The sequence below is a fragment of the Bufo bufo genome, chromosome 5, assembly GCF_905171765.1.
Source record: "Bufo bufo chromosome 5, aBufBuf1.1, whole genome shotgun sequence".
Lineage (NCBI taxonomy): Eukaryota > Metazoa > Chordata > Amphibia > Anura > Bufonidae > Bufo > Bufo bufo.
Genome location: NC_053393.1, coordinates 20,410,443 through 21,563,875, shown reverse-complemented (window position 1 = coordinate 21,563,875; position 1,153,433 = coordinate 20,410,443). Strand labels below are relative to the sequence as shown.

The 1,153,433-nt window shown below is 43.7% G+C and overlaps 1 protein-coding gene, 1 long non-coding RNA gene and 1 other non-coding gene across 3 annotated transcripts; all 3 read left to right on the top strand.

Annotated features, from left to right (window-relative positions):
* The first annotated feature begins 434,746 nt into the window (after positions 1 to 434,746).
* LOC121002987 lies at positions 434,747 to 434,832 on the top strand. The gene has a single exon (XR_005779385.1). It is a non-coding gene; the product is annotated as a small nucleolar RNA SNORD71 (small nucleolar RNA).
* A 25,827-nt stretch (positions 434,833 to 460,659) lies between these two features.
* Positions 460,660 to 1,047,913, top strand: ADGRB1 (adhesion G protein-coupled receptor B1). The gene is given in 33 exon segments (XM_040432704.1): positions 460,660 to 461,159; positions 640,768 to 641,678; positions 763,586 to 763,744; positions 780,532 to 780,639; positions 795,406 to 795,570; positions 804,715 to 804,879; positions 806,378 to 806,542; positions 807,159 to 807,323; positions 812,972 to 813,073; positions 816,944 to 817,050; positions 817,679 to 817,873; positions 819,758 to 819,826; positions 824,513 to 824,621; positions 827,061 to 827,204; positions 834,054 to 834,129; positions 842,009 to 842,111; positions 843,459 to 843,502; positions 913,199 to 913,325; positions 953,758 to 953,861; positions 956,952 to 957,054; positions 959,115 to 959,265; positions 967,039 to 967,108; positions 977,872 to 977,938; positions 981,019 to 981,104; positions 1,023,985 to 1,024,156; positions 1,025,566 to 1,025,661; positions 1,027,686 to 1,027,745; positions 1,029,784 to 1,029,823; positions 1,035,740 to 1,036,383; positions 1,041,138 to 1,041,173; positions 1,043,076 to 1,043,111; positions 1,043,113 to 1,043,178; positions 1,046,174 to 1,047,913. Coding segments are annotated over 32 exon segments (4,677 nt in total). The 5' UTR covers positions 460,660 to 461,159; positions 640,768 to 640,933; the 3' UTR covers positions 1,046,372 to 1,047,913.
* LOC121001567 lies at positions 984,949 to 1,006,452 on the top strand. The gene is made up of 3 exons (XR_005779092.1): positions 984,949 to 984,961; positions 985,532 to 985,536; positions 1,006,292 to 1,006,452. It is a non-coding gene; the product is annotated as an uncharacterized LOC121001567 (long non-coding RNA).
* Positions 1,047,914 to 1,153,433: the final 105,520 nt, after the last annotated feature.

The following is a 1,153,433-nucleotide window of genomic DNA, read 5'->3' as shown; positions in this document are numbered from 1 at the left end:
CACTCACCGACCCAAGAGCACCAAATCCTTGAAGTATCCAAGTATCTCCTCCTGTAGGCCTTTTAGCCCAAACAGGAGCCCCATCCTCGGCATTCACAAACCACATGAGATGCAGGCTCCAACATGTCCCGCATCTCTTAACCATTGAATCGCTCCCCAGGATCCCATAACAATCAGCCACCAGAAGACCACCGGTGACACCTCACCTGTGGGCGTCCTGCCACACCCTCAGGGCCGTCTCCAAACCCTCCTGAATGCCCAAAGCCCACATGTCAATTCCCACATCATTAAGGTGCACTCCATCAGCTCTCAAGAACTCCGCCTCCAATTCCCGATGGCGCACAACTATCCCACCTTGCCTGCGAACAAAACGCCCCACCTCCTTGTTCAATTTTGCCCGAGCCTTGTTAATCCGCTCCACAGACCTGGCAAACCTCCAACTACTTCTCGCCACCACCTCCGACCAAACCAACAAAATATCAGGAAAATCCACCAACAAACGCAACACATCCAGCTTAATATCCCGAATCACATCACGGGACCGACGGACCCCCAAATCATTTCCACCAACATGAAGAACCAAAACATCCGGCGGATGATCCAACCTAACATTCAAATGAAACGCAGGCAAAACCCGCCCCCAAAGAAGCCCCCTCAAACCAATCCACCTAATCTGCATGTCTTCCGCCGAGAAGCCCAATTGGCGTCCGTTCCGCCTGACGTCCGCTCGCAAGGCCCCCCAATGAACATACGAGTGCCCGAATATCCAAGCCAAACAAGGCGCCGACCCTGCAACAAAACAAACACAATTCAACCACATCCAAAATGCCAAATAACTCATAACCCCCCCCCTCTCAGCCCCTCACCCAGCCATTCACAACAGATGGGGCCGAATATAAGATCGAAAACAATCCGACTCCCAGCGTCCGATACGCCGAATAACCTCTTCCCCTAGGCCCCACCTAGCCGCCTCGGTTGCGGCCCCAATACGAAAAGAGTGAGAGGCATACTCCTTAGCGGGCAAACCCGCAGCCAACAAGCACTTCCTGAAAACAGCGACAAATTGAAAACGAGACAACCGCGAACCATCCTGATGAATCAGCAATGTCCCCCTGCCACCAGGCCTCACCTCCAAGAACTTCTCCACACACCGCACAGGACAAAGTACTGACCCCCCTAACGGCCTCAACCACAAAACAACCCCTTTACCCTCCTGATCCGTCTTAGACCTGCGAATGAAACACCGCAAAACACCATCCACCAATCCCACGTCTTCCCATAACAAACCCCCATCGCCCGTGCGACTCGCTGCCACCAACTCTGATATGCAAAATGCTCCGAAAAAGGCCAGAGAAAACGCCGCCCTAAACAGACACACTTCAAATGCTGACACACAAACCGATCCCGCCTCTGTCCACAACATCTGCAACACCGCAAACGAAACCGGCCTGTGAGTGTCCCTCCGTACCCCACAACGGCGGTAACCCTTCAATGCCTGTCGCACCATAAAACACCTAGACACATCGGCCATGCCTCGCAACCGCAACCAAAAGGCGACCGCCGCTACTCTCTTTGACGCCACCGAAAAGGACAAACCCGCAGCATAAAACGTGCCAAGCCAAAAAACCAATAGCGTTCGAAAATCATCCAACGAGCTACAACCACCCACCTGTTCAATCAAATCCTCCCACAAAGACCACACTGAAGAGTAAGCTGACCACGTAGCGTTACTAAGCGACCGCCTAATCAGGCCCGCTGACACCCCAAGGCCACGCTCCAGAGCCACTGAGGACAGGGCAACCCCCGGATTTCGGCTCCCGGCGCCAAGCCGCGGAAACGCTCCCACTGAAAACGAGAAAGGGAATCAGCAAGTGAGTTATCTACTCCCGGGACATGTACCGCAACAAAACATGCATTCAACCGCAAACCCCTCAATACCAGATGCCTCAGTAAATTCAACACCGGCGGTGAGTTAGCCGACTGGCTGTTAATCGCTTGAACAACACCCATATTATCGCAGTAAAAACGCACCCGCCGATTCCTAAGCCAGTCCCCCCACAACTCAGTAGCCAGAACAATAGGAAAAAGCTCCAACAACACCAAGTTGGAATGAAAACCAGCCTGCCTCCATTCAGCCGGCCAAGCCCCTGCACTCCATTGCCCCCGACAAAAAACACCATAACCACACGAACCAGACGCATCCGAAAACAACTCCAAATCCACATTACTAACCACCGCTTCCATCCACACCGACCGCCCATTATAATCCAACAAAAAAGTCTCCCACACTGCCAAATCGTCCTTCACAGCCACTGGCAACCACAAGTAATGAAAAGGAGCAGTAATCCCTGCCGTCGCTAATGCCAAGCGACGGCAAAAAACCCGCCCCATCGGCAAAATGCGACAAGCAAAATTCAATTTACCCAAAACCGATTGAACCCGCTTAAGCTGTACCTTCTTAGCCTTCCTTAAAAACACCACCTCGTGCAAAAGATCAAGCACCTTATCGCCAGGCAGACGACACTCCATAGCCAAACTGTCGATCTCAATACCTAAGAACTTGATGACCGTGGATGGGCCTTCCGTCTTATCCGCCGCCAACGGGATGCCAAAACGCGCCGCCACCCTTTCCATCCTATGCAGCAAAACAGCACACACCCTGGATCCAGCGGGACCCAGAAACAAGAAATCATCCAGGTAGTGCAAAACCGAGCTCCATCCCGCCTCCTGCTTCACCACCCATTCGAGAAAACAACTAAACGATTCAAACAAAGAGCACGAGATCGCGCACCCCATAGGCAGACAACAATCAACATAGAAACAACCATCCCACTGAAAACCAAGCAAATGCAAACTGTCAGGGTGAATGGGCAACAATCGGAAAGCAGCCTCAATATCAGTTTTAGCAAGCAGGGCGCCCTGCCCGAAACGCCGCACCCAACGCACTGCCTCATCAAAAGACGTGTATGACACGGAGCATAACTCGTCTGCTTTCCCATCATTCACAGACCCACCCAGCGGATAGGACAAATGATGAATGAGCCTGAACTTATTGGGCTCCTTCTTAGGAACTAAACCCAACGGGGAGACCCACAAATCCGGAAAAGGACACTCCGAAAAGGGGCCGACCACCCTGCCAGCCGCAACCTCCTTCATAATCTTTTCCCTCACCACATCAGGGTAACGCAAAGCCGAAGACAAATTCCGGGACGCCACCCTCGTCCCGACCAAACTACACGGAATAACAAACCCCACGGTAAACCCCTCCAACAACAACCGAGCCGCCTCCCTATTTGGATAAGTCCTTAAATACGGCTCCATCTCTTCCACCCTCACCGGCGTCACCCCTTTTTTGCATAACCTCGGATCCCTTAACCTTCCCTCGCCGGAAGCACCGAGACAGGCTATGGGAACCGCCGCAACCGGAGCACTCATGCTTGAACCTGCAGTCGGACAAGAACCGGCAATGTCCTTCGTTGAACTGCCAGCAACAACCCCTTCTGCCCCCCACCTGAGACTCCGAAGCTGAGGCACCCCCGGCCGCTCCACAAAAGGGCTGAGCCCCCCCCCCCCCGGGGGCTGCCATCAACCGCATCCACAGACCAATATCCTTGTGGTCCCAACGTATGCTAGGCCTGACCGCCTTCCGCTGCTGGAACTGCTCGTCGTACCTAAGCCACGCCACACCCCTATACGTCCGATGAGCCTCCCCAATAGCATCCATATAGCAAAAAAGGGCCGAGCAATGCTCAGGCGCTTTTTCCCCAACAACGCTGGCCAAAATCGCAAAGGCCTGCAACCAATTCTGAAAAGTGCGCGGAATCAACCTATACCTCCTCCTTTCTTCCTCCTCCTTCTTACTCTCGTCCGGCTTACCCCTATCCAAATTAAATTTCTCCAAAGGAAGCAACGAGAAAATTTCCACATAATCATCCTTCCATATCTTCTTCCTGACCTCCTGCTTCAAATGAGCCATCCCCCACATCACCTCTAGTCCCCGCTGCCAGCCCCGATCCAGAGGCCTGCAAACCCTGCGCCGCCCCCTGAACCAGCGCCAAATCCGGAGCTGGAGACCATACAGCCGCCGGAGACCCGGCAGAGCCCGAGCCCAACCATGATAGCAAAGTGAGCATACCAGACAATACATCCCGCACCAAAGCCTCAGAACCCCCCCCACCATGAACTACAGAACCCCCAACCCCCCCAACAGGAATCTGACACAACGTTCTCTCACCTGGCCGTCCCCGGACAATGTCACCGGCAGCCGCAGGCCTCCCCTCGGGTATAACCAACGAGACGTGAATCCCGGATGGCACGGCGTCGTCCATACCGCCAGCCGCTGTCTCTTCTCCTGGATCCACTTCACCGTCCTCCAGCTGCGACAACTCCCCTTCAGACTCCAGATGCATAAGACGGACATGCAGCCTCGGCAGACGCAGAAGGGGGGTTCAGGACCGACTGCATGGACTCTTGCAAACGAGCAGCACCGTGTACCTGCACAGCCGCCCTAACCGCCTCCAATAATTCCTCAAGCGACGACATCTTGGGCCAAACGCACTTGCTCTACTCTATCACTGCCTGAAGCCCCTCCTCCTGACAATATATACTGCCCGCCAATCTGCTAATCCTCCCCTTCCTCCCTTAAACCAACCCCTAGCCAAGCTTCCAAACATTAACCCTTTACTATCCTGCGGTCTTCCCCCTAAGTCAATCCGCACTCCATTATGGCTGCGCCTCATTCCGTCGCTTTCATTTTTCCTTCCTTCCTGGCACAATGACAGTGTGTGGAGGTGGCAGTAGCAGCATAAGGAGACCTGAGTAGTGAGGTGGCGGCAGCATGAGGAGACCACAGAGTACCCCAATGACAGAGTGTGGAGGTGGCAGCAGCATAAGGAGGCCACAGAGTGGCACAGTGACATAGTGTGGAGGTGGGTGGCAATACCAGTACCCGATGAAGATGGTGGGTGAAAGAAGGAGCTCTTGGCATCAGATGTTTGGCATCAGGCGGGTGGCAGCATCAGAATAGTAGCTGAGGCAGGTAGCCAGAAGAAAACAGTCTCTTTTGTCAAAGTGTTGGTGTGGCACCATGGATGATCTAGTCTGATGCATCAGGCATTGGTGGGTGGAAATCCTGGATGATCTACGCCTGATTCATCTTGACAAAGGTCAATCTTTCCACATTTTGGGTGGACAGGCGAGTTCTTCTTGGGGTAACTATGGCCCCCGCCGCACTAAACACCCGCTCTGATGCCACACTACTGGCCGGGCAGGACAGCTTTTCCAGGGCAAACTCTGCTAGTTGTGGCCACAAATCCAGTTTGGCTGCCCAGTAGTCCAGTGGATCTTCAATGTGGGGTGGCAGGGTGCTGCCCAAGTATGCCACCACCTGCTGGTTCAAGACCTACTCCAGGTCTAGCTGCTGCTGCTGGTGAGTAGTTTCTTCACTAGGCGGGTGAAGAAAGCTGCTCATCAGCGACTCTACAGTCGTGGCCAAAAGTTTTGAGAATTACATAAATATTGGAAATTGGAAAAGTTGCTGCTTAAGTTTTTATAATAGCAATTTGCATATACTCCAGAATGTTATGAAGAGTGATCAGATGAATTGCATAGTCCTTCTTTGCCATGAAAATTAACTTAATCCCAAAAAAACTTTTCCACTGCATTTCATTGCTGTCATTAAAGTGCCTGCTGAGATCATTTCAGTAATCGTCTTGTTAACTCAGGTGAGAATGTTGACGAGCACAAGGCTGGAGATCATTATGTCAGGCTGATTGGGTTAAAATGGCAGACTTGACATGTTAAAGGAGGGTGCTGCTTGAAATCATTGTTCTTCCATTGTTAACCATGGTGACCTGCAAAGAAACGCGTGCAGCCATCATTGCGTTGCATAAAAATGGCTTCACAGGCAAGGATATTGTGGCTACTAAGATTGCACCTCAATCAACAATTTATAGGATCATCAAGACCTTCAAGGAAAGAGGTTCAATTCTTGTTAAGAAGGCTTCAGGGCGTCCAAGAAAGTCCAGCAAGCGCCAGGATCGTCTCCTAAAGAGGAGTCAGCTGCGGGATCGGAGTGCCACCAGTGCAGAGCTTGCTCAGGAATGGCAGCAGGCAGGTTTGAGCGCATCTGCACGCACAGTGAGGCAAAGACTTTTGGAAGATGGCCTGGTGTCAAGAAGGCCAGCAAAGAAGCCACTTCTCTCCAAAAAAAACTTCAGGGACAGATTGATCTTCTGCAGAAAGTATGGTGAATGGACTGCTGAGGACTGGGGCAAAGTCATATTCTCCGATGAAGCCTCTTTCCGATTGTTTGGGGCATTTGGAAAAAGGCTTGTCCGGAGAAGAAAAGGTGAGCGCTACCATCAGTCCTGTGTCATGCCAACAGTAAAGCATCCTGAGACCATTCATGTGTGGGGTTGCTTCTCATCCAAGGGAGTGGGCTCACTCACAATTTTGCCCAAAAACACAGCCATGAATAAAGAATGGTACCAAAACACCCTCCAACAGCAACTTCTTCCAACAATCCAACAACAGTTTGGTGAAGAACAATGCATTTTCCAGCACGATGGAGCACCGTGCCATAAGGCAAAAGTGATAACTAAGTGGCTCGGGGGACCAAAACGTTGACATTTTGGGTCCATGGCCTGGAAACTCTGCAGATCTTAATCCCATTGAGAACTTGTGGTCAATCCTGAAGAGGCGGGTGGACAAACAAAAACCCACTAATTCTGACAAACTCCAAGAAGTGATTATGAAAGAATGGGTTGCTATCAGTCAGGAATTGGCCCAGAAGTTGATTGAGAGCATGCCCAGTCGAATTGCAGAGGTCCTGAAAAAGAAGGGCCAACACTGCAAATACTGACTCTTTTCATAAATGTCATGTAATTGTCAATAAAAGCCTTTGAAACGTATGAAGTGCGTGTAATTATATTTCACTACATCACAGAAACAACTGAAACAAAGATCTAAAAGCAGTTTAGCAGCAAACTTTGTGAAAACTAATATTTGTGTCATTCTCAAAACTTTTGGCCACGACTGTAGACTCAAGTTGCTGCTGATGGAGCTGGAACTGCACCTACCCCCCCCCCCCCCCCACCTTGCCACAGCAGCCATGGCAGAGCAACGTGAGTGCTGAGGACCCTCCCGGTCAGACCTGCAAGAGGATGGACGATGGCACAGATAGGCAGCGGCCAACTGACTACATAGGATGTCTCTATAGTAGTTCAGTTTGTCTTTCCTCTTAGTGGGTGTAAAAAAAAGGCCCCCATTTTGGACCGGTAGCGAGGATCCAACAAGGTTGAGAGCCAGAAGTCATCCCTCTGCAGAATGGTGACAATTCGTCTGTCCCCACTCAAGCAAGTGAGCAAGCATCGGGCCATTTTAGCAAGTGACTCGGAGGGCCTCCCTGCCTCCATCTCAAAAGCATACTGCCATGGTGTGCCTGGGTCATCTGCCTTGTCTTCCTCATCTCGCTCTTGCTCCTCCGGCTGCTCCTGCTCCTCCTCTCCTGTCACCTGTGTCAAAAAACAACCAATTTCACTACACTTGTGCTTGTGCTCCAGGAGGGTGTGCTTTGCGGTGTATGAGTGACTAAAATGCATGCAAAGTTTCCTGGCCATTTTTATGATGTCTTGCAGATTGGTGGAAGACTTCAGGAACCGCTTGACGAACAGATTGAACACATGCGCCATGCAGGGCGCATGTGCAGCGTACTCAAGTTAGGTTTAGAAATGTTCCTGGGTGTTGTAGTGCAATAGACACTAACCTGAGACGGCTGACTCTCTGCAAGGGCAGGTGATGATGAGAAATGTTCGTGACGCCAGTGCCAATTAAACGGTGGCACGGCGTTTGCTGATAGCAGGAATAATTGAGGAACCACGTGATGTTAAAGCAGAACTCAAACTTTAGTAGTCATCATATAGGGACATTAACGGAAACGCAGTTCCTTTGCAGACAGTTGATTTTCAATACAGTTGATGCAGGCAATATATGTATAGCAAGGTGACTTCAGAGTGTTAAACACAGGACTTGCAGTACAGGCAGCTTGCACTCTATTCCTGACTGATCCTGGAACATAGAAAATCTTCTCCAAGGCCCAATACCCTAGCTCTGGCGTATATCCTTGGTTTTATCTTTATCAAGTACCTCCTCTGTTGTCTTGAGTACCTCTTGCTTTCCTTGACATGCCTCTGTCTCTCTCTCAGCTTCCTCAGGCTCTAGAAACTTCTGAACTCACTCTGGAAGCTTCTGAACTAACTTCCTAGGCTAGGCCCTAGCCTATTTATACTAACCAGGGGGCTCCCTCTGCTGGCTGAAATATGAATTGCCTGCTGCAGGCCTAACTCTCTTAAAGGGAAATACACATTATGATATAGCAGTGTCGGGTAACCTACCCGTATGCTGCACACCCCCAGACTTTAACATGAGTAAGGCCTCGTACTCATACACCTTCCTGAACCGGCATAACATGGTACATAACATTAAGCATTACATTACAAATACAATAAATAATTGTTTCACACAGAAAAACATAACATTGGTAACTTCATAAATAAGTGAAGCAAGGGAAAGGGGCGTCTTCTTGCTTCTTAGGCACGGCCGCTGACCTGGCACAGCGGACTTAGGGTGAACCAGGTTAGTCCATTGTCTTTGGTGACAGTATAATAACAGAACTACCCAGGAGTTTCCTGTGGATGTATCACAGGCAAGGGCTCACGTGGGGGAGTCCATTCTTGCGCACAAATGTCCAGCAAGGTATTACCAGTAGCAACTGTTTGGGAGGAGACACCACCAGAATAGTCAAAGTCCCCTAAACGGACTGGCGGGCGTCCCCTGGTCATCCGGGTAGACCTTCTCAATACAGGGGTCTCCTCTTCCCTTAGCAACGAGGTAGAAGAGAGAGGAACAACAGGAGGGTCTCCATCAGTGAGATCTTGGTCAGGAACAATAGGAACAACTGGAACAACAGGAACAACTAGATCCACTAGAGGGGGAACTGGATCCGGGACATCTTGAACCGGCTCTTCTGGAGGTGAAGATACAGTAGGTGCCGGAGCAGGCACCAGCAAGTTCAACCATGGTGTCAGAAGCCAATGCATGGGATCAGCGTCATACCTTAGATTACTGAGAGCCTGCATAGGATCCTCGGGCGGCATTGATGACTCTGACACAGGGGATTCAGATCCAGAACTCTCGGCACTAGGTTCTGGTGTCAGGCAGAGCTTTAACCGGTTTCGGTGTACAATTTGGGATCCCTTGCCTTCCCGGGTGATCTCATAAGTGTGAGTTCCAACATTTGGGATTGCAGTGACAACATAGGGACTTCGCTCCCATTTACTGTCCAGTTTACTGGTACGGCGGTTATTTTTTAACCATACCACAGCCCCTATTGTCAAAGGTTCTGCATGGGCTGCTTGATCATAGTCTCTCTGCTGTCGGTCCCTAGCATAGTCCATACGTTCCTGAACAATGGCTTTGGCTGTATTCAATCGCCTTTGATGTTCAGCAACCCAGTCGGTGTTAGGTAATGGGTTAATGCAATCAGGTACGTGTATGTCCAATGAATGATCAGCAGGCAATGTCCCTTGGCGCCCAAACATCAAGTAAAAAGGGGTATACCCGGTGGAACAATGTATGGTATGATTGTATGTGAACATGAGCTGTGGCAACAGATTAGGCCAATCTCCTCTGGTTTCAGGAGGCACGGCCCTCAGCATCTCTATCAAGGTCTGATTCATTTTTTCACATAATCCATTACCTTGAGGATGGTAGGCCGTTGTCCGGATCTTCTTACAGTTGTGTAAGCGGCACAGTTCATGGAACAGATGGGACTCAAAAGCAGGTCCTTGATCGGTGAGGATCTTTTCTGGACATCCGTAGGGCAGGAGGAAGTGCTTCCAGAACAGTTCGGCTGTAGTCTTGGCTGTCTGGTCTCTCACAGGCACCGCTACAACAAACTTAGTGAAATGGTCAATAATAGTCATGGCATAAGTATATCCTGAGCGACTAGGCTCCAGTTTCACATGGTCGATGGCGACAAGTTCAAGAGGACGAGTACTTACAATGGGTCTCAGTGGTGCCCTCTGATCACGGTGCTCACTTCGTTTTAAGGCACAGGCTACACACTCCCGACACCACTTCTCCATGTCTTCTCTCATGCCCACCCAGTAAAAGCGCTGGCGGATAGTAGCCTCAGTCTTTTGGACCCCAAAGTGACCGGATTGATTGTGGTACATCTCCAACACCATACCTGCATCTCGTCGGGGTATGAGAATCTGGTGCACTCTCTCGTTGGACACTGGGTCTAGGCTTCTCCGTAGTAACAGGCCCTTTTGTATGAAGAGTTGGTGGCGCTGTCTCCACAGTTTGATGAGCTCAGGATCTGCACTCTTACGCCGAATCCTCTCAGGGGCTCTGCCACTAGTAATGAAGTCCAACAACTCACCCAGCACTCTACTTTCAGACTGTAGTTTCACCCACCTTTCTTCCTTAGGATCAGGCCTACTGGAGGGTGAAGGAACTGCAGCTCTGTCATTGGTAGCTCGAGCCTGATCCTGTTGAGCAAATTTGTTATAGAAAGCCGGCATCTCTACATCTTCCCAAGCATCTCGCACATCATCAGGAGCTGTCTCTGTGGGAAGCCTGGATAAAGCATCAGCATTATCATTAGTACGTCCAGCACGATATTTTACAGAGAAATCATAGTTGGCAAGGCGAGAGGCCCATCTCTGCTCCAAGGCCCCCAATTTAGCTGTATTTAGATGCGCTAGAGGGTTATTGTCAGTGAATGCAATGAACGGGGTGGCGGCTAGATAATCTTTGAATTTCTCCGTCACTGCCCATACTAATGCCAGGAACTCTAGTTTGAAGCAACTATAATTCTGGTCATTCTTCTCAGCTCCTTTCAGGGAGCGGCTTGCATAAGCTATCACTCTCTCTTTTCCCTCTTGGATTTGGGCTAACACAGCTCCCAGGCCTCGCTTGCTAGCATCGGTATAAAGATGGAAGGGCTTGCTGTAGTCTGGATAACCTAACACAGGAGGCTCGGTCAGTTTCTTTTTTAGCAATTGGAACGCTATCTCTCTTTCCTCATTCCACTCAATGGGCACCGAAGTTCTAGGGCTTTTCTTGGGTTGCCCCCTCAAGAGCTCCTGGATAGGATCAGCTATTTGAGCAAAATGGGGGATAAAACGTCTATAGTAGCCGGCAAAACCAAGGAAACCCCTCACTTCCTTGACGGTAGTAGGAACCGGCCAATTACGGACAGCCGCTAGCTTATCAGGGTCAGGTTGCACGCCCTCTCCACTGACCACATGCCCCAGGTATCCTACTGCAGGTTTGAGCAGGTGACACTTGGATGGCTTTACCTTCAAGCCATATTTGATAAGGATTTCAAATACTTCTGCCAAATGTTTCAGATGGTCTTCATATGTTTTTGAGTACACAATGACGTCATCTAGATACAGCAGCACTGTTTCGAAGTTTTTGTGACCCAAACACCGTTCCATTAGTCTCTGGAAAGTTCCTGGGGCATTACATAGCCCGAACGGCATACAATTGAATTCGAACAGGCCCATGGGAGTAGTGAAAGCAGTCTTTTCCCTATCTGCAGGGGCCATGGGTACTTGCCAGTAGCCACTGTTTAAGTCCAATGTGGAGAAATAGGCAGAGGAGCCCAGAGCAGTTAGTGACTCCTCAATGCGGGGCAGTGGGTATGCATCCTTGTGGGTTATTTGGTTAATTTTTCTATAATCCACACAGAAACGGATACCACCATCCTTTTTCTTTACAAGGACCGGGGGTGCAGCCCACGGACTACGGCTGTCCCGGATTACATTAGAGTCTTTCATCTCTTGGATCATTTCTTTTACAGTCTGATATGAAGTAGGCGGTAAGGGTCTGTATCTCTCCTTGATAGGAGGGTGAGAGCCAGTAGGTATGTGTCATGGTCTTACCTTCTTGCTGTTCTCCTTCGTTTGACATGTGCTGGCGGCCATCTTGGTTTCTGGGTTTCTTGTAGCCTCCCACCCTGCGGCTCCTCCTTCCCACTGGGAGGAGCTGGATGCCTAGCTCATATATATAGGAGGTCTGTGGCTTCAGTTCCTCGCTTGGTCCTCCTGTGTTCACATGCTTCTAGACTGCTGCTGCTTCTGGTTCCTGATCCTGGTTTCGTCCGACTACCCTGCTGGTTCCTGATCCTGGTTTCGTCCGACTACCCTGCTGGTTCCTGATCCTGGCTTCGTCTGACTACCCTGCTGGTTCCTGATCCTGGCTTCGTCTGACTACCCTTCTGGTTCCTGACCTCTGGCTTCGCAAAGACTCTGCTTCGGTTTCGCCATCCGTTTGGACTTTTGCTTTACAGCTTTATTTTCAATAAAGCCTTCTTATTTTCACTTATCCCTTGTTGTACGTCTGGTTCATGGTTCCGTGACATTAGGACCAAGCCATGAATTCTGACGGTACAGGGCCATCCTCGCTACCCACGCTGGTTGCCAGACTTGATCAGCAGGATCACCTGTTGGGTCGGTTCGCTGTGGCGTTGCAAACCCTGCTTGAACGCACGGCTCATTTCGCTCCCGTTGCCGATGGGTCGGTTGTCGCTCCTGGGCCCGCTCCTACTGCCGCTCCGGTTGTTGCGCCAGAGTCTACCCCGACACCTGTTGTTGCACCTGCGGTGTTTCGGGGTATGACCGGTTCTGCCCCTCTTCCACAGCGCTTTGGGGGAGAGCCAACTCAGTGCCGAGGTTTCCTTAACCAGGTGGGCATTTATTTCGAGTTGCTGCCACATGCCTTTCCTACTGAGAGATCAAAGGTGGGCTTCTTGATCTCGCTGCTCTCGGACAAGGCCTTGGCCTGGGCCAGCCCTTTATGGGAGAACAACAATCCGGTGGTTGCTGAGTTTTCCGGTTTTGTTGCTTCTCTTCGGAAGGTATTCGATGTGCCGGCTCGTGCTGCCTCTGCTGCGAAGCTCCTTATGTCCATCAGACAGGGTTCACGATCCGTAGCTGAATACGCCATTGAGTTTCGTACCCTGGCAGCAGAGGTGGGCTGGAATAATGAGGCTCTGGTCGCTGCTTTCTCTCATGGTCTCTCGGATGCCTTGAAGGATGAGGTTGCAGCTAAGGACCTACCAGTGGAGCTCGAGTCTCTTATTTCTTTCCTGATTTTGATTGACACCAGACTCAGGGAGAGACCTTCCTTTAAGGAGAGCCTGCGGAGGTTTTCTAACAGATTGGCGCCTACGTTTGCTGTCCCACCCGTGCCTCCCTCTCCTCCCACGCCTCCTGGGGATGACTTGTCTGGGGGTGAACCCATGCAGCTGGGGTTTGCTCGCCTGTCCGAGGGGGAGAGGGTACTCCGGAGACGCGAGGGCCGATGCATGTACTGTGGTCTCGGTGGGCATTTTCGGTTGGCATGTCCGAACCGTCCGGGAAACGCTCGCACCTGAGATCCTGTCGGGGGCAGATCTTGGGTGGAGTCTCCTCGTCCCCGGTTTCCCGTGTTGACAAACCACTGATCACTGTTGTCCTCTCCTGGGTCGGGGGCTCGGTGACGACCCAGGCGTTGGTGGACTCTGGTGCTGGTGGTTTGTTCATTGATAATGTGTTCGCTGCCGCCAATTCCATTCCTCTGCAGGCTCGAGGTTCCCCACTGGCTCTTGAGGCGATAGACGGCAGACCCCTTCTGCCGCCACACGTGACTCATGAGACCCTTCCAGTGGGGATAGCCATTGGTGCCGTTCACAGAGAGTCGGTCTGCCTCCAGGTTATTTCGTCTCCACACTACTCGGTGGTCTTAGGGTACCCCTGGCTCCGGAAGCATAATCCGACTTTCGATTGGAGATCGGCCGAGATGCTCTCGTGGTCACCGCAGTGTGGGGCGAGTTGCATCCATGGGTCTGTCAAGTTGCTGTGTACTTCCTCGGACCCTCTGTTGCCTCCTGAATACGAGGAGTACCGGGATGTATTCGATAAGGTGCGCGCGGTTGCCCTACCTCCGCACCGCCCATACGATTGTGCCATAGAGTTACAATCTGGTGCCGTTCCTCCTCGTGGCAAAGTCTATCCACTGTCGGTAGCGGAGAATGAGGCCATGGAGGAGTACGTGAGGGAGGCGCTTTCACGCGGACACATTCGCAAATCCTCGTCCCCGGCAGGGGCTGGATTTTTCTTTGTGAAAAAGAAGGGCGGTGAGTTGAGGCCTTGCATCGATTACAGGGGTCTCAATCGCATCACGATCAAGAACGCTTACCCGATACCCTTGATTTCCGAGCTGTTCGATTGCCTTAAAGGGGCCACGGTCTTTACCAAACTCGACCTGAGGGCGGCATATAACCTGGTAAGGATCAAGGCGGGCGATGAGTGGAAGACCGCGTTTAACACCGGGACTGGTCATTATGAATCCTTGGTTATGCCCTTTGGGTTGTGCAATGCGCCCGCAGTCTTTCAGGAATTCATCAACGATGTTTTCCGTGACCTGTTGCAGCAGTGTATGGTGGTCTATTTGGATGACATCTTGGTATATTCTGAATCCATGGAGGCCCACATTCTGGATGTCAGACGAGTGTTGCAACGGTTACGAGAGAACAAGCTGTTCGGTAAGCTTGAGAAATGCGAATTTCACCGATCCCAGGTAACCTTCTTAGGTTACATCATTTCCGCTGAGGGGTTCTCCATGGATCCTGAGAAGGTTTCGGCTGTCTTACAGTGGCCCCAGCCCAGTGGTCTTCGTTCCCTGCAGCGCTTTTTGGGCTTCGCCAATTATTATCGGAAGTTCATCAGGGACTTTTCCATGCTAGCCAAGCCTCTCACGGATCTGACCAGGAAGGGCAGTAATTCCCAGGTCTGGCCGCTCGAGGCCATCCGAGCTTTTGAGGCTCTAAAGTCCGCCTTTGTGTCGGCTCCGATTCTGTCGCATCCCAACCCTGGGTTGCCCTTTGTCCTCGAGGTGGACGCGTCTGAGACGGGAGTAGGCGCCCTTCTGTCTCAGCGTAGAACACCAGAGGGGCCTCTGCTTCCTTGTGGGTTTTACTCCCGGAAACTGTCTTCCGCGGAGTGCAACTATCAGATTGGTGACAGGGAGTTATTGGCCATCGTGCAGGCCCTTAAAGAATGGAGGCACTTGCTCGGGGGTTCGGTGGTTCCGGTCCTCATCCTGACGGACCACAAGAATCTGACCTACCTTTCTGAGGCCAAGAGATTGACACCACGTCAGGCCAGATGGGCTCTGTTCTTGTCACGTTTTAATTACGTGGTCTCCTACCTACCCGGTTCCAAGAACATCAGGGCGGATGCCTTATCACGGCAGTACTCCGAGCTGTCCAGGGAGGAGTCGATTCCGACTTCGGTCATACCTCCGAATCAGATCTTGGCTGCCATTCGCACCAGCCTGACCTCTCCCCTGGGTGAGCAGATTTTGGCGGCTCAATCTGGTGCTCCCTCTGGGAGACCCAACGGCAGATGTTTTGTGCCTGAGGAGTTGCGCACTCGGTTGTTGCGAACCTACCATAACTCCAAGACCGCGGGGCATCCTGGAAAGAATCAGCTGTCCTGGGCTGTTTCACGTCTGTTCTGGTGGCCTTCCCTACGTTCCGACATCGCCGCATATGTAGCGGCATGCTCCGTTTGTGCCCAGAGTAAGTCCCCTCGGCACCTTCCGTTGGGCCTTCTGCAACCCATAGCCACCGGGGAGCGCCCATGGTCACACCTGGGGATGGATTTCATTGTGGACCTCCCTGCATCCCGAGGCCATACGGTCATTCTCATGATTGTGGATCGGTTTTCCAAAATGTGCCACTGTGTTCCTCTCAAGAAGTTACCCTCTGCACAAGAGTTGGCCACGATTTTTGCCAGGGAGGTCTTCCGGTTGCACGGTTTGCCCAAGGAGATTGTGTCGGATCGGGGGAGTCAGTTTGTGTCCAGGTTCTGGCGCGCCTTTTGCTCCCAGTTGGGGATTCATCTCTCCTTCTCCTCGGCCTACCACCCTCAGTCCAATGGGGCCGCAGAACGATCCAATCAGGCCTTGGAGCAATTCCTTCGTTGCTATGTCTCCGATCACCAAGACAATTGGGTTGACCTCCTGCCTTGGGCTGAGTTTGCCAGGAACACGGCGGTGAACTCTTCCTCTGGGACGTCTCCCTTCATGGCCAATTATGGGTTCCAACCTGCCGTGTTACCGGAGGTATTCTCTCCCCAGGATATTCCGGCTGTGGAGGATCACCTTTCCGTCCTACGTGCTTCTTGGGTACTGATCCAGAAGTGCAGCGTACTCAAGTTGTGTGCAATAGGTGTTTCTGGGTGATGTAGTGCAATATACACTAACCTGGTACAGCTGACTCTCTGCAAGGGCAGGTATAGGTAAAGATAGTTTGTGACGCCAGTGCCAAGTAAACGGTGGCACGCCGTTTGCGGATGCAGGAATAAATTGAGGAAACGTAGTCTTAAAACAGAACTCCAACTTTAGTAGTTTTGCAAGCAGAGACAATATTGGAAATGCAGTTCCTAAGCATACAGTCGATTTTGCAATTCGGTCGATGCAGGCAATTCAGTTATAGCAGGGTAATTACAGAGTGTTGAACACAGGACTTGCAGCACAGGAGCTTGCACTCTAATTCTGTCTGATCCTGGAATACAGCAATTCTTCACCAATGCCCATTAACCTAATTCTGGCTTTATATCCTTGGCTATGGCTTCTATAAGTACCTCCTCTGTCTTTCTGAGTACCTCTGGCTTTCCTGATCTTTGCCTCTGTCTCTCTCAGCTGCTGGAAACTTCCTCAGGCTCTTGAGCTAACATATTCCTGTTTCTGCATATGGGAATTCAGGAGGGAATCTTCTCCTGGACAGCAGGCTTCAGGCCTGGACTTGTCTCAGACATTGTCTAATCTCCAACTGTAGATTACAGACACTAGACTCCGTCTGCTTTGCACTTCCCTGACTGGGCCTTATATAAACTAGGGCTCTCTAGCTCCCTCTAGCGACTAGAAGCTGGAATGACACCCCTGCAGGCCTGTACATGCAAGTTTCACAGTAACAGGGAAATACATAACATTACATTACATGAAATTTTATAAAACTGACATATAACAACTTCCCCATAATTAGGAGGGACGACAGCACACCAAGTGACACTTTGGTAGTGACGGGTATTACAGTTCCCGTACACTACAGAAGTCCCTTGAGGTCTCTGCGCAGCGCCAGAGACTCCAGGCTGATCGCAGACGAGCGCCTGCTCCTTCCTACCAGGTCGGAGACCGTGTATGGTTGTCCACCCGCAACCTCAACCTTCGAGTGCCCACTCCCAAGCTGGCGCCTCGCTTTGTTGGTCCCTTCCGAGTGCTTCGCAGGGTAAACCCGGTAGCCTATGCCCTTGCGCTTCCTCCTGGCATGCGGATCTCCAACGTGTTTCATGTTTCCCTGTTGAAGCCACTGGTGTGTAATCGTTTCACTTCCTCGGTTCCTCGGCCTCGTCCGGTCCAAGTGGGTAATCGTGAGGAGTATGAGGTGAGCAATATCCTGGACTCACGCCTGGTCCGCGGTCGGGTGCAGTTTTTGGTCCATTGGCGTGGTTATGGTCCAGAGGAGCGTTCCTGGGTTCCCTCCGCAGATGTCCATGCTCCTGCCTTGCTCCGAGCCTTCCACGCACGCTTCCCTCAGAAACCGTTCTTTACTCCGCGGAGGAGGGGCCCTTGAGGGGGAGGTACTGTCATGGTCTTACCTTCTTGCTGTTCTCCTTCGTTTGACATGTGCTGGCGGCCATCTTGGTTTCTGGGTTTCTTGTAGCCTCCCACCCTGCGGCTCCTCCTTCCCACTGGGAGGAGCTGGATGCCTAGCTCATATATATAGGAGGTCTGTGGCTTCAGTTCCTCGCTTGGTCCTCCTGTGTTCACATGCTTCTAGACTGCTGCTGCTTCTGGTTCCTGATCCTGGTTTCGTCCGACTACCCTGCTGGTTCCTGATCCTAGTTTCGTCCGACTACCCTGCTGGTTCCTGATCCTGGCTTCGTCTGACTACCCTGCTGGTTCCTGATCCTGGCTTCGTCTGACTACCCTTCTGGTTCCTGACCTCTGGCTTCGCAAAGACTCTGCTTCGGTTTCGCCATCCGTTTGGACTTTTGCTTTACAGCTTTATTTTCAATAAAGCCTTCTTATTTTCACTTATCCCTTGTTGTACGTCTGGTTCATGGTTCCGTGACAGTATGGTGTGTTGTATGGCACTAACCTCTCCATATTCAGTAGCATGCTTACTGAAGGCCTGGTGGTGCTCCTTGACAAGCTGTAGAATCCCTTCTTGTTGATGTTGGGGGGTAGTCTCGTCCCCTACATGGAGCTCTTCCCACCAGGGCACTTGTGGCTGGGTCACCGGCAAACATCCGCTGACTGCAGCTGGCGGCTTTTCTGTCACTGGAAGACGAATGATGTCTTGGAAGGACACCTGGGACAGCTGGGCAACACGGCAATGCTTAGTAAGCGCAACAGGATGATCACTCAGGTTAATCAGACGGACAGGTACTTTACCTTGGGAGACGTTCACCAGGCACTTGGCAGCTCTCACATAAGGGTAATCCTCCATCTGGATTGGTTCCACCAGGGCTGGATAATCTCGGCCTTGGACTCCCAGGACAGCACGACACCATAAAAGAGTTTGAGAATTAGGAGGCAAAGTCACAGGCTTAATATCACTAATCCTGGCAGTACAAATTTCTCCTTTCCCATTAGCAAACCTCTGCTGGGCACTTAACACAGTAATAGTCTTTTGAATCACCCTCTTGGATGCAGAGGAAGCAGTGGGCAAAGTCTGATGTAATACGGCAAGTATTTCTGAATAACAGTTTTTGAAGACATTGGTGCCTAGAATGACAGGATGTCCTCCTCTGTCGCCGGCCTGTACTACTATCACCCCCTGTTGCGGTAAGGTTACTTCTCCCACCTGCAGGGTGGGTTCCCAGTATCCATGAATCTTTACTGGTTTGCCATTGCTGGCGATAATCTCCACCCAGGATTCAGGCGGCTGGGTCAATTGGTTGGTGTCCCAGAATCTTTCAAAGGCGGGCAGCTGAATAGTAGTGACCTGAGACCCAGTATCTAATAGGGCTTCAAAGGGGACCCCGTTGATCTCTATATTGATTTTAGGATGGGATCCTACATAACGTGGCATCCAATTTGGATCCTCTGGACCTAGTGTTCTACCTCCCGAGGGGTGGTCCTCAGCCTCAGGGGTTGCCCGTTTAACTGCCAGCACGTGGATTCTGTGTGTCCCAGCTTTTTGCAGTATGTACACACGGGCCGCTTGCGATCTCTATTACGCCTCCCAGGATCCCTGGGGTGAGTCTCTTGGTAAGGAGGTGGGAACGGCCTAGGAGGTGACAGGAATTCTTCTTCTGTCATTATGGGTTTTTCCCATTCCTCTATTTTTCTGCACACTTTCTCTAGACTTTTAGTGAGGTGATTTACTTGCTCTGTCAGCATGGCGATAGTATCGATAGCTGACACTTGAACAGCTTGACCGGCCTGAGCTTGGTTAGTGATAAGCGGTTTTGGCCTGCAGGCTGATGACTCAGGTGGGGTGCTCAACTCCGTAGATACTGCTGACCCCAGAATTTTTATAGCCAGTTCTTTAAAGTCCAGAAAGGCACTGTTAGGGTGCTGGGCGGACAGCATCTTTAGTTGGGTCCTTATTTGCTCACTAGACACCCCGTTGATAAATTGTTCCCTCAAGGTCTGGTCCTGATTATCAGCCTCTTTGGGATCTATCTGGATTACAGCCCCTAAAGCCTCCTGAAGTGATAGGGCATAGTCACGGAGGGACTCACCGGGCTTCTGTTTCTTGCCAAAGAAGTGCATCTTTATCTCTCAGGCAGTCCTGGTTTCAAAAGTGGCCCTGAGGCGGGTGAATATCTGCTCTAGAGTACTCCGCTCAGTAGCAGGCCAGGATAATACCTCCCTGCGGGCAGCTCCCTCCAGCTGCGCTAGCAGGATTTCCATTTGCTGGTCGGCATTTATGGGGTACAGTTTGAATAATGCCAGCAACTTTTCTTTAAAGTCTCTCAGGGTATGGGTCTCTCCTCTGTAGCGGGGAAACCATGGGGCCCCGAAATAGTAAGGCATGGTAAAGGGCATCATGCTGGGGGCGATGGGATGATTAGGAGCCGCAAGCTCTCCCGGGGCCGGCTGCTCGGGAACTCCCGGTTCTGACATGTTAGCTTATTGCGATGTGGCCGCTGGTGACTAAAGCGGCCGGAACAATCCCCTTCCCTCCGGTTACAAGTTCTTACCGGTATCGCCGGGCTTGCGCAGGCCAAGTCTCGAGAGATCCCGGACGTCCTGAGTACGCGATGACGTAGAAGAAGCCGGGCCGCGGCGGTGCAATGATGACGAGGGGCGGGATTTTCTGTGTCTTTGAAGGGATCCGCCCACGAAGGTCCTCAGCAGCGCGGGAACCTTTACTCCAGGCGGCCGGTGGCCATCTTTTAGCAAAATCCGCTGTCTATTCACTGACAGCAAGCAGGATGGTAAAAAGTCCATAAAACCACACTCCGATGTGGCGATTTCTTTCCTCTTGATAGCGCAACACTGCACAGCGCTTTTTGGAGGTTTTAGGCACACTTTGGGTATGTTTTTCAGTCCACAAAGTCCACTTTAATAAAACAGGCAATTTGTCACTTTGGTCACAGGGCAACTGTATAAGGCACAAAGTTCACGCTTCTTGCACTAGAAAGCGTGCGTATCCTGTTCGTGGACGCCAAAAGAGAGGTGCAGCGTACTCAAGTTAGGTTTAGAAATGTTCCTGGGTGTTGTAGTGCAATAGACACTAACCTGAGACGGCTGACTCTCTGCAAGGGCAGGTGATGATGAGAAATGTTCGTGACGCCAGTGCCAATTAAACGGTGGCACGCCGTTTGCTGATAGCAGGAATAATTGAGGAACCACGTGATGTTAAAGCAGAACTCAAACTTTAGTAGTCATCATATAGGGACATTAACGGAAACGCAGTTCCTTTGCAGACAGTTGATTTTCAATACAGTTGATGCAGGCAATATATGTATAGCAAGGTGACTTCAGAGTGTTAAACACAGGACTTGCAGTACAGGCAGCTTGCACTCTATTCCTGACTGATCCTGGAACATAGAAAATCTTCTCCAAGGCCCAATACCCTAGCTCTGGCGTATATCCTTGGTTTTATCTTTATCAAGTACCTCCTCTGTTGTCTTGAGTACCTCTTGCTTTCCTTGACATGCCTCTGTCTCTCTCTCAGCTTCCTCAGGCTCTAGAAACTTCTGAACTCACTCTGGAAGCTTCTGAACTAACTTCCTAGGCTAGGCCCTAGCCTATTTATACTAACCAGGGGGCTCCCTCTGCTGGCTGAAATATGAATTGCCTGCTGCAGGCCTAACTCTCTTAAAGGGAAATACACATTATGATATAGCAGTGTCGGGTAACCTACCCGTATGCTGCACATGGCTCAGCCTTCCTTGATGCAGCGCCAACACAATGTTCTTCCCGTTGTCGGTCACCATGGTTCCGATTTTGAGTTGTCGTGGAGAAAGCCAGGATTCGATTTCTTGCTGAAGGACATGGAGCAGTTCCTCCCCTGTGTGACTCCATTCGCCCAGGCAAACGAGGTGCAGAACCGCGTGACACCACCGTGCCCTGCACATGTGGTATCCTGGAGGGGGAATTGTAAATAGTGATGAGCGGCAGAGGCAATATTTGAATTCGCTATATTTTGCGAGTATTTTGTAGAATATTCGTCATATATTTGCAAATACGAGAATTCGAGATTAAATTCTTGATTGCGAAAATCGGCAATGTATTATTCATGTAATGTGCGCGAAATACCGGCGTGGGTCACTTATGCTACATTTTTCAAGCTGCTAGAAGTTTCCTGAGACTGGAAAAAATGGTTGGCACGGCAGAACATTAAAATAGCTTTATATGCAGATAGAGTGCTCCAATATATTTGCGCCTGCAAATTTTCGGCAATTAATGATGCGTATATTTTTTCACAATACTTGCAACTTCACATTTTAGCAGGTCTGACTGCATATTACTGATTAGTGCACAAGTATTGTTGTGAACTTGTGACATCACAGCACTATGTATGTATGGACAGCAGGACCTATCACACTACCTAACACCCTGCACTGGAACCGATCAGCTACACTATAGATCAATCTTGCCTACACTGACTATCTCCACCTAACTATCTGAATAATATATACAAGTTAACTGTCTAATGTAATACAACAAAGCACAGAGCACAGCAAGGACACTGCTCTCTCTTTTATAACTGCAATAAACTTTAGAAAATAGCTGCTGACGAGGTTCTTATATACTAAGGGGTAGGCAACTTTTCTATTGATTGCTAGGGATGTTGCTAAGCTGTGACAAAGCCTTCTAATTGGCCCACAAGCAAGAAGAAGGGAGGGATGATCACCTGATGTGTTCTGTGTTGAAAAAAAAAAGAATATTAGTCATTGCGAATATATAGCACTATATTCTAAATATTTGCGAGTTATCGAAGTGCTGATATTCGCGATAAAAATTCATAATACGAACTGTGAATTGTCCCTGAAGTTTAGGTTAAGGACACGGCGGAGGATGAAGAGGCAGAGGCGGACATTCTCGCTGGACCAACGGCGTGGCAACGTGGAGGCGGAAGCGGCGTTACCTGGCCAAGTTTCTGGTGTGGCTGTGCAAGAACCACATTCACCCAGTGGGCCATAAAGGACATGTATTGTCCCTGACCGTAGTTACAGCTCCACACGTCGGAGCTGCAGTGCACTTTGGCAGACACCGACAAGCTCAAGGACTGGCCCACCTTCTGTTCTACATGTGTGTGTGCAGGGCTGGTACTGCCTTTTTGGCAAAGAGATGACAGCTTGGGACTCTCCACCTCGGCTCGGCACAAACCATCAGTTCTCTGAAAGGCGCAGAGTCCAGCACTTGGAAAGGGAGGCACTGCAGCACCAGCAACTTGGACAGGAGCACGTTCAGCTCCTGTGCCGTTGGATGAGTGCACGCATACTGTGGAGCCTTGACTGCCTGAAACCGGGTGCGTGCCACTGGGTGATGCACGGTTGCTGTGGCAGGCTGGACCACCACATCGGAGCCACGGTTCTCCCAGGCCACTTTATAGTGACGCTGCATATGTTGACGCAGGGCTGTGGTGCCAACATTGGCACCCTGGCCACGCTTCACCTTCTGCCCACAGATTCTACATATGGCCATGTTCACCTTCTCTTGCAGCTTAACAAAAAACTGCCACACCACCGAGTAGCTGATTTTACCCCAACACTACGCACTGACTGACTGCTACCACCGCTGCCTCTGTGAACCCCTGCCCCGCTACTTCCCGGGCAGTTAGGCTCCTGCAAAGTGGGTGGTCTACCCAGGGCTTGTTTGGCTTCCGACCTCCCACTGCTGCCACCTTGCTGACTCTCGGCCACGCTAGCGACTTGCTGGCTCCGCCGCTGGGTCACGGGCAAGTTGCCACCCTCTTCTCCCGATGATGATGAAGCCCCTTCGTCACACAGCTCCCAAGTGCAATCAGCTACATCATCATCATCAAGTACCAGTCTGCACGTCTCTGATGTCCACCTCAACCATTTCTGGGTCAGGAGTCTGACCGCTCGCAACATCAGCTCTGACGCCACTCTCCTCATCACTACTTGCCCGCCTAGCGGAGGAAGCGGCGGGTGTCTCCTTCAGATCTTGGCTGGGCAGTAGCTGCTGACTGTCCTCTATTAGCTCGTTCTCGCTGTATAGTGGAGTTGAGCCCACAGCATATAATACTTGTCTGGCTGAGGGAACAGAAAAGGACAGAGGCAGGTTGAGGACAGGTGAGGGCACAGGGCCTGCTCCCGGGCCATGCCAACTAAGGGTTGTGTGTGACAAACCCATTGACTTGGCTGGGGGTGTCTGATGTCACTTGCGACGAAGTCGAAGATCGAGTCAACCACTCAAGAACCGCTGGGTTTGTGGTCACGACATGACCGCTAGCTGACACTGTGAGCTTAGGCCTCTCGAAGTGACCCCTGCTGCCAAGCCCCCTTACTCTGCTGCGACCTCTGCCTGTGCCTGAAACATTAAGGCCTCTTCCACTCCCCTGTGCAGGGCCCAGCACTTCTCTGTCTGACATACTGTTAGATCAAATAAATAAAAAGCAAATTCAAACACCCCACAAAAGCCTTTACTACAGATAAATACACTGCAGAGCGGCAAATATATATTTGTTCTTTTTACGCTAATGCACGTCACAAAAGACTTAACAAGAAATAACTGACCGCAGAGCTGCAAATTTATTCTTATTTTTGTGCTAATACACGTCACAAAAGGTTATACAAGAAATAACTGCACCGCAGAGCGGCAAATGTACTTTTCCTTTTTGCGCTAATACACGTCACAAAAGGCTTATCAAAAAATAACTGCACAGCAAAGTGGCAAATGTATTTTTTATTTTTCCGCTAAAACACCCCACAAAAGCCTTTAGTACAGATTACTGCACAGCAAAGTGGCAAATATATTTTTCCTTCTTGCGCTAATACACGTCACAAAAGGCTTTAAAAGAAATAACTGCACCGCTGAGTGGCAAATGTATATTTTCTTTTCCCACTAAAACACCCCACAAAAGCCTTTACTACAGATAAGTGCACCGCACAATGGCACATAAGACATAGATATATTTCCTTATAATAAGCCCTGTTAATGGCTGTATCACACAGCACTTACACCCCAATAACACAAACGGTTTGCTGGAATTACAGAGCTGAATAATGGCAATTTGGATCCGTAGTCAGTGCAGCAAGGTGTAATAGGATTGTTCCTATTTCCCAGGCTGTAACCTCCCCGACAGAACCCTGTTCTACAGAAATGCTGTGGAAAGATTCCTCCCTATCCTTTCTCTACACCTTGAATAATTTTTCCCTGCACTTGTAAATCTTTTATGTTTTTCCTATCACTGTCCCTAGCGCCTGCTGACGTCTCTCCCTGCACTAAGTAAGCTGGTAAATGGCAGAATCTAAGATGGCTGCCGTATTTATAGGGCTGTGACATCACAGGGCTGGCTGGCTGCTGTTTGGCTGTCTGTGTGATCCCACCTTCCCAGAGTTCCTTTCTTCATGCCCTCACATGTGGAGCAGCCATTTTAGGAAAAATGTGATTCGTTACCACGAAGCACGAGGAAATTCACATTCGGTGTGAATCTAATTTTTCCTTAAATTCGGATTTCCTGAAATCCGGATAAAATTCCACTTCGTCAGCTTCGATTCGATCATCTCTACCTATGATCTTCTTTTTTTTATTGTTTATTTATTTTTACTTTTAACCCCTTCAGGACACCTTAAGGACCAGGCCAAATTTTGGAAATCAGACATGGGTCACTTTATGTGGTTTTAATTTTGGAACGCTTTTACTCACTCAAGCCATTCTGACATTGTAGTGACACATCATACTTCATACCAGTGGTAAATTTGAGTTGATATATTTCACCTTTATTTATAAAAATAAAATCCCAAATTTACTACAAATTTTGAAAATTTTTCAAAATTTTTATTTCTCTGCTTATAAGACAGATAGAGATACCTCATGAAATAGGTATTGCTTTTCATTTTCCCTATGTCTACTATGTTGGCATCATTTTGTAAATGTTATTTTTTGGGGGGGAAGGGGGCTGTTAGATGGAGTACACCTCCTTTTTAAAGGATCAGTTCAGTTATGAAGTCACTTTGTGGGACTTACATAATAGAAACCACCCTTAAATGACCCCATTTTAGAAACTACACCCCTAAAGTTATATGAATAGGAATTTACAAACATTGTTAACCTTCTAGATGTTCCACAAGAATTAAAGGAAAATAGAGGAGAAATAAAAAAAAATTAAAAATCACTTTTTATATTTTTTTACAGATTTTCATTTTTTTTCCTGTAAGGCAGCAAGGGTTAACAGCAAAACAAAACTTAATATTTGTTGCCCTGATTCTGCAGTTTACAGAAACACCCCATTTATGATCGTAAACTGCTGTATGGGCACATGGCAGGGCGCAGAAAGGAAGGTGCAACATATGGATTTTGGTTGCCATGTAGCATTTGAAGACCCCCTGATGCACCCTCACAATAGAAACCCCCAAAAAGTGACCCCAATTTGGAAACTATGGGATATGGTGGCAGTTAGGTTGGTACTATTTTGGGGTACATATGATGTTTGATTGCTCAATATTACACTTTTTTTGAGGCAAGGTAACAAAAAAATGGCATGTCTATTTTTTTGTTTCAGTTTTACATAATAAAGTATTTTTTTGGGGAAAAAATCATGTTTTTGTGTCTCCATTTGCAGAAAGTCATATTTTTTCATTTTTCACAATCGTCTTGTGAGGGAAGAATTCATGTTTTTATTTGTACTATTTTTGGGTACATAAGATGTTTTGATCATTCAATATTACATTCTTTGGGGGCAAGGTGATCAAAACATGACTGTTTTGGCACAATTCTTATATATTTTTTTTTTATAGTGTTCATCTGAGGGTGTAGGTCATGTGATATTTTTATAGTGCTGCTCGCTATGGACACCGCAATATCTAATATGTCCATTTTTATTAACTATTTTAGATTAAAAAAATTGCTTCATGAAAGGAAAGGGGCACTTTTATTTATTTTTTAAAGTCAGTTTATTGAACAATTGGATAAAACAAAAATTATAAAGTAAAGTAAAATAAAGCAAAACAAAATTGGTGTACATATTTACATTGCATAGTACATACAAAGTATAAAGGTACATTGCTTAGCATGGCATTTGTTTGACTATTGTCACATGTTTACCAGGTTTTAGTCACACAGGGTATAAAAAGAAGGGCACAAGGGAAAGGAAAGAAAAATGAGAATGAAACATCAAGAGTAATTGTATTCATACGCTCTAATGTGTAGAAGATAATGCAGCACTTAGATATTGCACTGGATATTGCACTGGACTCACATCTCCTATGCTTGTAAACAATATATTCATATATAATTATGACATTTATCAGTGTCTTCCATTGGGTGATTGACGGGCATCTCTCTCCCATCCATCTCAAGGAAATGGCTTTTCTTGCCAGAAATAGTGATTCTAGCAAAAATATTCTGATATAATGGGAGTATACAGTGTCATCTAAGATACCAAATAGACATATCTTAGGATGGGCAGCAATCAGTAGATTAGTAAGCTCAGCAAGAAATTGAGTGATATCCGTCCAGAATGTTCTAATATGGGGACAAGTCCACAACAAATGCCAAAAATCTGCACCATCTCTGGCACAGCGATGACACCTGGTATGGGACAATCTACCCATTCTGTGCAGTTTAACCGGCGAGAGGTAGCTTTGATGAATAATACATAACTGCACGAATCTATTATTAATCGCTGCGGACACATACATAGGTGATTCTAGCATTTCAGAGATGCCCTCTTCTGACAAATCAGGAACCACAGTTTTCCACCTATCCAACACAGGCAATTGTGCCAATTGTATTCAAGTGTAGATTAGATGAGTATATATAGTAGAAATAACACCTCTAGGGCCCTGAGACCTCAGAACTCCAATAAGGGGGTAGTTAGATATAGGGACCGTTGATCCAGGGAATTGTGGAACCACAAAACACGGACACTGTTCTATGGCCATTCCGCATCATGGATGCGGACCCATTCATTTCAAATCCGGAGATGCTGAACGGTGCGGAACACTACGGAATCACTACGGAGTGCTTTCTGGGGTTCCGTTCCGTGCTTCCGCACCACAAAAAGATAGAACTTGTTCTATCTTTTTGCACAACGGAAGGATCGCAGACCCATTCAAGTGAATGGGTCTGCGATCCCCATGCGCCTGCCCCACAGACGGTGCCCGTGCATTGGGGTTACCCTTAAGGTAACAGATATTGTGTGATTTCCAATATTGGGAGTCAGGAAAGGCTGATAAAGTGGGAAACATAGGATTATCCCAGAGTGGTAGTTTACTTATCAGTTTCTTAAAATCATGTATTTTCTTCTTGGCCGCCCATACCTGTATGGCAGTTTTACGAATGGGAAGTAGTTTTCGTGGGAATAGTTGAGGCTTTTCCAATACTGGCCACAGGGACCTTAAATTTAAATATAGCGCCAGGTGAGCCTCTGAATTTGGCATCTGGTCATATGGCTTGAGCCAACTTTTCAGGTAACATAGCTGATCCGCTAAGTAGTAAAAATAGAAGTCGGGTAGAGACATACCATCATTAGATCTGGGGCGACATAGGGTAGAGAGAGAGAGTTTAGGTCTGGTGGATCCCCATATAAAAGGCGATATTAGAGAGTTTAGTTGTTGGAAAAAGCTCTTAGGTATAATGTAGAGAGACTGTTCCAGTATATATATGCATTTGGGAAGTACCATCATTTTTATCAGGTTTATGCGACCTGCTACTGATAAGGGCAGTGATCCCCAAACTCTGAACTTGTCTTTGCAATAATTTAGAAGGGGTTGTACATTCATAGAGTGGAAAGTGTCAGAGTCCTTAGAAATGACAATACCTAGGTTCTTAAAATAATGAACTATGGGCATCTCATGGATAGTTTAATGCCAATCTGTACCATATAGTGGGAAAAAGGAGGACTTCGACCAGTTAATGCACAGACCTGAGTATCGACCAAAATCATCAATAAACATCATGGCTCGGGGTAATGTATCCTCTACATTTGATATAAATAATACCATATCATCAGCATGGAGTCCGACCCTGTCCTCCCTATCTCCCAAGGTTATGCACTGGTATGTACGATCTTGCTTTAGGCTAATTGCAAGAGGTTTGTTGGCCAGGGCGAACAATAAGGGAGACAATGGGCATCCCTGTTGAGTTCCCCATCCCAGAGTGAAATAGGGAAAGGAGAAGCCATTAACTGACACATTGGATCTAGGGTTCCTATAAAGAATGGACACCCATTTGATGAAAACTGGCCCTAAATCAAATCACCAGAGAGTACCCAATAGGTAAGGCCACTCAACTGAGTCAAATGCCTTAGCTGCATCGAGGGACGCCATAGCCCACCGCTGTTGTTGTCTAATATCTATCTGTGTGAGTACCTGTACCCGTCTAATATTTTCAGATGTGGATTTGCCAAGCATGACTCCGGATTGATCCGCATGTATAACACTGAGGATGCATTTATTTAACCTTACTGCTAATATCTTAGCTAATATTTTGTAATCAAGATTAAACAGGGAAATCGGCCGATATGAGCCGCAATCCAATGGGTTCTTGTCAAGTTTAAGAATGACCACAATTGTGGCATCATACAAGGATGATGGTAATGTGCCAATGGAGAAGGCCGCTGTATACATTTTCCCCAGGGGATCCAAAAGCAAGTCTGAGTATTTAGTGTATACTTCTAATGGATGCCATCTGGGCCCGGTGACTTCCCATTAGCCAAAGAGGTCACCGCAAAAGAAGTTTTCTCTCTAGAAATTGGACAATCCAGCAGAGCCGAATCAGCAGGGCACAGCTGAGGAGTCAGCAGATTTGAAAGGTAGAGATCTGTTTCCTCAGTAGTAGTATGTATTTGAGATCGGTACAAGTCATGGTAAAACTCCTGAAAGCTGTGGACTATCACTGTCGCCTCTAGCAATGCGGTACCATCTACAGACTGAATGTGCAAAACTGCTGGAGACTTCTGATGCACCAGGTGTTGCCAACAGCTTACTAGATTGATTACCCAGCTCAAAGTCTGTTTAGTAAAGAAAAGTTTACTTTGTGCTTTCTCCTTTAAGAGAGTGAGGTATTGGCGACCCTTAGAGAGCCATTCCTGTCTACTAGATTCTGTGGGATTGGCAACATAAGCTGCTTCTAATCGAGTGCATTCTCCTGTCAGCTCATTTTCCTGATGGGCTGAAGCCTGTTTAACATACGATATGGATGATTTCAGGCAACCTCGGAGATAGGCTTTCAAAGCTTCCCATATTAATAGCGGGTTCTCAAAGGATTCATGATCTGCTAAAAATATAGAATGTTGCTCAGGTATCATTGGGTGTCAGGAGTGTCAACCAAAATTGGTGTACTCTCAAAGAGACACTTAACCGGTCCATTGAAGTAGATATAGTTAGTTGTATGGGTGAGTGATCAGATATTCCTCGTACCCCATATAACAGAGGGTTGCCCAAAGCATAGTCAATACGTGACAGAGTCTGGTGACTAGAGGAATGACAAGAATAAATTGCAGTATTTGGATTCCTATGCCTCCATACATGCACCCATCTGACCTCCCATATCAGTCTGGCGAGTGGGGTGGGGGCATGAGAATTGGGACCCATGACATTTATTGGGGTAAACTTGTCTATTGAGGGGTCCAATAGCATATTATAATCACAGATGCATAGAGTCATGGCTTGTGGAAAGGCGGCAGCATAAGCAGCAGCCTGATGCACCACAGTCATGGTTGCAGGGGGAGGGATATAGATACCCATTATAACATATAATGTACGATTGATATACAGTACAGACCAAAAGTTTGGAAACACCTTCTCATTCAAAGAGTTTTCTTTATTTTCATGACTATGGAAATTGTAGATTCACACTGAAGGCATCAAAACTATGAATTAACACATGTGGAATTATATACATAACAAACAAGTGTGAAACACCTGAAAATATGTCATATTCTAGGTTCTTCAAAGTAGCCACCTTTTGCTTTGATTACTGCTTTGCACACTCTTGGCATTCTCTTGATGAGCTTCAAAGAGGTAGTCCCCTGAAATGGTTTTCACTTCACAGGTGTGCCCTGTCAGGTTTAATAAGTGGGATTTCTTGCCTTATAAATGGGGTTGGGACCATCAGTTGCGTTGAGGAGAAGTCAGGTGGATACACAGCTGATAGTCCTACTGAATAGACTGTTAGAATTTGTATTATGTCAAGAAAAAAGCAAAGTAAAGAAAAACGAGTGGCCATCATTACTTTAAGAAATGAAGGTCAGTCAGTCAGCCGAAAAATTTGGAAAACTTTGAAAGTAAGAGCTATTTGACCATGAAGGAGAGTGATGGGGTGCTGCGGCAGATGACCTGGCCTCCACAGTCACCGGACCTGAACCCAATCGAGATGGTTTGGGGTGAGCTGGACCGCAGAGTGAAGGCAAAAGGGCCAACAAGTGCTAAGCATCTCTGGGAACTCCTTCAAGACTGTTGGAAGACCATTTCAGGGGACTACCTCTTGAAGCTCATCAAGAGAATGCCAAGAGTGTGCAAAGCAGTAATCAAAGCAAAAGGTGGCCACTTTGAAGAACCTAGAATATGACATATTTTCAGTTGTTTCACACTTGTTTGTTATGTATATAATTCCACATGTGTTAATTCATAGTTTTGATGCCTTCATAGTCATGAAAATAAAGAAAACTCTTTGAATGAGAAGGTGTGTCCAAACTTTTGGTCTGTACTGTATGCCGCTTCAAAAATAAACCTACTCTCCGGGTCAATAACTAGACTATCTACCTCCCACCTCACAGATTTATGTATCATGAGGGAAACACCTCTAGAGTAGGAGGTGTGGCATGAATGACGTGCCCATGGAACCCATGGCTTTTGCAATCTGTTAGTGTAGTCAGGAGTAAGATGGGTTTCCTGAAGACAGAGAATGTGGGGGTTAAATCTCCTAATCCCTGAGAATACCATCGCCCTTTTCCTCAGACTCCCCAATCCCCTAATGTTCCAGGATAGCACTCTTAAATCAGCCATATTGATATCCTGAATATAGTCATGTAAAGATGGGGCATAGCAGTAGAAAATAGGGTAAATGGAGAGTTCCAAAGCATAGTATACCCTCTGGGAGTGTGACCATATATGCACCAGAGAGTACTAGGCTGCAGTAGACAAATAACAATGTTACCACTCAAATGTACACCTAATAGTACTTGTAACACCCTCAACACCTTATATAGGTGCATAGCGGAGGAATGCGAGGAAAAACAGAAAGGAAACCGAAAATAGACGTGCAAACAATTATAAAAGATTGCGCATAACAGGTTATGCAGTGTTTGTGGCTTTTATAACGGGGAATGCTAATTAGTGATGGACGAACATTGGCCGGGATGTTTGCGAACCGTGTGTTCGCGGCAGGCCCCATTCACTTTAATGGCAGGCGAACCTGAAAAACCTTTAGGTCATATTTGCAGCCACCAAATACTTACATGAAGTGCACAAATCAATGGCAAAAATTCCCACAAAAAATATGTATTTTAATCAGGGGCCATTTTTATGCGTCTTAAAGGGAAACTCTCAGAAATGTGCCCTGCTGGAGCCAAGAAATTTTTTATTTTAGGCCACGGGAGAACGGGCCCCAAAAATTAGGCATTTACCTGACAGAAAAGAACTAAAATTTTTACTGTAGGCCACTGGAGTAGAGGCAGGCTGAGTTACCGCAGTGTTCTGCTCCAGACTCGATGTGCCCGATATGGAAACTGAGAGCAGACCGGTGCGGGCAGCGTGTGGAGCTAATTTTGTAATAATTTATTGTGGGCTTGACAAACTTGGAAAAAAAAATTATCAATGGAAAATAGTGCATTTAGAACCTGCTGCTTTTGGTTCCTGCAGAATTAGGCCGAGCTATCTGTAGGCCTTATACTCAACCATTACCATGTACCTGCTGCTGCTGTCAGTCCTGATCCTGATGAGTTATGTGTAGGCCTTATACTCCATCATTACCATGTACCTGCTGCTGCTGTCTGTCCTGATCCTGATGAGTTATGTGTAGGCCTTATACTCCACCGTTACCATGTACCTGCTGCTGCTGTCTGTCCTGATCCTGATGAGTTTGTCCTGGACTAAAGGGGCCTCACTGCAACCATATCTGTTAATATTACACAAAAACATAATAATTTTAGAAAACGAAAGCACACGTTAGAACTGAACAAAATATTTATTTTCTTAAGTTTGTCTAGAAGGTCCAAAAGCTCCTGGATACTCTGACGGTGCTGCTCCTCTATCTGCTGCACCTTTATTTCAGAAATCAGCTGCTGCTTCCTCTGCTGCTCCCGGAGTTCCTGCATTGATTTTAGGTGCTCCTGTTGCGGCAGTCTTACTTTTTATTTAATTTCATTTGTACTGTTAGGATTTTAAAAAAAAGAATGAAAATTACTTGCAATTCAGATTAAGAGCCAATTAGTGCACTGTGTGGAATATTTGTTAAAGCACTTCCGATTTACATCTCAATTCGTTAGTGTATGATATTTATGATGATTATATAGTTGGTTAATTAGTGATAGTTCAGTAGAGTATATATATATATATATATATATATATATATATATAGTGTTTTCTGAATGGGGAGAAAATGGGGAACATATACTGGGGTGCATTTTGTCCTGTTACCCCTTGTGAAAGTGAAAAATTGGGGACTGCTAGTAATAATTTTTTTTTACAAATATGTGCTTTGAAATGCTTTCACTATTGTGTCGGCCTTCTGTGAGGCACCTGTTTGCTGAAAAATACCCTTTCCAACCTTTACAATGTTCATACGGAGGTGCTGTTTCTGAAAAGGGGTCACTTGTTGGGGTTTTTAATTCCTGGGGACCTCAGGAATTTATTTAATGCGACATGGTACCTAATATAAATGTCTGCCATATTTTGCTGTTTGACTCTAGAGCCCTGCTGTGCACCCATACATAATTTTTTGATCACATATGGGGTGTTGACGTATACGGGGGGAAATTGGTAACAAAATGTAGGGAGAATTTTGTCCTGTTACCCCTTGTGTAAGTAAAAATTTTGCAACTTTTCCTGGAAAGAAATTGTAATTTAACATTTTCACAGCCAAGTGTTTCCTAATTCAATATATTCAATATACATGTTATGGATACAGAATTATATTGCTGTGTGCACATATTTACCCTCCTGGCGGGGAATGGTAACATCCCCCTTCTCCTCATCAGGATCTGGGGGGGGGGGGTGGAACTGGATCCTGGAAGGGTCTGGCAACTTCAGCGTCCACCTCCACCACTTTGCCCACATCAGGTGTGGGTTGCGCATCCTTCGGCTGGGAGTGTCCCGCCTGCTCTCCCTCCTCCTCCGCGGACACCACCAGATCATCTGTGGAAGGCCTGTGGCGGATGGAGGGAACGGGAACCCCTGTAATCACCCAATGTTCAGAACTAGAGTTGAGCGAATACCTGGATGTTCGGGTTCGACGGGTTCGGCCGAACTTCACAAAAAAGTTTGAGTTCGGGACCCGAACTTGACCCCGAACCCCATAGAAGTGAATGGAGACCCGAACTTTTGAGCACTAAAATGGCTATAAAAATGTCATGGAAAGGGCTAGATGGCTGCAAATGGCATCAAAATGTGGTTAAGAGCATGGCAAGTACTCTGCAAACAAATGTGGATAGGGAAATGACTTTAAATAACATAAAATACGTAAAAAAAAAAATAATAATCTTGATCTAAGAGGACGAGGTCCATATGGAGTAGGAGGTTGAGGAGGCGGTGGATGTGGTGGTGTACGTGGAAGCGGCGGTGGAGGAGGAGGAGGAAGCCTACACTGCTTTTTGGTTTTACATTTATTATTATTTTTCAAAATTAGGGTACACCCCAAAACATTGGGAAATATAACCTGTGATAACCCCCTCCAGTCGTGCTAAACACACGTTCAGACAATACACTGGCTGCAGGGCATGGCCAGCACCTCCAAGGAGTAAAGGGCAAGCTCAGGCCATGTGCCCAATTTGGAGACCCAGAAGTTGCAGGGGCAGACCCATCAGTCAGTTCGTGTAGGCGTGTGCACACATACTGCTCCACCATGTTGGTGAAATGCTGCCTCCTGCTAAGACGTTCCATATCAGCTGGTGGTGCTGGCTGTTGTGGCGTGCTGACAAAGCTTTTCCACATTTCGGCCATGCTAACCCTGCCTTCTGAGGTACTGGCGGTGCCCCAGCTGCATTGGCGACCTCTTCCTCCTCCTCTGCCTTCACCTTTTGCTTCCACTGTGCTGCGCTTGTACTGTGTCACCATGTCGCACGTCCCCGTGATGTTCACGATACAATTGGATATCTGCTCTATCAACTTTCGATGTTCTTTTCTGCGCGCACCATGTTGATCGCGGTTAGCGGCGAATCAGGGTTCCACATCGGAGAGGGAGCGTGAGAAAGGGAGACCTCATCCAAGGGAGGTCAATAGATGAAATTCAATGTGATCTAGCGGAAATGTGGGAGAAGCTATTAAAACTGAAGAATTAAAGGAAAGGAGGGGGCGCGTGGCAAATACCCACTCCCGACTCGGGGAGGTACTGACGATAAATAACAATACAGGACTCTTAAGATGCCCTGTTATTTGAATGATTAATTAAAAGTTACAGGGAATGTCACTGCAGTATTTTGGATTAGGAAACGTTATACAGGAGAGGCCCTGCTGCTGCTTTGTTGACTCTAGATAACGTCTGCCTGATCGCACGTCCCTGTGACTTACAACAATCCATTTGGATATCTTCTCTATCAATTTTCAATGTTCTTTTCTGACCCCACCGTGTTGATCATGGTTATCAGCGAATCAGGGTTCCAGGCCAGAGAGGGAGCGTGAGAAAGAGAGACCACATCCAAGGGAGATAAATGGATTAAATTAAATTTTGATCGAGCAGAAATGTGGGACAAATTATTAAAGCAGATGGATCGAAGGAAAAGGCCAATAAAAGATGAATTTTTGAAATTGTCACCGATGCAGAGCAGGGGTTTATTCACGTCAAAAATTGTAAAATGTCAACTCGAAAATGTAAAAGAAAAATTTGTGAAATTTATTAAGCTGTCAACTAGGTAGAGCAGAGGTACATCACAGCCAAAAATTGGTTAATTTCCCCCGAAAATGTAAGAGACAAATTAGTGATTTTTTTTTTACCTGTCTACAAGGTATAGCAGTGGTACTATACACCCAAAAATTGGTGATTTTCACCCGAAAATGGAACAGACAAATTAGTGAAATGACATAAAATAAAATACGTACAAATAAAAAAAAAAATACTTGATTCATGAGGTGGAGGTCCATATGGAGTAGGAGTTTGAGGAGGCGGTGGACGTAGCGGTGTAGGTGGAAGCGACGGTGGAGGAGGACGAGGTAGCCAACACTGTTTTTTGGTTTTAATTGTAATTTTTTTAAATTAGGGTACACTCCAAAAGAGCCAGAAGACCCAGAAGTTGAAGGGGACAGACCCGTCATTCAGTACGAGTAGGTGTGTGCACACATACTGCTCCACCATGTTGGTGAAATGCTGCCTCCTGCTAAGACGTTCCATATCAGCTGGTTGTGCTTGTCGCGTGCTGACAAAGCTTTTCCATATTTCGGCCATGCTAACCCTGCCTTCTGAGGTGCTAGCGGTGCCCCAGCTGTATTGGCGACCTCTTCCTCCTCCTCTGCCTGCGTGCGCTTGTACTCACGCATCTTACGATCACGCTCCAGTGACGGAATTATGAACGGTACGTTGTCCTTGTAACGGGGATCCAGCAGCGTGGCCACCCAGTAATCAGCACAAGTTAGAATGTGGGCAACTCGGTGGTTGTTGCGGAGACACTGCAGCATGTAATCGCTCATGTGTGCCAGGCTGCCCAGAGGCAACGAAAAGCTGTCCTCTGTGGGAGGTGTATTGTCTGTGTCCTCTGTATCCCCCCAGCCACGCACCAGTGATGGCCATGAGTTGGTCTGGGTGCCACCCTGCTGTGAACATGGTTCCTCCTCTTCTATCTCTTCATCCTCCACCTCGTCATCCTCCAGAACTGTGCCCTGGCTGGACAATTGTGTACCTGGTGTTTGTGGGTGCAGGAACCCACCCTCAGAGCCACTTGTGAATGACTGGCTGGAAACCCTACAAAATGATCCCTCTCCCTCCTCCTCCTGTGCCACATCCTCTTCCATCATCGTCAGGAGAGTTTTTTCAAGGAGACATAGAAGTGGGATAGTAACGCTGAGAACGGCATTATCGGCACTGGCCATGTTGGTGGAGTACTCGAAACAGCGCAACAAGGAACACAGGTCTCGCATGGAGGCCCAGTCATTGGTGGTGAAGTGGTGCTGTTCCGCAGAGCGACTCACCCGTGCGTGCTGCAGCTGAAACTCCACTATCGCCTGCTGCTGCTCGCACAGTCTGGCCAGCATGTGCAAGATGGAGTTCCACCCTGTGGGAACGTCGCATGTGAGGCGGTGAGCGGGAAGGCCGAAGTTACGCTGCAGCGCTGACAGGCGAGCAGCAGCAGGGTGAGAACGCCGGAAGCGCGCACAGACAGCCCGCACTTTATGCAGCAGCTCTGATATATCAGGGTAATTTTTAAGGAATCTCTGCACCACCAAATTCAGCACATGCGCCAGGCAAGGGATGTGCGTCAAACCGGCTAGTCTCAGAGCTGCTACGAGATTTCGCCCATTATTGCGCTCCACCAGGCCGGGCTTTAGGCTGACTGGCACCAACCACTCATCGGTCTGTTGTTCAAGGCCCGTCCACAGCTCCTGCGCGGTGTGGGGTTTGTGCCCCAAACAAAAAAGTTTTAAAACTGCCTGCTGTCGTTTACCCCTGGCTGTGCTGAAGTTGGTGGTGAAGGTGTTACGCTGACCGGATGAGGAGCTAGTAGAGGATGCGGAAGAGGAGGAGGAAGCAACAGGAGGCAAACTGAAGCGCCCTGCAATCCTCAGTGGTGGAAGGACATGCGGCAAACTGCTATCAGCCTCCGGCCCAGCCGCCACTGCATTTACCCAGTGTGCTGTTATGGAGATATAACGGCCCTGACCGTGCTTACTGGTCCACGTATCGGTAGTTAGGTGCACCTTGCCACAGATGGCGTTGCACAGTGCACACCTGATTTTGTCCGCTGCTTGGTTGTGCAAGGAAGGGATGACTCGCCTGGAAAAGTAGTGGTGGCTGGGCACGACATACTGTGGGACAGCCACCGCCATAACATAGTAACATAGTAACATAGTAAATAAGGCCGAAAAAAGACATTTGTCCATCCAGTTCGGCCTGTCATCCTACAAGTTGATCCAGAGGAAGGCAAAAAAACCCTGTGAGGTAGAAGCCAATTTTCCTCACTTTAGGGGAATAAAAAATTCCTTCCCGACTCCAATCAGGCAATCAGAATAACTCCCTGGATCAACGACCCCTCTCTAGTAGCTATAGCCTGTAATATTATTACACTCCAGAAATACATCCAGGCCCCTCTTGAATTCCTTTATTGTACTCACCATCACCACCTCCTCAGGCAGAGAGTTCCATAGTCTCACTGCTCTTACCGTAAAGAATCCTCTTCTATGTTTGTGTACAAACCTTCTTTCCTCCAAACGCAGAGGATGTCCCCTCGTCACAGTCACAGTCCTGGGGATAAATAGATGATGGGAGAGATCTCTGTACTGCCCCCTGATATATTTATACATAGTAATTAGATCTCCCCTCAGTCGTCTTTTTTCTAACGTGAATAACCCTAATTTTGATAATCTTTCAGGGTACTGTAGTTGCCCCATTCCAGTTATTACTTTAGTTGCCCTCCTCTGGACCCTCTCCAGCTCTGCTATGTCTGCCTTGTTTACAGGAGCCCAGAACTGTACACAGTACTCCATGTGTGGTCTGACCAGTGATTTGTAAAGTAGTAGGAATATGTTCTCATCACGGGCATCTATGCCCCTTTTGATGCAACCCATTATCTTATTGGCCTTGGCAGCCGCTGCCTGACACTGTTTTTTGCAGCTTAGTTTGCTGTTTATTAAAATTCCTAGATCCTTTTCCATGTCAGTGTTACCGAGTGTTTTACCATTTAGTATGTATCGGTGACTTGCATTATTCCTTCCCATGTGCATAACTTTACATTTCTCAGTGTTAAACCTCATCTGCCACTTATCTGCCCAAGCCTGCAATCTATCCAGATCCCTCTGTAGTAGTATACTGTCCTCTGTAGTATATATACAGTATAGCGTCCTCTGTAGTATATATACAGTATACTGTTCTCTGTAGTATATATACAGTATACTGTCCTCTGTAGTATATACACAGTATACTGTCCTCTGTAGTATATATACAGTATACTGTCCTCTGTAGTATATACACAGTATACTGTCCTCTGTAGTATATATACAGTATACTGTCCTCTGTAGTATATATACAGTATACTGTCCTCTTCAGTGTTAATTACTTTACACAGTTTAGTGTCATCTGCGAAAATTGATATTTTACTGTGCAAGCCTTCTACAAGATCATTAATAAATATATTGAAGAGAATAGGGCCCAATACTGACCCCTGAGGTACTCCACTAGTGACAGTGACCCAATCTGAGTATGTACCGTTAATAACCACCCTCTGTTTTCTATCATTAAGCCAGTTACTTACCCACTTACAGACGTTTTCTCCGAGTCCGAGCATTCTCATTTTATATACTAACCTTTTATGAGGTACAGTGTCAAATGCTTTGGAGAAGTCCAGATACACGACATCCATTGATTCGCCGCTGTCAAGTCTAGTACTTACCTCCTCATAGAAACTGATTAAATTAGTTTGACATGACCGATCCCTCACGAAGCCATGCTGATATGGCGTTATTTGCTTATTTCCCATAAGATGCTCTAACATAGCATCTCTCAGAAAACCTTCAAACAGTTTACCCACAACAGATGTTAAACTTACCGGCCTATAGTTTCCAGGCTCTGTTTTTGGACCCTTTTTGAATATTGGCACCACATTTGCCATGCGCCAATCCTGTGGGACATTCCCTTTAAAACTCTCCGTCTCCACTAGATGGAATGACAGCATTTCAAAGGCCAGTAATTTTTAAATGCTGGCATTCAGGGCCAGGGATCGCGGGTGGGTAGGGGGGTACTTCCTCTTCCGCTACAGTGTTTGGGAGATGGAGAGCTGAACGCTTCCGTGGGACATTGTGGAGATGCTTGGTGACCCAGGTGGCGGTGTTGCTGGCAGATCCTCTGTTTGCGGGGTGGCAGGTGGCACTGTCACTCCAGAGGTGGATGAAGAGGCCGCGACTGCAGCAGAAGAGGAAGCAGGAGGAGCCAGAGACCTTTCTTGGTTTTTGTGGTGTCTACTAGAGGTGTCGCGAACATAAAATTTTCCGTTCGTGAACTGCGAACGCAAATTTCTGCAAATGTTCGCGAACAGGCGAACCGGGCGAACCGCCATAGATTTCAATAGGCAGGCGAATTTTAAAACCCACAGGGACTCTTTCTAGCCACAGTAGTGATGGAAAAATTGTTTCAAGGGGACTAACACCTGGACTGTGGCATGCCGGAGGGGGATCCATGGCAAAACTCCCATGGAAAATTATATAGTTGACGCAGATTTGGATTTTAATCCATAAAGGGCATAAATCACCTAACAATCCAATTTTTTTGAACAACATGGTTTAAAACATCCAGTGTGTGTATACGATCAGGTATGATGTTGTATCGATCAGGTAGTGTAAGGGTTACGTCCGCTTCATAGACATTGACAGACCAAACTCCCCTTTTAGTGCACTGCAAACAACCGCAAACAGTCCATTTGCCCAACCGCAAACTCCCCATTTGTACAAGGTTGGATACCAAGCTAGCCATGTCCCGTTGATGTCATTGAAGGTTTCTTCCTCCATCCAGCTACCGGTCCCGGACACCAAGGGTCCCGGAAAGGTGAATTGAATAGATTTTTCGAACGGGGAGATGGTTAAAAAAACGCTGGCTCCCTCCCCTTTGTTTGAATCCACGGTCACTGCGTCTGCGCCGTGCAATTTAATGTCACACCCGATATGAGTGGTATTTTCTGTAGTTCTCTCTTATCATTAGTTTAATCCCTGTTACGTCCCCAATCTGGGGTCCATTTATTAAATACATTTTTCGAACAGGGAGATGGTTAAAAAACGCTGGCTCCCTCCCCTTTGTTTGAATCCACGCCACGGTCACTGCGTCTGCGCCGTGCAATTTACTGTCACACCCGACATGAGTGCTATTTTCTGTAGTACTATTCTCATCAGTTTAATCCCTGTTACGTCCCATATCAGGGTGGGATTGCCTTTTGTGAAAAATCATTTAGGCCGGGTACCTACGACTGCCTTCACAGTGACAGGCCAAACTCTGATACACCAAACTGAATTGATTTTAGGAACCGGGAGATGGAAAAAGCAGCTTGGTCGGTCCTCTTACTCCCAAGTTGGGGCACTGCGCGTGCACGGAGCAATGTGCTGTGACACCCTATATGTGTGGTGTCTTAACTAGTACTATTCCTATCAGTTTAATCCCTGTTACGTCCCCTATTCGGGGACGTGTGTCGAATTGATTAACCATTGTCGAATTAACGAACCATTACGACATCCTGGAATAATTTAGTTCTGAGCTTTGTACTTGCTTTGTATTGGAATTGATGGGGATTTTTTAAATTGTCTGCATTATTTCTAATAAACTATTAAGAGACTTTATTAGGATTTTTTTATTTTATGCACTAAAAACCCATACAACTTAAAAAAAAAAAATTAAAAAAAAAAATTTCTTCTATGAAAAATTATCCAGCCGATCGCTTTTGGTCTGACCATAATGAAGCAACGGCCTTATCATCTGGGGTGTGGCAACATTGCCAACACACTCAGAGGTGATGATCGCTTCATTGTGATACGCAAGCCCCTTCACCACAACAAGGTAACGATCACGAAGGGGAATTGACACTTGTATGTGCCTTTTTTTTTTGTTTTGTTTTTGCGGCCACAGTGCAGCACAAGAGGCCAGAAAAATTAGGCATGTACAAATGCCAGAAAAATAATGTTATTGTTGCAGCCGCTGTTGTAGCAGCGGCCGGAAAAATTGATGTTTTCAAGGCAGAAAGGTGACTAAAACATTGCGGCTTGAACCCTAGTTGGTGGCGGAGAATTCACGAAAGTCATCCGGTATGCAGACATTAAATACAGCAGCGTGGGGACGATTTTGAGGACCAAGGCATGTCATCAGGCCTTTTGTTAGTCAAACGTATCCCCCACTGTCAGTCCCTTCGGGATCCATGCCTCATTCATCTTAATTAGGCCTCATGCACACAACCGTTTTTTTTTGCGGTCCGCAAAACGGATTTCCGTTGTTCCGTGATCTGTGACCGTTTTTTCTTCCGTTGGTCTTCCTTGATTTTTGGAGGATCCATGGACATGAAAAGTGAAAATAAAAAACTAAGTCAAGTTTGCATTGAAAATAATAGGAAAAACGGACACGGATCACGGACACGGATCACAGACGCGGATGACTATCTTGTGTGCATCCGTGATTTTTCACGGACCCATTGACTTGAATGGGTCCGTGAACCGTTGTCCGTGAAAAAAATAGGACAGGTCATATTTTTTTCACGGACTGGAAAAACGGATCACGGACGCGGAAGCCAAACGGTGCATTTTCCGATTTTTCCACGGACCCATTGAAAGTCAATGGGTCAGTGAAAAAAAACGGAACAACGGCCGCGGATGCACACAACGGTCGTGTGCATGAGGCCTTAAGGTGAGGTAATCAACACTTTTTTGACCGAGTCAACTTCTTTTGTCAGTGACAATGCCTCCTGCTGCACTGAAGGTCCTCTGACAGGACACTTGAAGCGGGGCAGGCCAGAAGTTCTATCGCAAACTGGGATAGCTCAGGCCACAGGTCAAGCCTGCACACCCAGTAGTGAAGGGGTTCATTGCTCCTCAGAGTGTCGATATCTGCAGTTAAGGCGAGGTAGTCTGCTACCTGTCGGTCGAGTCGTTCTCTAAGGCTGGATCCCGAAGGGCTGTCGCGATGTGTAGGACTGAAAAAGCTCCGCATGTCCTCCATCAACAACACGTCTGTAAAGCGTCCTGTCCTTGCCGCCGTGGTCGTGGTAGGAGGAGGATTACTTTCACCTCTTCCCCTGTTAGATTCCCGTTGTGCTGTGACATCCCCCTTATTAGCTGTGTAAAGCATATTTTTTTGTTTTGTTTTGAACTGCTGCATCCTTTCTGACATTTATTCTGACTGATAAAAATCCAAATTAAGTGGGGGATGTATGTAATGTAATGATGGACGGGGCCTTTTACTGGAATACAGAATAAAGATTGCAGTTTATGTATATATACACACACATACGTATATTGATTTATGTGTGTGTGACACGTACGGAATCAGCCGGTTACATCATACATCTGTACCTTCCTGTGTGTATAAATATATATACACTGCGTGCAGAATTATTAGGCAAATGAGTATTTTGACCACATCATCCTCTTTATGCATGTTGTCTTACTCCAAGCTGTATAGGCTCAAAAGCCTATTACCAATTAAGCATTTTAGGTGATGTGCATCTCTGTAATGAGAAGGGGTGTGGTCTAATGACATCAACACCCTATATTAGGTGTGCATAATTATTAGCCTTTCCTTTGGAAAAATGGGTCAAAAGAAGGACTTGACAGGCTCAGAAAAGTCAAAAATAGTGAGAGATCTTGCAGAGGGATGCAGCACTCTTAAAATTGCAAAGCTTCTGAAGCGTGATCATCGAACAATCAAGCGTTTCATTCAAAATAGTCAACAGGGTCGCAAGAAGCGTGTGGAAAAACCAAGGTGCAAAATAACTGCCCATGAACTGAGAAAAGTCAAGCGTGCAGCTGCCAAGATGCCACTTGCCACCAGTTTGGCCATATTTCAGAGCTGCAACATCACTGGAGTGCCCAAAAGCACAAGGTGTGCAATACTCAGAGACATGGCCAAGGTAAGAAAGGCTGAAAGACGACCACTACTGAACAAGACACACAAGCTGAAACGTCAAGACTGGGCCAAGAAATATCTCAAGACTGATTTTTCTAAGGTTTTATGGACTGATGAAATGAGAGTGAGTCTTGATGGGCCAGATGGATGGGCCCGTGGCTGGATTGGTAAAGGGCAGAGAGCTCCAGTCCGACTCAGACGCCAGCAAGGTGGAGGTGGAGTACTGGTTTGGGCTGGTATCATCAAAGATGAGCTTGTGGGGCCTTTTCGGGTTGAGGGTGGAGTCAAGCTCAACTCCCAGTCCTACTGCCAGTTTCTGGAAGACACCTTCTTCAAGCAGTGGTACAGGAAGAAGTCTGCATCCTTCAAGAAAAACATGATTTTCATGCAGGACAATGCTCCATCACACGCGTCCAAGTACTCCACAGCGTGGCTGGCAAGAAAGGGTATAAAAGAAGAAAATCTAATGACATGGCCTCCTTGTTCACCTGATCTGAACCCCATTGAGAACCTGTGGTCCATCATCAAATGTGAGATTTACAAGGAGGGAAAACAGTACACCTCTCTGAACAGTGTCTGGGAGGCTGTGGTTGCTGCTGCACGCAATGTTGATGGTGAACAGATCAAAACACTGACAGAATCCATGGATGGCAGGCTTTTGAGTGTCCTTGCAAAGAAAGGTGGCTATATTGGTCACTGATTTGTTTTTGTTTTGTTTTTGAATGTCAGAAATGTATATTTGTGAATGTTGAGATGTTATATTGGTTTCACTGGTAAAAATAAATAATTGAAATGGGTATATATTTGTTTTTTGTTAAGTTGCCTAATAATTATGCACAGTAATAGTCACCTGCACACACAGATATCCCCCTAAAATAGCTAAAACTAAAAACAAACTAAAAACTACTTCCAAAAATATTCAGCTTTGATATTAATGAGTTTTTTGGGTTCATTGAGAACATGGTTGTTGTTCAATAATAAAATTAATCCTCAAAAATACAACTTGCCTAATAATTCTGCACTCCCTGTATACACTTACAGCGAGGTCGAGATGTGTGATGTAACAGGCTGATTTGCTACGTGTTACACCAGGTACTAAGTAATCATTTGTAAAGGGATGAAATACTTATTTGCATAACTGTATATATACATTACAGAGTGTCGGAGAGAGATACGAAGGTAATGTACGCATTGTACCTGGGCATTTGCGGTCACCTCCTCTTGCAGTGCCTCCTTTTCAGATCTGACCAGTGTTTTATGGGTTACATACTTGACGGCCATCAGAAGGTTCACTCAGTGGGCAGTAAAAGTTATGTACCTTCCCTGCCCGAGTTTGCTAGACCACGTGTCTCTGGTCAGATGTATCTTGGCACCGACACTGTGTGCCAGAGATATATTCACTTGCCACTGAACGTGGCCATATAGCTTTGGGATGCCCTTCTAAGAGAAATATTTCCTTCCTGGGACTTTCCATTGCGGTGTGCCAATGGCACAAATTTTCTAAAGGCCTCTGAGTCCACCAGATTATATAGCAGTAGTTGGCGAGCTAGCAGTTCCGACAAGCCAGCGGTCAGCCGTTTGCAAGAGGGTTATCCGGCGTCATCAACTTTTTACGCTCAATATTTGGTGGAAACAGGTATATCAATCCCATTAATCAGTATTTTGTGGAAGCAGGTATCTCGCAGGCCTCGAATAATATTTGGTTGAAGAAGGTATATCAAACCCCTTAATCAGTATTTTGTGGAAGCAGGTGTATCGCAGGCCTCAATCAGTATTTAGTGGAAGCAGGTATATCAATCCCCTCAATCAGTATTTTGTGGAAGCAGGTATATCACACCCTTCAATCATTATTTTGTGGAAGCAGGTGTTTAATAGGCCTTAATCTGTATTTTGTTGAGGCAGGAATATCAAACCCCTTAATCAGTTTTTTGTGGAAACAGGTATACTGAACCCATAATTGAATATTTACTAAAAGCAGGTATGTCGCACCCCTCAGTCATTATTTTGTGGAGGCAGGTATATTAAACCCCTTAATTAGTATTTTGTGGAAGCAGGTACAAACCGGATTCCAAAAAAGTTGGGACACTAAACAAATTGTGAATAAAAACTGAATGCAATGATGTGGAGATGGCAAATGTCAATATTTTATTTATAATAGAACGTAGATGACAGATCAAACGTTTAATCCGAGTAAATGTATCATTTTAAAGGAAAAATACGTTGATTCCAATTTTCACGGTGTCAACAAATCCCAAAAAAGTTGGGACAAGTAGCAATAAGAGGCTGGAAAAAGTAAATTTGAGCATAACGAAGAGCTGGAAGACCAATTAACACTAATTAGGTCAATTGGCAACATGATTGGGTATAAAAAGAGCTTCTCAGAGTGGCAGTGTCTCTCAGAAGCCAAGATGGGTAGAGGATCACCAATTCCCACAATGTTGCGCAGAAAGATAGTGGAGCGATATCAGAAAGGTGTTACCCAGCGAAAAATTGCAAAGACTTTGCATCTATCATCATCAACTGTGCAAAACATCATCCGAAGAGTCAGAGAATCTGGAACAATCTCTGTGCGTAAGGGTCAAGGCCGTACAACCATACTGGATGCCCGTGATCTCCGGGCCCTTAAACGACACTGCACCACAAACAGGAATGCTACTGTAAAGGAAATCACAGAATGGGCTCAGGAATACTTCCAGAAACCATTGTCAGTGAACACAGTCCACCGTGCCATCCGCCGTTGCCAGCTGAAACTCTACAGTGCAAAGAAGAAGCCATTTCTAAGCAAGATCCACAAGCTCAGGCGTTTTCACTGGGCCAGGGATCATTTAAAATGGAGTGTGGCAAAATGGAAGACTGTTCTGTGGTCAGACGAGTCACGATTCGAAGTTCATTTTGGAAATCTGGGACGCCATGTCATCCGGACCAAAGAGGACAAGGACAACCCAAATGGTTATCAACGCTCAGTTCAGAAGCCTGCATCTCTGATGGTATGGGGTTTCATGAGTGAGTGTGGCATGGGCAGCTTGCATGTCTAGAAAGGCACCATCAATGCAGAAAAATATATTCAGGTTCTAGAACAACATATGCTCCCATCCAGACGTCATCTCTTTCAGGGAAGACCCTGCATTTTTCAACAAGATAATGACAGACCACATTCTGCATCAATCACAACATCATGGCTGCGTAGGAGAAGGATCCGGGTACTGAAATGGCCAGTCTGCAGTCCAGATCGTTCACCTATAGAGAACTAGTGATGAGCGGCAGGGATGATATTCGAATTCGCGATATTTCGCGAATATTTTGTAGAATATTAGTCGAAAATTTGCAAATTCGAAAATTTGCAATTTTTTTTTTTACTCGAAAAATCGGAAAGGTAATGATTGTGTAATATGCGAATTTTCGTATTCAAATTTTTTATTGCGAATTTTTCAATTTACAACTATTATAATAGCACTATATTAGAAAGAAATCAAAAAAATCAAAAATCAAAAAAAATTCGAATATTCGAAATTACGAATATATATAACTATATTCGAAATTTTCGCGAATTTTCAAAGTACCTATATTCGCAATAAAAATTTGAAATTCTAATATTCGTGATCAACACTATAGAGAACATTTGGCGCATTATAAAGAGGAAGGTGCAACAAAGAAGGCCCAAGACGATTGAACAGTTAGAGGCCTGTATTAGACAAGAATGGGAGAGCATTCCTATTTCTAAACTTGAGAAACTGGTCTCCTCGGTCCCCAGACGTCTGTTGAGTGTTGTAAGAAGAAAGGGAGATGCCACACAGTGGTGAAAATGGCCTTGTCCCAACTTTTTTGGGATTTGTTGACACCATGAAATTCTGATTCAACATATTTTTCCCTTAAAACATTTTCTCAGTTTAAACTTTTGTTCCGTGATTTATGTTCTATTAGTAACATAGTAACATAGTAACATAGTACATAAGGCCGAAAAAAGACATTTGTCCATCCAGTTCGGCCTGTTATCCTGAAAGTTGATCCAGAGGAAGGCAAAAAAAAACCTGTGAGGTAGAAGCCAATTTTCCTCACTTTAGGGGAATAAAAAATTCCTTCCCGACTCCAATCAGGCATCAGAATAACTCCCTGGATCAACGACCCCTCTCTAGTAGCTATAGCTGTAATATTATTACACTCCAGAAATACATCCAGGCCCCTCTTGAATTCCTTTATTGTACTCACCATCACCACCTCCTCAGGCAGAGAGTTCCATAGTCTCACTGCTCTTACCGTAAAGAATCCTTTTCTATGTTTGTGTACAAACCTTCTTTCCTCCAGACGCAGAGGATGTCCCCTCGTCATAGTCACAGTCCTGGGGATAAATAGATGATGGGAGAGATCTCTGTACTGACCCCTGATATATTTATACATAGTAATTAGATCTCCCCTCAGTCGTCTTTTTTCTAACGTGAATAACCCTAATTTTGATAATCTTTCAGGGTACTGTAGTTGCCCCATTCCAGTTATTACTTTAGTTGCCCTCCTCTGAACACTCTCCAGCTCTGCTATGTCTGCCTTGTTTACAGGAGCCCAGAACTGTACACAGTACTCCATGTGTGGTCTGACTAGTGATTTGTAAAGTGGTAGGACTATGTTCTCATCACGGACATCTATGCCCCTTTTGATGCAACCCATTATCTTATTGGCCTTGGCAGCAGCTGCCTGACACTGGTTTTTGCAGCTTAGTTTGCAGTTTATTAAAATTCCTAGATCCTTTTCCATGTCAGTGTTACCGAGTGTTTTACCATTTAGTATGTACGGGTGACTTGCATTATTCCTTCCCATGTGCATAACTTTACATTTGTCAGTGTTAAACCTCATCTGCCACTTATCTGCCCAAGCCTCCAGTCTATCCAGATCCCTCTGTAGTAGTATACTGTCCTCTTCAGTGTTAATTACTTTACACAGTTTAGTGTCATCTGCGAAAATTGATATTTTACTATGCAAGCCTTCTACAAGATCATTAATAAATATATTGAAGAGAATAGGGCCCAATACTGACCCCTGAGGTACCCCACTAGTGACAGTGACCCAATCTGAGTGTGTACTGTTAATAACCACCCTCTGTTTTCTATCATTGAGCCAGTTACTTACCCACTTACAGACGTTTTCTCCCAGTCCAAGCATTCTCATTTTATATACTAACCTTTTATGTGGTACAGTGTCAAATGCTTTGGAGAAGTCCAGATATACGACATCCATTGATTCGCCGCTGTCAAGTCTAGAACTTACCTCCTCATAGAAACTGATTAAATTATTCTGAATAAAATATTAGAAGTTGGCACCTCCACATCATTGCATTCAGTTTTTATTCACGATTTGTATAGTGTCCCAACTTTTTTGGAATCCGGTTTGTATATCACACCCCTCAATCATTATTTTGTGGAAGCAGGAATACAGAACCCCTTAATCAATATTTGGTGGAAACAGGTATATCGCACCACTCAATCATTGTTTTGTCGAAGCAGGTTTATCAAACCCATTAATCAGTATTTTGAGGAAACAGGTGTATCGCACCCCTCAATCAGTATTTTGTTGAAGCAGGTATATAGAACCCCTTAATTAATATTTGGTGTAAGCAGGTATATCCACCCCTCAATCATTGTTTTGTGGAAAAAGCATACCAAGCCCCTCAATCAGTATTTTCTGGTAGCAGGTGTATCACAGGCCTCAATCAGTATTTGGTGGAAGCAGGTATATCAAACCCCTTAATCAGTATTTTGTAGAAGCAGGTATATTGCACCACTCAATCAGTATTTTGTGGAAGCAGGTATATAGAACCCCTTAATCAATATTTCATGGAAACAGGTATATCGCACCCTTTAATCAGTGTTTTGTGGAAGCAGGTATATCAAACCCCATAATCAGTATTTTGTGGAAGCAGGTATATCGCACCCCTTAATTAGTATTTTGTGGAAGCAGGTATATAGAACCACTTAATCAGTATTTTGTGTAAGCAGCTGTATCGCAGGCCTCAATCAATATTTGGTGAAAGAAGGTATATCAATCCCCTTAACCAATATTTGGTGGAAGCAGGTGTATTGTAGGCCTCAATCAGTATTTGGTGGAAGCAGGCATATCAAACCCCTAAATCAGTATTATGTGGAAGCAGGCATATCAAAAAACCCTTAATCGGTATTTTGTGAAAGCAGGTATATCGCTTCACTCAATCAGTATTTTGTGGAAGCAGGTGTATCGCACCCCTTAATCAGAATTTTGTGGAAGAAGGTATTTCAAACCCCTTGATCAGTATTTTATGGAAGCGGGAATATCGCACCCCTTAATCAGTATTTTGCAAAAGCAGGCATATCAAAACCTTTAATCAGTATTTTATGGAAGCAGGTATAGCGCACCCCTCAAATCAGTATTTTGTGGAAACAGGTATATAGAACCCCTTAATCAATATTTGGTGGAAGCAGGTATATCGCTCCACTCAATCAATATTTTGTGGAAGCAGGTATATAGCATCCCTCAATCAGTATTTTGTGGAAGCAGGTATATGGAACCCCTTAATAAATATTTTGTGGAAGCAGGTATATCAATCCTCTTAATCAGTATTTTGTGGAAGCAGGTGTATCGCAGGCCTCAATAAGTATTTGGTGGAAACAGGTATATCAAACCCCTTAATTGGTATTTTGTGGAAGCAGGCATATCGCACCCCTCAATCAGTATTTTGTGGAAGCAGGTATATAGGACCACTTAATCAATATTTAGTGGAAGCAGGGATATCGCACCCCTCAATCTGTATTTTGTGGAAGCTGGTATATCAAACCACTTCATCAGTATTTTGTGGAAGCAGGTGTATCACAGGTCTCAATCAACATTTGGTGGAAGCAGGTATATCAAACCCCTTAATCAGTATTTTGTGGAAGCAGGTATATCGCAGGTCTCAATCAATATTTGGTGGAAGCAGGTATATCAATCCCCTTAATCATTATTTTGTGGAAGCAGGTATATAGAACACCTTAATCAATATTTGGTAGAAGCAGGTATATTGCATTCCTCAATCTGTATTTTGTGGAAGCAAGTATATCAAACCTCTTAATTTGTATTTTGTGGAAGCGGGCATATCAAAACCCTTAATCAGTATTTTGTGGAAACAGGTATATCGCACCCCTCAATCAGTATTTTGTGTAAGCAGGTATATCAAACCCATTAATCAGTATTTTGTGGAAGTAAGTATATCGCACCCCTCAATTAGTATTTTGTGGAAGCAGGTATATAGAACCACTTTATCAGTATTTTGTGGAAGCAGCAGTATCGCAGGCCTCAATCAATATTTGGTGGAAGAAGGTATATCAATCCCCTTAACCAATATTTTGAGGAAGCAGGTGTATCGTAGGCCTCAATCAGTATTTGGTGGAAGCAGGCATATCACACCCCTAAATCAGTATTTTGTGGAAGTAGGCATATCAAAACCCTTAATCAGTATTTTGTGGAAGTAGGTATATAAAAACCCTTAATCAGTATTTTATGGAAACAGGTATATCGCACTCCTCAATCAGTATTTTGTGGAAACAGGTATATAGAACCCCTTAATAAATATTTGGTGGAAACAGGTATATCGCCCCCCTCAATCAGTATTTTGTGAAAGCAGGCATATTATACACCTTGATCAGTATTTGGTGGCAGAAGGTATATCGAACCTCTCAATCAGTATTTTGTGGAAGCAGGTAAATAGAACCCCTTAATCTATATTTGTTGGAAGCAGGTATATTGCACCCCTCAATCAGTATTTTGTGGAAGCAGGTATATAGAACCCCTTAATCTATATTTGGTGGAAGCAGGTATATCGCACCTCTCAATCAGTATTTTGTGGAAGAAGGCATACCAAACCCCTTAATTAGTATTTTGTGGAAGCAGATATATCAATCCCCTCAATTAGTATTTTGTGGAAGCAGGTGTATCGCAGGCCTCAATCAGTATTTGGTGGAAGCAGGTATATCAAACCCCTTAATCAGTATATTGTAAAAGTAGGTATATCACACCCCTCAATCTGCATTTTGTGGAAACAGGTATAGAGAACCCCTTAATAAATATTTGGTGGAAGCAGGTACAGTACAGACCAAAAGTTTGGACACACCTTCTCATTCAAAGAGTTTTCTTTATTTTCATGACTATGAAAATTGTAGATTCACACTGAAGGCATCAAAACTATGAATTAACACATGTGGAATTATATACATAACAAACAAGTGTGAAACAACTGAAAATATGTCATATTCTAGGTTCTTCAAAGTAGCCACCTTTTGCTTTGATTACTGCTTTGCACACTCTTGGCATTCTCTTGATGAGCTTCAAGAGGTAGTCCCCTCAAATGGTTTTCACTTCACAGGTGTGCCCTCTCAAGTTTAATAAGTGGGATTTCTTGCCTTATAAATGGGGTTGGGACCATCAGTGGCGTTGAGGAGAAGTAAGGTGGATACACAGCTGATAGTCCTACTGAATAGACTGTTAGAATTTGTATTATGGCAAGAAAAAAGCAGCTTAGTAAAGAAAAACGAGTGGCCATCATTACTTTAAGAAATGAAGGTCAGTCAGTCAGCCGAAAAATTGGGAAAACTTTGAAAGTAAGGGCTATTTGACCATGAAGGAGAGTGATGGGGTGCTGCGCCAGATGACCTGGCCTCCACAGTCACCGGACCTGAACCCAATCGAGATGGTTTGGGGTAAGCTGGACCGCAGAGTTAAGGCAAAAGGGCCAACAAGTGCTAAGCATCTCTGGGAACTCCTTCAAGACTGTTGGAAGACCATTTCAGGGGACTACCTCTTGAAGCTCATCAAGAGAATGCCACGAGTGTGCAAAGCAGTAATCAAAGCAAAAGGTGGCTACTTTGAAGAACCTAGAATATGACATATTTTCAGTTGTTTCACACTTGTTTGTTATGTATATAATTCCACATGTGCTAATTCATAGTTTTGATGCCTTCATAGTCATGAAAATAAAGAAAACTCTTTGAATGAGAAGGTGTGTCCAAACTTTTGGTCTGTAGTGTATATCCCACCCCTCAATCAGTATTTTGTGGAAGCAAGCATACCAAACCCCTTAATCAGTATTTTGTGGAAGCAGGTGTATCACAGGCCTCAATCAATATTTGGTGGAAGCAAGTATATCCATCCCCTTAATTAGTATTTTGTGGAAGCAGGTTTATCAGAGGCCTCAATCAATATTTGGTGGAAGCAGGTATATCAATCCATCAGTATTTTTAAAACACCAAAAAATTAATACCGTAAATATCTTGTGTGGAGTTATTCGTATATCACCTATAACGCTCAGAAAGCTACCACACAAGTAAATATAGTCAATTAATCCTTTATTAGACATCCATTTACAATACATTAATAAAAACTTACATAAAACAGCAACCATGGGAACACAGAAGTGTTTCAGAAAAATAAAAAAAAATAAAAAAACAGAGTGAGCTCCAGACCATGAGGGATTAGTATACCCACAAAATTAGCAGCATCAGATAGTTGGGGCTCTTATAGCAAAGTGCACGCAAGATACCAAATACAATGTACCGAACAGCACTAGTCCGTGCAGGGCGGTATAATCCTTAGTGCACCCCTACAATATGAGGCTGCTAATGGGAAAAATTCATAAAGTCACATATCTTACTGACCCAGTCTGGAGCAGCCGCCCGACGATCGTTTCGCTTCACGCTTCCTCTAGGGGCATCAGTTAATCAGTATTTTGTGGAAGCAGGTGTATAGCAGGCCTCAATCAGTAATTGGTGGAAACAGGTATATCAAACCCCTAATTAGTATTTTGTGGAAGCAGGTATATCGCACCCCTCAATCAGTATTTTCGTGGAAGCAGGTATATAGAACCACTTAATAAATATTTGGTGAAAGCTGGTATATCTCACCCCTCAATCAGTATTTTGTGGAAGCAAGCATACTAAACCCCTTAATCATTATTTTGTGGAAGCAGGTGTATCACAGGCCTCAATTAATATTTGGTGGAAGCAAGTATATCAATCCCCTTAATCAGTATTTTGTGGAAGCAGGTGTATCGCAGGCCTCAATCAGTATTTGGTGTACGCAGGCATATCAAACCCCTTAATCAGTATTTTTTGGAAGCAGGTATATCGCACCCCTCAATAAGTATTTTTTGGAAGCAGGCATATCAAAACCCTTAATAAGAATTTTGTGGAAGCAGGTATATCGTACCCCTTAATCAGTATTTTGTGGAAACAGGTATCTAGAACCCCTTAATTAATACTTGGTGGGAACAGGTATATCGCACCCCTCAATCATTATTTTGTGGAAGCAGGCATATTAGACACATTAATCAGTATTTTGTGGAAGCAGATATATCACACCCCTCAATCAGTATTTTGTGAAAGCAGGTATATAGAACCCCTTTATCAATATTTTGTGGAAGCAGGTATATCGCACCTCTCAATCAGTATTTTGTGGAAGCAGGCATACCAAACCCCTCAATTAATATTTGGTTTAGGCAGGTATATCAATTCCCTTAATCAGTATTTTGTGGAAGCAGGTGTATTGTAGGCCTCAATCAGAATTTGGTGGAAGCAGGTATATCAAACCTCTCAATCAGTATTTTGTGGAAACAGATCTATAGAACACCTTAATCAATATTTGGTGGAAGCAGGTATATCGCTCTCCTTAATCAGTGTTTTGTGGAAGCAGGTACATCAAACCCATTAATCAGTATTTTGTTGAAGCAGGTATAACGCACCCCTCAATCAATGTTTTTTGAAAGCAGGTATATAGAACCACTTAATTAATATTTGGTGAAAGCAGGGATATCGCACCCCTCAATCTCTTTTTGTGGAAGCAGGTATATCAAACCACTTATTAGGTGTTTTGTGGAAGCAGGTGTATTGCAGGTCTCAATCTGTATTTTGTGGAAGCAGGTATATCAAACCTCTTAATCAGTATTTTGTGGAAGCAGGCATATCAAACCCCTTAATCAATATTTTGTGGAAGCAGGTATATTGCACCCCTTAATCATTATGTTGTGGAAACGGGTATATAGAACCCCTAATCAATATTTGGTGGAAGCAAGTATATCGCACCCCTCAATCAGTTCTTTGTGGAAGTGTCATGCCCTGCTCGGACGGTGTGCGGAGGTCTGTCAGATTGGCAGCACGTGTCTAACCTTTTGTTTGTTTTGGAATCATGCTGGATCCGCCTTCCTTCAGGTGCTCTGGGTGGGGTCATTGGCTTAAATTGCCTTCGATCCCAGAGGGTCGTGCGGGTTATAGAATTCAGTCTGGCCTTGGATTCAAGGAAGGAAGGATTGTCTGTTCCAGCTCAGATAAATTTGGTTTCTGTTTGTGTTGTTTGCGGTCTATGCTATTTGTGTGTCTTCTGCCCCTTCTCCCCTTTCACCATTTCAGGGATTCTAGGGTGTTTGCAGTCCAGGCACGAGGACACATCATTCCTACCATCAAGATCTGAATGTGGGCTTAGCAGCATAGGGAGAGAAGTCAGGGATGTGCTAGGAGGTGACCTTTCCCCAGCATCTAGCCTAGACACTGGTGTATTTGGTTGTCTGTGTATCTGAGATCCTGTCCGCCGTGACAGGAAGCAGGTATATAAAAAACCCTTAACCAGTATTTTGTGGAATCAGATATATTAAAGCCTACAATCTGTATTTTGTGGAAGCAGGTATATAGAACCCCTTAATCAATATTTGGTGGAAGTATTTATATCGCACCCCTCAATCAGTATTTTGTGGAAGCAGGTATATTGCACCCCTCAATCAGTATTTTGTGGAAGCAGATATATAAAAACCCCTTAATCAGTATTTTGTGGAAGCATGTATATTGCACCCCTCAATCTGTATTTTGTGGAAACAGGTATATAGAACTCCTTAGTCAATATTTGGTGGAAGCATGTGTATTACACCCCTCAATCAGTATTTTGTGGAACCAGGTATATCGCACCTCTCAAACAGTATGTTGTGGAAGCAGGTATATTGCACCCATCTATCATTTTTTTGGGGGGCAACAGGTATTTCACACCCGTTGCAAATAGTTGTTTCAATAGCGCTTGTCACTCTATATACCTGCGGTATCGCAGCAGAATCGCACTGAACTGCTGCACAATACAAATGCACTATATACTTTCTATGTTGGAATATTATATGTATATCACACCCCTCAATCAGTTTTTTGGGGGGCTAAAGGTATATCACACCAGTTGCAATTAGTTATTCCAATAGCGTTTGTCCGTCTATAGCGCTCCAGGGATTTTATTGCTCAGGTGCCGTTGTCACAATTGTCCATGGTAACTGAGGGGGTTAAAAGTCTGTGATTGGCATTATTGCCAATCATTGACAATTACTCCAGGAGTCTACTGTGTAAAATAGCAAGCCACCGGCAGCTATGGTGCCGCTCAGCTTCTGAGTGGGTTTCATGTTTAGTCCCTTCCTGGAACAAGAATACTTTGGAGTCTGGACATTTGACCCTATTACTGTTGTGGAGAGCCATCAACACACTACTTTGATGTTGTTTGAATAGTTATCCTGCACTGTTATTTATGCTGCTATTTTCACTTAAACTGTTTTATACTAATGAATTGCATTTTATATGCCATATCCTGTTCATTTGAACTGTTATTGCACTTTACTTGCCCTGAATTGTTAAAATGGTTAATGCACAGGAAGCTCATACTAAAATACTTTGGAAAGTTCCAGCTGTTGTCATAAGGGACTATGGAAAGCTGAGTTTTAGAGAAAAAAAACTAACAGAGTGAACTTTTGACAATCTGGTTTAGCTCTGTTAGGCTGAAAATCTGATTAGTCATTCTCATTGACTTGCATTGAGGCACAATACAAGTCTATGACAGCCTTGAACTGCAACATTGTTTCTGTTAGGCTTCTCCAGTTTCACCCCTCCCAGTAGAAGGTTCTAGATCAGTTAGAAACTGTGTAAAAGTAGAGCAGTCAGAGTCCCCAGTTGCTGTCAGATAGGGACTGGTGTTTAGTAGAGGAGACTCTTCCAGAATGCAAGAGTGACCAGAAGACAATGATGATCCAGCTACACACCCTGGGTCACCAGCCTTTTGACCAGGGATCCAGGCAGATGACTGGGCATTTGACTAGCCCTTTGACTGACCCTTTGGCCAGAGTACCAGCCTCCTAAGAAAGAGAAAAACTGCTAGCTCAAGCCTTTCCTTAGCACAGAACCTTCTACTATCAAACGTGAGACTGGAGAAGCCAACTTTGTGCCTCACCTGTATTGTTTTGCACTTGAGTTCTTCAGTAAAGAAGCACACTGGTTTACTGTATACCCTGACTCTCTGGCCTTATTTTCCATTAGAGTGCACTACGCCTTACCATCCCTTCCGGAGAGCAGCAACTCATGATGGCACCTCAACATTGTGCGGTTGCCTGTTTAACTGTGTAGCATGAATCTTTCATGACCTTGGCTTGCTCATTGATCATGCTTCTTACTGTCTTCTTGGTACCATGCACCAGTGTCTCTTGACTTATACCACTAAACAGAGACTAGTCCTAGAGCTAACGATCTGGTGGCCCTTGTAACAAAGTCCAGACCTCTGTACATGGGTAAAGGGACCAAAAGGCCAATTGGACAATGCACTCAGGAGTAAACCCAGTCTAATCTGGTTAGTGGCACAGTGGATCCACACCTTCTGCATTATAACAGTTGATCAGAACATATTTTCTCCAAAAGTGGTCACAAACATAATACCGGTAATTACAAACAGTGGCACAGAGCTTGACGGTTACAGTCATAGGTATGCACAAAGAATAGCTGTCACTAAATGAGACAAGACATAGCAATTAAAGTTAAAAGGAACCGTAGGCTAATAGCACATGCCTCTAAAACCATTCAAGTATATAAAAAAATTAGGAGAATCCCAAACAATTCCTCTTTAAATTTGCAACAATCATGCAATTTAAGGACGGCCCATGGTGTTATTCTTCATCACTGATCAGCGAGGCTTTATGGAAAGTCAACGATATGCCTACATTTAATACTTATGTGATACAGCGACAGATCACACTGTAGCTACCACATAAAAATGCATAAAAAGAAGAAAGACAATGTTCTATGGATAATTGAATGTATTTCTATAACAGGTACCCTTCATAAAAATTGAGAAAAGGTCACTTGAGAATGACCGTGCTATACTCCCTGGTTCCGCTGAAGATGTCTTCGTCTAAAACATCTAATAATAGTCAAAGAAATGTAATTATGGGTCATTCACCAAAGAGAAACATTGATAAAGGGTGAGAGGCAAATGAGGACAATATAGAAATGGCACAGACTAAACAAAAATTATATGTTACAAAATTTCAGAAACATAGTACTGTAGCACAAAATACAGCCTGTAAGTTAGATTTGTCCTGGAAAGAAATGATAAAAACAGTCAAGATTTAAGAAAATGGCTAAACAAATGAGCACAGATAAGGAGAAAATTTTTAGAGAAAAATGACTCTGATCTTTCATAATCATATTTTGTACATAGGAGGCTACTAGTGTTGATCGAGCAACAAAGTGCTCGGGTGCTCGAGTAGAACACCTCGGGATGCTTAGGTGCTCTGCCGAGCACCCAAGCACAATGAAAGTAAATGGGAGAACCCAAGCATTAAACCAGGCACCCCTGCTCTGAAGAGGGGAGGGTGTCTGGTTCACAGGAAAAGGTCATAAATTGATGGAAACACCACCGAAATGGTTTGGGAACAGCATAGGGAGGATGTCTGGATGCATCTTGTACTCCCCGGTTGCTGCTGGGAACGATGTTGTCCGAGTAGTACGCCACTTTTACAGATTGACAATAATACGCACAAAACCAAAGATAAAATTGATTTTAGAGGAAAAATTGTTAGGAAACATTCGTTCCTGTATATTTACTTGTATATAAAGCGCAAGTGATGCCAAAAATTACAAGGAAGAGACACTCCGATGCAACCTGTATATCACATAAAGGAGGGCCTCATTCACATTGTGGTACAATTGTTCAGTTAGTGGGACTCCTACACTCAAAGCCTATGTACTAAATTAAAGGGCTGCCAAAAATTACAAGGATCCGGAACTCCAATACACCCTTTGTTACACATAAAGGAGGGCATCATACACAGCCTTAAAAAATTATGATTGATGGCCTGCTGGTGACCCTCAAAAACATTCGGGGCAAGGGACTGCTGGTGACCCTCTAAAACACTATGGGCGAGGGCCTTCTGTTGATCTGATCATCTAAAACATTAGGGGTGAGGGTCTGCTGCTGAGCTGACCATCTAAAAAAATTAGGGGTGGGGGTCTGCAGCTGCTGATCTGACCTTCTAAAACATTAGGGGTGAGGGTCTTCTGCTGAGCTGACCATCTAAAAATTTAGGGGTGAGGGTCTGCTGCTGATCTGACCTTCTAAAACATTAGGGGTGAGGGTCTGCTGCTGAGCTGACCATCTAAAACATTAGGGGTGAGGATCTGCTGCTGAGCTGACCATCTAAAACATTAGGGTGGAGTGCCGGCTGCTGAGCTGACCATCAAAAAAATTATGGTTGAGGGCCTGCTGCTGAGCTGACCATCGAAAAAATTATGGTTGAGGGTCTGCTGGTGAGCTGACTTTCTAAAACATTAGGAGCGAGGGCAGCCTAATAAGCATGTTGCTATGATGGAGGAGGAGGACGAGAAAAGGAAGATTGAACCATGTACCCTTTTTAGTGGTGGAAGGGGTGCATGGGAATACAGTGTATTTAATACACCATAAAAGCCACATTTAGAGTGCCCTTATGTTCAGCCTCTTTCCTCTAGTGGAGTAGAGAATTTAGGGGCTATCCAGGCTGGTCAGCATTTTCAGTTGACAGGCGGATGCGATTATCAGTTATTATGCCCCCAGCAGCACTAAATACCCGCTCTGACAAAACGCTGGCGGCAGGGCAGGCCAGCACCTCCAAGGCGTAGAGAGCCAGTTCGTGCCACGTGTCCAGCTTGGAAACCCAATAGTTGTAAGGCACTGAGGGATCATTGAGGTCTGCTACGTACTCCTTCACCAACTTCCCAAATTTTTCCCTCCTTGTGACAGTAGGCCACACATCAGGGTGAGGGTGCTGACGGGGTGTCATGAATCTGTCCCGGCCTTGGAGAGTGTTGCCCTGCCTCTGTTGGAACTTCTGTGTGTTCCCCTTATCTCCCTTCCTGTCATGGTCTTACCTTCTTGCTGTTCTCCTTCGTTTGACATGTGCTGGCGGCCATCTTGGTTTCTGGGTTTCTTGTAGCCTCCCACCCTGCGGCTCCTCCTTCCCACTGGGAGGAGCTGGATGCCTAGCTCATATATATAGGAGGTCTGTGGCTTCAGTTCCTTGCTTGGTCCTCCTGTGTTCACATGCTTCTAAGACTGCTGCTGCTTCTGGTTCCTGATCCTGGTTTCGTCCGACTACACTGCTGGTTCCTGATCCTGGTTTCGTCCGACTACCCTGCTGGTTCCTGATCCTGGCTTCGTCTGACTACCCTGCTGGTTCCTGATCCTGGCTTCGTCTGACTACCCTGCTGGTTCCTGACCTCTGGCTTCGCAAAGACTCTGCTTCGGTTTCGCCATCCGTTTGGACTTTTGCTTTACAGCTTTATTTTCAATAAAGCCTTCTTATTTTCACTTATCTCTTGTTGTACGTCTGGTTCATGGTTCCGTGACATTAGGACCAAGCCATGAATTCTGACGGTACAGGGCCATCCTCGCTACCCACGCTGGTTGCCAGACTTGATCAGCAGGATCACCTGTTGGGTCGGTTCGCTGTGGCGTTGCAAACCCTGCTTGAACGCACGGCTCATTTCGCTCCCGTTGCCGATGGGTCGGTTGTCGCTCCTGGGCCCGCTCCTACTGCCGCTCCGGTTGTTGCGCCAGAGTCTACCCCGACACCTGTTGTTGCACCTGCGGTGTTTCGGGGTATGACCGGTTCTGACCCTCTTCCACAGCGCTTTGGGGGAGAGCCAACTCAGTGCCGAGGTTTCCTTAACCAGGTGGGCATTTATTTCGAGTTGCTGCCACATGCCTTTCCTACTGAGAGATCAAAGGTGGGCTTCTTGATCTCGCTGCTCTCGGACAAGGCCTTGGCCTGGGCCAGCCCTTTATGGGAGAACAACAATCCAGTGGTTGCCGAGTTTTCCGGTTTTGTTGCTTCTCTTCGGAAGGTATTCGATGTGCCGGCTCGTGCTGCCTCTGCTGCGAAGCTCCTTATGTCCATCAGACAGGGTTCACGATCCGTAGCTGAATACGCCATTGAGTTTCGTACCCTGGCAGCAGAGGTGGGCTGGAATAATGAGGCTCTGGTCGCTGCTTTCTCTCATGGTCTCTCGGATGCCTTGAAGGATGAGGTTGCAGCTAAGGACCTACCAGTGGAGCTCGAGTCTCTTATTTCTTTCCTGATTTTGATTGACACCAGACTCAGGGAGAGACCTTCCTTTAAGGAGAGCCTGCGGAGGTTTTCTAACAGATTGGCGCCTACGTTTGCTGTCCCACCCGTGCCTCCCTCTCCTCCCACGCCTCTTGGGGATGACTTGTCTGGGGGTGAACCCATGCAGCTGGGGTTTGCTCGCCTGTCCGAGGGGGAGAGGGTACTCCGGAGACGCGAGGGCCGATGCATGTACTGTGGTCTCGGTGGGCATTTTCGGTTGGCATGTCCGAACCGTCCGGGAAACGCTCGCACCTGAGATCCTGTCGGGGGCAGATCTTGGGTGGAGTCTCCTCGTCCCCGGTTTCCCGTGTTGACAAACCACTGATCACTGTTGTCCTCTCCTGGGTCGGGGGCTCGGTGACGACCCAGGCGTTGGTGGACTCTGGTGCTGGTGGTTTGTTCATTGATAGTGTGTTCGCTGCCGCCAATTCCATTCCTCTGCAGGCTCGAGGTTCCCCACTGGCTCTTGAGGCGATAGACGGCAGACCCCTTCTGCCGCCACACGTGACTCATGAGACCCTTCCAGTGGGGATAGCCATTGGTGCCGTTCACAGAGAGTCGGTCTGCCTCCAGGTTATTTCGTCTCCACACTACTCGGTGGTCTTGGGGTACCCCTGGCTCCGGAAGCATAATCCGACTTTCGATTGGAGATCGGTCGAGATCCTCTCGTGGTCACCGCAGTGTGGGGCTAGTTGCATCCATGGGTCTGTCAAGTTGCTGTGTACTTCCTCGGACTCTCTGTTGCCTCCTGAATACGAGGAGTACCGGGATGTATTCGATAAGGTGCGCGCGGTTGCCCTACCTCCGCACCGCCCATACGATTGTGCCATAGAGTTACAATCTGGTGCCGTTCCTCCTCGTGGCAAAGTCTATCCACTGTCGGTAGCGGAGAATGAGGCCATGGAGGAGTACGTGAGGGAGGCGCTTTCACGCGGACACATTCGCAAATCCTCGTCCCCGGCAGGGGCTGGATTTTTCTTTGTGAAAAAGAAGGGCGGTGAGTTGAGGCCTTGCATCGATTACAGGGGTCTCAATCGCATCACGATCAAGAACACTTACCCGATACCCTTGATTTCCGAGCTGTTCGATCGCCTTAAAGGGGCCACGGTCTTTACCAAACTCGACCTGAGGGCGGCATATAACCTGGTAAGGATCAAGGCGGGCGATGAGTGGAAGACCGCGTTTAACACCAGGACCGGTCATTATGAATCCTTGGTTATGCCCTTTGGGTTGTGCAATGCGGCCGCAGTCTTTCAGGAATTCATCAACGATGTTTTCCGTGACCTGTTGGAGCAGTGTGTGGTGGTCTATTTGGATGACATCTTGGTATATTCTGAATCCATGGAGGCCCACATTCTGGATGTCAGACGAGTGTTGCAACGGTTACGAGAGAACAAGCTGTTCGGTAAGCTTGAGAAATGCAAATTTCACCGATCCCAGGTAACCTTCTTAGATTACATCATTTCCGCTGAGGGGTTCTCCATGGATCCTGAGAAGGTTTCGGCTGTCTTACAGTGGCCCCAGCCCAGTGGTCTTCGTTCCCTGCAGCGCTTTTTGGGCTTCGCCAATTATTATCGGAAGTTCATCAGGGACTTTTCCATGCTAGCCAAGCCTCTCACGGATCTGACCAGGAAGGGCAGTAATTCCCAGGTCTGGTCGCTCGAGGCCATCCGAGCTTTTGAGGCTCTAAAGTCCGCCTTTGTGTCGGCTCCGATTCTGTCGCATCCCAACCCTGGGTTGCCCTTTGTCCTCGAGGTGGACGCGTCTGAGACGGGAGTAGGCGCCCTTCTGTCTCAGCGTAGAACACCAGAGGGTCCTCTGCTTCCTTGTGGGTTGTACTCCCGGAAACTGTCTTCCGCGGAGTGCAACTATCAGATTGGTGACAGGGAGTTATTGGCCATCGTGCAGGCCCTTAAAGAATGGAGGCACTTGCTCGAGGGTTCGGTGGTTCCGGTCCTCATCCTGACGGACCACAAGAATCTGACCTACCTTTCTGAGGCCAAGAGATTGACACCACGTCAGGCCAGATGGGCTCTGTTCTTGTCACGTTTTAAATACGTGGTCTCCTACCTACCCGGTTCCAAGAACATCAGGGCGGATGCCTTATCACGGCAGTACTCCGAGCTGTCCAGGGAGGAGTCGATTCCGACTTCGGTCATACCTCCGAATCAGATCTTGGCCGCCATTCTCACCAGCCTGACCTCTCCCCTGGGTGAGCAGATTTTGGCGGCTCAATCTGGTGCTCCCTCTGGGAGACCCAACGGCAGATGTTTTGTGCCTGAGGAGTTGCGCACTCGGTTGTTGCGAACCTACCATAACTCCAAGACCGCGGGGCATTCTGGAAAGAATCAGCTGTCCTGGGCCGTTTCACGTCTGTTCTGGTGGCCTTCCCTACGTTCCGACATCGCCGCATATGTAGCGGCATGCTCCGTTTGTGCCCAGAGTAAGTCCCCTCGGCACCTTCCGTTGGGCCTTCTGCAACCCATAGCCACCGGGGAGCGCCCATGGTCACACCTGGGGATGGATTTCATTGTGGACCTCCCTGCATCCCGAGGCCATACGGTCATTCTCATGATTGTGGATCGGTTTTCCAAAATGTGCCACTGTGTTCCTCTCAAGAAGTTACCCTCTGCACAAGAGTTGGCCACGATTTTTGCCAGGGAGGTCTTCCGGTTGCACGGTTTGCCCAAGGAGATTGTGTCGGATCGGGGGAGTCAGTTTGTGTCCAGGTTCTGGCGCGCCTTTTGCTCCCAGTTGGGGATTCATCTCTCCTTCTCCTCGGCCTACCACCCTCAGTCCAATGGGGCCGCAGAACGATCCAATCAGGCCTTGGAGCAATTCCTTCGTTGCTATGTCTCCGATCACCAAGACAATTGGGTTGACCTCCTGCCTTGGGCTGAGTTTGCCAGGAACACGGCGGTGAACTCTTCCTCTGGGACGTCTCCCTTCATGGCCAATTATGGGTTCCAACCTGCCGTGTTACCGGAGGTATTCTCTCCCCAGGATATTCCGGCTGTGGAGGATCACCTTTCCGTCCTACGTGCTTCTTGGGTACTGATCCAGAAGTCCCTTGAGGTCTCTGCGCAGCGCCAGAGACTCCAGGCTGATCGCAGACGAGCACCTGCTCCTTCCTACCAGGTCGGAGACCGTGTATGGTTGTCCACCCGCAACCTCAACCTTCGAGTGCCCACTTTTACTGCCCACTGGGTGAACCTTCTGACGGCCGTCAAGAATGTAACTCCTTTTCCGCTGCTACCGTCTCTTCTGCTGCGCCGCCCAAGATCCCCAGAACCTATTCGACATGCCAGGTGAGACGTTGCCATGCTATGCTGCGTCTGTTGTGCCTGGAAGCCAAGAGCCACACCGGTCCTGCACTCCTTTCAGCTTTGCGTTTACAGGCAGATCAGTGGCTTACACCGCTCAATTTGACAGTTGGTAAAGTGGTGTGCGACAACGGTGCCAATCTGCTGAGCACGCTGAAACAGGGCAAAATGACACATGTGCCAGTGCAGCCAGCTAGTCGCAGGGGCAACACGTGAGGTGCACGGTGGACCGATGAGGGGCCAAATAATATAACACACAGTTCATTAGTTTACTCACGGTTAGCAGAATGCCTCCCTGGGCTGGCAGCACAGTGTTGAGGTGGACAGCACGAAATCCTCCGGGGCACGCTCTGTGGTAGGAAGCATCAGCCAAGATGGTGGTTGAGGTGCCCTTGATGTTAGGGGTGCTTAGGGTGTTTGTTGCGGCTGAGTCCCTTGATGTTTTTTGTCGTGACGTCAGTACCGTTAATGGTGGTACAACCATAGGTAGTAATAATGAGGTAGACAGTGGTAAGATGCAACTCACAACTTTTACTTTGGATGTCTTTTGGTTGCAGCAGTACAAATAAGCAGTCTCTTGATGGTACAGAGTTAATTCTGCAAATCCACTGTTTCTAGGCTTCTTAGGTTTCGTGGTTTTGGAGCAGTGGGTTATTTCAATGTCAGTGGAATTTTGGTGAGGTTGCCGGAGGCTAAGGTATCCTTCACCTGAATATCCCAAAGGTCCTTTTATGGCTTTTATCCTTTGGATGTATTTAAATTTGTCCTTTTTCTCTTGTCCCTTTCTGGACTAAAACTTCTCTTCAGAGCTGAAGTGCTGGATCTGCACCTTTCCACTCTCTCAGTCAGTATCAGTCTACTTACTGATCTCCACACTGACCTCTGGTCCCACTCTATTCAACTCTGATCTGCCTCACTAGGCCTGAACTAGGTATATATAGGACCTGAACTTTATCCCCATCTAGTGGTGGGATGTATAAATTACACCTAATAGGCCTGTTAACAAGGATTTTGCAGATACATAAATGCAAAGTTATACCATACTGTACAATGCGATTGTTAAGATCACAAAGTACTTTTAAGCAGTGCCCACACACACGTAGTGGGACGCTGCACCAGTACTGGGTGGCAACGTACTTAGACCCCCATTACGAACAAAAAATGGCAGAAATGTTACCACCATCACAGAGGGCTGTCAGAATGCAGCACTTCCAGGCCTTGCTTAGATAAATGCTGCATTCTGCTTTTGCGGGCGCTGGCAGAGGAATTTCCACTTACAGAGAAACAGTTGCGGGTACCAATCCAACAGCGCCTGCAAGAAGAGGGCAGTTTGAAGATGTGTTGGTCACTTCTGATATGAGAACATTCTTTCAGCTGACCCATCTACAGCTGTCCTCCGGATCCAGCCTCAGGGAACGTCTAGACCGGCAGGTGTCCGACTACATCGGGTTAACTGCCGATTTGGACGCTCTGTGAAGTCATGAACCCCTGGACTACTGGGTGGGCAGGCTTGACCTCTGGCCAGAGCTTGCACAATTTGCCATGGAACTCTTGGCTTGCCCCTTGTCAAGTTTCCTGTCCGAAAGGACGTTCAGCGCAGCAGGGGGGATCGTGACTGATAAGCACACTCTCCTAGCTCACGACAGTGTGGACTACCTCACATTTCTAAAAATGAATGAGGCATGGATCTCGAAAGGAATTCAACACATGTGACCAGTAGACCATGTTTGATTCAAATTCCTCATGACAGCCCATAGCCGCCATCACCCATAACAATTTATGGTCCCTGTCTTTGGTAAATACAGCTCCATAAAAGGCCTTTTATGTCCGTTGAATGCCTAATTTTTGGGGCCTGTAATGGCCGACACTTATTAATCCTGTGAATGCCTAATGTGCTACCAGCCACAGAATACCATTTTATTTGCTGTCTGGTGAACGCCTGTCGGCTAATTTTTGGGGCCTGTAATGGCCGACACTTACTTCTGTAAGAGCTTGCACAAAGAACACCATCCCCACAATGAAACATGGTGGTGGCAGCATCATGCTGTGGGGATGTTTTTCAGCAGCCAGGACTGGGAAACTGGTCAGAGCTGAGGGAAAGATAATGCTAAATACAGGGAGATTCTTGAGCAGAACCTGTCCCACTCTGTGCGTAGGACGGAGGCTCACCTTCCAGCAGGACAATGACCCCAAACACACGGCTAAAGCAACACTGGAGGGGTTTAAGGGGAAACATGTAAATGCGTTGGAATGGCCGAGTCACAGCCCAGATCTCAATCCAATAGAAAATCTGTGGTCAGACGTAAAGATTGCTGTTTACAAGCGCAAACCATCAAATTGGAAGGAGCTGAATCAGTTCTGCAAGGAGGAATGGGCAAAAACGCCTGTGGTAAGATGTGGCCACTGCTCATAGAGACTTATCCAAAGTGACTTGGAGCTGTGATTGCCGCAAAAGGCGGCTCTACAAAGTACTGACTTTAGGGGGTGAATAGTTCTGCACATTGACCTTTTCTGTTATTTTTCCTATTAGTTGTTTGCTTTAAAATTAACCAATTTAAAAGAAGGTCTAAGTTGTGGGCATGTTCTACAAATTACATGATGCAAATCCTCAAACAATCCATGCTAATTCCAGGGGCTGAGACAACAAAAAAAAGAACGAAGTCAAGGGGGGTGAATACTTTTGCTTAGCACTGTATACATTACAGAGTGTTGGCAAAACATACCAAAGTTATTTACGTATGTACCTGGGCATTTTCCTGGCCTAAAACTGAGGCCTAAAACGCTCAAACATCTGGCCAGCAGCCTGAAGGTGGTCAGTAATCCAGGCGTCTGCAGTACTAGAAGCCTCCAGCTCCTCCAGTTCTCTCCTCTTCTCCTGAATGACCACCAAGGATGGACAGGAAGGAGATCAGCAGAAGAATATTAGACCTCACCTTGGAGATCATCTCCCTGCTGAGCGGAGAGGAGTACACAATAGTGAAGAAGACATCGGGGGACTGTGTGACTCCCATCATCCATCTCCAGGAGTCAGGAGGGCGGAGCAGGACCCCTCCCCCCATCACAGAGCCTCCCCCTCACCCCCTGATACATGAGCAGAAGATCCTAGAGCTCACCCACAAGATGATGGAGCTGCTGACTGGAGAGGTTCCTATAAGGTGTCAGGATGTCACTGTCTATTTCTCCATGGAGGAGTGGGAGTATATAGAAGGACACAAGGATCTGTACAAGGGCTATCCATAGTATTCAGTATATTGGGCAGACTAGATGGGCCAAATGGTTCTTATCTGCCGACACATTCTATGTTTCTATATGTTTCTATGTTTCCGTCCCGGATTCTTTTACTAAAACGGGACTGTTTTCTCTTCATGTCTGACCATTTTTTTATAATGGCCAGACGGCGGTGTTTGCGACCCATTTGGCGCCACATTTCATAGGCCAGCTCCCGTACAATCCTCTGTTTCTCGGCGTGGGACCGGGTGCAGTCATATCCCCGCCGCAACATCCGCTGCAAGAGAAAAATGCAAGCAAATAATCCCAATTTTTAACAATAATAGTATTGAAAATAATTTACTAAAGTAAATTGCAAAAAGTATTTAATGCTTTGAGGTGGAAATATTCAGGGCCGTCTTTACCAAGGGGCAAAAGGGGCAGCTGCCCTGGGCCCAGTTGCTCCTGGGGGGCCCAAGGCAGCTGCCTCTTGAGTCCTGCTAGCCACTGCCCCGGGTGTCAGGCTGTCAGCTGTGATCTAGGACCTTAGCTGTGATCTGTGAACCTAGCAATATTACTGGTCACATGGCTATGAGGTCATCAAGGTCCTATCAGGAGTGTTGCAGGAGAAGTTTGCCTTCACTGTGAAACTTTTTTTGTGAAGATTACATCAGAAAAAGGTGACAGGGGCTGTCATGCTAATATACTGTAAACTACTGTATAGTGGGGTGCTGTATACTGTGGGGGGCTGTATACTGTGGGGGGCCTGTATACTGTGGGGGGGCTTGTATACTGTGGGGGGGCCTGTATACTGTGGGGGGCCTATACTTTGGAGGGGGATGTATACTGTGGGGGGCCTGTATAGTGTGGGGGGCCTGTATACTGTGGGGGGCTGTATACTGTGGGGGGGGCTGTATAGTGTGGGGGGGCTGTATACTGTGGGGGGCTGTATACTGTGGGGAGCCTGTATAGTGTGGGGGGCCTGTATAGTGTGGGGGGGCTGTATACTGTGGGGGGGCTGTATACTGTGTGGGGGGCTGTATACTGTGTGGGGGGGGGGCTGTATACTGTGTGGGGGGGCTGTATACTGTGTGGGGGGGCTGTATACTGTGTGGGGGGGCTGTATACTGTGTGGGGGGGCTGTATACTGTGTGGGGGCCTGTATACTGTGGGTTGCTGTATACTATAGGGTGCTATACTGCATACTGTGGGTTGCTGTATACTATAGGGTGCTATACTGCATACTGTGGGGTGCTGGGGTGCACTGTAACACTAGGGTGAGCCGAGCCCCGGTCTCCTTCCTGCAGAGCGGTGCCCACTTCCAGCCTGAGCCCAGCTGCCCAGAGCACTGATCCTGAGCCGCTGGAGTCTTCAGAACTGGAAGTATTTACAGTCATTCACTGGACTCTACCAGGTGTGTGGATTTTTTGTGTGTGTTGTGGTGGAGGCCGTGATTGCCTGCTAAGGTGTGGGAAGGCGGGATCCAGGGGGCCCAAGTAAATTTTTGCCCAGGGTCCAATCAATATTAAAGACGGCCCTGGAAATATTAGATTTAGGCCGCCTGCACACGGGTGTGTTTTTTCAAAACTAAGGACCGTACAAACCCTTCCTGCCGTCCTGCAGAGTGGACAAGTGCACAGCGTCATTGGTTGCTATGACGACGTGCGCTTCTGGCCACCACCGCTGTACTGTGATACACTTGTATGATCTATACAAGTGTATTACTGTACAGTGGTGGCCGCGAGAAGTGCACGCGTCATAGCAACCAATGACGCCGTGCGCTTGTCCACTCTGCAGGACGGCAGGAAGGGTTTGTACAGTCCGTAGTTCTGAAAAAACACGCCCGTGTGCAGGCGGCCTTACTGTTACGGTTAGAAGATGGGATTGCATTTTGACTGTATGTGGGTGGGGTCTGAGCTATCAGATACTGTCCAGCTAAGCAGAGATGTACCTGTCTAGTGAAGTGACGGTACGGTATGGGGTGTACAGCTGGTTCTATGTACAAGAATATAACTGCTATATTACTGCCTCCTATGTACAAGAATATAACTACTATAATACTGCTTCTATGTACAAGAATATAACTACTATAATACTGCCTCCTATATACAAGAATATAACTACTATAATACTGTCTGTATGTAGAAGAATATAACTACTATAATACTGTCTCCTATGTACAAGAATATAACTACTATAATATTGCTCCTATGTATAGGAATATAACTACTATAATACTGCTCCTATGTACAAGAATATAACTACTATAATACTGCCTCCTATGTACAAGAATATAACTACTATAATACAGCCTCCTATGTACAAGAATATAACTACTATAATACTGCCTCCTATGTACAAGAATATAACTACTATAATACTGCCTCCTATGTACAAGAATATAACTACTATAATACTGCCTCCTATGTACAGGAATATAACTACTATAATACTGCTACTATGTACAAGAATATAACTACTATAATGCTGCTCCTATGTACAAGAATATAACTACTATAATACTGCCCCCTATGTACAAGAATATAACTACTATAATACTGCTCCTATGTACTGCTAATAACATTTATGCCTCGCCTTTGTGGAAGGGCTTACTGCTAGAGTGGTCGAAACTATATCAGGCCTCAGTTCTTAAGTTCCCTAGTATGAATATCCCCCTGCACCTGCTTCAGGCCCATATCCACTCCACCACCACTGCACCATCAGGAATTTGGGCCCTACTACCTAGCCTCAAGCTTCAGGATATTATATCTGAGTCTGGTGCTTTAAATTGGAGCAAAGTTTTCGCTCTTCCAAGGTCCAAAAGGCCTCCTTTTTGGCAATTATGGCCTTTAAAAAGGACCTAACGCGTATTGAAAAGATCCCACGACCCACAAATGATCCCTCTTGGATGGAGGGGAAGATTCCACAAGCCCAACGCCCGCTGAAGCCTCTCTCCACACTATACAAGGAGCTGCTCTCCTCCGCCCCTCCAGATCTGTGGTTTCTCTCAGCTTGGGAGAAGGAGTTATCCATAACTTTGTCAGAACCTGAGAAAGCTTTTATCCTCACACACTCGCACGGATTCAACCGTTGCATTAAGATACAAGCTAACTCCTACAAATTGCTCACGAGATTGTATAAAACACCAGAATATCTTCATAAAATCAATCCTGATATCCCTGACCGTTGCTGGAGGTGCGGAGGAGATCTTGGCTCTCTCTCTCATATATGGTGGAGCTGTGAAAAGATCCGGCCTTTCTGGATAGAGATCGAAACTATTATAAATAAGACCTGTAATACCCAGGTTAGATTAGACGCAAAGCTCCTAATGTTATGGTGTCCTAATGACACGCTGACCCCCTCAAGGTTAAATCTACCGACTATGCTTAAAACAGCAGCTCGCCTATTGATCCCATTGTTATGGAGAAATGATTCTCCTCCATCCCTCTTGATGTGGACCGAGAAGGTGGATCAGCTTTATAGGTTTGAAGAGCTTGCACACTGGGAGACTCACTCTAGAGCAGTGTTTATCAAAACATGGTCCCCTTGGAAGCTTTATCGTAACTTCTAGATTCACACGAAACATACGATAGACATCTATTACCCCCCCCCCCCTTAACTTCTCTCCCCCTCCCCTCTTCCCATGTCTTGTCTCTATTTTTCCATATAAATTACTTTTATGCACATGTTATTGTGTTTTTGAGGTATGTCGCCACTACACTTGAATTGATGCGCTTAGTGAATAAGCATTTGTCCAGCTGCGCCTGGTATTTAAGTGATTGAATTGTCACATGACTATTTGCGTTTTCTTCAATAAAAAGAAAATTGATTAAGAATATAACTACTATAATACTTCTCCTATGTACAAGAATATAACTACTATAATACTGCTCCTATGTACAAGAATATAACTACTATAATACTGCCTCCTATGTACAAGAATATAAATACTATAATACTGTCTCCTATGTACAAGAATATAACTAATATAATACTTCCTCCTATGTACAAGAATATAACTACTATAATACTGCTCCTATATACAAGAATATAACTACTATAATACTGCTCCTATGTACAAGAATATAACTACTATAATACTGCTCCTATGTACAAGAATATAACTACTATAATACTGCCTCCTATGAACAAGAATATAACTACTATAATACTGTCTCCTATGTACAAGAATATAACTAATATAATACTTCCTCCTATGTACAAGAATATAACTACTATAATACTGCTCCTATATACAAGAATATAACTACTATAATACTGCTCCTATGTACAAGAATATAACTACTATAAAACTGCTCCTATGTACAGGAATATAACTACTATAATACTGCCTCCTATGTACAAGAATATAACTACTATAATACTGCCTCCTATGTACAAGAATATAACTACTATAATACTGCTCCTATGTACAAGAATATAACTACTTTAATACCGCTCCTATGTACAAGAATATAACTACTATAATACTGCTCCTATGTACAGGAATATAACTACTATAATCCTGCTCCTATGTACAAGAATATAACTACTATAATACTGCCCCTATGTACAAGAATATAACTACTATAATACTGCCTCCTATGTACAAGAATATAACTACTTGGGGCGGAGCCTGACTGCCTACTGAGTCGGACGCATGTGAGAGAGCTCCTCTTCCAGTGACCCTGCAAACTGGTAAATTTCGCTACCTAGCCAGTCAAAGAATGGGAAAAGTTGGAAAATACATCCCCAGAGACAAGCCAGAACCTACTAAACAAGATCGAGGAGTCCTGGACATGGAGAAATTCCTGAATAAGAAGCCTCCGACCACATGCACTAACAAGATGGCGCGGCCTGAACATGAGGATTGGGCGCTTGACACAGAGGGAACTGAACAGGCCTCCTCTGATCTGGACGCTGGGGCCCGCACAAATAACCCCGCGCCCATCTTGCGCCAGTTCATACAACTCTGTCGTCGGCATTAGCTCCGGTGCTACAAGACCTCACCGAGATCAAGAGCGACATTAAGCACGTAGGGCACCGTGTGGAGAAGTTGTAGCACACACAAGCGGCCATTCTTACCTTCGCCCATACCTTGGGTTATAACAGTGCTGCATACGCTAACTCATTGGATAATGCTTACGCCCTCATAGAGGACCAGGAAAACCGCAGTAGAAGGAATAACATCCGCCTGCGAGGCCTACCAGAGCATGTAATCCATGAAGCGTTACCTGAGGCGACAACCGCCTATATGAAGGGGCCAAGATACTCCTGTGCCAAGACCTCTCGCCTTCGACCCTAAATAAACGGAGGGCCCTGCGGCCGCTCACAGACCACCTAAGGGCCACAAAAACACCATATAAATGGTTATTTCTCTTCGGTCTCACCTTCTCTTCTGATGGCAAGAGATGCACGATCCGGTCACCTGCGGACTTACCTGCAGCATGGGAACTGCTTCGAACCACCCCGCTGGACATTCCATCATGTCTACCTTCAGCTGACGTAGGAGTCCCGCTGCCAGACCTTCCAGAAGAACAGAGATGGGTCAAGGCCACGACGAAGAAAAAAGCCAACTACAGACCGTGAGGCCTTAGAAGCCTCCCGCTGGGCACAGCCTCACCTATGGACGGCAATCTTTGTGGCATAAATGCGACCCTGATAACTCGCCATTAATGCTACACCCCAATGTCAATACGCAAGTATATGACGCAACGCAATGTCCCTATCCCATATGTATGCATTGCACTCACTTGCAGCCCTGCAGTCCGAGGGTCTTCGCCCCTCGGCGCCTCCCCCTGGACTGTCAGGCTGTTTATATATATTGGCTAGGTTGATATAGATAATATCTTAATTCTCATTAAGGTTTGCTATACTTTGCAGGGCAAACTCGCGGGTCTCCTTTGATGGTCATTTGCCTGCCTCCCCCTCAGACATTCACCAGGGGTTTCACTGCGCAAACCTGGTGCAAGCGCTATTTGCTAGGCTGGCTCGGGCTGTTCGCGCTATGCCTCCTTCCTTGGGGCCGCGCGCTCAGCACGAGTCACCCACTACCAATGTTGATAATTTGTTCTACATTTCAGTTGTTACTGATGTTTTTGGTTTCACCCCGTTTCCCTGGTCACACGCTTACATCCACTCTAACCACAAATTCTAGAGTCACTCCACTAACAACACAATGTCAATAATTAAATGTACCTCCTTCAATGTAAGGGGATTTAACACCCCACAGAAGCGATCACAGGCTGTCCGCCTATTAAGGGAAATCATGCACTGACATATGCTTTTTTCAAGAATTGCACTTTAAAACGGCCCACATACCTACTCTCCCAAAAGCATTCTTCCAGCACTGGTTTACCAGCACATTTAATAAGGCCTCTAGGGGAGTAGGTATAGCAATTTCTAAGAGAGTCCCCTTCAAAACCAGAGGGTCATTATGTCTTTGTGAAAGGGGTAATAAGCACTCAGGTAGTAACTCTTGCAAGTCTATATAGCCCCAATAGGGGTCAAGCGAAATGGATTGTCAGTACCCTAAAAAAGTTTTCTTCTTTTGCTGAGGGCATCAGATTGATTGGAGGAGACCTCAATATCACACTGAACCCTATGGTAGATGCCTCTGACGGCTCCTCTCAGCTGACTCAGGTAGCTTTAGGTCGTGTTAATGCTTATTTATCGGATACCAATCTTGTAGACTCATGGAGGTTGCTCCACCCTACTGATCGAGACTAGACATTTTCTCAGCGCCACACAACGTTCATAAGAGATTGGATTATGTCTTGGTCTCGAGCAGTTGTGCTGATAGGGTGATGCAATCTACCATTGAACCCATCACGGTCTCAGACCATGCACCTGTGTCAACCTATGCACCTGTGTCAACCTCTCTGCTGTTTCCATCTCTGCCCTCACATACCAGACAATGGAGACTGAGCGAAACTTTGTTAGACAAACAAGAGGATGTTAATGCCCTCAGTCAAAAAATGTCCTGGTTCTTTAAAGATAACACTGGTTCTTTAAAGATAACACTACAGACGGTATGCCTCTGACGACCGTATGGGAGACCCATAAGCTGGTTATGAGAGGGGAACTTATAGCCCTAGGCAGCAAAGTCAAAAGAGAAAGACAAGAAACCCTGAACTCACTGCTTAAGCAGATCGCCCTCATAGAATCCATACACAAGCGATCTAGAGTCCTGGAAGCGCAGGCGGAATTAACTAACCTGTGCACACAGCTAAAAGATCACCTTAACATCTGCCATGCAAAAGCCTACCAGTACTCACAATTCCGCTTCTATTCGCACGGGGACAAGGGAACAAAACTGATGTCTTCTCTTCTTAAGCAGAGGAAAGACTCCATGTATATCCCGGGTATCAACACAAAGGATGGCACCACATCGCATAACACAGCTGACATTGCCAAAGAATTTCAAAAATTCTGTCAGGATTTATATGGGCTCCCTGAGGGTACAGAAGGGATTAACGGGTCCAGAGATACGTTGATGGGCGACTTCCTACAACGCCTGAAACTTCCTCGACTAGACGACAAAGAAAGTGCATCATTATTAACCCCTGTCACTGAAAAAGAGCTCACAAGTATTCTAAACTCTATTCCTCTTGGGAAGAGCCAAGGCCCTGACGGCTTCCCGGTTGGTTACTTCAAAAAGTTCTTAAAAATATTTACCCCCACCTCGTTGCTTGGTGCAATGAACTCCTTACAGGCTCCTGGCTGCATAAGCAGTCCCTCGAAGCCACTGTCACGATCCTTCTAAGCCCGGCAAAGACCCTAAACTCTCCGGCAGCTATAGACCAATATCGCTTTTAAATGTAGACATCAAAATTTGGGCAAAACTAGCCACTCGCATTAGCGCCTTTCTCCCCAAGCTTATCCACCCTGAACAAGCTGGCTTCGTCCCAGGCAGGGAAGGTAGCCATAACTCCTGCAGAATAATATCAGCCATTCAATTAGCTATAAAAAAAAAGCCTTGCTATGGTCTTACTAGATATAGATGCAGAGAAGGCCTTTGACCGGGTCAGCTGGGAATTCATGAGGAAAACGCTTCATAGGTTTAGTATCCCTACACAGTTTCAGGAAGCAATCATGACGCTATATGGTGATCCTAGCGCCCGAATCAGGGAAAATGGCACCCTGTCTCCTCCCTTCCCCATAAGGAACGGGGCGCGCCAGGGTTGCCCCTTATCACCTGCACTGTACATCCTAGTCATGGAAACGCTACTTCAAGCTATCAGGGACCATCCAGATATTAGAGGAGTTAGGATTAACAATGACCCTATGGAATACCTTAATGCAGCTTATGCAGATGACCTACTGGTCATGGTCTCCAACCCAGTCGAGGCCTTCCCGCATCTGTTATCTCTCTTTGAGCAATATGGAAAGGTCTCCAACTTTAAGGTGAATTACCAGCCAGTGCAATAGAGACCCAATGGCTTAATCTTAATAACATTGGGCAAATACCAAATGCCCAAAAAACGAATGTCATCACCAGAGAAGAGTCCAACACTGAGAGTTATTTTCCAATACAAAAAGTTTCAAACATTTTCCAGGCAGAAGTTTTAAAATCCTTCCAAATCAATAGACGTGTACATGAGAAGATGACGCCAATATCTACACTTTGATTTCTCTTTAAAAAATATATTGGACAAATTTTAAAGAAATGAGTAGAAGTCAATGAAGAGTGCGGGGAAATACTTCACATGTTCTTCTGTGCCGCCTGTCGCCTGCCTTTCATCTCCAGGTCTTCTATCCTCTCTGATCTCTGGGCAGGGACAGAGCGTCTGTGACAAAGAGACCCACAGCACTTGGTTAATACTAATTAATGGGAATTCCAAAGGTGAAATCAAACTGACGGGAAATAACTGCGTAAAAATACATACTGCTAAAGCTTCACTAATATTTACCATTCAGAACAGCTTTGTAGACCATTGTTTGATATTAATTTGGGATCAGATCAGAAAGAAGAAAATCTACAAATTATAAAAAAAAGTGTCATGATTTCTGGTAAAAACTGTGAGTAATTACTGTAATTCCGAAAGAAGAAGCCTGACTTTCAAATATAATACTAATTACATGGGCAGTACTACAGTAATTATAATAAGTATTAAATAAATAAACTTATATATTATAATAGTAAATATCTACTGCACTGTACATCCTAGTCATGGAAACGCTACTTCAAGCTATCAGGGACCATCCAGATATTAGAGGAGTTAGGATTAAGAATGACCCTATGGAATACCTTAATGCAGCATATGCAGATGACCTACTGGTCATGGTCTCCAACCCAGTCGCGGCCTTCCCACATCTGTTATCTCTCTTTGAGCAATATGGAATGGTTTCCAACTTTAAGGTGAATTACTCCAAATCGGAAGCCATGAATGTCTCAGCCCCATCGAAATTGTTTCCCCTCCTCAAGTCCACGACCCTTTTTATCTGGCAAAAATCCCATATATCCTACCTAGGCATTAAGATCCCCTCTAAATTAGATAAATTATTCCAGCTAAATTACACTCCACGATTGACAGAGGGTCCAACAACTACTCCACACATTACGCATTCCATACATCTCATGGATGGGCCGTAAAAATCTGCTAAAAGCATTTTTCATGCCTAGGATCCTATATGTCATGCAGATGCTGCCTGTCTTCCTCCCCTCCTCCTTCTTTACCCAGATTAGAAGGTTGTTCATCATATTTCTATGGGGGAAAGTGGCGCCAGACTGGCACATCACAATCCAATATTAAGGAAAAACCAAGGTGGAATGTCCCTTCCAGATGCCCAACTATATTATAAAGCCATACACCTGAAAAGATGGCTACAGGTTCATGTTCCAAACTTTCACACCCTAGGCAGTGACCTGGAGATTTCCCAACTCACCAGGGTGCAGAGAGCCGGATTATGGGGGCTGAACTCCTCCTCACTACACTCCCAGGTCTTACTTAGAGGCACAGTTTCGGTTATTAAGCAACTAAACAAAGACCAATGTCTACTCCACACCCCATCCCCAACTATGCCAGCCGACCTTACACTATTCGCTGTCAGACCAAAGGCAGACCATATCTCGCCAGCATGGCACAAACTCTGCAAGTTCACCACAGCTGAATTTCTATAAGGGGCTTCAGGAACTCCATACTTTGAACCATAGTCTAACCTCTAGTAACTTTATGGACGCTATAGAGTACAATTCCATTAGTAAGCCATTACTGGACGCCAAAAAATCCACAATAGAGCTGACCTGGTTCGAAAAACTGCTAAACTTAGAGACACCCCCACGCAAGCTAATTTCAAAGCTCTATATTGCACTGAATACCCCAAACCCCATAGGGCCTCCACAATACCTAAAAACCTGGGCAACCGAATTGGGCATGGAGTTTACTGAAACTGACACTCTTCGCATACATGCGCACTCTCACGGCTTCTCGCGATGTGTTAAGGTGCAGGAACAGTCATATAAAGTACTTACACAATGGTACCAAACCCCCAAGCAACTGTTCCTGAAAGGACTCAGCAGCCCAGATCTTTGCTGGAGATGCAAAGAAGATGTAGGCACACAGACACACATCTTCTGGGCCTGTCCCAGAATTCGCCCATATTGGGAGCAAATTTCAGACATAATTAATAAGGTAATGATCACGCCCGTCCCACTGTCTCCAGAACGGGTGCTTCTCTGGCTTCCCACACCCGCCTTGTTTCCTTCCAAAAGGAATTTAGCAACCCACCTAATACAGGCGGCGAGGCTACTCATACCACAGAGATGGCTTAGCGAAGACCCCCCGACAATTTCATACTGGATGACTAAGGTTGATCAGATATGTCGATTGGAGGAGTTGGCGAGCTGGGAAGCCAGACAGCACGAGAGACACCTGAGGATGTGGAGATCTTGGCTGGCGTTCAGAACCCTAGCTCTAGAGCCTAGCCAAGTCTCAACTGAATGGTATACTGATTTATCCTTCAGCACCTAGCTCATCTACCCAGGAATGCTCTACAACCTGTATCACATAGTAGTGATGTGGAAAAATCAGCTTTCCCTATATGTTGTTGCAGTGGTTGTTTGCATATACTCAGAAGACCTCTTACCCCCCCTAAACCTCCCCCTATGGCTCCCACCCGTGTTTCTCCAGCCTCATCTATTCCCCACACCTCTTCCCACTCTCCCACGGCACTTAGTCTAGACGCTTTTGCATCGTTGGTTCATTACTAAACACAACAAATATTAATGTCCCAAGCCGTAATGTATACTCATATTACATCAAGATTAATACTTATATTACTGCACAACATGTTGCCCTTATTTGCACTGCAGTTATATACTGTGTATAAATCTCCTTAGTGTACTTTAACTAACCTGTTACACAGCTACTGTAGAATCGAAAACTATGTACATTTGGTATAGCTAACAGGAATGTAATAGTTATGTAATGCTCATGTACACAGGCTTTATCACTACTATGTATGCGTTCTATGTCAAGACCAATGCATGTTTTGTATATTTCATGTTATGTATGTATACATTGTAACTGCCTCTGTACCAAATATGCTCATGCTGCATGTACTATATCGCCTGTTGTGAAGTTATTGCAAGGAGTTGGATCCTTCAAGCATATATTACTACTGCTCAATAAAAAGAAAATTGACAAGAATATAACTACAGTACTTTAATACTGCTCCTATGTACAAAAATACATACTACTATAATACTGCCTCCTATGTACAAGAATATTACTACTATAATACTGCTCCTATGTACAAGATTATATCTACTATAATACTGCTCCTATGTACAAGAATATCACTACTATAATACTGCTCCTATGTACAAGAATATAACTACGAATAAAACTGCTCCTATGTACAAGAATATAACTACTATAATACTGCCTCCTATGTACAAGAATATAACTACTATAATACTGCTCCTATGTACAAAAATATAACTACTATAATACTGCTACTATGTACAAAAATATAACTACTATAATACTGCTCCTATGTACAAGAATATAACTACTATAATACTGCTCCTATGTACAAGATTATATCTACTATAATACTGCTCCTATGTACAAGAATATCACTACTATAATACTGCTCCTATGTACAAGAATATTACTACTAGAATACTGCTCCTATGTACAAGAATATAACTACTATAATACTGCCTCCTATGTACAAGAATATTACTACTATAATACTGCTCCTATGTACAAGAATATAACTACTATAATACTGCTCTTATGTACAAAAATATAACTACTATAATACTGCTCCTATGTACAAGATTATATCTACTATAATACTGCTCCTATGTACAAGAATATCACTACTATAATACTGCTCCTATGTACAAGAATATAACTACTATAATACTGCTCCTATGTACAAGAATATAACTACTATAATACTGCTTCCTATGTATAAGAATATAACTACTATAATACTGCTCCTATGTACAAGAATATAACTACTATAATACTGCTCCTATGTACAAGAATATAACTACTATGGGGGGCGGAGCTTGGCTGCCTTGCTGAATGGTTGCCTGTTGCTGAGCTCCTCCAACTAGCTGGTGATTAACCCCATTAAAAGCACCTTTTTACCTGCGCAAATGGGCAAAGCGGGGAGAGACCGCACCAAGGACCCTTTAGAGACCACCCAGGTCCGCTCCAAACAGCCAGACATGGAGCAATACCTGAAGAAGCAGCCCAAGACCCGTGTGGCTGAGACTCCCAAGATGGCGCCGGCTGCATCTCAGCAATCTGAGGGAGAAGACTATTCTGAAGCAGGAAGCGCTTCTGACATCTCAGATTACAGAGCCCGAAAACGGAGTGGAACTCTTTCAAAGAAGGCACTTCGGGAGGTCCTGGACTCCGCTCTGGCTCCCCTGCGACAAGACCTAGCAGAGATCAAGGTAGATCTGCGCAGCATGGGGCAGCGGGTGGCGGACTTAGAAAATTCGCATGATGCGATTATTCGCCACGAGGGAGAAATATGCGCGGCATTAAATTCGCATAATGGCTTGCTTAATGATGCTTTGCTTCGCATCGAAGATCAAGAAAACCGCAGCCGCAGACGAAACATCCGGATCCGGGGCCTACCTGAATCATTCGCATCGGAAGCTCTGGAAAAAAATCGCATGCGAAATTTTTGCGAATCTTCTGGGAACAGACAGAGCAGCGAAAATAACAATTGAGAGGATACACAGAGCTTTGAGACCTAAGCCTAAAGGCTCTGATCCGCCGAGAGATGTCATCTGTGGCCTCCTAAGCTATGTGGACACTGCGGCTCTGCTGAAGGCAAGTAGAGAAGCAGAACGCCTGGAATTTGAAGGCACACCGATCTTGTTTTTTCAAGACCTGGCTCCTACTACGTTGGCGAAACGCCGAATTCTCCGGCCACTTCTAGATGCCCTCAAGGCCTCTGCCATCCAGTTCAGGTGGCTTTACCCATTCGGCCTGGCCGTTATGAAGAACGGGAGGCAGATTACTATACACTCCCCTCAGGATCTAAATGCTGCCTGGGATCACATGGGTATTTCACCTATGGAGATACCGTCCTGGATGCCCGCCGACCAGGGAGAGCCTATACCCTCGCCTCCAAGCTCGGCCCAGTGGAACACTGTCACCTCGGGTAAAGCTCCCAGACCCAACCGGGAACGTCATCTTCCCGCCACTTCCGAATTTCCTCCGCACCGCTGAGATGATATGACGCTTATGGGACACCAATTCTACAGCCCACTATAAGGGCACTTCCTTCGGCGGTCACCCAGCCAGTGACCCCTGATGACACCCAGATGACGTCCCTTGTTACAGCACGATAGAGACTTTCCCTCTACGTTCTATTTGGGACCTTGTTATTGCTAAAGTTTTATAGTTCACATTACCTCCCCCTCCCCTCCCGAGAAGCTGGGGTTTAACCAGCATCTAACCTGGTTCACGACCCTACCCCCTGATGGCCTCCTTCTGGCCCTCAAGTGCTCCACGAGACCCCCCGCCCGGTGGATCCCGGCTGTCCGCCGTCATGAAAAAGGATCGCTTTAACATCGGGTGCCCTGTGGAGCTTTCATCTCTCTGTGTTTTATGCTGGTTATTGCATTTAACTTTCTTTTTCTTTATTTGCAGATGTTTTGTTCATTTTGTCTGTGTCCTCCCTTCTCCCACTGTGTCCTTCCCTCCTTCTTCCACGCTCGACTGGTCTACAACTGTTAATATGCAATGTACCCAACTACCGCCCGGGGATGGCTGAAGTCATAGTTTCTTCTTTCAACGTTAGAGGTCTCAATGAGCCATGCAAGAGATCGCAAATCCTATCTCTACTGCAGAAAGACAAAGTCTCCATAGCATTCTTTCAAGAGACCCACTTCCGGTCGGGTAAGATACCTAACCTACCACCCAAAAAATTCTCGCAATGGTACCACAGCACACATAGCTCGGCTAGCAGAGGTGTTAGCATAGCTATTCACAAGCAACTACCCTTCGTAGTCTCGGCTTCTTCCTCAGACCCGAGTGGTCGGTACTTGTTTGTGAAGGGCGCAATAGCTGACACCCAGATCACACTAGCTAACGTTTATGCTCCAAATAGGGGACAGGTCCAATGGCTGATTCAGACCCTCACGCTCCTATCCTCCTTCAAAGAAGGCATTGTCATTTTAGGGGGAGATTTTAATGTATCCCTAGATCCTAGCTTAGACTCCTCCTCCGGGAAATCGGCTATTACACACGTACGTCTAAGGCGTTTGAAACTAGCCTTGAAAAAATTAGGTGTGTTTGACACATGGCGCACTCTAAACCCCTCTGGTAGGGATTATACCTTCTTCTCCCATGCCAAGTCCTCATACCATAGACTAGACCACTTCTTCTTATCCTCAAATCATGCCCAACTGCTCCTGCGTGCTAAAATAGGTAATATTACTCTGTCGGATCACTCCCCAATTTTTATACATTTCACCTTGACTACTCTTCCAAAAAGGGAATGGAATTGGCGCCTCAATGACACCCTCATTTTAGACCAAGCCAACTCCCAGAAACTAGCTTCCTCACTGTCCGAGTTCTTCCAGCGGAATATTGCAGGCCTTACACCTCCCTCACCACCGATTGTATGGGAAACCCATAAAGCGGTGATCCGTGGTGAACTTATCGCCCTCGGCTCCCATGTTAAAAAACAGCGCTCTCAAGCCATTGCCACCCTTATGTCCCAAATTCAGTCGCTCGAACTTACGCACAAACAATCACAGGCACTTAGTTGTGCCACTGAACTTAGTGATGCAAGAACTAAGCTTAAGAACTTACTAAATGTAACATCGGCCAAACTGCTCCTACGCTCCAGATTTAAATCGTACGCTCATGGCGATAAAGGGAACAAACTTATGGCAGCGCTAGTTAAAAAACAACACTCTGACTCTTTTATCTCTGCTATCAAAGATGCTAAAGGAACCCACCTGAAGTCCACTCTTGACATTGCGAAGGCCTTTAGTACCTTTTATACGGAGCTCTATAATCTTCCACCCCCCTCGAATCAGTCGTCTAATACCCTCACGGACGCCACGGAAAAATTCCTCTCTTCCCTACATCTCCCTAATATCACCCAGTCCCAGGCAACCCAGCTAGTAGCCCCAATAACAGATTCTGAAGCGCGGAAAGTACTGGCCTCTATTCCCTCAGGGAAGAGCCCTGGACCTGACGGCTTCTCCATTACGTACTATAAAAATTTTCAAGATATCCTAGTCCCCCACTTCCGCTCCATGTGTAATCACCTTCTGAACGGAGGTCAACTTCCCCCCCAATCGCTTTCGGCCCACATTACGATTATTCATAAAGAGAACAAAGATCCCCTAAATTGTGGTAGTTATCGCCCAATCTCCCTCCTTAATACGGACGTAAAATGGTGGGCTAAGATCTTGGCTCAGCGGATCCAGCAGATTCTCCCCGATATCATCCATAGGGAGCAGGTTGGGTTTGTCTCTGGCAGACAGGGGAACGAAAATACCGTCCGCCTCCTCCACCTCATGAATTGGGCGCGGAGCACTTCAACTCCGCTAGCCTTGCTCAGCACAGACGCGGAAAAGGCCTTCGACAGGGTCAGTTGGCAGTATATGTCTGCGGCACTGTCGAAATTTGGCTTCCCTGATCAGTTTATCGCGGCTATTTTCTCTTTATACTCGTCCCCTTCTGCCAGAGTCAGGGTCAACGGCACTCTTTCACCAGCCTTTGCCATATCCAATGGCACTAGGCAGGGATGCCCCCTCTCCCCGTCTCTTTTTGTCATAGTAATGGAAACCCTGCTATGCAAGATCAGACAAGACCCTGACATTGAGGGTATCAGGATGGGTTCTTGTATGCATACCACCGCAGCATTTGCCGATGATCTGCTAATTATGACCACCAACCCCACGATTTCTTTCCCACGGCTCCATTCTCTGTTCGAGGAGTTCGGATGGATCTCTAATTTCAAAATTAATTATAGCAAATCCATGGCCCTGAATGTTTCATGCAAATCCTATATAGTCAAGAACCTCAAACGCACCACCTCCTTTGCTTGGGCCCCCCGTGATATTACGTTCTTAGGGATACGAATCTCAGCTAACCAAGATGACCTATTTAATCTTAACTACGCCCCCCTACTCAAAGATATTAGAACACATCTACAGTCCCTTAAACTCCCCTTCATCTCTTGGATAGGCAGGAAGAACTTCCTTAAAGCCTTCATTGTACCCAAACTTCTATATTTAATACAAACACTACCAATTTGGCTCCCTCGCTCCTTTTTTGTGGAGATACGCCGTATGTTCTCTTTGTTCATGTGGGCGGGCAAATCCTCTAGGATAGCTTACTCAATATTGACAAGAGAAAAGAGATTTGGGGGCTTTGGTATGCCCGACATCCAAACTTATTATACAGCGTCGCTCCTGAACAGGTGCTTTTCTCTCCTCTCCCGCCAACCCCCTAATCTTTGCGTACAACTTGAGCGTGCTCTTATCACCTACAAAGAAGGACTTATCCTATGGGGAATCCGCACATGCACCCCGAATAACGCATATGCCTCTCCCATTTGGAAAGGCATGTTGGTGGAATGGGCCAAACTATATAAATCCCAAGACCTTAGGTTCCCTAATATCCACCTTCCCCTGCATCTACTACAGAACTATATTCACCCCGATATACTCAGACCCTCCGGAGTCTGGAGCATACTATCTGACCTCACCTTACAAGATATCGCTTCTACATCTGGGGACTTGGCATGGGACAAGATCCACGATCTGCCGAGGGTCAAAGCCCTCTCCTTCCTTTCTATTGGGGCATTTGGTCGTGATATTAAAGCCCTTAAGCTACCTCCCCTTACTAATGATACACCTACTTGGCTTGAGAAGAAGCTTTGTGTTCCCGAGTTACCGAAAAAGCCCTTCTCGACATTCTACAGGGAGCTGCTCTCTTCTGCTCCTCCAGCACTGCACTTTGTGTCTGCCTGGGAAAAGGAACTCAAAATCCAATTGACTGAGCCGGAGAAGGCCTTTATCTTAGCTCATTCACATGGCTTCAACCGATGCATCAAAATACAAGAGAATTCTTACAAACTATTGACCCGCTGGTACAAAACACCAGAATTCCTACATAGGCTTAACCCGGATGTTCCGGAGCAGTGCTGGAGGTGTGGAACAGAAGTCGGCTCCTTGTCACACATATGGTGGTCCTGCAGTAAAATACGCCCCTTCTGGTCTCAAATAGAGAACAAAATTAACCAGATATGCGCCTCTGAGGTGCGTTTGGATGCAAAACTAGTTCTCCTCTGGTGTCCCAATGATTCCCTTACTCCTGCCAAGGCTGACCTCCCGACCATGCTTCTTACTGCAGCACGTATGTTGATACCCTTCCTCTGGAAGAATGATTCGCCACCCTCAATGTTGATGTGGACCGAGAAAACAGACCAACTGTTTAGATTTGAGGAGTTAGCCCACTGGGAAACGCGCACACGTTCCAAATTTCTCGAACTGTGGCGACCTTGGGAGAAGTATCGCAACCCCGAGTGAATTGGAAGAACTTCCTCCCCTCCTCTACCCACCCCACTCTACCCCTCCTCCCAATTCCCCACTCTTGTCCGTGTCTTTTTCTTTTGTTTTGTGTTAACTAAATTTGTTCATACTCACTATGTTAGTAGATATGATATGGTCTGTAAGAATATTTGTACCCATTCTACTGCTGCCATTTGCACATGGCTATATACTGATACGTATTTTTGGAACAGACCTTTTGCACTCTCAATAAAAAGAGTTTTGGTTAAGAATATAACTACTATAATACTGCTCCCTATGTACAAGAATATAACTACTATAATACTGCTCCTATGTACAAGAATATAATTACTATAATACTGATCCTATGTACAAGATTATAACTACAGGGGTATTTTCAATATTGTTACAATAGGTACAATATTAATTGTTTCCAAGATGATCGCTGTATGTTGAAACCATTGTAACTTGAGTTCATAACTCTATGGAAATCTAGTAATTGGTTCCAATGCTCCAATATGTCTATCGTTATCGATAACAATGTATCACTTTTACCATCTAACAACAAGATTATAACTTCAACAATAGTGCCCCCCTCTGTATGAGAATATAATTACTATAATACTGCCTTAAGTTCAAATATATAACTACTATAATACTGCTACTATGTACAGGAAAATAACTACCATAATACTGCCTCCTATGTACAAGAATATAACTACTATAATACTGCTCCTATGTACAAGAATATAACTACTATAATACTGCCTCCTATGTACAAGAATATAACTACTATAATACTGCTACTATGTACAAGAATATAACTACTGTAATACTTCTCCTATGTACAAGAATATAACTACTACAGTATAATACTGCTCCTATGTACAAGAATATAACTACTATAATACTGCTTCTATGTACAAGAATATACAGTTGCAAGAAAAAATATGTGAACCCTTTGGAATGATATGGGTTTCTGCACAAATTGGTCATAAAATGTGATCTGATCTTCATCTAAGTCACAACAATGGACAATCACAGTCGGCTTAAACTAATAACACACAAAGAATTAAATGTTACCATGTTTTTATTGAACACACCATGTAAACATTCACAGTGCAGGTGGAAAAAGTTTGTGAACCCCTAGACTAATGACATCTCCAAGAGCTAATTGGAGTGAGGTATCAGCCAACTGGAGTCCAATCAATGAGATGAGATTGGAGGTGTTGGTTACAGCTGCCCTGCCCTATAAAAAACACACACCAGTTCTGGGTTTGCTTTTCACAAGAAGCATTGCCTGATGTGAATGATGCCTCACACAAAAGAGCTCTCAGAAGACCTACAATTAAGAATTATTGACTTGCATAAAGCTGGAAAGGGTTATAAAAGTATCTCCAAAAGCCTTGCTGTTCATCAGTCCACGGGAGGACAAATTCTCTATAAATGGAGAAAGTTCAGCACTGCTGCTACGCTCCCTAAGAGTGGCCGTCCTGTAAAGATGACTGCAAGAGCACAGCGCAGACTGCTCAATGAGGAGAAGAAGAATCCTAGAGTGTCAGCTAAAGACTTACAAAAGTCTCTGGCATATGCTAACCTCCCTGTTAGCGAATCTACGATACGTAAAACACTAAACAAGAATGGATTTCATGGGAGGATACCACAGAGGAAGCCACTGCTGTCCAAAAAAAACATTGCTGCACGTTTACAGTTTGCACAAGAGCACCTGGATGTTCCACAGCAGTACTGGCAAAATATTCTGCGGACAGATAAAACCAAAGTTTATTTTTTTGGAAGAAACACAAAACACTATGTGTGGAGAAAAAGAGGCACAGCACACCAACATTAAAACCTCATCCCAACTGTGAAGTATGGTGGTGGGGGCATCATGGTTTGGGGCTGCTTTGCTTCGTCAGGGCCTGGACGGATTGCTATCATCAAAGGAAAAATGAATTCCCAAGTTTATCAAAACATTTTGCAGGAGAACTTAAGGCCATCTGTCCACCAGCTGAAGCTCAACAGAAGATGGCTGTTGCAACAGGACAACGACTCAAAGCATAGAAGTAAATCAACAACAGAATGGCTTAAACAGAAGAAAATACGCCTTCTGGAGTGGCCCAGTCAGAGTTCTGACCTCAACCTGATTGAGATGCTGTGGCATGACCTCAAGAAAGCGATTCACACCAGACATCCCAAGAATATTGCTGAACTGAAACAGTTCTGTAAAGAGAAATGGTCAAGAAATACTCCTGACCGTTGTGCAGGTCTGATCTGCAACTACAGGAAACGTTTGGTTGAACTTATTGTTGCCAAAGGAGGTTCAACCAGTTATTAAATCCAAGGGTTCACATACTTTTTCCACCTGCACTGTGAATGTTTACATGGTGTGTTCAATAAAAACATGGTAACATTTAATTCTTTGTGTGTTATTAGTTTAAGCAGACTGTGATTGTCTATTGTTGTGACTTAGATGAAGATCAGATCACATTTTATGATCAATTTGTGCAGAAATCCATATAATTCCAAAGGGTTCACATACTTTTTCTTGCAACTGTAACTACTATAATACTGCTCCTATGTACAAGAATATAACTACTATAATACTGCTCCTATGTACAAGAATATAACTACTATAATACTGCTCCTATGTACAAGAATATAACTACTATAATACTGCTCCTATGTACAAGAATATAACTACTATGATACTGCTCCTGTGTACAAGAATATAACTACTATAATACTACTCCTATGTACAAGAATATAACTACTATAATACTGCCTTCTATATACAAGAATATAACTACTATAATACTGCTCCTATGTACAAGAATATAACTACTATAATACTGCCTCCTATGTACTAGAATATAACTACTATAATACTGCTCCTATGTACAAGAATATAACTACTATAATACTGCTCCTATGTACAAGAATATAACTACTATAATACTGCTCCTATGTACAAGAATATAACTACTATAATACTGCCTCCTATGTACAAGAATATAACTACTATAATACTGCTCCTATGTACAAGAATATAACTACTATAATGCTGCTCCTATGTACAAGAATATAACTACTATAATACTGCTCCTATGTACAAGAATATAACTACTATAACACTGCCTCCTATGTACAAGAATATAACTACTATAATACTGCTCCTATGTACAAGAATATAACTACTATAATACTACTCCTATGTACAAGAATATAACTACTATAATGATCTTTTTATTTAAAATCAAGCAACAAAATATTACAATATATTTACAATAAAGTCATAGAAAATAAATGAAATAAAGTTACATCACAAACATTATACACATGCTGACACATGGATGTTCCTCCACTACACATTATTGCAGTTATTTTTCTCAACTTCTATCCTATCACACAATCATTTATCTCCAGCACAAAAACCAGAAAGACGCCTCTTGTCTCCCGGCTGCAAACTCATGAGCATTGCTCTTCAGATAAGTCTCCTGTATGGATGGAGAAGACATCAGATCTCTCCTAAGAAACCCGCCTGCCGCCTGTTCTTAGTCTTTACACTGTTCACATTAAGATTTTTTTTTTTTTTTTTTTTTTTTTGCAGTCTTATTCAGGTCACTTAAACTTCTTTGCCCTTTTTTTTCCTCCTCCCACTGCTGTGACCTGCAGAGCCCCATCTTTTGGTGGACACTGAGGAAACAAGATCTTCTTTCTGAGGGTCATCCTCAGGATTGAGTGAATGAACTTGCTCCATTTGTTCTTCTTCCTTCTGATCTTCTTCTCCCAGTACACTGTAACGTCCAGAAGCTACTTCCAGTACCGATAGCTCAGGTGTTCTCTTCACTGTGCTGTTTTTCCTTTTTACTGTCTGGAACCCATCATTATCCACACTGGTCTCTATGGCTGGAGCAGCTGGCTCTGTGGACATAGTCTCTGTGGCTGGACCAGCTGGCTCTGTGGACATAGTCTCTGTGGCTGGACCAGCTGGTTCCACACGTGTCACCCCGGCAGGGTTATCTGGTTCTGTAGACACGCAGGGCCTCTGTTCAGGTGGTTTGGTGGCTGCTGGTTCTTCAGGCGTTCTTTGCTTTTGTTTTAGTAATTCATTGATAACTTTTTTGAATATTTTGCTTCCTGAAAGGAATTTCTCTTTGGTGGCTGGTGATATTTGTGAAGCAGCACCCATGGGTGGCACATCAGTCTCTACATCAGGGTCACTGTTTCCTTGCCTTCTAACATCATTGGGATTGGCAGTTTCTGGGACTACATCTGTAGTTGTAGCGACATCCTCCTGGTCTTCCTCCATGTTTTCTGTGAACATCTCCTCAGTAATCTTGTTGTGTTCTGCGTGCGGACAGTCCCGGAACGTGTGGCCCTGTCCTAAGCACAGGTTACAGATGACCGGGCCTGTGCACTCGTCCTTTACATGCCCCAACTGTCCACATAATGAGCACTTGGTGCGAGAGCAGCTGTGGGCGAAGTGTCTGCCCCCACATCTATGGCACAGGCGCGGCTGCCCAGGGTAATAACATATCCCTCTCTCAGAGCCCAGGTAGAAGGAGTGCGGCAGATGGCTGGTCACCCCGTTGTGCTGGACGAGCTGAACTCTGACAGTGTAGCCCCCATTCCATATACCCTCCCCATCATAGATTTTTGCTGGCCGGCTTTCTACTATACACTGTCTGTTCAGCCAGAGCTCCAGATCTGCCAGTGCGACCACCTCTGACTGGAAGAGGACCGTGGCCGTGACCACCTGGGGCCTAGACAGCTGGATCACTCTGAGGTGCTCCCAAATCTTGTTCTCTTTAGTATCATTATAAATGCTCCAGAATAAGTCCAGACTGTACTGAAGCTTAAAGCTGACGTCATAATTCCTAGTGGAAGGAATATGGATCAGAGCGTACACCTCAGAAGCCTTAAACTTCATGAACTCTTTCAGAAGAACTTTCCCAATGTACAGTCTGGAGGGGATGTCCTCCTCTGGTCCTGTGAACCTGATTCTGACTGCGTTCCTCCTCTGAGGTGGGGGATTCTCCGGTCTGGTGACATTAGAGAACAGTCTCCTGTACTGAGGTTGTTCAGCAGATGGATCAGTACTCGGCCGCTCCTCAGCTGCAGATAGTCCTGCCTGCACTGTGGAGAGCTGAGGGTCCTGTACAATGTCTGTAACCTCTGCTGCACGCTGTGCAGTTGGTTTAATATGGGGTACATTGTCACTCGCAGCACTGAGCAGGGTCTCACTGACAATATCAGCACATAAAGAGTTTTCTTGCTGAATCACAGGACTGACACTAGAATTCAATTCATCAGTGCTACAAACAAAGTCCACTGTGCTTAACCCCTTGCTGTCTGGCACACTTTGTTCTGCAGCATTTGCAGAGGTTGATGGCTCAGACCCCAAACATGGTTCACACAAGAGCTGTGATCCTCCAGTCTCTGCACCCCCATATACCATAGGGCTCCTCTGCTTCACAACATTGCAACCAGTCTCATATTCAGTTTCTTTTTTTCTAAGAATTTCTCTCCTTTTCACAACTTGGGCTCTAGATTCTTTATTTTTGTCACTTGCCCAGTTTTGTATTTTAGATATTATACTTTTATCTTCCTCCAGACTCCCCTTCAGTACAGCCAGCTCACGTCTGCAATCATCCAGACACTCACACTTCATCAGCTTTGTTTTAGGATCAGACTCTTTGCTAATTTCATCTCTTAATCTGTGGATCTTCATTTCAAGTTTAAATACATTTTTCCTGGTCACATTTATGTTTAAGTCAGAAGACTCACCAGCCACCATTTCCAAACTCTCCTCTCCATGCTGCAGGCCACACTCCAGGCTCTGGGCTTTCCCAGGATCATCAGCCCAGCTTCCCTCTCCTCCACCTGGGTCAGAAGCCATGCCCCCTCCCTGCAGGGAGCTCAACAGCACACGTCTATCCTCTCCTATGTACAAGAATATAACTACTATAATACTGCTCCTATGTACAAGAATATAACTACTATAATACTGCCTCCTATGTACAAGAATATAACTACTATAATACTGCTCCTATGTACAAGAATATAACTACTATAATACTGCTCCTATATACAAGAATATAACTACTATAATACTGCTCCTATGTACAAGAATATAACTACTATAATACTGCTCCTATGTACAAGAATATAACTACTATAATACTGCTCCTATGTACAAGAATATAACTGCTATAATACTGCTCCTATTGTAATATATAAGTTTATTTATTTAATACTTATTATAATTACTCTAGTACTGCCCATGAAATTAGTATTATATTTGAAAGTCAGGCTTCTTCTTTCGGAATTACAGTAATTACTCACAGGTTTTACCAGACACTCTTTTTATAATTTGTAGATTTTCTTCTTTCTGATCTGATCCCAAATTAATATCAAACAATGGTCTACAAAGCTGTTCTGAATGGTAAATATTAGTGAAGCTTTTGCAGTATGTATTTTTACGCAGTTATTTCCCGTCAGTTTGATTTCACCTTTGGAATTCTCATTAATTAGTATTGACCAAGTGCTGTGGGTCTCTTCGTCACAGACGCTCTGTCCCTGCCCAGAGATCAGAGAGGATAGAAGACCTGGAGATGAAAGGCAGGCGACAGGCGGCACAGAAGAACATGTGAAGTATTTCCCCGCACTCTTCATTGACTTCTACTCATTTCTTTAAAATTTGTCCAATATATTTTTTAAAGAGAAATCAAAGAGTAGATATTGGCGTCATCTTCTCATGTACACGTCTATTGATTTGGAAGAATTTTAAAACTTCTGCCTGGAAAATGTTTGAAACTTTTTGTATTGGAAAATAACGTGTTCTTTCTTCTCAGTGTGGGACTCTTCTCTGGTGACGACATTCGTTTTTTGGGCATTTGGTATATGCCCAATATTATTAAGATTAGGCCATTGGGTCTCTATTGCACTGGCTGGTGTGAAAGCAGTTGCCTCAATCATCTAACCTATATAGACCATCATTTTTTTTAACTATCTACTACTTGTACTTTCAGGAGTATATTTGTGTCTTGGGCTAAAAATCTTTTTTTTTCCATTTGCTGTTCATTCACAGACTTTGTCCTCTGCTGGTTTTAGGTTTCACTGTTTCTTCAGACTGTTCTTTCTGCTTTTCAGTGAAATCTATTAAAAAGCTTTTTTGACGGTTCGATATATAACATGAATGTCTTCACTTCCACAGGGGACTAGCAAAAGGGGGCAGCCGGAGGAGAGGATGGGGGGGGGGGGCGCACCCTCTGGGCCGTTCCTTTACATAGTAAAGCAGAGAGCCGTCCCCTCCCTGCTTCACTGGTCAGCTGATCACCATCTCTCCCCTACAGGCCACAGATTGCGCTGCTGGCTAGGTGGAAAGAGCTGTGAAAGCCCGGAAGTCGTGCTGCTTCTGCTGGGAACAGCCAGATGGATGTGCCGATCATCAGGGAAGCAGGTGAGTATTTGTGGTTTTTTTTTTCATGGAGCTGGAGAGGGCACCAGAGGCTAAAGAGAGGATCAAGAAGGACATATCTACTGTGAGGGGGCACAAAGGTGGGCATAACTACTGTGAAGCGGCACAAAGGTGGGCATAACTACTGTGAAGCAGCACAAAGGTGGGCATAACTACTGTGAGGGGCATATATCTGTGCATAACTACTGTGAGGGGGCATATATTTGGGCATAACTATTGTGAAGGGGCATATATCTGGGCATAACTACTGTGAAGGGGCATATATCTGGGCATAACTACTGTGAATGGGCATATATCTGGGCATAGCTACTGTGAAGAGGCATATATCTGGGCATAACTACTGTGAAGAGGCACAAAGGTGGGCATAACTACTGTGAAAGGGCCACAAAATGGGCATTATTACTGTGAGGGGACACAATGTGGGCATAAATACTGTGGAGGGGCACAAAATTGGGCATAACTACTGTGAAAGGTGCACAAAGGTGGACATAACTACTGTAAGGGGGCACAAAGGTGGGCATAACTACTGTGAGGGGGCACAAAGGTGGGCATAACTACTGTGAAGGGGCACAAAGGTGGGCATAACTATTGTGAAGGGGCCACAAGGTAGGCATAACTATTGTGAGGAGGCAAAAAGGTGGGCATTTGTACTGTGAGGTGGCACAAAGGTGGCATAACTACTGTGAGGGGGCACAAAGGTGGCCATGACTATTGTGAGGGGGCACAAAGGTGAGCAGAACTACTGTAAGAAGGCTCAAAGGTGGGCATAACTACTGTGAAGGGGACACAAGGTAGGAATAACTATTGTGAGGAGGCAAAAAGGTGGGCATTACTACTGTGAGGGGGCACAAAGGTGGGCAGATCTACTGTGAAGGGGCACAAAGGTGGACATAATTACTGTGAGGGGGCACAATATGGGCATTACTACTGTGTGGTAGCACTAAGGGGAAATACCCTAGATTACCCTGTTATAATTGGGATGGCTCGGTATTACAAGACAGCACAGCGCCCCCTGCTGGGGATTTACCAGGCACAGTCACCATCCCTTCCTTATGTGATTATTCTTTTTGCTTTATCACCACAGGGACCTTGTTCTGGATCCATCACGCCGACGCCAGCAACACCCGGGATGAGGTAGGACCAGCTGGTTCTTTCATCTATGGTAAGTTGTATTGTTACCAACATGTCCCCTATGATAGATTTCATTAGGTGGGACTGGGTGAGTGTAGTTATGTATTGGGCGGAGTTAGAGGAGTGGCTTAGTGTAAAGAAAAATTCCAAAGCTAAACTGTTCCCTCTTTATGTAAATTTGAGTGACAAGTGTGCGGGGGTGGGTGAGTGGGGCGGCGGGGTGATGCTGAATCCTTGACACATAGTGAAACTTAAGTCTTATAAGTTTAATCATAATTAATCTAAATGAGTGTTTATGAGCTGCGAGGAGTGGAGAGATAAGGGTTACAGATCGAGACATCAAATCAGATCTCTAGTGGATTTCAATGAAATGCGGAAAAAACAGTCCGCAGAAACAGTGAGAACTGAGACACACGGCTAAAAATGTTTAATAAAGACTAAAATGATTTTTAGCCCAAGATAAGAATAATAGTGAAATAATAATTATATAATAACAAATCTCCAAGCTTTTAAAGAGGGTGCCCACTTTTTTTATTCTATTTTATTTTACCATAATGATGGGTGGGGTACTGGTAAAATAATAAAAAAAATAAACTTCCCTTCCTGCTCCCATTCTCTGTGATCTTTCCAGGCTGCAGCCAGTCACGTCTAGTGTTGATCGAGCACCAAAGAGCTCGGGTGCTCTGGCCAAACACATTGGGATGCTCTGGTGCTCTACTGAGCACAATAGAAGTCAATGGGAGAACCCGAGCAGTAAACCAGGCACCCCCTGCTCTGGTTCACAGGAAAAGGTCAGAAATTGATGAAAACACCACTGAAATGGTTCGGGAACAGCATGGGGACGATGTCTGGATGCATCTTGGACTCCCAGGTCGCTGCTGGGAACCATGTTGTCCGAGTAGTACGCCACTTTTACAGACTAACAATAATACGCACAAAACCGAAGATAAAATCGATTTTAGAGGAAAAATTGGTAGGAAACATTCTTTCCTGTATATTTACTTGTATATAAAAGTGCAAGTGCTGCCAAAAATTACAAGGAAGAGGCACTCCGATACACCCTTTATTACACATAAAGGAGGGCCTCATTCACATTGTGGTACAATTGTTCAGGTCGTGGGACTCCTACACTTATAAAGCCTATGCACTAAGTGAAAGGGCTGCCAAAAATTACAAGGAACCGGCACTCCGATACACCCTTTATTACACATAAAGGAGGGCATCATACACAGCCTTGAAAAATTTTGATTGATGTACTGCTGATCTGACCCTCAAAAACATTATGGGCGAGGGCCTTCTGCCGCTTTGGTGACTCTAGATAACCTGGGGCCGATCGCACGTCCCCGTGACGGCGACGATCCATTCGGATGTCTGCCTTATCAACTTTCGATGTTATTTTCAGCGCAAAACATGGTGACCACGGGTAGCGGTGAATCAGTGTTCGATTCCGGAGAGGAAGCCTGAGAAACAGCTACGTCTACCACATCCAAGCAAGGCAGCATGCGCGCAAATTACCTATTAGGTATAATTAGGTGAGGGCCTGCAGGTGAGCTGACCCTGTAAAAGATTTTAGGTGCAGGCCTGCTGGTGAGCTGACCCTGTAAAAGATTGTAGGTAAGTGCCAACTGGTGAGCTGACCCTCTAAAAGGTTGTAGGTTAGGGCCTGCTGGTGAGCTAACCCTGTAAAAGATTGTAGGTGAGTGCCAACTGGTGAGCTGACCCTCTAAAAGGTTGTAGGTTAGGGCCTGCTGGTGAGCTAACCCTGTAAAAAAAAATATGCAAGGACCTGCTGGTGAGCTGACCCTGTAAAACATTGTAGGTGAGAGCCTGCTGGTGAGATAACCCTCTAAAAATTATATACGAGGGCCTGCAGCTGAGCTGACTCTGTAAAACATTACATGCGAAGGGCATATATGCGAGGGCATTATATTCAACGAACAAGCATGTTGATATGATGGAAGAGGAGAAGGAGGATGAGAAAAGGAAGAATCAACCATATACCCTTGTTTGTGGTGTAAGGGGTGCATGGGAATACAGTCTATTAACTACATTAAAAACAACACATGTAAAGTGCCTTTATGTTCATCAGCTTTCCACTGGTGGAGTAGAGAAGTCAGGGTTAGAGTTGAGCGAACACCTGGATGTTCGGGTTCGAGAAGTTCGGCCGAACTTCCCGTAAATTTTCGGGTTCGGGATCCGAACCCGATCTGAACTTCGTCCCGAACCCGAACCCCATTGAAGTCAATGGGGACCCGAACTTTTGGGCACTAAAAAGGCTGTAAAACAGCCCAGGAAAGAGCTAGAGGGCTGCAAAAGTCAGCAACATGTAGGTAAATCCCCTGCAAACAAATGTGGATAGGGAAATGAATTAAAATTAAAATTAAAAAAATAAAAATGAACCAATATCAATTGGACAGAGGTCCCATAGCAGAGAATCTGGCTTCACGTCAGCAGAGAATCAGTCTCTTCATGCCATAGCAGAGAATCTGGCTTCATGTCAGCGCAGAATCAGTCTTCATGTCATAGCAGAGAATCAGGCTTCACGTCACCCACCACTGGAACAGGCCACTGTCACACATTTAGGCCCCGGCACCCAGACAGAGGAGAGCGGTCCCGTAACAGAGAATCTGGCCTTATGTCAGCGCAGAATCTTGTAGTGTACGGGGACTGTAATGCCCGTCACTACAGAAGGGTCACTTGTGTGCTGTCGTCCCCCCCTTATTTATGGGGAGTTGGTATAAGTCATCTTTATAAACTGTAATGCTATGTATTTCCCTGTTACTGTGAAACTTGCATGTACAGGCCTGCTAGGGGTGTCATTCCAGCTCTTAGTCACTAGAGGGAGCTAGGGAGCCCTAGGTTATATAAGGCCCAGTCAGGGAAGGGAAAGTCAGTCTAAAGTCAGTCTAGTCTAAAGCCAGTCTACAGCAGTTGGAGTTTAGACTATGTCAGAGTCAAGTCCAGGCCAGAAGCCTGCAGACCAGGAGAGGGTATTGCCGTCCCTGTAACCGGGTTCCAGATTCAAAGAGAAGGTTCCCCTCCTGAGTTCACCTATGCAGAAGCAGGAACACCTCAGTTAAAGAGCCTGAGGAAGCTGAGAGAGAGACAGAGGCAAAGCTCAGAAAAGCAAGAGGTACTCAAGACAACAGAGGAGGTGCTTGATAAAGATAAAACCAAGGATATACGCCAGAGCTAGGGTATTGGGCCTTGGAGAAGATTTTCTATGTTCCAGGATCAGTCAGGAATAGAGTGCAAGCTGCCTGTACTGCAAGTCCTGTGTTTAACACTTTGAAGTCACCTTGCTATACATATATTGCCTGCTTCAACTGTATTGAAAAACAACTGTCTGCAAAGGAACTGCGTTTCCGTTAATGTCCCTATTAGAGATGGCCCGAACTATCCGACGGCGAACAGTTCCCGGCGAACATAGCTTGTTCGCGTTCGCCTCTGCCGGGCGAACACATGCGATGTTCGGTCCGCCCCCTATACATCATCATTGAGCAAACTTTGACCCTGTACCTCACAGTCAGCAGACACATTCCAGCCAATCAGCAGCATACCCTCCCTCCCAGACCCTCCCACCTCCTGCACAGCATCCATTTTAGATTCATTCTGAAGCTGCAGTCTTAGTGAGAGGAGGGAGACTGTAACTGCTGCTGATTTAATTGGGAAATCGATAGCTAGGCTAGTGAATTCAGTGTCCACTCCAGTCCTGAAAGACTCATCTGATCTCTGCTGTAAGGACAGCGTCCTGACAGCACCCCAAAAAGCCCTTTTTAGGGCTGCAACATTAGTCTGCTTTTTTTTTTTCCTTTATATACATATTGCAGTTGCCTGGCCTGCCTGTGTGTGAGGAGCTGCAGGCCCACAGACTGTAGTGTGCCCACTGCCAGTGCCCACCCCTGTCATTCCGTGTGGCACAGGACTTTGCTTAAAAAAAGGCACTTAATTTTTACACTCTAATCTAAGGTTAGTTGCCTGCCAGTGTGTGTCAGGCTGACTTCCACTGACTGTAGTGTGCCCACTGCCAGTGCCCACCACTCATACCGGCTGGCACAGGACTTTGCATAAAAAAGGCATTTAATTTTTACACTTTAGTGTAATTTCAGCTGCTTGCCTGCTGCTAGTGTGTGTCAGGCCGACTTCAACTGACTGTAGTGTGCCCACTGCCAGTGCCCACCCCTGTCATCCCGTGTGGCACAGGACTTTGCTTAAAAAAAAGGCACTTCATTTTTACACTTTAATCTAAGGTTAGTTGCCTGCCAGTGTGTGTCAGGCCGACTTCAACTGACTGTAGTGTGCCCACTGCCAGTGCCCACCCCTGTCATCCCGAGTGGCACAGGACTTTGCTTAAAAAATAGGCACTTAATTTTTACACTTTAATCTAAGGTTAGTTGCCTGCCAGTGTGTGTCAGGCTGACTTCCACTGACTGTAGTGTGCCCACTGCCAGTGCCCACCACTCATACCGGCTGGCACAGGACTTTGCTTAAAAAAGGCATTTAATTTTTACACTTTAATGTAATTTCAGCTGCTTGCCTGCTGCTAGTGTGTGTCAGGCCGACTTCAACTGACTGTAGTGTGCCCACTGCCAGTGCCCACCCCTGTCATACCGAGTGGCACAGGACTTTGCTTAAAAAATAGGCACTTAATTTTTACACTTTAATCTAAGGTTAGTTGCCTGCCAGTGTGTGTCAGGCTGACTTCCACTGACTGTAGTGTGCCCACTGCCAGTGCCCACCACTCATACCGGCTGGCACAGGACTTTGCTTAAAAAAGGCATTTAATTTTTACACTTTAATGTAATTTCAGCTGCTTGCCTGCTGCTAGTGTGTGTCAGGCCGACTTCAACTGACTGTAGTGTGCCCACTGCCAGTGCCCACCCCTGTCATACCGAGTGGCACAGGACTTTGCTTAAAAAATAGGCACTTAATTTTTACACTTTAATCTAAGGTTAGTTGCCTGCCAGTGTGTGTCAGGCTGACTTCCACTGACTGTAGTGTGCCCACTGCCAGTGCCCACCACTCATACCGGCTGGCACAGGACTTTGCATAAAAAAGGCATTTAATTTTTACACTTTAGTGTAATTTCAGCTGCTTGCCTGCTGCTAGTGTGTGTCAGGCCGACTTCAACTGACTGTAGTGTGCCCACTGCCAGTGCCCACCCCTGTCATACCGAGTGGCACAGGACTTTGCTTAAAAAATAGGCACTTAATTTTTACACTTTAATCTAAGGTTAGTTGCCTGCCAGTGTGTGTCAGGCTGACTTCCACTGACTGTAGTGTGCCCACTGCCAGTGCCCACCACTCATACCGGCTGGCACAGGACTTTGCTTAAAAAAGGCATTTAATTTTTACACTTTAATGTAATTTCAGCTGCTTGCCTGCTGCTAGTGTGTGTCAGGCCGACTTCAACTGACTGTAGTGTGCCCACTGCCAGTGCCCACCCCTGTCATACCGAGTGGCACAGGACTTTGCTTAAAAAATAGGCACTTAATTTTTACACTTTAATCTAAGGTTAGTTGCCTGCCAGTGTGTGTCAGGCTGACTTCCACTGACAGTAGTGTGCCCACTGCCAGTGCCCACCACTCATACCGGCTGGCACAGGACTTTGCATAAAAAAGGCATTTAATTTTTACACTTTAGTGTAATTTCAGCTGCTTGCCTGCTGCTAGTGTGTGTCAGGCCGACTTCAACTGACTGTAGTGTGCCCACTGCCAGTGCCAACCACTGATACCGGGTGGCACAGTAGCTTGCCGATAAATAAGGCATTTAATTTTTAGACAGTAGTCTAAATTCAGTTGCTTGCCTGCTGCCAGTGTGTGTCAGGCCCGCTTCCACTGACTGTAGTGTGCCCACTGCCAGTGCCAACCACTGATACCGGGTGGCACAGTAGCTTGCCGATAAATAAGGCATTTAATTTTTAGACAGTAGTCTAAATTCAGTTGCTTGCCTGCTGCCAGTGTGTGTCAGGCCCTCTTCCACTGACTGTAGTGTGCCCACTGCCAGTGCCAACCACTCATACCGGGTGGCACAGTAGCTTGCCGATAAATAAGGCATTTAATTTTTACACTTTAGTGTAATTTCAGTTGCTTGCCTGCTGCCAGTGTGTGTCAGGCCCGCTTCCACTGACTGTAGTGTGCCCACTGCCAGTGCCAACCACTGATACCGGGTGGCACAGTAGCTTGCCGATAAATAAGGCATTTAATTTTTAGACAGTAGTCTAAATTCAGTTGCTTGCCTGCTGCCAGTCAGTGTGTCAGGCCCTCTTCCACTGACTGTAGTGTGCCCACTGCCAGTGCCAACCACTCATACCGGGTGGCACAGTAGCTTGCCGATAAATAAGGCATTTAATTTTTACACTTTAGTGTAATTTCAGTTGCTTGCCTGCTGCCAGTGTGTGTCAGGCCCGCTTCTACTGACTGTAGTGTGCCCACTGCCAGTGCCAACCACTGATACCGGGTGGCACAGTAGCTTGCCGATAAATAAGGCATTTAATTTTTAGACAGTAGTCTAAATTCAGTTGCTTGCCTGCTGCCAGTGTGTGTCAGGCCCGCTTCCACTGACTGTAGTGTGCCCACTGCCAGTGCCAACCACTGATACCGGGTGGCACAGTAGCTTGTCGATAAATAAGGCATTTAATTTTTACACTTTAGTGTAATTTCAGTTGCTTGCCTGCTGCCAGTGTGTGTCAGGCCCGCTTCCACTGACTGTAGTGTGCCCACTGCCAGTGCCAACCACTGATACCGGGTGGCACAGTAGCTTGCCGATAAATAAGGCATTTAATTTTTAGACAGTAGTCTAAATTCAGTTGCTTGCCTGCTGCCAGTGTGTGTCAGGCCCTCTTCCACTGACTGTAGTGTGCCCACTGCCAGTGCCAACCATTCATACCGGGTGGCACAGTAGCTTGCCGATAAATAAGGCATTTAATTTTTACACTTTAGTGTAATTTCAGTTGCTTGCCTGCTGCCAGTGTGTGTCAGGCCCTCTTCCACTGACTGTATTGTGCCCACTGCCAGTGCCAACCACTGATACCGGGTGGCACAGTAGCTTGCCGATAAATAAGGCATTTAATTTTTAGACAGTAGTCTAAATTCAGTTGCTTGCCTGCTGCCAGTGTGTGTCAGGCCCTCTTCCACTGACTGTAGTGTGCCCACTGCCAGTGCCAACCATTCATACCGGGTGGCACAGTAGCTTGCCGATAAATAAGGCATTTAATTTTTACACTTTAGTGTAATTTCAGTTGCTAGCCTGCTGCCAGTGTGTGTCAGGCCCTCTTCCACTGACTGTAGTGTGCCCACTGCCAGTGCCAACCACTGATACCGGGTGGCACAGTAGCTTGCCGATAAATAAGGCATTTAATTTTTAGACAGTAGTCTAAATTCAGTTGCTTGCCTGCTGCCAGTGTGTGTCAGGCCCTCTTCCACTGACTGTAGTGTGCCCACTGCCAGTGCCAACCATTCATACCGGGTGGCACAGTAGCTTGCCGATAAATAAGGCATTTAATTTTTACACTTTAGTGTAATTTCAGTTGCTTGCCTGCTGCCAGTGTGTGTCAGGCCCTCTTCCACTGACCGTAGTGTGCCCACTGCCAGTGCCAACCACTGATACCGGGTGGCACAGTAGCTTGCCGATAAATAAGGCATTTAATTTTTAGACAGTAGTCTAAATTCAGTTGCTTGCCTGCTGCCAGTGTGTGTCAGGCCCTCTTCCACTGACTGTAGTGTGCCCACTGCCAGTGCCAACCATTCATACCGGGTGGCACAGTAGCTTGCCGATAAATAAGGCATTTAATTTTTACACTTTAGTGTAATTTCAGTTGCTTGCCTGCTGCCAGTGTGTGTCAGGCCCTCTTCCACTGACTGTAGTGTGCCCACTGCCAGTGCCAACCACTGATACCGGGTGGCACAGTAGCTTGCCGATAAATAAGGCATTTAATTTTTAGACAGTAGTCTAAATTCAGTTGCTTGCCTGCTGCCAGTGTGTGTCAGGCCCTCTTCCACTGACTGTAGTGTGCCCACTGCCAGTGCCAACCATTCATACCGGGTGGCACAGTAGCTTGCCGATAAATAAGGCATTTAATTTTTACACTTTAGTGTAATTTCAGTTGCTTGCCTGCTGCCAGTGTGTGTCAGGCCCTCTTCCACTGACTGTAGTGTGCCCACTGCCAGTGCCAACCACTGATACCGGGTGGCACAGTAGCTTGCCGATAAATAAGGCATTTAATTTTTAGACAGTAGTCTAAATTCAGTTGCTTGCCTGCTGCCAGTGTGTGTCAGGCCCACTTCCACAGACTGTAGTGTGCCCACTGCCAGTGCCAACCACTCATACCGGGTGGCACAGTACCTAGCACGCGTAGTACCACTTATCTAAAAAAAAAATGACAGGCAGAGGCAGGCCACCCCGCAGGGGCCGTCGTGGTCGTGGTGCTGTGATTTCCACTGTCCCTGGAATAATGCCCAGTTTTCAGAGGCCACGTACCCTGAACCCGAAAAATTCAGAGGACGTAGTTGACTGGCTTAGACAGGACACCCAATCTTCAACAGCTTCCGCTAAGAACCTTGACGCACCATCCTCCTCCAACTCCGCTTCGGTCACCTGCTCTCAAGTTACCACGCACCCGCCCGTCGCCACTACCACCACAGCCACCACAGCCGCTTCACTTGATCCGTCAGAGGAGTTATTTACACATCAGTTGGATGCAATTAGTGATGCGCAACCATTATTGCCAGATGATGTAGATTACGGGGATATGTCTCAGTCAGGCAGGATTACACACATGGACGTACAGTGTGATGATGATGATGTTGTACCCGCTGCTGCTTCCTTTGCTGAGGTGTCAGATACAAGTGAAGCGGTTGATGATGACGATGTGTCCACGGATGCCACGTGGGTGCCTGCTCGAAGAGAAGAAGAGGGGGAAAGTTCTGAAGGGGAGACAGAGAGAATGAGGAGACGAGTTGGAAGCAGGGGGAGGTCGTCGCAAGGAGTTAGTGGCACAGTCAGACAGCATGTATCGGCACCTGGGGTCAGCCAGACAGCACGCCAGTCAACGCATGCTGTTGCCACCACTAGAATGCCGTCATTGCAAAGCTCAGCAGTGTGGCATTTTTTTTGTGTGTCTGCCTCTGATAAAAGCAATGCCATTTGCAACCTGTGCCAAAAGAAACTGAGTCGTGGGAAGTCCAACACCCACCTTGGTACAACTGCTTTGCGAAGGCACATGATCTCACATCACAAACGCCTATGGGATCAACACATGAGTACAAGCAGCACACAAACTCAAAGCCACCATGCTCCTCCTGGTCCTGCATCTTCAGCCACGTCAACCACTGCTGTCCTCCCTGCCCCCTCTCAACCACCCGCCACTCCATCTCTCACCTTCAGCAGTTCCTGCTCATCTGCCCACAGTCAGGTGTCTGTCAAGGACATGTTTGAGCATAAGAAGCCAATGTCACAAAGTCACCCCCTTGCCCGGCGACTGACAGCTGGCTTGACGGAACTCTTAGCCCGCCAGCTTTTACCATACCAGCTGGTAGAGTCTGAGGCCTTCAAAAAATTTGTCGCTATTGGGACACCACAGTGGAAGGTACCCGGACGAAATTTTTTTTCAAAAAAGGCAATCCCAAACCTCTACCATGTCATTGAAAAGGAAGTCATGGCATCTCTGGCATACAGTGTTGGGGCAAGGGTCCATCTGACCACTGATACCTGGTCTGCAAAGCACGGTCAGGGCAGGTATATCACGTATACTGCGCATTGGGTCAACCTGCTGACGGCTGACAAGCATGGAATGCGTGGCTCTGCAGCGGAGTTGGTGACACCACCACGACTTGCAGGCAGACCTACTGCCACCTCCTCTACTCCTACTCCATCCTCTTTAATTTCCTCCTCGGCTGAGTCCTCTTCTGCTGCGGCGTCTGGCTGCACATCAACTGATTCCCCCCAGCTCCCCAGGGGCTATTCCACATCCCGGATACGACAGTGTAACGCTATCTTGGGGTTGACTTGCCTGAAAGCAGAGAGCCACACAGGACCAGCACTCCTGTCCGCCCTGAACGCACAGGTGGATCAGTGGCTGACCCCGCACCAACTGGAGATCGGCAAAGTGGTGTGTGACAATGGAAGCAATCTGTTGGCGGCATTAAATTTGGGCAAGTTGTCACATGTGCCGTGCATGGCACATGTGTTGAATCTCATCGTACAACGTTTTGTGTCTAAGTACCCAGGCTTACAGGACGTCCTCAAGCAGGCCAGGAAGGTGTGTGGCCATTTCAGGCGTTCCTACACGGCCATGGCGCACTTTTCCGATATTCAGCGGCGAAACAACATGCCAGTGAGGCGCTTGATATGCGACAGCCCGACACGTTGGAATTCAACACTCCTAATGTTCGACCGCCTGCTCCAACAAGAAAAAGCCGTCAACGAGTATTTGTATGACCGGGGTGCTAGGACAGCCTCTGCGGAGCTGGGAATCTTTTTGCCACGTTACTGGACACTCATGCGCAATGCCTGTAGGCTTATGCGTCCTTTTGAGGAGGTGACAAACCTAGTCAGTCGCACCGAAGGCACCATCAGCGACCTCATCCCATTTGTTTTCTTCCTGGAGCGTGCCCTGCGAAGAGTTCTGGATCAGGCTGTAGATGAGCGTGAAGAGGAAGAGGAAGAGTTGTGGTCACCATCACCACCAGAAACAGCCTTGTCATCATCGCTTGCCGGACCTGCAGCAACGCTGGAAGAGGAGTATGAGGAAGAGGAGTCAGAGGAGGAATGTGGCGGCTTTGAGGAGGAGGAAGACCAACCACAGCAGGCACCCCAGGGTGCTCGTTGTTGTCACCTATCTGGGACCCATGGTGTTGTACGTGGCTGGGGGGAAGAACAGACCGTCAATGACATCAGTGAGGACGAGGAACGGGAAATGAGAAGCTCTGCATCCAACCTTGTTCAAATGGGGTCTTTCATGCTGTCATGTCTGTTGAGGGACCCACGTATAAAAAGGATAAAGGAGAACGATCTGTACTGGGTGACCACGCTACTAGACCCCCGGTATAAGCAGAAAGTGGCAGAAATGTTACCAAATTACCGAAAGTCGGAAAGGATGCAGCAGTTCAAAACCAAACTAAAAAATATGCTTTACACAGCTTATAAGGGAGATGTCACAGCACAACGGGAATCTAACAGGGGAAGAGGTGAGTGTAATCCTCCTCCTACCACGGCGGCAAGGACTGGACGATTTACAGATGTGTTGTTGATGGAGGACATGCGGAGCTTTTTCAGTCCTACTCATCGCCACAGCCCTTCGGGATCCAGCCTTAGAGAACGACTCGACCGACAGGTAGCAGACTACCTCGCCTTAACAGCAGATATCGACACTCTGAGGAGCAATGAACCCCTTCACTACTGGGTGTGCAGGCTTGACCTGTGGCCTGAGCTATCCCAGTTTGCGATAGAACTTCTGGCCTGCCCTGCTTCAAGTGTCCTGTCAGAAAGGAGCTTCAGTGCAGCAGGAGGCATTGTCACTGAGAAGAGAAGTCGCCTAGGTCAAAAAAGTGTTGATTACCTCACCTTCATAAAGATGAATGAGGCATGGATCCCGAAGGGACTGACAGTGGGGGATACGTTTGACTAACAAAAGGCCTGATTACATGCCTTGGCCTCAAAATGGTCCCCACGCTGCTGTATTTAATGTCTGCATACCGGATGACTTTCGTGAATTCTCCACCACCAACTAGGGTTCAAGCCGTAATGTTTTAGTCACTTTTCTGCCTGGAAAACATAAATTTTTCCGGCCGCTGCTACAATAGCGTCTGCAACAGTGCCATTATTTTTCAGGCATGTGTACATGCCTAATTTTTCTGTCCTATGGTGCAGCACTGTGGCTGCAAAAACAAACCAAAAAAAAAAGGCACATACAAGTGTCAATTCCCCTTCGTGATCGTTACCTTGTTGTGGTGAAGGGGCTTGCGTATCACAATGAAGCAATCATCATCACCTCTATAAAAGTGTGTTGGCAATGTTGCCACACCCCAGATGATAAGGCCGTTGCTTCATTATGGTCAGACCAAAAGCGATCGGGTGGCCACGCTACTAGACCCCCGGTATAAGCAGAAAGTGGCAGAAATGTTACCAAATTACCAAAAGTCGGAAAGGATGCAGCAGTTCAAAACCAAACTAAAAAATATGCTTTACACAGCTTATAAGGGGGATGTCAATGGGGGATTCGACAATGGTTAATCAATTCGACCGGATAGGGTCCGTAACAGGGATTAAACTGATAGCAATAGTACTAGTTAAGACACCACTCATATAGGGTGTCACAGCACATTGCTCTGTGCACGCGCAGTGCCCCAATTTGGGAGTAAGAGGACCGACCAAGCTGCTTTTTCCATCTCCCGGTTCCTGAAATCAATTCAGTTTAGTGTATGAGAGTTTGGTCTGTCACTGTGAAGGCAGTCGAAGGTACCCGGCCTAAATTTTTTTGCATAAAAGGCAATTCCTGATATGGGACGTAACAGGGATTAAACTGATGAGAATAATACTACAGAAAATACCACTCATATCGGTGGAGGGAGCCAGCGTTTTTTTAACCATCTCCCCGTTCAAAAAATCTATTTAATAAATGGCCCCCAGATTGGGGATGTTAGAGGGATTAAACTGATGAGAATAGTACTACAGAAAATACCACTCATATCGGGTGTGACAGTAAATTGCACGGCGCAGATGCAGTCACCGTGGTTTAAAACAGAGTGGAGGGAGCCAGCGTTTTTTTAACCATCTCCCCGTTCGAAAAATCTATTCAATAAATGGCACCCAGATTGGGGACGTTAGAGGGATTAAACTGATGAGAATAGTACTACAGAAAATACCACTCATATCGGGTGTGACAGTAAATTGCACGGCGCAGACGCAGTCACCGTGGTTTAAAACAGAGTGGAGGGAGCCAGGTTTTTTTTAACCATCTCCCCGTTCGAAAAATCTATTCAATAAATGGCACCCAGATTGGGGACGTTAGAGGGATTAAACTGATGAGAATAGTACTACAGAAAATACCACTCATATCGGGTGTGACAGTAAATTGCACGGCGCAGACGCAGTCACCGTGGATTAAAACAGAGTGGAGGGAGCCAGCGTTTTTTTAACCATCTCCCCGTCCGAAAAATCTGTTTAATAAATGGCCCCCAGATTGGGGAGTCGGGGACGTTAGAGGGATTAAACTGATGAGAATAGTACTACAGAAAATACCACTCATATCGGGTGTGACAGTAAATTGCACGGCGCAGACGCAGTCACCGTGGATAAAAACAAAGGGGAGGGAGCCAGCGTTTTTTTAACCATCTCCCCGTTTGAAAAATCAATTCAATTGACCTTTCGGGGACCCTTGGTGTTGTACGTGGCTGGGTGGAGGAAGAAACCTTCAATGACATCACCGGGACGTGGCTAGCTTGGTATCCAACCTTGTGCAAATGGGGAGTTTGCGGTTGTGCAAATGAACTGTTTGCGGTGCATTAAAAGGGGAGTTTGGTCTGTCAATGTCTGTGATGCGGGCGTAACCCTTACACTACCTGATCGATACAACATCATACCTGATCGTATACACACACTGGATGTTTTAAAGCACGTTATTCCAAACAATTTAGGAATGTTAGTTGATTTATGCCCTTTATGGATTAAAACCCGACTCTGCGTCCACTACGTAATTTTCCATGGGAGTTTTGCCATAGATCCCCCTCCGGCATGCCACAGTCCAGGTGTTAGACCCCTTGAAACAACTTTCTCATCACTATTGTGGCCAGAAAGAGTCCCTGTGGGTTTTAAAATTCGCCTGTCTATTGAAGTCTATGGCGGTTCGCCCGGTTCGCCAGTTCGCGAACATTTGCGGAAGTTCGCGTTCGCTGTTCGCGAACTGAAAATTTTATGTTCGCGACATCACTAGTCCCTATATGATGACTACTAAAGTTTGAGTTCTGCTTTAACATCACGTGGTTCCTCAGTTATTCCTGCTATCAGTAAACGGCGTGCCACCGTTTAATTGGCACTGGCGTCACGAACATTACTCATCATCACCTGCCCTTGCAGAGAGTCAGCCATCTCAGGTTAGTGTCTATTGCACTACAACACCCAGGAACATTTCTAAACCTAACTTGAGTACGCTGCAATCTGTCTTCATGTCATAGCAGAGAATCAGGCTTCACGTCACCCACCACTGGAACAGGCCACTGTCACACATTTAGGCCCCGGCACCCAGGCAGAGGAGAGAGGTCCCGTAACAGAGAATCTGGCCTTATGTCAGCGCAGAATCAGTCTTCATGTCATAGCAGAGAATCAGGCTTCACGTCACCCACCACTGGAACAGGCCACTGTCACACATTTAGGCCCAGGCACCCAGGCAGAGGAGAGAGGTCCCGTAACAGAGAATCTGGCCTTATGTCAGCGCAGAATCTGTCTTCATGTCATAGCAGAGAATCAGGCTTCACGTCACCCACCACTGGAACAGGCCACTGTCACACATTTAGGCCCCGGCACCCAGACAGAGGAGAGCGGTCCCGTAACAGAGAATCTGGCCTTATGTCAGCGCAGAATCTGTCTTCATGTCATAGCAGAGAATCAGGCTTCACGTCACCCACCACTGGAACAGGCCACTGTCACACATTTAGGCCCCGGCACCCAGACAGAGTAGAGCGGTCCCGTAACAGAAAATCTGGCCTTATGTCAGCGCAGAATCTGTCTTCATGTCATAGCAGAGAATCAGGCTTCACGTCACCCACCACTGGAACAGGCCACTGTCACACATTTAGGCCCCGGCACCCAGACAGAGGAGAGCGGTCCCGTAACAGAGAATCTGGCCTTATGTCAGCGCAGAATCTTGTAGTGTACGGGGACTGTAATGCCCGTCACTACAGAAGGGTCACTTGTGTGCTGTCGTCCCCCCCTTATTTATGGGGAGTTGGTATAAGTCATCTTTATAAACTGTAATGCTATGTATTTCCCTGTTACTGTGAAACTTGCATGTACAGGCCTGCTAGGGGTGTCATTCCAGCTCTTAGTCACTAGAGGGAGCTAGGGAGCCCTAGGTTATATAAGGCCCAGTCAGGGAAGGGAAAGTCAGTCTAAAGTCAGTCTAGTCTAAAGCCAGTCTACAGCAGTTGGAGTTTAGACTATGTCAGAGTCAAGTCCAGGCCGGAAGCCTGCAGACCAGGAGAGGGTATTGCCGTCCCTGTAACCGGGTTCCAGATTCAAAGAGAAGGTTCCCCTCCTGAGTTCACCTATGCAGAAGCAGGAACACCTCAGTTAAAGAGCCTGAGGAAGCTGAGAGAGAGACAGAGGCAAAGCTCAGAAAAGCAAGAGGTACTCAAGACAACAGAGGAGGTACTTGATAAAGATAAAACCAAGGATATACGCCAGAGCTAGGGTATTGGGCCTTGGAGAAGATTTTCTATGTTCCAGGATCAGTCAGAAATAGAGTGCAAGCTGCCTGTACTGCAAGTCCTGTGTTTAACACTTTGAAGTCACCTTGCTATACATATATTGCCTGCTTCAACTGTATTGAAAAACAACTGTCTGCAAAGGAACTGCGTTTCCGTTAATGTCCCTATATGATGACTACTAAAGTTTGAGTTCTGCTTTAACATCACGTGGTTCCTCAGTTATTCCTGCTATCAGCAAACGGCGTGCCACCGTTTAATTGGCACTGGCGTCACGAACATTACTCATCATCACCTGCCCTTGCAGAGAGTCAGCCATCTCAGGTTAGTGTCTATTGCACTACAACACCCAGGAACATTTCTAAACCTAACTTGAGTACGCTGCAATCTGTCTTCATGTCATAGCAGAGAATCAGGCTTCACGTCACCCACCACTGGAACAGGCCACTGTCACACATTTAGGCCCAGGCACCCAGGCAGAGGAGAGAGGTCCCGTAACAGAGAATCTGGCCTTATGTCAGCGCAGAATCTGTATTCATGTCATAGCAGAGAATCAGGCTTCACGTCACCCACCACTGGAACAGGCCACTGTCACACATTTAGGCCCAGGCACCCAGACAGAGGAGAGCGGTCCCGTAACAGAGAATCTGGCTTTATGTCAGCGCAGAATCTGTATTCATGTCATAGCAGAGAATCAGGCTTCACGTCACCCACCACTGGAACAGGCCACTGTCACACATTTAGGCCCCGGCACCCAGACAGAGGAGAGCGGTCCCGTAACAGAGAATCTGGCCTTATGTCAGCGCAGAATCTGTCTTCATGTCATAGCAGAGAATCAGGCTTCACGTCACCCACCACTGGAACAGGCCACTGTCACACATTTAAGCCCCGGCACCCAGAAAGAGGAGAGCGGTCCCGTAACAGAGAATCTGGCCTTATGTCAGCGCAGAATCTGTCTTCATGTCATAGCAGAGAATCAGGCTTCACGTCACCCACCACTGGAACAGGCCACTGTCACACATTTAGGCCCAGGCACCCAGGCAGAGGAGAGAGGTCCCGTAACAGAGAATCTGGCCTTATGTCAGCGCAGAATCTGTATTCATGTCATAGCAGAGAATCAGGCTTCACGTCACCCACCACTGGAACAGGCCACTGTCACACATTTAGGCCCCGGCACCCAGACAGAGGAGAGCGGTCCCGTAACAGAGAATCTGGCCTTATGTCAGCGCAGAATCTGTCTTCATGTCATAGCAGAGAATCAGGCTTCACGTCACCCACCACTGGAACAGGCCACTGTCACACATTTAAGCCCCGGCACCCAGAAAGAGGAGAGCGGTCCCGTAACAGAGAATCTGGCCTTATGTCAGCGCAGAATCTGTCTTCATGTCATAGCAGAGAATCAGGCTTCACGTCACCCACCACTGGAACAGGCCACTGTCACACATTTATGCCCAGGCACCCAGGCAGAGGAGAGAGGTCCCGTAACAGAGAATCTGGCCTTAGGTCAGCGCAGAATCTGTATTCATGTCATAGCAGAGAATCAGGCTTCACGTCACCCACCACTGGAACAGGCCACTGTCACACATTTAGGCCCCGGCACCCAGACAGAGGAGAGCAGTCCCGTAACAGAGAATCTGGTCTTATGTCAGCGCAGAATCTGTCTTCATGTCATAGCAGAGAATCAGGCTTCACGTCACCCACCACTGGAAAAGGCCACTGTCACACATTTAGGCCCCGGCACCCAGACAGAGGAGAGTGGTCCCGTAACAGAGAATCTGGCCTTATGTCAGCGCAGAATCTGTCTTCATGTCATAGCAGAGAATCAGGCTTCACGTCACCCACCACTGGAACAGGCCACTGTCACACATTTAGGCCCAGGCACCCAGGCAGAGGAGAGAGGTCCCGTAACAGAGAATCTGGCCTTATGTCAGCGCAGAATCTGTATTCATGTCATAGCAGAGAATCAGGCTTCACGTCACCCACCACTGGAACAGGCCACTGTCACACATTTAGGCCCCGGCACCCAGACAGAGGAGAGCGGTCCCGTAACAGAGAATCTGGCCTTATGTCAGCGCAGAATCTGTCTTCATGTCATAGCAGAGAATCAGGCTTCACGTCACCCACCACTGGAACAGGCCACTGTCACACATTTAGGCCCCGGCACCCAGACAGAGTAGAGCGGTCCCGTAACAGAAAATCTGGCCTTATGTCAGCGCAGAATCTGTCTTCATGTCATAGCAGAGAATCAGGCTTCACGTCACCCACCACTGGAACAGGCCACTGTCACACATTTAGGCCCCGGCACCCAGACAGAGGAGAGAGGTCCCGTAACAGAGAATCTGGCCTTATGTCAGCGCAGAATCTTGTAGTGTACGGGGACTGTAATGCCCGTCACTACAGAAGGGTCACTTGTGTGCTGTCGTCCCCCCCTTATTTATGGGGAGTTGGTATAAGTCATCTTTATAAACTGTAATGCTATGTATTTCCCTGTTACTGTGAAACTTGCATGTACAGGCCTGCTAGGGGTGTCATTCCAGCTCTTAGTCACTAGAGGGAGCTAGGGAGCCCTAGGTTATATAAGGCCCAGTCAGGGAAGGGAAAGTCAGTCTAAAGTCAGTCTAGTCTAAAGCCAGTCTACAGCAGTTGGAGTTTAGACTATGTCAGAGTCAAGTCCAGGCCGGAAGCCTGCAGACCAGGAGAGGGTATTGCCGTCCCTGTAACCGGGTTCCAGATTCAAAGAGAAGGTTCCCCTCCTGAGTTCACCTATGCAGAAGCAGGAACACCTCAGTTAAAGAGCCTGAGGAAGCTGAGAGAGAGACAGAGGCAAAGCTCAGAAAAGCAAGAGGTACTCAAGACAACAGAGGAGGTACTTGATAAAGATAAAACCAAGGATATACGCCAGAGCTAGGGTATTGGGCCTTGGAGAAGATTTTCTATGTTCCAGGATCAGTCAGGAATAGAGTGCAAGCTGCCTGTACTGCAAGTCCTGTGTTTAACACTCTGAAGTCACATTGCTATACATATATTGCCTGCTTCAACTGTATTGAAAAACAACTGTCTGCAAAGGAACTGCGTTTCCGTTAATGTCCCTATATGATGACTACTAAAGTTTGAGTTCTGCTTTAACATCACGTGGTTCCTCAGTTATTCCTGCTATCAGCAAACGGTGTGCCACCGTTTAATTGGCACTGGCGTCACGAACATTACTCATCATCACCTGCCCTTGCAGAGAGTCAGCCATCTCAGGTTAGTGTCTATTGCACTACAACACCCAGGAACATTTCTAAACCTAACTTGAGTACGCTGCAATCTGTCTTCATGTCATAGCAGAGAATCAGGCTTCACGTCACCCACCACTGGAACAGGCCACTGTCACACATTTAGGCCCAGGCACCCAGGCAGAGGAGAGAGGTCCCGTAACAGAGAATCTGGCCTTATGTCAGCGCAGAATCTGTATTCATGTCATAGCAGAGAATCAGGCTTCACGTCACCCACCACTGGAACAGGCCACTGTCACACATTTAGGCCCAGGCACCCAGGCAGAGGAGAGAGGTCCCGTAACAGAGAATCTGGCCTTATGTCAGCGCAGAATCTGTCTTCATGTCATAGAAGAGAATCAGGCTTCACGTCACCCACCACTGGAACAGGCCACTGTCACACATTTAGGCCCAGGCACCCAGGCAGAGGAGAGAGGTCCCGTAACAGAGAATCTGGCCTTATGTCAGCGCAGAATCTGTATTCATGTCATAGCAGAGAATCAGGCTTCACGTCACCCACCACTGGAACAGGCCACTGTCACACATTTAGGCCCAGGCACCCAGGCAGAGGAGAGAGGTCCCGTAACAGAGAATCTGGCCTTATGTCAGCACAGAATCTGTATTCATGTCATAGCAGAGAATCAGGCTTCACGTCACCCACCACTGGAACAGGCCACTGTCACACATTTAGGCCCCGTCACCAAGACAGAGGAGAGGTTCATTCAACTTTGGGTTGCACCGCAATATAATGGTAAAATGAAATAAAAAATAGTATTGAATGAGGAAGTGCCCTGGAGTAGAATAATATATTGTTAAGGGGAGGTAGTTAATATCTAATCTGCACAAGGGATGGACAGGTCCTGTGGGATCCATGCCTGGTTCATTTTTATGAACGTCAGCTTGTCCACATTGGCTGTAGACAGGCAGCTGCGTTTGTCTGTAATGACGCTCCCTGCCGTGCTGAATACACGTTCAGACAAAACGCTGGCCGCCGGGCAGGCCAGCACCTCCAAGGCATAAAAGGCTAGCTCTGGCCACGTGGACAATTTGGAGACCCAGAAGTTGAATGGGGCCGAACCATCAGTCAGTACGTGGAAGGGTGTGCACAGGTATTGTTCCACCATGTTAGTGAAATGTTGCCTCCTGCTAACACGTTCCGTATAAGGTGGTGGTGCACTTAGCTGTGGCGTGTTGACAAAACTTTTCCACATCTCTGCCATGCTAACCCTGCCCTCAGAGGAGCTGGGCGTGACACAGCTGAGTTGGCGACCTCTTGCTCCTCCTCTGCCTTCGCCTTGGGCTTCCACTTGTTCCCCTGTGACATTTGGGAATGCTCTCAGTAGCGCGTCTACCAACGTGCGCTTGTACTCGCGCATCTTCCTATCACGCTCCAGTGTAGGAAGTAAGGTGGGCACATTGTCTTTGTACCGGGGATCCAGCAGGGTGGCAACCCAGTAGTCCGCACACGTTAAAATGTGGGCAACTCTGCTGTCGTTGCGCAGGCACTGCAGCATGTAGTCGCTCATGTGTGCCAGGCTGCCCAGAGGTAAGGACAAGCTGTCCTCTGTGGGAGGCGTATCGTCATCGTCCTGTGTTTCCCCCCAGCCACGCACCAGTGATGGGCCTGAGCTGCTTTGGGTGCCACCCCGCTGTGAGCATGCTTCATCCTCATCCTCCTCCACCTCCTCCTCATCCTCGTCCTCCTCGTCCTCCAGTAGTGGGCCCTGTCTGGCCACATTTGTACCTGGCCTCTGGTGTTGCAAAAAACCTCCCTCTGAGTCACTTCGAAGAGACTGGCCTGAAAGTGCTAAAAATGACCCCTCTTCCTCCTCTTCCTCCTGGGCCACCTCCTCTTCCATCATCGCCCTAAGTGTTTTCTCAAGGAGACATAGAAGTGGTATTGTAACGCTGATAACGGCGTCATCGCCACTGGCCATGTTGGTGGAGTACTCGAAACAGCGCAACAGGGCACACAGGTCTCGCATGGAGGCCCAGTCATTGGTGGTGAAGTGGGTCTAATCCACAGTGCGACTGACCCGTGCGTGCTGCAGCTGAAACTCCACTATGGCCTGCTGCTGCTCGGACAGTCTGTCCAGCATATGCAAAGTGGAGTTCCATCTGGTGGGCACGTCGCATATGAGGCGGCGAGCGGGAAGGCCGAAGTTACGCTGTAGCGCAGACAGGCGAGCAGCGGCAGGGTGTGAAAGCCGGAAGCGCGAACAGACGGCCCGCACTTTATGCAGCAGCTCTGACATGTCGGGGTAGTTGTGAATGAACTTCTGCACCACCAAATTCAGCACATGCGCCAGGCAAGGGATGTGCGTCAAACCGGCTAGTCCCAGAGCTGCAACGAGATTTCGCCCATTATCGCACACCACCAGGCCGGGCTTGAGGCTCACCGGCAGCAACCACTCGTCGGTCTGTTGTTCTATACCCCGCCACAACTCCTGTGCGGTGTGGGGCCTGTCCCCCAAACATATGAGTTTCAGAATGGCCTGCTGACGTTTACCCCGTGCTGTGCTGAAGTTGGTGGTGAAGGTGTGTGGCTGACTGGATGAGCAGGTGGAAGAAGAGGAGGAGGAAGCTGAGTAGGAAGAGGAGGAGACAGGAGGCAAAGAATGTTGCCCTGCGATCCTTGGAGGCGGAAGGACGTGCGCCAAACAGCTCTCCGCCTGGGGCCCAGCCGCCACTACATTTACCCAGTGTGCAGTTAGGGAGATATAGCGTCCCTGGCCGTGCTTACTGGTCCACGTATCTGTGGTTAGGTGGACCTTACGACAGATGGCGTTGCGCAGTGCACACTTGATTTTATCGGACACTTGTTTGTGCAGGGAAGGCACGGCTCTCTTGGAGAAGTAGTGGCGGCTGGGAACAACATACTGTGGGACAGCAAGTGACATGAGCTGTTTGAAGCTGTGTGTGTCCACCAGCCTAAATGACAGCATTTCATAGGCCAGTAGTTTAGAAATGCTGGCATTCAGGGCCAGGGATCGAGGGTGGCTAGGTGGGAATTTACGCTTTCTCTCAAATGTTTGTGAGATGGAGAGCTGAACGCTGCCGTGTGACATGGTTGAGATGCTTGGTGACGCAAGTGGTGGTGTTGGTGGTACATCCCATGTTTGCTGGGCGGCAGGTGCCAACGTTCCTCCAGAGGCGGAGGAAGAGGCCGAGGCAGCGGCAGCAGCAGCAGAAGAGGCCGAGGCGGCGGCAGCAGCAGAAGAGGCCGAGGCGGCAGCAGCAGAAGAGGTAGCAGGGGGAGCCTGAGTGACTTCCTTGTTTTTAAGGTGTTTACTCCACTGCAGTTCATGCTTTGCATGCAGGTGCCTGGTCATGCAGGTTGTGCTAAGGTTCAGAACGTTAATGCCTCGCTTCAGGCTCTGATGGCACAGCGTGCAAACCACTCGGGTCTTGTCGTCAGCACATTGTTTGAAGAAGTGCCATGCCAGGGAACTCCTTGAAGCTGCCTTTGGGGTGCTCGGTCCCAGATGGCGGCGGTCAGTAGCAGGCGGAGTCTCTTGGCGGCGGGTGTTCTGATTTTGCCCACTGCTCCCTCTTTTGCTACGCTGTTGGCTCGGTCTCACCACTGCCTCTTCCTCCGAACTGTGAAAGTCAGTGGCACGACCTTCATTCCATGTGGGGTCTAGGACCTCATCGTCCCCTGCATCGTCTTCCACCCAGTCTTGATCCCTGACCTCCTGTTCAGTCTGCACACTGCAGAAAGACGCAGCAGTTGGCACCTGTGTTTCGTCATCATCAGAGACGTGCTGAGGTGGTATTCCCATGTCCTCATCATCAGGAAAAATAAGTGGTTGTGCGTTAGTGCATTCTATCTCTTCCACCCCTGGGGAAGGGCTAGGTGGATGCCCTTGGGAAACCCTGGCAGCAGAGTCTTCAAACAGCATAAGAGACTGCTGCATAACTTGAGGCTCAGACAGTTTCCCTGATATGCATTGGGGTGATGTGACAGACCGATGGGCTTGGTTTTCATGCGCCATCTGTGCGCTTTCTGCAGAAGACTGGGTGGGAGATAATGTGAACGTGCTGGATCCACTGTCGGCCACCCAATTGACTAATGCCTGTACCTGCTCAGGCCTTACCATCCTTAGAACGGCATTGGGCCCCACCAAATATCGCTGTAAATTCTGCTGGCTACTGGGACCTGAGGTAGTTGGTTCACTAGGACGTGTGACTGTGGCAGAACGGCCACGTCCTCTCCCAGCACCAGAGGGTCCACTAACACCACCACGACCATGTCCACGTCCGCGTCCCTTATTAGATGTTTTCCTCATTGTTCCCGTTCACCACAATTTTGAGAATGGCAAATTTGGGAATGCTTTTTCAACCCAGAACAAAAAGTGTGCTTTTACGGTCACTACAAATAACTTGACCAGCTAAAACAGTGCAGATTTGGTTGAATAGAGATGTGAGACCTGTTTTTTGTTGCGCTGTATGACAGGTATAGGTTTAATCACAGAATCACACTTCTATCAGCACGCTAGCGTGTGTCTTAGGTTTTTCTTAATGACACTATCAATACCTTCAATGTAAGATTTTCTTTTTGGGATAGATTTCAAGTAGGCCTCAAATACCAGAAACTAGTTATTAATGACAAATTTGGGAATGCTTTTTCAACCCAGAACAAAAACTGTGCTTTTACGGTCAATACAAATAACTTGACCAGCTAAAACAGTACAGATTTGGTTGAATAGAAATGTCAGGTCTATTTTTTAGGCGCTGGGTGACAGGCTCAACTTACCCCTGATGTAATATATGGCCAAAAAATAACCACACTGTTGATGGTTAAATGCACTTGGGTGACACAGGCTCAGCCTGCACCAGATGTAGTATATGGCCAAAAAATAACCAGACTGTTGATGGTTAAATGCACTTCGGTGACACAGGCTCAGCCTGCAGCTGATGTAGGATATAGCACAAAATAACCACACTATCGATGGTTAAATACACTTGGTGATAGCTCGTGCTGGCGCACCACAAGTCACAAAATGGCCGCCGATCACCCCAGAAAAAAAGTGATCTAAAAACGCTCTGGGCAGCCTCAAAAAAGTGAGCAAGTCAATAATAGCACTTCAATGATCCACAGCTGCAGATCGATCACAGAATGAAGTCTTTTGGAGGAGTTAATCTGCCTAATCTCGCCCTAACGTCGCAGCTGCAACCTCTCACTATACTGATCATAGCAGAGTGACGTGCGGCGCTACGTGACTCCAGCTTAAATAGAGGCTGGGTCACATGGTGCACTGGCCAATCACAGCCATGCCAATAGTAGGCATGGCTTTGATGGCCTCTTGGGCCAAGTAGTATGACGCTTGTTGATTGGCTGCTTTGCAGCCTTTCAAAAAGCGCCAAGAAAGCGCCGAACACCGAACCCGAACCTTTACGAAAATGTTCGGGTTCGGGTCCGTGTCACGGAACTATACAGTTCGGGTTCGCTCATCCCTAGTCAGGGTCAATCCAGGCCTTGTTCATTTTTATAACAGTCCACCGGTCAGCATTTTCAGTTGACAGAAGGATACGCTTATCTGTTATAATGCCACCAGCAGCACTAAATACACACTCAGACAAAACGCTGGTGGCAGGGCAGGCCAGCACCTCCAAGGCGTAGAGCACCAGTTCAGGCCACGTGTCCAGCTTGGACACCCAGTAGTTGTAAGGCACTGATAGATCATTGAGGACACTGACACGGTCTGCTATGTACTTCTTCACCATCTTCCCAAATTTTTCCCTTCTTGTGACACTAGGCCGCGCATCAGGGTGAGGGTGCTGGCGGGGTGTCATAAAAACTGTCCCAGGGTTTGGAGAGTGTTGCCTTGCCTCTGTTGGAACTGCCGTGTGTTCCCCTTGCCTCTCTTCTCCATTGGCCAAGGAACTACGGACTCTGCCGCCAGCGTTGTCAGATGAAAATTTTTGGAGTAGTTTTTTTTCAACAAGGATCTTCTGGTATTGCACCGTTTTGGTCGTCCTCTCCACCAGAAGAATATGAGATGAGAGGTTCCCTTTGTAGCGGGGGTCGAGAAGGGTAAAAAACCAGTAATCCGTGTTGTCTAAAATGCGTATAACGCGCGGGTTGCGGATAAGGAACCTAATGTCAGCCATGTGTGCCAGAGTACCAACAGGCAAGACTTTGCTGTCATCATCAGGAGGATCACTCTCAATCTCCTCATCCTCTCCCTCCTCTTCTGCCCACCCACGCAGAACAGGTGGAATTAAACCTCCATGGGTACCACCCTCTGTAGTGTAGGCAACTGTCTCCTGCTCCTCCTCTTCATCGTCCAATTCGCGCTGAGAAGATGAACTGAGGGTGGTCTGGCTATCACCCTGTGTAATGTCTTCCCCCATTTCCACCTCTTCCAAATGCAAAGCGTCGTCCTTAATTGTGAGCAGCGATCGTCTGAGTAGACACAGAAGAGGGATGGTTACTCTGATAATAGCGTTATCGCCGCTCATCATCTGTGTTGATTCCTCAAAGTTTCAGCGTAGAGTTCCAGCACGTGCTCACGTCGCACAACAGCCGGTGAGCTGGCAATTTCAAGTGCTGCTGCAGCGTTGACAGACTGGCTGAAGCTGACGATGACTTGCGGAAATGTGCACACCCGCGGAGCACCTTCACCAGTAGCTCAGGAAAATTGGGGCAAACCGCTGAACCACAAGGTTAAACACGTGGCTTAGGCAAAGCATGTGTGAGCTTGCCGAGCTCCAAAGCTGCCACCAAGTTACGGCCATTGTCAGACACAACCATGCCTGGTTGTAGGTTGAGTGGCGAGAGCCACAGCTCAGTCTGGTCTCTTATCCCCTTCCACAGCTCTGCGGCGGTGTGCTGCTTGTCCCCTAAGCATATCAGCTTCAGAACGGCCTGTTGCCACTTCCCCACTGCAGTGCTACACTGCTTCCAGCTACCGGCTGATGGTTGACTGGTGCTGCATGCGGATAATTCGGACGTTGAAGTAGAGGAAATGGCGTAGGAGGAGAAGTGGGGGTTGGAGCCACTAACGTAGGTGGTGGCGGAAACCCTGATGGAATTAGGTCCCGCAATCCTTGGTGTCGGTAGCATCTGTGCCATCCCAGGGTATGACTCACTTCTTGCCTCCACAACATTCACCCAGTGTGCCGTCAGAGAAATGCAGCATCCCTGCCCGAATGCAATTGTGGACCCAGGTGTTCGTCCCACTTATAACGGTGCTTGGATGTTATGTGGCGGATCATGCTGGTGGTAGTGAGGTTGCTAGTGTTCACGCCCCGGCTCATTTTGGTATGGCACAGGTTGCAAACTACTATCTTTTGTCGTCCACACTTTCCTCAAAAAAGCGCCATACTGCGGAACACCTACCACTTGGCAAGGGAGATTTCCGCAAAGGGGTGCTCCGCGCAACAGTTGCGGGCCTGTTTGGTGTGGCCCGCCTTCTCCTTTTTGCCATCCCACTGCCTCTTCTAGCCTGTTGCGGTGCATCAGATCCCTCCCCCTCTGTACTGCTGTCCTCGCTCGGCTTTCCACCTTCCCAGGTTAGGTCAGTGACTACATCATCCACCACCTCCTCTTCCACTTCCTCACTCTGCTCATCCTAGTCCTGACTTGTTGACCTAACCACTAACTCAGTGATTGACAACTGTGTCTCATCCTCTTCATCAACCTCTTGAGACAGTAATTGCCGTTGAGTTATTGTCAACTGTGTCTCATCATCATCCACCTCATTAAACAGTAATTGCCATTCCCCACCGTCATCTTCTTGTGATTGTGGATGCTCAAGAGTTTGGGAATCAGGGCACAAGATCTTCAAGCGTGCTTGGTGCGAGGGCCAATTCAAGGAATGGCGCTGAAAAGAGCTCCTCGGAATATCCGAGTGTAGGATTACTTGTTTGCCCTGACTCTCCATGGTGGGAGGAAGGAGGATCAGGGTCAGGATTGGGTTGAGCAGACTCTTAGCTACTGAGACTGGACTTGGAGGAAGACAGAGTGGTGCTTAACCAACTGGAAGCATTATCTGCCACAATCCAACCGACCACCTGGTCGCACTGGTCTGACTTCAAGAATGTTGTCCTGCGCTGCCCTGCAAACTGGGACATGAAGCTAGGTATAGTGGATGAGTGTGTTTCTTGTGCTCTGGCAGCAGGCACAGTTTCACCGCACCCAGGGCCACGGCCTCTGCGTGCACCATCAGCAGCACGGCCACTGCCACGTCCCTTACTGCTCGCCTTCTTCATATTAAATGTTATATATGACTGAAAGTCTGTCACACGTACAGTAGCGTAGGATTTGGAAGTGTATGCGCAAACAAATTTAAAAAGGTATTTGGGATGTGGAAACATATCCCGCAGATAATGTCAATGCTGTCACCAGCGGCTAATAAAAAATTACAGGGAATGTCACAGGTGTTTGGAATGAAGAAACGTTATACAGGAGAGGTACCACCCGTAATGTCACTGTCCGCAGCGTCTACGCAAAAAAAGTACACTGTATGTCACAGATAAATTTTTGAAGCGCACACGTTACACTGCAGATGTGGCACTGGTAATGTCACTGTCAGAAGCGGACACTGTCTAAGTACACTGTATGTCAGATATTTTTGGGATGCGCACACTTTACACTGGAGATGTGGCGCAGCAAATGTCACTGTCTGCAGCGGACACCGTCTACAGAAAAAAGACACTATGTGACAGATACATTTTTTCAGCACACACGTTACAGTGCAGATATTGCACTGGTAATGTCACTTTCCGCAGCGAACACCGTCTACGGAAAAAGTACACTGGATGTCCCAGATTTTTTTGGGATGCGCACACTTTTCACTGGAGATGTGGCGCAGCTAATGTCACTGTCTGCAGCGGCCTAACTATTGCACGCTATTTAACGCAGGATGCCCTAAAAATAGATATTGCTGCCACACACAATAGTCCTTAGAAGGACTTTTGGGTCTCTGAAAAGTTTTGGTGGTAAAAATATTTTTAAATCACTCCCTACACTGTCTGTCCCTTCCTTAGCACATCTCTCCCTGACTAAGAATGAGTCGAACATGCGTCATCGGGTGCTATATAGCACCCGCTGACGCGTTACGGCCAGCCAATCACTGTAATGCCAGCAGAAAACATGGCTACGGCATTACAGTGAGGGCAGTACTTACCTGCACGTTTGTTGGCTGCGTAGCAGCCAACAAACGTGCGGGGAGGAGACTCGAGCATTGCGCTCGAGTACTTGCGGTGTTCGGCCGAATACCGCATGTGTCGAGCATGCTCGATCATCACTAGTCACGTCTAGTTTGGCTGCAGTGGTGACGTTCCATATACCACTTCTGTCAATCATTGGCCTCAGTGGTCTTGAAGCATTCATCTCTGAGTCTAATTAGTCCTATTAAAGAGCCTGTTTAATGGTATAATTCAGGAATTAATGTTGATGACCTATTCTCAGGATCAGTATCAGATCAGTCAGGGTCTCACACATGGGACCCCCTCAGGTAATCTGTTAGAAGAGGCCGACACACTCTTTCTATGCCATGTAATATCACCTTACATCGGTCACATGGCCTAGTTGTAGCTCAGCCGCATTCAAGTCAATGAGTCAGAGCCGCAATGCCAATCACTGCCACTATAGAGGTGTGGTACTGTGCTTGGCAGGGGCGTAACTACCATACTGGCAGACCATGCGACTTCTATGGGGCCCAGGACAAGAGGGGCACCAGTTGGGACCATCCCCTCTTCTACTGGGGGAAAACTTAGTCAGGACTCTACCCTCTAAAGGGACAACTTTTAGCAAATGAGGCAGTGGAAAAAATAGCCCAAGAGTTATTGAAAGGGGTTTAGGCAGAAACCCTTCTGTCCTGGTTTAATCCTTGCTATGGGGCTCTTACTCTGTGTACCCCACTGGTGCTTGGTAAGCGACCGGAAGGCTGCTGCACCCACCAGAGTTCCGGTGAGAGCAATAGCTTCCTGAAACAGCTGATCGGTGTGGGTTCCGGGGCTCAGACCACAGCCAATGGGATATTGATGACTTACCCTGTGGATAGGTCATCAATATTATTTTCCTGGATAACCCCTTTAAGGATTTATTGCAAAAGGGAGCTGTAATATGTCTGATGGTGCATGATTGACCACTATAGTCCTCATTCTGCAATCAGATGGAAAGTTCTGAGCGCTGGATTAGTCGTATAGCAAGCAAGAGATGCAGCATTTTTGGTGGCATTTAGAATTGGCATCAAAACATCAGGTCTTGGCACTCCTGCAGTACAGAGAAGCGGCGTGTATTTATACTTCACGTATTCATCCCTTTAATTGAAATCTGGGATCACAGTAAGCCAGATAATGACAGCAGTTGAGAACGCCCGCCTGGCGCCCCCAGGAGAGACGAGATTTTGTTTTCATTGTAAACAGGTGATAAACTATTTTACATGCAGGGGAAGCAATAGGAGGAACACGTGCAAATGAGCGTTATTCATTGCACATGCCGAGGGGATCGCAGCCTAGGATTGCACAGTCATTAGCAAAATCATTTACCACTTAAAATAATTAATTGCCTCCAAGCCAGAAAGGCAGGTGGGTGGGGGGAAAATAGGAAGAGGAGAAGACTTCTCAGTTAAGACCGGGGCTGCACAGCTGGCCACGTGATTGTGAATGTTGCATTGCCAGTTGAACCTACAGATGAATGCAGTCCTAGGTCAGGGATGCTCAACCTGCGGCCATCCAGCTGTTGCAAAACTAGAACTCCCAGCATGCCCTAATAGCTGTAAGCTGTCCAGGCATGCTGGGAGTTGTAGTTTTGCAACAACTGAATAGCCGCTGTCACGGTGATGAGTGGGGGAAACCCCCCACCGTGCGGTGTCAAAGGGTAAAAGGGGATCAGCCTGGCCAAAAGGAGTAATAAGGGAGCAGGTCACCTCCTACAGCTTCCCTAATCCTCTCCCTGACTCCTCACCGTATGAGCCGACCCCGATGGTAGGACGACTCATACTCAGGATTTCTAGAGACCCTAAGTCGCCCTGGTAATCCCTCACCAAGGAGCCGGGAAGAGACGACCCGTTCATCCCACTAATGGAGGAACAGGAGTCTCTATCTGAGGCCAGGCTGCAAGGAGAGGGGAACACATACAGCATAAGGAGATGGCAGGTAAGTGAAACCAGTAACACACTTACCTGCCACAGACACACTGACTGGAACCCCGGCACAAGTGCTGGTGTCCACACCAACATTAAAGGACACAGCACACACCACAAACCACACAGGAATAAACATGAGACAGGGAAATGTCTAGCAAACATGACACCAAACACCACCAGACATGTAATACCAAACTAGACATGCAAACACCCTGAACATAACCCACTCCATACAAATAGGAAAAGGAAGGGAAGGAGACACCGGTATGACATTGATGACCACAAGGGTGGCCCTCACTGGACAGATGGACCACCCTGGACTGGAGCAGAGCTCCAGCACCAACAACAGCTGAAGTACAACAGACTCCAGCCAGGAAACCACAGAAGATATAAGCCAAGTGACCACATCCAGTCAGGGAGTAACCCTTACAGCACCAGACAGAGGGAGGCTACAACTTAAAAGGGAAGTGCACACACAAGCATACTAAACCACGTAAACGCCGGCAACAGCATGCATGGCAACCATGTCGCGGCAATCACCCAGAAGGCCGAGACACTGCCACCGCATGCTCTCACCACCGCGGGCAATCGCAAGTGTGGCAACAGTGTCACAGCGTACACCATAGGCCGTGACACTTCCACCCCTCAAAGCCCCCCAACAAAAAAGGGAAGCTAAACAGATAAACCAAAAAGACAACAGGGCAGGAAGGGTAAGGGAAAGTAACAGGATCAGTGTCAGTGCAAGGAATTCTCTAAAAGACTGCAGCCAGCCCCCGGAACGACCTAGAAAACAGGCAGCCAGCAACCATACAGCTTAGAGAGATCGCACTGGACACGGTGTCCACCTCAGACCCAGTTCACACCAGGTCGCTGCCAGCAAGCATTCCCAACCAGCACAGAGTCAGTACACCACAGGAATGAAGCCAGCAACACAACACAAGCACCTGAACCCCTGAGACATGGACAAGGGGAAGTAAGAAGATTCAGCGGCAGTGCACAGATGTCTCTCTAAGACTGCCGCCAGCCCCTGGACTAACACACAGGAACCAGGGCACCAGCCACCAAACAGCCCAGAGAAACCGCACTGAACGCTGCGTCCACCTCAGACACGGTTCACACCAGGTCGCCGCCAGCATGCATCCCCAACCAGCGCACAGCCAGTACACCAAGGAATGCATCCAGCACACAACACAAGCAACAAACCACTGAGAAATGGACGAGGAGAAACGCAAACACCAGTGACGGTTCACACCAACTGCAACCAACTGTCACAGGGAACCGCACTGTTAACAGCGTCTCACCTTTCACCCTCCCTCCGGAGGATAAGCATGTGCGCCAGAAAATGGCAGGCGACACATGCTGGGCCCTCTTCCGAAGGCTCCAAGCAAGGAGCCTCTGTGGTCATACCATGCGGTGTCAAAGGGTAAAAGGGGATCAGCCTGGCCAAAAGGAGTAATAAGGGAGCAGGTCACCTCCTACAGCTTCCCTAATCCTCTCCCTGACTCCTCACCGTATGAGCGGACCCCGATGGTAGGACGACTCATACTCAGGATTCCTAGAGACCCTAAGTCGCCCTGGTAATCCCTCACTTAGGAGCAGGGGAGAGACAACCTGTTCATCCCAGTCATGGAGGAACAGGAGTCTATCTGAGGCCAGGCTGCAAGGAGAGAGGAATACATACAGCATAAGGAGATGGCAGGTAAGCGAAACCCATAACACACGTACCTGTCACAGACACACTGACTGGAACCCGGGCACAAGTACTGGTATCCACACCAACGTTAAAGGACACAGCACACACCACAAACCACACAGGAATAAACATGAGACAGGGGAATGTCTAGCAAACATGACACCAAACACCACCAGACATGTAATACCAAACTAGACATACAAACACCCTGAACATAACCCACTCCATACAAATAGGAAAAGGAAGGGAAGGAGACACCGGTATGACATTGATGACCACAAGGGTGGCCCTCACTGGACAGATGGACCACCCTGGACTGGAACAGAGCTCCAGCACCAACAACAGCTGAAGTACAACAGACTCCAGCCAGGAAACCACAGAAGATATAAGCCAAGTGACCACACCCAGTCAGGGAGTAACCCTTACAGCACCAGACAGAGGGAGGCTACAACTTAAAGGGGAAGTGCACACACAAGCATACTAAACCACATAACCACCGGCAACAGCATGCGTGGCAACATGTCACGGCAATCACCCAGAAGGCCGAGACACTGCCACCGCATGCTCTCACAGCAACACGTTGCCGCGGGCGACCGCAAGTGTGGCAACAGTGTCACAGCGTACACCATAGGCCGTGACAGCCGCAGGTTGAGCATCTTATGGGAAGTGACCTTTCCTGGAAATGTTGAAGGGGTTTTCTAGGATTCCCCAAAAATTGAGATGAGTACTGGGACTGCTCTGAATGAAGCCTTATTCACCCGCTCAATCGTTTTAGGTGCTTCTGGTCATCTTTGTTTCTGGTGCTGAAGCCATGAGGGATCAGCATCCTCTGGCACTAAAGGTTTTCTGAAACTACAACTCCCAGAGTGCTCCATTCACTTCAGAGTGCCATACACCAATTTTCTGGGCAGTTTTGAGCACTTTTGATTTGGGTAAAATAGATTTGGACTCTAGTCAAATTTTTGGACCATTTGTTAGAATTAGAAATGAGCAAAAATTTGATTCGGCTGCTTTGCCGAATTTTACAAAACAAATTTGCTTTGTGACTAATTAATTTGTCACAAAGCCCATTTCTTTGTAAGAAGTAAGTGCAATGACCGGGAGTTGCTATTGCGCCACCCCTCATCATTGTACCCCTCAGATGCCGCCTTCACACATGATCTCGTCATCTGATACAAATAACAGAGTGTGAAATAAAAAAAGAAAAAAAACATACTTACCTGATTGACTTGCTTGCGACGGGGCGGCTGCCGCCATCTTGCTTTAAGATCTGGCCCAAAATCTTATGTGCCCCTTGATGACGGGATTTTGTGCAAGATCTTCAAGCAAGATGGCGGCAGCCGGCCTGCCACGAGCAAATGAATCAGGTAAGTATGATTTTCCCTATTTCCGGTTAAATTGATTCACTACCAAGAAGCACGAGGAAATTTGGCTTTGCAGCGAATCAAATTTATCTTGAAATTCAGAATGAAGTCCACTTTGTGGATTTCGATTCGCTGAGCAATAGTAAGAATTGGATCCTACACAAATTTCAAGAAATTCGTTAATCACTAGACTGGAGTATAAGATGAAGTGAAGATCAGTACAAGTAAAGATGTCTTCTTGTAATTATCCCTCATCACATCCATCACATGTCCTGTGACAATGAGGTAGCGTGCCTCGCACCTAATAAACTTCTCTTATGAGTTTCTTATTGTGAAATATTAATGACTTAGTCAAAGTTAACATTTTGATTGAATTAATTAGCGGTATAAAAGCCATTGTACAAATTTATGGCAACGTAACAGCCGACATCAGAATGTAACGAGCAATCTTTCCACCCATAGTTAAGCCATCAGCCTCACATTGCTAGAGACATTATTAGTAAAGTAAGCCAACTAATTATGGTAGCGGAGCTCCGTGCCGGGACATGTGTTCTGATTTTTCATATTCCAAAGCTTCAAAAAATTGTCCATTGTCAGAGGCAGATGATAAGTAAACACACAAGGTGTTATGGGAAAAAAAACTGTTTCTTGTTGGGGTCCAAGCATCGAAAAATTATGTCTTAATGGGGTTGGAATGCCTGCCAATATGACACGCACACGCCAAGAGTCCCACCACAAAGCCTGTGCCAGAGCCCAGAAATAATGTGGGCAAAGGCGTGGAAGTGCACCATACAGACTGACTTATAGGAGTAGCCAAAAGTCCTACTACACCTCCCGGGCCAGAGCCCAGCATGTCAGTCTGTGGGCCATTCAGGGCAACCCCACCCCCATGAGTCCAAAAAATATTATTTGCATAAAAAAACTAATCTCAGGATTTTCACATAAAAGGTATGACTATCATTATGGCGGTGGTCTGTGCCCACCGCCCCTCTGGTCCCACCAGTGGACACAGCATCGCTCACCTGTTCCCCTGCTCCAGATTTCTGTTGGTGCAAACTTTCCAGCATCTTTCTCCTGCCTGGCAGGCTCATCAGACGAGTAATGCTGCTCGTCCATTCCACGCAGGCTGCGGCCTTCTTCCGGTTGGCGTGCCTTCTCCTGTCCATAGGGTAGCACCAGCATGCACACACTGCAATCAGTTTTAGACTACAGAAGACCTCCCTAGGATATTTAAGACACCTTCTCCCGTGAGAGAATGCCTGAGCAATAGGTTCCAGTTCTCCCATGTAGCAACTACTGCCTGACTCTGGATTTGATCCTGAGCTGCCTGCCCTGACTTGGTTTTTCCTGACCCCTCGATGCTTCACATTGGTGTCTCTTGATCCCTGTGGGTCAGAAGTCAGTTGAACAGAGACTACTCTAACAGGTAGCAGCATGGTGGTTCCCCTGCAGCGAATTCCAGATCCCTATATAGAGTTACAGGGGAAAGACCAGGGAACTGCCAAAATAAAACCCTGAGGAGTAGCCCAAAGTCAATCCTGTTCTGAAGACACAGCAGATCCTCGTCAGCTTTGAAACAGTTATGTTTTAGGGCTTCTACCCTACATGGCGGTATGCTTACTCTAAAACCGATTTTGGAGGTGACAGACTCTCTTTATGTCCAACACATTAACTTCAAGAACTGACTGTTGACTCGCTGCCTTGTATCCCGCGCCTTGGCAGGCGCCAATGTCATGAGATAATGAGTGTTTTTCACTTCAGCCATAATGCTATGACTGATACAGCTTTTGGCGCTGGACAAGACTCATTTTTTGTCCAATGTGTCTATATATGTATATACTGAGGATAGTAGATCTAGGATTAATACTCACCTCAGAGCCAAATGACTGATTAATATTTGATAAAGAGTCCATTGAATTATTGAACTCTATCTTTCAAGGTATTCTCAATGGGATCAGACCGGCGAGAACACAACCCAGCGATGACATTTCTCTATGTGACAAGGGAGCTCCTCGATAATGCAGAAAACATTATTGTATCTGACTCCCACCGGTTTCCAGTTCATTAAAGCCGTAACATTAACCAAGAAGGTGGGAGGGCTGTCTATCACCTGCTCGGGGCGAAGCAGGAGCCTTCCTAATATTTACTGTATACACATCACAGGCACGACATCACTCCTATGTTATGGCTTCCAAACCTAACATTAGATAACATTGTCTGTGACTGGATGTGATAGATGTGCACTTACTGTAAACTTACTGTAGAAATGGATACCATAACTTAGACATAATAAACATAGCATGGCGGTATATACTCATTACTAGATACCAAAAGTAGAAACGAAATCCAGCTTCCAAAAAACGTGACAGCTTTTATTCAAAAAAGTGCAGTAAAAAATAACCTACGCGTTTCGCCATGCTTTTTTTTATTCACTCTTGCGTACATTTAGTCACCAATCACTCTCTGCTCTTTCCTTATTTCCCACAATGCGACTTTTTCTGCACTTTAATGATTCATTTTCCTATTATCTGCAGAATAAAATGTATTGAAATAAAAAGATTGCCAACTGATGGGAAAGAGATAGGAATTTGTTTTCTACGAGCTCATATGTCAATGCCAAGCTGCCGCTTCTTAAGCCAGCGGGATATTGTTGTGTTTAAAGAGCTATGTACTGATTAGTGAAGAGACGTTTATGTAACCTTGCCTGTACAAAGCATAGCTCAGCCTCTTGGAGAATACGCATTTCCGTTCCGAAAAACAGTCCGTGGAAAGGACCTTGAGTGGGAGAAGTGCACAAAAATGCGTAGTGCCGGAAAAATGTATCCGTTTGAAGTTCTGATGAATTAGGTCAATCTTCAGACCGGATACAATTGTAACAGCTCCTCGGTTGTGAGAAGTATTAGGTCTGTACAGGTTTTTCCACTTCTGGTTGTCAACAAGAATGTTCCTATTCACTGACAGTAAGCAGCCTATTACCATGGGTTAACGATCAGTGTAGGCTGCGGTATTTCAACATTTCCTTCCTATAGTCAGTGAACTTAAAGGAGCTAAACTATGATTCATGTAAAATATGAAAATCAGACATCATATAGTACATGAAAATCTCAAAGCCAGAACCAGCCCTGTACCTCACATGGGTACAGAGATCTCTACATTCATTGCTCCAATTGCTGTGCTAGATTTATTTCAAGTTGGTACCTTGGGGTGTGTCCTTTCTTCAGAAGTATCATTTTTGCTCTAGCTGTCTCCCTATCACAGCTTGGGGGGTTTCCTTTCTACATCAGCTGTCTCCCTATCACGGCTTGGGGGGTGTCCTTTCTACATCAGCTGTCTCCCTATCACGGTTCAGGGGACTTGTCCTTTTGCTGCATCTCTCTACCTATCACAGCTCAAGAGACGTGTCCTTTCTGCTACAGGTCTCTCCTATGGCAGCTCAGAGGGTGTATCCTTTCTGTTGCAGATCTCTCCCTATCACTGCTCAGGGGACGTGTCCTTTCTGCTGTTCTCTCCCTAGAATAGCTCATGGAGCATGTCTTTTCTGCTGTAGCTCTCTCTCTAGCACAGCTCACGGGGCATGTCCTCTCTGCTGCAGCTCTCTTCCTGTACTGTACTGCTTCTAACAGTATATATAGCGTGTGGCAGTTAAAACTTGCACGACCACCTCAGTGAGGTGGACAGAGAAATAAGGAAAAGAGCAAATAGCAGGAGGTGCACACAGTGTCTATACGCAATTTTGGATTTTATGACAAGACACGGAGGCTCGTATTGCATTAACTTTCTTTACAGATCTACCATAGCAGCAAAGAACAAAACTGGTATTACATAGAGAAAAAAACATGGTAACCAACTCCTCCCCACTATCTCAGTATATATAGGAACAGCCCTCTGGAATCCTCCTCTTTCTTTGCTGCTACCATAGCAGATAAGTGCTTTCTCTTTTATTATGTCTATTTTATCTTGTATTGGATCAGTTGATTTTACTTGCCCCTTCCTTGGGGGCAGTTTTGTTTGATGTGCTGGGTTTAGTGCCTATGCTCCGATTTTGTCTGGTTATTTGTTCTCCTTTAGTTCTGTCTCCCTTTTGTTTAGTTTTCCAGGCCCTCTCTCTCGGGGTCCGTTCTAACTTACTCCGCTCCCGCCCCCTGACCGCTTTGTTTGTGTTAACATATACCTCGTACGTTGTCCGGTCCTTCTACTTCATCCCGTCGCCCTGCTCTTCATTCCGCCCGAGTTCTCGCGATAGGCGGGATTTCGGGCGCCATCTTTAATTCGCTTCTTCTTCGCGGTCTTTGCTTTCACGCGCTTGGCCGGCTCCTCCCCCGTTTTCTCGCGGGATTTTCGCCGCCTTCTCTGCCGGACACGTCAGTTCCTCCTGCCTGTCCCAGCGCTTGGTTCGCTTCAGCGTCGCTGCGTTTGTTCTGGTAAGCCTTTCTGCCTCCTTCTTTAGCGTTTTTTAGCGCTTTTTTCTTGGTCTCTCCCCTGACTTGGCATATTTCTTTTTCTTCCTCAGATTCTTCACCTTCAATATTGGTGGTGTGGGGTGATATACTCCCTCCTCCTTTTCTCTCATTATGTCTGTAACCAGTACACCTGCGGCCCCTCCTCAGGACAATCCTACTCCTGTAGTTTCTCTCCCTTCCCTGGACAGAATAGTTGTCATTCCATCTCCTGATGACCATACCACTCTACTGCAGCAGTCCATCTCCAATGCCATCATATCGGCCATGGGTTCCATGACGTCTGCTATATCCCAGTCCATCTCCCAAGCACTTGGTGTTCTCCCAGGGCCCTCAGATCCTACACCAGCTTTAGCGCAGAGTACACTGCCACCTGCCTCCAGAACAAATTTGATAGATGGCCTAGTTCCATCAGTTGAACACGCGGATATGCCGCGTAAGAGAGCCGGCCCACGCCAGGCGGAAAAGTCGCGTGCATGGAAGACGGCCAGGATTTTGCCTGAGCCTGTGACTGACTCTGAGGGAGAGTCTATAGAGGAGGCACATGTAGAGTCCTTAGACGACTCAGGGGATGATTTGGCAGATGTGACGCTGGATCCTTCTGGATCGGGTCAGATTCCCTTAGCCATTAGACCCACACCCATCCCTTCTGGTAGTCAATCTGATGACCTATTAATAGACTCATTAGGGGAGCCACTGTTTAACCCAGACGAACTCCACCACCCTCGTTCCGCGGAATGGCTACCCGCCACTCTTGTGGCCCAATACTTAGAAGCCAAGATTCGCACTCCTCTATCTAGAGAGTCGCGCAACAAATTATGCGCTGAATGCCCACGTCCTATTATACCCCATAAGATTTGTGAGACGCCCTCTGTCGACCCTAAAATGGTCGAATTTCTAGCCAAGACAGGTTTCAATCCTAAAAAACGATTGGACTCGGCTTTAAAGGCGGTCCAAGATAAATTGCTGGACATTACTGGTCCATTGGCAAAGATTTTCGACTTGGCTGAGGCCGCTAAATCTGAGAGCAAGCTGGTTGACCCAGTAGAACTGGGCGGATGGATTCAGAGAGCCATCTGCATGACGGGAAATGTCAACACCTCCCTGTCCATTGAGAGGCGCAAGGCGATTCTTATGAAAGTAGAACCAAAATTGTCAAACCTGGCACTGACTGAGGCGGGCAAGGAGGCCCAGGGCCTGCTCTTTGGTGAACCTTTCATCAAGGAGCTGGGCAGATATGTGGGCGCGTTTACAGCGCTCGACAAAGCGCAATCCTCTATGAAACGGGTTTTCAACAACCGTTTCTCTAATAGGGCCGGCAGTTCCAGGGGCCGACTGTCCGGCCGGTCCTACTCCCATTCCCGAGGTACAGGAAGAGGCTCCTACACATACAGATCGTCCCTGCAGGATCAAAGATACCAGCCCTCCTTCTTTCCGTCACGTGGCGTTCCCAGACGTTCCAGAGGCTTTAGGGGTGCCCCCAGTTCCAGAAGACCAGTTGGTAAGTCCACCCCATTTTTCTCCTCCTCATTCTTCAGTCGAGTGTGTCGGGGGCAGTATTTTTTCCATGTCTGGTCAGAGATCTCCTCCGACCCATGGATTCTAAACACTGTCAAGGGTTTTGTAATAGACCTAGTCGCCCACCCGGGGCAGCTCCTTACCCCGCCCCCACCCCATCCCGCTTCTTCCCAACAACAGCTTCACTCAGAACTTCTGGAGTTATTCCAGAAGGGTGCAATAGACGTGCTCCCGCACATTCCGGGGGTGTCATCAGTACCATGTTTCTGGTACAAAAGAAGGGTGGCCAGATGCGCCCGGTGATCAACTTGAGAGTTTCCAATTCTCTAGTACTATACCGTCATTTCAAGATGGAGGGCATCCATCTACTGAGAGATATGCTCATTCCTGGAGATTGGATGGTCAAACTGGATCTCAAGGACGCCTACCTGACTGTACCCGTAGCCCTTGCTTCCAGGGATCTGCTCCGCTTCTATTGGAACAACCAGATCTGGCGTTTCACCTGCCTGCCGTTCGGTCTATCCTCCGCCCCTTGGTGTTTCACCAAGTTAATGAAGCCAGTGGTTGCATGGCTACGCAGCAGGGGGGTCCGCATGATTATATACTTAGACGATATCCTCATTATGGCACAGACCCCTCAGCTCCTGTTACATCACTTACACATGTCCACCAACCTTATTTCCAACCTGGGATTTGTTATCAACCAGGAAAAATCCTGCCTCAGCCCATCCACCTCGATAGAGTTTCTGGGATTCAGGGTGGACTCCGTCTCCCAGACCCTCCATCTTCCTTTGACCAAGATTCACGCTATCCGCAAGGAGCTGCGGCATACCTTGGTACGTCCTCATCTCACCCTTCGCCATCTTGCTCGGATTATCGGGCTCCTTGCAGCTTCCATTCAGGCCATCTTCCCAGCCCCGCTTCACTATCGGGCTTTGCAACGCCTGAAGATTGCTCATCTTCGGGCGGGGTCTTCCTATGCCGACACCATTGTTCTGGACAAGGAGACACGGGACGAGTTACAATGGTGGATCCAGAACCTCACGGTATGGAATGGTAAGGCGATTGTTGGTCCGCAACCAGACCTTATTATCGAGTCAGACGCCAGTTTACACGGTTGGGGTGCCCACTGCGAGGGGGTGTCTACGGGGGGACCTTGGTCCCCGGAGGAGACACGGCTCCATATCAATGGTTTAGAATTGTTAGCAGGGTCATTTGCGATTCGCAGCTTCGCCAATGGCACCATCAGGTCTTGTATCAGATTATGGATGGACAATGTATCCGCGGTCCGATACGTCAACGGCATGGGGGTTCTTCAGTCCTTACTCACCTTGCAAAGGATTTTTGGGAGTTTTGCCTGACCCGGGGCATTATGGTAGTGGCGGAACATCTTCCGGGCCTGCACAATACTTTGGTGGACTGGAACTCTCATTACATGTCAGACTCCAGCGACTGGAAGCTAGACGAGCAGGTTTTCCTTGCTTTAGCTTCTCACTGGGGTTTCCCCTCTATAGACCTGTTTGCTACCCATTTGAACACCCAGTTGCCCAGGTTCTTCAGCTGGCGGCCGGATCCGTCGGCGGAAGCCATAGACGCTTTTCTCCAGCCCTGGGGGGAGGCTCTGCTGTATGCGTTCCCACCGTTTTCCCTCATTCCACGGGTACTCTTGCAGATCCGACGTCAGATGGCGGATCTTATCCTTATCGTCCCTTATTGGAGAGCCCAACCTTGGTTCCCTCAGCTTCTAGATCTGCTGGTCGATTATCCACTCCTCCTCCCGGATCTCCGGTCTCTCCTCCAGGGTCCCCTGGGGGAATTTCACCCCCTTCTTCCGACAGGGTCCTTACGTCTCCTCGCTTGCAGGGTCTCAGGGGTTCCTGGGACATCTCAGGAGTTTCGGATACAACTACGTTCTTACTGGAGAGCGCGTGGGCTCCAGGCACAAGACGGGCTTATGGATCCTCCTGGAACTCTTGGTCTCGCTGGTGCGCCTCACGCGACTTGGATCCCTTTCAGGCTCCTGTAGGTGCGATTCTTTCCTTTTTGTCCTCTTTGTATGACGAGGGTAAGGCTTATCGCACCATTAATGTCTATAGGTCGGCTATCTCGTCCAGACATATTGGTTTTGAGGGTTGTCCTGCTGGGCAACATCCTCTGGTCTCTGGTCCGGCGTTTGCTCAAGGGGTCTCGCCTTTCCCGGCCTCCCAGACCTCGTTTTTCCACCACTTGGGATGTTGCGGTGGTTTTGAGATTCCTCTCGGATTGGCCATTGAACTCTTTGTTGTCTCTTCGCCAATTGTCCGCCAAGCTGGTCACTTTGTTTTGTTTGATTTCCTGTAAGAGGGTCTCTGACGTGCGCGCCCTGGATCATGACGCAAGATCATTTACTCCGGAGGGTGTTCATTTTAATATCTCCAGACGGACCAAGACCAATATCCGTTTGGTGGCATATCCTGCTTTCCCTCTTTCTCCTCAGCTGTGCCCGGTGGCTTGCCTTCAGGAATATGAATCCCGCACCTCCGTTTTTCGTTCGGCACAGTTCCCTCAGCTGTTCATCTCTTTTTCGCAGACCTTTCGCTCCTGTCACCAGCGTGACTCTTTCACGCTGGGTAAAGTGGATCCTTTCCTTGGCGGGTATTGATTCTAGTATCTTCACTGCACATTCAGTCCGCAGCGCGGCAGCTACCTCTATGACTGTCTCTGGTGCTCGCCTGGAGGATGTTATGAAGTTAGCGGACTGGTCTAGGGTGTCCACTTTTCGTGAGTTCTATTTCAGGCCACCTTCTCATGCCTTTGCCTCTGTGGTTTCTAGGCTTTAAACTTGGAATACGAGCCTCCGTGTCTTGTCATAAAATTTCATGATTTTCCTATTTTATGACGTAAAGTCATGATTTTATTAAAGACACGGAGGCGAGTATTGCCCTCCCTTGTTTTATTCCCTCCCGCATATGGGATTATTGTTATTATTATTATTTATTATAAGTATTATTTATGTGCTTATTGCTTTGCATTCTTCAGAATTGCAGGAATTTGTGGTTTTCAATCACATATTATTTGGTTCCCTTCTTCTGTTGTTCGCAGGTTGAGCGGTTTTCACGGTGCAGACCATACTCAAGATTCCAGGGGAGTGTTTCCTGTTCCTTGGTTCAGATTACCATCTTCCGTTGAAGATCTCAGCTGTTGGAAGTTCCGGTTCCAGGTCACTGTTGACGTTTGGAAGTTCGTTCGTTCCGGTGGTCTTCGCAAAGAAAGAGGAGGATTCCAGAGGGCTGTTCCTATATATACTGAGATAGTGGGGAGGAGTTGGTTACCATGGTTTTTTCTCTATGTAATACCAGTTTTGTTCTTTGCTGCTATGGTAGATCAGTAAAGAAAGTTAATGCAATACTCGCCTCCGTGTCTTTAATAAAATCATGACTTTACGTCATAAAATAGGAAAATCATGAAATTACATGCCATTACGCTACAAAAGTATTCAGATCCAAATAGTAGTTTAAAAAGAGTAGAATTTTGTAACAAAATATGAAAAAAGTCAAAGGGGGTGAATACTTTCGCAAGGCACTGTAAATAAATATTGCACACCACACAGAATACTTCTTATTATCGGAAACCTATAGGAGTCGGGATTCTAAAGGGCTACACAATGGCTTACTGTATGTCGGAGACTTACTTCAGAGGTATAGTTCAGGAGCATTAGAGCGGTGTGAACAGAGCCTTATGAAATATGAAAATGTCAGAATCAGCGGAATAAATGTTACATATATTATAACGTATCACGCGGCGAGCAGTTGTTTGTTCGCTCTGCTTTCATTAGACGGGGCTGCATATAATTATGTGCCCTATTACTGCTCGCAGCTTTTTCAAGAGATTGATTGAAAAATCACATTTTGCTTTAAAGTCAAATAACTGATTTTGGCACCTCCAGGCCGAGCGCCGCTTAAGTGCTTTATGCCCAATTTACTATGTATCTCAAACCCGCAACTTCCTGTAAGTAGACCCTTGTCACATCCATAATGGAGACAGATTCTCCGGGCTAGGAGTCTGCCCACCCCGCGGCTGCTCCATTTGTTGACTGTTCAGGTGAGATTTTACTAAATAGGAGGATTTTAACAAGCAGCGAGGATGGAGCTTGCCGTCAGTTAGGGCCAATGCGCAGAATATTCAGTTTTTTCCCCAAATGTAACTATTGATTTTGGCATTGTTACATTTTTGTCATGTCTGTGAATTAGTGACAGGTGGACTGTGCAATCCCATTACGTATAAGCATATTACTATTAAGAATATGGAATTTCACAGCAGATTTGGCAGCAATATTATTCCATATTACTATGGGGGGCTGAATATTAAATGTGTGCTGTCTGAAAACAGTTTTATAAAGTATTTTTCTGGCTCTACTGAAGGAATATGGAAGGAAAGAGAAAGAAAAGAAAGAAAGAAAGAGAAGGAAAGAAAGAGAAGGAAAGAAAGAAAGAAAGAAAGAGAAGGAAAGAAAGAAAGAGAAGGAAAGAAAGAAAGAGAAAGAAAGAAAGAAAGAAAGAAAGAAAGAAAGAAAGAAAGAAAGAAAGAAAGAAAGAAAGAAAGAAAGAAAGAAAGAAAAACCATTGACTGTCAGACAAATTTCAGAAGACCTCAGAAAATAAATTCATGATTTGATAATTTATATACAAATACGGAAAATTAAGGACTTTTGCTGCTTTCCCTGGGAGTGAGTGCAATAGAGCTGGATACGGGGATACAGTTACACTGACGCCAAATTATGCAATGGGTCAGGATATGGGTATAATAGTCTATAGTTTTGTTTGTGACGCCAATTGCAGCGTGCGCAGGGTACTATCACAGGGCCCTCCAAGGTGTTATAACTCACGCCCCAGGTTAGGAATGCCAGAGTGGTGTAATGTCTCTGTATGGTAGTAGTAATGGTGTCAACGGTGTCTCCTACTTGGGTACGGCTGGACTCCTGGATCCTGGTTTTACTTGCAATAAATTAAGTGTAGTGCTAGTAGGAGTAAAAGAGGGATTTTGAGATCCAGACCTTTGGTGAAGTTCAATCTTGTCTTTACTGATTGTAACTTTCATCCAAGCAAGATACAGCTTTAGTCCTAGGTCCCAGCAGGTATATTGGCAATGGTTGGCAGGAATATATCTTCTGCTCTATCAACCTGGAGCTTGCAGGAAAGGACGTCTGCTTAGTAGCTCTATACTGTGGCAGGAATTTGGCTTCTGCACTCTCTATCTTCTGCTGTATGGGGACTGACTAGCTGAGGAGGAATATGGCTTCTCCTGGCTCTCTGAACTTTACTCACAGTTATGTTCACAGGCTATGCTTTCTTCCTCAAACTAGAGTTGTCTGCTTGCTTCATCCAGCTGAGGCTGCAGGGCTCAGGCTGGGGATTTGATCAATGTCTCAGCCGAGACAAGATCCTGGCTTGGTTCCCTATATCTGGGAGCTCCTAACACACACAGCCTTCCCCAACAGGGGTTGCTGGCACACTGCCTCTAACTTCCTTTTCTCCCCATGGTAAAGGATGTGCACACAGCCCACTCTACTAAACTGAACTTAAGTCCTTACCAGAACATTGCTGCCACCTGCTGGCGAACATGGAAATTACAGCAATATACACTTAACATGGTTTATAATGCACAGTTGTGAGGATATAATGTAAAATTACATCAGATGACAAGGTTAATGCTCTTAGGAGATTGTAGCGGGGTAGAAGAGTTTCGTAACACAAATCTGGGGTGTTACATGAGCGTCCTGTTAAGGTCACAACAGACAATCCTGAAAGAGACAAAGGGTAAGAGAAAAATACCTAAACCAGATTCTATACACTACAACATCCTCTGCCCATGTGTCCACTACCAGAAAAACATGTGATAAGTATCGTGTTCACATAATGACAGCACGAAGGAAACCGCTGCTGTACGAGAAAATATTGCCCCTATTTCAAGTCTACCTGAGACAACCTGGATGTTCCACAATGTTTCTATGGACAGATGAGGCAAAAGTGGAAGCTTTTTGCACAAGTGTGCATTGCCCCAGTACATGTTATTTCATGTTCGCACAGTACACCATCAGGTGAGGTATGGTTGGCATCAGCAATGTGGCTAACCACCCCATTACTGCCGTCTTGGTAGGGACGACCTCGTCCTGTTTCCTGTAAGGGGGGAGTAAAGAATTACATCCTACTGCTCCTAGGGCCTTAGGGACCAGAGAACCCACTCATCTGTCAGACCACTACTTAAGAGAGACTTCAAATACAAAAATACAGATATCCTGCAAAGCTACAGCATTAAAGACAGCAGAGTGAACAGTAACCATTAGAGATGAAGAGGAATTCCATCCAAATATCAGGAAAAATTTCCTCATGCTTCATGGTAATGAATCAAATGTATTCCTAAAATGGCTGCTGCATGTGTGAGGACCTGGAGCAAAGAACTCTGGGAATGAGGGATCACCCACAATGCCATGCATGCAGCCAATCAGCAGCCAGCCAGCCCTGTGATGTCACAGCCCTATAAATAGCCTCAGCCATCTTGGATTCTTCCATTTTCCAGTGCACTTAGTGCAGGCGCTAGGGACAGTGCTAGGAAAGACTTTAAAACTTATTTTGCTGAATAGAAGTTCAGGGAAAGGATAGGGAGGAATTATTCCACAGTACTGAAGCAGAACAGGATTCAGTAGGGGAGGTTACAGCCTGGGTAATAAGAACAATCCTATTACACCTTGCTGCACTGACTGCGGATCCACATTGCCATTATACAGCTCTGTAATTCCAGCAAACCGTTCTTGTTATTGGGGTGCAAGTCCTGTGTGATACAGCCATTAACAGGGTTTATTACAAGGAAATATTTCTACGTCTTATTAGCCCTTGTGCGGTGCAGTTATATGTTCTAAAGTCTTTTTTGGCTTGTATTAATAGGAAAAAAAAGTATTATTTGCCATTATGTGGTGAAGTGAGAAAATTACAGCCTTTATTAATTTCCTTTTTATTTATTTATTTGATCTAACAGTATGTCAGACAGAGAAGTGCCAGGCCATGCACAGAGGAGTGGCAGAGGCCTAAATGTTTCTGGCGCAGGCACATGTCGCAGCAGAGTAAGGGGTCGTGGCAGCAGGAGTTGCAGCGAGAGGCCTGAGCTCCCGGTGTCATCTAGCAGTCGTGTCTTGACTAGCAAACCAGCGGTTCTTGAATGGTTGACTCGGTCATCCACTTCGTCCCAAGTGACATCAGACACCCCCAGCCAAGAGTCGTGGGTTCGTCAGACACAACCCTTAGTTGGCATGGCCCGGGAGCAGGCCCTGTGCCCTCACCTGTCCTCAACCTGCCTCTGTCCTTTTCTGTTCCCTCAGCCAGAGAAGTATTATATGCTGTGGGCTCAGCTCCACTATACAGCGAGGACGAGCTACTAGAGGACAGTCAGCAGCTACTGGCCAGCCAAGATGTGGAGGAGACATCCGCCACTTCCTCCGCTAGGCGGGAAAGTAGTGATGAGGAGAGTGGCATGGGAGCTGGTGTTGCAAGCGGTCAGACTCCTGACCCAGAGACTGTTGAGGATGACATCAGTGATGTGCAGACAGTACTTTATGATGATGAAGCCGATTGTAATTGGGAGTCGGGTGACGAAGGGGCTTCATCGTCATCGGGAGAAGAGGGTGGCAACTTGCGAGTGACACAGCAGTGGAGCCAACAAGTCGCTAGCATGTCCGGGAGTCAGAAGGGTGGCAGCAATGGGAGGTCAGGTGCCAAACGTGCCTGGAGTAGACTACCCGCTTCGCAGGAGCCTACCTGCCCGGAAAGTAGTGGTGCAGGGGTTCACGGAGACATCGGCGATAGCAGTCAGTCAGCGCAGAGTGTTGGGGGTAAAATCACCTACTTGGCGGTGTGGCAGTTTTTTGTTAAGCTGCCGCAGTAGGTGAACATGGCCATTTGCCGAATCTGTGGGCAGAAGGTAAAGTATGGCCAGGGTGGCAATGTTGGCACCACGGCTCTGCGTCAACATATGCAGCGTCACCATAAAATGGTCTGGGAGAACCGTGGCTCCAATGTGGTGGTCCAGCCTGCCGCAGAAACAGCTGCATCACTCAGTGGCACGCACTGGATTTCAGGCAGTCCAGGCTCCACCACCTCAGCCGAAGGGAGCTGTCTGTCCTTCCCATCATCTACCGGTCCTGATGCTCCTGATGCTTCAGCCACTCATATACAACAAAGCACACACTCCTTGAGCTTCAGTGGCAGAACGGGGTCCCCCAACATAGGCTAATATTCTCCCCTTTGAAATTCCACCCTCTATATGTTGGACCGACTATACGAACAGAGAAAGGCCATAAACGATTTCTTGATGATCCAAGCGGACAGAAGAACTCCTCTGTGTAACTTCAATGTCAGCCAGTGGTAGCTCATGCGTGACACCTACCGTTTGCTCAGGCTCTTTGAGAATGCCACGTTATTTGTCAGTCGCCAGGACTATGGGATAAACAACATCATTCCAATGCTTCATGTCCTGGAACAGATGCCGGTACATCTGGCTGGTCAGGGAACTGGAGACGTGGCGCCTACATCTCGCGGTCACATGAGCCCTGTGGGGGCTGAACTGGAGGAGGAGGAGAAGGACATTGGAGCACAAGCAATGTATAACGGAATGGGTGGTTTTTCTACACATGGGACAGGAGAGGAGGAGCAGCCAGAAGAGCTACAGGGCGATGAGGAAGATGAGGCAGAGAACCCAGACACACCGTGGCAGTATGCAGTGAAGATAGGGGCAGGGAGTGCCTTTGAGTCACTTGGGCAAATGGCCGGCTGCATGCTCACTTGATTGGATAGTGACGGCCGAATTGTCACCATTTGGCTGCGGGATGACTTCTGACTTTCCACCTTGCTGGACCCACGCCACCGGTCCAAAATGGGGGCCTTTTTACACCGACTGAGAGGGACTACAAACTGAACTACTATAGACACATCCTATGTAGTCAGTTGGCCTCTGCCTATCTAGTAACATAGTACATAAGGCCGAAAAAAGACATTTGTCCATCCAGTTCGGCCTGTTATCCTGCAAGTTGATCCAGAGGAAGGCAAAAAAATACCTGTGAGGTAGAAGCCAATTTTCCCCACTTTAGGGGAATAAAAAATTCCTTCCCGACTCCAATCAGGCAATCAGAATAACTCAGTGGATCAACGACCCCTCTCTAGTAGCTATAGCCTGTAATATTATTACGCTCCAGAAATACATCCAGGCCCCTCTTGAATTCCTTTATTGTACTCACCATCACCACCTCCTCAGGCAGAGAGTTCCATAGTCTCACTGCTCTTACCGTAAAGAATCCTCTTCTATGTTTGTGTACAAACCTTCTTTCCTCCAGACGCAGAGGATGTCCCCTCGTCACAGTCCTGGGGATAAATAGATGATGGGATAGATCTCTGTACTGACCCCTGATATATTTATACATATTAATTAGATCTCCCCTCAGTCGTCTTTTTTCTAAAGTGAATAACCCTAATTTTGATAATCTTTCAGGGTACTGTAGTTTCCCCATTCCAGTTATTACTTTAGTTGCCCTCCTCTGGACCCTCTCCAGCTCTGCTATGTCTGCCTTGTTTACAGGAGCCCAGAACTGTACACAGTACTTCATGTGTGGTCTGACTAGCGATTTCTAAAGTGGTAGGACTATGTTCTGATGCAACACATTATCTTATTGGCCTTGGCAGCAGCTGCCTGACACTGGTTTTTGCAGCTTAGTTTGCTGTTTATTAAAATTCCTAGATCCTTTTCTATCTTCGCCATCATCCATCCTCTCGCAGGTCTGACCGGGGGAGCCCTCTGCGCTCTCGTTCCACTGCCATGGCTGCTGTGGGGGGGTAGAAGCAGTTCCATCTCCATCAGCAGCAGCTTGAGTCTAGAGTCGATGATGAGCAGCTTTCTTCACCCGCCTAGTGAAGAAACTACTCAGCAGCAGCAGCAGCTAGACCTGGAGCAGAACCTCAACCAGCAGATTAGGGCCAACTTGGACAGCACCCTGCCACCCCACATTGAAGATCTGCTGGACTACTGGGCAGTCAAACTGGATTTGTGGCCACAACTGGCCGAGTTTACCCTAGAAAAGCTGTCCTTCCCAGCCAGTAGTGTGGCATTAGATTGGGTGTTTAGTGCGGCGGGGGCCATAGTTACCCCAAGGAGAACTCACCTGTCCACCTAAAATGTGGAGTAACTGACCTTTGTCAAGATGAATCAGGCGTCGATTTGCCAGGATTTCCACCCACCAATGCCTGATGCATCAGATTAGATCATCCATGCTGCCTCACCCAAACCTTGACAAAAGAGACCGGTTTCTTCTGTCTACCTGTCTCAACTACTATTCTGATGCTGCCACCCGCTTGATGCCACACATCTGATGCCAAGTGCTCCTTCTTACACCCACCATCATCAGTGGGTACTCTTATTGCCACCCACCTCTCCACTCCGTCACCGGGTCACTTTTTGGTCTCCTGATGCTGCTGCCAACTCAGGTCTTCTCTTGCTGCTGCCACCTCCACACTCTGTCATTGTGCCGCCACTCTGTGGTCTCTTCATGCTACTGCTGCTGCCACCTCCACGCTATGTCACCTTGCCAGTTTGTGGCCTCCTCATGCTGCTGTTGCCACCACCACACTATGTCACCTTGCCATTCTGTGGCCTCCTCATGCTGCTGCTAACTCAACATTGTTACTGGGCCACTCTGTGGCCTCCTCATGTTGCTGCTGCCACTTCCACATTATGTCACCTTGCCACTCTGTGGTCTCCTCATGCTGATGCTAAATCAACACTGTCACTGAATCACTCTGTGGCCTCCTTATGCTGCTGTTGCTGCCACCTCCACACTATGTCACCTTGCCACTCTGTGGTCTCCTCATGCAGCTGCTGCTGCCACCTCGACACTAGAGATTCCATGAAGTGGAATATGATCCAAATTTCAGGATAAATTCGATTTGCCTAGAAGCCGAATTTCCTCGTGCTTCGTGTCAGCGAATCGATTTAACCTAAAATAGTATAAAAAAAATCAAACTTAACTCCTCCATTTGCTCGCGATGGGCTGCCCGCCTCCATCTTGCTTAAAGATCTCGGCCGAAATTCCGTGCGGCGCGAGATTACATCATTACCCCGGCTGGCATGATGACGTAATCTCATGCTGCACAGGATTTTGGCAGAGATCTTCAAAAAAGATGTCGGCAGCTGGCCCGTCGCGATCAAATGGAGGCGGTAAGTTTGATTTAATTTTTTTATTGTTAATTTTACACTCAGATGTATGAATGCGGCATCTGAGGGGTACAATAATGGGGGCAGCGCTATCGCAGCTCCCTCTCATTGCACCCACTACTTACAAAAAAAAAAAAAGCTTTGTGACAAAGTAAATCGTCACAAAGTGAATTTTTGTGTGAAATTCAGCAAATCAGCCGAATTGAACTATCAAAAAATTTGTTCATCTCTGTATGTCACCTTGCCAGTCTGTGGCTTCCTCATGCTGCTGCTGCCACCTCCACACTATGTCCCCTTGCCACTCTGTGGCCTCCTCATGCTGCTGCTAAATCAATACTATGTCACTGGGCCACTCTGTGGCCTCCTCATGCTGCTGCTGCTACTGCCACCTCAACACTTTGTCACCTTACCAGTCTGTGGCCTCCTCATGCTGCTGCCACCTCAAAACTATGTCACTGTGGTCTCCTCATGCTGCATGACTTTGCCACTATTTTGCCTTTCTGGCCTGGTTGACATCATCATTTATTTGACCCTTTTTCTGATCTTTTAGAAGGAAGTTGACCAACGGAGCGGGGCGCAGACAATAGCGAAGTGGAACTTGACTTAGGGGGAAGTATAGTGGTAAAAGTCCAGCTCACCTGCATCTGCAGTTTAAAGGGTGCACGGAAGGGATGAGACCCCGAATGGTAAACTTGGAGTAAAAGAAAATCCAGCACCTCGTATCTTTGCTTGACGGTGTTTATTCCACAATCCAAAGTGTAAGCGGTAACGGAACCCTCAAAATACAAGCCCCAATGCGGTCTACATGTTTCGAACCAGATGGTTCTTAATCATGACCTCCATAGTAAATTTCCACCACAGTATATAAATAGACGTGAACTTAACAAATCCCTCCCCTATTAAACTAGCAGGGCGGTGCTGGTCATCCCAGGTGTTCTAATTAGAAGTGTTCACAGAAATTTACGTGCACAAAAACACATTTAAAATTAAAATCCTGAATAAGCCATCATAAACAGACATTCTATAGTATGAGGTCCAGCAGATAGTGAGGAAGAATAAGGACAAAGACAGGTAAGGGACCTTAAAAAATAATAATAATAAATAAATAGGTGAATGATTCAGTATAAATACACTGAGGGATCCCATCAAAAAAACCGCTCTGTCTGAATACTCCTCTATATCTGCTGGCTACAATGAATCACAGTTCAATTTGGCTATATATCATATTGTTCTTCACCGTTGCAACATGGTATAATTTAATGCTGTTAGTAGATATACATGAGTTCTTTTCTCTGATTTAATCCTGCAGGGCTTCTGGACTTCAATTTAAGAATCCAGAAAGCTTCTCTCTGATATACAAGCCTTTTGAAGTCTCCACCTCTTGTGGGCAAAGACACTCGTTCAATGGCATAAGCCACAAATGAAGATAGACTTCTATTATGGGCCATGATAAAGTGCTTTGCTGCACTTGAGATGTTGACATATGCAGGATTTAATATATAGTTGATGTGTTCAAGCAACCTCACTTTAAATTTTCTGGTTGAACAACCAACATACATTAACCGGCATTCTTCACATTCAATAATATATATAATTCCTGATGTGTTGCAATTAATATAAGTTTTAATATAATATTTTTTAGTTCCATCTGAATCTTGGAATTGTTTTTTTGGAATGACATAATTGCAAGCTCTACATGGAGAGCTGCCACATCGTGTGAAGCCTGTGTACCGCAACCAGCATGTCCGTGATTTGCTTACTGGGTTTGAACTGAAAAGTGACGGAGACAAAAAGGTAGCCAAAGACGCAGGTCTCTTGGACACCACCCTGTGTCCTCCTCCTAATATTTTATATAATTGTGGGTCTTCATACAGGATTGGAATACATCTAGATACCGCTTTTGCTATTGTGGAAAATTGATTACTATAACTTAGTACAAGTGTTGGAATATTAGTGGGTTTGTCCTCATGATCTGATTTAATTCTGTTTCCCCTCATCTGTCTATTTTCAGTATTTTTTTCTTTCTTATTTTCATTTCTATCAGATTTTTTATGATTCAAGGGGCTTCCAAACAATAGATCTTGCCTGACTTTATTTTTGGCTATATTGGTTGCTCTTTCAGTCATCCACAGTGGATATCCTCTCTCCTGTAGTCTGTTTGCAATAATCTGTGTTTCTTCATGGAAATCAGTGTCCCTGCTGCAATTGCGCCTGGCTCTAATCATTTCACCCACTGGGATGGCTTTTATCGTATGGAGCGGATGATGGCTGTCCGCTCGAAGTACCGTATTTCCCGCTATGGGTTTACGGTAGGTCCGGGTACATATTGTCTGGCCTGGAATACCAGTCAATGTTAAATCCAAGAAGTTAATTGTGCAGCCATCATGTGCTCCAACGAACCGTAAGCCGTATAGGTTATCATTCAAATATTGCAGAAAAGAGGGTATGGCAGATATATCCGCAGACCAAATGAACAGCATATCATCGATATATCTGCCATACCACTCTATATGTTCCCCAAAGGGATTGTCACTATCATATATGTAGCGCTCCTCCCAGTATGCCATGGTGACGTTTGCAAGTGACGGGGAAAATTTAGCTCCCATACTCACACCCTGTATTTGTAGATAGAACTTGTTATCAAAACTAAAATAATTGTGTGTGAGTAAGAAATCTGTTATCTTTAAAACATAGTCAATGAAAACGTCACCATGGACACTGTAGCGATGTAAGTGATATTCTAGTGCTGTAAGCGCTACCTGATGGGGAATGGATGGATAAAGGCTAACCACGTCTGTTGTCAGCCATGTATAATTTTGGGACCATTTTTTGTCATAGAAGCTTCTCAATATATCTCCTGTATCCTTAATATAACCTGGTGTTCTCTTAACAAGAGGTTGTAAGATTGTATCTAGCCATTGGCCTAATTTCTCTGTTAGAGAATCCAATTCCCGAGACTATAGGGCGGAGCGGTGGTGGGAAGAGACCTTTGTGAACCTTAGGTAAGGCATGTATAATAGGGGTAACTGGACATTGTACATTTAGATATTGGAAATCACTGTGGGAAAAAATTCCCAGATTTCTACCTTCTTGTAGAATGTCCATTAACTCCCTACGGTAACATTCCAAGGGGTTGTTATTGAGAAGCTTCTATGACAAAAAATGGTCCCAAAATTATACATGGCTGACAACAGACGTGGTTAGCCTTTATCCATCCATTCCCCATCAGGTAGCGCTTACAGCACTAGAATATCACTTACATCGCTACAGTGTCCATGGTGACGTTTTCATTGACTATGTTTTAAAGATAACAGATTTCTTACTCACACACAATTATTTTAGTTTTGATAACAAGTTCTATCTACAAATACAGGGTGTGAGTATGGGAGCTAAATTTTCCCCGTCACTTGCAAACGTCACCATGGCATACTGGGAGGAGCGCTACATATATGATAGTGACAATCCCTTTGGGGAACATATAGAGTGGTATGGCAGATATATCGATGATATGCTGTTCATTTGGTCTGCGGATATATCTGCCATACCCTCTTTTCTGCAATATTTGAATGATAACCTATACGGCTTACGGTTCGTTGGAGCACATGATGGCTGCACAATTAACTTCTTGGATTTAACTCTGACTGGTATTCCAGGCCAGACAATATGTACCCGGACCTACCGTAAACCCATAGCGGGAAATACGGTACTTCGAGCGGACAGCCATCATCCGCTCCATACGATAAAAGCCATCCCAGTGGGTGAAATGATTAGAGCCAGGCGCAATTGCAGCAGGGACACTGATTTCCATGAAGAAACACAGATTATTGCAAACAGACTACAGGAGAGAGGATATCCACTGTGGATGACTGAAAGAGCAACCAATATAGCCAAAAATAAAGTCAGGCAAGATCTATTGTTTGGAAGCCCCTTGAATCATAAAAAATCTGATAGAAATGAAAATAAGAAAGAAAAAAATACTGAAAATAGACAGATGAGGGGAAACAGAATTAAATCAGATCATGAGGACAAACCCACTAATATTCCAACACTTGTACTAAGTTATAGTAATCAATTTTCCACAATAGCAAAAGCGGTATCTAGATGTATTCCAATCCTGTATGAAGACCCACAATTATATAAAATATTAGGAGGAGGACACAGGGTGGTGTCCAAGAGACCTGCGTCTTTGGCTACCTTTTTGTCTCCGTCACTTTTCAGTTCAAACCCAGTAAGCAAATCACGGACATGCTGGTTGCGGTACACAGGCTTCACACGATGTGGCAGCTCTCCATGTAGAGCTTGCAATTATGTCATTCCAAAAAAACAATTCCAAGATTCAGATGGAACTAAAAAATATTATATTAAAACTTATATTAATTGCAACACATCAGGAATTATATATATTATCGAATGTGAGGAATGCCGGTTAATATATGTTGGTTGTTCAACCAGAAAATTTAAAGTGAGGTTGCTTGAACACATCAACTATATATTAAATCCTGCATATGTCAACATCTCAAGTGCAGCAAAGCACTTTATCATGGCCCATAATAGAAGTCTATCTTCATTTGTGGCTTATGCCATTGAACGAGTGTCTTTGCCCACAAGAGGTGGAGACTTCAAAAGGCTTGTATATCAGAGAGAAGCTTTCTGGATTCTTAAATTGAAGTCCAGAAGCCCTGCAGGATTAAATCAGAGAAAAGAACTCATGTATATCTACTAACAGCATTAAATTATACCATGTTGCAACGGTGAAGAACAATATGATATATAGCCAAATTGAACTGTGATTCATTGTAGCCAGCAGATATAGAGGAGTATTCGGACAGAGCGGTTTTTTTGATGGGATCCCTCAGTGTATTTATACTGAATCATTCACCTATTTATTTATTATTATTATTTTTTAAGGTCCCTTACCTGTCTTTGTCCTTATTCTTCCTCACTATCTGCTGGACCTCATACTATAGAATGTCTGTTTATGATGGCTTATTCAGGATTTTAATTTTAAATGTGTTTTTGTGCACGTAAATTTCTGTGAACACTTCTAATTAGAACACCTGGGATGACCAGCACCGCCCTGCTAGTTTAATAGGGGAGGGATTTGTTAAGTTCACGTCTATTTATATACTGTGGTGGAAATTTACTATGGAGGTCATGATTAAGAACCATCTGGTTCGAAACATGTAGACCGCATTGGGGCTTGTATTTTGAGGGTTCCGTTACCGCTTACACTTTGGATTGTGGAATAAACACCGTCAAGCAAAGATACGAGGTGCTGGATTTTCTTTTACTTCAAGTTTAGGGGGAAGTATGTAGGCAGGAAAGGGTTAAGTAGTTGTTTCCAATCAGTGGTTTGGAGGGTTAAGAAAGAGGGCGGGGCTTGCCAAATTCGCGGGTGGTATATTATCAAGGGTAGGGGTGGGATCTGTAGCAGTGTCTGGGGTATTTCGGCGAGTTGATGGCTGCGGTAAGGGCCGCGGCAGAGAGGCATGGATCTGAGTTGGTTCATCAGAGCTTGCAAGCGGCTATGGCGGCGCCTGCTGCGCCTCCGGCTGCGTTAGTGGGGAGGGTTAGGGCCCGGCGGTCCGTGCAGCCTGTGCGGCTGAGTCCCGAGGCGACCACCCGTGTGCGGCGACGGGTGCAGAGCCCCCTTAGGGATCCCCTATGCGACCATCTAGGGCTGATCCGGTTGTGGATAGCAGGCGTAGCAGCAGAAATCCAGCACCTCGTCGGGCGCCTGCAGGAGAAGGATGGGTTAGTTCCCGCCGTTCGTCCCTTGCCCGGCGGGGAGGGGGGGTCGCGTGGTGATGCAGCCTTTCCTGCCCTGGATATCCCCAGCGTGGAGCGCGACACTCCGGGTGTCTTATCTGAACCTGCGGCTTGCAGACGATCGGCGGGGAGGATGTCGGGGAATGCGGCCTCACGTTCCTGTGGTGAGGGCTTGGCTGCTGATGTGGCATCAACGGAGGGCGCTGCGGCCTTGTCCTGTAGGTCGGCAGCGTTCGTCTGTTTCACGGCCAGAAGAGTGTTCGGCGGAAACAGCAACACCGGTGGTGAGGGTGGGTACTGCAGGCCTGAGGATAAGAGGAGGAGCGCTGGCTGGGGGTTCTGGTTTGGCCCCGCCCCCAGTGCAGCAGGCAGGTGACACGGCTGTGATGGGGCGCAATGCGGCTATTGGCCAACGGGCCGGTGTGTCAAGGGATGGTGGATTGGACATGGAGACCAGCGTGATTATGGGATGTCAGGTGGGCCGAGGAACAACGTGTCATCGGATCTGCGACCCGGCCATGCAGACGGTGGTAGGAGTCTCCAGTCGGTTTCGATGTTGGAAGAAGGTGAACTCAGCTTAGATGAATGTGAAGCGGACGACAGGCCGGAGGTCGTTTCTGGTATTGGTCCATCGTCTTCTACATCTCCGGTCGGTTTGATGCCAGGAAGTGTTCCAGAGCGGTCTGCGGCAACTGGAAGGATACCCCATGGTCAGCCAGGTGAGAGATCTTCGTGGCGGGTTGGGGGTTGTGGGGGGTCAGTTAGGTAGGGCTGGGACGGAGAGTTTGGTGCAGGAATTGCTGTCGGGTATGTTGTCTCTTATTTCGCGTTTGGGAACTGAGGCTGGTGCTTCCCCAACAGCGGTGTGGGCATTGGGGCCTGAGGTCGGGATTGGCGGACAATCTAGTGTAGTCGGGACGGAATGTGCCCCTGTTGCGGCGGCGGGTGCTTCGGTGGGTGACGTGGTGGTGAGCGGGGGAAGTAAAGGTAAAGTTGTTGAGGACGTTAGGTTGGCGGATGCGGCAAAAGGGGAAGTGTACGTGTGCTTTGAGGGGCCGTTGGGAGCGCACTTGAAGCCGGAGGTCAGGGAAAAGATTTGGAAGGATGAGTATGTTGAAATATTTTCTTTGCTTCCGTTGGAAAAGTTTCAGTTGGATAGGGTGAGGTTGGATGAGAGCAAAAGGGAGGAGGAGGAGAAGCGGCGGTATAGGCTTATACCGCGCACTTTTCTGAATTGGCTGCAGGCTTTCGCTATATTGGCGAGTGTGATAGGCGAGAAGGCGCATGAACATTGTTCGGCTCTTTTTTACTATATGTGCAGTAAGCCGGATTGGACTAATGCACACTGGCGCAAACAATATGCACTGACTGGGTCAGGTGTAAATGATAGTTAAGAGTTTTGTTTGTGACGCCAATTGCAGTGTGTGCAGGTTATAGTCTCAGGGCCCTTTAAGGTGTTGCAACTCACGTACCAGGTGAGGAATGCCAGAGGGGGATAATGTCTCTGTGTAGTAGGTATTGTAGTGTCAACGGTGTCTCCTACCTTGGTACGGCTGGACTCCTGGATCCTGGCTCACTTGCAATAAATGAGTGTGTTGCTAGTAGGAGTAATTGAGGGTTTTGGTAGCAGTAAATGAGATCCAGACTTGGAATATAATTCAACTTGTCTTTACTGGAGGCAGCATTAATCCACATGAGATACAGCAATAGTCTTGGGTCCCAGCAGGTATTGGCAATGTATGGCAGGGATCAATATCTCTTCTGCTTCTATCATGTGCCTGGAGAATATGGCAGGAATCTGTCTTCTGTTCTGTCTATCTTCTGCTGTGTATGGGACTGACTAGCTGAGGAGGAATTTGGCTTCTCCTGGTCTCTGGATAGTACAATTAGCTCACAGGGAATGGTTCGTCCTGGAGTTTGGGAGATGGCTGCTTGCTTGTCACCAGTTGAGGCTGAAGGGCTCAGACTGGGAATGAAGATCTTTGGTCTCAACCGAGACAAGATCCTTGCTTGGGATCCCTATTTCTGGGAGTTCCCACTTGCACAGCCTTCCCCTTGCAGGGAGAGCTGGAACACACCGGATCTAACTTGTTTTTCCCTCCCTTGCTGCAGGCAGTGGCGGATTACAATAGGGACGTTCGGGTCGGCAGCCCCGGGCCCAGCGCCGCTGGGGGGCCCAACGCTGACCCGAACGCCCATATACTGCGGCGGGGCACGGGAGCGCATAGCTCCCTATCCCGTCGCCGATCCCCACCATAGGCTTCAGGCCTTGTAGGCCTGAGGCCTATGCGGTAGTGAAATCCCGACGTGCGTGATGACGTCATCGCGCGCCTGTGTCGGGACGCAGCACTGTGACGCGCCTGACTCATCCCGCCTTCCTCTGCGAGCAAGCGCCTGGCCCTGGACATAGGTGAGTATTTAGCTTTTCATTTTTTGTTCATTTATTTTATTTTATTTCATATACCTACTTTGGGGGGGGGACACACGGGAGGACATATTAGGGAAGATAAATCGAGTACATGGGGGGGGAATGTGGGGGCTGCATGGGGCCAAATTATTATGGGAGGGAATACTATGTGGGGGCAAATTACTAGATGGGGCAGTGTGGGGGCAAATTGCTATGTGGGGGCAGTGTGGGGGCAAATTATTATGGGAGGGAATACTATGTGGGGACAAATTACTATGTGGGGCAAATTATTATGAGAGGGACTACTATGTGGGGGCAAATTACTAGTTGGGGCAGTGTGGGGGCAAATTATTATGGGAGGGACTACTATGTGGGGGCAAATTACTAGTTGGGGCAGTGTGGGGGCAAATTATTATGAGAGGGACTACTATGTGGGGGCAAATTATTATGAGAGGGACTACTATGTGGGGGGAAATTACTAGATGGGGCAGTGTGGGGGCAAATTGCTATGTGGGGGCAGTGTGGGGGCAAATTATTATGGGAGGGACTACTATGTGGGGACAAATTTCTATATGGGGGCAGTGTGGGGGAAACTATTGTGTGGGGGTAGTTGCTATGTGGGGACAGTGTGGGGTAATTTCTATGTGGGGACAGTGTGGGGAAATTGCTATGTGGGGGCAAATTACTATGTGGGGGCAGTGTGGGGGCAAATTACTATGTGGGGGCATTGTATTGGAAATTACTGTGTGGGGCAGTGTGGTGGAAATTACTGTGTGGGGCAGTGTGGGGAAATTACTGTGTGGGGGCAAATTACTATGGGGGGATTACTATGTGGGGGCAGTGTGGTGGAAATTACTATATGGGGGTGTTGCTATTGGGGAGGCACTGTAGGGGCAATTCTATTTTTTTCTGGGGACACTATACAGGGATTATTACCTGGAGCACAATATAGGGTGTTATTATTACTGGGGGTCTTTAGGGGACATTATAGCTGCTGTGGACACTATAGGAACATTTAGGGTCATTTATCAAACTGGTGTAAAGCAGAACTGGCTTAGTCGCCTATAGCAGCCAATCAGATTCCACCTTTCATATTTGACAGCTCTTTTGGAAATCCAGTTCTACTTTACACCAGTTTGATAAATTACCCCAATTATGTCTATTAGGGTCACTATTTTTTCAGCAGTATAGTTCCTGGGGCATTGGGGAGCAAAACGGGTACAGTATTGGGGGTGGCAGCAGGATGACACTGTGGGGACACCAGGATGAGGAGGTTGATGGAAAAATTGAGAAATCTAACATGTCTGTGTTACAAACTGTAGAGATGAGATGCGGCTGAAAGAATTTGCCTTGGTGGTCTGGGTCAAATGGAGGAGAAGAGGAAAGAGAAGGTCTACATGACAGGAGATGTCACTGGATGTAAGAGGTATGTGGTGCTGTATTCTCCTCCATGTCTTTTTTATTACAATTATATGTATTTTAAATTTGGCGACCAAATTTTTAAGTTTAGGACCCAATTTGGGGTATTTTTTTTTAGTCTGAAGATGTCATATGGCCTAAGAAGAGACTGTGGCGCCCATGAAACACCGCAGCCTCTTCATACAAAAAAATAAAATAAACTGGAGGGGGGGGGCCCAAGTTGGGTAGACAGCCCCGGGCCTATCATGCACTTTATCCGCCCCTGGCTGCAGGGTGTAGGAAACTCCACTTCCCTTAAGCAGGGGGGCAGAACAGAACTGGAATGTTCCATTCTGAATGGCGATAACATTACTATTCCTACCAACAACGCCGCCACCTGCTGGTAGACCTGAAACACTACAAAGGAAATATAACATTTAAAATGGTTTCATCTGCACAGTTGTGAATGCATGAGGGAAATCACATCAGATGACAAGCTCAACAAAGCTCAACAAAGAGGTGGGTCGTTTTGTCCGGCGTCAAGGTGGATTTGTGGTGCGCCTTAGGGAATTGGAGGCTGCTTCGCCTCAATTCTTGAAGGCCGATGGTGTGCATCTCAATGATGTGGGTATGGATTTGTGGGCCTAGGGGGTTATAGGATGGTCTTGAGACAGATTTGAGAGTGTGGCGGGACGTCCACAGGTGAGGTGTCACCTGTGTTCGTCTGTGGCCGGTGTGAGACAGTGACAGGTCTCACGCAGGTTGGAGGCAAGGAAGGGGTGGATAGTGCGGTCCACACCCCTGTTCCACCACAGGTGAGACAAGCTGGAGGTAATCAGCCTGGCATAAAGCACTTCCCAGAGTGTCAGAAAGGGGTAGTGTGTTACCTGTGGACAGAGGCCTGGAGGCTCTGTCTGTGTGGCCTCAGCTGGGCTAGGCTGAGGGACCACGAGGCTAAGTGACGGCCTGGAATTTGGGGGACGCAGTGACGCCTGCGGTACAAGGGCCACAAGGTCAGAGTCGGGAGGACTGCTGGGCCACAATCCCCCAAAGGGACTTGCATTTGCTACAGCCTGGAGGCTGCTCGGCTGGCTGAGAAAGCTGCATGTTATGACCGTGTCTGAACAGCACTCTATAGGTGAGTCAGGGATTCTGCACTATGTTTAGTTAGAGCCCAGCCGGGCAGGTATTTGTTTTGTATTATGTTTGTTTTGCTAAGGTGCCCAATAAAAGCGAAGTTTGGACCTTAAACTTGGTGTCTGGCAAAGATATTTGTGTGAATGACCCCCGGAGAAGAGCTAACCCCCCCACACCGGTTAATGGAGGGTCCTGGAAGGCAATACAATGTTTAAGAGGTGCATGACATGTTGGAGCGTGCATCTCATGAGGTTCGGTAAGCTGATGGCTGGGGCTCCTGTTGGGCAAAAATGCCTACAGGGGTGGATGGCGTTTCATCCCTGTTTTGGATCCACTCCTTTTTTTTTCTTGGCTTTAGCAATACTGATGGATTACTGATAGAGTTGAGCGAACCCGAACTGTAAAGTTCGGGTTCGTACCGAACTTTAGGTTTTTCGGCACCCGGACCCGAACCCGAACATTTACGTAAAAGTTTGGGTTCGGTGTTCGGCGATTTTTATGGCACTTTTTGAAAGGATGCAAAGCAGGCAATCAACAAGCGTCATACTACTTGACCCAAAAGGCCATCACAGCCATGCCTACTATTGGCATGGCTGTGATTGGCCAACTGCAGCATGTGATCCAGCCTCTATTTAAGCTGGAGTCACGTAGCGCCGCACGTCACTCTGCTCGGATTAGTGTAGGGAGAGGCTGCAGCTGCTGTGAGGGAGACATCAGGGAGAAATCTTATCAAGAACTGGTTTATGTACTCAGCGATCTACAGAAAAAGTGTTTTGTGGGTGCAGTGCACAATTGTTTTAAGCCTGCCCTGAGCCAACTACTGCTGAAAACAAACTTTTTTTTCTTCATTTCATCAATATCAATACCTGATCGGCAGCTATTTTATGCAACGATAGTGCACCAGCATAGGCTATCTGCATGTCTGCAAGTCCAGAAATACAGCTTTGGCGTACTGGGGTGAAAAAACCCTCTAATATACTGAACATCTGGGATTAGACAAGCCTAAGTGACTGTCACATTTAGGACAGAAATACAGCTTTTTGGATAGGGTGAAAAAACCCTCTAATATACTGCACATCTGGGATTACACGTGCATAAGTGACTGTCACATTTAGGACAGAAATACAGCTTTTTGGTTAGAGTGAAAAAACCCTCTAATATACTGCACATCTGGGATTAGACAAGCATAAGTGACTGTAACATTTAGGCCATGAATACGGCTTTGGCATACTGGGGTGAAAAAAGCCTCTCATATACTGCACATCTGGGATTACACAAGCATTAGTGACTGTCACATTTAGGCTAGAAATACGGCTTTTTGGTTACTGAGGTGAAAAAACCCTCTGATATACTGCACATCTGGGATAAGACGTCACATTTAGGCCACAAATACCGCTGTCATATAGAGTTAAAAAAAAAAATAGAGTGCAATACCCTACCTCAGGGTTTATATTGGCGGTTAATTATTTTTAACAGACTTAACCACTTTTTACTTTGCTTTGTGAACGCTAACTATGAGGCAAACATCTAATAAGGAATGCGGTCGTGGTGGTGTCGGAGGAGCCTCTGGTGCAGGGAGAGGACGTGGCCGTTCTGCCACAGCTATACGTCCTACCGAACCTACTACCTCAGGTCCCAGTAGCCACCAGAATCTACAGAGATATTTGGTCGGGCCTAATGCCGTTCTAAGGATGGTAAGGCCTGAGCAAGTACAGGCGCTAGTCAATTGGGTGGCCGACAGTGGATCCAGCACGTTCACATTATCTCCCACCCAGTCTTCTGCAGAAAGCGCACAGGTGGCGCCTGAAACCCATGCCCATCAGTCTGTCACATCACCCCCGTGCATATCGGGGAACCTGTCTGAGCCTCAAGTCATGCAGCAGTCTCTTATGCTGTTTGAAGACTCTGCTGGCAGGGTTTCCCAAGGGCATCCACCTAGCCCTTCCCCAGGGGTGGAAGACATAGAATACACTGACGCACAACCACTTATGTTTCCTGATGATGAGGACATGGGAATACCACCTCAGCACGTCTCTGATGATGACGAAACACAGGTGCCAACTGCTGCGTCTTTCTGCAGTGTGCAGACCGAAAAGGAGGTCAGGGAGGAAGACTGGGTGGAAGACGATGCAGGGGACGATGAGGTCCTAGACCCCACATGGAATGAAGGTCATGCCACTGACTTTCAGAGTTCGGAGGAAGAGCCAACAGTGTAGCAAAAGCGGGAGCAGGGTGCAAAAGCAGAGCAGCCGTCGCCAAAACAGTTCGCCTGCTACTGGCCACCGTCAACAGGGACCGAACACACCAAAGGCAGCTTCAAGGAGTTCCCTGGCATGGCACTTCTTCAAACAATGTGCTGACGACAAGACCCGAGTGGTTTGCACGCTGTGCCATCAGAGCCTGAAGCGAGGCATTAACATTCTGAACCTTAGCACAATCTGCATGACCAGGCATCTACATGCGAGACACGGGCTTCAGTGGAGTAAGCACCTTCAAAACCAAGAAAGGGCTCAGGCCCCTCCTGCTCCCTCTTCTGCTGCTGCCTCGGCCTCTTCCTCCGCCTCTGAAAAAACGTTGGCACCTGCCGCCCAGCAAACAGAGAATGTGCCACCAACAACACCACCTCAGTCACCAAGCATCTCAACCATGTCACACGGCAGCGTTCAGCTCTCCATCTCACAAACCTTTGAGAGAAAGCGTAAATTCCCACCTAGCCACCCTCGATCCCTGGCCCTGAATGCCAGCATTTCTAAACTACTGGCCTATGAAATGCTGTCATTCAGTCTGGTGGAGACGGACAGCTTCAAACAGCTCATGTCGCTTGCTGTCCCACAGTACGTCGTTCCCAGCCGCCACTACTTCTCCAGGAGAGCCGTGCCCTCCCTGCACAACCAAGTATCGGATAAAATCAAGTGTGCACTGCGCAACGCCATCTGTGGCAAGGTCCACCTAACCACAGATACGTGGACCAGTAAGCACGGCCAGGGACGCTATATCTCCCTAACTGCACACTGGGTAAATGTAGTGGCGGCTGGGCCCCAGGCAGAGAGCTGTTTGGCGCACGTCCTTCCGCCGCCAAGGATCGCAGGGCATCATTCTTTGCTTCCTGTCTCCTCCTCCTCCTACTCAGCTTCCTCCTCCTCTTCTTCCACCTCCTCATCCGGTCAGCCCCACACCTTCACCACCAACTTCAGCACAGCCAGGGGTAAACGTCAGCAGGCCGTTCTGAAACTGATGTGTTTGGGGGACAGGCCCCACACTGCTCAGGTGTTGTGGCGGGGTATAGAACAACAGACCGACGAGTGGTTGCTGCCAGTGGGCCTCAAGCCCGGCCTGGTCGTGTGCGATAATGGGCGAAATCTCGTTGCAGCTCTGGGACTAGCCGGTTTGACGCACATCCCTTGCCTGGCGCATGTGCTGAATTTGGTGGTGCAGAAATTCATTCACAACTACCCCGACATGTCAGAGCTGCTGCATAAAGTGCGGGCCGTCTGTTCGCGCTTCCGGCGTTCACATCCTGCCGCTGCTCGCCTGTCTGCGCTACAGCGTAACTTCGGCCTTCCCGCTCACCGCCTCATATGCGACGTGCCCACCAGGTGGAACTCCAACTTGCACATGCTGGACAGACTGTGCGAGCAGCAGCAGGCCATAGTGGAGTTTCAGCTGCAGCACGCACGGGTCAGTCGCACTGCGGATCAGACACACTTCACCACCAATGACTGGACCTCCATGCGAGACCTGTGTGCCCTGTTGCGCTGTTTTGAGTACTCCACCAACATGGCCAGTGGCGATGACGCCGTTATCAGCGTTACAATACAACTTCCATGTCTCCTTGAGAAAACACTTAGGGCGATGATGGAAGAGGAGGTGGCCCAGGAGGAGGAGGAGGAAGAGGGGTCATCTCTAGCACTTTCAGGCCAGTCTTTTAGAAGTGGCTCAGAAAGAGGATTTTTGCAACAGCAGAGGACAGGTACAAATGTGGCCAGACAGGGCCCACTACTGGAGGACGAGGAGGACGAGGATGAGGAGGAGGTGGAGGAGGATGGGGATGAAGCATGTTCACAGCGGGGTGGCACCCAACGCAGCTCGGGCCCATCACTGGTGCATTGCTGGGGGGATACGGAGGACGCAGACGATACGCCTCCCACAGAGGACAGCTTGTCCTTACCTCTGGGCAGCCTGGCACACATGAGCGACTACATGCTGCAGTGCCTCCGCAACGACTGCAGAGTTGCCCACATTTTAACGTGTGCTGACTACTGGGTGGCCATCCTGCTGGATCCTCATTACAAAGACAATGTGCCGTCCTTAATTCCCTCACTGGTGATCGGAAGATGCGTGACTACAGGCGCACGCTGGTAGACGCGCTCCTGAGAGCATTCCCGACCGACGCCGGGGGACAAGTGGAAGCACAAGGCGAAGGCAGGGGAGGAGGAAGAGGTCGCCAACGCAGCTGTGTTAGCGCCAGCACCTCAGAAGGCAGGGTTAGCATGGCCGACATGTGGAAAAGCTTTGTCACCTCGCCGCAACAACCGGCCCCAACTGCTGATATTGAGTGTGTTAGCAGGAGGGAGCATTTGAACAACATGGTGGAACAGTACCTGTGCACACGCCTACACACAGGGGCGTAGCGTGGGGGGTGGGCGGAGGGGCCGTTGCCCCGGACGCCAAATTGCAGGGGGCGCCAGGCAGCCGGAACTTCAATGAGGGCTACTGGAGCCTATAAGTCAGTAGAGCGATGCAGGACTCGGTCACGATAACCTCACTGTGACCTCCTGCATCGGATCTCGCGAGATGACGCGATGCCGCGGCGCAGGAAAGCACAGTGAGGCGTTCGTGACCGCCTGCGCCGGGACGCCACAAGCGGTGATGGAGACAGGTAAGTATTTTTTTTATGTAACCTTACCTAATTGCAAAGGCACTGGGGGCAGTATGGGGGGTGGGAGAGGACTGGAGCAGAAAGAGGATATCCTACTGAATGACATAGTAATAAGAGTGGAGAGGCGGCCATTATATTAATAACAAAGAGGGGACCATTATATTAATAATAAAGAGGGGACATTATATTAATAATAAAGAGGGGCCATTATATTAATAATAAAGAGGGGGCATTATATTAATAATAAAGAGGGGCCATTATATTAATAATAAAGAGGGGGCATTATATTAATAATAAAGAGGGGCCATTACATTAATAACAAAGAGGGGGCCATTATAATATACAGGGGGAATAATATTATGGGGAATGGGGGACTATCTGTCTGGCTCTAGCACAGTATTGGGGGGCAGCAGGATGACAGTGTTGAGACACCAGGAAGGAGAGGATGATAGTAAAGTGAGGAACCTAAAAAAAAATTCTGCGAAACTCTGCAGAGACGAGAAGCGGCTGAAAGAAGGTGTCATGGTGGTCTTATCTCTGAATGAAGACGTTGAGGAAAGTCTACATCACAGGAGACGTCACTGGATGTAACAGATATGGTTCGGTATTATACTGTAATAATAATGTCCATGCACATATCTGTTTCACGGTAGGGTTGGGGGAGGAGATTGAGAATATGGCCACCCTGCCGCATCCTGGCCCCAGACTTCAGGTCACACTGTGCGTGTTCTGAATTCTGGGGCCTCACCCATCTACTACATTATCTGTACTCAGAGAGTTATCTCTGTGTTATCTGAGGTGTTACATAGGACCAGTGGCGCACCTACAGGGGGGGTCCAGCGGGTCTGGACCCCCCCTAGAACAACCAGCCAAAATTTTATTTTTTTTATCCTTCAGGGCCGCACCGCCGATCACCACAGGCGGCGCGGCCCTGGATGTAATTGCGGAGGCGGCGGTGGTGGTGGGGACCGGGGGGGCAGTAGGAGTACTAGGAGATGAGCGCTTCCATTGTGGAAGCGCTCATCTCCATATCTAATCCATCTGTATCGCCGTCCTTAGGACAGCGATACAGATGCCTGTGCTGTGCTGCGGCAGGGGAGGGAGAGGCGTGTCCCTCCCCTGTTCTTCTGATAGGCCGCAGGCACTAATGCCTGCAGCCTATCAGAGGCCGGCTCAGGCGGCGCGATGCCGCCTGTCCACAGCCAACGTGGAAAAGCTCACGTTCATTAAAATGAACCAGGCTTGGATCCCTCAGGACTGGTCTGTACCTTGTGCAGAATAGACTTATATACCACCATCAAACATACATTCTTGTACTCAAGTCAAGTGCAATGATTCTTTGTTTTCTTTTTTTTTATTTGGCCCAATATTTTGGGGGCCACCCACCCCAATAAAAAAAAAAAAAAACATTGTTGGCTACCTGTTCCTCCTCCATTGCTGCCTCCACCTACAACACCACATTCACCGCCTCCATATCCACCTCCTCCTCTGAGTTGCAGGTTAATAATTTGTAATTTTTAGTTATTTTATTTCATTTTAAGTTATTTCCCTATTCACATTTGTTTGCAGAGCAGTTGCCATGCTCTTAAGCACATTTCACTGCCTTTTACATCCCTCTAGCCCTTTCCAGGACTATTTTAGAGCCATTTTAATTTAAAAAAAAGTGCCAATTTTAGTGCCCTAAATTGAAAAAAATCTTATTTTCAATTGTCGGGTGACATTTTACCATTTTTGGCGTATACAAACCCCTGCTGGGCCTGGGTGACAGGGGCCTAAATCTCTCAAAATCCTCTGTTCTATTGCTGGGTGACATGAACCCCCTTTTGCCGTGAATGAACCCCTGCTGTGCCTGGGTAACAGGGGCCTAAATCTCTCAAAATCCTCTGTTCTATTGCTGGGTGACATGAACCCCCTTTTGCCGTGAATTAACCCCTGCTCTGCATTGCTGACAGGGAACTAAATTTAGTGAAAACATCTGTTACTGATCAGAAGATGCGCGACTACAAGCGCACGCTGATGATAGCATTCCCACCTGACAGCAGGGGGCACAGTGGAAGCACAAGGCGAAGGCAGAGGAGGAGGAAGAGGTCGCCAACGCAGCTGGGGCACCACCAGCACCTGAGAAGGCAGGGTTAGCATGGCCGACATGTGGAAAAGCTGACCTGCCCTGCAGCCAGTGTATAGTGTGAACGTGTGTTTAGCGCGGCAGAGAGCATTATCACAGGCCGCAGCCAATGTGGACAAGCTGACCTTTATTAAAATGAACCAGGCCTGGATCCCACAGGACTTGTCCGTACCTTGTGCAGAATAGACATTTATACCGGCCTCAACCATCCATTCTTGTACTCAAGTGCACTTATTCTTAGTTTTAATTTGTTATGTCCCAATATTTTGGGGGATACCCCAATTAAAAAAAAAAATTAAAAAATTCCTCCTTCACCGCCGCTTCCGCCTACACCGTCATGTCAACCTACACCGCCACATCCACCCATCCACCGCCTCCTCAACCTCCTACTCCTAGATCCAGATTGTTATTTTAAATTTTTCTGTATTTTCTGTTATTTTAAGTCATTTCCCTATCCACATTTGTTCGCAGAACAGTTGCCATGCTCTTAAGCACATTTTGATGCCTTTTGCAGCCCTCTAGCCCTTTCCAGAACTATTTTAGAGCCAATTTAGTGCCCAAAAGTTCGGGTCCCCATTGACTTCAATGGGGTTCGGGTTCGGGGTCAAGTTCGGGTCAAGTTCGGGTTCGGGTCCCGAACCTGCCGAACCCGAACATCCAGGTGTCCGTTCAACTCTAATTACTGACCAAATGCTGACCGAGTGAAGGCGGATGCTCAACAGACAGGATCCGTTTTTTGGGGGGTTATTGTTCTGACGGATCAGAGGAAGGGCAAAATAATCAGTGACGTCAACACAAACTTACTGCTGACACCCTCTCCGCTCTGTCGGAGGCTCTACTTGTATAAGCGTTTAATAGAACAGGTTCTGTAGACATGTATGTGAAATCAGCTGACGACGGTGTAAAGGGAGTGCGCTCTTTAACGCTATAGTAGGATCTTGGGCCTCTGCACGGTTCTTTATACCTGGTGCTAACATCGACCTGTAAGGCTGAGTTCACACTTGAGTTATTTGGTCAGGTTTAGGCGCCGTAACTGCCCAAATAAGTAAAGTATGCAGTGATACTAAGACCGACGCCTGTCATCTGCATGTCATACTGACTCACAGTATTATTTCACTACCCCAGCAGACTCCCTATGTGTGTTACTGCAAGGCACAGTGTTCTACACCACTATACAGGCACAGTGTTCTACACCGCTATACAGGCACAGTGTTCTACACCACTATACAGGCACAGTGTTCTACACCACTATACAGGCACAGTGTTCTACACCGCTATACAGGCACAGTGTTCTACACCACTATACAGGCACAGTGTTCTACACCGCTATACAGGCACAGTGTTCTACACCACTATACAGGCACAGTGTTCTACACCACTATACAGGCACAGTGTTCTACACCACTATACAGGCACAGTGTTCTACACCACTATACAGGCACAGTGTTCTACACCGCTATACAGGCACAGTGTTCTACACCACTATACAGGCACAGTGTTCTACACCACTATACAGGCACAGTGTTCTACACCACTATACAGGCACAGTGTTCTACACCACTATACAGGCACAGTGTTCTACACCACTATACAGGCTCTCAGCAGCCAGGAAATAGCTGTTTTTTAACGCGATTCGCTGCAAATAAATTGAGATCTAATCGATTGTTTTCGGAAGATTCGGCGAACTGGCTAATTCAAATTTTTTGGGAAATTCTCTCATCTCTAGTAATCATAGCTGTCCAGAATTTGCTGCAGGTGAGGGACTACGTGCAACTCAAAAAAGCCTGAATTATACAGTGGGCACCTACAGCCACAAGGTCTAGCTTTCAGCAGTTAGCCAGAAGTTTAGAAGAGAGACATCAGAAAGATAGCATACTGGAGGTGCATTCATCTGGGAAAAGAAATTGCACTTTGTGCAAACTACTGCTGGATGTGCTACAGTTTAAAATTTGCACTTAGTAAGAAGAGACTTTTATTCTTCTACTTCTGCCCTATTCCTTATACTAGCTTTCACTACGTCAATCCCTAGGGAGCAACAACCTGAGGGAGTACATCATAACTCATCATCTCATCAGGGTCACTACCACTCCCATCCTCTGCACTGGCTACTCGGGGTGTCACTGCAAATGCACAATGCTATGGTTGGAGGAAACAGATCTGTATACTAAAAAGGGTTGTCTCACTTCAGCAAATAGCATTTATCATGTAAAGAAAGTTAATACAAGAGCCTTACTAATGTATTGTGATTCCTCAAATTGTCTCCTTTGCTGGCTTGACCATTTTTCCATTACTTTATGCATGTATCATTTCCATGTTTACGACCACCTTGCAATCCAGCATCGACGGTGGCCATGCTTGCACACTGTAGGAAAAAGTGCTGGCCAATGTGCACTCCCTCTGTCCCAGTCACCACAGAGGCTGGCACTTTTTCCTATAGTGTACAAGCACGGCCACTAGTGTTAATCGAGCACCAAAGTGCTCAGGTGCTCGGGCCAAACACCTAGGGATGCACCCGAGCACAATGGAGGTCAATGGGAGAACCCGAGCATTAAACCAGGCACCTCCCACTCTGAAGAGGGGAGGGTGTCTGGTTCATAGAAAAAGGTCAGAAATTGATGGAAACACCACCGAAATGGTTTGGGAACAGCATGGGGAGGATGTCTGGATGCATCTTGGACTCCCAGGTCGCTGCTGGGAACGATGTTGTCCGAGTGGTACGCCACTTTTGCAGACTGACAATAATACGCACAAAACCGAAGATAAAATCTGAGAGAAAAAATTGTTAGGAAACGTTATTTCCTGTATATTTACTTGTATATAAAGTGCAAGTGCTGCCTAAAATTACAAGGAAGAGGCACTCCGATACAACCTGTATATCGCATAATGGAGGGCCTCATTCACATTGTTGTACAATTGCTCATGTAGTGGGACTCATAAAGCCTATGCACTAAGTGAAAGGGATTCCAAAAATTACAAGGAACCGTCACTCCAATACACCCTTTATGACACATAAAGAAGGACATCATACACCCTTGAAAAATCATGATTGAGGGCCTGCAGGTGAGCTGACCCTTTAAAAGATTATAGGTGCGGGCCTGCTTTTGAGCTGACCCTGTAAAACATTATATGCGAGGACCTGCAGGTGAGCTAATCCTCTAAAATATTGTAGGTGAGGAACTGCAGGTGAACTGACCCTGTAAAAGATTGCAGGTGAGGGTCTGCTGGTGAGCTGACCCTGTAAAAGATTGTAGGTGAAGGCTTGCAAGTGAGCTGACCCTCTAAAAAATTTTATGTGAGGGCCTGCAGTTGATCTGACCCTGCAAAAGATTGTAGGTGAGGGCTTGCAGGTGAGCTGACCCTCTAAAAAAATTATATGCGAGGGCCTGCTGCTGAGCTGACCCTGTAAAAGATTGTAGGCGAGGGCCTGCTGGTGAGCTGACCCTCTCAAAAATTATATGCGAGGGCCTGCAGGTGAGCTGACCCTGTAAAACATTATATGCGAGGGCATTATATAATACGATTAAGCATGTTGATATGACGGAAGAGGAGGTGAAGGATGGGAAAAGGAAGATTCAACCATATACCCTTGTTTGTGGTGGAAGGGGTGCATGGGACACGGTCTGCTATGTACTCCTTCACCATCTTCTAAAATGTTTCCCTCCCTGTGACAGTAGGCCGTGCATCAGGGTGAGGGTGCTGGCGGGGCATCATGAAATTGTCCCAGGCCTTGGAGAGTGTTGCCCTGCCTCTGTTGGAACTGCTGTGTGTTCCCTTTGTCTTTTCTGCTCTGTTGCCCAAGGAACTACGGACTCTGCCACCAGCGTTGTCAGATGGAAATTTTTCAACAAGGACCTTCTGGTATTGCACTGTTTTTGCTCGTTCTCTCCACCACAGGAATATGAGCGGGTCACGGGTAGAGTTGAGCGGACACACTGGATGTTTGGGTTCGACGGGTTCGGTCGAACTTCGGAAAAAAGTTCGAGTTCGAGACCCGAACTTGACCCCGAACCCAATTGAAGTCAATGGGGACCCGAACTTTTGAGCACTAAAATGGCTGTAAAAATGTCATGGAAAGGGCTAGAGGGCTGCAAATGTCGTCAAAATGTGGTTAAGAGCATGTCAAGTGCTCTGCAAACAAATGTGGATAGGGAAATGACTTTAAATAACATAAAATACGTAAAAATAAAAAATTATAATCTTGATCTAGGAAGTCCATATGGAGTAGGAGGTTGAGGAGGCGGTGGATGTGGCGGTGTAGGTGGAAGTGGCGGTGGAGGAGGAGGAGGTAGCCTACACTGCTTTTTGGTTTAAAATGTATTTATATTTTTTTAAATTAGGGTACACCCCAAAACATTGGGAAATATAACCCTCCAGTCGTGCTAAACACCCATTCAGACAATACAACGGCTGCAGGGCAGGCCAGCACCCCCAAGGCGTAAAGGGCAAGCTCAGGCCATGTGCCCAATTAGGAGACCCAGAAGTTGCAAGGGCTGACCCCTGTCAGTCAGTTCGTGTAGGCGTGTGCACACTTACTGCCCCACCATGTCGCACGTCCCCGTGATGTTCACGATCCATTTTGCTATCTGCTCTATAAACTTTCGATGTTCTTTTATGCACCTACCATGGTGATTACGGGTGGCGGGGAATCAGGATACCAGGCTGGAGAGGGAGCGTGAGAAAAAGAGAACAAATTTAAGGGAGATAAATTTATTTTAAAAATTTGGGATCGAGAAGAAATGTGGGAAAAGCTATTGAGGCGCAAATGTGGGACAAATTGCAGAAGCCCAAATGTGGGCCAAAAGAGTCAAGCGGAATTGTGGGAAAAGCAATTGAGGCGCAAATGTTGGCCAAAAGAGTATAGCGGAAATCTGGGACAAAGTATTGAAGCTTAAATGTGGTACAACTTGTTTAAGTTTAAGCATTGAATCAAAGGAGGTGGCGCGCATCAATTAAAGAAGCATTTCAGAAATGTTATTCCCTGTCACCTATGCAGAGCAGGGGTTTATTCACGACTAAAATTGTATAATGTCAACCCAAGAATGTAACAGAAAAATTACAGAAATTAATTAACCTGTCTACTTGGTAGAGCAGGGGTCTATGACAGAAAACAATTGTTTATTGTCACCCGAAAATGTAAAATTTAAATTTTTATTAAGCTGTCAACTAGGTGGAAGAGGGGTATATTACACCCAAAAAATTGGTGAATTTGACCATAAAATGTAACTGACATTGTTTTATTGTTTAACCTGTTTACTAGGTATAGCAGTGGTACTTCACACCCAAAAATTTTTGAATTTCAACTGAAAATGTAACTGACAAATTAATTTTTTTTGTTAACCGGCCTACCGGCCTACTATACACCTAAAAATTGGTGAATTTCACCCGAAAATGTTAATGACAATTGATTTTCTTTTTTTAAACGGCCTACTAGGTAGAGCAGTGGTACATCACACCATAAAATGTAACTGACAATTTTTTTTATTGTTTAACCTGTCTACTAGGTATAGCAGTGGTACTATACACCCAAAAATTGGTGAATTTCACCAGAAAATGTTAATGACATTTTATTTTTATTTTTTTAACCGACATACTAGGTACTGTACACCAAAAATTGGTGAATTTCACCCGAAAATTTTAATAACAATTTTTTATTAGTTTTTTTTTAACCGGCCAACTAGATATAGCATTGGTACTATACACCCAAAAATTTGTGAATTTCACCAGAAAATGTAACTGACAATTTTTTTTTTTGTTAACCGGCCTACTAGGTATAGCAGTGGTACTATACACCCAAAAATTGGTTAATTTCACCAGAAAATGTTAATGACAAAAAGGTATTTGGGATGTGGAAACGTCACACAGGAGATATCCCGCAGATAATGTCAATGCTGTCACCAGTGGCTAATGAAAAATTACAGGGAATGTCACAGGTATTTGGGATGAGGAAACGTTATACAGAAGAGGTACCACCGGTAATGTCACTGTCCGCAGCGTCTACGCAAAAAAGTACACTGTATGTCACAGATAAAAAAAATTTGCCCACACGTTACACTGAAGATGTGGCACTGGTTATGTCACTGTCAGAAGCGAACACCGTCTATTGAAAAAGTACACTGGATGTCACAGATATTTTTTGGATGTGCACACTTTATACAGGAGATGTGGCGCAACTAATGTCACCGTCCGCAGCAGCCTATTACACGGTATTTAGCGCAGGATGCGCTAAAAATAGATATTGCTACCACACACAACAATTTTGGGTCTCTGAAAAGTTTTTCTAATAAAATTATTCCTATTTCACTCCCTGCACTGTCTGTCCCTTCCTCAGCACAGCTCTCCCTGACTAAGTCTAAGACTGAGCCGAACACGCGTCATCGGGTGCCAGCCAATCAATGTAATGCCAGTAACCAACATGGCTACGGAATTACAGTGAGGGCAGTACTTACCTGCACGTTTATTTGCTGCATAGCCGCCAAGAAACGTGCGGGGAGGAGACTCAAGCATTGCGCTCGAGCACATGTAGTATTCGTCCGAATACCGCCATGTGCCGAGCATCGAGATGCTCGAGCCGAACTGGGGTTCGGCCGAGCATGCTCTATCAACACTAACGGCCACCGATGCTGGATTGCAAGGTGGTCATAACCATGGAAACGCTAAGTGCATAAGGTGATGAAAAAATGGGTCAAACCAGCAAAGGAGTCAATACGGTCAATCACAATACATTAGTAAGGGCCTTGTATTAACTTTCTCTACATGATAAATAGCGTTGAGCGAACCGGGGTCCACAAAGTGAACTTCAATCCGAATTTCAGGGGAAATTCTAATTTCTTTGTGCTTTTCTGGTAGCGAATTGATTTTCCCTGAAATAGTGTAAAAAACAAAAAAGAATCATACTTACCACATCCATTTGCTCGCAACGGGGTGGCTGCCACCATCGTGATTGAAGATCTTGCACAAAATCCCTTGCGTGATTACGCATGATGTCACCATGCCAGGCGAAGTGATGACATCATCACGTGCCGTGCAAGATTTTGCGCTAGATTTTCAATGAAGATGGCGGCGGCTGGCTAGTAGTGAGCAAATGGATGAGGTAGGTATGATTTAATTTTTTTTCTTTTATACTATATTATTACTGTCAGATGCCGCGATCAGCCATGAAAACGGCGTCTGAGGGGTACAATGACGGGGGGCACCGCAATCGCCGCTCTCTGTCATTGCACCCGCTACTTACAAAGAAATGCGCTTCATCACGAAGTGATTCATCACAAAGCAAATTTTTTTATTTTATTTGGCAAAGCAGCGGAATCGAATTTTTTAATACTTTGCTCATCTGTAATGATAAATGTAATTTGCTGGAGTGAGACAACCCCTTTAAACGTTATGCTGATGCATTTTGCAGGTGCTTAACCTTTGAATGTTGTGATGTATGTGCTTTATACTGGTGGCCTCTGTGTGGCCTCTGTGGTCTCTGGTTATGTGTGAGAACACAGTTGTGTGTCACCATAAAGGCTCTGTGCTGAGCTGGAGCCAGAGTACATAATGGCGTGCTTTAGTGTGCCTTGTGGATTAAGTGTACAGAGATCAGGAGACAGCGAAGTGGCGCCTAGCAGTGATGAGCTGCAGGGGCAATATTCGAATTTGCGATGTTTCGCAAATATTTGGGCGAAAATTCAGCATATATTCGAGAATTCGTGATCTCCAGTCACTATTTTCTTGATTGCGAAAATCGGCAATCGGAAAATTTGCGATAAAATTCGCGATCAACACTACTAGCCCTATAGGCAACTTTCATATTGGTTGCTAGGGATGTTGCTAAGTGTCGATATTCGCAATAAATTTGCAATAAATTATGCATTAACTAGATGTGATAACTCACCAATTGTGTGTGCTAACTCTGCTACATCCGTATTTCCAGTGTTGCTGCTTAAGGGTATCTGCCTCTTTGCAGCCTCTAAGCTTCAGCTGTAGTGTCCAAGAGCTTCTTGTGCTCATGGAGGTGACCCTGACCCCCAGCAGGGGGCGGACTGCACACCATAGAGCACTCCCGAACTGCCATGTGTCACCAAAATCACTGTTACTTATAGAGGCAGTTCTTCCCTTATTCATGTGACCTAAGGTCCTCAAACACCAACAAACAGAGCACAATGACCATCATTTGTACTGGATTCACAATTTAACAAGGTACATAACCCTTTGCTGTCCACGTCTATGCCCACTGAGGGGCAGCCATCACCAAGTTTAACTATAATAATAAACAGCAGTATACTTTGACTGCTCGAGGACCTGCAGAGCTCATGACATGTGACTACAGGTCCTGCAACCACATTAACCATCATACAGCCTGGCCACTGGATGACAGTACAGCAACACAAAAAAAAGTGTAAAACATCAGAAGTAGCCTTAGTCTGGGCTGAAGCCTGCTGTAAACTGTGGGAAACTCAAGTCAAATACACCTCAGATTGAACATACATACACAACATAATGGCGCTGGATGTGGCTGGATTGGGTCTCTCCATGCAGGTGTTATAAGAGACGCGCCCTCCACCTGTTTGTACCTCGTAGAGATGAGGATGTGGACGTAGCTCCTGTTCCAGCACTGGGATACACATGTCCGGTGCTGGTTGTTAATGACTTGCTCCCAGTGGTGCAGGGGATGCCCTCAAGGGGTTAAACTATAACAATATTAATATATTAATGTTTTCTTCCCTTTTTTTTATTGTTATTTTAATTTGACTTTCTGCAGAAAAGGAAGGCCTGCAGAAACGATATTAATCTGCAGACGTATGATGGATTCTACAGCCTCTAATTGGTTCCTCCATGATGAACTTTGCCTGGGTGTCGGAGGATACGGATCTTACTGAGTCCCCCTCTTTCCTGGACACAATCTTGTGCATTTCAGCCTATTTTAATATCTACTCTCAGTTCTAATTATAAAGAATGTCTGCAGATCACCCCCGGGGGATTCTAGCTTGTAGATAATACTTTTTCTAATTGGCAGATTCTGCAAAAGGAAACAATAGAAGAGAGCAGAAAGCCGCTGCACTTTTTTAGGAAATGAGTTCATTGGATGGGGCGGGGGGGATAAAAACTTTTACAACCACAACATCTTTTACTTCTTTTTTTGCTAGTTTTTGTCCCTCTGCATTTCAACAGCCACTGCTTAGTTTTGGCACTATCTGTGTTTGTGTGTGTATATATATATATATATATATATTCCTTGAAATTGAAAATACAACAAGAAGACAAGCTGTAAGATTATAAAAATCGAGGAATTAGCAGATGTTTGTAAGATCTGTAAATGAATACATTTTTAAATTTTCAAGCACCTAGCTCCAATCTGTGACATATGGAAGGGACATACTATAAAAGCCAGATTGAAACCTGTAGAATCAGATCCAGTTGTGTGGGATGATTGTGTGATGCCTCCTGTTCCTCAACGTGCCAGTTATCACTGCTTGTCACACACTGAGAGGGACAGAATCTTTGAGCGGAGAGACCTTGCTTTATTACTCCGGCAGATCACTATACGCTTAGGCAAAGATGTCAGCACTGCTCAACGTTGTGTATCCCGGTGGTTGGGAGAACGACGACGAACTGGAGTAACAGCAAAAGGAGCAGAGAGGAGAACCTCTGCCCGGACGGATCAACTCATTAGAAGAATGATGTGTAGTGACTAGGGATGAGCGCATCAACTTCAGATGAAACATCCAAAGTCGATTTGCATTAAACTTTGTTTGAATACTGTACAGAGAGAGCGCTCTGTACAGTATTAGAATGTATTGGCTTCTATGATCCAAAGTTATTGCTCCGCAAAGTCTTGCGAGACTTCGGGTAATAACTTCATAAATTTATTTCTACTGTAAAAAAACATTTTCCGAACTCTGGTTCGGTTCCAAGGTACCATTTGGAACCGAACCTGAGTTCGGGAAATGTTTTTTTACAGTAGAAATCAATTTATGAAGTTATTACCTGAAGTCTCGCGAGACTTCGCGAAGTAATAGTGGTTATTTCAGTCAACGTTGCTCTTCTATCAGCTTGAATCAGTCGGCCCATTCTCCTCTGACCTCTAGTATCCACAAGGCATTTTTGCCCACAGGACTGCCGCATACTTGATGTTTTTCCCTTTTCACACCATTCTTTGTAAACCCTAGAAATGGTTGTGCGTGAAAATCCCAGTAACTGAGCAGATTGTGAAATACTCAGACCGGCCCGTCTGGCACCAACAACCATGCCACGCTCAAAATTGCTTAAATCACCTTTCTTTCCCATTCTGACATTCAGTTTGGAGTTCAGGAGATTGTCTTGACCAGGACCACATCCCTAAATGCATTGAAGCAACTGCCATGTGATTGGTTGACTAGATAATTGCATTAATGAGAAATAGAAAAGGTGTTCCTAATAATTCTTTAGGTGAGTGTATATTCGTATTCGCGAATATTCTAGTTTTTTTTTTCATCAGTAACCTCCCTTCTTGCTTGTGTGCCAATGAGAAGGCTGCAATGTCTTTGTCTGAGCTTAGCAACATCCCTAGCAACCAATAGGAAAGTTGCCGACCCCTTACTATATAAGAACCTCCCCAGCAGCCATTTTCTGCAGTTTTTTTGCAGATCTGAGAGAGAGAGAGAGAGCAGTGAAATTGCTGTGCTCTGTGCTTTCCACACTACATTAGACAGTTAGATAGCTTATATACACTGCTCAAAAAAATAAAGGGAACACTTAAACAACACAATGTAACTCCAAGTCAATCACACTTCTGTGAGATCAAACTGTCCACTTAGGAAGCAACACTGAGTGACAATCAATTTCACATGCTGTTGTGCAAATGGGATACAGGTAGAAATTATAGGCAATTAGCAAGACACCCCCAATAAAGGAGTGGTTCTGCAGGTGGTGACAACAGACCACTTCTCAGTTCCTATGCTTCCTGGTGATGTTTTGGTCACTTTTGAATGCTGGCGGTGCTTTCACTCTAGTGGTAGCATGAGACGGAGTCTACAACCCACACAAGTGGCTCAGGTAGTGCAGCTTATCCAGGATGGCACATCAATGCGAGCTGTGGCAAGAAGGTTTGCTGTGTCTGTCAGCGTAGTGTCCAGAGCATGGAGGCGCTACCAGGAGACAGGCCAGTACATCAGGAGATGTGGAGGAGGCCGTAGGAGGGCAAAAACCCAGCAGCAGGACCGCTACCTCCGCCTTTGTGCAAGGAGGAACAGGAGGAGCACTGCCAGAGCCCTGCAAAATGACCTCCAGCAGGCCACAAATGTGCATGTGTCTGCTCAAACGGTCAGAAACGGACTCCATGAGGGTGATATGAGGGCCCGACGTCCATAGGTGGGGGTTGTGCTTACAGCCCAACACCGTGCAGGACGTTTGGCATTTGCCAGAGAACACCAAGATTGGCAAATTCGCCACTGGCGCCCTGTGCTCTTCACAGATGAAAGCAGGTTTACACTGAGCACATGTGACAGACGTGACAGAGTCTGGAGACGCCGTGGAGAACGTTCTGCTGCCTGCAACATCCTCCAGCATGACCGGTTTGGCATTGGGTCAGTAATGGTGTGGGTTGGCATTTCTTTGGAGGGCCGCACAGCCCTCCATGTGCTCGCCAGACGTAGCCTGACTGCCATTAGGTACCGAGATGAGATCCTCAGACCCCTTTTGAGACCATATGCTGGTGCGGTTGACCCTGGGTTCCTCCAATTGCAAGACAATGCTAGACCTCATGTGGCTGGAGTGTGTCAGCAGTTCCTGCAAGACGAAGGCATTGATGCTATGGACTGGCCCGCCTGTTCCCCAGACCTGAATCCAATTGAGCACATCTGGGACATCATGTCTCGCTCTATCCACCAACGTCACGTTGCACCACAGACTGTCCAGGAGTTGGCAGATGCTTTAGTCCAGGTCTGGGAGGAGATCCCTCAGGAGACCGTCCGCCACCTCATCAGGAGCATGCACAGGCGTTGTAGGGAGGTCATACAGGCCCGTGGAGGCCACACACACTACTGAGCCTCATTTTGACTTGTTTTAAGGACATTACATCAAAGTTGGATCAGCCTGTAGTGTGTTTTTCCACTTTAATTTTGAGTGTGACTCCAAATCCAGGTCTCCATGGGTTGAAAAATTTGATTTCCATTTTTTTATTTTTGTGTGATTTTGTTGTCAGCACATTCAACTATGTAAAGAACAAAGTATTTCAGAAGAATATTTAATTAACTCAGATCTAGGATGTGTTATTTTTGTGTTCCCTTTATTTTTTTGAGCAGTGTATATAATACAGAGAGTTAGCGGGAGATAGTCAGTGTAGGTTATATCCTGATATAGTGGAGCTGATAGGTTCTGCTGTCCATACATACATAGTGCTGTAATGTCACAAGTTCACAACAATACTTAGTGCACCAATCAGTAGTACTGTATGTAGTTAAACCTGCCAAAATGTGAAGTTGCCTGTATTGCGCAAAAATATGCGCATCATTAATTGCTGATTTGCACAATCGCAAATATATTGGAGCACTTTATCTGCATATAATGCTATTGTAATGTTCTGCCGTGCCAACCATTTTCTCCAGTCTCAGGAAACGTCTAGCAGCTTGAAAAATGCAGCAACAGTGACCCACGCCTGTATTGCACGCCTTACGCGCATATTACATTGCCGATTTTTGCAATCAAGAAAATAATCGTGAATTCTCGAATTCACGAATATACAGTCAGGTCCATAAATATTGGGACATCAACACCATTCTAACATTTTTGGCTCTATACACCACCACAATGGATTTGAAATGAAACGAACAAGATGTGCTTTACCTGCAGACTGTCAGTTTTATTTGAGGGTATTTACATCCAAATCAGGTGAACAGTGTAGGAATTACAACAGTTTGCATATGTGCCTCCCACTTGTTAGGGGCCAAAAGTAATGGGACAATTGGCTTCTCAGCTGTTCCATGGCCGGTGTGTGTTATTCCCTCATTACCCCAATTACAATGAGCAGATAAAAGGTCCAGAGTTCATTTCCAGTCTGCTATTTGCATTTGGAATCTCTGTCAACTCTCAAGATGAGATCCAAAGAGCTGTCACTATCAGTGAAGCAAGCCATCATTAGGCTGAAAAAACACAACAAACCCATCAGAGAGATAGCAAAAACATTAGGCGTGGCCAAAACAACTGTTTGGAACATTCTTAAAAAGAAGGAACGCACCAGTGAGCTCAGCAACACCAAAAGACCCGGAAGACCACGGAAAACAACTGTGGTGGATGACCGAAGAATTCTTTGCCTGGTGAAGAAAATACCCTTCACAACAGTTGGCCAGATCAAGAACACTCTCCAGGAGGTAGGTGTATGTGTGTCAAAGTCAACAATCAAGAGAAGACTTCACCAGAGTGAATACAGAGGGTTCACCACAACATGTAAACCATTGGTGAGCCTCAAAAACAGGAAGGCCGGATTAGAGTTTGCCAAACGACATCTAAAAAAGCCTTCACAGTTCTGGAACAACATCCTATGGACAGATGAGACCAAGATCAACTTGTACCAGAGTGATGGGAAGAGAAGAGTATGGAGAAGGAAAGGAACTGCTCATGATCCTAAGCATACCACCTCATCAGTGAAGCATGGTGGTGGTAGTGTCATGGCGTGGGCATGTATGGCTGCCAATGGAACTGGTTCTCTTGTATTTATTGATGATGTGACTGCTGACAGATTTTTGTTCATTCTTGTTCGCTCTTTCTAGGCAGGTCTTTTGTGATATATGCGTGTTTTTTTCATATGCATCTTTTATTAATTTCTTTGGGTATCCTTTGTCACTAAATCTTTTTTGTATTATTTTGGCCTGCAGGACAAAATCTTCCTTTTGTGTGCAGTTTCGTCTGATTCGTTTGTATTGACTATAGGGAATATTCTGGAGCCATTTTTTGTGGTGGAAGCTGGTGAAATGTATATAGCTGTTTGTGTCCACTGTTTTGAAATATGTTTTGGTTATGAGATGGTTGTCTACACTGGTGATTGTGATGTCGAGAAAGTCTATTTGTTTTTTGTTGAAATTTGGGGTAAAGGAGATTCCCCAATCTGTGGCATTTAGCTGGGTACAGAAATCTTGGGCCTGTTCTTCATTCCCATCCCAGATGATGAACAGGTCATCTATGTATCTTTTGTTATAGACAATGTGTTTGTTTGATTTTGATATGTTTGTAATGTATTTCTTTTCGAATTCGCCCATGAATAATTTAGCGAAATACGGTGCCACTTTCGTCCCCATCGCGGTCCCCCTGCATTGGTGATACGTAATGTTATTATAGATGAAGAAGTTATTTTCTAGAATGAATTTCAAGCTTTCTAAGAGGAAAGTTACCTGTGGTGGTTTTAGTTTGCCATCATTGGATAGTACTGTATTTATGCAATTTATCCCTAGGTCGTGCTGTATATTGGAATACAGTGCAGTGACATCCATAGTGAACAAAGCGTATGAGTCTTTATATGGAATTTCGCTCAATTCTCTGATTAGTTGGCAGGAATCATGTAAATAGCTGGGGAGGGAGCGGACATATTGTTGCAAGAATAGATCTAGGTAATGAGACACGTTGCTGGTGGCTGATTTGGTGTTGGATACGATTGGTCTACCTGGAGGTTTATCAGGATTTTTGTGCATTTTTGGGAGATGATAGAAATATGGAATGCATGGGGATTTTGGTATTAAAAAGTTTTTTTCTTTTTTATTTATAAGGTGTTGTTCATATGCCCTTTTAATTCGATTAGTCAGCTCTTTATTGAGGGCTGGAAAGGGGTTTTCTTCGACTGTTTGGTAATAGCTTGGGTCTTTTAGGATGTTTTGTGCCTCATCTTCATAGTCTATATAATTTTGTAGGACGATGCCACCTCCCTTGTCAGCTGGACGAATTATGATCTCCTTTTTGTCTTTTAATTTTTTCAGGGCAGTTTTTTCTTGTCTGTTTAGATTTTCTGTATACATAGATATTTTTGTTTTTGCTGTCATCTTTTTTATATCTGTTGATATTAGATCAAAGAAGGTTGGTATGAAATGTCCCTGGCTTTGCAAGGGAAGAAGTTTGACTTCGGGTGCACCTCCTGATATATATATCTCAAGGGGTCATGGGTAGGGATGAGCGAACCCGAACTGTATAGTTCGGGTTCGTACCGAATTTTGGGGTGTCCGTGACACGGACCCGAACCCGAAAATTTTCATAAAAGTCCGGGTTCGAGTTCGGTGTTCGGCGCTTTCTTGTCGCTTTTTGAAAGGCTGCAAAGCAGCCAATCAACAAGCGACATACTACTTGCCCCAAGAGGCCATCACAGCCTTGTCTACTATTGGCATGGCTGTGATTGGCCAGTGCAGCATGTGACCCAGCCTCTATTTAAGCTGGAGTCACGTAGCGCCGCACGTCACTCTGCTGATACAAGCATAGGGAGAGGTTGCTGCTGCGACGTTAGGGCGAGATTAGGCAGATTAACTCCTCCAAAAGACTTCATTCAGTGATCGATCTACAGCTGTGGATCATTGAACTGCTGCTATTCAATTGCTCAGTGTTTTTAGGCTGCCCAGAGCGTTTTTCAGTCACTTTTTTCTGGGGTGATCGGCGGCCATTTTGTGGCTTGTGGTGCGCCAGCACAAGCTATCACCAAGTGTATTTAACCATAAATAGTGTGGTTATTTTTTGCTATATCCTACATCAGGGTCAAGCTTTCATCAAGTGCATTTAACCATCAATAGTGTGGTTATTTTTTGGCCATATACTACATCTGGTGCAGGCTGAGCCTGTCACAAAGTGCATTTAACCATCAATAATGTGGTTATTTTTTGGCCATATATTACATCAGGGGCAAGTTGAGCCTGTCACCCAGCGCCTAAAAAATAGGCCTCACATTTATATTCATCCAAATCTGTCATTACTGTTTTAGCTGGTCAAGTTATTTAGTGTCCGTCAAAGCACAGTTTTTGTTCTGGGTTGAAAAACAATTCCCAATTTTGCAATTCTCAAAATTAGTGGTTTCTGCTGTATCAGTCCTACTTTAAATCTTTCCCTAAAAGGGTAGATTAGATTCAAGGTGCTGATAGGGTAATTCTCAAGAACTTCACACACACGCTACAGTGCAGATCCAAGTCTAATTCTGTCCGTAAACGTATACCTGTCACCCAGCGCCTAAATAATAGGCCTCAAATTTGTCATTACTGGTGTGCCTGTATTAGTGTAATACGGTACCTAAATAGATAGCCAGATAGTGTTAGGTGTCTGTAAAAAAAGGCCTGAATTTGAAATCAATACATTGGCCTGAATAATATTTTTCTTATTGTGGTGAACGGTAACAATGAGGAAAACATCTAGTAAGGGACGCGGACGCGGACATGGTCGTGGTGGTGTTAGTGGACCCTCTGGTGCTGGGAGAGGACGTGGCCGTTCTGCCACAGCCACACGTCCTAGTGTACCAACTACCTCAGGTCCCAGTAGCCGCCAGAATTTACAGCCATATTTGGTGGGGCCCAATGCCGTTCTAAGGATGGTAAGGCCTGAGCAGGTACAGGCATTAGTCAATCCAGCACGTTCACATTATCTCCCACCCAGTCTTCTGCAGAAAGCGCACAGATGGCGCATGAAAACCAAGCACATCAGTCTGTTACATCACCCCCATGCATATCAGGGAAACTGTCTGAGCCTCAAGTTATGCAGCAGTCTCTTATGCTGTTTGAAGACTCTGCTGGCAGGGTTTCCCAAGGGCATCCACCTAGCCCTTCCCCAGGGGTGGAAGAGATAGAATGCACTAACGCACAACCACTCATGTTTCCTGATGATGAGGACATGGGAATACCACCTCAGCACGTCTCTGATGAAGACGAAACACAGGTGCCAACTGCTGCGTCTTTCTGCAGTGTGCAGACTGAACAGGAGGTCAGGGATCAAGACTGGGTGGAAGACGATTCAGGGGACGATGAGGTCCTAGACCCCACATGGAATGAAGGTCGTGCCACTGACTTTCACAATTCGGAGGAAGAGGCAGTGGTGAGACCGAGCCAACAGCGTAGCAAAAGACAAAGAGGGAGCAGTGGGCAAAAGCAGAACACCCGGCGGCAAGAGACTCCGCCTGCTACTGACCGCCGCCATCTGGGACCAAGCACCCCAAATGCAGCTTAAAGGAGTTCCCTGGCATGGCACTTCTTCAAACAATGTGCTGACGACAAGACCCGAGTGGTTTGCACGCTGTGCCATCAGAGCCTGAAGCGAGGCATTAACGTTCTGAACCTTAGCACAACCTGCATGACCAGGCACCTGCATGCAAAGCATGAACTGCAGTAAAGTAAACACCTTAAAAACAAGGAAGTCACTCAGGCTCCCCCTGCTACCTCTTCTGCTGCTGCCGCCTCGGCCTCTTCTGCTGCTGCCGCCGCCTTGGCCTCTTCCTCCGCCTCTGGAGGAACGTTGGCACCTGCCGCCCAGCAAACATGGGATGTACCACCAACACCACCACCTGCGTCACCAAGCATCTCAACCATGTCACACGGCAGCGTTCAGCTCTCCATCTCACAAACATTTGAGAGAAAGCGTAAATTCCCACCTAGCCACCCTCGATCCCTGGCCCTGAATGCCAGCATTTCTAAACTACTGGCCTATGAAATGCTGTCATTTAGGCTGGTGGAGACAGACAGCTTCAAACAGCTCATGTCGCTTGCTGTCCCACAGTATGTTGTTCCCAGCCGGCACTACTTCTCCAAGAGAGCCGTGCCTTCCCTGCACAACCAAGTATCCGATAAAATCAAGTGTGCACTGCGCAACGCCATCTGTGGCAAGGTCCACCTAACCACAGATACGTGGACCAGTAAGCACGGCCAGGGACGCTATATCTCCCTAACTCCACACTGGGTAAATGTAGTGGAGGCTGGGCCCCAGGCGGAGAGCTGTTTGGCGCACTTCCTTCCGCCGCCAAGGATCGCAGGGCAACATTCTTTGCCTCCTGTCTCCTCCTCTTCTTACTCAGCTTCCTCCTCCTCTTCTTCCACCTGCTCATCCAGTCAGCCACACACCTTCACCACCAACTTCAGCACAGCCCGGGATAAACGTCAGCAGGCCGTTCTGAAACTCATATGTTTGGGGGACAGGCCCCACACCGCACAGGAGTTGTGGCGGGGTATAGAACAACAGACCGACGAGTGGTTGCTGCCGGTGAGCCTCAAGCCTGGCCTGGAGGTGTGCGATAATGGGCGAAATCTCGTTGCAGCTCTGGGACTAGCCGGTTTGACGCACATCCCTTGCCTGGCACATGTGCTGAATTTGGTGGTGCAGAAATTCATTCACAACTACCCCGACATGTCAGAGCTGCTGCATAAAGTGCGGGCCGTCTGTTCGCGCTTCCGGCGTTCACATCCTGCCGCTGCTCGCCTGTCTGCGCTACAGCGTAACTTCGGCCTTCCCGCTCACCGCCTCATATGCAACGTGCCCACCAGGTGGAACTCCACCTTGCACATGCTGGACAGACTGTGCGAGCAGCAGCAGGCCATAGTGGAGTTTCAGCTGCAGCACGCACGGGTCAGTCGCACTGTGGAACAGCACCACTTCACCACCAATGACTGGGCCTCCATGCGAGACCTGTGTGCCCTGTTGCGCTGTTTCGAGTACTCCACCAACATGGCCAGTGGCGATGACGCGGTTATCAGCGTTACAATAACACTTCTATGTCTCCTTGAGAAAACACTTAGGGCGATGATGGAAGAGGAGGTGGCCCAGGAGGAGGAGGAGGAGGAAGAGGGGTCATTTTTAGCACTTTCAGGCCAGTCTCTTCGAAGTGACTCAGAGGGAGGTTTTTTGCAACAGCAGAGGCCAGGTACAAATGTGGCCAGACAGGGCCCACTACTGGAGGACGAGGAGGACGAGGATGAGGAGCAGGTGGAGGAGGATGAGGATGAAGCAGGTTCACAGCGGGCTGGCACCCAATGCAGCTCGGGCCCATCACTGGTGCGTGGCTGGGGGGAAACGCAGGATGATGACGATACGCCTCCCACAGAGGACAGCTTGTCCTTACCTCTGGGCAGCCTGGCACACATGAGAGACTTCATGCTGCAGTGCCTGCGCAACGACAGCAGAGTTCCCCACATTTTAACGTGTGCGGACTACTGGGTTGCCACCCTGCTGGATCCACGGTACAAATACAATGTGCCCACCTTACTTCATGCACTGGAGCGTGATAGTAAGATGCGCGAGTACAAGCGCACGTTGGTAGACGCGCTACTGAGAGCATTCCCAAATGTCACAGGGGAACAAGTGGAAGCCCAAGGCGAAGGCAGAGGAGGAGCAAGAGGTCGCCAACGCAGCTGTGTCACGGCCAGCTCCTCTGAGGGCAGGGTTAGCATGGCAGAGATGTGGAAAAGTTTTGTCACCACGCCACAGCTAACTGCACCACCACCTGATACGGAACGTGTTAGCAGGAGGCAACATTTCAATAACATGGTGGAACATTACCTGTGCACACCCCTCCACGTACTGACTGATGGTTCGGCCCCATTCAACTTCTGGGTCTCCAAATTGTCCACGTGGCCAGAGCTAGCCTTTTATGCCTTGGAGGTGCTGGCCTGCCCGGCGGCCAGCGTTTTGTCTGAACGTGTATTCAGCACGGCAGGGGGCATCATTACAGACAAACGCAGCCGCCTGTCTACAGCCAATGTGGACAAGCTGACGTTCCTAAAAATGAACCAGGCATGGATCCCACAGGACCTGTCCATCCCTTGTGCAGATTAGACATTAACTACCTCCCCTTAACAATATATTATTGTACTCCAGGGCACGTCCTCATTCAATCCTATTTTTATTTTCATTTTACCATTATATTGCGGGGCAACCCAAAGTTGAATGAACCTCTCCTCTCTCTGGGTGCCGGCTCCTAAAAATATCTGACAGTGGCCTGTTCCAGTGGTGGGTGACGTGAAGCCTGATTCTCTGCTATGACATGCAGACTGATTCTCTGCTGACATGAAGCCTGTATCTCTGCTATGGGACCTCTCTCCTCTGCCTGGGTGCCTGGGCCTAAATATGTGACAATGGACTGTTCCAGTGGTGGGTGACGTGAAGCCTGATTCTCTGCTATGACATGAAGACTGATTCTCTGCTGACATGAAGCCTGAATCTCTGTTATGGGACCTCTCTCCTCTGTCTGGGTGCCGGGGCCTAAAAATATCTGACAGTGGCCTGTTCCAGTGGTGGGTGACATGAAGCCTGATTCTCTGCTATGACATGAAGACTGATTCTCTGCTGACATGAAGCCTGAATCTCTGTTATGGGACCTCTCTCCTCTGCCTGGGTGCCTGGGCCTAAATATGTGACAGTGGCCTGTTCCAGTGGTGGGTGACGTGAAGCCTGATTCTCTGCTATGACATGAAGACTGATTCTCTGCTGACTTGAAGCCTGAATCTCTGTTATGGAACCTCTGCCTGGGTGCCTGGGCCTAAATATGTGACAGTGGCCTGTTCCAGTGGTGGGTGACGTGCAGCCTGATTCTCTGCTATGACATGAAGACTGATTCTCTGCTGACATGAAGCCTGAATCTTTGTTATGGGACCTCTCTCCTCTGCCTGGATGCGTGGGCCTAAATATGTGACAGTGGCCTGTTCCAGTGTTGGGTGACGTAAAGCCTGATTCTCTGCTATGACATGCAGACTGATTCTCTGCTGACATGAAGCCAGATTCTCTGTTACGGGACCTCTCTCCTCTGCCTGGGTGCCTGGGCCTAAATATCTGACAATGGACTGTTCCAGTGTTGGGTGACGTAAAGCCTGATTCTCTGCTATGACATGCAGACTGATTCAGTGCTGACATGAAGCCAGATTCTCTGTTACGGGACCTCTCTCCTCTGCCTGGGTGCCTGGGCCTAAATATCTGACAATGGACTGTTCCAGTGTTGGGTGACGTAAAGCCTGATTCTCTGCTATGACATGCAGACTGATTCTCTGCTGACATGAAGCCTGAATCTCTGCTATGGGACCTCTCTCCTCTGCCTGGGTGCCTGGGCCTAAATATGTGACAATGGACTGTTCCAGTGGTGGGTGACGTGAAGCCTGATTCTCTGCTATGACATGAAGACTGATTCTCTGCTGACATGAAGCCTGAATCTCTGTTATGGGACCTCTCTCCTCTGTCTGGGTGCCGGGGCCTAAAAATATCTGACAGTGGCCTGTTCCAGTGGTGGGTGACATGAAGCCTGATTCTCTGCTATGACATGAAGACTGATTCTCTGCTGACATGAAGCCTGAATCTCTGTTATGGGACCTCTCTCCTCTGTCTGGGTGCCGGGGCCTAAAAATATCTGACAGTGGCCTGTTCCAGTGGTGGGTGACGTGAAGCCTGATTCTCTGCTATGACATGAAGACTGATTGTCTGCTGACATGAAGCCTGAATCTCTGTTATGGGACCTCTCTCCTCTGCCTGGGTGCCTGGGCCTAAATATGTGACAGTGGCCTGTTCCAGTGGTGGGTGACGTGAAGCCTGATTCTCTGCTATGACATGAAGACTGATTCTCTGCTGACTTGAAGCCTGAATCTCTGTTATGGAACCTCTGCCTGGGTGCCTGGGCCTAAATATGTGACAGTGGCCTGTTCCAGTGGTGGGTGACGTGCAGCCTGATTCTCTGCTATGACATGAAGACTGATTCTCTGCTGACATGAAGCCTGAATCTTTGTTATGGGACCTCTCTCCTCTGCCTGGATGCGTGGGCCTAAATATGTGACAGTGGCCTGTTCCAGTGTTGGGTGACGTAAAGCCTGATTCTCTGCTATGACATGCAGACTGATTCTCTGCTGACATGAAGCCAGATTCTCTGTTACGGGACCTCTCTCCTCTGCCTGGGTGCCTGGGCCTAAATATCTGACAATGGACTGTTCCAGTGTTGGGTGACGTAAAGCCTGATTCTCTGCTATGACATGCAGACTGATTCTCTGCTGACATGAAGCCAGATTCTCTGTTACGGGACCTCTCTCCTCTGCCTGGGTGCCTGGGCCTAAATATCTGACAATGGACTGTTCCAGTGTTGGGTGACGTAAAGCCTGATTCTCTGCTATGACATGCAGACTGATTCTCTGCTGACATGAAGCCTGAATCTCTGCTATGGGACCTCTCTCCTCTGCCTGGGAGCCTGGGCCTAAATATGTGACAATGGACTGTTCCAGTGGTGGGTGACGTGAAGCCTGATTCTCTGCTATGACATGAAGACTGATTCTCTGCTGACATGAAGCCTGAATCTCTGTTATGGGACCTCTCTCCTCTGTCTGGGTGCCGGGGCCTAAAAATATCTGACAGTGGCCTGATCCAGTGGAGGGTGACGTGAAGCCTGATTCTCTGCTATGACATGAAGACTGATTCTCTGCTGACATGAAGCCTGAATCTCTGTTATGGGAACTCTCTCCTCTGTCTGGGAACTCTCTCCTGGGCTGTTTTACAGCCTTTTTAGTGCCGAAAAGTTCGGGTCCCCATTGACTTCAATGGGGTTCGGGTTCGGGACGAAGTTCGGGTCGGGTTCGGATCCCGAACCAGAACATTTCCGGGAAGTTCGGCCGAACTTTTTGAACCCGAACATCCAGGTGTTCGCTCAACTCTAGTCATGGGTGATTTCAGAGTTTTGTACTGGGGTTTCTGTATTTTTTATATTTATTGATTCAAAGTGCCTTTTTATTGTGAGTTTTTTTCAGAATTTTTGTATGTCTAGGTATAGTTCGAATGGGTCAACCGGGTTATATGGACAGAAGGAGAGACCTTTCTGTAGTAATATATTCTCAGATGTGTAAAGGGTGTGTGATGAAAGGTTGAATATTTTTACTGTGGTTGCTGGATTTTTTGGGGGTATTTCTTTTTCCTCTGTAGAGGGTTTGCTATGTCCTGTTTTGTCTAAAAGGACTTCCCTTTTTTGTTTGCCTCCCCTACATCCTCGTGTTTTCTTTTTCCCGGGTTGAGTTTGTAGTACTGGGTGATGAGGGATGGGATGATTTTTTGGGGGGACTTCCTCGGCACTTGTTGGTTGGGTAGTATGTGTGTAGGAGGTAAAGTTCTTGCAGAGCCTAAAAAAGGAACCAGGGCGGTTGCTCCCGGGATGGTATTGTCAATGATGGTATGGCCGGCTGTATTAGTAACGTTAAGTAGTAATGTCTCGTGTACAGTTATATTAGTGATTGAGGTGTCCAGTAGGAGGTTGGTTTCTTCTGAGGCAGAGGCGACGTTGTGTGGTTTTGTGTTGCAGTAGCTATGGGGGTTGCTGCTCTTTTCTTCAGGCGAATGGATTGGGATGAGGGGTGTATTTATGTTGTCAGGGCGGGTCCTAGATGGTACATTGTGCTTGGATTTGTATTCAAAATATTTGGTCCTGAGGGCATTGAATTTCGTTAGGAATTCGTCTGGGGAGGAATTGTCAGTATTGTCAAGTGTCATAAGGGTGGTGGGCGCTCTGTGAATGCTGGTTTCAGGGTGGTAGGATGAGGACTCTAAGGGATTCTGGTGTGTATGTACAGGGGGGCGGCTAGGTGGCTGGTTTGTGGTTTCATTTGCTGGGAAAAGTGTGGGTAGTAGGGGTGATGGTAGGGATGGTGCCGTCCTGCTGGTAGTAGTGAGTACTGCAGGGTTGGTGTATGTGTAGCGTGGATCCCTACTTTGGCTGTTTGCAGTTTTTTTTGGGCCCTGGTAGCTGGGTTTTTTGTAGAGATTGTTTGTGAATGAGCGAGTTTTGGTGTTATATGGTGGTGTAGGTCTTGGGTTTTGTGTATTTGTTCTTTGCAATATATTTTTGCTGGGGGGTATTGTTGTGGGTTCTTGCGTCCCTTCAGGGGGATAGGGATTTCTATTTTTGGGTAGTCTGTATCTGTTGTGCTCCTTGTCTGCTCTATCTCTTTGTAATTTATTGGCTTTGTTGGCTATGATGTTTTGCTCGTTATGATATATTCTGTTTGTAAGATTATGATTTATCATTGAGAATTCTGGATGGGATGTGAAGTCCTGTAGCATTTTTATTTTTTCGTCTATTCTGTTAGTGTGGTGATCAGCCAGGGCTTTTCTTTTGTTAGTGATGATTTTCATTAGGCCTGCTGCGCATTGGTCAAGGTAATCATTCCATTCATACACAAAATTCTTATCTTCAGGAAAGGTGGGAGGGATATCTCTCCTAAGACCTCTAGGGGCTATATTCTCTTGCAGATAGATATTTAAAAACATAATGTCCAGAGAATGGAAAAGTTCCGACTTTAAATTATCCTCCAAATTGTTGAACAGTTCACACATATATTTTGTGTCATCAGGGGAAAAATTCGGCGTATTGTAATTTTCACCTGTTGGGGTGTCTTGTTGCAGGCAGTCTTTCTTTGATGTATAGCGGGATACCATCGATTTTCGTTGTTGGATCCTTTGCGGAAAATAGTCCATTTTTCGATCTTTGTTGTGTGGTTCCACTGGCTTGCTGGGCCTCCTCTCTGCTTGTTTGGACAGTGTATGTCCTCCGGTCACACCGTTCCGGTCGTTATATAAGAGAAAAGAGACAAAGGAGACAGGAGGCGGCTCCTCGTGTGTGTGTATACAGTCTATACAAGAAGCGCTTACCATTTGCTGTTGTGTAGAACCACAACAACTGTATGACGCTTTTGCTGGTATTCTCCCGTCCAGCGTGCGGGGTCCTGTACTGCTGCCAAGGTTCCTTCTTCTCTGCCCCAGGTGTGGCAAGAGGGATAAAGTATTGGAGATAAAAAATTGAGATTTTTCTGAACCTTTTTTTCGGCGCTGAAAACAGGAGGCAGAATTCTTGCGTAATATTATTAAAAAAGAAAGTAGATATTTATCCTTTTGTCAACGCGTTTCAAGGGCTCACAGCCCTCTTCATCAGGACAGTAAAAGTATATATTGTGAAATGACAGAACATCGTCTTTTAAACAGTATTTTGGCGCGCAGGCCAGTGGTTTTTTTTGAGGGGGGAGTTGGTATCTATGACGCTGCCCGTGATGTCAGGGAGAAACGCCCACATCTGCCTGACCGTCACCGGACGTAAAGAGCTGATTGTTGTGTGATAGCTAATTGCCATCTATACAGTTTGTGTATTTGCAGAGCTTTGTTTGTACGTGCTGGCCATCTTTACATGTCAAAGTGTTGTTCTGGCCGTCTTATTTTATCATGATCTCGTGCTGTGTGTTTCTTGTGCTACTACCAGCACGGTAAAGCAGGGGGGTCAGACTTGGGTAGCGCTGTAACCTGCTGCCGGTAGCAGACTGTAGTTTGCTAGCGGATCTAGACGTGAATAGTATTATCATTTGTGCACAGATCAGGGGGGAAGGGGAGGAAAAAGACGCACCACAGGTCGCAGGATTGTATGTGGACGCGGCAATATTCCAGCGCTTATATCCTTGAGGGGAATGAATAATGTATCCTTTTGGATTGTTTTAGAATTATTGCTTTAGTTTGAGCAGGGGTTGCGGTGGCTATTTTGGGTGGGGGTTGCACAGTTTGCCCCATGGTATAGCGCCGGACCGCATCTTTTTGTATCTTTTGATGGGTGCTGGAGTAGGTGATAAGAGATGGCCCGAATAGTTCGCCGGCGAATAGTTCCCGGCGAACATAGCTTGTTTGCGTTCGCCGCGGCGGGCGAACATATGCGATGTTCGGTCCGCCCCCTATACATCATCATTGAGTAAACTTTGACCCTGTACCTCACAGTCAGCAGACACATTCCAGCCAATCAGCATACCCTCCCTCCCAGACCCTCCCACCTCCTCTAAAAAAGCAAGGACAGCATCCATCTTAGATTCATTCTTAAGCTGCAGTGTTAGTGAGAGGAGGGACAGTGCTGCTGCTGATTCAATAGGGAAAGCGTTAGCTAGGGCAGTGTTCTGTGTCCACAGACTCATCTGCTGTAAGGACAGCGTCCTGACAGCACCCCAAAAAGCCCTTTTCAGGGATGGTACATCAGTCTGCTTTTTTTATTTTATTTTTATATATACATATAATGCAGTTGCCTGCCCGTGTGTGAGAGGCTGCAGGCTCAGTCACAGACAGCACTGTGTGCACCATTCATACAGGGTGTGACAGAAAATACCTCGCAGATAAAAAAAAATTATATTTAATATTTTTCTGTGATCTAATCACATTTGCAAGCCAGTGTGTGTCAGGCCCACACAGACTGTATTGTGCCCACTGGCTAGTGGCTAGACCTCCACTTATACCGTTACAGGGTGTCATTTACTCACAAATACCTCGCAGATAAAAAAGGGGAGTTTGGTCTGTCAATGTCTGTGAAGCGGACGTAACCCTTACACTACCTGATCGATACAACATCATACCTGATCGTATACACACACTGGATGTTTTAAAAAAAAAAATTGGATTGTTAGGTGATTTATGCCCTTTATGGATTAAAATCCAACTCTGCGTCAACTACGTAATTTTCCATGGGAGTTTTGCCATGGATCCCCATCCGGCATGCCACAGTCCAGGTGTTAGTCCCCTTGAAGCAATTTTTCCATCACTATTGTGGCTAGAAAGAGTCCCTGTGGGTTTTAAAATTCGCCTGCCTATTGAAGTCTATGGCAGTTCGCCCGTTCGCGAACATTTGCGGAAATTTGCGTTCGCCGTTCGCAAACGGAAAATGTTATGTTCGCGACATCTCTATAGGTGATGTCAGGGGGGTCCAAAAAAAGGGAGGGGGGTGTATGGTGTTGTTACTGGCATACCACATGTGTGACACTTTTTTGCAGCCTAGGTGCGCAAAGGGGCCCAAATTCCTTTTAGGAGGGCATTTTTAGACATTTGGATCCCAGACTTCTTCTCACGCTTTAGGGCCCCTAAAAAGCCAGGGCAGTATAAATACCCCACATGTGACCCCATTTTGGAAAGAAGACACCCCAAGGTATTCCGTGAGGGGCATGGTGAGTTCATAGAAGATAATTTTTTTTGGCACAAGTTAGCGGAAATAGATTTTTTTTTGTTTTTTCTCACAAAGTCTCCCTTTCCGCTAACTTGGGAAAAAAAGTTCAATCTTTCATGGACTCAATATGCCCCTCAGCGAATACCTTGGGGTGTCTTCTTTCCAAAATGGGGTCATTTGTGGGGTGTTTTTACTGCCCTGGCATTTGAGGGTCTCCGCAATCATTACATGTATGCCCAGCATTAGGAGTTTCTGCTATTCTCCTTATATTGAGCATACGGGTAATGAGATTATTTTTTTCCGTTCAGCCTCTGGGCTGAAAGAAAAAATGAACGGCACAGATTTCTTCATTCGCATCGATCAATGTGGATGAAAAAATCTCTGCCAAAAAAAAAAAAGGAGGGGAAAGGCGTCTGCCAGGACATAGGAGCTCCGCCCAACATCCATACCCACTTAGCTCGTATGCCCTGGCAAACCCGATTTCTCCATTCACATCAATCGATGTGGATGAATAAATCATTGCCGGGATTTTTTATTTTTTTCAATTTTTATACAAAGTGTTTGCCAAAGCATATGAACACCGCCACCTCCTCAGCTCATATGCCTCGGCAAACGTATCTTTTACTGCAGAGGAGAAATCTCGCCTTGCAGCGCCGCATACACCGACTTGCGTGTAATCTGACAGCAGCGCAATGCTTCTGTCAGAATGCACATCAGTGCTGCAGCTGGTTCATCGGTTCGTCCACCTGGAAGGTTTGTCCTCTAAAGGTAAAAAAAAAATAAAAAATCAGGCCGCAACGCAATAAATTTATTAACATTAACTTTATATAACATTTGAAATAGAACATTAACTTTTATAAACTTTATTCAACTTTTGAAACAGAACATTTTTTTCCTTACCGGTGATTTTTATTTATTTTTTTACCTTTATAGAACAAACCTCTCCTTCCCCATGGGACAATGTGCAAAGCGCAAATCGCCCAGAGATGTGGCGAAGTACGTTATGCACTTTGTCCCAGGTGAAAGGAGAGGTTTGTGGCAGCTGTGAGAGAAAGGGCCCTAAGACCCCTGTCTGCCTGTCCTGTGTAACGCAATCCCTACACTAATAGTGTACCTGAGTGTGGAACTTGCGGAAACACTCCCCTATGCATAGGGCAGGCTGGTCAGGACAAAAAAAGGTGGTGTCACGCCTTATTCCACTCCTGCTACAGACACAACATCTTTTTCTTGGGGAACGTTGAGTTGGGGTACCAGGATAGACACTCGGGAAGTGTCTGTCATGTAGCCGGCTCACTACATCAGGGACTTGGGGCACGGACCCTCCTGGATACAGGAGTTCCGAAATGTTCTCCCAGCCTTACTGTAGAAAACAAAACTATTATACATAGCCAATTGAATTAAATATACAGACACCTTCTTATACCAGCGTCTGGTGCGGCGGGACACTAAATAGGGAGCCAACATCTGGTCATTGAAGTCCACCCCTCCCATGTGAAGGTTATAGTCGTGGACAGAGAGGGGTTTCTCAATGACTCCAGTTGCCCTTTCAATTTGGACAGTCGTGTCTGCATGAATGGTGGACAGAAGGTAAACGTCCCTCTTGTCCCTCCACTTCACCGCGAGCAGTTCTTGGTCATACAAGGCAGCCCTCTCCCCCCGTACAAGTCGGGTACTAACGAGCCGTTGGGGGAAGCCCCGGCGACTAGGTCGCGCGGGGCCACAGCATTGAATTCCGACTAGATGTAAGTGCCGAAAGAGGGCCATGCTTGTGTAAACATTGTCCACGTATAAGTGGTACCCCTTGTGGAGTAAGGGTGACACCAAGTCCTAGACAATCTTGCCACTGCTCCCCAGGTAGTCAGGACATCCGACCGGCTCCAGTTTTGAGTCTTTTCCCTCATAGACCCTAAAACGATATGTATAGCCTGTGGCCCTTTCACAGAGCTTATACAGTTTGACCCCATACCGGGCGCGCTTGCTGGGGATGTACTGTTTGATGCCAAGGCACCCGGTAAAATGTACTAGGGACTCGTCTATGCAGATGTTCTGATTGGGGGTATACGCATCTGCAAACCTGGATGACAAATGGTCTATGAGGGGCCGAATTTTGTGGAGCTGGTCATAAGCAGGGTGGCCTCTTGGATGACAGGTTTTATTGTCAGCGAAATGCATAAAGCGCATGATGACCTCAAAACGTGCCCTAGACATTGCAGCAGAGAAGATGGGCATGTAATGTATTGGGTCTTTAGACCAATATGACCGCAATACATTTTTTTTAGTTAGACCCATGCTGAGGATAAGGCCCAAAAAAAATTTAAATTCGGAAACTGTGACCATCGGAAAGGCTGGGCATAGTAGCTTTCCGGATTGGCGGTTATATAGTCTGTGGCGTAGCGGTTGGTTTCTGCCACACCAAAGTCATAGAGATCCGCGGTGAAGAACAGCTCAAAAAACTCGAGGGCTGATCCTAAATGAGCTGTCTCCACGCGAACTCCAGACTGGGCGGTGAAAGGGGGCAATACGGGTGCGGCGGGGAGTGCCAATTAGGATTTGCAAGCACCTCTGGGAGACTAAGGGCTCTACGGGCCTGTGAACGTGGTGGCTGCGACGGGGGAGTTACTGCACGTGCCACCGTACCAGCTTGAACTGCCCTTCTGGTGCTCGCCACTTCACCAGGGAATACGGCAGTGCTGGTAGAAGGTCCAGGGTGTGCTGCGCTGCTGGTGTATGCCGCACCATAAGCAAGATCAGCGCTAGCACCACTCTGCTGCAAATGAGGATCATCATGCGGGGTATGCAGAACACTGACATGGGATCGGGTACGCCTGACCGTAGCAGGGACCTCTACCTCGTCATCTTCGCTAGCGGTTAGAGTGCCACTGCTGTCTACAGGTTCATATTCTGAACCACTGGATTCAGCGGGTGAGGCGTCCCCATCGCTTTCATCCATCACGGCCAGAATCCTGTAGGCCTCTTCAGCGGAATACCCCTTGTTTGACATTTTGGGTTCACTAAATTTAGGGGGTATTCCTCTGAGACTACCCAGGAAAAAGAGCAAACCTGCCTAGTAAAAAGGAGTGCTTGCGAAGTAAAGCTGCGACCGCTAATAAAGATCCAAAAAGCTCAAAAGTGATCTTTATAGCGGCGCAGCGATTTTACAGTGTTTTTGCAGTGATCAGAAAAAAAAAATTCTGTCACTGCGGTGGGGCGGACTGAACGCAAGTGTGCGCACAAGATCAGGCCTGATCGGGCGAACACTGCGTTTTTTGTAGAGCCTAAGGTGACCCTAATGTACTTATATAGATCTGATTGCGATCAGTCTTGATCACTTACAGATACTATATAGTACTAGTGCTGATTAGCGACAGCGATGACGCTAATCAACGACTAATCAGTGACTGCGGTGCGGTGGGCGCTAACTACCTAGCAAGTAGCTAACTACCTGGCGGTGATAAGGGGGGTGATCAATGACAGGGGGGTGACAGGGGGGTGATCAGGGAGTCTAATATGGATGATCAGGGGTTAATAAGGGGTTAATAAGTGACAGGGGGGGTGTAGTGTAGTGTGGTGATTGGTGCTACTTACAGAGCTACCTGTGTCCTCTGGTGGTCGATCCAAGCAAAAGGGACCACCAGAGGACCAGGTAGCAGGTATATCAGATGCTATTTTGTAAATAGCGTCTGACATGCCTCTTTGATTGGATCTTTTAAAAATCCACAGCCTGCCAGCCAATGATCGCTGCCGGCAGGCTGTAGATGAACTTCTGAACTGTGCGATCCTGTGAACGCGCGCTCCTGTGAGCGCGCGTTCACAGGAAATCTCGGCTCACACGAGATGACGCCTTGCGGCGTTAGTGTGACGGCAAGCGGTTAAGCACAGACCAGATATAGACTCTCAGCACCAAATAAACACTGCAAATGAAGTCTAAGCAGAGCCTTATGCGCACTAGAGGACTAGAGATATATTTGGAGTTGGGAAGGACTTTTTTCCTCCTAAGATGAGGACTGTCTTACCTTTTCATGGCAAACTCTGTGGGCTGAACTGGATGGACGTATATAACCCATGTTACTATATCACAGCTAGTATTGATCCTACACCACCCATGACTTCCATAGCCATGAAACATTGCCAACCCAGAATGCAAGGGCAGTGATGGTCACACACTTAAATAATAATAATAATATTTATTTCTATAGCGCCACCATATTCTGCACCGCTTTACAATTCAGAGGGTTCATGTACAGGGCAAAATACATCACATACATAATTGTCTAATATACAACTAAAACATTAGGAGTGAGGGCCCTGCTCGCAAGAGGTTACAAATACAATCTATGAGGAAGTAGGGGTGACACAAAAGGTAGTTGATTTTGATATGTAGTAGACAAGCCATATTTGTACTGAAAGCAATAACCAATATATACCCCAACCAAGTAATTAGCTGGCATAACCCTATGGCATACTACCGCAATATAAACCTACAAAAAATGCCAGACCGCTTATAATGAATGAATACTTTATTACAAAATCACATATATTTCACAAACATGATTAAAAGGAATATGGTGCAAGAGATAAAAGCGACATCACTGGAGGAAACAGCGGATACAAGTCCATATATCAGTCCATTATGTAATACATGAAAGAGTAAAGTGCTAATGCAAACAAATCATCTATGATCAAAAGGACATCGGACAGTTACCCATGCTGTGTCTCCTCCAGGATGGCGCCAACCCCAACACGCGTTTCGGCGTACCTTTGTCTGGGGGTAGCGTCATCACTGGGGGACATGGGTTATATACAGCGGTCAGCCAATCACTCCGTACATGTTAATGATCCTACTTCTCCGTCATCTCCACGACACCGGAAGTGACCTGGAATGTTGCGGCCCAGCACGTAACGAAAGCATGTGATCTACGTTATGTCACGTGTTCGTGCAGCGATCATGTGATGAAGATGTTGACACGCAACCGCGTCACAAGTGTCGCGGGTTCATGTCTCCACCCCCATAAGAGCAATGCGCATGTCAGGAATGACGTCATAGAATACTCAATGATCTAAATAATGAAAGAATAAAGTTACGTTAAAACCAAGCACACCATTGTTTTTCGTGGGAAATTCCCAATAAGTTTTATGTGTCACATGACCCTCTTCCTATTGAAAAAAGAAAAGTTGGATTCAAAATGGCCGACTTCAAAATGGCCGCCATGGTCACCACCCATCTTGAAAAGTTTCCTCCCTCACATATACTAATGTGCCACAAACAGGAAGTTAATATCACCAACCATTCCCATTTTATTAAGGTGTATCCATATAAATGGCCCACCCTGTACATATAGAGAGCAGAACACAGGAAAGAGGTAAGAGGAAACGGAGGAGTAAAAGGGGCGGCCGCCCTCATTGGAGTTTAAGACAATGAATAGAAATAGACAAAAACCAGAAACAGTATTTCAAACCCCAATAAAAGTGTGACCAAATGTTAATAAATATACTGAAAATTATTGCTAAATTATATGTGTGGATGAATTCTTGTAAAACGTAGACTCACAATGTGACATGCAAAACTGATAATATTATACGCTGCATATCCTACGGATATCACCAACACCTAAATCCACGATGATGCTAAATACAAACAATATATGAAAATACATTAGGATTTTCTAATTACATGATTTCTTATACTGATTTTAATTGATAATTCATAATCAATTCACAAATTCTCACTACATGAATCAGAAAGGCATCTCTATAAAAGATATATATATATAGGGGAAACATGATCAGGCAGCATTATTCTTAAATTGTGTACTCTTCAACCCATGATTCTGCATTAATATCAACAAGATCAACATACATATCATCCTCAATAGATTGAGTCTATGATAACTCCGTCCTATCAGTGACAAATATGTGCATATATAGGACGCCTCATACCGAGCCATAATAGTGCGATCCCTCAAGTGCACCATAATATGAATTTGTGATGTTGCAATTAACAAGCAACATACTAAAATATCAGATCAAAAAGATCGGGGGGCCAAGGCAGGTTCTAGCGAAGTGCGCCGGCCGGCGCATGCGCACTTCGCATAACGGGGCCGCTGTCAGGAGTGAACGATGAACTGAGGTAGGCGGCTATAATGGAAGGGAGGGAGGAGATTTCAATTCAGAAGGCGGCACTGGGCACCGAAAGGAGATGGCTGCAGCCGGGCACCCTGCATCGTGAGACGCCCCCTTGGACACATTTTGACGTGAGTGACAGGTGATATAAACCTGTTTTATATGATTATAGAGCCACAGGCGCATTTGATAAGGTCACTTTAAGATTCTGTGTATTAGTAGGGATCTCGCCATATGTTTAGGTTATAGGCCTAAATTCTGATGACAGAATCCCTTTAAAACTCCATTACATGTGGCATATAATACCAACACCCACCCCAAAAACAACTCCGCCTCCTATATTGGACATCATGGGTCATCATGGGTTTGGGTTGTCCACAGGCCACCTTCACACTCTTCATAGGTCGTATAGTCAATGACTCTGTGATTTTGAAGACTGAGTGAAGGGGTGGATATATGCAGCCATAGGGATATGGACACATACAATATGTCCAGTATAGGAGGTGGAGTTGTTTTTGGGGTAGGTATTTGGTGTAATATACCACATGTAATGGAGTTTTAAGCTCACAGATGTGACCACATAAGTGGGTTGTGCACAATTAAGATCCACGCTCTGGTCTGGTTGATTTTAGCCCAAAAATCTTTGACATGACCATTATGAGTATCATCGATAATGTATAATCCAGACCAGTGCGTAGGATACCAATAACTTATGATTATGCATCACCCTCTATGTGGATCACTTTCAAGAGTATGGATGCATACATACTCTTTAACACCTTCTTTCATTTATCATTTATTATTTATTACTTATTAATTTCATTTCTAATATATATTTTATATTTAATATTTTAATTTTAATTTTCATTATTTGGGTCAACACAATCACAAACAACATGGTCACATATGGAGGGATTTCTATCATAGAAGTGTATAGATGTTTGTTTGAATTTACACGGATGTATTTATTGGATCTTTCTCTTCTTTTTGATCTGATATTTTAGTATGTTGCTTGTTAATTGCAACATCACAAATTCATATTATGGTGCACTTGAGGGATCGCACTATTATGGCTCGGTATGAGGCGTCCTATATATGCACATATTTGTCACTGATAGGACGGAGTTATCATAGACTCAATCTATTGAGGATGATATGTATGTTGATCTTGTTGATATTAATGCAGAATCATGGGTTGAAGAGTACACAATTTAAGAATAATGCTGCCTGATCATGTTTCCCCTATATATATATATATATATCTTTTATAGAGATGCCTTTCTGAATCATGTAGTGAGAATTTGTGAATTGATTATGAATTATCAATTAGAATCAGTATAAGTAATCATGTAATTAGAAAATCCTAATGTGTTTTCATATATTGTTTGTATTTAGCATCATCGTAGATTTAGGTGTTGGTGATATCCGTAGGATATGCAGCGTATAATATTATCAGTTTTGCATGTCACATTGTGAGTCTACGTTTTACAAGAATTCATCCACACATATAATTTAGCAATCATTTTCAGTATATTTATTAACATTTGGTCACACTTTTATTGGGGTTTGAAATACTGTTTCTGGTTTTTGTCTATTTCTATTCATTGTCTTAAACTCCAATGAGGGCGGCCGCTCACTTTACTCCTCCGTTTCCTCTTACCTCTTTCCTGTGTTCTGCTCTCTATATGTACAGTACAGACCAAAAGTTTGGACACACCTTCTCATTCAAAGAGTTTTCTTTATTTTCATGACTATGAAGCCATCAAAACTATGAATTAACACATGTGGAATTATATACATTAGGCCTCATGCACACGACCGTTGTGTGCATCTGTGGCCGTTGTGCCGTTTTCCATTTTTTTTCACGGACCCATTGACTTTCAATGGGTCCGTGGAAAAATCGGAAAATGCACCGTTTTGCAGCCGCATCCGTGATCCGTGTTTCCTGTCTGTCAAAAAAATATGACCTGTCCTATTTTTTTGACGGAAAACGGTTCACGGACCCATTCAAGTCAATGGGTCCGTGAAAGAACACGGATGCACACAAGATTAGCATCCGCGTCCGTGATCCGTGGCCGTAGGTTACTTTCATACAGACGGATCCGAAGATCCGTCTGCATAAAAGCTTTTTCAGAGATGAGTTTTCACTTCGTGAAAACTCATATCCGACAGTATATTCTAACAAAGAGGCGTTCCCATAGTGATGGGGACGCTTCTAGTTAGAATATACTACGAACTGTGAACATGACTGCCCCCTGCTGTCTGGCAGCACCCGATCTCTTACAGGGGGCTGTCATGCACAATTAACCCCTCAGGTGCTGCACCTGAGGGGTTAATTGTGCATATCATAGCCCCCTATAAGAGATCAGGGGCTGCCAGGCAGAAGGGGGCAGACCCCCCTCCCTCCCCAGTTTGAATATCATTGGTGGCCAGTGTGCGGCCTCCGTCGGCCCCCCTCTATTGTAATTTCATTGGTGGCTAGTGTGCGGCCTCCGTCGTCCCTCCTCCCCCCCTCTATTGTAATTTCATTGGTGACCAGTGTGCGGCCTCCCCTCTCTTCCCCCCCCCCGCCCGATCATTGGTGGCAGCGGAGATTCCGATCGGAGTCCCAGTTTAATCGCTCTGGGGCTCCGATCGGTAACCATGGCAACCAGGACGCTACTGCAGGCCTGGTTGCCATGGTTACTTAGCAATATTACAATATTAGAAGCATCATACTTACCTGCTGGCTGCTGCGCTGTCTGTGTCCGGCCGGGAGCTCCTCCTACTGGTAAGTGACAGGTCTGTGCGGCACATTGCTTAATGATCTGTCACTTACCAGTGTTAGTTCATAGTTTTGATGCCTTCAGTGTGAATCTGCAATTTTCATAGTCATGAAAATAAAGAAAACTCTTTGAATGAGAAGGTGTGTCATTCCTGACATGCGCATTGCTCTTATGGGGGTGGAGACATGAACCCGCGATACTTGTGACGCGGTTGCGTGTCAACATCATCACATGATCGCTGCATGAACACGTGACATAACGTAGATCACATGCTTTCTTTACGTGCTGGGCCGCAACATTCCAGGTCACTTCCGGTGTCGTGGAGATGACGGAGAAGTAGGATCATTAACATGTACGGAGTGATTGGCTGACCGCTGTATATAACCCATGTCCCCCATTGATGACGCTACCCCCAGACGAAGGTACGCCGAAACGCGCGTTGGGGTTGGCGCCATCCTGGAGGAGACACAGCATGGGTAACTGTCCGATGTCCTTTTGATCATAGATGATTTGTTTGCATTAGCACTTTACTCTTTCATGTATTACATAATGGACTGATATATGGACTTGTATCCGCCGTATGTTTCCTCCAGTGATGTCATTTTTATCTCTTGCACCATATTCCTTTTAATCATGTTTGTGAAATATATGTGATTTTGTAATAAAGTATTCATTCATTATAAGCGGTCTGGCATTTTTTGTAGGTTTATATTTGTACTGAAAGCAGTTGTGTAGGCTGATCTGCTTTGGGTCTGAGACTGTTAGAAGATCGAGTTCAGGTCTGAAGAGTTGAAAGGGAAGGGGGTTACTAGGGGAACAGTCAATTTAGGAAACTTGATAAGCCTGCCTGAAAAAGGTGTGTTTATTACGGGGCAGAACATTCCAGAGAGTAGGTTCAGCTCGAGAAAAGTCTTGAAGATGGGAATGAGAGGCATAAATTATGGTAGATTTGAATCCTAGGTCACTAACATAACGGAGAGCAGGAGTAGGGTGGTAGACGGAAATGAGGGAGGAGATGTATGGAGGTGCAGCACTGTGGAGAGCTTTGTGGATGAGAGTGAGAAGTTGGATTGCATTCTGTGATGGATGGGCAACCAGTGAGGCGACAGGCACATGCTAGTGGCATCAGTATAGTGGGTGGACAAATATATGAGCCTGGCAGCAGCATTTAGTGTGAGGGAGACCAATTAGTAATGAATTACAGTAATTAAGATGAGAATGAATCAAGGCAACAAGAGTTTTGGCCGTTTCCACCATAAGATCCTGGAGATAGTCTTGAGGTGCAGATGACAAGAGCGAGCAAGTGATTGGATATGGGGAACAAAGGAAATATCCGAGTCAAACATGACCCCAAAACGGCAGATGTGTTGCCCAGGAGTTATGATATTGCTGCAGACCAAAATTGAATATCAAGTTTAGGTGGGTTAGTAGATGGGGGAAAGACAAAAAGTTCAGTTTTGGAGAGATTCAGTTTTACTTTAGATGCAGAGAGGACATGATGTTAGAGACAGCTGCCAGAGAATTACTGGAGTAAAGCAGGGGTGATGTCAGAGGATGAGGTGTACTGTTGGGTGTCGTCAGCATAGAAAAGGTACTGAAAGCCAAATCTACTGATAGTCTGTGCGATGGGGGATTTGTAGAGAGAAATGCAGGTTGTGGGTCGAGAAGAAGAGAGAAGCCTGGAGACTTCTTTATCTGTTATAGGGTCAAAAGAGGAGAGAGAACATGTGGGAGGCAAGTGTGGGAGGATGGAGGATTGAAATAGTTTGGTGAGATTATTTCCTTCTGGATATTGCCAATTTTATCTCTGAAGTATGCAGCCATGTCATCAGAGCATAGGTCAGTGACGGTTTCTTGAACTTTAGGGCTTAGAAGTGAATAAAAAGTGTCACAGTTGTTTTGGGTTATTTGAGAGTGAGGACAGGAGAGAGGGTAAGTACTTCTGTTTGGCAATGTTGAGGGCCAAATTGTTTGTTTCAAGCATAACTCTATAATGGAGGAAGTCTGCTGATATTTTTGATTTTCTCCATAAGCGTTCTGCACATCTGGAGCAGCGCTGGAGAAAACGTTTTTCATGTGTCTGCCATGGTTGCCGTGTTCTGTGTTGGGAGGGTTTGATTGATATTGGAGCTGCTTCATCTTGGGTTGTTTTGAGGGTATGTTTGTAATAAATGGCAGCCAGGTCTGGGCAGGAGAGGGAAGAGAATGGCGTGAGAGCTAACTGTAGTGTGTCAGTAAGTTGCTGGCTGTTAATGGTGTGTAGGTTTCTTTAAGTGTGAAAAGTTGGAATGTTTTGAGCAGAGCGAGAGGTCTTTATACCGAAGGAAAGAAGATTATGGTCAGAAAGAAGGAAGGATGAGTTAATAAAGTTTGAGAGTGAGCAGTGACGGAGAAGTCTAGATCAAGTGTATTGCCCCGTTCGTGCATGGCAGAGGAAGTAGGTTGTGATAGGCTCAAAAGAGGAGGTTATAGAAAGAAAGTGAGAGGCTGATGGCGAGATAGGATCATCAATGGGGATATTAAAATCACCCATAATAAGAGCTGGTGATTCAGAAGATAGGAAGTGAGGAAGCCAAGCGGCTATGCCAATCTGGGAATGCACTGCCACCCAACAGAGCACAATGAGGCAATGTCAGGATCTGTTGATGTGTTGGAGGACAGATTTAAGAGACAATTGCCAATGACTAACAGTGGTATAGATGGAACAAGAGCTGAGCTGTTCCTGTTGCAATCTATCTATGGAAAATTGCAAGATAATGATATGTTTCAGGAAATGTTCTTACTCTGGGAACTCTCGATTTAACCTCATATATGCATATGTAAGCATAAAAAGGGCATTTTCAATTTCAGATATATCTATAAATGTCATTGAGACATTTCATAAGATGTTAACTAGGACATGGGTAAGGTCTGGCTTGATAAAGGCCTCATTCGGCTGAAATTTAAGACAATCTTAAGACAAGATGAATAAAAGCTATGTTTTATTAAAGTTCAGGGGCCCTGGATCTTGTCTTACTATGAATCTTGGGCCATGTAGAAGGCAATATCAAGTCATGCACAATGATATTGAGGGACCCAGGCATCTTATTTAGGAGATGTCCTCAGTTGGACATTACCCTATTGATGGCTTAAATATAGGCATATGATGCTCTGACAGACTCTTTTCCCCTTTCAACAGCTTCCCCTCCATTAGCTTCACTTGGAGATTTCTGCAAGGTATATTGGTTTAACTTTGGAGGACTTGGGTAATACAGGCTAATTGATTTCTATGGGACATAATCAGCTTTTCTAAGAAATACAGAAAGCTCAGAGAGAAGTCAAAAGAAGGGCAATGAGCCATGGTGCTTGTTAAAACATTCTAGATGCTTCAATTTAAGTGTTAATTAGAGATGAGAACATTTCTTAAAATTCATTTCAGGTACAGCTCGCTGAATTTTAAAAAAAAACCAAAAGCACTGTGAGTGACCCACATGCAAGTCAGTTCTCCTTCCATAAGGAGAAGAAAGCTGAGTGTCTCAAGAGAAAATTGCCCTGGTTAGCTGAGTTGCCCTTGCTGGGGTCTTGGGGTGCTTTTTCTGATTAGGGCGACCACCTAGTATGTATGAGTATTGTAGTGCAGCCAAAGCTGCTCTGCATTTCTGGGGGAAAATATATGCAAATTAGCATATCTTACTTTTACTGGCATCACATAGGCTTAAAATTTTGTAGCTTTTTGGAAGAAAAGCTAATTTGAATATATTTCCCAGAAACCCAAAGATATGCTAATTCACATTACTTTATGAAAAAGCACTGATTGAACAGTTAAGGCTATTATCAGATTTTCCCCTGGTGGTAACCTCAAACTGTTTATTCAGTGCTTTTTCATGATAAGATTTTCCCCTGGTGGCAGCATCAAACTATTTAATTATTTTATATTTCATAAAAGGATTTTTCCCTGGTGGGGCCTCAAATTGTTTAATTAGTGCTTTTTCTTAAAGGAAAGCTAATTTGTATACCTTTCGGTTTCTGGGAAAGTTATTCAAATTAGCTTTTTTTTTTACAGAAAGAAAACAACACTAATTCTATCTGATGCCAGTAAGTAAAATATGCAAATTTGTATATATTTTTCCCAGCAGCATTGACTGGACTACAATTCTCCTCATGCATACTAGGTTTTTCTCCCTAATGAGAAAAATTAGGTCGTGGTGACCCCCAAGACCACAAGAAGGGCCACTCAGATAACCAGGGCAATTTTCTTTTGAGATACTCAGTTTTTGTGTCCTTTTGGCAGGACAACTAACTGTAGTATTACCTCTCTGTCATTCACCTGCAATGAAGCACAAGAAATGTTGGAAGAATTCAAAATTGATTTGCTCATCTCTGGTAATCATGTTGATCCAGCCAATGGACCTCACAAACTATCTTCTGACATGTCAAAACATATTTAAAGGCATACACTTCCTTTGAGACATGAACATGTAATGTTATGGGAGATCACAAAATAAAGAAGACCCTTTCAGTTAAGGCTTGTCAACAGTAGATTTTCCTGTAGGCGCAATTCATTATATGGGTTCTAATTGGACTGGACATCCACATAGAACCACACCATCAACCTTGTCAGCAATAAACTTCTGACTCTGAGCCCTTTTGACCCCGATCATATAGAGGAAGAGGCATTTCTATGTATCGCACTCTTCCAATACTTTGATTACAGAAGTGATTTTCCAGGAAGGTAAAAAAATTGGTCAGAGAAGAAATGTGCTACAATAACAAAAAACCTTGGCCTTGGTGCAGAAATCATATGCCGTAAATCCACATGGCTACTGCAGACAATTACTTGCCTCAGTGGTGCACAGCAGAAGACCACTAAGGCCAGTGATGGGCAGCAGCTGTCACATGGGTAGACAGGCACATGTTCCTAGTAAGTAGGGGCAGAAGACAAAAGAAAGTGGTTGTGAGGATAAGAGAAAGAACTCAAAGCTTGGACAGGGTTGAAGAGAGCAAAAAATTGGGAAGAGTCCATATTTTCTGAGATAACTCTTCATATCCTCTAAAATACAGCAGCTTACTAATGTGGTATATTCTTTCAGGTTAGTAGAAAGAGCAGCTCTGAAGTATATACCGCTGCAATGACTCCAATACACAATTGAACCCAATATGGGCTAGGTTCCTTCTATGGAACATACAACCTTGAACCCAAGAAGGGCAATCCAGGAATAAGATACCTTGACAATTAACAGTTTTCTATTAATCTTCCACTAATGTTTTAAAGGGATGACCACTTTGGATAACCTCTATTCAAAAACCCTACTGAAGCTTGGAAGATAAATCACGATTGGAAATAGATACTTCGTCACCACTAAATCAATGGTTAGGGAAGACATCACTAGGAATGAAGATTTCAAATATATACAAACTACTTATTAAGTCACGTTTTTCTGAGACACAATCACCAGGTCAAAGGGCCTGGGAGGTGGACTGCCCAAATATAAAGTTGGTGGGATGGGGGAAGTATTTTTACTAACCCTGACGTTCTCTCAGAATTTTAATCACGTTTTAACACAGTTTAATATCTACCATAGACTTTATGTTACCCCCGTCTGGTTAAACAGATGTGGATTAAGAGATACCTCTAAGTGCCCTCGGTGTGATAATATAGCAGCGGATTATCTGCATATGATGTGGCTTTGTCCAAGTCTGGCAGCATACTGGAAGGGCATTAAAAATCGTCTTACCCACAAGTTAAAAATATGTATATCTCTTGATCCACAGTTGTTTTTACTTAACGATTTGTCTTCATTAACTATCCATAAATACCAAAAGATTCTATTAGGTAGAATACTACTATTGGCCAGACTATTGATCAGTCGAAATTGGTTTGCACGCCATTCCCCGAAATTAAACAACTGGATAAATTTGGTTATTAAGATTAAAAATTACGAACGGATCCTGTATAAGCAGAGAGGAGCATTCGAAAAATGGAATAGGATATGGGAGGCTTGGAAGCTCGGATAGGCTTCCTCTGTTCTCCCTTTCATCTTCTTTTTTTTATTTTGATTTTTCTTCTTTCCTCCTACTCCTCTCTCTCCCCTACCTTTTTTTTTGGGGGGGGGAGGGAGGACAGTGGACGCATCGCAGGGGGGTGGGAGGGGAAAATATGGGATTGGGGGACAAAAGGGAATAAGCCTAAACTACACTAAATGTTAATGTCCGTTTTTTTGTTACTCTTTTGTATACTAATAAAGTTGTTAATTAAAAAAAAAAAACCCTACTGAAAACTACACCAAAACTATCAGGAATGGCCCATTAATATAAATACCACCCCTTGTGCTGTCCAGTTCCCAGAACTTTTGGAAAGCATGGTCATATTAATGTCATAGAAGCGGAGCGACCATATGTCACCATGTAACGCACCGGGAAATAGCTTTCGAAACAGGGATGCGCTGGGGGACCCCTTTTAACCACACGCTTTAATTGCTGGAGAATATGGTATGCACTTGCATCTATGGCTTAGTTTACTTAGATAAATGACATGTGAGAACGTAAAACCGCCTGGCAGCTTTAAATAGTCTGCTGTCAGATTAAGAATGAAAGATTGATGAGATTATAGAGGAAACTCATTACATCTGAAATACTGTCAATAAATATTGGCAAATCCTGATCCATGGTGAGACTCCCGGCAGCTTCGGGGGAATTTACACATTAATTTAATGTATATTTGTAGCAGATGAGTGACATTGCTTTGTTCTATACAGTCTTAGCTTGTCTGTTATTTCCCGTAAGGAAATATTATTCTATTCCGGGTTGAGTTCATTGAATAGTGTTGATCAAGCACCGTAGTGCTCGGGGGCTCGGGCCGAACACATCGTGATATTCGGGTGCTCGACCGAGCACCCTAGTATAATGGAAATCCATGGGAGAACCCGAGCATTAAACCAGGAACCCCCTGCTCTGAAGAGGGGAGGGTGCCTGGTTCATAAGAAAATGTCAGAAATTGTTGGTAACACCACCGAAATGGTTCTGTAACAGCATGGGGAGGATGTATGGATGCATCTTGGACTCGCTGGTCGCTGCTGGGAACTATGTTTTCCAAATAGTACGCCACTTTTACATAATGACAATAATACGCACAACACCAAGGGGGAAAAAAATATTTTAGAGGAAAAATTTATAGAAAACATTCTTTCCTGAATATTTACTTGTATATAAAGTGCAAGTGCTGCCAAAAATTACAAGGAAGAGGCACTCCGATACACCCTTAGTTACACATAAAGGAGGGCATCATACACAGCCTTGAAAAATTATGATTAATGGCCTGCTGGTGACCCTCAAAAACATTAGGAGAAAGGGCCTGCTGGTGACCCTCTAAAACATTATGGGTGAGGGCCTTCTGCTGATCTGACCATCTAAAACATTAGGGTTGAGGGTCTGCTGCTGAGCTGACCATCTAAAAAATTAGGGTGAGGGTCTGCAGCTGCTGATCTGACCTTCTAAAAAATTAGGGGTGATGCTCTGCTGCTGATCTGACCTTCTAAAACATTAGGGGTGAAGGTCTGCTGCTGAGCTGACCATCTAAAACATTAGGGGTGAGGATCTGCTGCTGAGCTGACCATCTAAAACATTAGTAGTGAGGGTCTGCTGCTGAGCTGACCATCAAAAAAATTATGGTTGAGGGCCTGCTGCTGAGCTGACTTTCTAAAACATTAGGGGCGAGTGCCTGCTGCTGATCTGACCATGGAAAAAAATTATGGGCGAGGACCTGCTGCTGAGCTGACCATCAAAAAAATTATGGTTGAGGGTCTGCTGCTAAGCTGACCTTCTAAAATATTAGTAGTGAGGGCAGCCTAATAAGCATGTTGCTATGATGGAGGAGGAGGACGAGAAAAGGAAGATTGAACCATATACCCTTTTTAGTGGTGGAAGGGGTGCATGGGAATACAGTCTATTCAATACACCATAAAAGCCACATTTAGAGTGCCTTTATGTTCAGCCGCTTTTCTCTAGTGGAGTAGAGAAGTCATGGGCAATCCAGGCCTTGTTCATTTTTATAAGAGTCAACTGGTCAGCATTTTCAGTTGACAGGCGGATGCGATTATCAGTTATTATGCCCCCAGCAGCACTAAATACCCGCTCTGACAAAATCTATGATTGATGGCATGCTGGTGACCCTCAATAACATTAGGCAGCAGCTGTCACGTGGGTAGACAGGCACTTGTTCCTAGTAAGTAGGGGCAGAAGACAAAAGAAAGTGGCCTGCTGATCTGACCATCTAAAACATTATGGGCAGTGGCCTGCTGCCGCTTTGGTGACTCTAGTTAACCTGGGGCTGATGGCACATCTCCGTGATGAGGATGATCCATTCGAATGTCTGGCCTCTCAACTTTCGATGTAATTGTCAGCTCAAAACCATTGTAAACTACGGGTAACGGGGAATCAGTGTTTGATTCCGCACAGGGAGCCTGAGAAACTGCTACCACATCCAAGGAAGGCAAGCGGGTGGCGCGCAATTCACACACTCCTGATTCGTGGAAGTAGTGACGATAAATAACAATACAGGACTCTTAAGATGCCCTGTTATTGGAATGAGTAATAAAAAATTACAGGGAATGTCACTGCAGTATTTTGGATTAGGAAACGTTATACAGGAGAGGCCCTGCTGCTGCTTTGTTGACTCTTCTGCCTGATCGCACGTCCCTGTGACGTCCACGAGCCATTTGGATATCTTCCCTATCAACTTTCGATGTTCTTTTATGCGCCTAACATGGTGACCATCGGTAACAGGGAATCATTGTTCGATTTCGGAGAGGGAGCCTGAAAAAAGGCTACGGCTACTACCTCAAAGCAAGGCAGCATGAGTTGCGGGCCTGCAGGTGAGCTGACCCTGTAAAAAATTTGAGTTGCGGGCCTGCAGGTGAGCCGACCCTGTAAAAGATTTTAGTTGCGGGCCTGCTGGTGAGCTGACCATGTAAAACATTATATGCGAGTGCCTGCGGGTGAGCTGACCCTGTGAAACATTATATGCGAGGGCCTGCAGCTGAGCTGACCCTGTAAAAGATTTGAGTTGCGGGCCTGCAGCTGAGCTGACCCTGTAAAAGATTTGAGTTGCGGGCCTGCAGGTGAGCTGAACCAGTAAAAGATTTTAGGTGCGGGCCTGCTGGTGAGCTGAGGTGGAACCGACAAACCCAACTTGATTTTGATGGCTGCATTATTCTTCAGGTGACCGTCATGCAGCTCTACAGATTTGTTTTTCATCTGCATCTTTCTCAACAATCTGCGGCCTCAGTCTTTTATCCAGACTCTGTGGCCTCCTTATGCTGCCATCTCCACACCATGTCACCTTGCCACTCATTTTTATCACCATGCTGCTGCTTTAAAGGCCTTAAACTGATCACCAGGCCCACAATTTAATTAAGGTTTTGGAATTGATAAACCGAACTTGCTTTTGTGGGCTGCATCAGTGGCGTAGCTATAAATGACTGGGCCCCTACAGCAAATTTTCGAATGGGGCTCTATCCCACAGTAATTTATTAGCGACCCCTTCCTTTCATGCCGCCCCGATTTCTGTGGCTAGTAAAGATCGCTCTCTCAGACCAGGGCCGGCAGCTGTTCCATCCGTTTTATACACTGTCTAAACTGTCACTGTATATAATTTCGTTGTGTAATACTGTTGAGGGGACCCTGACCAAATCCTTTAGTCCTCCTCCTCCTGGATGGGCCCCTTCTGGGTCAGGGCCCCAAAGCTGCAGCTTCCCCTGCTTCCCCTATAGCTACCGCCCTGGTCTGCATTAATCTGCAGGTGACGGTGATACAGCTCCACAGATGCATCTGCATCTTTCTAAACAATCTGTGGCATTAGTCGTTTATCCAAACTCAGTCATTGTGCCACTATGTGGCCTCCTCATGCTGCCATCTCCACACCATGTCACCTTGCCACTCATTTTTATCACCATGCTGCTGCTGATGCTGCTTAAAAGGCCTTAAACTGATCACCAGGCCCCCAATCTAATTAAGGTTTTACGCACAAAACCAAATAAAGAAATCGATTTTATAGGAAAAATTTCTTGAAAACATTCTTTCCTGTATATTTACTTGTATATAAAGTGCAAATGCTGCCAAAAACTACAAGGACAAGGCACTCCGATACAACCTGTATATCACATAAAGGAGGGCCTCATTCACATTGAGTTGCGGGCCTGCAGATGAGCTTACTCTGTAATAGATTTGAGTTGCGGGCCTGCAGGTGAGCTGACCCTGTAAAAAATTACATGTGAGGGCCTGCTGGTGAGCGGACCCTGTAAATAATTATATGTGAGAGCCTGTTGGTGAGCGGACACTGTAAAAAATTAGATGTGTGGGCCTGCTGGTGGGCGGACCTTGTAAAAAATTATATGTGAGGGCCTGCTGGTGAGCGGACCCTGTAAAAATTTTTATGTGAGGGCCTGCTGGTGGGCGGACCTTGTAAAAAATTATATGTGAGGGCCTGCTGGTGAGCGGACCCTGTAAAAATTTTTATGTGAGGGCCTGCTGGTGAGTGGACCCTCTAAAAAATTATATGTGAGGGCCTGCTGGTGAGCGGACCCTCTAAAAATTTTTATTCGAAGGCCATATATGCGAGGGCATTATGTATGACGAATAAGCAATGCATGTTGATATGACAGAAGAGGAGGAGGAGGATGAGAAAAGGAAGATTCAACCATATTCCCTTGTTTGTGATGGAAGGGGTGCATGGGAATACAGTGTATTAACTACATTAAAAACAACACATGTAAAGTGCATTTATGTTCATCAGCTTTCCTCTGGTGGAGTTGAGAAGTCATGGTCAATCCAGGCCTTGTTAATTTTTATATGAGTCAACCTGTCAGCATTTTTAATTGACAGGTGGATATGCTTATCTGTTATAATGCCACCAGCAGCACTAAATACACACTCAGACAAAACGCTGGCGGCAGGGCAGGCCAGCACCTCCAAAGCGTAGAATGCAAGTTCGTGCCACATGTCCAGCTTGGACACCCAGTAGTTGTAAGGCACAGAGGGATCATTGAGGACATTGACACGGTCTGCTATGTATTCCTTCACCATCTTCCAAAATTTTTCTCTCCTTGTGACACTAGGCCGCACATCATGGTGAGGGTGCTGGTGGGGTGTCATGAAACCGTCCCTGGCTTTGGAGAGTGTTGCCCTGCCTCTGTTGGAACTGCTGTGTGTTCCGCTTGTCTCCCCTCCTCGGTTGGCCAAGAAAGTACGGACTCTGCCGCCAGCGTTGTCAGATGGAAAATTTTGGAGCAATTGTCCAACAAGGATCTTCTGGTATTGCACCATTTTGCTCGTCCTCTCCACCAGAGAAATGAGAGATGAGAAGTTTTCTTTGTAGCGGGGGTCAAGAAGGGTGAACAACCAGTAATCCGTGTTGTTTAAAATTTGTTTAACGCGCGGTTGCGTGAAAGGCAGCCTAACATGAAGTCAGCCATGTGTGCCAGAGTACCAACAGGCAAGACTTAGCTGTCGTCGTCAGGAGGATCACTATCAATCTCCTCAATCTCTTCCTCCTCTTCTGTCCACCCACGCAGAACAGATGGAATTAAACTTCCATGGGTACTACCCTCTGTAGCTGAGGCAACCATCTCCTGCTCCTGCTCCTCCTCCTCTTCAGCCTCCAATTTGCGGTGAGAAGGTCGAACTGAGGGTGGTCTGGCTATCATCAACCTGTGTAATGTCTTACCCATTTCCACCTCTTCCACATGCACAGTGTCGTCCTTAATTGTGAGCAGCGAGCATTTGAGAAGACACAGAAGTGGGATGGTGATGCTGATAATAGCGTTATCGCGGCTCACCATCTGTGTTGATTCCTCAATGTTGCGTAAAACCTCACAGAGGTCAGACATCAATGCCCACTTCTCGCTTGCGAATAGCGGACGCTGACTGGAAAGGCGACGACCATGTTGCAGCTGGTATTCCACAACTGCCCTCTGCTGCTCACAAAGCCTGGCCAACATGTGGAAGGTCGAGTTCCAGCGCGTGCTCACGTCGCACAACAGCCGGTGAGCTGTCAATTTCAAGCGCTGCTGCAGCTGCTGACAGACTGGCTGAAGCTGTCGGTGACTTGCGGAAATGGGCACACACGAGGCGCACCTTCACCAGTAGCTCAGGCAAATTGGGGTATGTTTTTGGAAACCGCTTAACCAATAGGTTGAATACGTGGGCAAGGCATGGGATATGTCTAAGGTTACCCAGCTCCAAAGCCGCCACCAAGTTACGGCCATTCTCAGACACAACCATGCCTGGTTCTAGGTTGAATGGCGAGAGCTACAGCTCAGTCTGGTCTCTTATCCACTGCCACAGCTCTGCGGCAGTGTGCTGTTTGTCACCTAGGCAGATCAGCTTTAGCGCGGCCTGTTGCCGCTTCCCCACTGCAGTGCTACACTGCTTCCAGCTACTGACTGATGGCTGACTGGTGCTGCACGCGAATAATTTGGAGGTGGAAGTGGAGGAGGAGGAGGAGAATTGGGGGTTGGAGCCACTAACGTAGGTGCTGGCAGAAACCCTGATGGAATTGGGGCCCGCAATCCTTGGAGTCCGTAGCACCTGTGCCATCCCAGGGTACGAGTCGCTCCCGGCCTCCACAACATTCACCCTCTTCCGAGTACCCCCATGTGCCGAGCATAGCGATGCTCGATCCGAACAGGTATTCGGCCGAGCATCCTCACTACTAAAAAATACTAAAAATAAAAAACAAAAAAATACCTGCAAATCAGATCTTGAAATACATCAGATCTCAAATTTTCTCACTTTAAAGAGGACCTTTCACTAGTTTAAAAACTAAAAACTAACTATATCAGTGGGCAGAGCGGACTCCCAGGCTATGAGCTGTGCGCTACGATTGGCCAGCGCTGCAGCAAGGGACAACCCTAATACAAAAACTCCGCCCAGTACAACAGAGGGAGCTGCAGACACCGGAGCCTATACCGGGCGAATGGAGCGGCGCCCAGACATACTAGTAAGTGCAGGTGGACCCCTGGGCGCCGCTCTGCCCACTGATATAGTTAGTTTTTAGTTTTTAAACTAGTGAAAGGTCCTATTTAAGTGAAAAGTGGTCCATGTCTTATAAGATTTTTTAGCCTTCTTCTGGATCAACACGGCAAACAAAAATGTTAAAAGAGTTACGGTAAATGTTTTGGAGAATTCCTGCTTATTACAAGGGTCTATTGGCTAGAAAATGTTCAAAAAGTGTCCTTCTAAAGGGAAGGCCAGATAGGATTTATTAAGTGATTGAACAGCAGTTGAACAACTATCTGGTGGACATTCACTTCACGTCCATACAAATATTGGTCCACATTGGCAGTTATAGTTGTTCTTCTAACTGATCATACACGTTCAATGAAACCTGGCGATGGCCGAAAGATCTTTTTGGAAAACGTTCTTTCAAAGATCTTTCGTTCATGAAAAATCTTTCTTTGAATGATCTGTCATCCAACTATCGGATGCAAATATTAAACGGAGCCACCTTCAAACAACAATGGTCTGTGATCTGTCGGCTAAAAATATAGTTTCCTGTTAACTTTCATAGGACAAACGTTTGCTTTGGTTGAAATTGTATCAAATTTAAACTAATGTGTATGGCCACCTTTAGTGTTTTGCATCTCGGTAGCACCACCACTGGGGAAGTGAGGCATTAGACAGCGTCTTTTCATATCAATGAGATGTCTGTGTAAAAGAGGACAGAACAGGTCCTCCAGAGCAAGAGGTCCTCTTTATAACTGCTCTCCCTTCTGATGAGGATCTTGAACAGAGGATTCCCCTATATCACAGGGGTGCTTTTAAGCTTGTGAACACTTCAGAATTTTCTATATTTCTGTATAGATTTGATCTAAAACTACATTATATTTTTACACAAGTACTAAAAGTAGATAAAGACGACCAAATCAAACAAATGAGTCAAAATATTAGACTTGGTCTTTTCTTTATTGAGGAAAATGACCCAATATCACATGTCTGTTATTGGAAAAATGTATGTGAACCTTTGCTTTTAGTCTTTGATGTGACCTCCTTGTGCAGCAATAACTGGAACTCAACATTTACAGTAATAGTTGATTAGTCCTGCACATTGATTTAGAGGAATTTTAGCCCATTGCTCCATCCAAAACAGCTCCAGCTCTGCTATTTATGTTGGTGAGTTTCCTTCCATGAACTGCTCGCTTCAGGTCCTTTCACAACATTTCTATTAGATTAAGGTTAGGACTATGACTTGACCATTTAAAAACTGTAACTTTCTTTTCTTTAACCATCTTTGGTAGAATGACTTGTGTGTTTAGGGTTGTTTTCTTGCTGCATGACACAAATTCTCCTGAGATCCAGCTCGTGGACAGATGTCCTGACATTTTACTTGAGAATTTTCTGGTATTATTTAGAATTCTTTGTTCCATCAATGATGGTAAGCTGTCCTGGCCCAGATGCGGCATAACATGCCAAAACCATGATACTACCACCACTGTGTTTCACAGGTGGGATGAGATTTTTATGCTGGATGCAGAGTTTTACTTGCTCCAAATATACAACTTCTCATTTTCACTAAAAGGTTCTATATTGCTCTAATCCGTTCCAATAGCTTTTGGCTTCTCTAAGGGATCTTTAGTAGTGTGTGTGCTCAGATCAGTGCATTTAAATCTAATTTAGCCTCTATTTCTGAAAATTTTCTGGCGTGATTCAAACTCACAACCTTCTACATTACAGTCAATAATGTTAACCACTACACTATAGAGCTGCATGGCCAGTCCCTTTAAAAAAAATAAAAAATATGAGACTTCTGCTGTATAGGAGTATTTACTAGTAGTAAGTATTACTATACAGCAGAAGTCTCATATTCTTTTTTTATTAGCAACTGGCCATGAAGATCTATAGTGTAGAGCAGGGGTCCTCAAACTACGGCCCGCGGGCCACATGCGGCCTGCCAAGGACATTTATCCAGCCCGCCGGGTGTTTTTGCCGCCGCTGCCTGTCCACTACTTTTTTTTTCAACATAAGAGACGGACGGTTCGGCAGCCAGCCTATCATTGGTGGAAGAGGGAGAGGGGAGGCGGCCGCCGATTGGCTGGCCAGCTGAAGCGCTGGATCATAGGAAATTTTTGTCCGGCCACAATCAAGCTCCTGGCGGTGGGAGGAAACGAACAGCATAGTGAACGTTGGCGCTGGCTCGTGGGAGAGAGAGAGGGAGACGTGACAGAACATCACAGCACAGTCGTTTTGAGCAACAAGAGCAGAGGCAGCTTGGAAGAAGTTAGCATCATTCCCCCCCCCGAAGAGGTTGTTCAATCAAGGCTGAGGTGAGACAGATCCTGACACACCAGATGACCCCACATCCCATGGGCACTAATAGGGCTGCGGTGGCGGGCACTGATTGGGCCGCGGTGGCAGGCACTCATTGGGCTGCGCTGGTGAAAGGTTCAATGGGCCACTTGACTGGACTTGCCCCCCAGGCCTAAGGCTGCCAGCCCTCCCCTGGCCACGCTTGACTGGCTCTCCCATTGCATTGCTCTCCCACTGCATTGATGGACACTGATCAGACTGCATTGATGGGCAGTGCAGTCTGTATGTCTCTGTGTGGGCAAAGTTATTGCTGGTATATTGTTTTTGTAGCACTGTATATACAGGGAGTGCAGAATTATTAGGCAAGTTGTATTTTTGAGAATTAATTTTATTATTGAACAACAACCATGTTCTCAATGAACCCAAAAAACTCATTAATATCAAAGCTGAATATTTTTGGAAGTAGTTTTTAGTTTGTTTTTAGTTTTAGCTATTTTAGGGGGATATCTGTGTGTGCAGGTGACTATTACTGTGCATAATTATTAGGCAAATTAACAAAAAACAAATATATACCCATTTCAATTATTTATTTTTACCAGTGAAACCAATATAACATCTCAACATTCACAAATATACATTTCTGACATTCAAAAACAAAACAAAAATAAATCAGTGACCAATATAGCCACCTTTCTTTGCAAGGACACTCAAAAGCCTGCCATCCATGGATTCTGTCAGTGTTTGGATCTGTTCACCATCAACATTGCGTGCAGCAGCAACCACAGCCTCCCAGACACTGTTCAGAGAGGTGTACTGTTTTCCCTCCTTGTAAATCTCACATTTGATGATGGACCACAGGTTCTCAATGGGGTTCAGATCAGGTGAACAAGGAGGCCATGTCATTAGATTTTCTTCTTTTATACCCTTTCTTGCCAGCCACGCTGTGGAGTACTTGGACGCGTGTGATGGAGCATTGTCCTGCATGAAAATCATGTTTTTCTTGAAGGATGCAGACTTCTTCCGGTACCACTGCTTGAAGAAGGTGTCTTCCAGAAACTGGCAGTAGGACTGGGAGTTGAGCTTGACTCCATCCTCAACCCGAAAAGGCCCCACAAGCTCATCTTTGATGATACCAGCCCAAACCAGTACTCCACCTCCACCTTGCTGGCGTCTGAGTCGGACTGGAGCTCTCTGCCCTTTACCAATCCAGCCACGGGCCCATCCATCTGGCCCATCAAGACTCACTCTCATTTCATCAGTCCATAAAACCTTAGAAAAATCAGTCTTGAGATATTTCTTGGCCCAGTCTTGACGTTTCAGCTTGTGTGTCTTGTTCAGTGGTGGTGGTCTTTCAGCCTTTCTTACCTTGGCCATGTCTCTGAGTATTGCACACCTTGTGCTTTTGGGCATTCCAGTGATGTTGCAGCTCTGAAATATGGCCAAACTGGTGGCAAGTGGCATCTTGGCAGCTGCACGCTTGACTTTTCTCAGTTAATGGGCAGTTATTTTGCGCCTTGGTTTTTCCACACGCTTCTTGCGACCCTGTTGACTATTTTGAATGAAACGCTTAATTGTTCGATGATCACGCTTCAGAAGCTTTGCAATTTTAAGAGTGCTGCATCCCTCTGCAAGATATCTCACTATTTTTGACTTTTCTGAGCCTGTCAAGTCCTTCTTTTGACCCATTTTGCCAAAGGAAAGGAAGTTGCCTAATAATTATGCACACCTGATATAGGGTGTTGATGTCATTAGACCACACCCCTTCTCATTACAGAGATGCACATCACCTAATATGCTTAATTGGTAGTAGGCTTTCGAGCCTATACTGCTTGGAGTAAGACAACATGCATAAAGAGGATGATGTGGTCAAAATACTCATTTGCCTAATAATTCTGTACAGGGTGTATATACAGTACAGACCAAAAGTTTGGACTCACCTTCTAATTTAAAGAGTTTTCTTTATTTTCATGACTATGAAGGCATCAAAACTATGAATTAACACATGTGGAATTATATACATAACAAAGTGTGAAACAACTGAAAATATGTAATATTCTAGGTTCTTCAAAGTAGCCACCTTTCGCTTTGATTACTGCTTTGCACACTCTTGGCATTCTCTTGATGAGCTTCAAGAGGTAGTCCCCTGAAATGGTTTTCCAACAGTCTTGAAGGAGTTCCCAGAGATGCTTAGCACTTGTTGGCCCTTTTGCCTTCACTCTGCGGTCCAGCTCACCCCAAACCATCTCGATTGGGTTCAGGTCCGGTGACTGTGGAGGCCAGGTCATCTGGCGCAGCACCCCATCACTCTCCTTCATGGTCAAATAGCCTTTACATTCAAAGTTTTCCCAATTTTTCGGCTGACTGACTGACCGTCATTTCTTAAAGTAATGATGGCCACTCGTTTTTCTTTACTTAGCTGCTTTTTTCTGAAACTAAAGAAAACTCTTTGAATGAGAAGGTGTGTCCAAACTTTTGGTCTGTACTGTATATATATATATATATATATATATATATATATAGGTATTTTTCTAATAGCAATTTGGAATCCCTAGGAAACAATCATGTCAATATTTCTTCATTTAAAATATTATATTTGTTCCCGTTTAGTTTTTTCACTTCAAAATAAGATATGTGCAGTGTGCCTAGGAATTTGTTCATAGTTTTTTTTTTTTTTACTATATTCCGGCCCTCCAACAGTCTGAGGGACAGTGAACTGGCCCCCTGTTTAAAAAGTTGAGGACCCCTGGCGTAGAGGTTAACATTCTGTGCTGTAATGCAGAAGGTTGTGAGTTTGAATCCAGTCAGAAACTTTTCAGAAATAGAGGCAAAATTAGATTTAAATACACTGGGTGTCCTCAAGCACTGACTCCATATATGGACATAGCTATATATGGAGTCAGAGCAGGGACTCCTAAGCCAAACTAGAGTCCCGACAGACACCATCCCCTCTTCAGAGCAGGGGGTGCCTGGTTCAATGATCGGGTTCTCCCATTGACTTCCATTGTGCTCGGGTGCTCTGTAGACCAACACTAATCTTTAGCAAACTGCAGATGGGCAGCAATGTTCTTTTTGGAGAGCAGCAGCTTTTTCCTTGCAGTCCTGCCATGCACACCACTGTAGTTCAGTGCCTTCTAATGGTGGACTCATGAACACTAACATTTGCTAATGTGATAAAGGCTTTTAGTTGCTTAGAAGTTCCATAGGGTCTCCCAGACTAGTACATACCATGCTTTTGACATGATCTTTTTTGGTCAACCACTGGGGAGGATAATAATGGTCTGGAATGTCTTTCATTTGAACACAATCTTCCTGTCTGTGGATTGGTGGAGTTCAAACTCTTTGGAGATGGTTTTATAATGTTTTTTTAGTCTGATGAGCATCAACAACTCTTCCTCTGAGGTCCCCAGAAATCTCCTTCATTCGAACAATGATTCACTTCCTCAATCATATGTTGCGAAGATCAGACTTTGATAGATCCTCGTTTTTTTAAAGTAACATGCTGCCCACATACACCTGTTTGTCATCCCATTGACTGGCTCTAATTTCTCCTTCATATTATCTGATGATCCTTCTTCACATACTTTTACCGCTCACAGACATGTGATATTTGATAATTTTCCTCAATTAATAAAAGGCCAAGTTTAATATTTTTGGCTAATTTAGTTTATTTGGTTATCTTTATCTTCTTTTTAGGACTTGTGTGAAAATCTGATGTAGTTTTGGGTCAAATGTATGCAGAAATATAGTAGGGGCTTCACAAACTTTCAAGCACCACTTTAATTCAGAATTCCTTGTAGAATAGATGAAAATGCAGTCTGGGGTGCCATAATTATTTATAAGTGCTTGCTGTACTCAATAATAAAGAATCGTCACAGATTTTAAGAATGGGTCTGGTTTTTACTTTATGGATGACTTTTACTCAGGATTGGGCAATGATAAGAGATCAGAACACACAGCAGGTCACAGTACAAACAACCCATACAGGAATCAGCATACCAACTCTGCCAGAGCCCCCCATGCTCACACAGTGCATGGCAGCCCCAAGCAGCGCTGCATACAGACTTATGGTTCACCCCTCCAGGAAACCAGCCCCCTCACGGAGGTACAACACACACAGGAAAAACCTCTTGCACACCTGCAGGGACAAACACCAACAACAGCCCAGACATGTAACAACAAACAAGACATACAACAAACCCTGACCATAAACCCACACCAAACATACAACAAGTGAGGTTGGGTACATAGAGGATAAAAGGGAGACAAAGGAATGACATCGCAGATGACATCGATGTCCTACAAGGTGGCCCTCAAGGACTGGGCAGATAGATCACCCTGGACTGGAGCAGAGCTCCAGCACCAACAACAGCTGAAGTACAACTGACTCCAGCCAGGAAGCCACAGGAGATAAAACCCAAGTGACCACACCCAGTCAGGGAGTAGTTAACCCTTACAGCACCAGACAGAGGAAGGCTACAACTTACAGGGGAAGTGCACACACCAGCCAACACGCAACACGTAGCCACCGGCAACAGCATGCGTGGTAACCATGTCACGGCGCACATAGCCAAAGCCGAGCCACCACATGCCATAACAGCAACACGTTGCCACTGGCAACTGCAAGCATGGCACAAGTGTCACGGCGCACACAGAAAAGGCCGTGACATAAAGATGTGCTATCCTGAGGATGGATGATCAATATGTGGAGCCTGGAAGACCCCTTCTATTTTAAAAAATATTTAAGCCTTTACTGAAGCCATAGACAGTTTTGCTGGGACCCGCTCCTGAGCAGGACTGTTTCTGCAATGTCCTGCATTGTCAGGTAGCTGTTTAGATCTTTCTTTAAATGCACTTTTGGGAACACAAGCCAGGGTCCAACACTGAGTGCACCCACACGTCCCTCTGAGGCCCCTTTTTCCTATCAACAGGACATACTCTACCAATTTTAAGATTACATAGTTCTTCTATACTGTGAACCTTTCTACTGTTCAGAGGAGGCAGCGCTCACAGCAGGTGGCTTCTTCTTTTCCAGGTAGCAGAGCATGGCTTATTTTGAGCAGCTGCTAAATGTGGAGACCAAAGCTGCATCCTGACCCTGCAGAGGAGGCCGCACTGCAGACATGGACTTCTAACTGACCCACTGTTTATCAGAAGCTGCTCTTGTTTTTAAGTGGGCTACTCGCGAAAGCCCCTACTTCAGCTTTCTCTTGACATATTCATCTCCATTGGGACAGAGAATTAGTGGGTGCATGGCTGCACATAGGCTGTAGAGCTGATACCAGGACAAGTACAGAAGATTCTCAGTCCTGCAAAGTGCCCCAATAGCAGCTGTAAGAGGACAGGGGTACACAAGTGCCCCCAAATTATCCCCCATTCTCGTGATTGCTAGGGGTTCCAGCAGTATGACCATCTGTGATGAAACATTTATCCCCTATCCTGTGGATAGGAGATTAATGTTATTAGTGGCACCACCCCTTTGACCTCTTACATGCCATGGCCAATGCAGACAGCTGTATCTAGGTGGTTTACAGAGGGACAGTTGATAGTTGTTATAACAGCAAGTAGCCTAAAAACGACTTGGTTCTAACATGCCGCCTGTCAATGTAGGAAGCATAGGGCAAAACATAAGTCAGAGGGCGAGGTGGAGGACATCATGATATTGCTTACTTGGGTCAGTATGGTTGTTGTGCATGCTAATCTGTTGTAACCAATATGACTCCGAGTTTGTGTTTGGTGTCTATCTGATTTCAGATGGTCTCAGTGTGACCATACACCATAGGTACAGATAAATGGGTGCATGTCTATTTTGCACTGAGCTGGATATAGGATGTTATGCATTGTGCGGGTCAGTCAATCAGGTTAATCATGCCAAACCTCTTAGACGCCTCTTCTCAAGACTAAATTAGGCTACTTTCACACTTGCGGCAGAGAGATCCGGCAAGCAGTTCCGTCGCCGGAACTGCCTGCCGGATCAGGCAAAATGTATGCTAACTGATGGCATTAGTAAGACTGATCAGGATCCTGATCAGTCTTAAAAATGCCTGATCAGTTGAAAAAATGCATTGAAATGCCGGATCCGTCTTTCCGGTGTCATCCGGCAAAAACGGATCCGGCATTTATTTTTTCACCTTTTTTTCCGTCTGCGCATGCGCATACCGGAAGGACGGATCCGGCACTAATACATTCCTATGGGAAAAAATGCCAGATCCGGCATTCAGGCAAGTCTTCAGGTTTTTTAGCCGGAGATAAAACCATAGCATGCTACGGTTTTCTCTTTTGCCTGATCAGTCAAAACGACTGAACTGAAGACATCCTGATGCAAACTGAACGGATAACTCTCCATTCAGAATGCATGGGGATAAAACTGATCAGTTATTTTCCGGTATAGAGCCCCTGTGACAGAACTCTATGCCGGAAAAGAACAACGCAAGTGTGAAAGTAGCCTAAATGTAATTTTTGCAATCTTTCCTCATAATTAAGATCCTCTAGGCCCTTTATCAGTTTAGTCGCTATCCTTTGTACTTCTTCTAGCTCCAGGACATCCTTTCTATGGACTGGTGACCAGAACTGACCTTTATATTCCAGATGAGGTCACACCAACTGCCCCGCGAGTCCATGACTCATTTAACAAATGACAATTAAGCTGTTATTTAGGCTACATGCACACGACCGCTGTGTGTTTTGCGGTCCGCAAATCGAGGATCCGCAAAACACGGATGGCGTCCATGCACGTTCTGCAATTTGCGGAACGGCACGGACAGCCTTTAATATAACTGCCTATTCTTGTCCGCAAAGCGCGGACAAGAGTAAGACATGTTAAAAAAAATTTGCGGGGCCACGGAACGGAGCAAAGGATGCGGACATCACAAGTGACTCCCCCAGTGTTACCTAAAGCCAAGGCACCATCACCAAACCACCACTAGGCAGGTATAACCCAAGTGCTGAATTACCTCTTGCTTATGCTAGTGAGAGAATTGCACTAAAAGTCTGCTGATATATACACTGCTCAAAAAAATTAAGGGAACACAAAAATAACACATCCTAGATCTGAGTTAATTAAATATTCTTCTAAAAATACTTTGTTCTTTACATAGTTGAATGTGCTGACAACAAAATCACACAAAAATAAAAAAATGGAAATCAAATTTTTCAAACCAATGAGGTCTGGATTTGGAGTCACACTTAAAATTAAAGTGGAAAAACACACTACAGGCTGATCCAACTTTGATGTAATGTCCTTAAAACAAGTCAAAATGAGGCTCAGTAGTGTGTGTGGCCTCCACGTGCCTGTATGACCTCCCTACAACGCCTGTGCATGCTCCTGATGAGGTGGCGGACGATCTTCTTAGGGATCTCCTCCCAGACCTGGATTAAAGCATCTGCCAACTCCTGGACAGTCTGTGGTGCAACGTGACGTTGGTGGATAGAGCTAGACATGATGTCCCAGATGTGCTCAATTGGATTCAGGTCTGGGGAACGGGCGGGCCAGTCCATAGCATCAATGCCTTCGTCTTGCAGGAACTGCTGACACACTCCAGCCACATGAGGTCTAGCGTTGTCTTGCATTAGGAGGAACCCAGGGCCAACCACACCAGCATATGGTCTCACAAGGGGTCTGTGGATCTCATCTCGGTACCTAATGGCAGTCAGGCTACGTCTGGCGAGCACATGGAGGGCTGTGCGGCCCTCCAAAGAAATGCCACCCCACACCATTACTGACCCAATGCCAAACCAGTCATGCTCGAGGATGTTGCAGGCAGCAGAACGTTCTCCACGGCGTCTCCAGACTCTATCACGTCTGTCACATGTGCTCAGTGTGAACCTGCTTTCATCTGTGAGGAGCACAGGGCGCCAGTGGCGAATTTGCCAATCTTGGTGTTCTCTGGCAAATGCCAAACGTCCTGCACGGTGTTGGGCTGTAAGCACAACCACCACCTGTGGACGTCGGGCCCTCATATCACCCTCATGGAGTCTGTTTCTGACCGTTTGAGCAGACACATCCACATTTGTGGCCTGCTGGAGGTCATTTTGCAGGGCTCTGGCAGTGCTCCTCCTGTTCCTCCTTGCACAAAGGCGGAGGTAGCGGTCCTGCTGCTGGGTTGTTGCCCTCCTACGGCCTCCTCCACGTCTCCTGATGTACTGGCCTGTCTCCTGGTAGCGCCTCCATGCTCTGGACACTACGCTGACAGACACAGCAAACCTTCTTGCCACTGCTCGCATTGATGTGCCATCCTGGATAAGCTGCACTACCTGAGCCACTTGTGTGGGTTGTAGACTCCGTCTCATGCTACCACTAGAGTGAAAGCACCGCCAGCATTCAAAAGTGACCAAAACATCAGCCAGGAAGCATAGGAACTGAGAAGTGGTCTGTGATCACCACCTGCAGAACCACTCCTTTATTGGGGGTGTCTTGCTAATTGCCTATAATTTCCACCTGTTGTCTATCCCATTTGCACAACAGCATGCAAAATTGATTGTCACTCAGTGTTGCTTCCTAAGTGGACAGTTTGATTTCACAGAAGTGTGATTGACTTGGAGTTACATTGTGTTGTTTAAGTGTTCCCTTTATATTTTTGAGCATATATATATACACTGAACAAAAATATAAACGCAACACTTTCCCTTTTGGTTTTTTTCTCATTTTGCATGAGCTGAACTCAAAGATCTGAAACATTTTCTACATACACAAAAGAGACATTACTCTCAAATATTGTTCACAAATCTGTCTAAATCTATGTTAGTGAGCACTTCTCCTTTGCCGAGATAATCCATCCCACCTCACAGGTGCGGCATATCAAGGTGCTGATTAGACAGCATGAATATTGCACCGGTGTGACTTAGACTGCCCACAATAAAGGTCACTCTGAAATGTACACAGTTTTGCCTTACTGGGGGGGGAGGGGGTGTCAGAAAACCAGTCAGTATCTGGTGTGGCCACCATTTGTGTCACACAGTGCCTCACCTCTCCGTCGCATAGAGTTTATCAGGTTGTTAATTGTGGCCTGTGGAATGTTGGTCCACTCCTCTACAATAGAGATGTCCCGAATAGTTTGCCGGCGAATAGTTCCCGGCGAACATAGCTTGTTCGCGTTCGCTGCGGCGGGCGAACATATGCGATGTTCGGTCCGCCCCCTATACATCATCATTGAGTAAACTTTGACCCTGTACCTGACAGTCAGCAGACACATTCCAGCCAATCAGCAGCAGACCCTCCCTCCGAGACCCTCCCACCTCCTGGACAGCATCCATTTTAGATTCATTCGGAAGCTGCATTCTCAGTGAGAGGAGGGACAGTGCTGCTGCTGCTGCTGATTCAATAGGGAAAGCGTTAGCTAGGGCAGTGTTCTGTGTCCACAGACTCATCTGCTGTAAGGACAGCGTCCTGACAGCACCCCAAAAAGCCCTTTTCAGGGCTGGTACATCAGTCTGCTTTTTTTATATATATATATATATATATATTGCAGTTGCCTGTCCGTGTGTGAGAGGCTGCAGGCTCAGTCACAGACAGCACTGTGTGCACACCATTCATACAGGGTGTGACAGAAAATACCTTGCAGATAAAAACAAAATTCTATTTAATATTTTTCTGTGATATAATCACATTTGCAAGCCCGTGTGTGTCAGGCCCACACAGACTGTATTGTGCCCACTGGCTAGTGGCTAGGCCTCCACTCATACCGTTACAGGGTGTCTCTAATTTACAAATACCTCGCAGATAAAAAAAAATTCTATTTAAACTGATGAGAAGAGAGTACTAGAGAAAATACCACTCATATCGGGTGTGACAGTAAATTGCACGGTGCAGACGCAGTGACCGTGGCGTGTATTCAAACAAAGGGGAGGGAGCCAGCGTTTTTTTAACCATCTCCCCGTTCAAAAAATCCTTTTAATAAATGGACCCCAGATTGGTGACGTAAAAGGGATTAAACTGATGAGAATAGTACTACAGAAAATACCACTCATATCGGGTGTGACAGTAAATTGCACGGCACAGACGCAGTGACCGTGGATTCAAACAAAGGGGAGGGAGTCGGCGTTTTTTTAACCATCTCCCCGTTCGAAAAATCAATTTAAAAAATGGACCCCAAATTGGGGACGTAACAGGGATTAAACTGATGAGAATAGTACTACAGAAAATACCACTCATATCGGGTGTGACAGTAAATTGCACGGCGCAGACGCAGTGACCGTGGCGTGGTTTCAAACCAAGGGGAGGGAGCCAGCGTTTTTTTAACCATCTCCCCGATCGAAAAATCTATTTAATAAATGGACCCCAGATTGGGGACGTAACAGGGATTAAACTGATGAGAATAGTACTACAGAAAATACCACTCATATCGGGTGTGACAGTAAATTGCACGGCACAGTGACCGTGGATTCAAACAAAGGGGAGGGAGCCAGCATTTTTTTAACCATCTCCCCGTTCGAAAAATCAATTCAATTCCCCTTTCGGGGACCCTTGGTGTTGTACGTGGCTGGGTGGAGGAGGAAACCTTCAATGACATCAACGGGACATGGCTAGCTTGGTATCCAACCTTGTGCAAATGGGGAGTTTGCGGTTGGGCAAATGGACTGTTTGCGGTTGTTTGCGGTGCATTAAAAGGGGAGTTTGGTCTGTCAATGTCTGTGAAGCGGACGTAACCCTTACACTACCTGATCGATACAACATCATACCTGATCGTATACACACACTGTATGTTTTAAACCACGTTGTTCAAAAAAATTTAGGATTGTTAGGTGATTTATGCCCTTTATGGATTAAAACCCGACTCTGCATCAACTACGTAATTTTCCATGGGAGTTTTGCCATGGATCCCCCTCCGGCATGCCACAGCCCAGGTGTTAGTCCCCTTGAAACAACTTTTCCATCACTATTGTGGCCAGAAAGAGTCCCTGTGGGTTTTAAAATTCGCCTGCCTATTGAAGTCTATGGCGGTTCGCCCGTTCGCGAACATTTGCGGAAATTTGCGTTCGCCTTTCGCGAACAGAAAATTTTATGTTCGCGACATCTCTACTCTACAATAGCTGTGCGAAGTTGCAGAACTTTGGCAGGAACTGGAACACACTGTCGTATATGCCGATCCAGAGCATCCCAAACATGCTCAATGGGTGACATGTCCGATGAGTATGCTGGCCATGCAAGAACTGCAAGCGTTTATATTTTTGTTTAGTGTGTGTGTATATATATATATATATATATATATTTATGTAAAAAAGACTTTGTTGCATTTAATTCTGGCCTCATTCTTAAAATTCCACTGCACCGAACCCCAGGGAGAAATGGCCTGAGGGTGTATACCGTGACACAACACTTCATCAGGCTAATACCACTTCTATCCTCTACCCCGGCTCCTCAGGGGGTTGCTGCAGATATACCAGGTCTGGAGATACTATTTCCACAGCCATGCCTTTGTAGATATATGAAGGATACACCAGGACTAGATATATTATACACACAACCGGCCCTCTGTAGATACTGTACATGGATGATACACCAAGTCTGGAGACAATATATCCACAGCCATCCCTCTGTCCAGGCTTCTACTCACCTCTTCCTCAAAACAAATCAGGTTAGTCTGACAACTTCTGTCCTTGGTAAAGCCATGCTGGTTATCACTTATGATATTATTTATGGCCACATACTCCCGTATATAGTCTCTTAAGAGCCTCTCAAAGTTTCTTCTCACAATGGACAGTAAACTTAATGGCCTATAGAACTACTCCTTATTTCATGTTTCTACTCCTTTCTTTGGGTACATCCCTTGGGTTCTCTGTCCTAGATTTGGTCTTTTAGAATTTTAGAACAATGTCAGTACATAAATGATGTCCTCCTGTGGTATTTGGTCTTTAGATGATTACTATACTGTGAGCTCCAGACTTTCCTTTAAAAATGCCAAACAGGTGTAGAGGAGTGATCCTTCTAAGGATGATGGTGAATGTGTGATAAAATAGAAAATAATATAAATCCATCAAAGTAAAATTTGGTCTAGATCAGAACAGCTTTTGTCAAAGAGATGGTCTACTAGAGAAGATTCACAGTAGAGGATTCTAGAAAATCTCGAACATTTTAGGTTCATAGTACCATCAGCATTGTCGGTTACGGTACAGCTCGCAACAATACTCTAGCACATGGACACCATGATAGAACCCATATGAAGGATCCAGCACTGTCTCATGGTTTCTGCCATGAACAGAGCTTTACCTGACTTCTTAATTGACCCCCATTGTCTTCCATCTTTGCCAACATTAGGCAAAGCCATAGCTAAGACAACTTACACCCGGGCAAAGGTTCACCCTTCTGCCCTAGCCCAGTACCTAGATACCTAGAGTAAGGCAAAGTGGTTTGTTGGAGCTGCCATGGCATGTAGAATCCAGATCACAAGGTGCCTCCACCACTCAGCATCCCGATCACCCCTGCATTAGGTCCACAAATCAAGCCCATAACCTTGCGCCTCTCATCACAACAATGACAAATAACATCATCAATATAACTGTGAAAACATTTATAACCCGAATAGCCTCAATTCATCACATTATAGAATGGGCGATCATCCAGCCTCTTCTGCAAAATAATTAGAAAATTTGGCTCTGTCTGCTACTTGCACACTCCACCGTCCCTTACAGCAATAGTTATTTTATAAAGTAAATAGAACATCTGCCAGCGTTCCCCAGCCAGATGTAAAAGACACTTTCCAAACACTTTAATGAAGCAGAAACATAAGCAAACAATGTACAAGGACACTTAGTACACTCAGAATCATGTCGGTGTGCATTTCTAGCTTCAGTCTAAACAACCTACTTCAAGTCCTGGGAATTCAATGACTCTATTAAATCCAAAGTTCTGCAAATGGCTTCACTTAAGAAATTTGGCTTTTTAGAGTAATCCCCCAATTGAAAGTGGCTTTCCAATCCAACCCCAATATACATGTCCTAAAAGTTGCTAATATTTTTTGCATTATGTCCCCATGATTCCATAAATACCTTTCCACCAGTTTTTTCAGCTCTCAGATTTTTTTTTTCTTTGCTGATGTTTTTTTTTTCTTTAAATAAATATACAAAACCACAATATAGATACACAATACATTATAGTGATCAAGACGGTCTACAAAGTATAACCATTATCAACGTCCAACTCCTGCCCTATAAAAGAAGGCAGGCCCTTATCTAGATTATACAGATCGCCATAAATTCAAAGTTAATATAGAAAAAGAAAAAATAGAATTATACATACCCCCAAACCCGACCCCCCTATTGGCCGTCGTCAAAGTCAAACATAACCACAAGTGGAAGGCTGAAAAGTCAGCCTGAATTTGTGGGAGGGGCATCTTATCTTCTTAAGCTCCAGCCCCCAGCTCCTCAGGGCGCTTCTGTTCACAGCTGGTTAGGGAGTCGCTTGCTCTGGTACTGCATCCGTGCACGTTGTGAGTTGCTTTCATCTACTTCGTTTCATTTTCATACATTGCCGTTCACGTCTTCAGGAGAGGTAAATTCTGTGCCATACTTCCGGCTCCCTGAGTCGGCGTGCGTTCCAGCGTGGAACGCATTCCTATACACATTCCTGCCCCAAGTTGTTTCTTGTTTTGTCTGTCTCCTTTCTTTTCCCCATCCAACTCCCTCCCGAGGCAGCAGGGGGGGCAGGGTCCGGCCCGCGGGTCCCCCCCCCCCCTCCACACGGCCTCCCCCGTCCCGTCTTTACTTAGGGCTCCGCTGCAGCCCGGCGTGCATTCCAGCGTGGAGCGCACGCCGGAAATCCGCCACCAGGCATGAGCTCCAGGTCGCGTGGTCGGCGTGCGTTCCAGCTTGGAGCGCACGCCGGAACCCCTCAGCCGGGCCTGGGCCTGGTCACATGTTCGGCGTGCGTTCCAGCTTGGAGCGCGCGTCGAAGTCCCTCCGCCGGGCCTGGTCACGTGTTCGGCGTGCGTTCCAGAGTGGAGCGCACGCCGGAATCTTCATTTAGGCCCGGCAGATCCATGCGACGTGGCGGCTCCAGTGCGGTGGCCCCAGCCTGGGTTAATCCTGTCCCCACGGGGCCCTCCCCCTCTTGAAACACACCTTGATTCTGGCCCCACAACCAGGTCTCCCGCCCTACGTACTACTTAGGACGAGTGGTCCCCGTCCCCCGGTCTGCTGGTCCGCATGGTCACCCCCCCTGCCATTCCATTTCGAACCAGGCAAGCCTGGCACCTCTGTCAAAACAGGCTATACGTAGTAGGGGTATCTAGCCCCTGGGCAACAACGGCCCACGTCCACAAACAGCCGCAAAAAAAAAAAAAAAAAAAACCTCAGTAGGTCCCAACCACAAGCCATCTCATACGCACTCCCGCCGTGCCACGCAGCGCTAGGCGAGAGGAAGACAAGTTATCCTCATTTCCTCTTAAGGGTCCATTCACACGTCCGTAAGTGTTTTGCGGATCCACAAAACACGGACACCTGCAATGTGTGATCCGCAATTTGCGGATCCGCACATCACAAACACTATAATAGAAAATGCCTTTTCTGGTCTGCAATTGCGGACAAGAATAGGACATGTTCTATTTTTTCCAGGAACGAAATTGCGGATCCCGAAAAAATGGATCCCGAAAAAACGGATGCGGATCCCGAAAAAATGGATGCGGATCCAGGAAATGTGGATTTGCATCCGTTCCAGCCCCATTGAAAGTGAATGGGTCCGCAAATTGCGGAACGAATGCAGACCCAAATTACGGACATGTGAATGATAGCCTTAGGGAGAGGGCCCTGGGGGCCCTGCTGGGCTGGAAGGGTCGCTAGTTTCAGCACGGTGTTCAAAGAAACCGGGGTCTCACCACGAGTAGGCCAGGTCATCATTGCAATCCATACCCATCCAGCGGTCACTAAACGCTCACTGCAGTCATCTATTCTATGGTGGCGACAGTGCCATGTGTTATATGTATGTACTTCACGTTATATGCTGCTGTCTCATCTACTGGTTCTCCAGGCTCATACCTACTTCTGTCTCCTGGATCACCCAGGCTCACACCTACCTCTGCCTCCTGGATCGCCCAGGCACGCACCTACCTCTGCCTCCTGGATCGCCCAGGCACGCACCTACCTCTGCCTCCTGGATCGCCCAGGCACGCACCTACCTCTGCCTCCTGGATCGCCCAGGCACGCACCTACCTCTGCCTCCTGGATCGCCCAGGCACGCACCTACCTCTGTCTCCTGGTTCGTCCAGGCTCATACCTACCTCTGCCTCCTGGATCGCCCAGGCATGTACCTTCTTCTGTCTCCTGGATCACCAGGCTCATACCTACCTCTGCCTCCTGGATCGCCCAGGCACGCACCTACCTCTGCCTCCTGGATCGCCCAGTCACGCACCTACCTCTGTCTCCTGTTTCGCCAGGCTCACACCTACCTCTGCCTCCTGGATCGCCCAGGCACGCAACTACCTCTGTCTCCTGGTTCGCCCAAACTCATACCTACCTCTGTCTCCTGGTTCGCCCAGGCTCATACCTACCTCTGCCTCCTGGATTGCCCAGGCACGCAACTTCCTCTGTCTCCTGGTTCGCCCAGGCTCACACCTACCTCTCCCTCCTGGATCGCCCAGGCACGCAACTACCTCTGTCTCCTGGTTCGCCCAGGCTCACACCTACTTCTGTCTCCTGGTTCGCCCAGGCCTGTCATCCTCCCCAGTTATGTTCTCTTTTCTTTCCGAACTTTATGGATTTGCCCTCTCAGGAACGTGTCCTGACCGTTCACTGGTACGAGATTTTGGACCAAGGTCAGGTGACCCAAGACATCGGTACAGGTAATAGCCTCTAAGCCCAGGTACGTACCCAGACCGACACAAGCCTTCTCGTAGGCACCGGTCGTACTACGTTCTGGTCACATATAGTTATTGCATATTTTTCCTGGAACAATCTGGTTATGTATTCCCCTGAATCACTCGGGTCTAAGTATTGGCCTGAATCGCTCAGGCTTCTGTATTTTTCCCTGGTCTCTCAGTGGGTAGGTAGGGGCCAGGTCCACCCAGGTCCAAGGTAATGCCCGACGCACCCAGGGTCCGTCATCTTCACCAAAGGGGTATGTAATCGCCTGATTCGCTCAGGACTCCATGTTGCCTGAACCACTCGGGATCCAATGTATTTGCCTGAATCGCTCAGGTTCCATGCATCTGCCTGGAACGCTCAGGGGTTTTCAGCAGGGTCCGGCTGGTTCCCGGTTACCCGGTTCGTGTCCTGCATGTCTGGATTCCGTTTCCCGCAGGTCTCGTTGCATGCAGCACGACTTCGGGCCCTGATTCTGGCAGTTCAGGTCACCCAGCAGTTGGCCATGGCGCCCAGGCTGCATCCTGGTTCTCCGTCGCTTCATCCCAGTGCCACCAGATCGCACCTCTCTCCGGGTCTCGTACCAACGCAAGCTTATTCTCATGTAAGCAGGGCCTCAGGCCACCGGAATTTCGATCCATCCTCAATTGTGTCGCAGGGCTCCTCGGTGTCCGGTCACTCCACGGTTCAGGTAAGGTCCAACCGAGTGGCGGCTTTACGCTCCTCCGCAGCTCGGAGCCTTCCTTTATTCATCACGAGCCTCCATCCCTAGGTCTTCAGTATCGCCGGAGAGTTGGCAGCGCTGTCCGTCGATTCCGGTAGGTTGCGATCCCTTCTATACCATGGTCATTCCTGTTTCCTTTCCACTCTCGCCGGTCACTCGGCCACTGCTCAAAAGAAAGAAAAAAAATATAAAAAGAGAGAGGGAAGTATATGTATGTGTACTCTCCTGAATATCTCAGGGTGTATTTTCCTGAATCGGGTTTCATATATTTCCCTGATTAGTTCAAATTTTCACGTATTTCCACAATTCACCCAGGTCTCAGTTCCCTGAGTCGCTCGGGTTTATGTATTTCCCTGAATCGCTCGGGCCATGTATGTTCCTGGATCGCTCAGGGTTATGTATTTCCTCGAATCGCACAGGTTTGTATTTTTCTGTCTCTTCAGGTTGACTGTATTTCCAGGTTGTATGTATTTTCCTGATTCTCTCAGGTCACGTATTTCCCTGAATCGCTCAGGTCTTATTTCCCACAGGTTGTACGTATTTGCCTGAATCGCTCAGGTCTTATTTCCCACAGGGTGTACGCAGTGGCTTGAATCGCTCAGGATCCAATATATTTGCCTGAAAACGCTCAGGGGTTTTCCCATACCATCAGGAAACTACCAAGCCGGTGTCAAGGTTTACGAAGTTTTTCCAGGTCGCACTCGCAGGGTGGCTTGGACGATGTCTCCTACACCCTGGCGTTCATAGCCCACTGTCACCGCAATCTCAGGCTGTCATTTAACACCATCGGGCTGTACCTAGCGGGGATACAGCACTGCGCCATGCTTCATAATCCAAATAGAGGTTCCTTTTCTTCAGTGCAGACAGTCAAGGTGGCCCTTGGGGGGATCCAGAAGTGCGGGGATGCCCCTACCGGCCGTAGACAGCCTGTCTCCGGCGAGATGTTTAGGCGACTCTCGTCCGCGCTGGATGGACTTCCTTTTGGGCACTCTCCTAGTTTGATTATTAAGGCAGCCATGTATCTCGGGTTTTACGGGTTCCTCAGGCCAGGTGAGTTCACCAGCACCTCCCCTAAACATCAGGGGTTGCAGGTGCGACAGTTGTCCTGGGCCCATGACCATTTTGTCCTCTGGCTCCCTTCCACGAAGGCCAACCAGCATGGTCCACCCTCGGAGGTCAGGTTTTTAAAACCTCCAACGATTGGTGCCCAGTCATGGTCCTCCGTCAATTGCTAGCCCTGTTGCAAGATGCCTCCCCAGAGGCCCCGCTGCTTCCTTGGCGTGGGGGGCCCCTGACGTCAATCCAGTTTGTGTCCCACATCAGAACGCTGGCCTCAGGTCTCGGTTATAACCCGCTGGCCATCACAGGACACTCGCTCCGAATCGGAGCCGCGTCCTCAACATCAAAAAACGGGGTCCCGGCGCACGTGATTAAATGCATGGGTAGGTGGCGCTCTTCTTGCTTCACGAGATACATCCCGAACCCGCATGTTGAGATTTCCCAGGCATTTTGTAATCTTGCTCTCTGAGTGGTATTAAAGGCTTTTGGTCACTACTCTGCTCTCATCGTTTATTTTTGCCCACTACTAGGCTTACCCTCGCTCCTGGCTTCCGGCACAACACAGCCAGCTAGGTCAGGGGAAGCGCTTCACCCACTCATCACAGTTAAGCCTCTCCCATAAGTGGAAGGCTGAAAAGTCAGCCTGAATTTGTGGGAGGGGCATATTATCTTCTTAAGCTCCAGCCCCCAGCTCCTCAGGGCGCTTCTGTTCACACCCACCCACCCCCCCTGTTCTCAAACACTCCCCTTTGGGTACGCCCACTACTAGGCTTACCCTCGCTCCTGGCTTCCGGCACAACACAGCCAGCTAGGTCAGGGGAAGCGCTTCACCCACTCATCACAGTTAAGCCTCTCCCATAATAAGAATATTAACTATCGCTAAGCAGTCATGCGTGCCGCTCTCCGTTTCCTTTCAATATTCTAATATATTCTAATTTTTGGAGGATATAGGATCCATTCTTTTATCGAGGGCGGAGAGGCAGAGCCCCAGTGTTTTATCAACATAACTTTTGCCACCATCGGGCCCCTCATCCATATCTGAGGTATAATGACCCAAAATCACTGTCAATATCCCCGGGTTATATATCATAGAAGAGTCCTTTTGTAGGGTTATAAAAACCTGCTCCCAGTACTTTTTTAATTTACTACAGTTCCAAAGCAAATGGCCATAATCCGCATTCACAAATCCACATTTAGGGCAGCAGCAATCCCGGCCTTTATTTTGGGGGAATTTCGCTTGCATTTTTGGCGTATAATACAGTCGGTGCAGGATCTTGAATTGGATTAATCTATGAGCATTGGAAACTGTAGCCTTTCTCACGTTCCTATACAGGGTAGGCCAATGTAGTGGAGAGCAATTCAACTCTTGCGCCCACTTACTTGGACTTTTAAAAATTGTCACAGTTGCCAATGCCGTTCGGAGTTTACCGTATAATCTAGATATCTTCACCTTCTCATCTTTCTGAGCATAGCAATAATCAAAAAATAAATTCTCTCGTGGAAAGATGTAGCCTTTATTCCTAGAGGCCACATTTGTATGTTTTAGGCGTGAGTACATAAACACATCTAATGGTGAACTATCAGTGAGACCAAACTCCATAAGCGATTTAAAGTGTCCCAAATAAAAAAGGTGGGACACATTCCTAACACCCTTACGTGACCAATATCCAAAATCTGTAATTTTGAAGAATTCCACCAGACCCCTGTTCTCCCACAGAGGGGTGAAGGCAAAAGGGGAAACAACTTTCAGAATCTCTTCTTTGCTGATGTTTAGTATTGTTTTCTTCCACTCCACCAAACTCATCAGTCATAGACCTGTCCCCATAAACCTTCTCTCTAATGTCTTACCTTGCCCAGGCAACCTTCCTGTGCCAAGGAAGGAAGTAGAGTTGCACCCCCATTCACTTCACCGCCCTTGTCTCAGTCATCAGAAATGACGTGCCCACCCATTACCAGAAATGTCTGGTTCAGACCAATGAACATGATATTATGAATTCTGTTTCATTGTATGCCGTGCGGGCTGCTGCCCGGATGCTGGTGGTGTGTATCTAGGGCCATGTGTCGGTGTGGTAGTGCACTGCTGCCTCTGTCTCGTGTGTACTGGCCACAGATACTTTGTGGTGGGAGCATGACTATTGTGTATGTCTCTCCTCTCTGTTCTGTTCAGCAAGGCAGGGGTTAATGGCCCTTGCCCCCTGTGTGTTCTGTGTTCCATGTAGAGTTTAATCCTTCATCCTGCTTGAGTGCACCTGTGGGTGTTTTACACCAATGAGCTCCGCTATATGTTCTGTCTGTGTATTCCACTCATTGGCTGAGCAAAAGCAATAGTTCCTGTATCTGTTTCTGTTGCTCAGTTCTCTGTCCAGTCCTTGCCAGTCTGTATGTCTGACCTGTGTCCGTTGTCATGTCTGACCTGTTCCTGCCATGGTCTGTCATCCAGTTTAGTGTTCGGCTCTTGTTCCAGTCTGCTCATTGTTGTGTGTTTTAGTCTTAGTTCCTGTTCAGACTGTGCTTGTGGTTTTGTGCATTTCCTGATCCCGGCTGTGTTCTTGTGCCTGAGGGTCAGCTGCTAAGCCTCCCAGGACCATCCCAGGAGGTAGCAGTCTGGTCGTTAACCCACAGCGAGGTCCACGTCCCTGTATAGAGGTTAAAGCAGGGATGCTCTCAACCTGCGCCCCTTCAGCTGTTGTAAAACTACAACTCCCACCATGCTCTTCTGTAGACTGATAGCTGTAGGCTGTCTGGGAATTATGGGAGTTGTAGTTTTCCAACAGCTGGAGGGCCGCAGGTTGGGCATGCCTGGGTTAAAGGGTGAGTATTGGGGAGTCACCAGAATAACACTCTTAGGGTTTGGCCCAATGTCAAATTGGTTACTTGACACAGTGGTTCCACATTACCACTGATCCGTCTCGATCCATATCAGTGGATCCATTGGTGGATGAGGTATTTTTGAGGAGAAGGGTTTCACATGACCAGATTTGTGGGCAGCACAATGACTCATTGGATCTGAATTCGATCCCGATCTGGGACAACCCAGAGGTTTGAGGAGTATAAGGAGAGACTAGTGGAGACCAGAGTGTTACCTCAGCCTATGGACTCCATTAGCACCCAATGTGAGACAGGAGTTAACCTACGGTGTGTGTTCACACTCGACCGTGAAGTACAAGCTGTATGTGGAGCCGCATTCCTCAATGGACAGTGTGGACATATTATTGGAAATTGTAAGTAATCCAGGAAGGCAAGATATATGTCCCGGCTGTGTAAAATCTAGATGTTTATTGATGTATACTCCACACCTGGAAGATAGTCAACCAGAAGTTAAAATAGCCTGAGTGTGACCAGAGTCAATGCCTCAGCCAGAGCCTATTATTAGGATTAACGACACAACTAACTTGAGATGTCCTTTGAATGGATTACAACTACTGCTTTCCATTGAAATAATCTGTACATCTCCTCAGTAAATGCTCCATTTGTTTATGCAAACTGACTCCTCTTTATTTTACCACCTCATTTGCACTAAAGGGTGCTGACGTCAGAGACCATGACTTCCCTGCACCTTAAATTTAATTCCATCAAGGACATCTCAACCAACATCTGGCAGGAGATCCCTCAACACCAGAGTGTGTCCCCCAAAGGAATCAGGTGCCTTCCTTCCCGTCAATGCCTGCTGGCCCAAGGAACTCTGCTAAACCATAAGTATCAACTACTACCCCCATCAGGCCACCAAACTCACGCTCGCTCCTGCGGCCCGGTCGCTGGACCCATATGACAGCTTAATTCCCAGAGAGTTGCTCCAGCCACAAAACTATCCCTGCACTTTGAGTCCCTGTGAGAAAAAGCACATTACAAATGCTTGCCATTGTCATTTGTCTGTCATTGAGAGCTCGCTTGAAAGATTCTTAAAGAGGTTGTTCAGCCCTGGGAACCTTTTCTACAGACCCACCACCGTGAATGCAGTGGTAATAATCATACTTACCTGATGCCTGCCGCTGTGTTCCGGCTCCACCAGTGCCCCTCCGACTCTGCCGATCCCCGGTATCTCTGCATCAACATCCGGTTTGACGTGGGTCATGTGGCTGTTGTAGCCAACGACTGTCCGTAGCGTGTCACCCATGCATCACGGGACCCAATGGCATGGGTGACATGCCTGCAATTGGCTGCAACAGTCATGTTACCCAAGCCAAAACAGATGTGGAATTAGGGAGACCAGCAGAGCTCGAAGAACAGAGATGAAGCCATAAACCAGTGGCTAAGATCATGATTACCACTCTGGGTCTGGATATGCTGGAGGCTCTATTTAAAAGGTCCCCAGGTTGAACAACCCCTTTAACCCCTTAGTGACCAGCCTGTTTTTGGCCTTACTGACCAAGCGTTTTTCTTCCTTTTTCATCGTCGCGTTCCAAGAGCTATAACTTTGTTATTTTTCTGTCTATATAGCTTTATGAGGGCTTGTTTTTTGCGGGACAAGTTGTAGTTTTTAATGGTGCCATTTTGGGGTACACATATCTTTCTGATTAACTTTTATTAACTCTTTCTGGGAGGGAGGTGGGAAAAACAGCAATACCGCCACTGCATTTTTACATTCTAAATTTTATGGTGTTCATTTTTCGATATAAATAACGTAATATTTTTATTTTCTGGGTCACTACGATTACAGTGATACCAAATACATTTTTTTTTTCTGTTTTACTACTTTTTGCAATAAAACCCCTTTTATTTTTTTTAAAGAAATAAATGTTTTTGCATTGCCGCTTCCCAAGACCATAACTTTTTTATTTTTATTTTAGTGGGATTTGGCACTCGTGTCCTATTGGTTGGGTACTCTAGTTGTGGGGTCCTTCCCCCGTAATAGGCAAAGATAAAATAAACTCAGGCACTCCGTAGGAATTGCGTGAAGTATCATGTTGATCTTTATTTGTGTATATGTGACGTTTCGGTCCTACATGGACCTTTTTCAAACACTAATTGCCATAAGAAGGAAAAAGGGAAAAAGTTTTTGGAGGATGGTGAGTTGTCACCATGTGGTCGTGCAGCGCTTAGACTGGCCCCCTTAGTGACCGCCTTAAAAAGGCGTATGGGAGGTCACTAAGGGGTTAATAAGCCAGAGTGAGAAATCACAAGGTGAGTTGTTATGTCTCACAGACACCAATGGTACCTACAATAGGTTCATTGGTTTCCCACAGCATGTTGCACTATTTTCCCATCAAATATGGTCTTTCCTTCCATTGTCAAAATGGTGTCTTTTAATGGCATCCCCTGTCCATATGGCCTGTTAGGATATAGTGATATCACAAAATTGTTAGGATATAGTGATATCATTGAAATTGCTCTTAAAATTTTGACCTCTAGTTGACATTGTATCACAACTTAGGGGGAAGTAACATAACCTAGGGGTGAATCAAACATATTTTGATCAATGCATTAAAAATAGGGAAGAAGAGTTTGAAATAGGGAAGAAGGAAATGTGTAACCAAATATTTTTTTCTGCCCATTAAAACCTGATAGTAACACATCTCCTTTTTTTAAATCTGTTTTTATTTTCTGATTGCAGATTTATTTATTATTTTTCCTGAACTTTATTATGGGACCGACCATCTTCAGCTGTTCTTACAGCGTTTATAAAGTATTTTAAAAAAATTGCTTAACAGCCAAAGACACAATGGAAAGGAGGGACCCTATTGACTTCTATGGGACAGTTTTCTAGGCTCTGTGACCTGTGCAAAGGTCATTGTACAAGGAAGGAATAGATAAGTTTTGACAACAACCTATTGTGAATGGAGGATCCTGTCTTATCTGTCATTCTAATCCTAATGATATCACTAGCTAATTTCTCAAAAATTCAATTTTGACGCTTCGCCGATTTCTCAAAAAGATTTGATTCGATCTGAATTTATTTGTGACGAATCACGTTAAAAATCAGCTATTTCCTGGCTGCAGAGAGTCTGTATAGGGGTGTAGAACACTGTGTCTTGTAGTAACACGCATAGGGAGTCTGCTGTGGTAGTGAAATAATACTGTGAGTCAGTATGACATGCAGATGACAGGCGTCGCTCTTAGAATCACTGCACACTTCATGGGGCCAAACCTGACCAAATAACTCAAGTGTGAACTCAGCCTTACAGGTCAATGTTAGCACCAGGTATAAAGAACCGTGCAGAGGCCCAAGATCCTACTATAGAGTGAAAGAGCCCACTCCTTTTACACCGCCGTCAGCTGATTCCACATAGATGTCTACAGAACCTGTTCTATTAAACGCTTATACAAGTAGAGCCCCCCGACAGAGTGGAGAGGGTGTCAGCAGTAAGTTTGTGTTGACATCACTGATTATTTTGCCCTTCTTCTCATCCGTCATGAGAACAACCTCCAAAAAACGGATCCTGTCTGTGGAGCATCTGCCTTCACCCGGTCAGAATTTTTACAGTATTCCATCAGTATTGCTAAGGCCAAAAAAACAGGAGTGGATCAAAAACAGAGATGACACGTGAATGGAATATTTGCATGTTTTCTGTGTTTTGTACCCACTCCTGATTTTGGCTTCCAAATCATGATCCAATCCTGATGAAAAATAGGGACCATGTGATACAGGCCTTACAGCTGCTCCAAAGACAGGATACATTTTGTTTCTCATTTTTCCATCCTTCTGACAGATCAGAAGAAAGGTAAAATAAATGGTGATGTCAACAAGGTCAAACAGGGAGAATAGCGGCCCCGTCATAGAGTGGTGAGGTGGAAAAAGAATGAGGAGTCAACACAGTGGCCCAGTCACAGAGTGGTGAGGTGGGGGAAAAAAGCAGTGGCAGTATCAGCACAAGATGGTGGGTGGCAGTAGGAGCACATGGCAGCAGGTGTGTGACATCAGGCAGGTGGCAGCATCAGAATAGTGGCTGAAGCAGGTGGTCAGAAGAAACGGGTCTCTTTTGACAAAGTTTGGGTGTGGCACCCAGAATTATCTAGTCTGATGTATCAGGAACTGGCGCGTGGAAATCCTGGCTGATCCACGTCTGATTCATATTAACAAAGGTCAGTCTGTCACGCTTCGGTGTGGGAGGGAAACACATAAGAGGGAAGGGGGGAACAGGAAATCAGGCCTGAGAACTAGGGAAGGAAGATGGACACCTACTAGTAAAACTCTAACCAAAATCCTGATTGACTTCCAGTATGAACAGACCCCAGAGGTAGGTGTGTTAATACGCCGGAATACCTAGTCCTATCTAGCCCTGTAGGACCCTGGTATTATTGGCAGGGACGAGTCTACCTGTTGCTCCAAAAGAAAGGACTAACAGGAGTCTACTTCAGGCCTAATACAAACAATAGGGAAATGCAAAACACAGAACTCAAACAAAATACAAAAAGGGAAAGGAAAGACTTGACTTCAAAGGGGCTATGGAAGCACCAGGAACTCCGCCAAGATCCACACACCAGCAATCCACAACTAAAACTGAAGCTATAAACCGCACAGCATTGTGGGAGAAGCAACAATAAATAAGAAAGGTTAAATGACCATATTAGCAAAACCTGAGGCAAGGGGTGTGGCCATTACCAGAAACAACACAGACGCCTATTTACCCACAAGGGAAATCTGTCAGATCAAACCACGTGTTGCCAGTCTCACCGATCTCCTGCCACCTGTCGCGGGAACGTCCATGACACAGTCTCTACACATTTTGGGTGGAAAGGCGAGTTCTCCTTGGGGTAACTATGCCCCCAGCAGCACTAAACATCAGCTCGGATGCCACACTACTGGCCGGGCAGTAAAGCTTGTCCAGGGCAAACTCGGCCAGTTGCGGCCACAAATCAAATTTAGCTGCCCAGTAGTTCAGGGGATCTTCCATGTGGGATGGCAGGGTGCAGTCCAAGTATGCCACCACCTGCTGATTCAGGCTGTGCTCCATGTCTTGCTGCTGCTGGTGGGTGGTTTCTTCACTAGACGGGTGAAGAAAAGTGCTCATCAGAGACTCTAGATTTGAGTTGATGCTGCTGGAGCTGGTACTGCTCCTGCCCAACTCCCGCCGCCCCCTGCTCCAGCAGCCATGGGAGTGGAACGTGAGCGCAGAGACCTTCGTGAGGATGGGCGATGGCACGTATAGACAGCGGTCAACTGACTGCATAGGATGTTTCGATAGTAGTTCAGTTTATCCTCCCTCTCAGCATGTGTTAAAAAGGCCCCCCATTTTGGACCAGTAGCGAGGATCTAACATGGTGGAGAGCCAGTAGACATCCTTCTGCCGAATTCTGACAATTCGGCTGTCATTACGCAAGCCACCGAACATGCATCGTGCCATTTGTGCAAGGGATTCAGAGGGACTCCCTGCCTCTATCTCTACGTTATACTGCCACTGTGTCTTGGGGTCATCTGCCTGGTCTTCCTCATCGCCCTCTATCTCCTCCTGCTCCTCATAAAAACCACCAATTTTTGTATACATTGCTTGTGCGTGAATGTCCTCCTCCTCTTCCAGTTAAGCCCCCACAAGGCTCAGGTGGCTGTGAGATGTAGGAGGCATGTCTTCTGTCCCCTAACCAGACAGATTTAGCAGCATCTTTTCCAGGACATGAAGCAGGGGAATAATTTTATTCATCCAGTAGTTCTGGCAACTGACAAATAAAGTGACCTCCTCAAAGGGCCTGAGCAAATGGCAGGTGTCACGCATAAGCTGCCACTGGCTAATGTCAAAGGTACACAGGGGAGTGCTCCTGTCCGCCTGCATCATCAAGAAATCGTTTCTGGCCTTCCTCTGCTCATAAAGTTGGTCCAACGGGTGGAAACGTCGCATATAAGGCCATGTTTGGGAATGCCATTCTGCCTTTGCAGCTCAAGAAGGGTGTGCTTTGCAGTGAAAGAGCATGGCTGAAGTGCATGCACAGTTTCCTGGCCATTTTCAGGATGTCTTGCAGATGGGTGTAAGACTTCGGGAACTGCTATAAAACCATGTATGCCATGCAGGGCGCATGGCTCAGCCCTCCTTGACGCAGTGCCGGCACAATGTTTTTCCCGTTGTTGGTGACCATGGTTCCAATCTCAAGTTGGTGAGGAGAAGGCAAGGATTCTAATTCTTGATGAAGGACACAGAGCAGTTCCTACCCTGTGTGACTCCGTTCACCTAGGCAAACTAGATGCAGAAGAGCATGACACCGATGAGCACTCCGAATTGTACCTGCAGTGGAAGCTGAGGACAAGGTAGAGGATGAGGAGGCAGTGGAGGACATTGGCACAGGACCCACAGCTTGAGACCTTGGAGGCGGCAGTGCCGTCACCTGGGCATCTTGCTTGTGTGGCTGGGAAGGAACCACATTTACCCAGTGTGCAATAAAGAACATATATTGTCCTTGACCGTAGTTATTGAAAAAAATATATTAATGCACTAACAAAATAGATGCAAGCATTATATATGGACTAAGCCCTTATTCTAATGTAGTAAAATCTGAGACTCTTAGCCAATATATTTTGATCAAAACACATCTGTGCCCACCTAACCCTGCCAAGGTGGTCTTCAGTTACAGCTCAACTTGTCGGTGCTGCCATGAAAATTGTCAGAGACCGACAGGCTCAAGGACTGGCCTACCTTCTGTTCAACATACAGTACAGACCAAAAGTTTGGACACACCTTCTCATTCAAAGAGTTTTCTTTATTTTCATGACTATGAAAATTGTAGATTCACACTGAAGGCATCAAAACTATGAATTATGAGCTTCAAGAGGTAGTCCCCTGAAATGGTTTACACTTCACAGGTGTGCCCTGTCAGGTTTAATAAGTGGGATTTCTTGCCTTATAAATGGGGTTGGGACCATCAGTGGCGTTGAGGAGAAGTCAGGTGGATACACAGCTGATAGTCCTACTGAATAGACTGTTAGAATTTGTATTATGGCAAGAAAAAAGCAGCTAAGTAAAGAAAAACGAGTGGCCATCATTACTTTAAGAAATGAAGGTCAGTCAGTCAGCCGAAAAATTGGGAAAACTTTGAAAGTAAGGGCTATTTGACCATGAAGGAGAGTGATGGGGTGCTGCGCCATATGACCTGGCCTCCACAGTCACCGGACCTGAACCCAATCGAGATGGTTTGGGGTGAGCTGGACCGAAGAGTGAAGGGAAAGGGGCCAACAAGTGCTAAGCATCTCTGGGAACTCCTTCAAGACTGTTGGAAGACCATTTCAGGGGACTACCTCTTGAAGCTCATCAAGAGAATGCCAAGGGCGTGTAAAGCAGTAAACAAAGCAATAGGTGGCTACTTTGAAGAACCTAGAATATTACATATTTTCAGTTGTTTCACACTTGTTTGTTATGTATATAATTCCACATGTGTTAATTCATAGTTTTGATGCCTTCATAGTCATGAAAATAAAGAAAACTCTTTGAATGAGCAGGTGTGTCCAAACTTTTGGTCTGTACTGTACGTGTGCAAGGCTGGTACTGCCTTTTTGGAGAAGTAATGACAGCTTGGGACTCTCCACCTTGGCTCAGCACAAGCCATCAGATCTCTGAACTATCTCTCTAAATCTAAAGGGAGAAACTGTAGTACCAGCAACTTGGCCAGGAGCACGTTCAGCTTCTGCGCCGTTGGATGAGTGTACACATACTGTTGTCTATTTGCAATTGCCTCTGTGATCGATTACTGAAGTAATGAATGATGAGGAATAGAAAGAGATGCAGGAGCATCAGGACCAGTACTGTAGATGATGGAAAGAAAACACAGCTTACTTCTGCTGAGGTAGTGTGAGACTTGACTGCTGGAGAAGTGGTGAGGGCCACTGGGTTATGCAGAGGTTTCTTCTGCAGGCTGTACAATACCACTACATTATCACCACGGTTTTTCCAGGCCTCTTTATAGTGACGCTGCATGTGTTAACACAGGGCTGTGGTGCCAACATTCGCACCCTGGCCATGCTTCACCTTCTGCCCACAGATTCTGCAAATGGTCATGCTGATGTCCTTGGCCGGCTTGGTTAAAAATTTTCACACTGCTGAGTATGGCATTTTGCCCCAGCACTCCGTGCTGCCTGCCTGCTACTGCTGCCTCCGTGAACCCTTGCAGAACTACTTCTTTCCAGACAGGTAGGCTGCTGCATAGCGGACAGTCCACCCCAGGCACGTTTGGCTGCCGACCTCCCACTGCTGCCACCCTGCTGACTCACGGTCACACTACCACCTTGCTGGCTCAGTCACTGCCTCACGCGCAAGCTGCCACCCTCTTCTCCTGTTGATGATGAAACCCCCTCTTCACCCAGTTCACATGTGCGATCGGCCACATCATCGTCCATTACTGTCTGCACGTCAATGATGTCACCCTCATCAGTCTCAGAGCCACGTGCCTGACCACTTGCAACACCAGCTCCCACGCGACTCTCATCCTCACTACTTGCCCGCCTACCGGAGGAAGCAGTGGATCTGTCTTCCAAATCTTGGCTGGGCAGTAGCTGCTGACTGTCCTCTAGTAGCTCTTCCGATCTGAAAAGAGGAGCAGAGCCGATGGCATACAATACTTCTCGAGCTGAGGGAACAGAAAATGACAGAAGCAGGTTGAGGACAGGTGGGGGCACAGTGCATGCTCTCGGGCCATGCCAGCTAAGGGTACTTTCACACTAGCGTTGTTAGAATCTGGCAGGCAGTTCCGTTGACGGAACTGCCTGCCGGATCCGGAGATCCGTATGCAAACGGATATCTTTTTTTTTTCCAGATCCGGATCCTTTAGACTTATGCATTAAATTACCGGATCCATCTTTCCGGTATCATCTGAAATAACGGATCCGGTAATAAATTTTTTCAAAGCTAGAAAGAACTGCGCATGCGCAGAACGGAAAACCAGATCCGGCGATGCGGCAATTTCCAGAACACTTGGTACCAGATACAGCATTCATACATTTCAATGGAAATTAAGTGCCGTAGTGTTCCGGGATTTTGGCCAGAAAAAAATACCGCAGCATGCTGCGGTATTTTGTCCAGTCAAATACTGTACAAGGGACGGAACGGAATACATCCTGATGCATACTGAATGGATTGCTTTCCATTTAGAATGCATTGGGACAAAACTGATGCGTTTTTTTTCCGGTATTGAGACCCTTTACCGGATTTCAATACCAGAAAAGAATAACGCTAGTGTGAAAGTACCCTTAGTGTTGTGTCAGAGGAACTCACCGACTCCTGGCCAGAGGTGTCTGATGTCACTTGCGACGAAGTCGAAGACCGAATCAACCATTCAAGCACCGCTGGGTTGCTGGTCAAGACACGACCGCTAGATGACACCGGGAGCTCAGATCTGTCACTGCGACTCCTGCTGCCAAGCCCCCCTTTTCTTCAAAATACACCCTAAAACTAGTTGTATCAGACAGCACTGTCAGTACAGAAGCAAGGGTGAATGGAAGTAGTTATATCAACTAAATACAACCCCAAAACTGGTTGCTTCGAACTGCAATTTCACCCAAAGCAAGGATGAATGGACATACTTTTGTATATGAAATAAATACAACCCAAAACTGTGTCAGACTGCAAATTCATCCAAGTAACGGATGCTAGGATTACTGCAATTACTGTTTAAAACAACCTAAAATCTGTACTATTAGATCACTTTTAGTAACCCCAATTAGTGCAGCATGGTATAATAGTATTCGCTCCTATTACCCAGGCTGTACACTCTCCTATTGGTCCCTGCTCTCTCCCTACAGTGTAGATGATGCCTCCCTATTATATCCCTACACTATCACTAAGCTGTCCCTGCACTCTCCCTACAGTGTACATTATGCCTCCCTATTATATCCCTACACTATCTCTAAGCTGTTCCTGCTCTCTCCCTATAGTGTGGATAATACCTCCCTATTATATCCCTACACTTTCTCTAAGCTGTCCCTGCACTCTCCCTATAGTGTAGATAATGCCTCCCTATTATATCCCTACACTTTCTCTAAGCTGTCCCTGCAATCTCCCTACAGTGTAGATGATGCCTCCCTATTATATCCCTACACTATCTCTAAGCTGTCCCTGCTCTCTCCCTACAGTGTGGATAATGCCTCCCTATTATATCCCTACACTATCACTAAGCTGTCCCTGCTCTCTCCCTACAGTGTATATTATGCCTCCCTATTATATCCCTGCACTATCTCTAAGCTGTCCCTGCTCTCTCCCTACAGTGTATATTATGCCTCCCTATTATATCCCTGCACTATCTCTAAGCTGTCCCTGCTCTCTCCCTACAGTGTAGATGATGCCTCCCTATTATATCCCTGCACTATCTCTAAGCTGTCCCTGCTCTCTCCCTACAGTGTAAATTATGTCTCCCTATTATATCCCTACACTATCTCTAAGCTGTCCCTGCACTCTCCCTATAGTGTAGATGATGCCTTCCTATTATATCCCTACACTATCACTAAGCTGTCCCTGCACTCTCCCTACAGTGTAGATGATGCCTCCCTATTATATCCCTACACTATCACTAAGCTGTCCCTGCTCTCTCCCTACAGTGTAGATAATGCCTTCCTATTATATCCCTACACAATCTCTTTTTTTCTTTTTTCTTTTTTTTAACTTTCTTTATTAAAGTTCCAATAATAACAAACAATTTTATAAACACACATATATATATATATATATATATTACCGTCATTTTCAAACCCCATATACCCCACCCCAAACCCCTCGCTCTCCCATCCCCTGATGTGTCCTCCTTCGCCACCAGCCCTCCGTAACACGACCGAGGAAAGATGTAGAAGGATGGAGAGCGGAGGAAGCTCTATAAATTCCAATCTCCCCAAATTTTACTCCATTTTATCTCAGTGTCTCTTTGCTAATACAAGATGTGTTCATATCTCTTGTTGGTATCTACTGACTTTAACCATGTATTAATACTTGGAACCTCTCGCGCAAACCAAGAGCGTGCTATTAGAAGTCTTGCCAGGAACATTATCTTAAACAGAAGATTTTTTTTATATTGATGACAACCCATCCTGGCAAGATCCCCCAATACCCAAAAATTAACAATAAAAGGAATCCGCACATTCAATTTTCTCTCTATATAATCATGAATAGTGCCCCAGTATTGTTTCAACTTTAAGCATGACCAAAACATATGCAAATAATCTGCATCAGGAACATCACACCTAGGACAATTAGAATGATTCCTAATACCACATCTATTTAGCCAGAGCGGAGTAACGTACAGTCTATGTAGGATATTAAACTGCACCAAAACGTGATTGAAATGATGTGAAACCAGTTTGAGATCCTGAAGTAGCTTCTCCTGATCCTCCACGTGGGTAATTAAACATTCGTTTTGCCAAGCCCTCTGTCCAGAAGACAAAATATCACCAAATCGTGCTATAGGTAAACTTTTATAAAGTTGAGAAATCTTCATCCTTTGACCCAAATTATCTATCAGTTACACTATAGAGAAATACTCCTTCCCATAATTATCAAAAATAATGGATTGTATCGTTCCTGCTAGATTTTTATCATCAGAGGTTTCTGTTAAACCAATAATTCGGACATTACATCTTCTTGACCGATTTTCTAGATCCACCGTTTTTTTTCTCTCAGATAATTATAATCTATTTTTACCGTAATGTTCTCCACTTTTAATGCTTTCACTTCTTGCTCCAAGTTAGCCACTGTGTTTTCTAATTCTTTAGTTCTATCACGGATCTTTGTCAAATCATCTTTTATAATAAGGAGATCTGTCTATACTGACCCCAATTGAACAGCAATATTTTGTATCGCTTTTCCATAGTTTTTAACAATGCATAGAATTTCCTCTAATGGAGAGGAATTGTCCACAGGTATCTCCCCATCTCCAATATGGGGGTCCCCTTCAAGTGCCTCCTCCGATCTAACTTCAGAAGTTTTTTTTTTCTTATATTAGTGTCCAGCTTCCCTTTTAATCCCGACCTGGTATTTAAATTTGGGGATCTCAAAAATGTATCAATTCTAGAGGACTCTGTTTCTGTCCTGCCTTAACCACGTTCAAGTCTGTTGAGCGTCTATTCTGTTTGGGGGCCATCTTTCTCTTCCACTTTGATTTGAATTGATTTCAGTGGTCTGTCATTTATAAGTTAAAAGTAAGTGGTTGCCAAGAACCAACATCACAATCATTGCAGACTTGGCCTGGAAAAGAGTCATGGCCACCTGAGAAGAGTCCTGGTTATTCATGAATTCCTGCTCTCCTGCCCACCTGCTGATGACTGACAGTCTTCTACCTAGTTTTCTCTCTTTCTCTCTAGGAGACAACTGCCAATCATAAGCAGATGGACGGGAGAGCAGGAGATTATGAATAACCAGGACTCTTCTCAGGTAGATTTGACTCTATTCAAGGCCTGGGCTGCAATAATTATGGTGCTGGTTCTCAGCAACCACTTACTTTTAGCTCATGAGAGACACACCGCTGACATCAGCATTTCTGTCACTATTTTATGCTGCTCTCAGTGAGGTCGGCATAAAGCTGATGACAGGTTCCATTTAAATATAGATATTGACATGGAAAATGTAAAATAACATCACAAATTCCTAAACAATAGGTTACATATTAAATAAATGTCATAAATAAATGACCGCTGAAATGGAAATAACCACATAACCATTTAACCAATTTTGGATCATTGAATACAACTAGACTGTTAAACAAAATAAGCAATGCAACAGCTCACTGCAAATCAAATAAAGTACAAAATTGCATCCTAATAGCAAATGCTGAACTAATAAGTTAGAGATACTTAGCAAATCATTTTGTGCAAAATTATTTGAGCCCGCCTGCCGAACGTCAAGGCAATCTCTAGTTAGACGAGTTCCTAACACTAAATATACCTGTTATGTGCCATAGCGGCTATCATAAGTGTAGGTTCCACTTACATGCTGGATCCGCCTGAATTTCCGTCATTTTCGGTGCCAAAATGGCCTCCATTACATCCAGGGAAAGCAGTTACCAGCATGCACGCCGGGCCCACTCCACACCACCCCTGGCGCCACATGGTCACCAAGGACTGCAATGAGAGCACACACTATCTCTCTCCTGGTGCCAGATGGCTTGGCCTGCTCCCCCTCACTTACTGAAGCCATCTGGCACCAGGAGAGAGATAGTGTGTGGACTCTCATTGCAGTCCTTGGTGACCATGTGGCGCCATGGGTGGTGTGGAGTGGGCCCGGCATGCATGCTGGTAACTGCTTTCCCTGGATGTAATGGAGGCCATTTTGGCACCGAAAATGACGGAAATTCAGGCGGATCCAGCATGTAAGTGGAACCTACACTTATGATAGCCGCTATAGCACATAACAGGTATATTTAGTGTTAGGAACCCGTCTAACTAGAGATTGCTTTGACCTTCGGCAGGCGGGCTCAAATAATTTTGTACAAAATGATTTGCTAAGTATCTCTAACTTATTAGTTCAGCATTTGCTATTAGGATGCAATTTTGTACTTTATTTGGTTTGCAGTGAGCTGTTGCATTGCTTATTTTGTTTAACAGTCTTGTTCTCAGCCATAGCAACGTGCCCCTGCGCTTTGGGATGTGCTGACTGACCCCCTTTTCTTTGCAGATTGAATACAACTACTACTAATATTTTTTTTTAAATCTAACCATATATGAACTCCATACAATCATGAAGAGTGCCTAAAAGTAACATTGCTATTACACTCTTTATAAATTGCCTTTTATGAACTGCTATATATGAATTGGAATCTAGATACCTTATGAATTGATGCTCGGACATTTTATGGATTAACATTTGGATTTACCGATACTTGAATATAACATCATAAATTGACTGGTGGATGAAATAGAGATATATACTGTACCTGCTTGTGGAACTTTTATACAGTGATTTGCCTTACTGAGTATTCTATCTATATTAGTCGTTAGCTCCTTGTCTTACCTCAACTATTCAGGGAGTTTTTTTCTTTAAGAAACCTAGTATAATATTGTGCTATATATTGTGACTCCATGATCCTACCTTTTTATCAACTTTTAACTGTTCCATTTTTATAAAGTTTTTATCTTAGCTGTTTAATAAAATTCCTTTCTGAATACAGTTCTGGATGGTAGATATTTATACTCATTTATAGTCGGTATTGTACCACTTTTATCTAGAATGACCCCCATTTCTTAGCTCTATTGTTTGTATATATAATGGTGTGCAATCATTTTGTTTTATATACAGTACAGACCAAAAGTTTGGACACAACTTCTCATTCAAAGAGTTTTCTTTATTTTCATGACTATGAAGGCATCAAAACTATGAATTAACACATGTGGAATTATATACATAACAAACAAGTGTGAAACAACTGAAAATATGTCATTTTCTAGGTTCTTCAAAGTAGCCACCTTTTGCTTTGATTACTGCTTTGCACACTCTTGGCATTCTCTTGATGAGCTTCAAGAGGTAGTCCCCTGAAATGGTCTTCCAACAGTCTTGAAGGAGTTCCCAGAGATGCTTAGCACTTGTTGGCCCTTTTGCCTTCACTCTGCGGTCCAGCTCACCCCAAACCATCTCGATTGGATTCAGGTCCGGTGACTGTGGAGGCCAGGTCATCTGCCGCAGCACCCCATCACTCTCCTTCATGGTCAAATAGCCCTTACCTTTAAAGTTTTCCCAATTTTTCGGCTGACTGACTGACCTTTATTTCTTAAAGTAATGATGGCCACTCGTTTTTCTTTACTTAGCTGCTTTTTTCTTGCCATAATACAAATTCTAACAGTCTATTCAGTAGGACTATCAGCTGTGTATCCACCTGACTTCTCCTCAACGCAACTGATGGTCCCAACCCCATTTATAAGGCACCAATTTCAGGGGACTACCTCTTGAAGCTCATCAAGAGAATGCCAAGAGTGTGCAAAGCAGTAATCAAAGCAAAAGGTGTCTAATTTGAAGAACCTAGAATATGACATATTTTCAGTTGTTTCACATTTGTTTGTTATGTATATAATTCCACATGTGTTAATTCATAGTTTTGATGCCTTCATAGTCATGAAAATAAAGAAAACTCTTTGAATGAGAAGGTGTGTCCAAACTTTTGGTCTGTACTGTATATACAGTGGGGGAAATAATTATTTGACCCCTCACTGATTTTGTAAGTTTGTCCAATGACAAAGAAATGAAAAGTCTCAGAACAGTATCATTTCAATGGTAGGTTTATTGTAACAGTGGCAGATAGCACATCAAAAGGAAAATCGAAAAAATAACTTTAAATAAAAGATAGCAACTGATTTGCATTTCATTGAGTGAAATAAGTATTTGAACCCTCTAACAAAAAAAGACTTAATACTTGGTGGAAAAACCCTTGTTTGCAAGCACAGAGGTCAAACGTTTCTTGTAATTGATGACCAAGTTTGCGCACATTTTAGGAGGAATGTTGGTCCACTCCTCTTTGCAGATCATCTCTAAATCCCTAAGGTTTCGAGGCTGTCTCTGTGCAACTCTGAGCTTGAGCTCCCTCCATAGGTTTTCGATTGGATTAAGGTCCAGAGACTGACTAGGCCACTCCATGACCTTAATGTGCTTCTTCTTGAGCCACTCCTTTGTTGCCTTTGCTGTATGTTTTGGGTCATTGTCGTGCTGGAACACCCATCCACGACCCATTTTCAGTTTCCTGGCAGAGGGAAGGAGGTTGTCGCTCAGGATTTCACGATACATGGCTCCGTCCATTTTCCCGTTTATGCGAATAAGTTGTCCTGTGCCCTTAGCAGAAAAACACCCCCAAAGCAAAATGTTTCCACCCCCATGCTTGACGGTGGGGACGGTGTTTTGGGGGTCATAGGCAGCATTTTTCTTCCTCCAAACACAGCGAGTTGAGTTAATGCCAAAGAGCTCTATTTTGGTCTCATCAGACCACAGCACCTTCTCCCAGTCACTCTCTGAATCATTCAGGTGTTCATTGGCAAACTTCAGACGGGCCTGCACATGTGCCTTCCTGAGCAGGGGGACCTTGCGAGCCCTGCAGGATTTTAATCCATTGCGGTGTAATGTGTTTCCAATGGTTTTCTTGGTGACTGTGGTCCCTGCTAATTTGAGGTCATTAACTAACTCCTCCCGTGTAGTTCTAGGATGCTTTTTCACCTTTCTCAGAACCATTGACACCCCACGAGGTGAGATCTTGCGTGGAGCCCCAGAGCGAGGTCGATTGATGGTCATTTTGTGCTCCTTCCATTTTCGAACAATCGCACCAACAGTTGTCACCTTCTCTCCCAGCTTCTTGCTAATGGTTTTGTAGCCCATTCCAGCCTTGTGCAGGTCTACAATTTTGTCTCTGACATCCTTGGACAGCTCTTTGGTCTTTCCCATGTTGGAGAGTTTGGAGTCTGCTTGATTGATTGATTCTGTGGACAGGTGTCTTTTATACAGGTGACTAGTTAAGACAGGTGTCCTTAATGAGGGTGACTAATTGAGTAGAAGTGTCTAACCACTCTGTGGGAGCCAGAACTCTTAATGGTTGGTAGGGGTTCAAATACTTATTTCACTCAATGAAATGCAAATCAGTTGCTATCTTTTATTTAAAGTTATTTTTTCGATTTTCCTTTTGATGTGCTATCTGCCACTGTTACAATAAACCTACCATTGAAATGATACTGTTCTGAGACTTTTCATTTCTTTGTCATTGGACAAACTTACAAAATCAGTGAGGGGTCAAATAATTATTTCCCCCACTGTATATATATATATATATATATATATATATACACTGCTCAAAAAAATAAAGGGAACACTTAAACAACACAATGTAACTCCAAGTCAATCACACTTCTGTGAAATCAAACTGTCCACTTAGGAAGCAACACTGAGTGACAATCAATTTCACATGCTGTTGTGCAAATGGGATAGAACACAGGGGAAAATTATAGGCAATTAGCAAGACACCCCCAATAAAGGAGTGGTTCTACAGGTGGTGACCACAGATCCCTTCTCAGTTCCTATGCTTCCTGGCTGATGTTTTGGTCACTTTTGAATGCTGGCAGTGCTTTCACTCTAGTGGTAGCATGAGACGGAGTCTACAACCCACACAAGTGGCTCAGGTAGTGCAGCTTATCCAGGATGGCACATCAATGCGAGCTGTGGCAAGAAGGTTTGCTGTGTCTGTCAGCGTAGTGTCCAGAGCATGGAGGCGCTACCAGGAGACAGGCCAGTACATCAGGAGACGTGGAGGAGGCCGTAGGAGGGCAACAACCCAGCAGCAGGACCGCTACCTCCGCCTTTGTGCAAGGAGGAACAGGAGGAGCACTGCCAGAGCCCTGCAAAATGACTTCCAGCAGGCCACAAATGTTCATGTGTCTGCTCAAACGGTCAGAAACAGACTCCATGAGGGTGATATGAGGGCCCGACGTCCACAGGTGGGGGTTGTGCTTACAGCCCAACACCGTGCAGGACGTTTGGCATTTGCCAGAGAACACCAAGATTGGCAAATTCGCCACTGGCGCCCTGTGCTCTTCACAGATGAAAGCAGGTTCACACTGAGCACATGTGACAGACGTGACAGAGTCTGGAGACGCCGCGGAGAACGTTCTGCTGCCTGCAACATCCTCCAGCATGACCGGTTTGGCATTGGGTCAGTAATGGTGTGGGGTGGCATTTCTTTGGAGGGCCGCACAGCCCTCCATGTGCTCGCCAGAGGTAGCTTGACTGCCTGGCCCTCGGTTCCTCCTAATGCAAGACAATGCTAAACCTCATGTGGCTGGAGTGTGTCAGCAGTTCCTGCAAGACGAAGGCATTGATGTAATGGACTGGCCCGCCCGTTCCCCAGACCTGAATCCAATTGAGCACATCTGGGACATCAAGTCTCGCTCTATCCACCAACGTCACGTTGCACCACAGACTGTCCAGGAGTTGGCAGATGTTTTAGTCCAGGTCTGGAAGGAGATCCCTCAGGAGACCTCCCGCCACCTCATCAGGAGCATGCGCAGGCGTTGTAGGGAAGTCATACAGGCTCGTGGAGGCCACACACACTACTGAGCCTCATTTTGACTTGTTTTAAGGACATTACATCAAAGTTGGATCAGCCTGTAGTGTGTTTTTCCACTTTCATTTTGAGTGTGACTCCAAATCCAGACCTCCATTGGTTGAAAAATTTGATTTCCATTTTTAATTTTTGTGTGATTTTGTTGTCAGCACATTCAACTATGTAAAGAACAAAGTATTTCAGAAGAATATTTAATTAATTCAGATCTAGGATGTGTTATTTTTGTGTTCCCTTTATTTTTTTGAGCAGTGTATATATATATATATATATATAGCAACATGAGCCATGTCTGGATTTTGTTTTATTAAGTGTTTTTTTATTTCACAAATTTGAAAAAGCCTCACATATGTCATAAAGAAGAGACGTGCGGAGATGTTTTTGAGTGCAGCAATTTGAGGAACCGTTTCAGTGTATTATTAAGCTGTTCTGTAATTACATTTTCAATTTAATATATGTTTCATAGGTGTCTCGCAATTTGTATGAAGATGAGAAATATCTCATTTCTTAGATTTGATGCATTGCCGGCGAAGCCACGTTGTAAAATATTCTAATTAAATGTTGTATAACACGTGTATCATTGAAATTACTTTTGCTCGTTTTACAATTTGAAACATTGGCAGATTTTTTTGACATGTTTCTATTCTTTTGAGGGTTTGAACAAATAACGTTATTGTTTTAGAAAAAAAATGTCAATACTTATATTTTATTTTTTTAAGGGGGCCAATATATTTTGACTTAGAGGTACAATGAGTAACAATGCTTGAACGTGTCTAAATTAGTTTATGTTTTATGCAAATTCAAATTTTTTTGTTTTATGATAAAATTGCAAGGACTGTTTCGATTCAGCACCGTCATACATTTATGAGTAGAAAGTCTTTACTTATGGTTTCTCCTGCTCAGAATTAAAGATCTACTTTATATTTTCTGATAACTAGTGGCAAAATCTATGTCAAAATCGACACTTAACTCATTGCCAAATGACCGTTAATTATATATGTCCGAGTGGCCAGAACATATCTCTGCATGGACATTTTAAAAAATCTGAGCAGACATCGCAGCTGCATGCTAATCATGCAACTGCTGGAGTTGGGAGCCCGCTATCAGTGCTCCCCATAGAGAAAGCAGAGATTGTTTTTCACTACCCTTACCTTCCCCATTGCTCTATAAACAGTGCTCAATGACCGCTATGCATAGAGATCTGTAAGTGGCAATACCGCTTTCCACTCGAGTCCCAGCGGGGGCCAGGAGTCGGCAAGAGCTACTGAGTCTTAGCAGACCCAGATCAGCTCTGCAGTTAGGCTGTACAATCCTGTATATCCTTCTGGGGGCTGAATTCACCCTGTAACTGGGGCTACTATAGGAGAAATCAGCAACAAAAAGAAGGTGGATTGCACAAAGGGTAAAATTTTAAAAAAAATACTATAAATACAAAATAAAAAATTAATTAACAAAACCATGCCACCATACGCTACAATGCAGCTTTTAGCCCCAACCCCAGTGACCATAACTAGAGATGTGCGAAGTATTGAAAAATTAGATTCGGCTGCTCAGTGACAAATTAGTTCCCACTCCCCATCATTGTACCCCTCAGATGCAGCATTTAAGGAAAATTGATTTGCTACCATGAAGCAGAAGGAAATTCAGCTTCCCAGCAAATCAAATTTTCCCTGAACGATTTGCTTAACACTAACCATAACCCATACATTCCATATATCAAAACGGTTATGTAAATAATGATTTTTTTTTAAAAAACATTGTGCTATTGAAAAAATAAAAAATAAAATAAAAATGTGGAAGACAAACTATTGTCCTCGTTCTTTACAAATTTTTCTTTTTATAAAAAGTGAAAACAAAAAAAATTAACATAAAAATGGTATAAATATAGAGCCCCATGTGTCGCAAAAAAAGCCCAAAAATTATTTACATAGGCAAACGGGAAAAAAATGTCCTCAAGCATCAGCACATTATAATTGCTGTACTTTTTATACATAATACATAATTTACACAGAGAAACAGTGAGGCAGTACTATATGTATCTAAATCATTTACAGAGAGAGACAGAGAGGCAGTACTATCTGTACCTACATAATTTACAAGGAGTGACAGGAAGGCAGTACTATCTATACCTATATCATTTCCAGGGAGAGACAGGGAGGCAGTACTATCTGTACATACATCATTTACAGGGAGAGATAGGGAGGCAGTACTATCTGTAACTGCATCATTTACAGTGAGAGACAGAGAGGCAGTACTATCTGTAATTACATCATTTACAGTAGGTAATTTCTGTAACTACAGATTACAGAATTCAGATATACCCATTACCTATTACCTATTAATGTCCTTTTTTTTTAGTTTAGGTCATAAATATCAGATCAACGGGGGGTCCGACTCCAAACACAAACACTGCGTAGTAGATGAATCTGTGCATTCCCGATGTCTGGTTCTAGCAGTGGAAACAGCTTAAAGGCGAGGGTTTTTGAGAGTCCTAGACAACCCCCATTTGTTTGGCAGAGAGTAGGCACATTATCCTATAATTTCCTCTTTTCCTTTAGGGTCCATTCACATGATCATATCCATTTTTGTGGACCACAAATTGCGGATACGCAAATCACAAATACCGGCCGTGTGTATTCCGCATTTTGTGGATTTGAATGTCCTGCCCTATGATAGAAATGCCTATTCTTAGGACATGTTCTATCTTTTTTGCCGGACCGTGGAATGGATTTGTGGATTCGGACAGCACACAGTGTGCTGTCTGCATCTTTTGCTACCCCATTGAAATGAATGGGCCACATCTGATCCACAAAAACTGCGGATTGGATGCAGACCGAAAATACAGTTGTGTAAATGGAGCCTTAAGTTTACAGACACTGATGCTGAGACTACTGTGCATGCTTTCCGCCATATATACACTCTGATACAGTACCACCTGTGAAGACTTGGATGCTTTCTCCCTTCTGTATACTGATCTGCCATGAACTTCCCCTTTCTGCTGCTATATCTAACACAAATGTATCAGCAGATCTTTCTCAGAAACAGCAGCACAGCCAGCTACAGTCAGGGGCTGCACATGTTCTACAACAGAAAAATGGGTGCAGTATTTTTTAATAGAAACAAATTGGAAAGTTGCTTATTTCTGCATTTAGAAAGTAAATAAACAATGAGAAAACAAAAATCATTCCCAGTAATCGCTACGCCTCTCTGGTCATTTTCCACAGGGTTCTTGCTAGTCATTAGTAATTGTTTACTGGTAGAGATAGCAGGAAGAATTATCTACATTATTCATATAGCACTGAATATAATGTCCATCCAAATATATCTTTAGGGTGGCAGTACTATATGTACCCATATAATTTACAGGGAGAGACAGAGAGGTAGCACTATCTGTACCTACATCATTTACAGAGAGAGAGATACAGGAAGGCAGTACTACCTGTACCTACACCAGTCACATGGAGAGACAAGGATACAGTACTACATATTTGTAACTAAACTATTTACAGGGAGAAACAGGGAGGCAGTACTATCTGTACCTACATCATTTACACAGAGAAAGAGTGAGGCAGTACTATATGTATCTAAATCATTTACAGAGAGAGACAGGGAGGCAGTACTATCTGTACCTACATAATTTACAAGGAGTGACAGGGAGGCAGTGCTATCTGTACCTACATAATTTACAAGGAGTGACAGGGAGGCAGTACTATCTACACCTATATCATTTCCAGGGAGAGACAGGGAGGCAGTACTATCTGTACATACATCATTTACAGGGAGAGACAGGGGGGCACTACTATCTGTACCTACAACATTTACAGGAGAGACAGGAAAGTGGTACTATCTGTACCTACATCTTTTACAGGGAGAGAAAGGGAGGCAGTACTATCTGCACCTACATCATTTGCAGGAAGAGACAGGGAGGCAGTCCTATCTGTACCTTCATCGTTTATATGAAGAGACAGGGACACAGTACTATTTGCACCTACATTATTTACATGGAGAGACAAGGATACAGTACTACATATTTGTAACTAAACTATTTACAGGGAGAAACAGGGAGGCAGTACTATCTGTACCTACATCATTTACACAGAGAAAGAGTGAGGCAGTACTATATGTATCTAAATCATTTACAGAGAGAGACAGGGAGGCAGTACTATCTGTACCTACATAATTTACAAGGAGTGACAGGGAGGCAGTACTATCTGTACCTACATAATTTACAAGGAGTGACAGGGAGGCAGTACTATCTACACCTATATCATTTCCAGGGAGAGACAGGGAGGCAGTACTATCTGTACATACATCATTTACAGGGAGAGACAGGGGGGCACTACTATCTGTACCTACAACATTTACAGGAGAGACAGGAAAGCGGTACTATCTGTACCTACATCTTTTACAGGGAGAGAAAGGGAGGCAGTACTATCTGCACCTACATCATTTGCAGGAAGAGACAGGGAGGCAGTCCTATCTGTACCTTCATCGTTTATATGAAGAGACAGGGACACAGTACTATTTGCACCTACATTATTTACATGGAGAGACAGGGAGGCAGTACTATCTGCACCTACATCCTTTACAGGAGAGATAAGAAGGCAGTACTATCTGTACCTACACCATTTACAGGAGAGACAGGGAGGCAGTACTATCTGTACCTACATCATTTACAGAGAGAGACAGAGAGGCAGTACTATCTGTACTTACATCATTTACAGTAGGTAATTTCTGTAACTACAGAATACAGATATACCTATTACCTATTAATGTCCTTTTTTTTTTAGTTTAGGTCATAAATATTAGATCAACGGGGGGTCCGACTCCAAACACAAACACTGCGTAGTAGATGAAACTGTGTATTCCCGATGTCTGGTTCTGGCAGTGGAAACAGCTTAAAGGCGAGGGTTTTTGAGAGTCCTAGACAACCCCCATTTATTTGGCAGAGAGTAGGCACATTATCCAGTGCTCTGATTGGCTGAGCAGAATTGCCCTCCGGTTGGCGCTTGTGAGCTCTGTCTATTCAGAATAATCAAGCAACAATACATTACACACATATGTCGCCTGACTGTGACAGTAACAGAGGCAGTGGATGACAGAAGGACACAGTGCAGAGGTGTGGCAGGGTGAGTATGGTACACATATAGAGAGACTAGGAGGCAGTACAGTCTGTTCCTACAGCACGTCAATGGAATGGATACGTTATAATCCAAAGGACAGAGACAATGGTCCTCTTATGGTCACATGACATAGCAGTGTCTAACTATTTTTAGTGTGTACATTACAGCCCAAGAATGTTCCTTTTAGGGCTCATGCACACGACCATTGGTGTTTTGCAGTCCGCAAATTGTAGATGCGCAAAACATTGATACCGGCCGTGTGTGTTCTGCATTTTGTGGAACGGAATGTCCTGCTCTCTGTAGAAATGTCTTATCCTTGTCCGTAAAACAGACAAGAATAGGACATGTTCCATTTTTGTGCGGGGCCGGGGAACGGACATACGGATGCAGATAGCACACGGTGCTCTGTCTGAATTTTTTTGCGGCCACATTGAAGTTAATGGGTCCGCATACGATACACAAAAGTTATGGATCGGATATGGACAAAAACTTCCAAGAGGTTCTGCTATGGTCGTCAGCCTGAAATCAGTGCAGCAGTTTCCTGCACCAGACAACGATTGAACCGGGAGTGTCAGTTTTTAGGAAGTAAGAGGAATTAGTTGGTAGCGGGATCATTTCAGGTAATATTCTTGAAAATGTCATAACATTTTAAACACAAGCTACACATTAAAATTCCAATTAAAGTCAGTGCAAGGTAAGTGAGTAAATGTATTTGTAATTAAGCAATATTCCACAAGACAAGATAAGACAAGAAGGAATATGTGGTAATGATCAGAGAATATGAGCAAGTGTATGCTGCTGCTGCAGAGTGAAAGGCGAAGGAATGGAGGGAATTATTAATTAGTAATTATTTCAGCCACACATTGTATGGCCTGAAATGTCTACTACATGATGTAGGGAGTGGTGGCACCTGGAGAATTATGACAAAGTACTACCACAATTCCGAAAAAGTTGGGGCGCAGTATAAAATGTAAAGAAATGCAAATAAATGCAAATAAAAACATACTGCTCCTATGTCCAAGTTATATTCTTATACATAGGAGCAGTATTATAGTAGTTATATTCTTGTACATAGGAGCAGTATTATAGTAGTTATATTCTTGTACATAGGAGCAGTATTATAGTAGTTATATTCTTGTACATAGGAGCAGTATTATAGTAGTTATATTCTTGTACATAGGAGCAGTATTATAGTAGTTATATTCTTGTACATAGGAGGCAGTATTATAGTAGTTATATTCTTGTACATAGGAGCAGTATTATAGTAGTTATATTCTTGTACATAGGAGGCAGTATTATAGTGGTTATATTCTTGTACAGAGGAGGCAGTATTATAGTAGTTATATTCTTGTACATAGGAGCAGTATTATAGTAGTTATATTCTTGTACACAGGAGGCAGTATTATAGTAGTTATATTCTTATACATAGGAGCAGTATTATAGTAGTTATATTCTTGTACATAGGAGCGGTATTATAGTAGTTATATTCTTGTACATAGGAAGCAGTATTATAGCAGTTATATTCTTGTACATAGGAGCAGTATTATAGTAGTTATATTCTTGTACATAGGAGCAGTATTATAGTAGTTATATTCTTGTACATAGGAGCAGTATTATAGTAGTTATATTCTTGTACATAGGAGCAGTATTATAGTAGTTATATTCTTGTACATAGGAGCAGTATTATAGTAGTTATATTCTTGTACATAGGAAGCAGTATTATAGTAGTTATATTCTTGTACATAGGAGCAGTATTATAGTAGTTATATTCTTGTACATAGGAGCAGTATTATAGTAGTTATATTCTTGTACATAGGAAGCAGTATTATAGTAGTTATATTCTTGTACATAGGAGCAGTATTATAGTAGTTATATTCTTGTACATAGGAGCAGTATTATATTAGTTATATTCTTGTACATAGGAAGCAGTATTATAGCAGGTATATTCTTGTACATAGGAGGCAGTATTATAGTAGTTATATTCTTGTACATAGGAAGCAGTATTATAGCAGTTATATTCTTGTACATAGGAGGCAGTATTATAGTAGTTTCATTCTTGTACATAGGAGCAGTATTATAGTAGTTAGATTCTTGTACATAGGATGCAGTATTATAGTAGTTATATTCTTGTACATAGGAGGCAGTATTATAGTAGTTATATTCTTGTACATAGGAGCAGTATTATAGTAGTTATATTCTTGTACATAGGAGCAGTATTATAGTAGTTATATTCTTGTACATAGGAGCAGCATTATAGTAGTTATATTCTTGTACATAGGAGCAGTATTATAGTAGTTATATTCTTGTACATAGGAGCAGTATTATAGTAGTTATATTCTTGTACATAGGAGCAGTATTATAGTAGTTATATTCTTGTATATAGGAGCAGTATTATAGTAGTTATATTCTTGTATATAGGAGGCAGTATTATAGTAGTTATATTCTTATACATAGGAGCAGTATTATAGTAGTTATATTCTTGTACATAGGAGCGGTATTATAGTAGTTATATTCTTATACATAGGAGGCAGTATTATAGTAGTTATATTCTTATACATAGGAGCAGTATTATAGTAGTTATATTCTTGTACATAGGAGCGGTATTATAGTAGTTATATTCTTGTACATAGGAGGCAGTATTATAGTAGTTATATTCTTGTACATAGGAAGCAGTATTATAGTAGTTATATTCTTGTACATAGGAGGCAGTATTATAGTAGTTATATTCTTGTACATAGGAAGCAGTATTATAGTAGTTATATTCTTGTACATAGGAGCAGTATTATAGTAGTTATATTCTTGTACATAGGAAGCAGTATTATAGTAGTTATATTCTTGTACATAGGAGGCAGTATTATAGTAGTTATATTCTTGTACATAGGAGGCAGTATTATAGTAGTTATATTCTTGTACATAGGAGCAGTATAATAGTAGTTATATTCTTGTACATAGGATCAGTATTACAGTAGTTATATTCTTGTACATAGGAGGCAGTATTATAGTAGTTATATTCTTGTACATAGGAGGCAGTATTATAGTAGTTATATTCTTGTACATAGGAGCAGTATTATAGTAGTTATTCTTGTACATAGGAGCAGTATTATAGTAGTTATATTCTTGTACATAGGAGCAGTATTATAGTAGTTATATTCTTGTACATAGGAGGCAGTATTATAGTAGTTATATTCCTGTACATAGGAGGCAGTATTATAGTAGTTATATTCTTGTACATAGGAGCAGTATTATAGTAGTTATATTCTTGTACATAGGAAGCAGTATTATAGTAGTTATATTCTTGTACATAGGAGGCAGTATTATAGTAGTTATATTCTTGTACATAGGAGCAGTATAATAGTAGTTATATTCTTGTACATAGGATCAGTATTACAGTAGTTATATTCTTGTACATAGGAGGCAGTATTATAGTAGTTATATTCTTGTACATAGGAGGCAGTATTATAGTAGTTATATTCTTGTACATAGGAGCAGTATTATAGTAGTTATTCTTGTACATAGGAGCAGTATTATAGTAGTTATATTCTTGTACATAGGAGCAGTATTATAGTAGTTATATTCTTGTACATAGGAGCAGTATTATAGTAGTTATATTCCTGTACATAGGAGCAGTATTATAGTAGTTATATTCTTGTACATAGGAGCAGTATTATAGTAGTTATATTCTTGTACATAGGAGCAGTATTATAGTAGTTATATTCTTGAACATAGGAAGCAGTATTATAGTAGTTATATTCTTGTACATAGGAGGCAGTATTATAGTAGATATATTCTTGTACATAGGAGGAAATTTTTATTTGTATAAAACAAACATAAATACAGAAATTCTTTTTCATCATAATAAATCAAAGATCATTCAGTATAAATCATACATATTCATAATAAAATGTATATTAACCACCTCCGGAACGCCTAACGCAGATTCGCGTTCCGGAGGTGGCAGCGGTGCGCACAGTCACGCATATACGCGTCATCTCGCGAGACGCGAGATTTCGCTCCAAGCCGGCCCGCGCATGCGCATCGCGGGCCGGCAAAAGTTAAAGAACAAGTTAGTCACCAGCCTGCCAGCAACGATCATTGGCTGGCAGGCTGGCGATTTTTAAAAAATCCAATCACAAGCCATATAACAGATCATATTAGTAAATATGATCTGTTATATGGCTTCTCTGCTCCTGTGCTGGTCCTTTTCGTCGGTTGGATCCAGCACAGGAGCAGACTGAACTGTGAGTAGCACCAACACTTCACTGTAGCCCCTGATCACCCCCCTGCACCCCAATTAACCCTTTGATCACCCCTTTGATCGCCCCTGTCAATCACCAGTGAAAGGAAAAAAAGTGATCAGTGTAAACTGTCACTTTTTTTTTTTCACTAGTATTGGCTGTTAGGTTTTAGGGATAGTTTAGGCCCCTTGGTTAGGTAGTTAGCGTCAGTTAGCGCCCACCCCACCGCACCGCAGTCACTTTTATTCGCTGAATAGCGTATCGCTAATCAGCATTTGTACTTTTATAGTATCTGTAAGTGATCAAAACTGATCACGGTCAGATCTATAATAGTATTAGTGTCACTTTAGTTCGCCCTCCACCCAAAACGCAGTGTTTGCCCGATCAGGCCTGATCGGTCGCCCACACGTGCGTTCACCCACGCCCGCCCCACCGCAGTGACAAAAAATATATATTTTTTGATCACTGCACATTCATTTTACACGCACTGCGGCGATAAAAAAATCAGTTTTGATATTTTTTATCAACCGCAGCGGCCTCCGGTACTTCGCTAGCCTCCCCTTTGTAAGACAGGTTTGCTTTTTTTCTTGGGTAGTCTCAGGGAATACCCCTAAATTTAGTAGTCCAAAATGTCAAACAGGGGGTATTCTTCTGAAGAGGCCTACAGGATTCTGACCCAGTCGGATGAGGAGTGGGAACCCTTATCTGATGAATCTAGCGGGTCAGAATATGAACCTGTGGAAAGCAGTGGCTCTCTGACCCAAAGTTCGGACGAGGAGGTGGAGGTCCCTGGCAGCACCAGGCGTACCCGGCCCCATGTCGCTAGACCACAGGTTATGCAGGATCCGCTTCAAGAGCAGCAGAGTGGGGCTGTCGCTGCCGGATCACGTGGTGAGGCATACACCAGCAGCGCAGCCCTCCCTGGACCTAGTACCAGCACTGCCGTACAACATGGTGACGTGGCGAGCACCAGAAGGGCAGTTGAAGCTGGTACGGTGGCACGTGCACTAGTTACCCCGTCGCAGCCACCGCAAAGACAGGCCCGTAGAGCCCCTAGAATCCCTGAGGTGCTGGCAAACCCTGATTGGCAGTCACCAACTTCAGCCGCACCTGTAGTTCCCCCTTTCACCGCCCAGTCTGGAGTTCGGGTTGAGACGGCTCAAATCGGTTCGGCCCTGGGATTTTTTGAGCTGTTCTTGACTGCGGAGCTCTTGGACTTAGTCGTGGCAGAGACCAACCAGTATGCCACACAATTTATATCCGCCAACCCGGGAAGCTTTTATGCCCAGCCTTTCCGGTGGAAACCAGTCCAAGTTTCCGAAATTAAAATTTTTTTGGGCCTTCTCCTCAACATGGGCCTGACAAAAAAGCATGAATTGCGGTCATATTGGTCAACGCACCCGATTCATCACATGCCCATGTTCTCTGCTGCTATGTCCAGGGCACGATTTGAGGCCATCCTCCGTTTCCTGCATTTTAGCGACAACACCACCTCCCGTCCCAGAGGCCACCCAGCTTTTGACCGGCTCCACAAAATTCGGCCCCTCATAGACCATTTCAACCAGAAATTTGCAGATTTGTATACCCCCGAGCAAAACATCTGCGTAGACGAGTCCCTAATACATTTTACCGGGCGCCTTGGCTTCAAACAGTACATCCCAAGCAAGCGTGCCCGGTATGGGGTCAAATTGTATAAGCTCTGTGAAAGGGCCACAGGCTATACCCACAAATTTCGTGTCTATGAGGGAAAAGATCAGACCCTGGAGCCGGTCGGTTGCCCTGACTACCTGGGGAGCAGTGGGAAGACAGTCTGGGACTTGGTGTCACCCTTATTCGGCAAGGGGTACCATCTTTATGTGGACAATTTTTACACAAGTGTGGCCCTCTTTAGGCATTTGTTTCTAGAACGGATTTGCGCCTGTGGCACCGCGCGAACTAGTCGCGTGGGCTTCCCCCAACGGCTTGTAACCACCCGTCTTGCAAGGGGGCAGAGGGCTGCCTTGTGTAACGAAGAACTGCTCGCGGTGAAATGGAGAGACAAGCGTGACGTTTACATGCTCTCCTCCATTCACGCAGACACGACAATCCAAATTGAGCGAGCAACCCGTGTCATTGAAAAGCCCCTCTGTGTCCACGACTATAATGCGCTCATGGGAGGGGTGGACTTCAATGACCAGATGTTGTCTCCGTATTTAGTTTCCCGCAGAACCAGACGCTGGTATAAGAAGGTGTCTGTATATTTAATTCAATTGGCGCTGTACAATAGTTTTGTTCTCTACAGTAAGGCTGGGAGAACACGATCTTTCCTCAAATTCCAGGAAGAGATCATCGAGAACCTCCTTTACCCAGGAGGTTCCGTGGCCCCATCCCCCAGTGTAGTTAGCCGTCTACACGAGCGACATTTCCCCAGTGTCGTTCCTGGTACCTCAACCCAACCGTCACCCCGAAAAAGATGTCGTGTCTGTAGCAGGAGTGGAATAAGGCGTGACACCCGCTATTTCTGTCCTGACTGTGCTGACCACCCTGCCCTATGCTATGGAGAGTGTTTCCGGAAGTACCACACACAGGTACACCTAGCATAGGGATTGCATCTCACAGGACAGGCACACAGGGCTATTAGGGCCCTTTTACTCTCAGCTGCTGCAAACCTCTCCTTTCACCTGGGATAAAGTGCATAACGTACTTCGCCACATCTTTGGGCGATTTGCGCTTTGCACATTGTCCCATGGGGAAGGAGAGGTTTGTTCTATAAAGGTAAAAAAAACTAAACAAAAAAAAAATTACCGGTAAGTAAAAAAGTTAAAAAAGTTTAAAAAAGTTAATATGTTCTGTTCTAAAGTTAATAAAGTTATTGCTTTGCGGCCTGGTTTTTTCTTCTTTGTTTTGTTTTTTTTACCTTTCAGGTGGACCAACCGATCGACCAGCTGCAGCACTGATGTGCATTCGGACAGAAGCATTGTGCTGCTGTCAGATTACACGCAAGTCGGTGTATGCGGCGCTGCAAGACGAGATTTCTCCTCTGCAGTAAAAGATATGTTTGCCGAGGCATATGAGCTGAGGAGGTGGCGGTGTTCATATACTTTGGCAAACACTTTGTATATATAAAAAAAAAAATCCCGGCAATGATTTATTCATCCACATCGATTGATGTGAATGGAGAAATCTGGTTTGCCAGGGCATACGAGCTGAAGTGGGTATGGATGTTGGGCGGAGCTCCTATGTCCTGGCAGACGCCTTTCCCCTCCTTTTTCTTTTTTTGGCAGAGATTTTTTCATCCACATTGATCGATGCGAATGAAGAAATCTGTGCCGTTCATTTTTTTCTTTCAGCCCAGAGGCTGAACGGAAAAAAAAAATCTCATTACCCGTATGCTCAATATAAGGAGAATAGCAGAAACTCCTAATGCTGGGCATACATGTAATGATTGCGGAGACCCTCAAATGCCAGGGCAGTACAAACACCCCACAAATAACACCATTTTGGAAAGAAGACACCCCAAGGTATTTGCTGAGGGGCATATTGAGTCCATGAAAGATTGAAATTTTTGTCCCAAGTTAGCGGAAAGGGAGACTTTGTGAGAACAAAATCCAAAAAATCAATTTCCGCTAACTTGTGCCAAAATTTTTTTTTTTCAATGAACTCGCCATGCCCCTCATTGAATACCTTGGGGTGTCTTCTTCCCAAAATGGGGTCACATGTGGGGTATTTATACTGCCCTGGCATTTTAGGGGCCCCAAAGCGTGAGAAGAAGTCTGGTATCCAAATGTCTAAAAATGCCCTCCTAAAAGGAATTTGGGCCCCTTTGCCCACCTAGGCTGCAAAAAAGTGTCACACATGTGGTATCTCCGTATTCAGCAGAAGTTGGGGAATATGTTTTGGGGTGTCATTTTACATATACCCATGCTGGGTGAGATAAATATCTTGGTCAAATGCCAACTTTGTATAAAAAAAATGGGAAAAGTTGTCTTTTGCCAAGATATTTCTCTCACCCAGCATGGGTATATGTAAAATGACACCCCAAAACACATTCCTTACCTTCTCCTGAGTACGGAGATACCAGATGTGTGACACTTTTTTGCAGCCTAGCTGGGCAAAGGGGCCCACATTCCAAAGAGCACCTTTCAGATTTCACAGGTCATTTACCTACTTACCAGACATTAGGGCCCCTGGAAAATGCCAGGGCAGTATAACTGCCCCACAAGTGACCCCATTTTGGAAAGAAGACACCCCAAGGTATTCCGTGAGGGGCATGGCAAGTTCCTAGAATTTTTTATTTTTTGTCACAAGTTAGTGGAAAATGATGATTTTTTTATTTTTATTTTTTTTCATACAAAGTCTCCTATTCCACTAACTTGTGACAAAAAAAAAAAATTTCCATGAACTCACTATGCCCATCAGCGAATACCTTGGGGTCTCTTCTTTCCAAAATGGGGTCACTTGTGGGGTAGTTATACTGCCCTGGCATTCTAGGGGCCCAAATGTGTGGTAAGGAGTTTGAAATCAAATTCAGTAAAAAATGACCTGTGAAATCCAAAAGGTGCTCTTTGGAATATGGGCCCCTTTGCCCACCTAGGCTGCAAAAAAGTGTCACACATCTGGTATCTCCGTACTCAGGAGAAGGTGGGGAATGTGTTTTGGGGTGTCATTTTATATATACCCATGCTGGGTGAGAGAAATATCTTGGCAAAAGACAACTTTTCCCATTTTTTTATACAAAGTTGTCATTTGACCAAGATATTTATCTCACCCAGCATGGGTATATGTAAAAAGACACCCCAAAACACATTCCTCAACTTCTCCTGAGTACGGCAATACCACATGTGTGACACTTTTTTGCAGCCTAGGTGGGCAAAGGGGCCCATATTCCAAAGAGCACCTTTCGGATTTCACTCGTCATTTTTTACTGAATTTGATTTCAAACTCCTTACCACACATTTGGGCCCCTAGAATGCCAGGGCAGTATAACTACCCCACAAGTGACCCCATTTTGGAAAGAAGAGACCCCAAGGTATTCGCTGATGGGCATAGTGAGTTCATGGAAGTTTTTATTTTTTGTCACAAGTTAGTGGAATATGAGACTTTGTATGAAAAAAAAAAAAAAAAAAAAATCATCATTTTCCACTAACTTGTGACAAAAAATAAAAAATTCTAGGAACTCGCCATGCCCCTCACGGAATAGCTTGGGGTGTCTTCTTTCCAAAATGGGGTCACTTGTGGGGTAGTTATACTGCCCTGGCATTCTAGGGGCCCAAATGTGTGGTAAGGAGTTTGAAATCAAATTCTGTTAAAAATGACGAGTGAAATCCGAAAGGTGCTCTTTGGAATATGGGCCCCTTTGCCCACCTAGGCTGCAAAAAAGTGTCACACATCTGGTATCTCCGTACTCAGGAGAAGGTGGGGAATGTGTTTTGGGGTGTCATTTTACATATACCCATGCTGGGTGAGAGAAATATCTTGGCAAAAGACAACTTTTCCCATTTTTTTATACAAAGTTGTCATTTGACCAAGATATTTATCTCACCCAGCATGGGTATATGTAAAAAGACACCCCAAAACACATTCCTCAACTTCTCCTGAGTACGGGGATACCAGATGTGTGACACTTTTTTGCAGCCTAGGTGGGCAAAGGGGCCCATATTCCAAAGAGCACCTTTCGGATTTCACTCGTCATTTTTTACAGAATTTGATTTCAAACTCCTTACCACACATTTGGGCCCCTAGAATGCCAGGGCAGTATAACTACCCCACAAGTGACCCCATTTTGGAAAGAAGAGACCCCAAGGTATTCGCTGATGGGCATAGTGAGTTCATGGAAGTTTTTATTTTTTGTCACAAGTTTGTGGAATATGAGACTTTGTATGAAAAAAAAAAAAAAAAAAAAAATCATCATTTTCCACTAACTTGTGACAAAAAATAAAAAATTCTAGGAACTCGCCATGCCCCTCACGGAATAGCTTGGGGTGTCTTCTTTCCAAAATGGGGTCACTTGTGGGGTAGTTATACTGCCCTGGCATTCTAGGGGCCCAAATGTGTGGTAAGGAGTTAGAAATCAAATTCTGTAAAAAATGATGAGTGAAATCCGAAAGGTGCTCTTTGGAATATGGGCCCCTTTGCCCACCTAGGCTGCAAAAAAGTGTCACACATCTGGTATCTCCGTACTCAGGAGAAGGTGGGGAATGTGTTTTGGGGTGTCATTTTATATATACCCATGCTGGGTGAGAGAAATATCTTGGCAAAAGACAACTTTTCCCATTTTTTTATACAAAGTTGTCATTTGACCAAGATATTTATCTCACCCAGCATGGGTATATGTAAAAAGACACCCCAAAACACATTCCTCAACTTCTCCTGAGTACGGGGATACCAGATGTGTGACACTTTTTTGCAGCCTAGGTGGGCAAAGGGGCCCACATTCCAAAGAGCACCTTTCGGATTTCACTCGTCATTTTTTACTGAATTTGATTTCAAACTCTTTACCACACATTTGGGCCCCTAGAATGCCAGGGCAGTATAACTACCCCACAAGTGACCCCATTTTGGAAAGAAGAGACCCCAAGGTATTCGCTGATGGGCATAGTGAGTTCATAGAACTTTTTATTTTTTGTCACAAGTTAGTGGAATATGAGACTTTGTAAGAAAAAAAAAAAAAAAAAATCATCATTTTCCGCTAACTTGTGACAAAAAATAAAAAGTTCTATGAACTCACTATGCCCATCAGCGAATACCTTAGGGTGTGTACTTTCAGAAATGGGGTCATTTGTGGGGTGTTTGTACTGTCTGGGCATTGTAGAACCTCAGGAAACATGACAGGTGCTCAGAAAGTCAGAGCTGCTTCAAAAAGCGGAAATTCACATTTTTGTACCATAGTTTGTAAACGCTATAACTTTTACCCAAACCATTTTTTTTTTACCCAAACATTTTTTTTTTATCAAAGACATGTAGAACTATAAATTTAGAGCAAAATTTCTATATGGATGTCGTTTTTTTTGCAAAATTTTACAACTGAAAGTGAAAAATGTCATTTTTTTGCAAAAAAATCGTTAAATTTCGATTAATAACAAAAAAAGTAAAAATGTCAGCAGCAATGAAATACCACCAAATGAAAGCTCTATCAGTGAGAAGAAAAGGAGGTAAAATTCATTTGGGTGGTAAGTTGCATGACCGAGCAATAAATGGTGAAAGTAGTGTAGGTCAGAAGTGTAAAAAGTGGCCTGGTCTTTCAGGGTGTTTAAGCACTGGGGGCTGAGGTGGTTAAAGGGGTTGTCTCATCATGGTCAATGGTGGCATATCGCTAGGATATGCCCCCATTGTCTTACAGGTGCGGGTGCCACCAGTGGGACCCGCATCTATATCGAGAACGAAGCCCTGCAAGGTGGTGGCTGTAGGACTCCGGTCAGACCACCACCAAGCCGGGTCCCTATAGAAATGAATGGGAGCGTACTGTGCATGCGCGGCCCCCGCTCTCATTCATTTCTATGGGTCCGATGGAAATAGTCAAGCCAACGCTCAGTTATTTTCGCCGGCCCCATAGAAAATGAATAGAGGGCGGCTGCGCATCAATAAAGTAACCACAAGTTATAATTAATAATCAAATAGTTTATTATTATCACATTTATTGTTCACATGATTGACATAACACATACATCATAATATAATAAAAAATTGGGCTGGTAGTGCATAGTTTATGGGCATCAAATAAAGTGCAAGTGCAATGGTTTGTCAACTTAAAGTGCATTACATATACAGTATAATGGTCTATATGAATAAAGCTATATGCCTTGACTAGGTCTGATCACAGACCACAATAGTACAATAAAAAAGAACTTATGACTATATTGCTGACATATAAAACCTGAACACAATAATCGGCATTATAATTAGAAGCACAATTACATATTGACCAATGTAAAGCCCACAAAGAATGATAGCACCACCAGTCCACTCCCCAACGTGCGTTTCGCGGTCTGCTTCCTCAAGGGGGAGTGCCTGGAGTGGTAGTGATGGTAGGTATATATAGGGCAAAAAGGTTAGAGGTCAGAATGGCCATGTGACTAGTTATTATCCAATGTGATCTGAGGTTAACATAAAGGGGATAGGCTCCTAGCTGATTACAACTGTTAACCATGCCCAGACCCACCTGTAGAAGATCTAATAATAAGCACCGCTCGCTACATGGTGCTTGGACATCCCGCCATGCCGCCAGACCATGTGCGCATACCCGTTATCCGGAAGAGGGAGACCGCGCGATCTCCGTCCCCACGGAAACAGGGCCACGTCAGCGCACCGGTGCATGCGCAGAGATCCAAGCGCACTGCAGTCGCAATATTGAGTGTGGTCAGAGAGCCTGGAATTAGCCTTGTATAATACATGGTAGATACTTTCATTGTTAACTTCATTAGACAGCCAAATAAAAACGAATGAATAGATATAATTGCAATATACCGGAACTATACAATTATCACCATAACAAAAAATGTAATTCTAATAAAAACACCATTTTGCGTAATTGTTATTTGTTGAGTAGGGGACGGCAATTTTATACCCATAACCACCTAATTATAATATTACATTATACAATGTGCGTGAAAAAAATGTGAATATATATACTCATGATTGGCAAAACAATACATGATTAAATGACTTGATGCAATTATTAAGTAGAAAAGTAGAAAAAAGACTAGATGCAATGTGTGAAAATATGTGAATACAAAGGCAATTGTGAATGTGAAAAAATTGATAAGAAGTGTATAAGTGGAAAAAATACAATATTAAACAATACAGTGATAGAAAAGAAGAAAAATAATTAAAAAAGATTAATTATAATTCATAAGAATATATAATACACTGCTCAAAAATTAAAGGGAACACAAAAATAACACATCCTAGATCTGAATTAATTAAATATTCTTCTGAAATACTTTGTTCTTTACATAGTTGAATGTGCTGACAACAAAATCACACAAAAATAAAAAAATGGAAATCAAATTTTTTAACCCATGGAGGTCTGGATTTGGAGTCACACTCAAAAGTAAAGTGGAAAAACACACTACAGGCTGATCCAACTTTGATGTAATGTCCTTAAAACAAGTCAAAATGAGGCTCAGTAGTGTGTGTGGCCTCCACGTGCCTGTATGACCTCCCTACAATGCCTGTTCATGTTCCTGATGAGGTGGCGGACGTTCTCCTGAGGGATCTCCTCCCAGACCTGGACTAAAGCATCTGCCAACTCCTGGACAGTCTGTGGTGCAACGTGACATTGGTGGATAGAGCGAGACATGATGTCCCAGATGTGCTCAATTGTATTCAGGTCTGGGGAACGGACGGGCCAGTCCATAGCATCAATGCCGTCGTCTTGCAGGAACTGCTGACACACTCCAGCCACATGAGGTCTAGCATTGTCTTGCATTAGGAGGAACCCAGGGCCAACGGCACCAGCATATGGTCTCACAAGGGGTCTGAGGATCTCATCTCGGTACCTAATGGCAGTCAGGCTACCTCTGGCGAGCACATGGAGGGCTGTGAGGCCCTCCAAAGAAATTCCACCCCACACCATTACTGACCCAATGCCAAACCGGTCATGTTGGAGGATGTTGCAGGCAGCAGAACGTTCTCCACGGCGTCTCCAGACTCTGTCACGTCTGTCACATGTGCTCAGTGTGAACCTGCTTTCATCTGTGAAGAGCACAGGGCGCCAGTGGCGAATTTGCCAATCTTGGTGTTCTCTGGCAAATGCCAAACGTCCTGCACGGTGTTGGGCTGTAAGCACAACCCCCACCTGTGGATGTTGGGCCCTCATATCACCCTCATGGAGTCTGTTTCTGACCGTTTGAGCAGACACATGCACATTTGTGGCCTGCTGGAGGTCATTTTGCAGGGCTCTGGCAGTGCTCCTCCTGTTCCTCCTTGCACAAAGGCGGAGGTAGCGGTCCTGCTACTGGGTTGTTGCCCTCCTACGGCCTCCTCCACGTCTCCTGATGTACTGGCCTGTCTCCTGGTAGCGCCTCCATGCTCTGGACACTACGCTGACAGACACAGCAAACCTTCTTGCCACAGCTCGCATTGATGTGCCATCCTGGATAAGCTGCACTACCTGAGCCACTTGTGTGGGTTGTAGACTCCGTCTCATGCTACCACTAGAGTGAAAGCACCGCCAGCATTCAAAAGTGACCAAAACATCAGCCAGGAAGCATAGGAACTGAGAAGTGGTCAGGTCACCACCTGCAGAACCACTCCTTTATTGGGGGTGTCTTGCTAATTTCCTATAATTTCCACCTGTTGTCTATCCCATTTGCACAACAGCATGTGAAATTGATTGTCACTCAGTGTTGCTTCCTAAGTGGACAGTTGGATTTCACAGAAGTGTGATTGACTTGGAGTTACATTGTGTTGTTTAAGTGTTCCCTTTATTTTTTTGAGCAGTGTATAATGTGAGCATATCATGAAGTGTAAAAAAAAAATATAAAAAATAAAAAAGACGAAGGGTGGTCAAAATTATTCAATCCGTCTCCCATCAGATAAAATGCATATTGACCTAGAAAAGCAATTAGAGATAAATTAATATACATCCTACTCGAAAACCAAATCCAGCAACCATACTATGATATAACACATAAAAGCTGTTAAAATTAGAAAATTAAAAAAACAAAGATATATTAGTTCAAGAATGACGCAAACGGAATTTTATCATTGAGACCATATGGTGTTTGTGTTTTCAATTTTACTATCCACTTACTTTCCACTTGTTCCAAACGTCGAAAAAGATTGCCTCCCCTTGACCCCAAGGATACTTTTTCGATCCCACTAAATTGGAGATCTTGCCATCGGTTGTCATGTTTGCTTAACGAAAATGTTTTGCTATCAGTTTCAGTTTTGCGATTTTATCCTTATCTGAGTTGTCAATCCTAGAAGCCGCTCGTATATCTTTTTGATGTTCCTGAATGCGGACACGTAACTCACGTGTGGTCATGCCAACATATATGAGTCCACAAGGACAAGTGGCGTAGTAGATAACCCCATGGTGCTACATTTGATGAAATACACAATGTTATAACATTGTTGACCCGAAGAGTCTGTATCTGTTCTTATAATGACTTTGCATGTAGTACAATGCCCACACGGGACAGAGCCCCATTTAGGACCTTTTGAATTAAACAGAAAGTGTGACTTTGGTGGAACATAGTGACTCCGCACAAGGATATCATTCAGATTTTTTCTGCGTTTGGCAACAAACGCCAGGACAGGTGTCAGAACTTGTTTTAAAGCAGAATCGGACATTAAAATAGGGCAAAACTTAGAGAATTTTTTTCTCATATTACGCCATTGCGTGTTGTAAATATTGATCATACGAGCCACTGGTGGCGATGAAGTGGTATCATTAGGTCTAGGAGTGAGTAGTATCTCACGTTGTGTGTTTCTTGCACGCAGATATCCTCGTTGTATGTCTTGTTGGCAATATCCTCTCTGTTCAAAACGTCTTCTTAAGGTATCTGATTCCCTTTCAAAGTCAGTGGTAGAGGTGCTTATGCGTTCGGCACGTAGGAATTGACCAGTAGCTATCGACCTCTTTTGATGCCTAGGACGAAAGGAAGATACATGAAGTAGGGCATTTACTGCAGTTTCTTTACGATGCACACATGTTTCTAAATGCCCTGCTTTGGACACTTTAATATTGATGTCCAAAAAGTTAATCTGTTCCAAAGATACAGTTTAAGTCAAAGTGATGTTCCAATCATTAGTATTGAGTCGTTCCAAAAATATATCAAGTGCAGATTGAGATCCTTGCCAAACAAACAAAATATCATCAATATATCGCATCCACGAAATCACATGTCCATTTGTCTCATCCTTAGACACCTGGACAAATTCACGTTCCCAGTGTCCCAAGAAAAGGTTTGCATAAGATGGCGCTCATGTCGCGCCCATTGCCACCTCATGTAACTGCAAGTAACTATGATCTTTGAAAAAAAAAACAATTATGAGTGAGAACAAATTTCAACAACTCCATCAGTAAATCAACCAATTCAGATGGCAAATTCCTTATCTGTAAGAAAAACCGAGATGCTCTGCGGCCTTGGTCGTGTTGGATGCATGTATATAAGGATTCAACATCACAAGATGCCAAAACCATATTGCCATATCTCCATTTTTATATCCTTAAGTCGCTTAAGGACATCTGTGGAATCTCGTACATAAGATGGTAAGCACTCTACGCACGGTTTTTGATAGTAATCCAAAAATCGGCACACTGGTTCACACAGCCCACCACATCCGAACACAATCGGTCTACCAGGTGGTTTTTGTAGTGACTTATGTATCTTTGGTAGCATATACCGGATGTTTCACTGTAAAAACGTCAAATACAGTTTTGGTAATAACTAGAGACGCAACTACATCCATGAGGATAGAATCCAATTGAGCTTTAAAGCTCAATGTAGGGTAACAATTGGCGTCTCGAAGTTGACGAAAAATCTCAGCCTCATACATATCAGTAGGCCACACATCCACATTGCCACCCTTATCTGCTGGCTTAAAGACCACTCCATTCATTGCTCTCAATTGTCTCAATGCAGATAATTTTTCTTTACTTAGATTATCATACTGACGTCTACTAGGTAATTTTGTAAAGTTCTTGTGAGATGTGTTATCTAAACTAAATGCGTTAAGCAAACACCTTCAATTGCTTTTCAATGGCTTTTGTCTCAAGATAACGCGATGAGTTAAGAAATTTAAGAAATGCGATGAGTTAAGAAATTTGAGTTAAGGGCTTGAGTGCTAACCCTGCTACATCTGTATGATGCATTGCTGTTAGATGAGACTGATGATATAGCATCAGAGATGTTAGTTTTACTTTGATGTTGGCATCTGAAAACCCTATTTTGCTGGAAATCAAGTACGTCACGATGGAATTTTCATGCTTTGATTTCCTGGATCTCCTTATCCCATCGTGCATGATCAATATTTTGTTCCTGTTCAAATTATGTCAGAGCTTCGGAATCAACCAGACTCTTCCGCTCCCATTCATTTCTATAGGGAGCTTGCTTGGTGGTGGCCGGACCGGAGTCCTCAAGCCACCATCTTGCAGGGCTCCGTTCTCGATATGCCCCCAGCGATATGCCCCCATTGTCCATGATGAGACAACCCCTTTAACTGCAAATTAAAAGTACATTTTAGCTAAAGCAGTTAAAGAAAAAAAGTAAAATAAAATAAGAAAACAAACACAGTCACATCATACAATTAAACCGTCAGTCTAGATGGGTGTTCCTCCATAGTTTTATGTTTTTATGTTTTCCTGACCTCTAATGACTGGATCCACCTGAGTTCTGACATGATGAGGGTTATAGATGTGGTATGATGGAATGGCTCTCTATGGATGGACACTTGGGTTCTGGTTTGCCAGTGGAAATATTTGATGACAGTAATTATCAGATACATGGTCCCCCGGTCGATATTATTTATATGAGATGTGACCACATAGATGATTTCTGGGTATTTTAGGGACTGGAATGACGGGATTTTTAGCTTGGCGGCTATGTCATGCCAGATTTTCAGTCCACCCCAGCACTCTGAGAAAAAATAAAGCATAGTCTTCTCCTGCTGACAACCTTAGGGACACATGCGGTCTGACACACTGAGGAATTTTAGATTCCCCCTGACAAACAGTTTTCCCTGCAATGAGAGCTAGGCTATATCACAGAACTTAGGGGGCAGAGAAACCAGACTATCCTGTCAGGTTGTGGTTGGACAGTCTGTAAGTGCTATCTGTAAACAATAGAAAGTCCTACATACTCTGGAGTATAGATCTTTCCTGGTTTTACTGTTAACGAAAGACTTGTCTATACCCCATTTCTTCAGACATCTTATGCCATAGTCAAGATACTGGGGGAAGAAGTCACAAGTCAATCGGCCCCTCTTGAGACTGCCGCATTGAGACTCATCCAAGATTCTGCAAAAGGCAGTATCCAGTCCCTGATACTATTCCCCCACAGGGGACTGTTGTTTGAGTCCAGGTCACCAAAATTTACTTTAAGAAACATGGAGTCAAAGAAAACCCTTGGATTTAACATATCCAGCCCACCCTCTCTCCTCTGTAAGTAGGTGATCCCTCTTTTTATTGGGCTCAACCTGTTCTCCCATAACAGTTGGAAGAACAAACTACAGGGAGTGCAGAATTATTAGGCAAGTTGTATTTTTGAGGATTAATTTTATTATTGAACAACAACCATGTTCTCAATGAACCCAAAAAACTCATTAATATCAAAGCTGAATATTTTTGGAAGTAGTTTTTAGTTTGTTTTTAGTTTTAGCTATTTTAGAGGGATATCTGTGTGTGCAGGTGACTATTACTGTGCATAATTATTAGGCAACTTAACAAAAAACAAATATATACCCATTTAAATTATTTATTTTTACCAGTGAAACCAATATAACATCTCAACATTCACAAATATACATTTCTGACATTCAAAAACAAAACAAAAACAAATCAGTGACCAATATAGCCACCTTTCTTTGCAAGGACACTCAAAAGCCTGCCATCCATGGATTCTGTCAGTGTTTTGATCTGTTCACCATCAACATTGTGTGCAGCAGCAACCACAGCCTCCCAGACACTGTTCAGAGAGGTGTACTGTTTTCCCTCCTTGTAAATCTCACATTTGATGATGGACCACAGGTTCTCAATGGGGTTCAGATCAGGTGAACAAGGAGGCCATGTCATTAGATTTTCTTCTTTTATACCCTTTCTTGCCAGCCACGCTGTGGAGTACTTGGACGCGTGTGATGGAGCATTGTCCTGCATAAAAATCATGTTTTTCTTGAAGGATGCAGACTTCTTCCTGTACCACTGCTTGAAGAAGGTGTCTTCCAGAAACTGGGAGTTGAGCTTGACTCCATCCTCAACCCAAAAAGGCCCCACAAGCTCATCTTTGATGATACCAGCCCAAACCAGTACTCCACCTCCACCTTGCTGGCGTCTGAGTCGGACTGGAGCTCTCTGCCCTTTACCAATCCAGCCACGGGCCCATCAAGACTCACTCTCATTTCATCAGTCCATAAAACCTTAGAAAAATGAGTCTTGAGATATTTCTTGGCCCAGTCTTGACGTTTCAGCTTGTGTGTCTTGTTCAGTGGTGGTCGTCTTTCAGCCTTTCTTACCTTGGCCATGTCTCTGAGTATTGCACACCTTGTGCTTTTGGGCACTCCAGTGATGTTGCAGCTCTGAAATATGGCCAAACTGGTGGCAAGTGGCATCTTGGCAGCTGCACGCTTGACTTTTCTCAGTTCATGGGCAGTTATTTTGCGCCTTGGTTTTTCCACACGCTTCTTGCGACCCTGTTGACTATTTTGAATGAAACGCTTGATTGTTCGATGATCACGCTTCAAAAGCTTTGCAATTTTAAGAGTGCTGCATCCCTCTGCAAGATATCTCACTATTTTTGACTTTTCTGAGCCTGTCAAGTCCTTCTTTTGACCCATTTTGCCAAAGGAAAGGAAGTTGCCTAATAATTATGCACACCTGATATAGGGTGTTGATGTCATTAGACCACACCCCTTCTCATTACAGAGATGCACATCACCTAATATGCTTAATTGGTAGTAGGCTTTCGAGCCTATACAGCTTGGAGTAAGACAACATGCATAAAGAGGATGATGTGGTCAAAATACTCATTTGCCTAATAATTCTGTACAGGGTGTAAAGAGCCTAGCCGAGAAAGATTCTGGCAAAGGAAAGACAACAGAGATATACAAGAAGACAGGGACAAGGTAAGACTTCAACATAGTAACCCTTTCTCTATAAGTCAGTCAGTAGTGATGAGCGGCATAGGCAATATTCGAATTCGCAATATTTAGCAATTATATTTTTTTGAATATTCGCCATAAATTCGCAAATTCGAGAATTCGTGATCTCCATTCATTATTTACTTGATTGCGAAAATCAGCAATGTAATATATTCACGATTAGAATATTCACGATCAACACTAAGGGGTAGGTAACTTTTCTATTGGTTGCTAGAGATGTTGCTAAGTGCCGATATTCGCGATAAATTCGCGATAAATTCCTGATTAGCATATTCGATAATACGAATCTATAACACTATATTCTAAATATTCACGAATTTTCGATGTTGCGATGTTCGCGATTAAAATTAGCGATTTGAATATTCACGCTCAACACTATAGGTCAGCCTCCAATTCTTCCATCGCTGAACATTTACATTTCCAGTATCCAACATTTTCTCCCGATTTCGTTTGGCATTCTCTTCCCTACCAAATTTAACCCCAAGGATTTTAATATGGGTGGAGGCCTTGGCAAACTGTGGCAGATTAAAATCAGAGTCAGTATCCAATGTCCAGAAAGCTTGACTCTTCTCAAGGTTGACCAGAGACCCTGAGGCCTCAGAGTAACTTCTGATGGCAGCAGATAACATCTCCACCTCATGAGGTTCAAATATCACCACAGTCACATCATCTGTAGTGATGATCGAGCATACTCGGCCGAACACATGTTCGGCTCGAGCATCTCGATGCTCGGCACATGGCGGTACTCGGCCGAGTACCACATGTGCTCGAGCGCCATGCTAGAGTCTCCTCCCCGCACATTTCTTGGCTGCTATGCAGGCAATAAATGTGCAGGTAAGTACTGCCCTCACTGTAATGCCAGTAGCCATGTTGGCTACTGGCATTACAGTGATTGACTGGCCGGAACGCGTCATCGGGTGCTATATAGCATCTGATGACGTGTGTTCGGCTCATTCGTTGTCAGAGAGAGCTGAGCATAGGAAGGGACAGACGGTGTAGGGAGTGTAATTGAATAAAAAACGTTTCAGAGAACCAAAAGTCCTTTTAAGGACTATTGTGTGTGACAGCAGCAAAATATATTTTTAGCGCATCCTGCGCTAAATACCGTGTAATTATTTGCGCCACATCTCCTGTGTAAAGTGTGCGCATCCCTAAAATATCAGTGACACCCAGTGCACTTCTTACATAGACGGTGTCTGCTGCGGACAGTTAAATTATCTGCGCCACATCTCCTGTTTAAAGTGTGCTCATCCCTAAAATATCTGTGAGATCCAGTACACTTTTTCCGTTGACACTGCGAGCTGTGACATTACCTGTGATACCTGTCCTGTATAACGTTTCATAATCACAAATACCTTTGTAAAAATTTTTGCGCATACACTTCCAAATCCTACGCTACTGTACGTGTGACATACTTTCAAGAATATACAGTATCACATTTAAAATTAAGAAGGCGAGCAGTAAGGGACAGAAAAAGTGGCCATGATGCTGATGGTGCACGCAGAGGCTGTGGCCCTGGGTGCGGAGAAACTGTGCCTGCTGCCAGAGCACAAGAAAAACAATCATCCACGATACCTAGCTTCATGACCCAGTTTGCAGGGTGGCACAGGACACCACAATTGAAGTCAGGTGTTCCAGGTGACCAAGGTGTTCAGTTGGATTACAGCAAATAATGCTTCCAGTCGGTTTAGCACCACCCTGTCTTCCACCAAGTCCAGTCTCAGTAGCCACGAGTCTGGTCAACACAATCCTCACCCTGATCCTCCTTCCTCCCACCATGTACAGTCTGGCAAAACAAGTGATCCTACACTCTTTTTATCGCTATTACTTGATTTGGCCCTCTCGCCAAGCACGCTTGAAGAGGGACATGAGATCTTGTGCCCTGATTCCCAACCTCTTGAGCATCCACAGTCACAAGAACATGACAATGGGGAACAGCAATTAGTGTTTAATGAGGTGGATGATGATGAGACACAGTTGCCAATGAGTCAACCACAATTACTGTCTCAAGAGGTTGATGAAGAGGATGAGACGCAGTTGTCAATCACTGCGGTTGTGGTTAGGTTAAAAAATCAGAAGGATGATCAAAGTGAGAAAGTGGAAGAGGAGGTGGTGGACGATGAGGCCACTGACCCAACCTGGGAAGGTGGAAAGCAGAGCGAGGACAGCAGTACAGAGGGGAAGGGTTATGTAGCACCGCAACAGGCTGGAAGAGGCAGTGGGGTGGCAAAAGGGAGAAGGCGGGCCACGCCAAACAGGCCCGCAACTGTTCCACGGAGCAACCCCTTGCGGAAATCTCCCTTGCCAAGGGGTAGAAGTTCCGCAGTATGGAGCTTATTTGAGGAAAGTGCGGACGACAAAAGAATGGTAGTTTTCAACCTGTGCCATATGAAAATTAGCCGGGGCGTGACTACTAGCAACCTCACCACCAGCAAGATCCATCACATGGCATCCAAGCACCCTAATAAGTGGGACGAACGCCTGGGTCTACAATCTGTGTCTGCGGGTCACACTACTGCCTCCTCTTCCCCTATGTTACGTGCTGGCCAATCCCCTGTCTCAGGCACAGGCCTGGATGCCTCCCGCCCTGCACCTGGACCTTTGCAAGCATCATCAGCGACCACATCCACTTCCGTGTCCCAGAGCAGCATACAAATGTCCTTACCCTAGGCCTTTGAACGCAAGCGAAAATACCCATCTACCCACCCACAGGCCATAGCACAAAATGCGCAGCTTTCCAAATTACTGGCCCTGAAAATGTTGCCATTTAGGCTTGTGGACACTGAGGCCTTTCGCAGCCTGATGTCGGCAGCTGTCCCGCGTTACACAGTCCCTAGCCACCACTATTTTTTAAGGTGTGCCATGACCGCCTTACACCAACATGTGTCCCATAACATCACACGTGCCCTGACCAACACAGTTACTGGGAAGGTCCACTTAACCACGGACACATGGACAAGTGCATTCGGCCAGGGACTCTATATTTCCCTGACGGCACACTGGGTGAATGTTGTGGAGTCCGGGAGCAAGTCGTACCCAGGGATGGCACATGTGCTACCGACGCAAAGGATTGCGGGCCCTACATCGATCAGGATTTCCGCCAGCACCTACGTTAGTGGCTCCAAACCCCACTTCTCCTCTTTCACCTGCGATTTATCCGCGTGCAGCACCAGTCAGTCATAGCACTGCACTGAGGAAGCGGCAACAGGCCGTGCTGAAGCAGATATGCTTAGGGGACAAACAGCACACTGCTGACGAGCTGTGGCAGTGGATAAGAGACCAGACTGAGCTGTAGCTCTCGCCACTCAACCTAGAACCAGGCATGGTTGTGTCTGATAATGGCTGTAACTTGGTGGCGGCTTTGGAGCTCGGCAAGATCACACACATCCCATGCCTAGCCCACGTGTTTAACCTTGTGGTTCAGCGGTTTCTGAAAACCTACCCCATTTTGCCTGAGCTACTGGTGAAGGTGCACCACGTTTGTGCACATTTCCGCAAGTCATCGACAGCTTCAGCCGGTCTGTCAATGCTGCAGCAGCGCTTGTAATTGCCAAATTTTGGAAAATGGTGAAGGAGTACATAGCAGACCGTGTCAGCGTCCTCAATGATCCCTCAGTGACTAACTACTGGGTGTCCAAACTGGACACGTGGCAGGAACTGGCGCTCTACGCCTTGGAGGTGCTGGCCTGCCCTGTCGTCAGCGTTTTGTCTAAGCGGGTATTTAGTGCTACTGGTGGCATTATAACAGATAAGCATATCCGCCTGTCAACTGAAAATGCTGACAGGTTGAATCTTATAAAAATGAACAAGGCCTGGATTGACCATGACTTCTCGATTCCACCAGAGGAAAGCTGATGAACATAAAGGCACTTTAAGGCCTCTTTCACACTGGCGAGATTACCGCACTGACTCAGGACCCATTCATTTCTATGGGGCTGTGCACATGAGCGGTGATTTTCACGCATCACTTGTGCGTTGCGTGAAGATAGCAGCATGCTCTATTTTGTGTGCGTTTTTCACGCAACGCAGGCCCCATAGAAGTGAATGGGGCTGCGTGAAAATCGCAAGCAAGTGCGGATGCGGTGTGATTTTCACGCATGGTTGCTAGGAGATGATCGGGATGGGGACCCGATCATTATTATTTTCCCTTATAACATGGTTATAAGGGAAAATAATAGCATTCTTAATACAAAATGCTAAGTATAATAGGGATGGAGGGGTTAAAAAAATAAATAAAAAATAATTTAACTCACCTTAATCCACTTGTTCGCGCAGCCCGGCTTCTCTTCTTTCTTCTTCTTTGCTATGCAGGAGGAAAAGGACCTGTGATGACGTCACTGCGCTCATCACATGGTCTGTCACATGACCTATCACCATGGTGATGGACCATGTGATGAGAGCAGTGATGTAATCAAAAGTCCTTTACCTAGGTCCTGAAGAAAGAAGAGAAGCCAAGCTGTGCGAACAAGTGGATTAAGGTGAGTTAAATTATTATTTTATTTTTTTTAACCCCTCCAGCGCTATTTTACTATGCAGTCTGTATTAATAATGCTATTATTTTACCTTATAACCATGTTATAAGGGAAAATAATAAAATCTACACAACACCTAACCCAAACCCAAACTTCTGTGAAGTTCCAAACATGCCGATTTTTCTCACGCGCGTGCAAAACGCATTAAAATGTTTTGCACTTGCGCGGAAAAATCACGCATTTTCCCGCGACGCACCCGCATCTTATCTGGCCCAAATCCATGATGCCCATGTGAAAGAGACCTAAATGTTTTGTTTATAATGTGCTGAATACACTGTATTCCCATGCACCCCTTCCACCACAAACAAGGGTATATGGTTGATTCTTCCTTTTCTCATCCTCCTTCTCCTCTTCCATCATATCAACACATGCTTATTCATCGCATATAATTCCCTCGCATGTATGCCCTTCGCATATATTGTTTTACTGGGTCAGCTCACCAGCAGGCCCTCACATATAATGTTCTACAGGGTCAGCTCAGCAGCAGGCCCTCACCTACAATGTTTTACAGGGTCAGCTCACCTGAAGGCCCTCGCATATAATGTTTTACAGGGTTAGCTCACCTGCAGGCCCTCACCTATAATTTTTTAGAGGGTCAGCTCCCCAGCATTCCCTCGCATATAATGTTTTACAGGGTTAGCTCACCTGCAGGCCCTCACCTATAATTTTTTAGAGGGTCAGCTCCCCAGCAGGCCCTTCGCATATAATGTTTTACAGGGTCAGCTCACCAGCAGGCCCTCACCTACAATGTTTTACAGGGTCAGCTCACCAGCAGGCCCTCGCATATAATGTTTTACAGGGTCAGCTCACCAGCAGGCCCTCGCATATAATGTTTTACAGGGTCAGCTCACCAGCAGGCCCTCACCTACAATGTTTTACAGGGTCAGCTCACCAGCAGGCCCTCGCATATAATTTTTTAGAGGGTCAGCTCATCAGCAGGCTTTCGAATATAATGTTTTACAAGGTCAGCTCACTAGCAGGCTTTAGAATATAATGTTTTACAGGGTCAGCTCACCCGCAGGCCCGCACCTAAAATCTTTTACAGGGTCAGCTCACCAGCAGGCCCGCACCTAAAATCTTTTACAGGGTCAGCTCACTAGCAGGCCCTCGCATATAATTTTTTAGAGGGTCAGCTGACCAGCAAGCTCTCGCATATATTTTTTTACAGGGTTAGCTCACCAGCAGGCCTTCACCTAAAATCTTTTACAGGGTCAGCTCACCAGCAGGCCCGCACCTCAAATCTTTTACAGCGTCAGCTCACCTGAAGGCCCTCTCATATAATGTTTTAGAGGGTCAGATCACCTGCAGGCCCTCCCCTACAACCTTTTAGAAGGTCAGCTCACCAGCAGGCCCGCACCTAAAATCTTTTACAGGGTCAGATCACCTGCAGGCCCTCACCTAATTATACCTGATAGGTCATTTGCACGCATCCTGCCTTGCTTGGATGTGGTAGCTGTAGCTGTTTCTCAGGCTCCCTCTCCGGAATCATAGTTACATAGTTAATACAGTTGAAAAAAGACATACGTCCATCAAGTTTAACCAAGGGATAGGTGCTGATGCGAATCCCAAAAGGAATCGAACCCTGATTCCCCGTTACCCGTAGTCACCATTGTTTGCGCTGACAATAACATCGAATGTTGATAGGTCAGACATCCGAATGGATCGTCGCCATCACGGGGACGTGCGATCGGCCCCAGGTTATCTAGAGTCACCAAAGCGGCGGCAGGCCCTCACCCATAATGTTTTAGATGGTCAGATTAGCAGGCCCTTGCTCCAAATCTTTTTGAGGGTCACCAGCAGGCCATCAATCATAATTTTTCAAGGCTCTGTATGATGCCCTCCTTTATGTGTAACAAAGGGTGTATTGGAGTGCCGGTTCCTTGTAATTTTTGGCAGCCCTTTCACTTAGTGCATAGGCTTTATGAGTGTAGGAGTCCCACTACCTGAACAATTGTACCACAATGTGAATGAGGCCCTCCTTTATGTGATATACAGGTTGTATCGGAGTGCCTCTTCCTTGTAATTTTTGGCAGCACTTGCACTTTATATACAATTGAATATACTGGAAAGAATGTTTCCTAACAATTTTTCATTTAAAATCGATTTTATCTTCGGTTTTGTGCGTATTATTGTCAGTCTGTAAAAGTGGCGCACTACTCGGACAACATCGTTCCCAGCAGCGACGTGGGAGTCAAAGATGCATCCAGACATCCTCCCCATGCTGTTCTCGAACCATTTCAGTGGTGTTTCCATCAATTTCTGACCTTTTCCTATGAACCAGACACCCTCCCCTCTTCAGAGCAGGGGTGCCTGGTTTAATGCTCGGGTTCTTCCATTGACTAACATTATACTCGGGTGCTCAGTATAGCACCTGAGCCTCCCGATGTGTTCGGCCCGAGCCCCCGAGCACTATGGTGCTCGATTAACACTAATCATCTGCATAGGCAAAAACATCCAGGGGCAAGCAATGGTGGATCGGCACCCCCTGAAAATCACATCACTACAGTGATCTCAGGAACGGGTCTGAGGCAAACACATACAGAAGTGGACTCAGTGGGCAACCCTGTCTCACCCCCGTCTCAACCCTGAACGGGTCACCCTGCCAACCATTGACCAGAGGAAAGCTCTCTGCCTCTCTATACAAAGTTTTCAGCCAATCTTCAAAATTTCCCAGAATACCGTACTTTGATAAAGTGGCCCATAGATACTCATGGTTTACTCTGTCAAAGGCTTTAGCCTGGTCCAGACCTGCAACATATCTCCCACACCGAAGAGCTTTACATCTCTCAAACATCTCCCTTATCGAGGTGACTGCTCCAGAGATGTTCCGCCCTTTCACTGTGCCGAACTGACAGCCTGCCAACAGTGCCCGGGACAAACAGATTAACCTGGAAAACAGAATTTTTGCCAAAATCTTTCTGTCAACATTCAAGAGGGCAATGGGTTCTTGATGTGACTAGGCTCTTTACCTTTAGACAACAGATTTAACGAGGATACCCTCATGGACGGAGGCATCAGGTGATTTTCTAGACAATTTTTGTACATGTCCATGAGGATTGGAGCTAAGTGGTCTCTGAATTTCTGGTAGAATTCTGCTGTGATACCATCGGTACCTGGTGCCTTTTTCAGATGTAACTTATCAATCGCCACTTTAACCTCCTCCACCATCAATTCTGCTGTTAAAGGAGAAAAGTCCAAATTGTTAGTATCAGGGCCTGGAGTTGCCTCCAAGAATTGAGTCATATTCTCTTTACCCAAAAACTTCCTCTGAAATAAGTCTGCATAGTAATATCTCACCACCCCCAGGATACCCTCCCGAGATTCCTGCAAAACGCCCTGGGAGTCAGTGAGACTTTTGACCACTTTGTTTGCCACACACTCCAAGCAGTTCTCAAAGGGATTATGTGACCCCAAGGTCCTATAATCCCATTCCAGAACCAGGGAGGTGTACCTGCTGTACTGATACTGCCTTATCTCAGATTTCAGTCGGTTTATCTTTTGTTCGTCCCCCCCATCTGCCGAATACAGTGACTCCAATTCTTTCCGCAGCTTGAGATACGGGCTGTACTTACTCTTCCCTTTCTTAAATGACAGTCTCCTCTAGAGGGATCTGATCTCCTCCTTGACGTCCATCCACCAGTCAGCCACGTTGTCATAAAAGTACACTCTCTCTAGTTGTTGCTGAAGAAGAGAGTGGGCACAATCATGGACATAAGGATCCTCCAGGAGACTAGAGTTACACCGTAAGTCTCCATAGTCCCCTACCAACATCAGGACGCTTAGTGGCTCCTAAATAGAAAGACAAGGCCAAGTGATCAGAGAAAGGGACAACCTTCTTAGCCATCCCACTAACCACTTTTGTAGGGTTTAAAAAAGCCATATCAAGGCGACTACTTCTGTCTGCACAGGTATATGTAAATTTTGTCTTTCTCCTATCCTGTGTGAACACATCGCTGAGGCCTGCTTGCTGGATCATGCTATTTAGGACCTTGGAGTCCCTCGTCACTGCTCAGCCAGAAGATCTGTCACCCGATATCCTAGTGACATTGAAATCTCCAGCCAACACCACTGGGACAGAGGTAAAAAGATACTGCTTAACCTCATTAAATAACTGGATCCTTTCCTCCACTGACTGTGGGTCATAGATATTAATGAGCTGGAGTCTTCTACCATGGATTGTGACCTCGAGGACACCGACCCATAATAACTTCTGTCAGTCTGTGTACAGTCACATAATTGGTGGTGAACAATATAGCAACCCCGGCATAAGGCTCCACAGCCAGTGACCAGAAAGAAGGACCAGACCTCCATTCCCTCTCAGCCTCACGTAGAAGTCCTGATGTGGTCACACGCGTCTCCTGTAAGAAGATGACATCCGCATCAAGAGATCGCCTTGTCTTTCTTACTTTAATACTGTTCACATTGCTGGAAAGCAATTTTAAAGAGAACCCGGCCATCATCACACAACACAAAAGGAAGAGCAGCAAGGTAATACCCATCATCATAGGTCGGAGTCGCCCTGCTTACCACCTGTCTCTATGTCTGATTCTACCTTGGACTCTACAGAATAGGGTTTCTTTTTGGTGGGGATATCCTCAGTGTCCCTTTCACATTCGTCATCCATTTTCTTTAGTTCTTGCTCATAATCTCCCTCAGACTCTGACAGGACCTCGTACCTGTTGGATATGACCATAACCTCTGACCCTTTATGGACTTTTTTCCTGACACTCTCGGTCATGCTGTACTCTCCCTCAGGCTTACGGGAGGACTTGTCTTTTTTCCTCCTCTTGTTATTTTTACTTTCCTCAAAAACTGTTGGTGATGGAGAAGAAGCTACCTATGACTGTTGCTGGCCCTCAGGGACAACCTCCATATCCCCCTGTGCAGTATATGGGACCTCATGTTCTGGAGCTGCAGTACCTGATCCCTGCTGGACTTCTTGTCTGGTCAGAATGGACCCTGACATTAAGGCCTCCTCCTCTACAGTATCTGCCTCAAACAATTCCTTATCAGGAAGCTCCTTACAGATATTGTGCCATGCATCTGGACAATCCCTGTGACCCATCGTGCCACATAGATTACATCTGATGTTCTGAAAGCTTGAACTTATGTGGCCGACCTCACTGCACAGGTTGCCCTTGACCACAGTGCACACACTTACGACATGACCGCCTCTGCCACATTTGAAACACTTCCTGGGCTGACCTGAGTAGAAGCAGACGCCTTTCTCTCTCCCAATGAAGGAGTTTGGTAGATGCCACGTGATGTTGTTACTGTATGCTGGCGCAGTTTCACCAAAACCTTCCACCCTCCAGTCCAGATACCATCATCATCTCTGTTCTTGGTGAAATCAGACACCATGTCACAGTGCCTCATGAGCCACACCACAATATCCTGGGGAGGGACGGCTTTATTCCAGAAGATGATATTAACCGTGACGGTATCTGGCTTGGATATTGGAATAAAAATAAATTTACTCCAATCATCAGTGTCTCTGAACCTGGGGAAATGAGCCCAGAATCTATGCAGATTAGACATAAGCTTGAAGCTGATGTCATAGCCCTGTCTATCTGGTAGATTAATGACAGCCAAGATGTCCATTGGCACAAACCCCATCTGGCGACAAAGGACTTCCCGGACCACAAGCCTCTGATCTGGGAGGTCTTATTTGGATCCTCGATGTTTGAATCTCACTGCATTCCTCCTTTTAAAGGCCTGACCTGTATAGTGAGGCCCACAGGAAAATGATGGAGCGCCGCAGCTCCAGGTATTACTGGGGGGAACCTGGTGGTGTTAAGGGCCCTGACTTATTGGGGGGTGTCTGCACTAGAGGGGCCAATCATACCTTCTGTGCTTAAGGATAAAGGTGGAAAACCCTCATTACTCTGCAGAGATTCCTCCGGCCCGTCCACCTCTATGCCATCCTCAGATATCTCCCATACAGACTGTACATTCCCCCCAGACACTGACCCCTCAGGTACATGTCCACCATCACCCCCAGTCTCTGCCCCAGCAGTAGAGATCTGCTCTACCACCCCATCACCTGGATGTACGGATAGATGTCCATTGTCCTGCTGCTGCTCTGTGCCTCCTGGGACTTGTAATGCTGGTGTCTGAGGTCTATCCTTCTTCTCAGGGACAGTTGCAGATTCTTGTGGCCGCTGTTGCACACTGTCCTGCTTGTATATTTCACCTTCTTGGAATGAAAACATTGGATCTTGCAGCACAGGTCTCCTCAGGGATAACACTGGAGTCCAGTTCAGCATTAGAAAAAACTGTTTCAAAGTTTGAACGATGGCCAGCAAAACGCTCCTGGTTCCTATAGGACAGTGTCCATCTGCTTCACCAGGTCCCCAAGTTCCAAGCTGAGTGAGTGTATCTTACGGTCGTATACGGCTGCACAGTTTGGGTCAATCTCCATTTGCAGCATCTGTTTGCGTCCCTTCAGATCTTCCATTTTCCTCACTAGGTCAGGGATCTCCTCTGCTAGCTGCAGCTCAAGCGCACAGGTTAGTTTGGTGTCCAGTCTTGGGCAGCTTCTCAGGCTGTTTGAACTCAGCAGACCTGGAGACTCCATGAGATTTCTCTGCAGGCTTCTCTTACACCACAGCCACAGATTTTTCTGCATTTTTGGAGCTGCCACCTCCAGACTGAGATCTTGTGCGGCCTAAGCGTGCCACCACCTCACACTGTTGCAGGTTCTGCTGTAATGTCAGTGTAACGCCCCAGAGGGGCATTACCACCTTTTACACCTCTCCACTATCTCCTATGGTTGATCTAATGCCATCATATTTATTAATTTCCAGGTCCTGTATAATGTGCATATTCTTTTCCATGTAAATGTTATGTTCAAGTGTAATGTACCTGGTTCACCAGCAGATGGCAGCATCAATGGCAGAGTTAGTTTGCCTGGAATGGAACCTTCTATCTGTAGTGTCCCACTAGGTAAAGGTGGGCACTACACAAGGGTCAATTAGGCCACGTCGTACTCCACCTCCTGTGGAACAGTGGCATTGTATTTTATACCACATTTTAATGTGTATTTCTATGCTTTTATGTGTACTTCCCTGTTGTATCTGAGTATCAGGCCTGTTAGGGTGTAGTTCTACCTCCAAGACAGTAGAGGGAGCTAGGGAACCCCGAATATAAATAGTCAGGTCCTGTTCAGGGAAGGAGGAGAGCGTAGAGTCAGAGGCCAGAAGACACTTTAGCCAGAGTGGGGCTGAGGTGCAGGCTCTGACATGCAACTAGACAGCCCAGGTTTCTAGTTGACACCAGGAGGCTAGTAAGTATGGATCAGCCTGCCTGAGGATATTGAGCCAGAGTTAGCTCAGAAGATTAATCACCAGGGGAAGAGTTGCCTCCTGAGAAACCAAGTTCCCATAAGCAGAGCAGAGCAGAACCAGTATTCCAGCTAGACAAGTAAGCTGAAGGGCAGAAGGATTCACACAAAGAAAGGATATATACCTGAGGAAGTTTGCTACCAAGAAAAAAGCCAGCATTAGGGCATACGGGCCCTGGGATACACACAACCAGGAGTTCTGAGGAATAGTGCAGCCTGGTCTGTAAGTGTTGTTTTTACCCTCTGAGTATCTTGCAAAGAACATTGTGCCTGCCATTGATGTGAAAGCCTGCTTATTACTGCTGTATTACGTGGAACTTACAAAAGACTGTATAAAGTTAACCGTTTTCCAGTAAAGGAAGTTTTGGTTCACCATAACAGCGTGTTCCTCACTTATTACCTCTATCAACGGTGTGCCACCGTTACAGGCACTGGCGTCACGAACCTTAAAGGGACCTTGCCCCCGGCACATTAAACACCTGCAACACCCAGGGCACCTCAGCTACCATCAGGCCTGGTCCCTATATACAGAGAGTGCCCCAGAGGACTTCTGTGCCAGCCTCTCCATCACTGCTGTATGCCTGCCCAGGGTCTTCCTACAGACTGTGAGTAACCCATAGCAACCCTCGTTTGCCTAAGTAACTGGAACCTCACATCGCAATACCCTGCAGGGCTGCGTACCGCATATCCATTCTAGCCCTCTCTAGAGAGGGAGGAGCTTTAGTTTGTGAGAGTCAGTTTTAGAGTACCCCCTGCTTGGGGTAGGAAGCAGGCCCTCGTCCCTGTTGGGCGGGCCCTGCCAAAGTCAGTCTAGTCTACCCCGTCTAGGGGAGAGGTTGAGTCTAGCTTACCCCCTGTAAGGGGAAGGCTGTGTTCCAGCTAGCAGAGCACCATCATCTCTGCTGGATCAGGAGGCCAAAGCAAAGAGCCTCAGGAGCCAGGAGGAGAATTTCCCTGGATAAAGATAAAGACAGTCAGACTAACGAGAGTTAAGTGCAGAAGAAAGGAAAAGCTTCCTATTTGATCCTGTTAGCGCAGCAGAGCCAGAGAGTAACAGGTGTAGTAGAGCCGGGTGTGTTCACCTACCAGTTTCAATGCCAAAGCATGCTGGTAACCAAGACAAAGCTTGTTAACTATTTGGAAGAAAAGTTTATTCAAGTAAAGTTTCTGTTCAAAGTCATACAAAGTCTGGACTCCATTTCTTTCTCCATCCCTTCCATCAACTACCCCTTGACTTGCTTCGCACAACCACGCCTGGGATTCCAGCGTATCCAGGTACTAGCACCGTGACAAGTGCAACACCATTAGGGACATTTCGGCCACTCTACATCACTCTACACTGGGTACCACCATATCACTAAAAGGGGCCCTGTGCCCTTGTTGCTGCAATGAAACTGGCGTCATGACAAACACTTATAACATCTTAAAGGGATCCCATGGACATTTCCCTCCTGCGCTGCATCAGCCTCTCCAGAGATGTTAATCGCTGCCTGTGTGCTGGAGGGGTGAGCTGCACACCTAATGCACGTGCTGCGCCCTGTTTCACCTCCTGTGCACCCTGCAGGTTTGGATTTCGGCATTTTATATTTCCATCAGAAGATCCCTTTTGGGAGTCACTGTTCTGCACTGGATGCTGCATGCCTGGGCTGGAGGACTGCTTCACCTCAACTTTCTTAGGTGTACTCGCTGCTGCCGTATCATTCTTTGCTTTTGGAGCAACAAACTTTACTCCATCGTTCTTACTCGCACTGGTGTTACTTGCATGCTGTTCATGTCTATCCACAGGATTCACTCTTGAACTTGTATCCAATCTTCAAGGAGCCTGGGAGTTTCCTGACAGTGTAGGCCTGAAAGCTTGGGCCTTGCTTGGGGAACATCCGTGCCCAGGGAAACCTCTCCGTGCGCTTGCTGCAGACATCAGGAGAACCACCTACACACGTTCTCACAGCTAGGAGGCAGTAATATAGTAGTTATATTCTTGTACATATGAGCAGTATTATAGTAATTATATTCTTATATATAGGAGGCAGTATTATAGTAGTTATATTTTGTACATAGGAGCAGTATTATAGTAGTTCTATTCTTGTACAGAGCAGGCAGTATTATAGTAGTTATATTCTTGTACATAGGAGTAGTATTATAGTAGTTATATTCTTGTACATAGGAGCAGTATTATAGTAGTTATATTCTTGTACATAGGAGCAGTATTATAGTAGTTATATTCTTGTACATAGGAAGCAGTATTATAGTAGTTATATTCCTGTACATAGGAGCAGTATTATAGTAGTTATATTCTTGTACATAGGAGCAGTATTATAGTAGTTATATTCTTGTACATAGGAAGCAGTATTATAGTAGTTATATTCTTGTACATAGGAGGCAGTATTATAGTAGTTATATTCTTGTACATAGGAGCAGTATTATAGTAGTTATATTCTTGTACATAGGAGCAGTATTATAGTAGTTATATTCTTGTACATTGGAGCAGTATTATAGTAGTTATATTCTTGTACATAGGAAGCAGTATTATAGTAGTTATATTCTTGTACATAGGAGGCAGTATTATAGTAGTTATATTCTTGTACATAGGAGCAGTATTATAGTAGCTATATTCTTGTACATAGGAGCAGTATTATAGTAGTTATATTCTTGTACATAGGAGGCATTATTATATTAGTTATATTCTTGTACATAGGAACAGTATTATAGTAGTTATATTCTTGTACATAGGAGCAGTAATATAGTAGTTATATTCTTGTATATAGGAGCAGTAATTTAGTAGTTATATTCCTGTACATAGGAGCAGTATTATAGTAGTTATATTCCTGTACATAGGAGGCAGTATTATAGTAGTTATATTCTTGTACATAGGAAGCAGTATTATAGTAGTTATATTCTTGTACATAGAAGGCAGTATTATAGTAGTTATATTCTTGTAAATAGGAGCAGTATTACAGTAGTTATATTCCTATACATAGGAGCAGTATTATAGTAGTTATATTCTTGTACATAGGAGCAGTATTATAGTAGTTATATTCCTGTACATAGGAGCAGTATTATAGTAGTTATATTCTTGTACATAGGAGCAGTATTATAGTAGTTTATATTCTTGTACATAGGAGCAGTATTATAGTAGTTATATTCTTGTACATAGGAGAAGTATTATAGTAGTTGTATCCTTGTACATAGGAGCAGTATTATAGTAGTTATATTCTTGTACATAGGAGCAGTATTATAGTAGTTATATTCTTGTACATAGGAAGCAGTATTATAGTAGTTATATTCTTGTTCATAGTAGGCAGTATTATAGTAGTTATATTCTTGTACATAGGAGGCAGTATTATAGCAGTTATATTCTTGTACATAGGAGCAGTATTATAGTAGTTATATTCTTGTACATAGGTGGCAGTATTATATAAGTTATATTCTTGTACATAGGAGCAGTATTATAGTAGTTATATTCTTGTTCATAGTAGGCAGTATTATAGTAGTTATATTCTTGTACATAGGAGGCAGTATTATAGTAGTTATATTCTTGTACATAGGAGCAGTATTATAGTAGTTATATTCTTGTACATAGGATCAGTGTTATAGTAGTTATATTCTTGTACATAGGAGCAGTATTATAGTAGTTATATTATTGTACATAGGAGCAGTATTATAGTAGTTATAATCTTGTACATAGGAGGCAGTATTAAAGTAGTTATATTCTTGTACATAGGAGGCAGTATTATAGTAGTTATATTCCTGTACATAGGAGGCAGTATTATAGTAGTTATATTCTTGTACATAGGAGCAGTATTATAGTAGTTATATTCTTGTACATAGGAGCAGTATTATAGTAGTTATATTCTTGTACATAGGAGGCAGTATTATAGTAGTTATATTCCTGTACATAGGAGCAGTATTATAGTAGTTATATTCTTGTACATACAGTAGGAGCAGTATTATAGTAATTATATTCTTGTACATAGGAGGCAGTATTATAGTAGTTATATTCTTGTACATAGGAGGCAGTATTATAGTAGTTATATTCTTGTACATAGGAGGCAGTATTATAGTAGTTATATTCTTGTACATAGGAGCAGTATTATAGTAGTTATATTCTTGTACATAGGAGCAGTATTATAGTAGTTATATTCTTGTACATAGGAGCAGTATTATAGTAGTTATATTCTTGTACATAGGAAGCAGTATTATAGTAGTTATATTCTTGTACATAGGAGCAGTATTATAGTAGTTATATTCTTGTTCATAGGAGGCAGTATTATAGTAGTTATATTCTTGTACATAGGAGGAGTATTATAGTAGTTATATTCTTGTACATAGGAGCAGTATTATAGTAGTTATATTCTTGTACATAGGAGGCAGTATTATAGTAGTTATATTTTTGTACATAGGAGCAGTATTATAGTAGTTATATTCTTGTACATAGGAGCAGTATTATAGTAGTTATATTTTTGTACATAGGAGGCAGTATTATAGTAGTTATATTCTTGTACATAGGAGCAGTATTATAGTAGTTATATTCTTGTACATAGGAGCAGTATTATAGTAGTTATATTCTTGTACATAGGAGCAGTATTATAGTAGTTATATTCTTGTATATAGGAGCAGTATTATAATAGCTATATTCTTATACATAGGAGCAGTATTATAGCAGTTATATTCTTGTACATAGGAGCAGTATTATAGTAGTTATATTCTTGTACATAGGAGCAGTATTATAGTAGTTATATTCTTGTACATAGGAGCAGTATTATAGTAGTTATATTCTTGTACATAGGAGGCAGTATTATAGTAGTTATTTTCTTGTACATAGGAGCAGTATTATAGTAGTTATATTCTTGTACATAGGAGCAGTATTATAGTAGTTATAGTCTTGTACATAGGAGCAGTATTATAGTAGTTATATTCTTGTACATAGGAGCAGTATTATAGTAGTTATATTCTTGTACATAGGAGCAGTATTATAGTAGTTATATTCTTGTACATAGGAGCAGTATTATAGTAGTTATATTCTTGTTCATAGAAACATTATAGCGATATGCCTCCATCGTCTGAGATGGAATACCCCTTTAACCTGAAGCACTAATGTGTGAAGATGTAGTTTCTGATCATTTGGACTCAATTTTGTTTCTGTTAGAGCCATTGTAACCCGAGAATGAACTGAAGACTGTTTGGAATTGCATATGTAAGGGAGTCAAACTTTGTCTACATATTTTGTCAAGGTTGTTTTGGGATTCTGATTCATTGTGGATCTTGGAATTAGCCGCTTCGGGTACAGAATGATAATAGTGATGAGCGTGGTGTAAATGAAAACAGATGAACAAGAGGTACACAGTGAACCTTTCTACAATGCATGTCCTGGCTACATCCCACTAGCGAGTGAAGTTCTTTGTTTAGCTTGCAACTTTTTGATTGCTTATGAAATACAATGCCCTATCCCTATAGTGCATTGCATTTTAATTTTAGTCCTATACTGACATTGACCAGCAGGCTGCGCCAGAGAGGTTGGCAGACTTTTATATATTTATTTATTTATATATAGCGCTACTATATTTCACAGCGCTTTACAGACATGAGCATCGGGCTGTCCCCAATGAGGCTCACAATCTAAGTTTCCAATTAGTATATTGTTTAAATGTAGGAGAACCTGGAGGAAACCCACGCAAACTCCATGCAGATGTTGTCCTTGGTCGTATTCGAACCTCTGACCCCAGTGCTGCAAGGCAACAGTGAGCCACTTGGGGCCCACACCAGTTCCTAGCCTGCCAATACATGCATCGGCACCCCGCAATCGCTTTTGCAAGGTGTCAATGGGGGACAAAGAGAGTCCACTCCATTTGTCACCACTTTCATGCGGCGGGCCTCATTTTACCGCAGCATGAAAGGGGTTAAAAAGCCGGCACTCCTGCCAGTCCGGGCTGTCAGAGCAGGCTCTCATGTGAGAGCAGAGCCTCTGTACGGGGGGACCCATGCAGCGCGTGCACCAGGCTGCCGTGAAAAGTTAGCGGCCTAGCCTAAGGCACCTTAGTGACTGCCATAAAAAGGCATATTGGTGGTCACTAAGGAGTTAATGCAGAAATCAACATAATTGCAAAAGGTTCCCTTACGGAGATGTAATTACACCTGATTCAATTGCGACAGTGAGCAGGTAAACAGTGAAGAGAACACAGCGCTCATACGAGCTCTGCCTTCAATAGCTGATCCGGCAGTTGGCCCCTCGCCGATCTGATTAAGAAGGATGACAACCCCTTTAAATTGAGACAGATTCCAGATCCTTATTTTAGAGGGGTAGTAAATAATAAATTGGTATAATCGTGATACAGTGGTATGCCAAGAGCACACTGAGATGATAAGAGTCACTGAGTATTCAGTGTAAAGATGAGATCATGATATCAATTTCCATAGGACCGCAAATCAACCTACCAAATTTTCTCAGTAGTTAACTTAAAAATTCAGCTCTGCTACACTTTCAAACACAATTTTTGACTTGGAAGACTAGCCAGTTATCTGTAATACTTCAAATTTCCTTCTCAGCTTCACATAGGAGATGTTTTTGTTGCACGTGGCTGATTGGCTGGATGTCATTTAGCTGCCGATTGATCACGCTGGGACTTCCTGCTGGGAGAGAGGCAGTGAGAGCTGCTTCATTCTCAGTGTAAGCTCAGACCTGCTGCAGGATGTGCAAACTGTGAAATTAAATGAAAGAGAATAAACCGCTGAGTTTGCATGGGTTGTCAAATGTATTTCTGCTAGGTAACATTTGCAAAATCAACAGCTGAAAAGAACTGTAGATATTTAATGAGAATCTATGGAAATAGGCAAAGCTCAAACTGATATTATTTGATTTCTGGTTGGTATATGTCATCCCTCCATACTCTGTAAGGAGCCGATCTCTGGCCCATTAACCCTGACATCTAATCTATTTCACATTTCCCTCCCTCCAGCTTCATTCAAGTGAGGGGGAAGGGGGGTTCTACACAGAAGATGGATGAGACCTGCACAGTGTCAATGAAAAACTAAGAACACCTCCATTCTAAGTATGACTGAGGTCACAGCATTTGGACCACCACTGGTCAGAAGGTAATGACTAGAGATAGGCAAAGTTTTACAAAATTCGATTAGGCTGCTTTGCCGAATTTTACAAAAAAAATCTGCTTTATGACGAATTACTTAATCACATCTCCCTGTCATTGTACCCCTCAGATGCCACGTTCATAGCTGACCATGGCATCTGATTGGTTACTTTCACACTTGCGTTTACATTTTCCGATATTGAGATCCGGCAGAGGATTTCAAAACCGGAGAAAAAATGATTCCGTCATTGTCAATGGGGACAAAACGTAACTGAACAGAACGGAATGCTCCAAAATAGCATTCCGTTCCGTTTGGTGGCGTTCCCATAGCGGAGAGCAGCATGCTGCGGTTTTCTTTCCATCATAGGATGCAATGCAAGTCAATGGGGACGGATCCGTTTCCTCTGACACAATAGAATACAGATCCATCCCCCATTGACTTTCGATGGAGTTCATGACGGATCCGTCTTGGCCATGTTACAGATAATACAACCCGATCCGTTCAGAACGGTTGCATTATCAGAACAGATGTGTTTTTGCTGATCCATGCTCAAAATCTCGCGCGGCCCAAGATGACGTCATCACGCCGGAAGGCGTGGTCATGTCATACATCACCACACGTGGGATTTCGGCCGATATCTTCAAGCAAGATGGCGGCGACCGGACCGTCATAAGCAAATGGATCCGGTTAGTTTGTTTTTTACGCTATTTTAGGTTAAATCGATTCGCTACCAAGAAGTGTGATGAAATTAGGCATTTGCGGCGAATCGAATTTCAACTGAACTTTGTGGACTTTGAGTCTCTCATCACTAGTTAATGAGATCTCTTAGTGATTACTTCTATGATTATAATGGTCCATGCACAAGCCTATGCACCCTGAAGCACGTCTATAGACCCCTATGGGCCGAGGATCTTCTAGTAGAAGGCTCCTTTGGCCCCAGTTGGCCTGATATAAGCTGGTTTATTTCCCTTTTACTCAGAACCCACAAAAAAAAAAAAAAATATACTGCATGCTATGGTGGACAATGGGCAACTGTAAGGCTTGGAGACATTCCCCTAGGTTAAGAGAATGGATAGCTTGAGCCTATGGGAATAAACTGAAGATACATGGACATCCCCAATAATAGAAACTGAAATAAAGGAGCCAAATGTATAAATATATAAAATGGTCTTAAAACCTTGACGGCAAATTCCCAATTGTTGCACCGCTTGCAAACCTGAATTCATTTCAGATACATTAAACATGTCAGATGCAATTAATTCAGTCTTTGAAACGTGTGGGAAATGGAAACCCATATAAATAAATAAGTCATAATTGAATGGCTCCTATAGCATTATAATATTTTCTGTGAACGTATCTCCTCCCCCTCCCCCAACCTGCCTGATACGAGATATCTTGTGGGCTATGACGTGGAAGCGATTTGTTTGCGCTGCTAGTTATTGAAATATAAAGTTAGTAATATGGTAATACGAATGCCGGCAATTCATCTCTTGTCACTTTCCTCTGTGTTATGAAGTGACAGCCAATATAGGGCTTGTGTTCCTCAAGATGATATGATTATAATGAGAAGTAGGCTTGTTATTACCATTAGGAATGTTCCGGAAGAAGCAGACAATGCTCTGACTGTACGCCACATCCAAATAAACAGGATTCATCCAGTTTATTCAGGCAGGATGAAGATAATTGAGATTTAAAGGGAACCTGTCATCAACTTTATGCCGACCTCACTGAGGGCAGCATAAAATAGTGACAGAAATGCTGATGTCAGCGGTGTGTCACTCATGAGCTAAAAGTAAGTGGTTGCTGAGAACCAGCATCAGAATTATTGCAGCAAAGGCCTTGAAAATAGTCAAATCTACTTGAGAAGAGTCCTGGTTATTCCTAATCTCCTGCTCTCCCGTCCATCTGCTGACGATTGGCAGTTGTCTCCTAGAGAGAAAGGGAGAAAACTAGGTAGAAGACTGTCAGTCATCAGCAGGTGGGCAGGAGAGCAGGAAGTCATGAATAACCAGGACTCTTCTCAGGTGGCCATGACTCTTTTCCAGGCCCAGTCTGCAATGATTGTGATGTTGGTTCTCAACAACCACTTACAGTTGCAAGAAAAAGTATGTGAACCCTTTGGAATTATATGGATTTCTGCACAAATTGGTCATAAAATGTGATCTGATCTTCATCTAATTCACAACAATACCAATAACACACAAAGAATTAAATGTTACCATGTTTTTATTGAACACACCATGTAAACATTCACAGTGCAGGTGGAAAAAGTATGTGAACCCTGGGATTTAATAACTGGTTGAACCTCCTTTGGCAGCAATAACTTCAACCAAACGTTTCCTGTAGTTGCAGATCAGACGTGCACAGCGGTCAGGAGTAATTCTTGACCATTCCTCTTTACAGAACTGTTTCAGTTCAGCAATATTCTTGGGATGTCTGGTGTGAATCGCTTTCTTGAGGTCAAGCCACAGCATCTCAATCGGGTTGAGGTCAGGACTCTGACTGGGCCACTCCAGAAGGCATATTTTCTTCTGTTTTAGCCATTCTGTTGTTGATTTACTTCTATGCTTTGGGTCATTGCCCTGTTGCAACACCCATCTTCTGTTGAGCTTCAGCTGGTGGACAGATGGCCTTAAGTTCTCCTGCAAAATGTCTTGATAAACTTGGGAAATCATTTTTCCTTTGATGATAACAATCCGTCCAGGCCCTGAAACAGCAAAGCAGCCCCAAACCATGATGCCCCCACCACCATACTTCACAGTTGGGATGAGGTTTTGATGTTGGTGTGCTGTGCCACTTTTTCTCCACACATAGTGTTGTGTGTTCTTCCAAACAACTCAACTTTGGTTTCATCCTCCCATGAAATCCATTCTTGTTTAGTGTTTTACGTATCGTAGATTCGCTAACAGGGATGTTAGCATATACCAGAGACTTTTGTAAGTTTTTAGCTGACACTCTAGGATTCTTCTTCACCTCACTGAGCAGTCTGCGCTGTGCTCTTGCAGTCATCATTACAGGACGGCCACTCCTAGGGAGAGTATCAGCAGTGCTGAACTTTCTCCATTTATAGACAATTTGTCTTACCGTGGACTGATGAACAGCAAGCCTTTTGGAGATACTTTTATAACCCTTTCCAGCTTTATGCAAGCTTCTTAATCGTAGGTCTTCTGAGAGCTCTTTTGTGCGAGGCATCATTCACATCAGGCAATTCTTCTTGTGAAAAGCAAACCCAGAAGTGGTGTGTTTTTTATAGGGCAGGGCAGCTGTAACCAACACCTCCAATCTCATCTCATTGATTGGACTCCAGTTGGCTGACACCTCACTCCAATTAGCTTTTGGAGATGTCATTAGTCTAGGGGTTCACATACTTTTTCCACCTGCACTGTGAATGTTTGCATGGTGTGTTCCATTAAAACATGGTAACATTTAATTATTTGTGTGTTATTAGTTTAAGCAGACTGTGATTGTCTATTAAATGAAGATCAGATCACATTTTATGACCAATTTGTGCAGAAATCCATATCATTCCAAAGGGTTCACATACTTTTTCTTGCAACTGTACTTTTAACTTTTAAATGACAGACCGCTGAAATCAACTCACCCGTCTCTACTTTATTCTGCTGTTAGTATGGGTAGCATAAAGTTGATGACAGGTTCCCTTTAGAGTCTCTTCAAATCTGTAAATTTTAGATTTAATTTCTCTGTGTTTTAAAGGACCTGACATCATTTATAAGGCAATGTTAAAGAAGCTTCTGGATAAGGTCTGTGTCACGGTCCCTCCCGTGACAGAGGTGAGAAGATCGGATAGACTTGCTGCACTTGAGGCTATCTGACAGGTCTCTCTGTTTTCCTCTTTGTATGTTGTTGTTTGGCAGGATCTCACCTCTCCCCGGGTTCTGCTTGTTATCAGTAATGAGGCTCTATTTAGGTCCACCTCAAACTGCTGACCATGCGGTTGATATTTCCTCTTGGAGTTGCTAGAGCTTGTTTGTCTTGGATCTCCTGCTTCTCCATACATCTCAAAGCTAAGTACTAGTTGCCTTTTCTGTTTGTTGTTCTCTGGTGTGTTTTGGTTCTAGGCCTCTTGGAGACGTGGGTTTCTTCATCTGGGAAGGAACCAGCTGTCTCAACTCCTGCTACCTATCCTAGGGCTCGTCAGTTTTAGCAGGGCATAGGTATACGGCGTATGAGCATTTCCACATCAGGATCTGCTCATACTGGCAGGAGTTAGGGAAAGGCCTAGGGATTAGTAGGAGGTCACCATCCCTCTTCCTTAGCTTTTGAGGCCTAGACTGTTGTCTATTTCTTTTGTGTGTATCTGGTGTTTTCCCCTTCCTCATTACCCGTGACAGTCTGTCCACCATTACCATTAAACTGTACTAAGAGGTTTTCCCATCATTAACATTAAGATTATGTTGGACAGTCTTAGGTCTCGCCCTGGTGGAGTATACATGGACAGTCTTCTTCCATGTGCATGACTCTTTCTCTTTAAAGTGACCCAATCTACAACCTGGTTAAACACTGGATAGAGAGATGATGGGTGCCCTCGGTTTCAATTACATTCGCCCAATGTTGTCTGTCAAAAATGTCCACCTGAGTCCAGTGGCATGCCAATGGGGGGCAGAGGGGGGGGGGGGGGTTGGCGGTCTGCCCCGGTTGCTGGCTCTCAGGGGGGTGCCAGAAGCAATGAGCGCTTCTATCAATACAGATGGAAGCGCTCATTGCTGGAGTGCTGGGAGCTGGGTCCTGTCACTCACCGCTCAGCTCCCTATGCCTCTCCCCTCCTTCAGGCCAGCGGCGCTCTGAATGGTGAAGCGGGAAGACTGCTCCTGGCTCCACCATTCAGCCTGCAGGCACGGATTGCGCTGCCGGCCTCTGTGGGCAGAACATGCAGCCCGGAAATCTGCATAAGCTCCGCCCACACAGTGCTGCAGAGAGATCTGTGCGAGCGGGGAAGAGAGGTATGTGAGCTTCAGGAGCGAGACAAGGTGAGTAGTTACTTGTGCTTTTTTTTTTTTTTTAATACAGAGGGGGCACAGAGGACCTTATTACTATGGAGGGATCACAGAGGACTTTATTACTATGGAGGGGCACAAGAGGTCTTTATTACTATGGAGGGGGCACAGAGGTCTTTATTACTATGGAGGTGGCACAGAGGACCTTATTACTATGGAGGGGGCACAGAGGACTTTATTACTATGGAGGGGGCACAGAGGTCTTTATTACTATGGAGGTGGCACAGATAACTTTATTACTATGGAGGGGACACAGAGAACTTTATTACTATGGAGAGGGCACAAAGCCAGAGGTCATTACTACAATGAAGGGGGCATAGAGGGCATTATTACTGTGAAGGAGGCACAATGGGGATTTCTGCTATGAAGGGGGCACAGAGGGCATTACTAGCACAATGGGCATTATTACTGTAAAGGGGCACAGAGGGCATTACTACTATCAAGGAGGCACAATGGGCATTATTACTGTGCAGGGGGATAATGGGAAGTATTACTATGAAGGGGGCACAGTGGGCATAATTACTATAAAGGGGGCACAATGGGGATTATTACTCTGAAGGGGGAACAATGAGGATTATTACTATGAAGCGGGCACAATGGGGAGTATTACTGTGAAGGGGGCACAAAGAGGGCATTACAACTGTGAAAGGGGCACAGAGAGGGCATAACTACTGTGAAGGGGGCACAATGTGGACATAACTACTGTGAGGGGGCACACATCTGTACAAAATTACTGTGAAGGTTGTACAATGAGGACAATACTACTGTGAGGGGGTACAATTTATTTTAAAGTATTGGGGGGGGGGGGTGTCAGAGAAAGGACCCGCCCCGGGTGCCAGAGAAGGACCCTAGGCACACCACTGCCTGAGTCTCAGACTTGCCAATGGAGTTGTTCTCATCAAGCCTAATGGTATAATCACAAGACCATTAAAAAAGACTTTTAAAAAAGGCAAAATGGCCCATTTTTGAAGACCATTTTTGAAACTGATGCTTTTTTCTCTTTAAAACGGCTGTTAAAAACGGCCCCCTTATATTGTATGAGAGCCAACAGTCCATGAAAATTGTCAAAATATGACATGTCCTATTTGGTAAAGGCTGTTAATCATAGGTCTTTAATAAAATAGAACCATACACTTCAATGGTTCTGAAAAAAGCTGTGGACAGCCGTTAAAAAAAAAAAAGGTCATCACACACTGTTTCTCACTGTCATGTGAATGCGCCTTAAGATGTGGCCAAACCTCTTCCACGTTAGTGCTATGTCCTTCACCAGAAGGCATCAGTGTTGGTTCATTTTAAGGCAACGGAAAAAGGAGGTGAGGGCAGCTCTAAGACTCCAATAGCCATTTGGATAGAAGATGTCAGAGGACCAGATCTTAGAAAGAAATGGAGGCACCATAATTCAAGGGATGGCCTACAGGTATGATGAGTATACATTGAAAATATAGTCAATTTTTAGTTTGGGACTTTAGGGTGACTTTAAGAATATGGTAGCTCTCACCTAGAGGACTGTGGGTTAGAAGATCCTCATTAGACTCTTAATCATTTCTTAGGTCATAAAACATCAATAAGCTTATCTGTGTTTTACTGATGTAAGCTACGATTGAGATGCTGCCTAAAACGCGTAAGCACCCATGTCTGCCAGCTAGAGATTTAGAATGCCTTAAAGTTATTGTTTTCTGTCCTTTAAGCTCCTGGACCCAAATGCTACAACAGGACAGCTGTCTTAATTTGAAGTCCGCCTCACTAGCTATGTACTCTCCCCACCTAATCTCAATGCCAACAGATGTGGTGACATGAGAGGTCATCATGGCTGAGCGGAAAACATTCACATTTGTTTATTTTAATGCCACATAGGACCTCTTATCTACCTAACCCTAGACAAGTATCTGCGATCTGCTTTCCTTTTGCTGGTTCTGGTTCCATACATGGATCTGCTATGCATCATGGTTTTTAGGCACATGGAAGATTGTAAAATCTAGGACATTGTTTGTTCATAATATGCACCATGCATGAAATATCTACCCTTTCTTCAGTCCAGGTGGTTTAGCGCTCTGAGTCTTGCGTTGACTGTGTTAAAAGTAGGTCAACTTATGGTCTTTCGCATCTCCTTGTAGCCAAGGAACCTTCAAGCAGGATCTCTCTGGACATGCTATAATGTATGTTATATTCAAAGATGTAAAATAAAGTCTGCATGTCTACAAAATTATGAGTTTCATGACAAAGATTCTGAACCAATGGGTCACTTCTCGGTTATGTATCACTGTAATGGCCAAGGTTCTATGTAATTTGTCACCAAGTCCCATAGGGCTTGTGGAGTGTCACGTGGTCCAGAAGCTTTCATTTGCCATGGGCTATGGTGTTACTTGGATTTGATGATAAATCTGTTCTTTACCTATTGCTAGTGTCCTTTAATACATTTTCCAATCATGAATTCCCTAAATCTATTAATCTTCTCTATTCTCTGTGCACATGGAGCTGCAGGTGCAACAATCGTGCCATGGCACCAAGCATACCACAGGGATAATATGAGGACTCATTTTAATATAAACCATTAATCTTTCATGTATAAATAGTTGGAGAATTCCACAAGGGCACTTTTAGGCGGCCATTTTTTTAAGTGCACTCAATATGATGGTGGGGTCCTGGCTGATAAGCCTTGTTAGATGTAACCAGGACTACATTTATTACTAAATATCTTAAGATGTTCATTGAGACGTTTTTCCTTAAGGTGTAATTGGTTAGGCATATGTTCAACTGAGATGTGGAGTCTAAAGAATCTCTCCATTATTCAAATAAGTATAGACTTTATCAGATGGATTCCCAGAGTGCGATCTGCTAAATAGATTGGGCATGATGCTAGAAAAGCCCTGAGCAGAACAAAGCCAGGGGTTATCATCAAGAGAATGGTCAGGATCCAACAAACCAGTGAATTGACAATCATATAGGGGAAAAAAACATTAGGTCGAACTACAAGTGACCAATCCAAGGAGCATGACAAAGTCAGGATGCAGGGGCAGGTTTGAGATCAAGGTAAGGGTTTGAGCAAAACAGTAGAAAAACCAGAAGTATATTAGCTTATACAGTCCTGATCAAAAGTTTAAGACCACTTGAAAAATGGCAAAAAATCATATTTTACATTGTTGGATCTTAACAAGGTTCCAAGTAGAGCTTCAACATGCAACAAGAAGAAATGAGAGTGAGACAAAACATTTTTTGAGCATTCAATCAATTGAAAATAACGATTAAACTGAAACAGGCTGTTTTTCAGCTGATCCAAATTTTAGGACCACATGCCTTTGAATGGCCAAATATGTGCAAAGATGTGGATTCATTGTCATTTTCTGTCAGGTAGTCACACGTTGTGACAGCAAAGGCAAAAAAACTCTCCCTTTTTGAACGTGGTCGGGTTGTTGAACTGCATAAGCACGATGTCTCACAGCGCGCCATCGCTGCTGAGGTGGGACGCAGTAAGACAGTCATTGGGAATTTCTTAAATGCTCCTGAGGGTTATGGAACAAACAAGTCAAGTGGAAGACCCAAAAAAATTTCAGCACTGAGCCGGGGGATCCAATTGGCTGTCCGTCAAGACACTGGACGATCCTCGACCCAAATTAAGGCCCTTACTGGTGCTGACTGCAGCCCCATAACCATCAGATGGCATCTGAGACTGAAGGGCTTCAAAAACAAAAAACGTCTTCAAAGACCTTGTCTCCTTGAACGCCACAGAACTGCTCGTTTGGACTTTGCAAGAGAGCACCAAACATGGGACATTCAAAGGTGGAAGAAAGTTTTATTCTCTGATGAGAAAAAATTTAACCTTGATGGTCCTGATGGTTTCCGTTACTGGCATGACAAGCAGATCCCACCTGAGATGTTTTCAACGCACCACAGTGGAGGGGGCGCCATAATGGTCTGGGGTGCTTTTTCCTTCAGTGGAACAATGGAGCTTCAGGAAGTGCAGGAGCGTCAAACGGCCGCTGGCTATGTCCAGATGTTGCAGAGAGCATTCCTCATGACTGAGGGCCCTCGTCTGTGTGGTAACGACTGGGTTTTTCAACAGGACAACGCTACAGTACACAATGCCCGCAGGACAAAGGACTTCTTGCAGGAGAATATTATCACTCTTTTGGCCCATCCTGCGTGTTCCCCTGATCTAAATCCAATTGAGAACCTTTGGGGATGGATGGCAACGGAAGTTTACAAAAATGGACAACAGTTCCAGACAGTAGATGGCCTTCGTGCGGCCGTCTTCACCACTTGGAGAAATGTTCCCACTCACCTCATCACCTCATGGAAACGCTTGCATCAAGCATGCCGAAACGAATTTTAGAAGTGATAAACAATAACGGCGGAGCTACTCATTACTGAGTTCATGTTTGGAAGTTGGATTTCTGTTTTGGGGGGGTTTAGTTTTTTTTTGGAGGTGTGGTCCTAAACTTTTGATCAGCTGAAAAACAGCCTGTTTCAGTTTATTTGTTGTTTTCATTAAATTGAATGCTCAAAAAATGTTTTGTCTCACTCCCATTTCTTCTTGTTGCATGTTGAAGCTCTACTTGGAACCTTGTTAAGATCCAGCCATGCTAAATAGGATTTTTTGCCATTTTTCAAGTGGTCTTAAACTTTTGATCAGGACTGTATCATGCAGGATTATCCAGTCGGATCTTCAGCTTTATAGCAGCTGCCTATTGACATCATGAGAGATGGACTCATCATGGAGTTGGGATACTCCAAAAGCTGAGTGTGGAGAATGATAATTTATGGTGCGCCACTGTAGTGGGGCAAGGTGAATAGGTAATGTCAGATCTAGATATAGAGGCACATTTATTAAGACTTAATGAACTCCTGCGAAGGCGGTGAATTCCCCGAAGTTATGAAGAGGCGCCTAACTCTACATAACTTCGGAGTATCCACGGCTTCCCAGCTCTCTTACATTTAGACCATTTTCTACTCCTAAACCAGATGTAGAAAATGGAACAAAGGTGGCATATATCCGTTTGGAAATGACCCCCATAGTCTTCAGATTTTGTTCATAGTAAATAACTAAACCCTGGATAAATGTTTGATTAGCCAACCTAGGACACAGTGCGTGGTTAGTCAATTTGGCATTCCCAAGGAGACCTGGACCCTAGTCCCTGCACATGTAGTTAGTGAACCTCTGCAGTGAGCTCTCACAGTACTTAAAGTTGTCCAATTTTATTCTTTTGAGTTTCCTTCTGATAGTCGGCTAACATCTCACGTGACATTAGGTTTCCATATAGGTTCAACAATATTGCGGTTATCTGCCCACGGCTATGGAAATCTCCATCCTCTCCTGTATCCACCTTATTATTTGGCCAAAAAGTGAATGCTATAAATAAAAAAAAATGAAAAACCATGACGGAAATGCATTTATTAATTTTTTTGTATTTCAGCTGATAAAGAATTTTGTTTTCTGTTTTTCAACACAAGATATAGTGAATAAAATTAAGTCCTGATAATGCTGTGTGAACGAAAAAGTAAAAAAGTTGTGGCTTCTGAAAGGCGGTTAGTAAAAAGCAAAAATTTGTTTTGTGGTTATTTATAATACATATTCAACATTTCGATTTACCAGCATCCTCTAAACTTGTGTAGTCCTCAACATAGTGTGGCTGGTCACCGTAAAATATATCTATAAAAGGGTTCACTGATTCCTGCAGAACTTCCCATTGCTCTACCCTCCCCTCTATCTTTTAGAGTTTTTTTTTAAGTTCATAAATCACTCCCTCCTTCACCAACACCTTAGGCAGCTGCCTACCCCCCCTACTCCTGGTCCCGCCCCTGAGGTTCTCAAATGGTGGTTGCTCAGACAAGAAGTCGAGCAATATCAAGACATGCTGAGCGAATACAGTCTGCAGAAGAAAATCAATAACAGCAGATTCTATAAAATGACCAAATAGCAATGATTTTATATGTGACAAATGCGTAGGTGAGATGAATGTACAGTATGCATGGGAGCTCCATGACATACAGCTAGGTGACAACACTGATGATTTAATGGTAGTAATAGCTGCATATTCTCACAAAACCTTTTTATAGGAGCAGTTTTAATCAATTTTATGGACACTGGAGCTCTGTTTAACATTCATTTCTAAATTTAATATCCATTTTATTACATGTCACCCTCGCTGACCCCGGGTTCTTTAATTAGACTCAGTGTCCCGGCATTGGAGATATATTACAGTGTAGATGGTTTTGCATTTGTAAAACTTGATCAAGATTAAATTATTGTTACTGGAGATCACAATGTTAATCAGGCTCAGGACAAATGTATGTCTGATGTATAATATTGTAAAATATAGGAGCGCCGATCCTGCGGAACCACCTTTATGTTACTGCAGCCATATTATATAGGAAGTATCCCAGATCTAATTTATTTTATGTTATATAATGTAATGTAATGTTATATCATGCTATGTATTCCACCCAGCGTAACTATTTATGGATGACACAGCCAGGGTTAACAATCCTGACTCAGCCCTTGATGGAGGCTGGGTGAGGACTGGCTCCATCCTTAGATCTAGTCAATCATAGAGAGAGCTTAGAAGGGATAGGAAGCCATGACTTGTGCTCCCTCTTCTTATGCCCAAAAAGCTACAGAGACTCACTGATCTCTGCGTGATAAACAGAAGGAGAGAAGGAGAAAGACAAAGGAGAGAACTAGAGCAGCTAGAGTCTGCATGGCTGAGCATTGGAGTCCGTAAGGTAACCTGCTACCAAAAGCTGCTAAGACTTTACTGCAGTGAAGGACAGTGTTAAGACACCCTTCACACCTGGACACAACCTGACCATTTGTATCTCTAAAACCCCGTATCCTTCAGTGGACATTACATCTACCTTTGCAAAATTACAGTCAACTGCCATCGATTCTGCAAGAAGACACTTTAGAGTGCCCATGTAGCCTCAAAAATGAAAGGTTGAATCTGATTGCTTGCTATGGGCAACTAAGCCAGTTCTACTTTACACCTGTTTGATAAATGACCCCCTTTGTATTCAAAAATAATTAAAGGGGTTTTCTGAGACTTTTATACTTATGACCTACCCTATCTGATCATTGGGGGTCCAACATCTAGGACTAGTGTTGACCGAATCGAAGTATCCGAAGTGGACTTCGATCCGAATTTCAGAGAAAATTTAATTTGCTGCGAAAAAAAATAATTAATACTCACCTCATCCATTTGAATGCGAAGAGGCCACCACAACCATCTCGATTAAAGATCCAGCATGAAATCTTGTGTGTTGTGACCTATGACATCACCACTCAGGCCAGCGTGATGACATCATCGCGCACCGCGCTAGATTTTGCTCTGGATCTTCAATCAAGAGCGGCCTCTTCACGCTAAAATGGATAAGGTGAGTATTTTTTTTCCCACCGATTAACCCCTGAAAGCTCTAATTTTTTATCTTAGATGCCGCCATCTGAGGAATTTCTATGACAGAGGGCAGTGCAAAGTAATTTTTTTAAACTTCACTACCTAGGACATCTGCTGATCAGTTGTTTGAGAATGCACCAGCTCTCCTGTGAATGCTGCGGCCTTCTCTTAGCTCACCAAGCACAGCGTCGTACATTGTATAGTAGTTGTGCTTGGAATCGCAGCTCAGCTGCACCTAGGCCACGTGACCGTTGAATGTGATGTCACATGGCCTAGGCTAAACCGTGAGAAATCTGCAGCACTAGTGCAAGTGCCGCTGACTTCTCAAACAGCTGATCAGCGAGGGTCAGCCCCCCATGATCAGATACTGATGTCCAGTGGCATGCCTAGGGTGTTTGGCACCCGGGGCGGGTCCTTTCTCTGGAACCCCCCACTCCCAAAACTTTTAAAAAATTGTACCCCCTCACAGAAGTATCGCCCTCATTGTACAACTTTCACAGTAGTTTTGTCCAGATATGTGCCCCCTCATGGTAGTTATGCCCATATTGTGCCCCTTAAGGTAGTTATGCCCTCACTGTACAACTTTCACAGTAGTTATGCCCACATTTTGCCACCTTAAAGTACTTATCAGTTCATTGTGCCCCCTTTACAGTAGTTATTCCGTCATTTTACCCCCTCACAGTAGTAATGCCTTATCTGTGCCCTCTTCACAGTAGTAATGCACTCTTTGTGCCTCCCTCACAGTAATTATGGCCTCTCTGTGCCCCTTTCACAGTAGTAATGCCCTATCTGTGCAACCCCTTCCTAGTTGTAATGCCCTCTTAGTGCCCCTTCAGAGTAGTTATGCCGTCCCTGTGCCCCCATAACAGTAATAATGCCCTCGGTGCCCCTTCACAGTAATAATGCCCACTCAGTGTCCCATAACAGTTATGCCCACCAACTTCACAGGAGTAATGCCATCTGTGCCCCCTTCACAGTAGTAATGCCATCTGTACCCCCTTCAAAGTAGTAATGGCCGTTGTGCCCCCTTCATAGTAGTAATTCCCTTTGTGCCCCCTTCATAGTAATAATGTCAATTGTGCCCCCTTTATAATAGTAATGCCCATTGTGCTCCCTTCATAGTAGTAGTAATGCCCATTGTGCCCCTTTCACAGTAGTAATGCCCATTGTGCCCCCTTCACAGCAGTAATGCCCATTGTGCCCCTTTCATAGTTATAATGCCCATTGTATCCCATTAATAGTAGTAATGCCCATTGTGCCCCTCCATAGTAGTAATGCCCATTGTGCCCCTCCACAGTAGTAATGCCCATTGTGCCCCTCCACAGTAGTAATGCCCATTGTGCCCCTCCACAGTAGTAATGCCCATTGTGCCCCCATAATAGTAGTAATGCCCTCTGTGCCTCCTTTGTAGTAGTATTGCCCTCTGTTCCCACTTTGTAGTAGTAATGTCCTCTGTGCCCCCTTTGTATTAGTATTGCCCTCTGTGCCCTTTTTGTAGTCGTAATGTCCTCTGTGCCCTCTTTGTAGTAGTAATGCCCTCTGTGTCTTCTTTGTAGTAGTAATGCCCTCTGTGAACCCTTTGTAGTAATATTGCCCTCTGTGCCCTCTCCATAGTAAAAATACCCTCTGTGCCCCCTCCATGGGAGAAATGCCCTCTGTTAAAAAAAACAAAAAACAGTAACTACTCACCTTGTCCTGTTCCTGAAGCTCACATTCTCTCTCCCCTGCAGACACAGATCGCTCTGCAGCGCTTTGTGGGAGGAGCTTATGCAGATTCCCGGGCTGTATGCTCCTCCCACACAGGCCGGCAGCTAGATCTATGCCTGCGGGCTGAATGGTGGAGCGGGCAGAAGTCTCTGTGCTTCATCATTCAGTGCAGGAGATACGGAGCACGGGGAGCTGAGTGACAGGACCACAGCAATGAGCGCTTCCATCTGTATTGATGGAAGCGCTCATTGTTTCTGGGCTTCCCAGGTCCCCGTTTCCCCTCCTTGGTATGCCACTGCTGATGACCTATCCAGAGGTCAGGTCATCAATATAAAAGTCTCCGAGAACCCCTTTAGTATTGAGTTTGGTCTATGCTCCTGTTGTTTGTCCAGATACAGTAGGTTTTTTTATGAATGGAGGTTGTTGTATCATTTTATTCCGTTGTTCCGTTGTAACGTGTGATTTCCTTGAGAATTCCCTCCGTACGTTTAAAGGTGATTTATGTGGCTATGAAAAGTGGGCTTTGTGAAAAGAGGTTTTCAGTGATATCTCTGTTTGTGGAGACTTTAATATGTATTTCATGTTTCTATATGAAGCTAAATTATTTATGTATCTTCTTTCTGTGTTTGTCTGTGTAAATATTGATTTGTATCTTAATGTATAAATATGAATGATGGGATGGTGATGGTTTGCTGTAAGGGATGAAACTAGAAGCGATAGTGAAACTCGAGATCTTCATGTTTTTTATACTGAGATGCTTTTTGATCTTCTTTGTCTGTGAGTACAATAAAAGCCCGTCGCACAGCTTCACTATTTTGGTTGTTGTTCCATTTATGTCATATAGGAATTGTGGCGCCGCATATCCTAAGAAAGACGCAGCAGTTGATTCCATCCTGGACTATTTTCAATGTGATGTGGTCTGCACACGGTCAGGAATACCTGCAGGTGACGTACTTTCATTCCCACACTGGTTCTATTTCTGATACCAGATATTTACCCCCCTGCGCATACGCCAGGGAGAGGAAAAGTTCTGGCCCCGTCTGCATAGCGGAAGAGACGTCCCGATCATAGTCCAGGCTGGAAACCCGGTAAGGACGGCTTCACATCACTGTTATGAATCCCGTTATTGCTTTCCGGTATAACGGAAAATAACTGAAATCATAAGACAGAATTCAAAACCGAAACCTTAAGAGGCATTCCATTTTGATCCGTCATAATAGAGGTCTATGGGCAAACATAACGGAACCGTCTGGTTTCCGTAATGCAGGACTGAAAAGAAAGTCCTGCCGACAGAATATTTTTTTTTCCGAACCAGACGGTTCTGTTATGCTTTCCCATAGACCTCTATTATGATGTATCAAAATGGAATGCCTCTAAGGCCCCTTGCAGACGAGCGTGTCCGGATTAGGTCCGGATGCGTCCCGGTGCATTGCGGCAAACCTGCGTGTGTAGGTACGCAATTGCAGTCAGTTTTGACTGCGATTAGGTTCCGTTGTTCAGTTTTTATCGCGCGGGTGCAATGCGTTTTGCACGCGCGTGGTAAAAAACTGAATGTGGTACCCAGACCCGAACTTCTTCAGAGAAGTTCAGGTTTGGGTTCAAGGTTGTGTAGATTGTATTATTTTCCCTTATAACGTGGTTATAAGGGAAAATAATAGCATTCTGAATATAGAATGCATAGTACAATAGGGCTGGAGGGGTTAAAAAAAATATATATATTTTAACTCGCCTTAATCCACTTGTTCTCAAAGTCGGCATCTCTTCTGTCTTCTTTTGTGAGGAATTGGACCTTTGATGACGTCACTACGCTCATCACATGGTCCGTCACATGATCTTTTACCATGGTGATGGATCATGTGACGGACCATGTGATGAACGTAGTGACGTCATCAAAGGTCCTATTGCTCACAAAAGAAGACAGAAGAGATGCCGACTTCGCGAACAAGTGGATTAAGGTGAGTAAAAAATTTATTTTATTTTTTTAGCCCCTCCAGCCCAATTGTACTCAGCATTCTGTATTCAGAATGCTATTATTTTCCTTTATAACCATGTTATAAGGGAAAATAATAATGATCGGGTCTCCATCCCGATCGTCACCTAGCAACCGTGAGTGAAAATTGCACCGCATCCGCACTTGCTTGCGGATGCTTGCGATTTTCACGCAACCCCATTCATTTCTATGGGGCCTGCGTTACGTGAAAAACGCACAAAGAGGAGCATGCTGCGATTTTCACGCAACGCACAAGTGATGCGTGAAAATCACCGCTCATGTGCACAGCCCCATAGAAATTAATGGGTCCGGATTCAGTGCGGGTGCAATGCGTTCACCTCACGCATCGCATCCGCGCGGAATACTCGCCCGTGTGAAAGGGGCCTAAAGGTTTCCGTTTTGAATTCCATCTTGTTATTTTCCGTTATAACAGAAAGCAATAACGGAATTCATAACGGTTATGTGAACCCGCCCGAAAGGAAGTGACATCGGCATGAACAAGTTTTTCAGAAGAGGAGTGTAACGTGACTGATCCACGCAACTTTGAAGCGATATGTAACATAGTCTGTAAGGCTGAATACAGCCCTCCGTCCATCCAGTTCGGCCTGTCATCCTGCAAGTTCATCCAGAGGAAGGCAAACAAAACCCTGTGAGGTAGAAGCCAATTTTCTCCACTTTAGGGGAAAATAATTCCTTCCCGACTCCAATCAGGCATCAGAATAACTCCCTGGATCACCGACCCCTCTCTAGTAGCCAGGGCCGGCCTTAGGTGTTCAGGCGCCCTGTGCAAGCTAACCTTGTGGCGCCCCCCCCCCCCCCCCAAAAAAAAAAAAAAAAAAACACTGCTTGTTGCTGGCATCATGGCATAGGCTGGCTGACTATCCAACCAAGTAGTTACCAGCCCACACACCCCAAAGGCCGGTGTAATGTTATACTTCCCTACTTCGTGAGATTTCCCTACCTTCGTCACTTCCGGTCGCACCAGACATGACGTGAGGAGGTGTGCAGCGCCGCGCAGGCGCACAACGACAGGTTAGGGAAGTTTCACAGCAGAGTGCGCATGCGCCAGGAGCCTCGCCGGCGGTTAGGGTAGGGAAAAACTATGGGCCAGTGCGCAGGCGCAGTGATCGGATGGATGTTCTCAGCTGGACACCGGCCGACACTGCGCATGCACCGGGAGCCTCACCAGCCGTTAGGGAAGGGAAAAATTACGTACGGGCCAGTGCTTTTTCCCCACCCTAACCGCTGGTGAGGCTCCCAGCGCATGTGCAGTGTCGGCCGGTGTCCAGCTGAGAACATTCATCCGATAACCGCACCTGTGCACTGGCCCGTAATTTTTCCCTACCCTAACCGCCGGTGAGGCTCCCAGCGCATGCGCACTCTGCTGTGAAATTTTCCTAACCCGTCGTTGTGCGCAGTGTGCCCCCCCAATATAATAAACATTAGCGCAGTGCGCCCCCCCAATATAATAAACATTGGCGCAGTGCGCCCCCCCAATATAATAAACATTGGTGGCGCAGTGCGCCCCCCCCAACACCCCAGTATAATAAACATTGGTGGCGCAGTGCGCCCCCCCAACACCCCAGTATAATAAACATTGGTGGCGCAGTGCGTCCCCCCAACACCCCAGTATAATAAACATTGGTGGTGCAGTGCACCCCCCCTCAATATAATAAACATTGGTGGCGCAGTGGGCAGTGCCAATAAGGGTTAAAAAATAAAAAAATTATTAACTCACCTCCTCCAATTGATCATCTTCTGTTCTTTCTTCATTACCTGTCAAAGGACCTGTGGTGACATCACTGTGCTCATCACATGATACATCACATGATCCATCACCATGGTAATGGATCATGTGATGAGCTCAGTGACGTCACCACAGGTCCTGAAGAAAGAACAGGAGACAGGCAGCTACGCGATCAACTGGAAGAGGTGAGTTAATTTTTTTAATTATTTTTTAACCCTCATTGGCACTTCCCACTGAGCCACCAATGTTTATTATACTGGGGGGGGGCGCACTGTGCCACCAACGTTTCTTATACAAATACAGGAGGCGGGTGCTGGAATCAAATAGCCGGCACCCGACCTTTGTGACAGGGAGCTGCGATCAGCGGCAGTTAACCCCTCAGGTACCGCACCTGAAGGGTTAACTCAACTGCAGCTGATCGCAGCTCCCTGTCACAGAGGTCGGGTGCCGGCTATTTGATTCCAGCACCCGCCTCCTGTATTTGTATTTCAGCTCAGTTATCTTCATTGGTGGCGCAGTGGCCACAGCCCCTCCCCTCCTCCTCCCGTCTCTCTTCTTATTGGCAGCGGCGGGGGCAGCAGGCAGGTCAGACAGGGGAGGGGGAATCAGGTCAGACAGGGGAGGGGGAGATGGAGGGGGCGCCCCGAGGGAGAACACAAGTGCAGCCTCGCCTGCCGCATATTACATTGCGAGCTGTCGGACGCCCAGCGCCCCTGTTGCTATGGCGTCCTGTGCGGCCGCACAGCCCGCACACCCCAAAGGCCGGCCCTGCTAGTAGCTATAGCCTGTAATAATATTACACTCCAGAAATACATCCAGGCCCCTCCTGAATTCCTTTATTGTACTCACCATCACCACCTCCTCAGGCAGAGAGCTCCATAGTCTCACTGCTCTTACCGTAAAGAATCCTCTTCTATGTTTGTGTACAAACCTTCTTTCCTCCAGACGCAGAGGATGTCCCCTCGTCACAGTCTTGTATATTACAAACTTTCTCTTATGTTCTGTGTGGGTTTTGCGGGATCTGCTGAGTCTGGAAATACCCCTTTAACGACAAGTAAACCAAATGTTCTGAGCCAAAGAGCGAGCTCTGGGATGAATCCCTTCGGTATATTCCATCCAGTGACAAGCCTCCAGCCGCTCCTGCTTTCTAGTTTATGGCTTTGTGGTTATTTTTACGTGTTTGTTTTGCCTCTGATGTGTAACTGTTAGATTTTCAGTAGAATCCCCAGTGGACACTGTAAATTAATGTAATAACACGTTCCATATGTACGTAGGCGTGCGCTGCATATTTTCCACTACAATCAAACAGTCGACGCTTTAATATTTTAACAAACACTAAAGCGGAGAAAATACAGCTGAAATCTATACACCGAGAACCGCCTCGTCGTAACACTTGGACAATTTAGGATGGAACCAAGTCCTGACAGTCGGCGATGGCACACATGTGACTAATTAGCGCTTTATGTAAAAGCTCGAGCTCGATTGCCTTCCTGAAACCGATTTAAATCACGTACGTTCTGGTGCGCAATTTGTAGTTAAAACAGCTGCTGGAATAATTTCACCATCTTCATAATTGCTCCCTTCTACTAAAAAACCTCTGTCTTGGCTCAATGTCCGTTGGCGTAAAACGTACAAAGTTGTTGTGTCCTTCAGAGCGTTCACTCAGCGCTTGCCGTATACTCCAGCTCCTCACAAGTCATTCATTTTATAGTTGGGTATTTTTGCATTTAGAAATATTATATAGCTGAATGTATGTGGACCCCTCTCCCGTCACTCCCGCATATGGTCCGCAAAAAAAACAGGATGGACACGGAAAGAAAATACGTTCGCGTGCATGAGCCCTTAGACAGATCAGTCCTCATCCAGCCATCAAATCAAAGTTACAAGGTCAATGTCAGCAAATTATTACAGCAGGAAGAAAAACGTGGCAGTGTCATAAATGGTCACTAGAGATAAGCAAAGTTTTGAAAAATTCTATTTGAAGTTTGACAAGAAATTTGATTTGTTACGAATTGCTATGTTAACCTCTTCCCAACCAGCGCCATGAGCGTAGCGGGCTTCATAGCCGCATGGGGCCTGCTGTTTCATACAGCAGACACTCGCAACTCATGTCCGCGACTGGCAATAATGCCAGTGGCGGACATTTAATACTTCAGATGTCATGGTACAGCCTGACAACGGCATCTGAGTGCATATATTACTAATAATGGATACATATGGTTTCCTCTGGAATGAAAATGCTGTGATGGGGATGAATAGTGTTGGGTAGGGATGATCGAACGTGTGTATCAAGTTCGGCGTACAAGGTTCAGGTTATCTAAGAATTCCATTATGGATTACGCTACCACGGACCCTAAGTTACAGTCCGTGGTAGCGGAATCCATAATGGAATTCTTAGATAACCTGAACCTTGCACGCCGAACTTAAAACTCAAGTTCGCTCATCCCTAATGTTGAGGAAAGTTCTCAAAAATTCGATAAGGCTGCTTCGCCAAATTTTGCAAAAAAAATTCGCTTGGTGACAAATTGTTTTGTAGTCAGCGGGTGCAATGATAGGGAATGGCGATTGCGCCACCCCCTGTCATTGAACCACTCATGGTTCATTGCTGTTCACGATATCTGAGATCAATAGAAGATCCAGTGCGAAATCTCACACGGTGCACGATGACGTCATAGCTCACCGTAGCACGATATTTCGCGCGGGATCGTGGAGCAAGATGGCGGCGGTGGTATGATTTTTTTTGTTGACAATTTTACTGCCATTTCAGGGAAGCATGAGGAAATTTGGCTTCACGGCAAATTAAATTTTTCCTGAAATTCGGATTGAAGGCCATTTCTGACACTTCGTTTTGCTCAACACTAGCGATGAAGGTTGGTTGATCAATGCCATACCAAGTGCTGGGAGAGTCTATTAGGGCTAAATCATCCGATGTGTTCGCTTTCAAAGGGGGAGATTTACTTTATTCAAGTTATTGCTGTCAATTGCGTTGAACTTGTTACTTTGTATCAGCTCTGTAAATAATGTAGCAGACGGCGCCTCATCCATTGTCATATTAAATCCGTTGCTCCACCCAGACACATGTTGTTGTGCTCGTATAGGCAAACGGTTGATTAGAGCCTTACCGATGCTTTATCCTCCAGGTGATGTAGTGTTATAGAATTATACCTTTTCTGGTGCCAGATGATCTTTTGTGTGTATTTTTTGCTGCTTTTATTGGAAACAGCTGCATGAAAGCATGAGAGAGGTGAACGTCAGCCTGGAGCAAAGAACAGCTGTTACCTTGTGATTTACAATCCCCGGCTTAACGGAAAGGACTGTTACAAGCACTTGTAAGCCCCTCAGGCAAAAGTCCTGAAGTTGGGGGCTTAAGAAGCGCTTCCAATATCATAAATAGCAGTTTACAGAGCAGAGAGAATAAATCTTGTTTGACAGTCCATATCATCTCGCTGTAAAATAAGCAGGGGGGGAAATGCGGACTTCATTAAGATGGAAGATCCTAAGGTCCTCGGTGGCATCAGCTCCTGCAGGTAGCAATCTAATCTTATATTACAGAATGGAGGCACGGGGGGGATCGGCCATCATAGTTGTTATATTGGGAAGGGGGAAGAAGAAGGCTAAATTCCCATGGATGACAGCATGGGCCACCTTTATTGGACCTAACGTGAATTTATTTCTCCAAGGAGCTCGCCAAGAGAGACAGAGGAAGTGACAGCGGAGCCGGAGAAATACGTTTTGTGCCAAATTTTCTCCTTCGTTGGGAATTTAGAAGTAATTTTCCAGTTTTAGGTAAATGAAGCTCCGTCATTGCAGTTCTACAACTTTACTTTGAGGGTTATTTGCTAACAGGAATACGTCTACATTAGGGTTATTTCTGGCGCAGATTGCGGCTCAAAGGTCTAAAAAAGGGGAGGAGTGGAGTGGGGAAATGGGATGGGACGGGAGGCCCGTCTCAGTCATCATTTTATACACCTAATTTTGGCATAGGGGCTTAGGGTCTAAGACGCCGTTCTTAATAAATGACCCCCTTTGTATTTCGCTTTTTTCCCCTATTGGCCCATATTAGCTAAGCAGATTACACAAGTTTTATTGCAGAAGCCACGAGCCACTGTCTTGCTGTCAATGAGTGAGAACACTCTTGTTTACATTCAGAGACAGTAACCCTGTACATAGCTAGTTCTGAGAAGTGGACAGAATTATATTCAGTCTAGATCACAGAGGTACAACACGTGGTCCTCAGAGCCATGGTTTGTGGCCTCCGTCCTGCTGGAGCGATCGGCTGTGTTTCTGACTGGAGCCTGTACGGTGCTGGATGAAAGGTCCTGCTCCTGCTAGAGCTACAGCTTGGGACCCGAGCAGAAGACAGGAGCAGTTTCTTAGCTCTTCAGCCTTCTTCTCACATAGTGCTCAATGAGCGCTCTGCAGTAAAAAGAAGCCGTTGCGCCACCTCCTCTATTGGACCCGATGATCACGTGATCACCTAGTGTCTTGAGGGCAGGGAAGAGCTCCTGGGTCTTAGCAGACACTGATCAGCTCTGTCTTGTACAAAGCCCCCACAATGGCTCTTTCCCCCTGTAACTGGGGCTCCTTTGGATGCCTCAGTTACAGTGGAAATAGTACAAAATACAAAAAACAATATGGAGGACATATGTGACAAAAATGTATTACAAAAATAAATAAAATAAATACTAAAATATCATTAAATAACAATAATTACATACATTATTAAAATAAATAAAATAAAAATATAATAAAATATAGATAAAATAAAATAAAAAGGAAAAATGTAAATAATAATAAAATAAAAATGGTGTCCCCCAAAGGTCTTTCAATGACCTTTTGGGGGACATATTATGTGGCAAAAATATATTAAAAAAATAAGTTAATAAAAATTACAAAAACTCAGAAAATAATAAAATACAAATGTTATAAAATTCAAATAAAAAAAATGAAAATGAAAAATTACTAAATAAAAAAAAAAAATGTGTCACTGTTCCCCAGAGGTCTTTCAGTGACCTCTTGGATACCATATTATGTGGAAAAATATATATATTAAGTAAAAAGTAATAAAATACAAACAAAAGAAAAAATGTAATCACAAAAAAGTGTCTTCATGAAAGTCCATCTGTCCACAGATTTGTCCCTATGACACCGGCTGACCGATTCCATGTGCGCTCGGCAGCTGAAGCCGTCCGTGTTGGTCCCCTGTTCCTATGTGCCCGCGCTGCTGAGAAATATGATGTTTTAATATATGCAAATGAGCCTCTAGGAGCAACGGGGGCGTCACCATTACACCTAGAGGCTATGCTCTCTCTGCAACTGCCTTGCCCTTTGCACTTTGATTGATTCCAGGTGAAGTCAGGACTAGATGTGATGATGACATTTTCACTGGCTGGTCCTGTCAATCAAATTAAAGAGAAGAGGGAGCAGAGCTTCTTGGTGTAACGGCAACACCCCCGTTGCTCCTAGGGGCTCATTTGCATATATGAAAACAATCTTTTTTCTCAGCAATGCGGGCACAAATGAACGGACAGGTGCCCTTTAAGGCCTTTTTCAGCCCTGGTCATTAAAGAGTTAACCAACGAGTGCTTTTCCTGCTAGTAAGGGAACGTGCTTACTGGTTATTGCAGGGCTCTGTTTACACAGATACAACTACTTCACGACGTAGAAGCTTGGTACTTCCCCTGCAGCGAAGTCCAGATCCCTCAACAGGGGGTGAAAGGGTGAAGAATAGGGGACTGCCAGGATAACGCTGTTAGGGTTCATGGACACAGACTTATTTTCTTTCCATGTCCGTTTCATTTTTTTTTGCGGACCATATGCAGAACCATTCATTTCAATGGGTCCGCAATAAAAAACAGAAGTTAATCCATGTGCATTCCTTTTCCGTATGTCCGCATTTCCGTTCCGTAAAAAAATAGAACATGTCCTATTATTGTCCACATTACAGACAAGGATAGGACGGTTCTGTTAGGGGCCAGCTGTTCCGTTCCGCAAAATAAGGAATGCACACGGACGTCATTTGTATTTTTTGCGGATACGTTTTTTGAGGACCGCAAAATACATACGGTCGTGTGCATGAGCCATTATAAGTGATCCAAAGCCAAATCTGTTGGTTGACATGGTGGTTCCACACCCTCCTGCCGTAACACACTATTGCCTAGATCTATACCAACTTATGGTAGGCTTAGGGCTCATGCACACGACCGTATGTATTCTGTGGTCCGCAAAACACGGATCTGCACTCCGTATTTTGCGGAACAGAGCAGCTTTCCGTTAGGCTTCTTGTGTGCTGTCCGTGCCCATGCAGTCCGCAATGCACGGACACCAAACGTGGGCCAGCCGCATGCGGATCGCGACCCCTTTCACTTGAATGGGGTCCGCGATCCGCCTGTTCCTGCAAAAAGATAGGACAAGTTCTATCTTTTTGTGGAACAGAAGCATGGAACGTAACCCCACAAAAGCACTCCGTGGGGTTCCGATCCGTGCTTCCGCACCGCATCTCCGGGTTTGCGGACACGCATCCGTGATGCGGAATGCACATGGCCGGTGTCCCGTGTATCGCGGACCCGCTGTATGCGGGTCGCAATACGGCCACGGGGTACACATGTTCGCGTGCAAGAGGACTTAAGAGAACAGTCCTATCCTTGTCCGTAATGTAAACAATAATCTATTTTTTTGCAGACTGGACATACGGAAAATGAATGCACATGGAGTAACTTCCGTTTTTTTTTTTGCGGAGCCATTGAAATAATGGTTCCGCATACGGAACGGACACGGAAAGTAAATATGTTTGTTTGCATGAGCCCTTACTTTGAGATGGAAATTTATGCCAGAATCGAAGCACAATTTTGTTGCAAAATGTTATACAGCAGGGGTGCACAACCTTTTTTGGTCTGTGGGCCGCATTGTCACATCGCTCTATTTCAAGGGGCCGCAAATTAAAAAAATGTTGATCGGCGCTCATCTGCCTATTACACAAGCCAGTGCAAAGTGACTGGGGAGGAGTGATCACTGCCACAGTCGTGCTGCAGATAATCGGACATCTTTCATCCTGATAAAATATGCAAATCAGCCGACAAATGAGCGATTCCTTGTTTATCAACTGATCAGCTGCACGATTATACCGGCCAGATATAAGATATGAGCGCTCCTATGAACACTTGTTCCCAGTAATTGTCCCAAATATCGTGCTGCAGCATAGCCCCTGAAACCGAAGAGTTAGGCTGGGTTCACACCTGAGCGTTTTACAGCGCGTTCCTACGCGCTGTAAAACGCTCAACAGGCAAGAACCAATGATCCCCTATAGGCATGGTTCTCATCTGAGCGTTTTACAGCGCGTACGAACGCGCTGCAAAACGCCCTACGCCCCAAGAAGTACAGACACTTCTTTGGGGCGTATGGTCACTCGTTCCCGTACATAGACTTCCGGGAACGCGCGACAATGGGCGTTGCTTGTTGCCGGAGCCGCGTCTGTAAACGCACGATAAAATTGCGCATACAGAGCGCTCCTTTGGTACACTCAGGTGTGAACCCAGCATCATACTTACCTGCTCCCCGCCTCTCCGAACTGCCTCCGCTGTTTACACCTGGCAGTGCATGGACATGGTCATACACCACTCCAGACAATGACTGGCTTAGGCGGTTATGTGGCCACAAGTAGCGTGTCACTGCTGAAGCCAGTCATTGACTGGAGCCGTGCAAGTGACCATGGCCATGCACTGTCAGGTGTAAACAGAGCAGGAACCGGAAGATGGAGGCAGCGCAGAGGACCAGAGCGGAGTGGAGCAAGTAATTATGAATTTTCTATTTCAGAGGCCATGCTGCAGGAACTTGTTAAAAATCATTTTTACCAGAAAAGTGGCGACATTTCCTTCCATCCTGCCTCCTATTTATAAATCAGCGGTTTCCTTCACTGCAGAGGACGGAGCTCACTGGTTATCACATCTCCTGCCAATCCAGTTATAGGCGTCCTGCAGTAACCAGTAAGCACATTACCTTGCTAGTGGGGAAGGCGCCTATTGGTTAACGCTTGAATGACCAGGCCCGAAAAGGCCTTAATGACCAGACACTTTTTTGTGATTTAGCGCGCGTGGTGGTTCAAATGGTTGTAACTATCTTATTTGTTGGACTACCAAGATTATTTTTGCAACAATTTTTATTTGGTGGAAACTGTACAAAACGTTTTTTAAAAGTATATATTTTTTCAAACTATCCTTATTCTTTAAATATGCAAACTGACGCCAAAATAAATTATTATAATTAGTTCTCTATTTTGTATATTTTGCTATATAATATGAAAAGTTTCACGTGAATGGGGCGGTAATGGTGACGGTTTTGATTGGTGTGGGTGTCTTTTCTTTTATGTATGAATTTTTATTTTTTTATTTCTGCTACATAATATGTCCCCCAAGAGGTCATAAAAAGACCTTGGGGGACACTGTCACTTTTTAAAATTTTGCACTTTTTCATAAAAAGACTGTGGTGGGACAGTGAACACTCTTTTATTAAGCACTTTTTCCTTTTTTTTTTTTTTTTATTTATTTAGTTTTCAATTTTTTTTTAATCATTTTTTTACTTTTTTTAAAATATATTTTTACCACATAATTTGTCCCCAAGAGGTCACTAAAAGACCTTTGGGAGACAATAAGTGAATTTTTTTTTGTACTTTTTCCACTGTAACTGGAGCATCCAAAGGAGCCCCAGTTACAGGGAAACCAGCCTGCTGCGGAGGCTTTGTACCAGGGCAGCGCTCCTCTGTTCCCGAGACACCCAGAGATCACGTGATTGCTGGGTCTACACTGCAGAGCGCTCATAGAGGAGAAGGCAGAATCGCTAATAAAGCGCTTCTGTCTTCTCCTCGGCTTCCCCGCTCTCACTAATAGCCGGGGACCCTTTCTGCTCCTGATACAGTGCACAAGCAAAACCTGTGATCCATCTGCTGTGCGGCGCTCTGTGCAGAAACACAGCTGATTGCAGGATCAGCTGTGTTTCTGCCCAGCAGGGCGGGGGCCGCAAACCATGGCTCTGGGGGCCGCATGCGGCCCGCGGGCCGCAGGTTGTGCACCCCTGTTATACAGTATATTAGGCTATAACCCTATCTTTCTAAGGGGTCATGCGCAGGAACGCGTGTCGGCCGGGCCGTGCTACGCACCGCAATTTGCACAGACACTGAACGTAGCTGAAATGATTGATCAGAATTTTTTATGCCCATCACTACCATACGAACTAATGTAGAAGCCCGAAGGTGTGGGGCGAGGAGTCTGTTTGTTTGTTTTTTTATATAAAATAATATTATTAATTTGAATTAATTTTAATTTAAAGGACACATTAATCTGATTGCCTCATTTTCGCCCTCTGCAGTGTATGAATATCATGTGTAACAGTAAATGTTTCGTAATCAGACACCAAGATCTAAATGTTTCCATAAGTCGCTGTCAGTTGCATCCAGTTTTCTGCAGAATATTAATACAATATGGATTCTTAAACACAAATAGACATCTTGGCTTGAAGGGCCGCTCGATGAAATGTGTAAGAAAGCAATACTGGTGGTATTGTTAAGGAAAATCTGCAGCTACTTTAGACATATAAATATTAACTACTGCATCGCAAGTCTAATAAATAATTGAGGTCTAAATAACGAGAGATGGCGGGGGAGGGGGGACTTTCAGCGCCAGCTTCTTGCAGGAACACTCATTAGAATGGGATGAAATTTCTTATTGATCATTTGAAGTGGAAAGAGCTTCTCTCGTTCTTCGGGTGCAGCAGAAAAACACAAGTGGTGTAATTAGAAGGAAAAGGGAGGCTGATCAGGAGGGATGGCGAAGATACGGGACAGAAAGCCGCAGCGGCGAAAGGCAAGGATCAATATGGTGAGAACATTCTGACTGAGATTGAAAAGCATCCTCCTCAGTCAAACACATTTACCTTGCTTAAGGCTCCTAAGTCTGCGTCTAAAATGTCAGGATGTAGATTACTGAGCGATCACCAAACTGATAAATTACTAATTCTGAGAAGGTGTGTGACAGAAAGTAGAAAACGGCTATAATAGTTATATTCTTGTACATAGGAGGCAGTATTATAGTAGTTATATTCTTATACATAGAAGCAGTATTATAGTAGATATAATCTTGTACATAGGAGCAGTATTATAGTAGTTATATTCTTGTACACAGGAGGCAGTATTATAGTAGTTATATTCTTGTACATAGGAGCAGTATTATAGTAGTTATATTCTAGTACATAGGAGCAGTATTATAGTAGTTATATTCTTGTACATAGGAGGCAGTATTATAGTAGTTATATTCTTGTACATAGGAGCAGTATTATAGTAGTTATATTCTTGTATATAGGAGGCAGTATTATAGTAGTTATATTCTAGTACATAGGAGCAGTATTATAGTAGTTATATTCTTGTACATAGAAGCAGTATTATAGTAGTTATATTCTTGTACATAGGAGCAGTATTATAGTAGTTATATTCTTGTACATAGGAGCAGTATTATAGTAGTTATATTCTTGTACATAGGAGGCAGTATTATAGTAGTTATATTCTTGTACATAGGAGCAGTATTATAGTAGTTATATTCTTGTACATAGGAGGCAGTATTATAGTAGTTATATTCTTGTACATAGGAGCAGTATTATAGCAGTTATATTCTTGTATATAGGAGCAGTATTATAGTAGTTATATTCTTGTACATAGGAGCAGTATTATAGTAGTTATATTCTTGTACATAGGAGCAGTATTATAGTAGTTATATTCTTGTACATAGGAGCAGTATTATAGTAGTTATATTCTTGTACATAGGAACAGTATTATAGTAGTTATATTCTTGTACATAGGAGCAGTATTATAGTAGTTATATTCTAGTACATAGGAGCAGTATTATAGTAGTTATATTCTTGTACATAGGAGCAGTATTATAGTAGTTATATTCTTGTACATAGGAGGCAGTATTATGGTAGTTATATTCTAGTACATAGGAACAGTATTATAGTAGATATATTCTTGTACATAGGAGCAGTGTTATAGTAGTTATATTCTTGTACATAGGAGGCAGTATTATAGTAGTTATATTCTAGTACATAGGAGGCAGTATTATAGTAGTTATATTCTTGTACATAGGAGCAGTATTATAGTAGTTATATTCTTGTACAAAGGAGCAGTATTATAGTAGTTATATTCTTGTACATAGGAGGCAGTATTATAGTAGTTATATTCTTGTACATAGGAGGCAGTATTATAGTAGTGATATTCTTGTACATAGGAGCAGTATTATAGTAGTTATATTCTTGTACATAGGAGCAGTATTATAGCAGTTATATTCCTGTACATAGGAGGCAGTATTATAGTAGTTATATTCTTGTACATAGGAGCAGTATTATAGTAGTTATATTCTTGTACATAGGAGCAGTATTAAAGTATATATATTCTTGTACATAGGAGCAGTATTATAGTAGTTATATTCTTGTACATAGGAGCAGTGTTATAGTATTTATATTCTTGTACAAAAGAGCAGTATTATAGTAGTTATATTCTTGTACATAGGAGCAGTATTATAGTAGTTATATTCTTGTACATAGGAGACAGTATTATTGTAGTTATATTCTTATACATAGAAGTTTTATTATAGTAATAATATTCTTGTGCAGAGGAGCAGTATTATAGTAGTTATATTCTTGTACATAGGAGCAGTATTATAGTAGTTATATTCTTGTACATAGGAGGCAGTATTATAGTAGTTATATTCTAGTACATAGGAACAGTATTATAGTAGATATATTCTTGTACATAGGAGCAGTGTTATAGTAGTTATATTCTTGTACATAGGAGGCAGTATTATAGTAGTTATATTCTAGTACATAGGAGGCAGTATTATAGTAGTTATATTCTTGTACATAGGAGCAGTATTATAGTAGTTATATTCTTGTACAAAGGAGCAGTATTATAGTAGTTATATTCTTGTACATAGGAGGCAGTATTATAGTAGTTATATTCTTGTACATAGGAGCAGTATTATAGTAGTTATATTCTTGTACAAAGGAGCAGTATTATAGTAGTTATATTCTTGTACATAGGAGGCAGTATTATAGTAGTTATATTCTTGTACATAGGAGGCAGTATTATAGTAGTGATATTCTTGTACATAGGAGCAGTATTATAGTAGTTATATTCTTGTACATAGGAGCAGTATTATAGCAGTTATATTCCTGTACATAGGAGGCAGTATTATAGTAGTTATATTCTTGTACATAGGAGCAGTATTATAGTAGTTATATTCTTGTACATAGGAGCAGTATTAAAGTATATATATTCTTGTACATAGGAGCAGTATTATAGTAGTTATATTCTTGTACATAGGAGCAGTGTTATAGTATTTATATTCTTGTACAAAAGAGCAGTATTATAGTAGTTATATTCTTGTACATAGGAGCAGTATTATAGTAGTTATATTCTTGTACATAGGAGACAGTATTATTGTAGTTATATTCTTATACATAGAAGTTTTATTATAGTAATAATATTCTTGTGCAGAGGAGCAGTATTATAGTAGTTATATTCTTGTACATAGGAGCAGTATTATAGTAGTTATATTCTTGTACATAGGAGGCAGTATTATAGTAGTTATATTCTAGTACATAGGAACAGTATTATAGTAGATCTATTCTTGTACATAGGAGCAGTGTTATAGTAGTTATATTCTTGTACATAGGAGGCAGTATTATAGTAGTTATATTCTAGTACATAGGAGGCAGTATTATAGTAGTTATATTCTTGTACATAGGAGCAGTATTATAGTAGTTATATTCTTGTACAAAGGAGCAGTATTATAGTAGTTATATTCTTGTACATAGGAGGCAGTATTATAGTAGTTATATTCTTGTACATAGGAGCAGTATTATAGTAGTTATATTCTTGTACATAGGAACAGTATTATAGTAGTTATATTCTTGTACATAGGAGCAGTATTATAGTAGTTATATTCTAGTACATAGGAGCAGTATTATAGTAGTTATATTCTTGTACATAGGAGCAGTATTATAGTAGTTATATTCTTGTACATAGGAGGCAGTATTATGGTAGTTATATTCTAGTACATAGGAACAGTATTATAGTAGATATATTCTTGTACATAGGAGCAGTGTTATAGTAGTTATATTCTTGTACATAGGAGGCAGTATTATAGTAGTTATATTCTAGTACATAGGAGGCAGTATTATAGTAGTTATATTCTTGTACATAGGAGCAGTATTATAGTAGTTATATTCTTGTACAAAGGAGCAGTATTATAGTAGTTATATTCTTGTACATAGGAGGCAGTATTATAGTAGTTATATTCTTGTACATAGGAGGCAGTATTATAGTAGTGATATTCTTGTACATAGGAGCAGTATTATAGTAGTTATATTCTTGTACATAGGAGCAGTATTATAGCAGTTATATTCCTGTACATAGGAGGCAGTATTATAGTAGTTATATTCTTGTACATAGGAGCAGTATTATAGTAGTTATATTCTTGTACATAGGAGCAGTATTAAAGTATATATATTCTTGTACATAGGAGCAGTATTATAGTAGTTATATTCTTGTACATAGGAGCAGTGTTATAGTATTTATATTCTTGTACAAAAGAGCAGTATTATAGTAGTTATATTCTTGTACATAGGAGCAGTATTATAGTAGTTATATTCTTGTACATAGGAGACAGTATTATTGTAGTTATATTCTTATACATAGAAGTTTTATTATAGTAATAATATTCTTGTGCAGAGGAGCAGTATTATAGTAGTTATATTCTTGTACATAGGAGCAGTATTATAGTAGTTATATTCTTGTACATAGGAGGCAGTATTATAGTAGTTATATTCTAGTACATAGGAACAGTATTATAGTAGATATATTCTTGTACATAGGAGCAGTGTTATAGTAGTTATATTCTTGTACATAGGAGGCAGTATTATAGTAGTTATATTCTAGTACATAGGAGGCAGTATTATAGTAGTTATATTCTTGTACATAGGAGCAGTATTATAGTAGTTATATTCTTGTACAAAGGAGCAGTATTATAGTAGTTATATTCTTGTACATAGGAGGCAGTATTATAGTAGTTATATTCTTGTACATAGGAGCAGTATTATAGTAGTTATATTCTTGTACAAAGGAGCAGTATTATAGTAGTTATATTCTTGTACATAGGAGGCAGTATTATAGTAGTTATATTCTTGTACATAGGAGGCAGTATTATAGTAGTGATATTCTTGTACATAGGAGCAGTATTATAGTAGTTATATTCTTGTACATAGGAGCAGTATTATAGCAGTTATATTCCTGTACATAGGAGGCAGTATTATAGTAGTTATATTCTTGTACATAGGAGCAGTATTATAGTAGTTATATTCTTGTACATAGGAGCAGTATTAAAGTATATATATTCTTGTACATAGGAGCAGTATTATAGTAGTTATATTCTTGTACATAGGAGCAGTGTTATAGTATTTATATTCTTGTACAAAAGAGCAGTATTATAGTAGTTATATTCTTGTACATAGGAGCAGTATTATAGTAGTTATATTCTTGTACATAGGAGACAGTATTATTGTAGTTATATTCTTATACATAGAAGTTTTATTATAGTAATAATATTCTTGTGCAGAGGAGCAGTATTATAGTAGTTATATTCTTGTACATAGGAGCAGTATTATAGTAGTTATATTCTTGTACATAGGAGGCAGTATTATAGTAGTTATATTCTAGTACATAGGAACAGTATTATAGTAGATATATTCTTGTACATAGGAGCAGTGTTATAGTAGTTATATTCTTGTACATAGGAGGCAGTATTATAGTAGTTATATTCTAGTACATAGGAGGCAGTATTATAGTAGTTATATTCTTGTACATAGGAGCAGTATTATAGTAGTTATATTCTTGTACAAAGGAGCAGTATTATAGTAGTTATATTCTTGTACATAGGAGGCAGTATTATAGTAGTTATATTCTTGTACATAGGAGCAGTATTATAGTAGTTATATTCTTGTACAAAGGAGCAGTATTATAGTAGTTATATTCTTGTACATAGGAGGCAGTATTATAGTAGTTATATTCTTGTACATAGGAGGCAGTATTATAGTAGTGATATTCTTGTACATAGGAGCAGTATTATAGTAGTTATATTCTTGTACATAGGAGCTGTATTAAAGCAGTTATATTCCTGTACATAGGAGGCAGTATTATAGTAGTTATATTCTTGTACATAGGAGCAGTAGTATAGTAGTTATATTCTTGTACATAGGAGCAGTATTATAGTATATATATTCTTGTACATAGGAGCAGTATTATAGTAGTTATATTCTTGTACATAGGAGCAGTGTTATAGTATTTATATTCTTGTACAAAAGAGCAGTATTATAGTAGTTATATTCTTGTACATAGGAGCAGTATTATAGTAGTTATATTCTTGTACATAGGAGACAGTATTATTGTAGTTATATTCTTATACATAGAAGTTTTATTATAGTAATAATATTCTTGTGCAGAGGAGCAGTATTCTGGACTTAACCGCAAGCAACCAACCAACCAGTCTGTTACCTCCTAGAGTAGTCCTGGTGTAGTTGACAGCTTACCCATGGGGTCAGGGAAACTGGTGTGAAGCAAAAAGGACTCCAAGATTGGGACAGGCAGCAAGAAGCAGAAATGGTATTTAGACAAAGTTCGATACACGGGTGTCAGACAAGAAACCACACCTTTGCTGGTTACTAGAGACTAGAAAACCTGAAAGCTCAGGCAAGTGGATGGGTATACAGCCCTGCTAAATTAGACTCAAATGTTAGACTCAAAATTTGTTTGTTTTCCAGTTTTATTTTAGATTCAGATTTTCGTGTGATTTCAGACAACTGGAAAAAAGTCATACATTTTGTTAAGAACTCCAGAGTTTCTAGTCAGTTAATTACTTAAATAGTTGTTGTAACTTGTTACAGGCAGTGAGCATGGAAACAATGTGCCAACCAATTGGTCTTGAGGACGTTATGTTAGCGGACCCTTGGTTTTCACCCTTTAACTGCTATACAGGGATCTGGCCATCACTGCAGGGGAGCCACCAGGCTGCTACCTCTTGGAATATTTCTGGTGTTTTTTTCTGCTGACTCACAAGGATCAGAGACACTGGTGTGTGGTACCGAGGGAATGTGCAATACTCACATTCAAGAAACCTTCCAAAGGTAAGGGCTGATGTGGAAATCCATGAAGCAGTAAAAAGGTTAGGGCAGACAGAACAGGATCAGTACAATGAACAGGTATAGGTCATGTCAAACAGCAGGAGCTCAGGACCCAGAAAACGGGCAGAAGTCAGTACACAGGTAGACAACTGGATTATAGCTCTTTACAGACTGTTCCTGGCTATAGAGACCTGGCAGGATCTACTGAGATCAGTTGCTCAGGGAAAAAAGAGAGGTAACAACAGAAAAACTTATATAGCCCAGGCTAATAAGCAGTTGGACCTCACAGCAGCCCACTGAGCATGAGGTGGTTAACCCTTGCAGTACTGCAACAGAGGCATATACAACAAACGATGGCCCTGAACCAGCATTGTAACAAAACTCATGTTCAGGATTATAGTCTGTTTGTAAAATTTAAATGTATGTCCACTCTGTAATTGCTCTTGTTCACCCAATAATATTTGTCTGTAGGATCAAACGGGATCTGTCACCAGTTATATGTTGCTAGGTTGTAACAGCTCCAGCGCATGCCGAGTCCCCATATTCATGAGCTCACAGCTGTCTCCGCCCCCTGCTACTAATTGACAGTTTTTTCCCCCCAACTAAATTAGTAGTAGAGGGGCTGAAAAAATCAGGAGCTCCTTAATAATCAGGACTCATTGGCATGCATTCAATCTGTTCAAAACAAGATTTTAGCAAAATGGCAGTCAAAAGAAAATAGTGACCCAGCATTTTGCTAAGTGGGTCTGTCACTTGTTTATGCTGCCCTTAGTTTTGACACCATAAAACTAGTGATACATTCCCTTTAATTATTACATTATCTTTAGCACAAATACTGTATAAAAAAGTGCCCCTCTATTATCATACAAAATATAGTATTTATTATATTCAGTCACAATAATTTGACACTTTTTGTTTTCTGCACATCACTAATCAGCTTTACTGTATAGAAAGGGGCAGATTGAGCAAGGTCTTCTCATTACCTTTATTTATTTATGATTTGAATGTTTTAGTAGTTTTTCAAGTTTTCCAAGAATTGATAGCCTATCTTTAGGAACCTGGAAACCCTCTTTAATGTTGGTTACAGTGTACTACTTAAAGGGCAATAGTAACACTATACATTGCATATGCACAGATAAGGCTCGGTATGCAGCACCTGAGCCATTTCCTGGTCCCTGGAGAAGATGCTGCACACTATCACTTCCTGGAGGCTGTAGTAATCTATAAAATGTTACTGTCAATTGGTTACCATTCATTGTAGCTTCCATAATGTGCTGGTGCACTATCACAATGACGTTTGCACCAACATAGTCGCCCCTAGAAAAATAACAAATTTAAAAAATAAAGGACTACAACATTGAAAAACAAGAACAAACCTCCCTCTAAAACAATATGTGAGACTTTTCCATTAGTTTGGATTTGTGTTCTTTTCTTCAGATTGATTTAAATTTCTTGATCTTAACCATGGAAATACAGGTTTCTATAGCACAAAATATCTTGGGTGTCGTAAAATTGCTGGGTGCTCGCTTATTCAATTAATTTCACCAGGAAAACAGCTGACTGGGCTTCAATAACAGGAGTGATGTTTGTAAGTTGAATTTCACATGAGTTGGAGTTGGAGGTCACATAAAGTCCATTACTCAGCAGGGACAACAATGACTACAGCAGGTTTAAAATCGTATAACTCTTACACGTTGGAAAAACATATTCAATTGCCCGATACAGCAGAGTTGGATACAGTGATGACAAGTTATCGCCTGCATCTTTGCAGACACTTGGTCATTTTGAAGGCCTAGCAGGTGTTCTTAGGGTATTTGGTCACATTTCTTCCCTGTAGTGCAGGATTGAAGTCAGATTTGTAGTCAAAGGTAAAGTAAAGCATTAAATGTAACATTAGTGTAGATTAGGAAGTGATATCTTCCAAAGCAAGAATGAAATTGGAAGTCAAGGTGGACAATTGATTACAATCCAGGAGACTATGAGAAGTGAAATTAAGTTTCCACTTGAATTAACCTGTATTTGGTGGAAAGGGAATGGACACTTTGAATATCATGTAGGAATGTAAATTATATCATGATACATATGAGGGTGAGCCAAATAATCTCTGTAGTCGCTGCTGTGCAGGGTTGAACATGTTACGTCAGTGACTGAGGTGCGAGAAACAATGGCTGCCCCACTTTGATTTGCAGTAAAGTAAGTGATTGTTTTCTTGTGGTCTAAGTGTCCATTCACACGTCCGTAGTGCATTGTGGATCCACAATACACCCGGCCGGCACCCCCATATAAATGCCTATTCTTGTCCACAATTGCGGACAAGAATAGGACATGTTCTATTTTTTTCCGGCGCCGCGGACCAGAAGATTGGCGGCGCGCTCCAGAAATGCGGATTCGGAGAGCACATAGCGTGCTCTCCGCATCCATTCCTTCCCCATAGAGAATGAATGGGTCTGCACCTGTTACGGAATTTGCGGAACGGATGCGGACCCATTATTACGGACGTGTGAATGGAGCCTAAGGGTGTATCTGGTGACTATTGGGGTCATTTATTAAGACCATCATTTTAGACAACGGTCTTAATAGCGCTTATATCTTATGGTCTCTCCATAACTTTGGCGGATCCACCGTCAGTCTAAATCTATGCCAGCTTCCTTGCTGTCTTACATTTAGACCATTTTCTACACCTAAAACAAGTATAGAAAATGATGAATGAGATGGGCCTGCTGTGAGACGGAAAAGTTGCAGATTGCTGCGCAAACAACCTTTGTGCCGCAATCTGCGCCAGAAATACGCCTAATATAGGCAAATTTCTGGATAGTAAATGACCCCCTATATTTATAGAAGACTTTGTGCACATTTTTTTTAATGAGGGAATACAAAAGCTTGTTGACAGATCGACAAAGTGTATTGAAAAGAAGGAAGGCGATGATGATGATAAAATGATGTTTTTGTCTTTTCTGAAAGTCTTTTCACGCTCCTGACCCTGCTTGATCTTGAAAATCTAACATGCATCATTTTATGTGGTAATAACTTTGGGATGCTTTTACTTTGCAAAGCCATTCTGAGAATATTTTTCTTGTGACACATTGCACTTCATGTTAGTGGTAAGTTTGAGTCGATACATTTTACTTTCATTTATAAAAAATACAGAAAATTTAAAATAATTTATTTACTAAATTTGAGTTGCTCTGCTTTTAAGACGGATAGTGTTACCTCATGAAATAGTTATTACTTAACATTCTTCATATGTCTACTTTTATGTTGCCATCATTTTTGAAGGCTTAAAATTTTAGAAGCAAGTTTTCAAATTTTCAAGAACATTTCCAAAACCCACATTTTTAATGACCAAGTCAAATTTGAACTGACTTTCCGGGACTGACATAATAAGTAGAAACTACCGCTCAAATTAATCGAAGCTGATTTTATAAACTTTGAAAACTCTTTAGGTGTTCCACAAGAATTAAAGGAAAATGGAGGTGAAATTCTATTTTTTTTTGCAGATTTTCCATTTTTTATGATTTTTTATCCTGAAATACAGTTTAACAGCAAATCAAACATCAATATTTATCACCCTGATTCTTTAGTTTACATAAACACCCCATATGTGGTTGTAAACTGCTGTATAGGCACATAGCAGGGCTCAGAAGGGAAGGAGCGCCATATGGTTTTTGGAGGGCAGATTTTGCTAGAATAGTTTTTGCATGCTATGTCACATTTGGGAGACTCTGAGGTATACCTGCTGTGAAAACCCACCAAAAGTAACCCTTTTTTGTAAACTAAAGCCTTCAAGCCCATGGGTGCTTCATAGAATTTAAAAAAACTTGGCTGTGAAAATGGAAAATTACATATTTTCAATTAAAATGTTGCTTTAGCCCCAGATTTTACATTTTCACAAGGGGTAACAGGAGAAAAAGACCCCAATTTTGTGACCCATTTTCTCCTGAATATGGCAACACCAAATATGTGTAATGACCGGCGTCACGCACAGGGAGGGAAAAGGGAAAGCCCTGCTCAAGGGAGAGGGAAAGGTGGTGACCCCTGACTCACCTTGCGGCTGGCACCTGACTGCCCTGACGTCCCTAGACGGGTTCCTCACCCGTGTGGCGATCACGTGCCTAAACCTGTTTTCCCTAAAATGAGCCCTAGATAGTGAACGGGCCGGTGGGATCGCTAGTCCGCACCACTGACACTAAGAGGGAAACACCAGGGAGAGGACAGACAATACAGACAAACACATAATCCCAGGTGGGCGACCACAGCAGACCACAAAGTTCCAACAGGGATCCGGAGGGTAGCGTTCTGGACCAACAACCAGAGAACGCAGCAACACAGCTCCAGAGGGTCAGTATAGAAGTCCAGGCAGGAAACTCTATATCTGGCAACCAGAGAAGTGTGAGAGAGGAATATAAGGAGGTTGGGAGTGCTGGACAAGGAACAGCTGAGGAGAAGGAGCTACGGATCCCTGAGTGAGCCAAAAAGGGTTGCAAAGAAAACCCAGAAAGCTACCATAAGGAAACAGCCCTATCTTACATAGAGCGCGCAGCCAACCGCTGCGACTTCCTGACCCCGGGTATAACGGAGTCAGGCGTGGTTCTTGACACCCTCGTGACAATATGTGGTTGTAAAGTGCTGTATGGGCATACTGAAGGGTTCAGAAAAGAAAGAGCACCATTTGATTTGAGGCCTATTTTGGTGATTTATACAGCATTGGCGAACAACTTCCAGGCTCTGAGGTGAAATTAAAATGCAAACTCCCAAGAAGTGACCCCATTTTGAAAACCACATCCCTCAAAAAATGTATCAAGGGGTGTAGTTAGTTTTTCAACCCCAAAGGTATTTTGCAAAAAATTAACACTGGAATAAGTGCAGTCAGCGCTCGCTATTGTCAGTAAGTATAGAGGCAGGGAGACAGGGGGAAGCTGCTCTACAATATATAAATATTGTATATATAACTGTCCTTATATATTGTAGAACAGATTCTCCCTATCTCCCTGCCTCTATACTTACTGACAATAGCGAGCGCTGACTGCCCGGATTCCTGAATCTTGTCGGCTGGTTAGTTACTGTGCCACTTGACAGTGTAAAAATACCAAGGAGACAGGGCAGAATATATATATCATATATGTTGTCTGCTCTGTCTATCTATATAAGAGTGCAGTGGGTTCAGCAGCAGTGATCCCAGCGTATTCGCAGTTCAGTCATGTGCTGTGCTGTGAAGACAGATATTCCTTAGCAATGCTCATTCAGAAAGTGTTAATAAGGGATACTGACAGTTTTTTTCTTACAAATGTACAAGTTCACTTCATACAGTACATTGGAAATTCTTTCCTTGTCACTTCCCCCATGACTACCGCCCATTCTCTAGTGCCTCTGCATTTGTGCCATGCAGAGCAAAAGGAAACCTGGGTGACATTACATGATGTAATGTCTCCTATGTACTAGACGACCCCTTCCCCCAGCTCTTCTATGTACTAGACCACTCCTTCCTCCATTCTACTATGTACTAGACCACCCCTTTCTCAGCTCTTCTATGTACTAGATCATTACTTCTCCCAGGTCTCCTATATACTAGACCACTCCTTCCTCCACTCTACTAGGTACTAGACCACCCCTTCCTCAGCTCTTCTCTTCTAGACCATTTTTTCTACACACCAGCCTTCCCCATTTATCCTTACGTTCCAGGCCACCCTTTCCCCATCTCTCTTTGTGATGGCCAGGTTTGAGGTTGCCCCAGTGCTACAGTGGGTCCCCGGGCATTGTTGAGGTGTCACATGTCCTGCTCTACAGGAGGGCATGATAAGGCATGGTGCATCCCAATGGGAAGTAAGTCCAGAAAGTCAGGGTCGGAAGTAAACCAGTGTGCTTTTTCACTGGAGGAACTGGAGGAAGTTAAAAACAATACAGGCAAGGCACTGAGCTGGCTTGTCCAGCTAAAGTTAGATTCCTGCTGAGGAAAGGCCTGATCTAGCTGTCCCTTTATCTCTCTCCAGGGTCTATGGCTCAGTAGTCCACTGGCTCCTTAGTCACAGGGCTGGTGAGCTAGGGTCTGTGGCTTAGCATCCCAATCTCAACGTTTTCTTCTGGTCACTCCAGTAGTCTGGCAGAGTCTCTTTTTCTAAGGATTGATCCCTAACTTCAGTATACTAGGGCTCTGACTGCTCTCCTTATATAAAGTTGCAAGCTGAACTAGAACCTTCTATTGGTAGAGGTAGAGTGGAGAAACTCATCCCAGACAAAGTTACAATTTCTGTGTAATGAAGTCAGGTGGCACAGCGTACTGGTTGAGGGGTGCTCGGTTTGTGTGGAGGTAATCCCAAAATCAGAAGAATGAAAGAAAACCGGCACTCCCAAAAATCCTTGCTGGTGATAGATTTATTGGTAACTCATATTACGCGCGGCCTTTCGGCACTCACAGGTGCCTTTTTCAAACAAGAAGTGAGCAGCAGTATGACTGCTGCTCACTTCTTGTTTGAAAAAGGCACCTGTGAGTGCCGAAACGCCGCGCGTAATATGAGTGACCAATAAATCTGTCACCAGCAAAGATTTTTGGGAGTGCCGGTTTTCTTTCATTCTTCTGATTAAAGTTACAATTTCTGTCTGTCATAGAAATGCATTAGAACTTCAGTGATACCTAATGAGAACAACAAAGCCGTATTTTTTTCAGACAAAAACAAGTCTTCAGACATAATAATATAGCTAAACCAGACATCCAAAAGGTCATTCTGTCTGGGTTTGGTGGTAAACAAGTCTGGCTTTTTTTTCCCCTCCAGCACATGTTCTTCTTTAACCCTTATGGTGACTGTGGAAAATGATTAGCTTCTCATTAACTAGAAAGTCCCAAAAGTCTCTCAGTACTCATTAACCCTTTCCACAGTGCCTTCAAATACAAATAGTGCATATGAACAGGTTATATATCATAACAAATATATAAAATGCAGTTACACAGTATAAAACACTGTTTAATGACTTTGCATACAGGCAACAGGGGCAAGTGTCGACAAATGTCCAGACTTCAAAGTGCCCATGCTCCAGGGCACTACATATTATGTGCCTGTCCACTCCTTCCCCAGCTGGATTACTTTTTTCCCAAATCTTCTGTGTGAGTTCCATTGTCCTTATACTCCACAACTATGTAAGTGATAGCTATCTAATAAATCCTCACTATAGGGAATATCACACAGATCAATACTGTCTATAATGTATGCCTGGAGATAAACTTTATAAAACAATGCATCATAAATTCCACTGCTGGAGTGCTCCATATACCAGTCACCAGCTGACACGGGAACCCCCGCCTGCTTATTTATGGCAGATATCAGCTCTGTGTTGACATTGAGACTCACAGTACAGAATGTATAATGATTTGAATTATAATAAAACACAGATCAGCTCTTCTATATACAGGCATTGTATTTATATATACAGGTAGATACTTTATTTCATCCTGAAGGATGTGTCACTTTTAATGTTTTGTGTATATTGGCAGAAGCTGTAACATGAAGCTCTGCTGTAATTAACATAGAATGTATAGCACGCAGTGTCAAACATTGCCTCTGAGTAATATATCTTTACACCCTTTTTTATTTTCCATTTTTAGAGAAAATAACACTTACATGAAAACCATCAGGAAGCTGCCATTGACAGATGAATTATTCTTACTATGCATCTCTATTCAGCACTTTGAGTTCATGGGGAAGTCTCCCTGTGAATCAGAAAGTGTAGTTCGATGTATCCTGGCCAGGGTCCCTTCACACATTCACATTGTAATGTCCATTGTAATATATACAATGCTACTGCCCAATTCAGGACACAATACACCCCTACAGTAATCTAACTTTACTGTCTTAGGCACTAGCTATTCCTACACTATTTATCTGGCGCTATTATTTTTGGGGTCACTCACTGGTATGTTGTTTCGATTATTTCTGAAGTGTTTGGGGGCTTCTTGCATCATTACAGGTACAGTAATGGGGCATCAACAGGCACAACATCGAGAGGTAGCAGTAAGCTTTAGAGTTTATATAGAGGAAGAGGAATAGGTGGGGATGGTGCCTGCAAAGCGAGGAGCTGCATAATGTCTCGGCAGCAAAGTCTAAGTAGTTGATGGAGGAAGAAGTCATGGTGGTCTGGGAAGGATAGAGAAGAAAAGGGAGATTAAATGAATCACAGAGGAGTCGAACCTATGCCTCAATGTGTCTACAGCAGTGTTAGGGATCATTCATGACACCTTTGCATTGGGCCCAACAATCTGTTAGCGCGGCCTGGATATGCCATGTCTGATAGGTGGCATTCAGTCTTGCTCCTTGGACCCCTAAATATCGACAACGATGCCTGAATTATGAGTGGCTCTTGCACGGCTGTTTTAGTAACATCTCCCATAGAATTCAATAGATGTGTGCCACTGCCAACGTCTTCATTCGATCTTCTACTGGACATGACCTTCAGCAGCTGCCTGGGTTTCTAGGATGGACATCAGGAAATATACAGTACAGACCAAAAGTTTGGACACACCTTCTCATTCAAAGAGTTTTCTTTATTTTCATGACTATGAAGGCATCAAAACTATGAATTAACACATGTGGAATTATATACATAACAAACAAGTGTGAAACAACTGAAAATATGTCATATTCTAGGTTCTTCAAAGTAGCCACCTTTTGCTTTGATTACTGCTTTGCACACTCTTGGCATTCTCTTGATGAGCTTCAAGAGGTATGAAAGGGTCTTCCAACAGTCTTGAAGGAGTTCCCAGAGATGCTTAGCACTTGTTGGCCCTTTTGCCTTCACTCTGCGGTCCAGCTCACCCCAAACCATCTCTATTGGGTTCAGGTCCGGTGACTGTGGAGGCCAGGTCATCTGGCGCAGCACCCCATCACTCTCCTTCATGGTCAAATAGCCCTTACTTTCAAAGTTTTCCCAATTTTTTGGCTGACTGACTGACCTTCATTTCTTAAAGTAATGATGGCCACTCGTTTTTCTTTACTTAGCTGCTTTTTTCTTGCCATAATACAAATTCTTACAGTCTATTCAGTAGGTGTCACGGCCATGGCTATGACCGTGACTCCTGAACCGCATGCGGTTGTCAGCGGTTTTCATTGGTGTTCAATCACAGGTGAGGGCTGTGGTATTGGCCTCACCTGTGGTTGCCGCTGGCAACAGTATGTATGTGGCAGCGTAGCAGGCTGAGCTGTGCCATGCAGCTCGCTACGCTGCGCATGCGGTTTTGTGTGTGATGTGTGCACTGTGTTTTATGTTATTGTGTGCACGTCCCCTTTAAGTGGTGTTTTCCCTTCCCTGGTGTTGGAAGGGTTAATCCCCTTCCTAGTGTGTGTGATCACTGGGTGTGTCCGACTGTGGGGTGTGGCTTCTTGGCCTATAAAGCCTCATTGCTTTTGCAGGCCTGCAGGTTGCTTCAGCCATGCTTAGCTGAGAGCAGCCTCATGTATTTGTTACCTGCCAGTAAGAGCCACCCCTGTGGTCATAAACCTTAATGTCATAACCATAATGTCGCTTTAAGTTATTTCTAGTTATGTGTTATGTCCGTGTGATGTTTTATATGTGATTTTGTGCAGCTATGGATCTGGGTCCCTGTGTGGGGATGCGATTGTGATCTGCATCCTGCTTACACAGGGATCCAGTCAGCAAGGCTGTGGCAGGTAGGTGGAACTCTTTGTTCACCTGCCATATCCATAGAGCTGTTTATGTCTCCCCTTTTCCTGCAGCTTGGCCGTTGAGACTCCTGCTCCTCCGTGTCTAGGAGGAGTGGGCTTGTCTTACTCAGCTCCTAGGTGAGGGTCATCTTGAGGGCTAGCAGGGACTTTTAGGTTCCGGAGCATGGGCCCTCCTACCATCAAGGTTGGCTCATGTAGCTAGGAGCCAGGGTCAGGTTAGGGATGCGTTTAGGAGGTGACCTGCTCCCTAATCCTGTCTTCATGGCCAAGCAGCCGTAACATCACCGGGCTCCACACGGCTGAGGATTTCCCCCATCCTCAGCCGTGACAGTATGACCACAGTCGCTCTTACGTGGCGTTCCCTCGAAAGAGGGTAAAGCATGCACCGCTATCTGCGGATGGGGTGCATGCGCGTTCTCCGGAGGGAGAGCGTTATGGGGCTCACCATCTACGGCGCGGTGAGTGGCATTCCCCGCCATTCCTCGCTCACCGTTGTCCGTGTTGGTGTCCCCTTTTGTTTGTCTTTCCCCTCCCCCCCTCCCACTGTTTTTTATGCCTCACCAACTTTCCCCTTTTGTTGTTGGGAGGGGCTTTGAGGGGTGGGAGTATGCATTCCCTCGAAAGAGGGTGAAGCATGTACCGCCGTCTGCGGAAGGGGTACATGCGCGCTCTTCGGAGGGAGAGCGTTCTGGGGGTTTCGCCTCTGACGGAGCGGTGAGTGGCGTTTCCCCGCCATCATCGTTGCCTCGTTTGGCGTTCCCCCTGATTTTAGTTACACGCGGTGTGTGTCTGGTATGCGGTATGCATACCTTCGAAAGAGGGTGCAGCATGCAGTGCCATATCAATGTGGCCTGCATGCGCGTTCTCCGGAGGGAGAGCGTTCCTGGGGGTTCTCCGTTTACGGCACGGTTGGTGGCTTATTCCCCGCCACCTTACCTTCCGTGTCCGTGTTGGGGATCCCTCGTCCCTCTCCATGTTCCCATCTCTGGTCGTCTGCTGGCAGCACTCCGTAAGTGGTCCGGCTGCGTGCTGGTTAGGAGTGTCTGCTGGCAGCGACTGGAGTGGGGACGTTAGTGGAGAGTCCCCTCGTCCATCTCTCAGTGGTTCTTTTCTCTTTGTTGCTGGTGCGGGCTGCAGTCCTCGTCGGACTGGCTAGTGTGAGCCGGGAGAGGATGCAGCTGACAGCGACCCCTTTTTAGAACCGGCACTGAGAGTGGACGTCCCCTTCTCCTATCCCCTTGTCTGAGTCCCTCACGTGTCTTTTTTTGGTGGGGGGGCTTTGAGGGGTGGGAGTGTCACGGCCATGGCTATGACCGTGACTCCTGAACCGCATGCGGTTGTCAGCGGTTTTCATTGGTGTTCAATCACAGGTGAGGGCTGTGGTATTGGCCTCACCTGTGGTTGCCGCTGGCAACAGTATGTATGTGGCAGCGTAGCAGGCTGAGCTGTGCCATGCAGCTCGCTACGCTGCGCATGCGGTTTTGTGTGTGATGTGTGCACTGTGTTTTATGTTATTGTGTGCACGTCCCCTTTAAGTGGTGTTTTCCCTTCCCTGGTGTTGGAAGGGTTAATCCCCTTCCTAGTGTGTGTGATCACTGGGTGTGTCCGACTGTGGGGTGTGGCTTCTTGGCCTATAAAGCCTCATTGCTTTTGCAGGCCTGCAGGTTGCTTCAGCCATGCTTAGCTGAGAGCAGCCTCATGTATTTGTTACCTGCCAGTAAGAGCCACCCCTGTGGTCATAAACCTTAATGTCATAACCATAATGTCGCTTTAAGTTATTTCTAGTTATGTGTTATGTCCGTGTGATGTTTTATATGTGATTTTGTGCAGCTATGGATCTGGGTCCCTGTGTGGGGATGCGATTGTGATCTGCATCCTGCTTACACAGGGATCCAGTCAGCAAGGCTGTGGCAGGTAGGTGGAACTCTTTGTTCACCTGCCATATCCATAGAGCTGTTTATGTCTCCCCTTTTCCTGCAGCTTGGCCGTTGAGACTCCTGCTCCTCCGTGTCTAGGAGGAGTGGGCTTGTCTTACTCAGCTCCTAGGTGAGGGTCATCTTGAGGGCTAGCAGGGACTTTTAGGTTCCGGAGCATGGGCCCTCCTACCATCAAGGTTGGCTCATGTAGCTAGGAGCCAGGGTCAGGTTAGGGATGCGTTTAGGAGGTGACCTGCTCCCTAATCCTGTCTTCATGGCCAAGCAGCCGTAACATCACCGGGCTCCACACGGCTGAGGATTTCCCCCATCCTCAGCCGTGACAGTAGGACTATCAGCTGTGTATCCACCTGACTTCTCCTCAACGCAACTGATGGTCCCAACCCCATTTATAAGGCAAGAAATCCCACTTATTAAACCTGACAGGGCACACCTGCGAAGTGACAACCATTTCAGGGGACTACCTCTTGAAGCTCATCAAGAGAATGCCAAGAGTGTGCAAAGCAGTAATCAAAGCAGAAGGTGGCTACTTTGAAGAACCTAGAATATGACATATTTTCAGTTGTTTCACACTTGTTTGTTATGTATATAATTCCACATGTGTTAATTCATAGTTGTGATGCCTTCAGTGTGAATCTACAATTTTCATAGTCATGAAAATAAAGAAAACTCTTTGAATGAGAAGGTGTGTCCAAACTTTTGGTCTGTACTGTATGTCTTTTCAAAAGATAAGGATCACAGACATTTATGGCCTATCTTGTATGTAACCGGGAAAACCCCTTTAAATATGAATTGCTTATGCAACGTCTGCATTCTCTCTCATCTCTTTGCGTGCATCCCTCTAAGAGAACATCAGCCAAAAGGTTAAAAATAACAAAATTGAAGCAGGACGCTGGATGTGTGTATCGAGTGGATGTAATTTCATTGGATTAGTTAATGCACATATTACAAAAATATTCAATATAATGAGTTCACTCATTGATTGTCTTGTAGCATAACATGATGAGTACCCAGAGCCTCATACCATGTGCCAATAGAAAACCATCTATTCCTAGATACAAGGGGGGGAGGGGCGGTGACTGCTCAGCCGGCAAATATAACCAAATGCATTCTAATGGACGAGCGGCAATGATGAGTATATGAAGGGACACCACAAATGACTGCGTACAACCTTCCGGCCAACGAAATATGTAGTCCACTCGTTCTGTGTCTGCTCCATCATTTGAGACTATGACCTTCTCTGTGACCTACTGTCTCCATCAGATCTGCAAGGAATCTGGTGTCCACTTGCAGTCATCGTCCTTTAGTAGCCGTTCTTACCCTCACCTCATGCAACTTGTAGAATTAAATGTAAAAGATTGGGTCGGGAAGACTGAACTGCACTGATTGTCCTCCTTAGGAGAAGGCGGGGATGAATCCATATTGTGCTGTATGTAAAGAGTGCCTACCTGGACCTGAGCTGGATCTACCCTGATCTTCAGTTATCATCTAAGTCCTCTTCTATAGGGTTAACAGTGGTAGGGTGATACCCACTAAGGTGTTCATTATACAACAAAAATTGGTGGTCACCTACACATCTAAACCTCGTACGTACCCCCCCACCCGCCACCACCACCTCCACTCCGCACACTTTTCTTCTCTGGAGTCACCCCTATATTTGTTAATCTGCTAAAGGGGTTGCCCCATGGAAAGTATTCGCCTGGATCTGAATACTTTTATATTTGCAGGTAGGTAGAAATTTAAAATAGAATACAGTTAGTCAATAAATCATTTCTCTAAAGCACCACCTGCTGTTTGTTCTGTTTCAGATTTTTCTGTCCATCTCGCTGAGGTGGTCGCACAAGCTCAGTTCTATCCATCAACTGCCACCCGCCGGATCTACTTTTAGAAGCTGCGACAGTTACAGGGAGATAACTGTAGCAGAAAGGACATGCCCCCTGAGCTGTGACAAGGAGAGAGCCGTGGCACAAATGAAACTCCCTCTGAGAGCTATAACACAAAGGACATGCCCCCCTTAGCTCCAATAGGGTGAGAGCTACAGCATAAATAACACCCCTCCCCTTTGAGCTGTGACAGGGAGAGAGCTGTAGCACAAAAGACTCAGCTTCTGAGTTGTGACACAAAGGACATGCCCCCTGAGAAAGTACACACCCCTGAGGTACCGGCTATAAGAAAATTTAGCAGATCAACTGGAACATTGATTGGGATAGAGATCTCTGGATCCATGTGAGGTCCAGGGATGGTTCTAGCTTTATTAAAAAGAGATTCTTATGTTCTATATGACGTCTAATTTTTTATTTTTACCATATGAATATGCCCATTATGGATGTAGCCAACTTTCAGCCTCAACCCTTTTTTCGGTGTAGGTATGAGGACTTGTTACTAGAGGGATAAGTTGCATTTTAATGGAACCATTTTGGGGCACAAATACGGTAATTACATTTTTTGCAGGGTTGGAGTTGACTGTGTTCCTGATATGTTACAGTTGACACCCCTGAGAATATTTCTACCAAGCATCATCCTCATAATAATATGCTGAGTGCAGGAATGACCCACACACCGCAGGGTACCTGACATCTGCATCACCTTCATATACAACAGGTCAACAGTCCAGCCTCCAGCCCCATACCTTACCTGCATTTCTTTTGCTGGAGAACCCCCTACCTATGTCAGTGATCGCCTCTGCAGGACCCTCAGAGCAAGGGTCGAACTGGCTCACCAGAGTACCAGAGGATACTGCAGTGGGTCCAAACTCTGACAATTGTGGACCCCTAATAAAACAGGGCCTTTAAGGACCTACATACAAGAGGTTGGGCCCTCAGAATAATTTCTTCTGGTTTTCCCAAAGGACTTCAGACGGACACAGCTCAGAGCCATTAGTTGTCACCAAGAAGAAGGAGCAGAGGCAACAATATTTTAAAAGGTTATTATTGGTAACAATCGATAGGCTTGGCGACAGACATAACTCTAAAAGAGCAGCTGAGCTCCTCCAGAAAAAACACAGAATGCAGCTCTGGAGCATATTGTAATGTAAATAACTATATCAGTGTCAGTCTGACATGATTTGCTATTGCCGTCATTGTTTTCAAAGCTTAAAAGGTGGGAGGGAAGAAAGGAGAAGGAGCAAAAAGTTGTAAAGAAAAGTAAAAAAAAAATAAAAAGAAGTGAAAAAAAAAAATGAGAGAGATAAGATCTATAAAATCTGAGTCCTAGGAGGTAGATACCGACTGTCAGGCGAATTGGAGCATGTTTGACTTCTGTAGAATTAATTTGGCCACAAATCAGATTTATTTGCGTTCAGTACAGGATAAGTAATGTAATGTACACAGTGACTGCACCAGCAGAATAGTGAGTGCAGCTCTGGAGTATAATACAGGATGTAACTCAGGATCAGTACAGGATAAGTAATGTAATGTATGTACACAGTGACGCCACCAGCAGAATAGTGAGTGAAGCTCTGGAGTATAATACAGGATGTAACTCAGGATCAGTACAGGATAAGTAATGTAATGTATGTACATAGTGACTGCACCAGCAGAATAGTGAGTGCAGCTCTGGAGTAGAATACAGGATGTAACTCAGGATCAGTACAGGATAAGTAATGTAATGTATGTACACAGTGACTGCACCAGCAGAATAGTGAGTGCAGCTCTGGAGTATAATACAGGATGTAACTCAGAATCAGTACAGGATAAGTAATGTAATGTATGTACACAGTGACTGCACCAGCAGAATAGTGAGTGCAGCTCTGGAGTATAATACAGGATGTAACTTATTGATTTTCCTAGTCTACGACGTAAAGTCATAGTTTTATTAAAGACACGGAGGCGAGTATTGCTATCTCTTCCTTTACTGTTCCACCAATAGCAGCAAAGAAAATTTACATAATGAACATGGTAACCATAGTAACACAATGTCCCTCCCCAGACAGCCCCTATAATAGGCAGCTCCTCCTCTGGGTCTTCCTCTTTCTTTGAACCTGGCACCGTAACTGGAAATCAACTGGAACCGTCAACTAGAACCGGAAACTGGAAGCGAAACGACACAGCTCCCACCGAACCATTCAATCGAAGCCAACGTGGCTAACACTTTAGCAGGAAAATTAGAAGGACGCGGATCCTGGAAGTCAGCGAAATCTCATCCTGAAAATAAATAAATAAAGAATATGGCCAGAGTGAATATCATTCTGGAACAAATCAAGTCAGATAGTCGATAACCGGAAATGAACCGTAAAACCATTTATTCAACTTCAATAGTAAAAATAAACGCCATAAATACAATAAATATATAAATAAATATATAAATAAACACCATAAACATAACCTCCTCCGAACACGATACATAAACACATATACAAATAATTAATAATTAATAAATAATTAATAACTGGGCGGGCCGTACAGCAGGGTGGGCAATACTCGCCTCCGTGTCTTTAATAAAACTATGACTTTACGTCGTAGACTAGGAAAATCAATAAGTTTTACAGCACGACACGGAGGCTCCTATTGCTAGTTCAAAGCTGAGAAATCACAGAAGCAAACAAATGAGGAGGAGGACGAAAATAATACTCCCTGAACGTCGTGACACTAGACCAGTCCGCCAGACGTAAGATGTCTTCCATACGCGCACCAGAAATCGCCAAAGCGGTGGCAGATGCACCTCTCGCCGAATGCGCCGTAAATATAGCCGTATCAATACCCGCAAGGGACATAACCCACTTCATCCAACGAGCTAAAGTCGGACTGGAGACCGGCCCAAAAGGATGGCGAATAGAAAGGAAAAGCTGTGGGACCGAGGGAGAGCGGTAAGCTTTTGTCCGGGATTCATATTCCCACAAGCAAGCCAACGGACAAAGAGCCGGAGAGGACGGGAAACTAGGATATGAAACCTCTCTGATGTGAGTCTTGGTACGTCTAGAAATATTGAAGGATACACCTTCCGGAGTGAAGGATCTAGCGTCGTGATCCAGAGCTCGAACATCCGATACCCGTTTGCAGGAAATAAGGCAGAAAAGCACAAGTAACTTAGCAGATAATTGTCTCAAGGAAAGATCCGGATTGCTGGGCCAAGCAGACAAAAATGACAAAACCAACGAGACGTCCCAAGTGGTCACAAACTGAGGACGTGGAGGACGAGCAAGACACGAGCCACGAAGCAAGCGGCAAACCAAAGGGTGTTGGCCCGCAGGCGTGCCGTCAAAACCCATATGAGTAGAGGAAATAGCGGACCGAAAGAGGTTGATCGTTCTATAAGCTTTACCGGCCTCAAACAAGGAGGTAAGAAATTGTAACAAATGACTCACAGGTGCCGAAATGGGATCAACGTCCCGTTCAAGGCACCAACCAGACCAAGATCCCCAAGCTGCCCGGTAAGATTTTCTAGTGCCGGGAGCCCATGCATTGTCCAAGAGGCGTCTAGTTGCCTCCGAAACGCCCTCGACTTCTCCAGGAATCCTGAGATTCGGCACGCTAGCAACTGTAGGGATCCTTCCAACAGAAGCGGATGGCTCAACCCCCTGGGATCGCGGAGAAGATCTACGTGGTCTGGAAGAAGAAAAGGTATGTCCACAAGAAGTTCCAGCAGAGCCGGAAACCAACTCTGAGTCCCCCAAAAGGGAACCACCACCATCAATTCGGCCCTCTGGCGACGAACCTGAAGCAACATCCTCGGAATCATTGCAAAAGGAGGAAATGCATATAGAAGGGAGCTCGACCAATCCTGCAGGAACGCGTCCACCGCCTCCGCTCCCGGATCCGGGCGCCAGCTGAAGAATCGAGGGAGCTGCGCGTTGAGCCGTGAAGCAAACAGGTCCACAGAGAAAGGACCCCAGACGTCCGATATTGCGGAAAATATGTTCGGGGCCAGCCGCCAATCGCTGCCGTCCGTAAAGCAACGGGAACTCTGGTCCGCCCGAGTATTGTGGAGGCCGGGAAGGTATTCCGCTTGGATCACGATGTCCTTGGAAAGGCAATAGGACCAAAACTCCTTCGCGAGCCGAGCCAGAGTCGCCGACTGGGTACCACCCAAACGGTTGACGTAACGGACAGCAGACACGTTGTCCATACGCAGGAGGATGCAGGCATGAGCCATCCCATTGGTGAAACTCCGAATGGCAAACGATCCGGCCAGCAGTTCTAGTGCGTTGATGTGAAGGCGCGTCTCGTCCGTTGTCCAGCGGCCTCCCATAGAGACCCCGTTGCAGTGGGCACCCCAGCCCTGCAGACTCGCATCCGATTCCACCGTCAACTCCGGTTGAAGGCCGAAGATCGCCTTGCCATTCCATGCCTCCAAGTTGTCGATCCACCAGTGAAGTTCCTCCCTGGCTTCTGAGTCCAAGGTAACCAAATCCGCAAACGCCGCACCTGTGCGGAGGTGTGCAATCTTCAGCCGTTGCAGGGCTCGATAATGCAGCGGAGCAGGAAATACCGCCTAGATGGAAGAGGCGAGCAGGCCGATGATGCGGGCCAGATGCCGTAAGGTCAACTGAGGGGTAGACAGGGCGTGTCGCAGTTCCTTCCGAATTGAGCGCAGCTTCGATGTCGGGAGGCTGAGGGATTCGGACACTGAATCCACCGTGAATCCCAGAAATTCCATCCTCTGTAGAGGGGTCAGGCAAGATTTCTCCAAATTGAGGAGAAAACCGAGGCGTGAAAGCAGATCCGACGTCCAGCCTAGGTGTTCTAGCAAGGTCGACCTGGAATGATGCATGATAAGAATGTCGTCCAGATAAACAATCAGACGTACACCCCGACTGCGAAGCCAAGACATGGCCGGACGCATCAGCTTGGTGAAGCACCAAGGAGCTGAGGACAGGCCGAAAGGGAGACAGGTGAACCGCCAGGTCTCTCCTCCCCACTGAAAACATAGGAGGTCCCTGGATTGGGGGGCAATAGGTACCGTCAGGTAAGCATCCTTGAGGTCTAGCTTCACCATCCAGTCCCCCGGCATAAGCAAATCTCTGAGGAGGTGAATCCCCTCCATCTTGAAGTGGCGATAGCGCACTATGGAATTCAGAGACCGCAGGTTTATAACCGGGCGCATCTGACCACCCTTCTTCTGGACCAGAAAGATATTGCTGAGGACCCTCCTGTGAGAAGGAGGCGCCCTTTCTATCGCACACTTGTGGGAGAGCGCTACTAGTTCTAGGTCTACCTGAGAGCAATAGGGTCTTGACAGAACAAACGGGGGGAAAGAGGGAGTAGGTAAGGAGAGTCTATGAGCTCGATCTGAAAACCCATGACTGTGGACAACACCCATGGGTCGGAGGTGATGACTGACCAGGCACGGAAAAAATGACGGAGTCTGCCCCCGATACAATGATCCGAAAAATCCCCCACAGGGGGAAGACTTACCAAAAGGTCTCCTGGAGTTGGGGTTTCCACGGAAGGACCTAGAACGCCAGTTGCCGCCTCTGGCCGGGAAGAAAGACGAGGAGTTTCTTTGATCCTGGAAAGGAGGTCTCTGGTGATAGGAGCCTCTGCCCATGCCTCGGGCTTGGAAATTGGAACAGCCGGACAGACGGCCCCTGGTACTGCCGGCCCTGTTGGAGACCCGTCCCTGAAATACTGGGCCTTATCTAATGCAGTAAATGTGCCAACAAATCGGCCAAGATCCTTAATAAAGGAGTCGCCGAACAGCAGCCCTTGTGCATCCTTACCTGCCTCCGTAAGGGCAAGGTTAGCCAGCTTGGGGTCTAATTTAAAAAGAATGGCCTTACGTCGTTCGATACATAAGGATGTATTGGCGTTGCCCGCGACACAAATCGCTCTTTGAGCCCAACCACGAAGCTCTTCAGGATCTATACGTGAACCATCTGCTCTGGCAGTTTCTGCCAATTCTAGCAGTTTAGTAAGGGGCCCAAATACATCCAGGAGCTTGTCCTGGCAGCTCCTCAAGGCGGAGTCTAACCCTCTACGGGGGTTCCAGCCTGATTTTGCCAAAAATTGGGTCATTTTGGGGTCGACCACAGGGGTATCACAGACCTTGTTAGGGACCATGGGTCTAGGGCACTCAGCACGTAGCTTGTTACGCGCTTCTTTACTTAGCGGGTGGCGAACCCGAGATTCCAAATATTTACCCACATGATCGGACGGAAGCCATTCCGCTGACCGGGGGTGGTGGAGAGTGTCAGGATCGAACATAAGTTCGCCAGCAGGGTCTACAAGAGCAGACGTCAAATCGACCGTTGAAGGGGCTGAGCTGACTACTAAGGAAGTAGAGGGGACGGAGCCCCTGGTAGTGGGAGTCGGATCAGGGGTCTCCTCATCAGAGGGATAATCATGATCCTCAAACGCCTCTAAATCTAAGCCCACATCCGAATCTGAATCGGTACCTGGTTGTGCTCTGGCACATTTCCACGTAAGCGCCTTTTCTGCCTGGCGCGGCAAGGCTCTCTTGCGTGAACGTAGCACGCTCTCATGGGTGGCAGTACGCACACCAGTTCTATTATCCTGTGAAACAGGAGCATCAATGGCATCAGATGGCGTATTTATACCATGGGCAGTCTGCAAGGCCTCTCTAGGAGGGTGAGCAGAAAGGGCCTGAGAAATAGTGGCAGCCAGTATAGTGGACATGGAGTCCATAGCAGTCATTATGGCACTGGAGACCGATTGCTGTAAGGTTAAAGTATGAGGGACATTCCTCTCTACCTCCATCTCATCTGCAGGCCTTGGGCAGGCCTGGGAGGAGGGTAGATCGGCTGCTGACATAGCTGTATGAAAATATCGATCCAGCCAAGGATCAGTGAAAATAACAAGGCCGAAATAGGGAAGTAACTACCTGTACCTAAAAGCGATGCAGCAAGGGTTAATTACCCGAGCGCGATGCGGTAGGAGCGGGCGCAGGAACGGGAGAGCAGGGTAATGCGACCGTACCTGAGCGCAGACGTGCGGAACTGACAAGAACGCCGAGATCACGCGATAGGGGAGAATCAAGATGGCCGCCGGGATCTCGCGATACTATGCGCAAGCCCGGGAAAGCGGAGAAAGAAGATCCGGCCGTCAAGGAAAGGTGTCCCGATGTAAGAAGCAAGGAAAAAGAGCACCAAACGCAAGTAGAAGGGGGGAAAATGCAGCGGCGAGCAATAAGGGGAAAATAAACATGCGATAAGGCACAAGAGGTGACGGGGGGGGGAAACCCCCCGAAATGGGTACAAACAGTGGAAATAATAATACCCCAGGGAATGATAAGGGGAGAAACCAATAAACAGGTGAAATACAATATGTATGATGCAGATGCTGAGGGAAAAGCAAGCCTGGGATAAAACGCCAACAGATAAAATATATATATATATTCTAAATCAAAGACACAATAAGATATGAATCAATAGGAATCATGAGGTAAAATTGCAGCACTTATCTGGTGGCAGCAGCAAAGAAAGAGGAAGACCCAGAGGAAGAGCTGCCTATTATAGGGGCTGTCTGGGGAGGGACATTGTGTTACTATGGTTACCATGTTCATTATGTAAATTTTCTTTGCTGCTATTGGTGGAACAGTAAAGGAAGAGATAGCAATAGGAGCCTCCGTGTCGTGCTGTAAAACTCAGGATCAGTACAGGATAAGTAATGTAATGTACTTTATGTACACAGTGACTGCACCAGCAGAATAGTGAGTGCAGCTCTGGAGTATAATACAAGATGTAACTCAGGATCAGTACAGGATAAATAATGTAATGTATGTACACAGTGACTGCACCAGCAGAATAGTGAGTGCAGCTCTGGAGTATAATACAGGATGTAACTTAATGATTTTCCTATTTCATGACGTAAAGTCATAGTTTTATTAAAGACACGGAGGCGAGTATTGCTGTCTCCTTCTTTACTTCCACCAATAGCAGCAAAGGAGAAATTAACATAAACATAACAATAAAGGACCCTCCCCTAACAGATCCTATAATAAGCAGTGTCCTCTTGCATATCTTCCTCTTTCTTTGAATCCACGACACCAAACCATAATCAAAACCGTAACCGAAACTGGAACTGGATCCGCCACCGAACCTTCTGGACCATCCAACTGAAGAACTCGAGCCAACATGGCTAACATCTCAGGAAAACTTGGAACAACACGGAATTCCATAAGACGAGAGGTTTTCAACCTGAAACAGAATTAATAATATAGCCAGTGTAAAAATTGGGTAAAACTGAGCAATCTCGACCCTATAACGGTCGTACATCAAAAGGTCGCTAAAACACAGAACCATGAATAAACCTTAACGGTAATAAATCTCATAAATAACAATAAAAGACAATGTAACAGTCAATAATGTCAAAATAACGTCATATAAACAGGGCGGGCAGGAGAAACCCAGGGCGGGCAATACTCGCCTCCGTGTCTTTAATAAAACTATGACTTTACGTCATGAAATAGGAAAATCATTAAGTTTTACAGCAAGACACGGAGGCTTTGTATTGCAAGTTCAAAGCTGCTCAATAATAGCTGAAAACACATGAGGGGGAGGACGGAAATCAAATTCTGTAAACGTCGTGGCCCTAGACCAGTCAGCCAGACTCAGAATGTCCTCCAAACGAGCCCCCGAAACCGCCAGGGCAGTGGCAGATGCGCCCCTGGCCGAGTGAGCGGTAAAGACCGTCGTATCAATCCCAGAAAGGGACATGACCCACTTCATCCAACGCGCCAAAGTGGGACTGGTCACCGGGCCAAAGGGATGGCGAATAGATAGGAAAAGTTGCGGATTGTCCGCAGAACGGTGAGACCGAGTGCGCAACTCATATTCCCGTAGACAAGCAACCGGACAAAGCGCCGGAGAAGACGGAAAACTGGGATAGGACACAGACCGAATATTGGTCTTGGTGCGCCGCGTGATGTTAAAAGTAACACCCTCGGGAGTAAAGGATCTCGCATCATGATCCAGAGCCCTGACATCAGAGACCCTCTTACAGGAAATCAGGCAAAAGAGGGTCAGCAGTTTGGCCGACAGTTGACGGAGGGAAAGAGCCGCGTTGTCGGGCCAGGCAGAGAGGAAAGAAAGGACCAGGGAAACATCCCACGTAGTGGTGAAACGTGGCCGATGAGGCCTAGCCAAGCGTGAGCCACGTAAAAGTCGAGACACCAAAGGGTGTTGACCAGCAGGAACGCCGTCAAACCCCTGATGAGTCGAGGAAATCGCAGAACGGAACATATTGATGGTCCGATAAGCTTTCCCTGCTTCAAAAAGAGATGTCAGGAATTGCAACAAATGGGTTACAGGTGCCGAAATGGGATCCAGGTCCCGTTCCATGCACCAGCTAACCCAAGATCCCCAAGCTGCCCGGTAAGATTTTCGGGTGCCGGGAGCCCAAGCGTTGTCCAGGAGGCGTCTAGTTGCCTCCGAAATTCCCTCGACCTCTCCTGGAGTCCTGAGATTCGGCACGCTAGAAGTTGAAGGGAGCCTTCGACCAGCAGGGGATATGGGGCCCCTAGAGGGTCCTGGAGGAGATCCGTCCGCGTCGGAAGTAGGAGCCGCGTCGGAAGTAGGAGAGGTACATCCACTAGGAGTTCTAGGAGGATCGGGTACCAGGCTTGAGACCCCCAGAAGGGAATCACCACCACCAATTCCGCCACCTGACGACGAGTCTGCAACAGCATCCTCGGAATCATGGCGAACAGTGGAAACGCGTAATGTAGGGCTGCAGACCAGTCCTGTAGAAACGCATCCACCGCTTCCGCCTCCGTGTCCGGCCGCCAGCTGAAGAACCTGGGCAGGTGAGTATTGAGCCGGGAGGCAAAAAGGTCTATGGAGCAAGGACCCCAGATGTCCGAGATTGTGGAGAACATCTCCGGATTCAGCCTCCAGTCGCTGCCGTCCATGAAGCATCGGGAGCTCCGATCCGCTCTGTAGTTGTGAAGACCCGGCAGGTACTCCGCTTGAATCATGATGTCCCTGGACAGACAGTAGGACCAGAACTCCTTCGCCAGTCGGGCTAAGGTGGCCGATTGAGTGCCGCCTAGGTGATTGACGTATCGGACCGCCGACACATTGTCCATGCGTAGACGGATGCATGCATGAGCTATGCCCTTGGTGAAACTCCTGATGGCAAAAGAACCCGCTAGAAGTTCCAGAGCGTTGATGTGAAGATGGGTCTCGGTCTCCGACCATCGACCCCCAGTGGAGATACCCTCGCAGTGGGCACCCCAGCCTTGGAGACTCGCGTCCGACTCTACCGTGAATTCTGGTTGGAATCCGAAGATTGCTCTGCCGTTCCAGGCTTCCAAGTTGCTTAACCACCAACGAAGTTCCTCCTGAGCTTCCTGGTCCAGAACCACCGCGTCTGCAAACGAGGCCCCGGCACGGAGGTGGGCGATCTTCAGGCGCTGTAAAGCCCGATAATGGAGTGGAGCGGGGAAGACTGCCTGGATAGAGGAGGCTAATAGCCCAATGATGCGAGCCAGGTGGCGTAGAGATAGGGAGGGAGTTGAGAGAGCATGTCTCAACTCCTTGCGTATCGTCCGCAATTTCTCTGCAGGAAGACTGAGAGATTCCGCAACGGAGTCCACCGTGAAGCCCAGAAACTCCATACGTCGAGTCGGTGTGAGGCAGGATTTCTCGAGATTGAGTAGAAAACCCAGACCCGTCAGAAGATCCGAGGTCCACTGGAGATGTTGTAGCAGAGACGACTGACATTGGTGCATAATGAGGATGTCGTCCAGGTAAATGACTAGACGAACCCCACGACTCCGCAGCCAGGCCATGACTGGGCGTAGTAACTTGGTGAAGCACCAAGGCGCTGAGGAAAGGCCGAACGGTAGGCAAGTGAAGCGCCACACTTCGCCCCTCCACAGGAAGCGCAGAAGATCCCTGGAGGAGGAGGCAATCGGGACCGTCAGATAGGCGTCTTTGAGGTCCAGTTTCACCATCCAGTCCCCCGGAATCAGCAAGTCCCGAAGGAGGTGAATCCCCTCCATCTTGAAGTGGCGGTAGCGCACCACAGCGTTCAGGGCACGGAGATTTATGACTGGACGCAATTGTCCACCTTTTTTCTGAACTAGAAAAATGTGGCTGAGAACACCCCCCGGGGTGGGAGGGGCCCTTTCTATCGCATCCTTGTGAAAGAGGGAAAAAAGTTCTACGTCCACTAGTTCCCTGTCTGGTACTGCCAGGGGTGGAGGAGAAAGGACGAGATCTGGTGAACCCGTAAGTTCTATGTGGAGCCCCTGTACCGTGGTCAGCACCCATGGGTCTGATGTAATGCTGGACCAAACGTGGGAACATAGACGGAGTCTGCCCCCGACACAAGGAGCCAAAGAAGTCCCCACTGGGGAAAGACTTACCGAAAGATTTTCTGAAGTTCGGATTTCCTCTAACGGACCTGGAACGCCATTGGCCGCCTCTGGCCGGGAAGAATGCAGGAGGATTCCTTTGGTCCTGGAAGGGAGGTCTCTGGCTGAAGGAGCCTCTGCCCGAGCTGCGGGCTTGATAACTGGAGCGGCCGGACAGACGGCCCCTACTACTGCCGGCCCTAGTGGAGACCCGTCCCTGAAAGCCCTTTTCATGGAGGACTGGGCCTTGTCCAAGGCAGTAAAGGCTCCTACATACCTGCTGAGGTCCTTGATAAAGGAATCCCCAAACAGTTGACCCTGAGCATCCTTCCCTGTCTCAGTGAGTGCCAGGTTGGCCAATTTCGGGTCAATTTTAAACAGAATGGCCTTACGCCTTTCAATGGCCAGGGAGGAGTTGGTGCTGCCCGCAATGCATATGGCTCTCTGAATCCAGCCAGTAAGCTCCTCCGGGTCTATCGGAGAGCCGTCCACTCTGGCCGATTCGGCCATCTCAAAGATTTTGGCGAGGGGGCCAAAAATGTCGAGGAGCTTCTCCTGACAACTCTTTATAGCGGAATCTAGCCCTTTACGGGGATTCCAGCCGGTTTTAGCCAAAAACTGCGTCATTTTTTGATCCAAAGATGACGTTTCACAGACCTTGTTGGGGACCAATGGTCTGGGGCATTCTGCACGGAGCTTGCTGCGCGCCTCTTTGCTGAGAGGACGACGCACCCAATGCTCAAGGTAGTCACACACATGAGCTACCGGCATCCACTCCGCCGACCTAGGGTGGTGGAGGGCATCAGGGTCAAATAACGGGTTGCCTGAGGGATCCACCAGGGTAGAAGCCGTGTTAGGGGCAGTGGCGGATGCGCCCACGGACCCAGAGGTGGAAGGCCTAGGGCCTGAGGTGCCTGGAAACTCAGGTTCCATCTCCAACTCTCCATCAGAGTGGTCACTTGCCTCCGCATAAGCCTCCATATCAGATTCATTATCCGAATCCATGTCATTAGTTTGTGCTCTAGCACATTTCCACGTTCGCGCCCTTTCTGCCTGGCGCGGTGAGGCTCTTTTGCGCGATCTAAGCGCGCTATCATGGGTGGCTTGGATCACACCAGTCAAGATCTCCTGGGCAGGAGGTTCAATGGTAGGCTGCGGGTTAGTGAGTATAGGCATTTGAGTAGAGGGGCCAGGAGCATAGGCAGATAAGGCCTGGGATATGGTCTGAACGTTGTAGCTCCAGGGCCTGTGCGCTAATGGCTGGCAAGCTGGGGTCCCCAGAGGGTGTGGGGGGATTAGGCCCAGAGGGAGAGCGGTCTGAGGACATGATCTCGTATATTATAATAATATAACCTAAGGGCAGAGGACCAATGGGGGTGCCTAGTCTAATAGTAGCTAAAATGTGGCAGAAAACGAACCTAAGAAGGGGTTAATCACCCCAAGCGCCGCAGAGTAGCAGGAGCCGATCCGGAGCCGAGTGGAACTGACATGCACTGTGAATGTTCCGAAATCCCGCGAGAGGACGGGCGGGAGCTCCCCAAGATGGCCGCCGAGATCTCGCGAGATCTCGGAGCCGCTGGAAGCCACAGCAATATGCCGCCGACACCTATGCCGCCGGAGACCAGCGGGGAGGAATCGGAGCGGCGACGCAGGTAGGGGGAAAGGAGGGGGGACAAAAAGCACACCCCAAGCAAGAACGGAGTAAACAAGGGATAAAACGCCGGATGAAGCGAGGAAGAGAGGGTAAAGAGGGGGGGGGAACGACCCCCTGATGCAAACCGCGATAGGTGTAGGGGAAATACAGTAGTACTGTGAGAAAATGTCCACAAATGAAGGGAAAAGGGGGACCCTGCTAAAGGTCAGAACGCTATATATATACTAGACAAGTATTAAAACACCTGATAAAGACATAATGGCTTCATAAAATCTAAAATCACTTCATCAAATATATAAATAACTTAGCTTTGGTGGAGCAGCAAAGAAAGAGGAAGATATGAAGAGGACACTGCTTATTATAGGATCTGTTAGGGGAGGGTCCTTTATTGTTATGTTTATGTTAATTTCTCCTTTGCTGCTATTGGTGGAAGTAAAGAAGGAGACAGCAATACGAAGCCTCCGTGTCTTGCTGTAAAACTCAGGATCAGTACAGGATAAGTAATGTAATGTACTTTATGTACACAGTGACTGCACCAGCAGAATAGTGAGTGCAGCTCTGGAGTATAATACAAGATGTAACTCAGGATCAGTACAGGATAAATAATGTAATGTATGTACACAGTGACTGCACCAGCAGAATAGTGAGTGCAGCTCTGGAGTATAATACAGGATGTAACTAAATGATTTTCCTATTCCATGACGTAAAGTCATAGTTTTATTAAAGACACGGAGGCGAGTATTGCTTTCTCCTTCTTTACTGACCACCAATAGCAGCAAAGAGAAAAAATTTACATACAAGGAACCATAGCAACCAAGGTCCCTCCCCACTGGCCCCTATAATAGGCCGCTCTTCCTCTGTAACTACCTCTTTCTTTGAAAACTGGTGCTGACATCACGAACATCCCAACGATAACTCCGAACTTTAACTGGAACGGAAAGTCCAACGCCCATGTAGCGCAATCAACTAGCCAACGTGGCTAAACTGTAGAAGACAACATCCGGTAACAGGGCATCCTATAACGGAAATAACTTCATCCTGGAAAATAAAACAGACCATAGGCCTAGGTGAAACAAACATGTCAGGACAGAATGTCCGGAGGCCATCTACGCAACTGACTCAACAGGTGTCAAGTGACAGAAGACAATATAAATTGCAATAAATAACATGCAATACAATGGCAATAAAAACAAACATTAGGACAATAAATACCTAAAACAAAATAACTTAAAAGGTTAATATTACATAGAGGCAATGATAAATGACCCGTGTAACAAAAAACCGCGAGAAAAACCCAAGGGAGGGAATAGGGCGGGCAATACTCGCCTCCGTGTCTTTAATAAAACTATGACTTTACGTCATGGAATAGGAAAATCATTTAGTTTTAAAGCAAGACACGGAGGCTTCATATTGCAAGTTCAAAGCCTGTCTATAATAGAAGCAAACAAATTAGACGGAGGGCGAAAATAAAATTCTCTGAATGTGGTAACACTCGACCAATCCGCCAAACGCATGACATCCTCCAATCTGGCCCCCGAAACCGCCAATGCAGTGGCAGAGGCACCCCGTGCAGAGTGGGCCGTGAAGATAGAAGTGTCGATACCTGCAAGAGACATGACCCACTTGAGCCAACGCGCCAACGTAGGGCTAGAAACTGGACCAAAAGGATGTCGGATTGAAAGAAACAATTGGGAAACGGCGGAAGACCGGCGTGACAAGGTCCTGGATTCGTACTCCTTAAGGCAAGCCACAGGGCACAAGACCAGGAAAGAAGGGAAACTGGGATAGGAGACAGACCTAATGTTAGTCTTGGTTCGACGCGAAATGTTAAAGGTGACCCCATCCGGGGTAAACGAACGAGCGTCGTAGTCAAGGGCTCTCACATCCGAGACCCTTTTACAAGAAATAAGGCAAAACAATGCTAACAACTTTGCGGATAATTGCCTAATTGTAAGGGCAGAATTCTCGGGCCAAAAGGATAAAAAGGATAAGACCAGAGAGACGTCCCATGTAGTGGAAAAACGAGGTCGAGGAGGTCGAGCCAACCGTGACCCACGCAAAAGGCGAGACACAGAAGGATGTTGACCAGCCGGCACACCCTCGAACCCCGCATGGGAAGAAGAAATAGCGGACCTGAAAAGGTTAATGGTCCGATACGCCTTTCCCGCCTCAAAGAGAGAGGTGAGGAACTCCAGTAGGTGGGCTACAGGTGCCGAAATGGGATCCAGGTCCCGTTCCACGCACCAATTAGCCCAAGTTCTCCAGGCTGCCCGGTAAGACTTTCTGGTACCGGGAGCCCATGCGTTATCCAGTAACTGTCGAGTTGCTGCCGAAATGCCCTCGACAGCTCCAGGTGTCCGGAGATCCGGCACGCCAACAACCGTAGGGATCCGTCTAGGAGAAGTGGATGGTGTAACCCCTGAGGATTTCGTAGGAGATCCCGACTGGTCGGGAGGAGAATAGGTACTTCCACCAGGATCCTCATCAGTGAAGGGAACCAGACCTGAGACCCCCAGAACGGAACCACTAACACCACATCCGCCAGGTGACCTTGGACCTGGAGGAGAGTCCTCGGAATCATCGAGAAAGGAGGAAAAGCATAAAGGCGGGCTACCGACCAATCTTGGAGAAACGCATCCACCGCCACCGCTTCCGGATCTGGACGCCAGCTGAAAAACCGGACGAGTTGCCTGTTGAGCCGAGAGGCAAAGAGATCGACCGACATCGGACCCCATATCTCCGAGATTGCTTAGAAGATCTGTGGATCCTACTGCCAGTCGCTGCCATCCGCTAGGTAGCGTGAGTTCCAGTCCGCACGAACGTTGCTCAGCCCCGGCAAGTATTCTGCCTGTACCATGATGTCTCTGGACAGGCAAAACGACCAAAAATCCTTGGCCAACCGAGCCAGGGTTGCCGAGTGGGTACCTCCCAAACGATTGACATACCGGACTGCCGATATATTGTCCATCCGTAGCCTGATGCACGCGTTGGCGATCCCATTGGAGAAACTCCTCACCGCAAATGAACCGGCCAGTAGTTCCAAGGCATTGATATGGAGGAGGGATTCCTCCATCGACCAGGCTCCCCCGGTGGAGACCCCATTGCAATGGGCGCCCCAGCCCTGTAGGCTCGCATCCGATTCGATGGTCAATTCTGGCAGAAATCCAAAGATTGCTCTGCCGTTGCACGCCTCCAGATTGGCGATCCACCAACTCAACTACTCTCAGGCCTCCAAGTCCAGAACCACCGCGTCCGCAAAGGAGGCACCGGTCCGAAGATGGGCGATCTTCAGCCGTTGAAGAGCCCGGTAGTGTAACGGGGCCGGAAACACCGTCTGAATCGATGAGGCCAGCAAACCGATGATGCGAGCTAGGTGACGCAATGAGAGGCTGGGGACGAGAAGAGCATGCCTCAACTCCTTGCGGATGGCTCGTAACTTTGCCGCCGGCAGGCTGAGGGACTCCGAGAGCGAGTCCACCATGAATCCCAGGAATTCCATCCTCTGAGATGGGATGAGAGAAGACTTCTCCTTGTTGAGGAGGAACCCGAGATCTGAAAGTAGGTTCGCCGTCCACTGGAGATGTTCCAGTAGTCCCGACCTGGACTCGTGCATCAGCAAGATGTCGTCCAGGTAGATGATAAGGCGTACGCCCCGTGTCCTCAACCATGACACGACCGGACGTAGCAACTTGGTGAAACACCAAGGGGCAGATGACAGTCCGAATGGTAGACAGGTGAACCTCCAGATTTCTCCTCTCCACCGGAACCGGAGAAGATCCCTGGAATGCAAGGCCACTGGGACCGTCAGATAAGCATCTTTCAGATCCAGTTTTACCATCCAGTCCCCGGGAACTAACAAGTCCCGAAGGAGGTGGATCCCCTCCATCTTGAAATGCCGGTAGCGTACTACCGAATTGAGGGCGCGGAGGTTGATGACAGGTCTCATCTGACCCCCTTTTTTCTGGACGAGGAAGATGTTGCTGACCACCCCTATCCCAAAAGGGGGCGCTCGCTCTATCGCCTGTTTTTGCCTGAGGGAAACCAGTTCCATGTCCACCAGAGCGCAACAAAGGTATGGGTGGAGGGGTGGGAATTAGGGAGGTGGAACCCGTGAGTTCTATGTGAAATCCCCTGACCGTGCAAAGTACCCATGGATCTGAGGTGATGAGGCCCCAAGCATGCGAAAAAAGATGGAGTCTGCCCCCTACACAAGGGACCATAGACTCCCCGATCTGGGGAGGACTTACCCAAGGGTCTGCGGTAGCTCGGATTTCCTCTGAAGGAACGAGACCTCCATTGATTTCCTCTGGTGGAGAAGAAAGGTGACGGGTTACGCTGGTCCTGGAATGACGGTCGTTGACCACCAGAACCTCTGTTCGTGCCACGGGCCTGAAAGTTTGCACGGTCGGACAGGCGGCCCCTACTACTGCCGGCCCGATGAGAGACCCGTCCCTGAAATACTCTGCGCAAATTAGCTTGGGCCTTGTCAAGTGCGGTAAAAGTACCCACGAAATGGCTCATATCCTTAATGAAAGAGTCTCCAAAGAGGAGACCCTGGGCGTCCTTACCCGCCTCAGTGAGAGCTAAATTTGCCAACTTGGGGTCGATCTTAAACAAGATGGCTTTGCGCCTCTCGATTGCCAAGGAGGTATTAGCGTTACCGGCAATACAAATTGCCCTCTGGGTCCAACCCCGTAGTTCCTCGGGGTCTATTGGAGAGCCCTCATTTCTAGCTGCTTCAGCCAATTCAAAAATCTTTGCCAGCGGGCCAAAGATATCCAAGACCTTGTCCTGGCAGCTGCGGAGAGCTGAATCCAGGCCCTTCTTAGGGTTCCAGCCAGTTTTGGCCAAGAATTGTGACATCTTGGGGTCAACTATGGGGGTGTCACACACTTTGTTAGGCACAATCGGCCTGGGGCACTCGGCCCTAAGCTTGTTCCGTGTCTCACGGTTAAGAGGGTGGCGTACCCAATGTTCTAAATAGGACCCCACATGTTCAGTGGGGAGCCATTCCGCCGAGCGCGGGTGATGCAGAGCTTCAGGGTCGAACATGGGTTCGCCTGACGCATCTAGTAGAGCCTCTGAGCGATTAGCGTTAGCAGAGGATGCCACATCTTTGGCAGAGGAGGCCGCAGTAGCGGATGTAGAAGGACCCTGCACTGGGGGGGGCGACATCCTCCTCTGACCTGTAATCAAAGTCCGCAATAGCCTCCTCGTCTGAAGCTCTATCAGAGTCAGACATTTCTGGTGATTGTGCTCTAGCGCAATTCCATGTCCACGCCCGTTCTGCCTGGCGGGAAAAGGCTCTTTTCCGTGAACTATGCACAGGAGTCAAAGTCTCCTGTGGCACAGGAGGTTCATTGGAGGTAGGCTGCGGAGTAGTGTTTTATGGTCTGGCAAGGACCTACTAGCTGGCTGGGCGGACAGGGCATGGGTAATGGTTTGCGACAATATAGTCGACATAGAGCCCATGGCCGCCATGATAGCGTCTGATACAGAGCGCTGTAAAGCCAGCGCCTGTGCATCCACATCTGTGGGATTGTGACCCTCAGGGAGGGAGGGGGGCATACTGATAGTAGGAGGAATAGGGGTAGACATGATCCCACAATAACTTCCAGAGAATGAAACAATCCTGGTCAATAGCATGCGCTAGCTGCAACTAATAGCACCTGATATGAACAGTGACTGGAGCTAGGGCAGAGAGCAGGAGCCGCCGACCGCAGGGCACAGGAGCAGATGTAAGCCGGGCCGGAAGTGACGGAGGTAGCGGAAGCCCTGCTGCAAAGCCCGCGAAATCTCGCGAGATCTCGCGGCCGGCCGGGTCACTGAAGGTATACCAAGATGGCCGCCGAGATCTTGCGAGATCCCGCGGCCGTCCTGACTACCGGAGGAGTTTAAGATAGGTGCCACTGGAGACCGGGATGGAGCTACCGTCTCCCAAACGTCCAGGGATGAGGTGAGACTGTTCCGATGTGTGAGGGGAAGCGCCGCGCCGGCGAACCGGGTCGCCGCAGAGAGCGACAGCTAGTAGAGAAGGGGGCGCCGGGGAGCGCAAGCAGAGGCACAATAAAGCGCGGGGAATAAGCGCAGATGCCAGTAAAGCGGGACGCAAAGCAAGAGGGTAGCGCTGTAAGCGAAACAGGGTTAGTCACCCTGGGTTAAAAGCGCACATATATAAAAGCACAAAGCCTTGATAAAATACAAATCACAGAAAAAGAAATTTCAGTGTACTTATCTTGGCAGCAGCAAAGAAAGAGGAAGTTACAGAGGAAGAGCGGCCTATTATAGGGGCCAGTGGGGAGGGACCTTGGTTGCTATGGTTCCTTGTATGTAAATTTTTTCTCTTTGCTGCTATTGGTGGTTCAGTAAAGAAGGAGAAAGCAATACTCGCCTCCGTGTCTTGCTGTAAAACTCAGGATCAGTAGAGGATAAGTAATGTATGTACACAGTGACTGCACCAGCAGAATAGTGAGTGCAGCTCTGGAGTATAATACAGGATGTAACTCAGGATCAGTACAGGATAAGTAATGTAATGTATGTACACAGTGACTGCACCAGCAGAATAGTGAGTGCAGCTCTGGAGTATAATACAGGATGTAACTCAGGATCAGTACAGGATAAGCAATGTAATGTATGTACACAGTGACTGCACCAGCAGAATAGTGAGTGCAGCTCTGGAGTATAATACAGGATGTAACTCAGGATCAGTACAGGATAAGTAATGTAATGTATGTACACAGTGACTGCACCAGCAGAATAGTGAGTGCAGCTCTGGAGTATAATACAGGATGTAACTCAGGATCAGTACAGGATAAGCAATGTAATGTATGTACACAGTGACTGCACCAGCAGAATAGTGAGTGCAGCTCTGGAGTATAATACAGGATGTAACTCAGGATCAGTACAGGATAAGTAATGTAATGTATGTACACAGTGACTGCACCAGCAGAATAGTGAGTGCAGCTCTGGAGTATAATACAGGATGTAACTCAGGATCAGGACAGGATATGTAATGTATGTACACAGTGACTGCACCAGCAGAATAGTGAGTGCAGCTCTGGAGTATAATACAGGATGTAACTCAGGATCAGTACAGGATAAGTAATGTAATAAAGTAAACTGACTGAACTTTTTGTGTTTTAAATTAAGATATTATCTGTGACCTGGGGTTCAGTGTGGAAAAACACGGTATTAGATGAGACCCTGTCCATAAGTTGCATTTGTACAACTTCTAGAATGTGACTGTCAGGACGTGCTGGGAGTTGTAGTTCACAGATGGGAGACCAGTGCTGTGGATGATGGAAGTTATGTTGGACGGTCTCTGAAGTCCAGGTAAATCACAGTTGTGGTCAGTAACTGCCGATTACCATCTGCTTTATATCTGGACAGAGCTAAATAACATCACAGAAGCCTCGGCGGACGCAGAGCGTGCTGACAAGATACTCGCCGCCGTCCGAGCCGCGCTTGTCATAATGCAGCATAACACTTTTGTTTTTGAAATAAATGCCCTGGATCTGACCGTCTGCCAGCTCTGGGAAGGCTTCCAGAGAAACCTTCAGTGATGCCAATATCTTTCCAAAATGTAGGCTATATTTCCTATACAGCCAGGTCGATGCCAGTACGCCGCGGGGCCACCGGCTGAGAGGTGCCGCTGACCACAGCCGCCAGATATTTAACGACCATCACAGCTTTTCGACTGTACCATTGAATTCAGTGTTGTACAGCTCGGGACGTGACTGAAGCAGTGCCCGCCGGGCACCTTGGCCATGGTCAGTCGGCCGATGCCAGCGACATCTGTGGAGTGCCATGGAGGTTGGGTTTCATTGATCAGACAATCTGCTGCCGCTCGGCTCTGCTCATGGTCACGTCTGCTGCACCAGGGCTCAGGCTTTACCTGTCAGGACAGCAGTGACCATTACTGATGGGTTCTCCTGGACGTCTGAGGTGGAGAAGAACTGGTGAAGACTAAACTGGATGTTTGTGTCACACAAACGTGGAGCTGATATCGAAGTCACTGCTCGGCGCTGAGTGCGCTGCGGACCCTTCTCTTGTCTCTGTTCCCATCCTTACATCAAGACATTGAGTCTGTGACCTCCACACAAGACCAGTGCACTCTTCTCCTGAAATACTCTGTGCCGCTCTGGACCCTGCTCCTTCCACTACATAACCCTCGGTCTGTAACCTCTACACAAGACCAGCACACTCATCTCCTGAAATACTCTGTGCTGCTGGGGACCCTGCTCCTTCCAGTATGCGACTCTCAAGGTCTTTGACCCCTCACATGATCAGGACACCGGTCTCCTGAAACACTCTGTGCTCCTGGGGACTCTCCTCTTTCCATTACATAACTCTGTTTCCTCCACACAAGATCAGCACACTCCTCTTCTGAAATCCTCTGTGCTGCTGGGGACTCTCCTCCTTCCACTACATAACACTCATGACCTCCACACAAGATCAGCTCACTCCTCGCCTGAAAAACTCTGTGCTGCTGAGGACCCTGCAACTTCCACTATGTAAATCTGAGTCTGTGACCTTCACACAAGACCAGCACTCTCCTCTCCTGAAATACTCTGTGCTGCTGGGGATTCTTGCCCCTTCCACTACATAACTCAGTCTGTTTCCTCCAGACACGGGAAGAGCACACTACTCTCCTGAAATACTCTGTGCTGCTCATTCCATTATGTAAATCTCAGCCTGTGACCTCCAAACAAGATCAGCACACTCCTCTCCTGAAATACTCTGTGCTGCTCCTTCCACTATGTAAATCTCAGCCTGTGACCTCCGAATAAGATCAAAACACAACTCTCCTGAAATACTCTGTGCTGCTCCTTCCACTATGTAAATCTCAGCCTGTGACCTCCAAACAAGATCAGCACACTCCTCTCCTGAAATACTCTGTGCTGCTCCTTCCACTATGTAAATCTCAGTCTGTGACCTCCAAACAAGATCAGCACACTACTCTCCTGAAATACTCTGTGCTGCTCATTCCACTATGTAAATCTCAGCCTATGACCTCTGAATAAGATCAGCACACTACTCTCCTGAAATACTCTGTGCTGCTCATTCCACTATGTAAATCTCAGCCTATGACCTCTGAATAAGATCAGCACACTCCTCTCCTGAAATACTCTGTGCTGCTCCTTCCACTATGTAAATCTCAGCCTGTGACCTCCAAACAAGATCAGCACACTACTCTCCTGAAATACTCTGTGCTGCTCATTCCACTATGTAAATCTCAGCCTATGACCGCTGAATAAGATCAGCACACTCCTCTCCTGAAATACTCTGTGCTGCTCATTCCACTATGTAAATCTCAGCCTATGACCTCTGAATAAGATCAGCACACTCCTCTCCTGAAATACTCTGTGCTGCTCCCTCCACTATGTAAATCTCAGCCTGTGACCTCCAAACAAGATCAGCATACTCCTCTCCTGAAATACTCTGTGCTGCTCCTTCCACTATGTAAATCTCAGTCTATGACCTCTGAATAAGATCAGCACACTCCTCTCCTGAAATGCTCTGTGCTGCTCATTCCACTATGTAAATCTCAGCCTATGACCTCTGAATAAGATCAGCACACTCCTCTCCTGAAATACTCTGTGCTGCTCCCTCCACTATGTAAATCTCAGCCTGTGACCTCCAAACAAGATCAGCATACTCCTCTCCTGAAATACTCTGTGCTGCTCCTTCCACTATGTAAATCCCAGCCTGTGACCTCCAAACAAGATCAGCGCACTCCTCTCCTGAAATACTCTGTGCTGCTGGGGACCTGCTCCTTCCAGTATGCGACTCTCCAGGTCTTTGACCTCCCACATGATCATGACACCGGTCTCCTGAAATACTCTGTGCTCCTGGGAACTCTGCCCTTTCCACTACATAACTCTGTCTGTTTCCTCCACACAAGATCAGCACATTCCTCTCCTGAAATCCTCTGTGCTGCTGGGGACCCTGCTCCTTCCACTACTGTATGTAGCACTGTAGTAACCAGTAGAATTAAATTCCCGTGGGTGCAGTAGGCAGAGGAGCAAGGTTCTCACCTGGGACAAAGGACTTTCCACCAATAGAAAAAAAAAAAATGCAAAACCAGAGATTGCGGAAAGCACATAAAGTGGGGGAGGGGACGGCTGTGACATGGACCAAATCGGTGCAAATATCTTTACTGCAGCATTGTATCAGTAGCATCCAATGTATCAGACATGGAAGTTATATGTGTTATACTGGGGTGTAATACATAAAGTTCACATATAATAACATAATATAAATGCCCACTTGTTTGTGTCCTGTAAATAAAGGATCACGTTCAGATGCAGTAACCAGGAACGGCCACTGCAGGGTGTGCGGAGCTGTTCCTGCATCCAGACGATCGGCGCGGTGGCTTGAAGTCGTGCACCTGCTGATCTGATATTTATGACCTGCGGCAGTCTGTCACCTCCAAAATCAGTTTCAGAGTAAGCATACCGCCATGTTGTGTAGGAGCCCCAAACGTAACCACTCCTTTCTTGTGTAAATCTGGTCCTCTGATCCTGAGAAATGTTTTTCTGTACATTTTTAAGCAAAAAAAAAAGAAAAGAAAAAAGTTTTAGGTGCACTGTGGGCGGAGCCAACCCGTTTGGTGCACCATCTCTCTGCCAGTAACCCCGCCTAGTACCTCCTGCTAGTGTTTAAATTCAGAGCTAATAGAGGTCATCCAGGGGAAGTCAGGTGCACTGAATGGAGAGGCCCCACCCATGGTGCTCCGAAAACCTAATCCAAATAAAAAAACAAAAATAAACTTATCTCAGGATTAGTGGACTGGATTTTCACAAGAATGGTATGGTTATGTTTTGGGGCATCTACCTTATCTGGCGGCACGCTTACTTCGAAACTAATTTTGGAGGTGAGTCTCTGTTGTTTTTTCATATTTTAACCCCTTTACATCCACTGTGCATGTTCTGAAAATGTCATCCGGAAACCCAGGGCTAATGTCTGCAATCGGCGATAATGCCGATTGCCAACATGTAACCCCTCAGAACATGTGACCACAGCATCTGAGCACTGAATACACTGAAACAGCTCCCGCCAGCCGCGATCGGGCTAGCCATTCTTTCCTTGCATCAGCCTCACTTTCCCTGAAGAATTTGAGGCTGTCACAGCTATGCTCCTACAGAGACCCTGCGTGTGGCAGAGCTCCATAGGAACATACAGATGTAGCAGAGTTAACAAGTCACACTTGGTGAGTTATCACATCTGGTTAACACATTGTGACTGTTACTGTTCACTCTGCTACATCTTTAGAGAATTTCTCATAGACTTCAATGCTAATTCATTGCAGTGTATGAGAGAAGAGTTCTGATGATCTCTTCTTCAAGTTCCCTAAGGGAAGTTTTAAAAAGTGTAAAAAAAAAAACAACTAAAAATTAAAATATAAAAATTAAATATATAGAAATACAAATTACCAAAATTAAAATTAAAATAAACAATAAAAAAAAAAACATCATAGGCATCGCGGGTTCCCAAAACACACGTACTATTAAATACTAAAAAATATTTATCCCATACGATCAAAAAATCTTACATACCCCAAAATGGTATAAATGAAAAGTAAAGATCTCTCATCAAAAAGGAACTCTCATGCAGCTCGATAATTTTTTTTATGTTGGTTAGAATATGGCAAAGAAAAAATTACAAAGTATTGAAACACAAGAAAAACTATACAGACGTAGTATGGCTGTAATTATACTGACCCAAAGAATGACGAGCATGGGTCATTTTGGTCATTTTTATCACATAGAGAACGCCATTAAAAAAATCCATAAAACTGTGGTTGAGTTGTGTTTTTTTGGTCCAATTCCACCCCATTTGGAATATTTTTCCAGTTCCCCACTACATTGTATGCCATATTAAATGGTGTCATCATAAAGTACAACTTGTCTCGCAAAACGCAAGCTCTCATACCGATATGTGAACGGAAAACTAAAAAAGCTATAGCTTTGAATAAAAAAATGGAAATGCAAATGCCCAAAGGAAAATCACCATTTCCTGGGTGGCCACATTAGAGACATCCCCTTATTTTGTGCATGGTGTATTTCTATTATCCTCTAGTCCTCCAGCAGTACAATAGAGCTGTCTTAAAATCCCTCTGCCTCTAATGAAAATGAGATGACTCTGCTGACCCCAACCCCTTCTAATTATGAAGTGGCCCTGCTGACCTTGTCCCAGTCTACACGGCAAAGCTTAAAAATGAGCTGCTGAAAACAGCAACTGCTAGCCTATTCTGTGTGCAGACCCTTTCTATGTGCCATGTCAGAGCAGATGGATGTCATAAATTGGGGTTGGTGGACTCAAAACCCATTGCAAGGACAGATCCCACTTGGGCAGACTCAACAGGACAGTGTATCACTTGGACCCTTTGACAGAATATACCACCTTTCCCCAGTTGATCTGCCAAATAATTAGCCGATCAACAAGACTGAATCATTCTAAAAGCGACGTGTCCACCTGAGACAATCTCTTTAATCCAGCATTTCATCACGTAAAATTTCTATAGCACTTGATATCCTTAAATGTTCCCAAATCCCAGAACCACCAGGTTCCTCTAATTAAGATAACATTATCTTAACTTTATGCTATCATCGTTGAGGCCTTCTACCTATACAAAAAAAAAAAAATTATAATCTTTTCTACATCTATCCCGCAATCCAGAATATCTGATAATCCAGCATCTATCAGGTCCAGTTAGTGCCATCTACCCTAAACCAGGTTCTAAGGCCAATGAGACCACTAAATCTGGGTTTTATATGCAATATTTTTGTGTTATTCAGAAGATGGAAAATGTTAGTTCAGCGGCTGCCTCTATCTGCCTGGCATCCTGGGAAATCGAAGAAGATAGATCGCACCACTATGCAGATATAATTGAAAATCACGTTCCCACTTGCACCTCTAAAATGTAAAAACCTATTTCCAACGTTGCTAAGTACTGCACAGCTCGATGACCGGCGAAGTTTTGTGTCGGAGACGAGCTTTGCATGACCTTGAACAAGTCGCTTAGGAAAATTACATTATCAACAAAAAGTGCCAATGACATCTTTCCCTGGGGTTAGAATGAAATAAGATGTAGTGTAATGTAAGCAGCAGCCAGATTAAGAGATAAAAACATCGTGAACACTGATCACCTAGGGCTTCTTCAGCCCACTGGGATCCTCAGCCATGAAGAAACCTGGTTAAATAATCAGAAGCCATGAAGGATTGAGCTGGCGTGAATTAAAAATAATCATACAAAAAACATTCTTATCGCATGGCTTCAGGGAGATTTAGATATAAGTAAAAGAGCAGTCGTACTATGAGCAGATTTTTATATTTCTGTAGATTTTTTTTTGCGTATAGTAGATCTTAGCTGTTGACTATGGTCCTAGGCGAGGGTGTCCATCATACAAACGAGAGGGGAGGTGTTCACATCACAAGACATGCAGACTTGTGCTGTGCTCAGCCTTCTTACAAGAAGGCTTCTGGTCAACATGGGCAGTGTGGATTTACATTGAGACAACCTCGCCACAAGTGGACCTTTGGTGTGAACATGTGCTTGGCTTAGCCTCACCATGGGCAGTGTGGACCAGTTTTGGATTCAAATTCACCACAACTAGATTTTTGATCTTCAAGGGTAATGTGAACATGTACTTGACTCAGCCTTACCACAAATAAACCTCTTATCCCAGTGGACAGTGTGGACTTGTTCTAGATCAAACTTTGCCAAAAGTAGACATTGGTTCCTCATAGGTTATGTGAATTTGTACTGAGTTTACCCTTACCACAAGTGGGCCTCTGATTTACATGGGCAGCGTGAACCTATACTGGTTTCAGAGATGTGATCCATATACAGTAGGTAGTATAAACTTGTACTGGGTTTAATTTCTTCACAAGTAGACCTCTAATGCCCATGGGCAATGTGGACTTGTTTTGGGTTCAATCTCACCACAAGTAGATATTTGATCCTCACGGGTGCTATGAACGAACTATGTTAGCTTCTCTACAGTGGGCTTTTTTTTTTTTTTATAAATTCTTTATTTAGAATTTTTCAATTTTCCAATTCAAGACAAGACATGAATCAGTTGTCGAACAGGTTACACAAAGTAAAGCGAATAGTCTCGCAGTGGCAATTTGTTAAGTCAAGTAAACACAATATCCAATGAGATATCACATAGACATATGTGGAATAGTTTGAAAAAAAAACTGGAGCGTCAGCAGACGTATAAAGGAAAGGATAGAAAGAGGGGGAGGGATACATTTAAAAAAAAGGGGAAGAGAGAAGGGAAGGGAAGGATAGACAACAAACCTCGCTCTCATGACTGGGATAAAAGAGACCTACATTCAGCAGAGTCATAGAATTCCAACCAATGACTCCAGGTTTTAGTAAAAATCTTCTCAGTATGTCTTATTGACGAGGTAAGGTCTTCCATTCTCATGGTCTCTTGGATTTTGTTGATCCACATGGCTACAGAGGGAACAGACGGTTGCCTCCAAAGGCACGGGATACAAGCTCTTGCGGCGTTCACCAGATGTCTCACCACAGATTTTTTATAAGTGGAGAGGGGAATCTCGCACTGATGGAGCAGGAAGAAAGCAGGCGTCTTAGGAAGGGTATATGATGTGAATTTAGATGAAATCAACCACACCGAATCCCAGAATTCCGACAGATGTGGACAGCTCCAGAATGTATGTAGGATAGTGCCTCTCTCGGAGCCACAACGCCAGCACAAAGGAGAAACTTGAGGAAAAATGTAGGGATCCTATACCAACGGGACATAAGTTTGAATCCAGCTTCTTGGACATTACTAGCAATAGATGTTTTGTGAATGCACGTGAACAATCTTAATCTTTGTTCTGGTGAGAGTGCGATATCTAGGTCTGCTTCCCACTGAGGGATATAGTTGGGAGGAGGTTGGTTGGGAGGATTGAGTAGTAAGTTATATATTCGAGAAATGGTATGCCTTGACACCCCTGGTTGATCGCAAAGAAACTCCAAATCCGTCTTATCACGGACGAAAGATTGTGCTGGAGGAAGAGTGTCCATGTAGTGCTTAAGTTGGAGTGATTGCCAGGAATTAATTTTAGGGGAAATATCCATTCCTGAGATTTGTTGGGGGGTGAGCCATAAATTTGAGGCGATCAGATGATGGGCCCTGAATTTATTGCTATTTACCAGAACACGAAAAGGTCCATGTTCCATCCCAGGGGGGAATTGTTACAGTGGGCTTTTGATCTAATGCGAAGTATGAACATATGCTGGGCTCAACTACTCCATAAGGAGGGATTTGATCCCAGTAGGCAATGTGGGCCTATTCTAAATTCAGCACCACCAAAAGACCTTTGTCCCTCATGGGTGGTGTAAATTTGTACTTTTATCCTTACCACAAGTGGGCCTCTAATTCACATGGGCAGCGTCAATCTACACTGGTCTCAGAGGTGTGATTCATGTGGGTAGTGTAGACTTATGCTGGGTTCAATTTCCTCACAAGTAGATCTTTGATGCTCATGGGTGCTGTGAACTTGAACTAGGTTAACCTCTCTATAAGTGGGCCTCTGATCCCATGAGGAGTGTAAACCTATGCTGGGTTCAGCTTTTCTGTAATAAGAGATGTGATCCCTCATCGGAAATGTAGGGTTGTTCTAGGTTCAGCTTCATCAAAAGTAGACCTCTGATCTTCATGGGTGACGTAAATGGACTGGACTGAACCTCACCCCAATTGCCCAGCCCAGGAGGAGAGGTACAGAGGATTTAAGTGGTGGTAGCTCTGGCTGCAATAATTATTCACTTTTGCAATCCTCACACTGATGTTCCCTAGGACTAGGGCAGTGATAGGAGGGAGTACCCTTTCTTACCTCAGGGCACACCCTAATGTTGGGGTTCCTGTCTGATAGTAGTTGGAGTGCCCTTGGTCTTCTGATTAGTGTTGAGCGAATTGAAGTCAAACTAATTTACTTTGATCCAAATTTCCGGAAAAAATTGGATTCACAGTGAAGCCAAATTTTCTAACGCTTTGTGGTAACAAATCACATCGGTGCTCTGGCCGGGCACTGTGATGTCATCAGTGTTTGCCCGGCCAGCGTGATGAGGTGATGACATCATCACGCCCCTCCCCCACAAGATTTTGCACAGTGTCTTCAATCAAGATCAAATGGATAAGGTGAGTATTTATTTATTTTTACCCTGATTAACCCCTGAAATGCCTAAATTGCAGCAATGAACCATGCACCCGAGGGCATGAATGACGAGGGGTGGCACGATCGCAGTTCCTTGTTATTGTGCCTGCTTAATACAAAGAAACTTTCTTGAATTTCTTTGTGAAATTCAGTGAAGCAGCAGAATCTAATTTTTCCTAACTTCGCTCATCTCTAATTATGAGTTTTGTACAGGTGCAAGGAAGGAGGTGTGAGTGCTGTGGCCAGAGAATGGTGCTGGAGTCAGTAACCAGGTCAACTGTAGAAAATAAACACATCTCTCTTGGAGAATGGGAGTTGTAGTACATCTAGCGATATCAAGGCACAGTTCCAAGGCAAGTCATTCTGCAGTCTGTTCTCAATAGCTGTATAGAATCAAACAGCAACAATGATGATAATAGGAGTAGTAGTCCCTGAGCTCCCCCTAAATGCTTTGCAACCTTACCAAGACGATCAAAAGTGTGCACAACTCTGAAAAATGTGGTTCCAGACTACAAACCATCCAAACACATAGAAAGAAGGTGAGGTAGGTACGAGACTACAAATCATCAACATGGAAAAAGTCTCACAATCAGCTCTGCAATCCCAGAACTGAAGGATGCATAATGTCAGACGGTCGGCCAAACTGTTATATAAGTGTGAAAGGTTCCATTAACTGTTAATCTCTCCACAATCAGCAAAGTCTGTATATTGGCCATACACAGTGAATAACATGCATGGCCTTGTGATCCTGGACAGTCTATGAATATCTTCTCCACCTTTCCCTCAGGGATTGTTCTCTCAACAGGAAAGATGTTTCTCCTGAGGCAGGCAGAGCTAAACTAAAGTGGCTGATACAGTCCTGACTGGAAAGCTCCTTCTATCAGAGGGGAAAGCTAATTCCCTCTGCTTAGTCATGGCATGGCTAACTAAACAGTGCCACCTACAGACAGCTATTGGGAATCCACACAAAGCATAATACAAAGCATTAACAGATTAAAAACATCAGATCAAGAAAGATTTGCAAGTATCCTGTTCTGGGTTACTGCACAATTTGAGAACTGATCTTTGTAGGTACGTAGTATAGACTTGTGCTGGGTTCAACGTCCTCACAAGCAGTTATTTGATCCCCATGGGCAGTTAAGCTCACCAAAAGTAGACCTTTGATCTTTATAGGAGTTGTGACCTAGTACTAGATTCAACTTTTCACAAGTGGGCCTCTAATTGGCATGGGTGGTGGGAACTAACTAGTGATGAGTAGCATGGGCAATATTCGTTTTCGTGATATTTTGCTAATTTTTGGGCTAATATTTTCCATAAATTAGCAAATTTTAGAATTCGTGATCTCCAGTCATTATTTTCTTGATTGCGAAAATCGGCAATGTAATATGCGCGTATTGCGCACGCAATACAGGCGTGGCTCACTTTTTCTAGAGGAGCATACCCATGCTGGCAGCTGTCCAGCATTGGAACCAACTCCTTTACCATGACCACGGCTGCTGGCACACCCACGGCCGCTCATGATCAGCAAAAAATGTATTTACAGCCAAAAACCTATACAAAGAAAATAAAGAGGGACTTCGGTATGACTTTATTGGGTTTGGGACAATGGGGCAAAAATCTAATAAAATAGGGATTCATAAAAACAGACAGCAAATGACTATCTTTTTTTTTTTTCAAAGACGAAAGACAAAGACTCTAATCTCTATCACAGCACAGTAATTCCTATCACAGCACACTAATCCCTATCACAGCACACTAATCCCTATCACAGCACACTAATCCCTATCACAGCACAGTAATCCTATCACAGCACACTAATCCCTATCACAGCACAGTAATCCTATCACAGCACAGAAAAACAGACAGCAAATTACTTTTTTTTCAAAGACGAAAGACAAAGACACTAATCCCTTTCACAGCACAGTAATTCCTATCACACTACCTATCAGCTACACTAAATCACTAACTATCTGTATTATATATAAGCTAACTAGCTAATGTAATTTAATATGGATCCAGATGACTCAGCAAAGCACAGAGCACAGCAATGACACTGCTCTCTCTCTCTCTCTCTCTCTCTCAGAAGTGCAAAAAACTGCAGAAAATGGCGGCTGGGGAGTTTTGTATATAGTAAGGGGTAGGCAACTTTCCTATTGGTTGCTAGGAATGTTGCTAAGCTCTGATAAAGACATTGCAGCCTTCTCATTGGCCCACAAGCACAGAAGCAGGGAGGGTACTGATGAAAAAAATCTAGAATATTCGCGATTACGAAGATATAGCACTATATTCTAGATCTTCGTGAATTCTCGAAGTGCCGATATTCGCGATAAAAATTTGCAATTAGAATATTCGTGATCAACACTAGTGGGAACCTATACCAGCTGTCTGTCCCCTATGGGCAATGTGGTTTTGAGCTTATTTCAGCCTTGCTAGAAGTAGGTCAGAATGAATAGTGTCAACTGTTCTTCCCATTTTTCAACCATAAACAGGCCTTACTCTATGATATTCCTAAGAGCAAAGCGCCCTAAATGTTCAATCAAAATTATTCAATTTATGCATCCGCCTGACAAAATATTTTTCAGAGAAGTGACTTTTCCAGTGTCTCTAGCGTGCTCCTATGCCATGCCCATGACATCAGAGGAAGCCCAAGGTCCTACAACCCCATAGACTGGCTGTTCAAGCCTAATTCTGTCATGCTGCTTGTATTGACAAGTGTTAACTGTGACTAAACTATGAACATAATGAAGAGACCATGAAACAAATAATGAATAATAATAAAAAAATATATACAAGTGCGATGTTGCCGGGAGTATTCCAAAGTCTAAGGCAATAAAAGCTTAATTAGTGATACAATTTTTAAAAGTTTAAAAACCTATAAAAACTGCAATAGTTATATTTTTTTGAGGGGAAAAAGATAAATTATTGTTTCTATTATTAGTATTATTATTATTATTATTATTATTAGGGTGTGCTCACATCACATTTAATGCCTTCGTTTGACGTATATGTTAGGGGAAAAAAGGGTACAAAAACGCAGCACACAACGTTCTTGTATCCTGCACAGTCCAGTAAAAAAACGTATTATTATTTTTTTTTTACAATGCTGAACGGATGGCACTGTATGACATCAGTCTGAGGCATCCGTTTATCTAATACATTGTTTGTGTATGTGAAATGGATGAGAAAAACTTGATGTGAACCCACTTATTAAATATTTAGTACATTAAAAAATAATTACAAAATCCAATACTCCCAGTCCTTCAACAACCCCACCCCACCCTAGAGATTCAATAACAGTAATTAAAGGGGTTTTCCGAATGTTCATCAGGATACTAAGCACAGCGCCATCCATTGGATAATGGCTGTACTTGGTATCACAGTTTAGTCGTATTCACTTGAATGGGACTGAGCAGCAACTAAGCCATGTAACCAATGAACATGACATCACTAACCTAGGGTAAGCCGCGAGGAGCACCACAGCCTCTTCAAGCAGATGCTTGGTGGGGGTCCTTAATCCTGAGGACAGGATATCAGTATAAAACACATCTGAAAATCCCTTTAATTCCTTGCCACCATGAGATCACATTTAGTATTTCCTGTGCAAAGCTTCCTCTTTCTTCTGGTAAGACGCACCTTATCCACCTTTCCCATATTTCCCAGAAGACTGAGGCATTTTTAAAGCCCATCTGTCAGCAGTTCTGTCCCTATGACACTGGCGGACCTGTTACATGTGCGCTCGGCAGCTGAAGACGTCTGTGTTGGTCCCATGTTCCTATGTGCCTGTATTGCTGAGAAAAATGATGTTTTATTATATGCAAATGAGCCTCTAGGAGCAACAGGGGCGTTACCATTACACCTAGAGGCTCTGCTCTCTCTGCAACTGCCGCTCTCTCTGCACTTTTATTGACAGGGCCAGGTTTAACCTCTTCAGGACACAGGGCGTACCGGTACACCCTGATGTCCTGGTACTTAAGGACACAGGGCATACGGGTACGTCCTGTGTTTTTCCGATCACCGCCGCCCGGCAGACGGTGATCGGAACCCGGTGCCTGCTCAAATCATTGAGCAGGCACCTTGGCTAAATGCGCGGGGGGGGGTCCCGTGACCAGTCAATTCAGACCTGCGGTTTGCGGCTTTACCTGCGGTTTGCGGCTTTACCTGCGGTTTGCGGCGGCGATCGGCGGTGCCATCGGGTCCCCCTGCATCGCTCTGCCTTCCGGTGATGAGCCTGTGAGATCCAGCCCCCTGGATCTCAGAGGCCGGAAGCTGTATGAGTAATACACACAGTATTACTCATACAGCCAATGCATTCCAAAACAGAAGTATTAGAATGTATTGTAAAAGGTATTAGACCCTGAAAAGTTCAAGTCCCAAAGTGGGACAAAAAATAAAGTGAAAAAATAAAGTTGAAAAAATAAAGTTTTCCCCCAAACAAATTAAAAGTTTCAAGTAAAAATAAACAAAAACGTCATTTTCCCCAAATAAAGTTTAAAAAAATTGGTAAAAAATAAGGAAAAAAAAAAGTATACATATTAGGTATCGCCGCGTCCGTATCGACCGGCTATATAAACATATCACATGACCTAACCCCTAAGATGAACACCGTAAAAAATAAAAAATAAAAACTGTGCTAAATAAACAATTTTTTTGTCACCTTACATCACAAAAAGTACAACAGCAAGCGATCAAAAAGGCGTTTGCCCACCAAAATAGTACCAATCTAACCGTCACCTCATCACGCAAAAAATGAGCCCCTACCTGAGACAATTTCCCCCCAAAAAAAAAAAAACTATGGCTCAGAATATGGAGACACTAAAACATCATTTTTTTGTTTTGAAAAAGCTGTTATTGTGTAAAACTTACATAAATAAAAAAAAAGTATACATATTAGGTATCGCCGCGTCCGTATCGTCCGGCTCTATAAAAATATCACATGACCTAACCCCTCAGATGAACACCGCAAAAAATAAAACTGTGCTAAATAAACCATTTTTTGTCACCTTACATCACAAAAAGTGTAATAGCAAGTGATCAAAATGTCATATGCACCCCAAAATAGTGCCAATCAAACCGTAATCTCATCGTGCAAAAAATGAGATCCTACCTAAGATAATCGCCCAAAAACTGAAAAAACTATGGCTCTCAGAATATGGAGACACTAAAACATGATTTTTTCTGTTTCAAAAATGATATTATTGTGTAAAACTTACATAAATAAAAAAACGTATACATATTAGGTATCTCCGCGTCCGTATCGACCGGCTCTATAAAAATATCACATGACCTAACCCCTCAGATAAACACCGTAAAAAAAAAAACTGCTAAATAAACAATTTTTTGTCACCTTACATCACAAAAAGTGTAATAGCAAGCGATCAAAAGTCACACGCAACCCAAAATAGTGCCAATAGAACCGTCATCTCATCCTGCAAAAATCATACCCTACCCAAGGTAATCGCCCAAAAACTGAAAAAATTATGGCTCTCAGACTATGGAAACACTAAAACATGATTTGTTTTGCTTCAAAAATGAAATCATTGTGTAAAACTTACATTAAAAAAAAGTATACATATTAGGTATCGTCGCATCCGTGACAACCTGGTCTATAAAAATATCACATGACCTAACCCCTCAGGTGAATACCGTAAAAAAATAAAGATAAAAACTGTGTAAAAAAAGGTATTTTTTGTCACCTTACATCACAAAAAGTGTAATAGCAAGCGATCAAAAAGTCACATGCACCCCAAAATAGTGCCAATAAAACCGTCATCTCATCCCGCAAAAATCATACCCTACCCAAGGTAATCACCCAAAAACTGAAAAAAGTATGGCTCTCAGACTATGGAAACACTAAAACATGTGTGTAAAACTTACATAAATAAAAAAAAAAAAGTATATATATTAGGTATCGCCGCATCCGTGACAACCTGCTCTATAAAAATATCACATTATCTAACCTGTCAGATGAATGTTGCAAATAACAAAAAATAAAAACGGTGCCAAAACAGCTATTTCTTGTTACCTTGCCTCACAAAAAGTGTAATATAGAGCAACCAAAAATCATATGTACCCTAAACTAGTACCAATAATACTGCCACCCTATCCCGTAGTTTCTAAAAAGGGGTCACTTTTTTGGAGTTTCTACTCTAGGGGTGCATCAGGGGGGCTTCAAATGGGACATGGTGTCAAAAAAACCAGACCAGCAAAATCTGCCTTCCAAAAACCGTATGGCGTTCCTTTCCTTCTGCGCCCTGCTGTGTGCCCGTACAGCGGTTTACAACCACATATGGGGTGTTTCTGTAAACTACTGAATCAGGGCCATAAATAATGAGTTTGGTTTGGCTGTTAACCCTTGCTTTGTAACTGGAAAAAAATTATTAAAATGGAAAATCTGCCAAAAAAGGGAAGTTTTGAAATTGTATCTCTATTTTCCATTAATTCTTGTGGAACACCTAAAGGGTTAACAAAGTTTGTAAAATCAGTTTTGAATACCTTGAGGGGTGTAGTTTATAGAATGGGGTCATTTTTGGGTGGTTTCTGTGACGGACTGAACCGTCACTGGTACTGCTGGAGAAGCCTGAGGGCCAGCCTCCTTGCCTCCTTCCTACAGACTATGGACCGAGAACTATGGAGACCCCCTCAGACCTTTTGGGGTTATAAGGAACTATGAACCCTGATTTATGTGTGTAATTTATATGCCACATATTTCCTATTGCCCATTAAAAAAGGCATGGTGTGGATTCAGCAACACAAAAAGGGTTAACTCTGCACTGAGACTTCCACTGATTGTGTTAGTGATAGGATTAAGATAGTTGATTATAATAGCAGCCGACTCCTATGATGCACTCAGGAGATAATCCCATCACATGTGTCTCCTCTTCCCATTCATTCATTATGGAGGGGGTGAAGATATCTGTTTGCATGTTCATTGTTGATTGCGTCAAAGACAATGCCAGTGTGTTTGTTGAATAGGGTTAGTTTTGTGTTTAAACTGTATAGGATTGGCTGCTATGTCATGTCCTCAGTATGTCATGTGTATATAAGTCAATGGTGTGTGTTCAATAAAGAGTTCCTGTTTTGCATTCAACATAGAGCCTCGTCTCATGTGTATGGGGATTGCTATACGCTGTATACTCTCCTGGCTATAACTCCTAGCTCTTGTGAGAGCTGTTCCTGCTCTCTGGATTTAGGAGAGGTTCACCCACTGGAGCCTGGAGCCTTGTCGTAGGTCCAGGGTGGGTAGGAGACGGCGAGACCTCAACCAAGCTTCGGCGGTTCGCGGGGTCCGCAGCGCTTACGGTGTCAAGTGGAGTGCTTGGAGTCCTCGGGAAGCGCTAGGAGCATCCATCAACGGAGGTACCCGGTTGGGGTGCCAGGAGATCCGTTACAGTTTCTATTATCTAAGCCTTGCAAAGTGACTTCAGACCTGAACTGGTCCCTAAAAATTGTGTTTTTGAAAATTTCTGAACAATTTCAAGATTTGCTTCTAAACTTCTAAGCCTTGTAACATCCCCCCCCCAAAAAAAATATAATTCCCAAAATGATCCTAACATGAAGTAGACATATGGGGAATGTAAAGTAATAACTTTTTTTGGAGGTATTACTATGTATTATAGAAGTAGAGAAATTGAAACTTGGAAATTTGCAATTTTTTACAAATTTTTGGTAAATTTGGTATTTTTTATAAATAAAAATGATTTTTTTTTTACTTCATTTTACCAGTGTCATGAAGTACAATATGTGACGAAAAAACAGTCTCAGAATGGTCTGGATAAGTCAAAGAGTTTTAAAGTTATCACCACTTAAAGTGACACTGGTCAGATTTGCAAAAAATGGCCTGGTCCTTAAGGTGAAATAAGGCTGTGTCCTGAAGGGGTTAATGACATTTTAACTGCCAAATACCTATCAGTCACATTCACAGCCATGATCCTGTGGGTGCGGGGACTACCCACACAATCACAATGACAGATTAGTACATCAAGATGCCTGAAATTCTTGAAGCCTTTGACCTACTATTACATCAAGGTGCAGGAAGGGAATTATAAAAAACAATAGTAGTAAAAATAGAAAATTAATACAAATAATGCTACAAAGAGTAATATAATAATAATAATAATAATAATAATAATAATAATAATAATAATAATAGTAATAATAAGAATAAGAATTACAAATAATGCTACAAATAGTAATATAATAATAGTATTAATAATTACAAATAATGCTACACATAGTAATATAATAATAATTATTATTATGAATAATAATAAATACAAATAATGCTACAAATAGTAGTAATAATAATAATTAAAAATAATGCTACACATAGTAATATAATAATAATAATATTAATAATAATTGCAAATAATATTGTAAATAGTTTTAAAATAATAAATAATATTAATAATACAAATAATGCTACAAATAGTAATAATATTAATAATAATACAAATTATGATACTACTACTAATAAGAAGAAGCAGAAGAAAAAGAGAAAATAAAAATAATAATATGTTAATATTAATCCTAATACTATTACTACTAATACTACAAGTAATAATGGTTACACTGGTAATATTCAGAACACTGTAGTAACATTTTGAATTGCCGGTGACATGAATCACGGCCGCTCTCCACAGTGAAGTGTTTCAGAAATGTCTTTGCAGTGTTCTTGAAAATATCCTCAGTGCATAAAACAATCTCGAAATAATACTCGGGAGCCCAGTATTTTCTCTGTTGAAATGACAGGTTATGGAGATCGCAGAACCTTGGTCATTTTCTGCTTTATGAGGCTGTGTGTGACCCGCGTGTCATTAGAATTCCTTGTACCCTTGGGGGGGGTTTCTGCAGCACGTTATAAATTCAGAGCAGGAACAGGAACCATGAAATCAACGGCTGACAATAGGCACGAAGAAAGATGAGAATTCAGAGCTGGGCAAGATAACCGCCTCCAGGACAGGTTCGATTTTATGGCTTTTTTTTTCTTCTGAATATTGGGAGAAAATAGAATTCAGACTTTTTTTTTTATAGTAAAGGTAGACAAAAAAAAAGAAAAGAAAATGCAAGATGAATAAATGTATCCAACTCCTCCCAAACCCTTTCAGATTTATAGAAATAGATAAAAATTTGACTTATGTGTGCGTGTATATACTATATATAGATATCAACAAGCCCTGATAGTGGGCATATTGGTTGTTACCCAGCTTTCCCAGAAACAGATAAAGACCTTCTAATTAGAGTTGAGTGAACCCGAACTGTAAAGTTCGGGTTCATACCGAACTTTAGGTTTTTCGGCACCCGGACCCGAACCCGAACATTTACGTAAAAGTTTGTTCGGGTTCGGTGTTCGGTGATTTTTATGGCGCTTTTTGAAAGGCTGCAAAGCAGCCAATCAACAAGCATCATACGTCTTGCCCCAAAAGGCCATCACAGCCATGCCTACGATTGGCATGGCTGTGATTGGCCAACTGCACCATGTGACCCAGCCTCTATTTAAGCTGGAGTCACGTAGCGCCGCCCGTCACTTTGCTCGGATTAGTGTAGGGAGAGGCTGCAGCTGCTGTGAGGGAGAGATCAGGGAGAAATCTTATGAAGAACTGCTTCTTTACTCAGCGATCTACAGCAAATGTGTTTTGTGGGTGCAGTGCAGAATTGTTTTAAGCCTGCCCTGAGCCAACTACTGAAAACAAACTTTTTTTCCTTCAGTTAGTCAATATCAATACATAATCGGCAGCCATTTTATGCAACGATAGTGCACCGGCTATCTGCATGTCTGCAAGTCCAGAAATACGGCTTTGAGACACTGGGGTTTAAAAAAAAACCTCTGTTTCATACAGTGCACATCTAGGATTATAGGTGCATAAGTGAGTGTTCATTTTAGGCCAGAAATACGGCTTTCTCATACTGGGGTGAAAAAAAACACTGTTTTATATACTGCACATCTGGGATTATAGGTGCATAAGTTACTGTGAAATTTAGGCCACAAATACCGCTGTCATATAGAGTTAAAAAAAAAATTTTTAGTGCAATACCCTACATCAGGGTTTTTATTGGCGGATAATTATTTTTAACAGACTCAACCACTTTTTACTTTGCTTTGTGAACGCTAACTATGAGGCAAACATCTAATAAGGGACGCTGTCATGGTCGTGGTGGTGGTGTTGGTGGAGCCTCTGGTGCAGGGAGAGGACGTGGCCGTTCTGCCACAGCTACACATCCTACTGAACCTACTACCTCAGGTCCCAGTAGCCGCCAGAATCTACAGCGATATTTGGTCGGGCCTAAAGCCGTTCTAAGGATGGTAAGGCCTGAGAAAGTACAGGCGCTAGTCAATTGGGTGGCCGACAGTGGATCCAGCATGTTCACATTATGTACCACCTAGTCTTCTGCAGAAAGCGCACAGATGGCGCCTGAAACCCATGTCCATCAGTCTGTCATATCACCCCCGTACATATCGGGGAACCTGTCTGAGCCTCAAGTCATGCAGCAGTCTCTTATGCTGTTTGAAGACTCTGCTGGCAGGGTTTCCCAAGGGCATCCACCTAGCCCTTCCCCAGGGGTGGAAGACATAGAATGCACTGACGCACAACCACTTATGTTTCCTGATGAGGACATGGGAATACCACCTCAGCACGTCTCTGATGATGACGAAACACAGGTGCCAACTGCTGCGTCTTTCTGCAGTGTGCAGACTGAACAGGAGGTCAGGGAGGAAGACTGGGTGGAAGACGATGCAGGGGATGATGAGGTCATAGACCCCACATGGAATGAAGGTCGTGCCACTGACTTTCAGAGGCAGTGGTGAGACCAGGCCAACAGCGTAGCAAAAGCAGAGCAGCCGTCGCCAAAACAGTTCACCTGCTACTGGCCACTGCCATCTGGGACCGAGCACACCAAAGGCAGCTTCAAGTAGTTCCCTGGCATGGCACTTCTTCACACAATGTGCTGACGACAAGACCCGAGTTGTTTCCACGCTGTGCCATCAGAGCCTGAAGCGAGGCATTAACGTTTCTAACCTAAGCACAACCTGCATGACCAGGCATCTGCATGCGAGACACGGGCTGCAGTGGAGTAAGCACCTTCAAAACCAAGAAAGGCCTCAGGCCCCTCCTGCTCCTTCTGCTGCTGCCTCGGCCTCTTCCTCCGCCTCTGGAGGAACGTTGGCACCTGCCGCCCAGCAAACAGAGGATGTACCACCAACACCACCACCTGCGTCACCAAGCATCTCAACCATGTCACACGGCAGCGTTCAGCTCTCCATCTCACAAACCTTGGAGAGAAAGCGTAAATTCCCACCTAGCCACCCTCGATCCCTGGCCCTGAATGCCAGCATTTCTAAACTACTGGCCTTTGAAATGCTGTAATTTAGGCTGGTGGACACACACAGCTTCAAACAACTGATGGCGATGGCTGTCCCACAGTACGTCGTTCCCAGCCGCCACTACTTCTCCAAGAGAGCCGTGCCTTCCCTGCACAACCAAGTATCGGATAAAATCAAGTGTGCACTGCGCAACGCCATCTGTGGCAAGGTCCACCTAACCACAGATACGTGGACCAGTAAGCACGGCCAGGGACACTATATCTCCCTAACTGCACACTGGGTAAATGTAGTGGCGGCTGGGCCCCAGGCGGAGAGCTGTTTGGCGCGCGTCCTTCCGCCGCCAAGGATTGCAGGCAGTGGCGTAGGGATCGCCATAGCAACCATAGCAGTGGCTATGGGGCCCTACGCCACTGGGGACCCGTTCCGGACCGCATTCTGTGTTTTCTTTTTTTTTTTTTATTAACACACACAGACACTACACACAGGCAGCCAGGCCCGACCGCCCGCCCAGTGTAGTGGGTGGGGCGCGGGCGGTCCGCGGCTCGGGCCTGGCTGGGGAGAAGCCAAGGAGTCAGGTCAGGACTGGAGCAGGCGGGGCGCACGGCCGCACGAGCAGCAGATGAGGTAGGCGGTGGAGGGGGCCGGAATACGGGCGTACCTGAGGGACGGAGGCGGAGCCAGGCACCAGCGCAGGAAAGAATTAATGATTCCTCCTAGTAACTAGAGGGAGGACTCAGGCGGTGGAGGGGCCCGGGGGTGTACCTGGAGACTGGAGTGGAGGGACTAGGGAGGGAGTGGTCCCGCCGGCCGCACTGGCGCCAGTCAGATTCGCGCTGACTGACTGCCCGAAACCAGTCTGAGGCTGAGCAGAGCAGCTCAGAGTGAGAGAGAGGAACCTCTCTCCAGTCCAGTCCTCAGTGGTCTCCAGTCTGTGACTAGTGACTCTAAAAGTAAGTGATTCACTTAAAGTGAATTTAAGGAAGTGAGAACTTATGATTTCTGAGATAATCTAAATTCTTAAGTTAAAAAGAGCTGCCTGCAGAGTAGGGCCCCCGAGAGAAGCAAGGGGCGCCCTCCTTATCCTTGCAGGTCTGCAGGCAGCTCTTTTTAACTTCAGAATTCAGATCATCAGACTCTCACTAATTACCAATTACAGCACACACCCTGCGCCCTGGCCTGTAGTGTCCACCATCAGACAGGGGAGGGAAGAAACCCCAGAACTAGAGTGTGGCCCCCAACATGGGGGGGGCACACTGAGTCTGACACTCTATTTCTGGGGTTTCTTTTCTTCCCTACCCTGTCTGATGGTGGACACTACAGGGGTGTGTGCTGTAATTAGTGAGGGTCTGATGATCTGAAGTTAAAAAGAGCTGCCAGCAGTGATAAGAAGGGCGCCCCTTCCTTCTTTTCCGGCATTGAGTTCCGTCACAGGGGCTCTATACCGGAAAAGAACTGATCAGGCATATCCCCATGCATTCTGAATGGAGAGGAATCCGTTCAGGATGCATCAGGATGTCTTCAGTTCAGTCGTTTTGACTGATCAGGCAAAAGATAAAACCGTAGCATGCTACGGTTTTATCTCCGGCGAAAAAAACTGAAGACTTGCCTGAATGCCGGATCCGGCATTTTTCCCCATAGGAATGTATTAGTGCCGGATCAGTCCTTCCAGCCTGTGCATGCGCAGACCGGTAAAAATGTGAAAATAAATACAAGACGGATCCGTCTGTCCGCATGACAAGCGGAGAGACTGATCCGTTCTTGCAATGCATTTGTGAGACGGATCCGCATCTGGATCCGTCTCACAAATGCTTTCAGTCACATCAAAATCAGCGGATCCGGCGGGCAGTTCCAATGACGGAACTGCCCGCCGGATCACACTGCCGCAAGTGTGAAAGTAGCCTAGGTGGTTGTGACCATTACCACACCACACTATTAAATATTGCAGCTGCGCCTGCCAGGCTTGAGCAGGTATATGTGTGAATAGGGAAGATGCTGAGATCCGGCTGTACCTCACAGTGAGGTACAGCCAGATCTCAGCATATTCCCTAATCCATATTCACACATATACCTGGTCAAGCCTGGCAGGCGCAGCTGCATTATTTAAAGGGGGGAGGGGGGCCATAATTTTTTTTTGCTATGGGGCCCAGTCATTTCTAACTACGCCCCTGATTGCAGGGCATCATTCTTTGCCTCCTCTTCCTACTCGACTTCCTCCTCCTCTTCTAACACCTCCTCATCCGGTCAGCGACACACCTTCACCACCAACTTCAGCACAGCCCGGGGTAAAAGTCAGCAGGCCGTTCTGAAACTCATATGTTTGGGGGACAGGAGTTGTGGCGGGGTATAGAACAACAGACCGACGAGTGGTTGCTGCCGGTGAGCCTCAAGCCCGGCCTGGTGGTGTGCGATAATGGGCGAAATCTCGTTGCAGCTCTGGGACTAGCCGGTTTGACGCACATCCCTTGCCTGGCGCATGTGCTGAATTAGGTGGTGCAGAAGTTCATTCACAACTACCCCGACATGTCAGAGCTGCTGCATAAAGTGCGGGCCGTCTGTTCGCGCTTCCGGCGTTCACACCCTGCTGCTGCACGCCTGTCTGCGCTACAGCGTAACTTCGGCCTTCCCGCTCACCGCCTCATATGCGACGTGCCCACCAGGTGGAACTCCACCTTGCACATGCTGGAGACACTGTGCGAGCAGCAGCAGGCCATAGTGGAGTTTCAGCTGCAGCACGCACGGGTTAGTCGCACTGCGGAACAGCACCACTTCACCACCAATGACTGGGCCTCCATGCGAGACCTGTGTGCCCTGTTGCGCTGTTTCGAGTACTCCACCAACATGGCCAGTGGCGATGACGCCGTTATCAGCGTTACAATACCACTTCTATGTCTCCTTGAGAAAACACTTAGGGCGATGATGGAAGAGGAGGTGGCCCAGGAGGAAGAGGAGGAAGAGGGGTCATCTCTAACACTTTCAGGCCAGTCTTTTAGAAATGGCTCAGAGGGAGATTTTTTGCAACAGCAGAGGCCAGGTACAAATGTGGCCAGCCAGGGCCCACTATCACAGCGGGGTGGCACCCAATGGAGCTCGGGCCCATCACTGGTGCGTGGCTGGGGGGAAGCACAGGACGATGACGATACGCCTCCCACAGAGGACAGCTTGTCCTTACCTCTGGGCAGCCTGGCACACATGAGCGACTACATGCTGCAGTGCCTGCGCAACGACCGCAGAGTTGCCCACATTTTAACGTATGCTGACTAAGGGGTGGCCATCCTGCTGGATCCCCGTTACAAAGACAATGTGCCGTCCTTAATTCCCTCACTGGAGCGTGATCGGAAGATGCGCGACTACAGGCACACGCTGGTAGACGCGCTTCTGAGAGCATTTCCAACTGACGCCGGGGGACAAGTGGAAGCACAAGGCGAAGGCAGAGGAGGAGCAAGAGGTCGCCAACTCAGCTGGGGCACCGCCAGCTCCTCAGAAGGCAGGGTTAGCATGGCCGACATGTGGAAAAGCTTTGTCACCACGCCGCAACAACCGGCTCCAACTGCTGATATGGAGCGTGTTAGCAGGAGGCAGCATTTGAACAACATGGTGGAACAGTACCTGTGCACAGGACTACACGTACTGACTGATTGTTCTGCCCCATTCAACTTCTGGGTCTCCAAATTGTCCACATGGCCAGAGCTTGCCCCGTATGCCTTGGAGGTGCTGGCCTGCCCTGCAGCCAGTGTACTCTCTGAACGTGTGTTTAGCACGGCAGGGGGCGTCATTACAGACAGACGCAGCCGCCTGTCCACAGCCAACGTGGACAAGCTCACGTTCATTAAAATGAACCAGGCTTGGATCCCTCAGGACTTGTCTATACCTTGTGCAGAATAGACAGTTCTAACAGCCTCAACCATCCATTCTTGTACTCAAGTGCACTTATTCCTTTTTTTTTTTTTTTATATGTCCCAATATTTTGGGGGATACCCCTATGTAAAAATGCAAAATAACACACATCTGTGTTGGCTACCTATTCCTCCTTCCCCGCCACTTCCACCTAGACCGCCACGTCAACCTACACCGCCACATCCACTCATTCACTGCATCTTCAACCTCTTCCTCCTACATCATTCCTAATTTTTATTTTTTTTAAGGTCTTTTATGTTTTTTTAATTCATTTCCCTATCCACATTTGCCATGCTCTTAAGCACATTTTGCTGCCTTTTGCTGCCCTCTAGCTCTTTCCAGGGCTATTTTAGAGCCATTTTAGTGCCCAAAGGTTCGGGTCCCCATTGACTTTAATGGGGTTCAGGTTCAAGTTTGGGTCAAGTTTGGGTCCCGAACCCAAACTTTTTTTTCAAGTTCGGCCGAACCTGCCGAACCCTAACATCCAGGTGTCCGCTCAACTCTACTTCTAATCAGTGGGTTATTCATAGATGTGAAGAGACTCAATGCTACCAGAAGATTATACTTATTTTTACAGCCCTATAATCACCAGAGGGACGGCCCAGGAGGGTCCACGGTAACAGCCTCCCCGACACCATCCACCATAATCCTCCCATTTTATTTTACTTTTAGTTTTATCCTCTAATTAATATTCCGAATAAACTGTAAAAGCTTTGTTAATCCCTTCAGAACTGAGACAAAGTGACATTCCAAAACTGATTCGCTATGTTAGGCTTAGTGCAGGGCGTCATGGGTGGCGGCTTTCAGAAAAGAAAAACATCTGTGTCATGTCCCACCCCCGAGGCCCTGTCCTAGACAGACTATAGCATACGCATTTTGTCTGTACGCTCTGTTAACCCCCTAGTTTACAGAACTGGAAAAACATGGCTACACTCTTTTAAAAACCTCTCCTGCTCATCGGCTGGTACTGCAGCTCACCATTATTGAAGTGAATTGGACTAAGCTGCAGTACTGCACATAACCAGTGGACAGTAGTGGCGCTGTTTGAGGGAGCAGAAGGCTTCGAAGCCAGAAATGTTTTATTTTTTGCTGATGTTGTACTTTTTTTTTTGGATAGGTCGTAATTTTTTATTGACCAGAAAATTTTAATGGGGGAAAAACCATGCCTTATAATATGTAATAATTTTATCTATGGGTACCGTATTTTTTTTATTAGATTATGTACTAGAAAATGTACCTGGCACTGCCCAAGTATAAGGTGTTGGTCTGTTTGTGTGTTTGAGTTGATCTAAAGGTGCCCAGGAGGCCAATCAATGCCTATTTCTACTGGGAAATCACTAGTAGCCCTATATTCCCTGGCAGTTACACACTGTTTATTTTATTAACTGTCCTCCATAATAGTGACCCCCACAGTGCCCCACCCTCCTTAACAGTACCCTCCATAAGACCCCACCCCCTTAACAATGACCTCCACAGCACCCCTCCCCCTTAACTTTGACCTTCACAGTCTCCGTCCCCTTTACAGTGACCTCCACATTTCTATGCCCCCTTAACACTGACCTCAACAGCAACCAGCCCCTTAACTGTGAACTTCAAAGCTCCCTGACCCCTTAACAATGACCTCCATAGCTCCCTGACCCCTTAACAATGACCTCCACAGCACCCGACCCTCAACTGTGACCTCCATAGTGCCCCACCCATTAACAATGACCATCTACTGCTCCCTACCCCTTTAACAGTGACTTCCACAACACCCTGCCCACTTAACAATGTTCTCCACAGAACCCGTAACCTTAAAAGTGACCTCCACAGCGTCCTGCCCTGTTAACAGTGTTCTACACAGCACCCTGCCACCATAACTGTGACCTCTACTGCACCCCACCCCCTTAATAATGACCTCTACAGCATCCTTCTCCGTTAACAGTGACTTCCATAGAACCCCGCTCCCTTAACTGTGAACTCCACAGCACGCCGCCCTCTTAACTGGGACCTCCAGAGCACCACAATCTTTTAACACTGTCCTACAATACTCCAGCCCTTACCTGTAACATCCATAACTCCCTACCTCATTAACAGTAGCCTCCACAGTGCCCTTCCCACTTAACAAAGACCTACATAGATTCTGGCCCCTTAACGGTGACCTCTACAGCATCCCACCCCTTAACGGTGACCTCTACAGCATCCCACCCCTTAACAGTGACCTCTACAGCATCCCACCCCTTAACAGTGACCTCTACAGCATCCCACCCCTTAACGGTGACCTCTACAGCATCCCACCCCTTAACGGTGACCTCTAGAGCATCCCACCCCTTAACAGTGACCTCAACCCCTTAACAGTTACCAACACAGAGAGCCGTCCCCTTAACAGTGAAGAAAAATGGCTTAGTTGCTATGGAAACATGTTGTAAAATTTTGTGTATGTCAAGACTGAAGACCCTGCAAGCTTTCATTGGCTAATAAGGGTCATGCTGCTGTAAGTATGGCAGTTACGATATGAGTGAAGGACCCACAAGCTTCTGTTGGCTAAAAAAGGTTATGTGACTGAGTGTATGGCAGTTAGGATATGAGTGAAAGACCTGCGAGCTCCTATAAGCTAATACATTTTTTGGGAATATCTCAAGAACAGTACGTCTGACACCTTTACGAAAATCTTCCTAGACACCCGATGTCCCTACATGCCGAATCTGGTGTCCGTCGGTTCAGGCCTCTGGATGTCTATACAGGACAGATGGACAGATAGACACACAGACATTGATTTTCATAATATAGATAGTAAAAAATATATATTTTTAATTTCTTTCGGGGAAGGGGGGGGGGGGGTATTTGGACTCATTTCATTAAAGGCTCCTTATCTTAATGCCCTTCTTTTTTCTCACTAGAAGATGTCTTCTTCCCCATAGCAGAAATATTTCTAATACTGTCTTTCACCTATTATTAATCTTGCGGCTGCCAGGGTAACCCATCGGCCCTGTAATGTTGCATCTCTGGATGGGCTGACAGATGGGGCCCTCTCTCTCTCTCCGTAAAACGAGTGACCACGGTATATACGGTATATAAACATGTGACAGATCCCAGCGACTGTAGCTACAAACCATCAGTTCATCTTCATATAAAAGGCCAAGTGTCAATAAGAGCTTGGAGACCAGGCTTTGTCACCCAATCTATCATTCCTGACGTTCAATAATAATAATTTAAAAAAAAACAAGGCTAAAAGTTACATCTAACGGGTTCTGGAACAATCAGGCATAATTACCATGTGAGGATTTGGCTTCATAGAGGTTCCCTTTAAAGACCATTAAAGCTTTTCCAATAATCCATTGAGATGCGGTGCAGCCTTCGCCATTCTGAAAGACTGTAAATTATGTGCAATAGCCAATCATTCAGATATACGACCTAATAATTCTGCTGTGTGTAAATACCCTCAGAGCCTCCACAATGCGTCACATCTAGGGATGAGCGAACCCGAACTGTATAGTTCGGGTTCGTACCGAATTTTGGGGTGTCCGTGACACGGACCCGAACCCAAACATTTTCGTAAAAGTCCGGGTTCGGGTTCGGTGTTCGGTGCTTTCTTGGTGCTTTTTGAAAGGCTGCAAAGCAGCCAATCAACAAGCGTCATACTACTTGCCCCAAGAGGCCATCACAGCCTTGCCTACTATTGGCATGGCTGTGATTGGCCAGTGCAGCATGTGACCCAGCCTCTATATAAGCTTGGGTCACGTAGCGCTGCACGTCACTCTGCTGATTGAAGCATAGGGAGAGGTTGCAGCTGCGACGTTAGGGCGAGATTAGGCAGTGATTAACTCCTCCAAAAGACTTCATTCTGTGATCGATCTGCAGCTGTGGATCATTGACGTGCTATTATTGACTTGCTCACTTTTTTGAGGCTGCCCAGAGCGTTTTTAGATCACTTTTTTTCTGGGGTGATCGGCGGCCATTTTGTGACTTGTGGTGCGCCAGCACGAGCTATCACCAAGTGTATTTAACCATCGATAGTGTGGTTATTTTGTGCTATATCCTACATCAGCTGCAGGCTGAGCCTGTGTCACCGAAGTGCATTTAACCATCAACAGTCTGGTTATTTTTCGGCCATATACTACATCTGGTGCAGGCTGAGCCTGTGTCACCCAAGTGCATTTAACCATCAACAGTGTGGTTATTTTTTGGCCATATACTACATCAGGGGCAAGTTGAGCCTGTCACCCAGCGCCTAAAAAATAGACCTGACATTTCTATTCAACCAAATCTGTACTGTTTTAGCTGGTCAAGTTATTTGTAGTGACCGTAAAAGCACACTTTTTGTTCTGGGTTGAAAAACTATTCCCAAATTTGCCATTCTCAAAATAACTAGATTCTGGTATATGAGACCTACTTGAAATCTATCCCAAAAAGGATATCTTACATTGAAGGTGCTGATAGTGTCATTCAGAAAAACCTAAGACACACGCTACCGTGCAGATAGAAGTCTGATTCTGTGATTAAACCTATACCTGTCACACAGCGCAAAAAAAAAACAGGCCTGACATTTCTATTCAACCAAATCTGTACTGTTTTAGCTGGTCAAGTTATTTGTAGTGACCGTAAAAGCACATTTTTTGTTCTGGGTTGAAAAACTATTCCCAAATTTACCATTCTCAAAATTGTGGTGAACGGGAACAATGAGGAAAACATCTAATAAGGGACGCGGACGTGGACATGGTCGTGGTGGTGTTAGTGGACCCTCTGGTGCTGGGAGAGGACGTGGCCGTTCTGCCACAGCCACACGTCCTAGTGAACCAACTACCTCAGGTCCCAGTAGCCAGCAGAATTTACAGCGATATTTTGTGGGGCCCAATGCCGTTCTAAGGATGGTAAGGCCTGAGCAGGTACAGGTATTAGTCAATTGGGTGGCCGACAGTGGATCCAGCACGTTCACATTATCTCCCACCCAGTCTTCTGCAGAAAGCGCACAGATGGCGCATGAAAACCAAGCCCATCAGTCTGTCACATCACCCCCATGCATATCAGGGAAACTGTCTGAGCCTCAAGTTATGCAGCAGTCTCTTATGCTGTTTGAAGACTCTGCTGCCAGGGTTTCCCAAGGGCATCCACCTAGCTCTTCCCCAGGGGTGGAAGAGATAGAATGCACTAACGCACAACCACTTATGTTTCCTGATGATGAGGACATGGGAATACCACCTCAGCACGTCTCTGATGATGACGAAACACAGGTGCCAACTGCTGCGTCTTTCTGCAGTGTGCAGACTGAACAGGAGGTCAGGGATCAAGACTGGGTGGAAGACGATGCAGGGGACGATGAGGTCCTAGACCCCACATGGAATGAAGGTCGTGCCACTGACTTTCAGAGTTCGGAGGAAGAGGCAGTGGTGAGACCGAGCCAACAGCGTAGCAAAAGAGGGAGCAGTGGGCAAAATCAGAACACCCGCTGCCAAGAGACTCCGCCTGCTACTGACCGCCGCCATCTGGGACCGAGCACCCCAAAGGCAGCTTCAAGAAGTTCCCTGGCATGGCACTTCTTCAAACAATGTGCTGACGACAAGACCCGAGTGGTTTGCACGCTGTGCCATCAGAGCATGAACTGCAGTGGAGTAAACACCTTAAAAACAAGGAAGTCACTCAGGCTCCCCCTGCTACCTCTTCTGCTGCTGCCGCCTCGGCCTCTTCTGCTGCCTCGGCCTCTTCTGCTGCTGCTGCCGCCGCCGCCTCGGCCTCTTCCTCCGCCTCTGGAGGAACGTTGGCACCTGCTGCCCAGCAAACATGGGATGTACCACCAACACCACCACCTGCGTCACCAAGCATCTCAACCATGTCACACGGCAGCGTTCAGCTCTCCATCTCACAAACATTTGAGAGAAAGCGTAAATTCCCACCTAGCCACCCTCGATCCCTGGCCCTGAATGCCAGCATTTCTAAACTACTGGCCTATGAAATGCTGTCATTTAGGCTGGTGGACACACACAGCTTCAAACAGCTCATGTCGCTTGCTGTCCCACAGTATGTTGTTCCCAGCCGCCACTACTTCTCCAAGAGAGCCGTGCCTTCCCTGCACAAACAAGTGTCCGATAAAATCAAGTGTGCACTGCGCAACGCCATCTGTGGCAAGGTCCACCTAACCACAGATACGTGGACCAGTAAGCCCGGCCAGGGACGCTATATCTCCCTAACTGCACACTGGGTAAATGTAGTGGCGGCTGGGCCCCAGGCGGAGAGCTGTTTGGCGCACGTCCTTCCGCCGCCAAGGATCGCAGGGCAACATTCTTTGCCTCCTGTCTCCTCCTCCTCCTACTCAGCTTCCTCCTCCTCTTCTTCCACCTGCTCATCCAGTCAGCCACACACCTTCACCACCAACTTCAGCACAGCCCGGGGTAAACGTCAGCAGGCCGTTCTGAAACTCATATGTTTGGGGGACAGGCCCCACACCGCACAGGAGTTGTGGGGGGGTATAGAACAACAGAACGACGAGTAGTTGCTGCCGGTGAGCCTCAAGCCCGGCCTGGTGGTGTGCGATAATGGGCGAAATCTCGTTGCAGCTCTGGGACTAGCCGGTTTGACGCACATCCCTTGCCTGGCGCATGTGCTGAATTTGGTGGTGCAGAAGTTCATTCGCAACTACCCCGACATGTCAGAGCTGCTGCATAAAGTGCGAGCCGTCTGTTCGCGCTTCCGGCGTTCACACCCTGCCGCTGCTTGCCTGTCTGCGCTACAGCGTAACTTCGGCCTTCCCGCTCACCGCCTCATAAGCGACGTACCCACCAGGTGGAACTCCACCTTGCATATGCTGGACAGACTGTGCGAGCAGCAGCAGGCCATAGTGGAGTTTCAGCTGCAGCACGCACGGGTCAGTCGCACTGCGGATCAGACCCACTTCACCACCAATGACTGGGCCTCCATGCGAGACCTGTGTGCCCTGTTGCGTTGTTTCGAGTACTCCACCAACATGGCCAGTGGCGATGACGCCGTTATCAGCGTTACAATACCACTTCTATGTCTCCTTGAGAAAACACTTAGGGCGATGATGGAAGAGGATGTGGCCCAGGAGGAAGAGGAGGAAGAGGGGTCATTTTTAGCACTTTCAGGCCAGTCTCTTCAAAGTGACTCAGAGGGAGGTTTTTTGCAACACCAGAGGCCAGGTACAAATGTGGCCAGACAGGGCCCACTACTGGAGGAAGAGGAGGACGAGGATGAGGAGGAGGTGGAGGAGGATGAGGATGAAGCATGTTCACAGCGGGGTGGCACCCAAAGCAGCTCGGGCCCATCACTGGTGCGTGGCTGGGGGGAAACACAGGACGATGACGATACGCCTCCCACAGAGGACAGCTTGTCCTTACCTCTGGGCAGCCTGGCACACATGAGCAACTACATGCTGCAGTGCCTGCGCAACGACAGCAGAGTTGCCCACATTTCAACGTGTGCGGACTACTGGGTTGCCACCCTGCTGGATCCCCGGTACAAATACAATGTGCCCGCCTTACTTCCTACACTGGAGCGTGATAGGAAGATGCGCGAGTACAAGCGCACATTGGTAGACGCGCTACTGAGAGCATTCCCAAATGTCACAGGGGAACCAGTGGAAGCCCAAGGCGAAGGCAGAGGAGGAGCAAGAGGTCGCCAACGCAGCTGTGTCACGGCCAGCTCCTCTGAGGGCAGGCTTTGCATGGCAGAGATGTGGAAAAGTTTTGTCACCACGCCACAGCTAACTGCACCACCACCTGATACGGAACGTGTTAGCAGGAGGCAACATTTCACTAACATGGTGGAACAGTACCTGTGCACACCCCTCCACGTACTGACTGATGGTTCGGCCCCATTCAACTTCTGGGTCTCCAAATTGTCCACGTGGCCAGAGCTAGCCTTTTATGCCTTGGAGGTGCTGGCCTGCCCGGCGGCCAGCGTTTTGTCTGAACGTGTATTCAGCACGGCAGGGGGCGTCATTACAGACAAACGCAGCCGCCTGTCTACAGCCAATGTGGACAAGCTGACGTTCATAAAAATGAACCAGGCATGGATCCCACAGGACCTGTCCATCCCTTGTGCAGATTAGATATTAACTACCTCCCCTTAACAATATATTATTCTACTCCAGGGCACTTCCTCATTCAATACTATTTTTAATTTCATTTTACCATTATATTGCGGGGCAACCCAAAGTTAAATGAACCTCTCCTCTGTCAGGGTGCCGGGGCCTAAAAATATCTGACAGTGGCCTGTTCCAGTGGTGGGTGACATGAAGCCTGATTCTCTGCTATGACATGAAGACAGATTCTGCGCTGACATAAGGCCAGATTCTCTGTTACGGGACCTCTCTCCTCTGCCTGGGTGCCGGGGCCTAAATGTGTGACAGTGGCCTGTTCCAGTGGTGGGTGACGTGAAGCCTGATTCTCTGCTATGACATGAAGTCAGATTCTGCGCTGACATAAGGCCAGATTCTCTGTTACGGGACCTCTCTCCTCTGCCTGGGTGCCGGGGCCTAAATGTGTGACAATGGCCTGTTCCAGTGGTGGGTGACGTGAAGCCTGATTCTCTGCTATGACATGAAGACAGATTCTGTGCTGACATAAGGCCAGATTCTCTGTTACGGGACCTCTCTCCTCTGCCTGGGTGCCGGGGCCTAAATGTATGACAGTGGCCTGTTCCAGTGGTGGGTGACGTGAAGCCTGATTCTCTGCTATGACATGAAGACTGATTCTGCGCTGACATAAGGCCAGATTCTCTGTTACGGGACCTCTCTCCTCTGCCTGGGTGCCTGGGCCTAAATGTGTGACAGTGGCCTGTTCCAGTGGTGGGTGATGTGAAGCCTGATTCTCTGCTATGACATGAAGACAGATTCTGTGCTGACATAAGGCCAGATTTTCTGTTACGGGACCTCTCTCCTCTGCCTGGGTGCCGGGGCCTAAATGTGTGACAGTGGCCTGTTCCAGTGGTGGGTGACGTGAAGCCTGATTCTCTGCTATGACATGAAGACAGATTCTGTGCTGACATAAGGCCAGATTCTCTGTTACAGGACCTCTCTCCTCTGCCTGGGTGCCTGGGCCTAAATGTGTGACAGTGGCCTGTTCCAGTGGTGGGTGACGTGAAGCCTGATTCTCTGCTATGACATGAAGACAGATTCTGTGCTGACATAAGGCCAGATTCTCTGTTACGGGACCTCTCTCCTCTGCCTGGGTGCCTGGGCCTAAATGTGTGACAGTGGCCTGTTCCAGTGGTGGGTGACGTGAAGCCTGATTCTCTGCTATGACATGAAGACAGATTCTGTGCTGACATAAGGCCAGATTCTCTGTTACGGGACCTCTCTCCTCTGCCTGGGTGCCTGGGCCTAAATTTGTGACAGTGGCCTGTTCCAGTGGTGGGTGACGTGAAGCCTGATTCTCTGCTATGACATGAAGACAGATTCTGTGCCGACATAAGGCCAGATTCTCTGTTACGGGACCTCTCTCCTCTGCCTGGGTGCCGGGGCCTAAATGTGTGACAGTGGCCTGTTCCAGTGGTGGGTGACGTGAAGCCTGATTCTCTGCTATGACATGAAGACAGATTCTGTGCTGACATAAGGCCAGATTCTCTGTTACGGGACCTCTCTCCTCTGCCTGGGTGCCTGGGCCTAAATATGTGACAGTGGCCTGTTCCAGTGGTGGATGACGTGAAGCCTGATTCTCTGCTATGACATGAAGACTGATTCTGCGCTGACATAAGGCCAGATTCTCTGTTACGGGACCTCTCTCCTCTGCCTGGGTGCCGGGGCCTAAATGTGTGACAGTGGCCTGTTCCAGTGGTGGGTGACGTGAAGCCTGATTCTCTGCTATGACATGAAGACAGATTCTGTGCTGACATAAGGCCAGATTCTCTGTTACGGGACCTCTCTCCTCTGCCTGGGTGCCTGGGCCTAAATGTGTGACAGTGGCCTGTTCCAGTGGTGGGTGACGTGAAGCCTTATTCTCTGCTATGACATGAAGACTGATTCTGCGCTGACATAAGGCCAGATTCTCTGTTACGGGACCTCTCTCCTCTGCCCAGGTGCCTGGGCCTAAATGTGTGACAGTGGCCTGTTCCAATGGTGGGTGACGTGAAGCCTGATTCTCTGCTATGACATGAAGACTGATTCTGCGCTGACATAAGGCCAGATTCTCTGTTACGGGACCTCTCTCCTCTGTCTGGGTGCCGGGGCCTAAATGTGTGACAGTGGCCTGTTCCAGTGGTGGGTGACGTGAAGCCTGATTCTCTGCTATGACATGAAGACAGATTCTGTGCTGACATAAGGCCAGATTCTCTGTTACGGGACCTCTCTCCTCTGTCTGGGTGCCGGGGCCTAAATATGTGACAGTGGCCTGTTCCAGTGGTGGGTGACGTGAAGCCTGATTCACTGCTATGACATGAAGACTGATTCTGCGCTGACATGAAGCCAGATTCTCTGCTATGGCATGAAGAGACTGATTCTCTGCTGACATGAAGCCAGATTCTTTGCTATGGCATGAAGAGCCAGATTCTCTGCTATGGGACCTCTGTCCAATTGATATTGGTTCATTTTTTTTATTTTATTTTTTATTTTAATTCATTTCCCTATCCACATTTGTTTGCAGGGGATTTACCTGCATGTTGCTGCCTTTTGCAGCCCTCTAGCTCTTTCCTGGGCTGTTTTACAGCCTTTTTAGTGCCCAAAAGTTCGGGTCCCCATTGACTTCAATGGGGTTCGGGTTCGGGACGAAGTTCAGTTCGGGTTCGGATCCCGAACCCGAACATTTCCGGGAAGTTCGGCCGAACTTCTCGAACACGAACATTCAGGTGTTCGCTCAACTCTAGTCACATCTGCTATAATAGAAACAAGAGCAGAAGGGCTGTAATTGCAGCTTTGGATGCGACTGTAGTACACATTAGGCCGTCACTCAAGATCCGAGGGTTCTGAAAAAAAATATTGCAAAGTTCTAAGGCCTCTTTCACTCGGACGTCACAGATTTTGTCCGGATGCGTTGCGGGTGCATTGCGGCAAACCCACGCGAGTAGGCACGCAATTTCAGTCAGTTTTGTCTCCGATTGTGTTACGTTCAGTTTTTTTCCGCGTGAGTGCAATGCGTTTTAGTGGTTATAAGGGAAAATAATTGCATTCTTAATACAGAATGCTTAGTAAAATGTGGCTTTTTGGGGTTAAAAAAAAAAAAAAAAACTCACATCATCCGCTTGATCGCGCAGCTGGCATTGTCTTCTTTCTTCTTCCTGCAGGACCTGCATAAGGACCTTCGATGACATCATCGGGTTCACGTGGTGACGTCAGCACAGGTCCTGCTGAATGAAGATAGAAGGACCTTCGATCTTAATTCAGCAGGACCTGCGCTGACAACACTGTGCTCACCACGCGGTGAGCGCGATTACGTCATCGAAGGTCCTTTTGCGGGTCCTGAAAGAAGAAGAAAGAAGACGATGCCGGCTGCGCGATCAAGTGGATGAGGTGAATTTTTATTTTTTAACCCCTCAATGGACATTTTAGTAAGCATTCTGTATTAAGAATGTGATTATTTTCCCTTATAACCATGTTAGAACGGAAAATAATCGTAAAAACAAAGAAGAAGGAAGGCAGCACAGCTGCTGGACTGCAAACGAAATACACCACGAACAAACGATGTCCACCGCACGTCAACGTCTTCAACACAGGACGGCGGTGCTCAAGGTCACAAGAATGCACAAGCTTCAAAAACAGTAGAAATAGAAGGGGCGGCCCTCACCAATGCGATGTAGTAAAACCGATCCTTTATTTCATACAGGGTACAATGTACAGGGCTGGCTGGCGTACAATACTCCACCCCTTACCTGTAACATCCATAACTCCCTACCTCATTAACAGTAACCTCCACAGTGCCCTGCCCACTTAAAAAAGACCTACATAGATCCCGGCCCCTTAACGGTGACCTCTACAGCATCCCACCCCTTAACGGTGACCTCTACAGCATCCCACCCCTTAACAGTGACCTCTACAGCATCCCACCCCTTAACAGTGACCTCTACAGCATCCCACCCCTTAACGGTGACCTCTACAGCATCCCACCCCTTAACAGTGACCTCTAAAGCATCCCACCCCTTAACAGTGACCTCAACCCCTTAACAGTTACCTACACAGAGACCCGTCCCCTTAACAGTGAAGAAAAATGGCTTAGTTGCTATGGAAACATGTTGTAAAATTTTGTGTATGTCAAGACTGAAGACCCTGCAAGCTTTCATTGGCTAATAAGGGTCATGCTGCTGTAAGTATGGCAGTATGGGATCTATGTATGAGGTAAAACCGATCCTTTATTTCATACAGGGTACAATGTACAGGGCTGGCGGGGGTGGAATCCACGTTACATACACAAAGTAGCGGCGACGGGCGTTTCGCGCAGGCTTGCGCTTCCTCAGGCCACTGATGTAAGCGCGTATCACCGCGCTACCTTTTTAACATCCGGAGTGAGGTTGCCATAGAAACCCACAGCAAGCGACACCCACCTGATATACATAAAAATGTGACTGTGCTTGATAAACCTAGGGCATCCCTTTCCTGACTGGATAGAGTTAATATGCTCCCGCACTCTTTCAAAAAGGCATCTGATCGTCTCGCCTATGTAGAAATGTCCACAACCACATGTGAGTAAATATACCACAAATGTGCTACGACACGTAATGAAGTCACGTGTGGGTACTGCGATGGGTAGTGTAATAATATTACAGGCTATAGCTACTAGAGAGGGGTCATTGATCCAGGGAGTTATTCTAATGCCTGATTGGAGTCGGGAAGGAATTATTTTCCCCTAAAGTGAGGAAAATTGGCTTCTACCTCACAGGGTTTGTTTGCCTTCCTCTGGATCAACTTGCAGGATAACAGGCCGAACTGGATCGGCCTTATGTACTATGTTACTATGTACCCCCGTATCATGTACATTTGCAAACATGTATCTAGCTAGACTAGAGGAGAGATGTGTACTCCCCATCAGTAATCCTTACCTGTGTCATATCAAACTCTTCTCGAGGTATGTGGAGGACATCTTCATGGTCTAGTCTGGCACGGAGATATTTGTCAGGTTCCTTAATGAGAGTAACAAAATGGGTATGTTTTTTTACTCACAAATTTGGGGGTAGTAGCCTTGAATTTTTGGATGTGGCTGTGGGCGACGAGTTGGTCACCAGTGGGTATCGTAAGCCCACGGCGACCAACTCCTTGCTACGCCATGACAGTTTTCATCCAGATAACATTAAAAGATCTGTCCCTTATGGGCAGTTCATTAGATTGAGGCGCATTAACAGTACGCAAGAAGGATTTTTGACACAAGCCTCTGAAATAAAAGGACGCCTTGTGAGTAGAGGCTAACCCATGAAGAAAATTTTCTCAGTATCATCTACTTACCCGTAATAGAAGACAACACAGAAAGGAGGGATATTATACTAGTACTGATGAGGGACGCAAAAAGAGGTTTGTATTTTCATTCAAATTTAGTCCTATGGCGAATTGTATACGTAATGCCATTTTCAAAAACTGGGCTATTCTAAAAAGGGACACAACATTATTGGAACATGTAGGTAAACCGCTAGTCGCTTCCAGGAGAAGCCATACGATCAGAGATTGGTTAAGAGTCGATTTATACATGAGACTAGGAGTAACTGGCTACCTGATAGCAGACCTAAATGTGGGAATTGCTCTTTTTGCAAATTTAACTCCCAAAGGAAGGTATCGGATATTTGGAGGTATACGCCACAGGGTGACTGACTTCATTACGTGTCGTAGCACATTTGTGGTATATTTACTCACATGTGGTTGTGGACATTTCTACATAGGCGAGACGATCAGATGCCTTTTTGAAAGAGTGCGGGAGCATATTAACTCTATCCAGTCAGGAAAGGGATGCTCTAGGTTTATCAAGCACATGAGAGAAGAGCATAAAGGCAGTCCACGGGTGCCCTTCCGTGGGCATTCCGCATCACGGATGCGGACCCATTCACTTCAATGGGTCCGCAAATCCGGAGATGCAGAATGGTGCGGAACGGAAGCACGAAACATGTCCTATCTTTTTGCGGAACGGCCGGATCGCGGACCCATTAAAGTGAATGGGTCTACAATCCGCTCCATCTGCCCCACGGACGGTGCTCGTGCGTTCGTGTGCAGGAGGCCTGTCAGTGGTCTGAGGAAGCACAAGCCTGCGCGAAACTGCCATCGCCGCTACTTTGTATATGTAACGTGGATTACGCCCGCCAGCCCTGTACATTGTACCCTGTATGAAATAAAGGATCGATTTTACTACATCGCATTGGTGAGGGCCGCCCCTTCTATTTCTACTGTTTTTGAAGAAGGGAAAATAATACAGTGAATTGACTTTAATGGGGTCCGGGGTTGCTTATTCCTATTCACTAACAACATCTCCTGGCAACCATGCGTGAAAATCGCATCGCATCCGCACTTGCTTGCGGATGCTATGTGATTTTCATGCAGACCCATTCACCTCTATGGGGCCTGCGTTGCGTGAAAAAACGCAGAATATAGAACATGCTGCGATTTTCAAGCAACGCAGAAGTGATGCGTGAAAATCACCGCTCATGTACACTGCCCCATTAAAATGAATGGGTCCGGATAAGTGCAGGTGCAATGCGTTCACCTCAGGCATTGCACCCGCGCGGAATACTCGCCCGTGTAAAAGGAGCCTAAGGAATAAATAAGTTTTCCATTGACTAATAGTGTAAATGCCTCTTCAGTGAGGTAGAAGAGACATGACTGACGTCTACCATAACAGCGTGACAAGAAGCGATTTATGTCTCCAGTCCTGTCTACCTTTCAGAAAGATAAGAGTAATCGCAATATTAGCATGTCTGCCGGCATTGTTATCAGTAGCGCTGTCCATGTGCGGCCGATAACTTCAAAACACAGCTTCCATAAAGGAATTGTTCTACCTGTCAGTAATGTACATTTCAGAAAGAAAAAGATCAAGAAGAAGGTGAGAAAGCATTGCAACACATGGCAAAATTAAAAAGAGCCCAGACTAACCCCCTAAAAAACTATAAAGATAAGATGAAAAGAAAATATATATTAATACTGTAATACTGCTCCTATATACAAGACTATAACTACTATAATACTGCTCCTAAATAAAAGAATATAACTACTATAATACTGTCTCCTAAGTACAAGAATATAACTACTATAATACTGCTCCTATGTACAAGACTATAACTACTATATTACTGCCTCCTATGTACAAGAATATAACTACTATAATACTGCCTCCTATGTACAAGAATATAACTACTATAATACTGCCTCCTATGTACAAGAATATAACTACTATAATACTGCTCCTATGTACAAGAATATAACTACTATAATACTGCTCCTATGTACAAGAATATAACTACTATAATACTGCTCCTATGTACAAGAATATAACTACTATAATACTGCTCCTATGTACAAGAATATAACTACTATAATACTGCCTCCTATGTACAAGAATATAACTACTATAATACTACCTCCTATGTACAAGAATATAACTACTATAAAGCTGCCTCTATGTACAAGAATATAACTACTATAATACTGACTCTTATGTACAAGAATATAACTACTATAATACTGCCTCCTATGTACAAGAATATAACTACTATAATACTGCTCCTATGTACAAGAATATAACTACTATAATACTGCTCCTATGTACAAGACTATAACTACTATAATACTGCTCCTATGTACAAGACTATAACTACTACAATACTGCTCCTATGTACAAGAATATAACTACTATAATACTGCTCCTATGTACAAGAATATAACTACTATAATACTACTCCTATGTACAAGAATATTACTACTATAATACTGCTCCTATGTACAAGAATATAACTACTATAATACTGCTTCCTATGTACAAGAATATAACTACTATAATACTACTCCTATGTACAAGAATATTACTACTATAATACTGCTCCTATGTACAAGAATATAACTACTATAATACTGCTCCTATGTACAAGAATATAACTACTATAATACTGCTCCTATATACAAGAATATAACTACTGTAATACTGCCTCCTATGTACAAGAATATAACTACTATAATACTGCTCCTATGTACAAGAATATAACTACTATAATACTGCTCCTATGTACAAGACTATAACTACTATAATACTGCTCCTATGTACAAGACTATAACTACTATAATACTGCTCCTATGTACAAGAATATAACTACTATAATACTGCTCCTATGTACAAGAATATAACTACTATAATACTACTCCTATGTACAAGAATATTACTACTATAATACTGCTCCTATGTACAAGAAAATAACTACTATAATACTGCTCCAATGTACAAGGATATAACTACTATAATACTGCTCCTATGTCCAAGAATATAACTACTATAACACAGCTTCCTATGTACAAGAATATAACTACTATCATACTGCTCCTATGTATCAGAATAAAACTACTATAATACTGCTAGTATGTACAAAAATATAACTACTATAATACTGCTACTATGTACAAGAACATAACTACTATAATACTGCTACTATGTGCAAGAATATAACTACTATAATACTGCTCTTATGTATCAGAATAAAACTACTATAATACTGCTCCTATGTACAAGAATATAACTACTATAATACTGCTCCTATGTACAAGAATATAACTACTATATTACTGCTCCCATGTACAAGAATATAACTACTATAATACTGCTCCTATGTATACGAATATATCTACTATAATACTGCTCCTATGTACAAGAATAGAACTACTATAATACTGCCTCCTATGTACAAGAATATAACTACTATAATGCTGCTCCTATGTACAAGAATATAACTACTATAATGCTGCTCCCATGTACAAGAATATAACTACTATAATACTGCTCCTATGTACAAGAATATAACTACTATAATACTGCCTCCTATGTACAAGAATATAACTACTATAATACTGCTCCTATGTACAAGAATATAACTACTATAATACTGCTCCTATGTACAAGACTATACCTACTATAATACTGCTCCTATGTACAAGACTATAACTACTATAATACTGCTCCTATGTACAAGAATATAACTACTATAATACTGCTCCTATGTACAAGAATATAACTACTATAATACTACTCCTATGTACAAGAATATTACTACTATAATACTGCTCCTATGTACAAGAAAATAACTACTATAATACTGCTCCAATGTACAAGGATATAACTACTATAATACTGCTCCTATGTCCAAGAATATAACTACTATCATACTGCTCCTATGTATCAGAATAAAACTACTATAATACTGCTAGTATGTACAAAAATATAACTACTATAATACTGCTACTATGTACAAGAACATAACTACTATAATACTGCTCCTATGTGCAAGAATATAACTACTATAATACTGCTCTTATGTATCAGAATAAAACTACTATAATACTGCTCCTATGTACAAGAATATAACTACTATAATACTGCTCCTATGTACAAGAATATAACTACTATATTACTGCTCCCATGTACAAGAATATAACTACTATAATACTGCTCCTATGTATACGAATATATCTACTATAATACTGCTCCTATGTACAAGAATAGAACTACTATAATACTGCCTCCTATGTACAAGAATATAACTACTATAATGCTGCTCCTATGTACAAGAATATAACTACTATAATGCTGCTCCCATGTACAAGAATATATCTACTATAATACTGCTCCTATGTACAAGAATATAACTACTATAATGTTGCTCCTATGTACAAGAATATAACTACTATAATACTGCTCCTATGTACAAGAATATAACTAATATAATACTGCCTCCTATGTACAAGAATATAACTACTATATTACTGCCTCCTATGTACAAGAATATAGCTACTATAATAATGCTCCTATGTACAAGAATATAGCTACTATAATACTGCCTCCTATGTACAAGAATATAACTACTATAATACTGCTCCTATGTACAAGAATATATCTACTATAATACTGCTCCTATGTACAAGCATATAACTACTATAATACTGCTCCTATGTACAAGAATATAACTAATATAATACTGCCTCCTATGTACAAGAATATAACTACTATATTACTGCCTCCTATGTACAAGAATATAGCTACTATAATACTGCTCCTATGTACAAGAATATAGCTACTATAATACTGCCTCCTATGTACAAGAATATAACTACTATAATACTGCCTCCTATGTACAAGAATATAACTACTATAATGCTGCTCCTATGTACAAGAATATAACTACTATAATGCTGCTCCCATGTACAAGAATATATCTACTATAATACTGCTCCTATGTACAAGAATATAACTACTATAATGTTGCTCCTATGTACAAGAATATAACTACTATAATACTGCTCCTATGTACAAGAATATAACTAATATAATACTGCCTCCTATGTACAAGAATATAACTACTATATTACTGCCTCCTATGTACAAGAATATAGCTACTATAATACTGCTCCTATGTACAAGAATATAGCTACTATAATACTGCCTCCTATGTACAAGAATATAACTACTATAATACTGCTCCTATGTACAAGAATATATCTACTATAATACTGCTCCTATGTACAAGCATATAACTACTATAATACTGCTCCTATGTACAAGAATATAACTAATATAATACTGCCTCCTATGTACAAGAATATAACTACTATAATACTGTACCTTTGTCTCTGTATCAGTTAAATATTACTTTCTGGTTCATATGATATTAATTGCAAAATGGTAAAGTAGATTTGCTCATTCTCAAATTTAACAATGTTTAGCTACTCATTTTAGACCCCCAAAACATGTATGAAAATCATGTAATTCAGCTTTTTTCCCCATAAGGATTTAAAAATCCTTTGTGTCTCACGGCTATAGAGTATTTTTCTAGTAATTGCTCAGCTTTCTGGGCACATTTTTTGCAACAAAACAGCTATGCTAGACTAATATCTACAACTAGCTATTTTAGGAGAAAAGCCTTGTATCAGAGTAAAACAAATACAATCAGCTTTTTTAGTTGAAAGGTCTTGAGGGGGACCTCTGGTAGGTATTATTTCTAATATGAAGACCAGTTAATATATGTGATGACTATTGAATGCTAGATAAAGTTCCTGAAAATTAGCATATCTATGATTACCTGGCATCATAAAGAATTACCTATTTTATCCTTTTTTGTCAGAAACGCTAATCTAAATATTTTTCTCAAAAAACCAAAGCTATGCGAATTTGTTTTCCTCACAATATTTCTGATGCTAGCTGATATCATACATACTAATTTTCATATATTTTTACCAGAAACCAAGAACAGATTTGTCTATCCTACTCATCACATATGTTAACCCCTTTGGGACACAGCCCTATTTCACCTTAAGGACCAGGCCATTTTTTGCAAATCTGACCAGTGTTACTTTAAGTGGTGATAACTTTAAAATGCTTTAACTTATCCAGGCCATTCTGAGATAGTTTTTTCATCACATATTGTACTTCATGACACTGGTAAAATGAAGTAATAAAAAAAAAATCATTATTTTTTATATAAAATAAGAAATTTAGCAAAAAATGTAAAGGAATTGCAAATTTCCAAGTTTCATTTTCTCTACTTCTATAATATATAGTAATACCTCCAAAAATAGTTATTACTTTACATTCCCCATATGTCTACTTCCTGTTTGGATCATTTTGGGAATGATGTTTTATTTTTTGGGGATGTTACAAGGCTTAGAAGTTTAGAAGCAAATCTTGAAATTTTTCAGGAAATTTGCAAAAACCCAATTTTTAGGGACCAGTTCAGGTCTGAAGTTACTTTACGAGGCTTACATAATAGAAACCACCCAAAAATGACCCCATTCTAGAAACTACACCCCTCAAGGTATTCAAAACTGATTTTACAAACTTTGTTAACCCTTTAGGTGTTGCACAAGAGTTATTGGCAAATGGGGATGAAATTTGAGAATTTCATTTTTTTGCCAAATTCTAAATATTAACCAATTTTTTCCACTAACAAAGCAAGGGTTAACAGCCAAACAAGACTGTATCTTTATTGCTCTGACTCTGCCGTTTACAGAAACACCCCATATGTGGTCGTACACTACTGTACGGCCACACAGTAGGGCGTAGATGGAAAGGTGCGCCATATGGTTTTTGGAAGGCAGATTTTGCTGGACTGGATTATTTACACCATGTCCCATTTGAAGCCCCCCTGATGCACCCCTAGAGTAGAAACTCCCTAAAAGTGACACCATCTAAGAAACTACACCCCTCAAGGTATTTAAAACTGATTTTACAAACGTCGTTAACCCTTTAGGTCTTGCACAAGAGTTATTGGCAAATGGGGATGAAATTTGAGAATTTCATTTTTTTGGCAAATTTTCTAATTTAACCCATTTTTTCCACTAACAAAGCAAGGGTTAACAGCCAAACAAGACTGTATCTTTATTGCCCTGACTCTGCCGTTTACAGAAACACCCCATATGTGGTTGTACACTACTGTACGGCCACACGGCGGGGCGTAGAGGGAAAGGAGCACCGTGTGGTTTTTGGAGGGCTGATTTTTATGGACCGGTTTATTTACACCGTGTCCTGTTTCAACCCCCCTGATGCACCCCTGGAGTAGAAACTCCCTAAAAGTTACCCCATTTTGGAAACTACGGGATAAGGTGGCGGTTTTGTTGGGACTATTCTTAGGGTACATATGATTTTTGGTTGCTCTATATTACATTTTTGTGAGGCAAGGTTACCAAAAATTGAAATTCTGAAATTTCATCTCCATTTGCCATTAACTGTTGAGGAACACCTAAATGGTTAATGTAACGGCATACAAGGGAATGCTCCAAACTCCGAACGGAACCTCACGAATAGCTGCTAGCAGACGAATAGGAAACGCACCCAAGCGGCTTACACTCCTAGCAATCAGTCTCTAACAGCATACAGTGAATCCCCCCAAGAACGAGACGAGGCTCCGTGTTGAGGGTCAAGCAGTGGTCAGCCAGAGCTGTGGGTTTATTGTTCTTATATAACATTGGTACACATCAGTACCACCCACAGGGTTTTGTAAAAACAACCAATAAACACGTACAATACAGTAAAACACTCCCACACAAAATCCTCCCCTCTGCCTGTGATACAATTACCTTACACAATGGGTTGATGTAATTATCACAGGCAGGAGAATACACAATGTCTTCTATCCTGGAGACAACCAAGGAGTAATTCAATTATCTCTCAGGACAAAAGGAAATCGCCAATACACACGTGGGGACAATAGGACAGACATTACTACTCAAATATACAATGTCCCAACCATTACAGTAACATAGACATTTAACATATCCCCAGATGGCTTGATGCCACAAACACAGTCAATTCGCCATAGCATGGGCTGATGAGAGGGCCCATAATCCTGGGGCAAGAGGCTGGCAACCAGGCCCCTCCAATACCCAGTGGCGCGGTTAGTTTCGCCACAGTTAATAAAGTTTGTAAAATCAGTTTTGAATACCTTGAGGGGTGTAGTTTTTTAGATTGGGTCACTTTTAGGGAGTTTTTACTCTAGGGGTGCATCAGGGGGGCTTCAAAAGGGACATGGTGTCAATAAAAAAAGCCATCAAAATCGGCCTTCCAGAAACCATGTCAGTCCTTTCCTTTTGCGCCCTGCCTTTTAGTGATACAGCAGTTTACGACCACAAATGTGTCATTTCTGTAAACTGCAGTATCACGGTAATAAATATTACGTTTTGTTTGGTTGTTAAACCTTGCTTTGTTACCGGAAGAAACGGATTGAAATGGAAAAGTGCCAAAAATAGCTGTTTTGGCACCGTTTAAAAAAAAAAATTTTTGACCGTGTTAATCTGGGGGGTTAGGTCATGGGGTATTTTTATAGAGGAGATTATTACAGACGCGGCGATACCTAATAAGTCTACTTTTTTTTCCAATTATTTAGGTTTTAGATTATATTATCTTTTTTGATACAAAATTTTTATTTATTTTTTTAGCCGATTATCTTATGTGGGGGCTCATTTTTTGTGGGATGAGAGGATGGTTTTATTGGCAATATTTTGGGGGCTATATGACTTTTTGATCGCTTGCTATTAAACTTTTTGTTATGTAAGATGACAAAAAAAATCTTTTTTTGCACCGTTTTTTTTTTGGACCGTGTTAATCTTGGGGGTTGGGTCATGGGGTATTTTTATAGAGGATATTATTACCGACGCGGAGATACCTAATTTGTATACTTTTTTTTAAATTATTTTAAGTCTGAGAACCATAGTTTTTTTTATCCGATTGTCAGTGGCTACATTGGGATATAAATTTAGTACTCCATGGTAGTGTGGTACTCCCTGAAGCAACCAATAACGCAGAGGCCCGGATGATCGGGGCACGTGTCACACTGAGTGGTGGTATCCTTCCGTATCCCCCTCCTGTGACACACTCTGCACCTTTTTTGGGTTCGTCCCTTCTTTCCAGTATGGGGGACCACACCTGGAAAGTGTCGGCCAGGGACGATCCGGGTGCCTCCATTTCTCGAGGTACTCCGGCCTGCTCTTTCCCGGGGCCGAAAAGATCAGGGCCTTGAGGACTGCCTCATAGAACTGGAGGAATGTCCCTGTGTTGCCAGCGCTCCGGGACAGCACAAAGGAGTTGTACATGGCAACCTGCTACAAGTAGACCGCAACTTTTTTGTACCATGCCCGGGTTTTGCGCATGGCATTATATGGCTTGAGGACTTGATCAGAGAGATCAACTCCTCCCATATACCGATTGTAGTCGACGATACAATCGGGCTTGAGGACCGTTGCCGCGGTACCTCACACAGGGACAGGGGTGATGCCGTTACCATGAATTGTGGACAGTACAAGGACATCCCTCTTGTCTTTATATATGACCAGCAACAGGTTTCCAGTGGTAAGGGCACGGGTCTCACCCCTGGGGATAGGTACCTGGAGGGGGTGGGCAGGGAGCCACGTTGATTTTTCCACACGGTCCCACAAGCGGACGTGGATCTGGCGGCGAGGGACTGGAACAAGGGGATACTAGTATAAAAGTTATCCCCGTACAGGTGGTAACCCTTATCTAGCAGTGGGTGAAAAAGGTTCCACACAAGTTTCCCGCTAACACCCAGAGTAGGGGGACATTCTGGGGGTTGAATATGGGAATCTTGCCCCTCGTACACACAAAACTTGTAAGTGTACCCTGAGGTACTCTCACAAAGTTTGTACAGCTTCACGTCATACCTCACCCGCTTTGAGGGAACATAATGGCGGAAAATGAGTCTCCCCAACCGCGACCTCCCTTCCAGGTACATAGGCCTGCACAAATTTGGCCCCAAAGTGATCGATGACCGGCCATATCTTATACAGACGGTCATAGGCAGGATCACTTCGGGGGGGACATGCTGCATTATCTGAATAATGCAGGCATTTCCAGATGGCCTCAAACTTGGAGCGTGTCATGGCCGTACTGTAAAGTGGGGTCTGGTAGATGACGTCCCCACTCCAGTAATGCCTGACACAAGGTTTCTTGACTAGGCCCATATGCAGCACGAGACCCCAAAATTATCTCATCTCGGCTGCACTGACTGGCGTCCAGCCACCGGGCCTGGCCAAAAAGGAGCCTGGGTATTGAGCAACAAACTGTTGGGCGTACAGGTTCGTCTGCTCCACCATTAGATTTACCAGTTGGTCACTGAAAAAATGACTAAAAAAGTCATATTCAGTGAAGCCCACTTTGGAAATCTGGATTCCTGGTTGACCTACAAAATCAGGAATCACGGGCTCAAATCGCTCTGGGGTATACCAGACAAGTTCACTGGCAGGGGGCTCCGGTGGATTTAACTGGTGGGCCGGAAAACTAGTACGAGCCCCAAAGCTGCTCGTACTAGTGTGGGCCACAGGGTCTCTAACATGGCGGTCCCCTTGCTCCGCCTGGCGGTGTCTCCGCCGCCTTGGGGTCTCATCATCATTGCTAGATGATGAGGAGGACGCGGATGACAACAGGAAAGTGGGGTCATCCTCGTCCTCACTGGGACTCTCGGACTCTGAGACAAGCTGGGCGTATGCCTCCTCGGCCGAGAAAATCCGGCGGGCCATAGGGGAGTGTGTGTCTGCGTGTGTATGTGCGTGCATGTAAATCTTTATTTGGTGTGCGGTTGTGTGGGGCACGGGTGTTCATGTACTCACCCTAAGCCTAACAGACAAAAAAAAAAAAGCTGAAAAAATGTGAAAAAAAAATTAAAAACCGCCGACCAACCGTCCGAAGTTGATCAGCGGTGGGGTGTGCGATGCACTAACAATGGCCGGACGCTAAGAGTGCCGGCCACAGTCAGCGTACGCACAAAAAAAAGCCCCCCTCTGGACCCCAGACACCCTACTTAGGGTGATGCAAGAAAACTTTTTTTACCACTAACTTTCCCTTTATTTTCCCTGCCTAGCCCAACCTTTCCCTAGACTTTCCCTAATTACCTGCTGATAAGATAGGGGGTGCTGGGGCACAGATCGGGTCCTGGGGGCAAGGATGGGTGCTGGGGCACAGATGGGGTGATGCTCCACGCGTGCAGCGGCAGCGCTCCTCTCTCCTCGGGCTCCGGACACAAAAGGAGGAGGAGAGGAGCGCTGCTATGATTTGAATCTCCCGCCGGCCCGCCCACCTACCAATCAGAGGCGATCCTGAGCGGTGATGTCACCGTCACCTCTCAGGATCGCAGGATGGTGATTGGTGGGGTAAAATCACACCACCGATCACCATCCTGTTCTGGGTTATCGGGTCCTCAGAGACCCGAATAACCCGGAAACGCAGAAAACCGAAGGTCTGAATTGACCTGCAGTTTTCTGCGATCGCCGACATGGGGGGGTCACAGGACACCCCGCGCATCTAGTCAAGGTGCCTGCTTAATGATTTGAGCAGGCACCGGGTTCCGATCATCGCCCGCCGGGCGGCGGTGATCAGAACTATACACTACTGGTACGTCATGTATCCTAAAGTTTTAGGACAACATGCCGTACCGGTACGTCATGTGTCCTGAAGATGCTAAGTGGTCTCCATAATTGAAATACTACCCAATCAGGGGTCCCCCCCAAGGCTCCACATCCAGAATAGCTGATTTCATCTGCATTGCTCTGGTGTAGGCTTTTTTGTTCTAGAAGTGCTATTTGAGGCTAGTTGTTATTATTGTAGTTATAAAAGGCAATGGTTGGTAGGTTATTTGGTAGTTGTGAAACACTCAGCTTTTTATTTTATTTTGGATACAAAGCTTTGTTGTATTTTTTTTTATATGTGGATTTCTCTTGCATTACTTAAAATGAATTGTAAAATATTTGGGTTTCCAAGAAATCTTTTTATATTGAATTTCAAATTGTTGATAGAATTGATTTGCTTATCTCGACTATCTATTGGCTTGGAAAGTATAGTTTGTAATTGGATTGAAAATTGTCCAGAGAGTTGTGGTCAATGATTCCTATTCAGAATGGTCACAGGTTGGTGGTGTACCCCAAGTTTCAGTGCTGGGCCCTTTATTATTTAATTTATTTATTAATAATATTGAGGACGGGATTAATAGCACCATTTCTATTTTTGCAGATGACACTAAAATGTGTAGAACTGTACGGTCTATGGAAGATGTCCACAAACTACAAGCTGACTTGGGCATCAACTTGTAAAGTTCTGCATCTTGGTAGTAATAATCTCTGTGCATCTTGTGTCCTAGGTGATGTAGCACTGGTAGAGTCACTTATAGAGAAGGATTTGGGTGTCCTTGTAGATGGTAGATTAAATTACAGCATACAATGTCAATCAGCTGCTTCTAAGGCCACCAGGATATTGTCATGCATTAAACGAGGCATGGACTCGCGGGGCAGGGATGTGATATTACCACTTTACAAAGCGCTGGTGCAGCCTCATCTGGAATATGCAGTTCAGTTCTGGGTACCAGTCCATAGAAAGGACGCCCTGGAGCTTGAAAAGTACAGAGCGACTAAACTGATGAGGGGCCTGGAGGGTCTTAGTTATGAAGAAAGATTCCATGTTCCATGTAAAATGCCCTCGAAAGACAAGGGGGTGCTGCCTCTGACTGGAGAAGAAAAAGTTCAGTCTCCAGAAGCATCAAAGCTTCTTTACTGTAAGAACTGTGAATCTGTGGAATAGACTCCTCAGGACGTGGTCACAGCAGGAACACTGGACAGTTTCAAAAAGGGTTTAGACAAATTCTTAAAAGTAAAAAACATAAATGCTTATGAAAATGTGTAGAAATCTGAGTCTCACTTCCTTCTGGGATTCGTGTCCCCACCTATCCCTTGGTTGAACTTGATGGACGTTTGTCTTTTTTCAACCGTATTAACTATGTAACTATGCAACTATGTGCATGTATCCCCACATGATGCTTCTTTGGCAAAGAGACATTCAAGGTACTCCATTTTCCAAAAAAGAAACCAGGAATCCAGCTCTTTCTGGGTAACTACTCTTTAACAGAGCTATGCAAACATTCTTTGCTTGGCTGCCTGAGAGGCCTTGGTTGGGGTACTATTTATTCTTATGGAGGATGCCAAGTGTTCATGAGGAGTATTGTAAGTCAGTGAATGTTCCTCTGGACTAACAGAGCTCCCCCCTGGCCCAACTTCAGTAAGACGTTTCCTGGATAATCATAATTGGGCAGCATAGAAGAATCCCCAGATCCAGGGCAACAGCCAAATTACAGCGCCTTGAACAGTTAAAACTCAACTTTTACTTATACAAACATAGAAAGCTTCATAATATCCTACTGGGTTTCTAGGAGAAATAAATGAAAATTAGCACAATCTTATATCTGCTGGCATCAGATAGGCTTAGAAAAGCTTATTTGACTATCTTTCCCAGAAAACCAGGGGGGCAATACTCCACACAAGTATTATGAATACCAGGTGCTCTCTGTAATGAGACAAAGTACCTCCAAGACAATGCATATATATTGCCAAGAAACCTAGACTTGGATTCAAGAATTCTTACTTCTCTCTCTACTTGCCTCAGGTGACTCACACCAAATTCGATTTTGTTAGAATCTGAAGTATTTGGGGAATTTGGGACAAATTCTGAACTGGTAGAACTGATTTGCCCATCTTTAGTATGCTGGTGTGTAATAAGTATCATAGTGTTTGATTTTCTATAACAGTCCCTATAAGGCTGAGTTCACACTTCAGTTATTTGTTCAGTTATTTCCATCAGTTATTGTGACCCAAAACCAGGCAAGGGTCCAAGACACAGAGCAGGTGTAGATCTTTCCATGATAGCTTACCTTCCATGATAGCTTACCTTCCATGATAGTTTACCTTCCATGATAGTTTAGCTTCACTACTGATTTTGGCTCACAATAAGACCTCTTTCACACGACCGTTTTATTTTTTTTCCGTTTGCGGGCCGTTTTTTGCATTCCGTATACGGTCCGTATACGGAACCATTCATTTCAATGGTTCCGCAAAAAAAACTGAATGTACTCCGTATGCATTCCGTTTCCGTATTTCCATTTTTCCGTTCCGTTAAAAGATAGAACATGTCCTATTATTGCCCGCAAATCAGGTTCCGTGGCTCCATTCAAGTCAATGGGTCCGCAAAAAAAAAACGGAACACATACGGAAATGCATCCGTATGTCTTCCGTATCCGTTCCGTTTTTTGCGGAGCCATCTATTGAAAATGTTATGCCCAGCCCAATTTTTTCTATGAAATTACTGTATACTGTATATGCCATACGGAAAAACGGAACGGAAAAACGGAACGGAAACAAAAAACGGAACAACAGATCCTTTTAAAACGGACCACAAAACACTGAAAAAGCCATACTGTCGTGTGAAAGAGGCCTAACTGATGGAAATATCTGAAGTGTGAACTCTGCCCTAGGCCTCATGCACACCACTGTGCTGTTTTTTGCGGTCTGCAAACCGCGGATCCGCAAAAAACGGAAGCCGCCCGTGTGCCTTCCGCAATTTGCCTTCCGCAATTTCGCAAGAATAGGACATGCTATATTTTTTTGGCAGGGCCTCGAAATAGAGCAACGGATGCGGACAGCACACGGAGTGCTGTCCGTATCTTTTGCGGCCCCATTGAAGTGAACTACGGTCGTGTGCATGAGGCCTTATGAAGTCATTTTTACTGCCCATTGAACGGCATAAAACCAGAATCTAAAAAAAAAATGGTGGAATTGGATTCTTTTTATTTTGTTGCTTCAAATTTCTCAGTGAAGTTGTCCCTCCAAAAACAAGCCTGATGTGGTTGTGTCAATGGGAAACAAATATGGCTCCTGGAAGGAGGGGAGGAAAAAATAAAGAGAAAAAATAAAGAGAAAAAATAAAGAGAAAAGATAAAAACTGGCTGTGACACAAAGGGGCTATAGTGTTTTCCCATTAGCAACATTTTATATATATGATCACCGGGGGTCTAAGCAGGCCCCAGTGCAGCTCGGAGCTTGCATAAAAGGATAAATGGTATGTGCTCCCCCATTTAAAGGGGTTATTCAATTCTATAACCCGCCCACCGCCAAATATCCTAGGCGCCCCACACTGAATATACTTACCTGGCTTCCCGATCCCTGTGCCGCTCCGCCGCTGCTGCTTCTCCCTGTGCGCGGATGAAAACATTCGGTGTTGGGGAGCAGCCAATGGCATGCCGGGTCAGGGGAAAATGAGCCTCCTTAGCGTCACCCGCAATGTTTTGTGTACAGGGAGAAGCAGCGGCGGCGGTGCAGGGACCAGGAGCGGCACAGGGAGTAGGGTGAGTATATTCATTGTGAGAGGCCCGGGCTTTTTATAGGATGTACCATGTGTGGTACCATCTGCTGAGCTGTGTATCTAATCCTATCCTGTGTGATACTGTCTGCTGAGCTGTGTATCTAATCCTGTCCTGTGTGATACTGCCTGCTGAGCTGTGTATCTAATCCTCTCCTGTGTGATACTGTCTGCTGAGCTGTGTATCTAATCCTCTCCTGTGTGATACCTTCTGCTGAGCTGTGTATCTAATCCTCTCCTGTGTGATACCATCTGCTGAGCTGTGTATCTAATCCTCTCCTGTGTGGTACCATCTGCTGAGCTGTGTATCTAATCCTCTCCTGTGTGATACCTTCTGCTGAGCTGTGTATCTAATCCTCTCCTGTGTGGTACCATCTGCTGAGCTGTGTATCTAATCCTCTCCTGTGTGGTACCTTCTGCTGAGCTGTGTATCTAATCCTCTCCTGTGTGGTACCTTCTGCTGAGCTGTGTATCTAATCCTCTCCTGTGTGATACCTTCTGCTGTGCTGTGTATCTAATCCTCTCCTGTGTGATACCTTCTGCTGTGCAGTGTATCTAATCCTCTCCTGTGTGATACCTTCTGCTGTGCTGTGTATCTAACCTTATTATTTCCTTGCTTTATCGCTGTAGCCAAGATATCACATGTGATGTGATATGTGTATCTAAGTTAGCGTTGAGCGAATCGAAGAGTCTGAAGCAGAATTCGATCCAAAGTTTAGGAAAAATGTGTCTGTATCTTGTTGAACTGCTGACCAGAGATGAGCGAACTTCTGTTATTGATTCCGCTACCACGGACCACAACGGAATTCGGAATCCATATCGGGATCCTCCGCTAACCGGAAGCCGAACTTTAGACGCCGAACTTAAAACAGAAGTTCGCTCATCTCTGCTGCTGACACATTTGCAGTTGATCTCTTGTTTTATATATAATTGCTGTACCTCAGTATTAGGCCTCATCCACACGGCCGTTGAGCAGCCGTTCCGTGCATTGGGGACAGCAATTTGTGTCCCCAATGCATGGGTAACGTCCGTGCGGTGGCCGGGACGGATCGAGACCCTTTCAATTGAATGGGTTCCTGATCCGTCCGGATCGCAAAAAAATTGAATATGTTCTATTTTTATGCGGTGCAGAGGCACGGACAGAAACACCATGGAAGCACTCCGTAGTGCTTCTGTGGGGGTTCTGTGCCCCCGTTCCGCACCGCAGCTCCGGATTGTGGACCCATTCAAGTGTTTGCGAGATGCAATACGGCCACGGCCGGGCAATGGCCATGTGCATGAGGACTTAGGCTACATTTACACGATCCTATGTGTTTTGCGGTCTGCAAATTGCGGATCAGCAAAAAAAAGGGATGACGTTCCGTATGGCATCCGTTTTTCTTTTGCGGATCCATTGTAACAATGCCTATACTTGTCCTCAAAACTAGACTAGAATAGGACATGTTCTATTTTTTTTGCAGGGTTACGGAACGGACATACTGATGCGGATAGCACACGGTGTGCTGTCCTCATTTTTTGCAGACCCTTTGAAATGAATGGGTTCTCATCCAATCCGCAAAAAAAATGAACGAAACACGGAAACAAAATACATTTGTGTGAATGTAGCCTTAAGGAGCGGTCTAATTTTTCGCCGGCTGCATCTTGTTGAAATGTTGAATCCTCGTAGAATTACTGTGCCGTAGTATTAAAGGGCAGTCTAGGGCAGTATTAAAGGGCACCATGCATCCTGTTCCACTGCTGCAGCATTCACAGTTCATTTGTCACATTACTGGTACAGTTACTGTACACTATGGCCAACAGACAGTTGCCTGGGCCCTCCAACGGAACTGCTGCATATCCCACCGGACCGCACACCCTCTCCAGCAGTCAGGGCTCGTCCACGTCAGCAGAAGGAAGCTGACGTTTCTTAACCATCAACTTCATGTTGTCTGTTGCTACGAATGCTCCTCGTTACTTGTTTCAACAGCAATTGATCACCGAGGTGATTGCAAAAAGTCAACATTATCCGTGCCCTCATCCAACAGTGCAGAAGTTAACCTGCTCCTGGCCAAATTGCTGGCACCACAGTCCTTCCCTTTCCATGTAGGTGACTATGGAAGTAGTATGTAGTAGAAAATGGAAATCATTCTTTTTTATGCCCCCCTTAGGGGGGCCAGATCTTAATGATGACCATCCTAATCTTTTGCTGGCTTTACTTCTTTCAAACCATCCACTGTGGTCTCCATGTCCGAGAAAAGTCAGCAAGATGCAGAGAGAAGAAGAGCTGGATGTTCCTGATGACATATCATCGGTATTAGATGACGGGGAAAAGGAGGAAAACCAGGTGGCAGAAAAGGGCTTCTTCTACCTGTACGGCAGGAGATCGGTTGCGGTTTGAAGAAGTGAGTTTGCAACTGGGGGGTCAAGGTGGGAAGGGGGCTTTCTTCTTGTGTCACTCTGGGAACGCCCCGGGACAGTTTTTCTCTCCTCTGTTAACAGTTTGTTGGATTTAACTACTGGTCTGAGAGACCCCCCAGAGACTTGGGGCGGCTAAGTTGCTGCGATATGGCTCAACCATGGAGTTCCCAAAATAATGCAACCACAGAATTAGGCCTCTTTCACACGACCGTATGGCTTTTTCAGTATTTTGCGGTCCGTTTCTCATGGATCCGTTGTTCCGTTTTTTGTTTCCGTTGTGTTTCTGTTTCCTATCCGTTTTTCCGTATGGAATATACAGTATACAGTAATTACATAGAAAAAATTGGGCTGGGCATAAGATTTTCAATGGATTGTTCCGCAAAAATGGAACGGATACGGAAGACATACGGAGTAAATTCCGTATGTGTTCCGTTTTTTTTTTGCGGACCCACTGACTTGAATGGAGCCACGGAACGTGACTTGCGGGCAATAATAGGACATGTTCTATCTTTCAGGCCTCATGCACATGAACGTTTTTTTTTTCCATTTAGGGTCCGTTTTTTGCGTTCCGTATACGGAACCATTTATTTCAACGGGTCCGTAAAAATACGTCATGTACTCCATGTGCATTTCGTTTCCTCATTTCCGTTTTTCCGTTCCGTTCGAAAATAGAACATGTCCTATTATTATCTGCATAACGGACAAGGATAGGACTGTTCTATTAGGGGCCAGATGTTCTGTTCTGCAAAAAATGGAATGCACACGGATGTCATCCGTATTTTTTGCGGATCCGTTTTTTTTTTTGCGGACCGCGAAAATACTTAAAAAGCCATACGGTCGTGTGCAATAGACCTCAATGAAACGGAAAAACGGAAATACGGAAACGGAATGCATATGGAGTACATTCCGTTTTTTTTTGCAGAACCATTGAAATGAATGGTTCCGTATACGGAACGCAAAAAACGGCCCGCAAACGGAAAAAAAAAATGGTTGTGTGAAAGAGGCCTTATGGTTAGTAAAATACAATAAATGAAACAATAGTAATTGATACTAATACTTACAGATCGCAATCGTAAGCGTGTGTGCACATGGTTATAGTCATTGTTTAGTTCACTCACGGTTTGGGGTACCCCTTTAGGTATAACGTCTTCCCATTAAAGGTGGTCTCCAATGGGAGTAAGGTTTCTCCAGATGTGATGGCAGGTCTCCAAGGAATCCAGGATTCGGCTGCTATATTAAGGGCTTATGCACACAACCGTTGTTGTTTTGCGGTCCATTTTTCACGGATCCGTACTTCCGTATCTGAGTTTTTTTTCCCTATGATTTAGGTCCTCTTCCGTTCCGTTATTCCACAAAACATATCCGTATGGTTTCCCTATGTGATTCCTTTTTTGCGGATCGGAAATGGAAACAGTAACTTATTAATCACCAAACACATGAGCAATATGGGCTGGGCATAGCATTTCTATAGTATGGATCCGCAAAATACGGATGAAATACGGATGTGTTCCGAGTGGGTTCTGTATTTTTTGCGGACCCATTCACTTGAATGGGGCCTCGGACTGTGATTTGCGAACAATAATAGGACATGCACTACTTTTTTGCGGAACAGAAATACGGAAATGGAATGCACACAGAGTACCTTCCGTTGTTTTTGCGGACCCATTGAAGTGAATGATTCAGCACGCGGTCCGCAAAAAAACTTAACGGAAGCAGAAAGAAAATACGTTCGTGTGCATGAGCCCTTAATGTGGACATTCTTATATTTCTTCTCATCTAATTTTGAAAGTTCTTTGTTGTTTGTATTGTTTTCAGAGCATTTAGTGCGGGGCCCAATCTTGGTTTTGCATTTTCATTTTTTCCTCCCAACGTTCCAATATCCATAACATTTTACATTTTCCATTCACGCCTCTGTGTCCCTGCTCAAATCCATGAGCAGGTGCTCAGTGATGCATCCGTGAAGCTGTCCGTGAAGGATCCATGTTGGGTCCATATGTCCGTTTTTGCTGTCTGTGGAGAATAGTGATGGCCAGTTCACCCGCGAACACATGCGAGCTGCCATCTTAACTGACAAGTCCGACGATGCACAGGTAAGTCCTTACCTGTGCGCGAGCCGGTCTGAAATGAAATACGGTCTCCGGGTGCAGGCAGTTCCGAGAACAGCCCGATGAAGGCCCCCGGAGGCGGTTCTCGGAACTGCCTACACCCGGTGACCGCATTTCATTTCAGACCGGCTCACGCACAGGCACAGGTAGGGACTTACCTGTGCATCGCCGGACTTGTCAGTTTGCGGGCGATCACGGCGAACTGGCCATCACTGGTGGAGAACACGTACAGCACACGTCCGTGAAACACTGAAGTTTGAATGAGGTTTTAAATTGATAAAAAAAATAAAAAATACAATTTCGCCAAGGTTTTTGGAGTTTTGACATCACAGCGTTCACTGTGCACTGAAAATGTCATAACATCCTTATTGTGCAGCTCAATATGAATATGGCGATACCAAACTTCAATTTTTTCTTTTATCTACTACTTTCAAAAAAAATTAAAACTTAAAAAAAAGTTTTTCTTTCCATCACCAGGCATAACTTTTTTATAATTCGGTCTACAGAGCTGTATGGGGGCTGTTTTTTTTTTTTTGCGGGATGAAATTTAGATTTTATTGGTACCATTTTTGTGGTACATACGATTTTTTAGATCACTGTTATTCAAGTTTTTCTTTGGGGGGGGGGTGACATAAAAATTGCAAATCGTGAGTTTTTAATTTTCTTCCATTATGGCTAGGGATGTGCGAATTTGCATAATACTTTGTTTGAATACTGTACAGAGTGAGCGCTCCGTACAGTATTAGAATGTATTGGCTCCTATGAGCCGAAGTTATTACTTCACGAAGTCTCGCGAGACTTCGCATGACAACTTCATAAATCAATTTCTACTTATAAAAAAACTTTCCTGAACTCGGGTTCAGTTCCAAGTGGTAACTTACTCCGAAACCATTCTTTCACTTTCTACAAGTCTGGGCAGCCATTCTGGGCTCTCCCAATCAGCCAATGTTTTTTCCAGCACCAGGGTCATCCCGGACGCCACCCCACTTGAATGTGCCACATCCTGGAACATAGGTAAGCGACCAAGGTCAGGAGTTTCAGTGTCCTCTAACTCCTCATCGGCTCTCTGAGTCGACTGTCCTACTGGAACTCGGGAGAGTGCATCGGCGTTGCCGTTCTCCCTAACGGACAGGAACTTGATGCGGTATTGGTACTTAGAAAGGTGGGCAACCATCTCTGCTTGAGTGCACCGAGCTTGGCAATCTCCAAATGTGCCAACGGGTTGTTGTCCGTCATCACGGTCACTTCTGCACCAGTCAGGTATTCTGCAAACCTTTCCGTCATAAGCCAGGATCGGAGCACTGGTCTGCGCCTCCTTCACCGATTCAAAGGCTTCTTGTTGCCGGGGTCCCCAGTCGACAGGACGTTTTTTTCGGGCCCCCAGCCCTGCCCCTTAGTAACTCATTTAACAGGCCCACCAGATAAGCAAATTTGGGTATAAACTTCCTGTAGTAGCCGGCCAGTCCCACGAACACCTGCAACTCTCATAGTGTACTTGGCCGGGGCCACTTCTGAACGGCCTCCACCTTGCTGGGGGCCGGTTTTACCCCCTCCTGGGTGACCACATGTCCTAAGTACTCTATTTGCGATCGGAACAGCTGGCACTTCTTGGCCTTGATCTTGAGCCCATGGTCTCGTAGCCATCCCAGGACTCAGCTTCTGGAGGTGATCTTCAAAGGAGGCCCCAAACACTACTATGTTATCCAGGTATATCAATACTGACTCAAAGTTGAGATCCCCCAGACAGTGCTCTATCAATTGCTTGAATGTCCCCGGAGCATTGGAGGGGCCGAATGGCATCTGGTTGAACTCGTAGAGTCCCATAGGTAGAATGAAGGCCGTTTTGGCTTTGTCCTTCTTGGCCACCAGCACCTGCCAGTACCCACTAGCCAGGTCAAGAGTCGAGAAGAACTTCGCTTGACTTAGGGCTTACAATGACTACTCAATCTGCGGAAGGGGGTAGGCATCACGAACGGGCTGAGCATTCAGCTTCCGATAGTCCACGCAGAACCGGAGACTCCTATCTTTCTTCCGCACCAAGACTACCGGGGAAGCCCACGAACTTTGACTCTCCTGGATCACCCGGTTTTCCAACATGCTGGCCTTCATATCTTTCACCTCCTGGTACATCTTAGGTGGGATTTGCCGGTAACGTTCCCTGATCGGTGCAGCATCGCCAGTCGGGATTTCGTGTTCCATGGCAGCAGCACACCCAAAGTCCTCATCATGTCTCGAGAAGGCCTCCTGAAATTCCCAAAGGGTCTTCCAGCAGCTTTTGTTCCCCCGGGGTCAGGGTTCTGCAGTCCACCCGATCACTCGACCGTTCCATTCCGCTGTCGGGATTTCCCTTGGACGGATCTCCACAGCATAGGTCCAGGCGGATCTCCTATCATGCTGTAGCGTAAAGCCCTTTTGTTGAACCATACCCCCTTCGGACACATAAACTGTGGCCAGCAAGGTGTTTCCGGGAACGGTTAACTCGCAGTCCTCAACATTGCGGCAGCATACAGGCACACATCCATCCTTCACAATGGCGAGGGCCCAGGCTACCAGAGGACGAGTCCGCATTTCTTCTTGATAAGCGGGCTTGATGAGGACCTCCAGTCCATTCAGTTGTTGTCTAGCCCCCACCGGCAGCATCAATATTTGCTCTTGTCGAGGTGGCACCGTGGCACCCTCACATCTCCAAAGGGCCGACCGGACATGTTGCTCTTTTGCAGGCTACAGCTCCTCACCATCTGTTGTAAAACCTTCTGGGTAGGCTGGTGGGTGGTGGCCCGTTGTCAATACTTCGGCCCTTCTTTGGCATAAAGTTGATGGTCTAGGTCTCTCAGTACATTCATGCCCAGGGTCATGTCTATTCCTTTCCGTGACGAATGGTCCAACAGCACGACCCCCTTTTTGCAGTTGGACCCGCATCCAGACTATCCCTCGGACATCCATCTCTCTGTTATCGGCAGCCGTCAGCCTGATGACACTCCCATCTTTGGGCTCCATAATATGCCGGAAGTGCCTCTCGAAGAACTCCAGAGGCATAAGGGTGCACTCTGACCCTGTATCGACTAGGCAGCAAACCTTCCGGCCTTCCAACTAGGCTTCTATAATGGTGCTGCTGACATACAGATCATGTTCTTCACGCAGAGGTCTTAACTTCTGGTGCACCACCCCAGGACTCCCAGCTACTGCAGCAGTCGGAAGTTTAACGTCGGCTCAGACGCTACCTGTTCTGGGCACTCTCTGGCCTTTTGGCAAGTCCAGCAGAGAGGTCCTCTTCTGACCGGCCCCCTCACCTGGGTTGTTCTGGGTGAAGTGGCACGAGGTGCAGGGATCGTTTCCGGAGGCCGGGATGGCTCTGCCTTCATCTGGGACACTTCCAGCCGAAGCTCTTTCAATCCCACCCGCAGGGCCTGGACCACATCCTTTAAGGTCTCCGATTCTTCAGACCCTGGCATGTCCCTTGTAGCATGCGTGCTGTTCACTACTCTCGCCGCCACAAGTATGGGCTCTTCCTCTCTCTCCACTGCGGCTAAGTAGACGCTGTAGAATGTTATGTCAGCCATTGTTTGGGTCATCTCCTGTAATTTGTCTTGTAAGAATTTATTGGAGAGCCCCACTATGAACTGATCTCGTAGTAGCCGGTCCACCTCCCCGAAGGCGCCCATGGCCTTGGGGTCTCGTTGTTGTATCTCATTCAGTGTCTCCTGCAATGCATTGGGGTATTGCATCAGGGTCTCGCCCTCTCGCTGGGGTTGGTTAAAAAAATGACTCCGTAACTTCACCACTTTGGCACGCCCCCCTTGGGCTCTCTCTAGCAGGAAGAATATCTTCTCTAGGGTATCTCTTTTGGAGTCGGGCCTTACCATTACTGTCCATCTGACGTCACCTTCTAGGGCTCCCAACGCAACCTCTGCCCGCAGTACGGGGGTCAGATTACACATTTTGACAGCACTTCGCACCCTTTCAGTCCAGTCCTGCAACATCATGTTTCTACCATCATACTTTGGCAGATGACGCAGCAGTGCTGCTACGGGGATGTATCCTACTGGGGTGAGCAAGGCGTTGGGGGCAAGCTGGCCTTGCTCTGGTGCAACCTGAGCTGGGTCCTGATCCGGTGCCACTTGTGCCGGGGGAAGGTCTCCTGCCACGTTCCTGTCCATAATGGTCGCTGAATCCTGCAGACTACGTCAAGTTGTAAGACCGTGAACCAGGAAGGGACCCCCAGGATACAGCGAAGTCACGGAATAGGGAAAACGACACAGACACCAGCTTTTTATGCAAAAACAGAAACTTTACTATAAAAGTAGTATAACCGCAACAATACAAACATACACAGAATATGCTATATCCAGGACCCACAGTCACTGTCCACTGGACAGGCCTAGCAGATGGCGGGCACAGCAGAGCCTGCAAAGTCAATACTGTGCTGCAGAACAGTTCTGTAAAGCCTGACAATCACACAACCCTATATATCTATTTAATTTCAGGCCTAGGCTTAGTCTCTGTTGCTTCAGGCGCCACTAGTATAAGGCAATGAGTAAACGGGTGTACTGACCTGCGTCCGTTCTGGGCCCGAGATGACCACCAGCCACTCAGCACACGTGCATCCTTGCTTGGTAGTTAGACTTCAGTCCAAAGGCTGTAAGTAGTCCTCTTGGAACAATCCCTCTACCTAAGAGCCAGATCTAGGTGAGGGACAATGACTAGTCCACTTCCACTGCGTCCCCGATCACTCGGACACCAAGATGGAATCGGATTCAGTCTCACACAAAACATCCCTTCCACCATGTCAGCTCAGCTCAGCTCCCACTTCCTGATTCTTCCAGCAGCAGAGCATGAGTCATCCACTCTTTTGCATATTTAAATTCAGCAGTAACTTAGCTGCAACAGAGTAACAGCGGCCTCTTGTGGTCAAAATTCAGAATGACAGTTATATACAAACATTGAACAATGAGAGCTATCTCACAATCTCACATATCTAATCCTATCCTGTGTGATACTGTCTGCTGAGTCTTGTATCTAGTCCTATCATGTGTAATACTGTCTGCTGAGCTGTGTATCTAATCCTATCCTGTGTGATACTGTGTATCTAATCTTATCCTCTGTGATACTGTCTGCTGAGCTGTGTATCTAATCCTATCCTGTGTGATACTGTTTGCTGAGCTGTGTATCTAATCCTATCCTGTGTGATACAGTCTGCTGAGCTGTGTATCTAATCCTATCATGTGTGATACTGTCTGCTGAGCTGTGTATCTAATCCCATCCTGTGTGATACTGTCTGCTGAGCTGTGTATCTAATCCTATCCTGTGTGATACTGTCTGCTGAGCTGTGTATCTAATCCTATCCTGTGTGATACTGTCTTCTGAGCTGTGTATCCAATCCTATAATGTGTGATACTGTCTGCTGAGCTGTGTATCTAATCCTATCATGTGTGATACAGTCTACTGAGCTGTGTATCTAATCCTATCCTGTGTGATACTGTCTGCTGATCTGTGTATCTAATCCTGTCCTGTGTGATACTGTCTGCTGAGCTGTGTATCTAATCCTTTTATGTGTGATACTGTCTGCTGAGTTGTGTATCTAATCCTATCCTGTGTGATACTGTCTGCTGAGCTGTGTATCTAATCCTATCCTGTGTGATACTGCCTGCTGAGCTGTGTATCTAATCCTATCCTGTGTGATACTGTCTGCTGAGCTGTGTATCTAATCCTATCCTGTGTGATACTGTCTGCTGAGCCGTGTATCTAGTCCTATCCTGTGTGATACTGACTGCTGAGCTGTGTATCTAATCCTATCCTGTGTGATACTATCTGCTGAGCTGTGTATCTAATCCTATCCTGTGTGATACTGTCTGCTGAGCTGTGTATCTAATCCTATCCTGTGTGATACTGTCTGCTGAGCTATGTATCTAATCCTATCCTGTGTGATACTGTCCGCTGAGCTATGTATCTAATCCTTTTATGTGTGATACTGTCTGCTGAGCTGTGTATCTAATCCTATCCTGTGTGATACTGCCTTGCTGAGCTGTGTATCTAATCCTATCCTGTGTGATACTGTCTGCTGAGCTGTGTATCTAATCCTATCCTGTGTGATACTGTCTGCTGAGCTGTGTATCTAATCCTATCCTGTGTGATACTGTCTGCTAAGCTGTGTATCTAATCCTATCATGTGTGATACTGTCTGCTGAGCTGTGTGTCTAATCCTATCATGTGTGATACTGCCTGCTGAGCTGTGTATCTAATCCTATCCTGTGTGATACTGTCTGCTGAGCTATGTATCTAATCCTATCCTGTGTGATACTGTCTGCTGAGCTGTGTATCTAATCCTATCCTGTGTGATACTGTCTGCTGAGCTATGTATCTAATCCTTTTATGTGTGATACTGTCTGCTGAGTCGTGTATCTAATCTTATCCTGTGTGATACTGTCTGCTGAGCTATGTATCCAATCCTTTTATGTGTGATACTGTCTGCTGAGTTGTGTATCTATTCCTATCATGTGTGATACTGTCTGCTGAGCCGTGTATCTAATCCTATCCTGTGTGATACTGTCTGCTGAGCTGTGTATCTAATCCTATCCTGTGTGATACTGTCTGCTGAGCTGTGTATCTAATCCTATCCTGTGTGATACTGTCTGCTGAGCTGTGTATCTAATCCTATCCTGTGTGATACTGTCTGCTGAGTCGTGTATCTAATCCTATCATGTGTGATACTGTCTGCTAAGGTCTGCTGGTGTATCTAAACCTGGACCCAATATTTTATGTCAAAGTATCTTGCATCCACCAAGAAGACTAACTCCTCTGGCTGCAGCGGGCGGTTGTCACCTTCCATTTAATAGTCAATTGGGCGGCAACATCGGCTTCTCCTGCACAGAAAAATGTGCTCTAATTAATAGACGAGTCCTCGGCGGTGGAGCCGGAAGAATGATGTTCTGACCATGCAGCCCCGGATCACAGCCAGCGCTCAGCACCGGACCAGCTCCATGCCCGAGTATTGCCTCTGCCCAGCCCCAGATCACCAGGAATTCTGCAAATGCATGACATAAGAAGACAAAATATTTCAAAGGGCTTATTTACCTTCGTGACCTTTTGTTCAACCCCCCCTTACTTTCAGATAATGGCAGCCCTGGGTGTTTAAACCATTGAATGACTAGTGCATCTAAAGGGTGTGCCCCAGTGTGTAACACCCCCACCAGCCTCTTTATTACACGATTGCAAGTTGCCAATGGTCATCAAGGCAGCAGGGGGTCTAGTGAAGGCCTGAAGTCTGCCATCTTTGTACACCTATTAAGTACTGCCAAAGGCAAAAAAATATAAATACATTAACAGAGATCAGAAGATTGCATGCTGTAGTTTTAAAATGTAAACAAAATCAATAAATTAATTATTGAAATATAAAAAAAGAAAAATATTAGTGAGCTAAAGAGTGCATGATCTAGTTCTAAGATGTAAAAATATATATATAAAATGATTAAAATATTTAAAAGAAATATTATAAAACAAATAAATATCAGTGATTAAAAGATAGGAATTTCTAGTTGCATACTAGGATAAATAAAAAAAATAAAAAATCAATACAATTAATAACATTATGGAAAAAAATGCTTTATGCAAAAAACAAAAATAAATAAAAATAAATAATATATACATAACTGGTATTGCGGAAACTGAAATAACCTGAAATGTGAAACTAGTATTTATCACACACAGGAACCATAAAATCAAGGTAAAATGAACTAAAACAAAAATGCTTTAATTTTTTTGTTATCTTTTAGTTTTTTCTTTGCACCGTAAAAAGTAAATCAAACGTAATTAATGAATTCTGTGCACCCCAACATGATGTCAATGGAAAATAAATACAAATGATCCCACCAGGAACAAGGCCTTATACGGCTACATCAGTGGATTTTTTTTTTAAAAAGTTCTGTTTTTCAGATTGTGACAATGAGAAAAACAAAAAAATCAATGTTTTGTCCTATTAAGCAACTGCAAAAATATTCAGGAGCATAGAGGAGTGCTAAGATCATATCAGCAAAAGTGTGAGGCACTGTGCAAGTCTGTGCACCCTACAGCGCCTCAATAAAAAAAACTAATTAGCCCCCTCTCCCCATTATAGTACCATTAGAGCAAAACATACCTGCAACTGTACACAGAGCCACCTTGTAATAACAGTACCTCTATGACAGAGTAGCCTACAACAGATCCCACCATAGACAGCAGTGAGGTGGCACAGTGTATGTAGCAGGAGGTTAGTCTGTGATTGGATGGTGATGTCACAATGAGGGCAGTGAGGTCACACAGTCTATGTAGCAGGACAGTCAGTGATTGGATGGTGATGTCACAATGAGTGCAGTGAGGTCACACAGTCTATGTACCAGGTCAGTGATTGGATGGTGATGTCACAATGAGTGCAGTAAGGTCACACAGTCTATGTAGCAGGTCAGTGATTGGATGGTGATGTCACAATGAGTGCAGTGAGGTCACACAGTCTATGTAGCAGGACAGTCTGTGATTGGATGGTGATGTCACAATGAGTGCAGTGAGGTCACACAGTCTATGTACCAGGTCAGTGATTGGATGGTGATGTCACAATGAGTGCAGTAAGGTCACACAGTCTATGTAGCAGGTCAGTGATTGGATGGTGATGTCACAATGAGTGCAGTGAGGTCACACAGTCTATGTAGCAGGACAGTCTGTGATTGGATGGTGATGTCACAATGAGTGCAGTGAGGTCACACAGTCTATATAGCAGGTCAGTGATTGGATGGTGATGTCACAATGAGTGCAGTGAGGTCACACAGTCTATATAGCAGCTCAGTCAGTGATTGGATGGTGATGTCACAATGAGGGCAGTGAGGTCACACAGTCTATATAGCAGGTCAGTCAGTGATTGGATGGTGATGTCACAATGAGTGCAGTGAGGTCACACAGTCTATGTAGCAGGTCAGTGATTGGATGGTGATGTCACAATGAGTGCAGTGAGGTCACACAGTCTATGTACCAGGTCAGTGATTGGATGGTGATGTCACAATGAGTGCAGTAAGGTCACACAGTCTATGTAGCAGGTCAGTGATTGGATGGTGATGTCACAATGAGTGCAGTGAGGTCACACAGTCTATGTAGCAGGACAGTCTGTGATTGGATGGTGATGTCACAATGAGTGCAGTGAGGTCACACAGTCTATATAGCAGGTCAGTGATTGGATGGTGATGTCACAATGAGTGCAGTGAGGTCACACAGTCTATATAGCAGCTCAGTCTGTGATTGGATGGTGATGTCACAATGAGTGCAGTGAGGTCACACAGTCTATGTAGCAGGTCAGTGATTGGATGGTGATGTCACAATGAGTGCAGTGAGGTCACACAGTCTATGTACCAGGTCAGTGATTGGATGGTGATGTCACAATGAGTGCAGTAAGGTTACACAGTCTATGTAGCAGGTCAGTGATTGGATGGTGATGTCACAATGAGTGCAGTGAGGTCACACAGTCTATGTAGCAGGTCAGTGATTGGATGGTGATGTCACAATGAGTGCAGTGAGGTCACACAGTCTATGTACCAGGTCAGTGATTGGATGGTGATGTCACAATGAGTGCAGTAAGGTCACACAGTCTATGTAGCAGGTCAGTGATTGGATGGTGATGTCACAATGAGTGCAGTGAGGTCACACAGTCTATGTAGCAGGACAGTCTGTGATTGGATGGTGATGTCACAATGAGTGCAGTGAGGTCACACAGTCTATATAGCAGGTCAGTGATTGGATGGTGATGTCACAATGAGTGCAGTGAGGTCACACAGTCTATATAGCAGCTCAGTCTGTGATTGGATGGTGATGTCACAATGAGTGCAGTGAGGTCACACAGTCTATGTAGCAGGACAGTCTGTGATTGGATGGTGATGTCACAATGAGTGCAGTAAGGTCACACAGTCTATGTAGCAGGTCAGTGATTGGATGGTGATGTCACAATGAGTGCAGTGAGGTCACACAGTCTATGTAGCAGGACAGTCAGTGATTGGATGGTGATGTCACAATGAGTGCAGTGAGGTCACACAGTCTATATAGCAGGTCAGTGATTGGATGGTGATGTCACAATGAGTGCAGTGAGGTCACACAGTCTATATAGCAGCTCAGTCTGTGATTGGATGGTGATGTCACAATGAGTGCAGTGAGGTCACACAGTCTATGTAGCAGGACAGTCTGTGATTGGATGGTGATGTCACAATGAGTGCACTGAGGTCACACATTCTATGTAGCAGGACAGTCTGTGATTGGATGGTGATGTCACAATGAGTGCAGTGAGGTCACACAGTCTATGTAGCAGGTCAGTGATTGGATGGTGATGTCACAATGAGTGCAGTGAGGTCACACAGTCTATGTAGCAGTCTGTGACTGTATTATTTTACTCACCTATACAGTGCTGACATATTCCGCAGCGCTTTTACAGACATTATCATCACTCTGTCTCCAATGGAGACACAATCTATGCTCCCTATCAGTCTGTCTTTGGAGTGTGGGAGGAAACTGGAGAATCCGGAGGAAACCTACGCAAACACGGGGAGAACATACAGACCCCATGCAGATGCTGTCCTTGGTCGGAATCAAACCTAGGAGCCCAGCGCTGCAAGGAACCAGTGCTAACCACTGAGCCAGTCTGGGATTGGATATCATTTGTATCATATGTATATATATATATATATTTATTTTTTTCCCATTATATTTTCTGCTTACCTAACATCTGAAAGTGACATGCTTTATGTCCGATAATCAGCACTCGGTTTCATTCAGCGCTGCAGGTCAATAGCAGACGATTTTCTGTATAACCATTACCAATACGGAGACTGAGGGAACAAAGCAGAATTCAAGCCTCCAGAGCGCGCGCGCTGATAAACCTACGCATTTGTTCCTCTCACTTATTTATCAATGGGGCGAGTCAGAGGCATGCATTTTTAATCTTAGTACAGAGGCTCTAAGTTACCTGTTATACTCACTGATAAATGGAGGAGCTGCCAGGGGCTTTCTGCCAAACTATGTCTGACCATTGTATCCTGGAGGAAAGCAAATCCAACCATTGCACCCACAGCCCAACGAACCCCTACATTGCTCAGCTCTGAGCACTTAATGCCAGGATCAGCGTCTCATTTCTATAGCATTCATATAAATATCCTCTGTATGAAACCTGCATATACCTGGGGATAAAAACTGGAAAATAATGAAAGATTGCCCCTCACCCTTCAGTTCTAGCTTTACAGAGCCCAGTAGTCCAGTGCAGATCCATCCACCCTCCATTACTCCCATAGCCCCTGTAGTCCTGGAAAGTCTAGTAGGTTTAGCTACTGTGTATCAGGATGGTTAAGGCTAGGTCTACACGACGACATTTGTCGCGCGACAGATAGGGCACGACTACACTGCACCAATGTCGCGCGACAATTTTTATAATGGCAGTCTATGGTGTCGCACTGCAACATGCAACATGCTGCGACAGCGACGCAACATTCGCAGAAATATCCATCTCGAAAGGATTTTCTGTGACTGTCGCGTCGCAGTCGCAGCATGTTGCATGTTGCAGTGCGACACCATAGACTGCCATTATAAAAATTGTCGTGCGACATTGGTGCAACAAAATGTCGCGCGACAAATGTCGTCGTGTAGACCTAGCCTAATCCTACAAATTCACCAGAAGGAATTTAGGAGTAGTTATCCCCAATATGTGGCTGCTACAAAACTACAACTCCCAGTATGTTCAGCTGCAGGCAAGGGGCCGTCATTTGCTGACTAGTGATGAGCGGCAGGGGTCATATTCGAATTCGCGATATTTCGCAAATATTTTGTAGAATATTCGTCGAATATTTGCAAATTCAAATATTAGTTATATTCTACAATTTTTTTACTCGAAAAATCAGCAAGGTAATGATCGCGTAATATGCAAAAATGCAAATTTTCGTAATGGGACTTTTCATAATGGGAATTATCGTAATGCAAATTTTTATTGCAAATTTTTTAATTGCCGAGTAAAAACATGATTCCTCCCTGCTTCTTGCTTGTGGGCCAATGAGCCCCTTAAGCAGGGAGGAATCATGACTTTAGATGGGAAAAATTACGAATATTCTAAAAAACGAATATATAGAAATATAGCGAATATAAAAAAAAAAACTAATGTAGAGCAATTTAGCTAATATAGTGCTATAATGTTTATTTTTGTTGTAATTTTTTTCCAATCTGAACTTCAGATGAGAAAAAAATTACAACAATTAGACAAAGAAGATTCTAGCACTATATTAGCTAAATTTCTCTATATTCTTTTTTTTTGAATATTCGCTATATTGCTATATATTCTTGTTTTAGAATATTACGACTATTCGAAAAACGAATATATTCAATATAGTGCTATGTATTTGTTTTTTAGAATATTCGTTATTTTTCCTATCTAAAGTTATGATTCCTTCCTGCTTAAGTTGCCTGTGGGCCAATGACTCATTGGTCCACAAGCAAGAAGCAGGGAGGAATCATGTTTTTACTCGGCAATTGAAAATTCGCATTACGAAAATTCGCATTACAAAAATTCGCAATCAACACTGCTCCTAAAGTCAAAGATACTGCGGCCTTCTCATTGCTCCACAAGCTAGAAGCAGGGAGGGATCATGTGTACTGATTAAAAACAAATCTCGAATATTCGAAATTACGAATATATATATCACTATATTCAAAATATTCGCGAATTCTCAAAGTGTCTATATTCGCAATAAAAATTTGCAATTCGAATATTCGTGATCAACACTATTGCTGACCTTTACTTTAGAGTTACAGAATACACAGCGATAGGATATTAAGGCTAGGGCTACACGGCGACATGTGTCACGTGACAATAAGTCGTGCGACAAAAAGAGTACAACTACATTGCAACATGTGTCACACGACAGTCGCAGAAAAATCCATCCTGGATTTGCGACTGTCATGTCACAGTGCGACACCATAGACTAGCATTACAAAATATGTCATGCGACATGAATGTAGCGCAATACATGTCGTCATGTAGCCCTAGACTAATGGAGCAGGTGGCCCCTTGGGTTACAGTGTCTATTCCACCTTTGTAGTGCAGGGATCAGTAACTTTCAGCACTCCAGCTGTTCTGAAACTACAACTCCCAGAATTCATCTTTTACTTCTATAGGAGTTTAAAGTACAGCTGAGTAAGTGTGCATGCTGGGAGTTGTAGTTTCACAGCAGTTGGAGGACCAAAGGTTGCTGAGCCATGTTGTAGTGCACTAAAGGGTATAGTCTTCCTCATTTTTCGTTACCCCCTTCTGCAAGATGTCTGTAAATGTTCTAAAAACTTCCATGGTCTCCAAAAAAATGATTCTGCATTAACCCCTTACCGACTGCAATCCGTTTATATACGTCATATTTGCACATGCCCCGTGCAGCTATCACGTCAAGCCAGTTCTTTAATCCAAGCGCCGCCAAGCGCTTGGATTAAAGCTTCTGCCCCTGCCCTGCTGCTGTCACGGACAGCACACAGTGCAGTAATGCCGGCAAGGGACCAATCGGAGTCGGCAATCGATCCGATTGGTTAGTCTGTGCAGACTAACCAATCGGATCGCGGCAGTAAAAAAAGTGCTGGTTTCAGGCTCTGATCTGCGCTCTGCAGATCAGAGCCTGAAATCAAGTAGTGTTCCTCATGCCCCCCGATCTGTGCCCCTCCAAGCCCTTGGTGCCCCTCTGTGCCCCCGATCTGTGCCCCCCCAATCTGTGCCCTTCTCCTGCCTCCTGCGCTCATCTCTCCTGCCCTGATGCGGTCCGCCCCCTCCCCGCCCCATATATTCCTCCTGCCCCAGCCTCCCTCAATGTTGGTGGCCGAACCCCCCCCCTTTCCAGTGCTGCCCCCGGTCCCCCTGCTGTGTGTGATGGTGGCGGCTCCATTCCTGAGCCGCCGCCATCAGCAGAGAGTGTCAGCTCTATGCTGATACTCTGCTGCAACCCCATAGATGCCGCGGCAGCGGCATCCATGGGGTTAATAGAGGGAGGGTGCTCCCTCTCTCCACCATCGGGGCTGCTGCGCTGCAAAAGCGTCCGCTGTTGCCACCTACAGGGCATCTGATTGTATTTTATTTCCAAAATGATGCCAACATAAAGTAGACATATGGGAAATGTTAAGTAATAAATATTTTATTAGGTATGACTTTCTGTTTTAGAAGCAGAGAAATGTAAATTTAGAAAATTGTGAATTTTTCAAAATTTTTGGTAAATTTGGGATTTTTTCATAAATAAAGGTGAAATATATTGACTCAAATTTTGGACTATTATGAAGTACAATATGTCACGAGAAAACAATCTCAGAAAGGCTCGAATAAGTAAAAGTGTCCCAAAGCTATTACAACATAAAGTGACGCATGTCAGATTTGTAAATTTTGACCTGGACACTGGGGCATCAATGACCTTTGGTCATGAAAGGGTTAATACAGAAAGTAAGAAATATGGAAGAGGTGGGGGGGGGGGGTAGCTGCAGTTTCTTTGTCAGAGGTGGGAGAGTTTTTTTTATTCTAATAGCTGGAACATGCTTTTCAAAATGTAGATCCCCTCAGTATAAGGGCTCGTTCACATCACCGTCTGGATTTCCATTCTATTCATCCGTTCAGAGGATGAAAAAAAAAGCAAATAAACGGATCCGTTGTCAATCCCATTTCACTTCTATGGAGGTGATAAAGTGTCAGTTACACTCTGTTTGGCTCCTTTCCGTCAGCTTCACGTTATTTTAGACGGAAAAAAAAAATCCTACATTCAGGACTTTTGCTCCCGTCGAAAATAACGGATTTGTGACGGATCTGTTTTGTTTTGCATTAAAGTCAATGAGTGACGGATTGTAACGGATTGCTTTGTATGTGATTCGTTACGCAATCCATTTTTCTGTTCCGCATTTTTTTTCTGAGCATGCTCGAATGAAATAAAAAACTAAAAAAAATCTGTTTAAAAACAATGAATAACGGAACATAACGGAAAGCGAACGGATGCATTGTGTCTTTTTTTTAAACTGATCAGTTTCGTCAGTCCGTTAAAAAGACAGAATATATACTTTCCGTTAGTGTCTGTTGGCTTTCCGTTTATTTATTTACTTTCAGTTATTTTGAACGGATTACAAATATATCGGAAAGCCTAGCGGTGATGTGAACGAAGCCTAAGGACGAATGCACACAGCCGTGTTCCGCGGCCGAGAGCGGTCCGTGGTATGCCGGGCTGGATTCCTGTTCAGAGAAGGAGCGCACAGCGTCATTGGTTGCTATGACGCCGTGCGCTTCATGCCGCCGCTGCACTACAGTAATACACTCGTATAGTGTAGTACTGTAGTGCAGCGGCGGCATGAAGCGCACGGCGTCATAGCAACCAATGTTGCCGTGCGCTCCTGCTCTGAACAGGAATCCAGCCCGGCATACCACGGACCGCTCTCGGCCGCGGAACACGGCCGTGTGCATTCGGCCTAAATTAGATGTCTGCATGTTGCTTTAAACACCAGAAAGTCGCAACATTATAACAAATGTTTTTATTTGTTTATACCATTTGCCATTTTCTGGATGTTTCACTTGTTACACTGTTGCAGACAAGTATTGCTTGTTCAAAGCGAAACTGGGGCAGGAGCAGAGAAAAGATCGTACTCATTCTTGGCTGTTTTCAACTTTAATTACCTCTGCAATGTAGCTATAGTATCCAGCTATTCATCTAATGCTGGAAATTGAAAACACAACACCTACGTCTGGCAAGTGGCATCTTCTCGGGTGAAATGGCTTACATAAAAAGGTGCCTCAATTATAATGTGAGATCAATCAATGTGGTCTTCCTTCACTGAGTACTGACTTCATTCATGTCTCTGAATATGAATTTGTCATCAGTTTATGCGAATTTAGATCTGCATAGACCTGTTGTTTGATAGCTTTACAACAATAGTAGTAATTCTACCTAAATATACTCAATACCTACACAGAGAAGCCTGGTGCTTAGTGCATTCACTATCTATAAAACCACGAGTCTTCCAACAATGTCAATATACTGGAACTACATAGCTATAGGCCAGTTTAGCAGTTCAAAAATCACAGATCCTGAAAAAGATATTCTTCTAACAAGCAGACACGTGTTAACTCACACATAATGTAATAATTATAATCGCTTCATTAGAAATGAAAAAGGATAAAAAAATATATTAATACAATATTGCAACGATTGGCATATGCTATTGTGTACAAAAATATGACTATTATAATACTGCCATGGGGTAAAAAAATATATATACAGTGGAGGAAATAATTATTTGACCCCTCACTGATTTTGTAAGTTTGTCCAATGACAAAGAAATGAAAAGTCTCAGAACAGTATCATTTCAATGGTAGGTTTATTGTAACAGTGGCAGATAGCACATCAAAAGGAAAATCGAAAAAATAACTTTAAATAAAAGATAGCAACTGATTTGCATTTCATTGAGTGAAATAAGTATTTGAACCCCTACCAACCATTAAGAGTTCTGGCTCCCACAGAGTGGTTAGACACTTCTACTCAATTAGTCACCCTCATTAAGGACACCTGTCTTAACTAGTCACCTGTATAAAAGACACCTGTCCACAGAATCAATCAATCAAGCAGACTCCAAACTCTCCAACATGGGAAAGACCAAAGAGCTGTCCAAGGATGTCAGAGACAAAATTGTAGACCTGCACAAGGCTGGAATGGGCTACAAAACCATTAGCAAGAAGCTGGGAGAGAAGGTGACAACTGTTGGTGCGATTGTTCGAAAATGGAAGGAGCACAAAATGACCATCAATCGACCTCGCTCTGGGGCTCCACGCAAGATCTCACCTCGTGGGGTGTCAATGGTTCTGAGAAAGGTGAAAAAGCATCCTAGAACTACACGGGAGGAGTTAGTTAATGACCTCAAATTAGCAGGGACCACAGTCACCAAGAAAACCATTGGAAACACATTACACCGCAATGGATTAAAATCCTGCAGGGCTCGCAAGGTCCCCCTGCTCAGGAAGGCACATGTGCAGGCCCGTCTGAAGTTTGCCAATGAACACCTGAATGATTCAGAGAGTGACTGGGAGAAGGTGCTGTGGTCTGATGAGACCAAAATAGAGCTCTTTGGCATTAACTCAACTCGCTGTGTTTGGAGGAAGAAAAATGCTGCCTATGACCCCCAAAACACTGTCCCCACCGTCAAGCATGGGGGTGGAAACATTTTGCTTTGGGGGTGTTTTTCTGCTAAGGGCACAGGACAACTTATTCGCATAAACGGGAAAATGGACGGAGCCATGTATCGTGAAATCCTGAGCGACAACCTCCTTCCCTCTGCCAGGAAACTGAAAATGGGTCGTGGATGGGTGTTCCAGCACGACAATGACCCAAAACATACAGCAAAGGCAACAAAGGAGTGGCTCAAGAAGAAGCACATTAAGGTCATGGAGTGGCCTAGTCAGTCTCCGGACCTTAATCCAATCGAAAACCTATGGAGGGAGCTCAAGCTCAGAGTTGCACAGAGACAGCCTCGAAACCTTAGGGATTTAGAGATGATCTGCAAAGAGGAGTGGACCAACATTCCTCCTAAAATGTGCGCAAACTTGGTCATCAATTACAATAAACGTTTGACCTCTGTGCTTGCAAACAAGGGTTTTTCCACCAAGTATTAAGTCTTTTTTTGTTAGAGGGTTCAAATACTTATTTCACTCAATGAAATGCAAATCAGTTGCTATCTTTTATTTAAAGTTATTTTTTCGATTTTCCTTTTGATGTGCTATCTGCCACTGTTACAATAAACCTACCATTGAAATGATACTGTTCTGAGACTTTTCATTTCTTTGTCATTGGACAAACTTACAAAATCAGTGAGGGGTCAAATAATTATTTCCCCCACTGTAACTACTATAATACTGCTCCTATGTACAAGAATATAACTACTATAATACTGCTCCTATGTACAAGAATATAACTACTATAATACTGCTCCTATGTACAAGAATATAACTACTATAATACTGCCTCCTATGTACAAGAATATAACTACTATAATACTGCTCCTATGTACAAGAATATAACTACTATAATACTGCCTCCTATGTACAAGAATATAACTACTATAATACTGCTCCTATGTACAAGAATATAACTACTATAATACTGCCTCCTATGTACAAGAATATAACTACTATAATACTGCTCCTATGTACAAGAATATAACTACTATAATACTGCCTCCTATGTACAAGAATATAACTACTATAATACTGCTCCTATGTACAAGAATATAACTACTATAATACTGCTCCTATGTACAAGAATATAACTACTATAATACTGCTCCTATGTACAAGAATATAACTACTATAATACTGCCTCCTATGTACAAGAATATAACTACTATAATACTGCCTCCTATGTACAATAATATAACTACTATAATACTGCTCCTAATGTGCAAAAATATAACTACTATAATACTGCTCCTATGTACAATAATATAACTACTATAATACTGCTCCTATGCACAAGAATATAACTACTATAATACTGCTCCTATGTACAAGAATATAACTACTATAATACTGCCTCCTATGTACAAGAATATAACTACTATAATACTGCCTCCTATGTACAAGAATATAACTACTATAATACTGCCTCCTATGTACAAGAATATAACTACTATATATACTGCCTCCTATGTGCAAAAATATAACTACTATAATACAGCTCCTATGTACAAGAATATAACTACTATAATACTGCCTCCTATGTACAACAATATAACTACTATAATACTGTCTCCTATGTATAAGAATATAACTACTATAATACTGCTCCTATGTACAAGAATATAACTACTATAATACTGCTGCTATGTATCAGAATATAACTACTATAATACTGCTCCTATGTACAAGAATATAACTACTATAATACTGCTCCTATGTACAATAATATAACTACTATAATACTGCTCCTATGTACAAGAATATAACTACTATAATACTGCTTCCTATGTACAAGAATATAACTACTATAATACTGCCTCCTATGTACAATAATATAACTACTATAATACTGCCTCCTATGTACAACAATATAACTACTATAATACTGTCTCCTATGTATAAGAATATAACTACTATAATACTGCTCCTATGTACAAGAATATAACTACTATAATACTGCTGCTATGTATCAGAATATAACTACTATAATACTGCTCCTATGTACAAGAATATAACTACTATAATACTGCTCCTATGTACAATAATATAACTACTATAATACTGCTCCTATGTACAAGAATATAACTACTATAATACTGCTTCCTATGTACAAGAATATAACTACTATAATACTGCCTCCTATGTACAATAATATAACTACTATAATACTGCCCCCTATGTACAAAAATATAACTACTATAATACTGCTCCTATGTACAAGAATATAACTACTATAATACTGACTCCTATGTATAAGAATATAATTACTATAAGACTGCCTCCTATGTACAAGAAAATAACTACTATAATACTGCCCCCTATGTACAAGAATATAACTACTATAATACTGCCCCCTATGTACAAGAATATAACTACTATAATACTGCTCCTATGTACAAGAATATAACTACTATAATACTGCTCCTATGTACAAGAATATAACTACTATAATACTGCTCCTATGTACAAGAATATAACTACTATAATACTGCTCCTATGTACAAGAATATAACTACTATAATACTGCTCCTATCTACAAAAATATAACTATTATAATACTGCCTCCTATTTACAAGAATATAAGTTCTATAATACTGCTCCTATGTGCAAGAATATATCTGTAGAGATGTCCCGAACTATTCGCCGGCGAACAGTTCCCGGCAAACATAGCTTGTTCGCATATGCGATGTTCGGTCCGCCCCCTATTCGTCATCATTGAGTAAACTTTGACCCTGTACCTCACAGTCAGCAGACACATTCCAGCCAATCAGCATCATACCCTCCCTCCCAGATCCTCCAACCGCCTGGATAGTATCCATTTTAGGCCTCATGCACACGACCGTTGTGTGCATCCGCGTCCGTTCCATAATTTTTCACAGTTTAGCGCAGGTCTCATTCATTTCTATGGAGCTGTGAAAAAAAAATGATAGTCCTCCATTTTTTCTCCGCGTCCGTGATCCGTGATTCCAGTCCATCCAAAAAATATAACCTGTCCTATTCTTGTTAGTGCAAAACGTAGGACGGACCCATTCAAGTCAATGGGTCCGTCAAAAAAAACGGATGCACAACTGGTTCGTCATCCGTGTCCGTGTCCGTTTTTTTTCTACAAGACTTTGGTGCAATAAAATTACACTTTTCATTAACCTTCCTTTTTTTCCCCCTGTCAGACAAAAAAAAAGGAAGACACAAGGAAACACAACTGAAGGAAAATCGGACACGGACCACTGAAGCCAAATCACTGACAGTGAAAAAACACTGTCGTGTGCATGAGGCCTTAGATTCATTCGGAAGCTGCATTCTTAGTGAGAGGAGGGACAATGTAGCTGCTGCTGATTTAATAGGGAAATCGATAGCTAGGCCAGTGTATTCAGTGTCCACTACAGTCCTGAAAGACTCATCTGATCTCTGCTGTAAGGACAGCACCCCAAAAAGCCCTTTTTAGGGCTAGAACATCATTCTGCTTTTATTTATTTTTTTCCTGTGTAATCTAATTGCAGTTGCCTGCCTGCCAGCGTGTGTGTCAGGCCCACAGCGTATACTGTGCCCACTTGCCCAGTGCCACCACTAATATCTGGGTTCACAGTAGCTTGCATTTAAAAAAAAAAAAAAGTTTTTGGACTGTAATATAATAGCAGTCAGTTGACGGCACGCGTGTGTGTTTCAGGCCCTGCAAGTGCATAGTGTCACCAGCGCAACTCATATCTGGTGTCACAGTAGATTACATAAAAAAAAAAAAAACAATTTTGACTGTAATAGATTGAATAGCAGTTAGTTGTCTGCAAGCATGTGTGTCAGGCGTACAGCGTCTACTCTGCCAACTTCTGCCAGTGCACAGTGCCACCACTCATATCTGGTGTCACAGTAGCTTGCAAGTACAACTAAACTAATCTAAAAAAAATGACAGGCAGAAGCAGGCCACCCCGCAGGGGCCATCGTGGTCGTGGTGCTGTGGTTCCCTTTGGCCCTAGAATAATGCCCAGTGTTCAGAGGCCACGTACCCTGAACTCAAAAAGTTCTGAGGACATAGTTGACTGGGTAACACGGGACACCCAATCTTCTACAGCTTCCGCTCGGAACCTTGACGCGCCATCCTCCTCCAGCTCAACTTCGGGCACCTCTCAAGTTACCACTCGCCCGCCCACCGCCACCACCAACACTAGCACCACAGCCGCTTCACTTGATCTGTCGTAGGAGTTATTTACACATCAGTTGGAAGAAATGAGTGATGCGCAACCATTATTGCCAGAGGATGTAGATAACAGGGATATGTCTCAGTCAGGCAGCATTACACACATGGACGTACGGTGTGATGATGATGATGATGTTGTACCCGCTGCTGCTTCCTTTGCTGAGTTGTCAGATACAAGTGAAGCGGTTGATGATGACGATGTGTCCGTGGATGTCACGTGGGTGCCCGCTCGAAGAGAAGAAGAACAGGGGGAAAGTTCAGATGGGGAGACAGAGAGAAGGAGGAGACGAGTTGGAAGAAGGGGGAGGTCGTCGCAAGGAGCTGGTGGCACAGTCAGACAGCATGCATCGGCACCCGGGGTCAGCCAATCAACGCATGCTGTTGCCACCACCAGAATGACATCATTGCAGAGATCAGCAATGTGGCATTTTTTTTGTGTGTCTGCCTCTGACACCAGCGATGCCATTTGTATCCTGTGCCAAAAGAAACTGAGTCGTGGGAAGTCCAACACCCACCTAGGTACAACTGCTTTGCGAAGGCACATGATCTCAAATCACAAACGCCTATGGGATCAACACATACAGCACACAAACTCAAAGCCGCCATCCTCCTCCCGGTCCAGCATCTTCAGCCACGTCAACCACTGCTGTCCTCCTTGCCCCCTCTCAACCAACCGCCACTCCGTCTTTCGCCTTGAGCAGTTCCTGCTCATCTGCCCACAGTCAGGTGTCTGTCAAGGACATGATTGAGCGTAAGAAGCCAATGTCACAAAGTCACCCCCTTGCCCGGCATCTGACAGCTGGCTTGTCGGAACTCTTAGCTCGGCAGCTTTTACCATACAAGCTGGTGGAGTCTGAGGCCTTCCAAAAATTTGTAGCTATTGGGACACCGTAGTGGAAGGTACCCGGCCGAAATTTCTTTGCACAAAAGGCAATCCCCAACCTGTACTCGATTGTGCAAAAGGAAGTCATGGCATGTCTGGCACACAGTGTTGGGGCAAGGGTCCATCTGACCACTGATACCTGGTCTGCAAAGCACGGTCAGGGCAGGTATATCACCTACACTGCGCATTGGGTAAACCTGCTGACGGCTGCCAAGAATGTAATGCGTGGCTCTGCAGAGGAGTTGGTGACACCGCCACAACTTGCAGGCAGGCCTGCTGCCACCTCCTCTACTCCTCCTACTCCATTCTCTTCGCTAACCTCCTCGGCTGAGTCCTCTCCTGCTGCTGCATCTTGCTCCACATCAACTGCACCCCCTCAGCTCCCCAGGGGCTATTCCACATCCCGGATACGACAGTGTCACGCCGTCTTGGGGTTGACTTGCCTAAAAGCAGAGAGTCACACCGGACCAGCACTCCTGTCCGCCCTGAACGCACAGGTGGATCAGTGGCTGACTCCGCACCAACTGGAGATTGGCAAAGTGGTGTGTGACAACGGAAGCAATTTGTTGGCGGCATTGAATTTGGGCAAGTTGACACATGTGCCGTGCATGGCACATGTGTTGAATCTGATTGTACAACGCTTTGTGCATAAGTACCCAGGCTTACAGGACGTCCTCAAGCAGGCCAGGAAAGTGTGTGGCCATTTCAGGCGTTCCTACACGGCCATGGCGCACTTTTCAGATATCCAGCGGCGAAACAACATGCCAGTGAGGCGCTTGATTTGCGACAGCCCGACACGTTGGAATTCAACACTCCTAATGTTCGACAGCCTACTCCAACAAGAAAAAGCCGTCAACGAGTATTTGTATGACCGGGGTGCTAGGACAGCCTCTGTGGAGCTGGGAATTTTTTTGCCACGTTACTGGACGCTCATGCGCAATGCCTGTAGGCTCATGCGTTCTTTTAAGGAGGTGACAAACCTAGTCACCAAAGGCACCATCAGCTACATCATCCCATTTGTTTTCTTCATGGAGTGCTGGATCAGGCCGTAGATGAGCGTGAAGAGGAAGAGTTGTGGTCACCATCACCACCAGAAACAGCCTTATCAGCATCGCTTGCTGGACCTGCGGCAACGCTGGAAGAGGAGTGTGAGGAAGAGGATTCAGAGGAGGAAGGTGGCTTTGAGGAGGAGGAGGAAGACCAACCACCGCAGGCATCCCAGGGTGCTCGTTGTCACCTACCCGTGGTGTTGTACGTGGCTGGGAGGAACAACAGACTTTCAGTGAGATCACTGAGGATGAGGAACGGGACATGAGTAGCTCGGCGTCCAACCTCATGCAAATGGGGTCTTTCATGCGGTCGTGCCTATTGAGGGACCCTCGTATAAAAAGGCTGAAAGAGAACGACCTGTACTGGGTGGCCACGCTACTAGACCCCTGGTATAAGCAGAAAGTGCCTGAAATGTTACCAAATTACCGCAAGTCGGAAAGGATGCAGCAGTTCCAAAATAAATTAAAAAGTATGCTTTACACAGCATATAAGGGTGATGTCACAGCACAACGGGAATCTAACAGGGGAATAGGTGAAAGTAATCCTCCTACCACGACCACGCCGGCAAGGACAGGACGCTTTAGAGACGTGTTGTTGATGGAGGACATGCAAAGCTTTTTAAAACCTACGCATCGCCACAGCCCTTCGGGGTCCACCCTCAGAGAACGACTTGACCGACAGGTAGCAGACTACAGTACCTCGCCTTAACTGCAGATATCGACACTCTGAGGAGCGATGAACCCCTTGACTACTGGGTGTGCAGGCTTGACCTGTGGCCTGAGCTATCCCAATTTGCGATAGAACTTCTGGCCTGCCCCGCTTCAAGTGTCCTGTCAGAAAGGACCTTCAGTGCAGCAGGAGGTATTGTCACTGAGAAGAGAAGTCGCCTAGGTCAAAAAAGTCTAGATTACCTCACCTTTATTAAGATGAATGAGGGATGGATCCCGAAGGGACTGACAGTGGGCGATACATTTGACTAATAAAGGCCTGGTGATGAGATGAGCTGCCTTGGGCTAAAAATGGTCCACATGCTGCTGTATTTTATCTCTGCATGCCGGATGACTTGTGTGACTTATCTGCCACCAACTAGAGTTCAAGCCACAATGTTTTAGGGCACTTTCTGCCTGGGAAACAAACATCAATTTTTCTGGCCTCTGATGCTGCACTGTGGCTTCAAAAACCAAACAAAAAAAAAAGGCACCTACATGTGTCAATTCCCCTTCGTGATCGTTACCTTGTTGTGGTGAAGGGGCTTGCGTATCACAATGAAGTGACCACCTCTATGAGTGTGTTGGCAATGGCAATGTTGGCACACCCCAGATGATAAGGTCGTTGCTTCATTGTGAACAGACCAAAAGCGATTGGCTGGATAATATTGCATAGAAAAAACATTAAAGCCTACTAGGCCAACAATGGGCCCACACTGCAGAATCATTGTTTTCTGGGTCACTTAACTGTCACTGAACTACCTCAGCACGACCATAGGCTTTGAAAAACCGCCATCGCCTGCAATCTCCCAAACGTGCGCACGAGCACAGTCATCACTACACCAAGATTGACGCATAGAGGAATAAAATTTATGTCATGAGTGTGTCAACTATTGACAACTCTTTGCGGTTGTCTAAAATATATTCCATACACGTCCCTTGATAGGGGACGTAACAGGGATTAAACTGATAGGAATAGTACTACTTAACATACCACTCATATCTGGTGGCACAGTACATTGCACGGCGCAAGCGCAGTGCCCCAAATTGGAAGTAGGAGGACCAACTGTAACAGTACAGCCTGGATCACAGCGGCTCCCTGTGACGATACGCTGACTTGCGCTCCAGCGTGGAACGCACCGGCCGTCTGCAATGATACGCTGGCTTGCGTTCCAGCGTGGAACGCAGCGACCGCCTGTGTTGTTACGCTGGCTTGCGCTCCAGCGTGGAACGCAGTGGCTGCTGGGCCCTCCTGTGACTCCGCCCACTTACCGTCCGGCCCTTAAATAGAAGACAGGTGCTAAGCAGGGTGTTCCACTAATGGAGTGCGCACCCTGCTAGCTCCACTGCATCTGAGGACTCTGTCCACATATCCAGACCTGGATCCCTAAGAACAGCGTGAAGGACTGCCTACCTTCTTGCCACTGGCTTCCCCACTGCTGGCTTCCTAGCCAGGACCAACTAACCGCAAGTATATGCCTGTTACCTGCTCTGATTGAGGTCCTGGAACTCTGAGTGGGGTGGTTCCTGACTGGTGTGAGACGATACTCCCAAACCAACTCTGAACCTACTGCATACTATATACTAAACTGTGGACATGCTCTGAACCTACTGCATACTATATACTAAACTGTGGACATGCTCTGAACCTACTGCATACTATATACTAAACTGAGGACATGCTATACTAACTCTGAACCTACTGCATACTATATACTAAACTGAGGACATGCTATACTAACTCTGAACCTACTGCATACTATATACTAAACTGAGGACATGCTATACTAACTCTGAACCTACTGCATACTATATACTAAACTGTGGACATGCTCTGAACCTACTGCATACTATATACTAAACTGTCGACATGCTATACTAACTCTGAACCTACTGCATACTATATACTAAACTGTGGACATGTTCTGAACCTACTGCATACTATATACTAAACTGTGGACATGTTCTGAACCTACTGCATACTATATACTAAACTGTGGACATGCTCTGAACCTACTGCATACTATATACTAAACTGTGGACATGCTATACTAACTCTGAACCTACTGCATACTATATACTAAACTGTGGACATGCTATACTAACTCTGAACCTACTGCATACTATATACTAAACTGAGGACATGCTATATACTAACCCTGAACTGTGCACAAGCTTATACTAACTTGTGACTCCTGTAATACTGGGAGACCTTCCTCTCCAGCAGTAATACTAAATAGATGGATAGCGGTAAATGATTTTGTTACCCCAAACTCTCCGCCCAAGACTGAGAGAGACGCCTGGGGTACATACTGAGTAACCGCGAATCCCACAGCCAAGAACAAGGGCAGTGGGATAATAGTGCATGTCCATTGCTTCCGCAGTTGAGATCCTAACTGATCAACTAGATGCGTTACACCAACCAAGTATCTTTTTTTATCTCCCGGTTCCTAAAATCTATTCCATACATGTCCCCTGATAGGGGACGTAACAGGGATTAAACTGATAAGAATAGTACTACTTAACACACCACTCATATCTGGTGGCACATTAGATTGCACGCGCAGTGCCCCAAATTGGAAGTAAGAGGACCGACCAAGCATCTTTTTCCATATCCCGGTTCCAAAAATCTATTCCATACACCGGCCCCTGATAGGGGACAACACAGAGATTAAACTGTTAAGAACAGATTTTTTTTTATAAAAAAAAAAGCGGACAGCCTCTGCGGAGCTGGGAATTTTTTGGCCGCGTAATTGAACGCTCATGCACAATGGCTGTAGGCTCATGCGTCCTTTTGCGGAGGTGACAAACCTGGTCAGTCAAACCCATGGCAACATCATCGACCTCATCCCATATGCGTTTTTTCTGGAGCGTGCCCTGCGAAGAGTGCTGGATCAGGCTGTAGATGAGCATGAAGAGGAAGAGTTGTGGTCACCATCACCACCAGAAGCAGCCTTGTCGTCGTCGATTGCTGGACCTGCGGCAATGCAGAGAGAGTAGTCTGAAGAAGAGGAGTCAGAGGAGGAAGGTGGCTTTGAGGAGGTGGAAGACCAACCACAGCAGGCGTCCCAGGGGGCTTGTTGTCACCTTTCAGGGACCCTTGGTGTTGTACGTGGCTGGGTGGAGGAAGAGACCTTCAATGACGTCAGTGAGGACAAGGAACGAGACATGGCTAGCTTGGTATCCAACCTTGTGCAAATGGGGAGTTTGCGGTTGTGCAAATGGACTGTTTGCGGTGCGTTAAACGGGGAGTTTGGTCTGTCACTGTGAAGCGGGCGTAACCCTTACACTACCTGATCGATACAACATCATACCTGATGTTTTAAAGCACGTTATTCCAAACAATTTAGGAATGTTAGGTGATTTATACCCTTTATGGATTAAAACCTGACTCTGCGTCAACTACGTAATTTTCCATGGGAGTTTTGCCATGGATCCCCCTCCGGCATGCCACAGTCCAGGTGTTAGTCTCCTTGAAACAACTTTTCCATCACTATTGTGGCCAGAAAGAGTCCCTGTGGGTTTTAAAATTTGCCTTCCTATTGAAGTCTATGGCGGTTCGCCCGGTTCACCCGTTCGCGAACATTTGCAAAAAATCACGTTCGCCGTTCGCGAATGGAAAATTTTATGTTCGCGACATCTCTATATATCTGCTATAAAGTTGAACTCATTTCACCATCTTTACTTGAAAACTGTACAAAACATTCTAAAAGCAGTTGAAGGAAGATGCTTATCATAAAACTTCAACTATCAGCTAGTCCTGACTGCGTTACACTCTACTACACTCCAGAGCTGCACTCGCTATTAGGATCAATATTGAAAACTTAATGTAATGCATGTACACAATAACTCCACCAGCAGAATAGTGAGTGCAGCTCTGGAGTATAATACGGGATGTAACTCAGGATCAGTACAGGATAAGTAATGTAATGTATGTACATAGTGATTCCACCAGCAGAATAGTGAGTGCAGCTCTAGAGTATAATACAGGATGTAACTCAGGATTAGTACAGGATAAGTAATGTAATGTACACAGTGACAGCACCAGCAGAATAGTGAGTGCAGCTCTGGAGTATAAAACAGGATGTAACTCAGGGTCAGTACAGGATAAGTAATGTATGTACACAGTGACTGCACCAGCAGAATAGTGAGTGCAGCTCTGGAGTATAATACAGGATGTAACTCAGGATCAGTACAGGATAAGTAATGTATGTACACAGTGACTGCATCAGCAGAATAGTGAGTGCAGCTCTGGAGTATAAAACAGGATGTAACTCAGGATCAGTACAGGATAAGTAATGTATGTACACAGTGACTGCACCAGCAGAATAGTGAGTGCAGCTCTGGAGTATAAAACAGGATGTAACTCAGGATCAGTACAGGATAAGTAATGTATGTATGTAATGTATGTATGTGACGCGCCTCCCCCAGCGCTGATTGTGTCCCAGGTTTTTAGAAATGCTGAGTGGTGTGGTGTGGCCCTAATAGTTTTCTATGTGTCACGGTGCTCCGACCTCGATACAGCCATTCCCCAGGGTTACAGTCACTGAAAAATAATATCTAGAAAGACAGTTGCAATATCAACAACAACATCACTGAGGGCAACTTCTTAAATCTTCACTTTTATTAAATATCCAATAAAACAGGTCCCAACAGGACCAATATACTCACAGTACAACAACCAAAGAGCAATCAAAAAGGGACGGCTAGAGGCAAAAACCGGGTAGCATCAATGAGAGATCGATACTCTCCCTAAGCTCATCCTAATAAAAATGTCCTCAGCCCAGAGATACACCTTGATGGTAGGAGTACTCTGTCCACGTACCTTGGCTAGCCTGTCCCTACGCAGCCCTATCACTTATCTGATACATCTGATACATACATTATTTGAGAATCCTAATTTGGTACAAGATGCAAAATCCCAAACACAGTCCTGACGCGTTTCCTCTTGTAATACACAAGCTTCATCAGGGGTCAATAAAGTATCAAGAATGAACAAAAATGCCCGAATTACCTTAGCATACAAAAGATAACTGAAAGCTGGAGCGCCCCAGACCTGCAGCGGTCTGTGATGAGATCAATACATAACAATCAGATAATACAAAAGACGCATAATGAGATACTGAAAAATACAACTTATCTGATAAAGATGGATTTCATACTCCTAAGTAGTGATGAGTGGCAGGGGTCATATTCGAATTTGCTATATTTTGCGAATATTTCTTAGAATATTTGTCGAATATTTGCGAATTCGAATATTCGTTAAGAGTAGTGTTGATTGAATTTTCGTAATGCAAATTTTCGTAATGAGAATTTTTGTAATGAGAATCAATGAGATTGTGAAATCTCAGATCCAATGGTATATTCTAACCCCCAGGCGTTCCCATAGTGACGGGGACACTTGTCGTGGAGGAGTATGTCAAAGTGGAACAACCATACAGATTTAAAAAAAAAAAGACGAATATTCTAAAAAACGAATATATTTGTTTTTTAGAATATTCGTAATATTCAAAAACAATAATATATAGCAATATAGCAAATATAAAAAAAAAAACTAATATAGAGCAATTTAGCTAATATAGTGCTATAATCTTCTTTGTCTAATAGTTGTATTTTTTTTCTCATCTGAAGGTCAGATTGGAAAAAAATTACAACTATTAAAAAAAAACATTGTAGCACTAAACTAGCTAAATTGTTCTACATTCTTTTTTTTTTTCGAATATTCGCTATATTGCTATATATTCTTGTTTTAGAATATTACGAATATTCGAAAAACGAATATATAGCACTATATCGAATATATTTGTTTTTTTAGAATATTCGTCTTTTTTTCCATCTGAAGTCCCTGCTTAAGTAACTTATATTAGCAAATATTCTAAAAAACTAATATATTCGATATAGTGCTATATATTTGTTTTTCGAATATTCGTAATATTCTAAAACAAGAATATATAGCAATATAGCGAATATTCGAAAAAAAAACGAATGTAGAACAATTTAGCTAATATAGTGCTATAATGTTTTTTTTAATAGTTGTAATTTTTTTTCAAATCTGAACTTCACATGAGAAAAAAATTACAACTTTTAGACAAAGAAGATTATAGCTCTATTATATATATTTTTTTTTCGAATATTCGCTATATTGCTGGCATACCGTCACCATGGGAACGGCTGGGGGTTAGAATATACCATCGGATCTGAGTTTTCACGAGCTCATTGATTCTCATTATGAAAATTCGCATTACAAAAATTCGCAAACAACACTACTCCTAAAGTCAAAGATATTGTAGCCTTCTCATTGCTCCACAAGCTAGAAGCAGGGAGGGATCATGTGTACTGATGAAAAAAAAATCTCGAATATTCGAAATTACAAATATATATCACTATATTTGAAATATTCGCGAATTCTCAAAGTGCCGATATTCGCGATAAAAATTTGAATATTCGTGATCAACACTACTAGTGATGAGCGGCAGGGGCAATATTCGAATTCGTGATATTTCGTGAACATTCGCCATATATTCGATAATTCGCGAATTCATGATCTCCAGGCATTATCTTCTCGATTGCGAAAATTCGCATAGAATTTGCCTAAACTGGTATTTAAAAAAAACACGAATATTCGCTATTACGAATATATTTTGCGATATTCTAAATATTCGCGAATTCTCAAAGTGCAATTTGAATATTCGTGATCAACACTAATGACTATAGAGATGAGCGCTTCCACAATAGAAGCACTCATCTCCCTATGCCCTGCCGCCGCCCCCTACTTGTCACCAGGGCCTGTAGCCATTGCCTCACTTTGCCTAATTGGCAGTGCGGCCCTGCTAGCGCCTCCTGGAATTTTGCTCCTGGGGTACACACTACGCCACTGGCCAGCGGGGCTCAAGAGGCAGCTGCCTTGGGCCCCCCAGGAGCAACTGGGCCTGGGGCAGCTGCCCCTTTTGCCCCGCGTTAAAGACGGCCCTGGTAATGGTGGAGATGGAGAATAAATTGAGTCCAGACCTTGATAAAGTTCAATAGCTTTAATTGCATCAACTTGCATCCAGACAATATTAAGGTTTTCTCTTGGTTCCAGCAGGCTTTAGCATAAACTGGCAGGCAAACTTGATGACTCTGCTTTCTCTCTATGCTGTGCTAAACTCGGCTTGGTTATGGTTACTGGACTTTTGGTCTGTTCTGGTATCCCTGTATTGGGGTGCCTTTGGCTGTCGTCTCCCTCCTGACACTCAGTAAGTAAATTAGCAAGGAGTCAGAGGGTTCTATGAGCTACTTCCCTTTGGAGAGACTTCTGCCACAGTCTGAGAACATTTTCCCCTTGCTGCTACATCTTTAATTTCTTCTCAGCTCCACTATCGAGTCTAAACTGGAACAATCTAGAACTATAAACCCTCCTTCTGTTAAAAAGCAGGACTGGTCCACTTCTGCCCAAACGGGGAAGAATGGAATGGTAAGTTCCATTCTATCTAAAGATAGCTCTGCCATACATGCTGCCATCTGCTGGTGAACCAGGCATATAACATGAACATAACAGTTACATAGCAACATTATGAATGCACAGTGTCGGACCTGGAAATAAATACAGAGATGATATTCGTGTTAGAAAATTAGAGACAGTAGCATAGTGCATAAAATTGTAATACCACTCCTGGGTATTACATGTACACGGTGACTTCACCAGCAGACTAGTGAGTGCAGCTCTGAAGTATAAAACAGGATGTAACTCAGGATCAATATTGCATTCAGACTTTTCATGCAGACTTATTTATCGTGTTTTTCCGGTGTGAGAATCTTAAACTAAGTTAGGCACAGCAGGTAGCCACAGTGAAGGAATGGGTAAAGTACAAATCAGATTTTGCTTGTTATAATTTCAGTCTCTTCAAAAGATACAGCCTTTAAAGTTTAGAGGAAATGAATCCTGCTCAGCTGAGCTCTAAGTATACAAGAAAACAGAGATGATACACAAGGGCGGCACTGTGCCACACATGTGGAGCCACAGCCATGTAAAGATACCTCATTGGCATTATATCAGCACTAATCTGCCCCAGGTCCATAGGCAACAAGCAGTGTGAATACAGCTATTATACATATGCTGCAGGGGCAAGTTATTATTTACTGTCTAGTTGTAATGTCTGTAAGTAGGGACAGACACGGAGAGTGAGCCCTGACCTAGGACCCAGTCCGCTTTTCCTATCTACTTGCAGTACAAGTCCAAGGTAGCAAGACCGCAACTGGTTGATAGTCCAGATAGGTGCAGGGACAGACAAACACCAAGAGACAAAACAACACAAAAACAGGGTCATACATAAAAGGATCCGAACAAGACAGGCTATGCATTACCAAACAAGAGACAGAGAGTGGTCAGAAGACAAGCCGGGGCCAGAGGGACGATCAATTCAACAAGGACGAACCAGGAACCACAAGCAAAGCTAGGGAGTCAAATACTATTGCTGGCACTGGTGTAAGGCCAGGAAGGGGTTAAATTTGAAGACCGAGTTCCAGGATCAGAACCTGATAGGTTATGACTCGGCGCTCCATTAGTCATAAACGCCAGCACACAGTAATAGAGCAGCTGAGCAATCAGCCCACTGCTAGTCTCCTCCAATAGATGCCTGTTGTGAGGAGAAGCAGAGCATTGCATCTTGTTGCTCAGGATGCTGTTGCGTCACTAGGGGGTGTAGCTTAGTAGCGCGTCTCACCCGGCGCAACCTCCCAGCGCATCTCCCCCTGTGCCGAAGCTGGAGATCACACCAGTGGAGCATGGACAGGTGAATTAGGGACACTAGTCTTAATGAAGTGAGATGGACCAGGGATTGGGGAGCCCATTTTTCTAAGCTTACCATACGTATACTCTAAACTAATGTTTTCAGGGTTCTCGGTGCTGGTCACGTGTGGAAGCTTATCCCCTTTCCCTCTATGGGAATAACTGCTGAATTGGCATGTCAGTGGAAGAGTTTGGGTTGATGGCCCCCCTCCGAGCAATCACGTTGCCAGCAGCAATGTTAAGGTATGGTCACACGGTTAGGTTTTCTGATGCAGTTTTGGAATCCAAAGCCAGGAGTGAACTGGGAAGAGCAGAAGTCCTGCCCGTCCTTTATACTTTCTCTCTCTTTTATGATCCACTCTTGATTTTGGCTTCCAGAACTGTATCAGGAAACCTGACTGTGTGATGTACCCTGATATGTATGAACGTCCCTGCTCTTATCATGAAAATGAGTCCAGACTTAGTGATTCGGCAAAGCCCCCCGCTCCTCTTCTGTGGTGCAAATGGCAGTGATGTTCCCGAGAAGCAGAAGCAGCCCTGTGTGTAATGAGGAATAATGAGGGCTGGAAGTCGTAGTACGTTGCACTGATGGAAAAGAGAAATCTCCATTGAGTACTATTCATCCAGTGCATCCCCCCTGGTGCTGCCTCTGAGGCTCAGCAAGTCCTCATCGGCCAGATGGGATTTCAGGGTCATGGAGAAGCATGTCACTTCTTCATACCTGTCTGCTTGAAGTAAATGAAAACAGATGAGACCTGCCTCCTGATATTTGGACCATTCAAAGGCTCACTCCATCTCCTTGGCTCCCAGCGGGAACCCTCCTGCAGCAAAAAACCTGTTCCAGGCAGCCGCACTGATCACAGGGAGGACACATCTTAGTGTCGACACCTGCAACGTTCAGACAGTGCACTGCAGCTCCTCGTCCCTGTGTCTTGTGGACATGGAAGAGACATCTCACCAGCCCACGTCTACAGTGCACACTGACAGCCGTGCACTCATAGACAGGGACAGTCACTGCAGCAACATGCAGATGGTGAAGGTTTTATTGCCGCGCTAACACAGTCGTTCACAATGACAGAATGGCAGTCCCCCGATGAACCTTTCCATCCAAAATCTTTTAACCCTCTACACTCCCCCCCCCCCTCCATCCCTCCCTTGACTGTCATTCATTCTCAATATTCACTGTATGTTCACATTGGTTACTGCTATAGTTTGTTATATATGTATACATCAGTACATCTGTATATTTGCTCTCTGTATAGCAATATAAACACCTGTATACTTAACCTATTTGTAAATAATCTGTACAGAACTATTCCGACCTTCTACACTACCCTTATCTGTATATAACCTGTTTTTATTGCACTTGCTGCACTTTGCACTTCTGATTAGATGCAAACTGTATCTCGTTACAAATCAAATCAATCAAAATTTTAGGATTATTTCTAAGGTATTTTACTGTTTTGGATGTGCTGGACTCAGAAGTAGAAGAATGGCTAAGAGAAGCTGATGATGCTCAGGTGTTAGGTTCCCAGACAGATACACAGCAGGTTACATACAGAAGAAGATGTAGCTTATAACCATAGAAAACCTGCAGAAGTATATAGAAAGAAAAAGACAAGCAAATGTGGTGGAACAGGGCAGGTGTAGGTACAGAAGGACTGAAAGATAGAGGAGGTGCAGCAGGTAATGTGGCGTCAACACAGTGAAACACCTACAGGTGGCAAAACAGGTGAAGTGATATGAAGAGATGGCAGGAAATGGGAGGTGATGTCCACACAGCAGGACAGGTGAGACAGTGTAAAGACAGCTAGACAGGTGAGGTGATGTCCACACAGCAGGACAGGCAGAAGGGTTGAGGTAGTATAAAAACAGAAGGACAGGTGAGGCATTGTAGAGACAGCTAGGCAGGTGAGGTGATGTAGAAACACCAGGACAGGTGAGGTGATATAGAAACACCAGGACAGGTGAGGTGATTTAGAGACACCTGGACAGGTGAGGTGATGTAGAGACACCAGGACAGGTGAGGTGATGTAGAGACACCTGGACTGGTGAGGTGATGTAGAGACACCTGGACTGGTGAGGTGATGTAGAGACACCTGGACTGGTAAGGTAGTATAGAGATGGGAGAAGGGTTGAGGTAGTATAAAAACAGAAGGACAGGTGAGGCATTGTAGAGACAGCTAGGCAGGTGAGGTGATGTAGAAACACCAGGACAGGTGAGGTGATATAGAAACACCAGGACAGGTGAGGTGATTTAGAGACACCTGGACAGGTGAGGTGATGTAGAGACACCAGGACAGGTGAGGTGATGTAGAGACACCTGGACAGGTGAGGTGATGTAGAGACACCTGGACAGGTGAGGTGATGTAGAGACACCTGGACAGGTGAGGTGATGTAGAGACACCTGGACAGGTGAGGTGATGTAGAGACACCTGGACAGGTGAGGTGATGTAGAGACACCTGGACAGGTGAGGTGATGTAGAGACACCTGGACAGGTGAGGTGATGTAGAGACACCTGGACTGGTGAGGTGATGTAGAGACACCTGGACTGGTGAGGTGATGTAGAGACACCTGGACTGGTGAGGTGATGTAGAGACACCTGGACTGGTGAGGTGATGTAGAGACACCTGGACTAGTGAGGTGATGTAGAGACACCTGGACTGGTGAGGTGATGTAGAGACACCTGGACTGGTAAGGTAGTATAGAGATGGGAGAAGGGTTGAGGTAGTATAAAAACAGCAGGACAGGTGAGGCATTGTAGAGACAGCTAGGCAGGTGAGGCATTGTAGAAACACCAGGACAGATGAGGTGATGTAGATACAGTGGGACCGGTGAGGTAGTATAGAGATGGTAGAAGAGTTGAGGTAGTATAAAGACAGCTAGACAGATGAGGTGATGTAGAGAAACCAGGACAGATTACATGATGTACAGACACCAGGACAGGTGAAGTGATGTAGAGACAGCAGGACAGGTGAGGTAGTACAGAGACCATAAGACAGGTGAGCTACTATACAGACAGCATGACAAGTAATACAAAAACAGCAGGACAGGTGAGGTGACGTAGGGACAACAGGACAGACGAGTTGTGTTGATTGCGAATATTCTAATTGCAAATTTATATCGCGAATATTGGCACTTTGTGAATTCGTGAATATCTAGAATATAGTGCTATATCTTCATAATCGCGAATATTCTTTTTTTTTTTTATCAGTACCCATGATCCCTCACTGCTTCTTGCTTGTGGGCCAATGAGAAAGCTGCAATATCTTTGACTTCAGGAGTAGTGTGGATCACAAATTTTCACATTGCAAATTTTTATTGCGATTTTTCCAATTGCTGATTTTTGCAATCAAGAAAATAATGACTGGAGATCACAAATTCTCGAATATATGATAAATATTCACCCAAATATTCGTGAAATATCACAAATTCGAATATTGCCCCTGCCTCTCATCACTGTAGACGAGGTGGTGTAGAGAGGGCAGGACAGCTGAGATGGTGTAGAGGCGGCAGAAAAGGTGAGGTTATGTAGAGACAGCAGGACAGATGAGGCGGTGGAGAGACAGCAGGACAGATGAGGCGGTGGAGAGAGAGCAGGACAGGTGAGGAGGTGGAGAGAGAGCAGGACAGGTGAGGAGGTGGAGAAAGAGCAGGACAGGTGAGGAGGTGGAGAGAGAGCAGGACAGGTGAGGAGGTGGAGAGAGAGCAGGACAGGTGAGGAGGTGGAGAAAGAGCAGGACAGGTGAGGTGGTGTAGAGACAGCGGGACTCGTGAGCATGTGTAGAGACAGAAGGACAGGCGAGGTGATTTAGAGACAGCAGGACAGGTGAGGAGGTGGAGAGAGAGCAGGACAGGTGAGGAGGTGGAGAGAGAGCAGGACAGGTGAGGAGGTGGAGAAAGAGCAGGACAGGTGAGGAGGTGGAGAAAGAGCAGGACAGGTGAGGAGGTGGAGAAAGAGCAGGACAGGTGAGGTGGTGTAGAGACAGCGGGACTCGTGAGCATGTGTAGAGACAGAAGGACAGGCGAGGTGATTTAGAGACAGCAGGACGGGTGAGGTGGTGTAGAGACAGCAGAACAAGTTTGGTGGTGTAGAGACTGCAGAACAGGTGAGGTGTTGTAGAAATGGCAGGAAAGGTCAGGTGTCATAGAGACAGCAGGGCAGGTGAGATGGTATAGAAACAGCAGGACAGGTGAGGTGGTGTAGAGACTGCAGAATAGGTGAGGTGATGTAGAAACAGGACGGGTGAGGTGGTATAGAGACAGCAGCATAGGTTTGGTGGAGTAGAGACAGATGAGGTGGCATAGAGAAAGCAGGACAGGTGAGATGGTGTAGAAATGGCAGAACAGGCCAAATGTTGTAGAGACAGCAGCATAGGTGAGGTGGTGTAGAGACAGAAGGACAGATGAGGCGGTGGAGAGAGAGCAGGACAGGTGAGGAGGTGGAGAGAGAGCAGGACAGGTGAGGAGGTGGAGAAAGAGCAGGACAGGTGAGGAGGTGGAGAGAGAGCAGGACAGGTGAGGAGGTGGAGAGAGAGCAGGACAGGTGAGGAGGTGGAGAAAGAGCAGGACAGGTGAGGTGGTGTAGAGACAGCGGGACTCGTGAGCATGTGTAGAGACAGAAGGACAGGCGAGGTGATTTAGAGACAGCAGGACGGGTGAGGTGGTGTAGAGACAGCAGAACAGGTGAGGTGTTGTAGAAATGGCAGGAAAGGTCAGGTGTCATAGAGACAGCAGGGCAGGTGAGATGGTATAGAAACAGCAGGACAGGTGAGGTGGTATAGAGACTGCAGAATAGGTGAGGTGATGTAGAAACAGGACGGGTGAGGTGGTATAGAGACAGCAGCATAGGTTTGGTGGAGTAGAGACAGATGAGGTGGCATAGAGAAAGCAGGACAGGTGAGATGGTGTAGAAATGGCAGAACAGGCCAAATGTTGTAGAGACAGCAGCATAGGTGAGGTGGTGTAGAGACAGAAGGACAGGCAAGATGATTTAGAGACAGCAGGACGGGTGAGGTGGTGTAGAGACAGCAGGACAGGTTTGGTGCTATAGAGACAGGTGAGGTGGCATAGAGAAAGCAGGACAGGTGAGGTGGTGTAGAGACAGCAGCACAGGTGAGGCATTGTAGAGACAGCAGCACAGGTGAGGCATTGTAGAGACAGCAGCACAGGTGAGGCATTGTAGAGACAGCAGCACAGGTGAGGCATTGTAGAGACAGCAGCACAGGTGAGGCATTGTAGAGACAGCTGGAAAGGTGAGATGGTGTAAGGACAGCTGGACAGGTGAGGTAGTGTATAGAGACACATATGGGGTGACATAGGCTGTAGGGCACTAGGGATACAATAGAAGATGAGAGCACAGGACTGAGGAGATCATGTACAATCTGTAGATGTCCGAATAGAGGAGGCCACTGTAAGATGTAAGTGAGGCATTACAGGGAACAGGTGAAGTGGTGGAGACAGAGTGGAGCTACAATGCAGGCAGCAGTCCAGGTGAGATAGGAGAATAGGCAGATGAGGTAATATATAGAGAGCCGGATGTAGACACAGCAGGACAGGTGAGGTGACATAGAGACACATGTAGACGGCACTATGGATGAGGTAATGCAGACCAGGTGAGGCGGTGCAGCAGTGGATGGCACACAATGCAGCAGAGGAGGTCAGGTTGGTCTCCATGGCACTTCTCATAGTGCAGAGCCACACACACAAACCCCTCATCCAGCAGATTCAGTCCGCTCTTCACATATGAACACATAATGGACTGCAATGAGCCGCAGAATGAGGCTGATGAGCTCTGCTGCCACCACCCTGCGCTCCCACCCCACTGCTGCCTGCCACCTCAGTGTCCTCCTCACCCCATGTGCGGTGGAAGGCGGCCCTGGTTCTGTCTGTGCCTCTTCAAGGCTTTTCATTGATTCAGGCTTGGAGCTTTTTGGCTATAAAGGGACATCTGTCCTAAGCTTGGATGAGTTGAGAATTCGTCTCTGCATTTAACCCTCCGTTAGCCCAAATTGCAGAAGACAAGGCAAGCAGCAGGCAACTTAATTACCCATTGAAATCCTCTCGTATCCCACTTAAAGACCTATATACCTCCAGAACACTACCGCTAGCGCCGGCAGTAAAGTCCTCCTATTGCATACAGATGTCTCTTTTTTTTTATTTTTTTTCGGTACGAGCACAGCTCATTGGTTCGCTGTTGCTGAGATCTCCCGGTGTCAACTCGTGTTAGATGCTTCAGGTGCACAAAAAGGGACAAAAGAAAAAAAAAAAAAAAAAGCTATAGACCATATACACGGCTTTATGCAGTCACCATGGTAACCTCCGGGCTGTACGGAACACTTAATCACACCGAGGGGGCTCAGTAAAGTGGAGGGGGCACCACGACTCTCCACTGACTTTCTTCAATCCCTTCCCACCATTAAAGTGTCTCAGTGGATAACCAAAGAGGCTGTAACTCCCAGGCATTGGCAGATGTCTTTTTTTTTTTTTTCCTTTGGTTCCGAGTTATGATCCGTGTCATCATCCTAGGAAAGTTCTGGTAGAGAATTGTGCAAGCACTGCAGAAAAAAAAAAAAAAAAAAACAGGACAAGGGTCTGCCATCCTTTCACAGCTCTTTTTCCCCAAATCAGCTTCGACCAGAGTTCAAGCATTCGTCCAATGGATAGTAAAGCCCTCGACTCGTCTTTGGTTTCTTTCTCAGGCTCTTAATGCACCCAACCCAACACCACCACCACCACCATCATCTAACCCTGGCTCCAGCACACAGTAGGGCAAGCGGTTAAAAAAAGCTTTGGCCTTATTATAAGCTGGAGAACGCGGAGTTTACTTTCCCTCCTCTGTGTGTGTGGCTGGCTTGATGCATTTTATCCATGCCTCTCTCTCTGTCTCTGCCTTCCCTCCCTCCTCTCTCTTTTTCCTCCTTTCACTCTCTTCCCCCACACACACACACACACACATACACACTCTCTCTCCCTCTCACTCTAATGTGTGATCTGGAAAGCTTATAAAAGCCTGATGTAATTCTTAATGCAGCCCCTGGCTACAAGGACTGGATCTAGATTCACAGTGTAGCAAAAAAAAAAAAGAAGGAAAATACCAGAGACAAGGCAAATACACAGCAGCGGATCTTAAGCGAACAAACATCTCTCGGGGAAGCCAATTTTTTGTCTTGTCGAAGAGCTTCGTTGACTCTATGTGAAGAAGACTTTGTATCATTGGATGGAATCATTTCTTTGGCTTTTCTTTCAGCTGGGGATTTGCACCTGATTATATCTGTCACCAACGGCTCTTCTTCTTCTTCTTCTTCTTTTCCTTGTGAGGAACAAGTTAAGGCATTAAGGCAAAGCTGCCTTGGGTGGAAGACTTTACACAAATTGGTCATTGTGGTGGCGAGGATATGGCTTGTACTGGGCTACTTACTTAATACCTGGAATTTGCTTTGGAAGAAGAAGAAGGAGAGGGATTTCAAATCTAAGAGAATCCAAGGTAAGAGAAAGTCTAGATTATTTTGAGTCAAGTTGGGTTTCAAACATTGGTCTTGGCTTCTTAGGATTTGGATGCCCCCAGTTAGACAATGTCTTCTCATGACTACCCAATCCATATTTCTTAATCTCTATCAACTTTTAAGATTCCTCCTTCCCATGTCCACCTCATTCGCCAGCAAAAACATTTGGCACCTTGCTGTGCTTACCAATGGCTTCATGCGAAGCCGAGGAATGGAGAAAAAAAGAAATGTATGAATATTTGAAAAGGGAGATGAAAAAGGAGTATTATACTGTCATCAATAAATCACTCCTTCAATAATACACAGTCCCGGCTTTAACATACACTGCTGCACTGGAGAGACAGCAGTCCTAAGAGAGCAAGTCCTATCAACACAGTGGGTCACCGGTGGACCCCCGCTACTGAAGCTCATGTTTGCACTACAGGAGTTGAGTTGATTAAACCAATGGGGAGGGGTGGGTTCATTTATGTTGACATTATTTTTTAAGGATTCGAAGAGGATGCATTTTATTGAGACCACCACATGTGGCATTTAGAATACATTTCCCATGTTCTTGCTCAGTAATAGCATAAGGAGTGCAAGAATTGGGTTATGGCATCATAGGTCTACTCTTTGTGGTTTTTCGAGACATCATGTACTGCTTATCATGATCATTCCTAAATTTCTCTCCCATAATAGATAAGCTTAGGTGCCTTAATTTCCTTAATAAGCACTGATTGTCTCTGTAGTGACCTTTGGTGATCACCTTAATCATTGCTTACTAGCAAGTTCCTTCGAATGCCAATGCATCTATTATGCATCACTGATGTCTTAAATGTGGCACACACATCTTACAGTCTGCAGATGACGATACCAAGACCTAATCAGTGTGGGTAATTATTAGGTAACCTTGCCTGAATCACTCTGACTAATGGCACATTTAGTTCATCTCCAGTTTTGGGGTTTTTATTTTTCCATTTTTCTATCATAAGCCTATTTGATTAAGGTTTCAGAAACCCAGACTTTGTAATCTACTTATTAAAATGTAAATGCCATGGGTGTGAGAGGACAGAATATAAATGACTTCAGCCTAATATTTGAGCAGGAAACCAGAGGCTAGGACATTGATAGAATTTAAAGCCCTACCAGACCTCAGCTTTAATATAGGAGGCATCGATGTTCCTCAGATGTTCCTCAGATCCTATTGGAAAGATGGGAAGTAAGAAATATCTGAGATACTTCTGGAGGGTTCCTTGATTTCATCCGTCTGAGCTAAAGGATGTCTATAACCTAAATCACAAAAGAGCCTTTGGGTCTGTGATGACTTGTTGAGCAAAAGGACCTGAAATTCATTCGAATACCCAATACAGAGTCAAATTAGACTACCACTATAATGTAGATGACCCATGAAGATCGATTAAGGGGTTCTTTCTATAGTAAGAGGATAAAACTAGTTATGGATCTGTTGAAGAGTTAAGTAATAGCACTGAGGATTGCATGCCATCCTACACTCCAAGTGACTAATACATGATAAGCGATTTAGCCCTGGCAAAGGCGAGGAAATTTTCACTGTGAGTTTATGTCTTGTGATTGCACCTGGCTCTGGCTCTGGGATTTTAGGCTCTATTTTAAGCTCTGGGAAAAGGATTTTCCAACTTGCTCTTACATTTCAGGTTGTTTCTATTGTACGATAATTGGCCATATTCCTACCCGAGAGCATTGCACCCTTAGGCTATTGACAGGTTCACGGTGACTGGTCATGGAGGGGATTGTACGGCCTCCACTGTAGTTGTGCTGTTCATTATTACTCAATGTGTCCATCTAAATGCAAAACTCAACCCCCCCAAAAAAATTGCTAAAATTTGCACAGAGTCTCAACGGCATTGGAAGCCATCAGTGCACTGATCTGCACGAGGCTTGAAAAATCAAAGATGAAGCTTTATATGATCATTAGCTCCACATCCCTTTCTGTTGAGGAATGCTGTAGCATTTAACCATGTGCCATCCCAGTATGGAGAAGGAGGCTAAAAGTCTTTTGTAAATGGTGATTTTCAGGGTCATTGACTATCAAAGGCTCCCTTAATTGAGTTGTGAGTGGGTAGGGACAGCGCAAGGTCTCTAAGGCAGGCGTAGCCAGGACATGCTGAGACTTGTGGTGGGGGATCTGAATGCAGTAGAGACAATTGTTTGCCCTCCATGCCTTCCCTATGCCTATCCATCTATCAAATGGTCAGAGCCTGTTCTCGAGGGAGACAGCCAGTTAGTGTACCATGGGGAGATGAAATGATTTTAATTGCCCTGGAATGATTCAATGTTCTCTCCTCTGAGTAGTGACAATTTGATCTCCTTCTCTCCGAGCTCTCGAACATTGGCCTGATGGATGTCTTTAAAATCATTGGCATTCTGGGCCACGGGTTGGAAATTGACTTGAATGGTGATGCTGTGATTTAAGTCATCAGGAAGAAGTGATGTATTGTTGCACAATTTCGGCCTCTGATTATTAGGTTTGCACGTGGGGTTTGTGGCGGCCACTGCTAATTCATGTCCCATTCTGCAGGATGGGGAGGAGGGGGGGGGGGCAGTAAATGCTTGTTAGGAGGGGTCTGTGCAACCAAGATTGCATGGCCAATATACAGAGACTTCTTGAACTGCCTTGAATATTAATGCTGCAAAGATATATCTCAACACATAATCATAGAGTAGATTAAAACCATGCAACCTATTCATTAACCCCTAAAGAAAGAACACATTCAATTAAGGACGGTCCTAGGTTTTCATGCCCATAGTGTATTGATGAAAATATCATGTTGGCTATGTCCTTCTCTTAAGGGTTAATTTAATGATATCATAGCAAAACATTGTCTAAAATCTAAACCTCCCATAGAGCTTTCATCAATTGCTTCCCTTGATACATTGTATCTTACTTTATACTCGATGCATTGTGTTTTATGTCTTGCCAGATACACTGGATTTTATTTTTTTATTTCTTATACATCATATTTTACAGTAAATTTTGGTTGATACGTTGTATTTTATTCCTTCCTTCATCGCTACACTGGATTTTAAGCGATGAACGTTCCATTTTTATAATTCCCGCTGCTCCTTTCTTTACTTAATGTAAAACATTGTACCTGTTGATATCATTACCCAGAGCTATTTACTAATGGTAGCTCTCCTCCTCATTGACTAGCCAACTGTATGATGCTGGAGCTTGCACTACTCTCAGTGGGAGCCTAGGGGGCACCAGATAGTCACTTTCCAGCTTCTCTTGCAGAAGGAGCGAGCTGCAAACTGTTCTTTACAGCTGTGCTATTAACACTACAGACGAAGACAAAACAAAATAAAGCACCTCTGAGCACCATGAGATGCTGTCAGCCGGTAGATGCCATGCTAGTGGAGCCCCTCTGTGTGCCATCGACAGAAGAAAAAAAAAAAGCTAGAAATACAGTGATATAGCTGCCAGCATGCTGCTGCGCTAGATGGGGAAAGGTTAATCACATACAAAGCATGTGTGGGATCTGAAGTGTTTATGCCATGCAGTAGATTCATTAACCTCTTCATAGTCGTCAGACCTCCCATGGGCATTGGCGTCACCTAAATGGCGTTATTAGTCACCTGCTCACATCTGAAAACTGGAGTTGCTTCCACAAGCAGGTTCAATAATGATGAGAGTATTCTTCTATCTGCAAATTGATAATACATTGTAGAACTGGGTGTAATGCCTATGCAAATACTGCAGCTAGAATTATTGCCTTCTGATCATTTAAAGAGGTTCTAAAAAAAACAATGGAAATGACCGCCGCACCTCTCATGCCATCCTTGCTTGTTTGGTGACCATGCCAATCCCATCCTGTAGACGAGAGAAGAGTTGTTTGGTCCTTGAGATGGTTCCCATTTGCTTTCTTAGCTAATATAGGGATGCCCGTGGAAAGGAAGAACCCTGTGAAGATTTAATACACCTCTAGATAAGAAGTGTGCGTGCAGTCAGGGCTAAGGTCCCTATAGCTGGCCATACGAAAGGTATGAGTAAGGTCTTGACTGTCCCCTATTAATTCCAGTTGGGGAACCAAAGAGTGAAGCATGTTGGAGGTGATTATACCCAGCCGTTTGTTGTCTGGGAGATAAGTGGTGACAATGGTAACTTGCTGCAGTGGAGCTTAGAAGAGTCCATCTGACCATTGTACAGGATTAGAAGCCTCACCAAGACCGATGGCTAGTAAGATGTCTCAGAAGAGCATATGGTAGCCGTTCCATGATCTCTTGGATATAATATCATTCTCATTCTGGGGGCAACAACAGCACCATGCATGGCCAGGTCAAAGGATCATAAGAGACTAGCTTGCTGCAGGTGAGCTTACCACAGTCCATCTGACCAGTGTTCAGGTTAAGACATCTGATCCAAGACTAATGACCAGTAAGACATCTCCAGTGTGCATTCAGTGGAGGCAGCAAAGGGTCTAGTCGTTCCCTAGCCTCTTGGTTCCATCTCAAAACCTTCAATCTTCTTGTGGTATATTACACTTCTCTAGTCATCACAACAGTTGTACAATACCCAATATGCTGTGTCATTCCCCGTCTGGTCAGGTCAAAGGAAGGAGGGACCATAGGAGTCTTGTTTGATTTCCCATTCACTCATCCTAGTGACCATGAGTGACAGAAGTTGGCCATACGTTAGCCATGAGGTACAAATGTCAATCATAACAGACATCACAGCTAAAAAGACTAGAGGTGAAGGCGAATGTAAACATTCCAAAGGCTGTTCTGTTTGGTCTTTCCTTGGACAGGCTTTTCGTTCAATAGTTTGAATTTCTTTTACTCTGTCAATAAGTCCTAATTAAACTCAGGTAGAAACTGTGTCTAAATGGCATCTCTTTGGGAACCATCTTTTCTATGTCAATAAAGAAAACCCAACAATGAGGTCTAATGGGTCTGGTGGGCTTGTCTATCTCAGAAATCATCTCTCGATTGGAGGCTGTAAACTAAAGCTGCCCATGGACAATGCTCATTCAGCATATACATATCCATGGACACTTGGCTTAAGGCTTAACTCCCATGAGCATAAAGGATTGACCATATTCAATTCAACATGGCCAATCTTTCTTTTCTCTGACATCTACCAGGGGAGGACAACCCCATGCACATTAGACATTCAGGCAGTCCATCGTGGTTTGGCCAAGTGTCATCCAATGTTTATGGACACCTTTAAGTAAAATGTGAGTTACCTGATATCATGTAATTGGCTCATTACGTATTCTAAGATGGCTAAATAGGAAGGACAATTCTAAGGAATACACAAGGGAAAGCAGCTTAAGGAGCATCATCAGGATCAACCTTATTAAACCAGGCATAATGCTTGGTAGAGAGGATCCAGATCAGTAAAATGATACCTCATTTATATCCCTCCGTTGCGCCGTTTCTGAGATGTATCCCTTTTTAGCCAAGCAACTTGCAGCACTTGCAATCTCACCCCTGTGCCGTAGTCTACACTATCAGCACATGCGCAGTGCATCTGGCTTTGTTTCCCAAGATAGCTGCTGCATATGTGCCACTGACTTCATCCCCCACTAGAAAGAGGAGATGCTCAGCTTCTTTCTGTTAGAGGATGATATCATCAGGACATGTGCAGTGGTCATCTATGCTGCTGGAAAAGTAGAGCCAGATGCACTGTGCATGCACTGATGGTGCAGACAATGGTGCACAATTATGGGACCAGGCTATATGCTCGGCCTTGTTGATCAAGGGGACAGGGGCGTGTGCTAAATAGAAAAGGGTGGACGAGCTCTGGTGCTTAGAGGTTCCGCTCTCGGTGCATCAATGACCTAATTAACTCAATCAAGAAAAAGTGATATGTCTCTGGAATGGTGCAACTCTGGAATATAAAGGAGGTATCAATTTACTGATCAGGATCAACCTTATTCAGAATTATGCCTGGTTTTATATTGATCCTGACAATAGACGCTCTTGAAACAACTCCTATCCACAGAACCTAAGTTCTCATGGTTGGTGGGGGTCTTAGCTGTCTAACCCCCTCCAGTCTGTGATGCCATATCCTCTAATACACACTGATGAGACTCGCGAGGATGACAGCGTCTTCAGTTATTCTGCCTTGATTCTGCCATGGAGACCACGACTTAAACACCACAACCACCCACCAGGATCCAGTCCCTTGTGCCTATAGATTATATCCTAGGCTAGGCTTCTCTGTTCTCCATCTGAGGGCTCCACTCTACAGAGTAAAATAGGAAGAAAAAAAATGAAATATTAATAAATAACATAGTGGCCAATTCTCGGGAGAATGCCTTTAATTGGCTACGTTCCTGCTAATTAGATGAATCATACAATTAGTCTTGCACGGTTTTGTAGTCTTGAACTTTAGGGAATATTTCATTAACATATACAGTTGTGGCCTTGTTTAGAGAAACTTTTACTCATCCCGACTGATACGCAGATGGAGCATTGTTTATTGAAGCATCTTTTTCCGCTGACAGTCGGACCAAACATTACTACCAATTAGGGTCCGCGTGTCTATAAATCTGTGGGTATCTGCTCCTGACTTCTTACCTTTAGCTGCCGTTTCTGTATGGACTTGACATAAGACACATCTTGTCGTGGTATCAAATGGTTTTGGTCTCGCTTGCACAGAGTCCAAGCAAAAACCACTCTGTTGGTGTAAGGACTTCATAAGTAATCTTCTATCTTGTCTTGAGGATTTCCTTTATTAACAAACCAATTAACCTTATGGTACAAACTAGTATTACTAATGGGGTGCGCCGGAAAGTTCTGCACTGTTCAGGCACTGCATCTAATAAGTCGCACTTCTCAGCATGATAGCAATGTTACCTGCTCATCTCTAGGAATCGGCTTTATCAAGCTCTGGGGGTGATGCCACACGTTTAAAGGGATTAGAAAAACATGGATTCTTTTTTACAAATAATTGCCCCACACCACTCGCCAGGATGTGTATGGCATCGCATGCAGCTTAGCTCCATTAAAGTGAATGGGTCTGAGCTGTAGTAGCAGACACAGCCCATGGGCAGATGTGACCCTGTGACCAGAAGAAAGCAGCCATGTTTTTCTAAACTTGAACAATCCCTTCGAGGGACACTATTGTATAATTTACATGATCTTCCAAAAGGATTGATCGAGTCTAGACATGGGCAGGGGTGCACCACCAATGATGCCAGGTGAGGCGATCGCCTCAGGCAGCACCAGGTAGGGGCAAGAGGGGGGCATACGAAGGGCAATGGGCTAAAGGGAAGGGGATAGGTTAATAAATTTGCATTGGGAAGGGAGGGGGGGCGCTGTTTCAGTTTTCGCCTCAAGCAGCAGAAAGGCGGGGTGCACCCCTGGACATAGGAACCTGATTGGAGGGGCACTTACTACTTATCTCTTGAGAATCATCCTCCAAAACCATGCCGATGACAAAATATATTGGAATTGTGTAATAGACTAAGGGTCCATTCACACGTCTGTATGTGATTTGCTGATCCGCAAAACACGGACACCGGCAATGTGCGTTCTGCATTTTGCGGACCGCACATCGCCGGCACTCTCATATTAAAAAAAATGCCTTTTCTGTCCACAATTACGGACAAGAATAGCACATGCTCTATTTTTTTGTGGAACGGAAATGCGGATCCGCAAATGCGGATGCGGACAGCATATTCCGGCCCCATTGAAAATTAATGGGTCTGCACCTGTTCCGTAAAATTGCAGAACGGATGCGGACCCATTTTGCGGACGTGTGAATGGACCCTAATGCTGTAGGTATAGCGGGCCAAGACAATTATTAGGCAGAACTGTCACATTTTTTACAGTGGATCTGCTTTTGTCTCCCCAAAACAGCACCATAGTTACATAGTTAATACGGTTGAAAAAATACATAAGTCCATCAAGTTCAACCAAGGGATCGGTGGGGACACGAATCCCAGAAGGAAATGAGACTCAGATTTCTACACATTTCCATAAGCATTATTGTAATTTACTTTTAAGAATTCATCTAAACCCTTTTTAAACCCGTCCACTGTTCCTGCTGTGACCACGTCCTGAGGAGTCTATTCCACAGATTCACAGTTCTTACAGTAAAGAAGCTTTGACGCTTCTGGAGACTGAACGTTCTCTTCTCCTTCTCTTTTGAGCGCATTTTACATGGAACAGTTTTTCACCATATTTTTTGTATGGCCCATTTATATATTTGTATAGGTCAATCATGTCCCCCCTTAGACGTCTCTTCTCAAGACTAAATAAATGTAATTCTTTTAATCTTTCTTCATAACTAAGACCCTCCAGGCCCCTTATCAGTTTAGTCGCTCTCCCCTGTACTTTTTCCAGCTGCAGTGCATCCTTTCTATGGACTGGTGCCCAGAACTGAACTGCATATTCCAGATGAGGCCACACCAACTCTTTGTAAAGTGGTAATATTACATCCCTTGCCCCGTGATTCCATGCCTCGTTTAATACATGACAATATCCTGGTGGCCTCAGAAGCAGCTGATTGACATTGGGTGCTGTAATTTAATCTACCATCTACAAGGACACCCAACTCCTTCTCTATAAGTGACTCTCCCAGTGTCACATCTCCTAGGACATATGTTTGTTCTTTAGCTGTATCTTTGCAACTCATAATTTGCCTTGAAGATTTACCATATATACAAGGAGTTGTTGATCATCCCTCCTTCCTCTATCTGAATGTCTGTTGGAAGGTTGAAGTGGCCCACCAGAGGATCTCAGAGGACGAAGGCTCTAACACAATAATGGCCTCAAATGTCCAGCAGAAGACAACTCTGAAAATTGCCATACATATGGTGTGTATAGATGGAAAGTAGACCTTAGAATTGTCTCATTTGAAGGGCCCATAAAAAGTCCAACATTGGTCCATTGTCTAATATAACCCTATATACAGTGGATATAAAAAGTCTACACACCCCTGTTCAAATGACAGGTTTCTGTGATGTAAAAAAAATTAGACAAAGATAAATCATTTCAGAACTTTTTCCACCTTTAATGTGACCTATAAACTGTACAACTCAATTGAAAAACAAACTGAAATCTTTTAGGTAGAGGGAAGAAAAAATCTAAAAATAAAATAATATGGTTGCATAAGTGTGCACACTCTTAAACTAATACTTTTGAAGCACCTTTTGATTTTATTACAGCACTCAGTCTTTTTGGGTATGAGTCTATCAGCATGGCACATTTTGACTTGGCGAGATTTGCCCACTCTTCTTTGCAAAAACACTCCAAATCTGTCAGATTGCGAGGGCATATCCTGTGCACAGCCCTCTTCAGATCACCCCACAGATTGTCAATCGGATTCAGGTCTGGGCTCTGGCTGGACCATTCCAAAACTTTAATCTTCTTCTGGTGAAGCAATTCCTTTGTTGATTTGGATGTATGCTTTGGGTCGTTGTCATGCTGAAAGATGAAGTTCCTCTTCATGTTCAGCTTTCTAGCAGAAGCCTGAAGGTTTTGTGACAATATTGACTGGTATTTGGAACTGTTCATAATTCCCTCCAGCTTAACTAAGGCCCCAGTTCCAGCTGAAGAAAAACAGCCCCTTGGCATAACGCTGCCACCACCATGCTTCACTGTGGGGATGGTGTTCTTTTGGTGATGTGCAGTGTTGTTTTTGTGCCAAACATATCTTTTACAATTATGGCAAAAAAGTTCAACCTTGGGTTCATAACACCATAACACCTTTTCCCACATGCTTTTGGGAGACTTCAGATGTGTTTTTGCAAAATGTAGCCTCGGTTGGATGCTTTTCTTCGTAAGAAAAGGCTTTCATCTTGCCACTGTACCCCATAGCCCGGATATATGAAGAATACGGGAGATTGTTGTCACATGGACCACACAGTCAGTACTTGCCAGATATTCCTGCAGCTCCTTTGATGTTGCTGTAGGCCTCTTAGTAGCCTCCCAGACCAGTTTTCTTCTCATCTTTTCATCAATTTTGGAAGGACGTCCAGTTCTTGGTAATGTCACTGTTGTGTCATATTTTCTCCACTTGATGATGACTGTCTTCACTGTCTTCCATGGTATATCTAATGCCTTGGAAATTCTTTTGTACCCTTCTCCTGACTGATACCTTTTAACAATGAGATCTCTCTGATGCTTTGGAAGCTCTCTGTGGACCATGGCTTTTGCTGTGGGATGTGACTAAGAAAACTTCAGGAAAGACCAACTAGAGCAGCAGAACTTTATTTGGGGTTAATCAGAGGCACTTTAAATGATGGCCGGTGTATGCTGACTCCTATTTAACAGGATTGTGAATGTGATTGCTTAATTCTGAACACAGCTACATCCCCAGTTATAAGAGGGTGTGCACACTTATGCAACCACATTATTTTAGTTTAGTTTCTTTTTTTGTTTTCTTCCCTCCACCTAAAAGATTTCAGTTTGTTTTTCAATTGCGTTGTACAGTTTATAGGTCACATTAAAGGTGGAAAAAGTTCTGAAATGATTTATCTTTGTCTAATTTTTTTAATCACAGAAGCCTGACATTTTAACAGGGGTGTGTAGACTTTTTATATCCAGCCCACCACTATACAGTCCACCCAAAGCATGGAAAAAAACTAAATTTTAGTCGAGATGAATCTTTCCATGATTACACAGAAACATAGATTATGACCCAACCAAGCTTCTCCCCTCTTCCTCCTCGGAGAGGCTACCCCGTGATCCTTACATTGGAGAGAATGGACATCGAGCATTGATATATTGAGTGTTCAGGGAAAAAATATATGATGAGCACAGAAACCAATTCTGCAGCTTGGATATGTCCTTGACTAATTTAATAAAAATATCAATTCCTCACAATCAATAATGCTGATAATAAAATAATCTGGAGTTCACTGCCATCAGCTGTCCATACGAACACCGGCTGGGTCTATTTCAAGGTTGGCTACACAATCTGATTTGGAAAATCTGAACGTGTCCAGTTATATGAAGCATGGATCTGTAGTTGACGCTTTGTGTATTATGTATTTTAGTTTTTACTGTTATGAACATTTCTAACTTTAAAGGGGTTCTCCGTGGCTGTGGCTGGTATTGAAGAACTTCACCATTTATGAAAAGAGGGGACCTACAAAACAAGCCCATGGAGAAAGGCGATGTCTCTATGGAAAAAAAAGCTCAAAGGGGTTATCCAATCCTGTAAACACCCCCCGAAATACACGGGTCCTTCATACAGAACATACTGACCTGGTTTACTACGCTTGCCAATAGAAGGCCGCTACAGTAAATTGCTCCCCTAGCGTCATGGATGACGTCACACGTGATGCAAGGGGCAAGGGGGCAGTTCAGCGTCGCGGCCTGCTATTGCCGCTGGATGTTGTGATCTGCACGATGGGGAGATACAATGGCAGTTGTGCAGGGATTCAGAGGGTTGCAGGCGTTTGTGACCAGGTTCGTATGCTCTGTATGAGGGACCCAGGCATTTTGGGGTGTGTTTACAGGATCAGATAACCCCTTTAATCCTTTAAATGGGCTACAATTATCATGACAGAATATTTATGGTGAATTGAACTACCCCTAATAGCCACAAGGGGTGCTATATACACTTTGTCTTTTAATGCATGTGCTTTAGGGTCAATTATACAATATGTCTTAGTGACAGTTCACATTTAATGCCATCTATAATTATCAACTCCTACTTTTCGGTCTTCGACCTTTGATTTAGGGCCAATTCCAGCCCGAATAAATAGGACCCAAATTGAAGTGCTTTGATTGCTTTGCAAAGTCTCCCTCTTCCCGATTCCCCTGAATGGAATCCCACATAATTCAGATTCAGTAGAATCAGAACTTTTTGAAATAAATCGCAAATTTTAAAATCAATTGGCTCAGCGTTATAATGCTGTTCAAGTGCGTGTGATTTTAATCATTTAGCTCAATTCCTGCCCTCGTTGCACCGCAAAGATGTGCACACATCCAAAGTCACTCAAAACAATTAATCTATCAAATTATGTGCATAATTTTGAAAAATGTATGGGCAGTGCACTAAAGAAGTGATTCCGAACATGAATGCAAGGTTTCTTGCTAATTCTCTTAAAGGAATTGTCTGAGTTATTCTTTTGTTCTTTGTATGTTTCTAACTAATTAAACGTAAAGGTTTTACCATGCACTTATTGCATCTGTAGTTGCTCCTTTCTCAGATTTTACTGAGGGTCACATGACCTGTGATGTCAGCTTCTCTCCCTGCTTTGATAATGTTTCGTGCACAAGACTGAGAGAGCAGATCTGTGTCTGTACACCTCACTGTGCTGGCCACGCCCCCTGCACTGCCGTCTGCTGCTGTCTGCTCTCTCCCTGGATTCTTCAGGAAAAACTTTAACCCCTTTAGCAGCACAGACTCAGTGTTGAAGGCTTTACTGAGTAGCTGCAGGCAATGAGGAGACAAATGCTAAGCACAGGATCTGACAGAGTAGAGGAGTTTTGCAGAGCATTGCACAAGAACAGGTAAGGGGAAGATCCTGTGTGTATTAGCAGTGTCATTGTACAGCTGGGACTTGTAGTCCTACACATACAGCAGTCAGACATGTCACTCAGGGCAGCACTTGTAGTCACTCATTTTGCAGAGCAGGGGGAGGGGCAGAGATTGTTGTTATTGCAGGTAAACAAAGGGCCAGAAGAGAAACAGGGAAATGAGGAAATATAATTTTTTGGGCCTAAAACATGCTTAGCTTAGTTACATATTGCTGACCATCAGATTTACTGTGCTATATATATTTTTTTCATAACTCGGACAGCCCCTTTAAGAGATCCACTTTAGGAAGCACCGAAGTAGGGCCGGTGGCAACATTTTTGAGGGGCACTGACAAATCCTGCATTGTATTGCAGACCAAGCGGGCAAATACCTCGCCAATGTAAGAAAATTCATTGGTGTGGTGAAGCTCTGTCACTTGCTACTTATCTCTTGAACATCAGTTTTTTCAGGAAGAGTAAGGAGCCAAAAACACAAACTAACAGCTTTACAATGGGCAAAATAAGATCATATTTGCCCTATAGGATATGTGGACATTCAAACAGGGATGGGGACACCCTCTAGAACCCTCTTAAGTTTCTTTTTCTCTGGAGGATCAGTTATCCTCATACTCCATGGCCATTTATCTCAGTGGCCGCCATGTAACACTTGCCACATGGGAAATGCTTGGCAGGGATCCCAGGTGTTGGATTTCTGGTGATCACCCGATCGCCTGCTATTATCTTCAGGTGACTGTAAGAAAATGCACACAAACATCTTGAAATGTAAGAAGTAAGTGCCCCCTATCTTCAATGTTAACCACTTTTACCTTCCCTTAAACAAACTATAAACAATAATCGCTTGTCAGAATTTTTCCTTCATCTTTGCCATTTGCCGTATATTAATATTTATTTACTGCTCAGTGGAAATCTTCTGGGAATATGTAAGCAATTTCCCCTATTGAGAAAATAGGACTTGGAGAACAAGATTGGATAATTCTACCCTCCGGCAACAGCATCCACCTCGATATAAATAAAGCCGCTCTATAAATCCACAATTTGCCATGTACACTCTTGGTGTGTTCACACTCTATATCAATCCAGCTGCATTCTGCCAGCCAGACCCGGACGTTCCCCGCTCACAAATCTTAGCGGTCTGTAGCCGAAAGTAAAAGACGTTTTATAGGAAGATTTAACAGAGTAAATCAGAGTAAACAGAGATTTAACAGGGTGTGCAATGATAGTCCAGAGAGTGAACGTGAGTCCAGATAATGAACGTGAGTCCAGATAATGAACGTGAGTCCAGATAATGAACGTGAGTCCAGATAATGAACGTGAGTCCAGATAATGAACGTGAGTCCAGATAATGAACGTGAGTCCAGATAATGAACGTGAGTCCAGATAATGAATGTGAGTCCAGATAATGAATGTGAGTCCAGATAATGAATGTGAGTCCAGATAATGAATGTGATTCCAGATAATGAATGTGAGTCCAGATAATGAATGTGAGTCCAGATAATGAATGTGAGTCCAGATAATGAACGTGAGTCCAGATAATGAACGTGAGTCCAGATAATGAACGTGAGTCCCGATAATGAACGTGAGTCCCGATAATAAACGTGAGTCCAGATAATAAACGTGAGTCCAGATAATAAACGTGAGTCCAGATAATAAACGTGAGTCCAGATAATAAATGTGAGTCCAGATAATAAATGTGAGTCCAGATAATAAATGTGAGTCCAGATAATGATCGTGAGTCCAGATAATGATCGTGAGTCCAGATAATGATCGTGAGTCCAGATAATGATCGTGAGTCCAGATAATGATCGTGAGTCCAGATAATGATCGTGAGTCCAGATAATGATCGTGAGTCCAGATAATGATCGTGAGTCCAGATAATCATTGTGAGTCCCGAGAATTAATGTGAATCCATAGAAAGAAAGTGAGTCCAGATAATGAATGTGAGTCTAGATAATGAACGTAAATCCCGATAATGAACGTAAATCCCGATAATGAACGTGAGTCCCGATAATGAACGTGAGTCCAGATAATGAACGTGAGTCCAGATAATGAACGTGAGTCCAGATAATAAACGTGAGTCCAGATAATGATCGTGAGTCCAGATAATGATCGTGAGTCCAGATAATGATCGTGAGTCCAGATAATGATCGTGAGTCCAGATAATGATCGTGAGTCCAGATAATGATCGTGAGTCCAGATAATGATCGTGAGTCCAGATAATGATCGTGAGTCCAGATAATGATCGTGAGTCCAGATAATGATCGTGAGTCCAGATAATGATCGTAAGTCCAGATAATGATCGTGAGTCCAGATAATGATCGTGAGTCCAGATAATGATCGTGAGTCCAGATAATGATCGTGAGTCCCGAGAATTAATGTGAATCCATAGAAAGAAAGTGAGTCCAGAGAATGAATGTGATTCCACATAATTATGACCGTATTTCTTTTTATGTATTTTGCGGTCCGTTTTTCACGGATCCGTTGTTCGTTATTTTGTTTCCATTGTGTTTCCATTCTGTATTTTCGCAAAAATATCTCCCTATGGTTTCCGTGTGCGATCAGTTTTTTGCAGATCGCAAATGGAAACATAAAATTTGTAATCATTACTGTAATGTACTGTAATGTTTGTAAACAGTAAACACATGGGCAAAGTGGGCATGGATCCGCAAAATACGGATGTGTTCCGTATGCATTCCGTATTTTTAGCGGATCCATTGACTTGAATGGAGCGACGAAACGTTATTTGCGGACTATGATAGGACAAGTTCTATCTTTTAGCGGAATGGATATACGGAAATACGGAAATGGAATGCAAATGGAGTACATTCCGTTTTTTATGCGGAACCATTGAAATGAATGGTTCCACGTACGAACCGCAAAAAAGGAACAGAAATGGAAAACATAAACGTCCGTGTACATGAGTCCAGATAATGACTGTGAGTCCAGATAATGAGAGAATAACTCTGAATCCAAATAATGCGCCAGAGTTCAGATAATGAATTTAAATCCAGATAATAAACCCAAGTCCAGATAATGAACATGAGTCTTGATTTCAAGTTTTGATTGCGAGTGATGTCACTGCTGATTTCTACTAGTGGATGGATAGGCTGCATTCTCAGTGATGTCATCGCTGATCTCTAGGGGATGGATAGACAGCATTCTTAGTGATGTCACTGCTGATCTCTAGTGAATGGATAGGCTGCATTCTCAGTGAACTCACCGCTGATCTCTAGTAGATGGTTCGGCGGCATTCTCAGTGATGTCACCGCTGATCTCTAGAGAATGGATAGACTGCAATCTCAGTGAAGTCATCACTGATTTCTAGTGAATGGATAGGCTGCATTCTCAGTGATCTCACCGCTGATCTCTAGTAGATGGTTCGGCGGCATTTTCAGTGATGTCACCGCTGATCTCTAGTGAATGGATAGACAGCATTCTCAGTGATGTCACCACTGATCTCTAGTGATTGGATAGGCTGCATTCTCAATGATGTCATCACTGATTTCTAGTGGATGGATAGGTGGCATTCTCAGTGATGTCACCACTGATCTCTAATGAATGGTTAGTCTGCATTCTCAGTGATGTCACCACTGATCTCTAATGAATGGATAGGCTGCATTCTAGGTGATGTCACCACTGATCTCTAATGAATGGATAGGCTGCATTCTCAGTGATGTCACCACTGATCTCTAATGAATGGATAGGCTGCATTCTCAGTGATGTCACCACTGATCTCTAATGAATGGATAGGCTGCATTCTAGGTGATGTCACCACTGATCTCTAATGAATGGATAGGCTGCATTCTCAGTGATGTCACCACTGATCTCTAATGAATGGATAGGCTGCATTCTCAGTGATGTCACCACTGATCTCTAATGAATGGATAGGCTGCATTCTCAGTGATGTCACCACTGATCTCTAATGAATGGATAGGCTGCATTCTAGGTGATGTCACCACTGATCTCTAATGAATGGATAGGCTGCATTCTCAGTGATGTCACCACTGATCTCTAATGAATGGATAGGCTGCATTCTCAGTGATGTCACCACTGATCTCTTATGAATGGATAGGCTGCATTCTAGGTGATGTCACCACTGATATCTAGTAAATAGATAGGGGCCATTGTCAGTGATGTCACCGCTGATCTCTAGTGAATGGATAGGCTTCATTCTCAGTGATGTCATAGATGATCTCTAGTGAACGAATTAGACTGTATAACCAATATAAAGTAATCTTACTGGACATATACCGTAGCTGGTGCTAGAGCTGGATACTGGGGACAGGTCTCTCGGTCGGCACCTATAGACTGTATATAGCCCCTGACTGACTGTATGTGCAGCTCCGTTTTACGATGCATATTTCCATCAAAATGATTTTTATGTTGAAAAGATTGTACAATCAATGCGTATAACAGTGCACCATAGTTATGTGGAAACAGAACATTTACCTTAATATTAAAAAGATCACTATGTGATGTCTTGTTTAGGCTACATGCACGCGAAAGTTGTTTGTTTCCGTGTCCGTTCTGTTTTTTTTTTGCGGATAGGATGCGGACCCATTCATTTCAATGGGTCCGCAAAAAATTCTGACAGCACACCGTGTGCTGTCCGCATCAGTATGTCCGTTCCGTAGCCCCGCAAAAAAAAATAGAACATGTCCTATTCTAGTACGTTTTAAACATTGTTACAATGGATCCGCAAAAAAAAAAAAAAGGATGGTATACGGATGTCATCCGTTTTTTTTTTTTTTTTGCGGATTCGCAATTTGCGGACCGCAAAACACATACGTTAGTGTGCATGTAGCCTTAATCTGTGAAGTCATCCATAATCACACGTGGCTTCCATACTGATATCGCCCCCCTCCATAATATCTGACATATCTAATGTAAAGGCATTAGGAGGGCTCCGGGTTCACATTGAGAAAAGATGTCATGGCGGCCACCGGTTGTGGAGGAGGGGGGCTCAGCACATCCATCCCAGTGGTGCTGGTTCTTATAATCTTTATGGCGATGTACACTACCGCACCTGCCTGGCTGGAGAGATAGATAGCGGTGACATTCCACTGGTGGCGGACCAGTCTCTTTTCTTGCCCGAGATAACGATAAGTAAGGAGTTGACATTTCTATCTGTCCCGAGAGAACGGATGATTAGGACCCGGCCAACTAAGCGGGGACTGACTAGGTCACCAGTACACGGGCGGTCGACCGCCCATAAGGTAACCCAGACAAACCGCTCAGTATTCCGCTGCGTGACCACAACTTCAGTCATTCAATTCTGAGGATTCAAGAGCAGAAAACATTTGTGATTCCAATTTACAGATAAATCTGCTTTTCATTGCGAGACTGCAGTCTTTTTCCATTAGGTGGTGATATATTTTATGCAGATGGATGTACGGCTTTTCACTCAGCGTAAAATATGATTTGTCAAATTAAAATGAGTTTGGAAATGTGAAGATTCTGCCCCTGAAATCCACAGTTTTCTGATTTATAAATATACAGAATTTACATCTCAAGACGCAACAACTGAACAAGAATATGTACAGGAGCAAAGCAAGGCAGATGTGAAAGACTCCTAGAGAGTAAAGTGTTGTACAGGTTATGTCCATAGGAGCAGTATTATAGTAGGTATATTCTTGTACATAGGAGCAGTATTATAGTAGTTATATTCTTGTACATAGGAGGCAGTATTATAGTAGTTATATTCTTGTACATAGGAGACAGTATTATAGTAGTTATATTCTTGTACATAGGAGCAGTATTATAGTAGTTATATTCTTGTACATAGGAGCAGTATTATAGTAGGTATATTCTTGTACATAGGAGGCAGTATTATAGTAGTTATATTCTTGTACATAGGAGCAGTATTATAGCAGTTATATTCTTGTACATAGAAGCAGTATTATAGTAGGTATATTCTTGTACATAGGAGCAGTATTATAGTAGTTATATTCTTGTACATAGGAGGCAGTATAATAGTAGTTATATTCTTGTACATAGGAGACAGTATTATAGTAGTTATATTCTTGTACATAGGAGCAGTATTATAGTAGTTATATTCTTGTACATAGGAGCAGTATTATAGTAGGTATATTCTTGTACATAGGAGGCAGTATTATAGTAGTTATATTCTTGTACATAGGAGCAGTATTATAGTAGTTTTATTCTTGTACATAGGAGCAGTATTATAGTAGTTATATTCTTGTACATAGGAGCAGTATTATAGTAGTTATATTCTTGTACATAGGAGCAGTATTATAGTAGTTATATTCTAGTACATAGGAGCAGTATTATAGTAGTTATATTCTTGTACATATGAGGCAGTATTATAGTAGTTATATTCTAGTACATAGGAGCAGTATTATAGTAGTTATGTTCTTGTACATAGGAGCAGTATTATAGTAGTTATATTCTTGTACATAGGAGCAGTATTATAGTAGTTATATTCTTGTACATAGGAGCAGTATTATAGTAGTTATATTTTTGTACATAGGAGGCAGTATTATAGTAGTTATATTCTTGCACATAGGAGCAGTATTATAGTAGTTATATTCTTGTATATAGGAGCAGTATTATAGTAGTTATATTCTAGTACATAGGAGCAGTATTATAGTAGTTATATTCTTGTACAGAGGAGCAGTATTATAGTAGTTATATTCTTGTACATAGGAGCAGTATTATAGTAGTTATATTCTTGTATATAGGAGGCAGTATTATAGTAGTTATATTCTTATACATAGGAGCAGTATTATAGTAGTTATATTCTTGTATATAGGAGCAGTATTATAGTAGTTATATTCTTGTATATAGGAGCAGTATTATAGTAGTTATATTCTAGTACATAGGAGCAGTATTATAGTAGTTATATTCTTGTACAGAGGAGCAGTATTATAGTAGTTATATTCTTGTACATAGGAGCAGTATTATAGTAGTTATATTCTTGTATATAGGAGGCAGTATTATAGTAGTTATATTCTTGTATATAGGAGGCAGTATTATAGTAGTTATATTCTTGTATATAGGAGGCAGTATTATAGTAGTTATATTCTTGTATATAGGAGGCAGTATTATAGTAGTTATATTCTTGCACATAGGAGCAGTATTATAGTAGTTATATTCTTGTACATAGGAGCAGTATTATAGTAGTTATATTTTTGTACATAGGAGGCAGTATTATAGTAGTTATATTCTTGCACATAGGAGCAGTATTATAGTAGTTATATTCTTGTATATAGGAGCAGTATTATAGTAGTTATATTCTAGTACATAGGAGCAGTATTATAGTAGTTATATTCTTGTACAGAGGAGCAGTATTATAGTAGTTATATTCTTGTACATAGCAGCAGTATTATAGTAGTTATATTCTTGTATATAGGAGGCAGTATTATAGTAGTTATATTCTTATACATAGGAGCAGTATTATAGTAGTTATATTCTTGTATATAGGAGCAGTATTATAGTAGTTATATTCTTGTATATAGGAGCAGTATTATAGTAGTTATATTCTAGTACATAGGAGCAGTATTATAGTAGTTATATTCTTGTACAGAGGAGCAGTATTATAGTAGTTATATTCTTGTACATAGGAGCAGTATTATAGTAGTTATATTCTTGTATATAGGAGGCAGTATTATAGTAGTTATATTCTTGTATATAGGAGGCAGTATTATAGTAGTTATATTCTTGTACATAGGAGCAGTATTATAGTAGTTATATTCTTGTATATAGGAGGCAGTATTATAGTAGTTATATTCTTGTATATAGGAGGCAGTATTATAGTAGTTATATTCTTGTATATAGGAGCAGTATTATAGTAGTTATATTCTTGTATATAGGAGCAGTATTATAGTAGTTATATTCTAGTACATAGGAGCAGTATTATAGTAGTTATATTATTGCACATAGGAGCAGTATTATAGTAGTTATATTCTTGCACATAGGAGCAGTATTATAGTAGTTATATTCTTGCACATAGGAGCAGTATTATAGTAGTTATATTCTTGTATATAGGAGCAGTATTATAGTAGTTATATTCTAGTACATAGGAGCAGTATTATAACAGTTATATTCTTGTATATAGGAGCAGTATTATAGTAGTTATATTCTAGTACATAGGAGCAGTATTAAAGTAGTTATATTCTTGTACATAGGGGCAGTATTATAGTAGTTATATTCTTGTACATAGGAGGCAGTATTATAGTAGTTATATTCTTGTACATAGGAGCAGTATTATAGTAGTTATATTATTGTACATAGGAGCAGTATTATAGTAGTTATATTCGTGTACATAGGAGGCAGTATTATAGTAGTTATATTTTTGTACATAGGAGGCAGTATTATAGTAGTTATATTCTTGTACATAGGAGGCAGTATTATAGTAGTTATATTCTTGTACATAGGAGCAGTATTATAGTAGTTATATTCTTGTACATAGGAGGCAGTATTATAGTAGTTATATATTTTTGTACATAGGAGCAGTATTATAGTAGTTATATTCTTGTACATAGGAGGCAGTATTATGGTAGTTATTCTCCTGTACATAGGAGGTAGTATTCTAGTAGTTTTATTCTTGTACATAGGAGCAGTATTATAGGAGTTATATTCTTGTACATAGGAGGCAGTATTATAGTAGATATATTCTTGTACATAGGAGCAGTATCATAGTAGTTATATTCTTGTACATAGGAGCAGTATTATTGTAGTGGCATATTGATATAAAGTTGGAGTACTGAAGGCGTAGTACAATTTATTTAATATGCAGTGTGAAAACCCAATTGTCTCCACAGCTCTGGAGTATAATACAGGATGTAACTCAGGATCAGTACAGGATAAGTAATGTATGTACATAGTGACTGCACCAGCAGAACAGTGAGTGCAGCTCTAGGGAATAATACAGGATCAACATAAACTGGATTTGTAAAATTAACCGACTTTTAATGTAGTTTAACTCTAGGTATAACCTATAACTAGGTGGAATACACTTTTGAGACCTTGGACAGCTCCTTAGAATTTTGTTTCAGACTAGGACACTAGATCTTTGGAGTAAGAAATCTGTATTAAATCTGATTTCTTTAAATTCTGCATTAAACCTATTCCCCTGTCAGATCGAGAGTCCTCATGCGCGGTGGCTTCAGAAGATCTTACCTGCCTAGATCTGTCTGATACAATTACTTTAATTTGCCGTCGACTCTTTGACTGCTGCATTTATTTAGCATGTAAACCCCAGATGGTCCATTGATGTTTATCTGATATATTTCATTTTGTTTTTCTATGAGATGAAAAAAATTTCAGAACTTTCATTCCTTGAAGGCTGAAATCTCATTAAGTGCAGATGTCAACATGTTACCATCTCCAAGTTCATCATAAGCCTAAAATAAACTGCAGTAGGAGTCGGATATTTTTAGCTGAAGATACAGCTGGTCATATTAACCTCAAACTCCAGACACAACAGCTGCATTCTCCATAAGGGTACAGTGCCACCCCGGACGAAATATCCTTGTAACTTGTTATATTTACTGTGTCATTACCTATCACGGCACTACTTGAATGCTGGACAGCATCTGGCACAATGCATATGGAGACAGACGGCACTTGGAGTGGTGAGACCACAGAACCAGAAGATACTGTATATTGACAAGGGTTAGGTCGTACTGCATGTGCCAATTCACACTAATGTTCTCTAGGTTTTTTTTTTTCGTTTTTTTTTTTACTTTAGTTACGTGGCTAAAGGTTTACAGGAGCCAGTCATATGCAGGGCTAGTTTTATTAGCAATTGCCCAGGATGCTAAATTGCGGATACGCCAAAGAGTGAACTAAAATCATGCAGTATTATTTAGTGGTGCATGGAAGTATAATTTGGAAAATGAAATGCAATATTATATGTTGTAACTATATGTTACTATTACTGTCTGTTGTTCTTTATGACTGTATTATGTGAGAACAATTAGACAGTATTGTATGGGAAATGTATTGCTGCACTAGGTGGGAACTATATTGCCATATTATGTGGAAACTATATAGCAGTATAGCATGGGAACTATATGGAAAATACCGTGGCATGCAACATTTGGGCACACAGGTCAAAATTATTGTAACTGTAAACAGTTAAGCAAGTTGAAGATAAAATGGTCTCCAAAAGGCATAAAGTTAAAGATGTCACATAAAACCATTTTATTTACATCTTTTATAGTTTAAAAATAAAAAAAGGAAAAGGGCCTGAAGAAAAACTTTGGGCACCCTGCATGGTTAGTACCTAGTAGCATCTCCTAAGGGATACACCTAGCCTTTCTGCTGACTGAGGCAAAAAATTTAACGGCACCCCATCCAATGCCAATTTCTTAACCTAACCCCTTTGCCACAATGAAATCGCTCATTGCCCATGGCCCTTCTGCTGCCCGCCTCTTGCCCCTATCTGGTGCTGTCTAAGCGATTGCCTGACCTGGCCTCATTGGTGGTGCACCCCTGCTCCTTTGGAAAATATGAAAGCTTGTAAACGCTTTCTGTAGAGTTTTTCAATTCTTATTTAAGGTATTTGGGGATTTTCCTCCATTCTTCCTTGCAGATGTCTTCCAGTTCTGTGAGATTCCTGGGCTGTCTTGCATGCACAGCTCTTTTGAGGTCTAAAAAAAAAAATCATGGAAAAAAAAAGGACTAACAATAGATGTAAACATTATACATAGACTAAGCCCTCACTCTGATGTGATAAAATCTGAGAATCTCAGCCAATATATTTTGATCAAAACACATCTGTGCCCGCCTACCAGCACAAAGGTGGTCTCAGTCAGGCAGGTCCTACCCTAAACCTACCTATGCCGTTGGGCATCTACATTCAGGAGAGCAGACGTTGCACATATCCGAGATCCACAGACTTTCAATGATTTCCAGCTCAGAGAACTGTGAGGGCCATGGTAAAACCTTCTGATTATGCCCTTTGAGGTAATCTGTGGTGGATTTTGGGGTGTGTTTTGGACCACTATCCATTTGTAGAAGCCATCCTTTTTTCTACCTCAGCTGTTTTACAGTTGGTGTTATGTTTGCTTCCAGAATTTGCTGGATTTTCATTGAATCCATTCTTCCCTCTCCTCGTGAAAGGTTCCCCGTGCCATTGGCTGCAACACAACCCCAAAGCATGATTGATCCACCCTCATGCTTAATGGTTGTATAGGTGTTCTTTTCATGAAATTCTGGGCCCATTTTTCTCCAAACACACCTTTGCTTATTGTAGTGACAGAGTTCTAAGTTCAACTCATCGATCCACAGGACTTGTTTCCAAAATGCATCAGGCTTGTTTAGATGTTCCTTTGCAAACTTCTGATACAGAATTTTGTTGTGAGGACGCAGAAGAGGTTTTCTTCTGATTACTTTTCTATGAAGGTCATATTTGTTCTGGTGCTGCTGAACAGTAGAACAATGTACCACAACTCCAGAGTTTGCAAAATCTTCCTGAAGGTCTTTTGTGGTCAAGCGGGGGTTCAGAATTTTCGTTTCTAGCAATCTTACGAGCAGCTTTCTATAGGCAGCATAACGGATCTGTCCTGGTTTCCGTTATGCAGGATAGGACTCCTGCATAACAGAAACCAGGACGGATCCGTTATGCTCCCATAGACTTCTATTATGACGCAATGCAAGATGGAATGCCTCTAAAGGTGTCCATTTTGCATTCGTCTTAAGTATTACGTTATTTTCCGATATAACCATGGTATAATCAAAAATAATAAAGTAATTCATAAATTGCCTGAACCCCGAACCCGGACTTCAGTAACAAAGTCTGGGTCCGGTTACCCGAACTCACAAAGTTTTGCAGTTCGGGTTCGCTCATCCCTAATTCTGATTACGGTACTGCAAAATTTTAGGTTCACCTTTAAATATCATTGTAATCCAGGGTTGCCAACCAGAAGTTTTTCTTTTTTCTGGGCAACTTATCTCAAAATCATGGACATCTAACATTTCAAACTGGGAAACCATAATGAATTATAAAGATTATAAGTAATACATGTCTATAACTCATTACCAGCAATTACTGTGAGCTGAAAAATGGTAAAAATTTAAGGGGTTATCCAATATCACAAACATCTCCCCCCATGTGCCGGGTCCCTCAGAAGGAATATACTTACCCCGTTCCCCACTCCCTGCACCGCTCCTGGTCCATGCACCGCCATTGCTGCTTCTCCCTGTACACGGGTGTCGGGCGGAGCAGCCAATGGCAGACGGGGACGGGGACGAGCCTCCCTAGCGTCACCCGCGATGTTAGGGAGGTTCGTCCCTGCCTGCCATTGGCTGCTTCCCCCGACACCGGCAGTGCGGGAATCAGGAGCGCCGCAGGGAGCGGGGTAAGTATATTCCCTCTGAGGGGCCCGACACATGGGGGGCTGAACACCAAAATACGTTAGTCAAGAACCACCAGCCCCCCCCAAAAAATCATTGACACGTGAATTTATTTTCACGGATACAGGAAAAAAGTCATCTATTTTTACGGACGGTCCAGAATATTCTGGACAGTTGCCAACCCTGTGTTGCAATCATCACCTATATAGCCCTCCTCCACTAAAATAAAAAGTTATTGTACATGGATTTACATACCTGGAGCTATACTCCAGCCACATCCAAAGCTGAACTCACAGTTTTGCATTGACAGAAATTTCTCCAAAAAATTAGTAATTTGATTGTCTTTGCCCGGTTCCTTTTGGGCATTATTGTAACTTTTTTAATATTAGATCGTCCAAGGTTCGAATGTCGTTGAAGAATCACTGACTTATTAACTCAGAATTAGCAAATGGCAGGGTGGTGGATGCAGCTTTGGATGTGACTGGAGAATTACAGTGAATGTAACTCAAGGTCAGTACTATGTAAATACAACGCTATTGAATAGTCCAAGATTGCTCAAACTGCGGCCCTCCAGCTGTTGTAAAACTACAACTCCCATCATGCCCGGCTGTAGGATGATAGCTGTAGTCTGTGCAGGCATACTGGGAGTTGTAGTTTTGCAACATCTGGAGGGCCGCATGTTGGGTATCCCTGGAATAGTAGATTCTATGTAGATTTATCCTGTAAAATGGTAAGGACATGAGCATTTCATTCACAGGGGGAGGGGCGGTTTTTAATTTCCCCTGAGACGATGGAAGCAAAATTAGGGACTAATGTTTATTTTGTTCTAATCATCCTATTTTAATGTACATAGTATCACTTTACATAGCTTTCCCATTACACTAGGTAAATCAGATGGGGGACACTAGTGGGGGCAGTGGGGGACATTACTGGGGCAATGAGGGACACAATTTCAACAAAAAGTTTTGAAAAAATTGTGATTTGGTAGAATCGGAATTTTTACAGATTAATTTGGGTAGAATTTCAATATAGAGAGAGGAGAGAGTCATTAAAAAGTACTTTCAATGGCGGTAGAATTGATTCGGACCCAAATCAAGTTCTAGGCTGATTCAGACCAACCAGATCCAAAAGAAAATTTAGGAAATGTGCTCATCGCTATTAAACTCTCACCTAAAACACCAGGTTTGCCTAGTTCATGGTGAAATTGGCTTCTGAAGTTCTTTTTGAGCAGTTTAGATAACTGACGGCGACATTTACGACATGCCATTCATCAAAAACTGGCCACAGAGAAGGGCCTGATGCAATTGTCATTCTCATGCAATCAATCATCTCATCTGATCTTATGCTAGTTCTAGGATCCTTGTATCAGTCTATGACAAATTCCAAACATCTGCCTCCCATCCGCACCAACGAGGTTCGCTCTTCTGCTGTGATTTGTGGTTTCTTTAATGGTTTAAGACAGTGACCCATGTAGATGAAGCAGCCTAACAACGCCAGACATGGATTCTCCATCACCATCCTTCCTTATTTTTGTGTCTAAAAAAATTAGACTAGGCATATTTAATTAAGATTGTGTCCTATGACGTTCCATGTATCAATTCCTCTCCAAAGGCATGGAAGTCAATTAGGATAGTGAGTTCTGGAGGTTGACGTGCTTGGATGGACTCCACATGCTCATCTCTTCACTTCCCGTAATAATAATTAAATCAAGCAAATTATTCTGATCTGGTTACATGGCTCGTAGACAGCTCGTAGGAGGTTCAGATCACACAAATTGATTTCTCTCTCCATCCTTGTCCATTGGATTCTTCTTATGGAGCTGGTGTCTCTTGACTCATTGCGTGTTATATGCTCCAGCATTGACTTTTATGTCTTTGGTCATGGATGAGGTTTACAGAAAACTACCTTACCTTATGACTCTTCTCACACTTCACACTTTTCAGATTTTCATCTACTTCTAACCATCTATGGTGATTTCTGACTCCAGCCTTGTCCAATGAGTTATTTTTATGGAGCTAGTGCCTGTTGACCCATTGATTGTTATATGTTCCAGCATTTACTTCTTTGGTCATGGATGAGGTTTACAGAAAACTACCTGAGTCCTTACCTTATGACTCTTCTCACATTTTTCAGATTTTCATCTACTTCTAACCAATATGGTAATTTCTGTCTCCAGCCTTGTCCAATGAGTTCTTCTAATGGAGCTGGTGCCTGTTGACCCATTGATTGTTATATGTTCCAGCATTGATTTTTACCCTTTTGGTCATGGATGTGAGGTTTCGCGAAAGCTCTCTGGTTCCTTAACTAAGGACTCTGCCCACTTCTCAGATTTCCTTCTACTGTACTTCCAACCATCTACGGTGATTGCAATCTCCAGCCTTGTCCAATGAGTTCTTCTTCTGTAGCTGGTGTCTCTTGACCTATAAATTATTATATCTTGTAGCACTGATATTTTATATGTTTGGTCATTAATGAGAGGTTTCCAGAAAGCCCACTGATTCCTTATCTTAGAACTCTACTCACACTTCTCAAATTTTCTTCTACTTTTAACCATCTATGATGATTGCGATCTCCAGCCTTGTCCATTGTTTTTTTTTATTATGGAGCTGGTGCCTCTTCTTGACCCATTGATTGTTATATGTTGTAGTATTGATGTTTACATCTTTATGTCTTTGATCAAGGATAAGAGGTTCTGGGTTTCTGGAAAGCTCCCTGGTTCATCACCTTAGAACTCTGCATAGATGTTCTTCCCCTTCCAACCATCAGAGGTGACCAAAGATATACATTACAACAGATTTCATAGATTTCTATAGGATTTGGTTATGGATAAAATTGTCTCGAAATGTATATGTTGTGATTTATGGCGGTAATGGGTGTTACATCTGATTGACAGGAATCTATTTTGCGCACATAATTTTCTTGTGTGTCTATTTTTGATCAAAATATCTCCCACAGAAGTCAATAGGATGTAGCATTTGGCCACTGACAATCAACATCTTTCTTTTCATCAGACTACTTTATCTATTGACTTCGAATTGTGGTAAATCTTGGTCACTGCGGTATGTGGCTTCCATTTCTGCCTAAAAGAAAGTTGTGAGTAACCACATCGCGAACTTATCATCATAAGGAGTAATTGAAGTTGAAGTTGTGGTTTTAGTGCAAATTTGAATCAGTTTGTAACCCTGAGGTTAGGGTCTGTATATACTACGTAACGTTGTCACCTATGACATCAGTTTCTCCCTATGTTACATTATTTGTTTCATTTATTTGCTATTATTGGCCCATACCTATTTCTGGAAAAGCAATGTGTCAACCAAAGTGGCCAACATTACAGTTTGCTTAGGAGTTGTCACCTAATGTATATCTTCCCTTATTCCTATAGTGCTGTTTAACTTGAAGGGTGATAATCCCTGATAGAGTCCTTTAATGGACAAAAGAGTTGTCACCCACAGGAACATGACCGCCATTGCACACAGACAGCAGGGGGGCTCCAAGCATGAGTAATTCAATGGCCCCTTGGTTTCCAACAGCTCATCATAGAGCACCATAAGTTTCTTTAAGACTCTACCATTAAATTTGAGTTCAAACGCAAAATATCAGTCTCTCTCTCGCAGTGGCCCTCCTCAACCACTTGGCCCTTGTGCAACTCTATATTTTGCACATATGCTAAGTCTGCCCCTGAGCATAATAACAGGAGGCACAATGGTTGCAGTCATACAATAGCTCGGTGTTAGTGTCATTGGGGTCTCCAACAGCCCTCTTCAACATAGCTGAACACCTGTTCTTAAAGGCTTTTTCCAAGATTAGAAAAACATGGCTGCTTTCTTCCAGAACAGCAACCTCCCTGACCATGGATTATGCCTGGTATTGCAGATTAGCTCGACTGAAGCAAGTACGACTGAAGCAACCCATGCACAGGTGTGGTGCTTTCTTTAGGACAAAGTAGCCTTTTTTTTTTTTCCAGTTCTAGACATCTCTTTATTGCCAAAAATATTACAGATTCTGGGGCCCAGGAGCTTTAAGATTGACCTCAGCTTTCCTACAATCCAGAATGGCAAGCCTGTCTAATTATACAGCGATTTTGGTTGCATGTCAAAACTAGGTGAATATATTGAACAGTACGACCAGTCACATCAAAAATGAAAAGTCTCTGATACGTTGCCTGTGAAGGTCCCAAACGTGAAGTGGGTTCTATTCACACAAGTCAGCCAGAAAATAACGTGCTGCTTTCTCCACCCTTCAGGAAGCCGGTCCTCCCTTGTTAGTTGCACCGGTGTATAATGGGCACAGGAAAATGGTGATCCTCATACGATCCACAGTCCTCTTTTCATGAAAGACTCTGTGACAGACCAAAAGATCGCACCAATAGTGAAGCACCATGAACCACCTTACTATTAAAAGGATTTATTTATACTCACAAACATCCATAAATAAAAGGCACATCAATGATAAAACACCCTCGGGATTCTGCCCGACCCGGGTTTCGCTCACGCTTCATCATCACACATCAGCTTTTCCAGACACTGATATTGTTGGTCAGAAGTGAGACCTCCTGCCAGGAGGAGACTACTGAAGGACTTCCATTTCATGGGAGTGTTAAGTTTATTTTCCAGGCTCGTCCCTCGAGACCGTCTTCTCTGCCCATTTACTTGGCCTGTTTGACCTGCATCCTTCAGGCAATTACCTGACAGCAGAAGACCTCGGCTAATAAAGATTCATTACTTTCTTGGCTAATAGCTCCTTTGTACACATACTGAAAGAGCAAGTAAAGCCGCTAGATTAATATACATCAAAGTCTGGGGATTAATGAGCTGCAAAATGTACATAAAATAATTGGAAGCTTCATAAGTAATTATAAATTCTGGACGCGCTTAGTCCGGGGGTTGTCAGCACAGGCTCAGAGAAATGCACCAGATGTAGGGTCAGTGATGTCACAAAAGCTTCGATAGCTGCACCACCAACCTTGGGCTGCTTTGGCTAACCTGTTATCCCCTTCATGACGAGTTCATTGTTGGATGCCCCCTACTGGAATCCTAGTAATAGAGCTGTGGTTGCCTGGCTGTACCCCAATGGAGACCAATAGACCATTCACTGATTAAGTAGACTCTTGAGATGTGAAAGAAGTTCTTTTACAGGGACCCCCCACTGTTTTCTGAATCCCCTCATTGGGTATTTCACAAGCAACTGTAGCTTTCTAGAAAACTTTGTGCTTCGATTCCTCAGCAGTTTCAAGATTTCTGCTTGCTGTCAGTGGATGTGCACATTTTGCCTATATCTCAAGCCCGAGAACCTCTACAGACCCAATACCTTGTTACAATTGTACAGAATAAACACATCCGCTACATTGTATCAGTGCAAGTAAAATGTATCCACTTGTATCAAAAGGCACATCGTTAGGGGCAGTCTCAGAACGTTTTATTTGAGGACTTCAAGCTATGAATCTACCAGATCACATACTCAGTTTTACTACAACTAAGATTTTCAAAAATGTAACTAATAACTTGGCATTTTTTTTAAAGGGGACCCTAAATGATCCCTTGTGATTGGGGAGGGGGGGTCTTGATTTACATCCCCCCTCCACAATCATCAACTGTTTGGTGACCATTGATATCAATGGGCCATCTATGAAAAGAACACATTTGGTGCGTCCTATGTTTTTTCTAGGGGGTCTCTACGATGGCTAATATTGTGTATCCCAATTGTCTAAGGCTACTTTCACACTTGCGTTTCTATTTTCCGGTATTGAGATCCGTCATAGGGTCTCAATACCGGAAAAAAAACGCTTCAGCTTTGTCCCCATTCATTGTCAATAGGGACAAAACGTAACTGAACAGAACGTGTGCGTCAAAATGCATTCCGTTCTCATACCGGAGAGCACCATGCTGCGGTTTGCTTTCCGTCATGGGATGCGGAGCAAAACGGATCCGTCATGACCCACAATGCAAGTCAATGGGGAAGGATCTGTTTTCTCTGCCACAATCTGCCACAATAGAAAACAGATTCGTCCCCCATTGACTTTCAATGGAGTTCATGACGGATCCGTCTTGGCGATGTTACAGATAATACAACCGGATCTGTTCATAACGGATGCAGATGGTTGTATTATCAGTAACGGAAGTGTTTTTACTGAACTCTGCCCGATCCAGCAAAAACGCTAGTGTGAAAGTAGCCTAAGAGCCCCTCACGTGTGTTCCAGTGCATGGATGGTGTAGGTCTACCTAGTGAAGGGTTGACTTACACCTTACGGGAGACACGAGATCTCATGGACTTGGTCCTTTACTACAACACGTATGAAGTTGGGAGCTGCGGCGTGTAATGCACTTCTCTATTCAGGGGCTCTCATAATTAGATCAATGGCATCGAGCTGACCCCGGGTTAATTGCCGATACTGAGTTCCCAGTACATTTGTTTCTTTCCTCTTTTTTTTTTGCATCAAGGACTCCAGCTCGGAGCGTCTCAGTGTCAGGAAGGTGCAGATTGGTGGGATTTTAATGCACCGTCGAGTTGAATATATGAACACGGGATCATATAAATGAACCTGCAATCAGAAAATCGATAGGAGCGATGATGTGTTCGCCGCATCTCCTGTGCATTGCTGCTTAACATATCTGCAGAGGACTTTCCACCGGGACAGAGAAGGAATAAATTAAGCAAATGCAGCGACAGAGTGCGGAGCAATGTGTGAAGGATTCTGAAATAATCCACTATAGGGGTGATAGTCCCAATGTCCTTCATACAGCTCATGCATCAGGCTAAGCCTGTCCACATCAGGACTACTGATCACCTTCTACTGCGGCCCAGAGCCAAAGCATCTCATCTATCTGGAGGATACAATGTTACCACAATGTGACAGCATACCGCAGCCCTGCTACAACTGTTATCTATCTATCCATCTTCTTTCTATCTTCTATCTTCTATCTATCTATTGTCGATCTATATCCTAGCTGTGTGTGTATCTATCTATCTATCTATCTATCTATCTATCTATCTATCTATCTATCTATCTATATCCTATCTGTGTATCTATCTATTATCTATCTATCTTCTATCTATCTATTGTCGATCTATATCCTAGCTGTGTGTGTATCTATCTATCTATCTAATTATCTATCTATATCCTATCTGTGTATCTATCTATCTATCTATCTATCTATCTATCATCTATCTCATATCTATCTATCTATCATCTTTCTATCTATCTCATATCTATCATCTTTCTATCTATCTATCTATCTATCTATCTATCTATCTATCTATCTATCTATCTATCTATCTATCAGTGATGAACGGCATAGGCAATATTCGAATTCACAATATTTTGCGAAATTCGCAAATTCGAGTCATTGTTTACTTAATTGCAAAAAATCGTTAATGTAACATATTCGCAATAAATTTGCGATTAGAATATTCAACACTATTTGCGAATACGAATATATAGCACTATATTCTAAATATTCGGGAATTATCGAAGTGGCGATTTTCCGCGATTAAAATTCACGATTCGAATATTTGCGCTCAACACTAATCTCTATCAGCCTATCTCTTTATTTACACATAGTATATCTAGTTTAGTGCAGGGGTAAAAGCTAAGACTATTAGTAGTAGATTTCCCAACCATTCCAGGTTTACAATTTTATCCCATGAAACAAAACTCAGAGGGGTCGGGTCTTATGCAGAATGGACATTTTTAGGTTTTTGTGGGTAGTCGTGGGTCAATCACAGGTGGGGCTTTAAATGTCTTGCTAATGTGGCTTTACAACTACTATTACTGTATATACTGGTAGTCCAGGTGGGAAGGTGGTCTGGAGCAGTGAAGAGGTTACTTCCCACTAGCACCTGTTTAAAAGGCTGAAGGATTGTGTTTTTTCCTCCTATTTCCATTGTTTTCACCATGTAGCAGATTGTTCAGAATGATAAAATGTCATTATCAGCTCAGCTAATCACAGTAAACTACTGTAGACCACCAGGAATGTTCTCTTAGATCTCTACCCTACTGTAGACCACCAGGAATGTTATCTTAGATCTCTACCCTACTGTAGACCACCAGGGATGTTCTCTTAGATCTCTACCCAACTGTAGACCACCAGGAATGTTCTCTTAGATCTCTACCCTACTGTTTGAAATCTCTTTTTATTAGATAAGCAAATAAAATAAACAATCATCATGTCGCATGTAGCGCAGTACAGCGTATGTCACATCACATCAAGTCTAGTCATAGATCGTCAAAGGCAATGCCTAACAATACAGGTTAGGGTGTGACAACCACTTTTCTAGGGCTAAGGGCCCTTGAAATGATTGATCTTACAATGCGTCTGGGTAACGTTCATCACATAACACAACAGTAAGAGGGAGGGGAAGAAGGGAAATAACAGACCCAACAATGTGTCGACCCAAAGCGGCATTTACATTCTGCTCAGGAATAGCTATAAAGGCAATATTGTTTACAATGTCAAAGGCATGGTATAGCATATCCGAACCCAATCGCCAGCAATGATCAGATTGAAGACGAATGGAAAGAGAAGGGGGGGAGGTGGAAGGGGTATTGTCTAGCTATTGTAAGGGGTGGCCATCTACCTGCATTTCTAATCAGATTCCCACAGTTGGGAATTGAGAAGGTTTGATCTATAGTCTAGCCATGGTTGCCAAACCTGCAGAAATCTATTTCTGCTATGGTAAGTCCAGCCTATCAGCTCCTCCATCTGACATATTTGATGAACCCTGTTGCGCCACATCTTCAGTGTTGGTGGATCAACTGCTCTCCATTTAACTGGAATTAAAAGCTTTGCAGCCATAAGTAAGTGAGTAGCCAGATTATTTTTCCCGGGGCGAAAGTTGGGGGTTGGCATCCAGAGTAATACTAACTGAGCTGAAAGCTTTAGGGTCAATGTACAGATCCTGTTAATGGCAGATTCTACATCTGCCCAGAAGGATTTGATGGCATGGCAAGACCACCAGATATGGGATATGGAACCTGTGGCAGCCGAACATCTCCAACAGAGATCCGTGGATAGCAGATGTATTTTAAAGAGGTACTCAGGGGTTCTATACCATCGCATCGCTGTTTTAACAGAATTTTCCTGGATTTTAATGCACTTGGAAAAACCGTGCGAGGATTTTTGAATCCAATTACTTTCAGCATTATTAAATTCAAGTTGGAGCTCTCTTCCCCACTCAGCGACCCATGGTGGTATGCTAGAGTCTCTCGCTTTTAGAATCTGTCTATAAATGAGGGTAGTACATTTATGGGGTAGGTGTGGGAGTAATACATAGTTCTCTAACCATGACGGGTCAGGCAATGGAATATACTTAGATGACATAAATTGTTTACAGGTATTCTCAAAGTCATTAATTTGGATAAAGTCTTTACCAAGAGCAGGTTCACCCGAGAGGGCAGTATAGAAGTTGGATGAGGGCTGTATCCCCTTCATGTCTCCTAATCTGTGATGTGACATTGATAACCAGATGTCTGATGGAGATTTAATTCGTGGAAATAATAATGTGGGGATGACTGAGATAGGGGCTAGTGGGGAAATCTTATCTTGAGTAGAAGTTGACCCCAAGAATTTATGGCAGATATGAAGCATTGCTTTGGTAAGCTCACTTACAATTTTGACTTCTTCTCCTGCTCTCTCGGGTGTCCACAGCCTATGAAATAGCTCCCTACCCAACAAGGCTAATTCAAGGTCTATATGCATACAGTGTGTTTCTTTTCTGGCAAGTTTAAGCCATCTTTCCAAGCTAATGGCCTGTATGTAAGTCAATAGGTCAGGGAGGGAAATACCCCCACATTTTTTCCTTCGGGAAAGGAGGCGAAAGGACATTCTGGGGCGCTTCTTGTCCCATAAGTACCTGCTCATGATAGATTGTAGTTTATTGATAAAACTAATAGGTATCGAGATGGGTAAGGCTCTCAAAGTGTAGAGTATCAACGGCAGGATGTAGGTGGTGAGCACATTTTTCCTGCCTAGCCAGGTCAGGAATGGAGAACTGCTTCTGGAAAGGATTGAGGTAACTTTGGAGAGCAGTGGGGGAAAATTAAGACTGAACAGCAGCTTGGGATTCGTCGGAATCATCACTCCCAGATATTTTATCGCTTGCGCTGGCCACTTGAAGGGTGTGAGGGCTTTGACTTTAGTGCGCAGGGCAGTAGAAAGGGAGATTCCAAGGGCCTCCGACTTATCAAAGTTTATCTTAAAATTTGAGATGACCCCAAAAGACTCAAAAACCTGCATAACCTCCGGCAACGCCTCTACAGGATTAGATAGTAGGAGCAGCAAATCATCCGCAAAAGCGGCCATCTTGTGGACGAAATTTCCTAGCTTCACCCCTTGGATCACAGAGGATTGGCGGAATTTAAGCAGAAGTGTCTCTAGGGTGAGGACAAATAAGGTGGGAGATAATGGACATCCCTGACGGGTACCATTTCTAATTTGGAAGGCGTTCGACAGGGTGCCGTTAACTAATATTCTCGCTGATGGTGCAGAATAAAGTGTAAAAATAGCTCTGATAAAGTCCTCTGGGAAACCAAAGGCTTGTAATACTTTACCCATATAGGCCCAGCTGACCCTGTCGAACGCCTTTTCCGCATCAGTACCTAAAAGCACAAGGGGGGAATTGGATTTAATGGAGTGGGTAATCGTATGTATAACTCTACTGATGTTATGCCTGCCCTCTCTTCCTGCAACGAATCCTACCTGTTCTTCTCCCACAAGCCCAGGAAGCAACACCGACATCCTACTGTTAAGCAATTTAGCCCACCATTTCAGGTCGGTATTCAACAGCGATATTGGCCTGTAACTTCCACAAGCCTCTTTATCCTTCCCTTCTTTATGGATAATCGTAATATGTGCTTCCTGAGCCTGTGGGGTCAGAGAGCCACCCCCAAGGAGGAGATTACAAGCTGAAGCAAAGTGTGGGATTAATATGTCTTTATACTTTTTATAATAAGAAATAGGAAACCCGTCAGGCCCCGGGCTCCTGCCTGAAGGGATGGACATAAGAACCTTTTCCACTTCTTCTATTGTGAATGGCTGAAGTAGCCGATGTATATTATCCGCAGTTAACCTTGGGATGTTGATGGAGCTGAGGAACTCAGATGAACGAGTCTCGATCTGCTGGCTAGTGAGGGGTACCGGGAGGTTATACAAGTTCGAATAAAAGGAGCAAAACTCCTGGGCTATCGCCGGGGTGTTGATGAGTCGGAGGCCCGAGGCGGATTTAATGGCTTGAATAAAGGATTTGTTCCTTTGGTTCTTAATAAGGTTGGAGACTAGTTTAGAACCTCTATTACCATGAAGATATTGTTTGAAGCGCAACCTCTTCAAGGCCCCAGCTGCCCTAATGTTCAAAAGGTCAATGACCTTATGCCTTAAACACTTAAGTGATACTAGGTCCTCCTCTGTTTTTGTTTTCTTGTGGAGAATTTCAAGTGTGGAGATTTGCTGAAGGAGGGAGTCTAATTGTTTCTGTCTCCGTTTCTTTGCATTAGAGCCTAGACTAATGAGTTCCCCTCTGATTACAACCTTATGAGCCTCCCATAGTAACGTCTCCTTAGTAAGGTCACTAGTGTTCTCTAGGAAGTAGTTTTTGAGGCACTGTTCAATGGCTTTTTTATGGGATTCCTCCTCTAGGAGCGTCTCATTCAACCTCCAGACCCAGGATCTCGGAGGCAGCTCATTGATTCTCACCTTCACACTCACCGGCGCATGGTCGGAAATGGTTATGTTACCGATCTTAGCCTCAGTGACTGAGGACAATAGGTGGTTTGCAAAGAAAATGTAGTCTAAGCGCTGATATGAATTGTGCGTCAGTGAGTGGAAAGTGTAATCCTTTCCCTCAGGATGGAGAGTGCGCCAGACGTCCGAGACCCCTAAGTCCCTTAGAGTAATAAGTAATTTCCTCAGCTGTCTTCTTGAGGTAGGGCGACCTGTAGAGGTCGAGTCTATAGAAGGATCGAGTGTGAGGTTAAGATCCCCTCCCAGAATGAGGAATCCCTCTTTAAATGTTTTTAGGGCCTCCAGGGTGTGGAGCAACCAGGTGACCTGCCTGCTGTTTGGGGCATACAGGTTGGCTATAGTAAACATGGTGTTTGCAACTTTGCCTTTTAAGAAAAGAAAACGGCCATCAGGATCCGCTAATTTGGCCCCTAGAGCAAAGGGAAAGCTCTGTCCTAGGGCTATAGAGGCGCCTCTGGCAGCCGAGGAATAAGAGGCATGATACCAAATAGGAAAATGTTTATTTTCTGTTTTGGGTATATGTAGGTGTCTAAAATGGGTCTCCTGCAACAGGACTAAGTCAGCTCCTTCTTTTCGGAGTGTATGGTATATTTGGCTCCTTTTCTGTGGTGTGTTCATGCCATTCACATTGAGGGATAGCACCTTTATGTCAGTCATGGTGAGAGTGAGCGGGCCTAAGCAGTAAAGCTAAGTGACCAAATGAGGGCGACACAGGGTAACAGTAGAACAATGAATATAAACATAACATTTAGAGAAGGGATTAAAGGTAAGTACTATACAGGTAACAATTACCTAGAGTGTCAGGGACCCCGGCGGGGGAAAACTAGTGTGTAAACACCCCAGAGCCAGAGCCCACACCCCAAACCCAACGTATTGAAATAAACAGTGGATTTGCATAGACCCTAAGGAAAGCATAATCAGCAGATTCTATATCATAAAAAACAACCAGACGGTGGCTTATGGACAAGGTGAGGGTAAGGGAAGAAAGCAAAAGGAGGAAAGGGAAGAGGCAAGACAAATAAGTAATGTAAAGTATACTAATGGCCCTTATGCCAGGTTAAGCAAGTTGAAGAGACAGTTATTAGATGCATTGGCACAATAATATAATAATCAGGTAGAGGGCATAAAACCTGAGTCCTGTATAACTGGAACACAGCAACAGTGGAGACCCAAAACAAAGGGCTCCGGTGATCCGGAACAATGTGAAATCCCAGGAAATGTCTCACAGGAGCAGGTTAGGGGATTCTTTTCTTTGGAGACTTCTTCTTTTGCGCCAAGCGCCAGCCCTCTGACTGCGGCAGATTTGGAAGCTCTGAAGTTGGATCGCAGGGGAGCCATGATTGGATATCAAGAGCTTCTGTACCTAGGGCCTCCCAAATAGGTGGCAGATCTTCAGGGATTCTGACGGTGAATTGTTTACCTCCTATGGCGGTGCTGAGGCCGAAAGGGAACAGCCATCTGACAGGTAGCTTCTTTTCTCTGAGCATTGTGGTCAGTGGGCGCAGGTTTCTGCGCTTAGCTAACGTGCTAGCCGCCAGGTCTTGAAATAAAAGCACTTTATGGCCGTCTAAGGAGGCATCCCCCTTCTCCCTTGCTGCTCTCAAGACAGCAGCGGTATCTAGAAAGTTCATGAGGGCACAAACCACATCTCTAGGCGGCTCACCTGCGGGCGGTTTTGGCCTGAGCGCTCTATGCGCTCTTTCTATAACAATGGCGGCGGCCTGTTCTTCTCCTATGAGGGAGGCAAATATACCGCGAACGGTGTCTGTCAGGTCCTCTGCTTGAACCATCTCAGGTATGCCTCTCAGACGGACGTTTTTCCTCCGACCCCTATTTTCCTGGTCTTCCAGGTTCAGGAAGGCTGTGTTAATCATTTTGGATACCATCTTCAGATGGTCTTGAACACCTGCTTCCCGCTGGATCATTTGATCATGGCTATCCTCCAGGCTTTCCACTCGATGGCCAAGTTGTAGAAACTCGGCCTTAATGTCCGATAGTTCCCTCATGACCGGAGTGAGGGCCTGAGTCAGAGATTGCTGGAGAAAGCTACGGGTGAGAGGTAGGGAGTCCGACTCACTTTTGCTGTATGTTTCGGCATCAGAGCTGTCTGCGTCCGAATCGGCTCCTTCCCGCTCAGAGAGGTTACGCGCCTCACGCGCCATCTTGCCACCATCGGGGTGCGACGTAGATCTCCTGTTAAGGAACTTATTCAAGTCCCCCTGGGTTTTCTTCGTCTTCAAAGTGGCCCCGGAGGCATTGTCTTTGTCTCTGAGAGTTTTCCCCATTTTGGGATCAGTTTCCACTGAATAAAGCTAAAGTAGCTGGGCTAGTGGTGTGGAGCTCAGGTGAAGACGTCCTACACCATGGCTTGCTGGCTCCGCCATCTCTACCCTACTGTAGACCACCAGGAATGTTCTGTTAGATCTCTACCCTACTGTAGACCACCAGGGATGTTCTCTTAGATCTCTACCCTACTGTAGACCACCAGGAATGTTCTCTTAGATCTCTACCCTACTGTAGACCACCATGGATGTTCTTTTAGATCTCTACCCTACTGTAGACCACCATGGATGTTCTTTTAGATCTCTACCCTACTGTAGACCACCAGGAATGTTCTCTTAGATCTCTACGCTACTGTAGACCACCAGGGATGTTCTCTTAGATCTCTACCCTACTGTAGACCACCAGGGATGTTCTCTTAGATCTCTACCCTACTGTAGACCACCAGGAATGTTCTCTTAGATCTCTACCCTACTGTAGACCACCAGGAATGTTCTCTTAGATCTCTACCCTACTGTAGACCACCAGGGATGTTCTCTTAGATCTCTACCCTACTGTAGACCACCAGGAATGTTCTCTTAGATCTCTACCCTACTGTAGACCACCAGGGATTCCCAAGGCTCAGCAGAGCTCATGAAGTGGCACTTTCTATTAGAAAATAGCTTTCCTTTTACTGTTGCATCACTGTAACATGTTGCTACATTACATACTGAGATTGAACACACCTACGCATTTTGAACAGGGTGTTCCTAATCATAACGGTCTTTAACAACACCCAGTTCAAAATGCGTAAGCATGTGTAATCTGGAAATAGTGTATAGCAGCATGTTCTAATCACACAAAAGAAATTATTTTATCTCCACTTCCGGACTAACGGCCAATATGTCCACCTCTGACCTGTAGTCCTACGTTAATCAACAGATAACATACGGCGACAGCACCATGAGCTGTGCCAAGCGACAAACTCAGCTCTCCTGCATTTGTCTTCTAAAACTTTTTTTTACAGCTTTACATAACTAAAAAGCCATTCATGCGCCTGTCTTGTTGTGTAAATTGGAGTCAGCAGAGAAGAGGAACAGCCGGTGTGTGTGGGCTCCGGTAATTTTGGATATAACAATGTGCAGTATACAGCACTGATTGCCAGTGAGCGGCACAACACATTCCAGCGCACGGACAGGACGTTCTTGGCTCCGGCAGTTGTTTGATTGGGAAATTAAGGCCTTTCTGTCATTTCTAAGACCCCCGTTACCCAGGGTCTTCATTGTTGGCATGAAATTAACCTTGGGAATAGTACAAGACCCAGCCTCGCACAGCTTCTCAAAAAACTCTTTATTTTTTGTCATTTTTGCATATTAAGAACGAAAAATAAATCACATTTTCTGAAAGGGATATTCCCTCCTTAATGGAGTTATCCAATCCCTATAATGAACCCAAAATCCCCCCCCCCCCAATGCCCGGGCCCTTCATCTAGATCGATACATTTGGCGACGGGGAAGCAGCCAATAGCAGGGCGGGTGCTGGGGAGCGGGATAAGTGTCTAATCTATATTAGGGGCCCGGGCATTGGGGGTTCATTATAGGGGTTGGATGACCCATTTAAAGATTCATGGCATATGCACAATTGGGGGTCCTACCTCCAGGAGCACTTTGCTCTTTCTATAACTTCCATAGGCTTCAATAAAGTACTATATAGTTTGCAATTTTGTCAAATTTGCAAAAATGGTTACTAAATCCCTGTTGTCCCTACAGGTGAAGGTCCCCTAGGTTGACACCTCACATATCAGGCAATTATGGCCAGTAATAGACTACCATCATGCAAAACAACCAAATACTTGACCTCAGAGATAAGGGGGACCTTACTGGTCATGGTGCAGCTGCATAAGGGCCCAGAAGGGACGGGGCCCTTCACAGCTATAGAGTAGTGGCAGAAGTGTCCAGGCTCCACTGCAAACCTGAGAGTGGGGCTTAGAGGGCTGATGGGGCAGAGCTTAGTGGTGTAGCTTAGCTTTTTTTGTTTTTGGGGTGCCAGACCCCTGATTTTGGCATGCCTATAAAAACCCTCTACAATTAGAAACATTTTGAAAGAACTGTCGCGCCACGACTTGATTTTAATAATAAGCTGACACTTCCTGTTCAGTGGCGATCGCTTCTCAGAAGACATCTCATTATCATCATATGTAAGACTACAATGACTGGTAAAATCTTGGTATAGCTGGATCCAAATTGACAATAGCTGATGATCACAGCTCACCTCCTCCCCCTCCCTGCACAATGTACTATGTACAGCTCACAGAGCATGCCCACAACACTCTCTCATAGAAGTCAAGGAAATCAGCAAAAAAACGACAGGTCCCTGTGGTCCACGTGGCTGCTGTAAAGATAAAAAAACAAACAAAGGGAAAAAAATTAAATAAAACATTTTGGAAAGTGGATCCCAAAATTGACAGTGCCAGGGGTGGAATAACTGAACTTTCTTGCTTGTTGATACAATAAAGTGACAATATGGAGACACACGGGCTTGTACTGCAGCAGCCATACTGACGGTCTCTTCTCTCCTATCTCAGGAAATCTGGTCCACAGAGCGGCTGAAATTTTCTACCTCGCTGCTTCACACAGCTGGCTATTTAGGAACAAATTGGAAATTTTTGCACGCTAAAAAGCTGCTAGTTTTTTTCGTCATGTTTATGTCTGCGGCACGACAAGAAGCGCTGGTAATAGCAATCGCCGTGCATTGTAGAAGCAGCAGCACGCCATAGACAACACACGACTCAAAATAAATGAGAATTTTCCTGTCATTTCTAGGCCAGATAAAGTAAAACAGCGAACACTACAAGTGTGGGAAGAGAGGAACGCTTCTCCTGCTAGTAATTAATGGAGATCTTGCTGATGAGGAATGAAAACGCTTTATAGACGTATGCTGCAACACGCTGATAGCGCCCTGGGGACGGTTTAAGAAATCAGCTGTAATGTTATTTGTCATGGGATGACACACTCCTATGAATGGGAGCGAGAGTATATGGAATTAGATGGTGTAGTGATAATAGCGTGGAGCTATGTAAGGCAATATTGGACAGAGAATAAGGTACCTGGCTAAAATAAATACACTATAGATCAACTGTCCTGCCTGATCACTGACTGTGACTGATAAATATGACTAACCTCTCAGCATAGGAATATAATTATTATAATACTGTCCCCAAGGACAAGAATATAACTAATATAATGTCATCTTCTATGTACAGGAATATAACTACTATAATACTGCCTCCTATGTACAGGAATATAACTACTATAATACTGCCTCCTATGTACAGGAATATAACTACTATAATACTGCCTCCTATGTACAGGAATATAACTACTATAATACTGCCTCCTATGTACAAGAATATAACTACTATAATACTGCTCCTATGTACAAGAATATAACTACTATAATACTGCCTCCTATGTACAAGAATATAACTACTATAATATTGCTCCTATGTACAAGAATATAACTACTATAATACAGCCTCCTATGTACAAGAATAGAACTACTATAATACTGCTCCTATGTACAAGAATATAACTACTATAATACTGCTCTTATGTACAAGAATATAACTGCTATAATACTGCTCCTATGTACAAGAATATAACTACTATAATACTGCCTCCTATGTACAAGAATATAACTACTATAATACTGCTCCTATGTACAGGAATATAACTACTATAATACTGCTCCTATGTACAAGAATATAACTACTATAATACTGCCTCCTATGTACAAGAATATAACTACTATAATACTGCCCCTATGTACAGGAATATAACTACTATAATACTGCTCATATGTACAAGAATATAACTAATATAATACTGCTCCTATGTATAGGAATATAACTACTATAATACTGCTCCTATGTACAGGAATATAACTAATATAATACTGCTCCTATGTACAAGAATATAACTACTATAATACTGCCTCCTATGTACAAGAATATAACTACTATAATACTGCTCCTATGTTCAAGAATATAACTACTATAATACTGCTCCTATGTTCAAGAATATAACTACTATAATACTGCCTCCTATGTACAAGAATATAACTACTATAATACTGCTCCTATGTACAAGAATATAACTACTATAATACTGCTCCTATATACAAGAATATAACTACTATAATACTGCTCCTATTTACAAGAATATAACTACTATAATACTGCCTCCTATGTACAAGAATATAACTACTATAATACTGCTCCTATGTACAAGAATATAACTACTATAATACTGCCCCTATGTACAAGAATATAACTACTATAATACTGCTCCTATGTACAAGAATATAACTACTATAATACTGCTCCTATGTACAAGAATATAACTACTATAATACTGCTCCTATGTACAAGAATATAACTACTATAATACTGCCTCTTATGTACAAGAGTATAACTACTATATTACTGCTCCTATGTACAAGAATATAACTACTATAATACTGCTCCTGTGTACAGGAATATTACTACTATAATACTGCTCCTAGGTACAAGAATATAACTACTATAATACTGCCTCCTATGTACAAGAATATAACTACTATAATACTGCTCCTATGTACAAGAATATAACTACTATAATACTGTCACCCACTGTATGTACTGTACATGTTATTTGTTGTATTGGATTGTAGATTTATGTTACGTACATTTTTTATTTTCATTGAGGATGTGAAGCCTTTTGTTTGTGTGAGTCACAGTTTTAGAAGTTGATTTGACCTCAGTTGTATGAAATAGTCTAAAAAATAAATAAATGGAAAAAATTTTTAGTTTTTCCACCGTTTCCTATCCACTGCCTCACGTTGCGTCTTACAGCGTTTCACTATTGAGCAGCACCACAGGACTTCGTTCTACCAAACTGAAAGGCCGCACAATACTTGCCAAAACCTGAATGCAGTATGAATCACGTCCATACATGAATGGCAGGACTGTGTTTGCTGTAATGGGGGTGAACGGGGTGAAGAAATTTTGAAATGTTTAAAGCAACTAAATAGATTTTGTGATTTTCAGATCTTCATTCCGAGGAACCAAAACAATTGGGCAAGTTTTTGGTGCCAGACTATACGACTTGATGGTCAATTTTTTATTGTGCTATAAACCAAACACAATCAGAGGGAAAATGTTATTCAATGGCCCGGACTATTAGCTATTGGGAGAGCAAAGTCCGCATTCGCACCTGGGCCCTTGTGTCTCTGATGGGGCCCTCGTGCCACCTATGAAGACAACCTTTTTCCCACCTTTCACGTGATGACTCTCTTGCTCTTCTGCAGCTTTAAATATAACCTTGAAACATAGAATAACTTTCATGTTCAGCTCAGACAACAAAATGACAATAAAATCAATTTTTTTTGTGAAAATTAGATTCCTTTTTATTTTTATTTTTGAGCAAGAAATGAGTAATTGTTTAGAACATAACCGGTTCATCATGATCTACACCGGTTATTGCCATCAATTATTCCAGCTCCAGAGTCCCAATTACTGAAGAGTCATTCACTTGGTTGACTCATTACGCTTTCTGCTCCGAAGCTACAGCAGGGGCCGTGAGTTAACGCACGTCTATGTATAGCATTTTATGTACTTGTTTAATATTACGCTAGGCCAGCTCCGCCTTTGATCTCCGCATCCTAAATATAGCTTCCTAACTAGTAAGACAAAGTCTCCATAGTAACCCTGTAACGTTTTGTTTCCAAAGGAAAACAGATAAAACTCTTAAAAAACATTGGAAAAAATTTATGAAAAGTTACAAATTGTTGTGAATCTGAACAGATATTAGGAGGATGGTGTCACCCACATTCTAACCATTTATAGTCTCATTAGTGTATAATGGCTCTGCCGGGAGACTGCAGGAAGTGCATGTGTTGAGATGAACGCAGCTGTCATTATTTTGGAATGTTCTCTCATGTTCTTCTATATCCAGAAACTTCCATATGGAGATATATGTTCTTGATCTCTTTTGTTTGGTTTGGAATTTCACTTGTTAGAGCAGCAGTTTGTTCTCCACAGCTGACATTTTGGAGGTCATGCAGAGCTTTCCAAGGTCACCTGGTCACTCACAGTCTTTTTAAAGTATACATAGATGCCTTCAGCTCTTCTTTATCTTCTTCCTTCTTCTTTTCTCTTCCTTTGATGGCTTTTAGGCATCATGTAGAGGGCATAACTATAGGCACATAGACTGTGTGGAGACATATATAGTTCCTACAGCTCTATACTATCGGAACTGCAAGTGCTGCTGTTATGGCAGTGGGTGTGGAACCACTGTGCTAACTAACAGATTAGACTTTGGGCTACTCCGAAGAACAGTATCCTGACAGTTCCTTGTTTCTACTCTTTAACCCCTGTACTGGGATCTGAACTTTGCTGCAGGGGAACCACCAGGCTATTACCTCCTAAAGAGGTTTCTGAGTGGTTAACAGATTATCCTTGGGGTTCAGAGACATCAGTGTGGGGCACCAAGGGGTCAGGCAAAACCATAGTCATGGAGAGGCTGAGGTTAGGGCAGGTAGAGTATTTATTTGTTTTATGCACTTGTATAGCCCTACTATATTCTGCAGCATTAGCATCAGGCTGTCCCCAGGAGCTCTCAATCTAAGTTCCCTATCAGTATGTGTGGGAGGCAACCAAAGAACCTGGAGAAAACCCACACAAAGACGGGTGAGAACATACAAACTCCATGCAGATGTCGTCCTTGGTCAGATTTGAACCTAGGACACCAGCGCTGCAAGGCACCAGTGCTAACCACTGAGCTATCACTAACCACTGCTAACTACTGAGCGACCGTGCTGCCCGTAGGAGTAGGAGCTAAACAGGTTGGGTCAGGCAGCGGAGAATCAGGAGTCATGAATGAGTTTGCTAATAGAACAGCACACCTTTGCAGGAACTAGCAAGCTAGATCTACCTATTGCTCACGCACCCTCCGATAGACAAAGATGCCTTGAGTTACCAGCCATTGCCCGATATAGATTAGGGTGCACATACTGGCCCTTTAAGAGCTGAAGAATATATTATGCAAACACAGGCTGTGGCCTGCAGGAGGAGGAGAACATAGTCTTCTGGCAGCCAGGCCTGCTGCTGGAGGGCAGAGGAGAGCTAATGGGTCCAGACCGCCAGATCAAAAGATGCAGTAGCCACAGTAGGGTGAGTAGATCGGTGCCCATGCCCACCTGAGGGAGTGGTACAGCAGAGGGCACAGGCTGCTGGCATAACAATAGGCATCATGTAGAGGGCATCATGTATGGAGGCACATATAGTTGCTACAGCTCTATACAATGGGACCTGTAAGTACTGCCATATTTTATCTCAACATGGTGTCGTTGTACCTCAATGGCATAGCATCCGATCAAGATTGTGACGATTCAGAGAAACCTCCAGATACAAAAAGAAGTGTACAAAGGTACAGTATGGCCTTATATATCTCTGTGGGTGCCCTGCTCTGGCTGTCCCCCAGTCCCTGTGTCTTCTATGCCTGCTTGGATTAGCACATAATAGTAATTTTTGGGGATTTTCTTAAAGAAAATCATTTTTGTAAAGCCCATCTGCTTTGAAAAGAAAATTCATACACCTGGCATGTAGGGTGAGATGGCCCCGAACCCATCACAAAAGGATGGTTCATTGTGAGTGAAAGAAAAAAGTCACCATTGTCTGTAGCCATGTCACCCTTCCCCCTTCGGAAAGGCAGTGCCAATAGGTGATTTGTAACTTTTGATGTCTCTGTTTGGTCTTCACGTTTGGAAACCATTTTCTAAAACTGTTTGGAGGGTAAAAGACTTCAATCATAGACGGGAAAATGTCAGCAGACCGGTCGTGAATCAATGACGCTATCCCAGCGAGTTCTCACGGGCAGTTGGTTCTGTGTGATGTAAATGATGAGATTCAGGACTTTTTTCTGCTACAGCAAACAAATCACTTTGGGAAGGAACCTCTTTATCACTGGGCAGCAATATGTCTGAGTGGCCAACAGAGGCATGAAAGGGGAAAGGCGGACATACGTTATGAGGAGACATCTCCCAGGTTCACTTAAGGTTCACGGTTTGTTCCAGCATAAGACCACTGATGAACCTATTCTGGTCACAGACACTAGAACCTTATCTTACTGCCAAGGATCCCAGAGATCTGCCATAGAGATACAATTACTGGACTAATGGGGGAGAAAGCAGACACCAAAAAGCAACAAATTAGCGTCCATTCTGTTGGTGATTCATTTCCATTTGGGAGAGCCAAGAACATGGTGGCTGCATTTTATGGAAGCCTGGTAACTGCTTGTCCTGCCTCAATCTAGTAAAATAACGGGCTTCTAGTCTGTGACTCGAGGATGTTTCTCTTTCATAGTGTTTTTTCCAATCCAACCTTAATCCCACTGACATAGACATACTGAATAAGGCGTTGTGTTGGGTCACTTTTACCTGGTCGCTGTAACCACCAATGAAAGCAAGCAGACGAAGAGGACAACACCCCTGAGGATCTCTCAATAGAAGAGCCTTAGTTAATACAAATTTGGGGGATACAGAGAAAAATTACCATCATAGAGAATGGTCTTCAGTATCTAGACCCACTTAAGATTGTTGGCTTTAGGCAAGGGCTGTGCTAAAATCTTGACAAGGGTGTAATTAACCTGTGATATAGATAGATAGATTTTTGTAATGGATAGATAGATAGATAGATATGAGATAGATAGATATATAGATAGATAGATATGACAAAGATGTGAGATACATATACAAAGTAGTAGGATGATTTATATCAAGACTGTGACATCCTCCTCGCTGCCATCTTTTTTTTTCTGAGCTGCACTTCAGGAGGTATACACAACTTTAGACACCTGTATTCATCCTGCTGCACCTTTCATGCCTGGACTGGTATGGAGCAGTAAGGAATGGAACTAGTAAATGTTTGTCAGATCTTGAAGCATGGGCAATGTGAACAGAGCCGTGTGCAGGGAGCATATCAATTGTGTCTTTTTCCCATTAGGTTATATTTCAACTTTAACTTCTGAGAGAACGTACGGATTTGAACAGCTATTGAATTCTGCTGAGCTAAGTGGACTCTAGAGATTTGCAATCACAGTAAATATTGTAGAATCTAACTCAATAATTACATTAGTTTCCAAACGCCTGGCACTTTTTTTGTCTACAGAATGAGCCCGCCTTATTAGCAGACCAATGCCTGAATGTCGGGCGATGGTCCTTTCTGAAAAAGACAAAGAGGGGGTGAAAATGCAATCAATTATTGTTTGTAAATGTACTCTCAATGCTGAAAATGGAAACTGATTAAACTGATGTGTAGCACAGGCCCTTAGCCTCGACCAACATATCTCTATTAAGGTCTTACTTCTGTCTTCACTTGTACTAACTACCTTCTCGTTAATCTAAGAGTTCTCTTGTGGTGCTCCTCATCTTTAGAATGTTCTCCTCCCGTCCATAAGACTATACACTAGGCCTGTAGATGCACCACCACATCTCTGGTAAGGTCTAATAGCTATCTTCATATATGGTAACCACCTCCCCTTCCCATGTCCAAGACTTCTCCTGTACTGCTCCTGCTATATACGGTACCAAACTATATGTGCACCACCACATCTCTGATAAGGTCCAACTTCTGTCTTTATCTTTGGTAGCCACTTCCCGCTTGCATCCTATAGACTTCTTCTGTACTGCCCAATTTGTATATTTAGAAAAAGTATCATAACTTGTGAATGGAGCCTCAGATCAACAAAAGAAAAACAACATTTTAATGAGGAGAACCTCAACTACGTGTCTATGCAAACAGTTGGATAGGGAGGCCACTGGGAACAGATTTCCTGTAAGTGAAAGAGAGCTGATGTGCAGTAGTACCAGAACCGGAGCTGAGCCTCCTCTTCTGCTCCATATTCTGGATAGTTCCCAGCACCATGGCTGCCTGTAACAGATGAATGGTGGGGGTGCCGGCACCTGCTTGGTGCTTCCATATGACACTGTATCTTTAAAAAGCTAAATCAGAGAACCGTGATAATAAAATATGGGCACATAGACTTTTCTGAGCACCACATTATATACTTGTTCCAGGCTGTGAACATGAAGCATAAACCAAGGAAAAAAGGTGACTTTTATACCTCAGTTAAGCTGAAGTCCAAACCTCCTTCCCAAATATTAGATGTTAATGTATAAGATAGCTACCTAATATAATTACAGGGGACCTGTCACCCTAAAAATGCTATCCAGTCTACTGACAGTATGTTATAAACAGGAGCTGAGCAGATTCATATATAGCTGTATGGGAAAAGATTCGGGATAACGTGGAACTGATTGAAGTGCTTAGGAGTCCAGTGGGCGGTTCTATCAACAATTGACAGCCTTCCATGTATGACTGATATGACCGCCCACTGGACTCCTAAGGATAGAAGAGCAATTAGAAGTCATATTGAATCTTCTCCCTCTAAACTATACATCGATCTGATCAGCTTCTCCTGCTCTATATTCTTCTGCAGGCATAATCTTTAACATGACAGATTTTCTTTAATTGATCTATTCATTAATCTGGATATTTGGGGGGATTTCGCAGTTGGTCATCTAGCTGAATCAAATACTTGAAAATTCTATTTTGTGTCCCCAGTCTGATACAATCAAAGGAAGTTTCTACAAGGTTCATGAAGCTTCAGCAGGCTTTGAAGAACCCTAAAAAGCTTGGACATTTTAGACAAAAACAAATTTTAGTCTCTCAATTTCATTTGAAGATACTTTCTGATATGAGTGGCCAGCTCCTTCCATGGTGCCTTCAAAGCTGGATCCTTAAGTATTCTTCAGGGAACAAAAGACATGAACCACATCCTCCAGTCTTCTTAGATGAAGGACCCTGTTTAATTCAGGGCTGGTAGTAAGTGCATTATGTGACCTTCCATTGTCTAGTTAAAAGACCTCACTTTGATAGGGATGGAAGCGGTATTCTAATTTCAAGCCTCTACTTCAGGTTTATTAGTTCATCTTTGTAAATTGGCTCAATCCAATGACATCTCTTATGCCTCACTCCGTGGACCTCTCACCAATATGTGTTTATTTGAGTATCCAGTGATGGGCAAAAAAGAGAACATGAATAAGAAGACTATATCCACAGTAATGTAATGACTTACATGATGAAAGCCATGATGGTTTGACAGATCCATGTGGTCATGATGGATCTCATTGAATCCATCGGGGTTTCATCAAGGCTTCCATTATTTTGATGGCAAGAGCAGAGTTGAGAGAAGTGACAAAAACCCTAATGTTTCCTCAAAAAAATGCTTTAAATGCTAATAGGAACAGAGTCTAACTCGTGATGTGTCAACCCTGCATTGGCCCAGAAGTCTACAGTAGACTGACAGATTTTTCCTATGTGGTTGTCCAAAAAATGATGCTTGGCACAACTACATGTGCAGTACTTTGATGCCACATTTTACCTGGCAGAGGAGTTTCCGTACAATCCCCAATGTCACAGCATCTGCTCATTTCTTCAGAGAAAGAGCCATGAGAGCTACTTCTGGAACAGAATCTAAAACCTGCATCCTGGCTGACATTTGTAGCTTGCTTGAACAGGCTCAGAATAGATCCACCACCTTCACGCTTCATAGGTAAATAGAAGGAAATAATACAATGAAAAGATGGAGAAAATGGAGCCAAATGAGGCATTAGACCAATGGCAGAAAATTTTACTAAAAGGATAGAGCCTCTTCAAACGTTATGGAAGCTTTTGGGGTGTGATCCAAATGGTAATATGGAACCTACAATTAAAGGGGTTGTCTATTTATTTATTTATTTATTTATTTTTTGCCCACCATTCTCAACTTCTTAAAAAGGGAAAACTTTGTAATGTACTTAATGCAATCTGTGGTTTAGTGGGCCAGTGATGTGATGCAGAGTCCTCTGCAGTTCCACAGGAAGTGATGATGTTTGATAGACTACGTTTCCTCTGGCAGCCAGTACTCCAGTGTACAAAATGTCATAGATGGCGATCGGAGAGGGTAGACCTACCATAGAACCAGGAGCAACAAGAAGACAGGGGGGGATGCACCAGGAGTCTACAGAGATGACAACCCATGTACTGTTGCATCATGGGAAGTATAGTTTCTATGTTGTACTGAAACTACAGAAATTCTCCCAAACCCAAAGCAGCTATTGTTTGTATTGCCATGTGGGCAGACGTGTTAAACGTTAAAAAATAGCTTTAATATCATTAGAAATAAGAACATTATTTTATTGTTGGAGAGTTGGACAACCCCTTTCAGATACAACATTTGAGGAATAGATTTTCCACTGTATTCTATAGGCCAGGAAATCAGTAGATATTGTGTAATGGCTCATAAGTCCCTATTGCACCATTGTTGTCTCTTCATATTGGTCTTTCCATAACCATTCATGGTGGAAATTTTTAACAGGTAACATTGGAGGTCAAAAAGATACTAAGGTCCGGTTCCGTAGGCCAGGACAGGACCAGAATGACTTATCTCCATGGCACGTATGCAGATAAGGTGGTTTCAGGAGTTTACCCATGAGTAGTGTTGAGCGAACCCGAACTGTAAAGTTCAGGTCCGTACCAAACTTTGCGATTTCGGGTACTCAACCCGAACCCAAAATTTTCCGGAAAAGTTCGGGTTCGAGTTCGGTGTTTGGGCATTTAATAAAGCTTTTGAAAGGCTTCAGGGCAGCCAATCAACAAGCTTTTAAGCTGTGTGCACTTAGAAGCTATCACAGCCATGCCTAGTAATGGCATGGCTGTGATTGGCCGGTGCATCATGTGACCCAGCCTCTATACAAGCTGGATCACGTGTAGCACCGCCCATCAGCTCTGAGTGCAGGGACAGGAAGCAGGCAGCTGAAGTGAGGGAGGGTGTTAGGAATCTGGCTATTTGTTTTGTTGGTACCTATAATGATTTGTTGTGTGCAATACACCATCTTTGTACCCCTGACACAGAAATATGATAATTAATTTGGCTGTTAATTCTGTGGGTGACCTATAGTGTTTTTTTGTGGGTGCAATGCACCATCTTTGTACCCCTGACACAAAAATATAATAGTTAATCCGTCTTTTATTTCAATGGGTGACCTATACCTATTTTTGGTGTGAGATACATATGTACTTTATACGTGACAGGGAAATGGATATAGTTATTCTGTCGGTTAGTTCCGTGGGTAACATACACCCATTTTTGGTGTGAGATACACATGCACTTTATACGTGGCAGGGAAATTAATGTAGGTACTGTAATCTGACTTAGTTCGGCCGGTGACATATACCCATTTTTGGTGTGAGGTACACCTGCACTGCATATATGACAGGGAAATTAATATAGTTAATCCACCTATTGCTGGTGGAGCTCCTGTTGTAGGGAGAGGACGTGGTCGATCTGTGCCAGCTACACGCCCAAATGAAACACCTTCCTCAGGTGCACGTAGGCAACAGGATGTTCAGCGTCATTTTGTAGGCCCGAATACCGGTGTACGAATGGTGAGGCCAGAACAAGTAGAGGCGATAGTAGATTGGGTGTCTGACAGTGCCTCCAGTTCCTTCACATTGTCTCCCACCCAGTCCCCTGCTGAAACCGCAGAGTTGGCACCTGCAGCCCATGGGCATCTGTCTTTCACCTCACCCCCTTGCAAATCAGCCAAGCAGTCTGAGCCCTAAGTTATGCAGCAGTCTCTTCTGCTTTTTGATGACTCTGTTAGCAGGGTTTCCCAGGGCCATCCACCTAGCCCTGCCCCAGAAGTGGAAGTGATTGAGTGCACCGATGCCCAACCACTTATGTTTCAGGATGTGGACATGGGAGGACCACCGCAGCACGTCTCGGATGATGACGAAACACAGGTGCCAACTGCTGCGGCTTTCTGCCGTGTGTAGACCGGCAAGGAGGGCAGGAGTGAGGAGTGTGTGGAAGATGATGTGGAGGATGATGAGGTCCTAGACCCCACATGGAATCAAGGTCATGCGAGTGACCTATGTAGTTCGGAGGAAGAGGTGGAGCAGGGTGCATAAGCAGAGTGGCCGTCCCCTAGCCAGTATGCTTGCTATTGCCCACCGCACCCAGGGACTGAGCACACCAAAGCCAGCTCCAAGGAGTTCCCTGGCGTGGCAGTTCTTCAGACAATGTGCTGACGACACAAGTGGTTTGCGCGCTGTGCAATCAGAGTTTGAAGCGAGGCATAAACGTTCTAAACCTGAGCACAATCTGCATTTAAGTGCAAAGCACGAGCTGCAGTGGAGTACACACCTGACAAACCACAAAAGATCTCAGTCCCCTCCTGCTCCCTCTTCTGCCTCTTCCTCCCCCTCTGGAGTGACAGTGGCATCTGCCACCCAGCAAACAAAGGATTTGGCAGCAACACCACCACCTCCACCACCATTACCCAGCATGTCCACACTGTCCCATGGAAGTGTTCAGCTCTCCATCCCCCAAACACTGGAGAGAATGAGGAAGTACCCCCCCTACTCACCCGCGCTCCCTAGACCTGAATGCCACCATTTCAAAATTCCTGGCCTTTGAAATGCTGTCCTTCCGTCTGGTGGAGACAAAGACTTTAAAATTTTTTATGGCCGTGGCTGTCCCACAGTACTTCCCAGCCGCCACTACTTTTCCAGGCGAGCCATCCCTGCCCTGGACAACCAAGTGGCGGACAAAATCAGGTGTGCACTGCGCAACTCCACTGGCAAGGTCCACAAGCTCCACATAACTACCGATACATGGACATGTAAGCACGGGCAGGGACGTTATATCTCCCTAACAGCACACTGGGTAAATGCAGTGGCGGCTGGGCCTGAGGCGGATAGCAGTTTGGCGCATGTCCTTCCACCACCGAGGATTGCAGGGGGCTTCTCTTTGCCTCCTGTTGCTTCCTCCTCTACCGCCTCCTCATCCGGTCAGCGTAACACCTGCACCACCTTCAGCACAGCCAGGGGTAAACGACAGCAGGCAGTTTTGAAACTCATCTGTTTGGGAGGAAAAACCCCACACCGCGCAGGAGCTGTGGATGGGCATGGAACAACAGACCGATGAGTGGTTGGTGCCACTGAGCCTCAAGCCCGGCCTGGTGGTGTGCGATAACGGGCGAAATCTCATAGCAGCTCTGGGGCTATCCGGTTTAACGCACATCCCTTGCCTGTGCTGAATTTATTGGTGCAGAGGTTCCTAAAAAATTACACTGATGTGTCAGAGCTGCTGCAGAAAGTGCAGGCCATCAGTGCGCTGTCGACGTTCTCATCCTGCTGCTGCTCGCCTGTCTGCGAAAAAAAAATTAAAAATAAAAAAACAACAAAAACAGTGTTGGCTACCTCCTCCTCCTTCACCGCTGCTTCCACCTACACCTCCACGTCCACCGCCTCTCCAAACTCCTACTCCACGTTGACCTCCGCCTCCTAGTTGAAGGATATTATTATTATTTTTTCTATTCTTTGTTATTTTAAGTAATTTCCCTATCCACATAAGTTTTCAGGGCAATTGTTCTGCTCTTACCCCCATTGTGCTTCCTTTTGAAGCCCTCTAGCCCTTACTATGACTGTTTTACAGCCATTTTAGTGCACCAAAGTTCAGGTCCCCAATGACTTCAATGGGGTTTGGGTTCGAGTTTGGGTCAAGTTCGGACCAATGGACTTTGGTCGCCTAACCAATATGTAACTCTTCAATACAAGGTCTCGTAAGAAATTGAGCTTATTCTGCACTAGATGACTTGCTGGACCTTGTAAGATCGAGACCATCTGGAGGATCATAGGTTGTTTTCCTACCAAGGCTTTAGTCCTCCAAGCACACAATCATCTATAGCAAATTCTTGTGTTATTAAGTTTCTTTTTAAATCTTATATAGTGGTGCCAGGTTGAACTCTGGATGTGCCCTGTTCCCTCAGGTCTGTCAGCGAACTCCTCGCTCGTTGTATTCTCCGAGCGTTAATTGTAGCCATAGAAACTAAAGTGCTTGCATTGTGCTGGTGGAAAGCAGGAGAAAGGCATTTAATTTACAAACCTGCAGTGTACTTGATTGGCAGCCGTGCATTATTATAGCCGCGCGTTCTGCAATGGGTTACGATGTTTTTATTGTTATTGCTTTATATTACTGCAGAGGTTTGGGTTTTGAATACTGTGATATTAAGTATTATGTGAATACAATTCCAGGGGACACTTTGCCGCTAACTGATCCTTCTATGCATATAGCTGAGACTGAAGGCAGACGTAAGGCAATGCGACGATCAGAGAGTTTGACTGACAGGTAAAATAGATGGAGCAAAAATTGATTGAGACATTGGCCAAATATATGTATAAAGTGGAGGTGGTCATTGCGTATGTGATTGAAGCGGGGTCATCAGTTTTCCAATGGTCGATTGGTTGGAGCCAAGCCATTCAGGCTCTCATCAATCAGCACAATAAAGGGGCCACAATGCTGAATTAGGACTGGCTGGAGTACTCATAGTGCTTGCAAAGAAGACAATAAGATCTATAGGCTATAGGCAGGATTGTATGTCTAAAGTGGAAAGATGTGTAGTCGGATTGTGCCGATGAGCTCACTTTTGGAGGTTGTGCTTGTAGGTGCAACTGCGACACCTGTAAGATGCTGCACGCATCCTGGTCATCTCCTCAGATTTGGTCCGAATGCCGAAAAAAAAGGATCTTACTACTTGGTGTTGATCCTATGCATACAAATGGAAGGAGACGGTCTTTGTATGGATAGGAGCAAGACCAAGAAGAAAGATCCTACCTTTCAAGTACCACAGCTGAAGCACCAAGCCGAGAGGAATGCAGTGTTCGCAGCAGCACCAAGCAAGCCCCCTTCATTGTGTGGACCGCTGAGGGTCTGAGAGATTGGACCTTAACCAATTGAAAGTTAACACACTATCCTAAAGTTAGGCCATCAATGTTGAGATCCCCTTTAGGAGGTTGTGCCATGAAGGAGAATTATCACCGGTCCATAGAGTGGAGAATATATGTCAGAACACTGGGGTCCCACTTCCGGGACCGTATGTTCACAGTAATGGTAAACCTGAGCCCTCATTCTGGAGGAATTTAAATAGAGCGGTACTGCACATGCATCACCACAGCGCCATTAAAATTCCTCTAGATCAGTGACTCAGGACTCCAGTACCTTCGGATAAGTGATAAACGCCTTTCCCCTTTCACTGGTATAGTACCCATAACAAATATCTGGGACCCCACCTCTGGGAACCATGGTACTTATTACATGCATCTAGGGTCCCACCTCTGGGATCCATAGTACTAGTTACATATATCTCGGGTTCTACCACCGGGACTAGAACTGGTGCCTACTTGAGGATCACCATACTGCCAAGTCTCAAGAAAGACCCCTTTCTCATACACACAGGGTGGAAGGAGCACCGTTTGAGTAATATGGGTGTCACGGATGATGTTGCAGATAGCTGGAAGTTATGAATAAACGTCCGACTGGCTTGATCCCAAACTAAGGAGAATATAAGTGACCCCTATAAAACCCTAAGAGCTCACCCTGACTGCTAAGCACATACAAGGGTCTCAGAGGTAGATAATTGTATGCCCACGTACCTAAGACTGTGTGACACCTGAAAACCCTATAATAGTGAGGAGACACGACCATCGGCTCCCTGCACTTAATACGGAGGGAGTCAGGGTCACCTAGAATCAAGCCAGCAAGGAAACACAATACATGAAACGACTTATCAGAACAAGCAGCAGCAGAAGCCTCCAGCAGAACACTTCAATCCAGGAAGTAGTATAAACCGCAAAGTGAAGCAGTATGGGAGGGAATATAAAGGAAAGAGGATTAGTCTAAATAGGTGAAACCTGGGAGAAGGAAATGAGATGAGAAAGTAAAACCAAAACAAAGAACCTCATGCAAGAGGTAGAGAAGGACGTCTGTCAGACCTTCTCACAGAACTGGCGGTGACAGTACCCCTCCCTCTACGGGTGGACTCCGGACACTCAGAACCCACCTTCTCAGGATGAGACCTATGGAAAGCCTTGATGAGACGAGTGGCCTTAATGTCCGCCACTGGGACCCACATCCTCTCCTCAGGACCATAACCCTCCCAATGAACAATGTATTGGAGAGAGCCGCGGATAATGCGAGAATCCACAATCCTAGAGACCTGGAATTCAAGATTACCATCAACAAAAATCGTCGGAGGAGGTAAAGAGGAGGGTACAGTGGGTTGGACATAAGGTTTTAATAGGGACCTGTGAAAAACATTATGGATCTTCCAAGTCTGAGGAAGATCAAGACGGAAGGCAACGGGATTGATGACGGACAAGATCTTGTAAGGCCCAATAAACTTAGGACCCAACTTCCAGGAGGGAACCTTCAGTTTGATATTATTTGTAGACAACCACACCAGATCACCCACATTCAGGTCCGGACCAGACACACGTCTCTTATCCGCCACACGCTTATATCTCTCACTCATCCTCTTCAGATTACCCTGAATCTTTTGCCAAATAAATGACAAAGACGAGGAAAATCTCTCCTCATCAGGTAAACCAGAAGCCCCCTCTCCAGAGAATGTCCCAAACTGTGGATGAAACCCATATGCACCAAAACATGGTGACTTATCAGAGGACTCCTGGCGACGGTTATTTAAAGCAAACTCAGCAAGGGACAAAAAAGAATACCAATCCTACTGATTTTCCGCCACAAAACAGATATGTCTCCAGATTCTGATTGACGCGTTCGGTCTGACCATTCGACTGCGGGTGAAAAGCAGAAGAAAATGACAACTGAATCCCCAAGCGAGAACAGAAGGCCTTCCAGAATCTGGAAACAAATTGCGTGCCCCTATCAGAAACAATGTCTGAAGGAATGCCATGCAATTTAACAATGTGATCAACAAAAGCTTGCGCCAACGTCTTAACATTGGGTAACCCAGGAAAGGGAATAAAATGCGGCATTTTACTAAAACGGTCCACTACCACCAGAATCACAGTCTTCCCCGAGGAACGAGGCAGGTCCGTAATGAAGTCTATGGACAGATGCGTCCAAGTACGGGAAGGAATGGGTAACGGGAGGAGAGAACCCGATGGCCGTGAATGAGGGAGCTTGGCACGAGCGCAGGTCTCGCAGGCTGCCACAAAACCCTCAACCGTCTTACGAAGAGCCGGCCACCAGAATCTCCGAGCAATGAGATCTACTGTGGCTCTACTCCCGGGTGCCCAGCAAGGACAGTATCGTGGTGCTCCTTAAAAACCTTGTGTCGTAAAGCGACAGGCACAAACAACCTCCCAGGAGGACAAAGATCAGGAGCCTCTGCCTGGGCTGCCTGAACCTCTGCCTCCAAATCAGGATAAAGAGCAGAGATGACCACCCCTTCAGCCAAAATGGGACCCGGGTCTTCAAAGTTCCCCCCTCCCGGAAAAGAACATGACAGGGCATCCGCCTTCACATTTTTAACCCCAGGGCGGAACGTGACAACAAAATTAAACCTAGAAAATAACAAAGACCATCTGGCCTGTCTTGGGTTCAGACGCTTGGCTGATTCCAAGTAGGCCAGATTCTTATGGTCGGTAAACACGGTAATAGGGTGTCTGGCTCCCTCTAGCCAATGGCGCCATTCCTCAAAAGCTAATTTGATGGCCAACAACTCCCTATCTCCCACATTGTAATTTCTCTCTGCAGAGGATAGTTTCCTTGAGAAAAAGGCACACGGTCGCCATTTGGCAGGAGAGGGACCCTGAGATAAGACCGCATCCACACCCACCTCAGAAGCGTCCACCTCAACAATAAAAGGTAGAGAGACATCAGGTTGTACCAAAATGGGAGCGGAAGCAAAACTCTCTTTGATACTTGAAAAGACCTTAAGCGCATCTACCGACCAGGAGGAAAAATCTACCCCCTTTTTAGTCATATCAGTGAGTGGCTTAACAACAGAGGAATAATTCAAAATGAACTTTCTGTAATAATTGGCAAAACCCAAAAACCGCATCAGTGCCTTCTGATTCTCAGGAAGCTCCCAATCAAGCACAGTGCGGACCTTCTATGGGTCCATGCGAAAACCAGAAGCGGAGAGAAGAAAACCAAGAAATTGAATCTCCGGAACCGCAAACACACATTTTTCCAGTTTAGGGTACAATTTATTCTCCCGCAGAATGAGTAAGACCTGACGTAGGTGGTCCCTATGAGTTTTGAAATCAGGAGAAAAAATCAAAATGTCATCTAGATACAGCAGTACAAATTTCCCCACTAAATGATAAAAAATGCTGTTCACAAAATGTTGGAAGACGGCCGAAGCATTCATCAAACCAAAGAGCATAACCAAATTCTCGAAATGACCCTCAGGGGTATTGAAGGCCGTCTTCCATTCGTCCCCTTCCCTGACCCTGACTAGGTTGTATGCCCCTCTTAAATCCAACTTAGAAAAAACTTTAGCCCCAACAATCTGGTTAAACAGGTCCGAGATCAGAGGAAGCGGATATGGGTCATGAATTGTGATATGGTTCAGCTCCCGGAAATCCAGACATGGTCTTAAAGAACCATCTTTTTTCTTAACAAAAAAAAAAACTGCGGCAACAGGTGACTTCGAGGGTCGGATGTGTCCCTTTATCAGGCTCTCAGAGATATAAGTACGCATAGCGACTCTTTCAGGTTGGGAGAGATTGTATAAACGTGATTTTGGCAGCTTGGCGCCTGGGATGAGATTAATAGGGCAATCGTACTCCCGATGCGGGGGCAGCTCCTGGACACAACTCTCTGAAAACACATCTGAAAATTCAGAGAGAAAAGATGGTACAGTCTTGGTAGAAACCTCTGAAAGACACGCAGTGAGGCAATTCTCTCTGCTAAAGTCACTCCAACCATTTATTTGCCTTGCTTGCCAATCAATGGTGGGGTTATGTTTAGTGAGCCAGGGTAGCCCCAACACTAGAGGAGTAGGTAATCCGCTTAGGACGAAACATGACATATCCTCAACATGAGCATCACCCATAGTCAAACGGATATTGTGAACTATGCCCTTTAACGATCTTTGAGAAAGTGGAGCGGAATCGATAGCAAAAACAGGTATATCCTTTTCCAAAGTGCATACCTGGAAACCATGCGTTATAGCAAATTGATTATCAATGAGATTGACAGCTGCTCCACTATCTACAAAAATCTCACAAACAATGTTCTTGCTTTCTAGCGCCACCCTGGCAGGTAGGAGAAAACGGGAACTACAAGCAAACGGCAAACCTTCAATTTCCGCATCAACCTTGCCAATAGTAGCAAATGGAAAGTTTTTAGAGGTTTTTTTTTCTTTTTGTTTCTTTTTTATTACCCTCAGAAAACTCCATGAATCTCCTAGAGGGGCAAATGATTTATACCCCCACAACAGAAACAAACCCTACTCTGAGAGCTGAATCCTCTACTATCAGAAGCAAGCAAACCCAGCTGCATGGCCTCCTGCTCAGAGGGGATTGAGAGAGACTGAGACCCCTGCGTACTAAATAGGACAGCCTCACTGTCCTTGGGCTGAATATGACAGGAAGGAGTGGTCCTCTCTCTCTAAGACGCCTGTCAATACGAACAGCTAGAGACATGGCAGACTCCAACGAGGCAGGTCTCTCATGAAAAGCAAATACATCTTTCAAACCCTCCGAAAGGCCATGGCAGAATTGACTTCGGAGTGCAGCATCATTCCAACCAGTATCAGCTGCCCATCTCCGAAATTCAGAACAATATATCTCTGCATAAAAGACGCAGTTTAGATTCAGCCAGAGCAATACGATCCGGGTCATCATATATCTGCCCCAGGGCTACAAAAAATTCATCCACCGATCGGAGGGGCCGTGCCCCCACCGTCAGCGAAAAGGCCCAAGACTGAGCGTTATCCCTGAGCAGCGAGATGATGATCCCCACACTCTGCTCCTCATCACCAGAGGAATGGGGAAGTAGGTAAAAATGGAGTTTGCAAGCCTCTCTAAAGCGAACAAAATTCTCACTACCCCTGGAGAACGTATCCGGAAGCGAGATCTTAGGCTCGGAACAAACTCCATGAACGCAAGCAAAACCGGTCACTTGAAACTGACACACAGTTTTATGGAGATCTGCTACCTCCAGTGAAAGACCTTTCATGCGGTCAATCAAGGCTGAAACCGGATCTATGCTTAAGACGGTAATGGCGGTTTATAATGTCACGGATGATGTTGCAGATAGCTGGAAGTTATGAATAAACGTCTGACTGGCTTGATCCCAAACTAAGGAGAATATAGGTGACCCCTATAAAACCCGAAGAGCTCACCCTGACTGCTAAGCACATACAAGGGTCTCAGAGGTAGATGATTGTATGCCCACGTACCTAAGGCTGTGTGACACCTGAAAACCCTATAATAGTGAGGGGACATGACCACCGGCTCCCTGCACTTAATACAGAGGGAGTCAGGGTCACCTAGAATCAAGCCAGCAAGGAAACACAATACATGAAAGGACTTCTCTGAACAAGCAGCAGCAGAAGCCTCTAGCAGTGAACACTTCAATCCAGGAAGTAGTATAAACCGCAAAGTGAGGCAGTATGGGAGGGAATATAAAGGAAAGATGATTAGTCTAAATAGGTGACACCTGGGAGAAGGAAATGAGATGAGAAAGTGAAACCAAAACTAAGAACCTCATGCAAGAGGTAGAGAAGGACGTCTGTCAGACCTTCTCACAGAACTGGCGGTGACACTGGGTCTGGGTCTTTACAAGAAAAGATTTTATTTGTGGCAGTACATGAAGTATACTAGGGGTCCCCAATTCCATAACCATCCATTGTGACGTGCACATCCATCACTGTCATATGTACAGTGCCTATCTGTATATCCAACCCCAATTATCAGCAGCATGTCATCTCAGTGCCAGCAGGCTACATCTGCAGCTGAACGTGCTAAACAGAGATTTATCCTACGTATTCTATGACTGATAAGAGATGACAGCCCCATCTTACCAGACTGCAGAAGCAAAAGAATAGAAGAGAAGAAAAAGAATCACCTAAAGAAGTAGAAGACCTGCCAGTGAATGGAACAGACGTTGATTAATGGGCCCCTCTGGCAAAGGCGCACTTATGGGTAACTGCATTTAGGTCGCCAGAGTGTTGGATTAAAGTATAAACCAACTTGTCCTCTACATGAAAAATAGATCAGCTTCTGCTTCAGTTTTTCTGTGTTTTTACTCTTTGAGGCCTTCTTCAACCTTCTTTCTACTTCCCATCTCTCAATCATCCTCCTGCCACCAATGAAGTCCTATGTCACCACCATCTAATGCATAATTGAGTCAGGCAATTTTTTCTTCTCCTCATCTTTTCTCTTTGTGTTTTCTTTTTCATTTTGTTCCTTTTCATCTTTTATAATATTTTCGTCTTCTCTTCAATTTAGCCTCTTCCCTTGATATTTTCTTCTACACGTTTTCCCCTTTATCATTTACTCTTTTTATATAAATTTTTTCTTCATCTTTATTGACCCTTTCATGTTCATCTTTCCCTGTCCTCTTTTTATTTTTCTCTTTTTTCCCTCTTATCTCATGCTCTCTTTATCTTTTCCTTTTCTCATCATCTTGACTCTTCTCATCGTTTCCTCTTCTCTTTATCTTTCCTCTTCTCTTCATCTTTTCCTCTTTATCATTCTGTTTATCTCTTCATTTCCTATTTTTCCAGCTTTTCCTCAACCCTTACTGAACTTTCTGCATCCCCTTCCCCAGTTTAATCTTATACCTTATATTCATGTTTCCTCTTCTACATATTTTCATATTTTTCATTCCCTTCATCCTTTTTCTTCATCTTTTCCTCTTCTCTTCTCCTCTCTTCCCTTTATCGTTTGTCTTCTCTTCCTCTTTTCATTTTTCATTTCTTATCTTCTTGTCTTAATATTTTCCTCTTCTCTTTGCCTCTCGTCTTTTCAACTTTTCTTTATTTTAGATTTTTTCTTTTCATCTTTTCCTCTTTATCATTTTCTCTTCTCCTTCTCTTTTAATCTCATCATCATTTCCAATTTTACAATTTTTCCTATTCTCTACACCATTTCTTCTTCCTCTTTCCCCCTTCTCCTCATCTTTTTTTCTTTTCTTATTTTTTTCTTCTCATGTTTTCCTCTTCTCTTCAGCATTATCTCTTCTCTTCCTCTTTTAATCTCTTCATCATTTCCTATTTTACCATCTTTTCCTCTTCTCTTTTCTTGCTCTCGCTCCTCTACCTATTTCCCACCTTTCCACAATCTCGTATCTTCTCTTCGCTTCCCTCTTCAGTTTAGCATTTCTTGTTCATCTTTTCTCTTCTCTTATCCTCTCTTCTCTTCATATTTTTTCATGTCCTCATATTTTTTCTTCCCTTACTCTTTTTTATTTTCTTCATCATCCTCTGTTCTTTTTCTTTTTTAATCTTTTTATTACTTCCTACTTTTCCATCTTTCCCTATTTTCTGCCCTCTCTTTTCCCAATACTCTCCCCATTTCCCACCCTTTAACATTCTTCCTATCACTCATCTATTTTCATGGTCTACAATCATTTCTTCATCTTCTTTCTTCATTCTCTTTCTTTCTTCTCACCCTTTCTTATTTTCTACTCATTTCTTTTCCTCACCTTTATCCTTCCTGCAAAAACCATCTTCAGATGATTATATCGGCCGATAGCTCTCCGCCTGCACGCCAACAGCAAATCATTTCCGTACTTCTGCTTATTTCCTGCAGGGGTCAAGCCCATTTAATTTTAGGTCATTTTTCTTTGTTATTAATAAAACATTTTCAAGTCTTCAATGGAAAAACGAAACATTTTCTATTGGAGTAATGAAACTTGGTAGAGACTTCCCGGGATATGTATTCCATCACTAATTGATGTTTTGCATCTACCTACAATATCATCTACTGTCTGTTGTGTAGTCATCCTGATAATTCAAATACAACTAGATGAAAGTCATGAGATCATTAGCGAGATGTGTCAGGAGGCAGCCTGGAGGAGGAGTTATTTACATATCTTCTTCCTCTTAGGCGCAGCAGAAATGTTAACCTTGTGCTCTGATTGGCTCTTTCAAAGAATGGGTGTGTTCAGCTGTATCAGTTAAAGGGGAGATGACGACTAAGAGATGGATTAATTAAAAGCAAGTTTCTGGATGTGATATAGAAAGACACATGAGGGATAAAACAGTGAATGGCATTATGTAAAAAAATAAATAAATCAATATATCACATGTGATTGTCTTCAGGACGCTATTTACTGAAATTGCTCTACTAGACATTGCATTTCCAATGTTCTCCTAATATTGTGTCCATCAAATTTTTGAGAATTGACATAATATAAAAGGGAAGTGAAATAAATTATTTTTTTCAACCTAGTTCTCAGGAGGTCCTGGTTTTCCTTGTGGACATTGGTGTAGGGAGTCTTACAGGCAATGCTCCCTGGAAAAAGTATGCAAATTAACTGCTTAAGAAGGAAGAACACTGTCTCTCTACTGCCACCTTTAGGTAGGTCCCTATAAGTCAAAGTCTGACCAGTTAAAGAGCCTTGACACATGGATGGAGAGAGAGCAATCAATCCTGAGACTCCCATCTGTAGACAGCTATTTTGAAGCTCCTGCCCTTCATCAGTACATGGCAGGGTACTGATTGGCTGTCTATAGATGGGTGGCTCTGGTTTGACTGACGTCCATAATCATGTTTCAGAGATCCATATGTGGTCATACATTTACTAATAGAGAGCTACCTATAGGAAGCAGTATAGAGACAGTCCTCTTCTTTCTGGAGGAAAGTATTTTGCCATTTTCCAATGTAGCACTACTACTAGTTAGAGCCTTCCATATCATTGAATGTCTCCTGGATCTTCTTCTAGATTGCTCCTGATCCCAATAGTCACACATCATGGTGCCTTCTATGATAGGTTATTTTTTCCATCACTGGAGTGCACAGGAAAATTGAGCCACACAACCGAAGATTAAGTTGAGCTGCTCACTTTAGAGCAACCTAGGTCAGAAGGGTCTAGTGTTTGTTGACCCTTCCACCCCCTATCCGGGGCTCTTGGGACAATTTCTCACCTTTTTAACAATGCATTTATTTTGTTATGTTAGGTTGTCACTAACCAGCAGCAAACAGGAAGAGGCTAATGAAGCCTCCCTCTTCAAGGGGTGTCTCTATATTATGGAAGACCTTGACTCTGATTGGTCAGTGTCCTATTATATGTTACCTTTATATTGCTAAAAAGAAACATAAACCAACTGTGTTCTTTTATATGTACCATATTTTGCTTCTTTATGTATAGATTGATAAAAAAAAGGAGGTAAAAAAGATCTTCTTCATCTTTTACGTCTCCACAGCCACGTCTGACAGTCATAGATGACCTGTGGTCCATCTCTGGTGGTGCTTGTTATTCTAGCAGACAGCTATAAGAGCAGGCCCATTCCTTCTGTGCCTGCTTTATTGTCATAAGCAAAGAGTTCATCACAACAAATCAAATCTCCCGTGCTTTTCTCCTCCATACAATTATCATGTCAGTCCAATTATGCAAGAAAACAGAGCGGACTTAATCAGAATGCATAGCCCCTGACACCGTCAATTCCATTAGGAGGAAGATGCTGATGCTCTGCCATGTTTGTAAAGCAATCTGCAAGCAATTGTTCACAGATCTTAACAAAGACTTGTCAACTGCCAAGTGGTGTAACGACCGAGACATCTGCAACTTTCCAGGACAAATTTAAGTGAATTGCACAAAGTTTTACAATATGGAATTCAGTGTAACCGCATAGTGCGCTAGCAAGAAGAACCGTAGTGTGTAGTACAAAAACATGATACTAGGGAATGCGGACAAGCAGCAGGTATTTACAGGGGGCAGAAATGTAGCAGATATTTCCTAATACATAAGAGACAGTAGTTATATTCTTGTAAATAGGAGGCAGTATTATAGTAGTTATATTCTTGTACATAGGAGCAGTATTATATAGGGTTGTCCCGATACCACTTTTTTAGGACCGAGTACAAATACCGATACTTTTTTTCAAGTAGTCACCGATACCGAATACCGATACTTTTTTTAAATGTCATGTGACCGTTTTGGGGGATCTGTGGATCTGTGGATGACGCACTGTCATGTGGGGGACCTGTGGATGGCACTGTTATGGGGGATCTGTGGAGGATGCTGTTATGGGGGATCTGTGGATGGCACTGTTATGGGGGATCTGTGGATGGCACTGTTATGGGGGATCTGTGGATGGCGCTGTTATGGGGGATCTGTGGATGGCACTGTTATGGGGGATCTGTGGATGGCACTGTTATGGGGGATCTGTGGATGGCACTGTTATGGGGGATCTGTGGATGGCACTGTTATGGGGATCTGTGGATGGTGCTGTTATGGGGGATCTGTGGATGGCACTGTTATGGGGATCTGTGGATGGCACTGTTATGGGGGATCTGTGGATGGCACTGTTATGGGGGATCTGTGGATGGCACTGTTATGGGGGATCTGTGGATGGCACTGTTATGGGGGATCTGTGGATGGCACTGTTATGGGGGATCTGTGGATGGCACTGTTATGGGGGATCTGTGGATGGCGCTGTTATGGGGATCTGTGGATGGTGCTGTTATGGGGGATCTGTGGATGGCACTGTTATGGGGATCTGTGGATGGCACTGTTATGGGGATCTGTGGATGGCACTGTTATGGGGGATCTGTGGATGGCACTGTTATGGGGGATCTGTGGATGGCACTGTTATGGGGATTTGTGGATGGCACTGTTATGGGGATCTGTGGATGGCACTGTTATGGGGGATCTGTGGATGGCACTGTTATGGGGGATCTGTGGATGGCACTGTTATGGGGATTTGTGGATGGCACTGTTATGGGGATCTGTGGATGGTACTGCTATAGGGTGGGATATCTGTGGATGGCATTGTTATGGGGTGGGGGGATCTGAGGATGGCATTGTTATTTGGTGGGGGATCTGTGGATGGTGCTGTTATAGGGGATCTGTGGATGGAACTGTTATGGGGAGGATCTGTGGATGACACTGCTATATGTCATCCACAGATCCCCCTCATAACAGTGTCCCCCAATACACCGGGCCCCGCCGCTCACCGAAGTATTTATAAACGTGAATCCTTATCCTGTTATTAAGTTGAACTAACGCTGCCCTCTCCCATGTTCCCCTGTATCCCCCTGTATCCCCACAGCACTTACTTAAGCTTCCATAGCAGGCAGAGTGGACGGCACCAGTAACGTCACTCACTGACGTCGCGCGTCTGCTCCGCCTGCTTCATTCATAAAGTGGGCGGAGCAGGCGCTCTACGTCAGTGAGTGACGTTACTGCTGCCGTCTGCTCTGCCTGCTATTGAAGCTTACAGGGGGATACAGGGGAACATGGGAACATGGGAGAGGGCAGCGTTAGTTCAACTTAATAACAGGATAAGGATTCACGTTTATAAATACTTTGGTGAGCGGCGGGGCCCAGTGTAAGAGTACAGTGACTGCACCGGGCCCCGCCCCTAGTTACGGACTCCAGCCCCTCCTCTCTCCCGATGCTGCATCTTTGCCGGGCCGCAAAAATATTCATTGCGGGCCGCATGACACCCATGCAGTAAGCAATACCCAGTCACATACCAGCAATAATTATCGTTGCCGGCTCTCTCCACCCCTTCTCAGCTGCCGTTCACTGCCCCCTCTATGCACCGCTCACCAGCCCGCTTGATGTAAAAAAAAAAAAAAAGTATTCTATTTATGTATCGGGGCGGGGTATCGGCGGCTGAGTACCGCCGAGAAAACTCGGAATCGGTCCCGATACCGATACTAGTATCGGTATCGGGCCAACCCTAGTATTATAGTAGTTATACTCTTGTACATAGGAGAAGAATTATAGTAGTTATATTCTTGCACATAGGAGGCAGTATTATAGTAGTTATATCCTTGTACATAGAAGCAGTATTATAGTAGTTATATTCTTGTACATAGGAAGCAGTATTATAGTAGTTATATTCTTGTACATAGGAGGCAGTATTATAGTAGTTATATCCTTGTACATAGGAGGCAGTATTATAGTAGTTATATTCTTGTACAAAGGAGCAGTATTATAGTAGTTATATTCTTGTACATAGGAGCAGTTTTATAGTATTTATATTCTTGTACATAGAAGCAGTATTATAGTAGTTATATTCCTGTACATAGGAGCAGTATAATAGTAGTTATATTCTTGTACATAGGAGCAGTATTATAGTAGTTATATTCTTGTATATAGGAGGCAGTATTATAGTAGTTATATTCTTGTACATAAGAGCAGTATTATAGTAGTTATATTCTTGTACAGAGGAGCAGTATTATAGTAGTTATATTCCTGTACATGTGAGCAGTATTATAGTAGTTATATTCTTGTACATAGGAGCAGTATAATAGTAGTTATATTCTTGTACATAGGAGCAGTATTATAGTAGTTATATTCTTGTACATAGGCGGCAGTATTATAGTAGTTATATTCTTGTACATAGGAGCAGTATAATAGTAGTTATATTCTTGTACATAGAGCAGTATTATAGTAGTTATATTCTTGTAGATAGGAGGCAGTATTATAGTAGTTATATTCTTGTACATAGGAGGCAGTATTATTGTAGTTATATTCTTGTACATAGGAGGCAGTATTATAGTAGTTATATTCTTGTACATAGGAGCAGTATTATAGTAGTTATACTCTTGTACATAGGAGCAGTATTATAGTAGTTATATTCTTGTACATAGGAGCAGTATTATAGTAGTTATACTCTTGTACATAGGAGCAGTATTATAGTAGTTATATTCTTAACCATATTTCTTTTTATTGAGGTAAGAAAACAAGGCCACATGCCCACACAAGACATCAGTATCATAGCATTAAGAGTCACAATAGTTATCCAGCATACAAGTCATGTGTAGACAATACCAGCGATTATCATCTTCATCAAAAACATACATCAAAAGAAACAAAAAGAGGAAAAAGGGGGAGGAGGGAGAGACAATAGGTTAGGTGGGGGAAGGGATCAGAGAAGTGAGGGAATCCTGCTCTATCATGTAAAATTCCTGTGTGATTTCCACGGGGACCATAGCTTTAGAAAACAATGGCGAGAGTTTGTTTCCCAATGCGCCAGTTCCTTAAAGCGGTAGATATGATCTACCTTGTCCGTCCACATATCTAGATTTGGAGGGGAATCAGTTTTCCACAAAAGGGGAACTAGTAATCTCGCAGCTGTGATCAGCATTGTAGGGAGATTATTTTTGGCAGGGGTTATCGTGCTATTAGGGCACCACAGTAAGATAAGTTTGGCATCTAATACGACTTTAGTTTTGCACACGCTATTAATCATTGATTCTATCAATTTCCAAAACGGTTGAATCTTATGGCAGAGCCACCAGATGTGTGATAATGAGCCGGTTTCTATGCCACACCTCCAGCACACCTCAGGTACCTCAGGATTAAGTTTGTGCAAGAATTCAGGAGTTTTATACCATCTACTTAGCAGCTTAAAAGAATTCTCCTGAATTCTTACACAGCGACTGTAGCCATGAGAGTGGGCTAAAACAAAGGCTCTCTCTGGTTCCGTCAGGGTCATAGAAAGCTCTCGCTCCCATGAAGTCACATAACCGAGCTCTGGTGGTAAGAAGGAAAGCATTTCTTTATACATCTGGGATAATGGCCTAAGAGGAGGCCTAGGGGCCAGGACTTTCTTCTCAAGCCAGGAGGGGGAGCTACTGCTAACAAAGGTTCCAACGCATAGCTTGGTATCTCTCTTAAAATCTGCCAAGTGGAAAAAGGGAGCTGTCTTGATTTCAGGGCGATCCATTATTAGATCCCATTGTAAACTACCGTCTGGGAGAAGGACATCTCGCAGGGACAAGCCAGCGAGCCTAGACCAAATCCCAGAGGGGCTTGACACAGAAGGATGAATATAGCTCTGTAACAGTTTAAGAGGCATACAAGGGTTAGGGAAGCTAAACTGCTGGGATTTGACCATTTTAGACCATTCTACTAGCATTCCTTTCCAAGCCGGGGAAGAGGCGTAATGATTGGCCGAAAAGGGCCTAACACCCCACAGAGTGAGCTGATCTTGGTTGGTGAGTAGTACAGATTCGAGCCGTGAGCAAAGGGAGTTAGATTTACGTGTCAGGGCAGATATACATCTACATAACTGAACAGCAGTGTAATATGACTTTACATCAGGCATCCCAAAGCCTCCAAACTTCTTGTCCCTTGTAAGGACAGAGTAGGCAATGCGTGGAGACTTACCATTCCAGAGGAAGCGCGTGAACACTCGGCGGACCTCTGAGAAGTATGAGTTTGGCAACCATATGGGAATGGCTTGCAGCAAATAAAGAAATTTGGGGAGAATGAAAGTTTTCAGATAGTTTTTCCTCCCTATCCATGAAACAAAAGGGAGTTTCAGATTCTGTAAGTGAGTGCGAACCTCTTGCAGGAGTGGAGCATAGTTAAGGGAGGCTAGATCTTGAATATTGGCCGAAACATGCGTTCCTAAAAATGTAATGTCTCTGGAGGCCCAGGTAAATGGGGTGGTGCGTTTTAGACTATTGACTACAGATTGGGGGCATGAAATATTAAGTGCCATGGATTTCCCATAATTTATTTTGAAGTTGGATGCAAATCCAAAATCCTCAAAAGTATTCAACAACTTGGGCAAGGCTTCCGCAGGGTTAGAGGTCATGACTAAAAGGTCATCCGCGAATGCGGCAGTAACATGGGTTTGTGGGCCAATCTGAAGGCCTCTGATAACAGCGTCCGACCTAATTTTACACAAAAGGGTCTCCATGACCAATACAAACAGTGCCGGGGAAAGGGGGCACCCCTGTCTTGTCCCGTTGGTGATGTGAAATGGTGGAGACAATGCTCCATTGACTTTGACCATGGCAGAGGGGGCCGAATAAAGGGTGTTGACAGCACTAATAAACTGGTCCGGGAGGCCAAACTTCGACAGGGTCCGCGACATAAAGAGCCAGCTGACCCTGTCGAAGGCTTTTTCCGCATCCGTGCTCACCAGGACTAAAGGCTTAGAGGATCTCTTGGCCCAATTCACAAGATGTAGAAGCCGCACCGTATTCTCCGACCCCTGTCTGCCATGGACAAAACCTACTTGTTCTTCATGTACAATGTCGGGAAGAACATCCTGAAGCCTGGTAGCCAGAATTTTCGCCCACCACTTCACATCATTATTAAGTAAAGATATTGGCCTATAGTTACTGCAGCAAGTTGGATCTTTGTTTTCCTTATGGAGAACAGTAATGTGCGCCAATAAGGAATGAGGAGCGAGAGAACCCCCTGTCAGAAGGTAGTTGCACAAGTTCCTGAAACGTGGGATTAACACATCCTGAAAGGATTTATAGTATGCAATGGAAAATCCATCAGGGCCGGGGCTTTTGCCCGATGGGATAGACATAAGGACCTTGCGAACCTCCGAATCTGAAATAGGCTTAGTCAGGAGGGAAGTTTTTAATGGGGATATAGAGGGAAGGTCTAGAGACTGCAAGAATTTATCAGTAGCCTCGGATAAATCTCCTGGTGTAGTCCCATTGGGGGGTGGCAAATTATATAAGGCCTCATAGAAGGCACAAAATGCTTTAGCAACATCTGGGGTGGACTTATGTATTTTGCCCTTGGAGTCTTTAATAGAGGAAACAAAGGAGTCAGAAAACTGCTTCTTAGCAATCGCCGACATCAGTCTGTTTCCTCTATCCCCATGAGCATAGGCCTTAAATCGGGAACAAAGTACCAACTTTGCTGAGGTGACATTCAATAGATTTTTTAGTTTTGTTCTGGCTTCAGTTAGTTCTGCTAGGATGCTTATAGCCCGAGATTCCTTGTGGGAAGATTCTAGACGGGTTATGGTCGCCAATAAGGCGTCCAGGGCTAGTGTCCTTTGTTTTTTCACAAAAGCTCCCAAAGCTATAAGTTCCCCCCTGAGGACCACCTTATGGGATTCCCATAATATAGAAGGAGAAGGAGGCGACTCTGGGGTATCATTAAGCGCGAAAAATTCAGATATTGAGGCCTTAATTTTATCTGCATGTCTAGGGTCTAGAATCAGGGTATCATTGAGACGCCACAAGCGCTCCTTTCTCTGTGGTCCAAACAGGGAGAAAGTTAACAATGACAGGGGCATGGTCGGATAATGTTATATTACCTATCCGGGCTCCAGAGACATTACGTATATGCGAACCAGACAGGAAAATGTAATCCAATCTGTGGAAAGATAGTTTGGCATGTGAGTAAAAAGTATAATCTCGGCCATTGGGGTTTAGGGCCCGCCAGACATCTAATACTTTAAGTTTCCTCAGGGAAATTTTTAATCTTTTCAAGAGCCTGTAAGATACAGAAGGTCTGCCCGCCGAGGTGTCCACCGCTGGCTCCAGGGCAACATTGAAGTCGCCCCCCAAAACTAGTAAGCCCTCAGAGAAGGAGGATAACGCAGCAAGGGTCTGAACGAGCCATGGTACTTGGCCTTTATTGGGAGCGTATAAGTTAGCAAAGGTCACTGGAGATTCGCCCAGTAAACCCCTTACAAAAATGTACCTGCCCTCTGGGTCTGCTAAGATAGCTGAGTGCTTAAAGGGGAGGCATTTATGCACAGCTATACTAACCCCTCTGCTGGCGGAATCATGAGTACTGTGAAACCACTGGACAAATTTCTTGGGGGGAAGTTTAGGAACTTTGCCTGTTCTGAAATGGGTCTCTTGCAAAAAGGCCACAGAGACCTTATCTTTCAGAAGGAGAGATAGAGTTTGAGACCTTTTACATGGCTCGTTCAGCCCATGCGCGTTTAGTGAGGCGACTATTATAGAAGACATTTCTGCATACATTCAGGTGAGTAAATGCATAATACATCCATTGAAGTATGGAAGAGCCCACAGATGATATGAGCAGGAGAAGGGAAAAAAGGTAAGGGAAGCACAAAAGAACAAAAAATGAGTAAGAGAACATTAAACATGTCAAGTTGACAAGTGAGTAACTCAGACAAGACACCCGTCCGAGGAGGGGTTGGTACTCTACCTATCACCAGCCAAGACAGGGTTGGACTGGCGAGGGGGCAAGTAAAGCACCTATGGTCTGAACAAAAGAGACCAAAAACAAGAAATGTGTCCAGCATCTTAATCTATCCGGACATCGCCCTGCATTGAGGAACAGAATGCAATGTCCTAGAGGTAGCGTCCCGTAGCAGCAATGACACGGCACAAGGCCATTTAAACATAACATTGAGCCCAATAGGCCACAAAAATAAAACACTAAAAATGTAGAAAACATTGAAAATGTAGGAAGATCATGTCCGCCTTCAAAAACCTGTATAACATGGAGGTGAGCAACAGTCATCTCCTATTCTGTGGAGGTAGAAATATCAGCGAAGTATGCTTACAAACACCTCTAATCAGGTGGGATCCCTTTCCATCCTGCTGCGTCCCGAACGGTCCGACTTGCCCGCAGACGCTGTTTGCCAAGCGGTAACACGAGGTGGTATGGGAAGGGCGCCATCTTGGTCAGCCGGTAACCATGAGGGGATTTCCATCGGAGGAACGTCCAGGGACCGCCAGACAGATTCCAGGTCAGCAGGTGAACGCACGGTGAGTAGCTTACCATTCCTGGAAATCGCCAACCCAAAGGGGTATAGCCAGCGGAATGGGGTCGAGGTTTTCCTCAGGATATCCAGGAGAGGCCTGAGGAGGCGTCGCTTGGCCAGGGTGGATGGCGCGATGTCCTGGAACATCTGGATCGGGGTATTTTCGTATTCCAGTACCTCTAATTCTCTTTGGCTTTTGAGGATGGCTGCGGTATCAACGTAACTTAATAAGCCACAGATTACATCACATGGCGGTTCTTGCGGTTTAGGCCTAGGGCGCAGCGCCCTGTGTATGCGCTCCACCACGATTCCCGCCGCTCTGTCAGGGTCCAGCAGCTTAGAGAACAATTCACGTGCCACTGTCGGTAAGGCCTCCGCTGCAAACGACTCAGGTAGGCCGCGGATGCGGATATTGCGCCGGCGGCTACGATTTTCTTGGTCTTCCAATTTCAGGAAGGCATCATTTAGCAAGGCCTTGTGAGACGCCAGCACCTCCGACGCTTTACTTTCGTAGGCCATGATGGCCTCCTGAGTGGCCTCTAGCGCAACCACCCTCTGCCCAAGATGCTTCATGTCGTCCTTGATATCAGACAGGTCTTGTTTCAAAGGCGAGAGGGCAGATTCAAGGACCCGGCGCAGGGTTCGTTCTGAGAGAGGTGGGTCTCTAGGCCTCTTATCCGAGACATCGGAGCCGCTACCGGCATCTGATAATTCCCCTGCGTCAGAGTCTTGTGCAGCAGACGTCGCCATATTGGGGCCTTTCTGCGCCGTGAACCTCGACGTTTTCCGGAGAAACTTCTCCATCTCTGGCTGTTTGGAGCGCAGTGGGGTGGACTCTGAGCTTCCTCTGTTCTTTTCTCTGCCAGGTTTCCACATAATCAAGCAAATTATGAGCTTATATAGGGCAAATGAGCCGGAATGCTGGAGGAGCTCAAGCTCGTGCTGCCATTCAGCAGCGTGGCTATGCTCCGCCCCCTATAGTAGTTATATTCTTGTACATAGGAGCAGTATTATAGTAGTTATATTCTTGTACATAGGAGCAGTATTATAGTAGTTATATTCTTGTACATAGGAGGCAGTATTATAGCAGTTATATTCTTGTACATATGAGACAGTATTATAGTAGTTATATTCTTGTACATAGGAGCAGTATTATAGTAGTTATATTCTTGTTCATAGGAGCAGTATTATAGTAGTTATATTCTTGTACATAGGAGCAGTATTATAGTAGTTATATTCTTGTACATAGGAGCAGTATTATAGTAGTTATATTCTTGTACATAGGAGCAGTATTATAGTAGTTATATTCTTGTACATAGGAGCAGTATTATTCAAGGAGAATTTTATCTCTGATCTTTCCTTTGTGACCAGAGATTTTTAGACTCTCTGGAACCAGATCAGCATCTTTAGAAATGATCATCTATTTTCTTCACATTTGACAACTTAGTCTCAAAATACCCACGCCGGCACCCATTCCACTTTGTAGTTTGGCAGTGTCACCTCTTTCCACTCTGCACCAGCTATTAATCATATTAATTAAATATCAGTGTTATTGAAGCGCACTGTGGATTATGTGAGAGCGCTTGGCTTGTAAAACAATGACAATTATGCTGATTTCTACTTTCTTTAAGCTTTGAGTGATTTGTCTCACATTTCTGACTTGTTGCTTGTGGTAAAGGGCAGCCATGCACACAATGAAGTTATTTCTAATTAACAGCTTTGAGGGCTGAAACATGTTTATGTCAATGATGAACTGGTCTTTAAAGAAGACTGATTATCAGAAATGGATTCAATTGGCTGGTGTGATATTTTCGGTGTAATCTCCCATGTATTGTACCAGCTAGCAAACCATGGACACAATTTGGATGGGTCCAAACACCAACACTTCCAAAGGATGAGCCATCTAGTAGAGGACCTTAGATTCACCTATTATCTCCAGTATGCCCTCCATACTTGTGGATAATGAAGAATCCAGAAACAAAATAATTGATATTAACCATTGAATACTGGATTAATATTTTTCCCCTACATGTTGACCTGTTGGCTTTTCAGAGTAGGACATCTTCACAGAATAGTGATGCACATCGAGGGTCAACCCCTTCGTAAATATATTTACTAGGATAACGAACTGAGATTAATCAGAGCATCTGGAGCAAAATAACCTCATCTTCCTATGATTGGGATCAGACCATAAAGATATGACCTATTGGTTGTGTTAGCATTTAGACAGATGGTATTTTTAAAGTTGTGTAACCTGTGTTGACCAGACATCATCTAGATCTCCAACCTCCTGACCCTTGCTGGAGGCTTACTAAGCATTCTGGAAAGTATAGCTGTCATGCCCTGCCCTGTGAGTGATCTGAGAAGATCTGTCAGACTTGCGGCACGTGAGCCTATCTGACAGATTGCTTTGTTGTGGTGCTGGGCAGGATCCCACCTTCTCACAGGCCCTGCTCATTTGTTAGTTAGTGATGCTATTTATCTCCGCCTCTCACTATAGCCCTTGCGGTTTATAGTTTCTTCTGGACTTCTCTGCTGGTGTTTGGTGGATCTCCTGCTTCCAGTCCGTCTTGAGATAAGTCTTCTTTTCTTCCCTTTTGTTGTATTTCCTGGCTAGGCCTCAGGAAGACACTGGTTCCTTCATCTCGTGCAAGGAACTGGTTGTCTTATCGCATGCTCCCTAGCCTAGGGTTTGCTTCAGTTGCAGCAGATATTAGCTTCCAGTACATGAACACTTCTACCATTGGGATTTGTTCATGTGGTTAGCAGGCAGGGAAAGGCTTAGGGTTTGTCAGCTGGTGGGGCCTAGCCTGGTGTTTTGTTACCTGTTGTTGTGTTTGGTTTGCTTTCCTTCCCTCACCTTCCATGACAATAGCTTTATATGAATGAGCCAAAGTTGGTAACTAATGGCCATGGTAATATTAGTAGACTTAAAGGGATTGTACAGGATTCAAAAAAATGTCATTACATACTGTAAACCTCCTCTAGTGTCCTACAGAGCATAAAAGTGTACCTGTAATCTTTTCCTAAGTCTTTACTTCGATTTCCATGCTCCTGCTGTGCTTCATTGTTTACAACCAGAACTTACGGGTTGTGGGGGTAGATGAGCAGCAGCCGCAACTCTTCCCATAGTGCTATGTGCTACAAAATCTGAAAGAAATATAAACATCTACTACAACCTTCCCTGGGTCAAAGACTACACCCTCCATCATCGCTGTGCTGTCTCCTTCTAATGTTTCCACCCATACAGCTTGGATGTCACAAGCAGTGGACTCTGCCTACCCTGCTATGCATGGAGAGCATCAACCAGCCTATTATTTGACATCCCGACCTGACAGAGGGGATCATGGAAGACCTGGTCGTGATGTCAGAGGAAACACCGTCTGCGTAGAGGGCACAGTCACATGATCACTTACCAGATCTCTGGAGTGAGACAGAAAAAGTAGCACAGGTACATTAGAACAAGAAAAATGTTTCCCTACCAGTACAAAATCACAGCCATCTAGAAATGTTGACACTGTAAATGATGAACTCATGGACTCGTCACACCAGATAACCATTTTCCGGTTCTTAGTGGTTCACTTCTTGCAGTTTGTATGGAAATTGAAATTGAACTCAAATTGGCCGTATGATCGAGATTTTAGACAGCTGCCTTCTGAATGACTTGCTTGGTCTAGGCAGATCATGATGCTTAGTTGACTCATTTGTTATGAAAGGCTTTCCATATATTGCCAATGACTGCCCGAATAATGTTCCAAGAAATCCCACACTCTGTAGACAATTTCATCAAAATCTGTCAAAGAACTATGAAAACTAAAATTACAATAACCACTTGACGATCGTATACAGTTGTGTTTGCAGGCTGGTGACTAACTAGGATGATTTTTGTCTCTTACTGTACCGTGGAAGCCTTAAGTTTCGACCACGTTTCTTCCTATTCCAGATTTAGTATCATTTATGTCCCATTTTTGGTCATTTTTAAGTGGAGTTTAATAAAAATGTACATAATTGTGGATTTTGGGCACTTGCACAAATCAGATGTTAGTAGAATTGTTCCTTAGCATTGAAAGTAATTCCAAAAAGTAGAGAAATTAGTAGTTAAAGTAAAGATGAGCAAATCCATTCATTAGAATCGAAATTCAGCCCGAATATAAAAAAATAATAATCTGATTATCTGGAATTAGAATTTCTTGGGATTCAATTCAGGTGAATTTATTCAGAGAGACAGAGAGAGCGATTTCCTTTTAATTTGGCAGTATCGATTCGTATCGGAATCAAATTTCTTGGCCAATTCCGGCTAATTGGAACAAAATTCGCTCATCTCTAAGTCAGAGCTAAAGATGTCAAAGTGTGCAAAATAGAAAAACCAAGGCAAACTTCAACTCAAAATATTTTCTTGCTCAAAATTTTTCTCAAACAATATTTCTTGGTACCAAATAATGATTTAGTCACAGTATTTTCCATGTGTTGGTTTGTAGCATTTGTGGATGTCACTGGTGTAGTAGATATGCCTGATACATTTGAAGCATCTTAAGCTCTGCGCTGACCTGTCTTGCTGTTTTAATTTTAATTTTTGAACATTCAGCAAATTGGACATTTGCTTAAACCTCCCTTAACATGTAAGTTTGCAGCTCTGGAGAAATTAAGTTGATATCTAGTTACTTAATGGGGTATTAGCTAAAGGCAGATTATCATTGTGCTACCTAATAGTCTCCCTGGAGGGTTAAGAGATGGGCGAGGATCACACACACAACCTCTTAGTTCTCTAAATATATTTCCTGGCTTGGGAATTTAATGAAGTCTGTTTACAAGCAAGAGTTATGGCAGAGGTCACCTGTAATTTCAAAGCCTGGATACTTGTGATATTCTGGAAGCAAATTAACCTTACAAGATCCTGCTGCACAGTTTCTGAAGTCGAGGTGAAGGAACAATGACATTGACCAACGCTGGAGCCAAACTGCTGTCATTTCTGGCCAATTCACATAGGGCAAGTCTAGATGGCAGGAGTTACAAAAAAAAAAAAAATTCTGGGCAGACTGCCAGCATTTCACAAGAGACAAGGATGAATCTATCCAGTCCTACCACTTTAATGACTGCAGAACCCAAGCTGTAATTAATTGCAAACATAAATGAACTGTATCAGTGGAGTGAAGATAAAATATTAGAGGGATCATTGAGAACCATCACTGATAATAAAGGAGTTAAATGGGTCCATTTGCGCCATTGGTAGAATCACTTGGGGTTTCATAAAATTCCGCACATACAATGAAAGTTGGTTTGAATAAGTTGAGGAGTTTAGTCTACTGGAAGCAGAATGCTGTGTGAGCAATTCCGACGAGGTCTCAGCAAATTAGTACCCATTAAAAAAACCACTAACCCTAAAAGAAAGGCATTGGGTAGTCCCTTATGCCCACCAGAGGAAATTATTATGAGGGCCCACCCTCCATGCATGTACAGAAAAATTGGGCCCTGTTTTATTAGGGTCCATTATTGTCAGAGCTTGGGCCCACCAGAGAATCTTCTGGTACTCTTGTAGGCTAGTCCGACCCTGGGCAAGAGTAATTTCTAGTAAATTGCACCACATTCATGGACTTGAAGCTGGAGACATCAATGAGTTGCCTCTACTGATTGTTTTTATTTGGTGACACATGCAATCCCTGCGATCAAACTCCACTTGAAATCTCTAGACTAGTGATGAGCAGCATAGGCAATATTCAAATTTGCAATATTTTGCGAATATTTTCTTGATTGCGAAAGTCGGCAATGTAATATGCGCGTATTGCGCCAGCAATACAGGCGTGGGTCACTGTTGATACATTTTTCAAGCTGCTAGAAGTTTCCTGAGACTGGAGAAAATGGTTGGCACGGAAGAACATTACAATAGCTTTATATGCAGGTAGAGTGCATATTTTTTGCACAATACATGCAACTTCACATTTCATCAGGTCTGAGTAGATATTACTGATCGGTGCACTAAGTATTGTTGTGACATCACAGCACTATGTCTGTAGCATGTATGTATGGACAGCAGAGAAACAGTAATCCCTATCACACTACCTAACACCCTGCACTGGAACCGATCAGCTCCACTATATCAGGATATAACCTACACTGACTATCTCCCACTAACTATCTGTATTAGGCCTCTTTCACACAAACGTGTGTCCCCCGTGGCCTTATTGCGGCCCGCATACAGCGGGTCCGCAATACACAGGGCACTGGCCGTGTGCATTCCGCATCACAGAAACGAACCCATTCACTTGAATGGGTACGCAAATCCAGAAATGCGATGTGGAACGGAACTTGTTCTATCTTTTTGCAAAACAGACGAATCGCGGACCCGATTCAAGTGAATGGGTCCACGATCCGCATGCGGCTGGCCCACGGCAATTTGCAGTCCGCAGCACGGGCACGGCCATCACACATTCGTGTGAAAGAGGCCTTATATATATGAGCTAACTAACTGTATAATGTAATTCAATAAAGGTTCCAGATGACTCAGCAAAGCACAGAGCACAGCAATGTCACTGCTCTCTGTCAGAACTGCAAAAAACTGCAGAAAATGGCTGCTGGGGAGGTTCTTATATAGTAAGGGGGAGGCAACTTTCCTATTGGTTGCTAGGGATGTTGCTAAGCTCAGACAAAGATATTTCAGCCTTCTCATTGGCCCACAAGCAAGAAGCAGTGAGGGAACTAATGAAAAGAAAATCTAGAATATTTGCGATTACGAAGATATAGCACTATATTCTAGATGTTCGCGAATTCTCGAAGTGCCGATAATCGCGATAAAAATTAGCGATTAGAATATTTGCGATCGACACTAATCTAGACCAGGGGTGCACAACCTGCGGACCGCATGCTGCATGCAGCCCCCGTCCTCCTGGACTGAAACACAGCTGATCTCAGGATGTGGCAAAAAAATAGAAAATTATAAAAAAATTAAAAAAAGTGCAAAATATTAGAGTGTTCGCTGTCCCCCAACAGTCTTTTTATGACCTCTTGGGGGAGATATTATGTGGCAAAAATATATTATAAAATAAATATATATAAAATAATAAATAATAAACCAATTATAAAAAAAAGTATACAATAAAATATTATTAAAATACGAATAAAAGTAATAAATAAAAAGGAAAGAGTGAAAAATTTACAAAAAGTGTCAGTATCTCCCAAACGTCTTTTTATGACCTCTTGGGGGATATTATTTGTAGCAGAAATATATTAAGAAAAAAAAACTGTCTGTATGGTGCCTCCTATATACAAGAATATAACTACTATAATACTGCCTCCTATGTAAACGAATATAACTACTATAATACTGTTCCTATGTAGAAGAATATTACAACTATAATACTGCCTCCTATGTACAAGAATATAACTACTATAATACTGCTGCTATGTACAAGAATATAACTACTATAATACTGCTCCTATGTACAAGAATATAACTACTATAATACTGCTCCTATGTACAAGAATATAACTACTATAATACTGCTCCTATGGACAAGAATATAACTACTATAATACTGCTCCTATGTACAAGAATATAACTACTATAATACTGCCTCCTATGTAAACGAATATAACTACTATAATACTGTTCCTATGTAGAAGAATATTACAACTATAATACTGCCTCCTATGTACAAGAATATAACTACTATAATACTGCTGCTATGTACAAGAATATAACTACTATAATACTGCTCCTATGTACAAGAATATAACTACTATAATACTGCTCCTATGTACAAGAATATAACTACTATAATACTGCTCCTATGGACAAGAATATAACTACTATAATACTGCTCCTATGTACAAGAATATAACTACTATAATACTGCTCCTATGTACAAGAATATAACTACTATAATACTGCTCCTATGGACAAGAATATAACTACTATAATACTGCTCCTATGTACAAGAATATAACTACTATAATACTGCTCCTATGTACAAGAATATAACTACTATAATACTGCTCCTATGTACAAGAATATAACTACTATAATACTGCTCCTATGGACAAGAATATAACTACTATAATACTGCTCCTATCTACAAGAATATAACTACTATAATACTGCTCCTATGTACAAGAATATAACTACTATAATACTGTTCCTATGTACAAGAATATAACTACTATAATACTACCTCCTATGTACAAGAATATAACTACTATAATACTGCTCCTATGTACAAGAATATAACTACTATAATACTGCTCCTATGTACAAGAATATAACTACTATAATACTGCCTCCTATGTACAAAAATATAACTACTATAATACTGCTCCTATGTACAAGAATATAATTATTATAAGACTGCCTCCTATGTACAAGAATATAACTACTATAACACTGCTCCTATGTACAATAATATAACTACTATAACACTGCTCGTATGTACAAGAATACAACTACTATAATACTGCTTCTATGTACAAGAATATAACTACTATAATACTGCCTCCTATGTACAAGAATATAACTACTATAATACTGCTCATATGTACAAGAATATAACTACTATAATACTGCTCCTATATACAAGAATATAACTACTATAATACTGCTCCTATGTACAAGAATATAACTACTATAATACTGCTCCTATATACAAGAATATAACTACTATATTACTGCCTCCTATGTACAAGAATATAACTACTATAATACTGCTCCTATGTACAAGCATATAACTACTATAATACTGCTCCTATGTACAAGCATATAACTACTATAATACTGCTCCTATGTACAAGAATATAACTACTATAATACTGCCTCCCATGTACAAGAATATAACTACTATAATACTGCTCCTATGTACAAGCATATAACTACTATAATACTGCTCCTATGTACAAGAATATAACTACTATAATACTGCCTCCCATGTACAAGAATATAACTGCTATAATACTGCTCCTATGTACAAGAATATAACTACTATAATACTGCTCCTATGTACAAGAATATAACTACTATAATACTGCTCCTATGTACAAGAATATAACTACTATAATACTGCCTCCTATGTACAAGAATATAACTACTATAATACTGCTCCTATGTACAAGAATATAACTACTATAATACTGCTCCTATGTACAAAAATATAACTACTATAATACTGCTCCTATATACAAGAATATAACTACTATAATACTGCTCCTATGTACAAGAATATAACTACTATAATACTGCTCCTATGTACAAGAATATAACTACTATAATACTGCTCCTATGTACAAGAATATAACTACTATAATACTGCCTCCTATGTACAAAAATATAACTACTATAATACTGCTCCTATGTACAAGAATATAATTATTATAAGACTGCCTCCTATGTACAAGAATATAACTACTATAACACTGCTCCTATGTACAATAATATAACTACTATAACACTGCTCGTATGTACAAGAATACAACTACTATAATACTGCTCCTATGTACAAGAATATAACTACTATAATACTGCTTCTATGTACAAGAATATAACTACTATAATACTGCCTCCTATGTACAAGAATATAACTACTATAATACTGCTCATATGTACAAGAATATAACTACTATAATACTGCTCCTATATACAAGAATATAACTACTATAATACTGCTCCTATGTACAAGAATATAACTACTATAATACTGCTCCTATATACAAGAATATAACTACTATATTACTGCCTCCTATGTACAAGAATATAACTACTATAATACTGCTCCTATGTACAAGCATATAACTACTATAATACTGCTCCTATGTACAAGAATATAACTACTATAATACTGCCTCCCATGTACAAGAATATAACTACTATAATACTGCTCCTATGTACAAGCATATAACTACTATAATACTGCTCCTATGTACAAGAATATAACTACTATAATACTGCCTCCCATGTACAAGAATATAACTGCTATAATACTGCTCCTATGTACAAGAATATAACTACTATAATACTGCTCCTATGTACAAGAATATAACTACTATAATACTGCTCCTATGTACAAGAATATAACTACTATAATACTGCCTCCTATGTACAAGAATATAACTACTATAATACTGCTCCTATGTACAAGAATATAACTACTATAATACTGCTCATATTTTCAAAAGAGCACTTTGCAGTTATTATTTCAAATACCATAAAGAGTGGACGTTGATTCCTAACTGGAGACCTGATTGGTGTGGTGTTGGGGGAGGGGATACATAATTAATGATTCATTCTTTGCATTTTTCAATCGGTTACATAATAATACAAATAATAAAAGTCCCTTGTGATAGGACTTTACATCTAGATATTATATTTAATCCATCCTACGGAAATCCTTGCCATCAGCCACATGGAAACAAAAGTGCAATAAGTCAACTTCTCTTATTGTAAGTGGAAGTCAGAATTATGATTTTTTTTTTTGTTCTATTTAAATTCGCATTTTGTCATTTACGGGTCGCAGTGTTAAGTGGAAAAGGTTCCTGCACCAGAAATGCTGCATTCCACATAAAGCTGAAATGGGACTTGTCACTTGCAAAATAAATGGTCTTCTGATGAGACATTAATTCAAATAAGCTGGAGAGAGGGCATTGCGGGTCGTGCATTTCCCAGTGCATCCGAGCTGCGTCTCTACGCGAAATGAAATGCATTTTGCCAAAATGATGGCAGATAAGGCTTTTGAATGGAATAGATGGGGGTGCATTAGAGAGGGAGCAGCCGGGGCCTCTCGCTACATGATGCTTTTTAAATGAACTGAGAAGAGGCATCGATGGATCTGCAAACAGAAACACAAAGCAAAGGTGCGAAGATTATCATTTCGCCAAGTGCACTCAAGTGTTGTAAGATGTTCCTTGCGAAAGCAAAGTGTTTTGAGCCTGAGTCTTGATGGTTTGTTAGACACGAATGTCATCACTAGACCATGAAAATGAATGCATTGTGGTCAAACAATGGCTGAGATGACATTCTGAGACTTTGCAGCTGAGTCCTCACGTGTAGACCACATGCTATCCCTACAACATCACATACTCTTCTTATTTGCCCTATTAGGGCATCGTGATGTCTCTGTCTTCTACTCAGGGCCACCTCTGTTAACCAGAGATGAGAGCCACTGAAAAGATTGGCGTCCGCTCTCACAAACTGCAAACCACCTCCACCCATTAGCTGATCGCCTTCGGAGGTGAAGCTGATTGGGGAGGATTGGTTAAGGATTTTTTTCCAATTTTATTGAAGATGACTTCCGCTGGGTATTAATATGCACACTTTCGAACACACTGTATGAATGTTGGGGGAGAGGATTTGGGTGTAAAGTAATCTTTCTAAAGATTGTGGAGAACGTCTCAAAAAATTATAAAGGCAAAAAGGCACCAACAGCAAATGTCATCCATTGTTATTGGCCCACCAAAAGAGTCCAACTCAGTCTACTCTTGTCAAGGTGAAGGAGAAGTAGAAAAGGTCCCATTAAGATGGTGGTCCTCAACAAAAAGAATGAAGTGTCTTATAAGCTGGTGGCACATAGGCCCCCGCCAACAGCACTAGTATGCTGGATGCCCGTTTGGTCATAAATGCAACAAAATGTCACAGCAGGTTGGTCTAAACTCAAGGAATGGATCACTAGTGATGAGCAGCAGGGGTCATATTCGAATTCGCGATATTTCGCGAATATTTTGTAGAATATTCTTCGAATATTCGCAAATTCGAATATTCGTTATATTCTACGATTTTTTTTACTCAAAAAATCGGCAAGGTAATGATCATGTAATATGCAAATTATTGTATTCGAATTTTCGAATTTTTATTGCGGATTTTTAAACTTTTAGACAAAGAAGATTATAGCACTATATTAGCTAAATTGCTCTATATTCGTTATTTTTTTCGAATATTCGCTATATTGCTATAACTTCGTTTTTTCGAATATTCGTAATATTCTGAAACAAGAATATATAGCAATATAGCGAATATTCAAAAAAACAAATATAGAGCTATTTAGCTAATATAGTGCTATAATCTTCTTTGTCTAATAGTTGTAATTTTTTTCTCATCTGGAGTTCAGATTGGAAAAAAATTACAACTTTAAAAAAAAAAAGATTATAGCACTATATTAGCTAAATTGCTCTATATTCGTTTTTTTTCCCGAATATTCGCTATATTGCTAAAACAAGAATATATAGCAATATAGCGAGTATTCGAAAAAAAAAGAATATAGAGCAAAATTCACAAACAACACTACTCCTAAAGTTAAGTATATTGCAGCCTTCTTATTGGCCCACAAGCTAGAAGCAGGGAGGGATCATGTGTACTGATAAAAAAAAAAAAAATCTAATATAAAAAAAATATATATAATATTCTAAATTACGAATATATATCACTATATTCGAAATATTCGCAAATTTTCGAAGTACCGAAATTCGAATATTCGTGATCAACACTATGGATCACATAGAGGTATTTGGCCATCAGTGGGGGGAGATTTTGGACCTGCATGATGGTATTTGTTTGGTGATGCACAGAGGTACACGTATTTGGCCAGGAGAGGGGGAAATTTTGGACCTGCATGGTGGTGCACAGAAGTATTTGGCCAGAGGAGGGAAGAGATTTTGGATCAGCATGGTGGTATCTATTCGTTGATGCACAGAGGTATTTAACTAGGGGAGGGGGTAAAGTTTAGCTCTGCTTGGTGGTACTTATTTAGTGAGTGTATTTGGCCGGGAGAGAGGGAGATTTTGGAAATTTATAGTGTTAATGTTTGGCACTGAAGGGGGAGTGTTGGCATTGGATACTGGTATTTGTCACTATTAAGGGGTATTTATACATTGCCCTGTGGTATTTCTTTGGTACTGCTTAAAAGGTATAGGTACCCCTTTCCTCACCTTTGCTCTTGGCTCTACATATCCTGGGCTGTGTGGTGTGAAATGCTATCATGTTGTGGTATTTTATTGATTCTGTTTCATTAGAAATTGGAGATCTTCACCAAATTTGTGCTAAGATAAGTGCGCATCTGTAATACGGGTACTGCTCGACTGCACAATTACATTTTACATCTAACCTCCTGCATACCGCCATATGTATGTACCTACAAACGATGTACAATGCATTCTAAGGGGAAAGATAATATCTGTATCAGAGACCATACGGACTAAAAAGCAAAAGAAACTAAAACTAGATCAAACATGGCACCACCAGGCTTCACAAAGGGCAACTAGCTGTCAGGAGCGCGGCCGCAGCTGACAAGTGATGGACGAGGAAACAGTTTCCTTAAGTGGCAGCTGTCAGAACAAAAACATCTCTATGCATTCTGCAGGCAAAACTGACAAAAAATGGGCAGTTTTCTATGGATAAATGGTCGTCACGCGCAGAGATCTTTCACATGGCCACAACTTCATCTGACATAAGCCCCTGACTGTCTAATAACTCAGTATAAAGTTTCTTAGTACGACATGGTGGGGGGTGGATTATCCTCCATTGTTTGACAAGCAGATACACCAGGCTAAGAGTAATGTAGAATGTGCAGGCAGCAGAGAAAGGAAATTGTTACCCAGCAATTCTTAAAGTGACACTGTCACCGATCTTTAAGATGGTTTTCATGATTGCTCTTACTCGCTATTTGCAGAACTCCCATAAAAGTAAATGGGGAGAGTCACAGAAGTGCAGCCCTATTCTTCTGTCATGAGATGGGTTTAGAGATCAGGGAAAAAATTTGGTTTAACCAGAATTTTTTTGTGGCGAATCACGTTAAAAAATGCCTATTTCCCGGCTGCAGAGAGCCTGTATAGGTTGAGGTAGCAGCAGCATCAGGAGACCACAAAGTGGCAAGGTGACATAGTGTGGAGGTGACAGCAGAATCAGTAGACCACAGAGTGGCAAGGTGACATAGTGTGGAGGTGGCAGCAGTGACAGAGTGGGGAGGTGGGTGGCAATACCAGTACCAGCTGAAGATGGTGAGTAAAAGAAGAAGCATTTGGCGTCAGATGTGTGGCATCAGGCGGGTGGCAGCATCAGAATAGTAGCTGAGGCAGGTAGCCAGAAGAAACCGGTCTCTTTTGTCAAAGTGTTGGTGTGGCACCATGGATGATCTAATCTGATGAATCAGGCATTGGTGGGTGGAAATCCTGGCTGATCCATACCTTATTAATCTTGACAAAGGCCAGTCTCTACATATTTTGGGTGGACGAGGCAAGTTCTCCTTGTGTTAACTATGGCCCCTGCTGCACTAAACACCTGCTCTGATGCCACACTACTGGCCAGAAAGGACAGCTTTTCCAGAGCAAACTCGGCCAGTTGCGGCCACAAGCCCAGTAGTCCAGCGGATCTTCAAGTATGCCACCACCTGCTGGTTCAGGTCCTGCTCCAGGTCTAGCTGCTGCTGATGAGTAGTTTCTTCACTAGGCGGGTAAATAAAGCTGCTCATCAGCGACTCTAGACTCAAGTTGCTGCTAGTGGAGCTGGAACTGCTCCTACCCCCCACCCTGCCACAGCAGCCATGGTAGAGGAACATGAGTGCAGAGGGCCCCCCGGTCAGACCTGCAAGAGTATGGATGATGGAGCAGATGGGCAGCGGCCAACTGACTACATAGGATGTCTCTATAGTAGTTCAGTTTGTCCCTTTCAGCAGGTGTAAAAAAGGACCCCATTTTGGACTGGTAGCGAGGGTCCAACAAGGTGGAGAGCCAGAAGTCATCCCTCTGCTGAATGCTGACAATTCACACCCATTTTGCTACACATTGCTTGTGCTCCAATGTCCTCCTTCTCCAGTTCAGCCCCCATAGGGCTCATGTGGCCGTGAGATCTACAGTCGTGGCCAAAAGTTTTGAGAATGACACAAATATTAGTTTTCACAAAGTTTGCTGCTAAACTGCTTTTAGATCTTTGTTTCAGTTGTTTCTGTGATGTAGTGAAATATAATTACACGCACTTCATACGTTTCAAAGGCTTTTATCTACAATTACATGACATTTATGCAAAGAGTCAGTATTTGCATTGTTGGCCCTTCTTTTTCAGGACCTCTGCAATTCGACTGGGCATGCTCTCAATCAACTTCTGGGCCAATTCCTGACTGATAGCAACCCATTCTTTCATAATCACTTCTTGGAGTTTGTCAGAATTAGTGGGTTTTTGTTTGTCCACCCGCCTCTTGAGGATTGACCACAAGTTCTCAATGGGATTAAGATCTGTGGAGTTTCCAGGCCATGGACCCAAAATGTCAAGGTTTTGGTCCCCGAGCCACTTAGTTATCACTTTTGCCTTATGGCACGGTGCTCCATCGTGCTGGAAAATGCATTGTTCTTCACCAAACTGTTGTTGGATTGTTGGAAGAAGTTGCTGTTGGAGGGTGTTTTGGTAGCATTCTTTATTCATGGCTGTGTTTTTGGGCAAAATTGTGAGTGAGCCCACTCCCTTGGATGAGAAGCAACCCCACACATGAATGGTCTCAGGATGCTTTACTGTTGGCATGACACAGGACTGATGGTAGCGCTGACCTTTTCTTCTCCGGACAAGCCTTTTTCCAGATGCCCCAAACAATCAGAGAATATGACTTTGCCCCAGTCCTCAGCAGTCCATTCACCATACTTTCTGCAGAAGATTAATCTGTCCCTGATGGTTTTTTTTGGAGAGAAGTGGCCTCTTTGCTGCCCTTCTTGACACCAGGCCATCTTCCAAAAGTCTTCGCCTCACTGTGCGTGCAGATGCGCTCACACCTGCCTGCTGCCATTCCTGAGCAAGCTCTGCACTGGTGGCACTCTGATCCCGCAGCTGAATCCTCTTTAGGAGACGATCCTGGCGCTTGCTGGACTTTCTTGGACGCCCTGAAGCCCTCTTAACAAGAATTGAACCTCTTTCCTTGAAGTTCTTTATTATCCTATAAATTGTTGATTGAGGTGCAATCTTAGTAGCCACAATATCCTTGCCTGTGAATCCATTTTTATGCAACGCAATGATGGCTGCACGTGTTTCTTTGCAGGTCACCATGGTTAACAATGGAAGAACAATGATTTCAAGCATCACCCTCCTTTTAACATGTCAAGTCTGCCATTTTAACCCAATCAGCTTGACATAATGATCTCCAGCCTTGTGCTCGTCAACATTCTCACCTGAGTTAACAAGACGATTACTGAAATGATCTCAGCAGGTCCTTTAATGACAGCAATGAAATGCAGTGGAAAGGTTTTTTTGGGATTAAGTTAATTTTCATGGCAAAAAGGACTATGCAATTCATCTGATCACTCTTCATAACATTCTGGTGTATATGCAAATTGCTATTATAAAAACATAAGCAGAAACTTTTCCAATTTCCAATATTTATGTAATTCTCAAAACTTTTGGCCACGACTGTAGGTGCCACATCTCCAGTCCCCTGACCAGCCAGATTTACCAGCATCTGTTCAAGGACATGAAGCAGTGGAAAGACGTTGTTCATCCCGTAGTCCTAGCAAGTGACCAATAACGTGGCCTCCTCAAAGGACCTGAGCAAACGGCAGGTGTCACGGATGAGCTGCTACTGGCTGACATCGTAGTTACACAGGGGAGTACTCCTGTCCGCTTGGATCATCAAGAAATCGTTTATGGCCTTTCTCTGTTCGTATAGTCGGTCCAACTTATGGAGGGTGGAATTCCAACGGGTGGAAACGTCGCATATCAGCCTATGTTGGAGGATGCCGTTCTGCCGCTGCAGCTCAAGGAGGGTGTGCTTTGCGCTGACCGAATGGCTGAAGTGCATGCAAAATTTCCAGGCCATTTTTAGGATGTCTTGCAGACGGGTAGAAGACTTAAGGAACCGCTTGACAACCACATTGAACATGTGCGCCATGCAGGGCACATGGCTCAGTCCTCCTTGACACAGCGCCGACACCATGTTCTTCCAGTTGTCGGTCACCATGGTTCCGATTTTGAGTTGTCGCGGAGAAAGGAAGGAATCGATTTCTTGATGAAGGACATGGAGCAGTTTCTCCCCTGTGTGACTCTGTTCGCCCAGGCAAACGAGGTACAGAGCAGCGTGACATCGCCATGCCCTGCACATGTGGCATGCTAGAGGGGCACTGTGAATTGTCCCTGCAGTAGAGGATGAGGAAACGGTGGAGGATGAGGAGGCAGTGGTGGATATTGTCGCAGGGCCAATAGCGTGAGAAGGTGGAGGTTGAGGTGGAAGCGGAGTCACCTGGCCAAGTTGCTGGTGTGGCTGTGCAGGAACCACATTCACCCAGTGGGCCGTAAAGGACATGTATTGTCTCTGACCGTAGTTACAGATCCACGCGTCGGCGGTGCCGTGCACTTTGGCGGACACCAACAGGCTCAAGGACTGGCCCACCTTCTATTGTACATACTGTATGTATGCAGGACTGGTACTGCTATTTTGGCAAAGAAATGACGGCTTGGAACTCTCCACCTCGGCTTGGCACAAGCCATCAGTTCTCTGAAAGGTGCAGAGTCCACCACTTGGAAAGGGAGGGACTGCAGCACCAGCAACTTGGCCAGGAGCTCATTCTACTTCTGTGCTGTTGGATAAGTGCACGTATACTGTTGTCTCTTGGCAATCAGTTTGGTGATGGATTGCTGACGGAATGACTGACGAGGAGTAGGAGGGCGAGGAGCAGGAGTATCAGGACCAGCAGATGATGGGAAGGACAGACAGCTCCCTTCGACTGAGGTGGTGGAGCCTTGACTGCCTGAAATCGGGTGCATGCCAATGGGTGATGCAGCGGTTGATGTGGCAGGATGGACCACCACATCGGAGTCACGGTTCTCCCAGGCCACTTTATGGTGACGCTGCATATGTTGACGCAGTGCCATGGTGCCAACATTGGCACCCTAGCCACGATTCACCTTCTGTCCACAGATTCTACAAATGGCCATGTTTACCTCCGGCGGCTTAACAAAAAACTGCCACACCGCCAAGTAGGTGATTTTACCCCAACACTCCGCACTGAATGACTGCTGCTGCCGCTGCTTCCGTGAACTTCTGCACCACTAATTTCTGGGCAGGTAGGCTCCTTCCAAGCGGGTGGTCTACCCCAGGCATGTTTGGCTCCCGACCTCACACTGCTGCCACCCTGCTGACTCCCAGGCACGCTAGCAACTTGCTGGCTCCACCGCTGCCTCACGGGCAAGCTGCCACCCTCTTCTCCCGATGATGATGAAGCCCCTTCGTCAACCAGCTCCTAAGTGCGATCAGCTACTACATCATCATCATCGAGTACTGTCTGCACGTCACTGATCCTCCTCAACGGTCTCTGGGTCAGGAGCCTGACCGATCGCAACACCAGCTCCCACGCCACTCTCCTCATCACTACTTGCCCGCCTACCGGGGGAAGTGGCGGATGTCTCCTCCACATCTTGGCTGGCCAGTAGCTGCTGACTGTCCTCTAGTAGCTCGTCCTCGCTGTATAGTGGAGCTGAGCCCACAGCATATAATACTTCTCTGACTGAGGGAACAGAAAATGACAGAGGCAGCTTGAGTACAGGTGAGGGCACAGGGCCTGCTCCCGGGCCATGCCAACTAAGGGTTGTGTCTGACGAACCCACTGACTCTTGGCTGGGGGTGTCTGATGTGAAACCATCAACCATTCAAGAACCTCTGGGTTGCTGGTCAAGACAGGACCGCTAGATGACACCAGGAGCTCAGGCCTCTCGCTGCGACTCCTGCTGCCACGGCCCCATACTCTGCTGTGACATGTGCCTGCGCCAGAAACATTTAGGCCTCTGCCACTCCCCTGTGCAGGGCCTGGCACTTCTCTGTCTGACATACTGTTAGATCAAATAAATAAATGGAAATTAAAACTCCCCAAAAAAGTCTGTAATTTTCTCACTTCACCACACAACGGCTAATAAGCCTCCCCTCCCCCCCACTAATACAAGCCAAAAAAGGCTTTAGAACAGTGGTTCTCAACCTTTCTAAAGCCGTGACCCCTTAATACAGTTCCTCATGTTGTGGTGACCCCCAACCATTACATTTTTTTCCTTGCTACGTCATAACTAATTTTGCTACTGTTATGATGACCCACCAAAAACACGCACAGACACCAATACACCAAATGTTAATTCAAATACACAAGTATTCATTCATAACCACAGAACTTTAGCATAAATACAAAATATTTGTAAGCCAAATAAATAACTTTAAAATAAATAATAAACAACAAATACCCCCTAAAAAATAAATCAGTGGTGCGCACAGTACCCCTCACATAAATAACTTAGTGGTGCTCACAGTACCCCCCCCCCCCCCAAAAAAAAATAAAAAATCAGTGGTGCTCAGGGTACCCCTCAAATAAATAAATCAGTGGTGCTTGAAGTCCCCCCCAAATAAATAAATCAGAAGTGCTCAGGGTCCCCCAAATAAATAAATCAGCGGGGCTTCAGGTCTCCTCCAAATAAATAAATCAGCGTTGCTCAGGGTACCCCCAAATAAATAAATCAGTGGTGCATCAGGTTTCCCCCAAATAAATAAATCAGAAGTGCTCAGGGTCCCCCAAATAAATAATTCAGAAGTGCTCAGGGTCCCCCAAATAAATAATTCAGAAGTGCTCAGGGTCCCCCAAATAAATAAATCAGCGTTGCTTCAGGTCCCCCCCCCCAAATAAATAAATCAATGGTGCTCAGGGTCCCCCAAATAAATAAATCAGAAGTGCTCAGGGTCCCCAAAATAAATAAATCAGCGGTGCTTCATGTCCCCCCAAATAAATTAAGCCTTGCTCAGCCAAATAATTAAAATAAAATTAGCCAGGCTCAATTAAATCATTGGTGGCAGTGGTGCTCAGCGGCGGTGTCATTAACGAAAAAACTCGGTACTCAGCAGACACTTACCCATCCAGACGTCAGGCTCCTTCAAGCACAGGCAGTGATAGGACATCACTTCCTGTGCGCGAGGATAAGGGGCCGCTGCCGTTGTGCGGGCGACCCACAATAGGAAGCCTCAGGCGACCCCCCGGAAATGGCCGATCGACCCCCAAAGGGGTCGCGACCCCTAGGTTGAGAACCGCTGCTTTAGAACATATAACTGCACCGCTGAACAGCAAATAAATAAAAAATTGTGCCACTAATACACGCCAAAAAGGGCTGTAATTTTCACACTTCACCACACAACGGCTAATAAGCCATTTTTCCCCACTAATAGCCAAAAAATGCTTTAGAACATATAACTGCACCGCACAAGGGCAAGTAAGACGTAGAAATATTTCCTTGTAATAAACCCTGTTAATAGCTGTATCACACAGCACTTGCACGACCAATAACAAGAACGGTTTGCTGTATGATGACAATTTGGATCCGCAGTCAGTGCAGCAAGGTGTAATAGGATTGTTCCTATTACCCAGACTGTAAACTCCCATATTGGACCCTGTTCTGCTTCAATACTGTGGAATGATTGCTCCCAATCCTTTCCCTGAACTTCTTTTCAGCAGTTTTTGTGATACATGTGGTTAAAAATTGGTCCACGTGCAGGCTATCCTTCCTGAGTTCCATCAGCTGATGGTTCATGTGAAGCCTTAGCTCTGATCTCCTGACATCATCAACACTCATTATAGGTAAACTGATAAGAATAAATGATTGTTTATTCGGTCAGGAGATCAGAGATAAGCCTTTATGTGAGCTATCAGCTGACCGAACTCAGGAAGGATAGCCTGCACGTGGACCAATTTTTAACCCCATGTATCATAAAAACTGCTGACAATTTTTTATACAGACTCATTAAAATATATATTTTAAGCCCAAAAATGAGTAAAACGAAATTATAAAAAATTGCCCTGAAGGTGTCCACAGCCTTTAAAACTCTATAATAGGCAGCTGCAGAGTGATGGCTGGATCGAGAGCTGCAAAGCATGTGCGACTGTGCATGCTCCTGCAATACTGGCCACCAGGAGAAATTAATTGCACTGCGCAAGCGTGGCCCGAGCTGCTAGATCACAGCCATGGCCATAACTCCTGACAAGTAAACAAAGAAGGAGCACTGACACTGGGGGGGAGGGGAGAGGTTTGATTGCTGGGATGTTCCTGTTATTCAGAACTCGAGCATTGGGCTTCTAGAGTCCCCTATGTAAATTGAGCAGTAGTGGGCATTATTACAGGTCCCTTGACTTCTATGGGACTACCAGTGATATTCTAGCACTGTACTGGCAGGTCCACAGACTGGAGCACTGGTCATCCCCATTCACACAGGGGACTTGGGGACCCCGATCTCTTAATCAATGTTGGTCCCAGTGGTTGGCTTTCAAGTGATCATGGATTTATCCCCAGTCCTGTGGATCAGTGATTGGTCGTGGACGACCCCTTTAACCAGGGCTATTTGTCAGCTATGGGAATTTACAATTGTCGTATTGAGTTGCATCTGATCAGGGGATTTAAGACAAATCCTGGATATTTACACAGTGCCCACGTTATCTGTTGCTCTAGGCATAGTCATTTTCTTTAGCATAAATCAAATTTTTTCCAGGGCTTTGGACTATTTCATATTCTAACTTTTGTTTAACCTATTTTTCTGAAAGGGATAAAATCAAAGAGCTGTGAAATGGCAGACTTAAAAAAAATCCATATCAAGTAATAATTTATATTGCACTTATAAGATCATTACGTTGTGTGGAAACTTTATCAGGCGGCATCGATCGCGTGGTGTCAAATTCTGCTACCAGACCTCACCGGGGACTTGGTAAAAGTCAAGTGAAAGAAGATATAGGTAGGAGAACCGGCTCGAAGACTAAAGCATGTTCAGTATTGAGGATTAGCCAGGCTCCAGAGCTGGAGCCGTCCTGGTCTAACAGTGTTTGCTTTAATATGTCTAAAGTAAAAATACACAGATATTGAACTTAAAGCAGTTTCCCCACAAAAAAAAATATTCTACATTTTTCAAACCAGCCCCTGGATCTGACCACTTTTGTAATTGCTTGTAATTAAAAATTTTGTATAGCCAGTGAGTTATTCACTGAAATCAACCTGTATGGCGCCACCTGCTGTTTGCTCTTTTTCTAATTTCTCTGTCCTGCTCACTGAAATGGAAGCACATGCTCAGTTCCATCTTTTAACTGTCAATAGCTGCAGTAGAAAGGACACGCTCCCCTGAGAAAGGACACGCTCCCCTGAGAAAGGACACGCTCTCCTGAGAAAGTGCACACCCACTAAGATGACAGTTTGAAATAAATCTAGCAGATCACTTGGAGCAATCAGTGGAGAACAGGGCTAAGTCTAAGTTTGCTAGAAAGAGACTGTCATGTACTGTATGATCTTGGATTTTGATTTTTACATTAATCATGGAATAAATCCTTTAAAAAAAACATGGTATTAGTATACTACTACTAATAAAAATAATAATAATAATAATAATAATAATAATAGGGATTTGCGTCCCCACCGATCCCTTGGTTGAACTTGATGGACATACATCTTTTTTTTCAACTGTATTAACTATGTAACTATGTAACTATGTAACTAGTAATAATAATAATAATAATAATAATAATGTACATTGAAATAATAATAATAATAATAATAATAAATTGCCAATTATCATTATTTCATTTTATTTATATTATTATTATTATTTTATTAATAATATAAATATAGTAAAGATAACAATAAAATTAATAATAATAATAATAATAACAATAATTTAAATTTAAATAATAATAATAATATGAATAATAAAAAATTGTCAATTATCATTATTTCACTTTATTATTATTATTATTTTATTAATACTATAAATATAGTATTCACAGGTTGAACAAATTCCTGTTCAGGGAATTCTATAGTAGAATATGGTCAACAAATTACATAGTCACAGTGATGCCATGATTCTAAAATATAACTTTTAATATGTATAAATAAAATAGTCAATGAATCCCTCTAAGTAATAGTTAATCAATCAATATAGAAAGAAAAAAGGAAAAATAAATTTGAAAACTAGGGTCAGGATGATATAAGTTGTTTGTTAATGGTTAGTAGATGTTAATGAAACCTATATTAGGGAGGTAATAGCCCTATTCAGGACCCTAACGTAGTAGCCCTACCTATTACGGAATAGCCGCCCCGATAGGGGCGATCCCGTTTCTCGTGCCTCCTAGAGTCCCTAGTTGACCCTGCAGGGACGGATGCCTATATAAGGGGGACCCTATAGAGATGCCTGGGCTATTCTACACAAGAAAAATAATAAATGTACACAGATAATAAAACCCGGTGACAAACTAGACCCAAATATGAAAATATGATATATAGAAAATACAGAAGTGAGATGTCCCTACGCGTTTCGCCTGGTTGGTGTCAGGCTCATCAGGGGACATATTTAGCAAAGAATACCTATCACCATAGAGTAATACGAGTATTATTACATATATATGTATAGAGATTTTTATTTCCTTTTTATATTTTTCTCCTCCGTTTGAGGGTACGTAAAAAGATTTTAGGAATTAGGATAGAATAGGCCAGTACTTTAGATTAATACTGATCAATAAAGTCAATAGGATGATTGGATCAATTGCCAACAGCTGGAGAGAAGTCGTGAAAAGATGAACAAGATGAACAAGAGGCGGTAACGATATTGATGAAAAGCCCCTGCTCATTCATCCAACTCGTGCTGAGGGCTGTGGCCAGACTGAGATACACCGAACCGTATATTTAGATATATACTAGTCTGTCTGTTACATTGAGACTCTGCCTCTGAACTGTTAACGTCACCACAAATGATGCCAATAACGGACATTAAATATCAATCAAAAATTAGAGATGGTCCTCCTGATATTAGTTAGCTATAGACAATGGCTAACATTTCAAACGGTATATATAGATAGATACCAACACCATTCAATATAGAAACTGTGGACTAGTAGCAGCTGATTTGTATCAATAATACTTGCGTGCCCAGTCGGGGCGGGATGAGTCAATGATAATGTCCACAGCTCCGGGTGTATATGGCAGTGGTAGCTTCAGAGAAGACCCTGTGGTGATGGCGTCCGGTGGATAAGCGGCGAGATGTTGCCGGCGTTCCTACCTTTTAAACCCTAACTTCCGGGTATCGGGTCACATGGGTGACCACGTGATTGTGATGACAGAGAGCGTCCGACGTAAGACGTCGGGCGCCTGAAACCAAGCCTCGTTTGGGAATGAAAGGGATAGCGTCTGACGTGAGACGCACCCAGGGGAACACTGTATGTCTAGTATTAGACCGTGACTTCCGGATCACAGGGGAAAGTCACGTGATCGCAAGGCTGGGCAGCGTCCAGCGCCATGCTACGATGCGTAGATAGCAGTAAGAGGTAGATCTAATGTGTCAAACGCCATATTTTCCTCAGTGACCGCAGTATCGGTCACATGACTAGCAAAAGTGGGGCCAGACAATTTCTTATTGGGTCCGGCCATATTCAATACGTGGTATTAATAGATCAGTCCCATTGAAGATTAATAGTACCCACATTGCCTATAACGTTAAACAGTGGTGGCCCATACAAGATTTAATAAATGGATATTAAGATATATCAGGCTTATGACGTCATAATTAGACTTGCCAAAATTTATTAGATTTTATTTTAATTATTAGAGAGAGTAATTGACAAAAAGTAGATAGATGTATATATAAATGAAGGGTCCATTGATGCAGGGGTGGATCCCTCCCCCATTATTTAATAATAATTATGTTATAAAGGATATAATAATCCTGTAGGATAGATGAAACGTCTTAAATGAAACACGCAAAGTCTATAGATTCATTTAAACCGGATGGAATAACAGTATTAAGTCTGTGAATCCACCTTGATTCTTTTTGTTTCAGCAATTTATCTAGATCCCCACCTCTTCTTGACGTTTTTATGACTTCAATCATTGAAAAGTGTAAAGTTTTGACAGATCCTGCATGTCTACTCCAAATGTGTCTTGACACGGGTTTATCCCGTTTATTACGGATATCCCCGATGTGCTCTAGGATCCGTTTTTTAAAAATCCTTTTGGTCTTGCCTATATACTTAAGTCCACAGTCACATTGAGCCATGTATATTACCCCAGATGTATTGCAGTTGGCAAAGCTGCGGGCATGGAAGATTTGATTTCCCGCACTATCAGAGAAGGTTTTTCCTAAGGTAATAAATGCACAAGCTTTGCATTTACCGCACTTAAATGTGCCCATTTGTCTATTGGACAACCATGTATTCATATCTGGAGGCTCAAAGTGACTGTGTACAACCGTGTCGCCAACATTGCGACCTCGTCTATAGGTAATAGATGGATTCTCGGAAAGTACCTGTGTTAAATCAGGATCTGTCTTTAACAAAGCCCAATAACGGTTTAGAATATCCCGAACCTGGTGGGATTCTGAATCAAAGGTACCAATAATTCTTATTGGATCCAGAGAGTTTGTTGTCTTTATTTTTGGGCGTAATAGAGCAGTACGATCTTTTGCTTTGGCCCAATCCCATGCTTGATATAGGCACGGGCTTGGATAGCCCCTCTATTTAAACCGATCAAAAAGTTTGAATGCTTCATGTGTGAAGCTTTTGTTGTCTGAACAATTTCTTCGGACTCTCAAGAACTGACCCTTTGGGATGCCTCTTTTAAGTGGGGTAGGGTGAAAACTCTCCCAACGTAAGAGACTGTTAGTGGAAGTCTTTTTCCTAAAAAGGGTCGTCTTGATGTTATTGTGTTCATCTCTTTCTAAACATACATCCAAAAAATTGATGGTATTATGGTGTATTTCAGAGGTGAAAAAGAGTCCAATGTGGTTGGAATTTAGTGTATCCATGAATTGTTGGAATTCATTGGTTGTCCCAGACCATAGAAGAAAAATATCGTCTATGTATCTGGACCAGAGTGTGATAAATCTGGTCCAAGATAACATAGATTCAGTGAAGACAACTGTATCCTCCCACCAGCCCAGGAGTAAGTTGGCATACGTTGGTGCACAAGGGCTACCCATCGCAGTACCCCTGAGCTGGTGGTAGAAGCGGTTCTCAAAAATGAAATAATTGTGTGTTAAAATAAAATTGAGAAGTTGAAGGGTAAATTGATTGTGTTGATGTAAGTCCACAGATCTGGAGTCCAGAAAGAATTTCACTGCTGACAGGCCCTTATTATGGGGGATAGAGGTATATAATATAAATATAGTAAAGAGATAATAAAAATAACAATAAAATGAATAATAATAATAATCATCAAATACATAAAAATAATACCAATAAAAGACAAATATTATAAAAGATAATTTTAAATAATAATTTCATTAAAAAAGTATATAAATTAAGCATAAAAATAAAATACAATAAAATGGCAATCATTAGGAAAAAAAATGTATATTCCGGATTATATGTTCTGAGCAGGGTCTCTTCACCATCGATAGGCCATCATAGAACATAAGAAAAGGGTAATTTTCATGAAATAATCCTTTAAAAAGCTGATTATTAAAAAAAAAAAGTCTCAGAGTAGTATAAAATAATAAAATAAGTCATAGTCAGCTTCTTGACCCCCTGCCGCTCCTCTTCGGTCACCCACTGGTCTCTATTTTGTGGTCTCTTATGACACAAAGGAAATGTTGAGATGGACCAGGGCAGGGAATCAGGAGGCATCAGAACAGGAGCTGCCGGGGATCAGCAGGGCGAGGACGACTTATTTTATTACATTGCACCATTCCAAGCCTTTAAAAAATTATGATCAGCCAGACAACCCCTTTAATATAGTGGAAATTGCTCTGGTTTCCATTAAGTGATAGTGGCGCTGGTTTTATGTGTTTGTCCCCAGTTTCCTCCCTTCTCACCAGCCGAATTCTATAGTTCAATAAAAAAATAAATTATAATAATTATTGAGTCTTTTTGGAATTTGTCATCTGTCAGATCTTCTTCATTTCCTTCTGTCTGGTGTACAGTTTAGAAGACAAATTCTGCCACTTGAAGTGTTTTGTAGAACAAGGAGCGGCCAATACATTAGAGCTCGACATCAAGAAATTAATTACATCAACTCCTTCATCCCTCCCAAAGATTGCTGCGGAAAGCGGCTATTTCATGTGGCTTCATTATGTGCTCCCCTATTAGTGATCATCACAAGCTATTATCCTGTTACAAGCTACAAAACACTGCGCCAGACAAAAGAAATCCCAGCTTTCATTCCGCAGACATCGCATTGTAGAGGCCCGCGGGTCGGAGGACCACTGCCACATTCTTTCTCCTGACCATTGTTTCTAATGTAGGAACTTCTACGGGGCCCAGGGGGAAGACAGGATCGGTGCTGAACTTCCATTTTTTCGGGACATGAAAGCATTTTCATGCAGCTGCCACTAGAGATTACATAGTAAAAGAGATTATTACTGTAACTGTATAAATTTATACTTACTGAGCTCCCCCTAGTGGTGGCTGCAGGCAGCCAGTTTCATAATATATCATGTGAAGGGAAGCAGGAGATTTATCAATGTACGTATGCCAGCTGTCTGGAGTAAATGCTTTGAGATGCTGTTAAGAATGAGAGCCATATTTACGAATCATGTTGTCATGCCCTGCTCAGGCTATGTGCGGAGGTCTGACACGTTAGCAGCACGTGTGTAGCCTTTTGTTTTTGTTTTGGAGTTGAGCTATATCCGCCTCACTTCAGGTGCACTGGGTGGGGTAGTTGGTTAGAGTTTAAATTATGCCCACTCCCAGTGTCCTGTGCGGGTTATAGCTTCTTTCTGGCTCAGAGGAAGGAAGGAAGGATTTGTTGTTCCTGCTCAGTAAAAGATAAGTTGGTTTTGTTTTCTTGTAGTTGTCTGTCTAGGCTGTTAGAGAGACGCCTGCCCCCTCCAGGTCTGAGGGAGCAGGCTGCCTCTTTCCCCCAGTCACCATCTTAGGGATTTTAGGGAATATTCAGCCTAGGCACGGGGACACGTTTATTCCCACTTTCAGGGTCTGAACGTGGGCTTAAGAAGTCTAGGGAGAGCTGGTAGGGATTGTCAGGAGGTGACCTTTATCCCCAGCTTCTTGCCTAGACACTTGTTTGTTTATATTCTGTGTATCTTGTATCCTGTCCGCCGTGACACATGTGTTCCAATTTTTCCAACATTGAAGTGAGATAAAGTGGGTGAGGCCAATGGCAACTTCTTTTAATTGTAATTTTTGTAATTAGAATTTCTTCAACTCTATTTTTTTTTTCAATTAATCAGAAATCTGTGGCATTCTGCTTTGCGCTCTGTGTTGCCAGAGAATATTTGCCAACTGTGTACTGGGAGGGGGCGTTACCATTTGGTTATGGAAATACCGGTTGCTTTATTTTTATGTAATTTTCTTTTTTATTGGGATTTCTTTATTTGCGTTTAACTTTTTTTATTTTACACTGTGTACTCCCATAAGCTCATACAAGGGAGGCATTTATTTTAAACATTACATTTTTTACATTTCTGATTTCTCCTGTAACCTTGACATAGTAGCCCTAGCTAAGGAGGAATACTGCCCCCAGAGATATATGGCACACATGGCTTTAAAACCTCACTGCAGAACTGGGGGGTTAAAGGGGTTTTGCCATCACAGACAATGGGTGCATATCATTAGGATCCTCTTGGACCCGCACCTACACGGAGAACGGAGCAGGAAAAGTAGTGGAAGAGTGCACTGCGCATGCACAGCCGCCCTCTATTCATTTCTATGGGGCTGCCGAAAATAGCTGAGCGCTGGCTCGGCTATTTCCGTTGGCTTCATAGAAATGAATGGGAGCAGGGGTGGTGGACGGACCGGGGGTTCTCCAGCCACAACTCTCCCCGCTTTGTTCTTGTTGTAGAGGTGGGACCCGCACCTATCAGACAATGAGGGCATATCCTAGCGATATGCCCCAATTTTCTGTGATGGGAATACCCCTTTAGGACCCAGAGACCCAGTCCCGGCGATCACATTTAATCTCTAGGTCTGGAACAGGATTGGCTGCATTGCCGTTTCTTGATCTGTATATACAGATCTTATTGAACACTTTGTATACAGCAAGGACGATACAAACCATTCCTGCCTTCTCTATGTGCAACCCTGCTGTTACTGACAGCGGGCTCCCCGAGTCTGCAGATGTACAAGTAGCGTGCAGCTGCTAACTCTGCAAGGACAATTGGGAACGTCCTTGCAGAGATAAGCATGGTCCACCTTGGTGTTTATAGTCAATGGGTGGCTCAGAAGCAGTTAATGCATTGGACATATTGTATATATATAATAAGTAATATACTGTGTATTTTTTTTTTAATTTTACCTTCTTTCAAAATGTTTCATTGGGTTTGACTATATTCTTACAATGGTGTTAATTCTTTTTTGTTAATTACTGCAGATTTTTGTTTGATTTTTGTGGGGAAGGGTCAAAACTAGTGGCAATAGATGTAACAAATCCCTATGAACACAGGGCAACCTTGCTGGTCTTTTCACAAAATTGCAGTGTAGCATTTATTTATAACCTAAAGCCATAACTTAAAGTGTTTTCAGTTTTTTTAAACTGTTTTCATGATGGTTTTATAAAATGCACATAAGACAGCATAAACCTGGTGAGTGGTTATCAATTCCCTTCAAGGACGATTGCATTCTTGCATGTATTCTATACTTCTATACTAAAAAGGCAGTTGTTTGTAATGTGATTAATAATATAAAAATTAAAAGAATCTAAGGTATTATAGTTTTCAATCTGATCACTGCACTGCATTGTTTGAATCAACTTCTGTGTAGGCTGTGACAGAGTCAGCAGAGTTATGTTATCATCATTAGAGTGAGGTGACAGCAGAGTCATCTCAATATCAATATAGGACTGAGTCGACAGAGTTATCTCATTATCATTAGAGGACAGGGTCAGCAGAGTCATCTTATTATCATTAGAGGACAGAGTCAACAGAGTTATCTCATTATCATCAGAATGTAAGGTCATCTGAGTCATCTCATTATCTTCAGGTGATGGGGTCAGCAGAGTCATCTCATTATCATTAGGGGACAAGGTCAGCAGAGCCATCTGATTATTATTAGAGGGCAGGGTCCACAGAGTCATCTCATAATCATTACAGGGCAGGGTCCACAGAGTCATCTCATTATCATTACAGGACAGGGTCTGCAGAGTCATCTCATAATCATTAGAGGACAGGGTCCACAGAGTCATTTTACTATCGTTAGAGAGCAGAGTCAGCAGAATTAACTCATCATTAGAGGGAGAGGTCAGTAGAGTCATCTTATCATCATTAGGGAGTGGTCACCAGTCATCTCATTATCATTAGAGGGCAGGGTCACCATTATCATTACAGGTATGAGTCCACAGAGTCAACTCATTATCGTTAGAGGACAGGGTCAACAGAGTCATCTCCATATCATAAGAGGGCAGGGTCAGCAGAGTCATCTCATTATCAAAAGGGGGCAGGGTCAGCAGAGTCATCTCATTATCATAAGGGGGCAGGGTCAGCAGAGTCATCTCATTATCATTAGAGGACAGGGTCAGCAGAGTCATCTCATTATCATTAGAGGCAAGGTTCAGCAGAGTCATCTCATTATTATTAGAGGACAGGGTCAGCAGTCATCACATTATCATTAGAGGACAGGGTCATCAGAGTGGTCTCATTATCATTAGAGGACAGGGTCAGCAGAGTCATCTCATTATCATTAGAGGACAGGGTCAGCAGTCATCACATTATCATTAGAGGACAGGGTCAGCAGAGTGGTCTCATTATCATTAGAGGACAGGGTCAGCAGAGTCATCTCATTATCATTAGAGGACAGGGTCAGCAGTCATCACATTATCATTAGAGGACAGGGTCAGCAGAGTGGACTCATTATCATTAGAGGACAGGATCAGCAGAGTCATCACATTATTTTTAGAGGACAGGGTCGGGAGAGTCATCTCATTAGTGTTAGGGTTCATGCACACGACCATTATAGTTTTGCGGTCCATTTTTAACGGATCAGTTTTTTCGTATCTGAGTTTTTTTTTCTGTTTTGTGGCTGCATCCGTTCCGTTATGCCACAAAACATATCCGTATGCTTTCTGTATGCAATCCATTTTTTGCAGATTGCAAACGGAAACAGGAAGTTTGTTATCATTACTGTAATGTTTGCAAACAGTAAACACATGGGCGAAGTGGGCATGGATCCGCAAAATACGGATGACATACGGTCGTGTTCTGTATGCATTCCGTATTTTTTGACTCATTGACTTGAATGGAGCCACGGACCGTGATTTGAGGACAATAATAGGACATGCACTACTTTTTGGCGGAACGGCCAAGCGGACATATGGAAACGGAATGCAAACGGAGTCATTTCTGTTGTTTTTGCAGACCAATTGAAGTGAATGGTTCCAGCATACCGTCCGCAAAAAAAAGCGGAATGGACACGGAAAGAAGTTACGTTCGTGTTCATGAGCCCTTAGAAGGTAAAGGATTCGATAACCGATGACAGCTCTCTACATACAGATGGCTCCGATCTCTGGGGGAGGGGATGAACTGCATCTAACTCCAATTCATTGCGGCTAACACAAAGCACACTCACACCCTGCTGTACCGTCAGGAAGGAAGTGAATGCCTCCAATATGGCTGCCCAGGAAGAACTTATTATGCATTTTCATACTTCTTCTCTGATAGATTTCCGGTATTGAGACCCTATGACGGAGCTTCCGTTTTGTCCCCATTCATTGTCAATGGAGACAAAACTTAACTGAACAGAACGGTAAAAATGCATTCTGTTCCGTATTCATACCGGAGAGCAGCATGCTGCGGTCTGCTTTACGTCCTGGGATGCGGAGCAAAATGGATCCGTCATGAACCGCAATGCAAGTCAATGGGACGGATCCGTTTTGTCCCCATTTATTGTCAATAGAGACAAAACTTAACTGAACAGAAAGGAGAAAATGCATTCTGTTCCGTATTCATACCGGAGAGCAGCATGCTGCGGTCTGCTTTCCGTCCTGGGATCCGTCATGAACCACAATGCAAGTCAATGGGGACTGACACAATAGAAAACGGATCCGTCCCCCGTTGACTTTGAATGGTGTTCATGACGGATGCGTCTTGGCGATGTTAAAGATAATACAACCATATCCGTCCATAACGGATGCAGACGGTTGTATTATCAGTGACGGAAGCGTTTTTGCTGAACTCTGCCGGATCCAGCAAAAACGCTAGTGGGAAAGTCGCCTTATTTGGTTTTATGTTTTGATTTCTTGCCTTGCCAGTTGATTTTGGGTTGCACATATGTTTTTGTGTCCTTTCGTATCCTTCCGTGGACTGCGTTGTTTTAGTCACTGAGAGGCAGAGACGCAATTTCCACATAGGAAATTCAATAGTTTATTGAGTCGGATTAAACCCTGAGAACACAACAAGAGCAGCACTAATAATAGTCCACAATGTATCTCTCCTGTTGTGATCGCTCACTTTGTGTCACAGAATTCTTCCGGATTTGCATTAATATTGATAATGGCGCTGCTGAACATGGTGGCTCTCTATTCAGATTGATGTAAAAAATCCTGAGGCCGTTCAGTCCGGGTGAAAACCACGCTTTGTGCTTCAGAGGTAAATGATTGCTGCTCGGTAGCACGGGCAAAAAAAAAAAACAGCAACGGGGGATATTCGGGGGCTGCAGTAAAGTTGCTTTGTGAATTTCAAAGATTTCAGCAACTTTATTTTCAGTTTGGGGATGTTCTTTTGTGAATGTAATAAAAAAATATAAAACTTAATTCACGTAACAATAAATTCCATAAATTATTGTCCATGATAGGTCGTTAGATCAGTCTTTGGTTCATTTGTAGTAAAACTATTTATTTATTTTAAAAAAAAATTTGCATTCTACATCCTGCATTTTTTGCATGCCTCAGGGCAGTTTTACATATACTGGCAGGGACTCTCTACCGTGCTCATGGTTGCCCCCTGCTGGACAGTGAGATCTGTATGGGCTGCCAGGAGGAATGGGAAAAACAGAGAAGAGATTGCTCATTAATAGTTAAAGATCAACTGTCAGCAGGATCAACTCCATAAAACCAGTCTGGTAGGGTTGATACTGTCTTGTGAAAGTCTGTTGGGGAGTTCCCGATAAAAACAAACTTTCATTCCTTATGCAAATTTGGGCTTCAGTGCAATATGGGGTGGGGCCTAGTATTTCAGTGCACCGCAGCTTTATAGTGTTGGCCACACCCATTGGTGCCCAAATTTTCATAACTAATAAGTCTCTTTTCTCAGGAACACTTGAAACAATTTTCACAAGATAGGTATCATTTTAACCCCTGCCTGACATCTGCAATATACACTCACCTAAAGAATTATTAGGAACACCTGTTCTATTTCTCATTAATGCAATTATCTAGTCAACCAATCACATGGCAGTTGCTTCAATGCATTTAGGGGGGTGCTCCTGGTCAAGACAATCTCCTGAACTCCAAACTGAATGTCAGAATGGGAAAGAAAGGTGATTTAAGCAATTTTGAGCGTGGCATGGTTGTTGGTGCCAGACGGGCCGGTCTGAGTATTTCACAATCTGCTCAGTTACTGGGATTTTCACGCGCAACCATTTCTAGGGTTTACAAAGAATGGTGTGAAAAGGGAAAAACATCCAGTATGCGGCAGTCCTGGGTGCAAAAATGCCTTGTGGATGCTAGAGGTCAGAGGAGAATGGGCCGACTGATTCAAGCTGATAGAAGAGCAACGTTGACTGAAATTACCACTCGTTACAACCGAGGTATGCAGCAAAGCATTTGTGAAGCCACAACACGCACAACCCTGAGGCGGATGGGCTACAACAGCAGAAGACCCCACCGGGTACCACTCATCTCCACTACAAATAGGAAAAAGAGGCTACAATTTGCACAAGCTCACCAAAATTGGACTGTTGAAGACTGGAAAAATGTTGCCTGGTCTGATGAGTCTCGATTTCTGTTGAGACATTCAAATGGTAGAGTCTGACTTTGCCGTAAACAGAATGAGAACATGTATCCATCCTCTGATGGCTACTTCCAGCAGGATAATGCACCATGTCACAAAGCTCCAATCATTTCAAATTGGTTTCTTGAACATGACAATGAGTTCACTGTACTAAAATGGCCCCCACAGTCACCAGATCTCAACCCAATAGAGCATCTTTGGGATGTGGTGGAACGGGAGCTTCGTGCCCTGGATGTGCATCCCTCAAATCTCCATCAACTGCAAGATGCTATCCTATCAATATGGGCCAACATTTCTAAAGAATGCTATCAGCACCTTGTGGAATCAATGCCACGTAGAACTAAGGAAGTTCTGAAGGCAAAAGGGGGTCCAACACCGTATTAGTATGGGGGCACTAATAATTCTTTAGGTGAGTGTATGTATGGCTCATGTCAGGCCTTTAAAGATGGTCAACATAGCCGCCCAGTGCCTGCTGTTTCACACAGCACACATTCGGGGCTAATGTCTCCGATCGGTGATAAGTCTGATCACAGACATTTAACCCCTTAGAGGCCGTGGTCAAATGAGAGGCTCTTATTGTTCCCAGGTCTGGAAAGGGTCCAACAGGTGGCGATTTCTGGAGCTGTTCATTGGGTGTGAAAGGCTAGAGCCTGCTGGAGGCTCTAAAGCGTATCACAGGTATATTCCAATGTAGTGTCACAGCCTTTGCTGTGTGCGCCGTGACACTGGTGCCATGCTTGTTTTTGCCGGGGGAAACATTTTGGCTGGTGTGTGTCCTTCCCCCTTTAAGTTGTAGCCTTCCCCTGTCTGGTGCAGTAAGAGTTAACTACCTTGCTGGGTGTGGTCACTAGGTGCTTATTTTACCTGTGGCTTAAGGTCAGGAGTCAGTGGTACTCCAGCCTTGGTGTGTGCTGGAGTTATGCTTCTTGTCTGGTTGTTCCATCTTCCAGTGTGAGGGCCTCCTAGTGGGACATCGAGGTCTCCAGCGATGTCTTTCCTCCCTTACATGTGTTGTATGTTTGGTGTGGGGTTATTATTTGGTGTGTTGTAATTGAACCACTAGCCTGTATGCAGTGCCGCCTGGGGCTGCCATGCACCTTGAGGCATGGGGGTCCTGGCGGAGTCTGCTGAGCTGGATACCTGTGTGAGTTGCTGGTTCGGTGTCCTGTTTGGTGTTAGGGCTCCGGTTCCGGTTGTGGTGGCAGCAGTAGGTAAGTGTGTTGTCGTGTTTTCTAACCTGCCGATTCTCTTGCTGCATATTGTCTTTTCCTTTCCCTGCTTCTAGGCCTTTTGAGACTCCTGTTCTTCCGTGTCCTGGAAGAACAGGGCGCCTCTCCTCAGCTCCTTTGTGAGGGATTCTCAGGGAGACTCAGGGCCTTAGGTATCCAGGGTATGAGCCGTTCTACCATCCAGGTCCGCTCATACGGTGAGGAGTTAGGGCTAGGTATAGGGACGCATTAGGAGGTGACCTGCTCCCTTATCCTTGTGTTCAGGCCTAGTTGCTTTCCTTATCCCCCAGTCATCGTACGGTGGGGGGTTTTCCCCACTCCCCATCGTGACAGTATGACCACAAGGGTGGCCCTCACTGGACAGATGGAACACCCTGGACTGGAGCAGAGCTCCAGCACCAACAACAGCTGAAGTAAAACTGACTTCTGACCTTAAGCCACAGGTATAAGAAGCACCTAGTGACCACACACAGCAAGGTAGTTAACCCTTTCTGCACCAGACAGGGGAAGGCTACAACTTAAAGGGGGAAGTGCACACACCAGCCACAACGTTTCCCCCGGCAAAAGCAAGCATGACGCCAGTGTCACGGCGCACACAGCAAAGGCCGTGACATGTAAGCCTGAAGGTGGCAATGCTGCATTAGAATATACAGAATTTTCTACTGAGTAATGCATTAAATTCTATTACTAAATACAAACAGCAATCTGAGGATTGCATGTTCGGGTTAGAAAAAGTAAAAAAAAAAAAAAAAAAAGGAAAAAATGCAATAAAAAAGATAAAATTCTAATATCCCCCACCCCCTAAAAAAAATAGACATTTTTTAAGTATTAAAACACAAGCAAAACTATACAAATGTGGTATCGCTGTAATCATACTGACTAGGGATGAGCGAATTGACTTCGGATGAAACAGCGGAAGTCGATTCGCATGAAACTTTGTTCCAATTCTGTACAGGGCAGGAGCTCCTAGGCAAAGACAAAATGCTCTTACCTAACATTGCCTGATATGTGATGTTTCCACCCGTTGGAACTCTACGCTCCATATCTTAGACTGCCTATACGAGCAGAGGAAGATGGTCCATTATTTCTTGATGATGCAGGTGGACAGGAGCACTCCCCTGTGTAACTTTGACGTTAGCCAGTGACATGCGTTACACCTGCAGTTTGCTCAGGCCCTTTTAGGAGGCCACTTTATTTCTCAGTCACCAGGACTACGGGATGAACAATGTTATTCCACTCCTTCACGTCCTGGAGGGGGGAAGTGCTGACAAATCTAACTGGTCAGGGGGCAGCCTACATCTCATGGCCAGCTGAGCCCCGGGGAGAATGAACTGGCAGAGGAGGAGTCCCAGGAGTTTTATACACAAATAGGTGTATAAAGTTCCGGGGCGCAGCATGGCAGGCCTGGAAAGCTTCCAGGCTGTCATGGTAACGATAGGAGCCCAGCAATTTCACTGCAAGGACTCCAATCGAAAGGCAGAGGGAATCGCATCCTCCTACCCCACCTCACAGATCCTGCGATCGGTGTTGATTGCAGCATCTTAGGGGTTAAATGGCGGTGTTCGCCAGGATCGCCATTCCGCTTCATTGTGGCCGGGTGTCTGCTGTATGATACAGCCGGCACCCGCCACATATGGAGCACGCTCACTGCAGCAGCCCGCTCCATACATTCCCTCAGCCACCTTGAAGTACGGGTATACCTGATATATAGCGATCTGTGACTAATTAATTTGGAACAAATCAAATTTCTTGGCAAACTTCAGAGAATCGGCCAAATCTATTTTTTCAAAACTTTGCTTATCTCTAGTCCTAATCATAGGTATCATAGTGCAGACATGACATAGTGAAGGGGGTTATCTCAATGTAAAAAATTTAAATCAGACATCATATAGTACATGACAATCTCTTTCTATCAAAGCTAGAACCAGCCCTGTACCTCACAGGGATCCAGAGATCTCCCTATTCATTGCTCCAATTGTTGTGTTTGATTTATTTCAAACTGGTTCCTCAGGGGCGTGTTCTTTGTGCTGCAGCTCTGCCCCTGTAACCATCACAGCTTCTAACCGTAAACATGGCTGGTGGCAGTTGAAGGATGGAACTGAGCATGTGCGTCCACCTTAACTAGGAAAAGAACAAACAGTAGGTGGTGCTAAATAGATAGAGTTTATTAAATAATTTGGTGGATGTACTAAATTTTGGATTTCATGCACAAAAGTTTTCAGATCTTTGAAAAATGTAGAGTATTTTTCATGGCACAAATCCTTTAAATGCCGAACTCAGCTCTGCTACACCTGGTTGTCTTTCATACAATGACTGTGCTGAACATAGCACAAGCTGTAAATGCAGATGAAGTTAACATCATTGTCATAAGACACCGCACTGACGTGAAATCACCATTCACACAAGCTGATAATTAGCAGAGGGCTATAATATCACTAATTATCTCTGCAGCAGGATGTAGTGGTATATGCATATGTTCATTGTAATAGATTTCTAAATTTAGATATTCAAGTAGGTTTACCTGCAGTCCTATGGAAAACCGCCGGTGATACTGATCACCAGTCATAGTGAATTGACAGGTGGCAGAAGGCAGAAGACGATAAGGCTTTGACCAGGAGACTATCCCTGTGAGAAGCAAAATGTGCAACAGGAAGTGGTGACACACTGTGGTTGTTTGTGGTACTGCAGCAAAGCCCCATTCACTTCAAAGGACCTAAGCTGCAATACCAGGTGTGGCGCTGTTTCTAATTAACCCTGGACCTTTAAAAAAAAAATTATGGAAAAAGTCTGTATTTTTTTATTTTTTTTAATGAAGGACAGCTAGGCGATCTAATGTTAACAGGAGGAAGAGGAATGCGCTGCAGCCCGTTGGTGACATGGTAGAATACTCCATCATTTCTATTACTCTTTAATGTGGCGTTATTATTTCAGCTATATTAGCGTGCAACCTTCCCGGCTCCAGCTGTTTGTTTCTTATTTTTTTACACAGCCTCTTAAACAATTAACTTTGCAATTAAGCTTAATTATAGCGAATAGCAGATGAAAGTGCCCTATCTCCTGACTGCACATTTACCAGATAAGCCGGGCTAAGGAGATGAATGCAGTCATTTGCAGAGACTCCAGCACTTGTCGGGTCAGCCACTTCAAATGGAGTGCATATGAAGCGAATTCTGTGGTGCTGGTCTCCAGAGATTTCACATAACCATACTACAGAGAATGGAATATAATGTATATGACACTCACGTTTTTAAAATACCATCTCAGTATTATGTGCGATTTTCATGAGGTTAAGCCACTGTGTGATTATATATTTTATGTGCTATCTGCTAAGCAAGAGCGGGAAAAATTCTGCAAAGCAGGGGAGGGAAAAAATCTGCTAAGCAGGGGTGGTACAAATTCTGCTAAGCAGGGGAGGGAAAATCTGCTAAGCAGGGGAAGGAAAAAATCTGCTAAGCAGGAGAGTTACAAATTCTGCTAAGCAGGGCAGGGACAAAATCTGCTAAGTAGGAGTGGTATAAATTCCGCTAAGCAGGGAAAGGGAAAATCTGCTGAGCAGGGGAGGGAAAAACCTGTTCAGCAGGAAAGTTACAAATTTTGCTAAGCAGGGGAGGGAAAAAAATTGATAAGCAGGGGTGATACAAATTCTGCTAAGCAGGGGAGGGAAAACCTGATAAGCAGGGGAAGGAAAAAATCTGCTAAGCAGGAGAGTTACAAATTCTGCTAAGCAGGGCAGGGACAAAATCTGCTAAGTAGGAGTGGTATAAATTTTGCTAAGCAGGGAAGGGGAAAATCTGCTAAGCAGGGGAAGGAAAAATCTGCTCAGCAGCAGAGTTACAAATTTTGCTAAGCAGGGGAGTGAAAAAATCTGCTAATCAGGGGTGGTACAAATTCTGCTAAGCAGGGGAGGGGAAATCTGATAAGCAGGGGAGGGAAAATGTCTACTAAGCAGGAGAATTACAAATTTTGCTAAGCAGGGCAGGGACAAAATCCACTAAGCAGGGGTGGTAAAAATTCGGATAAGCAGGGGAGGGAAAATATGTTAAGATGAGGAGGGGAAAAACCTGGAAGCAGGGGTGCTACAAATTCTGCTAAGCATGAGAGGGAAAATATGCTAAACAGGGGAGGGAAAAATCTTCTAAGCAGGGGTGGGAAAAATTCTGCTAAGCAGGGGAGGGGAAAAAATCTGCTAAGCAGGAGAGTTACAAATTTTGCTAAGCAGGGCAGGGACAAAATCTGTTAAGTAGGAGTGGTATAAATTCTGCTAAGCAGGGAAGGGGAAAGTCTGCTAAGCAGGGGAGGGAAAAATCTGCTCAGCAGGAGAGTTACAAATTTTGCTAAGCAGGGCAGGGACAAAATCTGCTAAGCAGGGGTGGTAAGAAATTTGCTAAGCAGGGGAGGGAAAATATGCTAAGATGGGGAAGTAAAAAAAATTGCTAAGCTGGGGAGGGAAAAATCTGCTAAGCAGCGGTGGTAAAAATTCTGCTAAGCAGGGGAGGGAAAAAACTGCTAAGCAGGGGTGCTACAAATTCTTCTAAGAATGGGAGGGAAAAATCTGCTAAGCAGGAGAGTTACAAATTTTCCTAAGCAGAGCAGGGACAAAATCTGCTAGAGAAAAAGTCTACTAAGCAGGGGTGGTAAAAATCCTAATAAGCAGGGGAGGGAAAATCTGCTAAAAAGATGAGGGAAAAACCTGCTGAGCAGGGGTGCTACAAATTCTGCTAAGCAGGGGAGAGAAAATCTGCTAAGTAGGAGTGGTATAAATTCTGCTAAGCAGGGGATGGAAAATATGCTAAACAGGGGTAGTACAAATTCTGCTAAGCAGGGAAAAAATATTTAACACATTTGGTGTAAGGTGGCCAGACACATTAGATTATTGGCAACTAAGCCTACCAATTTTGTTAGGACAGGCCAACCATGTAATGAGTATGGAAGCTTCCTGACTCTCAACCTACAGGAAAATGAAAAAATGGCACAACTGTATTTGGATTTCAATTTGACCGTTCTTTTTGTCTTTAAAGTCACAATTGGTACATCCATTCTGTATACACGATATCCATACATATGATATCAGGACAATGGTATATACCAGTGGTGGCGAACCTATGGCACAGGTGCCAGAGGCGGCACTCAGAGCCCTCTCTGTGGGCACCCACACTCTAGAAAAAGTCTATGGTGTGCTAATATGCCTTAGACTTTTCCTGACCTTCATCAGCGCAGGGCGCACCATGAACTGCACGGGCAGCGCACTGAATGTAGGCAGGATATTATAGCTAAATGATAAAGTACATGGAAGAATAACTATATTGGTATTCAGGTTAAATTGCTGTGTTGGCACTTTTCCGATAAATAAGGGGGTTTTGGATTGCAGTTTGGGCACTCGGTCTGTGAAAGGTTCACCATCACTGGTATATACTATACTGTATGTGTAGTTTGATCTCCGTCATGCCTCCATCTGCTACTCAGCTTTCCAAAGCTGCTGAAGGGCAAATCTGTGTAATTATGTAGTGAAGGGAGGATCTATCTCTGCACAACTAGGCAGATTAACTGTATGCACTATGGCTGGTACTAGGTATTTGCTGGATGAACCTTACGCTGCCAATGGGCACGGGAAATTTTTGAAAGCAGCCGTTATTGTTTTCTCTTGCCCCCGGACATCCTCGGTGGATAAATTGCAGTAAACTGTCAACTTTTTCTTATGATCCTAAAAGACAAGAAAGGAAGCGAGTGAGAGGGTGATAAGAAGAACCCCAGGTGAGAATAATAACCCCCTGCACCACCTTGGGCTACATCCCATCGTAGAAATGTCTCCGTTCGTAATGGTATAATCATCATTTCTTCTCCCGTGTGTCGCCCATGCTAGCGGAATGAGATTGTGTGCCCCCGAAGGCACCGTCGCAATGAGTTTGCAGCAGAATACCTCCGTCACCTGTTATTTTATCAGCTTTTGTTGCCGGGAAACGCTCATGCGATGACATGGAGCGGCGAATAGTAATCCGAATGTAGATCAATGTCATCTGTATGTAAAAACATCACGGCTGACAAGGGAGAAGAGAACAACGGATCCCTCCGGGCTGCAGCTCTGGATGCTGTTGCTTTGCAGTAGTATGTGGCGTGCCAAGCATGTATTCGCCCAGCTGAGGTTTTGTTATAGTGTGTCATCCCTTGCATCTCTCCCCTATCCCGTACCCAAAGTTGATATATTCCAGCCTTAGGGATTTGCAGCCAGTGCAGTCACTTATACGGCTGACACCCTTTTTAAATTAACTTTCCGGCAGGGCAACATTTAAAAAAAATGGGTCGGAAAGGAATAAGCATTACTCAGCTCACCGATCCTCTGCCATTCTGATACTGATTGGCCGAGCAGGCATTTTCAGCAGGCGAGGCCGGGTCCAGAAAGTGAAGACCAACAATGACCTGGTAAGTGATCAGTGAGATGAGTAATGCTTCTTTTATATCTTTTAACCGATTTTTCAAAAATATTAGCTAGGTTTAGGATGTGATTATACATGATGGTAATGTAGCTTTTTTTTTTTTTTTGGGCAAAAAATTGTGCAAAAACGGCACATATAATAGTAAAAAAGTAGTCAAAAAATTGAGATGAACCAAATGAAATGAAAATGTCTGTTCAGCCTCACCACTCAAAGATGTTCACTAGTGATGAGCGAAGTATTCAAAAATTTGCTCCGTGAGGAATTACTTCATTACGGAACGTATTTCTTTCTAAGTAGTGGGTGCAATGCCAGGGAGCGGCGATTGTGCTGCCCCCCGTCATTGTACCCCTCAGATGCCGCATTCATAGCTGATCGTGGCATCTGACTTTGATATTACAGTGTAAATCATAGAATTCTAACAGGAACTCAATCACCTGGGACTGCGTTAAGAAGGTGCATTTTAATATACCCGATACATCAAAGAAGGAGCAAGCAGCTCCGAAACGCGTTTAGTAAAATTGTTGTAATCCAAATGGACCCTCTAAGATACTACAGTAGAGATATACAAGTGTGAACCAGAATCGCTGGCAAACAGCGCGACATACCAGAGAACAAGTAAGCCGACTAGCACGTGGGACGCCAAGCTAAGAGGAGTTACACAACCCGACATACGGGGAACCAGGGCATCCGGCTGATAGCAGGAAACATCACTTACACAGGTGGCCGGTGCTGTGAAGACGTCAATGTGGTAAAGTTGAGCTGCTAATGGCAAAAGAAAGTTTTGCATACATATATATGTGTATACATATTACGCTGATAACGCTGCTTTCACACTAGCGTTAATATTTTCCGGTATTGAGATCCATCATAGGGTCTCAATACCGGGGGGAAAAAAACGCTTCCGTTTTGTCCCCATTCATTGTCAATGGGGACAAAACGTAAATGAACAGAACGTGTGCTCCGTTCTCATACCGGAGAGCAGCATGCTGCGGTTTGATTTCCGTCCTGGGATGTGGAGCAAGATGGATCCGTCATGACCCACAATGCAAGTCAATGGGACGGATCCGTTTTCTCTGACACAATAGAAAACAGATCCGTCCCCCTTTGAGTTCAATGGAGTTCATGACGGATCCGTCTTGGCGATGTTACAGATAAGACAACCGGATCCGTTCATAACGGATGCAGACGGTTGTATTATCAGTAACGGAAGAGGTTTTGCTGAACCCTGACCGATCCAGCAAAAACGCTTGTGTGAAAGTAGCCTTAGATTCACCCCGAGGAAATTTTCATTCATAAGGATAAACGGGTGATCTAAAGATGAAAATATGAACTTTAACAGGAGATCAACAAATATTGAATATCATGATAATTATGAACTCCGATTCCTGAATGAAATTAAGAAGATAAGTGACATCATTAATTATTATTATAAACTAACATAATCCTGAATATTGATCATTGGATGAATTATCAACAGTAATCAATCAATTATTTGGATTAAGTAACATCACAATTTTTTTATTTTTTTGACTGAATAACATCACTAACCATCTAACATCTGCACAAAATAACATTATTGTTTTTTCAGGATATATATATATATTTAATGGTATTTTTTTTCTCAATCAGTGATAAATAATTAATTATATTTTATATAATAGGAATAATGTTTATATTTTTTGATCATGTATTATTATTCCACAGGAGGTAAAATGGATTTACGCATTTAATAATTAGTAGCTGACTAATTACTTTATTTATGAACTTCTGCTGCTCACAGTGTGGATAAAAAAAATATATATATATATATTTTCCATTATTACTGTTTTTATTTTTGTGATTTGATGTATCGGGTATATTAAAACGCAAAGTCTTAATGCAGTCCCAGGTGATTGAGTGCCTGTTAGTATTCTATAATATAGACATTTATTACTTAAAGGCTGCGGGGTAGGCCTATAACAGTGCACCTATAACCAGAAATTGAGATGGGTGAGCCACTATATACATTTCTCATCCATTTGGTTGCAAAGGTCCGTCCACCGCCATCTTTATTGAAGATCTAGCGCAAAATCTTGCACAGTCCGTGATGACGTAACTATGGTGGCCGGTGTGGTGACATCATACGTCACCACGCACAGGATTTCAAGCGAGATCTTTAATCAAGATTGGCCAGCTGGCTCCTCCCGCTTGGTGAGGATGAGGTAAGTATGATACCCCCTTATAATGTATGCCAGTGCAAAACATACCCCCTTATAATGTATGCCAGTACAAAACATACCCCCTTACGATGTACAGTACAGACCAAAAGTTTGGACACACCTTCTTATTCAAAGAGTTTTCTTTATTTTCATGACTATGAAAATTGTAGATTCACACTGAAGGCATCAAAACTATGAATTAACACATGTGGAATTATATACATAACAAACAAAACATATTCTAGGTTCTTCAAAGTAGCCACCTTTTGCTTTGATTACTGCTTTGCACACTCTTGGCATTCTCTTGATGAGCTTCAAGAGGTAGTCCCCTGAAATGGTTTTCACTTCACAGGTGTGCCCTGTCAGGTTTAATAAGTGGGATTTCTTGCCTTATAAATGGGGTTGGGACCATCAGTGGCGTTGAGGAGAAGTCAGGTGGATACACAGCTGATAGTCCTACTGAATAGACTGTTAGAATTTGTATTATGGCAAGAAAAAGGCAGCTAAGTAAAGAAAAATGAGTGGCCATCATTACTTTAAGAAATGAAGGTCAGTCAGTCAGCCGAAAAATTGGGAAAACTTTGAAAGTAAGGGCTATTTGACCATGAAGGAGAGTGATGGGGTGCTGCGCCAGATGACCTGGCCTCCACAGTCACCGAACCTGAACCCAATCGAGATGGTTTGGGGTGAGCTGGACCGCAGAGTGAAGGCAAAAGGGCCAACAAGTGCTAAGCATCTCTGGGAACTCCTTCAAGACTGTTGGAAGACCATTTCAGGGGACTACCTCTTGAATCTCATCAAGAGAATGCCAAGAGTGTGCAAAGCAGTAATCAAAGCAAAAGGTGGCTACTTTGAAGAACCTAAAATATGACATATTTTCACTTGTTTCACACTTGTTTGTTATGTATATAATTCCACATGTGTTAATTCATAGTTTTGATGCCTTCATAGTCAGGAAAATATTGAAAACTCTTTGAATGAGAAGGTGTGTCCAAACTTTTGGTTTGTACTGTATGCCAGTGCAAAACATACCCCCTTATAATGTATGCTAGTACAAAAGATACCCCCTTATAATGTGTGCAAGTACTCAACTGGACCCTGATTTTTAGCTTTTCCACAAGGGCAAAGTAGTAGATAATACCTGATACCTAATACTTTTTGGTACCAATGCCAAGCCGGTACCATGAAGGACACATGACCACACTGCTAGCTAGTGATTGGCCAGAGACAATCGTTATTACATTCCTACTGTGGGCAGCACGGTGGCTCAGTGGTTAGTAGTGGCTTAGTGGTTATTGGTGGCTCAGTGGTTAGTGGTGGCTCAGTGGTTAGCACCGGTGTCTTGTAGCGTTGGGTTCCTGGGTTTGAATCCAACCAAGACAACATCTGCATGGAGTCTGTATATTCTCCCTGTGTTTGCGTGGGTTTCCTCCAGGTTCTCCGGTTTCCTCCCACACTCCAAAGACAGACTGATAGGGAAATTAGATTGTGAGCTCCATTGGGGACAACCCAATGCTAATTGTCTGTAAAGTGCTGCGGAATATGTCAGCTCTATATAAGTGCATAAAATCCCCAGCTATGTACATTAAGGGTTATCACATCCACCATGGAAAACAAACTGGTTGTCTTCACATCCCCATATATCTATATATAGATATACAGTATAATAAGGTCATGTTCACACCTGCTATTTCCACATTAGCAGTTTTTCATAATGTAGAGCATTGATTACTAGACCCTTATTTACGTCACATACAGCAGATCCCCAGATTATGACTAACTGCGACAATTGCTCTTTTCGATAATATATGTTCACATGCATTTCCTCTAATAAGAGATTTTTAGGGTAAATGACAATCACAGAAAATAGGTTCTGTCGTCTAAGAGTAGCACAAATTTAACTCCATATTTTCTCTGGAATTCAACCGTGACCAAACTCTTCCAATTCTCTCATCTGAAAGAGAGGGTTATCATGTCACTCGTTACAACTAGCGTTGGCCGAACACCAAAGTGCTTGAGTAGAACACGTCCCGATGCTCAGGTGCTCTACACGATGGAAGTCAATGGGAGAACCCTAGCATTAAACCAGGCACCCCCTTGCTCTGAAGAGGGGAGGGTGTCGGGACTCTAGTTCGGCTTAGGAGTCCATATATGGAGTCAGTGCTTGGGGTTTCTGTTGGGATTCGAACTTACAACCTTCTACATTACAGCCAAGAATCTTATCCACTACACTATAGAGCTGCATAGCCAGTTACTTTATTAAAAAAAAAAAAAAAAAAGAGACTTATGCTGTATAGGAATACTTACTAGTAGTAAGTATTCCTATATAGCAGAAGTCTCCTTTTTTTTTAAGTAACTGGTTATGCAGCTCTATAGTGTAGTGGTTAACATTCTGGGCTGTAATGTAGAAGGTTGTGAGTTTGAATCCCATCAGAAACTTTTCAGAAATAGAGGCTAAATTAGATTTAAATAAACTGACTCGAGCATTGCGCTCGAGCACATGTGATATTCGGCCGAGCATAGCGATGCTCGAGCCAAACTGGTATTTGGCCGAGCATGCTCATCCAACAGTAGTTACAACTATACAGTAGAAGATGCATGATACAGCAGCATGCTCAGTTCACTGAAAATATGGGTACCACATAGATAGTGCCTACTTCAGTGCCGTAAACAGTGTCCTCTAAAAAGAATTGTGCTAAGATGGTACTGTGCCAGGGTGCCTCCCACAGTAATAGTGCTCCCCAAAGTTCCATCAATACTAATAATTATCTGCCGGAGTGCATAGTGTTAACAGTGCCCCCAGTTGTAATAATGTCCCTCATTGTGCCCAAACTTGTAATCATGCTACGCATAGTCCCCCAGTAGTAATAATCAGACCCCCATATCACACCTCAGATGAGACCCCCATATCATACTTCAGATGAGACCCCCATATAAAATACTTAGATCAGACTCCCATCAGACCTTCATGTTGGACACTCCATATCAGACCCCCTTTAGACTTCCATATCAGACCTCAGATCAGACCCCTAATAGATCTCCATGTCAGACCCCTATTAAAGCAGACCCCAATGTCAGACCCCCTATAAAGGTATGTCTCCATGAGACCGTCATGTCAGACCCCCTATTAAAGCAGACCCCCATGTCAGTCCTTAAAATAAATAAAGTTACCTCTCCTGCTCCGCAGCCACTCTCCATGTCCGGCTTCCTCTTCTGCAGTCATGTTCCCCGGTCTTCTCTGGGCCTACGCTGCACTGTCACCTGACTGCATGGAGCATCAAGTCATAGTGCACGCTGTACGTCTTGACGCTGTACACAGCCAGGACAGTGCAGCACGGACCTGAAGAAGACCAGGGAGCGTGACTGCAGAAGAGAAGATGTATAACTTATACCAGCTGTACATATGTATCTTTCTTACATTTATTTTTGTATTTAATTTCCCAATATTTGTCTTTGAGGGTCTTAGATCGGCTTCAGTCTCCTCCTATTTTGGGGTGCAGCTGACACCTTTTTGCCCACAGGTTTTTGGGAGGATTTGATGTGTCTCCTGCATTACAACAAGCTTCTTTCAGATGTTCTTTGATTTCAGATGTTGTTCGGTATCTGCTGGGAAGTCAATCCTCTTTGTTATTTATATGTACATGGCGGTCCAATTAATTTATTAGCAATTTTTTTTTCTTTTTTCATTTTGAAAGCGCTTCCATCCGTTCTGTAGTCATTAATATAAGATCACACAGAAACACACAAAAAAAATATCAAATAAATGATGGAGAAAGCTTCTGCTGCCTTTTACGCTCCTGGTGGTTAAAGAACCAAAGTGACAGAAATCCTTTTGTGTAAAATCTCGTGATGTACTCCAGATCCCACAGGGAGAGAAGAACATGCTACTTTTTTTTCCCCGGCTTTTCAAAGGTTGTCGGGGATGATTTGTCAAATAGATAATGCAGATAATTAAGAGCTCAGCCTTTTATAGGCAGAAAAGCTGAATAGGGAATTGACTTTTCTATTTTTATTTTTTTTGTACTCTCTTATATTCGCTTCCATTCCGGCCCTCGCGCATTCTACCGCCAAACTCTATAGACCGTAATAGTAATGATTATCAAAAGGGGCTCCTGGGAACCGACAGAGAAAAGACAAATAAAATAAATAAAAAATCACCGCCAACCCTACTGAAGAATGGAAAATGCGTTGGAGCTATGGAATTATCGTCTGATTGAGCGTAAAAGAAAACATGCTGTTATACAAAGGGATGCGGACCAGACAATGATTGTTAGTATTGATTTAAGTCGAGTAAACACAATCTAGAAAATAGCACCCAGATAATTTAGGAACTGATTGAGCACAGTGTATGGGGGGCATGCGGGAGTGATAGAATGTAGGTTTTGACTTCGGAAGGGGGGGAATGAAATAGTTTCAAGCCCTGGTCCCTAGATCCAGAGCAGTTACCAGGAATGGCTCAGTCCGATATATCATAAGTGCTGTAAAGAATAATGTTTAAAGCTGTTGGACAGAATGAGATAGCTGGAAAGGGAAAATGGTACGAACCAGATGAAGGCTATGTACTATGTTCAAAATTTAACATAAATTTCAATCAGAAAAGCACAACCAACTAAATCAATTTTTTTTATTATAAGCATACAGTTTTGCTGTATAGGCTGGGATAGAGTCAGCAGAGTTATCTCATTATAATTGGTTATTAGGAGGTAATGAGTTCACTCTGGAAGTCTCTTCTGGAGGTCTTGAAAAGATAGGATAGTAACATGTTACATTATACACAGAGATAGATAAGTCTCTGCATGTCACTCCCTTGCTGTATAGACTGGGAAAGAGCGAGCAGAGTCATATCATTGCCATTAGAGCTTGGAGGAGATAATGAGTGCTCTGTTGCACTGCTGGAAGTCTTGATACGATAGGATAGTAACATTTTACAGTATACACACTGATAGGTCTCTACTTGTAGCTCCCTTGCTGTATAGATGGGGAAAGGGTAAGCAGAGTCATCTCATTGTCATTAGTGTTTGTGTGTGTTATTAAGTGCTCTATTGCATTGCTGGAAGTCTTAATAAGATAGGATGGTAACACTTTACACTTTACCCACTGGATAGTCTTTACATGTAGCTCCCTAGCTGTAGACATTAGCATAGATAAGTATGTTCAGATAGGTTGTTTTCTGCATTATTTACAATTTTCATTCCTTGATTAACAAAATATTGACTCTACAGGGTTAAATATGATCATTTAACCATCTATAAAGTAGGAAAGAATTTTGTTTCCATGTGTTAGCAAGCAACAGAATAATTAAAGCATCAAGGCAAGCAACTCCCAAATCTCAACTTTATTTTGAGGAGGACATATGGCTAGTTGCAGCAGAGGGCACTAAGGTTCAATGAAATTTTCAGCATCTAATTGCAGTTACAAATGTGTAATACTTCAGAATATATATCGGTAGAATATTATCAGTTGAATGCACAGCCAATAAAGCAAGCAAAAAGATAAAAAATAAAACAAAACAAAATATAACCATATCACTTTTGTTGAAAGCTCATTCTTCAGCTTTCCTGTATAGACAGTGACAGATCAGCATAGTCATCTCATTCTCATTAAAACATGGTCAAGATAAACCTTTGTGTGCAATTCTTTTTCTTCTGTTTGTTTTTATAGGCAGAGCATTCAACACTACCAGATGGTATCCCCAATGGTATCCCCAATGGTTATACTCAATCCTTTTCTTCCTAGGCATAAGCCTAATGAATATCGACCAATAATTTCATAGACATTAGATGGTTGGACAAGGTTTCTGTGACCTGAGTCTAATATGTATGGTCACCAAAAGTAGTAGGGGAGACTGATTTTATCATCTCTTAATGTTACAGAAACACATAACATCACTTAATAAAGCACCAATCACATAGACTTATCCCTAAGTAGGTAGCACCCCTAACTTACTTGTTTGTTTTAATATATGTATATGTAGCAGAGCTGGGCTTGTCAATGCTCTAAACATGAGTTTTCATTTGACATAAGTCACTGAGTTATACTGATGTGTCATTTGTGGCCCTTGACATTTACCAAAGCCCTTGCTTGGTGTATTTGGTTTACTACCAGTGAACCACCTAGTATTTGATTTGGGTTCAATTTGGGTTTGAATAGATTCTATCCAAACGGAAGGTGCTCCAATTGCCCTGAAAATTTGTGTATGATACGCTGAGGTCTCCTAGAACTCTATTTTCTCTCTCTTGTCTCATACTTTATATATAGTTTAAAAAAAATCTCTTTTCAATCAAATCACCGAAAATTTTTATTTAGATGCAACACAAATTCGAATTCTGGTTGAATTTGATTACCTGAGATTCAATTTGCTCATCTCTAATTAATACTGTCCATTTATGCTGTCCTAAAACTACTGGCTCTTGGTTTAGTTGGATTACTACTGCCCCAATATTATTGCCCTAAGACTATGTTGGTATGGGTGGTTTACTGCTGCCCTATTGCTACTGTCCTAAGACTATCTTGGTTTGAGAGACTTACTACTGCCCCATTGCTGCTGACTTAAGACTACCTTGGTTTGGGTGGTTTACTATTGTCCCATTACTACTATCCTAAAACTATGGGCCGTTGGTTTGGATGGTTCACTACTGCCCTAGGTATACCTTTGGATTGTTTTCTACTGCCCCATTGCTACTGTCCTAAAACTATCGGCCCTTGGTTTGGATGCATTGCTACTGTCCCATTGCTACGGTCCTAAATCTATTGATCCTTGGGTTGGAAGGTTTACTACTACCCCATTACTAGTTCCCTGAGACTACCTTTGGATAGTTTACTACTGCCCCATTGATACTGCCTTAAAACTACCAGGGTTTGGGTGGTTTAGTTCTGCCCCATTACTACTGTCTTAGAAGTACTGCCCTTTGCTTCGGATGGTTTATAATGTTCCTACTGCTACTTCCTTGACTTTATAATATAAAAAAATATAATATAATATAATATAATAGCTTGCCCCTTGGTTTAGGGGGATCTTTGGCTCCATGTTTCATATATTCCATTTGCTACAAGACATTTTTAATTTGCGTGGGATAAATTTAACTGTACTCCTACTGACTGTTATATTTATGCATCTTAAAAGCAGCTGTAGTCTTCTAACGTCCCATTTATGGTTTCATTAATGTTTCTTGTAGCTGGCAGACTGTTTAATTTCTGAAAATTCTAACATTTGTCACTTTCTTGCCTGAGGAGCTAACTAGAGGAAATATGGACTTGAGGGAGCATGCTTTTTTATTGCGATGTGCAGAGGGAGATGAGTCCTTCCTTATCTTTCCTCTTGGTCGGACATGACCTGATATGTGTGACACTACATGATTAGCTTTAAAAAACAGCATTATTTTACAATACTATGTCAGGAGATGTCTATCCTATAAGTGTCTATAGGCCAGCACCCAGTGGTTATAATGTGAATTGCATCATGACTGTCACGAACCAGTGGGTGTGAACCCACTGTGCCACATGTCTTACCTCCTAAAAGGGCGTTGTCTAAGTGAACCTCTCGGTCTTCACAGTATCCCTGATGGTGGGGATAGACTTTCCTGAGGGGAACACCAGGTTGCTACCTCTTGAGGATAGTCACACGAGGCAGCTGGTCCAGGCGGACCAGGAGGTACCTGAGAAAGGTACCAGAGGTACAGGCATTGTCAGCAGGCTGAGTCATTACCAGGAGCAACAGTGCAGGACCGAAGGATGAGGCAGAGGCAAAGTCAGACAGGCAATAGATCAGGGCAGGTGGCACAGGTACAGGTCAGGCAATCCGGTTCGGCAACAGGAGAGTCAAAGCTATCAGGCAGGGAATAAACGGGTAGCAGAATCCAGGAACAAACAAACGAGTCAGGAACACAAGCGGATATCAGGAACCTTAGCAGGACACAAGGACCTTGACAATGAGGCATCTGGGAAGGGGGCTGAGCCACTTATATATGTGCAGGAGGGCTAGGATTGGTCAGTGAGGTCACATAACCTAACCCATAAAGCCCAGGAAGTGACGTGTGCCAGCCGGTGCAAGCATGCTGTGGCCAGGGCTGAGAGGAAACTGTGGAGCGGATCCCAGAACAACAGTACCTACACAGACAGAGCCCAGCGGTGAATGGGAGGCACTGGCCGCAGATCACCGCTGAACACATCGCCCAGGACCACAGTGGTAAGCAGGGGAGCAGCGGCGCACAGCAGCCGCTGTTACACTGACAAGGTTTTGCAAAACTGTCATGATGTTGTATGGATTGGTTTCATGAGCAATTGGAGTCCTTAAACAAATTAGAGTTGGACACCTCTGTATCTGCCTGTCTCCTCCTGCCTTACTTAACTCCTGGTTGAACAAAAGATCAGGCATGTTAAAATCTATCAGCAGACACCGGTAGGTAGGAAGGCAGCCTTCTTATACCATACGTTAGTCATCTTATCCTGTTTTATTGCCAGTGTGAGGAGTCAAGTCAAATGAGTCTATAAAGGGGTCACTTGTCACCTCTAACCTACCATCCAATAGTCAACCCATAGGAGTTACACAGTAGCTCATTCTACAGGGCCATCAAAGTTGACATGAGACCCACAGATCCATGAACCACATAAAAGGATCTTGGTATCTTCTCAGTGTAAACAGTGTCTGTGATGGAGGTTGGGATATTTAGAATGGTGTCCAAAGGTCCGTAAGCTGAGGTGTAGCTCTAGTAGAAGCAGGGAAAGTGGCTGCTATGGGGCCTAAACTCAGAAGGGGCCTCTTCATGAGAAGGACTAAAAGATTTTATTGTCAGGGCTCTCTCAACAGTATTATACAACGATATTATATAAAGAGACATGCCATACAGTATATACGTGTACAAAATGAACAGAGGGACTGCCGGACCTGGTCTGAGAGAGTGATCTTGATTAGCCGCAGCAGTGTGGGTTATACGGGAGGTTATGAAGAACTTGCTGGTGGTAGGCCTTTTTTAAAGAATTTCTGTGGGGCCCATTCATTTCTAGTTACGCCATTGTCCTTGGGCATTTGTCTGCATGGGGCCCCTTGAGTGGGATCAGTTCACAATTTTCCAATGCTTATGGCCATGGAAGTGGTCTCCACCATCTTTGGTCCCAGTATCCTGCATGATACTGTCTCCTAGCATAACAATTCCATCATGAGCTTGCCCGGAATTCTTTATAAAGTAATTTCCAGGACCATATTCAGTATAGTTGTGTTACGAGTATAGTTTATTACACCTCAGCTCCAAGGTGTAGAATGAAAACCGCATCGTAGAGTGTGGGCTGTATATCCTCCTCTATTGTAGCTTGTGAGAGGCTGTCTGTCTGCCCGGGAAGTCACACAGTAGAGATCAGGAAGATCAAACTGCAGCCTTAATGCTCTTTCATTCAGACGGCATCTCTCAGAAGCAGCGGGTTTATCTACAGAGATCACTCGATGATTCAAGCGGTGTTTAGGGATGTCTGATGTTTAAAGGTCACTCGCTGAACTTTGTCCCCTAGGATAACTAATTCATCCTACAAATTAAGTGATTTTCTCCCGGAGTTATTACTATTTTTTATGGTCTGCAGCCTTGAGCGGGAGAGAATCATGTTGTAAGCTGCTCGCTCATCTAAATGTTAGCAGTAATTGGGGGCCTTGAAATATCGCAATGCACTTGGGTAAACTTGGAAGAAATTGCTGTGTGCTTTTCTAGGTGTGGTAGGTTGAAGAGGATGCGGCGAGTAATAATATATATATTTTTAATGCACATGAGCATCTGACTATAGACTTTTTATGCCTTAAAGGAATTTTCCAGGGAGATAATTTAGATTTTTTTTTAAAGAACAGGGAAAAAGAATCCTAAAAAATACCCCTGCACCGATCATTCGCGGCTGCTGTTCCAATGTTGCCCCAATTACTACTGCTCTCCATTTCCTGGTCCAGGCACAACAGACAGGAAATTACCTCTCTCAGAAAAATTCTCCTGAATACGATTTCAAGAAATTTAGATTTTTATGAATCAGATTTTAAAAAAAAATTTCTCCAATTTAGAGTAGAGATTGAGATCTTGTGAGGATCAGAGATTGCTTCCCACACGCAATCGTGAGATCAGGTTTATGGAGGGGACAGGTTGGGGATGCCTTTGTATGTGATAGTACTGGATTCGCTGTGCTATGAGGAGCCAGTGAAGGAATTGGTAGAGAGAAGGGACAGAGGAGTAACGGGGGCAGAGTTGGATTAGTTGGGCAGCAGAGTTGAGGATAGATTGAAGGGATGCAAGAGTGCAAGATGGGAGGCCGCAGAGGACAGTCTTACAGTAGTCTAAGTGAAAGTTGATGAGGGTATGTACAAGCATTTTTGCAGACTCCTGGTTGAAGAATGTGCGAATCTAAGATATATTTTTGAGCTGGAGCTGGCAACGGCTTGGATGTGGGGTTTGAAGGATGGGACAGAATTAGTGTTGAGCGCGAATATGCGAATTGCGAATTTTAATAGCGAATATCGCCACTTCAAGAATTTGTGAATATTTAAAATATAGTGCTATATATACGTATTCGCAAATAGTGTTGAATATTCTAATCGCGAATTTATCGCAAGTATATTACATTGACGATTTTCACAATCAAGTGAACAATGACTGGAGATCACAAATTCTCGAATTTGCTAATTTCTAGCAAATATTCGGCCAAAGATTTGCAAAGTATCGCAAATTCAAATATTGCCTATGCCGCTTATCACTAGACAGAATCAAAGGTTCTCCCAAGGCAGCGGACTTGGTTGACTGAGGAAAGTGTGCAGCCATTATAGATGTGATAGATAGGTCTGTTAAGGGTGGGCATTGTGGGATTCTGGATAGTAAGGAGTTCATATCTGGACCAAAGGTGTAGATTGAAAAGAACAGGGGTCCTAGAAAAGAGTGTCGAGGGGGTTGTATACTAAATTTCTGGTCGGTGAGGTATGAGGTGATCCAGGAGAGGGCTAAATCCATGATGCCAAGAGATGAGAGAGTTTCTAACAGAAGGGAGTGCTCAATGGTGTCAAAGGCAGAGGACAGGTCAAGGAGGAGGTTGACAGAGAAATGTTGTTTGGCTTTGGCAGTTGGCAGGTTGATGGTGACATCTATATTATGTAGAGTGGAAACCACTAAACTCCACATAAATGTATAATTTTCCAAATGCCAAGGGTCTAATCTATAAAATAATGACCCCTATTATCTTTTTGAAACATACAATTTCGGGGCTATAATCTCCAAAGCTGATGAAATATTGACACTTCCATTGTGATGGACACTGATGGATAATGTCAGTGTCCAACGAACTTTAAAGGGTAACTGTCATATTTTTTATTTATTTGCTAGTTTATTAGAGCTAGGCATGTATACCTGAGTTAGTCTGTCAATGATTGCCAAAAGATCTGTAATTACCTTATAATAACAGCTTTCATTAATGTCTCCTGTCCCTTTCCACTGCTCCCTTAAAAGACCATTGCTAGGGCTTGTCTGTCTCCGGCTAAGAAGACAGGAAGACAGAGGGGCGGTCCTTCACACTGCATGCCTGCATTAGACTTCAGAGTGAGTAGGCGTGTCTCTCAGTAATCCAATCTGATTGGCTGGCAGGAAGCTGCTGGCTACAGCAAGTGTGTATGGGAGGTAAGGGAAGGCAGTTTTGGCCTCAGAGAACTGGCAGAGGAGCCATCTTGAGAAGATCCTCATATTGTAGGATTCAAGACAGCCGTAACTAAGGGGAAAAGTCAAGGAAAACGGTGGTATGTGAAGAAACTAAAGATTGCTTTATGCATAATGCTGCTGCAGCAGTAACATATGCTAAAATAGTTTAGTTTTTTTCTGAAAACATGACAGCTATCCTTTGAAGCAGGGTCCTCAAACTACGGCCCGCAGGCCACATGCGGCCCGCCAAGGACATTTATCCGGCCCGCCGGGTGTTTTTGCCGCCGCTGCCTGTCCATTACTTTTTTTTTCAACATAAGAGACGGACGGTCCGGCAGCCAGCCTATCATTGGTGGAAGAGGGAGAGGGGAGGCGGCCGCCGATTGGCTGGCCAGTTGAAGCGCTGGATCATAGGAAATTTTAGTCCGGCCACAATCAAGCTCCTGGCGGTGGGAGGAACCGAACAGCATAGCCGGACTACAACTCCCACCTCCCAGGACTTAGAGTCAGCTAGGTCATGTGGGAGGGGCCGGCTGGACGTGACTTGCGTGGTAACTTGTGGGCAGTGAACGTCGGCGCTGGCTCGTGGGAGAGAGAGAGGGAGACATGACAGAGCATCACAGCACAGTCGTTTTGAGCAACAAGAGCAGAGGCAGCTTGGAAGAAGTTGGCATCATTCCCCCCTCCCCCCCCCTCCGAAGAGGTTGTTCAATCAAGGCTGAGGTGAGACAGATCCTGACACACCAGATGACCCCACATCCCATAGGCACAAATTGGGCTGCGGTGGCGGGCACTGATTGGTGCCGCGGTGGCAGGCACTCATTGGGCTGCGCTGATGAATGGTTCAATGGGCCACTTGACTGGACTTGCCCCCCAGGCCTAAGGCTGCCAGCCCTCCCCTTGCCATGCTTGACTGGCTCTCCCATTGCATTGTTCTCCCACTGCATTGATGGACACTGATCAGACTGCATTAATGGGCAGTGCAGTCTGTATGTCTCTGTGTGGGCAAAGTTATTGCTGATATATTGTTTTTGTAGCGCTGTGTATATATATATACAGTACAGACCAAAAGTTTGGACACACCTTCTCATTCAAAGAGTTTTCTTTATTTTCATGACTATGAAGGCATCAAAACTATGAATTAACACGTCGAATTATATACATAACAAACAAGTGTGAAACAACTGAAAATATGTCATATTCTAGGTTCTTCAAAGTAGCCACCTTTTGCTTTGATTACTGCTTTGCACACTCTTGGCATTCTCTTGATGAGCTTCAAGAGGTAGTCCCCTGAAATGGTCTTCCAACAGTCTTGAAGGAGTTCCCAGAGATGCTTAGCACTTGTTGGCCCTTTTGCCCTTTTGTCTTCACTCTGCGGTCCAGCTCACCCCAAACCATCTTGGGTTCAGGTCCGGTGACTGTGGAGGCCAGGTCATCTGGCGCAGCACCCCATCACTCTCCTTCATGGTCAAATAGCCCTTACCTTTAAAGTTTTCCCAATTTTTCGGCTGACTGACTGACCTTCATTTCTTAAAGTAATGATGGCCACTCGTTTTTCTTTACTTAGCTGCTTTTTTCTTGCCATAATACAAATTCTAACAGTCTATTCAGTAGGACTATCAGCTGTGTATCCACCTGACTTCTTCTCAATGCAACTGATGGTCCCAACCCCATTTATAAGGCAAGAAATCCCACTTATTAAACCTGACAGGGCACACCTGTGAAGTGAAAACCATTTCAGGGGACTACCTCTTGAAGCTCATCAAGAGAATGCCAAGAGTGTGCAAAGCAGTAATCAAAGCAAAAGGTGGCTACTTTGAAGAACCTAGAATATGACATATTTTCAGTTGTTTCACACTTGTTTGTTATGTATATAATTCCACATGTGTTAATTCATAGTTTTGATGCCTTCATAGTCATGAAAATAAAGAAAACTCTTTGAATGAGAAGGTGTGTCCAAACCTTCGGTCTGTACTGTATATATATACACTCACCTAAAGAATTATTAGGAACACCTGTTCTATTTCTCATTAATGCAATTATCTAGTCAACCAATCACATGGCAGTAGCTTCAATGCATTTAGGGGGGTGGTCCTGGTCAAGACAATCTCCTGAACTCCAAACTGAATGTCAGAATGGGAAAGAAAGGTGATTTAAGCAATTTTGAGCGTGGCATGGTTGTTGGTGCCAGACGGGCCGGTCTGAGTATTTCACAATCTGCTCAGTTACTGGGATTTTCACGCACAACCATTTCTAGGGTTTACAAAGAATGGTGTGAAAAGGGAAAAACATCCAGTATGCAGCAGTCCTGTGGGCAAAAATGCCTTGTGGATGCTAGAGGTCAGAGGAGAATGGGCCGACTGATTCAAGCTGATAGAAGAGCAACGTTGACTGAAATAACCACTCGTTACAACCGAGGTATGCAGCAAAGCATTTGTGAAGCCACAACACGCACAACCTTGAGGCGGATGGGCTACAACAGCAGAAGACCCCACCGGGTACCACTCATCTCCACTACAAATAGGAAAAAGAGGCTACAATTTGCACGAGCTCACCAAAATTGGACTGTTGAAGACTGGAAAAATGTTGCCTGGTCTGATGAGTCTCGATTTCTGTTGAGACATTCAAATGGTAGTGTCCGAATTTGGCGTAAACAGAATGAGAACATGTATCCATCCTCTGATGGCTACTTCCAGCAGGATAATGCACCATGTCACAAAGCTCGAATCATTTCAAATTGGTTTCTTGAACATGACAATGAGTTCACTGTACTAAAATGGCCCCACAGTCACCAGATCTCAACCCAATAGAGCATCTTTGGGATGTGGTGGAACGGGAGCTTCGTGCCCTGGATGTGCATCCCTCAAATCTCCATCAAATGCAAGATGCTATCCTATCAATATGGGCCAACATTTCTAAAGAATGCTATCAGCACCTTGTTGAATCAATGCCACGTAGAATTAAGGCAGTTCTGAAGGCAAAAGGGGGTCCAACACCGTATTAGTATGGTGTTCCTAATAATTCTTTAGGTGAGTGTATATATATAGGTATTTTTCTAATAGCAATTTGGAATCCCTAGGAAACAATCATATCAAGAAAAAGAAAAATTGACTTCTTCATTTCTTCATTTAAAATATTGTATTTGTTCCCGTTTAGTTTTTTCACTTCAAAATAAGATATGTGCAGTGGGCCTAGGAATTTGTTCATAGTTTTTTTTTTTTTTTACTATATTCCGGCCCTCCAACAGTCTGAGGGACAGTGAACTGGCCCCCTGTTTAAAAAGTTTGAGGACCCCTGCTTTAAAGGCTTGGGATCTGTCATGGTTCTGTAGTCATTTCCACACACCATTATTCCTCCAGTCAAATCTGATGTGACTTTCAACAGAGGCTCCATATGGAATTTCTGAAGACAGTGTAAAGGAGCCAGAGGAGTTTTGAGTCCATTGCAGCTATCCCACTACCTGCATAAATGGAAAGAAAAATTGAAAAAATACATGTTCGAACCCTCATTCTTTGGTCAACAGAACTGTTGAATACCATTTGGAGGACCTCAATGGATGTTTCCATCCTATCATATCAACACCTATTCGGCAATGCACCAACACGGAATGATCTTTTCATAATATATGACAAACATATTCGTATGTACAGAGGTGGACTTATCAACGGCCCAAAAAAATCCCCAAACGCTATTCACAAGTTTTGAAAATGAGTCAGCCATGATTTTATGACATGCCCCCAAAATACTCTAGTCTATCAAAGTAGATTGCATCAAGTAATGGTCATCTAATGCCCAAGTAACCTAAAAAACATAGTTGAGGGAACTGGTATACCATGACCTTTGGCCATAGAATCAAGGTAGACCTTAGGTCAAGATGATGGTAGGAAAGTTGTCATAAGACTCTATGAATATATTTCATCTTCTCAATCTTGTAATTTTTCTATTCACGGTTTTCCCATTCTGCCAGCCTCATGTCACCCGTCCTCTCCGGCAGTGTAATCAGTCTCCATTTGCTTTGAGAATAAATTGCGAGATCACAAGTCGAGATTACTCCGCTCACAAATTGAACGGTGCTCAGAAATAATTATGTTCCTCAGAAAATACATATCCATCTTTATATTTTGTTTATTAGCCCATATAGTCCATCCTGTATTCAGACTCATTACAAAATGAAAGATTCATTTCCCACATTGCAATCAATGGGCAGCTGATTTCCTCAGAAAATGCGTTCAATATTTCTTCGGTAACGCAGGACGTCATTGGCAATGTTCTTCATGACAAATTATGTTGTAAGATGTAAAAGTTCCTCCAGATGGCCCACTTCTCATTTTTCCTATATTATGGGATATTGAATTTTTAAAATTGCAGGGTTTCTTTTTCGGTTGTTCATTGGGTTATTGTGATGATTTTAGATAAAACAATACATCGAAAAATCTCCGGTCGTTATTTATGTCTCCCCTCATCTCGTGAAAAAATTATTCATTCAAGCTTAAAATAGGACACATATTGCTCAGGCTTTGGCCTTGCCAGACAGACAGAATGCATCACGTTTTCCTAAGAGATCAAACATGATCACATGGAGACTTGCAGAGGTCCGAGGTCATTCATTCTCCCCTTATCTTTGCTTGTTTGATGTATCATCTGTTACAATGATATCTCTGCGCTAATGGAGGCTCAAAATGATTTAGCATAGATTGGTCTCATAACTACAGCAGATGATTGTGTTCAAAAGCGAGTTAAGCTGGGAACTTGCCGTAAATCTACGAAGGCAGGCGACATTCCCGAAGGTTTTGCCTTCCAAGACGTGTAATGATTTTTATTTTAGAATTTGATTCTGCTTTTAAAGACTGGGAATCTTGAGTTAGTGACTTGTAAGCTAGCCCTGGTCAGCATAATTATTCCATTGGTTTCTAGATGGTACAATTTAGGAAAATCAATGGTCTTTCATTTTTTTGAACTGTTGCCTAACCATTGATTTTTATTTCCTATGTCACTGATGGTGGGAAAAATAATGAATAATTAATGTTATAATTAATGTTAACATTAAATGTGTAGTATAACGTAGATTCATAGATTACATGGTAAATATGTTTAGCAATAATATAAAGAATGTACTACTATAATGTACTGCAGATAGACAAAATAATTACTATTATACTGCCTCCTATGTACGAGAATATAACTACTATAATACTGCCTCCTATGTACAAGAATATAACTACTATAATACTACTCCTATGTACAAGAATATAACTACCATAATACTGCTCCTATGTACAAGAATATAATTACTATAATACTGCCTCCTATGTACAAGAATATAACTACTATAATACTGTCTCCTATGTACAAGAATATAACTACTATAATACTGCCTCCTATGTACAAGAATATAACTACTAGAATACTGCTCCTATGTTCAGGAATATAACTACTATAATACTGCTCCTATGTACAATAATATAACTACTAGAATACTGCTCCTATGTTCAGGAATATAACTACTATAATACTGCTCCTGTGTACAAGAATATAACTACTATAATACTGCTCCTATGTACAAGAATATAACTACTATAATACTGCTCCTATGTACAAGAAAATAACTACTATAATACTGCTCCTATGTACAAGAATATAACTACTATAATACTGCTCCTATGTACAAGAATATAACTACTATAATACTGCTCCTATGTACAAGAAAATAACTACTATAATACTGCTCCTATGTACAAGAATATAACTACTATAATACTGCCTCCTATGTACAAGAATATAACTACTATAATACTACTCCTTTGTACAAGAATATAACTACTATAATACTGCTCCTATGTACAAAAATATAACTACTATAATACTGTCTGTATGTAGAAGAATATAACTACTATAATACTGCTCCTATGTACAAGAATATAACTATTATAATACCGCTCCTATGTACAAGAATATAACTACTATAATACTGCTCCTATGTACAAGAATATAACTACTATAATACTGCCTCCTATGTACAAGAATATAACTACTATAATACTGCCTCCTATGTACAAGAATATAACTACTATATTACTGCTCCTATGTACAAGAATATAACTACTATAATACTGCTCCTATGTACAAGAATATAACTACTATAATGCTGCTCCTATGTACAAAAGTATAACTACTATAATACTGCTCCTATGTACAAGAATATAACTACTGTAATACTGCTCCTATGTACAAGAGTATAACTACTATAATACTGCCTCCTATGTACAAGAATATAACTAGTATAATACTGCTCCTATGTACAAGAATATAACTACTATAAAACTGCTCCTATGTACAAGAGTATAACTACTATAATACTGCTCCTATGTACAAGAGTATAACTACTATAATACTGCCTCCTATGTACAAGAATATAACTACTATAATACTGCTCCTATGTACAAGAATATAACTACTATAATACTGCCTCCTATGTACAAGAATATAACTACTATAATACTGCATCCTATGTACAAGAATATGACTACTATAATACTGCTTCTATGTACACGAATATAACTACTATAATACTGCTCCTATGTACAAGAATATAACTACTATAATACTGCCTCCTATGTACAAGAATATAACTACTATAATACTGCTCCTATGTACAAGAATATAACTACTATAATACTGCCTCCTATGTACAAGAATATAACTGTTATAATACTGCTCCTATGTACAAGAATATAACTACTATAATACTGCTCCTATGTACAAGAATATAACTACTATAATACTGCTCCTATGTACAAGAATATAACTACTATAATACTGCTCCTATGTACAAAAATATAACTACTATAATACTGCTCCTATGTACAAGAATATAACTACTATAATACTTCTCCTAAATGCAAGATTATAACATTTTTGTTTTCAGTATATTAGTCTGCCTGGATTTTTTAACTAGACCATTATGAACAGTGCTTTACTAAAACTATTATCCATCTATCTTTAAAAAAGAAAATCCAAAAATTGTATTTTTTATAAAAAAAAAATGATCAAGTAAAACCTCTTTATACACTGAGTAATAATATACCAACTTGGGGAAGGTATCGTCTCTCCTTGAGGAGCCCAGCTGAGTCTCAATGCTTCATTAGAAAATATATGCAGAGAGGTATTTGCCATTGTAACTGAACCGTCTGGCTAGTGACTCTTTCTGGAAGTGGCTCCCTCTAAGTGAACGTTAGTCAGTGTTTGACCGGCCTTTGAAGGAGTCAAGGCAAAATACCCCTTAACCTGCAGATCAGCTAAAATACTAATTAAAAAATAGAACACCAAGATAAAAATAATGGAAAATGTAAAAAAATAAGAGACCATATAATTTTTTTCCCTAGTAAAGTTCTTGGATTTTTTGGATCAATATTAAGGAATAAGTAATGAAACCTAAAAGTACAGTAATTAATACTAGCAGAGAGGGGTGTTCAGCTTGTCTTTGTAATCTTGAAAAACAACTGCAATCAATTCCTGATTGATTTTCTTCTATTGCGTGGAAAGTGTTGCAAACTACGTCCCTGGTATTGTTCCAATTGACATAGCAGTAAAAGGTGACAATTATGCTGTACACAAGCACCATATTCAAGAGTTTATGGGGTAAAACCGTGGATGTCTGTTGTTGATTCAGCGCAATATCAATAGAACATTCAACTTCTGATTGATCTATTTTTAGAGTTTGTACCTAAGAAATTAAAGTTTACTTTCAAAGGTTCTTAAAATTTTTACTATCCAATATTTTTTTGAGGAAGTATTTGAATGTCTTTTCAAAATCATAAAAACTCAACCATGGTTTCGACCTAAACCATGTTTTTTACTCAAGTAGGAGGTGTCATGCAGATTGGAACAGAACCGGTATGGAAACATACAGCCTCTGCACACGTCCACCTCCTTTAGGTGTTGTATGTACAGTACAGATATGTCTTTCCCTAGAACCATTGCTTCTTTTTACCTTCAGACCTACGGAGTCTGATGGGACATGCCATTATTTTTTTTCTGTTGAACTTGCATAGAATCTTGCAGGGAAAAAAAAAACCTCTGTATTCCGCTACATGGAGTCAGAGGCATATGGAGGTACACTAGAAGCCTCACTCCCCTTTTATGGAGCCTGAGAACAGAGTGTTTCTGGGCTAGGAGGCATTTTGGCTGAATGTTTGTCCACTAATGGCAGTACTGGCTTAGTTCCTATCTGGAGTCTCTATAGATCATGTTGTTGGAATACATGTCAAGGAGAACAATGAATTTCAAGGCTAAATCTAAATCCCATTTGGTTATCAAGCCCATTAATATCCTGCCAACAAAGAACAGTCTTAATGTCCAACTTCAGTGAACATTTTGGTTTATGAACGTTTGGAATGACTTAACATGATTTGACCCTGATGTTCATAAAAGAAAGGAAGGCTCCTCATAAAATCCAACTTCAGGTCCAGTCTTGGTCATTTATATCACCCTGTTCAGGTTGGTACTTTTCTCCTTCTTACATCTTGAAGGAGCAAGGTATGGTATGAGCATTGGTGTGGGTGCTAAGTTCTAGCTAAATGCTCACAACTAGGGATGAGCGAACACGAACTGTATAGTTCGGGTTCGTACCGAATTTTGGAGTGGTCGTGACACGGACCCGAACCCGAACCTTTTCGTAAAAGTCTGGGTTCGGGTTCGGTGTTCGGCGCTTTCTTGGCGCTTTTTGAAAGGCTGCAAGCAGCCAATCAACAAGCGTCATACTACTTGCCCCAAGAGGCCATCACAGCCATGCCTACTATTGGCATGGCTGTGATTGGCCAGTGCAGCATGTGACCCAGCCTCTATTTAAGCTGGAGTCACATAGCGCCGCACGTCACTCTGCTCTGATCAGTGTAGGGATAGGATGCAGCTGCTGCTGTTAGGGCGAGATTAGGCAGTGATTTAGTCTTCAAAAACAATTACTGAAGTGATTGATGTACAGCTGTGTATCATTCAACCTCTGCTATTTAATTGCTCACTGTTTTAAGGCTGCCCAAAGCCTTTTTCTGTCACTTTTTTCTGGGGTGATCGGCGGCCATTTTGTGTCTTGTGGTGCGCCAGCACAAGCTGCCACCAAGTACATTTAACCATCAATAGTGTGTTGTCGTTTTTTTGCTATATCCTACAGCAGGGGCTTGGCTGTGCTTGCTATTTTATTGAGGGGTGAAATACAATTGCCAAAATAGCAGTACCCTAAATCTGGTGTTTCAGCTGTGGCTAGCCAATTGTAATACTGTCTGCTGTCTGGCAAAGGATATATTTTTTTCTGGATTGAAATACAATTCCCAAATTAGCAATTCCCTGAATCAGTGGTTTCTGCTGTAGCAGGCCAAGTTTAAATCTATCCATAAAAGGGTATATTACATTGAAGGTGCTGATAGGGTCATTCTCAATAACTTCACACGCTACCGTGCATTTCCAAGTCTAATTCTGTCCGTAAAAGGGATACCTGTCATCCAGCGCCTAAATACTAGGCCTACAATTTATATTCAGCTAAATCTGTGGTTACTGCTGTGGCTGGTCAAGTTATTTAGTGTCCGTCAAAGCACAGTTTTTGTTCTGGGTTAAAATACAATTCCCAAATTAGCAATTCCCTAAATCAGTGGTTTCTGCTGTAGCAGGCCAAGGTTAAATCTATCCATAAAAGGGTATATTACATTGAAGGTGCTGATAGGGTCATTCTCAATAACTTCAAACGCTACCGTGCATCTCCAAGTCTAATTCTGTCCGTAAACGTATACCTGTCATCCAGCGCCTAAATACTAGGCCTACAATTTATATTCAGCTAAATCTGTGGTTACTGTTGTGCCTGTATTAGTGTAATACGGTACCTAAATAGATAGCCAGATAGTGTTAGGTGCCTGTAAAAAAAGGCCTAAATTTGAATTCAATACATTGGGCCAAATATTTTTTTTTATTATTGTGGTGAACGGTAACAATGAGGAAAACATCTAGTAAGGGACTCGGACGCGGACATGGTTGTGGTGGTGTTAGTGGACCCTCTGGTGCTGGGAGAGGACGTGGCCGTTCTGCCACAGCCACACATCCTAGTGAACCAACTACCTCAGGTCCCAGTAGACGCCAGAATTTACAGCGATATTTTGTGGGGCCCAATCCCGTTCTAAGGATGGTAAGGCCTGAGCAGGTACAGGCATTAGTCAATTGGGTGGCGGACAGTGGATCCAGCATGTTCACATTATCTCCCACCCAGTCTTCTGCAGAAAGCGCACAGATGGCGCCTGAAAACCAAGCCCATCAGTCTGTCACATAACCCTCGTGCATATCAGGGAAACTGTCTGAGCCTCAACTTATGCAGCAGTCTCTTATGCTGTTTGAAGACTCTGCTGGCAGGGTTTCCCAAGGGCATCCACCTAGCCCTTCCCCAGCGGTGGAAGACATAGAATGCACTGACGCACAACCACTTATGTTTCCTGATGATGAGGACATGGGAATACCACCTCAGCACGTCTCTGATGATGAAACACAGGTGCCAACTGCTGCGTCTTTCTGCAGTGTGCAGACTGAACAGGAGGTCAGGGAGGAAGACTGGGTGGAAGATGATGCAGGGGACGATGAGGTCCTAGACCCCACATGGAATGAAGGTTGTGCCACTGACTTTCACAGTTCGGAGGAAGAGGCAGTGGTGAGACCGAGCTAACAGCGTAGCAAAAGAGGGAGCAGGGGGCAAAAGCAGAACACACGCCGCCAAGAGAGTTCGCCTGCTACTGGCCACCGCCACCTGGGACCAAGCACCGCAAAGGCAGCTTCAAGGAGTTCCCTGGCGTGGCAGTTCTTCAAACAATGTGCTGACGACAAGACCCGAGTGGTTTGCACGCTGTGCCATCAGAGCCTGAAGCGAGGCATTAACGTTCTGAACCTTAGCACAACCTGCATTACCAGGCACAGCAAGCTCATGTCACTTGCTGTCCCACAGTATGTTGTTCCCAGCCGCCACTACTTCTCCAAGAGAGCCGTGCCTTCCCTGCACAACCAAGTATCCGATAAAATCAAGTGTGCACTGCGCAACGCCATCTGTGGCAAGATCCACCTCACCACAGATACGTGGACCAGTAAGCACGGCCAGGGACGCTATATCTCCCTAACTGCACACTGGGTAAATGTAGTGGCGGCTGGGCCCCAGGCGGAGAGCTGTTTGGCGCACGTCCTTCCGCCGCCAAGGAACGCAGGGCAACATTCTTTGCCTCCTGTAGCCTCCTCCTCCTACTCGGCTTCCTCCTCCTCTTCTTCCACCTGCTCATCCAGTCAGCCACACACCTTCTCCACCAACTTTAGCACAGCACGGGGTAAACGTCAGCAGGCCATTCTGAAACTCATATGTTTGGGGGACAGGCCCCACACCGCGCAGGAGTTGTGGCGGGGTATTGAACAACAGACCGACGAGTGGTTGCTGCCGACGAGCCTCAAGCCCGGCCTAGTGGTATGCCATAATGGGCGAAATTTCGTCGCAGCTCTGGGACTAGCCGGTTTGACGCACATCCCTTGCCTGGCGCATGTGCTGATTTTGGTGGTGCAGAAATTCATTCACAACTACCCCGACATGTCAGAGCTGCTGCACCACCACCTGATACGGAACGTGTTAGCAGGAGGCAACATTTCACTAACATGGTGGAACAGTACCTGTGCACACCCCGTACTGACTGATGGTTCGGCCCCATTCAACTTCTGGGTCTCCAAATTGTCCACGTGGCCAGAGCTAGCCTTTTATGCCTTGGAGGTGCTGGCCTGCCCGGCGGCCAGCGTTTTGTCTGAACGTGTATTCAGCACAGTAGGGGGCGTCATTACAGACGAACGCAGCCGCCTGTCTACAGCCAATGTGGACAAGCTGACGTTCATAAAAATGAACCAGGCATGGATCCCACAGGACCTGTCCATCCCTTGTGCAGATTAGACATTAACTACCTCCCCTTAACCATATATTATTGTACTCCAGGGCACTTCCTCATTCAATTCTCTTTTTTTAATTTTACCATTATAAAAAAGGGGCAACCCAAAGTTGAATGAACCTCTCCTCTGTCTGGGTGCCGGGGCCTAAAAATATCTGACAGTGGCCTGTTCCAGCGTTGGGTGACATGAAGACTGATTCTCTGCTATGGCATGAAGAGACTGATTCTCTGCTGATGTGAAGCCAGATTCTCTGCCATGAGACCTCTCTCCAATTGATATTGGTTAATTTTTATTTATTTTATTTTTATTTTTATTCATTTTCCTATCCACATTTGTTTGCAGGGGATTTACCTACATGTTGCTGCCTTTTGCAGCCCTCTAGCCCTTTCCTGGGCTGTTTTACAGCCTTTTAAGTGCCGAAAAGTTCGGGTCCCCATTGACTTCAATGGGGTTCGGGTTCGAGGCGAAGTTCGGGTCGGGTTCGGATCCCGAACCCGAACATTTCCGGGAAGTTCGGCCGAACTTCTCGAACCCGAACATCCAGGTGTTCGCTCAACTCTACTCACAACCCATCGGAAAGAGGAATGAGGCCACCTGGTCTTTCCAAGCCACATAGCACAGTTCCCATATTCTTATGTGTACTGTATACCAAACAAGGAAGCCTAAGCTCTGATATGACCTTTCTTTCTTAAAAAAAAATAATAATACTTGGCTCCTGAACATCCTTCTTAAGTTTTCGATTACTCTGTTGATTTATTGTGTATTGTCTCTCAAAATGACAAATATAAGAAGCGTCTTAAGTTCCCCTTCATAGTCTATCCACCCAAGGGACACTTACATGGGGTTTGATAAATGGTAGCGAGGAAGGGGAGAGGGGGCTGGCATCAACTATGTGTATATACATGTATCATCTTTAATGCAGAGTCCATGCTCTGGCAAAGAATTTCCATTAATTGATCAAAATGCACAGACCTTGGTGTTTCTTTGCAGAGAACATATGTCTATCAATTCAGAAGTCCTACTTTCTTCTTCACGTCTCTCAATTCTATGACATTTATCAGAAATCTCCGGATCTCACTGTTTATTCACTCAGGAAAATGTCATGGAGCCCTTCACTACACCCCTGGAGGCTCTATGAGCTGCCCCCTTTTAATGGGTCACTGTCACACTCTATTGACCAGTGCAAGGGACCATTAATTGTTTTAGGCTTTTTTCAGGCCATTGAATTCCAAACTAGATGTTAACAGTAGATAATTGTTTTTCTCCTTTTATAACATACATTTCAGCAGATTTTATTCAGGAGCGGTGGGAAAAGGGAAGTGAGATATTTTATCTCTGTGAAAAACATGTGTAGCAAATCATTTTGCTGCAACAGAAGAGTCTTTGTAATGTGGTAGGCAATTAAGAGTGCCGCATTTGTGTGAGGGGAGGCGGGGCGTTCACTATTTAAACCTGGCCCTCCTCCCCCCACTTGTCGGTTCGAACGATTTCAACCCACCCAGGAGCCCTCCCTTCTTTCAGGTCTCATCATTGGGGTAGCCCCCTTTAGGCTACCCTTCGATAAGCAGTTCCGGCATAACTCTGCTGCTTCTAGGTTGGGGGGGGGTGGAGTATAGGCTTAGGTAGGGTACCCTCTCAGCATGAGCCGATCCGAGCACAAGTTAATATTTTCCTAAATGAATGAAATTCGATTTTGCAGCAGACTTCAGGGTATAAATGCAATATATAGAATCATCAAGAATATAAAAGATTGCTTCCAGGTTGAGGATCTATGGTGGCACACACAGTTCTCTATAATGGATCCATAGGTGAGGCACATAATCAACAAAACTTCCTTGAGACAAGCACCTGATATTGCTTTGGGAGGGTAGTCTTCCCAAAGAAGAACGCTAGCACGGGTATTATATGTGGGAACTGAATCTGCCACAGGAAACAAGGTCTGACTAAAGGGGAGGTCTTCTGAAAGACATGGTCTTTCCAAGAGGTTTCACTGTACATGTGTACTTTTTACCAATTCTAAATGTTATATTCATACATTGGCCAAACAATACAACCATTCAGTATAAAAAAGTAATGAAAGGGTCAATGGAAAAGTTCCTGGTGGTCATGGATAGTGAAGGAGTAATGAAAAAGTACCACTTGGCTTTCCTCCTCTTCTCCCATTACTCACATCAGCAGGAGACAGAGACAACGCACCACTTGTTTTCTTTAGGTACAATGTGAACAATCACTCCAATTTTGGGTCAGATACTTTTGTGCCTAAAAGTCATGGTACTTGCTGCCATTTTGAATGCTTCAAAGGAATGACGAACTTTTTTTTGAGTTAAAGCTTGATGGCAGAGATTACTACGACACATCCAACTATATTGCATACCCAAGTTCAAAGGAAATACATAATCTTCTTTAATGGATTAGTCGCTATCCCAACAGATTATCAGTTCCTCACTGTCACAAAGTCAGGTGGGCCGACATCCCCAAATGTTACAGGCTGCCCGGAACTGGCCATGAGATAGTTGAGGAACCATCATCTACTCACATTGACGTTCAGTTTTCCAAATGTCTATATAAATAAAGGTGGAGATACAGTAAATGGCCGCCAGACAGCCTGAGCAGCTTTTATCATCAGGGGAATAAAAAAAATCAAATCTATTTTTGAGTTTTTACCCTGAATAAAAAGCAATATAGATACATTGTAACATAATCCAGATCTGAATATAATGCCCTCCAATAACAGAAACTCATCCTACAAAAGACCTTCTACAGCCACATGAATGAAATAATTAATATATATATATATATATATATATATATATGAAATCCCAGGATGCAAAGTCATAAAACATTTTTGTGTGCTAATAGTCAAAATTGGATTAATTTGCAAAAATGTTGCTTTCCCTTTCGATTCAGTTGTTTTGCAGCAGCTTAAAAATATTCTCATGACATTGTCCAAAACTAAAGGAGAAACTGAAGGATACTTGAGGTTGCAGCTCTATGATCTCAACTCATATCAAGTACGGTAATATAAAAGGCAAAATTAATAGCGGAGCCACTAAAAGGTATCACAACCTACCACAAATCACAGCGCAACTGAGATGCCACCACTGTATGAAAGCTAATATCACAGGGACAGACCATCATTTTATCCAGGAGAACTTGCCCAGTATTTGACATTCAATGTCTTCATCTTGTGCCAAATAGCCAGAGAAAGAACAAAGGGCCGAATCTCTCTGCAATTCATTGTCCAGGGGATAGATTTAGAAAACAATAGATGAATTCCGTATGACAGGATGCATGTCAATGAGAATGTGTGACCGTAGTGTCTGAATAGAAAGGAAAAACTATAAATCGTCTCATAGAGGAAAACATTGAAGGAACGACAGATTATTTAAAGGTTCAATTAAGAGCTTAATCGGTAATGGTTTAACCTCCTGAGTGCCTGCTGGAGTTAAGTCTATTGATTTAGTCTTGGATGACTTAATGCTGGAAATATCTGACAAAAATGTATATAATTGCATGGTCAACTAGTGTGAATATTTATTAAAAATGTGTTTATAATATTGTAATGTTTATTATTTATCCTATGATAATTATTAAAGAGACAATAATACCGCTCCTATGTACAAGAATATAACTACTATAATACTGCTTCCTGTGTACAAGAATATAACTACTATAATACTGCTCCTATGTACAAGAATATAACTACTATAATACTGCTCCTATGTACAAGAATATAACTACTATAATACTGCCCCTATGTACAATAATATAACTACTATAATACTGCTCCTATGTACAAGAATATAACTACTATAATACTGCTCCTATGTACAGGAATATAACTACTATAATACTGCTCCTATGTACAAGAATATAACTACTATAATACTGTTCCTATGTATAAGAATATAACTACTATAATACTGCTCCTGTGTACAGGAATATAACTACTATAATACTGCTCCTATGTACAAGAATATAACTACTATAATACTGCTCCTATGTACAAGAATATAACTACTATAATACTGCTCCTATGTACAAGAATATAACTACTCTAATACTGCCTCCTATGTACAAGAATATAACTAATATAATACTGCTCCTGTGTATAAGAATAAAACTACTAAGTAGATAATGACCCTCTTTTTGGTGTCATATATATATTGATCCATCTTCTTTGGTGCCCCGAATAGATGATGCCCCTCTTTTTTGTGCCAGTTACATATAATGTCCCCTTACCGGTGCCCAAGTAGATGATGCCCCTTTTTCTTGCCATTTATGTACACTGCTCAAAAAAATAAAGGGAACACAAGAATAACACATCCTAGATCTGAATTAATTAAATATTCTTCTGAAATACTTTGTTCTTTACATAGTTGAATGTGCTGACAACAAAATCACACAAAAATAAAAAAATGGAAATCTAATTTTTCAACCCATGGAGGTCTGGATTTGGAGTCACACTCAAAATTAAAGTGGAAAAACACACTACAGGCTGATCCAACTTTCATGTAATGTCCTTAAAACAAGTCAAAATGAGGCTCAGTAGTGTGTGTGTCCTCCACGTGCCTGTATGACCTCCCTACAACGCCTGTGCATGTTCCTGATGAGGTGGCGGACGGTCTCCTGAGGGATCTCCTCCCAGACCTGGACTAAAGCATCTGCCAACTCCTGGACAGTCTGTGGTGCAACGTGACGTTGGTGGATAGAGCGAGACATGATGTCCCAGATGTGCTCAATTGGATTCAGGTCTGGGGAACGGGCGGGCCAGTCCATAGCATCAATGCCTTCGTCTTGCAGGAACTGCTGACACACTTCTGCCACATGAGGTCTAGCATTGTCTTGCATTAGGAGGAACCCAGGGCCAACCGCACCAGCATATGGTCTCACAAGGGGTCTGAGGATCTCATCTCGGTACCTAATGGCAGTCAGGCTACCTCTGGCGAGCACATGGAGGGCTGTGCGGCCCTTCAAAGAAATGCCACCCCACACCATTACTGACCCAATGCCAAACCGGTCATGATGGAGGATGTTGCAGGCAGCAGAACATTCTCCACGGTGTCTCCAGACTCTGTCACGTCTGTCACATGTGCTCAGTGTGAACCTGCTTTCATCCGTGAAGAGCACAGGGCGCCAGTGGCGAATTTGCCAATCTTGGTGTTCTCTGCAAATGCCAAACGTCCTGCACGGTGTTGGGCTGTAAGCACAACCCCCACCTGTGGACGTCAGGCCCTCATATTACCCTCATGGAGTCTGCTTCTGACCGTTTGAGCAGACACATGCACATTTGTGGCCTGCTGGAGGTCATTTTGCAGGGCTCTGGCAGTGCTCCTCCTGTTCCTCCTTGCACAAAGGCGGAGGTAGCGGTCCTGCTGCTGGGTTGTTGCCCTCCTACGGCCTCCTCCACGTCTCCTGATGTACTGGCCTGTCTCCGGGTAGCGCCTCCATGCTCTGGACACTATGCTGACAGACACAGCAAACCTTCTTGCCACAGCTCGCATTGATGTGCCATCCTGGATAAGCTACACTACCTGAGCCACTTGTGTGGGTTGTAGACTCCGTCTCATGCTACCACAAGAGTGAAAGCACCGCCAGCATTCAAAAGTGACCAAAACATCAGCCAGGAAGCATAGGAACTGAGAAGTGGTCTGTTGTCACCACCTGCAGAACCACTCCTTTATTGGGGGTGTCTTGCTAATTGCCTATAATTTCCACCTGTTGTCTATCCCATTTGCACAACAGCATGTGAAATTGATTGTCACTCAGTGTTGCTTCCTAAGTGGACAGTTTGATTTCACAGAAGTGTGATTGACTTGGAGTTACATTGTGTTGTTTAAGTGTTCCCTTTATTTTTTTGAGCAGTGTATAATGCTCCCCCTCCTTGGTGCTCCGTTCTGTAGTGCCTTGTATATATAATGCTCCCCCCTCCACTCCTTGCTTCTCCCAGTAGTGGTGACCTAGTGCATGAAAAAAAAAAAAAACACACTTAACTCACTCCCGTTACCCCGTCGCCATCTGTGATGCAGGCCACAGCCTGAACTGTAGCTCGTGTTGCTGCGTCCCAGTGCAAGCAGTCCCAATGACATCTTTGCTCATGCATCGGGTCTCGAGTGATGACGTGATCACGCAAGGTGATTGTCTCCTGCTTCACAGGCTTCAGGCCTAGCTTCCTGCAACCTTTGAGCAACAAAAGTGGCCTTGATTGTTCCCCCCATTATGGGTAGTGAGGTGGTGCCCTAACCCAGTGCCCAGTCGTGATCACTAATGAGTGTTCCTATGAATGCTCAATAGAGATATCTGAGGGATTCTTAGCCTGTGTAAAAGGGCCTAAAGGGCATGTCCAAAAATGGTCAGAATGGCACACACAAAAAAGGCAGCAATAGTCACCTAACTAATCACGGACAGCAATGACCCATCTCAGTCAGTAATCGGTTGAGCAGGCACTTCTTGGTTGTTGAGAGGCAGTATGAAGGAGAGTGTGGGGAGGAACTCGACAAATATCTGAACGGGCATGGTGGGGACTGGTGAAGTGAACATCACTTCTTTACTTCAGGTGTTCAAACTCTTTTTCAAAAATACCATCTGGAAAACCCCTTAAACCAATCACTGCAGATTTTCCATTGTTTCACAATCATGATAGGTTATTACAAGCTCGTGTTCTTCCAAAACTGTTGAAATCAAGGGAGGAGCTTATCTCCATTGTTTGCCCTCTCTCGATAACATGACTACATAGTGTTGGTGGATGGTCTTCTCTTGGTCTTCTAACCATAGTCCTAGACAATGTCACTACCGGCAGATACCAGAACAATGAGAAGGAGCTGAAGAGTTGTGCAGCTGATACTTTGCTTCAACGTGTTGCTCTTGCCATTGCCAGGGGAGTGTTTCGTTTTCGAAAGGTCATGTACATGAATAATTCACCTGTCAAAATATTCATGAAAACAAATTGAAGCAGAACGATTTACTGCTGACAGAGTCACACTCCACAGAAGGGGTTTTTAAGCTGTTTATCAGGTCTCACATAGATGATTCCTATTCCCCCGAGGGCCTATTATTACCAAAGCAGGGAGATATTTGGAGTATATAATATAGAGGAAATATTCATAATGTCCTGTAGGTGCAGTGCCCGGGATCTGTCCATGTTACTATGCACAAATTGTATCTCGATTTCAGCTGTGATAATGCAAACTGAACCCCAATAAAAACTGAATAAAGTATAAACAGTGAGTTTTTAGTGATGATCAACGTGTAGTTACATAGTTTCATAGCTTCATACATACATTGTTACAAATTTACATTGATACATAACAGTATTTACATTGTTATATAGATACATAATTACAATAGGGTTACTCCAGTTGAAAAAAATACATGCGGTAAGTCCATCAAGCTCAACCAAGGGAATGAATTAAAGAGGTTGTCTCACTTTAGCAAAGGGCATTTATCTTGTAGAGAAAGTTAATACAAGGCACTTCCTAATGTATTGTGATTCTCCATGTTGCTTCCTGCTGGCTTGGATAATTTTTTGATTGCATCATTCACTGCTCATTTCCATGGTTACGTTACGACCATCCTGCAATCCATCAGCGGTGGTCATGCTTGCACACTACAGCAAAAAGTGTCGGCCTCTCTGTTGGCCGGGACCGCAGGAGCTCACATCGGCTGGTGCTTTTTCTCATAGTGTGCAAGCATGACCACCGCTGATGGATTCCATGGAGGTCATAACTAGAGATGAGCGAATCGACTATTGGGTGGTATATCCGAAGTTGATTTGCTTAAAAATTCATTCTAATACTGTACGGAGATCCTTCTTCGTACAGTATTACAATATATGGGTACCAATGAGCGAAAGTTATTTCTTCGCACAGTTGCTCGAGACTTGGTATAAAAACTTAATTAAAATTAATTATTACTATAAAAAAACCTTGGAGTAATACCTTGAAAGTTTTTTTTTTTTACAGTAATAATTATTTCCCGAAGTTATTATACGAAGTCTTCGTACAGGATAAGAACAAATTTTTAAGCGAACCATCCAAAGTCGATTTGCTCATCCCTAGTCATAACCATGGACACAAGCAGAGTATAATATGAAGGAAAAATTAATCCAGACAGCAAAGTAGGCAATATGGACAATCACAATACATTAGTCTTTTACCCATTTTATTAGCTTTAATGTTAATTAATTCTAAGAATTCACCTAAACATAAAAAATAAAAAAAAACATCCACTGTCCACTTTTCCTCTTGTGACCACCTCCTGAGGTAGACTATTCCATAGGTTTACAGTTCTTATGGTGAAGAAGCCTAAGTTGTTACCTCTAGAGAACTTTTCTCCTCCAGATGGAGGCGGTGCCCCCCTTTTCTTTTGATGGGAGTTTACATATTTACATATTTATATAGATACATTTACATATTTATATCATGTTTCCCCTTAGACGCCTCTTCCCAAGACTAAATAATTGTCCTAACTAAGATTCTCTATGCCTTTTATCAGTGTAGTTGCTCTTTTTTTGTACTTTTTCAGCTCCAGGGCATCCTTTTTATGAACTGGTGCCAAGAATTGATCTGCATATTCCAGATAAGGCCGCACCAGAGCTTTGTACAGTGATAATATTGCATCCCTGTCCTGTGAGTCTATGCCTCTTTGAATTCATGACAATATTCTGCTGACTGACATAGTTAGTCTATGATCTACTAGTACACCCAGATCCTTTTCAATAAGTCACTCTACCAGTGTAACTCCCCCCAGGACATATGTTGCATATGTTATAAAATGATAAAATGAGATTTCAGCTGATGATTCTGAGAGGTTCCTGCTGTTAGACAAGATGGACACAATGTTTTATAAAGAAATGTGAGAATAGATAATGGAGTATTTTGTCATTTGTTGCATGCCTTTAGGTTACACAATAAACAGAATTTTTATGACTCTAAATTCTACTCCTTTTTTTTTTATGCCATGTAGGTTAGATAATTCACAGACCCTTTGTTTAGGTAATTGTAAAGTTGCAGAAAAAAATAATAATGCACTAACACAATAGATGCAAGCATTATATATAGACTAAGTCCTCGTTCTGATATAATGGATATAATAAAATCTGAGACTCTTAGCCAATATATTTTGATCAAAACACATCTGTGCCCTCCTACCAGTGCCAAGGTGGTCTCAGGTCAGGCAGGTCCTACGCTAAACCTAACTATGCCTTTGGGCATCTATGTTCAGCCGCGCAGACTCTGTATTATATAGTGTGTTGCTCCTAGTTTTTTCAGTGATTTTTTTCATAAACGTAGCCATGGACATCCGCATATTTATTTATCACATCGCGCAGGATGTTTTTATCTTTGTTTCTTATCTTTTGTCTGTGATTTTTGTTTAGTTTGTAGTATATGCTTGAGGGAGTGGCACCTTCCAGTGTGAATGCGCTCCTATTTTATCCTGGGAGTAGCATTCCTGTGCACTTTTGCCCTTCCTATCTCATAGATTGCCTTGATTAGGTGGTACATATAGCTGTACGGCTCCTCTCATTGGTTGCTGCATGCACATGGAGGTGACTAGGAGCAGCACACTATATGTGCAGGGTCTGCTCCCCTGAACATAGATGCCCAACGGCATAGGTAGGTTTAGAGTAGGACCTGCCTGACTGAGACTACCTTGGCGGGGGTAGGTGGGCACAGATGTGTTATGATCAAAATATATGGTCTGAGAGTCTCAGATTTTATCATATCAGAATAAGGGCTTAGTCCATATATAATGCTTGCATCTATTGTGTTAGTGCATTATTATTTTTTTCTATGATTTTTTAAAATAAATGTAGCCATGGACATTTGCATATTTATTTATCATATTGTGCAGGATTTTTTTATCTTTGTTTCTTATCTTTTTTTCTGTGATTTTTAATTGTAAAGTTGCTTTTATTTTTTATTTTTTTTCCTATTGACTGACTGGTTCCTGCTGTCTCTATCCCTATGATCAGATATAGTAACCCTACTGATTTGGGGAGAGGGGGGGGGGATTGTGTATCACTTTTACAAGGTGATAGAATATCACTACATCATCACATTCAAATCAGTGGGGGTGCAACTGCATTGACCACCATCAAATGCTGCAGTGTGGACTTAGCTCCTTCCCAGTTCTCCCTGTGCAGCACACACACTCATCCACTGTGCACAACCTAGAGTATGGACCCATTTGAGTGAATGGTGAAGTTCCCTGCTCAGGTGGTGGTCGGGAGTGCCGATGGGCAGGGAAGCCATTGTTGGTGGGGATCATGGAAGTCAGGCATCCACTAATCAGAGTGTTGGCATATCCTAACTATATGTCTCCCTCTACCTCCCATTGAAGGATTGCATTGTTACCAAAGAGTTCTGATTACCATTGTGGTATTATATGTTGGTGACATAGATAAGCACTGTTGCCTTGCAGCACTAGGTCCTGGGTTTGAATACAACCAAGAACCACATCTGCATGGCGTTTGTATGTTCTCCATGAATTTTCTCTGGGTACTCTGGTTTCCTCCCACACTCCAAAAACATAGCGATGGGTTAATTCGGAACTTAGATTTATAAAAAATAGAGATGGATCAGGTCCAAAACCCTGACTCTAATCTCCATTGGCTTCATCAATGTTCTAGATTTCCAGTCTAACAATTTCTGTTGTAATGAATCTGTTTTGTGTCATCGGCTGAAATATTTCTCGGAATTATAATATTGTAATTTCTCGAGTCAGAAGCGTATTGCCCGTTGCGCACCCTCCCCTTTCCTGTTTGCAATTTCTTTTTTAATACCATCCAGCTCCCTACAATTAAGCGAGTCAATTCTCCCGCATCATACAATGTGCAACAGCTAAATTATTAAATTCAACATGAGAGAAAATTAAGCGTCATAAAAATTGGCATGATCTGCTCAGCTACGCCGAATCTTCTTTATATCCGATGAATATTCTAATTTTCTCTGAAAGAATCCTATTGGGTTGACCTGATCTTATTTTCCAGTCTCGTGAATACAGCATCAATAAAAGGAGCCGGTAAATGCGGAAAAATAAATGTATTTATTCAGCCGACTCAGTGCAGCATTGTTTTCACTGGCTAAATGTCCCGAGTACTTTTTTAATATTCCATACATGAGTGTGAAATAGAGAGGATTATTTTACTGGGACGGTTATTGATTTTATTTTTGCTCAGTTAAAGGCTCAGTAAAAGCTAAATACAAACCGATCCAGTGCGGAATATATCATGTATATGGCGAATGCTTCACACACAATGGAAAAAACGAAGGAGCTTAAAAATCATCGGTCATATTTATTTTGGGAAAATGCTTTATGTGCAGTAATCAGGGATGAAAGGCTTAGAAAACTCTAAGAAGAACATAGTTTCTTGGACTTACAATTCAGATCCGTTCTTCGTCCATGAAAGGTTATTGAGTAAAGCCTTTCCTGAGAGTATACAGATGATGTCACTCAAAATTCCCCATCAATTAAAGTGCTTAAGTGGGGGGAAACCCATTAATTACCAAAACGGGGGGTCCTAGGAGGATCTTGCAATTATCTAAGCAAGAGATGAGCGAATCAATTTTTGACCTGAATTTTTCCAAAAATTCAGAAATGTCAGAATTTAAATTTCTTGAGTTTCCATTTGAGAGAAAAAGAAGGGAAGGAAGGAAGTGAACAAAGGAAATTTGTACCCAAATAGAATTTCTTGAGATTTGATTTGAGAGAAAAAGTAGGAAAGGAATGAAGGGAAGGAAGGAAAGAAGTGGTGAATGAAGAGAAGGAAGGAAGGAAGTGAATGAAGGGATGAAAGGGAGGAAGAAATGAAGGAAGTTTGTACCCAAATTGAATTTCTTGAGATTTTATTTGAGAGAAAAAGAAGGAAAGGAATGAAGGGAAGAAAGGAAGGAAAGAAGTGAGTGAATGAAGAGAAGGAAGGAAGGAAGGAAGGAAAGAAGGAAGGAAAGAAAGAAGGAAAGAAGGAAGGAAGGAAGGAAGGAAAGAAGTGAATGAAGGGAGGAAAGGGAGGAAGGAAGGAAGGAAGTTTCTACCCAAATTGAATTTCTTGGCAGAATCGGATCTAAAACTAATTTGCTAATCTAAACACCTTTTGTCATGAAGAAACTCAAAATAACGATTCACTGTAATCAATTGAAATCAATGGTGCAATATTACAAATTTTGGCTTAGAAGTTGTGGAAAGAGGACAAGGACATATCTCCAGAGCCCCTTCATTTTCTTTTTCTTTTTAATCTTGTCAGGTGAAAATTTAGATTGAGTTATCTTCTGCAGGTTCCCCTTTACATGGCCGCAACCCAACTTCCCCAATATGATACTGTACAATAAATGGTGCTAAGGACTGGTCATAGTAACTGCTGAAACAAGGGATGGGAAAGGGAGATATTTGCTTTGAAATGTAGATTCGGGAAAAGATTGTACAAAACAAACACAAAGAGAAGATACAAGGAGGGCAACCTGGGCTTAGGTTATTGGTAGAGATGAGTCGATCTTAAATGACTTGGAGACAACCCAAATTTTGTACAAATTTGAGTTGCGTCCGATTTTGAGCGATTGGTCATTTCTAGTTATCAGTGTTGTTCAAAGTAGGTGCAAAACTTTATTATTTCCCCACCAAGTCCATTACTGTACCAGGAAGTGGTAGATATAAATCCTGCCCTAGGAAAGTCCACAAATTGTTTGCACAACCATGAATCACAAGACTCCACTCAGTGGCCATTAGCAGTACTGCAATTTATTTAAAACACTCTGCACCCCCAGTGTTCATATGTGGTATTACATCTTTTCAAGTTCTATCTTATAATTATATTTCTTGTCATTGTGGATTCCATGCATGTTAAATACTTAAAACATTGAACTAAAAGGTTATAATAATTTAAAATATTAAATGTCAACCAGAAGGATTTGAGAATTATTATTATTTTATTATAGAGGTGAAAATGCCCAATCTGGGGTTAAATTATGTCCACGAAAGAGTAGACGGTCTTAGTAATAGAACAGAACGCAGTTGCAGTCCTGCCCAGGGTAGCCTTTCCATATCCTATTCCCAGTATCCCTGAGGTAATATGTACTGCAGGTGAGCACATCTGTGATAATATAGTTATGTTGAGGTTTGTAGAAATGCTCTACACGAATCACCCAAAGCAAGGACTTGCCGACGGCTCATACAGCCTCACGACGATAAAGAAATCAACTGCAAAATCTGCTCTACTCATAAAACATTGTCCTTTAGGATCGTTTTATTACCGCTGCGTCACTTGGCAAGACCAACTCTCTGCAAAGTCATCTGCGTAAAACATCAAGTTGCTATTTAGAAGATGAGCAAGTTTAGGTTTTAAAGGGAACATTTTCAATATCCGGGCCAGAGTACTGACACTATGGGAAATCCAAATCCATCACATTCATGTTTTCCAGTTCTTGCCGCTATTGAGTGTGACCAGTAAATAAAGCAAATGCACCGGAGCTGTAATACCAACAAAGGTGGCACTGTCTCTGGAAGATTCTAAAAACTTGTCTTTGTGTCTGAGCAATAAGGTTCTTTTTGTTTTTGAGTCTGCAATGGTGTGCTTGTTCCTGCTCCATTTGGTTCAGTTCTTGACCTCTTTCTTTTTCTGCCTGACCTCTGCTGTTGACCATACTCTGCCTGCCTCCAGCTTTTTTTCCAACCAACAATGAATCCTACTTTGTACCTTGTCAGCATATTGAGAGCACCCGCAAATACACTACTCCAAGGGAACCGACCTAAGGATTCCCTGTGGATTAGTTCATAATCGCATGCAGGAATTAAAGGGTTTTCCAAGATTTTTTTTGCTGATGACCTATCCTCTGGATAGGTCATCAGTATCTGATCGGTGGGGGTCCGTCACCTGGGGCCCCGATGATCAGATGTTTTGAGAAGGCAGCTCAGTCCCATTACCTCAGTTGCTCCTAGGCCGCTTGACATATGAACGTGAGCCAGAGAGACACATGAACCAGAGAGAAGGTTGTGATGAACCAGAGAAAAGGTTTTAGATCGTTGTGGGGGGTCCCTGGTGTTGTACCCGCACCGATCAGATACTGATAACCTATCCAGAGGACAGGTCACCTGTAAACAAAATCTCAGAAAACCCCTTTAAGGGTGAAGAACACAATGTTTTAGGCTAGTTTCACACTAGTGCTATGTATCTGGCAGGATCTCTCAGCATCCTGGCACTGCCGGAAGGCCGAACTATGCCATCCGGCCCCATCAACTATAATGGGGACCGATGGAGATCCGGCCTCAACATGGCAAATATGGAGAGAAGCTGCCGAAAGAAAAGCGGACGGCGACGTTCAAGCTTCCTTGCTAGAATGCACAGAGATATATACTGCTAGTGTGAAACTAGCCGTATACTCTGCTAGTTTTGTCGAATTGGTTAGAAACCTAGTGGGTCACTATCTCTAGTTGGTCGTACTTTTTTCAAGTTATTAAATGCACCCGTCTAATGGTAGATTGGGGAGAACTTACAGTACTCTAACTTCTTAAAGAGGATTTCAGAATTTTTTATAGTGATGTCCTATCCTCTGGATAGGTCATTAGTATCTGATCGGCGGGGGTTCGACACCTGAGACCCCGCCGATCAGATGCTTGACAAGGCCGTGGCACTGTGGCATTCTCGCAGCTTACCCTAGGCCAGTAGCATCATATTCATCGGTCACATGACCTTGGCACAGCTGAGTCCCATTAAAATGAATGGGGCTAACCCACAATACCAAGCCCTGCCACTGTACAATGTACGGCGCTAGGAGTGTTGAACCCCCGCCGATCAGATACTTATAACCAATACTAAAGATAGGTCTTCAGTATTAAAAAGATGGAAAACCCCTTTAAAGTATCTTATATGTAACGAAAAGTTACTGATAACAAAAAGTAACTGATAGGACAACAAGGAGACCGGATGGTGACAAACCTTTCATATTGTGGGTGAAGCTTGATATTCTTCTATAGCATTCAGCTGCTGTCACTATCCCAGTGGCAATCATGGGGGGCAGAGGTCGGCAGTTGTCTTTTTTAGCAATAGGAGTGAATCCATAGTGACGTATAATCTGTAGAAATAACATTTAATAGAAGGAGTAGTCCAGGATAAAAAAAACGTGGCTGATTTCTCCCAAGAAAGCGTCACCCCTGCCCACAGGTCGTGTACCTATTGATTCAATCTGAGCTGAGCTGCAATACCTCACACAATCCATGGACCGGGGTGGAGCTGTTTTTGGAACAAAACAGCCATATTTTTCTAATCCTGGACAATCCCTTTGAGGTAGGATAATGTTATCCTATACTGTACGTACATACTATAGTAAAGAATAGATTTTTAAGCAGTTGACTATTACTGTATCATTATATTGAGGCGACTCTGCAAATCAAGGCTCAGACATTCCGGGTAATCAGACTATTGGGCACCGCCATGGGTTCTGGAATATGACGTCAACCCCGCGTGCTGCCAAAGTGATATCTCTGATATAATTTAAGATCCTGATCTAAGTTCAACTCCTTCCTCCCAATTGTTTAAAGCCCATATGAATAGTTTACAGAATTTTTTCCAACCTTTGACCTTGTACATAAATTCCTACGTCCTGGGCTCTGGCAGTCCATTTTGATGATTTGTCTGGAGATGAATGTAGAATTGTTCTGTAATAGAAGAAAGAAATGTTCAGCCGTGTATTCCGCAGTCACAGAAAGCCATTGGTGTTGTGTGAATTGCTGTCACTCAATGGTACAGCCATGGCAACGGTGCCGAGGGAGAAGAAAAAGTCCTTTCTTTCCTGCGGGACTGAGCTCCGGCCGCTTTATACTCACGTCTGGACAAGAATCCTAAAACAATGGCAAGGATGTTCATACCGCAGGATGGGGGCAGCGGGTCACATCATCAGAGGTCCATTCTGAGCCATTGTTTTAGGGAAGATTATTCTGATTATATCTCAAAGGATCCCTGAAAATTGGAAACATAAAAGTACAACTTGTGATATTCACAAATGTGAGCGCAAAAGCGGAAGAGTCTGAAAACAGCAGAAGGTGAGCAAATCATGTGATAGATAGATAGATAGATAGATAGATAGATAGATAGATAGATAGATAGATAGATAGATAATAGATATGAGATAGATAGATAATAGATAGTTACATAGTTAATACGGTTGAAAAAAGGCAAACGTCCATCAAGTTCAACCAAGGGATAGGTGGGGACGCGAATCCCAGAAGGAATTGAGACTCAGATTTCTACACATTTCCATAAGCATTAATGTCATTTACTTTTGAGAATTCATCTAAACCCTTGTATAAACCAGTCCACTGTTCCTGCTGTGACCACGTCCTGAGGAGTCTATTCCACAGATTCACAGTTCTTACAGTAAAGAAGCTTTGACGCTTCTGGAGACTGAACTTTTTCTTCTCCAGTTGGAGGCAGTGCCCCCTTGTATTTTGAGCGCATTTACATGGAACAGCTTTTCACAGTATTTTTTGTATGGCCCATTTATATATTTGTATCGGTTAATCATGTCCCCCCTTAGACATCTGTTCTCAAGACTAAATAAATGTAATTCTTTTAATCTTTCTTCATAACTCAGACCCTCCATGCCCCTCATCAGTTTAGTCGCTCTCCCCTGTACTTTTACCAGCTGCAGTGCATCCTTTCTATGGACTGGTGCCCAGAACTGAACTGCATATTCCAGATGAGGCCGCACCAACGCTTTGTAAAGTGGTAATATTACTCCCTGCCCCGCGAGTCCATGCCTCGTTTAATGCATGACAATATCCTGGTGGCCTTAGAAGCAGCTGATTGACATTGTGTGCTGTTATTTAATCTACCATCCACAAGGACACCCAAATCCTTCTCTATAAGGGACTCTCCCAGTGTTACATCCCCCAGGATATATGAAGCACAGAGATTATTACTACCAAGATGCAGAAATTTACACTTATCCACATTGAACCTCATTTGCTAAGTTGATGCCCAATCACTCAGAGTGTCCAAGTCAGCTTGTAGTTTGTGGACATCTTCCATAGACCGCACAGTACTACACAGCTTAGTGTCATCTGCAAAAAATAGAAATGGTGCTATCAATCCCGTCCTCGATATCATTAATAAATACATGAAATAATAGAGGACCCAGCACTGAACCTTGGGGTTACCACTTATAACCCGGGACCATTCTGAATATGAATCATTGACCACATGTCACGGATGGTGTACAGGAAACAAGACAATGCAATACAATAATGACTCACTGGATCCACAACTAAGGAACAAAAGGGAGACCCCTACATGAGACCTGCCACTCTCCCTAATTGCTCAGCCTATGCGAACACCCCAAAGGTGGATGGGCGCATTTCCACGTACCTCGGCTATCTAATACCTGAAGACCCTACAATAGTGAGGGGACACGACCACCGGCTCCCTACACTAGACACGGAGGGAGTCAGGGTCACCTGAAAATCCAGCAGACAGAAAATCACAAATAAAGGAACAGCACTTATCTTGCAGAGGACTGGGAAATAGAAACAGCAAGCACACACACTCCAGGAAGTTGTATAAGCCGCAACCTAATGCATCATGGGGAGGAACTTAAAGGGAAGCAATCAGTCCAACTGCATGACAGCTGAGATAGACTAACGAGATGAGGAACTTAACCAAAACAAAGAAACTCAAGGAGGAGGATCTGGAAAGCTCCTGTCAGAGCTTCTCAACTGTCTGGTTGTGACAGTACCCCTCCCTCTACGAGTGGACTCCGGACACTCAGGGCCCACCTTCTCAGGATGGGACCTATGGAAAGCCCTGATGAGACGAGTGGCCTTAATGTCCGTCACTGGGACCCACATCCTCTCCTCAGGACCATAACCCTCCCAATGAACGAGGTACTGGAGGGAACTGCGGACAAGACGAGAATCCACAATCCTAGAGACCTGAAATTCAAGATTTCCATCAACCATAATCGGAGGAGGAGGCAAAGGCGAGGGTACAATAGGTTGAACATAAGGTTTCAATAAGGACTTATGAAAAACATTATGGATCTTCCAAGTCTGAGGAAGATCAAGACGGTAGGCAACAGGATTGATGACAGACAGGATCTTGTAAGGCCCAATAAACCTAGGACCCAACTTCCAGGAGGGAACCTTCAATTTGATATTCTTGGTAGACAACCACACCAGATCACCAACACTCAGGTCCGGACCAGGCACACGGCTCTTATCTGCCACACGCTTATATCTCTCACTCATGCTCTTTAGATTATCCTGAATCTTTTGCCAAATAGATGACAAAGACGAGGAGAATCTGTCCTCATCAGGTAAACCAGAAGACCCCTCTCCCGAGAAAGTCCCAAACTGCGGATGAAACCCAAATGCACCAAAAAATGGTGACTTATCAAAGGACTCCTGACAACGGTTATTTAAAGCAAACTCAGCAAGGGACAAAAAAGAACACCAATCCTCCTGATTCTCCGCCACAAAACAGCGCAGATATGTCTCCAGATTCTGATTGACGCGCTCTGTCTGGCCATTCGACTGCGGGTGGAAAGCAGAAGAGAATGACAACCGAACCCCCAAGCGAGAACAGAAAGCCTTCCATAATCTGGAAACAAACTGTGTGCCCCTATCAGAGACTATGTCTGAAGGAATACCATGCAATTTGACAATGTGGTCAATAAATGCCTGCGCCAGCGTCTTAGCATTGGGCAAACCAGGAAAAGGGATGAAATGCACCATTTTGCTAAAACGGTCCACCACCACCAGAATCACAGTCTTCCCCGAGGAACGAGGCAAGTCCGTTATGAAGTCCATGGACAGATGTGTCCAAGGACGGGAAGGAATGGGTAAGGGAAGGAGAGGACCTGATGGCCGTGAATGAGGGACTTTGGCACGAGCTCAAGTCTCGCAAGCTGCCACAAAACCCTCAACCGACTTACGAAGCGCAGGCAACCAGAATCTCCGAGCGATGAGATCCAGTGTGGCTCTTGCCCCCGGGTGCCCAGCAAGGACCGTATCGTGGTGTTCCTTAAAAAATCTTGTGTCTCAAAGCGAGAGGCACAAACAACCTCCCAGGAGGACAAAGATCAGGAGCCTCTGACTGGGCTGCCTGCACCTCTGCCTCCAATTCAGGAAAAAGAGCAGAGACCACCACACCTTCAGCCAAAATGGGACCCGAGTCTTCAAAATTCCCACCAGTATCAGCTGCCCATCTCCGAAATTCTGAGCAGTATATCTCTGCGGATTGTTTACCCTGGCATAACAGACGTAGTCTAGACTCAGCCAGAGCAATACGATCCGGATCATCATATATCTGACCCAGGGCTAAAAAGAATTCATCCACTGAACGGAGGGGCCGTGCCCCCTCCGGCAGCGAAAAGGCCCAGGATTGAGTGTTACCCCTGAGCAGCGATATAATGATCCCCACCCTCCGTTCTTCATCACCAGAGGAATGGGGAAGAAGGCGAAAATGGAGTTTGCAAGCCTCTCTAAAACGCACAAAATACTCACTACCCCCGGAGAACGTATCCGGGAGCGAGATCTTAGGCTCAGAACAAACTCCATGAACGCAAGCTGAGAAAAAGTCTTACGGAGATCAGCTACCTCCAATGAAAGACCCTGGAAGCGCTCAGCCAAAAGTGAAACCGGATCCATGCTTGAGGCGGTTTTGGCGGCTTATAATGTCACGGATGGTGTACAGGAAACAAGACAATGCAATACAATAATGACTCACTGGATCCACAACTAAGGAACAAAAGGGAGACCCCTACATGAGACCTGCCACTCTCCCTAATTGCTCAGCCTATGCGATCACCCCAAAGGTGGATGGGCGCATATCCACGTACCTCGGCTATCTAATACCTGAAGACCCTACAATAGTGAGGGGACACGACCACCGGCTCCCTACACTAGACACGGAGGGAGTCAGGGTCACCTGAAAATCCAGCAGACAGAAAATCACAAATAAAGGAACAGCACTTATCTTGCAGAGGACTGGGAAATAGAAACAGCAAGCACACACACCCCAGGAAGTTGTATAAGCCGCAACCTAATGCATCATGGGGAGGAACCTAAAGGGAAGCAATCAGTCCAACTGCATGACAGCTGAGATAGACTAACGAGATGAGGAACTTAACCAAAACAAAGAAACTCAAGGAGGAGGATCTGGAAAGCTCCTGTCAGAGCTTCTCAACTGTCTGGTTGTGACACCACAACTCTCTGGACATGGTCCTTCAGCCAGTTTTTAATCCAATTACAAACTATACTTTCCAAGACTATAGACCTTACTTTACTTATTAAACTTCTATGAGAGACAGTATCAAAAGCCTTTGCAAAATCCGGAAACACTACATCCACAGCCGCCCCTCTGTCCAGGCTTCTACTCACCTCACTACATCCACAGCCGCCCCTCTGTCCAGGCTACTACTTACCTCACTACATCCACAGCCGCCCCTCTGTCCAGGCTTCTACTCACCTCACTACATCCACATCGGCCCCTCTGTCCAGGCCTCTACTTACCTCGCTACATCCACAGCCGCCCCTCTGTCCAGTCTTCTACTTACCTCACTACATCCACAGCCGCCCCTCTGTCCAGGCTTCTACTTACCTTACTACATCCACAGCCGCCCCTCTGTCCAGGCTACTACTTACCTCACTACATCCACAGCCGCCCCTCTGTCCAGGCTTCTACTCACCTCACTACATCCACATCGGCCCCTCTGTCCAGGCCTCTACTTACCTCGCTACATCCACAGCCGCCCCTCTGTCCAGGCTACTACTCACCTCACTACATCCACAGCCGCCCCTCTGTCCAGGCTTCTACTTACCTCACTACATCCACAGCCGCCCCTCTGTCCAGGCTTCTAATCACCTCACTACATCCTCAGCCACCCCTCTGTCCAGGCTTCTACTTACCTCACTACATCCACAGCCACCCCTCTGTCCAGGCTACTACTTACCTTACTACATCCACAGCCGCCCCTCTGTCCAGGCTACTACTTACCTTACTACATCCACAGCCGCCCCTCTGTCCAGGCTACTACTTACCTTACTACATCCACAGCCGCCCCTCTGTCCAGGCTTCTACTTACCTCACTATATCCACAGCGGCCCCTCTGTCCAGGTTTCTACTCACCTCACTACATCTACAGCCGCCCCTCTGTCCAGGTTTCTACTCACCTCACTACATCCACAGCCGCCCCTCTGTCCAGGCTGCTACTTACCTCACTACATCCTCAGCCGCCCCTCTGTCCAGGCTTCTACTTACCTCACTACATCCACAGCGGCCTTTCTCTCCAGGCCTATACTTACCTCACTACATCCACAGCCGCCCCTCTGTCCAGGCTTCTACTCACCTCACTACATCCACAGCCGCCCCTCTGTCCAGGCTTCTACTCACCTCACTACATCCACAGCCGCCCCTCTGTCCAGGCTTCTACTCACCTCACTACATCCACAGCCGCCCCTCTGTCCAGACTTCTACTTACCTCACTACATTCACAGCCACCCCTCTGTCCAGGCTTCTACTCACCTCCTCATAAAAACAAATCAGGTTAGTCTGACAACTTCTGTCCTTGGTAAACCCATTTTGGTTATTACTTATAATATTATTTATAGTCACATACTCCTGTATATCACTGAATAATTATCCTACTAAAACTTAACTTTTAGTTATTAACATTTAAAATAGGTCCCACAAAAGTGTTTAGATAACTGCATTTGTAAGATACAAGGGCTTATGCACAATAGGGCACTGGGTATATAAACAAAATAGAGAGCACGATTTTGGACTAGATAGTTCCCACTCACGGTTTGATGATTTGTCTGTTATGGAGATGGATCGTACCACAGCAGGATATACGTGTTTGTAGTGGGAAGGTCCACAGGAACAAAATAGATGGGTGTTCTCTGCAAATATCATGAAAAAGATGATGTAGTCAACGGCTCTTCTGGTACAGGACGGATAGGTAACTGGGAAGATATTATCCCTAGCCGACTGGTGAGGCCCTGCCTAAAAGCGGAGAGGTCTCCCGCCTATGTGCGGGAGAATCACCCCCAAGGGAGCGACCCCACTTATCGACGGCTTTCCCTGTTGTCCTGTCCCTGAAAGTAATTCCTCCCAGTGTCAGTGCAGCCAAAAAGAGTAATAGGATGGCGTAATCCCAACGCGTTTCCTCCGATAATAATAGATGTGTTTCACCGGATTCATCAGGGGATATCATAGGAAGATAATGAATGGATCAGTGGCACGGTAGCCTTCAGCCCAATAGCTCTCTGTAGATAGTATCCAACTGAAATAATGCAGTCACATACTCCTGTATATAGTCCCTTAAGAGTCCTTCAAACATTTTTCCCACAACAGAAGTTAAACTGACTGGTCTATAGTTACCTGTGGAGGACCTAGATCCTTTTTTGAATAAGGGCACCACATCTGCCTTGTGCCAACCACTTGGCCCTGAACCAGATAGATAGATATAAGATAGATCGAAGATAGATAGTAAAATAGACATAAGGTGATAGATCTTTTCCTCTTTTCTATGACATTTGTTACCAAGGTCCAGAAAGGCTCCAAAGATTAATTAGTCTTTATTAAACATACATATATGACATATTAAAAAGAGACATGATACATCAAAAAAGAGAAAGTGCGGTCTACTCCTGAGGAGGATGTTATATGATAGTAATATACATATCAGGGAAGACTATAATGATAATATAATAATTTGAAAAACCAGGCTGGTATGGTAAACCACTATTGTCACGGACCTATATACAGATGTATAAATAAACGGATCATATCTGTACAGATATATATATATATATATATATATATATAAAGGCGTATATAACCACTGTAACCTCAGACAAGAGTGTCAGTATATAAGTAAATGAGTCCTGTCTGTTCAGATATATATAAAGTGCATATATATATACAGTACAGACCAAAAGTTTGGACACACCTTCTCATTCAAAGAGTTTTCTTTATTTTCATGACTATGAAGGCATCAAAACTATGAATTAACACATGTGGAATTATATACATAACAAACAAGTGTGAAACAACTGAAAATATGTCATATTCTAGGTTCTTCAAAGTAGCCACCTTTTGCTTTGATTACTGCTTTGCACACTCTTGGCATTCTCTTGATGAGATTCAAGAGGTAGTCCCCTGAAATGGTTTTCACTTCACAGGTGTGCTCTGTCAGGTTTAATAAGTGGGATTTCTTGCCTTATAAATGGGGTTGGGACCATCAGTTGCATTAAGGAGAAGTCAGGTGGATACACAGCTAATAATCCTACTGAATAGACTGTTAGAATTTGTATTAGCAAGAAAAAAGCAGCTAAGTAAAGAAAAACGAGTGGCCATCATTACTTTAAGAAATGAAGGTCAGTCAGTCAGCCGAAAAATTGGGAAAACTTTGAAAGTAAGGGCTATTTGACCATGAAGGAGAGTGATGGGGTGCTGCGCCAGATGACCTGGCCTCCACAGTCACCGGACCTAAACCCAATCGAGATGGTTTGGGGTGAGCTGGACCGCAGAGTGAAGGCAAAAGGGCCAACAAGTGCTAAGCATCTCTGGGAACTCCTTCAAGACTGTTGGAAGACCATTTCAGGGGACTACCTCTTGAAGCTCATCAAGAGAATGCCAAGAGTGTGCAAAGCAGTAATCAAAGCAAAAGGTGGCTACTTTGAAGAACCTAGAATATGACATATTTTCAGTTGTTTCACACTGGTTTGTTATGTATATAATTCCACATGTGTTAATTCATAGTTTTGATGCCTTCATAGTCATATAAATAAAGAAAACTCTTTGAATGAGAAGGTGTGTCCAAACTTTTGGTCTGTACTGTATATATATAAAGATCCAGAAAACCAATCCCTCATAACAGATATCCCATACACAGTATCACATACCCATAATGGGAGAGTCGTCTCAGGAGAACTGCACACCCCGACGCGAGTTTCGGCGATACCTTCTTCTGGGGGCGCGCCCAGATATGATCCATTTATTTATACAATAGTGGTTTACCATACCAGCCTGGTTTATAGATTATTATATTCTCATTATAGAGTTCCCTCATATGTATATTACTATCATGTAACATCCTCCTCAGGAGTAGACCGTGCATTCTATTTTTTAAAGTATCATGTCTCTTTTTAATATGTCATATATATATATATTTAATAAAGATTATTTATTCTTTGGAGCCTGTTTAGACTCAGTTTTTCTTTGTGTATTATAGTTTTATTCATTCCCTGCTGAGTGGGTTTAGGGGTGTTCACATTGCCCAGCACTACACTTGGGCTTTTTATTTGATTGCATGCTTCGTAAACTGTATTTGTTAATCAAGGTCCAGAAAGGACTGTAACCTGTCGATCAGTCTCTGGACAGTTTGCTGTACTACTTATGGATCTACAATGTGTCCTCCCCAGTAGGCACATTTATTTTGTTTGCAGACTTTTTGCGCCATTTCTTGTTTCGGAGGCTGCAGTCCTCCTTCCCTTTCTAGTGCCGTACTCTGGTGTCAGGACGCACATGCCGAACCCCAGAATATTGTGCACACAAACTGTTTTTGTTGCATAATGTTATTTAATGCTCTAATGTGCCACAATAGTTTTGTATGGATTAGTTGGGGTTAACTATCCTGACTCTGCCTTTGTAGGAATTTCGGTCCCCTCCTAACTCCTTCAGTCCTTCTAGTTGAGGAATCCTTATTTCTAAAAGATCCCTAGAGATGAAACCATCTCCACTCTACAGTGCTCCACAGAGAGAAAGGAAGGACTATAGGGTCCAGAATCTGCACGGCCGAGCATTGGAGTCAGTAGGGTATTCGCTGATAGAGACTCTATTGCAGTGAGAGGGACATTGGTAACTATCCTTCACCTTCATAAATAAGTCTTGGATGTCTCTGGTTGTCCTTCCTTGGACCACTTTTTGTCATTACCAACCACTACATACCGGAAACACCCCACAAGACCGGCTGTTCTGGAGATGTTTTTTGTAGTTTTTTCATTATGCACTCTCATAAACACCGGGGAATCGTAGATGAATACACATGGAGACTTTACGACACGTGCACGGTACGACCATAGGTCATCGAGTCGCAGTTACATCAGTGGTTGCGCGGATGTGAGACATTACGTCCATCACCCCGTCTGACGCACCGCGCTGTTTTTTTTTTTTACTGCCTAGTGTCTGTGTCTCTATACAAATGGTACAAAAACAAGCACTTTCGCAAGAGAGAAAAATGGCCGAATCCTTTTAGGTGGAACGTTTTATAGCATCTTCGTAGAATCTGGATCTTTCCTCTGTTTGATTTAGAAATGTGAAGTCTTCATTTTGGATATTAATGCACTTCTCTGTCACACACGATTCATCAGCCGGGACAAAATTAGCTTAAAATCTCGGGGATGCATTTGGAGTTTATGATCTAAATTCATCAGAAGAAGACTTTTTTCAAGCTTTATTTTTAAATGCAGCAATGCAAGGAATTCAGAGGGAGCCAAGGGTGACGGAACGAAACCAGAAAAAGCTGTGGATGGTGGTTGTAAAGAGCAAAGCGGTATTGAGGTTGGTTTCGTTTGACCATCAATTTAGCAAATTTGCAAAAATTCCTCCTAATTTTCGAGTCTGCAAATCAGCAAATGTACAAATCTGGGGATTTCAATCATGAGAACTAGCTGAAGGTCATTCTCATACTGTAACTTAGCCGACTTTGACGTCCTCCTCACAGCACAGGGATATGAAGAGCCGGAGGGTCCGTGTCCATGATCAGGTTCGCCCATGGATAATCCCACCCTGACATGAGCTGGTATGACCAGATATGGGAAAGCGTGAGAATGACATGACCTGAGAGGTCCTCAGCCCAGGGTATCAATGTGTGATTTATGGGGGTATGAAAAAGCGGGATGACAGAGTTAATATTATAAAGCGCAAAAAAGGTTTACATGGAGGTTTTATTTGACCACAAATTTAGCAAATCTGGAAAAATTAGCTCATTTGCTAATTCACAAATTTGCTAAATTCCTAATTTTCAAATTTATGAATTTGTAAATTTGCTTTTCTCTGGGGGATTGCAATTGTGAGAACTACCGGAAGGTCATTCTCATCATTGTACATAACTTACCAGACATTAAAGCACTCCTCACAGGGATATCAATGTGCGATCCGAGGCACCTACAGATCAGCAGATCATGGGTCTGAGCTGCAGTATTGGGTACAGCATCAGGGGCACTCACTTTCTTGCTCACAGTCTACTCACTTTGATGCCGTGACCTCTCGGTAGGATAGGCCATTGCACATGTAGCAAGCTCCGTCTGTATAGAAAAGTAATAGCAGCTCACTGATCTGATCAATGGGAGTCCAACCGCTTGGCCTCACTGCGATTCTAAAAATGAGGAGAGCAGAGAACTACAACACAGCTCCTCTCCAAGGAATGCAGCTATGGCTATAACCATACAACATCCAGAGAAGGAGTCACCCGGGTGCCACAAATCACCTATAGCGCCCCCTAGTCCCACAACTTTGGTTTGGGTTTAAGGTGCTTGGTTGGCTCCAAGACTAGGGAAGGATGGAGGTACAGATGTAGCAATCTTTAACTGGTCGCTGTCCGTGTTACATACGCAGTTGCAGCAGAGTTTAAATTTCATGCTTTTGGTGCCAAGTTAAAGTTTGCTACATCTGTACAGGTATTATGGGTAACAAGAAGCCTATTTCTAGTACCAGAAATATGATGTGGCGGTATAGCAAAGATGGGTACGTGGTACAGGTGCAGGAGTCAGGGGAGCGGTCACACAATCCAGAGTTCCATAACAGGGATGAAGCAGAGCTGGGTTCATGGCACAGATGAAGTTGAAATATGGGATATCAGGCCACATAGGGTCCAATATCAAGGATGTAACAGAGCTAGGTTTACAGCATAGAAAGTAGGCAGAAGAGTACTCAGAGCATACAGGGTATAGTAACAGGGATGTAGCAGAGTTGTGTTGACAGTGTAGAAGCAGTAGACAGAAGAGTAGTCAAGCCACACAGTATGCAGTAACAGGAATGTAGCAGAGCTGGGTTCACAGTGTAGAAGCAGTAGGGAGAAGAGTAGTCAGGCCATATAGTATGCAGTAACAGTGATGTAGCAGAGCTGGGTTCACAGTGTAGAAGCAGTAAGGAGAAGAGTAGTCAAGCCATATAGTATGCAGTAACAGTGATGTAGCAGAGCTGGGTTCACAGTGTAGAAGCAGTAGGGAGAAGAGTAGTCAGGCCATATAGTATGCAGTAACAGTGATGTAGCAGAGCTGGGTTCACAGTGTAGAAGCAGTAGGGAGAAGAGTAGTCAGGCCACATAGTATGCAGTAACAGTGATGTAGCAGAGCTGGGTTCACAGTGTAGAAGCAGTAGGGAGAAGAGTAGTCAAGCCATATAGTATGCAGTAACAGTGATGTAGCAGAGCTGGGTTCACAGTGTAGAAGCAGTAGGGAGAAGAGTAGTCAGGCCATATAGTATGCAGTAACAGTGATGTAGCAGAGCTGGGTTCACAGTGTAGAAGCAGTAGGGAGAAGAGTATTCAGGCCATATAGTATGCAGTAACAGTGATGTAGCAGAGCTGGGTTCACAGTGTAGAAGCAGTAGGGAGAAGAGTAGTGAAGCCATATAGTATGCAGTAACAGTGATGTAGCAGAGCTGGGTTCACAGTGTAGAAGCAGTAGGGAGAAGAGTATTCAGGCCATATAGTATGCAGTAACAGTGATGTAGCAGAGCTGGGTTCACAGTGTAGAAGCAGTAGGGAGAAGAGTAGTGAAGCCATATAGTATGCAGTAACAGTGATGTAGCAGAGCTGGGTTCACAGTGTAGAAGCAGTAGGGAGAAGAGTAGTCAGGCCATATAGTATGCAGTAACAGTGATGTAGCAGAGCTGGGTTTACAGTATAGAAGCAGTAGGCAGTAGAGTAGTCAAGCCATAAAGGATGTAGTAACAGGCATGTAGCAGAGCTGTTTTCACAATACAGCAGAGTAATCAGACAATATAGGGTATGGTAATAGAGGCAGTGGAGCTGAGTTTGCAACATAGAGAATAATCTAAGATTGTGTAGTACAGCCCTTGTCCTATAAGGTGCTGTATATTATGAGAAATTGTATAATGAAAGTATATATTGAACCAAACGGCATATTGACCTCCAGGACAAACCTCTAATGTGATGTCCCTTCATGAAAACTTTTTCATCGTTGATCGCTTCTCAATCAAACCTGAATCACTGAGATATAACGAGTCAGATACATTGATTGATGAGGCCGAGTGAGAACATCCCAGTGACAGGAGATGTAATGAAGGTGCTTGTTACAGAGAAACACTTCAGCCATAGATCCTTCTTCATCATATCTAGTGGTCTTCAAAGCTCAATAATAAAGGGCTCGGCCAAGAGTGAGGAGACCCGTCATCAGATCTGGAGGCAATCAAGAGATGGGTGTGAACACAAGTCAATTATTTTCTATTATAGATGGTACCTTACATGGAAGTAGCTGTAATGGAGAAGATCAAGGTGCTCATCATCATCTGATGGTTCCTCCGGAGAGACTTTAATGTTTTCAGCTCTAATGTTGAGGCAGAATCATCATTCTAAATCACAATTCATTTCATTATTTAACTATATAGCTTTGATTTCCGAATGGTCTGTTCTGGAGTCTTATTCATTAAGGGGGTCTGGCCTTTGGTCTGATTCATTTAGAAGATCTGCTCTGGCTTTAATTCATTTAGGGGGTCTGATCAGAGGTCGGAGTCATTTATGGGGCCTGGGATCTCATTCATTTAGAGAATGTGGTCAGAGAAGGGGGTTATTGTATAGTTTAGGGATGTGGTCTTCCGTCTGGTAAATTTAGGGGGCATAGTCTGCGATCTGAGTCGTTTAGGAGTCTCGTCTGGGGTCCGATTCTTTTAGGGTGTCTAATCGAGTCTGAGATTCATTTAATGGGCTTGATCTTGTATCTGATTCATTTCCAAGGTATGGTCTGTGGTCTTATTCATTAAGGGGGTCTGATTAATCTATGCGGACTGGTATCTAATTAAAAGGTCATGTGTTGAGACCCCCACATATTGCTAGAACGAGGATCGTGCCCATTTCCCGTTCTATCCTCGCTCATAGGCTTCCATCTTGGGCAGTGAGGAAAGAGAGCAAAAGACACTTCTTTACCCTCCTTCTAGTGACCGGTGGGGGTCTCAGCACCCAGACCCCCACCGATCACAACTTTTCATACATCTATGGCATATCAAAAGTTTTGTGAAAAGTTAGTGATCCTTTGGGTTTGGTCTGCATTCTGATTCCTTTTGGGGGTCTCAATTCTTTTAAAGTCGCAGTCTCGGGGTGTTATTCATTTAGGGGTCTTTTCTGGGGTCTAAATTAATTGCATTGGATATTGGACTTGGCTACATTGATGCTTGGAAGTCCCAATCACCTCCTATGAGGAATGCACACCTGAAAAATTGCAACATATGTTACAGAGAATAGAGAGAATAGAAACATTTTAGACGATGGTTGATGGCTGCTCAAAACACTGTCTTCTCCGCCGCGGCCCGGCCCCGGTGGACAGATCTTTGCAATGTTGACATAGACAAGATGAGAGTCTGGAGTATACACAATCTTTAGTTTAGTATTTAGGTCGCGTTTCTGCAGACAGCTGTCACCGCCAGGCTCCACAAGATCTCGGTGCTGTATAAATCCATGACTTCACTTTCATTGTCCACAGAGAACCAACTTTCCAACCTAAGGGTTGGGTTAGATCCTTATGGGTTTGGAGTCTGAGTTCGGAGCTGTCATCCCTCTATAGCCGCAGGTAAATAACTGAGAACCTAAAATCCTTAATAATCCCCCCGGTGATTGTGGACACAACGCATTTTGCATTCCTATATCATGGCAGAGAGACTTCGGAAGCTGTGGCTTTATGGTAAGGGTACTTTCACACTAGCGGCAAGGAACTCTGGCAGGCTGTTCCGCGGGGAAAAGGCCTGTCGGATCCATGCTGCCGCTAGTGCACGCGTGCCCCCCTGGTCTATGACTATAATGGGGGCGGGCCGGAGTTCCGGCGGCAGCATGGAAAACATGCCGAGAGACGGCCGGAAGAAAACTACGACATGTAGTTTTATATCGGCCGCCTCTCAGCATGTTTGCCGGCCCGCCCCCATTATAGTCAATGGGGCCGGAGTGGTGGTCCGGGGGCACGCGTGCACTAGCGGCAGCACGGATCCGACAGGCTGCTCACCTGCCAGAACAGCCTGTCAGAGTTCCTTGCCGCTAGTGTGAAACTAGCCTAATGAAGAGGAGGTAGATGATATAAACATCTGATTATGGTCATGTGAGAAAGGGAAAACCAGTGGGTCCAGTACGTGACAAAGCTCGAAATGTAAATTTTTTGGAAAATGAAGATTCGTGAGGGTGCTAAGGACATCATTTCTGCCCAATCTAAGGACCTACAGAGCAGTGATATCATAGTTAAGCCTATGAAGATTTGCACTGTCCATACTATCTGGGTGGAGGATCTACAGTATTTCCGAGGAGATGCAGCTTCACACTGCTCTCCAACACTTCTTGCTTATAAGAGCCGACAGGGAGGAAACCATCACAAGCAGGAGGCAGGGAAGGCAGGCTGAAGCTGCATCTGAGAATCTGCAGCGGGAGCTAGGGCCTAGCAGTTCTATGTCACCGATGTAATGACCTATGTCACGCACAGGGAGGAAAAAAGGGAAAGCCCTGCCCAAGGGAGAGGGAAAGGTGGTGATACCTAACTCACCTTGCGGCTGGCACCTGACTGCCCTGACCTCCCTAGACGGGTTCCTCACCCGTGCGGCGATCACGTGCCTAAACCCTGGCTTTCCCTAAAATGAGCCCTAGATAGTGAACGGGGCGGTGGGATCACTAGTCCGCACCACTATCACTAAGAGGGAAACACCAGGGAGAGGACAGACAAAACAGACAAACACATACACCCAGGTGGGCGACCACAATAAACCAAAAAGGCCCAACAGGGATCCGGAGGGTAGCGTTCTGGACCAACTACCAGAGAACGCAGCAACACAGCTCCAGAAGGTCAGCATAGATGTCCAGGCAGGAAGCTCTATATCTGGCAACCAGAGAAGTGTGAGAGGGGAATATAAGGAGGTTGGGAGTGCTGGACAAGGAACAGCTGAGGAGAAAGAGCTACGGATCCCTGAGTGAGCCAAAAGGGTTTGCAAAGCAAACCCAGAAAGCTACCACAAGGAAACAGCCCTATCTTACATAGAACGCGCAGCCAACCGCTGCGACTTCCTGACCCCGGGTATAATGGAGTCAGGCGTGGTTCTCGATACCCTCGTGACAACCGAGCCATCATTGGCGGCCCCTAGGGAGAGCAGAGCAAGTGAGGTATGAAGAGACTCCGCCCCTCTGTCAGAGGCATGATGGGAATTGTAGGCTGTATTAGAGGAACCATATCAGTGAAAAATAAGGAGCCAAGATTTCAGATTATCCATGAATAGAATATCACCCTAAACAGGTAGACATAAGACATACACACGAGCCTCTACAGTATATCATTTCATACTAATAGCCTGGGCTGCACTGTATAGGCTAAAAGAAACACACCGGAGTCATCTCACTTCTGTAACAAAGAACTAAGTCATTTCAGATGGGAAATTAGGATTTATCACCAGAGATGAGATCCTGTAATAAATCATCTACTACTGTATATCTAATAATGCATAGGAAGATAACATTGGTTCCAGGCACGTACATAATGTATATAATGTATAGGTAGAAAATAGTGATTCCAGGTGCATATATACTGTATATAATGTACGGAAGATAACACTGACTCCAGGTGCATATATACTGTATATAATGCACGGAAGATAACACTGACTCCAGGTGCATAGATATACTATATATAATGTACAGGGGATACCATTGATTTCAGGCACATATATAGTGTATATAATGTATAGGGGAATTACATATATTACAGGCACATATATACTGTATATAATGTATAGGAGGATAACACTGATTCTAGGCACATATATACGGCATATAATGTATAGGGGATTATATATATTACAGGCACATATATATGGTATATAATGTATAGGGGGGATAACACCGATTCCAGGTGTCTATATAATGTATAGGAGGATAACACTGATTCTAGGCACCTATATACGGCATATAATGTATAGGGGATTATATATATTACAGGCGCATATATAATGTATGGGGGAATAACATAGATTCCAGGTATATATATATATACTGTATATAATGTATAGGGGATTACATATATTACAGGCACATATATATGGTATATAATGTATGGGGGGATAACACAGATTCCAGGTGTCTATATAATGTATTGGGGGGTGACACTGAGTCGGGGCGTTGTGCTGCTGCCCGCTCCTGCCCTTCATGCCAGCACTCAGACTACAGTAAACGGTGCTTATTATGGTAATGGCTCAGGATGAAGAGGTGTCTATGTGACCATCCTGCGAATTGTTTGCCTTCTCCTGCACTTCTGCCAAATTGGCTTCACCGGCTGCAGCAATCTGTATCGTGCGGTGATCTGAGCGCTCCTGACAACCTCGCTCCACGTTGTGAACTTTTCACCTTACACATTTATTGTGTGCATTATAGTTAATTAGATATAATGTCATCAGAGCTGGCATCACCTCCCCCATCTGTCCCCTCTCCACTGTATACCATGTGCTCTGCCAGTATTCCATATAAATCAGGCTCAGTCCATACACTGCTATATTCACACTGCTACATCACACTGCTATCTACACACTGCTGCACCACACTGGTATCTACACACTGCTGCATCACACTGGTATCTACACACTGCTGCATCACACTGGTATCTGCACACTGCTGCATCACACTGCTATCTGCACACTGCTACATCACACTGGTATCTACACACTGCTGCATCACACTGGTATCTACACACTGCTGCATCACACTGCTATCTGCACACTGCTACATCACACTGGAATCTACACACTGCTGCATCACACTGGTATCTATACACTGCTGCACCACACTGCTATCTGCACACTGCTGCACCACACTGGTATCTACACACTGCTGCACCACACTGCTATATTCACACTGCTGCACCACACTGCTATCTACACACTGCTGCATCACACTGGTATCTGCACACTGCTGCACCACACTGGCATCTACACACTGCTACATCACACTGGCATCTACACACTGCTGCACCACACTGCTATCTGCACACTGCTGCACCACACTGGAATCTACACACTGCTGCATCACACTGGTATCTATACACTGCTGCACCACACTGCTATCTGCACACTGCTGCACCACACTGGTATCTACACACTGCTGCACCACACTGCTATATTCACACTGCTGCACCACACTGCTATCTACACACTGCTGCATCACACTGGTATCTGCACACTGCTGCACCACACTGGCATCTACACACTGCTACATCACACTGGTATCTACACACTGCTGCACCACACTGCTATCTGCACACTGCTGCACCACACTGGTATCTACACACTGCTGCATCACACTGGTATCTGCACACTGCTGCACCACACTGGTATCTACACACTGCTGCACCACACTGGTATCTACACACTGCTGCACCACACTGGTATCTGCACACTGCTGCACCACACTGGTATCTACACACTGCTGCATCACACTGGAATCTACACACTGCTGCACCACACTGGTATCTACACACTGCTGCACCACACTGGTATCTACACACTGCTGCATCACACTGGTATCTGCACACTGCTGCACCACACTGGAATCTACACACTGCTGCATCACACTGGTATCTGCACACTGCTGCACCACACTGGTATCTACACACTGCTGCATCACACTGGTATCTACACACTGCTGCACCACACTGGTATCTACACACTGCTGCACCACACTGGTATCTACACACTGCTGCATCACACTGGTATCTACACACTGCTGCATCACACTGGTATCTACACACTGCTGCATCACACTGGTATCTACACACTGCTGCACCACACTGGTATCTACACACTGCTGCATCACACTGGTATCTACACACTGCTGCATCACACTGGTATCTACACACTGCTGCATCACACTGGTATCTACACACTGCTGCATCACACTGGTATCTACACACTGCTGCATCACTCTGGAATCTACACACTGCTGCACCACACTGGTATCTACACACTGCTGCATCACACTGGTATCTACACACTGCTGCACCACACTGGTATCTGCACACTGCTGCACCACACTGGTATCTACACACTGCTGCACCACACTGGTATCTACACACTGCTGCATCACACTGCTATCTGCACACTGCTGCACCACACTGGTATCTACACACTGCTGCACCACACTGGTATCTGCACACTGCTGCACCACACTGGTATCTACACACTGCTGCATCACACTGGTATCTGCACACTGCTGCACCACACTGGTATCTGCACACTGCTACATCACACTGGTATCTACACACTGCTGCACCACACTGGTATCTACACACTGCTGCATCACACTGGTATCTACACACTGCTGCACCACACTGGTATCTGCACACTGCTGCACCACACTGGTATCTACACACTGCTGCACCACACTGGTATCTACACACTGCTGCATCACACTGGTATCTACACACTGCTGCATCACACTGCTATCTGCACACTGCTGCACCACACTGGTATCTACACACTGCTGCACCACACTGGTATCTGCACACTGCTGCACCACACTGGTATCTACACACTGCTGCATCACACTGCTATCTGCACACTGCTGCATCACACTGGTATCTACACACTGCTGCACCACACTGGTATCTGCACACTGCTGCACCACACTGGTATCTACACACTGCTGCACCACACTGGTATCTACACACTGCTGCATCACACTGGTATCTACACACTGCTGCACCACACTGGTATCTACACACTGCTGCATCACACTGGTATCTACACACTGCTGCATCACACTGGTATCTACACACTGCTGCATCACACTGGTATCTGCACACTGCTGCATCACACTGGTATCTACACACTGCTGCACCACACTGGTATCTACACACTGCTGCACCACACTGGTATCTACACACTGCTGCATCACACTGGAATCTACACACTGCTGCACCACACTGGTATCTACACACTGCTGCATCACACTGGAATCTACACACTGCTGCACCACACTGCTATCTACACACTGCTGCACCACACTGCTATATTCACACTGCTGCACCACACTGGTATCTGCACACTGCTACATCACACTGGTATCTACACGCTGCTGCTACTGATGATGGTGGTGATAATACTCATAGTGATGATATAGATGATGGTGGTGTTGATCTTGAGTGAGGCTGAGGTAGTTTCAGCTCCTGGTTTCCATGTGGCCAGTAGCTCTCCATCATTCCCCTCTTCTGTGTTCATCTCTACCTGCTGCCACTCCTTCTCTTTATTCATGGGTCCAAAATCTCACACCCCCCCCCCCCCCTTCCCCACATGCAGACAAGAAATCTCCCATGTGCTGCCCTACAACTACACAGCTTTCCTAATACTCTCACAGTTGTAAGCACTGCAAAATGCTGTTTATCCTGTGGTTTATGAATAGAATTCTAGGGCTACAGTTAAAACTGACACATACTGTAGATGCCATATTATAAGAGAAGTAAGAAGTTTGAAACCCCCAACAGACACAGACATGGCTGCTATTAGAAGTAGTCACTCCGAATCTCCATACAAACAGGGCTCTTTCTGGCTTATTTCAGTTTCCATGGGATTCACAATGGGATTTGCTTCTAACACAACTGTTCACCTTCTATATGGGAGAGAGACAGCGGAGCGGCCACCTGCCCCTGACAGAGCCCCGGGCACTGGGAGGACAGGGAATCCATCTTCTCCTTCCCTTACTTCTGCTCGGGGTAGTAGTGCACTGTAGTTGATCTCTATATATGTACATTCATAAAATGAAGATGTCACCTGCAGTCCTATGTAACACCACATATAACACAGTGATAACTCTCAGAGTACAGATATTATAGTAGATGTCACCTGCAGTCCTATGTAACACCACAGATAGCACAGTGATAACTCTCTGGGTACAGATAATGTAGTATATGTCACCTGCAGTCCTATGTAACACCACATATAACACAGTGATAACTCTCAGAGTACAGATATTATAGTAGATGTCACCTGCAGTCCTATGTAACACCACAGATAGCACAGTGATAACTCTCTGAGTACAGATAATGTAGTAGATGTCTCCTGCAGTTCTATGTACCACCGCAGATAACACAGTGATAACTCTCTGAGTACAGATAATGTAGTAGATGTCACCTGCAGTCCTATGTAACACCACAGATAACAGTGATAACTCTCTGAGTACAGATCATGTAGTACAAGTCACCTGCAGTCCTATGTAATACCACAGATAACACAGTGATAACTCTGCTTACAGATAATATAGTAGATGTCACCTGCAGTCCTATGTAACACCACAGATAACAAAAGTGATAACTCTCAGAGTACAGATCATGTAGTAGATGTCACCGGCAGTCCTATGTAACACTATAAATAAAACAGTGATAACTCTCTGAGTACAGATAATGTAGTAGATGTCACCTGCAGTCCTATGTAACACTATAGATAAAACAGTGATAACTCTCTGAGTACAGAAAATGCAGTAGATGTCACCTGCAGTCCTATGTAACACCACAGATAACACAGTGATAACTCTCTGAGTACAGATAATGTAGTAGATGTCACCTGCAGTCCTATGTAACACCACAGATAACACAGTGATAACTCTCTGAGTACAGATAATGTAGTAGATGTCACCTGCAGTCCTATGTAACACTATAGATAAAACAGTGATAACTCTCTGAGTACAGAAAATGCAGTAGATGTCACCTGCAGTCCTATGTAACACCACAGATAACACAGTGATAACTCTCTGAGTACAGATAATGTAGTAGATGTCACCTGCAGTCCTATGTAACACTATAGATAAAACAGTGATAACTCTCTGAGTACAGAAAATGCAGTAGATGTCACCTGCAGTCCTATGTAACACTATAGATAAAACAGTGATAACTCTCTGAGTACAGAAAATGCAGTAGATGTCACCTGCAGTCCTATGTAACACCACAGATAACACAGTGATAACTCTCTGAGTACAGATAATGTAGTAGATGTCACCTGCAGTCCTATGTAACACCACAGATAACACAGTGATAACTCTCTGAGTACAGATCATGTAGTAGATGTCACCTGCAGTCCTATGTAACACCACAGATAGCACAGTGATAACTCTCTGAGTACAGATAATGTAGTAGATGTCACCTGCAGTCCTATGTAACACCACAGATAGCACAGTGATAACTCTCTGAGTACAGATCATGTAGTAGATGTCACCTGCAGTCCTATGTAACACCACAGATAACACAGTGATAACTCTCTGGGTACAGATAATGTATATGTCACCTGCAGTCCTATGTAACACTACAGATAACACAGTGATAACTCTCTGAGTACAGATAATGTAGTAGATGTCACCTGCAGTCCTATGTAACACCACAGATAACACAGTGATAACTCTCTGAGTACAGATAATGTAGTAGATGTCACCTGCAGTCCTATGTAACACCACAGATAACAGTGATAACTCTCTGAGTACAGATCATGTAGTAGATGTCACCTGCAGTCCTATGTAACACCACAGATAACACAATGATAACTCTCTGAATAGAGATAATGTAGTAGATGTCACTTGCAGTCCTATGTAAAACCACAGATAACTCAGTGATCTCTCTCTGAGTACAGATAATGTAGTAGATGTCACCTGCAGTCCTATGTAACACTACAGATAACACAATGATAACTCTCTGAATAGAGATAATGTAGTAGATGTCACTTGCAGTCCTATGTAAAACCACAGATAACTCAGTGATCTCTCTCTGAGTACAGGTAATGTAGAAGATGTTACATGCAGTCCTATGTAACTCCACAGATAACTACAGATGTAGCAGGGGTAACACACACACTCTTATCTCATTGTGTTATCTTGAAACAAAAACCATTGAAAAGCTATTTAGTTGCACTCAGTTTAGATGACGTCTCATGAAGCATCTGCGTTAACCCTGCTACATCCGTATGTAGCTGTGCCAAATGACAATCTCATCTCTGCTACCTCTGTATGTATAATACTCCAGGACACCCCAGCCGTCGTCTTTCCCGTTTTGGGGCTCAGCCTTTAAGCGTACGGTCACACGGTCAGTTTTCCTGATGCAGTTTTTCGGAATCCAAACCCAGGAGTGAATTGAGGAGACGAGCGGAAGTCCTGCCCGCCCTCCACACCTTCTCTCCTTTTATGATCCTGCTCCTGATTTTGGCTTCCAGAACTGCATCAGGAACCCTGACCGCGTGGCCGCATCCTAGGCGAGCAGATTCCTTCCCGTGCAGCAGTAAGTGATCTCATATTCCGTCCACATGACGCACGCTCCGCCCCTATCGCCGCCGCTTGCACGGCTCAAAAACACCTACATTTCCAGCACAGACAGAATTTTGAAAAAAATAAAAAATTATTTATTTTATTTTTGCCTTTCGCTTCCCAAAACGGATTTTATAACAATAACTCTTGCTAGAACTCCTCCTTTTTTTTGGGGGGGGGGGGGGGGGGTTGCTCTAGGGGGAGTTGGGGCATTTCTATATTTATTTATTTTTTTGCCGGCAGGAAGAATTCTCCGTTTCTCAGTTTCCTTGGTGCCAGTCGGAGGCAGGAATTAGTCGCAGCCCCGTCCCCACGCAAATCCCCCACGCGTTTCCATAGAAAGGGTCTTCCCGTCTGGCTGCGAATTGGTTTGGTCCTTTTCTTCTGCGACATGGCTCAGTTCTCCGGATTGTTACATTGTTGCAGCCTCGTGAAGAGTTAAGTCTCATTGTATCTTTTTTTTCTCTTCTTTTCCCAGATTCCGCCGAGCGGCCGCCAGGAGGCGCCTGAGACAAGGAGACCAAGGCTGGATTGATTTCCCTCAAGCCTCATAAAACTGCTCCAGCTCCTGCTCCACCTGTTATGTCCGAGATCTGGCCCCTGCCTGACAATTACTTGGAATTCCAAAGGAGCCGAGACCTAGGATGAGGAGCCCTGGGACCCCCCACAACTTGCTTTTCATATTGCCACTTTTCCTGCTCTCCCCGGCCGCCGCCAGCCTCGACTTGGGACTCCATTCTTGTACCACGCAAGTCCAAGGGGAATTCTACGGATATTTCTCTTCGTTGTCTCTCTTCCCTTTGAACGATTCTTTGTGCGCTTGGATTATCCAGAACCCGGACCCCAGGAGGTACACCCTGTACGTGAAGGTATCTAAGCCGGCGGGTATATGCGACCACCAGCAGATCCGCACCTCGCAGTTTGACTCTTTCCTGGAGTCCACGCGGACGTACTTGGGGATGGAGAGTTTCGACGAGGTCCTGAAACTGTGCGACAGCTCGGTCCAGTACGCCTTCCTGCAGTCCAGCAAGCAGTTCCTGCAGATGAGGCAGACCCTCCCCAGGAAGGAAGACCCCCAGCTCCAATGGAAGACGTCCCGACCGCAGGAGACGGATTTTTCCCTGGAATATCTGGTCTTGGGGAACAGGAATCCCCGGAAAGCTGCCTGCCAGATGCTGTGCAAGTGGCTGGACACCTGCCTGAGCAGCAGCAGCAGCTTCCACCCCTGCGGGATCATGCAGACGCCCTGCTCCTGCCACGACGGGGACGTCCAGTCCGGCAGCGACCCGCCGGGGACCGCCAAGAAGAGGGGCGACTGCTACAAGGACGGGATCTACCTGGAAAACTGCATGAGCAGCTCCAGGGACGGCAGTGCCGGGGAGTTCCAAGGTAAGTGACGAGGGGGAGTTGTCTATGGGCAGCGGCGCCGCTCTCTTGTGCTGCTTGATATGAAGATGTAGCAGTGCTGAGTTTGTCGCTTGGCACAATTCATAGTGATATCACAAGGTGTTCGCTCTAGTTTTACTTATAGAGGCAGTAGGGCTGAGTTTGTCGCTTGGCACAATTCATGGTGATGTCACGCTATGTTCCCACTGGTTTTACAGACTGATGTGCAAGGGCTGAGTTTGTTATTTGGCGATGATATCAGAAAGTGCTCTCTCCGGTTTTACATTTAGATGTAGGTGAGCTGAGTTTGGCATTTGGTGAATGGTGATATAACAAAGTGTTCTGTCCAGTTTTACCTGTTGATGTAGTAGTGCTGAGTTTGTCATATGGCACGATTCATGGTGATATCACAAAGTATTCTCTCTGCTTTTTATTGAAAGATGTAGTAGTGCTGAGTTTGTCATTTGGTACAATTCATGGTGATATCACAAGAGAGAATGGTTTTACGGAAGGATGTAGAAGTGCTGAGTTTGTTATTTGGCACAATTCATGGTGATGTCACAAAGTATTCTCTCTGCTTTTTATTGAAAGATGTAGTAGTGCTGAGTTTGTCTTTTGGCACAATTCACGGTGATATCACAATGTGTTTTCTTGGGTTCTACATAGAGATGTAGTAAGACTGAGTTTGTCATTTAGCACCAATGAATGTAGTAAGTTTGGGTTTGTCATTTGGCACAATTCATGGCGATATCACAATGTGCTCTCCATGGTTTCACATGCACATGTAGATTCCACAATGTGTTCTCTCTAGTTTACATACAGAAGTGCAGGGCTGAGTTTGTCATGTGGCACACATATAAATGGAGTAATGCTGGGGTTGTCATTAGTAGCACTTCAACCTCTTCAATATATCCCATTCAGATTCTCTGGGCTTTATACGCAGATTTAGCAGTGCTGAGTTTTCCATTTAGTACAATAAGCAGAACTGTTGGAATATGTTATACATTATTCTTTTGTATAAATGTAGCAGAGCTGGATTTGCATGTTGAACGACTGGTCCTGGTAGCACAAGGACTCCCATCTCCTATGCATACAGTGGTGTTTGCAATTTGACTCAGTTTGTGTTTTATGTATAGATGTAGCAGAGCTGCGTTCGTCTCTAGATGCAACATGTGACATTACAAAATCTTATCTAGGGTTTTACGCATTATTTAGCATAGTGTGCAGGAATATGCAAATGTTTCATACAGGATTTTACGATGTAGAGGAGGTGAGTTTGTCATTTGGGAAAGATGTGCAGCAATATCACAATGTACTGTATGTATCTGCAGATTTACATAAGAATATAGCAAAGCTGGGTTTGTCATTTGGCACAACCCATCATGGTAGCACATTACATCCTCAATGTATAATATCCATATTCTCTATGGGTTTATGCAAAGGTTTAGCAGAGCTGAGTTTGTCCTTCACTGCAGCTCACTGTGGTATCACAATATCTTAGGTTTTACACGTGGAGTTGAGTTTCAGCACAATACATGGCGACAAGACGATTCTGTAAATTTGGTTTTACATATAAATGTAGCAGAACAAAATGTGAGTGATGCAGCAGAGCTGAGTTTATCATTTCCTACATTCACCATGATGTTATAATACACAGTATTTTCTGTGGTTTTACAGACTGATATAGCAGAGCTATGTTTGCAAAGGATATGTGATATCACAATATGTTATATGTGGTGTTACATAGGACTGCAGGTGACATCTACTACATTATCTGTACTCAGAGAGGTATCACTGTGTTATCTGTGGTGTTACATAGGACTGCAGGTGACATCTACTACATTATCTGTACTCAGAGAGTTATCATTGTGTTATCTGTGGTGTTACATAGGACTGCAGGTGACATATACTACATTATCTGTACTCAGGGAGTTATCACTGTGTTACCTGGGGTGTTACATAGGACTGCAGGTGACATATACTACATTATCTGTACTCGGAGAGGTATCACTGTATTATCTGTGGTGTTACATAGGACTGCAGGTGACATCTACTACATTATCTGTACTCAGAGAGTTATCACTGTGTTACCTGGGGTGTTACATAGGACTGCAGGTGACATATACTACATTATCTGTACTCGGAGAGGTATCACTGTATTATCTGTGGTGTTACATAGGACTGCAGGTGACAACTACTACATTATCTGTACCTAGAGAGTTATCACTGTGTTATCTGTGGTGTTACATAGGACTGCAGGTGACATCTACTACATTATCTGTACTCAGAGAGCTATCACTGTGTTATCTGTAGTGTTACATAGGACTGCAGGTGACATCTACTACATTATCTATACTAAGACAGTTATCACTGAGTTATCTGTGGTGTTACATAGGACTGCAGGTGACATCTACTACATTATCTGTACTCAGAGAGTTATCACTGTGTTACCTGGGGTGTTACATAGGACTGCAGGTGACATATACTACATTATCTGTACTCGGAGAGGTATCACTGTATTATCTGTGGTGTTACATAGGACTGCAGGTGACAACTACTACATTATCTGTACCTAGAGAGTTATCACTGTGTTATCTGTGGTGTTACATAGGACTGCAGGTGACATCTACTACATTATCTGTACTCAGAGAGCTATCACTGTGTTATCTGTAGTGTTACATAGGACTGCAGGTGACATCTACTACATTATCTATACTAAGACAGTTATCACTGAGTTATCTGTGGTGTTACATAGGACTGCAGGTGACATCTACTACATTATCTGTACTCAGAGAGTTATCACTGTGTTACCTGGGGTGTTACATAGGACTGCAGGTGACATATACTACATTATCTGTACTCGGAGAGGTATCACTGTATTATCTGTGGTGTTACATAGGACTGCAGGTGACATCTACTACATTATATGTACTCAGGGAGGTATCACTGTGTTATCTGTCGTGTTACATAGGACTGCAGGTGACATATACTACATTATCTGTACTCGGAGAGGTATCACTGTGTTATCTGTCGTGTTACATAGGACTGCAGGTGACATATACTACATTATCTGTACTCGGAGAGGTATCACTGTGTTATCTGCAGTGTTACATAGGACTGCAGGTGACAACTACTACATTATCTGTACCTAGAGAGTTATCACTGTGTTATCTGTGGTGTTACATAGGACTGCAGGTGACATCTACTACATTATCTATACTAAGACAGTTATCACTGTGTTATCTGCAGTGTTACATAGGACTGCAGGTGACAACTACTACATTATCTGTACCTAGAGAGTTATCACTGTGTTATCTGTGGTGTTACATAGGACTGCAGGTGACATCTACTACATTATCTGTACTCAGAGAGTCGTCACTGTGTTATCTGTGGTGTTACATAGAACTGCAGGCAGGTGACATCTACTACATTAGCTGTAATCAGAGAGTTATCACTGTGTTATCTGTGGTGTTACATAGGACTGCAGGTGACATCTACTATATTATCTGTACTCAGAGAGTTATCACTGTGTTATCTGTGGTGTTACATAGGACTGCAGGTGACATCTACTATATTATCTGTACTCAGAGAGATATCACTGTGTTATCTGTGGTGTTACATAGGACTGCAGGTGACATCTACTACATTATCTGTACTCAGAGAGTTATCACTGTGTTATCTGTGGTGTTACATAGGACTGCAGGTGATATCTACTACATTATCTGTACTCAGAGAGTTATCACTGTGTTATCTGTGGTGTTACATAGGACTGCAGGTGACATCTACTACATTATCTGTACTCAGAGTTATCACTGTGTTATCTGTGGTGTTACACAGGACTGCAGGTGACATCTACTACATTATCTGTACTCAAAGAGGTATCACTGTGTTATCTGTAGTGTTACATAGGACTGCAGGTGACATCTACTATATTGTCTGTACTCAGAGAGTTATCACTGTGTTATCTGTGGTGTTACATAGGACTGCAGGTGACATCTACTACATTATATGTACTCAGAGAGTTATCACTGTGTTATCTGTGGTGTTACACAGGACTGCAGGTGACATCTACTACATTATCTGTACTCAGAGAGCTATTACTGTGTTATCTGTGGTGTTACATAGGACTGCAGGTGACATCTACTACATTATCTGTACTCAAAGAGGTATCACTGTGTTATCTGTAGTGTTACATAGGACTGCAGGTGACATCTACTATATTGTCTGTACTCAGAGAGTTATCACTGTGTTATCTGTGGTGTTACATAGGACTGCAGGTGACATCTACTACATTATCTGTACTCAGAGAGTTATCACTGTTTTATCTGTAGTGTTACATAGGACTGCAGGTGACATCTACTACATTATTCGTACTCAGAGAGATATCACTGTGTTATCTGTCGTGTTACATAGGACTGCAGGTGACATATACTACATTATCTGTACTCGGAGAGGTATCACTGTGTTATCTGCAGTGTTACATAGGACTGCAGGTGACAACTACTACATTATCTGTACCTAGAGAGTTATCACTGTGTTATCTGTGGTGTTACATAGGACTGCAGGTGACATCTACTACATTATCTATACTAAGACAGTTATCACTGTGTTATCTGCAGTGTTACATAGGACTGCAGGTGACAACTACTACATTATCTGTACCTAGAGAGTTATCACTGTGTTATCTGTGGTGTTACATAGGACTGCAGGTGACATCTACTACATTATCTATACTAAGACAGTTATCACTGTGTTATCTGCAGTGTTACATAGGACTGCAGGTGACAACTACTAGATTATCTGTACCTAGAGAGTTATCACTGTGTTATCTGTGGTGTTACATAGGACTGCAGGTGACATCTACTACATTATCTGTACTCAGAGAGTCGTCACTGTGTTATCTGTGGTGTTACATAGAACTGCAGGCAGGTGACATCTACTACATTAGCTGTAATCAGAGAGTTATCACTGTGTTATCTGTGGTGTTACATAGGACTGCAGGTGACATCTACTATATTATCTGTACTCAGAGAGTTATCACTGTGTTATCTGTGGTGTTACATAGGACTGCAGGTGACATCTACTATATTATCTGTACTCAGAGAGATATCACTGTGTTATCTGTGGTGTTACATAGGACTGCAGGTGACATCTACTACATTATCTGTACTCAGAGAGTTATCACTGTGTTATCTGTGGTGTTACATAGGACTGCAGGTGATATCTACTACATTATCTGTACTCAGAGAGTTATCACTGTGTTATCTGTGGTGTTACATAGGACTGCAGGTGACATCTACTACATTATCTGTACTCAGAGTTATCACTGTGTTATCTGTGGTGTTACACAGGACTGCAGGTGACATCTACTACATTATCTGTACTCAGAGAGCTATTACTGTGTTATCTGTGGTGTTACATAGGACTGCAGGTGACATCTACTACATTATCTGTACTCAAAGAGGTATCACTGTGTTATCTGTAGTGTTACACAGGACTGCAGGTGACATCTACTATATTGTCTGTACTCAGAGAGTTATCACTGTGTTATCTGTGGTGTTACATAGGACTGCAGGTGACATCTACTACATTATATGTACTCAGAGAGTTATCACTGTGTTATCTGTGGTGTTACACAGGACTGCAGGTGACATCTACTACATTATCTGTACTCAGAGAGCTATTACTGTGTTATCTGTGGTGTTACATAGGACTGCAGGTGACATCTACTACATTATCTGTACTCAAAGAGGTATCACTGTGTTATCTGTAGTGTTACATAGGACTGCAGGTGACATCTACTATATTGTCTGTACTCAGAGAGTTATCACTGTGTTATCTGTGGTGTTACATAGGACTGCAGGTGACATCTACTACATTATCTGTACTCAGAGAGCTATCACTGTGTTATCTGTGGTGTTACATAGGACTGCAGGTGACATCTACTACATTATCTGTACTCAGAGAGTTATCACTGTGTTATCTGTGGTGTTACATAGGACTGCAGGTGACATCTACTACATTATCTGTACTCAGAGAGCTATCACTGTGTTATCTGTGGTGTTACACAGGACTGCAGGTGACATCTACTATATTGTCTGTACTCAGAGAGTTATCACTGTGTTATCTGTGGTGTTACATAGGACTGCAGGTGACATCTACTACATTATATGTACTCAGAGAGTTATCACTGTGTTATCTGTGGTGTTACATAGGACTGCAGGTGACATCTACTGCATTATCTGTACTCAGAGAGTTATCACTGTGTTATCTGTGGTGTTACATAGGACTGCAGGTGACATCTACTACATTATCTGTACTCAGAGTTATCACTGTGTTATATGTGGTGTTACATAGGACTGCAAGTGACATCTACTACATTATCTGTACTCAGAGAGCTATCACTGTGTTATCTGTGGTGTTACACAGGACTGCAGGTGACATCTACTACATTGTCTGTACTCAGAGAGTTATCACTGTGTTATCTGCGGTGTTACATAGGACTGCAGGTGACATCTACTACATTATATGTACTCAGAGAGTTATCACTGTGTTATATGTGGTGTTACATAGGACTGCAGGTGACATCTACTGCATTATCTGTACTCAGAGAGTTATCACTGTGTTATCTGTGGTGTTACATAGGACTGCAGGTGACATCTACTACATTATCTGTACTCAGAGTTATTACTGTGTTATATGTGGTGTTACATAGGACTGCAAGTGACATCTACTACATTATCTGTACTCAGAGAGCTATCACTGTGTTATCTGTGGTGTTACACAGGACTGCAGGTGACATCTACTACATTGTCTGTACTCAGAGAGCTATCACTGTGTTATCTGTGGTGTTACATAGGACTGCAGGTGACATCTACTACATTATCTATACTAAGACAGTTATCACTGTGGTGTTACATAGGACTGCAAGTGACATCTACTACATTGTCTGTACTCAGAGAGATATCACTGTGCTATCTGTGGTGTTACATAGGACTGCATTCAATGAAGATTATGTGGAGTTCATGGAACTCCAGGGTGTCACTGTCAAGTAACCTATTCAACTCTGCTACATATGTAATGTAGGTATGTTCTTGTTCTACATGACAAATCCCTCCCCTTGTGCCATCCTCAGCTCCATCTATTCTCTGGCTGTAGATGCTGAACAGAAGACGCTGTCACATTGGTCGGGTCGTTGCGGCGGTCCTGTCACTCACGTTTCGCCCCCCGGGACTGTACACGAGGCCGTCTCACGTTTTCCACTTGAAATAGCAAGAAAAAGGACTTAAGTCACCAGTTAAACAGGAGGCAGGTGAAGGATTCTCCTCTGGGCACGCTCCCTGCGTAATCATAAACTCTGAACCCTCGGCCATAGAGCTGACAATTTACAGCTCTAAACTGCCCCCAAGCTACATCCCACCTCAGCTTGAAGGGCCCTTTACCCCAAAGTCAGCAGATTAGACTATCCCTGCAGTCAGGAGACATAATGATCGGTTTCACCTGTCAGCCGGATGAGTTGTCTCTGGCCTGACAAGGCTAATAGCAGGCAACAATATTCTAAGATTCTATTCACTTGGCCTACAAGTAGACTCTGGGTAACCATCCCCATTCACTGACAGGAAGCAGAGATCTTGAAAAAGGCAAAATATTGAAAAACGCATTGTTTTCATTGTACACTGACCCTGCTGGGACAACCCCTTCCATATGTCCTATATAGATATCATATGGGGGGATGGATATAGTTTCCCATTCGCTGACAGAAAGCAGAGATCTTGAAAATGGCGAAATATTGAGAAACGCATTATTTTCATTGTACACTGACCCTGCTGGGACAACCCCTTCCATATGTCCTATATAGATATCATATGGGGGGATGGATATAGCTTCCCATTCGCTGACAGGAAGCAGAGATCTTGAAAAAGGCGAAATATTGAGAAACACATCATTTTCATTGTACACTGACCCTGCTGGGACAACCCCTTCCACATGTCCTATATAGATATCATATGGGGGGTGTATATAGTTTCCCATCCGCTGACAGGAAGCAGAGATCTTGAAAAATTTGAAATATTGAGAAACGCATCATTTTTATTGTACACTGACCCTGCTGGGACAACTCCTTCCATATGTCCTATATAGATATCATATGGGGGATCGATATAGTTTCCCATCCGCTGACAGGAAGCAGAGATCTTGAAAAAGGCGAAATATTGAGAAACGCATCATTTTCTTTGTACACTGACCCTGCTGGGACAACCCCTTCCATATGTCCTATATAGATATCATATAGGGGGGGGGGGGGTGGATATAGTTTCCCATTCACTGACAGGAAGCAGAGATCTTGAAAAATGTGAAATATTGAGAAACGCATCATTTTCATTGTACACTGACCCTGCCGGGACAACCCCTTCCATATGTCCTATATAGATATCATATGGGTGGGGGGGGGGGGGGTGGATATAGTTTCCCATTCACTGACAGGAAGCAGAGATCTTGAAAATGGCGAAATATTGAGAAACGCATCATTTTCATTGTACACTGACCCTGCCGGGACAACCCCTTCCATATGACCTATATAGATATCATATGGGGGATGGATTCAGTTATATATTCTAAGCCAGTTTCTCCATGTTCCGCGGCAGTCAGGACTGTTCATGCAGTGAACGGTGTCTCCCCGGTGTACACAGCTCGCGGCTCCTTGAGGCGCAGAATTTATCGACGCCATCAAGTGATTGAAGCCCGGCCACTTTCGCTGATTGCAGCATAAGACAAATCCTCAAATGAGTGGAACAAACTTCCAGACTTGTAGTTTATAAGTCGTAAATCATCTGGCGGCGGATGAAGAACCTCGCACAAAATTTACCAATTCGCCCCGTGCCGGAACACAATGGACACGGAACTTTACAGCTCGACTCTTGTTTTACTTTGATCAGGAGCAGATATTACCAGTTCTTCAAAGTTTGTGAACCCTTCTGAATTTTTTATATTTTTTCATAAATTTGACTGAAAACTACATCAGATTTTCACACAAGAGTAGATGAAAAAAAATCTAACAAATGAGTAAAAAAACATTAGACGTGGTCATTTATTGATTGCGGAAAAGGATCCAATATCACATGTCTGTGAGTGGTAAAAGTATGTGAATCTTTGTTTTTGTTATCTGGGGTGACCTCCTTGAGTAGCAATAACCACAACTAATTATTTCCGGCAATTGCTGATTAGTCCTGCACATCGGCTTAGAAGAATTTTATAGCCCATTCCTCCGTATAAAACAGCTTCACCTCTGCTATGTTGGTGGTTTCCTCCCATGAACTGCTCAGTTCAGGTCCTTCTATAACATTTCTATTGGAGTTTAATAATGGTCTTGAATTTCCTCCATTTGCACTCAGTCTGTCTGGATGTGGACTGGTGGAGTTCTAACACTTTAAAGATGGTTTTGTAACCATTCCCAGGCTGATGAGCATCAACAACTCTTCTTCTGAGGTCCTCAGAAAACCTCCTTTGTTTGTGTCATGTGAAAATCGGATTTTGATAGATCTCTGTACTTTTAGAAAAACAGGTCGCCCACTCACATCTGATGGTCATCCCACTGATTGAAAAGACCAGACTCTAATTACACCTTCAAATTATCTGCTAATTCTGAAGGTTTACTATAGTAATTAATTAATTTCATCATAATCGGCCAAGAAATTTAATTCAAGAATGATTGAATTCTACCCGAATCAAAAGTGTTTTAAATGCCTGGAAAATCTCTTATCTAATAATCTAATGTAGTTTTGGGGATAAACTTAACCAGAAATACAGTAAATTCTGAAGGGTTCGCAAACTTTCAAGCACCAATGTTGAAAGGGCAAAATCCCACCCATGGTCTGTGCAGAGCTATGGAGCAAGAAAGGTCAAGAAGCATCATAAGTGCTAAAGCCATCAAGAAATCAACAACCCTCCTTCTGGGACGTGGTCTGTATAGATCTTGTCAATGTCTTAAATGAATGAGCGGCTTTTTCTGAGGGGTAGTGGTGGTCAAGGAGTCAAATCTCCTGGTCTAAGGAAAGCTATGGTGCAAGATGGGTTGAGGGGCATCATAATTTCTTGAGCCATCAAGAGATGAATAACTCTGGAATTGAGGACAACTTCTTGCAGCCTCAGGGCCAAGATGTATAGACCCTGTCCATCTCAAAGGGATTAAAGTTTTTTTTATCTGTGGGTATTGGTAGTTGAGGAGTCATGTCTCATGGTCAATAGAGAGCTTAGGGGCAAGTAAGAATGACGGCCCCATAATCATGATCCCTACCCATGGAGAGATGATCTACACCTGCTTTTAGACTAAAGAGGACATGTCCCTAATATTTATTTTCCAAGAACTTTAATCCAAATTCTTAACTTGTCCTCAGGTCCTCCTCACACTGGTCCAGAAGGCTGAGATGTTGGCTCCTCTATGTAGAGTCCTGAAACTAGAGAGCTGCTTAGGCTTCTTTGTGTCCAGACCCAATCCTCCTTTAGAGATAAACTTATGCGAGAGTGGATGTCATGAAAGTGACGTGAAGGGACCTGAAGATGTCCTTGCACCTGTAGGAGGCAGGTTGTCCGTGTTGCTATACAATTGTGATTTGATAGAAGCTCTGTTATTTATGATCACCTTAATAAATTGATTTGGGTTATCACATGCTGTCAGGGGTCCATCAAGGATGAGCTAATCGTAGGGTGTCCTGCTGCTGGGACCTCCAACCATCATCTGTCATCTGTAAGAGAACCTAGAGCAAGTGCTTAGAGGGGTTTTCCAAGAGTACATGAACCATCCTTAGGATAGGCTATGAATGTAAGATCTTGGGGTATGACCACTGATTGAATGATTGTGAGGCAGAACTCTATACTGTGATGCTTCCTATGAATTTCTGTCCATGAGTCTACCTGAATAACAGTTCCTCGCTAGCTGGCAGCATGGAAACGGACAAAATGTTTTCCGGACAGGGAACAAGACCAAGTTGGAATCACTTTACATGCAAGACACAGTATTCAGGAGACCATTATTGGGTGGATGCAGGGTAACCGAGGTGTAGAGTCTAAGGTATCTGCCATTCTTCACCCTTAATCCCCACAAGAAGGTATGGACTTTACCAGTTGGATGCCCAAGGCACTGTACAAAGGATAGTCCTCAACAGGCAGTTAATAATGAACTGTGCTAAGGACATAGTCAGGACAGATCCAAGTCTACAACAAACAAGTTAGGCCAAAGGTCAGAATCAGAGAGCCAGAAGGTCAGATCAGAGGCTGGTACATGGGCTGGAAAACTGTAATGATTACCCTTTAAGATTCTGGGAGAGTGACATCAGACGTTGTGCCAGGCATTGTTAGCAGAGGCAAGTTGTGGTGTCCAATCATCCTGGTAATGCCATGGCTCCAGAAATGGCAGCTCGTGTTGGCCAACAGCTGCCGCACACTTTTAGCTTTTGAATTGGTTCTGCCTGGCATAAAGATAGGCAATCATTAAGTCCTATAGCACCTCCACAGGGAAGGATGAAGCATTACACGTTTCCCACTAAAATGAATGGGCAGCCATGTAGTGAATGGAGATGTGAGGTCCTCCCGAGCGAGAGATGCCGCTCTCCACCTTATATGAGTTATACTTGACATAGGACACAAAAAGTAGACAACGCAGAGCTTCCCAGGTCCTGCTGAGGCTCTTGGTCAAGGAGATGGATCAGTTGGTGGAAATACTCTCTGGCTTCCCACTGACAGAAAAGAAGATATTCCCTCCCGAGATTCCGTCTACTTGGCCAAAACTTGGAGTCTCAAGGAGCTTAAGCCTGGACTGCAGACATCAGAAACTTTCTAACTTAATGTAACTTTTTGAATAGCATTTCTTAATTGTTGACTTGACAGGATCTTGAAAGTTTCAGTCATCTCCTGGAAAATCAACAGGATGTTCTGAAACGTTCTCCTCCTAATTAGCTCGCATGATGTCATAATCTGTGACTTTCAGTAGTGGAGAAGGAGGATGTAAACAGAGGTGCACCCCTGGTGCTTAATAATGAGACTTGTGAGAGCGGCCAAGACCAGGCGGCTGCAAGGGGCAGTAAAGGACCTCAACCAACGTCTTAGTCATAGACATTCAGGGCCCAGTTTAATCTTCTTGTTCTGTAGGTTTGTACCGGGTCACATGATGTCATCGGCAACTTTTTAATCCATAGAGGTCTATGGAAATTAGCAGATTTATGCAAACGGCATCAGTTTTTCATTGAGTTGGTCGCCTTTAAGTCAACTAAAAATGATGCCATTATGGCAATGCAACCCCAATATTTGGCCCCTGTATGTTGGTGTTATTTAAGCACTATATGGCAGTATTTGTGTGACACTGTTAGAACTGTGCAGTGTATTGTATTTGCAGTGTATGATGGTGGCGGCAGTATATAGCAGAATTATTATGACATTATATTGCTCTGTCATTAGAGTTCTTTATTTAAGGATTTATTTGGTCTCGATATGTTAATATTATTTGAGCACTGTATGGCAGTATTTTTTATTTGTGGCACTACTACTTAATACGGTAATGGCATCACTTTATAACATTGTTATTTACGCACTGGTGTGAGGTTTCTTTCCGGTGTACGGTGCAGATATCTGGGCACCACACTGCGTTTTCATCAGCCACCGGCTGTACCAGGCAGGATGCCTCCGACATAAGCAGAATTCCCTGCAGCTGCTGCACCCGGAGCTGAACTTACTGCCTGATCTCTGTATGCCACCATATTATAAAGATATCCTTCTAGAAGCCATGCTGTAGGAAAGAGAACCGCCATCATACAGGATACGGTCTATAGCGGTCTAGTGATGAGCAGGGTAACTGACAATGGAGAAGGTTACCTCATCTGCTTCCAGAACACACAGAGGGTTACCTCATTCTGCCATTATGTTATCTGGCCCATGGCTGGACCTCGTCCTTACAGCTTCCTCCTTGCCCGGGGCTGACCACTGATATCTGGTTGTAGCTGTGGGGAGACCAGTAAAGGCCTGATCCCAGGACTAATGTGAAGTATGAGATCAGACGTCATATGGGACATGAAGCCAGAACCAGCCCTGCACCTCACATGGGTCCAGAGATCTCCTCATTCATTGCTCCAACTGCTCTGCTAAATCTTCTTCAGGCTGGCGGCTCAGCGGTGTGTCCTTCCTCAGGGGGTGTGTCCTTTGTGATGAAGCTCTCTCTCTATCATAGCTCATGGGTGTGTCCTTCTGCTGAAGCTGTCTCCTTATCACAGCTCAGGGAGCGTGTCCTTTGTGCTGCAGCTCTCTTCCTGGAATAGCTCATGGGTGTGTCCTTCTGCTGAAGCGATCTGCATATCACATCTATCCCCTATCTATCTATCTCATATATATGCAGTGTCGGACTGGGATGCCTAGGGCCCACCAGTAAAATACATTTTGGGGGCCCACTACATAGATACAGGCAAATATTACCCATTCACGCAGTGGAAGACTTGCTCAGGGGCCCATCGGGGGATTCACCTGTACCCCTGTGGGCGAGTCCAAGCCTGTGTCTATCTATCTATCTATCTATCTATCTATCTATCTATCTATTATCTATCTATCTATATATCTATCTATCTCTCCTATCTATCTCATATCTATCTATCTATCTATCTATCTATCTATCTATCTATCTATTATCTATCTATCTATCTATTATCTATCTATCTATCTATTATCTATCTATCTATCTATCTATCTATCTATCTATCTATTATCTATCTATCTATCTCATATCTATCTATTATCTATCTATTTGTCTATCTATCTATTATCTATCTATCTATCTATCTATCTATTATCTATCTATCTATTATCTATCTATTATCTATCTATCTATCTCATATCTATCTATCTATTATCTATCTATCTATTATCTATCTATCTATCTCATATCTATCTAATATCTATCTATCTATCTATCTATCTATCTATCTATCTATCTATCTATTATCTATCTATTATCTATCTATCTATCTATTATCTATCTATTATCTATCTATCTATTATATATCTATTATCTATCTATCTATTATCTATCTATCTATCTATCTATTATCTATCTATTATCTATCTATTATCTATCTATCTATTATCTATTATCTATCTATCTATTATCTATCTATCTATTATCTATTATCTATCTATCTATTATCTATCTATCTATTATCTATTATCTATCTATCTATTATCTATCTATCTATCTATCTATCTATCTATCTATCTATCTATCTATTATCTATTATCTATCTATCTATTATCTATCTATCTATTATCTATCTATCTATCTATCTATCTATCTATCTATCTTTTATCTATCTATTATCTATCTATTATCTATCTATTATCTATCTATTTGTCTATCTATCTATCTATCTATCTATCTATCTATCTATCTCTCCTATCTATCTATTATCTATCTATCTATCTATTATCTATCTATCTATTATCTATCTATTATCTATCTATCTATTATCTATCTATCTATTATCTATCTTATATCTATCTATCTTTCTATTTATCTATCTATCTATCTATCTATCTCATATCTATCTATTATCTATCTACAAAGATATGAAAAAGTAAAGAGCAGCACACAGAAATCAGCGGGTGCAATCCCTTCAAAGACCGGCGACCAAAGTGCACTTGGATATAAAAGACGGCAGCTCCAAAAGTTCAGTGAGATCAGTGGCTGGTTTATTAACCCTTCGAGCAGCAAAGTTTCAGCTCTCTTTAGGATGATTACTTTGTTCAGATGCGGGGAGCCGCCATGGGGTCCAATGTGGCGCCCACTTATGCTAATATATACATGTCACATCTTGAGGAGACCTTCGTCTATGTGAGCCACCACTTCAGCCGTGATCTGGGGTGGTGGCGCTACATAGACGACATTTTCTTGGTGTGGGTGGGCGGCACAGAGGACCTCATGGCGTTCCACTCCTATCTAAACTCTAGTGTCAAATTTACTTTCACCTACTCAGAAGATAAGATCCAGTTTCTGGATACAGAGATTAATATTCACGATCCCTCTCTCAATACGGATTTATATGTGAAACCAACAGACAAGAACACTTTATTAAGGTTTGAGAGTCACCATCCTCGCCCTATTGATAAAATCCCTTCTATTTAGTCAACTACTGCGGGTGAAAGGGATAGTCCAGGATGAATCCCTTATAGAGACGAGATTATCAGAAATGGACAATACATTTCGCTCTAGGGGTTACCCCAAAAAATTTATATTGAAACGTGTATCCAAAATTAATGCTATGGATAAGAGTGAGGTTAAAAAAGATCCAACTAAAGCCAGAGATCCTCTCCCAAGAATTCTGTCTGTGTCAGCGCACAGTGTGGAAAGTCCACAAATTTCATCTATTTTGAGAAAACATTGAAGGACATTAACAAGTAATTTTGAAAACATAGAGGAATTTAAGACCCCTCCTCTCTGTTCCTATCATAGGAAACCGTAATTTGGGGGACAGACTGGTTAAATCAGATGTTGGTTCTTCGAAAGTAAGTTGTGGTACATATTTTGGTTCAATTCGCAAGGGCTGTTATCCGTGCCACGAATGTGTGAATTGCTCTTTGATGTTGCGGGGGGGGGGGGGGGGGGGGGAGTTTCTTTTAGGAATCCCTCCTCTGATAAAATGATAAAAATCCACTAATTCTTAACATGTGACTCTACGTTTGTAGTCTACTTACTTTCCTATACTTGTAACTTATTATATGTCGGGGAGACCACTTGGGATGTAAAAACCCGGCTAAACCAACATAGATACTCCATTAGGAAGCAAAAGTTGGACTTACCTGTGTCAAAACATTTCACGGAGGCGAAAGAGATCTACGGTTTAGGATTTTAGAACAAGTACCCGTATTAAGACGTAGTGGAGATAGGACAGCCATACTTAAGAAAAGGGAACTCTATTGGATTTTTACATTACAGACCCTAAAACCCAGAGGCCTGAATGTGGAATTCTAAGTTTTCTAATTGATATTTTTGTCACATCTTTTTGCATTTCTGATTCTTCCCGATTCCCTGTTGTAGGGGTTCAGAAATGTGCTGTACTCCAATGTGTTCTTCTGTTGTCCCCATATAGGAATTTGCTGGATGCCGGCCTACAGGACCACACGGTGTTTTCTACATGTTCACGTACGATGTTATTATATAGGAGGCCACATGAATTGTGACTTTTTTTTTTCAACACTCTGGGGTCATGGTTCCCCGATTTGGTCCCTCACTTGCCCCTTGTGACAATGGTGGTCATAAGTAGACCTTATTCCCTCCAACTAGGCCTCTGTGCAGTACATATACAGGCGCTGATCATTTTGGGCTGATTTGGTTCATTTATAATGCTGCAAGATGGGTTAATAAACCTGCCACTTTTTTTCACTGAACTTTTAGAGTGCTGCCTTATTTTACTTAGTATATCTATCTATCTATCTATCTAATATCTCTCTATAAATCTCATATCTATCTATCTCCTAATCATTAGTTGTAGGTCTGTAGGACATTTATTTTTCCTGTAGAATATAGAAACCTTGGTTTGATGACGCTGGTTTTTATTTCCTGTTGCGCCGCTGCTCCGTGTAATCAGCGGTGCCAGAGAAAACATGTTGAGAAGCGATGAGCGGCGGCGTCCTGTCAGCTTCCATCTCGTATCTGCAGGTGCAGTCCATCTCCTCGGGCTGGATTTTTCAGCTGGGCTGTGATAAACATCACTGCGCGGCCTGCGCTCCTCGCTCGCGCTCTCTCCGAATACGTTTCTGTCCATCCTTCTTTCTCCAGGGGTTTCTGCTACAGACTCGGATTACGACATTTCAGACATTGCTAAATTTGATATTTTAATTAGAAATCGCCATCCTGCAGCCATCTTGAAAGCCTGAAGAACTCGTCTCCCCATGTGAAAAGATGGCGGTCTGTGATTAATCTGCAGACGGGCTCGGGGGTGCACCTCGCCTTTCTGCTGCCGAAAACTGAAGGCGAAAACTGAAACTATCTTAACCCTTTTGCCACAATGAAAGCGCTGATTCCCCATGGCCCTTCCGCTGCCCCCCCCTCTGACCCCTACCTGGTACTTCCTCATTGGTGGTGCGCCCCTGGACGGGCTCAGCCCCAGGTCTGATGGAAGGGGCAAGACCCAGTGGCTTTATGTTTCTATATCGGAATATTGTAATAATTATTATCTCTGGCAGTATTTATTTATTGAGTTGATCACTGTATGTTGGTATTATTTGAGCACTGTGTGGCGGTATTCATTTTGTGGCACTGCTAATTAGGCACAGGGCAGTATATTAAAGTATATGATGGTGGCAGCACAGTATAGCAGCGTTATTACAACAGCTGAAGAACATCAGAGCTTGGTGGAGAACGTTTACTAGTTAGCTCCATGTCACCACCTTCAATACAATAGATGAGGTGGAGGGGTCATAAGCAATGGCCATCTAGTATTATATATCATCTGTTACATGATCTTATGAGTTATGTCATATGTTCCATTGTATTTGTACTGCGGAGGGATTTCCAATTGAGTTGGTCTTATGTGTATGGTGATGTAGGTCCTTCGACCTCCTGAAGTCTGTGTTTCTGTCATGGCGGACAGGATACAAGATACACAGAATATCAACAAACAAGTGTCTAGGCAAGAAGCTGGGGATAAAGGTCACCTCCTGACAAATCCCTACCAGCTCTCCCTAGACTTCTATGCCCACGTTCAGACCCTGAAGGTGGGAATAATGTGTCTTCGTGCCTGGGCTGAAGATACCCTAAAATCCCTAAGATGGTGAAAGGGGGAAAGAGGCAGCCTGCTCCCTCAGGACCTGGAGGGGGCAGGCGTCTCTCTAACAGCCTAGACAGACAACCACAAGAAATCAAAACCAACTTATTTTTTACTGAGCAGGAACAGCAAATCCTTCCTTCCTTCCTCTGAGCCAGATAGAAGCTATAACCCGCACAGGACACTGAGAGTGGGCGTGATTTAAACTAAACCAACGACTCCACCCAGTGCACCTGAAGGGAGGCGGATATAGCTCAACTCCAAAACAAAAACAAAAGGCTACACACGTGCTGCTAATCTGGCAGACCTCCGCACATAGCCTGAGCAGGGCATGACAGTTTCCTTGCGGTGGGCTAGACCTTCTCTTTCGTGACCTAATTAGCACCTGCTTATCAGATGCCAACACCATTTGGACTGTCCAATTAAGTTCTTTGCACACCCAAAACAATGGGTCCCATGGAGATTCATGAAGGGACATCGAGTCTCTAGTGACCCAACAGGGAGCTTAGCGACATGCACGGATCTAAAACAGGAATATGAGTAAATGTATCATAACCTGCAAATCATTCCTCTCTGGCCCTACGAGTTAATAATTTCCATAATCATGTTCGGTACATTGTGGGCTTCGCAGGAAGTCCAAACACTCCCTACCTTACGGCATGTGCTCTCTCGTAACAAGGACCTCTCCTTCATCTGTCATATTTGGTGTCTGTACGATCGGCTTGATGAAACATGAATTATAGAAGCTTGTCTGCGCTGGTGCCTCGGTTGGAGGAGGCTTGAAGACATATTTTGTTTAAATCTGCCGCTTAAGTGAGGAGGTGGGGGTGAGCATGAATAATAACGTGCTTCACATAAAGTTAAAGCAGGATGCAAAAGGACTGTCCTCCAGTCCCACCACTTCTTCTGAGGGGACATAAAAATATGTGATTGTAGACATTTTAGCTGACACATGTTGGGAGACCATCTTCTTCCCTGGGATAGTAAGGACCACGCAACGTGCTAAGTATTGAACTTTCAGTTTTTCTCCCTTTTATTTTCAGAACTGTTTGTTTCTTTACTGTACCTTTTTGCCCATTAAAACCTAACACGTTGCAGGTTTGCCTTGTTGCCCTAAATCTAAGCGCCCTTTACAGACTGTGGCTGGTGTAACTTTGTGAGTGCATGTGTTGGGGTCCCAACTTGTCCAGAATTTCACGGAATTCAATGGGTGGTGGCAGCATGTATCTAGGGTGCGTGGACTGTGTTGGGGTATGACGTATGCTCAGTTTACAGCCTTTGTGACACAAGATTGACTGAGTGGAGTAAAACAACCCCTTGCAGTCGCGTGCTAGGATGACCCGTACGTGACAAGGGGCACCAGTTTTTTTTTGCACAGGTCTTCCATTGTCCTAAACGCACCTTGCTATAAGATGAGGCTCTATTTCAGATTGGTTTTCCTTGGGAACCTTGGCTCACAACCAGTGGTGTACATAGCAAGGAACAAACCAGGCCCCCCACACAGGACAGAAGGGTTTCTGCCTAAACCCCTTTCAATAACCCTTGGGCAATTTTTTCTACTGCCTCATTTGCTAAAAGTTGTTCCTTTGGAGGATAGAGTCCTGACCAAGTTTTCACCCCCGGTAGAAGAGGGGATGATCCCAACTGGGCCCTCTCTTGCCCTGGGCCCCATAGCAGTTGCATGGTCTGCCGCTATGGTAGTTACGCCCCTGCTCACAACCACGGGAACATAAGCAAGCAATGGAGAGGATGCTGGACAAGGTTCTTTTGTTGAAGGGTGGGATAGGTCCTCCTCAGACCTCCCAAGTGTCCCTCTTTTGGAGGGACAGTTCCTATTGTTTACCCAAGTCCATCTGTCCCTCTTTTCTCCTTAAATGTCCCTCTTTTTGGAATGAGGTATAGATTTACATTGTTACATTTACAATATTGATCCAGAAACTGTCTGTCTGGTTCCTAGCTGAATGTTAAACTCCACCTTGTATAATATTTCATTATTTGATGCAATTTGGATTTTTAGAAATTTCTACATTCAGATAATTTTTACACTAGGAAAAATGAACTTTCACTCAATGAACCATAAATGTCCCTCTTTGACCTTCCAAAAAGTTGAGAGGTATGCCTCCTCTCTAAGGGTCTTAGTGGGAGTTTCCTGGTGAATTGAACCAGCAGCTACAAAAGTGAAATAGAAATTTGCATCATGTAGAATCCCGATAGAACCTCAGTCATGGTCTGTGTATTCGCGATGTGGCCCGTGGTGAAGCTCTGCGGCATCTGGTGATGATCTTTTTGATGTTTGTGTAGTTTACGCCTGAATTCCTGGTCTTCTAATGTGTGAGAGAACATGATGTTGTAGCAATGGTAGCAGTGTCAATCATTACATCTCATTTGGCTTTGAGGCACGTCTAAGGATGCTCCTTGCATAAAATAATTGTTGGGGGGCATGGCAGAAGATGTAAGGTCATCATCAGCAGAAGAATCCATGATAATTAGGAAAACAGAAAAAAATTATTATTAGAAATTAGATGCAAAAGGCTTACGAGATGGAAGTATAGTGCAATAAATGTAGATGTGCAAAACTGTTTCTGGTCCAAGGACCATGTTGTCCAACCAAGGGCTGCAATGAAACTTAAAGGGGTATTCCCATTTGAGACATGAATGGCATATATCAACACCATAGGTAATAATTGTCTGATAGGTGGGGGGTTCTATGTCTGGGAGAATTGGGGTCTTCTGCTGCAGAACTCCAACATAGAGTGGGGCATCTGGGACACTCTCTACATTTACATTTAAGGGTGTCAAAAGGGTTATTCAGGGGAGAAATTTGATCTCAGATTAAGATTTAAAAAAATCTTCAAGAACGGATAATTGCTCTCACCAACCCATTGCCAATCCCATTCTGATGCTTACCTGGTTCTCGGTGCTTTCTGCGTCCTGGTCCAGTCTCAACGGCCAGGAGATGCCTGTAAAAAATGCACTGGCTGAGGTGGGTCACCCATAACTGATCTTCACATAAACACTTTATATGGAGTATAATTACAAAGGGTTGCCTGGTCTGGACCATCCCTTGTAGCTAAGCGTGCTGTGATGATCACTGTGATAAGTTGTGATCAGTAGAGGAACCTGAAAGCAAGTGTACAGTTCCCCTGCAGTGCCACCACAGGTGAAATGAAGCATTACACAATGTTCATTGGAATCAATGAGCTTCCCCTATAATATGCGGATGAGATGGGTCCTCCAGAGAGAAAGACAGTCTTTGAAGGCGTGGCTCCTAAATGGGGAAACTGGTTTTCTAAACCAGAGACGTTCTTCAAGGACCACAACAGTATTGGTTGACAATAGAGAAAAAATATTATAGAGATTACTGCCAAACAGGAACATGAAGGAGCAGATGACTTTGCATATATAAGGGCATATTTTTTTTTGGGTTGCGCACATATGTTCATTCGTGTATTATCTATAAATCAATGATGTATATTAAGAGATGCCTGAGGTGAAAGAGACGGCAATGAGAGCACAGAATCGGTAACAGCAGGGGTGTCACCACGCGCTTTACATCCCAGCAAGCAACAGCTGCACTGAGTGACGCCAAAACGAGACATGAGTTAATATCACCTGTTTTATCTTATATTATCTGCATATTTTCTGTGCAAAGGGAAGAATTTGGGTGTTATTATATTTTACAGTAGGTTTTAAATGAGCTTGTATATCTAGAAGATGCTTTTTATGGTTGTTTGTTTATATGTGAGATACTTTATAAGCTACTTAAGGAGCGGAAAGATAAAGCAAGCAGTTCTGTCTTCCAAGAAAGACACTTAAATAGCAGAGGCTGTCAGACGTTAGCTCTACTTCCAGAACAGTATTTTAGTTTACAGGGGGCAGTATTATAGTAGTTATATTCTTGTACATAGGAGCAGTATTATAGTAGTTATATTCTTGTACATAGGAGGCAGTATTATAGTAGTTATATTCTTGTACATAGGAGCAGTATTATAGTAGTTATTTTCTTGTACATAGGAGGCAGTATTATAGTAGTTATATTCTTGTACATAGGAGCAGTATTATAGTAGTTATATTCTTGTACATAGAAGGCAGTATTATAGTAGTTATATTCTTGTACACAGGAGCAGTATTATAGTAGTTATATTCTTGTACATAGGAGCAGTATTATAGTAGTTATATTCTTGTACATAGGAGCAGTATTATAGTAGTTATATTCTTGTACATAGGCGGCAGTATTATAGTAGTTATATTCTTGTATATAGGAGCAGTATTATAGTAGTTATATTCTTGTACATAGGAGCAGTATTATAGTAGTTATATTCTTGTACATAGGAGCAGTATTATAGTAGTTATATTCTTGTACATAGGAGCAGTATTATAGTAGTTATATTCTTGTACATAGGAGCAGTATTATAGTAGTTATATTCTTGTACATAGGAGCAGTATTATAGTAGTTATATTCTTGTACATAGGAGCAGTATTATAGTAGTTATATTCTTGTACATAGGAGCAGTATTATAGTAGTTATATTCTTGTACATAGGAGCAGTATTATAGTAGTTATATTCTTGTACATAGGAGCAGTATTATAGTAGTTATATTCTTGTACATAGGAGCAGTATTATAGTAGTTATATTCTTGTATATAGGAGCAGTATTATAGTAGTTATATTCTTCTACATGGAGGCAGTATTATAGTAGTTATATTCTTGTACATAGGAGCAGTATTATGGCAGTTATATTCTTGTACATAGGAGCAGTATTATAGTAGTTATATTCTTGTACATAGGAGCAGTATTATAGTAGTTATATTCTTGTATATAGGAGCAGTATTATAGTAGTTATATTCTTCTACATGGAGGCAGTATTATAGTAGTTATATTCTTGTACATAGGAGCAGTATTATAGTAGTTATATTCTTGTACATAGGAGCAGTATTATAGTAGTTATATTCTTGTACATAGGAGCAGTATTATAGTAGTTATATTCTTGTACATAGGAGCGGTATTATAGTAGTTATATTCTTGTACATAGGAGCAGTATTATAGTAGTTATATTCTTGTACATAGGAGCGGTATTATAGTAGTTATATTCTTGTACATAGGAGGCAGTATTATAGTAGTTTTATTTGTGTACATAGGAGCAGTATTATATTTAAAAAAATAATAATATTCAGCAGAACATTGTGTTCTATATCTACAACAGGTCATTTTTGACACATTGTTTTGTTTACTCATCTATAGAAATGCCAATTAAAGATCCCATAAAAGTTAAAAGTCCTAAATATTTCAGCACAGGCAGAAATATTGTTCATCCATTTTTTAGCCCTCTTTACATTTGGGCATCTATGGAAATAGTGCAAATTCTTTTGGTTGTTTTCTGCAACCTTTTACTTTTCCAATCCATCCTAACCTGGCAGCCTCCCATCACATTGCAGAAGTCACCATGTAGCCATGCACTTTATCTCATGTACAGTCTTTCCTTCCAGTTATTGGCTTCCTTTGGCATCTATGCTTTGAATACTATTATGGTAATCTGCTTGTCTTGGCTCTCGATAAGCTCTAGCAGTCACAGGAAGAGTCGCCGTTCTGCTTTTTATCTATTGATTTGGAAGATGTTATTGCTTCTACCTTCCACAATGACTTCCCTCTTTATGCAGCATTAGCGATCCACACATTAAATGATTTTGCAGAGTAGTCCATGGGGGCCGTGCAGTTTCTCCACTCTCTATGATATTACCATATGACATTGTTCTCCATGCAGATATGGCAATAAGCCATGGGTGATGAAAATAACTTTAACATTACTAACTTTCCCCTGTGTTTCTTTCGGTTTATCAATTACTTCGCCGCTTTCTTTCTGCTGCGGCCGGGAGGAGATGTCTACAGGGAGTCGCTGATAGTGTCGCTGAATAGCTCTACCTTGCATCCAGACAGACCTGTGGAAATCAATAGAGTGGACGGAGCCCGGTCAATATTTCTTAATAAAAATAACATTTTACAATGGAATAAATGTGATACAAAAAGCATTTTCCATCTATTTCGGGATGTGGTGGCTGTGCTCAGCATCGTGTGGTGATGTGCCCTCCATGTGGACCACTGAACTCTATGGCATTATTCATTTCTGTCATATTGTTGTGGGGGTCCAAATTAATATTTTTTTATGAGTTTGAGGCTTTGATTAAAAAATAAATAAACAATGATCAAGTAAACCAAGTAAAGTTTACATTTCTTATCCTGAACCTTTGCGCCATTATATCGAAATCTGTGTTTCAATTCATGTGCAAATGAGGGTTAAGTGCACCAAGAGTGAACCTAACCACTTATCTGTACCTCTCCCCATTAGTGGACTTTCCCCCTTTGCTTAATTGTCAGGGCCTGGAATCATCAGTGTCCTTGTGCCTGGCCCTATATTGATGCTGCTGATGCCTGGTAATGTCAATCATGCAAAAAAAAAGCGTCAAGCACTGCAAAGAGGTCAAGTTGAGGTGCCCTAAGTGAATAGAACTTGCTCTTGGTGCCCTGAAAGAGCACCTGTCAGCAGAGTAAACCATGAGAATAGGGCAGTGAAAAAAAAAAGGACAGTAAGGTTTCATCCAGGAAGAGAACAAGGCAGAGAGGTCTTCCCTTAAATAGGGCAGTGAGGTTCTACCTATGAAGAATAAAGGGTATAGAGGCTCCACCCATGAAGAGGACAGTGCAATGAGGCTCCACCCATGAAGAGAACAGTTTAGTTAGGCTCCACCCATGAAGAGAATAGTGCAGTGAGGCTCCACCCATGAAGAGAATAGTGCAGTGAAGCTCCACTAATGAAGAAATTAGTGCTGTGAGACTCCACCCATGAAGAGATTAGTGCTGTGAGACTCTACCCATGAAGAGAATAGTGCAGTGAAGCTCCACTAATGAAGAGATTAGTGCTGTGAGACCCCACCTATGAAGAGATTAGTGCTGTGAGGCTCCACCCATGAAGAGATTAGTCCTGTGAGACTCCACCCATGAAGAGAATAGTGCAGTGAGGTTCCACCCATGAAGAAAGCAGTGCAGTGAGACTCCACCCATGAAGAGCACAGTGCAGTGAGGCTCCACCCATAAAGAATGCACTGCATTGGAAAGATTGGGGTTGTGTTAAATTGGTAAAGGGAGTTCTTCTGGCAGAATTATCCTGTAACTTGGAATTTTCCTTTAAGCTTTCCCATCACACAAACTGATTATAATGTGTAACCACCAGATTGCTATGGATAACCACCATCAGGTACCTGGCTCTACTATTATCGATAGCATTTTGCATAAGAACATATGGAAAAAGCCTGGAGGCTGCACATGACAAGAGGCTGAATTGTACCCCATGCATTGTGGGAGCTTCCGCCAATGATTGTTAGTTTTTGACTCATCTTAGACCATTGCATGAGTTGCTCTGCTAACCTCATCAGAAAATGCAAGCTGTAGAATCCCGTCAAGACTTCTCCCCATCACATCTGCATCTTAAGACTTTGCCAGATAGTTCTGAAATCCCCAATGTATCAATCCACTTAATGAAGATACGTCGTTCGTAAAGCTCCAATAACGCAGCAGACTCTTATAATAGTTGCGAGGTCTCTGAGGAGTGAGGTTTAAGATCAATGCCTATGCATACAGTATGTGCGCAGGAGACTTGACAGACCTCAGAGGAATCCCTGACAGCTGATTAGTTCTTGCACAGACTCTCTCCAGATATTTAGGCTTCAAGTCTACTCTGCGCTTTCTGAGCGTGCTCATTACTCGCTGCAGGATAACCCTTGGGCAATACAAAGTTATTGGCAAGTAATGCCAATTGATAGTGCCAAGCCTTTTCTGGCTGGAGAGAAGTTTCTTAGAGTTGAAGCTCAAGATCCAATCAGTATAAATCTATGTTGTAAGTGATATATGTAACCTACGAGTCTAGAGTATCTGGATAAAGGATACCCAATAAACCAGAAAAAGTAGCAGCACCCATTATCCATATGAAATGGGGGGTCTCTTTCCAAGTCTTTGTTTTTGGTTGTCCACCATGAGTCTTCCAAACTCCATTGACCCCCAAATATAACTAAAACAAGTCCACCAGAAGATCCAGTTCATCAATTCTGTGGTTACTGATGTTGCAAGGCATTAGGGTATGTACACACAGTAGCAATAAATCTAATTTGATGGCAAAAATCAGAGGCTCATCCTCCGATTTCAGATGTGCTATGGATGAGCTGTGGGTGTGCAGCTGATCAATGCAAGGACCATCCCCATTCTTTATGGCTAATCCTCTGCCTTTCTATATGAAACCAGTGGAAATAAGTATAGTGCAGATTATTTCCAAGATAAAGACAAAAAATGTGTATGTAAATTTTCTGTACCATGGGAACAGATCTTCCATAACCCCGTTCAGATGAATAGGATACAGATAGTCCACAGATTTGATGGAGTTTTTGTCATGAAATCTGTGTCAAATCCAATACAAGCCACCAAAGGGTGGGCTTGGTTGGTGGTTTTTCTTCCTCAAATATCAAGTCAGCCTTTGTGTTTTATTAGCAGGTCTACCCAACCCATTGTCCCATGACCTGTGTCTATGGAAAAGCCTTAATGCAGAATAAGGAATGCTGCATTATCATGTAGATAATAGTAAAATTCTGACTCCGAACTCAGAGACATAGTTACAGCAGTGGATGGGGAACCACTGTGTTACCCATAGGGTCAAGAGACACCATTGTAGAACACTGAGGGGTCAGGCATAATAGTAGTCAGAAACAGGTTAAGGTCAGGGCAGGCAGAGTATATGCTATACGGTAAACGGTCAGAGATCAGGGCAGGAATAACAGGGTCAATACAGAATACAGACACATGTCTGTCATGCTGCAGAGGGTCAATATCCAGAAAACGGGCAGAAATCGGCACAGATAAACAAAATACAGGACACCTAGCTGGATACTAGGGAACTAGGAACCCTGACCCAGAGGATGGAGCCTTAAAGAGGTTATCCCATCTTAGACAATGGGGGCATATCGCTAGGATACCTACAAGGAGAATGGAGCCGGGGAGAGTTGTAGATGGAGGACCCCGGGTTTCCCGGGGTCCGTCCACCACCAGGCGCAGCTCCCCGCCTCCCCCATTGAAGTGAATGGGAGCGCAACGCGCATGCGCGGCCACCGCTCCCATTAATTTCTATGGGGGCGACGGAAATAGCAGAGCCAGCGCTCGGCTATTTTTGGCGGCTCCATAGAAATGAATGGAGGGCGGCTGCGCATTCGCAGTGCGCCCTCCTCAAGTTTTTCCGCTCCGTTCTCCTTGTAGGTGCGGGTCCCAGAGGTGGGACCCGCACCTATCAGACAATGAGGGCATATCCCAGCGATATGGCCCCATTGTCTAAGATGGGATAACCCCTTTAAGTACCCCAAGTATTGTTGAGCGAATCAAAGTTAACAAAGTGGAATTCAATCCGAATTTCAGGAAAAAGTAGATTCATCACGAATCCGAATTTCCTGGAGCTTTGTGGTAACAAATCAATTGTTCCTGAAATGGTGGTAAAAAAAATGATGATGGAGAGGCCATCGTGGCCATCTTGATTGGAGAGAACACACCAATTCTCTTGCACATTGACGTGTGATGTCATTATGCTTGGAGGGCATGGTGACGTCATCAGTGATCACACATCAGCGCGTGCAACAATTGGCAATTTCCTCAATCAAGATGGCCGTTACGGCCTCTCTGCGATCTAATGGAGGAGGTGAGTGTATATATTTTGGCAAAGCATATGGGCATATTATAACTTTATGGTACCCAGTGGGTGCCCTAAGACTTCTTTGTAAGCTGCATAACAAGTCCTTCAGGATCTGAAGAAGCTGGGAGATAGCCCTTGTGGTGTACAGTATGTTAGTACAGCCATTAGGTTTTATCACAAAGTATCTGTTACTCCCTTTGTGCTCAAAATCATTGCAAAAAGGTAAAGAGTGGTAAGAGTAATAAAATCAGGAACATATGTGCCCAGATCATTTTAATAAGGGATAAACACTAAATCTTATGGACCATGTAAACTCATGTATGTTGTAATGGGAGGACCTGAGCATAAAGTTGTTTGCCTACAAAGGGGTTTCCTAGAATTCCATTCCCACGGTGACAATCACAGAAGACTGCATGCAGAGCACTTTACCAGGCTAAGATCCGGAATTTAATCTTTTCAATGGTAATAAGTTTACTCAGACTATGCAATGGAAGAATGCAAGCAATGGCTCCTACAAGGTTTGAACCCTCAACGTGGCCTCAATGATCTGCAGTTGTGGTTTTTCATTTATTAGAAAATTGCATAAAAGAAGTTGAGAAACACCATGATGCTTCGAAGAACATTTCTTGAAACTGAATATGTCTTGGGAGAAGTAAAACACACCCTGTGCCCATGAGTCAAAACCAAATAATTGTGAACTGCTATGTGAATCTGAGTATTAAAGGACTGGGGGATAACTCTGAAGGCTTCACTGGTTAGTAATCTGGTGTGGAGAGAGAGAGAGAGGAACAAACAGTTTCAGAAAACATCACTCCTCGGAAAAACATTCACAGATGCCGTAAAGATCTCACTCCTAGGATATAGCAGCAGGCGACGGTACGGGCACTGATAGAACAGAGGATGGAAGTAATTCATCTGATATGTTAGGTTGGGACAGTAATTTAGAGGAAAATGTCTAACCATGCATTTCGTAGACAACTTTTGAAAGTATTTCTTGTAGCCATCAAATCAGTTGAGGAATGTGTGGACCCAAGGCAAGAAGTTGAGCCCCAGTTTGACATACATTATTATTCCATCAAAGACGTTGTCCATTTCCTGGTTATTGGATGGGTTTCTTGGTGATCTGTTGTGATCTATGGGGATGTAGTGGGAAGCAAGTGTTCAATTCCCTACAGGAGAAATGAAGTATTACAAGTCACTCGTAAGCTGTCTATGTGATACACAAACATGCTAGGTCGCCCAGAGAGAAGTTGCTAGGTTCAATCTATAACAGGCTCCACAATTTTGTTCAAATTTGCAACATTATGACATTTTCACCCTTGTGTAATGAGTTCCTCATTGAATCCTAGTCAATCAATGCGTAATGTTGAACATCAAGATCAGAAAGTGGTGCAGCTAAAAACCTGATCGCAAATTAGTGTATATGATGAAGGTCCTTTTGATCATTTGCCCATACTATAAGAGATCATGTGCATTGGCCCACTTTAAAGGGGTTGTCTAATGCACAATTTTTGTTTTTTTAATTTTACGAGCAGCCTACAATGGTCTAAAAGAACAAAAGGCGTAATACTCACCATACCAATCCCCTGCTGCTCCTGTGCCAACATTTTCCTGGTCCCCAGCTGGTTTCTCTTTACCATGTTCATCAACTGCAGTCCCGTAGGTTGACACAACATCGCCAGAGCCAGGTGCACAGAGACTGGTGGAGGACCAGGGAGGCAACAGCAGGGAATCGGTAAGGTATTGCAAAAGCTGTTTGCAAAAACTTTCATGGAAAGGAACAGTGAAGAACATCTTATGTGGCCATATTCATAAGATGAAGACCAGTTCTACATCTCCTCAGTTTAACTGCAAGACATACAGTAATCACCTGTTCATGCTTCCCTGTAACAGGCACTCATGAAATCGTGAAGAGCAGAACGCGATGATGATGGCGCAGAACAAAAATGAACCTTTGATTTTCAAGCAATGAGTAATGAACGCCTGAGGTGCAGTCATTCATCTTCCCTGGTGGCCAACCATCATACCGCAGAATAATCCGATCAATGTACTTTACGAAGAGACCCCAAGGATTAAAACTCAATTATCAGTATGTATTATTTCCTGGCCGATCATCCTTATGGTCATATTTAATACATAAGGGGGGTTCAGTAGACTCACCGGGATGGAAATAAATACAGCCGGCATATAAATGCATCGATGAAGGCTGTGTTCAGAGTAATTGATGTTCTGTGATACCGAGCTGCTAATACAAAACTACTTATAAAGTAATAATAAAAACCCTAAAAAACACACAAATTGGACAGGTATTTGTCACGCTTGGGTGTGGGAGGGAAACACGACACCGAGCATAGTAGGGAAGGGGGGAACCGGGAATCAGGCCTGAGAACTAGGGAAGGAAGACGGACACCTCCTAGTGAAAACCCTAACCAAAGTCCTGACTGACTACCAGTATGAACAGACCCCAAAGGTAGGTGAGTTGATACGCAGGAATACCCAGAGTCCTATCTAGCCTTATAGGACCCTGGTACTAATGGCAGGGACGAGACTACCTGTTCCTCCAAAAGGAAGGACGAACAGGAGTCTCCTTTAGGTCTGATACAAACAATAGGGAAATGCAACACACAGAACCCAAACAAAATACAAAAGGAAAAGGAAAGACTTAACTTCAAAGGAGCAAAGGAAGCACCATGAACTCAGCCGAGATCCAACCACAATCTATCCAAAGAGCTAAACAGAAGCTATAAACCGCACAGCATGGTGGGAGAAGCAACTATAAATAGAGAAGGTTAAATGACCATAATAGCCACACCTGAGGAGAGAAGGTGCGGCAAGCACCAGAAACAACACAGACGTCAGATGATCCAAACGGAAAACATATCAGATCAAACCATGTGTTGCCAGTCTCACAATCTCCTACCACCTGTCGCGGGAACGGCCGTGACAGTACTGCTACTTCTAGACATAGATGACTCAGAGCTTCCAAAATAATCATCTTTTTTGGAACAAATTACGGCTAAAGCTTTACATAGACATTGTGTTCAATAGATGGTCCATAGAACGTCATATTGTGTATGGGGGTGTCCCGAGTTTCCTATAATTGCAAATGTCCTGAGGATTAGGCTGTTCACTTTCAACATGTCCGATCCTTATGTTCCTAGGCAAAAAAACACAGCTGCATATGTTTGGCCGTACATTTTGCATGACTGTTACCATAAACACAGAATACGGTATGATCATATGCACCCCATTATGCCCAAAAATATATGGGTGTGGTAAATTGCGGGCTCATGCATTTGGTTAAGTTGTTCACAAAAATGCAGTGTGCCGCCATATGGTGCCTCATACGCAATTGGTTGTAGACCAATGGAGCCATACCGTATGTGGGCACAGTATGGACCCATTCTAGTCTATTGGTACAATATTGTTCCGTAATACAGTGCCGCGTATGAGCTCTAAATCTTCTCTTCCTTTCTGCCCGGTCCTCCCGACGCCGCCATCATCGTACCTAGACTCATCAACCCCATTGTTAATAAAATCAATGAAGTTTCCCGCTCCTGTTTACTCCAATATCATTTTACAGCCCTGCCAACTGCTCAATTAAGCGACCTGCCATTCAGCTCGACAGAACCTGTGTCCAAGCGAATGAATGCCAAATCAAAATGGCCACCTAGGAAGGGGTTGCTAAGCAACATGTGCATGGTGCCTTTTCATTTACATGTTATGTTTAGCTCAGCGGGGCAGTGAGTAGTACAGGTTGCTCTCGCTGGTTTCGTTTCCAGCTTGTGCAGGTCTCTTCATAAGTATTTTTACTCTTTCTTCATCAGAATTCAGTGGTTAGGTTCTCCATGAAGGATGATTGCCGTGAAAAGCTTCTGCTGATGGAAAGGAAAATAAAAATAACAGCAATATTTGTGTCAGATTTAGTGTGTCCTCACCGACCCGAGATGTCAGCTTTTATTATGTTGGGAAGGTTTGTGCATTTTATTCTCCAGTTTGACCTAGGCAGCAAAATATTCTGGATTTGCTCGGCCTCAGTTGTCTCCTGGTCGGCCATTTATGCCACTTAATAAAAACCTGAATGTATCCAGACTGCAAAACAGCCTAAAACGAGCAGGAAAGCCATTACAGATGAATCTGCCACCGTCGGTGGAGCATCATCTACAGCCGGAGATGGTGAAGCCTCTCTTCAACTCGGGCAACGCTTAACATTTCCGTCAATGTTTTTTTTTTTATTCTTCAGTGGTTCGTAGAAAAAAATATAGGTCAGAGAGAGCGATGCTTGAAGTTTGAGCAAAACAGTTCAGGAAGAGTAAACCAGAAATTGTAGTAGTAAAGCTTGAAATTGTCCAAAGAAGCCAGACACAGGGCTTCCATGCTTTATAAGGGGAGATACATTTGAGAAAATTTACCACCCTAAATATTTTTGAAATTTACAGGAAAACCCTAATTATTTTTATAAAAAATTTGCTAATAAACCCTAATTATTTTTGAGAAAATGTATTAATAAATCCTAACTATTTTTGAGAACAAATTTACGAGAAGACCCTAATTATTTTTGTGAACATTTACCACAACACCCTTATTAATTTTGAGAAAATTACAAGAAAGCCCTAATTATTTTTGAGAAAATGTATGAATAAATGCTATTTTTGAGAAAATTTACCAAAAAATAATTTGAGAAAATTACAATAAAATTCTAATTATTTATGAATAAATCCTATTTTTGAAAAAAAAATGTATGAGAAAGCCCTTATTATTTTTGAGAGAATTTTATGAGAAGACTCTATTTTTGAGAAAATTTGCAAGAAGACCCTAATAATTTTTGAGAAAATTACAAGAAACTCCTGATTATATATATTTTTTTAAATTAGAAGATCCTAATTATTTTTCAGTAATTTTACAAGGTCACTATAATTAATTTTGAGAAATTGTATGCGAAACCTAATGATTTTCCAGAAAATGTATTAGAATGCACTAACTGTTTTTGAGAAAATTACAAGAAACCCTAATTATTTTTCAAATTTACAATAGGACCCTAATGGTTTTTGAGAACATTTATGAGAAGACTCAGTTCTATGAAAAGTTGGACCATTCTGCAGTGGCACACATAGATGGGATTCCATAGGAAATATTAAAATTGGCTCCCCATTTTGTGCTAGGGCATGGCGGTTTGTTTTCTCTTCCATGCCCTTTCTATGAACTACCACTGTCAATTTTTGTGGACAAAAGTGCTGGTCCAGTTAAGGATACTTTACCTAGCATGGATAAAAAGAGAGTGTGTTTTGGGGGGACATGGAGTCAAATTGATTGTACCTTATCATTTCGAGCTGGGGGCTCCAGACATAAAATATCTCTATGTGTAACTTCATCTCCTCCGATCTTTGCTCTTGACTCTCGAGGCTACAGCAGCAGGTATTGCGTCAATGTCTAGCTATTCAGTGTAAGCATCTCTGACTTTCTACTGCCTTGCCAGCGGCAATCCCAAACTTAATCAAGTTCTGAGTAGTATCCATATCAAATATGAAGATACCTGATATTCTTATGGACAATTAGCTGCACTCGGTACTGCTGGTTGAAAAAAAAAAAAAAATAGGTAAAGTGTGAAAGACACAAAAATCATGAAGTCATTGTTTAAAAACATAAAACTCAGGTTCATAGCAAATGCATAAGTAGCTATCTAGGAAAACCAAGAAGTTAAAGCTAATATCTCTAGTAACCTGATGATCAGTGAAAGGGCTGACGCCAGCCTCTTTGGTGCACTTGGCTATTCAAGGGGTTATTATGAGTTGCTCTGGTTCTCTAAGGTAGCAAAAAAGTTCATGTTGATATTCTTGGTGGTCTAGAGTAAATAAGTGGTTCATGGTAAAATCTTTGGTGGTTTAGGTGAAGGGGTATTGTCTGCATTCCTGGTGGTCTAGAGCAGGGAAGGGCCTAAAGTCTATATCTCTGGTGGTCTAAGGCAGTAAAGGGGATAATGTCAGCAAGTGGAGGAAGCAGCGGCCCCAAACCTCCTTATTGGCTTTTAATTTAAACCCAGGAACTTCTAATTACACTTCTGTTAAAGAGGAATAGGGCATTGTGGTTGGTCACCTGGAGATGAAACCTAATTGAGGGTGAGTAAGACTAATAATACATATGGAAACATTAAGAACAGCTTGTTTACCATGTTTCAGGGTTAATTTTATGACATTTCCTCCAATGTCTTCTAAACAGATTGCAACAAAAGTAATTATCCTTGACGACTCAGCCTTCTGACCAACGGAGACTCCCGTACAAAAACATTCTGTGTTTACTTCCAAAAATAAATCCATTGACGCTAATAAGGAACAACAGCCATTTGTGTCATAACCTACTTGTCACAAAACAGAGAAATGAGACAGGAGGGACGAACGGTTCACCGAGTCCATCACCACGGCGCACTCATATACAAGCAGTATTTAGAAATTATTTAAGGGAGGCAGCATTGTGGCTGTAAACTGAAGGCAAGGGAAAGCTTGTGAGCGTCCATGAAGTCACTGGAGACATGTTGATTGTATATTTTTTTGGCCATTGTGTGCTTATTTTGACAATTGTAATGAATGGCCGACCATGCAATATGTAGACAATTTGGATCCACCAGAGCGGCAGTTGCTCTTGGATAATGACTCACAAAGAAGTTTCATTACGACTTATGGACATGGGTTATCTTCATGAGACATCCTTTTACGGTTTTCATCATACACAACATACAACAAACCCTTTTACTTATACCTGTTAGGGTATATGGAATTAAGAGAGTAGGAACGCCTACTACGCCTTCTATGTTCAAGCCCTCTCGTCCATGGATTATTTTTGAGAATAGACTAATTTTGGTCTGAATTTTGTAGCCACCATCTGGTTTCAATAACTACTGTATGACATAAGGTCCTGGCTCTGGTGCTGGTCTGACCAGGGTTTCTAAACTGTCCATGGACATAAGGTCCATTGAGTGGCCATTGTGAAGACAACTTAGACTAGGCAGGAGTCTCTGATGCAAAATTTGACCATAAAGGACAACCCTCTGCTGCCTGTAGTGGTATATTGCCTGGCAGAATGCTGGAATCCATACCAGAAACCCAGTGCACTCCATCAAAGTCAATGGGATCCACTGGGTGCCAATGGTGTCCACCACATTCCAGATCCGGGGATTATGGTTTGAAGTTCCTGTAGTGCACTGGTCCCAAAAATTCTCATGTACCAGCTACAGTATTACAGCCACCATGGGCATGACATCGTTTTCCTCTTTCCTTGGAATCCAAGGACAAGGAATCCAAAGATTGAAAATGAGAAAAGCTTTATAATTTTAACGCTCACATTATCCTAGTGTGATAACTTTAAACAATCTCCACTTGTTAGAAGGGTTGCTTCACAATAAGTGTTCTCCTACTATGAGATCAGCTGTAATCCGTTGGGAAACCTAGACCGTGTCAATTCAATTCAGTGGATTGTCTGTGTAAAGCAGGACAGGACAGGTCCTCCAGGGCAAGAGACACTCTTTAACCCACTCTCCACATTGAGGAGGATCCTCAATAGAGGAACACCCTCTATTAACCCAGAATTTCCTAATAGGTTGTGTTTTCTAAGCCAGACAACCCCTTTAAGCCTCTTCTTGGGGTGAATTTATTTTTTTATAGTGGGCAGGAATCCCCATCATTGATCAGGGTTGTGACTTCTTGCTTATAAAACTTACACAGTCTGTAAACAGATTGGAAGAGATTCCCATTGATTTTCAATAGCCGTTCGTCACTTTCACTCCCTGCATTTAAAATGGGATGTTAAATATATAATGTGACAATGCCATTAGGTCAACACAAGCAAAAAAAAATCTTCACTATTTTCCAAGGGGCCGCCTGCGAAAAGAGATACCTTATACATTAACCCTGTTAAAAATTGATGCAATTGTGTAAATGTCTTTCATTTGCAGCTTTATTGCTTGAGTGCACAAGAAGAGGCCCAGGGGCCATATGTAGCCCTTCATATCCATTCAATATGGTCCTCAGCAGGCCGAAACATAATACATGGTACTCGGGGGAGGTTTACTAAGCAAAGAAATCTTTTGCAATTGTGCCAAGCATTGGTAGTATATGGCATATACGTGTTACAGTGTTATCTATTATTGACAATTTTTACGCCTTTCTTAGCAGTTTTTGGAGCAAAATGTAAAGAGTACATATGAAGTGAGATAGGCAAGGACTACATGGTTACCTGCACCTTCCCCTCATCTAAAACTGGCAGAGGGTGCCAACAAAAAAGACTTTAACAATTTTTTATAAATTTAAAAAAGATTTTTGATGAAAAGTTTCAATTTACAAAGAATGTGACTGAAGACTTAAATTCCATGGTCAATACCGCCGGTGGACTGACCATAGATACAACAGGCTGGCGGCTGCAGGTCTCCCTCCTGAATTCAACTATTTTGCCTTCCTCATGATAAAAATGTGATAACATTGAATACTGCAGCAGGGCACATCAGACAATGGTTCTCTGCCCCGCATTAACCCTCACAGGCCAAAGATCATTAAATGGGGCAGTGTACAAATGGCAGGATAGAAGAGGTCTCAGGAACTGCAGACAGTGACTTGGAACAGGACTCGGGCAATTTTACATTTTCTTTCCTTGCCCACTTTGGGAGCATATTACTTGGGCATTATAGGAGTCATTACTAGGGGCAACTCAGGCAGTGTCATGTCGGTAGAGTAGATAAGGACAAGGACAGTGAGGCCTTGGACTGCAACCCGTCCTCTGTCCCTACCTACTTGCAGTACAAGCCCTAAATAGCTAGACTGCAACTGGTCAATGGTCCCTACACTACTTAAATGCAGAGACAAACAAACACAGACAGACAAACACAATACCAGAGTCATCAGAAATGGGTTAGAGACAGATGAGGTATTCAGTACCAGAACAGGAGACAGAGAGTGGTCAGAAGACATGCCAAGGTCAGAGACACAGGATATCAATAAGCAAAGAATGAAGGAGGAACAAGGAACCTAGCTTGTGAGCCAATCAAGACGATCACTGGCACTGGTGTTTGGCCAGAAAGTGATTTAAATAGAGCACAGAGTCCCTGCATCAGAACCTGATAGGTCCATGACTCGGCGCTCCATTAGTCAGAAACACTAGTACACAGTAATAGAGCCGCTGAGTTAATCAGCCCATTACTAGTCTCCTCGAGCACACGCCCACTGCAGGGAGAGACAGAGCAGGGGGACGTGGCTCACAGCGCTTTTCTACCGACTCAGCCGTGCCGAGGCTGAGGATCATGTTGCTGTTGCCTAGACAGGTACGTTTATTACAGGCAGCATGCTGAAGGTAGTCCTGACTTGTTGCTGTTGCCCACATCTCCCCTTCTAAGGCCCCTTCTCCATATTTTTTGTTCAGAGACAACAGGAAGAGGAGGAAAATGTATCAGCTATTAATGGCCAGTTGGTCATCACAAAGGGCCAGTCTCTGGGGATGTATTTTGTGTCGCACTAGGGCATTTGGTTCTGCTGGGTTGGTATTTTGTGCTGCACTGTGCTATTGCTGGCCCCGACTATTTGCATCGCTCCACCTTCTGTCATGTTGGACCCATCTACAACATGCAAAGAAAAAGGGGGTCAGTCAGCACATCCCAAAGCGCAGGGGCACGTTGCTATGGCTGAGAACAACACTGTAAAATAAAACATGCAATGCAACAGCTCTCTGCAAACCAAATAAAGTACAAAATTGCATAATAATTGCTAGTGCTATACTAATAAGTTAGAGATGCTTGGCAAATCATTTTGTACAAAATTATTTGAGCCCGTCTGCCAAACTTCAAGGCGATCTCTGTAAGACGGGTTTCTAACACAAAATTCTACCTGTTATGTGCCATGATGGCTACAATACAATTCAGGGAGTGTAGGTTCTCCATGCATGCTGGGCCTGCTTTAATTTCTGTCATTTTTGATGCCAAAAAGGCCTCCATTATATCCAAGGAATGCAGGTACCAACATGCATGCCGAGCCCACTCCACACCACTCCTGGTGCCAAATGGCCACCAACAAATGCAATGAGAGTCCACAAACTATCTCTCTCCTGGTGCCAAATGGCTTCCAGTGAGTGAGGGAGAGCAGGCCAAGCTATATACTCACACTAATTAAAATCAGTCGCTGAATTGTATTGTAGCCGTCATGGCACATAACAGGTAGAATTTAGTGTTAGGAACCCGTCTTACAGAGATTGCCTTGACGTGCGGCAGACGGGCTCAAATAATTTTGTACAAAATTATTTGCCAAGCATCTCTAATCTACAACATGAGACTACTTTCAGTTTTTTTCAAGGGCCACTTTGAGTTACCAGTCTGCCTCTGGTCAATAAAGACAATAGAGGCCAATGTTCAAAAACGAGCCCCTTCCCATTCTCCAGCACATACTCCAGAATAGTTGCCTGACATGGCTCCCTTCCCTCTCTCTGCCCACTAGCAAATCTTCCACTAATGTCCCAGATTTCCTAGCCGAGCTCACCTCTGAAAAATATACTTCTACATTTTCAGACATATCTTAAAAATGTGGCCATTGGGGTGCCCAATATCTTCTTGTTGTCACCTCTCATATTTGGGGCTGTGATATCATTATAGATGATATATCACCATGTTGACTTGTGGATAGTCATTTAAAGGGATATCCTTGCCAGAGGCATATATCACCTACTGAGTAGGTGATAAATGCTAGGTGCATAGTGGTCTGCCACTGGGATTTCCACTGATCCACTGTACCCCAATGTCCTTTGCCACTTGACCGAAGTGAGGGAGAGATGTTGTTGAACATGTTCCCCATCTCTCCATTCAAAGCCTATGGCACTGATGAATACAGCCGGGCACAGCGCTTGGCAGTTTGATGGGCATATGCTCAATTATCACCCATCACTCTCTTCAAACACCTCCTAGCAGCAGTCTTTCAGCTGGCTCCTAGTGGTTGGACCAGTTACCAGAACAAGGGATCCCGACTCCCAGTGAATAGGTGATACATGCTTCTGACTTGGTGACCAGTAATTGGCTCAACCAGTCATGTGTCATGCCACCATTTTGCTGTTTGGCAGTGACATAACGAAAGCACCATGCCACCTTAGCTCCTGTTTGTTCCTTGCAACTTTTTTCAGAGATTCCATGATTACTAGATTATAGCCTAAGGGTGACCACGTGGTCTCCAAAAGAAGTGCTACAATGCTTTTCTTGCTATGCTACAACTTGGTTTTAGTGATCAATGGGGGTTACCAAAGATGGACCAGCACCAATCCTATCAAGAAACCTTGAATATTTCTGTTGAGCCCCTTGAATGAAGTTCCTCCTCACCAAAACATTATTAAAACCTATGGCAGAAACCATAGTTATATTAAGTTTTTCGGGGCTTCTGTCCCAGACAGGAACATGTACGGTCTTCTGCTTTCAAGTCTATGTGAGTTATGGAGACAACCCATTCAGTACATGTGACATCTCCTATGCACCTCTTCTAGGCTGGATAGGATAGTCATCAGGTAGGGTGAAGGTAGACCCCTATACTTACTAACATTTAAAGTAAGGAATATAGACCCCCCCCCCCAAAAAAAAAAAAAATGCTTGGGAATTTACCCAAAATGTCCACTGGGTTCATATCAACTGTATCCTTTTTGTGGTGCGGTTTATGGGATCATTCTCATAAATCCAGGCTGTTGGCAAGTGTGACCCCCCCCCCCCCCCTCCGATATCTAAAGTGATTGTCCTCTAGCAGAATCCATAAAACCAAATAGGAAAAATCTTTGGAAGACTTCAAAGTGAAATCTGAGTTGGAAGGGAACGACCATTGTCGCTTGCCTCATTTTTACTTAAAAACATAAAAGCCGGCGCTCCCCGGATGTGTAGGGGATGTATTGTCTGATGCCGCCGATTGTTCTAGGATTTCGGATAATACATCTGCAGGGTTCTTTGTTCCACTCTATGCAGAACATATAAAATGAAAATGATAGCAAATTACTGACAGGGCGCCGTCGTGCATCTATAATAAGAAGCTGAGCGGGCGAAGTCACGTTAGGGCCCCTTCTGCAGCTTCAGAAATGCCACAGGCCCAGGTCCTGAATTTAGCGGAAATATCATCCACATGACATGAAATGTTAACAGCTCGGCTGCTGCCTGACGTCTCCCGAAACAATATGAATGTGACTTAGAAGAGCATTTACTGTATATACTTGTGGAGGTCAGGAGAATTCCCAGCAGGCTTTGTGTATTAGGTTCTGACATATTCAAAATAAGGATTTGTTTTGTGGACCCACCAAGATCCCGTGTTATCAGATTACCAGATCCCGTGTTATCAGATGACTAGATCCAGTGTTATCAGATTATTTTGGGATGATCATGTGTTACTGGATTATGAAATGACATTGTTAGATTAGCAGATCAGGGCAATTATCGGGAATGAGCCTGTGTATGGAAGCTCGTTGCTGATAATTACCCCAATCCTCGCCCCATATAAAACAGTCTTTAATCTGCCCCGATGAGTCTACAAGTTTTGAGAGTTCATGTTTAAACATTCATTCCAATGAAACCTGAGACATAATCATCCTGCATAACGAGGAGAGTGCAATCAAAGAGAATGCGCATAATCAGGAGGACAACAATGAAAGACGTTCACAGCATTCAAAGAGAGCGGAGGGGAACCAGAATCTCAAGATTTTAAACCAGAGGCCTACATAGCACAGTCCTAATCAATGTACTTAAATCTCAAACATCCACCTCTAATAACCATGATATATATATATATATATATATATATATATATATATATACATTACATCACTTATCCTGTAATGGTTCTGAGATAGAGCTTATATTATACTCCAGAGCTGCACTCACTATTCTGCTGGTGCAGTCACTGTGTACATACATTACTTATCCTGTACTGATCCTGAGTTACTTCCTGTATTATACTCCAGAGCTGCACTCACAGTTCTGCTGGTGTAATCACTGTGTACATACATTACTTATCCTGTACTGATCCTGAGTTACATCCTGTATTATACTCCAGAGCTGAACTCACTATTCTGCTGGTGCAGTCACTGTGTACATTACATTACTTATCCTGTACTGATCCTGAGTTACTTCCTGTATTATACTCCAGAGCTGCACTCACTATTCTGCTGGTGGAGTCCCTGTGTACATACATTACTTATCCTGTACTGATCCTGAGTTACATCCTGTATTATACTCCAGAGCAGCACTCACTATTCTGCTGGTGCAGTCACTGTGTACATACATTACATTACTTATCCTGTACTGATCCTGAGTTACTTCCTGTATTATACTCCAGAGCTGCACTCACTATTCTGCTGGTGCAGTCACTGTGTACATTCATTACATTACTTATCCTGTACTGATCCTGAGTTACATCCTGTATTATACTCCAGAGCTGCACTCACTATTCTGCTGGTGCCATCACTGTGTACATACATTACTTTTCCTGTACTGATCCTGAGTTACATCCTATATTATACTCCAGAGCTGCACTCACTATTCTGCTGGTGCAGTCACTGTGTACATACATTACTTTTCCTGTACTGATCCTGAGTTACATCTTGTATTATACTCCAGAGCTGCACTCACTATTTTGCTAGTTGTTATTTGAAACAAGTGTTAAAGGGTTTCTGTCAGCCCACTAAACCGTTTTTTTTTTGTTTTTGTTTACTAACAACCCCCACACTGCGATCTCTGCATACATAAGTAAAATAATAATTTTCGTTCAGTAGAATTTGATAAAACGCTATTTTTATAATATGTAAATTACCTTGCTACCAGCAGGTAGGGCAACTACTTGCTGGTAGCAGCCGCATCCTCCGATCCTAATGACGCCCCCTCCGCATTGTGATTGACAGGGCCAGGGAACGGAATCGTTCTCTGCTGGCCCTGCTTGTTTTCATTCAATATCTGGCGCCTGCGCCGCGGCCGTACCTATCTTCAATCTGCGCAGGCGCACTGAGAGGCGGCCACTCACTCGGCTGCTCCATCCTCAATGCGCCTGCGCCGATGACGTCACGTCTACACCCGGCGCAGGCGCATTGAGGAGCGAGCGGCCGAGTGAGTGGCCGCCTCTCAGTGCGCCTGCAGAGATTGAAGATAGGTACGGCCGCGGCGCAGGCGCCAGATATTGAATGAAAACAGGCAGGGCCAGCAGAGAACGATTCCGTTCCCTGGCCCTGTCAATCACAATGCGGAGGGGGCGTCATTAGGATCGGAGGATGCGGCTGCTACCAGCAAGTAGTCGCCCTACTTGCTGGTAGCAAGGTAATTTACATATTATAAAAATAGGGTTTGTATGCAGAGATCGCAGTGTAGGGATTATTAGTAAACAAAAAAAAAAAAACGGTTTAGTGGGCTGACAGAAGCCCTTTAAGGTCCATAATACATGGGGCGAGGGGTTCCCATTGAAACTAAGGAAAGATACATTGTATTGTACATATAACAATCATTAATTATAAGATCAGCACACACCGCCCGTCTACCTGGTAATTACTTCGTCCTAATGATGTTACTGATGGAATTACATGATAATTTCAATGTTTTCAGTCATTTAATTAAGAGACCGGTCATATTTATCAATGAATTATACTTCTACCTCGCTGTGATGCTGAACACATGGTTTCCAGGATTTCTTTTAAAGCGTCTATTTCCTATTTGATGATAAGAAGATTCAGAGATGATTAAAATGTGCATGACCCCGAGCCTGAAATCCTGAATTCAATGGGACTTAATGAGGTGGTTCAGCATTACCCTGTACTCTCTACATGATCTGCACCGTACTAGAGAGAGTGAAGGCTACATGTGGCACCAAAGTCCAGCGGGGCTGCTGATGACTCATCTAAAGCATTCGTCAACCTCCTATTAGGGGGAGCATGTGTCTGCTATTTGGTTGGGGTGGCTGGGGTCCAGCACTGAACTGCTTCCCATGCTCTCCATAACCTTGTCATAGTGACTACCTGCAGCCTCTCCTAGGCATTAGTGTTAAGCGCGAATATTCGAATAGCGAATATTAATCCCGAATGTCGCAACTTCGCTAATTCGCGAATATTTCGAATATAGTGCTATATATTCGCTATATCGAATGTTCGTCATTTTTTAACATCTGAAAACATGACTCCTCCCTGCTTCTTTCTTGTGGGTCAATGAGTCATTGACCCACAAGCAACTCAAGCAGGAAGGAATCGTGTTTTCATATGGAAATAAAATGACGAATATTCTAAAAAACGAATATATTGCAATATAGGGAATATAATCGTTATTTAGAATATTCACATTTTTTTTTCCAATCTGTACAGTTGTTCGCATACTCCTCCCCGACAAGCGTCCCCGTTACCATGGGAACGCCTGTGGGTTAAAAAATACCATCGGATCTGAGTTTTCCCTGAGATCGTGAAAACTCAGATCCGATGGTATAGTCTAACCCACAGGCGTTCCCATGGTGACGTGGACGCTTGTCCGCGAGGAGTATGCAAACAACTGTACAGATTGGAAAAAAAAAAGACGAATATTCTAAATAATGAATATATTCGCTATATTGCTATAACTTCGTTTTTTAGAATATTCGTCATATTCTAAAACACGAAGTTATAGCAATTTAGCGAATATTCGTAAAATACATATATAGACTGAAATTTAGCTAATAGAGTGCTATAGTATTTTTTTTTAATAGTGTAAATTTTTTCCAAATCTGAACTTCAAAAGAGACAAAAAAAATTAGACTATCCAAAAAAATACTATAGCACTAAATTAGCTAAATTGCAGTCTATATGTGTTTTTTACGAATATTCGCTATATTGCTATAACTTTGTTTTTTAGAATATTCGTAAAATACACATATTAGCCATAGCTATAGCCAACCAATAGGAAAGTTGCCTTATACAGTTAAAAGGAAATTGCAATATGCGAATAATTAAATCACATATTATTTGCGATAAATAGAATAATGACGAATATTCGATTTCGACGAATATAAGACGAATATTCAATCGAATATTCGTGAAATATCGCAAAATCGAATATGGCACCTCCCGCTCATCACTACTAGGCATATCTTGCTGTATACAGCATTATACAACCACCGGCAACCATCACTGGGGGATCTCGCTGCATACAGAATAATACATCACCTGTAGTCACCAGTAGGGGGAGCTCACTGCATACAGAATTATACGTCACATGTAGTCACCAGTAGGGGGAGCTCACTGCATACAGAATTATACGTCACCTGTAGTCACCAGTAGGGGGAGCTCACTGCAAACAGAATTATACGTCACCTGTAGTCACCAGTAGGGGGAGCTCACTGCATACAGAATTATACATCACCTGTAGTCACCAGTAGGGGGAGCTCACTGCATACAGAATTATACATCACCTGTAGTCACCAGTAGGGGGAGCTCACTGCATACAGAATTATACATCACCTGTAGTCACCAGTAGGGGGAGCTCACTGCATACAGAATTATACGTCACATGTAGTCACCAGTAGGGGGAGCTCACTGCATACAGAATTATACGTCACCTGTAGTCACCAGTAGGGGGAGCTCACTGCATACAGAATTATACATCACCTGTAGTCACCAGTAGGGGGAGCTCACTGCATACAGAATTATACATCACCTGTAGTCACCAGTAGGGGGAGCTCACTGCATACAGAATTATACATCACCTGTAGTCACCAGTAGGGGGAGCTCACTGCATACAGAATTATACATCACCTGTAGTCACCAGTAGGGGGAGCTCACTGCATACAGAATTATACATCACCTGTAGTCACCAGTAGGGGGAGCTCACTGCATACAGAATTATACAACCACCTATAGTCACCAGTAGGGGGATCTCGCTGCATACAGAATTATACATCACCTGTAGTCACCAGTAGGGGGAGCTCACTGCATACAGAATTATACGTCACATGTAGTCACCAGTAGGGGGAGCTCACTGCATACAGAATTATACATCACCTGTAGTCACCAGTAGGGGGAGCTCACTGCATACAGAATTATACATCACCTGTAGTCACCAGTAGGGGGAGCTCACTGCATACAGAATTATACATCACCTGTAGTCACCAGTAGGGGGAGCTCACTGCATACAGAATTATACATCACCTGTTGTCACCAGTAGGGGGAGCTCACTGCATACAGAATTATACATCACCTGTAGTCACCAGTAGGGGGAGCTCACTGCATACAGAATTATACAACCACCTATAGTCAACAGTAGGGGGATCATGCTGCATACAGAATTATACATCACCTGTAGTCACCAGTAGGGGGAGCTCACTGCATACAGAATTATACAACCACCTATAGTCACCAGTAGGGGGATCATGCTGCATCCAGAATTATACATCACCTGTAGTCACCAGTAGGGGGAGCTCACTGCATACAGAATTATACATCACCTGTAGTCACCAGTAGGGGGAGCTCACTGCATACAGAATTATACAACCACCTATAGTCAACAGTAGGGGGATCATGCTGCATACAGAATTATACATCACCTGTAGTCACCAGTAGGGGGAGCTCACTGTATACAGAATAATAAGTCGACTTGTAGCATCACTGGGGGGCTCACCGCATATAGAATAATGTTATCACCTGCCACCACTAGAAGGATCTCATTGCATTTAGAACAATGCAACCACCTGCAGCCACCCCAAAGAGGACCTCACAGTCACTGTCTGCAGATTTATTTAGTTACCTATAATCACCACTAGGGGGAAGTTGCTGAATAACAAATAATACAGCCACCTGCAGCTGCCGCTAGGGGAACTCACTAAACAGTCATCTGCAGTAACCACTGGTGGTAAATTCCTGCTTGCAGAATTATACAGCATCTCATATTATGAAGAATTATACACTGACCTGCAGTCACCACTAGGGGGACCCCAGACTGATAGGCTCTACCTGTACTGATGCATTGTGACACAGTATCAGGACAGGGGAGAGTTTTATGGACCGGATACAATTGTAACAACCAGCGTTGCTGATGGGTGACAATACAATACGTGGCTTGTGTAAAGCAATGAGCCTCAATTCCATGATAAATCCCAGCTAAACTCGTCTGTATTTCAGTGCAGATTTGCCGATTTCGGGAATGTGCGTGACCTCAAATCTGCACAGATTTATTTTTTTCTCAGCAGGGCTTTTTTTTTTAACACTCATCAACCGCATTGGATTTGGATTTTTGCTGCAGATTCCGGACTGAAAACGTACAGTTTGTGCGCATTACCTAAGAGCCAATAAGAGGGGATATTTAATATAAAATATATATATATATAAAAAGTGAAATTACGACTCTCCACTTTCTAGCTAAACATCTTTTTATTACATTTCTCTTCTTCTTTTGCAACACATTAGAAAATCACTTAATGTTCATTAAAGTAATAAAGCGTCTTGTGCGTTACTCCAGCGCGGAGGAGCGGCTCCACGGCACCCATAGACACTTCATTTAGTCTAGCAGGAAATTACATCGGAGAACAAGCGGGTCCCTTTCACCTAGTTCCCGATTACAATAATTAATGCTTCGCTCCTGGTTCTCCTGGTACGGGACTAATTAGCCCTTTCACTGCTGCTGACATTGTGTGGATAATTAGGAATATTACTTCATTTGACCGGGACCATTTAACTCTTCATTGTTTTTTTGCTAAGTGCGTTGTTTTTCTTAAAATCCCCTCCCATCGAACGGTTAATGATGACCCTAAGGTCTCATGCACACGGCCATTGCGCGGCCATTCCGTGCATTGGGGACCGCAATTTGCAACATCCGTGCGGCGGCCGGGACGGATCAACTTGAATGGGTCTGTGATCCATCCGCACGGCTACTACGGAAGCGCTCCGTGGGGTACCGTGCCTTCTCTCAGTTTGGATTTGAATACAACATGGGGGCTTTGTTTAGTTTTTTTTTCAGGGCCACTTTAACTTTCCAGTCCGCCCCTGATTGCCCCTCAGACTGGAGGACCTGCCATGTCCGTGCATTACATGGACAGCCTATTGATTCCGACAGGAACAGTGTAATGCATCATTTCCCCTGTGGTGGCGCTGTAGGGAAATGAAACGCTTACTGCTCACAGATCGCTGGGGATCACATCTCAGAGGGGATGCCCCATGTTCATTCTGTTCCTAGCAGAGCTCCTAATGAAATGGAACAGTTCAAAGTGGGGATGATCCCGCGTGCCCCCACATGCCCGCTTGTACATAAACACCAGCCATTCTGTGGTCCGGTTTGCAGGACTGCTGGCGAGTAGACATTCTGCAGTTCTTCCAGTTTACTGTGAGCCGGCTTCTCCCTATTGTGGATACATTCTAGGAGGAAGGAATAAAGTGGCTCATTGAAATTCATAGGATGAGGCCTGCAAATTAAAGGATGGATAGTTTATCAGAGGCCCTGCTGTGATTTGAGATTGCGAGGGTAAGCTTAGGCTCTGTCTTATAGGAATAGATTGCTATTTCAACTGTGGGAAATCTTCATGTTTTTGAACAAATGGTCAAAATTTAGATGGTCCTTCATTTAAAAAAAAACATATGTGATCAGTTATGTCTTGCTTGCAGAGAACTTTTTAAAGGGGTTTTCCGAGACTTAAATACTGATGAGCTGTCCTCTGGATAGGTCATCAGTACCTGATCGGTGAAGGTCTGACACCCGGGACCCCCGCTGATCGGCTGTTTGAGAAGGCAGCGGCGCTCGCAGTAGTCCTGCGGCCTTCTTGCGTTTTTTCTAGGCTGAGCGACGACACGTTTGTCGGTCATGTGGCCTAGGAGTCAGCCCCATTCACTTAAATGCCAAGCAGAGCTGCTCTACAATGCATGATGCAAAGGGTGTGGCACTCACAAGAGCACCAGTGTCTTCGGTGGACCCCCACTGATCAGGTGCTGATGACCTATCCAGAAGATAGGTCATCCGTATTTAAGGGGTTGGCCACTCTCTGGTTACTGTTGACCAATGTGTTTGTGAGATGATTATATGGCACTGACTAATATATCCTTTGGTGAAATTCTGCACCATTTTCTATATTTCATGAGATATGCCTCTTGTTTACGGAGTCTGTCCATAAAATGGCTGCTAAAGGAGGGTCATGTCACCAGAAAAATCACCTCCATGGGAAGTCTCCTCTATTCAGACACACTGCGCCCTTTACAAGGACAGATGGCAGGCGCAATGTATTAGAATGGAGAAGGCATCTCATGGAGGTAAATTACCTGGTCACATGACCCTCCATCAGCGGCCATCTTATAGACGGGACCTCAGTGTGGACAGGACAAAAAACTTTGTAAACAATGGAGTACACCTTAGGAAATATAGAAAATGGTGCACAATTTCAACAAAGACTATATCAGTAAGTGCCATAGAATCATCTTAGCAGTAGCCAGAAAGTGGCCAACCCCTTTAAAGTCTCAGAAAACCCTTTTCACGTGGATTCTTCTGGCGCTAAGCAATGGCGTGACTCAGGGTGCCCACTGAAATACCTAAAGGCTATGGGTACGCCCAAATCCTGACTTAGGCCTCTCGCCTAATTAGGCCAGTCTTGGGGCAATCACCTCGAAACAGCTGTCTGCAGATGAGGTGCTGGCTTATTTAATATCCAAGTCATGTCTGAAGGCTTAGCTAAAGAGCTGAACATTGACTTATAGGATAGCTGCCTTACATCTGGTGGCATTAGAGGCAGAGCTTGTATTTTTTGAAAAATGTATGTAGATGAAGACAAACTAGGTTGAACCCCATTGAACCAGGGAAGAGTGGTAAGACAATAGATTGAGTATCAGATCGGTATTGTCTGGATACCAGAAGACATGTGCAAGGAGATCCGTCACGAATGGTTGACCTGCCCATCCAGTCAACCCAGTGGTGAGTCGATTAGAGCACATTTCCTTTTCAATGAGGTAAAGGCATATTAGAAAATTACCCAGTGGATCTGGATGACAGGTGGAATCACGTCGATCTCTGCCTTTATGGTCTGTATCTTCTCAGCTGCCCACTCCTGGCTGGAGGCCAGATCAAGCAGTATTCCTGGATGCAAACACTAATACTTTCATTATTAATTGTTTTTTCCCCTGTAATCTAGCCGTCTCACGCACTCACATATTTCACAGCCCCGAATGAGTCATGACAAATGTTTAATTAAAATTCTGCTCATCCATCTCTCCTACCTATTTTATTCAGGAGTCATAAATGAACCTCTATTGTCATATGGGAATAATACATGCATTTAGTGATTAAATAATTGAATTCTGTGGAGGCTAAATGAAGTAGCCAAGCTCATTTATCCCAGAGGCTGTAGATTCACATATTCCCTCTGTTATCGACCTCTGACTCGCCTGCTTCTGGGGCTCTTACAAACTCATTTCGGCTCTCTCGACACTTTGCGGAGACATCATTGTCTATGGTTCCCTGGGATCCCCACCTGATCGGTGAGGAGGCTTCTAGATACTTACAGAACATTGCTCTTTGTAATAAATCTTCTGTTTAATATAAAAACCCTCTTCTGATGACTTTTTGCACCTCTACCTGCCACCTTCTTCGCGTCTTATTAAATCCCCCTCACATAAATCATTGAAAGGCTCCGATTTATGGTGAATGTCATTTATTTCATTGTTATATTTGACATTACACTTGATGGTTGTGTAGACACTGTGTGTTGCATACTAATGATGCCTTGTACAATGGCTCCATTGCTGATGTTTCTCAGTTTCTTAAAGGGGTTACCTGCTTTGGAAAATCCCTCTCAGTGTTAAAGATCCCCAGATTGGGACTAGATGCCCAATAATGTATGGGTATAGGTATATTGCTGGGATGGCCTGCTGAGCTAGGACTACTGTAGATGGCATGCCACCGGAGCTGCTCAATAGTGAATAAAAGCTGAGAAATGTTTTTTTTTTTCCACAATAATGCCTCTTGTACATCGTCTTATTATCTTTTGGGAGACATCTATGTCATTTCCCGTCAAAAAATTACTTGCTGGTTGAATAAAAGTAACTTTAAGTCAAAATTTGCCAGGGGTATGAATAATTATGGGCAGCACTGTATATTGCAGAGATAGCTTTTTTAGCTAGAACTAGGGTTGGAGTGCTTCACCAGACGACAAAATGCATAGGTCATATGAAAAGGGGTTGTGCAAAGCCAACTGTATATGTGATGCAACATGCTGGTTCAACGGGGAATGGACATGATTGGGCACTGGTGGAAGACTTCTTGGCACAGCTGACTGGAAAACAACTAATTACAAACAAGACCTATCCATTGGATAAGCGATAAGTGTCTGATTGGCGGATGTCCGACCTCTGGGAGCGCCATCAATGACAAGAATGGAAATCCAGTGCCCCTGTGTAAATGGAGCAACCGTTACACAGTCTCCCTACTGCTCCATCCTAAGTCTGTGGGGCTGGTTGGTGAACTTGGCAATCTTCATCAGTCCTTTGAGCAAAGGTCATATGTGGTCCTATTCAAACAGGGGACAAGGGACCTCCATTCTCATGATTGTGAGGGTGTCAGCCATGGGACCTCTGGTGATCAGTCACACTGTGATAAGTTGTAATTGGAGGATGACCCCCCTAGACCTCCACACGTAGTAGAAATGCAGATGGTTTTCCATCTGGATTTGTGGAGGCAGCTTCACATCTCATCGACACACTCAAGAAAAGTATCCGGGGTGAATCTACAATGCATGGAGTGAAATCTGAAGCAAGTCTGCAATAACAGCCTCAACATGGACAGCTGGACCGAAAGTGGTCCTGTGACCACTGAGGCCAATGATTGGCCCCCTTGGCAACAGGACCATGCCACTTCCACTACGGGCGTGACTTGAAGTGGCCAGAAAGGGAGCAGTGGTATTGACATGGTGAGATTGAGGACAGGCATTTTTTTTCTAGTTTATTTTTTTCATAATGGGGCACTCCCCTGTCCCATGCATTGTGAGAATGCTCATAGGGGTTCTCCTTGTAGAGGTTCACTTTACTTTTTTAGCAAGAGTCCATAATTACTTCCACAAGGCACTGAATGCTTGGAATGGAAAATAGGTAGATCCACAATGGCAACCCCCATGATGACAGTTTATTTCATAGTTACCAAGATTGTCTTGATTCTAGGGCACTAACTATCAAAAAAAAAATCTACTATAATCTAGAACCAAGAATGAATTTCAGGGCAGGGAAAATAGAAATGGGCTTCCCGCACTATAGCAGCTGAATGTAGGGTTTTCCAGCTACAGCGCCCACCATTGTTATCTTAACTAGGGCTGTTCCAAATGGACACCTGCTTTCGCTTCAGAAGAATGTGTTGGATCAGTCTTCTCCAGAAGACTGCATATTATATTTTGATAATTTCTTGGAATTGTCTCGAGCCAAAGCAAAAATAATTCTACTTGAAGCAGGGGTGACATAGGTTAGGTCTTCCATGTACTTGGAACTTGCAACATTGAGTATTTAATTGGTCAACAGAGTCAACATAATAATTCTACAATAAACAAACCTTCCCGTTAAATCCTGGTTTGTACTGGAGCGCTGTATTTTTTCTCTCGGATTTGAGCTGTGTCCTTCGTGAGACACAATAAATGCAGAGTACCTGTGTAGGAGTCTGACAAATTGCATTAGAATTTCCATTTGAAAACCCAGTTATTGATGGGTCTTGAGTGCCTCTTGTTTTCTTGTTCTCGGTATATTCACTTTTGTAGATCTCTTCCGGCTCTTTCTGCTTTTTTGCCAATGTCTCCACCATTATTCCATTCAAGGGGTGCATAGACTTGGATAGAAAATGCTGCAGTATTGTTAAGCACCTTATTGGGGTCGGAAAGTGTCAATGTTATGTTGGTTTAACCCATGTCAAACTGTTTACACAAGAGCTCCAGTAATGATTTATCTTGTCCTTCAGCGCTCAAAAATGGGTGGATGGGAGAAAGAAAAACCCTTTGTGTGTATTTTATGGCTCACTTGTTTTACTTCTATAAAAAAATTAATTGAAAAATCAATTTGAGTTGACTTTTAAAATTTCATTCAGTTATTTGTGTTACCTTGGTCTTCTGGTAGCATGCCAGTTGACAACCACTAATGGCATCCATTACAATGCCCCAAGGACACGCTTTCCCTGTATGCTCACTACCATATAAATTTAAAAGTTTACAATTTATTAGAGGTTTGTCTTCTGTCCAATGAGAATTTATAGACATCAAATTGGATGTTTTTTCATTTAAGATCCTTTTCTATAGAATAGACCCATTTGAATGGTAGGCATCTAATAGTAAAACATGACGGCCATTTAGTTAGATGAACGTATCAAATAAAGACACCCTTGGTTTCACCCAGCACATTTTACTTTTTTCCAACCTTTACAGGTCTTATTTCTACTGGTTGACCTGCCATACAAGGTATCTCCCACATTAGGCATAATCGGCTTGATTTTTACAATCTCCATCCGGCCCTAGATTTTGTATGGGACCCTAGGGATGTAGAATCAGTTTACCACTGGTGAGGGTCTCAAGGTGGATGAACAGTTAGTTACAGAAAGTAAACATCAGACAACCTACAGCCTTATGAACTCTTCCAACCGCCCATTCCTCCTATTACTCCTAAGTGCCCATTTTACATCATCATCTGCCATTGGTTGGCCTGTTGAGGTGTCCCACTCCATGACATTGGGCAGGCATAATCTTCTTGGGTCATGTAGTGGCCATGATGCTTTGGGCATAAGGCATAGATGCCCAGTGATGTAGAATCTGTGCTGTTGGTATTGAGATTGATTAAGTCAGAGGATAACACAGGCCGATCTATGCAAGAAGCCTTAAATACTCTTATGGGTTTCCTGTTTAAATTAGATATAGGAATAATCTGCTTGTGATGGACCTCTCTTGTTAACATTGGAATGTCATAACCTGCTTGGATTTGCAATGCCCGTGTAATCACTGTAGGATGCAGGAGCAGCCTTCAAGTGTTGACTGCATTGTGGATTGATGACCATTTAGCTATAGAAATACTTGAAAGTCTATAAAGGAATCCCTCAGTTGGACCCAGAGCTTTGAGCCCTTTTCCATCTTCTGTAGGTCATATTCCTGAATGATCTGCTGGTGGTTGATCTATATGAGGTGCCTTACTCCTTTCGGTCCATTCAGTCTTTGCCTTTTTATTGTAAATAGATTTCCAGGGATGTAAAAGCAGTCTGCCAATGTTAAGGGTTTTGGGAACTCATGGCCATCTATCTATGGCAATGCATGCAGATCTATCAGAGATTCCTTCTGCTTGACCCAGTGGCTTGCTTGATTTAAACCTTGGTAGGTCCTGTTGCTCCTGGTTGACTTGTTTGTATTCATGAAATCTCTATTTTTGCTGGTCTGAAGTGTCTTAAGGTAACTATACACATTATATTAATGTTGGCGGCTCAACCTCCCAGTTTTGATGGGACGGCCCGAAAATCGAATGTGCTTAGTGTTGTCTCAACTTTCCCTTATGGCAGATAGATTCTACTGTTGGATTTGAATGTTGTATTCCCTTCTCCCAATCCAGGTCACATTCACACTTAGCCAAGCCAAATATGCATGTGCATGGAGCAGTCGGAAGACATAGCTGTCCGCTAGCAGCTATCTAAATATTATGGCCAGCCATTGGGCAGATATGAACTACAGTACTTAGGTCTTGTGATGAACATCTAGCGTTGGCCTCTGTATAAGACACAGATCCTTAGGCACATAAGAGCAGTATGCTGAGGATTTTGAGATTGATTTAGTTAGAGGGAACTATACTTTTCATCTTGATTTTGATACATTTTGATCTATCATTAAACCTTCAGCTTGACCCTTGAGCTTTCTTCCAGCCTCCATAGGTCCTACTTCTCCTGGGTTCCCTTGTTTCATATACAGTAAAGAGCTGATCTTCTAATGGTTGGCCAAAAAAAGGTCCTTGGAACTTAGACAGACATAACCTTCTTGTATCCTGCCCTGTCCGTCCTCCCTTGGACTATGTATAACACGTACATCTCGGGTAATCGGAGGCAAGCTGCCAACGCTGAGCATTAGATCAGGGTGTTGGGATTGATGAGCATTTCGGGAGATTGTAAATGCATGCAGGTGTATTATCTTTCATTGATTCAACACTTCTTTTAGTGAAATGACTTTGGGAAGGTGATCTTATTTTAACCTTGTTACTCCTTGGTGGCCAATTTAAGCTTTTACTGCATTTCAAGTCTAGGTTGGACTTCAGTTTCTGGGTTTGAACTTGTGACCAGAGTTGGCACTTGATTTTATCTCCTTCTTCATTAGACAAAGGAGCATCTGTTGCCAGACAAGCATCCTAGAAGAGAAAAAGGTCAAATGTTCAATAAAATGTTCCTCGCGATAGTGAAGGCTAATGCGTTTTGACTTTGCATGCTACTGTGCTGTTTGTTTCTTTGTCTGCGAATGTGCGGAGAGGAGCGTGCCCTATATGCTCTTTGGTTGTTGTTTTTTTTTTTTTTCCTATCTTCTACCATAAAACAGACGCCTGTGATAGGTTCCTCCAAGGTTCTCCGAGACTTATGTCTGTTCACCTTATTTCACTCTGTTAAGGATTGGTCACTTCTCCTGCGCTCTTGGCTACATAACTTGGTGCTGAGTGTTTGACAGATAATGGTTTTCTGAAACGGTGACACGAAGCAGCGCGTTTCTTCTGCTTTTATCTGTCACAACTGCTTATGTCCTCGTCCCTCGCAAAATATCTTCTACCATTTAAGTAAAAATTGTATTCCGAAACATTTGGTTCCTTCCTTAGATGTAGACTTCTAGTCTATTGTTTTATCTGTAGCGAGGCTATTGGGTGGGCAGATGTAGAAGTTGCATCAGAGAAGATCTCCCGACCACGTATGAAGACACCGGTATTATAAATGGCACATGGCAGGTAGTGGTGGGTCATGTGACACATGGTAGGTGGCGATGCCTAAGAGTTTTAATGAGCACATGTCAGCCGAATCAACTCCATCAAACCAAGAAAAGCATATGGTAGGGTTGATCCTGCTGTTTAAAGTCATACCTGTCTTGTGAAAATCCATTGAGGCATTCCCCCGAAAAATAGACTTTTATTCTTTATGCCAATGAGGGCTTCAATGCACCGAGGGGCGCGGACAGCGCTAGAAAGCTGACGTGCACTAAGGTGCTAGGCCCTGCCCTTGGGTGCACTGAAGACCAAGTTGATATAAAGAATTAAAAGGGTTTTATACTGATGACCAATCCAATCGGTGGGGTATGACACTTAGGATCCCCGTTGATTGGCTGTTTGAGAAGGTACGAGCACTCGCAGTAGGCCGTGGCCTTCTCTAAGCTCACCGCTGTACATTATATAGCGGCTGAGCTTGGTACGGCATTCAATGGGGCTGAGCTGCGCTTAGGCCTGGTGACCAATGAATGCGTTATCGTTTTAATCAGCAGGAGCAATCCTATCAGGCGGTATGTACACTGTATGGTTTAACAGGGTTTTTTTCTGCTGACATTGATTATGGAGTATGGAGTAATAACCATATACTATCATAACCTACTCATAAAATGTATGAGCAAGATTCATCTTGGACATTGGACATTGACCAAAAATGGTGAGATACCATAAGAGTTAGTAATTATGGGTTGTTCAACTTCAATAAGAATGTATCTTTTTAGTGAAACGTCTATAATCTGATTGTTGAGGTTGACATGTGCTGATGTGTGGGTTTTTATTATATAGGTACTGCATGGCACCGGTATTTCCGCACTCTACGGTGACCTTTTTAAGCCCCTTTTCTGGCTTCATTTGGCGCTAGGTGGTAGTATTTTTGGACACTAAGTGTTATTGTTATTTGGGCGCTGTATCGCAGAATTATTTGCATAGTATTGTTATTTGAGCATAGTGCCATTTTTATGGTTTCTATGGATCTATAATTTGGCCATTCTTTCAATGTTCTATTTGGGCACAGTATGGGAGTGTTTTTGAAGTACAGCTACTCGCTATTATTTGGGCACCATATGGGAGTGTTCTTGAAGTAATGCTAATCACTATTACTTGAGCACAGTAGTACTTGAGAGGTAGTGCTAATTGCTATTATTTGGGGACACATGGTAGAGTTTTTGAGGATCTGCCAATCACTATTACTCCGGCACAGTTACAAAGTGTTTTAAAGCACTGTCTGTCACTTTTATTTAGGCAAAGTACAGGACTGTTTTTGGAGTATTGCTAGTCACTATTACTTGAGCTCATTCTTGGAGTGTTTTTGAGGTTCTGCCAATCAATATTACTTGGACACGTTATGGGAGTGTTTTTGAGGTTCTGCCAATTACTCTTATTTGAGCTCGATATGGGAGTGCCAGTCACTATTATTTGGGTAGAATTTGACTGTTTTTGAGGTCGTTGCAGTCCAATTGTTATTATATGAGACTGTTTTTGAGGCATATACCATCACTGTTATTTTAGCACCATATGTAGGATTATTTGACTGTTGCATGGATTTGCTATTTGTGCACTGTATGCCAATGTGTGAAGGATCATGGTGGCATAGTCAGTAATATTTTATTATGCATTGTAACTGTACAATCCTCCCATTTTACCTCTGCCTGTATTATTCTAAATTAAAGGTAATAATGGCCGATAGGAAATGTGGGACCTTCATATACTATCAAGTCCTGGGCATAAGATATCTATGGAGCGGAGAAGAGACAACTTTCCATTCCTTTCCAGGACAAGATGGTGGTAGTCACCTTTACTACATGGCACATTATATTCACATCTGAATAGAAAATGATTTCACATGTTCTAGGAACTTAACAAAACTGTTACTTTCCATAAGTTCTTCTTTTGCTGAGTTTAATGATACATTTGTATCCAGTGATATAATACACAACTGAAAATCATCCTGAGAAGTGAAGCAATGTCTGAGAGCCGCATAGAACATCTGCTGATAATAATGGTTACATTGTGTGACAAAGATGTCCATGGCGTTCTAAGGATGTTATGTTACCATGGTAACAGGAACCTTCCACTAAACATATTATACTTCCAGTAAAGGCTACTTTCACACTCCTGTTTTGGACGGATCTGTCATGAATTCCGTTGAAAGTCAATGGAGGACGGATCCGTTTTCTATTGTGTATTCGTTTGGCTCAGTTTCGTCAAGCGGACAGCAAAAGGCTACAAGCAGCCTCCAGAGCGGAATGGAGACTGATCGGAGGCAAACTGATGCATTTTGAGTAAAACTGATCCGTTTTGAACGGATCTTAGAAACGGAAATCCAAAACGCCAGTGTGAAAGTAGCCAAAGTCTTTGTTTAGCTTAAGAAAGGAGTTACCTTAAAATGGGGAACCATAGAAAGTAACGTAAGAATCCAACGTTAAGATAATATTGTATCCCATAAGAAAAATATTCGCCATCCTTCTCAAACCAACAAAAGTAATGCATATTCATGTATTACAATTCTAGCCAAAACTTATAATAACATGAATGGTGCAGAAATAATTCCATACATAGCAAATAAAAATTAAGAGAGAGCTTTTAATAAGTATTCTTCATATTCAGTATATTACTCCCATCATGACATCACATTCTCTTTACAACCGGAGGAAATTTACACTGTGCTAATTGTCACCCCCTGCTTATTATTGTACTACGTATTAAATGCCAAAAAGAGTGAGGGGGGAGCAAGTGTCAATTATTCTGCATGATTTTAAATATTTTACTACTTCAATGTTAATAGTATAGAACTATTATAAATACAATTACAATCATACTGCTATATACTGTAAATACTACAGTTGTCACTATGGATAAAAATACAACAACTATAATACTTCCCTATATGTAGAAAAATCTATATGTAGAAAAATACAGATATTCTAATACTGTACTGCTCCTATGTACGAGAATATAACTACTATAATACTGCTCCTATGTACGAGAATATAACTACTATAATACTGCTCCTATGTACAAGAATATAACTACTATAATACTGCTCCTATGTACGAGAATATAACTATTATAATACTGCCTCCTATGTACGAGAATATAACTACTATAATACTGCTCCTATGTACAAGAATATAACTACTATAATACTGCTCCTATGTACAAGAATATAACTACTATAATACTGCTCCTATGTACGAGAATATAACTACTATAATACTGCTCCTATGTACAAGAATATAACTACTATAATACTGCTCCTATGTACAAGAATATAACTACTATAATACTGCTCCTATGTACGAGAATATAACTACTATAATACTGCTCCTATGTACGAGAATATAACTACTATAATACTGCTCCTATGTACGAAAATATAACTACTATAATACTGCTCCTATGTACGAGAATATAACTACTATAATACTGCTCCTATGTACGAGAATATAACTACTATAATACTGCTCCTATGTACGAGAATATAACTACTATAATACTGCTCCTATGTACGAAAATATAACTACTATAATACTGCTCCTATGTACAAGAATATAACTACTATAATACTGCTCCTATGTACAAGAATATAACTACTATAATACTGCTCCTATGTACAAGAATATAACTACTATAATACTGCCTCCTATGTATAGGAATATAACTACTATAATACTGCTCCTATGTACAAGAATATAACTACTATAATACTGCTCCTATGTACAAGAATATAACTACTATAATACTGCCTCCTATGTACAAGAATATAACTACTATAACACTGCCTCCTATGTACAAGAATATAACTACTATAATACTGCTCCTATGTACAGGAATATAACTACTATAATTCTGCTCCTATGTACAAGAATATAACTACTATAATACTGCTCCTATGTACAAGAATATAACTACTATAATACTGCCTCCTATGTACAAGAATATAACTACTATAATACTGCTCCTATGTACAAGAATATAACTACTATAATACTGCCTCCTATGTATAGGAATATAACTACTATAATACTGCTCCTATGTACAAGAATATAACTACTATAATACTGCCTCCTATGTACAAGAATATAACTACTATAATACTGCTCCTATGTACAAGAATATAACTACTATAATACTGCTTTATATGTACAAGAATATAACTACTATAATACTGCCTCCTATGTACAAGAATATAACTACTATAACACTGCTCCTATGTACAAGAATATAACTACTATAATACTGCTCGTATGTACAAGAATATAACTACTATAATACTGCTCCTATGTACAGGAATATAACTACTATAATTCTGCTCCTATGTACAAGAGTATAACTACTATAATACTGCTCCTATGTACAAGAATATAACTACTATAATACTGCCTCCTATGTACAAGAATATAACTATTATAATACTGCCTCCTATGTACAAGAATATAACTACTATAATACTGCCTCCTATGTATAGGAATATAACTACTATAATACTGCTCCTATGTACAAGAATATAACTACTATAATACTGCTTCCTATGTACAAGAATATAACTACTATAATACTGCCTCCTATGTACAAGAATATAACTACTATAATACTGCCTCCTATGTACAAGAATATAACTACTATAATACTGCTCCTATGTACAAGAATATAACTACTATAATACTGCCTCCTATGTACAAGAATATAACTACTATAATACTGCTCCTATGTACTAGAATATAACTACTATAATACTGCCTCCTATGTACAAGAATATAACTACTATAATACTGCCTCCTATGTACAAGAATATAACTACTATAATACTGCATCCAATGTACAAGAATATAACTACTATAATACTGCTCCTATGTACAAGAATATAACTACTATAATACTGCTCCTATGTACAGGAATATAACTACTATAATACTGCCTCCTATGTACGAGAATATAACTACTATAATACTGCTCCTATGTACAAGAATATAACTACTATAATACTGCCTCCTATGTACAAGAATATAACTACTATAATACTGCATCCAATGTACAAGAATATAACTACTATAATACTGCTCCTATGTACAAGAATATAACTACTATAATACTGCTCCTATGTACAGGAATATAACTACTATAATACTGCCTCCTATGTACGAGAATATAACTACTATAATACTGCTCCTATGTACAAGAATATAACTACTATAATACTGCTCCTATGTACAAGAATATAACTACTATAATACTGCCTCCTATGTACGAGAATATAACTACTATAATACTGCTCCTATGTACAAGAATATAACTGCTATAATACTGCTCCTATGTACAAGAATATAACTACTATAATACTGCTCCTATGTACTAGAATATAACTACTATAATACTGCCTCCTATGTACAAGAATATAACTACTATAATACTGCCTCCTATGTACAAGAATATAACTACTATAATACTGCATCCAATGTACAAGAATATAACTACTATAATACTGCTCCTATGTACAAGAATATAACTACTATAATACTGCTCCTATGTACAGGAATATAACTACTATAATACTGCCTCCTATGTACGAGAATATAACTACTATAATACTGCTCCTATGTACAAGAATATAACTACTATAATACTGCCTCCTATGTACAAGAATATAACTACTATAATACTGCATCCAATGTACAAGAATATAACTACTATAATACTGCTCCTATGTACAAGAATATAACTACTATAATACTGCTCCTATGTACAGGAATATAACTACTATAATACTGCCTCCTATGTACGAGAATATAACTACTATAATACTGCTCCTATGTACAAGAATATAACTACTATAATACTGCTCCTATGTACAAGAATATAACTACTATAATACTGCCTCCTATGTACGAGAATATAACTACTATAATACTGCTCCTATGTACAAGAATATAACTGCTATAATACTGCTCCTATGTACAAGAATATAACTACTATGAGGCGGAGCTTGACCAGCTTCCTGACCGGCTGCATGTGAGGAGAGCTCTCCTCTTCTTTGCCTCACAAAGTGGTTTATTTCGCTTCTTAACTGCACAAATATGGGGAAAATCGGCAAATACCTGCCCAAAGAAAGACCTGAACCCCTCAAGCAAGATCGGGGTCCCTCTGAGATGGAGAAATACTTTAACAAGCTGCCTGCAGCTCCAGTAACAGAGAGACCTAAGATGGCCCCTCCTGACCCTGATGACAGCATGGAGGAGGCTGAGAGAGCAGACAGCCCGGCTACTGAGAGCTCCCAGGGATCGCAGGCTGAAGCTGCTGAACCTATTTCAAAGCGGTTCTTGCAGCAGGCCCTCCTGTCAGTGATACAGCCGGTGATGCAGGAGCTCACTGAGATAAAGGAGGACATTAAGCACATCGGCCATAGAGTGGAGAGGCTTGAAGATACACAGGGGGCCATCCTGAATTACACCCGTGTGATTGGAGATAACAGCTCTGCTTACCTGTCTTCTCTGGATCATGCATACGCCCTGATTGAAGATCAGGAAAATAGAAGCAGGCGCAAAAATGTGCGCTTCAGAGGCCTGCCAGAAGCAGTGTCACATGAAGAGCTTCCTGCAGCAGCGGCAGCCATTTTCACATCCCTGCTGGGCCCTGAAGGTGCATCTGCAGTCACAATCGAGCGCATCCTTCGCTCTCTGCGGCCTAAACCCAGGGAGGGAGAACCCCCTCGTGATGTGGTCTGCGGACTCTTGCGGTACGTAGATACCGCTGCGATTTTTAAAGCGGCCAGGGAGAAGGGAGATCTAAAGCATGATGGAGCCAAGATTCTGCTATTCCAGGATCTCGCGCCTTCAACCCTGAATAAAAGAAGAATCCTGCGCCCGGTCACCGAGATTCTGCGCCAGAGAAAGATCCCCTTTAAGTGGCTTTTTCCATTTGGCCTCACATTTTCCAGGGAAGGAAAGAGGTGCACGATCCGGACCCCCAGTGATCTGCCGGCGGCATGGGAGCTGCTCAACACCACGCCACAAGATATCCCATCATGGCTGCCCTCAGCGGACACTGGCGTCCCGCTCCCAGAACTCCCTGATAGTTCCAGATGGTCGAAGGTGCCACCAAGAAAAGGAGCAAAGCAAAGAATCACCTGAACATTCTCCACAGGTCGTATGTGGGCTGTTAGATTGCAAGCTCCTCAGTTAATGTTCAATATGTTATAGGAGCACATTTAAGATGGAGGACGTCATTGCTCCCTATGTGGAGGGTGGAAGCTGCATTCACTTCATGTTGTTATGGGCGACTACCATAGAGGTTATATAAGTTATGCATTCTCTCAGGTTGTCAGTTAGTAGGTGCACACAGTATACTGGGATTCCCTGATATGTATAGCCAGATTCTGTCAGGCAGTTATAGGAGTGGCTATGTTCACACATGCATACTAATGTCAGCACACTTTGTGGGGGTGGGGACCCCTGATTTGTGGCCAGGAGCAGTACTGTCTGACACTATGTCACCCTGCTCCCACCTTGTCACCGGTGGTTCCTGTGCTCCCGCACGGAGTTCTCTTATTTCCTTTGACCCCCTTTTGCTTGCAGGATTACATATTTTGCTTTTATTAACAAAATTCTGGCTAAAGGGATCAAAGGACCTTGTCCAAGACAAGGCGTTCCCCTGTTTGTTCCCCCTGTTTCCCTGTCCATGCTCACGTATGTTATTATATGCAAGCACATGTGTATATCACTACACTGATGGCTGCAGTTAACTGCACTACATTCAATGTACGGGGTTTTAATACCCCCCAAAAGCGCTCACAGGTGATCAGACTCCTAAAGAAGAGACGCACAGATGTCTGTTTTTTCCAAGAGCTGCACCTTAAGCTCGGCCATGTTCCTAAACTCTCCCAGTCCTACTTTAATCAGTGGTTCATCAGCTCTCATGCCAAGGCTTCCAGGGGCGCGGGGATTGCCATATCCAGGAGGGTTCCCTTCTCCCTTGTCTCATCCTTGACTGACCCAGAGGGACGCTTTATGTTCGTAAAAGGTAAAATTGGGACCGTGCTGGTGACACTGGCAAGTCTATACAGTCCTAACCGGGGTCAGGGCCTATGGTTGAAGACTACATTGACTAAATTTACTTCCTTTGCAGAGGGCATTTGTTTAATAGGGGGGGATCTTAATGTGGCCCTAAACCCACTAGTAGACGCTTCAGATCATTCCTCACAGTTGACTCAAGCGGCTATTGGCAGGATTAATAAGCATCTAGCAGGGGCCCATTTACTGGACACTTGGCGCCTGACTCATCCCACTGACTTAGACTACACATTCTTCTCAGCTGCGCACAAGGTCTATTCCAGGCTAGACTATATTTTCATCTCTGACGCTCACGCTGAACTGGTGAGTAACTCCACCATTGATCCTATGACAGTATCAGATCACGCTCCTGTCACGACATCCGTGGTGTTCTCTGAATTACCTCAGCAATCTCGACAATGGAGGTTAAATGAGACTCTGCTGGACGACGTGGAGGGAATGAGAGATATAGAAGCTAAATTACAACACTTCTTTAGGGAGAACACCACGGATGACGTCTCTGTCACGACTGTCTGGGAGACGCATAAAGCGGTCATCAGGGGGGAGCTGATTGCCCTGGGTAGTCGGAAAAAGAAGGAAAGACAAAAAACATTTCATACATTACTAGAGAAGATCTCAGCTCTAGAATCTCTGCACAAAAAATCCAGAACCACAGAGGCCCAACAAGAACTAACACTAACTAGGAAAAAACTAAAAGATCACCTTAACTATCACCAGGCCAAATCCTACCAATATGCCCAGTTCCGTTTTTATGCTCATGGAGACAAAGGGACGAGGCTTATGGCTTCGCTCCTTAAGCAGAAAAAAGATGCTTCCTATATAGCTGGAATTAAAGATAAAGATGGCAGGCTATTACATAAAACTTCAGATATTGCGAAAGAATTCCATAAGTTCTATAGTCAGCTTTATGGGCTCAAATGCCCAGATGACGACACAGAAGCTAATATAGAAGAGGCTGCTGACAAGTTCTTGGGGAACCTCAATCTGCCCAAACTGGAGACCAAAGATAGGGAACAACTCCTTGCCCCAGTCACAATAGAGGAAATATCAAATATTCTGAGCTCCATGCCAATGGGGAAATGCCCTGGACCTGATGGGTTTTCTGTGGGGTATTATAAAAAATTATCATCTGTCCTAACCCCTCGTATGGCCACTTGGTGTAATTCCCTATTAAATGGTTCTGTTCTCCATAGGCAATCCCTGGAAGCGACGGTCACAATTCTCCCAAAAGCAGGTAAAGATCCTAACCAATGCGGCAGTTATAGGCCGATATCGCTTCTCAACGTAGACGTTAAAGTATGGGCAAAGTTGCTGGCTTCCCGCCTTGCTCCCCTTCTGCCGAAACTAATTCACCCGGACCAAGCCGGGTTTGTGCCTGGACGAGAGGGAAATCAAAACTCCTGTAGGGTTCTCTCAGCAATGCAATTAGCTAAGAAAGAGAAGGCCTCACTGGTCCTTTTGGGTGTGGATGCGGAAAAGGCCTTTGACAGAGTGAGCTGGAGCTACATGAGGAAAACCCTACATAAACTTGGCATTCCAGAGCAATTCCAAACTGCCATCATGTCCCTCTACCATGAACCTAGTGCACGTATAAGGGTAAATGGTACATTATCCCAATCGTTCCCGATTACAAACGGAACTCGCCAAGGCTGTCCTCTGTCACCTACACTGTACGTCATGGTAATGGAGACATTACTGCAAGCTATAAGAGAACACCCCGGTATAAAGGGTCTCAAAATTAGGGATAGTTCTGTAGAATTTATAAATGCCACTTATGCGGATGACCTACTGGTTATGCTCACAAACCCTGTCGAGGCCTTTCCGCATCTTCTATCCCTTTTCGAATTATATGGGAGGATCTCTAACTTTAAAGTTAATTATACAAAGTCAGAGGCGATGAACGTCTCAGCGCCAAGCAAAATGATTTCCTCTTTAAAAGGCACAACCCCGTTTATCTGGCAGGGTTCTCATCTTTCCTACTTAGGAATTAAATTACCAGCAGATTTGGACCAAACTTTCAGTTTGAACTTTAAACCCCTCTTAAATGATATACAGAAGCAGCTTCACTCGCTTAAAATCCCATATGTTTCTTGGATGGGTAGAAAGAACCTTCTGAAGGCCTTCATCATGCCCAGGCTCCTGTATGTGATGCAAATGTTGCCCGTTTTTATCCCTATGTCCTTCTTTTGCCAGGTCAGGAGGTTATTTAGAACGTTCCTTTGGGGTGGGAAATCCGCTAGATTGGCCCATAGCAGGCTGATACAGGGGAGGAGCACGGGGGGGTTTGGGTTACCAGACGCACACCTATACTATCAGGCGATTCATTTAAAAAGATGGATTCAGCTACACGCTACTAAATACCAGACTTGGGGATGCGACTTAGAACTTGCCCAACTTTCATCTGTCCAGAGGGCGGGCCTTTGGGGTCTTACTACTTCTAATCTTAGGTCGCAAGTTCTGCTTAGGGGAACCGCCTCAGTAATTCAACAGTTAAATGGCAAACTTAACCTCCTAAATAACCCCTCTCCATCTATGCCAGCGGATCTTCTTCCTTTCACTATACGACCGAATACCAAACAAATAGCAACGACCTGGCATAAACTACGCAAGTTCACAACAGAGGAATTCCTGGGGGCGACCTCGGGGGACTTATCTGATCAACACCCACTACACAACCTTATAAAAAAGTGTAATTTTCTAGAACTGATTGAACTTAACTCAGTCTCCAGACCACTAATAGAGAGTAATAGACATAAACCTACACAGTCTTGGTTTGAGAAACTTTTAACATTTGAGTCCATCCCACGTAAACTGATCTCTCTGTGTTACTTGGCTTTGGTTACTCCCCGCTCCCCTGGAACACCGCAATACCTGAGGCATTGGGCTGCTGAACTTGAGGTGGAACTGAATGAGACTGACATTATGAGGATACATGCGCACTCCCACGGTTTCTCAAGGTGTACCAGGATACAGGAGCACACATACAAAGTCCTCACGCAGTGGTACATGACTCCGAAGCAAATGTTTATCAGGGGTATGAGACAGGACGATAAATGCTGGAGGTGTCTGGAGGATACAGGTACTCTGTCTCACATCTTCTGGTCTTGTCCTAGGATCCGTCCATTCTGGGAAGGTGTCTTATCCACTATTCAGAAAATAACACATGTAGTTGTGGAGGTGCCCCCTACTCTTGTGCTCCTGTGGCTCCCGACTCCCTCTTTCTCTCCCTCAAAAAGATGCTTAACCACCCAATTACTCCAGGCGGCAAGGCTGCTCATCCCGCAGCACTGGTTGAGTACAGAACCCCCCACTGTGGAGGCATGGCTGAACAAGGTGGACCATATCTGTCGTATGGAGGAACTGGCGAGTTGGGAGGACAGGAATCACAATAAATATGTGAAGCTTTGGACACCCTGGCTCATGTTTAGGGATGACCCTCCGAATAGTCAGACGGCTCACGGGTCTGCTAGTAGTGGTACATTATGAGCTCACGGGTAGAGGGTAAATATGCGCATTAATGGTACGCGTTCTAGACCATGTCTGAGTCACTGACAAAATAATACCTGTGAATATGAATACATTCAATATGCACTTTAGATATCTAATATGCTGCATACGAACGAGTGTCATGGATGGATTGTTGTTTTTGGTTATTCCTCTTTATCCTTCCCTCCCTCCTATTCCTTGTCCCTATCCCCATATCCTTCCCCTCCCCTTTTTCCTCTATTTCTGCGTCATTATGTTCACCAGTCATACTACAAGACCTTTATATACTGGTAAGATGCATCTGTAACCTTTGCATAATACTTGTATAATGGGATAGGATTATTCTGTCTATATGTGAAAAATGGGAAATTAGTATTGTCCTGTTATTTATATACGGAATTCTGTTTAGGTCCATATCTACAGTCCTTCAAGCTGTTATGTATACTCAAAGCAATGTACGATATCAACCACTTTGTATATGTCACTGCATAATGTTGTAGTATGTATTTTCAATATACTTTTCAATAAAAAGAGAATTTTCAAAGAATATAACTACTATAATACTGCCTCCTATGTACAAGAATATAACTACTATAACACTGCCTCCTATGTACAAGAATATAACTACTATAATACTGCTCCTATGTACAGGAATATAACTACTATAATTCTGCTCCTATGTACAAGAATATAACTACTATAATACTGCTCCTATGTACAAGAATATAACTACTATAATACTGCCTCCTATGAACAAGAATATAACTACTATAATACTGTCTCCTATGTACAAGAATATAACTACTATAATTCTGCTCCTATGTACAAGAATATAACTACTATAATACTGCCTCCTATGTACAAGAATATAACTACTATAATACTGCTCTTATGTACAAGAATATAACTGCTATAATACTGCTCCTATGTACAAGAATATAACTACTATAATACTGCCTCCTATGTACAAGAATATAACTACTATAATACTGCTCCTATGTACAAGAATATAACTACTATAATACTGCTCCCATGTACAAGAATATAACTACTATAATACTGCTCCTATGTACAAGAATATAACTACTATAATACTGCTCCTATGTACAAGAATATAACTACTATAAAACTGCTCCTATGTACAAGAATATAACTACTATAATACTGCTCCTATGAACAATAATATAACTACTTTAATACTGCTCCTATGTACGAGAATATAACTACTATAATACTGTTCCTATGAACAAGAATATAACTACTATAATACTGCCTCCTATGTACAAGAATATAACTACTATAATACTGCCTCCTATGTACAAGAATATAACTACTATAATACTGCTCCTATGTACAAGAATATAACTACTACAATACTGCTCCTATGTACAAGAATATAACTACTATAATACTGCCTCCTATGTACAAGAATATAACTACTATAATACTGCTCCTATGTACAAGAATATAACTACTATAATACTGCTCCTATGTACAATAATATAACTACTATAATACTGCTCCTATGTACAATAATATAACTACTATAATACTGCTCCTATGTACAAGAATATAACTACTATAATACTGCTCCTATGTACAAGAATATAACTACTATAATACTGCTCCTATGTACAAGAATATAACTACTATAATACTGCTCCTATGTACAAGAATATAACTGCTATAATAATGCCTCCTATGTACAAGAATATATCTACTATAATACTGCTCTTATGTACAAGAATATAACTACTATAATACTGCTCCTATGTACAAGAATATAACTACTATAATACTGCTGCTATGTACAAGAATATAACTACTATAATACTGTCTACTATGTACAAGAATATAACTACTATAATACTGCTCTCTATGTATAGGAATATAACTACTATAATACTGCTCCTATGTACAAGAATATAACTACTATAATACTGCTCCTATGTACAAGAATATAACTACTATAATACTGCTCCTATTTACAAGAATATAACTACTATAATACTGCTCCTATGTACAAGAATATAACTACTATAATACTGCTCCTATGTACAAGAATATAACTACTATAATACTGCCTCCTATGTACAGGAATATAACTACTATAATACTGCTCCTATGTACAAGAATATAACTACTATAATACTGCTCCTATGTACAGGAATATAAGTACTATAATACTGCTCCTATGTACAAGAATATAACTACTATATAACTGCCTCCTATGTACAAGATTATAACTACTATAATACTGCTCCTATGTACAGGAATATAACTACTATAATACTGCCTCCTATGTAAAGGAATATAACTACTATAATACTGCTCCTATGTACAAGAATATAACTACTATAATACTGCCTCCTATGTACAGGAATATAACTACTATAATACTGCTCCTATGTACAAGAATATAACTACTATAATACTGCTCCTATGTACAGGAATATAAGTACTATAATACTGCTCCTATGTACAAGAATATAACTACTATATAACTGCCTCCTATGTACAAGATTATAACTACTATAATACTGCTCCTATGTACAAGAGTATAACTACTATAATACTGCCTCCTATGTACAAGAATATAACTACTATAATACTGCCTCCTATGTACAAGAATATAACTACTATAATACTGCCTCCTATGTACAAGAATATAACTACTATAATACTGCTCCTATGTACAGGAATATAAGTTCTATATTACTGCTCCTATGCACAAGAATATAATTACTATAATACTGCTCCTATGTACAAGAATATAACTACTATAATACTGCTCCTATGTACAGGAATATAAGTACTATAATACTGCTCCTATGTACAAGAATATAACTACTATAATACTGCCTCCTATGTACAAGAATATAACTACTATAATACTGCTCCTATGTACAAGAATATAACTACTATAATACTGCCTCCTATGTACAAGAATATAACTACTATAATACTGCTCCTATATACAAGAATATAACTACTATAATACTGCCTCCTATGTACAAGAATATAACTACTATAATACTGCTCCTATGTACAAGAATATAACTACTATAATACTGCTCCTATGTACAAGAATATAACTACTATAATACTGCTCCTATGTACAAGAATATAACTGCTATAATAATGCCTCCTATGTACAAGAATATATCTACTATAATACTGCTCTTATGTACAAGAATATAACTACTATAATACTGCTCCTATGTACAAGAATATAACTACTATAATACTGCTGCTATGTACAAGAATATAACTACTATAATACTGTCTACTATGTACAAGAATATAACTACTATAATACTGCTCTCTATGTATAGGAATATAACTACTATAATACTGCTCCTATGTACAAGAATATAACTACTATAATACTGCTCCTATGTACAAGAATATAACTACTATAATACTGCTCCTATTTACAAGAATATAACTACTATAATACTGCTCCTATGTACAAGAATATAACTACTATAATACTGCTCCTATGTACAAGAATATAACTACTATAATACTGCCTCCTATGTACAGGAATATAACTACTATAATACTGCTCCTATGTACAAGAATATAACTACTATAATACTGCTCCTATGTACAGGAATATAAGTACTATAATACTGCTCCTATGTACAAGAATATAACTACTATATAACTGCCTCCTATGTACAAGATTATAACTACTATAATACTGCTCCTATGTACAGGAATATAACTACTATAATACTGCCTCCTATGTAAAGGAATATAACTACTATAATACTGCTCCTATGTACAAGAATATAACTACTATAATACTGCCTCCTATGTACAGGAATATAACTACTATAATACTGCTCCTATGTACAAGAATATAACTACTATAATACTGCTCCTATGTACAGGAATATAAGTACTATAATACTGCTCCTATGTACAAGAATATAACTACTATATAACTGCCTCCTATGTACAAGATTATAACTACTATAATACTGCTCCTATGTACAAGAGTATAACTACTATAATACTGCCTCCTATGTACAAGAATATAACTACTATAATACTGCCTCCTATGTACAAGAATATAACTACTATAATACTGCCTCCTATGTACAAGAATATAACTACTATAATACTGCTCCTATGTACAGGAATATAAGTTCTATATTACTGCTCCTATGCACAAGAATATAATTACTATAATACTGCTCCTATGTACAAGAATATAACTACTATAATACTGCTCCTATGTACAGGAATATAAGTACTATAATACTGCTCCTATGTACAAGAATATAACTACTATAATACTGCCTCCTATGTACAAGAATATAACTACTATAATACTGCTCCTATGTACAAGAATATAACTACTATAATACTGCCTCCTATGTACAAGAATATAACTACTATAATACTGCTCCTATATACAAGAATATAACTACTATAATACTGCCTCCTATGTACAAGAATATAACTACTATAATACTGCTCCTATGTACAAGAATATAACTACTATAATACTGCTCCTATGTACAAGAATATAACTACTATAATACTGCTCCTATGTACAAGAATATAACTACTATAATACTGCTCCTATGTACAAGAATATAACTGCTATAATACTGCCTCCTATGTACAAGAATATATCTACTATAATACTGCTCCTATGTACAAGAGTATAACTACTATAATACTGCTCCTATGTACAAGAATATAACAACTATAATACTGCTCCTATGTACAAGAATATAACAACTATAATACTGCTCCTATGTACAAGAATATAACTACTATAATACTGCTCCTATGTACAAGAGTATAACTACTATAATACTGCTCCTATGTACAAGAGTATAACTACTATAATACTGCCTATGTTCACATCACCGTTCTGTTTTCCGTTCTGATCCGACAAAAGAACAGGAAACAACAACAGCAAAAGAATAGATCCTGTATTTTAAGCACCCTTTATGCTCAGTTATACACATTTGTTTTTCATTTTAGCAATTTACGTCTGAAATCCTTTATTTTAGACAGAAAAAAATACTTTGTGTAATACTTTTTTTGGTCTAAAATAACAGATCTCAGACAGAAAGGAAAGCAGGAAAGTAAAACTATTCATATGTGATATCACCGTAATTGTACTGACGTAGGGAATGAACGTAACAGGTCCGTTTTACCGAATAGGGAGCACAGTAAATACTAAACCCATAAAACGTTTGCCGAATATTTTTTTTAATTGTGCACACGGCAGCTGAAGGCATCTGTGTCGGTCCCATGTTCATATGTGCTGCATTGCTGAGAAATATTGTTTTAATATATGCAAATGAGCCTCTAGGAGCAACGGGGGCGTGATCATTACTCTACAACTGCCGCCCCCCTCCACTTTAATTGACAGGACCAGATATGATGACATTTACTCTGTCTGGTCTTGTCAATCACAGTGCAGAGGGAGCGGCAGTTACAGAGAGAGCAGAGCCTCTAGGTGTAATGGTAACGCCCCTGTTGCTCCTAGAGGCTTATTTGCATATATTAAAATATCATTTTTCTCAGCAATACAGGCACATATGAACATTGGACCAACACAGACGTCTTCAGCTGCCGAGTGCACATGTAACAGGTCAGCCAGTGTCATAGGGACAAATCTGCTGACAGATGGGCTTTAATTCTCTTAAATTGATGGATTCAGTGGTAATTCAGGAACAGGTCACATTGGTTGGTAGAGCATAAAAGTAAGCCCCTTTCAATTTTGAGGAAGTTTGTGCAGACATAATACAGCACACACTGATTATGTAAGACCGTCAGTCAGCGCCAAAGACATTGCAACACAAGCCTTGCACATGTAATAAATATATATATATATATATACTGTATAAAATGCTTTCTTAATGGTGGCCCAGCGCCAAATAATACCATGATGTCCCATTAATGTGGAGATTGCATGAGGTTAAGATGGTGGAGGCATCTAGACAGTGGAGCCTCCAGTGTGTTTGTCTATTAGGCCCTTGGTACAATTTGACAAAGGGGGCTAAGGCCATAAGCTGTGAATTTTACAGGATAAATTAGTATAAAGATTGAGAACAAGTCAGTCCAAGCGATGAGTAGATATTACTCAAGACTCATGAGAGAATCGTTCATGATTTCAAAAACATGGTGGCTTTCTTCTGGGAACTCCTCTTCATAGGTAGAAATGGCAGCTTAGCTACATCAAAGTGATTAGGACCGAAATGCAATTCCACATGTTTATTTTTGTTTGTATGGGGTGTTTTTTGTTTTACTCCTTTAACGTGCATGCTTACCTTCGGACACCTACTCATAGTTTGGCCATAATCTACCAAGGGTAGGTTCACATAATTTTTTGAAGGAGGTTTTGAGGCTGATTTTTTTTCCGTTTTTTCAGTCAAAATCAGAATTATATAAGAAAGGAATCAGGAATATAGGAAGGACTTAAGTTCTCCTTCCTGTTAGATCATCTCTGCCTCAAAACCTTGTTCAGAAAACTCTGTGAACCTACCCCAAGCATTATATTCCTTTCTTCAAGCAGCCCATCACTCAAGCTCAAATCTTCCAGCTCAGTTTACGACTTTACCTCTTCCTTTTTTTCTGTTCTCCTCGTTACATCTTCCAGTAGACTTCTTTCAGTTTTCTTCCACTGTTCTTAGTCCTTTGCCTCTTGTCCTTTCTCTTTTCACGTTTTTTCGCCTCCTTTTGTAGTGGACCTCTCCCCATGTTCAACTGTTTAAAGATATTTCCGCATCTTTCTTTTTTCTCCTTCTGCTGTGAGCCCAGGATAAGTGAGTGGAGGATGGGAGTGGTAGTAGCTCCGGCAATGATAGCTATACACACGGATCACAGTGGCAGTCCTGACATCGATCACCCCTAGAGCCATCCAGAGACATAAGGGCGTACCGTTTTTTTCCCCTCAGGGCAAACCCTGATGTTGGGGCTTCTGCCTGGTGGTAGTCAGGAAGCCCTTGGTGTTAAGGGTTAGTTTGGGTGCAAGGTAGGAGGTGTAGGTGCAATGGCCGCTGTACGGCGGAGTCAGTGACCAGGCCAGCTCTAGTAAATAAATAAGTCTCTCTTTACTAAAGTGCAGAGTGGGAGTAGTAGTAGATAGGACACCAACAAGGTTACAGTTCCACAGTGCAACTTGTTCCAATAGAAACATATGGACAGCAGCAATCATGAAGGTTGTAGTACTCCTTCTCTTTGTCTCTCTCTCTGCAGATCCTTAGGCTGGCAATAAGGTTCTTGTAAAGGGGTACAGGATTAAGACTCGGCTGTGTGGAATCATCTCCAAGTGTGGAAGGATGTGCTAGCAATGTTCCTTCTTACAGCAGCAAAGTCTCTATGAGCCATAAATGTGCAAAATACCTTGCTCACTGACTCCAATGCACATCCCTGTAGATTCTGGACCTTCTAGTGTCCTTCCTCTCTGTAGTACTATTGCAGTACAGAAGCTTACTTGGGTAGCTTTAGTCTCAAAGATGATTGTTTTCTGAAACCTGGGCCTAACTCTGAGGAGCTCATACAACATAGGGTCATTGTAAAGCACAGACTCTTTCACTAACTAAGGGGCAGACCCAGGTCCATCTCATAGTAATCTGAGGGGATGAGCCAAATTTTTAACCCTTGCTTGTACTGTACATGCAGTATATATACAGCAAATTAGAACATACAGTATAAATACAGTATCTCTTATCTATGTATTCTATTCTTCACTTTCCTCTTCCACATACCAATAGATGTCTCCCCATGTTCTCCCACTCTTCTCTATCACTTCTCTTTTCTTCTCCTTCTGTCTACCAGAAGATGTCTACCCACATTCTCCCACTGTTTTAGAACCTCTTCTCTAGCTCTTCTCTTCTTCATTTTCTTCTCCTTCTGTCTACCAGAAGATGTCTACCCACATTCTCCCAATGTTTTAGAACCTCTTCTCTAGCTCTTCTCGTCTTCATTTTCTTCTCATTCTGTCTACCAGAAGATGTCTACCCACATTCTCCCACAGTTTTAGAACCTCTTCTCTAGCTCTTCTTTTCTTCATTTTCTTCTCCTAATGTCTACCAGAAGATGTCTACCCACATTCTCCCACTGTTTTAGAACCTCTTCTCCAGAGAACCAGTGCAGCTCGGGAGAAATCGTGGAGCCGGGAGAGAGAGGTTCAGATTTTTGTGGAACTCAGTCGTAAGTCATTGGCTGAACGGAGAGAGCACGGGTAGGGTGGTAGACAGAGATGAGGGAAGAGATGTAGAATGGTTCAGCACTGTGGAGGGCTTTGTGGGTGAGGAGGAGCAGTTTGAATTGGATTATATAGTGTATGGGTAGCCAGTGCAATGACTGACACAGGGCGGAGGCATCAGAGTAGCGATTGGACAGATAGGTGACCCTGGCTGCTGCATTAAGAATAGATTGGAGAGGGGAGAGTCTGGTAAGGGGGAGGCCAATTAATAGTGAGTTGCAGTAATCAAGGCGGGAGTGGATCAGGGCGACAATGAGAGTTTTTGTTGTTTCCATAGTGAGAAAGGGGCGGATTCTAGAGATGCTCTAAAGATCAGTGTCAAAAGTAAAAAGTTTTAGGACTTACTACTTCTCTCTCTATTCTATTCTTCATTCTTTTCTTCTTTCATTTACCAGTAGACATTGCTCCATGTTCTTCCACTCTTTTAGGACTTTACCTCTTCCTTATCTTGTTTTTTTCATCTTGTCTTCTCTCCTTGCTCTCCAGCTTTTTTAGTCTTCTTCTTCTCTTTTTTCAACTGCTTTCATCTTATGAAGTACATTTATCACCCCTTGCCGAATATCCAAACAAGCTGAAGTTCTACTAATGAACACCTTCCATAGGTCTATACCTTCTATGTCATCCTTACCTTACTATGTGCCATGAAATGAACATTCCTGTCTCCTGCTGTTGTCCTATCAAGAGAATATCAATATACCTAGCTTTGAAGTGAAGAACTCTCGACAGCCATTTTGAAATTCAGCCTTCTTGAATGGTGTTCAGCCTTTGAGTTGAATACATAGCTTTGTCAACCAATGCACTCGACTTCCCCTTATATTGTTAAGGAATGTGTCATCTGTTTGCCATATTCTGTTCTCATTTATGACTTTGGGAAGAGTTTCTTGACTTTCTTGGTCCTTTTGAGGGCACTGGATTGCTATAGAGTTTCTTCATGCCTATAGCAAATTCCACATACAGTACATATCCATGGAGTGTGACTATTTCCAGAGGACTTTCTGTAACCTCATTGATAGTGTCGTTGTTGAGTCATCCCCCTTACTAAACACATTAGGATCACTTCCAATGCCCATGAGAAGAATTTTCTCACTCTCCTTTGTCTTTTATTGGGAGACATGTAAACAGTGTCCCAATCAAGCAGCATAAAATTAAAGGAACAAAATGATCACCCAGAGAGGTGTCCCCATTATGTCTTATCACATTAAATGCAACTACATTAACTAAAGTACTCTGCTATTACTCAACCTTTAACAGCACCAAAATCACCTCCAGAAATTAATCCTACACTTTTTTTTTTAAATTCCCTCTGGAATTTTTTTCTATTACTATTCTAGAAATATTTACTGTCAGAATCTGCCCTCTTTACGTGGAGAAAGGGCACATCAGTGATGAAAAAAATATCAATAAATCACCTTAAAAAGAGAGCTACATCAAAGTCAAACAGTAAAATGCCCAAAATGCAGTGAATTAATGAAGCTTGAATGTGAACTAGGAGCAAGGTTTAACATGCATGGTGCCAGGAAGGTCTCAGATGTCTGATGGCAGTGATGGACGAACATCGGCCAGGACGATTCGCGAACGTGAGCGCAATCAAATATTTGCAAACCACGCGTTCGCGACAGACCACATTGACTTTAATGGCAGGCAAAAGGCAGGTCATATTAACAGCCACCAAAGAAAGAGAATTTTTTTATTTTAGGCGACAGGAGTACAGCCCCAAAAATTAGGCATGTATCAGACAGAAAAGAACAAGTGACTATGTGGCTGGAGGTTTATTACACGGTCACTGGATAACAATTTTACTGTAGGCCAGAACAGGATCCAAAAATTAGGCATTCACCAGACAGAAAAGAACTTGTGATGATGTGGCAGAAGGTACATTAGGCGCTCACTGGATAACTATTTTACTATAGGCCAGTACAGGCCCCAAAAATGAGGCATTCACCTGACAGAAAAGCCTTTTATGCCGCTGTATATACATAAGACAAGGACCATTCTTTGTTCTGGGTGGTGGCGGATATGTGTGGGCTGGCATGAGGAAATTCAATTACACGTGGTCGTCATAGCTGTTGAATTCCTCCGAGATCCATGCCTTATTAATTTTTAGAAATGTGAGGTAGTCCACACTGTCGTGAGCTAGGCGAGTGCGCCTATCGGTCACGATCCTCTCTGCTGCGCTGATCGTCCTTTCAGACAGGACACTCGACAAGGGGCAAGCCAAGAGTTCCATGGCAAATTGTGCCAGCTCTGGCCACAGGTCAAGCCTGCACACCCAGTAGTCCAGGGGTGCCTTGCTTCTCAGAGCGTCCACATCGGCCGCTAACCCGATGAAGTCGGACACCTGTCGGTCTAGGCATTCCCTGAGGCTGGATCCGGAGGGCAACTGTCGATGGGTTGGCAGCAAGAATGATCTCATATCCAAAGTGACCAACACATCTTCAATCCGCCCTCTTCTTGCAGGCGCAGTAGGATTGGTACCTGCACCTGTTTAGCTGTGGGTGGAAATTTCTCTGCAAGCGCACACAACAGCAGAATACAGCATCTCTCGCAGCAAGGCCTGGAAATGCTGCATTCTGCCAGCCCTCTGTGATGCTGGTAACATGTCCGCCATTTTGTGTTTGTACCGGGGGTCTAAGTACTGGTCCTTGCCCTTTATGTTTTTATACGAGGGTCCCTCTTCAAACACTGGAGCATGAAGGCCCCCATGTGCACTAAATTAAAAGCGGTGGAGCGCCCTGGCTCCTGCTCATCATTCAGGAGAATGTCGTCCTCGGTCTCCTCCCCCCATCCACGGATAACACCAGAGGGCCTCGAAAAGTTTAAAGTCCCCCTCAAAGCCTGCTCTTCTTGCTCCTCTTCCTCCCCCCAGCCACCATCCTCCTCTGACTCCTCTTCAGACCCCTGCTGACTTGTCTCAGATGGAGTAGCCCCCCCTGGGAATTCATCCAGCATTGCAACTTCCTCATCTTCCAGCTCCTGCTCCTCGACGGCTTGATCAATGACACGATGCAATGCACACTCCAAAAAGAAGGTGTAAGGTACGTTGTCACTGATGGTGCCCTGGCTGCGACTGACCAGTTTGGTGATCTCATCAAATGGCCGCAGAAGTCTGCATGCATCGGGCATGAGCAGCCACTGGCGCGGTGAAAAGAAACCAAGCTCCCCAGAACCTGTCCTGCCGCAGAGTTCGTACAGGTAGTCGTTAATGGCAGATTGCTGCTGGAGCAGCCTATCAAGCATATACAAGGTGGAGTTCCAGCGCGTCAGGCTGTCACAAATCAGACGTCTGATGGGCAGGTGGTGTTGCCGCTGAACATCAGCAAGGCGAGCTATGGCCGTGTAAGATCTTCTAAAATGGCCAGAGATTTTCCTGGCCTGCTGCAAGATGCCCTGGAACCCGGGGTATTTGGCAACAAATTGCTGCACGACTAAGTTCAGGACGTGTGCCATGCTGCCCTGTTTCAGCGCGCTCAGCAGATTGGCACCGTTGTTGCACACCACTTTACCAACTGTCAAATTGAGCGGGGTTAGCCACTGATCGGCCTCTGACAGCAGAACTGAAAGGAGTGCAGGACCGCTGGTGTGGCTCTTGGCTTCCAGGCACAACAGCTGCAGCACAGCATGGCAACGTCTCACTTGGGATGTCGAATAGGTTCTGGGGAGCTTGGAGGGTGCAGCGGAAGAGGCGGTAGCAGCAGAAAAGGAGGAGTCAGCCGAGGAGGAGATGGAAGATGGAGTAGGAGGAGGAGAAGAAGAGGCAGGCCTGCATGCAATCCGTGGCGGTAACACCAAATCCACACGGGTGCCACGGGTTACATGCTTGACGGGCGTCAGAAGGTTAACCCAGTGGGCAGTAAAAGTTATGTACCTTCCCTGCCCGTGTTTGCTCGACCACGTGTCTGTGGTCAGATGTATCTTGACACCAACATTGTGTGCCAGAGATATATTCACTTGCCACTGAACGTGGCCATATAGCTCTGGGATGCCCTTCTGGGAGAAATATTTCCTTCCGGGGACCTTCCATTGCGGTGTGCCAATGGCCACAAATTTTCAAAAGGCCTCCGAGTCCACCAGTTTATATGGCAGTAGTTGGTGGGCTAGCAGTTCCGACAAGTCAGCGGTCAGCCATTGGGCAAGAGGGTTGCTACCTCCTCTTCCTCATCCGATGCCAAGAATGGCTGTGCATCAGTAAGGTCTGGGAATGGATGGGAAAATAAATCCTCTGACTCGAGTGGAGGGGCTATGGTGGTGGTGGTGTCTTTCGGGTTGCACACAGCAGAGAGTGAGGATGGCGCAGATACAGATGATGAGGAGGCTGCAGAAGTGGAAGGTTGAGTGAGCCACTCAACCAACTCTGGTGCATCCTTTGACGTAATCGCACGCACCTTCTCTAACTTCCCACTAAGGGTACTTTCACACTAGCGTTTTTCTTTTCCGGTATTGAATTCCGTCCTAGGGGCTCACTAACGGGAAAAAAATTATCAGTTTTATCCTAATGCATTCTGAATGGAGAGCATTCCGTTCAGTATGCATCAGGATGCATTAGTTCAGTCCTTCTTAAGTTTTTTGGCCGTAGAAAATACCGCAGCATGCTGCATTTTTCTCTCCGGCCAAAAATCCTGAACACTTGCCGGAATGCCGGGTTCGGCATTAATTTCCATTAAAATATATTATTGCCGAATCCAGTACTAAGTGTTCCGGAAAACTGGATCCGGTTTCCCGATCTGCGCATGTGTGGACCTTTAAAAATGAAAAAAATAAAATAAATACCGTATCCGTTTATCCGGATGACAACTGGAAAGATGGATCCGGTATTGCAATGCATTTGTCAGACAGATCCGCATGCGGATCCTTCTCACAAATGCATCCGTTTGCGTCCGGATTTCCGGATCTGGCAGGCAGTTCCGGTGACCGAACTGCCTGCCGGAATCCTCTGCCGCAAGTGTGAAAGTAGCCTTAGGCTCTGGCCCAGTGCACCTGCCCGACACCTACAACCCCTGCGGAACGGCCTGCCTGTTCCTCTGCCTGTCATTTTCAAAATGACCCTGTGCCAAAGTCCCTAGAGAAGAGCAGTATTTGTGGAAGCAGGTGTATCGCAGGCCTCAATCAATATTTGGTGGAAGCAGGTATATCAATCCCCTTAATCAGTATTTTGTGGAAGCAGGTATATCGCAGGCCTCAATCAGTATTTGGTGGAAGCAGGTGTATCGCAGGCCTCAATCAATATTTGTTGGAAGCAGGTATATCAATCCCCTTAATCAGTATTTTGTGGAAGCAGGTGTATCGAAGGCCTCAATCAATATTTGGTGGAAGCAGGTATATCAATCCCCTTAATCAGTATTTTGTCGAAGCAGGTGTATCGCAGGCCTCAATCAATATTTGGTGGAAGCAGGTATATCAATCCCCTTAATCAGCATTTTGTGGAAGCAGGTATATCACAGGCCTCAATCAATATTTGGTGGAAGCAAGTATACTGCAGGCCTCAATCAGTATTTGGTGGAAGCAGGTGTATCGCAGGCCTCGATCAATATTTGGTGGAAGAAGGTATATCAATCCTCTCAATCAGTATTTTGTGGAAGCAGGTGTATCGCATCCCTCAATCAGTATTTGAGGGAAGCAGGTATATCAATCCCCTTATTCAGTATTTTGTGAAAGCAGGTATATTGCAGCCCTCAATCAATATTTGGTGAAAGCAGGTATATTAATCCACTTAATCAGTATTTTGTGGAATCAGGTATATCGCAGGCCTCAATCTGTATTTTGTGGAAGCAGGTATAATGCACCCCTCAATCAGTTTTTTTGGGGTGGCGACAGATATATCACACCAGTTGCAATTAGTTATTCCAATAGCATTTGTCCCTCTATAAACCTGCAGTATCTCAGAAGAACCGCACACAACTGCTGCACAATACAATTGCACTATAATATACTTTCTATATATAGAAAGTATATTATAAGTATATCACACTCCTCAGTGTATCACACCTATCGATAGCACACCTATACCAGTCCTTAAAGGGGTTGTCCGGGTTCAGAGCTGAACCCGGACATACCTCCATTTTCACCCCGGCAGCCCCTCTGACATGAGCATAGGAGCAGTTCATGCTCCAATGCTCTCCTTTGCCCTGCGTTAAATTGCGCAGGGCAAAGGCATTTTTAGGAGTTCCGGTGACGTACCGGGGCTATCCATGGGGCTGCCAGGAACCCCGGTGACGTCACCGGCCCTGATAGGCGGGATTTAGCTCTGCCCTAGCCAGTAAAACGGCTAGGGCAGAGCTAAAGCCCGCCCCTCAGAGCCGGTGAGGTCACCGAACACACTGCCGGGCGGAAGTTACCGCCCGGCAGTGTGTTATTGAAAACAAAAGAGCCCGTGCCCTGTGCTAAATCGCTCTGATGCTAGCCTCAGGGGGGCTTTCTGGGTGAAAATAAGGGTATGTCCGGGTTCAGCTCTGAACCCGGACAACCCCTTTAAAAGGACTTTTGTGGCCCTATTAGCTAGCGTTTGGTGTCCCTGTCCCTGCTCCACAAAGCAAAAGACTTGAAAAAGACTGAATGTAAAATGGCTGCCAGATCGGGTTCTGTTATAGGGTGGGAGTGTGTCCATGTGCTGAAAGTCTCAATTGGCTGTCCTGTCCCACCTGATGGATGTGTCATGGTTCGTTCAAAGTTTGACGCAATGCAAAGAATATGGAACATGCGAACATCGCCATATGTTCGCATGTTCGGCGATTCGTGAACGCGTAAAGTTCACCGCGAAACGACCGCCGGGCGAACTGCACGGCCATCCCTACTGATGGCTACCAGTGCCTGGTGGTGGTGGTATCGTGGTGAGTGCTGGGACTTATACTCATCAACACTAGGTCACATAGGCTTGTTACACGAGGAGGTCAACTCTTATTGTAAATCCTTCTATGATTAAGAGCCTGTAAAGGGTTAGAATAATGCATGGATAGTCCACCACTGGAAGAGGTCCTTCATAATCATGGTGGTAGCTAGTGATACCGGACCCATTAAGTTCAAGGGGGCCGTAAAAGATGCGGACAGAACTCTGTGTGCTATCCACATCCATTGCTCCGTTCCGTGGCATGTCCTATTCTTGTCCGTTTTGTTGACAAGAATAGGTATTTCTATCATGGGCCACCCGTTCCCTAAATTGCAGAACGCCCATGGCCGGCATCCTTGTTTTGCGACCACAAAGCACAGCGCAGTCGCGTGCATGAGCCCTAATTCTGTCTAGGAGTTGTAAACGCAAAACGGCAACAGATTTTGAATCAACATTATTGATACATTTCATTTCTTATTTAAGTTGGAGCAATAAAAAAAATACTTGCAAAAGTAAGCATACCCTTCAAATGAATTCTCCTAGGAGAACACTGGTGATCAAGCTTGAAATTTTGAAGACTGGAATCTCAAATTCATCAAATGATTATCACATGAGGCGCCAAAGTCTGATACACAGTAGCTGGCATTGGTTACTGTGTCTTGGATATGAAAAGCCACAAGCTGCTACAATGTAGAAACCATACTGTCAGTCCAAGGCTCAACGGGGACACGTTATGTAAGACTGTATGAATATCATAAAACAGAATATCCAAAAGTTCCTTTGTTTCAGAAAATGGAATATTCATGAAAGTGGATGGTTAATCCTGTTTGGAGCTTAGTGAATAGTTCGGAGGGAGATCACAAGTGGTCGCATTTCCCGTTGCTGAGGGAACGCTGGAATTTTCCCAAGATGCTGGTGGGGTATTATTTTGGCCGCTCTGTGGGGGCTGAGATTCTGGTTATAGCCTTGTGCCTGGTTAATGCTGAATGCCGTGTGTTAGAACCAATACAGTATATCTGAGATATTTACAAAACACATGTATCTATGTTAGTGCCCCTGACACAAGATACTTATAAAGGGTTAAAATAATGGGCACTTATTATTCAGTCCTCAAAACTAGACCCAGAGATGCTTTATGCCAGTGGTCCCCGACCTATGGCGTTCCAACTGGTGCATGATTTATACTATACCTAGCATCCAGCTGAAAAGGACTCATGGCAGGAGCATTATGAGCAGAGCCCTTGTATAACAACTTTGTGCATGCAGATGTTGTTCTTCCAACCTAGGACCCCAGTGCTGAGTGCTAACAACTGAATCACCATACTGCCCGTGGTTCACATCCCAATGTTCCTCCCAAAACTCCTTTTCAGCTGAATGCCAGTCACAATACAGTCTATAATCACCAAAGCACTGTACAGCCCACAAAACAAGACCAAATGATGCTTTCACCATCTTTGGATTTTCAACTGCAACCACAAATGTTTTATACTATACCTGGCCTCCAGCTGAAAAGGACACCTGGCAGGAACATTGTGAGCATAGTCATCATCTAAAAGCTCTTCTCACATAATGCATAGCAGACAATGCTGATTGGTTGAAAATAGCTAAAATATATGGATCACATGACAATATTCCACCCAAAAGTCCTAGTCAGCTGGTTGCCACTCACAATACACCGTATAACCACCAACGCCCTGGGCGTAATAATGGCCACTTACCATACAGCCCACAAAGCTAGACTAGGTGATGCTTTATGCCGGTGGTCCCCAAACTGTGACTATCCAACTGCTGCAATACTACAACCAATGTTTCTACTATATCTGGCATCCAGCTTAAACGGACACTTGGCAGGAGCATTGTGAGCAGAGCTGTTCTCGGGCAATGCACACCAGGCAATGCTGATTAGCTAAAAATAGGTAAAAGACATGGTTTACAGCTCGACCCAAAAGTCGGTTTCAGCTGGATGCCACTCGCAATACAGTATATAACCACCAAAGCACTGGTTATGGTAGCGGTAGCTGGAAAATTCTATTGAGCCATGAAGCCAGACATTTCTATACAGTACACAAAAGCCTAAGATAATCTTGGGATCAATACTGGTACCAGGCGTTAATCGATAAAAACCCCATGTCAGAGGCTTTACCCTCTGTATGTTTTCTTTGGAACTGCATGACAAACTCAACTCTGCTCCATCTACATGTAAAAGAAGTAGCCACAATAGATGTTCTTTCTTAGTAAAAAGAAATGGTAGAAAATCATCCTATAAGTCATTGGGCTTCGAGTCATATCGTCTGACCCATGATGCTACCTTTCCATGATGATGTCATCTCATCATCTCCCATCCCGTCCATGTCGCTTTCAGCTATAAATATCAGATATCATCTCTCTCCGGATTTCTGCCAGGCACAGGCCAGATACAGTTTCAGATTATGAGCCGCCCGAGTCTCACCTTTCCACTGAGTCAGCCGTCTGTTAATGGTCTCAGGATAATAGGTGGATACATCTTCAAGATTTGTCTTCGGATTGTGGCCAAATCGACTTAAGATCACATCTTGGATTTAATGCGAAGCTGTGCCTTGAGATCATCACTCACCCGTAAGACACTGATGTCCAATTTCAAGCCAGAGAAGAGTCCGAACTATTTTAAGCACTTAAGAAAATGTAGCAATTAACAGACGAGACTGTATACGGTACTTAGGATAATGCATTTAATAGACTGGATTACCTTTCATTTTAGAAATCTCACATGAGACCTTACTCACGGTGAACGTCCTTCATTTACAGAAATTAAATGAGAACCTAGAACTTGTCTCTGAGAGGAACACACCGGGCTCTCAGCATCAGGAGATCTTGGGGAATACTGGTTCTCCTTGTGGAGATCAAGCTGGAGTCTTACGGGCAATGCTCCCTGGGAAAAAGTATGGAAATTAGCTCTCCTCCTTCTGAAGGAGAGCTCGGTTGAATGCAGCATGAGGAGTTTAGCTCTATTGAGGTCACCCTTGGTTGGCACTTGAGGAGCATAGTCACTCACGGTGAACGTCCTTCATTTACAGAAATTAAATGAGAACCTCGAACTTGTCTCCGAGGAACACACTGGGCTCTCGGCATCAGGAGATCTTGGGGAATACTGGTTTTCCTTGTCGAGATCCATCTGGAGTCTTACAGGCAATGCTCCCTGGGAAAAAGTATGGAAATTAGCTCTCCTCCTTCTGAAGGAGAGCTCGGTTTAATGCAGCATCAGGAGTTTAGCTCTATTGAGGTCACCCTTGGTTGGCACTTGAGGAGCATAGTCTACTCCTTTCTTAAAGGATTGTAAGTGGGCTTAGGTAGAGGCTATCCTATAAGGGAGAGTCCACAATATTGCCTTATCAAGTGATAGCTGGGGCAGGAAGGAGGGCAAAGAGTGACTATTTGTTTGCAGTTCTATTGAAGGTGGTGACAGCTTCAGAAAAGAGATAAAAGTAGAACTAGGTGAGAATGTTAACAGGACGACCCATGGGCAGAGATTTATTAAGAGTGATGTTTCATATGCCATAGATTTCCACCACTATTTGCACAATTTTCTGCCTTTAAAATTAATACATTTGTTGGAAAGATGGAGAACATACAAACTTCCACTTTACCCCACCACACAGGAGGAAAAAAAGGAGAGAGAGACCAGCAATGCTCCTCCCTCTCCTCTGCAGGTCTTGTTAATGTTGAAGGACCTGCATGGTCAGATCTGTGCAGGTCCTTTCCAGACAGAGGGAGAGTGTGAGCGACTATGTAAGAGTCTGGAGTCTGATCTGCGGTCTGGGGATCTGTATTTTGAAGGTCTGAGTATAGGGGGTCTGGTTTTGAGGACTGTATTAAGAAGGTCTCTATTTATAGGATCTTGGGAGTTGTATTTAGGGGTCTTTATATAAGATGTCTGGTCTGGGAAGTCTATATTTAGGAGTTCTGTATATAGGAGGTCTGGTCTGTAGGGCTTTATTTAGGGGGTCTGCATATAGCAGTCTGGTCTGTGGGGCTGTATTTAGGGTGGCTGTATATAGTGTGACTCAGTGTTACTACGCTGGCCTAAATCTCTAATATAATAAGATGAGTCTGCTGACCCCAACCTCTAATATAATGAGATGAGTCTGCTGACCTGAGGAGATAACTCTGCTGACCCCCCCCCCTCTAATGATAATGAGATGACTCTGCTGACTCTATGCTCTAATGATAATGAAATGACTCTGCTAACCCCAACCATTAATGATAATGAGATGACTCTGAAGACCCTGCCCTCTAATGATAATGAAATTACTCTGCTGACCCCAATCTCTAATGATAAGGAGATGACTCTGCAGACCCTGCCCTCTAATGATAATGACATGAAATGACTCTGCTGACCCCAACCTTTAACGACAAAGAGATGACTCTGCTAACCAGGTCAGCTTTTTATAATGAAATGACTCTGCTCATTCTCTCTTAATCTATGCAGCAAAGTCGACAAGTTGATAGAATGCATGATGTGTCAGCCTTTTGTAACTGCTCTAGTGGCCAGTGTGGAAATTGCGAAATTCTAGATTTTTAAAGGACTGTCACATGAAAAAAACCACCATCAAAAATATTAAATTATAATAAAACCTGACATAAATAATACATAATTTTATGATGATAAATTTCAAGTTGAGAAACCAACCTGTGAGAGCCAAAATGCACCTAAAATATTCACAATTAGTTTTACTGTATGTAATGACATTGATGAACCTTCATGTAAATAATGGCTGAAACAGAAAAATCCTGGCGTCAACTGAACACTACCCAACCCGTGATCTAATTCTACGAGAAACTCTCCACCTAGGCAGAGAGAATTCAAACTAAGTAACTCACTTCTAAAAAGAGCATTTTGATATAGGTGTGCGCCGGTGTCTGACTTTCCAGTCGCTCTCGGAGGAAACATTAAGAGAACATTGAGCTCACTCTATCGATGTCTGCTAGAACAAGCTGAGAGGGATGTAGATGGTCCCATCACAGCCGTTTATATCTCAAGAGCTCTTGGAAATCTGTCTCTCCTCTCCAGCCTCTGGGGCTCCATTCTCTCGCACATTTGACTTTCTTTCCTAAAGATAAATAAAATGATGGAGTGAAATGACCCATAAAAGTTCAAGCGTCCTTATGCACTAACGTGATGAACGCCAAATATTGTGCATCCTGGGGACCATGGGCTGTCATTTATCTGACTGCTGATAGATATGAAGCCGTCTTGCGCTATTCTCTACAGATAATTCATCACGGCAAGACACTTAAGACACAGTGATGGATCATGCCCATAGAATCCCATATGTCCTGTATTTATTTAACATATAAAAGTAATGACTTTTGATAAATGGAGACTATTTGGTGGAATATTTTTTTACTGGAGATCATGAGATTTCCTCCAGGTGTTTTTCTCCTCTTTTGTCATATTATACTTAGACAAGAGTCAAGGTCAACCTCACTGATGAAGATAATCTGTGCCCGTTCAGTGGGCGCGGACCAGAGAGTCCCCCTCCACTTTATTATGGCATAATAAAGCCGGGGAGTCATTCACCTGCAAACAATGGGAACCCAACGTAGTAACGCACAGAAAAAGATCATAGTCTTGGTAATTGGAAGTCAACCAGGCATGATTAACATTTATGTGAGCACTGTGGCCCGATACATTTTAAATGCTTACAAAACACAATAGCTTTCAGGACGAGGTAGTTATGAGGCTAATTACTTCAACGCTTTGTGAAAATGATATTACAGGAGGCTGTGTTTTCCGTGGAGAATGCTTAAGAAAACAGGTCGGCTTGTCATGCTAAGTCAGTAACAAGGACGTAGGATTGTACTCAAGAATAATGCAAAAGTTGGGAGGTGTTGTAGAAGATGGTGTAATGTGACTGATGGGAATGTGGGGAGTACATACCATAGAAACAGCCCAAACCATATATTTGCCACTGGGACCCCTGCAGATCCAGGTTGGAGGCAAGATCCCTGAGGGTTGTCTCTCCACAGGTCCTACAAGCAAAGATGTTGGGAGGTGTTGTGCAAGAGGCTATAATGTGACTGATGTGGTACACATACCATGGAGGTGGCCCACATGTCTGACACTGGGCAGCTGAATATAATGGGCCCAGTCCAGGTTTGGGACCAGATCCCTGAGGGTTCCATTACCTGAACAGGGACCGACTTTTCCTAAAAAAGATCCTACAAGCAGGGGTAGGAGATGTTATACTAGATGCAATGTGACTGATGGGTCTTACATACCATGCAGACTGCCCATAGGTCTTGCACTGGAGTTCCTGGGCCCAGAACAGGTTGGAGACTAGATCCCTAAGGCCCTCTGCCTCTCTACGGGTCCTACAAGCAAGGTTATGGTAATGCTAAGGACATCTGGTGCAAACAAGCACCATGTCCTCCTATTCCAGGTGGTTAGTGGTATCTAATATTTCCTACTGGACCCTCTTACTTATGTTGGCCACTCTTTGTCACCAACATTTAAATTATAGAAGATCCAAAGATTTAAAGATTTCCTTCATGAACACAGTTTTGGTGGTGCAGTAACATCCAAATTGTTGGTTAAAGGGAATAAAGTTTTTCTTTTTTTTCCCGCTGAGCCCGCCAACTTGGTGTAAAGTCTTATACAGTAGGGCAGGCAATGCTCCCTGGGGAAAAATTAAAACAAATTATCATTGCTCTAGGATGAAAAAGGATTGTCCCTTTAATGCAACCTATAGGGCAAAGTTCTCTATGAGTCCAGTCTAAGCAACACCTGGCTTACAAGTCTACTTACATCAAGTTGGCAGTTCTCACAAGGAGAAACTTTACTCCTCCACAACCATGTTAAAGGCCTCTCACTCAGTACCCTGCCAACCTTTTTCCTGAAACATTTACAGTATCTGCTGAATGGTCTCTGTTCCTTGTGGCGAAGATTCTGGTTTGGTGTGGCCTTTTAAAGGATCAGATATTGAGTCATGGGGAGGCTACAGCTCCTGCTAATAGTTAGCTCTAGAGACCAGTTTTCCATCTTCCTGAAGGAGACTTGCAGAGATTTCAAGACACGGTTAGAGAACAGGTGGTAATCTAAGCTCATAGATCTCCATTAATACCATAACTTGCTATGACTCTAGGCTGGGTACCTTTTTAATTTAAAAACTATGTGGGGTAACCCGACCTACCCAAAAACATGAAACTAGAGCGTGCTTCCAAAAAAAAGCAGAAAAGCGAGATTTGAAAAGCATTGTTCCCCATTGTCTTCTATCTTAATGTCTCTAATGTCCTTCTATTTTATGCAGCTCACCCAATATATTTTAGCTTCGTTGTAAATGTGACATCCTAATGGTTTCAAGGGAGGGGAGAGACACCGTCCCATTCAGATCTATTGATTGTTAAAGAGTCATTAGCTGCTCAATGAGGACGTGGAGAAAAATCTCGAACATTGTGTCATTAGTATATTGAATTATTTATAGATTAAAGACATGCAAAGCGTAAACACAGATTATTGGTGGAAAATGAATGAAAAAGGGGTTAAAGATTCCCCATCACAAAGGAGGTATCTGAAAAAGCTTTTAGGCAGAGGTCTGAGGGAAAACTCGTTCGGCTGGTTAAACTTTTGGCTGGTTATGCCTCTCGGGTTATTGAGACGGTATTGATTGTGTTAAGTACACTCCAGGGTTCCTGAAAATATGTCGATACCTTTGATCCATATGAAAGCTAATACAGATCACTGCAGGAAGTGGGAACCAGTCACTAACAAAATCATATGGGAGTGCCCTGCGCAGTGTCCTACAGAGCGTCACCAAGGTCAGCCCGAGGGTCAGTCAGCAAGTTTCTGAAAGCCAACTGTTATTGCCAATAATGTTTACCAGAAGAAAAAGCTGAAATGTGATAGAGATCTCTCGAGAAAAAGGAGAAAGTGCATACAATTTTCACTTTAGCCTTATGTATCAATTAAAGATGAATTTGTAGCTTTGTATGAAAACATGTATCAACTATAATAAAATGTGAAATATGGATACAAATATAACTACTATAATACTGCTCTACATGTTCAAGAAGCTAACTGCTATAATACTGCCTCCTATGTACAAGAATATAACTACTATAATACTGCTCCTATGTACAAGAATGTCACTACTATAATACTGCCTCCTATGTACAAGAATATAACTACTATAATACTGCTCCTATGTACAAGAATATAACTACTATAATACTGCTCCTATATACAAGAATATAACTACTATAATACTGCTCCTATGTACATAAATATAACTACTATAATACTGCTCCTATGTACAAGAATATAACTACTATAATACTGCTCCTATGTACAAGAATATAACTACTATAATACTGTTCCTATGTACAAGAATATAACTACTATAATACTGCCTCCTATGTACAAGAATATAACTGCTATAATACTGCCTCCTATGTACAAGAATATAACTACTGTAATACTGCTCCTATGTACAAGAATATAACTACTATAATACTGCTCCTATGTACAAGAATATAACTACTATAATACTGCCTCCTATGTACAAGAATATAACTGCTATAATACTGCTTCTATGTACAAGAATATAACTACTATAATACTGCTCCTATGTACAAGAATATAACTACTATAATACTGCCTCCTATGTACAAGAATATAACTACTATAATACTGCTCCTATGTACAATAATATAACTACTATAATACTGCTCCTATGTACAAGAATATAACTACTATAATACTGCCCGCTATGTACAAGAATATAACTACTATAATACTGCCTCCTATGTACAAGAATATAACTACTATAATACTGCCTCCTATGTACAAGAATATAACTACTACAATACTGCTCCTATGTACAAGAATATAACTGCTATAATACTGCTCCTATGTACAAGAATATAACTGCTATAATACTGCCTCCTATGTACAAGAATATAACTACTATAATACTGCTCTTATGTACAAGAATATAACTGCTATAATATTGCTCCTATGTACAAGAATATAACTACTTTAATACTGCTCCTATGTACAAGAATATAACTACTGGCATACTGCTCCTACGTACAAAAATATAACTACTATAATACTGCTCCTATGTACAAGAATATAACTACTATAATACTGCCCACTATGTACAAGAATATAATTACTATAATACTGCCTACTATGTGCAATAATATAACTACTTTAATACTGCTCCTATGTACAAGAATATAAATGCTATAATACTGCTCCTATATACAAGAATATAACTACTATAATGCTGCTCCTTTGTACAAAAATATAACTACTGGCATACTGTTCCTACGTAAAAAAAAATATAACTACTATAATACTGCTCCTATGTACAAGAATATAACTACTATAATACTGCCTCCTATGTGCAAGAAAATAACTACTATAATACTGCCCGCTATGCACAAAAATATAACTACTATAATACTGCTCCTATGTACAAGAATATAACTACTATAATACTGCTCCTATGTACAAGAATATAACTACTATAATACTGCCTCCTATGTACAAGAATATAACTACTATAATACTGTTCCTATGTACAGGGATATAACTACTATAATACTGCTCCTATGTACAAGAATATAACTGCTATAATACTGCTCCTATGTACAAGAATATAACTACTATAATACTGCCTCCTATGTACAAGAATATAACTGCTATAATACTGCTCCTATGTACAAGAATATAACTACTATAATACTGCTCCTATGTACAAGAATATAACTACTATAATACTGCTTCTATGTACAAGAATATAACTACTATAATACTGCTCATATGTACAAGAATATAACTACTATAATACTCCTCCTATGTACAAGAATATAACTACTATAATACTGCCTCCTATGTACAAGAATATAATTACTATAATACTGCTCCTATGTACAATAATATAACTACTGGCATACTGCTCCTATGTAAAAATATATATATATAACTACTATAATACTGCTCCTATATACAAGAAAATAACTACTATAATACTGCCCGCTATGTACAAGAATATAACTACTATAATACTGCCTCCTATGTACAAGAATATAACTACTATAATACTGCCTCCTATGTACAAGAATATAACTACTACAATACTGCTCCAATGTACAAGAATATAACTGCTATAATACTGCTCCTATGTACAAGAATATAACTACTATAATACTGCCTCCTATGTACAAGAATATAACTACTATAATACTGCTCCTATGTACAAGAATATAACTGCTATAATATTGCTCCTATGTACAAGAATATAACTACTTTAATACTGCTCCTATGTACAAGAATATAACTACTGGCATACTGCTCCTACGTACAAAAATATAACCACTATAATACTGCTCCTATGTACAAGAATATAACTACTATAATACTGCCCACTATGTACAAGAATATAATTACTATAATACTGCCTACTATGTGCAATAATATAACTACTATAATACTGCTCCTATGTACAAGAATATAAATGCTATAATACTGCTCCTATATACAAGAATATAACTACTATAATACTGCTCCTATGTACAGGAATATAACTTCTATAATACTGCCTCCTGTGTACAAGAATATAACTACTATAATACTGCTCCTTTGTACAAAAATATAACTACTGGCATACTGTTCCTACGGAAAAAAAAATATAACTACTATAATACTGCTCCTATGTACAAGAATATAACTACTATAATACTGCCTCCTACGTACAAGAATATAACTACTATAATACTGCCCGCTATGCACAAAAATATAACTACTATAATACTGCTCCTATGTACAAGAATATAACTACTATAATACTGCTCCTATGTACAAGAATATAACTACTATAATACTGCCTCCTATGTACAAGAATATAACTACTATAATACTGCTCCTATGTACAAGATTATAACTACTATAATACTGCTCCTATGTACAAGAATATAACTATTATAATACTGCCTCCTATGTACAAGAATATAACTACTATAATACTGCCCGCTATGCACAAAAATATAACTACTATAATACTGCTCCTATATACAAGAATATAACTACTATAATACTGCCTCCTATGTACAAGAATATAACTACTATAATACTGCTCCTATGTACAAGATTATAACTACTATAATTCTGCTCCTTTGTACAAGAATATAACTACTGGCATACTGTTCCTACGTAAAAAAAAATATAACTACTATAATACTGCTCCTATGTGCAAGAATATAACTACTATAATACTGCCTCCTATGTACAAGAATATAACTACTATAATACTGCTCCTATGTACAAGATTATAACTACTATAATACTGCTCCTATGTACAAGATTAAAACTACTATAATACTGCTCCTATGTACAAGTATATAACTACTATGATACTGCTCCTATGTACAAGTATATAACTACTATGATACTGCTCCTGTGTACAATAATATAACTACTATAATACTGCCTCCTATGTACAAGAATATAACTACTATAATACTGCTCCTATGTACAAGAATATATCTACTATAATACTACTCCTATGTACAAGAATATAACTACTATAATACTGCTCCTATGTACAAGAATATAACTACTATAATACTGCCTTCTATGTACAAGAATATAACTACTATAATACTGCTCCTATGTACAAGATTAAAACTACTATAATACTGCTCCTATGTACAAGTATATAACTACTATGATTCTGCTCCTATGTACAAGAACATAACTACTATAATACTGCTATGTACAAGAATATAGCTACTATAATACTGCTCCCATGTACAAGAATATAACTACTATAATACTGCTACTATGTACAAGAATATAACTACTATAATACTGCTCCTATGTACAATAATATAACTACTATAATACTGCCTCCTATGTACAAGAATATAACTACTACTAGCTGAAGGACCCGGCTTCGCTTATGTATATTTAATCTATTTGATTTAATGTTTGTATGTGTCGTTAAAAGATATCAACACTATCCACTATAACAGTGACATCTACAGCACCCGCCCCCAAAACAATGACCTTCACATACCCCCACCCCTTAACACTGACCCCCCAACAGTGCCCCGTCCCTTAAAATTAGACCTCCACAGCAGCCCACCCCCTTCACTTTGACCTCCATAGCAGCCTGCCCCTAGGGTGGCCAGAGGTCAAGTTTAGGCCGGACAGTCCGGCTTTTAGACTCCCTCTCCTCCGTCTAGCGCAGGGCCTGGACGGACACAGGGATGTCCTTTTGAACAGCTCACTCTCAGACAGCAGCACTGTGCTGTTTGAGCGTGAACTACAGGGAGAAAGTCACCCTCCCTCCCTCCGCTGCAGCTGACAGAAGTAGATTTTTAACTTCTTTTTTTAATCCCTGTCAGCTGAGGAGTGGGAGGTGGCGTGACCTAACCAGATCGGGGTTGTGGCTTAGAGGGACCTAGAAGTTGATTTTTTAACTTCATTTTTCAATCCCTTTCAGATGAGGAGTGGGAGGGGGCATGGCCTAACTGGATCGGGGGCGTGTCCTTTTAAACAGCTCACTCTAAGACAGCAGCACCGTGAGTGTGAGCTGCAGAGAGAAAATCACTGTCCCTCCCACCTCTGCAGCTGACAGAAGTTGATTTTTAACTTCATTTTTTAATCCCTGTCGGCTGAGGAGTGGGATGGGGCATGGCCTAACCGGATTTGGGGCGTGGATTAGCAGGACCTAGAAGTTGATTTTTAACTTCATTTTTTCAATCCCTGTTGGCTGAGGAGTGGTAGGGGGCATGGCCTAACTGGATCGGGGGCGTGTCCTTTTGAACAGCTCACTCTAAGACACTGTGCTGAGTGTGAGCTGCAGGGAGAAAGTCACCCTGCCTCCCACCCCTGCAGCTGACAGAAGTTGACTTTCCCTGTCGGCTGAGTGGAGGGGCATGGCCTAACTGGATCAGGGGCGTGACTTAGCGGGTCCTGGAGGCAGGGTTTTAAGTTTGTCTTTTTAGGGTGGACACATTGTGACAGGGAGCATGTCTGGGCTCCTTTCTGCAAGAGTGACGCCCCTTTGGGCACCTTAGTGGCTCATTTGCATACCAAATAAACTGGATTTTCAGAGGATAAAAACATCTATTGCTGGAACATCTGGAAATAAGGTACTAAGTGCTTTTAGGCCATGGCTTTACTTCAATAGCGATTATCCTGGTGACAGATTTCCTTTAAAGCTCTCCTACAGCAGTGAAGATAAATGGCTGGGTTGTTATGGAAACCTGGAGTAAAACTGTGTATGTGGAGGCTGGAGGACCTGAGAGCTTCTATTGGCTGATAAGGGTCATGTGACCAAGCTTCTATTGGCTAATGCATTTTTTGGGAATATCTCAGGAACGGTATGTCCTAGAGAGCTAAGACCTGGTCTAAAACCATGCAGATGGTTGTATTATCAGTAACGGAAGCGTTTTTGCTGAACTCTGCCGGATCCAGCAAAAATGCTAGTGTAAAAGTAGCCTAAGACCCCTTTCACGCTAACGAGAATTCTGTGCGGTTTCAATGCATGATGCGAACGCATTGCGCCCCGAACAGGAATCCGGACCCATTCATTTAAATGGGTCTGTGTACATGAACGGGGGTTTTCACGCATCACTTGTGCGTTGTGTGAAAATCGCAGCATGTTCTTATATTCTGCGATTTTCAAACAACCCCATAGAAGTGAATGGGACTGCGTGAAAATCACATCACATCCGATGCTATTTTCACGAATGGCTGCTAAGAGAGGTTGTTTGTAAACATTCCATTTTTCATCACGCGCGTGCAAAACGCAGTAAATCGCATTGCATGCGCGCGATCGAAACTGAACAACTGAACGCTATCGCAAACAAAACTGAATGGACTTTGTTTGCGAAATTGCACACTGAACGTATCCGCAACGCATCCGGACCTAATCCGTACACGCTCGTCTGCGAGCGGCCAAAGTCAAGTACTTTACAGTTCTCTTTGCAGCACAGAGGTAGGTGACTTGTGTCTCTGTTGCATGCAAGGAAAATGTCTAGATATAAAAAATAAAAAAAAGTCATAAAGTGCGCGGTATAAAACCCTGTCCATTCATCAGCCGGAGACGTCGTACATCGCAGGAGAACAGGTCGCTGTGGCGGCGATCAATATTCAGCATCACCATCGCTCACACACAGAGTGGAACATTGCAGGAGCCTTGTCAGATCTGAGCAGTGTCATCCATGACTTCTACCTGCAGCCGCCGCGTACCAGGGGCTCGTCCTCAAACTAAGGCCTCGCGCACACTAACGTTGTGCGTCCGTTACGTGCATTGGGGACCGCAATTTGCAGTCCCTAATGCACTGGCAACGTCCGGGACGGATCAAAACCCATTCAACTTGAACAAGTTCAATTTTTTTGCAGTGCGAAGGCACGGATAAACACCACGGAAGCACTACGGAGTGCTTCCGTGGGGATCTGTTCCGTGCTTCCGTTCCGCATCTTCGTGATTGCAGACCCATTCAAGAGAAGGGGTCAGCATACGTGATGCAGAGTGCACACGGGCTGGTGCCCGTGTATTGCGGACCCGCCGTATGCGGCCGTGTGCATGAGGCCTTAAAGGGCAGTTCCTCCTAAAATGCAGAACCTTACCAGGTGATAGAATTATTTGGGTAACCTTTTTGTTGTCGAGTTAATTACCAATTCTAATTTTCATATGTTACTTTGGCTCCCGGGAATTTTTTCTGACAACCAGTTTGGCCGCTAACAGGAGTTGTCACCCAGTTTTGTTACATTCCGCACTGAAGATTCGGTCTTGTGCTGTGAAGCTTTTCCTGTATCTTTACGTGTCAGACAGAGCTGAGGGACAACCTCTGTGGAAGAGGAAGGATAGTGGCAGCCATGTTGGTTGTCAGTAATTGAAAGTGGAAGGAGATATGTAATGATGAGTTTTAAGTTCTACACTAGAGGTAAGTAGACCTGTTATTGATATGCTGACTAGTTACCAAGTCTTATTGGTAGAAGATACAAAGTGTATTAGTTTCAGGAGGAGGTGAAAATGAACACATGAAAAAGCACCTCCCACAGACAAAAACTTCATAACCATGTCTGCCCTGATGCATGATGGGAGGCCTAACTGGTCAAAGAGCCATAGCAATTCAAAGGTGCACAGTCCCTGGTAAATGATTGGTACACAGTCCCTGGTAGATGATTGGCGCACAGCCCCCAGGAGATGATTGGTGCGCAGCCCCCAGCATATCATTGGTACACAGTCCCTGGTAGATGATTGGCGCACAGCCCCCAGGAGATGATTGGTGCACAGCCCCCAGCATATCATTGGTACACAGTCCCTGGTAGATGATTGGCGCACAGCCCCCAGGAGATGATTGGTGCACAGTCCCCGGTAGATGATTGGTGCACAGCCCCTGGAGATAATTGGTGCACAGTTCCTGGTAGATGATTGGTGCACATCCACCAGCAGATCATTGACGTACAGCCCCTGGTAGATGATTGGTGCACAGTGCCTGGTAGATGATTGGTGCACAGCCCCTAGGATATGATTGGTACACATTCCCTGGTAGATGATTGGTGCACAGCCCCCAGGAGATGATTGCTGCACAGTTCCTGGTAGATGATTTGTGCCCATCCACCAGAAAATCATTGGCGCACAGCCCCTGGCCTGGTAGATGATTGGCGCACAGCCCCTGGTAGAGGATTGGTGCACAGTCCCTGGTAGATGATTGGTGCACAGCACCCACTAGATGATTGGTGCACAGCACCTACTAGATGATTGGTGCACAGCGCCTACTAGATGATTGGTGCACAGCACCTGCTAGATGATTGGTGCACAGCACCTGCTAGATGATTGGCGTACAGTACCTGCTAGATGATTGGCGTACAGTACCTGCTAGATGATTAGTGCACAGCACATGGTAGATGATTGGTGCACAGCCCTAATAGATGATTGGAGCACAGCCCCCAGCAAATCATTGGCACAGAGCCCCTGGGAGATGATTGGTGCACAGCCCCCAGCAGATCATTGGCACACAGCACCTGGGAGATAATTGGTGCACAGTCCCTGGTAGATGATTGTCACACAGCCCCTGGTAGATAATTGGTGTACAGCCCCTGGTAGATGATTGGTGCACAGTCACTGGTAGATGATTGGTGCACAGTCCCTGGTAGAACATTGGTTCACAGCCTCTGGTATATGATTGGTGCACAGCCCCCAGCATATCATTGGCACACAGCCCCTGGTAGATGATTGGTGCACAGTCACTGGTAGATGATTGGTGCACAGTCACTGGTAGATGATTGGTGCACAGTCCCTGGTAGATCATTGGTGCAAAGCCCCTGGTAGATGATAAGTGCACAGCACCCAGCATATCATTGGTGCACAGCCTCTGGTAGATAATTGGTGCCAGTCCCTGGTAGATAATTGGTGCACAGTCCCTGGTAGATCATTGGTGCACAGTCCCTGGTAGATGATTGGTGCACATTCCCTGGTAGATGATTGTCGCAAGGCCCCTGGTAGATAATTGGTGTACAGCCCCTGGTAGATGATTGGTGCACAGTCACTGGTAGATGATTGGTGCACAGTCCCTGGTAGAACATTGGTTCACAACCTCTGGTAGATGATTGGTGCACAGCCCCCAGCATATCATTGGCACACAGCCCCATGTAGATAATTGGTGCACAGTCACTGGTAGATGATTGGTGCACAGCCCCTGGTAGATGATTGCTGCCAGTCCCTGGTAGATAATTAGTGCACAGACCCTGGTAGATGATTGTTGCACAGCACCTGATAAATGATTGTTGCACACCACCTGGTAGATGATTGGTGCACAGCACCTGGTAGATGATTGGTGCACAGCACCTGGTAGATGATTGGTGCACACCACCTGGTAGATGATTGGTGCACACCACCTGGTAGATGATTGGTGCACACCACCTGGTAGATGATTGGTGCACAGCACCTAGTAGATGACTGATTGGTTGCAGTTCCTGTTAGATCATTGGTGCAGAGTTCCTGGTAAATTATTGGTGCGCAGTTCCCATCAGATGATTTCTGCACAGTTCCCGGCAGATGATTGGGGCACAGTTCCCAGCAGATGATTGGTGCACAGTTCCCGGCAGATGATTGGTGCGCAGTTCCCAGCAGATGATTAGAGTGCAGTTCCAGGCAGATGATTGGTGTGAAGTTCCAGGCAGATGATTGGTGTGAAGTTCCAGGCAGATGATTGGTGTGCAGTTAGTGGCAGATGATTGGTGTGCAGTTAGCGGCAGATGATTAGTGTGCAGTTCACAGCAGATGATTAGTGTGCAGTTCACAGCAGATGATTGGTGTGCAGTTTACAGCAGATGATTGGTGTGCAGTTCCTAGCAAATGATTGGTGTGCAGTTCCTGGTAGATGATTTGTGTGCAGTTCCTGCTAGATTATTGGTGCACAGGTACTGGCAGATGATTGGTGTGCAGTTCCTGGTAGATGATTGTTGCACAGCTACTGGCAGAATTATGTAGATCGGATACAAATGTATAAGTGGCAGTAAGTGGAAGAATGGGTAAGAATAAAAAAAAGAAGAGTTACCCACCGATGCCCCACCATTGCTCTTGCAATGATTACCGGGTCCGCACTGGTCATCACATTTTGAAATTCCCTGGAGATTCCTTCTCATCTAATCATTGGCTGAGGTTGGTCACTGCTGTGGCCAGTGATTGGCTGAGCTCACATCTTCTGCCATTTCCTACTGTATGTGTCAAGGATCAGTGATGGTGTGGAGTGGTTCTTTTTTAACCCATTCTGTCCCTTAATGGTCTACTGAATCTAGTGGACATGCCATAATGGGCCTCATGTAATCATGTACCTTTTTACTAATTTGGATCAATTTTTTTGCTTAAAAGACTTGGAAGCTAAAGCTTGTCATAACAAATCACGGCTACCTGATATGAGGGTATTAGCCCACCCTATTTATGAGGCTTCTGGAAACCAGGTGAACACTGGTAAGTCAGACCAAGCTAAAGTATACAATGACCTTGGAGGTCTTCTTCTTGTCTTGCTCCTCCATGTGTGTTCTGTAAATGATCATAATGCCTTCATGTTCTGAACTCCAGGAAGTCAAGTAAACTAAGAAGACGCTCAGAATAAATCCATAAGCAAGAGACGCGTCTGTTTACTAGGACGAGGAACAAATGACCTTGATTCACTCATTTGGAAAAGAATGAGGCAGAGATAAAACCTGGAAACTGTGGCATTTTGATTCAGCAGCTTGGATCGATGAACAATTCTGAAATCTCTTTACATTCCATTCATAAAGAACATAGGAGAAAACGGTGGGTTTTTATAACTCACTGCTGTCAGGGGAAAGGTTGACTCCAGGATCGATAAAACCTGTATGTTATTGCGCTCAAATTTTGACGCTGCCTGAAAGGTCACACGTAGTTCTAGGGATCACAAAACCATTAAATTGTCATCTGTTTCCTTGTTTCTTCTCCACATTCACTGAGATCCGCCGAAAACATTCTAATGGGGGTATCATTAAATGTAGCAAATGGCATCAACATTGATGAATATCAGGAATAGACCGAGATGGTCTTGGAAAAACTTCAGGTCGAAACATCTTAGATGTTTTCTCCTTTCAGTGGTCCTCTTGACATGAAGTCTTAGTGATAAACACTAATGATAGCCATGATGTCACCCATAAGGGTTGTCACTCAGCTCAATGTATAATCTGATTCGCTCTGACTCGTCAGCCATATGGTTTTGCGTTTGTGAACCATATATACTGTATTATAGTGGTTAACAAAGAAGATTTCTCTACTTCTTAAGATATGTGGAAATCTGCTGTTTGTAGACGCCATGTGCTGTTGACAGATTCACCAGTTGCAAAATTTCTCTTCTATTATGGAATCGAAATTCCATCCCATACAAAAATGATGGCTTATATGTGGATTTAAAGTGTAACAGTGATTCTTTTTTTTTACATTTCTGTAATGTGTAGAGGCAGTGATACTGAAATTGTACAATTCTATTAGAAAAATAGCTAAGGCTCAAAATGGGCCACTTTAAAGCTATTTTTCTAATAGAATTGTACAATTTCAGAAATTAAAGTATATTACAAAAATGGTCAGCATCACTGCCTCTATACATTACAAAATAAAAAAAAAGAATGACAGTTACACTTTAACCCCTTAACCCCTTAAGGACACAGCCTTTTTACACCTTAGGACCAGGCCATTTTTTGCAAATCTGACCAGAGTCCCTTTAAGTGCTGATAACTTTAAAACGCTTTGACTTATCCAGGCCGTTCTGAGATTGTTTTTTCGTCACATATTGTACTTCATGACACTGGTAAAATGAAGTCAAAAAATTATTTTTTTTGCACCAAAAAATACCTAATTTAACAAAAATTTGGAAAAATTTAGCAAATTTCAAAGTTTCAGTTTCTCTACTTCTGTAATACATAGTAATACCCCCAAAAATTGTGATGACTTTACATTCCCCATATGTCTACTTCATGTTTGAATTGTTTTGGGAATGATATTTTATTTTTTGGGGATGTTATAAGGCTTAGAAGTTTAGAAGCAAATCTTGAAATTTTTCAGAAATTTACAAAAACTAAATTTTTAGGGACCAGTTCAGGTCTGAAGTCACTTTGCGAGGCTTACATAATAGAAACCACCCAAAAATGACCCCATCTAAGAAACTACACCCCTCAAGGTATTCAAAACTGATTTTACATATGTCGTTAACCCTTTAGGTGTTGCACAAGAGTTATTGGCAAATGGGGATGAAATTTGTGAATTTCATTTTTTTGTCTAATTTTCCATTTTAACCCATTTTTTCCACTAACAAAGCAAGGGTTAACAGCCAAACAAGACTGTATCTTTATTGCCCTGACTCTGCCGTTTACAGAAACACCCAATATGTGGCCGTAAACTACTGTACGGCCACACAGCGGGGCGTAGAGTGAAAGGAGCGCTGTTTGGTTTTTGGAGGGCTGATTTTTATGGACTGGTTTATTTACACCATGTCCCATTTGAAGCCCCCTGATGCACCCCTAGAGTAGAAACTCCCTAAAAGTGACCCCATCTAAGAAACTACACCCCTCAAGGTATTCAAAACTGATTTTACATACGTCGTTAACCCTTTAGGTGTTGCACAAGAGTTATTGGCAAATGGGGATGAAATTTGTGAATTTCATTTTTTTGTCTAATTTTCCATTTTAACCCATTTTTTCCACTAACAAAGCAAGGGTTAACAGCCAAACAAGACTGTTTATTTATTGCCCTGACTCTTCCGTTTACAGAAACACCCCATATGTGGCTGTAAACTACTGTACGGCCACACAGCGGGGCGTAGAGTGAAAGGTGCGCTGTTTGGTTTTTGGAGGGCTGATTTTTATGGACTGGTTTATTTACACCATGTCCCATTTCAAGCCCCCTGATGCACCCCTAGAGTAGAAACTCCCTAAAAGTGACCCCATCTAAGAAACTACACCCCTCAAGGTATTCAAAACTGATTTTACATACGTCGTTAACCCTTTAGGTGTTGCACAAGAGTTATTGGCAAATGGGGATGAAATTTGAGAATTTCATTTTTTTGTCTAATTTTCCATTTTAACCCATTTTTTCCACTAACAAAGCAAGGGTTAACAGCCAAACAAGACTGTATCTTTATTGCCCTGACTCTGCCGTTTACAGAAACACCCAATATGTGGCCGTAAACTACTGTACGGCCACACAGCGGGGCGTAGAGGGAAAGGTGCGCCGTTTGGTTTTTGGAGGGCTGATTTTTATGGACTGGTTTATTTACACCATGTCCCATTTGAAGCCCCCTGATGCACCCCTAGAGTAGAAACTCCCTAAAAGTGACCCCATCTAAGAAAGTACACCCCTCAAGGTATTCAAAACTGATTTTACATACGTCGTTAACCCTTTAGGTGTTGCACAAGAGTTATTGGCAAATGGGGATGAAATTTGAAAATTTCATTTTTTTGCCAAATTTTCCATTCCCTTCAAAAGGGACATGGTGTCAATAAAAAAGGCCATCAAAATCGGCCTTCCAGAAACCATGTCGGTCCTTTCCTTTTGCGGCCTCCCTTTTACTGATACAGCAGTTTACGACCACAAATGTGGCATTTCTGTAAACTGCAGTATCAGGGTAATAAATATTAACTTTTGTTTGGTTGTTAACCCTTGTTTTGTTACCGGAAAAAACGGATTGAAATGGAAAAGTGCCAAAAATTGCGTTTTTGGCACCGTTTTTTTATTTTTTTTAACCGTGTTAATCTGGGGGGTTAGGTCATGGGATATTTTTATAGAGGAGATTCTTACGGACGCGGCGATACCTAATAAGTCTACTTTTTTTTTACAATTATTTAGGTTTTTGACTATATTATCCTTTTTGATACAAAAATAAAATTTTTGGATCTCTAAAGTCTAGGTGTCATTTTTTTATTTATTTTTTATCCGATTATCTTATGTGGGGGCTCATTTTTTGCGGGACGAGCGGACGGTTTTATTGGCACTATTTTGGGGGCTATATGACTTTTTTATCGCTTGCTATTAAATTTTTTGTTATGTTTGGTGACAAAAAATAATCGTTTTCTGCGCTTTTTTTTTTTTTGACCGTGTTAATCTGGGGGGTTGGATCATGGGGTATTTTTATCGAGGAGATTCTTACGAACGCGGCGATACCTAATAAGTCTACTTTTTTTACATTTATTTAGGTTTTAGACTATATTATCCTTATTGATACAAAAAAAAAATTTTTGTATCTCTAAAGTCTAGGTGTCATTTTTTTTTAAATCTGATTATCTTATGTGGGGGCTCATTTTTTGCGGGACGAGCGGACGGTTTTATTGGCACTATTTTGGGGGCTATATGACTTTATGATCGCTTGCTATTAAACTTTTTGTTATGTAAGGTGACAAAAAAAAATCTTTTTTTGCACCTTTTTTTTTTTTTTCCTTGACCGTGTTAATCTGGGGGGTTAGGTCATGGGGTATTTTTATAGAGGAGATTATTACCGACGCGGCAATACTTAATATGTCTACTTTTAATAAATTATTTTCGTTTTTTTGGGTGTCTCAAGTCTGAGAACCAGTTTTTTTTTCCGATGTCAGTGCTAAATTGGGATATAAATTTAGTACTCCATGGAAGTGTGATACTCCCTGAAGCAACCAATAATGCAGAGGCCCGGATGATCGGGGCACGTGTCACATTGAGTAGTGGTGTCCTTCCGTATCCCCCTCCTGTGACACACTCTGCACCTTTTTTGGGTTCGTCCCTTCTTTCCAGTATGGGGGACCACACCTGGAAAGTGTTGGCCAGGGACGATCCGGGCACCTACAGTTCCCGAGGTACTCCGGCCTGCTCTTTCCCGGTCCGAAAAGATCAGGGCCATGAGGACTGCCTCATAGAACTGGAGGAATGTCCCTGTGCTGCCAGTGCTTCGGGATAGTACAAAAGAGTTGTACATGGCAACCTGCACCAAGTAGACCGCAACTTTTTTGTACCATGCCCGGGTTTTGCGCATGGCGTTATATGGCTTGAGGACTTGATCCGAGAGATCAACTCCTCCCATATACCGATTGTAGGCGACGATACAATCGGGCTTGAGGACCGTTGCCGCGGTACCTCGCACAGGGACAGGGGTGATGCCGTTACCATGAATTGTGGACAGCATAAGGACATCCCTCTTGTCCTTATACCTGACCAGCAACAGGTTTCCAGTGGTAAGGGCACGGGTCTCACCCCTGGGGATAGGTACCTGGAGGGGGAGGGCAGGGAGGCCGCGTTGATTTTTCCGCACGGTCCCACAAGCGAACGTGGATCTGGCGGCAAGGGACTGGAACAAGGGGATACTGGTATAAAAGTTATCCACGTACAGGTGGTAACCCTTATCCAGCAGTGGGTACATAAGGTCCCACACAAGTTTCCCGGTAACACCCAGAGTGGGGGGACATTCTGGTGGTTGAATCCGGGAATCTCGCCCCTCGTATATACGAAATTTGTAAGTGTACCCTGAGGTACTCTCACAAATTTTGTATAGCTTTACGCCATACCTCGCCCGCTTGGAGGGCACATACTGGCGGAAAATGAGTCTCCCCTTGAACGCAATGAGAGACTCATCAACTGCGACCTCCCTTCCAGGTACATAGGCCTCCATGAATTTGGCCCCAAAGTGATCGATGACCGGCCGTATCTTATACAGACGGTCATGGGCAGGATCACCTCGGGGTGGACATGCTGCATTATCGGAATAATGCAGACATTTCCGGATGGCCTCAAACCGGGAGCGTGTCATGGCTGTACTGTAAAGTGGGGTCTGGTATAGGACGTCCCCACTCCAGTACAGCCTGACACTGGGTTTCTTGACCAGGCCCATATGCAGCACGAGGCCCCAAAATGTCCTCATTTCGGCTGCACTGACCGGCGTCCAGCCACCGGGCCTGGCCAAAAAGGAGCCCGGGTGTTGAGCGACGAACTGTTGGGCGTACAGATTCGTCTGCTCCACCATCAGATTTACCAGTGGGTCACTGAAAAAATGACAAAAAAAGTAATATTCAGTGTAGCCCACTGTGGAAATCTGGATTCCTGATTGGCCTACAAAATCAGGAATCACAGGCTCGTATCGCTCTGGGCTACACCAGACAAGTTCACCGGCAGGGGGCTCCGGTGGATTTAACTGGTGGGCCGGGAAACCAGTACGAGCCCCAGAGCTGCTCGTACCAGGCTGGGCCACAGGGTCCCTAACATGGCGGTCCCCTTGCTCCGCCTGGCGGCGTCTCCGCCGCCTTGGGGGCTCATCATCATCGCTAGATGATGAGGAGGACGCGGATGACAACAGGAATGTGGGGTCATCCTCATCCTCACTGGGACTCTCGGAGTCAGAGGCAAGCTGGGCGTATGCCTCCTCGGCCGAGAACGTCCGGCGGGCCATAGGGGAGTGTGTGTCTGCGTGTATATGTGCGTGTGTGTAACTCTTTATTTTGTTTGCGTGTGTGTGGGGGCACGGGTGTTCACGAACTCACCCTAAAACTAACAGAAAAAAAACAAAAAACAACTAACTAAAAAAAGGGCAAAAAATGTGAAAAAAAAAATTCAAAACCGCTGATCAACCGTCCGAAGTTGATCAGCGGTGAGGTGTGCGATGCGCTAACAGTGGCCGGACACTAAGTGCCGGCCACAGTCAGCGTACACCAAAAAAGAAAAAAGAAAAAGAAAAAAATGCACCCCAAAAAAGGTGGGGGGGGGCGCAGGGGGGGGGGGGGGGGGGAGTGGCAGCACCCCTGGGGGGTCTAGGGTCACACAGCTGTGCTGTGGACCCCAGACACCCTAACTTAGGGTGATGCAATAAAAGTTCACAAACTAACTTTCCCTTTTTTTTTCCTGCCTAAACCAAACTTTCCCTGTGTTGTCCCTATGTACCTGATGGGGGGTGCTGGGGCACAGATCGGGTCCTGGGGGCACAGATCGGGTCCTGGGGGTGCTGGCAGACACACGTGCAGGCAGCTCCTCTCTCCTCCGGCTCCGGAACACAAAAGGAGGAGGAGAGGAGCGCCTGCCTCTTTTGAATTTGCCGCCGGACCGCCCACAGACTAATCAGAAAGCGATCCTGAGTGGTGATGTCACCATCACCACTCAGGATCGCTGGATGGTGATTGGTGGAGTGAAATCACACCACCATCACCATCCTGTTCCGGGTTATCGGGTCTTCAGAGACCCGAATATCCCAGAAACGTAGAAAACCGCAGGTCTGAATTGACCTGCGGTTTTCTGCGATCGCCGACATGGGGGGGTCACAGGACCCCCCGACGCATTTGCCCCAGGTGCCTGCTCGATGATTTGAGCAGGCACCGGGTTCCGATCACCGCCGGCCGAGCGGCAGTGATCGGAACCATTCATGACGTACCGGTACGTCATGTGTCCTTAAGTACCAGGACATCAGGACGTACCGGTACGTCATGTGTCCTTAAGAGGTTAAGGACTCAGCCCTATTTCACCTTAAGGACTTGGCCATTTTTTGCAAATCTGACCAGTGTCACTTTAAGTGCTGATAACTTTAAAACGCTTTGACTTATACAGGCCGTTCTGAGATTGTTTTTTCGTCACATATTGTACTTCATGACACTGCTAAAATTGGCTCAAAAAAGTTAATTCTTTTGCATTAAAAAATACCATATTTACCAAAAATTTAGAAAAATTTGCAAATTTCAAAGTTTCAGTTTCTCTACTTCTGTAATACATAGTAATACCCCCAAAAATTGTGATGACTTTACATTCCCCATATGTCTACTTCATGTTTGTAGCATTTTGGGATTGATATTTTATATTTTGGGGATGTTACAAGGCTTAGAAGTTTAGAAGCAAATCTTGAAATTTTTCAGAAATTTACAAAAACACAATTTTTAGGGACCACTACAGGTCTGAAGTCACTTTGCGAGGCTTACATAATAGAAACCGCCCAAAAATGACCCCATTCTATAAACTACACCCCTCAAGGTATTCAAAACTGATTTTACAAACTTCGTTAACCCTTTAGGTGTTGCACAAGAGTTATCGGCAAATGGGGATGAAATTTGAGAATTTCATTTTTTTGCCTAATTTTCCATTTTAACCCATTTTTTTCCACTAACAAAGCAAGGGTTAACAGCCAAACAAGACTGTATCTTTATTGCCCTGACTCTGCCGTTTACAAAAACACCCCATATGTGGCCGTAAACTACTGTACGGGCACACGGCAGGGCGCAGAAGGAAAGGAATGCCATACGGTTTTTGGAAGGCAGATTTTGTTGGACTGTTTTTTTTGACACCATGTCCCATTTGAAGCCCCCCTGATGCATCCCTAGAGTAGAAACTCCATAAAAGTGACCCCATCTAAGAAACTACACCCCTCAAGGTATTCAAAACTGATTTTACAAACTTTGTTAACCCTTTAGGTGTTGCACAAGATTTAATGGAAAATAGAGATACAATTTCAAAATTTCACTTTTTTGGCAAATTTTCAATTTTAATAATTTTTTTCCAGTTACAAAGCAAGGGTTAACAGCGAAACAAAACTCATTATTTATGGCCCTGATTCTTAGTTTACAGAAACACCCCATATGTGGTCATAAACCGCTGTACAGGCACACGGCAGGGCGCAGAAGGAAGGGAATGCCATACGGTTTTTGGAAGGCAGATTTTGCTGGACTGGTTTTTTGACACCATGTCCCATTTGAAGCCCCCCTGATGCACCCCTAGAGTAGAAACTCCAAAAAAGTGACCCCATTTTGGAAACTAAGGGATAGGGTGGCAGTTTTGTTGGTACTAGTTTAGGGTAAATATGATTTTTGGTTGATCTATATTACACTTTTTTGTGCGGCAAGGTAACAAGAAATAGATTTTTTAGCACATTTTTTTTTTTTGTTATTTACAACATTCATCTGACAGGTTAGATCATGTGGTAATTTTATAGAGCAGGTTGTCACGGACGTGGCGATACCTAATATGTATACAATTTTTTTTATTTATGTAAGTTTCACACAATGATTTCATTTTTAAAACAAAAAAAATGTTTTAGTGTCTCCATAGTCTAAGAGCCATAGTTTTTTCAGTTTTTGGAAGATTATCTTAAGTAGGGTCTCATTTTTTGCGGGATGAGATGACGGTTTGATTGGCACTATTTTGGGGTGCATATGACTTTTTGATCGCTTGCTATTACACTTTTTGTGACGTAATATGACAAAAAATGGCTTTTTTTACACCGTTTTTATTTAATTTTTTTTTTACGGTGGTCATCTGAGGGGTTAGGTCATGTGATATTTTTATAGAGCCGGTCGATACGGACGCGTCGATACCTAATATGTATACTTTTTATTTATTTATTTAAGTTTTACACAATGATTTCATTTTTGAAACAAAAAAAAATCATGTTTTAGTGTTTCCATAGTCTAAGAGCCATAGTTTTTTCAGTTTTTGGGCGATTATCTTGGGTAGGGTATGATTTTTGCGGGATGAGATGACGGTTTGATTGGTACTATTTTGGCGTACATGCGACTTTTTTTATCACTTTTATTACCTTTTTTGAGAAGTAAGGTGGGCAAAATTTTCTCATAGTTTTAATTTTTTTATTTTTATGGCATTCACCGTGTGGGGAAAGTAACATGACCGTTTTATAGATCAGGTCGTTACGGACGCGGCGATACCTAATATGTGTAGTGTATTTTTTTTAAAAAAATTTTATTCAGTGATAAATGTGTTTTTTTTAATCTTAACTTTTTTCCCTTTTTTTTTACATTTTTTTGACCCAGACCCACTTGGTTCTTGAAGATCCAATGGGTCTGATGTCTGTATAATACAGTACAGTACAATATATATTGTGACAGAAGAATTGCAGGGGTGGCGCTCAGTGGGTGCTGTCTGCAAGAAGCGGCGGTATCGCGGCAAGAACCACACAAAACTGCCGCACTGGAAAGGCAATGAGGTGTATTTGAGATACTGCGCTGAAGGACAATTTTTAGAGGTTTATATTGTTACACAGTTATTACAACTTGGTGCAGGCTGGCATACGAGGATATTTCACTATACAGGTATTTAAGCTGGTTTGGAGACCGCTTACCTGTAGCGAAGACCTCAATTGGCGTGCTTTTGTCTGCGTCCCTGTAGTTTCAGAAAGTCGGCTTATTTCTCTTTTCTTTTTCTTTTCTCCGCTTTTTTGCTGGTTTATTCCTTTGGATGTAAGTTTATTTTTCTTTCTTCTTTATCGATGCTTTGGGTTAGGATGGGGTAATCCAGCTGCAGGATGGGTCGGCGTGCTGTCTCGTGCCCCGGCCGGTGACACGCTGCTGCCGCAGGTGGAGGTGTGTGTGGGGGAGTGGTTGGCGCTCACTTGGAGTTTGTTAGTGACGTCACTAAAGCGGTCAGGCAATGACCGACAGGTGCCAGGTATCCTCCAACGCGTTTCGAACAGAACGCTGTTCTTCCTCAGGGAGTGCTGCCTGGCTGTTTGTGTACCCTTTTTATAGGTACTTCTCCAGCGCTTTAACCTCTTCCCTGCCAATCCTGCATGGATTCAGTGTTATTTGCCTATTCAAAGGCGAACAGTTCCAGCTCTGCATTTAGTCCGTTTGGTATTAGGCTATCCATATTAAATATCCATTTGGATTCTTTTTTTGACATCTCTTTGATGTAGTCCCCCCCCCTCTTATTAGATGGTATTGTTTCCACCCCGCAGAATTGGGATCCAGCAAAGTTTCCCCCATGCTTTATACTGTAGTGACGTGATAATGGATGTCCATCATATTTTCTGGTTATGTTGTACACATGTTCTCCCATTCTTTTTACACAAGAATATGGAAAACCCACCGGGGAGACCTATTGTATCAGGCATAGACTGTCTCACCAGCTCACTATCCAAATATATTGACCAGCAACTACAACCCTACGTACAGGTACTACCAACCTATCTTAAAGACACCCAACACACTCTACAAATCCTTAAGGATGTGGAATGGAAAGATAACTACATAATTGGCACACTGGACGTAAAATCATTATACACCGTGATAGAAAACAAGAAAGGAGTGGACGCTGTTCAATACTTTTTAACAAAAAAAGGAGAAATGCCTGAAACACAAATCAACTTTTTGGGAGAATGCATTATGTTCATTTTAACTAAAAATTATTTTTTATATAATGAACAATTTTACCTACAGACATGGGGTACCGCGATGGGGACGAGATTCGCACCGGGGTTCGCTAACCTATATGTCGGGTGGTGGGAGGAGTTAACCATCCACCCAGGCGGCGCCCCCCGTGCGGGTCTCGTCCTCTGGCGACGTTTTATCGACGACATTGTTTTTATATGGGATGGGGGGGAAACAAAACTGCTGGAATTTTTAAATGAGATCAATAAAAATGATTTTTACTTGGAATTTAGTTCTATATACAGCAGTAAAGAAATCAACTTCTTGGATCTAACCATCTACATAGAGGGAAACAAATTACTCACCAAAACCTATAGCAAACCGACGGATGGGAACAGCTTCATATCGATGAACAGCTGCCACCTTCCCAAATGGCTGGAAAATATCCCGCGGAGTCAATTTATGAGGCTGAGACGAAACTGCACAAAAATAGAGGAATATGAAAAGGAAGCAGACACCCTACAGAAAAAATTGGAACATAAGGGATATGACACAATAAAATTGCTGGAGCAAAAGATAGAAATAAACCAACTAAACAGACAAATTTTACTAACAGCAAAAAAGGAAAAAAATAATATCAATAAAAATTCAAGCTCTCTGGATATTGAAATCAATACAACAATTCCACCCATCATAACACCGTACAGTAACCAGGTCCCAATTTTCAAAAAAATAGTAAAAAGACACTGGGACATTCTCAAGGAAGACAAAATAATAGGTGAACTTATTCCGAAAGATCCAAAATTTGTATTCAGAAGGGCACAAAATATAGGTAACATGATTGCCTCAACAGGTAGATGTACAGGAACCAATGCAGGGGAAAAAAATCAGAAACCAAAAGAAGAAGGATTAGGAGGGTTCCATCCATGCAGAACCTGTAGAGCATGTAAAATATCAAAAAACAATAAAACCATAACAGAAATCACCAATTCAGAAGGATCTTATAAACACACCATAAAACAGTTCATCACCTGCAACAGTAAAGGGGTTATATATACCTTAACATGCCCCTGCAAGAAAATCTACGTGGGCCGCACCAAGAGAACCCTAAAGAAAAGAATGGGAGAACATGTGTACAACATAACCAGAAAATATGATGGACATCCATTATCACGTCACTACAGTATAAAGCATGGGGGAAACTTTGCTGGATCCCAATTCTGTGGGGTGGAAACAATACCATCTAATAAGAGGGGGGGGGACTACATCAAAGAGATGTCAAAAAAAGAATCCAAATGGATATTTAATATGGATAGCCTAATACCAAACGGACTAAATGCAGAGCTGGAACTGTTCGCCTTTGAATAGGCAAATAACACTGAATCCATGCAGGATTGGCAGGGAAGAGGTTAAAGCGCTGGAGAAGTACCTATAAAAAGGGTACACAAACAGCCAGGCAGCACTCCCTGAGGAAGAACAGCGTTCTGTTCGAAACGCGTTGGAGGATACCTGGCACCTGTCGGTCATTGCCTGACCGCTTTAGTGACGTCACTAACAAACTCCAAGTGAGCGCCAACCACTCCCCCACACACACCTCCACCTGCGGCAGCAGCGTGTCACCGGCCGGGGCACGAGACAGCACGCCGACCCATCCTGCAGCTGGATTACCCCATCCTAACCCAAAGCATCGATAAAGAAGAAAGAAAAATAAACTTACATCCAAAGGAATAAACCAGCAAAAAAGCGGAGAAAAGAAAAAGAAAAGAGAAATAAGCCGACTTTCTGAAACTACAGGGACGCAGACAAAAGCACGCCAATTGAGGTCTTCGCTACAGGTAAGCGGTCTCCAAACCAGCTTAAATACCTGTATAGTGAAATATCCTCGTATGCCAGCCTGCACCAAGTTGTAATAACTGTGTAACAATATAAACCTCTAAAAATTGTCCTTCAGCGCAGTATCTCAAATACACCACATTATATATTGTACTGTACTGTATTTTACTTACACTTTGTCTGAACAGATCTATGCCTTTAGCACAGATCTGTCCAGCACCATGGACAGCAGGATGCCTGAGACGGCGTCCTGTTGCCATGGGAACCTTCCCCGTCTGCTCAGTACTGGTCAGAACTTCGCAGACGGGGAAGGGTAAGGACGGGGCTGTCGGGGGGCTGTCTGGGGGCTCTCTCCCTCTCCCATCGGGTGGCTGCAAAGGCACAGCAGCCCCCTGATGGGAGAGGGAGGGAGCTCCCTGAGCTGTTAACCTTTTCCATACAGCGGTCCAGACGGACCGCTGTATGGAAAGGGTTAAACGGCTGACATAGCATCACCGATGTCAGCCGTTTATACCAGGGTGTCAGCAATGTGCTGGCACCCTGGTATACCCACTAGACACCAACGATTATTCAAGGGGAGGCGGGCGGGGGATCGCGATCCCGCCTGCCGCACCGCCCGCCTCCCGCACCTCCCGCACCACCTGCGACACCCCCCCTGCACTACCCGCCCACATAATATCATTCAGGGGTGAGGGGGGGTTAATTAAACTTTATTTCGGGCATTTTAAAGTTTGATCCCCGCGGTCAGAGACCGCGGGGATCAGAATCGGCTAAAAGCGCAGCAAACTGCAGGTCTAAATTGACCTGCGGTTTTCTGCGATCGTCGATACGGGGGGGTCAAATGACCCCCCCCTGCGTTGTTACGGGATGCCGGCTGAATGATTTCAGCCGGCATCCCGTTCCGATTAACCCCTGCGGCGCCGGAATCGTGAATTAAAGCCATGACGTACCGGTACGTCATGGGTCCTTAAGGATTCGGGACCCATGCCATACCGGTACGTCCTAAGTCCTAGGGCATCTGTCAGCAGTTTTGTACCTATGACACTGGCTGACCTGTTACATGTGCACTTGGGAGCTGAAGGCATCTGTGTTGGTCTCACGTTCTTATGTGCCCACAATTCTGAGAAAAATGCTGATTTAATATATGCGAATTAACCTGTAGGAGTAATGGGGGCGTTACCATTGCACCGAGAGATTTCACTTTTTCCACAACTGCCACACCCTCTGCACTTTGATTGACAGAACCAGATGTGATGATGTTTACACTGCCTGGCCCTGTCAATCAAAGTGCAGAGGGCACAGCAGTTGTGGAAAAAGTGGAATCTCTCGGTGTAATGGTAACGCCCCCGTTGCTCCTAGAGGCTCATTTGCATATAATAAAACATAATTTTTCTCAGCAATGCGGGCACATATGAACATTGGACCAGCACAGATGCCTTCAGCTGCCAAGCGCACATGTAACAGGTCAGCCAGTGTCATAAGGACAAATCTGCTGACAGATGCCCCTTAAATTCCGTTGTCTTAAAAATGGCAGACCATGTAGTACATCGGTTGGCTTGCTCTGTATTTTATGATGTTAATTGTTACATGTTGTCTTCAAAAGTACTGGAGGGGTTGTATATCTCATGCAGAATGCTCAGACGGGTGAGAAAAAAAGAGTCCAGCAAAGCTGGGTTGTTTGCTGAAGCACTTTGCCCTAAAGTGTTTTATGGGCTGGATTTTTCTGGAATGGCGTGTAGGTGTTGGTAGTGGAACATGCCATTCCTTCCTCACTCCAGTACAATACATTCCTCTAGCCTCAGGCAAACTCAACTGTAGCTGCTGGGCTCATTGCTGTAAGGATAAAGACAAGTCTGTGATGCTTATTGAGGGTTAGATGCCTGGAAGCTGCTTGACTTGTTGGCTGTGTAAAGCCTAATCTCTCATGTTATGCTGAGAGCATAAGTGAGAAAAACCCTCTGTAGCCGAAGATGGACAAGGGCTTTTGTCTTGTGGTTTATGTTCTATTTATGTGCCTTGGTTTCACTCAAGGGGCTGTATAATTTAGATGGAAAATAAATGGTATTGGACTTTTAAACTACTGAAGCCCACACCATCTTTGCTCTCATTTGCCAACAGGTGTATTGCTGAGTCCCATATCAAACAGTAAAGGACAAAATATTAAAATAAAACTCCATAATAGAAGTTTCTCCAGTTGATGAAAGTCAAGATTATCCCACCAAATTCCCAAATTTTCTGTTTTAATTGTTAAAGGCTATGGAGGCAATTTTTTATATTACTGTATTGCATTTATTTTGAACTAAAAATAAATATTTTTCAATTGGTCTTTATTAAAAATATGGAGCCCTTTTTTCTGTACAGAGCTGAGATGCTCTAGTAGCAGCTTGTGGATTTTTTGTTTTTTCTGTCATCTGATGAGCAGACAGACTCCTTATTTCTGCTCTCTGACATTATAAGCACTCTTTATAGCTCAGTTCTTATCTTACTGATAAGAATGTGGCTCAAATAAATGTTTAGAACCTCTTAGTTGTTTAGAGATAAGGCTTTTAAGATGACTGACACAAAGCAAAAGTACCTGTCACACAGCTAGAAAAACAGTTAACCCTTTGTGACAGAACAGCTCAATATTTTTAACAAAGGCCAATTGAAATTATGATTTTTACCCAAAAATGAGTAAAATGCAATCAAAAACATACATTTCCTCCAAAGGTGTAGATAGCCTTTAAGAGGACATATTTAAAAAAACAGCTGATCGGCGGAGGTGCAGTTGTGTCGGACCCTCACTGATCTGCTACTGATAACCTTTCCTGAGAATAGGTCATCCATAAAAATAAATTGGACTAAACCTTTAAGGTTCATGATGCATGCCAGCACCATATTTTAATTTTATGGGAACCATAGATTAATATAGGAGACCTATTACATCTATCTACAAATTAGAAAAAAAGATAAAGAAAAAACCTTGGCTCCGGAAACCAGTCTGAATGTGTGCCCACCACAAATGGAACGTCTTCATTCCACCCAGAGCCTTCCTAACACTGAAACATAAATTATAATGCCGTGTTTATGCCTCCTGCACGAGCCGAGCTGCAGAAAAATAACACTGATTGGAATATTTTTGGAACCAAATTTGGATAATTAACTTTTTGATAGAATTTTTTGAAGTAAGAAGAGACTTCAGCCGTATAATGAACTGGCCCAGATACATTTACAAGTCCAATTTGGAGGAAGCTGGTGACTTCCAGCCCCGTTAATCCTGTTATTCTCTGTCTCAGCCTGCGGCATCAATAAAAGGATCGCAGGTTATTCCGCGGAGTAGATTTATTGGATCTTTTAATTCCATGGAGTTGCATATTTTATTATTGGTGTGTGAAATAAAATTATTATTACAGCTGTAGAGAGCAGGTTTCCAGGTCAGATTTATTGTGCCTGTAAATTCTACTGCGTTGCGTTGGTATAAATTCTGAATATTTTATGAGAGGTTGTGGGGTCTGCGAGAAGTATTGCAGATGTTGGTGCTTATCATGCAAAGGCGGTGTGAATAGATGATGTAGCGACTTGTGTTTTAGACACTACACTAATAATCTCGTCGGGAGGTTTATGGTTGAAGACAATTCTCGGCTTGGGTGCAGGCTACAAGTTGGGAGGAGCCTCCAGAGTGGTCCAACTTTTTCTTTAGCAGTTTTCCAGTGAAAGGCAGTGGATGGACCAAAGACAGAAGGTAACGTTTGCAGTGTGAAGCCAGACTACAGGAGGCATATGCAATTCAAAAAGTTTGAGTGTAATTTCTCAGTTTTTTATTTATAAATCTGACTTCAGAAATGAAAATACTAATGTGCAGCTCTAACTTCTAATGCCATTTTACAGTTTATATACAGATAATTTGTACATACATTACATTACTTATCCTGTACTGATCTTGAATTACATCCTGTATTCTACTCCAGAGCTGCACTCACTATTCTGCTGGTGCAGTCACTGTATACATACATTACTTATCCTGTACTGATCCTGAGTTAAATCATGTATTATACTCCAGAGCTGCACTCACTATTCTGCTGGTGGAGTTAATATGTACATACATTATATTACTTTTCCTGTACTGATCCTGAGTTACATCCTGTATTATACTCCGGAGCTGCACTTACTATTCTGCTGGTGCACTCACTGTGTACATACATTACTTATCCTGTACTGATCCTGAGTTACATCCTGTATTATACTCCAGAGCTGCATTCACTATTCTGCTGGTGGAGTCCCTGTGTACATACATTACATTACTTATTCATTCCTGATCCTGAGTTACATCCTGTAATATACTCCAGAGCTGCACTCACTATTCTGCTGGTGCAGTCACTGTGTACATACATTACATTACTTATCCTGTACTGATCCTTAGTTACATCCTGTATTATACTGCAGAGCTGCACTTACTGTTCTGCTGGTGCAGTCACTTTGTACATACATTACATTACTTATCCAGTACTGATCCTGTATTATACTCCAGAGCTGCACTCACTATTCTGCTGGTGCAGTCACTGTGTACATACACTACATTACTTATCCTGTACTGATCCACAGTTACATCCTGTATTATACTCCAGATCTGCACTCACTATTCTGCTGGTGCAGTCACTTTGTACATACATTACATTACTTATCCAGTCCTGATCCTGAGTTACATCATGTATTCTACTCCAGAGCTGCACTCACTATGCTGCTGGTGGAGTCCCTGTGTACATACATTACATTACTTATCCTGTACTGATCCTGAGTTACATCCTGTATTATACTCCAGAGCTGCACTTACTGTTCTGCTGGTGCAGTCACTGTGTACATACATTACATTACTTATCCAGTCCTGATCCTGAGTTACATCATGTATTCTACTCCAGAGCTGCACTCACTATTCTGCTGGTGCAGTCAGTGTGTACATACATTACATTACTTATCCTGTACTGATCCTTAGTTACATCCTGTAATTTACTCCAGAGCTGCACTCACTGTTCTGCTGGTGCAGACACTGTGTACATACATTACTTATCCTGTACTGATCCTGAGTTACATCCTGTATTATACTCCAGAGCTGCACTCACGATTCTGCTGGTGGAGTCACTGTGAACATACATTACATTACTTATCCTGTACTGATCCAGATTAACATTCTGTATTAAACTCCAGATCTGCACTCACTATTCTGCTGGTGCAGTCAGTGTGTACATACATTACATTACTTATCCTGTACTGATCCTGAGTTACATCCTGTATTATACTCCAGAGCTGCACTCACTATTCTGCTGGTGCAGTCCCTGTGTACATACATTAAATTACTTGTCCTGTACTGATCCTGATTAACATCCTGTATTATACTCCGGAGCTCCACTTACTATTCTGCTGGTGCAGTCACTGTGTACATACATTACATTACTTATCCTGTACTGATCCTGAGTTACATCCTGTATTATACTCCAGAGCTGCACTCACTATTCTGCTGGTGCAGTCAGTGTGTACATACATTACATTACTTATCCTGTACTGATCCTGAGTTACATCCTGTATTATACTCCAGAGCTGCACTCACTATTCTGCTGGTGCAGTCCCTGTGTACATACATTAAATTACTTATTCTGTACTGATCCTGAGTTACATCCTGTATTAAACTCCAGAGCTGCACTCACGATTTTGCTGGTGGAGTCACAGTGTACATACATCACATTACTTATCCTGTACTGATCCTGAGTTACATCCTGTATTATCCAGAGCTACAATCACTATTCTGCTGGTGGAGTCTATATGTACATACATTATATTTCTTATCCTGTACTGATCCTTAGTTACATCCTGTATTATACTCCAGAGCTGCACTCACTATTCTGCTGGTGCAGTCACTGTGTACATACATTACTTATCCTGTACAGATCCTGAGTTACATCCTGTTTTATACTCCAGAGCTGCCCTCACTATTCTGATCGTGCAGTGATTGTGTACATACATTACATTACTTATCCTGTACTGATCCTGAGTTACATCCTGTATTATCCTCCAGAGCTGCAATCACTATTCTGCTGGTGGAGTCTATATGTACATGCATTATATTTCTTTTCCTGTACTGATCCTTAGTTACATCCTGTATTATACTCCAGAGCTGCACTCACTATTCTGCTGGTGCAGTTACTGTGTACATACATTACATTACTTATCCTGTACTGATCCTGAGATACATCCTGTATTATCCTCGAGAGCTGCAATCACTATTCTGCTGGTGCAGTCACTGTGTACATACATAACTTATCCTGTACTGATCGTCAGTTACATCCTGTATTATACTCCAGAGCTGCACTCACTATTCTGCTAGTGGAGTCACTATGTACATACATTACATTACTTATCATGTACTGATCCTGAATTACATCCTGTAATATACTCCAGAGCTGTACTCACTATTCTGCTGGTGGAGTCACTGTATACATACATTACATTACTTATCCTGTACTGATCCTGAGTTACATCCTGTATTATACTCCAGAGCTGCACTCACTATTCTGCTCGTGCAGTGATTGTGTACATACATTACATTACTTATCCTGTACTGATCATGAGTTTCATTCTGTATTATACGCCAGAGCTGCACTCACAATTCTGCTGGTGGAGTCACTATGTACATACATTACATTACTTGTCCTGTACTGATCCTGATTAACATCCTGTATTATACTCCGGAGCTCCACTTACTATTCTGCTGGTGCAGTCACTGTGTACATACATTACATTACTTATCCTGTACTGATCCTGAGTTACATCCTGTATTATACTCCAGAGCTGCACTCACTATTCTGCTGGTGGAGTCACTATGTACATACATTACATTACTTATCCTGTACTGATCCTGAGTTACATCCTGTATTATACTCCAGAGCTGTACTCGCTATTCTGCTGGTGCAGTCACTGTGTACATACATTACATTACTTATCCTGCACTGATCCTGAGTTACATCCTGTATTATACTTCAGAGCTACACTCATTATTCTGCTGGTGCAGTCACTGTGTACATACATTACTTATCCTGTACTGATCCTGAGTTACATCCTGTATTATACTCCAGAGCTGCACTCACTATTCTGCTGGTGGAGTCACTATGTACATAGATTACATGACTTTTCCTGTACTGATCCTGAGTTACATCCTGTATTATACTCCAGAGCTGCACTCACTATTCTGCTGATGGAGTCACTATGTACATACATCATATTACTTATCCTGTACTGATCCTGAGTTACATCCTGTATAATACTCCAAAGCTGCACTCACTATTCTGCTGGTACAGTCACTGTGTACATACATTACATTACTTATCATGTACTGATCCTGATTAACATCCTGTATTATACTCCAGAGCTGCACTCACTATTCTGCTGGTGCAGTTACTGTGTACATTACATTACTTATCCTGTACTGATTCTGAGTTTTATCCTGTATTGTACTCCAGAGCTGCACTCACTATTCTGCTGGTGCAGTCACTGTGTACATACATTACTTATCCTGTACGGATCCTGAGTTACATCCTGTATTATACTCCAGAGCTGCACTCACTATTCTGCTGGTGGAGTCACTATGTACATACATTATATTACTTATCCTGTACTGATCCTGAGTAACATCCTGTATTATACTCCAGAGCAGCACTCACTATTCTGCTGGTGCAGTCACTGTGTACATACATTACTTATCCTGTACTGATCCTCAGTTACATCCTGTATTATACTCCAGAGCTGCACTCACTATTCTGCTGGTGCAGTCACTGTGTACATACATTACATTACTTATCATGTACTGATCCTGATTAACATCCTGTATTATACTCCAGAGCTGCACTCACTATTCTTCTGGTGCAGTCACTGTGTACATTACATTACTTATCCTGTACTGATCCTGAGTTTTATCCTGTATTGTACTCCAGAGCTGCACTCACTATTCTGCTGGTGCAGTCACTGTGTACATACATTACTTATCCTGTACGGATCCTGAGTTACATCCTGTATTATACTCCAGAGCTGCACTCACTATTCTGCTGGTGCAGTCACTGTGTACATACATTACTTATCCTGTACTGATCCTGAGTTACATCCTGTATTATACTCCAGAGCTGCACTCAGTATTCTGCTGGTGGAGTCACTGTGTACATACATTACTTATCCTGTACGGATCCTGAGTTACATCCTGTATTATACTCCAGAGCTGCACTCAGTATTCTGCTGGTGGAGTCACTGTGTACATACATTACTTATCCTGTACTTATCCTGAGTTTTATCCTGTATTGTACTCCAGAGCTGCACTCACTATTCTGCTGGTGCAGTCACTGTGTACATAGATAGCTTTACTTGTCCTGATCTGATCAATCTATTGTCCGTGAGTCCTTCAAGTAAGTGAGGACTGTCAAAAGCGGAGACCACTTTAAGCAGAAGTTAGGGGCAAAAAGAAAATTCACTTTTTTGGTTTAGGGAGGACATACCCCTAGTGCTGGTACTGGTCATATTATGTAACCAGAGGTGTCTGCTATAGGGTAGGATTGGCAGCTTTTATTTTATCATATCTATGAATGTTGCGAGAAGCGAAGCATTCAGTGGAATTCAGTCCGAAGTTTCCGAAAAACTCGATTTGCAACTAAGCTGAATTTTCTCGCTCTTCGTGGTTTCAAATCAGTTTTTCCTAAAATGGTGTGTTACAAAGATAAAGTAAGAAGCCCAGGAACGTGAGATCACCCATAATGCCGTACAGTCAGTCAATCCGCAGATAGCCACCCCCCGTATAAATACCTCACCCTGCGCCGTGTCCACCATTGTCCTGTGAGCTGAGCATAGGGAGAGACGTGACAAGCATACGCGCTCCGGCTCCCCCGATCTTCGCCGGGGGAGCCGGACCACGGCATCTGAAGGGTTAAAAGTCCTTGTCTGGCAATCTCACACTGAGACTGGACCACCGAGTGGGAAGAATAGGATCAGGCAGAGTGGCCTGGGGATACCGGATTTATAATTCGTAACGAATCAAACTTCTTGGCGAAGTTCACATTTTTGTAAACCTTCGCTCATCTCTAATGTCCATCATGGGGCTCGTGTGGATTCATGTCTTAACAGGAATTACGGACAATGGTGGAATTCATGTTCCCCGCCCTTCTCCTCCCCAAAAACATCTTAATCAACAAGAGACAAGTTGTAAATTACAAAGAATTGTCGATTGCCAGCGCGCGGCCATCGATCGCACGGATCGTTGTATTATCTCATATGCAGTAATTATGTTACATCAGGTTCCCAGCCCTAACGCTATGGTAATAAATGACTGCTAACGACCTGAGCGCTGGATTCAATAACGAGTATTAATTAACTCTTAATGGTCAATATTATGGATTGACTCAGTGACCCACCATCTGCTGAGCCCCCCATACTGTGAAGAGTCGCTGAAAGTCATGATAGGAAGCAGGAACTGTGACGCCTGGTTACATTTCTTATATTGTATACTTTGTGTTACATTGGGATTTTTATGACAGTAGAAGATCTGGGAGACATTGGCGGACGGACGTAGCATGCAGTGCGCGGGAGTCTCCGGGATTTTAGATCTAAGGGGAATTTGTTACTTCTTCTGCACTGGTTTCCTGATGTACTTTTTGTCCCTTTTGTGGCTTTTTTATGTAGCTTTTGCCCAAGGAGGTGGGTGTGGTAGTTGGCCTATTGGTGTACGATGCACAATTCAACTCTGCTACAAGGTGGTGTAAAATCTACTAATAGGTTTTTCAATTTATTATCAATTTTAAAAAAAAAAATTTAGTTATTTTTTGCCATAAAGTTCCCGGTATAAATAATAAATGTCTGGCAATACTTTACAGCAGACCACAATCTGTACAGACGCTGACTGAACGATCAGGCAGTACGTAGGTCCAAAAGAGGGTTCCAAATCCTGAAATCTAAGATGAATGCCCAGCAGAATTATGAATGCTGCTCTGGATATGGTTGATATCTAATTTAACTTAAAATAGGAGCTCTCACCTCTCCTGAGATGACTGTTTTAATAACTACATTCATCCCTTATGTAAAAAGGATTCTGGAGCACCCATTCTTATGGCTCTATGTTATGATGTGCCTCTATTATTACTACTAGAAGTTTATGACTAAATTGCCAACTTGCTGTAACTGGCTGGGAAGAAAGGGGGGAGTTTGCCTGCACAGTGTGACACCAGCCCACCCCCCCCCCCCCCCCCACACACACACACACACACACACACACTGGTAGCAGTGCACCCAACTTGCAATTCATTCATAAACTTCTAGTAGGAGTAGTAGAGGAACGTAGTAACACAAAGTCGTAAGAACAGATGACCTATAATCGTTATTACATGTCCCTGGACGGAAAAGAATAAAATCTTTTGTGTTTTGTCTCACCAGGTGGATGGACGGCATGGACGACTTGGGGCGATTGTAACAGGGACTGTGGCGGTGGTCTGCAAACCAGAACCAGAACCTGTCAGTCTCTTCCAGATGAAAGCCACATTTGTGAAGGGGTTTTAGAAGAAGGACGGCTCTGCAACAGAAAGGCATGTAGCGGTAAGTGTACGGAACGTTACTATCTAATGTATGGCTCATGATGATAAGCATTGTAACACCCCATAGTCCCGAGGTCAATAGAGAGAAATGGACCATCTACAGATTTGTGTCCAAAATGTAGGCAGATGGCCATGCCTTCATGAATGTTGGCTAAATGTTGCCAATTTAGGTTGGATCGGCTGACCGTCTAATGTGTATGAGGTTGTCCTGACCCCAAAGGCAGATGTCAATGGAAAGAAGGATCGGGATGTTGTGTTTCAACATGCCCAATCTTTTTGTTCTCATAGAAGATAAGCCACCACCAGAGGTCCTCTTCCTGTTTAGGACACATGCACTCTTGGCCAAAATTAGGGGGGTTGGAAGAAATAGCTGTTAGGCTACATTCAGATGACTTTATTGTTTTGAAGTCCGCAAAACACGGATTCCGGCCCATGTGCTTTCCACAATTTGCGGACCGCACATGGCTGGCACTGTGATAGAAAATGCCTATTCTTGTCCGCAATTGCGGATAAGAATAGGACATGCTCTATCTTTTTTGCAGGACCGCGGAACGAAACTACGGATGCGGACCCATTCATACGGTCGTGTGCATAGACCCTTAGCTGAACATTTCTAAGGTGTTACCATCTATCAATGGTCTACAATCGACAGCCACTATGGCCAGTGTAGTATAGAAAGCGATATATCTGTATATGAACCCCAACCCCTCTTCCAAAAAGATTCCATAGAACGATACAAAGTCATCTCAAATCCAATCATGTATGTCCTTCATGTCTGATCCTTTATGAGGTTCCTTTCTGGAAGGTAACTGTATCATGTCTTGTGAGAAGGGTAACTAGAAACTCTGAGGTTCATTCAATCATGTTGGTTGAGATACACCTGAGATCATTTGTCATGATGCATCTGAGGCTGCTTATGGCTATGTGACCAGGTGGACATTATAACAGGTCCTTTCAGAGAGTTACATTTAGGATTGATTTCATGCCCGGGGCGACGTGGTTGTACAGTATCTGAAATCCCCAGAACTGAAGTGTCTCATGTTGGAAACTTGTAATTCGCATCTTTAGAATTTGTTTTCCTCCTCATAGAATTAATTGTCTGTCTTCATGTTGATTTTTCTGGGTAGGCCACTTAACATCACAGTTTGTGCATCATTGACTTGGCGTACATCAACATTTGTATTTGGCTGCTATTGTGCCCCTTAGACTTGATTATAACCAGAACATGGAGTTAGCTGCCACTTTGGGATATGATACTGATACCAATGGCTCAGTGGTCACCAAAATGTACAGCTGACCACAACCCTGTCAAGCACCATTGACAGGTGGCCACCAAAAATTCCAGTCAACATTTGAATTAGTGTCCACTAAAAAGTTCAGTTAACCGCAACTGTTGTTCCATAGGACATCATAGCGCAACCACATTGACTCAGTGGCCCCAAAGGCTGTAGTCATCTCCAACTATTGTGTGATCTCACTGTAATATGTGACACCATTGATTGGGGTTTCCAACCATTGTGACTATGGAACAATCCGATAAAATGGTTCCACATAAAACTTCATCAGAGGTTGGGATTGACTACAACTATTAAGAGATCTAAGAGACACCATTGACCCAGTTGCCATTATTATCTGCGGTTGACTAACAACTATTGAGTAATCGTACATTAATGTTCAACTCTGTTGACACATTGGCCACCAAAACTACCAGCTCACTACAAGTATTGTCCAGTATTGTGTAACCGTTGACTCAATAATTTAGGTAAGGCAGAGGTCATCACCTAGGTCAAGCCTAAAGCTAGACATTTCCTTTAGATAGCTTTTTCAGCCAAAAACTATCCCTCTCAATACCTCCACGCACTGTCATGAAGGGTAGGTAACAATGCTATACTCCACCTGCACCACTGTCTCTACCTACTTGCACGTTCCTCCCTAAATTGCAGTCCACAACTTGACCACAGTCCTTGACTTGACTAAGTGCAGGGTCCTAAACCTAAAGGGGAAAAAGAGTAGTCAGACAGAAAGAGGACAAAACCAGGACCAGATCAGGATCCAAAAGCTAAGTCAAATACACAGCAGAGTGAAACCACAAGATAATGTCAAGGAAAGCGAGGACACTACCAAACATATTGGATGGCTGGCCGGTCCTGCCTATATAGGCATGCTCACCCAACAATTGTCTGATGTTTATCATCATCTTAAGGCTAAGGCCATAGGTATCCCGTTGTCCGACGGAGGCATTAGAATTGAATTCGGAGTTAAAACAACTTCATTGAAAGCTATTACTCAGCTACAATGCTGGACAGGAACCATAGATTATTTAACTGACACATAACACTCACCAAACTCCCATATCAATGGGCATTTATGTTAGTCCTGTGGAGAAAAGGGGCTGCCAGTCACTTCTGGCACCACTTATCGCTGGGAGACATAACAGAAAACACAATTAAAAATCCAACCTGTTGCTTCATTGTTTTTCCCAATGGTACATGTTGGAGATAAATCTGCAAGACCCAGCAGAATGTTGGTGAATTTACTAGTAAAATGTCTATGCCAAACTTAATGTAAATTTTTGGGGGGTAAAATATTGATAGCCAAGCCATAGGCTCAATGTATGATCACTTCAAGGGGGTTGAGTAATTAAAACGTGAAGCTCCTTGGCCCCAGTTCAAAAAACAAGTGGTAGAGGCACCAGGGCAACTGCCAACTGCTCACCACTGATTTCTGCAACTCCACCCTAAAGACAAGCATGGAAGAAGTTGTAGCACTTCCTGGAGCTCCTCAGCCCCTTCATGCTGCTTAGGGTTTCACCAGTCCTTAAAATTTGCCATTTTTAACGTGAAGCCCCTTTGAAACTATTAGAATTTTTTTTAAAGAGAAGTTCTCTATTCCTTTTACTTTGAATATTGAGATATTTGTGGACATTACGTCGGCGCCACACCTTGCAGCCAATGTTCAGAATCATGAGCTCTTAGAACGAGGCGATGATTAAACCTGATTTCCTTAGGTCGATGTAACTCCGACTCGCCTCATTCTTTAATTTAAAAAAACGCTTTATATATTAAAAAGAAAAACCATTTTAGATAATGCAAGACTGGTTCTCATAATCATTATCTCCATTTTCGAAACATGCGGTGATATATATTAGATGAGATTGTCAGTCCAGAGTCGAGAGGGTGCAGAGTACGGAATACCAAAGACCAAAATTGAAAGCCAGGCGTTCACGTGGAAAGTGATTAGGGCGAAATTAGATGAAATTACTTCATGCATTTTTTACCTCTTCCATCATTAGAAATTATTTTGCAATTAGCACCAGGTTCTCCGATGCCTCCAGACGTTCGAGGTATAATTTAACAGCCAGGAAATGAAGTTTAGACCTTGTAAAACTATATTAGATATTTTGCTCTAGTGAATAGATCTTAAAGGGGTTGTCCATACGCCTTTGTCAGGTCCTCTGGAGATGAGCTGACCCAGGAACCCCTGTTATTTGTGGGGGAACGATTTCTTGTCAGGTCAAAAACTGCATAAGAGTATGAGCCAGTAGATGCCTGTCCATGGAGAACTTGAATATTATCTAAGCATGTTGCTAGCTCCTTTTACCTACACTGGACATGACCAGTGCAGACTCCCCCAGCAGTAGCATGCTGTATTTATCAAAGTCACCATGTATTCCATAGGAGTCAAAACCCTGGGAGATACAATACCTTCTCTATTATCCATTTCATGACGGAGGTACTGGTTAATACCGCTCGACTCCCCACAGTCATACCCCAACCCCACCTCAATCAACATGCCTTCCCCAACCCCCTTTCCCCAATAAAGACACTGACACTGCCTTTTGGATTAATTTGGCCACAGCAGCCGATTTATTACAAACATACATATAATATCATAATAATAATAATAACCTCATAAATGCCAACCAAAACACATTAACATGTATGTCCCTTCTTTTCTGAGGGGGAGGTCCTTGAAGCCCTAAAACCCAAAACAACCGCGTCGAGGTGAGCCGACTTACCCCCGGCCGTTGACCGCTAGCTCGGAGGCACCCCTGATGGCTCGCCCTGACAGTTCTGCCACAGACGCCCAACAATCCTGGGAGTCCAACCCCACCTGTAGGGCCCTCCCATCCTCCTTACCATAGAATCACACCGACTCCAAGGACCTCCCACCGCCTTACTGCCGTGACAATCTTCCCCTGACCCATTTCTTCCCCACTCGTCCCCCTTCTCCCTTACCACCACCCTTTTTACCTCCTCAACAGGGCGGGTGGGCTCCTCAACAGGGCGGGTGGGTGGGCGCTTGCCTAACAAAATGGCCCCTAACCGGCTGCTGCCCCACACTTTTAACCCCTCGGACACCCCCCCTTAATTAAAATCACCAATCCCTGTTCTGGGGGTCTCACTAACCACCCCCCCGTCATGGTCGCCTCCCCTAAAGGCTCCCGCCCCGCAGTCCGGCTCTACTGCACCATGGAGAGCTTCCAGCCAGCATTGTGCTGTGTGTCCTCTCTGCTTCCAATGAAATATTTTGCTATGTCTATCGTCTCTTGCTTTTCCTATGAACCCATAGCATTTGTGTGCAGGGGCCCGCGATGCCTTTCTTTGTGGCCCCCAAGCATTGGGACACAGACATGCTCAGCCTTTTCCATAACTCATATAAATTACAATGGTGAAACTGTAGCTGTCCACATGTACAAGCACCTCACCTCCATCGCTCTAGAGCAGCACATAGCATGGTAGAGACCTCCATTCTCCAAATAAGTGCTTGTCCCAGATGAAGAACACACATCTATCAGACATTCCTGCCCTATAGTGCCAATATGGCATCTCTAGGGTGTGGGTTATCTCATAATTAATGCAAAAAATAAAGACATGAGGCATCATAGTACATGACAATCTCATTCTAACAAAGCTAGAACCAGCCATGTACCTCACATGGATCCAGAGATCTCAACGTTCATTGCTCCAATAGTTCTGCTAGATGTATTTCATGCTGGTAGCTCAGGGACCTATCCGTTCTGCTGCAGCTCTCTCTCTCTATCACAGCTCAAGGGGCATGTCCTTTCTGCTCCAGTGCTCCCCCTATCATTGTTCAGGAATGTGTCCTTTGTGCTGCAGTTCTCTTTCTGTCACAGCCCAGGGGGCATATCCTTTCTGCTGCAGCTCTCTCTATCACAGATCAGAGGCATGCTCTTTCTCCATCAGTTCTCTCCCCTGTAAGGCCTCATGCACACGAACGTTGTTTTGGTCCGCATTCACCTCAATGGGGCCGCACTCTGTGTGCCGTCGCTCCATTCCTTGGCCCCGCAAAAAAAAAAATAGAACATGTCCTATTCTTGTGCGTTTTGCGGATAAGAATAGGCATTTTTTATTATGGGCGCCCGTTCCGCAAATTGCAGACCGCAAAACATGACACATGGTCGTGTGCATGAGGCCTAAGACTAGATACAGCTGGTGTCAGTTGAAGAACGAAACTGTCCATGTACGACCACTTTAGCAATGCCACTGAGGTAGTCGAGCTCCCCCGACTATGGGGAAGAGCTCCCCCGACTATGGGGAAGAGCTCCCCCGACTATGGGAAAGAGCTCCCCCGACTAGGGGAAAAAGCTCCCCCGACTATGGGGAAGAGCTCCCCCGACTATGAGAAAGAGCTCCCCCGACTATGGGAAAGAGCTCCCCCGACTATGGGGAAGAGCTCCCCCGACTATGGGAAAGAGCTCCCCCGACTAGGGGAAAAAGCTCCCCCGACTATGGGGAAGAGCTCCCCCGACTATGGGAAAGAGCTCCCCTGACTATGGGGAAGAACTCCCTCGACTATGGGGAAGTGCTCCCCCGACTACGGGGAAGAGCTCCCTCGACTATGGGGAAGAGCTCCCCCGACTATGGGGAAGAGCTCCCCCGACTATGGGGAAGAGCTCCCCCGACTTTCCTAATCACCGCAGATCTTGGTTTCCAGCCTATCCTCGATGCGTCTTCTACAAGGAATCTTCAGAGTTAACAGTCATTTTATTTCATTTTTCAAACCAAATGAGATCTTCCTTACAAGCGAGTCCAGGAGAATTCTACCATCTGTTGGACTGTGTTGGCGATAGCAGACACATTGCCTCGATAAAGACATTATGAATTATTAGACCGGTTGGAAGCCACTTTATGTAAATACCATGGCAGGGGCGGCAGCAGCCGGGATGGTTATTCATAAGGCGGCATTAAAACGGTATCTCAGGGCACAGATAAAGACTCCGAGCCTCCGTCCACACACAGACAAAACTCTGAAGTTAATTATTCCGGAATTTTATGAATTAATCCGCTGAAAATATTTTAAAAAAAATTACCGAAATATGTTTTATGATTTCTAAAATAAAAGTTTAGAAACTGGTTAATCTCATATTTTGAGCCACCATCTGGGCGGGTCGGAAATTGGAAACAATGACTTAAAAAAACATTCCGGGCAAAAGTGATACAATGTATAAAGTCTGGTTCTGAGGGGGCGGGGCATAACTTATCTGGAGAGTTTGTTTAACCCTTTAGTGACAAATAGTGATGGACCTATCCATCATGATAATCTTGCGGGCACTGAGCAGGAACACGCAGCGGCTGTAATAGATAGCGGGGCTCCTAACGCAGCTGCTGAGACCAAAGTTAGCTCTGATCCTGGCAGTTTAATCACTTAGATGCCGCGCTCAATAGCATCCAAGTAGTTGACTGAAGCAGAAGGCTTATTCTGTTTGCAACATCAACTCTCCCTGACTCGATCAGGGGGGTACCAATTTGTTACCATGGCAACTGGGGGACTAACAAAGGCCCCTAGGGCAGCCATCAATAACTGCAGAGGCGTGGGTTGCACGTCAGTGACTATAATAGTATGGAATATTATGTATCCCAGTGCATTATACAGGAGTAGATCAGTGGATCAAGTCTCCTAGTGGGGCAAAAGAATAAAATACAATTTTGTTTAATACAATTTCATTAAAAGAAGCAATATATACAAATAAACTAAAATACACCCTTTATTCATTAAAAAAATTATTTAAAAAAAAATGGTTAAGCTTCAAAAATATACATATTTGATACGACGGCAATAATAATGACCTGTAAAAAAAAAAAAAAATTATTTATACCGCCCCATGGATTGCAAAAAAAAGGTTGGATTTTTTTATCTCCAATCTTCCCCCTTCCCAAAAAAAACTAATTACTACATAAATTATATGTAGAGCAAAGTTCTGCAGGTAAAAACTGGAACGCATCCTGCAAAAAACAAACCCTCGTAAGGCTAGGTTGGCAAAAATTAAAAGTTATGGCCCAAGGAATGTGGCACCCAAAAAAATTACTTTGTGCAAACTTTCCAAGCTTTCCGTCCACTGCCAGCGTCTGCCCAAAACAGCTGATTGGTGGGCGGGGGAGGGGGGCCTGTAAGACCGCCACTGATCTCATATTGACTTAACCTAAGGCTAGTCTGTCAAAGGGCACATGCACACGACCGTATGTATTTTGCTGTCCGCAAAAAACGGATCCGCAAAAATACGGAAGACATCAGTGTGCATTCCTTATTTTGCGGAATGGAACAGCCGGCCCCTAATAGAACAGTCCTATCCTTGTCCGTAATGCGGACAATAATAGGACATGTTCTATTTTTGGGCGGAACGGAAATACGGAGATACAGAAATGGTATACCCAAAGAGTAACTTCCGTTTGTTTTTTTTTGGGGACCCATTGAAGTGAATGGTTCTGCATACGGTCCGCAAAAAAACACAGAACAGACACGGAAAAAAAATAAGTTTGTGTGCATGAGCCCAAAGTCTAGGTACCATTAAAGGGGTTGTCTCACTTCAGCAAACACGTAAGTGGTTTGTATTTACTTTCTCTTCATAATAAATGTTATTTGCTGAAGTGACACAAGCCCTTTAAGGGGTTAAAGAGGTTCTCAATGCTTTTTAGCCCTTCTGTGCTGTGTGTGTTAATTCTATCTGGAGTGTAAGACCAGAGGAATCTATGACCGCATGGTTTCTGTCTGACAGCCTCATTGTACAGGTTGTGTTGTCCTGTGCCAGGCCACCAGGCTGTCCTAGAATATTGTTTTGCTGGTATTAGGCCTGTGCAGCACTGACACGTATTTATTTATTTATTTATTGTGGGGGGGGGGCAGCTTTGCAGGAGCTGTCCCTCGTTTCTAGCTGTGATCTCAATCAGATAGGAGACATGGGTTAAGGCGCCTTTAAGAAAACCTCATCTTTATCTCAGACATCTGTCAGACGTCTAATTCCTTTAGGCTTTATCTGATCAGTGGATGGTTTCCTGATATGAGAAGGTTGTGAGGTACTTCACGGATATTGTGACCTGTACTCAGACTTGAAGTGACCGTCTGTCCATCCTGTAAATGGGTAAAGATGGATGGAGTAACCCCAAGGCGACTTTCACACTCGTGTTTGGTGCGCACCCGTCATGGATCTGCACAGACGGATCCGTTCAGATAATACAACCGCATGCATGCGTTCAGAATGGATCCGTTTGTATTATCTTTAACATAGCCAAGACGGATCCGTCTTGAACACCATTGAAAGTCAATGGGAGACGGATCCGTTTTCTTTTGTGCCAGATTGTGTAGTGAAAACGGATCCGTCCCCATTGACTTACATTGTTTGCCAGGACGGATCCGTTTTGGCTCATTCATCAGACGGACACCAAAACGCTGCAAAAGTGGAATGGAGACTGAACTGATGCATTCTGAGCGGATCCTATATATATATATAGTGCTAAATCTTAGTTTTGTTTCTATACAAAGTAACAAATTCCCTATATTGATTATACTGTACTATATACTGCTTATACATTGAACTTACAGTCGTCTGCAGTAATCTCCTGAGCTCCCTTTAGTGGTGGCTGTATGTATCTGTATGCAGTAATCTCCTGAGCTCCCTCTAGTGGTGGCTGTATGTATCTGTATGCAGTAATCTCCTGAGCTCCCTTTAGTGGTGGCTATATATATCTGTATGCAGTAATCTCCTGAGCTCCCTCTAGTGGTGGCTGTATATATCTGTATGTAGTAATCTCCTGAGCTCCTTCTAGTGGTGGCTGTATATATCTGTATGCAGTGATCTCCTGAGCTCCCTCTAGTGGTGGCTGTATATATCTGTATGCAGTAATCTCCTGAGCTCCCTCTAGTGGTGGCTGTATATATCTGTATGTAGTAATCTCCTGAGCTCCCTGTAGTGGTGGCTGTATATATCTGTATGTAGTAATCTCATGAGCTCCCTCTAGTGGTGGCTGTATATATCTGTATGCAGTAATCTCCTGAGCTCCCTCTAGTGGTGGCTGTATATATCTGTATGTAGTAATCTCCTGAGCTCCTTCTAGTGGTGGCTGTATATATCTGTATGTAGTAATATCCTGAGCTCCCTCTAGTGGTGACTGTATATATCTGGATGTAGTAATCTCCTGAGCTCCCTCTAGTGGTGGCTGTATATATCTGTATGCAGTAATCTCCTGAGCTCCCTCTAGTGGTGGCTGTATATACTGTATATATCTGTATGTAGTAATCTCCTGAGCTCCCTGTAGTGGTAGCTGTATATATCTGTATGCAGTAATCTCCTGAGCTCCCTCTAGTGGAGGCTGTATATAGCTGTATGCAGTAATCTCCTGAGCTCCCTCTAGTGGTGGCTGTATATATCTGTATGTAGTTATCTCCTGAGCCCCCTCTAGTGCTGGCTGTATATATCTGTATGTAGTAATCTCCTGAGCTCCCTCTAGTGGTGGCTCTATAAATCTGTATGCAGTAATCTCCTGAGCTCCCTCTAGTGGTGGCTGTATATATCTGTATGCAGTAATCTCCTGAGCTCCCTCTAGTGGTGGCTGTATACATCTGTATGCAGTAATCTCCTGAGCTCCCTCTAGTGGTGGCTGTATATATCTGTATGCAGTAATCTCCTGAGCTCCCTCTAGTGGTGGCTGTATATATCTGCATGCAGTAATCTCCTGAGCTCCCTCTAGTGGTGGCTGTATACATCTATATGCAGTAATCTCCTGAGCTCCCTCTAGTGGTGGCTGTATATATCTGTATGTAGTAATCTCCTGAGCTCCCTCTAGTGGTGGCTGTATATATCTGTATGCAGTAATCTCCTGAGCTCCCCCTAGTGGTAGATGTATATATCTGTATGTAGTAATCTCCTGAGCTCCCTCTAGTGGCGGCTGTATATATCTGTATGCAGTAATCTCCTGAGCTCCCCCTAGTGGTAGATGTATATATCTGTATGTAGTAATCTCCTGAGCTCCCTTTAGTGGTGGCTGTATATATCTGTATGTAGTAATCTCCTGAGCTCCCTCTAGTGGTGGCTGTATATATCTTTATGCAGTAATCTCCTGAGCTCCCCCTAGTGGTAGATGTATCTATCTGTATGCAGTAATCTTCTGAGCTCCCTCTAGTGGTGGCTGTATATATCTGTATGCAGTAATCTCCTGAGCTCCCTCTAGTGGTGGCTGTATATATCTGTAAGCAGTAATCTCCTGAGCTCCCTCTAGTGGGGGCTGTATATATCTGTATGCAGTAATCTCCTGAGCTCCCTCTAGTGGTGGCTGTATATATCTGTATGCAGTAATCTCCTGAGCTCCCCCTAGTGGTGGCTGTATATATCTGTATGCAGTAATCTCCTGAGCTCCCTCTAGTGGTGGCTGTATATATCTGTATGCAGTAATCTCCTGAGCTCCCCCTAGTGGTAGATGTATATATCTGTATGTAGTAATCTCCTGAGCTCCCTCTAGTGGTGGCTGTATATATCTGTATGCAGTAATCTGCTGAGCTCCCCCTAGTTGTAGATGTATATATCTGTATGCAGTAATCTCCTGAGCTCCCCCTAGTGGTGGCTGTATATATATGTTTGCAGTAATCTCCTGAGCTCCCTCTAGTGGTGGCTGTTTATATCTGTATGCAGTAATCTCCTGAGCTCCCTCTAGTGGTGGCTGTATATATCTGTATGTAATAATATCCTGAGCTTCCTCTAGTGGTTGCGATATATATCCGTATGTAGTAATCTCCTGAGTTCCTTCTAGTGGTGGCTGTATATATCTGTATGCAGTAATCTCGTGAGCTCCCCCTAGTGGTGGCTGTATATATCTGTATGTAATAATCTCCTGAGCTTCCTCTAGTGATGGCTGTATATATCTGTATGCAGTAATCTCCTGAGCTCCCCCTAGTGGTTGCTGTAAATATCTCTATGTAGCAATCTCCTGAGCTCCCTCTAGTGGTGGCAGTATATATCTGTATGCAGTAATCTACTGAGCTCCCTCTAGTGGTGGCTGTATATATCTGTATGTAGTAATCTCCTGAGCTCCCCCTCCATATATATAGATACTTATATAAATACTGGTATAGATACTTATTTAGATACTTATATAGATACTGGTATAGATACTTATATAGATACTGATAGATACTGATATAAATACTGTTATAAATACTTATATAGATACTTATATAGATACTGGTATAGATACCTATATAGATACTGATATACAGTCAGGTCCATAAATATTCGGTAATCGACACAATTCTAACATTTTTGGCTCTATACACCACCACAATGGATTTGAAATGAAACTAACAAGATTTGCTTTACCTGCAGATTGTCAGCTTTAATTTGAGGGTATTTACATCCAAATCAGGTGAACGGTGCAGGAATTACAACAGTTTGCATATGTGCCTCCCACTTGTTAAGGGACGAAAAGTAATGGGACAATTGGCTTCTCAGCTGTTCCATGGCCAGGTGTGTGTTATTCCCTCATTATCCCAATTACAATGAGCAGAAAAAAAGGTCCAGAGTTCATTTCAAGTCTGTTATTTGCATTTGGAATCTGTTGCTGTCAACTCTCAAGATGAGATCCAAAGAGCTGTCACTATCAGTGAAGCAAGCCATCATTAGGCTGAAAAAACAAAACAAACCCATCAGAGAGATAGCAAAAACATTAGGCCTGGCCAAAACAACTGTTTGGAACATCTTAAAAAGAAGGAACGCACCGGTGAGCTCAGCAACACCAAAAGACCCGGAAGACCACGGAAAACAACTGTGGTGAATGACCGAAGAATTCTTTCCCTGGTGAAGAAAACACCCTTCACAACAGTTGGCCAGATCAAGAACACTCTCCAGCGCTAAATAGCTTGTAATTGTTTGGCCGCTGCAGACAGCGACATTATCTGCGCTACATCCCCTGTCTAACATGTGCACAGCCTAAAAATATCTGTGACATCGTGTACTTTTTCCGTAGATGGTGTCCACTGCGGACAGTTACATTACCTGCGCTACATCTCCTGTTTAACGTGTGCGCGTCCTAAAAATATCTGTGACATTCTGTGTACTTTATTTGCACATACACTTACAAAACCTGCGCTACTGTATGTGTGACATACTTTCAAGCATATATACCATTTAATATGCGCAAGGCGAGCAGTAAGGGACGGGAAAGTGGCCGTGCTGCTGATGGTGCACGCAGAGGCCGTGGCCCTGGGCGCGGTGAAACTGTGCCTGCTGCCAGAGCACAAGAAACACACTCATCCATGATACCTAGCTTCATGTCCCAGTTTTCAGGGCAGCGCAGGACACCACTCTCGAAGTCAGACAAGTGCGATCAGGTGGTCGGTTGGATTGCAGAAGATAATGCTTCCAGTCGGTTAAGCATCACCCTGTCTTCCACCAAGTCCAGTCTCAGTAGCCAAGAGTCTGGTCAACAGAATCCTCACCCTGATCCTCCTTCCACCCACCATGGAGAGTCTTGGCAAACAAGTGATTCCACACTCGGATATTCCGAGGAGCTGTTTTCATCGCCATTCCTTAATCTGGACCTCTCTTCAAGCGGGCTCTTGTGCCCTGATTCCCAAACTCTTGAGCATCCACAGTCAGAAGAATATGATTGTGGGGAACGGCAATTAGTGTTTCACGAGGTGGATGATGATGATGATGATGAGACACAATTACCAATAAGTCAAAGACAATTAGTGTCTCAAGAGGTTCATGATGAGGATGAGACACAGTTGTCATAGGTGAGGTTCTTGTTAGGTCAACAAGTCAGGAGGATAACCAGAGTGAGGAAGAGGAGGTGGTGGATGATGAAGTCACTGACCCAACCTGGGAAGGTGGCAAGCCGAGTGAGGACAGCAGTACAGAGAGGAAGGGATCTGCAGCACCGCAACAGGCTGGAAGAGGCAGTGGGGTGGAAAAAGGGAGAAGGTGGGCCACACCAAACAGGCCAGCAACTGTTTCCTGGAGCACCTCCCTGTGGCAATCTCTCTTTGCCAAGGGGTAGAAGGGTCCACAACCAGTGTCTGAGGGTTCTAAGGTTTCAGCGGATGGGCCCTCCTACCTTATGGGTCGGCTCATACAGTTAAGAGAACAGGGCCAGATTTAGGGATGCTTTAGGAGGTGACCTGCTCCCTTATTCCGGCGTACTGGCCTAGCAGCTACCCTTTATCTCTTTACATTGTACAGTGGGGGGTTTCCCCCACTCACCACTGTGACACTGCTACAAATAGAACTTCTCATCTCTCATTCCTGTGGTGGAGAGGACGAGCAAAATGGTGCAATACCAGAAGGTCCTTGTGGAAAAATGACTCCAAAAATTTCCAGCTGACAACTCTGACGGCAGAGTACGTAGTTCCTTCGGCAACCGAGGAGGGGAGACAAGGGGAACACACAGCAGTTCCAACAGAGGCAGGGCAACACTCTCCAAGGCCTGGGACAGTTTTATGACACCCCGCCAGCACCCTCACCCTGATGCACGACCTAGTGTCAAAAGGAGGGAAAAGTTTTGGAAGATGGTGAAGGAGTACGTAGCAGACCGTGTCAGCATCCTCAATGATCCCTCAGTGCCTTAAAACTATTGGGTGTCCAAGCTGGACACGTGGCACAAACTGGCGCTCTACGCCTTGGAGGTGCTGGCCTGCCCCGTCGCCAGCGTTTTGTCAGAGCGGGTATTTAGTGCTGCATAATAACAGATAAGTGTATCCGCCTGTCAACTGAAAATGCTGACAGGTTGACTCTTATCAAAATGAGCAAGGCCTGGATTGCCCCTGACTTCTCTACTCCACCAGAGGAAAGCGGCTGAACATAAAGGACCTTTAAATGTGGCTTTTATGGTGTATTGAATACACTGTATTCCCCTGCACCCCTTCCACCACTAAAAAGGGTATATGGTTCAATCTTCATTTTCTCGTCCTCCTCCTCCATCATATCAACATGCTTATTAGGCTGCCCTCGCTCCTAATGTTTTAGAGGGTCAGCTCAGCAGTAGACCCTCGCTCCTAATGTTTTAGAGGGTCACCAGCAGGCCATCAGTCATAATTTTTCAAGGGGTGTGTATGATGCCCTCCTTTATGTGTAATAAATGGTGTATTGGAGCGCCGGTTCCTTGTAATTTTTGGCAGCCCTTTCACTTAGTACATAGGCTTTATGAGTGTAGGAGTCCCACTACCTGAACTATTGTACTACAATGTGAATGATGCCCTCCTTTATGTGATATACAGGTTGTATCGGAGCGCCTCTTCCTTGTAATTTTTGGCAGCACTTGCACTTTATATACAAGTAAATATACAGGAAAGAATGTTTCCTAACAATTTTTCCTCTAAAATCGATTTTATCTTCGGTTCTGTGCGTATTATTGTCAGTCTGTAAAAGTGGCGTACTACTCCGACAACATCGTTCCCAGCAGCGACCTGGGAGTCCAAGATGCATCCAGACATCCCCCCCATGCTGTTCCCGAACCATTTCAGTGGTGTTTTCATCAATTTCTGACCTTTTCCTATGAACCAGACACCCTCCCCTCTTCAGAGCAGGGGGTGCCTGGTTTAATGCTCGGGTTCTCCCATTGACTTCCCCGAGGTGTTCTACTCGAGCACCCGAACACTTTGGTGCTCGACCAACACTAATAGATACTTACTGTATATAGATACTTATATAGATACTGGTATAGATACTTGTGTGGATTCTTATATACAGTATAACCTTTCTGTATGGAGGGGATGTAATATGCCGTTCCCTTCCTGTGGTTTATAATCAGTTCTTCCTATCGATGAAGTATTTCTTCTTGTTTAAGCTGTTAAGGAGGCATAATGGGTCTATCTCAACTGGGGATTGATGTCTCCGGCTCCTTCCGTTAGAAAAGCATCTAATGGTAAAAACTTCTGCAGACTTTCTCCCCTCTGATAAAAAACAATCTCCGAGCTTCTCATTTAGCTGCAAGGAAATACCATTTCCCCCAGCAACGAAGAACCTTTGTTTTAAAGAGCATTGGCCACAAATTGATTTCCAGCATCCGCGATGTTCCAATAATAAAGCTACTTTAGACCATCTGATCTCACTGGGGGCGCGCCGGCCTGCGGGTGAGGAAGTCAGTATTTACTTATTGATTTTGTGTCACTGGTGAAAACCATAATGCTTCAGACGAAGAAACATCTCAATGTGTACAATGTGGGAGACTTTACTGACCCGGGCTGACGTCATCGCTCTACACCGTCCTACGTCCACGAGGCAGCCCCTTGCGTCATCCCAATGCTATGCTATGGGCAGGGGTGCGCCACCAATGAGGCCAGGTGAGGCGTTCGCCTCAGGCAGCACCAGGTAGGGACAAGAGAGGGGGCAGCCGAAGGGCCATGAGCTGAAAGGAAGCGCTGTTTCAGTTTCCGCCTCAGGCAGCAGAAAGGCTAGGCGCCCTACTGGCTATGAGGTGTAATAAGTAAAACATTATAAGTGTTCTCCAACTTTTTGTAAGCAAAAAAAAAATCTCTTTACTGCCACCTATAGGTAACTATTCTGTAACCTAATGCCCGATCCTTTATGGAGCCTTCGATACAGATTGAAGTCTAACTGATCATGTTTTGAGGTTCTTTAAAGGATCCAGCATTTACTCACAGGATATCCGCCTATAGGTGGCAGTAGAGACACAATATTGGCTGTGAGTAAAGAGCACTTCCTAAACGCGTAAGCCGCTGGGGCTTGTTTTCTTTGTGTAGATAGTGGTGTACCCTCAATGGAGGCAGACCATGGGGAGGGGGCCCTAGCTCTGAACGCCTTCTTTTTAAATACACTGCATTTCCATGTAGCCATCACTAGTGGGAGCTCATTGCAAAGAGATTATTTCAGCTTCCTTCCCAGTATATGGTAACAATATCGTTTCTGAGCCCCCCCCCCAGCTTTGTAATTGAAGAAGTTGTCAATGTATTTATACCAGTTATCTATATATATATATATAGAGAGAGAGAGAGAGAGAGAGAGAGAGAGAATGTCTATTTCTTTCTAGAGGTGACCTGTTTTGCACAACTTTGTGCCCTGCAGGATGGTTCTCCACAAGGAGAATCAATACATCCCAGGAGCCCGGTTATATGAAATTCAGCTTGATGTAATGTGGTTAATAGGTTGTGATGGATAAGGTTGTGCTTGGATTTCCTGCTAGGAGAGAGGCAGAGAGAGCTGAATATGAATAATCTGGAATATGCAAAAAAAAGAAAGAAAAACCTAATAATTTGGCAACAGATTAAAAGTACAATCCCAAATAAGATATGTAGAATCACACAATAATGGGGTGTTGGATGCTCCTGGTAAAAATAATATTTTAATTCTTGCATGGGACACAACTGAGAACTACGTTTCCTGTAGAGCCACAATTACGAGTGTTTGCATGTACATGTTTGCATACCATTACAAGAATCAAAAAATTCCAAAATGTGCCCCAAAAATCATAGTCACCAGACTCCCCCCATAACAGGTCATAGCGACCATGAGATTCATAGCGATTATGTTTTGTGTTGCAGCCAATGGACAGTACGACTCGCGGAGCCAGTCTCTGAGATCCATAGACAACAAGAAGAAGGATGATGCCGATGACCAGTACCAGTTTGGATATCCTGCTCCACAAATAGGTGAGTGGGTATAAATGGGGTCAGGGGGTTGAAGGGTAGGAGCCCTAGATGCTGGATGCCTGGGCAGGGTGCCAATAGGTCAATTTGCTTTGTCTAAAGCACCGTACAGACAACCAGATCTAGGTGGAAAACAAAATATTTTTGAGTTTTTGGAGATGACCCTTATTGACCACCATAGGCTACTTGATCAATGTTAGGTGAAATCTTGAGCAGCTTTTTAATTTCAAAATTTCTAATTTCTTAAAGGAATTTTCCACTTCATTACTGTTGGACCCCAGTGATGATGGACATTTTTATTTCAGTGATCTCCTAAGCGGCTTCATTTGCCTGTAAACCCTAGCCAATGTAATAAGCCAATAACATAAGGGGGTGGAGTCTGACACCTATGTGCTAGCTTGTATCATGGAGATTACAGGCACGAACTGTTACAATGTAGAACTGCTACAATTAGAGACGAGCGAATCGAAGCTGACGAAGTGGAATTCCTATAGAATTTCAGGAAAAATTTGATTCGCAATGAACGCGAATTTCCTCGCACTTCGTGGTAACGAATCGCAATTTTTCTAAAATGGCGGCTACACGTGTGAGGACTGAGGAAATGGGGCAAGGAACTCTAGGAAGGCGGGATCACCCAGATTGACATGCCTGCATGCAGCCAATCAGCAGCCAGCCAGCCCTGTGATGTCACAGCCCTATAAATACGGCAGCCATTTTAGATTCTGCCATTTTCCAGCGTTCAGAGTGCAGGGACAGACGTGTGAAGGAACTAGGGACAGCAATTGGAAAAACCTCTATGTTTAAAAAAAAAAGACAGAAAAAACTATTTATAAGTGCAGGGAAAGGATAGGGAGAAATCATTTAACAGCATCTTAGTGCAGGGAGAGACGTCAGAAGGCGCTAGGGACAGTGATAGGAAAGTGATTTACAAGTGCAGGGAACGATTATGTGGGGATACAAATAGTCATTAGACAGCTCTGTCATTCCAACTTTTTGTTATTGGGCTGCAAGACTTATGCTGAAAAGCCTTTAGTGGCTTATATCTTAGTATCTTATTCTGTACGACAAGAAAAATATATACGCACTGCACTTCTGCAGTTATTTCTGGTGAAAGAGTATAGGGGCGTATTTCAGTAAAAAAAATATATATATACGCACTGCACTGTTGCAGTTATTTCTGGTGAAAGCGTATAGGGGCGTATTTCACTACTTCAAAAAAACTTTACACGAATTTCACTCTTTAATTTTTTTCTGGTCAATGCGTAAAGTTACCAATTTCAATGCAACAAGAAATATACACTGCTCAAAAAAAAAAAGGGAACACAAAAATAACACATCCTAGAACTGAGTTAATTAAATATTCTTCTGAAATACTTTGTTCTTTACATAGTTGAATGTGCTGACAATAAAATCACACAAAAATAAAAAAATGGAAATCAAATTTTTCAACCCATGGAGGTCTGGATTTGGAGTCACACTCAAAATTAAAGTGGAAAAACACACTACAGGCTGATCCAACTTTGATGTAATGTCCTTAAAACAAGTCAAAATGAGGCTCAGTAGTGTGTGTGGCCTCCACGTGCCTGTATGACCTCCCTACAATGCCTGTGCATGCTCCTGATGAGGTGGCGGACGGTCTCCTGAGGGATCTCCTCCCAGACCTGGACTAAAGCATCTGCCAACTCCTGGACAGTCTGTGGTGCAACGTGACGTTGGTGGATAGAGCGAGACATGATGTCCCAGATGTGCTCAATTGGATTCAGGTCTGGGGAACGGGCGGGCCAGTCCATAGCATCAATGCCTTCATCTTGCAGGAACTGCTGACACACTCCAGCCACATGAGGTCTAGCATTAGGAGGAACCCAGGGCCAACGGCACCAGCATATGGTCTCACAAGGGGTCTGAGGATCTCATCTCGGTACCTAATGGCAGTCAGGCTACCTCTGGCGAGCACATGGAGGGCTGTGCGGCCCTCCAGAGAAATGCCACCCCGCACCATTACTGACCTAATGCCAAACCGGTCATGCTGGAGGATGTTGCAGGCAGCAGAACGTTCTCCACGGCGTCTCCGGACTCATATGCTCAGTGTGAACCTGCTTTCATCTGTGAAGAGCACAGGGCGCCAGTGGCGAATTTGCCAATCTTGGTGTTCTCTGGCAAATGCCAAACGTCCTGCACGGTGTTGGGCTGTAAGCACAACCCCCACCTGTGGACGTCGGGCCCTCATATCACCCTCATGGAGTCTGTTTCTGACCGTTTGAGCAGACACATGCACATTTGTGGCCTGCTGGAGGTCATTTTGCAGGGCTCTGGCAGTGCTCCTCCTGTTCCTCCTTGCACAAAGGCGGAGGTAGCGGTCCTGCTGCTGGGTTGTTGCCCTCCTACGGCCTCCTCCACGTCTCCTGATGTACTGGCCTGTCTCCTGGTAGCGCCTCCATGCTCTGGACACTACGCTGACAGACACAGCAAACCTTCTTGCCACAGCTCGCATTGATGTGCCATCCTTTATAAGCTGCACTACCTGAGCCACTTGTGTGGGTTGTAGACTCAGTCTCATGCTACCACTAGAGTGAAAGCACCGCCAGCATTCAAAAGTGACCAAAACATCAGCCAGGAAGCATAGGAACTGAGAAGTGGTCTGTGGTCACCACCTGCAGAACCACTCCTTTATTGGGGGTGTCTTGCTAATTGCCTATAATTTCCACCTGTTGTCTATCCCATTTGCACAACAGCATGTGAAATTGATTGTCACTCAGAGTTGCTTCCTAAGTGGACAGTTTGATTTCACAAAAGTGTGATTGACTTGGAGTTACATTGTGTTGTTTAAGTGTTCCCTTTATTTTTTTGAGCAGTGTATATTCTCAGTGCACCGCTGCAGTGATTTCTGTTAAAAGCATATAGTTGCGTATTTCCGTACTTCAGGAAATATATATACGCACTTCCATCAGATTCTTACATTTTTTTCTGGTCAAAGTGTACAGTGGCCTACTTCCGTCTAACAAGAAATATATATTCTCAGTTCACTGCTGCAGTTATTTCTGGTGAAAGTGTAAAGGGGTGTATTTCACTACTTCAAGAAAACTATACACGCACTTCACTCTTTGAGTTTTTTCTGGTCAAAGCGTATAGGGTCGTATTTCAGTACAACAAGAAAAATTTCTGCATTTCTGCAGTTAATTGTGGTGAAAGCGTTTAGTGGCGTATTTCAGTACAAAAAGAAAAATATATTTGTCACTTTTAGGGGTGTTTTAATTTACGTTTAATTTGTTTAGTTCAACTACAAGTATGTCAGGCAGAGAAGTGCCAGGCCATGCACAGAGGAGTGGCAGAGGCATGAATGTTTCTGGCGCAAGCAGAGGGCGCATCAGAATGAGAGGTCGTGGCAGCAGGAGTCGCAGCAAGAGGCCTGAGCTCCCGGTGTCATCTAGCGGTCGTGTCTTGACCAGCAACTCAGCGGTTCTTGATTGGTTAACTCAGTCATCCATGTCATCCCAAGTGACATTAGACACCCCCAGCCAACAGTCGGTGGGTTCGTCAGACACAACCCTTAGTTGGCATGGCCCGGGAGCAGGCCCTGTGCCCTCACCTGTCCTCAACCTGCCTCTGTTCTTTTCTGTTCCCTCACCGCGAGAAGTATTACATGCTGTGGGCTCAGCTCCACTTTTCAGCGAGATAGAGCTACTAGAGGACAGTCAGCAGGTACTGGCCAGCCAAGATCTGGAGAAGACATCTGCCGCTTCCTCTGCTAGGCGGGCAAGTAGTGATGAGGAGAGTGATGTGGTAGCTTGTGTTGCAAGCGGAGACCGTTGAGGAGGACATCAGTGATGTGCAGACACTACTCGATGATGATGAAGCCGATCGCACTTGGGAGCAGGGTGAAGAAGGGGCTTCATCATCATCAGTAGAAGAGTGTGGCAGCTTGCCTGTTAGGCAGCGGCGGAGCCAGCAAGTTGCCAGCGTGGCCGGTAGTCAGCAGTGTGGCAGCAGTGGGAGGTTGGGAGCCAAACGGGCACGGGGTAGAACACCCACTTTGCAGCAGCCTACCTGCCCGAAAAGTAGTGGTGCAGGGGTTCAGGAAGCAGCGGCGGTGGCAGTCAGTCAGTGCGTAGTGTTGGGGGGAAAATCAGGTACTCGGCGGTGTGGCAGTTTTTTGTGAAGCCGCTAAAGGAGGTCAACATGGCCATATGTAGGGAATCTGTGGGCAGAAGGTGAAGCGTTGGCAGGGTGCAAATGTTGGCACCACGGCCCTGCGTCAACATATGCAGCGTTACCATAAAGTGGCCTGGGAGAACCGTGGCTCTGATGTGGTGGTCCAGCCTGCAACAGCAACCGTGCATCACCCAGCAACACACACCCAGTTTTAGCCAGTCAAGGTTCCACCACCTCAGCCGAAGGGAGCTGTCTGTCATTCCCATCATCTACCGGTCCTGATGCTCCTACTCCTTGTCAGTCATTCTGTCAGCAATCGATCACCGAAGCTATTGCCAAGAGACAACAGTATGCGTGCACTCATCCAACGGTGCAGAAGCTGAACGTGCTCCGGGCCAAGTTGCTGGTGCTGCAGTCCCTCCCTTTCCAAGTGGTGGACTCTGCACCTTTCAGAGAACTGATGGCTTGTGCCGAGCCGAGGTGGAGAGTCCCAAGCCGTCATTTCTTTGCAAAAAAGGCAGTACCATCCCTGCACACACATGTAGAACAGAAGGTGGGCCAGTCCTTGAGCCTGTTGGTGTCTGCCAAAGTGCACGGCAGTGCCGACGTGTGGAGCTACAACTACGGTCAGGGACAATACATGTCCTTTACGGCCAACTGGGTGAATGTGTTTCCTACAAAGCCACACCAGCAACTTGTCCAGGTCACGACGCTTCCGCCTCCACGTTCTCCCGCCGTTGGTCCTGCGACAATGTCCACCTCATCCTCCACTGTGTCCGCAGCCTCCACTGCAGGGACAATTTACAGGCACGGCGGTGTCACTCTGTTCTGCTCCTGGTTTGCCTGGGCGAACGGAGTCACACAGGGGAGGAACTGCTCCGTGTGATGCATCAAGAAATCGTTCTCTGCGACAACTGAAAATCGGAACCATGGTGACCAACTACGGGAAGAACATGGTGTCGGCGCTGTGTCAAGGAGGGCTGAGCTATGCGCCCTGCATGGCACATGATTTTAATCTGTTTGTCAAGCGGTTCCTGAAGTTTTCCTCCATTCTGCAAGACATCCTAAAAATGGCCAGGAAACTTTGCATGCACTTCAGCCACTCGTACACCGCAAAGCAAACCCTCCTTGAGCTGCAGTGGCAGAACGGCATCCCCCAACATAGGCTGATATGCGACTTTTCCACCCGTTGGAATTCCACCCTCCATATGTTGGACCGACTATACGAACAGAGAAAGGCCATCAACGATTTCTTGATGATCCAATAGGACAGGAGTACTCCCATGTGTAACTTCGATGTCAGCCAGTGGCAGCTCATGCGTGACACCTGTCGTTTGCTCTGTCCCTTTGAGGAGGCCACGTTATTTGTCAGTCGCCAGGACTACGGGATGAGCGACATCATTCCACTGCTTCATGCCCTGGAACAGATGATGGTAAATCTGGCTGGTCAGGGGACTGGAGACGTGGATCCTAGACCTCACGGCCACATGAGCCCTGTGGGGGCTGAACTGGAGGAGGAGGACATTGGAGCACAAGCAATGTGTAGCGAAATGGATGGTTTTTCTACACAGGTGACAGGAGAGGAGGAGCAGGAGCAGCCAGAGGAGCTACAGGGCGATGAGGAAGAGGAGGCAGAGGACCCAGACACACCGTGGAAGTATGCAGTGGAGATGGAGGCAGGAAGTCCCTCCGAGTCACTTGCACAAATGGCCCGATGCATGCTCACTTGCTTGCGTGGTGACAGCTGAATTGTCACCATTCGGCAGAAAGATGACTTCTGGCTCTCCACCTTGCTGGACACTCACCACAGGTCCAGAATGGGGGCCTTTTTTATACTCGCTGAGAGGGAGGACAAACTGAACTACTGCAGAGACATCCTATGCAGTCAGTTGGCTGCTGCCTATCTGCACCATCGTCCACATTCTCGCAGGTCTGACTGGGGGGGGGGCCTCTGTGCTCACGTTCCTCTGCCATGGCTGCTGGGAAGGGGTGGGGTGGCAGGAGCAGTTCCAGCTCCATCAGCAGCAGCCTTATTCTACAGTCGCTGATGAGCAGCTTTCTTCACCCGAATAGTGAAGAAACTACTCACCAGCATCAGCAGCAGGTAGACCTGGAGCAGAACCTGAACCAGCAGGTGGTGGCATACTTGGAGTGCACCCTGCCACCCCACATTGAAGATCTGCTGTACTACTGGGCAGCCAAACTGGATTTGTGGCCGCAACTAGCAGAGTTTGCCCTGGAAAAGCTGTCCTGCCCGGCCAGCAGTGTGGCATCAGAGCGGGTGTTTAGTGGGGCGGGGGCCATAGTTACCCCAAGGAGAATTCGCCTTTACACCCAAAATGTGGAGAAACTGACCTTTGTCAAGATGAATCAGGCATGGATCAGCCAGGATTTCCACCCACCAATGCCTGATGCATCAGACTAGATCATCCATGGTGCCACAGCAACACTTTGATACAAGAGACCGGTTTCTTCTGACTACTTGCCTCCGCTACTACTTTGATGCTGCAACCTCCCTGATGCAACACATCTGATGCCAAGTGCTCCTTATTTCACCCACCTTCGTCAGCGGGTACTGGTATTGCCACCCACCGCTCCGCTCTTTCACCGGGTCACTTTGTGGTCTCCTGATGCAGCTGCTTCCATCTCCAAACTATGTCACCGTGTCACTCTGTGGTCTCTCCTGATGCTGCTGCCACCTCCAGACTCTATCATTGGACCACTCTGTAGTCTCCTCATGCTGCTTCCACCTCACCACTATGTCATAGGGCCACTCTATGGACTTCTCATGCTGTTTCCACCCTCCCCACTTCATGACTAGTCCACTATTTTGGCTTTCGGGCCTGGTTGTCATCATCATTTATTTGACCCTTCTACTGATCTGTCAGAAGGAAGGAAAAAAAGATATGCACAACGGATCCTGTCTGTGTAGCAGCTGTTAGGCCTGTATAATAATTGGCTTATGATTTGGTAGCAAAAAGCAGGAGTGGGTACAAAACACAGAAGACATGCAAATAATCCATTCTTGTGTCATCTGTGTTTCGGATCCACTCCTGTTTTTTTTTGCTTTAGCAATACTGATGGATTACTGACCAAATGCTGACCGAGCGAAGACGGATGCTCCACAGACAGGATCCGTTTTTTTGGGGGTTATTGTTCTGACGGATCAGAGGAAGGGCAAAATAATCAGTGACATCAACACAAACTTACTGCTGACACCCTCTCCACTCTGTCGGGTGCTCTACTTGTATAAGCGTTTAATAGAACAGGTTCTGTAGACATCTATGTGGAATCAGCTGATGATGGTGTAATAGGAGTGCGCTTCTTCTTGGCGCTAACATTGACCTGTAAGGCTAAGTTCACACGAACGTGCGTGACCCGCAATACACGGCCACAGTTCCGTGTGAATTCCGCATCACGGATGCGGACCCATTCACTTCAATAGGTCCGCTAATCCGGAATCGCGGAACGGCCGCACGGGACGGGACCCCTCGGAAGCACTACAGAGTGCCTCCTGGGGTTACGTCCCGTTGTTCCGTTCCGCTAAAAGATAGAACAAGTCCTATCTTTTCGCGGAACGGCCGGATCGCGGACCCATTAAAGTGAATGGGTCCGCGATCCGATGCGGCTGACCTACGGCCGGCGAACAAGCATTGCGGCCTGCTATTTGCGGGCCGCTTCACAGGTACGGGTCACACACGTTCGTGTGAACCCGGCCTAAGGCTGAGTTCACACTTGAGTTATTTGGTCAGTTTTGGCCCCGTGACTGCCCAAATAAGTGAAGTGTGCAGTGATTCTAAGAGCGACGCCTGTCATCTGCATGTCATACTGACTCACAGTATTGTTTCACTACCACAGCAGACTCCCTATGCGTGTTACTGCAAGGCACAGTGTTCTACACCGCTATAAAGGCTCTCTGCAGCCGGGAAATAGCAATTTTTTTGCGTAATTTGCCACAAATTTATTCGCATCGAACCAAATTTATCCCGAAAAATTCGGTGAACCAGTGAATCAAATTTTTAAAAAATTCGCTCATCTCTAGTTACAATGTAACCTTGACCACAAGGAATACAAAAGCTGTGAAGCAACTGCTGGTACTATACGCAGCCCAATTTTCATGGAGCTTTCCTTTAATTCCTATTTTCTTTTTGCACCAATCTCCAATATCTGCGCTCATACAATATTAAGAGCCGCGTCCCACGTTACGTATCCAGATTGTACTATTTAAGGAATATGTTCACGATGTTCGATGCTCGGCACAGCACAAACTTAATAATTCAGGATTCAGACATCTAGAAATAGTCCTGGTGAGATGAGGCTGGACGCCTTCCATTTCCAGCAGAGGATTGCTTTGTTATTTCATTATACAACGTAATAAAGTATTAGATTTCAGAGGAAACTCGAGGCCAGATCATGACCAGCGGTGGATTCAGGCGTAGGACCGCTGGAGATACATTTCATTCCTTCATCTAAAATGTAAAGTGCCGCACAGTGCCGATATAAAAGTGCCGCACAGTGCCGATATAAAAGTGCCGCACAGTGCCGATATAAAAGTGCCGCACAGTGCCGATATAAAAGTGCCGCACAGTGCCGATATAAAAGTGCCGCACAGTGCCGATATAAAAGTGCCGCACAGTGCCGATATAAAAGTGCCGCACAATGCCTTTATAAAAGTGCCGCACAGTGCCGATATAAAAGTGCCGCACAGTGCCGATATAAAAGTGCCGCACAGTGCCGATATAAAAGTGCCGCACAGTGCCGATATAAAAGTGCCGCACAGTGAAAATATAAAAGTAACAAACATTGAAAATCACTCAGTGCCACACTCTAGTGGAAATATAATAGCGTCATATAGTGCCAGTAATATGACTAATGTCCATCATCCTGCCATTATTACACATGAGCGAAGTCCTAAAAATTTGATTCGGCTGTTTCACCGAATTTTACAAAAAAATTTGCTTTGTGATGAATTGCTTTGTTACGCATTTCTTTGCAAGTAGCTGGTTCAATGACGAGGAACAGCGATTGCTCCGCCCCCTCATCGATGAACCGCTCAGATCCCGCGTTCATTGCTGATCGCAGTATTTCAGATTAATATTAAGGCCTTTCAGGGTTTAATCATTTAAATAAATAAATTGTACTTACTTACTGCATTTGAGCGCGAAGAGGCTGCCGCGGCCATCATGCTTGATGACTCAGGGTGAAATCGTACGCGGTGCATGATGACGCCATCACGCTGGCCGTTGTGTTGACGGCATACATCACCGCGCATAAGATTTCGTGCAGGATCTTCACGCGGCCTCTTCACGCTCAAATGGATGAGATGAGTATGTTTTTGGTTTTGTTTTTACCACCATTTCAGGGGAAATTCATTAGTTACCACGAATCACGAGGAATTTCGGCTGAAATTCGGATCAAAGTCCACTTCGGATACTTCAATTTGCTCAATGCTAGCCATTATAATACCCACAGTACCCAGCTATAGCAGTCTTCACCATAACAATACTTACATTTTCTGGCAAGAGGAGAGGCAGATGAGTGAATTGGATGATTTGTATAGGGGTTTTTTTTAATGTTTTTCTACATTTGCACAAGGAAAACACTATTTTTTAATAATTATTTGTCTTTGTTACACCTTATTCAGAGAGTCGTAACTTATTTTTTCCATTGATTATTATTTTTTTTTTTTAGCCCCGTTTCTGGTGTTGAAAGGTCAGGGCCTGAATTATAATACAGCTGGTACCTAGAAGTGATAGTCCTGTCATCATCCATATAACAAACTATAGCTTTCATGGTATAATAGTATTGTCACGGCTTGGTGGTAGTTTTCCGTGACACTTTCGCAGCGCATGTTGGTTGCCGGTGGCAACATGTTGCTTGTTATGCATGTATGTGCACCTCCCCTTTAAGGCTATTTCCCTTCCCATTTCTGGTGTGTATGGGGTTAAGGTGTGTGCCAGGTAGAGCTGGGTGTGGTCTCTTGACTCTTATTGTTCTGAGTTGTGACCTTGTGTTCAGATTGTCTTCAGTGTCTTGAGGAGCTGGCGCTATTCCATCTGCCCAGTCCTTGAGGGCCACCTTATGGGACATCGATGTCTTCCGATGTCACCCCTTTGTGTCTGTTGCTGTTACCCTACCTTACTTGTTGTATGTTTGGTGTGGGTTTATGTTTGGGGTTTGTGGTTATGTCTGGTTTGGTGTTTCATGTCTGGCCTGTTTAGTGTTTCAGGTCAGCATGGATGCCAGACATATCCTTTGTATGTCTTATACCCCCGAAGGGGGTCCCTGGAGTTCCCCGGTGGGCGAACTACAAGCAGAGCAGCCTGATGCTGCCATGGTTCATGCCGCAAGGTGGTCCAGGTTGTTTCTACTAGATTCTGTGTTTGGTGTTCGTGCTGGGTCCTGCCTCAGGGCTCCAGACTAAAAAAATATCAAGGAGCCATTGGATCCTAACCTAAAAAATTTAGGAGCTAAATTTACATTTTTAGTCGCCAAATTTAAAATACATGTAAGGTAATTACGGTATAATAAAAAAACAAACAAAAAAAAAACACGTCTTACCTAGGGTTGTCTCGATACCATGTGAAAAAAATAACACCAAAAAAGCCGCGTTCATTCCACATTTTATGGAACGTCTGGACCATAATAGAACAGTCCGATCCTAATTGTTGTCGGGACAAAGTGACAAAAAAATGGCAAATTGCAATTTTATTTTTTTTTTTCTGTTATGGCGTTTACCGCATTGGAGATATTTTTAAATATTTTAATAGTTCGCACTTTTTTGGGTGTGGCGTTATTTTTTTTTACTTTTCATTTAATAACTATTTCCCCCTTAGGGTCTAGAACCTGGGATCTTTTCATCCCTTGTCCTATTCCGCCTAATAGAGCTCTATTAGGGTGAATAGGACCTCACACTCTCCCTGCTGCCCTGTGCATAGTGCACACAGCAGCAGGGAGCTGACTATGGCAGCCAGGGCTTCAGTAGCGTCCTGGCTGCCATGGTAACTGATCAGAGCCCCAGGCTTACACTGCTGGAGCTCCCAACAGAAGCTGCCACTGCCACCAATGAAGAGGAGGGGAGGGGACCACTGCCACCAATGAAGAGGAGGGGAGAGGGGGACCCTGTGCCCACTGCCACCAATGAGAAGGGGGGAGGGGACCCTGTGGCCACTGCCACCAATGATTATAATAGTTATAATACTGGGGGGGGGGGTGCACTGCGCCACCAATGATGATACTTTACAATACTGGGGTTGGGGGGGGGTGCGGTGCACTGCGCCACCAATGAATATAGTTTATCCCTGAATACAAACGCAGGCTGCGGGTGCCGGCCATATCCCATATCTGGCACCCAGCATCTATGACTGCACGCTGCAATCTGCCGCTATTACCCCTCAGGTGCTGCATCTACCTTGTTGTTGGACACACCTTAACCCCATACACACCAGAAATGGGAAGGGAAATAGCCTTAAAGGGGAAGTGCACATGCATGCATAACGAACAACATCTTGCCACCGGCAACCGACATGTGCTGCGAAAGTGTCACTACAAACTACCACCAAGCCGTGACAAGTATGTCATAAGGTGGAAAAAATAGTTTAAAGGGGTCAGAGCTTAATTTTGCTATTTCAGGGCTGTAAATCGTTGGTAAAGCTATAGCTCGAGATGATAAAATTGACCTCCTTCAGTCACCACTAGAGGGAGCTTGAGATCTCACCAAAAACAACTCGAGTTGTATAAATCAGTGAGCTCCCCCTAGTGGTGGCTGTAGAAAGGTAGAATTTTATTATTTTGTGTTCTATGCAGGAGATTTGGAGCTTTGTATCAGAAAAGCAGAGCTCCAGCTGCTATAAAGTATATATAGTAAGGAATGAATCTGCACAGATTTCTGGACCTGTTGAGATAAGTTTCAACTTATTAGATCTCCTTTTTGGCGCCCCCTCCTCTTTCTCACCTGCACCCGCCCTCACACATTTCCACGTACAGACTATGTATCATGTTCTCATAGTGAAGGCTCAGTCCTGGTGTATATGATGTTCCCGTCGGTGCCATCTATTATCTTATCACAGGCACCAACGTAATATTAGAATAATGAATGTGACCTGGAGAACAGGGGAGGGGGCCACACCGAACCTGGGGGATCACATCATCGGAAGAGTCTGCCATGCTGCCTGTTTATTTCTATATTTCGGAGAGGCGGTTGCCACCTGCGGATTGCCTTTTTTCCAGGAAACCTTTATCTGCCTTCCCAATGGGCACCTAAGTGCGTCCTATATATCACTGTAGAGCGCACAGCTGTGAGCTAGAAACCGGAGACAATTACTCCTCACAGCGGCCCCAAAACAGCTGTGTTAGCAGTTTGCTGACCGGCAAGACGTCTCCGCGCTCAGGATGAGTTACTGGGCGCAGAGCGGCAGCGCAGCGAGCTGGGTGACTTGGCAAATTTTAAAAGGCCAGCGCATCGTGTGTGAGAGACGGGTGCAGAATTAACGAGCAGAGTCATCGTAAAAAAACAACAACATATTTTATGTGCAGGAATGAAAGTCTTAAGGCACGGATATGCATGAAACTGAGAAATGCCTGAACAGATAGATAGATAGACGGACAGACGGACAGCCGAACAGACAGATAGATACGAGATAGATAGATACGGGATAGATAGATAGATTTTCCCCATCTGGAGAAACTCCCCAACCGCAGAGACTGACAGATCCTGAGCTTCTATAGACTGAGCGACCAAAACCTGCTCATGGAACAGACAGCACTGACGGAAATACAAGCCAGCAGTGCGACCAGGAGGATGACCCCCACTTCCTGCTGCGGTGCCCCAAATACTCAGCAGGGGGAGACACACCTCAGGAGACTGTCTGATCTCTGCCCAGACTTCACCTCCATGGAGGAGGAAGAGAGTCTCTCCATACTGCTGGGGAAGAGGAGAACACAGCGGCCACAGCAGCACAATATATTACTGCCTGCCATAGACTGAGAGGAGCCTGATGTACCATGGACTCCTATACCGCCACCCTGTATATGTCCCCATCCCCCAACCCTACCCTATTATTTCTCACTTGGTTTGCCAATGCTAATATGTATTTAGTCTTTCCAGTAAAGCATATTTGATAGATGCATGTTTTTCCCTAAGGCTCAGTTCACACCTGAGCGTTCTGAAAGGAGCGCTCTGTATGCGCGATTGTACGGACGTTTACAAGCGCGCATACAGAGACAAGTGTGCACACAGTGTCGCGCGTTCCCGAAAGTCTATGTACGGGAACGCTCGACAAGCGCCCAAAAAAACGCTCCTGTACTTGTGTGAGCGTCGGGCGTTTTACAGCGCGATCGTACGCGCTGTAAAACGCCCAGGTGAGAACCATTCCCATAGGGAAGCATTGGTTTCTCCTTGTTGAGCGTTTTACAGCGCGTAGGAACGCGCTGTAAAACGCTCAGGTGTGAACTGAGCCTAAGTGATTGGGAGTCAAAACCAGTTGCAGGTCAAAAACACAGAACAGGTGCAGATCTTTCCATTATACCTAAGGCCTCTTTCACACTACCGGTTTTTTTTTCCGTTTTGCGGTCCGTTTTTTGCGTTCCGTATACGGTCCGTATACGGAACCATTCATTTCAATGGTTCCGCAAAAAAAACGGAATGTGTTCCGTATGCATTCCGTTTCCGTATTTCCGTTTTTCCGTTCCGTTGAAAGATAGAACATGTCCTATATTTGGCCGCAAATCACGTTCCGTGGCTCCATTCAAGTCAATGGGTCCGCAAAAAAAACGGAACACATACGGAAATGCATCCGTATGTCTTCCGTTTCCGTTCCGTTTTTTTCTGAACCATCTATTGAAAGTGTTATGCCCAGCCCAATTTTCTCTATGTAATTACTGTATACTGTATATGCCATACGGAAAAACGGAACGGAAAAACGGAACCGAAACAGAAACACAACGGAAACAAAAAAATGGAAAAACGGATCCGTGAAAAACGGAAGGCAAAACACTGAAATGGACATACTGTAGTGTGAAAGAGGCCTAACTCTGTGTAGACTTCACTCCTGGTTTTGGCTCAGAATCTCTGATGGAAATCACTGATCAAAAACTGACCAAATACTGAATGTGTGAACGTGGTCTAAAGCCCATCGTCATCTTGTCAAGGTTCAAGCCTACCTGACCTGAGGACCCAGCAGCTTGCCTTATGGGCTGTAGTGTTGAGCGTGAATATTCGAATCGCGAATTTTAATCGCGAATATCGCCGCTTCGAGAATTGGCGAATATTTAGAATATAGTGCTATATATTTGTATTCGCGAATAGTGTTGAATATTCTAATCGCTAATTTATCGCAAATACATTACATTGCCGATTTTCGCGATCAAGTAAACAATGACTGGCGATCAAGAATTCTCGAATTTATGGAGAATATTCAGCCAAATATTTGCTAAATATCGCAAATTCGAATATTGCCTATGCCGCTCAGCACTAATGGGCTGTCAGAGATGCTTCTAGCCCTTTATCGGTCAGCACAGTGTTGACAGATTCCCAGTGGCAATCAGCAGAATTGTGAATACAGCTCTGCAGAAACCTCTCTACTTGTAGCAGATTTTTTATTTCTACAATGTCTATTGCAGGAGACCCAGCGGCTGAGGAGTGGTCGCCCTGGAGCGTGTGTTCCACCACCTGCGGGGAGGGAATGAAGTCCAGGACCAGATTCTGTGTCTCTTCCTCGTACAGCACGCACTGCAGCGGGCCCCTGAAGGAGCACAAGCCATGCAACAACTCCGCCGTGTGTCCAGGTAACGGAGGCTCTATACCCATGTGTATGATACCAGCCACGTATCTTATTACACTGCTGAGCTATTATAAGCTTCAGGCTGTAGAGCCGGCATCAGCAACCTCCAGAACTCCAGCCGTTCTGAAACTACAACTCCCAGAATGCTCCATATACTTCTATGGGAGTTAGTAAGAACAGCCAAGCATATTGCATGCTGGGAGTTGTAGTTTCACAGAAGCTGGCGAGCCGAAGGTTGCTGATCCCTGCTGTAGGATTAGAGGACATTTAACCCGTGATATACCAGCGCCGTAAAGTGGGTCAGAAATCCCAGCGCCGTACTGATCGGGCGGGGGCGCAAGAGCTGCGCCAACCTGATCAGCGGCAGGGGTCCGGCAGTCACTAATAGCCGGACCTCTGCTGTATGCGCCGGCATCGGTTAAAACATTGATGAAGGCGTATTAACCCTTGCAGCTGTTGTGATGGGGACCTGATGGCAGGGAAGACAGCCCGGTGCCTTCCTTAGGCGTCGTGGCTGCCATCCATGACAGTCTGTGAGATCCGGCCCCCTGTATTACACTGTGTAATACACTTACAGCCAATGCATCACAATACTTCTGTATTGTGATGCATTGTAAAGGGGATCAAACCCCCAAAAGTTGAAGTCCCAGAGGGGGACCAAAAATAAAGTGAAAAAAGTTCAGTTTTCCCAAAAAAATTTTAAAGTTTCAAGTAAACAAAAAAGCGTCCTTTTCCCAAAATAAAGTAAAAAAAAAAAGTTAACATATTAGGTATCGCCGCGTCCGTATCGACCGGCTCCGTATAAATATCACATGACCTAACCCCTCAGATGACAACCTTTAAAAAAAATTAAATAAAAACTGTGCTAAAAAAAACATTTATTTGTCACCTTGCATCACTAAAAGTGCAACACCAAGTGATCAAAAAGGGGTATGCCCCCCAAAATAGTACCAATCTCACCATCAACTCATCTCACAAAATATGAGCCCCTACCTAAGACAATTTCCAAAAAATGTTAATTAACTGGTCCCATATCGGCCTACTTTACTTTCAGGGAATGCAGGTTCCACATGCATACTGAGCCCACATTATATTATACCTCTCATGGTGCCACAATGGCCTCCATTATATTCAGGGGATTCAGGTTCCACATGCATGCTGAGCCCATAATATAACGTGGGATCGGCATGCATGTGGAACCTGCATTCCCTTAATGTAATGGAGGCCGATATGGGACCAGTTAATCTGGTATTTAGTGTTAGGTTCCCGTCTTAAAGAGATCGCCTTGACGCCGCAGACGGGCGAAAATAATTTTGTACAAAATATATTTGCCAAGAATCTCACATTGATAACGCAGCATTAGCATTTTTCTAGTGAGTATGGCGCTGTTGTATTTACTTTGTTATTTGTGTTTGCAGAGTGCTGTTGCATTGTTTTTGTTTTTCTAGTATTTAGAGTATTGTTTGTATCATTTTCCATTACAATTATTACTTTTATCATTTGTATTATTAATTTTGAATTATATTAGTATTATTATTATTATTATCTTATATTTATGTTATTGTTATTTATATTAGGATTATCATTTATTGGATTTTCACTTGCATACATGCATATGACTCACATTTTTGCAGTCGTCAGTGATTTTAGCCTCGGCGTTGAATTTCAGGACAGGATTTGTCATTTTGCATACAAGAGCCTCTTAGATCAGAGTGCAAGTTGAAAGTCAAGGGTGGGGTGTGCCCCCCGCTGCTGTATTAAATATCTCTGACAGCTTGTAACACTCACAGGGGGGGGTTGACTGTACATTGATGTGTCCGCAGTACAGAGGTGAGGAGAGCTCTGAAGATAAAACTGATGAGAGATACAATGTATCCAGAAGGACCAAAGCATCATGCGATAAAAACCTCATTAGTTCTACTTTTTTTTTGTGTTTTTATACATTTATATACATGTAGATATTTATCATATATTAAAGAGACTATGATAAAACTCCAGATATGATGGTGGTGGTGGTGATGATTTTTTGTATCGTTTTGTGGGCAGTGTAATGTTTGACCTGGTTTATGATGTTGGGTGATATTTTGTTATGTCATTTTCCACCATGATGTGATATTGATTAGTAAATGCTTCTGGGTTTTCTCTTAAAGGTGCTGTCACATCATAACAACCCCTGTTTATTCTACAGGGCAACCCAGAGGTGAATGCATCCATATTCTCAAACCACACTATACACACACATATAAGCATTACATACACAAATACAAGCACTATACTCACACACATCTAAGCATTACATACACAGATATAAGCACTATACACAGATATTATAAACACTATAAACACAGATATAAGCACTATACACAGATATTATAAACACTATAAACACAGATATAAGCACTATACACACACAAATATTATAAGCACTATACACACAGATATTATAAGCACTATACACACAGATATAAGCACTATACACACACAGATATTATAAGCACTATACACACAGATATTATAAGCACTATACACACACAGATATTATAAGCACTATACACACACAGATATAAGCGCTATACACACAGATATTATAAGCACTATACACACACAGATATAAGCGCTATACACACACAGATATAAGCACTATACACACAGATATTATAAACACTATAAACACAGATATAAGCACTATACACACACAGATATAAGCGCTATACACAAACAGATATTATAAACACTATAAACACAAATATAAGCACTATACACAGATATTATAAACACTATACACACAGATATAAGCACTATACACACACAAATATTATAAGCACTATACACACAGATATTATAAGCACTATACACACAGATATAAGCACTATACACACAGATATTAGAAACACTATAAACACAGATATAAGCACTATACACACAGATATTATAAACACTATACACACAGATATAAGCACTATACACACAGATATTATTAACACGATAAACACAGATATAAGCACTATACACACACAGATATTATAAACACTATACACACAGATATTATAAACACTATAAACACAGATATAAGCACTATACACAGATATTATAAACACTATACACACAGATATAAGCACTATACACAGATATTATAAGCACTATACACACAGATATAAGCACTATACACACACAAATATTATAAGCACTATACACACAGATATTTTAAACACTATAAACACAGATATAAGCACTATACACACAGATATTATAAACACTATAAACACAGATATAAGCACTATACACACAGATATTATAAACACTATACACACAGATATAAGCACTATACACACAGATATTATAAACACTATAAACACAGATATAAGCACTATACACACAGATATTATAAACACTATACACACAGATATAAGCACTATACACACAGATATTATTAACACGATAAACACAGATATAAGCACTATACACACACAGATATTATAAACACTATACACACAGATATTATAAACACTATAAACACAGATATAAGCACTATACACACAGATATAATAAACACTATACACGCAGATATTATAAGCAATATACACACAAAGATATTATTAGCACTATGCACACAGATATTATTAACACTATAAACACAGATAAAAACACTATAAACACAGATATAAGCACTGTACACATGGATATTTTAATGGATATTATAAGCACTATACACACAAGAAGGGGGGGGGGGGGGCTCTTCCTGGAGACTATGGACACTTTTCTGTCCATTAAATCCCATTTATTACAGCTGCCATACAGCGCACGCATTGTTACCATGTATATAGAAATAAGATTGATAGAACATCTGTGTCTCCAAATTCCCGGAATCACCAAGGATAAGTTGGGACATTCCCTTAAGACAATAATCAGAATACTGACAAGATAAGTGACATTTCCTAAAGCCGCTTGGTCCTTCGAAGTTTTGGCACAATGGTATCTATCAGTCGGTGAAAACTAATGAACTCGATGGTATCTATCTGGTGCCAATATTGAGGGGAAACATGACAAGACAGGAAGCATAATTAATGGTAACCTTGAGTCGTCACCTGTGTTCTAATTTCATCTAGAATTCTTGGTAATGCCGGATCCCACCGGAGACGTATAAAAGGGAAGTTAATTCAGGTGGCGATCCATCACATGTATAAATATGGAAGAGTTCACACTGTCCTTCATACAGAATGTAATCCATGGAGAGATGAAGGTGAATCTGATGATGTTCTCTGTACATCCCCCTTAAATTAAATGAAAAAAATTATAATAATCTCCTTAAACTGTTATTCTGGTTCAGAATTTTTAAAAATATATCATTAGAGGAAGTTCTCCATTAATGAACCTCCACCGAGAATGCAGCACATTACAGTATCACATTGACAGCCCATTGATTTCAATGAGGACTGTGTAATAATTAATTTCTCCTGTGGTGGCGCTATAGAGAAAGGGAACATTTGCTGCTTGGTTCCCTCACAGATTACAGCGGATCACTAAAGATCCCTGCAGATCTGTCTCATGGAATCAACTCTTGTCATCCAGCAAAGTTTCACTCTACCATACACGTCCCCTAGAGGTAAGACGCAGTATTACACGCTGGCCTTTCAAATGAACATAATACATGGACTGGCCGAATCAGAGAGGGAGCTTCTGTTACTCAATGGCTGACTCATAAAGGGGGTCTCTGAACATACAGCCCCTCCATGACATCCATCTATCCTAATAGGGCAGGGATGGCCAACCTGAGGCTCTTCAGCTGTTGAAAAACTACAACTCCCAGCATGCCCACACTGACTACAGCCTACAGCAGGGCATTGTGGGAGTTGTAGTTTTACAACAGCTGGAGAGCCGCAGGTTGGCCATCCCAGTAATAGGGTATATGGACGAGCGCTGACTTCATGAGACGACCCCCTTTAAGTCAACGTGTGACATTTTTATTTCATTGTATCAGTATCCAGAAAAGCTGGGTCACTAATACGGACACAGGTTGCCAGCCTTTCCCTAACTAGATATGCCGAGCTATAGTAAAGCCAGGCGTCCCAGCTCCATCCGACTGAGGGCTGATCTTTTAGGAAAAAATAACAATGTTTCAATTGGTGTCAATGAAATGATACAAATACTTATACTAATATATAAAACCCAACCAATCACCACAAGGACCTCACTGTCGGCTCCTGACCCCAGGGGCCAATATACCACATACGACTCTCAACTGGAAAGAAGCAAATTTCCTTCTTATAGCTCTATATAATGACATTTTACAATAGTCTCCGGCGCCTCCTATGGGCCGGTTAGGTAACTGCGGTGCTTAGGTTTTCCTACTGTTTTACCCACCAACCTGCACTTCTCCAGCTACAACTCCCAACATATCCTGATGCTGGGTGTCATAATCTTGCAATAACTGGAGTGGGGCAGGTTTCAGGTATAAGATGAAAGTAACCCAACATATCTTTCCTGGGCTGCATTTCAACTGGACACATCTTTGGAATCAGACGTCTATGGAGGTGACATTGGGGGTGCTTATACGTTTTGTAGAGACATAGCCCCTCCACAGTCCTCCGCCCCTCCAGTCCTTTCCATTTTTGACCTGGCATTTGTTTTCTGCCCTGACAGGTCACTTATCTGGCGGTCAGTCCACAGATGGTCATCTTATCATCATAGGGCAGCGTGTGAGCTGTGGGGTCATCAGCCGTTATCATCCCTCCGCTGCACTGGGGTTATTGACTCTTTGTGGTGTTAATTAGCAGATTATTAGCTCACTAATCCTCCATAGAAATTGCCTGGATTCTCTCCAGTTGTCAGCGGAGCCACAAAGTGCATGAATTATCTAGGACAACAATGTCCAGCCTGGGTCAGCAGTCTGATGGAGAGCCCCGAATCCTCTGCATAGTCACAGAATTCAATGAGAAGAGCGCGGCCTACCTCTGGAGACCACTAGGGGGAGCTTACTGTCTACCCGTTCATCTCCATAATAAAACTGTATGATACAAGCTCCTGAGCGCCCTCTAGTGGTGGCTGCAGGTAGGCCGAATTCTGCCATGTCTGTGGGGAGGATTTGGAACTCTGTATCAGAAAAAGGAAACTCAGACTGTTCTAAAGATACAAGATCAGTGATGTTGAGCTTAAAGGGGATGTAGAGGATTAGGCTACATTCACACAACACGGATACCATCCCGCGTGCGTTCCGCAATTTGCTACGGATGCAGACAGAATAGGAACTACGGATGCAGACAGCACACGGTGCGCTGTCCGCATCTTTTGCGGCCTCATTAGAATGAATGGGTCCGCACTCGTTCCGCAAAACTGCGTAACGGATGCGGACTCCTTCCTACGGTCGTGTGAATGTGTAGCCTAAGGCCTCTTGCACACGACTGTATGTATTTTGCGGTGCGCAGAAAAACAGATCCGCCAAAAATACGAATGATGTCCGTGTGCATTCTGCATTTTGCGGAACGGAACAGCTGGCACCTAACAGAACAGTACTATCCTTGTCCGTGATGCGGACAATAAGGGTCCATTCAGACCTCTGCAAGCGTTTTGCGGTCTGCAAATTGCGGATCTGCAAAACACGGACACCGGCCGTGGGCGCTCCGCATTTTCCGGATCGCACATGGCCAGCACTTTAATAAAAATGCCTTTTCTTGTCCGTGTCTGCGGACAAGAATAGGACATGTTCTATTTTTTGCGGATGCGGAACGAAATGCGGCCCCATTGAAAACGTTGCGGAACGGATCCGGATCCATTTTGCGGATGTGTGAATGGACCCTAATAGCACATGTTCTATTTTTTTGCGGAACGGAAATACAGAAATATGGAAACGGAATGCACACGGAGTACCTTCCGTTTTTTTTTTTTTGCGGATCCATTGAAATTGAGGGTCCATTCACACGTCCATATGTGTTTTGCGTATCCGAAAATTGTGGATCCGCAAAACACGGACACCGGCAATTTGCAGACCGCACATCGCCAGCACTCTCATAGAAAATGCCTTTTCTTGTCTGCAATTGCGGACAAGAATAGGACATGTTCTATTTTTTTGCAGAAGGGAAGTGCGGATCCGCAAATGCGGATGCGGACAGCACATTCAGGCCCCATTGAAAATGAATGGGTCCGCACCTGTTCCGCAAAAGTGCGGAACGGATGCGGACCCATTTTGCGGACGTGTGAATGGACCCTAACACGGAAAGAAAATACATTACATTTTCTGCAACTTTCCTAATATGCTCTGTGTTCCAATTCTGCTTGCTGTAAGTGAATGCAAACATTGACCCGACATATGTAACCTATGGGGGAGCTGACAGAAGTTTTACAGCATGCGACTGCAGACTGCTACCCTGTAGAAACCACACTGTGACGGGGAGAGCACAAAGGCCATACGGATGCTCTGGGAGGGATGTTTATTTATTTATTTTTACAAGTTTTGAAGCAAAAAAAGTAGCACAAATTTGTCTTTTTTTTGTTGTTGTTATCTCGGGTGGGATCTGATAATGGATGTGATGCAGGAAGCGGAGAAGATTGTGTCCGTGTTCCCGGCACACTGCGAGTTTCCCGGCCCCTATTTCATCTCCCGTTCTCCTCTCACGCTGAGGAACATTGCGCGCGTTATTTGTGGCTTCTATTAAATTCTGGATTCCTTTTGAAGTTTATAATTACGGAGCGTGGCGGTGTTTTACATTAAGTTGTGAGCACTAAATATGTGAATATTTAATGAGGCGCTCCGTTACGTCTCACCGCTACACCTTCCTTTTGGAACATTGTTATTACTGGTATATATTCACGTAGAAATTCCAAAAAAGATGTTGTCATGGCGACGCTTGTGGCAGGAGAACGTTGGACGAGGCATTAGCTACAATGTAACTGCGCGAGGTAGAGACACAGGCGAGATACCCGCAGATCATCCGACGAGCCCGTGTCAGTGGCAGTGCTAGTACTTGTTGTCTTTATTTATGTTAGTTTTTTTATTTTTATTTTTTTCTTATTTAAAGGGGTATTCCCATCTGGGATATTGCTGGTGTATCGCTAGTATCAGTGCTAGATAGGTGAGGGTCCTACCTCTGTACCAGCTCCTATCTCCAGCACTGGACTGTGCAAGTATGGCCGCCCTCCATTCACCGCTAGCTGAATATGGCGGTCCCATAATGGAGAATGGTGGTCGTGCCCGCTCGGCTGTTTTTGGAACGCCTATAGGTTTGAATAGAAAGCAAGCTCCTTCACTTCAGGGGCGGCAAATCCTAGAGATACCGTATACCGCCATCAATGTCCCAGATGGGAATACCCCTTTAATTCTGTTTTCAATTTATTTTATCTTATTTTTATTGGTTTATTTTTTTTTTACTTATTGTTTATTTTATGAATACCGGTATATATTTTATCCTATAGTACTTTTTTTATATTTTAATGAATTTTATGATTTACTGTTATGTATCTTTTAGCAATTGTATTTATTTATGGTTTAATTTCATGTTCAGTCATTTTAATAATTATGTTTTATTTATTTTACTTGTTTATTATTTGTATTTATTAATACAATATAAAAGAATGTATTTATTAATAATATTTATTAATAGTTTTATTGTTTACTTTTACTGTGGTTCCAAATTAAGGCCCTTTAAGCCAATATTAATTTTAAAAGTAAAGCAAATAAAATGTAAAAATAATAATAAATAAAAAAATATTGGATCCATGCCCAACAAAAAATTCTATATGCCTGGAAGGCAAACAGGCCTATTGAAGCAGGGGAACGAGGGTGGGGGTGTATTGCGGCCTAATAGTAAGGTAAACAGCCCGATTCTGCCGCAGATTGTTTTTTCAGCCGGCCCCTGATAGAACAGTCCTATCCTTGTCCATTATGCGGATTCACTGGGATTCAGTTTCTTGTCTTGGACTATAGTAAAGTGTCTTGCTGGTGGCTCCTCCCTTCCGGTGCCACCTGCCCCTCCGGCCCACCTCCATAGCTCCGCCCCTGAGGAGTCCTATGTATCAGACAGGCCTTGAAATGTTATATTGTTGCTTTTTCTCATATTGCAGCATTTGCCATGTGCAGCGCAGAGTACACCATGGGAGCAGGTGACATCACAGACGTCAGGGGCCACTTATACAATGTACGGTTTCTTTCCTGCAGTGCACGGTACCTGGGACGAGTGGTCCCCGTGGAGTCTCTGCTCATCAACCTGCGGAAGGGGCTACAGAGAGAGGACCCGAACCTGCAACCCGCCCCAGTTTGGGGGTGAACAGTGCAAAGGACCAGAGAAGCAAACCAAGTTCTGTAACATCGCCTTGTGTCCAGGTGACTACATACATCTCCTCGTGTCTCTCCTGCCGTACAGATGTAGCAGAGCTAGATTTGTCAGATATAGCATGACTGATTTTTTCAGTTTTATATCTGCGGAAGGGGTCATCTGGTCTACTATAGCAAATCTGAGGGTGTTATGTGTAGCAGAGATGAATATGTCATGTGTAGCAAATCTGGATGTGATCTATGTGGCAAAAAATGAGTTTACAGTATAGTTCAGCTAATCAGAAATAGTAGTGCTGAGTTTGTCATGTGTAGCAGAGTTGGATTTGATCTTTGTGGCAGAACCAAGTTTGTGGTATAGCCTGGCTAACCAGATCAAGCAGTGTTGAGTTGGTCACATATAGCAGGGCTAGATATGATCCATGTGCAAAAAATGAGTTTGTAGTATAGCTCAGCTAACCAGATCAAGTAGTGCAGAGTTTGTCACATGTAGCAGAGTTGGATTTTGATCTATGTGGCAGAGCTGTGTTTGTGGTATAGCTCAGCTAACAAATCAAGCAGAGTTGAGTTTGTCATATATAGCAGGGCTGTATAGGATCTATGTGGCAGAGCTGAGTTTGTGGTATAGGTCAGCTAACCAGATCAAGCAGAGTTGAGTTTGTCACATGTAGCAGAGTTGGATTTTGATCTATGTGGCAGAGCTGAGTTTTTCAGTATAGCTCAGCTAACCAGATCAAGCAGAGTTAAGTTTGTCATATATACCAGGGCTGTATATGATCTATGTGGCAGAGCTGAGTTTTTCGGTATAGCTCAGCTAACCAGATCAAGCAGAGTTGAGTTTGTCATATATAGCAGGGCTGTATAGGATCTATGTGGCAGAGCTGAGTTTGTGGTATAGGTCAGCTAACCAGATCAAGCAGAGTTGAGTTTGTCATATATAGCAGGGCTGTATATGATCTATGTGGCAGAGCTGAGTTTGCGGTATAGCTCAGCTAACCAGATCAAGCAGAGTTGAGTTTGTCATATATACCAGGGCTGTATATGATCTATGTGGCAGAGCTGTGTTTGTGGTATAGCTCAGCTAACCAGATCAAGCAGAGTTGAGTTTGTCACATGTAGCAGGGCTGTATATGATCTATGTGGCAGAGCTGAGTTTGCGGTATAGCTCAGCTAACCAGATCAAGCAGAGTTGAGTCTGACAGATGTAAAGGAGCAGATGTCATGTCTAGCAGAGATCAGACAGAGAGATTTAACAATTTCTCAGTGTAGCGCGTCTGAGTTTGTCATATACAATCAGAGCTCAGTCAGTCATATGAAGCAGTGCTATTTTTGTCATATTCAATCAATGTGATCAAACACAGAATGTAGTGGTAATGAGTTTGTGCTTAGCCCAATGTGACGTCCTACGAGTCATGCAATCTTGAGGAGTCTACATCGGGCTGCAGTATCCGACCATAGAGAGGGATCCTAGTAATGCAACTTGAAACAATTTCAGCTCTGCTGCATCGTAGGATGGCACTAGAGCTAATTGTCCGCTATCTCCTTGCAGTTGATGGGAACTGGAATGAGTGGTCCAGCTGGAGTGCCTGCTCCACCACTTGCTCCAATGGGACTCAAAAGAGGATTCGGGAGTGTAATGGACCGTCCTACGGCGGCTCGGAGTGTCACGGGACGTGGTCGGACACCAGGGACTGCTTCCTGACACAGTGTCCAGGTGAGGGTCAAAATCATGAAGATCCTGAGGTCCTACAAAAACTCGGTCAGTATAGAACAGGGAGCGGGCAACCTCCGGTGCTCCAGCTGTTCTGAAACTACAACTCCCAGAATCCTCCTTTCACTTCTATAGAAGTTACAAAACCAGCTGAGCAAGTGTGCATGCTGGGAGTTGTAGTTGGAGTGCCAGAGGTTGCTGATTCCTGGTACAGAGCATGTCCTGTAGTGGTGCATTGTGGGAGATGTAGTGTTGGCACCAGGACCCAGTGGAAGAATAGATCTCAGCTAAACCCTGTCTGTCCTCTCAAGGCTACCGCAGCTTTGGATGTGACTGGAGCATTCTATAATGTAAGTTACAAAGTGCACACGATAACTAGCAGAATGTTTGAGGACTGTGATATGTCATATATTTTATATGCTCCTATTGACGAGGCTCTCGTTCAGCAGCATTAGGTACAGAACTAGAGGTATGTACCATGCAGGTGCTGCGGAAAGCTGGGTGACCTCTGCTCCGGGCGCTGGAATGGCGGCAAATAGTAGGGGCCAGATGGACATAGGTGACCTCTATGGGAGCTGCTCCTGTATCTGCACTAATGACGGTTTTCCACTCCTTCCAGTTGACGGCGAATGGCAGCCGTGGGGACAGTGGGGGGTCTGCAGCACGACCTGTGACGGAGGGGCGCAGAGGAGGGAGCGCTCCTGCTCCGGACCATTTCATGGAGGCGAAGACTGCGCCGGACCACCCGAGGAAAGCAAGCCGTGCAATGAAAAGAAGTGTCCAGGTAACTATGTATCTAATGTCTTCTGCTTAGATACACAGCTCAGCAGGCAGTATCACACAGGACAGGATTAGATACAGCAGCTCGGCAGACAGTATCACACAGGATAGGATTAGATACACAGCTCAGCAGACAGTATCACACAGGATAGGATTAGATACACAGCTCAGCAGGCAGTATCACACAGGATAGGATTAGATACACAGCTCAGCAGACAGTATCACAAAGGATAGGATTAGATACACAGCTCAGCAGACAGTATCACACAGGATAGGATTAGATACACAGCTCAGCAGACAGTATCACACAGGATAGGATTAGATACACAGCTCAGCAGACAGTATCACACATGATAGGATTAGATACACAGCTCAGCAGACAGTATCACACAGGATAGGATTAGATACACAGCTCAGCCGACAGTATCACACAGGATAGGATTAGATACACAGCTCTGCAGACAGTATCACACAGGATAGGATTAGATACAACATCTCAGCAGACAGTATCACACAGGATAGGATTAGATACACAGCTCAGCAGACAGTATCACACAGGATAGGATTAGATACACAGCCCAGCAGACAGTATCACACAGGATAGGATTAGATACAACATCTCAGCAGACAGTATCACACAGGATAGGATTAGATACAACATCTCAGCAGACAGTATCACACAGGATAGGATTAGATACACAGCTCAGCAGTCAGTATCACACAGGATAGGATTAGATACACAGCTCAGCAGACAGTATCACACAGGATAGGATTAGATACACAGCTCAGCAGACAGTATCACACAGGATAGGATTAGATACACAGCTCAGCAGACAGTATCACACAGGATAGGATTAGATACACAGCTCAGCAGACTGTATCACACATAATAGGATTAGATACACAGCTCAGCAGACTGTATCACACAGGATAGGATTAGATACACATCTTAACAGACAGTATCACACAGATAGGATTAGATACAACATCTCAGCAGACAGTATCACACAGGATAGGATTAGATACACAGCTCAGCAGACAGTATCACACAGGATAGGATTAGATACAACATCTCAGCAGACAGTATCACACAGGATAGGATTAGATACACAGCTCAGCAGACAGTATCACACAGGATAGGGTTAGATACAACATCTCAGCAGACAGTATCACACAGGATAGGATTAGATACACAGCTCAGCAGACAGTATCACACAGGATAGGATTAGATACAACATCTCAGCAGACAGTATCACACAGGATAGGATTAGATACAACATCTCAGCAGACAGTATCACACAGGATAGGATTAGATACACAGCTCAGCAGTCAGTATCACACAGGATAGGATTAGATACACAGCTCAGCAGACAGTATCACACAGGATAGGATTAGATACACAGCTCAGCCGACAGTATCACACAGGATAGGGTTAGATACAACATCTCAGCAGACAGTATCACACAGGATAGGATTAGATACACAGCTCAGCAGACAGTATCACACAGGATAGGATTAGATACAACATCTCAGCAGACAGTATCACACAGGATAGGATTAGATACAACATCTCAGCAGACAGTATCACACAGGATAGGATTAGATACACAGCTCAGCAGTCAGTATCACACAGGATAGGATTAGATACACAGCTCAGCAGACAGTATCACACAGGATAGGATTAGATACACAGCTCAGCAGACAGTATCACACAGGATAGGATTAGATACACAGCTCAGCAGACAGTATCACACATGATAGGATTAGATACACAGCTCAGCAGACAGTATCACACAGGATAGGATTAGATACACAGCTCAGCAGACAGTATCACACAGGATAGGATTAGATACACAGCTCAGCAGACAGTATCACACAGGATAGGATTAGATACACCGCTCAGCAGACAGTATCACACAGGATAGGATTAGATACACAGCTCAGCAGACAGTATCACACAGGATAGGATTAGATACACAGCTCAGCAGGCAGTATCACACAGGACAGGATTAGATACACAGCTCAGCCGACAGTATCACACAGGATAGGGTTAGATACAACATCTCAGCAGACAGTATCACGCAGGATAGGATTAGATACACAACTCAGCAGACAGTATCACACAGGATAGGATTAGATACACAGCTCAGCGGACAGTATCACACAGGATAGGGTTAGATACACAGCTCAGCAGACAGTATCACACAGGATAGGATTAGATACACAGCTCAGCCAACAGTATCACACAGGATAGGGTTAGATACAACATCTCAGCAGACAGTATCACGCAGGATAGGATTAGATACACAACTCAGCAGACAGTATCACACAGGATAGGATTAGATACACAGCTCAGCGGACAGTATCACACAGGATAGGGTTAGATACACAGCTCAGCAGACAGTATCACATAGGATAGGATTAGATACACAGCTCAGCAGACAGTATCACACAGGATAGGATTAGATACACAGCTCAGCAGACAGTATCACGCAGGATAGGATTAGATACACAGCTCAGCAGACAGTATTACACAGGATAGGATTAGATACACAGCTCAGCAGACAGTATCACACAGGATAGGATTAGATACACAGCTCAGCAGACAGTATCACACAGGATAGGATTAGATACACAGCTCAGCAGACAGTATCACACAGGATAGGATTAGATACATAGCTCAGCAGACAGTATCACACAGGATAGGATTAGATACATAGCTCAGCAGACAGTATCACACAGGATCTGATTAGATACACAGCTCAGCAGACAGTATCACACAGCACAGGATTAGATACACAGCTCAGCAGACAGTATCACACAGGATAGGATTAGATACACATCTCAGCAGACAGTATCACACAGGATAGGATTAGATACACCGCTCAGCAGACTGTATCACACTCAGTATCCATCCCATTACACTGCTTCCACTTGTTGTTCAGAAGCTGGATATGAACTACAAATCCCAGCATGCCAGGCCAGTCACAGCCTCTGTTACCCCAGGATAAGGGCTCTTGCACACGACCGTATGTATTTTGCGGCCCACAAAAAACAGATCCGCAAAAAATAAGGATGACATTCATGTGCATTCCGTATTTTGCGGAACGGAACAGCTGGCCTCTAGTAGAACAGTCCTATCCTGGTCCGTAATGTGGACAATAATAGGACATGTTCTATTTTTTTGCGGAACAGAAATACGGACATACGGAAACAGAATGCACATGGATACCTTCCATTTTTTTTGCGGACCTATTGAAATGAATGGTTCCGTATACGGTCCGCAAAAAACCCAGAACTGACACAGGAAGAGAATACGTTGGTGTGCATGAGCCCTGACACTGGGGATATTCCTGACAACTCCCCGTCTCCTGTCTGACGTATCACCAATTAATGAATCTCTCTCCATCAACCCTTCAGAATGGGCCCCGGGGCCACTGGCAGCTCTGACCCCATTAGCTGATGTTATATATAATGTATTTATAATGGGACTACTCCCCCGCGCACCCCCATCGGAGCTCACCTGTCCTTACTATGCCACTAATGAACACCACACCGCCCCTTGTCACAATGAGAGAGGTCGCGGGGCTGACAAGTGACGGGCGCCTCAAAGCCACCGCGGGACATTGCCCGGCATGACATCACCCAGGGGCGGCGTGCAACCGACGCGGTCATACGGGGAGTATCAGCCGGCCCTACCTTAGGGGGAACACCTGATGCTTGAGTCCATGATGAATTATATGGCAGTATTATGTAGAGATTGCTGTAAGATGACTTTACCTATAGCGGTATTACTTGAGCGCTTTAAGGCGGTATTTATTTATTAGCAACCCCGACAATGCATGGTGCTGTTATTAAGTTACTTTATGTTTGATCACTATATGGAGGTATTATTTGAGCACTGTATGGAGGTATTATTTGAGCACTGTATGGAGGTATTTACTTAGGAATTGGTAGCAACCCCATGTAACAGTATTAATTGGCCAATTTGCCATACGGAGCTGTCATTCAATTAACTTTAGGTATGGTCACTATATTGTGGTTTTATTTGAGCGCTGTATGGCGGCATTTACTTAGGAATTGTGTAGCACTAACCTATAAGCGCTGTACAGCATATCATTTTTGCAGTGCATGATGGTAGCCCATGGACAATGCATGGCACTATTACTAAGTGACTTCATGTTTGGTCAGTATATGGAGGTATTATTTCAGCACTGTATGGTGGTATTTACTTAGGAATTGTTTATAACTAGTACTTAAGCACTGAACAGAATATTATTTTTACAATGCATGATGGTAGCAGAACCTGATAAAGTTATTTGGCAAGGTTATGGCACTGGTTTTGGTCACTATACTGTATATAGTTTTTCTTTGAGCACTACAAGGCGATATTAATTTAGGAATTCTGTAGTGCTGCTACGTTGGCTCTGTACGGTACATTATTTTTGCAATGCATGATGATAGCAACCCCATATAACAGTGTTAACTCACCAGCGTATAAAGCTGTTATTGAATTATTTTATGTTCGGTCACTATATTGATGTTTTATTTCAGCACTGTATGGCGGAATTTGCTTAGGAATTCTGTAGCCCTACTATATAAGCGCTGTGCAGTATATTATTTTTGCAATTCATGATAGTAGCGGCAGTTATTTGGCTTGTGTACGGTGCTGTTATTCGATTACTTTATGTTTGGTCACTATATTGAGGTATTATTTCAGCACCATATGGCAGTATTTACTTAGGAATTCTGTAGCACTACTACATTGGCGCTGTACAGTATATTATTTTTGCAGTGCATATTAGTAGTAGTAGCACCTTATAACGGTTTTATTTGGCCAGTGTATGGTGCTGGTATTTATTTACTGTACATTTGTTGACTATATTGAGGTATTATTTCAGCACCGTATGGCAGTATTTACTTAGGAATTCTGTAGCACTATAACAGTATATTATTTTTGCAATTCATGATAGTAGCGGCAGTTATTTGGATTGTGTACGGTGCTGTTATTCAATGGCTTTATGTTTGGTCACTATATCAAGGTTTTATTTCAGCACCATATGGCGGTATTTACTTAGGAATTCTGTAGCACTATAACAGTATATTATATTCTGTAGCGCTACTACATAGGCGCTGTACATCACATTATTTTTGAATTGCATGATAGCAGCAGCACCTTATGACGGTGTTATTTAGCCTGTGTATGGTGCTCTTATTCAATTACTGTTTGGTCACTATATGAAAGTTTTTTTTAATTATAATAATTAAAAAAAAAAAAAAATAACCCACAACATGTGAATGAATCATGACATATCTCCCCGATGCCCTTTGCCTCCTGCGTTGCATACGGTGGTTGCACCCGCCCAGTAATTAACAAGTAAATTATCGTAAGTAACTCCACGGACGAGTTGGTAATGAGCGCTCTCGCCAGACGTGTTTAATCACGAGCAGATGACACGATCTGGCACATTCTTACCTTTTCCCTCTATTTTTAATGTGATTCTCGTCCCCGGCTCGTCTCTCTGCCAGTAGAAAGTTAATCATCACTCCGACATCGCTACCAGGAGAGAACGCCGCCGCGCCGGAAAAAATCCTTAAACTATATTGGCAAATAGAATTGACCTTTAACAAGAGATCTCTCTGTCATTTCAGAGCCTCATGAGATTTGTCCTGAGGAAAATTACGCGGCTGTTGTTTGGCAAGAAACCCCAGCGGGAGATACGGCCGAGGTTCGGTGCCCTCGAAATGCCACAGGTAAGGGCAGCAGGGTCTGCGGCTGGGCTACGAGGGCACAGCTGGAATGGGCGACTCCAGCTCATCTGCAATGTCCACTGGAGTCTGTGGTGGTCTGGAATCCATCATAGGCTCAGGGCGCTGCTCTATCCATCCCTCATGATTTATACTGCAGTATTGCTCAGTTAGAACACCGCTATAATCCATGACTCCAGCTTATCTGCATTGTCTATTGGATCCTGTGGTAGGCCTAAATCCACCAACTATCTCACCATAGGCTCGGGCTGATGCTCTATCCATCCCTCATGATTTATACTGCAGTATTGCTCAGTTAGGACACAATATAATCAGTGACTCCAGCTTAGCTGCATTGCCTATTGGAGTCTATGGTACTCTGAGATCCACCACCTGCATCATCATAGGCTCAGGCCGCTGCTTTATCCATCCCTCATGATTTATACTGCAGTATGACTCAGTTAGGACACAATATAATCAGTGACTCCAGCTTAGCTGCATTGCCTATTGGAGTCTGAGGTTTGAAATCCACCAACTACGTCAACATAGGCTCGAGCTGCTGCTCTATCCATCCCTCATGATTTATACTGCAGTATGACTCAGTTAGGACACAATATAATCAGTGACTCCAGCTTAGCTGCATTGCCTATTGGAGCCTGTGGTAGGCTTAAATCCACCAACTACCTCAACATAGGCTCAGGCTGCTGCTCTATCCATCCCTCATGATTTATACTGCAGTATTGCTCAGTAAGGATACAGCTATAATCATTAACTCCAGCTTGGCTGCATTATCTATTGGAGTCTGAGGTCATCTGAGATCCCTCATGATTTACACTTCAGTATTGCTCAGTTGGGGCACAGCTATAATCAGTGACTCCAGCTTAGCTGCATTGTCTATTGGAGTCTGATGAGGTTTGAAATCCACCAACTACCTCAACATAGGCTCATGCTGCTGCTCTAGCCATCCCTCATGATTTATACTGCAGTATTGCTCAGTTAGGACACAATATAATCAGTGACTTCAGCTTAGCTGCATTGCCTATCTAGTCTATGGTACTCTGAGATCCACCACCTGCATCATCATAGGCTCAGGCCGCTGCTTTATCCATCCCTCATGATTTATACTGCAGTATGACTCAGTTAGGACACAATATAATCAGTGACTCCAGCTTAGCTGCATTGCCTATTGGAGTCTGAGGTTTGAAATCCACCAACTACGTCAACATAGGCTCAAGCTGCTGCTCTATCCATCCCTCATGATTTATACTGCAGTATGACTCAGTTAGGACACAATATAATCAGTGACTCCAGCTTAGCTGCATTGCCTATTGGAGCCTGTGGTAGGCTTAAATCCACCAACTACCTCAACATAGGCTCAGGCCGCTGCTCTATCCATCCCTCATGATTTATACTGCAGTATGACTCAGTTAGGACACAATATAATCAGTGACTCCAGCTTAGCTGCATTGCCTATTGGAGCCTGTGGTAGGCTTAAATCCACCAACTATCTCAACATAGGCTCAGGCTGATGCTCTATCCATCCCTCATGATTTATACTGCAGTATTGCTCAGTAAGGATACAGCTATAATCATTAACTCCAGCTTGGCTGCATTATCTATTGGAGTCTGAGGTCATCTGAGATCCCTCATGATTTACACTTCAGTATTGCTCAGTTGGGGCACAGCTATAATCAGTGACTCCAGCTTAGCTGCATTGTCTATTGGAGTATGATGAGGTTTGAAATCCACCAACTACCTCAACATAGGCTCATGCTGCTGCTCTAGCCATCCCTCATGATTTATACTGCAGTATGACTCAGTTAGGACACAATATAATCAGTGACTCCAGCTTAGCTGCATTGTCTATTGGAGTCTGATGAGGTTTGAAATCCACCCACCTGTCACAGCATAGGCTCAGGCTGCTGCTCTGTTCCACTCCCATGCTTTTCACTGCAGCGTTACTCAGTTTGAATAGGGCTATAATCAGTGACTCCAGCTTAGCTGAATTGTAAAAGGTATTCTGAAATCCACCTTCTCTCTAATCATGGTCAAAAACTGCTCTTCTGCTGCTTCCTCATGCTTTCCCCTTAAGGTGCTGCTCTATTCCTCCTCCATGCTTTACACTGCTCACTTATGGCACTGATATGATCCATGACTAGCTGCATTGACTGTTGGAGTCTATGGTGGTCTGAAATCCCCCTCCTGTCTAATCACAGGTGCAAATGGCAGGTCTGTGCCTCCCCCATGCTTTTGACTACTGTTTAGCTCAGTTACAACATAGCTCATGATCAGGGACTCCAGCTTAGCTTAGCCTGAAATCCACCACCTGTCTTATCATTGGCTTAACCTGCTGCTCACTTGCTCCCCCATGCTTTCAACTGCATCGCTTCTTCATTAGGACCCAGCTATCATTAGAGACTCCACTTAGCTGCATTGTCTGTTGGAGTCTGTGGAGGTCTGAAAGTCACTACCTGTCTAATCATTGGTTTAGATACTGTTCTGGTGCTCCCCCATGCTTTCAACTGCATCACTACTTCATTAGGACCACTCTATCGTCAGCAACTCCAGAATGGCTACTTTGCCTATTGGAGTCTGTGGGGGTCTAAAGGCCACCACTTGCCTAATCATTGGTTCAGACTACTGTTCTGTTGCTCCCCCATGCTTTCAACTGCATCACTGCTTCATTAGGACCAAGCTATCATCAGCAACTCCAGCTGGGCTATTTTTCCTATTGGAGTATGTGGGCTCCTGCGCTTTCTCTCCCCTCATACTTTATACTGCAACTCTGTGCTTGAAGTTAGAGGCCCACTGCTTGCAGCTTCTCCTGCGTCCCTCTGGCAACACTTCCTGGAAGTCCTCTACTGGTTGGACGTTATGATCCGGACCGAAAAAGTTGCAGCTGAAACAACAAACTTCATTTCAGCACCAGGGACGGTGGACAGCGCCAGCGCAGCAGCCAGCATGCAGCCTATCTCCAGCACTTGAGAAACTACAACTCCCAGCCCCCCCGCTCCCATTCATTTCTATGAGGCCGACGGAAATAGCCGAGCCAGCGCTTGGCTATTTTCGCCAGCCCCGTAGAAAATGAATGGAGGGCTGCTGCGCATGCGCAGTGCGCCCTCTTTCACCTTCGGGGCTCCGTTCTCGATTTTGGTGCGGGATCCTAGCGATATGCCCCCATTGTGCATGATGAGACAGCCCCTCTAATACATTTGTAACAAACTCTCCGACCACAGGATCTTTTCCGCGAACAGCAAGCAGAGATCTTGAAAGTGATTAAAGAGGTTGTGTCACTTCAGCCAATGGCATTTATCATGTCGAGAAAGTGAACACGAGCCCCTTACTAATGTATTGTGATTGTCCATATTGCTTCCTTTGCCGGCTGGATTCATTTTTTTCATCACACGGTTACGACCACCCTGCAATCCTCCTGCGGTGGTCGTGCTTGCACACTGTAGGAAAGAGCGCCGACTTCTCTGGCGGCCGGGACGGCGGAGCTCACCTAGGCTAGTGCTTGCTTCTTATAGCGTGCAAGCGCAACCGCCGCTGATGGATTGCAGGGTGGTCGTAACCCTTGGAACGATCGTGGTATAATGTGACGGGTTTGTATTCACTTTCTCTGCATAATAAATGCTGTTTGCTGAAATGTCCCTTTAAATAAGTGACCCACAACATAAAGGGATCGATGGACGGATGCCCCACTGCTGTATGCATCCCCCTTCTTCTCTGTCTAGCCAGTGGGTATTGGCCATTCAGAACCCTGGAAAGCTGGGTGGCAAAGCCTGGGCAAGCTGTAATACCACCCAGCTTTCCCAGGCCCATGGGGAACCTGATCTTTAGAGGAAAGAATCATTCGATACCATTGCTCGCTTGCAGGACTGATTCTCCGAAAGTGCGTTCTGGACGAGGTGGGAGACGCGTACTGGGAGGCGCCGATGTACATCAAATGTGTCTCCCTTGACTACAGGAACATTCAACAGATGGTAAGAGAAAAAATACCGCTTGGCGTCTCCTCGCAGCCTCATTATTTATGCTTTAATTCAATTTTGTTCTTTTTTGACTTTTTTTTTCTTTTTCTGCGAAACGCGTCGATCTGCTGGCGTGGAAATATTGCAAGTTGGTGGCGTCCGGGGGAGCCGGAAGGTTTAAGTGCCTTTGTGATTTGTATTATTATGCGCTCAGAAGCCGCCATAATTCCTTCGTGAATTGCACTCAACTTTGTTTGCTGAGTTTTAGGGCTCTTGGCGCGTTTTGCCTTTTATTTTTATTGTTTTTTTTTATTTTTTGCTAAGTGTTTTGCTAAGCTGTTACGGAGGGGGCAGCGGAAATGCGCACTTGTTGGATTTCCATCTTGATACAATGTAGCAGCGAGCACGATCCGACCTCGTGTGACACATCTGACTCCGGAGCATGAGAATGTGCTAAACCGGCGCGTTTCAGGTCTCTGTGGTCAGAAGGGACGGCTTCGCTCGGGGAAGCCTGATCTTTGCAGGTCTCAGGATGATCTCAGGAACCTGAGTGACAACCAGCGGGAGCTGCAGTGTATCTCATGCCTGGAGGGGAATGCTCTGCAGGATTATTATGACACATTGCGGTATGTTATTATTGCAGATCAAGGAGCACCTCTCCAAGGCGCAGAGGGGGCAAAAGGGGGAAGGCGTTTCGGCCGTGCTGCAGACTCTGGTGGACGCCACGCAGGACGGCGCCAGCTATAGTGGAGACATCCTATCCATTGTGGACAGCCTGAGGAACATGACTGAGATCTTCCGACGGCCGTACCACAACCCGTCATCCAACGACGTCCAGGTGAGAGGAGCGATAGAGTGCTGTATCACACGTGGTGGGATTAGATACATGGCTCAGCCGACAGTATCACACAGGATAGGATTAGATACACAGCTCAGCAGACAGTATCACACATGGTGGGATTAGATACATGGCTCAGCAGGCAGTATCACACAGGATAGGATTAGATACACAGCTCAGCAGACAGTATCACACATGGTGGGATTAGATACATGGCTCAGCAGACAGTATCACACAGGATAGGATTAGATACACAGGTCAGCAGACAGTATCACACAGGATAGGATTAGATACACAGCTCAGCAGACAGTATCACACAGGATAGGATTAGATACACAGCTCAGAAGACAGTATCACACAGGACAGGATTAGATACACAGCTGAGCAGACAGTATCACACAGGATAGGATTAGATACACAGCTCAGCAGACAGTATCACATAGGATTAGATACAGCAGCTTAGCAGACAGTATCACACAGGATAGGATTAGATACAGCAGCTCAGCAGACAGTATCACACAGGATAGGATTAGATACACAGCTCAGCAGACAGTATCACACAGGATAGGATTAGATACACAGCTCAGCAGACAGTATCACACAGGATGGGATTAGATACACAGCTCAGCAGACAGTATCACACATGATAGGATTAGATATACAGCTCAGCAGACAGTATCACACAGGAGAGGATTAGATACACAGCTCAGCAGACAGTATCACACAGGATAGGATTAGATACACAGCTCAGCAGACAGTATCACACATGATAGGATTAGATACACAGCTCAGCAGTCAGTATCACACAGGATAGGATTAGATACACAGCTCAGCAGACAGTATCACACAGGACAGGATTAGATAGACAGCTCAGCAGACAGTATCACACAGGATAGGATTAGATACACAGCTCAGCAGACAGTATCACACAGGATAGGATTAGATACACAGCTCAGCAGACAGTATCACACAGGATAGGATTAGATACACAGCTCAGCAGACAGTATCACACAGGATAGGATTAGATACACAGCTCTGCAGACAGTATCACACAGGATAGGATTAGATACACAGCTCAGCAGACAGTATCACACAGGATAGGATTAGATACACAGCTCAGCCGACAGTATCACTCATTATAGGATTAGATACACAGCTCAGCAGACAGTATCACACAGGATAGGATTAGATACACAGCTCTGCAGATAATATCACATATGATAGGATTAGATACACAGCTCAGCAGACAGTATCACACAGGATAGGATTAGATACACAGCTCAGCAGACAGTATCACACATGATAGGATTAGATACACAGCTCTGCAGATAATATCACATATGATAGGATTAGATACACAGCTCAGCGGACAGTATCACACAGGATGGGATTAGATACACAGCTCAGCAGACAGTATCACACAGGACAGGATTAGATACACAGCTCAGCAGGCAGTATCACACATGATAGGATTAGATACACAGCTCAGCAGACAGTATCACACAGGACAGGATTAGATACACAGCTCAGCAGGCAGTATCACACATGATAGGATTAGATACACAGCTCAGGAGATATTGTCACACATAGTAGGGTGAGATACATTCATCAGGGATCAGCAACCTTCGGCTCTCCAGCTGCTGTGAAACTACAACTCCCAGCATGCACACTTACTTGGCTGTTTTTGTAACTCCCATAAAAGTGACAGGAGGATTCTGGGAGTTGTAGTTCCAAAAGCAGCTGATCCCTGACATAGATTATTGGAGTATCCGAGCCGTGAAGCAGGAATCAATATGGAGGAGCCAGTGACCATGTGGCGGCCTGGAGCGGGTGTGGGGCGGTCAGTCTCCTGCGGACGTAACCCGCTCTCTGTTCTTTCCACAGAACGTCGTGCAGATCATCAGCAACTTACTGACCGACGAAAACCGGGACAAGTGGGACGAAGCCCAGATGGTGAGTGCTAATCGCCCGCCCATGGGGGGCGCACGTATCACAGGGGCCACAGGATGAGGGGCCACAGTTTGCAATAGTCTGCCCCCTGCATGCTGCTGCACACGTTTAACCTTTAACCTTTCTGGACATCCCCCGCTGACCTCAGCCTTGACAACCTTGACTAGTGCCGTGATGTCCTACCCAAGAGTCAGCTGGAAACATGTTGTCGCAGGGTCCTCAGAGGTGATGGGCACTGTCACGTGATCAGCGGTTCAGTTCACGCTTCTCTCTGATGAGGGAGGGATGAAAGGAGGGAAACAGCCAATAACGAGCTACAACCAGTGTCAGCGGAGGGCCCCAGAGGACGGGGGTCTATAGGCAGCAGCGGGTATAGATAACCGTCCGTATTAATGATGTAATCAGCAGATAGTCATATTCCCCCAATATAAAGCACTGTATTACACTTCCCCATAATGCCCCCCCCCCCCCCAGTGATTTTATAGATCGGGGATAATCATCGCTTGCATCGTGTAGTAATTACTGCATTGATCGAGCTTGGATTTCTAAGACACGACATAAACGCTTCCACCCGACTCGTTACCGGCTCCGATAAATCAATCTCCACAATTACCAGAAGATGTTCTTATTACATATAGAATATATACCGCCATATAGAGGTCAGTGCCCGGTATAGGTATAATTACATATAGAATATATACCGCCATATAGAGGTCAGTGTCCGGTAAAGGTATAATTACATATAGAATATATACCGCCATATAGAGGTCAGTGCCCGGTATAGGTATAATTACATATAGAATATATACCGCCATATAGAGGTCAGTGCCCGGTATAGGTATAATTACATATAGAATATATACCGCCATATAGAGGTCAGTGTCCAGTATAGGTATAATTACATATAGAATATATACCGCCATATAGAGGTCAGTGCCCGGTATAGGTATAATTACATATAGAATATATACCGCCATATAGAGGTCAGTGTCCGGTAAAGGTATAATTACATATAGAATATATACCGCCATATAGAGGTCAGTGCCCGGTATAGGTATAATTACATATAGAATATATACCGCCATATAGAGGTCAGTGTCCAGTATAGGTATAATTACATATAGAATATTTACCGCCATATAGAGGTCAGTGCCCGGTATAGGCATAATTACATATAGAATATATACCGCCATATAGAGGTCAGTGTCCGGTAAAGGTATAATTACATATAGAATATATACCGCCATATAGAGGTCAGTGCCCGGTATAGGTATAATTACATATAGAATATATACCGCCATATAGAGGTCAGTGCCCGGTATAGGCATAATTACATATAGAATATATACCGCCATATAGAGGTCAGTGCCCGGTAAAGGTATAATTACATATAGAATATATACCGCCATATAGAGGTCAGTGTCCAGTATAGGTATAATTACATATAGAATATATACCGCCATATAGAGGTCAGTGTCCGGTAAAGGTATAATTACATATAGAATATATACCGCCATATAGAGGTCAGTGCCCGGTATAGGTATAATTACATATAGAATATATACCGCCATATAGAGGTCAGTGCCCGGTATAGGCATAATTACATATAGAATATATACCGCCATATAGAGGTCAGTGCCCGGTAAAGGTATAATTACATATAGAATATATACCGCCATATAGAGGTCAGTGTCCGGTAAAGGTATAATTACATATAGAATATATACCGCCATATAGAGGTCAGTGTCCGGTAAAGGTATAATTACATATAGAATATATACCGCCATATAGAGGTCAGTGCCCGGTATAGGCATAATTACATATAGAATATATACTGCCATATAGAGGTCAGTGCCCGGTATAGGTATAATTACACATAGAATATATACCGCCATATAGAGGTCAGTGCCCGGTATAGGTATAATTACACATAGAATATATACCGCCATATAGAGGTCAGTGTTTAGTATACGGTAGAATTACATATAGAATATATACCGCCATATAGAGGTCAGTGTTTAGTATACGGTAGAATTACATGTACATACATATGGCGGTGATTCTACAGTTTCTGAGAGGCGTTACAATGTATCAGGTTTCAGGCTTTGTTGTGCCTTTATTCTCCTGATATTCATCTGGCTGCGATTAGATCACAATATGGCGGCGCTATTATTGCTCCTTTTCTCCGGTGTTATTACTGTTATTATTATGTTGCTCCTTACAAGCGGCTGAGCGCGCGTCTCCGCCGGGTTGTCAAGACAACAGGACAGTCTGAAAACCGAACAGATAAAGTCTAATTTGATGCTTTCTGCCTCTGCGCTTATAATTACCAGGCCTGTTATTTAGAATGCGTTAAAGGGACATGAGCGCTCGCACGTGTTCACACGCGGTGTAGATCCGCCGCCTGCCGCACAGACACAGGGGAGCCGGGGCCCCGCTGTACAGCGCCTGTTTTCCATGTATTATATCTGTTATAGCCCAGCTGCAGAAGTAGTCACAGGCGCCAGCGCCAAAACTGACCCACCCATCTGATATAACTGCTTGACATGGCGCTATCCCTTTAAAGGGCCACCACTGCATACGGAAACATGGCTCCTCCCTTCCAGAAATGGCTCCACCCCTGTCTGTAGGTTTAGTCTGGTACTGCAGCCCAGTGTGTCTATGGCGGACTGCAGTGCATGATCACTACTACCGATCCAGATCCTCCAGGAAACCGTAATATCGTAATGTATGGTAAGGAGATGACATAACTACATTATCTGGGGTGTTACATAGGACTGCAGGTGACATCTACTACATTATCTGTACGCAGAGAGTTATCACTGTGTTATCTGTGGTGTTACATAGGACTGCAGGTGACATCTACTACATTATCTGTACTCAGAGTCATCACTGTGTTATCTGTGGTGTTACATAGGACTGCAGGTGACATCTACTACATTATCTGTACTCAGAGAGTTATCACTGTGTTATCTGTGGTGTTACATAGGACTGCAGGTGACATCTACTACATTATCTGTACTCAGAGAGCTATCACTGTGTTATCTGTGGTGTTACATAGGACTGCAGGTGACATCTACTATATTATCTGTACTCAGAGAGTTATCACTGTGTTATCTGTGGTGTTACATAGGACTGCAGGTGATATCTACTACATTATCTGTACTCAGAGAGTTATCACTGTGTTATCTGTGGTGTTACATAGGACTGCAGGTGACATCTACCACATTATCTGTACTCAGAGAGTTATCACTGTGTTATCTGTGGTGTTACATAGGACTGCAGGTGACATCTACTACATTATCTGTACTCAGAGAGTTATCACTGTGTTATCTGTGGTGTTACATAGGACTGCAGGGGACATCTACTACATTATCTGTACTCAGAGAGTTATCACTGTGTTATCTGTGGTGTTACATAGGACTGCAGGTGACATCTACTACATTATCTGTACTCAGAGAGTTATCACTGTGTTATCTGTAATGTTACATAGGACTGCAGGTGACATCTACTACATTATATGTACTCAGAGAGTTATCACTGTGTTATCTGTGGTGTTACATAGGACTGCAGGTGACATCTACTACATTATCTGTACTCAGAGAGTTATCACCGTGTTATCAGTGGTGTTACATAGGACTGCAGGTGACATCTACTACATTATCTGTACTCAGAGAGTTATCACCGTGTTATCTGTGGTGTTACATAGGACTGCAGGTGACATCTACTACATTATCTGTACTCGGAGAGTTATCACTGTGCTATCTGTGGTGTTACATAGGACTGCAGGTGACATCTACTACATTATCTGTACTCAGAGAGATATCAGTGTGTTATCAGTGGTGTTACATAGGACTGCAGGGGACATTTCTTACATTATGTTTACTCACATTAGGGTGGGTTCACACTAGCGTTATGGAGTCCGTTGTGGCTTTCCGTTATAACAGGGTTATAACGGAACATAACGGAATCCATAAGACGGAAGGACGGATCCGTTTTGCTGCCCATTGCATTATGACGGAATGCAAAACGGACGCCTTTAAGAGTCATTCCGTTTTGCTCCGTCCTAATAGAAGTCTATGGGAAAACATAACGGATCCGTCTGGTTCCCGTTATGCACGTCGATAGGACCCGGACGGATCCGTTATGTTTTCCCATAGACTTCTATTAGGACGGAGCAAAACGGAATGCCTCCTAAAGGCGTCCGTTTTGCATTTCCATCCTATGGATTCCGTTATGTTCCGTTATAACCCTATCTCCACGGACTCCATAACGCTAGTGTGAACCCACCCTTACTTTGTTATCTGTGTTGTTACATGGGACTGCAAGGTTCCCATACACATTAATATAAAGTTGATTAAATTGGACAGTTTCAAACAAAAGCTTTTAGCCGACCACTGACGGATTCTCATTGTCTCAGAAATTGAATCCATTGGAGAATAAGACGCACAATCGTTCGTTCTGCGCTCGGCGCCACTCATCGCGTGTGACCAGTTTTAGCGATTTTTGCGGCCAATACGGATTAAAAACCAGTACAGCTGCGTCTGTCAAACCATCGTTCTCCTGAACGATCTAATGTTCTTCCGTCTAATGTGCGCGACCGCTGTAACATCTGCTGTGTCAAGCAGTGGGTCTTAATGGTCATTCGATGCGTTGGTTTATATTCTGATATCTTCTGCTTTTTTTCAGATGGGCCTGAGTGTGAAAGATCTCTTCAGACTGGTGGAAGACTTCATAGATGTCATCGGATTCCGGATGAAGGATTTCAAGGACTCGTACCAAGTGACGGACAATCTGGGTAGGTGCCGGCGTTGCTGTGCGATGGTATGGCGAGCAGAGTGCGGCGTCCGCACTCCCGTCGTTCACCACTAGGTTGCGCTGCTCGCTCGTCGGCAGCTGTTTATGTATTCAGCGCGTTCCCCTCCACGCAGAGCGGCTCTGCAGTCCAGACCTCCGCATGCACAGAGCTTGTGCTAAGGGCCGTGTCTGTGATTCGCTCGGTGTATGAAGCAAACGTATTCTTTGTAACGGTTTGTGGTTGTGCGCTCCGGTGCTGCAGCTCATCAATAATCCGAATTACCGGGTCACGGAGCGATCCCCTCGGATGCTCTGCATCGCTGCTTCTCACTAACCAAGTAGTGAAATAAATGAACTATTTTTTATTTGTTTATTTATTTTATATATTTACATATCGCCGACATTTTCCGCTCGTTCCCATTGGGGCTCACAATGTAAATTGCAAGTGACCCTATGTATGGCTAGGTGTGGCAGGAAACCCATGCAAATGTAGGGAGAACCTACAATCTCCATGCAGATGTGGCCCCTGGTCAGACACGAACCCAGGACTCCAGGATAACAGTGTTAAAGGGCAGCTGTCAGCAGTTCTGTCCCTATGACACCGGCTGACCTGTTACATGTGCGCTCGGCAGCGGAAGGCGCCTGTGTTGGTCCCGTGTTCCTATGTGTCCGCATTACTAAGAAAAATGATGTTTTGATATATGCAAATGAAGCTCTAGGAGCAATGGGGGCGTTACCGTTACACCTAGAGGCTCAAGTCAGATCTCTCTGTAGGAGAAGTCAGGGCCGGGCATGATGACTTTTAGGCCCCATTCATGGGACCGTATTTTTGTTCCGCATCTGATCCACATTCATTTCAGCACCACAAAAAATAGAGAACATGTCCTATAATTGTCCATTTTGCAGAGAAGAATAAGCATTGTTACAATTGTTGCAAAAAAGAATGGAACACGGACGTCATCTGTATTTTTGACAGATAAGCGTTTTGCGGACTGCAATGTACTGTACATACGCTCATGTGCACGGACCTTAATGCTGCCTGGCCCTTTTAATCAAAGTGCAGAGGGCACAGCAGTTGCAGAGAGAGCAGAGCCTCTCGGTGTAATGGTAACGCCCCCGAGGCTCCTAGAGGCTCATTTGCATATAATAAACCATCATATTTCTCAGCAATGCGGGCACATAGGAACACGGGACCAACACAGAGGCCGTCAGCTGCCGAGCGCACATGTAACAGGTCAGCCGGTGTCATAGGGACAGAACTGCTGACAGATGCCCTTCAACCACTGAGCCACTAGGGCTATGATCTCAGACTGGGAGTAACCCCTAGAGACATGATGTATGTTACCTGCACATGCTATAGATTAATAACCTAAGCTCTAAATCATAACTCCCAACTTTTGAAAATCGGAAAGAGAGACAATAAATGCCGGCATGCATCGCGGCAATACTGACCCCCATCACAACTGCAGTAGCCGGGAATTGGTTAGGTAAGTGTAAGTTCCATTTAAATAATCTGATTATAGATATTTTAAGGTCCAAATTGCACCAAATAATGAAGTTCTGGTCTAATATACAGGTCAAAACCATACAGATGGTCTAGTAAGGAGTAATTTAGTAAATTTATTAATGCGGGACAGAGGGGATTGGGTCAAAAAGAGGGACACTTGGGAGGCATGTCTAAATGACTCTAAATGAGCCCCCTCTGTGCCACCAGTGCTGCTGAGGATCCAAGGATGGACGTGCTTTATGTAGGACAATGGCCCATGCGGTATATCCTGTTATGCTGTCATATAGTGTACAAATACGGAACCGTACAACACCTAAGTGTGAGAATAGCTAAATAACACTTCCATACAGTTGCCTAAATAACGAGAGTTGTAGCCGAAAGGACACGAAAGACACCACCGCTTTTGGTTCTTATTATGGGCTCTAATGTCGGACCACCCATTGAGTAGTGTCCCTGTAGATCTCCCATCACAGCTGTCTGACTTTTTATTTTTGAGGACCAGTTGATGTCTCATCAGTGGTTGGTGCTGGGGTCTCTTCATCATTTAGGGGGGAAAAATTAATAAAATACTAGAGTTGCAGAAATGACCCACGTGGGAACCAGTTGATCTTTATAGGACAGATCACCTTCCACTACTTCTAGTTACTTCTACTAGGAGGGCACATGTGGGGTCAACCAGCTGGGCACCCTATGGGACCACCACCATTCAACTCCACTGATGACTACTTCACGATCCTATCCAACCATAGACTTGTGTGCGGTATATATGACTTGTGTGGATCTTTATTTTGATGTCTTAGGGAGTTTTTAGCTCCCATGTCTTCAGTGAAGAGGGAAACATGCAAGGGGCTTGTAAGAACTTTAATCCTGAAGGAGATGAACCTGCAGAACATCACTGCCCCTCATGAGATGCTCCTTTTTTTGTCTTTCAAGTTTTAAGCATCTACAAGCGTCCAGCAAATGGCCAGACGGACATCAGCTTCCCGATGAAAGGCTGGAGGGGAATGGTGGAGTGGGCACGTAACTCTGAAGATAAAGTCTCAGTATCGAAAAGTCTCCTGTCTTCAGAAGACTCAGGTAAAGTGACGAAAAAAACCTTCAAGAGCCTAGAGCAGATTTTCATAAAACACAACTAGGGGTAAAGCTACTAAAACACTGCCACATCTGCACAACCTAAATAGAAGTTATATAATTTTAGTTATATCTGATATATAAAGATGAGTGTATGTCCGATAAAGGAATCCGCAACGTCGCATCTACTGTACAATCATGAAATTTGGCGCACAGGTACATCAGATGTCCGGGAAGGTTTTAGACCGGGTCTCAGCTCTCTAGCACGTACCATTCCTGAGATACTCCAAACAAATGACATCACATCACGTGACCTACATTAGCCAATAGAAGCCTGCCGGTCTTTCCCTTTTACCCCAACTGCCATACACACGGTCACATGACTCTTATCAGCCAATAGAAGCTCGCAGGCCCTCAGTCTCCACATACACAGTTTTACTCCAGGTTTCCATAACAACCCAGCCATTTTTCTTCACTGCTGTAGGTCAGCTTTAAAGGGGCAGGGCGCTGTGGATGACACTGTTAAGGAAACGGAGTGCTGTGGAGGTCACATTTAAGGAGGCAGGCTGCTGTGAAGGTCACAGTTAAGGGGACGGTCCGCTATGGAGGTCAGTGTTAAGGGGAAGATTGCTCTAGAGGCCACTGTTAAGGGGGCGGGGTGTTGTGGAAATCACTGTTAGGGAGATGGGGTACTGTGGAGGTCACTAATAAAGGGGAGGCCACTGTGGAGGTCACTGTTAAAGGGGCGGGATGCTGTGGATGTCACTGTTATAGCGGCAGGCGCTGTGGAGGTCTCTGTTAAGGGGGCAGGAAAAGGTGGAGGTCACAGTTAAGGGGACGGTCCACTATGGAGGTCAGTATTAAGGGGTGAGGTGCTGTAGAGGTCACTGTAAAGGGGGCGGGTTATTGTGGAAATCACTGTTAACGAGACGGGGTACTGTGGAGGTCACTAATAAAGGGCTGGATGCTGTGGAGGTCACTGTTAAAGGGGCGGCGCTCTGGATTTTACTGTTATAGGGGAGGGCGCTGTGAATGTTACTGTGAAGGGGGCAGGCCGCTGTGGAGGTCACTGTTAAAGGGAGAAGGGGACTGTGGCAGTCATTGTTAAAGGGGCAATCGCTGTGGAGGTCTCTGTCTGGAATGGTGGGAGTCACAATCAAGGGGACTGTAATCTATGGTCAGTGTTAAGGGGTGGGCCCCTGTGGATGTCACTGTCAAGAGGTTGGGGTGCTGTGGAACTCACTATTAAATGGCAGGCTGCTGTGAAGATTAAAATTAAGGGAGTGGGCTGCTGTGGAGGTCACATTTTAAGGAGGTGTGCACTGTGGAAAGGGTCAGTGTTAAGGGTTAGGGGGCTGTGGAGGTCACTGTTATAGGGGAACAGATATACTGTTGATATCTTTTAACGACACACACAAACATTAAATGAAATACATGAAATATACCCGTGCAAAGCCGTGTCCTTCTGCTAGTATAGTTATATTATTATAATTATAATACTGCTCCTATGTACAAGAAAATAACTGCTATAATACTGCCTCCTATGTACAAGAATATAACTACTATAATACTGCTCCTATGTACAAGAATATAACTACTATAATACTGCCTCCTATGTACAAGAATATAACTACTATAATACTGCTCCTATGTACAAGAATATCGCTACTACAATACTGCTCCTATGTACAGGAATATAACTACTATAATACCGCTCCTATGTACAAGAATATAACTAATATAATACTGCCTCCTATGAACATGAATATAACTACTATAATACTGCTCCTATGTACAAGAATATAACTACTATAATACTGCTCCTATGTACAAGAATATAACTACTATAATACTGCCTCCTATGTACAAGAATATAACTACTATAATACTGCTTTTATGTACATTAATATAACTACTATAATACTGCTCCTATGTACAATAATATAACTACTGTAATACTGCCTCCTATGTACAAGAATATTACTACTATAATACTGCCTCCTATGTACAAGAATATAACTACTATAATACTGCTCCTATGTACAAGAATATAACTACTATAATACTGCTCCTATGTACAAGAATATAACTACTATAATACTGCTCCTATGTATAAGAATATAACTACTATAATACTGCTCCTATGTACATTAATATAACTACTATAATACTGCTCCTATGTACAATAATATACCTACTATAATACTGCCTCCTATGTACAAGAATATAACTACTATAATACTGCTTCTATGTACAAGAATATAACTACTATAATACTGCTCCTATGTACAAGAATATAACTACTATAATACTGCCTTCTATATACAAGAATATAACTACTATAATACTGCTCCTATGTACAAGAATATAACTACTATAATACTGCCTCCTATGTACAAGAATATAACTACTATAATACTGCCTCCTATGTACAAGAATATAACTACTATAATACTGCTCCTATGTACAGGAATATAACTACTATAATACTGCTCCTATGTACAAGAATATAACTACTATAATACTGCCTCCTATGTACAAGAATATAACTACTATAATACTGCCTCCTATGTACAAGAATATAACTACTATAATACTGCTTCTATGTACAAGAATATAACTACTATAATACTGCCTCCTATGTACAAGAATATAACTGCTATAATACTGCTCCTATGCACAAGAATATAACTACTATAATACTGCCTCCTATGTACATGAATATATCTACTATAATACTGCTCCTAGGTACAAGAATATAACTACTATAATACTGCTCCTATGTATAAGAATATAACTACTATAATACTGCTCCTATGTACAAGAATATAACTACTATAAAACTGCTCCTATGTACAAGAATATAACTACTATAATATTGCTCCTATGTACAAGAATATAACTACTATAATACTGCCTCCTATGTACAAGAATATAACTACTATAATACTGCCTCCTATGTACAAGAATATAACTACTATAATACTGCTCCTATGTACAAGAATATAACTACTATAATACTGCTCCTATGTACAGGAATATAACTACTATAATACTGCTCCTATGTACAAGAATATAACTACTATAATACTGCTCCTATGTACAAGAATATAACTACTATAATACTGCCTCCTATGTACAAGAATATAACTACTATAATACTGCTCCTATGTACAGGAATATAACTACTATAATACTGCTCCTATGTACAAGAATATAACTACTATAATACTGCCTCCTATGTACAAGAATATAACTACTATAATACTGCCTCCTATGTACAAGAATATAACTACTATAATACTGCTTCTATGTACAAGAATATAACTACTATAATACTGCCTCCTATGTACAAGAATATAACTGCTATAATACTGCTCCTATGCACAAGAATATAACTACTATAATACTGCCTCCTATGTACATGAATATATCTACTATAATACTGCTCCTAGGTACAAGAATATAACTACTATAATACTGCTCCTATGTATAAGAATATAACTACTATAATACTGCTCCTATGTACAAGAATATAACTACTATAAAACTGCTCCTATGTACAAGAATATAACTACTATAATATTGCTCCTATGTACAAGAATATAACTACTATAATACTGCCTCCTATGTACAAGAATATAACTACTATAATACTGCCTCCTATGTACAAGAATATAACTACTATAATACTGCTCCTATGTACAAGAATATAACTACTATAATACTGCTCCTATGTACAGGAATATAACTACTATAATACTGCTCCTATGTACAAGAATATAACTACTATAATACTGCTCCTATGTACAAGAATATAACTACTATAATACTGCTTCTATGTACAAGAATATAACTACTATAATACTGCCTCCTATGTACAAGAATATAACTACTATAATACTGCTCCTATGTACAAGAATATAACTACTATAATACTGCTCATATGTACAAGAATATAACTACTATAATACTGCTTCTATGTACAAGAATATAACTACTATAATACTGCTCCTAGGTACAAGAATATAACTACTATAATACTGCTCCTATGTATAAGAATATAACTACTATAATACTGCTCCTATGTACATGAATATATCTACTATAATACTGCTCCTATGTACAAGAATATAACTACTATAATACTGCTCCTATGTACAAGAATATAACTGCTATAATACTGCTCCTATGTACAAGAATATAACTACTATAATACTGCTCCTATGTACAAGTATATAACTACTATGATACTGCTCCTATGTACAAGAATATAACTACTATAATACTGCTCCTATGTACAAGAATATAACTACTATAATATTGCTCCTATGTACAAGAATATAACTACTATAATACTGCTCCTATGTACAAGAATATAACTACTATAATACTGCTCCTATGTACAAGAATATAACTACTATAATACTGCTCCTATGTACAAGAATATAACTACTATAATACTGCCTCCTATGTACAAGAATATAACTACTATAATACTGCTCCTAGGTACAAGAATATAACTACTATAAAACTGCTCCTATGTACAAGAATATAACTACTATAATACTGCTCCTATGTACAAGAATATAACTACTATAATATTGCTCCTATGTACAAGAATATAACTACTATAATACTGCCTCCTATGTACAAGAATATAACTACTATAATACTGCTCCTATGTACAAGAATATAACTACTATAATATTGCTCCTATGTACAAGAATATAACTACTATAATACTGCCTCCTATGTACAAGAATATAACTACTATAATACTGCTCCTATGTACAGGAATATAACTACTATAATACTGCTCCTATGTACAATAATATAACTACTATAATACTGCCTCCTATGTACATGAATATATCTACTATAATACTGCTCCTAGGTACAAGAATATAACTACTATAATACTGCCTCCTATGTACAAGAATATAACTACTATAATACTGCTCCTATGTACAAGAATATAACTACTATAATACTGCTCCTATGTACAAGAATATAACTACTATAATACTGCTCCTATGTACAAGAATATAACTACTATAATACTGCCTCCTATGTACAAGAATATAACTACTATAATACTGCCTCCTATGTACATGAATATATCTACTATAATACTGCTTCTAGGTACAAGAATATAACTACTATAATACTGCTCCTATGTACAAGAATATAACTACTATAATACTGCTCCTATGTACAAGAATATAACTACTATAATACTGCTCCTATGTACAAGAATATAACTACTATAATACTGCCCCCTATGTATAAGAATATAACCACTATAATACTGCTCCTATGTACATGAATATATCTACTATAATACTGCTCCTATGTACAAGAATATAACTACTATAATACTGCTCCTATGTACAAGAATATAACTACTATAATACTGCTCCTATGTACAAAAATATAACTACTATAATACTGCTCCTATGTACAGGAATATAACTACTATAATACTGCTCCTATGTACAAGAATATAACTACTATAATACTGCTCCTATGTACAGGAATATAACTACTATAATACTGCTCCTATGTACAAGAATATAACTACTATAATACTGCTCCTATGTACAAGAATATAACTACTATAATACTGCTCCTATGTACAGGAATATAACTACTATAATACTGCCTCCTATGTACTAGAATATATCTACTATAATACTGCCCCTATGTACTAGAATATAACTACTATAATACTGCCTCCTGTGTACAAGAATATAACTACTATAATACTGCTCCTATGTACAGGAATATAACTACTATAATACTGCTCCTATGTACAAGAATATAACTACTATAATACTGCTCCTATGTACAGGAATATAACTACTATAATACTGCTCCTATGTACAAGAATATAACTACTATAATACTGCTCCTATGTACAAGAATATAACTACTATAATACTGCTCCTATGTACAGGAATATAACTACTATAATACTGCCTCCTATGTACTAGAATATATCTACTATAATACTGCCCCTATGTACTAGAATATAACTACTATAATACTGCCTCCTGTGTACAAGAATATAACTACTATAATACTGCTCCTATGTACAAGAATATAACTACTATAATACTGCTCCTATGTACAAGAATATAACTACTATAATACTGCTCCTATGTACAAGAATATAACTACTATAATACTGCTCCTATGTACAAGAATATAACTACTATAATACTGCTCCTATGTACAAGAATATAACTACTGTAATACTGCTCCTATGTACAAAAATATAACTACTATAATACTACTTATTATAAGCGGTAATGATAACTTTTATATTACCGCATTGTTATGTATTTTGACCTTTGTGTCTCAATATTATCCAGTATATGTGTACTGTACATATTTGAATGCCATTGTTCGGCCTCTTACACATTAGGCAGTGATATAGCGCCCCCTTTAGGTGTATCTCTCTCTGCGGTGGGGGGGGGGGGGTCTCTCTTCAGTAGTCTCTCAGATAGACTATGTGCCATAGGCGCCCAGGTGGGCAATGACCTTCTAATCAGTTTCCCATTGCTCTGTGAGTTCAACCGTATCCAAAACATACAACAGTGGAGATGTCCCCAGCTCGTGTCACACCGCTTCCAGGCGCTTCTCGCAGATTGCATTCTCAAAATGTGCTCTGTGTTTTAACCTTTTCCAATGAATTATTCATGCCCCCCCCCCCCCAAAAAAAATGTATTTCATCCAAGTAAAAGCTTGTTAGTCCATGGATGATCTGGCGGCCGGGGCCTTCTGAGATTGTTCCAGCCGTTTGCTTTTGACGCCATTAATGCTATTTCTCTTTTTTGCTTTTACGCTTAGATACGGATGACTCTTCCATGTTTGTTATCGGGACTGTGCTCTACAGGAACCTGGGCGGCTTTCTCAACCTGCAACGGTAATGCAGACCATTCTGAACCTCGTTTTCTGTGCTAGGACCCCTTTTCTTGTCACCACCCCTCCCATGACAGAAGGACCTAATGCTTATTTACTAACCATCACCCCTCCTTTTTTCTTGGGTCAGATTAGGAGACAAGACCTGGATGAGTTTTGAGTTCTACTTCCTACTGTTTTTGATAATGCCATGTTGCAAAATTTGCAGCGGAAGTTGTTGTTGTGCAGATTTAAAACCATGCAGCCTGTTAAAGAAATTAGTTAAAACCTCGCGCATTGCTGCGTTGTATGAATTTATCCAAGTACTTCCTCCTATTCAAAAAATAAATAAATAAACTGCAACAATGTATCTAATGCACATGATTCATCAATTTGCATCTTTTTTTGTGCAGGTTCTGAAAAAGCAAAAATAAATAAATACATAGAAAAATAAATAAGAATAATCCACCACAGTCGTTTTTTGTGACTGCTCCTCCTGTAGGTCATGGCTTTTTCTCTCTATCCGTTTCCATTTGATCCCCGCACCGCTGGATGCGCTCGTGACATGTTTTCCATTTAGAAGTCAAGGCATATATTGTGTTTTCATCTCCGTTTGAGCCAAATGGACCTTGAAATAAGATGACCACCCTTATGTTTACTTTGTATCTCCGTGAAACATTATCTCATCGCCGGTCTCTTCTCTGGCTTTAGGCTACGGCTCTCGCTCTGCAGCTAGGTCTCGGAAATGGTTAATTCCAAGGGAAAATGGCACCGTTTTCTCTGCAGATCTGCAGCAATTGACCATTATGTTCCGGATAGCCATAGGGGCCAACAAGACCCCCCCCCCCCCCCTTGTCTTATCCAGAGCTACTGAAGAGTGGAGGTTCTCAGATTATCACAGTATGGAAGGCTTATGGAGGGCACGTATGGCTGTGAGCAGTGTGGAGGGCAAATAGGTGGGCAGTGAGGCAGGACGTGAAGCATCCGGAGGCGCCCTCCTGAATCTGTTCTGCACTAATTACTATTACTACATCTTCGTTCACTGCCGCTCCATTTTCTTCCAAGGCGTTCATATTAAATACATAGACGTTCCTCCCCTCCTCCATGCAAAGTCCAATTAGCAAAGCAAGATTGAAACGGGTTGTTAGACTCGTCGAAAGCATTTCCAGTGAGCAAATAAAACCGTTGTCTGATATAATAGGTTTTCATGCGCACTACGTGGCGGTCGGATACCAAGAGATTTCAGGGGCTGAACCACAGTCATTTTTAATTAGAATTTAATTATTTTACTGCCGACTGAAACGAGTAGATTATTGACGGAAAAAAAGGCACAAGAGGGTCCAGTGTAAGCAGGAAAATCACCAGTATAGACTCCATTAGGATCGGCGCAGAACTAGTAGGGTCCATTGGACCCATTGAGTGGGGGTGAAGAATGTTAGTCATGAGGGTCAAGAATCCTCCCCAGATGCCTTAGAAACAAGAACTGTCAACGATTTTCTGTACTTGGCCACATGAGCCACTTGAGTTCTCAATAGAGAGATGGGAATAAGCCACTTCCAGACCCTTCTGTGCTCTCCAGGTGTCTCTTTCTTCTCAATACTCCTCTGTCTTCTTCAGACCTCTCTGTCCCCTTAGATTTCTATGTCCCTTCTAAACTTTTCTATCCCCTTAAGACTTCTCGGTCCCCTCCAGACTCTCCAGACTCCTCTGTCTCTTCTAGTCTTCTCTGATCCCTCCAGACTTCTGTCACCTACAGACACCTCAGTTCCCTCCAGACTCCTCTGTCCTCTACAGACTCTGTCCCCTCCAGACTCCTCTGTCCCCTCTAGACTCCTCTGTCCTCTACAGACTCTGTTCCCTCCAGTCTTCTTTGTCCCCTCCAGACTATTCTGTCCTCTCCAGTCCCCTCTGTCCTCTCCAGACATCTCTGTCCTCTCCAGACATCTCTGTCTCCTTAGATTTTTATGTCCCTTTCTGAATCCTCTGTTTTCTCCAGACTCTCTCTCCAGACTCTATGCTGTCCAGACTGCATTGTCCCTTCCAGACTCTTCTCTCTCCTATAGACCTCTCTGTCTCTTCCAGACCCCTCTGACCTCTCTGACATCTCCAGACTCCTCTGTCCCCTCTAGACTCCTCTGTCCTCTCCAGACATCTCTGTCCTTTTCAGACTTCTATGTCTCCTTAGATTTCCATGTCCCTTTCTGAATCCTCTGTTTTCTCCAGACTCCTCTATGCTCTCCAGACTGCATGGTCCCTTCAAGACTCTTCTCTCTTCTATAGGCCTCTCTGTCCCTTCCAGACCCCTCTGACCTTTTTGACTTCTCCAGACTTCTTTGTCCTCTCCAGACCCCTCTGACCTTTCTAGACCTCTCTAACCTCTCCAGACTCCTCTGTCTCCTCCAGACTCCTTTGTCTCCTCCAGACTCCTCTGTCTCTTCTAGTCCCCTACAGACGTCTCTGGTCCCAGTAATAAAGCCCCCACAGTTTTTCTCTCCAGTAGATAAGGGAGAACTTGTAGTTACTGAATCGCCTCCATTATCATCCTCTGATCTACCCACAAGCCTCTTAGGCTTCTTCCACACTGGCGTTTTGGCTTTCCGTTTGTGAGATCCGTTCAGGGCGCTTTGGAGACTGACACCAAAACACTGCTTGCAGCGTTTTGGTGTCCGTCTGACGAAACTGAGCCAAACGGATCCGTCCTGATACACAATGTAAGTCAATGGGGACGGATCCGTTTTCTCTGACACAATAGAAAACGGATCAGTACCCTATTGACTTCTGCTGCACGTGGCATCTGCTACATTTTCACTTCTCCGTCTGCACCCATCTGCTTGCTTGCTCATACCCAAATCCTCCTATACATCCACCCAATAAAAAAAAGAAGGGGAATCCCAAAAACTAAAAGCACCCATGAACGACTTTTGTTAAAGGGCTTTCGTCCAGAAGCATCCCCACCCCTGTCCACAGCTGGTACCTGGTATTACAGCTCAGCTGAAGGACAGCACCGCACACGACCTGCAGACAGATGTGGAGCTTAGTTTTGGAAGTCGCTATGTTGTTCTAATCTTGGACAACCCCTTTGAGCCAGGCCTGTGGAGAAGACTCCGTTATCTAACCTCAGGGTCAATGCAGCCTTAGAAGCTCTGCTGTATCTACATTTATTTTACCTAATTAAGTCCCCCGATCTTCTCCCTGGACCCTGCCTCACGCTCCTCATACCTATCATGCCTCCTTCCCCATTTCATCTTTGTTACAATATTTAAAGTAACAAAGAATAATACGATTTGTAACCTTCTGTCGAAACATTGACTCCAGTCTGCACATTGTATCACTTTAATGCCGCTCAGGCCCAAAGGCTTGTTGGAATCGCGGCTCTCTGTGAAACCATCTGGCTGATATTACGAACCAGTGGATGATGTTTGATTAAGTGAAAAGAAGTCAAGTGAGGCCAGTTTGCCTCCAGTTTCATGGCTCCGGCAGCAGCTCGCTGCACGTTCCTACGCCCAGGTGCTGCCAGGCTGCCCGCGTTTCATTAAAGCCCGGGCTGGTGTCCGTCAGACCATCCTGCGTTGGCCTCAGTTGACTTTACCCAGAGCAGCATGGATTGGCTGGTCTTCTTCCCCGTCCATTGAGGCATGTAGCACACACGGAGCAGCATGCCACCATTAATTATTCCTCGCAGTCAGTTACATTACGCTGAACCTGCTGGATCACTCAAGTCAGCAAATTAAAGGGGCTCTCCCCCCATGCGAGCTCCCTACAGTATATAGCACTTATACAGGAGCGGCATTAACCAGTACGACGCCACCTGTGCTCCCATTATATCATGTCTGGCTAATTTCAGACGCCCGAAAATAGAGATGACATTACATTTCCTGGGCGCTCTTATAATATATAAAGAAAAATCCCATAGGATAATAATTGAATAATCTCAACATGAGAAATTTCTTCCCATTACATATTCAGCCACTGAAGGCGAAATTGCAGGGATTATATTTCAGCTAAAAATTACAGTCATCGACAAGGCCCTTTATCTGATTATTCTGTAAATTTTGAATCTACGGGGCAGCTTGTACTCTGGGTAAAGTGACTGCAGATGTATAGTGGCAAAAAGTCATTATTTGCTTAATTACCAGCCCGGTGAAGTCAAATGTTATAATTTCTTTATAAAGTCAAGTAGTTGTATCACTCCAGTCTCCCCACCCCCAATATCTATGTTATTGGGGTTCTCCAGAGGTTTGGAGGGGGGTGAAGGTGGTCTCCATTCAATGATGGTACTTCAATGGTCCCACTGATATTGAGCAAGGCTGTAGAGTCAATGTTCATTTGCATAAAATAATGAGCAATTGAGAAACAACTGAGACAATGTCACAGAATCCTGTCAGGACTATAAGGCATGGAATCAGTAGTGTCAGTGTTCTGATATGAAAGTCAATATTCTGAAGTAACTAGTGCTCTGGGATAATAAGTCAGTGCTCTGGGATAATAAGTCAGTGCTCTGGGATAATAAGTCAGTGTTCTGGGATAATAAGTCAGTGCTCTGGGATAATAAGTCAGTGCTCTGGGATAATAAGTCAGTGCTCCTGGATAATAAGTCAGTGCTCTGAGATAATAAGTCAGTGCTCTGGGATAATAAGTCAGTGCTCTGGGATAATAAGTCAGTGCTCTGAGATAATAAGTCAGTGCTCTGGGATAATAAGTCAGTGCTCTGAGATAATAAGTCAGTGCTCTGGGATAATAAGTCAGTGCTCTGAGATAATAAGTCAGTGCTCTGAGATAATAAGTCAGTGCTCTGAGATAATAAGTCAGTGCTCTGGGATAATAAGTCAGTGCTTTGGGATAATAAGTCAGTGCTCTGTGATAATAAGTCAGTGCTCTGAGATAATAAGCCAGTGCTGTGGGATAATAAGTCAGTGCTCCTGGATAATAAGTCAGTGCTCTGGGATAATAAGTCAGTGCTCTGAGATAATAAGTCAGTGCTCCTGGATAATAAGTCAGTGCTCTGGGATAATAAGTCAGTGCTCCTGGATAATAAGTCAGTGCTCTGGGATAATAAGTCAGTGCTCTGAGATAATAAGTCAGTGCTCTGAGATAATAAGTCAGTGCTCTGAGATAATAAGTCAGTGTTCTGGGATAATAAGTCAGTGCTCCTGGATAATAAGTCAGTGCTCCTGGATAATAAGTCAGTGCTCCTGGATAATAAGTCAGTGCTCTGAGATAATAAGTCAGTGCTCTGGGATAATAAGTCAGTGCTCTGGGATAATAAGTCAGTGCTCTGAGATAATAAGTCAGTGCTCCTGGATAATAAGTCAGTGCTCTGGGATAATAAGTCAGTGCTCCTGGATAATAAGTCAGTGCTCTGGGATAATAAGTCAGTGCTCTGAGATAATAAGTCAGTGCTCTGAGATAATAAGTCAGTGCTCTTGGATAATAAGTCAGTGCTCTGGGATAATAAGTCAGTGCTCCTGGATAATAAGTCAGTGCTCCTGGATAATAAGTCAGTGCTCTGGGATAATAAGTCAGTGCTCTGAGATAATAAGTCAGTGCTCTGGGATAATAAGTCAGTGCTCTGGGATAATAAGTTAGTGCTCTGGGATAATAAGTCAGTGTTCTGAGATAATAAGTCAGTGCTCTGAGATAATAAGTCACTGCTCTGAGATAATAAGTCAGTGCTCTGAGATAATAAGTCAGTGCTCTGAGATAATAAGTCAGTGTTCTGGGATAATAAGTCAGTGCTCCTGGATAATAAGTCAGTGCTCCGGGATAATAAGTCAGTGCTCTGAGATAATAAGTCAGTGCTCTGAGATGATAAGTCAGTGCTCTGGGATAATAAGTCAGTGCTCTGGGATAATAAGTCAGTGCTCTGGGATAATAAGTCAGTGTTCTGAGATAATAAGTCAGTGCTCTGGGATAATAAGTCAGTGCTCTGAGATAATAAGTCAGTGTTCTGGGATAATAAGTCAGTGCTCCTGGATAATAAGTCAGTGCTCTGGGATAATAAGTCAGTGCTCTGAGATAATAAGTCAGTGCTCTGGGATAATAAGTCAGTGTTCTGGGATAATAAGTCAGTGCTCTGAGATAATAAGTCAGTGCTCTGAGATAATAAGTCAGTGTTCTGTGATAATAAGTCAGTGCTCTGGGATAATAAGTCAGTGTTCTGAGATAATAAGTCAGTGTTCTGTGATAATAAGTCAGAGCTCTGGGATAATAAGTCAGAGCTCTGGGATAATAAGTCAGTGTTCTGGGATAATAAGTCAGTGCTCTGAGATAATAAGTCAGTGCTCTGGGATAATAAGTCAATGCTCTGGGATAATAAGTCAGTGCTCTGGGATAATAAGTCAGTGCTCTGAGATAATAAGTCAGTGCTCTGGAATAATAAGTCAGTGCTCTGGGATAATAAGTCAGTGCTCTGGAATAATAAGTGAGTGCTGTGGGATAATAAATCATTGCTCTGGGATAATAAGTCAGTGCTTTGGAGTGTTAAGTAAGTAAGCTCTCTGATAATAAGTCAGGGACGTGGGATAATAATTCATTGCTCTGGGATAATAAGTCAGTACTCTGAGATAATAAGTCAGTGCTCTGGGATAATAAGTCAGTGCTCTGTGATACTAGGTCAGTGCTCTGTGATAGTAAGCCAGTGCTGTGGGATAACAAGTCAGTGCTCTGTGATAATAAGTCAGTGCTCTGTGATAATAAGTCATTGCTGTGTCACTCAACAAGTCAATTGGGGGGATTCATCATCTCCCTGCTCCAGAAGAGTGTCAGTAAAAAGTCACAAAATATGTGTTTGAAACTTTTTGTTATAACGGAATACATAATGCTGATGTGAACCCATTCTAAGTCAGTGTCTTGATATAGTAAGTCAGGGCTCTGAGAGGGTTAACAAGTCAATATTCTGAAAGTCCTTACTGTGTGATAATAAATCTGTCTCAAGAAAAGACTGATACGTGTCTCCAGCTCCAATTGTATTATATTTTCTTTTATTTCTGAAATTCTCAGATTCTCCCTCGATGGTCATGGCCTTGTACATCTTATTATTAAGCAGGGTGGCTCAGTGGTTAGCAGTGGTTAGTGGTGGCTCAGTGGTTAGCAATGGTTAGTGGTGGCTCAGTGGTTAGCAGTGGTTAGTGGTGGCTCAGTGGTTAGTGGTGGCTCAGCAGTTAGCAGTGGTTAGTGGTGGCTCAGCGGTTAGCAGTGGTTAGTGGTGGCTCAGTGGTTAGAAGTGGTTAGTGGTGGCTCAGTGGTTAGTGGTGGCTCAGCGGTTAGCAGTGGTTAGTGGTGGCTCAGTGGTTAGCAGTGGTTACTGGTGGCTCAGCGGTTAGCAGTGGTTAGTGGTGGCTCAGCGGTTAGCAGTGGTTAGTGGTGGCTCAGTGGTTAGCAGTGGTAAGTGGTGGCTCAGCGTTAGCAGTGGTTAGTGGTGGCTCAGCGGTTAGCAGTGGTTAGTGGTGGCTTATCGGTTAGCAGTGGTTAGTGGTCGCTCAGTAGTTAGCAGTGGTTAGTGGTGGCTCAGTGGTTAGCAGTGGTTAGTGGTGGCTCAGCGGTTAGCAGTGGTTAGTGGTGGCTTATCGGTTAGCAGTGGTTAGTGGTCGCTCAGTAGTTAGCAGTGGTTAGTTATGGCTCAGTGGTTAGCACTGGTGACTTGCAGCGCTGGAGTCCTAGGTTTGAATCTGACCAAGGACGACATCTGCATGGCGTCTGTATGTTCTCCCTGTGTTTGCGTGGGTTTCCTCCAGGTTCTCCTGTTTCCTCCCACACATACTGATAGTGGACTTAGATTGTGAGCTCCTGGGGACAGCCTGATGCTAATGTCTGTAAAGCGCTGCAGGATATGTCAGCGATACATAAATGCATAAAATAATAAAATATTAAGTGAAAATTTACAATAATCTGGTTCTCTCTTTCAGAAACACAACCATCCTGAACTCTAAGATCGTCTCGGTGACGGTGAAGCCTCCTCCACGTGCCGTCTCTGTCCCCCTGGACATTGAGTTCTCTCATCTCTACAATGTAAGTAGAGTCTATTCCCTTGGTTGTTCTTGAAGAGCTTCTTAGAGGATTCTGACATGAACCATGAAACTTCCTGTAATGACTATTGTAGACGTCTCTAAAGACAATGTGAATGGACTTTTATCCTGGTTGTTTAAGTGACCGTCATGGTAAATGTTCTGAAGAAGGAGGTCAGGTAGAACTTTCTTAGGATTGGACCTGGTCGGTTATACAATGGTAGACATCATATCGGACAAGCTGAGTTTAATCAGATCCTCCCCATTGTCATCTCATTGGGTAAACCTATTTTTCCAATATGTGCTTTGCAATGGCTACGATGATCTCATGTCCACCAGACGTTACTATGTGTCAAGTCTCAAAACGAGTAGCCACCATTTCCAACATAGTCCCATATGGCACATCTGCTTTCAAGCCTGGTGATTTTAATACAGTAGGTGTCTGTCCACCATAAATAGTCTTATGGTGGATTGTCACAGGTCAGACTAACCCTAACCTTTGCATGGTCCCTCTACGTTGATGTCCAGGACTGGCCTTAGGTTGGATGGAGCAGTATCTGCTGGTAGCACCCCCCACTCCCAAGCCTAAGTCCAGACACCATACCCTATGCCATATTAGTAAAATAACATTGCCATTGTCCAAATAGGAACGCTATATAGTACAATACAAAGACGGCACCATATGCTGTAGGGCTCAGATAATACAGTGACCAAATAATGGCTCCATACCTAAAGTAAAAGGTGGATGAGATAGTTGGTGGTGGCCACAACTGCCCATGGACAGGTAAAAGCTAGGGGCACCAAATTGGGCATGACCTGCACTCCAATTGCCCACAATCTGAATTGTTGCCACTCGCTTCCAGAGATCTCCAGGAAGAGCATGAATTGTGATTCCTGTGAGCTTCCAGTGACATCATTGCTGACCGATGATGTCACGCTCTATGAGAAGTTTGCGGTTGCAAGGCAGTATTTAGAGAAATGTAAGAGAAGCAGCAGATGACGGGAGGCAAATTCATTCCCCAAATGTCTGCAGTTTCACAAACTCCAAGGTCAGAGCTTTCACAGGCTGTCACTGTCATAGTAAAATCAATGCGTGTCATTAAGAGTATCAAGTGCGTGCGGATTATCACCTTGCCCTAGGCGAGCAATATGCGATAAGTGGGAAAGTAATGGAACTGTAATTTGCTGTTTGCACAGAATACAAAGTTCCCGTCCCAACACAGTCCGCGACTTCTCATGCCGAAACAGTCGGGCTCCAGGCTCGGGCTGGGAGATAAATGTCCTATCATTTCTCACATTGCAATAAAATTCATAGAATTTTTTTAAAAAAAAATTTCATCCATTTCTCCAGGGAACAACCAACCACACTTGTATCATCTGGGACGAAACGGATATGTAAGTTGATTTCTTTATTTTCACTTCAATTTCTGTAAATTTGCATTTATTTATTGTTGCACTTTTGACTTTGGCTTGAGAAGAAATTTTTCCAAAAATTTCAAAAAAAGTTATAAAATTAAAATAATCAAATTTTCCACTAGAAGCATTCATACAGCTGTGTGTAATGTGGTGGAGACTGCAAAGGCATTTTTCCCACAAACTTTTCACAAAGTGATGCAAAAAGAAAAATGATACAGCTTTGTATAGATTTTTGGAAAAATATTTAAAAAATCCTCAGATTTTGGTTTTGTTTTACAGTCATGACTTAATGCTTATTTTAACGTGTAGAATTTGCAATCAAAATGAAAAAAGGACCCAACAATGTTTTTGTAGATATTGCTGTAGACATCAGTAATAGACACCCACTGATAGTTTTTTAAATTGAAGTTCCAATTTCTTAATTTTATTTTCTGATAAAAATTTGCTGTCGTGTAATTGTCGTGTAGTGCATATATGTTGTGATCATTTAATATTGAGTCCCATGAGCGCTGCACGTCATGTACAAAGGGAACGTACTGTGATCATTTCTAGTTTGGGGCCACGTTGTCAGAAGGTGCTTCTTGAAAGGGCTATAATGCTATGTGACAAAAAGAAAGGATTACAAAGGAAATAGCAACAAAAAAGTGATTCTGTGATGTGTGGGAAACGTGTGCTGAAAATGTCTACAAAAAGGGGTGTGAAGAATAGTAAAATGCAACATAACAATCTATAATAAAAAGAGGAGATACAGCAGGTGGGGGGGGGAGTAAGAGTCCTGACCACAGGAGCTTACAATCTATAAGGAATAAGAGGAGATACAGGAGGTGGAGGAGGAGTAAGAGTCCTGACCACAGGAGCTTACAATCTATAAGGAGTAAGAGGAGATACAAGAGGTGGAGGAGGAGTAAGAGACCTGACCACAGGAGCTTACAATCTATAAGGAATAAGAGGAGATACAGGAGGTGGAGGAGGAGTAAGAGTCCTGACCACAGGAGCTTACAATCTATAAGGAGTAAGAGGAGATACAAGAGGTGGAGGAGGAGTAAGAGTCCTGACCACAGGAGCTTACAATCTATAAGGAATAAGAGGAGATACAGGAGGTGGAGGAGGAGTAAGAGACCTGACCACAGGAGCTTACAATCTATAAGGAATAAGAGGAGATACAGCAGGTGGGGGAGGAGTAAGAGTCCTGACCACAGGAGCTTACAATCTATAAGGAGTAAGAGGAGATACAAGAGGTGGAGGAGGAGTAAGAGTCCTGACCACAGGAGCTTACAATCTATAAGGAATAAGAGGAGATACAGGAGGTGGAGGAGGAGTAAGAGACCTGACCACAGGAGCTTACAATCTATAAGGAATAAGAGGAGATACAGGAGGTGGGGGAGGAGTAAGAGTCCTGACCACAGGAGCTTACAATCTATAAAGAAAAATGAATATTTACTGAAGGCTTTCTTTATGTTTTCTTTATTGGATTACATGGAGTCTTTCTGTCACTTCTGTAAGGAACTGTGAATTTTGTTTTATAAATTTCAGTTTTGGGAATTAGTACACATATATATTGGCATCAGACCCGCTCATCACTATGCCAGCCCCAAAGCCCCATAACAATGAGAACCTCAGTAACCTTGGTGCCCGTCACTGTATCTTCATAGTAGGGGCAGCACAGTTCTGGGTAAAGTGCCCCCATAACAGTGATAGTTACCGCACTCTCAGAGCAGTGCCAGCCATACTACCACAGTACCAAAAATGACAACCATAGCACCTGGGGAAGAGCAGAGACGTATTAGTAGTAGAGGTGTTTATGATCTAACCTGACATAATCCCATCCTTCTTGAGTCTAAGGAGGAAATTCCCCAGGGCTCGATATTCATTTTGGTTTTGGGATTTTGCGCCCCATATCTGCAAACACCATACACATTATTTGTGAGGACTTATTACAGTGGTTCTCCTTCTCTGGGTCGGGCTTATTGCAGCACTGTAGTCATTATGACCACAGATGATGATTTCATCCACCGGCCAATTGTCCACAATTACAGAGAGAGTCTAGAGGCGTCGGGGTCATTGGCTCATCTCTGTGTATGACGTGAGGGAAGCCTTGGAATCTACTGTTGGATTCTCTCGTTTGTTGTGTAGGCGGCACATTCTGGAATCTACGTCTATGGAGCCCCCAGAGAAATATTGTGTTTTTGCTAGAAAAATATGTTCCAACAATTTCCAAACCTTATCATAGACCCACACTTTCCAAGATCTCCTCTAATTAAATCCAACCAGATGGCAGGAGCTGAGATAAAAAAGCATGAAAGCACGACTGACTGTCACCATTTCATGGTCTGAAAATACAATAGCCAAAAAAATGTAAATAACGATAAAATGGTATGGAGACAAAAAAAAAATCTAAATGGAAAGAAAGACTAATTCTAGAATGATAAAAGAAAATTAAACAAAAATTTTAAGAAAAACAACAAAATATAAATTATAAAATAAAAACAAAACATGTTCAAAAACAAAGGATGGAAATGACTAAACAAGTCTAAAATAAAAATGGAAACAAACATAGAACCATAGAATGTGTCGGCAGATAAGAACCATTTGGCCCATCTAGTCTGCCCAATACAATGTGATTTAAAAACAAAAATCAAAAATGCAATGGAAACAAAAAACATCTAAAAGCAAAAAAAAAAAAGAAATTGAAACGGAAAATGTAAAAAAAAAGTTATGGAAGTGAAACAAAATATCTAAAATTTTAAAATGGAAATTAAACTATTCACAGATAAAAAATGAATAGAAACAAAAAATCTAAATTTTTTTTTTTTTTAAATCAATGGAAAATTTTTAAGAAAACATTTAAATTGAAATGAAAGTTGTAAAATACAGATTTAAATTAAACAAAAATTCTACAGCAAAAATGGAATTAAGGGTAAAATTCGAAAATAAAATTGAAAATAAAACAATAAAAAATATAAATCAAAATTATAAAACTAAAATATGAAATGGAAAAGATACAAAACATGACGTTATAAAAATTTAAGCTAGGCGTGAATTGTAAAATAGAAAACATGGAAATGAAACAAAAATTGTTACAAGAAATGGAAATGTCATGGGCTCAGGACCCTTGGAGACTGTTGACCCTCACGTGACTGGACGCTATGCCGAATGCGTTCCGACGCTACACTTTGTAGCCTATATGACGCCAATACCCTGAATACAAGTAAAGCTATGGATCCATTAGCTCGCCGCGCCCGTCAAGTTGGACATGGCGGGAGAGCGCTGCTCACGAGGTCCGATCGTTACTGAAAGGTTAAGAGACAATTGACTGAGTAATTAAGTAATATAGATCGGCACTGGAAGACGGCGTTCTGTGAGCCAATCAGTGCAAGACGCTGTGTGGGGGGGGGGGGGATTATCATTGTAGATGTAGTTGAGGCTGCTTTCTAGACTGGAGTTTCTTTTCGCACCTGCACCAAATTTACGAAGATGGCGCTCGCTTTTATTAAATTTGGCACCAGTGTGATGTCGGGGGGTTTCCTGGTGTGGAGATGCAGGTTTTTTGCAACTTAAAAAAAAAAAAAACGTTACAACATTTTTACACCACAAAACCGGAGTAGCAGATCTGATAAATGTCCCCCTGCGCGTGCTGAGGAATGGCGCAGCGGCGTGGCACACCAGGTCTTATGTTTCCCTCCTACAAATTATCGTTTTTTTATTAATTTATTTTTTAGAGTGGAGGCTGAGCAGCAGTGATGGCCAGTTTACCGTGTTCGCCCGCAATCACATGCGAGCTGCCATCTTTTTTCACAAGTCCGGCAAGGCACAGGTGAGCCCTTACAGGTAAGGGCTCACCTGTGCCTCGCCGGACTTGGCCATCACTGCTGAGCAGTCAATATAGATACAAGTGTATCAGCTCACAGACGATGTGCAACATAAAGTGGACAAATACTGTAGAAAATACTGAGCGAGTAATAAGGTATAAAATGGGGATTTCTCTTGTCTTTATGTCACCATTAGAAAAATGTACGGTAACATTACATGCAGAACCCTCACCAGTCACTGGTTTATTCATCCACACTTTCCCTCCAGTGCACCCAACTAAATTTAGTGCATCATCCACCATCTAGCACACCCATCCCCCACCTATGGCACCCATTTCCCAACTAATTCACCCACCCAGTCTACTGCATCATCCCCCATCTAGTGCACCAAACTCAATCTAGTGCACCAACCCCCATCTAGTGCACCAACCCCCATCTAGTGCACCAACCCCCATCTAGTGCACCAACCCCCATCTAGTGCGCCAACCCCCATCTACTGCAGGCATCTTCAAACTGCAGCCCTCCAGCTGTTGTAAAACTACAACTCCCACAATGCCCTGCTGTAGGCTGATACCTGTAGGCTGTTTGGGCATGCTGGGAGTTGTAGTTTTGCAACAGCTGTAGGGCCGCAGTTTGAGGATGCCTGATCTACTGCATCCATTCCCAATCTAGTACACCCAGCTCAACTAGTGCACTCATTCCCCAACTAATTCACCCACCCAGTCTAGTGCATCCATCCCCCATCTAGTGCACCTACTCCACCTATTGCATCCTTCCCCTATATAGTGCACCCACTCCATCTAATACATCCATCTCCCATCTAGCACACACATCGCCCACATAGTGCACCCATTCTCCAACTAATTCACCCACCCAGTCTAATGCATCCATCCCCCATCCAGTGCACCCACTCCACCTATTGCATCCATCTCCCATCTAGCTGTAATGACCGGCGTCATGCACAGGGAGGGAAAAGGGAAAGCCCTGCCCAAGGGAGAGGGAAAGGTGGTGACCCCTGACTCACCTTGCGGATGGCACCTGACTGCCCTTATGTCCCTAGACGGGTTCCTCACCCGTGCGGCGATCACGTGCCTAAACCCTGGCTTTCCCTAAAATGAGCCCTAGATAGTGAACGGGGCGGTGGGATCGCTAGTCCGCACCACTGACACTAAGAGGGAAACACCAAGGAGAGGACAGACAAAACAGACAAACACATACACCCAGGTGGGCGACAACAGCAGACCACCAAGATCCAACAGGGATCCGGAGGGTAACGTTCTGGACCAACAACCAGGGTTCTCAGCTACACAGCTCCAGAAGGTCAGAATAGATGTCCAGGCAGGAAGCTCTATATCTGGCAACCAGAGAAGTGTGAGAGGGAAATATAAGGAGGTTGGGAGTGCCGGACAAGAAACAGCTGAGGAGAAGGATCTACGGATCCCTGAGTGAGCCAAAAGGGTTTGCAAAGCAAACCAAGAAAGCTACCGTAAGGAACCGCTGCGACTTCCTGACCCCCGGTATAACGGAGTCAGGCGTGGCTCTTGACACCCTCGTGACACTAGCACACCCACCCCCCACCTAGTGCACCCCCCACCTAGTGCACCCACTCCACCTATTGCTTCCATCTCCATTGAGTGTGCCGCTCTCTATATAGTGCACCCGCTCTCTATCTGGTGGACCCACCCCCATTGCTATGTTCAGGTCTCCAATTGTGCCAGTGGCAATTCTTCTATGTCCAGTTATATTATATACATAAAAGTTGACACAATGTTTATTAGCCATTTGATACAAACTTTAATAAAAATAAAAAAAACATAGTTACAAGAGTTGTAGATGTGGCTATAGACTGTAGTGATAGCAACCAGAGAGAAAACCTCCATACTTTACACTGCTGGAGAACTGGAAAACAAAACAAAGTTTGTATTCGGCTAGGTCTGCACGACGACATTATTTGGGGCACAACTACACTGCAACATTTGTTGCGCGACATTTTGTTGCACCAATGTTGCGCGACAATTTTTATAACGGTTGTCTATGGTGTCGCACTGCAACATGCAACATACTGCGACTGCGACACGACAGTCGCAGAAATATCCATCTCGAATGTGCAGTGCGACACCATAGACAACCGTTATAAAAATTGTCGCGTGACATTGGTGCAACAAAATGTCGCGCAACAAATGTTGCAGTGTAGTTGTGCCCTATCTGTCGTGGTGTAGACGTAGTCTTAGGCTCTGCTCACATATGCATCTCCTCCTGTTGGAATGGAAGCCATTCATGTAATGATCTCCTGTCTCTCCTTCCCCATTGCCCACTGATAGGGCAGCCCCCCTACTCCGCCTTTTGACAGCCCCACTTATGAGTCAATGGAAGGAAACAGCCATGATGACAGTGTGAACAGAGCCTTACATTTATAAATGTCTAGGATGGATTCCCTCAGATCCACAATAAATTGGGCTTTGCCCCTCTGGGTGACATGGCTGGAGGTCTGAAGGTGTCAGCCATAGTGGAGGATAGTCGGTGGCTGGTATTGATACCCTGGTGGTACTGACAAGGGCCGTGTACCGGGGGGACATGGTGTCATCGGCGCCGTGTTATTACCTGGTACAACATGTATCCAGGATGTTGTGCTGATTTTAATCTCGCTGCCGACGTGTCACTTACTGTACGTGTTATTCCCGAGCAGGAGGTTTGTTAATCTAAACTGTTATGAATATTAAAAAGCTTTAGGTTAATAATTAATTAGCAAATTTACTTTACTGACTATTCATTCTACATATGCAAAACGCCAGGATTCAGCTGCTGCGGTCTATAAACGGAGCGCGCATCACAGGCGTAGTCATATCAGTGATTTAGAGATACGAGGAAAGAGCAACACAACAGGAGGCGCCCAGGTTATATCAGCGACTGTACCAGCAGAATAGGGAGTGCAGCTCTGGAGTATAATACAGGATATAACTCAGGATCAGTACAGGATAAGTAATGTATGTACACAGTGACTCCACCAGCAGAATAGTGAGTGCAGCTCTGGAGTATAATACAGGATGTAACTCAGGGTCAGTACAGGATAAGTAATGTAATGTATGTACACAGTGACTGCACCAGCAGAATAGTGAGTGCAGCTCTGGAGTATAATACAGGATGTAAATCAGGATCAGTACAGGATAAGTAATGTATGTACACAGTGACTGCACCAGCAGAATAGTGAGTGCAGCTCTGGAGTATAATACAGGATGTAACTCAGGGTCAGTACAGGATAAGTAATGTAATGTATGTACACAGTGACTGCACCAGCAGAATAGTGAGTGCAGCTCTGGAGTATAATACAGGATGTAACTCAGGATCAGTACAGGATAAGTAATGTAATGTATGTACACAGTGACTCCACCAGCAGAATAGTGAGTGCAGCTCTGGAGTATAATACAGGATGTAAATCAGGATCAGTACAGGATAAGTAATGTATGTACACAGTGACTGCACCAGCAGAATAGTGAGTGCAGCTCTGGAGTATAATACAGTATGTAACTCAGGACCAGTACAGGTTAAGCAATGTATGTACACAGTGACTGCACCAGCAGAATAGTGAGTGCAGCTCTGGAGTATAATAAGGGATGTAACTCAGGAGCAGTACAGGATAAGTAATGTATGTACACAGTGACTGCACCAGCAGAATAGTGAGTGCAGCTCTGGAGTATAATACAGGATGTAACTCAGGATCAGTACAGGATGAGTAATGTATGTAAACAGTGACTGCACCAGAAGAATAGTGAGTGCAGCTCTGGAGTATAATACAGTATGTAACTCAGGACCAGTACAGGTTAAGTAATGTATGTACACAGTGACTGCACCAGCAGAATAGTGAGTGCAGCTCTGGAGTATAATAAGGGATGTAACTCAGGATCAGTACAGGATGAGTAATGTAATGTATGTACACAGTGACTTCACCAGCAGAATAGTGAGTACAGCTCTGGAGTATAATACAGGATGTAACTCAGGACCAGTACAGGATAAGTAATGTAATGTATGTACACAGTGACTCCACCAGCAGAATAGTGAGTGCAGCTCTGGAGTATAATACAGGATGTAACTCAGGATCAGTACAGGATAAGTAATGTATGTACACAGTGACTGCACTAGCAGAATAGTGAGTGCAGCTCTGGAGTATAATACAGGATGCAACTCAGGATCAGTACAGGATAAGTAATGTAATGTATGTACACAGTGACTGCACCAGCAGAATAGTGAGTGCAGCTCTGGAGTATAATACAGGATGTAACTCAGGATCAGTACAGGATAAGTAATGTAATGTATATACACAGTGACTGCACCAGCAGAATAGTGAGTGCAGCTCTGGAGTATAATACAGGATGTAGCTCAGGATCAGTACAGGATAAGTAATGTATGTACACAGTGACTGCACAAGCAGAATAGTGAGTGCAGCTCTGGAGTATAATACAGGATGTAACTCAGTATCAGTACAGAATAAGTAATGTAATGTATGTACACAGTGACTGCACCAGCAGAATAGTGAGTGCAGCTCTGGAGTATAATACAGGATGTAACTCAGGATCAGTACAGGGTAAGTAATGTAATGTATATACACAGTGACTGCACCAGCAGAATAGTGAGTGCAGCTCTGGAGTATAATACAGGATGTAGCTCAGGATCAGTATAGGATAAGTAATGTATGTACACAGTGACTGCACAAGCAGAATAGTGAGTGCAGCTCTGGAGTATAATACAGGATGTAACTCAGTATCAGTACAGAATAAGTAATGTAATGTATGTACACAGTGACTGCACCAGCAGAATAGTGAGTGCAGCTCTGGAGTATAATACAGGATGTAAATCAGGATCAGTACAGGATAAGTAATGTATGTACACAGTGACTGCACCAGCAGAATAGTGAGTGCAGCTCTGGAGTATAATACAGGATGTAACTCAGGGTCAGTACAGGATAAGTAATGTAATGTATGTACACAGTGACTGCACCAGCAGAATAGTGAGTTCAGCTCTGGAGTATAATACAGGATGTAACTCAGGATCAGTACAGGATAAGTAATGTAATGTATGTACACAGTGACTCCACCAGCAGAATAGTGAGTGCAGCTCTGCAGTATAATACAGGATGTAAATCAGGATCAGTACAGGATAAGTAATGTATGTACACAGTGACTGCACCAGCAGAATAGTGAGTGCAGCTCTGGAGTATAATACAGTATGTAACTCAGGACCAGTACAGGTTAAGCAATGTATGTACACAGTGACTGCACCAGCAGAATAGTGAGTGCAGCTCTGGAGTATAATAAGGGATGTAACTCAGGAGCAGTACAGGATAAGTAATGTATATACACAGTGACTGCACCAGCAGAATAGTGAGTGCAGCTCTGGAGTATAATACAGGATGTAACTCAGGATCAGTACAGGATGAGTAATGTATGTAAACAGTGACTGCACCAGAAGAATAGTGAGTGCAGCTCTGGAGTATAATACAGTATGTAACTCAGGACCAGTACAGGTTAAGTAATGTATGTACACAGTGACTGCACCAGCAGAATAGTGAGTGCAGCTCTGGAGTATAATAAGGGATGTAACTCAGGATCAGTACAGGATGAGTAATGTAATGTATGTACACAGTGACTTCACCAGCAGAATAGTGAGTACAGCTCTGGAGTATAATACAGGATGTAACTCAGGACCAGTACAGGATAAGTAATGTAATGTATGTACACAGTGACTCCACCAGCAGAATAGTGAGTGCAGCTCTGGAGTATAATACAGGATGTAAATCAGGATCAGTACAGGATAAGTAATGTATGTACACAGTGACTGCACCAGCAGAATAGTGAGTGCAGCTCTGGAGTATAATACAGGATGTAACTCAGGACCAGTACAGGTTAAGTAATGTATGTACACAGTGACTGCACCAGCAGAATAGTGAGTGCAGCTCTGGAGTATAATAAGGGATGTAACTCAGGATCAGTACAGGATGAGTAATGTAATGTATGTACACAGTGACTTCACCAGCAGAATAGTGAGTACAGCTCTGGAGTATAATACAGGATGTAACTCAGGACCAGTACAGGATAAGTAATGTAATGTATGTACACAGTGACTCCACCAGCAGAATAGTGAGTGCAGCTCTGGAGTATAATACAGGATGTAACTCAGGATCAGTACAGGATAAGTAATGTATGTACACAGTGACTGCACTAGCAGAATAGTGAGTGCAGCTCTGGAGTATAATACAGGATGTAACTCAGGATCAGTACAGGTTAAGCAATGTATGTACACAGTGACTGCACCAGCAGAATAGTGAGTGCAGCTCTGGAGTATAATACAGGATGTAACTCAGGACCAGTACAGGTTAAGCAATGTATGTACACAGTGACTGCACCAGCAGAATAGTGAGTGCAGCTCTGGAGTATAATAAGGGATGTAACTCAGGAGCAGTACAGGATAAGTAATGTATATACACAGTGACTGCACCAGCAGAATAGTGAGTGCAGCTCTGGAGTATAATACAGGATGTAACTCAGGATCAGTACAGGATGAGTAATGTATGTAAACAGTGACTGCACCAGAGGAATAGTGAGTGCAGCTCTGGAGTATAATACAGGAAGTAACTAAGGATCAGTACAGGATAAGTAATGTAATGTATGTACACAGTGACTGCACCAGCAGAATAGTGAGTGCAGCTCTGGAGTATAATACAGGATGTAAATCAGGATCAGTACAGGATAAGTAATGTATGTACACAGTGACTGCACCAGCAGAATAGTGAGTGCAGCTCTGGAGTATAATACAGGATGTAACTCAGGGTCAGTACAGGATAAGTAATGTAATGTATGTACACAGTGACTGCACCAGCAGAATAGTGAGTTCAGCTCTGGAGTATAATACAGGATGTAACTCAGGATCAGTACAGGATAAGTAATGTAATGTATGTACACAGTGACTCCACCAGCAGAATAGTGAGTGCAGCTCTGGAGTATAATACAGGATGTAAATCAGGATCAGTACAGGATAAGTAATGTATGTACACAGTGACTGCACCAGCAGAATAGTGAGTGCAGCTCTGGAGTATAATACAGTATGTAACTCAGGACCAGTACAGGTTAAGCAATGAATGTACACAGTGACTGCACCAGCAGAATAGTGAGTGCAGCTCTGGAGTATAATAAGGGATGTAACTCAGGAGCAGTACAGGATAAGTAATGTATATACACAGTGACTGCACCAGCAGAATAGTGAGTGCAGCTCTGGAGTATAATACAGGATGTAACTCAGGATCAGTACAGGATGAGTAATGTATGTAAACAGTGACTGCACCAGAAGAATAGTGAGTGCAGCTCTGGAGTATAATACAGTATGTAACTCAGGACCAGTACAGGTTAAGTAATGTATGTACACAGTGACTGCACCAGCAGAATAGTGAGTGCAGCTCTGGAGTATAATAAGGGATGTAACTCAGGATCAGTACAGGATGAGTAATGTAATGTATGTACACAGTAACTTCACCAGCTGAATAGTGAGTACAGCTCTGGAGTATAATACAGGATGTAACTCAGGACCAGTACAGGATAAGTAATGTAATGTATGTACACAGTGACTCCACCAGCAGAATAGTGAGTGCAGCTCTGGAGTATAATACAGGATTTAAATCAGGATCAGTACAGGATAAGTAATGTATGTACACAGTGACTGCACCAGCAGAATAGTGAGTGCAGCTCTGGAGTATAATACAGTATGTAACTCAGGACCAGTACAGGTTAAGCAATGTATGTACACAGTGACTGCACCAGCAGAATAGTGAGTGCAGCTCTGGAGTATAATAAGGGATGTAACTCAGGAGCAGTACAGGATAAGTAATGTATATACACAGTGACTGCACCAGCAGAATAGTGAGTGCAGCTCTGGAGTATAATACAGGATGTAACTCAGGATCAGTACAGGATGAGTAATGTATGTAAACAGTGACTGCACCAGCAGAATAGTGAGTGCAGCTCTGGAGTATAATACAGTATGTAACTCAGGACCAGTACAGGTTAAGTAATGTATGTACACAGTGACTGCACCAGCAGAATAGTGAGTGCAGCTCTGGAGTATAATAAGGGATGTAACTCAGGATCAGTACAGGATGAGTAATGTAATGTATGTACACAGTGACTTCACCAGCAGAATAGTGAGTACAGCTCTGGAGTATAATACAGGATGTAACTCAGGACCAGTACAGGATAAGTAATGTAATGTATGTACACAGTGACTCCACCAGCAGAATAGTGAGTGCAGCTCTGGAGTATAATACAGGATGTAAATCAGGATCAGTACAGGATAAGTAATGTATGTACACAGTGACTGCACCAGCAGAATAGTGAGTGCAGCTCTGGAGTATAATACAGTATGTAACTCAGGACCAGTACAGGTTAAGCAATGTATGTACACAGTGACTGCACCAGCAGAATAGTGAGTGCAGCTCTGGAGTATAATACAGGATGTAACTCAGGATCAGTACAGGATGAGTAATGTATGTAAACAGTGACTGCACCAGAAGAATAGTGAGTGCAGCTCTGGAGTATAATACAGTATGTAACTCAGGACCAGTACAGGTTAAGTAATGTATGTACACAGTGACTGCACCAGCAGAATAGTGAGTGCAGCTCTGGAGTATAATAAGGGATGTAACTCAGGATCAGTACAGGATGAGTAATGTAATGTATGTACACAGTGACTTCACCAGCAGAATAGTGAGTACAGCTCTGGAGTATAATACAGGATGTAACTCAGGACCAGTACAGGATAAGTAATGTAATGTATGTACACAGTGACTCCACCAGCAGAATAGTGAGTGCAGCTCTGGAGTATAATACAGGATGTAACTCAGGATCAGTACAGGATAAGTAATGTATGTACACAGTGACTGCACTAGCAGAATAGTGAGTGCAGCTCTGGAGTATAATACAGGATGCAACTCAGGATCAGTACAGGATAAGTAATGTAATGTATGTACACAGTGACTGCACCAGCAGAATAGTGAGTGCAGCTCTGGAGTATAATACAGGATGTAACTCAGGATCAGTACAGGTTAAGCAATGTATGTACACAGTGACTGCACCAGCAGAATAGTGAGTGCAGCTCTGGAGTATAATACAGGATGTAACTCAGGATCAGTACAGGATAAGTAATGTAATGTATATACACAGTGACTGCACCAGCAGAATAGTGAGTGCAGCTCTGGAGTATAATACAGGATGTAGCTCAGGATCAGTATAGGATAAGTAATGTATGTACACAGTGACTGCACAAGCAGAATAGTGAGTGCAGCTCTGGAGTATAATACAGGATGTAACTCAGTATCAGTACAGAATAAGTAATGTAATGTATGTACACAGTGACTGCACCAGCAGAATAGTGAGTGCAGCTCTGGAGTATAATACAGGATGTAAATCAGGATCAGTACAGGATAAGTAATGTATGTACACAGTGACTGCACCAGCAGAATAGTGAGTGCAGCTCTGGAGTATAATACAGGATGTAACTCAGGGTCAGTACAGGATAAGTAATGTAATGTATGTACACAGTGACTGCACCAGCAGAATAGTGAGTGCAGCTCTGGAGTATAATACAGGATGTAACTCAGGATCAGTACAGGATAAGTAATGTAATGTATGTACACAGTGACTCCACCAGCAGAATAGTGAGTGCAGCTCTGGAGTATAATACAGGATGTAAATCAGGATCAGTACAGGATAAGTAATGTATGTACACAGTGACTGCACCAGCAGAATAGTGAGTGCAGCTCTGGAGTATAATACAGTATGTAACTCAGGACCAGTACAGGTTAAGCAATGTATGTACACAGTGACTGCACCAGCAGAATAGTGAGTGCAGCTCTGGAGTATAATAAGGGATGTAACTCAGGAGCAGTACAGGATAAGTAATGTATATACACAGTGACTGCACCAGCAGAATAGTGAGTGCAGCTCTGGAGTATAATACAGGATGTAACTCAGGATCAGTACAGGATGAGTAATGTATGTAAACAGTGACTGCACCAGAAGAATAGTGAGTGCAGCTCTGGAGTATAATACAGTATGTGACTCAGGACCAGTACAGGTTAAGTTATGTATGTACACAGTGACTGCACCAGCAGAATAGTGAGTGCAGCTCTGGAGTATAATAAGGGATGTAACTCAGGATCAGTACAGGATGAGTAATGTAATGTATGTACACAGTGACTTCACCAGCAGAATAGTGAGTACAGCTCTGGAGTATAATACAGGATGTAACTCAGGACCAGTACAGGATAAGTAATGTAATGTATGTACACAGTGACTCCACCAGCAGAATAGTGAGTGCAGCTCTGGAGTATAATACAGGATGTAACTCAGGATCAGTACAGGATAAGTAATGTATGTACACAGTGACTGCACTAGCAGAATAGTGAGTGCAGCTCTGGAGTATAATACAGGATGCAACTCAGGATCAGTACAGGATAAGTAATGTAATGTATGTACACAGTGACTGCACCAGCAGAATAGTGAGTGCAGCTCTGGAGTATAATACAGGATGTAACTCAGGATCAGTACAGGATAAGTAATGTAATGTATATACACAGTGACTGCACCAGCAGAATAGTGAGTGCAGCTCTGGAGTATAATACAGGATGTAGCTCAGGATCAGTACAGGATAAGTAATGTATGTACACAGTGACTGCACAAGCAGAATAGTGAGTGCAGCTCTGGAGTATAATACAGGATGTAACTCAGTATCAGTACAGAATAAGTAATGTAATGTATGTACACAGTGACTGCACCAGCAGAATAGTGAGTGCAGCTCTGGAGTATAATACAGGATGTAACTCAGGATCAGTACAGGATAAGTAATGTAATGTATATACACAGTGACTGCACCAGCAGAATAGTGAGTGCAGCTCTGGAGTATAATACAGGATGTAGCTCAGGATCAGTATAGGATAAGTAATGTATGTACACAGTGACTGCACAAGCAGAATAGTGAGTGCAGCTCTGGAGTATAATACAGGATGTAACTCAGTATCAGTACAGAATAAGTAATGTAATGTATGTACACAGTGACTGCACCAGCAGAATAGTGAGTGCAGCTCTGGAGTATAATACAGGATGTAACTCAGGATCAGTACAGGATAAGTAATGTATTTTCACAACATCTTGATCTAGATGATATGTTACGTACAGTATCACACAGAAGTCAGTACACCCCTCACATTTTTGTAAATATTTTATTATATATTTTCCTGGGACAACACTGCAGATCTGACCCTTTGATACAATGTAACGCAGTCAGTGTACGGCTTGTATATCAATGTAAATTTTGTTTGCCCTCAAAACAACTCACACACAGCCATTAATGTCTAAACCGCTGGCAGCAAAAGTGAGGACACCCCTAAGTGAAAATTAGCAAATTGTGCCCGATTAGCCGTTTTCCCTCCCCGGTGTCACGTGACTCTTAAGTGTTACAAGGTCTCAGGTGGGGAGCAGGTGGGTTACATTCGGTGTTATCGCTCTCATACTGGTCACTGGAAGTTCAGCATGGCTCCTCATGGCAAAGAACTCTGAGGATCTAAAGAAAGGAATTGTTGCTCTAAAGATGGCCGAGGCTATAAGAAGATCGCCAGCACCCTGACACGGTTTAACAAGACAGGTTCCGCTCAGAAAAGGCCTTGCCATGGTCGACCAACGAAGTTGAGTGCACGTGCTCAGCGTCATATCCAGAGGTTGTTGTTTCAAAACTGACATATGAGTGCTGCCAGCATTGCTGCAGAGGTCAAGGGGGTGGGGGGTCCGCCTGTCAGCGCTTAGACCATATGCCGCACACTGCATCAAGATGGTCTAAAAATGATGCACAAGAAAGCCAGCAAACAGTTGACTGAAGACACGCAGAATAAGGACACAGGTTACTAGAACCACGTCCTGTGGTCTGATGAGACCAAGATAAACGTATTTAGTTCAGATGGTGTCAAGCGTGTGTGGGGGCAACCAGGTGAGGAGCACCGAGACAAGTGTGTCCTGCCTACAGTCAAGCATGGTGGTGAGAGGTCATGGTTTGGGGCAGTGGGGAGATACAGTTCATTGAGGGAACCATGAATGTCAACATATCCTGTGACCTACTGAAGCAGAGCATGATCCCCTCCCTCCGGAACCTGGGCCCACAGGGCAGTATTCCAACATGATAACGACCCCAAACACCTCCAAGACAACTACTGCCTTTCTAAAGAGACTGAGGGTAAAGGTGATGGACTGGCCAAGCGTGTCGCCAGTCCTAAACCCTATTGAGCTTCTGTGCGGCATCCTCAAATGGAAGGTGGAAGAGCGCAAGGTCTCTAATGTCCACCAGCTCTGTCATCATGGAGGAGTGGAAGAGGATTCCAGTGGCCACCTGTGAAGCTATAGTGAACTCCATGACCAAGAAAGTTAAGGCAGTGCTGGAAAATAATGGTGTCCAAACAAAATATTGACACGTTGGGCATAATTTGGCCATTTTCACTTAGGCGTGTACTCACTTTTGCTGCCAGCGGTTTAGACATAAAAGGCTGTGTGTTGAGTTATTTTGAGAACACGCCAAATTTACACTGATATACAAGCTGTACACTGACGACGTTACATTGTATCAAAGGGTCAGATCTTCAGTGTTGTCCCATGAAAAGATATAAATGAAATATTTACAAAAATGTGGACAGTTGGATGATAATGTCTGTAAAGCGCTGCGGAATATAGTAGCGCTATATAAGTGCATAAAATAAATAAATAAATATAGGAGTGTTTTGGCAGCAGACGATGTTCTTCTTGATCTGCAGGTTGTAGATCCACAATGCTGTATGATTTTCCAGTTTGTGTCAATAATAAGGATTGGGAGGGATCTCAGTCACGATCTTCGCTCAGTGGTCGTCTATGACTGATGAGCTGGCAGAGGCCAATCATTTGGATATTGGAGCTGTGGGCCGGTGTTGGCTCCCGGCCCGATGCCAGGCATTCAGCTGAAGTCATTACTAGCTGCTTAGCAGATTTTCCTGGTTGTGGATATTGTGCAGGATGCAGGAACCAGGGGATGAATGAACGTGTCCTGTCCAATTATGTGTCCTTTCCGCTCAGCCTCCTTCTTCTCAGGGCTTAGCACAGATGCACTTTATTAGGTGGGTTATCTCTCAGGTCAACAACGTCATCATCAGAGAGGCAAAAATGTCCCATGTGTTTACTGGACCTAACATCTGATAAGCTTAAAGGTCTACTCCAGGAGGCCCCAAAGGTTGCAGTATACATAACATTGTGTACAGATTCATATTAAGGAGAAATCTGTAGCAGTGTTCATTCTGAGCTTTCTGGTTCATGAATACAATTCGTGAATTATAGTGAAAACTGACACATGACAATAGTAAGCATGGCTCAGAACAATCAGCTTCTTACCATTCTGGTCCTTGCAATACTGTGCCAAAGGGAAGTGACCTCCATTCTTTCAAGGGCGTACTTTCTATAATCAGGTAGAAAGTCCTAATAGTATTTCATTCCACATTGTGAAATCAACAAAGGTTGAACTTGAGGGACCTGTTTTTTTTGTTTTTTTTAATGATGTAACAAAATGTCCAGAAATGCCAAATGTTGGCACGCTTGCATAATTTCCTCCCCTTAAGGGTCCATTCACACATCCGTATGTGTTTTGCGGATCCACGGATCCGCAATACACTGAAACCTACAATGTGCATTCCACATTTTACGGACACTATAATAGAAAATGCCTAATCTTGTCCGCAATTGCAGACAAGAATAGGACATGTTCTATTTTGTTTGTGAACAGAATTGCGGACCCGGAAGTGCGGATCCAGAAACGCGGATCCGGACAGCACAGAGTGTTGCCCCATAGAAGTGAATGGGTCCCCAATTCCATTCCGGAACTGAATTGCGTACCTGTGAATGGACCCTAATGGGGTTATCTTATCTCAGACATTGATGGCATATCGCTACGATATGCCGTCAGTGTCACATACATGAGGGTCCCGCCTCGGAGACCCACTTCTATGTCCAGAACAAGCCCCCAAAGAAAGTGCACCTTGCTGCTCTCCATTCACATCTATGGGGGTTCCAAAAAATAGGCAAGCGAGTTTGCGCGATTATTTTCAAACGTCCCATAGAAGTGAATGGAGAGCGCACTGCAAATGCACGGCCACCTCTTCGGTCACCGCTAAGGGACTGCCAGAAATAGCGGAGAATGGGCGGTGGCTACTCTTGCGCAATGTGCTCTCATTCACTTTAAGGGATCCTTTATGGAGATAGGAGTGGGCCCCCAGAGGTTTTAGAATTTTGTTTCCCTATATTAAGCCAGAGGGAGTAAAAAAAAAATCTTCAGGGGGAATTCTGCCCTAAAAGGCAACCATTTCCTTACTGAGCCCAATTCCAGTCCTGATCCTAAGTCAGGCTGGATGAACATGTTAGAAGTGGCGTAGTCGGCAGGATCGGACCAGGGTAATGAAGTGTCCTACAAAGATGCCTCTTATACTTAGGCTCTTTCACAAATAGTTACTCGTCTCTTGAACTCGGGCTGACACTGTGGCAATTGCTGTCAGACAGATTTTTAACACTCCTGCTGCCTGTCATTGGGCCTAACCTGATTTGGGTCAGCGATATTGCGTGGTTACTCGCCTCGAGGATTGTCTATTCATCCTTGTTAAATTTGGCCTATATACAGCACCAGCCATTTCCTTGGATTGTTTCCCGGATTTCTTTACTTATTGTCTGTCGGACTGCCCTGCCCCAGAGATATGTAACATCAGCTACTTGTGCCAGTCCACTACGTATGACAATCTCTTACCAGCCTTCTGGTGGCTTTCTCGTACAACATAGTCACATCTAACCCATACTTTAGGATAACAAAGGGGGGGGGAGGGAATGTGACAAATGGTCCCGACCAACCTCTACAAAACCAAATGGCTGTCACAGATGATGTTGCAGATAGCTGGAACTTATGGATAAACATCCTACTTTCTTGATCCCAAACTAAGGAGCATATAGATGACCCCTATAAAACCCTAAGAGCTCACCCTGAATGTTAAGCACATACAAGGGTCTCAGAGGTAGACGATTGCATGCCCTCGTACCTAGACTGTGTGACACCTGAAAACCCTATAATAGTGAGGGGACACGACCACCGGCTCCCTGCACTTAATACGGAGAGAGTCAGGGTCACCTAGAATCAAGCCATCAAGGAAATACAATACATGAAAGGACTTATCTGAACAAGCAGCAACAGAAGTCTCCAGCAGTGAATACTTCAATCCAGGAAGTAGTATAAACTGCAAAGTGAGGCAGTATGGGAGGGATTATATAGGAAAGAGGATTAGTCTAAATAGGTGACACATGGGAGAAGGAAATGAGATGACAAAGTGAAACCAAAACAAAGAACATCATGCAAGAGGTAGAAAAGGACGTCTGTCAGACCTTCTCACAGAAGTGGCGGTGACAATGGCACAGTGGGCCCCAAGACAAAAAAATCAGTGACGCAAATCACAAAAACACACATCAATAGTAAAACAATAAAAATAAAAAATAAAACACAACGCCAGATGTCCAAAAGGGAAGAAGGGTATATCAATAGTGATTTTGCAGGCCCACCCCTGTAAACATTCCAAATTTTACAGACTTTTTTTTCAAAAAGATTTCCAAAAAGATTTTTTATTTTTATTTAATTCTTATTCTCCTAATAAGATAAATTACGTGGGAATTGTACGGTTCACTGTTACAGCAGGTTGGGATCTCACAACAAAATGGAGAGGACATTCGGTTGGAGCATCCAGTGAATAAATGATGGCGGGTAATTTCCACAGTGCTTTTTAGACATTTTTCTATACAGACCTCATCGGCTTTATGGACACGATGATTATTCCTATCACAAGGCTCGTTCCCGCTCTTCCAGAATAGAACATAGCAGAGTTCAAACTGAACGCATCCTCTCTGACGTTAATTAACCTACTTACTCGACCATTCCCTCTAAATGATGGAGAGGTTACCACTGGTGGCTTTATGTTCCTTGAAAAGGTTATTATTTCCAATATCATTTTGATGTAATGACGGCAGATGGGGGCCTTGTTATGTTAGTCAAAGAAGCCGTAAATGTGAGTCGCTGAACCGTGCTGATGTAAAATGTCTGCACAGTCACTTTCATGTTAAATGACATTTCTCACTCGCTCATAACTTTCTCCGTCGAGGACCATTAAGCCGACTCCCTTCTGCTTTCTCTGCACATCACAAATTACATCCCTAATTTAGTTTCATTACATTCCATATGATTATGGGAAAAAAAGAAAGAGGAAAAATATGGAATCATCCAATTGCTTTCACACGTAAAACTTTTAATCTGGGGCAAAAAATTGGCAATTTTTTTTTTCGGCAGGGTCAATCGCTAAACTTTGACAAAGGTCAATCAACATTTCCACAATTTGCAAAGTTAGGATTATAAAGTGAGAGTCTTGGGGGCACATTTTTGTAAATTATATATTAGAATTGATGGGGGGAGCTCTGAGGTTCTCATGAAATGTCTCAAACAGGTAAGTCCCTCAAGCATTGTCCTAATGCTCAAACTTTAGTCTGCACCTTACTAGAACACTTGTTTTTCTAGATTTCCAGTTGAGTTACGGGAGATTGGGGTCACCAGAAGAATTATAATCTGAGATGACATCTACTGGTTGGTCTCTGGGCTCTTAGTCATGCTATTAGGCCCCATTCTTGGTTTTTGAGGAGCCTACTGACTCCTGCAGTAATGGAGGAGCATACTGGGTCTAAACTAGGTTGGATGGTGATGAAGGAGAATCTGAACATGCTGGAGACTAGATTCCTGTTGGGTTTGAGCTTTGAATGACATGATATTCAAAAATTATGCAAAATGTCTTATAATAGTTTTGCCCATTACTTAGCTGGGCCACCGTCTGATGGAGAACAAGAGTTTGAACTGAAGGGACAATGTGGTGCCTCTGAAAGACTATCCCCTGATCTCATTCACTAGCTGGACTCTGGGCACTCTTTCCCTGGCTGATGTTTGGGCACTGGTATTGGTCTCCGTTCCTGGTTTTGGGGACACTGTTCACTGGTGGAACACTCTGGCTTGGTAGGTGGTTTAGGAGGATGTGGCCATAAATGTAAAATTCAACAAATATTTAAAAAGTTGTCTGGTAAAAGTCTAGCAAAGTTTTTAGCTGCCCCTCTGATAAGTGGAGAACCAGATTTTGAAGTGATGATAGTTTGCTGTCCCTGAAGGTCCATTCTCTGGCTGATCTGTTCTTGTCCTATGGTTATTTTCTGAGCCACATAATCTCATCCTCAGATTGGCCCTTTTCATACACCCTATTTACACAACCATATCTGTTTTTGCGGACTGCAAATTGTGGATCTGCAAAACATGGATACCGGCTGTGTGCGTTCCGCATTTTATGGATCGGAGCATCCTTCCCTATAATAGAAATGCCTATTCTTGTCCTCAAAAACAGGGCCCCAGAACCGAAGTGCGGATGCAGAAAGCACATGGTGTGTTGTCCACATCTTTTGCGGACCTATTGAAATAAATGCGTCCACATCCGTTCTGCCCCTCGATCAACCTTCCCCCTCAACCACTGCAGGAAGGCAGAGATGTAATGTGGAGAGCAATGTCTGACGAGCCTCTAACGAATCTTCTAGGTGGTGAAGCTTCTTCCAAGTGTGACCATCTTGGCTTGTGCATGACAATGCTTGGTAAATTTTTTAATGTTTTTTTTTGCACACAAAGGGATCAGAGTGGTTTCTTTTGTGAAGTTGTCTTCAGACAGTACTGGTTGTTGTTATTACACGGTTTTAATATAAGAGAGTAACCATCTGGACGAGGTGTCCCCAGTGATGGTGATCATGTAGGAGTCACACACATCATACGCTCCTTTCTTTCTTGGTTTCTTCATCCACAGCTGGTCTGAGCCCGGGCGTCCCAGTGCTGGGGCCGTGCATTCATCCCTCTCATTTAACCAGCTCGTTGAATATCAACCTGTAAATTATGCTGAGAAGCAATATATCAATGCGAGAGGATGAGCTGATCGGACTAATAATTGAGAAGAAAGAAATGTCTACAGCCAAAATAATCATTCATCAGGTCACCATGAAATTAGAGAATTTTAATGTTTACAAATAATTTTGGAATCTCTAGAAGTTTACAAATAGATAAATAATAGATAGATAGATAGATAGCTTACCTTGCCCTGATATGTCTCTTGGTGATGGTCCCAACAGATAGAAGTGCGAGAACTGCAAACACAAAGGGAAATATTCTGACTGTGCCTGTTAAACAGAAGTCCATATTGATCTCTCTTCCTCATTCCTTCTCAAAACCTAATTATATGGATTTTAATTTTGGAGAAAAAAGGTACAATCGATCCGCAACTTAAGTGGCCGTTCTGAACAAAATAATTAACAGTAGTCAAGAACTTCTTTCATCTCAGTAACAACCATTACTGGTTAACACAAAGGGCAACAAATGATCATTACAGTTTTATAGAACTGAACAATGTATAAACCTGCAACATGCAAAATATTATAAAGCTGTTCACATCTGAACACTGATATATAAGAGTAGTATTATAGTAGTTATATTCCTGTACATAGGAGCAGTATTATAGTAGTTATATTCTTGTACATAGGAGCAGTATTATAGTAGTTATATTCCTGTACATAGGAGCAGTATTATAGTAGTTATATTCTTGTATATAGGAGGCAGTATTATAGTAGTTATATTCTTGTACATAGGAGTAGTATTATAGTAGTTATATTCTTGTACATAGGAGCAGTATTATAGTAGTTATATTCTTGTACATAGGAGGCAGTATTATAGTAGTTATATTCTTGTACATAGGAGCAGTATTATAGTAGTTATATTCTTGTACACAGGAGGCAGTATTATAGTAGTTATATTCTTGTACACAGGAGGCAGTATTATAGTAGTTATATTCTTGTACATAGGAGCAGTATTATAGTAGTTATATTCTTGTACATAGGAGCAGAATTATAGTAGTTATATTCTTGTACATAGGAAGCAGTATTATAGCAGTTATATTCTTGTACATAGGAAGCAGTATTATAGTAGTTATATTCTTGTACATAGGAAGCAGTATTATAGTAGTTATATTCTTGTACATAGGAAGCAGTATTATAGTAGTTATATTCTTGTACATAGGAAGCAGTATTATAGTAGTTATATTCTTGTACATAGGAGCAGTATTATAGTAATTATATTCTTGTATATAGGAGCAGTATTATAGTAGTTATATTCTTGTACATAGGAGCAGTATTATAGTAGTTATATTCTTGTACACAGGAGGCAGTATTATAGTAGTTATATTCTTGTACATAGCAGGCAGTATTATAGTAGTTATATTCTTGTACATAGGAGCAGTATTATAGTAATTATATTCTTGTATATAGGAGCAGTATTATAGTAGTTATATTCTTGTACATAGGAGCAGTATTATAGTAGTTATATTCTTGTACATATGAGCAGTATTATAGTAGTTATATTCTTGTACACAGGAGCAGTATTATAGTAGTTATATTCTTGTACATAGGAGACAGTATTATAGTAGTTAGATTGTTGTACATAGGAGACAGTATTATAGTAGTTAGATTCTTGTACATAGGAGTAGTATTATAGTAGTTATATTCTTGCACATAGGAGGCAGTATTATAGTAGTTATATTCTTGTACATAGGAGAAGTATTATAGTAGTTATATTCTTGTACATAGGAGCAGTATTATAGTAGTTATATTCTTGTACATAGGAGCAGTATTATAGTAGTTATATTCTTGTACATAGGAGCAGTATTATAGTAGTTATATTCTTGTACATAGGAGTAGTATTATAGTAGTTATATTCTTGCACATAGGAGGCAGTATTATAGTAGGTATATTCTTGTACATAGGAGGCATTATTATAGTAGTTATAATCTTGTACACAGGAGCAGTATTATAGTAGTTATATTCTTGTACATAGTAGCAGTATTATAGTAGTTATATTCTTGTACATAGGAGCAGTATTATAGTAGTAATATTCTTGTACATAGGAGCAGTATTATAGTAGTTATATTCTTGTACATAGGAGTAGTATTATAGTAGTTATATTCTTGTATATAGGAGCAGTATTATAGTAGTTATATTCTTGTACATAGGAGCAGTATTATAGTAGTTATATTCCTGTACATAGGAGCAGTATTATAGTAGTTATATTCTTGTACATAGGAGCAGTATTATAGTAGTTATATTCTTGTACATAGGAGGCAGTATTATAGTAGTTATATTCTTGTACATAGGAGCAGTATTATAGTAGTTATATTCTTGTACATAGGAGCAGTATTATAGTAGTTATATTCTTGTACATAGGAGCAGTATTATAGTAGTTATATTCTTGTACATAGGAGCAGTATTACAGTAGTTATATTCTTGTACATAGGAGCAGTATTATAGTAGTTATATTCTTGTACATAGGAGCAGTATTATAGTAGTTATATTCTTGTATATAGGAGCAGTATTATAGTAGTTTAATTCTTGTACATAGCAGGCAGTATTATAGTAGTTATGGGATGGGATGCTTTGTAAATCTTAGGGACCCATATTTTACTCACAGTAAATCATAAAACACAAATCAGATGTTAAGAGTTAGATATTTTACCATTTCATTTAAAAAACGAAAACATATTGAGCACTTGATGGCAGCAATGTATCTCAATAAAGTTGGGACAGATGCAACAAATGGCTGGAAAAGTAAATGATACTAATAAATAAAATAAAAAACAGCCAGAGGAGCAATTTGCAACTAAGTCACATGACTGGGTTAAAAAAAAAAAAAAAAAGGCATTTTAGAGAGGCAGAGTCTCTCAGGAGCAACGATGGGCAGAGGCTTGAGAAAAATGTTCCACAATGTAAAATTGTGAAGTCTTTGAATATCCCACCATCTACAGTACATAACAACATCAATATTGGATGCTTGTGACCCATCGCCCCTCAGGCAGTTCTGAATGAGCTTTTTTAGTGAAGTGGTAAAATGTCTCACTTTCAACATCTGATATGTGTTCTATGATTTACTGAGAATAAAATATGGGATAATGAGATTGCAAATCATTTACATCTAGTTACATTTTACACAGTGTCTTAACTTTTTGTCATTGGGGTTGTACATAGAACCAAATCTTCTTGCTCGCATAGGTTTTCACTTTCCTTCTCTCGCTCCTACGTCGGAAAGCTCTTCTCAAGAAGAAGAAATCTCTGTTCTATTTTAGGAATGATGTGAGAAATGTTTGGATTTTATATTATGAAATATGTTGACATTTTGCTTAGCGGTGTTTTCTACTACAGCCTTGTTGGTTTGTCCAGTTCCCGGGGTTTCTGGATAAGTCCTCTGTTTCATGTCTGTACATTGAGACCCGTCGCGGTTAGGAATCCCATTTCCATGTCAAGCGACTACATTTCTTCTGTGACTTTGAAATTTTAAATTCATATTTCTGAACTTTCCTTTGAGTTTTGCATTTTATATTTTGTCAGGTGGTATATATATAAATATACAATTTATTTTTTGTGGAATTTTTATTTATTTTTGTTTCGGAGTTTTGCATTTAGAAATCCTTTACATTTTGGTCTTCGTCCCCGGTATGTTCTCGTTAAGTCTCTGAGCTCGGTTTCTCCACTTCAGGCCATTGTCAGTAAAGTTCATGGACTGCGACAGCTCCTAATTAATCTTTGCTGCCGGAAGCTTCCATTTTCCTAGGTTGTTTTACTTTCTCTGGAGGCCGTTTGTGGGGCGTGCGTCCCATCCCCTGTGATGTGGTCCTTATTATGCGTCTGTCTGGTAGTCACCTTAGATTACAGTCCTGTCTGGTTCACATCTGCATGTAGAAAATGAACTTCCCAGGTGGTTCCATTCTCTCTGCCCTTTTATTTGCCGGTGGAATCTGGTGGTGAGGTCATTATCATATATCTGGATTCTGAAGGCATCCGGGGCCTCTTATTGATGGCAGAATAATAGACTGAGCTCCCATGTGAATGTGTTCTCACAGTGACTACAATTAGTTTTTTTGCATATCTTCTAGCTCTCGAAGCTGTGTTTTGGTCCTCTTGTACTTGTGACCGGGTCATCTATCAACCAAAATGGAGAGCAAATACTAAGAATGGCCTTCCCTTTCTGGAGGACCCGGCCTGTCTGTATGTCAGGCAGTCGGCCGTTAGACTTTAATAGGCACGGTGTAATGCTGTATTTTTCCTCTGGGGGTGCTGTAGAGAAATCGAACACTTGTCGGCTTACTGCCTAGATTCCAGCTGATTAAAGTGATTCTATTAGCATTAACTACGGTCTGATATTAAAGGCCTATCCTGAAGATAGGTCATGAGTTTTCTGGTCCCCAAAAAACTCCTTCATGTCAGAGATTTTCTGCATACCATCTATTGAAAAGGAACTTATCTTTAGCCAATCTATCTATACTCTCATGTAAATGAGACATGATAGACGTTGCATTAGAACTTGTGCAAAATAGTTTTGTGTTTTCTTTTAAGTTTAGGTCAAAATGTGCCATATGTATTACAAATTATGTCCTATGTCAGGGATGGCCAACCTACGGCTCTCCAACTGTTGTAAAACTACAACTCCCACCATGCCCTGTTGTAGGCTGATAGATGTAGTCAGTCTGGGCAAACTGGGAGTTGTAGTTTTTCAACAGCTGGAGAGCCTCAGTTTGGCCATCGCTGTCCTATGTAATACCCTCTACAATTTCCACTTTGACTGATGTTGCATTTTTTATTTTATTTTTATTATTATTATTGCTATTGTTTTTTATTTTATGCATTATAGATTTTTTTTATTTATCATGTATTATAATTTTAACATGCTTGCTGATTTCATTTTTTATTATTATTAAATATTGTTATTTTATATTTATATCTTTTTAAATTAACAATATTATTACTTTTTTTTAATGCTCTGATCAAAGAGTCAGATAAAACTCATAAAACGGCAATAGTACAAAGAAATTTTTATTCACTAGGAAAAAAAAAACTTCTACCTGTTAAATAATCAGAAAACAGAATTAAACAAAATTTTATAGGCAGGGATATTTTCCCAGGGAAAAAGCTCAAGAAATGGGGAAAAGGTAGCAACTCGGCCTCTGCATGTTCCAGGTTCTGCTCATAGAGACACAGAGTTACTATCGAATGAAATTCCTGTTAATACACAATGTCACATCTCTTCCCACTTCCTCTGTGGATTGCACCCCCCGGACAGTTCCCGCTGTGGCAGCCAATGAGGGCCGGGGTCTCCTGCTGTCACCATTTGGCACTTGAATAATGCACAAGTGAACATTGCTGACTAATTCCATTGAGGCTGGAGAGTGGAGCGGTGACAAGCTCGACATTGTGACTGAGACCCGGAATGACTAAACCATCACCATAGATTATTATATTGCACAGAGAAAAGCCACTTCATCCTGATTGCACAACTTCACTCCCGGCCACGCCGCCCACCGCTGACCCCCCGTCTATCCTGATCCTCCTCATCAATATATGATAATTGTTCAGAGGGAATATGACTACTGAGAGCCCCACCAATCACGAGAACAGAGGTCCTGTGTCCTCCCACATGAAATGATCAGTGACCACTCCATAAATTTTCTATAGTATCTAAATCAATAGAGCAGCATATGGGGGGGGGGGGGGGGGGGGGGGCAAAATTCCCCATTTTTATACTTGTTGGAGATCCCATCAATCAGATCCTTACCCATTAGATGCTTATCTCTAATTGGGATAGGAGATCAATTTACATCTCAGAATAACCTCTATAAATATTAAATATGATCTAAGTTATTGCACAGTATGTCTTTGTAATCCTAAATGCCATGCCGCTAATCATAACCGAAGCCAATGCTAGAGGGTTAAGGAGATGTCTACATACATATATATACAGCCACCTCTAGGGGGAGCTAAGGTGATCACTGCATACAAATATATACAGCCACCACTAGAGGGAGATCAGGGGAATACTGCATACAAATATATACAACCACCACTAGAGGCAACTCAGGAGATTACTACATACAGATATATACAGCCACCACTAGGGGGAGCTCAGAAGATTACTACATACAGATATATACAGCCACCACTAGGGAGAGCACAGGAGATTACTACATACAGATATATACAGCCACCACTAGAAGGGAGCTCAGGAGATTACTGCATACAGATATATACATCCACCAATAGGGGGAGCTCAGGAAATTACTGCATTAAGATATATACAACCACCACTAGAGGGAGCTCAGGAGATTACTACATACAGATATATACAGACACCACTAGGGGGAGCTCAGGAGATTACTGCATACAGATATATACAGACACCACTAGAGGGAGCTCAGGAGATCACTGCATACAGATATATACAACCACCACTAGAGGGAGCTCAGGAGATTACTAGATACAGATATATACAGCCACCATTAGAGGGAGCTCAGGAGATTACTGCATACAGATATATACAGCCACCACTAGAGGGAGCTCAGGAGATTACTGCATACAGATATATACAGCCACCACTAGAGGGAGCTCAGGAGATTACTACATACAGATATATACAGCCACCACTAGAGGGCGCTCAGGAGATTACTACATACAGATATATACAGCCACCACTAGAGGGAGCTCAGGAGATTACTGCATACAGATATATAAAGCCACCACTAGAGGGAGCTCATGAGATTACAGCATAATGCTGACACAATAAACTATTTGATAAAAAAAAGCATGCTGCAAGCTTTTACTGGTGACATCAGGCAACAAGGATTAGTATTAGAAATGGTGGGTGGGGACCTAGTACATATTTTTCATAAGGACCCAGGAATTTTAGCTTGGTTTTCTGACCAATGCTTGGGAAAGGACTGTGAATTTTTATACTAAAAATAACCGCACAGCCATTGGTGCTGTGTAATAATCAGTCAATGACCCTGCCAATCAAATGAATGTTACTTGCCTAAGTGTGGGCAATAAAAGATACCATAAAAGGTCAGAAATTGGTTTCTACACATTTCATGGTTCATGGCTCTTTATTTATTTTACTATTATGAAAACTTCAGGTTATAAAGGGAAAAATAAACAAATGCGGGGACTGCAGCCTCGTACACTTATCCTTTAATATATCAATGCCCAAAAGCTAAAATTTGCAAAGCGCATTGCCAATAGACAATTCATAATCTATTCATGAGGAGTGAGGTTAGGGAATAAATATAAATATTTCACTTGGTAGACAATCATTTTAAATTTCAGAAAACTAACTAAACTTCTTCCTACTTCCTATGAATCGACGCTGGCGGCCATTGAGTATTATTATACAGGAATATTGCTAAGGTGTATTATACAAATAACGCAAGTACATGCAAACTATATAAAAAGAAAAAAACATATATTTTATATTTATGTTCATGTTGGCTTGAATCTGAATGTGGATTTTGATGCCGCACTGCAAATTAAGAACCATTGGCAGAAGGATATCTCTCCAACAGAAATGACATCTATCGTTATCTAGAACAATGTATCACTTTTACCATCTAACAAGAATATAACTTCAACAATAGTGCCCCCTCTGTATGAGAATAAAATTACTATAATACTGCTCCTGTGTATAAGAACATAACTACTATAATACTGCTCATATGTACAAGAATATAACTACTATAATACTGCTCCTATGAACAAGAATATAACTACTATAATACCGCTCCTATGTACAAGAATATAACTACTATAATACTGCTCCTATGTACAAGAATATAACTACTATAATACTGCCTCCTGTGTACAGGAATATAACTACTATAATACTGCCTCCTGTGTACAAGAATATAACTACTATAATACTGCTCCTATGTACAAGAATATAACTACTATAATACTGCCTCCTATGTACAAGAATATAACTACTATAATACTGCTCCTATGTACAAGAATATAACTACTATAATACTGCTCCTATGTACAAGAATATAACTACTATAATACTGCCCCTATGTACAAGAATATAACTACTATAATACTGCTCCTATGTACAAGAATATAACTACTATAATACTGCTCCTATGTACAAGAATATAACTACTATAATACTGCTCCTATGTACAAGAATATAACTACTATAATACTGCCTCCTATGTACAAGAATATAACTACTATAATACTGCTCCTATGTACAAGAATATAACTACTATAATACTGCTCCTATGTACAAGAATATAACTACTATAATACTGCTCCTATATACAAGAATATAACTACTATAATACTGCTCCTATGTACAAGAATATAACTACTATAATACTGCTCCTATGTACAAGAATATATCTACTATAATACTGCTCCTATGTACAAGAATATAACTACTATAATACTGCTTCCTATGTACAAGAATATAACTACTATAATACTGCTCCTATATACAAGAATATAACTACTATAATACTGCCTCCTATGTACAAGAATGTAACTACTATAATACTGCTCCTATGTACAAGAATATAACTACTATAATACTGCCTCCTATGTACAAGAATATAACTACTATAATACTGCTCCTATGTACAGGAATATAACTACTATAATACTGCCCCTATGTACAAGAATATAACTACTATAATACTGCCTCCTATGTACAAGAATATAACTGCTATAATACTGCTCCTATATACAAGAATATAACTACTATAATACTGCTCCTATGTACAAGAATATAACTACTATAATACTGCTCCTATGTACAGGAATATAACTACTATAATACTGCCTCCTATGTACAAGAATATAACTACTATAATACTGCTCCTATATACAAGAATATAACTACTATAATACTGCTCCTATGTACAAGAATATAACTACTATAATACTGCTCCTATGTACAAGAATATAACTAATATAATACTGCTCCTATGTATAAGAATATAACTACTATAATACTGCTCCTATGTACAGGAATATAACTACTATAATACTGCCTCCTATGTACAAGGATATAACTACTATAATACTGCTCCTATGTACAAGAATATAACTACTATAATACTGCCTCCTATGTACAAGAATATAACTACTATAATACTGCCTCCTATGTACAAGAATATAACTACTATAATACTGCTCCTATGTACAAGAATATAACTACTATAATACTGCTCCTATGTACAAGAATATAACTACTATAATACTGCCTCCTATGTACAAGAATATAACTACTATAATACTGCCCCTATGTACAAGAATATAACTACTATAATACTGCTCCTATGTACAAGAATATAACTACTATAATACTGCTCCTATGTACAAGAATATAACTACTATAATACTGCTTTTTGCTGCTCTCAGCCCTTTATATGGTGCACTAGGTGTAGGTGGTATTTATAGGATATCCAGCGCTGGGGATTTATCACTGGGCTCCATATATTTCCAGTAAGAGGACGCTCCAGTGAAGCTCGAGTGATGATAGAATCCATAACAAGGTCTGGCAGCGTCTCTCAGCCCCGGGGTCTGTAGCGGTTTTCTTTCGCTGGTGAGTGCTCCAATGCCGTAGTATTAAAGGCTTTGGCTTCTATAGGCTTGTGCTGTGCTACTTTACTGTTCCCGGGGAACTCGGGAGGTAGATATATGTATGTAGGTATCGCTGAGGGAAATCTTAACCAGAAGAATAAGCTTTTGCTCGGTGTGATGGGTCCATGCCGGTGTCCTGACCGATACGTTTATTACCGTCTGCGGTATTCTTAGCCCCATAGCCTGTACGTCCATAAAACCCACAGCCGCGCTGGGTACAGCCTTGAGGGGCCACTTAATGGTTCTGTGAGGAAGGACGCCTGTAATGATTTACAAAACCCCTCTCTGAGCCTGCAATGCTTTAGAAAAGTCTGTGATCCAATTACATTAATGAGCGCCTGGAAGGCATGAGTTAATCTCAGTTAGCCGATCGGGATCTGCGGCCAGCGCTCCTCCATGCAGCATAGGAAGAGGTACTACTCCGGGGAGAGGATGAGCGTCGGACCTGGCTCATGTACTGGAGGGGGTAGGGGGTGTTAGGAAGTATATCATAGCTGTACCACATAGTACCTGTATATTATTATAGATCTAACCCACATAATAGTGCCATGTACTGCCTAGCGTTAAAGTTTTCCGGTATTGAGTTCCGTCCTAGGGGCTCTATACCGGAAAAAGAAAACGCTTGAGTTTTATCCTAATGCATTCTGAATGGAGAGCGATCCACTCAGGATGTCTTCAGTTCAGTCACTTTTATGCTATTTGGCCGGAGAAAATACCGCCGCACGCTGCAGTATTTTCTCCGGCCAAAATTCCGGAACACTGTCATTAATTTCCATTGAAATGTATCAATGCCGGATCCGGTACCAAGTGTTCTGGAAAAAACGTATCCGGTTTCCCAGTCTACGCATGCGCAGACCTTTAAAAATGTGAAAAAACTAAAATACCGCACACAGTATTCCGGATGACACCGGAGAGACGGATACGGTATTTCAATGCATTTGTCAGACAAATGCTATCCGTTGGCACATAGATTTGCGGATCCGGCAGGCAGTTCCGGAAACCTCTAACGCTAGTGAGAAAGTAGCCTAAATAATACTCCTACATTATACCACCTAAATAATATCATCCTATAGTGCAGCCATAAATAAGCCAATGTAATACTGCTATACAGAGTCTATAGAACATTGATGCATAATACTATCACACCGTACAGCTTAAATAATATTACTGTAAACTGTAGTCATAAATGTTTCATGGACGGTATTATTACTAATATAATTCTCCTATACAGTGTCTACGTAATATTGCAACATAATACCGCCATCCTATTCTGCTTTAATAATACCAAGCATAAATGTTTCATAAACAGTATTACATTTAGATTTTGCCAATATAATACCGCCATACAGTTCCTGAATAATATCGCCACACAGTAAAGCTTTAATAATATGCTGCCATAAATACGCCATGTAATGTATTGATAATAATACTGCCATATAGAGTCTACATCGTGTCACCACAGATGACCGTCATAGCAGTGCCATAAAGTGCCAACATATTACTAATAGTATCCCCAATTAGTGCAGTTAGAACCATCCACTTCAGTGTATTGATAATGGGTCTATATGGTGCCCATGTAACACTGCCATACAGTTCTATATTAATATTACTATATAATACCCTCACACACTGCTATGTGTCCATTTATTACTATCTATATACTGTCGCCGTACAGTGTGATTGGAACCTTGCCTTCTAGTGTAGAATAAAATCATACCGTGCCCATGTAATACCGCCACATAGGGGCAGATTAATCATGAGGGGAGGAGTCCGTGTTTCCTTAATTTGTGACAATGTATCAAACGTATTTCTATAGTTGATACATTTGGTGCATCTTTAAAGGGGTTATACAAAATATAAAACATGCCCCCCCCCCCCCCCTCATCTAGATTATACTTATCCCGCTCCCCAGCACCCGCATCCCTCTGGATCGCTGGCCGGCCGCCGCCGCATCTCCTGCGATGCTAGGGAGGCTCATCCCCGTTGCGGCCCTGCTATTGGCTGCTCCCCGTCGCCAGATGTTTTGATCCGCGCAACGGGGAGATGCAGTGGTGGTCGTGCAGGGATCAAGAGCAATCCCATATCAAAAAAGGAAAATGATATAATAATAATGTAGCATCAAGAAATGTAGAGCAATACCTGAAAAGGATAAAATGCACTACTATGTATCCCGGACATGTATGTGGGCCTATGTCGAAATGACCGCCCCACGCTTATCGCCAGCGAAACTCAGCTTCCTCAGGGGTAAAATCCAGTAGGAGTCATTGTCCTGTATATACCCATATAATTAGGTGCTTTAAAGGGGTATTTGCATCTCAAACAATGGGGGCATATCGCTAGTATATGCCCCCATTGTCTGATAGGTGCGGGTCCCACCTCTGGGAAGCGCACTTACACCGAGAACGAAGCGGAGAGCGCTGTGGCTGGAGGACCCCTGGATTTCCCAGGGTCCGTCCACCGCCAAGCGCTGCACCCATAGAAGTAAATAAGAGTGCACCGCGCATGCGCGGCCCCTGCTCCCATTCATTGCTATGGAGCAGACAACAATAGCCGAGCCAGCGCTTGGCAATTTTCCGCGGCCCCATAGAAATGAATGGAGGTCGGCTGCGCATGCGCGGTGCGCGCTCCGTTCATTTCCCGGCTCGGTTCTCATCGTAGGTGCGGTTCCCAGCGGTGGGACCCGCACCTATTAGACAATAGGGGCATTTCCTAGCGATAAGCCCCCCCATTGTCTGAGATGGGAAAACCCCTTTAAGGTAATAAAACATGTAAAGTACAATCACCTTGACAGACCTATTAGATAACAGAATAAAGAGTGTGCTCCCGGCGTCCCAGGTTGCGAGCCGCGCATGCGTGACCTGCCCGAAGGCCCGGAAATGACATAGAAAATGGAGCCACAAACAGGAAATGCGTATTTCAAACGTGGAACGCATTTGCGTTCCAAATAGAAGGAAGTCAATAAGCCATAAAAAGGAAATTCCATGCGTCACAATTATGGAAATTAGAAATTTACATAAACTAATCAATCATAATAAAAACATATGTCAAATACAATAATAAAATATTTGTGAAAGCAGTTCAAAACAGTTAGGCCTCTTTCACACGGGCGTCATGTTTTTGGCCCGGATAAGATGCGGGTGCGTCGTGGGAAAATGCGCGTGAGTGTAATGTGTTTTGCACGCGCGTGAGAAAAATCGGCATGTTTGGTACCCAGACCCGAACCCGGACTTCTTCACAGAAGTTCAGGTTTGGGTTCGGTGTTGTGTAAATTGTATTATTTTCCCTTATAACATGGTTATAACAGTACAATAGCGCTGGAGGGGTTAAAAAAATAAAAAATTATTTAACTCACCATAATCCACTTGTTCGCGCAGCCCGCCTTCTCTTCTGTCTTCTTCTTTGAGGAAAAGGACCTTTGTTGACGTCACTGCGCTCATCACATGGTCCATCACATGATCTTTTACCATGGTGATGGATCGTGTGACGGACCATGTGATGAGCGTAGTGACGTCACCACAGGTCCTTTTCCTGTGCAAAGATGAAGACAGAAGAGATGCCGGCTGCGCGATCAAGTTGATTAAGGCAAGTTAAATTATTTAAAAAAATTTTTTAACCCCTCCAGACCTATTGAACTCTGCATTCTGTATCAGGAATGATGTTATTTTCCCTTATAACCATGCGCCTCCTTTTGGAGGAAGGAAGCATATGACAACTTGTAAGAGAACGCACCGATTAAGCCATCGCCTCGCGCTACATGTATTTATTTAACCAGTTCATCACTTATTTATCCCGCTCGCCCCGGCAGCGACGTTTTGATGAAGAGGCCTCGATTGCGGGCCTTTTACACGGAGGAGATCTGTCATCTTAGTTTTGAGGCTTCGGCGATGAGCTGCGTTCTCACCGTGACTGATGTCCCCGCGTTCTCGCCATCTTTCCTCTCTAAAAAACAAACATTTCAAGGCGCCGTTAATATTTTATCCATTTGTGACATCTCTTCTTATCTGTTTTGTTATTTTTGAAAAACTCCATAAATGTCCGATGTGTTTACTGCGCGGCGGCGGCAATTTACAGCGCGAAATTCTGACGTGATGAAAAAATATATATATATATATACAAAGGGAGGTGTGATATGAGATGCCGATCTGTGCAGAACTACAAGTCTAAGCAGGATTTAAGGTGTGTTCAGAAAGAGATCGTTGGGAGCTGAAAACCGAGCCAAATCTGTGATGCAACTGCCCCCTATTGTTTTATAGGATTCCGCTCCGCTGTTCGTGAGGCCGGGGGTTTTTGCTGCCCATTTTTAGAGAGTTTACAGGTCCATTCGAGGTGCTGTTACCCCGCGGACCCCTTGCAAAGCCGCAGAGGGACCCTGCTTCCAGTTTAGCTCCATTCAGTGGCACTAAACCTAGAAAGGGTGCACCTATAGACCCCCATCAGAACCCACAGCACAGCGCAGCGGATTCTGCATGGGGTATGCAGCGGATTTTATTGTGGACAAAATCCCCTATCTGAACATACCCTCAAAGATCTACAGCTATAGTTTTTGTGGTTTCAATTCCTTACCATTTTGGAGATCTCTGCTTGCTGTCAGTGAATGTTACCTGCAGGTTTGTTACAATCAGATCCATAACTAGTATGACCTTTACCTGGGGCAAAGGTTCATTTTGCTTCCCGGGATCTAAATACCAAGGTAAAGTAGCTCATTGACGCCCCCTTGCACCCAGCACCGGTGGCATGTGCCCTGCTGCCCCATTTTCCAATTATAACCCATGGTTACTATGTATTCATGTGGACAATCCTTAAATTATTAAACGGGGCAGCATGCAAATCTGTACTTTGATGTGGATTTTAAGCTGACCCATACAGTGTAACAAACCCCCAGCTTTAAAAAAAATAAATAAATAAAAAAATAGATTTTTGGCTAGTCCGGCTTCTGAAAACCCTCAACAAACATCTGATTTTGCCAGAGGATGATATGGCCGGCTGCTGATTCCTGCAGGGGAAATGTATTATTCAAATGAATATGAACGACTTGAGATCACGTATAAAAGAGGCGGCTCGTCAGCTCCTCTCGGCCTTCTCTAATAGAGTAGGGGACCCAAGCAGGGGACCTCCACCTTTTGACATCTGTTTGCCCCAGTAGAAATTACGGACTGGATTTTTACTTCAAAGTATCATTTGTTTCAATAGACCCTAGTTGCAATACCAGACACAACCTATAGACGGGTGTGGCGCTATTTTGGAAACAAAACAGACATGCCTTTTTAATCTTGTACAATCCCTTTAAGTTCAGTAAGGAAAAATGGCAGCCCTAAGCCAAATGCAAAATGGAGGCTTTCTGTCGCACCGCTCATTGGAAATCTGCCCATTTACACTAGCCACGGTCAGATCCGCATTAGAAATATGAATGACTGCCGAAATCCCCTACTAACCATTAAACAGAATATTTCCCAAAATGCAGCAAAATAGAAGATGGAGTGAAGACATTGAGCCAGCAGGGGGTGGCAGTAAGTCCTGTAAATGGACCTTTCCAGTAAGAGGATCGGGCAGTAGATAAAACGTTACTGAGCTCTGGGAAATCGGCCTCCAGGTGCTCAGGGGATAAGTAGGGTGTAATCCAGTTTACTAATTATGCAGAACCAGCGCAGAGTCACCTCATGCTATGAAGCTCGCTGTCTGTGGCCAGCCGCCATACACCCTAGATAGCTGTCGGCTAAATAGTCATTCAGCCAAATAATATTCCCCTCACCCTCGACATATACACGCACACTGGACTCGGGCACTCGTGTATGTGTGCTCAATGAGAGCTGCAGGACACCGCTTCTGTTAGAAGAGATTCAACAGGACTGGTTCTGTCACAGACTCAGGGACAGCAATGATCAGGAGGAGGACTTCATTACATTTTCCAGTGGCCATAATGCGCCGTTCCCCCTCAGGGCCCCTGTGCAGCAAAACGGACAATATGTCTGCCATTGAGATAGGTAGAAAATAACTCATACAAGGAAGGACAAGCTGTCTGGGGTTGGAAATGTGATCCCTGATAAAGTCTTGTGATTACAGCAGCATCTGCAAGCAAAGTGTCTTTCTCTGCATTGTGAGAGGGGAGTAATTACAAGTATAATTTCAGCTAGCAGGCTTGTAGACAGTGTGACCGAATGTGTAACATGGCAGACAATCATGATAACTTCCTGTTAGTGAATCAGAAAGAGAGGTCTGCAGCACAACCTGAGCTCTAAAGCTCCCAGTTCCTTACACAAGACTCTAAAGGTAATGCAAATCAGTTTTTCAGAGGGTGGGTGCTTTGAATATAATTCACATTTTCACTCAGGTTTCCAATATCAGGTATTTAATTTAGGTCAGTCAATGACAGATAAAAGGGACAGTAATGGGATCAAAATCCACCCCATAAACATTAGTCATCACTACAGATATGGCCTCATCCACTGTCTGTCTCATGAGACTGTATTCTGTCATTGTCAGTACCCAGATCGTACTAAATACATGGCACATAATTAAAGATGTGCAGATTTCTTACAACTTGATTCTTGTTCGATTTGGCTGAATCAACGGTACAACTTCAAGTTTGACCTGAAGTGAAAGTGTTCTGATTGCCTGGAAAAGTCTCTCTCTCTCTTTCTTTTCTAATTCTTTCTTTCTATCTTTCTCTCTTTCCCGATTCTCACAAGTTGATTCACATAAAATTCTGGTTCTTTAGAATCAGAACTTTCTCGTTTATGGATTTTAGAATCCATTAGTTCATCTTTAGTCCTCATGACCATGACTAAAGACGAGGCTGATTTCCTAGGAACGCACAGGTCACTGAAGTCCGTTTTTATCCTAGGTCTCATGATCATGTTTTAACCTTTACCATTTTTTGGAGATATAATATGGCACAATCCATCCCCTTTGAAATAAACCCTAAAGTAGAAGAAACAGTCCTTTGATTTATTTTTGTGATTCACATTTCCTTTCAGATTCCTTATGTAAATCAGTCACTGATAGATAAAAGGGACAGTAATGGGGTCAAGATTCACCCCATAGTCTTATATCTATAACAGAGGCCTCCTCCTTTCACTGAGTGCGCTCATTACATAGACTGTACCCTAAACATGTGGTCACATGATACGGGTCCCAATGAGTGTATAGAGGAGAGCAAGGAAACCTGACCGATTTGACCAATTCCCATGATTTTCCAGTTATTTCTATTTGTTTTATAATGCAAACCTCATGAAAATTAATTCATCCAGTATGTCCAAAGGAAAATTTGTGAACGGAAAACTTCTTGAATCAGTTTACTCGGGAGCGCTGAATTTTTCACCTCTTACTCCCATTACTAATATTCCTCCCACTGAGAAACTTCTTCATGGATCACTAAAGGGGTCGTGATTAGTGTTGAGCGAACTTGTGTTTTAAGTTCAGCGTCTAAAGTTCGGGTATGGGTAATCGAATAATCGCGTTATGGATTCCGCTACCACGGACCATAACAGAACTTAGAATCCATAACGCGATTCTTCGATAACCCGAACTTTAGACGCCGAACTTAAAACACAAGTTCGCTCAACACTAGTCATGATGAATTCATAATTTTGTATATTGTGGATGACGGGGGGCATAGGGGGAGGCATAACTTATAACGTTTGCCGATGTCCGGCCTCTTATCGCCCATGGTTTATAACATTCAAGTTTATAATTGCACAGAACATTGGCAGCAGCAGGAATGAGATGGATAAAACACAACCGACGGTAATTCTCACCCAGATTACGACGATTGCCAACATGGGCTAAAAGCCTTTATTTTATTGAATTAAGAACAGTTCAGCAAGATCAGCTATTTATAATAAAAAAAATCAATAATGAATGTGCAGGTTTTTAGTAAATCTTGTATAATCCATGAATTATTAAGGTCTTTGTCCCTGTGGGATGTGCACATCTTCCTGAAAGCTTTTTATTAGCCGACCGCAATGAGTTATACACGTGATTTAATGTCCCGGACTCCCTTTATATTCTGTTACAAAGTATCTTCTTTACTGCTCAGATGGGAAGTAGAACAGTATCTAGAGCATTTGTAAATTTTCTACGAGTCCCTAGAATGTCAATCTATCTATCTCTCATATCAAATGCAAATTAAATTTCAAATCAGCTTTATTGGCAGGACTAAATGCATTTTAGCATTGCCAAAGCAAGTGGGAAATATCTATCTATCTGTTTATCTAAGGCTACTTTCACACTAGCATTTCTGTTTTCCGGTAATCAGGCAGCGGTCTCCAAAATATATAAAAAAGGGTCTTTTATGCAACTAAGGGCTCTTTCACACCTGCGTTGTTGTCTTCCGGCATAGAGTTCCGTCGTCGGGGCTCTATGCCGGAAGAATCCTGATCAGGATTATCCTAATGCATTCTGAATGGAGAGAAATCCGTTCAGGATGCATCAGGATGTCTTCAGTTCCGGAACGGAACGTTTTTTGGCCGGAGAAAATACCGCAGCATGCTGCGCTTTTTGCTCCGGCCAAAAATCCGGAACACTTGCCGCAAGGCCGGATCCGGAATTAATGCCCATTGAAAGGCATTGATCCGGATCCGGCCTTAAGCTAAACGTCGTTTCGGCGCATTGCCGCATCCGACATTTAGCTTTTTCAGAGTGGTTACCATGGCTGCCAGGACGCTAAAGTCCTGGCAGCCATGGTAAAGTGCAGTGGGGAGCGGGGGAGCAGTGTACTTACCGTCCGTGCGGCTCCCCGGGCGCTCCAGAGTGACGTCAGGGCGCCCCAAGCGCATGGATCACGTGATCACATGGATCACGTCATCCATGCGCATGGGGCGCTCTGACGTCATTCTGGAGCGCCCCGGGAGCCGCACGGACTGTAAGTATACCGCTCCCCCGCTCCCCACTACTACTATGGCAACCAGGACTTTAATAGCGTCCTGGGTGCCATAGTAACACTGAAAGCATTTGGAAGACGGTTCCGTCTTCAAATGCTTTCAGTACACTTGCGTTTTTCCGGATCCGGAGTGTAATTCCGGCAAGTGGAGTACACGCCGGATCTGGACAACGCAAGTGTGAAAGAGGCCTAAGTGGTTGCGATGTTTCAGCTCAACATTAGATCTATCATCTATCTACCTCATATCTATCATCTATCTATCTAAGGCTACTTTCACACCAGCGTTTGGGTGTGCGCTTGTGAGCTCCGTTTGAAGGCTCTCACAAGCGGCCCCAAACGGATCCGTCCAGTCCTAATGCATTCTGAGTGGAGGCGGATCCGCTCAGAATGCATCAGTCTGGCAGCGTTTGTCCTCCGCTCCGCTCAGCAGACGGACACCTGAACGCTGCTTGCAGCGTTCGGGTGTCCACCTGGCCGTGCGGAGGCAAACGGATCCGTCCAGACTTACAATGTAAGTCAATGGGGACGGATCCGTTTGAATTTGACACAGTATGGCTCAATTTTCAAACGGATCCGTCCCCCATTGACTTTCAATGTAAAGTCAAAACGGATCCGTTTGCATTATCATAAAAAAAAAAAAAAAAAAATTTTTTTTTTTTTTTTTGTTCATGGTAATGCAAACGGATCCGTTCTGAACGTATCTAAGCGTTTGCATTATATGAGCGGATCCGTCTGTGCAGATACCAGACGGATCCGCTCTGAACGCAAGTGTGAAAGTAGCCTAAGGCTACTTTCACACTAGCGTTGTTTTAATCCGGCGTTCAATTCCGACACCGGAACTGCCCGCCGGATCCGGAAAAACGTGTGAAAACGGATTACATTTGAATCCTGATCAGGATTTTGATCACAATGAAAAAATGCATTGGAAAAAACGGATCCGCCATTTATGGACTTTAACTTTTTTTTCACATTTTTCGGGCTTAACATGCAAAAGCCGGATCCGTTTTGACTGAACACACAGTGCCAGATCCGGCGTTAATGCAAGTCAATGGGAAAAAGGCCTGATCAGGCGTTCAGTCAAAGTGTTCAGGCTTTTTGGCCGGAGGTAAAAATACTGCATGCTACGTTTTTCTGAAAAGCCTGATCAGTCAAAAAGACTGAACTGAAGACATCCTGACGCATCCTGAAGGACTGACTCTCCATTCAGAATGCATGGGGATAAAACTGATCAGTTCTTTTCCGGATTTGAGCCCCTAGGACGGAACTCAGCGCCGGAAAAGAAAAACGCTAGTGTGAAAGTAGCCTTATATCTATCTATTTTTCTATCTTATGATGTATTCTGCTACTGTGGATGAGGAAAGTTGCAGTGATCCATGATTGTGATACATAACTGGATATTTGTGTTACATTTGGCTACAATCTTTTGCTCTATATGAAGATACTTTCAGCTTTGTTTCCTTACATACAAGATGTTAAACCCCAAGACAATTCCCCATAGTTACACAAGGTATGAGTGCGCGGATGTGTCTGGTCCTTCTGAATTCTGCACACCACAGTGTAAATGCATTTTCCCACTACATGCTCTGATAAAAATAAAAATGTTGTCAAAATGACATGGAAAAAAATCTATAATTTAGCCCCATGTTTTCAGTAGCAATGTTACAGCTGTGGATCCATCAGGATGTACAGTAAAACCTCGCTGAATACAGAGCATTCGATTCCTATAGTATATACTGTACTTAGGATTAGATAAAATGAGACCTTCAGACCCTCTAGACCGGGACAACATCTACATGAAGCTTTTATGTTCTTATGTTCCCTTTTGGGTTCTCCAAAACCTACTGGTCATCAACTGGATTCCTAAGAGATTTCATTCACCTGGGATCTATTTCTTCACATCTGTCCACTGACTTCAAAGAAGATTTCTAAAAGTGATCATAGAAATCTTTTCCAAAACGATGGACCCCGTGATTAGAACTAATTCAAGTTCTAGTTATGTGTCTGCTGTGATCTTCACAGTTTTAAATTTAAAGCGGTTAGCCAACTTGCAGGGGGGTTGGGGGTTCGCAGACCTGCAACGGGAAGCATACTTACCTCCTCCCTATCACTTGGTTCCAGCTCTTTCTCTCCCTGACCTTAGCTTCCTTACTCAGGTCCCCAGCTGTCAACATCTGCTTTGAAACTGCTGGAGCCGATCACTGGCCACAGTGATGATCTGCTCCCATTGTGTCATGTGACCAATTGACTTGACTAAAGAGCATCATGTCACCGTTGCATCGGGGGACCTGAGCAAAGCAGACGAGGCTGGGGAGTGAAGGAGCTGGGACCCAGGGTCCGGAGGCAGGTAAGTATGCTTCTCTTTGTAGGTCTACCCAGGAGAAGGGGGTTGCCCAAAAAACTCCACTGAAGGTGAGCTATTCCCATCATAGTCAAAGAATATGCCATAAGTTTCTGATAGATACAGGTCCCACCTCTAGGATCTGCACCTGTCTTAAGAAGGGTTCCCCAATCTCTGTCCTACCTGGTAGGGAGTCAATGGAGAGGAATAACTGGTGTGTACTCAACCAATTTCATCTGGATACTCCGGTTCTAGACCTCTTAGATATATCCTGTGATGGAAAAGCAAGAGATTAAGCCAAAGAACAAAACATTCAAGGTAAATTTCCAACCAGCAAGGAAGGGTTTTACTGGTGAAATGTAGGCACCAGTGGAGAGCAAGGCTAGGATTATGACCTTAGAAGTCTACAATGAGTGTCAACCTGTGGGTAGACAAAGCCAAGTCAACCATATCTTAAAAGGGTTGGTTTAGAAGTCAACCAAATGTTTGGTCACATTTTCAAGGTAATGCCTACGCTTTACAGCTGATATTTGTCTAATGTAAACTAGAGGGCCATGCTGGATATTTTTGGTCATTCATCTGTAACAAAGACTTGTCTACAATACTTGGCTTGGTTCATGTAGGGTCAACATAGACCACCGATGTCAATGGACAGCTTGAGACATTCTTGGGTATGTGACCACAAAGGTGTGATCCGGCAGACTTTAGTGTTTAATGTCCAGCTTTTCTTAAAAGAAATCTACGTGCTCTGGTGGTTGTCCAATTAGCAAAGATCATCTCCTGATGAAGTAGTGTGAAGCCCCACCGAGAAGCCACCTGCCTGGCTGTAAGGTGGCAGAGGAACATTCTGCAGCCTGGGATACTTTACAGGGAGCTGCATATTATATGGACCCTTTCATCACTTGACAGCTTGATTCAGGAGCTCGTAATATATTCGGCAGACATAAATCTTCACATGATCATGTTTTCAGTGGTGTAACAGCTTTAGTATGAATCACAAAGATTTAGTGTCTCATCTGTAACCAAAGTGAGTGGTGAGAGCTGAAGACGGGAGGACAAGATGCTATTTAGTTCCCCACGCAACCCACAGACTTTGTAATGTTTCAAAATTAAAAGGCCGACAAGAACATCTTATATCTGAATATTCATTGTCTTAAAAAGTCAGCGGGAAACATTAGGGGGATAGGAGTTCTCTAAAAAAGCCAAATTGGAGGGAACAATTGCAACCACTAGATAGCCTTGCAATGTGCCCTTAAGGGGGCTAAAAAATAGATTATCCTTTATGCCCTTTCCCCCAGTAGACATCCTTAGGAGGTCATGTGCCAAAATCTGTGCCAAAATCTGGCTATTGTATATAGGCACCTTAAAGAGGTATATAGTTACCCTCTGTCTGTAGGATAACAGATCTGTTAGTATCTGAACGGTGGGGGTCCCTAGATCACAAGAAGGGGGATTCCCGAGTTCTCGAATGGATGGACTTGGATTACAGCATGCCAGTACGGAGCTCAGCTGTCTCCAGCAGTCCCACAGTATACATGGAGAGGCAGCACACATGCTTAACTGGCCTGCCATTCACTTGGAGAACTCAGGACCCCAAATCTCATGATTGATGGAGGTCCATGTGGTCGGACTCCTAAAGATCAGACACTTATCTTCTCTCCAGTTATTTTTTTTTGTCTTGGTACAACCCCTAACAAGCAAGAAGCGATGGGAAGTGGTGCACATAAGAACTGAAGTTATCTGTGCACCGAAAGCAAAGAAGATTGAGCCCAATGCAAAACCCTTTAAGTATAAAGCTCCATTTACAGTCTCCTCCTATACCGTAGGGCAAAGGGATTGGACTGGACAGGAACCCACATGGCAGGCAGACTGGCATCACAACTGGACAGGAACCCACGCGGCAGGCAGACTGGCATCACAACTGGACAGGAACCCACATGGCAGGCAGACTGGCATCAGAACTGGACGGGAACCCACATGGCAGGCAGAATGGCATCACAACTGGACAGGAACCCACGTGGCAGGCAGACTGGCATCACAACTGGACAGGAACCCACGTGGCAGGCAGACTGGCATCACAACTGGACAGTAACCCACATGGCAGGCAGACTGGCATCACAACTGGACAGTAACCCACATGGCAGGCAGACTGGCATCACAACTGGACAGGAACCCACGTGGCAGGCAGACTGGCATCACAACTGGACAGGAACCCACGTGGCAGGCAGACTGGCATCACAACTAGACAGGAACCCACATGGCAGGCAGACTGGCATCACAACTGGACAGTAACCCACATGGCAGGCAGACTGGCATCACAACTGGACAGGAACCCACGTGGCACACAGACTGGCATCAGGACTTGGCATGAACCCATGTGGCAGGCAGACTGGCATCACAACTGGAGAGGAACCCACGTGGCAGGCAGAATGGCATCACAACTAAACAGGAACCCATGTGGCAGGCAGAATGGCATCACGACTGGACAGGAACCCACATGGCAGGCAGACTGGCATCAGAACTGGACAGGAACCCACGTGGCAGGCAGACTGGCATCACAACTGGACGGGAACCCACGTGGCAGGCAGACTGGCATCACAACTGGACAGGAACCCACGTGGCAGACAGAATGGCATCACAACTGGACAGGAACCCACGTGGCAGACAGCCTGGTATCACAGGAGAAAAACATGGACACTCCGGAAGCCAGTGAGCATGAGATATGAAATAGAAGTTGATTAACACATTGGAAACAGTCCAGGAGCGGATTCACACCAGGAGTAGAGATTAACCCTTGCACTGCTGCAGAATGAGCTGAGGTTTCATTCTCACCAATAGACACATGCATAACCCATGGGAATAAGAAATGCCGTCTAGATACACCATAGTTTCAGGGTACAGGATGCAGGCACAAGGTCACAGGTTTATAACCCAGGGGCCCCTTGCCTGCCAAAGCAAGCCCACAGGGTCTTCAGGGTGCAAAGTCCTGGACCGGAGCTGGGTATAGCGTGCAGGCAAACTGAGCACAAAGCGTGGATGATGAGAGTTCTAGGATCGGCGCTCTGTGTACGTAGGTCCGAAGGGTCGCTTGGAGGAGACGTTGCAGTCTCTGTGTATGATCTATAACCATAGACGGTAATATTCTGTTACTAGGGCAGTTTATAATGGGGCTCATGCCATAAAGGTTACCGCTCCGCGCCCTAACTTACGGGAGAATCAGCAGCTCTCATATACTGTAAGCACTTTGCAGAATTCCCTTTGCAGAAGTTAAGCCTTGCAGCGGCCCGGGCGAGAAGCAAAGTTGAGGGCCTTCTCCTCACAAGTGATTATAAGCTGGGGACTCGTAAAAGATGGGAGATAATTCTCTCTAATGAAATTGAATGAAGAAACAAAACTCTCTTACAGTGAACGAGTCCCTTGTTAGACATGAGAAATTACCCTGCCGGCTCCTCCATCCGCATCCTGACACTTCATTCTTTATTAACGCTAACATGAAAATCGCATCTGCAGCAGCGTCGGCCGGAAGAATAGAATTTCAAGAAAAAGGTGAAAAATGTATATTTTAGAAATATTATATATATATATATATATAATGTTTCATTCCTTCCCCACTGTGTATCCCAGGGGGTTAGATGTGGGAGGACTGATGGGGCATATCCAGGGGTGCTGGATGACAGTGGGGGGAGCATCTGGCTGTAACTGTAACCCTACCATATGCCCCCTTCATCTTGATTGATGGCCTTGAAGAGGACAAGGAACATCATCAGCAGTCTTGCCGAAATCCTGCACGTGCTCATTTGCAATCTAGCAGGATGCATGCGCCGTGCGAGTACCGCCGTGCTGCACTGCGCATGCACCTGAACGCCAAGGATTCAGGGAAGGCTGTGCTGCTGCTGATATTTCCTGGACGTCAATGAAGAAGGAGGAGGCGAGGTTTGCTCTTGGACAGCTTGGACTTGTCTTCTCATCGTCTCCTTGACTGCAAACCGCGAATTTGCAAATGGCGCGGGCGGACAGTTTTTTTTTTTTTTTGGCACAGCGAAGCATCTGCTTGGGAGACAAAGGACACCTCCAGGAATCGCTCCATGCAGCGATTGCGAATAGTCAGGCTCCCTAAATTCTATTATCTACCGGAGGAGGAGGGTGGGGACCCCAATTGGGTCCATGAGTTGGTTCACTGAGTGCTGGACAACTGGAGACAAAACGTGTCCCAAAATCCCTCCATTAACCCAGAATCCTTTTCTTGGGCCCCGAACAGTCTGCAAAATCCTATAATTGGGCATCGTGTCATCCAGAAAATTGCATCCCTTGGGAGATTTGGGTTATTCCATAAAGCCTCATTCACGGGTCAGTGCGTGTTCTCCACGGACAGCACATGCACCTATTCATTTTAATGTGTGTATTCCCAAAAGTTTTTTTTTTTACCCCGTTCTGCGGGTGCGTGCTCTATTCTGTCTGTGTCCACGCCCATTATAGTCTATGGGTCTGTGAAAACCACGGATGCAACAAGGACGCCATCCGGGTTTCATCCATGTTTCACGGATATCATTAGGAAGAGATGCTTTGAAAATTATTTTTTATCTGTGCAGGGTCGGTAAAACCCTGAAAACGGACACACGGATAAATCACGGACATCTTTATGGAGGCATCGCTGACCGCCTTTTCACGGATATAAGCAAGGACATGGACGTGTAAATGAGGCTTAACTCACAGGCTAAAAAAGTTGAGCTTTGTTTTTGTATTGTATGATGGGCGGAGCCTCGGCCTTTCTGTTCAGCTCCTCCAGTTCCTGCACCTCCTCTCCCCCACTCCTGGTGTCAGTCTACACTGATTCCTAGGGTGTAGACTGTAGTACTAGTTGGTTTGATTGTTGACTTTTTGGGTGAGGTTTTACTGGTAAAAGAGTCGAGGATTGTTTAGGGAGGCTTTATACAGACTGACGCGGTCCCGGCGGCGGTTTGACTTGTTCGCCCTACGGCCAGGATGCTACAAAAGCCGAGTGAGTCTGTTCGCCTTGACGCGGGCACGAGTTCTCTGACTGAACCGGGGTTATGGTATTTGAAGAGCTTATCCCTCGGTAATCTCCAGAGCATTTATCCCTCCAGATGTCTCGATGTGCGGTGTCATCGCTTTCTGACAGTGCACGCGGCCTCATCATAAATGTATGTTCTCTTCTGTCGCCTCGTCTTTAGTAAATCGCCATGACAACTGGTTGATATTTCGAGGGCATGCTCCCCAATGTAGGGCCGTCATTGAGGGGCCCATAAACAACAGGACACATGCGTCCGAGCAATTCATCGGACATAACTATTGCCGTCCGTAAGGACTTGTTCACATGAAGGTGCCGCAAAATTGACTGACTGTGGGTCATTGGAAAACTCATGGAGACATGCACCAACCAAACCCATTAAAGTCTAGGAGTCCATAAAAAAACACTGACGCAAATGTCGCTGACGCAGATGTCGTCCTTGTTCTGTCAGTGTTTCACGGACCATTGATAGGAGATGCTCTGGAAAAAAATCAGTGCATCCGTCTAGCAGCCATTGGGCCTTTCATGGGTTAAATTTTTTTAAAAACTCACCTCATCCATGTGAATGCGCTGGGACCCGCTCCTCACTGGATTGTAGCAGTAACGGACCTGCGCTCCCAGCGCGATGACGTCATCATGTTGAGAGTGCAGGTCATTTCCTGCTGCATCCAGTGAGGAGCGGGTCCCAGCGCATTCATTCAAATGGATAAGGTTTTTTTTTTTTTTTGTTTTTTTTTTTTATACAAGCAGAATGGGGGCCAGTGGGGGGCATCAATAATACCGGGGGCAACTAATGGGGCATTAATCATAATGGGGGCCATACAGGGCAGAGGGGTTGGGATTTTCAAAGAAAATAAATAAGCCAATTGAGTTCATCCGTTTTTAATGGTCATTAAAAATGGATGCAAAAAGGGTCATGAAAAACGGACATTGTGGCAACATTTAACGGCCTTTTTTTTTTTACTATGGTGTGAATGTAGCCTAAGGCCTCATGCACACGAATGTATGCGTTTTGTGGTCCGCAAAATACTGATCCACAAAAAATATGGATGACGTCTGTGTGCATTCCGTATTTTGCGGAACAGCCGGCCCCTAATAGAACAGTCCAATCCTTGTTCGTTATGCGGACAATAATAGTAAATTAAAAAATTTCTGGCGGAACGGAAATACAGACATACGGAAATGGAGTAACTTCTGTTTTTTTTTCCGGACCCATTGAAATGAACGGTTCCTTATACGATCCACACAAAAAAAACGAACGGACACGGAGAGAAAATACGTTTGTGTGCATGAGGCCTAAGGGCTCATTCACACGGCCGTTGCCCCTCCATTGCCTTATTGCGGCCCGCATACGGTGGGGCATTGGCAGTGTGCATTCCGCATCACAGATGCGGACCCATTCACTTCAATGGGTCCGCAAATCCGGAGATTGGGTGCGGAACAGAACGGAACCCTACGGAAGCACTGCGGAGTGCTTCCGTGGGATCCGTTCTGTGCCTCCGCACCGCAAAAAGATTGAACTTGCTCTATTACCTATTGCTCTAGTACCTTCCGTTTTTTTTGCGGACCTATTGAAATGAATGGTTCCGAATACGGTCCGCAAAAAAAAAAAACGGAACGGAAACGGAATGGAAATTCTTTTGTGTGCAAGAGGCCTTAGGGCTCATGCACGCAGCCGTTCCGTATTCAGCCGTTCCGCAATTTGCGGTCCCCAATGCATGGGCAACCTCCGTATTCAATTTGAATGGGTCGGCATTCGTCCGTAGTGCTTCCGTAGTGTTCCGTTCTGTGATTCCATTCCGCATCTTAGGATTTGCGGACCCATTGAAGTGAATAGCGCATTTCTTTGTAAGTAGCGGTTGTAGCGACAGGGAGCTGTGATAGCGCTGGATCTCTCACCAAATTCATATTTATCTAGCCGGCTGCCACCATCTTGCGCGCGTCCCATGTTGACACCATCACGTCGGTCAGCATGGTGACATCATACGTCACTGCGCATGGGATTTTGGCAGCGGCCGGCCCATCGCGATCACATAACTCAACCATACCGTGTCAGGCCTCATTTACGCTTCCATATCCGTTTGACATCCGTGGAAAATCCGTCCGTGTTTCATTTGTGAAGATATCTGTCAAGAATCTGTGTTTGGTCCGTGTCTCATCCGTATTTCAGCTGCTCAGTTAATCATTAATTTCCAGAGCATTTCCTACCAAGGGTCCGTATAAAAACCGCTGACAGAACGTGGACACCACCCGTGTTGTGTCTTTTTCACGGATCCATAGACTTCAACGGGCGTGTTTGGTCCACATCACAGACCAAAGTAGAGTCGGTGTCCGTGATATTTCCACTCACCCATGATCATTTGAAAACCATTGATGTTTCAACAAAAACATTAAAATCCGCAGGTACGTGTGCTGTCCGTGGAGAGTATGGCGAGCACATGTCCGTGGTTCACTGAAGAGGGATCAGTGAGACCTAGGAGAGATAAGCGGCTGCCACGGTGCCACTTCCTACAGCTACTAAAGGGGAATGGGCGCCTCAAGGCTAAAATCCACCATAAGGGCTCATTCACACGACCGTATGGCTTTTTCAGTGTTTTGCAGGCCATTTTTAACGGATCCGTTTTTCCATTTTTTGTTTCAGTAGTGTTTCGGGTTCCGTTTTTCCGTTCCGTTTTTCCATATGGCATATACAGTATACAGTAATTACATAGAAAAAATTGGGCTGGGCATAACATTTTTAATAGATCGTTCTGCAAAAAACGGAACGGATACGGAAGACATACGGATGCATTTCCGTATGTGTTCCGTTTTATTTGCAGACCCATTGACTTGAATGGAGCCACGGAACGCGACTTGCGGGCAATAATAGGACATGTTCTATCTTTGAACGGAATGGAAAAATGGAAATGCGGAAACGGAATGCATACGAAGTACATTACGTGTTTTTTTTGCGGAACCATTGAAATGAATGGTTCTGTATACGGACCATAAACGCAAAATACGTTCGTGTGAACGAGCCCTAATCCGAAGCTCGGATTCCCATCTGAAAGACTTCGCACTTCTAAAAAAAGGAAGCAAAAAGGGTTAACATCATGCAGTGTTTGTTGAGGGCTGAGCAGTGTTAGGAAAGGGTTAATATCTGGCTTTCTATCCATCCTGGAGCCTTGTGATGGAAGGGTAAACAGTAAACAGAGCGTGAATGAATTTCATAACCTGAAATTCGCTAATCTCTAGCTGCAATGAAAGGGTTAACATAAGGCTATTGCAGTGAAAGAGTTGACATCCACTTAGGGTGATTGCAATGGAACGTGTCCATCCTGGAACCTTGAAGTGGAAGGGTTAACATGAATGCCAAAGGGTTAAGGTTTATTATCCACCCAGTTATCTGGAGGCTCTGCCTTGCTGCAGTGAAAGGGTTAATATCAGACCTGGACCACTGAGATGGAAGGGTTAACATCAGTTCTGCTAACACGGATTAGTATCCCTCCAGTGATATTGTAATGGAAGGGTTAATATCTGGCCTGGTAGACCACAGTAAAAGGGTTAATATCTGTGAAAGACCACGCCAGAGCAATTTGATGGAAGCGTTAACAGGAGTCCCAAAACTATTGCATTGAAAGGGTTAATGTCAATCTTGGAGCAATGAAACAAAAGAGTTAATATGAGTTCAGAACAATGTAGGATTGTGATGGAGGAGGGGTGTCAGTCCTGAAAGGGTTAATTCATGTGGCGTCACCCAGACTGTGGACCCTCTGTCCTGGGGGAGGTTTATTAACCCTTCATTGTCTGAGAACCTCCTGTCCTCCACCTCTTTTGTCAGAGAAAGCATGAGAAGAAGTTTATTGTGGGTGCTTCACTGCGTATGTTCCATGTATGACAGAGGAGGCGGAGCATGATACAGGAATGGAAAAAGCACCCCTGTGTCAGGCTCCGCCCATCGAAGGTCCTGAACTTGGCAGAACACAATGTATCAGTTTTCTCTAGATTGTTACATGTTTGATGATCTAAGCTTTACTGCCGAGCAGCTCAGTGTGTGACATCCTTGTGTCCTGGAGGTGTTCTGGTCCCCGACCCACTGATGTAACAGTTGTCTACCCTGGACATTTTTATGTGGGGTCTGGACCCAATCACTTCCAATGGACGATAATGGAAAGTCAATTGTATCCTGTGAGCTGGGGGAGGGTTAACTGGTTTAGAGTGTTGGGGGGGGTTTATCTCCTGCCCGGCGGTTTCCCTCTGGTTCCTACAGTTGGGATGTGACTTTCCTTCGGCTGGGATGACACCACTGTGTTCACAGTTCAGTAGATGTCAGCCATGTATAGGCAGAATGGTGGGTCCTCACCGAGAGGTGCATCATGGGACAACAGCGAGGAGGGGGCGTCCCATATAATTAAGGCTTGTGACTTCTGATGATATAAAGAAAATGTTTGCCGTGGGACAGACGTTTATCGAGGGACTCGTGTATCACACCTCGGGACGACGCGCTCTAATGATAGTGTGGAGCGTCATCCTATGGGAAATTCTATATATATTATAAAGTCACCTCATTGTTAGAGGGAAGAGTTAGCAGAGTCATCTCATCATTAGAGGGAGGAGTCAACAGAGTCAACTCATCATTAGAGCGAGGAGTCAACAGAGCCATCTCATCATTAGAGGGTGGAGTTAACAGAGTCATTTCATCATTAGAGGGAGGAGTCCACAGAGTCATCTCATCATTAAAGGGAAGAGTCAACAGAGTCATCTCATCATTAAAGGGAGGAGTCAACAGAGTCATCTCATCATTAGAGGGAGGAGTCAACAGAGTCATCTCATCATTAAGGGGAGGAGTCCACAGAGTCACCTTATCATTAAAGGGAGGTGTCAACTGAGTCATCTCATCATTAAAGAGAGGAGTCAACAGAATCATCTCATTAGAGGGAGGAGTCCTCAGAGTCATCTCATCATTAAAGGGAGGAGTCAACAGAGTCACCTCATCATTAAAGGGAGGAGTCAACAGAGTCACCTCATCATTAGAGGGAGGAGTCAACAGAGTCATCTCTTCATTAGAGGGAGGAGTCCTCAGAGTCATCTCATCATTAAAGGGAGGAGTCAACAGAGTCACCTCATCATTAAAGGGAGGAGTCAACAGAGTCACCTCATCATTAGAGGGAGGAGTCAACAGAGTCATCTCTTCATTAGAGGGAGGAGTCAACAGAGTCATCTCTTCATTAGAGGGAGGAGTCCACAGAGTCATCTCATTAGAGGGAGGGGTCCACAAAGTCATCTCATCATTAAAGGGAGGAGTCAACCGAGTCATCTCATCATTAGAGGGAGGAGTCAACAGAGTCATATTATCATTAGAGCGAGGAGTCAACAGAGGCATGTCACCATTAAAGGGAGGAGTCCACAGAGTCATCTCATCATTAAAGGGAGGACTCCACAGAGTCCCCTCATCATTAACCCCTTAAGGACCGGGCTCATTTTCACCTTAAGGACCAGGCCATTTTTTGGAAATCTGACCAGTGTCACTTTAAGTGCTAATAACTTTAAAACGCTTTGACTTATCCAGGCCATTCTGAGATTGTTTTTTCGTCACATATTGTACTTCATGACACTGGTAAAATGAAGTCAAAAAAATTATTTTTTTTGCACAAAAAAATACCTAATTTACCAAAAATTTGGAAAAATTTGCAAATTTCAAAGTTTCAGTTTCTCTACTTCTGTAATACATAGTAATACCCCAAAAAATTGTGATGACTTTACATTCCCCATATGTCTACTTCATGCTTGAATTGTTTTGGGAATGATATTTTATTTTTTGGGGATGTTATAAGGCTTAGAAGTTTAGAAGCAAATCTTGAAATTTTTCCGAAATTTACAAAAACTCAATTTTTAGGGACCAATTCAGGTTTGAAGTCACTTTGCGAGGCTTACATAATAGAAACCACCCAAAAATGACCCCATCTAAGAAACTACACCCCTCAAGGTATTCAAAACTGATTTTGCATACATTGTTAACCCTTTAGGTGTTGCACAAGAGTTATTGGCAAATGGGGAGGAAATTTGAGAATTTGATTTTTTTGTCTTATTTTTCATTTTAACCCATTTTTTCCACTAACAAAGCAAGGGTTAACAGCCGAACAAGACTGTATCTTTATTGCCCTGACTCTGCTGTTTACAGAAACACCCAATATGTGGCCGTAAACTACTGTACGGCCTCACAGCGGGGCGTAGAGTGAAAGGTGCGCCGTTTGGTTTTTGGAAGGCTGATTTTTATGGACTGGTTTATTTACACCATGTCCCATTTGAAGCCCCCTGATGCACCCCTAGAGGAGAAACTCCCTAAAAGTGACCCCATCTAAGAAACTACACCCCTCAAGGTATTCAAAACTGATTTTACATACGTCGTTAACACTTTAGGTGTTGCACAAGAGTTATTGGCAAATGGAGATGAAATTTGAGAATTTCATTTTTTTGCCTAATTTTCAATTTTAACCCATTTTTTTCACTAACAAAGCAAGGGTTAACAGCCAAACAAAACTGTATCTTTATTGCCCTGACTCTGCTGTTCACAGAAACACCCCATATGTGGCTGTAAACTACTGTACGGCCACACAGGGGGGCGTAGAGTGAAAGGTGCGCCGACTGTTTTTTTGACACCATGTCCCATTTGAAGCCCCCCTGATGCACCCCTAGAGTAGAAACTCCATAAAAGTGACCCCATCTAAGAAACTACACCCCTCAAGGTATTCAAAACTGATTTTACAAACTTTGTTAACCCTTTAGGTGTTGCACAAGATTTAATGGAAAATAGAGACACAATTTCAAAATTTCACATTTTTGGCAGATTTTCCATTTTCATATTTTTTTTCCAGTTACAAAGCAAGGGTTAACAGCCAAACAAAACTCATTATTTATGGCCCTGATTCTGTAGTTTACAGAAACACCCCATATGTGGTCGTAAACCGCTGTACGGGCACACGGCAGGGCGCAGAAGGAAAGGAATGCCATACGGTTTTTGGAAGGCAGGTTTTGCTGGACTGTTTTTTTGACACCATGTCCCATTTGAAGCCCCCCTGATGCACCCCTAGAGTAGAAACTCCATAAAAGTGACCCCATCTAAGAAACTACACCCCTCAAGGTATTCAAAACTGATTTTACAAACTTTGTTAACCCTTTAGGTGTTGCACAAGATTTAATGGAAACTAGAGACACAATTTCAAAATTTCACATTTTTGGCAGATTTTCCATTTTAATATTTTTTTTCCAGTTACAAAGCAAGGGTTAACAGCCAAACAAAACTCATTATTTATGGCCCTGATTCTGTAGTTTACAGAAACACCCCATATGTGGTCGTAAACCGCTGTACGGGCACACGGCAGGGCGCAGAAGGAAAGGAATGCCATACGGTTTTTGGAAGGCAGGTTTTGCTGGACTGTTTTTTTGACGCCCCCCGATGCACCCCTAGAGTAGAAACTCCAGAAAAGTGACCCCATTTTAGAAACTACGGGAAAGGGTGGCAGTATTGTTGGTACTAGTTTAGGGTACATATGATTTTTGGTTGCTCTATATTACACTTTTTGTGCGGCAAGGTAACAAGAATTAGCTTTTTTGGCACCGTTTTTTTTTTTTTGTTATTTACAACATTCATCTGACAGGTTAGATCATGTGGTAATTTCATAGAGCAGGTTGTCACGGACGCGGCGATACCTAATATGTATTACATTTTTTTAATTTATGTAAGTTTTACCTAATGATTTCATTTTTAAAACAAAAAAAAGTTTTAGTGTCTCCATAGTCTAAGAGTCATAGTTTTTTCAGTTTTTGGGCGATTATCTTAAGTAGGGTCTCATTTTTTGCGGGAGGAGATGACGGTTTGATTGGCACTATTTTGGGGTGCATATGACTTTTTGATCGCTTGCTATTACACTTTTTGTGATGTAAGATGACAAAAAATTGCTTTTTTTACACAGTTTTTTTTTTTTTTTTTTTTACGGTGGTCACCTGAGAGGTTAGGTCATGTGATATTTTTATAGAGTCGGTCGATACGGACGCGGCAATACCTAATATGTATACTTTTTTTTTATTTATGTAAGTTTTACACAATGATTTCATTTTTGAAACAAAAAAAATTATGTTTTAGTGTCTCCATAGTCTAAGAGCCATAGTTTTTTCAGTTTTTGGGTGATTATCTTAAGTAGGGTCTCATTTTTTGCGGGATGAGATGACGGTTTGATTGCTACAATTTTGGCGTACATGCGACTTTTTTGATCACTTTTATTACCTTTTTTTGGGAAGTAAGGTGAGCAAAATTTCTATTTCATCATAGTTTTTTATTTTTTATTTTTATGGCGTTCACCGTTCGGGTAAAGTAACATGACCGTTTTCTAGATCAGGTCGTTACGGACGCGGCGATACCAAACATGTGTAGGGAATGTTATTTTTTTAATTTTTAATCAGTGATAAATGTGTTTTTTGATTTTTACTTTTTTTTCACTTTTTTTCACTTTTTTTTTACCCAGATCCACTTGGTTCTTGAAGATCCAGTGGGTCTGATGTCTGTATAATACAGTACAGTACAATATATATTGTTCTGTACTGTATTTTACTTACACTGAACAGATCTATGCTTTCAGCACAGATCTGTTCAGCACCATGGACAGCAGGACGCCTGAGAGGCGTCCTGTTGCCATGGGAACCTTCCCCGTCTGCTCAGAACTGCGCAGACGGGGAAGGGTAAGGATGGGATCTGGCGGGGGGCTGTCTGGGAGCTCTCTCCCTCTCCATCGGGGGGCTGCAAAGGCACAGCAGCCCCCCGATCGGAGAGGGAGGGAGCTCCCTCTTACTGTTAACTTTTTCCATACAGCGGTCCGTACGGACCGCTGTATGGAAAGGGTTAAACGGCTGACATCGCATCACCGATGTCAGCCGTTTATACCAGGGTGCCAGCAATGTGCTGGCACCCTGGTATACCCACTCTACACCAACGATTATTCAATGGGAGGCGGGCGGGGGATCGCGATCCCGCCTGCCGCACCGCCCGCCTCCCGCACCGCCCGCAACACCCCCCCTGCACCTCCCACCGGGCTAAAATCATTCAGAGGTGCAGGGGGGGGTGATAAAAATATATTTTCGGCACACTAAAGTTTCTGATCGCCGCGGTCAGGGACCGCAGCGATCAGAAACAGCAGAAAGCGCAACAAACCGCAGGTCTGAATTGACCTGCGGTTTGTTGCGATCGCGGACATGGGGGGGTCACGGGACCCCCCCGCGCATTTAGCCGAGGTGCCTGCTCAATGATTTGAGCAGGCACCTTGTTCCGATCACAGCCGGCCGGGCGGCAGTGATCGGAACAACACATGACGTACCGGTACGTCATGTGTCCTTAAGGACTCGGGAAACATGCCGTACCCATACGTCATGTGTCCTTAAGGGGTTAAAGGGAGGAGTCCACAGAGTCATCTCATCATTAAAGGGAGGAGTCCACAGAGTCATCTCATCATTAAAGGGAGGAGTCCACAGAGTCATCTCATCCTTAAAGGGAGGAGTCAACAGTCATGTCATCATTAGAGCGATATAATAGCTTGGCTATTATAAACATGTATGCATAAAAGCAGATCTGCCATTCAGGAGCATGGAAAAGCTAGGTGACTATTTCTTGCCTACCTATCTTTTCCAAGCTCCTCAATGGCAGATCTGCTTATAATAGATTAGCTTTTATAAACACATATGCCTTTCAGGAGCATGGAAAAGCTAGACGTGAATAGCTTTTTCATGCTCCTGAATGACATATCCAGCAGCACTAGTTAACTCCTTGGGGGGTGGCTATACATAATACAGCCATCTATATAGATGGCTGTATATTTAAACTGTGGCCAGAGATGTACACTTAGGCTAAGTTCACACAGCAGATTTTTCACACGCAAACCCATGCGTAAATCTGCTTCAAAATTACGCATGAACTTTAGTCCAATAGACTTGAATGGGATTACGCAGACCCGTTCACACTTCAAACTTTATGCATGCGTATTTTCACATGTGTCATTTTGCATAAATTCACACTTTATTTGTGCTATAAAAAGTTGCTCTGCGTTGCGTTTTCATTTTCTATAAAAAGGCCCATTAAAATCTTCTGCACCAGGCCCATGATGCTCTTAATCCGGCCCTGAGCAGAGTCATCTCATCATTAGAGGGAGGAGTCAACAGAGTCATCTCATCATTAGAGGGAGGAGTCCACAGAGTCACCTCATCATTAGAGCTAGGAGTCCACAGAGTCATCTCATCTAGAGGGTGGAGTCAACAGAGTCATCTCATCATTAGAGCGAGGAGTCCACAGAGTCACCTCATCATTAGAGCGAGGAGTCCACAGAGTCACCTCATCTAGAGGGTGGAGTCAACAGAGTCATGTCATCATTACAGGGACAGGTCTGCAGAGTCATCTCATCATTAGAGGGAGGAGTCAACAGAATAATTTCATCATTAGAGCGAGGAGTCCACAGAGTCATCTCATCATTAGAGCGAGGAGTCCACAGAGTCACCTCATCATTAGAGCGAGGAGTCCACAGAGTGATCTCATCTAGAGGGTGGAGTCAACAGAGTCATGTCATCATTACAGGGACAGGTCTGCAGAGTCATCTCATTATTGAGGGTAGGGTCAGCAGAGTCATGTCATCATTTAGGGGGGTCAGCAGAGTCACCTGATTACCATTAGAAAGCACATGATATAATGACAGCGCTATTATACTACTAGAGGTATAGACGAGGCAGGCCACCACTATAGGTATCGGTGTGCGGCTCGGCTGTCAGTCCCGGGACCCCGGGGGAGGGGCTGGACACATCACTTCCTAGAGCCGGGTTCTGAAACTACAACTCCCAGAAGGCTCCATTCACTTCTATGGGAGTTGTGAGATCAGCAGAGCATGTTTGCATGCTGGGAGTTGTAGTTTCACAGCAGCTGGAGTGCCAAAGGTTGCTGATCCCCGTCCTAGAGACTGTAATTAACTCCCTTTCTTTGCAGCTGCCATAAAGCGCAGTCAACCCGCTGCACTGTGCCTCCAACATGGCCGCCCCAGGGGCATTCTTAGGCTGGCATATATGAGCAGCACAGCGTCAGCATCGGAGTATTGAGAATCCTGAGAATTTCACTCCACCATGCCACATCACATACAAGAAGACTCAGGCAGGCGGACTTCCCCTTTAAATAGCAGCGTGTCGCTTGTACAGAAGACCAGAGTGCTCGCAGCTCACCCGCAGTGTAATAAAACCGCAATATTAGGTTAGAGGCGGCTATGAAAGCATGTGCTCCGAAAGAGGAAACGCTGCATAGAAAATGGCACAGCCGAGACCTCCTGTAGCAGAGCGCTCAGCACTTAGTATTCTGCAGCCGCCGCGCCCCTTCTGCGGATGGCGGGTTATCTGGCCTCAGCAAGCGCTTAAAGTGCATCCGACCGAGGCAGACACCGGAGGACGCCCCTTTATGGTCCAGTATACAGGCCGTTGTCCCTGAGGGAGTATCACACATACTGGGATTAGATACACAGCTCAGCAGACAGTATCACACATACTGGGATTAGATACACAGCTCAGCAGACAGTATCACACAGGATAGGATTAGATACACAGCTCAGCAGACAGTATCACACAAGATAGGATTAGATACACAGCTCAGCAGGCAGTATCACACAGGATAGGATTAGATACACAGCTCAACAGACAGTATCACACAGGATAGGATTAGATACACAGCTCAGCCGACAGTATCACACAGGATAGGATTAGATACACAGCTCAACAGACAGTATCACACAGGATAGGATTAGATACACAGCTCAGCCGACAGTATCACACAGGATAGGATTAGATACACAGCTCAGCAGACAGTATCACACATACTGGGATTAGATACACAGCTCAGCAGACAGTATCACACAGGATAGGATTAGATACACGGCTCAGCAGACTGTATCACACAGGATAGGATTAGATACACAGCTCAGCAGACAGTATCACACATACTGGGATTAGATACACAGCTCAGCAGACAGTATCACACAGGACAGGATTAGATACACAGCTCAGCAGACAGTATCACACAGGATAGGATTAGATACACAGCTCAGCAAGGCAGTATCACACAGGAGAGGATTAGATACACAGCTCAGCAGACAGTATCACACAGGACAGGATTAGATACACAGCTCAGCAAGGCAGTATCACACAGGATAGGATTAGATACACAGCTCAGCAGACAGTATCACACAGGACAGGATTAGATACACATCTCAGCAGACAGTATCACACAGGATAGGATTAGATACACAGCTCAGCAGACAGTATCACACAGGACAGGATTAGATACACAGCTCAGCAGACAGTATCACACAGGATAGGATTAGATACACAGCTCAACAGACAGTATCACACAGGATAGGATTAGATACACAGCTCAGCAGACAGTATCACACAGGATAGGATTAGATACACAGCTCAGCAGACAGTATCACACATACTGGGATTAGATACACAGCTCAGCAGACAGTATCACACAGGATAGGATTAGATACACAGCTCAGCAGACAGTATCACACATACTGGGATTAGATACACAGCTCAGCAGACAGTATCACACAGGACAGGATTAGATACACAGCTCAGCAGACAGTATCACACAGGATAGGATTAGATACACAGCTCAGCAAGGCAGTATCACACAGGAGAGGATTAGATACACAGCTCAGCAGACAGTATCACACAGGACAGGATTAGATACACAGCTCAGCAAGGCAGTATCACACAGGATAGGATTAGATACACAGCTCAGCAGACAGTATCACACAGGATAGGATTAGATACACGGCTCAGCAGACAGTATCACACAGGATAGGATTAGATACACGGCTCAACAGACAGTATCACGCAGGATAGGATTAGATACACAGCTCAGCAGACAGTATCACATAGGATAGGATTAGATACACAGCTCAGCAGGCAGTATCACATAGGATTAGATACACAGCTCAGCAGACTGTATCACGCAGAATAGGATGAGATACACAGCTCAGCAGACAGTATCACACAGGATAGGATTAGATACACAGCTCAGCAGACAGTATCACACAGCACAGGATTAGATACACAGCTCAGCAAGGCAGTATCACACAGGATAGGATTAGATACACAGCTCAGCAAGGCAGTATCACACAGGATAGGATTAGATACACAGCTCAACAGACAGTATCACACAGGATAGGATTAGATACACAGCTCAGCCGACAGTATCACACAGGATAGGATTAGATACACAGCTCAGCCGACAGTATCACGCAGGATAGGATTAGATACACAGCTCAGCAGACAGTATCACGCAGGATAGGATTAGATACACAGCTCAGCAGACAGTATCACACAGGATAGGATTAGATACACAGCTCTGCAGACAGTATCACACAGGATAGGATTAGATACACAGCTCAACAGACAGTATCACACAGGATAGGATTAGATACACAGCTCAACAGACAGTATCACACAGGATAGGATTAGATACACAGCTCAGCCGACAGTATCACGCAGGATAGGATTAGATACACATCTCAGCAGACAGTATCACGCAGGATAGGATTAGATACACAGCTCAGCAGACAGTATCACACAGGATAGGATTAGATACAGCGATTCAGCAGACAGTATCACACAAGATAGGATTGGATACACAGCTCAGCAGACAGTATCACACAGGATAGGATTAGATAAACAGCTCAGCAGACAGTATCACACAGGATAGGATTAGATACACAGCTCAGAAGTCAGTATCACACAGGATAGGATTAGATACAGCGATTCAGCAGACAGTATCACACAAGATAGGATTGGATACACAGCTCAGCAGACAGTATCACACATGATAGGATTAGATACACAGCTCAGCAGACAGTATCACACAGGATAGGATTAGATACACAGCTCAGCAGACAGTATCACACAGGATAGGATTAGATACACAGCTCAGCAGACAGTATCACACAGGATAGGATTAGATACACAGCTCAGAAGTCAGTATCACACAGGATAGGATTAGATACAGCGATTCAGCAGACAGTATCACACAAGATAGGATTGGATACACAGCTCAGCAGACAGTATCACACAGGATAGGATTAGATACACAGCTCAGCAGACAGTATCACACAGGATAGGATTAGATACACAGCTCAGCAGACAGTATCACACAGGATAGGATTAGATACACAGCTCAGCAGACTGTATCACACAGGATAGGATTAGATACACAGCTCAGCAGACAGTATCACACAGGATAGGATTAGATACACAGCTCAGCAGACTGTATCACACAGGATAGGATTAGATACACAGCTCAGCAGACTGTATCACGCAGAATAGGATGAGATACACAGCTCAGCAGACAGTATCACACAGGATAGGATCAGATACACAGCTCAGCAGACAGTATCACACAGGATAGGATTAGATACACAGCTCAGCAGACAGTATCACACAGGATAGGATTAGATACACAGCTCAGCAGACAGTATCACACAGGATAGGATTAGATACACAGCTCAGCAGACAGTATCACACAGGATAGGATTAGATACACAGCTCAGCAGACAGTATCACACAGGATAGGATTAGATACACAGCTCAGCAGACAGTATCACACAGGATAGGATTAGATACACAGCTCAGCAGACAGTATCACACAGGATAGGATCAGATACACAGCTCAGCAGACAGTATCACACATGATAGGATTAGATACACAGCTCAGCAGACAGTATCACACAGGATAGGATTAGATACACAGCTCAGCAGACAGTATCACACAGGATAGGATCAGATACACAGCTCAGCAGACAGTATCACACATGATAGGATTAGATACACAGCTCAGCAGACAGTATCACACAGGATAGGATTAAATACACAGCTCAGCAGACAGTATCACACAGGATAGGCTTAGATACACCAGTGGACTGTATCACACATGATAGGCGGCTGCTCCTTTCTCTATGCTCCACCTTAAAGCCACAGTCCCGGTTGGCGCACTCTTGTCTGTGACATGTTGTGGACATCAGCAGCGGCAGGTCTCGCTTTAACCCTATGCTTGTAGTGATAATGGAGGCCCGCTGGATCGGGCAGGATTAATTATTTGGGCCATGCTTCCATCAGAGCCGCCCTTTAATTTTTCATGTGTTTGCCAAGTGATTATGGAGGTGGAGGAGCTCTAATTGGAAATGCTGTTCTCATTAGCAGTAGACTGTGTGCGGCGGGGGGTCTGACACCGGGGGGGGGAGGGGAATGTGGCTATTACACTGTCACAGAAGTATACGGCTATCCTCAGACAGCGCACCTCGCTCCTTCCAGGCCCAGACCTTCTTGTGACTTCACAATGATTGACAGGAGGCTCCTTCTTCCTCTTCTAAAAGATGTTCTGCAGCAGAATCAGAATGCTCTGCAGTAGCTGGGGCCTTTTAACATGAAACACACCTTGGCTGCTGCAGAACCTCTTTGTCAGCTGAATCCCTGATTGACATGAAACTTCCCATCTGGCCTGAGAACTAATGATACTCAGCTGCTGAGGAATTTGCTACAATGTATCAGTCTGGGCTCTGTACCTTATCGAAGACTGTCTAGTCTGAATTGTAACATGATTAGTGTTGAGCGTGAATATTCGAATTTGCGAATTTATCGCGAATATCGTCACTTAGCAACATCCCTAGCAACCAATAGGAAAGTTGCCTACTCCTTAGTGTTGATCGCGAATATTCTAATAGCAAATTTTTATCACGAATATATTATATTGCCGATTTTCGCAATCAAGTAAGGCTACTTTCACACTTGCGGCAGAGTGATCCAGCAAAACGTACGCCAACTGATGGCATTTGTAAGACTGATCAGGATCCTGATCAGTCTTAGGCCTCTTGCACACGACCGTACGGCTTTTTCAGTAATTTGCGGTCCACAAAAAACGGATCTGCATAAAATACAGATGACGTCCGTGTGCATTCCGTTTTTTGCGGAACCGAACAGCCGGCCCCTGATAGAACAGTCCTATCCTTGTCCGTTATACTGACAATAATAGGACATGTTCTATCTTTGAACCAAACGGAAAAATGGAAATACGGAAACGGAAGGCATACGGAGTACCATCCGTTTTTTTTGCAGATCCATTAAAATGAATGGTTTCGTATACAGTCCGTATACGGAACTCAAAAAACGGAATGTAAAAGGAAAAAAAGAGGCCTTAAAAATGCATTGAAATGCCGGATCCGTCAGCCGGAAAAATGGATCCGGCATTTATTTGGATCCGGCATGTGCTGTCCGCATTTTTTGTGGACCCATTGAAATGAATGGGTCCACATCCTATCTGCAAAAAAAACGGAACGGACATGGAAACAAACAACGTTCGTGTGCATGTAGCTTTAGGTCCAGATGCCTTTAGTGAAATTCGCACCATTTGCAAGCAAGTTCAGTCAGTTTTGTCTGCGATTGCTTTGCGTGAGGTGAACGCTTTGCACCCGCACTGAATCTGGACCCGTACACTTCAATGGGGCTGTGCACATGAGCGGTGATTTTCACGCATCATGTTCTATATTCAGCGTTTTTCACGCAACGCAGACCTCATAGAAATGAATGGGCCTGCGTGAAAATCGCTAGCATCCGCAAGCAAGTGCGGATGCGGTGCGATTTTCACGCATGGTTCCTAGGAGATGATAGGGATGAGCAACCCCGGACCCAAGTCTATTCACTGTATTATTTTCCCTTATAACATGGTTATAATGGAAAATAATAGCATTCTTAATACAGAATGCTAAGTAGAAGGTCAATTCAGGGTTAAAAAAAAATAAAATTATAACTCACCCCATTCACTTGATCGCGCAGCCAACATCTTCTTCTTTCTTCATCTTTCAGGACCTGCAAAAGGACCTTTGGTGACGTAATCGCGCTCACCACGTTGTGACGTCAGCACAGGTCCTGCTGAATGAGGATAGAAGGATCTCTCTTCATTCAGCAGGACCTGCGCTGACGTCACAACGTGGTGAGCGCGATTGCCTCACCAAAGGTCCTTTTGCAGGTCCTGCTGAATGAAGATAGAAGATGATGCCAGCAGCGCGATCAAGAGGGTGAGGTGAGTTAATATTTTTTATTTTTTAACCCCTCCAGCCCTATTGTACTATGCATTCTGGATTAAGAATGATGTTATTTTCCCTTATAACCATGTTATAAGGGAAAATAATAAAATCTACAGAACACCTAAACCAAACCCGAACTTCAGTGAAGAAGTCCAGATTCGGGTCTGGGTACCAGAGTCAGTTTTTTATCACGCACGTGCAAAACGCATTGCACCCGCGCGATAAAAAGTGAATATCGGAACGCAATCGCAGTCAAAACTGATTGCAATTGCGTACCTACTCGCACGATTTTCCCTGATTGCAGACGCAACGCATCCGGCATAATCCGGACACGCTCGTCTACAAGGGGCCTTAGTAACCATCAGTGAAAAACGCATTGCATCCGCACTTGCTTCCGGATGCAATGCGTTTTTCACTGAAGCCCCATTCACTTCTATGGGGCCAGGGCTGCGTGAAAAACACAGAATATAGAACATGCTGCGTTTTTCACGCAACGCAGAAGTGATGCATGAAAAACAACGCTCATGTGCACACAGGGCCGTCTTTAATATTGATTGGACCCTGGGCAAAAATTTACTTGGGCCCCCTGAATCCCGCCTTCCCACACCTTAGCAGGCAATCACGCCCTCCACCACAACACACACAAAAAATCCACACACCTGGTAGAGTACAGTGAATGACTGTAAATACTTCCAGTTCTGAAGACTCCAGCGGCTCAGGATCAGTGCTCTGGGCAGCTGGGCTCAAGGCTGGAAGTGGGCACCGCTCTGCAGGAAGGAGACTGGGGCTCGGCTCACCCTAGTGTTACAGTGCACCCCAGCACCCCACAGTATGCAGTATAGCACCCTATAGAATACAGCAACCCACAGTATGCAGTATAGCACCCTATAGTATCCAGAAACCCACAGTATGCAGTATAGCACCCTATAGTATACAGCACCACACAGTATGCAGTATAGCACCCTATAGTATACAGCACCACACAGTATGCAGTATAGCACCCCACACTATACAGTACCCCACAGTATATAGTAGAGCAGAATAGCAGCCCATAGTATACAGCTCCCACAGTATACAACACCTCACAGTATACAGTAGAGCAGAATAGCAGCCCACAGTATACAGCACCCCACAGTATGCAGTATAGCATCCCACACTATACAGCCCTCCACAGTATAGGGTAGAGCAGTATAGCAGCCCACAGTATACAGCACCACACAGTATGCAGTATAGCCCCCCACACGATACATTACCCCACAGTATATAGTAGAGCAGTATAGCAGCCCACAGTATATATATTATAGCGCATAACAGGTAGTATTTAGTGTTAGGACCCGTCTAACAGAGATTGCCTTGACGTTCGGCAGACGGGCTTAGATGGTTTTGTACAAAATGCATTGTCCAAGCATCTCGCTTTTATATATAAGCGTAGCATTAGCACCATAATTTTTGTAAGCATTGTTGTACTTTGTCTGATTTGCAGAGTGCTGCTGCATTGTCTCTTTTTTTCCTCTAGCCCACAGTATACAACACCTCACAGTATACAGTAGAGCAGTATAGCACCTCACCATATACAGCACCCCAAACTATACACGATACAGCACCCCACACTATACAGCCCCCCACACTATACAGTACAGCAGTATAGCACTCCACAATATACAGCACCCACAGTATACAGTATACAGCCCCCCTACAGTATACAGTACAGCAGTATAGCACTCCACAATATACAGCACCCACAGTATACAGCCCCCCACACTATACAGTACAGCAGTATAGCACTCCACAATATACAGCACCCACAGTATACAGTATACAGCCCCCCACAGTATACAGCCCCCCACAGTATACACCCCCCCACTCTATACAGTCCCCAACAGTATACAGCCCCCCACAGTATACAGCACCCCACTATACAGTAGTTTACAGTATATTAGCATAACAGCCCCTGTCACCTTTTTCTGATGTAATCTTCACAAAAAAAAGCTCCACAGTTAAGGCAAACTTCTCCTGCAACACTCCTGGTAGGACCTGTGATGACCTCATAGCCATGTGACCAGTAATATTGCTAGGTTACTGGTCACATGGTGATGATGTCATCTAAGGTCCTAGATCACAGCTCTCACAGTACGGGACTCAGTGCCGGCAGGCATGGCAGCACCCCCTGTGTAACTGACAGCCTGACACCCGGGGCAGTGGCTAGCAGGGCTCAAGAGGCAGCTGCTTTGGGCCCCCCAGGAGCAACTGGGCCCGGGGCAGCTGCCCCTTTTGCTCCTTGTTAAAGACGGCCCTGTGTACACAGACACATTGCACCCGTGTGGGAAACTCGCTTGTGTGAAAGGGGCCTTAGCTGTCACGATTGCTCAGACTTTTCTGCGTCGGTGGCTGCGCACTGCCACCGGTGCTCTCATTATCCAACTGGCCTATCACTAGCTCCTATGGTCAGTACTGATGGCGCTCAGAGGCTGCCCCCCAGTGCTAAAAACTGAGCTAACCCTAAACTGGAGGACCCCTTTAAATGTAAGTATCCCACTGTAAACCATTGATGAGAACAGATAAAGGGCATTTAAAGGTGTTATGTATCGGAGGCTGATTAACCCTTAGCCAACCATATGCGTCCTTTCTACTTCACGTGAACCACTTAAAATCTCCTTTGTGAAGCATTTGCCCCCTTTTCATTTCTATGTAGAATTTTTTATTTTTTTCTAGCTATAAAATAGCGGCCATGGCAGGAGATCGACAATGGAAAGTAGGCCAGCATTCAGTGCAAGCGGGAGAGCTCTGCCACTAAGCACCAGGCGCTGTAGGGTTAAGGAGAAAGCACCTCTGTACAATGCACCCCGTGGATTACAGCCATTTAATAACTACTGGTTATTCCACAAAACTACAAAGTGGATAAGGTGACAACTGGTAGATCGGTGGGGGTCTCACTGCTGGAGCCCTCACGATTCCTAGGAAAATGGGTCCAGTCAAATGTGCTGCATCTCCGTACATAGGACTGCCGACCACTGTGCTTTAGCTATCTCCGTCAGTGTCATAGATGTTTAATGGACCGGCAGTGCACATGCTCGACCACCACTCTGTGGATCATCAGTGACTGGAACCCCCCTTCAATCAGGCTGCACCAGCAGACTCGTCCGCTCTTCAGTCCTCCATTGCAAGGTTCACTTGTCGCTATAATGTTGTTACATGTGCGACTGTGTTGCACAATGATTATGGCGCAGTTCTCATAGACAGTAGTGATGAGCGGCATAGGCAATATTTGAATTCGCGATATTTCGCAAATTTTTTTCCGAATATTCACCATAAATTCACAAATTCGAGAATTCGTGATCTCCAGTCATTCTTTACTTGATTCCGAAAATCGGCAATGTTATATATTCGCGATAAATTCGCGATTAGAATATTTAACACTATTCGCAAGTATATTACAAAAATATTGGTGATATTCGTGATTAAAATTTGCAATTCGAATATTCGCGCTCAACACTAATAGACAGCCATGATACTGACCAGGGGGCGAGACCGGTCATTGTGGCTTCAGAGAGTATTCTTACATTCTAATGGGCCCTAAAGCTGAAGCTCCAGGGGCCCTAATGTAAAATCTGTAGAGGGGCCCTCCGTTTATAACATCGGTGTATTCTTATAGGGCAGGCGTGCACCCCCGATAGTGGACTGCCCCATTTAGAGTGGACTTTGGAGCAATCAACTAGCACGAGGACAGGGGTCAGAAGCGGGGCGGTTGTTGTGAAACTACAACTCCCAGCATGTATGCTTTCCTTTCTTCTTAGTGTGAATGGAGCATGCTAGGAGTTGTAGTTGTTTAACAACAGCCGGAGTTTGCCGTCCCGTGGTGTACAAGGGTTTGGAGGACATTAGAAGTAGACGTGGCGCATGCTCTGGGGGGTGGTCCACAGAATCGCGTCCTCCGGTGGGCCCAACGCCAGTGCTGAGAGAGGGCAGTACCAATTGCTTTTTAGGTCCCCCTACTTTTTTATCAGCAGGTTCCGGGGTTCCCACACACAACAAAACCATATTGTAGAGGCACCAATGCCCCCGCAGAAGCTGGAAAGTTGACACTTAGTATTCCTATCCCGTAACCTCCTCTAATTGGTTTACATTGTTACGTCCCAGGTGTCTTCTTTTGACTTTTGATGTTTTATCATATATTTTTTCTAATGCGATCCGCTTCCTGCCGTCCGGTGACCTATTTCTCATCCCGTCTTCCCTTCCCTCCCCCCCGCTCTCTCCTCTTAAACTTCTGGGCCAGCTCCTGTCTGTGCCTCCTGCTCTCCTCTGACTGTCAGCCGCAGCAGCTCCCCCTTCCCTCCATCTCCTGCTCCAGCCATCCTCTCGCACATCCAGACAGCACCATTCTGATGGATTTGCATGCACCCTTTCCCCACCCCCATCACTTCTTTCCCAGCCAGCATCTTCCCCTTTAGGTTTCACTCATTTTACCCCCTACTACCTCCCAGCTCCCATCACTTCAATATAATCCCATGACCCCCCCCCCCTCACCGCCGCACATCCTCCATCCTCCTCCTCTCTCCAGTATCCCCACCGTGTGTGTTTTATATACTTCTACGTGATTCAGCCCCCCAATAGCATCCATTACAGCCTGGTACGTGATCTCTTTCTTATTTTTTACACTAATATCTGTGTCTTTTTAGCTTCTTGCATCCCTTGTAGATCTAAATATAGCTGCAGATGATGTTGATTTGGTTCCTTCTCGATGACACCCCCACCCCCTCTGTATCCCTTTATTTATCATTGTTGGTGGTACATCTCTTCCCGTCTTTTTCCTCTCTCTCTCTTCTCTTTCCCCCATTATAGATCCTCTAATCTTGGTGCCTGGTCCTTGAGAGGCTGCCGTACGGTCCCCGTGGATTCATTCCATACTAAATGCTCCTGTGATCGCTTATCAAGCTTCGCCATTTTATCCCAGCTCAGTTCAGACATGGTAAGTCCCTCTATAGACATGTAGCGTTCGCTGACACTAAGCTCTCGTCTCTTTCAGGGCTGATGCTCTTAGATTTTAAAAAAAATATACCACCCTCCAAACAACCCCCATACACCCGTATTATAGCAACGATACCTTTTATTGGCTAACCAGGAAAAAACAAATTACCTCGTTTCACCTTGCAGAGAGGTCAGGGACCCTTTAAAGTGTTGTTGATGCTGCACATCCACAGCCATGAAAGAGTTAAGAGCCTTAGAATGTTGGTGACTCCAGTGATACATTGTATCTTTCCTGCTTCCTTCTCTCTATGGGCTGTGTTTATGTTATTACTAATAATATTATTGATAATGCAGCTGGGAGGAGGAGGGGCACCGGGTTACAGGTTCTGTGGTGGAGATTGTGCAGGGTCTTAACATAGGACGTGCGCTGCTCAAAACTTCATATTGTAAATAAAAAAATTAAAAAAAGGGAGTCATTGAAGGCCCCCGGCGTGCCACCCCCTCCTCTTCCCCGCCTCTCTTCTTCCTTTTCTAAGGATTCTTTTGCTAGTCTGGAAGCAAAATTGATTTGTTGCTGCTACAATGTTGAGCTCTCATGTCGCGTTGCTTTGTTATTTTGTAAAAATGTATTTGATGATTACAGTATTAATGCTTTACGTTGTGTCGGTGTACCGCGCCGTCACCGGGGAAACGCTGATTCGGCTGCTTTTGTTTTTTGATAATTTTTTAATATTAGGAGCACATAGTATTTGTGCAGCATGTGGGCTCGGAAGAGGTGATAGCATTTACGATGATGATGATGAAGAATATTACTTCCGCTTACTATGAGAAATGGCCTAGTTGGTTGGAGTCTTAGTATTAGATATTAGATTATTATTTTTATGATGATTATTATTATTTTTATTATTATTATTAGTAGTAGTAGTAGTAGTATGCAGTGGCCTACTTGGTTCGTGCCTGACCATAAAATGGTGACTTGTTACATTATTACTACAAATACTACTGCTGTTGTTAATACCGCTGCTGCTACCCCGTCTACTACTACTACTGCTGCTACTAATACTAGTGCCACTACCAATACTACAGTTACTGAGAATGTTGCTGCAGCTGCTGCTACTACTATTAATTCTGCTACTGCTGCTACTATTACTACTACTAATACTACTGCTGCTGCTACTACCACAGCTACTACTGCTTCTGCTGCTACCAATACTACTACTAATACTACTGCTACTACTAATACTTCTGCTACTGTTACTACTACTGCTTCTGCTAATATTACTGCTGCTACTAATACTTCTGCTACTACTAAGGCCTCTTTCACACGACCGTATGGATTTTTCAGTGTTTTGCGGTTCGTTTTTCATGGATCCGTTAAACGGGAAAAAAAACTAAAACGGTTGTGTGAAAGAGGCCTAATACTACTGGTGCTACTAATACTTCTGCTGCTACTACTACTACTGCTGCTAATAATAATAATATTCCTATAGCGCCACCATATTCTGCAGCGCTTCACAATTCAGAGGGTTCATGTACAGGACAAAATACATCACATACATAATATACAACTAAGACACTAGGAGTCAGGGCCCTGTTCGCAAGAGCTTACAATCTATGAGGAAGCGGAGGTGATTGTGATAATACTACCACTACTACTAATACTATTCCTGCTACTAATACCACTGCTGCTGCTACTAATACTACTACAGCTTTTAATACTACTACTGCTAATAATAATAATGCTACTGCTACAAACACTACTGCTGCTAATACTACTGCTGATATTAATACTACTAATACTACTGCTAGTACTAATGCTATTACTGCTACTAATACTACAGTTGTTGCTGCTACTAATACTACTGTGCTGCCAATAATACTGCTGCTACAAACACTTCTGCTGCTAATACTACTGCAGATATTGATACTACTGATAGTAATACTACTGCTAGAACTACTGCTATTACTGCTACTAATACTACTATTGCTGCTACTAATACTACTACTACTGCTACTAATAATACTGCTAGTACTACTACTAATACTACTGCTGCTATGAATACTACTGATAATGATACTACTGCTGCTACTAATACTACTGATACTAATACTACTGGTGCTGCTACTAATACTACTGCCAATACTGCTACTAATACTACTGTTGTTGCCGCTACTAATACTACTGCTGTTACTAATATTACTGATGCTAATACTGCTGCTACTAATACTACTGTTGCTGCTGCTAATACTTCTGCTGCTGCGAATACTACTGCCTCTACTAAGGCCTAGTTCACACTTCACTGATTTGGTCAGGGATTTCCATCAGTAATTCTGGGCCCAAACCAGGTCCGGCTGTAAACACAGAAAGGTGCCGATTTTCCCAGGACACGGTGTCTCTGTGCAGCGTCCGGTCCTGGTTCTGAGTCACGATCGGGGCTCGGGTGTCTCTGTGCAGCGTCCGGTCCTGGTTCTGATTCACGATCGGGGCTCAGGTGTCTCTGTGCAGCGTCCGGTCCTGGTTCTGATTCACGATCGGGGCTCAGGTGTCCCTGTGCAGCATCCGGTCCTGGTTCTGATTCACGATCGGGGCTCAGGTGTCTCTGTGCAGCGTCCGGTCCTGGTTCTGATTCACGATCGGGGCTCAGGTGTCTCTGTGCAGCGTCCGGTCCTGGTTCTGAGTCACGATCGGGGCTCGGGTGTCTCTGTGCAGCGTCCGGTCCTGGTTCTGAGTCACGATCGGGGCTCGGGTGTCTCTGTGCAGCGTCCGGTCCTGGTTCTGAGTCACGATCGGAGCTCAGGTGTCTCTGTGCAGCGTCCGGTCCTGGTTCTGATTCACGATCGGGGCTCAGGTGTCTCTGTGCAGCGTCCGGTCCTGGTTCTGAGTCACGATCGGGGCTCAGGTGTCTCTGTGCAGCGTCCGGTCCTGGTTCTGAGTCACGATCGGGGCTCAGGTGTCTCTGTGCAGCGTCCGGTCCTGGTTCTGAGTCACGATCGGGGCTCAGGTGTCTCTGTGCAGCGTCCGGTCCTGGTTCTGAGTCACGATCGGGGCTCAGGTGTCTCTGTGCAGCATCCGGTCCTGGTTCTGAGTCACGATTGGGGCTCGGGTGTCTCTGTGCAGCGTCCGGTCCTGGTTCTGATTCACGATCGGGGCTCGGGTGTCTCTGTGCAGCGTCCGGTCCTGGTTCTGAGTCACGATCGGGGCTCGGGTGTCTCTGTGCAGCGTCCGGTCCTGGTTCTGAGTCACGATTGGGGCTCGGGTGTCTCTGTGCAGCGTCCGGTCCTGGTTCTGAGTCACGATTGGGGCTCGGGTGTCTCTGTGCAGCGTCCGGTCCTGGTTCTGAGTCACGATTGGGGCTCGGGTGTCCCTGTGCAGCGTCCGGTCCTGGTTCTGATTCACGATCGGGGCTCAGGTGTCCCTGTGCAGCGTCCGGTCCTGGTTCTGAGTCACGATCGGGGCTCAGGTGTCTCTGTGCAGCGTCCGGTCCTGGTTCTGAGTCACGATCGGGGCTCGAGTGTCTCTGTGCAGCGTCCGGTCCTGGTTCTGAGTCACGATCGGGGCTCAGGTGTCTCTGTGCAGCGTCCGGTCCTGGTTCTGAGTCACGATCGGGGCTCAGGTGTCTCTGTGCAGTGTCCGGTCCTGGTTCTGAGTCACGATCGGGGCTCAGGTGTCTCTGTGCAGTGTCCGGTCCTGGTTCTGAGTCACGATCGGGGCTCAGGTGTCTCTGTGCAGCGTCCGGTCCTGGTTCTGAGTCACGATTGGGGCTCGGGTGTCCCTGTGCAGCGTCCGGTCCTGGTTCTGAGTCACGATTGGGGCTCGGGTGTCTCTGTGCAGCGTCCGGTCCTGGTTCTGAGTCACGATTGGGGCTCGGGTGTCCCTGTGCAGCGTCCGGTCCTGGTTCTGATTCACGATCGGGGCTCAGGTGTCCCTGTGCAGCGTCCGGTCCTGGTTCTGAGTCACGATCGGGGCTCAGGTGTCTCTGTGCAGCGTCCGGTCCTGGTTCTGAGTCACGATCGGGGCTCGAGTGTCTCTGTGCAGCGTCCGGTCCTGGTTCTGAGTCACGATCGGGGCTCAGGTGTCTCTGTGCAGCGTCCGGTCCTGGTTCTGAGTCACGATCGGGGCTCAGGTGTCTCTGTGCAGTGTCCGGTCCTGGTTCTGAGTCACGATCGGGGCTCAGGTGTCTCTGTGCAGCGTCCGGTCCTGGTTCTGAGTCACGATGGGGGCTCAGGTGTCTCTGTGCAGCGTCCGGTCCTGGTTCTGAGTCACGATCGGGGCTCAGGTGTCTCTGTGCAGCGTCCGGTCCTGGTTCTGAGTCACGATGATTTTTTTCAGCATCAGATTTTTTGCGAAACAGGTGTGGACCCGTTCATCTCAGTGGGGCTGCAGAAGACAGGCGTGCTGTCCACATCTGTATGTCCCTTCCGCGTCTCCGCAAAAAAAATAGAACATCTCCTATTCTTGTCCGTTTAGTGGTGAAGAATAGGACATTTCTGCAGGAGAAAAAAAATGGCAGCATGCACTCGGCCGATATCCGGGTTTTGCGGATCCTTGATTTGCGGACCGAAAAACCAGCTATGGTTGTGTGCAGGAGCCCTCACTGATGGAAATCACTGACCAAACACTGAAGTGGGAACTAGGCCTAATACCAGTGCTGCTACTGCAACTACTACTACCACTATCATTACTACTGCTGCTATTATTATAATATAGGATTGGCCGGTCTCGGAGTCTGAGGCTGGATGGCGGCAGACGGGCTCCCTGTGGTTCTGTACTATGAAGCCATGTGCCGCCATATGGTGCCAGTGAAATATTTTGATTCCAAGAGAAGCCCTCGGGTCTGATTGGGGAGTACGGAGGACAGGAGGTCCTTCTATGTGCGCAGTCCTGACTGCGAATGTGCTCGGGGCTTTACATATAGGAATAATATAGGAATATGATTGATGTACATGCTGGCATTGATGGCGGATGGTATCACATCAGCTGGAGGCTTGGGTCATCACTGCCAGGCTTGGGTCAAGTACATGGCGGCACACATAGGCCGTGTCCCAGCCGCCGATCGCGGATGCTACAGATATCAGCAGCAGGAGGAGAGGGCCCTGTTCACACCTGCATCACGGGTGCGGCTCCATCTGATGGTCTGGAGGTCGGATCCCTCCTTATCCTATACATATATATATATATCCACTGTACAGCTGTAGTGCTGCTGTGCAGGGCGAGGGGGCGCTGTGCCCACCACGTTACACCCGGTATCGATGATCAGCGTCGCCCCGGTAAATGCCCCTTTAATTCACACAGAAGAGAAACGCTCTGGAAATGACGGCGGCTATTATTAGACTCACTAATTCGGTTGGTCCTCTGTTTCCATGGAAACAACATCCGCACATGCGTTTAAAGAGACAGGACACGTAATAGCAGGAAGCAGGCCGTCACATGGAGGAGAGGTGTGTACTAGGCCCAATCCAAAGCCTGCAGAAAATCACATTTATAGAAGCTATTTATCTATCTATTATCTATTATCTATCTATATCTAATTATCTATCTATCTATCTATTATCTATCTATCTATTATCTATCTATCTATTATCTATTATCTATCTATCTATTATCTATTATCTATCTATTATCTATCTATCTATTATCTATCTATTATCTATCTATTATCTATCTATTATCTATCGATCTATCTATTATCTATCTATCTTCTATCTATCTATCTATCTATTATCTATCTATCTATCTATCTATCTATTATCTATCTATTATCTATCTAATATCTATCTATCTATCTATTATCTATCTATCTATCTATTATCTATCTATCTATCTATCTATTATCTATCTATCTATCTATCTATCTATCTATCTATCTATCTATCTATTATCTATCTATTATCTATCTATCTATCTATCTATCTATCTATTATCTATCTATTATCTATCTATCTAATATCTATCTATCTATCTATCTATCTATCTATCTATCTATCTATTATCTATCTAATATCTATCTATCTATCTATCTATCTATCTATCTATCTATTATCTATCTATCTATCTATCTATCTATCTATTATCTATCTATCTATCTATTATCTATCTATCTATCGATCTATCTATTATCTATCTCGCCCAATTACATACCCCAGGTACTTGGTCTCTTCTAACCCTATCGCACATTTTTTTGGGTTGGCGGTTAAGCCAGCCTTCCTAAGGGAGTCCACTACAGCCTGTACTTTAGGAAGGTGACTTTCCCAGTCGGTGCTATGGACAACGATATCGTCCAGGTACGCCGAAGCGTACCAACAATGTGGGCGGAGTACAATGTCCATTAGCCTTTGAAACGTGTAGACCAAAGGGTAATTCCTTGTACTGATACAGCCCCTCTGGTGTGATGAAAGCAGTTTTTTCCTTGGCAGCCTCCGTCAAGGGTACCTGCCAGTACTCTTTGGTGAGGTCCAACACAGAAAAATACCAGGCTTGGCCTAACTTCTCAATAAGCTCATCTACTCGGGGCATGGGATACGCGTCAATCTTGGACACCTCATTAAGTTTGCAGAAGTCGTTACAGAACCGCAATGTCCCATCCGGCTTGGGTATTAAGACTATCGGACTGGCCCACTCACTTTTTGACTCCTCAATGACACCTAGCTGGAGCATTAGCTGCACTTCGTCCGCGATGGCTTGTCGCTGAGCCTCGGGTACGCGGTATTGTTTTAACCAGACTTTTGCCTGAGGCTCAGTGATAATGTCATGTCGGATTATGGACTTGCGTCCAGGGAGGTCCGAGAACACATCCATGTTCCGACTAATGAACTCCCTGGCTTCCTGAGCCTGTTTAGCGGAGAGGCTGTCAGCAATTTTCACTGTGGCAGCCACTTTCCTGGCTACAGACAGAGGGGCCGAAACCGCTTCTCCTAGGAACCCTGGTTGTGGGGTGTCTTCCGTACAGGTTTCCCTATCTTTCCACGGTTTGAGCAGATTCACATGGCACACCTGCTCCGGCTTTCGCCTCCCTGGCTGGTGTACCTTGTAATCTACCTCTCCAATTTTTTTCAAGTACCTCGTAGGGCCCCTGCCACCTAGCTAGGAACTTACTGTCTACAGTCGGTACCAGAACCAACACCCGATCACCCGGGTTAAAGTTCCGGACCCGAGCCTGCCGATTATAGACCCTACTCTGGGCTCGCTGAGCTGCCTCCATATGCTCCCTAACCAGAGGTAAAACTGTTTCCATCCGTCCTTGCATCTGGGTAATGTACTCAACAACACTTTTGTGCGGTGTGGGCTGTTGTTCCCATGCCTCTTTTGCGACATCCAACAGACCGCAAGGGTGTCTGCCGTATAGCAGTTCGAAGGGCGAGAACCCAGTAGAGGCCTGGGGCACTTCTCGCACTGCGAACATGAGATAGGGCAGAAGGAGGTCCCAGTCCCTCCCATCCTTAGACACCACTCTTTTTAACATATTTTTTAATGTTTGATTAAACCTCTCTACCAGGCCATCCGTTTGCGGATGATACATGGACGTCCGTAACTGTTTTATGTGGAGCAACTTACAGAGTTCCCTCATGACCTTGGACATAAACGGGGTCCTTTGGTCAGTCAGAACCTCCTTAGGCAGACCCACTCGAGAAAACATCTCCATTAACTCCTTAGCTATGAGTTTGACTGATATATGAAGTAGTGGCACCGCCTCCGGGTACCGAGTGGCGTAGTCGAGGATGACCAATATGTGTTGGTGCCCTCTAGCGGACTTCGGTACTGGGCCTATGAGATCCATAGCGATCCGCTCTAATGGAACCTCAATAATCAGGAGAGGGACCAGATGGCAACAGAAATGTGGCTGGGGGCTGGTTATCTGGCAGGTTGGGCAAGACTTGCAATACTCTTCCACCTCTCTGAACACACTGGGCCAGTAAAACCGCTGTAGAATCCGGTCCTGCGTTTTCTGCCGGCCCAGGTGTCCCCCAAGAACATGTTGGTGGGCTAACTCCAACACGAGCTTGCGATACGCCTTGGGCACCACGAGCTATATTGGTTGGTGGCTTGGGCAGGCTGGGTTTGGGTGACTTGTAGTGTTGAGCGCGAATACTCGAATAACGAATTTTAATCGCGAATATCGGCACTTCGAGAATTTGCAAATATTTAGAATATAGTGCTATATATTTGTTATATTGAATATTTATCATTTTTTTCTATCTGAACACATGATTCCTCTCTACTTCTTGCTTGTGGCCCAATGACGTCATTGGGCCACAAGCAAGAAGCAGGGAGGAATCATGTGTTCACTTCAGATAGAACAAAATGGCAAATATTCGTAAAAATGAATATATAGCACTATATTCTATAGTGCTATATATTTGTTTTTGACCTACGCCTGTATTGAGCACATAATATTCGCATATGTAGAATATAACGAATATACGAATTCGCGAATATATGACGAATATTCTACAAAATAATCGTGAAATATCACAAATTCGAATATGACCCCTGTCGCTCATCACTAGTGACTTAATGCAGGGTGCTTTGTTTTTCTGGGGCTTCTTTGTGTAGCAAGGCTTTGTGATGGTAGGAGCTGGGACTGCTGCTATGAAGATGGGCTCTAAATGATAGCGCCCTCTTCTGGACAGCAAAGTAAAGTGGTAATCTGCCCAGTTCTGCTTGACAGGTGCTGTTTGAGGTGCTTCTGTGTACCTGGAGAAGGTGTTTGCATAATTCTAGGTGGAAAAGTTGTGTTGGCCTAGAGTCCTACTTTGCCCGGTCTGGGTATATGTCTGGGCCCCAGACTTCGCTGCCATACAGGAGGATTGGGGCGATGATGGTGTCAAGGATTTTAAGCCAGACGGTCACTGGTGCTTTAAGGTGATACAGACGCCTTCTGATGGCATAGAAGGTTTTGCTCGCCTTGTCTTTTAGTGTTTCCAGGGCTTTCTTGAAACTCCCTGATTGGCTGATCTCTAGGCCCAGGTAGGAGTAGCTGTCGGTTTCTGAAATTGGACAGTTGTTTAGCAGGAAGGGAGGATGCCCGGCTGCTTTCCGGTTTCTTTTCTGGAACCATGATGTTGGTTTTCTTTGGATTGATGGGCAGTGCCCATGTGTTACTGAACTTCTCTAGGATTTTCAGGTTATCTTGGAGACCTTTCTCAGTTGGTGATAGTAGCAGAAGATCATCTGCATAGGAGAAATTTCACCTCGGTGTCATGGTTGAGACCAGATGCCGAGGAGGACTCCAGAGCCGCCGCCAGCTCATTGATGTAGATGTTAAACAGGGTTGGACTGTGGCTGCAGTGCTGTCTGACTCCTCGGCTCTGCCGGAAATAAGCCATTTTCCTCCCATTTACCTTCACGCTGCATCTGTTCTCAGTGTAGGAACTTCTGATGACATCATATGTTTACTCCTAATCCGCTTTCAAGAGGTTTCAGGAAGAGGTCCAAATGCCACACTGAGTCAAAGGCTTTCTTAAAGTCCACAAAGCAGGCATAGATCTTTCCATGCTTTGTATTGTGGACATGGCTCTTGATGAGGCTCTACAGGGTGAAGATATTGTCCGTGGTGCGGTAGTTTGACATGAAGCCTGCTTGGCTTCTGCTGAGGATGTTGTGTTGGGTGAGGAAGCTGAGGATCCTCTTATTCAGGATACTGCTGAGGAGTTTTCCCAGGTTGCTGCTGACCCACATCCCTCGATAGTTGGCTAGGTTGTACCTGTCTCCGCTTTTGTGTATGGGGGGTGATGATGCCCTGGTTCCAGCTCTGGGGGAAGTAGCCGGCACTCAGCACAACATTGTAGAGTTTTACTAATGTGGCCTGCATACCTGGCGGGCTGTATTTGATAATTTCTGGAAGGTTCCCATCTGGGCCACTGGCTTTTTTACTCTTTATCACTGAGATCCTCTCTGTTATCTCCTGCAGTGTGATCGGTGTGTCTAGAGGGTTTTGGAAATCTTTGCTATTTTTCCTCCATATCCTTCAGCTTTTTTGTGATTTCTTTTTGTTCTGGGCTTTAGTCCTCCCTCGAGATGGCTTTGTAAAGATCCTTGAAGTACTGGAGCCAGATGTTGCCGTTTTGGATGTGGAGGTTGGTGTTCTTGCTGGTTTTGTCCATGTGCTTCCATAGTTCCCAGAAGGAGTTGTCCTGTAGAGCATCTTGGAGTTGGAGGAGCTTGGTTGAGATGTTTCCTTGCTTTTTCTTTCTCAGGATATTTTTGTGTTGCTTTTGTATGTTGTTGTAGGCTTCCCTCAGACTGGTGTTGTTCGGATCTTGGTGTTTCCTATTTGAGGCCATTCTTAGCGCCTTCCTTATATCTTTACACTCCCGGTCGAACCAATTGTTGGGTTGTTGCTTTTTTGGCCTTTTGTTGCATCTTTTGAGGTCAGACATTTCCACCATGGTGCAAAGTATATTATTAAAGTCCCTTACCGCGAGATTTACTCCTTTTGGGTTCAGCTCGTACACTGTACTATTGAAGTTATGGAGCATCTCCTGGATCTCTGTGCTGTTTATGGTCTCCATATACTTTGGGGCTGACATCTTGGACCATTTAAAAGATGGAGGTAGGCGGAAGAGGCCGGTCTGCTGTGATATTTGTGCTGGTGGTTTACTTGTGGATTTAATGTATAGGAGCATTAGCAAAGAGAGAAAACTTGGTGTACAGTCACAAATAAGCAGCGGAACCCTTATCCAGTAGTAGGTTCAGTCTCCCTAAAACAGTATCACTATCTGTTGGATCGAGTGTCGAGTCTGCACTGTGTCTTAACTGCTAGAATTAGCGCTGTCCCTGAAATTGCTTGTGGATTTTAATGTATAGGAGCAGTTGGTTGTGGTTTGACAGATGTGTTATGGGGTGACTATGAACATTTTTGGGGTCCATATCTGTGATGGCATAGTCTATCACACTGTTGCCTACACGGGAGTATAGGGTATATCTACCAAGAGAGTCTCCCTTGGTGCGGCCATTGAGAATATGAAGTCCGAGGCTTCGACATAAGTTCAGCAATGTTCTGCCACTTTTGTTTACTGTGCTGTCATAGTTGTTCCTCTCGGTGTGCACTGAGCTGTCACAGTCTGTGTCTGCTCCGAATATATAGACATTTCCGTCAGTTGTCAGGTAGTCTCTCTCCCTCCCTGTTCTTGCATTGAGGTCTCCAAAGATGAGAACATTGCCCAGGGCCTGGAAATGGGCGGCTTCCCTCTGTAGGATCTCAAAGCTGTCGGGATTGAAGTATGGAGACTCTGGTGGAGCTATGTGAGCTACACAGAGGTAGACGTCAGCCCGAGAGGTGAGGATGGAGTGGCTTATCCTTACGCAGATGTGGCTGTCTCCTCTCTTTGCTGGTCTGATCTGGAGCTCTTCTTTATACCAGACTAATATTCCTCCTGAGCTCCGGCTCAGCTTAATGCTTTTGTTTTTCAGAGCAGGGACAGAGATCTCCCTGTATCCGGTTGGCACCAGGGATTTATTCTCTGTCTTAGTCCATGTTTCTAGGAGGATGTCAATGTTTTTTAGTCTTTGGGTAAAGTCTGGATCGTGCGTCTTACATCCGAAGGCTGAAGAGTTCAGGCCCTGAATGTTCCAGCTGCTGACAATAAGAGATGTCATTGTTGTCCGTATACCTTGTAATGAGCTGCCCTGTGTAGGACAAGCTGGATTATTGACTGGTGGCCATGTTGTAACAGTTTGGTCCAGTCAGTGTTCTGCACAGAGTGCTGAGCAGGGTTTTTATCTCCTCAATGTCTCTGCTCTGCAGTACTTTATGTGAGGCAGGTGGATTGTGCCTCTGATGGCCATATTTTGGGTAAAGGTCACCATTTCCAGTTTGTTGAGGAGGGTATGAGGTTTCAGGTCTATTTGTTGTTGGTGACTTTTCCATAGGCGTTTGTCTTGTGTGGGGTCTGGGCCGGGGGTCTCTGTTGAGCACTATGTCTTTGAATTCTTTGGCTAGAAGGCTGACTCCTTGTTTATTGAGGTGTTTATTGTCATATAGGTGATGATTGTTTATGGAGGGGTGTTGTGCCAGGGTGATGTCTGGCCTGGCGCTGATTTTAGCTTCCAGCTCTGTGTTGATGCTCTGGATGATGTGTTTAGGGATGATGTGTTCAGGGATGTCCATTCTTGGGAGCAGAGATGACAGGATGATATTACAGCTGGGGAACTTCTGCTGTGCCGTCCCTGCTAGCTGGCTCAGTTGTCCTGCTATCTGCTGGTGCTGGTCCTGGAGGTTGTCTATCTATTATATATCATCTATCTATCTATCTCATATCTATCTATAATCTATCTATCTCATATCTATCTATCATCTATCTATCTATCATCTATCTATCTATCTCATATCTATCTATTATCTATCATCTATCTATCTATCTATCTATCTATTATCTATCTATCTATCTATCTATCTATCTATCTATCTATCTATCTACCTATCTGTGACTTGCTATGTGAAGCAATATTCAATAAAAAGAGATAGAAACAGAACAGTAATTGGTATTAGACGTCCTCTGGCTCTTCTGTTACCTCTATAATACCGCACAATGTGCACGGCTCCATGCTGCCTGCTGGTACCTGTACATAGTACACTACCTGATCTCCTACACTTCTTATAAGGGTTAATGTTAAAATATGAAATACCGGACACTGTGTGGCTTTATATCATTTTATAGAAAGATTTATTGCTTAATTATTTATTATATTAGCAAAACATTCCTAATCTGATTCAGTGTAGAAAACCAATCAGGTCATTCTCAGTGATGTCACCACTTAGCTCTAGTGAATATATAGGCTGCATTCTCAGTGATGTCACTGTTCTCTAGTGAATGGATAGGCTGCATTCTCAGTGATGTCACGCTGATCTTTAGTGAATGGATAGGCTGCTTGCACAGTGATGTCACTGTTAGTTTCTTTACTCTGTATAGTTATAACTAGGGGTTAGCTAATCAAATTCTTTCCCCAACTTCATTTTAAAGCTGTATAGAGAAAGGTTCCAGTACAGCATTAAAATGAAGTTGGGGAACGAATCCACATCGGATTTCGGATCCGAAGAAAGATTCACGCACCCCTAGTTATAATTATGTCATAAATGCAGCATTGTAGGAAATATATTCCTGTACATAGGAGCAGTATTATAGTAGTTATATTCTTGTACATAGGAGGCAGTATTATAGTAGTTATATTCTTGTACACAGGAGCAGTATTATAGTAGTTATATTCTTGTACATAGGAGGCAGTATTATAGTAGTTATATTCTTGTACATAGGAGCAGTATTATAGTAGTTATATTCTTATACATAGGAGCAGTATTATAGTAGTTAAATTCTTGTACATAGGAGCAGTATTATAGTAGTTATATTCCTGTACATAGGAGGAAGTATTATAGTAGTTATATTCTTGTACATAGGAGCAGTATTATAGTAGTTATATTCTTGTACATAGGAGCAGTATTATAGTAGTTATATTCTTGTACATAGGAGCAGTATTATAGTAGTTATATTCCTGTACATAGGAGCAGTATTATAGTAGTTATATTCCTGTACATAGGAACAGTATTATAGTAGTTATATTCTTGTAAATAGGAACAGTATTATAGTAGTTATATTCTTGTACATGGAGCAGTATTATAGTAGTTATATTCTTGTACATAGGAGCAGTATTATAGTAGTTATATTACTGTACATAGGAGGAAGTATTATAGTAGTTATATTCTTGTACATAGGAGCAGTATTATAGTAGTTATATTCTTGTACATAGGAGCAGTATTATAGTAGTTATATTCTTGTACATAGGAAGCAGTATTATAGTAGTTATATTCTTGTACATAGGAGCAGTATTATAGTAGTTATATTCTTGTACATAATGACATTATTATAGTAGTTATATTCTTGTACATAGGAGCAGTATTATAGTAGTTATATTCTTGTACATAGTGACAGTATTATAGTAGTTATATTCTTGTACATGGGAGCAGTATTATAGTAGTTATATTCTTGTACATAGTGACAGTATTATAGTGGTTATATTCTTGTACATAGGAGCAGTATTATAGTATTTATATTCTTGTACATAGGAGGCAGTATTATAGTAGTGATGTTCTTGTACATAGGAAGCAGTATTATAGTAGTTATATTACTGTACATAGGAGGAAGTATTATAGTAGTTATATTCTTGTACATAGGAGCAGTATTATAGTAGTTATATTCTTGTACATAGGAGCAGTATTATAGTAGTTATATTCTTGTACATAGGAAGCAGTATTATAGTAGTTATATTCTTGTACATAGGAGCAGTATTATAGTAGTTATATTCTTGTACATAATGACATTATTATAGTAGTTATATTCTTGTACATAGGAGGCAGTATTATAGTAGTTATATTCTTGTACATAGTGACAGTATTATAGTAGTTATATTCTTGTACATAGGAGCAGTATTATAGTAGTTATATTCTTGTACATAGTGACAGTATTATAGTAGTTATATTCTTGTACATAGGAGCAGTATTATAGTAGTTATATTCTTGTACATAGGAGGCAGTATTATAGTAGTGATATTCTTGTACATAGGATGCAGTATTATAGTAGTTATATTCTTGTACATAGGAGCAGTATTATAGTAGTTATATTCTTGTACATAGGATGCAGAATTATAGTAGTTATATTCTTGTACATGGGACCAGTATTATAGTAGTTATATTCTTGTACATAGGAGCAGTATTATAGTAGTTATATTCTTGTACATAGGAGCAGTATTATAGTAGTTATATTCTTGTGCATAGGAGCAGTATTATAGTAGTTATATTCTTGTACATAGGAGCAGTATTATAGTAGTTATATTCTTGTACATAGGAGCAGTATTATAGTAGTGATATTCTTGTACATAGGAGCAGTATTATAGTAGTGATATTCTTGTACATAGGAGCAGTATTATAGTAGTTATATTCTTGTACATAGAGGCAGTATTATAGTAGTTATATTCTTGTACATAGGAGCAGTATTATAGTAGTTATATACTTGTACATAGGAGTAGTATTATAGTAGTTATATTCTTGTACATAGGAGCAGTATTATAGTAGTTATATTCTTGTACATAGGAGCAGTATTATAGTAGTTATATTCTTGTACACAGGAGGCAGTATTATAGTAGTTATATTCTTGTACATAGGAGTAGTATTATAGTAGTTATATTCCTGTACATAGGAGCAGTATTATAGTAGTTATATTCTTGTACATAGGAGCAGTATTATAGTAGTTATATTCTTGTACATAAGAGCAGTATTATAGTAATTATATTCTTGTACATAGGAGGCAGTATTATAGTAATTATATTCTTGTACATAGGAGCAGTATTATAGTAGTTATATTCTTGTACATAGGAGCAGTATTATAGTAGTTATATTCTTATACATAGGAGCAGTATTATAGTAGTTAAATTCTTGTACATAGGAGCAGTATTATAGTAGTTATATTCCTGTACATAGGAGGAAGTATTATAGTAGTTATATTCTTGTACATAGGAGCAGTATTATAGTAGTTATATTCTTGTACATAGGAGCAGTATTATAGTAGTTATATTCTTGTACATAGGAGCAGTATTATAGTAGTTATATTCCTGTACATAGGAGCAGTATTATAGTAGTTATATTCCTGTACATAGGAACAGTATTATAGTAGTTATATTCTTGTAAATAGGAACAGTATTATAGTAGTTATATTCTTGTACATGGAGCAGTATTATAGTAGTTATATTCTTGTACATAGGAGCAGTATTATAGTAGTTAAATTCTTGTACATAGGAGCAGTATTATAGTAGTTATATTACTGTACATAGGAGGAAGTATTATAGTAGTTATATTCTTGTACATAGGAGCAGTATTATAGTAGTTATATTCTTGTACATAGGAGCAGTATTATAGTAGTTATATTCTTGTACATAGGAGGCAGTATTATAGTAGTTACATTCTTGTACATAGGAACAGTATTATAGTAGTTATATTCTTGTACATAGGAGCAGTATTATAGTAGTTATATTCTTGTACATAGGAGCAGTATTATAGTAGTTATATTCTTGTACATAATGACATTATTATAGTAGTTATATTCTTGTACATAGGAGCAGTATTATAGTAGTTATATTCTTGTACATAGGAGCAGTATTATAGTAGTTATATTCTTGTACATAGGAGCAGTATTATAGTAGTTATATTCTTGTACATAGGAGCAGTATTATAGTAGTTATATTCTTGTACATAGGAGGCAGTATTATAGTAGTTATATTCTTGTACATAGGAGGCAGTATTATAGTAGTTATATTCTTGTACATGGGACCAGTAGTATAGCATTTATTTTCTTCTACATTATAGCAGTGTTATAGTACTGATATTCTTGTAGATAGCATGCAGCATTGGACTAGTTATAGCCTTCTACATCTTCAGACTCTACAGTATAAATTTGCCACCAGGTCTATATCTTGGACAGTGTCATTAAATAGCTCTGTGTTGCGTTTCCTTCCTGCTCGCTGTGTGTACAGCCACCTATAGATGTACTCTATTTCCTGCTCCGGTGGTCCGTGCACCAGATTAGTGTGTTTTTTCCTCTCCTCTCTGGCTGCTTCTTATTTCTCTTGCCTGTTGTGTCGCAGACTGACCCTACCACACATGTTCTCTTCCTTTGGTTTTAAAATTGAGATCACTTGCACTCTTTTCTTTATGGTCTTCCATGTGGGAGGATGCCTGATCGATAATCATTGTCTTGATTGTCCACGTGAAAGTTTGCTATATTCCATTTCTCTGCTCCACCTGCGCTTTTTTTTTTTTACCTGTTTTGACCTTCAGCTGTCTAACCTGACTTCTGCTCAGATCCCTTCCCTGTCCTTTGGACCGATGATCTGATCAAACTCTGCTGACACTTACCTCAGCTTCTCCCTTACTAATATTTTTCCTGCCCCCTCTTAGCTACTCAACAGTATCACTTGAGCTGCCTGGGTCAGCTGTCACTATACATAGACCACTCTATGAGGTAGTGGCCTGGTGATTCCTCTGCAGCAGAGTCCAGATCCATGTTTAAGGTCTAAAGGGGGAAGATTATGGGGCCACTGAGATAATGCCTTTAGGAGTATCCCTAATCCAAATACAGGGGGTTCACACATTGTGATACTGCACCAGCCTTGCAATACTTTGATCTGTTGCATCAAGATGTCCCATATTTCCATCTACTTAATCAGTTTTATGCTTTTGCCTTTGTTATATACTTAATTTCTATGGTGACAACTTATTAACAGTTGTTTCAGGCTTTTCAGGCATATTTTTCAGCCATGTCGGTGATGTTAGAGATCAGAGCTTTAAAACCGATCAGCCGACCCTTCCATGGGAGCACTTGAGTAGAGGACGAGCATCATGAGAAGCCTCATACCCTACATTTACTCCATAAAGAGAAGCTATTTGTGGTTGATGACACATGCTTGTGGTCTTATTTCTAGAGTCTGGAAAGCACACAGTTTAAGCCTGAGATACTCACACACTAGAGCGGCCTCCTGGTGAATCATCTAAGGATTGTGTCTATATTGGCGATTAATTCAGCAGATGGTTTAGAAGCAAATAAAACAGAACGTGAGGTTTTCGGTAGTTGGCTTCTCATGTAGCAGCGATGTGACTCATTATAGTAGATATCTACAATTGCTGTTTATATTTGTTAAGTCCACCCACCCTCCCACTCCTTTATTAGAAATAGATCATGACTGACTCCAGGTGTAGGTGGGCTTTTGGGTTACTGAATCATAGTGGACTCCCTATCTACCTCTACATCCAAATCATTATGTTCTTGTATCTGCTTAATGGTTGAGTAGAGCTGACTCTGGCCCCAGTCTCTTTTTTTCCATTGTATGGTGCCCAGGTCCATGTTTGCTGGTGTATTTCTCCATCTCCTCATGTCAAGTGGTTGATCTCTAGTCTTTGGTCCCCTATCTCATATATAGCAGTTTAATGCATCAGTTCTATATATTCACTGGTAAAATGCAGCAGTACTTAATGCCCATTGGGTTATTGTGGAACCTAAGTCTCCAGTGTGTCCAGTGGGTTGGTGCCCCGAATAGACAACTGTAGTGAGTAAAGCTGGGGGATGCCGTCTGACAACTTCTTTCATCTTTCCATGGGAGTGCTGGAGCACATCTCTGACTTCCTGTACCCTAAACAGTAGGAAGCTGAGTATGACTTCATACTGCAGCTTAAAGTTGACTTATGGTGAAGAGTTCCTGAATACCCCAAAAAATGAGGGTTGTTGATGGAAGGGTGAAGAAGACCCTAACATTGACCATTGGTGAAAAGTTATAGCCAACGAATCAGTTTACTCATGCTCTAATATGAATGCTACGAGAAGAATAATGTTGATCATCTCTTCTTTCTTCTTCCTTCTATTTATTTTTCTTCTTGTCATCTTCTTCTTTCTTATTGGCCTATTCTTATAGTCCCTTCTTCTTCTTTATTATTTGTCCCTCTTTTTTTTTTTTTTTTTTGCCTTCTTCTTTCTCCATCTGTCTTCTTCTTCCTTATTTATCTCCCTTTTTCTGTCTTCTACTTATTTCTTCTTCTTTCTTTGTCCTCTTTGTCCTTCTTCCTCCATTTTCTTGCCTTTCTTTCTTCTTTTTTCTCCTCCTTCCATTTCATCCTTATTTGCCTTTAATTTTCTTATTCTTCCTATGTCATGTACTTATTTCTTCTTCTTCCTTATTTTGCTTATTCTTATAGTCCCTTCTTCTTCCTTATTATTTGTCCTTCTTCTTTTTAACTGTTTTGCCATCTTCTTTTTCCATCTGCCTTCTTCTCCCTTATTTGTCTCCCTTCTTCGTATTCTTCTTCTGTCTTCAACTTATTTCTTCTTCCTCCTTTGTCATCCTCGTCCTTCTTCCTCCATTACTTGCCTTTCCTTCTTTCTGCTCCTTCCATCTTCATTCCCATTGTTCTTTCTTTTTCTTATTCTTCCTCTGTCTTCTATTTGCTTCCTCTTCTTCCATCGCTGTCGTCTTCCATCTTCTTCTTCATCCTCTTTCTTCATTCTTCTTATTCCATTTTCTGTTTTCTTCCTTCTTCCTCCATCTTCTTCTTCTTCAATATACTTCATCCTCTCTTTTTTTCTTCTTTTTTCTTCTTCTACTCGCTTCTTGTTCTTCCTTTTATTCTTCTTCTTGCTTCTTTTTCCCTTTCTTCCTTATTCTTCTTGTTCCATTTCCTTTCTTCTTCCTCTGCTTTCTATTTCCTTTCTTTTCTTCCATTTTCTTCTTGTTTGTTTTCTGTCATCCTTCCTCTTCTTTCTTCTCCCTTTTCTGTTTTTTCTTCCTTCCTCTTCTGCCTTCTTCTTTCTCTCCTCATGGATACATCTGCATTGTAAGATGGAAGTTTTCTGTAAATATCTGTAATGCGTTGTCGACTACTAATTGCAATCTCTTTCTCATTAACATCACAAGGAAATGTAAATAGTGTCTGTGCTTTTTCTAGAGCTATGTGTATCCCCCAAAGCCTGAGCCGCCCCTCCCCCGATCCTCTGAGATGAGACTGCATTTCAGTTTAACAAAACCTGTGGACATTTTACCAGGATCGACCATTAGGGATGAGACTTCCCTGCAATAATATTTCATGGCACAAATCCTCTGCAGCTCCAGGAAATATCTCTGCACTTTCTGCATAGTGGCTCCCGTTATTATAGACACTTAATTTTGTTTGTTTGCATGTTCATTATGCGAGTCCCCCAGGTCGTATTAATCACCTTATATAACCCAGTCTCTGTCACATCTCGGCTACCTCACTGCTCACCAGGCCGCTTTTCCGATGGTTCTTCCCTCTGCAGAGGGAAAGAGATATAATGAGGAGAGGAAGGGAAAGCTGCAAACATCTCCACGTATCATCAATCAGACGCAGCGGGGGATTCTTGCCTCTTACTTTGTCTAATGATGTGAGAAGGAGCGAGTAGCTCAGTTCTTTTTCCTTTGATTACTTCTAGGGACTCACAAAACAAAACTTGGAGAAAATAAACCAACAGATGACACCAGAAGGTGACATGACACAGTGGCCTCGGCCTGGCAAAACCACCTGACTTGTTACCTAGATCTAAGTCTTTGTATGAATAGGCATATGGCGAGGAAGGAGAAGGACCATATCACAAACATAATTGAAGTGACTCCAACTGCTGGCCCTTTATGTGCAGAACCGGGCTCTGCATGGGGCCAAGGGTGCATGTACCATTCACACAGTCACCTAGCCTTCCAAGGCTGCTGAGACCACTGCTTGGCTTCTGTAGTGATGAATGTCCTGTGGTGAAGGTCGGAGAAAGGGTCCTAGAACCAAAGGGTCCTAGAACCAAAATCCATCCCCACCCAGATATTGATTGAACAATCTGAAACCAGTGATTGGAAAGTAGTAGATTGGAACAAGGTCCCACGGCGGCATCTTAAACATAGAAACATAGAATGTGTCGGCAGATAAGAACCATTTGGCCCATCTAGTCTGCCCAATATATCTGAATACTATGGATAGCCCCCGGCCCTATCTTATATGAAGGATGGCCTTATGCCTATCCCATGCATGCTTAAACCCCTTCACTGTATTTGCAGCTACCACTTCTGCAGGAAGGCTATTCCATGCATCCACTACTCTCTCAGTAAAGTAATACTTCCTTATATTACTTTTAAACCTTTGCCCCTCTAATTTAAAACTGTGTCCTCTTGTGGTAGTTTTTCTTCTTTTAAATATTCTCTCCTCCTTTACCGAGTTGATTCCCTTTATGTATTTAAAAGTTTCTATCATATCCCCTCTGTCTCTTCTTTCTTCCAAGCTATACATATTAAGGTCCTTTAACCTTTCCTGGTAAGTTTTATCCTGCAATCCATGTACTAGTTTAGTAGCTCTTCTCTGAACTCTCTCTAGAGTATCTATATCCTTCTGGAGATATGGCCTCCAGTACTGCGCACAATACTCCAAGTGAGGTCTCACCAGTGTTCTGTACAGCGGCATAAGCACTTCACTCTTTCTACTGCTTATACCTCTCCCTATACATCCAAGCATTCTGCTGGCATTTCGTGCTGCTCTATTACATTGTCTTCCCACCTTTAAGTCTTCTGAAATAATTACTCCTAAATCCCTTTCCTCAGATACTGAGGTCAGGACTGTGTCAAATATTCTATATTCTGCCCTTGGGTTTTTACGCCCCAGGTGCATTATCTTGCACTTATCCACATTAAATTTCAGTTTCCAGAGTTCTGACCATTCTTCTAGTTTTCCTAAATCCTTTTCCATTTGGCGTTTTCCTCCAGGAACATCAACCCTGTTACATATCTTTGTGTCATCAGCAAAAAGACAAACCTTACCATCGAGGCCTTTTGCAATATCACTTATGAAGATATTAAACAAAATCGGTCCCAGTACAGATCCCTGTGGAACCCCACTGGTAACATTACCTTGTTTTGAATGTTCTCCATTGACTACAACCCTCTGTTGTCTGTCACTCAGCCACTGCCTAATCCACTCAACAATATGGGAGTCCATGCTCAATGACTGCAGTTTATTGATAAGTCTTCTATGTGGGACAGTGTCAAAAGCCTTACTAAAATCTAGATATGCGATGTCTACTGCACCTCCACCGTCTATTTTTTTAGTCACCCAGTCAAAAAAATCTATAAGATTTGTTTGACATGATCTCCCTGAAGTAAACCCATGTTGTTTTTCATCTTGCAATCCATGGGATTTTAGATGTTCCACAATCCTATCCTTTAATAGGGTTTCCATTAATTTGCCTACTATTGATGTCAGACTCACTGGTCTATAGTTGCTCGATTCCTCCCTACTACCTTTCTTGTGAATGGGCACGACATTTGCCAATTTCCAATCTTCCGGGACGACTCCTGTTACTAATGATTGGTTAAATAAATCTGTTAACAGTTTTGCCAGCTCACCACTAAGCTCTTTTAATAATTTTGGGTGTATCTCATCAGGCCCCTGTGACTTATTTGTCTTCACCTTAGACAGCAAACTTAGAACATCTTCCTCTGTAAAGATACATGCATCAAACGATTTATTAGTCATCCTTTCTAGTGGAGGTCCTTCTCCTTTTTCTTTTGTAAAAACTGAACAGAAGTATTCATTAAGGCAGTCGGCTAGCCCTTTATTCTCTTCTACATACCTTCCGTCCTTTGTTTTTAATTTAGTTATTCCTTGTTTTAATTTCCTTTTTTCATTTATATATCTGAAGAATGTCTTATCCCCTTTTTTCATAGACTGAGCTAGTTTTTCTTCTGCCTGCGCTTTAGAAGTTCTTATAACTTGCTTGGCCTCTCTCTGCCTAATCTTGTAGATTTCCTTATCTTCATTGCTCTGGGTTTTTTTATAATTACAAAATGCTAGCTTTTTATTTTTAATGATTTGGGCCACTTCTGCTGAGTACCACAGTGGTCTCCTCCTTTTTTTGCTTTTACTGACAATCTTGGCCTGCTTCACCACTAGTTGTGGGCACAAGTCTACAACCAATTGGACCTTCAGATGGACACTTTCAATCGTGACAAGAATTTGTTAAAATAAGAAACTTACATATGTTATTTTTATAGGGTCACATAGCGATTATATTTGGGGGCCAGCAGCATTATTATCCAATTAGTCAATGTACCTAAGCCATGTTGTGTGATACTGCTCAGATGATGTGTCTAAGTCTATCATGGGTAATACTGTGCTGAAGTGCAGTATCTAAACCATATTGTATTGTCCCCTAAACTTTTGCTATGGGATTCGTTTTTTTATTGTTTCTAAAAGTCTTGCCCAATAAACGATAGACTCAAGCTCTCAACTCCACATCACTTCATTGCATAATGCTGCTTCAGTGCAATGTCTAAACTAATTGGCAAGTGACATTCCTTGTGACTTGCTAATTAGCGAGGGAGCCATGTTGGTGAGACACAGCCCCCCCTACATACACCACACTTTCTCACTTTTTAATTAGATCACACTTGTTATCTGTAAAAATGATAAAGGCGACAGCTATGAGGATCCTGAGAAGCACGAGACGATTGAGCACATGAACAAATACCGAAAGATGAATGTTGTGTTCAGTTCTTCATCAGCAACAAGAATATAACTACTAATACTGCCTCCTATGTACAAGAATATAACTACTATAATACTGCTCCTATGTACAAGAATATAACTACTATAATACTGCTCCTATGTACAAGAATATAACTACTATAATACTGCCTCCTATGTACAAGAATATAACTACTATAATACTGCTCCTATGTACAAGAATATAACTACTATAATACTGCTCCTATGTACAAGAATATAACTACTATAATACTGCTCCTATGTACAAGACTATAACTACTATAATACTGCTCCTTTGTACAAGAATATAACTACTATAATACTGCTCCTATATACAAGAATATAACTACTATAATACTGCTCCTATGTACAAGAATATAACTACTATAATACTGCCTCCTATGTACAAGAATATAACTACTATAATACTGCTCCTATGTACAAGAATATAACTACTATAATACTGCTCCTATGTACAAGAATATAACTACTATAATACTGCTCATATGTACAAGAATATAACTACTATAATACTGCCTCCTATGTACAAGAATATAACTACTATAATACTGCTCCTATGTACAAGAATATAACTACTATAATACTGCCTCCTATGTACAAGAATATAACTACTATAATACTGCTCCTATATACAAGAATATAACTACTATAATACTGTCTCCTATGTACAAGAATATAACTACTATAATACTGCTCCTATGTAGAAGAATATAACTACTATAATACTGCTCCTATGTACAAGAATATAACTACTATAATACTGCTCCTATGTAGAAGAATATAACTACTATAATACTGCTCCTATGTAGAAGAATATAACTACTATAATACTGCTCCTATGTAGAAGAATATAACTACTATAATACTGCTCCTATGTACAAGAATATAACTACTATAATACTGCCTCCTATGTACAAGAATATAACTACTATAATACTTCCTCCTATGTACAAGAATATAACTACTATAATACTGCCTCCTATGTACAAGAATATAACTACTATAATACTGCTCCTATGTACAAGAATATAACTACTATAATACTGCCTCCTATGTACAAGAATATAACTACTATAATACTGCCTCCTATGTACAAGAATATAACTACTATAATACTGCTCCTATGTGCAAGAATATAACTACTATAATACTGCTCCTATGTACAAGAATATAACTACTATAATACTGCTCCTATGTACAAGAATATAACTACTATAATACTGCTCCTATGTACACGAATATAACTACTATAATACTGCCTCCATGTAGAAGAATATAACTTATATAATACTGCCCCTAACGTGAATAATAAATTATGTATTGTGGTGAATTCAGATTTTGTCATCTTAGTCTTGCCTCTCGATATCTTTGGCACTTCTTCAGGACGTCCGTGCACAAGAACATTACATTTACACCTGAAAGATTTTAGATTTCCGGTGAAATGTTTGTCAATTTCCTGGCGTTCTTCTAGGTAAATGTGTCTGGCCATGGAAGTCTCTCCCACTGCATGCCCCCTTCTGATTTCTCCCAATGTCAGTAGAAGCGGCAAGGGTTTGGGGAAATAGAAAGAGACATACACTTTGTGGGAAAATACGACGTATACCAGAAATTGCAGCCTGGCAGAGAAGTTTGATACATTGCCCCGATAGGTAAGAGTAGGTGAATGGAGCTTCTTAAAGTCCTCACAGTAGGATTTTGCATTAGGTAAGAAAACTTGAAGGTTTGTGTCCCCGATATCGATTCTTAATATTCTCAGCCCTCCTTTCACTCTTGTATTTGAGGACACAGCTCTGCTCATGATCAGTTTAAGCCTGGCTCCGTTTCCCACCTTGGTGTTGGTCAATCACAGTTTTGTGGTCCTACCTTCATATCTGGTTCCTCAGAGGTTTTTAAGTTTCTCGTACACCATAACACAAAACCACTCATCACAATGCAGGAAAATATAAAACACTGAATTGTACTCATGTACTGTGATTATGAGAGGTCATTACTTTTGACATTTTAAACCCTCCACTCCCCTCGGTCTACATTCCATCATGGGAATAACCACAGAGTGGAAAATCTGAGAGTTCTCCAGGTTTTGGGTGTGAAACAATAGACGGTAAAGAGTCATTGCAGTGTGGAGCTGGGGACACCTGTTGTGGACGATTATGCCGCACAATGGCAATGTACTTTTTTTAGGCAAGATTTGGGAATGAGTCAAGTGCCTTTTCTTATTTCGTTGAGTGGCTTCATGTAGCTTAATGGTGGCCTCAGAGGTTTTGTGTTTCCACCATCTCTACAGCTTCTACAGTATTTACAAGGTTTGACATTTCAGGATTGTGAATTGTGCGGGTTTTCTTTTCTTTTCTAGGTTTTACCATTGCTATCATAACCCAAGTGAGTCTAATTTTGCATTATGTCACCAGACGGTATGGTAGAAGGTCTTGGAGGGTCATGAACCAAGACGACCACCACAATCACACATAGACAAGAGAGGACATATAGGAAAAATCAAACCCATTTCTTTAATATCTCACCGCGTGGATCACCCATCTAGCATTGTCTACCTTCACCTTCTTGTCAACTAATCTTACCCTGACTGTGGAATAGGGAAGTTCTATACAAGTTTACCCCCCCCCCCCCCCCATGAAGACGAAGAATGAGTTTGACATAGTTGCTCACCAAAGAGCTGGTAGCCTGCAAGTTACATATGTTCTTGGGTTTCTAGTTTCTTTTTAAGCCAGATGGAAACAAAATAAAATCAGTAAAACTAGACTTATAACTTCTGCTAAGCTTCCTATGTGAGTGCTCTTATGGCTCCTAGTGGGAGGAGCAGTTGTGTTTCCTTTACTTGATATTTAAAGGGAATCTTTCCGTAGCGACCTACCCGTCCAACTATTTGCATAGACACATTGCTGTAGTTCATCTGATTAAAACGCTGTTTTCCACTTTCTAATCTGAGGCTCCATTCCCAAGTTTTTCCTAGCGTGCAAATGAGGCATTTGGTGCAAGAAGGGCATCACCATTACTCTCATTGCACCCAAATTCTGTTCCTTTCTGTCTTTTCTCCCTCCCTTACCATTTCGATATACAGGCACTGGCACTGGCAAACCAGGAAGAGAGGGTCTGGCCACAGAAAGGAGTGGAGTTTGGATGTAACTAGAGCAATGCTGACACTGTCTGTGCACCAAACTGCTGATTTGCATTTTAGTAAACAGTTTCTTAACCCGGGAACGGAGTATCAGATGAACAAAAGAAAAACAGGAGTTTAGTCACGTGAAGTACCGCTATGTGTCTACAGTATGCAAATAGTTGGATAGAGAGGTCCCTGATAACAGACTCTTTTTAAGTTTTTTTTGGGAGGCCTCATAGGTTCAGGTTTTGGTTGTTCCTTCGGGGATTATTGTTCCTTTGTGGGTTTATTTTTTTATTTGTGAGGACCTTATAGATTCTGTTTTTGAGAGCTTTGTGGGTCCTGTCTTTGTGATTTTGTAGAATCAGTTTTGCAACTTTTTGAAAACCGTGGATTCGGATTTGGGGCTTTTAGTTTCATATTTGAGCCCATTTGGGGGAATTGGAAGGTAAAATTTTGTACATTCTCTTTTGTAACTTTTTAAAATCTAGGTGTTTCAGTTTAGGGCTGTTGTGGGACTCTTGGGGCCGGTATCATGCTCTGTGTGTGAACATGAGCCTCCTTTCTGGACTTGCAGGAGTGCACGGCATTATCATGATTGTTTAATGCTGTGTGCCTCTGCTTGACCTTAATGCTGCAGAATATAGTGACAGCTATATGTATCTGTAAGAACAAGCAGAGACACACAGCATTATAAATCATGATAATGCCTTGTGCTCCTGCAAGTCTAGAACGGAGAACCCCCTGCCGATCAACCGGAAGGCATCAACGCCGTACATTGTATAGCGGTTGTGCTCGGTATCACACTCGGCCCCATTCACTTCAAGGTCACTAAGGTCATTAACAGTAAAATACCAGAAAAGCCCTTTAAAATTTTGATACTTTTGAAAGTGCAGTTCTTTTGGATTGTTAGATGGTTTGTAGAACTGTTTTTTAATGTTCTCAGTTTGCAAATTTTTTGGTGTTTGTAGGTTCTGTGCCTGGGATTCATTCTTCGCAGGATGCAGCAGCGTTGCGCTACCTTTGATGTATATTAATGTCAAATAATGTTTCCACTTGGTCCTGAAGCTTAACAGCTAAATGGATCATGTCTTAGGTAGCTGTCAGGTCTGAATAAGCTGTCTTTTTGATGTGCTGCATGAGGCCTTGCAGGACGAAAGACTCATCAATGGAATGACACACAGGACGTGAGATTAGACGTCATGTGACTTCAATGGCCATTACTCCCCTCTATAACTGAAAGCCCTGGATGTCTAATGGGAAGTCAATCATGACCTGAAGCCATTTCTGTCCTGCACTATATGTGAGGACTAGGCGGCCTGTGAGCCGCTACTGTCATACATGGACAAGTCCTATCACCGCATTTACAGCTACACACCGGGCATTGGGAAGGTCTTCACACCCTTTCACTTTTTCACATTTTGCTCTCTTGCTCCTTGTGCTATAAATTCCCTCAACATCCGATAATGAGAAAGTGAGGACAGAAGGTTCGAGATCTTCACTGATTTATTAAAAGGTAAAGCTACAATCTTGCATTGACATAAGTATTCAGCCCCTTTACCCAGGACATGAGTCTTCAGCCCCTTTACCCAGGGCATAAGTATTCAGCCCCTTTACTCAGGAGATAAGTATTCAGACCCTTTACTCAGGAGATAAGTATTCAGACCCTTTACCCAGGACATAAGTCTTCAGCCCCTTTACCCAGGACATAAGTCTTCAGCCCCTTTACCCAGGACATAAGTATTCAGCCCCTTTACCCAGGACATAAGTATTCAGCCCCTTTACTCAGGACATAAGTATTCAGCCCCTTTACCCAGGACATAAGTCTTCAGCCCCTTTACCCAGGACATAAGTCTTCAGCCCCTTTACCCAGGACATAAGTCTTCAGCCCTTTTACTCAGGACATAAGTCTTCAGCCCCTTTACTCAGGACATAAGTCTTCAGCCCCCTTTACTTAGGACATAAGTATTCAGCCCCTTTACCCAGGACATAAGTCTTCAGCCCCTTTACTCAGGACATACGTATTCAGCCCCTTTACTCAGGACATAAGTCTTCAGCCCCTTTATTCAGGACATAAGTCTTCAGCCCCTTTACTCAGGACATAAGTCTTCAGCCCCCTTTACTTAGGACATAAGTATTCAGCCCCTTTACCCAGGACATAAGTCTTCAGCCCCTTTACTCAGGACATACGTATTCAGCCCCTTTACTCAGGACATAAGTATTCAGCCCCTTTACTCAGGACATAAGTATTCAGCCCCTTTACTCAGGACATAAGTATTCAGCCCCTTTACTCAGGACATAAGTATTCAGCCCCTTTACTCAGGACATGAGTATTCAACCCCTTTACCCAGGACATGAGTATTCAGCCCCTTTACTCAGGACATGAGTATTCAACCCCTTTACTCAGGACATAAGTATTTAGCCCCTTTACCCAGGACATGAGTATTGAGCCCCTTTACCCAGGACATAAGTATTCAACCCCTTTACCCAGGACATGAGTATTTAGCTCCTTTACCCAGGACATAAGTATTCAACCCCTTTACCCAGGACATGAGTATTTAGCTCCTTTACCCAGGACATGAGTATTCAACCCCTTTACCCAGGACATAAGTATTCAACCCCTTTACCCAGGACATAAGTATTCAGCCCCTTTACCCAGGACATGAGTATTCAACCCCTTTACCCAGGACATAAGTATTCAGCTCCTTTACTCAGGACATAAGTATTCAGCCCCTTTATCCAGGACATAAGTATTCAGCCCCTTTACCCAGGACATGAGTATTCAACCCCTTTACCCAGGACATGAGTATTCAGCTCCTTTACCCAGGACATAAGTATTCAGACCCTTTATCCAGGACGTAAGAATTCAGCCCCTTTATCCAGGACATAAGTATTCAACCCCTTTACTCAGGACATAAGTATTCAGCCCCTTTACCCAGGACATAAGTATTCAGCCCCTTTACCCAGGACATAAGTATTCAGCCCCTTTATCCAGGACATAAGTATTCAGCCCCTTTACCCAGGACATAAGTATTCAGCCCCTTTATCCAGGACATAAGTATTCAGCCCCTTTATCCAGGACATAAGTATTCAGCCCCTTTACTCAGGACATACGTATTCAGCCCCTTTACCAAGGACATAAGTATTCAGCCCCTTTACTCAGGACATAAGTATCCAGCCCCTTTACCAAGGACATAAGTATTCAGCCCCTTTACTCAGGACATAAGTATCCAGCCCCTTTACCAAGGACATAAGTATTCAACCCCTTTACTCAGGACATAAGTATTCAGCCCCTTTACCCAGGACATAAGTATCCAGCCCCTTTACTCAGGACATACGTATTCAGCCCCTTTATCCAGGACATAAGTATTCAGCCCCTTTATCCAGGACATAAGTATTCAGCCCCTTTACTCAGGACATACGTATTCAGCCCCTTTACCAAGGACATAAGTATTCAACCCCTTTACCCAGGACATAAGTATTCAGCCCCTTTACCCAGGACATGAGTATTCAACCCCTTTACCCAGGACATGAGTATTCAGCCCCTTTACTCAGGACATGAGTATTTAACCCCTTTACTCAGGACATAAGTATTCAGCCCCTTTACCCAGGACATGAGTATTGAGCCCCTTTACCCAGGACATAAGTATTCAACCCCTTTACCCAGGACATGAGTATTTAGCTCCTTTACCCAGGACATAAGTATTCAACCCCTTTACCCAGGACATGAGTATTTAGCTCCTTTACCCAGGACATGAGTATTCAACCCCTTTACCCAGGACATAAGTATTCAACCCCTTTACCCAGGACATAAGTATTCAGCCCCTTTACCCAGGACATGAGTATTCAACCCCTTTACCCAGGACATGAGTATTCAACCCCTTTACCCAGGACATAAGTATTCAGCTCCTTTACTCAGGACATAAGTATTCAGCCCCTTTATCCAGGACATAAGTATTCAGCCCCTTTACCCAGGACATGAGTATTCAACCCCTTTACCCAGGACATAAGTATTCAGCTCCTTTACCCAGGACATAAGTATTCAGACCCTTTATCCAGGACGTAAGAATTCAGCCCCTTTATCCAGGACATAAGTATTCAACCCCTTTACTCAGGACATAAGTATTCAGCCCCTTTACCCAGGACATAAGTATTCAGCCCCTTTACCCAGGACATAAGTATTCAGCCCCTTTATCCAGGACATAAGTATTCAGCCCCTTTATCCAGGACATAAGTATTCAGCCCCTTTACTCAGGACATACGTATTCAGCCCCTTTACCAAGGACATAAGTATTCAGCCCCTTTACTCAGGACATAAGTATCCAGCCCCTTTACTCAGGACATACGTATTCAGCCCCTTTATCCAGGACATAAGTATTCAGCCCCTTTATCCAGGACATAAGTATTCAGCCCCTTTACTCAGGACATACGTATTCAGCCCCTTTACCAAGGACATAAGTATTCAACCCCTTTACCCAGGACATAAGTATTCAGCCCCTTTACCCAGGACATAAGTATTCAGCCGGTTTCCTCAGGACTTAGTTGAAGCCCCTTTGGCAGTGATTCCAGCCTCCAGTCTTCTTGCGATGATGCCAGAAGGTTCTCACCTGGATCTTGGTATTTTCGGCCATTATTCTCTCCAGCTCTGTCAGGTTGGACGGGGGCCGTCGGTGGACAGCCATTTTCAGGTCTCTCCAGAGATGTTCCATTGGGTTCAGGGCTCTGGTTGGGCCACTCAATTGTATTAGCTAAGTTTGATTATCTTTTTGCCTGGAATTGTCTCCCGGACCTGCTTGTTCCTATAGCTCTGACTTCATGGCTTGTAGGCTGCCGGCAGCGGAGGACCCTGTGGTCGCTTTCCCTCCAGCCTCGCAGACCCCCTGCTGCTCTATTACTGGGGTTAGTTTTTCCTGTGTCTGCCGCAGTGAAACAAATTCTCTGTTGACTGAGATCTAATTGTCTCCTCTTGCATTGAGCGGTGCAGATATACGATAAATCCCTTCCTCTCCTACATGGCGCACATTGAAGGCCTGAGAAAGTTTGGAGGAATCGATGGGAATTCAATAAAGTTGCTTTAGATAGAAGACTCCATGGAGATGCATCACCGGAAAACTGCTTGTTTCCTTTCTCCAGTCATTATAGGTTATTACACTGCGTCTTGGTGAAGATCGGATACAGAGTTATCAGATGATAGATTTGTGGCATTTGAAAGTGAAAAAGTTTAATCATACAGCGGCCAGGACACTGGATAGACGTAGCGGCGTACGGTGCATAGAGATGGCGTTACTGGCGAGAACTCCATCTTCCATTCCCAATGGGAAGCTGCAACCTGAGTGGAGAAGAATGGATGGTCCTAGAAGGAAAAGCCAAGACACGGGGTGAAGATTATTGCTCCGATGGACATTGTTTTTATTAGTCAGAAATTGGTGCCCTAATGATAATGTGTGCAGCGGAGGAAAATGTGCCCATTCACATTGGGGGGCGGTGTGCAGGGCTACCATCAGAAATTAGGAACCGTGTGCCTCCCTTCCAGGCCCTCTTCACATTCATAGCCATAAAAGATAGATGGATATGAGATAGATTTAGAAGATTTAGAATTCTATCAAGTTGTTTATGGGTTAAATGAAGGTAAAAACGCGCTGTTGCTATTTGCGCATTTTAGCAGTCAGAGATAATATATCCTGCACTATACTGGGCTGCTTCTTATTTCAGGGATACCAAATACTGTTTTTTTTAATATTTAATAGTAGGTCTGTTACAAAAACATTTATTGTTATGGTTTTTGCTGCATTTTGTTTTTAATTAACATTAACTTTGTACAAAAATTTTAATTTTACCAAGAAAACCTATAAAGTGAAAGTTCCATTTTTCTACCATCCCTGCTGAGAATTGAACCTTAGTCGTCCTCATAGCAGGCAGGATACTTATCACTACACTATAGACCTGCTCTGCTGTAAGGAAGGGATTTTCTGTGATTTACAATAAAACTACTAAACACTAGCGCTATTTATTTGCCGTATTTGTCGCCCTATAAGATGTTTTTGAGAAGGAAAATAAGAAGAATTTTTTTTTTTTTTACCAAAAGGTTTGCTTTTGGTGGGTTTTGAACTAATGGTGGTCTGTGGATGACACTATTATGGGGGATCTGTGGATGACACTGTTATGGGGGATCTGTGGATGACACTGTTATGGGGATCTGTGGATGACACTGTTATGGGGGATCTGTGGATGACACTATTATGGGGGATCTGTGGATGACACTGTTATGGGGGATCTGTGAATGACACTGTTATGGGGGATCTGTGAATGACACTGTTATGGGGGATCTGTGGATGACACTATTATGGGGGATCTGTGGATGACACTGTTATGGGGGATCTGTGGATGACACTGTTATGGGGGATCTGTGGATGGCACTGTTATGGGGGATCTGTGGATGACACTGTTATGGGGGATCTGTGAATGACACTGTTATGGGGGATCTGTGAATGACACTATTATGGGGGATCTGTGGATGACACTGTTATGGGGGATCTGTGGATGACACTGTTATGGGGGATCTGTGGATGACACTGTTATGGGGATCTGTGGATGACACTGTTATGGGGGATCTGTGGATGACACTGTTATGGGGGATCTGTGAATGACACTATTATGGGGGATCTGTGGATGGCACTGTTATGGGGGATCTGTGGATGACACTGTTATGGGGGATCTGTGGATGACACTGTTATGGGGGATCTGTGGATGACACTGTTATGGGGATCTGTGGATGGCACTGTTATGGGGATCTGTGGATGACACTGTTATGGGGGATCTGTGGATGACACTGTTATGGGGGCATCTGTGGATGGCAGGAGTAGGGGTCGGCATCTGGTTTTGTAATGGCAGCGGGGCCCGGTGCAGTCACTGTATTCTATTACACCGGGCCCCGCTCACTGTAGTAATCATATCTAACCTGTAGACAATGTTAAACTATAGAAATCATGTGCAATCCACCCTGTAGTACTTACTGCAATCTTCTGTAGCAGGCAGGAGGCCGGGCGGGCGGCGGCGGCAGCGTAGCTCACTACGTCACACGCTTGCTCCTCCCACTTTATGAATGAAGCAGGCGTCGCAGGCGTGTGACGTAGTGAGTTACGCTGCCGCCGCCCGCCCGCCCGGCCTCCTGCCTGCTACAGAAGATTGCAGTAAGTACTACAGGGTGGATTGCACATGATTTCTATAGTTTAGCATTGCCTACAGGTTAGATATGATTACTACAGTGAGCGGGGCCCGGTGTGATAGAATACAGTGACTGCACCGGGCCCCGCTGCCATTACAAAACCAGATGCCGGCCCCCAGCCCCTCCTCCCTCCCCGCTGATACACCCGCTGGCCGCCCTGTGCAGCAGTGTATCAGTGTAAATTGCAGCATTCGCCCCATAAGACGCACTGCTATTTTGCCCCCACTTTTGGGGGGGGGAAAGTGCGTCTTATAGGGGGAAAAATACGGTAATATTTTGTCTGTGCAGATAACAGTGAGACTAATTAGTGGCTTTTTAGGCACAGAAAACCATATCCTTACAAGCGAGCAGAGTAGCGGTAAGTCTCCTGCTGGCCGTACGGAAGGTCTGGGATGTAATTTCTAGTGGAAACTTGTAAAATATTTTTTTACAATAAGTTACTGGAGCACAAACCATTACATGTCTGTGTTTTTCTAACGTACCTACTAATAAAAGGCTTTTCTGAGATTTAAATACTAATGATCTATTCACTGGATAGGTCATCGGTACCTGATTGGGGCGAGTCTGACACCCGGGACCCCCGCCGATCAGCTGTTTGAGAAGGCACCGATACTCCTGCGAGCGCCACAGCCTTCTCCCTGCTCACCTAGCGCAGCGCCGCACGTTGTATAGTGGCCGTGCTTGGTATGGCAGCTCAGCCCCATTCACTTCTATGTGACTGAGCTGCACCTAGACCAGTGATGGCTAACCTCCGGCTGTGGGGAAACTACGACTCCCAGCATGCTCCATTCCTTTCCTGTGGAGTTCTGACAACAGCCAAGCAAATGTGCATCTTGGGAGTTGTAGTTTCACCACACGGAGGTTAGCCATCACAGAACCTAGGCCACGTGACCGATGAACGTGGCATCACTCAGCCTAGGGACAGCTGTGAGGAGGTCGCATGGCAGTATTTTCTTGTTTCCATATAACGGTATTATGTGGGTCGCATGTTGGTATTACAAGGGTTGTATATGGATGTACAGTATTGTCTATGTGGCTTATACAGTCTATGGCAGTATATACAGTACAGAGCCTTATATAGTGCCTTGTATATGTCAGTATTATGGTGGTATTAAGTGGGATGTATATGGCAGTATTATCTTGCTACTAGATGTTGGTATTATGTGGGTTGTATATGGCAATATAGCCTTGGTAGCACTACGTGGGTTATATATATGGAAGTACAATCTTGCGTTGTTACTATCTGGTGGTATTACGTGGGATGTACATTATATTGCCGCATTGTCTTGTTACTATCTGGTGGTATGTAGATTGTATATTGCAGTATTATCTTCTTACCATATGGTGGTATTATGTAGATGATATAATACAGCACTGTTACTATCTGGTGGTATGTAGATTGTATATTGCAGTATTATCTTCTTACCATATGGTGGTATTAGGTTGTCTTACATTATGTACAAAACTATCCAAACATAGTAGAGTTGTCGAGGGGGGGGGGGGTGATGTGGGGCAGCGTCGCCTACCTCGCCATCCCCGCTGTTTAACCCTTTACTTGCTATGGTCAATAATGACTGCGGCATCTAGTGAACGCTGTAAAAATGACCCCCTCCCCCCTAAAAAAAATTGGCATTTTTTTTTGTAATTTTAAGCCACAAATAATTTATTTGACATTTTTTCAATATATTATATGGAACAGTAAAATGATTCAAAAATACAACTCATCCTGCAAAAGGAAAACCCGTCGTCTCACGCAGCGGAGCTGATGGAAAAACAAAAAAGTTACGTCTCAAGGAAGACGGGGAGGAAAAAATTGTCGCTGCCAAAATTGGCCTGGTGCTTAAGGGGTTAATAGGAGTAATTATTTCTATCGATGGCCAAAGGACAGGAGAGCTGAGAACCCGACAACATGTACACAGGGAGGACGTGGCGGCAGCTGGCCTGGGCGTCCATATGTGCTTGGGTGGTCTCGAGGGTCTGCAGCTGGGGGGCGGTAATGTCCTGACTTGGCTATGAGGCCCTAAAATCTCCATAGAGATGGATTGGAATGCAAAATGTTAAAATTTTATCAAAATGAAAAAAATAATAAAAAAGAAATGTTGCTGTTCAGATGAACGGACGCTGAGCACACGGAGAACTGGAGAAGGTTCCTGATCCAGAGGAGAGAAACAGCAAATTATTTCCCCCAAAACAGATGTCTGAGGTTTGGAAGCCAAAAACACCCCTCCCTGGAGACCTCCAGCCGCCCCCCCCGTCCTGGGCTCATCCTCTTATGGGATTAATGCAGCTTCGGAAATCAGATGTCACCGAAAATAAACCACACAAACTAACTTCCCAGTCGGATGTGACAGGAAAACGGCGGCCCGAGGTCATAAAGTAATTACCGCAGGTCACGGAAGGAAAAACCGCAACTACAGCATTTACAGGGGCCGGGGAGGAGTCCCAGCGGAGGACTACATGATGGGGATTGTAGTGCTGTGCGGTCCTCGGGGACGGCGTCATAGTGCGATAGATATCTACAGATATATACAGCTGTATACAGATATGGAGTGATATATATATTGTATATGGGGATGTTTACAGGTATCTACCGATATACAGAGATGTATAGAAATGTGTATAGAGAGACGGGCAGAGAGCGATAGAGAGGAAGAGAAACATCTAAAGATGGAGATAGATAGATAATAGATAGATAGATAATAGATAATAGATAGATAATAGATAGATAATAGATAGATAGATAGATAGATAATAGATAGATAGATAGATAGATAGATAATAGATAGATAATAGATAGATAATAGATAGATAGATAGATAGATAGATAGATAGATAGATAGATAGATAGATAGATAGATAGATAATAGATAGATAGATAATAGATAGATAGATAGATAATAGTTAGATAATAGATGATAGATAGATAGATAGATAGATAATAGATAGATAATAGATAGATAATAGATAATAGTTAGATAATAGATAATAGATAGATAATAGATAGATAGATAGATAGATAGATAGATAGGAGATTTATAGAGAGATATTAGATGTATTACAATGTACACAGATATACAGTGAAGTAAATAGATGATTATAAATGTACTTCATAGAGATGAATAGTGAAACACATGGACGGTCACAGAGGTGCAGAGATACATTGAGATGTACAGAGAATTTGCCTCTCGTGGGGCAGAAATAAAACGGGCGTACGAGACGCGGACCTTATTACACGTCCGCGCGGTGATGACAAAAATGACGGAGTTGCTGATACTTTTATATATTACAAACTGACCTGTAATAAACCGGCAGCAAACCCTGGACCTCAGGGTGCTCCGAGCCCCTACATTTCTAGGCATGAAAGGGTTAAATTCCATGTATTATAGGAAGTGTGAGACGCTGACCGGGTCCCCCAACTGCATGGTGACCCCCAATTCCTCTAGAGATGCCATATAAAGCGTCCATCCCCCTCACAGCAGAGCCCCCCCCCCCCCCCTCATCCAGGTTCCTGGTTTCCTAGAATCTCTGATCTCTCCTGTTACTGTCCAGACCTCATTATCTCAGAGTCCAAACCTCTTTATCTCTGCTTTGCCAGATGTAGCAGAGCTGAATATTCCTAATGTAACTCAATGAGGATGCATTTTTGTGCAATGTGATGATACAGTAGGTTTTAATTGCAGTCACCTGCAGTCCTATGTAACACCACAGATAACACAGTGAGAACTATCTGAGTACAGATAATGTAGTAGATGTCACCTGCAGTCCTATGTAACACTACAGATAACACAGTAATAACTCTCTCAGTACAGATAATGTATTAGATGTCACCTGCAGTCCTATGTAACACCTCAGGTAACACAGGGATACCTCTCTGAGTACAGATAATGTAGTAGATGTCACCTGCAGTCCTATGTAACACCACAGATAACACAGTGATAACGCTCTGATTACAGATAATGTAGTAGATGTCACCTGCAGTCCTATGTAACACCACAGATAACACAGGGATACCTCTCTGATTACAGATAATGTAGTAGATGTCACCTGCAGTCCTATGTAACACCACAGATAACACAGGGATACCTCTCTGATTACAGATAATGTTGTAGATGTCACCTGCAGTCCTATGTAACACAGTGATACCTCTCTGAGCACAGATAATGTAGTAGATGTCACCTGCAGTCCTATGTAACACTGCAGGTAACACAGTGATAGCTCTCTGAGTACAGATAATGTAGTAGATGTCACCTGCAGTCCTATGTAACGCCACAGATAACACAGTGATAACGCTCTGATTACAGATAATTTAGTAGATGTCACCTGCAGTCATGTGTAACACCACAGATAACACAGGGATACCTCTCTGATTACAGATAATGTAGTAGATGTCACCTGCAGTCCTATGTAACACCACAGATAACACAGGGATACCTCTCTGAGTACAGATAATGTAGTAGATGTCACCTGCAGTCCTATGTAACACCACAGATAACACAGGGATACCTCTCTGAGTACAGATAATGAAGTAGATGTCACCTGCAGTCCTATGTAACACCACAGATAACACAGTGATAACGCTCTGATTACAGATAATTTAGTAGATGTCACCTGCAGTCCTATGTAACACCACAGATAACACAGGGATACCTATCTGATTACAGATAATGTAGTAGATGTCACCTGCAGTCCTATGTAACACTACAGGTAACACAGTGATAACTCTCTGAGTACAGATAATGTAGTAGATGTCACCTCCCTGCAGTCCTATGTAACACCACAGATAACACAGGGATACCTCTGAGTACAGATAATGTAGTAGATGTCACCTGCCTGCAGTCCTATGTAACACCACAGATAAAACAGGGATACCTCTATGATTACAGATAATGTAGTAGATGTCACCTGCAGTCCTATGTAACACCACAGATAAAACAGGGATACCTCTATGATTACAGATAATGTAGTAGACGTCACCTGCAGTCCTATGTAACACCACAGATAAAACAGGGATACCTCTATGATTACAGATAATGTAGTAGATGTCACCTGCAGTCCTATGTAACACCACAGATAACAGTGATAACTCTGAGTACAGATAATGTATTAGATGTTTCCTGCAGTCCTATGTAACAGCACAGATAACACAGTGATAACTCTCTGAGTACAGATAATGTAGTAGATGTCACCTGCAGTCCTATGTAACACCACAGATAACACAATGAGAACTTTCTGAGTACAGATAATGCAGTAGATGTCACCTGCAGTCCTATGTAACACAACAGACAAAACAGTGATAACTCTCTGAGTACAGATAATGTAGTAGATGTCACCTGCAGTCCTATGAAACACCACAGATAACAGAAGGATACCTCTCTGATTACAGATAATGTAGTAGATGTCACCTGCAGTCCTATGTAACACCGCAGATAACACAATGATACCTCTCTGATTACAGATAATGTAGTAGATGTCACCTGCAGTCCTATGTAACACCACAGATAACACAGGGATACCTATCTGATTACAGATAATGTAGTAGATGTCACCTGCAGTCCTATGTAACACTACAGGTAACACAGTGATAACTCTCTGAGTACAGATAATGTAGTAGATGTCACCTGCAGTCCTATGTAACACCACAGATAACACAGGGATACCTATCTGATTACAGATAATGTAGTAGATGTCACCTGCAGTCCTATGTAACACCACAGATAACACAGTGATAACTCTCTGATTACAGATAATTTAGTAGATGTCACCTGCAGTCCTATGTAACACCACAGATAACACAGGGATACCTATCTGATTACAGATAATGTAGTAGATGTCACCTGCAGTCCTATGTAACACTACAGGTAACACAGTGATAACTCTCTGAGTACAGATAATGTAGTAGATGTCACCTGCCTGCAGTCCTATGTAACACCACAGATAACACAGGGATACCTCTGAGTAGAGATAATGTAGTAGATGTCACCTGCAGTCCTATGTAACACCACAGATAAAACAGGGATACCTCTATGATTACAGATAATGTAGTAGATGTCACCTGCAGTCCTATGTAACACCACAGATAAAACAGGGATACCTCTATGATTACAGATAATGTATTAGATGTTTCCTGCAGTCCTATGTAACACCACAGATAACACAGTGATGACTCTCTGAGTACAGATAATGTAGTAGATGTCACCTGCAGTCCTATGTAACACCACAGATAACACAGTGATGACTCTCTGATTACAGATAATGTAGTAGATGTCACCTGCAGTCCTATGTAACACCACAGATAACACAGGGATATCTCTCTGATTACAGATAATGTAGTAGATGTCACCTGCAGTCCTATGTAACACCACAGATAACACAGTGATAACTCTCTGATTAAAGATAATGTAGTAGATGTTTCCTGCAGTCCTATGTAACACCACAGATAACACAGTGATGACTCTCTGATTACAGATAATGTAGTAGATGTTTCCTGCAGTCCTATGTAACACCACAGATAACACAGTGACACCTCTCTGATTACAGATAATGTAGTAGATGTCACCTTTACATTTGTTTCTGAGAAATGCTCGGGTTCAGGTCTCTGTTCACACTCGCTTCTCCCATCACATAATCATCTGTAAGCTTACTGTATTGTAACTGGATGACCGATGTAACGGCCTCATCCTCCTCATCCTCTGTGATACTCCTTTAAGAAGCACCTGACAATCGGTCACACATCGCCCACAGCTTTGTTCCTACTTAGCTTCCTGAATCATAAATAGAATGCTAGAAATGCAGTGAAAACTGACACCTAATGAGTAAGGTGATTGGTTAACCTGTATACATACTAGTGATAATCCTTCAGCACCTCTTAGAAATGGTAAAAATTGTACTAGTTTTTTAAAAAATCTATTATGAGGAAGTACGATGGGGGTAGTAGTGGTGGGGGGAGGAGGGTACATGACTGTCTTTCCAGTAGAACATTCTGAACCCAGTATTCTTTTTGTTGCAGAATATGGAAAAGGTCCTCGTCCCATCAGTCACCCTGATCGTCGGCTGTGGCGTCTCCTCCCTCACCCTTCTGCTGCTGATCATCATCTACGTCTCCGTCTGGAGGTGAGGAAATAATTGTGTTATGTCCCTTTAATTACCCCAAGGGGTAAATGGAATGAATGAAGATACACTGCATAGGGTGCAATACCTTTTCCACCCACCAGGTGGACTATTGAGAATCTACTTACTGATTGGCTGATTGAGTATTTGATTGAGTTCTACAGGCTCCTCCTACTCACAGAGGCTCCTCCCCTCAGTCTATATGCAGTGGTTTAGTGATTTGCACTGATGTCCTGCTGAGCTTGTGCTTATATGTGGCAGCCATTCTGAGAAGGAGAGCTGCAACATGAGGTGAAGCAGGTAGGTAGCCCGAGCCACTGAGAAGACAGGAGGTGGATATCAGATGACCCTACACTCTAATGGGCATTGCAGCAACGTTGAAGTCACTGTTGATGTAACAGAGCAAAGTTGTGGTGTAAAGCATGGGGAACAGAAAGAACTGCGGCACTAGCCTGCAGTAGATGTCACCTGCAGTCCTATGTAACACCACAGATAACACAGTGATAACTCTCTGAGTACAGGTAATGTAGTAGATGTTACCTGCAGTCCTATGTAACACCGCAGGTAACACAGTGATAACTCTCTGAGTACAGATAATGTAGTAGATGTCACCTGCAGTCCTATGTAACACTACAGATAACACAGTGATAACTCTCTGAGTACAGATAATGTAGTAGATGTCACCTGCAGTCCTATGTAACACCACAGATAACCCAGTGATCACTCTCTGAGTACAGATAATGTAGTAGATGTCACCTGCAGTCCTATGTAACACCACAGATAACCCAGTGATAACTCTCTTAGTACAGATAATGTAGTAGATGTCACCTGCAGTCCTATGTAACACTGCAGGTAACACAGTGATAACTCTCTGGGTACAGATAATGTAGTAGATGTCACCTGCAGTCCTATGTAACACCACAGATAACACAGTGAGAACTCTCTGAGTACAGATAATGTAGTAGATGTCACCTGCAGTCCTATGTAACACCGCAGGTAACACAGTGATAACTCTCTGAGTACAGATAATGTAGTAGATGTCACCTGCAGTCCTATGTAACACTACAGATAACACAGTGATAACTCTCTGAGTACAGATAATGTAGTAGATGTCACCTGCAGTCCTATGTAACACCGCAGGTAACACAGTGATAACTCTCTGGGTACAGATAATGTAGTAGATGTCACCTGCAGTCCTATGTAACACTACAGATAACACAGTGATAACTCTCTGGGTACAAATAATGTAGTAGATGTCACCTGCAGTCCTATGTAACACCTCAGATAACACAGTGATAACTCTCTGAGTACAGATAATGTAGTAGATGTCACCTGCAGTCCTATGTAACACCACAGATAACACAGTGATAACTCTCTGAGTGCAGATAATGTAGTAGATGTCACCTGCAGTCCTATGTAACACTACAGATAGCACAGTGATAACTCTGAGTACAGATAATGTAGTAGGTGTCACCTGCAGTCCTATGTAACACTACAGATAACACATTGATAACTCTCTGGGTACAGATAATGTAGTAGATGTCACCTGCAGTCCTGTGTAACACCACAGATAACACAGTGATAACTCTCTGAGTACAGATAATGTAGTAGATGTCACCTGCAGTCCTATGTAACACTACAGATATCACAGTGATAACTCTCTGAGTACAGATAATGTAGTAGATGTCACCTGCAGTCCTATGTAACACTACAGATAACACAGTGATAACTCTCTGAGTACAGATAATGTAGTAGATGTCACCTGCAGTCCTATGTAACACTACAGATAACACAGTGATAACTCTCTGAGTACAGATAATGTAGGAGATGTCACCTGCAGTCCTATGTAACACCTCAGATAACACAGTGATAACTGTCTTAGTATAGATAATGTAGTAGATGTCACCTGCAGTCCTATGTAACACCACAGATAACACAGTGATAACTCTCTGAGTACAGATACTGTAGTAGATGTCACCTGCAGTCCTATGTAACACCACAGATAACACAGAGATAACTCTCTGAGTAAAGATACTGTAGTAGATGTCACCTGCAGTCCTATGTAACACCACAGATAACACAGTGATAACTCTCTGAGTACAGATAATGTAGTAGATGTCACCTGCAGTCCTATGTAACACCACAGATAACACAGTGATAACTCTCCCAGGAGGAGTGAGCTCCTGTCTCTCAGTGGGGTATGTATAGGCTGAGCCGTCTTCTGGTGGGCGTAATTTAATTTCTAAAATGAGGCCCCCGTTCTTCAGTGGGGTCCAGTACAGGAGGGGTCGGGGGAGGACGATGAGACTCCTAATAAGGGCTCACGCACACGAACGTCTGTAGCCCGTGCCTGCATTTGAATGCGTCCGCAATCTGCAAGATACGGATTGGTGTAGAGCGGATGCACACAGAAGAACTACAGAGCTCTTCCGTGGCATGTCGGTCCGTGCCTCTGCACCACAGCAGAAGGGAAACACAGAAGACCTGTCAGATAGACTCACGTGCTGCAAGTCTATCTGATCTTCTCAGATCTATCACAGGGCAGGCAGTGACAGTTATCTGTGGTGTTACATAGGACTGCAGGTAACATCTACTATATTATCTGTACTGAGATAGTTCTCACTGTGTTATCTGTGGTGTTACATAGGACTGCAGGTGACATCTAATACATTATCTGTACTCAGAGAGTTATCACTGTGTTATCTGTGGCGTTACATAGGACTGCAGGTGACATCTAATACATTATCTGTACTGAGAGAGTTATTACTGTGTTATCTGTCGTGTTACATAGGACTGCAGGTAACATCTACTATATTATCTGTACTGAGATAGTTCTCACTGTGTTATCTGTGGTGTTACATAGGACTGCAGGTGACATTTTGGAGATGATTGTTAGTGAGATTGACGCCTGTAGGTGGTGTGGTGCTGCCTCGCTATGTGTACATTACCTTTTTCTGTCTTTTATTTTCCGCTCTGAATATGATTGCTCCGCCTCCAGTAATCATTCGGAGATCACATGACGTCTGTACTGTGCACCGGTTTATGCGTCGTTGCACTTTCTCCTTTGGTCACTCTTCTTGTCTTCTATCTCAGGTACATTCGGTCTGAGCGCTCGGTCATCCTGATCAACTTCTGTTTGTCCATCATCTCTTCAAACGCCTTAATACTCGTGGGACAGACACAGACCCGGAACAAGGTAAAGTCTTAGTGATGAGGAGGAGCCGACACCGGGCCCCCCGCAGGAGCCTGAACACTTACTGATGTAGCGGGTACCCTCTGTATGGCTGGAGCGCCACTGTTCTGGACATTGCTCCGCAGCACTCCGCCCTGTCTGCACAGTGCATTGTGGGAGTTGTAGTCTTACAACAGCTGGAGGATGCCTGCCCTAAATTATCAAACCCCATACTAGATCCCTTTAATTACTAGACTCCAGACCTCTAAATCATTCAATGCCAGACCCCCTAATTATCACATCCCTGATCAGATCCTTTATTAGACCCGATACTCCTACATTTTTAAACCCCAGACCAGATCCCTTAATTATTAGACCCCAGACCAAACCCCTAGCTTATCAAACCACTAAGCCGACCCTACAACTCTGTCCCATTCACTTAAATGGAGCTGAGCAGCAGTACCAGGCACAACCTCTGGGCAGGCGTGGGGCTGCTTTTGGAAGAAGGGCAACACTTTTAATTATTAGACCCCAGAGCATAACTCTTAATTACTGTGTCAGACCGCAGACATAACCTCTATATTAGCAGAGCGAAGACCTCTAATTATTAAACCCCAGACCAGTCCTCTAAGTTATCAAATTAGCGGTGCCCCCTATTGGTTTGACCACATTTTTACTTAATAATTCTAACATATCGCCCCAATGTTTTGGCTTTGCTCCCTATTAATTTCATCAGCATTGTCCCATATGAAAGTGTCACAGAGTTTTCAAAAAACTGTGCATTAACCAGTAGTACAGTGTGTGTACACGATGAGGAATAACACTATTTCTGGCCATTATATCACTTGTATGTGAGCTTGCTGAATATCTAGCTTGCAATTCTCCCATTCATGGTGGGTGGAGACTAGCTACCATCTGCTGCACACACAGAAAGTAGAGGAGAATCTCCTTTCCTAACAGTCTCACAGTTACTCAGAAGCAGCCCCAGGATAATAGAGGACATTACATAGAAGTATCGACCTGTATTGCTTGTGAGTGACGTTCATGTGTTGAGCTATAATCTTTCTATGTAGCTGTGTAGTCTCTTTGTGTGGATCTCCTCAGCTCCTGCTCACTACCCTCCTTCCCCTCTCCAGAAACTTACACTTACATGTGTAATATGATCCTCCTGCAGAGATGATTGGGAATAAACAAGAATAAGGCATTTTTCAAAGTGAAAAGCAATTTTGGGAGGTGGGTTGTAATAGGCTGACAACAGGAGCACTAGACATTTCACCTTGATAAAACATATTACATAGTTTCTTGTGGTCACTTGTATTATTGTTTTATTCAAAGTTGTGTGAAATTTACTGACCGTTTAAGTACAACCTCACTATACTGAATTCAATCCATTTTGAGTTTCTTCCTTCGTTTCCAAAATTTCTCAAGTTACTATCAAAATCATCCCTTACCTTCGCTGTTCGGTGGGGTTCACGAAGCACAATGCAAGCACCTAAGCACCCTTGACAAATTTGACTTTAATATTGTATGCAAATTAGCTTTAATCCAGAAGGGAGAAAACGGTCTGTAGTGCCACCTATTGGCAGTGTCTAGCCTACTGGCTCTTCAATGACTTGACTTATAAGGTAGCTACCACTAGGTGGCACTAGAGCAAGTTCTAGAGAACTCATTTGCATACCTTTCCCAGGGAGCATCTCCTGTAAGACTCCCAGTTGAATCTCTGTCAGGCGGACCGGAAGTCCACTAGATAAAAGAGAAAAATCTAAGTAGAAACCAAATTGGGGCCCCTGCTGGAACTATTTGTTGCTTCCATGTCGAGCAATGGTCCCTTCTTGATAATTCCCTTAGGATTGGAGGACACATTACTTATGGAAATAACATAAACCCCTCCCACGAGGATCCCATAGAAAACATTTTGGTGTCTTTATGATTCGTGCACACGTTGGGAGCTCTTCGTTAATGATATTGTTAGGGTTCCTAGACCTCCATCACTGTGACCTCCTGACTTGTCTCACTGGCAAATCTGAAAAAAAACTTTCCTCTAAATCTGAAACTTATTCCAAGTCTTATTCTGTCATACACAGGTCATCTGCACACTGGTGGCGGCCTTCCTGCACTTCTTCTTCCTGTCGTCATTCTGCTGGGTGCTGACAGAGGCATGGCAGTCCTATATGGCGGTAACAGGGCGGCTCCGGAACAGGATCATCCGCAAGCGTTTCCTCTGTCTCGGATGGGGTGAGGGTCTTTGCTACTTGTCCATGTTGTTACTTTCTATATCATTTACAGCATATCTGACCAGTATAGCTCCATACAACTGTGACAGGCGATTACCCAGCTTTCCAATGCTCCTAAACAAGAAAATCTGCACAACCATCCCTCAATATATTCCTGTTTCTTGCTGCAGTAGAAGAGTCTGACTCTCCATGCTGCACAGACTTGTTTCAGATCCTTCTCATTACAACAATGGGAAAAATAGTAAGAAAAACAATAATAATTCAGCTTCATTATCAATAAAAGCAAATGGGTAAAGGAGCTAGAAAGATGGAGTTACATGTGTTCTGAGAGGGAGACGTCTGTGAGACCCTATCGAACAAACTGATTAAGTCTTTTCATTGTTACTTAAACTTTCTCTATTATACTCCAGAGCTGCACTCACTATTCTGCTGGTGCAGTCACTGTGTACATACATTACTTATCCTGTACTGATCCTGAGTTATATCCTGTATTATACTCCAGAGCTGCGCTCACTATTCTGTTGGTGGAGTCTCTGTGCACATACATTACTTATCCTGTACAGATCCTGAGTTACATCCTGTATTATACTCCAGAGCTGCACTCACTATTCTGCTGGTGCAGTCACTGTGTACACACATTACTTATCCTGTACTGATCCTGAGTTACATCCTGTATTATACTCCAGAGCTGCACTCACTATTCTGTTGGTGGAGTCTCTGTGCACATACATTACTTATCCTGTACTGATCCTGAGTTATATCCTGTATTATACTCCAGAGCTGCGCTCACTATTCTGTTGGTGGAGTCTCTGTGCACATACATTACTTATCCTGTACAGATCCTGAGTTACATCCTGTATTATACTCCAGAGCTGCACTCACTATTCTGCTGGTGCAGTCACTGTGTACATACATTACTTATCCTGTACTGATCCTGAGTTACATCCTGTATTATACTCCAGAGCTGCACTCACTATTCTGCTGGTGGAGTCACTGTGTACATACATTACTTATCCTGTACAGATCCTGAGTTACATCCTGTATTATACTCCAGAGCTGCACTCACTATTCTGCTGGAGCAGTCACTGTGTACATACATTACATTACTTATCCTGTACTGATCCTGAGTTACATCCTGTATTATACTCCAGAGCTGCACTCACTATTCTGCTGGTGCAGTCACTGTGTACACACATTACTTATCCTGTACTGATCCTGAGTTACATCCTGTATTATACTCCAGAGCTGCACTCACTATTCTGCTGGTGGAGTCACTGTGTACATACATTACTTATCCTGTACTGATCCTGAGTTACATCCTGTATTATACTCCAGAGCTGCACTCACTATTCTGCTGGTATAGTCACTGTGTACATACATTACATTACTTATCCTGTACTGATCCTGAGTTACATCCTGTATTATACTCCAGAGCTGCACTCACTATTCTGCTGGTGCAGTCACTCTCTGCTACATATGCATGCATGAAGCACGAATGCCTACAAGATGCAACTTGTCCGCCATAATGGCAACCGCAGGTCACAGTTTTCACCACCTCCATCCACTTTACTCTTCGGAGTCCTCCCACTTTCCCATGAACCCCAATATGACAACTGGAACAATAGGGAGAACCTGTCGTTTTCTTACATTTCCATGGTTGAATATATTGAGGCGCCATCACTGGTCAACCTCATCAGCAGACACCTGAGGCGCCAAGCTGCCAATTCTAATGTGCCAATCAAGTCTTCTCAAAATAGAAGTCCCCTCCAAGACGTGACCGGTGGATTACTCCGCCTCGACGTTCTCGCCGGGGAGGGTCGTGCTTTATGGGGTGAAGGGAAACAATGGCGGCTAATCTTCTTTCTGCTTAATTGCTTTGGCTGGAGGTGACGAAAATAAAATAAAAAATATAAAATTTTCGCTCGCCCTGATGAGCGCATTGTGCGAGCACGTGGGAAATTACAGAAATGAATGGGAAATAATTGCAGCGGAAAAGGTTCCCGCCAATGGCGACTAATGAATTTGGCAATTTTCAGAAAGCAATTAGAGTCTAAACAATTAGCGAGCTCGTCGCCCCGTGTATCCATTAATACAGGATAATCGGCAGGTCGTGGGGTCATCAGCAGAAGAAACAAAATACATAAAAACTTCAAAAAAGTTGCAACATTGTATTCAAATTTACACTCCCACCCCCCCCATTCCCAGCAACTTAAAGGGATTCTCCACTTTGGACAATCCAATGGGTTTCCCAACAAAGCTTGACCACAAGGCAGATGGTACGTGCCAGAGAGCTGGGACCCGCTCTAAAACCTTCCCCCACACCGGATGTACCTGTGTGTTTCACATACACATATCAAAAGCAAAAAACTACAGCAGAACAAAATACCTACAAAAATATAATAACTTTATTGATAATACATATAATATACACATAAAAAACTAGGAGAAAAGGCAAAGCGAGGAGAGGCTCTCCGTAAAAAACCTCAGTGATGTACTATAACCATATCCAGCAGATGGTATCACCTGCGTTCCACATATTGGGCGCGATTCCCCCATGATGGCCGACGCCATCCTTCAGCGCGTCCTCACCGAAACACCACGGCACCGGAGCACGTCAGAATGGGGCCTGACAGCGCATGCGTAGGTCCGCGACCCTGTGGAACGCAAGTGATAGGAAGGACCGCCTGTTTTCTAATGGGGTGGAACGCAAGCCATCCCGATATACGGAGGCGAGCTATGTCCGTAGATGTCTGGATGTAAGATGCACAAGACAAGCTGATTCCATGGATACCTGAGGCCTCTTTCACACGACCGGTTTTTTTTTTCTCTCGTTGCGTTCCATATACAGAACTATTCATTTCAATGGTTCTGCAAAAAAAAACGGAATGTGCTCCGTATGCCTTCCGTTTCCGTATTTCCGTTGAAAGATAGAACATGTCCTATTGTTGCCCGCAAATCACATTCCATGGCTCCATTCAAGTCAATGGGTCCGCCCAAAAAAACGGAACACATATAGAAAAGCATCCTTATGTCTTCTGTATCCGTTCTGTTTTTGCGGAACCATCTATTAAAAAATGTTATGCCCAGCCCACTTTTTTCTATGTAATTACTGTATACTGTATATGCCATACGGTATAACGAAACGGGAATAAAAAAACGGAACAACGGATCCGTGAAAAACGGACCGCAAAACACTGAAAAAGCCATACGGTCGTGTGAAAGAGGCCTCTTCTTTATCCTGCGTGCACTGCAGTTTTTCTTTTCTCTTGGTTCTATAGTCGCAGGAACGCACCCTCCTAATTTCGTGTTGCCGCTTCCCCAAACATCACCTCGACTGAAGCCGTGACCAGTAACACCAGTGAAGCGTCTCTAGATTTTCACATACACTGGGCTTTATATATTAGGGATCCTTCTGGCCCTTTAAGCAGCATCACTACAATGTATCAATGTTTACATTGTTGCGTTTGTCTTATTGGATACATTTTTTCCCACAGTTCTAAACCTTTGCCTTGTGAGTGTGACCTCCCCTGTTTAGCTCGAGCTTCCTAGTTCATGAATAGAATGCCAGAACTGAAGTTGAGACTGACACCCAGCAAAAGGGCGGCAGAGGGGCTGTAACAACAATATAAAACTACCACTTTTCGTGCTGGGTGGGCACTGTGATAGGGGGCATCACTGAGAAATGGAGGTAGAACGGATGTGCGCGCAGGAGGAGGCGTAGCGCGCTTGGCTCAGCGTTTCTTATGAAGACGCCATCAATGAATGGACTTATTGTATTGTAATTAGCAAGGAGCTGAGATCTGTGGCAGTGCTGGCTTCACCTGCTGGGCGCCGCTCGTCTCGTGCTGGGATCCCCATCTCTCCAGTACCTGTACCCCAGAGCCTGGCACTGACTCCTCTCTGCCTGATGGATGGGCCGCGCTCCACCGCTCACTGTATTATTAGCCCTCGGGACTGCTCCGGGCACCAGTGCGGGGATTCTGCTTTCTAATGCATGCGATGTAGCAGAGCTGAGTACAAAAGGAAACAAACAAACTCAGCTCTGCCACCTCTGTATGTATTCCGATGCAGCAAAGCTGAGTTTGTCATCGATACTTGGCCCAAATTCATTGCAATGTCCTAATCTGTTACATAAAGCACATAAAAGGCAAACTCAGCTCTGCTATACCTGGGATGTGGCATAGCAGAGTTTTGTCACCGATGTAGAGCTCATGGCATTTGGCACAACGGATTGTGATATCTCGATGTTGTGTCTATTGTGTCTTCATGAAAACTGCAGCGTTATCTGTACTCAGAGGATTGCTGAGCTGTGTATCTAATCCAGCTCTGTGATACTGTCTACTGGGCCTCTGTATCTAATCCTCTCCTGTGTGATACTGTCTGCTGGGCCTCTGTATCTAATCCTATCCTGTGTGATACTGTCTGCTGAGCTGTGTATCTAATCCTATCCTGTGTGATACTGTCTACTGAACTATGTATCTAATCCTATCCTGTGTGATACTGTCTGCTGAGCTATGTATCTAATCCTATCCTGTGTGATACTGTCTGCTGAGCTGTGTATCCAATCCTATCCTGTGTGATACTGCCTGCTGAGCTGTGTATCTAATCCTATCCTGTGTGATACTGTCTGCTGAGCCTCTGTATCTAATCCTATCCTGTGTGATACTGTCTGCTGAGCTGTGTATCTAATCCTATCCTGTGTGATACTGTCTGCTGAGCTGTGTATCTAATCCTATCCTGTGTGATACTGTCTGCTGAGCTGTGTATCTAATCCTATCCTGTGTGATACTGTCTGCTGAGCTGTGTATCTAATCCTATCCTGTGTGATACTGTCTGCTGAGCTATGTATCTAATCCTATCCTGTGTGATACTGACTGCTGAGCTGTGTATCTAATCCTATCCTGTGTGATACTGTCTGCTGAGCTGTGTATCGAATCCTATCCTGTGTGATACTGACTGCTGAGCTGTGTATCTAATCCTATCCTGTGTGATACTGTCTGCTGAGCTGTGTATCTAATCCTATCCTGTGTGATACTGTCTGCTGATCTGTGTATCTAATCCTATCCTGTGTGATACTGTCTGCTGAGCTGTGTATCTAATCTGTTGTATGATACTGTCTGCTGAGCTGTGTATCTAATCCTATCCTGTGTGATACTGTCTGCTGAGCTGTGTATCTAATCCTATCCTGTGTGATACTGTCTGCTGAGCTGTGTATCTAATCCTATCATGTGTGATACTGTCTGCTGAGCTGTGTATCTAATACTATCCTGTGTGATACTGTCTGCTGATCTGTGTATCTATTCCTATCCTGTGTGATACTGTCTGCTGAGCTGTGTATCTAATCCGATCCTGTGTGATACTGACTGCTGAGCTGTGTATCTAATCCTATCCTGTGTGATACTGTCTGCTGTGCTGTGTATCTAATCCTATCATGTGTGATACTGCCTGCTGAGCTGTGTATCCAATCCTATCCTGTGTGATACTGTCTGCTGAGCTGTGTATCTAATCCTATCCTGTGTGATACTGTCTGCTGAGCTATGTATCTAATCCTATCCTGTGTGATACTGACTGCTGAGCTGTGTATCTAATCCTATCCTGTGTGATACTGTCTGCTGAGCTGTGTATCTAATCCTATCCTGTGTGATACTGTCTGCTGAGCTGTGTATCTAATCCTATCCTGTGTGATACTGACTGCTGAGCTGTGTATCTAATCCTATCCTGTGTGATACTGTCTGCTGAGCTGTGTATCTAATCCTATCCTGTGTGATACTGTCTGCTGAGCTGTGTATCTAATCTGTTGTATGATACTGTCTGCTGAGCTGTGTATCTAATCCTATCCTGTGTGATACTGTCTGCTGAGCTGTGTATCTAATCCTATCATGTGTGATACTGTCTGCTGAGCTGTGTATCTAATCCTATCATGTGTGATACTGTCTGCTGAGCTGTGTATCTAATACTATCCTGTGTGATACTGTCTGCTGATCTGTGTATCTAATCCTATCCTGTGTGATACTGTCTGCTGAGCTGTGTATCTAATCCTATCCTGTGTGATACTGCCTGCTGTGATGTGTATCTAATCCTATCATGTGTGATACTGCCTGCTGAGCTGTGTATCCAATCCTATCCTGTGTGATACTGCCTGCTGAGCCGTGTATCTAATCCTATCCTGTGTGATACTGCCTCCTGAGCTGTGTATCTAATCCTATCCTGTGTGATACTGTCTGCTGAGCTGTGTATCTAATCCTATCCTGTGTGATACTGTCTGCTGAGCTGTGTATCTAATCCTATCCTGTGTGATACTGTCTGCTGAGCTGTGTATCTAATCCTATCCTGTGTGATACTGTTGACCTGCTGTATCTTATCCTATCATAAGTAATAGTGAGATGAGCTGTGTATCTAATCCTGGCATATGTGATACAGTTGAACCTCTGTATCAGGTGTGATATAGTTGAGCTGATGTATCTAATCTGGCCATGTGTGATACAGTGAGATGACTTGCTTTGTCTTAGCCTTTCATGTTTAATACCCTCTGCTGAACAGCTGTATCTAATCCTTTCATGTGTGATACACTTGAGCTGCTGTATCTAATCCTTTCATGTATGATGTAGTTAAGCTGCAGTATCTAATCCTTTCCTGTGTGATACAGTAGAGCTGCTGTATCTAATCCTTTCCTGTGTGATACAGTTGAGCTACTGTATCTAATCCTTTCCTGTGCGATACAGTTGAGCTGCTGTATCTAATCCTTTCATGTATGATGTAGTTGAGCTGCTGTATCTAATCCTGGCATATGTGATACAGTTGAACCTCTGTATCAGGTGTGATATAGTTGAGCTGATGTATCTAATCCTTTTCTGTGTGATACAGTGAGATGACTTGCTTTGTCTTAGCCTTTCATGTTTAATACTCTCTGCTGTACAGCTGTATCTAATCCTTTCATGTATGATGTAGTAGAGCTGCTGTATCTAATCCTTTCCTGTATGATGTAGTAGAGCTGCTGTATCTAATCCTTTCCTGTGTGATGTAGTAGAGCTGCTGTATCTAATCCTTTCCTGTGTGATACAGTAGAGCTGCTGTATCTAATCCTTTCCTGTGTGATACAGTAGAGCTGCTGTATCTAATCCTTTCATGTATGATGTAGTAGAGCTGCTGTATCTAATCCTTTCCTGTGTGATACAGTAGAGCTGCTGTATCTAATCCTTTCCTGTGTGATACAGTAGAGCTGCTGTATCTAATCCTTTTATGTATGATGTAGTTGAGCTGCTGTATCTAATCCTTTCCTGTGTGATACAGTAGAGCTGCTGTATCTAATCCTTTCCTGTGTGATACAGTAGAGCTGCTGTATCTAATCCTTTTATGTATGATGTAGTTGAGCTGCTGTATCTAATCCTTTCCTGTGTGATACAGTAGAGCTGCTGTATCTAATCCGTTCCTGTGTGATACAGTAGAGCTGCTGTATCTAATCCTTATATGTATGATGTAGTTGAGCTGCTGTATCTAATCCTTTCCTGTGTGATACAGTAGAGCTGCTGTATCTAATCCTTTCCTGTGTGATACAGTAGAGCTGCTGTATCTAATCCTTATATGTATGATGTAGTTGAGCTGCTGTATCTAATCCTTTCATGTGTGATACAGTAGAGCTGCTGTATCTAATCCTTTCATGTGTGATACAGTAGAGCTGCTGTATCTAATCTTGTCATGTGTGATACACTTGAGCTGCTGTATCTAATCCTGTCATGTGTGGTACAGTCTGCTGAGCCTCTCCTCTGTGTTTCAGGTCTCCCAGCTTTGGTGGTGGCGATATCAGTTGGATTTACGAAGGCGAAGGGCTATGGATCGGCCAATTAGTAAGTGTCGCCCCTCCCCCGCTCCATGACTGGTTGTCAGAGATCTTCATAGATTTTGATGTCAGAAGTAGAAATTGTATTTTTTGCTCATTTATTTCCCCCCCCCCCTTGACCCCGGAGCAGAGGGGATGACCTCAGATTACTCATCAGATCTCAGGCTTTAAAGGAACAGAACCCCTTTATTGCCAATAGTGTTTTTATCTCTAGACTCCTCCCCTTATGGAGGCCACTCCCTCTTATTAATGCCCCTCCCCTTTATCTATGTGAACCATTTTCCTGATAATCTTCTTTTTCCCATCTGTGGTTTAGTTATTTGTAGATTTTAATTATTGTGACATTTGGATCGTCTCTCCTGCAAAGACTCTTTCTACACACCGCGGCCAAATTAAGAAGTGGAGATGCAGGGTAAAGCATGGTGGACAGAGCAGCATCCCGGGCTTCTGATGATAGGGAGGGGGGGGGGGGGGGACCTATGATCAGGCAGATAAACAGGAGTCATTGATCTTTGCTTTGCTATTATGAGACAGAGCTGCAGTGTGAAGCATGGTGGACAGAGCAGCAGCCTGAGCGATTGACGGAACCATAGATGGATTGATATTATATTTAATGAGTCTGATGATAGCATTTATTTGAATATTGTTAGCCACATGTAGCAGAGCTGAGTTTGTCATCATACTATTATAGCCATATGGTATCCCTGTGGTAAACCTACTAGTTCCACTAAATTGACAATGCCCAAAAAGAGCAACATGACAAATTCAGCACTGCTACATCTGCATTTAGTAAATCTGCAGCATAATAATGCATTGGAAGAGATGGGCAGTGAACCCATAATATTAGGAGAGAAGGGTCAATGGGGGTCATCAGTGCCCTGAAACATATAAAAGGAGAAGTAAAGGAGTAGCAGAGCTGATTTTGTCATCACAATGATACAGCAATATAGTATGCCTTTTTAACATAAGACTGTAGGTAAATTCATTGAGCTACACTGCTCTAGATTAGAAACGAATCATGCACCATGACAACTTCAGCTCTGCTACATCTGCATTTATTAATAAAGCAGCATACAAATAATGCATCAGAAGAAATACATACTGAATCCATCACATTAGGGCATGCATCTAGCAGAGCTGGGTTTGTCATCATAATAGCAACATGCTATCCCTGTTTTACATAAGACTTTACAAAAGGATGATGACAAATTCAGCACCGCTACATCTGCATTTATTAATAATGCAGCATCCAGACAATAATCCAAGTGAAGACAGAGAAGACATAGTGAACCCATAACATTAGGACAGGAGGGTCATCGATGCACTGACATCAATGGAGAACTACGGATGTAGCAGAGCTGAGTTTATCATTTGACGCAGTCGTCGTCAGCACTGTTTTGATGTAAGTGCCCATTGACCTGTTTAGCACTGCCGCATCTGTGTACAGTGTTCAGCATCTGATAGGAATGTCTACATCTCTGCTGCCTGCAGCGCTCGCAGCTCCGGAGGCTTGTTATGTATTCACTGCTGTTCGTCTGCTGTATACCCACAAGACTGCAGCAATGTTTAATCATGGCACGGAGCAGCCCCGCCGTTCTCTGCATAGGATCCTCTCCAGTAAAGCAGAATTTCTTGGCCGCTCCCCTCACATCTTTCGTTTCCATCTCTGGTCTAATCACCTCTAGGTTCTCGTCAGGTCCAAGCCCTCCTGCCTTAAAACCACAGGAGTATCGCTGGCTTGGCGCCTTCTCACATTCACTGCAGGGGCATTTATCTTACTTCCTGCAGCACTGACCGGGAGCACAGCGGTGCAGGGAGCGGGGATGTGTGCGCGGCAGCCATTGGATAGCTCTGCTTTAGGAGTGGTAGTGAATAGGTTAATAATAAACTGTTGTAGCATCTTGGTCTCCAGTATTATCTGTACCAGGTTTTTTTTTTTTGCTGTAGATTCCATACAGTTGTGTGCGGCATTAGACGAGGAGGCTGGTCCATTTTTCCCGCTATATATACAGTCTTGTGAAAAAATTAGGACACCCTTTGAAAGCATGTGGTTTTTTGTAACATTTTTAATAAATGGTTATTTCATCTCCGTTTCAACAATACAGAGAGATTAAAGTAATCCGACTAAACAAAGAAAACTGAAGAAAAGTCTTTTCAAGATCTTCTGTAAATGTCATTCTACAAAAATGCCTATTCTAACTGAGGAAAAAGATAGGACACCCTTGCCCCTAATAGCGAGTGTTACCTCCTTTGGCTGAAATAACTGCAGTGAGACGGTTCTTGTAGCCATCTACCAGTCTTCGACATCGGTCTGAGGAAATTTTACCCCACTCCTCAATGCAGAACTTTTTCAGCTGTGAGATGTTTGAGGGGTTTCTTGCACGTACAGCCCTTTTCAAGTCACCCCACAGCATCTCAATGGGATTCAAATCTGGACTTTGACTTGGCCATTCCAGGACTCTCCATTTCTTCTTTTTCAGCCAATCTTTGGTTGATTTACTAGTATGTTTTGGGTCATTGTCATGTTGCATGGTCCAGTTCCGCTTCAGCTTTAATTTTCTAACTGATGGTCTCACATGTTCTTCAAGCACCTTCTGATACACAGTAGAATTCATCGTGGATTCTATGATGGTGAGCTGACCAGGTCCTGCTGCAGCAAAGCAGCCCCAAACCATGACACTTCCACCTCCATGCTTCACAGTTGGTATGAGGTTCTTTTCTTGGAATGCTGTGTTTGGTTTACGCCAAACATGTCCTCTGCTGTTGTGTCCAAATAATTCAATTTTGGACTCATCTGTCCAAAGAACATTATTCCAGAAGTCCTGGTCTTTGTCAACTTTATCGCTGGCAAATGTCAGTCTGGCCTCGATGTTTCTCTTGGAAAGCAAAGGTTTCCTCCTTGCACACCTCCCATGCAAGTTAAACTTGTACAGTCTCTTTCTGATTGTAGAGGCATGTACTTCTACATCAACAGTAGCCAGAGCCTGCTGTAGTTCTCGAGATGACACTTTAGGGTTTTTGGATACCTCTTTTAGCATCTTGCGGTCTGCTCTTGGGGTGAACTTGCTGGGGCGACCAGTCCTGGGCATGTTGGCAGTTGTTTTGAAAGCCCTCCACTTGTAGACTATCTTCCGGACAGTGGAATGGCTGATTTCAAAATCTTTTGAGATCTTTTTAAATCCCTTCCCAGACTCATAGGCTGCTACAATCTTTTTTCTGAAGTCCTCTGACAGCTCTTTTGCTCTCACCATGGTGCTCACTCTCACTTCAACAGTCAGGAGCACACCAAACTAAATGTCTGAGGTTTAAATAGGGCAAGCCTCATTCAACATGCAGAGTAACGATCTACTAATTATGTGCACCTGGTGTGATATACCTGTGTGAGATCTGAGCCAATTTAAGAGGGAATACATGTGAGGGTGTCCTATCTTTTTCCTCAGTTAGAATAGGCATTTTTGTAGAATGACATTTACAGAAGATCTTGAAAAGACTTTTCTTCAGTTTTCTTTGTTTAGTTGGATTACTTTAATCTCTCTGTATTGTTGAAACGGAGATGAAATAACCATTTATTAAAAATGTTACAAAAAACCACATGCTTTCAAAGGGTGTCCTAATTTTTTCACATGACTGTATATATATATATATATATATTCATAACCTGAATCTAGTTATTTTATAAGGGAATACACTTAAAGTGACAAAGCAAAGTAACCACCATCTCTGTGCTTAACTTTCAGTGTAATATGGTGGTCACCCTGCACGGGGAGTACTACATAATTACAAAATAATAGACAGATAGTACTGCCTCCATGTCTCTCTAGTAAATGATGTAGATACAGATAGTACTGCCTCCCTGTCTCTCCTGTAAATTATGTAGATACAGATAGTACTGCCTCCCTGTCTCTCCTGTAAATTATGTAGATACAGATAGTACTGCCTCCCTGTCTCTCCTATAAATTATGTAGATACAGATAGTACTGCCTCCCTGTCTCTCCTGTAAATGATGTAGGTACAGATAGTACTGCCTCCCTGTCTCTCCTGTAAATGATGTAGGTACAGATAGTACTGCCTCCCTGTCTCTCTATGTAAATAAGATGTGTAAGGACAGATAGTACTGGCTCCACTTCTCACATTCCCTTTAAATGTTGTAGTTACAGATAGTACTGCATTCCTTTCTCACCCTGTAAATGATGTAGATACAGATAGTACTGCCTCCCTGTCTCTCCCTGTAAATGATGTAGGTACAGATAGTACTGCCTCCCTGTCTCTCCTGTAAATGATGTAGGTACAGATAATACCGGCCCCCTTGTCTCTCCCTGTAAATCATGTAGGTACAGAGAGTACTGCCTCCCTGTAAATTATGTAGGCACAGATAGTACTGCCTCCCTGTCTCTCCTGTAAATTATGTAGGCACAGATAGTACTGCCTCCCTGTCTCTCCTGTAAATGATGTAGATACAGATAGTACTGCCTCCCTGTCTCTCCATGTAAATGATGTAGTACTGCTTCCCCGTCGCTTCCTGTAAATGATGTAGGTACAGATAGCTCTACCTCCCTGTCTCTTCCTATAAATTATATACAGACAGTACTGCCTCCCTGTATTTTCCTGTAAATGATTTAGGTACAGATAGTACTGCCTTCCTGTCTCTCCCTGTAAATGATGTAGGTACAGATTGCTCTACCTCCCTATCTCTTCCTGCATATGATCTAAGTACAGATAGTACTGCCTCCCTGTCTCTTCCTTTAAGTGATATACAAATAGTGCTATCTCCCTGTAAACCATGTAGGTACAGATAGTATTGCCTCCCCATTTATCCCTGTAAATAATGTAGGTACAGATAGTACTGCCTCCCTGTCTCTCCCTGTAAACCATGTAGGTACAGATAATACTGCCTCTCCATTCATCCCTGTAAATAATGTAGTTACAGATAGTACTGCCTCCCTGTCTCTCCCTGTCTCTCCCTGTAAATGATATATCTACAGATAGTACTGCCTCCCTATCTCTAAATATAAATGATGTAGGTACAGATTGTACTGTCTCCCTGTCTCTCCCTGTAAACCATGTAGGTGCAGATAGTACTGCCTCCCCATTTATCCCTGTAAATAATGTAGGCACAGATAGTATTGCCTCCCTGTCTCTCCCTGTAAATGATGTAGGCACAGATAGTACTGCCTCCCTGTATCTCCCTTTAAATTATGTAGGCACAGATAGTATTGCCTCCCTGTCTCTCCCTGTAAATGATGTAGGCACAGATATTACTGCCTCCCTGTCTCTCCCTGTAAATGATGTAGGTACAGATAGCTCTGCCTCCCTGACTCCCTGACTCTCACTGTATATAATCTAAGTACAGATAGTACTGCCTACCTGTCTCTTCCTGTAAATGATATACAGATAGTACTGCCTTCCTGTCTCTCACTGTAAATTATTTAGGTACAGATAGTACTGCCTCCCTGTCTCTTTTCATAAATGATGTAGGCACAGATAGTACTGCCTTCTTGTCTCTTCCTGTAAATGATCACCATAGCCTCTTCCTGGGCTATGTGAAGTCACCGTACAGTCACATGGCCTAGCTGCAGCTCAACCCCATTCAAGTCAATAGGGCTCAGCTGCAATACCAAGAGCAGCCTCTATACAATGTACGGTGCTGTGCTCGGAAAGCTGCTGGGAGCCCACAGTACTCACCAGAGCTCCCTGCAACAGCTAGGAGTGGCTGGGTTTGTACCACCACCAATGTGATAATGAGCACCTAGATAGCCCCTTTAATGTTGTAATAACTGCTCCTCAGATGCAATTTCTCAACTAACTCAGCAGTTAGTAAGAGGGTGATGACTTCTCATACCTGGGGGGAGTGCAGATTACACTCAATCCATCTCTACAAATGGACCAGTTACTCTAAGTACAAGAGCCAAACAGATCCCAAGCTCTGGTGAGCAGAGCAATGTATCAATAGCCAGTGTTAATCAGGTTATTCTCACACTGTGGTTTGGTATGTGAATGACCAGTGTAACCAATATCAATGCACTGATCAGCTATTGCTATACAGTTTATTCTATTAAAGTATTAGAATTACATAATTGCCATGTTGTTTTTGTCCGATGGTATGAGAATAGTCAAGGTCGTTCTTACATTGTGGGCTTAGTTATGAGAATGACCTGTGTAACCAATACCAATGCTCCCATTTGATGATGTAGCTGTTGCTATGCATTTTATCCTAGTAAAGTGGTAGAATTATATAACTGCCATGCTGTATTTGCCTTGAGGGTGTGAGAATAGTCAAGGTCATTCATATGCTACATGATTCATATGAAAATGACCGGTGTAACCAATATCCATGCTCTGATTAGGTGATCTAGGTATTGCTATACAGTTTATCCTATTAAAGTATTAGAATTACATACTTGAAATGCTGTATTTGCCTTAAGGGTGTGAGAATAGTCAAGGTTATTAGTTATTAGGGAATTAGTATGAGAATGACCGGCGTACCTAGCTCTTATTCTCAGATCTGGTTATTGGCTTTATAGCTTAAAAGTATGGGAATGACAAAGCTTCCAACTGCCTGAAAGGTGTGAGAATAGTCAGGGTTATGGTCATTCTCACACTGATTCTGATTTGTGAAAATTATCTGCAGCACACATAAACACGTGTGTGTTGGTAGGTCATGAATGACATCAGTTAGTCACGGCCAGTGTCCTGACCACCTGAGGCTTGTTGCATCTACCATAATGGTAAATCCCATACCCATAGTAGCATGCACTGTATCTGCCACGCCGATCTGGCGGTATTATTTTAGCTAATGTCTACAGAGAACATTTCAGGGTAAAAGGGTCTTTCAATGTCATGTTTCGTGAAAGTGTGAGAATAATATTTGGCTTTTGTGCACCATGTAGGGAGTCGAGGCGGCTTGACATTGAATAATGACCCGCTTCATGGCACGCAATACCACCGTGTCAAACCTTTCCACTTGTTCAGCTTACAAATTGCTAAGAACACCTTATTTAGGTGGAAAGAATGGGCGACATTAATCTTAATACGGGACTTGAAAACAGCGTGAGTGCTAGAATTAATTTATTAGCTGTCTTCAAGGTAGACTGAGTTTGCTCGGAGAAGGCGAAGGCCAATCATGATTTTGTTAAGATGCTCATTCCTCGGAAAATTACTTGGTTACATGTCCTTGGTCTGGGGTTTTGTTCTTTGCATACCATTTTTTTTTTTTTAGCTTAAATGCTTCCACTTCTTTCACATCAGGGTCAGGGCTGAAAAGTCAATGTGTAGTGGGAGCCGGGAACTTTTTCAAAAAAAATTAGTGAATTTTTTTTTGAAAAGGCCAACATTTACTAGTTCAATGCTACTGATTTCTGCAGAATATTTTGCATTAGCAACAATGTTGCGATCTTATATTGTACGACTACATGCAGCCCTTGATTAAGGGGGAATGTGGGTGTGGCTTGATAAAGGTGGGCGTGGCTTACAGGAACATAATACCTGGAGACCACCCTTATTCGCCAGCTTGGAAATAGTAGTCTACTCGATAGCTCTATCATGCAGCGCACCAATAATATAACCTACAGTACATACCAGTATACAGTGCCAGCCATGATGTTCCATAACAATGCCCTCGATAACTTTAGTAGTCACAATGCCCCCATAGGGTTGCCTGCCACAGTGCCCCAATAATATTGCTAAACACACTGCCCACAATATGGCCACCACAGTGCTGTCATAGGACAATTATCCCAATAAAGTTTCAAAACTCCGGAGGTGTTAAGTGTTGCAAACCATATAATTTGCCGCTTGACGCGTAAACCATTATATCGTCACGTTTTGTGATAGAATTTTATTAAACATTTTTTGTACATTTTCTCCTCGTAACACAGTCATAGTCTGTACACAACACAACCTGACAAGTTGTCCACCTAACACAACCACTTTACCACTACAACACTGCCAGAGACATTGCCTTCAGAACACAACTCCCCATAACACAACCATAGTTCCTCCATGACGCAGCCAGACAGTGTCCCCATAACCCAACCATAACCCCTGGATAAAACAGCCTGAGAAAGATTACCCACAACATAACCACTCTACACAATATAGTCAGACACGGTCCAGTGTCTTCATAACACAACTGATGCACCTATATAACACAGCCAGATACAATCTTACATAATACAACAGACATAGTGTCCCCACAACACAACCAATATTCTATTGTAACACAGCCCAGTGCAATGCCCCGATACAACACAGAGAGCCACAATGTGCCCATAACACAACCGTGGCCCCTCCATAACGTAACCAGACACAATGTCCTATAACACAACCACAGTGTCCCCATAAAACAACCAATATGCCTATTATAAAGCAGTCTGATACAATGCCCCATAACACAACCTGACAACCACTGTACTAATAAAACACAACCAGGCACAACGACCATAACATAACTATAGTCACTCCATAACACAACCAGTGTCCTCATAACACAACCAAGCTACTGTACCTGTACTTTGCCCCAGAACACAACCATAGCCTGTCTGGAAAACAACCTGACAGTGTCCCCCACAACACAAGCACCTCAGTGCTCCCCAACTTCAGTCTTCGGGACCCACCTACAGGTCTCGATTTGAGAATATCCCACAGAATGAATACCTGTGGTAAGTCCTGATGCCCTCACACTAATTATATCAACTGCTCAATACTAAGTAAAACCCTAAAAACATGACCGGCAGGTGGGTACCGAGGACCGGAGTTAAGGAACACTGCTGTGCCTGTATAAAACAGACATAACACAACCTGACCAGGTGCCCCCCATAACACAAACACTGTACCACTTCAACACAGCCAGATACAATGTCCCATCACACAAACATAGCCCCTCTACAAAACAGCCAGACACAATGTCCCATCACACAAACATAGCCCCTCTACCAAACAGCCAGACACAATGACCCATCACACAAACATAGCCCCTCTACCAAACAGCCAGACACAATGACCCATCACACAAACATAGCCCCTCTACCAAACAGCCAGACACAATGACCCAGAATAATACAACCAGACATGGTGATCACCTTCAGCCCCGGCATCACAGTTGGACATGTACAACCATTATTGTGAATGCAATATAAAATTTTTAAAAAATAAAGGAATAAAGAAATAAAAAATGAACATGTTTTTTTTTTTTAATTCAGTAAATCAATAAACAAGATAAACCACCTAGATATTCCTGTATGTATATTGCTCCAGGAGGAAAATTCCTTGGTCCCTAATATAGGATAATAGCTCGATAAAGAAACTATGGAGGATAGGGAAAAGTTACTGATAATAAGTGAAAGAAGAATATCAAAGTACAGAATGGTGAGATATAGAAAAAAAGTGATTAAGATTTATTAAAGTGTAATAGAATAAAATAGTAAGGTAAGAGTGAAAGGGTTAATAAAGGAAAAGGCGGGGGGGGGGTGTTTAAACAGATTACGGTAGATAATTGGTTTAATATAGCCTAACCAATGGGATTTTGCAAAGTTTAAGCAGTGATTAATTAGGGAATTGAGTTTATTGTTACAAAGTAACTCTTTCCTTGAATCTTAGTAAACAGAGGTGCGTCTTATAAAATGAAAAATACGGTACATTTTAGTTTTAATTGTGCTGTCAAACTAGGACAAAAGAATATTTAGTAATTTATTTATTTTCATGCATTTTCTACATCTAGTGCTGCTCCTCCATTACTTTTATATTCAAACAGAGATAAAATATGTCCGCTTCATAACAACGTAAGAGTTAATAGATCCTCCGAGCTCGGTGTCATGTCAACGCTTCTTCTCTCGACGCCATCCCAGCAGGGGGCAGAAAACCTGAGCGTCACAATCGCTTTCACTGCCCGGACATCTGTCACAGCAATATTGGCTTTGGCCCTGGAGCAGAAACAATTGACCGGGGTCAGCTGTCTGGGATCTCATTGGCATTCAGGCGGTAAAGTCTGGACTCTTGGCACAGCGCTGGAAAACCTTTCATCTCGGTGCCAGCAATTCTCACCGCAGTCATTTTGCTGTCAGCCCATGTGAAGAAGAGATGCATTGTGTTTTCGCACTGTCTGCTGTGAGCGGGGCGAGGGCTCATCACATGTTCACAGCGCTGTACCTGAAAATAAAAACGCGTCAAGAAGAGAAAACAGGCTGTAGGGGGTGGGAAAATAATCTTCTACGGCAGAAGAAGACTTGACGGGTGGTGGAGGTTGGACAACGGTGTCCTAGGTTCTTCACCTATGGTCATCATTGTCTGGCACTTTTGTTACATGTTTGTCTTACATGGGTATTTTAGTTTGTTACTTGGTGTAATGTGCAATAATCTATTCGCTCTTGGAAACTGTCAACAAGCTGCTGTTGATGGATCTGTTGCTTTTAGAGTAGTTGGGGGGGCTCCTTCGGCAGACACTTTTCTTACAGCCTGAGACAAGGATAGTCAGTATCCTGGGATACATATAGAGGATTTTTTTTATTTTATAGGATGAGTGGAGAGGTAACACCAAAGCAAGAACAGCTATAGCCCATCAGGGCATGATGAGGGTTGTAGTTTCACAACAGATGGAGGGGTTAATTTCAACTTTTTTTTCTAGCCGGAAGCAACCTGTAGCTCCTCAGATACTCATCCTCGGTAGCGTTATTTTGCATATTTAGCTGAGGCCGGCAACTTGTTAAACCCCGAAGGCAAAATTGCGCACATTTGTATTCACGCCATCAGGTGACACTGTTTGTTTATCTCTTGCAGTTGCTGGCTGTCTCTGGAAGGAGGTCTCCTCTACGCATTTGTGGGCCCGGCTGCTGCTGTCGTTTTGGTATTTTGTTTGATGAATCCTCCTTATTGCTTTTTTATGTTTTTTTGTTTTTTTTACTTTAAATCCAATATACTATATGTGACGTCACCTTCATCAGTCACGTGGCCTTTCTGCAGTTGGTTGCTAGTCAAGAGAATGCAGTACCAAGCACGACCATTATACAATGTATGGCGCTGTGCTTGAAGGGGCCGTAGTTCTCATCTGAGCGCTGTGGCCCCTCCAAATAGCTAATTAGTAGGGGCGCCAAGAGTTGTAGTATATCAAACACCTGTGGTATTTGCCGTGCCTTGATGTATTATTGTGTTAAGATGATCTTGAGGGTGCTGCCACCATCTCACCGCAACTGCTTAGATTGGAGATTTTTGGAATTGGACTCAAGTACTGTACTAAGTGAAATCTCCCCGATGATCACAATAATAGCAAAGGCTGGGACTTGGCAAAGGTTCTGAGAGCGGTCTGTTGGGTTATATCGGTATTATGGCCCTATCAGGCGTCTATAACACAAAAGGCCCAATATACTGGTATTTATAAGGATAGGACCAGACGTGGCGGTGAAGACACAGCCATGATTCAGTCAAGAACTATGTTGATGGATTGCTTGCTTATTGTGGAGGAATGGGCCGACTCATCTGATCCTACCCTAAATATGCAAGTATTTTGTAAACTAAGAGGGTAAAAAAAGTAAGCCAGCACTCCCCAATATTATCTCTCGTGCAAGGACCTGGTCGAGTCCGTAGTATAATCCAGGAAAACAACGAAAAATGTCCAGCACTGAGATGAATAAAAGTCTTCAATCTTTATTCCATAAATTTAAAAGAATACAATTCTTCAAATGGACAAGCGCGTTTCGATCTATCAAATCTTAATCAATAATGGTATGGGTCAAATGCAAGTATAGTACTCTTATATACTGGTTGGTGGAGCCATTTTCATTCCAGGTATAGAATAAGAGTACTATACTTGCATTTGACCCATACCATGATAAAGATCTGATAGATCGAAACGCGTTGGGGGCGTTACCACTGTCCATGTGAAGAATTGTATTCTTTTAAATTTATGGAATAAAGATTGAAGACTTTTATTCATCTCAGTGCTGGACCTTTTTCGTTGTTTTTTCTATATTGTAAACTAAACATAAAGTATAAAGTTAAATCCTTTCATAAAAAGATAAACAAAATGTAAAAAGAGAAAACAACTTTTCTAAAAAACAAACAAAAAATAAATAAATAAATGCTTCAAATTTTAAAAAAATGCCACGCCATTTATTATCTTCCCGTATTTATCACATATTTATTACCTTTCATTATCTAGAAGAAACATTGGGTCAATAAAATATATTCCAGGAGAAGCAGTGAGTCCATCATTAATAATATAGAAGAGGCAATAAATAATCCGGAACAGTCTGCAAGTCTATGGGGTGACAGTGACTCCATCAGAAATGATCTGGAAGTGACATTAGATCCAATCTACAAAGGATTATTGCGTTTGCACTAATAAGATAACATTCTCATGTTCAGGTATAATCCGGAAGCAAAATTGAGGAATAATCTAGAGCTACCAGTGGTTTCAGAAACCAAAATTGATTTATACTTAAGAAAAATCTAGACGAGCCCTTGTGGAAATCAACTATGAATGGCCCTGTCTCCACCATAAATAATTTAGAACTGGACGTGGCTGTAACCCACAAGTGGAAATATTTCCACCAGGGACAATCCAGTAGAGGAGGCAGTATTTCCAACAATTTCCCAAAAGAAACAGTATAGAAAAATAGAGTTGAGAAGCCTCAGTAGCTCTATCATGAAAATGTTAGACATGTCAGTGGATGCTGCAAAAATATTGTAGTCTAGGTTTTAAATTGGTCCCACCAGGAAAAAATATAGAAGAGCATGTGGTTCCGCCAGGAACAAGCTAGAAGAAGTAGTTCCTCTAGGAATAATATAGAAGAGGAGTTGGTTCCACCAAGAATAATCTAGAAATAAAAAAAGTAGTTGCACTTGGAATTACAGCATCTAGTAGTGGTTCTTTTAGGAATAGTCTAGGGATAGTCCAAGTGCAGAAGAGTTTACGACAGACATAACCTACAAGTGGAAATAATTCAATCATGAATAGACTAGAAATGGAAGTGATTCAATCTAGTATAACCTCAAAATAAAAAATGGGATAACACTTGGAATCATATAGTAGTAGTTCCTTTAGGAATAGTCTAGGGATAGTTCAGCTGTGGGAGAATTCCTAAAAGAAATAATCTAGATGTGGAAGTAATTTTACCTGGAATAATCTAGAAGTGAAAGTGGTTCCACTTTGAATTATCTAGAAGTAAAACTGGAGTAGAACTTGAAATCATCTTCTAGTGGTTCGGGTTTGGGAGTTTTTCGAACAGAAAATAATATGGAAACAGTAGTGGCTTCAGATGGAATAATGTAGAAAAGGAAATAATAAGTAAATAGGGGTTGCCCGTGAAAATATCTAGAAATAGTTTCTACGAAACATCCAAATGCGATAGAAATAATTCCATCCGAAATAAATAAGAAGGGGTTCTACCAGAATAACGTAGAAGTAGAAGTGGTTCCAAATGAATAATCTAGAAGTGATAGTGGTTTTCATCATGAATAATTCAGACGAGGGAATGGTTCCTCCAGGAATAGGAAGGAATTGGAAGTTGTCCCAGCCAGAATAATTTAAAAGCAGAAGTAATTTCACCAGATTTAATTCAGATGTGGAATTGGTTCCACCAGGATTAATCTAGAAGAGGAACTGGTTCCAAATGAATGATCTTGGGAACATGATTTTTCTGCATATAATACAGTAGCTGCAATTTGTCCAGCAGAAATAATTCAAGAGTGACAGTTGTTTCCACCAGAATCTATGAAAGTGATGGTGGTTACACCTGCAGCAAGTAGGATAATTATAAGAATAGAGAATCTACTACTTACATTAGTTCATACAGTAATAACCTGTGATGATGAGCACTTCCATGAACATTGTGCAGATGTAGAATTGCCATCCGAATGTCTTGTACACGTTTCACAAGGAAAGTTGTCTGTTTGCCAAGAACATATCTAATTTTTTTTTCTCTACAGGTCAACATGGTTATTGGAATTCTGGTGTTTAATAAACTTGTCTCAAAAGATGGCATAACCGACAAGAAGCTCAAGGAGCGGGCCGGGTGAGTCCATTGTCCATGTGCCTTAGAGCAGATGATATGAGCAATAACCAGATTGCTATCTGTGAAAGCGGAACACATTATGCTGGACAGGGACATCTATGCCATGTCTTATCAGATGCATTGTGTACCGGAGCCCCATTACTATATTGAGCTGCACAATTTTACTATACAAATACTCCATGTTTATAATGTGTTATATAGTGGACAGCATCACTCCCACTTTTATGATTAATGGGGTCCTGGCAATGGTCTATGGAAATGCCATCTTTTTTACCAAAATGGGAAGACCACTTTAAGACATGGCTGTAGCACAGATTTTTACTTGTCAGCTTTGCTGTGTAGACTGGGACATAGTCACCTGTGCTATTGCACTGCTGAATTCCCTCGATAAGTCAGGGAAAGTAACCCTACTCCCCTGTCACTCCCTAGTCTGTGTCAATCATTCCCCATTTATATCAGCTTCCATGATGCACGCTCACCCTGCTTCCCTATCTATACAGACCGTGCATGAAGGTTCAAGATGCTAGCAATCCTGGAAGTTTAGGAGATTTGGCACGCTTCATGAGTTAGTGGCAAGTTTTCAGGCGGAAACAGACATCAGTGGGAATCTCAGCTGATCAAAGATTTTGAGCAAACATTTATGGCATTTCCTATACATATAAACATTGTCCTTCGGAATAGTCCTTTGTAGACTTAGAAACACAAGGACAGCATGAAATACCTTATTGGAGGGCTCTTTTCTTTATAAATTTTAGTAAAATCACCAAAACCCAAAACATTTTAAGGCCAATACCCCTCAGTCTATAATGTTGCATTTGCACTTGGTAGAAGTTTGTTGGTTTCATGTCTAGGACTCCTCAAACCTATATAATAGAACAGTAACCATCCTCTGGATGACTGGGATCCGTTACACCACCAGCAGCCCTATACTTCATTTTACTTTCCTTCCATGCTTCTGGTTATTGATCACATCCTGTCTAAATGTTCTAGTTTTTTTTAGAAGTAACTGCTGTTTCCACCTTCCGTGATGATTTCTTTTACTTGTGTTGGAACACAGTTTGGAATCAAACATTACAAAATCAGAAACTATGTGTATTATTAGGAGATGTAATTTATAAATCAAATTCAAAACCTTCTTATAGATCATTATAGACGTTATGTGGTCAACTTAAAACAAGTGAAAAATCAAACCTAGCTAGTCAACCATCCTGCCGTAATATACCATGGCACAATAGGCTAGCTTCTGTGGCCAAACAGCTTGGTGATTTGAAGTAAAAAGTAATTGAGCTACATAATGTAGGCTGATTTGGCTCTCGATCCTTCATTAAGCCCAACAGTTTGTCTGCAAACTCCAAATATGGAAGGCCCTGTTTCAACCCATTCTTTGGATGTCGCTTGAATAGTGTTGAGTGAACCCGAACTGTAAAGTTCGGGTCCGTACTGAACTTTACGAGTTCGGGTGCCCGGACCCGAACCCGAATTTTGACGGAAAAGTTTGGGCATCGGTGTTCGGGCATTTAATAAAGCTTGTTGAAAGGCTGTAGGGCAGCCAATCAACAAGCTTTTAAGCATGGCTGTGATTGGCTGGTGCATCATGTGACCCAGCCTCTATACAAGCTGGATCACGCCCATCAGCTCTGAGTAGTGCAGAGACAGGAAGCAGGCAGCTGAAGTGAGGGAGAGTGTTAGGAATCTGGCTACTTGTTTTTGTGGGTGACCTATAATTACATTTTGTGGGTGCAATGCACCATTTTTGCACCCCTGACACAAAAATATAATAGTTACTGCATCTGTTAGTTCGATGGGTGACATATACCCATTTTTAGTGTGAGGAACACCTGCACTGCATATGTGACAGGGAAATTAATATAGTTAATCTGTCTGTTAGTTCGGTGGGTGACCTTAAATAATGAGGAGAGCATCAAATAAGGGACGTGGCCCTTGTCATGTTGCTGCTGGTGCTGGTGGAGCTCCTGTTGCAGGGAGAGGACGTGGTCGATCTGTGCCAGCTACACGCCCAAATTAAACACCTTCCTCAGGTGCACGTAGGCAGCAGGATATTCAGCGTTAGGTTATAGGCCCTAATACCGGTGTACAAATGGTGAGGCCAGAACAAGTAGAGGCAATAGTAGATTGGGTTGCTGACAGTGCCTCCAGTTCCTTCACATTGTCGACCACCCGGTCCCCTGCTGAAAGTGCAGAGTTGGCACCTGCAGCCCATGGGCATCTGCCTTTCACCTCACCCCCTTGCAAATCAGCCAAGCAGTCTAAACCCCAAGTCATGCAGCAGTCTCTTCTGCTTTTTGATTACTCTGCTGGTGGGGTTTCCATGGGCCATCCACATAGCCCTGCCCCAGAAGCGGAAGAGATTGAGTGCACTGATGCCCAACCACTTATGTTTCAGGATGTGGACATGGGAGGACCACCGCAGCACGTCTCGGATTATGATGATGAAACACAGGTGCCAACTGCTGGGGCTTTCTGCAGTGTGCAGACCGACAAGGAGGGCAGGGGTGAAGACTAGGTGGAAGATGATGTGGAGGATGATGAGGTCCTAGACCCCACATGGAATCAAGGTCATGCGAGTGACGTGTGCAGTTCGGAGGAAAAGGTGGTGGTCACACAGCGCCAACCGCACAGTAAAAGAGGGAGCAGGGTGCAAAAGCAGAATGGCCGTTCCCTAGCCAGTATGCCTGCTACTCCCCACGGCACCCAGGGACCGAGCACACCAAAGCCAGCTCCAAGGAGTTCCCTGGCATGGCAGTTCTTCAGACAATGTGCTGAGGACAAGACACGAGTGGTTTGCACTCTGTGCAATCAGAGCCTGAAGCAAGGCATAAACGTTCTAAACCTGAGCACAACATGCATGACCAGGCATTTAAGTGCAAAGCACGAGCTGCAATGGAGTAGACACCTTAAAAACCCAAGAAAGGTCTCTGGCTCCTCCTGCTCCCTCTTCTGCTGCGGTCTCGGCCTCTTCCTCCCCCTCTGGAGTGACAGTGGCACATGCCACCCCGCAAAAAGAGGACGTGGCAGCAACACTACCACCTCCACCACCGTCACCCAGCATGTCCACACTGTCCCATGGAAGCATTCAGCTGTCCATCCCCCAAACACTGGAAAGAAAGAGGAAGTACCCCCCTACCCACCCACGATCCCTGGCCCTGAATGCCAGCATTGAAAAATTCCTGGCTTTTGAAATGCTGTCATTCCGAGATTTCAAGGTGGAACTCCACCTTGCACATGCTGGAGAGACTGTGCGAGCAGCAGCAGGCCATAGTGGAGTTTCAGCTGCAGCACGCACGGGTGAGTCGCTCTGCAGAACAGCACCACTTCATCACCAACGAGTGGGCCTCCATGCGGGACGTATGTGCCGTGTTGCGCTGTTTCGAGTACTCCACCAACATGGCCAGTGGCGATGACGCCGTTATCAGCGTTACAATACCACTTCTATGTCTCCTTGAAAAAACACTTAGGGCAATGATGGAAGAGGAGGTGGCACAGGAGGAGGAGGAGGAGGAGGAGGAGGAGGAAGAGGGATCATTTATACGGTTATCAGGCTAGTAATTTTCAAGTGGCTTGGAGGGTGGGTTTCTGCACCAACAGAGGCCAGGTACACAACTGTCCAGCCAGGGCACAGTTCTGCAGGATGAGAAGGAGGAGGAACCGTGTTCACAGCAGGGTGGCACCCAAAGCAGCTTATAGACATCAATGGAGCGTGGCTGGGGGATACAGAGGACACAGACGATACACCTCCCACAGAGGACAGCTTGTTGTTGCCTTTGGGCAGCCTGGCACACATGAGCGACTACATGCTGCAGTGTTGCAGTGCCGCCAAGTTGCCCACATTCTAACCAGTGCTGATTACTGGGTGGCCACCCTGCTGGATCCCCGCTACAAGGACAACGTGCTGTCCTTAATTCCCTCACTGGAGTGTGATCGGAAGATGCGCGAGTACAAGCGCACGCTGTTCGGCGCTGCTTATGGCATTCACACCTGAGCGAGGGCTCAGTGGAAGCACAAGGCGAAGGCAGAGGAGGAGGAAGAAGTCGCCAACGCAGCTGGGGCACCACCAGCACCTCAGAAGGCCGAAATGTGGAAAAGCTTTGTCAGCACGCCACAACAACCAGCACCACCAGCTGATAGGGAACGTCTTAGCAGGAGGCAGCATTTCAGCAACATGGAACAGTACTTGTGCACACGCCTACACGTACTGACTGATGAGTCTGCCCCCTTCAACTTCTGGGCACATGGCCTGAGCTTGCCCTTTACGCCTTGGAGGTGCTGGCCTTCCCTGCATCCAGTGTATTGTCCGATCGTGTGTTTAGCACTGCAGGGGGGTTATCACAGACAAGCGCAGCCGCCTGTCCACAGCCAATGTGGACAAGCTCACGTTCATTAAAATGCACCAGGGATGGATCCCACAGGACTTGTCCGTATCTTGTGCTGAGTAGACAAGTATACCGGCCGCACCCAGCCATTGTTATACTCCAGCGCACTTTCTCTTTGCATTCTCTTTTCTATTTCCCAATGTTTTGGGGTCTTCCCAAATTTATAAAAAATAAAATAAATAAATGGGAAAAAAAAAAAAAACAGTGTTGGCTACCTCCTCCTCCTTCACCGCCGCTTCCACCTACACCGCCACGTCCACCGCCTCCTCAACCTCCTACTCCACTTTGACCTCAAGATTATTTATTTTTATTATTTTCTATTCTGTTATTTTAAGTCATTTCCCTATCCACATGTGTTTGCAGGGCAATTGTTATGCCCTTACTACGACTATTTTACAGCCATTTTAGTGCACCAAAGTTCAGGTCCTGATTGACTTCAATGTGGTTCGGGTTCTGGTCAAGTTCGGGCAAACCTAGCAAACCCGAACATCCACGGGTCCGCTCATCCCTACTCCTGAACATACAGTCATCATTCTCCCTAGTAAAGCCCTTTTGTAACTTTCATTTTGGTCAGAAGTAGTCATTGTCCCACCGGACAGACCTTAAGTTTTGTAATTTTTTTTTCAACCATGTAATAACTACACTTATTTGACTCCTAGTTTGTCAGTTAGCCCACTCTGTCTATCAACATTTTTGAGCGGTCACAGGTTTGTATTTCCCTACCTTTTAGATTTAAAGGGAGTCATAGAACATCACTTGAGCCCTCCAAAACTTACCGAGGAGCCAGAAGATTTTGACCCTCAACTTGACCAGCGGAATCCATTAGGTCACCAGGCAGTTTTATAGATCAGTCATTGTTTCAACCAACCCATTACTGCACAAATTGGGGCTCCCTGTTCTTTGGTGAGCCCTTTTAACCAAGATGTAGGAATATATGGGGGAAGTCTCCCTTTAAAATGACATCTTAATGAGAGCACCACCCCTGTGAGCTTAATCTACAGTCCAAAAAAACACTTTTATGAATATCAATATCTGTGTTTGACTAGAACCTGTAGCATGCAGTCCGTCAATACCAGTTTCTCTTGTATGTCCATATATTGGCGTGCAGATTTTTTATTTTATTTAAAAAGGGTTGTTCGGCATTAGAATTTTTTTTTTTTCAGAAATAGAACTACACTTGTCAATGGGTTGTGTCTGATATTGCAACTCAACTAAATAGAAGGATGTATGGGCAAATATTGCACTGTTTTTGGAATAAAGAAGCCACCTTCTTATTCTGGGCAACCCCTTGGAGAATATTTAGCAGGATTATGTTTTCTAAATATTTTTTGAATTGATTGGTTGAAGGTAATTTCTTTTTTTTTATTTGCTTTTGGATGATACAATCTACAGTAACTATATTATCTGAGTCTTCCTTAACTTAGACAATTATAAGATGTTTTGAAGAAATCCAGGACATACAGAGTAGAATGAACCAATAAATTACAGCAATAATACCCAAAAACACCAGCTTACATGTTTATTGAGGAAATGTTTACTCGAAGAAATTATCTGGATGACAAATAACTCATAAAATGTCTGAACCTTTATGTTCATACAATCTTTGGACATAAATAAACACCTGATGAGTGACTAAGTGACGATAAAGCCACACGTTTCAGGCTCTCCATCAGTCATCTAAGAGTTTGTGCGTACATCGGTGCTCACAGAAACATGTCGTGTTTGAGATCTTACGTTCTTACATTGATTTACCCAATTAGGATTTATGGATGCTCATCTCTGCTTCCACTATACTCTGGTGGAACTCATTTCCTAGAATCACTCTTAAATAGGAACAGCTCAAAACATCTTGGTTTTCATAACACAACTGAGCATCTCAAAGAGCTTAATCCCTATTGATGTCTCTAAGGGCAAAATACCGTACATAAGGTTGAGTGAAATCCTGAATAAAGAGCTGAAAATCCTGAATAAATAGAAGTTACAGAGGGCTCTTTTCTTTATAAATTTAGATAATATGTTTCTGGAACCAACAGCCCTTAAACTATCATGGGGGCCATCAAATTCCCAGCACCCCCCCCCCCCCCCCAATCAACAGTTTGAAAAGGCCAATGACATCACATTCATCAATCACATTGCCTTGGCGCAGCTCAGTCACATTTAAGTTAATGAGGTTGAGCTGCGATACCAAGTACAACCGCTATCCAATGCCTGGTACTTTGCACAGTAAGATGCGAGAAAGCTGCAAGAGTGGTGCAATCTCCTCAAACAGCTGATCGGCTGGGGTCCTGGGAACTGATCTTGATGACCTAGCCTTTAGGTCATCAAGATCAGAATCTCAAGAAAAAAACTTTAACATTTAGTAGAATCTTGTTAGTCTCATGTCTAGGACCCTTTAGAACAAAAAAAAAAAAGGTTTTGGGGCCAATACCCCTCAATCTGTCAGGAAGAATGGTCAAAAGCCCCCCAAAAATTGGAGCTAATACCTCCTAATATTAAATCCAGTCCATAGCTGGTAGAACGGTGGTGGCATCACGTCTATGACATGGGCAGTTTAAGTAAAAATCACCATCAATCAATGACTGTACAGGATAACTTTATCAGCTGAAAGTTGTCAAAATCCCTCCTCTAAAGTATTTTGGATCCTGGATGACCAAAGTCTGACAAGTAGGAAAAAATGAGGAGCCGAATTTTTAGGAAAACATTTAGAAAAAATTTAGGAATAGTAAGTAATTCCTGCTAACAAATGTGCCCATAGCATCTAGTTCCAAAATAATTTTCTGCTAACTTTTCAGGTTTCTTTTTACACTATGATGTTATTTTGTTTTTTAAGCCATTTCACCTTCACTTAGTAAAATTTTTGAAAATTTTTCAAATTTCAGATCACATTCCAAGCTAAAATTCAAACTGTTTTCCAACCATTTGCGGTCAACTATGTTATTAATCTGATATTTAATAGCTGTTGGGCATAGAACGTTAAGTAGTCGTCTCATAGAACAGATTACATGAAATATTGTGTGTCTGGCGTGTCACATCTACAAGGGACCAGCACTGGACAAAAATGAAAAAATAAAATAAAAAATGAAATGGAGTCAAGGGTTACCTCCTGATTCTCCATTCCACTAGTTTGTGGCTCTCTGCGGTCATTCTTCGGGATGAACCATGATATAAAATAGCCAAATTTTTTCCCAAACTATTGGACACACTGTATTGTCGAAACATTGTGCTGGTTTCCTGTTATCGTGTTGCGCTGTAATGTACCGGTAGACTTTCACAATACATGATGTCATTGATGTGCTTAGATTCCCGATGCTTTTGCCAAATGGTACCAATGTGTCCTCAGTTAACCTCTTCACTCCTGAGAGCCTCCTTTTTGACTCTGTGAGAACTTCCAAGGGACAAGTACGTTGACGTTGCTTTCATTCGACTTAGCGAGCCTCATTAAAGTGTCTTTGTGTTCGTAGTTTCGCATGTTCTTGTGAAAGGAGGACTCTTGACGTTCACCAGTACTTTACATTCAGTGGTAGTCCACATTCCTCAACTTCTTCACTTAGTTCATTAGAGAAAACATTTAATTAAAAGTTAAGCCGTTCTTAAGACATGAAAAGAAGCATTGTCCGTTCAGAATATGGAGAGGTGCGGCCACCATTTGGTCCTTTCTGTAGAATAGGCTAATGACTCAGGGGTGAAGGGGTGAACAGAGCATGGGGCACCAGTTTTGTTTTTGTGTTTTTTAATGCACTGAACATAAAGCAAGAATCACTTTGTTTATGATCTGTTTAATATAGAAGAGACCGAACATCAACTTTATTAGTCGAAGTACTCGCAAGCCTGGAACGTGGAAATGAAGCAAGTCAATTGAGTTAGGGGCTTGATACTGCTCTCAAACTTTCTGGTTTGTGTGGAGGAAAAGCCAGGTTGAAGGGCTTGTGCTGAACACCTGTAATTTAGCTTTGCCATGAGTGGTACAGTGGCCATCATGGCTGCTTCATCCAAGAGCACCAGTACTATTGGATGATGCAGATATGTGATGAGGTCTCATCTATAAAAATGTAAGGGGAGCCATGAAGAGTCTGAGCTGCAATAATAATAATATAATATGCAGTAAGCGCCCTCTAGTGGTGGCTACAGGCAGCATAAATTTTTATTCAAGTCTATGTAAGCAGTGTTTTTTTTATGTCAAGGAATTTGAAGGTATTTTCAGCTCTATATCAAAAACACTAAGCTCCAACTGTTATAAAGACATTTTCTGAAATCAACACAAAATGAACTAAAAATAACATAGTGTTAAAAAATAGACTTTCCATTAAACTGAGCTGAGAATACAGAAGGGACTACTTTTAACTGTACCAAAAACACAACCTTCTTTTATTACTAACATAATCACTTTTTTGTTAAAATAAGGTAGTTACCTCTTCAAAAGATCCCAATCTTTGATGAACATTTTCTAAATATTCTGCAATTATTTCACTATGATGAACGAGTCTACAATATCTACCTATAAATTAACCTTTTCATAGTAAGCTCACTGAGGGACGAGTGTCACTCTACCTATGGCCTCTAGGAGGTCTCTGGTTTCTACTAAAGTTCATCCCAAAAACTTTCTGTTCCCAGTGTCAAGCATCCTTACATACATTTTCTTCCAGTATAATATAGAAAAGTCACTGGTCGGCACGGCAATCCACGTGGTATCAAACATATAGGTTTGGCATCCCTCGATTTCTGTGAAAGATTGTGGTGCTCAGCTAAACAAGTGTACATAATTGTCTTGGTAGAAATAAATAGCGGCGCTCGCCGAGTCTTTTGCAGCTTTATTTAATAAAACTCCATTAAAAACATTGCAGATGCGGGTACAACACAGCTAACCAGCTGAGGAACACATCTTGTAACAAGATCTGTTCCTCAACAAGATGTGGTCCTTGGCCTGTTAGCTGTTAATGGAGTTTTGGAAATAAAGCTGCAAAAGAATCGGAGAGTGCCGCTATTTATTTCTGCCATTCTACATTTTCTTCCACACAAACTACCACCGATTTTTTTTATTTTTACTGTATGTCCTGTGTTTTTTGTTAACATTTTTGGCAAAGCCACAGCTTCATAGTTTGGTCTCTTCAATATTAAATTCTCCAATCCTATTGGTGAGATGCAAGATTTGGATCTGACTGAACTCTAAGATCTGAAGTCTAATTTCCCTTAAAGTGGAACTAAACTCAAAAAATTTCCCTAAATTCTCAAATCTTTTAGAGTGCTTAATAGGATTGAGATGTTATATATTTTTACATTCTATTTCAGATTTTGCTGGCTTGGAGCTATCATAATTTTGTGTCTCATTGTGAGAAAAAAAGTGATCTCAATAGTCAGTAGAAGAAAAGATGGTCCTCCACACATCACACAACTAAAAACCATTCAAAATAAATTATAATCTTGTTCATTTGTCATTCCCATTAGAGATGAATGAATTTCTTTAAATTAATTTTATGTCCGATTTGGCAGATTTATCAAGAAATGTGTTTCATGGTCGAATCAATTATACACAAATCAAAAGAGCTCCAATTGCCCTGAAAGTCGGTATATGACACTCCTTTTTTCTTTTCCTTTTCCCCAAATTTTTGCTCTTTCTTTCCTCCCACCATCCCATGTTAAGCTCTTGAATGCAGTGACAGCAATAGCAAATAATAGGAGAGTGATGCTGACATATATAGCTATGGGTAAATGCATGGTTGACAGTGTTAGGCTACTTTCACACTTGCGTTTTGGGGGGATCCGTCATGGATCTGCAAAAATGAATCCGTTACAATAATACAACCGCATGCATCCGTCATGAACGGATCCGTTTGTATTATCTGTAACATAGCCAAGACGGATCCGTCATGAACTCCATTGAAAGTCAATGGGAGACTGATCCGCTTTCTATTGTGCCAGGTTGTGTCAGAGGTAAACGGATCCGTCCCCATTGACTTTACATTGTGTGCCCAGGACGGATCCATTTGGCTCAGTTTCGTCAAGCGGACAGCAAAACGCTGCAGGCAGCGTTTTTGTGTCCGCCTCCCGAGCGTAATGGAGACTGATCTGAGGCAAACTGATGCATTCTGAGCAGATCCTTTTCCATTCAGAATGCATTAGGGCAAAATTGATCCGTTTTGGACAGCTCGTGAGATCCCATAACGGATCTCACAAACAGAAAGCCAAAACGCGAGTGTAAAAGTAGCCTTAACAAGCAGTCTGTTTAAAAACAGACTGCACCATTGCATTTGTTATGCTTTTTAATATTCAAAACCTTCCAAAAATTGTCCCTTATTGAGGCAGATGTTTTTAAAACACACACTGTGGTTAGCGTAAAAATATAAAAATAAAATGACTTGTTGGGAACAAGCATCCAAAAATTAAAAGATATCTGCCCCTGTTTACACACATGCACATGTTAATGTCATAAGAATCAGTGGCATGTTCTGCACAAGCATCCGAAAATGATGTTAATGGAGGCAGAATGCCTGTCTGTATTTTATATACTCACAAGTGTTAATTGTCACAAGAAAGAGTGGGCTTGGTTTTGCACAAGCATCCAAAAAATGATGCGTTAATGTGGGCAGAATGGCAGCCCATATTTATACACACACACACACGTTAATTGTCAGAGAAAAGAGCGGCTTGTTTCTGATTGAGCCTGGAAACATTCTCTCTTTTACTTGGGAGTAGCAGCAGTGGCAGTACAGTGAGGATGTGGAAGGGGGTAAGGCTACTTTCACACTAGCGTTTTTGCTGGATCCGGCAGGGTTCAGCAAAACGCTTCCGTTACCGATAATACAAACCGTCTGCATCCGTTTTGAGCAGATGCGGTTGTATTATCTTTAACCATACCCAAGACGGATCCGTCTTGAGCTCTATTGAAAGTCAATGGGGGGACAGATCCGTTTTCTATTGTGCCAGAAAAAAAGGATCCGTCCCTTTGACTTGCATTGTGGGTCACAACGGATCCGTCTTGCTCCACATCCCAGGACAGAAAGCAAACCACAGCATTGCTGCTCTCGGGTATGGGAACGGAACAGAGTCATTTTGGAGCATTCCGTTCTGTTCAGTTATGTTTGCCACCATTGACAATGAATGGGGACAAAGCGGAAGTTTTTTTTTCCGGTATTGAGACCCTATGACGGATCTGAATACCGGAAAATATTAACGCTAGTGTACATTAGGTATGACATAAGCTGTGTAGTGACATTAGGGGATTAGCATAAGTAACATGAAGAAAAACTCCCGGAAAAATCGCAATGAATTGTGTTTCAGTATATACGTGCTTTGCTTTTATTGTAACTGCGGCTGATGATGTTGATGTACGTTTCGGCCAATTACGGCCTTTATCAAAACTACAACAGAATACAGAGACAGCAGATATAATATCTTACAAAAGTACATCATGGCAGTGGTCAGCTTAATATGGTGATATCTAGTCTCAAGGCATTAGTAGTATCCAAGGTCCCATGGTCTAGTAGCAAATTGTTAGAAAAGTATAATCACACGGAAAACAATGTAATAATGAGAGGTGGCATTACCTGGTGCCGCTTTAAGAAAGGAGTGAATGTAAGTTTAGGTACTACAGCTGTCAGCGAGCTTGGCTGAAGGCATGCATCCGCATGGCAGAAAGGATACGCCGCTAGTGGAGGGACGCGGCGTCTGTTTAAAAAGCGTGCGTCTCCCCGAGTTGCACATGCGCACAACGGTGCGTGTCAAGCCTCCTACTAGAAGTCGAATAGTGGAACGCAATAGCGCTAGATTCTTGCACGTGCGCACAGGAGTCTGTATCTAACTTAGTGGTTGTACTAGGAGTATATGCAGAGGAGAAGATGAAGCAGACAGATCGTGCACAGGCGAAAAAGCAAATAAGAAGGGAGGGGGATTGGTCAAGATATGACAAAATTTGGCAAAATATGACATATGGAAAAGTGGAAGAAAAGGAGCAGGGAAGTTGCAGGGTAAAACATAAATATAAAAATAAGAATAAAATTAAAATGTAAATAAAGTGTGGGGTGACAAAGAATAGGAAGAGTAAGAATAACGAAAATGAAAAAAATAAATAAAAGGAAAAAAAATTAAAAGAAAGAAAATTTAAAAATGAAAGAAATAAAAAGATGTGAAAATTAGAAAAAGATTAAGAAAAAAGATAAGGACACCCTTTGTAAGATGGCACAAGGATATGACCCCGTACTAATGATTTGTAATAGATAAAGATAATAGATAAAGAGAAATGATGTCAATAAACAGTATGGCGCAAATCATATACGCTATGAACAGACATAAGATTGATTAAACTATCCTCAACAGTTATGATGATAGACACTAAGTAAATGGGTGTTAGACCAAGTTCTGGATTTTTATAATCCCTATTCATCCCTTTTGGTTCTAGGCAGAATGCTTCCCGAATTTTGAGACATTTAATCGGTCCCCTCCTCTCCTGGATGGTGCAACATGTTCAATCACCTGGAATTTCAATTGGGCCACTGAATGGCCCACCGATTGGAACTGGGCAGGGTACCGCTAGTAATAGGTTTTTACGTCTGATGTTCGATTTGTGTTGGGCAGATGCGGTCTCAAATTTTTTGCGTGGTTTCACCCACATAGACCATTCCACAGGACATTCCAAAAAATAACTACAAAATTCGAATCACAAGTAGAAAAATAATTATGGATGGGAAAACTCTTGCCTGATTGAGGGTGATATATAAAAGGACCTTGTTGTAAATTGGAGCATTGCAAACTATGTATACAAGGAAATGTGCCTTTCTTCTGGGTACATAGGAATGTTTGCTTTGGAGTGGTTCTCAAGGGGGCAAATATCCGCTTTTACCAACAGATCACATCGATTTTTTAGTACGGCGAGTGCAGGGTAAAATTGGGATTTGGAAATTCTATTATATTAGGATAGGCCTTCATGTAGAAGTGGCCAATGGTTTCTAATACTGGTTGAGACCTTGTTAGTGATGGGTGGAAGGTATGTACAAAGGCCATGCGTTTTTTCCGAATTCCTAGGCCTCGGTTGTTTGAGTTGGTCAGAAATCTGTACAAGACTTGGGGGGGTATCCCCTATCTAGGAACGTTGTCTCATTTCCTGATAGCCTCGCCTGGCAACTGGTGTTATCTTTAAGTATCCGTCTAACCCTCTCGAATTGGGAATTTGGAGGGGGATTTCTGGTGTTGGTGCTTGGAAACTGAAAAATGTAACAAATTATTGCGATCAGTGGGTTTACGGTATCGGTCAGTAGTAAGAGAGCCCGATGTGGTCTTAGTGACTATTGTATCAAGAAAGTTAATGGTAGTGAGTCATAGTGTATCGTGAATTGAAGGTTCAGGATATATTGAATGAGAAATGTGTGGAATTGTAGCAGGGAATCCACATTACCTTCCCAAATGCAGAATATAGTCGTCGATATAAACGCTTCCATACTATTAAATGTGAATTGAAAGACGGATTGGAATAAAGAAAAGTCTCCTCGAAATATGCTATTTAACAGTTAGCATAAGGGGGCGCTACGTTAGACCCCATTGCGGTACCCTGTCTTTGAAGGAAGAAATTGTCACCAACCAAGTTGTTAGTAAGGACTAGTTTTAACAGTTCCATGCAGAAGGATATGTTCCAAAACTCCATTACAGTGGAGTGCAGTAGGTTGTTGGCTGCTTTAAGGCCTTTGTCGTGCTAGATGGCTGTGTACAAACTGTTACATCCCATGTTACCAGGATAGTTTCCTGACTGAGGGGTGAACTTGGTCAATTATATCTAAGAATGCCAAGGTATCCAAGAGAAAGGATCTAGTGGTTTTGATGATTGGTGGTCAGATTTTCTCTAGATAAATTGATGGTGGGATAAGATTTAATCTGTCGAAGCTACGATTGGACGGCCAGGGGGGTTATTAAGGTTTTTGTGTATCTTGGGTAGTATATAAAAGACAGGTATCACGGATGAGTGTTGGTTAAGAAGGTTACGTGGCATCGTCAATTACATTTAAGTTACGATGAGTGGTTAAGGTGTTACGGATTTTCTCCGCTATCTGTTAGTCGGATCCGATTTTAATTTAAGATATACATTGGTATCCTGTAACTGATGGTATATCTCTCCTGTGTATGCGTCTTTGTTTATACCACTAGAGCCCCTCCCTTGTCTTCTGATTTGAAGACTAAATCTTTTTTCTTCTGTAAAGAATGTAGGGCCTGTCTATCGGTGTTACCGAGATATGAGTGAATTTAAATCTGCCTCTTTCTAGATCCTTTTTGAATGTGATTAGGTCCCGTTGTAACCAGGTGATGAAAGTCTGGATCGGCGGTTGATTCTTCGAGGTGGGGGGTGAATGTACTTCTATTCCGTAGACCCAGATTTTGTATAGATATCTGGGGGGGAGGAGTGTCCTCAGTGATTTTATCTGGACTTAAAGAGAAATTTACCTTCAAAAGGACATTTCTAAAAAGTCTTTGTAAGTCCGTGTCCAGTTGTCCAGAGGGACAATAAGAAAGTCCCTTTTCTAATAGGGACAGTTCGGCAGGCCCTAGTGTATAAGAAGAAATGTTCACCACCAAAGATTGTACCTGCGATCTAGTCGGAATCTGCGACGTGCCCCGTAGAGAAGTCATGGGACCGCCTCTCTGACCTCTTAGTCCTCGCGAAGACCTTTGCTCGCCCGATCTGAGTTGCGAATGTTTGCCACTGGATCCCGATTGTAGAGATTCCTGTTGAGGATGAGCGCCACCTGCAATAGTTGGGACGTGGAGCGAAGTGTCGGGCCATCTGTAGACGCGGGTTCTGTCTGTAATCCTCTGTGTCATGTAGGAATTTGCTTCTTTTTGGTTGCCTCCACCTCTTTCTATGTTGCGATAAGGTGGAGTTGATTTTTTCTTTTAGTTGATTGTAGTCTTCTAATGGTAAGGTCGCTTTGAGTTGTTCTTCTGTGGGAATTTATTCGTGATTGCGTTCTCTAAATAGGATAATGTTAGGGTCATCAGATCGAAAGAGCATTTGTTCAGGATTTGTTAGAACTTTTCGCAAAATTCTGCATTATCGTTAAAAACTTGGGTCTGGTCCGAAAACGCAGTCCTCGTGGAATGCGTTTGATTTTAAGGTATTCCGCCAAAGTGTCGCTGCCCCCTTTTTTCTGTCTGTACACGATCTGTCTGTTTCATCTTCTCCTCTGCATATACTCCTGTATACCTAATACAACCACTAAGTTAGGTACAGACTTCGGTGCGCAAGAATCTAGTGCTACTGCATTTCCACAAATCGACTTCTAGTAGGAGGCTTGATACGCACCCTGGAGCGCATGCGCAACTCGGGGAGACGCACGCTTTTTAAACAGACGCCGCATCTCTTCACTAGCGGTGTATCCTTTCTACCGCGAGGACGCACGCCTTCAGCCAAGCTCGCTGACAGCTGTATTACCTAAACCTACATTCATTCCTTCCTTAAAGCGGCACCAGGTAATGCCACCTATGTCTATTTATGTCTATCTCCACAGATATTCATGGATTATAATACCTACATTCAGTCAATTATTTGCGGGCCTATCAGTGGGATTATACACGCCTACCAGGTGATTAGGTGGATGAGACGTCCCTTTTTGAAGATAACATAAATATGTCCATTTTAATGTACCAGTGCTATGTTTACTCTCATTGTTACATTGTTTCCGTGGTGATTATACTTTTACTAATACTTTTGCTACTAGACCATGGGACTTGATACTACTAATGCTGGAGACTAATACACTATATTAAGCTGACCACTGCCATGATGTACTTTTTCAAGATATTATATCTGCTGTCTTCTGTATTCTGTTGTAGTTTGATAAAAGCCGTAATTGGCCGAAACGTAACATCAACATCATCAGCCGCAGATTCAATAAAAGCAAAGCACGTATTTACTGAACCACAATTCGTTGTGATTTTTCCTACAGTTTTTCTTCAGGTATACTAATGCAGTTAGTGCAGTAAAATGTGTTTGTTGTAACAGCAAAGTATCTTGAAGTAATACAATGTGTTACTGAAATGCCCAATGACAAACATTAGATAAATTGAATTTTTAAAAAAAGGGACAGTTGCTCGGCGTTTGCAGCAGAATGTATGCTATTCTTGCTGGAGGTGCTGGCAATAAGTCTATGAACTGTAAAAACATCATGTTTTTACAAAAACAAAGAAGCTGGCTGTCCATTTACAGATGTGATGACCAATCCCTCACTCTCTATGCTTTCCCCGATAAAACACTTAATCTATCTAATTATATCAATATACTCTCGCTTTCTCTATTGCACCGAGATTACTGGCAGACACCGCCAAAACACATACTTTCAGATCTCAAGCTGTGCACAGAATGACTTTTTGCTCGTTCTGAGCAAAGGACCTACCAGAATCCTGCCCCATGATTGGTTTATCAGGCTGTCAGCCTTGAGCCAATCAGAGGCAAGCCTTGCCCCTCTCCCAGGGCCATCTGATCCTTCATCTTCTTACTGACATATTTCCCCACCAATTTTCACTGTAAATGGAGCTGGGCACCATTATTGTGTGATTTGTCCAAGACCATTTTGCAAATCAACTTCGGATTCTTTTGGCAGAATGAATTTTTGTGAATACGTACAAGTCCAATTAGTTTACAATCGATTCACTCATCTCTAATTCCCATTAAATACTTGTTTTTGCTTTAGCCATGATATTTATTTTTAAAGTATGTTTTGAATCACGTGGTCACGCATTTTATTTTCGAATGTTCAGGACATTACGGACCAGCTTTTCTTCTGTTTAGTCATGGTCATGTCTTGCAAGGACTTGAGATGTCAAAATTATGGCAGCATCCAGTGAGCCATTGATGGAACCAACAAGTGAAAGGAATGTTTTTTGGTTTGGTTCTTTGTTAAATCCCCCAAAAGTTGATTGTCAGTAGACACTGCTCATTGCGTTTTCTGTTTAAAGGCAAAGTATCTTTTGTTTTTGTTTCAGTATTTTTGAATTTTAATTGTCAGTCAGATGACAATGCCCCTATATGCATGACCCTCAAATGTTCCAAGTGTGGCGTAGTCTCCTCAGCAGAAGTATCGGCACAGCCACCAGTAACGCCATGTTAGTTTTTCTAATTTCTGTCTTCTTTGGTTTTCTCTTTCTTTCCTTTGTACATTTGTTCGTTTTGACCCCGTTGATTTCTTTTTCCTATACCATTACCCTCTTTTTATTTGCTTTCTAAACTTTGTATGTATTTTCAGTTTTGCTCCTCAAAAGCAGCCATGCAATGTTCAAAATGTGTGTTCATTAACATCTGTCCTAGCGCATTTTTGGGGTTCTTTTGCTGTCTCCAAAGTCATTTTATAGTATGATGACCACCACTGCATATGCAATGGATCAATTGGCTCTTGGTCGTGAAACAAGGTTTAAGACTTTGCTTCATTAGATATAGTCTCCATATTTTATAGTATTCTTTTATTATATGCAAGTGTCTCATGATGATCGATGGTGGCTCTTTTGCTTGGGGTCTTTTTGGTGGCATGGGCATTGAACTTTATTGATATAATAAAGAATAATGCTTTGTATGGAACATACCTTTATGTTGTTCTCATCTCTATGGTGTAGATGACCAACAATTGTGTGTGTACCGTGTGTGTGTTTTTAATTTTGGCTTCCATTGTTTGGTGTGTGACTGTTAACACCTGATGAACTCATATACAGAATCGGTCATTTTTTAACTAGACCTTTAAGAAACATTTGAGCTCTTATTTCTATATTAATACAGTTTTATAGGCAATATATACCAAATTTGTTGATTAATTTGTGAAATAATTTAAAAAAATGTTTTCATTTCCTTACTCTCCGAAATTGAAATTGACAGGTTGACTTCAAGATGGCATTTAGAAATTGATATATCCAAGTTTTGGTCAGAATTTTAATGAAAGGGCCCATCCAACCTTTTAGATTTGGTCCCTACTTTTTCAGGCCATCAAACTGTATGCAGCTCCATGCAGGTTAATGTGATGGTATCTGAAAATCATAGCAGTCTTTGTGGAGTGCTAAAATTACCCATCAGCCCATATGGTCAATGGTCAACATCTACCATGCAACTGATTCTCCTGATCCCATTCTTCTTTTGACAGCGGGATCAGAAGACATGGAGATTCCTTAGGTCCCTATTCGTGGTGGTGGTGGTGGTGGTAGTCTTTTTATGCTTTCTATCAAATTTGCCCATGGATATATCAGATGTTACAGTTCCTGCACATTGGATCTATCTATTATTAGATGCATAACTTGAAGCTTCTAGGTCCCAATTCAGAATCTGAAAGAGGACTCCCACCTGACATGTGATATTTGTGATTTTGGTGTCTACTTATTTGGTAGAGGGGCCTTCAGACCCTCAGGTATTAGGTCCACATTAATACTGCAAACTCTACAGCCCCTAGAGCTTCATCTAGTTAATTTGTGACCCTCAGGCTGCAGGTTGTGCATAGAGTCCTTATGGCAAGGTGTTCTCGCACAGAAGCTGTGCCACTTTGCAGCTCCATAATAAAATATGAAATTGGAGGCATAAGAAAGTAAAACTGGGACTCTTAGACTTATGTGAATGTTATATAATGTAGCTCCTTCAGCACTGTAATATTCCTTGCCTCATTGGCATATTTAGATTTTTTAAAATAAAAAGACAATAAAATTAATCACATTTTCTAAAGTATTTTAAAAATAACAAAAGTACCGTAGCTACGGCCCCTATGGTGGTCTTTGTTAAGGTAGAATTCAGCCTCATATGATATGGTCAGTACTATGATTCTGCTTTTTATGGAGTGGTGTTGTTTTTTACAGCGCTCTTCAGTTGGATAGTACAAACAAACAGAAACCTGTAGCTGAAGTGCATACCAAGCCTAATCGATGCAGAAGGTATGCGTTCTCCAACCGCAAGGCCTTGTGACGTGAATGGGCATATGTGCTTATCTGTGCGAGGATAGTCATTCTGTTGGTCAGTCCGTTGAGTTTGTTTTAGGAAAGATGTACGCATAGCATGTAGATGGAGTAGCTGCTTATAAATTATACTTTAAAAAAAAAAAGTCCAAATTCTAATTCATCCCATCATTTTCCATTGTTGGAGATGTGGGCTTCACATGGACTGGCTCATCCTCATGAGATATAAGAGCTGTTGTGTTCTCTAGGCTACTCAGGTGTCTTCCTTCTGCAGCTCCCTCTCCTCTCTCACAGCATGCAGTCTCAGAGACACACCGAGGAAGAGACACTGCAGCTGCACCATGTTTTTTGTTTAGTATTTACGATATTACTCTAGATAAAAAAAATTGTGACCGAAGATGTTTGTGAACATTGACAGAGATCCTGCAAACAAGGAATGCCATCTGGCTGCTGGATGGTGCAAATATATATATATATATATATATACAGGTCCTTCTCAAAAAATTTGCATATTGTGATAAAGTTCATTATTTTCTGTAATGTACTGATAAACATTAGACTTTCATATATTTTAGATTCATTACACACAACTGAAGTAGTTCAAGCCTTTTCTTGTTTTAATATTGATGATTTTGGCATACAGCTCATGAAAAACCAAAATTCCTATCTAAAAAAATTAGCATATTTCATCCGACCAATAAAAGAAAAGTGTTTTTAATACAAAAAAAGTCAACCTTAAAATAATTAAGTTCAGTTATGCACTCAATACTTGGTCGGGAATCCTTTTGCAGAAATGACTGCTTCAATGCGGCGTGGCATGGAGGCAATCAGCCTGTGGCACTGCTGAGGTGTTATGGAGGCCCAGGATGCTTCGATAGCGGCCTTAAGCTTATCCAGAGTGTTGGGTCTTGCGTCTCTCAACTTTCTCTTCCCAATATCCCACAGATTCTCTATGGGGTTCAGGTCAGGAGAGTTGGCAGGCCAATTGATCACAGTAATACCATGGTCAGTAAACCATTTACCAGTGGTTTTGGCACTGTGAGCAGGTGCCAGGTCGTGCTGAAAAATGAAATCTTCATCTCCATAAAGCTTTTCAGCAGATGGAAGCATGAAGTGCTCCAAAATCTCCTGATAGCTAGCTGCATTGACCCTGCCCTTGATAAAACACAGTGAACCAACACCAGCAGCTGACATGGCACCCCAGACCATCACTGACTGTGGGTACTTGACACTGGACTTCAGGCATTTTGGCATTTCCCTCTCCCCAGTCTTCCTCCAGACTCTGGCACCTTGATTTTTGAATGACATGCAAAATTTGCTTTCATCCGAAAAAAGTACTTTGGACCACTGAGCAACAGTCCAGTGCTGCTTCTCTGTAGCCTCGGTCAGGCGCTTTCGCTGCTGTTTCTGGTTCAAAAGTGGCTTGACCTGGGGAATGCGGCACCTGTAGCCCATTTCCTGCACACGCCTGTACACGGTGGCTCTGGATGTTTCTACTCCAGACTCAGTCCACTGCTTCCGCAGGTCCCCCAAGGTCTGGAATTGGTCCTTCTCCACAATCTTCCTCAGGGTCCGGTCACCTCTTCTCGTTGTGCAGCGTTTTCTGCCACACTTTTTCCTTCCCACAGACTTCCCACTGAGGTGCCTTGATACAGCACTCTGGGAACAGCCTATTTCTTCAGAAATTTCTTTCTGTGTCTTACCCTCTTGCTTGAGGGTGTCAATGATGGCCTTCTGGACAGCAGTCAGGTCGGCAGTCTTACCCATGATTGCGGTTTTGAGTAATGAACCAGGCTGGGAGTTTTTAAAAGCCTCAGGAATCTTTTGCAGGTGTTTAGAGTTAATTAGTTGATTCAGATGATTAGGTTAATAGCTAGTTTAGAGAACCTTTTCATGATATGCTAATTTTTTGAGATAGGAATTTGGGGTTTTCATGAGCTGTATGCCAAAATCATCAATATTAAAACAAGAAAAGGCTTGAACTACTTCAGTTGTGTGTAATAAATCTAAAATATATGAAAGTCTAATGTTTATCAGTACATTACAGAAAATAATGAACTTTATCACAATATGCTAATTTTTTGAGAAGGACCTGTATATATATATAACGATGGGAAGGCTTGAAGAATTGAAGGATTTGAAAAATACAAATGTTCAACATTTCCTAAAGTGAAATTGCTAAATTTTAAATCAAAATACCTGGAAACAAGTCTAGATGAAATATCTATAAAGGAACCCTCCATACAGAAATGCTACACTGTGCATTGGTTACCACATAACATTATGATGGACACAACGGTTCCTCTTTTTGGCATTTCTTTAATCCCGTGAATTAGGATATCATATTTTATATCAGTAATAGAAATTGGGGAGGCAAAGGAGGCCAATCACAAATCAGATTCACAAAATGTTTCTTTTTTATAAAATTTCATCTTCTACCCCTCAAAATTTCAAAAATATACCACATTATTCCATTAAAAAGCTACTCCATTGCATTAACTAGAATTATAATGTGTTTTCAGCTGCCCAGTAGTTTGGTTACATTTACTTGGTTGATATTTTTTTTAGAAATGGTTATTTTGCTTATGAGTCAAATTGAGAAAGGATTTTATTTTATATTTTTTTTTTGTTTGGAGGAATCTCTTTTTTTAGTTTTTGATATCTGACATAGATTGATTTCCTTTTGTTTGTGTTTTTACACTAATGCTTTTGTGTCTGTTTTTGTCTTTTTTGCTTGGCTGCTTTATTGGTATTTTATTATTTGTGAGTCTGAGCTTTAAAGTAATTTGGGGAGGAATTTGTCATTGTAAGTGTGTTTGGGGCAATTTTTTAGACTGGAGTTGCTTTGCGCACCTGCACCAAATTAATGAAAATGGCGCTCGGTTTTATGAAATTGACGGGAGTGTGATGTGTTTTTTTCCACTGTCAGGGAAAGTACGCCAGTGGGTTTCCTGGTGTAGAGATGGTACTTTTTTGCAACTTTTTAAAAAGTCACACATTATAAATGAGACATAAGTGTTCTAATCTGTAATCCCAACCACTTTTTAAAGTGGTGAAGCTCATCAAAAATTGCAAAATTTCACCAAAAGTCACGAAGAATTGCAAAAAAAAAGTTGCACGTTACATAATATTTTTATGACAAAAAATGGCATAGCAGATTTGATAAATGTATTCCTTTATTTTTACTCTTTAATCTGTGTTTGTTTCTGTTGGTACATGAGCTTTCATTTCTGAACTTGTTTGGTTCAAAAGAAACTTTTTTTTAACCATTGCAGAATGTTTTTGTTTGGGAAAATGGAACTGTTTACTGTGGTTTGAGGCTCCTTTGTGCTAATTTGTGACCATAGTTTGCATTGGTTATGTTAGAGGACATTTGGTGATAATGTCCTCTACCATGGGTTAGGGAATTAACATCCAGGATAATCTCTGCTTTTGGTCCCTGGCAAATGTAGCATTTAATACTCTTTCCTCCCCTTAGAACAGTGTGTCACAATGACTTTGGCAGTGCTAACTGAGGTATTAGAGTTGCATGAGCAAATCTCTGCAAATTTGTTTGGTTGCGATTCACTGAAATTCTAAAAAAAGTTAATTCGGATACTAATCGATTCTACCTGAATCAAAGGAGAAAGAGAGACCCACATGTAATACTGTACTGGAAAAGAGATCTGCAAATCAGTTCATCCATAAGGACAAGAGTACTAAATGTTCCCATATTACGCTTCTCGAAATGAGACATGCAAGTCCGTTCTTCTTCCAAAATAAAACAAAGAAAACTAAGTATGTAAAAAGAAAATTGCCTTGGTTACCTGAATGGCCTTTGTCAAGGTCTTAGGGTGCTCTTTCTGGTTAGGGAGACCACCTAGTATGCATGAGGAGTATATTAGTCCAGCCAACTCCACTCTGCATTTCTGGGAAAATATATGCAAATTAGCATATCTTACTTCTACTGGCATCAGACAGGTTTAGTGTTTTTTTTTGTATGCAAATTAGCTATCCTTTAAAAAAAAAAAATATATATATATATATATATATAGCACTGATTGAACAGTTTGAGGCTACCACCCGTGAAAAAATCGTATTGTGTAAAAATAGCGATTGAACACCTCGAGGCTACCCCAGGGGGAAATCTTATTATGTAAAGACATTAATTGAACAGTTCAAGGCTACTACCAGATTTTCTCTGGTGGTAGTGCTTTTTCATAAAGGAAGATGTTCAAATTTTTTTTTTTTTTCCATAAAAAAGAGAAATTTTCTTTTTTTCCAAAAAGAGAACACTAAAACCTATCTGATGCCAGTAGAAGTAAGATATACTAATTTGCGTATATTTTTTCCATAAACAAAGTGCAGCGTTGGCTGGACTACAATACACCTCATGCATACTAGGTGGTCTCTCTAATAAGAGCACCACAAGGCCCTGACAAAGGCCATTCAGCTAACCACAGCAATTGTCTCTTGAGATACAGTACTCTGTTTTCTTGTCCTTTTGGAAGGAGCACTGACTTGTACATTGCATTCAAAGAAGCGTAATACTGGGACTTTCAGCACCCTTGTCCTTTTGGAAGGAGAACTGACTTGCATGTCTCTTTTTCAGTGGATTGTCTTTCTCCTGCCCTCTCTCTTCAAATTACAAAAGCTTTGGGTTTGTTAGAATCTGAATATATTTTATGAAATTTGGGAAAAATGCTAAATCAGAATAATTCATTCGCTCATTTCCAAAGTAGATTAAAAACATCAAGTACGTAGATGGCTGGACTACAATACGCCTCATACTAGGTGGTCTCTCTATTATGAAAGAGCACCACAAGTCCCTGGCAAAGGCCATTTAGCTAACCAAAGCAATTACCCCTGTTCACACATGCTCAAGCCATTTGAGCAGATTTCCTGATGTGTACTTCTAATGGAAGGCTTAGACACATCCATGGTATGAACGAATGAAGCCCCTTTGATACTTCTGGGGTATCTTTATGCAAATGTGTATGTATGCATCCACATGCACGCATATTTTTATGTATCTATCTGCTCATGTATGTAGTACTGTACATATATGCATATATATACACATGTATCTGAGTATGTATGCATCAATGTACACGTGAATGGATGTATGCAACTATTTGCTTATTTACCTGTATATGCATGTGCATATATGTATCTGTGTGTAGCCATCTAAGTATGCGTGTGTATTCGTGTGAACAACTGAGCGTGTGTGCATGGATGTCTTAATCTTTATCTTCACCCTTAATACATTCTTGGTGCTTATTTGTGTGTGTTTGTATATGGTTTTATATACAGTATGATTCTGTGTGTGTTTATAGGTGTACCAGTTTGTGTGCGGTATCTATCTATAAATGTATGTGTATATATGTGATGATGTGCATGACTGTGTCTATCTACTTATATGTGTGCACCTAAGTCATACCTATCAATGTGGGTATGTTCTTATGTTTCTGTGTAGAGATGGGCAAAGTTTTCAAAAATTCTATTTGGACAATTTGTCAATTTTAATTTTTTTATTTGATCCGATCCAAATTAATTTGTCACGAAGAGCGTTAAAAATCAGCTATTTCCCGGCGGCAGAACACTGTGCATTGCAGAAACATGTATACAGTAGGTAGTCGGCTGTGGTAGTGAAACAGTTACTGTGCGTCAGTATGACAGGCAGGTGACAGGCGTTACTGTTAGGGCTCATGCACACAACTCTATGTATTTTGCAGTTGTCAAAACACGGATCTGCAAAAAATACGGATGACGTCTGTGTGACATCCGTATTTCCTACATTAGTTTTTTTTGCGGATCCGTTGTAACAATGCCTATCCAAGAATAGGACATGTTCTGTCTTTTTTGTGGAACGGCCACGTGTACACACGTCATTTACGTTGTTTTGCGGACCCATTGAAGTGAATTAGGGCTGCAGCTAACGATTATTTGAATAATCAATTAGTTGCCGATTAATTTCTACGATTAATCGATTAATCGGGAAAAACGACAAAATTACAAAACAAAGCGGTTTATATGATTTTACTTGAAAAATTATGTTCAAAGGCCATATTAAAACAAATTGTGGATGGCACTGTTATGGGGAGGATCTGTGGGTGGCGCTGTTATGGAGAGGGGGATCTGTGGGTGGCGCTGTTATGGAGAGGGGGATCTGTGGGTGGCTCTGTTATGGGGAGGATCTGTGGGTGGCGCTGTTATGGAGAGGGGGATCTGTGGGTGGCGCTGTTATGGAGAGGGGGATCTGTGGGTGGCGCTGTTATGGAGAGGGGGATCTGTGGGTGGCGCTGTTATGGAGAGGGGGATCTGTGGGTGGCGCTGTTATGGAGAGGGGGATCTGTGGGTGGCGCTGTTATGGAGAGGGGGATCTGTGGGTGGCGCTGTTATGGAGAGGGGGATCTGTGAGTGGCGCTGTTATGGAGAGGGGGATCTGTGGGTGGCGCTGTTATGGAGAGGGGGATCTGTGGGTGGCGCTGTTATGGAGAGGGGGATCTGTGCACTGTTATGGAGAGGGGGATCTGTGCACTGTTATGGGGAAGGGGATATGTGCACTGTTATGGGGAAGGGGATATGTGCACTGTTATGGGCATAACAGTGCACAGATCCCTTTCCCCATAACAGTGCACAGATCCCTTTCCCCATAACAGTGCACAGATCCCCCCTCCCCATAGCAGTGCCATAGACCGATCCCCCTACCCATAACAGCCCCGGCCCTGCTGCTCACAGCAGACTAATCACTCACTGCATCTTTATTTAACCTTACAATCGTGACGCTCCAGCAACAATTAACAGGCAGAGCGGAGGGCGGCGTAACGTCACTTACTCATGTGACGCACCTGCTCCGCCCACTTTATGAATGAAGGAGGCGGAGCAGGCGCGTCACATGAGTAAGTGACGTTACGCCGCCCTCCGCTCTGCCTGCAGAGTTGTTACTGGAGCGTCACGGTAAAATAAAGATGCAGTGACTTAAAGTAAACCGCCTGCCCACATAGCAACGAATCGGCGATTATTCGATAACTGGATTCGTCGACAACGAATCCAGTTATCGATTATTATCGATTACATCGATTAATCGTTGCAGCCCTAAAGTGAATAGTTCTGCATACAGGCCACACAAAAAATGGAACGTACATGAAAAAAATATATACATTCATGTGCATGAGCCCTTAGAATGCTATTTCACCCCAATTACAGATTTAAGGGCTCTTTCACACTTGCGTTCTTTTCTTCCGGCATAGAGTTCCGTCGTCGGGGTTCTATGCCGGAAGAATCCTGATCAGTTTTATCCTAATGCATTCTGAATGGAGAGAAATCCGTTCAGGATGTCTTCAGTTCCGGACCGGAAAGTTTTTTGGCCGGAGAAAATACCGCAGCATGCTGCGCTTTTTGCTCCGGCCAAAAATCCTGAACACTTGCCGCAAGGCCGGATCCGGAATTAATGCCCATTGAAAGGCATCAATCCGGATCCGGCCTTAAGCTGAACGTCGTTTCGGCGCATTGCCGGATCCGACGTTTAGCTTTTTCTGAATGGTTACCATGGCTGCCAAGACGCTAAAGTCCTGGCAGCCATGGTAAAGTGTAGTGGGGAGCGGGGAGCAGTATACTTACCGTCCGTGTGGCTCCCCGGGCGCTCCAGAGTGACGTCAGGGCGCCCCACGCGTATGGATGACGCGATCACATGGATCACGTCATCCATGCGCTTAGGGCGCTCTGACGTCATTCTGGAGCGCCCCAGGAGCCGCACGGACTGTAAGTATACTGTTACCCCGCTCCCCACTACTACTATGGCAACCAGGACTTTAATAGCGTCCTGGGTGCCATAGTAACACTGAACGCATTTTGATTTCAGTTCACTTGCGTTTTTCCGGATCCGGCGGGCACCTCCGGCAAATGGATTACACGCCGGATCCGGACAACGCAAGTGTGAAAGAGCCCTAAGGATTAACGGATTTACTTATGTATAAAAGAACGTGAACACCCTAAAATCTGTAGTATCAGGCTGCAATTTCACCCCAATCACAGGATAAAGGATTACTGGAATTACTAATGTATCAAAGAATGCAAACAACCTAAAATCTGTAGTATTAGAGCTTTTTTAACCCCAATTAATGCAGCAAGGTATAATAGTAATCGCTCCTATTACCCAGACTTTACACTCTTCTATTGTTCCTGCTCTCTCCCTACAGTGTGGATAAAGCCTCCCTATTATATCCCTACACTATCTCTAAGCTGTCCCTGTACTCTCCCTATAGTGTGGATAATGCCTCCCTATTATATCCCTACACTATCTCTAAGCTGTCCCTGCATTCTCCTTATAGTGTCGATAATGCCTCCCTATTATATCCCTACACTATCTCTAAGCTGTCCCTGCACTCTCCCTATAGTGTGGATAATGCCTCCCTATTATATCCCTACAGTATCACTAAGCTGTCCCTGCTCTCTCCCTATAGTGTGGATAAAGCCTCCCTATTATATCCCTACAGTATCACTAAGCTGTTCCTCCTCTCTCCCTATAGTGTGGATAAAGCCTCCCTATTATATCCCTACAGTATCACTAAGCTGTTCCTGCTCTCTCCCTATAGTGTGGATAAAGCTTCCCTATTATATCCCTACACTATCACTAAGCTGTCCCTGCACTCTCCCTATAGTGTGGATAAAGCTTCCCTATTATATCCCTACACTATCACTAAGCTGTCCCTGCTCTCCCTATAGTGTGGGTAAAGCCTCCCTTATTATATCCCTACACTATCACTAAGCTGTCCCTGCACTCTCCCTATAGTGTGGATAATGCCTCCCTATTATATCCCTACACTATCTCTAAGCTGTCCCTGCACTCTCCCTATATTGTGGATAATGCCTCCCTATTATATCCCTACACTATCACTAAGCTGTCCCTGTACTCTCCCTATAGTGTGGATAATGCCTCCCTATTATATCCCTACAGTATCACTAAGCTGTCCCTGCTCTCTCCCTATAGTGTGGATATAGCCTCCCTATTATATCCCTACAGTATCACTAAGCTGTTCCTCCTCTCTCCCTATAATGTGGATAAAGCCTCCCTAATATATCCCTACAGTATCACTAAGCTGTTCCTGCTCTCTCCCTATAGTGTGGATAAAGCTTCCCTATTATATCCCTACACTATCACTAAGCTGTCCCTGCTCTCTCCCTATAGTGTGGATAAAGCTTTCCTATTATATCCCTACACTATCACTAAGCTGTTCCTGCTCTCCATATAGTGTGGGTAAACTTCCCTTATTATATCCCTACACTATCACTAAGCTGTCCCTGCTCTCCCCCTATAGTGTGGATAAAGTCTCCCTATTATATCCCTACACTATCACTAAGCTGTCCCTACACTCTCCCTATAGTGTGGATAAAGCCTCCCTATTATATCCCTACACTATCACTAAGCTGTTCCTGCTCTCCATATAGTGTGGATAAAACCTCCCTATTATATCCCTACACTATCACTAAGCTGTCCCTGCTCTCTCCCTATAGTGTAGATGATGCCTCCCTATTATATCCCTACACTATCTCTAAGCTGTCCCTGCTCTCTCCCTACAGTGTGGATAATGCCTCCCTATTATATCCCTACACTATCTCTAAGCTGTCCCTGCACTCTCCCTACAGTGTATATGATGCCTCCCTATTATATCCCTACACTATCTCTAAGCTGTCCCTGCATTCTCCTTATAGTGTCGATAATGCCTCCCTATTATATCCCTACACTATCTCTAAGCTGTCCCTGCACTCTCCCTATAGTGTGGATAATGCCTCCCTATTATATCCCTACAGTATCACTAAGCTGTCCCTGCTCTCTCCCTATAGTGTGGATAAAGCCTCCCTATTATATCCCTACAGTATCACTAAGCTGTTCCTCCTCTCTCCCTATAGTGTGGATAAAGCCTCCCTATTATATCCCTACAGTATCACTAAGCTGTTCCTGCTCTCTCCCTATAGTGTGGATAAAGCTTCCCTATTATATCCCTACACTATCACTAAGCTGTCCCTGCACTCTCCCTATAGTGTGGATAAAGCTTCCCTATTATATCCCTACACTATCACTAAGCTGTCCCTGCTCTCCGTATAGTGTGGGTAAAGCCTCCCTTATTATATCCCTACACTATCACTAAGCTGTCCCTGCACTCTCCCTATAGTGTGGATAATGCCTCCCTATTATATCCCTACACTATCTCTAAGCTGTCCCTGCACTCTCCCTATATTGTGGATAATGCCTCCCTATTATATCCCTACACTATCACTAAGCTGTCCCTGTACTCTCCCTATAGTGTGGATAATGCCTCCCTATTATATCCCTACAGTATCACTAAGCTGTCCCTGCTCTCTCCCTATAGTGTGGATATAGCCTCCCTATTATATCCCTACAGTATCACTAAGCTGTTCCTCCTCTCTCCCTATAATGTGGATAAAGCCTCCCTATTATATCCCTACAGTATCACTAAGCTGTTCCTGCTCTCTCCCTATAGTGTGGATAAAGCTTCCCTATTATATCCCTACACTATCACTAAGCTGTCCCTGCTCTCTCCCTATAGTGTGGATAAAGCTTTCCTATTATATCCCTACACTATCACTAAGCTGTTCCTGCTCTCCATATAGTGTGGGTAAACTTCCCTTATTATATCCCTACACTATCACTAAGCTGTCCCTGCTCTCCCCCTATAGTGTGGATAAAGTCTCCCTATTATATCCCTACACTATCACTAAGCTGTTCCTGCTCTCCATATAGTGTGGATAAAACCTCCCTATTATATCCCTACACTATCACTAAGCTGTCCCTGCTCTCTCCCTATAGTGTAGATGATGCCTCCCTATTATATCCCTACACTATCTCTAAGCTGTCCCTGCTCTCTCCCTACAGTGTGGATAATGCCTCCCTATTATATCCCTACACTATCTCTAAGCTGTCCCTGCACTCTCCCTACAGTGTGGATAAAGTCATCCTATTATATCCCTACACTATCAATAATCTGTCCCTGAACTGGTCAATAGTTATTTTTTGCAGAATAAAGTTTTTTCTAATCACTGTCTCTAGTGCCTGCAACATCTCTCCCTGCACTAAGTTCACTGTAAAATGGCAGAGACTGCACATTAGGAGACTTTTTATAGGGCATTGACATCAGAAGGGCTGGCTATCTGCATGGCATTGTGTGTGATCCCTCATTTCTAACATGTGCAGGAGCCATTTTAGAGAAAATATCGATACCATGAATCACCAGGAAATTCAGATTCATGGCGAATCCAAATTTTCCTGAAATTCATATTGAATTCCATTTCAGATGCTTCGATTCGGTCATTACTATTTCTGTGTGTATAAGTCGAGTATTTATGAGTGTATAGATGTATGTATATAGTGTGTGTAGGTATATTTATATATCTGTGTGTATGTATATAAAGTAAGTATGCAAGTGTGTATGTGTGCATGTATGTGCATCTGTGTGTGTATGTGTGCATGTATGTGCATCTGTGTGTGTATGTGTGCATGTATGTGCATCTATGTATGGCTGTGTGTGTATGTATGTGTGATTGTATGTGCATCTATATGTGACTGTGTATGTGTACATGTATGTGTAACTGTGTGTATGTATGTATGTGTGACTGTGTCTGTATGTATGTGTGACTGTGTCTGTATGTATGTGTGACTGTGTCTGTATGTATGTGTGACTGTGTGTACAGTATCTATATGTGACTGTGTGTGTATGTGCATCTATGTGTGTATATGTATGTGTACAGTATCTATATGTGACTGTGTGTATGTGTGACTGTGTGTACAGTATCTATGTGTGACTGTGTGTACAGTATCTATGTGTGACTGTGTGTACAGTATCTATGTATGCCTGAGTGTATTTGTTTCTATATTTTTAGATATTTAATATATTTTTAAGCCTCCCATTTCGTCTGTGTCCCCTCCACCCAGCATCTCTGATCGAAGCAGCGTCTTGCACGATGTCTCAGGCCTTTCGTGCAGCCACCATCTTCATACACAACAATTGCTGTTTGCATATTGATAAATTAGCGGTCAGTAATTAATTGCCCGTTCCGTGAGCCGCACTCGAATCCAGCACCGCTCCTTGTTACGTTTCTGCCTTGAGAACCACAATGAAAGGCTTCAATCATTTCCAGACCATATTTCCTGCTGTTCAATGGACATAATAGAGAAAATGGCAGTGAAATTGCAGGGTTTGACAGGAAAATGATTTTTTTAGCTGCACTTTAGCATTTATACCGCAGCGACAGACCATTACCTGCTGCTATCTAACGCAGAATTGACACTATCTCCTAAAATGTTTCTTACACAATTGCTGTAGTTACGTCTGCATTGTGACACAAAGTCAAAAAGTATCACAATTAACTTTACCGTCTCCTTCATTGTGACTTCAACAATGGCCTCCATCAGATGTGAAATGGCCCTTTAGAAAATTCCAGGACTGGAGGCTTATGGGACATTTTATGTGATTGTGTCCGATATCTCTTCATTTGTACTAAAAAAGACCATATGACGCAAAGATGCTGCATGATAGACGGTTTCAACACAGGTCTAGGGTTAAAAGGTGTTAAAAGTTTCATTGGACGGCACTCCTCTTTTTCTTCGGTACCGTGCTCAATGGTAATTAGGGTCAACGTAGTAAAGATAAACCACGGCACTCGTATAAAGTTGAATCAATTATGCTTTTTAATCAGATATCCATCCAGGAATAAGTCGTATAAACTGGCCAACGTTTTGGTCCTATCTCCGGACCTTGCTCACGGCCTTAGTATTAGATGCATGGTATCCAGCAGACACCATGCATCTGATACTAAGGCCCGAGAGCAAGGTCCAGAGATGGGACCGAAACGTTGGCCAGTTTATATGACTTATTCCTGGATGGATATCTGATTAAAAAGCATAAATGATTCAACTTTATACAACGAGTGCCGTGGTTTATCTTTACTAGGGTTAAAGGTGACAGAAGGAATAGTACAGCCATGAAATACCCAACTGTAATACCATTACGATACATAGGAGGCAATATTATAGTAGTCATATTCTTGTACATAGGAGACAGTATTATAGTAGTTATATTCTTGTACATAGAAGGCAGTATTATAGTAGTTATATTCTTGTACATAGGAGCAGAATTATAGTAGTTATATTCTTGTACATAGGAGACAGTATTATAGTAGTTCTATTCTTGTACATAGGAGCAGTATTATAGTAGTTATATTCTTGTACATAGGGGACAGTATTATAGTAGTAATATTCTTGTACATAGGAGGCAGTATTATAGTAGTTCTATTCTTGTACATAGGAGCAGTATTATAGTAGTTATATTCTTGTACATAGGGGCAGTATTATAGCAGTTATATTCTTGTACATAGGAGCAGTATTATAGTAGTTATATTCTTGTACATAGGAGGCAGTATTATAGTAGTTATATTCTTGTACATAGAAGGCAGTATTATAGTAGTTATATTCTTGTACATAGGAGCAGAATTATAGTAGTTATATTCTTGTACATAGGAGACAGTATTATAGTAGTTCTATTCTTGTACATAGGAGCAGTATTATAGTAGTTATATTCTTGTACATAGGGGACAGTATTATAGTAGTAATATTCTTGTACATAGGAGGCAGTATTATAGTAGTTCTATTCTTGTACATAGGAGCAGTATTATAGTAGTTATATTCTTGTACATAGGAGGCAGTATTATAGTAGTAATATTCTTGTACATAGGAGGCAGTATTATAGTAGTTATATTCTTGTACATAGGAGCAGTATTATAGTAGTTATATTCTTGTACATAGGAGGCAGTATTATAGTAGTTATATTCTTGTACATAGTAGTACATTATAGTAGTTATATTCTTGTACAAAGGAGCAGTATTATAGTAGTTATATTCTTGTACATAGGAGGCAGTATTATAGTAGTAATATTCTTGTACATATGAGACAATATTATAGTAGTTATATTCTTGTACATAGGAGCAGTATTATAGTAGTAATATTCTTGTACATATGAGACAATATTATAGTAGTTATATTCTTGTACATAGGAGCAGTATTATAGTAGTTATATTCTTGTACATAGGAGCAGTATTATAGTAGTTATATTCTTGTACATAGGTGCAGTATTATAGTAGTTATATTCTTGTACATAGGGGCAGTATTATAGCAGTTATATTCTTGTACATAGGAGCAGTATTATAGTAGTTATATTCTTGTACATAGCAGGCAGTATTATAGTAGTTATATTCTTGTACATAGGAGCAGTATTATAGTAGTTATATTCTTGTACAAAGGAGCAGTATTATAGTAGTTATATTCTTGTACATAGGAGGCAGTATTATAGTAGTAATATTCTTGTACATATGAGACAATATTATAGTAGTTATATTCTTGTACATAGGAGCAGTATTATAGTAGTAATATTCTTGTACATAGGAGACAGTATTATAGTAGTTATATTCTTGTACATAGGAGCAGTATTATAGTAGTTGTATTCTTGTACATAGGAGAAGTATTATAGTAGTTATATTCTTGTACATAGGAGCAGTATCATAGTAGTTATATTCTTGTACATAGAAGGCAGTATTATAGTAGTTATATTCTTGTACATAGGGGCAGTATTATAGTAGTTATATTCTTGTACACAGGAGGCAGTATTATAGTAGTTATATTCTTGTACATAGGAGGCAGTATTATAGTAGTTGCATTCTTGTACATAGGAGAAGTATTATAGTAGTTATATTCTTGTACATAGGAGCAGTATTATAGTAGTTATATTCTTGTACACAGGAGGCAGTATTATAGTAGTTATATTCTTGTACATAGGAGGCAGTATTATAGTAGTTGCATTCTTGTACATAGGAGAAGTATTATAGTAGTTATATTCTTGTACATAGGAGCAGTATTATAGTAGTTATATTCTTGTACATAGGAGCAGTATTATAGTAGTTATATTCTTGTACATAGGAGCAGTATTATAGTAGTTGTATTCTTGTACATAGGAGGCAGTATTATAATAGTTATATTCTTGTACATAGGAGCAGTATTATAGTAGTTATATTCTTGTACATAGGAGGCAGTATTATAGTAGTTGCATTCTTGTACATAGGAGAAGTATTATAGTAGTTATATTCTTGTACATAGGAGCAGTATTATAGTAGTTATATTCTTGTACATAGGAGCAGTATTATAGTAGTTATATTCTTGTACATAGGAGCAGTATTATAGTAGTTGTATTCTTGTACATAGGAGGCAGTATTATAATAGTTATATTCTTGTACATAGGAGTAGTTTTTTAGTAATAAAATTCTTACTGTATACATAGGGGACAGTATACAAGTAGTTACATCTCTGTACACAAGGAGCTGTAATATAATAGGGACTTTATCTTACAAATGCTTGAAAAATCTGAAATGTGCAAGACATTTTACCTCGCATTTCGAGGCTAATAAAATTAGATGCACATTTATATCAGACAAGGCAGATTTACAGTCTGTCATGATGTCAAGCTCTGAATGACTTATAAGTGTGTCTTTTAATCTGCCCATAAATCCTGGAGAGGCCAGTAAAGGTTTATAATGCTGTCTTGAATATTCTACTTTCATAGTGTAAATATCTTTTGTTAAGCTCTGCTGCTATCAATCTCGACTGGAACATTTCAGAACCTGCATTTCTGCTTCCAGTTCTAGTGAGAGTAATTTTTTTTTTGGGTCGCCCTTGCACACTGAATAGAGACGAGCAAATCGATTCTAAACTAATCTGTTTCTTATTACAATTCGCAAAGATTCTGATTCCAGACAAATCCACATATTTTCCAATTCCATTCGGACAATTTTCCCATATTGACGGCCACTGTTTTACAGGTCTGAAGGCTGAGAAAAAGTTATAATTTGTGGACCATGTTTTATTAAAAAAATAAAATCAGATATTCATTGAACAGGCCGTGTGTGATCACCGTCAAACATATGTTCACTCTTATATATAAGTCACTTTGTTGTTACTAATGCTGTCATTGCGTTAAAGATGTAGGGAGTCCTAGGAGACCTCAGAGTGTCCTACACAACTTTTCAGGACAATCTGACCACTGTTGATTCGGGTCAAATTTTGTGGTACTAGAATCAAATTTGCCGACCATCTTGTTAGACTCGGCCCAAACTTCAAGAAATTTGCTTATCTCTAATACTAAACTTTTAAATTAATGATTCTAAAAGAATAAGAATTTTAAGGACCTGTCGACATGGGGCATAGTAAACTCCAGACAGGAGGAGAGCTGAGGTGCACTGAGGGGCCAAGGCAAGCCCTTTGCATATAGATTAAATCTATGAGATATCTGGAATAGTTCAACCGATTTTCATCATACAGATACTGTTTTAATCAGCAGGACCAACCCTACCAGGCAGCATGCATGCTTTGATAAGGTTAATCCTGTTGACAGGTTCTCATGTAGGCCATATCATTCATTTATGATCCTCACAGGTCCCCCGACTTTTATCTATTTGCGAAGGCTCCCAATGAAGTGAGGTCAGTCAGAATGTTAGTTCTGGAGGAAGTAGCAGTCCTTAACTGAAATTATGCCCTAACTAGAGGTGATCAAATTTCCCAAATTCATTTAGTCTCCATTTTGGTCAAGTCTATTTGGTCCGAATAATTCAACCCGTGTCCCTATTGCCCTGAAAGTGATGAATGACCCTCTGAGGTCTCCTAGGACTGTATGCAATTTATGTCAAGCTCTTTAACACCAAAACAGCATTAGTAACATGAGAGCGACATATGTGGCATGGGTAAAACACTGGGTTGCGGGTGATAACAGCCTGTATAATAAGAAAGATACTGCACCTTCTTTCTTTTTTTTTTTTTGTAAACAAGCAACCAAAAATGATCCCTTTATGGTAGAAGATGCCTCCTCCTCTGTCTCCTGATCTGTAGGACAAATCACAAAAGTGCTAACTTGCCGAAAATAAAAATTTTGGGGAAACTTTATATGGTTCACTTATTGTCACCTTCCTGTTCTGGTTGGCTGTTTGCTGGGAATCGTGCTGGGAATCGTCCGAACAAAAAACACTACACGTTCAATGGCCGGATCTCTGCGGACCCTAGTATAGTCAATGGGATTGCGGCAAGACATGCGGCAGTATTCGGCAATGTCGGATCCGGAGAGAGCTCTGCCACAGATGTGAAACTAGCCCTAGTAAACTCATTTGAATAAAATCGATTCCCTCATCTCTAGACCGAACAAGACCCCTTCAAAAATGGCCAAACATATTAAAACGTCTCCTTGACAGTGTTGAAAAGTCTTTATGTTGCTGCGTTTAGTTGATACTTTTAATTTGCTCAAATTCCTCAAATAAATATTTTCTTTTCTGAAATCTCAAAAAGTTGTAATATATTAGAAGAATTTGCCCAGTTATGAGAAATGTCATCGGGTTGCCGAAATGTGGAAAATCTTTTGTATCTATGCCTGGAGCAGCTCCGCATTTCAGCTATTAACAGCTCTCCCATCCATCAGTTTGCTTTCCTAATTTTTTTTGTTCTGCTTTTATTCCTGCATGCTTTTGTACGTCATTGTATTAACTTCATCCGTGACAGATATGGTGACTATGGCAGATATCTTCCTCGGAATGTCTGCCAGAGGGTTATTATTTTTTTTTCCAAACCCCAAATGATATCTCTGCTTGAATCTGTCATCAAGGTTTTGGGAAAATATGATTGCCTAAAGCAAAATGACCTTTTCGCTGAAGTTTTGTTTTGTGCAGACAAAAAATGTATATAATTTATTTTACCCATGTGTGAATGTTTCATAGATCATCTGATCTTAAAAGGGATCCTCCAGAGCACCAGAATACAGTTCAAGTAGAAGGTGTGAGTGATCTGTGATCTACCTGACACCTTGAGCCATACGTTAAAAACCCAAGTCCATGGCTTTTAAGAAGAGTTTTTTACATAAAATGAAACCTTTCCTAAAAAACCCCCCACCCCAAATCTAGAATAGATTTTCAATATCCTTTGTTTCAGAGGATAACTATTCAGCAGACCATTTTTCACTACAGTTTTGGGTGGATGGCCATGTATGGTTATTTGAGCTGTATTTAACACATATGCAGGGACATGGCTAGGAGAGGACCTTCGGGTCATGTGACCCAGGCATTGTGTGTCAGGAGGGGGCAAATAAAGGGCTAGGACACAAACTGAACCTCTGATGAAGAAGATTCTAGCTATGACTCTGCATATGTGTATCTCTTAGGAACCCCATCAAGTGTTTGTTGATTTGTTAGAATGCCTCTTTTCTAAGCTACGTGCAAATACCGGATATTGTCTGGATGACTCTCTGAATTCAGCCGTTTTAAGGGCCCATGGAGCCTGCGCAGTCTTTTCTATATTCCCCGCACTCTTTTTGCGCTCCATACATATACTAGTGGCAGTGCAGGTATTGCAGCTTCGTCCTATTCAAGTGAATGGGGTGAAGCTGCTATTAAGTATGCAGTACACTTAGGCAGGCTGAGGTAAACATCAAAGAGACTGAGCGCTTGCACGAGCACCGCGACCCCTTCAAACTGCTGATCGGCAGAGGTGCCGAGAGTCTTGACCCACACCAATCTGATGTTGATGGCCTGTCCTAAGCATATAAGATCTGTAGGCTGATCCTGAAAAAACTCCTTTGTCCTTCAGGGAAGTTCAAAGGGCATTGTATTTTTGGAAATCTTACAAGAAGCCAAAAAAAACTACAATCCATTTTAATTCTCTTCGATCCACTTCTGGCTCTGGCATAAAAAAAATACTTTAAAAGGGATTGTCAATGATCAAACCTTTATTTTTAAATTCCACCCCCTCCCCACTGGACGTGGGCTCATGCACACTAATCTATTTTCTTTCTGTTGCCGCTCCGTTTTTTTTTTTTTTTGCGGGACCACATGCAGAACCATTCATTTTAATGGGTCCGCAAAAAAAAACGGAAGTTACATTCCGTTTCCGTATGTCAGTTCTGCAAAAAAAAATTAGAACATGTCCTATTATTGTCCTCATTACAGACAAGGACAGGACTGTTCTGTTAGGGGCCAGCTGTTCCATTCTGCAAAATATGGAATTCACATGGATGTATTTTTTGCAGATCCGTGTTTTGCGGACCGCGAAATACATACGCCCTTACCTGCTCCCTGCTAGAACGGAGGGGCCAGATGGCGACCAAAATGGTCTCAAATGCAAAATGGCGACAAGACTTTGTAGTCTTGTCGCCATTTGCGCCTAGACCCTCGGCTGCTCTGCCGCTTTAAGAAGAACGGGATTTCATACAGCAGGCAGACGGCCATCCAATAACACTCAGGGGGCCGCTGCTGGTGCTCCGTGTGAGCTCCCTGGCTGGGCTCACAAAAATTATCTTACTAAGGGAAGAAAAGGGTTAATAGGAGCCCCGCGCTGGTCAAGACACTAAAAAGCCAGTGAACCATATCTCTTTCAATAGTCCGTGCTTAGTAGGAGGAGATAACCTCCCCTCCTACTAAGGACGGACTATTGAGAGATATATGGTTCACTGGCTTTTTAGTGTCTTGACCAGCGCGGGGCTCCTATTAACCCTTTACATACTTAACATTAGCAAGTGGCGAGATGACTGATGATCACCTCACCACTTGCCAATGGCTGCCGCTGCCCAGTATCCCCACGCCTACCTAACTCTCGCTCTCTGCGAGTTTCCTATTTTATGCTGAAGTGGGGGGGGGGGGGGGAAAGGGGGGCTTTTCTGGTGTCAGCCCGATAAGTGCGATTGTGACCAGTTCCATTGGTTGGTGCACGTGTGGCGGTATGAGAGAGAACTCCGCCATTTGTACAGCCTACGATGCGTAGATGCCACCACGCTGGGGAGGCTCAAGTGTGGCTGGCAGTGAAGGTGTTAAGGCCGAAGGGCTGCCGGTCATTAAAGTAACGAGCCTGGTATAACAGGCTGATATAAGGGGCAGCCGCGCAGCCCACCTACTCCTTGCAGGACTCTGATCATGCACCCTCCCTATCCGCTCTTCCCAAACTATGGGCCCACTTACCGGCTACAGCCCCCCTACTACAAACCCAAGGGGCCCTACTGGAAGCCTCCCTACAAGGGGGCCCCAGGGCCCATGAAGTCTGCCTTCCTTTTGACTGCCTGGATAACTACCGGTGGCCTCAGCTGTAGGCCCTGCTCAGCCAGCTGGGGCTGAGCCGCTCTTACACCAAAGAAGTAGGGGTTCAGGTGAACCCCAGAGTGGACGCGTCTGTTCAGTGTTCACTGGGGCCCCGTACGCTGAAGAGCCACAAGGGATGGCCCCTACTGTGCCGTGTGTACTGTGCACAGAGCTGCAGGGAGAGTGTGAAGTCCTATTCACCCTGATAGAGCTCTATCTATCTATGAAAGATCCCAGGTTCTAGCCCCTAAGGGGGGAAATAGTTATTAAATAAAAAGTTTAAAAAAAGGGAAAAAAAAAACATACACCAAAATATTAAGTTTAAATCACCCCCTTGCCCAATTTTACATATAAAATATATAAACAATACCAAAAAAATACATATCGCCACGCCCGAAAAAAGTGCGAACTATTAAAATATTTAAAAATATCTCCTATGCGGTGAACACCGTAACAGAAAAAAAATAAAATGCAATTTGCCATTTTTTTTGTCACCTTGTCCCGACAAAAATTAGGTTAGGACTGTTCTATTATGCTCCAGACGTTCCATAAAATTTGTAATGCACGCAGCTTTTTTGGTGTTTTTATTTTTTTAACGTGGTATCAAGTATCGCAATACTTTTTTATGGTATCAAAATAGAGTCAAAATTTTGGTATCGTGACAACCCTAGGTAAGACCTGTTGTGTTTTTTTTTTTATTATTATACCGTAATTATATGTATTTTAAATTTGGCGACTAAAAATTTTAATTTGGCTCCTAAATTTTTCAGGTTAGGAGCCAATGGCTCCTTGATTTTTTTTTAGTCTGGAGCCCTGGGGGCAGGGAGCAGATAAGAATGATTATTTTTTTCAACAGGTACAAAACGCTGCCATTAAAAGATAAAAAGAAAAATGTGGACAAGCCCTTTTAGAAGTGCGCCGTGCCTGTTTACACTTTGGAAGATTAGTTCGATGATCCTTTATAATCATATCCTCAATAGTTCCAACAAAAGCGGTCAGGGTACATTCGCACGACAGTGAAAAAAAAACAAACTGCTGTTCAAAACATAAACACGGTCTCTTTTTAATGGCCCTCTATCCATTTTTAAAGGGTTATTCCCATCTCGGACATTGGGGTCATATCGTTAGGATATGACTCTAATGTCTGATAGGGAGCACCAAAAATAGCCAAGTGGCGCGCTCGGCTATTTTCAGAAGTCTGATTTAAATGAATGGCAAGTGCGGCCACTACTTCATTCACTTCTTTGGGGCTTACGAAAATTTTCAGTGCTCCCATAGGAATGAGTAGAGGGCGGCAAGCTCATGTGCGGTGCAACCTCTGGCACTTTGCGGGCTCCGTTCTAAGTATAGGTGCTGATCCAAAAGGTGGGACCTGCACCTAACAGACATAGGGGGCATATTCTTGCGATATGCCCCCAATATCTAAGATGATAATTTTTGAATCCGTTTTGCATCTGAAATTCATTGGCCTTTTTTTTTTAAACCCCAACCCCTGCAGTGCTCTCAGTATTTATTATGCCCCTCTCTAGTGCCCTCAGGACATAAATTGCTCCCCCCCAGGGCCCCCAGTAGATATTATGCCCCCTTTAGTGCCTCCTCATTATCTATAATGCCCCCCTTAGTGCCTCCAGTGTGGAGCAATTGTTCCCAGATGTGAGAATTTAGTTTTTTTTAACTCCCTGCCTTCCGCAAGCTCATGTACCCAATTTTAACGGTCATTAGATGGGTGCACTTCTAAATGCCCATTGATTTTAATGGGTCCTGTCTGGCCATCAAAATGGCCAAAAATAGGACATAGCCTATTTTTTTATGGCTGCTATTCACCGACTATTAGGGCTCATGCATACAAACGTATTTTGTTTCCGTGTTCGTTCCGTTTTTTTTGCAGATAGGATGCAGACCCATTCATTTTAATGGGTCCGCAAAAAATGCAGACAGCACACTGTGTGCTATCCGCATCCGTAAGTCTGTTCCGTAGCCCCCGCCAAAAAATAGAACATGTCCTATTCTTGTCAGCTTTGTGGACAAGGATAGGCATTGTTACAATGGATCCTCAAAAAAAAACATATGCCAAACGGACGTCATCCTTTTTGCGGACCGCAAAACACATATGGTCGTGTGAATGTAGCCTTAAAAAACAGCCATTTCAATAGCCCCATAGACTGCAAAGCTTCTGAAAATGACCGTGTGACGGCCATTAAAAAAAAACGGCAGACAGCCATTTTTTTACTGTTGTGTGAATGCCCCCCTTACTCCAGAAAAGCTAAATGCTTATTATTTTTATAGAATATACGCTATGATTTTCATAGACTTCTGAAAAATATTCAAAAAATATCAGATTTTGCTTGTTTTTTTATACACTGACATTTTCTAAGAAGTTTGTGTTCGCAGTCATTTGACTCAGGGCACTGTAAGGATCTGTTTCTCTCACACAGATGTTTTTCTTCATTCCCAAACCTTCTTTTTTTTACCAAATGACATTCAAAAACTGAAGTCACGATTAATCCAATGTTTGTATTAGTTTTTATCACTTTTGATTCTTTTATATATGTGGTTTTCAAGCATTTATAAAACTACAACTCCCAGCATGGAAAGCCATAGTGTGAAGACCACTGTTTAATACATAAAACAGTGTAGACTCAACATTTTTTAGTACTTTGAACCTAGTTTTTTTTTTTAAACTGTGGTCCGTGAGAATATGTGCTAGGGATGAACAACATGTTAACTTTGCATATTTTACTAATTTCCCCATTTCACAATTTTCTTATTATTTTATACTTTTTACATTAATAAGAGGAAACTCAAGTACATATAGTTAGGTTAAAAGAGGATTCCCTCTTCAAAAATTGTCACTTTGAATAATTTCTGATCAACCGTAGATCACACAGGAAGGGTTTTTGTACCATTCACAACCTAGGTCTGGAATGAATTAGACTGAGATTAAGGCCCCTTTCTGGTGGGGAAATATGGTCATCAATGTGATTTACCGATGGGAGAAGAAACTCTTGTCAGATGACCCATTGGTGGATCTTACATGATAACTTTTGGCAGTTCCAAATTCCCACCATAACTCCATTTTCAGCTTTTTTGTGAAGTTGTCTATTAACTCCAGCTCATTATATCATTCAAGCTTCAGAATATTTTTGTGTGGTCTGAAGACAAACCTTCGCTATGTTTGAGTTCTGACAAACCCAACACTTGTATAGCACATGGAGTATGCACCGTATCTAGCTACAGTACCTACTCTAGTGCCATTTTTGCCATATTATGAACCACGAGTGGTCAAGAAGCATGGGTGTTGTATTTTGGTGACAGTTAGCGTGTCGATCTACCTCGAAGGAGGTGTTTTTTTTTATTTTTTGTGGAGTCATATATGTCACATGTGATTGTGCTATTTAGGGGCACAACCAAATCTTACACATGCCATCATGTTCCCTTTGTAGGGCATCATTGTGGAGCTCCTGTGTTGTTCTGCCCCTCTTGGCACTGACCTGGATGTCCGCAGTCCTGGCCATCACGGACCGACGCTCAGCCCTTTTCCAAATCTTGTTTGCTGTCTTTGACTCATTGGAAGGTTTTGTCATTGTCATGGTTCATTGTATCTTGAGAAGAGAGGTAAGATGTTTATGGTTATAATTTTTCAAAAAGTTCAGTAATGTTTTTAGAATTTTTTAACACCATTCCTGTCTGTTCCCTGTTAATAAAAAATGCAGTATAATAATGTATACTGCTCATACATATGGCATATACAGTATGGTTTCTAACAATGGGGTCCTACAGGCCATGTAGCCAAATGCAAGCTTATACAGTGGTCTATGTCAGAACCTTCCCTTCGGGTTACAAGTTGGAAAATACTCCAAACATACAGTACACCTTCAACAGAAGATTCAAACATGACGTGAACAGAGACATAGGCTACTTTCACATTAGCGTTTTTGGCATTCTGGTTTTGAGATTTGGCAAAAGATCTCAAAACCGGGCCAAAACGATTCTGTTTCGAGCCAATGTATTCTGAACGGGGTATGCTCTGTTCAGGATGCATTCCGTTCCGGCAGTATTCCATTTTGTGACTGGACACAAAACCTCTGCAAGCTGCGGTTTTGCGTCCAGTTATCGAAACGGAACAAACCAGATCTGTCACTAAAAACAAAAACAGATCCTAAAAAGATCCATTGACTTACATTGTTTTTTATTGATAGATCCAGTTTGTTCCATTTGGTTTTTTCACAGTTGCATCCTAATGGAACGGATGCATCCTGATGTGTTAAATCAAATGAAACCGATCCTCTGCGGGGTCTCAAAACCGTAAACCAAAGCACAGATGTGAAAGTAGCCTTACAAAGACTAACATTACACTGAGGTATTGGCAAATGAAAGGGGAACTGGCCCAAGGGACAGAAAGTGACCATGATCCCATCCTGGGATGGTGCCGAGGTAGCCTGAAACTGCATGAAGAGAGTAGCGCTGTTTTCATTGACATATGGCCTCTTTCTTCTCTATGCCCCTCATGTCTCAAAACATAGGATCAATGTAATTTGAACCACTTTGTTGTAGAACTTAAATTTGCAATTTTTTTTAGATTTAAAAAAAAAACATTTTGCAAGATTTCTAATAATCAAGTAAAAATGAAAAAGCAACATAAAAAAACAAAACAAAACAAAAAAAAATTAAACTTTTGAAAAAAAGAATATTGGAAGTTGCCTTTTCAATGGAGAAAGGTTCTTTACTGTTAGAGCAGTACAGCTAGACAATACGGTCAAGATCTATCGATGGAAAAAATGGTAGCTGCAAGGAGGCTCTGCTCTCGTGACACACATGTAGCAGAGCTGAACTGTTTCATTGGTGCATCATGATAGGTCAAGTCTACCTATAGTCCTTTGGAGAACTGAAAGAAGCACATGATATCACATCGAAATTTGCCAAATGACAGCTCTGCCGCCTCCCCCGTTACCGTTGATATTCACAATTATGTCATTAGGAGAAACACAACATCTCATATACATATCCACTTCTTCTCCTCCAAGGTCCAAGATGCCGTGAAATGCCGTGTTGTTGACCGTCAAGAAGAAGGCAATGGAGACTCGGGTGGTTCCTTTCAGAACGGGCATGCTCAGTTAATGGTACCAGTTATTTGGTTTCCTTTAGATTTTTACAATTGTTCATATATAAACAAAAGTAAAGTAAACAAGCTGCTGTTGACGGATCCCTTATTCTCCTATAAGGCTGGGTCTTCTCGTGGAGGCTGTGATGTGGCAGCCTCAACCTTAACTACCTGTAGCATCTAGCGGCCACCTAAATTGAAGGTATTCTCTAAAACTTGTGCAGCCATTGGTGGCCACAGGAAGGCACCCTGCGGACACCCAGCCTAATGGTGTCCTGCTGTAGAACTGATCACTCAACAAACTGGTATTTTGCTCATCTGTTGAGTGATCGGCAGATTCGGCAGCACATTTACAAAATTATGCAAACTTTAATTATTGATAATTGTCCCGATAATCTGCCCATATAAATGAGCCCCTTCTATCTTGGGTACTCAGACAACACATGACGAGAAATTCTTACCAAGATCTGTGAACAGCAGCAGGTTGCAACAGACAGTCTGCATTTCTCATCATGACCTGCTGAGCCATCAATGGTTTTACATAGCTACCAATAGTCCTAAAATTACCAGCATTGTGCTGAGTTCCTGGCAAATTGTTCTCAATTCCTGGCAAATTTGGCTTGTCCTGACTTGAAAATGTGCGCAATTTGTGTAAACTCAGCCCAGAAGTGGGTGTGACTGGGTGAGCGTGTGACAGACGTTGGCGAGTATGGGTTTTGCCATCTCAGGGGGCTTTACAGCACTGCACAGCCATACGTACCAACTCTCCCGGATCATCCGGAATGCCCATGGAGACATAGAAGACCTCTCAGGCTCCTGTAAAAGTTGTCAAATCTCCCTCCATGTACTTTAAATGTGTGTGGCGCCAGAATGCTGCATCGCTGTACGCAGCCCGAGGGTTGGGTGTCATAGAAAAGGGCATCGGGCAGCACGAAAAGCCTGGGGAAGCAAATGAGAGGGGGTGGATTCTGTTAAAAAGGGTGAGGAAATAGGCAAAAAATTGATGGTGCCGCATTTCAAGCACTGTGACCTCAACTCTCCCAGAGGAAGGCACCCCCTAAAATGAACACTAAGCATATCGTGTGTTATACTGTTTCCCCACCTGATGCATCTACTGTAAACCAGGAAATCCGTTCCACTTTCTTTTTTAGTACGGTTTGCAGACAGTCCTCTATAATTTAGTGTGGAGAGTAGATATCGGCTTCATTCTCACTAAGCCAATGTGATTACTAAAGGGGAAGCATTGTAGTTCCAGAAAGACAACGGCGACTTGGTACGTGACATGATATGAAGCAAGTGACCTCTAGTGGTCAGATTTATTGATAATCCAAAATTCAATCTAAGGGAAGCTATAAAGGCAAATACACTATATGGGGTCTTAATCAATGAATTTTAGCGTTTCATTCAGGCCACTGCCACAGGTGTATAACATCCAGCCCCGGACATGCATTCTGTCATTACCACAGGTGTATAACTTCCAGCCCCGGACATGCAGTCTGTCATTACCACAGGTGTATAACATCCTTCACTAGCCCTGCAGTCACCTTTACAGACCTACTGGTGACAGAATGGCTGGTTGTAAAGAGCTCCCTTAATTCCAGCAACTCCATATTAATGCCTAGGGGTTTAGTGTACATAAGTGTAAAGACATACAATACAGATCTACAAACCTCTGATAGTGCCTGCCACATGCAAATGTATTTATTATTTAATGCACTTATATAGCGCTACTATATTCCGCAGCGCTTCACAGACATTAGCAACCAACTGTCTCCAATGGGGCTCACAATCTAAGGTCAATATCAGTATGTCTTTGGAGCATGGGAGGAAACCAGAGTACCCGGAGGAAACCCACGCAAACACGGGGAGAACATACAAACTCCATGCAGATGTTGTCCTTGGTCAGATTCGAACCTAGGACCCCAGCGCTGCAAGGCACCAGCGCTAACCACTCAGCCACCGTGCTGCCCTACTCTGTTTTGTTGCTGAACCCACTGCCTGTTGTATCTTTGCTTGACTATTTCCTCTCCATCTCTTTTGCAGCTTGAAGAAGCGAACAACCCGTACATCTGCACTGCAATGGTTGGACTGAAAGACAAAAAGGTTACTAAAAACATTTTTAAGAAGCATTCCATTTACACTACCATTGGGGGGAAGAAACTGATTAAATACAGTTAGCGTAGAAAAAAACTACAGTACTATAATACTGCTCCTATGTACAAGAATATAACTACTCTAATACTGCCTCCTATGTACAAGAATATAACTACTATAATACTGCTCCTATGTACAAGAATATAACTACTATAATACTGCTCCTATGTACAAGAATATAACTACTATAATACTGCCTCCTATGTACAAGAATATAACTACTATAATACTGCTCCTATGTACAAGAATATAACTACTATAATACTGCTCCTATGTACAAGAATATAACTACTATAATACTGCTCCTATGTACAAGAATATAACTACTATAATACTGCTCATATGTACTAGAATATAACTACTATAATACTGCTTCCTATGTACAAGAATATAACTACTATAATACTGCTCCTATGTACAAGAATATAACTACTATAATACTGCTCCTATGTACAAGAATATAACTACTATAATACTGCTCCTATGTACAAGAATATAACTACTATAATACTGCCTCCTATGTACAAGAATATAACTACTATAATACTGCTCCTATATACAAGAATATAACTACTATAATACTGCTCCTATGTACAAGAATATAACTACTATAATACTGCTCATATGTACTAGAATATAACTACTATAATACTGCTTCCTATGTACAAGAATATAACTACTATAATACTGCTCCTATGTACAAGAATATAACTACTATAATACTGCTCCTATGTACAAGAATATAACTACTATAATACTGCTCCTATGTACAAGAATATAACTACTATAATACTGTTCCTATGTACAAGAATATAACTACTATAATACTGCTCCTATGTACAAGAATATAACTACTATAATACTGCTCCTTTGTACAGGAATATGATCACTATAATACTGCCTCCTATGTACAAGAATATAACTACTATAATACTGCTCCTATGTACAAGAATATAACTACTATAATACTTCTCCTATGTACAATAATATAACTACTATAATACTGCTCCTATGTACAAGAATATAACTACTATAATACTGCCTCCTACGTACAAGAATATAACTACTATAATACTGCTCCTATGTACAAGAATATAACTACTATAATACTGCTCCTATGTACAAGAATATAACTACTATAATACTGCCTCCTATGTACAAGAATATAACTACTATAATACTGCTCCTATGTACAAGAATATAACTACTATAATACTGCTCCTATGTACAAGAATATAACTACTATAATACTGCCTCCTCTGTACAAGAATATAACTACTATAATACTGCTCCTATGTACAAGAATATAACTACTATAATACCTCCTCCTATGTACAAGAATATAACTACTATAATACTGCCTCCTATGTACAAGAATATAACTACTATAATACTGCTCCTATGTACAAGAATATAACTACTATAATACTGCTCCTATGTACAATAATATAACTACTATAATACTGCTCCTATGTACAAGAATATAACTACTATAATACTGCTCCTATGTACAAGAATATAACTACTATAATACTGCCTCCTATGTATAGGAATATAACTACTATAATACTGCTCCTATGTACAAGAATATAACTACTATAATACTGCTCCTATGTACAAGAATATAACTACTATAATACTGCTCCTATGTACAAGAATATAACTACTATAATACTGCCTCCTATGTACAAGAATATAACTACTATAATACTGCCTCCTATGTACAAGAATATAACTACTATAATGCTGCCCCTATGAAGATGAATAATATTTACAGTAATTAGAGTATGTTATGAATGTACACGATTATTAGATTAATGTGACTGGTGTTTCTCTTTAGCAGTAGATGATATATCAGCATTATTGTAATTACACGGCTGATAGAGTCACTAGCAGTAACTGATTATACATTGTATCAGGTGTATTATAAATGATATCATGACCAGGATTCCCTCAGTAACTCTTCCATTCTCCTCTCTTTCAACAGTCTGACTTCGAGAAGGATGTTGATCTGGCGTGCCGCTCAGGTAAGGAGACACAATGCAAATTGCTAACATTTTTGTACATTTTTGCTCTGCGCCTGGTCTTCGGATTGTCTTCTAAGTCTTGTCTATAAGTTTGTTAGAGTACCAGCTGGCCTTGTTATCTTTCACTCACTTGGAACTTTTTTATGTAAAATCTTTTTGTTCTCGGATATTGATAAACCAGCTTGGCTGCCTATACCCTGTAGGGCAGGGATCAGCAACCTCCAGGCACTTCAGCTGCTGTGAAACTACAATTCCCAGCAAGCTCACTCCCATAGAAGTTAATGGAGCATGCTGGGGGGCTAGAGGTTGCTGATCCCTGCTGGAGGGTCACCACTCACTTTTCCTTTCATTTATTATCTTTTCTGTTTTGGATCCTGGATTTTGAGCCCACTGTCTAGAAGCGGACCACATAAAATCAGAATAACTAGACTAGACCCCCATAAGTGGTGTTTTCCCCCCTCTGTAATATTTCTATGACTTTTGGGCCAGTTCTACGTCTTTGTTACTAACAATGCAGTTCCAAATACAAAGGCAATGTAACCAACCTGGGCTAGACCCCTTCTCACCAAGAGTCCCACAGTAGCTGCATGGATTTCCTCTATGGTTTGGCGGCCAAGCAGAAAGGAATATGGGAAGGACTGAGCTGAGTTCAATGCAGAACGGGATCAAAGCCTCATTGACCATGTTAGTGTCTCTCTTTGGAGTGGAATCAACCCTAGACTGGAGGGTCCACATATCTGCTTACCCACCTTTTCATCTTCTGGTAGATGTCATGATCCACCAGTTGGTTTCTATCTCCTCCCTTTACTCATGTTGGGAAGCCTTAGGTTTCTACAGCCATATGGTTTGATGATTAGGGATTTGGATCTCTGAGACTCCTTGCAGATCAGCAAGATGAAGGGTCCGCAGTGCTTGGCAATCAAAGGCTACATTAGATTGAACTATTCAAGTGAATAGGGCACAGTTGCAGCACCAGACACAACCATCCATATGGATGGGTCCTTGAATTGTGCTAGTCGGACCCCCAGAAATAATTAATTGATACTATGGCCCCAGAGAGCCTCAATATCTACTTAAGGACCACCAGACTCCTGGTGTTTAAATCTGTTCCAATGTATATTTGTGGCCAACTGATTTAAAGGGGTACTCCCATCTCAGACAATCGGGGCATATCGCTAGGATTTGGTTCGGATTGCAGTATCTGAACCTGATTCTTTTGAAGACTTCATTAATATTATTGGCTCCGACCTACTGTAAAATGTATGTCCTGGGCAGAGGTCTTTCCAAAATTTCAGCAAATATCGCGAGACTTACTTCGTCTCGCCTCTATCACATGTCAATTTGTTTATTGGCATAAATCACTGTATCAAAATACTAATATCTTAGTATTAGGCGATGACGGGCAGAAATAAAAATCTATTTTAGATGAACATTGTATGAATATCACAAAAATGAACTGGAATTTCAAAAAGCATATTTTCTTTTTGACAATTTCCAAACTACAGTGTATACCAAAAAATTCAAAAAAGTGAAAATAATGGGTAAACAAAATTATAAAAAAAAGAATAAAAAAAATCGGTTTAGCCCTAATGAAAAAGAATATTCATCTGTTAAACTTTAAGGTCCCTTACACACGGGCGAGTATTCCGCGCGGATGCGATGCAGTAGGTGAACATATTGCACCCGCACTGAATCCTGACCCATTCATTTCTATGGGGCTGTTCACATGAGCAGTGATTTTCACGCATCACTTGTGCGATGCGTGAAAATCGCAGCATGCTCTATATTCAGCGTTTTTCACGCAACGCAGGCCCCATAGAAGTGAATGGGGTTGCGTTAAAATTGCAAGCATCCGCAAGCAAGTGCGGATGCGGTGTGATTTTCATGCACGGTTGCTAGGAGACGATCGGGATGGAGACCCGATCATTATTATTTCCCCTTATAACATGGTTATAAGGGAAAATAATAGCATTCTGAATACAGACTGCATAGTAAAATAGCGCTGGAGGGGTTAAAAAAAAATAATAATAATTTAACTCACCTTAGTCCACTTGATCGCGCAGCCGGCATCTCCTTCTGTCTTCTTTCTTAGCTGTGTGGAGGAACAGGACCTGTTGTGATGTCACTCCGGTCATCACATGATCCATCACAGGATCTTTTACCATGGTGAGGGATCATGTGATGGACCATGTGATGACCGGAGTGACGTCACCACAGGTCCTGTTCCTACAATCAGCAAAGAAGGAGACAGAAGAGATGCCGGCTGCACGATCAAGTGGACTAAGGTGAGTTAAATTTTTTTTATTTTTTTTTTAACCCCTCCAGCGCTATTGTACTATGCATTCTGTATTCAGAATGCTCTTATTTTCCCTTATAACCATGTTATAAGGGGAAATAATACAATCTACAGAACACCGATCCCAAGCCCGAACTTCTGTGAAGAAGTTCGGGTTTGGGTACCAAACATGCGTGATTTTTCTCACCCGAGTGCAAAACGCATTACAATGTTTTGCACTCGCGCGGAAAAATCGCGGGTGTTCCCGCAACTCACCCGCACATTTTCCCGCAACGCCCGTGTGAAACCAGCCTAACACTGATGAAAAAACACTTTAGACCAGAAGTGTCCTGAGCCTAAGGCTACATGCAAGCGACCGTTGTGTGTTTTGCGGTCCGCATCTTTTGCGGCCCCATTGAAGTGAATGGGGCTGCATCCAAGCCGCCAAAACTGCGGCTCGAATGCGGAACAAAACAACGTCCGTGTGCATGAGGCCTAAACCAGTCAATGTCTGTGTTCTCATTGCCTGTCCATTCGCTGGATACAACACTGAATCAGTATTTCGCTGTTCGTATTCTGCTTTCCTACATTTTTTATTTTCCATGTCTCTTGCGGGGACGGACATAATGTAAGCGCTATACCTCAATTAGGTAGAGAATAGTCACCTAATTTACAGAGTGTAATATAGGCAAACATGTCCGCCGCCATGGCTCTGACACTAATATGTCTTCAGTAGGAACACCTGTCATTATGTAAAGTGCTCTTCAGATCATCATAATAGAGATGGTCGTTTCTGAGCGCTGATACTCCGATATGTTATTAGCCGCTACCGAGATACCGCTACTCAGATGAAAATACTGTCAATCAGGTAGAATGGTCACAGGAAATCTGGTTTTATCCTTCACACAAAGTTCATCTACTCAAGGGACGTGAGAAATGCTTCAACCTTCTAGGAGGAAGGTCTTAAAGGGGTTGTCCAGGATTGTTTTTTTTCCCCCTGCTCTGTGAAGAGCTCTAAACTTACCTGCTCCATGGCTCCAAGGCTGTCTTACCTGGACTGCATGGACGGGGTCAAACTTTGCTCTGCTATGCAGGAAGTCTGTGAGATGCAGCTTCAGTCAATAGCTGTAGTCAGGGGCGTTGCTAGGGTCTCAAGGGTCTCTAAGTCGCCCCCCACACACTGCATTTTGCTGTACTTGCTATACAGCAGCACCTACCTCTCACATCCAGGGCCTCCAGGTGACTTCTCCTCCGATGTAGATCTTCTCTGTCATCATCTTCTCCGTACGGTCCGCACAACTTCTCTTAGCCGCGCCTCGTCTCTGCAGAGTGTGACACACCGACATCTTAGCTTCCGCACATTTCTATCATCATCCCCCAACCTGGAGTCCCCACATTGTTATCCTGCTGCTCGCTGTGCCCCCCAATACCCCCAGATACTATCCTGAAGAAAAATTTGTGCCCCCCATAGTAATAGTGCCCCCTACAGTGCCCCCAACCGTGATAATGCTCCTCAAGGGTGCCCCTATTAGTAGAAGAGCCAGTCAGTATTAATAATGCCCTTACAGAGCCACCAGTAGAAATAAGGCCCCCTATTGTTCCCCCGGTGGTAATAAAGCTATCTACAGACCCCTCAGTAGTAATAAGGCCCCCATACCGCTCTTAGTAGAAATAAGGTGGATCTATAAGTCCCTCCTATAGAGCCCCCAGTAGAAATAAGAACGCCTAATGTCCCCTGGATTTGCAGTGCCTCCTGTTATATTCCCGCCTAAATCATACAGTCCCATGTAAATAACATCACACCATCTCTCCTGCCCCCTCCAAAATACAGTCCTATGTAAATAACATCACTCCCCGCCCTTCACCCCCTCCAACATACAGTCCCATGTAAATAACACTATTTCCCTCCCTCCGCCATACAGTCCCATGTAAATAGCATCACAACATCTCTCCAGCCCCTCCAATATACAGTCCCATGTAAATAACATCCCTCTCTATCTACAGCCCCCTCCAAAATACAGTCCCATGTAAATAACATCACCTCCTCACCAGCCGCCCTCAACATTCAGTACCACATAAATAATATTGCCCCCTCCCCAGACGCCTCCAACATGCATTCCCATGTAAACATCACCCCCTCAACATTCAGTCCCATGTAAATAACATCATTCTCCCCCACCAGCCACCTTCAACATACAGTCCCACGTAAATAACATCGCCCCCTGAACATTCAGTCCAATGTAAATAACATCACTCCCTCCCTCAGACCCCTGTAACATTCAGTCCCATGTAAATAGCATCACTCCCTCCCACAGCCGCCATAAACATACAGTCCTAGGTAAATAACATCACTGCCTCCACAGCCCCCTCCGTCATACAGTCCCATGTAAATAACATCCCCTTGCCCCAGCCCCCTCCATCATACAGTCCCATGTAAATAACATAATCCCCTACCACAGCTGCCTTAAACATACAGTCCCATGTAAATAACATCACCCTGCCCCAGCCCCCTCCAACATACAGTCTTATGTAAATAATATCACTCCCTCCTACAGCCACTATCAACATACAGTCCCATGTAAATAACATGACCCCATCCCCAGCCACCTCCAACACAGTCGCATGTAAATAACATCCCTCCTTCTGCCCTAACATACAGTCCCAGTTAAATAACCACAACTCCCAGCATTGCTCTGCCTCTCCCTTCACTTACCTCTGCTTATGTAGCAGACATACTCACAGCTTCTTCTCCTCCTCACTGCCGTCTCTCCTGCACTGGTCACATGATGGTGACATCATCGCAGGTCCTTCTCAACCACTCACTGTTTTACTGGTCATATGACCTGTGATGTCACCACAGGTCCTTCAGCTCTTCCACCACATTAGATTCAATTGTATTGCCGTCCTGTGGATGGCAGTACAGTTGTATCTAGCAGGCAGGCAGGACATTCGGGGCCTTGGACAAAACATCAGGGGCCCAGGCCCCATTGTTTTAACCTAGCAACGCCCCTGGCTGTAGAACAGGAAGTCTGTGATCTGTGGCCTTAGCCAATAGCTGCAGAGCAGGAAGCCTATGAGGTGCAGCTTCAGCCAATAGCTTCAGTACAGGAAGTCTGTAAGGTGCAGCCTCGGCCAATAGCTGCATAGCACAAAGTCTGGGAGGTGCAGCTTCAAGCTTCATAGCTTCAGTACAGGAAGTAATATCAGAGAAGGGAGTGTCATTTTTGTAGTTTTTCTTGTAGCCCAGTAATATTCAGTCATCTTGTTATTTTCTGTGGTGGACAAGATTTGCAGTACATAGAGAACCTCAGAAACTGGAATTTAAAGGAACAAAAGTAGAAGAATTTACAACCTTGTAGTAAATGGATCCTCGTAGCTCCTTTTTACTAATTATGAATATTTCCCCAGAGTTTGAATTGAAATAATTTATTTATAAAGTTGGAGAAGGGAAATGGACAAGTGGAATATAACTCAAGCACACCTTACAGGTCCTACAATATAGACAGGCAACATGAGATGTTCCATCTGGAACTACAGATTACAACAGCTTCAGGCTGAAATTTTTTGTCGTAGGATTGTAATATATGAGGTATTTTCCTTAAAATAAAAATTTTCATCATATATTTTTTTTTTCTGTCTAGCTATCAATAAGGACCTCTCAGCCTGTAGAACATCCACCATCACGGGAACTCTGAAACGACCATCTCTGCAGGATGAAGAAAAGATGAAGATGAACCATCAAAAGGGATCAAATTTCAATAGTCTTCCAGCTAATGTGTCCAAAATGCACCTTCAAGGATCGCCACACTACCTGGGAACCATCGGTCTCAACGAGTATAATAATCATACGCTAACCCTAAAAAAGGACAAAAACCAGCCCCCTAAACCCATATACATGTGTGAAGGAGATATCTTCAAAAAGTTGGACTCAGAGCTGACCAGAGCCCAGGAGCAGTCAATGGACACCAGTTATGTTATTCTGCCCAGTAATACGGCCACTCTCAGGGCAAAGCCAAAAGAGGACAGTAAGTACAGCATGAACATTGACCAGATGCCACAGACCAGGCTCATACATTTAAACATGGCAGATCCCAGCTACATGGTGAAGAGTCCTCCAAGGGAACGCATTGGCATGAAATGCGTGGAGCAAGGGTCACCGATGCAACAGCTGCATCCTAGCGAGTCACAAATACCAGTTGGCCTTTGTGAAAAGGCAGAGTTGCTAACATCAGGGATTGTCCCAAAAAGTGAGACTATCGCTACACTCTCAATGAGTTCCTTAGAGGTAAGAGACATGTAATCACTCAAAATGTGTTTGTTCTATGTATTCTGTAAAAGCCAACACTAGTAAAATATGACATTTACAGTATAGCTTAAAAGGGTTTTCCAACTATTTTATACTGATGATCTATCCTCAGGATGGGTCATCAGTATCTGACGGGTGGGGGACCAACTCTCCAGACTCCTGCCGAAGAGCTGTTTGAGCGCCATAGCCTTCTCATGTTCAAAGGTCATGTGGCCTTGGCACAGCTCATACCTATTTGAGTGGATGGCATTGAGCTGCGGTACCAAGCACAATTGCTATACAATGTACAGTGTGTGTGGTAAGCTGCGAGGAGGCAGCGGCACTCACCATCTCCTCAAACAGCTGATTGGCGGACCTCCCGGGAGTCAGACTCCTTTTGATCAGATACTGATAACCTATCTTGAGGTACAGTATTATAGTAGTAATATTCTTGTATATAGGAGGCAGTATTATAGTAGTTCTATTCTTGTACATAGGAGCAGTATTATAGTAGTTATATTCTTGTACATAGGAGCAGTATTATAGTAGTTATATTCTTGTACATAGGAGCAGTATTATAGTAGTTATATTCTTGTACATAGGAGCAGTATTATAGTAGTTATATTCTTGTACATTGGGAGCAGTATTATAGTAGTTATATTCTTGTACATAGGAGCAGTATTATAGTAGTTATATTCTTGTACATAGGAGCAGTATTATAGTAGTTATATTCTTGTACATAGGAGCAGTATTATAGTAGTTATATTCTTGTACATAGGAGGCAGTATTATATTAGTTATTTTCTTGTACATAGGAGGCAGTATTATAGTAGTTATATTCTTGTACATAGGAGCAGTATTATAGTAGTTATATTCTTGTACATAGGAGCAGTATTATAGTAGTTATATTCTTGTACATAGGAGCATTATTATAGTAGTTATATTCTTGTACATAGGAGGCAGTATTATATTAGTTATTTTCTAGTACATAGGAGCAGTATTATAGTAGTTATATTCTTGTACATAGGAGCAGTATTATAGTAGTTATATTCTTGTACATAGGAGCAGTATTATAGTAGTTATATTCTTGTACATAGTAGCAGTATTATAGTAGTTATATTCTTGTACATAGGAGCAGTATTATAGTAGTTATTTTCTTGTACATAGGAGGCAGTATTATAGTAGTTATATTCTTGTACATAGGAGCAGTATTATAGTAGTTATATTCTTGTACATAGGAGCAGTATTATAGTAGTTATATTCTTGTACATAGGAGGCAGTATTATATTAGTTATTTTCTAGTACATAGGAGCAGTATTATAGTAGTTATATTCTTGTACATAGGAGCAGTATTATAGTAGTTATATTCTTGTACATAGGAGCAGTATTATAGTAGTTATATTCTTGTACATAGGAGGTAGTATTATAGTAGTTATATTCTTGTACATAGAAGCCAGTATTATAGTAGTTATATTCTTGTACATAGGAGGCAGTATTATAGTAGTTATATTCTTGTACATAGGAGCAGTATTATTGTAGTTATATTCTTGTACATATAAGGCAGTATTATGGTAGTTATATTCTTGTACATAGGAGGCAGTACTATAGTAGTTATATTCTTATACAAAGGAGCAGTATTATAGTAGTTATATTCTTGTACATAGGAGGCAGTATTATAGTAGTTATAATCTTGTACATAGGAACAGTATTATAGTAGTTATATTATTGTACATAGGAGGTAGTATTATAGTAGTTATATTCTTGTACATAAGAGGCAGTAATATAGTAGTTATATTATTGTACATAGAAGCCAGTATTATAGTGGTTATATTCTTATACATAGGAGGCAGTAATATAGTAGTTATATTATTGTACATAGGAGGTAGTATTATAGTAGTTATATTTTTGTACATAAGAGGCAGTATTATAGTAGTTATATTATTGTACATATAAGCCAGTATTATAGTAGTTATATTCTTATACATAGGAGAAGTATTATAGTAGTTATATTATTGTACATAGGAGGCAGTATTATAGTAGTTATATTCTTGTACATAGGAGGCAGTATTATAGTAGTTATATTCTTGTACATAGGAGGCAGTATTATAGTAGTTATATTCTTGTACATAGGAGGCAGTATTATACTAGTTATATTCTTGTACATAGGAGCAGTATTATACTAGTTATATTCTTGTACATAGGAACAGTATTATAGTAGTTATATTATTGTACATAGAAGCCAGTATTATAGTAGTTATATTATTGTACATAGGAGGCAGTATTATAGTAGTTATATTCTTGTACATAGGAGCATTATTATTGTAGTTATATTCTTGTACATAGGAGCAGTATTATAGTAGTTATATTCTTGTACATAGGAGCAGTATTATTGTAGTTATATTCTTGTACATATAAGGCAGTATTATGGTAGTTATATTCTTGTACATAGGAGGCAGTACTATAGTAGTTATATTCTTATACAAAGGAGCAGTATTATAGTAGTTATATTCTTGTACATAGGAGGCAGTATTATAGTAGTTATAATCTTGTACATAGGAACAGTATTATAGTAGTTATATTATTGTACATAGGAGGTAGTATTATAGTAGTTATATTCTTGTACATAAGAGGCAGTAATATAGTAGTTATATTATTGTACATAGAAGCCAGTATTATAGTGGTTATATTCTTATACATAGGAGGCAGTAATATAGTAGTTATATTATTGTACATAGGAGGTAGTATTATAGTAGTTATATTTTTGTACATAAGAGGCAGTATTATAGTAGTTATATTATTGTACATATAAGCCAGTATTATAGTAGTTATATTCTTATACATAGGAGAAGTATTATAGTAGTTATATTATTGTACATAGGAGGCAGTATTATAGTAGTTATATTCTTGTACATAGGAGGCAGTATTATAGTAGTTATATTTTTGTACATAGGAGGCAGTATTATAGTAGTTATATTCTTGTACATAGGAGGCAGTATTATACTAGTTATATTCTTGTACATAGGAGCAGTATTATACTAGTTATATTCTTGTACATAGGAACAGTATTATAGTAGTTATATTATTGTACATAGAAGCCAGTATTATAGTAGTTATATTATTGTACATAGGAGGCAGTATTATAGTAGTTATATTATTGTACATAGGTGCAGTATTATAGTAGTTATATTCTTATACACAGGACCAGTATTATAGTAGTTATATTATTGTACATAGGAGCAGTATTATAGTAGTTATATTCTTGTACATAGGAGGCAGTATTATAGTAGATATATTCTTGTACATAGGAGCAGTATTATAGTAGTTATATTCCTGTACATAGGAGCATTATTATAGTAGTTATATTCTTGTACATAGGAGCAGTATTATTGTAGTTATATTCTTGTACATAGAAGGCCGTATTATAGTAGTTATATTCTTGTACATAGGAAGCAGTACTATAGTAGTTATATTCTTATACAAAGGAGCAGTATTATAGTAGTTAAATTCTTGTACATAGAGCAGTATTATAGTAGTTATATTATTGTACATAGGAGGTAGTATTATAGTAGTTATATTCTTGTACATAAGAGGCAGTATTATAGTAGTTATATTATTGTACATAGAAGCAGTATTATAGTAGTTCAATTCTTATACATAGGAGCAGTATTATAGTAGTTATATTCTTGTACATAGGAAGCAGTATTATAGTAGTTATATTCTTGTACATAGGAGGCAGTATTATAGTAGTTATATTCTTGTACATTGGAGGCAGTATTATACTAGTTATATTCTTGTACATAGGAGCAGTATTATACTAGTTATATTCTTGTACATAGGAGCAGTATTATAGTAGTTATATTATTGTACATATAGCCAGTATTATAGTAGTTATATTATTGTACATAGGAGGCAGTATTATAGTAGTTATATTATTGTACATAGGAGGCAGTATTATAGTAGTTATATTCTTGTACATAGGAGGCAGTATTATATTAGTTATATACTTGTACATAGGAAGCAGTATTATAGTAGTTATATTCTTGTACATAGGAGCAGTATTATAGTAGTTATATTCTTGTACATAGGAGGCAGTATTATAGTAGTTATATTCTTGTACATAGGAGCAGTATTATAGTAGTTATATACTTGTACATAGGAGGCAGTATTATAGTAGTTATATTCTTGTACATATGAGGCAGTATTATAGTAGTTATATTTTTGCACATAGGAGCAGTATATAGTAGTTATATTTTTGCACATAGGAGGCCGTATTATAGTAGTTATGTTTCTATACATTATACATTGGGGGCAGTATTTGAGAACTTAATGATCTCTGGATGATTGGGGAGCTTCTGAAAAACAGTGGCTTGTTTGGGAAGATTGTCAGGTTTTCTGTTATGCCATGATGGTAGTAATGTTGGTATAATTACCTGACAGGTTGCTTTTCATTGGGGAATTTCTACCTTAACCACATTGGAAGAGCATGTCAGGTTAACATTGGTGGGGATACTTTATTTTTTGAGTTGTCAAAGCCAGCCCGCTTAAGAAGTGCCTGATTCCATCCATTCCTATATCATACCAGCTCGCTCTGCCATACAGCAGATATACTCAATTACATCGACAAGAGGCTATTGACTGAAGTAATATTTTCATGTCACAATTACTAACTTCACATCCTGTTATTGAATACTGTTGATGATCTCAAGGCAATTATTGTATTCATACTCATGATTCCCATTTCCTCTTCATTCACAGAGAAGAAAATCCCGGTATGCAGAATTAGACTTCGAGGTACGATTTTCCTCCCTTTACACTTTTTTTTTTACATTTTCATTCACAAACACATAAATGTAAATTTTCTGTTTGTTTTATTAATATTGTGCAGTAGACCTGGGGGCGCTGTTTCATTGCTGGTCCTGTGGTAACATTTGTTCACGACAGTGGTGAAAAAATGGTACTGCAAAATTTCAAACGCCTTGAAATGCATCAGTAAAGTTGATGATTTGTAAACTTATACTACTCATTCACAAGGCATAGCATCCTTGAACGGAGGACTAAGCTAGGGTCCAGGATACATGAAATATGCAATGATCTAGACACCCAAACTATTTTATGCCTACAGTTTTTTGGCCCAAGAGCCACGTTTAGCTCTCAAACTCACCCTACAAAGGGCTCCTTATCTTTAGCAATGGCAAGTAGTGTACGGAGCATATGACTGGCACCAGGATAAGAAAACTATATGGAGCTTTATTACCTACAGAGTTACAGCATGGTTTTAATAAATCAAAAGAATTGGGAAGATGGTGCAGCACTTTCTAAAGGTTACTTGAAGGGAATGTGTCATCAGAAAATGACCTATTACCTATATTGACTGTTTATGGTAAACATATTCTTATTAGAATTTTTTGGTGATTTTCTTATTTCAATGTTCATGCTATCTATATTTTTAACAAATCCTACAATCAAGAAGTTTTTTCACTGGCCACTAACCTCTTAATAGTTGCTACTTACTGGTCTGTACATTTCACGTTTCAGCAATCATCTCATTATCATCACAGACAGGATTACAATGACAGGCATGACCTATGTATAGATAACACAGGATCCACCATTCACAATAGGTGATGTCACGGCTTATTTAGACCCCTCCTGCACAATGACCTCTGCACAGGTCACAGAGCAGGACCACAACACTCTTCCATAGAAGTCAATGAGGTCGGCTCTGATCCACTTTAAATATCTAATATGGCTCTAGAATTCTGGTGCCAGTGTTCAGTTACGGTAGATTTCCCTACCCGTGAGATTTCCATACCCTCGTCACTTCCTGCTGTGACGCGGGCCGCACCGGACATGACGTGAGAAGGTGTGCCGCGCCGCGCAGGCACACAACAACAGGGTAGGGAAATTTCACAGCAGAGTTAGCTGGACACCGGTCGACACTGCGCATGTGCCGGGAGCCTCACCAGCGGTTAGGGTCGGAAAAAATTATGGGCCAGTGCGCAAGAGCAGTGATCGGATGGATGTTCTCTGCTGGACACTGGCAGACACTGCGCATACGCTGGGAGCCTCACCAGCGGTTAGGGTAGGGAAAAAGCACTGGCCCATAATTTTTTTCCTTCCCTAACCGCTGGTGAGGCTCCCAGCGCTTGCGCAGTGTCGGCCGGTGTCCAGCTCAGAACATCTATCCGTCACCGCACCTGCGCACTGACTCGTATTTTTTCCCTACCCTAATCGCTGGTGAGGCTCCCGGCGCATGCGCAGTGTCGGCGGTGTCCAGCGAACTCTGCTGTGAAATTTTCTAAACCGCGTCGTTGTGCGCCTGCCGAGCGCAGCACAAACTCCGACACACCTCCTCACGTCATGTCCAGTGCGGTCGGAAGTGACGAGGTAGGGAAAGCTAACGGAACACCCGTCCAAGGTTCCCTAAAACTACTCAGTTCATTGGAAGACAGTTCATGGAAGTAGTAGTAATGAGACAGTCCTGAAGGTAAAGGGTGGGTGCCAAGGAGTGCATTAAGAAGATCAATTAGGTGCCATGTGGGCATCAAATTATTGAACTTGTTTTGAGATTTTTAAAAGGTCTGATTTGGAGCAGGAGATCTCCAAAATTGTAAAGCAAATTTTAGGGCGTTACCATACAGGAACCTGGGTGTGGAGTCACTAAGATAAATTTTTTGTTTGTTTTATATTCAGAAAATTATGCACACCAGAACGCCACAAGATATGTTCCCAAGACCTTAAACGAAAGCTCCAGCATTCAGAGAAAGAAAGGAGTCTCCAAACAGCAGAGAGTATGGTATGCATATGACATTTCTTCTCCTATAGGGACTTTCTATGGCCTCGTGAGAGGAACCAGGTGTGGGAAAAAACCAAGAGGGCAGAGTAAGGTGTTCTGCGAGAGCGATTTTCCCACTGTCTTTTATCTCAAACGAGGATCTGAATGTTTTCCTGTCCAAAATCGACACCATTTCTGATAAACAAGAACCAGAATCACAAAATGTAATGAGCAAGAGACCTCTTGCTGATACTAGATGTATGACTTCTGTAGCTTTTGTAAGGTTGCTTTTGTAAGGTCTAGAAGAATTAAAAGGTGATGTCGGTCTCAAATTTTGTGGTGGAACTTCAGGAGTGTGACCTTGTAGAGGCAGAAAAAAATACAACAATCTATTTATTCACTATTTCCTAATCTAAACTTGTCTATTGGCCCAACTCAGCTTTCAAGATATCAAGATAGGGTCCCAACATAATTTTTAAAATATTCATATGTAAATGATAACCCGTGATGCTCACCCCAAATTCCAGTGACTGGTGGGTTCCTCAGTTAACACAGGAAGATGTAACCTTTTGGCATAAATAACCCACCGCTATACTCAAAAACAGCCAAAACAAGTTGGAGTCTCTGGATGAGGAAGATCCAGAATGTTCTCTTCATCCATCAACGAACCAAATGAAGGGGCAAAAAGCAGTTAGAAAGTTTTAATCGAATCTTATAAAAGCAATGCAAACATATATGAAAGCCAGAAACGGTTGAATACTCAGTAAAGTATATAGATAGTATAGGGTCTCTGTGATTAAAACATTGGACAATTTCCCAACTCCTCCACGATTAGCTGATATGGGGACTAACCTTTCCTGAACACTACATAGTGTGTAGAGCTGTGTAAGTCCATGGCCTTTTCTATCAGATGATAGATGGAGGTGCCAAGAGTCGAAACTCCACCGATCTTATTAAGGGATAGTTCATTAATCTCAGGAAACCCCATAAACTAATATTAGTCCTTGTCTGAATTTTTTTTTTGTGAACCTTCATGACACAGCTCACCTCATTTTCCTTGTTCTATATCTGGGAACCAAAGCTGACGTCTAAACTAGACGCAGCTGTTGCCATAATTTTATGGAAAACCACCCAAAGCCACCAAGTTAAGTGGAGTGATCCAGTCTCTTGGCTCAGGTGGCTGAATAGTAATTAAGCTGTCCACTATGGCCATCTGTAGGCAAGGTGAAGCTAAATAATTAGTGTCTACATTTCTTTCGAAGCATTTTACTATTGATAAAGAGACCATCGTGAAATTTTGGCAAATATAATAAATATCTACTTACCTTTCAAGCCAAAACATGCAGAGAAGTAAAGTTGGCTTGGTCATCACAAAAGTTTCATCTTCACTTTATTTATATTTTCAATTTTGAGCTCAGTTGCCAGGATTAAGAACCAGTCGATTCGAAACACGTAGGAAAGATGTGTGGAAATATGCCACGTGGTGTTTTTAACATGCCTTAGATAAAGTGGACTATTTTTAATTGAGAAGCTCTTGTGCTGGATCTACATGTTTTATGTACAAGTCAGCCAATGCCCCCTCAAATTCCAGTGACTGGTGGGTTCCTCAGTTTACACAGAAAGACGTGACCTCCTGGCATAAATAACCCACCGCTAACTCAAAAATAGCAAAACAAGTTGGGGTCTCTGGGTGAGGAGGTCCACAAGGTGTAAAAAAGCAGTTAGAAAACGTAAAACTTAACTTTTACTTGAATCATAGAAAAGCAATGCAAAAATATATGACAGCCAGAATGCTTGAGTAATCAGTCAAGTATAAGACATGGAAATTAATTGTCATTAAGGGAATCTATTAGCAGCTTTGACAATGCTATACTGCTGACAGCCCTAGGATGGGGCTGGGGAGAGCAGTACAAATATACCTCTTGTGCAGTTTTTATTGTCAGAAGTACTAAGAATGTGAACCTGTTCTGCCAGATTCTGCTCCTGCAAGTGCTCTCACGGCCCCTCCCCTCTTCTCTCAGTGACGGATGTACAAGTCTCTTGGTTGGATTCTTCAGTTGCCACTCAGAGCAGAGGAGAGGGACTAAGAATCAGTGTAATGCGGAGAGCACTTAACCGTAAGCCTCGCCTCCAGTGCACCTTCACAAGCAGAATCTGGCAGAATAGCAGTTCATAGTCACACTATTCCTGATGATAAAAGCTCCACAAACAATATGTTTGTCCTGCTCTCCCAGGTTCTACTTTGTGCTGTCAGCAGTTTAGCATGGTGAAAACTGCTGATGGACTCCCTTTTAAATTTTAAATTCCATAGCTTGCTCTTGGCACCAACAAACAATGCTCGGATCCTGGAGTGAACAGTAACTTGATCAAGTAAAGCATTCCAATGCATTAGAAAGGAATGGTCTTGCTGATTCTGAAGATGGGACCATCCATATTGCCTTTTCATCGCCTGGGTAGAGGATGCTGCCCCAATTACACCTTATCTATAGGCTAGGCTTCCCTCAAGGTGCCTATGCCATAGGGTAGCCACCCTCATAAGCATGACCCTGTCCAGAGCTTGTCTCCAATGAAGGAGTTCTTTACAAGTTCTTAACAGGTTTCATCTGAGGAACTTCAAAAAGCTTGCACAAAATCATGTGCTTGGGTTTAGTAGTAAAACCAATGGGTTGTGCCTGCATAATTCAAGAAAAAAAAATAAGTTTTAGAATTAATTTTAACCCATCCACCACCCCATGGCCAGCCTTAGGGGTGTGCGATCTGTACAAATTCACAGGGGATGGGGGGGCACACCTTTTCCACTGTAGTGGGCAACCATTGGCCCTGATGGTCTGGGAACCCAGAATCTGCACCCCTGATCCACCTATATAAAGTACTGCACCAGATAACCAAAAGCCAACTTTTTTTAGTTTGAAAGATAACTTTTTTAACTTGATTGATCAAAGTCCTAAGGTTTTTTATATCCAAGTCAATGTGTTGAATTCATCCATTGATCCCCGTTTCTTAAATTGTCTTACAGATAGAAAAACAACAGACGCCTAGCAAGAGGTCTTGGGAAGGCATGAGGAAGCTTCAGTCACCACCATCTTGGGTTAAAAAGGACATGGAGCCTGTATCCCCTTCTCCCTTAGAACTAAAGACTGTGGAATGGGAGAAAACGGGTGCAACGATACCACTTGTTGGACAAGACATAATTGACCTTCAGACTGAGGTCTGAAGCTTACAAGAAAGACTTCTTTTTATTTTTAAAGAATATGATTCCATATAAAACGGAGAGATGTTTGGTTTCTTTTGAAACCTTGTTAAAGTACTTTTTTGCATTGTTCTCAGAAGGGAAAATCCGTTAGACTCTTAGAGGTAGACGCAACGTGCTCTCTCCCAGGTATGGCAGAAAAGAAGTCGTAAGTGAGAGGTCAGACCATAACAGTAAACGAATGGAAATCAACGTCAAAAGAGTCATCGGCCTTCAAGTGGAGATTACGCTGAGGAAGTCATTGAGACTGGCTGGCGATGCTTCTCGATGACACTTAGACCAACTTAATAGATAATTAACAATGATAAAGTACTCTGGTGTATTATATACAAGCTCCGGGGCCAGTTTTTATAGAATCAAACCTAATTCTTCAGTGATGTAATACCTTGCTTGATATCTCCATTCAGTATTGTTTAGGTTCAGTCCAACAATGTCTGCCAGAGCTGGCCCAGCTCAGTGGGTAGTAGCCAAAGCAAATTCCGGTCAGTCTTGACTAGAGTAGGTAGAACCAAATGAAAATTACCCCCCCAGCAGAGTGTTATAGAGTGAAGTGAAGATTTATATATTGAGTGGAAGTCCTAGGACTGTTAAAGACAACCCTATAGGGAGTTCCCTTCTGAATTGCCCTATTCTTCATCTTCTGCTCAGGCAAGCAGGCATCTTGGTATATGGAGAGAAATGTTAATATATCTAGTTTTGTAAAATGGCTTGTGGACTTGACAGACTGCATAAGAAACATTAGCTATGAAGATCCAATAAAGTGTTCCCAAACTTTAGAGCCACTTGTTTCTTTTGCTCTTCTCCTTTTCGAGAATCTTTGCCTTTTGACCCAAGAATCCAGAACTGCTACATGTACCCAGAAGTTTTCTCTCGTGGACCATCAGGTTTCCTAAGACGACTCTCGGAAGCCACTTTGATTCCATGTAGCTCTCTTCGAAAGTTTCCAGAGCAGAGGGTGGAATCTGAGACCACAATGGCTTCTCTCGGGAGCTTTGACAAATGGGAAAAGATTGCATCAATGAATCTTAAAGCAAGTTGCTTGATATGCAAGCTTTTTTTTTTTTTTTTGGCGCCTGTGTTATTTTTTTTTGTTTTGTTTGTTTAAATGACATTTTCTCTTGTCATTAACTGTATATTAAATCAATAAATGTTTAAAAAAAAAAAATTAAAAAAAATCCAAAAATAGTAAATAAAAGAGATACAAGATTACTTAAAACTGTGATGTAATTGTCAGATTTTAGATTATATATAAGAAGAGAAAGCACAAGGCCTACGGTGCCGTGTTGTATAATATTGTAATTATTATAATTACACATAATGTAATTTTACCATATAAATATCTTTATACTGTGTTTTAATTTTTTAACACTCACCCCCTTCCCCCCAGGTCATCCAGTCTCCCAGCATTAGCAGTATTATGTAATAACTTTCCTATATGTTCGTTTTAATACAGGTTTCTTATTTTTATTTCCTTTCTTGTTTAAAGATTTTTTATGTTGATTTTTTTTTGCCCTCTGCTTGTTTATTTTTTTATTTTTTTCGTTTTTCCAATCTGTGTTTGTCAGTTTTTTGTACAGTTTTCAGAGCACAAATGAATGTGTTTTATTTCTAATAAAAGTATAAACCACAGTCTAGTTTTCCTGCTCTGTAAATTGATTAAGAAATTTTTCAAAAAGAAAAAAAAAATGGAATACAATGACACCTCTCAAAAAGACAACAACCAAAACCTATTATAGTGCAGATTTTTCTGGGATGGATTTTCAGTTGTCACAGTATGCATGAGGGCAGCCATCCAAAATTTCAAGACTCCATATTTGCAAATGTAGTTTATGGGCTGTGGCCTTCCTTGCCTTTCCTCTTCTCTTGAAATATCCTGAGATGTGAGTCGGATTGACCAGGTTGGGAATTTTTTTTTTTTTTTTGTGATACTCTGTTGGGAGTTGTTGATGCTATATGTATCTGTTTGGGGTCACCCGATGTGAATTACAGCCTATCAAGGTTTTCACTAGCATGTCTCGATATTGTATTGAATTAGTATTGTGAGAAATTGGAGAAGGCTACAAAATTCAAGGAAAGGTAAGGGACACCTCTGTACCTATTATGTCCATCATACTTCATATTGTAAGTTTGGTCGGCATCTGATAAAGCTGTTGACCCTTCTTTTAAACCCCAGTGACCCAATCATTTTTAAATGTTATATGATCTTAATGCAGACCCTAAGTCCCACTCCATATTAAGTGGACCATGGGGGGGGGGGGGGGACAAAATATTTTTCCACCCAGTGTCTATCAGCAGGGGTTGTTCCATACATAACTCTTAATTGCAGTTTTTAATGGTGTAGCAGATCTTGTAGCTGCAGAAGAAAGAAGGCAGTGACTACCAGAGTCAACTAAAATGTGAAGACAAGGGCCATGGTCTCAACGGGCATGAGCTACACAAGATAGTAATCTGAATGGCTTGTGGGACTGCTCTTCTGCAATAGACGATGTAACTGGGGTTTTCATATCTGTAAAAATTATATATAAAACACATTATAAAATAACATCCAAAAGTTTCTCATGGGTGGACAAACTGTATTTTTTATAAATGAATCATTTTTGGATTTTTGGAAAGAAATAATTAACACCATCCACCCAAAACAATGCAAAAACAATCTTACGGTACATCCAGTGGTCACGCAGGTATTAGCAGGGCTTAATTGGATGCCTGCCAGTGTTACGCTGACAGGCAGAAGTATTGCACCATATTGTGTGAGCAATCGCATTCCCCTAATAGACCTAAAAATTTTAAATAAGTTAATAAAATGTTTAAAATTGTTTAAAAAAAAGAAAAAATTATAGTTTTTTTCCATGTCTGACAACCAAAGATGATCACATTTATTTTTTTCCCATAAGATAAGGATCACAGAGAAAATCTAAATCAGAATTGCATCTTTTTTCTTCAGGTTCACAGAAATTGCATAAAAAGTGAAGAAAATGTCATCTCTAATGACTTACATAAAAAAAAGTCCTGGGTGACAACTCTGTCAATGGAAAAATAAAAAACGTTATGGCTCTCAGAATATGGAGACCCAAAAACTGTGCAAAAGTAGTAAAATATAAAAAAAATATATACTGTACATTTGTCATACTGACCCTCAGAATACAGTTTTCCTGTCATGCATACTGTACAGGTGAAACTCAAAAAATTAGAATATTGCTATAAGTTCATTTATTTCAGTAATGCAACTTAAAAGGTGAAACTAATGAGACTCATTATATGCAAAGCGAGATATTTCAAGCCTTTATTTGTTATAATTTGGATGATTTTGGCTTATAGCTTATGAAAACCCCAAAGTCACAATCTCAGGTCCCCTTTGCTCAGGGGGTATGGATTAATTAGCTGACTAGAGTCTGACACTTTGAGCCGAGAATATTGAACTTTTTCACAAAATTCTAATTTTAAGCTGCATTACTGAAATAAATGGACTTTTGCACGATATTCTAATTTTTCGAGATTCACCTGTATCTCATGGTGTATGCCATAAAAATAAAACAGTTATAGTTGCAACCCTGATCTACAGAATACATAACATCCTTTTTTTTTGTAAAGTGGATTTATGTTTTTCATTTAATTTTCTTAAATAAAAAGTTTTTTTTTTAACTTGGATTGTTATGGAAAAAGGTTGTCCGACACAACAATGTGTGTTCATGAAGATTCGTGCTCTGTCGCCTGCAATTACTGTATAATTTTATCTGGTGCAATTTGAAAGAAACTAACTATACTAACAATCGATAAAAAAAAACTGGTACATTGTTGTGTATACAGGTAGTCTGCAGACCTAGGTGTCTCCACATAGACTACAAACATGTATGCGTTCTGATTTTACAGTCACGTGTTACTTCCAATCTCTCTGCCCCTTCTTCTTTATAACAACAGTCAGTAGAAGAGAGCGGAGTTAATATTGAGTGCAGGATCAGACTAACGCATTGGTTTGTTTGTAGTCTGTCGCCATGGAGACACATAGGTCTATATAAGGGTACTTTAACACTTCCGTTGTTTGATTTCGGCAGGCAGTTCCGCTGCCTGAAACTGTATGCAAACCCATGTCATTTTTTTCTGACCATGCGGGCATTTTTCAGACTGATCAGGATCCTGATCAGTCAGAAAAAAGCATTGCAATACCGGATCCGTTTTTTCCGGTTGTCATCAGGCAAAACGGATCGGGTATTTATTTTTTTCACATTTTTAAAGGTCAGCGCATGCGCAGACCGGAATACCGGATCCGTCAATGCGGTAATTTTACAATACATTCCTATGGCAAAAAAAATGCCTGATCCGGCATTCAGGCAGTGTTCAGTTTCTTTGGCCGGAGATAAAACCGTAGCATGCTGCGGTATTATCTCCGTCCTGATCAGTCAAAAAGACTGAACTGGAAGACATCCTGATGCATCCTGGACGGATCGCTCTCCATCTCAGAATGCATCGGGATAAAAACTGATCAGTTCTTTTCCTGTATAGAGCCCCTAGGACGGAACTCAGTGCCGGAAAAGAAAAACGGTAGTGTGAAAAAATACCCCTAAGAGGACTTATTTTTTTAAAATATTTTTTTTAATATTAGATGCATAGGAAGATACAATGTCTTTATATGGAGGATGTACTCTTTAAAAGGGTTATCCAAGGCTATAAACTGCCCCCCCCCCCATATGCCGGGCCCCTCGCATTGAATATACTTACCTGGCTCCCTGCGTCGCTCCTGGTCCCCGGCACCGCCACTGGCCGCTTCTCCCTGTGCACGGATGACGCTAGACGAGACTTGTTCCCACCCCCACCTGCCATTGGCTGCTCACCCCCCCCGACACCGGATGTTTTTATCCGCACACGGGGAGAAGCAGCTGCGGCGATGCAGGGAGCAGGAGCGGCGCGGGGAGCCAGGTAAGTATATTCACTGTGAGGGGTCCAGTTATATGGGGGGGGGGGGGGGGTCGTTTATAGCCTTGGCTAACCCCTTTAAGAATATATAAAAAAGCAGATATGATAGACAAAATCAATTGCTGATGGTGTCATGAAAATAATATTTACATAAGAAATGTTAATGCTGGAATAATTTGGCTTTAGTAGGAGCATTCTGAACATAAGTTCCCAATTATACAAGAGAAAAATCAGGATGACAATAGAACATCTGGAAAATGAGTGATAAAACAATATTCCTGTTACTTCGAGCCGTCTCATGCAGTAAGACATCACTTAAGGGGCATAATCTGGGATTTGCGTCTTATTACTTCTGCTATATTTAGTGATAAGCAAACCTGGAACCATTTACTTATTATTCCTCAGCTCAGCGCTCCCCGCCTATTGGACTAGCTTTACTGAAGGCCTTTCTTGGGCACATTTATTAAGACCCGGCGTTTTAGATGCCAGTCTTAATCAAGGCCCTGTGCTGGCGGCGGTTTGGTTGAGATTATGAAGAGGGGGTAGACAGCGGCCCTCTCCATAAACTTCGGTGCTCATCCTCATAGTCATCTGTATCGCCATCCTCAGGACAGCGATACAGATGCCTGTGCTGCGGCGGGGCACGGGAGGAGCGGTGTGTCCCTTTCCCTTCCTCTGATAGGCTGCAGGCACTAGGCCTGCAGCCTATCAGAGGCCAGCGCAGGTGGCGCGATGACGTCAGGCCAGAAGAGGCCTGCATCGCATCGCTGACACGGAGGTAAGTATAAGTGTTTTTATTTTATTTTATATATACACAATACTTTTACTGGCACATAATGGGGGTCTGTTATTACTGGCACATAATGGGGGTCTGTTATTACTGGCACATAATGGGGGTCTGTTATTACTGGCACATTGGGGGGGCTGTTATTACTGGCACATAATGGGGGGGCTGTTATTACTGGCACATTGGGGGCTGTTATTACTGGCACATGATGAGGGCTGTTATTACTGGCACATTGGGGGGCTGTTACTACTGGCACATGATGGGGGCTCTTATTACTGGCACATGATGGGGGGATCTTATTACTGGCACATGATGGGGGGATCTTATTACTGGCACATTGGGGGGCTCTTATTACTGGCACATGATGGGGGCTGTTATTACTGGCACTTTGGGGGCTTGATATTACTGGCACATGACTGGGGGGCCTCTTATTACTGCACATGATGGGGGACCATTACTACTTGCACATTAATGGGGGGGTTGCTCTTGTACTTGCACATTAATGGGGGGAGGCTGTTATAACTGGCACATTATTGGGGGCACTTAAGGGGCATCTACTGGGCCACAAAGAAGGGGTATTTTATATGGGGGCTCTGTACAGTAGAATTTTATACTGGGACACATTATGGTGGGTACTATGGGGAAGGGGGAGAGGAGTACTATGGGGTCATCTATGGGGGGCACTAAGAAGGGGTATTTATACTTGAAATTATGGGGGACACTGAGGGCATCTACTGGGCATTTTATACTGGTACATTATAGGGGGCACTAGGAGGAAGGAGGGAGAGGAGCACTATGGGGGCATTTATGGGGCACTGTATAGGGGTATTTTATACTGGCACATTATGGTGGCACTATGGGGACATTATCTCAACTGGGGGCATTACAAGGGTGTATTTTTTGCACTGTACATTATAAAGAGAATTATTTCTACTGGGGGGGGGGGCATTAAGGTGGGCTTTATTACTCCCCCATGGTATGACCCCCCTAGTAGCAGCACCAGCCTATCCCTGCTCTGCTATCCCTCTGCCCCTCCAAATCCTTATCATGAAATCTTTCTCATTAGGATAAAACACAACATCAGCTCCGCCGAGCCCCCGGCCAAAGTGGTTGAAGTGGTGTCCGAGATCCCCAAGGGCCAAGCCAAGTAATTGTAAGTTTTCATGTGAAATATGTTTATGTTATACACATATAGCCTACACTGTGCCACACAATATACAGTAAACCGCTACACTGTGTTGTCTGTTCTATAAGCACCATTGTTTTGTGGCGGCGGACAGAAAAATAATCTGGAAGTGCCCCTCCTGAGACCAGGCTCTGGATCCGCCACTGGCGAAGTTGCGGATAATGCCACAACCATATGTTTGCACCTGAAATACGCTTAATTTGGGCGTATTTCAGAATAGTAAATGACCCCCTATGTTTTTATAATATTCATGCTTTCTGATTGTCCATGTCCAAGTATCATTTCTTAAAGTGGATATGCCACAAAAAAATTTGCAATATATCTGAGTACTTGAAGACATTCATGTCTTCTATGATGTTTGTTACTTCTGTACTGCTTCATTAAATTTAAGATCTTTCTATGACATGCTGAGGCCAGTGAGTCAAGCAGCAATTTCATAGCTTAGCAAATAATGCCTGCTTGTGGAGCTGCATGTTCAGAGCCCAGGGAATGTTCCTTTTGTGGGAGCTGCAGGTTCAGAGATCAGGAAATGTTCCTTTCTGTGGGAGCTGCAGGTTCAGAGATCAGGGAATGTTCCTTCTGTGAGTGCTGCAGGTTCAGAGCTCAGGGAATGTTTCCTTTCTGTGGGTGCTGCAGGTTCAGAGCTCAGGGAATGTTCCTTTCTGTGGGAGCTGCAGGTTCACAGCTCAGGGAAAGTTACTTTCTTAGAAAACTGCATGTTCAGAGCTCAGGGAATGTTCATTTCTGTGAGAGCTGCAGTTCACAGCTCAGGGAAAGTTACTTTTTTAGGAAACTGCAGGTTCAGAGCTCAAGGAATGTTCCTTTCTATGGGAGCTGCAGGTTAAGAGCTCAGAGAATATTCCTTTCTGTGGGAGCTGCATGTTCAGAGCTCAGGAAATGTTCCCTTCTTAGGGAGCTGCAGGTTCAGAGCTCAGGAAATGTTCCCTTCTTAGGGAGCTGCAGGTTCAGAGCTCAGGGAATGTTCCTTTCTTAGAGAGCTTCAAGTCCAAAGCTCAGGGAGTGTTCCCTGCTTGTGGAGCTGAAGGTTCAGAGCTCAGTAAAGAGTGTTACTTTCTTGTGGAGCTGCTGGTTTAGAGCTCAGGGAATGTTCCCTGTGAAACTCCTCTCTCTTTACTTCTCTCAGTGCTCTTGTCTATATACCTGTGTCTCCTCCCTCTCTATAACCCTGTAGTGACCACATATTCCTTTCAAGATGCTCTGAGCCTATCAGCACTGACACTCTTAAAGAATACCTCTGACAGAAGGCTTTAATGTTTCCACTGAATAGGCATACACTGACAGGCATGACACTGGCAGTAAATTTGTCTAATATTAAGATTGTATTTGTATTTTCAGACACTATTAGTAAATCTGCCTGCATTTTCACCATTGTATACAGTGTATTGCTCAGACACTTTGTGTACTGAGCTTTAGCTGGACTATGTTCTATCATTAAACTTAGTAAGAAAGTATTTGAAATTGCGTTTACAGTTTTATCTTTATACTGTAATTGAAGGATCATAAAGCTGCAGCAAGCAAATTGCCTTATTAATTCTAAATAACTAGCTTGCAAAAAATTTTTAATATTCTGCCCAGCTCAAAGACCATAGGGGGAGGAAGTGACATCTACCATTACCCACTCTGTGTCCTGGCTATCCAAAAAAAATAAAAAATACAATGATTTTGACATATTTTCCACTGCAAATTTCCTGGAAAAAATGCATAGCTGTCACGAGGGTGTCACGACCTATAGCTGACCCTGTTGTGCCTCGGGTCAGAAGGTCGCAGCGGGTGGCTACTCATTCGGTTTCAAGAGATTGCTCTATGACATAGTGGTGGCAATGGATTCCGGTCCAGGTTTTTCAGCTTAGGTTTGCGATCCTTTTTGTCCCATTTAGGAATCTGTAGCTTTTCCTTTCAGCTGTTCTCTGTCAGACGCTCCCAGCTACTATATATTCTCTCTTTCTACATCCCTTGTTGCCAGATATAGACCTTCCTTCCAGATTTCCTATTCTGACCTCTGGTGGAGTTGGAGTTGCTGTGGAGCCGTTGGAACTGGAGCTGTTGGATATTCCGGTTCTCTCCGGTTTGTTGTCTCCCTTCCGGGATTGTTTGTGTTGTTTGTCCTTTCCCTGAGGTGTCAGTGGTGAGGACTAGTGCTCCCATCGCCCAATTCACTTCCTAGGGCTTATTTCAGGGTAAGCCAGGGACGAGGCACGTGATCAGCGTACGGGTTGGCAGCCCATCTAGGGACGTCAGGGCAAAGTTAACAAATTGGACTTTGATCTGAAATTCATGAAAAATTTGATTTGCCACGAAGGCTAATTTCCTTACGCTACATGGTACCGAATCAATTTTTCCTGAAATGGGATGGCGATCGCACCGACCCCTGTCAACAGTCATTGAACCCCTGAGATGCCTCGTTCAGTGCTGATCGCAGCATCTGAGAGTCACCTTGAGGCCTTTCAGGGGTTAATCAGGGGTTTAAAAAAAACATACTCACCTCATCCATTTGATCATGTAGAGGCAGTCATGGCCATCTTGATTCAAGAAAATGAGCCAAATCTCTTACGTCACCACGTCGGTGCGCTGGCCGGGCACAGTGATGTCGTCACCACACCCAGCCAGAGTGATGACATGGTGATCACATTAGAGGGCCCAAAATTTAGTGAGTTTTCTTTAATCAAGATGGTGTCGACGGCCTCTCCACGATTAAATGGATGTGGTGAGTATGTTTCGTTTTTTTTAAACCCCTGAAAGGCCTCAAGGTAACTCTCAGATGCCGCGACAGTGTTGAACTCGGCATCTAAGGGGTTCAATGATGGGGGTAATGCAATTGCTGTTCCCCTTCATTGTGCCTGCTACATACAAGGAATGCGATTTGTGACGAAGTAATTCACCATGATCAAATTTCTTGTTGAAGTTCAGCGAAGCAGCTGAATCGAATTTTTGAAAACTTCGCTCAACACCAGTTGAAGGCTTAGTGTACCTGAGTTGTCACCAAAAACGGCAAAATATGCTGGGTCCTCATAATAATTCTGTGTCGGAAGAGCCTCATCTTACTGCTGCCAGGTACATTTTTCCTGTCCTGTTCCCTCATTTCTTCCGCACTGCTTTTTTGTTGTTGTCTCGTAGCAGTGCAGAGGTAATGCCATTTAATGTCAGTCTGATAGTACCGTACTGAAAAGTCTTCTCTTCTCACACTTCCTTACATGCATTGCGTAGCAAACAAAAAAAAATTATTCTGGAGCTTAATTCTGTGTCATGTCTAGATTGCGTAGCAGTAAAAGAAATGACACAGAACTAAGCAGCTAGAAGAGCTCAGTTTACTTACATCAACATGCTGCAAATCTGTCTGATAGGAGAGGCAGGCTGCATGTGAGCAGATAGAAGCATATTTCAGCAGATAGACCTCCCTTCCACCATGTCTTGTAATCCTTCTCTATGCTTCTGTGTTACTAGAGGTGGAAAAAGCATGACAACAGGGGATGGACAGCAGATTTACTGGAAGAGAAATACCTAGTTCCAGAAAGATTACGGATGTTTTCCAATGGAATATGCTGAAAAGTATGCTTGTTTCACATATGCGTTAGACATCTCCGGCAGGAAGCAGCTTCCCCGGAGATGTCCGGACCGACACTGCCAGATGATACCTGATACCCACTGGCCCCATTTACAATAATGGGGACTGGCGTCGATCCGGCTGCAACCCGGCAAACTTGCCAAGAAAAGTGGTTTGCAGCCGCATCTCCACTGACCCCCATTATAGTTAATGGGGCCATATCTGGTCAAAAATCTGGCAACTAAAATGTAATGTTGATAAGTGCAAAAATAATGCACCTGGGGCGTAAAAACCCAAGAGCAGATATAAGAATCAGTGATACAGTCCTAACCTCAGTATCTGAGGAAAGGGATTTAGGGGTCATTATTTCAGAAGACTTAAAGGTAGGGAGACAATGTCATAGAGCAGCAGGAAATGCTAGCAGAATGCTTGGGTGTATAGGGAGAGGCATTACCAGTAGAAAGAGGGGGGCGCTCATGCCGCTCTACAGAGCACTAGTGAGACCTCATTTGGAGTATTGTGCTCAGTACTGGAGATTATATCTCCAGTAGTGTTGATCACGAATAATCGAATTTCGAATTTTTATCGCGAATATAGGTATTTTCGAAAATTCGCGAATATTTCGAATATAGTTATATATATATTCGTAATTTCGAATATTCAAATTTATTTATTCAATTATTTTTTTTTTTTTCATTTTTTTTTTTTTTTTTTGTATCAGTACAACATGATCCCTCACTGCTTCTAGCTTGTGGGCCAATAAGAAGGCTGCAATATACTTGACTTTAGGAGTAGTAGTGTTTGCGAATTTTGCTCTATATTAGTTTTTTTTTGAATATTCGCTATATTGCTATATATTCTTGTTTTAGAATATTACGAATATTCGAAAAAACTAAGTTATAGCAATATAGCAAATATTCGAAAAAAATCGAATATAGAGCAATTTAGCTAATATAGTGCTATAATCTTCTTTGTCTAATAGTGGTAAGTTGAAAAATTCTGAATAATAAATTCGAATCCGAAAATTTGCATATTACACAATCATTACTTTTCCGATTTTGCGAGTAAAAAAAAAAAAATCGCTAATTTTCTAATTTGCGAATATTCGACGAATATTCTACAAAATATTCGCAAAATATCGCGAATTCGAATATGACCCCTGCCGCTCATCACTTATCTCCAGAAGGATATTGATACTTTGGAGAGAGTTCAGAGAAGAGCTACTAAACTGGTACATGGATTGCAGGATAAAACTTACCAGGAAAGATTAAAGGACCTTAACATGTATAGCTTGGAAGAAGGACGAGACAGAGGGGATATGATAGAAACTGCTAAATACATAAAGGGAATCAACAAGGTAAAAGAGGAGAGAATATTAAAAGAAGAAAAACTGCTACAAGAGGACATAGTTTTAAATTAGAGGGTCAAAGGTTTAAAAGTAATATCAGGAAGTATTACTTTACTGAGAGAGTAGTGGATGCATGGATAGCCTTCCTGCAGAAGTGGTAGCTGCAAATACAGTGAAGGAGTTTAAGCATGCATGGGATAGGCATAAGGTCATCCTTCATATAAGATAGGGCCAGGGACTATCCATAGTACTCAGTATATTGGGCAGACTAGATGGGCCAAATGGTTCTTATCTGCCGACACATTCTATGTTTCTATGTTTCTATATGGAAATCTGGCAGCCCCCAGCAGAAACGATCCGGCAAGCTGTTTCGGCCAGAACAGCCTGCCAGATCTGTCAAACGCAAATCTGTCAAGTTGCTAGATATCACATATACAGCACTGTGATATTACCACAAGTTGTATGAAAAGTTTGTGTCCATTTAAGGCTACTTCACACTAGCGTTCAGAGCGGGTCTGAAAGTAGCCTGAACGGATCCGTCCAGACTTTACATTGAAAGTCAATGGGGGACGGATCCGTTTGAAGATTGAGCCATATGGTGTCATCTTCAAGCGGATCCGTCCCCCATTGACTTTACATTATAAGTCCTGGACGGATCCGCTTGCCTCCGCACGGCCAGGCGGACACCCGAAACACTGCAAGAAGCGTTCAGGTGGCCGCTCGCTGAGCGGAGGCTGAACGCTGGCAGACTGATGCATTCTCAGCAGATCCGCGTCTACTGAGAATGCATTAGGGCTGGACGGATGCGTTCGGGGCCGCCTGTGAGCCCCTTCAAACGGTGCGCACGAGCGGACACCCGAACGCTAGTGTGAAAGTAGCCTAAGAAGTCATTAAAGAAAAAGAAAAATGTGCACTGGTTTTAAAAAAATGTAAATGAATGTTTCCTACTAGAAGTTAATGGCCCACATTTATTAATTTTGTGGCAGTTTGCCATAACCCGCCACTATTGACACAAATCCCATGCTGTGCAAACAAAATATCACAAACATTTCTTTCTAACTTTCAAACTGCCAAATTTGAAGTTACATGGAAGTAGCCATGGCCTCAATTGACGTGGATGTGGTTTGATAGTTAAGACAAAGAGATTAAAATGGGGCAATATTTGGTGCAACGCAATATATTTCAGTTTCTATCAGACAATTCCAAATGTGCTCATTGCGCAAACCACGCCAACTATTTCTTTTATAAGTACAGGTCAGGGTCTTGTGTTGTTCCTCCACATTTAAAGGGACATGGTCAGCCGTTTTGTCTGACAGCACTAGGCTGTGGCTTGGGAGGGCAGAACAAACATACTTTTTGTGGAGCTTTTATCAGGAGTAGTGTGAATATGAACTTTTATTCTGCCAGGTTCTGACCAGTAGATGGAGCTTTACTATAAAGTGCTCTCTGCATTGAGCTGCTTCACCAGCTCTTCGTTCTGGTCTGTAGCATCCAACCAGGGGGCGACTATAGCTGTCACTCAAATCAGAGGGGTGGGACTGCGAAGAAACTCAATGCACAGTAAAGCACTTGCAGGAGCGGAACCTGGCTGAATAAAATTCAAGATCATTTGGAGTGACTAGTTGGCCATCTTGGCTGGCAGATGTTGGGGGGAGAAAAAAAAAGATTAGGCATGCGGACACCTCTATCTATTGAGAACACATGCTGTATCGGGAGTGCATGTTTTCAGGGAGATTGGGAGGAATAGCTATGGGGCATATGCAGAACCCAATCAGGCAACTGAGCCTCATTAGCTACAGTACTTCCAGTAGAGATCCAGGTCTAATTCAGCAGAACCAATAGAGGTCTGGGCATTGTGGTGAGTGTTGAGCAAATCGAAACCAAACTAATTGACTACGATGCGAATTTCAGGAAAAATTTGATTTGCGGTGAAGCAAAATTTCCTGGCGCTTCGTAGTAACAAATCTATTTTTCCTGAAATTGCGTTAAAAAAATAAATGCATACTCACCTCGTCCACTTGCGCATGAAAACGCTGTTGCATCCATCTTGATTGCAGAAACTGAAACAAAATCTCACACGGGGTGACGTATGATGTCACCAGTGCACCGCACCAGCGCACTGGCCGGGTGTGGTGATGTCACTGGTGATGATGTCATCACGTCACTGAAAGTGGTGTCTTCAATCAAGATGGCTGCCACAGCCTCTAGGTGAGCAAATGGATTAGGTATTTTTTTATTTCTTTTTTTACCCTGATTAACCCCTGAAAGGCCAAAATTGTAGCCTCAGATGCCGTGATCAGTGATGAACGCAGCATCTGAGGGGTTCAATGATGGGGGCGGCACAATGGCTGTTTCCCATCATTGCGCCTGCCACATACGAAGGAATGCGCTTCGTGGCGACACAATGTTCTTGGGCGCTGGATACGCATGATAGTCCACCTGAAGTAACTAGATTTTGAGATCTGTTGCGAATCAGTGATTGGACAATCAATGGAGAAGAGAATTTTAGTAGAATTTTTGATGATTCGCTCGTCTATGGAGGCTTCTATTCGTAGTGATACTACCCCTTTAAGAAGATGCAAGCGGTGCGTCGGCACGGTTTCTATTTATCCCCATCGTGAGCTCTATTGGACTAGGACCAGAATAAATAGAAGAACAATCCACACATGAGCAAGTCAGTGAAATGTGTCGTCTGAACGGCAATGAATATTTAATATGTTGAAGGAAAAATTCCCAGTTTGGCTTCTCGGCAGCTGTCACGCTCAAGTAGAACCTCAGTTCTGATACATTAGTCTGATGTAGATCTTACCGAGACGTCTGGCTTCTTGTCAGATATTCAATTGGACAGTTCCCTCTAAATATGGAGCTTTGTTCTATTACTTTAGAGAAAGAGATCTGCTCCCGGAGTTGTGTCTGTCACTTTCTACTGTTTCTGAAGAGCCCATAACCTCCGACACTGCGCTGCCATATACCTCCCATACAGGCGCATAAAGAGATTTCTATTCTGTTGGATTCACTCCTCATATAATTATCCAATATTCTACATGCGGCCCTCCAGCTGTTGCAAGACTACAACTCCCAGCATGCCTGGACAGCCTAAAGCTTTCAGGGTATCCTGGGAGTTGTAGTTTTGCAACAGCTGGAGGGCCGCAGGTTGGGCATCCCTGTTCTACGGGATAAGGGTACTTTCACACTAGCGGTTTTCTTTTCCGGTATTGAGTTCCGTCCCAGGGGTCAGGCATATCCCCATGCATTCTGAATGGAGAGTAAGGCTACTTTCACACTGGCGTTTCATGGATTTTGTCACCTTTTGTCACGTTCGTTTCCGTTTTTGCATCCGTTTAGCGAATCCGTTTTGGAATGAGTAGCAATTAGGTTCCCCCCTCTTCATGTATTCAGATCCCCAAGGTTGTCATGCTCCTAAAATTTCTCCAGGGCTATCTTGTTGAAATTTAAAGATGGTCCGGTTTTAGCTTTGATCACTGGGCTATTGTCCCGCACTCATATGATCTATTAGACTATAGCCCCTCGACTTGCACAGAATCATTGTACACTATGATGCTGTGTACTCTTGTGCGCACGATCAATGCCACTACAGGATATATGGCCCGCTCAGGGACCGTATGTCTCTGAGGGCATACAGTCGTGTGCAAGAGGCCTTAAAGGGGTTTTCTCATCTCAGACAATGGGGGCATACCGCTAGGATATGCCCACATTGTCTTATAGGTGCGGGTCCCGCCGCTGGTACCCTCACATATATTGAGAACAGATGCCAAGAAAGTAGATGAAGGGGGCACTGCGCAGCCGCCCTCCATTCATTTCTATGGGAGAGGCGGGGATTAGCGCTTGGTGGTGGACGGACCCCGGGAAATCTGTGGTCGTCCAGCAACAGTGCTCCCCGCTCCGTTCTCGATATAGGTGCGGGTCCTACCAATGGAACCCACACCTATCAGACAATGGGGGCGTATTCAAGCAAAATCCCACCATTGTCTATGTGAATACCCCTTTAACAACTGTATGTCCCTTGTGGTAATCACACTAGTTATGTCAGAGCGTCATCGGGAAATCATTAAACGGTAAAATTACAATTTGTTAATGAATTCCTGATGATGCTGATGGACCGTGACTCCCACAAGGGCTCATATGAAAGGGCACAAGATTGAACAATGAACAAGCATTTCATCTTGGGCCAAAAGATAGCTGATTATTGATGGTCATGTTCATGGTTCTTCCACCATTGGCACTAATGCTGTTTTGAAATAAAAACTACCAAGGGTGTTATAATAAACGCACCGTAGTGAGACTAGGGTAGTTTTAATTTCAACGCAGCTGTAGTGGCCAAGGTTATCCGGTATTGGACAATAAAAACACAGACACAGTGAAGTAAACCATTATTTATTTTTATTTTTTAAACAATAAAACAATTAAATAAATATAAACATATATTTTTTTTACAATTGTTCAAAATGGGGAGGGGAGGTGGACTGTCGTGGGGTTGATGGTCTGGGGCTGGCAATGGTAGCCCCCCTGTCCTGTCGATCTACTGAGATTAAACTACGGGCCACAGGAAAGGATGCAGGCCAGAATAGTGGGCTTTGGAGAAAGGAAGGGTCTGAGGAGGAGGGGACCCGAGCATGTGTAGAGGTGGAGGGAGTTTGGAAAGAAGTAGAAGGAAAATACTGGGGAGGAGAAGAATAAGAGACAGAAGGGAACACATGCTCGGGGGGGGGGGGGGGGGGGTGGGAAGGGAAAGGTTGGCGGTACTGTCCACTGGTGTGGGATGGGGCATAGGTGTGGGATGGGGGATAGGTGTGGGAGGGGGGGGTTGGGGGCGGTGCATGATTTGCCATGACCCATTCTCTAGCATGATCTTAAACTCATGCAACTGCTCGGGCGTCATTGAGTCCATCAAACTGATCATGCTTAGCCCATAATGGTAGTTTGGGCTGCGTTGAAACGCCGAGTCCACCCCCTCCCAGCGGCGAATCAAGTCAGCACTAAACTCCTTCTGATGTTCGGCAAAACCTTCTAGAGCGTCGGAAACTACCTCTACAAGGTTCGCATAATCATTTCGATTTGGCCTACCAGATCTCTGCCTGCTCACCAGGGCTCCTCAAATTTTGGCAAAAACCAAAGAGCCTCTGTTGAGCGGAGGGATCCGGTAGGGGACCCGGATTGTCCTGAGCCGATACATGAGGGACAGGAGGGCTGGCGCTAGTGATCCGTTCCGGTTCCGCCTCAGGGGGTTGTTCAGGCTCCCGAGTGCTGCAGGCACTTCTGTAGGGGAAAAAAAAAGAAAGTAAAGAATTTTCCTTTAAATAAAACATCCATGTTCTATGCTATGTCTACCTTATACCAGAGGGGGCTGGCCAAAACAGGGGAGCCCAACGCTCCACTGTCTCAGACAGCCCCTTTAAAAAAATTTTTTTTACAGTTGTTACAAATATTTACCTTCTTGGTGCCATTGCCTGTCATAGGAACCCCAGGGCCGCCGTATGGACGTATGTGGTCCCTGAGGTTCCTCCGGAGCCACTCGGGGCCTGAACCTCCTTGATAAAATCCCTCCTGAAGCAGTCCCGTATAGATCGCCAACGCGTGGTTTTCACGCAACGCAGGCCCCATAAAAATCAATGGGTCTCCATGAAAATCGCAAGCATCCACAAGCAAGTGCGGATACGGTGCGATTTTCACGCATGGTTGCTAGGAGATGATGTAAGTAAATTAATAAAAGTCAATTTACTGTATTATTTTCCCTTCTAACATGGTTATAAGGGAAAATAATAGCATTCTTAATACAGAATGCATAGTACAATAGGGCTGGAGGGGTTAAAAAAATAATAATTCTATTAACTCACCTCATCCTGTTGTTCGCGCAGTCGGCATCATCTTCTTTCTTCTTCTTTCAGGACCTGCCAAAGGACCTTTGATGACGTAATCACGCTCACCACGTCAGCGCAGGTCCTGCTGAATGAAGATAGAAATCTTCTATCTTCATTCAGCAGGACCTGCGCTGACGTCACTTACGTCATCAAAGGTCCTTTGGCAGGTCCTGAAAGAAGAAGAAAGAAGACGATGCCGGCTGCGCGAACAACAGGATGAGGTGAGTAAATTATTATTTTTTTTTAACCCCTTCAGCCCTATTGTACTATGCATTCTGTAGTAAGAATGCCATTATTTTCCCTTATAACCATGTTATAAGGGAAAAAAATAAAATATACAGAACACCTAAACCAAACCCGAACTTCAGTGAAGAAGTCCGGGTTCGGGTCTGGGTACGACAGTCAGTTTTTTATCACGCGCGTGCAAAACGCATTGCACCCGTGCGATAAAAACTGAACATCGGAACGCAATCGCAGTCAAAACTGACTAAAATTGCGTACCTACTCGTACGATTTTCCCTGATCGCAGATGCAACGCATCCAGACCTAATCCGGACACGCTCATCTGCAAGGGGCCTTAGAAGTAATGCTTTTATCTCCCTATGACAACATACAATTGCACCATATGGCGCCACACTGACTCTCTGTGGCACGGAGTCTCCTTTGTGCCTCTCTACAGACCCCTTGCACATGGCCAAGGAACGTGCCGATAGCTCTAGGACCTCATGGTGCACATGGCTCCAGTACTGAGATACACAGGCTCCGTGTGCATAGATATTCTCTAGAGACGAGCAAAGCATTGAAAAATTCAATCCTGCTGTTTCGTCAAATTTTACACAAAAATTTGCTTTGTGACGAATGACTTTGTCACGAAGCGCATTTCTTTGTAAATAGCGGGTGCAATGACAGGGATTGCGCCGCCCCCCCTTCATCGTACCGCCCTTATATGCCGCCTTCATAGCTGATTGCGGCATCTGATATTAATATTACAGTGTAAAATAAAAAATAAAAATGTAAAATAAAAAATAAATTAAGTCATACTTACCTGATCCATTTGATCGCGAAGAGCGAGCTGCCGCCATCTTGATTGAAGATCTAGTGCAAAATATTGTGCGCCCAGTGATGATGTCATCACTTCGACCAGTGTTAAGATGTCATATGCGACTGTGCACGGGATTTCTTGCGAGATCTTCAATTTAGATGGCGATGGCCGACTTTTCGCTCTGAAACGGAGGAGGAAAATCGATTCGCTACAACGAAGTACGAGGAAATTCAGCTTTGTGGCACATTGAATTTTCCCTGAAACGCTGATCGAATTCCACTTCGTGGACTTCCACTCACTCAACACTAATATTCTCCTCTGGAAGCGATGCTTCGCCATTATAAAAATCCAATGAAACATTTCTACGGCTTAGGAAATCGGAGGATCCCGTTGTAACGTCTCATACATTCTTCTGGACACCGTATTACGGCTGCATACAACTCAGGGGTCGTCCAAATTCTGCACGAGCCCTGGATGCATCTTTACTGCAATTTTGCAGCATATTTTGATACATTGTTTAAACTACAGTTACATTTACTGCAATAAAAAAAAACATTGCAACAAAAATAATTAAACTATTTGCCAAAGAGGAATAAGTGAATACAGACGTAATCACAACTGCCCTTGTATCAGCAATTTTTGATGAACTAGAAAAAAAAAAATTCTGAGAAAAATGTTATTGTTTTTGAAAAAGGACACAAAATAAAATTTGTTATATTAAAACATAACTTTTACTAATGCGTTTAAGAAGATAGGCCCTAAATATAAAATCATACAATATGGTAAGATCAAAAAGCAGCGGTAGTGAACACCAATGTGCACGGCGGCACCCAAACCATAAATATGCAGTAAAGGTGCCCGGCGGCACTTGGGATTGATAACCATAGTCCTACCGCTCTGTCGTCAAAATCCAGGGTGCAGTCTGCGTCCTGATGAAACCGGAGTTTGTTGCTCCAATCGGACCATCGGCTGCTGGAGGCGGCGGGGTCAGAGTAAGCCTTAATATGACCCTGTGGTATAATCCTCAGCTTGAGTAAACATTGGTCTATCCTCCTTATAAATACGGATATCCGAGACACTGTACACGAGTACCCACAGATCACTTTTAGGAGAGGACAGAGTCTCAGGGACACATTGGTTCACAGCCACTTTTCTGTAGGACCCACGAGCGGTACCTGGTTAGATCGCAGGCCTCAGGGCTGCTTCAGGCGTGGTGGCTGTGTGGCCTGCAGTACGTTGAAATCTTCCAAGACATTTGAGAGTACTGATTTACAACGTTCCTTCGAAATCCGTGACTTTATCACCTGTCGCAGTCGTGGCGTGATTTCTAAGTTACCATGCGAATGTAAGATAGAGTGGAAACACCTTGGAGACATAGCCAATAATAGAGATACATTCGTTTCCAGACACGTACACGAGGCCCATAATGGGAATCCGAGATGTCTAAGTGCTATTGGCATTAAGCTGGTCAAACAACCTTTGAGGGGGGGGGGGGATCGTATCCTTTTGCAGCACGAGACCCGATGGATCTTTTGGCTGCGCACAGTGTCACCCACTGGCTTAAATGAGCAGCTAAATTTTGGCTGCTTTATTTAAAAACCTCCCCTACAAGATACCCCTATTGATAAATAGAACAAAAGCAACGACAGGACTAAGGTTGAGGGTTTTAGCACCCCCTTATAATTTAGGATTGGATCCCCTTAAGAGACACTACTGGGGAGGCCACGTTCACCTGAATTTCCAATATGATCTGATATTTCTTCTTTGTGTCGTTGGGTGGGCTATGTTCACTGGCACCTTCAATATGACCCGATACTCCATTCCCTTTTTTAGCTGACCTATTGGGACCTTTTACATGATCTGATCTCTCTAACCCTTTACTAAGTCTCTATGTATGCATTAGCGCCGCAAATGTCTTTAGATAGAACACTAGTATTAAAAGACCGTTCTGACATTGGTTGCTGGGGACGCGCCCGGGATGCCTAGCAACCCATGTCAGCTGATCGCACTGTCAAACAGGGCGTTCGGATGCGCTTACGTCATCGAGTCGCGTCCTGTGATATTCCTGCCGAGCGGCCGAGTCACCGACGGTCATTACTCGTCACTCACTGATGCCGCGTCACCACGCATGCGCGGATGGTCTTTATTCGTCACGCGCTAACGCGCGTTGACGTGTGACGCTGAACAGGTCGCTGCCTTACCTGGCTTTTAAAAACTGCCGCTAAACACAGAACGGGCGCGATCCATTGCCCGTGGCTAGTAAGATACCCCGTACACTGTGTGCAGAATTATTAGGCAAATGAGTATTTTGACCACATCATCCTCTTTATGCATGCTGTCTTACTCCAAGCTGTATAGGCTCGAAAGCCTACTACCAATTAAGCATATTAGGTGATGTGCATCTCTGTAATGAGAAGGGGTGTGGTCTAATGACATCAACACCATATATCAGGTGTGCATAATTATTAGGCAACTTCCTTTCCTTTGGCAAAATCTTGCAGAGGGATGCAGCACTCTTAAAAATGCAAAGCTTCTGAAGCGTGATCATCGAACAATCAAGCGTTTCATTCCAAATAGTCAACAGGGTCGCAAGAAGCGTGTGGAAAAACCAAGGCGCAAAATAACTGCCCATGAACTGAGAAAAGTCAAGCGTGCAGCTGCCAAGATGCCACTTGCCACCAGTTTGGCCATATTTCAGAGCTGCAACATCACTGGAGTGCCCAAAAGCACAAGGTGTGCAATACTCAGAGACATGGCCAAGGTAAGAAAGGCTGAAAGACGACCACCACTGAACAAGACACACAAGCTGAAACGTCAAGACTGGGCCAAGAAATATCTCAAGACTGATTTTTCTAAGGTTTTATGGACTGATGAAATGGGAGTGAGTCTTGATGGGCCAGATGGATGGGCCCGTGGCTGGATTGGTAAAGGGCAGAGAGCTCCAGTCCGACTCAGACGCCAGCAAGGTGGAGGTGGAGTACTGGTTTGGGCTGGTATCAAAGATGAGCTTGTGGGTCCTTTTCGGGTTGAGGATGGAGTCAAGCTCAACTCCCAGTCCTACTGCCAGTTTCTGGAAGACACCTTCTTCAAGCAGTGGTACAGGAAGAAGTCTGCATCCTTCAAGAAAAACATGGCTGGCAAGAAAGGGTATAAAAGAAGAAAATCTAATGACATGGCCTCCTTGTTCACCTGATCTGAACCCCATTGAGAACCTGTGGTCCATCATCAAATGTGAGATTTACAAGGAGGGAAAACAGTACACCTCTCTGAACAGTGTCTGGGAGCCTGTGGTTGCTGCTGCACGCAATGTTGATGGTGAACAGATCAAAACACTGACAGAATCCATGGATGGCAGGCTTTTGAGTGTCCTTGCAAAGAAAGGTGGCTATATTGGTCACTGATTTGTTTTTGTTTTGTTTTTGAATGTCAGAAATGTAAAATTGGGAATGTTGAGATGTTATATTGGTTTCACTGGTAAAAATAAATAATTGAAATGGGTATATATTTGTTTTTTGTTAAGTTGCCTAATAATTATGCACAGTAATAGTCACCTGCACACACAGATATCCCCCTAAAATAGCTAAAACTAAAAACAAACTAAAAACTACTTCCAAAAATATTCAGCTTTGATATTAATGAGTTTTTTGGGTTCATTGAGAACATGGTTGTTGTTCAATAATAAAATTAATCTTTAAAAATACAACTTGCCTAATAATTCTGCACTCCCTGTATATGTGACTAAGGAGCTTCATTTAGCACTCCTCTGTCCATAGAGTTCATAGACGATGTGTGTTATAACTGGTATCACCCATCGTCTTTGTTCTAAAAGTCCTAGTTAAATTTCCCCTAATGATTTCTTAGATATGAAACGTGCATGTAGGGCGCTGGACTAGATTAGGGCCAACCAGGGCCAGTTCACAGGGAAAGGTTTCTGACGGGGTCGCCCTTTTAAGGACGAGTACCCTGTGGTTAGGCTGCTACTGTAATTTAGTTATCAGGGCAAGCTGAAGGTTATACCACAGGGTCATATTAAGGCTTACTCTGACCCCGCCGCCTCCAGCAGCCGATGGTCCGATTGGAGCAACAAACTCCGGTTTCATCAGGACGCAGACGCAGATTTTGACGACAGAGCGGTAGGACTACGGTTATCAATCCCAAGTGCCACCGGGCACCTTTACTGCATATTTATGGTTTGGGTGCCGCCGTGCACATTGGTGTTCACTATCGCTGCTTTTTGATCTTACCACATTGTATGATTTTATATTTAGGGCCTATCTTTTTAAACGCATTAGTAAAAGTTATGTTTTAATATTACAAATTACCACTAGTTTGTGTCCTTGAAACTGAGTTATAGTGACGTATATCCTTGACAAGTATTATTGTCTATTCCTGTTTTTTTGAAAAAGGAATCAAAATCATATGAAAAAATTTTTTTTTTTAAATATACAGTAGCTGCAAAGAATGTTGGAAAGCATTTACTTATAATCAACAGCTGCAAAGAATTTTTTTTTATAATTCCTATATTTTGTAAAGTTAAAAATACTATAAAAACTGCACATAAAGCTAAAAATACCATAACAACTGTACAAAACGAGCAAAAAATACCATAAAAACTTTGAAAATGAGTTTAAAATACAATAAAAGCTGTAAAAAAAAAATCTGTTAAAAATATCATAAGAGCTGTAGAAAAGGAGTTAAAAATACCATATAACCTATAGAAAAAAAATCTAGGTTAATAAATGACCCCCTTTATATTTCATAGCTCAAATTATAATTTAGAGAAACATTTCCATGAAAAACACATCACAAGGGCTCATGCACACGACCGTATGTATTTTGCTGTCTGCAAAATACGGATCCGCAAAAAATACAGATGACGTCCGCGTGCATTCCGTATTTTGTGGAAAGGAACAGCTGCCCCCTAATACAACAGTCCTATCCTTTTCCGTAATGCGGATAATTATAGGACATGTTCTATTTTTTTTACGGAACGGAAATACGGACATACGGAAACGGAACGCACAAGGAGTAACTTCTGTTTTTTTTTGCAGACCAATTGAAATGAATGGTTCCGTATACGGTCCGCCAAAAAAACGGAGCGGACACAGAAAGGAAACACGTTCACGTTCGTGTGCATGAGCCCCAACAATATGTAATTCTATACAGACCCCCCCATGCACACGCCACACACTAACGCCACACGCGCGCACCGCTATCCAAGGTTAGTGAAAGGACATTTAGCACCTGGAGAGTTTCAGAAACGAGCAGAGCAGGACACATATATCTGCTGTAAGACGCTCTGTTACTTATATCTTGCTGTTTCCTTCTCCTCGGGCCACACGTGAACTTCATCTCTAATGCGCTGCTTGTTCCATTCCTGCCCTATAGCGCTCTTTACAGTAGCTTTGCTGGTAGGCAGGAGCCGGGGTTATCAGTTACATGTGATTTATTGGTTCTGGAATGCTCCGCTCTACCCGTTAGTCAATTCTCTTTCTCATTCCGCGTAACACATTGAGACACATTTATTAGTATTTTTCTATTATTTGGCGGCACTATGTTTCTTGTGGCCATTTCCATTGATTTTTTATGTAGTCAGCGCTATAACATTTAACATCATATTATGAATAAATGTGTACTATTTTCAGCAAGTATGTCATGGACCTTTATAAAGGCATATGAAAGTAATATCGGACCTGATGCCAAGCATTCTATTGCATCTAGAAGGACATAATATGGATGCATGTTAACACCCATATGGCTGCATGTTGCCAACATCTACGGCCTCAGTAAAGTAGGCGACTGCCCAAGTCCCTGTTCATAAATGCAAAGCAAAACGAACCAGTGTTAATTACAAGTGTATGGTGGTATTATTCCGGAACTTAATTGCAGTACTATGTGGGAGCCATATGTCGGTATTATGTGCGATCTCTAAAGAAGTATTTAGAGATGAGAGAATCGAAGTTGCCGAAGTGGAATTCAGGGAAAATTCGATTTGCGCCGAATCCGAATTTCCTCACGCTTCGTGGAAAATAGAGATGAGTGAATTTCTCCAAAATTTGATCCGACCGATTCGCTGAATTTTTTTTTAAAATTTGGTTTGATACAAATTTATTCGTGGTGAATCGCGTTAAATATGTCTATTTCCTGGCTGCAGAGAGCCTTTATAGCGGTGTAGAACACTGTGCCTTGCAGTAACACGCATAGGGAGTCTGCTGTGGTAGTGAAATAATACCGTGAGTCAGTATGACATGCAGATGACAGAGCGCACTCTTTTTACACCAATTCACTGATTCCACATAGATGTCTACAGAACCTGTTCTATTAAACACTTATACAAGTAGAGCCTCCGACAGAGCGGAGAGGGTGTCAGCAGTAAGTTTGTGTAGACGTCACTGATTATTTTGCCCTTCCTCTGATCCGTCAGAACAATAATCCCGAAAAAACGGATCCTGTCTGTTGAGCATCTACCTCCACTCAGTCAGCATTTGGTCAGTAATTCATCAGTATTGCTAAAGCCAAAAAAACACAGGAGTGGATCCAAAACAGAGATGACACTCCCACATTAGGCTACCAAATCATACGCCAATTCTGATGGGACCATACAGGCCTTACAGCTGTTACACAGACAGGATCAGTTATGCGTCTCATTTTTCCTTCCTTCTGACAGAACAGAAGAAGGGTCAAATAAATAATGATGTCAGCCAGGCCGAAAGACAAAAGAGTGGCCCATTCATGAAGTGGGGAGGGTGGGAAAAGCATGAGAAGTCCACAGAGTGGCCCAATGACATAGTGGTGAGGTGGAAGCAGCATGAGGAGACCACAGAGTGGCCCAGTGACAGAGTCTGGAGGTGGCAGCAGCATTAGGAGGAGGCCACAGAGTGGCACAATGACAGTGTGTAGGTGGCAGCAGCATCACGAGGAGGCCATAGGGTGGCACAATTACAGTGTGGAGGTGGCAGCAGCAGCATCAGGAGGCCACAGAGTGGCACAATAACAGAGGTGGCGGCAGCAGCATCATCAGGAGGAGGCCACAGAGTGGCACAATGACAGTGTGGAGGCGGCGGCAGCATCAGCAGCATCAGGAGGAGGCCACAGGGTGGCACAATGACAGTGTAGAGGTGGCAGCAGCATCATCAGGAGGCCACAGAGTGGCACAATGACAGAGTGCAGAGGTGGCGGCGGCAGCAGCATTAGTAGTAGGCCAAAGGGTGGCACAATGACAGAGTGTGGAGGTGGCAAAAGCATCATCAGGGGGCCACAGAGTGACACAATGACAGTGTGGAGGTGGCGGCAGCAGCTTTAGGAGGAGGCAGCAGGGTGTCACAATGACAGTGTGGAGGTGGCAGCAGCAGTATCAGGAGGCCACAGAGTGGCAAGGTGACATAGTGTTGAGGTAGCAGCAGCATCAGGAGACCACAGAGTGGCAAGGTAACATAGTGTGGAGGTGGCAGCGGCATCAGGAGACCACAGAGTAGCAAGGTTACATAGTGTGGAGGTGGCAGCAGCATCAGGAGACCACAGAGTGGCAAGGTGACATAGTGTGGAGGTGGCAGCATCATCATCAGGAGACCAAAGAGTGGCAAGGTGACATAGTGTGGAGGTGGCAGAAGCATCAGGAGACCACAGAGTGACCCGGTGACAGAGTGGGGAGCTGGCTGGCAATACGAGTACCAGCTGAAGATGGTGGGTGAAAGAAGGAGCACTTGGCATCAGATGTGTGGCATCAGGTGGGTGGCAGCATCAGAATAGTAGCTGAGGCAGGTAGCCAGAAGAAACCGGTTTCTTTTGTCAAAGTGTTGGTGTGGCACCATGGATGATCTAGTCTGATGCAGCTGGGTGGAAATCCTGGCTGATCCACACCTGATTCATCTTGACAAAGGTCTGTATCTCCACATTTTGGTTACACAAGCGAGTTATTCTTGGGGTAACTATGGCCCCCAACGCACTAAACACACGCTCTGATGCCACACTACTGACCGGGCAGGACAGCTTTTCCAGGGCAAATTCTGCCAGTTGCGGCCACAAATCCAGTTTGGATGCCCAGTAGTCCAGCAGGGTCTTTAATGTGGGGTGGCAAGGTGCTGTCCAAGTATGCCACGACCTGCTGGTTCAGGTCGTGCTCCAAGTCTAGCTGCTGCTGCTGGTGAGTAGTTTCTTCACTAGGCGGATAAGGAAAAAGTGCTGATCAGCGATTCTAGACTCAAGTTGCTGCTGATGGAGGTGGAACTGCTCTTACCCCCCCACACCCTGCCACAGCAGCCATGGCAGAGGGCCCCCCGTTCAGACCTGTGAGAGGATGGACGATGGAGCAGATAGGCAGCGGCCAACTGACTACATAGGATGTCTCTATAGTAGTTCAGTTTGTCCTCCCTCTCAGCGGGTGTAAAAAAGGCCCCCATTTTGGACCGGTAGCGAGGGTCCAACAAGGTAGAGAGCCAGAAGTCATCCCTCTGCTGAATGGTGACAATTCGGCTGTCACTACGCAAGCAAGTGAGCATGCATCGGGCCATTTGTGCAAGTGACTCGGAGGGACTCCCTGCCTCCATCTCCACTGCATACTGCCACAGTGTGTCTGGGTCCTCTGCCTCGTCTTCCTCATCTCCCTCTTGCTCCTCCGGCTGCTCCTCCTCTCCTGTCACATGTGTATAAAAACCACCCATTTTGCTACACATTGCTTTTGCTCCAATGTCCTCCTCCTCCTCCAGTTCAGCCCCCACAGGGCTCATGTGGCCATGAGATCTAGGCGCCACGTGTCCAGGTACCTGACCAGCCATTGTTACCAGCATCTGTTCCAGGACATGAAGCAGTGGAATGATGTTGTTCATCCCGTAGTCCTAGCGACTGACAAATAACGTGGCGTCCTTAAAGGGCCTGAACAAATGGCAGGTGTAACGCATGAGCTGCCACTGGCTGACATCGAAGATACACAGGGGAGTACTCCTGTCCGCTTGGATCATCAAAAAATCGTTAAAGGGGTTGTCCGAGTTATATTAATTGATGACCTATCCTCAGGATAGGTCATCAATATCAGTTTGGCGGGGGTCCGACACCTGGCAACCCCTGCCGATCAGCTGTTTGAAGAGGAGGCGCGCACCGTGCCAGCACTGCCTCCTCTTCACTGTTTACCTTCTCACGTTGCATCTGCACGGTGAGCAGGTGTAAATACACCCAAGCCGTCCCATTCATTTCAATGGGACGGATCGCTCCTATACAAGTGATTTATACTGGTGATTTGAAGAGAAGCGCCCACCTAATCCACTGGATCTTGATGAAAGTCATTGCATGGCCATGCGATAAGGAAATTTCGATAATACCGCTCTAGGATACAGGATTGAACTACAGTTACCACCAACGCTTAATCCCATCAGCTGAATTTTGTGATCCCGCGATACCGTGACGTCAGTAACCCGAGATCTGCGACGTAAGACGCCGAAGCGGCCGGCATCACTCGCTCCTCGAGGTAAGACGGCTCAGCGTGGAACAATTTGGAAACAACTTGGGATAAGGTAGGAACCTGAACTGTATACCTAGTGGCGTGGTATCTATAGCCCTGTGTGGTTATACTGGATTAATTTCAGAGACTGTCATACCGAAGGAGGTATTCATATGCATGAGGACAATTGAATATTAATTTGGAGCTATATGGACTTTTCATCGGGTGATTATAAACTGCTGCCTGCGGTTTGCGGCACCACCACTAATCGGAGTGGCTCTTCTAAAATTCTATTATAAAACTCTATGCGGTATGAGGTGTTAATCACATAAGGTTTTTATTCATCAGTGTCATTTTACGTTGGTACCAACCATCATTTTATGTAATTTTATTGCATTTGAATGTTGAAGTGTGTGATTGATTTATTGCATATTATCTATTAAATATATCCTATGGTCCAGATGGTGTGAGTGCTCACTCCTTTCTTTTTCTATTATTCCCAGATTTTGAGTTGTTGAGGAGAAAGCCAAAATTTAAATTTTTGATGAAGGACACGGAGCAGTTCCTCCCCTGTGTGACTCCGTTAGCCCAGGCAAATGAGGCGCAGAAAAGCGTGACACCGCCGTGCCCTGCACATGTGGTATGCTGGAGGGGCACTGTGACTTGTCTCTGCAATGCAGCGGTGCAGTTATATGTTCTAAAGCATTTTTTGTCGTGTATTAGTGGGGGAAAAAAGGGCTTATTAGCCGTTGTGTGGTGAAGTGAGAAAATTTGACTTTTTTGGGGTGTTTTAATTTCCTTTTTATTTATTTATTTGATCTAACAGTATGTCAGACAGAGAAGTGCCAGGCCCTGCACAGAGGAGTGGCAGAGGCCTAAATGTTTCTGGCAGAGGTCGCAGCAGAGTAAGGGGTCGTGGCAGCAGGAGTCGCAGCGAGAGGCCTGAGCTCCCGGTGTCATCTAGCAGTCGTGTCTTGACCAGCAACCCAGCGGTTCTTGAATGGTTGACTCGGTCATCCACTTCGTCCCAAGTGACATCAGACACCCCTAGCCAAGAGTCGGTGGGTTTGTCAAACACAACCCTTAGTTGGCATGGCCCGGGAGCAGGCCCTGTGCCCTCACCTGTCCTCAACCTGCCTCTGTCCTTTTTTGTTCCCTCAGGCAGACAAGTATTATGTGCTGTGGGCTCAGCCCCACTATACAGCGAGGACGAGCTACTAGAGGACAGTCAGCAGCTACTGGCCAGCCAAGATGTGGAGGAGACATCCGCCGCTTCCTCCGCTAGGCGGGAAAGTAGTGATGGGGAGAGTGGCGTGGGAGCTGGTGTTGTGAGCGGTCAGGCTCCTGACCCAGAGACCGTTGAGGAGGACATCAGTGACGTGCAGACAGTACTCGATGATGATGATGAAGCCGATCGCACTTGGGAGCCGGGTGAATTAGGGGATTCATCATCATCAGTAGAAGAGTGTGGCAGCTTGCCCGTGTGGCAGCGGCGGAGCCAGCAAGTCTCCAGCATGGCCGGGAGTTAGCAGGGTAGCAGCAGTGGGAGGTCGGGAGCCAAACGTGCACGGGGTAGACCACTCGCATCGCTTGTGCCTACCTGCCCGGAAAGTAGTGGTGCAGGGGTTCACGTTAGCAGCGGCGGTAGCAGTCAGTCACTGCGGAGTGTTGGGGGTAAAATTACCTACTCGGCGGTGTGGCAGTTTTCTGTTCAGCTGCAGGAGAAGGTAAACATGGCCATTTGTAGAATCTGTGGGCAGAAGGTGAAGCATGGCCAGGGTGTCAATGTTGGTACCACGGCCCTGCTTCAGCATATGCAGCGTCACCATAACGTGGCTCCAATGTGGTGGTCCAGCCTACCGCAGCAACTGCGGCATCACCCAGTGGTATCACCCAATTTCAGGCAGTCAAGGCTCCACCACCTCAGCTGAAGGTTGCTGTCTGTCCTTCCCATCATCTACCGGTCCTGATGCTCCTACTCCTTATCAGTCATTCCGTCAGCAATCGATCACAGAAGCGATTGCCGAGAGACAGCAGTATGTGTGCACTCATCCAACGGCGCTGAAGCTGAACGTGCTCCTGTCCAAGTTGCTGGTCCATCCCTTTCCAAGTGGTGGACTCTGCACCTTTCAAAGAACTGATGGCTTGTGCGGAGCCGAGATGGAGAGTTCTTGTCATTACACCCACTACTTACAAAGAAATGTGCTTTGTGATGAAAAAAAAATAATGAAAATATAAGGTAAAAAGTCACAAAGCAAATTTTTTTGTAAAATTCGGCAAAGCAGCCAAATTTTATTTTCTAATACTTCGCTCATCTCTACCCACGACCAAGATAGAAAATTTTGCCACCTTCCCCCATCAACACCGCTATATTCGCATTTCCACCTTAGTTTAGCACCTTTGGGGGTCTAAGGCATTAAAGAGGTTCCAATTGGTCTCCATTATCTATAAAGATCTAGAATGGTTACAGTTAAATATTTAACATCCCTGAAAGTTTGAGGTGGTTAAAGGGGTATTCCACAATGTCACTACTACAGGTTATCAATATTGAATCGGTGGGAGTCTGACTTCTGGCACCCCCACTGTTTTTAGAGTCTGCTGTGCTGGAAACAGGCAAGGGTTAATGGAGGTGGTCTAGGGCAGAAAAGTGTATCTGTAAACAAAATTTTATTTGAGCTAAATCACACTTACCTCACCCATTTGTGCGCGAAGAGGCCGCCGTGGCCATCTTGCTTGAAGATCCTGCGCAAAATCTTGTGCGCAGTGACGTATGATGTCACCACGCCGGCCGATGTGATGATGTCATCACCACGCCGCGTGAGATTTTGTGCTGGATCTTCAAGCAAGATGGCTCTTCACGTTCAAATTGAAGAAGTAAGTACATTTTCTTATTTTTTTTTAATTAGCAAACCTTAAAATGCTGTAATATGGATCTCAGATGCCACGATCAGTGATGAGCGCAGCATCTGAGGAGTTCAATGACGGGGGTGGGGGAGTGAGAATTTCTATTCCCTGTAATTTGCAGTTACAAAGAAATGCACTTTGTGACAAAGTAATTTGTCACAGAGCAATTTTTTTTGTAAAATTCGACAAAGCAGCCAAATCTCTAATCTAAATCCATCTTGTTCTTACAGGGCTCAGAGCTCAGTCTTCTGATACAGAGTTCCAAATCCCCTGCATCTCTACAAGATTATAAAACTCTGTCTGTCTGCTGTCACCACTAGGGGGAGCTCTTTGCATCATGATTTAATTAATCTGCCATCAATCTCTGTAATAAATGGAAAAAAAAGAGAGATTATTTTTTTATTTAACTGATGAGCTGCTGGAAGGAGGGGGGGGGGGGGCATGGGGTAATAGAACCTTCTACCTCCCAGAAAATGTGCCCATGGAGTATCCCCAGTTGTGCCAGGCTATGCTGTGTTACTGGTGCAGTTGCTGATTGACTTTTGATGTAAGACAGTGAGAATGATCTTTCAGTCCTTCTCATTCTTGTGACTTCACCCCTCATTCGGTGGCAGATTATTTATGAATTTTATTATTTTGAGACGTCTTTTAATTACCTTTATGATTTGTTAGAACCTGCCTGCGGTAATATTATCTATTGGGTTATGACAAATGCAGTCAGACTGAAGTCTTTCCGCTGCCGCTGATGCTCAGATTGAGGGATTAGGGGTCAGAGACGAGGCTCCGATGGCGCAGACGACTGTCAACTATTTCCTACTTTTCAATTCCAACTTGAGTTTACACTTCATCCTTATAAAGCCAGACTCGTACTGAAGACACATACTGCATGTCTGATGAGGAGAATGGCTAGGGTTTACAGACGCCTCATGCAAGTGAGTTGCAGGCACTTTTATGTATCTTTTATTGTTTTAAAGGGTACCTGTCAGCAGGATCAATTCTATTAAACCAGGTATACTGCCTGGTGGGGTTGATCCTGCTGAGCAAAATGATACCTGTCTGTCACAGCTTTTGTTGTGTGCGCCGTTACATGGTTGTCACGCATGCTGCTGCCTGTGGTAACGTGTTGCTTGTTGGCTGGTGTGTGCACTTCCCCTTGGTTTCCTCCCTCTGTCTGGTGCTGGAAGGGTTAACTCCCTGACTGGGTGTGGTCACTTGGGTTTTATCACCTGTGGCTCCCTGGCTGGAGTCAGTGGTACTCCAGCCGTCATTGGTGCTGGAGCTCTGCTCCAGTCCAGGGTGTTCTGTCTGCCCAGTCCTTGAGGGCCACCTTGTAGGACATCGATGTCATCAGCGATGTCATCCCGGGTTCTCCAGCTATGTCTTCCCTCCCTTACATGTGGTGTGGGGTTAGGTATGTTGTGTGTTGTTATGTCTAGCTTTGTTCCATGCTTGGTGTGTTTGGTGTTGACATTCAGCATGTATGCTAGACATTTACTTGTCTACCTCCGTGAGGGGGCTGGTTTCCCGGAGGGGTGAACCATAAGTCTGCATGGAATGCTGCCTGGAGCGGCCGTGCACCTTGCTGTATGGGGCCCAGGCAGTATCAGGTGTGCTGGATACCTGTGTGTGGTGTTGTGTGTACGGAGTCCTGTTGTTTGGTGTGTGGGCTCCTGTACGTATGCATGGGTTCCAGTCATGGTGGCAGCGGCAGGTAAGCGGGTTGTCAGGTGTTCTTACCTGCCGACTCTGTTGCTGTATTCAGTCTTCCACTTTTCCCTGCAGATAGGCCATTCGAGACTCCTGTTCCTCCGTGTCTGGAAAGAACATGTTGTCTCTCCCCTGCTCCTATGTTAGGTATTCTCAGGGCGACTCAGGGACAAAGGTATCCAGGGTATGAGCCGTCCTACCATCACGGTCTGCTTATGCGGTTAGGAGATAGGGCGAGGATTAGGGACGCAATAGGATGTGACTTGCTCCCTGATCCTTGTGTTTAGGCCTAGTTGCTTCCCCTTTCTATCTGACATTGTGCGGTGGGGGGTTTTCCCAACTCCCCACCGTGACACTGTCTTGTGAAAATTGGTGGTTCATTACTTTTCACAGCAGCACCTCGGCCACCAGTTCAAGTGAATGGGGCCACTTGCAGTTCCTTGCACTGCCGGGTGGCCAGATGCACCTCTCAGCAGAGTAAATCTAGAGAAGGGGGGCAGCATTAATACAGGACTATGTCCTTTCCATTCTCAAGGTCAGTCCGAGCGGTCAGACTCCCACTAGTCATAGAGTGCCATAGGTGAATTGGCTTCTTCTGTAATGGAATCATGAATTAAAGTAGGTTCAAGCTAGGTGGAACCATTGAGAGGCCAAGGTGTAGAACCTGCTTGACATATCCGGCATTAGGCCTGAGATGCTAGTTTTTACCCTTCCCTTATATTGAAGCACTGGTCCTAACGAGAGCGCTTTCACCCTTAGATGTCCAATATTCATTTCACAGAATGAACAAACCCCGCCAGATATTCGGAATATTTTATATAAAACAATTGACAGAAAGAACGTAAGGTACAGTATATATTAGAGCGTGGCATCTAGCTGTGGTGATCCAAGATCTTGTAAGACGATATGAAAATGTACATAGATCAGATCCTCAGAATAATGTCCCAGAAAGTGTATTAATATTCTTGAGCCTTGAAAAATCTTTCCTGTAAACTCATTGATTGACAAAAACCTCATAAAACGTTTCCTCAATATTTTCGATATTACATTTATGACCCCCCTCCCCCGCACAGGAAATCACAGTATGATAAGAAGAGCACTAAGGTTCAGTGGTTTCTTTTCTTCTAGCCATTTAATGGCAGCACATTTTGTCAGTCTATGTAGGACTTAGTTCACAATGGAGATTTCACAGCTCAGGCTATTTTACCCTTAGCATTTTGACTTCCTTTCTATGAAGTGCTCTGGAGCAAGGGTACTTTGGAGTCTGGACGTTAGTGGACATTTGCCCCTATTGCTGCTATGCAAAGCCATCAACTCCCTACTTTATTGCACTTTGAAGGGTTAACCTGTGCAATGCCCAGATAGGGTATCTTCAATTGTTTATTATATATTGTAATGTCATGTTATGTTTTATGTATCTACCATAAGCTTCAGAATGATAAGGTATGGTTGGCATCAGGAATGGAACTTACTATTCCATTCCTCTCCTCTTGGTAGGAGAGGGAGCTCTAGAGAGTTCTAGGGAGAGTTAGCTGAGTAAGTCCGGAGTGATGGAGCACTTTCATCTGCTCCCAGTCCATGGGTCTTGGGACTGAAGTTACAGCTAGTCTATGAGGAGCACTTCTCCAGGAAGACTGCAGAGTCCCAGGCCAAAGAGGATCTGCAAGCTACAAAGTATCAAGTCAGCAGAATGATCAGCACTACAGATATACAGACTCTGCTGCAGGTGAGGGGATAGCAAGTTAAGACGCCCATCACCACAGTTCAGTACCGACAAACTCAGCCTGCATTTCACAAGTGGACACCTACAGCCACAAGTGCCAGCTTATTGGTTCTATAGAGAAGGACTACTCTAGAGTGCTATTGTCTGCCATCTTGCCTGCCACCATACCTTATCATCTGGGGATAGAGATATTTCACCTTGTACAGACGACAGCTGAATATACTGCAACCTCTGCTTGTTGTACTTCTGCGTCTGCCTGATTTATTCATATGATCTTTTTACTGGAATGAACCACAGGGAGCACACTGTGACATAAGATCACATCCAGGGCACTAACACTCCCATCCTCTGCGCCAGCTCCTCAGGGGCTTGCTGCACTATGTTTTATGCCGTTGTGTGAACTTATACGGTTTTATATTGTTAAAATGCATTTTATATACTTATTGTAATGCATTCTGTTCATTTGCACTGTATTTATACTGGAAAGGGTTAATGCACAGCCAGATAATATTGAGAGACTTTGGGACAAGTTTTGCAGTAAAAAAAAAAAGGGAACATTTGACGGTCTGGTTTTGCTCTGTCAGGTGATTGTTTAGGTCTGGAAACTAAATATTCATTCCCATTGACTTATATTGACTTATATTGATGCCCAATACAAGTCTATGGCAGCTATGAACTGCAATATTATTTCTGCTTAGGCTGTGATTCTCCACTCCACCCCTCCCACTAGAAGGTTCTGAATCACTTATAAACTGTACAAACATAGAGCAGTCAGATCCCCTAGTTGTCTGCAGACAGGGACCAGTATTTAGTAGGAGAGACTCTGCCAGACTGCACGAGTGACCAGAAGAAGACCCTGGGACAGTCTCTGAGTACAGATAATGTAGTAGATGTCACCTGCAGTCCTATGTAACAACACAGATAACACAGTGATAACTCTCTGAGTACAGATAATGTAGTAGATGTCACCTGCAGTCCTATGTAACACCACAGATAACACAGTGATAACTCTCTGAGTACAGATAATGTAGTAGATGTCACCTGCAGTCCTATGTACCACCACAGATAACACAGTGATAACTCTCTGAGTACATATAATGTAGTAGATGTCACCTGCAGTCCTATGTAACACCACAGATAACACAGTGATAACTCTCTGAGTACAGATAATGTAGTAGATGTCACCTGCAGTCCTATGTAACACCACAGATAACACAGTGATAACTCTCTGAGTACATATAATGTAGTAGATGTCACCTGCAGTCCTATGTAACACCACAGATAACACAGTGATAACTCTCTGAGTACAGATAATGTAGTAGATGTAACCTGCAGTCCTATGTAACACCACAGATAACACAGTGATAACTCTCTGAGTACAGATAATGTAGTAGATGTCACCTGCAGTCCTATGTAACACCACAGATAACACAGTGATAACTCTCTGAGTACATATAATGTAGTAGATGTCACCTTCAGTCCTATGTAACACCACAGATAACACAATAATAACTCTCTAAGTACAGATAATGTAGTAGATGTCACCTGCAGTCCTATGTAACAGCACAGTAGAGATTAACTTTCATTAACAACAATACTGCCAGTGAGTTCTTATGTTATATACTGTATTTTTCAGAGTTCATTTTTGGCATAAATACCACAATATCTTTATTCTATGGGTCAGTACGACTACAGAGATACCAAATACATAGTTCTTTTTACGTTTTACTATTTTTGCACAATACAACCCCTTTTTTTTATTAAGAAAATATTTTTGCATCTCAGCAGCATCCCAAGACCCATAACTTTTTATTTTTTCTTTCTACAGAGCTGTGTGGGCTTGATTTTTGTGGGACAACTTGCAGTTTTCATTGGTATGATTTTGGGGTAGATAGCCCTTTTTGATCGCTTTCTATTCAGTTATTTGGTGGCAACTAAGCGAAAAACAGCAATTCTTTTGTTGTTTTGTTATGGCATTTACCAAATGGGATACATTTTATGATAATTACGTATTGCGAGCCGTTAAAGATGCGGCAATACCAAATATGTGACGGTAAGTTCATTTTTACAATTTTTTTTTCATTGAAAAGCGTTTTTTCAATGGAAAAAAATGTATTTTTTACTTAGAATTTTTTTTATTCTATAACTTTTTTTTTTTTTTTACTTTTTCTAACCATTTAATAGTCCCATGAGGTATTGCTTCTAAAATACTTTGCACTATTCCTGTAGTGCAATGCATATTAATGTCAGTGCAATACTCACATTCGCCAGCAGGCAGCGCCACAGAGGTGCACCCTGCTGGGAAACGTTGGAGGCAGGCCTGGGACGTACACTATGGTGGGGTGCCGATGGGAGACAGAAGGAGTCTGCTCCCTCTGTAACTGCTTACATGCAGCAGGTGCCATTGCCCTGCATGTAAGGGGTTAAATAGCCCGAATTGGCGCGCCTTGGGGGAGCACTATTGTGCAGGAGCATTAACGGAGAGTACTACAGTGTTGGGGCATTAAGGGGGAGCACTACTCTGTGGGGGTCTTAATGGGGGGCACTACAGGTGTGAGGGCATTAAGGGGGAGCACTACTCTGTGGTATCATTAAGGGAGAGCACTACCATGTGGGGGCATTATGGGGGGCACAACTGTATGGGGGAATTAAAGTATTCTACAGTGTGGGGGCACTAAGGTGCATTATACTGTGTGATTGTAAAGATAGACATTAGGTGGAGTTAGAGATGTGGATTAGTGTAAACATTTTTTGACACGGCACTCCATACTCGCCACCAGCATTGTTACCGTATGTACTGTAAGCAGTGCCCTTTCCAGTAGGTATCATGTGCAGTGGCGTAACTAAAAATAACTGGGCCCCCAAGCAACTTCTTGGCAACCTCTTCCTCCCATGCAACCACTACTCCTGTGGCAAGTTAAGTTCACTCTCTCAGTCGAGGCCCGGCAGCAGCTCCGTCTGTTTCCTACAGTGTCGCTGTCTATAATGTAATTTTAGAATACTGTTGAGGGGGCCCTGACGATAAAATCTTTTAGTCCTCCTCCTGGGTGGTCCTCTTCTGAGTTTGGGCTCCAAAGCAACTGCTTCCCCTTCTTCCCCTATAGCTACGATGTATGGTGGTTTGGCATCTCCTGGTGTCAAGACGCACTAAGACTGAATTTCTCTGGGGAAAGAGAGCTGCCATGGCCTCCAGGTTATATTCTGAAGGTTGACGGAGGAGCAGGAGGTGACTGGATAGCGCTCGTATGGGCTGGCGCTAAAGAAAAATGTGGCCATTGCTTTAGGTCCTGCCCCAGAAGACACCATCAGTTTAAACTTCTCCACATCTGACCCTTTACTCCTCTTCCCGTAGTCAGCTACAAGTTTTCTCTTAAGCTGTCCCTGTCCACTGGAATGCTCTTTCTTCCCCCGCTAGCCTTAAGCACCCTGTAGAAGTACAATCTCTAGGATTACTCCTGTCCTTCATGAATTTTTCACAGTTCTGATAGATATAGACATCAGATGTCAGGTAGTCACTAATGTAACTTAATTCTAATGTAATCACAGAGTACCTTCACCAGTGTAAAACGTAACCTTTACTGATGATCATTAAAAATCACCCAATTTGCGCCCTTAAAAAGTTATTTACAATGAGGCTGGGCAGGACAAGGAAAGGAAAGTTGACCCTTACACTTGCCCTATCAAGCTATAGGCCCTGCCAACAAAATAGAACGATCCTGTGTCAGGAACCTCCTAATAGGCCCTATATGTCCCTGACAAGGAATAGATACCGTCACCCGAGTCCTTCATAAACAACCATCCTAGGGAAGTCTAGAGCAGCCCATGAGACCTCCTCTGGAGACACCGGGGTTCACATCAATATTTCATGAAGGAGGCTCCTCGGCAGAAGGTAATCAAACCAAACACAAACATCAACATGAAGCCGTTGCCTTCTCCTGATTACATTTACTAGATGAAAGCAACTTCACAAATCTCTTCATTTCCTCACGTTAAACCACGTTAATGAGATGATTTTATCTCCTCCTGATAAAGTTACATCAACAGTTTTATTTAATGTGGAAATTATGTTGGATTGATTCGATCACAGGCGTGTTTAATATCCTGATTTAGTTTTCCCACCAAACATAACAGTAATAAACATCTAAAAAGTTAACAGGAAGTGAAACATAGTAAACTGCAGAGACAGACAAGTTACAATGTAGCAATATGGCGGACTAGGCTCTTAAAGGGAATTTGTCACCAACATTTTTTTCCGGCCTGGTAAAACCAGATAGTGACATATCTCCTTTTTGATCTGTTCATTGCAGATGTATTCTTTTTCCTGAACATGATTCTGGGGACGGCCATCTTGCCTGAGCCGTTAACAGCATTTAGAAAGCATTTAATGAACTGCTTTGCGGCAGCCCCATGGGCCAGAGACACAATGATCAGGATGGGACCTCATTGACTTCTATGGGAGGGTTTTCTAGGCATGAGGTGGGAGGGAGGTGATGAGCTGTGATATCACCTATTTTGAATGGTGGTGTCACGTGTATAAAGATAGAGCGGAGGTGCACCCCCTGAGCTGCCACCCGGTCCCCTGACCCTGCCTACTTGCACCACCCATCCTAGGTGACGGGGCGCAACTGGGCGACAGTCCCTGACCTGAGTAAGTGCAAGCAGAGAGATAGAGACAGCAGGGAAGCGGACAGCCAATGAGAGGTAGCACTCGAGCGGACAGAGAGGTGGAACAAGCAAGGTACCACCAAAAACGGAAGGGCGAGGCGGGTCAACTAGCCAGCAGGTTGCCTGTATTTATAGTGGGGAGTGAGGGTCATGTGACGTGGCCAGCTTCACATGACCAACAGACAGACAAGTCGAGCACCGAGTGATCAGCTCAGCACTCAAGGCAGACTTAGGAGCAGGGAGCCTCCCAGCTAGCAAAGCCGCCCTGGGAACGAGGCCGAACACAGATCCTCGCTCCCGAAGCTAAGCAGCAGGTCTGCGGCTGATGGGAGACCGAGTGTGCCTTCAGCGCCTCGGTACAGGTGGGTTCTCTCTTATCTATACACATAGGTGGTATCATTACAGGCAGGATTAGAATGACATATAAGCAGATAACTGCAGTAAAGTGATCTGGACAGAACAAGAAGTGGCGCCAATTATTAGGTTTAGTGGCCAGTGCAAAAACTACAGGATTTTATGTTTTTTGTTTAAATATATTGACATGGAAAATTTAAAATATCACCAAAAATTCCTTAAAAATGTGTTTAACATAAAAACGTGATTTAAACAATAGGTCATTTGCTGGCACAATCCTTTTAAGGGGGTTTTAAGAAGAGCACTTATTCGTAGAATACGCTATCAATGTGTGATCGGTGACGACCGATCCAGCCTAATGATCATGAGAACGAAGACCTGTTCAGTGTCTTTCCACTCACATCATTGTATCCATTGAGCCTCATTGAATGTTCTGATTGTGGAGCAGGCGCCTTCATTATATATTCATAAAGGATTCAAAGAGAAGAAACTTTAATGGTAAAAAGTGATTAAAGTTGAAAAAAATTATGGATGAGCGAATTTTATCATTTGAAATTAGTTTTCGGTTCGTGTTGTGGTATTTACTGAATTGCGTTATGGATTCCGTCACCACGGACCATACCGCAATTCCATGACGGAATGTATAATGGAATGCCTTTAGAAGAGAGGACTCCAGCATAACGGAAACCGGACGGATCCGTTATGCAGGCCTTAGACTTCTATTATGACGGAATGAATAATGGAATGCCTCTAAAGGCATTTCGTTCTGCATTCCGTCATGGAATTGCGTTATTGTCCGTGGTAACGCAATCCATAATGCAATTCATTAAATACCACAACACGAACCGAAAACTAATTTAAAAAAATGAAAAAGACACAATTCTATTCAGTTTTAAGCCACTCACCATGTCAAGGTCGCCTCTATGGAGTGGTCCCCTAACACTAGTTCCTACCTGTTTATGGGCCATGACAGCACACCTGACCAGTCAATCTGTCCTGGAGGCTGGTTTTAAAGTCAGTATAAAACTGAGTCTGCTTATATAGAACCTACCAGTAGCCATTTGGCTCCAGGAGAAGTATATGGTGGGCTCAGCATGCATGTTGGTACTTGCATCCCTGGATCCGATGAAAGCTGTAATGGCACCGGACGGGGTTAAAGGCAGAGTGTGCTTGGCTTGCATGCTGACCTGCATTCCCTGGACTTTGTGTGGCTGTCATGGCCCATAAACAGGTAGGAACTAGTGTTAGGGGACCACTCCATAGAGGCGACCTTGACGTGGTGAGTGGCTTATTACGCTTTGGCCAAAATGTACACCAATGCCTCATCCAGCATGGAGGCAGGGCAGAATGCTGGTTGCAGAGTGCTATTGCATTTGTATTTTGCGTTTCTATATATATTTCGCCATAGTGATGTGCACCTACATACAGGGTTGTGCTGACTGAACCCCCCACATCTATTTAGTTTTAATTATCTTACAGTAGAGACCTCCATAGTGTGACCACTCTTACACTAGAGACCTCCATAATGTGACCGCTCTTACAGTAGAGACCTCCATAGTGTGACCGTTCTTACAGTAGAGACCTCCATAGTGTGACCGCTCTTACATTAGAGACCTCCCTAGTGTAACTGCTCTTACAGTAGAGACCTCCACAGTGTGACCGCTCTTACAGTAGAGACCTCCATAGTGTGACCGTTCTTACAGTAGAGACCTCCATAGTGTGACCGCTCTTACATTAGAGACCTCCCTAGTGTAACTGCTCTTACAGTAGAGACCTCCACAGTGTGACCGCTATTACAGTAGAGACTTCCATAGTGTGAGCTCTCTTACAGTAGAGATCTCCACAGTGCGACCGATCTTACAGTAGAGACCTCCATAGTGTGACCGCTCTTACAGTAGAGACTTCCATAGAGTGACTGCTCTAACAGTAGAGACCTCCATGGTGTGACCGCTCCTACAGTAGAGACCTCCATAGAGTGACTGCTCTTACAGTAGAGACCTCCATAGTATGACCTCTCTTACAGTAGAGACCTCCACAGTGTGACTGCTCTTACAGTAGAGACCTTCATAGTTTGACCGGTCTTACAGTAGAGACCTCCATAGTGTGACCACTCGTACAATAGGAAGATCCACAGTGTCACCGCTCTTACAATAGAGACCTCCATAGTGACTTCTTTTACAGTAGAAACTTCCATAGTGAGACTGCTCTTAAAAGTAGAAATTTCCATAGTGTGACCGCTCTTACAGTAGAGACCTCCATAGTGTGACCGCTCTTACAGTAGAGACTTCCATAGTGTGACTGCTAATACAGTAGAGACCTCCATAGTGTGACTGCTAATACAGTAGAGACTTCCATAGTGTGATCTCTCTTACAATAGAGACCTCCATAGTGTGACTGCTCTTACAAGTAAAAATTTCCATAGTGTGACCGCTCTTACAGTAGAACCCTTTATAGTGAGACTGCTCTTACAGTAGAGGCTTCCATAGTGTGGCCACTCTTAAAGTAGAAACCTTCATAGTGAGACTGCTCTTACAGTAGAGACCTCAGTAGTGTGACTGCTCTTACAGTAGAAACCTTCATAGTGAGACCGCTCTTACAGTAGAGACCTCCATAGTGTGGCTGCTCTTACAGTAGAGACCTCCACAGTGTGACCGCTCTTACAGTAGAGACCTCCACAGTGTGACCGCTCTTACAGTAGAGTCCTCCATAGTGTGACTGCTCTTACAGTAGAGACCTCAGTAGTGTGACTGCTCTTACAGTAGAAACCTTCATAGTGAGACTGCTCTTACAGTAGAGACCTCAGTAGTGTGACTGCTCTTACAACAGAGACTAGTGTTGATCGAGCATGCTCGGCCGAACAACAGTTCCTCCCCGCACTTTTGTTGGCTGCTATGCAGCCAATAAACATGCAGGTAAGTACTGCCACTCACTGTAATGCCGTAAGCATGTTGGTTACTGGCATTACAGTAATTGACTGGCCGGAACGCGTCATTGGGTGCTATATAGCACCGGATGACACGTGTCCGGCTCAGTGTTAGTCAGGGAGAGCTGCGCTGAAGAAGGGAAAGATAGTGTAGGGAGTGAATTATTATTTTTTTTATTTGAAAAACTTGTCAGAGACCCAAAAGTCCTTTTAATGACTATTGTTGCAGCAGCAATATCTATTTTTAGCACAACCTGCGCTAAATTGCTAAAACTTTACAGACCCAAAAGTCCTTTTATGGACTATTGTGTGTGGCAGCAATATCTATTTTAAGCGCATTCTGCGCTAAATAGCGTGCAATAGTTCAGCCGCTACAGACAGCGACATTATCTGCGCTACATCTCCTGTGTAAAGTGTGCACATACCAAAAATATCTGTGAAATCCAGTGAACTTTTTCCATAGACGGTGTCCGCTGCAGACAGTGACATTACCTGGGGTACATCTCCTGTGTAACTATTCCACATCCAAAATACCTGTGACATTCACTGTAATTTAATATTATCCGCTGCTGACATCAGCAACATTAACTGCAGTATTTCTCCTGTGTGACGTTTCCACATCCCAAATACCTTTATAAATTTTTTGGCGCATACACTTACTAATCCTACGCTACTGTGCATGTGACAAAATTTAAAGCATATATAACATTTAATATGAAGAAGGCGAGCAGTAAAGGACAGGGAAGAGGCCGTGATGCTGATGGTGCACGCAGAGGCCGTGGCCCTGGGCGCGTTGAAACTGTGCCTGCTGCCAGAGCAAAAATCATCCACGATACCTAGCTTCATGTCCCAGTTTGCAGGGCGGCGCAGGACAACGCTCTCGAAATCAGACCAGGTGGTCGGTTGGATTGCAGCAGATAAGGCTTCCAGTCGGTTAAGCACCACCCTGTCTTCCACCAAGTCCAGTCTCAGTAGCCAAAAGTCTGGTCAACAGAATCCTTACCCCGATCCTCCTTCCTCCCACCATGGAGAGTCTTGGCAAACAAGTGATCCCACACTCTGATTTTCCGAGGAGCTCTTTTTATCGCCATTCCTTGATTTGGGCCTTTCGCCGAGCCCGCTTGAAGAGGGACATGAGGAGATATTGTGCCCTGATTCCCAAACTCTTGTGCATCCACAGTCACAAGAAGATGACGGTGGGGAATGGCGATTAGTGTTTCACGAGGTGGATGATGATGATGAGACACAGTTGCCAATAAGTCAACCGCAATTAGTGTCTCAAGAGGTTCATGATGAGGATGAGACACAGTTGTCAATAACTGAGGTTGTTGTTAGGTCAACAAGTCAGGAGGATAACCAGAGTGAGGAAGTGGAAGAGGAGGTGGTGGACAATGAAGTCACTGACCCAACCTGGAAAGGTGGCAAGCCGAGCGAGGACAGCAGTACAGAGGGGGAGGGATCCGCAGCACCACAACAGGCTGGAAGAGGCAGTGGGGTGGCAAAAGGGAGAAGGTAGGCCACACCAAACAGGCCCGCAACTGTTCCCCGGAGCACACCCTTGCGGCAATCTCCCTTGCCAAGGGGTAGGTGTTCCGCAGTCTGGCGCTTTTTTAATGAAAAGTACTGACGACAAAAGAATTTTAATTTGCAACCTGTGCCATACAGAAATGAGCAGGGGCGTGAACACTAGCAATCTCACCACCACTAGCATGATCCGCCACATGGCATTAAAGCACCTTAATAGGTGGGCCGAAAGCCTGGGTCCAAAATCTGTGTCTGCGGGTCACACCACTGACTCCTCTTTTGCTGTGTTACGTGCTGGTCAATCCCCTGTCGAAGGCGCAGGCCCGGATGCCTCCCGCCCTGCACCTGGACCTTTGCAAGCACCATCAGCGACAACATCTACTTCCCTGTCCCAGCGCAGCGTACAAATATCCTTACCCCAGGCATTTGAACGCAAACGCAAATACCCAGCCACCCATCCACAGGCCATAGCACTAAATGCGCACTTTTCAAATTACTGGCCCTGGAAATGTTTCCATTCAGGCTTGTGGACACTGAGGCCTTCTGCAGCCTGATGTCAGCGGCCGTCCCTCGTTACACAGTCCCCAGCCACCACTTTTTTTCATAGTGTGCCGTGCCCGCCTTACACCAGCATGTGTCCAGTAACATCACCTGTGCCCTGACCAACGCAGTTATTGGGAAGGTCCACTTAACCACTGACACATGGACAAGTGCTTTCGGCCAGGGATGCTACATTTCCCTGACGGCACACTGGGTAAACGTTGTGGAGGCCGGGAGCGAGTCGTACCCTGGGATGGCACAGGTGCTACCGACGCCAAGGATAGCGGGCCCTAATTCCATCAGGCTTTCCGCCATCACCTACGTTAGTGGCTTCAATCCCCACTTCTCCTCCTCCTCCTCCACTTTCACCTCAGAATTATCTTCTTGAAGCACCAGTCAGCCATCAGTCAGTAGCTGGAAGCAGTGTAGCACTGCAGTGGGGAAGCGTCAACAGGCCGTCCTTAAGCTGATCTGCTTAGGTGACAAACAGCACACCGCCACAGAGCTGTGGCAGGGGATAAGGGACCAGACTGAGCTGTGGCTCTCGCCACTCAACCTAGAACCAGACATTGTTGTGTCCTAATGGCCATAACTTGGTGGCAGCATTGGAGCTCGGGAAGCTCACACACATGCTATGCCTAGCCCACGTCTTCAACTTAGTGGTTCAGCGGTTTCTCAAAACCTACCCCAATTTGCCTGAGCTACTGGTGAAGGTGGGCCGTGTGTGTGCCCATGTCCGTCGGTCTGGAAAAGTTGCAGCAGCGCTTACAATTGCCAGCTCACCGACTGTTGTGCGACGTGAGCACGCGCTGGAACTCCATGTTCAACATGTTGGCCAGGCTTTGTGAGTAGCAGAGTGCAGTAGTGGAATACCAGCTGCAACATGGTTGTCGCCTTTCCAGTCAGCTTCCGCTCTTCACAAGCGAGGAGTGGGCATGGATGTCTGACATCTGTAAAGTTTTAAGAAACTTTGAGGAATCAACACAGATGATGAGCAGCGATAACGTTATTATTAGCGTAACCATCCCACTTCTATGTCTGCTCAAACGCTGCTGCTCACAATTAAGGCAGACGCTTTGCATGTGGAAGAGGTGGAAATGGGGGAAGACATTACACAGGGTGAAGGTCAGACCACCCTCAGTTCATTTTCTCAGCGCAATTTGGATGATGATGATGAGGAGGAGGAGGAGCAGGAGATGGTTGCCTCCGCTACAGAGGGTAGTACCCATGAAAGTTTAATTCCATCTGTTCAGCGTGGATGGGCAGAAGAGGAGGAAGAGGGTGAGGAGATTGAGAGTCATCCTCCTGATGACAACAGCGAAGTCTTGTCTGTTGGGACTCTGGCCCACATGGCTGACTTTATGTTAGGCTGCCTTTCGTGTGACCCACGCATTTTACTTATTTTGGACAACACCGACTACTGGTTGTTCACCCTTCTCGACCCCCGCTACAAAGAGAACTTCTCATTTCTCATTCCTGTGGTGGAGAGGATGAGAAAAAATGGTGCAATACCAGAAGGTCCTTGTGGAAAAATTGCTCCAAAAATTTCCAGCTGACAACGCTGGCGGCAGAGTTCTTAGTTCCTTGGGCAACTGAAGAGGGGAGACGAGGGGAACACACAGCAGTTCTAACAGAGGCAGGGAACACTCTCCAAAGCCTGGGACAGTTTCATGACACCCCGCCAGCACCTGCACCCTGATGCGCGGCCTAGTGTCACAAGGAGGGAAAATTTTTGGAAGATGGTGATAGAGTACATATCAGACCGTGTCAGTGATCCCTCTGTGCCTTACAAATATTGGGTGTCCAAGCTGGACACGTGGCACGAACTGGCGCTCTACGCCTTGGAGGTGATGGCCTGCCCTGCCGTCAGAGTTTTGTCAGAGCCGGTATTTAGTGCTACTGGGGACATAATAACTGATAAGCGCATCCGCCTGTCAACTGAAAATGCTGAAAGGTTGACTCTTATAAAAATGAACAAGGCCTGGATTGCCCCTGACTTCTCTACTCCACCAGAAAACGGCTTAACATAAAGATGTTTCTTTTTAATGTACTGAATACATTGTATTCCCTTGCACCCCTTCCACCCCAAGAAAGGGTATATAGTTCAATCTTCCTTTTCTCGTCCTCCTCCTCTTCTATGATATCAAAATGCTTATTAGTCTGCCCCGCTCCTAATGTTGTAGAGGGTCAGCTTACCTGCAGGCCTTCACGTATAATGGTTTAGAGGGTCAGCTCACCAGCAGGCCCTCACCTACAATCTTTTAGAGGGTCAGCTCACCAGCAGACCCTCACCCCTAATGTTTTAGATGGTCAGATCAGCAGCAGGCCCTCAACCATAATATTTTACAGGGTTAGCTCACCAGCAGGCCCTCACCTACAATCTTTTAGAGGGTCAGCTCACCAGCAGGCCCTTGCATATATTGTTTTTGAGGGTCAGCTCACCAGCAGGCCATCAACCATAATGTTTTACAGGGTCAGCTCACCAGCGGGCCCTCACTTACAATCTTTTAGAGGGTCAGCTTACCAGCAGGCCCTCAGCTACAATCTTTTAGAGGGTCAGCTCACCAGCAGGCCCTCGCATATAATGTTTTAGATGGTCAAATCAGCAGCAGGCCCTCGCCCCTAATGTTTTAGAGGGTCACCAGCAGGCCCTTGCTCCTAATGTTTTTGAGGGTCACCAGCAGGACATCAATCATAATTTTTCAAGGGTGAGTATGATGCCCTCCTTTATGTGTAATAAAGGGTGTATTGGAGTGCCGGTTGCTTGTAATTTTTGGCAGCCCTTTCACTTAGTGCATAGGCTTTATGAGTGTAGGAGTCCCACTACCTGAACAATTGTACCACAATGTGAATGAGGCCCTCCTTTATGTGATATACAGGTTGTATCGGAGTGCCTATTTTTCGTAATTTTTGGCAGCACTTGCACTTTATATACAAGTAAATATACAGGAAAGAATGTTTCCTAACAATTTTTCCTCTAAAATCGATTTTATCTTCGGTTTTGCGCGTATTATTGTCAGTCTGTAAAAGTGGCGTACTACTCGGACAAGATCGTTCCCAGCAGCGACCTGGGAGTACAAGATGCATCCAGACATCCTCCCCATGCTGTTCCCGAACCATTTTGGTGGTGTTTACATCAATTTCTGACCTTTTCCTATGAACCAGACACCCTCCCCTCTTCAGAGCAAGGGGTGCCTGGTTTAATTCCTGGGTTCTCCCATTGACTTTCATTGTGTTCGGGTGCTCTGTAGAGCACCCGAGCATCCCAAGGTGTTCGACCCGAGCACCCGAACACCCGAGCACTTTGGTGCTCGATCAACACTAGTAGAGACCTCCACAGTGTGGCCGCTCTTACAGTAGAGACCTCCATAGTGAGACTGCTCTTACAGTAGAGATCTGTATAGTGTGAATGCTCTTATAATAATAGTGTGATCACTCGAAGAATAGGAAGCTCCACTCTCTTAGAGTAGAGAATCCTACATTGTGACTGCTCTCAAAACACAGGAAACCAACAAACAACAGTCCACTACTCAATAAACCAACACAACACAGTCCACCACACAAGACACAAAACACAAGAAACCAAGACAGTCCACTACACCAGAAAATACCACGTGAGCTGATCACCTTAGAGTCCACCATGAAACCAGCACACAAGATCCAACCTCATGAGAGACAACCACATACTGTATTGTACGTATGACTTTTTGTTCACCTTGAACACTATGATATTACCAATTAAGGAAAATAGTTGAATTTTTTTCCTCAATTTGACAATTTTTCTGTTTCAATCCTAAAGAAGCTCCTGCCTGTAAATTAGCAGCTCTGATAAATACTTATCGGAACAATGGTCTGATCGGGTTCCACATCTTCACAAATAAACCTGGCCATAACTAGAACATATCTCCCAAAGTGCCCCTAAACTAACAGGAGCAGTCATGTCTATAGGCTGTTACCATCATTATGTATGTGTGAAAAACGACACCATTTCCATCCACGTAGACGCGGAAACATTCAGAGGCCTGCAAATGTTTAATTGTAGAAAGCAAATGAAAAGGAATCTCTGTCCTTCATACAAAGGCTAGTGAAGAAAAGGAAATGACTCCAGTAAATTAAACCTCACGTAGATAAAGGCAGCGGAAAAATTGAATTAGATCCTCGTCCCATATGGACGTCTTGTCTCATTTATTTCTTTGGGGAACAGCATCTGGTGTCATTGTTCTGTTTGCACAGAAGCGCTTCCCGAATAGCGGTCTTACTAATGTGGAAGAAACGTGTGCAAAGGAATGTCAAAAGTTACCAAAGAAAACTGCGCTTAAATCGTAGGTGTCGAACTGGGGGGGGGGGCAGATTTAATAGTCACACCTGACCTTTGGTGACTGAGGGGTCCTAAGTGCTCCTCTGCTTCATAAGATGGCACAGTGTAGATAGGCGCCTGACATTGGAGATGGGGTTCTGTCACAGTTTGTATTGGATCTCAGAGCTTTAATGGGGTTGTCCCCCCAAAAAAGTATTCTAAATTTTTCACATCCGCATCTGGATCTGAATAGGTTGAGTATAGCCACTGATTTATTCAATAAAATCCATTTGTATAGCGCCACCTGCTGTTTGTTCTATGCTTCTTTCTCCGTCCACCTCAGTAACATTGCTGAGGTGGTCACACATGCTCAGTTCCATTCTTTAACTGCCACCGGACAAATCTACTGCTACAAATTGTGACAGTTTCCAGGAGACAGCTACAGCAGAAAGGATACATCGCTTGGGCTATAGGGAGAGCTGTAGTAGAGAGCACACACACCCTGAGCGGTGATAGAGATGTGCAACAGAAAGTGATGTGGAGAGACTTGCAATGGAAAGGACATCCCCTTGAGCTGTGATAGGGAGAGAGCTGCAGCAGGAATGACTCACACTCTGAGCTGTGATAGGGAGAGAGCTGCAGCAGGAATGACTCACACTCTGAGCTGTGATAGAGAGAGAGAGCTGCAGCAGAAAGCACATGCTCCCGAGTTCTGATAGATGGAGAACTGCAGCAAATAGGACATGTTCAAAAGGTAAAAAATCCTTGGGCACTTATCCATGAAAAATTTCTCGTTCTAATAAAAAAAAACATCATCCAAAACGCGCTGGTTTTTTATCCACCCTGTGTACATGTTTTTTTTTTACAAGAATATGAAATAAAGTATAAGACTCAATGGACAAGTGTCCAAGGATTCTTAACTTTTTGGATTTATGGTGACCGACACAGTTTTCTTCCTCTGGAGCATCATTCAGGCAGATTGTATGAAGAGCAACAGGGGAGTGTTGGACGCGAATATTCGAATAGCGAATATTAATCGCGAATATCGGCTCTTCGAGAATTTGCGAATATTTAGAATATAGTGATATATATTCGTAATTTTTAATATTCTAGATTTTTTTTCCATCAGTAACCTCCCTTCTTGCTTATGGGCCAATGAGAAGGCTTCAATGTATTTGTCTGAGCTTAGCAACATCCCTAGCAACCAATAGGAAAGTTGCCTGCCCCTTACTATATAAGAACCTCCCCAGCAGCCCTTGTATGCAGTGTTTTGCAGTTCTGAGAGAGAGAGAGCAGTGACATTGCTGTGCTCTGTGCTTGGCTGTGTCATTACATTAGTTAGTTAGTTAGTTAGTTAGTATATATATATATAATACATAGTTAGTGGGGGATAGTCAGTGTAGGTTAGATAGTGATATAGTGTAGCTGATAGGTTCTGCTGTACATACATACATGCTACATACATAGTGCTGTGATGTCACAAGTTCACAACAATACTAAGTGCACCAATCACTAATAAGTAGTCAGACCTGTTAAAATGTGAAGTTGCACATATTGCGCAAAAATATTCGCATCAATAGTGCCGATTTCGCAATTGCAAATATATTGGAGCGCTCTATCTGTAAATAAAGCTATTGTAATGTTCTGCCGTGCCGACCATTTCCTCCAGTCTCAGGAAACTTCTAGCAGCTTGAAAAATGTAGCTATAGTGACCCAAGCCTGTATTTTGCGCGCATCACCAAATATTACATTGCCGATTTTTCGCGATCAATAAAATAATCTCGAATTCGCAAATATATGATGAATATTCTACCAAATATTCGCAAAATATCTCGAATTTGAATATTGGCCCTGCCACTCATCATTACAACAGAGACACCAGACACGTAAAAACCCTTTCTCTGGGTGTTTGGTTTAGTACCAACGCTTTCATTTTTGACATGTTTCCTGAAAAAGGACATGTCCCCCGATCTGTGAAAGGGAGAGCTGAAATGGAAAGAACATGCCCTCTTAGAAATGACACGCCCCTGAGGTACCAGTTTGAAATAAATCTGGTAGAATAGTTGGAGCAATAAACGAGGAGATCTCTGGATCCATGTGAGGAACACGGCTGGTTCTAGATTTATTAGAATGAGGTGGTCATGTACCATATGACCTTAGCTTTATTTTTTTTTTACATTAATCATGTGAGAACCCCTTAAATTTAAGAAGAAATTTTCAGACAAGGCAAATTTTCACTAATTTGCTCATTTATAGTCAGTGTCAATCAGAAATTATAATTTTTCATCTCGTGCCTCTGTTTTTTTTAGAGAAATCATTGTGAAAGACGAAGAAACAGCTGTAGGATGGCAGCAGCTCATCCTCGGTGATAGGTCAGGAAGGCTCAGCATTGGGATCTCTTTGTGTACGTCTTCTCTATTTCACATCAGCCCAACTTTGGGGAATCCATCGGTAACATGTAAAGTGTTGTCAAAGCGTTGTGTTTGGTGCCTAAACTTATAAAGTTTTCAATACACTCACTTACCTAATAGATGTCTCCCCTTCATTGGTCTCTGGTGTCCTTCACCCAGTGGTGAAGACACATGCTGACAAGTTGTACATGGTAATGAAACATAACAGGATCATAGCAGCCTATGACCTATGCTGATCTATACGCCATACCAAAATGACCACAATACTCTATCACAATACAAATATAACAAATTGCATGTCTATGGATCTTCATTTTCTAGATTTTCAAGTAGTTGGACAAATGAGCTCTAGTGTTGGTCAAGCACCAAAGTGCTCTGGTAGAACATGTCCCGAGCACCCAAGCACAATGGAAGTCAATGGGAGAACCCGAGCATTAAACCAGGCACCCCCTGCTCTGAAGAGGAAAGGGTGTCCGGACTCAGCTTAGGAGTCCCTGCTCTGACTCCATTATATAGCTATGTCCATATATGGAGTCAGTGCTTGGGAACACGCCGGTGTATTTAAATCTAATTTAGCCTCTATTTCTGAAAATTTGCGGGCGGGATTTGAACTTACAACAGTCTAAATTATAGCCAAGAATCTTATCCACTACACTATAGAGCTACGTGGCCAGTTGCTTTTTTAAATAAAAATAATAATAATAAATAATAATTATTATTATTATTATTATTAAATAATTATGAAATTCTGCTGTATAGGAATACGTACTACTAGTAAGTATTCCTATGCAGCAGAAGTCTTATTTTTTTTTTTTTTTTAAGTAACTGGCCATGCAGCTTTATAGTGTAGTGGTTGAGGTTCTTGACTGTAATGTATAAAGTTGTGAGTTCAAATCCAGCCAAAAACATTTCAGAAATAGAGGCTAAATTAAATTTATATATTTTATATTTTTTTTAGTAATTGTAAAAAATGTGTAATTACTAAAATAAAATTATAAATACACTGCTCAAAAAAATAAAGGGAACACAAAAATAACACATCCTAGATCTGAATGAATTAAATATTCTTCTGAAATACTTTCTTCTTTACATAGTTGAATGTGCTGACAACAAAATCACACAAAAATAAAAAAATGGAAATCAAATTTTTCAACCCATGGAGGTCTGGATTTGGAGTCACACTCAAAATTAAAGTGGAAAAACACACTACAGGCTGATCCAACTTTGATGTAATGTCCTTAAAACAAGTCAAAATGAGGCTCAGTAGTGTGTGTGGCCTCCACATGCCTGTATGACCTCCCTACAACGCCTGTGCATGCTCCTGATGAGGTGGTGGACGGTCTTCTAAGGGGTCTCCTCCCAGACCTGGACTAAAGCATCTGCCAACTCCTGGACAGTCTGTGGTGCAACATGACGTTGGTGGATAGAGCGAGACATGATGTCCCAGATGTGCTCAATTGGATTCAGGTCTGGGGACCGGGCGGGCCAGTCTATAGCATCAATGCCTTCGTCTTGCAGGAACTGCTGACACACTTCAGCCACATGAGGTCTAGCATTGTCTTGCATTAGGAGGAACCCAGGGCCAACCGCACCAGCATATGGTCTCACAAGAGGTCTGAGGATCTCATCTCAGTACCTAATGGCAGTCAGGCTACCTCTGGCGAGCACATGGAGGGCTGTGCGGCCCTCCAAAGAAATGCCACCCCACACCATTACTGACCCAATGCCAAACCGGTCATGCTGGAGGATGTTGCAGGCAGCAGAACGTTCTCCACGGCGTCTCCAGACTCTGTCACGTCTGTCACATGTGCTCAGTGTGAACCTGCTTTCATCTGTGAAGAGCACAGGGCGCCAGTGTCTTGGTGTTCTCTGGCAAATGCCAAACGTCCTGCACGGTGTTGGGCTGTAAGCCCAACCCCCACCTGTGGACGTCGGGCCCTCATATCACCCTCATGGAGTCTGTTTCTGACCATTTGAGCAGACACATCCACATTTGTGGCCTGCTGGAGGTCATTTTGCAGGGCTCTGGCAGTGCTCCTCCTGTTCCTCCTTGCACAAAGGCTGAGGTAGCGGTCCTGCTGCTGGGCTGTTGCCCTCCTACGGCCTCCTCCACGTCTCCTGATTTACTGGCCTGTCTCCTGGTAGCGCCTCCATGCTCTGGACACTACGCTGACAGACACAGCAAACCTTCTTGCCACAGCTCGCATTGATGTGCCATCCTGGATAAGCTGCACTACCTGAGCCACTTGTGTGGGTTGTAGACTCCGTCTCATGCTACCACTAGAGTGAAAGCACCGCCAGCATTCAAAAGTGACCAAAACATCAGCCAGGAAGCATAGGAACTGAGAAGTGGTCTGCAGAACCACTCCTTTATTGGGGGGTCTTGCTAATTGCCTATAATTTCCACCTGTTGTCTATCCCATTTCCACAACAGCATGTGAAATTGATTGTCACTCAGTGTTGCTTCCTAAGTGGACAGTTTGATTTCACAGAAGTGTGATTGACTTGGAGTTACATTGTGTTGTTTAAGTGTTCCCTTTATTTTTTTGAGCAGTGTATATATATATATATATATATATATATATATACAGTACAGACCAAAAGTTTGGACACACCTTCTCATTCAAAGAGTTTTCTTTATTTTCATGACTGTGAAAGCATCAAAACTATGAATTAACACATGTGGAATTATATAAATAACAAACAAGTGTGAAACAACTGAAAATATGTCATATTCTAGGTTCTTCAAAGTAGCCACCTTTTGCTTTGATTACTGCTTTGCACACTCTTGGCATTCTCTTGATGAGCTTCAAGAGGTAGTCCCCTGAAATGGTCTTCCAACAGTCTTGAAGGAGTTCCCAGAGATGCTTAGCACTTGTTGGCCCTTTTGCCTTCACTCTGCGGTCCAGCTCACCCCAAACCATCTCAATTGGGTTCAGGTCCGATGACTGTGGAGGCCAGGTCATCTGGCGCAGCACCCCATCACTCTCCTTCGTGGTCAAATATCCCTTACTTTCAAAGTTTTCCCAATTTTTCGGCTGACTGACTGACCTTCATTTCTTAAAGTAATGATGCCCCTCGTTTTTATTTACTTAGCTGCTTTTTTCTTGCCATAATGCAAATTCTAACAGTCTATTCAGTAGGACTATCACCTGTGTATCCACTTGACTTCTCCTCAACGCCACTGATGGTCCCAACCCCATTTATAAGGCAAGAAATCCCACTTATTAAACCTGACAGGGCACACCTGTGAAGTGAAAACCATTTCAGGGGACTACCTCTTGAAGCTCATCAAGAGAATGCCAAGAGTGTGCAAAGCAGTAATCAAAGCAAAAGGTGGTTACTTTGAAGAACCTAGAATATGACATATTTTCAGTTGTTTCACACTTGTTTGTTATGTATATAATTCCACATGTGTTAATTCATAGTTTTGATGCCTTCAGTGTGAATCTACAATTTTCATAGTCATGAAAATAAAGAAAACTCTTTGAATGAGAAGGTGTGTCCAAACTTTTGGTCTGTACTGTATATATAACAACAAAGATCCATAGAAAAGGTTAGGCAGCACTCCTTCACATGCAATGAATGGTTGTACGGTGCCTGCGGTGGTCCCTCGATACAGGACGGATAAACAACAAAGAAAGTCCGCAGCACTCCTTGAAGTAAAAAATGTGCAGTTTATTCACACATGTCAGAAAATTGACAACGTTTCGGTACTCTCACAGAACCTTTCTCAAGTCAGGTGTATATATATATATATATATATATATATATATGTATAAAATCATACTTCTGATATATATGAATGCATAATATGTGGGAAACTGCTACTGATGTTTTAGCCATAATATATTAACATATATTATGAAATATTGTATATTCTAAATATATAATTATATATGTAAATAAATTATGGCTAAAAACATATACGGTAAGTACATATACATATATATATATATATATATATATATGTTTAAATTAAATTTAGCCTCTATTTCTCACAACCTTCTACATTACAGCCAATAACCTTAACCACTACACTATAGAGCTGCATGGCCAGTTACTAAAAAAAAAAAATATGAGACTTCTGCTATATAGGCAAACTAACTACTAGTAAGTATTCCTATATAGCAGAAGTCTCATTTTTTTTATTCTTTTTTAGTAACTGGCCATGCAGCTCTATATTGTAGTGGTTAACATTCTTGGCTGTAATGTAGAAGGTTGTGAGTTTGAATACCGCCAGAAACTTTTCAGAAATAGAGGCTAAATTAGATTTAAATAAACTGACTTGAGCATTGCGCTCGAGCACACGCAATATTTGGCCGAGCATAGCGATGCTCGAGCCGAACTGGTGTTCGGCCAAACATGCTCGCCCAACACTAATGAGCTCCTCAGACCAGGATAAATTTATCTTCATATCCTCATGGATTGCATCCAATTTTTTTAAAAAATATTTATTTATATATTTTTTTAAAGTTGGCAACCAGCAAATGTATTATTAAAATGAGTAAGAGGTTGTCACAGCCCTGTCTCCTGGACTGGGTCACTAATTTATAGACTCTTTACAAGACATCCAGCCACAACATATAAGTATTGTTACTTTTTTGGAATGCTTTTGGTATTGCTTTCTCTTTTTTCCCCTTTTTTGAATTAAAAACAAAAGTGTCAGTGTGATAATTGACATCTGGAGATCCGACCTTACCATCTGGACAGTCGATCAAGTAAAAACTTATTTCCAGACAGAAATTTATGCAAAATATTATACAGCGGTGAAGTGCTGAAGGCATAACATGGATTTATGCCATTTATATCAACCCAAATAATGATATTGGTGAAGAATAATGCACCAACATATATGCTGGACCCTCTCAAGAGACAGGTTATACAGCAGGAGAAGGTGCCTTCGAGGCGATCGCTGGGTCACTATGACTAAAGCTGATTGGAATGACAGCAGGACATGGTTTCAAAGGAAGCAAAGTGAAGCTTGTCATCCCGCACCCTTCTCATTTATGTTCCTCGCATTTGATGAACTCATATATGCCTGCCATATTATCCTGAAGAAGGTAAAAAATCTCTATAAGACGGATGCCCATTGTCCCCTTTAAGAAGAAAAATTCCTTCCCGGCTCCAAATTTGGTATTAAAGGGGTTGTCCGAGTTCAGAGCTGAACCCGGACATACCTCTATTTTCACCCAGGCAGCCCCCCTGACTTGAGCATCGGAGCAGTTCATGCTCCGATGCTCTCCTTTGCCCTGCGCTAAATTGCGCAGGGTAAAGGCATTTTGTACCAGGGCTCTCCATGGGGCTGCCAGGAAGCCCGGTGATGTCACCGGCACTGATGGGCGGGATTTAGTGCTGCCCTAGCCAGTAAAATGGCTAGGGCAGTGCTAAAGCCCGCCCATCAGAGCCGGTGACGTCACCGAACACACTGCCGGGTGGAAGTTTCTGCCTGGCAGTATGTTATAATAAACAAAAGAGCCCTTACCCTGCGCGATCTAGCCCAGGGCAAGGGAGCGCTTCGGAGCATGAGATGCTCCGATGCTAGCCTCAGGGATGCTGCCGGGGTGAAAATAAGGGTATGTCAACCCCTTTAAGTATAATTCCTCAGATCAGAGACTCAGAAGATGGCTGAGAGGAAGTTGGGTCATGTCAGAGCTTGCTGAGATCCTGAGCCTGATAAAAGAACTGCTTTCACACAGTTTCTGAAGAGCAGAGAAGCTCCTGTGCTTGATTTCTCCTTCCTTAGCAGCTTTCTGAGCAACCTAGAAGTAAACACACAGTGCGAAGTAATTCAAGTGACATCACTACTGAAAGAGATGCATCTAGCTGTGCAGCTGAAACATGGAATAATATGGCTGGAAAAAAAAAAACTATTAAGGAAGCCCAAACATAACTGTTCATTTACAGTTATGATTGTATAAAGAAGCTCAGCTATTATGCAAACTTTTAAAAAAAAAACTTAGGTACGCTTTAAGGATGAACCAATCAATACTAAACGATTCATTAAATTTTTTTACAGCCCAATACCATTTTTGCTGTGAGAATTGATTGGTAAAAATCCACTAAGGAAGAAGAAGAAAGATGGTCACATGGCACTGGGAGGAAGTGGAGCAGAGTTCTCACCTTGATTGGTTCAGAGGCTGACATACAACCTGGATCAGCCAATAAGGGGTACAACAGGCAGGTGCAACCTGAAAGGATCCTGTGCCTCTGTCTGCCAAGTAGCAATCCACTGATAAATTGTCATAGTGACAGTATAAGAAGATTATAGGTTGGGAATAGGAGATATGTTTAGGAATTTAGGGTATATTAAGTGTAATCAGGGAAAGAGTTATTATCATGTGTATTTGCTGAAAGGCTACTGTAAACTCAGCTTCTGGCAACTAATTCTGCATTACAGATTTCTACTAAACAGAAAAACTGTTTCTGTTTACCTTTAGCAATTGTGCATTATGGCCGTGTTACTGGACACATTGCACATTTCTGAAAGGTAATGGATTAATGCAGCAAACACATCAGTGGAATTTATAACTGTGTTAGTGAAGGCATTACTGCATGACAGTGTCTAGTTTAAAAGATGTACTGTATATCATAATTGTAATAAAGGTATTGTGATGTCACACCCGAGTTTTAGTAAGCGCATGTTATTCTTTGAAAGAAATGCTCAATTATCCTACTGCAATAATAATACGTCAGACATAATGCCATTTGTATAGCCATGTTGCTGAACACATTGTACATTGCTGCAAGTTAACGGGTAAATACAGCATCAAACGCATTTCACATCAGTAACACAAATTATAACCATGTTAAAAAAGATTACATTGTCACACCCTCGTGTCAGAGTGTGAAGGTCAAATACATTTCACTGCAAAAATTGCAATATTGCCAAAGTAAATTGTCCATATCAGTGTGCAGTGTGTTTATGAAAGGCGAGGAATTTGGGACATTTTATTTCACCTCTGTCTTTAAATAGCTAAAAAAAAAAAGCTCTGGTAAATTTGCTAGTAAAGTTTAAAATTCTCTCACAATTAACTTGTGTGCGAGTATAAACAGAGGCAGGGATCTGAATCCATTGAGGCTTAATTTTTGAACGCTTGAACCCAACAAGCCACTGTCTTTTTGCCATAACACTGTGTGTGTGTGTGTGCTTAAGCACCATCTGCCTCCCATAAGGGACAATTTTTGGGAGCTTTGTAACATGAAAAATCATAACACATTTGACGGCACGGTGTGTTCAAGAGCTTGGGGAGGGGAGAGAGAAAGAGCAAAAATGAGTAAAAAATTTACAAAAAGCAGTAACATCTTTTCACTAAAAATCCTAGGGGACTAGAGGGCACCAACTTTGATTATAGTATATAGTATATTATTGAGTATAGAAGCGATTCAGATCCAAACCCAAAAAATTTAAAAATTTTGACAAATTGGACATGAAATAAATTTAAAAAATTCACTCATTTCTAGTTTGAAATAAACCAAATATCAGATGTAGAGTAAAAGGGTTGTCCGGGTTCAAAGCTGAACCCGGACATATTCCCGTTTTCACCCAGGCCGGCCCTTTGATATGAGCCTTGGAGCATTTCATGTTTTACAGGCTAAGGCAGCAGTAAAGCCTGCCCATTAGTGCAAGTGATGTCACCGGGCATCCGCCTAGCTTACTCATGGGGAGCCTGGTACGTCACCAGATCTCCAGAAAATCCTTTGCCCTGCGCGATTCAGAGCAGGACAAAGGAGAGCATCAGAGCATGATATGCTCCGATGCTCATATCAGAGGGCCTGGCTGGGTGAAAACGGGGATATGTCTCAGTTCAGGTCTGAACCCGGACAACTCCTTTAAGTTGCAGTATCGGTGTGTGGCTTACACCTATTCTTTGTAGAAAGAACATGTCTACCTTGCCAAGTTAGATATACAGTTGCAGGAAAAAGTATGTGAACCCTTTGGAATGATATGGATTTCTGCACAAATTGGTCAAAAAAGGTGATCTGATCTTCATCTAAGTCACAACAATAGACAATCACAGTCGGCTTAAACTAATAAAACACAAAGAATTAAATGTTACCATGTTTTTATTGAACACACCATGTAAACATTCACAGTGCAGGTGGAAAAAGTATGTGAACCCTTGGATTTAATAACTGGTTGAACCTCCTTTGGCAGCAATAACTTCAACCAAACGTTTCCTGTAGTTGCAGATCAGACGTGCACAATGGTCAGGAGTAATTTTTGACCATTCCTCTTTACAGAACTGTTTCAGTTCAGCAATATTCTTGGGATGTCTGGTGTGAATCGCTTTCTTGAGGTCATGCCACAGCATCTCAATCGAGTTGAGGTCAGGACTCTGACTGGGCCACTCCAGAAGGCGTATTTTCTTCTGTTTAAGCCATTCTGTTGTTGATTTACTTCTATGCTTCGTGTCGTTGTCCTGTTGCAACACCCATCTTCTGTTGAGCTTCAGCTGGTGGACAGATGGCCTTAAGTTCTCCTGCAAAATGTCTTGAGAAACTTGGGAATTCATTTTTCCTTCGATGATAGCAATCCGTCCAGGCCCTGAAGCAGCAAAGCAGCCCCAAACCATGATGCCCCCACCACCATACTTCACAGTTGGGATGAGGTTTTGATGTTGGTGTGCTGTGCCTCTTTTTCTCCACACATAGTGTTATGTGTTTCTTCCAAACAACTCAACTTTGGTTTTATCTGTCCGCAGAATATTTTGCCAGTACTGCTGTGGAACATCCAGGTGCTCTTGTGCAAACTGTAAACGTGCAGCAATGTTTTTTTTGGACAGCAGTGGCTTCCTCTGTGGTATCCTCCCATTAAATCCATTCTTGTTTAGTGTTTTACGTATCGTAGATTCGCTAACAGGGATGTTAGCATATGCCAGAGACTTTTGTAAGTCTTTAGCTGATACTCTAGGATTCTTCTTCACCTCATTGAGCAGTCTGTGCTGTGCTCTTGCAGTCATCTTTACAGGACGGCCACTCCTAGGGAGAGTAGCAGCAGTGCTGAACTTTCTCCATTTATAGACAGTTTGTCTTACCGTGGACTGATGAACAGCAAGGCTTTTGGAGATACTTTTATAACCCTTTCCATCTTTATGCAAGTCAACAATTCTTAATCGTAGGTCTTCTGAAAGCTCTTTTGTGCGATGCATCATTCACATCATGCAATGCTTCTTGTGAAAAGCAAACCCAGAACTGGTTTGTGTTTTTATAGGGCAGGGCAGTGGTAACCAACACCTCCAATCTCACTTCATTGATTGGACTCCAGTTGGCTGACACCTCACTCCAATTAGCTCTTGGAGATGTCATTAGTCTAGGGATTCACATACTTTTCCCACCTGCACTGTGAATGTTTACATGGTGTATTCAATAAAAACATGGTAACATTTAATTCTTTGTGTGTTATTAGTTTAAGCAGACTGTGATTGTCTATTGTTGTGACTTAGATGAAGATCAGATCACATTGTATGACCAATTTGTGCAGAAATCCATATAATTCCAAAGGGTTCACATACTTTTTCTTGCAACTGTAGGTGGTTGTAGGAGAGTCCATTTTAGCCAAAAGGTCACTCTGCCGACAGCTATAGTAAACAGTTTCAGACTAGCCCACCAGAGTACCAGAGGATGCTCTGATGGGCCCAGGCTCTGATCCAATAGTAAGCCCCAAATGTCCATGAAACATACATTTGGAGCTGCCTTTTGAGACAATAAATTGTCACTAGGGTCTATTTTTTTTTATTAAAACCTATTAGACTTTATTGATGATGTAGGGGTTGGGCCACGAGAATAATTTTCTCTGGTGGGCCTAAGGAACCCACGTCCAACCATGATAGTAAAGTTCAAAGAAATAAACCTAGGGTTCAGGTACAAGGGAATTTAATAGTTGTCTAATCAGGTGACCAAAAGCCTCTATATTAATTTGCTTTCCTTTGCAACCTTGCATCAATCAATTGACCTGAAATCTTGCAGTACCTCAATGGAGTCAAATGAAGACTGCAAAACTCTGTTCTCCAGAGTAAGGCCTCCTGCACACGACCGTATGGCTTTTTCAGTGTTTTGCGGTCCGTTTTTCATGGATCCGTTGTTCCATTTTTTGTTTCTGTTGTGTTTCCGTTTCTGTTCCGTTTTTCCGTTCCGCTTTTCCGTATGGCATATACAGTATACAGTAATTACATAGATAAAATTGGGCTGGGCATTACATTTTCAATAGATGGTTCTGCAAAAAATGGAACGGAATCGGAAGACATACGGATGCATTTCCGTATGTGTTCCGTTTTTTTGCGGACCCATTGACTTGAATGGAGCCACGGAACGTGATTTGCGTGCAATAATAGGACATGTTCTATCTTTAAACGGAACGGAAAAACGGAAATACGGAAACGGAATGTACATTCAGTTTTTTTTGCAGAACCATTGAAATGAATGGTTCCGTATACGGACCGTATACGGAACGCAAAAAACGGCCAGTAAACGGGAAAAAAAAAAACGGTCGTGTGCAGGAGGCCTAAGTAAGTTTCCTATAGTGATCTTTCTGATTTCCCATCTGCAAAGCAGATAATTTAAAGGGAATTCTATTTAATATAAGCCATATGATACCACGTAATGCCATCTATTAACAGGGTTTCCACCTATTGTGAGCTTCCCAGATTATTTGTGCTCCTCGTGGGTGGAGTTTAAGGATATTTGGTTATGCAATTTGCTATATAGGTTCTATTGACATCAATACACATTCTTCAACATCAGTGGATGCCAGTAGTCCTCAAGGTCCTCCAGTTTAAAAAAAAAAGGTGGTTGTGGGGTTGGAATTTAAAGCATCTAAACCAATGCTTCTCAAGCTATGTGGTGGGACTCACTGGTGAGATGATTCACAGTTCTTGTTGACAATATGGAAGGAATTAAATCACCATGTGGTCTCAATTAAACGGCACACTCCCGATACTTACATAAATCACAACAAAAAAGAGTGCCAAAACATACCATTAATGAATCAAAAGGTGAAAGACATAGAGGATCTCAATGAATTGAAGACCATACCCAAGCATTTCAAGCTCCATCATCAAAGTAATCCTAATGGATTACGGTTCAGGGGCATTGATGGTGTACACTTAGGGATTAGAGGGGGCAATTACAGTAAAATCTTGGCCCAGATAGAAAGTAAATGGATATTTAGGCTTAATACCTTGACCCCTAAGGGACTGAATGAAAGTCTTGGCTTTGGCTCCTTTCTTTAAAATAGTGGCATTATTTTAGGGGTATACAGGGTTATATATAGTTTTAAGGCTCTTTTTAGTAAGGACATGTGTTTTTAAGTAATAGTGGTATTGCCTTATGACTAACTTGTATATAATATTGTTATTTCTTCATTCTTAGTTTGCCTACTTACCATGAACTTGATCCTTTTTCATGAATGCCCGTCTTTGGAGATGAAGCCAAATGTATAATTGGATGAAAAACTCCTTTTTTCTTTATTGGATATTAGAAAACGTCATTATCCCAATACTGGCAGTGAACAACACTTTTTAATTTTCAATTATTTTCATTTTTATTTATTATTTTTTTCCTATGTTTTTGACACATTATGTATTGATGTTTCACTGTATGTATAATTGGTACTCTGTCCAGTTCATGTGCAGGTATCAGGAACACAGGGTGATCAGCGTTTTATAATATCTGCATTTTGATCATGTTATTTTATTAATTTATGTATCACGATAATATGAATTGATAATGATATTCCTTTATGTATTGATAAATCACAATTGTATTAATTGCTATCATTGTATTATTATCAATGCAAATACATTTTTGGTAATCACGGATATATGATTCAATAATGTAACATGTTTCTTACCACATGGGCACAATTTGGCACGTATGCACTTTCACTTACAATGTAATGTTCATAATTCATGCACTATGTATAGGATATGGCGTAATTTTCTTTTCTTTTCCGTTCTTCTGATCTGTCCGGTGTTAATTCTATTGTTTTCAATCATCCAAGGATATGTTCCATCTATAATACACTGAAGTTTATAATACAAGATGCGTCCTTGGGCTTTCCTTATTATTGATTCCTACTTTTGCTTCTAATACAGACGTCACTAGCGCGCATGACTTTTCGGCCCGCACGCTTGCTTCCGCCCATTCTCCGCTTGGATGCGATGGTGGCGACGGCGATCCACGTCATCACTGTGTGACCGCCCTCTCCTCCACCGGCCTCGAGGGAAGGGCGGAAGCTGTATGACACGGCGGGTGCTGATTGGTCATGCGCCGTTTGTGTGGCGAGGACACCTGTGAGGTATGTTCTATATCATGTTCATGACTCTGCTCTTTCATAGGTAGGCTTACCTTTTTAAACCTGTCATTTTCCCCTGACCTTTCACTCCTCCTGAGGAAGCGATCACATGCGAAACCACCTTGTCTTCACCTCTTTCCTTATTGGTATGTTGCCATTCATGCTGCATGTGTAGTTTAGCAAGTCTACTTGTTAGTTATTTCGCTGCTCATAATATGCACAGGTCACTATCTGGCATACTTTCCAATGCATATGTACTTTATATATATATGACCGTTTTACCCTGTTATGGGATGTGCTATTAATATCAACAGAGGTCATCTTCTACTGTTGCAATTTGTTATAGTTCAGAGTTCATCATTTAGGTGGTGTGCTACTGTGTTTTTGTCCCTGCTTCACAAGTGTGTATTGTGGATATTTTACTATTGTTATTAATAAAAATTATATTTTATGATTCATTAATGGTATGTTTTGGCACTCTTTTTTTGTTGTGATTTAAATATGGAAGGAATTGTCTACAGCAAATGGTTGTAACATGCAGTGCCAAGTAACTTTGAGCTAAACTTAAGGGGTTGTCCCGGTGGTCCCCTGGTATTCACCCTTTAACTCCTATACACGGATCTGGACTTCAGTGCTGGAAACCAATCAGGCCGCTACCCCCTGGATAGTTCTGGTGTAGTTGGCAGCTGACCCACTGGGCTCAGAGACACCAGTGCGAAGCACAAATGGAGCAGACAATTTTCAAGTCAGGAGACAGGCCGGTATCAGGGCAAAGCAGAGTTTATGAGCATCTGTAAAACAAATCTGAGGTCAGTGTAGGTGGCAAGGATTAGAGTAGGTAAAAAGGCAGAGTTCATACACGGGTAGACAGAAAAAACACACCTTCACTCGGATTTGCAAAAACTAGAACACCTAAAGCTCAGGCAAAGAGGTGGAACCAACAACCCAGTATGAATAGGAGACCAGATCAGCACCTTAGTCAGCAGATGCACGGAGAAAGATTAACTCCAGCAGTTCCACAGAGAAGTTCACTGAGCACTAGCACTACGTTAATTGTTCATTGCGATGGCCGTCATAATTCCTATAGACGTTAAGAGGTGATATTACAGATTATTTGGGACACACATCCACATATCCGACCCGGGCTCCATCAATAACCAACAGAGAAATTCACATCTACTGTGCATCTCATCACTTTTATTCTTTTTCAGCCACTGAGACGAGTTACGTTTTGAGCCGAGCGAGCTCCATAAAAGAAAAATGAGCAAAGGTTCTTTCCCAACCGGAGCTTATTAGCATTTAAATTGATTATATTTGTAAAGCAGGTAGTTGTGTGAATGGAGAACAAATGCAGATATGAAGAAATCAAGAAAACGAGTTTGTAGCTTGTACTAACAGCTGGAACAAGAAAAAAAAAGAATTATCAAAAGAGAAAGGATTTACTGTGCTCGAGTGATCATCGTTTACATGAATGACCCCTCCGAATCCTGAATGAAACGCTTACATAACTTAATGGAGGGTAAAGGGATTTTCTCAGGGGTGGCTGACTGTCTGGGGTGGGCTAAATGTACTAGGCAAGGATCCAGATTGTTATGACAGCCGAACAGAGCAACAATATAAAATGGAATACCCCTTTTAGATGTAAAGGAGAGGTCATGCATTTGCTATTCTCACATTGGGAACCACTAGTCTTTCACTGCAGAGGATTCCACGCTGTAGAAAAACCTGAGCTCGTTCTTTTTTATTATTTTTAATGATTTACAGATTGTGTCAAAATAATAATATTCTATCTTCTCTGAAATGGCCTGCCAATTACTCAATTTCCACCTGTAACCCATGAGCATTTAAAATTATCTGTCAAATTTTTAGAATTTCTTGTGCACTTTTGATCATAAAAAGTGAGGATTTTGTGCCCGGCCTCCCGTTCCTGGCTGTTGAAGATTTACTGCCTCAATCTCTACGTCTTTATTGGTGTTATACCGGAGAGGGAGATAGTTCTGTCAACACTAAGAACATCTCAGGGGATGATGCATCTGCAGGAAGCGATCAAATAAATAGTCCTGGGCTCTGACAGATGTTTAACAACAGAGGAAAAACTCCGCCGAAACTTCCAAGACCATATATAATCCTCCATGTGAGCGGGCACCCTGAGACGAGGACGAGAAGAAGAAAAGCACATTTATTTGCAGACAGTTTATTGATACATTTTATTTTTCTAAACATCCTGAAATCTTATACTTTAAGGAAAGACTGCAACAATGTAACCTTTGCTTATTTGGGTTTTGGCCAAAATGGATAATACAAATTAGAGATAAGTGAGTAGATTCTAAACAAATACAAATTTGACCCAAATTTTCGAAAGCTTTCAATTGCATTTAAATATGAATTTTTTGTGATGAGATATGAGAGGGCTGAATTGGCCGACCGATTTATCTGAATCGAACCTGAATGTAATTTTTAGTGATTCACTCATCTCTAATACCAATATGTTCCATCCACATGTGTTGTACTGAAAAAATTGGCATTCGATTTTGGGTGCGGAACCCAAACTGTGTGGAAATTCTGCGATGTCTGGATCTGGTCATAAACTTTACATATCTGTTGGGCCACTCAACACCCCCATACACCATCAGCAAGTGTTTTTAGTGGGGAAAGGGGAATATACCACTTCCAGACATCTATATCCAGTGACTTGACGATGACTTATATATTTAACTTGCTCCTCTTTGACTCTGACATCTGCTGTTGGGAGAGTTGGGACATCCCCATACACATAGTTGGCGGATCCATTTTATATTCTGTGTTTTGCCAGTGTAGAGAGAGGTTGCTGTGTGGAGAAGGGACAGACTGTTAGGGACACCAAACGCTAGCTAATAGGGCCACAAAAGTATTTTTAAGGACTGTTATAGGTGTGCTATCAATAGGTGTTATATACTGAGGGGTGTAATATACTTATAATATACTTTATAACATAGAAAGTATATTCTAGTGCATTTGCATTGTGCAGCAGTTATGTGCGGTTCTGCTGTGATACTGCAGCTAAACAGAGGGACAAATGCTATTGGAACAACTAATTGCAATGGGTGTGATACACCTGTTGCCCCAAAAAAATTGATTGAGGGGTGTGATATACCTATAATATACTTTCTAACATAGAAAGTATATAATGCATTTGTATTGTGCAGCAGTTGTGTGCGGTTCTGCTGCGATACCGCAGCTATATAGAGGGACAAACGCTATTGGAACAACTATTTGCAATGGGTGTGATATACCTGTTGCCCCCAAAAAATCTGATTGAGGTGTGTGATATACCTTCTTCCACAAAATGCTGATTAAGGGGCTGTGATATACCTGTTGCCCCAAATAAACAGGGTGGTGTGATATAAATGTTGTGGCAAAAAAAAATTGCCTGCTTCCACAAAATACTGATTAAGGGGTTTAATATACCTGCTTCCACCAATAACTGATTGAGGGCTGCGATATACCTGCTTCCACAAAATACTGATTGAGGTCTGCAATATACCTGCTTCCAAAAAATACTGATTAAGGTGTTTGATATACCTGCTTCCACAAAATATTGATTGAGGCCTACGATATACCTGCTTCCTCAAAATACTGATTAAGGCAATTGATATACCTGCTTCTACAAAATACTTATTGAGGTGGGCTATGACATAACTGCTTTCACAAAATACTGATTATGGGGATTGATATACCTGCTTCCACCAAATATTGATTGAGGCCTGTGAGATACCTGCTTCCACAAAATACTGATTAAGGGGTTGGATATACCTGCTTCCACAAAATACTGATTGAGGGCTGCGATATACCTGCTTCCACAAAATATTGATTAAGGGGTTTGATATACCTACTTCCACAAAATACTGATTAAGGGGATTGATATACCTGCTTCCACAAAATACTAATTGAGGGCTGCGATATACCTGCTTCCACAAAATATTGATTAAGGGGTTTGATATACCTGCTTCCACAAAATACTGATTAAGGGGATTGATATACCTACTTCCACAAAATACTGATTAAGGGGTTTGATATACCTACTTCCACAGAATACTGATTAAGGGCTGCGATATACCTGCTTCCACAAAATACTGATTAAGGGGATTGATATACCTTCTTCCACAAAATCCAGATTGAGGGCTGCGATATACCTGCTTCTACAAAATACTGATTAAGGGGATTGATATACCTGCTTCCACCAAATATTGATTGAGGAATGCGAGATACCTGCTTCCACAAAATACTGATTAAGGGGTTTGATATAAATGCTTCCACAAAATATTGATTGAGGCCTGCGATATACTTGCTTCCACAAAATGCTGATTAAGGGGATTGATATACCTGCTTCCACAAAATAATTATTGAGGCGGGCTGCAATATACCTGATTTCACAAAATACTGATTGAGGTATGTGGACACTGCAATATACCTGCTTCCACAAAATACTGATTAATGGGATTGATATACCTCCTTCCACCAAATATTGATTGAGGCCTCCGAGAAACCTGCTTCCACAAAATACTGATTAAGGGGTTTGATATACCTTCCACAAAATATTGATTTAGGCCTGCGATATCCCTGCTTCCACAAAATACTGATTAAGGGGATTGATACACCTGCTTCAACAAAATATTGTTTGAGGGCTGAGATATACCTGCTTCCACAAAATACTGATTAAGGCGATTGATATACCTGCTTCCACAAAATATTGATTGAGGCCTGCGAGATACCTGCTTCCACAAAATACTGATTAAGGGGATGAATATACCTGCATCCACAAAATACTGATTAAGGCGATTGATATACCTGCTTCCACAAAATATTGATTGAGGCCTGCGATATACCTGCTACCACAAAATATTGATTAAGGGGATTGATATACCTGCTTCCACAAAATACTGATTGAGCACTGCCATATACCTGCTTCCACAAAATACTGATTAAGGGGATTGATATACCTGCTTCCACCAAATATTGATTGAGGCCTACGAGATACCTGCTTCCACAAAATATTGATTACGGGGATTAATATACCTGCTTCCACAAAATACTGATTGAGGTCTGCAATATACCTGCTTCCACGAAAAACTGATTAAGGGAATTGATATACCTGCTTCCACAAAATACTAATTAATGGGATTGAAATACCTGCATCCACCAAATATTGATTGAGGCCTGCAATATACCTGCTTCCACAAAATATTGATTACGGGGATTAATATACCTGCTTCCACAAAATACTGATTGAGGTCTGCAATATACCTGCTTCCACGAAAAACTGATTAAGGGAATTGATATACCTGCTTCCACAAAATACTAATTAATGGGATTGATATACCTGCTTCCACCAAATATTGATTGAGGCCTGCAATATACCTGCTTCCACAAAATATTGATTAAGGGGTTTAACATACCTGCTTCCACAAATTATTGATTGAGGCCTGCGATATACATGCTTCCACAAATTATTGATTAAGGCCTGTGATATACCTGCTTCCACAAAATACTGATTAAGGGGATTGATATACCTGCTTCCACCAAATATTGATTGAGGCCTGCGATATACCTGCTTCCACAAAATACTGATTAAGGGGATTGATATACCTGCTTCCACAAAATACTAATTGAGGGCTGCGATATACCTGCTTCCACAAAATATTGATTAAGGGGTTTGATATACCTGCTTCCACAAAATACTGATTAAGGGGATTGATATACCTACTTCCACAAAATACTGATTAAGGGGTTTGATATACCTACTTCCACAGAATACTGATTAAGGGCTGCGATATACCTGCTTCCACAAAATACTGATTAAGGGGATTGATATACCTTCTTCCACAAAATCCAGATTGAGGGCTGCGATATACCTGCTTCTACAAAATACTGATTAAGGGGATTGATATACCTGCTTCCACCAAATATTGATTGAGGAATGCGAGATACCTGCTTCCACAAAATACTGATTAAGGGGTTTGATATAAATGCTTCCACAAAATATTGATTGAGGCCTGCGATATACTTGCTTCCACAAAATGCTGATTAAGGGGATTGATATACCTGCTTCCACAAAATAATTATTGAGGCGGGCTGCAATATACCTGATTTCACAAAATACTGATTGAGGTATGTGGACACTGCAATATACCTGCTTCCACAAAATACTGATTAATGGGATTGATATACCTCCTTCCACCAAATATTGATTGAGGCCTCCGAGAAACCTGCTTCCACAAAATACTGATTAAGGGGTTTGATATACCTTCCACAAAATATTGATTTAGGCCTGCGATATCCCTGCTTCCACAAAATACTGATTAAGGGGATTGATACACCTGCTTCAACAAAATATTGTTTGAGGGCTGAGATATACCTGCTTCCACAAAATACTGATTAAGGCGATTGATATACCTGCTTCCACAAAATATTGATTGAGGCCTGCGAGATACATGCTTCCACAAAATACTGATTAAGGGGATGAATATACCTGCATCCACAAAATACAGATTAAGGCGATTGATATACCTGCTTCCACAAAATATTGATTGAGGCCTGCGATATACCTGCTACCACAAAATATTGATTAAGGGGATTGATATACCTGCTTCCACAAAATACTGATTGAGCACTGCCATATACCTGCTTCCACAAAATACTGATTAAGGGGATTGATATACCTGCTTCCACCAAATATTGATTGAGGCCTACGAGATACCTGCTTCCACAAAATATTGATTACGGGGATTAATATACCTGCTTCCACAAAATACTGATTGAGGTCTGCAATATACCTGCTTCCACGAAAAACTGATTAAGGGAATTGATATACCTGCTTCCACAAAATACTAATTAATGGGATTGAAATACCTGCATCCACCAAATATTGATTGAGGCCTGCAATATACCTGCTTCCACAAAATATTGATTACGGGGATTAATATACCTGCTTCCACAAAATACTGATTGAGGTCTGCAATATACCTGCTTCCACGAAAAACTGATTAAGGGAATTGATATACCTGCTTCCACAAAATACTAATTAATGGGATTGATATACCTGCTTCCACCAAATGTTGATTGAGGCCTGCAATATACCTGCTTCCACAAAATATTGATTAAGGGGTTTAACATACCTGCTTCCACAAATTATTGATTGAGGCCTGCGATATACATGCTTCCACAAATTATTGATTAAGGCCTGTGATATACCTGCTTCCACAAAATACTGATTAAGGGGATTGATATACCTGCTTCCACCAAATATTGATTGAGGCCTGCGATATACCTGCTTCCACGAAAAACTGATTAAGGGAATTGATATACCTGCTTCCACAAAATACTAATTAATGGGATTGAAATACCTGCATCCACCAAATATTGATTGAGGCCTGCAATATACCTGCTTCCACAAAATATTGATTACGGGGATTAATATACCTGCTTCCACAAAATACTGATTGAGGTCTGCAATATACCTGCTTCCACGAAAAACTGATTAAGGGAATTGATATACCTGCTTCCACAAAATACTAATTAATGGGATTGATATACCTGCTTCCACCAAATATTGATTGAGGCCTGCAATATACCTGCTTCCACAAAATATTGATTAAGGGGTTTAACATACCTGCTTCCACAAATTATTGATTGAGGCCTGCGATATACATGCTTCCACAAATTATTGATTAAGGCCTGTGATATACCTGCTTCCACAAAATACTGATTAAGGGGATTGATATACCTGCTTCCACCAAATATTGATTGAGGCCTGCGATATACCTGCTTCCACAAATACTGATCTTCTCTAGGGACTTAGGCACAGGGTCATTTTGAAAATGACAGGCAGAGGAAGAGGCAGGCCGTTCCGCAGGGGTGGTAGGGGTCGGGCAGGTGCACCGGGCCGGAGCCTAAGTGGGAAGTTGGAGAAGGCGCATGCAATTACTTCAAAGGACGCACCAGAGTTGGTTGAGTGGCTCATTCAGCATTCCGCTTCTGCACCCTTGTCAGCCTCTGTATCTGCACCCTCCTCACTCTCTGTTGTGTGCACCCCCAAAAACACCACCACCATAGCCCCTCCACTCGAGTCCGAGGAATTATTTTCCCATCCATTCCCAGACCTTACCAATGCGCAGCCATTGATGACATCGGATGAGGAAGAGGAGGTAGCAACGGCTGCCACCCAGCGGTCTGATGACAGTACCAAGATCAGTGCAAGCAGGGAGGTCCCCACTGTTGCTGCCTACTCGAGATCTCAACTGTCAGTGGTGGTGAAGGTGAGGATGATGACGTGTCGATGGACGTCACGTAGGTGTCCACAAGAGAGGAAGAGAAGGAGAGGAAGAGATGGAGCCGCAGAGAAGGAGGAGAAGAAGGAGAAGCAGGCACAGGAGGCAAAAAGCAGACTGCAAATGTATCTGGAGCAAGCCATCCACCATGCACGGTCACTTCTGGTGCTCCCAGGATGCCGGCACATGGCTCCGCAGTATGAGATTTTTTTAAAGTGTCAACTGCTGACAATAGTGTTGCCATCTGCAGCCTGTGCTGTCAACGCATAAGTTGCGGTAAGACCAACACATTTACCTAGGGAAGACCGCCTTAAGAAGTCACTGGCCTCTTATCACTGAGCCCAGTAGGAGCAACGTCATCAGAACCCACAAAGTCACACTCCCGGTGCTCCACGTCCTGCCTCTTCTCCTTCTCCTCTCTCCTCCCATTTGTCCTTCACTCCACCTTCCAGCAAGTCGTCGTCGTGTTCATCTGGCAGAAGGCAGGTTTCCGTGGCCCAAATGTTCGAGCGTAAAAAGTTAATGATGCTGGATAACCCTCTTGCCCAACGGCTGACCACTGACGTGTCGGAACTGCTAGCCCGCCAACTACTGCCATATAAACTGGTGGACTCGGAGGCTTTTAGAAAATTTGTGGCCTTTGGCACACCACAATGGAAGGATATTTCTTCCAGAAGGGCATCCCAGAGCTATATGGCCACGTTCAGCGGCAAGTGAATATATCTCTGGCACACAGTGTCGGTGCCAAGATACATCTGACCACAGACACGTGGTCTAGCAAACACGGGCAGGGAAGGTACATAACTTTTACTGCCCACTTGGATGAACCTTCTAACGGCCGTCAAGCATGTAACCCATAGCTCCCATGTGGATTTGGTGTTACCGCCACGGATTGCATGCAGGCCTGCCTCCTCTTCTCCTCCTACTCCATCCTCCGTCTCCTCCTCGGCTGACTCCTCCTTTTCCACTACTTCCGCCTCTTCCGCTGCGCCCCCAAGCTCCCCAGAACCTATTCAACACGCCAGGTGAGACGTTGCCATGCTGTGCTGCGGCTGTTGTGCATGGAAGCCAAGAGCCACACCAGTCCTGCACTGCTTTCAGCTCTGCAGTCACAGGCCGATCAGTGGCTAACCCAGCTCAATTTGACAGTTGGTAAAGTGGTGTGCAACAACTGTGCCAATCTGCTGAGCACGCTGAAACAGGGCAAAATGATACACGTGCCGTGCATGGCACATATCGTGCAGCGATTCGTTGCCAAATACCCCGGGGTCCAGGATGTCTTGCAGCAGGCCAGGAATATCTCTGGCCATTTTAGAAGATCTTACACGGCCATAGCTCGACTTGCTGACGTTAAGCGGGGACACCACCTGCCCGTCAGACGTCTGATTTGTGAAAGCCCGACGCGCTGGAACTCTACCTTGTATATTCTTGATAGGCTGCTCCAGCAGCAACGTGCTGTTAATGACTACCTGTACGAACTCTGCAGCAGGACAAGTTCTGGGGAGCTTGGTTTCTTTTCACCGCGCCAGTGGTTGCTCATGCGCGACACATGCAGACTTCTGCGGCCATTTGATGAGATCACCAAACTGGTCAGTCGCAGCCAGGGCGTCATAAGTGAAATCGTACCTTACGCCTTCTTTATGGAGCGTGCATTGCGTCGTGTCATTGATCAAGCCGTCGAGATGCAGGAGCAGGAAGATGAGGAAGTCGCAATGCTGAATGAATTACCAGGGGGGCTACTTCATCTGAGACAAGTCAGCAGGGGTCTGAAGAGGAGTCAGAGGAGGATGGTGGCTGGGGTGAGGAGGAGGAGGAGCAAGAAGAGCAGGCTTTGAGGGGAAATTGAAACTTTTCAGGGATCACTAGTGTTGTCCGTGGCTGGGGGGAGGAGACCGAGGATGACATTCTCCACCGCTTCCAATTTATTGCAAATGGGGGCCTTCATGCTACAGTGTTTGAAGAGGGACCTCTGAATAAAAAGGACCAGTGCTGGGTGGCCACATACTTAGACCCCCGATGCAAACACAAAATGGTGGACATGTTATCAGCATCACAGAGGGCTGGCAGAATGCAGTATTTCCAGGCATTGCTGCGAGAGATGCTGCATTCTGCTGTTACGGGCGCTGGCAGAGGAATTTCCACCTACAGCGAAACAGGTGCGGGTATCAATCCTACCGCGCCTGCAAGAAGAGGGCGGTTTGAAGATGTGTTGGTCACTTTAGATATGAGATCATTATTGCAGCCAACCCATCGACAGCTGTACTCCGGATCCAGCCTCGGGGAACCCCTAGACGGACAGGTGTCCGACTACACGGGGTTAACCGCCGATGTGGACGCTCTGAGAAGCGAGGAACACCTGGACTACTGGGTGTGCAGGCTTGACCTGTGACCAGAGCTTGCACAATTTGCCATGGAACTGTTGGCCTGCCCCTCGTCCAGTGTCCTGTCTGAAAAGTATGTTCAGCGCAGCAGGGGGGGTTGTGATCAATAAGCGCACTCGCCTAGCTTACGACAGTGTGGACTACCTCACATTTTAAAAAATTAATGAGGCATGGATCTCGGAGAAATTCAACACCTGTAATGACCACGTGTAATTGAATTTCCTCATGCCAGCCCACACATATCCGCCACCACACAGAACAAAGAATGGTCCTTGTCTCATGTATATACAGCTGAAAGGGCCTTTTCTGTCAGCTGAATGCATAATTTTTGGGGCCTGTACTGGCCTACAGTAAAAATTTTAGCCAGTGACCGCCTAATGTACCTCCAGCCACATAATCACTTGTTCTTTTCTGTCAGGTGAATGCCTAATTTTTGGGGCCTGTACTCCCGTGGCCTAAAGCAGGGCACATTTATGAGAGTTTCCCTTTAACCACCTCAGCCCCCAGTGCTTAAACACCCTGAAAGACCAGGCCACTTTTTACACTTCTGACCTACACTACTTTCACCGTTTATTGCTCGGTCATGCAACTTACCACCCAAATTAATTTTACCTCCTTTTCTTCTCACTAATAGAGCATTCATTTGGTGGTATTTCATTGCTGCTGACATTTTTCCTTTTTTTGTTATTAATCGAAATTTAACGATTTTTTTGCAAAAAAATGAAATTTTTCACTTTCAGTTGTAAAATTTTGCAAAAAAAACGAGATCCATATATAAATTTTGCTCTAAATTTATTGTTCTACATGTCTTTGATAAAAAAAAAATGTTTGGGTAAAAAAAAAAAATGGTTTGGGTAAAAGTTATAGCGTTTACAAACTATGGTACAAAAATGTGAATTTCCGCTTTTTGAAGCAGCTCTGACTTTCTGAGCACCTGTCATGTTTCCTGAGGTTCTACAATGCCCAGACAGTACAAACACCCCACAAATGACCCCATTTCGGAAAGTACACACCCTAAGGTATTCGCTGATGGGCATAGTGAGTTCATAGAACTTTTTATTTTTTGTCACAAGTTAGCGGAAAATGATGATTTTTTTTAATTTTTTTTTTTTCTTACAAAGTCTCATATTCCACTAACTTGTGACAAAAAATAAAACGTTCTATGAACTCACTATGCCCATCACGAAATACCTTGGGGTCTCTTCTTTCCAAAATGGGGTCACTTGTGGGGTAGTTATACTGCCCTGGCATTCTAGGGGCCCAAATATGTGGTAAGGAGTTTGAAATCAAATTCTGTAAAAACTGACCAGTGAAATCCGAAAGGTGCTCTTTGTAATATGGGCCCCTTTGCCCACCTAGGCTGCAAAAGAGTGTCACACATCTGGTATCTCCGTACTCAGGAGAAGTTGGGGAATGTGTTTTGGGGTGTCATTTTACATATACCCATGCTGGGTGAGAGAAATATCTTGGCAAAAGACAACTTTTCCCATTTTTTTATACAAAGTTGGCATTTGACCAAGATATTTATCTCACCCAGCATGGGTATATGTAAAAAGACACCCCAAAACACATTCCTCAACTTCTCCTGAATACAGAGATACCAGATGTGTGACACTTTTTTGCAGCCTAGGTGGGCAAAGGGGCCAATATTCCAAAGAGCACCTTTCGGATTTCACTGGTCAGTTTTTACAGAATTTGATTTCAAACTCCTTACCACACATTTGGGCCCCTAGAATGCCAGGGCAGTATAACTACCCCACAAGTGACCCCATTTTGGAAAGAAGAGACCCCAAGGTATTCGCTGATGGGCATAGTGAGTTCATGGAAGTTTTTATTTTTTGTCACAAGTTAGTGGAATATGAGACTTTGTATAAAAAAAAAAAAAAATCATCATTTTCCACTAACTTGTGACAAAAAATAAAAAATTCTAGGAACTCGCCATGCCCCTCACGGAATACCTTGGGATGTCTTCTTTCCAAAATGGGGTCACTTGTGGGGTAGTTATACTGCCCTGGCATTCTAGGGGCCCAAATGTGTGGTAAGGAGTTTGAAATCAAATTCTGTAAAAAATGACCAGTGAAATCCGAAAGGTGCTCTTTGGAATATGGGCCCCTTTGCCCACCTAGGCTGCAAAAAAGTGTCACACATCTGGTATCTCTGTATTCAGGAGAAGTTGAGGAATGTGTTTTGGGGTGTATTTTTACATATACCCATGCTGGGTGAGATAAATATCTTGGTCAAATGCCAACTTTGTATAAAAAAATGGGAAAAGTTGTCTTTTGCCAAGATATTTCTCTCACCCAGCATGGGTATATGTAAAATGACACCCCAAAACACATTTCCCAACTTCTCCTGAGTACGGAGATACCAGATGTGTGACACTTTTTTGCAGCCTAGGTGGGCAAAGGGGCCCATATTACAAAGAGCACCTTTCGGATTTCACTGGTCAGTTTTTACAGAATTTGATTTCAAACTCCTTACCACACATTTGGGCCCCTAGAATGCCAGGGCAGTATAACTACCCCACAAGTGACCCCATTTTGGAAAGAAGAGACCACAAGGTATTCGCTTATGGGCATAGTGAGTTCATGGAAGTTTTTATTTTTTGTCACAAGTTAGTGGAATATGAGACTTTGTATGAAAAAAAAAAAAAAAATCATCATTTTCCACTAACTTGTGACAAAAAATAAAAAATTCTAGGAACTCGCCATGCCCCTCACAGAATACCTTGGGGTGTCTTCTTTCCAAAATGGGATCACTTGTGGGGTAGTTATTCTGCCCTGGCATTCTAGGGGCCCAAATGTGTGGTAAGGAGTTTGAAATCAAATTCTGTAAAAACTGACCAGTGAAATCCGAAAGGTGCTCTTTGGAATATGGGCCCCTTTGCCCACCTAGGCTGCAAAAAAGTGTCACACATCTGGTATCTCCGTACTCAGGAGAAGTTGGGGAATGTGTTTTGGGGTGTCATTTTACATATACCCATGCTGGGTGAGAGAAATATCTTGGCAAAAGACAACTTTTCCCATTTTTTTATACAAAGTTGGCATTTGACCAAGATATTTATCTCACCCAGCATGAGTATATGTAAAATGACACCCCAAAACACATTCCTCAACTTCTCCTAAATACAGAGATACCACATGTGTGACACTTGTTTGCAGCCTAGGTGGGCAAAGGGGCCCATATTCCAAAGAGCACCTTTCGGATTTCGCTGGTCAGTTTTTACAGAATTTGATTTCAAACTCCTTACCACACATTTGGGCCCCTAGAATGCCAGGGCAGTATAACTACCCCACAAGTGACCCCATTTTGGAAAGAAGAGACCCCAAGATATTCGCTGATGGGCATAGTGAGTTCATGGAAGTTTTTATTTTTTGTCACAAGTTAGTGGAATATGAGACTTTGTATGAAAAAAAAAATAATAAAAAATCATCATTTTCCACTAACTTGTGACAAAAAATAAAAAATTCTAGGAACTTGCCATGCCCCTCACGGAATACCTTGGGGTGTCTTCTTTCCAAAATGGGGTCACTTGTGGGGTAGTTATACTGCCCTGGCATTTTCCAGGGGCCCTAATGTGTGGTAAGTAGGTAAATGACCTACTCTTTGTAATGTGGGCCCCTTTGCCCACCTAGGCTGCAAAAAAGTGTCACACATGTGGTATCGCCGTATTCAGGAGAAGTTGGGGAATGTGTTTTGTGGTGTCATTTTACATATACCCATGCTGGGTGAGAGAAATATCTTGGCAAAAGACAACTTTTCCCCTTTTTTTATACAAAGTTGGCATTTGACCAAGATATTTATCTCACCCAGCATGGGTATATGTAAAATGACACCCCAAAACATATTCCCCAACTTCTCCTGAATACGGAGATACCACATGTGTGACCCTTTTTTGCAGCCTAGGTGGGCAAAGGTGCCCAAATTCCTTTTAGGAGGGCATTTTTAGACATTTGGATACCAGACTTCTTCTCACGCTTTGGGGCCCCTAAAATTCCAGGGCAGTATAAATACCCCACATGTGACCCCATTTTGGAAAGAAGATACCCCAAGGTATTCAATGAGGGGCATGGCGAGTTCATAGAAAAAAAAAATTTTGGGCACAAGTTAGCGGAAATTGATTTTTTTGATTTTGTTCTCACAAAGTCTCCCTTTCCGCTAACTTGGGACAAAAATTTCAATCTTTCATGGACTCAATATGCCCCTCAGCGAATACCTTGGGGTGTCTTCTTTCCAAAATGGTGTTATTTGTGGGGTGTTTGTACTGCCCTGGCATTTGACGGTCTCCGCAATCATTACATGTATGCCCAGCATTAGGAGTTTCTGCTATTTTCCTTATATTGAGCATACAGGTAATGAGATTTTTTTTTTCCGTTCAGCCTCTGGGCTGAAAGAAAAAAATTAACGGCACAGATTTCTTCATTCGCATTGATCAATGTGGATGAAAAAATCTCTGCCAAAAAAAGAAAAAGGAGGGGAAAGGCGTCTGCCAGGACATAGGAGCTCCGCCCAACATCCATACCCACTTAGCTCTTATGCCCTGGCAAACCCGATTTCTCCATTCACATCAATCGATGTGGATGAATAAATCATTGCCGGGATTTTTTTTTTTATATATACAAAGTGTTTGCCAAAGTATATGAACACCGCCACCTCCTCAGCTCATATGCCTCGGCAAACGTATCTTTTACTGCAGAGGAGAAATCTCGTCTTGCAGTGCCGCATACACCGACTTGCGTGTAATCTGACAGCAGCGCAATGCTTCTCTCCGAATGCACATCAGTGCTACAGCTAGTCGATCGGTTGGTCCACCTGAAAGGTAAAAAAAACAAAACAAAAAAGAAAAAACCAGGCCGCAAAGCAATAACTTTATTAACTTTAGAACAGAACATATAAACTTTTTTTTAACTTTTTTAACTTTTTTACTTACCGGTAATTTTTTTTTTGCTTAGTTTTTTTTTACCTTTATAGAACAAACCTCTCCTTCCCCATGGGACAATGTGCAAAGCGCAAATCGCCCAAAGATGTGGCGAAGTACGTTATGCACTTTATCCCAGGTGAAAGGAGAGGTTTGCAGCAGCTGTGAGTAAAAGGGCCCTAATAGCCCTGTGTGCCTGTCCTGTGAGATGCAATCCCTATGCTAGGTGTACATGTGTGTGGTACTTCCGGAAACACTCTCCTAAGCATAGGGCAGGGTGGTCAGGACAGTCAGGACATAAATAGTGGGTGTCACGCCTTATTCCACTCCTGCTACAGACACGACATTTTTTTCGGGGTGGCGGTTGGGTTGAGGTACCAGCAACGACACTGGGGAAATGTCGCTCGTGTAGACGGCTAACTACACTGGTGGATGGGGCCACGGAACCTCCTGGGTAAAGGAGGTTCTCGATGATCTCTTCCTGGAATTTGAGGAAGGATCCTGTTCTCCCAGCCTTACTGTAGAGAACAAAACTATTATACAGCGCCAATTGAATTAAATATACAGACACCTTCTTATACCAGCGTCTGGTTCTGCGGGAAACTAAATAGGGAGCCAACATCTGGTCATTGAAGTCCACCCCTCCCATGAGCGCATTATAGTCGTGGACTGAGAGGGGCTTTTCAATGACACGGGTTGCCCTTTCAATTTGGATTGTCGTGTCTGCGTGAATGGAGGAGAGCATGTAAACGTCACGCTTGTCTCTCCATTTCACCGCGAGCAGTTCTTCGTTACACAAGGCAGCCATCTGCCCCCTTGCAAGACGGGTGGTTACAAGCCGTTGGGGGAAGCCCACGCGACTAGTTCGCGCGGTGCCACAGGCGCAAATCCGTTCTAGAAACAAATGCCTAAAGAGGGCCACACTTGTGTAAAAATTGTCCACATAAAGATGGTACCCCTTGCCGAATAAGGGTGACACCAAGTCCCAGACTGTCTTCCCACTGCTCCCCATGTAGTCAGGGCAACCGACCGGCTCCAGGGTCTGATCTTTTCCCTCATAGATCCGAAATTTGTGGGTATAGCCTGTGGCCCTTTCACAGAGCTTATACAATTTGACCCCATACCGGGCACGCTTGCTTGGGATGTATTGTTTGAAGCCAAGGCGCCCGGTAAAATGTATTAGGGACTCGTCTACGCAGATGTTTTGCTCAGGGGTATACAAATCTGCAAATTTCTGGTTGAAATGGTCTATGAGGGGCCGAATTTTGTGGAGCCGGTCAAAAGCTGGGTGGCCTCTGGGACGGGAGGTGGTGTTGTCGCTAAAATGCAGAAAACGCAGGATGGCCTCAAATCGTGTCCTGGACATAGCAGCAGAGAACATGGGCATGTGATGAATTGGGTTCGTGGACCAATATGACCGCAATTCATGCTTTTTTGTCAGGCCCATGTTGAGGAGAAGGCCCAGAAAAATTTTAAGTTCGGAAACTTGGACTGGTTTCCACCGGAAAGGCTGGGCATAATAGCTTCCCGGGTTTGCGGTTATAAATTGTGTGGCATACCGGTTTGTCTCTGCCACGACTAAGTCCAAGAGCTCCGCAGTCAAGAACAGCTCAAAAAATCCCAGGGCCGAACCGATTTGAGCCGTCTCAACCCGAACTCCAGACTGGGCGGTGAAAGGGGGAACTACAGGTGCGGCTGAAGTTGGTGACTGCCAATCAGGGTTTGCCAGCACCTCAGGGATTCTAGGGGCTCTACGGGCCTGTCTGCGCGGTGGCTGCGACGGGGTAACTACTGCACGTGCCACCGTACCAGCTTCAACTGCCCTTCTGGTGCTCGCTACTTCACCAGGTTGTACGGCAGTGCTGGTACTAGGTCCAGGAAGGGCTGCGCTGCTGGTGTATGCCTCACCACGTGATCCGGCAGCGACAGCCCCACTCTGCTGCTCTTGAAGCGGATCCTGCGTAACCTGTGGTCTAGCGACACGGGGCCGGGTACGCCTGGTGCTGCCAGGGACCTCAACCTCCTCGTCCGAACTTTGGGTCAGAGAGCCACTGCTTTCTACAGGTTCATATTCTGACCCGCTAGATTCGTCAGATGAGGGTTCCCATTCCTCATCCGACTGGGTCAGAATCCTGTAGGCCTCTTCAGAAGAATACCCCCTGTTTGACATTTTGGACTACTAAATTTAGGGGTATTCCCTGAGACTACCCAAGAAAAAAAGCAAACCTGTCTTACAAAGGGGAGGCTAGCGAAGTACCGGAGGCCGCTGCGGTTGATAAAAAATATCAAAACTGATTTTTTTATCGCCGCAGTGCGTGTAAAGTGAATGTGCAGTGATCAAAAAATAATAATTTTGGGGCGGGCGTGGGTGAACGCACGTGTGGGCGACCGATCAGGCCTGATCGGGCAAACACTGCGTTTTGGGTGGAGGGCGAACTAAAGTGACACTAATACTATTATAGATCTGACCGTGATCAGCTTTGATCACTTACAGATACTATAAAAGTACAAATGCTGATTAGCGATACGCTAATCAGCGAATAAAAGTGACTGCGGTGCTGTGGGCTGGGCGCTAACTGACGCTAACTACCTAACCAAGGGGCCTAAACTATCCCTAAAACCTAACAGCCAATACTAGTGAGAAAAAAAAAGTGACAGTTTACACTGATCACTTTTTGTCTTTCACTAGTGATTGACAGGGGCGATCAAAGGGGTGATCAAAGGGTTAATTGGGGTGCAGGGGGGTGATCTGGGGCTAAGGTGTAGTGTTGGTGCTACTCACAGTTCAGTCTGCTCCTGTGCTGGATCCAACCGACGAAAAGGACCAGCACAGGAGCAGAGAAGCCATATAACAGATCATATTTACTAATATGATCTGTTATATGGCTTGTGATTCGATTTTTTAAAAATCAGCAACCTGCCAGCGACGATCATTGGCTGGCAGGTTGCTGATGCAATTCTCCTCGAACTTTTGCCGGCCCGCGATGCGCATGCGCGGGCCGGCTGTGACCGAAATCTCGCGTCTCGCGAGAGGACGCGCCGGCGCGTCCACTCGGAATGAAACAACCACCTCCAGGACGCGCCTGAGGTCCGGAGGTGGTTAAGACGCATAAAAATGGCCTCTCTGGTATGTCACTGTCCATGTTGTGGGACTATTTGTGCACTTCCGGAGGTGGCAGCCCTGCGCACAGTCACGCATATATGCGTCATCTCGCGAGACGCGAGATTTCCTGTGAACGCGCGCACACAGGCGCGCGCGCTCACAGGAACGGAAGGTAAGAGAGTTGATCTCCAGCCTGCCAGCGGCGATCGTTCGCTGGCAGGCTGGAGATGTGTTTTTTTTAACCCCTAACAGGTATATTCCTCAACTTCTCCTGAATACAGAGATAATAAATGTGTGACACTTTTTTGCAGCCTAGGTGGGCAAAGGGCCCCACATTCCAAAGAGCACCTTTCGGATTTCACAGGTCATTTTTTACAGAATTTGATTTCAAACTCCTTACCACACATTTGGGCCCCTAGAATGCCAGGGCAGTATAACTACCCCACAAGTGACCCCATTTTGGAAAGAAGAGACCCCAAGGTATTCGCTGATGGGCATAGTGAGTTCATAGAAGTTTTTATTTTTTGTCACAAGTTAGTGGAATATGAGACTTTGTAAGAAAAAAAAAAAAAATAAATCATCATTTTCCGCTAACTTGTGACAAAAAATAAAAAGTTCTATGAACTCACTATGCCCATCAGCGAATACCTTAGGGTGTGTACTTTCCGAAATGGGGTCATTTGTGGGGTGTTTGTACTGTCTGGCCATTGTAGAACCTCAGGAAACATGACAGGTGCTCAGAAAGTCAGAGCTGCTTCAAAAAGCGGAAATTCACATTTTTGTACCATAGTTTGTAAACGCTATAACTTTTACCCAAAGCATTTTTTTTTTTACCCAAACATTTTTTTTTTTATCAAAGACATGTAGAACAAAAAATTTAGAGCAAAATTTATATATGGATGTAGTTTTTTTTGCAAAATTTTACAACTGAAAGTGAAAAATGTCATTTTTTTGCAAAAAAATCGTTAAATTTCGATTAATAACAAAAAAAGTAAAAATGTCAGCAGCAATGAAATACCACCAAATGAAAGCTCTATTAGTGAGAAGAAAAGGAGGTAAAATTCATTTGGGTGGTAAGTTGCATGACCGAGCAATAAACGGTGAAAGTAGTGTAGGTCAGAAGTGTAAAAAGTGGCCTGGTCTTTCAGGGTGTTTAAGCACTGGGGGCTGAGGTGGTTAAAGGGGTATTCCAGCAGAATAAAAACATATTTCCCATGGGCTGCAAATGCACAAATAAATTGATAAAGCTCATACTCACCTTAATGACCCTCTGACATTCCTAGGGTGCCTGGGTTCTCGCTGGCCACGATGTTGTACAGCAGACTGCCTTTCCATGTTGCACAGACTTGTTCTCTTCCCTCCCTCTAGGAAACAGGACGAATAAGAAGACTATTGAGGATGAAAGACAAAGGAGAAAAATTAGAGGGACTCCAAGCTTGGTCTTCTGGTGAAGGATATGCCTCGGATGCATCTTTATCTCCACCACCGGACTAATGGAAGCCATGTGATGTCTCCATAATAGTGGGTAAAGACAACGCAGTGATACAGTTTTTATGACTATGGCTTTACTAATGTCCCAATTGGTGTGTTACAATGGCTTTCAGTGCAGTAGTATTTCAGCCCCAGTAGGGTCGTCTCCTCGCGCCGGCTTACCTCTGCTACATAACGGTTATTACCGGCACTTGGAAGCCTGAAAAGCTGATTATATTACGGCAATCCACCGTCCATTTAGCTAATGACGGCTTTTACCTCCTCCTTTTCTCTGCAGGAATTCTAATAACCTATTTCTCACTGACTAAATGATTATTTTTTTCCAGACGGCATAATGAATCCGAGGTCAGTCCAGGTCGGCGGGTCGTGTTTGGCGGACACATTTATTGGTCATTTGTTGTAATTATGTGACACATGTTTTACATGGTATTATGCTAAATGATGTGAAGGATAATTCAATGCGTCTGAGAAATATGAGGCCGCTTGTATTATTAAAGGGAGAACGCAGATTAAATGTATCACCTCCCAGGACCAATGCAATTAAAAGTATGGCAGGAGCAAGCACAAGAGGATAAAGAACTGGCTCCAAAAATACCTTCCTGACACGTAATCTGGAAATAATTTTTAGTTATTGGCGAGAAGGTTCTAGGAAAATAATAGATTGCAAGGACAAGTAGACATCAAGGCTTAGCTCCAGATAGTATGCCTCATGCACATTCAGGGTCTCCTCCACCCTGTGGCCCAGCCATGTTGGCGCCAGGAGCCAAAACGGAAATGTTTTTTGCTAGCAACACTAAGAGCTGGTAATTTTGGTTAATTCGATGCTCAGTCGGATAATTCTTATCTGGATTGGAGGCTCCTGCCAGGCCCTAAGAACATCAGCATTCAGGACTTGGTCACAGGTGTGTTTGGTATTAAGAGTAAAGATTGATTTAAATTAGGATACATTTTTATAAGACATGTTTTGATACATTTTTAATAATCACAGCAATGGTGATGCAGATTGTAAAAATCATTGCAAAGAAACTGACAAAAAAGTCTTAAGCACAGATGAAGCAAGTGTCAACTTTTAGAAAAATATATTTGTTCCACCAAATCTTCACTCTGCACACTTTGTTCTTCTTGCTTTGCAATGACTACCGCACTACGCAAATAGCATAAGTGCGCTACTGTAGTGCTCTTGTCATGGATAGTGGATGTGGATCCATTGTTCCAACCATGCAGTTTAAATTTGGGCTACTCCTCAGGGCGTTATCCTGGGAGTCCCCTGGTTTTCACCATCTAACCCTATTAAGGATCTGGCCTTTGCTGCAGGGGAGCCACCAGGCTGTTACTTCTTAGAATAGTTTCAGTGTGGTCACGACAGCTTACCTGCGGGGATCAGAGACACCGGTGAGAAGCACTGAGGTCAAGGCAGGCAGAGTTCATGCAAGTCCATGGAACTAGTCCAGGGTCAGAGTGGGGAGCAAAGGGTCAATAGAGTAAACAAGCAGTAGTCAGGTCAGGCAGCAGAGGGTCAGAGTCGGTAAACGGGCAGAGGTCGGTACACAGGCAGACAACCAGAACAGCACACCTAATGAAGGGACTAACAAGCTATTTCCCAGTCACTCTCCCCTTAGGGAAGGTGCCTTAAATACCCTTTGTGGACCAGCTATAGGCGCCGAAGGGCAAAGCAAGGAGAGACCTTTACAGCAGGAGCAGGTTGCAATCTGCAGGAAGCCATGGAGATCCAGAGCCCCTAGACCCCAACAGCTACTGCAGGAGAATAAAAGATGCGGTGCCTATGCCCGTCCAGGATAGCAGGACAGCGGTGGATGTGCCACCATGACTTTTCTGCATCAGTCAAGCTGAATTCTGGCTCAGTCCCATCCATCTGCAGGTCTGGTTGGGTAGAGGTAATATTCCTCATTGAAGATATCTTGCTGGTCTATGAAGACTTAGTTAGAGGCAATGCTCCATGGAGAAAAACGTATGCAAATTAGCTCAGTTTCAGAATGAAACTACTTAGGTATGAAGGAAACATGGCAGGTATGTACAATAAGTAGCTAACTGTGTGGAACACTATTATGGGGACACTGAGACTTCTAAATGGGGCATACAAAAGATTTTCACAAACCTCTGCATGCCACAGGTGTATATGCCACAGATCTTCTTACTAGTAAAGGGGTTCTCCAGGATGCAGTGGGTCCTGCTAAGTCTTTTTAATTACAGTACATATAACTCACCTGTAGGAGATAATTTGTAATATCCTTACCGTTTCAAATTTGAGTGGATCGGCTTCCCAGGAACCCAGCCACGTGATGCTGCTCTTTTGAAAATCCTGACATAATGACCATTACAAGGTCTTACCAGCCTGGGCTATGGATGGGAGGTCACTTCTGCTATGGATGGGGCCATATCTATTTCACTCCTTGAGGCATGGATAATCTCCTGAATCCACCTCGTCTGCACATGTACCAGGCAGAGGAATAGTTCTGACCACGTCCTGGGCTGTGGAAGTGGTCTCTATAAATCGATCAGAATCTGGTAATGTACATGGCGGTGGAAGCTGGATTTTCAGAAGAGGAGCGTCATATACAGTAACTGGGTTTTCAGGAGGGCGATCCATGCAGTTTCAGAATGCTAAATTATGTTATAAACTTTCTCCTCATCATCATCATCCACCTCGTGAAACACTAATTGCCGTTCTCCACCGTCATCTTCTTCTGGCTGTGGATGCTGAAGAGTTTGGGAATCAGGGCACAAGATCTCCTCATTTCCCTCTTCAAGCAGGCTTGGCGAGAGGCCCAAATCAAGGAATATACGAGTGTGGGATCACTTGTTTGCCAAGACTCTCCATGGTGGGAGGAAGGAGGGTCAGGGTTGGGATTCTGTTGACCAGACTCTTGGCTACTGAGACTGGACTTGGTGGAAGACAGGGTGGTGCTTAACCGTCTGGAAGCATTATCTGCTGCAATCCAACCGGCCACCTGGTCGCACTGGTCTGACTTCGAGAGTGATGTCCTGCGCCACCCTGCAAACTGGGACATGAAGCTAGGTATGGTGGATGAGTGTGTTTCTTGTGCTCTGGCAGCAGGCACAGTTTCACTGCGCCCAGGGACACGGCCTCTGCGTGCACCATCAGCATCACGGCCACTGCCCCGCCCCTTACTGCTCGCCTTGCGCATATTAAATGTTATATATGCTTGTAAGTATGTCACACATACAGTAGCGCAGGTTTTGTAAGTGTATGCGCAAATGAAGTACACTGAATGTCACAGATATTTTTAGGATGCGCAAACGTTATACAGAAGGTATAGCGCACGTAATGTCGCCGTCACCAGCGGCCAAACAATTGCGCTGAATGTCATAGATATTTAGGATGCGCAAATGTAAAATAAAAGATGTAGTAGAGGTTGTGTCACTATCAGAAGCGGCACTAACAATTGCGCGCAATTTAGCCCAGGTTGCGCTAATAATTATATTGCAGCCAGATACAACAATGGTCCTTAAAAGGACTTTTGGGTCTCTAACAAGTTTTTTCACTAAAATATTACTATTTCACTCCCTACATCTGTCCATTCTTCAGCACAGTCCTCCCTGACTAAGACTGAGCTGAACACGTGTCATCGGGTGCTATATAGGCCAACATGGCTACGACATTGCAGTGAATGGCAGTACTCACCTGCACGTTTATTGCGGTGTTCGGCCGGTGTTCGAGTAAAATTACTGTTCGGCAGAGCATGCTCGCCCAACACTAAAAATCTGTTCTACTTTTACTGGAATTGGGTAAATTTCTGGCTTCATCTGAATTTAACTCTTTGTTCTGACTTGGATTTCAGGATCCTTGTTGGCTTATTTCAGGTCATATAGTTCTGGCCTATCTGAATTGCACCTCAACTTCACTTCTAATGACCCTGGGGTGAACTCAATCAAGTCCACTTTTGCTGAACCACTGTTGGTTAATTGGGTCTGCTCCATCTGCCTCATCATCTCTTGACTGCAGGTTAGGAGAAGAAGGAGGAAGATGGACTATAGTAGTATATTATTGCAGGATCAGACTACACAGGGTTTGTTTGGAGTCTGTTACCATGGAGACACCTTGTTCTACATACAAATGCAAAACAAGATGTTTAACTTGCAGTTTTTGCAAAGTTGTTTCTTTTATAATTGCAGATGAATAAAACTAAGAATAGCTCTTTCTTCCCTCCTTTATCATCTGATTCCAATTTAGGTAAAAAACAAAGAAATAATTAAAAAAAGAAAAATGAGACATGTATGCCAAGTGTGCTTCCAGTGCCATATGTGAGCCCAGACTTACAGTCTAGAATGATGTTGTGTGATGTTGGGCCTCAAATCAGCTGCCTATTATTTCGTTTCAGAGGGAGCAGATGGTCGGGTTGGCCGCAGTTCCATCTCATCAGTTGGATATTTCTTATGAATTCTCTTTCAAAAATGTTTATAGTTTTTCTTTGTTTGTTCCAAAACCAGCAACAAAAAGATATTAAAAGGATTATCTTTCCGCCATATTTGGGAACTCACTTGGATGGGAGAATTATTTTTTACTTCAATTAAAGTCCTTTAATTCTAGAGCTCTAGTTCATGTGAAGACAAGAAATTACCCTGGATTTATTATTGACACAAACCAAGGACCACTAATGGTGACCTCAAAATGGGGGCAGAAGATACTTCAGTCTGGATATATTAATGTGGACTGTGGGGTTGTATCGTCTGGTTTTTCTTCTCTTTGACGATTTTAAAACAGAAAACGTTATTTTTCAAAAAATTGTTGACCTCTATTAACGTGTGCGCTGCCACTCCAATCAACTCAATTTGCTTAATCGGATAAATATTATTATATTTTAATAGTACGGGTGTTTTTGCATGTGGTGATACCCATGATGTGTATTTTTTATTGGTTAAGTATTTTGATTTTAGGGAAAGGGGGGTGATTTAAGCTTTTATATATATTTTTTTTTTCTTATATTTCAAAAAAAAAAATTGTCACCCTGAGTGACTATAACTGGCAATCATTAGATTACTCATTATGTTCTTTGAAGGGGATATAGCCATCATTGAACACTTCATTTCTAATATACCAATACAGTTCTGCCACCTGGTGGCCTGTTTTGGTATATTTTACTAATACCTACCAAAGCCTGCTTGTCGGTGTAGTAGTATAGCACAACAGGTTCCCCGATCTCAGCCGGGGAACATTGCTACAGGAGCTGGAGCGCACGGACCACTCAGATGTCGTAGTCACATTTGAGGTGGTAAATGTATGTGATCAGCCTTATGGGGTTAAATGTATGCGATGGGCATACATGTGTTGTGGGTCTCTGCTGTTTGATACAGCAGAAACACAGCGGGTATTGCTATTTAAAGAAGCGACTTCTACCGTACATGCAGGGATGCAGCACCAATGAGGCAAGGTGAGGCAATTGCCTCAGGTAGGGGCAAGAGGGGGGCAGCGGAAGGGGGATTATCTGTTTCTGCAGTATAGTATTGGGAAGCACAGTGGGCGCAGTATGTGGCTCTTTATTACCCTGTATGTTTTGTATCTCTGTATGTAATGTTTTCCAAGTATGTCTTTAACAGTAGGGCTGGAGGGAAGGAGTTAGGTTAAGAAATTGGCATTGGGGGGTTGGGGCACCGTTTCACTTTTTCGCCTCAGGCAGCATGATGGTATTTACAGATGTAGGTGACATATCAAATAATTTGGGGGTATTCAGGAAAATATCTAGAAAAGGGATAACCCCTTTAACAACTTAAAGAGCATCTGTCAGCAGGGTGAACCCTAACAAACCAGGCACAAGGCTGATAGGGTTGATACTGCTGATTAAAATGACACCTGTATTGTGAAAATCGGTTGCTGCATTCCAGCGAAAAAAGACTTTTAGTCTTTGTGCAAATGCAAATGAGCACTTCAGTGCGCAGAGGGGCGTGGCCAACACTGGAAAAATGAGACACAGTGAGGGGCTAGGCCCCGCCCCTCATTGCACTGAAGCTCTCAGTTGCATAAAGAATAGAAGTCTTTTTTTCTCTGGAACACCACAACCGATTTTAACAAGCCAGGTGTCATTTGAATCAGCAGGATCTACCCTACCAGCCAATATGTGTGGTTTAATAGGGTTGATCCTGCTGACGGGTGCCCTTTAATTAGCTAAACATATTTTCCCATGGATGTAATACTGTATGATGCGACCCAGGGGCTATAATGAATGATCTACGTTGGAGAGATGTTTCTAAGCTAAGTGACCACCCCTTACAATAATGTCCTGAGCAGGAGCCAAACGTTCACGTCCTGTGATGTCACTTAGGAATGCAGATCATGCACCATGGAGGATGAATGAAGAATGAGGTAGGCGACAATTTTTGGCCATGTTTCTCCTTTTATTCTGGAGTCTGCGGTGGGTACAGGTGTCTCAGCAGAACTCAGTGTGCGCAGAATATATTGAAAAAAAAAGCCATTTTCATAAAAATTGAAAACACCAGATAAAAATACCATTCCTAATGTGTTCTATCAGCATTTAGATTGCCTGTCTGTATGCTGCATAGCGGAATCCGGCGCAGTCATGATAATAATACTTCGTCACAATGCAGAAGATAATTAGTAGAACTGCAGAATACCGGGGCACGGAAATCTGCAGATTAGTACATCTTCAAAAAAAGTAATAATTAGATGCTAATTTTTCTGGTCATTAAGTGTTTATAGGAACAAAGAAGCAGAGTATTATCTAGATATTTAATTCTCCTGGCATTCACATGATGGCGGGGCGCTAAGCGGAAGGGGGAGGGGGATTAAAACTTCTGCTAATTCTGAATATTTTCTTAGTTTTAAAGATTTAAGACTAAGGGGGGGTCATTTATTAAGAAATTTAGGCGCATTAAAGGTGCAGATTTTATCACAAAGGGGTTTTACGGCAAAATCTGCTACTTTTCCCCACTCACGCCACTTTTCCGAGGTGGAGGCAATATTCTTTGGCTGCTGTATGGTGGTATTGGTTGAGCACTATTTGGGCACTGTATGCTGGTATTATTTATGCACAGTATGGTGGTGTTAATTGAGTATTTTATGGTGGTCTGTTTTGGATACTGTATGGTGGTGTTATTTGAGCACTATTTGGATGAGATATTTGGACACTGTACATTGGCATTATTTGAGAAATGCATGAGGATATTCTTTGGATACTGTATGTTGGTATTATGTGGGCATTATATAGTGGTATTGTTTATGTACCATTTGGTGGTATTATTTGAGCACTGGCTGCTATATTGTCGTATTAGTTGGGTGCTATATGATTGAGATATTTGGGCACCGTATGCTGGTATTATTTATGCACCATATGGAAGTATTATTTAAGTACTGTATGGTGAGATATTCATTTGGCCGCTATATGGTCCTATTAGTTGGGCACTATATGATTGGGATATATTTGGGCACTGTATATTGGTATTATTTATGCACAGTGTGGGGATGTGCTTGGGTTATGTCAATGCAAGTTTTTTACGGTTTTCCTTTTCAATAAATTAGCAACAATTTCATTATAAGGTACTGAGTGCAGAATAATGGGGAAAACTGGATTTTTTTAATGTTATTTTAGTAAAAGGCGTCAAGATAACAAAATGTGAAAAAAGTGCAAGGGTCTGAAGACTTTGTAGCTTATAGTCTCAAGGAGGTTCAGGCGCCCGGCAAGCTTACTGCATTAACCCCTCTAAACAAACATATGGAATAGCTTTCCTCTCGCAGAGATCTGCTCATAAACAGGGAGCTTTGCAGACCTTCGCTCCGGTAGAGAACGAGGATTGATTTGACATTTGCAGATAATTGGCTGAATACAAAGGACAATGGAGAATTGCTGAGACATAATCGATACCTGACAACCCTCACAGAGCTGCGTGCATACTTGTTGATTGCAGATGTACCGTACGATGGCTGCTTGGACTCCGCTATTTACTCCTACAGCAGTGTCAGGACAACTTAAACTAAGAAGCTCAGCGGCTTCCTATCCCTTTGTGTGAAGTGTGACACATTCAAAACCAAACCCCGCAACACCAAGTGAATCACCGGTGGCGCATTAATAGCTTGTACTACACCAGTCGCCCGCAGAAAACCCTAGCCATAGGCAAAATCCGACACGTGAAGTTAAGCTTACCCAATACCGACTGTACCCTGCGTAACTGGGCTTTTTTAACCCTCCGCAAACCAGCCACTTCAGTTACCAGATCAGTCACTTTGTCTTCTGGCAAACAACATTCCATGTTGACTGTATCAATAACAATACCCAAGAATTTAACCGAAGTAGCTGGACCTTCCGTCTTTTCCGGGGCTAACAGAACACCAAACGCCGCCGCAACTAATCGTCGACTCAACAGACGCTGTAGCTGATGGCCCGCCGCCTCAGGCACTGAAACCACAGAGGGAATGGCGCTCCCAACAGAAACCCCGGACCGGACGACCGCGGTAGTTGCCTCTGATCCAGCCTGAACCATCGATGTCCAAACCGCCGCAGGTGAAGCCACTGATCCGAACCTGACCCGCGCCAACAACTCCATAAGCCCCTCCAGCAATTCCTGCACTGCCCGATTGCCCCCACCAACCGCTGGCGATCCTATCTGCTACTTCCCCACTCCCCCTCAACGTACTCTCACCTGGCTGTTCCTGGGGATGAATCCCAGCAGCCTCTGATCTCCACGTCCCTTTCTCCTGGACAATCCTGGAACCAACGGCCGCCACAGCCAGCTCAGCAGCGGTCCCCATCGTCGCCTCCCAGCCATCTTCTCCTTCTTCCGATTCCTGGGTCAATTTGCCTTCCTCTTTGGACCGCAATAACGGAGACCTGCATCCATGTCCATAAGGAGCAGGGTCACGATCCTCTTCTCTCCCCAGTCCTGGCCCACCAGCTGGTGGCCGCAATCTGCTGTCTGGCACCTCCTCTCTGACAGCCCCTGCCATGGGGTAATCTGTCAAGCTTGCTCTAACATTGCTCCCTCTTCCAACTGCCAACCTCTTAGGGGGCAGAGCCGCAGCAGCCTGATTCCTCTCTCTGCACTGTGAATGCCTCTGCAGCACGCCAGACCTGCAGGGTATAGCAAAGCGAGGTCACGGTTATAGGCAAGCGAGGGTTGCTCACTGTATTGGAGAACCCTGGGCAGGCATGCGGCAGTGAAGGAGAGGTAGACACAGTTCCTCTGGGGCACACTCTGTATATAGGGACCAGGCCTGATGGTGGATGAGGTGCCCTGGATGTTACAGGTATTTTTAGTGCCTGGGGCAAGGTCCCTGTTGGATTCGTGACGCCAGTGCCTGTAACGGTGGCACACCGATTTATAGGAGGAATAACTGAGTACTCAGTGGATAAACCAAACGTTGCTTTACTTGGTGAACACAGTCCAACTTTGTACATACAGTTACAGTTGATAGTGATGATAACGCAGTCCCTTGAACAATACTTCACAAGCAGGTAGACTTTAAATAGTGGCAGGTATTAATCATGCAAGATACCTGGAGGGCACAACGGTTGATGCTTTACAGTACAATGCTGCTCTATTCCCTTCAGCTATTCTAGCTGGCTGGATCCCAAGGCCCGGATGCCTAAATGCTGGCTTTAATCCTTGGTATATAAATCCTTCCTCCAGTATTGGCGCTTGCTTTACTTTATAGAACCTCTGCCCATCAGGGTACTTATCTGACCTGGTATTGTCCTTACTCGGCTTGAGGGTAACTGCAGGTTTCTCCCAGGAGGTGCTGTCCTGCAACTGGGGTGTCTCTACTGAGCTAATCCTAGCCTCAGGAGCTTCAGGTGGATGAAGTAACTCCTCTAGTCCCCTGGAATGAACTACCTTCCCCTGTCTGGGCCTACCTATATATGACCAGGGCTCTCTGGCTCCCTCTAACGTCTGGGAGGCTAAACTGCACCCTAACAGGCCTGACACCAGTTAACACAGGGAAAATGCATACACATAACATTACAGGTAATAAAAACACATTAACCCCTTTTGTGCAGTGCCCACCTTTACCTAGTGGGACACTACATACCACCACGCTATAACGTTGCCCGTCCTCGGCGCAACATGGAGGGGCCCCGCCTGGCTGGATACTGCAGCCTGAAAGACAAAATGAGAACCGGCATACATGGCAAATATCACAGCAACAATACAAACATTAAACTGAAGGAATGGTGAAAAGGGGCGTCGTTCTCTTCTCTCAGGATAATGGAAGGGAACAGGGGCGCTGACCTGGTGCAGCGTATCAATAAACCAGGATAGTCCATAAATGCAAATTGTCCATAATATAACAGTAGAACAATACAAAATTATGTAAAGTTCTTGGAGGCTCAAGGAACAAATATGAGTCCGTACCCAGGCTTGCAACAGAGTTAAACAGGGGTTTCCCGTGAGGGGCTACCTGGGCTCATGATGTAGTCCTCAAACCTCACAGGTGGGTGTCCCCTGGTAGAACGGGTGGACCTCCTTAGTGGCGGAGATTCTTCCTGCCTGAACTCAGGAAGGTCAAGGGAGCTCACCGCCTCTGGAACTTCTTCAGGAACTCTCTGAGGTAAGGTCTCCTGAGACGGGAGACCAACAGGAACAGGAGCAGGAACCAGCAAATTCAACCAAGGCGTGAGGGCCCAGTGGAGTGGCTCTTTATCGTGGATCAAGTTCTCCACAGCCTGCATAGGGTCCATAGGTGGAGCCGGCAATTCTTCCTCAGAAGGCTCAGGCTCCATCTCCTCCGCCGCTGGTTCTCCTTCGATACAGGGTTTGAGGCGGTTCCTGTGAACAACTTGGGGACCTTTTCCTTCTCTGGAGACCTGGTAAATGTGGGCTGCAGCATTAGGTATGGCAGTGATAAGGTAGGGAATCCTTTCCCATTTGCTGTCCAACTTACTGGTCCGGTGGTTGTTTTTCAACCAAACCTTGTCTCCAAGAGCCAGGGGTCCCGCATGGGCAGTCTGGTCGTAGTCTTTTTGCTGGCGTTCCCGGACATTCTCCATGCGTTCTTGCACAATCTCCTTGGCATTAAGAAGACGCCTCTGGTGCTCCACTACCCAATCAGTCCTGGGCAGTGGGTTGATCACATCCGGCACTTGTACCCCCAGGGAGTGATCCGCAGGTAATCTCCCTTGTCGCCCAAACATCAGATAGAACGGGGTGTAACCGGTGGAACAATGGATGGTGTTGTTATAAGTGTACATCAGTTGTGGCAACAGAGTAGGCCAATCACCCCTCGTATCAGGGGGTACTGCTCTCAGCATTTCAATGAGAGTTTTATTCATCTTTTCACAGAGTCCGTTACCTTGCGGATGATAGGCGGTGGTCCGGACTTTCTGGCAGTTGTGTAGCAGGCACATCTCATTGAACAGCTGTGACTCAAACGCAGACCCTTGATCGGTGAGGATCCTTTCTGGACAGCCGTAGGGCAGAAGGAAATGTTTCCAGAACGCCTCCGCTGTAGTCTTGGCTGTCAGGTCTTTCACAGGCACTGCTACGACAAACTTGGTGAAGTGGTCAATTATAGTCATGGCATATGTATATCCAGAGCGACTTGGCTCCAACTTCACATGATCAATCGCGACCAATTCTAGAGGAGCTGTACTTACAATAGGATGGAGAGGCGCCCTCTGGTCATGGCGTTCCGTCCGCCCCACAGCACAGGCAGTGCATTCTCGGCACCATTTCTCGATATCTTCTCTCATCCCAATCCAATAGAATCTCCTCCGTATAGTGGCCTCAGTCTTTTGCACACCGAAGTGTCCGGACTGGTTGTGGTACATGTCCAGTACCAGGCTGGCATCCCGACGTGGCAGGAGAATCTGGTAGACTCTATCACAGGACACTGGATCCAGACTCCTTCTGAGCAACAGGCCTCTTTGAAGGAATAGTTGGTGGCGATGTCTCCACAGTCTTACTAGTTCTGGGTCTGCACTCTTCCTGCGGATCCTCTCAGGGATTTTTCCACTGGTAAGGAAGTCGAGCAGTTCACCGAGGACTCTACTTTCGGACTGGAGCTTAATCCATCTTTCTTGATCGCCTCTGGACTCAGGATCATCTGATGAGGGAGGATCAGCAGCCGGGAGATTTTCAGTACGGATATTATCCTGCTGGGCAAATTTTCTGTAGAACGCGGGCATTTCCACTTCTTCCCAGGCATCTTTTAACTCATCTGGGGCCTCTGTAGTGGGGAGCCGCGACAGAGCATCGGCGTTATCGTTGGAGCGGCCTGCCCGGTACTTCACAGTAAAGTCATAGTTGGCAAGGCGGGAGGCCCATCTTTGCTCCAGTGCCCCTAACTTGGCCGTGTTCAGATGCGCCAGGGGATTATTGTCCGTGAAGGCAACAAACGGTGTGGCAGCGAGATAGTCTTTGAACTTTTCAGTCACAGCCCACACTAAGGCAAGAAACTCCAGCTTGAAAGAACTGTAATTCTGGTCATTCTTTTCGGCTCCCTTCAGGGATCTGCTGGCGTAGGCAATTACCCTTTCCTTGTTGTCTTGCACTTGAGCCAACACGGCCCCCAGGCCTCTTTTACTGGCATCCGTGTAGAGGAGGAACGGCTTCTGATAATCTGAATAACCCAGAACAGGGGGTTCAGTCAACTTCTTCTTTAGGATTTGAAAGGCAATTTCTCGTTCTTGGTTCCATTTAACAGGAATAGGGGTTTTCGGGCTCTTCTTTGGATGCCCCCTCAACAGTTCCTGGATGGGATCCGCAATTTGTGCGAAGTGCGGGATGAAACGCCTGTAGTACCCTGCAAAACTGAGGAAGCTTCTCACCTCTTTCACGGTCGTTGGAGTAGGCCAGTTGCGGACAGCAGCAAGTTTATCAGGATCAGGCTGTATTCCGTCGGCACTGACAACGTGCCCAAGGTATTTGACCGCTGGTTTCAGCAGGTGGCACTTGGATGGTTTGATCTTGAGGCCATATTTAGCAAGAACTTGAAACACCTCACCCAGGTGCTTTAAATGGTCCTCATACGTCTTGGAATATACAATGACGTCATCCAGATATAAGAGTACAGTCTCATAATTCCTATGGCCTAGACAACGTTCCATCAGCCGCTGGAATGTTCCTGGAGCGTTACACAGTCCAAACGGCATATAATTGAATTCAAACAGGCCCATAGGTGTAGTGAAAGCAGTCTTTTCTCGATCTTCTGGGGCCATGGGTACTTGCCAGTATCCACTGGTTAAGTCCAAGGTAGAGAAATAGGCTGATGACCCCAGAGCAGTCAAGGACTCTTCAATGCGTGGCAATGGATATGCATCTTTGTGGGTGATTTGATTAATTTTTCTGTAATCCACGCAGAACCTTATGCTGCCATCCTTTTTCCGGACAAGAACTAAGGGCGCAGCCCAGGGACTATGGCTGTCCCGGATTATATTAGAGTCTTTCATCTCTTTTATCATCTCTTTCACAGACTGATAGGTAGTAGGTGGTATGGGTCTGTGCCTCTCCTTAATAGGAGGATGAGAGCCAGTGGGTATGGTGTGTTTGATTACACTGACCTCTCCGTAGTCCGTGGAGTGCTTGCTGAAAGCCTGGTGGTGCTCCTTCACCAGCCTCAGGACTCCCTCTATTTGCTCTTTTGGGGTGGATTCGTTCCCCACATGTAGTTCTTCCCACCAGGATGTCGTAGGGGTGCTGCTGCTCTGTGTGGTCTAGAACGCCTCCGTGGCAGGCAGATGGATTACATCCTGGAAAGACACCTGGAAAAGCTGAACAATGGGGCAATGTTTAAGGAGAGTAACGGGATGATCACCAAAATTAATTAAGCGGACAGGCACTTTACCTTGAGACACAGTCACCATGCTCTTGGCTGTCCGTACGAAGGGATGATTTTCAAAGGGAATAGGTTCCACTAGGACTTGATAGTCCTGGCCCTGGATCCCTAACACCGCACGGCACCACAGGATGATCTGGGAGTTTGGAGGCAAAATTACCGGTCGGTTATCCCGGATCCGGACAGTGCAAATTTCTCCTTTCTTATTGGCAAACTTTTGTTGAGCACACAGCACACTAATAGTCTTTTGGATAACTCTTCTGGAAGCAGGTGAGGCTGAAGATATAGTTTGATTCAGTGCGTCAAGCACTTCAGAGTAACAATTTTTCAGAACGTTAGTCCCTAAGATCACAGGGTGTCCTCCTTTATCTCCTGCTTGTACCACAATCACGCCTTGCTGTGGCAGGGTGGCTTCTCCCACTTGAAGGGTAGGTTCCCAATACCCATGCACTTTCACTGGCTTACCATTGCTGGCAATGATATCTAGCCAGGACTCTGGTGGCTGGGTGAGAAGACTTGGATCCCAGAACTTGTCAAAAGCAGGCCGTTGAATGGTGGTGACCTGTGACCCAGTGTCCAACAAGGCTTCAAAGGGTATCCCGTTGATGCATATATTAATTTTTGGACGGGATCCTACATACTTAGGCATCCAGCTTGGATCCTTTGGACCTACTGTTCTACCTCCCGAGGGGTGGTCCTCTGCCTCAGGGGTTGCCCGTTTAACTGCCAGCACATTGATTCAGTATGTCCATATTTCTTGCAGTGGTGGCAGACAGGCTGCTTTCTGCTCCTGGGCCGGTACCTTGGTCGCCCATCAGGCTCTTTTGGGTATACGTCCCCATATGCAGGTGGGAGCCTTGGAGGAAAAGGACTTTCATCTTCCAGTAACAATGGTCTCTCCCATTCCTCTATCTTTTTGCACACCTTCTCTAGACTTAGAGTAAGATGGTTCACTTGCTCCATGAGGGCTGCCACTACTTCCGTGACTGGAGCTTGGGTGGCCTGACTGACCCCTGCAGACCCCACATTCACAGTCTTGGGCTGACAAGCCTGGGGTTCATAGGAGGCTGCCGGCCCTGGAGCCGGGTTCTGGCCCAATATACTGATGGCCAATTCTTTAAAGTCCAGAAAGGCACAGTGGGGGTGTTGAGCAGACAACATGCATAGCTGGCCCTTTAAATGCTCATTACTTACGCCTGCAATGAATTGCTCTCTGAGAGTCCGGTCCTGGTCCTCAGCTTCTTTAGGATCCACTTGGACTACCGCTCTCAGTGTCTCTTGTAAGGACAGGGCAAAATCGCGGAGCGACTCTCCAGGCTGCTGCTTTCTGCTGAAGAAACGCATTTTAACTTCTGACACCGTTCTGGCCTCAAACGTGGTGCCCAAGCGATCAAAGATCTGTTCCAGGCTACTTTTCTCAGAGCGGGGCCACGACATGACTTCCCTGCGGGCGGCCCCTTCCAACTGAGCTAGGAGGATCTCCATTTGCTGTTCGGCATTTATGGGGTAAAGCCGGAACAAGGCCAGTATCTGTTCCCTAAAGTCCTTTAACTTATGGGCTTCCCCTGAATAACGTGGGAACCAGGGGGCCCCAAAATAGTATGACATAGTTAACGGCATCATGCTTGGCGGTGCCGCGGCGGCAGGGGCCCTAGGGTCGGCTGGGGATACTCCAGAAGGCACGACTGGGGCCACCTGTCCGATTTCCTCAGGTGTGGACATGGCGTTGCTAGGTGGGTATGGCCCTTTAAATGTAGCAGAGCGGACCGGAGCGGCAATGATAATAACTTTTTTTATTTTTTTTTCAGAAAAGTCTTTTGTCGCTAACGGGGCTCCCTCCGGTGCCCTGGCAGGGGTCGGGAACGTTCCGGTAAGGTAAATAGCAGAGCCGGCAACAGTTTTAAGTTGGTACTCACTCCGGTGGTGCCTCACTCCGGTGGTGCTCGCTCCAAGTCTCGCGAGATGCGCGGCTACGGGCATCGGACGTCCTGCGTACCGCGTCAGCAGGTGGGCGCGGCCTCTCGTAGCTCCGGGACTCAGGTAGGCGGCACCTTTTTCTCCCGACAGGGCGGCGTTCTTCCTCCTCGCCGGCTGGGTGATGACTCCGCCTGGTTCTTTTCGCGCCAAAGTCCTCTTTTTCGCGCCAAACAGTTCACCGGGCGCACTTGTAATCCACCTCAGGTTTAAGTGGCAAAATGGCTGTCTATTCACTGACAGCAAGCGGTGGCTTAAACAAGCAGCCAACAGTCCAGAAAACGTTATCTTCACACCGCTAATTATGACAGTTCTTTGGCCCAGCAATTTTGAATAAAACAATAGGGCTTGGTCACTTTAAGGCAGTTTTTAGCACACAGTTTTATATCCGCAATGGCGCAGGAATGTTCCGTAAATCCTGTTCGTGACGCCAATTTATGCAGCACGCCAGACCTGCAGGGTATTGCGATGTGAGGTCACGGTTATAGGCAAGCGAGGGTTGCTCACTGTATTGGAGAACCCTGGGCAGGCATGCGGCAGTGAAGGAGAGGTAGACACAGTTCCTCTGGGGCACACTCTGTATATAGGGACCAGGCCTGATGGTGGATGAGGTGCCCTGGATGTTACAGGTATTTTTAGTGCCTGGGGCAAGGTCCCTGTTGGTTTCGTGACGCCAGTGCCTGTAACGGTGGCACACCGATTTATAGGAGGAATAACTGAGTACTCAGTGGATAAACCAAACGTTGCTTTACTTGGTGAACACAGTCCAACTTTGTACATACAGTTACAGTTGATAGTGATGATAACGCAGTCCCTTGAACAATACTTCACAAGCAGGTAGACTTTAAATAGTGGCAGGTATTAATCATGCAAGATACCTGGAGGGCACAACGGTTGATGCTTTACAGTACAATGCTGCTCTATTCCCTTCAGCTATTCTAGCTGGCTGGATCCCAAGGCCCGGATGCCTAAATGCTGGCTTTAATCCTTGGTATATAAATCCTTCCTCCAGTATTGGCGCTTGCTTTACTTTATAGAACCTCTGCCCATCAGGGTACTTATCTGACCTGGTATTGTCCTTACTCGGCTTGAGGGTAACTGCAGGTTTCTCCCAGGAGGTGCTGTCCTGCAACTGGGGTGTCTCTACTGAGCTAATCCTAGCCTCAGGAGCTTCAGGTGGACGAAGTAACTCCTCTAGTCCCCTGGAATGAACTACCTTCCCCTGTCTGGGCCTACCTATATATGACCAGGGCTCTCTGGCTCCCTCTAACGTCTGGGAGGCTAAACTGCACCCTAACAGGCCTGACACCAGTTAACACAGGGAAAATGCATACACATAACATTACAGGTAATAAAAACACATTAACCCCTTTTGTGCAGTGCCCACCTTTACCTAGTGGGACACTACACCTCCGGCTCCCAGCTGGGGGCCTCAGCGTAGGGACCGCATCCTTATCACCCTGCCCGTCGTCCTGGCCACCTGGACTGGAGACTGCACGCCTACTCCTCCTGGAGCCCTCACGCCGATCCTGCGCTGCATCCACATCACCAGGTAACTCCCTGGCTCGCTCCCAGCTACAGATCTCTAGCAGGGGGCCCGCCGCGTCCTACATATCTCCCTCCTGCAAGTTTATGGAGACGGGGCGGGGGTTAACCCGTCCCTCTCCCGCAGAGCCCGGCCGCCGCGCGGGATTCCTCCCAGTGCGGCTTCGGGCAGCACTAGCTTCACAGTCTCGCCGCCGCACTGGAGGGTCCCTTAAGCGGCTCCCTAGGCGCTGCCGAACTTGGGGGGTAACATCAGGTCTCAACTTCTCGGGGGGCTTGGATCTCCGTGCCCGCGCCGTACTTAATGGGGCCACCTCCGCCAACCTGCCCCCTTGTAACGCTGCCTGAATAGTCTCCTGCACCCACTCTGGCCCATAATTAGCTGCCACGGCGCTAACCTGCTCAATTAATTGCTCCAGGGAAGCAATATCACATTCTAACTTCAGCACCACGTTCTTCACACTCACTAAGCTCCTCCCCTCACTGCCTTAAATCCCCAGCGCGAAATTGCCGCTCCACCCCTCACTCCTCCCCTGCCAAAACTCCTTGCAACCAAAAATTTATAGTGTTCGGCGAGCATGCTCGGCCGAACAATAATTTTACTCAAGTCTCCTCCTCGCAGCCAATAAACGTGCGCGGAGGTACTGGCTCTCACTGTAATGCCGTAGCCATGTTGGTTACTGGCATTAGAGTGATTGGCTGGCCGGAATGCATCATTGGGTGCTAAATAGCACCCGATGACGCATGTTCTGCTCAGTCTTTGTCAGGGAGAGCTGTGCTGAGGAAGGGACAGACAGTGTAGGGAGTGAAATAGTAATATTTTAGTGAAAAAGCTTGTTAGAGACTCAAAAGTCCTTTTAGGGACTATTGTTGTATCTGGCTGAAATATATATTATTAGCGCAATCTGCGCTAAATTGCGTGCAGTTGTTAGTGCGGCTTCTAATAGTGACACGACCTCTACTACATCTTTTATTGTACTTTTGCACAGCCTAAATATCTGTGACATTCAGTGCAATTGTTTGGCTGCTGATGACAGCGACATTACCTGCGCTACATCTCCTGTATAACATTTGCGCATCCTAAATATCAGTGTCATTCATTCAGTGTAATTTTTTATTAGCCGCTGGTGACAGCGACATTACTTGCGCTATACCTCCTGTATAACGTTTGCGCATCCTAAATTTATCTGTGACATTCATAGAGGCTGCGGACAGCGACATTATCTGTGCTACATCTCCTGTTTAACGTGTGCGCATCCTAAAAATATCTGTAACATTCTGTGTACTTTATTCGCACATACACTTACAAAACCTGCGCTACTGTACGTGAGACATACTTGCAAGCCTATTACCGTTTAATATGCAGAAGGAGAGCAGTAAGGGACGGGGAAGTGGCCGTGGGCGCGGTGAAACTGTGCCTGCTGCCAGAGCACAAGAAACACACTCATCCACCATACCTAGCTTCATGTCTCAGTTTTTAGGGCGGCGCAGGACATCACTCTCGTAGTCAGACCAGTGCGACCAGGTGGTCGGTTGGATTGCAGCAGATGATGCTTCCAGTCGGTTAAGCACCACCCTGTCTTCCACCAAGTCCAGTCTAAGTAGCCAAGAGTCTGGTCAACAGAATCCTCGCCCTGATCCTCCTTCCTCCCACCATGGAGAGTCTTGGCAAACAATTGATCCCACACTCTCTTTTCATCGCCATTCCTTGATTTGGGCCTCTCAACAAGCCCGCTTGAAGAGGGACATTAGGAGATTTTGAACCCTGATTCCCAAACTTTTGAGCATACACAGTCACAAGAAGATGACGGTGGGAAATGGCAATTAGTGTTTCATGAGGTGGATAATGATGAGACACAGTTGCCAATAAGTCAACCGCAATTAGTGTCTCAAGAGGTTCATGATAAGGCACAGTTGTCAATAACTGAGGTTGTTGTTAGGTCAACAAGTCAGGAGGATAACCAGAGTGGAAGTGGAAGAGGAGGTGGTGGACGATGAAGTCACTGACCCAACCTGGGAAGGTTTCAAGCCTAGCAAGGACAACAGTATGGAGGGGGAGGGATCCGCAGCACCGCAACAGGCTGGAATAGGCAGTGGGGTGGCAAAAGGGAGAAGGCGGGCCACACCAAACAGGCCCGCAACTGTTCCCCGGAGCACCACCTTGCGGCAATCTCCCTTGCCAAGGGGTAGGTGTTCTGCAGTCTGGCGCTTTTTTGAGGAAAGTTCGGACGATAAAAAAATTGTCATTTGCAACCTGTGCCATACCAAAATGAGCCGGGGCGTGAACACTAGCAACCTCACCACCACCAGCATGATCCGCCACATGGCATCAAAGCACCCTAATAGGTGGGCCGAATGCCTGGCTCCACAATCTGTGTCTGCGTGTCACACCACTATCTCCTCTTCCCCTGTGTTACATGCTGGCCAATCCCCTGTCCAAGACGCAGGCCTGGATGCCTCCCACCATGCACCTGGACCTTCACAAGCACCATCAGCTAGCACATCAACTTCTGTGTCCCAGCGCAGCGTACAGATGTCCATACCCCAGGCCTTTGATCGAAAGCGCAAATACCCAGCCACTAACCCAAAGGCCGTAGCACTAAATGCCCACCTTTCCAAATTGCTGGCCCTGGAAATGTTGCCCTTTAGGCTTGTGGACCCTGAGGCTTTCTGCAGCCTGATGGCGGTGGCCTCCCACGTTACTCTGTCCCCAGCCACCAATATTTTTTACGGTGTGCAGTCTCAGCCTTACACCAGCATGTGTCCCGTAACATCACCCGTGCCCTGACCAACGCAGTTATTGGGAAGATCCACTTAACGACTGACACATGGACAAGTGCTTTTGGCCAGGGACGCTATATTTCCCTGACGGCACACTGGGTGAACGTTGTGGGGGCCGGGAGCGAGTCGTAAGCCAAGGATTGCGGGCCCTAATTCTATCATGGTTTCCGCCACCACCTATGTTAGTGGCTGCAACCCCCCCTTCTCCTCCTCCGCCTCCTCCTCCACTTCCACCTCTGAATTCTCATCTTGCAGCACCAGTCAGCCATCAGTCGGTACCTGGAAGCAGTGTAGCACTGCATTGGGGAAGCGGCAACAGGCTGTGCTTAAACTGATCTTAGGTGAAAAACAGCACACTGCCGCAGAGCTGTGGCCTGCATCCTATCATAGGCCGGTGCAGTCGGCGCAATGACGTCATCGCGCCGCCTGAGCCGTACAGCACAGAGCCACGCATCGCATCGCTGCCAGCCTGATGGAGATAAGTATAAGTGTTTATTTTTTTTATATGGCACTACTACTGGCACATGATTGGGGGGCATCTATGGGGGCACCTGTTACTGGCACATGATTGGGGGCATCTATGGGGGCACCTGTTACTGGCACATGATTGGGGGCATCTAGGGGCACTTGTTACTGGTACATGATTAGGGGGCATCTATGGGGCACATGTTACTGGCACATGATTGGGGGGCATCTATGGGGGTACTTGTTACTGGCACATGATTGGGGGTAATCTGTTGGGGCACTTGTTACTGGCACATGATTGGGGGCATCAATAGGGGCACTTGTTATTGGCACATGATTGGGAGGCATCTATGGGGTACATGTTACTGGCACATGATTGGTGGGCATCTATGGGGATACTTGTTAATGGCACATTATTGGGGGGCATCTATGAGGGCACTTGTTACTGGCACATGATTGGGGGGCATCTATGATTGGGGGGCACTTGTTACTGCCACATTATTGGGGGCACTGTGGGGGCATCTATGGGGGCACCAATTACTGGCACATGATTGGTGGCACTTTTTACTGGCACATTATTGGGTGGCACTATGGGGGCATCTATGGGGGCACTTCTTACTGGCACATTATTGGGGGGCACTGTGGGGGCATCTATGGGTGCACTTCTTACTGGCACATTATTGTTGGCACTTTTTACTGGCACATTATTGGGTGGCACTATGAGGGAATCTATGGGGGCACTTCTTACTGGCACATTACTGGGATGCATCTATGGGGGCACATCTTACTGGCACAATATTGGGAGGCACTGTGGGGGCATCTTTGGGGGGAACTTCTTACTGGCATATTATTGGGGGCACTATGGAGGCATCTACTGAGGCCACAAAGAAGGGGTATTTTATATGGGGGAAGGGGTTGAGAGGAACACTATGGGGGCTTCTACTGAGGCCACAAAGAAGGGGTATTTTATATGGGGGGCTCTGTATAGATTGTAGATCTCTGTAGAGATTTTATACTGGGGCACATTATGATGGGTAATATGGGGAAGGGGAGAGAGGAGTACTATGGGCCCATCTATGGGGGGCACTAAGAAAGGTTATTTTAAACTTGCAAATTATGGGGGACACTGAGGGCATCTACTGGGGCACTATATATGGGGCATTTTATACTGGTACATTATAGGGGGCACTAGGAAGAAGGCGGAGAGGAGCACTATGAGACATTTACTGGGGGCACTATATAGGGGTATTTTATACTGGCACATTATGGGGGCACTATGGGGACATTAGCTCAACTGGGGGCATTAAAGGGGGCTATTTTTTGCACTGACACATTAAAAGGAGCATTATTACTACTGGGGGCATTATGATGGGCTTTATTACTACTGGGGGTCTATAGGGAACATGATTACTAGTATAGGCACTATGGGAGCATTATTACTTCTGGGGCACATGTTGGGGGCACTGTAGGACTACTATTACTACCATGTGTGCTCTATCAGAGAATTATTCCTATTGGTGGGACTTTTGGGAGCACTATTACTGTGGGGGCACCTTGGCACAGTGTCAGCTTACCACAATTATTTTTGAGGGATGCTATGTTTACACTATTAGTGTCAGGGGCACTATTTGCTGGGCGCAGTTATTTTAGGGCACTGTGTGCCAATAATTATTGAGGGGCACTATCTGCATGGTACTACTATTATCAGGGGTTTATCTGTTTCTGCAGTATACACCCTGTACAGAATTATTAGGCAAATAAGTATTTTGACCACATCATCCTCTTTATGCATGTTGTCTTACTGCAAGCTGTATAGGCTCGAAAGCCTACTACCAATTAAGCATATTAGGTGATGTGCATCTCTGTAATGAGAAGGGGTGTGGTCTAATGACATCAACACCCTATATCAGGTGTACATAATTATTAGGCAACTTCCTTTCCTTTGGCAAAATGGGTCAAAAGAAGGACTTGACAGGCTCAGAAAAGTCAAAAATAGTGAGATATCTTGCAGAGGGATGCAACACTCTTAAAATTGCAAAGCTTCTGAAGCGTGATCATCGAACAATCAAGCGTTTCATTCAAAATAGTCAACAGGGTCGCAAGAAGCGTGTGGAAAAACCAAGGCGCAAAATAACTGCCCATGAACTGAGAAAAGTCAAGCGTGCAGCTGCCAAGATGCCACTTGCCACCAGTTTGGCCATATTTCAGAGCTGCAACATCACTGGAGTGCCCAAAAGCACAAGGTGTGCAATACTCAGAGACATGGCCAAGGTAAGAAAGGCTGAAAGATGACCACCACTGAACAAGACACACAAGCTGAAACGTCAAGACTGGGCCAAGAAATATCTCAAGACTGATTTTTCTAAGGTTTTATGGACTGATGAAATGAGAGTGAGTCTTGATGGGCCAGATGGATAGGCCCGTGGCTGGATTGGTAAAGGGCAGAGAGCTCCAGTCCGACTCAGACGCCAGCAAGGTGGAGGTGGAGTACTGGTTTGGGCTGGTATCATCAAAGATGAGCTTGTGGGGCCTTTTCGGGTTGAGGATGGAGTCAAGCTCAACTCCCAGTCCTACTGCCAGTTTCTGGAAGACACCTTCTTCAAGCAGTGGTACAGGAAGAAGTCTGCATCCTTCAAGAAAAACATGATTTTCATGCAGGACAATGCTCCATCACACGCGTCCAAGTACTCCACAGCGTGGCTGGCAAGAAAGGGTATAAAAGAAGAAAATCTAATGACATGGCCTCCTTGTTCACCTGATCTGAACCCCATTGAGAACCTGTGGTCCATCATCAAATGTGAGATTTACA